This window comes from Peromyscus californicus, unplaced genomic scaffold (assembly GCF_007827085.1).
Source record: "Peromyscus californicus insignis strain IS unplaced genomic scaffold, ASM782708v3 Scaffold_3__1_contigs__length_106647218, whole genome shotgun sequence".
NCBI classification, from domain to species: Eukaryota; Metazoa; Chordata; class Mammalia; order Rodentia; family Cricetidae; genus Peromyscus; species Peromyscus californicus.
The window spans coordinates 13310034-14463466 of NW_026294551.1; the positions used below are offsets into that span (position 1 = coordinate 13310034).

A 1153433-nucleotide genomic window follows, 5' to 3' on the forward strand; every position below is an offset into this window, starting at 1 on the left:
TTCAGAAAATAAAATATACATGCCAACAGATTTTCACAAACAGAATGAGGCACATATGCGTTAAACATAAATTGTGTTTAAAGAATCAAAGTTACTTACCATCCCAGTCGATGGCTTCCTAAAGAAATGTGTCTGGCTTCTCACTCTGCGGCTCTCGTCACTGGACCTCCCTGGCTGTCCCATCTGTGGCCTTCTTTCTTCCATCTTGCCAAGGTGCCTACCTCGATTCAATTCAACACTGCTCAGGCAAACTGTGCCAGGGGCTTCCAGCCAGCCTTCTGGCTTCCTCAGAGAAAGATCCTTTCTCTCTGACCCTCATTAGTATGTCTTTCTACATGCTGTTCCCTAAGCGGGTCTGGAGCCTGGGAGTCTGGCTGCTCTGAGCAGTGGCCTGTGTATGGCATCAGGTCTCCCCCTGATTGCACCATTTGTTAGCTGTGTCTTGGTGTCCAGTACTGATTAGGTCTGGGGAGGCTGCTGGCAGGGGGGCCTGAGCTGGCAGCTGGAGCTTGAAGTGTTTTTGGAGGGAAGACTGGACGTGAAATCTGAGCAGTCTGAATTCATTAAGCACCTATTGTTGCTGAAGTCTCTGTGGGAGAGAGTTCTACAGAGTGTTTCACTCTTCCTCACAAAGTCTGCAAAGAAAATGCTGTTATTCTCCAACTTTATCATTGACTTATTTAGTGGGGTGTGTGTGTGTGTGTGTGTGTGTGTGTGTGTGTGTGTGTAGGTGTTTGAAAATGTGTGTGAAGACAACTTTGGGTGTAATTCCTCAGGAAGAGTTCACCTTGGCTTTTGACACAAGGTCTCTCACTAGGACCCTGGAACTTGCCCTTATGGCTAGACTGGCTGGCCAGATGGCCACAAAGATCTGTCTGTCTGCTGACCCTGCCCCAAAGCATGACACTGTGTCTGGCTTCTTAAAAAGTTAGTTATGGCCGGGCGGTGGTGGCGCACGCCTTTAATCCCAGCACTCGGGAGGCAGAGGCAGGCGGATCTCTGTGAGTTCGAGGCCAGCCTGGTCTCCAAAGCGAGTACCAGGAAAGGCGCAAAGCTACACAGAGAAACCCTGTCTCGAAAAACCAAAAAAAAAAAAAGTTAGTTATTTTTATTTTTTATATTTATTACTCAGCATGGTGGCACATGCCTTTCATCCTAGCATTTAGGAGGGAGAGGAAGGCAGATCTTTGTGAGTTCAAGGACAGCCTGGTCTACATAGTGAGTTCCATCCAGGACAGCCAGAGGTGCATAGTGAGACCCTGTCTCAAACAACAACAAACAAAACAAAAAGGATTTATTTTAGTTTTGTGTATCAGTGTATGAGTATTTTGCCTGCATAAGTGTATGTATACCACATGTGTGGTACCCTTGAAAGTCAGAAGGAGAAATTGGATTTCCTGGAATTAGAGTTACGGATGGTTGTGAACATCATGTGGGTGCTGGGGACTGAACCCTGGTTCTCGGCAACAGCAAGTGCTCTGGACCACTGAGCCATCTCTTCAGCCCCTGCACCCACCTTTTTACATGGGAGCTAGGACTCAATTCCTTCTGCTTACATAGTAAGCACTTGACTCCTGGACCCATCTTCCTAGCCCCCACTTGTGGTGATAATGTGTTCCCCAATATATTGTGAACCCTAATAAACTTGTCTGGGGTCAGAGAACAGAACAGCCACTAGACAGACATAGAGACCAGAAAATGGTGGCACTCACACCTTTAATCCTAGCATTCCAGAGTCAGAGATCCATCTGGATCTCTGTGAGTAAATAGCCAGGCATGGTGACTCATGCCTTTAATCCCAGGAAGAGAGCCTTTAATCAGAGGAAGTGATGGCAGAAAGCAGAAAGGTATATAAAGCGTGGAAACCAGGAACTAGAGCTGGTTAAGCTTTTAGGCTTTTAGCAGCAGTTCAGCTGAGATCCATTTGGATGAGGACTCAGAGGCTTCCAGTCTGAGGAAACAGGATCAGCTGAGGAACGGGCGAGATGAGGTAGCTGTGGCTTGCTCTGCTTCTCTGATCTTTCAGCATTGACCCCAATACCCAGCTCCAGGTTTGATTTTATTAATAAGAACTTTTAAGATTCGTGCAACCCCCCCTTTCAATTTTAAAGAAAGACAGTTACAGAGAAGTACTGTGCCTATGGCCACCCCACTAGGAAGTGCAGAGAGGATCTGCACCAGGTCTAACTCATGCTCTTTGCTCTAGGGCTAACCTAAACTTCTAGGCATGTCATTGCTGCTGATGCTCTGCAAGTCGGTGGGTTCTATATTCTCTGAAGCAACAGGAGCTGGATAGGAACTTGGAGCTTGCTCAGACCACATCCCTCATTTTACTGATGACGATCCCAAGACTTGGAGCAGGTTAGTGGCCTCACCAATGTCACACTGCAATGAATGTCAGACCCTGTCTACAATCTACAGTGTCTGATTCTTCTCTTGTCAACTATTGTGCTTCTCTTGATGGCTGTCATCATCAGAGGACTACTCCCATGATGGAGCTTTGGCCCTCCTGTGGGCTCAGTTTTTCACTCTCTGTCTCACTTTTTCCCCCTTACACAGAAAAGTGTTCTCACCTCAGATTGCCAGTGGCTGCTCTTGACTTTCAAGCTGAACACTCAAGCCTGATTATGATCCTCCTCTATGCAGCCTGTGGTTTTCTCCCACCCATCTCCACCACCATGGTGACAGGAGGAGTGAAGGTGTCGGCCTTGACTCGGAGATTGTCTTTCTCAGACACTCAGTAGCTTCCATCTCCAGTCTATCTCCGGCTCAGAGTGAACCTGGGAGACCGCAGCCATTCCCTGGAAGGACGCCGATCTTCACCTTCCTTAAGGTGACAATGTCTCTCCTACTCTCTGGCACTCACGGAGCCTGCAGTGCTGAGGCCGCAAAAGGACAGAACCCAATCCTACCGGAACATGTTGGTCTTTGCTTAGCTCTCTATGCGGCAGGGGGTTCTACACAATAATACCTTCCATGCCTTGACAAGAGTTCCCGAAAGTGGCACAATGAAAGTGGTACTGTGATGATGACTAACTTGTGTACCCACTTGACTAGGTGAATGAAAGTCAAGATAGCTGGAGGGAAATCATTTTGACGTATTGTTATGTACAGTCTGGAGAAGGATCTACAATAACCATATTTTGAGTCCCAAATGAGTAAGTTAAACACGTAGTAAGACAAAGGAACAGACCAAATAACAAGTGGTAGACAGACAGTAAAACGTCATAAAATTGGGCTCTCTCACTTTGTTTCATCTATATCTACTTTCCAGTCACTCCCAAACTGCCCATGCTTCGGCAGGGTTGCCTCCACCTCACCAACTTCGCTGTTAAGGCTCCCTCTGCTGGAAGCCTCTGTCTCATCTTTTTGTCTCTCTTTGCCTCTTTCTCTCCCCCACTTCTCCTTTCTTGCTGACAGGATCTCATGTACACCAAGGTGGTCTTGAATTTACTATGTAGCCAAGTCTGAGCTTGAACTTCTGGCTGTCCAATTTCTTCCTCCTGAGTGGTGGGGTTATCAGTGTGTGCCACCACATCCAGCTAGTTCTGGTTTTTAAGACTGGTCCCAGGCATCATTTCTCTTAGGCCTTTGCTGAGCTGCTTCTGTTCAGCGTCAACTATTCCTACTAAGCATGGGGAGGTAGGCTGCACTTTAGAGCCTTGGATTTTAGGAGAGTTCCTTGAGCCTCCAATAAGCATTTCACTGTTGTGTAGACTATTAGTGCAATGTTGAACACTTACTTTCCTTTTGGGAGTCTGCAGTCTTGGTTCATGCTTTGTGGATAGTGCCTTTATGATCATCCCCCCGTGAGTCTGAGCCCTGAGATGCTGAAAGACTTTCAGATTGACATTTCACACTTGTTATGACCCATTTCCTGAAGGGTGAACTGCATCCTGCCTGATTCCACTGGGTAAGGGCTCTTGGAAGTTTGTACCCCCTGGCTTCTAGATGGCCCTTCGTGAATTTTCCCACTGTTAATTTTGCTTTGTGCCTTTTCACTGTAACACACCATAGCCACACAGATGACTATATACTGACTCCTCCATGAAAATCATTGACTGGCTTGTCTTGGGACTTTCCACCACATGTACCACATGCCTCATGCAGATTCTTCCTTGCATTAAAATCTCATACTTTCCAGTAGTTTTACTTATGACCTAACTTTGTCACAAAGGGTGGGTCTGTCCCATACACCTCGTCACTCCTTGGTTATCCGGACACTGAGTTCTGCTGCCCAGCAGAGGATATTCTTCTATTTACAGATGCTAGACATCACCTCCAGAAGCCACAGATTTGACCCATCGCCCCGGAAAGATGTTAGAACATGAAACTGGTGTCAGGGCAGATTTGGGCATCCCTTTCTAAGGGAGCCCTTGCAGCAGCAGTCTGTCTATCAAGCTGTCTTTTCCTCAGGTGATGGCTCAGATACAATGAGATCCCTATTGGGCATATTTGGAAATCAGCCTAGCTTAAATGTCTCATTTCCACCCCTCACTTTCTTTTTCTTTTTTGAGGCAAGATCTCACTGGCTGGCCTTAAATTCACGGAGATCTGCCTGCCTTCACCTCCCAAATACTGGAATTAAAGGCATTCATATTTTTTTTCTGGTAATCACCATATAGGCATGGCTTCCACAGATCATATGCTTACAAGAGTGACCCCTATCAAGATGGTCAAACCTGTGGCTTTTTTGGGTGATATTTATTTGTGTGCATGTAGCATATATGTATGCACATGCATGCACACATGCCATAGCATGTAAGTAGTCAGAGGGTAGTCTGTGAGAATTTGTTTGCTCCTATTACACGGGTTCCTGGACCTGAACTGAGATTGTCAGGCTTAATGGCAAGTGCCTTTATCCACTGAGTTAGTGAGATGCAGTTGATTAGTTAGAGGCCACTTGTGCCATGAGTAGTACGTTTGGCAACAAAGTTGCCATACATCTATAGCCCTACATCCATGTGTATATGGGCAGCACAAACTGTACTCAGTCAGTTAAAGAGGAGATGAAGTTGAGATGGGAATAGGTCTGGGAGGTGTAGGAGTGGGTAGCGAGGGATGGATAGAATCAAAATACATTGTCTCATGCATACCATTCTTTAAGAATAGATACATTTTTAAAACTTACAAGTTGACATACGATTTTAACATAACCAACCTCCATGACAGCTCCCAGTGACCCCTGAATCCCATGTTCATGCCTCCTCATTAGGCTATGGAGGTAGTGAGGTATGGCTTCTGAGGCTGGGTTACAAAAGATATTACAGCTTCTATTTCCCTCCCTTACTCACCTACTCCAGGGGAGTCAGCTATGTGAGGATGTGTAAGCGCTCTGATGAAGAGGACCATGTGGTCGGAAACTGATGTCTCCTGCCAACAGTCATGAGATAGCACTGCCTTGGAAGTGGATTCTCCAGTTCCATCAAAGCCTTCAGATGAATGTAGCCCTAACTGGGCTGGACCAGATATTTTCATCTCTCTGACTTTACTTTCTCAGGGCTGCTCTATAGCTTGTGACTGGCTTTATCCCCCACCCTCTCTCTCTGAAATAGGAGATTCTTATGGAGCCCTAGGTGGTCTCAAACTCACAGAGATCCACCTGCTTCTGCCTCTTGAGTGCTAGGATGAGAAGCATGTGATACCACCCCTGACTCATTTTCTTTTTTCTTGTATCCTTGGAGACAGTGGGTTTTATTCTAGGATTTTATTTTCCAGTACAATTCTTTGTTGATTCATTTACCAACCCAACATTTCCATTTGGTCAGGCTCACATTCCCTGCTCCCCTCCAAGTGATTATTTCCATTCTTTCTGCAAATAATTATATATTTCTCAATGATATTGGATATTTACTGCCTGTGATGTACTTAGGAGGAATGACAAAGAGGACGAAGAGCAAAGATACTTTGTTCACTCCCTTTTCTGTCGATTTATGTGAATGAGTGTATGTGGCCATGTTTGTATATGACCCATGTGTATGCAGTGCCTGAAGAGGCCCTTTTCAGAGCATCAGATTCCCTGAAACTGGAGTTATAGATGTTTGTGATTGTGAACCACCATGTGCAGGGAACTGAACTGAGGTCCTCTACAAAGCAGCAAGCACTTTTAAGCACTGAGCCATCTCTTCAGGCCCTCATTTCCCTTTCTAAATGTTTTATAGCTTGTGGTACTTTCTCCTGAATGTTTCTAAAACTGGAGCTATCTTTACTGAAACCTTTCATACAATTTTCAGAAAGTGGATGTGAAATGCCTTTTGGGAAAGGAGGATGCCTTCTGCACAGGGCATGCTCATGGGACTGATTCCTATATACCAACATCTTCCAAGATATGTTTCTGGAAAAAATAAACAGAACCTGGAGTCATATTAATAAGGTATTATTACTCAAAGGTTTTTGGTAAAAAAGATTGGGGAACAGCAGACTAAACAAAGCTGAGTTCTAATTACTTCAGGTTTTCCAGGAATGTTTTCATATTGTTGTGTGGAGACTCTAGTCCAACTTCCTTGTCCATCTCTCATTTCCTTCTCAGGACCACACTGTAGCAAAGCTTCTTTACATAAAGCATACAGTCACGCACAGTGGGGCATGATAGCAGATCATCTCATTTCAAATTATAGACACTCGAGTTCCCAAAAGGTTAGGTAGGGAGGTAGCACCTGTGGTAAGCAGCTGCTTGTGGGAAACATAGAACCAAGGCAAGTAGTCTAGCTGAGTAACCCAACCTGATGACAGTTGCATTCCTCCTTGGCGAGACCTTGGATTTGACAGGGTCACTCTCCTCTCCCAGGGCTAGGGCCTTGTGGCTCTCACTCATTGCCTTCAGTCCTTTGAGATTGCATTGTCTGCACAGTTCTTCCAGGCTCCTAATTAGTCATCTCTCATATCCAGTCACAACTAAAGTACATTGTTAGTTACTTGACACTTATTTATTATTTATTTATTTATGGACAAGCCAGTCTTTGTCTCAGATTCACAAAAAACACAAGCCCCAAGCCACATCCTTTTAAATTTGAGTGTACCATTGTTTTCTATCATTCATCTGGATGTGAGCGGTTACGGAAAGGGAAGAGGGACACTTCTTGGGGTACCGGGAAGACAATCGCGTGGGAAAGGGAGCCTGGTATGGCGCTCCCTTGCCGTACTCTAATCCCGCAGGGTGCAGATTGCGCACAGAAGGCGCGACCCACAGTCCCAAGCAAGAGAGCCGAGCAAAGGGTTAGGAAACTACGAGGATTAGCGCCACCGAACGTACAGCAGCAGCGCGGGTAGGGCGGGGCCGGAAGTGAGCTGCGGGCGGAAATCCTCCTCCGGAGCCTAAGCTTCCTCTCTAGGAGTGTGGAGGTCTCCGCATCTCCTTGGTTCCGTGGCGGGAAGGGATCGCCCCTCAGGCTCTTGGGGACTCCCTGCCGTTGGTGCCAGTGCACACCTGACGGAGCTACGTGAAGAGGATGGGAGAGTAGTGTCATTACTGCTTTAAAAAGACAGAACAAAACAAAACAAAAACAACGAAGGTACCGGAGCACAGTAGGGCTAACTCGTCAACAAGTTCCCTACCCCTCATTTCCTCCGTATACACACACACATATATTTAAAATTATGTGCTTTTGAATGTGTACACGTATTTTAAAATTTTTATATTTAATTATGTGTTTGTGTATGTGCACATGTGTTTAAATTTTATTTTCTTTTTAATTTTGTGTCTGTGTGTGCTGGTGCCCTCGGAGGCCAGAAGAGGTCCCCTGGTGCTGGAGTTATGTGTGGTTGTGGGCCACCTGATGTGGGTGCTGGAATGGGACTCAGGTCTTCTGTGTGTAATTTGTACTCCTAGCAGCTGAGCCAACTCTTTAGTCCGTGTGTGTGTGTGTGTGTGTGTGTGTGTGTGTGTGTGTGTATTCTCTTTTTCATGCAACACAGGAAAACACTAAATAATAATGATATAATAATAATAATAATATAGCCGGGCAGTGGTGGCACACGACTTTAATCCCAGCACTCGGGAGGCAGAGGCAGGTAGATCTCTGTCAGTTTGAGGCCAGCCTGGTCTACAGAGCGAGGTCCAGGATAGGCTCCAAAGCTACACAGAGAAATCCTGTCTCGAGAAAACAACAACAACAACAACAACAACAACAATAATAATAATAATGATATAATTTCATCTGTGAAGCCCCTTGGATTTGAACCCAGGCTGGTGCTGCACTTCCTCTCTGGACTCTTCTAACAGAACCAGTCTCTTTGTCCTTTCACACTCTGGGCATGAACAGGCACAGCTGTCCCTCTGCTTCCTTCCCTGACCCCAGCTGGCTCATCTCTTGATTCATAGTTTCAGGTGGGCCAACTTTTATACACTATCTTATCTGTATTTTCTACTCTAAAAATAGAGAAAATTGACACAACTGTAGCTGCTGAATGCAGAAAAAATAGGTTGAATAATGTGCAGCATCTAATACGAGAAAGAGTGTAGTGAAACTAGTTCATCTGGGTGACGGGTTGTCAGTGTGTACAGACCTGTTGAGGAGCTGCTTGGCATTCTAGAGCAAAGCCATTTAATGTGTTCACCACCCTTACCCATAGCATCCCACTTGTGGAAAATTTATTTTAAGAAAACAATGCAAGAGAAAGGAAAAGCTGCATTTCCGAAGTAATTCAGAAAGTACTTATTTTATGCATATGAGTATTTTGCCTCCCTAATATGGTTCATTCAGAGTCTGCCCTGTTAGATTTTTGAGCCACAGAGTCACTGTTCCTCAACCAGAGGGCTCAGCAGATGCAGTGAGATGGAGACAGATGAGGAGGCAGATGATGGACAGATAGGTAGAAAGCAATATTAGATAGAATAAAAAAAAAAGAAAAGAGCGCAAGAGGAGGTTGATCTTCAAAAACAACATCTAACTCAAGTGTAAGCAATAGATGTCAAACATTTTTCTGGCAGGGCATTAGGTGGGGTAGCTTACAGCTGTAGTCCTAGAACTTGGGAGGCAGAGACAGGAGGAGTGCTGTGAGCTTGAGGTCAGCCTGGGCTACATGGGGGGTTTCAGGCAAGCTTGTACTGGAGAGTGAGACTTAGAATAAGAGTGGCCCCATAGGCTCATATAATTTGAGTGCTTAGCATCAGGGAGCGGCACTACTTGAGAAGGATTAGGAGGTGTGGCCCTGTTGGAGGAGGTGTGTCACTGGGGGTGGGCTTTGAGGTATCTAAAGCTCATACCAAGCTCAGAGTCTCCCTTTCCGCCAGTGGATCAGAATGTAGCTCTCAGCTACTTCTCCAGCATCATTTCTGCCTGTCTGCCACCATGCTTCCAGCTATGATGAAAATGGACTAAACCTTTGGAATGTTCAGTAAACCCTCAATGAATGCTTTATTTTGTAAGACTTGCCTTAGTCATGGTGTCTCTTCACAGCAAGAGAACACTGACTAAGACACCAATGACAAGCCAGCATGGTGGCATACACCTGTAATCTCAGTGCTTGGGTCAGAAGCTCGATAATCAGAGTCTAAGCTTATCTTTAGCTCTGAAGCAAATCTGAGGCCAGCCTAAGCTACATGAGACCCTATCTCAAAAAACACCCTCCCCCAAATGGAAAATCCTTTCAGGGTTCAGTATTTTTTTTCCGAGAAACCAAGGAAAAAAGAGCAGGAGGAGCAGGAACTTGGGTAGTCCTTCACTCTGGAAAGCTATCAGAATGACACTTGTCACTTAAAGCTATTGGCTGCTGTTTTAGTTGCTTTTCTACTGCTGTGGCAAAACACCACGACCAAGGCAACTTATAAAAGGAAGCATTGGATTGGGCTTGCAGTTTCCGAGGGTCAGAGTCCGTGATGGCCGAGCAAAGGTGTGTGTGGTGGTAGGATCAGCTGAGAGCTCACATTTTCATCTGCAAGTAGGAGGCAGAGAGGGAAGGAACTCAAAATGGTACAAGTCTTTTGAAACCTCAAAACCAGCCTCTGGTTTCCTTCAGCAAACCTCCTAATCCTCCCCAAACAACCACTAACTGAAGAACAGGTATTCAAACATATGAGCTTATGGGGGCCATTCTCATCGAAACCACCACAGCTCCTTACCAAGGAAAATGGTCACTTCCAGCAGTATGTGTGAGTCACAGAAATGCCAAGGTCACCAGGAAGATCTTGGGGTCACTTTAGCAGAGGACATTGTAATACCTACTTTTGCATAGCTGTGATGATGCCTGACACAATTTTAAAATACATTTTAATGTATTTATTTAGTGTGTGTGCACGCGCTCAAGAATGGCGTGGCCAACACTTGTGGGCCAGGGGTCAATTTATGGGAGCCAGCTCTTCCATTCCACCATGTATGTCCCAGAGATCCAACTCAGGTTGTTAGGCTGGGCAGCAGGCACCACTGTGCCAGTTCATTGGCCCATAACCAGCTTTTAAAAGAAGGAAGGTTTTATTTTGGCTCATGAATTCGAAGAGTTCTATCTGTGTTAATTTGCCTCCATGCACTTGGTCAGAAAATCATAGCAGTGGCTGTGTATGGACTGAGGAGAGATATTCACGGTATGGAGGCCAAGAAGCAGAGAGAAGGAAATGACATAGGAAGTGGTCAGGACAAGAGATAGCCCCAAGGACATGCCCCCAGTGACCCACATCTCTAACAAGGCCCCATCTACTTCCTTTCACCACTTCCCAAAATACTATCATATTCATTCATTCATTCATTCAATCAGGGGAAAACACAATTTGACATCCAATGTATTCCTCAATCATTTCCCATCTTACTTTTTGAGCCAGGGTCTCTCATCAAACATGGTGCTTGATGATTTAATAGAATAGCTGGTTTGTAAGCCCCTGGAATTCTCCAGTTCCCCCTCCCCAGGGATTATAGCTGTGTACCAGTAGGCTTTTCCTTCTCTTCCTCCTCCATTTCTTCCTCTTTCTCCTCCTCCTCCTCCTGTTTTTTAGTGTAGGTTCTGAGAGAGCAAACTCAGGTCCCCATGCTTGCACATCGAGCACTGTACTGAATGAGCCATCTCCCCAGCCTCAATACTATCATGTTATGAATCCACACAGGAGTCATTCATACATTAGGGCAGAGCCCTTATGATCTAGTCATCTCTTAGAAATACCATTATCGATACCTTCAGACGTATGCTGTGCTAATCTCCAGTTTTTATTCGTTCTGATTAAGACGACAGTTTAAACTAGGCATCACAGGCTGGTATCCATCCTGTTTATATACACTTTTCGGGTTGGGCACTTTTGACCAGAGAAAGGGACTTCTATATGGCAAATGCAAGTATAATGCACCAAGGAGTACTTTTCCCAGCGTCGCTTGTCCTGAAACTGTCTCTCTTGCCTGTTCCCTCATGCCCATCCCTCTGTGACTGCTGTGGCAGGTGTGGCTGTGGTATGCCAGTGGTTTCTCTCTCTCTCTCTCTCTCTCTCTCTGGTTTTTGAGACAGGGTATCACTATGCAGCTCTAGCTGTCCTGGAACTCACTGTGAAGACAAGGCTAGTCTTTTTTTTTTTTTTTTTTTTGGTTTTTCGAGACAGGGTTTCTCTGTGTAGCTTTGCGCCTTTCCTGGATCTCACTCCGTAGACCAGGCTGGCCTCGAACTCACAGAGATCCGCCTGGCTCTGCCTCCCGAGTGCTGGGATTAAAGGCGTGCGCCACCACCGCCTGGCCAAGGCTAGTCTTGAATGCACGGAGATCTGACTGTCTGTGCTTCCAGAGTGCTGATATTAAAAGTGTGCTCCACCACCACACTGGCTTAGTGCTCAGCTCTTGAATGTCTGACTTGTGGCATCCTATGTGGTCTAAGTGCAGAGAGGCTCACTTTATAGGGGGGACTAAATGGCACCCCCAACTCTTTGGGGCTGGCTTATTTTAAAAAGGAATTTGACTTAGAGTTTAACATCGTAGACTTTAAAACTGAAGGTTATTTTAATTCAAGTCTGGATCCTTCTTGTTACTAGCAAAAGGAAGAGGTTAGGTAATTTGATCAAACTCACCCATAAACTAATCCATAGCAACAGAAAGCAGATCTGGATTGTGTGGGAGAGGTCACAAGAAGACTTTTGGGGGTAATAGATATATTCTCTACCTCGATTGTGTGTGTATTGTTTTGTAATATGTTAAAACTTATCTGATTATACATTTCAAATGTGAGCAGTTTATTGTATACCAATTACACCTTGATGAAGCTACTCAAAATGCCCTCCATTTAGTCAGAGGCAGAGCAGCGGCTCCAGCACACATCTCGTGTCTTAAAGCCTTCACATCCCCTTATGAAACCTGGGGCTTTCTTAAACCAGGCTATTTTACATTGTAAAAATGTGTCTTTCCATAGTGCCAATAAAAAATTCTATAGAGGGGCTGGAGAATTGGCTCAGCAGTTAAGAGCACTGGCTGTTCTTCCGGAGGACCAGGGGTTCGACTCCCAGCACCCACGTGGCAGCTCACAACTGTCTAAAACTTCAGTCCTAGGGATATGTCGCCCTCTTCTGGTTGCCAATGACACTGCATGCACATGGTATCCAGATATACATATAGGCAAGACAGCCAAACACACAAAGTAATGAAAATAATTAAAAAATTCTATATTCCCAAATTTTCTAGAAGGAAAATTAATAACGCACTTAAAAAAAGATGAACAGATGTCATTAGTTCGAGGCTGACTTGTTTGGTAGGCAGATAGGAGGGCACTCTGCTTAGAGGGGGGGAGGAAGGAGTAATTTTGTTCCCTTCTCCTTTCTTCATTTCTAGCCATGCTTACCACCCAAATTAATTTAATTTAGGATTATAAAGACAAGATAAATGGGGTTTGTAATACAGGATTGGTTACCACTGGGCTAAAACAGTTTCCAAATAAGCCCTGGTTGAGGAAGATTTTTTTCTAGAAAGTTCCAGTTCCTTTTTCTCCACCTCTGAGCCAACACGTAGGGTGCCAGGTGTGGATGATTTCTGGCCATATAAATTTCTCTCTGGAGAAGGGTGTGAGCAGCCTCCACTTCATTTTGTTGAGTGTAGCTGGCCAATCGGGTGCTTGGCTAGCCCCACATGGTCCCTTTGTGGAAAACTGGGCCTTAGTAGGTCTTCAGGAGGTGTTGTTTGTCTAGCAGGAGTAGGAAGAAATACTCAGCATCCAAGAAGATCCCCTCATTTCTATGTTTTATTTTTACATTTGCAAATGTCATATACACATGTGACAACTAACAAGACAGACTCACATGATGCAAATGGGAACAGTGTGGGCAGTGGCCCGGGGAGTCGGGTGCATCCAGCTCCATTCATGTCCAAGCCAGGGAGATGTCAGTTGTTACAGGAGTGGGTGGTACCTGTGCAGAGCTGATTCAAGTGCTTGAAGGCATGGGCTGTTGCTCCAAGATGTCTCTGGGCATCTATGCCACCAGAGACATTTGTCCTCTGCTGCCGCCTCACAGTTTGTCTCTCCTGTGTCCCTTCCATCCCCAGTCATTCAGGCTTCTCTGCTGGACTCTGCTCTTGGAGGCTGACCCTAAAAATTTGCTCCACCCAGGCTGAGCTGTCCTTTTCGTTGCAGGCTGGAATGGTGGCCAGCCACAACGGGAGACGGGGAGCAGGAAGAGAGACACTCAGAGCTTACCCCCTAAGAGTTCTGTTTGAGAACAGCTGAGTCTCTCTGAGAAGACTGTCTCCTACTCAGGGCACCATCTCTCCTTCTTCTGGCTGGGGTAACAGGAATATCTTCTCACACTTGTTTCTCTCTGGGCTTTTCCACATGGTGATTCCTTTAACACTGGACCAGTTCTAAGAAATGACTTCATGAACTTCCGGCTTTAGAGCAGTCAGATATAGCCACCCCAAGGAAATGAACCACTTAAGGTCCCCCCTTCCCTCCCAGATTGTAGAAGAAACACAAGGATGAGAGACATGTCTTTTAAAGCTCTGTGTCCCTGGTCTTTGGTACAGTGCCCTGAACTCTGCAGACATTCTATTGAGATGACCTTAGACCTAGGTGTTGAAGGACATCGCAGCTTGTGTGGATGACACACCATCACACATAGAGTTGATTTTATTCTTCAGGGACAAGGTTCATGGTATGGAAGATGACACTGCAGAGCATTTAGGACTGTGACCTAAGCTTAGGCTCTGAATCACATTCTTCCAATGATGACGGGGACACAGGATAATAGTGATGAAGAAGATGACGACAGAATCATTGTAACTGCGTCACAGAAGGATTAGCTATTAACAGTAAGCCCCTCTGACTTGTTGCAAGGTGACATTGGATTTGAGGGTCAACCTCTTGGTTGAGGTATTGTTTATATACCATGATGAGCTCTAATTGAGCAGCATAATTGTTGGAGCGCTAATAGATGAATTTACCAGTGTAACCACCACTCTCCTGTTAAGGTGGTCGCCTTTAAAAAGATTAGTTGTGTGTGTAAGTATGTGCATATACATGTGTGTTTGTGTGGGTGCACGTCTGTGTGTGGGAAGGGAGGATGTGCACATTCGTGTGTGTAGGTGTGGAGGCCTGAGAACAACTTTGGGTATCATTTCTCAGGAGCCATCCACGCTGTTTTTTTTTTTTTTTTTGGTTTTTCGAGACAGGGTTTCTCTGTGTAGCTTTGCGCCTTTCCTGGAACTCACTTGGTAGCCCAGGCTGGCCTCGAACTCACAGAGATCCGCCGGCCTCTGCCTCCCGAGTGCTGGGATTAAAGGCGTGCGTCACCATCGCCCGGCCCACGCTGTTTTTTAAGATGGGGTTTCTCATTGGCTTGAAGCTCATCGAATAGGCTAGGCTCTGGCGGGTTAGGAATTCTAGGGAGCTGCCTGTCTCCTTCCAGTGCTAGAGTTGTGAATGTACTTTAATGTTACTTAAAAAAAAAGTGGGTGCTGGGGGTTGAAGTCAGGTCCTCAGGCCTGCATGGCAAGTACTTCATCCATGGTGCTGTTCCAAACACGGAACACTCGTATCTCTTTAGTGTCTCCTCTTCTTCCCCTTCCCATTCCCTACAGACGCAGCCCCTCCAAACTGCATCAGCATTGTGAGCTGGTGTTCAGCGAACTCTGTGTTGCCACCTTCCAGTCATGCTGACTCTTGCTTCTGTATCCTTTCTTGCTTTCTTCCGGTATTTTTGTTTGCCTGGGTCATGGTTGACTCCCCATTTTCCTTTAAGAGCCCTTCTCTGAACTGCCTCCATGATCACAATTGTCTTCCACCCAGACCAGAGAAAAGGTCTTTCCAAAGCCCTGTTGGATTGTCTGGTTTTCGACATGTCTGTATTGTGTTTTGAACCGGTAGTATGAAATTATTCCTTTCCTCCATGAAACTGTAAGCTCCTTGAGACAGAAATGGGATCATAGTCTGCTTTGAATACCAGACTTTACAGCATAATGCATGGCATACAATGTAATTGTTGTTTAAATAGGTTAATGGCATTAATTTCTTTTCCAGGACATTACCTAAACCTTTACTATCAAATTACATATTGGAGCATTTTGATTGCAAGGAACAGGGACTCAGCCATGTGGGAGATTCATAAAGACACTCTTGCCCTTGGGAAGGCTCTGTCCCAGCTTTGCCCCAATGGACTTCTCACCCGCCTCGCAGCCCCTCTGTTGCTGTCTGCCTGCACAGTTCACTGGCTTCTCTGTGCTTGGTGGCTTCCTCCGCTCATCTTTAGCTTGTGCCTCCTTCTGAATTCAGCTTGCAGTTCACCTCAGATCCTTCTTGTCTCCAGTTGATCTGGCTCTGGTTGACATTTGAAAAAGTAATAATCTCACAAGCTCAACTTAAGCTTTGCGAAAGCACATCACAGGCCAGGGCGTGGCTTCTGGCACCACTTCTGGGCTGCTCTGGTCTAAAGAGCTAAGGAAGTTACTCTAAAACATGATTGCTTGAGAGGGAAGCCTGACAGAAGAAGAAATGGCAGGGACAGGAGCAGGCTTTCTAAGACCTCTCCTATTTGAGAACTGAGCACAATTCCTTGCATTTTTGCCCTTCTTTATTCCTGAACAATTTAAGTTCCCAATCTGTCATCCCAGGAAGTCACTTCTGTTTTCTCTACTCAGAAGTTTTGGAGTTGAGGAGTGCTGGTGCCGGAAGGGACCTTGGGCTTTGCTTATGTGTGTTCACTAACACCAACCTCAGAAGCTGTTCCGTGAAGAAAAGTCAAGACATTCCAGCTCTTTCCTGGGGTCCTAGCTCACGTAAGGAATACACTTTTTGGAGGTCTGGTTTGATTGGCAGGAGCTCTGGTCCTCTGCACCAACCAAACCCTGGAGAGCTCAGATCCTCTCTATTGAAGGTTATGATGCAGGGGCTTCTGACAGGGCTCCAAAGGCCACCAACCATGAGCCCTTTGGCACTGGCTGCAAACTTGAGTCAGTGTTATGTGAATGTGTATGTGAGCATGTTTCCCCAGAGTGTCTATAGCTTTCAACAGATTCTTACAAATTAATATGGCCTGGAAGAACAAAAATAATGGATAAGGGCTTACATGCTAAAGGCAGTTGCCTGAGCCCCACTAGGGCAAATCCCTTTGTTCTCTTCCGACTTAAACATGTTACATGCTACACTGGATGTCCATACTGCTTGTGTAGTCGGGGAAAAGTGGTTGATATGACCAAGGTCTTGATGACTAACTAGGGGCTTCATCCTTTCGTTTTTCTAGATATGTGCCAGTATAGGTCCATCAATTGGTGACAGTCTTCCCAGACAGGGTGACCCTGGGGGAGGCTGTGAATGTGTGGAGTGAGTGGATACTCTGGGACTGCAATGGGTGGTGGTGTGGGGAGCAGGGTTGTGCCCCTGGGCCCAAAGCCTAGAGGCTGGGGGTGTTCGGCTATGAGGACAAAGACTTGCCTCTTAGTCCAGTCAGTGCTGGTGGGCTCTCGTGAGTGGATACTCTGGAGGCCCCTGATCTGCTTCATCTGCTCAGTTTTTAGGCTCGAAAAACAAAAAAACAAAAGAACAAAACAAACAAACAAACAAAAACCACAAAAGTGCTCTTAAGGGTCTGTTAGGAACAAACAAATGCAAGCAGCAGGAATGGGACGTTAAATGTGGTTTTCCCAAGGATACACAGCTGAAGAGTGTATCAGCCTTTGCCGCACTCTTCACCCCTGTGACCAACATCTTACCAATTAGTCTATTGATTGGGTCAATAAAGAAAAGTCAACATCTAATTTTTTTTTTATTAAATACTTATTTAAGAACAATCACTCATTTATCTGTGAAAAGCTTGACGGACACTTATATTGGATATCATGAACCTGTTTAAAATGTTTACTTCTTCCCTAAAGACATGGTTAGCGCTAAACTTACCCAAAGATGCCCAACTCTTGTGCAGGCTGGCCCGGGAAAGCCTCGTTCCCGCTGTGCTTTGTTGATCAGTACAAACTCCTCCTAGGTTAGCAAGGCTCACACACCTTGGGACAGATGCTCTAGCTTCAGCATCCCTGATGGGCCCTTCCTACCTGATGCTTGGTCCAGGTGGAGCGGGACGCCGCCCCCTGGTGGCCAGCGGGAGCCCGCGCAGTGCATGCTAATGAGCGCGTGGCGCTGCTCGCTGATTGGTTGGCGCGAATTCCAGCTGCTTTGCATGTCGGCGGGTGCGAGAGAGAGTCGAGGGGCGGCGGGCGGCATCCTGGGCCCTGCGCGCTCCGCTCTCTGCCCGGTCCACGCCCAGGCTGGGGCGGACCAGGCTGGCTGGTGAACTTGGGGGTTTCCCCTCTTCGCTCCCATTCGTGTTGTGGTCGTGAATTCATCCAGGGTCCAGAATGACGATCCGACACCAAGGCCAGCAGTACAGGCCGAGGATGGCTTTTCTCCAAAAGGTACCCCGGGTGTCCCCACTGGGACCCTGGCAAGTGGGCGGGGACCCAGTAGGTGGAGTGTCCAAGGGAAGATTGGGTAGGGGCAGAGGGCGTCCCTCTAGGTCGGTCCACGCTGCTCAATTGTAGTAAATGACTTCTTTGCTGTACGTGTTGCATTTAAAAACTATAATGATTTTCGCGTAAACTGTTTATAGTAGAGAATTTGAAGGCTGCTGTGATGGTCGGCCGGAGGCCGAAAACAACCTGTTACTCACAGAGGAGGATGCTTGAGGCTGCGCGGGGATTTGAGACAGCTGATATTGTTACAAGCTGTCAGCTATTAAATGAACATTTTGACCATTTTTTCCCAATACCAAGCGGCAGGACTCTTCCCCGTCCCCCTGCCTCGTGTGTGTGTGTGTGTGTGTGTGTGTGTGTGTGTGTGTGTGTGTGTGTGTGTGTGTGTGTGTATGTGTAAAGGACCAGGAAAATGTGATCTGAGGGATTGAGAGCCCCCACCTTTGAGAATGACAATCTGTGTATTTTCTGTACAGTCTGAACCTTTTCCATTCAATGGCAAATGGCCAGCACAGGGTGTCCATCCACGGTGGAAATGTGGGAGGAGGAATGTACCTATGGGGTGATGTGTCTGGAGACAAAGTGGTTCATTCTGTTCTGGGCTTTTGAGTTAGCGTGGGAAGAGACGTGCACAGGATTAGGTCTCAGGTCACTTGTCTGTCCTACCTCTGGCTCACGCCACTTTTCACAGCACAGTGTTCATTTTAGGATTATCCTGTTGAGTAGAATTAGCCCAATGCTTTGTGACAAGCTAGGTCCTGCCTTGAGCCCCTGGGACTTAGCAACGAGGTGCAGTTGGTGACTAACTGTGCTAATCTACAAGATGGTAAAAGCCGGACAGTCCTGGGCACATCAGGACATTCATCATATCCAGTCATCTTCGAGAAGCTGGGCATGGTGAAGTTTCGAGAAGGTGGAAGAGGTGTGAGGGTCATGCCGAGAACAGAAGAGAGTATTGTCTCACTCAGAAGAGTAAACAGTCAGCTCCCAGCTCTTAAAGAGACAAGGAGCCGCCCGAGTCTGGTGTTCGAAAGTAAAACATCATCTTCAGATTGTGTCCCAGGACTGTCTTCTCCCATGCAGGGCGGCCCTGGCTTGGGGTCTTACAGTACCTGTCTGCAGTGCTCTTGTGCTTATCCAGCCTCCTTCCCCCCAATCCCAGCATATCTTACCTCCACCCAGCCTTCCTCACCCCTCCCCAGGCCCCTCACCTCCTTCACAGTCTGTCCTCTTCTCCCCTCCATTCCACCTTCCTCGCCTTCACCGCAGGCCCCCTTCCCTCCATTTCACCTCCCCTTTACCTCCACGCTCCCCCAACCCGAGCCGTTCCTCCACACAGCCTCTGCTGTCACCCTACTTCATACACCTTGTTGCCTCTCCTCTCCTCCGTGACATCCTTCATACACACTGGTTTTCCTCCGCAAACTGAGTGACCTCTTTCACACCATCCTCCCCTCCCTATTGGCTTCCCAGGCTCACGGGATACTGTCCATTCCTTGCAGCCTGGCTGCTCAGGGTCCTGATTCCACTATCTCTCTGTCTCTACTTCTCTCACCCACTCCCACTCCTGCCCTTCCAGAATAAGAGCAAAGCAGCCCAGGCACTCAGAGCTGACACTCATGAACGTTCTTGTTTCTGTAGGAACCCCCTACCCCTCCAGGCATCCTTGGGAACATCCCTTTCCCCCTCTGCCAAACTCCCACTGCTCTGTGAAGCAGGCTCTTCTGACTCCATGGGGAGAGTAACTTCTCTCTCTGGGTCTACAGACTCTGTCCTCCCCGCCCACAGTATTGCTTCCCTGTATGCCTCGTGCTGGCAAGGACCCTGTGTGCATCTCTTCTGTGTTCACTGGGGTCCTGGGTTGGATCACAGAGCCCCTTAGGTCAGCGGACAGAACAGAGCTCTACAGAACCTTAGGAACCTGTGGTGGGAGACCCTCGGCAATTATCCACCCAAGCTAGACAATCAGACTTTGAGAGAAGGGCCCGGAGCAGCAGAATGTGGACCCAGCTGCAGGCACCATTCCCCACTCATTCACTGTGTCTTGTGATGTGTGCTGTGTCCAAGGTGGGCAAGGCTTTCTGTGAATTGTCTCGTTTATTTTGTCAGACAGTGGCCATTATCCCTTACAGAGAAAGACACTGGGGCTCAGAAAGGTTAAGAGACTTGCCAGTCATACAACCACAAACGGAACTTGGAAACAATACGGGAGTGGCCCTGTCTGTGCAGGTGTGATCCAGTGGTCAGAGTTTTCCTATGGTGTAGGACCGGTGAGGGGGTTGTGAGAAGGCCTATGTGCTTTGGGGACACAGAGCTGAGAAATGAAGGATAAATGGGAGAGCCTAGGCAGGGGGAGAGGGAGAGAGAGACAGAGACATATATATATATATATATATATGTAGAGAGAGAGAGAGAGAGAGAGAGAGAGAGAGACTGCAGGTACAGAGAACAATGTCCCTAAGGTGCCAAGGCACAAAGACACAGGAAATCCGGTGAGTTTGAGGATATGTTGTCCTATAGTAGATGTATTCTAAAGCACAGGAGAGGGCAGAGAGGTAGATGGAGGCAGAGGGGACAATAATGAGCCCTTAGAATGCCTTGAAGGCAGTTTGAGCCCCCACCCACCCCAAGGAACCATTGCAAAGATGGGAGCAGACAAGTGACATGGCCGATGTAAATTAAGATGACCGCTGGGGTGAACCAGATGAGTAATGAGCCATCTTCATTTCCCCTGAGTTAAGTGAGCCAATTTAAGAGTCCCCATACACCCTCATAACTCCAGACACCCTGGAAATGGTGGCTCTTCCCAAAGGCAGGGAGAATGATGCTGTTCAGAGGGACCTTTCCTCCTGTGAGCCAAAGGGTTTCTATCACACGTCTCCACCTCAGGCTCAGTGCAGTGTCTGATAATGCCCTTTAGCCCGGTTGCTACTCATCTGGGATATCAGGGCTTGTTCAAGATGTGTTAGAGCCTGGGTATGTGGTTCAGTTAATAGCATGTTTGTGTACTATGCATGAAGCCCTGAATTCACTCCTCAGTACCACATACACTAGTTACAGCGGGGCATGCATGTAATCCCAGTGCTTGGAAGGCGGAGGCGGGAGGATCGGAAGCTCAAAGCTAGCCTTGGCTACTGTCTTAGTTAGGGTTACTATTGTGATGAAACACCATGACCAAAAGCAGCTTGGAGAGGTAAGGGCTTGTTTTATATTACACTTCCAGGTAGCAGCTCATCACTGAGAAAAATCAGGGCAGAAACTTGGAGGCAAGAACTGAAGAAGAGGCCACAGAGGAGCGCTGCTTACTGGCTTGCTGCCCAGTGTTTGCTCAGCCTGATGTCTTATAGCATCCAGGACCACCAGCTCAGGGGTGGCACTGCCCACAGTGAGCTGGGCCTTCCCACATTAATCCTTAACCAAGAAAATGCCCTATAGACTGGCCTACAGGCCAGTCCTGTTGAGACATTTTCTTTATTAAGATTTCTTCTTCCAAAATGACACTAGCTTGTGTCAGGTTGACATAAAAACTAGCCATCACAGCTACATAGTGAGTGTGAGACCTTGGCTTAAAAAGACAAATGTGACAGAAAGATGGAGCCCTCCCTGCCAGGCCTTTCCTGTGGGATTAGCTGGCAACATGCGGTGAACTGAAGAGCAGGGATGAGTAGCTCTGGCCCCATGGACCCTTACTTGGTTCTGGTCCATATACCTCATTGATGCCATAGCCACCATCCTGGCCATTTTCACTTACCAGTGCCCTGGGGGTTCCTTGATGCCATGGGAAGGAGCCCTCTGCTAAGCGACTTGGCTTTCCTGGGTGGCTTCTGGTATCTTGCTTCTGCTTAGGTCAGGCTTGAGAAGCAGAGGTAGTCAGGAGACCGAGGCAGAGGAAGGCATCACTCTCTCATACCATCCTTTTTATTTGGTATACAAAATGAAGCAGTGCTAGGTGCCAGGTACACCAAGGAACTCTGAGTCCAGTGACAAAGTCATATCGGATAAACAAGGAGACACGTGGCACATGGTTGTGGCAGCCATTGTTGGAAGATTCACCAGTGGAGGAGAAGCAAGCTGTGCTTGGGATCGAGGGAGTGAGGTTTCACAAGGAGGCTTGTAACTGAGTTAGGAAAAATTACTAATGTTTTTCCAGGAAAAGAGGAAGATGAACCATGTTTTAGGCTGATATAAAATACATGTAGGATAGCCTGTCAATATGGAAGACGCCTTGAGGCTGGATCTGGGGTGGGTGTTAAGGTGGGTGGATGGGAAGGCTGGAGGTAAGAAAGGCTCACAGCTGGGGAGTCGCACATGACATGGTGAAGATCTGATGCTTTCTGTGTTTAATGAGATGCTGTTTGATGTCTTTAAAACGAGAGATGAATATGATAGGTTAGTTTACATGCTCTGGGTTGATTCTGATGAGAGAGCGTGAGTGCTTCTTGATACTGGCTGCATCTTAGAAAAACACTGATACCAAGCTAGGGTCTTATGCATCCCAGGCTGGTCTAAAAATTCCTATGCAGTGCAGAGTGACCTCAAACTTCTGATCCTCTTACCTCTGTCTCCCAAGTGCTGATATTACAGACGTGTGTCACCATACCCAGTTTATGCAGTGCTGGGAATCAAACCCAGGGTTTTATGCGTTGTAGGCAGGCACCCTACTAACTAAGCCACTTCCCCAGCCAAGCATTAGTCTTTCTAGAAGAGCTTGTTAGGTGGTTTGAACATACATTTGAAATAGTGGTCCCTGGGGATACTGGGCAACAATTGGATATATTATATATCCAACTTGGGATTTTACTAGCATGGACTACTAATTTATATTCTATAATGCACTGGCCACATCCCCAACAAATAATGACTCCATTCAAAATGTTCATGGGACACTCTTTCTTAATTGAAGGGGCAGTATGGATATGGTGAGTGGATGCCTAATCTCGCTACTTAGGAGAATGATTTGGAGAACACACTGAAGGCTGTGGACCACCTGAGGTGGAGACAATAGTCCAGTGTGGGTTGGGGGACTTTCCAGTGGGACAGGATTTAGTGGCCAGGTATGAGATGTGCAAGACACAAAAGCAGAATCAGTAGAAGCTGGACACCGTTGTCCTTAGCTGGGGTTGCCTGCAATGCCTTGATGATCTAAGAATTGGGTAGAGAGAGCAGATTTTGGGTCAAGACCACCATGTAGTGGCCAGGCACAGAGTGCTGGTGTACATCTTTAATCTATTGAGTTGAGCTGACCATTTGCAAGGTCATATGCCCCTCTGTTAGAAAAACAACCCTGTGGTTTTAGGTTACGTTCCCCATCTCAATATAGGAAAACACTGATTATGACTGCCCCCTTGGGAGTCTTCTCCAGTGTAAAGGAAAATTCCAGCCCCTGAGATCTTCTACTGTGAGTGACAGCTCCTTAATTTGAGGAGCAGCGTGGGTGTGGTAGGTGGGATGTCAGAGCCATCAAAGCCATCGCTTCTGATCCCTTTATGATGCTGTGAGTCCCTGGCTCACCCGCAGTCAAGTTTCAGCCTGGAACATGTGCATCTGAGAGGCCAACTCGGGGTCAGCCAAGGGCCCAGGAGTGGCCTGGCTTTATGGCATTTCTGTGTTGCCTGGGAACGAGACCCAGCTGATTCTTTATCTTGAGAGGAACTGGAAGCTGGTCTTCCTGGGAATAGGGTGCGGATGACTGTGGCTGTCCTTTATCTCTAGAGGGATGTTGGGCAGTGTGAAAGTTTATAGCAGAAGCCCCATGTGGGTTGAGTGGTTTAAATAACAGAAACACACTTTCTCATAGTCCTTGAGATTAGAAATCTGAGCAGGGGTGGGTTCCTTGAAGCCCTTTGTTTTGACTTATAGATAGCTGTTCTCTGTCCTCATGTCCTCTTCTCAACTGGGGTATAATAATCTTCTCATAAGGACACCAAATATACTGGAGCAGGATCTATGCAAATGGCTTCATTTGGTTTGTGTGTGTGTGTGTGTGTGTTGTGTATGTGTGTGTATTGTGTGTGTGTGTGTGTTGTGTGTGTGTTTGTGTGTGGTATGTATGTGTGTGTGTGTTGTGTGTGTGTTTGTGTGTGGTATGTATGTGTGTGTGTGGTGTGTGTGTGTGGTGTGTTGTGATCAATGGGGGTTGAATTCAAGGTTTTATGAAAGCTAGGTCATGCTCTACCACTAGCCCTTGGTTTGTTCTTTCCATTAAAAATATTCTTTCTATTACATTTTTTAGTTTATTTGTGGATGTGCACCCTCACTTCACACACGTGTAGAAGCCGAAGGACAACTTTTGGGAGTCAATTCTCTCCTCTCAGTGTATGGCTCCCAGAGACTAACTTGGCTTGTAAGCCTTGGTTGCAAGCCTCCTCTTTACCCACTGATCCATCCTGTCCTACCCAGCTTGGGTTTTTAATACAGGATCTTGCTGTGTAATGCAGGCTGGCTCTAACTGCTTGACCCTCCTGCCTCTGCCTGTCAAATGCTGGGTGGGATTGCGTGTGTGTCCCCCACACCTGGCTCTAACCACCTCTTTAAAGACCCCACTTGTCAAATCAGCTCTACTCAGAGATACTAAGGCTGAAGCCTTCAATATATGAGTTTGGGGTACAGTCTTCAACCTATAACAGTCTCTCATGAGCTAAAAAATCCTGTCAGTTCTAAGTGACTGGGGAGACCCCTCAGAGGGATTTCTGAGGGGAAAATGAAAAAGATTGATTGGAATCCCAGTGTGCCGACTCCCTCACAATGTCCCCCGAGGCGAGTGTGATACGCCCCTTCCCACGGGCTTCTCCTCTTTGTGAAGGTTGACACACCTGCTAGAAAGGAGTCTGACTCCTTCATTGTGGCTTTTAAAATAACTCTCATTATTCCGCCTCTGAATGTTATTTTCAAATTCTTAATAACTAGGATTTTTTTTTTTAATGCAAAGACGAGTCAAATCTGCAGACTTTCTACCAGGGACACTCTGGTTTCTAACTTTTAAGGTGGGATCTGACCTCTTCTCCAATATATGGCCCTCCTTTGCATGAAACAACTTTGTCTCATCTAACCAAACAGCTTTGAGGGTGGGGAAGATAACTCGGTCGGTAAAATGCTACCCCTCGGTGCCGAATGAGGACATAGGCCCACATTCTTGAGAAAGTGGGAGCCCTCCAGCTTCAGAGCAATGTGGCTGAGTGGGAGGTAGCAGGTAGAACTTTCCAGTTCAGGGCCTCCCCGCATAATCCCTAACCTTCACTGCAGCTGGGTCAGTCTTTCTCTCTTTTATTTTTAATTTTATTTTATTGTGGTAAGACTTAACATGAGATCTAGCTTAAATTTCTAAGTGTATAGTACAGTATTATTAACAACAGCAACAACAACAACAAAACAATATGGTACAGCATGTTTCTAGTACTTACTCTTCTTAGCTGGAATTTTATACCCATTAGTTAGCAAATTTCCATTTCTTCTCCTCTTAGTGCCCGGCAACCAGCATTCTATAGGCTGATTTTGCATTCAAACAGTACTTTCTATGAGTGACTTACCTGCTTCTGTGTCTGACTTATTTCATTTACCAAAATGCATTATGTCCACACGGCTCATCCAAATCTTTGAATATTGCAGACTTGGCTTCTGGCATGTATACATCTCATATTACTTATCTCTTCACTTGTTGACAGCTACCTATATTCCTTCCACATTTTGGCCATTGTGAATCATGATGGGGTAAACTTGGGGGTGCAGATTTCTTCTAAAGGTCCTGATTTCAAGTCCTTTGCATGAATATCTGGGGTGGGCTGGCTGGATCACGCAGGAGGTCCTTAGAGTCGATTTTTCGGTTTCATTGAGCATTGTCTATACCACTCTCTGAAGCATGAGTGTGTACACAAGAGTTCAAGCGTTAGCCTCCCCACTTCGCTGTGTAGAGCCTCAGAGCTCTTCCATGCCATCACCCTGTTGGAGTACAGCCCTGTCTTCATGACAAGGGACAATTCTACCTGCCCTCTGCAGAGTTTGGGGATTATTTTAGTCACCTTCCTCTTTTTTTTTTTTTCTTTTGGTTTTTCGAGACAGGGTTTCTCTGTGTAGTTTTGCGCCTTTCCTGGGACTCACTTGGTAGCCCAGGCTGGCCTTGAACTCACAGAGATCCGCCTGCCTCTGCCTCCCGAGTCCTGGGATTAAAGGCGTGCGCCACCACCACCCGGCAGTCACCTTCCTCTTAATACCACTGGCATTGTCCTTGTTTTTTGGTTTATAATTCAATGTGTATTTTTGATCTCATAAATACTGTAGTGTCTCTTAATGCTTTCCATGCTTAATCACATTTAATAGTCACAACATCCCCATAATGATATAGATTGTAAGCTTTAGTTGATGGAGATTTGAACACATCAATAAAACGTTCAGCTTTAGCTTTTTGTTTGTTTGTTTGTTTTGGATTCTGGGTGTAAAACTAAGCGCTTCATGCATGCTAAGTGTGTGCTCTACCACTGAGATATGCCACCTGCCCCCCAAATTTAGCAACTTACATAGGGCTTCTCACTTCTGGATTGGAGCAGAGTTTTGAACTGGACTCTCCTGGCATCCAGATTCTTTGCCTTTATGTTAGTTAACTCATTTTCATGCAACCGTCTCTGTCACTCTATTTCTGAGGATTGGTGGTACGTCTCTGCCATCTAGGGGTATATCTTTCATCTTTTTGTACCTTCCCAGTGCTCAATAAATATCTGAATTTGTTTCAGTGGTAGTGTTGGGATTTGCCCCTGAGCATCTAAACATAGACCTGCAGCTAAGTTCCAAAGATGAATTAATTGCATGCATACTACTAATATAAATGAATATAAGCATGACAGCTTATGCTCCCAGCATCCCTAATGAAAACAATATAGAAACATGAAACCAAAAACTCCAGAATCAGGAGCTTTTTGATGCCACAGTCAAAAAAATACACACACACACACACGCACACACACACGCACACAACCAAATCAACCAAACAAATAAACAAAACAAAACAAAAAGCAAATACCACCACCACCACCAATACAAAAAAAACCAAAAACAAAATAAGAAAAATGAAAACTAGTTCATGAGAAAAATAACTTAGAATATTGCATTAAATTCCCTTTTGGCCACATATCAGAAGCAGTACATGCAACAAAAATGAATTTTATGTTTAGCTGTATTAGATTTCCATCTCTGAGATGTGCTGTGTATGCAAATATCTCAGATCTGAAATCCAAAATGCTTCTAGTATCAAGCATTTTGAATAAGGGATATCCACCCTATATGTCTTTCCTTATATAGAACATGTATATAATCACATATATATCTTGCTTTATAAAGCATTCTAACATAATGGCTTAATTAGATACCACGCCATTATCAAACCGTATCAATCAATAAGGCACATATTGCCATCATCCCCGTTTTAGAGAAGAAAAAGGAAATCCCATGATTTTAAATGGACTGCCTCAAGTTCTTCAGTTAAGAGAGAAAGGAATCCCAGGAGGGGGATGAGAACTTGGGGTTCATTTGGCTTCTGACCATAAGCACCTTCAAGTTGCAAAAAGACTTGGTTGTCATAGCAGCTGCGCAGTGTCGGAGGTGCCGTTGGGTTAAATCACAGGGAATCAATGGTGATAGAATCAAGTTTGTTAAACTGAGAAGAAGCAAGTGAACTGGGGAGCAGCTTGCTTTGGGCATATGTCCGGGTGTGAACAGCTCCCAGGCCTCAGGATGGAGCTGTGGACCAGGGACAGGCGGAGGGTGTTCTTTGTTCTCAGGTGTTGGCTCCTGTCCTGAGCTTGTGGCTCCAGCTGCTTTTTAGCCTGGAGACCTGTATTAACCATTTGATCTTCCTACTGCTCACCTTTTGGAAGTGCTGCTGTCTCCTAGCCTTCCAGGGCTTGTGCTCACATGATCTTATGGACTTGGTCTTCGTTGTATCTTGTTACAGCATTATCTCCTTATCCGTGGCTTCAATTTTCTCTATTGTTAACTTGGGATCAACCTCAGTCCAAATGTACTAAATGGGGAGAGAGAAAAGAGAGAGTGGGGGAGAGGGGAGGAGAGAGAGGGGTCAGACGAGACAGGATATAGCTTGCAAGGATATGTCTCCAAGGACCCTACCCTCCAACTCCTTCCCACCCCCTAAGTTTCTATCACCCCCAATAGTCTGTCAAATTATGAACTCATAGGTGGATTAACCCATTGGTTAGAATCCCCATGATCCAATTACTTTCTCAAAGCCCCACTTCTTTTTTTTTATTCATTTTTTTCATTTATTTTACATACTGACCACAGTTTTCCCCTCCCTCCTCTCCTCCCCTTCCCTCCCCCTACCTCGCATCTATCTTCCCCATCCAGTCCTCTTCCCTTTCCATTTGGAAAGGCCTCCCTTGGGACAAAGCATGGCATATCAAGTTGAGGCAGGACCAAGATCCTCCCTCTGCATCAAGGCTGGGCGAGGCAACCCAGCATGGGGAATAGGTTCCCAAAAGCCAGCCCAAACACAGGCAACAAGTCCTGATCCCACTGCTAGGTGCCCACAAACAGACCAAGCTGCACAACTGTCACACACATGCAGAGGGCCTAGGTCGGTCCCATGCAGGCTCCCTAGCTGTCCATCCAGAGTCCATGAGCTCCCATGAGCTCAGGTCAGCTGTCTCTGTGGGTTCCCTGTCATGACCTTGATCCACCTGGTTCATATAATCCCTCCTCCCTCTCTTCAGCAGGACTCCCAGAGCTCAGCCCAGTGCTTGGCTGTAGATCTCTGCATCTGCTTCCATCAGTTACTGGATGAAGGCTCTATGATGACAATTAGGGTAGTCACCAAACTGTTTACAGGAGAAGGCCAGTTCAGGCACCCTCTCCACTGTTGCTAGGAGTCTTAGCTGGGGTCATCCTTGTGGATTCCTGGGAGTTTCCCCGGCACCAGGTTTCTCCCTAACCCCCAAATGGCCCTCCCATCAAGCATCTCTTTCATCACTCTCCCCCTCCATCCTGCCCCCAACCTGATTCATCATGTTCCCATTCCCCCACACCCTCACCCCCGGCTCCCTACCCCCAGTTTACCCAGGAGATCTCTTCTATTACCCCTTCCCAGGGAAATCCACGAGTCCCTCTTTGGGCCATTCTTGTTAACCAGCTTCACTGGGGCTGTGGATTGTAGCCTGGTTGTCCTTTACTTTACAGCTAATATCCACTTATGAGTGAGTACACACCATGTTTGTCTTTCTGGGTCTGGGTTACCTCACTTAGGATGATTTTTTCGAGATCCATCCATTTGCTTGCAATTTTCATGATGTCATTTTTTTTAATTTAAAAAATAAATTGTGTAAATGTACCACATTTTCTTTATCCAAACATCTAAGTTATTTCCAGGTTCTGGCTATTGTGAATAATGCTACTATGAACATAGTTGAGCAAGTGTCCTTGTGATAGGATGGAGCATCCTTTGGTATATGCCCAAGATTTGTATAGCTGGTCTTGAGGTAGATTGATTCCCAATTTTTCTGAGAAACCAGCATTATTGATTTCCAAAGTCAAAGCCCCACTTCTAAACAGATTTGGTAGCCAAGCCTTCAGCACACATGTCTTTAGAGGGACTTTTCAGATCCAAACCAGATGCAAACCATAATACTTCTTATACATTATATATACATTAAGCTTTATCATTCCCATGTGTGTTTATGACAAATTAATATATCCTGGATTTCGTACTATCTGTGGTTCTAATATCCACTAGGATCTTGGACTGTCTTCCCAGAGGATGGAGAGATGATTGCACTAGGGGCTAAGCTCTCAGGCTTATGGACTGCTGTTGTTCTCTGGTTTCCCAGCGTTGCCCGGGGCTATATCTGCTTCCTGAAACACTGATGGCCATATAGGAAGCACTCCGAGGGAGGGGCCGAGGGAGTCTCCCTGTTATTTGGGATTTCCTGAGGGAAGTGAAGTTTGGAACCTTTAGTCAGTATCAACCACAAACACCAACAGAAACATCCAGATCATTTCTTTCGAGCATATAAAACATTTTTATTTTATTTTCATTTAGTTTTTTCAAGTGGAAATATTACTTTGCTGTTGTTGTTATATTTTTGTTTTTTTTTGAGACAAAGTCTCACTATGTAGTCCTGGCAGGCCTGGAGCTCACTATATAGACCAGACTGGTCTTGAACTTGAAGCAATCTTACCACCTCCACCTTCTAAGTGGTGGGGTTATGGTCATGTGGCACCATTTTCTGTGGAAAATGTTATTTATTGGATTTTTAAAAATTAAACAAGTTATTTGTTATTGGGGTGTGTGTGTGTGTGTGTGTGTGTGTGTGTGTGTGTGTGTGTGTGTTGGTATGTGTGCTACAGTGCACACATGAAAGTCAGAAGACAACCCTGTGAAGTTGGTTCTCTCCCTCCACCTTGATGGCGGGCGGGGTCGGGGGGGACGTGGGACGTGTCTGAGGATCAAAGTTAGGCCTCCACATTTGTGCAGCAAATACCTGTACTTGCTAAGCCATTTTACTGGCTCCCTATTTTGGTTTTATTGAGACACAGTCTCACCGTGTAGCCTTGGCTGGCCTGGAAGTTGCTGTGATCCTCCTGCCTCTTCCTCCCGAATGCTGGCTTTACAGGCATGTGCTACCATGCCCAGCAGAAGATAAAATAGTCTTTTAACAATGGGAAGTGAGTCTAAGCTAACCTTGTGATGTCTTCCTATGCTTTAAGCTTCCTTGGACTATTTGTTAATTTTCTTTGGCCTCAGCACTCCATTGGATATTCATTACTTTTTTTTTTTTTTTGGTTTTTCGAGACAGGGTTTCTCTGTGTAGCTTTGCGCCTTTCCTGGAACTCACTTGGTAGTCCAGGCTGGCCTCGAACTCACAGAGATCCGCCTGGCTCTGCCTCCCGAGTGCTGGGATTAAAGGCGTGTGCCACCACCGCCCGGCAATATTCATTACTTTTTAATTTGTCTCCTGACTCTTCCTTTTCCTGTACTCGGGGCAGTCATCTCCAGATAGTGCGAGTCTCTCAGGGGCTCTTTGTAAGCGTGCCAAAGCAGAAGTGATGTGCCTGTTTTTATCTTTCCCTCTCCCCATTTCTCTCCTCTTAACCCCTCCTCTCCTCACCCTTCCTTCCTCTACTTCCCCTCAGGGCACTGGGGGTTGAACCCTGGACCTCCATAACGCTAGGCAGGGCTCTAACAGCGAGCTGCACTTGCAGCCAGTCTTTGGGATTTTGTCTTTTCTGGTAACTGACCTGCTCTGGTCAGAGAGGTCACGTTGTCTCGGTCACTCTCACTCAGCTACCTACCAAGCCAGCCAGTCCTCACTTGTCCAGAGCGTCCAGAGCCCTGTCTCCTGACCATCATCCCCAAACTGCCTTCGTTTGCTTATTATTATGTGTATCTGATGCTTGTTTAGCATCACCTCTATATAAGACACTCCTCCAGGCATTTGGAATACCAGCGGCAGGAAATATCAGCAGAAAAAGACCGGTCTCCAAGCGCTCAGTTTCCAGGTGCAATGGGAGACATCTACTAAACAATACACTAAAGTCAATGGCTTTGTGTGTTAGAAGTTGGATGCTGTAGAAAAAGCAAGCCGGAGATCAGGAGACCTAAGGGTGTACACTTGCAGCTTTGAGTAGGATGGTGAAGGCAGGCCTCCTGAAATACTGGAGGAACAGTGAGAAAAGGATCCCAGGAACCATTCTAGTCAAATCAGACGCTCATCAGCTCTTACGCTGGGACAGCTCGAGGGTGTGGTGGCAGGGGAGGAAGCCCCATGATTTCTTTCCTGGACTGTTGCAGGAACTCTGAACGGATCATGGACCACCTCGTCCTTTTCTACCTTTGAAAAACCTCTTTCTGCCTCCATGTTCTTGTCTTTATTATGGGCACATTTCCAAAATGCTCCCCACAGACAGCTGCTGGGCCAAAACCTGACTCAGGAATGGCATATAAAGCCGATTAAGACCTGGCCCCCACCTGCCACTCCCACGTCAAATAGCACTTCATGTCCCTCGGTTCTCTGTCGTCCAGAGTCACGGAGCATTGCCTCCCACCCAGGCCTCTCTCACTCTCTGTCCATCAGAATCTTTCTTGTGTGATCTTAAGCCTCTGCACATTCCCTAGGTCGGAATCCATGCCTTTGTGGCCTTCCGGCTAGGGAGGCATCTGTTTGCAGAGCATACGTGTAGTTCTGGTTGTACCATAGCTGCCCGGTGCCCATTTGGCTCCTGCGCCAGCTTGGAAGCCCCCGGGTCCCCTTTGCCTTTGGACTCTGCTCGTGCTGTGAAAAGCTCCTGGAATGAATTTCCCGTTCAGCGGGCTCTTCCTGTTGTGTCTTGCAGATTGAAGCGCTGGTGAAGGACATGCAGAACCCGGAGACGGGAGTCAGAATGCAGAACCAGAGGGTCTTGGTCACCAGCGTCCCTCACGCCATGACAGGTGATGTGGCTTTGTGGCTTGGTTGTGACTCGGAACAAAACCCACAGGGGCATTGGCAAACTCGAGCACACGTGTGGTCCGGGTTGGTTTATTATTTTTGGTTTGTTTGTTTGTTTGTTTTTGTCAGTTTGGCTTAAGCTAGAGTTAGCTAGAAAGAGGAAACTCAAGAAACCGCCCGCAGGCAAGTCTATAGGGCATTTCCTTGGTAAGTGATGGATAGGGGCAGGCTCCGCCAATGGAGGGGGACAGTGCCACCCCTGGGTCCTGAGTTGTATTAGAAACCTGGCTGACCAAGCCGTGAGGAGCAAGCCAGTAAGCAGCACTCCCCTGTGACTTCTGCTTCAGTTCCTGCCTCCAGGTTCCTGTCTTGGCTTTGCTCAGCGGACTGTGACCGGAGATATAGAAACCAAATAAACACTTTACTTCCTAAGCTGCTTTTGGTTACGGTGTTTTTATCACAGCAATAGAAACCTGCCCACAGCCTGTGTTTATAAGTAAAGCTTTATTTCTGTTATGTGTGAGCTACAGCTGCTTTGCCATTCCAGCTGCAAAGGTAAAATCTATGGCTGTGCTCAGACAGCATTAGGTTTACAAAACTCAAATATTTACTGCTGTTTGGCTGGGAAACCAAGGCTTTTGTCTTCCTTCACCCTTCTAATTCATACTCAGATCCTTCTGAGCTTTCCCATGCCGATGGAGCCCCTAGTTCCCCCTTGCATGAGGGTTTAAGGATACTCCACAGCATCACTTGGAGAGAGTAGATGTGGGGGGGTGCTGGGTGTGTGCATAAGAATGCATTTTGCTTGCTCTGTTACCCGTGCTTTGTAATTGGGTTTTGTAGTAGAGAAGACGTCATGGCAAGGCCTGTTGCCTGCAGAAGCCGGCTGCTTCTCTGAACCAGGGATTTGTGAACCTGCGCTCTTGACCTTACCCATGAACTGACTATTTCTCTGTCTCTCCTTCCCTCCCCTGCTCTCTCTGTACGTACATGTAGCGAGCGGGTCAACCTTAGTTATTGTTCCTCAGGCGTCCTCCATCTTGTTTTTTGAGACAGGGTCCCTAACTGGCCTTGAGCTTGCCTGTCTCCCCAGCCTCCTTGCTACCACACTTGGCTTAAAAAACAAAACAACTTCCCCAAAATGGGCCTTGGGAGTCAAACTCGGGTCCTCATGCTTGTGTGTGAAGCCCTTCAACAACTGAGCAGTCCCCGGCACTGTGACTGTTTATTCTTCATATAAGGTGCCCTCATGTTGTAGAGGTATGCTGTATCCTATCACCCTTCTGATTGCTTTGAATGTGTCCTGTTTAAAACAAACAAACAAACAAACAAACAACAAACAAGCAAACAACAGACCATTAGGGTGATCATATCTATCCTAATTTTCTTCCGGGTGCTAACAGACATGGGGAGACAGAGCACGGATGGATGATCTTACCATTCATCAGGCATCTGCTGCATGCTGGGCCCCTGAGCAGCACAAGTTCATTCATGCCTGAGATGTTTCTGTCAGGTAGGGATCCCCGTTCGTGTGTTACAGTGAGAAAACCAGGATGAGGGCAGTGTATCCTCAAGGGTTCCTCCAACACAGGTGACTGAAGACCCACTCTGGCTTGTTGGGGCAAAACCAGGAATTGATGGAGTACTTCAGGGCAGTTCAGGGACACATGGGAGGGTGAGACTCAGAGTGGCCCTGGGCATCCAAAGGGCAGAGACCTATGGGTAGGTTTTTGTTGGGTATCTCTGTTCTTCTCATTGTTTTAAGAGGCCTTGAAGGCATCCCTGTGGCTGTCATTTCTGCCTTGAATTTGCTAATTCTGGACTAGAGGACCCTTCAGTGGGAGGTTCTTATCTTGCTCATTGGTAACCCCAGTGCTTGGAGTGGCTGTGTGTGTAAGGATGCCTAACAAGAGCTCACTAAATATGTGAATTAGTTCTGAGTTAGCTGTGCAAAGAGCCCTAGACATGAGTGGGACACCTGGGGCTTAATCCCTCAAGTACCCCTCTCCTAGCCTGTCTCATTTCCTCACTGTAAAGTGTCAACAGAAAACCCTGTCTGAGAGGAAGGTGGGAGGGATGAAAGAGCGCATGTGCTCAAGGGCCCGGCACGTGGCGGCTGATTCACAGTTTGTGAAAGTCGGCAGTTTCCTTCCCTGTGTCTGTCAACACCCAGGATAAAGTTAGGGGTAGGTATGACAACCCCTGTTTTATAGATGGGGCTATAGATACATAAAGGATTCCAAGAGGGCTGTAGCTGTGGCTCAGTGGTTCAGCTCTTGCCTAACATGTGTGAGGTCCTAGGTTCAATCCCCGGTACTGAAACAAGGAAGAGATTGAGAACTAGGCCCCACAGTCCTGAGCCCATTCGTGAGTGACCTTGAATTTGAGTCTGGCTTGGAGACTTAACACTCCATCTTACCCCATGTCAGTGTGTGTGTGTGTTTCCTTCCGTAAACATGGGTTACATGTGGTTTCTGGATTTGGGTGAGGCTGTCCATCTGCCCTGTCTTCACTTGAGATCCCCCTCCTGTGGAAACAGACCATGAGGAAGGAGCCCTCATCCTGCCAAGGCAGAGCCAGTGACAGCCAATGTGCATCCAGCTTCCTCTTCCATGGCAGGAAGGAGCCAGGGCTTCCGGGAACAGTCGGCCGTGGAGCCAGCACAGCCAGCCGGCCACGCTGCCAGCACAGTCCCTGTGGTGCAGATGCTAGCAGCCCCCTAAATTCATTTGGTCTATTTCAGGAAGCAGTTAAGTGGATGAGAAAGCCCTGGGCGCCTCAGTGGAGAGTGCTAATCAGTCTGATGTCTGCCTGAGGCGGTCTTCCGAGCTGCATGCCTTCAAAGAGAGGCATGGAGCGGAACGTTGGTTGACACACACAGGATTTTATATGAAGCACGTTGCTTTGGAGCAGCCGGCTAGGGGTAGGTCATAGCGAAGAGTCACAGGAGGTGAAGATGTTGGAAGCAGCAGTGGTGGCGTGTGGGTACCCACAGAGACAATGGTTGGTTATCCACCGCAGCCTACAGAGTACATAAGGAAGAGAGAGGCACAGGTTGTTCATACTTAACCACAACTGTGTCAGATAATTAGGTCCAGGGAGTACATGTAGATCATAATGGACCTCTTTGGAAGGCTATAAAAGAAATATCCTTTCCCTACTGTGGTGGTATTGTGTTCCCCAAAATATTGTGCACCCTAATAAACTTATCTGGGGTCAGAGAACAGAACAGCCACTAGATATATAGACCAGAAAATGGTGGCACACACGCCTTTAATCCTAACATTCCAGAGGTAGAGATCCGCCTGGATCTATGTGAGTTCAAGGCCACACTGGAAACAGTCAGGAATGGTAACAAGAGCCTTTAATCCCAGGAAGTGATGGCAGAAAGCAGAAAGGTATATAAGGCATGAAAACCAGGAACTAAGCCTTGAGCAACAGTTCAGCTGAGATTCATTCTGGATGAGGACTGAGAGGATTCCAGTCTGAGGAAACAGGATTGGCTGAGGAATTGGAGAGGTGAGGTGGCTGTGGCTTGTTCTGCTTCTCTGATCTTCCAGCTTTAACCCAATACCTGGCTCCAGGTTTGTTTTTTTTTTTTTTTGGTTTTTCGAGACAGGGTTTCTCTGTGTAGCTTTGTGCCTCTCCTGGAACTCACTTGATAGTCCAGGCTGGCCTCGAACTCACAGAGATCCGCCTGGCTCTGCCTCCCGAGTGCTGGGATTAAAGGCGTGCGCCACCACCGCCCGGCCTTTGGTTTTTTTTTTTTTTTTGGTTTTTCGAGACAGGGTTTCTCTGTGTAGCTTTGTGCCTTTCCTGGAACTCACTTGGTAGTCCAGGCTGGCCTCGAACTCACAGAGATCCGCCTGGCTCTGCCTCCCGAGTGCTGGGATTAAAGGCGTGCGCCACCACCGCCCGGCCTTTGGTTTTTTTTTTTTTTGGTTTTTCGAGACAGGGTTTCTCTGTGTAGCTTTGTGCCTTTCCTGGAACTCACTTGGTAGTCCAGGCTGGCCTCGAACTCACAGAGATCCGCCTGGCTCTGCCTCCCGAGTGCTGGGATTAAAGGCATGCGCCACCACCGCCCGGCCGAGGTTTGTTTTTATTAATAAGAACTTTTAAGATTCGTGCTACACCCTACCTCCAAAGAGGGAAGTATCATTTATGACTGGCTAGCCACAAAGATGCTAGCGACAGGATCTTGAGCTCTGACCTTTGACATGCTTTGTGGGCCAGTTCCCATGCAGGTGGGGACCAGACACTCTACCTTTGGGAATCAGGCTGAGGATGTGGGGAATGTGGTTATCAGAATTTACCAAGTAGTGTCTGAGTTGGGGGGTTGGTTCTGGGCACCTTGTTTTCTTTGGAGTTGCCCTGCTCTTCTACAGGAGGCATCCGGCTATGAGGCTAGAGGCCTCAGCCTGAGAATGAGCTCAGAACTCCCACTGGTTCTCCAGGAGCTCCAGACTTCTCTGGACTTATTTCATCTCCATCCTTAGATAAACCTAAATACTCCGGGATGGGTAGCTGGGTGCATCATCTCTCTTGACTCATCTCTGCCTGCCTTTCCTGCCTTTTGTTTTACACAGTCTCAGCTCTGTGCAGTGCCCCTCCAGAACCTAAGATTGGCAGGGCCTGAGGCAAGAGTACAAAGGGAGCCCACATCCTATTTTCCAAGGCTTTGTATCAACCTACAAAACGTTACTAAAATAGGTTCCCTCCTCCACTGCGATCAAAGCACCTCCGAACCAACTTTTAAGGTTTGAATTTAGCGTTCTCTTGCTCCTGAGTGTCATACCTGGAGACTTGAATGCAGGAGAGCCATCCCTGCCTCACCCCTTCTTCAGTTCCCTTCCCTGGTTCTGGTTCACTCTTGTGTGGCCAAACTCCATTCAGAACCCTAGCTGGCTTTGAACCTATTTTTTTTCTTTCCAAATATTTAGACTTGGTCTGTTTACTGTTTAATTGATGAGTGGTGGTCTTTAAATTATTATATGATAAAAAGATAAGGACAGTGATTGAGGTAAAGACTGAGCGTTGAGGTGGAGACAGAAGAGTTATGAGTTCAAGACTACGTTGACTATACACAGTGATTTAACACTCAGCCTGGGCATCTTAGTAAGACTTTGCCTCAAGATAAAAACGAACAAATGAACGAATGAAAGACAGAGTGCAGTGGAGGTTAGGCTGCAGAGCTGGTGGGGCCAGGTCACAGCGGCTCTGAATGGTTCTGAGTTATTTGAGTGAATGGGTGGGGTCTCTGAGGGACAAGGCCACCACCAAGCAGTGAGAATACAGCACTGAGGACAGCATGGTAGGCCTGGGCTACGTTCAGAGGCTTTGACATCGATCAGGTCCGTCGTCTCTGTTTTGCAGGAGGTGATGTTCTACAGTGGATCATCCAGCGCCTTTGGATCTCTAACCTGGGTGAGGCCTCGGTCTATGCAGTTACTGATTGCTGTGCATGCAGTACTACAGGGAAACTAAAAAGGAGTGTGGTGTTTTGTTTTTTTTTTATCTTTGGGGGCCCACCACCCAGCTCTCAAATAAATACATAAATAAAAAAAAAAGGGGGGAAGTGCTGTGGGATGTTCTGTATGTCAAATGTGTTGCTGATTAGTCAATAATTAAAACACTGATTGGCCATTGGCTAGGCAGGAAGTGTAGGCGGGACAAGGAGGAGAATAAAGCTGGGAAGTGGAAGGCTGAGTCAGAGAGACACTGCCAGCCGCCACGATGAGAAACAGCATGTGAAGATGCCGGTAAGCCACGAGCCATGTGGCAAGGTATAGATTTATAAAAATGGATTAATTTAAGCTGAAAGAACAGTTAGCAAGAAGCCTGCCATGGCCATACAGTTTGAAACCAATACAAGTCTCTGTGTTTACTTGGTCGGGTCTGATGGCTTGTGGGACTGGCAGGTGAGAGAGATTTGCCCTGACTGTGGGCCAGGCAGGAAAACTCTACCTACAAATGGCGTCCAACGTGGTGGCAAGAGTTTCCACCTAAAAACTGAGAAAAAAAAGATTCTAAAATGGAGCTAAAAACAGCTTCCTAATTGTCTCTCTCAAATGAGCGGCAGCTGCTGGTTTGAGCTACTGGTGGGTTCCTAGCGTGCGTGCTCGACCTGCCTATGGCGGGAATGAGGCCTTTGCAAGTGGCACTTTGAGCTGCATGGTGGATTTAGCCTTTGCTGGTGCAGAGCAAAAGGGGAGGTTTCTGGGCTACACGCTGCTTGGCTAAAAGCATAGACCCCCAATAGCTCCCAGAGCTGGCGGTAAACCACTGCCATGTTGGGAAGCTGAGGTGGGCGGAGCCAGCAGCCACAGCTGCTGCAGTTTAAAGCAAGAGATTCACAATAAGACAGATTCAGATGTAATAGTTTGCAATGTGTGTAAAAGATACGTAGGCTTGAAAGAGACAAAAAAGATGATATATAGAGTTATAGAAACAAATACATAGTTTTAAAAAAATAAAGTCTTTAAAGAGACAGTAAAGGTAGTATAAAAAATAAGCCACGTAAAAATGGATATTACACAGAGAATCTGCATTGTGTTGTCTTTGGGACTTTTAACTGCAGAAAAACATTTGATTGTAAAAGCTGTTGAGTTATGCCAAAATGTATATTTTAAAGGTGCCTTGACTTCAAAATTTGGATATAAGGATATGTTACTTTGGAAAGGAGACTCTGCTTTTGTTCCCACAGAAAGCCAAAGGCTATGGATTTGTTCCAGATTAAGATACATCAGGTTTGACCAGCCAAGACCCCCTGAAAGGTCTCCGATGACACCATGGCCCAGATGATCCAACATCCAGAATGGTTTGAAGGCAACTGGCTCAGACGATACACCCTCATGGACTTTTCCATGATCCTAAAATTTTCTTTGTATCCCCATAAGATACAGCGCCCCCCTCCAGCAGGAAGTAGTAAGAGAAGCTACGCCCAAATTCCCAAATTATATGTAATTTTACTTTGTTAAGGTTAAAACCTTCCTTTTTGAAAAAAAAAAGGGGGAAGTGCTGTGGGATGTTCTGTATGTCAAATGTGTTGCTGATTAGTCAATAATTAAAACACTGATTGGCCATTGGCTAGGCAGGAAGTGTAGGCGGGACAAGGAGGAGAATAAAGCTGGGAAGTGGAAGGCTGAGTCAGAGAGACACTGCCAGCCGCCACGATGAGAAACAGCATGTGAAGATGCCGGTAAGCCACGAGCCATGTGGCAAGGTATAGATTTATAAAAATGGATTAATTTAAGCTGAAAGAACAGTTAGCAAGAAGCCTGCCATGGCCATACAGTTTGAAACCAATACAAGTCTCTGTGTTTACTTGGTCGGGTCTGATGGCTGTGGGACTGGCAGGTGAGAGAGATTTGCCCTGACTGTGGGCCAGGCAGGAAAACTCTAGCTACAGACTTGTTCTTACGTAAGAATGCCTGACCTTACCCTGGCTTGTTTCTAGCCAGCTTTTCTAAATTAAGTTATCCTGTTTCTCTTTATGTTTTGCCTCTGGGCCTTTACCTTTCTTTATTCTACATATCTTTCTTTCCTTCTTACTCTGTGGCTGGCTGTGTGGCTGTGGCGGTGTGGCTGGCCCCTGGCGTCCTCCTCTCCTCCTTTTCTCACTCCTCCCTCTTCTCTATTCCTTGAGCCTAGATTTCTCCTTCTATTTATTCTCTCTGCCTGCCAGCCCCACCTGTCCCTCTCTCCTGCCTAGCTATTGGCCATTCAGCTCTTTATTAGACCAATCAGGTGCTTTAGACAAGCAAAGTAACACAGCTTCACAGAGTTAAACAAATGCAACTTAAGAGAATGCAGCACATCTTTGCATCATTAAGCAAATATTTCAAAGCATAAACGAATGTAACACATCTTCAACTAATACTTCACAACACAGGAGGCTTTGCAGGAGTCACCAAGAAATTTACATCTCTGTTGGAGAGACAGAACCTTAGTGAATAAAACAACCAGAGTCAAAAGCAGAGGCAAGGGCCGGGGAGAAGAGGGTTCAGTAGATAAAGTGCTTGCCGTACAAGCATGAGGACCTGAATCCAGACTCCTAGCACTCAAGCAAAAAGCAGCACAAGTCTGTAAACCCAGCCCTGGGAGTTGGAGGTGATGCGGGAGAGGTCTTGTAGGCTCACTGGTCAGCTACTCTAGCTGAAACCATGAATTCAGGGTTCAGTGAGAGACCCTGTCTGGAAAGAACAAGGTGGAGAGCAATAGAGGAGACCTGACGTTGGCTCTGACTTACACACATGTGCATGCTCTTGCTCTCACACTCATATACTACATATACATACATACACATGCACATAAAAAAAAAATCAAACAAATCCTTAAAAAAGAACCTCTTTTCCAGCCCTCAGATCTTATGTTGGAAGGATAGAGTACTCTCTTGGAGTTTTGGGGATGAGCTGAGCCATGAGATTCTGGTTTTGGCCCCCGCTCTTAACTTTTATCTGGAAACTTCTTCTTCCCAGAGGCACAGAACCTGGGCAACTTTATTGTCAAGTATGGCTACATCTATCCTTTGCAAGACCCCAAGAATCTTATCCTCAAGCCCGACAGCAGTCTCTACCGGTTTCAGGTGAGCTTTGACCTTGACCTCAGGTGGTAATGTGAGGTAGACCTTGGGAAGATCTACCAGTTGGCCTCATATCCTCACAGATCAAGGATTTAGAAATGGTGCAGAGGGCTAAGGTAGTGTTATCTTTCCCAGGGCTGAGGATCCATGAGGTCCCAGCCCAGTGAGGAACCTTAGTTTTCCTGCTTTGTTTTGTAGACACCATATTTCTGGCCCACTCAGCAATGGCCAGCTGAAGACACAGACTATGGTAAATACTTCGTTTACTCATATGCCTCTGCCTTTGCCTACCACACTGCTCATTTGCATGCTGCATTTGGGTGACATTTGTCTAGCTGTCATCGTGACCTTTATGTCAGCTCACATCTCTATTGGAAGTATCCCTGGAGGCTGGGGTGGGGGAAGGGGAAGGAGCCTAGTTGGCTGAACGTCCTTTCTGGCTGCCTAGGGGTTTTTGGAATATGACAATGATGGAAAATGCTGTTGCTTTCTTTTCCAGCCATCTATTTAGCTAAGCGAAATATCAAGAAGAAAGGGATTTTAGAAGAATATGAAAAGGTACAGAGACATATCCAAGTAGAGTTTTATAATGGAGTGAATGTAGTCATGAGCTATTTCTCTTTCTTCCCTACATTACTACATCTGTCTATCCATCATTTGTTTATCTACCCATCTGTTCTCCATCTATCCTTCATCCTTCCATCATCCATCCATCTACATCTATCCATCCATCCATCCATCTATCCATTCATCACCTATTGACCCTTCTACATTTATCTACCCATCATCTAATCTCTATATCCATCTGTCTTCTGTACATCCACATCCACTCATCATGCATCCATCCATCCATCCATCCATCCATCATCCACCTATCCACTCTTCTATATCTATCTACCCATCACTAATCCATCTGTTATCTGTCATCTGTATATCCACATTCATTCATCACCTGTTCATCATTCATCCATCCATTCTCCACCTATTGTCCATCTATCTACCCATCCATTGATTTGTTTACAGCTCACTGAAAAGATCCTTTTCCATGTGTGGCTTCAGTTTTCTCCTGCTGTAATTTAAGCCCTTGCCTTGGTGATTACTGGGGACATTGTGGCTACTCTGTTCCTTTTGTTATACTCAAATGATATGACTTAATATACATGGTAACACACAGCCCTGCATCAACATGTTTGAACTTAAATTTATGATGTGGAAAACAATAGCAAAGGCTTTCGTTTTTGCCTGAGTGGGCCAGACTTCCCAAAGAACGTGCCTGAAACTTCAGAAGGTATCTTAGTTTCATTCTATCGCTGTGATAAATATCATGACCAAAAACCAGCTCTGGGAAGAAAGGGTTTGTTTCAGCTTATACTTCCAGGTTACAGTCCATTACTGAGGAAAATCAAGGCAGAAACTGAAGTACAAGTTGTAGAGGAATAATGCTGTTTACTGTCTTTCTCTCTGGCTTATGCACAGCTATTTTTCTCATATAGTTCAAGATCACCTGCCTAGAACCACCTGCGTAGGAACAGTACTGCCCAAAGTGGGCTGGGATTCGTACATCAATTAGCCATCCCACAAGACGATGGGCCACAGCAATCTTTAATTGATCAAGGCAATTCTTTAATTGAGATTCCCTTTTCCAAGGTGACTCTAGGTTGGGTAAATTTAAAACAAAATTAAAACAAAAACTAACCAAGTACATAGGCTGATATATCTGTTGGAGGGCAATATTCTTTATGAATTTTAATTTTTTAAAAACTTATTCATCCATCACACCAAGTCAGAGTAATCCTTGGGAATTCTTTATTAGCATATATTAATAGCATAAAATATTGGCTTTCATTGTGATAGTGTCATACACAATTTGCAGGCCTTCTTCCTTCCTCCCTCCTCTCTCCCCTTCCCGCTCCTCATTCCATTCCCCCTTCCTGACTTACTCTTCTCTCTGTCTCTGTCTCTGTCTCTGTCTCTCTCTCTCTCATAGTCACATGTTCTGAACTATACTCGAAGCTCTTTTAAAAACTTTCTTGTTTTGAGACAGGGTCCCACTGTATTACTCAGGCTGGACTTGAACTTATGATTCTCCTGTCTCAGCCCCTTGAGGAACTGGGGTCACAGACCTGCACCACAAGGCCCAGCTCACTTTATGTATTCTTGAGTCCTGTTGTTGAATATAGTTTCTACTCTAACCCTCCCCCCTCCTTTCTTCCTAATCAGATTTGGGATAATTTACTTTATTTTATTTTATTCATTTATTTTAACACAGGGTTTCTCTGTGTAGCCCTGGCTGTCCTGGATCTCACTCTGTAGACCAGGCTGGCCTCAAACTCAGAGATCTGCCTCCCTCTGTCTTCTGAGTGCTGTGATTAAAGGCATGCACCACCACAGCCTGGCTTTTTTGGAGGGGGGAGGGATAGATTTATTTTAAACAAAGCAAATGGAACCAAGGAAGGTGAGGCTGTGGGAGACGCTGGGCTGTGGAGAGCCCGGGTGTCCTTTGTGACTTGATGTGTGTGTCCCACTGTTTGTGGCCTGTCCTGCAAGGCTTGCTGTCCTCATTTTGTTATTCTTTTCTAGGAAAATTATGATTTCCTGAACAAAAAAATCAATTACAAGTGGGATTTTGTCATCATGCAAGCCAAAGAGCAGTACCGGTGAGTGAAAAGGTCGCAGGTCTTGTCTACTGGCTGCCTCTCTCTCCTGCTTTCCTGTTTTCTTACTGCACTTAAATTTTGGGAGTATGTGTGTATATGTGTGTGAGGTGTGTGTGTGTGTGTGTGTGTGTGTGTGTGTGTGTGTGTGTGTGTGTGTGTATGTGGTGTATGTGTGTGTATGTGGTATGTGTGTATGTGTGTGTGTGTGGTGTGTGTATGGGGTCTGTGTGTATGATATGTGTGTATGTGTGTGGTGTGTGTGATATATGTGTATGTGTGTGTGGTGGTATGTGTGCGTGTGTGTGTGTGTGTGTGTGTGTGTGTGTGTGTGTGGTGTATGTGTGGTGTGTGTGTGTGGTATGTGTGTGTGGTGTGTACGTATGTGTGTGGTGTGTGTGTGTGGTGTGTGTGTGGGGTCTGTGTGTGTGATATGTGTGTGTGTGGTGTGTGTGCCTGTGTGTCTGTGTGCTCAGGTTAGAAGGTAACTTGCTGATGCCTCAGGTGCCAGCCCCCTTATTATTTGAAGCTGAGCCTCTCACTGGCTTGGGACTCTGGTTCCAGGTGAGCCAGGCTGGCAGGCCCGAGAGCTCCAGGGACCTTCCTGTCTCTGTCTCTCCAGTGGAAGGACAAGGACATGAAACCACACCAGCTTTTAAAAAATATTTATTTATCTCTTTATGTGGGTTCTGGAGGATCAGACTCAGGTCCTCATACTTGGGAGGCGAATACTTTACCAGCTGACACATCATCCCGTTCCACGGCTTCCTTTGATTAAAATCAGGCCATAATGAGCATGTATGCGATCAAGTCCAGGCTGAAGCTGGGGACCAAAGGACACAGTCCAGCATGCCGGGCAGACGTGACACAGTAGGACACACTACTGTGAGATGAGGGTCACGTGGCAGGGTTCGTAGAGGGAGCTGTTGGAACAGACAGAACCCTTCAGCTAGGAAGGCTGTTGATGGTGGGTGGAGGGGGAGGGAGCTGAGGAGGAGAGGGGGGATGTTCTAAGCAGGAAGGAGACAGGAGAGTGCCCTGTGCAGGTGTTTTCTGTGTCTGGAGCAGAGTGTGAAGTGTAGAACGGGCAATGCCTTCTCCCCCTGAACAACTCGCAGGCCCTACAGGGTTCATGTCTTACACATTTGTGCCTACTGTAGGCCACCCGCAGCTTTGACATGCTTTCTCTGACCTCAGGACCCAGAATGCAAATCTAGGAATTGAAGTGAGACCCCAGTTCACGGAAGTGCAGGGTTTGTTTTGGCCCACAATTTGGGGGTACAGTCCATGGTGCCAGGAGCCATGGTGTCAGGAGCACAGGGCGACCGGTCACATGGCACCCACACTCAGGAAGTAGAGAGAGATGAATGATGGTGCTTAACTTTGCCTTTGCCTTTCTAGTCAGTCCAGCCCATGTGATGGTGCAGCCCATGCTCAAGACAGGTTTCCCCACCTTGGCTAAACTTTCTAGAAATGCCCTCACGGTCATCTCCAGAGATGTGATTTTAATCCAGTCAAGTTGATGGTAAAGATTAACCATCATGCCCCAGTGGGGCACTGGTGAGAGATCTCTCATTGCTCTTTCAGACACTAACATGTTCCTGCCTGGCATACTTGAGACAAAGCAACACAGAGGGAGCCTTCTAACACACCATCGATACTTGTTTACAAGGCTTCATTTGGTGTTCACGTGTGCCATCTTATTTTAAATTAATGTGGTGGAAATGTGTCAGCCAGCTATCTCTTTAAGTTGGGAAACTGAGGCTTAGAGAGGTTAAAGGTCAACTTGGTTGGGCTAGAATGATTAAATTCTATTCAGTGTACCAAGATTTGCATTCCCAGTGGGTTCCAGCCCTAGGCTGTTCCCAGGAACACAGAGATGGAGTTGTGTCTCTCCCCAGCCCTCCATGCCCTCCTCTACTTCTGTGCTCCAAGTGGGACAATCCCAGACACCCACACACCCTGACATAACCCTTTCAGGAGCTGCAGCACACAGTTCTTCTCAGTGGCTCCCACTTCCTCCTCCACCAGCTCTAGAGAAATCTCCGAGTCCCTGGGAAATTCTCTCCTCCCTTCACTTCCAGGTGCTGTGGGATGGGGAATTCCTAAAAGGCTCATCTCTTCTGAGACACCAGGTTCCCCTTAACTCCATGACTTAAAGACTGCCTCCGATTTCAGATTTAGGGTCCCACCACAAAACTAGATGGGCCGTGTGGGTTGGCCCACGGGGTAGTTTTTGTTACGCTGAGCCCTCCCTCTGCCTTCCTCCTCTTGTGGCCGTGTGGCGGCTCTTCCTTTTGTGGTCCTACCTCAGCATCTGCTCACCCTGTGCCTGACACTCTTTTGGCCAGCACAGAACCCCACCGGGTTCCAAGGGGAGGGGAAGTGGACCCTTCCCCTGATAGAAATGGCATGCAGACGTATTTCAGAACCACTGCAGAGACCATCCTTGTTTTTGCTTCATAGTTTCTGTAATGTTTTCTCGTAGTCCAAACGCCATAGGCAAGCCTATATTTGTTTATTGAGGGTTCGTGTAATGCTTGAACTAAAAGCTACTCAAAGGCTGGGGCTATGTTTTGACTCTCAGTAACTGGAACATAGTGGGAGATCAATAAGACCATGAATGAACAAAAGGTTAAACAAATGCTATTGTGAATAAAAGTCATCTGATCACCTAAGTGAATTCCTCATGTACTGGCTCTTTTGATTGGCATCTGTCACGGTTCTACTGCAATCGTGTGTATCACATAGATGCTGATGTGTAAAGCCAGAAAGGCCTGCTGGGGTCATTGGAGACTGCCTCAACTGACAAGACTGACTAGCATTGTAGGAACCATGCAAGCCTTAGGCTGCTTGTGGTCCATCCTCCTGAGGACTCAGGCTGGTTAACTTGGTGGAAAATCCATTAAGTTGTTAAGGGAGAATGGGGCAACAGTGTTTATATTTAATTTCCAGAGGAGGTTGGTAAAGCACCCTGCTGGAATGGCACTGCTCACCCATCTGGCTCTCTGAATGCTATTATGTTATTCACAGAACATTAATGGGGAAATAAATCCACCGGCTCTGTCGTGAGGAGGGTGTGTGCGTCATCTCATGTTGCCTGTTGCCTGGAAAAGCAGACGTTAATAAATGTGAGCACAGTTAGCCCTGGAAGTGAGACTGAATGGTGCCCTTGGCAAAATAATGAGTATTCCTTCCCTTCTGGAGGAGGAGGCCCAGCATTATTTCCTCCTGCAGTGGCACAGAGGATGTGGTTAGACAAAGCAGGATAACCTTTAAATCCTCAGCAGGGCTGGGAAAAAGCTCTGACTTGTCACCAACTCACTGGAGTGACAAAGAAGGACAAACAGGTAGGGAGACTTTCTGAGACCACCACTGCCCTGTCACAGCTCTGGTGTGGACTGGCACCTGCCTGTCCCGATGTTGATCATTTTTGTCAAAGCAAGGAAACCGATCTGAAGCCGGGGAGGCCACATATTGGCCCGCGGGCTCCTATCTCTGCTCATTCCAGTAGTGAAGCTGGTGATACTGGTCTGATTCTGGAGCTGGTCCTGGTGACACCATCTAAATCATTGCAGCCCAAGAAGGAGAACAAGCCCCTTGACTGCCAGAGAGAGTGTAGCCTCAGAAGAGCCTTCAATACCTCAGTTTTCGGTACTTAACAGTGACAGACAAGCTGTAAGGACCCCACCAAGATAAGGGACCTTACCAGGTTGTGAGATCAGAAAGTTCCCTGGTAGAACTAACTAGGATCAAATGAACCAGCGCCTGTTGGATTGGTGCCTGGGGCGTAAGCATGATGTTACCAGTGCTTGCTGACTCAGTTATCATTATGGCTTCCGGGAATTGTTTGAGCAGATGGGGAAAGTGGTCCATGGCATCAAGAATGGAAGCTTTCTTAGACCAAGAGATGCGAAGTGCTCCTGGCCTTGAACATAGCTTTTTTTTTTTTTTTTTTTTTTTAGGACTGGCAAGGAAAGGAATAAGGCCGACAGGTACGCACTGGATTGCCAGGAGAAGGCATACTGGCTGGTGCACCGGAGCCCGGTGAGTACGGGTTCCCCTGTCCCTTCTGAGGTTCCCCTGTCCCTTCTGAGCTCCTCCACTCTCTGGCACTCAGTTAACCTCAGCTGCCTCTGGCCGCCCACCTGCCAGGGTTCGAATTGGATTAGCCGGAGGATCTGTTCAGTGTGGGCTACCTGGATGAAGAGCCTCGTGCTGTGTCTTGGTGGGGCGCTTCCGGCTTGTCTGTCGGTGTTAAGTGTGGCTCTTGTCTGAGCAACCAGAATCAACTCATTGGTCATGAGGGCTTGGCCGTCTTTGTTGTTGTTTGGGAAAAGAATATTGGAAGAAAATCTGGGAGCACAGGTTCCTAGTGAGGAAAATAAAACACGGTGAGGACAGACAGTCTGCAGAGGCAAAGCTGCCCTGCGTGTCTCCAGCTCTGTCTCGTCCTCCCTTGGTCCAGGTCAGCAGCTGGAATGATAGGAGGATGGAAGGATGGAGCAGGCTTTCTAGCTTCTTATTGCTTGGAGCGCCTTGCTTCTTTGGTATTGGGACTTCTTTTTCCTTTTTATGTGTCTGAATGTTTTGCCTCCATGTGTGAATGAGCACCAGGTGCATGCCTGGTGCTCTTGGAGGTCAGAAGAGGGTGTTGGATCCTCTGGTACTGGAGTTGCAGATGTTTCTGAGCCACCTGTGGTGCTGGAAATGGATCTGGGTCCTCTGCAAGAGCAGCCAGTGTTCTTAACCACTGAGCCATCTCTCTAATCCTACTTTGGGACTTCTAATGGCTCCAAGAGATAGTCTATCCATAATGGATGTAACTTGTCCCATCTCGGTATTAGGAAGTGGCAGTCTCCTTCCCTAGCATTCCACTAGAGTTATCTCTGCTGCCTCAGTTTCCTCCAGTGTCAAGTCCATATGCTTTCCCCTCAGGGTGACAGAAAGTGGGAGAGGTGACAGAGATTTAAGAAAGTGAAGCATTCAGAACCAATGTTCTTTCTCCTCCTCTTTTATTGACCTTGCCTCCTGAAATGACCAGACATGCTCAGAACAGGAAGTGAATCATGTCAGGGATGGTGCTAAAACCTGACATCAATCCATCAGAGTCTGGCTATTTACTTACCTTTGCATATTTCCAACAGATTTTTCTTAAGCTGTTGCCACTGTGGTACATGGTTTGGATGTTGCGTGGCTGAAGTGAACGTTCTGGGCTTGATTCCCAAGTAGCTTATTTGGTTTATGTTTGTCTCGGGGAAAGCCACATTTTAGGTGCCTGACACAGGTTCCTGGGGGTTGGTTGTGGGTGACAGAGCTCAGAGTGCTGGGGCCTCAGTGCTTCCCCATTGAAAGCTTTGGAGTGAGGTTTTGTTCTGTGCACTTCACATTGCTCACGTGTTCTAGAAGCAGCTTGCTGAGGATGAGGGGCAATGGCCAGTTCGCACTTGCTTTCTGAGATGGCCCTGTGCCCTGTGTCACCAAAACCGAGGGAACTCTGCTCCTTTCATCGTGGAGAATGCTTCCCCCTTGTCTGTCCAGAGACTCCATGATAGGAGAAGGCCACTATGGCTGCAGCCCTTACAAAGTACTGGTCAGGCTGCTCAATGAGCTGCACAGGACCCCTCCCCCCACCTTGGTCCCCTTACCCAGAAGGCCAGAGGAAAGAAATACATAACAGACCACTCAGATCCTCCTTAGTTTTCCTGGTGTAAGCTCTCAGCCTCCTCAGGGTAAGCCAGATACATGAGTATATATGATGTGGTATCTGCATGACTTTGTCCCTTCCTCCCATCTCTGTCAACATGATACCATCTTTCCTCCATCACCTCCTTCACTTACCACATTTTCACTACTAATACCACCATTACCACTACCATCACCATCATCACCACCACCACCACCATCACTACTACCATCACATACATCATCGCCACCACCGTCACCATCACCATTATCATCACACACATCACCATCATCACCACCGCCACCACCATCACACACATTACCGCCACCACCACCATCACCATCATCACCACTGCCATCACACGTATCATTACCACCACTGCCTCCAGCATCAGCACCACATGGTCATTATTATCACCACCATCACCACCACCCTTTGCTATCATCAACACACCAGATCTGAGTTGAAAATTCACGTCTCACTAAGCATTCTGCTTTCATTTCTTTATTTACTCTTTGCAGTCCTGTGTGGAAAGCCGTGTTACTCCCCTTTGACTGATAAGCACACTGAGGCTCAGGGATGCTGTCATTTGTCCACCTACACATCTCCTATGTGCTGGAGGATCTGAATTCACCACACACTTAGTTAACTATGCAGCCCTCTCTCTCGGTCCCTATGCGCCTTTGGCCTCCAGTGACAATGTCACTTGATGTCCTTGTGTATTTTAGTTTGTTTCTAACCTTCTGAGTCACCGATGCTCCGTAAACATAAACATTATGTGTGTTCAAACAAGCCTGGCTACTTTGTTAGCATGGGGGACCCTAGTTTAGAGTGAAGCTTTGAAAGGCTTGGGGCAGCCTGAAAATACAGAGGACAGGGCTGGCGAGATGGCTCAGAGGTTAAGAGCTCTGGTTGCTCTTCCAGAGGTCCTGAGTTCAATTCCCAGCAACCACATGGTGGCTCACAACGATCTGTAATGGGATCTGATGCCCTCTTCTGGCATAAAGTTGTACATGCAGATAGAGCCTCATATACATAAAAGAGGTAAATAAATCTTTCTAAAAATGCCGAGGGCACAAAACTGCTCCTTCTGTCTGGTCTCCCTCACTGTTGGCCTCCCCAGCTGACATCAGGAATGAAGGACTGTATGTGGGTCTGCTGTCCCTGACTCCCTAGAACACTCTTCACCTCTTGCTGGCCAGCACAGGGAAGATGATGTTCTGTTTAAGGAACACCTCTGCCTGGAATAGAGCAATCTGTCTGACAAGCTTAGGGAGCCCTGGAGCCCACAGACTGCCAGACTGTCTCCAGGAGACCTAAACAAACCCTCAGCGCAGTGGGAAAAGAGCCAGCCACAGCAAGCCAAGCATTTGGCTCTGTGGATGCTGAGCACGAGCTCTGTGGACTCACTGTGGCCACCTGTTAGATTAGAGTGTGATGTGGCCACAGCTACCAGAAAAATCTGTTTACTTGTTCATTTGTCTGTCCTTTTTTTTCTTTTCTTTCCAATTCTTTGTATGCTTACATTGTGCATGTGTGCATGCATGTGTGTGTGTGTGTGTGTGTGTGTGTGTGTGTGTGTGTTGTATATGTTTGCTGTTTGCAGGCGTGGGGGCACATGTGTGTATGTGTGCATGTAGATGCCTGGGGTTGATGTCAGATTCATCCTCAGTTGCTTTTCCACCTCATTCGCTGAGGCATGTGTCAAATCCAGAGCTCACTCATCCAGCTTGCTCTAGGGATCCCCTCTCTGTCTTCTAAGGCTGGAACGGTAGGCTGGCTGACACACCCATCCATCACTTATGTGGATCTGGAGTCTGAACTCCAGACCTGGGTGCTCAGCAGGAGCTTTAGCCACTGAGGCATCTCCCCAGCCCCTCACTTGTCTCTTTCTTAATCCTTCAATTCCTTACTGGGCCTTGACTACCAGGAAAGGAGTGTTGGGCATGTAATACCAGCTAGACATCACTAAGTTCGTACTGTGTACCTGTGAAGAAAGGGCAGCAGTCTGATGCCGCATCCAGAAAAGCATCCTTAGCAGAGGGTGAGATCAGACATGGGTGCAAACACAGATCTGAGCGTGATGCACACAGTATAAATGAACACAGGGGGAAATGGCTTCCCCACGTAGCTAAGGATGACTTTGAACTCCTACTCCACTGCCTTACCCAATTTATGTGTTGCTAGGGACAGAACCCGGGGCTTCACGTATGCTAGGCAAGCACTCTGCCAGCTAAGCTACACCCCCAGCCTGAGACATGGTTTCTTGAACAAACTGTCTTAAGGGTTCCTTTCATCTTCACTGGGCCTCCTGGGCACCATCAGTGACTCAGTGTCTTCTGAGGGTACAGTCCATTACTCGGGCCTGGCTTTCTGGAAAGGCTCTTTTGTGGCCTTGTATTCTAAGGCAAGCTGTCACGTGAATAAACATTCAACTAAACAGTCTTCATTACAGGCACATACATAGATACCGACAGAGAAAGTAACCACTCTCCATTTCCTGCTGAGGTTGAGCTAAATGCCCCATATTGGAGAATGGCAAAATAATTTAAGGTATATCCGGGGTGATGGGACATTGTGAAACAATTAAAATGCTATGGTCAAAGACCATTCATTAACCTAGGAAATAGTCTGACATATAATGTTGTATCACAAAACAGTATGGGACACTTGATAGATGCTGGTGGTCATTAAAAAAAAATCAGTGTAACTTTTAGATGTTTATTTTATGTTAGTTGTTCTTGAGGCAATGCGGATATTTGGCTTATGAACTGGGATAGACATGGTTCATGATCTCAAGGAACTTACTGTAGGACAGTGAAGGGAACAATGACTAAAACTATTATACAAATGAATGAGTAATGTACAGAGTGCCAGGCAAGCTTGCAGAAGGAAGGAATCCTGCATCAGACCAGGCGCCAGGGGACACCTCCCCATGGAAGTGACCTCCAAGCCGAGCTGTACTTGGAACAGACCTCTCTAACTCTTCAATCTAAAGCCATCTCCTCATCTCAGCCTCATCTTTCTTCCTCTCTTTCCTTGTTTTACTCTGTTTATAAAGCAATGTAGTGTTTTGTTTATCCTCTCTGACCCATGAGCCAAAAGGGTCTGAGGCTCTGGGGGAAGAGAGCGTTGGCCCGTGGAGGAGAATTAGAGAGTGGACATGAGTGACTGGTAGAAGGCTCTTGTCCTGGTGCCATCCTGGAATGCTGATTCCTGTTGATGTCACTGTCAGACGACCAGGCAGTTAGCAAGTTGCCTCTTTTGTTTATGCCCAAGGGATGTAATTGAGATGTCACACCCGGTGCTCACAGCTCCTTCCATCGAAGGAGGGAAGGAAGCTCATAGCTCACACGTCTCTGAAGACATGTGGAGACCCCAGGGCAGAAGGCGTCTGCTGGCAGCACCTCCGTTGGTTGCCTTGATTTATTGCATATTGACAACAGGCTCTGGATAATCTTCAATTAAGTCCCCAGCCGTGGACCAGAGTGTGTATCTGCAGTTGCTCTGGTGGTCATTGCAGTAGGGTGAAGACTGTACCAACCGCCTGATGGATGGATGAATGAATGAATGAATGAATGAATGAAGCAACCAACCTGGGCGGCCCTTACTTGTAAACATTTGGGAGAGTTTGGACAAGACAGTAGTTGGGGTTACAGCCTCTTCAACTGGGACTTATGGGGCTGCTGCCCACGGAGAGGCCAAGATGAGGGCACAGCCAGAGGAAGGTGTCTGTCTGTCTGGTAGAGCTGGTGAGGAAGTCTACAGGGCTGGGGGATGGTGGTGAGCATGAACCGGAGAGCTTGGCAGAACAATAAAGCCCAGATGTGGCCATGAGTCCGGGCAGCAGAGGCAGCCTTGGAGCTGGTTTCAACTATGCACTTAATACTACCGAGCCCCAGGCCGCCTAACTTCTGTAGTCTGTGGGGCCAGCTAAACAGCCATCTCAAGCCTGGAGCAGATGACCCCATGAAGCTGCCGAGGCGGCTAGTGCCTGTGAAAGGAGCTGGACAATGACTGTAGGTCACTGTGGGGGTAGGCTCCAAGTGTGCAGTGAGCAGGTATGAATCTGTGTCAATGTGTATGTGTATATGAGTATAGATATGTAAGCTGAGAGGGTGTGTAGGTGTGTTAGACAAAACACTGTGGAAGTTTGCCTGTATGTGAAATCCATCTTCAGTTACTCTGGTCGGGGTTTCTCTGTAGCAGATGTAGGGGGAAATCTCTGGAGCCCATTTTAGGTGAAAGCATTAGTCTGGTGGCCACATCCTTCCCTTCTCCTTCATATGAGGTTGGATCCTCTCAAGAGCTGTTCAGGACATCTGTGTTGTCTTTTTGTGACATTTATCATAATTGTCACTTATCTTGTTGTGACTACTAAGGGATTTCCCCTTCCCCAAGACTGAAAATGCCTCCCTGTATCTTCTGGGGGGCGGTCCCCAAAGCAGGAGTCTCAGGTCATACTCACTAGCCTCTCAAGATTTAGCCCAGGGTCTAGCGCATAGGTAGTATTGATCAGGGCCCACAGGTAACAGGGTGGGAGCTCCAGTTCCTCACCTTCCTCTCACACACTTTCTGTTTCTCTTTTCACCTCTTCCTTGTATTGTCTGTAGGCTCAGTATTTGCCTCTTTGGTAGCCTGCTGAGCTAGGATGTCATATTTAGCGAGCTGAATACAGGGTATCCATTTTTTTTAATGATTCACATTGTGTGTATGAGTGTGCGTACACACACACACACACACACACACACACACACACACACACACTTGCCACAGAAGAGGCAGAGAGGTCAGAGGACAGTATTTGGAGCTGGGTTTCTCCTTCTACCTTGTTTTGAGGCAGGGTCTCTCTTTCTGTATCTGTGTTGAGTACTCTGGGCTTGCTGGCCTGTGAGCTTCTGGCTGATTCTCCTGTATCTGCCCCCATCTTGCTGGAGGCGGGCTGTGATTACAGATGTGTACCACAACGTCTGGCTTTCCACATGTGTTCTAGGGATTGAACTCAGGTTTTCAGACTTGTGTTGCAAGCACTTTTACCCACTCAGCTACTTCCCTGGCCTTAGCAACAGTTATTTTGTATAAAATAGTTTATATCAGAACTTACTTTCTATCAAAATCTATTTTATGTTTTTAATGTAAATATATAATAAGTGTAAAACTATTGGAGCTAGGCATGGTGACATGAGCCTGTTAGCTCAGGCTGAGGCAGGAGAATTGTGAGTTCTAGACTGATTTGGGGTGCATTGTGAGTTCAAGGCAAACCTGGTACATAAAGACTCTGTTCCCCATGCTCCAAAAACAAAACCAAAACCCAAAAAAACCACCACCAAGCAGTTTATATCTCAACTCCTCCAAAACGGTTGGGACCTAAATTATTTGTGTTTTTCTGAAGTTAACCAGATGTCCGAGATTTTAATCGAGCAGCCTTACCGCTGACTGAAAATGTTTTCAGTCTTGCTGATGGGACCAGATCTCGTGGTGAGAGAGCCTTTTCCCTGCCGCATGAAGTCAGCCTCATTAATAAAATGTGCCGACACTTGCCTGTACAGAAGGAAGTGAAAAACCTCAATTGCTGGCTTCGAGTCGATGAGAGAGGCCAAGTGAGACAGGGTGCCGCTGGGGGTTAACCAGAGGAAGTGGGAACTGACAGCGATTGCTGACGCAGGTTTGGTTATACCTTCGCATGCATGGCCGTAATCGAGTCCAGGCCCTTCTCGTTCAGTGATAACTACTCTCCGTTGACGGTATCATACTCCATCTTGCTAAATCCTAGAAGTGTCTGTCAGGTAGGAGGCATTACCTCTGCTTCTCAGGTGGCTGGGCCAGTGAATACAGGGAGAAGTACATCTTCTAGGACAGTGCTTCTCAACCTTCCTAATGCTGCAACCCTTTAGTCTAATTCCTCATGTTGTGGTGACCTCCAACCATAAAATTATTTTTGTTGCTATTTCAGAACTGTCATTTTGATACTGTTATGAATCATAATGTAAATATCTGTGTTTTCCATTGGTCTTAGGCGACCCTGTGAAAGAGTCGTTTGACCCTGCCATGGGTTGAGAACCTTTGTTCTAGATGTTTGGCACACTTGGGAAACAGCAAAATCAGGGCTGGGATGACTAAAACACTACGTGCTTCCTTCTAACTCAGCCCTGCGGGGTATGGTGAAGGAGACCCACAGGAGGAATCAGGAGTCCATGTATCAACTGCAGTGAAGTCTTACTGAGTTTCAGTGCCATCCATCCATCCATCCATCCATCCATCCATCCATCCATCCATCCAATCATCCATAATCTATGCCATCTGTCATCTGTCCATCCATCTATCCATCTGTCTGTCCACAATGTATCCCATCTGTCGTCTATCCACCCATCTATCTGTTTTCCTATGGCGATGGAAAGGCATTCATCTGTCCCTCCCTCCCTCCTTCCTTCCCTTCCTCCCTCTCTCTCCCTTCTTCTCCTCCTCCCTTCCTCCCCCTTCCCACTATGTTGCGTGCTGAGTGTCTGTAGTAGCAGACCAAATAGCTCATTTGGGGATTGATGCACCCTCACATTTCCTTGTGGGCTAGACCACTAGCCCGTCTCAGCTTTGTCTTTCAATTGGCAGCTTGGCCACGATCCAAAGTTGATCAGAAACTGGAGACTCTTCCTGTGGTGAACCTTATATTGTTTTCTTCCATTCAGCCTGGAATGAACAATGTGCTAGACTATGGCCTGGACCGAGTGACCAATCCAAATGAAGTTAAGGTAAACCAGGTATGTCTGGTGCGTTCTGGGCAGGGTCTGGGTGAGGTTCTGAGGTTGGGAAGGTATCCACACGTCTCTCTGTGTCTGAGGCAATGTTGTCTCTCCTTGGAGATTGCTGCTGATATCAGGGTCTGATATATGGCTCTGTGGCATCAGGGTCAGGGGAAGAGGCAGCCATTGCAAGGGTCCTGGGTAGAAAGAGAGTGGTCACAGTGAATGACTGAAGAATGTAGAGCAGGCCACATGATGGCTGAGTCATTTCACACTTTGAAAATTGAATAAGATTTTCAACCCAGTGTGTCATTGTTAAGGCTTGGTTTCAGGCATGAGAGGGGACCTGGAAGGGTGTGTCTGGATGGGAGGAAAATGGAAGTGGAAATGGGCAGAGAAAGAGCGGGATGCAGCTGGTAAAGCAGCACGGTGGTGTGTGGAGAGGGACTTAGAGTCTCCAGAGGGCATCACCAGGGGGCATTGTTAGGACTCTTGTCCAAAATGCCCCTTCCTTGATACATTTAGGGCACACCAGCCAGCTTTCAGATGCCATTCTTCCAGCAGCCTCTTCCACGTTTTCTTGTCAGATAGCAGATCACTGCCAAGGTCTTGTAGGCTCAGTTGCTATGGAGACAGAATCATCGAGTAAAGTACAGAACCCGGGTGGGAGAGTTTTGTTTTTTTTTAATGGATAATGTACTGCTCTGGAAACCTCTCTCCTGTGGAGAAGGGGGAGGAGGAAGCAGTGAGCACGTCACTGGCTCTCACGTGGGTGGGACTGACTGAGGCTCAGCTGTGTGTATGTGGGGTGTGGGGAGACGAGACAGGATCTCCACGGGGTCTGTTTTGGAGAGTGGCCATGGAGCTGTGCTCTCTCATTGTAGATGCCATGGTTGGATGACTTTTGGGGAGGGTGGCCAATAGGCCTTCTCGTTAAGGAAGCATCTTCATGGCCCCTGGCCACCCAGGAGTGAAAGAGCTGTGCCTTCTAGCTTTCAAAAACCTGGGTGTGCCAGCTGCTGGCAGTGCTCTGAGCAGGGAAACAGAGGCCAGACTGGATGCGTAGCAGACGGGCTCGTGGCGGTGCATTCTGCCTGGACTGTGTACTCACCTCTCTCTCTCCCTGTGTCCCTGTCTCTTTCTCACCAGCTCTCTTTCTCCTGTGTGTGCACACTGACCATTGTGGAGCAGTAAGAAGAAACACCGTCCAAGCTGTCCTTCCCTCTCCAGCAGCACAATACCCACCAAATCCCCTGTGCAGGGAGGGGCTGGGACTGGGGATGAGTGTTATGGCAGTGTAGCTCGTGACCAGGTGACCCTATGCCCCCCTTTTTCCTGCACCGAGAGGAGAGGGTCACAGAGAGCTTGGAGCATCTTCCATGAGGCCTTAGGAAGGCAAAGGTTTGCTATTTGTCTCAGTTCAGAGAGCTCACCGTGAAGAACAGGGTCATTTCCGAGAACGGGGAAATTCTCAACATCTGTTTCCCCTCAACGGAGGGAAAAGCCCATTGAGCGTGAGAATGGAGGCTCTAGGCTGGCAGGTGTCCAGGGCCTGGGGTAGCCAGCTTCATCAGACGATGGCCACTGGTTGGTAAGGCTGCCCAACCCTGGGAGGATCGGGGCTGGGCTGGGAGCCAGGCCTAGTATATGTAATTTCTTTTCAGTTCCTATACCTTGAGGGCATCCAAAAGGTCAAGTGCATATGTCTCCCCACTTCCCTCTTCCATTCCAAAGAACATTTGGCCCTCCAAGGAGAACCCTGGGTAGAGACTGGGCACTAGTCTCCCTGTGAGCCCTGTAGTGCTCTAGACTGACCCTTCTGCCTCATTTCCTCTTTCATCCCAGGAGTGGGTTACACTGCCATCTAGTGCTGCTCATGACAGGGTCACACGGTTGCCCAGTGATGAGAGGCAACACAATGCTGAAGAAGCTAGGCTCTAAGAAAGAACCCAGCTCTGCCACTTTTGGCCAAGCGTCTGGGCCATTCAGAACTAGAGTCTCATTATCTATAAAATGCACCTAACATTAGTTCTTTAGGAAATTAAGCAGGATCATTTATACAACTGTCTAGAACAATATACAACATGTGAGATACTCTAAGAATAGGTGTTATTCATATCATAACATGTCACTGTATTGTGAAGGAGATGGGTTCTGGGGCCTCATCTTTACCTATGTCTTTGCTATTATTCTGTTTAGTTTCAGTTAAGTTTTAAAGTCAGCTTACAAAGTGATAGGCTTTATTATGACACTTACACACACACACACACACACACACGTAAGTGCACACATGCACGTTCTTGATTCTCTTTTTCTGAAGAAATTTTTCAGAAAATTGATTCTCTTTTTCTGAAGCATTTTTATTCTGCACTGGGCCCTGCAAGTTGTGAGTGGCTGGTCCTGTCCCCGTCTCTCCCTGCTCAAGAAGTATCGGGCAGACAAGCATCTGCTCGGACGGCCCCAGCCTCAGATCCCGACTCCCCCGACAGCTGCCTGCTCTCTCTTTTTCTGTACTCTGTCCTGTCAGGTTTGGTTTCTGGAGTTCCCTGTTTGCAGCTCCTGCCCCTCTCTCTGCTCTCAATGCCTGGCCCGTGTCTACACCATCTTCCCAGCTAGTGTACCACTTCTCTTCTGTCTGTAGACTCCTACCAGGCTACCTCATCCTCAGCTCTCTGCTTGGCTGTCTTCTGCCGCTCTCTCTTCTGTCTGGCAGGGATCCCCGGGCTTCTCAGGCATAGCTCTGACCCCTCTAGCCTCCCCTGACAATTGTCCCCAGCCCCGAGGGCCATGAGATGTGTAAACAAGTCACGTTGCTATTTGAGAAACCCCACAAGAAGGAGATAAGAAGTTGTTAGAATTTCAGGAATGGAGGAGAACAGTCAGATTCCCCAGGCAGAATATTCTCAGTGTGGGGAAGGGTATTCCTTTCAGTGGGAGTATAGAGATGGCTTCACTCCAGAAGAGCCCATGTCCAAGAGAAGAGTGGATATGTGTGTGAATTCCAGGGTTTAAAAAAAGAGTTTGCCTCGTCCTGTTCTGTCACCAGGTGGTTTTCTCTGAACTACGTAGTGTGTGTGGGTGTGTGTATTTTTAATAACTTTAGCATGATGTTTTTTATGACCTTTTGGCTAAATAATAATAATATTGATAGTAGGTTTGCAAGATTTAGCAAACAAAAAACCCACATAGTTCCTAGTTAAATTTGAATTTCAGATAAACAGTGATATGTCTTTCAGTATAACTATGTTCTGACTATTGCCTGGAACAGTATTTTATCTTGTAATGAGAGCTGACACCACACCCTGCATGTGTCATATTTTAGCAACAGTAATGTTAATCCCTAATTAATGACCATTATATATTGAGTCTCTGCCTGTATTATTCCACTAAGCCCCCATTTTTTCTTTTATAAATGAGAAACCAAAGGCTGTGAGATGCCAAAGACCTGACCAAGATCACACAGATTTTTAACTTTTGTCTAGACCCAAAGCCCATATGCTTCGTGGAGCCATCCCCTCTCACAGGTCAGAGTGTCACTCCACCCTCTAGAAAAGTCTGGAACCTTTCCCCTGCACTGTCTCATTCTGCCCACATTTCATTATGCGTATGTCTCAGGATGCACAGAGGATACTTGTGTGCCGTTCCTGAGGTAACTAATCCCGTGGACAGGTGTGAGTAGAGCTAGAATTAAAGGCTGAGATGCTCATGGATGAGCCAAGATAGACGTGAGGATGTCTGGATTCAACTGGATCCTATTACAGGCTGAGCATCCCCAACTCAAAATTCTCCCAAGTCTGAAACTTAGAGCGCTAACATGATGCCACAGTGGAAAAGCTTTTATTGTGAAACTTTGAGCTGGACATGGCAGTACATGCTTTTAATCCCAGCACCCTGTGAGCTTGAGGCCAGCCTGGTTTATGTAGCAAGTTCTGGGCCAACCAGGGATATATCACGAGACCTGTTTCAAAACACAAAATTTATGCACAAAATTGTAGAAAAATATCTTATAAAATTATACTTAGGTTATGTATAGAGGGTATAGATGAAGTATAAATTGATTTTCTGGTTAGACTTGGGTTCCATCCCCAAAATTCTTCATCATGTATGGGTAAATTTCCAAAAATCTGAAAAAAAATCTGAAATCAGAAGTGCTTATAGTTCGCATTGTTTGGAGTATGCAGTCTCTACCCCATATTAGAGTGCACAGTAAAGGTGGGACTCCAGAAAATTACTAGTAATTCTAGGAACAAAGAAAAACAAAAACAAAAAACCCACAAGAAACCACACCAGAGGCCTCATTCTGAAAAGATAGTAAAAACAAAGAAAGTAAATGAAATGTAAAAGTAATTAAAATTCTGAATGCATGGCCCCACAGGCCAATGCATGAAGCCACAGGGAGATCAGCAGCGGAAGAAATGAAGAAGCGTGTGCATGTGGCTGTCGCTTCAGCTCCCTGTGGGGCCTGGAGAGAATGACAGGACAGCCAGAGTCCTGCTCCTTTCTTCTGCGTTTGTGTGCCGAGGATCCCTGAGCCCCAGGGCTGGCTGTGGGGTGATAGATGATGGGAAGTTTGATGCAGGTCCTAGGTTCTCTGAAGAGGGTGTCTAAGATACTGACTGCTGAGTGTAGACCTAGCTGTGCCTTGGTCTTTACATCGTTAGTGTAATGAATTGTGTTTTCTGTCCTTACATCTCATCTCATGGTCCGGGCTTTTGTTCTCTTTGTTTCAATTATAAATGAAAAAGTTGGACAGCCATTCCGTTCTTCAGCATTCTTAGCTCAAGGCAAAGGGCGTGGTGAAGAGAGCAGGCGAGGCGGAGAGAGGCAATCGGTCCACGTTTCTCATGGCGCACTCCTCAGCCTTGCATATTGCAGAGATGGTTTTGAATTTTGGTCAATGATTGGCCCCACGCTACTGGGACAGGTATTAATACCAGCAACTGTCCAGAGCCTTGGTCTCCTCAGCACAAAATCAGTCATAAGACCTTTCTCCTTTAAGCGTTGTAATAGTTCAAAGAAGTGTAGATTGCTTTGCATCTGCAGAGGGGGTAGCCACTGTGCGGGAATCCAGCTCGTCTTTTAGCAAAGTCCTACATCATTAGTAATCCACCTCAGCAAAACTCTAACACACGCATTGGATTATACTAGATTGGAATGCAAGTCTACTGTGGTCCCAGGGTCCCTTTCTATCTAAAGCACATGTCTTCTAAAGCAAAGCCCTGTGGAGAGAGAATGGGAACAAGAATAAATATGTTTGATGTGATTGCCAATACTCTAGATCAGTGGTTCTCAACCTGTGGGTCGAGCGACCCTTTCACAGGGGTCACATATCAGATATTTACATTACAATTCATGACAGGAGCAAAATTGCAGTTTATGTTTGGGGGGGTCACAACAACATGAGGAACTGTATTAAAGGGTCACAGTGTCAGGAAGGTTGAGAAACACTGATCTAGAGTGTTTGCTGAATGTCTGCAGATTTTTGAAGAGGAAGTTTATGAAGTCTTTATCTTTCTAAGCCTCTAAGCACAGCAAAGTCATCCTTGATTTGGTGTTTGTCAAGGATCTACCCTGCCTTAGGCAGGGTCCTAGAGGAAGCAGCTGTGCTCTGATGGTGTAAAATAGTCACGTAAATAAAACTTGTGATGATCTCTGAAAGAGAAGGTCAGATGTGGGAGTTCAAAACTGAGAGATCTACCCAACCTTTACTTGAGATAACTGCCTCCCACCTTGCACTGCCCCAGGAACAATCCATAGATTTCCTGTGAAAAAGCAATGATCTAAAAGCAATCCAATGAGTCAAAACGATAGCCTGTGTGAATGAGAGAGGAGGGCTGTGCTCTTGACCTTCCATATTGGGCTCTGGGAGCTCCTGTACCTCCGAGCCTATGGATCAGTGGCTCATTTTGCATGTGTGACCCTATGCCTAGTGAGGGTTTGATTTAATTCAGCAGCATCAACATCAGGCAGCCAAGAATTATGAGGATCAGTTTGCAGGATTAGAGTTGGCACCAACAGCCCTTGGGCATAACCACATGTAAGAAAAGCAAGACTGGGATTCCCACAGTGCCCAACCTCAAAGGATTGCATGGGGCAGAAAGGTGGATCCAAGATAGCCTGTTCCTGTGGATTGCAGACTGGGGGATTCAGCTGGAGATTGATCTGAATGTCTGAGGACCTTCTAAGAGCCTAAATGAGAAGCCTGTCATGGATCCATCCTTCTCTGTATTTACTCAGTCCAGAGATGCCCTGTGGCCGATCCCCTGCATGAACTTGAACTTGCCTTGATAGCTTCCATAAGGGCATAGGGCCCAATGTGGTCTCCCCATGTTACAGCCCAGCTCTAAGACTCGGCCATGTGTTTTATTATTATTTTTTTTAATTGTGTGCTTTGTTTTTTAGAAACATGGCTATGTTATCTTTTTCAGTTTGTGGTGTCAGTCAAATTGTTATGAATGCCTGAGAGTGAATCACAATTCATTCAAAACTCTTCCTAGTGAGAAAAACAAATGGTCAAGGTCCATGCTGGTTTCTCCATCTTCGTCCATCCTTCTATGTCTTAGTGAGAGGTGGCTTCCCTTTATTAACAGTGTCTGTCTGTCTGTCTATCTGTCTGTCTGTCTGTCTGTCTATCTATCTATCTATCTATCTATCTATCTATCTATCTATCTATCTATCTATCTATCGTGTGCGTGTAGATGCTGACTTTCCAGGGTGTCTTAGGGTTTCTATTGTTGTGATAACACACCATGACCAAAAGTGACGTGGGGAGGAAAGGATATATTTTAGCTTATAACTCTCAGGTCACAGTCCGTCACTGAGGGGAGTCGAGGCAGGAACTCACGGCTGGAATGTGGAGGTAGGAACTGAAGCAGAAGCCATGGAGGAATGCTTGCTTCTGTGGCTTGCTTAGCCTGCTTTCTTGTCTTTCTTTTCTTTTTTTTTTTTTCTTCCCAAGACAGGATCTCTCTGTGTAGTTTTGGTGCCTGTCCTGGATCTCACTCTGTAGACCAGGCTGGCCTCGAACTCACAGAGATCCGCCTGCCTCTGCCTCCTGAGTGCTGTGTACCACTGCCACCCAGCTTTTTTTTTTTTTTTTTTTTTTTTGTTTAGCCTGCTTTCTTATACACCCTAGGGCTACCACACAAAGGGTGGCCAGCTCACAATGGGCTGGGCCCGCCCACATCAATCATTAGTCAAGAAAACGTCCCCCAGGCTTGTCTACAAGGCTTACCAATCTTAATAGACATGTTTTCTCAATTGTGGTCCCCCCTTCAGATAACTCTAGCTTGTGTCAAGTTGACAAATCAACCAACCAACCAGGGCACGTGACATATATGTAGAGGTCAGAGGACAGCTTCATGGAGTCGGTTCTGTCCTTCCCTCTTTGCATGGGTCCTAGGGGTCAACCTCAGGTTGTCGGTCTTGGGACGGTCAGTACTGTATCTCCTGAGCCGCCGTCTTAGCACAAGTTCCCCCGTTATCTCCCACTTTTCAGCTGTTTCTATAGACACAATGGGAGAGCAAGGCCAGCCCCAAACGTGGTCCTTAATTCACATTGGTTTTTAGGAATGAAGATATTACAAATTTTATAAAGTTATATTCCTTCCCTTGGCCACCCATCTCTAGTGGTTTTGTGGAGGAGGGTGGAGGTGGTAGACGAGGAGATCCTACTTTTTTTTTTTCAATGGTTTTTCGAGACAGGGTTTCTCTGTGTAGCTTTTTGGAACCTGTCCTAGAACTCACTCTGTAGACCAGGCTAGCCTCGAACTCACTGAGATCCGCCTGCCTCTGCCTCCAGAGTGCTGGGATTAAAGGCGTGCACCACCATGACCAGCTGAGATCCTACTTTTTAAGTACGCGAAGAGGAGCAGTTTTCTCAAGAAGAGTGTTTTTTTATTTTTTCAAATGGACATTTGAACTGTATGGATTTAATGGCACCAGTTTAATGGGTTTTCTTCTTTGTTTTACAGAAACAAACGATCACTGCCGTCAGAAAAGAGGTAATTAGTCTCCCAGTTCCAGTGTTGCTTGATTTTAAAATCTTCTAACAAATTATCTGTGCTTTGGCTTATGCTCCACACTCAATAATGAAGTGAAATCCATGTGTAACGTTCAGACAGTTGTTTCCAAATTAGTGGACAGCAAAGGATCCTTGGGAAGGTGGGAACGGGGCAAATGCCAAGTCTCGGGATGTGAAATGTTCCTTGAAGCCACACATCTGAGGGATGGTCAGAGAAGACTGTGGGGTTGAAGGCTGTGGTGTCTGAACCCCTAAGCTGGACCCTGCTCTCACAAACCCGTTTGGAATCTGCCCGGGGCTACCCACTTTGGCCCGTCTCTGCAGGGCTTAATCTCCCTGTCTTACGTCAGTCAGTACTCCTTGGCACATGTTTTCCAGATGTTGACTTTTCTCAGCTGACACATGATGGGTAAGGAAAACACTAGCTAGGAGTTTGAGGTGTGGGCCTGAGCCCTGTTGTCACTGAGGCGGCTGACGTGAAGGGGTAGAGTACGCTGTTGATATGGAGAAATGGCCTGTGTTCTTGGATCCATGTGTAACGTCATGGTCAATGGTACCGAAGGGTGGGGAGTTGGAGATTATTTTAGTCACTTTTCTCATTCCTATGACAGAGCACCCAACGAAAGCAGCTTAGGGAAGGCAGGGGCACAGCCCACCATGGGTGTGGGGGGTCACAGCAACAAGAGCTTGAGGCAGCTGGTCACCTGGCATCCAGTCAAGACACAGAGAGAGAATGTGGCTGCCCAGCTAACTTCTTTCTTTTCCTTCAGTCCTGGACCCCAGCAAGCCCATGGCAAGGTGCTGTTCACTTCTAGGGACCTTCTCATCTCCATCCATTCTAGAAACCCCCTCAGAGACTTACCCAGTGGATGATCTCCCAGTTGATTCCAGATCCTGTCAGGGTGACAGTCACAATTAATAGTCACAGACCTCTTCTAACAGTTATCTCTCTTCCAGATCATGTATTACCAACAGGCCTTAATGAGGTCCACGGTGAAGTCTTCAGTGTCCCTTGGAGGGTATGTCCCTGATTTGTTGGTCTTGCTAAAGCTTGAGCAACAGGTGTGTAAGAGATTGTCTGCACATGAGAAGTCAGACATGACAAGCCATGGGCAGAATGACTTTGGGTTCCAACGAACCATGTTTTGTCAGTGCCTACTTCCAGTATTAGGCTAGGGGTTGGGCTCTTATAAAAATCTCCAAATGGCTTTCACATCTTCCCAAATTCATAGTTTTAAACTGTGACATTGTCCCTGAAAGCATGTCTGTGGCTGTAGGCAGAGTCATGGCAGGAACCCAGGGTCCTTCCTCACACACAGATAAGACGTCAGGAAATGCATTAACTCAGAAGGTCCCACTTCAGGACCCACTGAGGTCCAAAGGGTTTGGGTAGAGAACTGACATTCCCAAGCACAGGCATTATCCTGCCAGAGGTGGAATCCAGAGGGTCCCTGGCCTTGGCTCATCTGTGGTAATTGCAGCTTCCAAGGTGGCCACCAAGACACGGACAAATTGAGTCAGCTTCGGAATGTAAAATCTTCTGATGACATGTGAGGCGGCTATGTTTGGACTGGGGACAGAAAATTGACATGGGGACTGGACTGGGAGAAAACAACATTGCTTCTGAAGTATAATAGAACAGATCTTTCCAAATAGCTGCCTGTCCCAGGAGCTGTTGGACATTTTTTTTGAGAAGGCAGTAACAAGCCTCCTTATTACCTAAATCAATACCAGAAGAGGGCAAGCTGGACAAGTATCCTGTGCAGTTAGTTATCTGGTCTCCCGGGTTGCTCTCTAGGAACCCTTTTCTGTCTGCTTTTCAGAATTGTCAAGTACAGTGAACAGTTCTCGTCCAATGATGCCATCATGTCGGGCTGCCTCCCAAGTAACCCTTGGATAACAGACGACACTCAGTTCTGGGATTTAAATGCCAAACTGTATGTACTTCAAATGTTGGAAACTTTAACAAATCTGTTTATTATGTGTGTGTGGTGTGCTTGCATGTGTGCGGGAGTGTTTCTACGTGTGGGATACATGTGTTCACGTGTATGGAGGCCTTAAGTTGACTTCAGGTGTCTTCCTTGACCCAACATCTACACTTTATTTATTGGGGTACAGTCTTTCACTGAACCCAGAGCTCTCCAGTTTTGACTACTCTAGCTCTCCAGCTTTCCCTGGGGATCTCATCTCTGTCTCTGAAGAGAGGCCATTACAGGTGGTAACTACCTGCCTGATTTTTACATGGGTTCTGGAGATCCAGACTCTGGTCTTCACACTTACACGGGGAACCATCTTCCCAGCCCAAAATGTACTTCCTTTTTAGGATGGATTGTAGTTCAATTTATAGAATGCCTAGAATTCCCAAAGCCTTGGGTTCAACTCACACACAATATAAACCAGGCCTGATGGTACACGCCATCCCAGCGCTTGAGAGGCAGGAGGATCCGACATTCAAGGTTCCTAAACTGCATAGCAAGTTTGAAGGCAACCTGGTATACATGAGGCCCTGTCTCAATTTTTTTTCCATTTTGAGTTGTAATTCATATGTCATATAATTTATCCATTTAGAGCATACAATTAAAATTTTGTTATATTGACAGAGTAATATAATCACTACTACAGTTGTTTTGAAAGAAATCTGTGCCCTTTATCTGTCACCTCCATCCCTCCCACCCCCCGCAAAATCTTCTTCTCTCAAGCACCTCCCTAGATGATCACTAGTCAATCTGTTTTCAGATTATCTGTATTCTCCTATTTATTTCCTGTAGATGAACTCGTAGGCTGTAGGGTCTTTCATTGGGCACTTTTCACTCCATGCTAGATTTTCAAAGTTTATCCAGGTTGTAACATGAATCAGCATTTTGTTTCAGCTACGGATAAATGATGTTCCTTGTGTGAATATGTTACATGCACACCCATTTGTCTGCTAAAGGACATTTGGGCTTTTCTAGCTTTGTAGCTATCATGAAAAACACTGTCACAAACATTCATGTGGTTCAGGGTGAAAGGGAAGCTTGGTGAGTGACAGGTACCTGGACATGTGAGTGACAGGTGAGTGACATGTGGCCACAGCATCTCTTACCAGTATATCCCTGGAATTCTATTCTTGCTTGAAGATGGCAGCCTGATCCTTCACAGATTGTCTGTAGGCTGAGTTCTTGGCCCCTGAAGGTTTTGGGCACAGGGTTCCACAGGGGGGCCCTCCCTCAGCTCTGGGAGGCCACATCTTGGGTGTGACCTCCAGGGAACCTGTTGGAGGCTGCATCTTCCTGGCAAGTGGCCACTTGGGTTGTGTGTGTCTATGCCGAGGTTGAAGGGTAGAGAGCAGGGGGAGACTTTGGCTAAGAACCTCATGAAGGTTGGTGGAGGCTGTCACTTGTCCCTTACACCCAGGCCAGCGATGAGCACAGCCCCTGTCTCCCAAGGAGTGTTGCATTTACCAGTCATCATCCTTGCAGGGTGGAAGTCCCGACCAAGATGCGGGTGGAGCGATGGGCCTTCAACTTCAGTGAGCTGATTCGAGATCCCAAGGGTCGGCAGAGCTTCCAGTACTTTCTCAAGAAGGAATTCAGTGGTGAGTTCTCATTTCTTTCCTTCCTTTCGTCCCTCCTCCTCCTTCTTCCCAACTTACAGGATTTCATGTGGCCCAGGCTAGCCTTGAATTCTCTATATAGCTGAAGATGACCTTGAACTCTTGACTCTCTTGACTACCTCCCAACGGCAGAGATTACAGGCATGAGACACTCTGCTTGGTTTTCTAGAGTCCTGACACTCGAAGGTCCTGAGGCCTTGGTGCATGCTAGGTCAGCACTATCAACTAAGCTGCCCCTCCAGCCTGAGACTTTTTTTTTTCAATTTTTAATTTTGAAGCAACTGTCCCTTTAATGTCCAGCCTAGGGTTTTAGGAGTTTCCCAGTGGGTGTTTCCATACCTGGTTAAGCCTTTTAAACAGGCCTTTTTGCTTTTCCAGGTGTAAGAGTCCTACCTGGGCCCAGGACCATTCCTTTTCTATAGGCTCAGAAGGACCCTGCAGTCTGGGGGCTAAATCACATCTCTAAAATCTGCATTGGTCTCATTCACAATTCCCAGGGATCCATCCCTTCTTGGCGTCCCCCATTTCGTTGCTCAGAGTTCCTCTAGTCCACTTCCTGACCTGTGGCCCTCTACCCTCTCCTAAGCACAGCCTCAGGGGTCAGGAAGCTGAGTGAGCCGGCTTCCCCAGCTTCTCTGCCAGCCCGACCTACTGCCTTTCTCTACTGCCAATTCAACCCAACCATCTTTTTTTTTTTTTAAGATTTATTTTATTTTTACTTTATACGTATGGATATTTTGCCAACACTGTGTATCTGTGTATCATGTGCATGAAGTGCTCAAAGACGCCAGAAGGGGGCATCATGTTTCACCAGAACTGGAGTTACAGAGGGTTTTGAGCTGCCCTGTGGGTGCAGGAAATTGAACCCAGGTCCTCTGGTAGAGCAGTAGTGCCGAGCCATCTCCTAGTCCTGCAGGTATGTCTTTAAACTCTGTTTACCTGGAACCAGCCCAGGGATGCCTTTTTTAATTGGATTGAGTGGCAATCCTTGTGGTCTAGAAAGTTCTGTAGGTGATTCGAGACATGGAGTATAACCTGCCCTGGTTTCTTCCAGGCCTTCTGAGGGTGTGGACTTTAGTGGAGGTCTGTCTCAGAGTGTCTCATCCACTGAGAAACATCCGGGAACACCATGAGGCCAGATTAGAAACAATTGCACGTTCAATCCTTTGCCACCTTTGCTGAAATATTGGCTTTTATGGGATTCATTTGTCTGTTTATAGAGTCCCACCTCTGGGGAGCTTCTTGATTGGGTTTGCGACTTCAGGGATCATTACCCCAAAGCAGCTAGTCTGTGGACCTGCTCCTTAAGCAAATCATACTGGACATGCCTTTAGTCTGGATGACGGCCCTACACAGAGCATTGCATTAGAACATGGGTCGCTGTAAATCATTCTCCCTAATCAAGCCTAATTGCATAATGTAATAACCCTCAGAAAAGAGTGGACAAGAGTGCGCCTAGCGCCTGGTGACTAAGTGGAAATGGTGCCATCTAGTGGCCAATATATAAACTGCATAGTGAGCTTCACCCACCCAGTCTTTTGGAATAGCAAGCATTCAAAAATTTTCCCTTACATTTTTGAAACCATATTATTGACAGTCTCCTCAGGAGATTCATAAGGATTAATGTATGAACTGGGGTTAAAAACCATCAGTTTTCTTATTTAATTAAAAACTTAAAATTTAGGTATGACCAACGTGAGATTCATCCCCTTCAATTTTAAAATGTTGTTTCATGTAACTCAGGCTGACCTCAAATCACTGTGTAGCTGAGGATGACCCTGATGATGTCCAAATCCTCCTGCCTCTGTCTCCCAAGTGTTCTCAATCTTTTTTTTTTTTTTTTTTTTTTTTTGAGACAGCAGGTCTCTTTGTAGCCCAGCCTGGCCTCAAATTCATGATCCTCCTGCCTTGGCCTCTGAAGTGTTGGAATTATGTTCCCCACAACCCTGAGCTCAATTCAGTGGTCTTGTTTTTTTTATATATGTTCACTGAACTGTACAACTGTCAATACTAGTCAATCTAGAACAGTTCGGAGAGAAACACCCTACCCACTGAGAGTAATTTCCTGTTCTCTCTCCCCAGCTCGCCACCCTCTGCTCTCCTTCAGTCCATATCAATTTGGGTATTCTGCTTGCTCTTTAGGATGGGGTCCTACAATATAGGACCCTTCCTTACTTAGCATTCTACACACTGCTTTACTGCTGCAACAGATCCCACTGTATGACCATATCACAACTTTATCCTCCATCACTTCATGGGGATTTGAGGTGGTTTTTTAAAAAAGATTTATTCAACCTAAAAATGTTATGAATATGGATGTTGTACCTGCAAATGTGTATGTGCTCCATGTGAATGCCTGGTATTCACAGAGGCCAGAAGAGGGCATCAGATCCCCTAGCACTGGAGTTACAGATGATTGTGAGCTGCCATGTGGGTGTTAGGAATCAAACCTAGGTCTTTTGAAAGAGCAAAAAAAAAAAAAAAAGCTCTTAACTGCAGAACCGTCTCTTCAACTCTTGACTTTAATTGTATTGACCTTTGGGTTTATGAATATTGCAATGACCGTTCCTATCTGTGTATTAATGTGTTTAATTACTGTTTTAAAACGAGTATGTACATGCATTTCCTATGAGTGTGAGCACACATGCCCTTGAGAGTGGAGACCTGAGAGGTTGACCTCAGGAATCTTCCTTGATCTCTCTCTCTCCATGTTATTCATCAAGGCAGGGACTCTCCCCTGAACCCAGGTCTCATCGATGTGGCTAACCTGGCTGTCCCGCTGTCTCTACACCCCAATGATGGGAGGACAGGTAGGCTGCCATGGCCACCCAGACTTAGGTGGGTTCTGGAGACCCAAACCCCACTTCTCACCTTTCTAAGACAGGTGCTTTATAGATTGAGATATTTTACCAACTCTTCACCTAAATTTTTTCTTGAGAAAAATATATAACATAAAATTTACCATTTCAACAACCTAAGTGCACAGTTTAGTAAATAATAAGTGTACCCACATTTCCTGAACCTTTTCATTATCCCAGGCTGAAACCGTGTACTTATGAAATACTAACTTTCCATCTTCCCACCACTGTTTTACTGCATGTCGCTGTGAGATTGACTGTTCTAGGTACCTCATGCAAGTGTAATCACAGAATTAGTCCCTTTGTGTCTGGCCTATTTCACATAACCTCTGTCTTAGTTACTGTTCTATTGCTGTGAAGAGACACCATGACCACAGCAACTCTTATAAAAAGAAAACATTTAATTGGGGCTGGCTTACAGTTCAGAGGGTTAGTCCATTGTCATCATGGTGGGCAGCATGGCGGCACACAGGCAGACGTGGTGCTGGAGAAGGAGCTGAGAGTTTGACATCTGGATCCGCAGGCAGCAGGAAGAGAGAAAGACTCTGAACTTGGAATGAAACCTTAAAGCCCCCACGCCCCAGGGACTTTCTTGCTCTAACAAGGCTAGGCCTCCTAATCCTTTCAAATGGGGCCACTCCCTGGGGGCCATTTTCATTCAAGCACCACAGGGTCTTCAAGGTTCATTCATGTAACATCATGTTCTAGTTTTCTTTCTGTTGCTGTGATGAAAACCACCACCAAAAGCAACTTGGGGAGGAAAGGGTTTATTTCGCTCACATTTCTAGGTCACAGCCCATCACTGAGGAAAATTGGGGCATGGGCTCAAGCCAGAACTGAAGCAGAAGCCATGGAGGAATGCTGCTCTCTGGCTTGCTTCTAGGCTAATGTTCAGTTACATTTCTTATACAGTCAGGGCCGATCCAACCATGGATGGCAGCAGCCACAGTGGACTGGACCATCCTCTATCAATAATCAATCAAAAAAAATGTCCCACAGGCACACCACAGGCCAGTCTGATAGAGGCAACCCCCAGTTGAGATTCCCGTAGGTAACTCTGAGCTGTGCGCACTTGGTTGCTGCAACTAATGAAGAGATTCTCTGTCCTCTTTACTGCTGAATGTGTTCCATGGCAAATGTATACCACATTTTGTTTACCCGTTCCTCCTCCGTGGGCATCTTGAGTTGTTTTCACTTTTTGGCTTTTGTGAACAATTGCTCATTGAATTTAATAGTCCTAAGCAATGAACTGATTTTTTTCTTTGTATAAATATATGCAAGAGGTCTTGATGTCAGACCAATTGACTATTGAAGAAAATCATTGGCCCATGACTTCTGTCTGGAGACTATCCGCCTCCCTAGTTACGGGACAAATTCTAGCCAGTGTAGAGTTGTGTAGCCTCGGCCAGTCTGACGTAACTGGGAGCTCTCAGGAAATACTGCGGAATCAGAGGAGAGGGTTCTCTTGTCCATTAAATGGCATCACAGCACATTAGAGTGCGTGTGTGCGCGCGCGCGTGTGTACGCTCGTGCTCTCTCTCACACACACTTATTCGCTTATTGATGACACCATCCTTATTTTCTCATGTAAAATTGATATTTGGAGTCACTGTACCAACATATTTGAATTATTGGGGAGACATCAAGAGATTGGGAAGAAATTAAGGATTTCGAGGGTCTTTTGTTTTGTTTTTCTCTCGATTTCCCAGTCTAGAGGAACAAAATCCCTCTGGTTCTTGTGACACTAGGTGCTCCTTGTATCCAGGTGTCCTGTAAGCATCTGTCATCAGCTGCCAAAGACTCCAAGGACTTTTTGACTGGAGGATGCCTGGGGGTGGTACAGAAGGTGGGGGTCCCTATGCACAGTCAAATAAAGCAGGCAGAAATCACATGGCCGTGGGACCCAGCAGCATGCAGGAAGCTCTAGGGTGGAGTCATATATAATTACAAGCCTGTGTGAACTGTTCGGGAAGTGTTTGGGAAAGATAAATTCTCAGCCAGAAAGAATACAGGAGCTGGTAGGATGGTTCAGTGGGTAGCGGCTCTTGCGGCTGAGCCTCGTGGCTTCTGTTCAGTCCCTGGGACCCACATGTTGGAGATCACTGATGGCACAGTTTTGCCCTTTAACCTCCACACCTATGCCTCCCAATAAACAAACAAACATCAATTTAGAAAGAGAACGTGGCAGCCCGTGGAGTGGGTTATTCGGAGCTCTGCCCTGTGTGTTGTTGAAGGGCAGGATGGCATCCATGTTGTTAGTGGATAATTGCTTCCAGAACAGGGGAGGGGGGCAATCCAGTTTATGGCAGAGGACACTCGGAAGATGAGCCATTGCTGGGTCCCAACTACTCCCACACCCCAGAAGTGGCTCCCTCTTTGAAGTGACATGTGGTAGTTTGATGTCCTGGTGCTCAGTGACTCCTCTCGCAGGAAGGTGCTCACTGAGTGAGTTGAACCCACCTGACCTTTACTTCCTCTTCTCTCCACTCCACTTCCCACCTGGCTGTCGTCTCCATGGATCTTTCTTCCCTTTGCAGGGGAGAACCTCGGATTCTGGGAAGCCTGTGAGGACCTGAAGTATGGAGATCAGTCGAAGGTCAAGGAGAAAGCAGAGGAGATTTACAAGTAACTATTAGCTGTGTCTTGGGGAAAGCCTCCCTCACGTGGGTGGGGAAGAAATGGGGCTGGGGGTGGGGTCCCACACCCTTGTGGCTGCCTGGGCTCTGGCTAGCATCAGCCACTGAACCCGCCATGCTATAAATGCCTCCCTGAGGTTTGGGAGGTTTGAGGGTTCCTCTGAGGGAAGCCAAGTGAGATGGAGGTGACATTCTCCTGTTCCCATAGGGTGTGTCCGTGGATGAAAGCAAGCTACCCTGAACCGCAGTGCAGTTTTTCCCCCAAGACAGGGTTTCTCTGGGTTGCTTTGGAGCCTGTCTTGGATCTCGCTCTGTAGACCAGGCTGGACTTGAACTCACAGAGATCTGCCTGCCTCTGCCTCCCGAGTACTGGGATTAAAGACGTGCACCACCACAGCCCAGCATAAGTGCAAATTTTTGTGTTTAACTTTCCCTAAGTTTGTGTGTGTGTGTGTGTGTGTGTGTGTGTGTGTGTGTGTGTGTGTGTGTGTAGAGGGGGGAAGAGAAAGAGAAGGGGAGGTATGGAGAATCTATTCCACAAGCCATCTTAGACAATGAGGGGAAGGGCCATCTCCCATGTGTGTGAGACAGTGACCCCAGTTTGGGGTGCAAGTGTGCACAGATCTTATTCTTCATTCACTGCTCTAGCAACCCTATGTCCCTGTCTAGCCCCGCCCCTCTTCCAAGTCAGCCCAGAGCTGAGGGTGGTCCAGTGCGGTAGATCTGCTCCCAAGGGCCGGGAGGAGAGGAGGGGAGGTTGTGGAGTGCTGCAGTCCTGCCCCGGTTGGCCTTCATGTTAGAAGCTGTGTGTGCCCTTGTCGTGCTGTGGTGGGTTCCCTAATGGTCCCACCAGCCTAGGGCGCTGAGGGCCCAGTGTTTTTACTTCCTACTCATATGCAACACTGTTTCCCCAGCTACTTCCGGTGGGGTGGGGAGCAGCCCTTGGCAGCTCCCGCCTCTGATACTGATCCTTCGGCAGCAGGCCAGCCAGCCCTTTCCACCAAGGAGCCAGCCACCATTTGTTCCTCTGCTGGTCTTCCTTCTCGTGGACTCAGGTTGGACCATCCCAGATTTCAGAAAGCAATGGAGGCCCTTACACAGAAAAACGGATGTTTTCTTTCTCCTCAGACGCTCCTGTGTTCTCCTAGCCAGTTAACTTGCCCACAGGGAGGTGCCCCAAGAGCAGCAAGGGTGAGGCCTATGGCAGCTTTCTGTGGAACAGAATCAGTCACGTGCCTGATTCCTGACAGTCCACAGCTCCTAAGGTTAAAACTCCGCTAGGAGGCGACCTGCTAACCTCACAGGCATGGCAGCCTCCCACCTCCCAGGCCTCCACTTACGTAAATATTAGTTTGAGTGACACAATTAGGAATGTGGGGAAATGCCATTCGAGGCTTTCTAACCTTTAGCCTGGGGGATGCCCCTGGGCTAAACCCTAGACAGAGCTCCAGGACTTGGAAAACTCAGCCAACCTTAGGGCTGCTGGCCTGGGTGCTGAGATAAATGGTCACACTCTGGGAATGGGGGGGTGGGTATGGCTACCCTTCCTCACCACTCAGCATTTGAGATTCATCATCAAACTTTTCTAGCCTGGGCCACGGGAGAGCAGAGGTTCTATCTAGAATGCCATTTTGGAGGTCTCTATCTGGCTTCAGGTTGGCCCTAGGGTGTCAGTGAGGAAGGACGAGGGTTAAGCTGGAGGTAGATTTTTTAAAAAGATTTTAGTTTTATTTGTGTGTGTGCGTGTGTGCGTGTGCGTGTGCGTGTTCAATGTCTGCAGGGTCCAGAACGGAGTTCTAGATTTCCCTGGAGTTGCAGTTACAAGCAGTTGCGAGCTACCCAGTATGGGTTCTGGGAATTGAACCCTCGGTCCTCTGCAAGAGCAACAAGTGCTCTTAACTGTTGAGCTATTTCTCCAGTCCCCCTCGAAGTTGATTCTTCCCCAAATTGCAAAGGCCTCACCCACCAGCTTCTGGCTTGCTCTCTTAGAACATCAAGGTTAAACATTCCATTCCCAAGGCTACTGTGACCATATTCTGGCTTCTGGGAAAAGCTGATGGACAACCTCTTCAAATTTCAGGCTCTTCAGTGCCTCCTAACGAACTCGGGCCTGTTGTGTGGGCCCTTTACCCCTTCCTACCCGTGCACCTGGGTTAGCTCCTTTTCTGGACGTTTCTTTCCCTTCCCAGGCTGTTCCTGGCTCCAGGCGCGAGACGGTGGATCAACATTGATGGTAAAACCATGGACATCACGGTGAAGGGGCTGAGACACCCCCACCGCTATGTGCTGGATGCAGCGCAGACCCATATCTACATGCTCATGAAGAAGGTAGTCAGGCCTGTGTGAGGATGCTCGGTGACCAGGTCGTTCCCTTCACGGTTACCAGGAGAGATCCTCAGATGTGGGAAACGGGGAGGGGATGTGGATGCTGCTTTGCCGGGTTCTATGAGGGAGAACTGCCTGCTGTTTCTTCCTCTTATCTACGGGCTAGACCTTCCTTGAACCCGGCCCTCTGGCCTTGGAAATCACCTAGAAGCAGTTTGCATCTGTGGCTGCTTGTGCTGCAGTTATGTTGCAGGTAATATCAGGGACAGTGAGACAGATTAAAAGAATTGCTGTGAGATGTTGAAAACTTATAAGGCATGGTCTCTGTATAAAGCAAGACATTTTGTCCTCAAAAAGGTCCCAAGGAAAGTTCCTCCAGAGTCTGGGCTTGCCTCAGGTCTCAGCAGAGATGGAGAGAGGATGCTGGCTCCTGCTCTGATAGATCCAGAGAGCCAGCAAGTAAACCTTGTGAGAATTCAGGTAGTTTCTGGATCCTTAGTGAAATGCTAACAGGGGAGGTAGAAGCTTCCAAGGAACTGTCAGGAATCCCTTGGAAGAATTCCTACGGAGAATCGGAGAGAAAAATAACTTTCTGGAAAATATTCCAAGACATTAATTCTTTTTCATTTCTTTGAGTGTGCGTGCGTGCGTGTGCGTGTGTGTATGCGTGTGTGTGTGTGTGTGTGTGTGTGTGTGTGTGTGTGTGTGTGTGTGTGTGTATAGGTCAGAGAGCAACTTTATGGAGTCAGTTCTCTCCTTCCACTGTATGAGTTTTAAAATCATCAGGTTTGTTGGCCAGTACCCTTACCCACTGAGCCATCTTCCTGACCTACGTATACCTAATTATTTTTTAATTAATTGATTGTGTGTGTGTGTGTGTGTGTGTGTGTACATTAGTTCTGTCCTTCCACCATGTGAGTCCTGGGATCAAACTCAGGTCATCAAGTTTGGTGGCAAGCACGTCACTAAACGTGCCATCCTGCTGGCCACACAAAAATCCCAGGACAAGACTTTCTTCCACACGTTGGCTTCTCATTATTACAATTATTCCTTGTGGCATGGTACCTCCGTTGGCTTTGGTATGTGGTATAGATGGGTAGGAATGGTTAAATATTTATCACCATCCCTTCTTTGTATTGATTCTCTTACTGTTATAAAGCAATGCCTTCTCTTTGAAATCATCATCACTTACAGCTTTTAGCAAGCAACTGCATCCACTCCTCACCAGTGGGGTTTCCCTGTGTTTTTCTTACTAGAAGATCTAGAATAAGGTCTCTTTAATAATAGTCTTCCTTAATATGTTTTAAAACTGTTTTTGATTCTTAAAATTGTAGTGTGCAGGGGCTGGGGAGGCTCAGCTGGGGAGGCACTTGCTCTGCAAGCCTGAGAACCTGAGTTTCAATCGCCAGCACCCACATCAAAAGCTGGGAGACAGAGACAGGAGGGTCCCAGGGGCTTGCTGGCCCCCTAGCCAAGGCAAATGAACTCCAGGCTCAGCAAAGAAACCTGCTTCCAAAGTAAAGTGGAGAATGATCGAGAAAGACGCTCAGTGTCGACTACTGCATGCATATGCACAGATTTGCACACCCTCTCCCTACACACACACTAGCTAGGATGAGGCAGAAGCGTCTCATGAAAAAGTGGTGTATGTCTGTCTGCATAGGTGATTTAAAAAGAATGCTGTGTGTCTGCAGTGGACTTTATGTCCCTTAGGGGCCATTTCTTGTGGTGACAAGTTCCACATGACTCAGCTTCATCATTCCTAGATTTCACCCTATTTCTCATAACTGTTACTACTGCCAACTAGTCTCTAGGATTTAATACATCTTGAGACTGTTCTCCATCACTGGGTTGCTGTGGTGGGCATTGCCCCCATTAGTTATGAATGGAGTTTTTGGCTGCCTTGAAAGTACCAGGCCTTTGAGGAGCAACTCCCCTACCCTGCTCAGGTCCCTTCAGGAAGCATTCCCATAAGAGCGGCCTAAGTCTTGGTCCTTTCGGTGTTTTGCATTGTATTATCTCACCTTTCTACCCTAAACACCAGGGAGAAATGGGTGTTCATGGGGTTAGAAGTGGGCTCCGTCTCCATGGCAACTAAAGGTGAGAGGCTAATGTCTTCTTAACTCTTGTTGGCGTTTCAGGCTCCCAACTCTGAGGATTTTAGGGTTGGGGGTTATGAATTGTGGTCCTAAAGACTCTCGTGGTTGTCCCACCCTTGGAGTCCATGATTAGGTAGGACTGGGGTGGCCCCAAGAATGTACATTCTGAGTTCCCTGGGAGAACTTGGCACTGCCCGGTCTTGGGCTTCACACCTGAGAACCAGTACTCCCAGCACCTGCCTGAACGGCCTCATTCAAGGAAGCAGATTTCCCTTAACTCTGCTCTCCTACCAGGGGAGCGCTCTCGGAAGTGGCAGGCATATTCTGCTCTATCTGACACATTCCCTCTCTCTGGCTCATCACCACCGTTTCCTCTTGTTCCCACCAGGATTCTTATGCTCGCTATTTAAAATCTCCGATCTATAAAGAAATGCTGGCCAAAGCGATCGAGCCACAGGAAACCACCAAAAGAAGGCAAGTGGAGTGTCTGTAATTGCTGGCTGGCTGCTGTTTACTTTAGAGACCTGAGGCCTCTTGAAGCCAAATGGCTGGAGTGGAAGATTTGCTTGATGCCGTGGTTGGGGGCTGGAAAGTGTTGTGCAGTGAACGAGGGCCTCATTTGCTTAGAAATGCCCTCCAGCAAGATTCCCTTAGTAATTGCCTCCCGTAAGTTTCGTTTCTCTGATTCGGGTTCTAAAGGGCCCTGATTATCAGACCGATAATTATGAGTATCACAAATGGAAACATCTCATTTTTTTTAATTACCCTCTCTCCCTCCAAACTGATGAATAGGAATTAATTAAGGTACACCTTTGTATCTCTATTGTTCCAGGACCTGAGAGAGAGAGAGAGAGAGAGAGAGAGAGAGAGAGAGAGAGAGAGAGAGAGAGAGGGAAATTGCACACCAAGAGAAAATGCTAGATGGTTAGGAGAAGCGAACAGTAGCACTAGAACTGCTCTTGGTCCCTCTGGGGACTACTTTTTAGAAGTCCATTAACTAGTTGGAAGCTTCTGTCACCTCATCTTACAGAAACACTGGGACAATGGATGATGTCATACTCCGAGGAACAAATTGAACTTTTTTTTTTGGGGGGGATGGGGGAGACGGACCCATAAGGATTTAAAAGAGTAAGAAATAACAGCTTGAATAAAGCTGTGAAATTCTGGCAGTTTTTTTTTTTTTTTTTTCCAAGACAGAGTCGTCCATGGGCCCCATGCTCCTGTGGTTAGTAAATGTTCCTATTTGTTCAGCCAATGCTGGGCCCATCTTCAGCATCTTCAGTCAATTCAAAAGGGATGGGTGTGTGTGTGTAGCATCTTTTATCAAAGGAGCTAATAAGAGAATACACCACCTTGTCCTTGAGGATGACAGCCCTGTGAGAGGAAGAGGGTTTGTGGCACTATTCTAGGAGAAAGGAAGGGGGTTCAGTGGCCCTGGGACCTCCAATAAAGGGCCACAACAAACCCAGAAATTCTGTCAAAAAGGAGCAGAGTGGGGGTGGGGGTGGGGGTGTGGATTGTCTCACACTTCAGTCCTGACGTTTTATGAGTTGAGGCAGGCATGGGAGTTCAGAGAGGATCCTTCTTGGGCACAGCTAGGGCATTGAATGCCTTGGATGGCAGTAGACCACTGCCAGAGCCCTTGACTTTGGCAGGGGACATCACAGTCTGGGAATGCAGTCATCCCTACAGTGAGTGAGAACAGGTGTGACTGCTCGCACAGTGTGGCACTTGACTTGTGTCCCAGAGGATGCAGTGTGAGGGAATTCATTCCATGGCTCACAGGTATAAGAAAAGCTGTTGAAAGCTAAGGCACAAACCTGCCCTTTGGCAGAGTTGGTGGCATTAGCCAGTGCCCTTTCCTTTTCTTTTTTCTTTCCCTCCCTCCCTCCCTCCCTCCCTCCCTCCCTCCCTCCCTCCCTCCCTCCGTCTTTCCTTCCTTCCTTCTTCCTTCCTTCCTTCCTTCCTTCCTCCCTCCCTCCCTCCCTCCGTCTTTCCTTCCTTCCTTCCTTCCTTCCTTCCTTCCTTCCTTCCTTCCTTCCTTCCTTCCTTCCTTCCTTCCCCTTCCTTCCTTCCTTCCTTCCTTCCTTCCTTCCTTCCTTCCTTCCTTCCTTCCTTCCTTCCCCTTCCTTCCTTCCTTCCTTCCTTCCTTCCTTCCTTCCTTCCTTCCTTCCTTCCTTCCTTCCTTCCTTCCTTCCTTCCTTGTAAGAGCATCCTACCTCCCTGCTCTAGGGGCCCACACAGTCCAGAAATTCAGGGTATGTTCTCAGTCTTTAGTCTGTTGTTGCTGCAGAAATCCACCCCCCTCCCATCCCCGAGGCTGTGTGTCTCAGCTCCATCCCTTAAGCCCTTTAAACTTAGTCCTGATTCCTAGGGTGTGGTAGTCAGTTTGGTCACAGGAATCCATGTTTGGCTTTGGAAGAAGTTTCTAATTCATCATGACATGGGGCACGTGAAGAATGGCTGCAGCCCACTAATCCGCTGAGGAAACGTGCACTGGGTCAGGACTTTGGGACAGCTCAGCTTTCTGTGTGTGTGTGTGTGTGTGTGTGTGTGTGTGTGTGTGTGTGTGTGTGTGTGGTGTGGTGTGTACATGTATGTGAAGGCCCAACCTTCGAGGCTACTCCTCCTGCAACTCCTCCAGCTTTTTTTTTTAGATGGGACCTCTCACTGTCCTGGAGCTAATCACGTAGGTCAGGCTGGATGGCTGGCAAGCACCTGGGCACTCCACAGTCTCTCTCTTCCCAGCACTGGGACTATGATTGTGCACTACCATACTGGGCTTTTTCCATGGTTCTGGGGATCAACTTCTGGTCCATGTGCTGTCAGGGGAGCTATCTCCACACCCTCACACCTTGTCTTTGTAAACAAATACTCTGAGCCCTGACTCTTCCTCAAGACTCAAGCTCTCAGGGGCCCATCATCCCACCCCACTGAGCCCTCTTCTCTGAAGATCTTGCAGAGACAACACTGAGATCTTGAAGATCTTGCATTGACATAACAAATAGATTTCTAAATATTGTAGAAGGTGTGTCTGTTAACATCACCATCTTTATCCAAAGAGCCTTCCTAGGGTCTCACCTGAAATCTGGTGGCAGTTGTATTCACTGTGGTCCCATCCTCCATGAAGGGACAAGAATTAAGGTTGGACATTGTTCTAAGGTCTTCTTAGAAGGTCACTGGCAAAATGAGAGGACATGTCCCAATTCTGATCTAGCCCCAACCTCCATGGAGCATGTCAATGTCACCAGGCAGGCCGTGTAGTTTTCTACCAACCACTCGTCTGTCTTTCCTTGTAGCTCCACCCTCCCGTTTATGAGGCGTCACCTGCGCTCCAGCCCAAGCCCTGTCATCCTGAGGCAGTTGGAAGAGGAAGAGAAAGCTCGCGAAGCGGCCAACACTGTGGACATCACTCAGGTCATGAGCAAGCTGGACCGCAGGAGCCAACTCAAAAAGGAGCTGCCTCCTAAATGAATCTCTGGTTCCTGGGGTGGGGGACATGCACCTGGGAGAGGCAACACCCCCCCAAAAGGATTAGTGTTTAGAAGGTTCATTCTCCATCAGCAAAATGTAGGGTTCAGAGTGGACTTCTAGATCAAGAGTACATAGCTTTGTTTTCCTCCTCCAAGTCACTGAGGAGCAGGGCTGGTGTCGGCAGGGGGTTGTCACATGAGCGAGTGTCAGTGCCCACCCACATCGCGGCCACAGTGTGCTGCCTTCTCAAGAAACTGACCCTCCAGCCTCCAAGGCTACTTCTCTGAGGAGTATTTGTTTAGAATAGCTTTTCTAAAATCTCACCCCTCTCTCTCCAATTCAGATGCCACTTCCAAAGCAACTTGAGATCCCTCCACAGGGCTCTTGTAAGGCCCACCCCTGGTCTCCTCTGTTGTACCTGCCTAGGAAGCCATTCCTGGGACACGTTTCCTAGTGAGCTTGTTCTTAGCTGTGGTTACTTCTTTTCTGTTTTCCCATCCCCTTGTGCATAATGTCTGGATAAATAGCTTAGGGGAACGAAAGACTCAGTCCAGAGGAGGCAAGGATATCCTTTGGTTAAAGTTGAGGATATCTCTTTGGTTAAAGAACAAAGGCACTGATGCTTGCATCCAGGAGGAGGGATTGTGGGTATCAGATACACTTTGGTCAATAGACTTTGGTGCTACCTTTCTCTGTCACTGTAGACTAGACTGTCTCAGTGCTTAGGGGAGAGGACAGCTCCTCTCATGACTTTGAGGCCCATGAGGTTATTCTTGAAGATAAGTAACACCACATACCTGTATGCAAAAGAGAAAGAGACCTGTGTAAGAGACAGTCTTCTAAAGCAGGAGCGCACACTTTCCACACACTTTTTGAGCACTTTCTATGTGCAGGGCATGGATGAACAAAAGTGACATTATTCTTCTCTAAGAGAGCTTGTGGTCTAGGACTGACCAAAGTGACGAAACAATCAGGTAGCCTTGGTGGCGCAGCATAGGCCACAAACTAGAGTGATGTGCAATAGTAAGCGTTTATTGTTTATACATATGGCGTCATCTCAGTGGCTCTGTTGCTTTGGGCTGCATTTTCCCCCGTGTCTGGAGTTTGGCTTACAGAAGCTTGGGCTAGGACACATGGGACATGTCTGTTCTGCTTCGTGTGCCCCTTGTCTTCCAGCAGCCCTGCCCAGGCACGGTCTGAGGGTGGTGGCAGAGTTGCAAGGGGGAAAGTAGACATGCATATGGCTTTCCATGGCCTCATCCATCTTTTCCTGCCCAGAGTAAGTCACAGATTCCTCCTAGATTAAAGAAGTGAAGAAACAGGGCTGGGGATACAGATCAGTGGGGAGAGTGCTTGCCTCTCATGCATGAAGTCATAGGTTCAATCCCCACCACTACATAAAACCAAACGTGGTGGTGTATACCTGTAATCCCAGATCTTGGGAGGTTAAGGCAGGAGGGGTATTGTGAGTTCAAGGTCATGCTTACAGACATAATGAATTTGAGGCCAGCTTGGACTACATAAGACCCTGTGTCCACAGAAGTGGAGGGGGAGAAACAGGGAGGGAAACAGACTTTTTTCTTTTTAGTAAAAATATGTCAGAGTCCCATTGAAAACTATGTGGATACAGGGAAGGGTATAGAATTGAGTCCACTTTAGTAACTGTTAACTAAAACTAGGATTAAAAATCTGTTGACTTAAGTCCTAAGGAAATGGGTATGATACCATGATAAGGAAGATGTGTTCTGTGTAGACTTACATCTTTTTGAAGTAACAACAGGAATAGAAAGATTTGTCATGGGATGTAGACAAGCAAGGAGAACGTCCCACAGAGAGAGGACCTCTAAGGACAAAGCCTCAGAGGTGGGAAATGGTTTGGAGTGAACTGAAAAGCCAGGTAGATGGAGCCCGGTGGATGAGGAGGAAATGGTAAAGACAAGGTGGGAGAGGTGGGCAGGGCCAGGTCCCTGAAGATTGTCTAAGCCAGTATAAGTAGCTTGTGGTCATCGGTTTAATGTAAGCAAGATAATCCCAGCTCCAGAGGGGAACAGACACTTCCTAATTTCATGAGTTACTCTGAGATGGCACCAGAGATGTGTTTTTTACATTTTCTTTTGGAGAATTTTGGAGTCTCCAGGCAGAGGCTTCAGGTAACGAACCATTATAAACTGAGTGGTTTGAGAGGAAGGGCAAAATCTAGCTTCCCTCTCGGAGTCCAATGCCCAAGACTTAGTACGATCTATACATGTGTGTTATGTGACTGGATGAATGAACAAATGAACTAGTGAGTGAATGAATGAATGAATGAATGAATGAATGGAAAGAACTCTGGACTCTGAGGAAGCCACTTGGGCCCTGGTCCAGTTCTAACACAAGCCATGTAGTCTTGAGCAGCTCACAGGCCCTCTCTGCTTAGCCGTTTGTGAAAAGAGGGACTGTCACAAGATCAGGGCCAGAACTGGGATACCAATTTTACTTGACTGTTTAGAATAGGAGGAGATTTAGGTAATTTTTAAAAATTTACATTAAAACAACCATAAATATATTATGAAATGGAATGCAAAATGCGCATGAATTTTTAAGGCTACCATTGGAGACATCAAAGTCATTTCATGCTCCGCTATGCAGGTTCAGGCATTGCCCTTCTAAGACTCCTGGGGGATGTGTGTTTACCAGGCTCTCCCGCTGTTTGGCCTACTTTAGTGGGAAAGTTTGAGAAGCATGAACCCAGAGAATGTTTGCTGTCCCTTCTCATCACCCCACATGAGCTGAGATCATGCTAGCAGCGTACGCGGTGGCTAGAGCGGTAGAACCACAGGAATTCACCGGAGTTCATCATGAGTTCTTCAGGGCACCAGAGCCTAGATCCTGTTCATCTCTGGTCTACCCATCTGCCACCCCACACCCCAGCCTTGTGCTTCTCAAGTCTCTCATGCTCTGGAGGACCGGTGTCCTGTTTTGGGTTCTTTCCTGTACATACGGGAATCTACTCAGTGTCTGAGCTACAAGGTCCTGCCATCAGTGAGAGTCACAGGCATTAAACAGAGCAGGTGAGCATTTGCTGTTTAATGAATGAAGAAATAAAGGTCTGAACATTTCCACACAAAGGAAGGAACAGGAGAAATGACTTCACTCTGGATAGCAGCGATTAACAATTCATGACAAGCGTGTGTGTGTGTGTGTGTGTGTGTGTGTGTGTGTGTGTGTGTGTGTGTGTGTGTGTGTGCAAGTAGAGGCCAGAAAAAATATATATGCAGGGTCCATGGAGGGATAAAAAAATGCAAAGTGGACTTTATTGTCACAGAGTTGATGAGGATGTGTGGGCGCAAATGGCTATACCATGAGACAGACTGTGACTAAGAAATTGTGTGTGCAGCATGTGAGAGTTGCCAAGAGTTGGAGAGAATTGTTGGGCCTGAGAGAAGCTTTTGGCAGGTATGTGATTCGAAGTGTCAGGCTTAGGCCAGGCGTGGTGGCGCACACCTTTAAACCCCGCACTCGAGAGGCAGAGGCAGACAGATTTCTATCAGTTTGAGGCCAGCCTGGTCTACATGTGAATTCCAGGACAGCCAGGGCTACACAGTGAGACTGTTACTCAACCAACAACTACAAAGAAGAGCCAGGCTTCAGGACCAGTTCCTTCTATGTGTCACAGCCACTCAGCGTTCCACAGTGATAGTCAGCCTCTGTGACATGCCAAGCAGTGTTCAGGTGCTGCAGTCAGGGCCTGGGTTAGGGGGATAGGGAAGAAGAGAGGAGGAAGGTCCTGACTGGCTGCTTACAGTTAACAGGAAAGGCAAGAGTGTGGCCAGCTGAATTATAGGGAAGCCCCATGATGCTTTGGGAGGTCATAGTAGGAACCACTAGATTATGGAAGGGTGGAGACTTTAAGGAGACTAGAGGGGTCCTGGGGTTGGTAGTTGGTATACGTGATGAAGACCAATGGGCAACCTGGACCACCCATCCTGGAAGGCTCTGTTTATCATCCAGCTTGCAAGACTTCATATGCTTGTGTGGCATCACTGTACCTCAACTCCAAACATCAGCTCTTTTCCTCTCTCACTCCTGCCTCATCCCTGGTGTCAGAGTCTGACAGTGCCATCTCAAGTCCTGAGATCTACAAGGAAATTCACAGGTTTGGTAGCAAAGGGGCCAGAGGGTGTTGAAAGAGCATCTATGGTGGCTGTCGCAGCTCTAATGGGGGCAAAGGCTCCTGTTAACTTGTCACTAGGAGCAAACATAACAGCAGCCCCTTTAGGGCCCATTTGTATTTCAAATGGCATCAAAATAGTGCATATTTAGATAATATTGTTGCTATATTTAAATCGCTCTTAGACACCATCTTCATTTCTTAATGCCAGAATTTAATTGCATAACAAGCTTCTGTGCCCCTGGAGTTTAACTATGCTAGATTTGGTTATTCTATAAGGTCTAGGATTTCCTTTGTAGAATTCTTTTTTCCTGTTAGACTTTTACAGAAATCATTGCTCTCATTATGGGTGTTAAGTAAAAGACACAAGATCCAGGGGCAGGAAAATAAGAGTAAAGTACTTAGAGCCATGCCGAGCACATCCTAGATGCTCAGCAAATGCTGGCTGCTGCCGCCTTTTCACCCTCACAACCATCACCTTTACCATCACTATCATCATCATCATCATCATCATCACTGCTATCACCACCATCGTCACCAATCACCATTGTCATCATCATCACATCCCAATCACCATCATCTCCTCATCTTTACCGTTATCATCAGTACCATTTCCATCATCATCATCTCCACCATCACCGTCACCATCATCACCACCATCACCACCACCGTCATCATCATCACCACCCTCTCATCACCCCCATTACACAATTATAGCAATCCTTATTACCATCACCCCCTCCACCATTCCCATCATACTCACCGTTGGAATCAACACCTCCATCACCTCCACCACCACCATCACCATTATTTTCACCATCGCCATCATCATCACCACCACCATTACCACTCTTGTCATTACACCCCCTAGACCTTCATGGTCTTGAAGGAAGCATTGCTTTCTTCTGTCAGAGTCGTTCAACACAGTCGCCCATTACCCTTTCTTGTTGAAGTATTACCTTAGGGATATTTAAGTCATTGTTGTCCCAAACCATCTCCCTTCTCCACTCTCTCAGCATCCTCTGCACTCTCTAGACAGCATTAGGTTATCTTTGAGGTATACAATAGATTTCTATAGCCTCTAACTATGCAGCTTCTAAGAGAAGACCAGTTAGTAATAGTGTAGTGACTGGCAGGCCTGTGACCCCAAGTTTTAAGACCAAAGTGAGGGTCAGTTCCAACTAGGAAGGTCTTGTGCCAGACTGCGTTCAGTGGTGTGACTAACAAGAGGGTGATGTCCTCACCTAAGCTGACTTTTTCTTATGGCGCCAACTTTCCTTGCTTTTGGAGAAGAGACTGAAGGGGGCCTGGGTCCTTGCATGCTGAGTGTGGCCGCAGGTCTTTGATTTCTCAGCCAGTTTCTGATGGAGCAGAAATGAGTAGAGACGCTGCGCCATCTGCTTTGTCTTCCATGAAACACCCTGTGATTGTGTCTCCCTGTTAATGTACCGCCTCATTTCACGCTCCTGCCCTCCCTCTCTCCGCTCCCTCGCTCAATAAAACAAGCTGCTCACAACAAATCCAAATCAGGCTCCACTCGTGTCTGTTTCCTGTCGCATTTCTTCGCCACGTGTCTTGCATGCCACTGCTTGCTGCTCATGTCATTGGTAGAGGGCTGGGCTACAGAGCACAAGCCCAGGCCTTCATGGGAGGAACAGAGTGAGAAAGAGCTAGAAAAACAAACAAACAACAAAACCCCAAACTCGTACAGCAGCTGGGAGAGTGGCCGTTTGCCCAGAAGGGACGTCTCGGTCCAGGTAAGGGAACAAGGGAAGGCAGTGGCCACCTTCCTCCTGCTTTGTTCATCCTGGAGAGGGGAAGGTCCTGGGGAAGGAGAGATGGGGGAGAGGGGGAGGGAAAGAGGAGGAAGGGATAGTCAAGCCATGTGATCTTGGTTAAGTCCCTTTATCTCCAGGAGCCTCCATCTTCTTATCTCGAAAGGTGGGATGATCTCAGGAGTTTGTGACACTTTCCAAGGCAGTTCATGTGAACGTAGTAGGTACCTCACTGATATCCCCCCCACTCTCTCGAGCTTATTTCCTCATTTAGATAATTTTATTCCACTTTCCAGGACATAGAACCCACACGGGCAATAGGATGGTGACACGTGTTAGTGGGGAGCACTGTGGGTCACACACGTAGGCTCAGAAGCGCATTTAGTCATTGTCTAATTTTCTATTGCTGTGTAACAGATGAGCTCATTCCTCTCAGTGGTCCATGAGCGTACCTTGCTTTACACTGGGCCTGGATCGTTTGAGGAACCTTGAGACCAGGCCTCACTCTGAGGTCAGCAGCCTCCTGCCCAGGGCTCAGGCAGCCTCCTTCAGTCTTAGGGTCTAAGGGATGAGCAGAGTCCTCTGAACAAGACATCTATGTGTTGTTGCAGAGAAGGTTTGTTCCTCATTGTAGTCCATTCTAGGCTTTTCTTGGAAGCACTAGTGGTTCAGCTGTCCCTGAGACACCACCCACCTCTCCTCAGAACTTCTGGCCATGCCCGGCTTTCATGTGGTATATGACCACAGAAGGCCTTCAGGAGGGACCCAGCGGCCCACGCCAGTTGACCCTTGTGGCCTGCAAAGGAAGAGGCGACAGTAAAGAGCCTGAGTGGAGCTCTCAGTTTTAATTTCCTTGCTCAACTTGGACAACGCTCCTTCAGGTTCCTTGAGCTGAGTAAAGACCCTCCTCTTCTGCTCTAGCACATTGGACTCTGGGGCCAGGACAATGAGATACTTCCTTTTTCTTTGCTGAATCACAGAATCACCTCTTCCTCTAGAATTGCCTGTCTCTTTCCTGCAAGCTTCCCAGGTTCTACACTCAGCCTTTTTCCTCAGCTTCCCTTGCTCAGCCTGAGAGGAGGCCTGGGCAGGTCCTAGGATTGGAGCGGCTAAAGCATTGTCGGGATGGACACAGGTGGGGGTGTGGTCTCAGGCATGGAGGCTCAACAGGGCACCGGTTGCAGGTCCCGCCCCCCTGCACTGCCGTGTTAAAGTTAAATGCCTTTCAGGTGGGTGTGTGGCTCAGCAGTAAGACACTTGCCTAGCATGGGCAAAATCATGGGTTAGATTTCCAGCAAAGTACACACACACACACACACACACACACACACACACACACACACACACGCGCGTACCAAAGAGCAACAACATAGTGTCAAATGCCACCAGGTCTAAAGCTGTGGTCAACAATGAAGAAGAGGTGACATAGGCTAGGAAGGACATTTGGAGACTTGAGGGGTAACCAAGTTCAGCATGGTTACACTCCAGCATCCCAGGACTGGCAGAACGTCACTTTGTGACAGATGGGTCCTGGCAAGAGGCCTTTGTATGGCTATGCCATTCTCACAGGTACCTCCAGAAGGCGGCAGAACAGGTCTGCACCATTGCCATTGGAAGGAGATTGAATTAGCCCATCAGCCTTGAAGGCTGGAGACGTGACCCCTCCCTCCCTGAACTCTCTTTTTTCCTTCTCCACAGCCAGGTCAGCACTTGGCTCCCAGCCCCCACCTGGCCGTGTATACAGGGACCTGCGTGCCTCCCTCTCCTTCCAGCCCCTTCTCCCCATCCTGTCGCTCTCCCAGGAGGCCCTTTCCCTCACCAAGTCGCTTCATCCGGAGGCCCAGCATCGCCATCTGCCCCTCGCCCATCCGAGTGGCCTTGGAGAGTTCCTCAGGCCTGGAACCCAAGGGGGAAGCCAGCTGGTCTGGTGCCAACTGTGGGTCCTCGGTCATTGAGAGCAGCGAGACCTCTGTTGACCACTCAAGACCACACGGCCAACCCAGGGCCCCTCCCAAGGCTCGTGTGGCTCTGTCCCTTGGAAGGTTTCTGAGGCGGGGCTGTTTGGCGTCCCCGGTTTTTGCCAGGCTCTCACCCAAGTGCCCCGCTGTTTCCCACGGGAAGGTGCAGCCTCTGGGGGACATGGGCCAACAGCTACCCAGGCTGAAACCCAAGAAAGTAGCCAAGTAAGAAGCCAAAGGGGCTGGTGGTGTGTGCATGTGGACAGTGGGTGTGGGTGTGGCCGTGGACTGTGGCTTCGTGGTGTTGATGGAGCCATGGGGCTGATAATGAGGATTGTGGAGAGCAGACACATCTCTAAGCCACTGAATGCCCCCAGAAACACAGTCCCATCATCTCTCCCTCCTCCAGAGATGGTACAAGGGCAGCTTCTTTCTTTTTCTGCCCATTCTCCTCCACTCATCTGCCCTGTTCCAAGACTACTAGTCAGGTAAATTCACTGCATTTGTAAAGGGCCTCAGCAGTAACCACAGGCTACGACGTCCCTAAGATATGATTCCCCAGGGGCTCCTGCCCTTCTCCATTCCATTCCTTAAGTGCCACGGCCTCCTTGGTCCTCACATACACCTGCCTGTTATCTTATAAAGGACCTCAAAAAGATACTTGTTCCTGTGGTGGCCTAAGATAATGAGTATCAACTTCCAATCGAGCTGTAGCGCCTCTAAACTCCATTTTGGGGAGCTCCAAAAGTCTGAAATCTGAGACCCCCAAGTGCCCTTGAGGTAGCCGCTCTGTGCAGAGCAGAGGCCCAGAGGAATGTTTCAGAGTGCCTGGATTCACAGCAGAGAGTCAAGTTGCAGCTTCATCTTTCCTGGGATTTGGAGGGAACAGTCAGAGTCACCCCCAAACCAATTGATACAGTCCTGTATTTGACCCTGCCTGGGCTGGGAGAAAGAAATGTCAGGCAGAGGTCTTAGGTTGCCGTGGAGACCCAGAGAGTGTGACCTCTTCAGTGCAGTGAGTGTGGGGACAGCAGGGAGCACTGGCTACTGTCCCCTTCTTGCCTGTGTGACTTGGAGGAGCAGGAGGGAGGTCAGCTGTATTGCTTTCGGAAATGACGAGGCTCTGGTACAAGCCTGTTGATTCCCCTCAGCTGGCTCAACGGGGGAAATGCTCTAGCTCTGAGGCCACTGTCCCACTTCATGTGGGAATAGAGCTTTTCAAAGGCTGCCTTTGCAGTGTCCTCAAGGACAGTTTAAAGAGATTGAGGATTAAATATGAATATGCCAACACGGCAGGGACAGGCAGGATTCATCAAAACCCTACAAACTGAAAATTGGAAAGAAAGCATATTTGAGGTCGTCTTTCATTCCACAGAAAAACATAAGCCCCAGTCAAAGGAGACTCCAGAGCCACTGGCTGCACCTGTCACTCTGGGCCCGTGTCCCTGGCATGCTAGTCTTTGGGACTGTTGGGATCATGTGGGGATAACCCACACTCCCTTTCTCTTCACTTGTTTTTGTGTCTGAAGCTTTTTCCAGATCAAAATGGAAATTCCTACTGACAGTGGGCCTTTCCTGATGGACTCCGATGACACCGGAGCTGGGGAGTCTGGTGACCAGACCACGGAAAAGGAAGTCATCTGCCCTTGGGAGAGCCTGGCCGAGGGAAAGGCAGGCTGAGCAGGGCCTTGGGCCGGGAAGACAGTCCTGGCAGACACCATCAGACCTGGGGCACACTTGCTCTCAAACCCAAGTGCATTAGAATGGTATTAGAGGCCTGGAAAAAGCAGATGGAGTGGAGTGCAGGGACATGCTCTGACTGACTCCCAGTGGCCACCTTTTCCCCTTCCCTGATTTTCCCTTGCTTGGCCAGAAAGGCATGTGGGCCAGAAGCCATCCCTTGCTGCCTTAAAACCAATAAAAGTGTCATTTGGAGATTTTCTTGGATTGAGGTACTGGCATATGCCTGGGCTTATTTAGTATTCATAACCTATTGCTTGTGAGTTGAACTCATGTCTTCAGTTTTGTGGGTAAGGGGACATTGAGCCACTTCAAAGAGTTCCCCTTCCATCTGAGCTGGTTTGGAGAGGACGATTTCATTAATCAAGGTCCACAGCAGTCCCCTAGGGTGGCATTGCACAGAAAGGGTGTAGCTTGGGCAAGGCTCACTTGGAACACGGGATTCTCTAAGATGTTCACAAGACAGCGTTTGTTTAAGGAGGGTAAAGCAGGCATAGTAGAGCCGCTCTTCCTTCCTTCCTTCCTTCCTTCCTTCCTTCCTTCCTTCCTTCCTTCCTTCCTTAACATTATGTGTAGATGTGTGGGACTCTCTGTGGGGACGTGCACATGTGAGTGCAGGTGCCCGCAGAGTCCATAAGAGGGCATTGGATCTCCTGCATCTGGAGTTGTAGGTGTTGGTGAGCTGTCTGATATGGGTGCTGGGAACCAAACTTGGGTCCTCTGGAAGAGCAACAAGGCCTTTTACTGCTGAGCCATCTCCCCAGCCCATAATTGCCACTCTTGTTATTGTGACGAAACACCAGACAGAAGCAGCTTAAGGATGGAAGGATTTAGTTTGCCTCACAGTTTGTGGACGCAGCTGGTCATGGTGGAGAGACCATGGGGGCAGGAGTTCAAGGCAGTTGGTCACATTATGTCTACAGTCAGGACACAGAGAGCAGAGAGAGCTGGACAGTAGTACTCCGCTCACATTCTTTTTTTCTGTTTAGTCCAGGACCCCAAACTATGGGGCACCATTGCCCATGGTCTTCCTTGTTCAGTTAAACTTTTATTTAACATAAACTCCTCTCATGGATACACCCAGAGGTATCTTTTCCATCAAGTTGATATTGCAGGTTAACCATCACAGAATGGGATTTGGGGGAGAAGGGAAGGGCTACTGGTCCTGATGCAGGGACAGGTCAATTCCAAGAATGTTTCGGACAAGCCATCTTAGGGCATCCTTGAGTCAAAGTCATTGTTAGGGAAGTCATATGGGGCCTGAGAGTGGTCCTGCATCAGTCCTCAACTGTGCATGGTCATTGGCTGGAGACTGCAGGTTGTTGGAGAGTCCTGTGCTGCAGCAGCCAGGTCCTCAGTCACCCACTCCTTTCAGTAGGAATGAGAAGCACTCCTTTTTCTCTTCTGCTGCCCCAGGCTGGAGGTGTGGATCTTAGTATGTCCCACCCACCTCTTCCCCCAGGTACTCATCCAACAGGTTCTTATTAACTGAGTCCCTACTAGGTGTCTGGCTCCATGCCAGCTCCATGGAGTCATCTAATGGTTCTCAACCAGGTCAGTTTTGTCCCTGCACCCATGGGATGTTGGACAGTGCCTAGAAACAATTTCAAAGGTCAAGATTGGGGTAGGGAGTGGGCATTGCTACTGGCAGCTAATAAGCAAAGGCCAGGGATGCTGTTTAATATCCCACAATGCTCAACACTCATAACAAAAGACTATCTGCCCAAATATTGGAGGTACCACTACTGAGAAATCTTGGTTCTTATTGGAAGGTGGAGAAGGGCCACCAACCACAACACAATCTCTTTGTCCCTCTTCCCAATGTGTCCATATTGAATAAATCTCGCTTTTCTGATTTTCACCAAAAAAAAAGAAAAAGAAAAAGAAAAAAAAAAAGAAAGAAACTTGGGACTTCAGGCTATACTTGTCTTTGGTTTCTGCCAGCCCTGATGTTTTGTCCCACAGAGTCCTCCAGGGATTGTGGTTGACCCAACAGTGGACAGAGACTGAGAACTAAATGCTGAATAGAACAGCTCTTGACCTCACATAGAAAGTCCTTGAAGGAGAAGAAACTTCCAGTGGTTTATCAAACCACTCATTATGTTGTTCCCTTTTAACCCTCAAGTGCATCGGAATTCAATTAGCAGATAAGCACCCCTGACTGGCTTTAAGCCTCTGACAGCTGATCATATGTAGGCCATAAATACTGGTGCTGCTCTGTAACCTCTCCATGCATGCACGTCTCAAAATGAATATTGGGCAGGCGTGTGAGCAAAATTTGGGCTTGCCAATCCTGGCAGGGCAACCGTTAATGCTTTATCTCTCCAGGAGTATTGCTCACTTTAGATTCTACTAAATGTATACCACTGGGCCCACAAGGCAGTCACTCACCATCTACTGTCACTGAAATAGTCTGGGTGTCCCTTTGAAGGTGAAGGGGGTGAGGGCTGGTTTATTTGATGCCTTTATTTGCAGGGCTTCCTTAAAATGAGATTGCAGGTGAGGCCAATCCAGACCCCTAGTCTGCCATCAGCCAGTGTGTCCAGAGACAAGGGAAATCTCAAGTCTGTATTTGGATATCTGTGCTTATAGGGCAACACTTCTAAGCCTTCACAATCCTGAAGAGAACTAAGCTCATCTGAGTTCCCAGAACTAATGGCGGAAGACTCCAGGGCCCACTGATTGTACTGGTAAAGTTTAGTCTGGAGTTCAGTAATAAACAGACCCCAGAAGGTAGGAAGTGGGTCAGGTACAGAGAGTTTCAATCTCAGATATGCAGCTGACAGGATGGTCTTGAAACTGCTATCCTTGCTCTGGAGCCAGCTGGGGAAGCTTGGGACCTTTGAGTCTTGGGTGGAGCGCAGGGTCTGACTTCTTTCCAGCTGGGGACATTGCTTCACCTTGCTCATCTGTGAGCTGTGCTATGTCACTGGGATTGCTTGGAAGCATATAAATGGTCTCAAACATGAGGGAGGGCGAAGCGTCTCTTTCTCAATGAATGAGTTTGTGAGTGACTTCTGGACCTCCTTTTTGGCTAGGCCTGGCCATTAGGGGACAGGTGGGTACTGCCATTAGGGGACAGGTGACTGCCGGCACCTCCTATGTGTTCTTAGTTTTCAGGTCACCGCAGCAGAGGCAGAGGCAGAGCTTAGCATCCAATTCCATTTGCCAGAGCCCTAGAGATATGCTTGTTTTTGTTCTCTTGACAATTTATAAGGACAGCAAGTTTCTCCAGGGGCACCAAACCGATTGTCCCTTTTGGGGGGACAATTTGGATCTTTGGATGGTCCATATAAAGCTGTGAATTCCTTGAGCTGAGTAGACGGTGTGCTTATTTGCTAGAAATAAGAGGAGTGTCAGGAGCCTGTGGTGGCCATGTTTCGGGGTCCCTACACTCCTCTGGGTGCTGAGGGAGGGTGCTCGGGAGGGTGAGGGGACTGGGGATCCTTTTAAATACTTCTGACTCAGAGGCTTAGCATGCCATAGTGGTGTCTGTCTTCACTGTTCACCAGAAGAGGGAGTCTCAGGCTTACAGATTCCCCAAAGAGAGGGAGCTGGGATTTCCTCTCTCCTGTTCAGAGCTCTGTGCTGGAAATGGAGGACAAGGGATGAAGAGAGGTCTGTCCTCCTCAGAGGAGGGACAGTGAGAGGAATGGCCTCTGCAGTGTACTCTGTCATCTCTGGCCTCTCTTACCAGAGCCCTTGTAATTAGCAGTAGAGGGGAACCCATGTGGAGAAGCCTCTGGTTCGGCTTTGGTCCAGCCCCGGCAGGGCTTCCTTACCACTGGGTCATAGAGTATCAGGGAAGAGATCCCATCCCTGGTGGCATTGGATGAGGGTCGAGAGGCTGGAAAATCTCGAGCAGAAAGAAAAGTCCCTCTATCTTTCCCTAGTAGCAGCCCAGCCTTGGAGGGATGGGTAGCATTTCTTTGGGTTCAGCCTGAATGCCTTGGACTGAAGACCAACAGAGTCTCGTTCATGGTTGAAATTCCCAGCCTGAGGGCTTTGCAAGCTCTTCTATCGAGAAGAGAAGCTGGGAGACTTGGGATAGCCAGGGCAGCCAGGCCAACACAGGGCAGTAAGAATGGAAAAACATGCTTTTCAGCTGATGAGAGGGACTCCCTATATAAGAGAGGGTTGGGGAGTGCCAGTTTATTCTGTTCTTGGGGAGGAGAATTCAGAGCCCCTGCCAAGCCCCTACATAGGGGAAGTTTATGTACATAGGCTCCCTTGTCTGTGTACACATGGAGTGCCGATGTGTCATATGTGTGTGAGGCTGTGGCTGTGGACCTGGCTGGTACTGGTTTCAGCAGTAACACTGTGCAAACCCCAAGGTAGCAGTAAAACGAGAAGGATTCATAGGCTCTCTAGAGAGGCCAGAGTACCCTGGAAGACAACAGTAACTTGGTGGTGAAGCTGGGGACCTAGAGGCACTTGGTGAGCATGAGCTGGGAGTCTGAGAAACTCACTGATGATGTGGTAGATGAGGCAGCAGAGGTGCCCTGGGATTCAGTGACCATGCCATTATGTGATCCAGTCCCGGGCAGATGACGGCAGCTGTCCGCACAGGATGTGTAGGAAAGAAAGGTTGTCAGTAGTCCACCTACTGACTCCGATTCCCTCATCTCTACCTGTAGGTAGTTAGCAAGTAGTCCTGCAGAAATTGGTCTCAGGGAGTTAGGGAGTTGGCCACACAGCTTGTAGGCTCATGGAAAGAGCCCCTCATGAATTCCTGGGAGCATGCATTTATTTCTCACTAAAGTGTGAGATAACAGCATCACTGCCCTTATACTGCAGACATGACCTCTCTACTCACAAGTAGTAGAAATTCTCCAATGGAAGTTTATAACTGCCTGTAAGGCCAGATCTAGGGGATTCAATACCCTCTTTTGGCTTCTCAGTGTACACACACACACACGAAGGGGAAAGAAGTAAAAATAAAAATCAAACAGAATGAAATCCTTAAGCTGAGCCAGGCAGTGGTGGTGCATGCCTTTAATCCCAGCACTGGGGAGGCAGAGCCAGGTGGATCTCTGTGAATTCGAGGCTAGCCTGGGCTACAGAGTAAGTTCCAGGACAGGCACCAAAACTACATGGAGAAAACCTGTCTTGAAAAACAAAAACAAAAATAAATAAGCTGAGCATGCTGTTATGGCAGAAAATCAGAGCAGAAAGTGAGGGTAAAATTCTCACATAGAAGAAACACAAATGGAAACCCCTCCCCATCCAAGGCTGACATGTAGCAGAGCAGGGGCAGGAACAGCTGGAGCACTATACAAATGACCCATAAAGGTCACAGTCTGAGAGGCAAGGGTGCTATTGTGCTTCAAGCTCTCTTTCAGCCATAAGCCGTTTCCTTCCTTGGACGCACTCCTTACCAAACTGCCCCTGGCTCCACTACCATCGGTGGATCCCTCCGTCTAATCCCTGGAAAACTTCAGCAGGCTCCACCTCTAACTGTAATTCATGCCTCTGTTCCTAGCACTTGGAAAACCAACCCCATGAGTTTGAGGCCAGACTGGGCTATGTAGCCAGTAACAAGCCAGCCAGAGCTACATGGGCAAGACACTATCTCAAAAAATAAAATCCATAAAAGTGATTGTAGTGAGTCATGAGTCATACTAGATTAGGGTGGATCATCAGACCAAGGCCTGGAGCCTCGTTGGGAGGGAAGAGGACAGAGACACTCAGTGGCCGGGAGGCTGTGGACAATGGACACTCTGATTTCTCTCATCTTCCAGAATAACTTCCTGTTGTTTTATGCCACCTCCTATGTGGCACTTTCTTAGGGCACTTCTGGGAAATGAGTTCAGCATTCACATGGCATCAATTCATCGTCCTCCCAAAGGCGAACACTGAGTTGTTTCCAAGTTTTCATGAAAACTAATAATGCTGCAGTGAATATCTCTGTGCACGCTTCTGTATCTTCCCAGGACAGAAACTAAAAAGAAGGATCAGGAACTATCACAAGTACCGTCTGTTTAATAAACCCACCACAATGAATTGTCTCTTTGGAAATCTATACTAACATTCTCCCAATGAGGGATGTGAGGGTAATTGTTATCTTACATTGTAAATGAATGAGGAGATTTTCTGTCCTGACTACCCAGTCCCAAATAAACACACAAAAACTTATATTAGGGCTGGAGAGATGGCTCAGAGGTTAAGAACACTGGCTGGTCTTCCGGAGGTCCTGAGTTCAAGTCCCAGCAACTGCTTGGTAGCTCACAACCACCTATAATGAGATCTGGTGCCCTCTTCTGGTATGCAGGCATATATGCAGGCAGAACACTGTATACACAATAAACAAAATCTTTTAAAAAAAACCCCAAAAAACTTACATTAATTACAAAATGCTTGGCAGATAGATCATGCTTATTGCTAACTAGCTCTTATTTTTAAATAACCAATTTCTATTAATTTATGTATTAACATGTGACTTGGGGCTTTACCCGTCCTCTGGCATCTTGCTTCTTGGGTGGCTTGCTTGCGTTTCTCTCCATTCCACCCTTCTTCATCTTGAGTCCTTAATTTGATTGTCCTTCCTAACTTTATCCTGCCTTGCTATAGGCCAAACGGCTTTATTATTAACCAATGAGAGTAATACATACTCACAACATACAGAAGGATCATCCCACAGCATCTCCCCCTTTCTGTCTAATAAAAAAGGAAGGTTTAAACTTTAACATAGTAAAATTACATACAACAAAACAGTTATTAAGCAAGAATTATAGTTATAATATCTAGTCTATTTGTATTTGACAAAATCAGAGAAAACACTCAATTATCCATCTTATCTTGGTGAGTCTAAAGTTTCATATCTAATTTACCTTTTATCATAACTAAGGAAAACTATAACTATCTAGTCTTCAACTCCATCAAAGACCTGAGAAGGAAATAATATTACCTGAGTAAGCAGGAAGTGCAGGCAAGTGACTTCCAAAAAATGTGAGAAATGACAGAAACAGCTAGCTGCCTGAACAGTCACCCAAGATTCCTTTGTAATGTTGGGGCATCCATTTCTGGCCTACAGGCCTAGTATATCTGACAGACTTTCCTGTAAAGCAGGGAATTTTGAAGGATTGTCCTACCTTGTTTGGACAAAGTTTAACAGTCGCCTTTCTTGCATCCTGCTGGCCCAGTTTGGACAGTAACTGTCAGCAATTGAGGCAAGGGCAGTTTCTTTGCCTACATGGCTAGCTTTTGTCATAAAGAAAACAAACCCTGGAATTTATTGGTGCTGCCAGGAGCAAATGTGTCTCACTGTCATGAAAAATCTAAGTTATTAAAACATCTTAAATGCCATATTCTGTAGCTCTTTGAAGTGTTTGAAGATTACCTATCTATCTAAAATATATCTTTGTATACCTAGAAAACCTGACTAACATGACTATAAGTTTGACTATTATAGATGACTATCAATCTATATTTCTTAATTATATATTTTATTTTTAATTGAGCTGCATAAACAGAATACCTTAAACAAGAGTAGAAATATACATAGAGTATAACAAAATTAGCTCTAAATTTGTATTAATAGACTAAAATCCATACCAATGTAAAATATTTTGAGATTAACAGTTGTTTTTTTGGATTAAAGTAGATTCAATAATCTACCCTTTTTCCCATCACAATAACCTACATTTTCTCCCCATCATTTCTATATCATATCCCCTTTCTTCTTTCAGAAAGAGATTGACTATGACCAATAACAATTTGTAACCAGCTCCCCTTAAATGAAAACAAACATTACAACCAATATTTTGGGAATGTGGGTGCAGTTTTCTAAACTACTTTCTGCTGATTGATGGGTACTGGTAATCTTTGAGGGGCCCTGAGAAAATCAGGATAATTGTTAAGCCTTGGCTGGAGTATTCTGTGAGGCTAGATCATCTCAGTCAGCAGCCTTGAAGCTGTTTTGGATGTTGGATCATCTGGGCTGTTTTTATTGGTGCCTGGTACCCTTGTTCTGAAAATATATAAACTTTTAAAGGTAACATACATATTGTGTTAATACAAATATAAACTGTGTGTTGTACATAAGCCAGCCAAAGATTTTTTTTTGTTTTATGTTTGAACAGATAAAATATACATCACGTGTCTTGTAGCTACTTTAGGTTTATTTTCTTATGTCTGTAGTCAGGATTTCAGGGGGATCTTCCTCGATCAAACCTGATTTTCCTTAACCCAGAATGGATCCATAGCCTCTTATTTCCTGTGGAAACAAAAGCATAAACTCTTCCCCAAAGTAACGTATCTTTTGACTTAAATTTTGAAGTCAAGATAATTTTAAAATATATAGGTTGGTTTAATTTAGTAGCTTTCACAATCAAATGTCTTTCAGCAGTTAACATTCACCCATTAACAGTCAAAAAATTTAAAGACTACACAATAAAATATAGAATCCAGACTCTATGTATTTTCCATCTTTATGTGGCTTATCACATTTTTAAAAATTACTTTAGCCCCTTTTAAGGACTTTACTATTATTTTTAAATCACTTTTTAAATCTATGACTGTTTCTACCCTTTCTTTTCTCTTTCCCAAGCCTACGCACATTTTTCAAACACACTGTGACCCGTTTAGAAGCCTTTTTGTCTGACTCTGTCCTTACTGTGTCTCTTTAACCCTTTTTGTCTGTATGAGCAAAGGTCTAAGTCCACCACACAGCATGTGGCTGGGAGACACCTCTCTGTACCATGGCCCAAGGGAGACTGAGAGACTCTGTCATGTTGCAGCTCATGCCTGCATGCTGCAGCCAGGGGATGCATCTCTATATCGAAGCCCGCATGAGAGACATGAACTATGAAGCTGCTCTTGGCTCTGACTTTGTGTGTCTGAAATGCTTTTTTTAAAGCTTTCTCAGGCTTTATGTGAATGTATATGCCCCACATTGGGCCACCATATGTAAATGAAGATGGAGATTTTCTGTCCTGACTGCCCAGTCCCAAATAAACACACAAAAGCTTATATCAATTACATGGCTTTACCTGTCCTCCGGCATTTCGCTTCTTGGGTGACTTACTTGCGTCTCTTTCCACTCCGCCCCTCTTTATCCCAGTCCTCAGTTTGATTGTCCCACCTAACTTTATCCTGCCTTGCTATAGGCCAAACAGCTTTATTATTAACCAATGAGAGTAGGACATATTCGCAGCATACAGAAGGATCATCCCACAGCATTACATCTTGGCCAGAACTGCCACTCCTACATTGACAATATGCCAGCATCTGCTGTTGTAGCATGAATCTTAGAAGGTCTTATTAATAAAAACAAACCTGGAGCTGGGTATTGGGTGAACGCTGGAAGATCAGAGAAGCAGAACAAGCCACAGCCACCTCACCTTGCCAATTCCTCAGCTGATCCTGTTTCCTCAGACTGGAAGCCTCTGTGTCCTTATCCAAATGGATCTCAGCTGAACTGCTGCTAGAAGCCTGAAAGCTTAACCAGCTCTAGTTCCCCGTCCTCACGCCTTATATACCTTTCTGCTTTCTGCCATCACTTCCTGGGATTAAAGGCTCTTGTTACCATGCCTAGCTGTTTCCAGTGTGGCTTTGAACTCACAGGATCCAGACAGATCTCTGCCTCTGGAATGCTAGGATTAAAGGTGTGTGTGCACCATTTTCTGGCCTCTATATCTAGTGGCTGTTCTGTTCTCTGACCCCAGATAAGTTTATTAGGGTGCACAATATTTTGGAGAACACACTATCACCACATACTGTAGCATGCAAAAACCTGGGCATGTCCCTCTGGAAGCCAACAATGCTAGGGTCCTGGTCCCCTGTCAATTCTTAGCTTTAGGAGGACATGGAGAGTGCAGGTGATCAGAAAGACTTTTGGCCATGTGACTCCCTGCTCATCCTCTGGACCCTGCATTAGTTCCTTCTTTGTTATGATAAAATACTGACAAGAAGCAACTTAGCAGGGGGTGGGGGGAGATGTTATTTTGGTTTACAGAGAGTCCATCATGGAGGGAAGATGTGGTAACAGGTAGGCGAGGTCCAGCAGCAGAAGCAGGAAGCTGGCTGATTTTATTTCATGCCCTCACAGGGAAATGGAGTGGACAGGAACTGGGGCCAGGCTATAGAACCTCAGAGTCCACCCCCAGTGACATACTTCCTCCAGCAAGGCTCTGCCTCCTCAAGCTTACATAAGCTTCTAACATGGTGCTGCCGTCAGGGGGCCATGTGTTCAAACAGACAAGCCTATTGGGGGCATTTTACACTCAAGCCACGGCAGCTTCTGAGCCCACAGAGGTGACCCAGTCTTGGTGGGGCACTGGGTGTGTGGTTGGTGTCACTGTCAACATTGGTCCCAGTGTCAAACTCCACGGTCAGGCAGAGAATCTTTATCATTCCAGTTCCATTGTCTGTCTCCTAGAGAGAGCATGCAGTCATTGAGACCAGAGCCTGGAAAGACCTCGTGGACACAGAAGAGCCTGTCTCTGAGGGCAGAGAGGTGGGATCTCTATCATCAGTCTCCTTATTGAGGTCCTGCCTCTAAGGCTGCTGGTGCCCCCTGTATCATCCCTAGTAATGGCGTGTCTCTGGAGAGACCCCTCCCCTATCCAGTCTGGCCTCAGATGTCAGCCACAAGGTGAGCTGGCCTGCCCTCAGAAAATGCCTCAGATGCCTGGGGCCCACCCTGTCCCTTGTTGTGGGGAGTCCCACCTGGAGAGGCTGGCTCTACGGGCTGCTGAGATAGAAGAGACCTGTTCTGTTGGTGACTGCTTAAAATTCACGTTGCTATAGCAGCATGGCATTAGGCCACGGTGATCCCGCGGTACGAAGCTTTGATCTCAGGAAGGGCGGGATTTCTTTTGCTCTTTGGCTGGTTCTGAGGGGACACTGCCTTGGGACCAAGCTTTGCCTTTGCTCCAGGGTCTGAGGATCATCCCAGAAGCAGAAAGTTGAGGACGGGCAGACAGAGGAGACCCTCAGAAGTAGTCTCAGCCCTGAGATTCGAATCTGAAGGAGTCAGCTCAAAAACCCTTGAGGGCAAGTGAATCAGGGTTGAAGAAAGAGGGGTCAGGTGGCTCCGTAATGAGGAGATGTGCACACACAGGCTGACGAGAGACAAGCTCAGAAGAGATGTCTGTGTGGGTGGTGAGGAGCGGAGCAAAGGAAGAGACAGGTTTATAAATACATGTGGGGTGGCTCAGCAAGTCTCAGAATTACTAATCATTCACCCGTGAGAGAGGGCTCAGCCATAAGGTTCTGAGTCCCGGCCCCAAGGTAAAAAGCTGGCTGAGATGGCATCTGTAACACAGACTCTGAGGAGGCAGAGGCAGGTATGTCCCTGGAGCTTGCTGGCCTGCCAGTCTGGAAGAGTCAGTGCATTACATGTTGAATAAGAGAGGTGAAGGGTGACTGGGTAGACTGAGGAAGACAGCCAATGCCAATCTCTGGTCTCCACATAACAAACACATGCATACACAAGTACACATGTCACACCTAGACACACACACACGCACGCACACTGGTTCATCCATCCATTCAATACCCATTAGTTAAGGACACATCATGTGATCAGGTGGGAATGCAAATGGCTCCCGTGACTCCGACCCCAACCCTCAAGGGCTTTCCCAGGAGCCAAGGGAACTAAAGTGTATTCTGGAATGATACAATGCAGAATGTGATCATTTGCTGGAAAATATAGCAACTCAGAGTGGGGAACCAAGGCCCTCGTGTGGCTGTTGAGTCTTCACAGGCAACTTTGGGTTGAAACATAAATGGCATCGAGAAAAGAGGGAGGCATTCCGGTTACCCAGAACAACTAGGTGTGGTTTGGCTGTGGTCAACTACAGAGGGGAGTGTGTCCAAGACCTCGAGGAAGCCCGTGCATTTACAGGGATAGTGGGAGAGAATGCAGACATTGAGGAAATCTAGGACTGAAGAGGCTGGATTTGACAGATGACAAGGTGCCCCAAAGGGGCTTTGGAGCCAGACAGTGGCTGGTTGGAGCCAGACTTTACAGCAATGAAGAGGCAGCAGAATGAGCGATGGGCTGAAATGTGAATAGGGGGCAGTCAACTTGAAACCCCCCTAGAACCAAAGATGGAAGGGACTAGTGACATGAGAGTGCTGGTACTGGAAAGGGAAGAGGCAGGTGAACAGGCACCGCAGTGTGGGCTCTGAGAACGGGCCTCACAGGAAAGAGAGTGAGGTAAGACTGAGGTCTGGCCCGTTAGGGAGCGTGGTGCTGCCCTTCCAAGGGATCAAGAAAATGAAGAGAAGAAAGAAGTTAGGGGGACACATTGGCGGCCTCATGATGGAAATTGCTGAGTTGGTTTCCAGGAAGGAACACTGGGATGGAGACGACAGGGCCTTGAGGGACACTGAAAGACACAAGGAACAGAGGAGGCTCATTGGACCATTGTGGGGGAGCCGAGTAATAGGAAAGAGGAGAAGACACAGAGAAATCAGATCTGGAGGAAGCTGATGGGGAAGGCCATGGTGAAGAAGGCAGGAGATGAACAGCAGAAGCTCACAAAGATTCCTCCAAGAACCACCCACTCTTCTCCAGTGCGGAAGGGAGTCAGGGGAGGCGACTGGTTATGTGCACCTCCATCTTCCTGTCACTGAACTTGCAGTCCCTCCTGTCGCCGTTGTACAAACTGAAAAACAGTACCCCTTCCAAGGACGCGTTCGCTCTATCAGGTGTGGGGCACGGCAAGAGAATGACTCCTCTGTACAAATTCCAGAGCACCAAGTAATGAATGACGTAAAGTAAATGTCAGAAGTGATCTGGGAAATAGAGAGGAGGGACGTGCATTCTGAGTCTGGTTAAGTGACCTGGGAAGTGATATCTCAGAAGACCCATTGAAGGGAAGATGTTCTGGACCCGAGGAGAGGGAAGAAGCCATGGGGAAGTCTCTTATGGGAAAGTCATGCTAGCTGAGCTGGAGGGCTGCTGTCCTCTCTGGCTGCCATGCTGAGACTGGATTGTGAAGACAGTGTGGACACAGGGGTCAAGCTGAGAGGCTGCTAAATGCCAGAGTGAGAAATGATGGCGTGTTAGAACTGAGAGATGGCAACAAGGGGCTGGTAGTGTGTGTGTGTGTGTGTGTGTGTGTGTGTGTGTGTGTGTGTGTGTGTGTGTGTGTGTACGTGTGTACACATGAGTATGGAGGACAGAGGACAACTTCAAGAGCTATTCCTCGGTTGTCCCTTACCTTGTTCTTTAAGAGAGGGTCTCTCATAGGCCTGAAGTTTGCCAAGTAGACTAGGTTGGCTGTCTGGGGTCCCCAAGGATCGGCCTGTCTCTTCCACTGAGCACTGGGAGTGCAAGCATGTACCACCACACTGGGATTTTTACACGGGTTATAGGGTATTGAACTCAAGTCTTCACGCTGGTGTAGCAGACAGTTTACTAATTGAGCTAGCACCCCAGCTCTTCATTTTGATGTTAAATCTAAAGGTATCCCTTGGTGATTGGATATGGGATATGGGCACAAGGAAGGCTGAAGAGTAACTCCACAGTTTGGGGAGGAGCAGAGAACCAAACCCGTGATGACTTGGCCCTTTGTGGCTAGTGGGGGTGTGTTGGGGAGGCAGCTCCCACTTTTACCCACAGTACTCTGAGCAGAGAGGGATGAGGAACTTTTCGATAGAAGGATGGCAGAGATTGAGACAGACAGAAGTACAGGATAGCCTCGGGAGGATCTGGATCAATATCCACCGGCCTCTTCTGTCTCTTTAGCTTTTTATAGAAATGCCAAGGAACGGGGCAAAAGACCTCCCCCCAGCACAGCCAAGTGCGGACCCTTCTAAAGACCTGGTAACCATGCACGTGGTCAAGCCATCCCCTAATGCAGCCCTGCTGTGTAAAGCAAGCTCAGATCTCACTAGGAAACCTCTGTGGGCCCCCACAGGGGTGGGTGGTCAGAAAGAGAACTTATTGAGAAGACAAGATCAGGAGTTTCCTGTTACATGTAGGTCTGTAGTAGACACTCGGTAGGGAAGTTTTTGTCAGTCCAGGCCTCAGAGGAGTGCTTTGGATCTGAGTTAAAAGTCTGGGAGTTTCCCATATGTAGACAGGATCACCGAGTGAGTATTGACTAGCTAAGGGGTCTCCAAGGACGTCCTGAGACACTCTGTAGAGGTCAGGGGTCGCCAGCAAAGAATATTGAGGAGGTACAATGTTGACTGAGGAGGAGAGCCATAAGAACAGTGTGTTGGAAGGAGTTAGGCTGTATTTATATTGTATTGGATATTAGAGGTAACCACGGTGTATGAGCCAGAGGTGTGGGTGAGAACATTGTTTTCCAGATAGAATGGGGCAGGTGAACGCACAGAGACTATGACAACATGGACAAGACCCGTATGTGCTCAAAACAGATAAAATAAAACCCCAGCATGCAGGAAGAAGGGGGTAAGGAAATCCCACCTCTAGCCATGAAGCTATTCACAACTGATACCTGCTGGGAGAGGGGAAAAAAAATCAGTTTTCTTCAATGGAGAGACAGTGGGTGTGTCGACCATCCAACAGGGCAGGCCTCATGCTCAGGAGGAGGCAAGCAACACAAACTGGATTTTTTTTTTTTTGAGAGAAGGGGGCAGCGAATAAACGTAAGTCGGTAGAGGAGGTAGAAGATCTGGGAGGAGCTGGGGAGGGGAATAAATATGATCAAAGTATATTTACAAAGAATAAACAAAACCGTTATTTTATAAAACAGCCTAGAGGTGGGTTAGCCTTACTTAAGGTTTTGGGAGGATGTGTACAGCCTCTACGCAAACACTACACTACATTTAAGGGACAGAGCTCAGAACAAGTTCTTACAAATTTAAAGATTTGGAATCATATCAAGTGTATATGGGACTTGAACATTTGTAGATTTTGATACCCCAGGGATTCTAGGACCAGTTCCCTGCAGCTATTGAGAAATGACCAAGCATCAAATGCACTCTGACCTCTCTTTCCTTTCCCATTCCTCCTCTCCCCTCCCCTCCTCCCTCCCCTCCCCCTCTACTCCTCTTCCCTCCTTTCCTTCCCTAATAGAACCTCCTCATTTGTTTTGATGATTCACTCTTGGGTGATCGTCTGTAGTTTCAAGATCATTTCCCAGAAGGTACCATGTTCAGGATCACACGGGCAGTCTGAGACTGAGGCTGTTCACGGGAGCCACAGTGAGCTGCTGAGGGCAGCCCCAGGGCTTCGAGTGGCGTGGCGTGGCGTGTGGGCGCCTCTGCTTCATTGAGTTTCAAACTGACACTTCTTGTCAAGGGGTTGCTTCACTGGTCTCCGCTGACCGTTTTGGCATGAAGCCCAACGGAAACAATGGTGCCCTTTTCTCTGAATAGTCCTTCGGGTCACCTCAGAGAAGACCAGGGCCGGGAACTGAGGGTGGAGAGGGCAATTAGGGAGGAGGAGGAGGAGGAGGAGATGTGGATTTTCAAAGGTCAGCCGGAGTATGATTAGCGATTGCCTGGAGATTTATTCCAAGTGCCTTTCCTGACTAGAAAAACAACAATAAAGGGAAAAAAAAAAAAAAAACCACCCAAGCCCATGAGTGGGGTAGAAGTTGAAGAACACTTTAATTCATAAGGAAAAGGGCTTGAATAATTGATGCCGCCGCCCTGCCAAAGATAATTTCAGCCAGCTCCCTCTATCTCACAAAGACATTTAGCATTGATTGAGATCAAAGTATCAGGAACCCCTGCTGCTAGGCTGAAAGGCAGAACTCGCAGTGGCCTTTCTCCGCTCTGATAATGTCGTCTTTATGTAGTTAATAAACTGCACACTTCAGTCAAACTATATCATTACAGAAGACTTAGGGAGCTAATAATTTAAAAGCAAAGAATTGCCTCTGTTCCTCACTTTGAACTAAACAACATTCTGTTGAATGAGGGGGACATCAAAGTCTTGTCACTATTACCAGTGTGGCTCTAGCAGAAGGCCCCACAGAGTGGGTACTTCAGTCATCAAGGGGAAAAGAAAGAGAAAGAGAGGGAGAGATTAAAGACATTGGCTTATCCACCCGAAGGCGGTACCAGGTGTTTTGATTATTATTATTTGTACTGGGCAAGCATCAGGTGGTTCTCGTATCAATGCGTGTCCTTGTCCAACTGATGCCCGTGAACCGGGTCAGACAGTTCACTTTTCACCTTGGCCCTGCTCTGAACTTTGTCCTGATGATATCTCTGCCTCTAGCCTGCCAGCCCTGCAAGTCACCCTGGCTTCCCTGGGTCCTGTTTAGGTGGCTTGCTTGACCTCTCTTGGTGCCGGGTCATGGAGCGGCACACTCTCCCTTCAGTGTGGGCTTGCCGTCGGTCATTACGTGGCTCACAAGTTGTGGGATGGATAACCCCATTTCATAGCAGCTCACCCTCAAGTTACTGGGCTGTATTGCTTGATAAGAGGGATGTTGTTTTAACCTCACACACTTCCCCAGGAGGTATTCTGAGGTGTAGTCACTCAAAACAGGGATTTTCATGCAAATGGTTTGAGAGGAACTCTGGGCAAGCAATGTCTATAGACAGAAGGAAGAGGGATAAACAGAGGAACGGAAGAGAGGCCTCCATTGAAATCAAGTCTGTCCCCGGCTGCATGGGAGCTTCGCAATAAATAATGGTCCCTTTGGGGTAAGGGGGCTGTCTTATGTACTCTATATCAATCACCTGATGGCTGTGGCTGTTGAGATCGTGTGTGTGTGTGTGTGTGTGTGTGTGTGTGTGTGTGTGTGTGTGTGACATTTCAGACATGTCCTACCTAAGTGATTTGTTAGGTCAATGACAATGTTTAGGACTGAGCCTTTTGCAGTCAATACTTAGAGCAGCTGGGAGATGGTGTGTTAGCCTGCAGAGGGGATCTGGGCAGGGTGGTGCTGAGGGCAAAGTGATTTGTTTACCAGATGACTAGAAATTTGCAAAGTGTAAGCCTGGAATTTTATCTCCAGGAAAACATGTATTTATAAGAAGTTCTGAAAAAAAAAGTTCTGTTGTCACCTGGGAATGGTGGTACATTCCTGTTGTCCCAGAACACAGCAGGTAGAGACAGTAGAATAACGAAATCAATCAAAACTAGTTTCAGCTATGTGGTGAATTGAAGGCTAACCTGGGCTAATTCTGTTTCAAGAACAGAAGAAAAAACAAGTTCTGTTGTTTTTATTCTTCATCTCAGTTGTCCCCATCATCCTGGGTCCATCGTGTCCTTTCCGGACACTTTACACATATAATCTTACTGAGTTCTTTCAAACTGAAATCCAGCGAGGTTCTGAACAGCTTGAGCAGATCATGGGCAGAGATGTTTATTGCTCTGTTGTTTACAGCCGGAGAGGTTTGGGAACAAGTATTTCCCCAACACTGAGCACGGCAAAGTAAAGGCTGCCTTTGTAGAAAGGCATGGTGTGCAGTTAATAAAGACTCTGTGATGACGCAGGGATGGATCCATAATGCACTGCTGGAGAGAAAAAATAGGCCTTGGTGGCTCAGTGGGTAAGGTGCTTCCTGAGCAAGCTGGAGGACCTGGGTTTGGCTCCCAGGCACCCACATAAATGCCAGGTGGGTATGCAGCAACCTGTAATTCTGCTTCTTGGAGGACAGAGGAGGAGAAACCTCGGAGCAAGTGGTCTAGCTGAGTAAGTCAGTATGAGTGAGGTCTGGTTCAATTGAGAGACCCTGACTTGGTGAATAAGGTGTAGAACCATGGAGGAAGACTCCTGATATCAACCTGGAGCCTTGAAAAACACCTGCACATATGTGTAGATGTGCCCCCATACACATACAAACGCATTCATTCATATATACACGCCACACACATACATGCTTGGTGTAAGTGTGGATGTGAGTTCTGGGGCACCTGCTGAAGTATCCAAGTGTTTGTGTCCCACAGCAAAGAATTGCTCCAGGGACCCACAGTTACAATAGGAAAAGAGACAGTTTATTAAGAAAGGGAAAACATTCTGAGAATGGGAGTGGACTAGTAGGTAGGGAGGAAATCCCTGAAGGCATTGGGTCACGAACCACATGACCAGTTATAGGACATTTACATAGTATCATGTGCCTTTCTGGGCATGCTGTGTTGATTGTATGATGCTCTGTTTGGGGAAGGGCATTCAGTCTTTCTCTACCAACTGGTTTCTTTCATATGTTAATGTTAATGACGCTTTTCTTCAGGTTTTATTCTTCTGCCACATGCATATATGCGAAAAAAACAAAGTGGCCAGTGGTGTGTGTGTGTGTGTGTGTGTGTGCAAATGTGTAGGTGTGAGTGCACATATGTGTGAAGGCCTGAGGACAACCTTGGGTGCTATGCTCAGGAACATTGTCCACCTCCTTTTTTTAAAAAAATATTTTATCTGACTTGTACATGCCTGGTGCTTGCAGAGGTCAGAAGAGGATGTCATTTACCCTGGAATTATACTGGAAGTATAGATACAGATGGTTGTGAGCTACCTTGTGGGTGCTTGAATCCAAACTGCAGTCCTTTGGAAGAGCAGCAAGTGTTCTTAATGCCTGAATCATCTCTCCAGCCCCTGTCCACCATCATTGAGACAAGGTCCGTCTCATCACCTGAAGCTCATCCACGTGGCTGCTGTGGCTGCCTGGTGTACTCCACGGGTCTGCCGGTCTCCATTTCCCCAGCACTGGGGTGGGGAGTGTGCAGCACCTTACTCAGCATTTCCATGAGGTCTAGGGATTGCACTCAGACCTCTATGCTTATGAGGCAAGCACTTTGTCAACTGAGTGCTCTCCTTGGCACCGGTTTCTTTAATGTGCATTTCATGTTTTTTTTCCTTAATTTTTTTATTCTCAATAAAACATTAATTTTGAAGTTGGGGGGGAGGCTAATTTGAGATCTTTCTCTTCCTCCTACTCCATTAACAATGACAGTCACAATGCTAACTCATGTTTATTAAGGACTCTTCCGATGGGACAGGTACGGTCATTACTATATTCTAGAGAGAAGAAATTAGAGGCTCAAAAAAGTCACACAACTGATCCAGGGTGGAGAGTCAGGAGGCCTGAGATTGAGAGTCCTGTGATCTTTCTGTTTCATCCACTGTTTATCAGCGGAACTTTATCTGCGAAACACAAACCAGCCGTAGCATCTGGGGAAGGGGTTAGAAGCTGCGAAGCAGCAGAGCTGGCCCTGCTGATAAACAGCGGACTGCACACAAAGGGCTGGTCAGCGTGGGGCCGGAGGACACAGCTGTCTGTAGGGTGGGAAAGACAGACGTGCCTGATGGATGACATTGATGTCACAATGAAAGGACCGTTTTCTGAAAGAACGGAACTGTTGTTAAAAGGCAAAGGCACATGAATCACAGAGACACTGATCTGCTCGGTGTATCTTCTGAGCAGGCAGTATTTTTTAAAGGTACGTTTTCATTGAAGTTTGGCATAAATAACAAAGTGCACAGAACAACTGGGGTACAGCTTGGTGGCTTCTTCACAAAGAGAACTCTCTCTTGTAAGGGGCTTCCAGCTCTCTGGGGTTGTCAGCCAATAATATTCCCCTTAATAAAAGTAGCCATGACCCTGACATCTAATACTTTAGATTAGTTTGGATGTTTTTGAATTTCATGTAGATGAGACTTCTTGAATGTTATGTAAATGGGTCATAAGGTATGTTAGTGAGATTCATTATATATATATATATATATAGTGTTGATTCATGCTCACTGAGCAGAGATATCTGTCATCTATCTATCTATCTATCTATCTATCTATCTATCTATCTACCTATCTATTTATCTGTCATCTATCTATCTGTCTGTCTATTATCTATCTATCTGTCTGCACATGGTTAAACATATGCAGAGTGAATTTAATAATCCATTGAGTGGATACATGTTGCATATGGTGAGGGTAGAAACTAAAATTTATGAATTCCACTATCCATACTCCTTTTATGTTGCCTAGGGAATAGATCTGGGCATTTCTTCTGAGGAATGGAATGCTCAGTTGTGGGGTACATGTATGTTCTACATGAATAATTACCATCAAAAAGTTTTGCAAAGTGATTACACCAAGTTATGTCCTTTCTAGTGTGTGGGGTTTCTACTTACTCTTTGTATTTTGGCCCCATGGTATTACTTTAAAGAATTTAAACACATAAATGCTTTTCCCTATGGTTATGGCCCATTTGGATATTCTCTTCTTATGAAGTCCTATTCAAATCTTTTGTTGAAAGTACTATTAATTTATTTTAAGTCAGGGTCTTACTGTGTATCCCTGGCTGGCCTGTGACTCACAATGTAGGCCAGAGTGGCCTTGAACTCACAAGGCCTCTGCCTCCTGAGTGCTGGGATCAAAGGTGTACATCCCCATATCTGGTGACAGCACTGTTTTAAACAATAGTTACCATCATTCTTTGTAAATGGGTTTTTCTTTGGGCTGCCAGCTCACCAAAAATGACATGGAGACTTATTGTTAATTATAAAGGCCCAGTCTTAGCTTTGACTTATTTCTAGCTAGCTCTGAAAACTTAAATTCACCCATTTCTATTAATCTATGTGCTGTTACATGGCTCGTGGCTTTTACCTCTCTTCCTGCATGTCTTGCTTCCTCTGCATCAGGCTGGGAACTTCTCCTTTCTTCTTCCTACAGTTCTCTCTGTCCAGAAGTCCTACCTATGCCTCCTGCCTAGCTATTGGCCATTTAGCATTTTATTAAACCAACCACAGTGACATATCTTCACACAGTATAAAGGAATATTCCACAACTGATGGTAGAAATCCAGCTTCTTCTATTGACCGTTTAAAGATACTGGTCTAGGTGATTTCTTTCCCTTGCTCAAAGGTGCTTGTAGGTATCAGTGCTGTGTCTCAGGCAGAAGAAGTGCTTGCTGCCTGACAGTACCAGACTGAAAACCTGAGTTTCATTGCTGGAACCTACATAAGGTTGGAAGGTGAGAACCAACTCCACAAAGTTGTCTTTCTGACTCTCACATGTGTGCCATGGTACCTGTATTCCCATATCCCCCTCCACATAATCAAAAATTTCAAATCATTATTTTGGGTGTATGGGTCTTTGTCTGTATGTATGTCTGTGCACCAGTTGTGTGTAGTACCCTCAGAAGCCAGAAGACAGTGTTGGATCCCCTGAAAGTAAAATTACAAGCCATTCATGGGCTGTCACCTGTGTGCTGGGAATCAAATCTGAGTCCTCTGGAAGAGCCAGTGCTCTTTCATGCTGAGCCATCTCTGCAGTCCTCCTCCTCTCCCCAGTTAAAAAAGCTCAGGTATCCACTTTTCACTAAGGCACAATATGTCTACACTGACTTCCTTTGCATTAGGATGTTAGCCACCTGCCTAAGCATACACATGCTAGAAGGGAGCAGAATGAAAAGCATGGAAGATCCTTTTGAGCAGTATGGAGCTGAGGCTCGCTCTGGTTACCATGGTTAAGGAAGTTTGAGAGATGGGTATAAAGGCAATCAAGAGCGACAGGAGATGTCTCAGAAGTGCTAGGCAGATCTCAGAAGAGCTGTAACATCCCCCAGCCTGCCAGTGTTTCAACAGCAGCTCCCTCATCCAGCAGAGGGTTGGCTGTATCACTGCCTCTGAGAGGAGGCATCCTGCTCAGCTCGGAGTCACCTGCTGCTGTGAATGGGTGCTGCTTTCTACCCTCTGGCTGGAGGCTGCCACACAGATGCTCCCATGGTCTCTGGGAAAAGTCTTCTCATTGTGTGAGAAGTCACACATTTCTATTTTTCTCTTAAGACTTGGTTTCAGCAAGAGTTATGTATGTGTATATCCAATTTCCCAGCACATTGCCTTTTCTCACTGTATGTTTTTGGTAAACTTGTCAAAAATCAATTGAGAGGATGAGGAAGAAGGATGAACTCATTATCATGAGTTCAAGGCCAGCCTGGGCTACATAGCTCCAGATTGGCCTGAGCTGCAGTGGAAGACCCTGTTTCAAAAAGAAAACAAGGACTGTGGTGGCTCACGCCTTTAATCCTAAGCACTTGGGAGGCAGAGGCAGGTGGATCTCTGTGAGTTCGAAGCCAGCCTGATCTACTGGTCTACAAAGTGAGTTCCAGGAAGGATAACCAGACTACAATCTTCAGCCTCAGAAGCTAGGTAACAAGAAGGACCCTAAGAGGGATGCATGGATCTCCCTGGGAAGGGGAGATAGATGAGATGTTCTGGGTAAACTGGGAGTGGGTGGGGGTGGGGTAGAGGAGAGGAGATGGGGGAATGGGAACATGAGGGATCAGGATGGTTGAGTTGGGGGTGGTACAGAGCAGGAGAGTAATAGAAGAGTTATTTTGATAGAGGGGGCCATTATGGGGTTAGGGAGAAACCTGGTGCCAGCAAAACTCCCAGGAATCCACAAGGATGATCCCAGCTGAGACTCTTAGCAACAGTGGAGAGGGAGCCTGAACTGGCCTTCTCCTGTAATTAGATTGGTGACTACCCTAATTGTCATCATAGAGCCGTCATCTAGTAACTGATGGAAGCAGATGCAGAGATCTACAGCCAAGCACTGGGCCGAGCTCCGAGAGTCCAGTTGAAGAGAGGGTAAGGGAGGCCTTACCCTTCCTCAATGGGGAGGGAGAAGGAGTGGATGGGGGGAGGGAACGGGAGGAGAGGAGGGGGAAACTGTGGTCAGTATGTAAACTAAAATAAAGAAAAACAGATAAAATAAAAAATAAAAATATCTTCATATATACAGATCCATGAAGAAAAAAATCAGTTAACCATATATGTGTGAATTGGTTCCTGTGTCCTGGTTTTGTTCCATTAGTTCATGCATCTTTTTCTATGACAATATCGTGCTGCTTTGTTTAAAGATTGCTTCTTATTTAGTCTCTGACAATTCCTTCCTGTATACCATGTGTCTTGCTCATAGCCACTCCCAAGTCCCCTCCCCCTCATCTAGATGCCCCCAACAAGCCTCCCGCCTTCATGTTCTCTTTTGCTTTTCTTTTTTTATTAACCCACTGAATCCAGTTAGTGCTGCCTGCACACACATGGGCTTGGGACTATCTTCTAGGGGTGGGCAACCTACCAGGGGTATTCTCCTAAGAAAACCTAACTTACATTATTCTCCCTTCCTCAGGAGCCATCAGCTGCCGATATCTCCTCAGGGTAGAGGTCTGCCTCAGGAGCCCCTCCTCCACCTGTGAGCTCGTGTGTGCATCAGCTATATCGTGTTTAAAAGAGAGCATTGCACAGCACCCCTCCCCATCCTCCAGCTCTTACACTCTTTCTGTCCCCTCTTCTAAGATGGTCCCTGAGTGCCAGGGATGAAGTGGGGCATTGATGTGTTTCATTCAGGATTGAGCACTCAGTGGTCACTTATTCTCAGAACTTTGGCCATGTAGGAGTTTGCTTTAACTGCTGTCGATGGCAAAAAGAAGTTCCTCTAACCAGATTGAGAGCGGCACTAATACATTGGTGAAAACATACCTGTCTACTTACTTAAGTTATTTTTTTTAAAGACTTTTATTTTTATACATGCGTTTATCTGCATAAGTGTATGCCATATATGTGTGGGTGCCTGTGGAGGCCAGAGGAGGGAGCTGAAGTTATAGGTGTTTGTGACCTGATCAATGTGGATACTGGAAAGACACCCTCTTCTGACCTCTGCAAGCACCAGGTACATAAAATAATTTGTAGCTGGAGCTTTCCTGGTCCTGCCTGGCCCATGGTCAGGACAAATCTCTCTCACCTGCTGGTCCCGCAGCTGCTTAGACCCAACCGAGTAAACACACAGAGACTTATATTACTTATAAACTGTATGGCTGCAGCAGGCTTCTTGTTATCTAGTTCTTATGTCTTAAATTAACCCATTTCTATTAATCTATAAGTTGCCACATAGCTCATGGCTTACCAGTATCTTAACATCTTCTCATGGGGGAGGCTGGCAGCGTCTCCCCGCCTCAGCCTTCCATTTCCCAGAATTCTCCTCTCTCCTTGTCCCGCCTATACTTCCTGCCTGGCTGTTGGCCAATCAGTGTTTATTTATCAATCAATCATCCACAGCACTTCCCCTTTTTCTTTTTTTCAAAAAGGAAGGTTTTAACTTTTACATAGTAAAATTACATATAACAAAACAATTACCAGGCAAGAATTAGTTACAATGTAGATGTAACAGTCTTATTAAATAAGAAACACAGAGCCAAATTCAGAGTTAAAAGTCCAAGAGGTCAGAGCAGTAGCTAAGAGCTGATACTAAAAAACCTTTCTTACCCTTGGCTGCCTCTGTTGTCCTTCCCCTCAGAAAGAGACCTACTTCCTGTGTATCTGTCTTTTTATTGATTTTCTGTTCTGCCTCCTCATTGGTTGTAAACCCAACCACATGACCTCCTCGTCACTCACTGCCTGTCTATACAGACCTCCAGGTCTTCTATGGTTGGTATTGAGATTAAAGGCGTGTGTCTCTATGCTGGCTGTATCCTTGAACACACAGAGATCTGCCTGTCATGTGATCGGGATTAAAGGTGTGTGCCACCACTGCCCGGCTTCTGCTATGGCTTGCCATTAGCTCTGACCCCCAGGCAACTTTATTTATTAACATACAAATAAAATCACATTTCAGTACAAATAAAATATCACCATAATAATTTATTTTTTTTAAAAAAAAGAAAAAAAAAAGAGGTGGACAATGTTCCTGAGCATAGCACCCAAGGTTGTCCTCAGGCCTTCACACATATGTGCATTCACACCTTCACACGCATGTGTTGCCTGCATGTATATCTGTGTAGTCCTTGCAGTCTGGTGCCCACGGAGGTCAGACTACTGAAGGTGTTGGATTCCCTAGAACTGTAATTACAGACAGCTGTGGTCACTGTATGGGTGCTGAGAATCAGACCCAAATCCCCTGGCTGAGCAGTCAGTGCCTTTAACTAGTGAGCTTCTCTCCAGCCCCCAGAGTTTGCTCTTTAATTGTTTACTAGTATGCATTAGTTGTACATATCAAGCGACTTCAATTTCCACACATGCAAACACCATGTCCTGGTCAAGCCCAGTTTTTTTTTTTTTCCTACCCATCCCTGAGAGTAAGTTTCTGTGCTGTTCATAGACTCGATTTCAGCTATAGACAGACCCAAATTTATCCCTGTATTTTTGGTTCATGTATAGCGATAAATTCTTACGGGGCTTCAGGTAGGCTGTTAGTCCCCTACAAGCAAAAGTTAATACAGCATGCTGCCCACATAAACATTAATGCGAAGACGTCTGATCAGAAGTTGCAGTATTCTCCTTGGAATTTTTTCAAGTCTCTGAGTGCATGAAATCCTTGCAGAAAGTCTATGTTCCTCCTCTGCACGAAGTGAAATCAAGGCTGGGCCCTAAAGAAAGAGAGTTATGGTTCAGTGAGACTTTAGAAGGGGCATCCTGGGTTGGTTCTGCTTCATTTCTGACGATTTTATCATCCGAATGTCTCAGAACATTTCAGGCTGCTACAAGAAAATACTGCAAACTGTGTGGCTTGTGAATATCACTATGTCCCACAGTTCTGGAAGCTACATAAATTATAGCCCCAGTAGATTTGATGTCTGGTAACCCTGCGTTCTGCTTCCTGGAAGGTGCTTTCAAGTTTGTCCTCCAGTGGTGGAAGTGGAAGGAGCAGAGCTGTTGTTTGAGGATTCAGCAGGGCTCCGAACTCATGATCTAATCGTTTCCCAAAGGCCTTGGCAACTAATGCACACTGGTGGGTAGGTTCACCATAGGAATGGGTTGGGAGGGATAGCAGTTTTGGACCCTGAGAAGGATAGAAAACATCCATTCAAATGCTCATTAGTTAAACATTTATTGGGTTTAAGGGCTAAGTATAAGGCTTCATGAGAGAGAAGGTTGGGCTTCAAGATAAAACTAATAGGGTTCTTTTCTGTCTAGAGGATAGGGGTCCATTCAGGTGCCCCCTTTATCACTGGCAAAGTGATGAAATCCAGCTGAGCTACTGAAGCACATTTCTTTGAGCACTATTACTTGATGATTCAAACCGTTTTCAAAATGGGTAACACCCCAGAGGGTTGTCTGGTTCTGTTTTTTCCTAGAAATCCAAACTTAGGGATTTTCTTAAAGACTTGCCATTCTCTTCACTCCTGTGGCGACTGTACCACCAATGCTGTGATGGATGATGGTCCTGGACCAAGGAAGATCGTGGGCAGAACCTCCAGGTATACACAGCTGGTCCAATTGAGACCAGAGGACCTCGCGTGGTAATGAGTGCTCTGGGTGCCCACCCAGGCGTGGGGAGAGGTGAAAGGGCACAGAACAGCGGCCCGTGTGTGTTTTCCTTCCTCAACAGCTCATCTTCAATGACTTGAGTGGATTTGGAGTTACCTGGGAGACACACCTGGGGGTGGGCCCATGAGAACATTTTCAGAGAGGCTTAACTGGAGGGAGGATGGAGCCTGAATGTGTGCTGCACACCTTTGTAGGCTGGGGTCTACGAGGAGAAAGCAAACGGAGCATCAGCATTCCTCTCTCGCTGTTTCCTGACTACAGAGACAGAGTGGCCAGCTGCCAAACGCTCCTGTGGCCATGCTTTCCCTCCAGGATGGACAGAATCCCCTCATCCTATGAGCCCACACACTCTTCCTTCAAGCTGATTTTTGTCAGGAATGCGACATGATGATGAAGTGTCCAATCTCTCCCCTTTACTCTCCCCCTCTCTGACTTCCTCTCTAGCCTCTGTCTTTCCTCTTCCTCTCCCCCCTTCCTCCTCTCCCCATTTCTTTCTTCTCTCTCCCCCTTTCCTCTCCTGCTTCCTCCCTCTCTCCTGTCTTCCATGTCCCAGCAGTTGAAAGAGAACACAGCTCTGTGTGGACTTCCAAAGGAACTGGGTCCAGCTGCCTGGCAGAAGGTGGCTTCCGAGCAATGGCCCCTGAGCTTGTGAAATAGAGCCTCTCAGAGGGCTCCAGGCTGCTCTACCCAGTAGCTGTTTCCCTGACTTCTCCGTTCCAGAGAGGAAATCTCAGGCATGTTTCTCTTCTGCTCAGGACCGGGGATTATGGATCTTAAACTCTCTCCTCCAAGCCATGTTCAAGTTTTTGACTTAAAAGGGAAATGTTTCATTTTCGGCCAAATGTATCCCCCTCCTTCCCCCTTGCTGGAAGGAGAACAAAGCAATTCAAATCAGAAAACACAGGGAACTCCCCGCACACTGTCCACAGGGACCAGGCTCCCAACCAGATCCCACGGCATTTGATTGAAGTACCACTGAACCCCTCTGCGTTTGTTCAAATGTCATTTAAATAGAAATGTTTCAAATCTCTGCCAAGGAACTGCCCAGGGGGTGACATGGGACGGAGTCGGCCCTCTCTGCTCTGCAGGCGGCTGTAGGCCCAGACTGCAGGGCGGGACCCAGGCCAGGTGGACTCAAGGGGTTCACAGGGAAAACAAGTGGTGGGAAAAGAGAGGAGAGAAGAAAGGGGGTGAAGGAAAGGAGGCAGAGGAGAAGAACCCTGGGCAATTTTTACCCTGAAGATGGCTGCTACAAATGAGGTTAATGAGATGCTTGCATTCTGGCTCTCTCTCTCTCTCTCTCTCTCTCTCTCTCTCTCTCTCTCTCTCTCTCTCTGTCTCTGTCTTTTCATACCACCCCCAACCCTTTTCCTTTCTTTCTTAAAAACATACAACATACAGACATGCAAAGCCAGGTTTGGTGACCAAACTCATTAAGGTTCATTCAAATCATAAGCCATTCAAGGCTGATGCACCTGCTCAGCTATTTTATTTTTATTATTGTTGTTACCAGCTGCCTTGCCAGGGCTTTACCAGGGAAGATGTACAGGATTTGGTTTGCAACTGGGGCTGAAGGTACGGGTATTGGTTTTCTGATCTCACATGATCACGGTGGCTATGGGGTCTGGGATCTGAGACATTGCTGGTATTCATCCCTGGGAATCATCAGCCAGCCCTGGTGGTGTGTACCCTCCAGATGTCCAACAGGAAAGTGTCAGGTAACTCACCCATTGCTCCCTAAGTTGCAATCACCGGTCATTTTCTTGTTTTGTAGTTCTGATTGAAAGTTTGTGGTAAAGGGCTGGGTAAGCGGCTCAGTGGTTAAAGTGCTTATTGGAAAAGATTAGGACAGGAGTTCAGATCCCCAGAACTCACATAATGCCAAGTGGGCATGGTGCCCTACCTATAATCCCAACACTCAGGAGTTGGAGATGGGGATCCCCAGAACAAATGGGCTAGCCAGACTAGCTGTATTAGTGAGCTCCAGCTTCAACTGAAAGACCTTGCCTCAAAGAATGAAGTGGGGAGCGGTCTAGGAAAAAACCCATTATCAACCTCTGGCCTCTACACACATATTCTCATGTACACACACACACACACACACACACACACACACACACACACACACACACCACACACACACGAGCTTCCACATAGGCAAACATGTCTACACACATACTACTTAAACATGAGAAAAAATAGAAATAATAATAAAAGTATTTTTTAAACTTGATGGTAAAATAATTGCTACTAACACTATTGCTAAAGTAGATATTTTGAAGGAGTAATAGTTCTGGCTTTCTACATGATCACAATTTGAAAGAGGCTGGAGTTATGATGGTTAGTTTTGATGGTCAGCTTAACTGTCTAGAATCACCTGGAAAGAAATTCTCAATGGAGGATTATATAGATCATTTTGGCCTGTCGACATGTCTTTGGGGGGATTATCTTGATTATATTTATTGGGATGGGAAGATCCACCCACTGTGGGTAGCACATTCCCTAGGCAAGTATCCTGAGCTGTATGAAAATGGAGAAAGCCAGGTGAGTACAAGTAAACATGCCTGACTTCATTGCACTCTGCTACTGACTGTGGATGTCATGTGACTAGCCCCTTCAAGTTCCTGTTGCCTGGCCTTCCTGCAATGATGGACTGTAACCTGGGGTTGTTAGCCAAATAAACCTTACCTCCTTTAACTTGCTTTTGTTCAAGTCGTTTATCATACTAGCAAGGAAATTAAGATAAAAGTGGAGGTTGTCCCTTCGTTTCTGGGGATCCATGAGCATGGATTAGGGTTAATCTGCTGCATTAGGACATTCCCAAGACAGCTGCAGTAGGTCTATCTGGTTGTAGAAGAGCTGAATGCCAGCCAGTATGAAGCATAGAGAACCTCTGTCTGCAGGCTTCATTCATGTCAAAACAGTGTTCCACGATTACATCAAATACCTTTCTTTCTCTCCCAGCCTTTTCCCATGGGAAGACTCTGAAGCAGTGGTCCTCCATATTTCTCCAGATGAGAACCAGTTTTGAAATACCAGGAGGTTCTTGTGGAACCTTACAGATTGGTAGTTGGACTTACCTCCTCTGTGAACTAAGATAATATTTAAAAAAAAAATCTGCTCTGAATTTAATAATTCCTCAAAGCAAGCTTCATTTTATTACTATATCTGCTTGTACTTGAAAACCATTGTGTGCTTATGTAATAAAGACAGACAGGTACAAAATGCTCCCCTGCTGTGCTGGTTCACACAGAGGCATTTATGCCATTCACCTGCCACTGTGAGTCAGAGCCCTGTTGACTTTCATTAGCCTCTGTGAGACCATTGCCTTGAAGGACAATGGAATTTCAAATACCCATCAACTGACGAATTAAAAGATGTAGTAATAGCTGTAATGAAACATTTCTAAGTCATAAAAAAAGAAAGGAGGGCTGAGGAGATGGCTCAATGGGTAATGTGCTTGCCATTCAAACCTGAGGTCCTGGGTACAGATCCCCAGAACTTACGTAAAGCTGCATGTGCTCCCATGGGGAGAGTGGGGGAGGAGCCAGCGGAACCCCTCAAAGTTCATGAACCTCTAAGCTAGACTGGCATCAACAGTGGTAAACCAGAGACCCTGTGTCAAAAAGGCAAGGGTTGATACAAAACTGGGGGTTGTCCTCTGCTCCATGGAATGTGTATGCCTGCACACAACACACACACACACACACACACACACACACACACACACACACACACACACACAGAGAGAGAGAGAGAGAGAGAGAGAGACAGACAGACAGACAGACAGAGTACTTTTGAATGCTACCACTTGGGTGAATCTCGGAAACACTATGAAAAATTAAAAAAAAATCAGACACAACCGACTACATTTATAGGGAAGGTCAAGAGTAGGCACATCCCTAGGAACTTCAAGGAGATTGGTTGTTTCCAAAGGCTGTGAGGTTGGGGATGAGGTAGGGTGATGGCTAATAGATGTGGGATGCCTTTTGGGAGCAATAAAAAGGTTCTGTCATTATTGGAAGTTTCACAACTTACTGGATACGCTCCAACCTGGGGACTGTACACTTTCAACAGCTGAATTTGATGGAATGCGAATCATGGATCGGTTTTAAGAAGCCATGGAGATGAATTTGGGCAGTGGATTTAAACCATCAGCAGGGCCTAAGAAGAGCTTAAGAAGCATCACGACTCATTCTTGGTCACTCTAGGATTTTTCTTTTTCTTTTTTTTTTATTCTTTTAATAATCTATTTTTATTTTGAGTGCATTGGTGTTTTGCTTGCATGTATGTCTGTGTGAGGGTGTTAGATCCTGGAGTTAGACAGTTGTGAGCCTTGTGGGTGCTGGGAATTGAACCGGGGTCCTCTGGAAGAGCAGCCAGTGCTCTTAACCGCTGAGCCATCTCTCCAGTTCCCTAGGATTCTCCTTAATCATCCCATTGAAGTGGAACCTGCCCAGCTCATCTGTCAATAGTGTCAGCCCAGACTCATGCTTTGTCATCCCTTTTTCCTGGCTGGGTGACTTTTATGTTTCTAGACATCTTGTAGAGAAATGGTTCCCTCTCTCTCGGTCTCGGTCTTTCTCTCTGTCTCTGTCTCTGTCTCTGTCTCTGTCTCTGTCTCTCTCTCTCTCGTTGGAGCCCACTAGGTTTCCTAGTGGCTGTACCTAGCAGGACTGCATGGGAGATTGATTGGACCACGGGCCTGGGTACCAGGTGACTGTAACTAGTGAGGGGAAAGTCTCTTGCTCCACCCCTTGGCATTGTTATAAATAGACCTTTGGAATAAAATTCTGGGCTGGTGGGTAAGGATCCAGGCCCACCCAAGTCTATACTGTGTTTTCTCTCCCCTCTATTTCTAACTAAGTCTCTTATCCCTCAATCCTCAAGAGTTCCTGGGGTAAAAAGTGTGGGGGCTGGTCCTCCACAGATGGCACCCGAACAGGGACCAGGAACTTGGCAAAAGGATTGTAGGGGACGTTGTGAGTGTAGGCATGCTGATAAGGAATTGAAAAATGGAGGCAATGGTATTTTCTTCTCTGATGTATAGGTTAGGCAGTGAAGGACATACCGCAAAGCTGCAGCGTTAGAATTCTCTTCATAGATCTCTCTTTCTCTCTCCTCTCTTTCTTTTCTATATTTGCTAAGGTAATACAGAAGTATATTTACTAACGTAGGCCTATAAAATGTAACTAAGACTTAGGTAAGGTTTAGGCTTAAGTGAGACTTAGGTAAGGTTTATAAATATAGGTTTACGGTAGCCCTGTAGAGAGTTTGCTAAGAGATTCTTCCTAGTGTAAGTTAGTTAAGAGTAAGAAGTAATATATCTCTTTTAGGTGTTTGCTAAGTTAGACATTTGAAAAAGTACTAAAATAGTCCTATAGAATATAAGTTTATTATGTAGGCTTGAATAATAGAATGTAGGTTTAAATAGGTCATAGATTTAGTATAAAGTGAGTCAGAGAAATGTAGGTTTAGAATATACAGGCCTTAGGTTTAAAAATATGGTTAAAAAAAAAGTAATTTAGTGTAGGTTTTCCCAACCTGGGACTCGGAGAGCAATGTCCAGGGTGGACTGTGGACTTGGCAGTTCCAGAAAGCCACCAATAACAACAAGAAACAGCTCCAGAGACTGCCAACTTCAGAAAAAAGCGACTAGAGGATCTCGGAAGCTGAAACCCTCAAGGCATCAAGGCAGTGCATGTGACAGATGCATGAGGGTCTACAAGCTTTCTACCGAAAGAAAGCCGCGGTGAAAAATGAACAAGCTAAACCACGAGAGAGGCTAATGACAAGCAACAGCTTGGAAAGCCCTGCAGAGATGTCATGCTATGGGAAAGGTGAACAGCAAGGTTCTGCAACGTTTGAGATGCTATACCCGGAAAAAGTCAAACGGCAGAAAAAGCCCAGTGGTTTGCGACACGCCTTGGAAAAAGAGAACAGGGAGCAGAACAGCGGTGAACGGCGGAGACCAGACCCTTCCAGAACCGGAGAGTGAGGTCAGTGCTGGATGAGCAGCTAAGACAGGGAACTGCTGAGTGCTCCAGGCTGAACAGTCAGACCAGGGATCTGCGGCGGGGACCAGGTTTGCTGAGCGCTTGGACTGTCAGCGGTGCAGGTAATGGATTTTCCTCCCAAAGACGGGGGGTGCCGTGGGAAGGCCACAGTTTCAGCTCATGGCAGCTAAAGGAGCCTTGAGCCCGTGTGGCTATGAGGTGAAGCTCTCTAGCCTGGCCGGGGACTGGTTACAGAAGGCTTCAGACTGCAAAGTGCAGCGGTAGCTAAAAACAAAGGTTTTAGAGAGACTTAATTAAACTGAAAAGTTTGGTTGTGGGATTTCTATTTGGAACTGTTTGCTTCAGAATCATTACGATTCTGACAGCTATACATAGACTTAAGGGCAGCTGATAAGCCAGGCCCTGACTATGAGCGCTCAAAGGAACTTTTAGGAATGGTACCAAAACTCTTTTTGAACTTTTGAACTTAAAAAATAAAATGGACAGTAATGATTTCATTACAATGGGACAGTTTGAATTTACTTATGCATATAGATTCTATCAACAGTGATGACTTATGAACTGCTTATGGAACTGTTTATGTAGAAATAAAACTGTTTAAATAGAGAAGTTTTGTTTTGTTTTGTTTTTTAAAGAAAAAGGGGAGTATTAATATTCCTCAGTATATTTAATTTAAAAAATATTTTCGTGTTACTTGAGTGAATTAATGTTATGTTTTGTATAGTGCTATGGATATCATTCTGTATAAATAAAACACTGATTGGCCAGTGGCCAGGCAGGAAGTATAGGTGGGACAAGGAGAGAGGAGAATTCTGGGAAGTGGAAGGCTGAGTCAGAGACACTGCCAGCCGCCACCATGACAAGCAGCATGTGAAAACACTGGTAAGCCACGAGCCACGTGGCAAGGTATAGATTTATAGAAATGGATTAATTTAAGATATAAGAACAGTTAGCAAGAAGCCTGCCACGGTCATACAGTTTGTAAGCAATATAAGTCTCTGTGTTTACTTGGTTGGGTCTGAGTGGCTGTGGGACTGGCGGGTGACAGAGATTTGTCCTGACTGTGGCCAGGCAGGAAAACTCTAGCTACAGTATAGTTCTAAATTGTAGGTTGAGAGTAGGCTTGTAGAAATTATTATGTTAACCGATTGATATTAATGCATCACAGTTTGGTAAAGTTAAGAAAGTATTTAAGTTTAAGATGTATACATCAGAAGTTTATCCTATGTTTTGTTAGCAAGAAATATTAAGAGTTTGCGTTAAGATGTAAGATTGAGAAAATTGTAACCTGTTTGCCTTTAAGTTCGATGTGGTTGCATCAAGAGCTTTTTCTTTTAAAAAACAAAGAAGAGGGACCTGTTGGAGCCCACTAGGTTTCCTCGTGGTTGTACCCAGCAGGACTGCATGGGAGGTTGATTGGACCATGGACCTGGGTACCAGATGTTTGTAAGCGTCTAACTAGCGAGGGGGAGGTCTTTTGCTCCACTCCTTGGCATTGTTATAAATAGACCTTTGGAATAAAGTTCTGCCAGTGGATAAGGATCCAGGCCCACTCAAGTCTATCCTGTGTTTTTTCTCTGTTCTCTCTCCCTCTCTATTTCTAACTAAGTCTCCTATCCCTCAATCTTCAAGAGTTCTGGAGTAAATAAGTGTGGGGGCTAGTCCTCCCCCCTTTGTGTCCCCCCCCGCCCTGTGTGCATGTTTGTGTTTGAGTGCACACACGCCATGACACGGAGGACAACGTCCATGTCAGCCCTTGCCTTCCACTTTGCCTAGCACAGGGTCTCTTGTTCACCGCCAAGCTAGTAGTGCCAGGTTAGCTTCCATGCTCACGAACTGCCTCCTGTTTCTTCCCCTCGTCTTGCCAGAAGAAAGTGTTCTGGTTTTGTTTTTTGTTTTTTTTCCTTCTGTGAAAAGAGAAAAAAAATGTGAGTTCCAGAAGCTCTGTGCTGGATTTAGGTTCTTCTCTCTGTCCACCAGAGGCCTTTGCTCGCCTGAGCTCCCAGATCCACCTCTGTGACTGCAGGGGTGGGAGGGCTCAGGGCCGAGTTCCAGGCAGGTGGCACCTGTGCACTGTGAGCACCTTGTTTTCCCCTTCCCCTTTTCTTCAGGGTGGTGAGAGCTTGCTGTCCATGAGTGAACATGGGCCCTGGGGGAAAGCTGGTTGAGGACAGAGCCTATATCTCCTCTCCACTCCCTCACTCAGCCTGTGGTCACAGCCAAATCCCTCAGGTCTAGATTTTGTCTGATGACGGTTCCCTGTGGGTCTTCCAGTAATGCTGTTGAACCAGAAGATGCAGAGCTGGGTGAACTTCTGAAGCCAGCTGTTCTAGTTTCTATTCTGGTGCTGTGGTGAAACAGAGAAAAGGCAGCCTAGGAGAGAGAAGTGTTTATCAGGTGTCTTAGTTAGGGTTTCTATTGCTGTGAAGAGACACCATGATCCTGGCAACTCTTATGAAGGAAAACATTTCATTGGGGTGGCTTGCTTACAGTTCAGAGGTTTAGTCCATTATCATCATGTTGGGATATGGCGGTGTGCAGGCAGACATGGTGCTGGAGCTGAGAGTCCTACATCTTGCAGGCAACAGGAAATGGTCTGGAGGTCACACTGAGGGAAGCTTGAGCAAAAGTAGACCTCAAAGGCTGCCCCCACAGTGACACACTTCCTCTAACAAGGCTACACACTTCAACAAGGCCACACCTCCTACTAGTGCCATTCCCCATGAGCTTATAGGGACCAATTACATTCAAACTACCACAACTGGCTAACAATTCCAGGTTATTGTCCATCACAGCAGAGAAGTCAGCGGCAGGGGCCACAAGTAGCATCACATCAACAGCCCAAAGCAAAGGTAATGAATGTGTGAAGGCCTTCTGCTTGCTTGCTTGCAGAAGAACCTTACATAGTTCAAGACCCCTACCTAGGGAATGGTGTGCCCACAGTGGGCTGAGTCTTCCCACACTGATTAAAAATCAAGACAATCCCCTACTGACATGCCCATAGGCCAACATGATCTAGAAAGTTCCTCAATCACGACTTTCTTTCCAATGGCTTCTAGGTTGAGTCAAGTTGACACTTATAAACTCACCCTCACAGCAGATAGTGACAAGCGTCCAGTGCTCCCCATCCTGCTGCCCTTCTGCTTTCCTTGAAATGAGAACTGCTTGCAGGCTTCCTGGGTACCTTTAACATTGTGTAGTGTCCCCTGAATTACCTAGGGGCCTCTCTGCCACTCCTTTCTTGGAGAGAGGGAGAGAGAGAGAGAGAGAGAGAGAGAGAGAGAGAGAGAGAGAGAGAGAGAGAGCGCTCAGCAGAGGCATAAATCAAGTGGGACACTTTCTTCCAGAAGCCATCCTTGTCTCTGTCTTCTCTCCTTGCTCTAACCTACAAGCCGGCTTTCATTTTTTTCTGTCTCTCAAAATGCAGAGTGACCCTTCCTAACACTTGTCAAAAGTTAAAGTGGGACCTCCCTTCAAACATTCTGCCTGCCTCTGCCAAGAAGGCAAGTCTGTCACCAAAGGGTTTGCATTAATATTCCAAATATGCACTGCTCGGAGACGAAATAATGTCTTCTGCTTTCAAGTTGGGTTCGGGTGACCTCTGGGTTTTAATATTTTCAACGAAGTGTCACGTAACAATTCAACTGCATTGGGAAAGAGAGAAAGCGAACGTCGCTTCATGGATGCGCTGACTCTATTGCAAATGGGATGAGAAGATGTAGCTCAGGGCCAGGTTCTTATCCATTGCATTTGTGATTTCTGCTTTGCTTGAGCAGATCAAAATGAAGCGCTCTCTCTCTCTCTCTCTCTCTCTCTCTCTCTCTCTCTCTCTCTCTCTGTGTGTGTGTGTGTGTGTGTGTGTGTGAATGTGGGCATGTACATACCACCATACAAGTGTGGAGGGGTCCGAGGATAATTTTGGGTTCAGTCCACTTTGAGACAGGGTCTCTCTTTTGACTGTCACTGTGTATGACAGGCTAGCAGGCTTATCTGCTTCTGGAGAGTCCCCTAAACCTGTCCCCATCTTACCATAGAAGTACAGAAGTTGTAGTTGCATGGCACCACACCCAGCTTTATGGGTTCTGGGGGTCCACACCAGCTTTAAGTGGGTTCTTGGGACTTGAACTCAGCTTCTCACTGTTGCACAGCAAACATTTTATCCAAAATCATCTCTCTCGCTCTAACTTGAAGGACACTCATACACACAGAATGAAGACTAAGGAGGCTTCATTTCCTAACACAAAGCATCCCCAAGAGCGGCTCTTCTTGTCTCTTTCCGTTTCTCACATCCAACTTAGTAGCCCACCATTACCTCACTCTGGCTCCCACTGGACGGGAATCTCATTACAGCCAGGTCCCATTATTAGCCTTGCAAAAAGGAGGAGTCTCTGCTCTTAGCCACAAAGCAGGGGTGAACAATTAGGACCCATGGATCCTGTCTGGGCTGGGTCATACTACCTACCTAGCGCCGGGGAGCTCGGAGGCTGCTGCCTGGGACGCAGTCCCTCCAGACGCCAGGAGGGGGGTGTCTTGTGCTGCACAAGTCCCTGCAGAACAGGCAGCTTGTTCTCCTTAGCCGCTATCCTGTCTTCTCTTGGCTGGAAAAGCTCCATTCGGACAAATGTATGGCATTTGCTCCATGACAGCCTGCAGATCAGCTTGCCACAATAATCAACTCTGCCCTAGGCTGCGCCACCCAGGTCTTTTTTTACTTAGAAGTCAGCCAAACTGTGAGATTTCTTGTAATGGCCTCACTCATCACCCTGGCAGGCCTGCGGGCATAGGATGGGGGCAAGTTTACACAGATGCCTGAGTCCTAGCACTCTAAGCAGGTGTCCACTAACCCCACTCAGACCACCCTCCCGGTCAAGAGCCCCCCCTTGGTTTTGAGGGATGACAGGTCAGTCTTTGGAGTGGCCTGCAGGGAAATCCACTACCTGCCTGTCATCCACTAGCTAGCTGGTACCGGAGGCCTTGAGCAGATGCTGGGGGACAGAACGCTGGCTTTGGCTGACACTGGGAACTTTATACAACACTGCCCTGATTTGTCATGACGACCCTGAGTTACTTCAGTGCTGCTCAGTTACATCTAGGAAACAGGCTCAGATCGATGACAGGCTTTGCCAAAGGTCACCAAAGCAGCAGGTGGCAGAGCAGTGGTCTGCTTGGAGGCCCTCTGAGCCCTGGCCCATGGTGGTGAATCTGCCCCACCTGCACAAACAGATGGGCCCTTGGAGGCTGGAGAAATGTCCAGCCCCCATCAAGGCTTTAATTTTTTTAAAAAAGGGACTTTTCCGATGTACTTTTACTACGTTGTCTTTTGGTTTCTCCCAACAGATCCTCCTTCAGCAACCCCCGTTCCCCACCCCCACACTGGGCTTCATGACTTTTATTTAAACTCTGAAGGGAGGGAACTCGCCTATAACAAACAGGAATGTGATTAAGTGTTCCCCCTTAGAACACATGGAAAGGCTGCCTCTTGACACTTGGCTCTTAAGTCTTGGTGCTTCTAGAAGCTTCCATCTGTATGTTTTTCATACAGAGGGGAGGGATGATATCTGAAGATTCCTTGATATGTGATATTTTGCTGTTAAAAGTTTGTGGAGGATCAGCAAGATGGTTCAGCAGGTAAAGGCAATTGTCACCAAGGCTGGTAACTTGAGTCCAGTCCCCAGGTTCCACATGATCAAAGGAGAGAACAGATTACCGAAAGTTATCCTCTGACCACAACAAATGTGCCACAGTTCACATGTACACAGCACACAATCAATAACTAAATAAAATGTCATTTAAAAAATTGTGGAAAATTACATTCTGTATCACATATCTTCTCTTCCTTTTTAACTGTAGTAAAATATGCGTCGTATAACATTTACCATTGTAGTCATTCATGACTGCATAATTCCACAGCATTAAGTACATACACATCGTTATACACACATCTCCACCATCTACCCACAGAACTCTCCTCACCCTGCATAACAGAAACTCTGTGCTCATTAAACACTACCACCTGCTTTCTCCTCACCTCTTTCTAAGCCCCTGATAGCTACCACTCTACCTTCCATCTATAAGAATCAGACTATACATGCCTCATGTGCATGGAGTCAGACCAGTACCTGTCTTTTTTGTATCTGGCTTACTTCATTCAGTAGAATGTCCTCAAGATTCTGTCCCTTTTGTAGCCTGTGGTGGGATTTCCTTTCTGTTCAAGGCTGAGTAGTATTCCGCTGTGTATCTGTATCATATTTTGTTAGCCTCTCAACTCTTTCTTCCTTTATTTTTCTGAGAGAGTCCTACTCCGTAACTAGCTCAGGCTGACCTTAAACTCACTATGTATCCCACGCTGATCTCAAATTCACAGCAATCCTCCTGCCTAAGGTCCAAAAAGAACTTGGATGTGCATGCCTTTAATCCCAGCACTTGGGAGGCAAAGCCAGGTGGATCTCTGTGAGTTCGAGGCCAGCCTGGTCTACAGAGCGAGATCCAGGACAGGCACCCAAACTACACAGAGAAACCCTGTCTCGAAAAAACAAACAAATAAAAACAACAACGAAGCAAACAAACAAACAAACCAAAAGAGCTTGGACTATAGGACTGAGCTACCATGCCTGACTTACCTTTTTAAAATAAAATATATTGTTGCTTACTTAATTAAATGGTTTATTAACATTACAATATAGGGTTGGAATCAGTAATCTTATCTTTAAGGACCAGATAGTAAATACTTTAGGTTTCACAGACTGTTTGGCTTCTGTGGTTGTCAAACAAGTGAGCACTCTAGTTACCACAGAGCATATGTAAATGAATGGGTAGGGCTACATACCAATAAAAATGTATTTACCAAAAATGACAGTGGGCTGGAGTCAGCCCAAGGCCAGTGATCTTCAGAGCCTGTATAGGAGATGAAAACAGTGTAAAACACAAGCTTTAGTGCTGGGGGTGAGTTTTTTTCAGTTCACTAAAAATATTTCTAGCTGAGTTGTGATATACATATGTAATCACAGTACTCAGGAGGCTGAGACAAGAATAATGTAAGTTTGAGGCTAGCTTAGGCTACATGGTAACGACTCCCCCCCACCTCAAAACACCAAGCAAGCAAGCAAACAAGCAAGCAAGCAAGCATCCTCCTCCTCAGTGGCTATATATTAGCCAGGACTCTGGAGTGGCATATTCTATCCAGGATCACTCACCTCTGGTCTTCAGCACCCAGAGCTGAGTCTGAATCCTCTGTCAGAACTCTTTCAACAAGACTGATTAAGTCTTCAGGGGCCCAGCCCCTCCATTCCCAGTTGACCCTTAGTTGAGGTCCTTAGTTCTTCTATCATTCCATGTGGGGTCATATGGGGAGAGAGGTTATTGGATGTCCAGATGGGTGAGTATCTGAAGCCCATTGTCACTCTGCCCAGTACAATCTTTGCATTTGTTCACAACTGTCCATTTCCACATTTCCTTCTTGGAAGGTAGTTTTACTCAAGACCCTTGACATTTACCTCTCGCAGAGAAACTGACTCCAAACTAAGATTTTAGACCTATGCATTTGATGCCTGATATCTCAGAGTAGGAAATATGAATTTGGGCACCAGATAAATTGTATGACCTCCAAGACAAGGTTCCAAGCAGTGATTTCCTCTTATCATTCTCTCTAGAGTTTTACGACATTTTAAAAACAATTTTATTGAGGAATAATTTATATACAATAAACGTACATAAAGTCTACAATTAGACAAATTTTGACTATGCCTTACATGAGTGTACTCATGCCATAAAACCCAACGTTTTAACTCTGTCTGTCCAACCATCCATCTATCTATCTATCTATCTATCTATCTATCTATCTATCTATCTATCTATCTACCTACCTACCTATCTATCATCACTGATCAATATCTATCCATCATCTATTACTGATTAGTATCTATCATCTATCTATTTATCACTTATCTATCTATCATCTATCATCTATCTATCTATCTATCTATCTATCTATCTATCTATCTATCTATCTATCTACCCACCCATATTTGAGAACTCAGCACACTAGTCAGGATAGTCAAGGATTTATCTTGTAAAGCTTCCAAGTTGCACAACCCACTGAATCCCAGTTTTCCTGTGTGTATCCATCATTTCTTCATTCCTTTTGCATCTGAGTCAGGGTTCCAGAATGCATTGCCTATATTCTGGAGTCTCTGTTGAGAGCCAGGCTTTATCTTTACAGTTTTACACACAGTTCATCCAGGAGCTCCATGCAGAGAAATGGACCCTGACATGCGTTGCCTGGCCTTAGTGGCCTTCTGAAACCCTGACACAAGTCTCCTTGCTCTTTGCATGGTTCCAAAGCCAGTACCTTGTAGTTCTGCTGCCACCTTGAGACGTCCCTTGGTTGGTCCCTTGGAAGACAGTTGCAGCAGCCTCTGAGAGCCTTCCTGGGAGAACCCAAGAAAACATTCCCTGCTTGAGCAAGATAAACTGAAGGCATTTTCTCTTTAGGTATTTTCTTTTCAAATGAAGATTTTCCAAGTGGGTTTGCATTCTTATACCTGGAGCTTTCAAAGGATGAAGTCTTTCATTTTCCTATTATCCCAGTGCAGAGTGTGAGATGAGAAATTCATTGTACTAATTTCTAACAATTATGCTGCATTGTTTGAACCGGCATTGTGCCTGCAACTTTAACCTTGCTCACACATCTTTCCTCACCAAACTGCCCAGTTTCCACATCTCTCTGCTCTGCTTTCTTGTTTGAATTCTCACTCTAGGTAAACTTCACTAAATGCAGTGAGCAGTAACCCTGCCACTGCCTGGATGCTATGCTACGTTGAAACTTCTTCTGCCAAATGACTTATCCCAGTACTTTTTATTTCAGCTTTACCTAGACTTTAAGGACATGGGCAGAACATGGCCAGATTTTCCTTTCCCAGAATGCAGCATAAATGGCCAGTGGTCCAGCTCCCGATAGCGTCTTTGTTCCCCCTTGAAACCTCATGAGCTTGGCCTTTGCTTTCTGCATTTCTCTTGACATTCTGGTCCTCCACACTCCCACCAGAATGGCTCACCAAGCTCTGCTTACTGCTCTCTAGGACTTCACTCGCTTTCCTCTCCAAACTCTTCCACGTTCTTCCCCCAAACCAGTTCCAAAGGCCTATGAACCACATGGCCAGGTGTATCCTAGCAAGTACCTCAGTTCTTAGTATCATTTTGGGGGATATTAGTTTCCCGTCATGAAGACCAAATGTATAACAAAAATAATACATGGGATGAAGGATTTACAGAATACGTTCCATCACGGTGGGAGAGGTGGTGGTGGGTGGTTTCGTGGTGTTGCGAACATGTAGCAGCTGGTTGCATGAAGCTAGCAGTCGGAGAAGCAGGGAGACTAGGTTGGAACCGGGGCTGGATCATAATTCACATGGCTTACTTCATAGCCACCGCTTCTTCTTCCAGATAGACCCCACTTCCTAAAGGTTCCATAATCTTCCCAATAGCTCAACCAGCTGGCAATTAAGGGCTCTAATACATAAGTCTGTGGGAGACATTTTGCATTTAAACCATAACTATAATTGATCAATATTTGAAAAAGAGGTATTGGATTTCTGAGTACAATGATGATTTGTCCATTTCTTCTTACAGTTCTGTTAGATTTTGTTTCATGTATTTTGAATTTCTGTTCTTAGGAGAATTAACATTCTGAATTGTTATATCTCCTTGAGATAGTAGTTGATCCTTTTATCATTAAAAAATGGTCATATCTTCTTGAGATAGTAGTTGGTCTCTTTATCATTAAAAAAAAGTCATGTTTATCCCTGGTTTATGGCTTATAAGACAACATTTTGGTTGCCGAAGTATACTTTGACCCACAGAGATGATGTGTGAGCCAGATGGGTCTGAGTCATTATGGGAGGTTGAATTACAGTGGTACCCAGTCTACTCTGATGGAGTATACCACCTACCATCTCCATTCTACACCCTGTGCTTTCCCCAAGGAGGGAATTAGCAGAGGTTACATGTAGAGCTGGTTAGAGTGAGAGTTAGGGGTCCAGGATCTGAAATATCATGGTTTATCACTGGACACATGCCCCAACGTGGTGAAGACCCAGGGAGGCAAAGAAATCATGGTGACCTTGTCTAGACTCTAAATATATATTTTAAGAGACAAATTTGGAAGCATGGCCCAGACTGTTCAGTGTGTTCTAAGATGGTGTTAAAAAGAATCTACTGTACGGGGCAATGTCCTGGGTTTACAGTTTCCTGACTAATTCCATCATAAAGTTAATTGCCTTTGCTTTGGCTTTGAAGCCCAAAGACTCCTTTGGCACAAGACTCCCTCCTACACACACACCCAGACTCCTGGCAGGAAGTAATGACTCAATATCCAAGTACCAGGGCTCCTTGACTCATTCTGCAAACGGTTGCCTCTGCCTGGCCAGGAGCTGGACCCTCCCTCTTCGGGGGTGATGTCAGGAGGAGCCATTCTGCCAACTCCGCACTGGTGCCTTTGGAAGCCAATGCTCAGGCGTCGTTACTTCCGGCCCTTCTTCTGACAGCACTAGGGGTTCCAGCTTGCTGCCTCCTCCCTCAAATCCACCCTCTGCAGAGTAGACACTCTGCCAACTCTTCCGAGTGGCTTAACCTGTGTTGTTGCTACCTTTGGACTTCATCTCCTTCTTACTACGGTGCAGCGGCCCAGGCGATAGCACACTCTATTTCTCTACAGAGGAAGACACTCGGGATTGGTAGGATAAGGGAGCTTTGTAAGGACCCACACCTAGGAAGTCTATGGCCAGGCTACAGTTTGAGTCATTTGGTTCTAAGTACAGGGCTGGTTCCATTACTCTATACAAGTTTGTATTTGTTTCCTAGGCCCACCATAACAAATCACCACAAGGCTACTGGCTTAAAACAAGAATTTATTCTCTCAGCCCTCTGGAGGCCAGACACTCAAAAATCAAAGCATTGGCAAATTAAGCCACGGAGACTCTGTTCCATACATCTCTCCAAGACTGTGGTGACTACTGGTCCTTGCTCATTGGCTCGCAGATGCATCTTGGTAACCTCTCTCTCTGTCTAAACATGAGCCTTCTCATGGTCTTTTTTGATGACAATGAAAGAAGTTGGTCAGCTGGGGGCATGATGGGAAAATGATCTAAAGTGGAGGGAAGACCTGGAGTCAAGAGCTTCTGGGTGGGGGCCCTGGCCAGGTAATCCTGCTTGTTACGCTTCCGCTTCCCTGTGTGTGAAAGGAAGATGGCAAAGGCCTGCACCTGTAAGAGTTAAGTCTATGTGAAGCGCTTCATCCTACACCCGGCAAGAGCCCAGTTAACACTGTTTATCAACAGCTGTGATTGGTCATAGGCCAAGCATCTCACCGAACATAAAACCCAAAGCTCTTTCTATGGTAACAACACCTTCTGCCTATGGCCCACAGTCTTCTAATGTCAGATTTTACCTCTGGCCCATCTGTTCTTCAGTTTCAGCTGCCCTGGTTTCTTGGTGGTACCTGTGCCCAAGGACTTTCAAATACGGTTTTCTTCACTTGGCTGCTCTCCTGAGCATCTCTGTCTGCCCTGCCACTCAGTTTATTCTCTTCTCTTTTTAAAGGTTGCTTGATTTGAGATTTCCCATGCTGTTCCTATTTAACAGACCACCTATGTCCTTTCATGTGTCTCTTTCTTATCTGATTGTTTGTATATGTCTCCTGCCATTAGGATACAAGCTCAGCGGGACTTTGGCTCATCACTCAATCATTTCAAGCCTGTAATAGTGACTAGCAGAGAGTGGTTATTTTGACAACTATTTGTTGAATGAATGAATGAATGAATGCAGTCTTATTGATCTAGTCCAGTTGGTAGTGAGACCCATATCTACAATGGTGTTTTATCACTCTCTCTCTCTCTCTCTCTCTCTCTCTCTCTCTCTCTCTCTCTGTATGTGTATGCACAGTTATGTATGTGCAGGTGCACATAGGTGAGAGGTCAACCTAAAGTCATCCTCAGGTGCCATCTACCTTTGCTGTTGTTGGTTTATTTATTTTTTTTATTTACACAGATTTCTCATTTACATGGAGCTCACCCACTAGACTAAACTGGCTGTCTAGTGAGCCTCAGAATCCACCTGCCTCCACCTTTCCAATGCTAGGGTTCAACACATGCCACCATGCCAACGTGGGTTCGAGGTATCGAACTCAGGTCCTTGTCCAAAGACAAGTACTTTACATCTTCCTGGTCCTTTTTTTGAGGAAGTGATTCAACAGGTGTTCAGCCAAGCAAAACCATGCAGTGCGCTTGCCGGATGCCCTGCCAGCAGAGACTATGTGGGAGGCAACACCGGGCACCCATTGCACATGCCTCACACTGCACAGTACCTGAGTCCCTCTCCATATCCACTTTTACAGGTGAAGAGGTGGGCTCAGAGACAGTTGCCCATGACCACACGATTTATAATGGTGAGCTAGGGTCCAGTTTTCACCACCCCAAGCTGGAGTGTCCTTGAACTTGGATTTCCAGGAGAGGAAAATACGGGTAAAGATGGAATTTGTCACCATCAAGGGACTCCATGAGAATTCCTCCAACCTTGGCTCCCAGAAGGGGGTCTTGCCCTCTGGAATTCTTGGCAAGAGTCATGAGATGTGCCCGGACCCTCCTGTCACTGACCTTGAAGAAGTGTCTTCAGAAACTCTTTTAATCTAAAATCCCCTGTAGCTTGCAACCGCCCACATCTTAAATCCTGCCAGCAGAGCCCTCTTGTGTCTGACATTCTTTCTCCAAGTGCCTGACCCCAGCATTCTGCAGCAAAGCTCTCTTCTGCGTTCCCACCTCTGTGTTTAGGGAGCACTAGGGAGGAGGGGCAGGGGTGCTCACCTCTGTGTTTAGGGAGCACTAGGGAGGGAGAGCAGGAGCGCCACAGACAGGGAGACTTCAACTATTCCACTGGAGACAGGAGCAGAGGTTCTTCTGCAGCTTGCTGAAGAAAGCCCATCTCCAGGAACATTCTAGAAGTTTCCATGAGATGTTAGTGGGGGGTCCTTAGAGATGTCTTCAGTAAGAAGCCACAAGACTGTGGCTCAGTATATTCTAGTTCAACCTCAGAGGCAATTGGCTCACATCCTAGGCCTGCAGTCACTTTCTCCTGGGTGGGTCCATGCTCAGACATCAGGACCCCCATCCTGGGTTTCTGAGTCCATCCAGTGCAGCCTGCCACTCCACCAGAGAAAGGGAGAATTCAGGATTAGTGGACAACTTGCCCCTTCATGCCCAGCTGTCCCACTTTCTCTGTACCTCCGTGGCCGGACCCTAGTTCGGATCTCACCTTTACCCTGAAGTCTTCTCAGGTTAGCCAACCTCCGAGAGGCAGCGAGGGTCTCTCTAAGGCACGGGTGCTCAGGACAAAGAAGCCATGGTTCTGGATCTCTCAGTGACCAGTCCTGTTTCCTCTCCGGCCACACTTTTGTTGCCTCTGGCCTCTCTGATGCCATCTTTGGCCTAGAGCTTTGTCCATGCCATTCCTCCTGTGTCTTGGGTTGAGTGGTACCCCCTAGAAACTCATGTCATTTCTGGAGACTCGGGCTGGGGGACCTAAGTGGAAATAGGGTCCTTGCAGGTGGGATGCGTTGAGCTCGTGTTGCAGCAGGGTGAGCCTTTGCTGCACGAGGACGAGGGTCCTTAGGGCATGCAGGGCAGCAGGCAGTGGAAGGAGGTGGCTGCATGAGGATGGAGGAAGAGAAAGTAAGGGCACAAGGAACACCAAGGCCTGTCTGCAGCCACAAGAAGCTTGGATGAGGTGGAGACATCCCCTCCCTTGGAGCTGTCATGAGACATCTTGACTTCACACGTCCAGCCTCCAACCTGAGAAGGGGATTTTTACTGCTGCTGTAGGCCAACCAGTGTGAGCTGCTTGGTGATGGCATCCCTAGGAGACACATATCAAATAAATGAACAGAAATGAGTCCTTCTACGCAGGAACCTCCCCATCCCATAATCCCACGTTCATACCATCTTCTCTTGCCTGCCCCCTCCTGCTGACCCTACAGCTTCGTACAAGATAGTCCCTCTTGGCCGCTCTTCCTACGTCTTAGTTTGGTTTCTGTTCCTGTAGTAAACATCATGGCCAAAACAAACATGGGGGTGAGAGGGTGGTTATGTGGCTTCTCCTTCCCAGTTGCAGTCCATCACTGAGGGAAATCAGAGCAGAAACTCTGAGGGGGAGTTGGGGCAGGAATGATAGAGGAATGCTGCTTCTGGCTTGCTTCCCTCTGCCTTGCTCGGCTACACTTTTTATATAGCCCAGGCCCATCTGCGTAGGGATGGTACTGCCTACAGTGGGCTGGACCCTTCTTCATCAACTAGCAATGCCCAACAGACATGTCCATTGGCCAATATGATGGAGGAAATTCCTCAGTTGAGGTTTCCTATTCCCACGTATCTGACAAGCGAGCACATCCCACCAAATCCTGTCTAGATTGCCCAGAATTCATCATATCTTCCCATGTTATAATGGTGCTCTGTTTGCTCGACATAGGTCCTCATACCTCCATCCCTCGCTGTGACAGGATGTGTGGCTCTCAGAGTTGCACCAGACCTGAGCATGTGTGCAGGGCACTGACTGAGAGATTTCCCTAAGTGGTATCTGGTTGTATTAGTTTCTTCTTGGCCTTCCTTATCCATCTTTTATCTCCCTCTGACCTAATGGACCAGTTCTCATCTTCCAGTGTGTGTGTGTGTGTGTGTGTGTGTGTGTGTGTGTGTGTGTGTGTGTGTGTGAGAGAGAGACAGAGACAGAGACAGAGACAGAGACAGAGACAGAGAGAGGTGTATTGTGATGTATGGTCTTCTCTCTTTCATACACACACACACACACACACACACACACACACGACAATACTTGGCTTTTTGTATGAGTGCTAGGGATTTGAACTCAGGTCCTCACACTTATACAGCAGCATCCTTACCCACTGAGACATCTCTCTAGCCCCTATACCAGATTTTGATGGGTACTCACAAGGTTAAACTATCAGTGAGACCTGAAGGGAGCTAGGCAAATAAAGATTCCTTTTCTACTTGGGGCACTGCTATGGCAAGCATGCACTCCTTAGAGCCAGTCTGGAGAGATCCTGTATTGCCAGGGGGCACACTGCTGGGCAACCTATTGTGAAGGCATAACACCCACGTTTGGGCTCTCCCTTCTCTTCCCTGCACTGCCCTGAGCCTGCATCTCACAAATAAAGCATCAGCAATTTCTCCTTGTTGCAGACTTTGCTTTCTAGGGGGGTGCTGTACTGGTAAACAAAACACAAACGTGTCTTTAAACATGCCACAGACAAACATTTGTTGAATGCTCACTCTGCAGGAAGCATGAGCCCACGCTCTTTACACATACCAGTTTTGTTAGAACTCTTCCTATAACCATCTGGGGCAAGAATTGCTATTTTTCCATTTTGCAAACAGGGAAACCGAGTCACAAGGTTCCTTGGTAACCCATGACACAGAGAGCAAGAGGGGGGGGCTCTCTTCATTGTTTATTTATTTAGGTTTTTCGAGACAGGGTTTCTCTGTGTAGCTTTGCGCCTTTTCTGGAACTCGCTTTGGAGACCAGGCTGGCCTCGGACTCACAGAGATCCGCCTGCCTCTGCCTCCCGAGTGCTGGGATTAAAGGCGTGCTCGCTGCGGCCACCACCCCCCAGCTCATTGTTTTATTTTTATGGAGAGAAGACCTGACAATGCGAGCCCAGCCTGGGGTCTTCCTGCTTCAGGCTCCCTCTTGAGGGGTGGGGTGACAGGTGTGTGCTACAGTGCAAGGTAAGGAAGCGTCTAATCTGGGGATCTGGCTGCAGACTCAGCTTGCAAGCACTTCAGGTGACCTCGGAAATGCCCTTTTTTACGATGGTTGTTTTAAATCGGGTCACCTGTTAATATCAACTGAGCTGGCTCTACTGGAAACGGTTTGTTCTAAGTTTATCTTGGTTTCCTGCAGAGCCAGCCATACAACAGGCATTGATCTTTCTGCCTTTGTTTACCCGGTTGCTTTATGAGCTAACAATTTTGCACTATGACAAATATTTGTAGGAATGAGAGAAAGAACAATTATCGTGCCTGTGTGTGTGTGTGTGTGTGTGTGTGTGTGTGTGTGTGTGTGTGTGAATTCAGGCACTCTAGTATCATACCCCCATGCGGGGGTCAGAGAACTACTTTAGGGAGTGTTGGTCAGTCCGTTTTCTCCTTCCACCGTGTAGGATGTCAGGCTTACATAACACATGCTCTTACCTGCAGAGTCACCTGGCCACCCATCTTAACAAAACAAGCCTGGATAGGCATCTTCAATTCCAATTTCTTGGTTGTGGTTCCCAAATTGAAAGTAAAAGCCTCTTTTCTGGTACATGTCTGATCGTCAACTGCTTGACTTCTGAATACAGCCGTGGCCAAGAAGGATGGTGTGATGAGAAAGCATGGTCCCTTATCTCTGGGAGTGTAGCTGTCATGCACAGTTATATGGGTTGCACACTTAACGACTGCAGGCTGTTCTGTTCCCATCATTCTCCATCAAACGGTTGCCCTGCACAGGAGCCACAATCTACGGCAACTGCCAGGTTGAGGTTGGGTGGGGTGGTGTGAGGGTAATTGCGGGACTGTTATCATTATGGACACAATCTGGCTTATCTGAGTGGCTCTGGGTGTAGCCCTGTGCCATATCACAAAGCACCAGGAAGTTCTGACAGTGGCGCCTGGAAGCCTGCCCTGTCTGAGGCGGGTTCTTGAGGGAGTGTCTGCAGAGGCATCGCCCTGTCCACACAGCCCTGACCATCCTCCAGCCTTGTGGGGAGCAGTGACTTCCCTGGTGACATGGAAAACTCTTATCACTCCTTGTGGGGTGTCTGTCCTATGCATATCTCATCTCTACCCACAAGAGGCCAATAGCACTGTTCACTCTGAAGTATCCAGGCTGTCCCTATTGTTCCTAGGGACTGAAGCTGTTCCGGCATGAAAAGCAATACTGTAGAGGTGAGCATCCTCTGCTATGAGACCAGTAGCCACATGTGGGTCAGATTTGGTCCAACCTGGGATGCGAGCTCTAAGAACAAAATACACACCAGATTTTGGGCAGTCAGTCTGAAGATATAGGTAACATACCTCAGGGACAATTTTAAAACATTGATTCCATATTAAAAGGACACTATTTTGTGTCTACTGCACTAATTCAAGTATTCTACAACACTCATTTCATCTTTTTCTTGTGTGTGTGTGTGTGTGTATGTGTGTGTGTGTGTGTGTGTGTGTGTGTGTGTGTGTGTGTGTGTGTGTTGGGGTGTGTGTAGGTATGGATGTGGGGGGTGTGGACATGTATGTTCCTCTGTGCATATGTGTGTGTGTGTGCACATTTGTGCACACACATACACACCTGAGAAGGCCAGAGTTGAATTCCCTGGAGTTGGAGTTATAGGCATTTGTGAACTACAACTGTTCAACATGGTTGGTGGGAACCAAACGTATGTGGGTATGAGGAACTGAGCTCAGGCCCTCTGCAAGAGCGGTCATGGTCTTTACCATTGTGTAATCTCTTCAGTCCCACCTTTTTGAGTCAAGATTGCTCATTGGCTCAGAACTCGTCATATAGGCTAGGCTGGAGGAAGAGAAGGAGGGGAAGGTTATCCTTATGAAAGTGTGTGTGTGTGTGTGTGTGTGTGTGTGTGTGTGTGTGTGTGTGTGTGTGTGAGAGAGAGAGAGAGAGAGAGAGAGAGAGACAGAGAGACAGAGACAGAGAGAGAGACAGAGAGAGAGAGACAGAGAGAGACAGAGAGACAGAGACAGAGACAGAGAGAGACGGATTCATCATACAGCGGAAAGCAGCCTGTCTCAGTCTCTCTAGCACTGGATTGTAAGCTTGTACCACTGTGTCCAGACTTCTGTTTCTATTTGGGTCTGGGGGATGGAACTCGTGGCCTCATTCTTTCAGGACAACACATTGAGGCCCCACTCCGGTTCTTTTTGACTTTGTTTTAGTGTGGCGCTGGAAGGCTTCAGATGCCACCTGCAGACTGAATAACGCATTGCTGGATGGGTCACTGTGTCCCCACTTTCATTCAGCCTGTGAGCACTCCGGGTCTTTCCCTCAGCACTCCACTGACCATCCTTAGTCTGTCCCCCATTTAGAAACACCCACGTTTGATTTCACCCTATTAAAAGCACCAGTGAGCAGTCAAACAGGCCTTCCCCCCCCCACACTGATTGGACACCAAGTAAACAAGCCCATCCTATGGGCCCCTGAATTCTGTGACAGCTGGTTACACAGTCCTGCCATGTAACTTCCCTAAGACCTGCTCCATCAGTCACTCAGCCCTGCTCTTGACTTCCGTCTCTTCCTTCTGGAAAACTCCAGGTTCAGTTCTCCGACTCCATTAAACCCCCATCAAAGAGGCATCCATGCCTACCTCATGATGCCCCCAAGGAAGCCCAGACTTCTCACCAGGGTCCTCACCACTTAGTATAAGCTGCCTACAGCCAGGGCTGTGGCTTTGGAGACTATCTCTACAGGTCTCACCTCTGCTTTCAATCACATGGGCCTATATTCTCTCATTGCCCCACTCATTCTCCCCTTTCTACCTGTCAAGCCCATGAAGACCTTTGAAAGTCTCTCCTCCTCACAGGCAGAAAGATTGTAAGAGCCAGAGACGATGGATGACTCCAAGGAAAGAATGTCTTCCAAACATAGGACTGATATACATATGAACTCACAGAGACTGTGGCAGTACAAGGCCTGTACAGTCGAGGTCCCTGTCCCCCACACTGAGTGGGGGGACGTGAACATGGGCTCCCAGCCCTATTCAAGCAGCTCTATGCAATCGATACCTATGGGTTATGGAAAAACCAGTTTTCTCAAATAGAGACTCAGCGGATATATTAGCCACAGTCCAGGGCAGGCCCCATGCCCAGGAGCAGTTGGCCAACACGAAATAGCTCAATGGTATTTTTGTAGACTTTTTGTCTCATTTTGCTCTGTTTGGGAATTCTTTTTTGTCTTATTGGTCTTTTGCTTGTTTATTTTGATTTCTGTTTTTGGTGTGTGTATGTGGGTTCCTTGTTTTGTTTATTTGTTTGTTGGTTGGTTGATTGGTTTTAAAGATAGAGAGAAAAGCAACATAAAGTTTGATGGGTAGAGAGGAGGGGAGGATCCTGGAAGAATTGGGAGAGGGGAAACACATGATCAAAATATGTTGTATAAAAATATTTTTCCAATAAAAAATACAATCTCTCCTCCTCCTAGAAGCCTTTCCAGCTGCCATGGTGACCTAGACGACTCTAACTGAGGACGTCTTGAGGAAAATCATGGGTGCTCCTTTGCTCCTCACGTCTTTGGCTCTTCTTTCCTCTTCGTGAAGGGCTTTCCTGTGTTCTAGATCTATGAATAGCTGTCCAAAGCCTCGCTAACAGGGCTGATTTCTATGACTACATTTCCCAGCATTGGGCAGGGTGCTCAGAGGGTGGTGGCCATCATGACTTTAAGCTTGCCATTATGTCTCAGCACTGCCCATGGCGCAACTGACCCCTATGGTGGTTACCAGTTGGCCGAATGGAGAATGGAGCCCCAGTTAGAAGAATGAATCAGACAGACGGGAGGTGATTCAAGATGGCTAGACAAAGCGAGGACACTCTGTAGAAATAGCTGTCTACCACACCTGCATACCACCTGCCTTGGCTCGGATGTCTTCCTCTGAGGAGAGAGAGGGTAATGGGGCTAAGTGGGGGGGGGGGTATTTGTTCTTTGGCAAGGCATCTGGGAGACTATCTTCTTGTCTGTTTTGTAGGTTGGTGAGTTCCTAGGATGTGGCTGTCTCTGTCTCCCTCCTCCTGATAGCTCAATATTTGAACTGCCAAATTGTATCAGTTAACCAGAAGAGTGGGTCATCAGTTAACCAGAATGGTGAGACTCACTTCTCTACACCAGATACACTGGGTCCTAGATGAAAAAGCTGTAAACTCTCATCAAGGGGAGGGAGAGGGACAGCAGGCCCTGGAGGATTGTTCTTCCCATCCAGAGCACAGCCCACATCAGGTCGACCTGCCCTGAGCCATCTTGTTCCTCCATCTGCATTCCAGAAAAGTCATTCTCTGTTCATCTGGCTGCAAATGGTTCTGCCCAGGGCCTTCCGGGCGTTTTGGCCAAGCTATGATCAACCTCGCACAGTGGCTGACGCTTTGTCATCAAACTCTTTGACTTTTGTCTTTAGGGCAGGGGAGGAAAGACAAAGGTCCTCTGAGGTCTTCTTAGCTTGGGCCGAGAACAGGGAAGAGTGAAGAGGAAGCTGTATAGAATTGTGTGTGTGTGTGTGTGTGTGTGTGTGTGTGTGTGTGTGCCAGTGTTGAAGGACCTGGGCAGGTTCCACCGTCGTCGGGGCTCTCTCTCAGGACAGCCAGTAGGTGGCTCTGTTACACAGCTGGGTGACATGAACCAGGAGGCAGGCTCCGAAACCTTCCCCATACAGGCTGCCTGAGAACGTTCTGAGGGCTCCTCCGCAGAAGACAGGAGGGACGTTTTAGGGATCAGAGGAGGAGTGAAGACTGGAAAAGCAAGACAGAGTGTGAACGGACAGAGGGACGGACAGGAGAGCACAGCGGAGAGGAACCAACAAGTCACAGAGGCCCCAAGAGTTGTCCAGCTCTGTATGGAGCATGGGGAAGGTCAGAGGTATGGACGAAAGCATGAGGCCTCAGGAGGAAGGCAGGGTATGCGTTTGCGTCCCTCTTCTAACTGACACTATCCGTGAGGCTTTGGGAAAATGCAGCAGTCTCCTTCACTGTGAACTGAAGGTCTAACGGCATCACAGGGCTTTGGGAAAATGCAGCAGTCTTCCTGTCTCCTTCACTGTGAACTGAAGGTCTAACGCCATCACCGGGCTGTTGGTCCAGGAGACCGGGACCCCCCACCATACAGATGTTAGGGCTGTCACTTGCTGTGGAACCTTGTCGAACGGTAATCAGCAGGGACCAAGCAATGTGCACTGTGCTGTGACATGGATCCTGTGGGCACTCAGGAACTTGGTTATTTCATTTGCAGGGGACCCAGGTCATCAGGAGACACTGGCCACAAACCTGTGTGGCCTCCACCACTCACCTGCCCCAGTCCCACTAAAGAAAACTCTCAAACCAGAGGGAGCTGTGGAGAGGTGGTTGTGGGGTCACTGGGAACGGGCCATGTCAGAACATCTGGAGGAGCCACCATTTTTAGCACAGGTGAAGCTGTGAGGGTGAGGACATTGGAAGAAAGGAGGTGAGCAGCTGGTCCCCGAGCGTAAAAGAAGCAGAGACTTCTCCCTTCCTGAGAAGATGTGTGGGTGGGAACATCCTCCAGAGGAGCACAGGAGCCTGAGCATCCAAACCCTAACCCTGCCACTGGTCATGTGACTGTAGGGCAAGTGACATTAACCCCTTTAAAGCTTACTGCCTGCCATGAAGGAGTTGTAAGTTGCTGGTGAGTCACCCTGGGTAGTATCAGGTAGAGCATGGCATTACCATGAGGCAGGAGGAAGGAAGTATTGTTAAGATCTCATTGTCACAACCAATTTCATTTTAATTCCCCTTCACTTTCAGGGAGGGTCACAGCAGGTCAAAACTAGGAAAGGAATTTAATTCACACACCACAATCACCACCCCCCCCACCACTACTCACCTCCACCATCACCACCCCCCCACTACTACCCACCACTCCCACCACCACCCCCAAACCCCCACCCCTCACCACTACCACCATCACCACCACCAAACACCCCCCCTCACCCCCCCCCAACCACACCACCACCACCACCACCCACCACCACCACCACTACCACCACCTTCCTCCTAAGGCAGAGTTATTACTCATGGAGTAGGGGGAGGTGGGGACTTGTCTCTTGACTTTAAGTCAAATATTTCTGAAACTTGTCATAACTCAGGCCAGTGGGTAAAGGCACTGGTTACTTGAGTCAGATCCCTAGCGTCCACGTAAAGATGAAGAGAATCTACTTCATAAAGTTGTCCTGTATACACCATGGCATGCACACTCTGCCCATCATGAACACACACACACACACACACACACACACACACACACCACCACCACCACCACCACCACCACCACCACCACCATCATCAACAACAATAATACCAAATGAAACAAAAATTTAAAAATCATCATCACTCTCTATTCTGACATAATCCCTTACAGCATTTCTCCAAACATTTGTCAAAGAAATGGACATGGATTCTAGAAACATAATTTTATGGAAAACTATTTTTGGAAAACGTTGAATTAGAAAGTGACCAGAGGGCTTGTTTTCATTTATTAATTATCATTATTTTACTGTGGAAATGACCAGAGCTCTGAATAGTTTGTAGATTTGATGGTGCTACTAGAGGCCAGTGTAGTGAAAACTCAAAATTTTCTAAATTACATTGTGTGTGTGTGTGTGTGTGTGTGTACAGGTGGGCACATGCTATGGCACACCTGGAGTGGAGGCTAGAGGAAAACCTATAGGAGTTGCCCCTCTCCTTACACCATATGGATCCTGGGGACCAGACTGGTTGTCAGTTTTGGTGGCAAGTGCCTTTACTTCCTGACCCATCTCTTCGATCTGAAAAAGTCTTTCTGGCTTGTTGTTTTGGAGATGGGATCTCACTGTGTAGCCCTCAATGGCCTGGAGCTCTTTATGTAGAGCAGGCTGGCCTTGAACTCACAAAGATCTGTCTGTGTCTGCCTCCTGAGTATTGGAACTAAAGATGTACACCATCATGTCCCACCTGAACTGCTATTCCTTGTAGAAATGAACAGCGCCTTTCCTTGATTTCTTAGATGCTTCCTGGAGTGAGCAGTTGGGGAATATAGTTTGGGTTGTCAATACAATCATTATATGAAGAAAGCTTTCACTTGGGATGTCTACTTGGTAGTCAAGTGTGAGTAACTAGCTATCTGGACATGCTACATTATCAAGTTCAAAAATAATCCTGTCAGTACAATGCATGCCCCTCAATCCGTGCTGACTAATGTATATATATTTAACATAGGGCCACACCAAATGACAGTTCTTACATCTGCCTGGTGGGAAAATGAATGATTTTTATTTCCTTCTTAGGCTTATCTCACTCCAGGACTGTTCCCAAATGAACACACATGTCTACAGCCTCGAAGAGATCACTCTTATTGCGTAATCGGCGATGAAACATCTACTTGAAAGAGTGCTTCTTCTCTGGGGATTAGCTGCTGGGCCCATCTAATGCCTTAAAACAAAAGGATGGGGGATGTGTTCATCAGATCTTCACACGATACTAAATTTGGTGGAGTGTCTCACACTCAGCGAGCCAAGAATAAAATTCAAAACAACCGTGACAGATTGAAAACATGGCCCTACAGAAACCGGATGAAATTCAATAGGACAATTATAAGGTGACACACAGCTAAAAGCAGCCACCATATGTTAGGGATGAAAGCAGGTCTAACTTCCAATGATTGGTCAGCAAACAGGTTCTGTGCTAAAATTTGGCAGAGGCATCCTAAAAAGACCGGTGAAGATCATGTCCAGAAGCTGAGGAACAAGTGAGCAGGATTATCCCAGGGATCCTTATTTCCGAGTTTGAAAATTGACTAAAATATTCTGGAACCTACTAGAACAGTCTCACATGAGGTACAACTTCCAGCTCACTTAAGGAAAAGATCTCTGAAATGGAGCAGCCTTCCCGTTCCAGGACTGCCATTGTGTGACATTACCATGTTAGGATGTCATCTGTTCCCTGCCAGGCCAGGGGAACACGTGGTATTACATCCATGTGTCAGAGGCACTCTGGGACCTCTAGTGTGGGGCAGAAAAGTTAGAACTTCTGGGACACTTTACTGGTTTATGGCGTCAGTCAAGTAGACTATTTGAAATCTGAACCAGCTCTGAGAAGCCTGTCCTAGACAATCTGGGGCATCTGGTGGTAGTCAACGAAGCGCCTTGCCTGCTTCAAAGCTGGCTGGATTCCGCACACATAAAAGGACCATGATGTGCCACGAGCCCCAAGTCATCCCCTTCGCCGGTCCCATGTCAGTTAACTCCTCATCACAATGCTGAGTGGTGTCTGTGTCACCCCCTCCCGAAAAGGCTTGAAGAAGCTGGAGTGGGTCCAGGCAAGAGCCACAGACACGCTCAAAGAGATGGAAACTGGGACCCATCCATGTCGAAAGGCTGAAGGAATGAGAATTATTCTGCCTTGGGAAGAAAAACACAGGGAAAGCCTGAATAACCCATACCCGAGTTGGAGCACATATTTACCTTAGCTCAGGCCTTCACCCCATCTGTGACCTGGCCAGGAGTCATCCGGAAGTAATACCCAATAGATTGCATGGACCGTACATTTCATATGACCTCTTCCAGCTTTCTGTCGAAGACTTAATGGTCCTCTAATTTTCCTGCCTTTTGTATGAAGAAGCTGAGGTCAGACACAGGAGTGATGTCATCACTGGAGTTCATTTCACTAGTGGGTAGTAGACACTTCAGGCTTGGGTCGTCTGGAGGTATTTCAGCCATAGCTCCAACAGCAAATGTCCTTTACGGGACCAAGTCCTTGAGAGAGCCTTTCTCGTCTCATGCTGCACTGAATGGCCCCAGAAGATGACATTGATATGAGAACCTTTTATTGGTTTTGTTTTCAATTTTTGGAGACAGGTAGCCCAGGCTGACCTTGAATTTGCCATACAGTCAAGGATGGCCTTGGACTCCTGATCTTCTTGCCTCTACTTCTCAGTGCTGGGATAACAAGTGTGTGCCACCATGTCTGGCTTGAAAACTTGCTAAATGACAAAGGCCCTGACCCACAGACTTAATTTCAAGAGTTCATCTTATGTAATATCACATAGCTACCCTTCCCCCTTGTCCCTTATCAGAGTTTTGAGCCAGATTGCATCACCTGTCCCCATTCATATACTGCAGTTTTAACCTCTGTGACCCTAAGTTATAACTATTTGGAGAGGAAGTCTTTGAAGAAGTGTTTAATGTTGGTCCCTGGGCTGGATCCTCACTGGATGTGACCCATATCTTTGTAAGAAAAGTACATTAGGACAAAGGGACCCTCACAAAGGAAAGGCTGTAGGAAGCCAGAAGGGGGCAATGGACAGCTAAGCCCAAGAGTGAAGCCTCAGAAGAAACAAACCTTGCCCAGGCTCAGCCTTGAACTTCAAGCCCCAAAGCTGTAAGCCAGTACATTTCTGTAGTTTAAAGGTCTGGCCCTTATTGGCTCATCAGGGAAGTCTCAAATAATCTATGGCCTTCTTAATTACCCACTGGTGCAAGGGCAGGAGGCAAACCTGGAGCCTTTAAATACCTGTCCCAGAATCAACAACAGAGAACAGAGAACCCGGCAAGGCGCTCTTGAAGCACATACCTGAAAAAGCTCAACCAATCCCATCAGGGGATAGTAGAGCAGTCCAGAGTGTGGAAACAAATACCTGTCCCATCTTGAACATTCTTTTAGATCAAAGAACACAGTGGCTATTGTTAGACTAGGGAACATGTGGAATTAGGCTTTTGTAATCAGATCTCTGCTTTAGTATATAAAATTTAGCAATAAATTAATGAAAACTGGAGATTAAGTTCTATGGACTCAGCTGTGGATCCCCACGTGGGAGGATGGAGAAAACATCCCTAGATGTGATGGGGCTCTGAGGGGCTCTGAGGGGCTCTGAGGGGTGCTGTGGGATGGTCTGTATGTCAAATGTGTTGCTCTGATTGGTCAATAAATAAAACACTGATTAGCCAGTAGCCAGGCAGGAAGTATAGGCAGGACTAACAGAGAGAAGAATAAGAGAACAGGAAGGCGGAGGGAGACACTGCCAGCCGTTGCCATGACAAGCAGCGTGTGAAGATGCCGGTAAGCCATGAGCCACGTGGCAAGGTATAGATTTATAGAAATGGATTAATTTAAGATGTAAGAACTAGATAGCTAGAAGTCTGAGCCATTAGTCCAAACAGTTTAAATAATGTAAGTGTCTGTGTGTTTATTTTATAAGTGGGATGTTGGACTGCCAGGGCTTGGAGGGACCTGGAGAGAAAACTCTCCAGCTACAGAGGGGTTTTCAAATAGAATCCTTTGTAGAATGCTGGTTTCTAGTGGGGAAGAAGCATTGGGAAGGCACTAGGGGGCTTGCTTAGCTTATGAGTCTTGGATTAGGGCAGTTGCAATGTCTCTGATCTGTGCCCATCAAGGGTATGGTCTGTGCACACCTTAACAATGGCTCTCATCTTTGACAGGTGCTGCAGGTACCAAGTACTTTATTTTGAGGGTTGGCAGCTTCCAAAGTATCCTATTTTACTGGGAATAAATGGAAGGCCTCAGAAGCAGAGCAGCTGATCAGGCACGGACACGGTCAACACGTCTTCAGTCCAGGTCAGTCTTATTCTGAAGCTCCTGCCTTTTCCTGATGCATGGCTATCTTCTCCCAACCCCTCTGCCTTCCTTTTGCTTTTGAACATTCCTAATGTTCAGTCTAGCACTCAGTACCTTGTCTGAGTGGCCAGTTCTGTTGGATCAGATGATAGGCCTAGCATCTACAGGATCCACCTCCCAATTGGATGAAAGCATCATCGAGTGCTACTCCAAGCATGTGTGCTAACTCTGGTTCTGTGGGTGTGGGGAGTGGCTAACACAAACCATCTGAGAACCTCAGTGCTCGTCATCAAACAGGAGCAGAGGACACCTGAGACACCACTGTATCCCCAGTGCCAGTCAAGCATTTGATCCAGTAGGAGCTAAGGAAGTATTTATGAATCAAATGAGTTAAGAAATGGATGAAGTTATTTTAAAAACCTGTTTGGTATAATAAAGTATGTTCATTTCTTGTAGCTTCTATGACAAAATAATAGTGCCAGGGTAGCTTAGACAACTGAAATTTAGTTTCTTAGGGTTCTGGAAGCTGGAGGTCAAGGTCAAGCAGGATGGGTTCCCTCTTGTGGGACTGCAGGTGGCTGCCTTCTTACAGCATCCATAGGACTTCTCCCTGGTATGTGTGCAGAGAGGGCAAAGGGGGTGGAACAGGAAGGGATGAAGGAGGAGCGAAAACAGAGAGAGGAGAGGACGGAGTGAGAGCTCCAGAAAGCTATCTGACTTTCTTTTATACAAGCATACTAATCGTACAGGGTTAGAGTCCATCTCATTTAATCTTAATTACTGCCTTAATTATTTAGGTCCCTTCTCCAAACACAGCCACTCTGGGGATTAGGACTTCAATGTGTGACTTTAGGGACACACTCTGACCCTAACACTTAGTATCTTAAACTGGTCTGTCAAAACAGATTCTTTTAAAAAAAGATAAGGTGTTGATCCAACCTCCTTGCTATTTATGTATCTATTCAGATTTCTTTTTTAAAAATTGTATTATGTGTACGCATAAGTATTTAAGTGTATCATGAGTATGCAGTACCCAGGGAGGCCAGAAGAGGGCACTGGATCCCATGCAGATCAAGTTACTGGCAGTTGTGAGACACCAGTGGGTGCTGGGAACCTAATCCAGGTCCTCTGCAAGAGTAGCCAACACTTCCAACCTCTGTGCCATCTCTCCAGTTCCTAGACAGAATCCTTTTTGGTGTGAAGCACCACACTACTGGACTTTGGGAAATGTGTTTCCAGAAAGGTTAGTATGCATTAACACTGCCTGACTTCCATACCCTCAGGGCTGGAGTTTGGGAAGGCTCACAGTAGAGAAACTAGATGTAGAGTGGCAGATGAGGTTAGGAGTTGGAGAGGAATGTCCAGAGGCTGTTTAGGCTCTGGAAGACGCAGTGACTGGGAGACCAGGCTTTGGGAAGGTACAGGCAGGGTTTGAACTGGTTCTCAGGGCAAACTTTAGGTAACACAGCCAAGGCATATTCTCCCTGAGCCGAGAGGCATCTTTGTTAGCTCAGTTAGTTGTAACAAACCCACAAGTGACTGGGTGGCTTAAATACTGGCATGCATTTCTCAAAGTTTCCAAGGCTGTGAAGTTTACCTGACGCGAAAGTCATTAATCCCTGGACTGGGGAGATGGCTCTGTGGGCAAAGAGCTTGCTTTACAAACACATGGACCTGAGTTTGATCCTCAACTTACACTTAAAAACGAGCAGTCAGACAAACAAACGAAAACCTCACAAAACTAGACATAGTGGCACACTTGTAATTCCAGCGCAGGGGAGGCAGAGACAGGCAGGTGGATTCCTAGAGCTTGTAGCCCCAAACAAAAAGACGGAGCTTGGAGATGTAAATTGGTTGAGAGCACTTGCATGGCATGCATGAAGCCTTAGGCTCAATGTCCAGCATGGAGGGAAAAAAGGTGGCCAGAACCTGAGCAACACTGGAGGTGGTCCTCTGGCCCCCATAACATGTGCACACATGTGCATGCATGCACTCAAATGCATGTATGCACACATACAGGACAAGAGCTCTATCCTTGTATTTTATTATCACCAAGCATCCCGCCCCCCCCCCCCCCACACCATCACATCACAGATTAGTTTTGAACGTGAGATACTGAAGGGAAGGACACAAGCCTGCAGTCTATACCTAGGGTGAAAAGATCCTAATTTTATTTCTCTCAAGGAGTGGGAAGAAAGGCAGAAGTTGAGGGGCAAGCTTAGACATCTGCAAGGACCCGTTGAGTTGTGTGACTCCCCAAGTTGAGGGCAGGCGACAGAGAACCCTGTGGAAAGGGGCCCAGTTCCTGAGAAAATGCCAAGCCCTTGGGCATCAAAATTCACCCCTGGCTGTGCGGTGCCATGAAGCAGCAGCAAGCTGCTTTACTCCGAGCTCTGCCTCTTCCTACCTGCTGCGGAGTTTCTGAGTAGGCTTAGAAGGATGAAGATTCGGGTCATGGCCACAGGGCATCTATCAGAGCCCCCATGACTTGGACTGCAGTAGCAGCAAGGCCCATTGCGGGCTGCTGCTTTCTGCACTGTTGAGCACTTGGGCCCAGCATGGTTCAGCCCAGCTCAGGGATGCTGGCCCAGTCTGGTTGACCATCCTTGCTCACTCTGGCCTCAGCTCTTGTTTTCCTGGAATAGATTTATGTGTGTCTGTGTGTTGTATATACGTCTTCACGTGCGTGTGTACACATATGGGCTTGGGTGTGTGTGCTTGTCTCCATGTGTGTGGTTGTGTGGAGGCCAAAGGTGGATGTTGAGTGTCTTCCTCAAACATCCTCCTTCTCATTTTTGAGACCTTGACTTTCATTGGACCCGGAGCTTATCACTTCCTCCAGGTTGGCTGTCAGTGAGGTCCAGGAGTCCACCTGCCTTCACTTCCAACCCCTCAGCACTGGGGTTACAGATGTGCCTCATGCCCATTTTCACATGGGTGCCAGGGATCTAGACTCAGCCCTCACAGTTGCTTGGCAGGCACTTGGCCCAATAAGCCATCTCCCCAGCCCCTGGTCTAAGCTTTACATCATTTCTCTGCTTCTCTGTAAGATCCCTTCCAACAACTGACGTATGTTTCTGTGCTTCTAAAGCAATAGTTCTCAACCATTGAGACGCCTTTGGGGATCACGTATCAGATATCCTGCATATCAGATAGTCACATTACGATTTATAACAGTAGGAAAATTATAGTTATGAAGTAACAATGAAAATAATTTTATAGTTGGGGGTCACCACAACATGAGGAACTGTGTTAAAGGGTCTCAGTATTAGGAAGCTTGAGAACTGTTCTAAAGGGATCTAGGGAGGCCTAGAGTCCATCGTCCAGGAATCTGAAAGGCCTGAGAACATGGGAGAGAGCAAATGACATAGTCTCCTCTTCCTTTCTCCAATCCTGTCAGGCCTGTGGCCTAGTGGCAGAGTCAGTTTGGAATATTTTTGTTCCATTCATGGGCCTCTAATGGAATCAAGACTCAGCTATTTATATTTACAGATGGCTCACACGTTAGTGGAACATCAAATGAGCCACATGTCGTTAGGACAGAGGAAAATTAGCTAACATGCCTAATAGGAAATCAAAGAGCCTGCTGTACCCCAATGTTTTCTGGACCAGGGTGCACTGGAGCCTGAACACTGCAGCTGATAAGGGACTCAAGACTGTGCGACACAGGGTGGTTTCGGCAACACAGCCAGGCGGGTTTATTGCCGCTTGTTTTGCTTGGGGAAAAAAAATGCAGTCATTGTCTGTCTATTGTTCCTTCTGAGACGATGCGGGGGACGAACAGCGGGCGTTTCATCTCCAATTATTTTCAGCCAAGGGGGGAAAACAGATGGTAAATAGCACTGAAAAAAAATTTTTTTTAGAATTAATATTAATAAAAGATGTGCTGGAGGCTGACTGAATCCCCAGGAAACAGGGCCAGCCTGGTGTTGGGGCTGGGGAAGGGGAAAGGGCCAGGACATAGAGAGGTAGCTGCAGAGGTATGTGTGGCCAGGCCAGATGCTCCCCGGAGGGACCCCCAGGTGTTGAGGATGGTGTGGGTGGTGATGGCCCTTTAGAAGCCCAGCATCTGGTGCAGAGCCGAAGCTCTAATACCACGTGGCGCCTGTGGAGGCTCTGAGCACCCGGGGGAGGAAGGCAATGGGGCCAGGCCAAGGGCTGCCCGCTCTCACTTACAAGGCACGCTGGCGCCGCTGGCCCCCTCGCAGCCGGGTGTGGCCCAGATGGTTCTTTGGTGCAGCCGCAGCTCAGAGAGGAGGCAGGCGGGTGTCTTCACCTCCGGGGCCATGCCAGCCGCTATCCCCGTCCAGCTCGGCCGGTCCCAGTGTCCATCTGTCAGCAAAGGCTATAGAGTGTCCAGCAGATGCCCAGCTGTCCTGGAAAGTCTTGGATTCCACAGTCAAGAAGAGAAAGAGTTCCGCCTCCTTCAAACTGTGAGGAATCCAGGGGGGAAGAGAGGCTGACGCAATGAGTTCTGGAGAGAGAGAAGGGGCTTGTTCTTCGGGGCACGCTCACAGATGAGCGCAAACTCTTGGGCACTCACTCTGTACTTGGGATTACTCTGAGCTCTAGGGGGACACTGGAGGGGCAGAAAGATGAGGCTGGAGAACTTATTCTGAAACACAGGGGAGAAGTAACCGTCAAAGGCACACACAAATGTCTGAAGCCACCATTTACCAGTGCCTCCGCGGGCGTCTCTTAGCATCTGTTTCCCGTTAGCCCCGAGCTCGAGGAGGCATGAGCTTGGAGAAGAAGCTGGGAAGAGAGTATGTGTTATAATCAAGAACTACAGACACCAATATTACAAAGAAAAAGCTACTGTACGACAGAGATTCTCACTGGGGACCATTCTGCGGTCCTGACAATTCAATCTTGTTTTCTTCTTTGCTTGGGGGCCTAGGAAGCTTAAGGGCAAAGCATAGATTTGCTTACAGCAACAAATACCAAGGCCCCTGTAGTATGTCCTTGTGAAATAACCTTATCCCCAGATCTAGTAGCTCCTCTCATCTACTATTTCATCTTTCTCATGCAATACATCTTACTTGCACTTGATCATATAACTACATCTTTTGGGGAATCCTTTCTGGTCTTTATGTGTGTGATGTGTGTATGTACACACTCAAGTGTGTGAGCATGGCATGGTGCCAGCATGATCAGCCGATAACCTTGAGTGTGGGTCCTCAACTTCCACCTTGTTTCAGGCAGGGTTACCTGTTGTTTGTCGCTGGGTATACCAGACTAGCTGGCCCTTGAATTGGGGTTCTCCCGTCACTGCCTTCCATTGTTCCATAGGAACACTGGGTGGGATTTCAGATGTGCACTATCGTGTCTGACTTTATGTGGGTTCTGGGGACTTGAACTCAGATCTACATGCTGGGGTCATAAGCACGTGCAGCCATGCCTGTTGTTTGTTTGTTTAAATGTGGTTGCTGGGGATTCAAACTCAGGTCCTCATGATTGTACATCAAGAGCTCTTACCCACTGAGTCACCTCCCCAGCCAAAGATCCCTTCTGAAACCCATTGCAGGGCAGAATACACAGAGCAGCTTGGACATTGGCAGGATTCAGTTAAGTCCTGAAAATCATCTTTGATTTGCATGACTGAGGATGGATTGTGAACACAGATGCCACTGACGGATACTGCTTGGGGATAACCAGGTAGTAACAGGGTAGACTGTGGACTAGAGAAAGCACTGTCATGTTGGGAATTTCCTAAATTTGGAAATTTATTGTGCTATGTAAGAAAATGGAACCTTGAAGGCATCTCAGTAGGAAAGAGCTCCTGCTGTACAAGTGGACCTGGGTTTAAATCTTGGCATTCTTATTTTTAAAAAGTATGTCTGTGGCCCCAGCACTGGGGAGTAGAGACAGGTGGATAGCGAGGGTTTGCTGACCAGTCAGCCTGGCCAAACAGTGAGTTTTCAGCTTAGTGAGAAATCCTGTCTCAAGATAATATGGTAGAGATTGACAAAGGAAGGTATATCCTGTTCTGGCCTCCACAAGCAAGTGAGAGTACAGGTGCACACAACCACACATTCACACACATGTACCATTCAATCACACCACACACGCATATGCACACACACACACACACACACACACACACACACACACACACACACACAAATGTCTTTGTTCTTTGCAAACGCATGTCAGAATATGTAGTGGTAAAGAGATATGATGTAGGTAACCTACTTTCCAGTGTTCTAAAAGTGTATAGGTATCGATCTTTTCTTGCATGGGCAAATATGTATGTGTAGAGAGGTGTGCAGGGTCACATGTGTGTGCATGATCATGCCTGCATGTGAGGATCTGGAGACAATCTTGTGTGCTGTATGCTGTTTCTCAGGTGTGTTCCAGGTCTTTTTGCTTGCTTGTATACACAGATTTTCTCACTGGCCTGGAACTTGCCCATTAAGCTAAGCTAGCTGGCCAGGGCCCCCCAAGGATCCTCCTGTCTGCCTCCCCAGCACTGGGGTTATAAGTGTGCACCACCATGCCCAGCATTTTTGTGTGGGCTCTGGGTACCAAACTCAGGTCCTTGTGCTTGTAAAACAAACACTTAACCCACTGAACTGTCACCTCAGCCTAGTTAATCACTCACTCACTCATCTATCTGTGTATCATCTACCCATCTAACAGTGAACAGAAAGACGGGAAAGATTATAATCCATACTTGAAAAAGTGGAAACATTTACATGTCTGTCTTAGTTTGGGTTTCTATTGCTGTGAAGAGACACCATGACCACAGCAACTTTTACAAAGGAAAACATTTAATTGGGGCTGGCTTATAGTTTCAGAGGTTTAGTCCATTATCATCATGGTGAGAAGCATGGCAGCATACAGGTAGACATGGTGCTGGAGAAGGAGCTGAGAGTTCTACATGTTGACCTGCAGACAACAGGAAGTGAACTGTGACATTGGGCATGACTTGAGCACATAAGACCTCAAAGCCTGCCGGGCGGTGGTGGCGCACGCCTTTAATCCCAGCACTCGGGAGGCAGAGCCAGGCAGATCTCTGTGAGTTCGAGGCCAGCCTGGACTACCAAGTGAGTTCCAGGAAAGGCGCAAAGCTACACAGAGAAACCCTGTCTCGAAAAACCAAACCAAACCAAACCAAACAAAACAAACCTCAAAGCCCACCTCCACAGTGACACACTTCCTCCAACAAGGCCACATCTACTCCAGCAAGGCCACATCTCCTAATAGTGCCATTCTCTATGGGCCAAACATTCAAACACATGAGTCTATGGGAGCCATACCTATTCAAACCACCACAGTGTCCAAATAATTTCGCTGATTGGTTCATTATGATGGATTCAAGAGCGTATGTGTGTGTGTGTGTGTGTGTGTGTGTGTGTGTGTGTGTGTGTATGTGTGTGTGTGTGTGTGTGTGTGTGTGTGTGTGTGTGTGTGTGTGTATGTATGTATGTATGATATCTGTATGTTCATGTGGGTGTGTGTAGCTGGAAGTTTTCCTGTGTCCTGCCTGGTCCTGCAGCCACTCAGATCCAGTAAACACACAGAGGCTTATATTAATTATAACTGCTCATCCATTAGCTCAGGCTTATTACTGACTAGCTTTTATACTTAAATTAACCCATAGTTCTTATCTCTGTTTAGTCATGTGGCTTGGTACCTTTTCTCAGTTCTACCTTGTCATCTTGCTTCCTCTGTGTCTGGCTGGTGACTCCTGAGTCAGTCCTTCCTCTTCCCAGAATTCTCCTTGTCTGCTCACTCTGCCTATACTTCCTGCCTTGCTACTGGCCAATCAGCATTTTATTTATCAACCAATCAGAGCAACACATATTTGCAGCACACAGAACGACATCCCACAGCAGGTGTGTTTTTGTGTGTGGAGGCCAGAGTTTGACATTAGGTGTCTTCTATTACTGTGCACCTTATTTTTGTGAGACAGGGTCTCTCACTGAACTCAGCGCTCACTGAATGGCTAGACTGGCTGGTGGGTGAGTTCTGGAGATCCATCTCTGTACCCCAGCACGAAGTGCACGCTGTTTTGCCTGGCTTTGCTGTGGAGCTGTGTTCAAGAGCTCATGTTTGCAAAGCAAACACTTTTACTCATTGAGCTACACCCCCCACCACCCAACAATGCCTTTAAAAAGGAAGTCTCTCTAAAAACCCACTCTGTCTTCTATTTTCCTTTCATACTCTTTCTACTTCCCGCCTCCTGCTTCCCTCTCCCTGGAGCACTCTGACTCCTCTCTGGAATACTAACAGAAGAGTGCAGTTTGGAGGAACTCAGGGAAGAATTGTGTTCAGACAGTTGGGCAGAGTCCAGCCACGCCTCTGGCACTGCTGTAGATATAGAGCTCCCATCCAGGTCATCAGCAAGGGCTTCGGTTTCTAAAATGTTTCTCTTTCAGAAGCTTTTATTAATCCAGAGGAGAGACAGCATTAGCTTTCCCCCTCAGCCTCGACTTCTTGTTATTTGCAATTCAACCAACCATGCTGGACTTCAGAAGAGTGGAAGGATTTTTTTTTGCCAGCAAGGAGAATCATCGCGCAGAACCAGGGGTCAGTGCTTTCCACTGGTCTTGCTGTCGGTAGCTTCTGCTGAGTCACGGGCCCCTCCAGTCATGCGCCCCCTCCTCTCTCCCACTTTGCCATGTTTCATCCTCCATCCCAGTTAAGGGGTGTTCTGGAATCCACATCTACAACTGCTGCTCTAGACAACTCCAGAAGTGGCTCTAGGCTCTGCCTGCCCTGCACTTTCATTCCCAATGTGACCAGATGATAACTCAGAGACACCCTTCCAGGAAGGCACGAACACACCCATCCAGGTTCCCAGCTACCCAGCAGAACACTCAGTTCTGGCCGATGATTCCTTTCTCCCAAGGAACCACTGTCTGAGACTAGGACACCTCATCCCCCCACACCCATAAGTGGCCCTGTGGGCCTCTTTCCTCAACAAACATTGGATGGAGGTCTTTTGTCTATACTGACTGCGTGAATAGAGGCGGAGCTGAGTCTCCTGGTGGGTGTTTTCTCTCAGTCAGGAGAAGATCATCAGCTCTGCCTTGTTTAGTCCACAGAAATCCTATGTGCGGAAGGCAGAGGAGAATTTGACCCCCAGTTTACATGTGTATGGAGGGAGTGGGCAGGCCGAGTGAGGGAGGTAAGAAAATGGCTGCTGTAGACACGGTGAATTAAGGGCGACAGGAGTTCCGAGAAGTCAAGGGACTTTGCTGGCACCGCCTCTCCGAGAGTGGCCCTTTATCCCTAGGCTCATTATTTTGCTTTTTTCCAGCACTCTTCTTCGAGGCCTTTCATCTGTGCAGTTCAAAGTGTTTTCCCAACTTGAGCTCTTTAATCCGGGCAGTCGCTGTGTGACGCAGGTGATGGTGGAGATAAGGCCAGGGCCAGGGGCCACTGAGCCCCAGCAGAAGGGAAGTCAGCTAGGAACATGGTCAAGGTGACCTCGGCCATCCCACAGGCTACTTCTGGAGGCCAGGCTGGGGTGGGGCTTCTGGGACAAGCAGAGCCACTTGAGGCACAAGAGAGATTGTGTGTGCTGTGTATGTCTGTCTGTGTGTGTGTGTGTGTGTGTGTGTGTGTGTGTGTGTGTGTCTGTGGGTATGTGTCTCTGTGTGTGCATGTCTGTGTCTGTCTGTCCGTGTGTGTCTGTGTGTGTATGTGTCTGTGTGTGTGTGTGTGTGTGTGTGTGTGTGTGTGTGTGTGTGTGTGCTGGAGGTGGGGTAGATAGCCAGAGCCCTAGCTGCACTGGGTACTAGATTATAAGGGGAAGCCTTTCATTTGGGTTCTGTTTTACCTCCCAGCCCAGGGCTTGGCTCTGCCTACTTTTCTACCATATGGTCCTTTGGGCTGTATTCAAACCACCCCAGTCTTCAGCCTCAGGGAGTCAGGGGCCCGGGTTCAAGTCTAGCCCTGCCATCTGCTGATGGACAGATCAAAGCTGGGTACCTTTTGTAGTCTCTAGGGTGGGAGACACCTGGTTTCTGTCAGGCGGTCTGTTCTGGCCCTGGATGATCTTGTTCCCGCCTTACTCTTGAATATATTTGGGGTCACTTTTCTTGGAGCACTCTGCTCTCAGCCGGCAAGTCCGCCAACTTTGAGGTTGGTGCCCGTTATCTGGCAGCTGGGTTTTCCCTTGCAGACAAAATGTCTGCTGTGGATTCAGGCCTTGAGAAGGTCACCAGTGTGTGAACTGAAGACGACTGGCATTGAGAAGGAGAATGTTGGAAACCCCTGCAGCCACATCCTGTGCTGCTAACCAGGACTGGTAACCTCCAGAGCAGTGAGCACACGCTGAGCACTGATGGTAGGTAACCCTCTGCCATGCTGACCCTGCCCAGACACCAAGGACAGGCTAGTTTGCTCTCATTTCACAGCTGAAGACCCCTCTGAGGCTCAGGAGGTTTAGGAAACACATAAGGCCTAACTGCTGGGGTGGCGCACTGGCTGGTTTTTGTGTGTCAACTTGACACAAGCTAGAGTCATTAGAGAGGAAGGAGCCTCAGTTGAGGAAATGTCTCCATAAGATTCTGCTGTAAGGCATTTTCTCAATTAGTGATCAACAGGGGAGGGCTCAGCCCATTGTGGGTGGTGACATCCCTGGGCTGCTGGTCCTGGGTTCTATAAGAAAACAGGCTGAGGAAGCCCGGGGAAGCAAGCCAGTAAGCAGCACCCTCCATGGCCTCTGCATCAGCTGCTGCCTCCAGGATCCTGCCCTGCTTGAGGTCCTGTCCTGACTTCCTTCAGTGATAAACAGCAATATGGAAGTGTAAGCCAACTTTTCCTTCCCAACTGGCTTTTTGGTCATGGTTTTTTGTCGAAGCAATAGAAAGTCTAAGACAGATGTAGTCAAGTAGTTCCCAGAAATGTGTATGAATCTTCCCTCTTAAGTCTAAGACACTTCACAGAACCCACAGGATGGTTCCAGGGTAGTGTTTACTTGGAAGGTAGAGGCTGAAGGATCAGGAGTTCAAGGTCATCCTTGGCGACAAAGAAAGTTTGAGTGCAGCCTGGGCTACATGAGACAAAACCCTGTTTAAAACAACAAACAAACAAGTAAATAAAAAGTGTTTGTTTTTATATAACCCCATGTACCCAGGACTTACTCTAGGCCATGGCGGAAAGTAGTGTGTAAGGTGGAGACATAGGTTTATACAGATCAAGGCAAATACACACAGGGATGAGACAGAGGCTAGGCTCCATCTGGCCACTATATCTTTGCCCTCTGGTACCAGGATTCTGCTCCTCCTGTCTGATCCTCCCTTCCAGGTTTCAGCCAAAGTGCTACCTCCTCAGATGGAGCCTAGCAAGTCAAGGACCAGGAAGTGGCCCAGTGTGGCTGGGAGAGATGCGCAAATACCAAAGAGACCTTGTGAAGCAGGGTATGAAAAGGTGTTGGGGTCTCACTTTCCTGGAGAAGCTCCAGCAAGGAGGTGAACATTGATTCTTGCTCCAGGGAGATGGTGCTGGCAGCTGTAGAGAGATGGACACACACAGAGGCAGAGGCAGAGTGATGTAAGGGAGGTGCGTGTGTCTTCTTATGTTGGAGAGAATGTAAGGCCGTAGACTGAGAGGTAGATGAACTATACTGAACTGAGCAGGCAGTTGACATGGGACACAGACCATAGGAAGTCACTGGGATGGACTCACCCTGCTTAGATGAAGGTCAGATCTGTCCCTATCACTGTGCATAGCAGTCAGTACAGACAACAACTCCCCACCCCAGAGTCCCTGCCATCATCATTCTTGTGGGTGAGCCTCTTTGCCCTCACCATGGGCTAGTGGATTGAAGACCTTTGTGCACTCACGCCCACTTTTACTGTGGGCTAGTTCAGAAGATGACGAAATGCCTTATGACACAGCCAGGGAGGAGAATAATATGATTGCTAACGTCCACACGCCAGCGTTCCTAAAAGCATTTTTTAATGTTTATGTTGTGTTAGCGTGTACATCCACTCCATGATGCACATGTGGAGGCCAGAGGACAACTTGCAGAAGTCGGTTCTCTCCTTTCACCATGTGGGTACAATGGGAATTGAACTCAGGTCGTCAAGCTTAGCAGTGCATGTCATCTTGCTGGTTCCAGCATTCTTTTTTGTTGGTGGTACCAGGGAGCCAGAACAGGAAGAGCCGTGTATAATAGGTCCTACCACTGAACTACATCCTCTGCCTTTGAATTTCACTCTTTATTTCCTTTTTTTGAGACAGGGTTTCTCTGTGTAGCTTTGGAGCCTGTCCTGGAACTCACTCTGTAGCCCAGGCTGGCCTCGAACTCACAGAGATCCACCTGGCTCTGCCTCCCGAGTGGTGGGATTAAAGGTGTGCGCCACTGCTGCCTGGCTCACTCTTTATGTCAAGGTAGGGTTTTGCTAAGTTGCCTAGGTTGGCTTTGAACACATGATCCTTCTGCCTCAGCCTCTGGAGTTCTGGGGTTACAGATGTGCACCACCACGCTTGGCTTCCGTCATCCTTGTGGGCACTTCACATACGCAAACCTTCATCTGGTCTACAATCAAGCCTAGAAGGCAGCCATTACCGTTCTCTCTGCTTTACAACAACGAAACTGAGTCACTAAACAGGTCGGCAACTTCCAGAGGCCCCTTGGCTAGAAACAAACTCAGGGATGTGCACTGTTGAATCTTAACCCTCTCTGCTGCTCAGAGGTTTCCAGGTCCTTCAAAGTCCAGGCTCTGGGCAGCTGTGGACAGCAGCCTACACAGTCTCTTACCTCTGAGGGCTCTGGCCGGAAATGCAGACACTTCAAGGAGAGGACAGCCCCTGTGTGCTGCAGAGCCAAGCAGAATCCCACGACTGTCAGGACAGCTTCTAACTCTGAGGGACCAACACTGAGAAAGCCAGGCCCTTCTGTGGGAAAATCAAGGATGGTAGCAACCGGTCCCTGGCCACAAGAAACCTATACTTACGCACGATTAAATATGCTTTCTGGAAAGGAAGCACCCCATGGTTTAGCCAAACACGGGGCACCCTCTCCCTCCCAAACACTGTTGCAGTGGTTTATGTGGTATGGGCTGTTCTGAACCTGACCCAAGTCTGTTAGGCCAAGTTCCAAAGTTGTTTGAGATTTGTTGTTGTTGTTTTTAGGCCAGACTTCGCTTATGCCTGCAAGCAGAAGCCCGGACTGTGGCGGTTCTGTCCCAAACATGCACACTGCTCAGGGCTGGGGTGGGAGACGGCTCCTCACCCACCACGGGCTCCTTTTTGTGCCTCTCCTCTCTATGTACCAGCCTCCCCTTTAGCCTTGCCGAGTCTCTGGAATGTAACATTTGCTTTCTCCATGGAGACTCACTGAGAAGAACAGAGTTTTCCCAGGTAAGAAAAAAAGAACATGCCTGTCCTTTCATCCTGCCAGGCAATAGAAGGAATTGCAGGGGTTGGTAAAAACCCATCCTTTGCCTGCCAGCCCAGGCCCGATGCAACTCAGAAATTCTGATAATGGTTGCCAAAGCCATTTCCCCTCTTCTCCATAGAGGTAGAAGAAAGACTGTTTCCTGATGATATGGACACTACACACTCACATAAAGACCTGTGTGGGAGATGACATGGTGGAGAGAGAGAGAGAGAGAGAGAGAGAGAGAGAGAGAGAGAGAGAGAGAGAGAGAGAGAGAGAGGAGAGAGAGAGGGAGGGGTGGGGGGGGAAACTCTCGGCCACTCTCATATCTGCTTCAGAGTTCCGTAATTAACACCCCATAAAGGACAGTTCTATGCATCAGAAAACATCAGCCTGGATAGCAGTGAGTGAAGGAGCAGAGAACTTCATTTCTCTTTGTAGGAGAGATCTTTCAGATTTTTGAAGTGACTGTTGATCGCCTGGATGGATTAGGCCGACTCTGAACTGTTCAAGAGAAATGCGCTCCTTCCCTGGCACCCGGACTCTGCCTCCCCATCCCCAATGTGATAAGACATCTGTAAATTCACTTTGCAACTCTTTCCCTCCTTCTTGGGTTTGGGCTTTGAAGCAGAGTTGCAGGAAGACCTTCAGATGAGCTGAAAATATCTTGCCAGTTGATAAAGGAGCAGGGGCCCCCGCTGAAATCCACTCAGTAATGGGGATTAGTGAACCTGAGTAGGCTGGTCTGGCTGGAAGACTGAGCTGAAAAATATGAGGTTTGGATTCTATCGAAATGAACCCAAACAACAGTCTTCCTTCATCTAGCACCCTCAATCCCAGAGGCGGGAGTACTCAGCCAGCGACTCAGTGCATTGGCTGCTTTCAAACCCAGAAAGTCCTCCAGTGTTAGGGAAAACTCATGCAACTTTGTTTCAGCCAGGGCACAGCTGGTCTGGAAAGCTTGCCTGCATGCAGATTCTGAGCTCTGTCTCCACAGTCTGCTGTGCATAGTAGTCCAGTTTGCCACACAGTGTTGTGGTTCAAATGTGAAATGTCTCCTGCAGGTTCATGAGTTTGAACATTTGCTTGCTTGCTGGTGGCGCTGTCTGGGGGAGGGCTGGGTGTTTGGGGAGGTAGAGGCTAGCTGGAGGAAGTGGAAGTAGATCTTAGGAGGGGCGGACCTTATTTTCTTTTTTAAACATTTTATTTATTTATTGTGTATTCAGTGTTCTGTCTACATGTGTGCCCTCACTCTAGAAGACGGCACCAGATCTCATTTGGATGGTTGTGAGTCACCATGTGGGTGCTGGGAATTGAACTCAGGAACCCTGGAAGAACAGCCAGTGTTCTTAACCTCTGAGCCATCTCTCCAGCCAGACCTTGTTTTCTTTCTTTCTTTCTTTCTTTCTTTCTTTTTCTTTCTTTCTTTCTTTCTTTCTTTCTTTCTTTCTTTCTTTCTTTCTTTCTTTCTTTCTTTTTCTTTCTTTCTTTCTTTTCTTCCTTCCTTCCTTTCTTCTCTCTCTCACTCCTTCCTTCCCTCCCTCCCTCCCTTCTCTCTCTCTCTCTCTCTCTCTCTCAACTTGATACAATCTAGGATCATCCCAAAGGACATGATCAACCTAAATTGAGAAAATGCCCCCACCAGATTGGCCTATGGGTGCAACTGTGAGGCATTTTCTTAACTAATGATTGATGTGGAAGGATCCAGCCCACTATATACAGTACCACCTCTCAGCAGGTGGTTCTGGCTGATAAATAAGAAAGCAAACTAAACAGGCCATGGAGAACAAGCTAGCAAGCAGCGTCCCTTCATGACCTCTGCTTCAGATCCTGCCTCAGGTTTCTGTTCTGACTTCCCTTTGTGATGGACTGTAACCTGTAAGCTGAAATGAACCCCCCCCCCCATCCCCAAGTTGCTTTTGGTCATGTGTTTTATTGCAGCAACAGAAAGCAAGCTAGAACACCCTGTTTTCTGTCCCATCTGTGCATTCTGGTCTGCTGAGATGTGAGCATGTGGCTTCCATTCGTCTACTGCCCAGCTTCCCTATAGTAATGGGCTGCACCCTTCAAACTGAGGCAAAGCCAAGCCCTCCACTGTAGCTGGAGTTTTCTCTCCGGGTTCTGCCAAGTCCCAGCAGTCCGACAGCCCACTTATAAAATAAACACACAGACGCTTATATTGTTTACAAATTGTATGGCCGTGGCAGGCTTCTTGCTAACTGTTCTTATATCTTAAATTAACCCATTTCTATAAATCTATACCTTGCCACGTGGCTTGTGGCTTACTGGCATCTTCACTCCACCCTTAGGTCATTAGACTTCCTTCTTCTTCTTCTTCTTCTTCTTCTTCTTCTTCTTCTTCTTCTTCTTCTTCTTCTTTTTTTCTCCTCCTTCTCCTCCTTACTTCTCTTCCTTCTCCTTCTTCTCCTCCTCCTCTCTTCTGCTTTTCTTCTATAGCAGAGACTGGCCTTGAGTTCCTGACCCTCCCTCCTCTACCTCCCAAGGGTTGGAATAGTAGGTATGCACCACCAAGCCCAGTTCTTTTTTTTTTTTTTTTTTTTGGTTTTTCGAGACAGGGTTTCTCTGTGTAGCTTTGCGCCTTTCCTGGAACTCACCTGGTAGCCCAGGCTGGCCTCAAACTCACAGAGATCCGCCTGGCTCTGCCTCCCGAGTGCTGGGATTAAAGGCGTGCGCCACCACCGCCCGGCTAAGCCCAGTTCTTAAATAGCATCTTGTCAGGTATTTGTCACAGTGATAAGAAAAGCACTAATACACCCAGTGAACTGGATTTTGATTAAGACCCCAGGGGCTGCTTACTCAGGCAGTCTAAACCCGATTTTAAAAATCATTCTCCGGTGATTTACACAAGTCTGTGGTCCTTAGGTACATACTAGTACTGGTGGTAAGAATATTGAAAAATAGTTATCCCTTGGACTCCATGGGGGTCTGGTCCAGGACCTCTTGGATTTTAAAACCTGAAGATGCACACATCCTTTATATAAAATGGCTTGGTATTTGCATATAATCTATGCATATCCTGGATATTCCTTGCATTTTCTCCAGATGAATTATATTAACAATACCTGATATACTATAAATGCTACTGTTGTTGTTCCATATTGTTAGGTAAGAGAGATAAGAAAAACATATCTGTATATGTTCATTACAAGTGACATCTTTTTAAGCAAGTATTTTTGATTGATGATTTGTTAAGTGTGTGGATGTAGGGTGCATAGGTGCAGAGGACTGAATCCATCGGGGCAATGGCTGATAAGCAGTCACGGCCTATAGTTTCCTGAGTGCCACCCGATGCTCTAGCTACTTTCCCCAACCCCAGCACCACTTCCCCATAATTCAAGCACCAGAGAGTTAATTGAGGACCCAGCAGAGGGTCTCTGAGTCCCTGGGCTTGCTGCTGAGGCCAGTGTCAGCTTTGATTGGCTGCAGTCTCCAATAAGCATCTCTCTTCATCACCCCCTCTGGCATTTCAGTACACACCAGCTCCTGGATGCATGGCATGGGGTTGTGTGTACATGTGCATGTGTGCGCACTTACATTTGGAAGCCAGAGGCCAGCCTTGGGTGTTGTTCCTTAGGCACCATTAACCTTTTTTAAACTTTTAAAAATTATTTATTTATTTATTTATTTTTGAGATGGAGCCTCTCATTGCCTTAGAACTTGCCAAGCAGGCTTGTTGGTTATTCAATGAGCCCCAGGGGATCTCTTGCCTCTGCCTCCCCCACACTGGAATTATAGATGTAGGATACAACATCTGACTTCCTTTTCAAAACTTCACTTCTGAGGAGAGAATTTAGGCCTCATAGTTTCAAGACAAGCACTTTGCCAACTGAGTCACATATCTGTACCCATTCTCCTTTGACTTGACTTGGTCAGGACCCTTATCTCTGCTAGCCACAGGATTCAACATGGCCAGGACCCTTATCTACACCAGCCACAGGATTATTAAGATAGTCCAAGCCTGAGAAACAAAAAGCAAGCTTGTTAGTATGGTGTGCAGAGGTTAACATTCCAAGAGAGGCAGAGACTCGGAAGAAAAGATACCTCGGATTAGATGGGATGCTTGACAGGCACTCTCTTGTGTGCTGACTAGAGCAGAGTGGGGGCGGGGGCAAGGGCAGGTATCTGAATTCTATAGGATCCCACAGCTTCCTCCCTGGAGAACATGTTTCAGTAAGTGTAGAGCCGAGTCTGGGAATCTCTGTTTTGCCAGCTGGGCACATAAGACTAGGCAGCGCTGGCCTAGGCCTGAGGGTAGAGACTTTCGCTGTGCCGGCCTCTGTTTCTTACCCCTATTACTCCTAGCACCGCAGATGACTGATTCTTTGTGGCAGGGTCTGGGCTGCACATCCTAGGACTCTTGGCAGCATTCCTGTAGACACCAAAGGACCCCTCAGAGTTGGGATGACCAAGTGTGTCTCCTGACATTACTCGGCTTCTCTGGGAGGTCAGCAGTCCTCTGGTTGAAACATCAGGTGTGTCCTAGATTGGGAGACAGCTGACAGGAGACTGTATAGTCCATAGTGCAGAAGAGCCCATGACCCAACGCACACAGTAACATCCACAGTGGCTCCTGAGGCTGGCCTCGACAGCTAAGTGCATCTGGGCTGGCTAATTGTATACACGAAAACCAAGGGTAGCTTTTAACTTATCTAAAAGAGATAGCCTGGTCAAAGCCTATTTGAAGACTGTCATGTTTTAAAACTCAACATGACTTAAAACAGAATCCTGTAAGTTCCTTTGCTAAAATACTTTCAGGATGTATTAGGCATAACAATAGCTTGCTACATGAAAACGGCTTTGAAAATCTTTAAAGTGTTCTAAAAGAAAAGGGAGTTTTTTCTCTTCTTTTTTTTTTTTGGCCAGGCATTAAATTGGACGTGAATATGACAGATCTCAAAGACTGTCAAAATAACGAATTTACATCATAAATGTGGCGGCCTTCTTTGTAAAGGCTCTCCCACCACTCAGGAAGGCATTTAATGGTGAGGAAGTTCAAAATGTCGCCGACTCCCACTGGTACAGGAGGGAAGCGATCCCCAGTAGAGTCGCCGGGCTTCAGATAATGTCTCTGCTTCTTTTTAAGTTAATAAACTGCACTCCTGTCAAATTGCAGATAAATGAAAGAGATGCACCGTTGTGGTCTCCCACATCTTGCTAAGAAAGATATCTCCCAATATTTCGGGAGGACCCAGTATGCCAAAAAAATAAACTTGAAATAAATCCACCCTGCCGTGACTCTCCCGGATCAAAGACGATGGGATTTCCACAAAAGCACTTGTCTGAAGTTTGCCGTGCTTGCGTTCCGATAGCGGCTCATTAAGACGCTTCTAATGCGTTTGATTGTTTCAAAGTTACCCATCTGTGTGAGTGCAAGATAGGTACAGGGTTGCACCCAAATGCTGCGAAGGCTTTGTGTCCTAAAGATTCATGTCAATATAATATTTTCCAGAATAATCAGCGGGTAGGGCCTAGGGAGGGGGCAGCTTCAAACAGCTCCCCTCTTTGAGGGGTGGGTGGACGGCTTTCTGAAGCTGTCTTTTAAAGAAAAATAAGTCTGGATCTTTGAAAATCTGGTTTCTTTTCTGTTTGACAACCTAGAGCTGGTGGTCTCCCCACTTCTTTTTCTTTCCATATTAATAAGAGAGGGTAAAACAGGGCTTAAGTGGGCTACCGGCCTCTGCAGCGGGAGTCTCCAGGACAAGAGACAGCCATTCACTTATAACTCGTGGGTTTAATGTCTTCTAATGTGAACCCCTCCTATTTGAGGGTGTTGTTTTTCTCTCTTGAGGTCCTCATGTGGGGCTGGAGAGATGACTGAGTGCTGCTTTTCCAGAGGACCTAAATTTGATATCCAGCATCACCTCAGATATCCACAACAACCTGTAACTTCGGCTCCAGGGGTTCTGATACCCCCTTCTGGCCTCTATGGGTACCACCTATACACACATGTGCCTGCACACACACACACACACACACACACACACACACACACACACACACACACGCACACACACACACACACACACACACACACACACACACACACTTTTTTAAAAAGATCCTAATATTTGGGAAGACAGGGAGCATGGAAGCTGGTGGAACCCAGGAGATCCGTGGCTCTGGGTTTAGACTTGCACATCGTCTACTCCAAGCTTACAGGAGCGGATCCTTCATTGACAGTGGACAAGAGACAGAGAGGGGAGAGCTTAGAAGAGACTTTGCTGCTACCTTCCTTTGGAAGACATGGTGAAGGTAACCTGAACTGGAACAGCACGAAGTCCATCCTTGGTCTTGAGATAGCTCTGAATCCATTTGGTACTTATTGAGTATTGAGTGCACCGATTCCTGTTTTGATTTATTTACACAAATTAACATACTTCATCGTTAGAGCCACCTTCTGTGGCAATGCTATCATTTGGATAAATGTCTCTTCAAAGCCTATATTAAAGGAATGATGGCTTCCTATGGTGGCATTAGGAGGTCTCATGCACCTTGAAATGACGTAGCCTAGAGGAAGTTTATTCTACTTTCATCTCCATTGTTGTGATTAAAACACCCTGGACAAGCAGTTTATGAAGATAATCACTTGTTTTAACTTATAATTCCATGTTACAGTCCATCATTTGAGAGAAATCAAGCTGCTAGTCACATCACATCTACAGTCAAGACAGGACCCATGGCCTTCCCTTTTGAGAATGAAAGGGCACACCAGAGGCCTGATGTATCATCAGGCTGCTTGATATTTGGGGTGAATTCCTTTAAACTCTCAAATCAACTCTTTAATGTGTGAACATCTTAGGTTTTCCTTTATCTCCTACAAAAAAAATTCCTAATTAAATGCTATGTCATTGAAGTAGAAATTCAAGAGAATTATTTTTTCTTTATTGGTCTAATAATGTCATTATTTCTTAATGGCTTCTGCTTTATTATAATGTAATAACATTAGGTTCTATGTACTAGTTGATTTATGTCAAGTACTACTATAACATTATATGTATATATATTATATATATGAAACTGTTCTATTAAGTGTTTTATACACACATAAAAACATTAGCACATTTAATCCCTATGCCATGGATATGATGTTTGGCTGCTATTGCAAAGGGGAAATTGAGATACATTGACGTCAGATAGGATAGCCAAGGTCATGTGACTGGAGATATAGGGACATGAGGTAGAAAACCAAGGTCCCTCAGCTACTAAGAAATGAAGTTAAAATGTATCTAAGCAACACTATGAAGCAAGTTGCTTTTGCCTGGATATAATTTTCCACCTCTCACCCTGTCTGGAGAAACCCAGGGGGCTTCTCTGGCAGTTCTTCTTCATGGGTTATTTTGCATGGGACCCAACCACAGCAAGTGCCTAGAAGAACACTCCAGAAAGTCTAGTCTATGTGCATGTGTGCCTCTTCCAGACTAAATTGTTAGATGTACAATGTGAACATTTTACTGCTGGGCAAATACGCTTCGAGTTGCCCCACAGACAAGTGGCACCAAATTTTCACCCACAGACACACATAGTCTAGGCCACAGATGAGGATCACTGAACACATTTGTGGAAAGAGTCCTGGTGATCCATATGTTGAAGTCACTACCTAAGGGATGGGTTAGGCCACAACATGGGGTGGCAAAGCAGGAATGAGCTGGCATCAGTTCAGCTGAGGATCACCAAAGATGAGTGAAACCCAGTGTGTCACCCTGTCTGCCTGTCTGGGTTTCAAACACAAACCAAACAAACAAAAGGATAAAATCCAGAGTGACTGAAGGTGTGGGAAAATGGACAACCTCGTGTACCAGGGGTGGGAGGAAAACTGGTGCCAGTTGTCTGTGGGGTGATTCAAACCACACACACGTAGCACTAAAGTGTTTGCATTGTGCATCTAACAGTTTATTCTAAAAGAAACACACACATTCACAGATTTAGGATATAAATAGGCTCTTTGCATTATTTATGCATGAAAAATTTGAAACTCCCTAGATGTCCCTCCAAATTGAATATTGCTTCTAATGTTGTATAGTAAATACCAAAAAATTCTATATTCAACTGTGTGTTGAACATATAATGTATATTTACATATATATATTTAGTATATGACATACTACACAAGCCATGACGTATGACACATGAAAAAATAATTAGCCAGAGAAGACAATTCATACTATAATCAAGACAAAAAGCAATCTGCAAATTAATTGCATGTGGAGTTAATATTTCGGTAATTAAAATGTAAGCGTTCACACAGAGGAAGGGAATAAAGGCTGTAGTAGCCGGCTTAGGCTGCTGTTGCAAGATACCATAGGCCCGTGGCTTAAACAGCGGGAAGTTATTCTTCCGGGGAATTTACTCTCACAGAGGCTGGAAGCTCTAAGATGAAGGTGTCGGCTGACTTGTTTCCTGCTGGGGACTTTATTCCCTTCTTGCTGTGTCTCATGTCCTCTCTCTCTCTCTCTCTCTCTCTCTCTCTCTCTCTCTCTCTCTCTGTGGTGTGTGCTCTCATACAGATCTCCCTCTTCTTTGTTTATACTATTTGGTTTCGGTTTTTGTTGTCATTATAGGTTGTTTATTTTACTTTATTTTTCTGAGACAGAGTCTCAGGCTGGCTTCAAACTCACTAAGTAGTTGAAGACAACCTTGAACTTACAATCCTCCTGCCTCTCCACCTCCTGAGTGGAATTACAGGCATCTGCCACCATGTCTAGTTTATGTGGTGCTGGGCATGAAACTCAGGGCTTCATGTATGTGCTAGGTAAGTACTCTACTAACTGAACTACATCCATAGCCCTTGTGGTTGTGTGTGTGTGTGTGTGTGTGTGTGTGTGTGTGTGTGTGTGTGTGTGTGTGTGTGTTTTTTGTTTGTTTGGGGTTTTTGTTTTGTTTTGTTTTTCTGAGACAGGACTTCACTGTCTAGCCAAGGCTGGCTTGGAACTTCCTAAGAGTATTGGGGTTACAGGTGTGTACTAACCACCATATACAACTTTCTTCTTTTAAAGATGCCCTATCCTATGGGTTAGAATCCCACCCTATGACCTCATTTAATTTAATATGTTTTTCTAAAGCCCTATCTCCAAATACAGTTACATTGGGAGAAAGGGATTCAGCCTATGCATTTGAGGCCAAGACATAAATCAATCTACAGAAAGATCAAACTGTTGCTAGCGTAATTCTAGCCAAGTGATGATTGCTAAAGTTTGGGTGAGTGTCTTCCATAAGCTCGGGTACTTGGACACTTGGTGCCCAGTTGGCAGCATTGTTTGGAGTAGGGTGGGGTTAGGGGGAGGTGCAGCATTGCTGGAAGAAGTGCATCACTGGGGCTGGGCTTTGAGAGTCGCATCCTTGTCTTCTAGTTTGCGACTCTGCTTCGGGCTTGTGGTAAAAGATGTGATCTCTTGGCTTCCTGCTCCAACCGGCTGCCGTGCCAGCAACCGGCTGCCACGCGGCCTGCCGTAATGTATTCTTACCTCTCTGGATCTGTGAACCAAATAAATACCTACATCATTTTTGCTCATGGCGTTTTATCATAGCAACAGAACACTGGTTAATACACAACGCCCATGTGTTGAAGGCTGGGTCCCCAGTTGGTATAGCCAGTCACTGGACTTGAACTTCATTCATGGATTGATCCCTCGGTGAATTCAGAGCTGACTGTTAGGAGACCGGAGGAAGTCAGTACTGGAGATGTGTCCTGTAAAGAGATCTCTCATTGCCTTTTGTTTTCTGGCTGCTGTAACAAGGATATCTGTGCCCGTCCACACTCTCCCACCACACCCTCCCACCACTGGTGCTCTCTCTGCCTTACCTCAGCACAGAGCTAGCCCACCCTTAGAGGACAGAGGCCTCGAAGACCATGAGTTTAAAAAAAAATCTTTCTCATTGGAGTTTCTTTTCTTGGGTGTTTTGTCAGGCACAAAACCATCTGGCTAGTAGGAAGATGATGACAACAGATCCTTAGGTCCTCTGTCATCAGATCTTTCTATAACGAACGAACTTCGTTGGTAATAAGAAATAAAGTGTTTCTGAACTTCAAACCTTTTGATACCAGCAATTCTCATCCATTTTTACATAGAAGTCCTGTAGGCCTTACCTCGGGAAAGCCTGTTGACCCCATCCCTCCATGTCTAGGAGAAGTTTTGCTACCATGTGTAGCCCTGGCTCCTTCTGCTCTGGATGGCCTGAGATGTGCCTAGGTCACAGCATCCCCTGTGACCAATCTCCCCAATGGTATGACTGGCCATGCATGATGGCCGGGACTTGGTAGATGGTACTCTTTCTGTGGCCTCACTGCTTAGAACTGGAACCAAAGCACATTAAGGAAGTGGTAACTTGATAAGCCAGTGTTCGGGGCTTCGTTTAGAGGATTCCAGTGGGTTCCACAGCATCAACGTCTAAGAGGAGAAAGAACTCCTCCAGACTGGAACGGGCTGAAGCTTTGGAGTCAGACCACAAGGTGTGACTTCCAAATGGGAGGCTCATTCCAAATGGGAGGCTCAGCCATGGAGTCTCCACTTGCCCTTGAGCGCTGCACCCCTCAAGCAGGAGAACCAAGAGGACCATCACAGTGTTGAAGCCAGCGACAGTATCAAGGGCAGACACTGCTATTCGCTATTTGTGCTTCCCCACGTTTGCTTTCTTTCTGAAACCAGCCCTGAGAACCTGAACTAATTTTCAGTATCGTCATCCTGTGTAGAATGACCTAAGCAGGAGTCCTGCACCTAGCCTCCATGTGCTGGTCACTTGAGGTACTACTTCAGGCAGGCCATTTGCCCTTCTGAGTTCAACAGATTCAACAACTTTCAAGTGGAAACAAAAAGATATTCTGCACCGAGAAACCCTGTCTAAAAAAAAAAAAAAAAAAAAAAAAAAAAAAAAAAAAAAAAAAAAAAAAAAAAAAAAAAAAAAGATATTCTGTACCTGCTTTCCAGGAACTTAAACACAGCATCTCTCTTGCTTGCTATGGTGTCCCTGGTGGCTCACATAGTGTCTGGCAATAGGATAAAGGTATAGGAAAAGAATCACAGCAACTCAAAAGTTTAAACCATGTAGCCCAAGAGATGAACCAAGTCACAGTATGGGTGGTAGGCAACAGCTCTCGTCAGGTCATCCAGGGGGACTACTGGAGAAGACAAAGATGAGCAGCAGTATCTACAGATGCTTCTGAAGACAAAGAGGATGTACAGAGGACCATTCACCTCAGACCCTGTCGTATGCAGTAGGTACTCAATATATTCTGGGTGACTCAACATATTCTGAAAAACATGAGCTAATATGGATGAAAGTGGTTTTCAAATCTTAAGAAAACTTCCAGAGACTGAGCAATGTCATTTACCACCTTCTCTGCTACTTGGATCCACAACTAAATGACCCTCTGCAGCATCTTGTGGCACTGCAGAAGCAAGACACACAAAGCCTGACCATGGAAACTTCCAGGTAACCAGGTTTGAGGAGAGTTCAGCCTCGAGATGGCAGGAGAGTGCCCTGCATCACCATTTGAATGAAGCCAGTAGTTAACTGCACAAGCCTGCCTTGACTGCATGTAAAGAAGCAGTAACTACCTTAGTTCCCTTATCTTGGGAGTTAGTTAGCATCTGGCGCTGTCTTGACTAACATGCAATAGCTGAGATCATTCACACTGCAGATTCAAGAGGTCCCTAGGGGCTGTGTGTGGGGCCAGGGTCCAGGAGCATGGTACTAGAGCCCTGGGCACTATCCATAAGTGGAGAGTAGAACTCAAAAAGCCCCTCTGGAACTGAGAGCTTGTAAACCTGTAGCTCTGACCATGGTCCTAGCTATCCAAATGACCCAAGTGAAGCCAGAAGGAAGATGTGCATGAAGAGAATGACTACAGAGGGGTATCAGCTTGACTGGAATAGGGGTCGTAGACAAAAAGACTTCAACTGGAGACCACATGAAACACTTCTTGAGTCGAGTTGACAGATTATCCCAGTCCCGAGGTTTGATCGGAAGGATTCCATGATGGGCTGCTAAAATGATTCCAAATCAGACCTTATGTAGAACAGACAAAGGACCGGGAAATGAAAGGTGAGTAAAGTACATACCCAGTAGTCAGAAAGGATAAAGGGAATCCTTCCATGTGTTTGCTTGGTGAATTGACTACAAATGCTTGTTTCGATTCCAAAGTCTTAAAAACAAGGTTTTCAGGAGAGGGCTTCTGCTCTTCATGAAGTAAATATTCAGATTCCCAGGACCAAGCCAGGTCAAGGTCACTGCAGTTCCATTTCCTTCAGTCCTAATAGTCTGGCATGTCAAGGACGTTCAATGGACGCTAATAACCAAGCTTTATACAACATCTGGCAGAAGTACTCATAAAATCCAGAGAGATTACACAGCCTGGGAAATGGTGCAATTAGTTAGATTTATAACCAGCTGACAGATTGTACCCAAAGGATGCTGATAAACAGGATATAGAATCTGCTCAATGGAGACCTTCAGGAATGAGACAGATAACGTCAATAAGTAGGAGTGGGTTGTGTGCCTGACTACGGGACAATTGGGAGAGAGGCCAAACAGAGAGCCCATATATTGACTACGGGATGGGCTCGTTGCATGAGTCCCAGGTAGAATGTGCAGTCTACAACCTACATAACTGTATACAGCTGTTACAGCTGCTGGATTGTGGTTCTGGTGTTGACATAGCTTCAATTGTTCAGGAGAAGCTAAAAAAAAATTCCAGTGTTGGCCACTAATTCAAAGGTTAAAAAACAAACCATAAAGTATTATTCAAGACAAACACAGCACATCTGAAGGCCTCATTTGGCAGCTGGGCCATCAATATGTGAACCCTGACCCCAGAAAGATTTTCAGTAGCACAGAGCTGTGTCATGTGTCCACTTCTATTCAACATGTTTATCAATGACTTGGATCAAACTCTAGAAAATACAAGGATCAAATTGATTATTGATCCAAAGCCAGAGGGACAGCCAGATGGCCAACTCTGGATTCTCAATCGCTTCAAGAGATAGAGACTATGTCTGAATTGTGCAAGAAGAGCTCTTGGGTAAACAAATGTTAGATCATGTCCTCAGGCAGGGTGTGGGGGGCTAGGGACTCATCCATACAAGAACACATGATTTAACAAGAGCACGTGGTAGAGGTTTCATTGCCCACAGATCATCAGCGAGCGGCATCAGTGTGATGTGGTTGCCAAGATGGGAGGGAGTTTTCAGCTTCACCAGAGGGAACAGATCCTGTTCCGATTGGGCCAGCAGCAACTGGAACTCTGCCCTTGGTTCTGGGAAACATCTGAGATAGATGACAGAGAGATCGGAGCACATTTGAAGGATTGCAGCAAGGAGGACAAAGAGATTGAAAACTATTCAAATGGAGAGTGAACAGCCAGAGACATTAGGGCTTCTTCCCTTGGACAGCAGAAGTCTTGGCATGTAATTCCTGGGCTCTGACATTTGGGGAGCTTCGCGTGGATGTCTCAACTAACACCGAAGAAGTAAACCACCCAAAGCCAGAGTTCAGTCAACCCTTCAAATTGTCTACAAGCAAGCCTCAGATTTGGAGAAGGACTGTCCCCACTTCACCCTCTGAAGACAGAAAGTTGGGAGCAGCAGGTGGATCATTTCAGCCAAGGCTAGGGTGGAGGAGATCTGACTGTTAAATGGGCGGCCATCAGAGACACAGCGGACACAGCCGATGGGATGCGGAAAAGGCTCAGGTGATATTAGCCATGGTTTTTTAAAAGCAACCATTGAAACGAAACAGCCACGTACAAACCTCTAACAGGTGGGGCTGGTAAGGGAACAGTGAATCAAAGAAAGTTATGGAGGAGGGGACGAGGCCAGTGGGGACTCTGGAGAAGTCAAAGCTACAACTGTAGTTTCAAAAGGGTACGGTTTCTCCTTCAAGGACCTCAGGAGACATCTCACTTCCCTCTACCTCATGATGCTCAGTGGACTACCGTTCCACAGGGATGATTTTCTCACCAAGTGATAAGAACTCTCTCCATTCTAAAATTTAAGAAACCCATTCTTTCCTCAGAATAGACTAGATTCTGTGCATAAAGCATTGGAAGACAAAGTTGTTTTCCAATGGCTGAAGGAAAAGTCCATTTCTGTTTCTCAGAGGGAAGAGGGGATCCTGGAGTGCTAAGTGATTGCCCGCAGTCCTGGACGTCTAAGGCTGCTCTAGGAAGCATTACAGACACCGATGAGAGCAAGAGACGAATGGCCTCTGGGTGAGTCTCTGAAGCCCAGCTACAGACCGACTTCTGATTCTTCACTGCTTCAGAGCCCTTCACACCAACTCTCCAGCTATAAAACAAGTGGTCTTTCCAATAAGAACTGACACTAAACTTGGCATGATAGTCCATACCTGTAATCCCTGTAGCACTCAGAAGGCTGAACGATTGTCTTGAGTCTAAGGCTGGCTTAGGTTTATACAGTGAGTTGAAGGTCAGCCTGGGCTATAGAGTGAGACCTTTTCTCAAACACACACACACACACACACACACACACACACACACACACACACACACACACAGAGAGAGAGAGAGAGAGAGAGAGAGAGAGAGAGAGAGAGAGAGAGACAGAGACAGAGACAGAGACAGAGAGACAGACAGAGAGAGAAAGACAGAGACAGAGAGAAATAGCTTATAGACCATAAACTTGAACATTGATTCTGCCCATCATAGACAGTCCTGGCTAGCAATGCAGTGCTGTATGCTCATATCAGGCAGGGGTTACCTCCAGGCTAAGGACAATATCTGTGTACACACCTGTAAAGTGACCTTCAACCAGAGATTGAATGTCATCACAGTTGTGCACATCAACATCACCATCATTTTCCTAGATGTAAGACCATCTCATTCCATTTCTGTCCTTAGCACTCATCCTGGCTTATCATAGTGATAGTTAGCCTCTGGGATGGTACCCAATTATCCCTGAATTCTGATAGTCACATCCGTGCACACATTGGATAGGGCCAACTTGAATGGGGATGACTCATGGGTGAATAAGATATTATAGAAATGACAAGTGTGACTCTTCAGGAAAGGTCATAAAAATAATTCCTGTTTCATCTTTGGCTTTCTCTCGGCTCACTCTGGGCAAGCCTGTCACCATGTTGTAAAGACACTCAAGCAGTCCTCTGGATAGAGCCACATGGTGAGGAACTGAGGCACCCTGTGAAAGCAGAACTGGAAGACTGAATCAAGTCCTTAGTCACATGCTGTTCAACCTGGCCTCAGGACTCCATCTCATGTGGGGCCCTGATCCAAGACTACTAAGCTAAGCTTCTCTGGTATTTATGGTCCACAGAAATCAGAAAAGAGAATTTTACAGTTTATTGTTATTTCAGTTACTCAACTTTGGGGTAATTTGCTACATAGCAAAAAACAACTTATGAATTCTCTGTAAATGCATGGTGAACGGAGTGAATGATGAGCAGACAAGAGATGAATATATCTAATTACACCTGGACAGAACCCAGTGGCTGCTAGGGCTCAGCTCTATAAAGAGATAAAACTGCCCATGTCTTGCACAAAGCACCTCAGTCTCATCCCATGAATGAGGAAGAAGGCAGATAGCCCACTTTGCTTCTCACCCCATCCAAAAAACTTTTCCCTGCAAGCCCACCAGAAAAGATATTTTCCCAGCATCCAGATGCCTGAAGTCCATTTCTTCAAACCCCAACCTTACACGGGTTCTTTACCCATTAAGAAATTCTTCCCCGATTTCTTTACCTGGTGCTTTTTGCTCATATTTTTACAAAACATGGCTACAAAAAAATTTCTTCCATAAACAAAGGAATCCTTCTAAATACTCAAGGATCCACAGACCCTAGTTTAAGAAATTCTGAACCATGGGCTCTCCACATGGTAGAATACTATGCCATCATTTGATGGGATGTGGCATGACTTAGAGTCTAGTTTAGTGTTAGAGTGCTTGTTAGCATGAACAAGTCCCCAGGTTCCAAGCCCAGCACTGTCGGGGGGGGGGGGGGCGGGGGAGGAGAGGAAGGGGAAGTCAGAGCAGGAAATACTGCTGAAAGCAATTCACAGCACAGCAAGGAAAGATGTTCCTAATGCACAGCTAACTAAAACAAGAAGGCGGTTCTGATGGGCACAGGCAGATGACTTAGTGGAAGATGTGCTTGTTGTATGAGGACCAGAGTACAGATCCACAGTACTCAGAGGCCAGGTAGGTGTGGTGGATGTCTGTAAATCCCATCACTTGGGTAGGTGGAGACACAGGATCCATGGACCACACTGGCTAGCAAGACTAGCAGATCCAGTAAGCTTTGGATTTGATTTACTTTGCCTAGTAAATAAAGTTGAGAGTGATTAAGGTAGACGCTTCATGTCAGCCTCTGGTGTCCTTGCTCACCCCCTCACCTGCACACACATACACCCATATATGTAAACATGCATACATACACACATGCAATAAATAAGTAAATAAATAAATAAGGAAAACAGCGTCTAAGAGCGCAAACCCACATGCGCAAATATATTACATAGTATTTGTTATTGTCTATATTGTTAAGTATGTTGTCATTGTGGGTATAAATAATTGAATGATAAGATCCACCCCCATGCACAGTCTATATTGAAAGGGAGCAGTTGGTCCTCCAAACGTGTGGGATTTCATGTGTATATTCAGTCAACTGGGGAAAATATCTGAGAAAAAAATAAATTATGTCTGCATGGGGCATAGAAGGGCCCTTTTTATTATTGTTGTCCCCCAAACAATATAATACAGCAATTATTTACACAGCATTCACATTGGATGGGGATTGTGAGTGATGTGGACATGATTTAAAGTTCACATCAGGAAGGGTACAGGTTATATACACTAATATTACACAATGTTTATGAGACTTGAGCTACCCAGATTTGGGGGCCCCTGGGGACAAGGCATTGTAGAACCAAACCCACGTGCTCAGCAAGGGACTCCTGTATCCAGAAAATGCTAAGGATTTTCTTCCTGAGATAAGATAATATGGCTAAGTTTTTAAAAGTAGGGTTTTTCTTTTTGTTTTTTCTTTTTTGCATTCTACAGTACTCATGTTTGTCCACTGCTTGTGTACATTTTGCTTAGAATCAGAATAACCCGAGACTATTTTTCCCGAGAGAGAAGCATATGGCTGACTGCCCCAGCTCCAGGAGGGATCCTGCTCAGGAAGGCTGGAAGAACAAAGGACCAGTCATGCCCCTGATCCTTGCAATCCCCCACAACCATAGAGTAAGGCCTGACAGGGAGTAGGGGCCTGGCTAGGCTCCCACCGGCATGTGGCCCAAGGGCCACCATCTGGAATGGAAGGTCAGAGCCTTTCCCTTCCAGCACAGCAGGAGTGGGATGGACCAGAGGTTGGGAGAGAAGGAAGAAAGCACAGGGACAGAAAACTAGGTCACCAGGAAGTTGAGGAAACAAACATGGGGTTCCTGTGGAGGAGAGGGTCCCTTTGATCCCAGGATGGGAATAGGAGAGACCAACTCTGGGAAGAGTGACCCAGTCTCTGTGACATCCAAGGTCCCCAGCAGGCTGACAAAGGGTGATCCTTAGAAACACACAGCAAGGAAGGGAAGAAGGTCGTTAGCCTCCCAGTCTCTCACCCCTCACCCAAACACATCACAGCTCAGTCCCTGACTCTGGCTGACTACTCCACTTGCTATGGCTGCCCACACCAGACCCTGAATGATGCCCCTACCTGTCACCAGCCATGGGATTATCCTTTCTTCAGCTCTGCTAGGTGACTGGCTCTCTTTTAAGAGTTTGTTCCTATCTCTATCATCCAGAGCAGAATAGTCTGTGTTAGACTTTGTTTTTAAATACGTTTAAAATTAAATTGTAGTAAAGTATACATGGCATGAAGGTCACCATCTTATCCATGTGTAAGTATACAGTGACTAACTGTATTCACACTGTTGGGCAAGTTAACCACCATTCCTCATCTTCTTTTCTCCTCCCAAACTGAAATGCTGTTCCCATCAAACACTCACTTCCCAATTTCCGCTCTCTCTAGATTGTGAAAGCTGCCACTGTTTTTTTCCCCATTCCTCCATGAATTTGGCTACTCCAGAGACTTTATCTAAGTAGAGTCCTACAGCATGTGTCCCCTTGAGGCTGACTTGTTTCATTTAGAATAATGTCCTCAGGGCTCACCTATATTGGAGCATATGTGAGAATTTCCTTACTTTTCAAAGGCTGAACAATATTCCACTTTTAGTACAGACTACATCTCGTCTATGCCTTCATCTCTTATGGACATCTGAGTTTTTTCACCTTTGGGTTATAGCATTATTTATAATGCTGCTGTGGGAGTGGGTGGGACATTTTGATTTTAGCAAATTGTATTAGTTACTTTTTCCTTTGCTATTATAAAGTCCCTGAGAAAGGCAAATTAAGGAAGGATGGATAGAAGGAAGGATGGAAGAAAAGAAGGAAGGAAGGATGGATGGAAGGGTTTATTTTCACTCATAGTTTGAGGGTACAGTCCATCATTGTAGGTTTTTTGGTTTCAGAACTCCATGCCTTTATACATTGTGGGGATCCCCAGTCTCTTGTCTAGGAAGATCCCAGGAAAGGTCATCCCTGATCATGCTTCCTGTCTTAGGTAGGGCTCTATTGCAGTGAACAGACACCATGACCATGGCAACTCTTATAAAGGAAAACATTTCACTGGAGTTGCCTTACAGTACAGAGGTTCAGTCCATTATCATCATGGCAGGAATCACGGCAGCACACAGGCAGACATAGTGCTGGAGAGGTAGCTGAGAGTTCTGTTTCTAGAAGAGAGAGTGACACTGGGCGTGACTTGAGCATTTAAGCCCACCTCCAGTGACACACCTCCTCCAACAAGGCCACACCTCCAATAATGCCACTCCCTGTGAATCTATGGGGGCCATTTTCATTCAAACCACCTCACATCCTGAATCAGTCTAAAACAAAATCAGTGGCCATAGTTTTGTCTTATTGAATATTTACTGAAGTAGGCAGAAAAAAAAATATCAGCCAAACAAGTCCACATCTGAATCCATAGATCCCACAAACATATTACCTAACACAGGAAAAAGATTGTAGGAATGTCTAAATTAGGGTTTTGAAATGAGATTATCCTGAATGACCTGCATGGCCCAGGATAATCACACAGGTCCCTAAGGAAGGAGGCAGGAGGTGAGGAGATGGTTAAATTGGAAAGTGCTTGCCACGTAAGCATGAGGACTGGAGGTTGATTCCCAGAAGCCACATAAAAAAGCCAGGTGTGGTGGTGTACACTTGTGATCCCAGTGCAAGGCAGGCAGAGACAGGTGGACCCTCAGGCTTGCTGGCCAGTCAAACCTAGTGGAATAGACTAATCCAGGCCAAATGAGACTCTCTGTCTCAAAAAGTGAGGTCAATGGCATTTGAGGAATGACACCAAGGTCAGCCTACTGCCTCCACACACACATTACACACATGTGCACACATACTTCTCACTTATTTACACAGAGAGAAGAAGGTAGGAGAGCTGGAATTAGAGGAGCTGATGTGATGTCAGGTGAGGCGCAGCGGGGCTAATGAACATTGGGTAGATGAACATTGGGTACTAGAAAGTCTAAGGACACAGATAAAGCAAACCCATTCCAACAGATTGTGTTGACTCCTGCCCCCTGCCAACCAGTCTCCTGACACCCACTTCCAAAACTCACTGCAGGAGGGGCCCTGAGTCCAGCAGGGTTTAGAAGCCAGAGACACTTTTTGTTGCTGCGTCTGAGAACTCTGCATCCAGACACATGCTTCTCTGAGAAGAAGTAGACAGAATGAGGTGAGTTGCATCTCAGGCTCCCTGGATTTCAAGATCCCTGCCATGGTCAAGTGCAGCAGAGTCAGGGACTGGTGGCCCTGGAGTCCACTCATCTGGGCACAAGCAGCGAAGTGTTTACTACATGTCACCACTCACACTTCCTCATTCCCTTTGACCACTCAACAAGTGGTGACAAGCAAGGATGACCTTAGAGAAAAGCCTCCATGCCTACTAGGCCAATGACCTCCAGTAAAAGACCCTCAATCTTGAAAACAGTATTGAGTTCTTTTTCCTTTTCTTCATGTGTGTGTGTGTGTGTGTGTGTGTGTGTGTGTGTGTGTGTGTGTGTGTGTGTGTAGGGGGAGGGGGCGCAAGAGATCTATGTCAGGTGTCTACTTTAAATGATTCTCCACCTCATGTATTTTTTTTTTTTTTGAGACAGAGTTTCTCTGTGTAGCTTTTCACCTTTCCTGGAACTCGCTTTGGAGACCAGACTGGCCTCAGACTCACAGAGATCTGCCTGCCTCTGCCTCCCGAGTGCTGGGATTAAAGGCGTGCGCCACCACCGCCCGGCTCCACCTCATATTTTGAGACAAGGTTTCTCACTGAACCTATAGTTCACTGATTAAGTTAGTCTGGCTAACCACAAAACTCTAAGAATCTGCCAGTCTTCTCTTTTCTAGCGATCACAGGCTCACACTTATGTGGATGCTAGGGATTGGATTTAGGTCTTTATGTTGATCAGGCAGGCCCTTCACTGGCTGAGTCATCTTCTCAGCCTCTCGATTCCCTTTTCCTAACAGATCTACCTAGGACCTCCAGATGTACGGCTGCTTTTACCACCATGCACTGTAATGATAGGGTCTTACCTATCTTCCAAATGGCCTACGGAGACCTCCAGTGCCTGCTAGCGTGCTTTGTAGCATGATACCCACAGTCCTACCTACTGCGAGTGAACAAGAAGGGCTGTCATCATGGGAGTAGGTCTATCCTACCCCCAACTAGGCTTCAGCCACCGGGCCCTCAGGCCTACCTGGCTCTGTTTGGTACCAAGAGAAGTCTGCCCCCAGAGAGTTCAGGTCATTTTGACATCCCAGCATCTCCATGTGCGGGCAGAGCTGTGAGCAGAGCAGGCTGCTGCTTGCAGTGAAGTCTTCCTGACATGGTTATCACACACAGAAAACCATTATTTTTATTTTTATGTAATCTTGACTTTCTCCAACGTACCTGTGTCCCATTTGACCCACGGGGGCAGAAGCACAGCTTTTAAATACAGAGTTACAACTATTTTTAAGCAAAGTCCAGAATGACACAGAGAGGGGAAAAAAGCCTACCTCTGTCTCTTTTACTCTTCAGGAGTTGGATTGACAAATCATGAAATTGAGAATAATCAGCTCAGACTGTCTATTTTCTTCTGAGACTTCCCCAACATAAGGAACCACAGCGGGGTGGAGGCATCAAGCAGGCAAGGAAGGAAGAGAAGGAGCTTTGAAATTAAATGACAATGGTCTAAAGTTTCTGCTCAGGTACTCACAGCTGTGTGACTCTGGGACAAGGCTTTTGGGGAGACCCCAGGCTCTCCTCTGTCAAAGGGGGTAATGGTACATGTTAGGGTCAGTCATGTTAGGATCAAGGATCTAATAACTGCCCCTATAGCACAGTACCAAGCACAGTGCAGAGCCCAGGGCTGTACAACCCTTTGACATTGCAACACGGAGTTGTCATCTACAACTATGTTGGGTAATATCTGCAGTTATCCTTGGACGTACGAGCTAATGGGCAGCAGGATGGGCACACCTGATAGGCAAGTCAACATAGACAGCTCTGTGTGGGAATCAACCAGTGGGACTCCAGACTGAGCTCAAGTGAACTGGCTGCTTTGTTCATAAGACGTAAGTGCAAAGGGCTGGACTCTGAACTTTTGTCCCACTGACCTGTCAGTTCCTGGTATGTATCTCACTTTCTTATCCTGAAGACTTGACGCTCATAGTTGACACAAGTTGAGATTAGGTTCAGCTGTACAGAGAAAGACCTAAAACAAGAACGCAGTAGAAACAAAACAGTGTTAAATTGGATATTGCTCACATCCTTCCCTCCCCATATCCCCTTGGTTTAGGTTTCATGGTTATAGCCAACTCTAGCCTGAAAATACGAAATGAAAATTTCCAGAAACAAACATAACCCTAAATTTACATTATTCCATAAATTCTAAATTGTACACTCTTCTGAAGAGCATGATGAAATATCAGGCTCTCCCACCCTTCTAACCCCTGGAATGGGAACTATTCCTCTGTTTGATATCCACACTGTCTAGTCTACCCTCCTGCTAACCACTGAATCATTACGGCTATCACATCCACTGTCATGGTGTCACAGCACTTGTATCACAAACCCCACATCATTCCCTGTAGCTCATATCGTCAACTTCTCACATATCACACCATCTCACCTGAGCACAAGAAGCGTTCTAAGCATAAGTTCTGAGAGAGACTACATTCACATAACTTTTTTTTTTTTTTTTTTTTTTTTTTTTTTTTTTGGTTTTTCGAGACAGGGTTTCTCTGTGTAGCTTTGCGCCTTTCCTGGGACTCACTTGGTAGCCCAGGCTGGCCTCGAACTCACAGAGATCCGCCTGGCTCTGCCTCCCGAGTGCTGGGATTAAAGGCGTGCGCCACTACCGCCCGGCTCACATAACTTTTATTGTACTATATTTTTATGATTATTCTATTTTATCATTAATTATTATTAATATCTTATTTTGCTTCATTTATAAATTAAATCGTATTATGGGCATGTGTTATAGGACAAAACAATACAGAATATACAGGATTCAGTATTATCCGTGGTTTCAGAAGGGCTCTTGAAATGTATGGTAAGTGGTCTACAATGGTTAGTTTTAATTGTCATCTTGACACAATCTACAATTACTTGGAAAGGGAGTCTCAGTGAAGGATTATCCAGGTTGGGTGGATATATTTGTGGGGGATTGTCTTGATTGTTGAGAAGGGAAGTTGTGGGTTCCCTAGGCAAGGGATCCTAGGTTGTATAGGAGTGGGAAAAGTAAGCTGAGCAAGGCACGTGTGTATTAGTTAACAGCTCTATATTCTTACACACTTTAACATTATACGTATTTATTATGTGTGTGTGCTCATTTCACAGTGCAACATGTGGAGCTCAGAGGACAACCTACCGGAGTCAGTTCTCCTTCCACCGGTGGGTCCAGGGGATTGAGCTGAGAGGTCAGATTTGGTAGCAGACGTCTTTTCCACTGAAGTATATCTTCGGCTTTGTTCTTGGCTGTGGTTCTAATGTGACTGGTTGCTTCATGTTCCCGTTGCTTTGACTTCTCTGCAATGATAGACGGTAACCTGGTGTCTACCCCAACCCCAAGCTAAACTTCAGGTGCCAGACCCCCCTTCTTTCCTCCTTAAGTTCCTTGTCTCAGGGTGTTTTACGACAGCAGCAGAAGCACAACTAATACAGTGGTCCAACGAGACTGCTGGTGTCAAGACAGCCAAGCCTGCAGAGCTTCCTCCTCTTTCTCCTTGTCGTCATTATCATCATCTTCCTCCTCCTCCTCCTCCCCTCTTTCTCTTCCTCTCCTCCCCCTCCTCCTCTCCCCCCTCCTCTCCCCCTCCTCTTTTTCCTCCTTCTGCTCCACCACACCTGAACACAAGTTTCTTGTGTCTTCCTGCTCCACTATTTACCTGATAGTTAATATAGTGTCCAGTGGAAACAATCATGTTACATTCATAAAGTCAAAATGGCAAGGCAAGAGGACCACAGCCTCCTTTTAAAGAGGCTTTCTGGCTGGGTGTGGTTGTGGCACATCTTTAATCCCAGCACACTGGAGGCAAAGGCAGGAGGATCTCTCCAAGTTCAAGGCTAGCCTGGTCTACATGGTGAGTTCCAGGACAGCCAGGACTCTATAGAGAGACCCTGTCTCAACAAACAAACAAACAAACAAACAAACAAACAAACAGCAACAACAAAAAGATTTATAAAGAAACGTCCAGGAAATTGCCCACAGCACTTTAATTTGCATTCTACTGATAGGAATTTTGTCCTATGGTCTCACTCAATTGCTAAAGAGGTTGGAAAATAGCATTTTCATCTTAAACAGTCATGTATTCACTAAAATTTGTTAAGGCCTGGAAGTACAACTTGGTGATAGAGTACTTGCTTAGTAAGGGCAAGGCTCTGGATTCAATCCCCATCAATGGACAACAAACAAACAAACAACAACAACAATAATGAAATTGGCCAAAAATTTTATGGAAACCAAAATCTGTTGAAATTCACTGGCCGTCTGAAATGGTGTCCTCTGATAGAGTGCCTACTTCCTTGTTCTCCTAGTAACCTGTTCACACCTGAAATAGAGGATTGCCTCCGTAAGGAAGGATTGCTTTCTTCCCTAAAGTCTGTTTGTTTCCTGGAGAAGATTTAGCTCTGGGTGGAATTGCACATCTTGGCGTGATTACCTGACCCCTCTATCCTAAAGAATTAGCTAGGTGTTGTGGCGCATGTCTGCAAACCTAGAACTTGGATATCCTAGGCAGGGGGATTGGTATGAGTCCGAGTCAAGCCTGAGTGTCATAGTAAGACCGTCTAGAAAAATAAGGAGGAGGAGAGAGTAATAAATGTGAATAAATACAATAAAGACAACGATACTGTTAGACTTCATAAATACTCTGTGTTCTCATTGCTGAGTATAACTTAAAACATAATCAACACACACCTCAGAGAAATGATAAGTTTAAAGGAATCTGCTAGTTCTATAGACCTATGATGCCCTCCCCTCCTTCCCCCTTCTTCCCCACTCCACAGACACATTTAAAAGGAATAAACATGAATGATCAATACTGCTACAACATACATGAATATGAAAACAATTATGCTGAGCAAAAGAATTCAAGAAGAAAGATCACTATCTGATTTTTGTGAATCTAAAATTCTAGGAATTACAAATGAACTTGAAGTGGCCAGAAGGTAGATTTGTGATTGCATGGGGACCATGAGGGATGGATGAGAGGAAGGAAAGATGGAACATGAAGGCACTTAAGAAAATCTGAGGTGGAGATGGGGGTAGGGGTGATAGATGTGTTTACTGCTACGACGGTAGTGTTGAGGGTTACCAAACTACATTTAAACATGTACAACTTATTTTATGCGTTTTGCTTACACAAGGTTCTAGTAAGAAATTTATTATAATAACATAAAAGAACTGCTGTGAATTGTCAAAATATTAGCATATCAAATACATGAAAAATAATAAAGTAACAAGCCTTACTTAGCAAAGAGAGTAGCCTAACAATGTGTTTCTAGGCATGTGGTTCAACATAGTAACAGACTTTAAGTCACCACTGGAGCTTAGTAAATGAAAAAAAAATCAATACATGTAACATTAACAAATCAGTAATATATAGGAATCGTCTCTTCTAATAATTTTAATAAATTCTTTTAATAAATAAATAATTCATACCTATTATAGAGACCTTTAAAATCATAAATGAGGGCTGGAGCACCAGCTCATCAGTGAAGAGCACTTGCTGCTCTTCTAGAGGTCCTGGGTCTAGTTCTCAGGACCCACATCGTGGCTCACAACAATCTGTAACTCTAGTTACAGGAGATCTGATGTCTTCTTCTCGTTTCTGAGAGCACCAGGCACATACATGATACACATACATACATGTAGGAAAAACAGACCCATAAAAGAAATCAATAAAGCCAGGTGGTGGTGGTACATGCCTGTAATTCCAGCACTCAGGAGGCAGAGGAAGGACAGTCTCTGAGTTTGAGGCCAGACTGGTCTACAACGTGAGTTCCAGGACATCCAAGGCCACACAGAGAAGTCCTGTCTTAAAAAAAATCCAATAAAAATTAACTCAGAAATGATATAAAGATGGTTTCCATCACTGCTTCATACATCTACTCAATAGTGCACAAGTGACTTGAGCCATTGGAATAGGGTAAGAAAAGTAAATGAGGTTCAGTTTGAACGCTTATCAACACGGATGGCAAAGGCAAGTTATCGCAAACAGACAATCTCTAAAACTATACGAACACTACTGAAATGATGAGAATTTCTCAATATGGAATATTTTGGTCCAAATCTAAGTGTACAAGAGGCTATGATGAAAAAATCTTGTTACAGTGGTAGCAGTAATAAGTAACGGATGTGCATCAAAAACTGGCTCTACCAATCCAATGCTTAGTATTTTAAAAAAATTATAGCTTATTAACCACAATATCATCTATGTACAATTGAAATGTAAAAGACATAGTATAGTCCACTCAGTGTGTCTGTGGATTCCACACTGTAGATTCAACCAATCTTAGGTGGAAAACAGGAGGGAGAGTCAGTTTTTTTTTTTTCAGGAGTGTGTCTCCTAGTGGGTTGCCAGTGCTCCAGTGCATATGAACGGCAAGTAGACCCTGTGGGTTATTAAAATAAACAAAACCAGAGCATGAAGTTAAGAGCGCACACAGTGGGGAGTTCTGGGAGAAGCTGGAGGTGAGGGGTGGTGGTGGATATGATGAAAAAATACTATATATATATACATATATATAATTCTTAAATGATAAAATAAAAAACATTCAAAAAAGAAAAAACAGATTTTGAAATGAGCATGAAGAAATGGGATATTTTTGTTGTTGTTGTTTTTGATTTATTTATTTATTATGTATACAGAAGAGGGCGCCAGATCTCATTACAGATGGTTGTGAGCCACCATGTGGTTGCTGGGAATTGAACTCAGGACCTCTGGAAGAACAGTCAGTGCTCTTAACCTCTGAGCCATCTCTCCAGCCCAAAATGGGATATTTTTGTAATTTTAATTTTATATGTTAAAGAAATACAAAATTAAAAAGAATTATGATAATATTGAACTTTTAGTTATTCCATAAACAACACGGTACAATAACTACTTCTACAGAGTCTACCTTGTATTAGAAGTGGCCTAAAGTTCAAGTACACAGGAGGGTGTGCACAGGCCGTATGTGAATACATGCTGCCCTGGTTAGAGTTTTGTCAACTTGACACAGAGGAACCTCAGTGGAGGAAACACCTACATCAGATTGCCTCTAGGGCATTTTCTTGACTAATGATTAATGTGTGAGGCCCAACCCTTTGTGGGTGTCATCACCCCTGGGCAGGTAGTCCTGGGTTGTATGAGAAAGCACCCTTAGCAATTCAGGAGAAGCAAACCTGTAAACAGAACTCCTGCCTTATCATGAAAATAGAAAGCCAACCAGGATGTGTGCCATCTTCCACAGGGGACCTAAGCACCCATGGATTTCAGTATCTATGACTAATCCTTTGGGGATACAGAAGGACAACTGTTTATATAGCCTTGTCACAGTACACGGGATTCATGTAAATACTCAGGTGTAACTCACCTTCCCCAGTGGTCTGCATCTAATGATTTGTGGTTCGCTGTCACGGAGTTACACCTTTTGTATTACTTACAGCAAATGTATCCTCCATCTGCCATAAGACACACATAAGGGTGTGTCTTAATTCCTTGCATCAGATAGTGGAGATGAAAAGCTTTCTTTAGACTCAAGGAAGTTGCAATGTTTACATCTTAGAGGAGGGACCTGGTGGATCCTCAAATGCTCTGGGTGGACAAAAGCAGAGTTTTGGGATTACAGATACTGTTTTTCAGGTTTACAGCAGTTTTGTGAGGCAGGCACTATTATTATCTAGGTGTCATGGTTAGGGAAACTGAGGCATAAATCAACTTGCCCAGGATCACACAATTACTAAAGGATGGAGCTGAGATTCAACCTCCATCTGTTGGATGTTAACACCTGAGTTCTTTCATTCTCTGGGCTCAATTCCTCTAGGAGAAGAAAAGGAGGAGGAAGAGGAGGAGGGGGAGGAAGAGGGAGAGAGAAGAAGAAGAAGAAGAAGAAGAAGAAGAAGAAGAAGAAGAAGAAGAAGGGGGAAGAAGGGGGAGAAGGGGGAGAAGGGGAAGAAGGGGAAGGGGAAGAAGGGGAAGGGGAAGGGGAAGGGGAAGGGGAAGGGGAAGGGGAAGGGGAAGGGGAAGGGGGGGAAGGGGAAGGGGAAGGGGAAGGGGAAGGGGAAGGGGAAGGGGAAGGGGAAGGGGAAGGGGAAGGGGAAGGGGAAGGGGAAGGGGAAGGGGAAGGGGAAGGGGAAGGAGAAGGAGAAGGAGAAGGAGAAGGAGAAGAAGAAGAAGAAGAAGAAGAAGAAGAAGAAGAAGAAGAAGAAGAAGAAGAAGAAGAAGAAGAAGAAGAAGAAGAAGAAGAAGAAGAAGAATTACTCTGTTCTTAGGGAAATCCAGATGAGTACACCAGACAGAACAGTGAAGTTCGTCACTCACACTGGCAGACAACAGCAACAACAGTATCTCTGAAGTAATACAGGACTGAATTCCTACTCTGACATTTCTTCTTGAATGACCTTAGGAAGTTTGTTACTTTATTTGTAAAACAATAACAAGAATAACAACACAACAACTCAACATGCTACTACATGCGTGTAATCCTATAATTTAGAAGACTAAAGCAGGGGGATCGTGAATTTGAGACCATCCCGGGCTCAAATGAAACATAATGGGCTTCAGAATAGTCTGGTCGACACAGTGAGATCTTGTCTCAGAAAAACCAAACCAAACCAAGACACAGTCTCACAGCTGTTCTGAAAACTGTTCTGTGTGGAAGAAGCCCCGAGAGAGTAAAGTCCTGAATGAACATGTGCTATTGACACGTCAGGGACCATAGCTTCAGACCCACAGGAAAATGGCAAAGCCTCCCTACGGGATGAGGCTCACTCATGGGGATGGCAAAGTCTTCCTCTGGTCCTATGTAGGTGTTGACAGTGCTGCAGAAAATGTTCACCATAGTTTCACCCCGTGGATGTTTACGACCTTAAGATAACTTCCCTATAAAAACCGCTCCTTCCGAGATTAGCTAGCCCTGTCTCCTTGATCTATCAGTATCTATAAACTTTGTTTCCTTGTTTATCTGTATTAACATCCCTGCCTCCTTGTTCAGCTCTGTGTAATAACTCCACCTCAATATCCAGCTGTATATAACAAAGACATTGAGCTTCCAAGGTGCTGTGGCTTCTCCATCAGAGAGCCCACTCCACCCAAGCCCAGCTTTTCTGTGAGTCTCTGTGTTTGTCTTCTCTTCTTTCCCTCAATGCTCCAGTCAGGTCCATTCCTGGAGCTGTGATGGATTTGGCAACTGTTAATTATTAATTCATTAAAGCATTTGCTGATTTTTTGGAAGCAGATTCTGCAGATTTGGGATTCACAGAAAAGACAACACTTGGCTTTTCACAACCCTAAAAGCAAACAGACCTCAGCTTGGTGAGCAAGTTGAGAGCCAGGATTGTGGTTTCTAACACCATTTCTCAAGGCAAGGATCTAGGGCTCCTGGAGAAAGGGTGACTTCTAGGATTTAGGCAGAGAGTAGATGAGCCTAGAACATCTCTTCCAGTGTTGAAAGGACAAAGTACCCGGGTGCATAACGGGCATGTAGGAGTTAATGGGAAGGAACTCACAACAGTCAATGCAGGAATAATCTAAGAAACGAGGCATGGCAGAGGATTTCTTTGTGAGTCCAGATCAATATAAAAATGATTAAATAAATAATTTAATGAAAATGTAAGACCCCCATATAAGAGAATCCTAAGCTTTACATCTAGAAAACCCACAGCAGGGACATTAGTGTCCTAAGGCTGCCATGAAGAACAGCTACAGACTCATGGATCAGATTAAACAAACAAATTTCTCCACAATGCTGAGTCTGGAAATTTGAAAGCAGAGTGTTGAGAAGGTCAACGCCTTCTGAGTCCTCTCTAGGTGAGCACTCTACTAACTGAACTACATCCCAGGTACCCCAGTTTCTACTTCTTGTAAGACTACCAGCTGTATTGGATAAGAACTTACCTTAAAGGTTTCAATTTAACTTGATTGCCTTTTAAAAATATATTATGTATTCTTTGAGAATTTCATACATGTATTCAATGTAGTTTGATCATATTTCCCCAACTCCCTCCTACTAACTCATCCTAGATTCACCCCATGCCATACCCCCCAACTGCAGGTTCATGTTTGTCTGTCTCCTTTCTTTCTTTCCTTCTTTCTTTCTTTCTTTCTTTCTTTCTTTCTTTCTTTCTTTCTTTCTTTCTTTCTTTCTTTCTTTCTTTCTTCCTTCCTTCCTCTCTCTCTCTCTCTCTCTCTCTCTCTCTCTCTCTCTCTTCCTTCCTTCCTTCCTTTTTCTTTTTTGAGAACCCACGGAATCCAGCTAGAGCCATCCATTTGTATGTGGGTGTGGGACTACCACTGGAGCATAGTCAATCTACCAGGGACAACACCCTTAAAGAAAACTGACTCTTCCCTCCCTAGAAGTCTTCAATAGCCAATAGCTACTCAACTAGGAGTGGGGGTCATATATCCCCTGTCTTAGTTAGGATTTCTATTGCTGTGAAGAGTCACCATGACCTCGCCAACTCTCATAAAGGAAACACATTTAATTGTGGTGGTTCCCTTACAGTTTCAGAGGTTTAGTCTATTATTGTCATGGTGGGAAGCAAGGCAGCATGCAGGCAGACATGGTGTTGGAGAAGGAGCTGAGAGTTCTTACATTTTTAACTCACAAGCAACAGGAGGTGGTCTGAGCATTGGGCATGGCTTGAGCATATATGAGACCTCAAAGACTGCCTCCACAGTGGCATACTTCCTTCAATAAGGCCACACTTCTAGTAGTGCCATTTTCTTTGGGGGGCGTTTTCTTTCAAACTACCATGCCCCATATGCTGGACTGCTACTGGCTCGATCTTGTACAGGTCTTATTCAGGCAGATACAGAAGCTGGGAATTCATGAGCACAGCAGTCCTGACATGTTCAGAAGACATTGGTTTGCCCCAGTCTCCTGGACCTCTGGCTTTTACAGTCTTTCTACCCACTCTTCCACAATGTTTCCTGAGTCTTGGCAGAAGTGTATATAATATAGATGCCCCATTTATGGCTGAACACTCCATGGACATATGTTCTCTGCACTTTAACCAGTTGTGAGTCTCTGCAGTAACCACTTTCCACTGCAAAAGCTTGAGGACCTCTTTTGAGACTATCTTAACATGCACACACCCTGAGACCCTGGGGCTTTTGGCTTCAATGTCTGTGCCTAGTGTGTTGCTGTCAATGAGTAGGCTGCAGAAGATGAGGGGATACAACTTCATGCAGATTGAGTGTCCCTTATCTGCAATGCTTGGGGTGAGAAGTACTTCCAACTTCGGAGTTTTACATGGATTATATTTGCTTAGACATTACACAGGTCAAGTATTCAAAATCCAAAAAATTCAAAACTGAAAAGGCTCCAAACTCCAAAATTTTTCGCTAGGTTTGGTGGCTCACATCTGTATTCCATTTCAACCTTAAAAGGTTGAGCCAGGAGGATTGTCATGAGTCCCATGCCAGCCTTGGGTACAGAGTGAAGCCCTGTCCAACACCTGGCAAAATCTACCTTACTGAGAACTCTAATGCCATGGGACTATGAATGAGGGGAGGGGCACTTTTCCTCTTTGGTCTTTGTTATGGAAATCTGGAACTCTTATTTAACTATGAGAAAAACATCAGGCAAATCAGGTACATGTGTCTGGGGTCCTTGTTTGTGATGGTGTGTGTGGAGGTCAGAAATTGACACTGGATGTCTTCCTCAATCACTTTCCACCTTATGTTTTGAGACAGAGTCTCTCACTGAACCTGGAGCTTGCCATTTCTTAGGATGAATGGCCAGTGAGTGCCTTTGATCCACTTGTCAACTCTGCTCCTGCTGCCAGTGAAGGGTTACAGATGCACACAGTCGCACCCAGCTTTTACATGGACTCTGGGTCTGAACTCAGGTCCTCAGGCTTGTACAGTGCTGTGCCCACCAAGCCAACTTCCCAGCCCTACCGTTTGGATCTTAATCTCCAAAAGACTAGGTCCTCGGCCTGAAGGTGGTGGAAATCATTAAAAGGTAGGGATCTATGGAAAGTGGGAAGCATTTGGAGAGATGCCCTCAAAGGACAATGGGATACTGGTCTCTTTACATTTCTCTCTTGCTTCTTTCTGCCGTGATATGAGCAGCTTACCCCACAGTTCACTCTTGCTGGTCCTCACCACAGGACCAGAAGAAAGAGGCCAGTTGAACAGGGGCTGAAATTTGCACAACTCTTAGCCCAAATAAGTCTTTTCTTTTTGTAATGTTATTTGGTCAGATATTTTGTAATAGTAATAGAAAGCTCACTAATATAAGAACTTATGGAAGGATTAATGAATTTGAAAACCTACATTTTAATTCATAGCAATGCATCAATTTTTTTTTCTTTTAGCCATGACAGATGTATGAGCTATGGTCTGGACATATCTCCAAAGTCCATGTGTTGGAAGCCTGATCCCTCAATGTGGTAATGTTGGGATCAGGGAGGTATTTAGGTCATGGGGCAGGCCTCCAAGAGCATATTAATGCCATCATCTAGGGAGTGGGTGAGTTGCCACGAGAGACTATGCTACAAAGCAAACCTGGCCCTCCTGCTGCATTTCTTCAGCAGGCACTCAGTTGTCCTTCTGCTTTCTATCTAGCAACAACAACAACAAAAAATGATTCTGATGTCTGTAACACAAATCCTAAATTGGTCTTTTAATAATAAAATGCCAGAGCCAGATATTGGAGTAAATGCTGAAAGATTAGAGAGATAAAGAAACAAACCTTACCTCTAGGACTCCTCAGCCTGAAAAGCCTCTAGTTCCTGTCTCCTCATACCTTATATACCTTTCTCTGCCCAGCCATCACTTCCTGGGATTAAAGGCATGTGTGCTTCCCAAGCAAAGGCATGGGATCTCAAGTGCTGAGATTAAAGGCATGTGACTCCCAAGTATTGGGATTAAAGGTGTGTGCCACCACTGCCTGGTTTCTATGTTTAACCTAGTGGCTTGTTCTGTTCTCTGATCTTCTGGCAAATTTTATTAGGGTACACAATATATCACCACAGATGTCACATGCTTGGACTCCCCAATTCACCATCAAGAGCCAAATAAACTTCTTTCCCTTAAGGCCGGGATAAAGCCCAGTGGCACAGCACTTGCCTAGCATATATATGGCCTTGGTTTAGTCTCCAGTACCACAAATAAACTTTATCCTGTCATAAATTACATAGCCTTTCAAATTCCATTATAGCAAGAAAAAAACAGGCATATTACTGCCATAGTAATACACAAGACTAAGAACAGGAGAAACTGGATGTGGAGTGTATGGGGACACTATGACCTTCACAGATGTTCTATAAACCTAAAATTCTCCAAAAGTTAAAAAACTATATTAAAAGTTATCCTACCCTCATGCATTTGTATTCCAGAGGTTGGGAGGGGGCCAACTAGCAAGAAACAGATTCAGGTAAGTTATGTGGATTGGAAGGAAATCAATTCCTGCATGGGGCAGCCCGCACTCTGGATCTTTTGGTGGGGTGATTTTGAAATATAAAGTACGCCTAACAGAAGAGGAAAGAAAACAACACTAAAACTCACTGTGTTGGGAGCAGAAGCACAATTTAAATATTTCCAACAGAGAGCCTATAAGATGAGGTGGTGCTGCACAGCACATCTGAGCCCCGAGGCGATGTGCCTTTCCAAAAGTCTCCTGGGAAGCAAGCTTTCAAAGAGCCTGAGACTCAGTAGTAGCTCGATTTTCAGATTCCTGTGGGAAACTGTGGCATGTATGCTGGGCATGAGTCTTAGATCAACTGGCAAACAAGACTGTACTGCAGCCCATTTATAGGTAAACTGAGGTCTGAGGTGCTTAAGGATCTTCAGCCGCTGTGGAGATAGCTCTGCAAAGTGCTTTCTTGTTAAGTGAGTAAGCACGAGGTCCTAAGTTCGATTCCCCAGAACCCGGGGATCAAAAGCAGCTGAATGTGATGATGGTGGACACTTGTAATCCCAGGGCTGCAGAGACTGAGACAGTGGACCTCTCCTCACCCAAGAACCTTGCCCCAAATCCTGGAAGGTAAGTATAACATTCCTGGGGCTCCTTCCTGTTGTCTTTCAGCGATGGAAACCAAAGCACAAGGCGCTGTCAACTCATTGACTTTGTTCTTGGCAGCCATTGAAGCCCCACATGCTGTATTCCCCTAATGTAGGCTGGCCAGGAACACACACACACACACACACACACACACACACACACACACACACACACAGAGAGAGAGAGAGAGAGAGAGAGAGAGAGAGAGAGAGAGAGAGAGAGAGAGAGAATGTAAACCCAGCACATGCCAAAGAACCCCAAAGCCTCCATTGATGTGGTCCCAGAGGAAGCCCGTGTTGAAAGCAGACGCACACGGACCGCTGCTGGTGACTCACAGCTTCTAAGCCTCCTTCTAGCCAGTTGCACAAACTTTTCCAGTCTATTGAAGTCTTGGAGGAACAGAGCTTCCTGGGAAGATATCAAGGAAAATGTTCTAGGAGCCAGCCAGCAAGCCCAACTCGGGGAGTCCTCAGCCCTCTTTTTGAGGTTGCTTTCTCTCTTTTTCCCCCCTCAGCAATTCCTTTCAGTGTTTTCCCTATCGCCATTGACCTTGTTCGAGTTGCTAGCTCTCTCCCCTTACACCGTGGCACTTCTGTAAATGTTTTGGCTCTTTGTTCTACTTCCTGCCCTCTTTGAGCTTGACTGTGATGTCTGCTCACTGAGGCCCTTCTGATCCATTTGCCCATTGCCTGCACATCCTCTCCCCAGGCATCAAAAACAAGGGCAGCCGGGCCTGGAGGGCCCCTCATTAGACAGAGGCGGCTGCGCTCAACCGCCAGTCACAAGCAGAGAGGGCAGAGCCAACTCCACGAATGACCAGTATTGAAAAGAAAGCTCCAGGGGTGAGTGAGAGACACCGCCTGGCAGAGTCTGAAGCAGAAGGTTAAAAATAAAGAAAAGAGGGAAAAAAGACCACCAAAAAAAAAAAATTCTGCTTTTTGACTGCCTAAGCAGATCCCCTTTTAGGACTTGCGGCTTTCCAAAAAGGGTTCTATGAGGGGCAAAGCATTTCATGCTGCAAAAAAAATCTGCCAACTGAAAGCAATACCTTGGGTACGCCAGACATCCATTCCCCCGGGAGCATCTGGCTGTACTCTACTCTCTGCTCTGCAGATGGGAGAAGCCCTTTATCCCCACCAAAGTGCCACAGTGATCAGAGAGTGTATTGCTGGTCAGCTCCAGCACGAATGGATTCTGGGAACTTCGCTTGGGGATCCAGATGAGTCAGCCTCCTTGGAAAGAGGAGAATGATGGGGGGAGTGCTGCAGAGTTGGCCAGAGGGTCTGGGGCACACACAGATGGAGGCAGAGAACTACACGGGTCTTTAGGGGCGCTGGCTTTCCACTGAGCTGGGGGGTGGGTGGCCTTCCACAAAAAGCTGTTTATTCTGGGTAGCATAAGTGGTACTGGCCTTGGGCATCAGAAGGCCTGGCTTTGAGCCCCACTGACCCAGATGACCTTGAATAAGCCTCTGTACTCCATTTCCATTTCCACGAATGGAGACAATGCCTTGCCTTCATTGAGCATCAGACAGATGTTTTCTTGAGTACCTACTATGTGTATGACACACACCTAGGATCCCAGCACTTAGAAGACTGTTCGAGGCCAGGCTGGGCCTCATAGTGAGACTTTGTCTCAAAAGCCTTTTCTTTGAAATGGACAGTAAGTTTATACTAACAAATTTTAAATGTAATGGACAGCATTTTAGAAAACTTAGTTACTCAAACTGACACTATAAGAATTACAAAATACGCCTACCACTAAATCCTTTTTAAAAATTAATCTTTGATTACAGAGACACAAAGGTTTTGAAAGGCCCAGATCCACATAGCGTCACCAGTAAATTATTTCAAACATTCAAATAAGAAATGATACCAGTTTTACATAACTTCTTCCAAGAAATAAGAAAAACAAAATGCTTTCTAACTGAATTTATAAGGACAGAATAAACTTGATGCTAAAACTCAACAAGGCATTTGTAAGATGGAAAATTGCAGGCTGACATATCACATGAATGAAGGACAGATTCTAGATGTACCATTATTTATTTATTGTTCGTTTGTTTATTGTGTGCGTGCGTGCGTGCGTGCGTGCGTGCGTGTGTGTGTGTGTGTGTGTGTGTGTGTGTGTTTTGAGTGTTCATTCATGCTCAAGGTGCAGATGCCCTTAGAGGCCAGCAGAGGGCGTTGGATTCTCTGGAGCTAGAGGTAGAAGGCTGTTGTGAACTGCCTGACCTAGGTATTGGTCAAACTAACTCCGGTCTTCTACAAAAGCAGTAAGTCTTCTTAACTGCTTAGCTAGCTCTCCAGCCCCATGACACAAATCCTGAATACTAGGCTGGGAAACCACCTCCTGAGATAGAAATTTCAATAATAATAATATATCAGAGCACATTGAGTTTGTTCTGGAAATGTAAGGATTGTTTAATAGTAGTTAACTGGCCAATGCCACTGATCACACAAGCAGTTAAATCATAGTGTCTAAATGGGGGGGGCAAAATTTATTTTACAAAATTTTATAACCACTTACCATTAAAAAAGTAGAAGTCTATTAATTAATTATAAATAGAACTGTGGATGCCTGCTATAATTACTTCTACTTAGCATTAGTGGAGAATCTACTCAAAGAAATGTAACAAATTATTATTTTAGAAATCATTATTTACAAACAGTATAGAGAATCTCAGAGAAATACTGATAAGCTAAAAAAACAATGAGAACTCAGAAAATTATTTGAGTATCATTTTAACATGCAAAGTCAATCATGTATCTGTAAACCAACAACAAGCAGTTAGAAAATAAAACTTCCAGGGGATGGGGAGATGTTTCAGTGGGTAAGAGCACCTGTCACACAAGGCTGATGATCTGTGTTAGACTTTTGGAACTTGTGTAAAAAGCAGGACACAGTGGCATGCATCTGTAATCATAGCACTCTTACAGTGAGATAGGAGACTGAAACTGTAGAATCTCACAGGCCAGCTAGCCTGGTGTAGTGTGCAGTAGAAGAAACTAGAGAGACTCTGTTTTCTATGCACATACACACACACACACACACACACACACACACACACACACACACACACACGACCTTGATTATATTAGTGAGATTTCCAACACTCTCACAAATACTCCTGGAATAATCCACTTAGAAAGAGAAAGGATTTCTGTTGGTTCACAGCTGTAGAGCTTTCAGAACATGGCCAGGTTAACCCTTTGACTATAGGGTGCTGTGGGATGTTCTGTATGGCAAATGTGTTGCTCTGATTGGTTAGTAAATAAAACAGTGATTGGCCAGTAGTCAGGCAGGAGGAAGTATATGCGGGACAAGGAGGAGAATAAAGCTGGGAAGTGGAAGGCTGAGTAAGAGACACTGCTAGCCGCCACCATGACAAACAGCATGTGAAGATGCCGGTAAGCCACAAGCCACGTGGCAAGGTATAGATTTATAGAAATGGATTAATTTAAGCTGTAAGAACAGTTAGCAAGAAGCCTGCCACGGCCATACAGTTTGTAACCAATATAAGTCTCTGTGTTTACTTGGTTGGGTCTGACCGGCTGTGGGACTGGCAGGTGACAAAGATTTGTCCTGACTGTGGACAAGGCAGGAAAACTCTAGCTACAATAGGGCTTTGGTGGGAAGGTCATATGGATGGTGGGGAGCATGTGATGAAGGAGAATATTGGCTTTGCTGCTGACCAGGGGCTGAAAGCAGAAGAGAAAAGGCCTAGAGTCTGACTATTCCCTTCCAGGACATGAGCCCTGCACTGGCTAGTTTTACATCAACTTGATACAGGATAGAGCCATTTGGTAAGAGGACATCTCAGTTGAGAAAATGTCCTTACCAGACTGCTCTGTAGGCAAGTCTGTGGTGCAGTTTCTTTAATAATGATTGATGTGGGAGGGCCTGGCTCACTGGGAACAGTGCCACTCTTGGGCTGAGAGTCCTGTGTACTATAAGAAACCAGGCTGAGCAAGCCATGAGTAGCAAGCTAGTAAGCAACACTCTATGACATCTGCATCAGCTCCTGCCTCCAGGTTCCTGTCTTGAGTTCCTGCTGTGACTTCACTGGATGGTAGACTGCAAGCTATAAGATGAAATAAACTCTTTCATCCCCAAGTTGCTTTTGATCATGATGTTTTTTCACAGTAAGATACTCCCTTTGACTGGACAACGTGTTCAGTGCATTGAAGGCACTGATGCTTCCCAGCAGCACTAAGGGCTGGGGGTCAACATTAACCTATGGTCCTTTAGGGAACATTCCAGACATAAACTAAAGCAATTTGAATGGTGAAATGTTAGATAATGGGCCAAAGTAACAGAGAGTTCAGAAAGAACAGTCACATTGTATTAGTTAAGTTTGTGTCCTTTCAACCAAAACCTCTGAGGACAACTTAAAGAGGAGGATCATTTTAGCCCATGGCATCAGAGGCTTCAGTTCATCGTGGTGGCTGTGAGGAAGGAAGACATGGCTGAGCAGAGCCTGTAACACCGTGGTTGTTGAGAAGCAGCCAGAAGGGAATATAGGAAGTGGCCGAGTCAAAAATCATAGCTCCTAAGGATACACGCTTAGCAACCTACTTCCTTCAACTAGACCCCAGCTCCTACCTTACCCCGGGCCTCCATACGATGCCTACAATTATTAATCTATCAAGCAATTAATTCATTGATTTTGCCAGAGCCCTTCTAATTTCCTCTGGAAATACCTACATAGACACAGGCAATGCTTTATTCCTGACCTAGGCATTTTCAGTGCAATCAGGTTGACAGGATTAACCATCATGCATACTTCTACAACCATTTGGTTTACTGTGGAGGCGATGCCACAGAAGAATGCAAAAAGGGTAATAATTAAATAATAATTAAATAATGCTGTGTCGGTTGGATATCCATATAGAATAAAATTAAAAGTTTCATTTTATTATTTAATTATGTGTATGCGGAGTGGGGGGGTATGTACACACTGAGGCTAAAGGAGGTTATCAGATCACTTGGAGTTACAGGTGATTGTGAGCAATTAGGGAGGAGGGTTGGGAATTGAACTCGGGTCCTTTGGAAGAGTAGCAAGTGCTCTTCAACACTGAGCCATCATTCCAGGCCCAGAATAAAATAAAATCTTGGGTCTCCTTCCTATGATCAATGAAGACAGATTTTCAGTAGAATTTAGATCTAAGTGTGAAAAAAAATAACTTCTTGATAATGGAAGTCAGCAAAGGTATTCTTAACATATAACTCAGCACTCACAGTAAGGTGAAAGTTACCAGTCAGATGAGGTGAAAACTTGAAACATTCTTTTTACCCCTCCAAGACATTATCATAAAGGAAGAGGGGAAGTCATGGAGAAGGGAGGGATACTTACTAAATAGAGCAACAGGATCTTTGATTCAAAATACTTACAAAACACTTAAAATCTATAGCACAAAATCAGGAAACACGGTAGAAAAATACTCAAAGATATATTCAGGTAGCTTACAAAAGTAGACACACAAATGTGCTTAAACCAACAAAAAAGTGAAGAGGGAGGTCAATTTCATTTGTCACCAAGAAACGTTAATCAAAATCATCATGACTCACTCTTTTACACCCACCAAAATAACTAACTAAAAAATCAATAATATCAATGATTTAAATGTGAGGTTATGATTTAAATTCTCCTATGAGAATATGAGGTAACTAGGGCTGGAGAAATGCAGTTAAGAGCTCTCGCTGCTTTTACAAAGGACCCGAGTTCAGCTGCCACCCATGTCACATCCACCTGCAACTCCAGTTCCACGGGATCTGACACCCACTTCCGGTCTCTGAGGGCATCCCCACTCAGGTGCACGTATGCCTTCACACACATATACCCATGATTAAAAAACAAAATAAATCTTAAAAAATGAAATAACTAGATCTCTTATCGTGAATTATAAGAATGTAAATTATTACAATCACTTAAAATAATTCAGTGTTGTTTAATGAGGTTGAAGACATGCATATCGTGTGATCAGTTCCACTAACAGAAATATATGAGCACATACCTCATAAGACTTACATGTGTTTTTATGAACATTACTAATGTTGTACACAAATGAAAACAAATCATATGCTTGTCAGAATAGATTTCTTTAAATGTTGTATTATACAATGAAATTCTGTAATGATCCAACACTGTTTTATAGATAGGTCTCACAGGAATAGTATTGTTGAATAAAAGAAGTCAATGCAGGGCCAGCAAGATGGCCTTGTGGGTAGTGGCTTGCTGTCAAGCCTGGCAGATGACCTGAGTTTGGTCCCTAGGTCGCACACAATGGAAGGAGAGAACCCACTCCTGCGAGTTGTCCTTTGACCCACACACATAGTGTCATGCACATTCCAACACACACACACATATATAAATGGAATGTTTTTCTTTCTCAATTACAAATAAAAGAAACCAAATGCAAACAGATGCATTCTTTCATATCCGACGTTACTCAATCTATAAATAAAGTTAAAAAACCAAACCAAAACAACAACTATTAATGGATCTAGGAATGTGTGTAAAGAGTCAGTTACTCGGTGTTGTTTTGCTGACGAGGGGAGACTCATCCACAGAGAAACAGTGTCAGCGAGGTTTGCGGTGTGGTTTTGGTCTGTGGCTTTGGCATGAGGATTCACAAGGAGCCTTTTTTGTTGTTGTTGTTGTTTTTAAGAAGCAACTCACAAGATGCCATACAAATATGTATTTATAGTAAACCCAGATCTGGCTACTTACAACATGGAAGCCAATACTTAAGACTTGAGAGTTTGTGGGAAGGAGGCTCATTTTGTTTTTGTTTTTGTTTTGTTTTGTTTTTCAAGGGCTGCCTCCTTGAAGGAGGGAGCGACCATCATTCTCAAAATTCCATCTTGGGAACTGAGATATTCAAAGGGCTTCCTGGGGACATGCAGAGGGAAATAGCTGGGAAGACTGTGTTCTATATCCAGCCTTAGGCCTCTAAAGCGGTGGTTCTCAACCTGTGGGTCATGACCCCTATGGGGGTTGAATGACCCTTTCACAGGAGTTGCATGAATATCCTGTGTGTCAGAGATTTACCTTATGACTCATAACAGTAGCAAAATTACAGTTATGAAGCAGCAACAAGAATAATTTTATGTCTGGGGGTCACTACAACATGAGGAACTGTATTAAAGGGTCACAGCATCAGGAAGGTTGAGAACCACTGCTCTAAAGTGCATGTCTCTATTTTTCTTCTCTGATGGGGATGTCCAGATGGGCCTCAACCTCCTGGGATGGATTCCTGTAGTTCTTCAGACGGGCAAATGGCTTTCTGCACATAAAACCTTACTGTCGTTTTACGTCACTGCTGTCAGTTGCTGAATGAAGCTAAAGAATTAGCAGGAGGAATGTCACACACTCTGTTATTACTGTTCTGTTGTTATCGGACCAGCTCTGTAAATCTAAAGAATTATCCAGCAGTTATGATCTTAATCACTTAGGTGCAACTACTCTGCAGAATTTGAAAAAACTGAGCCAAGGGAGAGGCTGTCACCTTGCAAAAGGCTCGGGAGGGAGCACAGCCCTGTAGAAGACAACTCCCAAAGGAGCAGACCCCCACGTGCATCAGGCCACAATGAAATTGCCATGCATGTCTGCGCGTACTGTAGCGATTCCAGCTGGTGCTCAGGCGTTCAAAATAATTGACCACTTCTTTGTAATACAATCTGGTGGCAAGAAATGCAGCCTGAGTCGACTGCAATCCAGTCCTGTGGATTTTCATTTTCCCTCCTCTCTTTTGCCCTAGGTGACATCACTCACTGGTGGGAAGGTGTTTAGGAAGAGCTAGAGTGTGAACAAAGTGGTCTGGAGTTTAGCTCCAATCTTTACCAGGATCTCCCCGATGGACTTCCCAGTCTGAACCTCAGGGGAGGCCTCACACACACACTGACATCATTGGCTGGCTCTTCACCTCTGTCTGCCCCTCCTAGGTCTCCTTCACCTCACTTTTAGCTGGTGCAGAGTCCCTTGATCACAGTGGCAAAACGTTTTGAGGTTGGCTCTCTTGTCCCTCTCTAGAACAAGGACTCCTCAGTGCCATCATATGGGCTCCCCTTGGCCATGTCACCTCACCTGCAGCCATTCTTTATTTCTACCATACTATGGGGACAAGCGCTCATGTAGCTGCTGTTTCCCATCTCCGGAGTAGATGGCAGAGCCCTACTATTGGCAAATTCTTCAACGTGCCTCCAGGAGTCATGTGTCCTCTCCTCCTTTGTAGTCCATTAGAGACAAGTTCAGAGAGGATGTGGGTGTGCGTGGGTTCTTGTCTCCATCGGACCCCAGTGTCTTTTCTCCCTCCTCCTCTCGCTCTGCTTCTGCCACGCTGGTCGGGAAAAGCTCTACACGGAGGAGGCTCGCATCTTTCGTCCTCTCTTAGACTTTTGTTGTGCATCAATGCCAAGTTTCTGATCCCTTTGTTCTCCGCTTCCATGGTGACAGCTCTCCCCAAGGGCAACAAGAGGTAGGAAGAAAATGTGAAGGAGAAAGACATCCACGTGAGTCAGTGTGATGCAATGTCTTTTCTCTGCCTGTGGGTGTCTGTGAGTGTCGTGGGATGGTGGGGGGGAGATCTGGAAAGCATCTCTGTGCACCATGCTTGCAGGTTACTATGGGAAGGGAAGCAGGATGGCGCAACAGGAAAAGGGGGACTTCCTGTATCTCCTGCACCTATAAAATGTCTAAAATGTTGGCAATAAGCACAATTATTGCAGCAATTTTTTAAATGAAATGTTTGGGTTTTCAAAGGAAACAAAATTGATAATCAGCACTAAGAGGCTTATGTGTATAGACGTAGAAGCCCATGTCAAGGTTAGGAAAAAAAAGCCACAGCAGACAACTCAGAAGTTATTTCACAACAGTGTTTTTATTCTTCATAGCCTAGGAATCTGCTGAGAACTGATCAAAGGAATGTACAGTAGCCAAGTTAAACATTCTTTATAGGAACATTTGTAAAACCCCAAAGTTTTATAAACTTAGAGGTACAATAAATGCATCTAATCCCTGATAAATAATTTGTGAAATAAGCATATTATCAGATACTACAAGATTACCAAAATGGTAGGGTGCTAACTATATGTGATTCAGATAGATGGATGGCTGAATGGATAATGATTGACAAATGGGGTAATGGATGAACAGGTGCACAGATAAGTGAGTGCGTATATGTGGGTGTTGATATTGCAATCTTGAGACAGTTTCTTCTTCCATTCTAACTCTTCGGGCCTTTCATGTGGTGAGATGAGAACCATCCAGGCTATAGAGGGTGTGCTGGGGTTTTGCTGTTGTTATTGTTTTGTTTTGTGTTTGCTTACCTACTGTATTTGTTTTGCTTACCTATTGTCAACTTGAAACATGCCAGAATCTTCTTGGAGAAGGAATATCAACTGGGGAATTGCCTCCATCAGACTGGCCGGCAGGTGCATCTGTCAGGCATTTTCTTGATAAATGGTTGATGTGGGAGAGCACACCCACAGTGGGCCATTCCACCCCTCGGCAGGTAGTTCTGGGCTGTACAGGAAATCAGGATGAACAAGCCATGGAGAGCAAGACTGTAAGCAGCATTCCTCCGTGGAGGCCGAGAGAGAGCAAGACTGGGCCTGGGGTGGGCTTTTGAAACCTCAAAGTCCGCCCTCAGTGACACACCTCCTCTAAGACCACACCTCTTAACCTTCCTAAACAGCCCACCAACTAGAAACCAACCATTCAAACACATTCCAACACTGCCTCTGGTCTTGTTTAAGTTCCCGTCCTGACTTCCTTCAGTGATAGACTGTGACCTGGGAGTTATAAGGTGACATGATTCCTTTCCTTCCCAAGTTGCTTTTGGTCATGGGATTTACCCCAGCAATAGAGAACAGACTAGGACAGAGGGTCCTCTTCACTCAGTCAGTGCTCATCAGTGGCACCAACATTGAACATATACATATATAATTTTCATTATTGCTTATTTGTGGCATATGCTACTGGGTTATAAAGAGATATTTTATGTAAGTACAAGCTAGACCTTGAGCATTGTCTTCATTACTGTTCTATTGTGAAAAGACACAGTAAAGAAAGCATTTAATTGGGGGCTTGCCTATAATTTCAGGGGTGGAGTCATGACCATCATGGCAGAGAGCATGGCAGCAGGCAGGCATGCATGGTGCTGGAGCAGTAGCTGAGAGCCTATATCATATCTTCAAGATGAAGGCAGAGAAAGCAAGACTGGGCCTGGGGTGGGCTTTTGAAACCTCAAAGCCCACCCTCAGTGACACATCTCTAAGGCCACACCTCTTAATCTTCCTAAACAGCCCACCAACTATGAACCAACCATTCAAACACATGAGCCTGTGGGGGCCATTTTCATTCCAACCACCACAAGCATGCTCCCCCACAGCCCTTACACTCCTCTCTTTCTTGCCTCTGCTCCAGTCAGTCCCCTTGGTCTCCCTAGTTTTTCTCTACTTTTATGTTCTATATATAAACATAATTTAATGTACCTACATAAAATCTAGAAATCACATAGGAGAAAAACCATATATTTATCTTTTTGAGACAGGCTTAATTCACATAATATAGTTATCTCCAATTGCACCATTTTATTACAAACAGTATAACTTCATTCTTCCTTATGGCTGAAAGAATTGCATTGTGTGCCTATCCCATGCCTTTCTACCCATTTCTCTACTATTGGACACCTAGCTTAGTCCCACAACTCAGCTGTTGTGAACAATACCACAGTGAACACTGATGTGTAAATGTCTCTGATGTGTTGACTTGGAGTTATCGAGGTATGTGTCCAGGAGTGCTACAGCTGGATCATATGGGAGATCTATTTTCAGTTGTTTGAAGGAACCTCCACATTGGTTTCCATCATGGCTGGACTGGTTTACATGGCCACTAGCAATGGAAGTGTTCCTTTTCCTCCACATCCTCATGCACTTTGCGTGTTGTTCTCTTTCTTTAAAACATTTATTGATTTTATGTGTCTATGTGTGTTCTTAAGTATGTATATTGTGCATACAGGAGCCCTCAAAGGTCAGAAGAAGCACAGATCCCCCTTGGAACTGGAGTTACAGATGGTTTTGAGCCATACGGATTCTGGGAACTGAACCCACACCCTCTGTAACAGCAGCAAGTACACTAACTGCTGACCCATCTCTCCAGCCCTGTTATCTGTTTTCTTAATGACTGCATTCTGGCTGGGGTGAGACTGAATGTCAGTGTAAGTTCGATTTGCTTTTCTCTGATAGCTGGTGAGGTTGATAATGTCTGTTTTTTTTTTTGTTGTTGTTGTTTTTTGTTTTTTGTTTTTGTTTTTGTTTTTGTTTTTATGTAAAACCTAAGTGACTTTTCTAATTGACATGGGAGGGACTAGCTGAAATAACCATGGGCACAGACAGATAGACTACCACCCTGTGCCATTCTTCCCATGTCTGGAACAGGGACATGTGACAGTGTCCCCCTATCCAGTCCTTATAACCTCTGTTGTTCCCAGGGAACCTTCTAATTCGTGGACATCACACATCTTCTTTCCTGATCACTCTGAATGGGTGGGACTCCCTGAGGGAACAGTCAGACATTTCCATAGAGAACCTGTGTGGGCTCCAGGGCTTTGGGAAATCTGTGTGCGAGAGTATGCATGAGTGTGTGCAAAAGTGAGTATGTGTCTGTACATACTAACATGAGTGTGTGTGTGTGTGTGTGTGTGTGTGTGTGTGTGTGTGTGTGTGTGTGTTAAGGTCAATATGAGTGGCGATGTGTGTGTAAGAATATTGGGGCTAGCAGGTAGGGGGAAAGAGTTTCCTGGAGGATGACTCATCACCCTATCAAGAATGTCAGAAAGGGGACTAGGCCTGCATGCAATTTTGTCCCAAGAATTCTGGACTCCTAGGTAATAGATCTCTATGATTGCCTGAAGGGTCACATAGGTGACAGAGGAGATGTTGCCCTTGCAAGGGATGTTTGTTTGGAATTGGGGTGGTATTTTATCACCTGACTGGGGAGGACCATGATTTAGAAAGAGGCCAAGGATGCTCAAAGCCCCTCCCAATGTCATTTTGTCCTAGCCAGTACACCAAGCTAGGCAGAGGCCCTGGGGCCTTTCTTGCATCCTCATTCTATGCTGTCCAGGTTCTGCCTATAGGGACACGAGCTAAATCAGTAACAAGACATGTAGCATTAAAAGGCCCCAGTGCAGCCCCCTTCATGTAAACTCCTCACCCTTCAGCATTGTTAGGTGTGAACAGGAACAGAGCCTCGGATATGACACATAGGAGGGGAAGCCTGGACCAAACTTCACCCTCTGGTCTTCTCCCCACAGTTCGTCTACCTGGAGATGAAATTTTATGAAATGCAGGAGGGGTGGTTCAGGACTGGCAGGGTGATTGTGCACAAGGACCCCTCCCTTCTGTGATAAGAAGGGCTTTCCCCAGGAGAATCAAGCCCCAGAGTGGTATAGCCTCTAAAAGCAGGACCAGTCCCTGCCATCTTCAAAGCTCTCCCCTCACCCTCAAGTGTGGAAGGGCTTCTTAGGATGCCCAGCTCCTTCCTCAGTGGGAGGAGTTCTGCTGAGGCCAACTTCTGAGTCCCTGAAAGTCCTGGGTCAGAACTGGTAGGGTGAACCTGGTGGGTGGGGCGGGTAGAGGGACAGGGAAGCTCTTTGTCTGGGCAGAGCAGGGGTCCAGGTGAATGGAGGGTGTGACACAGCAACCATGCCTGGGTCAAGAGCTGATCCTCAGAGTGTGGTCAGAGCCATGGTTCTGCCCCCAAGGAAGAAATGCATTGCCCGGTCCCCATCTCATACCCACAGAGTCAGAGCAAATAGCCATGCCCTTTGCCCCACTCTGAAGGGCAGGGGTGGGTGGGGGAACACGCAGTCTGTCTCCACCGTGGTAGGAGGCGGTGTGAGCCAAGGTAATGTTAATCTGCAGAGGACACTTGCTATTTTGTTAAGTGTCTCAGTCCCCAGAGCTACTGCGATTTTTGAGACAAGGAAGTGCATCTGGGCTTATGCTAGAAGAGTTTTATGGAGAGGTAAACTGAGGCACAGAGGGATCATAAGACTTGATAAAATGATATAGTTCCAAGTAACAAATACAGAGTCAGTTTGGCCTCCCGAAAGAAAGCTCAGCCAGCCACCTCTCTCTCCTAGGGATCAATAGCAAGTGACCCCATAAGAAGCTCATGGGACCTTGGGAGTCTTGAAATGTGTGACTATTCTGAGCAGATTTGGCTGCGTGACTTCGAATGGCTCGCTTAACCTCAAAGAACAGTTTCTCTTCTGAAACGCTATGCCAAAGCTTTCACTGGATAGTATTTTCTTCATGTGCTTCAAAAGATGATTCAGGGATGAGAAGAGAGATCAGAACACAAAGTTCTTGTCACACAAGCAAGGGGACCGGAGTTTGATCACCAGAACTCATGCAAAAAAGTCAGGTATGGGTACTAGAGAGATGGCCCAACGGTGAAGAGCACATAGTGTTCTTGCAGAGGACCTAGGCTTGGTTCCTAGTACCCAACATGGTAGCTCACAACTGTTCCAGGCAGTCCAACACCCTCTTCGGGCCTCCACTGGCACCAAGCATGCATGTGGTACCCATGCACTGATGCAGGCAAAACATTCGTATACATAAAAATAAGTAAAATCTGCATCAGGCAAGGTGCACAGGCTTATAATCCAAGCATTAGGGATACATAGACAGGTGGATTCCTGGGCCTTGACAGCTGGCCAGCCTAGCTCCATGTCTGAGTGAGGGAACCTGTCTTTTTAAAAAAAGAAAGTTGAATATTACCCAAGAAAGAATAACACCTAAGGCACCTAATACACTTGTGTAAGCTTGTACCAACACCTGTACAAACACACGTGTATGTACACACATTGTGTATGCCCTTGTACACACACACGATGACTCAAGAGCCAGGCACCCTGGCACGTATCTGTAAGTCCGACATTCAGGAGGCAGAAGCAGGAGTATTGATATTTGAGGTCAGCCTGGGCTGCAAAGTGAGACCCTGTCTCAAAGATCCTAAATAACTGTTGATTCCGTGTATCAAAACGCTGCTCGCATCCAGCCATCATGAGACATGCAGTACTTCTGTTTCTCTGGAGGTCGCAGAGATGAAGGTCAGCCCTGGACTCAGGTGCCACACACGGGAGGACTGCTGCTAAATTCTCAAAGGGAGTCAGGAGGAAGCCAGCGGCTGAAGCAAAGGCAGTTGGCAGGTAATGGACGGTCTCACTGGCTCCCTTCTGGCAACGAACTATAAAACAGACCTCACAGGGAGAGGAGGCTTGCCTGCCCACCCTCCTCTCCCTCCTGCTTTTGTGGCTTTTGTCCCTGTGACCTTCTTTACAAATTTTAATTAATAGACTTTATTCTTTTGAGCAGTTTTAAGTTCACACGCACACAAAGAGTAGAAACTACAAAGAGTCTCTCCACTGCGTCCGCCCCCTACCTTTCTCCTGTGACCCACAGTCTGTATTCCTGTGGTACCCTCTGGGACAAATGATGTGTGGGTATTGATACACCATCATTAGCTGAAGGCTAGTGTTTCCATTAAGGCTCACACTGAGCTGATAACTCACGCATAAATGCAGTGTCATATAGAAGATTTCCTGTTTGAAAAACACCTGTGTACACCAGCAGGAAGTGGGGACAAGGGAGGGGTACCAGCATGGGGTGAATATGAGCAAAGTAAACGTGTGTGTGAAATGTCATAATAAAACGCATTATAATATTACAAAAGCATCAAATGCCTTGGCTTTTATTCATTCCTTCCTCTCCAGCTCTTGGAAATGCCTGATCTCTCTCTCTTTCTCTCTCTCTCTCTCTCTCCCCCTCCTCCCACCGTGTGTGTGTGTGTGTGTGTGTGTGTGTGTGTGTGTGTGTGTGTGTGTTGAATGGATGTGCACCTGTCTGTGGAGATCAGAGCTGGCAGTGGGTGTCTTCATCATTGTTCTCCACCTTATATGTTTTGAGGCAGGATCTCTCACTGAATCCTGAGCTCACAGATAACTAGGCTAGGTGGACACTCCCTTCCCAACTACTAGGGCTACAGATGTGCGCAACCACAGTTGGTTTTTATGTGGATACCAGAGATCAGAACTCGGCTCCTCGATCTTGTGCAGCGGCCGCTTCACCAGTGAAGCCCTCTCCTGAGGCCCCATCTGATCTTCCCTTGTCTCCACAATTTTGCCTTTTCAGAACATACATAGACTTGGGTTCATGCAGTATGTAACCTTTTCAGATTGGCCTCTTTCAACTGAACAATATACATTTGTTTTTTTTATGTCTTTGTGTGACTTACCAGTTCATTTCCTTTTAGCAATGACCATGTGACCTTTTGATATGGGGTAGAAACGCCTGCAGGCTGGGCCAGGTCCTTCTTGCCACCATCTCCTAGGAGTTGGGGGTGCTGGAGGTGTGGAGGTAGGAAGGTGCTGGCTGCACATTCTTAGGACAAGGAACAGAGTTAAGTCTGCCCACCCCTACAGCTGTGACGTGCCAAGACGGTATGACAGATGTAGTAAAGTGGGCAGGAATGAATTTCAAAATGAGAGTCAGGAAGAGTGACATCTCCAGTTGTACAAACACACACTGTGTGTGTGTGCTTGTGTACACACATGATTATTTGGGAGCCAAGCGCCCTGGCACACAACTGTAAGCCTGACATTTAGGAGGCAGCAGCAGGAATATTGATATTTGAAGTCCTGCTATGCTTTGAAAAGACACATTTCCTCGTGGGCTGGGGAAACTCAGCCCATTATGTGATTTCCACACCAGCATGAGGATCTGAGTTCAATCCACCAGGACCCATATGAAAAAAACACAAACAAGGCAGTGTGCACCTGGGAGATGGAGATGGACAGATCTAGATCCCTGGGGTTTGTGGGCCAGCCAGCCTAGCAGAATCCGTGAGCTCCAGAAAGAGCCTTCCTGAAAAAAATAGATAGAGAAGAAATTGATAGAGTGGTCAAGGAAGACACCCAGTATGGATGTCTGATCTCCACATGTGCGTGCATGAATGTGTACATGCATAAAAGAAGACACGCCCTCAGATGCATTGGACACACACCCCTTGTAGTAGATACAGTCTGTCACCCGAATAGCACAGACAGAATGGGGACACATGAATGGTAATGCTGGCCTCTGCCATGTGTTAATCCTTTCCCCAAAACCAAGCAAGGAAAGAGAATTCTCAAGGGTGAAAGATCACCCCCCTCCCCACCCCACCCCATTACCTTAAATTAGCAGAGCCGAGGCCAGCTGCCTGGCTGCCTTCTGCCCCCTCCATCAGTAAATGGTGTTTTAGAGGAACTGGGCAGCGTCAGGACACCCCCAACACAGGCAAGATCAGTTTGATCTCATCTGTCCCACTCCCCCCAGGGCCAGGACAAAAGTGTCACTCTGTGTGTGACACGGTGGCCTGATTTGTTCTCACCCCTGCGGTCCCTGTCAAGGACTCCCGACTTCCCAGCCTTAGTCTTGCTTTCTTCTTTGCCTGGCATTATTTATTGCAGCAAAATGAACAGAGGAGCAAGTCTTTGCTCTTGCAATTCGCCCACAAGAATTCACCCACAGTTCTACAAAAGTTGGGCAACCTAGAGGTGTTTGCTCCTGCGTGTCAGTGGGTTCCAGAGGACCAAGGCACAAGGCATTGCTGCAGGAAAGACCAAAGATAGAGTGGAAGTGGAAGAAGAAATGCAAAAAGAAAAGAAAAAAATACAGACTACCCGGAAGAAAAAAAGTCATTTGCTACCATCTGATAGCTCTTTGGCAAAGGCTGCACGCCTTTGCTTTGAAAGTCCAAATTTAACAATACCAGGACCCCACGCCTGTGTATCTCAGGTCTAATGCATCTAAAGCCCCAACTACAAAGGTCTCTGCTGTTTCTTTTTCCAGACTTTTTTTCTTTCCACGATATGAACTTTCTTAAGGCCCCCACTTTCCAAGAAGCCGTCCTCAGTGTCTCTTTCCTGCTGAAGCTGCAGATGTACATTGAGGTAGTGTGAAGAAAGCTAATTAAACTGCAGAGGCTCTGCGGGGAGGCAGGGAAGGCCCCGCAGAGCTCGCAGGGTGATTGATTTGCACTGTCACACGGCTCTGCTGGGTGTCATAACTTAGTGACAAATCATGGATTACAGTGGCCCAGACTAACTCGCTCCCTTTGTTATGCGGCAGACTTCAAAGCCGTCAAGCATATTAGTGTTTTTAATAAGTAGTTAGGTCAAGAGATGCTTACAGTTCAGACTTACTTTCCTGTACCACAGAAGGTATTAGAGTTAAGGGGGAGAAAGGAGCCCAAATTTATTAGCAGGATGAAAAATAAAGTATGATATAATAAACTAAACTAAACTAAAAAGCTGTCCTATAAAGGGAGCAGTCTCTTTGTTGGGGTGTTGGGAATTTTTACATTATTTGTTTAAGCCACATGGCGGCCTGCTGTGGTGAGCCATACCTTCTGGAAATTAGATTTTTGTCCCCCCTAGGGGGAAAGTGACTCTCAGCGCTTCAGTTCTGCAAGGGGTGGGTTCCTAAGCAAAGGGCTCCATTTTGATCAGCGCAGGAGGCTGGGAGGGTCAGGGTGGTGTGTTGGTGAGTGAACATCCTGTTCTCAGCAATTAGTATCATAAACAGGGGTGGCTGGTCTTATCTCCGAAGTGCACATCTCCCTGAAGCCCGCTCAGCTGGGGCGATCTCAGGGAATTTACCTTCAGCCACAGAACACAGACCTGAGCATCACAGCAAGGTGAGAGGCCACCTTTCCCTCTCTCATGCCATGGTGGCTGCTGTTGGCCTGATGACTTCTCCATGGACTGGCAAAGGTCTTTGGAGGATGCTACTGGGGCCAGCCCACAATGAGATGCTGGAGACATCTCTGTGAAGTAAAGGTCCTAACTTGGAAAAAAATTGTGTGTGTGTGCTCATGTGTGGGGGTGGTTTGCGTGTGAAGCCAGCTATGGACATGAGATATCTTTCTCTGTCACTGTCTACCTTATTGTGTGTGTCGTATGTATGTGAGTGTGTTTATATGTGTGTGTTCGTGTGCGCACGTGGTGTGGGTGTCTGTACACGGGGCGGGGGGCGCCGTTGCATGCACATGTGTGTATGTGGAAGCCAATTATGGACATGTATATGCATCTTCCTCTGTATATGTCCATCTGTGTGTGCTCATGTGTACGGGAGTGTGTTCCTATGTGTGTGTGTTCCTGTGTGTGTGTGTATATGTGTGTGTGTGTGTGTGTGTGTGTGTAGGCTAGAGGAAGATGTTGAATGTCTTCCTAAAATCCTCTCCACCTAACTTTTTGGAGACAGAGTCCTTCACTGAATCCCAGAGCTTGACCAGTTGCCTAAGCTGGCCAGCAAGCCTGAGAAACCCTGTCTCTGGCTCCTCAGTGTTATGTCCAGCCAAATTTGTTTTTTCTTGAGACAGGGTCTTACTTGAGAGCTGGTTTCACATTCCTGGGTTCATGCAATCCACTGCCTCAGCCTCCTGAGATGCTGGCACTACAGGTATATGCCACTGGGTCTGTAACCCTGACAAATTTAAGCAGACAGAACCCTCTGGTCATAGAGAAGCATGGCCATTGTTACACCAGGTCTCAAAGACACAGACACAGTAGGGAAGCTCTGACCATTCTCTCAACCTCTCTGGGCTTCCATTTAACTGAAGATACTCTTTCTTCCTTTCCCATAAAGTTATGGCAGCCTAATAAAAGAATGCAATGGGAAATAGTTCACAAATTCCCAGGCACTACACAACCCAGCCAGAAAACGAAAGTACTTTTGCCACATACAGTCAACATCATGTGTCCTTGACCTTAAAGCCCCTACATGGGCAAGTCATAAAAGATTTCATCTCCAGAAGTAAGTTCATTGAGTCTCATAGCAATCCGTGCTGTGTGCAAAACCCATTTGGAACCAGGTGTAGCAGTGCGTGTCTAGGAGGACCAGAAGTCCAAGGCCATCCTTGGCTACTTAGCAAGTTTGAAGCCAGCCTGGGATGCATGGGATTCTATCTGAAAATGAAAATAAAATAGGGGCTGAGGAGATGACTCAGTCACTAAAGTTCTCGTCATGTAAGTCTGAGAACCTGACTTTGGGAGCCCCGCATACACAGAAAAAGCCAGGTGCGTTAACATCTGGCTGTAACCGCAGCCTGGGGAAGTAGAGACAAGAAGTCCCTGGTGCTCACTGCCCAGCTAGTCTAGCTGAATGGGCATGCTCTAGGTTTAGCCAGACTCTGTCTCAAAAAAATAAAGTAGAAAGAAATGGAAGAAAGTCTGTAGCATTGACTTCCTGGCCCCGTAGACACTAGGACGTGTGTGTTCATGCATACCCTCCTCCCATGAGCACGCACACTAAAATAAAACCCGTTTGCAGCAAACAATGGCCTCGGTTTCCTTCCTGGAACATGTATAAATCTGTACTCCTCCCTGCATCTTTACGAACACAACAAAACACCACCAAAAACCCGCCACCAACTACAGTGAAAAACCACAGTGGTAGACTCTCGCTGTTCAGAATTAAAATACTGGGATGAGCCAGCTGAGCTGGGCTACCGTTAAGAGGTAAGGAGGAGGAGGAGGATGATGAAGGCTCCCCTTAGGAGGTCCCAGCAGGCTGCCAATAAAGCAGCAGCCACCAGAGATGGGAGACTTTGAGGAGCTGAAGCTCCCTAAAGCGCGGGACTTGGAGACTGGGACCCAGCCTCAGGATCTTGCTTCCTGCTATGCACAGCCCTGAGACAAGTCAGCAATCCTGTCTGTTTTTAGGTTGAGGACCATCTCCCTCTGTCAGGGTACCAACACCAATACATTGCACTTGTAGTTATTCCTTTATATCCTCTGGGAATTGACTCCAGTATCCATCACAGACACCCAAAGCCAAGATGCTCAAAGCCCTTATTAACAACAGTGGATTTGCACAGAACCTACATAGAGCCCCCTGCACACTTCAAATATCTCCAGGTTACAGATAGTACAGAGCACACACAGTAAGTGGCAATGGAAATTGCTGGCATGCTATATTGTTTGGGTGGTGGTGGGGGGATAATGCTAAGAAAGGATGTGTTCTGTTTGTCCAGCATAGACATAATTTTAATGAATAATTTCTAGAGCAGGGGGGATAGCTCAGTCAATAATGTAGTTCCCATGCAAGCACAAGGATCTGAGTTCGATCTTCAGAAGCCCGTTTAAAAAGCTAGGCGAGGTAGTGTGCACTGATAACTCCACGATTGGGTTGATGGAGATAAGTAGGATTATTTCCTCTGCACCCTGGACCCCACTGCTCCAGCAAGCTGGCCAACCAGTGCAACCTACCAGGCGAATTCCAGGTCAGTGAGAGACAGAGCCTGAGGAACACCACCCAAGGCTGTTCTTTGGCCTCTGCACACATGCACAAATACACCCTTTATATATATATATTTGAACCACCAGATGTGGAGCCCATGACATGGAGGGATGAACATATATGCACAATAACCTGTCTTCCTTAGTCCGGTTCTGTGATGGGAAACACATGGGTACATAAAGTACATCCTACCCAGGGTGCTCCTTCTGCCTGAGACCAAGTGCTTCGTTATATGTTCATTAAAATTGTATTTACACTGGGCTGAGATGGGTCAGCAGGTTAAAGCACTTGTAACCCACACCGATGGCCTGAATTCCCAGGGCCCACATGGAGGGAGAAGACAGACTCCAGAGACATGTCCTCTGGTCTCTGCGTGTATGCTCTGGTAGAAGCAGCAACCCTGCTTCTCCCAAAAGATGGAAGTAAAATACTTTTAAAAAGCAGGCTTTTTGGTACAGCCACACTATCTTAGTCACTTGGGAGACTGAGGCAGGAGGATTGACCTGCTTGGGCTATTTAGACCCTATCTAAAAAGAGGAAGTATGGGAGGATGGAGATGTAGCTCAGTAGCTCAGTGGTAGAGCACTTGCCTAGCATGTATGAGGCCCTGGATTCAATCCCCAGAACACACACACACACACACACACACACACACACACACACACACATACATACACACACACTTGGATTTACAGTTACTTTAACAAACTGACAATCTCCTGTATCATGATTACAGAAGGCAATCATGAACCCACCTGGACCTACACACACACACACACACACACACACACACATTTACAGTTACTTTAACACACTGACAATCTCCTGTATAGTGATTACAGAAGGCAATCATGAACCCACCTGGACCTGAGCTCATCTCCCTCACTATGGAGAAGGCTGTTCAAGCAAAGTCTCTCCGTGGGAAACGCTGTGCCTTATCTAAGGAGACTGCACCTGCCCTTAACACACTGAGCTACAGTTCCATTCCTGGGAGTTTACTTTGGAAACAGTCCCATGTGTGCACTGGCAGGGATGTCTGTGACAGCATCATCCTTGACAGTAGAACACAGAGAACTGCCTGAGCATCCAGCTATGACAGAAGGGACAAATAAGGGACAGACGACAGGATTTTGATAGAAAAGAATGTTAGTATGCTAATTTCTAAAGATTTGTTTATTTTAGTTATCTTGCTTTAATTCAGTATTATTAACTGTTGATTTTTACTTTATAGATGTTTTGTCTGCGTGTATGTCTGTGCAGCATATGCATGCAGTGTTAGAGGAACCCAGAAGGGGTTAGGATCCCCTGAACTGGAGTCATAGACGGTTGTGAACCACCATGTGGGTGTGGGTGCTGGAACTGAACCTGGGTCCTCTGGAAGAGCAGCAAGTACTCTTAACCACTGAGCCATTGCTCCAGTCCCTTAATAAACAATAATTTTAATAAAATAAGAGATAGAGGCTGGAGATGGCTCAGTGAATAAACCTGTGCAAACCTGAAAATCTGAGTTTAACTCCAGGAACCCACAGTGGAAGGAAAGAAGTGACTCCTGCAAGTTGTCCTCTGCCTTACACACACACACACACACACACACACACACACACACACACACACACACACCTCCACCGCCACCATCACCAATGGCAGCAGCAGCAACAATAATAAATGATTTTAAATAATTTTAAGTAACTATTACCATTTTAAGTAAATGACCAAGTGTTTCCTTTTGTGTGGAGGGGAAATGTCCCAGCTGAGTAGGACTCAGAGGGTTGGCACACTGTGGATGAAAGCCAAGGTATGATACTACCCATCATCTTGGCACCTACGTCAGTCAGCATGATCTGGCAATAGCTTCTTAGCTAGTTAGTAGATGCCAAGAGATTCTAACTCCAATGTTCGCACCACTGGTTTATTTCGTTCTAAATTCCTCTGAGAAATGGAGTAAGAGCGGATCACGGATCGGATAGACTGAGAACAGCTAAGCTTCGGGGGGATGACCTGAGAGCTAGCCAAGCTGGGGCTGCTCTCCCACACCTTCAAACTCTCCAGTATGCACCGTGCACTTCATATATTCATCCTGCTGTACTCAGACTCCCCAGATGGAGTGGAGGATCCATGGTGTGGGGTGGTGGTGGCAGGTAGACAATGGGCCAGGTACAAGGAAGGGCTGGGAAGGAACAAGAGGTGACCCCGTCTGCTGGCTTGCTCCTTTGACTGTTAATGAGTGAGAATGTCTGTGTAAACGAAAGATGAACCAGATGATTAGGCACCTCCCATCTTTACATACTACAGAGAAGAAACAAAGAAAGATGTACCACTCACACATATCTACATCGGAAAAGTTGCCTCCCAGAAGGAGACTGGAAGTGATCACCAGTCACTGGCCAATGCCGCCATCACATCTCTGCACATCTTTCATCCTCTGCACAGCACTTAACAGTATCTCATTTTTAGTATTTGTTTGTTTATTGCTTCTCTCCTTCACCCTTGTGGCCCACAACTTTTCCTACTGTGGGACATAAGCTTTATTACCTTAGTATTCACATTTATCAACACAGCAATCCTATTATCCTATTAATCCACAAGTTAGGGCATGGTTTCGGAATGAACCCGTCAACCTTATAGCAATCTGCAAGGCATTTTTTTCTTAGTTTACACAGTAACAGTACCCAAGCCACCAGCAGCAGTGGTTATTTTAGAATGTGTAGTGACAGCACTGAGGGACAAGGGGCCAAGATAACATTCTGCTCAAATCTAAGTCCCAAGACAACAAAACTACTCAGAGGGGATGAGGAAGGAGGGAACACCCTTCTGGATATTGGTTTAGGCAAGAATATTTTGATATCACCCTAAAAACACAGACGACAAAGGCAAGAAGGGCAAAAGGACTGTAGTTAGTCTAAAAAGCTTCTACGCATCAAAGAAAAGGGTTGACGGGGCGAAGAGACCACCTACAGAGTGGGAGGAAATATTTGCAAACTATTCATCTACGAGTGACTAATATCAAGAAGATGCAAGGTACTGAACAACTCCACAGGAAATAAAATTCTTTTTAAGAAAGTAGGCAGATGACCCGAATAGATGTTCTTAAAGGGAATATAAGATTAGTCGGCAAGGATATGAAAAAAGAAAAAAAGGCTTAGTATCACTAATCATGTGGAAATGTGAAACAAAACTAGAGTGACGTCATCTCACTTTAGTTAGAATGACTGCCGTCCAACAGACCGGAACCAAGAGCAAATGCGGGAAGAGGCAAAGACAGGGGCTCTTAAACACACCTTCCAGACGTGTGTGACGTGTGTTGTGAACTAGTGAAGCCATCTTGGGGAAGTATAAAGAGGTGCTTCCAAACACCAGAACTAGGGGTTTACAAGACGGTTTAGTGGATAAGGGGGCTTGTGGCCAAGGCTGGTGATTTATTTGAGTTCAATTCCCAGGTTTCACATTGGGGAAGGAGAGAATGGATTCCCAATTGTCCTCTGACTTCTACAACATGTCATGTGCCATGACACCGGCCCCCTCCCAAATCAATAACTGTCCTAGAAACAAATAAAAACCTAGAAATAGAATTATCCTATGATCCAGTGATCCCACTCTCCATTTATGCCCAAGACATGAAAACCAGTATGGATATTTCAAACCAATTCATTTGAAGTTTCCCAGGCTTCTCGGACATTTTCAAACCACTCCTCTGTACCTGGAATTTATACAAAATTATGTGGCTCTTCTCTTGGATGTTATTTTTGGTTAATTCCACGAAGTGTTAGTGTTTTATTTCTTTTTAAACAATATTTCTTTTTAAATAACACAAAACAATGGATTTCATTAAGGCACTTTCATGCATGTGTCACACTTTATTGTCGTCCCTCCCCTGTGCTCCCTGCCCCCACTCTGGCTGCTGGCCCCCTCCCACCACAGTCTCCTCTTCTGCTTTCATGTCCTGTGAATTCCATTACCTCTCCTCCCTTGCCCTCAAAAGCTCTCCCACCTCTCTCATGATCTCTTTGTAGGTACATGACCTACAGACACACAGACACGCACACACAGAGACACACATGGAATGTGTGCACACACATGCATGCACGAATGCACACACCCATGCACACAGTTTTCTAAGACAGAGTCCCATGTATCTCAGACTGACTTCAAACTTGATATGTTGCAGAGGATGACCTTGAACTCCTAACCTTCCTGTCTTTACCTTCCAAGTGCTGGAATTATAGACCTGTGCTACCATGCCCAGTTTTTGTAGTACTAGAGCTTGGACTCAGTGCTTCCTACATGCTAGGCAAGTACCCTCTGAACTGAGAACACCCTTACCTCTGTAATTTTAAATTTAGAGTCGGCATATGAGAGAAAGTGGGTGGTATTTTTCTAAGAATGGCTTATTCCACTTAATAATGATTTCTAGTTTGATCCATTTTTCCTGCAAGTGTCCTGATTTCATTTTTCTTTTGGGCTGAATATAATGTCATTGTGCGTATGTGCCTCATTTTCTTTGTTCATCTGTTGATGGATGTCTAGGCTGGCTCCACTTCCTGGGTATTGTGAATAGCACAGCAGTAAACACGGCTGTGCGGGGATTGCTACAGTTTGCTGATTTGCTGTCCTTCGGGTCTACACCCTGGGAGTCCAGGCTGAGTCTACTCCACTTCTTTACTTTTTGTTCTAGGAGAAGCATCTAGTCTGACGTTGATATTAATGCACTAGTTTGCATTCCTCCAGCAATGGAAACGGGTCCTTTCCCCTCTCCGCCCCTCATTGCCAGCGTTTCTTGTCATGAGTTTTGATAATTGCCATTCTGACTGAAGTGAGATGGACTCTCAAAGCGATTTTAATTTGCATGTTCCTGATAGCTGAGGATGTTGAATATCAGCCATTCTTCTCCTCCCCCGGCTCCTCACGTTCTTGTGAAAATTTCAAGACAGCACAGCCTGGTCTAGAACTCACTATGTAGTCCAGGACAAGTCTTGAACTCATGACACTGGGTTTTATTTTAATCCCTTTCACCTTCTTCTTCCTTGGAGTAGTCAGGAGAAGTTTCTAGAGAAACCTTGGGAATGACCTATTCATTTAAATTCCAAGAGTGATGGTGTGCTGTCTCTGGGTGTATGCTTGCCAGGAGTGTTTTGGTGGACGGCAGCAGCCGTGGCTAACACCTCCACCCCGTAGGCTTCCCAGAGGGAGTGTGGCAGCCCTACAGCCTCCACTAGAAAGAGCTTCAGTCTCCCAGAAGGAGTCAGGTGGAGAGATCAGCCAGCATTCTTACCAGCTGGAGAAGTTCCTCTTCACTAAACCAGGAAGCTCATAAAAAGGCCTTATCTCTGGGTGACCCGTGCCTCCCCCAGTTCCCACCTGCCTGGCGCCTGGGAAAGAACAACAAAGGGGTGTGAAGAACAATGAGCATCTGTGAAGCCGAGCCGCCTGCACAGCCATGGGAAACCCAGATCTCCATGCTTCCTTCCCCGGGGCTCTGGGGCCAGCCAGCCATCCTCTGTGGGGGACCAAGTGATCTCCATGCCATCTGTGCTCCCTGTTTGTGACTTATCCACACCCTTTCTTAAGTATTCTCTTCGCAAACAGCCTTATGAGTGGCCTCCTCTTTTGTTATTTCTTAGAATCCTCCTGTGGTCACAATTATAGAAATAGTCCGCCATTTCCTTTCTCTTTCCCATCACTGAAGCTATTGCCCTCTCTTTCCCGAGCCCCATGACCCCAACAGATTCCAGTGGGTTTGGTTGCTGCTTCCATGAGAGGGGGTCTCCCCAAGACCCTCCAGACAGATATAGAGGCCCAGCAGAGCCTGCAGGCAGCCCCCACCAACCCCACCCTCACCATCACTGAAAAACCTGGCCATATTTTCTTTACATTTTCCCATTAGTCTACCCAGGTGGGGTTTTGTTTTGTTTTGTGTGTATTCTTTTTTTATCATTAATCTGAGATGTACCTAGATAAGCATTTTTATTTCTACTTTTTGGATAAAGAAACTAATGTATAGATTTGCCCAGGATCGTTAATAGTTATTGGCTGAGCAAGGACCCAAGACTCCTGAATCCCAGCCTAAAGCCTTTCCCTAGTCCACCATCTCAGGGACATTGCTCAGATTTGTGGTCCTATCCCGTTTATTCTCAGTACACACCACTGAAGCTGAAAAGGAAGGACCATGTCTCATAAAGATTATAACCCCAAGACAGAAGTTGCTTCCCAGGATCAGATAAGTCATTGGTGGCCAAGCTTGGATGAGGTTACTGGGCTGGCCCCCAACTTGGACTCATCAGGGACCCTTCCTCTGTCTCCAGACTCCCACTCAGCCAGGTCAGCAGAGATGGGAGCACCACTCGGCCAAGGCATCAGATATTAGAGTGCTACTCAGCCAGGACACTGGGAGGGAGCACCACTCAGCCAGGACACTGGGAGGGAGCATTGTTCAGTCAGGACACTGGAAGTAACACCATTCCACCAGGACACTGAGGTGAGATCATCACATCTCTGGCCTCCCTTCTACTAGAATGCCATCCCCAAATTCTCTCAGATGGAGATTCGAGTGCTACCAAAGACAGTGAAATCTGTTCCTAACAGAAAAAAAATCCCATCATTTCAAAACAGACACACACAGATATAAACAGACAGACAGACACATGCACACTGATAAACACAGAGACATACACATAGACATACACACACAGACAGACAGAAACATACACATGCACACTGATAGACACAAGGACATACACGTAGACATAGACATACACACACTCCCGCATGGGAGTGCTTTAAATAGTAACTGTGATTGTCTTTGATTGGAAGGTTACAACCTAGCTATTATCCCATCTGCTTTTTTGCAAGTTACAAGTGTGCTACAATGCACATATAGGAACACCATGCCACAAAATGTGAACTAAAAATGTACTTAATTTACTTGTTGCGGATGTGTGTGTAGTGTATGCAAAGGTGGGGTGTGCGTGTGTGTGTAAAGGCCGGAGGAGATTATTAGACATGCAGCTCTATCACTCTCCACATTTTTCCCTTGAGACAGGGTCTCTCCTCAAACCTGGGACTAGGCTGGCAACTGGCAAGCCCCGGTGGTTTTGTCTCTGCCCCGGTGGCGCTAGGTTTACAGGCATATGTGTGGCTATGCACAGCTCTTCTATTTTTAGATGTATATGCTGAGGATTTGAACTCAGGTCCTCACACTTATTCAGCAAGTGCTCTGACCCAATTAGCCATTTCCCCAGCCCTTGGACCTTTTTTTTTTTTGAAACAGGGAAAGACTGTGTAGCTCTGGCCGGCCAGAACTCACAATGTGGACCAGCATCACTATGATTTCTACCTCCAAGTGCTAGGATTAAAGGTGAATGCCACCATGCCCAGGCTGAACTAACATTTCAGTAATGTGACAATCAAGGTTCCTGGATGAGTCCTGTTTCCCCCTCTCAAACTCACGATGGATAGCAGGTCCTAAGCTGACTCTGGTGACTTCCTTGGGAAGTCCAGCATGAGGTTCCTTAAAAGTTTGCTTTCTTACGGGGATGATTCCCTTTTTGTCCCCCACAGAGTTAGGGTCATACAGGAAAAGTTGAACCCCATTATCTTCTAGTCCAACTAAATGGTGAGAATGCAGAGACAGATCACCACCCTGTGCTGGCTTTTGACTTTGGACTCCCCCATTTCCCTTCTCTCTTCTTTTCCTGATCATATACACAATAGTCTAAGATTAAAATAGGTGTCCGGGGGGCCACAGAGGGCTTCACCCTTCACGGTCCAGCCAACTCTGCCTTTCCTGTCTTCACCCCATTAAAAGTGATAGCTACCTATGGAGGAACACCTCACACAGCCTTGAGGCAGGGGGAGGGACTTGGACCTGCCTCTACTGAATGTGCCAGGCTCTGCTGACTCCCCATGGGAGGTCTTACCTTCTTGTAGGAGGGAATGGAGGGTGGATTGGGGGGGGGGAAGGTTGGAGGGGTGGGAGGAGGGAAGAGGGGGATCTGTGATTAGTACGTAAATGAATAAACAATTTCTTAATTTAAAAAAAAGTACCGAGAAAGAGAGAGAGAGAGAGAGAGAGAGAGAGAGAGAGAGAGAGAGAGAGAGAGAGAGCACCAGGCCATGGTGGCACACGCCTTTAATCCCAGCATTCAGGAGACATAGCCAGGCGGATCTCTGCGAGTTCAAGGCCAGGATGGTCTATAGAGTGAGATTCAGGACAGGCACCAAAGCCACACAGAGGAAACTCTGTCTTGAAAAAAAACCTATAAAAAGAGAAAAGGAAAGGAAAGGAAAGAAAGAAAGAAAGAAGAAAGGAAAGAAAGAAAGAAAGAGAAAGAGAGAGATAGCTGTTTCTAACACAGAGCTACACAAGATCTAGCAATCGCACTCTGGAATGTATGCAGGAGAGGTGAAAACCCATCCACACAAAAGCTGGCACATGGATATTCTTAACGTCATTATGTATAACAGCATGGAAAAGGAAATCAACTTCCTTTTCTACCGAGTGACTATCAACTTCAACTTCTAACAATTGGTCATTGTTTATCAATGGACACCCAAACAACCACCAAAAGACCAAAAGGAATGAAGCACTAACTCAGGCTACAGTGAGGATGAGCCTCGATGGTGTAGGAGAATGGATGGTTACAGACCCCATGCAAATGCTGGTTATCAGGGCTCTTAACTCTACAGCCCGGGCTCAAGTCCCTCCGTTCTGAATACTTGCCAGCTCTCTAGAACTCCTCTGGCAACCATGGCCTGTGGGTTATCATCTCTGGCTCCTTTCAACACCTTCACACCGATTTCTACATCTGCTTCCTATCACCTTCCTGCTCTGGCCATTCTCAAACTGCCCCTCTGCTCCTTCAGTTGTCAGTGGCCCCTGTTGGGACATGGGGCTCTTCTCTCTGTTAGGACAGCATAGAGGAACTGAGGCACACAGAGGGCTGTTCAGAAGCTGGGGTTCCAGGATGGCCTGGATCACCCATGAGCAGACATCCCCTCCTACTAGGGGTAGATCCTGGCAGGTGGATGAGATCCCTGGGAGAGACCAATGGGAGGTGGGTACCCCACAGCTGGCACCACTGGATGGGTCTAGACCAATGACAGTTTTACCACCAGTCAAATAATCCTTCATCACAAGAAGTGCTCATCTCTGGCCAATGTGGAAATTGTTCATTGAAGTTTTTAACGGGGGCGGGGGGCACCCGGGGGCAGGGGGGCGGGGACAGTAATACAAAGGGTCCCAAACAGCCCTAGCTAAGGCTGTGCCTTCGAGAGCCAGGACAACCAACATTCAAAGCATCTATGGAGTATTCAACATGGCAGTCTGACTAACTGTTAGACTCCAGGCAGCTCAGGCAGCAGGAGAAAATCTAATCTCTGATAATCAGGGAATTCCATTTCCCATCCCCAGTGTCTCTGCTGATTTGCTGACTGCATGATTTACACAAACATCATGAGTGCTTAGGAGTATAAATCTATCTTTAACACAAACGGTGATTTCAATGATGCCTTAGACCTGCCCTGGGAGAAGTGGGTCCCCACGTGAGTCCTATGCCCTGCATTCCTTGTTCCTTTTCCCAGACTATGGCTCCCAGCTTCCTTTGCAGACCGCCCCCTCCTCCTTCTGCATCGGGTTGTGGTGGCCTATCCTACAGGAAGAACCTGCCATTCAGATGTGGCCAATCAGAGAACCTAGCTCCAAAGCTAAAATGATCTGTCCTGGGGTGACTTGTGATCCAGGCTGGCCCAATCAGAGTCCTTTCTTGAACTTTTGTAGGACTGAGTAAGAGGTATGCTGTTTCTTTTCCTTTGGGGCTGTTGGTCCACAGCTCTCTTGGCATGTTCCTGCTGTGTGAGGACATTCCTTGTACTACAGGCTGGGATGAGGCCAATGTGCAGAGCAAGACAGACATGAAGGACTAAGTTGGGAGTGAGGAAATCCTGGCAGTGTTTAAGTTCCTGAATCCATTTAACCCTGATGTCAGCGCCAGTTTCTGTGTGAAGTTAAAGGTTGCTACCTCGTTAGTTTAAGTAGATTTTATGGTCTGGCTCTGATCTGTCCCTCAGAGATTCAGTTGTTGGAATCATGGCCCCCAGATTGATGCTACTGAGAGGTAGAGAACTTAAAGAGGTGGGTCCTATCAGGAGGCATCACCCTCAGAAGGGATTAATGCTGTAATCATGAAATGAGTCAGTTATCATGAAGAGCAAGCCTGGTCCCAGAATCTCACTGGCTTCTGGCTTTGTTCTAAACGTTCTGCCTCTTACATGTTCCCATCACAATGTCATCTGCCATGTTATGATGCAGCCAACACAGAGCTGAGCTGAAACCAACACCATGTTCTCAGACTTCCAGAATTGTGAGCTAAATAAAGCTCTTCTCTTTGTGAAGTAATAAGACTCAGGTATTTGGTTATATTTGTAGAAGACAGACTCATACATTTGGGTTCATTCCTTAACAACCAAGACAGCCGTGGGGGGAGGGACTTAGAGTCAATGCTGTTTTCCCCCAGGGTAGAGCTGGGGCACCTGGAACATGACAGCATAAAATGAACCTTACAGCATCATTTTCATCTCTTCCATTGAGGAAAGGGTCAAGGGCTCATTGGTACTATGTGCTAAAGAAAAGGATGGAAAGAAAGATGCATGAGTGTCTGGTCCCCTTTATTGCCATAGTGTCAAATGGAAACTCTGGAAGACTCGAGTGTCACCATCTCCAAACAGTAGGACTTGCAATTCCATTAGACAGAACATGGTCAAGAGAAGAAAAGTACAAGATTCAGACAGGGAGCCAAATCGGGGATGGGCAGAAAGATCCTGACCCCCTCTCAGTGCCACACTGAGCCACCAGTGCATCCAAACAGGAGCCCCGGAGTCCCAGTGACATCTAAAAGTTCTGTCAGGCATATCTTTCCCTCTTTAGGTCTCTTTGGGTCCCTCAGTCTGTAAGTTGCTAATTCCTGTTCTTTTCAAAGTTCTCCTTTGCATTTAAAGTCAAAATGTACCCTTCTGAGTCTGAGGTGGGGGAGACTACAGAGGTCAGCCCTCCTTTTAGTATAGAAAAGAAACATGCATACAAAGCTATGCAAGAACGTGTTCTGTGCCAGCACACACAGCACTGGTGATTTTCCTGACTTAATCCACTTTTCAGCTCCACTGTGCAAGATCACAGGAGAGAGTTGGGCAGTACCTCTCACCAAGGTCCCTTAAAGACAGAAGCACATTCCCCAAAGTTGCCCTTTGTAGGTCACAAGGTCTGTCGTGCAGATTTCAGTCAAACTAATTACTGGTCAGGCAGCAGCCACTTTGAACTGGACTCACACCAGAGGCCTTCCAAGGATCTCCTTTGCTAGGTGACTCTTTTCATCTGGTGCCTATTATGTTTACACGTGGCGGCAGAGGCTTCCTTCACTTTCACTTGAGACAGAGCAGAGAGGCGAGCCTTCTAATTAAAGCAGCAACCAGGAAGTGGAGGAGTCCTGGGACCTACTGACAACGTCAGGGGCAAGACAGCACGCGGAAAGCTAAATTTGGTTGCTGTGATTCATTTGAAAACAAAACCGAAGAAGAGAAAGAGAACACATGGGAAGGGGATGAGCCAGTCTTGTGTTTTTTTTTTTTTTTTAATTGCAAATTCTATGGCTTACTGGCTCAGGCTTCTTACTAGATAGCTCTTACAACTTAACTCAACCCAAAACTATTCATCTATGTAATGTGTTCCATGGCTTTACCTGCGTCCCATCACATGTTGCTCCCTTGGAAGGCAGTTTGGCGTCTCCCCCCCACTCTCCTTTCTCCTCTCACTGTCTCTCTTGGGTTTTCCCACCTGGATGAGCCTGTCTTTTCCTCCATGCCTAACCACAAGCTTTCTATCCATCCCTGGTCTCCAACAGAGCTCCCAATGGTGTCCCGTGCAGACACTTCTCATCAACAGTGATGGGTGCTGGGAAACTGGAGGGTGGCAGGCATCATCTGCTTTGCTAAAAAAAAAAAAAAAAAAAATTTAAAAAAAAATTAAAAATTTAAAAATAAGCCATATGGGGCTTAGAATTTGGCTCAATGGGTGAAATGCTTGAGGACCTGAGTTCAAATTCTCAGCTCCCACATAAAAAGCAGGGCATGTGGGAGTGTGTGTGTAACTCCCCCACTGGGGTGGGAGAACTTGCTCACCAGGGAGTCTAGGCCCCAAAATGGCAAGCTCCAAGTTCAGTGAGAGGACTCTGTCTCTCAAAAAATACAGTGGAGAAGTCACTGAGGAAGACATCTGACATCAACCTCCAAATTCCACATGTGTGCGCACACACATACACACACACACACTCACACACACACACACACACACACAGAGAGAGAGAGAGAGAGAGAGAGAGAGAGAGAGAGAGAGAGAGAGAGAGAGAGGTGACAGGGTTAAAATACTGAAGACCTAAACTGTTGATTGATAGTGATGTCCCCCTGAGGATAAACTAACATTAAAAATATGACCTTTGGCCTTGTGTGTACTAGGAAAGGGCTCTACCAATGAGTTACCCCCTGCCAGCCTTTGGTCTTAATTTATGAACCAAAAACCTGGGGAGGGTGGATGAGAAAAGTGGTGTCACACCTAGGAGTATACAAGAAAATCAACTGGGTTAGATATTTTAAATCTGGCTAGTCCAGAAGTTACAGAGTGATGGTTCCCAGTGGGGGGCTATGTCTGAAGACAGTTTTTTATTTTCCTGGTTGGGAAGGCGGTGTGTGTACATATGCCTGGCTGCTTCTGCGTGGAGGCCAGGCACACTTCTTACCAGCCTTCGATATTCAGAATAGGATTCCAACAACACAGCTGTTTAGCATGAGAGTCAATAATGTGACTGTTGAGGAACCCCAAATAGAGGTTATGTACTTGGCACACCTACCGTGGCCATTTGTGACTACTCAAACTCCCAGGCAGTATATCTCCTTTTCTCAATGATGACCAACACATCTCGCTGAAGACTTTGGATGTTCCCTCTCTTAATGGCAATATGTCCCCTATAAACACATCTGTCGGAAACAGAGGTACATTTTAGTCATGATTCATCTTCACCCAAGTGGTATGGTTTAAATGTGTTCTCTTTAAATTCATGGAATGGGGATGGGGAGATAACCAGGACCTGAGTTCAATACCCAGGGCTGGACATGGTATCCCATGCTTACAGTCCCAGGGCTGGGGAGGCTGTGACAGGCACATCCCTACAGCTAGTTGGCCAGCCACACTAGCCTACTTGGCAAGCTCTAGGCGAGTTAGAGACCTTGTATCAAACAAACAACAACAAAATGAACCTAGACAGCATCTGAGGAACCATACCTGAGGGTGTCCTGTGTCCCTCACATACACAAGCATGCATACCTCCTCCACACAAGTACTCTTTTATTAGAAAGAGTTTCCAAATCCATGTGTTCCTAGTATGTGGGGGTAAGGCCTTTGGGAAGTAATTAGCATTAGATGAAGCCATGAAGCTGGGGCTCCTGTGATGGAATCAGTGACTTTATAACAGCAGTTCTCAACCTATGGATCACAACCCCTCTGGCAAACCTCTATCTCCAAAAATATTTACATTAAGATTCATAACAGTAGTAAAATTACAGTTACGAAGTAGCAACAAAAATAATTTTATGGTTGGGGTCACCACAACATGAGGAACTGTATTAAAGGGTCACAGCATTAGGAAGGTTGAAGACTATTGATCTACAAGAAGAGAGACCCACGTTAACACAGTCTACTTTTCATATGATGTCTCCCACCACAGGATGACATGGCAAGGTCCCCACCTGATGCTGGCATTGTGATCCTAAACTTCCCAGCCTCTAGAACTATAAAAACAAATCCTATTCATTATAGGCTACCTATTTTCAGACATGTGAGAGCAGCAGAAAAATGGACTCAGACTCCAAGATATGTCTTATTGAGCCTGAGGTAGACAACTGACCAGAGTTAATTCACTCATAGTTTTCTCCCAATGATTTATGGTTTCATGGGAGCTAGCTTACTAATTATGAAAAGAAATGATAGGCTGTGACAATAAATGACCCTAAAACATTGGTGGATCAAAAGTTATTCCTTGCTTGCCTGCCCAGTCCTAGCATTATATGCCAATAATGGCTGTCGGAGGTGGGGTGGGTAGATGAGTTTTTCTATTTCTTATAATCACCCAGACCTCCTTGTGATAGAGGCTTGGCAATCTTATGAAACTATTGTCTTGACTTCAGGGTTCATCTCAGCAAGACAAGAAACCACAGAAGGGACTCACACTGGCCTCGGAATGCTCCAGACTGGCAAGTGGTACATGCTCTGCCCTCTTACAGATCCTTGGCCAGGATTAATCACATGGTTCTACCAGCCTACCATGGCAGAGCTGTGCACAGTCTTCCCAAGAGCCTAAAAGAGAAATGAGCGGCAAGAAGCTGGGATCCAAGGCCGTGCAGCATCAGGCCCCAAGTGGATGCTAGAAGGAACTGGGAATTACGGAAGAGCAGTCAGAGAAGAAAGAAGGATGGTCAGTTAGAAAAGAGAAAGTTGGGCAGATGTGTGGGGAAGAGCAGGGAGTAGCTGGCTCCTGAGAGCTACAGACAGTAGGAGCTTCACTTTCAAATGGCTTCCCACTTCTCTAGTGGCCCACCACACTGACTCATGCTTGCTATTAATAATACTGCATCTTTAATATGCCATACTCTTTCAGACTATCTGGTTGCGTGGGTGTGGAGCTTAGTGGTAGAACACTTGTTTAGCTTGGGAGGAGCCCTGGGTTCCACAGCCAATGCTACATAACAAAGGTGGTGGTGTTATGGGAGGCAGCTAGACTCTCCAAATAAAGGAACTACCCACAAGATGACAAATTTTCTTGAAGGAGCTTTGCATGAGAGACCTACTTTCTGCTGGGTGGTGGTGCACGCCTTTAATCCCAGCACACTCAGGAGGCAGAGGCAGGTGCATCTCTGCGAGTTTGAGGCCAGCCTGGTCTACAGAGCGAATTCCAGGACAACTAGTTACACAGAAAAACTCTGTCTCGAAAAACAAATGTGTGTGTGTGTGTGTGTGTGTGTGTGTGTGTGTGTGTGTGTGTGTGTGTGAGAGAGAGAGAGAGAGAGAGAGAGAGAGAGAGAGAGAGAGAGAGAGAGAGAGAGAGACCTACTTTCCAAGCGCTCTGACCAATGGGGTTTGGCCACTGACACAACTCAAGAAGCTTGGAACAATCATCTCCACAACCATGTGCCTCCCCCACATCCCAGTGATGCTGATACAAGGGTCCTGGAATGTTTTTGTTCTTTGAAGCTCTTCTCAAAACAATGCTCTTCAACACTTTAAATATTCTTGAAGCAGAAGGAAAAATACACAGGCTAAAAAAGAGAAGCCAATTAGCCTGAAAACAGTTATCAAAATATTTTTTGAGACATACAGTTACCATGTGAGCTTATTAGTACCTGAAGAAATTGTACAGTCGGGTTTAATACCTACCATAATTTAAAAGTTGTATAAATAACAATGAAAGATATTTGCTACTACTGTAAAAGGAAAATTAAACATGAAAATGATCTTTTTGTTTTTTCTGGAGCAAAGTTAATACAGTCACGGACGCCACTGTTGCATCTGTGGTTTCCTGTCCGTGGAACTAAAGCCCGGGCCAAAAGAAAGAGATTTTATTGCTCATGGAAAGAATATCTCATTGTTCCTGGAAATGAAAATGTGATTGTCTCAATCACATTCATGGGCTTCTTGAATTTTGTAGCGCCTTGGCATTTCATAGACCACTGGTTGCAACTCTCGAGCTACAGGCCCTAGACAAAGCATATCTCTCTCTCTCTCTCTCTCTCTCTCTCTCTCTCTCTCTCTCTCTCTCTCTCTCTCTCTCTCTGTTCATCTAGAGGTCAGAGAATAACCTTGGGTGTCATTCCTCAGGTGCAGTCAGCCCTCCCCCCCCCCCCACACACAAGGTCTGGCTGACCTGTGAGCCTCAGGGATTACTTTTCTCCACCTCTCCAGAACTGGGATTTCAAGCATGCACCACTATGCCCAACAGTATTTTTATACGCATTCTGGGGTTCAGATGCATGTCCTTATGCTTATAAGGCATGTGTCTTATTACAGAGACACGTCCCCAGCCTCCAAGTAGATTTTCTGAACAGGTACACAATGGATGAAGAGGAAACAGAAGCATTATTACCCTAAGGATAAGCAACCAACAGTGACTAATACCCAAGACAATGTCAGCTTATTGGCTTAGTTTTTATCACCTACTAAAGAGCTGAGTGTACTGGGAACTTAAGTTCTACAGAGGATACTGAATCAGGAAATGGGAGTTTGAGCTCACTGGGTTGGAACAGCCCAAACCCACATGGCTGTCTTCCAGGACTAATTAGAGAGGACTTGGAAGGTTATGCCTGCCCTTGGTTCCTGCTGCTTTCAATGTTTTCTAGTCAGCTATGATGTGAATAGCCTCCAACACATCTTCCAGCTGCAGTGGTCTGAGTTGCCCCTCCATGCTTCCCGGCCATGATGGATTGAGAATTTCTGAAACCCTGGCCAACATCATAAAATCTTTCCCTTCCTTGAGTTTTTTTGCATCAGATACCGTGGTCATAGCAACAGAAATTTGTAATACAGGCCGACATCAAATACCTCTGTCACTTAAACCCAGGTCCTTTCTGCTGCTGAGGAGGAGGAAAAAAAGTTTGTGTTTGGGGACGAATTGAAAATTTTCTGAACACACTCAATAGAACAGCAACAGACTAGGTTCAATGTCCCTTCCACCTCTCTCAAGAGTTGGGCCCTCTACGCCAAGCCATTCTTACTTCTCTGGGCCTTCGTGTGTTCTTCTCTACAAAATGAGGTAGCTTGGTGAGACAACCTCATCGGACAAGATGTTTCCCAACCTCGAGACCTCCATGAACTCTCCATCACCATTATCGCCAGTTGTAGCTACACATCGAAACATCCTGGAGAGTTAAACGAATACTGATCTCTGGGACTATAGCGATAGATCGGTGGCCACACCGTTTGCTGTATAAATATGAGGACCTGAGTGTGATCTCCAGTATCTGCACAAAAGCCAGACACAGCCGTGCCATTTGTAACCACAGCACAGGCATGGGGGGTCACAAGGGTCAGAGGGGCTGCTGGCAGCCAGTCTAGACAAGCAGTGAGTTGCAGGTTCCACGAGAGCTCCTGTCTCAGAAATAAATGCAGAGAGCACGCTGGAGGAGGACTGCGGACATCAACCTGATCTCCACACGCCCACATGTGGATATATACATACATGTACGCACATATGTACATGTGCACATATGTGGTTATATACATATATGCCCACATGTGGAAATATACATGCATGTAACACACATGAATATGTATTCACACATAGGCACACATGCCCACACATGGGTATATACATACATGTGAGCACACACACACACACACACACACACACACACACACACACACACATACACACACATGCATGAACACACACACACATATGCATATATGCCCACACATGCGCACACACCTGCACCCCATCTCCTGGGTTAGTTGGTCTGTTATGGTTGGAGGGTGCAGACTACAAAACTTCCTCGCTGATTCCAATTCTCAACCAAGGTCATGACCAAAACTCCACAGTAAATGCTGATGAGATTGATTCTTTCCACTTTGTAGAGCGCTGCCAGATTGGGGGGGGGGAGTATCGGAGCCCTGGGGCACAGACAGAGCGACCAGATCTAGTAAGACCAAAAAATTAAAGAAAAGAGAACCACACTGGGCCATTGAGAGAAGCCAGGGAAGGGTGGACTTAGGGAAGGCAGAAGCAGGGAGTGGGGTAATTAGGCCTAGAATGCATGAACTAATTTGTCCTCTCAGCTGAGTGGACTTGGGCCAGTACCTTTGTCTTTTTGAATCTCTGTTTGTCCATTTGTAATGTGAGCCTTGTATGGAGAAAAGGGAGGCTAACTGGGAAGCTATGGCAAATCCTTTTCCAAATGCAGCCCATAGGCTGCCCCATTTGGTTCTTGTCCCTGACGGATGAGGAAACCATTGTTGGAGAGGTCAGTTCACTTCTTTCTCCTTCGCTGACTTCCTGAGACCAACATGAAGTCACATGCCTAGAACAGGGTTTCCAGCTCCAGCAACTAAAAACAGAAGCTACCCGATTCAATTAGAATTTTAGGTAGGCAAGGAATACAGTTTCCTTAGGATGTGTGTGTGTCTCAAACATTGTTTTGTCTGACAACCTGAGCTTGAAGCCATTTTATCGACAGTGAAGGCTCATGTTGTTTTATTGCGTTGTTTGGCGTCTTATTAGCACAGAAATGTTCATTTTGGGTACTAACCTTCTGACACACGTCCTACATTTTTTTTCTTGCTTGTGTCTCATTTTTCATTTTCTTGACAGTGTTTGCTGTGCACAAGTTTTTAATTTTTATGTTGCCGCATGTTCCAACTTTTTTCTTTATGGTTTATGGCCTTTTTTTTTTTTGCCACTTTAGAAGTTTCCATTCAAGATTATATGACTATTCATCTACACTTTCTTGTAGTGCTTTTGTGGCTTTATTTTTCACATGTAGAGTGTCTGGAATTTATTTGGGGGGATGATGGCATTTTTTCCCTAAACAGCTAGCCAGTTATCCTGAACACATTCAATAAATTATCTTTTTCCTTGCTTGTTTAAAAATGTCCTTTATCACACACCATATTCTGAGATTTACATGGCTATAATTCTGGAAACTCTAAATCTGTTCCACTAATCTTTTTTTTTCTCTTCCTGGTAGGATGCTGTTTAAATCACTGCAACTTTATAATGTGGTTTATTATCTACGAAGGCAAATTCTCCCTTGTTTCCACTCTTTCAAGGATCCCTAGTTAGTCTCATTGTTACACTGTTCCAGCACAATTTTAGTTATTTTTATCAGGCACTCAAAACAGGTGTTGAAATTTTGAGGTACATTGGGGTGAACTTTCAGAATTATTTAGGGAGAAAGGACCCTTAATATGGTGCCCCTTCATCCAAGAACAAAGAGACTTCCCCTTTAGGCTTCCTGTTCGTGTTCATCCTTAGAACGAATTTTCTTGATGTACATTTTTGCACAGTTCTTAAATGTATTCCTAGCATTGATATTCATGAAATTTTCTATTTGATTATTTACACAGTAGGAACTGTTTTGTTAAAATAGAACATGGGATCAGATGAGAGATGGGGGAGCAAATGTAATACATCTCTTACATCTATCTTTTAAGGGAGAGTCCTAGGAAGGTTCCTTTTGGGACAGCATCCAGGAAACCATGTATCCTTAAGGACACAGCTCCGAAAGCTGGGAAGACAGAGGACTCCCACACTTCCTGCCCTTGTTGGCTGTCACTTCACCACACCAGACCCAGACTTGCCGTTGACCATCAGTACAAGTCTTGCCCCTCCCGCTCAGATCCACCTCTGCTCCTGGTTCTGTGGGACCAGCGTTTCTTTGGAAATTTGCTCCTCTTTGTTCCCTGGGAGGCTTTCAGAGGATGCGCTCCTCCGAAGGGCACCTGGCATCTCCCTGACACACGCATTTGCTGAAAGATTTCCATTTTCGATTTCCTCGCCCCCTTTTTTGACTGCGTACATAAAAGAGAATTGTAAATGTTTAGAAAAATCAAAGTTCTTCTTAGACACCTGCAGCTCCTATGAATTTGTGTTCTCCAGTCCGTGCCAACAAAAGGCGAGAGGAATGAAGTGTGATAACCTGCCCGTTTTCTCATTGAGGTTTCCTAAACTTTATTTCTTCTCCCTCTTGGAGTAGCTTCAAGTACTAGGGCACCTGGAAGCCTGTCACACATCAGTGTCCCACTTTGCATGGACTGAAGTAGGACAGGGAGCCCTCTCTGGGGCCTGGGGTGGAGTCAGCAGCGAGGGAAGGTCAGGCAAGGACATCGCTGTTGCTGAGGTGGGGACACGTGGTGTGGTCTAGATGCCCCTCTCCTCACCTGGTGCAGAGAGCTCTTACTGATCCCACCTTTCTGTACCTGCTGTTCTCTGCCTGCTCCCTGTCTCTGGACCTCTGGTGTGTTCACAAGCAGAGGACATTTGGTGCTGAAGGGGCTTCCAGCTTGAAAACTAGTGACTATTTAACTGTTAATTCACCCTCAGAAAAGCACGAACTCCTCTGTCCTTCCTAGATTTTTCAGATGGAGAGAGAGAGGAAGCGGGGAGGGAAGGAGGTGAGAGAGAGAGAGAGACACTGGTGACCCCAACACACAGGAGGAGCAGGAAGAACATAAGTTTGAATCCAGCCTATGCGATATATTTTTGCAAGATTCTGTCTCAACAACAACAACAAAAATTCAAAAGAAGAAGCAAAAAGCCAAGCTGGCTGCTGAGATGCCTCCAGCGGTGAAGATACCATATTGGTAAGCCTGATGGATGATAGGAGTTCAGTCCCAGGGACCTGCATAGTGGAAGGAGAGACCTGACTCCTGTAAGCGGCCTTCTGACCTCCACACCTCACCTGTTGTGGAATGTGTCTGTGTGCACACACATACACACAAACATACAAACCAAAAACATTAATGCCAAGAATCTCAGCACTCTCCTTCACACAGGTGTGGAAGAAGGAAAGCAGAGTTAGTAGTTTACTCTTAGCCCACATCAGGAGAAGTTTAGGGTGATAAAAGTCTAGGGTTTCTGGGTGGAACAGTGCTGATCATCTGTGGACCTCCTGGGCCAGAGATGACTGTACAACTCTCTACTGGCTCCATTGACTTGCAACCACCCCAAGCCAGAGTGCTGGGAAAGAGCTATGCTCTAAGTCTCCCACTCACATCAGCACCAACCCAAAGAAACAAAGAAAAATCTGCCCATGCTGTTCCCAGCACCAGGCCTATAAAGCAGGTTCTTTCTTCCAAATCCCGCACCAGGACCCTTTCAGGGAAATCGGAACTCTTATAAATCAACTTTTCCCACAGTTTCCACCTCATAATGACAAGGGAGTGGACTGTGTTATGATTGCCCCAGGCTTATATGGCATCATGACATCCTTAGACTAAGATGGCTTACATCAGTTAGCAGTGTAACCTTATGGGACCAATATCCTATGTGTAGTCTGCTGTTGACCAGAACGTTACATGGTATACGAACGACCATGCAGTATCAAGGTGTGCCACCGGGGCTGTAAGTTTGGAGACACCAAAGTTAAAGAGAAGAATGAATTCTGGATACAAATCTCATCCCTGCCACAAAAGTCTTCCTTTGTGGGTCATTGACACACAGTTCATGCACCCTGGTCTAGTGCGAGCAAGCTTCTCCTTCAACCCAGTCACTGGTGAGAACAGCTGGGAATTCCAGGGCAGTCAGGGAAGGATCTCAGGGCTCCTCTCCCCCTCATCATCTTTTTATTGCCCTGCAGTTCATTGTCTCACTCTTTCCTTTACCTCCCACCACCATCCTTTTGCTCATACAGATCTTGTGGGAAACTGCATCTGGAGAGGGTGTTGTGTTTCCTTGGAATGTTGCTGGATGAGAGATCTCAGTCAAATGGCCGGCTGACAGGATCACTTCCTCCTTTCTCCATCTGCTCTTTCTGGTTCAATATGGAGCAGCTTCAAAGCTCATCACAGCTAAGGCTTGGGGCTCTTTCCCTGATTTCTGCCTCTCATCTCCTGTGCATTCCCCAGGAACTGTCAAGAGGTGGGAACCAGGTAGCAACAATGCATGGAGGCTCTGAAACTAAAAGAATAATTGAAAAAAAGAAAAAAATCCCAGGGAGTCCATTCCCTTTGGCTCCAAGTTCACATATGGTCAGCACATTAGAGACCTCATTCAAAAGACCACATCAGGACTGGGGTGAGGACAGGGCTTGGGACTTCTGTCATTGACACACATTGCTTTCCCTAAATCATGTGGGCAGTCAAGGTCCTGTGCCCTCCAGCTCGCTGCAGCTTTGCCCATGACATTGGTCTTAATGCAACATGATGCCTCTTATAGAATGGACTTTCTCTGGAGATAAAGTAGCAGTCTTCATGAGTGATTGCTTCCAGACCCAACAAAGAGGAACGCATGTGTTTGAGATGCCTGCCATTCTTCTCCACGGCACCGTAAAGTAGCCAACTTCATTTTGCACAATACTGTTTGATAACAACCATGTGTGTGTCTTCTGTATTTATAGACTTGGGAAAGGACCTACTTGGTCAGTGTGAGATAATTTCACAAGCAAAATGGAACCAGATGCTGCTGCTTCTTATTCGGCTCTTCAAACCCTGGCAATCGAATTCCCAAGGTCACTCTTTACCCGGTTTTCTGTTGCCTTCCAGAAGAGGCTCCTTTTCCTCAGCAGCTGTCTTTCCATGGTACCTAAGAAGCAGGAACAGGCGGAATTTGAGGAAGCTGGTTCTCAGCCTGGCATTTTCTTGCCTTCCCAAGCATGGAGAAACAGCAGGGCAGATGCTTCTTCCTCTTGGAACAGACCGTCTCTCAGGTGGTAGTCTTACCTGCTGTTAACTAAACTGTTCTTTTAGCTTCCCAGAATATACACGACTTGCGAGACTGGAATCCACAAGTGCTGAGATGATGCCTTCAAAACTCCAAAGCAAAGGATGTGGGCGGGGCCGACGCTGTCGGACAGAACTTGCTTTTTATCTTCATTCCTGTACTTGGGGTTTGCTTGTTTATCAGTGGTAGACCTGTCACAGTGCAGCTTTTGCATTGTACAAATCGTCCAGCCAAGGGAAAAAGTGAGAGCTGGAATCTTAGCTATGCACCCCTTATCAGGCCAGGTACCCCAATGTGATATCTACATATGAAAGAAGAGAAACCTTATCATTCCTCCACAAAGAAGTCAATTGTTCATCGAGTTGACTTTACATTTTTCAGAAGAAATGCTTTTTTTTTTTTTTTTTTTTCCTGAGAAGTTGTTGGTGCTCATGGTGCCTGGAAGACTGTTGATAGCCTGAGAGATGAATATGCAAATGCAAGAGAATATGTTGTGTGCTTCACAGTGAACCCCACTCCTGTACTCTGGGCTGTCTTTGGGAAGCGGCAAAATAGCTCATCAGAAGAGCTTTAAACACAGGGTGGAAACCATGTGACTCTGTACCACTGTGACGCTTTCTGCGGCAGACTTAACTAATCAATCCCAGAACTCTTTTACCATGAGCTCAAATTGGCCTCATAGTCCTTCTGAATCCAGTAGATCACACTATTGGGTCATTGCAAACAGTGGATTCTGTAAAATAAGAGAGATCCCTCTGAGATGCCCTCAGCACACACTAGCTACAGTCACAGTAATGCTACATAACAAAAACACCCCCAGACAAAAACCATGTATCCTTTCTCACCATCTTTGGACAGCCAGAGTTTGGCTTTGGCACAGCTGGGCTTGGCTTCTCATCAGAGGCTGGGCTCGGATCTGCTCAATGTGTGCCCGTTCTGGAGCCCTGCCAAGAACTCATAATTCACTAAAGCACATCCATTCATCTTGTATCCAAAGCAGAGACACAAGAGGACCAGTCCAGCGTATAAGCATTTCTTTTCTTTCTTTTCTTTTCTTTTCTTTTTTTTTTTTTTGTAGTGCTGGGGCAAACCCAGGACTTAAAATGCATGCATGCCAGGTAAGTGTTCTGCCACTGAGCTACACCCCTTGCCTGGCACATTTTTAACCTGCTGATATCATGTCCACCAGCATCTCCTTACTTGAAACAAATGATGCTGCGCCCAAAACTCAAAGAATGGAAAACACATCCCTATTTCTAAGACCAAGACCAGGGTGAAGAATTGTGACCAAGCATTGGCACAGCCATGTGATCTTTCAGGGATGGTATCAAACCACATTTGGAGTGATGTCCTATGTCTAGCTGGGTCTCCTTTAATATCAGTATTAAATCCACCTTAGTCATACATGCATTCTCCTGGACCAGAGAGTTAGACGACAGGAAGGATGAACTTCTGAACCCAGAATCAGCCTATAGTGGTCACTTATATTATATACCCCGGATGATGAGTTTGGCGAGTAGTGCTGTTTGACCTAGATCTGAAAAATGTTTTTGCTCAAGGGAATGGGTACACATGAAGAGTGAGAAAAAGGCCAGGCAAACTCAGAAGCCTGGATTTCAGAGTAAATGATTGGGAAGAACAGATAATACAGTAGAAAAGAGTCCAAATGGTAGAGTGCTAGCCTGGAATGCATGAAACTCTAGCTTTGATGCTCAACACCAAATAAATGAGACATTTGCTGGGTGGTAGTGGTGCACGCTTTTAATCCCAGCACTCAGGAGGCAGAGACAGGCGGATCTCTGTGAGTTCGAGGCCAGCCTGGTATATAGAGCGAGACCCAGGACAGGCACCAAAGCTACACTGAGAAACCCTGTCTTGAAAAACCAAAATAATAATAATAATAATAATAATAATAATAATAATAATAATAATAATAAATAAAGGAGACTTTCAGCTCCAACACTTAGGAGGTAGAGACAGGAGGATCAGAAGTTCAAGATCATCTTCGACTATATATCAAGTGGATGGGTAGCCTGAGCTTGAAAAAAAACAAAAACAGAGTATTCGAAATGGCCCTTGGGATAAGAGTCCCCACACTAGAAGTCGGTGTTCCAGAGACCTCTGTCAACTCAGAAAGCTTTTCTCTCACCAAAAGATGAGGATCCCTTCAAGCCATGACACACCTCCGTCAGCACCAAAGCTTAACTCAGAAAATGCTGGAGCCAGGACCTTCCCTCTAGGAGTTCATGAGATGGAAACAAGGGGTGAAAAGATAGAGAACTCAGACATCGGAGGCAGGCAGGTAGCAGAGGGAGTTCCCACCATGGGTGAGGGAAGGAGGAACCAACATCAGGACTCCCTGGAGGAAGAGAGAGGGTGCTGCCCCATCAGAAAAGTCCATGGTTTAATAAAGGTCACGGACGTAGAAGTGGCCACAGGAAGAGGAACTTACTGTGGGCTGAGCTGAGAGGGGAGGAGGGGATGGGGGCAGTGAAAGCCTATGATCTTACATGGGTACGCAGCTCAATTTATGGTTAAGAGTTCTGTGTCAGGGCAACAAAGGAGCTCGAGAAGACAGAAAAGATTTCCCCCTAAGAGGCATTTAGCTGCCTTGAAAACACAGAAGCTAAAGAGACTCAGTAAAGGGCTTGCCACACAAGCCTGAGGATCTGAGTTCAATACCCAGAACCCGTGTAAAAAGCTGGACAGAGTGACACACATCTGCTATCCCAGAGCTGAGGAGGCAGGGACGAGATCTCAGGAACTCAGTGGCCAGCCAGTCCAGCCAAATCAGTGAGTGGCTCTGTCTCAAAAAAAAAAAAAAAAAAAAAAGGATGGGGACACCTGGACCCACATGCAAGGGTGTATACAAACATACAACATACACATGGCTGCAAAGAAATCTTAGTGGTGAGAGAAAGGAAACGGTGGGCTTGGATGTAGGCTGGCTAGTAGGATGCTTTGCGAGAACACACAAAGCTGTGGGTTCGATCCCTAGCACCGTGCTGTTCCATGCTTATAAGGCTAGCTCTTGGGAGGTGGAGGCAGGAAGGTCGGGAGTTCAAGACCAACCTGGACTACATGAGACTGTGTCTGGGAGAGGAGGTGCTGGGGAGACTGGTTATGCTTTTATCTGTCACCTTACCAGAAGGAATTAATGGGGGTGGGGTGCATCACCTACATTTCTCATGGTGTGGACAGGGTGCCCCTGTCAGGCTGGGTTCTATGTTTTGTGAATTACTACAGACATGTGAAGATTATTGTGATCCCCATTTACAGATCAGAAAACTGGGGTTTCCTGATGTTAGGTAACTTACCCAATGCCACACATCATGGGGTAGAGAGTTGACAGTACTGGAATTCGAAGCTGGGTGCCTGAATCAGGAACAGACACCTTAACCACACTACTACAACATCTCTAAGAGGTGTCACTTGCCCAAAAGACTCAGCCAACACTGCATTTGATTAGACCCAGTCAGCAACTGCGATGCCTTTGTGAATCTGGATCGTGAGAACGGAGCTGTCAAATCTGGGGTCATGCAGAATACTGCTGTGAACGAAGAACAAGCCTCCTAACTCCACCAAGACCCTTGGGAAAGGTCGGTCTCCTATCAAATGAGCCCCCCCATCTTCTGTCACAGCGTGTTTTCTTGCCCTGTGAAGTCAAGTGCTCCTGGCAGCCGAAGGGAGGCTGACAGAATGATGCAGTCCCCTTTCAAGCTGGTTCCCCGAGTCTGGCATGTAGGCAGGTGAGTCATTGATTTCCCCTCTCTCCTCCACAGAGCACTGCCACAGGTACATGGATTAAAGGCAAGGAAGAAAGACTGAATTGAATGGTCCAGGTTGAAAGGAAACTTTTGAAACAGGTTTGAAGACTCCAGTCGGGGGTGGGTTTGGAGTGTGAAATGCCAGCTACCAGCTCCAGCTGCCTGGCCTTGTTTAGATGAGGTTGCAGGGAGGGAGAAGTCACATAATTACCATGCCTCTCCGAAGCTGAGAGGAAGGAAGCCGCTTTCTTGTGTCTTTCTTTGGTTTTTGGCTGCCTGTGTGTGCTGTTCCGCAAGTGTGACTTTGAGCTCGCGTTTCCTAAAAAGTGATTACGGTTTTGCTTCAGTGTCAAAATCCACAGATGCTGGGGCTCGGGATTTCTGAGGAACTGCCTCAACCTCAGGGGAGTCGATTGAGAAGCCCAGCAGAGGTGGAGCTATCTGACATTGATGCAGGACAAACCTTGTCCTGCTCTGAGACCCTGTGGAACAGTCTGGGGAATTTGTCTCCAGTAGAGGCCAGTGGAGACGAGAGAGTCTTCTGGGGAGTGGTTTATCTTAGGAAAAAAGAAAGCAGAGGGAAGTGTTTGAGACTGCCAAACAAGGAACTTGAGTGTATAGCCACAAGTGCTCCACGGGTGTCTGTCCTGGGCCTGGAGACATGTTAAATTGTGTGACAAACGGAATCCATTTTAACCGCTTTTGACAGCAACTTTGAGAAGCAATCCTAGCAAAAGAAAAGAAGTGAGCTCTCTATGTTCCTCCTTCCAGACCAAAGGACTCAAGGTTTGGTTTTTGAAAGGGGTCAAGGCAGGAAAGATGGCCCAGTAAGGGCACTTACCATCTAAGACTGACAGAGCTGAATTCCATCCCCAGAACCCACTGTCAGGGAAGAACTGACTCCTGAAAAGGTGACCACCATGTACACACACACACACACACACACACACAGACACACACACACACACACAGACACACACACAGACACACACACTATGATGATAAAGTAATTTAAAAATAAATGACCAAAAGGGAGAAGAGAAGATAATTATTTAATATCCTTTCTCTTCTCTCTCTCTCTCTCTCTCTCTCTCTCTCTCTCTCAACATTACTGGACAAGGTTGAGAGGGAGGGAATCCTGGGTATCACGTACACCAACTAGGCAAGTGCTTTACCACTCAGCCATAGCCCTGGCTCTCTCTTCACTTTTTATTATGGGGCAGGTGCTTGCTAAGCTACCCGGGCTGGCCTTGAACTCTCTACAATGGCAAAGTTGGCCTTAATCTTGTAGTTCTCTTGCTTTTGCCTTCCCAGCAGATGGCGTTATGTAAAGAAGATTCTGAGTGCTGGTACCAGCCTTCCAGAAGTCCCATGGGATCCTGGAACAACAGACCTTCCAGGGGCCATAAAAGTCACACACACACACACACACACACACACTAGCAGGAAGCCTATTGACACATACCTCTCGAATGCTCACATGTGTCTACAGGAGCACATGCATGGACATGTGGAAGTCAGAGGCCACTATCTTTTGTCTTCCTCAATTAGTCTTCACCCTCAGCTTTGAGACTAGACCCGAGGAAGTCCATTGATAGAACCAGAAAATGGTCGCTGAGCTTCTGAAGATCCGGTTGTCTCTGTTCCCCACCTGTCCCCCAGCACTGGGGTACCCTATGGAGGGGTCACCACTACGTTGTCCTTCTACATAAAACTCATCTGGAGCTATTCATGACTCACTTAGAAGTGTTTGGGAAATAAATGGGCTGGTTTAGAGGTAAAGGACATGACTCTCTTGTTCTGAAGAGTTCAAGGGCAGTCGATAGTCCAGACATGATCAGTGTGAAGTTGCTTCACAAGGCAAGGTCACTGGCCCATTAAGATATTCAAGATGTCAAGGCTAAGTCAAACAGGTTCATGGGCCAGTGTCAATGGACCATACTCTGAATGCCCTGGTCTAGAGTAGGCAATCCCAGTAGGCTTAATTATTATTTTTAGTGTCGCTTATATTAGAAAAAGGATGCTTGATGTTATTGAGATGGAGGTGGTTGAAAGTGGTAGTGAGCAGAGCAGGTAATCATGACTCAACTCATCAATGACTTGGGATGTGACCAAGTTATTGCAGTAAAAGTGCCCACATGTTCATGAGCTACAGACTGGTGTCACCTCGAAAGCTGTGGCAATTGTGATTTATGATACTGCTTGTGGGTTGTAACTTTGACAGTGGTAGCTCATTTTAATTTGCTCATGAATAACTTTCCAGGAAGAAAGACAGGAAACTAGAGAGGAAGAAATTGTGAGCAAGAATAACATCACACATATTAGCATATTTGAAAATGAGCTGGTTTCCTCAGTTTTAGTCATTTGTGGTTTGTTTTGCTGTGTTAGTAATTGGACCTAGGGTCTTGTGCATGCTAGGCAAGAACTCTACCACTGAGCTACGTTTCTAATTCCTTTTGTATTTTTATTTTTGGACAGGGTCTTGCTAAGTTTTTCAGGTAGACACTGAGCTTCTTTGCTTCTATCTCTTGAATAACTGGGATTAAAGGTTTATATGATGAGTTGAGTGTCAGCCTGGGCTATAGAGTAAGACCTTTTTCACACACACACACACACACACACACACACACACACACACACACACACACACTAGCAGGAAGCCTATTGACACATACCTTTAATTTGTTATCTTGTAATCCCCATGCTACAGAGGTGGAGACAGTATGTCCCTGGGACTAACCGGCCTGCCAAGCCAGCCCACTTGGTGAGTTAGAGGCCAGTGCGTGACCTTGTCTCAAAAAATACCAGAGGCAGTCGGAACTTAGGAACAATGCCCATGGTTGTCCTCTGACCTCCACATGCACACACGTACACACACATGCATGTACACCTGCACACAGTGTATGTGTACACACATGAATATGCACACATGCACACACACACAGCAAAAGAACATCTGGAGCAGGTGTGTTCACCTAGGAGAGAAATCAAAGGGACTGAAGAATGTCAATGAGGTGATAAGAAATATAACAACAATTTCTCCTGGTCCCCATCTTAGGTTTGAATTCGTAAAACTGAACCTGCACCAATATAGCCTTTGGACAGATCACAAAAGGGTCTCCAGAGAGTTCCCATGCCCAGAGGGCAACCCCAGCGCCATTCTTTCCCTCCACACCACTTAGCTACCTCCCACCCCTTCTGTGTCTTCCAGTTACCAAATCGGAATCAAACATCTATTTGATTAGGAGAAAAACATTCTAAACCTCAGCCCAAGAACAATGGATCCATAATTAAAAAAAGATTTTTGATCTTTAAATAGACAACTCCACACATGTTCAACGCATAGGGAAGCAGACAAAAGAAAGCTCACCACTTGGAACATTTCATTCTTCTTAAGCATGCAGATTGCTAAGAGCCAGCAGCTCGTGCTGTGGGTGTCCTAGCCGCTTGCTTGGCATCAATGGGTAGTGGAGTCAGGGTGAAGGGAGGAGGGCATCCTTTGGCCAGGGCTTTGCACACTGCATTCTACCCCTTCCGGTAATACCAATCTCGTAATACCAAATCTTCATAGAAAGAGCCCGAACTCAAGACCGTCTTAGTAAGTTTGAAAACAGTTCTGCTTAGGACTTTGACAGCTTAGCTTTCTTCCAATTTAAACTTTCAGGAAAACCAACTATAAACTAAGGGTATCTACTGATGGCTTCAGGTGAGACAAATTTAAAATGCTTTTTGAGCTAGGTCTGGCTCCAGTTCCTTCCTTAAACAACACAGGAACACACAGGCCAGCAGAATGCCTCTGCCTGCCTGCCTGTGTGCTGCCTATCTGCATGCATGAATGCTTACCTGTCTGCTTGCTGCCTGCCTGCCTGCCTACTTACCTACCTGCTGCCTGCCTACACATGCCTGCCTATTTGCCTGCCTGCCTGCCTGATACCTGCCTGTATGCCTGTGTGCTGCCTACTTGCATGCATGAATGCCTACCTACCTTCTGCCTACTGCCTGCCTGCCTACCTCCTGCCTGCCTGCCTACCTGCCTGCATGCATGCTGCCTGCTGCCTACCTGCCTGCATGAATGCCTACCTGTCTTCTGCCTGCCGCCTGCCTACCTACAGCCTGCCTGCTTACCTACCTGCTGCCTGCCTACACATGCCTGCCTATTTGCCTGCCTGCCTGCCTGATACCTGCCTGCATGCATGCTGCCTGCTGCCTACCTGCCTGCATGAATGCCTACCTACCTTCCACCTACCACCTGCCTGCCTACCTGCCTGCATGCATGCCAACCTACCTTCTGCCTACCACCTGCCTGCCTACCTACCTGCATGCATGCCTACCTGTCTTCTGCCTGCCGCCTGCCTACCTACAGCCTGCCTGCTTACCTGCCTGCATGCATGCATGCATGCTGCCTGCTCCCTGCCTGCTTTTTTCTCTCTTCCTTCCTCTACTCTGTTCCTATTCTTTTAACTTGTTTTCTCCCTGCTCCTTCCTCTCTGGTCTTTCCTTCACACCTCTCTCCCCTCTCCTTTCTTTTCCTTCCCTTTCCTCTTTCCCTCTTTTCTTCAGACCTTTCTCTTCCGCCTCTCACGGTTTTCTTCTTCTGGTTGTTTACCCTCCTCCTTCGCTAGCTTCTCTCTTGGTTCTGCTTTCTAACTTTTCACTATTCCACTCCTTAATTCCTTTCTCTCCCTTTCTCTCCTCCTCATTCTGCTTCCTTCCCAGTTTTTCTTTCTCCCCTTCCTGTGGCTTTCTTTCTTCCACTTCCTTGTCATTTTCTCCCACACCCCTTACTTAGTTTTCTTTTAAAAACGTTCTAGGTGTGTGGGCAAAATCCTTTCCCTAGATTTGTTCCATGCTGCCGTTCTCGTTCACCAGCTTCAAGCTACACAAACAAAGAGAAACAAAAGGTTTATAAGCATGTCTTATTTCCAAAGCAATGAAACATTTTGATTGAGCATAACTCAGTAAAATTAGTGAAAATATTAAACTTGCGCCTCACTAGCGCCTTCCTTTGCAAGATTGTTCCGTGCAAGTTTCTTTAAAAATCTCCGAAGCATTAAATCCTCATTAACACAAACCCCGTGTATTTATGGTGTCAACGTATGTTTCAGAAAGCCGAAAGCAACCGTTACACGAGATGCTTCATTATCAATAATCTGGCATCATGCCTTTTATGTGTCATCTCTTCACACAATACACTATCATTGATGACTTTCAGCAAATACATCATGGCAAAGGATTACTCTCATCAGAGGCAGCCTTTGAAAAGGATATGCTAATTTCTAGGGAGCAAGAAAACATCAAAACAGTGCCAGCAAATAGCCAAGGGACTCTTATGTCTTAATTTCCCTTAGAACAGCCCTATCTCTTGGTGCAGCGTACAGCACTCTATAAACAGGAAGCAAACAGCCACAGCATCAAAGGAGCGCCCGGCCGCGCCTGTTATTTCAGATCAGATTTAATAAAGGTTATCTGCAGTGGGCTAATCAAACAAAAGGGGGCATGTTTTAAACAGCCATTTGATAATTTTCATTTCAGGGGCCCTATCAAAGAGCTCTCAACAATAGCTTGAGTCTCTGTTGAGCCCTGGCCCCTCCTGTAACGGAAAAATCCCTTTATCGGGTGTGAAGCTGCTTTACCCTACATTTTTAGGAGATTCTAAGTTTAAGGTGATCAGCGTATCCAAAGTTGGTTTATTTTAATGCCATCCTTGATCTCAATATATATAGGAACCAAAAATCCAAAACGGGAACTGTGTGGTAGTGATGCCCACATTCAGAGCCAGGCAGATTGTGAGTCCTTCACCTGTCCCCTAAATACTAGCTTTTCCCAATAGTGTGAGCTGGATGTAGGGCTTCATGGCCTGACCTTGACATCAAAAAATATACTTGCAGAAATAGTACAGCCACTGGGATTCTGACTTAGGTATCCAAAATGACTTCCGACGTTCCACTATGGGTGAAGAAGTTAACCAAACCCGCTCTGTTTTGAATATACAGGGCCTTGGTCATCATAAGCCTGGAGACGCAGAGAGCAGAAGACAACTATGCAAGACTGGCTGTGCTGTTCTGTGGTGAGAGCCACTGCAGAGGAGAAGAGCACAGTTTCCCACCACACCCTCTCCTGCCCCCTCCCCCGCCCCCCCCTCCCGGCCTTGACTGCTCCACTTCCCAGCTGTGCTCACTAAAGGTTCCCCACATTGGCAAGTCAAACACCCTCACTCAGTTCCTCCAAGCTGATGACCCTGGAGGTAGGCGGACCAATGGACCACCTGTCCTCTGTCTCATCAGGGGAGAGGGCGTCAGGAGGGAAAAGGGCATCTTCTCAGGCTTGGGTCTGGCACAGCTTGGATCCAAGTGAGTCACTGTGCTAAGTCCTCCCTTTGAGGTAATTCCAAGCAAATTCAACCTCTCTTGGCCAGCTAGGGGTTTATTTGGTTCCATGGGCATGTAGGGGTGGAGGGAGATATGGGAGACTGTGGCTGAGGACACCTGCTTTTTGGGTGGATTTCCCCACACTCCATACCCTTTCTTTCTGTGCCCCTCCAAAGAGAAAGACCTGCTGGGGCCTTGCCCCCAGCTCTGCTACAGAGCCCAAGGAGAGGAAGGGAGGGGCCCCTCTGGCACTAGGCCTGTAGCCTATCCGTCTCAGGCCATCCTCAGGCAAGGCAAGGGCTCCCCCCCCCTCAGCTGTTGCCATGGCAGGGCACTATGCCCTGGGGATCCAAAGGGACAGACACTGGTGGCCAGAGCCAGCAGGGTCAGTGCAGGGCTGGGAGAATGCCATATGCCAGGACTTGAGGCTCGGGCTGAATCAGCCAGCAAGTCGCCCATCCATCGAGAGTGAGAACCTTCCGGCTCCTTGTTGAAGCAGCTGGGGGGCAGGGGCATTCTGTGCTTTGTGGAGAGACAGCCTGTGTCTTTCATCTCTTCCCTGGCCCTCTGGCCTCCAACAGAGTCCTGACTATGCCTGGCTCAGGCTCACCACATGTCTAGAATCGGGGCTACGTGAGAGTCATGCCGATGGGGCCCCGGGGTCGCAGAATTGAGACCCCAGTGGTCCATCTGCCCCAGACCCTTCCCAGACCCAGCATCCAACTCCCACAAGCAAAACTCAAGCTTGACAAATTCCCACACCACTAGCAACCCAACCCATCCGAATTCCAAACACTCACTGTAATCTCCCCACCCTGATATTCTGTGTAGGAATCTGATAAAACAAAAACTCAGTCACTCCCACAAACAATGTGGCCTGCTGCACCATCCATCCAGGATAACACATCAAAGCGCCAAGGACAGAGCCATAAACATCAGTCTTTAGAACCCCCGGGAGCTTTACAACACCCCCCCCATCTCTGCCCCACCCCTTAGGAACGTGTGCAGGCCAAGTGTGGTTTGCAAACTCTGGGATGTCTTTCAGGACAAGTGTCATTACTTTCTGAGAAAGTCGGCCTGGGAAAAGTTCAAGGGGAAACAAGCTTGTCAAAGTCAATTTTTAAATGCTTGCTTGTCACTGGGATTCAGCGTTTCATTTTTCCTGCCTTGTAACTTAAGTTCCTGCTAGATGGGAGGCTGCCTAACTCATGGGCAACTTGGGGCTCCAGGCAGCTTCCTTTTAGCGATGCTTTGGATTCATTTACTCATTCAGCATTTACAGACCAGGTTTCTTTCCTCGTAAACACAGAGAGACACCCAGGAGAGTTCAAGGCTATTCTGTTCTGCAGGAATGGAATATACCACACCTCAAGGTTTTGATCACTTTGATCGCTCTATTATCCTATCAGGTTCACTGGCGACTCAAAGGGATCCATGAAAACATGGATTGATCTGGATTGTAGGCCCGCTTAGCCATTTATCAGCTTTGGGGGCCTTGCTTTCCTCTTGGGCTTTGGGGCTGGGAAGAGAGCTTAGTGGGCAGAGCTTTTGCTGGACCCAGGGCCTGGATTTGGATCCTCAGAACCTGTATAAAGCCAGATACAGATCCATCTGCAATCCTAACACTTCTGCAGTTAGCTGACAGGTGGAGACAGGAGAACCCTGGCAGCTTGTGAGCCATCTAGCCTGGAGCATGCAGTGATGAGCTAGAGACCCTGTCTCAAGGTAGAAGACAAGAACTGACTCCCAAGACTGAGTTCCACTCATGGGTCATGGCACATACACAAAGGTTTTCTTTAAAAAAAAAGTTTGTTTGAGGATGAAAATATTTAGAAAGGAAACGCCATTGAACCTTTAGTATGGACAGGCATGAAACTTAGCATGGACTATGCCTCTTCATGCACGTGGAGATCAGAGCACAGGCTGTGGGAGTCGCTTCTGCCCTCTCATGAGTTCCTGGGATCAAACTGAGGTCGGCAAGTTTAACACTACGTTTTCTGCCCAGGTAAGGCATCTCCCTGGCCCAGCTTTTCTTAGTCTTCTCAACTCTACTGTCATGGAGGCGTTATTGTTTGAATTTTACAAAATGAAAGGAAGGTCAGAGAAGCTGTGTAAGTTATGTAAGGTCACATAGCCATCCAGTGGTGCAGTTGAGATTTGAACTTGGATCAACATTTAGAATATAAAAAAGGCAAATAATCCTTGCCCAGTTGGACACAGTAGCCCCGTGAGGACAAATAGAACATTCCCACCATCACAGATGGTTCTACTGGACAGTGTTGACAAGACACTCATTGTAAAATGTATTTAGCAATGGAATTACCTTTTTTCCTCATAAAATCATACACAAAATTTAACTGTGTTGAAAATGAACAAATGAGCTACTTTCAACTGAATTTCCTTTCTAAAGTCAAATTAATAACTTTTGCTAATTACCCAATTAATGGAAAGCATATTTTTGTGTATGTGTGTCTATGGTGGTGTGTGTACACATGTCAGGGGTGGTGTGCTTGTACATATGCGCATATGTATTTGGATGCAGGAGTTGACATTGACGTCTTCCTCAATCACTATCCATTTATGTTTGACGGTCCCTCACTGAACCTGGAGCTGACTGATTGGCTAGACTGGTCAACAAGCCCTGGAATCCTCCTGTCTCTGCCTTTCCAGTGCTGGGATTACAGGCACATCCCAAAGCTTTTCATGGGTGCTGGGGATCCGAACTCAGGTCCTTATGCTTGTATAGCGAGCTCTTTACCAACTGAGCTCTCCCCACAGTCCCTCAAAACATATATGTTAATTTCCATGCTGCTTGCTTTCAAATGTTTGCATTATATAGCATTTCATAGGCATGCAAGAAAGCTTAAGCTGTAATTACATAAAGTCTCATGAGTAATGATGATGTTGACATCCACCTAACCACAGCCAAGTGAAGAAACCCAGCATTGTCAGGAGTTGAAGCAAGATCTCTCCTTCCTCACACAGTCTGCCCTTTTCCAGTGTCATCTACATCCATCTTTTGGAGTTGATCATTGGAAGGCTAATTCAATTGATGACGACAGCAATCCAATTCAAGGTTATCGATTCAAACAGCACATTACAGCTCATGATTTACAAAGTTTCTATATTTGTAATTTTGTTTAAAAGAAGTAAGAGAGCAATTGTATTGCATGACACAAGAAAAATTATATGAAATTTAAATTCCAGGGTCTGCAAATAATGTATAGTTAGTACAAAACCATGGCTGTCTCTTATGTGTGTCCATAGCTGCTTTTGTATGATGGGCAGAGCCATGTAACTGCCACGCAGATGGCATGCGTCTTTCCCCAAGCCAAAAATAATTCATTGTCTGCCTACTTCTGGTCTAGATAATAATTCATTCCCACACAAGCCTCCACATCTAATGTGTAAATTATTTCTACATTTTCACCTTGATTGTGTAATAACAAGCAACCTCTGATTCACACATACAAGATTTTGACGCTGTGGGTTTTTTTGTTTTGATTTTTTTAATTCCCATGCATCTTGCCTTACAACCTTAGGATATACTATAATTAAGCTGATCTGAAGACTTGAAATGGAAGGTTTGAGAATCCATTTCCAAGTTCAGGCATACATGATATCTAACTTTGCCTTGCAATTTGTGATCGCATTTGTAGAAGTAAAATATTCTTAATAAAATAATTAATAATTATTAAATTAGGGGGGGAAATCTCCCGTACAATATATCGGGTCATAGTATGTGATAAGCTTCCCTGTTATGGTGCTATAAGCTGAGGAGAGAGAGAGAGAGAGAGAGAGAGAGAGAGAGAGAGAGAGAGAGAGACAGAGACAGAGACAGAGAGACAGAGACAGACAGAGACAGAGACAGAGACAGACAGAGAGAGAAAGAGAGATCAGCACACACCAATGGCTATGCTATCCTCCTAGGACCTTCTTAAGTGGCTCCTAAACCCTAAACTCAGGCACCACCATTTCCTAGTCCGCCTCCTCAGTGTCCAGCCTCTGCTGTGGGATGTCTTTCTGTATGCTGTGAATATGTGTTGTTCTGATTGGTTGATAAATAAAGCTGCATTGGCCTATGGGAGGGCAGGATAAGGTTAGGCAGTACATTCAGACTGAAGATGAGACGAAGAAGGGTGGAGTTAGGGGAGAAGCCAGTCCGCCACCCAAGGAGCAACAAGATACCCACAGACCAGTAACACCACAGCCATGTGGCAACATATAGATTGATAGAAATGCATTGAGTTAAGTTATAAGAGCTAGTTAGCAAGAAACCTGACCCATAGGACATACAGTTTGTAAGTAATATAAGCCTCTGTGTGTTTATTTGGGACCAAGCAACTCCCAGATGTTGGTTGGACAAGACCAGAGAAACTTCCGGCTACAAGCACCAGGTTCCAATAGACCCCACTTTCCCTGACTTCTTACGATTTTTTCCCCCAGGCAGATTCGAGAGTCTGGCCCAGCCCTTCCATCTCTCTGTACGTTGATTCTGGAATCTTCTTCCCAGAACCAGGCAAGCATTTCCAGCTGGTCCCTTGAAAGAAGGGCTTCTAGTCTGTCCCACTACAAAACTCTCCGACCTTGGACTCTTTGGAAGCAAGGAAGCCAGAGGCATTTCATACCCTTGTGCTACCCTCACTGTTCTGACCCCAAGACAGGTGCATTTTACTTAAAGATGTATTTTTATTGTTGAACTTTAACAAAACTGATTAAAGATCAAATTATTCAAATGCTTGTTTTTAAATGTATGAATTTCAAAACCTTTAGATCAGTGGTTCTCAACCTGTGGGTTGTGACCCCTTTGGGGGTCAAATGACCCTTTCACAGGGTTCAACTAAGACTATCAGAAAACACAGATATATACATTATGATTCATAACAGTAGCAAAATTACAGTTATGAAGTAGCAATGGAAATAATTTTATGGTTGAGGGTCACTACGACATGAACTGTCTTAAAGAGTCGCAGTATTAGGAAGGTTGAGAACCACTGAGCTAGATGCTATTCCAACATTTCTTTTAAAGTGACTTCATATCCATTTTTGTATGATTGCATGTGGAAGACTGCAAAAGGGGTAACTCACAAGGACAAAAACAAGAACTAACCGTTTCCAGTCAAATCCTGGGTCCTGTTTCAGCAGACAGCTCTGAACTTGAACCTCCATCTCTGCTGTTTGAGGGTCAGGGAGATGAGCAGGTTAGAGGGAAGTTTAATCGGCTCTCATCTCAGGTCCAGCCTTTCTCCTTCACTGAGATCCAGGAGTTGACAAGAAAGCTGGAAGGGGAAGAAACCATGACCCTAGTCAATTCCACACCACCTGGGTTCTATGCCTTACACACTACAGCCATCTCTCCCTTCTGGAGTCACCCCACCCATATATTGGGCAACAACGTAGATGGGAGCCCAGATTTTGGTGTTCCTGGCAAGTTCTAAGCCTGTTTTCCCTTCTAGATGGGATAAATAGCCCCTCACCTCCAAGGTCTAGCACAAGGATGAAGTGAGAGATAATGTATGAAGTATCTAACACAGCTACCACCACATACTAGGTGTGCAACAAATGTCTTCATTCATTCAACAACTACCCAGCAGTGCCCTCCAATGTGTTAGATGGCCTCTGTTTGCCCTCCAGGAGTTATCCTCCTGGTGTTAATGGCTGTCAATGAGCCCATGTAAAGCATGTAGGGTCCTCCTCTTCTCCATAGCCATATCATTTTAGGCAGTCACTGGGGATGTGACTAGGATTTTATGCCAGTCTTGTCTGACTGCCGTTGGCCCTGCCTCATTCCTTGCCCCAGTATTCTCATCCTGGACTTCGTACAGAGACATCCTTTGTACGTCCACTGAAAGCTTTGTGGTACAGAGCTCTGCTCTCACAAATGAGATCAAAGATGCCAGGTAACCAAGGCAACCTGTAAGGGAGACTCTGGGATGCCAGCCTCCATTCTGAGCCATCTAGGCTGGAACTGAGCTGTGTTGTAAATGTTTTCCAAGTGGGAATCGGAAAGCTGGGAGCACATAAGCATTCCCCCTACCCCATTTCTCTCTTTTTGAGGAGCAGAGCAATGAAGCTCAGGTTCTAAGACCACCCATTAGCATGGGTTCCTTTGAGTACTGGCAGGTGCTTGAAGTTCTAGAATGTTCTAGTGGAGAGAGAAAAGCCGGGCAATGATCAAGAACAGCCTTTCTATAAATATATTTTTCCTGGATCTTACATTCTTATACTTAAAGAGAAACCTCAAGCCCTAAGTCTACCCCTTCACTGTTTCCCAGAGGAAGCTGGTACTATGGAAAGTCAAAACTATCAGGCAACTGGGTGAGTGAGGATGAGTCCTATACATCTCTGGTCATTCATCTTTAATGGTGAATAGGGGAAGGACTGGTTGCTCTGAAGTCCCTGTACTCAGAATGGCCGAATGACTCTCCTGTACCCTGAAAGACAGAGCAGGGGGATCACAGGCAGAGGAGCCCCTACATGCCCAGCACCCCACAGCAGGACAGAACACTGCTTCTACTCCAGCTCCCCTGACCCGTCACCCCTCCTCAGGGCACACTGCAAGGCTTATGTATGTATGAACAAACCATCAATGGCAGTCTAGACCTTGACAACCACTTTTTGTTACGTTCCTCACAGCATGATCTTTATAATAGGTTGTATTTAGAAGGCTGCTGATGTCCACCTTGTGTATGGAGCTTTCCAGATGTTCAATATCCCAGCACAATCAACCCAGGGTCATTTTGGCTAGACAACTTAGGAAAAAACTATATGAAAACACAGGTTTCCAGCCCTGAATTTTAATTAGGACAGAATTTAATGCAAAATAAATTATCCATTTAGATTAATTTCCTGTGGGTATCTACAGACTTTTATAGCAGATAGAATGCTTTGGGGAAGCAATAGAAAACTTCTATCAAGTCATCCTAAGCACCAAGGGTAACTTCTCGGCTCTTATAAGGAAAAGTGCGAAGGCATAGTGGCCTACACCTTTAATCCCAGCACTTGGGAGGCAAAGGCAGGTGGATCTCTGAGTTCAAGGCCACAGAGGGAGTTCCAGGGCTATATAGACAAACCCTGCCTCAGAAACAACCACAACAAAGAGTTCAAAAGTAATATGGGCTTCAGGAGTAGTTCCATTTGGCTATTCAAACCACCATCACAGTTCAAGTATTTTTGGCTCAGTTTTCTCCATGTTCTACAATGTGTTGCCTTCATTGACTGGGTATCTTAGAAAGCAGGACCCTGAGAGTATGCCTCTGGTACAAGTAGTTTATTGCAAGATGGTTCCAACCACCGCCACCCCCACACTTCCCCACCCCCAACCCCCGTAGGTAAATGGATGAAATGAGTCAGGGAATGATAGGTAGCCAATACAGGAGTCAGTAAGGGACCACCAAAGACAACTGAGGTTTAATCACACCAGGAACTTAAGGAAACAGTGAAGCGCATGCATGCAATGCATATAAGAGGGTAGGGTATGAATCTACATATTCTCGTTGGTAGCTATTGGTTGAAAAGTTGGTTTCATGCCCATGAACAAAAATGCCAGCAGATTCCAAGGCCTCCCACTCATTCTCCTGCCCCTCAGATGCCAGCATCCCAAGCAAAACCAAGAGTTACTCTGAACAATTTGTCATGCTCACTCATGCAGCCCTGAACCAGCTGTAGGGCCAGGAAGGGACATGTGCCATTGGCCTGATATTGCAGGATGCTGTCGTCCACCAACTACAACATCCCTGTCAAATAAGGACCATGGACTGTGGACAAAGTGGGAGAGGTGCAGGACACAAACACACCCTGGGCAGCAAAGATGGGCCAGTCTGCACTAAGTGAAAGACACTGGATTACTAACAGGGGCCTCCTAAGGGGTCACAAACCCAAATGCTCAGATGTCAAGTCATAGCATTAGCCGCTGAAGCCGGCCAGAGGGGAGGCTGCTGTGTTTAGGGTGCACACCCAGCCAGAGCAACCAGACCTTGCACTCAGCTGTAGCCAAGGACTGCCACAAGGGAATGTGGGTCCAGGGGTGCCAGATTTTCTGATATTTCAAGAGTAGCCAGAAATCTGGATTTTTATATGAACACTCCCCATCTGAAATGTTGGAAATGAATTCAAAATGTCTTGGCTCTTACATGGGCCAAGTGACACACATCTGCGAGCCAGACACAACCTTGGATTGCCAGTTTGCAGCCTCTGATGCAGATCCACCCCATAATTTACTGAAGGGAAAATCAAACTGTTCCAGAGACCGTCAGTGACTTACCCAAAGTCACGCAGCAGATCCATAGTGGAGCCAGGCTGGAACCCAGTGTCTCCATTGTGGTCCAACATCACACTCAGTGCTCAAGAAAGGACCATTCAGGACACAAACCAAGGATGGCAAGCTATACAGCCCTCAGGTCAGATTGGGCCAGCACTCTGTTTCTGTAAATAAAGTTTTATTGGAACACGGCCACAAGCATTTGTTTATATATTGTCTGCTGCTGCTTTCTCATTACAGTGACAGAATGGAGTCATTGGGATAGAGACCACATGCTTCACAAGGTCAAAAATATTTACTGTCTGATCTCCATAGAAAAAAAGTTTACCAGCGGCTACTCTGGACACTTGACATTCACAGATGTCATATTTCTTGTTTCAGCTATTCAGGAGCATTCCCAAGGGTCTAAGCAGTATTAGCATTTGAATGTTATTTTACAGAGCGGCAGGTTGGGGAGGTGCATGCCCCAGGGTAGGGTAGAGGCTGAGCCCAGCAGCTGAAGTGTGTCTCACCCCTAAAGAGCTATTCCCATGAGAGGATGAGTAAGGAAATCACCACCCCCAAGGCCAAGTCTCTAAATGGTTTTGAGAGGAAAGGTGAGTTGAGGGGCATGATGAGGCTTAAGAATGCGAAGCTTCTTAGGAGTGGAAACTTTAGAGAGATAGGATTTGGTGATGATGGGTCAGCCAGATGGATGAAAAAGCCTGAGTTTGATCTCCAGAACACATGTGGAGGCAGGAAAAAAGCAGGTTGTCCTCTGACCTCCACATGTATGCTGTGGCATGCACCCAGACACTCCCCTCCCCCTCTCCTTCTCCCTCTCCTTCTCCCTCTCCCCCTCCCTCCCCCTGTCCCCCTCTCCTCCCTCTCCCCCTCCCTCCCCCTGTCCCCCTCTCCTCCCTCTCCCCCTCCCTCCCCCTCTCCTTTCTCCCTCTTCCTCTCCCCCTCCCTCCCTCTCCCTCTTCCTCTCTCCCTCTGTCTCTGTCTCTGTCTGTCTCTGTCTCTCCCCCCCCCCACACACACACACATAAAATAAATAAATAAAATGTATTTCTTTTTAAAAATTGAGCACTGGAGAGAGTGCTTGCTGCTCTTGGGACCCACATCAGGTGACTCATTACTGCTTGTAACTCCAGCCTTAAGGGTGTTGGATACCCTCTTCTGTCTTCTTTGGGCACCTGCATTTATGAGCATGCATGCATTCATCAAACATGCACACACACACATTAAAAATAAAATTAAATCTTTAAGAAATAAAAAGACTTTGGTGGAGGCAGTGGGTAAGACACATACCCTCTCCTCCCCACACCTTAAGGAACAGGAAAATGGGAGAGTGAAGTAGTGTTAGAGTCTGCCCCAAACTACACAAGAGTCATGTGCGGAATAAGTGAATAAGAGACACTGATGTGGGCAGAGAGATGGATGAACAAGCCGCTCAGACAGGAGTCCTGCCTGGACAGGAAATGAGGTCTCAGCAACACCTAGAGCCTCAGGCCTATATGTCAGGCATTTGCTGCATGTAATCTGAACTCCCATGTAGTGACCAATAAATGCCCTTTCATCAAATACTAACCCAAGCAAAAGTGCTTCGGGAGCAAAGAAACAATTTGTCAAGAACTAAGGTCAGATTGCTTCGAGGAGGTTGTGAAGGTGGGAGCAGATAGAGAACACAAGATAGCCCTAAAACCTTACCACTTTGACTTCGTACTGGTCTCTGGTTCTAGAAGATCATTCTTCTCATGGAATCAAAGTGACAGAGTTCCAAAAAGCCACCAGAAAGCACAGGAACCTTGGTGACATTCATAAAAAGAGGTATTTCATTCTAACATCCAGGGGGACAAAAATTAGAAAGTTCCAGTGTGTGTGTGTGTGTGTGTGTGTGTGTGTGTGTGTGTGTGTGTGTGTTTATACTTGTATGATATAGTGTGCACACATGCAGGCACATAGATAGAATTTCAGTTTTAATTTTCCCAAGCAAAACCCAGCAACAAAGAAGGTTTGGTGGCCTTAGCTCTTCCATGTGACCTAAAGAAGGAAGACATTTTACAAAGCTTTGTAAGCAACAGCTAACTGTAGAATGCAAAGTGCTTAATGGATCGCTCGCTCGGGAGAACAAACTAAAACAAACTATAGCAAAAGCTGTGAGCAAGGTGTAAGATCCAAACCTGAGCCTCTTGGCCAAGGAAAGAATCAGGAAGGAATACAACACTGTTTCTTGCTGTTTTGTGCATAATGGGAAAATAAGGACTGACCTAAACATCCGAGGCAGCGAAGGAGGAGGCTCCATCTGTCACAATGTGCTTGTCTGGGGACCCTGATGATGCTGGACCAGAAAGGCACAATGGCTGGGTGGTTGAGCATGTGGCCTCTTAAAGAGATCATTGGGGCTCAGATCCTGAGTTTAGCATGGTGTTGACCTGGAGAAGTTAGTTATTTTTTTTTTCTTCTGTGTCGTTTTTCTCATCTGTAATATGGGTAGGGAGTTAGGAACCTATCTTTTAGGGTTTTGTGAAGATAAGGAGACCGTGGAGCACTCCCTGGCATGTACTAAATAGTCAGCAGTTATTACATATTTTCTGAAATTCAGCATTTTGCAATCACATAAATGGTGTGTTTTAAGAAAAATACTTAGTTTTAAAAGGAAATCTGTGCACGATCACTTTTTAAATTATGATACAGTGGGGCAGGAGAAACAGCTCAGTTGTTAAGAGCATTGGCTTCTCTTGCAAAGGACCCAGGTTTGGTTCCCAGCAGTTCACAGTCATCTGTATCTCCATTTCCAAGAGATCCATTGCCCTCTTCCAGCCTCTCCTGGGGCTGCATGCACATGCTGCACATACATACATATAATCAAACACTCATCAACATATAACAAAAGCAAATAAATCTTCATTTGTTTGTTTTTTTTGAGACAGGGTTTCTCTGTGTAGCTCTGGCTGTCCTGGAACTCACTCTGTAGACCAGGCTGGCCTCAAACTCACAGAGATCCTCCTACTTCTGCCTCCTGAGTGCTGGGATTAAAGGCACATGCCACCATGCCCTACAAATAAATCTTTAATAATTAAAATACATCATGTAAAATACACAAATCTTAATTTCACAGCTCAATGACCTTTCACATACATCAAATACAATGGAATCCCAACTCCACATCCAGCTAAGAGGTAACCACTATTCTGACCTCTATTAGTATACATTTGCCTATTACTGAATTTCACAGAGATGAAATAAAATTCTACAGAGATGTGTGTTTGGCTGTTTTCAGTTATTTTTATGTTGGTGAGATGCCTTCTTGGTATACATAGCAAGGTAGTTAACTCATTGCTGTGTAGTAATCCAATACACGATCAGATGGTATTTTAAATTAATTGTTATTATTGAATGCGCATGTGACGGGGTTAGTGGTACATGTGGAGGTCAGAGGACAACTTGGAGTCGGTATTCTCCTTCCACGTTTGCTGGGGTTTGGGAGATGTAACTCGTGCTGTCAGGCTTGTGCAATAGGGCTTTTTCCCATTGACCATCCTGCTGGCCCTCGAGCACACGTTTTTATTCTTTCTACTGTGCATAGCCATTGAGCTCCTTCCCATTTTATTCTGAAAGCATCCATTGCAAACATTCTTCTACATTTTGGTAGACAAAAGCACCTGGCTATTGTTATGAACCAAACTGAGTCATGTGTCCCTGTTGCCCCCGCCCCCACCCAGTTACCAATTCATATGTTGAAATCTTAGACTTTAGAATTCCAGAATGTGACCGTGTTTGAAGACAGGATCTACCAAAAGTTGAGCAAGCTAAAGGGAGCCTGTAAGGTTGGGATTTTTATGTGAAGAGGTAATTTTGATAAAGACACATACAGAGGGGGATACAGCCATCAATAAACCAAGAGAAGTCTGGAACCAGCCCCTTCCCTCATACTCCCTGCGGGTAACCATCCCTTTCCTTTACGTCATTTAACTTACCCAGTCTGTTACAGTAGTCCTAGCAAACTACCCTGGCTCTGTACTAAGAAGAGAAGTACTGTGTCCTAGAATGCCTACTTATATATAAACACAAGGTATGCATAATTTCCTCTGATTTAAACATAACCCATAAGCGGTCCAGAAGTGTCTCCTTGAGCCGATTACATGCAAGATACATAGACATTATATATAACACACATACGTATATAAAATGTGTGTAATATATAGTGTGTGTATGTAACATATGTAGGATTGGCTCTAGTAGTGTATACTTAATTTTAAGGTGTTCAGAAGTATCTACTAGAGCCAAACATCTGTATATGCATACAATATAACATATAATATGTATAGATCATATATATGAGATCAGCTCTGATGATGGACAGGTTGGTTTTTGGTTCTTTTGTTTGTTTGTTTGTTTTTTGAGACAGGGTTTCTCTGTGTAGTTTTGGTGCCTGTCCTGGATCTTGCTCTGTAGACCAGACTGGCCTTGAACTCACAGAGATCTACCTGGCTCTGCCTCCCGAGTACTGGGATTAAAGGTGCGTACCACCACTGCCCGGCTGATGGACAGTTATTTTGTTTTTTAAATTGTGTGTGTGTGTGTGTGTGTGTGTGTGTGTGTGTGTGTGTGTGTGAGTGTGTGCATGTGCACATCTGAGTACAGTGCCCACAAAGGCCAGAAGAGGGCTTCAGATCCCCTGGAGTTGACATGATAGGCAGTTGTGAGATGCCTAATGTAGGTGCTGAGCCATCTTTCCAGTTTCTGGTGCTCTGTGCTGTTCAGCAGACTTTACTAGAGATAATTTTACATATATGATATATAAACACATGTCATGACTAACTCTGGTAGATGCGATAAAAATACATGATGTATATGATTGACCCCAGTAGATAGTGCTAAGAAGCATACAAATTAAAATTTAAAATCAGGAAAAACCAATCATGTTTTATGTTTCTGATTTTATGAGTGCATACAGCCACAAATAGAAATGCATATACTTCCAGAGAGAAGTAAAGACAAATATAGGCACATGGGGGATGGAGAGGTGACTCGGTGTTTAAGAGCACTGTGGGTTTCTTTCCCGAAGGATGCAGGTTCAATTCCCAGTGGTTAACAACCATCTGTAACTCTGGTCACTAAGGGAACTTCTGCAGGCACCAGGCACACATGTGGTACACAAATATGCAGGCAAAACACCCATATGCATAAAATAAATGTTAATCTTTTTTTTTAAAAAAAATAGGCACCTAGTAGAATTAAATGCATCCAGAAATCATCAGTAGATTTTTTAATCTATTATTTATAATTAACATGTCTCATATAATATAGAAGTATAATGTCTAGGGGATGAAGATAAAGCTTGAAGGGTGGAGTGGTTGAATAACATGTAGAAAGCCCTGGGTTCAATCCCCAGCTCTGCAATAAATAAATAATAAGTAAATAAACAAATAAATAAGTAAGTAATTTCAATTTTAACCAGGGACTGTATGGGCAATGGGATCATCAATGGTTGGTGCTGAATGTTATACCAGTTCCTAGACTTGCGGAGTTTCCCACAGTAGGTATGGGTTCCTTTTATAATCACAGAGGGAAATGTCCCTAATAAAAAGAAAAGCTTGGAAGGAAGCATGGCAGCATGCTGTTAGCACTGATCTCTGCGGCGTGTGTCTTAGGATTACTGTAGCTCTGTCTTCGTTTTAATTATCTGCCTCTTCCACATCACATACTGACCATATGTTACTCTTAATAATGAGAGTGGGAGGAGGAGAGCCTCCTCTTTTTAAAATAGCAGGAAATAAGCCACAAAGCTGTCAGGCATAAAGAGAGAGAGAGGCCATAACATACTTCAACAACCATTGGCAGATGACATTTGTAACAGTGTACTTTCATCGGATGGGCCAGTAAGGAGGAACACAATTTCAACTGAACTACAGTCCTCAAGTAGTTGCAAGGTATACATTGATCTAGGGGATATATGTGGTTTTTGAAATATGAAAAAAAAATGTATCTAAGACTATTCAGTAGGCAGCGTCATGCACGCTACAAAAGGACAAAAGTCCAGCCAAAACCCTAGGCCAATATAGGCTTCACTACCATCTGCAAGTCACAAGGACCAAGGCTGGAAAGGCCAGAGTAGACTTCCAAGTAGGAGAATGCAGTGGGAGGGGCCGAGACCCTAGCTAGGTCCCCAACTCCCTGGAGACCAAGGGCAAAAGGAGTCACCCACTCTGCTGTGTGGTTTCCTTGATGGAGGACACCCACTGACCGGGCAGGGAACTGTGTGTGACGTTTAATTGGCTAATGTCTAGAGAACGCTTTGAAGATGAAAAGCGCCAGGTGGGTATCATCACCATACACTTCTTAAACTGATGCATGAGAATAATAATAAAGTTCTCCCCCACTGGGCCTTTCATCCACGGGTTTCAAAGCACTTGGAGAACCTTAATTAACCCCCCCAGCACCTCTATGAAGTCAGCATTAATAGTCTCTTGCATTGGAAAGGGGAGAGAGGGGATGGTAGGAGACTTGTCCAAGCTCTCAGAGAGTCACAAAAAGATGACATTCTTATATGAGACAGATGATGTGTGTTTGGTGCCTCCTCTCCATAAAGTCTTTTGTGAAGTACTTGGGATACCCCTATGGAGTGCTGAGACTGGCCAGGATCAGCTTGCAAGCCCCGGTTATTAAATTTTCAGGAAGTTTGCAAACCAGTTGTGAAACAAAGCCATTATTCAAAATTAGATTACATACACATAATTGAATCGTATTGAAAACAAAGGAATAAAACTCAAAATGCATCACTCCTGAATATTTTGCCAGTTTTTGCTGTTGTCTGTGCTCTCAGGGTTACTTACCACCGTGTGATAGAAATGACAGATGACGGCATACTGGAATATCACTTCCTGTTTCTCTGCTCAGAGGTATCCCAGCGGTTGTGGGAATGGGCCATAGAAGAAGTATTTATAACATAGGCATTTGCAGCGGCTACAAGTCAAGACTCGGCTGACTGCTTTCTTGATGTCTAGACTAAAGGAAATAGTAGAGAAAATGTCATTTCTGTCACCAGTTAATTGTGGACAGCATTCCAGAGAAAGAGAGAGAGAGATCTTTCAGAATTCAAAAGCCATTATCTAAATCCTGCAAAAAGTAATTCATGATGTTATTGACAAATAAGTAGTGTTCCTAGGCATATTACTTTCATCTTATTTCATAAGTGAAAATATCTGTCAGCATTTGTGTCAAAACTACATTTCCCTCAAACATAATCCTGGGGAAGCTACAAATACCAGAGTTTGACAGAAATAAATAAAAAATGTTCAGCGAGACTCTGCTGGCAGCTGTGGGGCTGAACTTCCAGATTGCATATTATGCATTCTTTATGTAGGTGCAGTTTACTATTGTTTACACCTAATTTTATTTTCTTGTGACAGGGCTAAACACTGTCAGCACACACTGGTGGGCTGTTGGTGGGTGTGCAATGGGTAAAGGTCTTGCTCTGAGATGATAGACAGGCTGGTACCTTTGGGTCCTTGGAAGTCTGTGGGCTAGTCAGCTTAGCAGACACAGTGGGAGAAAACAAGAGAGAAAACCATTTCAAACAAGGTCTAACACCCAAGCTTCCCTCTGATCTCCTCACACTCCCACATCCACATTCAAAATGTATGCACATTGTATGTGCATCCACAAAGATTTGTTTTAAATAATAAATTTTTTAAAACCCTATCAGCTGAGTGTGGTGGGACACACAATCAATCCCAGGAGTGAAGAAAAGGCTGGATGATCAGAGGTTCAAAGCCATCATTGGCTACATAGTAACTTTGAGGCCAGGTACCAAGGCTACATGAGATCCTGTCTCAAAAACAATTAATTAAACTAAAATTAAAATCATTTTTATATGAATAGGCAATCAGAGTATGCAGTCCAAATGTAGGAAAAAACCATTCTAGCAGTGTAAGGAAATTCATTAAGAACTTGTATTATTTGCCAGCTTTTAAAAATGTGTATTTTTCAGCTTGGTATTGGCATAAAAACTGACATGTGGACCAATGGAATCGAATTGAAGACCCTGACATTAACCTACGTACCTATGAACACCTGATTTTTGACAAAGAAGCCAAAACTATACAATGGAAAAAAGAAAGCATCTTCAACAAATGGTGCTGGCATAACTGGACATCAACATGTAGAAGATTACAAATAGATCCATATCTGTCACCATGCACAAAACTCAAGTCCAAGTGATCAAAGACCTCAATATAAAACCAGTTACACTGAAACTTGATAGAAGAGAAAGTAAGAAGTAGTCTTGAATGCATTGGCACAGGAGACCACTTCCTAAATATAATACCAGTAGCACAGACACTGAGAGCAACAATTAATAAATGGGACCTCCTGAAACTGAAAAATTTCTGTAAGTCAAAGGACACAGTAAATATGACAAAATGACAGCCTCCAGAATGGGAAAAGATCTTCACCAACCCCACATCTGACAAAGGGCTGATCTCCAAAATATGTAAAGAACTCAAGAAACTAGACATCAAAATAAGGAACAATTCAATTAAAAATGGACTATAGAGCTAAACAGAGAATTCTCAAAGGAAGAATTTCAAATGGCTAAAAGACATTTAAGGAATTGCTCAGTATCCCTAGTCATCAGGAAGATGCAAATCAAAACAACTCTGAGATACCATCTTACACCTGTCAGAGTGGCCAAGATCAAAAGCATTGCAGACAGCTTGTGTTGGAGAGGATGTGGAGCAAGGGGAACACTCCTCCACTGTTGGTGGGAGTGCAAACTTGTACAGCCACTTTGGAAATCAGTGTGGTGGTTTCTCAGAAAATTGGAAATCATTCTTCCTCAAGACCCAGCTATACCACTCTTGGGCATATACCCAAGGAATGCTCAATCATAGCATAAGGACACTTGCTCAACTATGTTTATAGCAACATTATTTGTAATAGCCAGAACGTGGAAACAACCTAGATGCCCTTCAACTGAAGAATGGATTAAGAAAAATGGATTAAGAAAATGTGGTACATATACACAATGGAGTACTATTCAGCAGAGAAAAACAATGATATCATGAAATTTGCAGGCAAATGGATAGAACTAGAAAATATCATCCTGAGTGAGGTAACCCAGACTCAGAAGGACAAACATGGTATGTATTCACTCATAAGTGAATACTAGATGTAAAGCAAAGCATGACCAGACAACAACCCACAGCTCTAGAGAAACTAGCTAATAAGGAAGACCCAAAGAGGGATGCATGGATCACCCTGGGAAGGGGAAATAGATGAGATCTCCATGAGAAAACTGGGGATGAGGGTTGGGCAATCGAGGGTAGGGGATGGGGATGAGAACATAAGGGAATGGGATGATTGAGCTGGAATAGGGATGGAGTGGGAAAGCAATGAAAGAGATACCATGATAGAGGGAGACATCATGGGGATAGAGAAAAACCTGGTGCTAGGGAAGTTGCCAGGAATCCCCAAGAATGACCCCAGCTTGTACTACTAGCAATAGTGGAGAGGGTGCCTAAACTGAACTGGCTTACCCCAGTGATCAGATTGGTGAATATCCTAACTGTCATCACAGAGCTTTTCTCCAATGACTGATGGAAGCAGATGCAGAGATCCACAGCCAAACACCAGGCAGAGCTCCAGGAGTCCAGTCAAAGAGAGAGAAGAAGGATTCTATGAGCAAGTGCATCAGGATCATGATGGGAAAACCTGCAGAGACGACCAAACCAAACAAGTAGGAAACTCATCAATGGCTAAGGGGCCTACATGGGACTGGACTAGGCCCTCTGCATGGTGAGACAATTGTGTAGCTTGATCTGCTTGGGAGGCCCCCTGGCGGTAGAATCAGAGTCCAACCCTGGTGCATGAGTGGGCTTTGTGGAGCCCCCTACCTATGATAGGACACTTGGTGCAGCCTTGAGGCAGGGGGAGGGGCTTAGACTTGCCTCTACTGGACGTGCCTCCCTGTGGGAAACCTTGCCTTCTTGTGGGGGGATATGGGGGTGGAATGGGAGGGGGAGGCTAGGGGGGGTGGGAGGAGGAAAGAGGGGTATCTTTGGTGTGTAAAATGAATGAAAAAAATTTCTTAATAAAAAAAAGAAAGGTTATGGTAAAAAATGTGTATTTTTGTGATAATTTATTCATTTGTCATAAATATTTGGTTTCACTTCTAATGGTGTATTTATCATTTGGATTCTTTTCCTTAAGAAAGAGCTCCTCCCCAGTTTGTGTAGACTGCTAGTCAATCACACAGGGGAGGGTCCCCTGTGGGGATAAACACAGGGGTGTCCTGTGGATACCAGGGAGAGATTGAGCCCCGAGGAAGTCTCTAGGGAAGACGCTGCTTACCCGGAAATGCCATGGAAGGATGGGAACTAAATGGCACTGGCTGAATTAAACCACAAGAGATGTATGCCTGAGTCTCCCGCACTTCTTAGACTCCTCAACCCTTTCTGAAGGATGAGTAGACCCAGATCCTGTTTCTACATTAGCCCAGTGAATGGGCTAGAAGGGTAGTGGGGACAGGGGGACACAGAGGCAGCTGGAGGGAGAGTAGGAGAGGTCTCTTTGATGTCAGGACATGGACCCATTGTGAAAACACCCCCTGGCCTGGAGACAGCCAGAACACTCCTGCCTCTCTGTACATCCCTTGCTTGGACCCTAGTTTTACTGTGTTCCTTCATTGTAAAAACACAGTGTCCTAACTTGACAACGTTTTGGGGTAGAAAACCTTTAGGTGATGGCAACAGGGGTGTAAAGGGGGCATTGTGGTTTTTTGTTTTTGTTTCTGTTTTTTTTTTTTTTTTAAGATCACTATAGTTTAAAAATATATTTTGCAGGGGGGGGGGGACAGCGAGATGGCTCAGAAAGTAAAGGTGCTTGTCACCAAGTATGATGACCCGGATTTGACCCCAAAATCTACATGGTAGAAGGAGAAAATCCAACCTCTGCAAGTTGTCCTCTGACTTCCACACATGTTCTATGGCACAAGCATGCCCACACATATGTTCACACAGCACATAATTTTAAAATGCGTTGTGCATATATATGCATGAATATTTAAATACATGCATATATGTCAACATATACTCACAAAAGTATATCCTTGTACATATGTGTGTATATTATAAATAATATCTCAGATTCCAGGGTTAACCTCAGTCCATACCCCAGCAAGCTCAGCTAAGGCCTGGTCTCATCCAAGACTCCCTCCCAAAGACATTTTGAGCCTTTCATCTTCAGAGTGGAAGAGTGGGGTTTTAAATCCCGTGAGAAGACAAGTCTGCCACATCAGAAGGGCCCAAGGCCCCACACTGATTCAAGAGCAAGCAGCTTCCCATAGAACTCCAGCCATCTGGATCCCTTCTGATGCCTTGGTCACCACCCCTCCGACCCACATACCTAGGAGACATCCCAGTTTTCTGATGTGGGGATGATGGGACTGTTTTGTCCACCGGAATCTGATTGCCTTGAGTCTGATTGCAATCTGATTGACATTGCTCACTTATCAGAAGATGGACCTGTCGAGGTTGCCAGGGAGGTTTCCAGAGGGTCTTGAGCAGTTTCCACCTAATTCTTTTTGTGTGTGCTCATTTGTATGTATTTGTATGTATGTGCATTGCAAACTTGTGTGTGTGTGTGTGTGTGTGTGTGTGTGTGTGTGTGTGTGTGTGAGAGAGAGAGAGAGAGAGAGAGAGAGAGAGAGAGAGAGAGAGAGAGAGAGAGAGAGATGTTTGTGTGGAAGCCAGAGAACAACCCCAAGTATCAGCTCAGGAATGTCATCCATTTGCTCTAAGTTGGCGTCTCTCATTTGCCCTGAGGCTCACCAAGTAGGCTAAACTGGAAAGCCAGTGAAACTTGGGGATTCTCTTGTCTCAGCCTTCCCAGCTCCAGGATTACAAGAATGTACCATCACCACATCAGACATCTTACACAGGTTCTGGAGCTCAAAATCAGATCCTATACATATGAGGTAAAAGCATTTTGCTGACTGAATTATCTCCCCAGCACTATAAAGCCTATTTAGAAGAACAGTTCACTCCAAACAAAGATTTCCTCAGCTAAGGGAGGGGAATGCCCACCACAACTGAAGGAACATATCCCACCAGTCTCTATCAAAGCACCAAAAGACAGCTATGGTCCTTCTCTTAGCCAGAGGTCCAAGCCCTGACCAACTTGCCCGTCCTGCTTCTCTGCTTTAGAATGACCATTTTAGAAGCAAGCACCTCATGCAACATAATCCTGTTGGGTACTTCTAATTGGCTGACAATAGGCCTCGTCCAGTAGGGGCCAATCACAGTACCACCACAAGAACGGTCTGATTATAACCTGGAAAGAGTGCCAGCCAGTCCATGACTGAAGCAGCATGACATCAATCTATGGAGACAGGGTAGCCTGGCTCCATGGTCTCACATGGATAAAGTCAATCAGGAGAAAAGAGGAAGGATGGAGCCAGGGTAGAAAGGCTCAGAGAAAATGGAGTAAGTAATGCCACAGTTCCCAATTTCAGGTGTCCAGAGTCCCGTCTGCTTTCTGGTCTCAGTTGGAATTCAGCTTCTTTTCAGATTCCATCATATCCTTCAGCATCCTTCCAATACATCCTTAGCTTGGTCTCCCCTCCCTCCCTAGTTTTTACTATCTTCAGTTAGAAATGCCCCACATATTCTGACATCTCAGGATGGCTGATTGATTCTTTTAAGATTTTCTGGGCTTCTACCTAATTCATGATATGGGATAAATTGTGGGCACACAATTCCTGAACACTGCAGGTTAACCATAGAAGGTATAGAATAGCGTGGTGGTACATGCACCCCAAAGACAGACTATTGGATAAAACCCAAATCCCAACCTGGCTCCCACTCAATGCATGAACTTCCTCTACACCTTTGGTCCAAAGGACTTTAATCCATTTTTCCCCAGCATATTCATTACAAACTAGTCCTTCCAGGTTGAATCAAAATCTTCTTTTCCTGGAACTTCTAACCACTGGTCATAATTATACACCCTTGAGCTACACAAAATAGATCAAAGTCTTCATCCACATAATAGCACTTGAAATATTGAAAGCCAAAGTACTATGATTACTATCCCTGTCTACTGAGTGGTTGCTACATGCTAGCACGTAATTCTCACTCTTCATCTTCCTCATGGGTAGCAGTTGGCACTTCATCTTACAAACGAGGATGCAAAGGCGGGATAGGAATGGGAAGTGGCGAGTCCATGGGTCTTATTGTCATATGTCAGCATCTTCCAGCAAAGAATTACAAAAAGTCCAAGGGTTGGGGTTTCCTGGTTGTTTCAAACTTAGATATGTCAGGGTAGATGAATGGAATACGTTTAAGAACATGTGGGCTTGACTTATTGCTTTTAATTATTGAGACTTGTGGTATGTTGGCTTCTCTTTATATTCCTGTTTCGAATCTGAAAATGTCAAGGTGAGCCAGAGATTGGACTCAGGAGATGCCATCTCCTGGTAACCATCCATTGAGCATTCCTGTTCATCTTGGCACCTCACTGCTTACTTCTTAGGGTTATGCTGTCTCAGGCTTCCTGCAGAATGGGCTCTGCCTCTTGTTCCCAGCTCTGTCTGAATTGCTTCAACTTTCTGCCACTTTGCTATTGCATGCAAAGGCCAGGGTGTTTAAAGCCCCAGGTCAACATATAAGGAATATATTCAATTTTTATTGTTGTGTAACAAGCCATAGCAAAATATACTGGTATAAAGTTACCACCCTTCAAACCTGACATTTATGGGCAGTACTTTGGGCATGAGAAGTTGCTGGTCTCTGTTCCACACTGATGTCTCAAATGGGAAGTCTTGAGAGCAAAAGATGGCTTGCTACCTGGGACTGGGATCATTTGTATGTCTCACACACACATATTGGGAGAGAGACAGCAGCTGTCAGGTAGGACCTCGGCTGGACTGCTGATCAACACGGGGCTTTCTGTGTGGACTTTCCACATGGCTAGCTTGGACTTCCTCACAACATGGTGGCTGGATTTCATGGGTCCTAAGAACAAGCATCATTAGACAGTGAAGTGGAAACACGTGGTAATTTCATGCTCTGACCTCAGCAGTTACATAGCATTGCTGGCCTAGTCTCCTGGTTGGGGCAGTGAACACAGCTCTTCCCAGACTGAAGGCAAAGGGCATGGGTCCCACCATCCAATGAAGAAGAATGTGTGGCATGAAAACTATTGCTGGGCCACTTCCAGAAAATACAGTTTTCCATGGAGAAGAAAGAAACATGAAGACCAGGAATTGAGACCGAGCTCTGTAGCAGGAGCCCTGTACCATTCTAAACTGTACCTAATTTGGAGATTCTTCACTCTGAAAACCTGAGGATGTCCTCTTCCACTGATGCTTAAGGTGGTAGATAAGAGATCCACCTACATCCCAAAGGATCCTGCCCTTAGCTTCTTTCATAGAATGAGACCTCATAAAGAGCCAAGGACAACAGAAAACTCCAGGTTATAGTTTTAATGATTCTAGATTTTGCCTGCATGGGATTCCGTTTCCCAGCTCCTTTATTACTGGGGACCAAGTAGCTAGTTCATGTCAACTGGCCCAAGAAGAACTGCTCCACTCTGGAGCGCTAGGTTGCAGTGAGAGAGCCTTCCGGACTCTCTGTCCCTTGGTGGGGGTAGCTGGCCACTTTCATGACAACAGTAGCTCTTTGTGCTCTAGCGGCACACGTGCTGTTTTGACTTTTCCCGGAGAGGTGTGAATACATTTCTCTTCACCCCAGACAGAGCACCAATGATGATGCTAAGACATCAAATCCAGCTTGGTGATCCAGTGAGGTATTGGGGTGACTGGGAGAAACAGAGGTGACTCAAAGACAGTTGCATCACCAAAAGGACTAGCCCAACATGGGCAGCAACTCACAAAAGCTGCGTCCCTGGAGCTTCCTGCCTGCCATGCAGCCAGCCACACCGAAGACAGTGTGCTCTCCCTAGGGACTGTCTACCGCTTATGGAACATTGGGGAGGAGCCCAGGGAATCTCCTGACTTTCTCAGCCTCCTGGGCATGTAAGTTTTATTAATATCCTTAGTCTTATGAGCTAACATCCTCCCTCTAAGAATGTTCCAGTGTGGGGAAAAACGGCTCACAATACCTGGCAACTTTCGAGGGGCATGGGAATTGAAAAGGAAAGCATGAACTTCGTTGTGTATGTCAAGCTGTTATGATCTGAGGAAGCATTTATTACCACAGCATCACTAGCCTATCTGAAGTGACACAGGAGAAAAGACAGACGGAACATTCAGGCATCTCCAAGGCGCATCATCAAAGACTGAAGGAAGAGCAGTTGGGAAAATTATGTCAACACTTTGTTCCATTCCCTGGCCTCCTGAAGCCTCGGTGACCTCCTGACAAGACTCTTCTGACTTGGGTCTCTAATTCCTGTCGCTCTCCACCCCCACCACTTTGCCTTCAATGCATTTCAGCTGGACCCACTCTCTCTCTGCACAGACATCTGAAGGGTAACTTAGAGACAACATCCTGCAGCCAGATTCCAAGTCTGCTGTGCTTAGGAGCCCCTCCCCCCCTCGTTCCCCCCAGTCTGAATGTTAACAACACTCACTAGGCAACATGCTCTGTCTGCTGCAGGCTGGCAAAGATGCCAATGCTTTATCAGTATGGTGCATGAAGTATTGCCGCCCCCCGACCCTCCCCCCCCTGCCTCTGCCACCGCCACTCACTGAGCATCGTTGGAAGATGCCTGGGGCTGACAGCATTTGAGGCATCCCTGAACGTATATCCTGCCAGGCAGGAAGAAGAGAAAGCTTCAGGCTGCTGGGTTCCCAGCTCACAGCACCCCACCAACAACCAAGGGGCCTTGTTCAGACCATTGTCTTGCCTGATAGGAACAGAGGCCCCCAGTTCTGGCAGAAGCAGCTGGGCTCCAGGCCTGGGCGGCAGGAGGTGGTCAGAGCTTATCCGAAACTCCCCACCCCACCATCTGCTGCCCTGAGCTCCTATTGCTGTCTGATTTTTTTTTTTTAATAAGTTCAAGGGGAAAACAAAGCAAACTTGTAGAAAACAATGTGAAGGGTTGAAAGAATTTATATTTAGAGTCTGGCCAAAAGAAAAAGTGTATTTTTATCATCTTGAGTTTCATAATCCTATGGTTTTCATCAAACTTTGAAGAGAACAACACATTGCAGCATTCTTTTAACACACTTGGCATTGACTCCAGGGATCTCTGTTTAGTCCCTTCTTGTCCCCTTAACATAATCCCAAATCCCACTCTGTCTCTTAACTGACCAGCAGCTTCCTCCGAGGACAATCACTTTTTTTAAGCCACACACAGCCTTTGACGACATTCATTATGTTTGGGTTGTTTCCCCCTTCAGTGGTCTGAAACATGCCTTCCCATACTGCTTTGCAGTGCAGGCAAAGTCACATGACCTTTGCTTAGCTGGTCAGAAGCACCTTTGTGGGGCACTGGTTAAAGGCTGACTCACCAAGGGGCATGGCACAGAATCCACTACCCAAAGAACAGCTATGCAAAACCTGGCTTTCTGTGTAGACACTGAGCATCCAGAAACAGAAGCTCTGGTAGCTCTCAGGTCCCCGCTATGTCTAGGCTTGCCCCCGGGAGTGGGCAGTGTCACGTCATTTGAACACTGTATCAGGATACAGAGCCCAGTATTAGCCTATGGGATTATGACAGAAATGACTGTCCAGGCTTGGCCAGCACACACCTCTGTGTTCATTTCCCTGGTTTCAGGAAGGCAGAGCCGTGTAATGGGACAGTTCTGGGTATAGTAACAGAAAAGAAACTTGTGGTATTGAGCATTGAGCTGCCAAGGGCTATTGTTGCAGATTAGCTCATCCTATCCAGCTACACAATGAAGCTGAAGGATCATTGGGGGTTAAATACAAGGAAGAGGTGGAAGTATTCTGGACAGAGGGTGGTCCTGAGCAAAGCCCCTGTGAGGAGGGGGAGAACAGGGAGGAGATGGGAAAGGCCCATGAGTGTAGACAGTGTGAGTCTGGGAGAATCAAGATAAGAGAGCAGAGGTTGGTGGGAGCCAGACTATGATTCCTTGCGCTAGCCAAGTGATGCTGGGCTGGCAGGATTCATGCTGGCTCCCATTCCTCCTGCCCCTCGCTCTGCCTGGGGTCCCTGCCTGCTTGTTTTCAAGACCTTGCTAGCCTACCCTCATCTCCATTGCTGAGGGCCCTGGGAAGAAGCTGTACTTTTCCATTCTACAGTAAGCTGCCCACATCAAAGCCTACGAAGCCACAGGCATTTGAGGAGTCACGGGTCAGATATTTAATTATTCTAATCTAGAAGTCTGCTCTCCTCACACTGCCAAGAACAGAAAGTTCCTTTTTGAAAAATAGGGTAGACCTCTGGAAAGGTTGAGTCTCATCCTTGATCCACAAAGTGCTCAGACCCTTCAAGATTTCCAAAGCTTGTAACTAGAGAGGCCACTCCTTACCTTAACATAGGCAAGGCAGGAACACACACACACACACACACACACACACACACACACACACACACACACACACACACCTGTCATATTCATAGTAGAGAGAGAGCAGGACAGTTTGAGATGGATTTTATTTTTAGGACAAGCCACCATCAGAAACAGGCATGGTTGTTCAGGCCTGTAATTTCAGCACTCTAGAGGCAGAGAAACAGGAGGATCAGGAGTTCAAGGTCATCTTCAGCTACACAGGGAGTTCATAGCCAGTCTAGGTACATGAGACCCTGCTTCATCCTCTCCCCCAAATAAAGAAAAGCCATTTCTAAAATGGGGAGGTCCAAGTAGGTCTGTATTAGCAAATAGCTTTGTTGATCCAATGAAATCAGATAAAGAAACTACTGAAAAAACATGGCCTCATCTACAAAGCAGAGGACATACCCTCCCCTCTTCTGCTCCTTTTTTTTTCTTTTTCTTTTTAATCTTTGAGAAAGATAATGAAAGAGGGTCTTGAAACCCCATTTCTATTGATGTTCGGTTTAAGAACCCTCGGAGATCAAAGGGAATGGGCCCATTCCAGTAACATTAGAGCAGCACTAGCCGAGGGTGTGGGGCTCATTTGGGAACTCAGAGGCTGGGAGTCGTTAGCACACCTTCATCTGAGCCGAGGACAGAGGGAAAAGTGCCCAAGATTCCAGGGGATTAATTAGGAGTGTGCCTGAGACCATCACAGAAGCTGCACACACAGTCCACTAGTGCCCCAGGATTAGCCTCACCCAAGAGAAGTGGAGGGAGGTTGCTCTCCCCTAGTCTCCAAAGAAACTCTAACCTGGCATTTTAACTGGCATAGAGCCATCAAGTCCATCCTTGCTGGGATCTGAGATGAGAGGTTGGGAAAAGCAGAGGCGGAGTGACAGTAGCAAGTTCAGAAACCAAAACACAGAGTCAGTGCTCAGTCTCACTTTTTAAAAATCTGCGTGCATGCGTGCGTGCGTGCATGCATGCGTGTGTGCATGAGTGCATGTGCCACACACGTCTAAGTGTTCACACAGGTATATTGAATGTGCAAGTGTGTGTCATGCAGAGACCAGGGAACAACCTTGGGTGCTGTTCCTCCTCAAGCAAAATGCATTGTTTTGAGTCAGGATCTCTCATGGTGGATTAGACCAGCAGCAGGCTGGCCGGCCAGCAAGCCCCGGGAGTCTGCCTGCCTCCTCTAGGCCAGCACTGGAATTGCAAGCACTCGTCCAGCTTTCTTTTATTATGTGGGTGCTAGAGGTCACACTCAGGTCCTCATGCTGGCAGGGCAAGCCCTTGACAAACAGAGCTTTCTTCCCAGTCCCCTTTTGCTCTTAAGTGGCTAGTCCAATGATTTCTCATGCTTCTCTTAGGGAATCCAAGAAGGGCCTCACTGCCTAAGACCCAGCTCTGCAGGTGTGACTGAGCAGGTGGCAACACAGGGGAGACTCCACCTGGGTGGTCCTGCTAAATACCAACAGCTCCCTAAGTCTAATGCTAATATAAAGAACCGATTCTCTAAGTTAAATACTAAAGTGTGGCCACTCCAGAGTCTGCTCATCGAAAGAGCAGGAAGTGAAAAGCCTAAGATAATGACCTTATTCTACGCTGGTCATTACTGATGGTTTTTAGCTGCGCTCTTACTCTGCAAGGAAAAGTCATGAAACACGACAGAATCCACTAATAAGAGTTCCATTAAGACAAGGAGAAAGGGATAGATGTGATCAGGCCTGTGGAAGGACACATGTGTGTGAAAAAAGGGGCGGGGGAACATGGGGCCTGTCTTTTTAAGGGCCAGCTCGCACCTGCGCACACAGGCCCACATGGCTACTCCACACATGCGCATAGATCATGTGGTCATGCCACGTGATTACGTGACCATGCAGCCGTGGAGCATGGGTTACGTAGGACATATGACCTGGAAATCACTAGGCAGAAATGACTAAGAGTCCTGCCGGGCATGGGGGCATGGTTGGAATTCCTATCAATTACAAAGTCACACTCACAAGAACAACCTTTAACAACCATTGAAGAGGGTGCCTCAGATACCAAGTGATTTTAGCATTGGGTCAATTCGTGTGTAAACGGGAAGGTGCCTTAACTTCAAAAAGGCAGAAAATCAAGGTTGGAGAGATGGCTCAGTGGTTAAGAGCACTGGCTGCCCTTCCAGAGGACCTGGGTTTAATTCCCAGCACCCACATGGCAGCTCACACGGGTCTATAACTCAGTTCCAGGGAATCTGACACCCTCACACCAATGCACATAAAATAAAATTATATAAGTTATTTTTTAAAAAGGCAGAGAATCATATTTTGAAAGCATGCATGCGTACCTGCTTGCTCATTTCCTCTAAAAGGCAACAGCAATGAAGACCCAGAACCTGTTTAGCTCCTAGTAGGTCAGGCACTTACTGAAAGTTTTATGTATAAGACTTTTACGTCTCAGAACCACCCAGAGAGGAAGGTGGGTACCTCATTAGCCCATTTGATGGATAAAGAAATTGGGACTTGGCATGGCTGAATGCCTGTGCAGCATCACTTAGCCAGGGAATGGCAGAGCTACATTTGAACCTCCTTTCCCTTGAACCCCCAGTCCGTACTCTTTCCACCGGCTGCCCACCTGCCTCTCTGGAACGTAGTTGATCCAGTGTCCAGTGACGGAGATTTGAGTCTTCAAATCAGCAGAGAGAAAGGGTGGCGTTGACTGTGATCTTGTGCAGACTTTGGAAGGGAAAACTCACTTTAAAACAACCACTTGGGGCTGGAGAGCTAGCTCAGACAGTCAAGTGTTTATCTTGTAAGCACAGGGACCAAAGTTGGATTCCCCAGAACCCATGTGAAAAAACCCAGCACAGTGACGCTCTCCAGTATTCACAGTACTGGGGGAGGCAGAAACTAGACGATCCCTAGTTGGTCAGTCTAGCCAAATTGGCAAACTCCGGGCCAATGAGAGACCTTGTATTAAAGGAGGTGGATGGCATTCTCTATGACCCCTGAGATTAACCTCTGGCCTCCGCAGGCTCCCACACTTGCACCCACACCACACACATACGAGAAAGAAAAGTACCTGCCTTGTCATTGTTTTCCTCTGATCAACCTACAATGAATGAACCAGTGAGGAATGCTGCTTGCTGGCTTTCTCCCTCTCTTCTGCTCAGTTACCTTTCTTCCTCAGCTCAGGCCCACCTGCCTAGGGGTCCTACCACCCACAGTGCACTGGGCCCTCCTATATCAACTATCAATTAAGAAAATGCCCTCACAGACCAATCTGTTGGAGGCAAGTCTTCAGTTGAGATTCCCTCTTCTAGGTGTGTCAAGTAGACAACCAAGAATACCCATCACCAATGGCACGATACAGCTAGCCTATATTCTAATGCTGCCCATTTCATCCTCTATGACCTTCACATTTCTATAAAGCATGTGGCTTCACCCAATATTTTGAGAAAAGGGACTAGAATCCAAGTCGTGAAATAGTATGCCAGGTAGGTACAGCCCCTGCGTGGTAGAATTGGAATGTGAATCCAGGGTTTCAAACTCTCCCTCTCCCCTGTGACCACAGCTACAGTTCCCTAATGACCCACCTCTTCCTTGGTCATTTTGTCCTATGCCCTGGTCTTATGTAAGACTCCCCCACCCTGAACCCTGTCTGAAACCTGAACTCTTGGGGGTGGGGGAGATGTCTCAGTCAGTAAAGTAATTGCTGCACAAGTCTGGGGTCTTTGCCACCCAGGTGAAAAGCTAGGCATGGTGGGTGGTGTGCATCTGTAATCCCTGGAGTTCGCTGGCCAGATAGTTTAGCTTAATGAGCAAGCCCCAGGTCTCATAAGAGACCCTGTCTGTTTAAAAAAAACAAAAACAAAAACAAAAAAAACAAAACAACAACAGTGAACAACTCCAGAGGAACAATATTTCAGATCAACCTCTGGCCTCTACATACACATGCTCACCTGTGCACACATGAATATGAGTGTGCATGGACACACACACACACACATACACATACACACACACAGACTTGACTCCTTTCTGGTCTTCTCAGCATCTGGTGGCACCCACATCCATCAGTCCCAAATCCACATTCTAACTCCTTTATTATTTCCCAGTGCTTTAGTTTGCTTCTTCCGCTAATAGTCTGTAGAAGTGCAAAGAAACCAGCAAAGAGCATCACAAACGTTCAAAATCAGCATGAGGATGTTAGCTGGTAGACCGCTTGCCTAGCATGCACAAAGCCCTGGGTTCGATCCAAGCACCTTATAAATTATATACGGTATCTATAATCTCAGTGGGGGGTGGGTGCGTGAGCAGGAGGATAACAAAAATTCAAGGTCATTTTCAACTACATAGCAAATTCAAGACTGCTTAGACTAGACAAGGGTCCCTGTCTTTACATGGGGTGGGGGGAAAGGAAGGGGGGGGAGAGGGATAAGAGGGGGAAAAAGAGAGGGAGGAAAGAAAAAGTGAGGGGGGGAAGGGAGGAGACAGACAGACAGACATATAGATAGAGACTGACTGATCGGTTCAAAATAGCATTGTAACTGCATGTGGCGGAGCACACCTGTAATCCAAGCGCTGCAGAGGCTGAGGCAGGAAGGTTATACACTTAAGGCCAAGCTGGTCTATATAGCAAGACTTTGTCTCCCCCAACCAAATAAACAAACAGTATTCGTTTATGAAAACCATGGGAAGCTCAGCTAAAGAGTCACTTTGTGTTTGAAATTCATTACAAGTGGGAAACAGAAAATCTATCACATTCTATTTCAAACGTTTTAGGTCTTGTCTCCACTCTTACCGAAATATACCGTTACGGCTCTTATAACTATGAGAACTGATATAACCTTTTTGGAAAATAATTTGGTCATATATATTAAGAGCTATAAAAAACAGTCATTCCCTTTCACCTAATACTCCCACTCCTGGAGATTTACGCCAGAGAAATAACTCAAAATAAGTAGAAAAAAACCCTTAGTTGTATATAGATGTTTATTACGTCCTTATAATAACAAGAATCTAAAAGCAAAAGAAATATTGAGTTCTACTGGAACAGTAAAGAAAATGATAGTGTGATTACCTCAGTGCTATATTGGGCAACTGAAAACCTAGGTAGTAATTTGAGGAGGGTACAGGGGAAGTTGAATGAAGTATATATGCCTCCCCCCATTACAAATACATAAAACATATATTTGTACAGATGAAAAATGGAAGGAGCTGTGGAGGAATGTAAATAACGTGTGTGATTGATTGGTAGGATTATGGACATGCCTTCTTTGATGCTTTTGAGTTGGAAGGAAATGTTTCAAAAGCCCCTTTGAAGCTCTCTAATGAGGGGGCTGGTGGAGGTGAGTGGGGACTCCAGCCACAGGCCTGGAGGGAAGGGTTTCTGCAGTATTCTGCTCTGCCCATGGCAGCTGGCCAGCTCCTCATACAGAAGCCATGGCTGCCCTCCTTCTGGAGGACTGGCAGAACCTCTCTTTGGAGGCTTTCCATTCTAGACTGGCACTTTATTCGCTAGAATAGATGAACGATGTCCTATTGGGCTCCTGAAGAAGGCAGCCCTGGGCTCTGGGCCCCTGAGAACAGTGTGATGGTCTCAGTTCTACCATTTTACCTGGTTTAGGAACGTAGCACATGCCCTTTCTGAAAGAGTAAAACGTACATGGTCCAAACAGCAAGCAGAAACACGGTCAGGCCTGGTAGAATCCCACAGATTCTGGCCAGGGGAAGCAGATGACTATAGCTGTTCAAGAAAGTTCTCACGGACAGCATTCTCTTTCTCCGGGCCCCCAGGCTTGAGCCTAGTTTCACTGCCCACTACCCCTACTTATGACAGATGGGTGACAAGCCCAGCCTTACGTGTCCCACCTAGGTGCTCTTCAGCTGAGCCCCACTCAACCTCCTTCCCCTGCCCACCCTGTGTGTGCAACATGTGTATGTGTGTATGTTCGTGTGTGCGCAGGAATCCAGAGGCCAATAATCTTAGGTGTTGCTCCTCATGTGCCATCCACCATGCTTGTGAGACACAGTCTCTCATTGGCCTGGGATTCATCAGTTCCGCTAGGCCAGGGAACTGAAGAATCCTCCTGTCTCTCCTCCCCAGCCTTGGAATTACAAATGGGTACCACTAAGCCCAGCTTTGTGTTTTTAATTACATTTTAGTGTATGTGTATGCACATGTGTGCATGTGCACACATGTAGAGGTCAAAGGACTTGCAGAGTTGGTTCTTTCCTTTTATCACGTGGGTCCCGGAGCTTGAACCCAGGCCTGGGGGCTTGGCAGCAAGTGCCCAAGGAGCCATCTCACTGACCCCAAGCCTAGCCTTTGTGCATGGGTTCTAGTGATAACCTAGGTCCTCATGCATGCCTGGCTAGCACTGTCCTGACTGAGCCATCTCCCCAGCCCTCCTCTCCTCTCTCTCTTGCACCCCCTCTCTGTTCATGCCTCCTTCCCTGCACCCCAACCTTGACCTTAGGTCTGTCAATAACACAAACCAAGGGCACAGGGACCCAGCGCTACCAGGACTGACTCATTAGGATGGGCCCTTGCAGATTTCGTGTTGGCTTCATCCATTTTGTCCTCTCTGAGCAGTTCCAGATCTGGCCGTTTGCTGGAGGCCTGGGTGAGGCTGTCCACAGTGACATTCTGTGAGTAAACACCCCTTTATCACGGGCAGGATGCTTGCCGACAGCGGCTTTCATCTGGCTCCACACAGAAGGGACGGAGAATCAAGCCTTTGGCTGATCAAAACACAGCGGGCGGGAAGCCAGCAGGAGCTCATTGTCCGGGCTGCCATCTTGGACTTCACTCCCACGCAGCTGCCTTTGGGTTTTTAAACAGCATTTGTTCAGGGGACAGTGATTTAGCCAAGGCTGGCACCGGACTCAAAGGAGTTTGCAACTGGGTAACTCCAAATCACAATGATTGCTCTTAGCCTTTTCCCTCTTGGCAGGTGTCCTCTATCCCAGAGACCATGGGCAAATCTGCTCAGGAAGAAACTCGGGGAGGAGAGGCCGGAATTCATTAGCATGAAGATATTATAAACGATGTCTTCTTAAATGCGATTGCAACTTTCAGGCCCAAAGGTAAATCAAATCAGGCTAATCCAGGATAAACTAGCGAGGACGTCTCTTCAAGGATGTTGGGGAAAATAAGTTTCTGCCTGTCGCTTGTACAGCAGGAGTTCCTCCCGAGTTCCGGCGGGAGGAGGGCATTTAAGAACAGGAGAGCGCTTTGAATGTCTCACTTGAGGGAGGGTGAGATGGCTCAGGGGTGAAGGCGCTTGCTGCCAACGCTGACTGATGACCTGAGTTCAATCCCTGGGACCTACACGGTGGGAAGAGAGGACCAAGTCCCAAGAGTTTTCCTCTGACCTCCACATGCACACTGTGGTGTTCATACACACATGTATACATGCACAAAATAAATGAATGTAAACAGCTTTTTAATATCCCCCTGTTCTCTTCTAATACAGGGGGGCATTTTCCTGCTGCTGCTCCCAACTAAGCCAGGGTTGCTCACCCTGGTGACCATCTTTATCCTGTGGAACTGTGCTCTATAAGATGTTGAGCAGTATTCTCAGTCCCTTGCTAGAGGACAGCAGCACCCCTTCACCCACAACAATCAGAGATGCCTCTGTCATGTGTGTCCAGCCTATGGATCTCATGCAGCTGCATGCAGCCTAGCTCAGGCATGAAACTGAGCCCAACATACAGTCATAAACACAATGAAAACGTGATGTATCATTCTTATGATACTTCTTTCAACTGATTCCTGCAGTTCTCAAGGGTGACATTTTATAGATGACAACATCCCATTGTGATTGCCAAAGGTTGGACACAGGCTAAGGAGATGGATCTACCTGTGAGGTGCTCAGCTTGCCAGCACAAGGAGCTGAATTCTGTGCCCAGAACCCACATTTCAAAAGCTTAATGTGGTGGGATGTACGTATAATCCCCACTCTGGGGAGAAGAAGAAAAGTGTATCTATCCCTGGGGCTTAGTGCTCAGTTCCAGGCCAGCAAAAACTCTCCCCAAAAGAGGAATAGAAGGCCTAAATCACAATCTAAATTTAAGAAGGAGTTTTGATCCAAAGAGAAATAGCATTGCCTGCTTATCAGCATGTTGCCATGGGTGTGCTGTTGCTATGCTTTTGTTGGGAACCTTGAACAGGACACCAAAATTTCTAAGTGGCTTCATGTCTAGAGAGAAGTCACCAAAAAAGAAGTTGCCCTTAAATGCTGGTCACATGGCGTGCTCCTTAGAGTTTTGTCAATTTGACACAATCTGGAGTCAACCGAGGAGACACCACACTCCAGCTTTGATGGTATCTTGCAGTTCTTTCATTCTCCAGGAATATTTCTCTTCTTCTTCTTCCTCCTCCTCCTCCTCTTCTCTGTTGCTCATACCCACTAAGCAAAGACCCCAGAATCTTCAGGCTCCTGCTCCTTCATTTTGAAGAAAGACAACAGGGGAAAAATCTCTTCCCTCTTTGTTTCTTCAGATCTGCAGGGCTGGTTCTATTCCACCCTATGGATGCTATTTCCCAACAGATGAAGAAAAAGACCATCACCCTCAATTGCTCACCCCAGTTGCCTCCAGGCACTCAAAACTTCAAGCTTAGAGCCAGGGAAATATCTCAACTAGACCTGAGGTCAACTCTCTGAGCCAATGCAAAACAAATCTGAGTACTGAGCATTGGTAGCACATCCTGGTAATCCTCAGTGCTGGGGAGGAGGAGACAGGTGGGTCCCAAGGGCTGTGCAATTAGTGAACCCTGGGTTGATGAGAGACCCTACTTCAAGAAACAAGATAGATGGTGCCTGAGGAACAATACCTGAGGTTTTCCTCTGACCCGCCCCCCCCAACACATGTGCATACATACACTTACACAGAATTCAAGCTTAAACAGTAACAGGATGGATGCTGTTTCCAGTGTCAAAGAGAGCAAGACCCTCAGCTTTCTCCCTTTCCTCCCTTTCCCTATGCCTGCCCACACCCTTGCATGTAACTTTTGTGGGTAGAGCCATTTTCCCATCATCTGACCTCACCCCTCTGGCCACAGCTGATTGGCTCAGGAGTGACCCTCCTCTGAACAGTCTGAATTCCTCCCACAGAGACTATGAACTATAAACATGCACTTCCTGGTACAAGTCATATCCTGTTTGTTTAACAAATATGTCTGTGCTCCATCTGCCTATCACCTCTATATCATCTATCTATAGATCCAGCTGTCACAATCTATCATATGTAATATATATCATCTGTTTATCCATTATTTACCTGTCATCAATAATCTACTTATCTATCAGTCATCTATTACCTACGATCCATTTATCTATCTATCTATCTATCATCCATCTATCCATCTATCTCTACCTACTTACCTACCAGGCCTTGGCCTAAGCAGTGTGTATGAATTCATTTAATCTGCATAACTCTTCTTTGAAGGAGCTATGACTGACCCCCACCCTCTGTCCTCATTACACAAATGGGAACACACGTGAAGAGATGTGACTCAGCCAAGGACACAGAGCTGGCAAGAGACAGCGCTGCAACAATACCATGTTACTTTGAGGAAATAAAAACGAGCGGGTGACATGGTGAAATCAGGCTGCTTGTCCCATCTCTGTCACTTTCAAATTGCCCTTGTATGAACTGCTTAGCCTTGCTGGGTCCAGCTTCCTTGGCTACAAAAGGGTGAGATTAGTTGAGATCGATGAGATCAATGGCTACCGAACTGTGGGCCAGCTGCTGTTGCCATGAGAACTACTGTAGGTAATAAATGAGTACAGATGTTTTCATCATTACACATTTATTTCCATGAATATTAGAAAGGAGATCTCTCTTCTCTCTATATATATATCTATATCTATAAGTAGATATAGTTATCCTTCCTACATATATATATCCCTCCAGACCTCTGAAAATGTGGATAGTAGAGCTTAGGACCAAGCCAAACTGGGTCATAGCATCATAGTTTAGAACCAAGTTCTGGATGAACAGGACCACACAGCAGAAAAGATGGGCACTTCCCTGGCTGTGCCATGCCCATGCTGCCCAAATCAAAGTGGTTCAGGTGGAGATGGCTCCACTCCTTCATGTCAAGGTGAACTTTCAGCCAGGCCCAGCCACCATGACTGTCCTAAAGTGATGACATCTGTGGTTCCCCCAGGACACCATAGTCCACAGATATTTAAGTCCTTTATAGAAAATGATATCATAGTTGAACAAAATCTACATACATCTTCCTGTGTATTGACACGGACCTTTGTATCGCTTATCATACCTAACCCAATAAAAACGCTATCTAAATAGTATTGTACTGTTTGGAGGAATAATGATAAGGGGGAAAAGTACATTTCCAGTACAGATGAAATGTCTTTTTTCTCATTTCTAAAATTAATTTTTTCTCACCTTTTATTAGTTCCTTGAGAATTTTATACAATATATTTTGATCACATTCATCCCGTACCTCACTCCTCCTAGATCTATTTCCACATTTCCCTACTCACTCAACTTTGTGTATCCACTTTTTTTTTTAACTCATCAAGTAGTTTGTACTGCCCACTGCTCTTGGATGTGTGTTCTTGACTGTAGAGTGGTCTATCCACCAGGAAAACTGACTGTCCCTCTCCCAGCAGCTATCAGTTGCTAAGAGCTCCTTAGCTAGGTAGGGGTGGGACTTCATGTCCATCTCTCCTCTCTATAATTTTGTCTGGCCTGAGCTTGCACAGGTCTTGTGCATGTTATTTCAGCTGCTATAAATTCATGTGCAACTAACTGCCCTGATCTTTCCAGGAAACAGTCTCCCAGTAGTCACTCATGGCCTGGTAAGACATGCCCACGGGTGAAACAGTGGCATGAACGTTATGAGAGTAACAAACAACTTTTTGACCAGACCTAAGGCCTGCTACACACATTGAAATCTATACCTAGTACCATTATCGGGCCAAGAACCTGTGGCTAGATAAGTCATAGGCTCTAGAGGAGAACCTACTGTTATTACTCTGCTAAATCGACTCTTAACGACTTGTTATACTCATTGATTATTGCATCAGTCAACCGTCATGAGAGAAGCTTCTTTTTGCAGTAGATGGAGCTACAGAGACCCACAGATGATCAAGGTGTAGAAAAGAAACAGCTGTGGGATGCTGTAGATGTAACCAACGGTCTTATTAAATAAGAAACACAGAGCCGATTCAGAGAAGAAAGCCAAGAGGTCAGAGCTAAGAGCCTCACCCTTCCTGATTCAGGGATCCTCTTCAGCCAAGAGAGCTCTCCGAAAGGGGACCTACTTCCTGTGTGTATGTCTTTATATACTCTAGCTGTTCTGCCTTCTCATTGGTTGTAAACCCAAACATGTGACTGCCTCGTCACTGCCTGTATGTACCGCCCTCCAGGTCCTTAAAGGCGTGCGCCACCGCCGCCACGCACTTGCTATGGCTCTAATAGCTCTGACCTCTTGGCTTTCTTCTCTGAATCGGCTCTGTGTTTCTTATTTAATAAGACCGTTGGTTACATCTACATTTGGCGCCCAACGTGGGGCAAGAATCCATTAAAAACCGCTTAACTTGGCTTGGCGCCCAACGTGGTGGCAAGAGTTTCCACCTAAAAACTGAGAAAAAAGATTCTAAAACGGAGCTAAAAATAGTTCCTAACTGTCTCTCTCAAATGAGCGGCAGCTGCCGGTTTGAGCTACTGGTGGGTTCCTAGCGTGTGCGCTCGACCTGTCGTATGGTGAGAACGAGGCCTCTGCAAGTGGCACATTAAGCTGCGTGGTTGATTTAGCCTTTGCTAGCACAAAACAAAAAAAGTGGTTTCTGGGCTACACGCTGCTTGGATAAAAGCATAGAGACCCACAAAGTTCCCAGAGCTGGTGGAAAATGAACCACCGCCATGTTGGGAAGCTGAGGTGGGTGGAGCCAGTAGCCACAGCTGCTGCAGTTTAAAGCAATAGATTCACAATAAGACAGATTCAGATGTAATAGTTTACAATGTGTGTAAAATATACGTAGGCTTGAAAGAGACAAAAAACGTGATATATACAGTTATATAAACAAATACATAGTTTTAAAAAATAAAGTCTTTAAAGAGACAGTAAAATTAATATAAAAAATAAGCCACGTGAAGATGAATATTACACTGAGAATCTGGATTGTGTTGTCTTTGGGATTTTTAACTGCAGAAAAACATTTGATTGTAAAAGCTGTTGAGTTATGCCAAAATGTATATTTTAAAGGTACCTTGACTTCAAAATTTGGATATAAGGCTATGTTGCTTTGGAAAAGAGTTTCTGCTTTTGTTCCCACAGAAAGCCAAAGGTTATGGATTTGTTCCAGATTAAGATACATCAGGTTTGACTAGCCAAGACCCCCTGAAAGGTCTCCAGTGACACCATGGCCCAGATGATCCAACATCCAGAATGGTTTGAAGGCAACTGGCTCAGACGATACAGCCTCACGGACTACTCCATGATCCTAAAATTTTCTTTGTGTCCCCATAAGATACAGCGCCCCCCTCCAGCAGGAAGTAGTAAGAGAAGCTATGCCCAAATTCCCAAATTATATGTAATTTTACTTTGTTAAGGTTAAAACCTTCCTTTTTGAAAAAAAAGGTGGGGGGGAAGTGCTGTGGGATGTTCTGCATGGCAAATGTGTTGCTCTGATTGGTTGGTAAATAAATCACTGATTGGCCTGTGACCAGGCAGGAAGTATAGGTGGGACAAGGAGGAGAATAAAGCTGGGAAGTGGAAGGCTGAGTCAGAGAGACACTGCCAGCCGCCATGATGAGAAATAGCATGTGAAGATGCCGGTAAGCCACAAGCCACGTGGCAAGGTATAGATTTATAGAAATGGATTAATTTAAGCTGTAAGAACAGTTAGCAAGAAGCCTGCCACGGCCATACAGTTTGTAACCAATATAAGTCTCTGTGTTTACTTGGTCGGGTCTGAGCGGCTGTGGGACTGGCAGGTGAGAGAGATTTGTTCTGACTGTGGGCCAGGCAGAAAAACTTAAGCTACAGGATGCTCATCCTTAAACAGGATAGAGGCAATTTCATTTTGAAATTATTTTCCATGTGTGGTTGGTTGAATCCCCAGATGTGGAATCCATGGCTGTGGATTGTACTGCATTGTGCTGATGCTTTCTATGAACTGGTGTGTTTCAATTCCACAGGACCCTTACGAGAATCCTTCCTCTAAAAGTCAATATCTTTACCCTATTCCAGAGAAACTGGGATTTAGGGGGTTGGGTGGTTGTCTACACACAAATAGCTAGTATAGAACTGAGCTTTGGGGACTCAGGAGATCACTTAATGGGTAAACGCTTGCTGTGTGTCTTACTTAGGATGTCTGTTGTTGTGATAAAATACCATGACAAAAAAAAACCTTATGGAGGAAGGGGCTTATTTCAGTTCACAGTCTCGCATCACAGTCCATTACTGAGGGAAGTCAAGGCAGGAACTCAAATAGGTCAGAAACTTGGAGGTAGGGCATGAAGCAGGGACCATTGAGAAGCACGGCTTACTGGCTTGCTCCTCATGGAGCAAGCCTGCTTTCTTATAGCACCCAGGACCACCATCCCAGGGGTGGCACCACCCACAGTGGGCTGGACCCTCTCATATCAATCCATTAAGAAAACACACCACAGGCTTGCCCACAAGCCAGTCTAGTTGGGGCATTTGTCAAAGGAGGCTCCCTCTTACAGAAGGACTCTAACTGTGTCAAGTTGACATGAAACTCGCCAGCACACTGCACAAGCGTGAGAACTGGAGTTTGGATCCTCATAACCCATGTCAAAGCTGGGCACAGGGGACAGAGACAAGCCAATTCTTGGGAACTTGCTCAACAGCCAGTCCATCTGAAATGGTAAGCTCCAGATTCAGTGAAAAAGGCTGATTCAAAACACAAGGTAGAGAGAAGAAGGCTCAATGATTAAGAGCACTTCCAGAGGGCCCAAGTTCAGTTCCTAGTACCCAAGCCAGGCAGCTCACAACCACCTGAAACTCCACCACATGCACATCACCACACACACACACACACACACACACACACACACACATTAATTAATGATTTCATTCATTCATTAATAACCAAATAATTTTTTTTTAAATAATAAGGTTAAGAGCCAGAGGGAGATGCCAGTCATTGACCTCTGGCCTCCACATGTGTGAGTGAGCACATTTATACTTACTACACTCAAACATGCACACAACACACACACACATACACATTAATCAATTAATTAAATTGCAAAATAAGAAGAGCAGAGCTGTCACTGAAGCTCTACCCAGAGGACCGAGCCCATGTCTGTGTATCTTGAAGGAGACTCTGAGATCTGGAAGCATCATCCCAAGGAGGCAGTTGTCAAAGGTTAAGGCATGTGAAGCCCACCAGTGATGGCAAAGAAGAGAAAATGGCAAAGCCAATTCCCTCAAGAGTTCGCCTTGTCTCCTGCCCACCTTGGAAAGTTCCTTGGAAAATCCTGAGGCTACGGATTGGAGGCAAATCAGCTTCGTGGAACAAGATATAAAAGAATCAGCCTGCTCCTGATGCATCAGGAGGGGCTCATGTTAGCACACAACCACAAATCCCAGATGTTGTTATGGTTGGATTACAGGGACTTGGAAAGTTCAGACAATAGAAAACAGATCAAAAGCCCAAAGAAAGAAATCAAGAGAAATGAAAAACAGAAGGAATTGCTGGGGAAGATGAAAGGGACAGCCTACAATTTGACACCAGAAGCGGAGCCAGTGGTGAAGGTTTGCCTGGCGGTTGACCCACATCCAGATGAGGTTCTTTTTTTTTCCAGCACTACTGAAAGGTATGGGGTTACAGTCCTTGAGTGAGTTTGTACATTTCTGGGACCTTAGGGTTAAAAGGGTTTCCCGAGAGTCTCCCAGGCCTGTCCCTCCCTTTAAATAATCTTGGAGATAGTGTCCAAATCTATGGTGGTCCTATGTTTCTCCACACATATCAGGCAAGTCAGCAAACAATGAGATAAGGTGGTTCGGTTGCCCTGGCTACAGCCCTGCAAGCAGAGCCCTCCCCATCGCTTGGTTCAGATCATACAGAGCTTCATTCAAAGCTGGCAAGATGGCTCAGCTTGTAAGGTGCTGGTCAGCAATCTGGTCAGCTGAGTTCAACCCCCAGAACATGGTGGAGGGGGGACTAACTCCTAAGAGCTGTCTTCTGACATCTACCCACTACCCATGGCACATACGCCCACACGTACACACACACACACACACACACACACACACACACACACAATCTTAAATATCCATTGGCCTTCATTGGATCGGTCAGCTGCCCAAACTAGAGAGCAGAAGAACAGGATGCTCTGATTGGCAAGTTGAGTCATATGCCTGTACTAGAATGAAACATAAAATCAGTCCCATCTCCAAGTTGGGAAGTAGAAGACAGGCATACCCCCAACAGAAGAAACGGAAGTGTGTCTTAGGAGAATGGAAGTAGATGCTGGAAATCAAAAGGCCCGCCCCTGCTCTGCCACTTCTGTCTGATGCCCTTTCATCATCCCTCCACCCCAGCTCAGTCCTGTAGAGCAGACTCTCCTCTGCCACATTCACCTTTTAAAGAATAAACACCATCACAGACACTCTATATAAGAAGCATATGTAAGTTTTCTGCCAGTTGTAAAGTAAACCCACGGGCCAATGAGATAGTTCAATGGGAAAGGAGCTGCCTGCCCTGACGACCTGAGTGATCTCCAGCACTCATGTGGTGAAAGGAGAGAACCAACTCTAAAATTGAGCTTTGACCTCCACACACCAACTGTGGCAGCTACACACTGTCCCTCCCCAAAGTACACAAATAAATTGCAATAAAATTTAAAAAGAACTGGGCATGGTGGTGCACGCCTTTAATCCTAGCACTTGGGAGGCAGAGCCAGGCAGATCTCTGTGAGTTTGAGCAAGATCCAGGACAGGCGCCAAAACTACACAGAGAAACCCTGTCTCAAAAAACCACAAAAAAAAAGAAAAGAAAAGAAGGAAAAAGAGAAAGAGAAAAAGAAAGAAAGAAAGAAAGAAAGAAAGAAAGGAAGGAAGGAAGGAAGGAAGGAAGGAAGGAAGGAAGGAAGGAAGAAAGAAAGAAAGAAAGAAAGAAAGAAAGAAAGAAAGAAAGAAAGAAAGAAAGAAAGAAAGAAAGAAAGCAGAGGTAGGTGGATCTCTGGGAGTTTAAGGCCAGGATGGTCTCCACAGCAAGTTCAGTTAGGCAGGGCTATAGAGTCTCATATATATACTTGTCTCAATAATATTGATAATAATAACCAAGTCTTTTATATTTATTTCCTAAAATGTAATTAAACTCTAATTTTTCTAGCCCTTTATTTACAAAATACATTTTAAGGTAAGTGACATCTCCTTTCAACCCTTTGGTATCTCAGGAAAGGAGGGATATAAGAGTTTACAAGACCTGGTTGCTATCACTGACAACTACACACTTAATTAAGATTTAGAAAAGACCTTAAGTGAAAAATATTAACTCAAAATATCTCATGAGATGTGTTGGTTCTTAATTCTCTCAAAAAGAAACCTGCCACCACACCATTTCCTCAAATTTTGACCAATGGCTTTATAGTTAACAAAATACTTTTGTGTTTATTTTTGTATTTGAGGCTCTGGAAGGCTGCTTCTGTTATTAATTGGCATGTTATGCATGCAGAAGCAAAGGTCAAAGAGGTTGAGTGACTTGCACGGAGTTGCATCTATTTATTGCTACACCCAGACTTGAAATCCAGTTCCCCATCCTCACCCCAAGCCACGAACCTACCAGAAGTTTAAAACTGTGCCACTCAGGCTTGGGGAATATTGGTTAAGAGCATGCCAAGAGACAGAAAAGTAAGAAGTCAGAGAAGTCAGGGGCAAAACAATGTCTTCTGGACATAATGAGGCTTTCACACTAAGGAACTCACAGCAGCTGTGGTTGCCCACATGAAATCAAGCCAGTCAAATTTCCAGCATGGATAGGTGGGGGCTCGTAAGAGCTGAGAGCCATTGGCAGCTGATGGCTCCTGGGGAAGAAAGAATCGGTTTTCTTCAGGTGGGTGGCTTCTCCTAGGTTGCTTATGCTCCAGCAAATGACCCTGAACTCATACATATTTAAGAAGCATTCAATGGACTTGGTGGGTTCTAATGAAAAAGGAAGAGAATCTGAAATTGAGAGGAGGAGACCTAGGGGCCTGGGAGAAGTCGCAAGGAGGGCCGGGGAGTGGATATAATCAAATATATTGTATACTTCACTACTCAGGTTCACTCATTCCTCCTAGCCCATCTCTATTCCTTGGTGATTCCTTGCTAACCTTCGGAACTGTTCTCTACCAGGGGCCACACAGCTGTCTGCCTACTTCAGTCCCTCCTCCTAGCCCATCTCAATCCCCTTCAGATTTGTTGCTGACTGTGACCAGAGCCAGGAAACCTCTAGCTCTGCCTCTGCCACCTTTCCTGGAGCCAGACCCCGAGTACTGCTTAAAATCACTCCAGAATTAGTTTCCATCTCCAACCTGATAGTTTATCACCCAGCCAGCCACTGCATCCATCTTGAACTGCTTGGAGTCTGAAGCCAGAACTCCAAGCAGAACTTCAGATCTGGGACTAGTCAGAGTCTGGACCCTAATACCCAGAGTGAACCCAAGATGGGAAGGGAAGCACCACTCTTCAGGCTCACAATCTTCAAATTGAGGCAATAACAACCAAATAAGGAGAGACTCACCCAATAAAGGTGAAACAGATTATCTACACCAAGTAACACCACAAATGTCATCACTCCAAATGCCTAGATCCAAGCACAAAAACACCAGATAATATGCACCCTCCAGAAGCCAACAACCCTATTGAAATAAACCCCAAGAAAAGCAATTTAGCTGAAGCAAAAGACAGAATTTCAAAATATCAATTATTCATATGTTCAAGGACCTTAAAGGGGGTATGAGTAAATGCTTCAATGATGACTGTGAAAACACAAACAAAAATAGAATAGTGAAATAGTGAAAACAATTCAAGATATAACAGTAGAATTTAACAAAGAAATAGAATCACTAGAGGAAAGACAAAACAAAACAATAACTCAGGAAGTCAAACACAAAAGCTCAGAGGTAGCCCTCAACAACAGACTAAAAAGCATGTGTGTTAGTTACTTCTCTATTGCTGTGACAAAACTCCATGACCAAAGCAACTTCGAAAAGAAAACATTTAAATTGGGGTTCACAGTTCCAGAGGGTTAGAGTCCATGGCCATCATGGGAGGGGGAGCTTGGCAAAAGGCAAGCATGGTGTGCTGAAGTAGTAGCTGAGATCTTACATTCCAGTCCACAAACAGGAATCAGAGAGTGCTAACTGGAAATGGAGTGGGCTTTTGAAACTTCAAAACCCCTAGTGACATACCTCCTAGAACAAGGCTACACCTCCTAATCCTTCCCAAACAGTTCCACCAACTGGGGGCTAAGTGTTCAAATATATGAGTTTATGGAGATCATTCTCATTCAAACTACTACAACATGGAAGAGAGAATTTCAGGTCTTTAAAAAAAAAAACAAAGACTGGGTAACTCAATCAAATAAGATGTTAAATCTAAAAAAAAAAAAAAAATCCAGGCACTATGAAAAGACCAAACCTAGGAATAATAATAGGTATAGAAGAAGGAGAAGAAATCTAGGTCAAAGGCACAGAAAATATTTTTAACAAAATAATAGAAGAAAAATTTTCTAAGATGAAGAAAGAGATGCCTATCAAGATACACAAGACTTATAGAACACCAAATAGAAAGAACCAGGAAAAAAAACAACTCCACACAACACATAACAATCAAAACAGTAAATATATAAACAAAGAAAGTATGTGTGAAAGCTGCAAGGGAAGAGGAACAAGCCACAGACAAAGACAGGCCCATTAGAAAAACACTGGACTGTCAGTGGAGACTCTGAAAACTAGGACCTGGCAGGATGTTTTACAAGTTCTGAAAGACCACAGATGCCAGTCCAAATAACTATGTCCAGCAAAACTACCAATCACAGTGGACAGAAAAAAAATGTTTCATGATGAAAAAAAATTAAACAATTTCTGCTCACCAACCTGACTCGAGAGAAAGTACTAGAAGAAAAACTTCAGTATGAAGAGAAGGTTAACTATACCCAAGAGGATACAAAGAATAAATAATTCCAGAAAAGTTCATCAAAAAAGAGGGAAGACAACACAGCAACATAATAAAAGAAATTAATAATACTTCTCAATAATTAATACCCTCAACATTAATGGTCTCAATTCCCCCAGTAAAAAGACACAAACTGAAAGACTGAATTAGAAAACAAAGGTCCATCTTTCTGATGCATCTAAGAAACACACCTCACCATCAAGGACAGACATCACCTTCTGGTACAAGGATGAAAAGGTTATTCCAAGCAAATGGAAACAAGAAGTAAGCAGGCACAACTAACATCTGACAAAATAGACTTCAAACCAAAGCTAGTCAAAGAGGTAGTGAAGGATGCTACATACTCATTAAAGGGAAAATCCACCAAGAGAATATTATAATTCTACAAATGTATGCTCCCAAACACATGAACACTTATGTCCATAGAAGAAACACCTCTACAGCTAAGATCACACATTGATCCTAACACAATGATAGGGAGTGAGTTTAATACCCCACTCTCACTAACAGCAAGATTATCCAAACAAAACCTAAACAGAGAAATGCTGGAGTTAAATAACATCATAAATCAAAGGAACCTAACAGGCATCCACATAACAATCCTCCCAAACACTACAGTAGTACAGAAACACTACTTTCTTCTCAGCAGCTGATGGAACATTCTCTAAAATTGATCACATATTAAGACACAAAGCAAGTCTTAACAGATGCGATAAAATTGAGTTAACCCCTATATTCTATCTGATCATTTTTCTTTTTCTGTCAAGCTGCATATCAACAACAATAGACGTGACAGAAAGTATACAGACTCACAGAAGCTGAACAGCTCACTAGTGAATGTAGATTGGGTCAGACATAAGCAAAAAAGGAAATTAGGCTGGAGAGATGATTCAGTGGTTAGGAGCACTGGCTGCTCTTGCAGAGGACCTGGGCTCGATTCCCAGCACCCGTATTGTGGTTCACAACCCCCCACTAACTCTAGCTACAGGGGACCTGACACTTTCTACTGACCTTTGTGGGCAGGCACTCACATGCACATAACCACACAAACACACACATGTATATAGCTACAAAATAATATAAACAAATCTTTTATTTAAAAAAAGGAAATTAAATTTTTAGAACTCAATAAAAGTGAAAACACAGCATATTTTTATATGAGATACAATGCAGGCAATTGTAAGAGGCAAAAACACATACACAAAAAAACCTTTAGACATCTCATACAATGTTGGCAAGCTCTAGAAAAACAAGAAAGAAATAACACCTAAAAGGAGTAGATAGGAAGAAATAACCAAATCTGGAGCTGAAATCAATAAAATAGAAAACAAAACAACACAGGAAAACAACATAAAAATGAATCAAAGAGTTGGTTATTTGAGAAAATGAACAAGATTGACAAATCGTTATCCAAGATAGCCAAAAGCGAGAGAGAGGATTCAAATTAATAAAATTTGAGATGAAAAGGGAGACATCACAATAGTATTTGGAAATTCAGAGAATTTCCAAATTCACAGATTTTAAAGTATACTTTACTTTAAAAATCTGTGTTGCGCCAAACTGGAAAACCTAAAAGTGAATGAATTTCTTGATATATACAACCTACCAAAATTGAGTCAAGACAGAGTAAACAATTTAAACAGATCTACAACCCGTAGTGAAATAGAAGCAGTAATTTAAAATCTCCCAACAAAAAACAGTTTCAGGGCCAGATGGATTCAGCATGGAATTCTATCAGTTCTTCAGAGAATAACTAATGCCAATACTACTCAAACTTTTCCATAAAATAGAAACTGAAGGAACATTTCCAAATTCCTTTTATGAAATCACTATTACCCCAATATCAAAACCATACAAAGACTCAACAAAAAAGGAAAATTATAGACCAGTCTCCCTTATGAATATACAGGCAAAAATTCTCAATAAAATACTTGTAAACCAAATTAAAGAACACATAAATAGCCAGGTGGGGGTGGTACATGCCTTTAATCCCAGCACTCAGGAGGCAGAGCCAGGCAGATCTTTGTGAGTTTGAGGCCAACCTGGTCTACAGAGTGAGTTCCAAGACAGTCTCCTAAGCTACACAGAGAAACCCTTTCTCAAAAAGAAAAAAAAAAAAGCCACATAAATAATATTATCCACCATGATGTAGTTGGCTTCATCCCAGGGATGCAAAGATGGTCCAATAATATATAAATCAATAAATACAATTTACCACATAAACATACTAAAAGACAAAAACCATATGATCATCTCATTAGATGCAGAAAAGGCCTCTGACAAAGTCCAATATCCCTCCATGATTAAAGTCCTGAGAGACTAGGAATACAGAGGATACCTCAGCATGATAAAGATGATTTACAGCAAGCCCACAGCCAATATCACCCTAAACAAAGAGACACTCAAAGCATTTCCACAAAGCAGGACTAAGAAAAGGATGCCCACTCTCTCCTTATACTTAATACAGTGCTTGAAGTCTTAGCAGAATAACAAGACAACTGTAGATCAAGGGGGCACAAACAGGAAGGGAAGAAGCCAACGTACCTTTGTATGCAGATGATAGGATTTGTACATAAAAGACCTTAAAGCAGTGACTTTCAACCTTTCTAATGCTGCATGCAACCCTTTAATACAGTTCCTCACGTTGTGGTGACCCCCAACCATAAAATTATTTCATTGCTACTTTATAACTGTAATTTTGCTACTGTTATGAATTGTAATGTAAATATTAGATATGTAGGATATCTAATATGTGACCCCCAAAGAGGTCACATCCCACAGGTTGAGAACCACTACCCTAAAGACTCCACCAGGAAACTTCAACAGCTGATAAACACAGCAAAGTAGCAGGATACAAATTTAACACACAAAAATAAGTAGCTTTCATATATATAAATGATAAACAGTTTGAGAAAGAAATCAGAAAACAGTACCTTTTACAATAGCTTCAAAAAAATCTTATGATAATCTAACCAAGCAAATGAAAGACTTATATAATAAAACTTTAAGACACCAGAGAAAGAAATTGAAGAAGATATCAGAGGATGGAAAGATTTCCCATGCTCATGGGTCAGTAAGATTAATATAGTGAGCCGGGCGGTGGTGGTACACGCCTTTAATCCCAGCACTTGGGAGGCAGAGCCAGGCGGATCTCTGTGAGTTCGAGGCCAGCCTGGGCTACCAAGTGAGTTCCAGGGAGGCACAAAGCTACACAGAGAAACCCTGTCTCGAAAAAAAAAAAAAAAAAAAAAGCAAGATTAATATAGTGAATATGACATCCTACCAAAAGCAATCTACAGATTCAATGCAATTCCCATCAAAATACCAACACAATTCTTCATAGAAACTGGGGAAAAAACAATCTTCAGCTTCATATGGACAAAAAAAACCAAGGCTAGCTAAAAAAAAAAAAATAAGAGAAGAACTGTTAGAGACATCACCATCCCTGCTACAATAATAAAAACAGCATGGTATTGGTATAAAACAGACATCTTGATCAATTGGATAGAATTGGAGACCTGAACACAATTCTACACACCTACAGATATCTGACTTTTGACAAAGAAAAAAAAAATACACACTGGAGAAAAGACATCATCTTCAACAAATGGTGCAGTCAAACTGGATAGAATGAAAACAGATCCATATATATTACCCTGCACAAAATTCAACTCCAAATGGATCAAAGACCTTAATATAAAACTAGATGCCCTGAATCTGATAGAAGAAAAAGTAGGGAATTGGCTTGGATTCATCAGCACAAGAAAGAATTTTCTAAACATTCTGATAGAGCAGGCATTAAGACCAACAATTAATAAATAGACCTAATGAAGCCAAAAAGCTTCTTTATAGGAAAGGACACCATTATTTGAGTAAAGCAGGAGCCTCTGGAATGGGAAAAAAATCTTTATCAGTTATACATCTGACAAAGGGTTAGTATTTATAATACATAAAGAATTAAGAAAAAATAACCAAATAATAACAATTAGCAAAATAAATAAACCAAATTTAAAATGAGATATAGAACTAAACAGTTCTCAAAAGAGGAAACTCAAATGGCTGAGAAACACTTAAAAATGTTTAACATCCTTAGGCATCAGGGAAATGCAAATTAAAACTACTTAGATTTCATCTCACCCCAGTCACAATGGCCAAGATTAAACAAATGATTGCTGATGAGGATAGAGGGGAAAGGGGATACTTTTTCATTGTTGGTAGAAGCACAAACTGGTAAGGCCACTATGGAAATCAGTATGGAGGTTCCTCAAAAAGCGGAAAATCGATCTAACATAAGATCTAGATATATCACTCTTGGGCATATACCCAGAAGACTCTACATCCTACCACAGAGGTACTTCCTTATCCATGTTCATTGCTGTTTTATTCATAATAGCCAGAAATTGGGAAGAACCTAGATGCTCACCAACTGATGAATGGATAATGAAAATATGGTATGTTTACACAGAGGAATATTATTCAGTTATTATGAAAAATTATATTTGAAAGTAAATGGATGGAGCTAGAAACAATCATCCTGAGTAAGGTCACTCTGACCCTGAAAGACAAACATTGCATGTTTAGTCTTATATGTGGATGTTAGCTTTTAAGCTTTAGGTGTATATGTTTCATTTAGAATAACCACAGAGGTTAGGTAGTTAGTAAAGGACCAGGATGAAGGAGGGGATTCCAATAAAAGGGAAGTAGAATACCATGTTATAAAGAGATAAAGGTGAAACTAAACTAGGGGGATTAAATGGGGAGAGGGGTGGGACCCTGAAACCCACATGCAAAATATACTTGTGCAATAGTGGTACAAATATTATGGAAGTAACCAGCCCATTTTTAAGGGCCTACTCTATGAGTTGGAACTCATACTCAATCCTGCCAAACGGACAAGAACCTGAGACGAGATAGTTTGTGGGCCCTACTGGAAAACCTATAACTATTATTCTGCCAAAGGAACATAGCATAAAATTACTCCAAATGATATTTTGCTATACTTATAAATCAGTGACTCACTCAGCCTTCATCAGAGAAACTTCTTGCAGTAGATGGGAACTAACACAAAGACCCATGTAGGCAGAATACTCTGTCCCACCAGCCAGCTCCCAAATAACCACACAGAGACTTCTTATTAGTTATGAAACCTTGGCCAATAGCTTAGGCTTGTTACTAACTAGCTCTTACAACTTAAATTAACCCATTTTTATCAATCTACTTTTTGTCTCATAACTTTGTTGCCTTTACTCTGTACTGCCCATGCTGCTGCTTCTGCATCCCTGGAGTCTCCTCACAACTCTGCCCTTCTTCTTCCCAGCATTCTCTCTGCCCCAAAAATCCTGCCTACCTATTGGCCTTTCAGCTTTTTATTAAACCAATCCAAGTGACACATATTCACAGTATACAAAAACATTATTCCACAACAGACCCACAACTGAAAAATCTGCAAAGAGAGAAAGACTTTGGAGCACTCAGCCCTAAATGGAATATCTTTATTAATGCTCCCCCACCTCTGCAAGGCTCAGGGATCTATGTGGAAGAGCAGCTGTAAAGATTGTAAGAGCCAGAGGTGGTGGGTGACTCCAAGGAAACAGCATCTTCCAGACATATCAGGGCTCACAGGACATATGAATTCACAGGAATTATGATAACACACACAAGTTCAAGCCAGACAAAACCCAGCATGGAGAAGGGGAGTGGGCTCAAAATCTCAACCTAACCAAGAAGCTGTTCTCAATGTGCAATCAATACCTGCTAGGAGAAGGGGAAAATTGGTTTTCTCCAATAGTGTGACATGAGATACATCAACCACAGTCCAGGGCAGGCCCCATGTTAAGGAAGAGTTGGCCAACACAAAACAGACTCCATGTTTTGTGTGCTTTTTTGGTTTTGTATTTCTTGGTATTTTTTGTTTGGCTTTTTTTGCTTGCTTGTTTGGTTTTGAGGATTTTTTGTTTGTTTGTTTCTTGTTTGTTTTGATTTGAATTTGTTTGTTGCTTTATGCTTTTCAGAGAGAGAGAACATGAAGTGGGGTGAGTAGAGAGGTGGGAATCTAAGATAAGTTATGGGAGCAGAAAGAATGTGATCGAAGTATATTGTATGAAAATAATTTGAAAGCCAATAAATATAAAAATATATCATATACATGTATGAAATTCTCAAAGAATAGATATATAAAATTCTGGAGAGATGGCCTCAGAAGTTAAGAGCACTTGACATTCTTGCAGAGGACCCAGGTTTGGTTCCCAGCATTTGCATAGTGACTTACAACCATTCATTACTCCAGTTCTAGGCAATCTGATATCTTCTTCTGACCTCCTCAGGCACCAGAAATACATGTAGTGCACATACATATATGCAGGCAAAATACTCCCAAAAAATAAAAATGAATCTGTTGGGGGGAACCTTTGTTTCACTCATGCTGGGTACAGAGAACGCCAGAATCCCAGAAAGAGATTGTCCCAAGATAGAATAACTTGAAGCCATTTGAGATTGTGGTTATCTCACATTCTGTATGACTTAAGCCAATGTTTACAACTGTAAATCTTCTTGCCATTGAATTTATTCAATCAATAGTTTATGTTTGTTTGCTGGCCTGTTTCCCAGATGTCAGAACCTCCCTAAACTTGCCAATCCCAGGACCTGACATACAAGAAACAGTTCCCTGCCTCTAGAGCTACACATTCAAAGGAGGATCAAGTGAGCAGTTCCAGGTGTGAAGCTTAAGAAAGGCTTCCAGGAAGGGGTGGATCCAGGAAGGAGTGGATCCAGCTGGGTATAGAAAGAGTTTTCATGAACTCAGGGTGGAGAGCAAAGGAAGAAACTCCAAAACGTAAAGCTTGTGTGTCCAGAAAGGCTTAAAATGGGTACAGAGAGGTCGGTACATCTTGCCCTGCAGTGTGATGGGGCTCCAAAGTAGATGTGGACTTTGGTCTTAATGTCCACAGGTTGTACTAGTCAAGGTATTCAGGTGAGCCAGTCTGAAGGCAGAAGCATTACAAGGATGCTGTTCAAGTCATCCCATGAATCTATGGTAACAAGAGAGAGTAAGGAAGGACATGAAAAGAAATGCTCAGGTTTAAGGGAGACTTGGGCAAACATCAGAAAAAGAGAACCTGGGAGGGCCACAGCGGAGGCTACTCTCAGAGAGTGAGAGGTGGCATCCAGGTGTAACAGGATCTGGCACTGGTGACCCTGCCCAGGGAAGGGGCATGGGGAAAGGAAGAAGAGGATGTTGAACTATTTTGAGTTTGGTTGAGATTCAGGGAACACGGGAATACAGCAGGAGACATCGGTAGCCTGAAACTTCCAAGAGAGCAAGTCTTTGGATGCAGCCCAGGTTGGAAAGTGAGCCAGGAATCATCCTGCACTTCCATGAAAGTGAATATGGGTAGCCATTGGAGCTATGGGATTGAAAGCATCCCTCAGGGGCAATTCATAGAACAAGAAATAGATCACCTGCAAAGTCCAGCAAAGCCGGGCGGTGGTGGTGCATGCCTTTAATCCCAGCACTTGGGAGGCAGAGGCAGGCGGATCTTTGTGAGTTCGAGGCCAGCCTGGTCTACAGAGTGAGATCCAGGAAAGGTGCAACGCTACACAGAGAAACCCTGTCTCCAAAAAAGAAAAAGCAAAGTCCATCAAATGGGTGGGGGTGTGAAGAAAGCAAGGGAGAGGATATCCAGGGAGAGAGGGAAAGCTTTTTAGAGGAGACTAATCAGCGCCTGCAGGGAAACCCAGAGAGATAAGGGCTGAGCAGTATTGATTGGATTTCACAACAGAGCTGTCCTTGGCTGGTTGGCAAGCATGTCAGTGTGATGGTGACCAGCAGCCAGCAGATGATTGTGGAACAGATGAAGGGGAGGTGATGACATGGCCTCTGTGGCTAAAGACAACTCTTTTGTGAAGTCTGGCAAGGAAGCAATGGAGAAATACAGACATTAGGATGGAGGGATGCACTGGGCCTTAGTTCAGACTGTTGTTATTTTAAAAGAGTAAAAGCTTTGGACGTATTTGTGTGATACTTGAGGCTCCCTAGCAGGTGGGCAGGACTGGCCCAGGGTTCTGAGGGATGCAGGGGACTCTGGGAGACTAAAGGAAAGGAGGGAGGGAGACAAAAGGTAGATACATGTGTCAGTGTGAAGCAAGATATCAAGAGAGGTCAGACAGACAGCCTGGATTTCCTCAAGAATTAGGACAGAGTGAGTGTCATCTGCCTAAAGTGAGGAGACTGGTCTGGGTCTACAAAACCATGTCTGAGAACCACTCCATCTGGTTTTTTTTTTTTTTTAAAGAAGATATTATAAATGTTTTTAGTTTGTGATTTTGTGTTGGGCTACATTGGTAGCTATCCTTGGCCGTTTGTGTCCTACAAGGCTGAGGGCTGGACATGCCTCCGAGGTTCTGAGTAACATTGGCAGGGAACTTTCAAGGTTGCTGAGCATGCTAGGAACACTGAGCTGTGAGGCTCAGCGGCTCCAAAGGGCTCGTATCAGCCAAGTTGTGTGGGCTTCGGATTTGAACTAGAATTCATGGTGAGGTCAAGAGAGACTGAGCTGAAATACCATGTTCAGGAAGAAAGAAAGTGAGCTAAGCCAATGAATATAATAAAATAAGAACAAAGAGGAATATTTAATCTACTCTAGGGAATAAACTTTTCAAACATTTTTACAGGACCTGTCTACAGTCCCCGCGATAACATTATATAAAAAGACACTGATCCATTCACAGAGGTGGATCTGCAGAATTTCTCCTTGACAGCATTTGGTAGCCTGGATTGAGTCACAAAAAGCCCTTTGGAAGTAAAACCTTCCTAAATGAATCCTAATTCAATAATTCTGACTAAGCAAAGGGAATAAGAGTTACTTTCACAGTCGATGGAATTTTCATTAAGAAAATCAACACTGCATCGGGAGAGATTGCTCAGGGCTTGAGAGTGTTTGATGCTTTCAGTTTCTAGAATCCATCCCAAGTGGCTCACAACAGCCTGTGAGTCCAGCTTCAGGAGATCCAGTGCCCTCTTCTGGCCTCCACAGATACCCACCCACACACACATACAGACACACACGTAAATAAAAATAAAATAAATCTTTTTGTAAAAGGAAACTAATGTAAGGAACCTAAGTAGATGTACATCAGGAAGGCGAAGCGATGTGCAATGTGCACGCAGCACGGTGTGCTGGGTCTGAACCTCTAACTGGGGCCACGGTCAGGGTTGCCCGTGTCCCTGGACACCCAATACAGACTCAGACAAGGGAAAGAGGAAGACTGTGGTGAAGGCTGACCATGTCAGCCCCTAGAAGAACCTTTTGTGAGATGAGTCAGGTAGGGAGAAAATTGTCTTCTGAGATAGAGAGACTGAGGAGGATCTTGCCCTCGGGCAGGCACTTGGCTAGCGACATGGCCCGGACCTGGTATCGACTGAACGGTCTCTCCACTGAGGCTGCATAAAAGGCTGTGGTGCATAGGTGATCCTAGACAGCTGCCTAGGACCATTCCGTAGACCATTCCTGTCACTGTCATGCTGGAGAGGAGGAAGCAAAGATGACGAAGGGGAGTGGCCCATCCAAGGCTACCCAGCCAGCAGAGGGCAAAGCCAGGATAGGAGCCCATGGCACTTTACTAAAGATCCCCGTTTTCCATCAATCACTAATGCCCTTCTGGCCGTTAGCTTCCAGCAGGAGCTAAGTGCCCAACATTGCAGTGACTTAACCGTGAAGGGGAAGAGGCTCATCGGCAGAAGCAGTGAGTGAACATGGTGGCTGCCTTGTTCGGAGTGGGTGAAATGGTGCACCCAGAACCCTGGAGCACCCGTCGGCTGTGAAGGAGAGATGGTGAAGATGCCCAGCTGGTAAGTTTGATATTATCAGAGTCTACCTTCCCCTGCAAGAAGCCAGGTCCTAATGGATCCTCAATTTTTTTTCTAGGCAATGGGATACGTGGGATGGAGTCAGAGAAGGGCAGAGGTTCTCATTCTGAGAGAAAGGCTTGCGGGTAGCGTACTCCAGAGCAGAGGCATCATGGTGGCAGGTGCTCTGGTGTGAGTCGAGAGGAAAGAGCTAGCAACTTGGCTGCAGCAAGGCCTCACAGAGGGCAGATGCTGAGGGGACTGTGGTCCCTGCTCCTGGTCTCTCCTGCATGTAGGCAGGATCTAGAAATTGCTTTTGGTCAGTAGAATAGTGCTTCATCTCCCCAGGTGGATATTTAGCAAAATGTTATATAAGAATCATTTTTGTTGCGAGTCTATTGTCTTCACCCAAGTCATGATGAAATCCTTTAGTATTCAAGGACAGTCTAACCCCACAAAGGATTCAATAAAACGTATAAGTTATTCTTTCAAAAATATTCATGAATCCTGCATGGCATGGGAGATTGTGTTTACCAAATTTGAAGACTATTTCATCCTGGTTTGTGGACTTGATTTTTTTAATCCTTTTTTTTTTTGTCTTTAAGCTGAGTCCCTCTGTGTAGCCCCAACTGGCCTGAAACTCACTATGTAGACCAGGCTGCCCTTGAGTCCACAGTGATCTTTCTGTTCTGACCTCCTGAGTGCTGGAGTTAGAGGCACATGTCACCATGACCAACTAACTTTCTGGCTTAAGAACGACAGTTCTCACACCTAAAAAATGTTCTGACTCCAGGAAAAAAAAAAACAAAAACAAAAACAAAAAACTGGGGCAACTGGTCCCGAGGTGGAAACCTAACCATTCCAGCTTGAATCTCCTGAACCTGCTACTGACCTTCAGATGCCCTTGAGATAGCATACATCCTCCAAGCCCACTGCAGACAGGTAACCCTTTCTATACAGATCAAAGGTTGAGATTAGAGTCTGCACCCAAACTCGATTTGCTGAAATAGTTAACAAGAGAAGCTCCTACCATTTTATTTCCCCAAATAAAACTACATAAATAGCTAGTCTTTGTGTGACATTACAGCAGAATAGATACCTAGAAAGGTATTGAACAATTGTGAAGCAACTTTCCCTAGACCAGGACAGTGTTGATAATGGAAAAGCATCTCTTTAACAATTACACTGAGATGCTAGTGTGTAGATCAGTTGATAGAGTTACTTGCCTAGCAGGCATGAAGCCCTGAGTTCAGTTCCCAGTACCACATAAAACTGGTCATGGCTGTGCATGCCTGTAACCCAACACTTGAGAGTAGAGTAGGAGGATCTGAAGTTTGAGGTCATATGGAGTTTAAGGCCAATCTGAACTGCAGGAATGCTCCTGTGTGTGTGTGTGTGTGTGTGTGTGTGTGTGTGTGTGTGTGTGTGTGTGTGTACGTGTGTTGTATTGAGATATTAGTAGGAAACCCTGGACATATGGTCCTGGGCCACAAAATGATGTAAAAGCAAGGATGGCATCATGAGTGTACAGTGTACTTACATTTTGCAGGTTCACATGCATGTGCACACCCCTTGGAGGTCAGAGAAGTGTGGTGATATTATGTTCTCCAAAATATTGTGTACCCTAATAAACTTATCTGGGGTCAGAGAACAGAACAGCCACTAGATAGAGGCCAGAAAATGGCACACACACCTTTAATCCTAGCATTCTGGAGGCAGAGATCTGTGTGGATCTCTGTGAGTTCAAAGCCACACTGGAAACAGCCAGGCATGGTGACACACGCCTTTAATCCCAGGAAGTGATAGCAGGAAGCAGAAAGGAATATAAGGCGTGGAGACCAGGAACTAGAGCCTGGTTAAGCTTTTAGGCTTTTGAGCAGCAGTTCAGCTGAGATCCATTCGGATGAGGACTCAGAGGCTTCCAGTTTGAGGAAACGAGATCAGTTGAGGAATTGGCGAGGTGAGGTTAGCGGTCTCTGGTTCTGTTTCTCTGATCTTTCAGCGTTCGCCCCAATACCTGTCTCCAGGTTTGTTTTTATTAATAAGACCTTCTAACGATTCGTGCTACAGAGAAGAGTACAGAGTGCCCTTCTTCACTGCTCTTTACCTTATTTTCTTGAGACAGGTCTTTCACCAGATCTGGAGCCAGGTTGGGGGTCAGCAAGTCCCAGCAATCCTCCTGTCTCTGTTCCTTCCACAGTGTTAGGGTTTCAGGCACGTGCATGATTATGCTGGCTTTTTACATGGTGCTGGAGATTTGGACGCAGGACCTCATGCTTGCATGTGCTTTATACCCACTGCGCCATCTCCCCAGCACTGGCCCTAACATTGCAAACATCTTGATCACTTCTGAGTCACTGTTCTGAGAATAGTAATGCCACTTACAAATACGATTTCCTTCACTCTGTCTTCACTTCTACAGTGGCATGTATTTGCTTGGCTCTGATTCCAAAAGCCAGTGGAACTGCATCTCACGGTCATTTCTTCTGTTGGGGATAAACATTCATATTCCATTATGTCAGCGTTTAGTGCCACTTCTAAAACAATTGGCCAGTCGATGACACTACAGAAATAGTTTGGGGCATTATAGAAAACTTAGTCAAAATAAAAGAGAAAGGAAACTTCATCTTTACATTACAGAAAGATAAATAAGTATCTTTCCCCACCCCCAAGGTCTGATCATTTATTTGTTACTCATAAAGACTTATTTTTGACTGGACTCAGAAGGAGAATTTCTCAGCTCGGGTGGCCGATGTCTCTTGGCAGTCTTTTCCTGGCGGTTTTTCTTCAGCTTCCTTCATTCTCTCTGCCAAAAGTTTAGCATGTTCTACAACCTCTTCCTTATTCTCCTTAGTCTGTCGTTTTTTAGAACAACACATCATCGTGTGTGTTTCAGGACACATGGAGTAACAAGACACTGAATCTGGGGGGCTTGCTCCTGGGTTTCTCACCTTTGTTTAAGGACTTTCTGACTGCATATGGGATGGACATCATCTTCTTCAGAGAGATTGAAAAGCTTTCGGATTCTGTTTGCTCCTTGGGGCCCCAACTGTTGAGGTGCAGTAGTGTCCGCTAGTCCAGGAATGTCCTTCTCTCCTTTTTTACAATAACAATACAAGTGGCGAACACTCAGATTGGCATCCACAATGCATCCTCTAACAGACTTGTGCTTCCCTTGATCTATAACAAGAACACCCCTTACCGACAGCAGACACTCGGCTGTGGCTCAAGATGACTTGCCGTATGGGAAAGTTTGTCATTTCCACCAACTCAGACCATGGCAACCCTTCACTCTTCACCCAGAACATCAACCAGCAGCTCCTTCTGTGGCCACAACTTCTCAGAAAGTATGAAGCTGGTGCTCGTCGGCTACATCAGTGAGTTTCTGACAGCCAATGGCTGGGAAGGAGACACTAAGCTCCACCCTGACATGACTGACTGCCTAGGGGGCACCACGACAGAGTTGTTTTTGTTTTTAATTGACATACAGAGTAACAGGCTTCACTGTGGCATTTTCATGTTTTACTTTGTTTTTGCTGATCCTTCTTGTCCCTCTCCCACCCCCCACCTACCCTATGCCAATTGCCTTCATCCCTACACCTTCACACACACACACACACACACACACACACACACACACACGCCACCTTCCGGTTTTCATGTCACATATATTCCATCACCCTCCTCTTCTTCCTTCTCTTCCCTTACTTAAGGCCTTTCTCTCCCCTCTCATGATTTTCTTCCCAGTTTCATGACCTATAACCACCACGAACACACATATAAAAATGAAGGTCCGGGACCTGCCTGCCAGAGAAGAAGGTGTGTGCTGAGTGTTTGTCTTTCTGAGTCTGGGTCATTTCTGAGACCAAGTTATTTTACTTAATATAATAATTGCTAGTTGTGCCTATTTTCCTTCATGTGTCATGATTTCATTTTTCTTCACAAGTGAATAAAATTCCATTATGTATATATACACTTAAAAAAAATCCATCCATCTGTTGATGGATATCTAGGGCATTTCTATTTCCTGGCATACACATAAATATGCATGCATCTCTATACTGTATGGACTTAGTCCTTCAGGGTTATGCTATGGTCGTTTACTCCTAGCTGTCATGGAGGAACGCCTAGGCTGATTCCCTTGGTGGCTGTACTAGCTTACCCTCCCACCAGCAGTGAACACAGGCTCCTCTCCTCCATCCTCTCCAGTCTTTGTTGCCTTTGACTTGCTTGAGGTCAAGCATTCTGACCTGGGTGAGGTGGAACTAAAAGAAGTTTTTATTTGCATTTCTCCAATCATCTGAACATTAATAACTTTTGAACATGGAGCCCCGTAGTAACACCTATCATCATCATCATTATCATCATCATCGTCATCATCATCATTATTATATGTATATCAATGTTTTATCTGTGTACCACCACATGGGTGCCTGGTGTCCAAGGAAGCCAGAAGAGGGCATCAGATCCCCTAGAACTGGAGTTATAGGTGGCTGTGAGCTGCCATGTGGGTGCTGGGAATTAAACCCAGGTCCTCTGCAAGAGCAGCCAGTGCTCTTAACAACTGAGCCATCTCTCCAGTCCTCCATATTATCATCTTGCCCCAGGTCCTTTGAGTGTTGTGATTGGTCCTGCTTGGAGAGAATCCTGTCATGTGTGCCAGGAGAAGGTTTGACCACCAAACCTCCCTCCACGTGGGTTTTAGCCTCAACTGATTCAAATCCCCTGAGTTAGATACAGAAGCATATAATGAGGCAAAAGAATGGACCTGCGGCCCCAGAGCAGGTGCCAGCCTTCATCCAGAACCAGCTAGCACAAGCTAAGTGCAGTTCCCAGGAACCACATCATGCCTGTTTGGTTGAGTCTTTCAAAGTCTCTGCAGTCTGCCAGAGAGGCCTGGCCTGCTCAGCAGCTGGATGCCTGCACCCTAGAGGGCACGTGTATTAGTCATCCAGCGATGCTGAGCTTACAGGACTGGCAAACCCCAGACCGCTAATGCCTGCAAATGCTTCCTTCCAAGAGCGATAACTGTAAAATCCCGTTCCCTGTCTTCACAAACCAGAACAAAGTGGGGTGGTATTGCCAGAGGCATGCAGCTGCCTGTAACGGTGTATAGGAAGGAGATCTAAATCTCTGGAAGAACCCTAAGAACAAAGCATACCCCCATAGAAAAGTGGCACCAGCCTGACTTTGGAGGAGGAGGAGGAGGAGGAGGAGGAGGAGGAGGAGGAGGAGGAGGAGGAGGAGGATGCAGTTAAGACCAGCATTTTCAGGTTGGGCATCCCAAGGTATGGAAGGTCACCATCTCGGGCACCAATGACTTGGCGATCAGATAGCCCTGTGCTGGGGGCGGGGGGAGAGAATGTATTGCATAGTTAAGATTTAGTGGCATCCCAGATCCCTACCACCCTGGGCCTTTCTTCTAAAGGCAGGAGACTTGAATCCATGGGAGCATCATCTCCTGAATGAGGGATTCCACCTTCACATTTGCAGTGATTGCAAAACCACCACTAGATTTTGCTAACAGTCTCCCCCACAGCTGAGAAACCCTCATTTACAGAGTCTCTGTTCAAGGGCAAAGGTAAAGCCCTGCATGATGACATTCACCTGTAATCCCAGCACTCATAAGGTAGAGGCAGAAGGATCAGGAGTTCAAAGCCATCCTCACCTACTTGAGGAGTTCAAGGACAGCTTGAACATAAAAGCGAGCCTGGCTGGGGGGAGGGGCGGGAAGGGGGAGGTAATGGTGAGGATTAAATGCACTTAGAATTCGTTATGAATTTGGAACAGAACCCCACAAGGTTGGAACTCTGAGGTGTGTTAAAGAGATGATAATGTACCCTGCTCCCCACCCTGGCACCTCGCCTGGGAACAGCGTAGCACATATCCTTCCCATCTGCAGGGGTGCTCTACCTTGCTCACAGCAGTCAATACCCTGTTTGCAGCTCTGTGTACCGCAGGCAGTTTTTGCCACCTCTGCTTAGACCTCCACCACTTGCTACCGGGGCATGTCTTAACTTCTCTGAGATCCAGGTGGAAGATGGCTTTATTACTGTACTCAGCTCATGGCATGGTTTGGAAAAGTGAATGTGCCCATGTCCCTGCAACAGTGGTAGCCCACTGGTATTGCCATCACTATTTACCAGTGGCTGGGGGGTATTAAAGAAGCGTTTTGGTTAGGTCTGGGTGGCAGGTGTGCTTAAGAGTAGAATTTGGGGAGATGCCTCAGAGGACAAAGTTCTTGCTACATGAGTGTGAGGAACAGTTTGAATCCCAGGAAACACTGGGCATGTATGGCAGCCCAGCTGTAATCCTAGTTCCCTGGAGGCAGAAACGGGGGCATCCCCAGGGGCAAACTGGCTAACTACACTAACTGAATGCCAAGCTCTGGGTTCAGGTGAGAAACCCTGCCTCAATATTTAAGGTTGAGAGTTACTAAGGGAAACCTAATGTTGACTTCTGCTCTCTACACATACATTTGCACCTGCTCACACACCTGTATATACATGCACATGCGCCCCCTCCCTCCCTCTTTCTCAACTGGCCTCCAAACACCAGTGTAGAGGTCTAGGTGTGGCAAAATAACCTTGGGCTCCATAAGCTTCCTCAGGGGAAGAGCTGCCCCCTCTGGACTTCCCTGCAGACAGAAGTGAAAACCAGGGCTAGTTGAGAAGGTAAGCAAGTGGCCTAATTGCCCAGGGCCAAGAGGGAAAGGTTGGGGCAGATGTTCAGTGAAGAAACCCAGAAGGTTCCAGAACACCAACAGGTACATGCTCCAACCTGAGCCCCACTGCCTGGATGGTTCTTCACTATAAGAAATCCTACTCTGAGGGAGAAGTGATCGACATCCTGCTGTGCCACATAAGGCAAGCTCTGTCTGTTCTGCTTCTACAGGCATGTGGGCACTGGGCCAGAGTCATCTGCGCATTACTGGGGCTTCACATCTTCCGGGGAAGGTACCACAATGCCAAACCCCAAGGTCTTATCAGCATTCTTCACCACCCCCAACCTTCCAGAAAAGCACACCTGTGCAGAAGAGTAGCAATTAACATTATCAGCCATCAGCCATAAAGGACCAGAAGGAAAACCCATGGTTATTGTGAATCGTTAAAGCCATAACCACTTCAAGCACTTGGGAATTTGTTTTATTTTTTCTCTGGTCCACAAGAGTTATGAGGAAGGGCTCTGTAGATCACTGGGCTACTTTCAAATATATCAAATATACCTTTCTTCTAGAAGCAAAACCTTGAGCCCACAGGAATCATCCACTGGGGCCCAGGGACTCAACGAGGCATAGCACAGGGACCCCAAGAAGTAATGCCATTGTGAGGAGAGGAAGACAGAGCCCTCAACAAAAGACTGCACCAAGTCTAGAAGTCTAACTCACTCTATTGATATCACACCAAGCCCCCCAGGAAAGGCAGCAAGAGGGCCATCTCATTCCCAGCCTTGCTGGTGGGAAATTGGTCTGGAAAGAAAACCCCAGGGGAGAAAAGGCTGCTGGGAAGCGGCTGCTCATGTCAACTTAGACCAGTCTATTGATTAATACGGTGCACAGAAAGCAAGGCTCCCCTCCAGAAAGTGAGACTGGACCCCCTTCCCAAACGCAGACCCATCACTCACTGTCCATGCCCTTGCCTCAACAAGGACACAATGTAGACACAGCCTCAGATGTACACATCCTTGATCACAAACCAGGCCCAGGAGGGGCCTGCTGGAAGCTGACTTACATCTCACTGGAGTCTCTGTTTTTCCAGCATTTTTCTGCAATAGCTCTAGGCTTTAAAAACAAAACAACCAACCAAAAATCTAAACTAAGACTACTGAACGTTCACGCAAATGCCTCGGATCAGGGTCTGCAAGATGGCTCCGTGGGTAAAGTACTTCCTGCCAAGACTGACACCCAGAGTTCCATCAAGATACTTGAATCATCTGGGCGTGGTGGTGCACACCTTTAATCCCAGCACTTGGGAGCAGAGGCAGGCGGATCTCTGTGAGCTCGAGGCCAGCTTGGTCTACAGAGTGAGTTCCAAGACAGCCAGGCCTGTTAAACAGAGAACTTTGCCTTGAAAAACCAAAAAGAGAGAGAGAGAGAGAGAGAGAGAGATCTGACTCGAGCAAGTTGTCCTCTGACCTCTACATACACACCGTGGCATGAGAGAGCGTGCTCCTCTCTCTCTCTCTCTCTCTCTCTCTCTCTCTCTCTCTCTCTCTCTCTCTCTCTCTCTCTCCATACACAAACGATTTAAAAATATATATACCTTAGAATAGTACACACCAGAAAAGGAAGAAAGAAAGAAAGAAAGGAAGGAAGGAAGGAAGGAAGGAAGGAAGGAAGGAAGGAAGGAAATAACTATTTTTAAATGTTAATGCCTTAGATCCATATTTAAAACTTGAAACTCCCAATGAAGAAACTGCTTGACCTGATCACTGTGGATCTTTCTTGTTCTCCTGAAAAGGACCTACTCTTCATAGGGGCCTGTTCAGAAATCACAATGGCCAAATACTTCAAGTGTGCTTCAGAATGGGGCCTACTTCAAACTACCTCTTCTGGGCATTTTTGCTCAGGAATGGACCTTTTTATGAAAGGTCTGGTTTAAGTCACACCATCCAGAACTTTTCCGTTTTTTGTTGCTGTAAGGAGAGGTGGCAGGGCAGAAGGAGGACTCTGAGTCCCTGAGGGCCTGCCTTGGCTCTTCTGGGGCAGGGAGGGGAACAGAAAGGACACTGGCTTTGCATAACACTTTGCCCATCAAGACTGCTTAGTTGGACTAAAAGCAGCTCCCTCCCCACCCCTACCCTGAGGATCAAGCATGGCAGCCACCAACTGCTGCCCAGTTTCTCCTCTTGGAGTTCCCCATGTGTTGTAGGGGGCCCTGGAGGCCCATTCTGGCTTCAGTCAGCAAACTCAGAGTTGTTTCTCTAGGTAATGGGGGAGGTCTAAGTGAGTCTTTTCATCCCAAAATTTGCTCCCAATTTCTGTTAAAGAAAAATATCCAGGACTGGGGAGATAGCTCAATCAGTAAAGTGCTTGCAGGAGGACCTGAGTTTGATCCCCAGAACCCACTTTTAAAAATCCAGGTGTGGATGGTGATGGTAGAATAAGTAGAATAAGGGTTCCTACCTGAAAATGGGGGCCAGATGGGGGCAGGTAGAATCCAGTGCTGTAAAGAATTAAAATGGAATAATGAATACAATGGGTTAAACTGGGGTGAAGAAAGGGAGAGCAGAGTAGAAGAGGGAGTATGGGAAGAGATAAATAACACCAAAGACTTTTTGAAAAAGTTATATGGCAACCTACTACTGTAGAAGCTGTGTGTGTGTGTGTGTGTGTGTGTGTGTGTGTGTGTGTGTGTGTGTGTGCAGATATATGTGTATATACACACATGCGTAAAAAGAGTTCAAATGGAGCTACCCTATAAGGGGGAGGGTGGTGACAATACCCCTACTAGACACCACAGGCTAAAATACAAAAAGCTCAGTGCCAGGAATGGGTTACTTCTTTTGGAGTTTTTGGTTATTAGGGTCCCATAGACCCCCAAATATTACGGACTATTGTCAGTGTTCTTGGTTATGCTCCAGAACTTGACAGTGAGACTTTATTGCTGAAGACATCACAATCTTGAGTCATAAAACATGGAAACACCAAGGTGGTACTAGCCTGGAAGCTTCTTTCTTACTGGCTAGCTTTCATAATGCTAAAAGGTACTGTGCACACTATAGGAGGAGCAAAATAGTCATCAGTGTTACCTGCTGTGAATCCTGGGAGGCATCATGACTGGCCTGGTAAAACATTCCCACTGTGCAATAGTGGCATGAATATCTCAGGAATAACCAGTCACTTTCTGATTGGATTTAAGTCCCACTCCACAAGATGAAACTCATACCTGGGCATCGTTATCAATCCAAGGACCTATGGCTAGACAGGCCATAGCCCTAGGGGAGAACCTACTGCTATTATTCTGCTAAATGGACATAATTGGCTCCTAATGGCTTATCATTACACCCACAGACTAATGCATCTCAAGCCCCATCAGAGAAGTTTCTATTTGCAGTAGATGGTGATTAACACAGAGATTCACAACTGGCCATGGTGCAGAGAATAAGGTACTGTAAATGCTCATCTCTAAATGGAATATCTATACAACACCCTCTCCTCTCAAAGCTCAGGGATTATTGCTGAAGAGGGAGAGGAAAGACTGTAAGAGCCAGAGGCAGTGGATGGCTACAAGAAAGCAGTGTCTTCTGGACACAGCAAGGCAGATACTCATATGAACTTACAGTGGATGTGACAGTGTGCACAAGACCTGTGCAAACCCAAACAGGACAAATCCCAGCATGGAGAGGGCACTTAGACACTTAACCCTGTGCCGAACCAAGGAGTTATTGGCAATTAATAGCTACTGTGGGGGAGAGTTGCCTTCCTCTAAGACTGTAGCCCCTGGTAAGTCAACTGCACCACAGTAGAAGGCCACACACCCAGGAGCATTTAGGCAGTGCAAACTGGACTTGCTTTTTTTTTTTCTTAAAAACATGACACAAGGTTAGGCAGGTAAAAAAGGAGGGGGAGATGGATTTGGGAGGAGTTCGGGAAGGGGTGTGACTATATGATCCAAATGTATGAAATTATCAAAGAACTAGTAAAGTATTTTTATGTGTTTAAAAATGTATATACACCTTTAACAGCCAGGTGTGGTGTCACACACTTGTCAGCCCAGCCCTGAGAAGGGGAGTCGGAGATAGGCCAGCCACGGCCTAATCACCTACTCTAGGCCAAGTGACAGACCCTGTCTCAGAATAAAAAAGGTGGATGTCTTCTGAGGAATGACACCCAAGGCTGACTGTAGCCTCCACCTACATGTGCACATATGTGCTTATGCATACACACAAAGATGCATCTGCACTGCATGTACACACACACACACACACACACACACACACACACACACACATACGTGCAGTCATGCATTTGCTTAATGAATTGCTACTCATGTGTTTTGGGACATTTTAGTCCTTCTACCAAATTGTAAGATGGGACAAGATGTTCTTTGTACCAAGCACGAAGCTGACCTGGAGATTCCTGAAGAGGAGCTGGGGCTGGGGAGATGGTTCTGTCACTAATGTGTCTGCATGTAAGCAGGAAGACATGGGTTCAATCTCCAGCACCTGTTTAAACAGCTGCGTGCAGCAGCATGAACTTGTAATGTCAGCACTGGAAAGGTAGAGATTGGAGAGTCCCGGGGATGTGCTGACCAGCCTGCTTAGCCGACCTGTTGAGCTCCAGGCTCAAGAGAAACAGGGCGGATGGCATCTGAGGAATGGAACTCAACATTGGTCTCTGGCTTCCACATGCATGTGTACACACCTGCACCTGCACAGATGCAAGCACAGACATACACACAAACATGCACACACATTTTAAATCTGTAAATTTGGGAATGAGGTTAAAGGACAACTTTAGGTCCTTTCCATGGTATCCTAAGTTAACTAAACCTCAGTGTGTACATGAGCTTCTGCACATACAGATGCGGAAACAAGGAGCTGCAGGCAAAGGGGCTCCTGGGGTACCATCAGAAGATTGTCCTGGAAGGAGGACAGGGTGGTGGTTTGAATGAAAATGGCCCCCAGAGGCCCTTAGGAGGTGTGGCCTTGTTGGAGTAGGTGTGGCCTTGTTGGAGGAAGTCAGATGTTCAAGCCATGCCCAGTGTGTCACTGTCACTTCCTGCTGCCCATAGATCCAGATGTAGAACTCTCCGCTCCCTCTCCAGCACCGTGTCTGCCTGCAGGCTGCCAGACTTCTCACCATGATGACAATGGACTAAGCCTCTGAACTATAAGCCAGCCCCTATTAAATGTTTTCCTTTGTAAGAATTGCTGTGGTTATGGTATCTCTTCACAGCAATAAAACCCAAATTAAGACAGACAGGAAGGATGGATGGAGTAAGGAAGAGAAGGAATCAAGTATGGTTGCTGCCCAGGCTTCTGCCTATCTTATAGAAAGCTCTAGAATCTAAGCAGACCCTCAGTATTGTCCCAAATTAAGGCAAGAGATCATGTCTGACATCACCTACTCAGAACCATCAGAGGTGGAAGAGGAAGGAAGGGACACATGGTTGGGGGCAGTTTCCTTTGATTTCAGGCAATTCTCAGTGAGGGGCATCAAGATCAGCATCTGCTGTCCCTGTCAGTAGTGGCAAGAGCAGAGACACAGATCCATGGTGTAACTGGCAGTCTAAGGAGTTCCCTTAATCCTTGAGGACCTTGACTCAGGTGAAATTGACCAGCTTCTTGTTTATGTAATCTCCTTATTACTGTTAGGGCCTCAAACATTCTCTGCCTTCCCCCCATACAGATAATATATCTCTAAGTTAGTGGTGGTGTGAAGACTCCACATGGGCCCATCATTTCATCTTAACCCGAGTTATCAACAGTGCACATGTGCAAAATCTGGCTTGTGACATCCAGGAGGTATGCCATGCTAATACAGTATGTGGTAATGCTTGTAGTAATGCTTACATGAATGCATCTGAGCATATGTCTCTTATATTAGGCTAGACTCAGAAATTACACAAACTTAATGATATTCACTGAATGGGGGAGGGGAAGTACCATAATGGGAAAGAAATGGAGAAATGGTCATTTAGGCCATTATTCACTGCTTAGTTGATCAGTTCGGATCTTGTTGTTGGGTGACACTAGAACTAACTGTCCTTAGAAGAGGAAAGACAATCTGTATCCTCCCAACAGACATCTACCCACACACTGTAGGTAGAGATAACCATGGAGCTGTGGTGACATGACAGATTCCTGAAAAATAAAAGAAGAAAGCACTTTAGCATTGCATAGCCTTGCTGGTAATCTGCCACTAGAGTCAGGAGTTTGTGAACAAGATGCTCCAGCCAGCCCCCAGCACACTGGGACTTGGCTTGGTGACTGTTGCATGCTCTGACCCAGTAAGATAACCAGCCACAGATGGAGCAACTCAAATACCAAGACAACTTGGCTCAGCACCCACTGGGAGAAGACTTGATCTTTGCACATCAGCCTCTGCTCTGAACTCTCGCCTGGCAGAGGAACTGAGAATCTGGGGTGCCTTTCTCACTCTTCCCAGTGCCAAGGCACTGAGGTAGCCAGTGACCAGAAATATCTCAGCTTAAGGTAGAGAAGCCCAACACCAAGATGGTAGCCCCCCCCACACACACACACTCGGATTTCTTCTCAGTCCTGTCTGGTTTCTTTGGGTCATGCATCTGGCATGGTGCCTGGAACAGTGGAAGGGGGTGTTGATAAAAGTTGCATTAAACTTGATGACCTTGAATGAAACCTGGGAACAGCCACCACTGGGCATTAACTTACCCCCTTTGTAAGGGAAACCAAGGCATGCATCTTCTTGAGAATCTGACTCATCTTCCAGCCATTGAAAGAAGTTTCCATCACAAAACCATAGAAAACCATGGCATCTGCATTGGCTTGTTAGGGCTCCCATAGCAAAATACCTCATAGCACAAATGCATGATTCCAGTTCTGGAGGGAAGATAGCCAACCTCAAGGTATCTGTTTGGTCAGTTCCTACAGAGGGCTCTGAGAGAGAGGGACACCCATGCCACTTGCCTAGCTGCTGGGTCTTGCACACATTCCTTGGTTTTGCCAGCATTAGCCCAGTCTCTGACTTCACAGTAAGAGGTCATCCTCTCTGCATGTCTGCTGTCTTCACACAAGCAGTCATGTTGGACTCAATGTCCGTCCTACTCCAATAGTATCCTGACTTAACTGATTATATGAATTAATCAATGAAATTATTTCCAAATAAGGACACATTTACACCTTCTTAGTCACAGTCTCCCCTTGCTGCTAAGTGTGGTCATGTTCAAGGTCCCGATGGCATCTGTGCATAAGCACCATGTAGAAATCTTCACCAGGAAAACATCGGTGTGCCATCTGCCTTTCTTCTACATCTCTTCTGCCTTCCTGACGACTGTGCTCATGATGGCTCAAGCTACGGCTGCCATCTTAGACCAAAAGGTAACTACTATGACATGCACATGGCTGGCACAGGGCTAGTCACCTGCTGGCCAGGGGACTCCTCCCACTTCTCACTGGTGTTTCTCAGCTATGGAGAACAACTTTGAGACGATGTTGGCCAGATTTCACAGCCCAAGCTCACCCTAAACTTGTATTCAACTCCTCCAAACCCTATGTCCATCTTGCTCTTGTGGAAAACTATGGAACCCCAGGGCCACACCCAAGCTGTTCTGAGTTGTGTCTGTAGGAGCCCCCCACAACCCAAGACACACAAAGTGATAGGAAAAGAATATGCTTCATGACATCAAGGAGATTGAGGTACCAGTCCCTGCTCCCGCCTCCACAGCTCTGTAACTGTAGGTACATTCCTGGCCACCAGCCATAGATTTCTTCATATTGCAGTAAGAATGCCCATTTCAAGAGTTTCCCATGGGAACAAGATTGAAAGCAAACTGATAACTTACGTAACACGTCTAGTGAATGCACTAGCTGAATATAAATAGCAATGTTCTTCCCCTTGTTTTAGATAGAAAGCCTGCCTAGTAAGGAATGTAGGGACAGAAATGGGACAAATCAAAATTATCCTTGTGTACTATTCCGAAACTCCTTCTGCCACTGACATAGCGGTCAGATGGAGATGGAGGCAAGTTAGGAAATCAAACGCCCTGGGAGCCAGTCCTGTCTGGCCAGCCATTCGCCAGCTGGGTGACCTTGAGCCAGAAACATAACCTCTCTGGAGACCTCATGAGATCCCACACATGAAAGGATTTTATAAATTATAAAGGACTGTGCAAACAAAGATGGCTGCCCATGCTCATGTGCAGCCTGGGGATAGAGGCCATCACTCCACACGTTTTGTTTTTAGAGGACAGCTGGACAAAGGACTGTCCTCTACAAAAGACTGGGGAAAGCAGTTTGGTTAATGGTCCTTCACCCAGAGGCCAAAAGGGGAAAGGTCATAGTGAGGCCTTGTCTTCCAGGGCAGTTCCTACTGGGAGGCCTGGGGACTAGCTGCCCTTGCTGAGGCCTGGAGCAACTGGCTGTCTAGCTAAAGAAAAGGATACTTTGTTTTTTGAGATTCTAAGGGGAAAGAAAGAGGAGGAGGAGGAGGGTGGGAGAGAGTGAGGTTGCCTGAGTCCCTCCCGAGCCCACCCCACCCCACCCCCATGCTTTCTAACACACTGGATACTGGGTAGAACTCAATGACATCTATCATTTCTGTGATGATCTAGCTTTGAATACTGTGCTAAGTAAATGCTATCTCATTAGATAGTTTCCAGGATGACCTGGCAACTGAGTTTAGACACGTTACCCTGGCTGACTCCAGAGCATAAGCCTGAGAACTGCATTCCACAGGCAAGTACAGACGTCTCAGATCATGGTGGAGGAGGCTGAGGGGGTATATATAGAAATGACCCCAGTGAGGTCCCTGGCTCTTAGACCAGGGAGCATCAAGGATTAAACAGGAAGAGGAACGTGTAGAAGGCACACACCCATCCCCTACGCCAAGCATTAGCCCAACTTGTTCTTTTGTTCTCGGGTGCTATCATCCACCAATCAACAAAAAATTCTAGAAACGTGGGTCAGGGTCTCCCTCCGCTCCCTACGTTTAGCTGCTTGTCCAGGTTGACCTCTGTGCCCCAAGGTCAAGTTTTGCAATCCTAGGTAACGAGTGGTGAGAGTTGGAGCCTTATCTCTAAATGATCTGAAGGAAACAGGGTGGGGCTCTTGTTAGAAGAAACAGGACAAGGTGGTGAAAAGGACATGCCGTCCCAAACAAATGAGGACTGAGGTACCTTGGCTTTCTTCATTTGATTGGTGTCTTCGTGGGTTCTTATTCCATCCTTTCAATAGATTGGATGTAGCTCGTGTCTATTTCAGTGACAAGGAATTTGTGTTGGTCACCTTTTATCACTGTGACAAAATGCCCAACCAATGATTCTAGAGGTTTGGGTCCTTCGTCTCTTGGCTTTGTTGCTTCCGGTACAGATTGTGATAAAGTAGAACATCATGGTGGGAGCATGTGGTAGAAGGCAGGGGTTCACCTCATGGCAGGTGGGAGACAGAGAGACGGGAAGGAGATAGGACAAGCTATATCTTTGCAGGGCATGCTCAGTGGTGACCTATTTCTCTCAATGAGCTCTCAGTTCCCAATAATGCTGCCATATTATGAATCCATCAAAGGATTCATTAATTGACTAAATCAGAGCCCTCAGGATCTAATCACTTCCCCAAAAGCCCATTAGCTAATACTCAAGCCTTTAACACACAAGCCTTCAGGCGACATTTCAGATCCAAATCCTATCAAAGTCTGAAAATCAAGAGGGAGAGACCCTTGTTGGGGGTCACAAAGTGAAGAAGTAGGCAAGCTAGAAGTTTCTACAGTTGTTCATTTCTCCATCTAGAAGCACACAGCCCAGAGAGGGGACAGATGAATCATGCAGGGGTTGGGGGATCCAGATTTCCAGAATGACTTTTCAGAGGAGGAGACTCTCAGATTTGGGCTAAACCTAGCTTGACTGGGAAGTTGGGACAAAGGATTGACGTCATTCTTCCATATTCACTATTCTCAGGGCCTCGGTTTCCTCTTGTAGAGACGACCATAATGTCTCCTTCATGGGATTGTTAGGAAAAGTACATAGGGTAGTAAATGCAAAGCACCTAAAGCAATTACAACCTAGTAAGCCCTCCCCTCACGGAAGGATAATTCCCATTAAGATCGCTGCTGGAAGCTGGTAACAATTTGTTGAGTGTCTATTGTATGGCAGGAACTTCAGGTGAAGATTTGGTTTGCATTTCCACCTCTCGGAACTACAGTGCTACTGAGAAAACTGAAACTCAGAGGGGATGAAACTGCCAGATTCCAAGATGGCCCCAGGTAGTCCTCAGCTCCCTGGCTTTTGTGCTCTTCATGTAGCCACTGCCCACAACAAATATGGCTGACCTATATAGCCAGTGAAGTACTGTGGAACTGAGCATGACTTTGGAGACAGGTCATATAAGACATGGCAGCGTCTACCTTGCTTTCAGAGATGGCCAAGTTTGGGAAAGCCAGTTGCTCTGTGATGAGGACACTCACACTGCGCTTTGGGAGGCTGAAGTGATGGAGAACCAGATGCCTCTTGTCAATGATTAGCACTGATTTACCAACAGAGACTGAGCCACAGCCAGCAAACCCTTCACTTTCTTATAACAGACTTGAGCCAATCCCACCCAAAGGAACCACCCCAGAATTTCTGACCCACAGAAACTGTGAGACAATGAATCTTCCTTAAGATTCCAAGTGTTATATGCCACACGGCAGACATGAACAAATGCAGCCATGAAGAACTCCCAAAATAATAAGATGCAAACCCAGGTGTGCCTGGTTCTAAAGTCCATGCTCATAAAGATCACATCATGCTTAGGGAGTGGCTTCTGGGCACACAGGAAGGGGAGTGATACTTCTGAATAGTGTATCACTTCCTCCCACCAGCCCCACCCACTGTGTCCAGCTGGCTGGGGAATCATGGCCTGTGAAGATACAGCACCGGATGCAAAAGCCAGTGTAAACAAGTTCAGAACCACAGGTTGCCTATTGATCAGTTACGAGCAGCTGGCTGCTACCATCTCATTCTTAGAGAAAAGACATATTCATCCTGTTTGGAAACCTCCAACTCAGGCCAATGGTCGTGACAAGTCTCAGACTCAGAGCTTCATTTCCATGCTTGGATATACCCAGAGTACCAGCTGAGACTCTCTGAATATGCCTTATCCAATTCAGGCTGCCCCCATGCTTCAGGAAGAGCCACCTCAGCTGCTTCAAGTGTCCTCTGAGGGCTGCTGAAGTAAGACAAGATGTCCTCTCCCACCCCCAAATGCTGAGTCTGTACTTAAACCTGTTTTCACTGTGTTCCCATTTGCTCCTGCTCAACAGGCCCTGGATGCCTCCAGAAGGGCCTGGAAGCCCATTGGAATTGCTCCCTTCTGACTCTGCTCAGAATTCCAGGTTGCATAATGTCCACAAAACACTCTTCTCACTTGAAAAGTGTCTGGAGAGATTCTTATCCCATGAAAAGAAAAAGAGCATTTATTACCAGAGACTGTTTATACCAGGGTTAGTGTCCTCAAGAGACAAAGCGAATTTTCTCTGCAGCAGAGGGAACCTCAAAATAGAAAACTAAAGGGTGGGGTAGGTGATGACCAGAAAGCAACCTTCTGTGACCCAAAAGTGAAAGAGGGATCATACATCTCTGCAGTGGCCTAAGTCACACTGGAGACCAACACAATCTCCCTTATCCGTCCAGTTCCAAGGGGGTTGGAGGTGGCAAGAGATGGTCTGCAGAGCCTGGCAAAATCTCTGCTTTCCCTTCGCCAGCTTACGTGGCCACGGTGAGTTTCTCTGTACCCATGTATCCTTCCATCCATAAAGACTTTCCCTGAGTATTTTCTAAAGGAGAAGACCTAGAAGTTATATTGACTCTGGGTATCCCCCACCTCCCTCAAGGACAATCCCTGCGGCTTGCAGACATTACTTCATATGAGCATCACCCTGTCACGTAGAGAGACCCCGGGCAGGGGGAGAGCTTTGTAACCAAAGACCTGAGTTTGAATTCAGACTCTGCTACTTTGTAAGTTGTCAAGGTGATTCCAGGTGAATTCCTCAGACTGAGAAAACGTAAGCCCGATGCGCAGTGCAGATCTGTGAGTCCGGCACTCGGGAAGTGGAGGCAGGGGACCTAGGCATTCGAGAATATCCTTGGCATGTTCAAGGCTACTACTCTTGGCTCTGTGAAAACCTGTCTCAAAAAAAAAAAAAAAGGAAGGAAAAGATGGAGGGGGGATGGATGGAGGCAAGAAGAGGAGAGAGGGAGGGAAATGCACATAGAATGGCTAGTATATGGCCCAGCATGTACTAGAAGCTTGAGAACAATGGCTACAGTAAGGCAAGCTAAATATGCTACCACTCTCACAGATGAAGACACAAAACTCAGAGAGGGTGAGGAATAGTCCTAAGGTCACCGGGCACATCGGGTACAGAGCCCAGGCAAGGACCTAGGGTTCCAGATTCCCACATGCCCTATGACTAGACATTTCCAAACCCATATTTAAAAAATGGAGGTAGGGAAGTGTCTATGGGCAGGTGACTATGGCAATGATAAGAACAATGTGGGTATTAGGTAAGTCACCAAATGTCAGGGTTCAAATCTCCCTTCTCCAGCTGTAAACTCTGTGACTTCTGGTAAACTGTCAGTATTGGGGCCTCCATGCATCTGTTTTGACCTGCTAATAAAGGTCTACTTTGCAGAATGATGACAAGGGGTAGTAGCTAATAAATGATTCCAGGACTCTGACATCCCACTGCTTGGGGCAACCTTGTCTAAGTCCTAGGCTAAGCACACATGGGACAGGCTTCCCAGAGGTGGAAAAAGATGGCCTATCCTGTCCTGGCCTTCAAGGGGGCTTGGTAGATTGAGGACAGTTACTTATGGGCACTGACCAGATAGAAGCCAGCCAGCCCTTCAATCCCGGTGCCTGCAGCCAACGAGACAGTCACTCTGGCCAAACTCTTGAGTAATTCAGTTTTGAGCAAGTCTCTAAAGGAGCACAAAGTCCCTGAGGAGAGCACACCAGCCTTGTCCGAACATCCTCTGGATTTGATCTCTGTTTTAAAGACAGTCATTAATCAGTCTCTACTTTATTTTTAGTCCTCTTATGCCTAGCCATCTGCCAGACTCTGGCCTTTCTCCAAGACTGGACTCTGTTCTCTGAGTTTTTTAAATCTCTCTCTCTCTCTCTCTCTCTCTCTCTCTCTCTCTCTCTCTCTCTCTCTCTCTCTCTCTCTCTCTCCAAATTGAAACAATTTCTTCATGTAAGAAAGAAATACAGAAGTCACTGTTCAGCATCTCAGCATGGCTAGTCACAGCTAACTTTCTTGATAAGATTGATAATGATCATAGTGATCAATAGTAATGATAAAATTGGGGTGCCAGAGAACAACTCGGCAGTTAAGACCTTTTCTTAACTGCTTTTCCAGAGAACCCAAGTTTGGTTCCCAGCACTCAAGTCTGGCAACTTACAATAACCTGTAATTCCAGCTCCAGGGGATTGGATGTCCTCTTCTGGCCCTGAAAGCATCTGCACTCACAGATGCAAACACACACACACACACACACACACACACACACACACACACACACACACACACACACATACAACTAAAAATGGCTTCAGACCTAGGCATGGGAGCTAAAAGCCAATCAGAGCACATCCTAGAGGCTGAGCCAGCATGAATCAGGCATCTAAGTCTATACCACAGGTAGCTACTTAAATGTAAATTTAAATTAATTAAAACTAAACAAAATTAAAATTTGGCTTCAACCACACTAGCCAGATCTCAGTGTTCAATAGCCACACATGGCTAGTGGCTACTGTCCTAGACAGATCCAGCAGAAATTTCTACCTTAGAAAGCCTGTTGAGCCACCTCACCCAGATATGGCCATTATTGAGGCAGACCGTACAGATTTCCTTTTCATTTTGTTGTTCTTTGCCCGGATTTATTTGAGTTTCTGTCCCACGGAAACTAAAGAATCTTAACAAAGATTCTTTACACTTCAGCAAGCACTCCCGGGGACTGAAGGTCATCCAAATGAGATCATTTAGACTCCCACAGTCATTTTATCTCTAGTCAAGCACCTATCAGCGCATGGGTTACTGAGTACCACATCAAATAGGATCAGTAGTTCATCTTGTACCTTCAGTTAGGCAAATATGTTTTCTATGTCTAGTTATTGATGATTTTTAAGGATACATATATAGACAGATGATAGATAGTAGACAGATAGATGATAGATAGATAGATAGATAGATAGATAGATAGATAGATAGATAATGACAGACAGACAGATAGACAAACGGACAGAGAGCTCTTTTACCTGGAATGCTGAATTTAAACATGTCCTTTCTTAATTGTCTTTATTCCCACCCAGCAGTCAAAATTCTCTCTTATTTGCCTGCATCCTAACTACAAATTGCCTTTGGTAATGCTGGCAAGGATCCAGACTCACTTGAGCTACCTTAAATAAGATGGGTTTACTCAAAGGAAGTTGAGTGAGTGAGAAGAGGATTCCCACAAGAACTCTAGAACAGTCCAGTCCCATTTCTGAGATAATGTAATTCAGTAACTAGAGGAAAGACCAGGCCTGGATCATACAAGCAACCAAGTTGCCTTTGCATCCACTCTAGCACTTGGTTATGATGCAATTCTGTTCCCTACCAGCTGCTTCATATACTATTTCCATGTCACCAGCTCAAACTCCAAAAGATGAGACTCTCATAGAAAGTTGAATTGAGTCTATGACCATGCCACCCTGAACATGCTAGTCTCCTCTTTCTTGGAGACTAAGCATTGTCTGGCCTGCTTAGTATTTGGATAAGAGAAAGTTCTCTTGAACCCCCTGACCCAGAAATGACCATGACTGAGCCAGACCACAGCAGGTCTGTATTTCCTTTGCTTTGTTTTGTTTTTTTCTTAAGTTTCTTAAGTTTGTTTGCATTGAGTTTCTGTCACATAAATCCTCGGCAATCCTTGCATTATATTGTTACCCTGTTCAAAATAATAATACTTGGCCATGGAGTGAAAAAAATTCATACCAAGAATCAAGAGAGCTTGTTTCTTGTCTGGTCTCAGCCAGTTGCTAATTACAGCTCAATCTTCTCAACTGAGGATATAACTATTTTACTGACTGAAGACAGAAGGGGTAGACCAGATGGTCTCACCCAGATCCATCAAAGTCTAGTCAAAGATTCTTCTATTTTAATTAAGGCCATTTTTTTCTTGTTTGATCTCATAAGGGCAATGAACAACATATGCTCTCCCCATAAAACACACACACACACACACACACACACACACACACACACACTCATTTCTACTCAACCCAAATTAAAGTACTCCTTTACCAGCTGTCCTAGGGAGGTCAACAGCCCTAAGAATCTGCACCTTGTCCTTCTCATAGGTCCCTGTTACATCACCAACAGCAGCCAAAATGCCTGCCTATCTCACAGAAATGCTCCTGACAGGCCTGTTTCTGTGTTCTGACAATGACTCTGACTATAACTGATTGGCTTAGGAATTGGCTCCTAATCAGATCTGAGCCAATCCAGTAAACAAGTTTTCCCTCCTTGCCCCGTTCATGTACGTGTGTGGTATATGCATATGTGTGTGCACATGTGTGTGTGTGTGTGTGTGTGTGTGTGTGTGTGTGTGTGTGTGTGTGCATTTATGCACACATGTGGAAGCCAGAGGTTGACAATCCATGTCTTCCATGATCACTTTTCACCTTATTTTTTGAGACAGGGTCTCTCACTGAACCTGGAGTTCACCAATTTTACAAGGCTAGCTGAGTTCCAGAAATCCACCTACCTTCACCTCCCTACTTAATAGGATTGCAGGCACATCTAGGTTTTTATAAGATTGCCAGGATCGAGCATGAATCCTCATGCTTGCAAGACAGGCACTTTACCAACCAAGCCATCTCCTCAGTACTGCCTCCCTTTCTTGGGAATTATGATCAAGAGAGTCCCTCTCAGCAGAAACCAGAACTGTAACATGAACACTTATCAAAAACCACCAGGGGAACCAAAGAGTAGAAAAGGCTAGTCTACAAACACAGAAAAGAAAACAATGTCCAAGGGAACCAGAGGCAAACAACCAGATAGATGAACCTTGCCACCAACACTCCCCGGCTCCATGGCATGCCCAACATGGCTCTTGGGCTCTCTCATGGCAGTCACAGTATTTCCCATTCCACATACTCATCCAGTGCCTTGCTGTTCCATCAAGAGACAGAGACTGTATCCCTTCCCCTCAAACGCAGGTGAGCCTCTGTGTATACCTATGTGATTAGAATGTAGCAGAAATCACGATGTTTGATTTCTAAGGCTTGATCATAGATGAAATGCCACTTTTTCCTCAAGACACTCACAACCACCATGCACTGAGGATATAGGGAGTTCATGGAGGAGCCTGTGGGGGTGATGGGGATGGCAGAGGTATCCAATACCCACCTGACAGCCATCTTGAAAGCATCCAGTCTCTGCCCAACCAATCCGAGAGATGCTCCTAGGAGCAGGGCTCAGACTCCAGACTCCCCCACTGAGCCCCATGCAGATTGCAAGTCCAGAAGCAATACATGATCGGTGTCATTTAAAACCATGAGGTTTGATTTGCTCTACAGAGAGAGATTGGGAGAACAAAGCTGACCCTGTCTTCATTTCCAAAGACAGCCCTCCTCCAGGCACACGCCGGCGTGCATGTTTATTTGACCTGCAGCTAAAGAGGGAAAACTATTGAAGGCCTCTTTTCTCACATTAAACAGAAGCGGGTAGGAGGTTAAGGCTGCTGTTCAGGTCTGCACCACTTTCTGTGTAGTCATACAAGAGTCCTGGGTCTTCTCCGTGTGGTGTGTGTGTGTGTGTGTGTGTGTGTGTGTGTGTGTGTGTGTGTGTGTATTTGTACATGACTTTTCCGTTTTCCATCACCTAATGGACCAGTGTTGAGACTTTTTTTTTTACATTTATTTATATATTTCTGGGTGGAGATATGTACCAAGCACATGTATGAGGTCAGAAAACAACTTATGATAGATCTCTCCTTCTGGGGATCGAACTCTGGTCGCCAATTTAGCAGCAAGGACCTTTACTCACTGAGCCATCTCACCAGCCCCCAGGGATAAAAACTTTACATATAGCATATATCCAAGTCCAAAGTTAAGCATTAACCACCCAGTGCTAGCAAGACCAACAGATTCTTCAATTCAGAGCAAGAATCCTTCTTCATACAGCTGCTCTCCTGAGACCCACGCTTCAGCCATCAATCTATGCAGAAGAGAAAACAACTATCCACATATTTGGGTGATAATAGCCAGCTGTACCCTTCCAGGCTAGAGCCTGAACCAGAGCAGGAACAGCTGGGAAGCCTGATGTGTTAAGGGGCCGAGTCTTCAGCCACAATGTCTTGAGCTCCATATCAGGAGTAAAACTGCATTGGAATGGTCATAGCCCATGAAGAAATGGTAGTCCCCCATGGTTATCACAAACCTCCTCTTCCAAGAATCTGCATCACATGGGGATGCCCAGCCCTGGAAAGAGCACACTGAATTCCACAGGACCCATGAATTGCAGCAGGATCATGGAATGTGTGGCAATGAGACCTGACACTGTGTGGTTTCCAGGGTAGGACAAATGGCCCGACTTGGTGTCCCATCCCTGCTGTGGAAAAAGGGCTGAAAAGCAAGGCTCAAGGGACATCCAGAAAGACCAGGCAGGTGCTGAGGAGCCTAAACACTGGGTGCCCTTCCTGATATCGCTCCCATCATGCATCAGGCTCCAGCCCATGACCTCATGTGCTGAGGGGACCAGGTGCAGTCCCTGTTTAGCCCTGAGCAGTGAGTTTCAGCTCTATCTCTGTGATTAGCCCAACAAGCTGACCACACCCTCCCATGGGAACCAGGCCTCCTCACCTTCTTACTACTACAAAGGCTGCCTCCCACACCCCTGTTTGTTCATTCTGTGCCACCTGAATACAACCCTCGTGTGACCCCACAGAGCTGACAGTGTCCCCTCCCCAGGCGATAAGTCTATGTGACTGATAAACTGCTGTTTGTCACATCTGCCCCACATGAACCAGGTGCTGCTGCATTCTTTAGAGAGGTCCCTGCTTTCTCAGTGGCTTTCCCAGTGATCCAGGGGCCGGGTAAGGAAATGAAGTCATGAGCCCTATTTGACAGGTAAAGACCCTGGGCACAGACAGTTCAAAGACTTCCAGGGGCTGGGGACATGGCTCAACTAGTAAAGTGCTTGCCATACAAACACGAAGACCTTCCTCATTGCCCAGCACCCACTTCAAAAGCCATGCACAGTAGTGTGCCCAAAGGGGCAGTGGAGACAGGAGGAGCCCTGAGCTTTTTGGACAACCAGTGTCTCTGAGTGGGTGAACTCAAGGTACTGTGAGAGACCCTGTCTTGAGAAATAAGGTGGAGTCAGGTGATGGCAATTCATGCCTTTAATCCCAGCACTTGGGAGGTGGAGGTAGAAGCAGGCAGATCTCTAAGATTTCAAGGTCAGCCAGGTCTACAGAGTGAGTTCCAAGACAGCCAGGGCTACACAGAAAAGCCCTGTCTTGAGGAAAAGAAAAGAAAAAAGAAAGAAAGGAAGGAAGGATGGGGGAGAGAGAGAGAGAGAGAGAGAGAGAGAGAGAGAGAGAGAGAGAGAAAAGAAGAAGAAGAAGAAGAAGAAGAAGAAGAAGAAGAAGAAGAAGAAGAAGAAGAAGAAGATTATTCATCCTCTGGCCTCTACACACACGTACACACACATGCTCACACACACATTTAAGAATATTTAGATATGTAGCCTGGACCTAGACACACAATTTCACATCTTACAGGTTGGTTTTCTTGGACATTTGGAGTCTCTGGTCATCATGTTTTCTTTTGAGCAACATGATTAGAAATCATCTTCCTCTTTGCCAGGCTTCTATACTGGAAAATGGACCCAAGACCAGAATACATCCAGGGTAAAATACGTGAGGCACCATGGACCTTTCTATAGCCTGATGTCACATGACATCACTACAGTGGTCTCATGTAGTTAACTCTTTACTCTTTTAATCTTTGGCTCTTTGAGATGCCTACCACCCAGGTCCCAAACAAATACACACAGAGGCGTATTCTTACTTATGAATGCCCTCCTTAGCTTGGCTTATTTTTAGCCAGCTTTTCTTAACTTAAATTATCCCATCTACCTTTTGCCTTTAGACTTTTATCTCTCTATTCTATATACCTTTCTTTACTTCTTACGCCATGGCTTGCTGTGTAGCTGGGTGGCTGACCCCTGGTGTCTTCTCTCTATCTCCTTTTCTTGTTCCCCAATCTTCTCTTCCCAGATTGCCCCTCCTACTTATTCTCCCTGACTACCAGCCCTGCCTAGCTATTGGTCGTTCAGCTCTTTATTAGACCAATCATGTGTTTTAGACAGGCAAAGTAACACAGCTTCACAGAGTTAAACAAATGCAACATTAAAAAATGCAACACATCTTTACATCATTAACCAAGTGTTCCACAGCATAAACAATTGTAACACACCTTCTACTAATATTCCACAACAGTTTCAGTACACATCTCTAGAAGGACTGGCTTGGAGGACCAATCATTCTCCATTGGTTAGGAGTTGGATATCTGTGTGTCACAAATAAATGTTGTTATGTTATTCACAACAGATTAAGGTCAGGTCTCATCCACTGTACATGTAGGATGGTCTTGGAGGACATATTCCGAGTGCCTATGCAGTTCCTAGTGTCAGAGCAACTGAGTAAACTGTTGAAGGAACCCACCAAAGGGAAGAGAAGCCCAGACACTCTGAACATCACCTCAACAGTGGCCAAGGCTGTGACTGTTTCCTATTCACTCTCAATGTAAGAGGCAAACTCTCACTCCATGTCAAGTAGTTCTTTCCTCAGGATAGATGTTAACAAAATCTACCACCTCTTCCTAAGGTCCCAACAACAAGCCAAACTTCAGTTCCAGCCAAGATTACCCTGGGAAACCAATGAGTTTCCTGAGCCTGCTTACAGAGCATAGCTGAGTTGTTGATGTGATGCTAATGTGGGCCACACTAGAAAGTCTTCACCCAGCATGGATAGGGGCTTCCCCTTAGCTTCATAGGTGGGTCCTATGAGAATGAGAATGGCCCCCATAAATGCATAGAAACCAACTTGGTTGCCAGCTGGTGGACTGCTTAGGGATGATTAGAAGGTACAGCCTTGAAGGAGGAGGTGTATCACTGGGGGGCTTTGAGGTTTCAACAGTCCATAGCAGGTCCGGTTAGTGCTCTCTCTGCCAAGTGCTTGTGGATCAGATGTAAGCTCTCAGCTACTGCTCCAGCACCATGCCTGTCTGCCTGCCTCCATGCCTCCTGCCATGATGATTGGGGACTCACCCTCTGACATTGTAAGCAAGCTCCCAATTAAATGATTTCTTTTATAAATTGCCTTCATCCTGGTGTCTCTTCACAGAAATAGAACAATAACTAAGACACTAGCCCCTTCCCAAGACCCCAAGACCATGTGCAATTAGGGCAGAACTACATACAAATGGCTTGAAGGAGCAGCTCCATCTGCAAGTGAAGGTCTGATGTCCCTCCACACTCCCTCCTCTGAGAGTGTCAACAGTCCCCAGTGATCATCCACAATCTCTCCTCCTCTGAGGTCATGTCAATAGTCCACAGGCCCCATCATGATGAACTCTTACAAGTAGGCATGCTGATCTGATGAAGATGGCGGCTGTTTCCCTGAAACATAGAGCGAGACAACACTAGGGTTCTGGCAGTGGTCAAATCATGACAGCTCCAGAGCTATGAGAAAAATAAATCTAACCGGCTTCTGGTGTTTTGTTGCAGCCACTCAGGCACACTGAGACTGTGTATTGGTTACTTTTCCCATTGCTATGACAATATGCCTGGTAGGAAGTGACTTCATGGAGGAGGGGCTTATTTGGGAAAGGATATGGTCATCATTGTGGGAAATGCATGTTGGCAGGAGTGTGAGGATCATGTCATATTGAGGCCACAGTCACAGTCACATTACACATTCAAACCACAACAGGTACCACAGTGAGGAAAGCCCAGTCCTAAAATCTCCCCAAGAAATCCCACAGCCAGTGTTCCAAGTGTCTGTAAACTATCAGCACATATTTCCTAGTTAGGGCTTCACACGAGTCAGAGTGAGACCTCCAAAAAGATATGTCCAGGAGTCTGGAGAGATGGCTCACCTGGAAAGTGCTGGCTGTGTAAGCAGAGTTGGATCAGTAACACTTACATAAAGCCAGGCATGGAGGAGCATGCCTATAATATCCCAGCACTGGGGAGACAGAGATTGAGGATCCCTGGGACTTGCTGGACAATCAGCCTAGCTGAATTGATGAGCTCCAGCCTTGGTGAGAGACCCTGTCTTAAAAAATAAGATGGTGGACTGGGAGGTGGTTCAGGGGTTAAGGGCACTTTTTGCTCTTCCAGGGGACCTGAGTTTAGTTCTTAGGGCCAGGTATCTCACACTGCCTTTAACTCCAGCTCCAGATAATCCAATGCCCTCTTCTTGCTTCCTTAGGTGCTTGAGCGTGCATGCACACACACACACATACACACACACACACACACACATACACACACACACACACACACACACACACACACACTGGGGGGAAGGGGGGACTCTGTGACAGAAGCAAATATATTTTTTAAATTTAATTGTGTGTGTGTACACTCATAAAATTTAATATGTGTGTGTATTCATGGTGTATGAGTGGAGGTCAGAGGACAACTTTGTGGACTCGGTTCTTTCCTTTTTGCATGGGTTCTGGGGATTAACTCAGGTCTCATAGATTTAGTCTTTGTCCCCTAAGCCATCTCAACACCCTAGCCCTGCAATTTTCAGCTACCTTATTTGTGGTAGCTCCTTAGAGAAGCCCTGGGAATCAGCCATGATCTGAGCACTCTCTCCAAAACCTGTGTTGAGGTGTGCTCCTCAACACGACAGTGCTGGGAGGCAGGTCTTGGTGGGAGCACTCAGGGCTCTGGGCTCTTAGACCAGGGACACTCAACCTGTGGCAGAAGGTAAGCTTCCGGTCAGCAGCATCTGCTGTTCCTATTTCTCCCTGAATATTCACCCGTATCTCTAAGGCCCTCCTCCTTCAGGAACTGCCCCTTCCCTACATGAGTGAATAGTGTAACCACACCTCCACAGTCATGCTAAAAGCACCAAAGTTGATCCTGCCTCCTCCACCATTGCTCAGAACATCACACTCATCTTCCTGTTCATCTTCATGTCCTTCATCTCTGCCTGCTCTCATGTCTGCCCTACATACCCACCATCATTTGTCACACTACCATAAAGATTTCCCATCCTACCAGTGTGCTAAAATTATCCACAATGAATGACCATTACAGGGCCCTCCTCAGTCACTGCAGGAGATCACTTGAAAACTATGGACCCTCAGCTTCAGAAAAGCACACCCAGGTGCCTATCACAAGACTCCACATGGAATTCCAACAGTCATAAATTCCCACAATCAGGCTAATCAGTAGTGGAACACACCTTTAATCCCAGCACTTAAGAAGCAGAGGCAAGCAGAACTCTAAGTTGAGGCCAGCCTAGTCTACAGAGAGAGTTTCAGGACAGCCAGGGCTACACAGAGGAAACCCTGTCTTGAAAAACCAAAAATAAAACTAAAATGCCACAATTCCCTACAGAGGCTCCTCAGACCTCCAGTCCCTCCAGGAATCTTAAGTGTTTCAGAGGGGTTGTCACTGGGTTAGGACTCTATGCTTCTCACAGCTAAGGTGAGGTAGATGATGTCTGCCTGTTAAATCACACTTGGAGTAGTGGAGAATATGTACAATCGTAACTCCCTCAGACAAGCAACAGATGAGGTTGATATTATCAGTTCCATTTTATAGGTAAAAAGCCTAAAGCTGAGCCAGTGTAATTAATTAACCAAGGCTGAATTGTGGTTAAGGAGATGATGAGCTAAGGTTTGAAGTCATTATCTGTCACTCACCATTTTTTAAGCAGGATCACATGTAGCCCAGGCTAGCTTTGAGCTCACTGTGTAACCCGGGATGATTTTGAACTTCTGATCTTCCTGCCTCCATCTCCTAAGTGTTAGGATCACAAATCTGTACCACCGTGCTTGCTTTACACAGTGCTGAAGATCCAACCCAGTTGGTCAAGAGCTAAGTAAGAACTCTACCCAATGAGCTACTCCCCAGACCCCATGTTGTAGAATATTACTTTAACTATGTAAAGATGTGTTGCATGTTTATGTTGCAGAATGTTACTTTAACTATGTAAAGGTGTGTTGCGTTCGTTTATGCTGCATTTGTTTAACTATGTACAGATGTGTTGCATTTGTTTTCCCTTGCCTGCCCAAGGCACCTGATTGGTCTAATGAAGAGCTGAACAGCCAATAGCTAAGCAGTAGAGGGATAGGCAGGGCTGCCAGGCAAAGAGAATAAGTAGGAGGAGGACTCTAGGCTTGGAGGGAGAGAACGAGGGAGAAAGAGAGGGAGGTGCCCGGGGCCAGCCAGCCAGGCAGCTGCCAGCCAGCCAGAACTGGAGTTGGACATACAGAATGAAAGAAAAGTAAAAAGCCCCGAGGCAAATGTAGATAAAGAAAAACAGGTTAAATTTTAAATTAGGTTATATGAGTTAGTAGGACCAGCATAAGATAAGACTGAGCATTCATAACTAATAATAAGTCTCCTCCGTGTCATGATTTGGGGACTGGCGGTCTGAGAAAGCCTGCTACAGCCCTGTCTCTGGCATTCCTGTATACTGTCCCCTTCTTGGCTGCCCACACCAAGAATGTCTTTAAAAGCACCTGACCATTTTAATCTTAATCATTTCCTTATGTTTTCATCTCTTTGAGCCCCAGCTCTCAGGCCCATGCTGGGAACATGGTAGATTTTCAACAAGTACTGGAGTGACCGAATTTCTCTTCTGTCCCACAGTACTGGGCCCCCATCTCTCTAGCCAGTCTGAAATTGAGTTTTCTTTCCTTTCCTCCATGCTTTTATTGTTCTCTTTCCAGCAGGACCATCAATGAAAGGTTTATAAAAACGTATGGGAAAGCCCAACTAGATCCATTCATAAAGTACCAATCCACTGCAGTGGCACCAAGATATTCCTGTGGGGAGGGTGGTTACCAAGTCCTGTCATCCTGGCAACAAGGGTCATGGTGACTTCCACAGATGGTGTAAGTTATACTTGAGTATAAGGATGTCTCTTGGTTATTTTTGCAGCCTCGTGTGAGCAGACTGGCACCAAGATGAGCTTGAGGACATCTGCTGAGTGAATCATTTGAGAGAGGGCTTGGACATGTTATTTCTAATTAACACATAATCATACAGTGTAACCCTTTGATAGATGCATGCAGCATACAATGGTTGAATCTGAATAATCATTATGTCACCTCTGACATTTACAGTTCTTCACAAAGAGAACATCCCATGTCCTCCCTTCTAGCTATTTTGAAGTGTAGGACGCATTGTAGTTTATTTTTAAGTCAGCAGGAGAACCCTCCAGAAAAGCTGCATAAGCCAGGAGTGGAAGCTCTTACCAGAGAAGGAGGCACTCTGGCCCAGCAGGTGGCCCTGAGCCTGATGTCCCCAGGCAGGGCCCAAGCTCTAGGAGAGGTGGGTGGGAGGCCATCTAGCCACAGCCCTGGCCTGAGTGCCAAGCGTATTTGTGTCTCCAAGCTGAGAACTGGGCCCCTGCTTCTTGCCAACCATTCACAAAGAGAAAGATGATTAAAAAGCCAGAGAGACTGACTCATGAGGAAATATGAAAAAAAAAAAAAAAAAAGCACAACAGTCCCCAAGTGTGTTTAGCTTGGCACCGACATAAAAGGGGGAAATGATAAGGACTCCAAGTCGGAGGATGGCCACATGTGGCGCGTGGGCTGCCTGGGAGGGATGCAGGGAAAGACACAGATGGGGCACAGGAGGAGTGAGATGTGGGATCTGAGAGGCAGAAAAACAAAACAGTGCCTGAGTCCAGGACCTATTTCCCATGAGGGTCAGGGTTGGAAACCACTTCCAGCAACACAGTCCTCCATGCTGGCTACTCCGGACTTCAGCACCAGGAGACTAAACACTTTCTGCAATAAACGCTTCAGGAACCTCTCCCATCCTTATGCCATGACACCAGGCTTGGGGGAAAACACAGTCCCCTGCAGTCAGGTAGCCTACAGTCTGTTGGAAGAAATCCTGGGGCCTTCACCTTGGCTGCTCCATCAACCTAGAATGCCCTTCTACCAGATTCCATCTGACCACCTCCCTCATCTTGTTCAATTTATTTATTTATTCATTCATTTATTTTTATATACATATTCATTTTGGGGAGGGGCATAGGCACTTGCATGCACATGTGACTAGAGGTCAACTCTGGGGTCTTTCTCAGTTACTTCCACCTCATTTTTGAGACAGGGTCTCTTCCTGAGCCTAGACTGACTAGCCAGCAGCTAGCAGGGAACCCATCTGTCTCTTGCCTCCCCAGCACTGGGATTACAGGCACATGAACACATGCCACCATACCTGACTATTTATGTGGGTACCAAGGACCCAATATCAGTTCTCCATTCTTGCAGAGCAAGTACCTCACACACTGAGCCATCTTCCCCACCCCTCAATGTAGCTGAAAGTTTTCCTGTGTCCATCTTGATCCCGCAGCCACTTGGTCCCAAGTAAGCACATAGAGGCTTATGTTAATTACAAACTGTATGGACTATGGCTCCTGCTTACATTAGCTAGCTCTTTCAACTTAATTCAACTCATTCCTATTTATCTGTGTCTTGCCACGTGACTTTGTAGCTTACCAGTACTTTCACATCTTCCTTCTTGGGTGGTTGGATCGTGACTCCTCTGACTCTACCCTTCTTTTCTCTCTATCTCTCTTGGATTTCCTGCCTGGCTTTAAGCTTTCTTGCCATAGGCCAAAACAGCCTTATTTATTAACCAATGGGAACAACACATATTCACAGCATATAGAAAGACATTCCCCGGTACTTCCCATTTTCTGTCTAATCAAAAAAGAAGGTTTTAACTTTAACATAGTAAAATTACATATAACAAAAACAGTTATCAAGCAAGAATTACAGTTACAATATCTATTCTATTTGTATTTGGCAAAATTAAAAAATATTCTATAATCTATCCTATTTTGTGAGTTTAAAGTTGTATATCTAATTTATCTTTTACCACAGCTAAGGAAAACTATAATTATAACTATCTAGTCTTCAACTCTATCAAAGACCCCAGAAGGATATAAATGTTACCTAAGTAAACAGGAAATGCATTGTAAGCAACTTCCAAAACTCTAGAAATGACAGAGACATCTGGCTGCCTGAACAGTCACCCAAAGTTCTTTTGTAACATTGGGACATCCATCTTCAGCCTACAGGCCTAGAGTCGCTGGCAGACTTTTGTGTGTGTGTGTGGGGGGGGGGTTGTTTGTTTGTTTGTTTTTTGGTTTTGGGTTTTTTTTTTTTTTTGGACAAGATTTCTCTGTGTAGCTTTGGTGCCTGTCCTAGATCTTGCTCTGTAGAACAGGCTGGCCTCAAACTCACAGAGTTCTTCCTGGGTCTGCCTCCCGAGTGCTGGGATTAAAGGCATGTGCCACCACTGCCCAGCTTCTGGCAGACATTTTTGTGAAGCAGGAAATTTGAAGGATTGTCTTGCCTATTGGCAAAGTTCATCAGTCACTTCTCTCTGTGTCTTTCAGAATGTCTGGCAGTATCTTCTGTGAAGTAGGAACCTGAAGGGCCATCTCACCTTATTTTGGCAAAGTTCAGTGGTCACTTTCCTATAGGTCCTGTATGTCCAGGTTATACAATACATTGTCAAGCAGTCCAGGCAAAAGCAGTTTCTTGCCCAAATGGCTAACTTTTGGCATAAAGAAAGCAAATTCAATATGGAGTTTCTTCAATGCGCATCATCTTTTCTGAAGTAGATTGGTTCTGCCAGGAGCAGACATGTCTCAATGTCCAGAAAAGTCCAAGTTCTTAAAATATTTTAAATGCCATATTCTGTAGGTCTTTGAAGTGTTTGAATATTATCTACCTAACTGAAATATACCTTTTATGCCTAAAAAACTTAACTAACATTTATTATCATAGATGAATATTAATCTGTTTTTCTTAACTATATATTACAATTTTAATGAGCTGCATAAGCATAATATCTTAAACAAGAGTAGAAATATATATATATATACAGTATAATAAAATTAACTTTAAATTTGTATCAATAAACTAAAATCCATAGCAACATAAAACATTTTAAACAAGTTGTTGCTCTTTAAAAGTAGATTCAAGCTGGGCGGTGGTGGCACACACCTTTAATCCCAGCACTTGGGAGGCAGAGCCAGGAGGATCTCTATGAGTTCCAGACCAGCCTGTTCTACAGAGGAGATCCAGGACAGGCACCAAAACAACAAAGAGAAACCCTGTCTCAAAAAAACAAACAAACAAAAAAGTAGATTCAATAATCTACCCTTTTATCCTACCATATCTATATTCCCTTTTCTTCTTAGAAAGAGATTATTACATTTATAATAAACCCCCTTTAAATAAAAATAAACATTTATAAACAATATTTTAGGAATTTAGGCATAGCTTTTCATACTACTTCCTGCTGATTGGGGGTGCTGGCAATCTTATGGGGATCCTGAGAAAATTCAAGATAATGGTCAAGTCCTGGAAAGACCATCTACAACCTTTGTTGATAGATACCATTGTGGTGATACTTTAATTGTGCTGAAATGTAATTTTATTTCTATGTTAATAAATAAAGTTTGCCTGGAGATCAGAGGTCATAGCGAAGCCATAAACAGAAGTCAGGCGGTGGTAGCCCATGCCCTTAATCCCATCACATGGCAAGCAGAATCTCTGTGTGGTCAAGGACACAGCCAAGGTGGTGACATGTGCCTTTAATCCCTGTACCAACCATAGAGACCTGGAGATCTGTATAGATAGGCAGTGATGAGGAAGTGATGTGGGTGGGCTTAGAGCCAACAAGAATGCAGAACAGGAAGGCAAGAAAAGCACAGGTTAGACAGCAAGAAGGTCTCTCTCTGGGGAAGAGATGGCGATAAGCTGATAAGCTTCAGGTGGTAAGCTGAAGATAGTCGTGGCTATTCACTATTTCTCTGATCTCTTTGACTATTACCCCTGTATTTGGCTCTGTGTTTCTTATTTAAAAGACTGTTTAGAAATTCGTCTACATACCATATGTCAAGGTTCAGGAGATCTCACTTAATCAAATCTGATTTATCTTAACCAGAAACAAATCCATAGCGTCTTGCTTCCTGTGGAAACAAAAGCAGAGCCTCCTTTCCAAGGCAACATATCCTTAGATCCAAATTTTGAAGTCAAGATACCTTTAAAAAAAAATAATATATATATGTTTAACTTAGCAGCCCTTACAATCAAATGTCTTTCTACAGTTAGCTCATTAACAGTCAATAAATTTAAAGAAAACACAATATACATAATCTAGACTCTCTGTGTAATTTCCATCTTTACATGGCTATTTCTTTTATATTATTTTTATTTTCTCTTTAAAGACTTTATTTTTTAAACTATTTATTTCTTTATATAACTGTCTATACTCATTTTCCTCTCTCTTCCAAGCCTACGTACATTTTACACACACTGTAAACCATTTAGAGGTTTATTTCATCTGAATCTGTCTTATTGTGTATCTATAATCCTTTTCTGACCAGGAGCAATTTTAAACTGATAAGCTGCGTGGCTAGGATGAAAGCTACAGCAGCCCTGGCTGCTGGCTCCACCCCACTCAGTTTTTCAACATGGCACAGGTACCAAGGAGTCACACTTACCTCCCCAATTCTGGGAAGCAGTATTAAGTAGTATGCCTATGTTTTTAAGCCTTAGGCTGTGATTCCAAGCCCACAGACAGTGTCTGGGAGAAGTCTCTTTGTATTGTGACCTGTGAGAGACTGCAGGAGCCCACCATGTTGCCGCTAAAGCCCGTCTCAACCAAGCGATGCATCTCTATACTGCAGTCAGTAATGAGAGACATGAACTAGAATCTCTTTTTAAGTTCTCTCAGGTTTTTGGTGGAAACTCTTGCCACCATGTATGGGCGCCAAATGTAGCTGGAACTTTTCCTGTGTCCCACCCAGTCCTACTGCTGCTCAGTCCCAAGTAAACACACAGAGGCTTATATTAATTACAAACTGTATGGACTATGACTCCTGCTTATATTAGCTAGTTCTTTCAGCTTAATTCAACTCATTCCTATTCATCTATGTCTTGCCACGTGGCTTTGTGGCTTACTGGTACTTTCACATCTTCCTTCTTGAGTGGTTGGATCGTGTCTCCTCTGACTCCACCTTTCTTCTCTCTTGGATTTCCTGCCTGACTGTAAGCTTTCTTGACATAGGCCAAAACAGTTTTATTTATTAGCCAATGGGAGCAACACATATTCACAGCATACAGAAAGACACCATGAAGCCTACCTGATTTATTCTGGTGACTGTCTTGGTCTAGTCTTTCTGCTATAATTAAGCTGGATGATCTACAAACAAGAATCTCTTGCCTATAGTTCTAGGAGCCAGAGATTCCCAGATCCAGGTGTCAGCATGTTCAGAAGAAATAAAAATGAAATGAAAAAGAAATGAACAATGAAAGCTTATTGTCTCTCCAAGTTGGCCACCTGTTACTTTATCCTTTCATGGAAGAAGTGCCTAGACTACCTTCAAGCCTCTGCTACAAAGGTAACTGTACTAGTAAGGGTTCTCTAGAGGAATGGAACTTATAGAATGAACATATATATGTGTGTGTGTGTATATACATATACATATATATTTATGGGGCTTATTAGAGAAGCTTATAGACTGAGGTTCAGCTAATACAACAATAGCTGTCTACCAATGGAAAGTCCAAGAATCCAGTAGTTGTCTAGTCTACAAGGATGGAACATCTCAGCTGGTCTTCAGAATATGCTGGAATCCCAAAGTAGTAGGCTCTAACAAAGGAACAGACTTGACAGGAGAGTGAGAGTGAGCAGGCAAAGAGCAAAAGCTTCTTCCTTCTTCCATGTCCTTCATAGGCTGCCAACAGAAAATGTGTCCCAGATTAAGGCTTTTCCCACCTCAAAAGATCTCAAAAGAATTGAAAGTGGGTCTTCCTCCGTCAAATGATTTCATTAAGAAAAAAATCACATGTGTCCCAGGGCACTTGGGTTTTAGTTCATTCCAGATGTAGTCAAATTGACAATCATGAACAGCCATCATAGTCATCATCCCACTCATGAGCATAGTCATACCCCCAGATGCCCTATCTCTTAATGCATCACATCACAGGGAGTGTATTAGTCAGGGGTCATGGCTGGACTCCCAGCACCCACATGATGGCTCACAACCATCTTTAACTCCAGTTCTACAGGCTTTGATGCCTTCTTCTGACCTCTATGGGCACTAGGCACATGGTGCAGGTGCAGACAAAATATTCACACACATAAAATAAATACATCTAAAAAAATAAGATGAATAACAGTTCTAGTTTTGTTTCTGTCACTGATAAACTACACTGGCAGGGTTGCCTTTAAGGAGAAACCTTATTCAGCTTATACGTCCAGCTTACCACTTTTATGTGGGGAAGTCAAGGCAGGAACTTGAAGGAGCTAGTCACATCCACAGTCAAGAGCATACACTTACACAGTCAAGACCTTCTGCCTAGGGATGGTGCTGCCCACAGTGGGTTGGGTCTTTCCACATTAGTTAATAATCAAGACACTCCTACAGGCCAATCTCTAGACAATACTTCATTGAGACTCTCCTTTTAGGTGATTCTAGGTTATATGAAGTTGAGAACTAGTTAGATGGTTAGTTATTAGAACTAACCATCACAATGGTGATTGTCCTTCGATGTATGCATGTCTGTGCATGTGCACACACACACACACACACACACACACACACACACACACACACACTTGTGTATGTACATCCACACATAAATGAACTGTACAGCTTCCATACATATAACTCATTAAATAACACATAACACATAACTCATTAAATGTGGGTTCACTTTGGGAGCAGGTGGAGACAGGAATGAGTAATGTAGTGGGTAGCCATTCCAGCTTTGATCTGGAAGTTCTAACCCCCATTGAGACTTTGGCAACTGTCACGCCTACAAGGCAGGGCCAAGAGAGGCTCCTGGGAACCCGAGAGCTGGATCAGCGGGGGCTCTCTCGGTTCCGGGACCCTGGATAGTGGAGGTGGACCAAGCAGAGCTCCAGAGAACACCGCTGGACTGTGATACACCTTCCCCAGACCCCACGACCTACCTATCCCTTAATTTGTAAATTACGCCATTAAATAAATCTCCTTTTAACTACGTGGAGTGGCCTTAATAATTACACCAATAAGTAACATTCACTGAATGTATTCTACATACAAGATGGCCTCCATTCCTTCCCATATTCCAAAGCTCTAAGACTCAGAAACATGTAGGAATTTGTCCAAGGAAACATAGCCAGTAGAGGCTGTGCTGAGGCTGGAACTATAAAGTGAATGGGCTTTGCATAGATCACTCCCCACCCCAGCTCTCCAGTAAGGCACAAGCCTACACCTTGGCCCTCACTTCTACCCCCTCTTCCCATTCGCAGGTTTCTCCTATCACTTCCTGTAACGGTTTGGATGTGCAATGTCCCTCAAACACTTGGTCCTCAGCTGGATGACACTGTTTGAGAAAGTTGTGGAACTTTTAGGAGGTGGAGCCTCACTGGAGGAAGACGTCACTGGGTTGGATCTTGAGGCTTCATGACCCACCCCCACTTCCTGTTCACTTTCTGCTTCCTGCATGCTAATGCAATATGCCCTGCCCGCCTCCTGCTCCTGACACCATTCCTTCCCCTCACCCTTCCACCATGATCCCCTCAAAACTACTTTTTCTTCTCAAGTATTTGGTTACATTAATGAAAGAAGTAACTAATACACTCCCCCATATACCTGACCTAGCAAGACCCAAGCCTTCTTCATCTTCCCGAGACTTGACTACTTAATCTCTGAGGGGGCCACCAGTTTAAATGGACCATCGCTCCCCATGGACCTGTAGACCCTTCCAAAAGACACAGTTACCGCTTAACTGTCAGCAGCCAACCAGAAACAAGGGGATGCTTTCTCATGACCTTTGTCCCACGTAGTTCCTTTAGTCCTGCCCGTATCACTTGTCGGCTCTGTGAACCTTAGGTGACTGACTTCCCATTTCTGAGCCTCAGAGACTCTTGTGGAAAGCAGGACCTACACTGTGAGAAGGAATAGACTTGCTCATGGTTGCCCAAACAGTGCGTCTGACCCAAAGGGAGTCTCAGTGAGCGGCAGGCTTTGGCTACTGGAAGACTCTGGGAAACCAAGCTTGGCTTGTAAACAATTGTAAGTTAGCATGAAAACCAGCCTTGAAGGCCTGGCTTGACACCCCCTACTAAGGTGTTCCGCATCTGACTGCTGCCTTCCCACAGGACTGTAGCTATGTCCCTGGTTTAGCTAATAGCTGCTGCCTCCCTTATGGTGGATACCTACCATGTCAGCAGTCATCATTGGCAGGCGCGGGAATGGAACCCACCTCATTTATCAGTTCCACAAACTTGCAGTATGATGCACTCAACACTCTGAACCTCAGTTTTCCTTCCTGAAAAATAAGAACAAAGCTAACGTAGGCTGTCCTGCTTGCCACTAGAGTAAAGCTAGAAGGGTAAAAATGGAAGGCCTCGAGGAAGGGCTCTGTGCTGCCCTAAGCCCTCACCCCTAGGGCTGCTGATCACACACAGCTTCCTGTGAACACACTCCATGTTCTGTGGATTGAAGGGCAGGGAAGAACCCATCCTTTGGATATTCTTAAACCTCCTTCCTGGAGAACTTAGCTATAAATCCAGCCAGGCAGCTCAGCTCAGGTATAGCATTGATCTAGTAATCATGTGATGTGAGCAAATCACTCAATGTTTCCCCAATAATAAGTGAATGGATGATTTTGACTCTGATTTTCTGTGATTGTATTATATTTGAGAGACTTAACCAAGTCTAGAAACCCAGATAGTCTATCTGGTCAACCAAATTGCCCTCGTAAGAGAGCCCAGCCCTCTGTGGGAGTCCTCTCCTGCTTCCCCTCGACTGTAGCACAAATTGTTAGAAGGTCTTATTAATAAAAACAAACCCAGAGCCAGGTATTGGGGTGAACGCTGAATGATCAGAGAGACAGAACCAGCCACAGCTACCTCACCTTGCCAATTCCTCAGCTGATCCTGTTTCCTCAGACTGGAAGCCTCTGAGTCCTCATCTGAATGAATCTCAGCTGAACTGCTGCTCAAAAGCCTAAAGCTTAACCAGGCTCTAGTTCTTGGTCCTCATGCCTTATATTCCTTTCTGCTTTCTGCCATCACTTCCTGGATTAAAGGCGTGAGTTACCATGCCTGGCTGTTTCCAGTGTGGCCTTGAACTCACAGAGATCCAGATGGATTTCTGGCTCTGGAATGCTAGGATTAAAGGTGTGTGTGTGCCACCATTTTCTGGCCTCTATATCTAGTAGCTGTTCTGTTCTCTGACCCCAGATAAGTTTATTAGGGTGCACAATATTTTGGGGAATACAGTATCACCACACTCGACCTCTTATTTTATAGGTGAGGAACAAGGTTTTAGGGAACTTAATCACAAGCTACCACTAATAAAGAACTGTACCAGACTGGACCTTGGTCTTTTTGGTCCCAACACCACCTATGTGTCTTTCATTTTAGCCAAGAAACATAGCGACTTTCTGGACTTGCCTGCCATATCACTCTAGTTATGGTTTGGAAAACCCTTGACGAGGTCAAAACCAAGGTCATTGAAGTAGATGACCAGATGATCTTCACCTTCCAGCGAACAGCACCCTGTGTGTAAACTGACCCCCAGTCCAGCCCTTTCGAGATAGAGGAGGAGGGACCTCAGGGAGGGCAGAACACCCAGCAGCACCTGCCAGGGCTATGAAAGAAGAAAGAGCAGGAAAAAGCTTTCTTCCCCCGTCAAGTTAGAAAGCCGGCAGAGAGAGCAGGAGCCGAGATCAAAAACCACTAAAGGTCCCTCAAGTCAACTTCTCCCTGTTTTAATTAAGCAGAGAGTCCTCACGCCCACCCCCACCCCCTCAAAAGCTTTGCAACTCAGCAAGAGCTACCTCAGCAGGTCACAGTTAAGCCTTCAAACGACAGGCAGCCTCAGGGAAATGCCAGCAGCCCACAGGTGCAAGCTCCGGCCCCTCCCACTCTGTACCCAGCCAGCCCATCACAGGATGCCCAGGGAGGATCTCCAGAGCATGCCCTGGACCTCCTCCAGGCAGGGACCCTTGGCAGAACCACCCTCACGTAAGAAAGGATTCTCTGTGGAGGCCCAGCCTAGCCCTGAAGACATCAGTACCAGAGAATTATGATCAAATGTCACAAAATATCCCACCATCATGCACAATGGGTTCATGTTTTCCACTGTGCATGTGTACAGGTGGTGTATACATGTATACACATGCATGTGGAAGCGAGGGACAGTCTCTAAGTGTTGTTTGGTGGTGGCATCCACCTTTTAAAGGCAAGGTCTCTCACTGGCCTGGAGCTCCAAGTAAGGATGAACTGCCTGGCCACAGAGTCCTCCTGTCCTCACCTCCTTGGTGCTGGAATTACAAGCTCCTGCCACTGTGTCCTGCTTCTCTTTATGTCTATTCTAGGGATTGAACTCGGGTCCGTATACTTGCACAAAAACACGTTTTTCCACTGAGCCATCTCCCCAGCCCCTTTTCTACTATATTTAAATTCAGATCAGAGATTTGGATCTTTGTTTCAAGACTCACTAAGGAGGCTCCAGCTTCATTTTGAAACCCCAATCTGTAAGATGGAGGCACCAAGTCCTCAAACCATGTGAGATCCTGGCCCAGACTCTGTCACCCTGCTCAGGCCCCCACACTCCAGCAGACATCCTGAGCTTTTGGACATCTTAATTCCTCCCCCAGCCTTTACCAAACTCCTCCCTCAGCCTGGGTGCCTCTTCCTCTGCTCCCAAAGTCTTCCCACAACTGTGACTATCTCTAATTTTGTCACTGGGTTCCTGGTTCATAACTACCACCATTGGCAAATACCTGCATTCACTAACCAGCCCAGCTGTGGCCAACAGTGGGGGTTAGGCCGTGAGCCTTTCTGGATGGCCAGTGTCCCCAAGGCCAAGGTCTCCCACCCTCACTTCTAACTGCACTCCAGCTTGGGGCATGCTTTGTGTCAGAGGAAATGCTGAGAAACACTTAGAGATTCCAGTGGTCCTTGTGCGAAGAAGAGAGCAAGGCCTGTGGGACTTTCTCCAGGAGAGCAGGAATGAGAGGAAAGATGGCCTCCATAGGGGTAGGCAGGAGCCTGGGAGACCTGACCCTGTGAGAGGAGCTATAACTGAAGGAGTCATGTTTGACCTTGAATTTACAAGAGTCCCATCTCTCCCACCTATCTGTCACTCTTGTCTGTAGTAAGCAGTGTTGTTTGGGGAATGAAAGGAAGAGGCTGGGGTCAAAGGGCAGAGTGGGGAACTAACGTAATGATGTTAGCAACTGGCTGGAGGGAGAAGACACTCTAGCAATGTGTGAGGCTGGGTCCCATGTAGTCCATCCAGCAGGTGGAGAACATCAGGGCAGGTGCTGAGCCTCCCTAGCCAGGCTCAATTCTAGGATCCTGGGCTGTTCCTCCCCCTCCTCCAACCCCCACCCCATCCCTCTGTGTTCTTACTCCCTGGCTGGCATGTGGAGGCAGTAATAGTACCTGTCTCCTAGGGGCTGTTAGGACCCAGTGGCTTAATTCAGACAAAGTTCTTAGATAGCAGCTCTGAAGAGAACAACTCTTAAGAAACTTCTTCAGAAAGAATATTTGTTATAGAATAATCATTTTGCACACTGTGAAGATGTGTTGCTCTCATTGGTTTAATAAAGAGCTAAATGGCCAATAGCTAGGCAGAAAGAAGTTAGGTGGAACTTGGAAACAGGAAGAGACCACAGGAATGAAGAAGGGTGGAGTTGCCAGGAGATGGGGTGGGGGAGAAATCAGCCAGATTCAGACACACAAAATGGGATAGAGGTAATAAAGCCATGAGGCAGAAATTAAATTAATAGAAATGGGTTGATTTAAGTTATAAGAGCTTGTTAGAAACAAGCCTAAGCTATTGACCAAGCATTTATAATTAATAATAAGTCTCTGTGTGGTTATTTGGGAGCTGGCTGCCCGGACAGAAAAGTCTGCCTATAAATATCGGCCCTATGTTCCAGATAAGGAAATGGAGGCTCAGAGTCAACTCCAGCAACAGCATAGCCTCACACTAACTAAAGATCTTATTGAGTTCTCTGCCAAGGAGGAGAGGGTTCCATGTCCTGCCACTGTGGGGTAAAAGTCACCATGTAAAGTACAGAATATAATCCAGTGGTCCTCAAACTTAATGGCATGTTGGAATCCCTTGGAGTCCACCTGCCCTGTCAGATAGTCTCTGTGGAGCAGGTCCAGGTATCATAGAGTTCAAGGCTCCCCAGGGCTACTGTGCTGGCTAACACCAAAAGCAGGCTTGTCTCAGCTTTAATGCTTCCAAGCACAGCAGTGGCAACAGAATGGAAGTGGCCAGAGACTCTCTCCAGCGGAGGAACAGAGAGCAGAAAAGAACTGACTTCTCTTTGTGATCTCTGTCTAAAGCTCATTTTCTGTCTCTGAGGAAATCTCCCGGGCAACATCCAAGCAACCAGCCAAAGGTTGGGTCCTCAGCTGCAGAACAAAGAATGCTTTGAGGCTCCATAAGAGGCCTCATAGCTCTCTGGCCCTGGACTGTTAAGATGTCCAGGGAAGGCCTGGACACCCCACCCAGCACAAAGGGAGTCTTGGAGTGGGCTGGGCTGCAGGCTGGTCCATCTAGAGGCAGCACCTCCTGCCACCCTCAATCTGGCCCAGAAGCTTATAAAGTGAGATAGCAACAAAGAATGAAAGCCAAAGGCTCACCCAGGTGGCCTAGCACTGTGCTGGGGCTCCAGGTAGTGGCATGTGGCCCCTTCTGCTGGAGGGGAGCCAGCTTAAGTTTGATGGGTGAGTGGGACCCAGCATCTCCCCTGGAGCTAGAGTTTCAGGCAGTTGTGAGCCATGCCACGGGTGCTTGGATTTGAACTCCAGTCTTTTGCAGGAGCAGCAAGCCCTCTTAACCACAGAGCCATCTCTCCAAATCCCCAACTATTGTTTAAGATTGAGAACATACATACAGTCTTGAAGGCAGATAGCCACCTAGATAAATGTATATGAAAGAAGAGAGGAATAGCTAAATTCATAGTTTTAATTATGAGAAACAAGAAAAATATTGAATAGTTACAAGCTCCTAGTAGGATGCATTTCTAAGCACACACACACAATACTATAAACATACAATAAATAATTCAAATAAATGTTTTTAAATTACAGTGTCTCTGTGTTAAGAAAAACCGAGGGGACCGGAGAGATGGCTCAGTGATTAAGAGCACTTGTTGCTCTTGCAGAGGACCTGGGTTCTATTTCCAGCACTCACATGGTAGCTTACAACCATCTGTAACTCCAGTTCCAGGGGAACATCCTCTTTTGACCTCCATAGGCACTACACTCACACATGGTGCACAGATATATAGGCAAAACATTTATATCCATAAAAGACAGAAATCCAAAAGAGAAAAAGAAAAATCCTGAGAGGTAAAAAAGGAAAATGCACATAATGATATAGGCTCAACACTAAAATATTTTAAATATATAACCAAAATTAATATCTTTCATATATAAAGAGCTATTATAAATCAATTAGAAAACGATTGAAAACTCCAGCTTTAAGAAAAAATTAATAACTATGAATATGTAATTTAGGAATGAGGCATGTAAATAAATGTATGAATTTTTAATATTTCTTGAGTAGTAAATTCAAACTGAAGTAATAATGAAATTCCTTTTAAAAAATTTAGCATATTATCAACTATTAGAAATAACCCCTGGGGCCAGTGAGAGAGCTCTGTGGGTGACAGTGTTTGGGATGGAAGCCTGACAATCCAAGATCCACCCCAGAACCCACATTAAAAATGATCTGTAATCCCAGCAGTTGCTCTTGTGATCGCTGGGCAGCAACACCTGAAAGTGTCCCTCTGATCTCAACACTCATGCTGCGCCACACATGAACCTGCAGACACACACGCAGTACTACTGCTGCTACTGATAATAATAATACATTCTAATTTTAAAATGGGGCTGGCATATGCTCGGCAGGTGAAGGTGCTTTGCAGCCAAGCGTGATTACCTAAGACTGATTCCCACATTGGAGGAGGAGAGAACTGACTCTCACACGTTGTCCTCTGGTCTCCACACATGTGCTATGGCATGTGCCTACACACACACACACACACACACACACACACACACACACAATGTAATAAATAAATAAATAAAATGATGGGACCAGTGAGACGGCTCAGCAGGTAAAGGCATCTGCCGCTAAGCCTGATGACTTTAGTGTAATCCCCAGAATCTACATAGTGAAAGGAGGTCACCCACTTCTACAAATTGTCCTCTGATCTATACACCCACATGTATGTTGTGGCACATTCTCTTCACATATACACTGTACAAACACACACAGACACACACACACACACACACACAGACACACACACACACACACACACACACACACACACACACACACTTGTAGTTGTGTTTTTTGTTTTTTTTTTAATCTTTGGGGGCCTGCCACCCAGCTCCCAAAAAAATACACGGAGACTAATCTTACTTAAGAATGCCTGGCCTTAACTTGGCTTCTTTCTAGCCAGCTTTTCTAACTTAAATTATCCTGTTTCTCTTCAACTACATTTTGCCTCTGGGCTTTTTACCTTCCTTTATTCTGCATATCTTTCTTTCCTTCTTACTCCGTGACTGGGTAGGTGGCTGGGTGGCTGGGTGGCTGGCCCCTGGCGTCCTCCTGTCCTCCTTTTCTCACTCCTCCCCCTTCTTCTCTCTTCTATTTATGTTCTCTGCCTGCCAGCCCTGCCTGTCCTGTCTCCCATCTAGCTATTGGCTGTTCAGCTCTTCATTAGACCAAGTAGGTATTTTAGGTAGGCAAAGTAACACAGCTTCATGGAGTTAAACAAATGCAACATAACAGAATGCAACATATCTTTGCATTAGTAAACAAATAATATTCCACAGCATACACTAAATAAATAATTGTAATTAAAATTTTAGTTTTTTAGCTGGGCGGTGGTGGTGCATGCCTTTAATCCCAGCACTTGGGAGGCAGAGCCAGGTGAACCTCTGTGAGCTCGAGGCCAGCCTGGGCTACAGAGGGAGATCCAGGACAGGCATCAAAGCTACACAAAGAAACCCTGTCTCGAAAAACAAAACAAAAAAAATAATTTTTTTAAAAAACTTTTTTGAGACTTATTCATTCTTATTGTGTATGTGTGTGTGTGTTGCTTGCAAGGATGACTGCGTACCATGTATGTGCAGTGACTGCAGAGTCAGAAAAGGACATAGGATCCCCTGGAACTGGAGTTAGAGACAGTTGTGAGCTGTCATGTGGGTGATGGGAATCAAACCCGTGTCCTCTGCAAGAGCAGCCAGTGCTCTTACCCCTTTAGCCCTATAAATATTTTTAAAATTTTAAATAATTGAAAAAATGCTAAACATTGTTAAGACTTGGGAGAACCAAAACCCTCACTTGAAACTTGTGAAAATATAAAGTGAGGGTCTAGGGAGAAGACTCAGTGGGTGTCAAGGTTTTGTTTAAGGAACATCAGTTAAGAAAATAATTGAGTTGGGTGGTCGTGGCACACACCTTTAATCCCAGCACTTGGGAGGCAGAGGTAGGTGGATCTCAGTGAGTTCAAGGCCAGCCTGGGCTACAAAGCCAGTACCAGGACAGTCAAGACTGTTATACAGAGAAACCTTGTCTTGAAAAACTGAAGAAGAAAGAAAGAAAGAGAGAGAGAGAGAGAGAGAGAGAGAGAGAGAGAGAGAGAGAGAGAGAAAGAAAGAAAGAAAGAAAGAAAGAAAGAAAGAAAGAAAAGAAGATAATTGAAACTATATACAAATATTTGGATGTAAAGATCTTAATCACTGAGTTTTTCATAATGATTTTTAAATTAAGAACAATCCAAACGTTTGAAAATAGGAAATCAGTTCAATATAGTTTGGCATGAATACATTGGATGGAATACTCTATAGCCAATAAAAAATGTCATTTCAGAGAATGTATTATAACACAAAGAAATGCTCACCTTGTAATATTAAGTGAGAGAAATAAGTAAAATAAAACACAACTCTTTGATGCATTGGAAATTCACTTTTTTTACTCTATAAACAAAGCTAAAGAAGCTTGGCCAACTATGTCGGTTCTGGAGCCAAGCACATGGGAAGTGCCATAGAGTGCTTGAGCTCACTCAGTGCCTTGATCTTCAGCCCACACTCTGGTGGGAGAGGGAGGGCTAATGACTACAGCTCACAGAAGTCACCTGGAATGAGGCAAGGAAGTTTCCCAGGGGAGGGGCCCAGGAAAGATCAACACATCAATCACTTGTACAACTGAAGGAATTGGTTAGATGATGTGGATAGGGATGGTAGCCAGTGGAGGCGTTGGTGGTATTGGGGTAAAGGTAGTAACAGGAGCCAGGGTGTATAAAAACTTACATGACCTACATCAGGGTGTGCGGGGGCTCAGATTTGAACCACAGCTTTCCATCTGGAGCCTCATTTTGTCCTCAAAATTTTCCCATGTGGTTAGGATTATTCTTCACCTCCTTGGAGTAAGGGAGGTGGAAAGGGGAGCTGGAGAGATGACTCAGTAGTTCAAAGCACTGTGTGCACTTCCAGAGGACCTGGGTTCAATTTTCAGCACCACGTGCCAGCTCACCACTGTGCGTAACTCCAAGTCCCAGGGTGGGTCCGACACCCTCTTCTGGCCTCTGTAGGCACTGCAGACATTCGGTGCACAGACACACAAGCAGGCTTGATAGCCCTCATACCCATAAAAATAAATTTTAAATTCAACAACAACAACAACAAAAAAAACAAACTAAGGAGAGAGAGGAGCTAGCTTTTGTTAAGTACCCCTGTATGTCAGGACACATGTACCTAGGGCTACCTGCCACCACCAGTGAGTTAGTTCCATCCTGACTTCTGAACGGATTTTTCAAAAGCTTGTTTTGTGTGTGTGTGTGTGTGTGTGTGTGTGTGTGTGTGTGTGTGTATGGGTAGAGGGTGTGCATATAAACACACAAATGCATACACACACACAAACAAACAAACAAATGTAACTTAATTTGAAAGCTAAATTTCCACCCACATTTTACTCTAGACCAGGTGACTACACCAGCAAGTCCTGTGCAGTACTTAAGGGGATATAATGCCAATCTTCCATGATTTCATTCAGAAAAACTACTAGTCCACATGCCAAAATGGGTGAAAATGTCCATATCAAAATCTTAGCAATTGAACCTCATAATAATTTAAATAGATAATACATGAAGACAGGAAGGACTACTAAGGCAATTAATACTTAATCAAAGGTCAGGCATGATGGTGCACACCATTTATAACTGACTCTGGAGACAGGCAGCAGGGGCAGGCAGTTCTCTGAGTTCAAGGTCATCCTGATCTACAAAGATAGCTCCAGGTCAACCAGGAATAAAAAGAAACAAAAGGCCGGGCAGTGGTGGGGCACACCTTTAATCCCAGCACTTGGGTGGTAGAGGCAGGAGGATCTCTGTGAGTTTGAGGCCAGCCTGGTCTACAGAGTGAGTTCCAGGACAGCCAGGGCTGTTACACAGAGAAACCCTGTCTCAAAAAGCCAATAATAATAATAATAATAGTTATTATTATAAAAGAATCAATAAATATATACCATCATTACAAATAAAAGAGATAAAACATGTGGTCAACTTGATAGCTATAGAAAAAGAACTTGACAAAGTACAATGGTCTTTCATGGTAAAACCTCTCAGGAAGCCAGAAATAGCCAAGTGCATCTTTAAAGAGACAGAGGCTGTCTATGTCTTCTTGCCTGAAGCAACAAACTTTTTTTTTTCTTTCTTAAACCAAAGATTGGGGATGAGCAATGAAATCTAAGCTGGCAGCTATTGCTTAGCATCTTATAGCACATCCCAGTCAATGAAAAATGCAAATATTTTCTTCAAAGAAAATCTTCATGGGGGCCAGTGAGATAGCTCCGAAGGTCAAAGCCTTTGCCAAACTGGTCTTGTGATCTGAATTCAAACTACAGAACCCATAGTAGGAAGAAGGAACCAACTCCCCAAAGTTGACCCATCAATAAAGTAACAAGTAAACAAATCATGGTATACAATAGACTAATAAGCAGTAATCAAAAGAGAAAAATATGTATATGCAAGGGCCTAGATGAAACCCACAATGCATGCTGAACAAAACAAGCTGGCCACGAAAGAGTATGTACCGTATGACTCATTTATAGGAAATTCTACAATTCTCACCAGTGGATGGTTTTGTCCCTCCTCAGGGGTGGTATTTGGAAATGTCTGGAACAGTTTTCAGTTGACACCAATGGGGATAGGCTACTAGCATTGGCTGAGGAGAGGCCAGGGAGGCTGCTAATGATCCACTCCACAAGGCAGACCCCACAGCACAGAGTCCCTAAGACTGGAAACCCGGTGATAAATGACTCTAGTCACAGAGCAGCTTGGTGATTGTTTCTGGCTTCGGATGGAAAGTGGGGGTTGATTGCAACAGAACACGAGTGACAGTTTTGCGCCTGGACTGTGGTGAAGGGAAACACCATTTTAAAACGTGCTGAATACTTTGAGAGTGTGTGTGCCCGCAGACGCCCACGCGCCACAGCTCCAGTGTGTGTGGAGTTGGAAGGCTGACTCTCAGGACTTGGTTGGTCCTCATGTGTTGAGGCAGGGCCTCTCTCATCTCTGTGGCTGCTACCCCTGAGTGCTACGGCTTCCAAGCAATTCTCCTGTCGCCACCTCCCATCTGGGATTACAGACACACCACCATGGATGGAACCCGGGCGGCCAGGCTTGCACAGGCTGCACGGCCAATGCTTTTACCCGCTGAGCCATTTCCCCACCCCTAAAGGAAGCAACATATTTCATGCAAATTATATCTCAATAAAACCAACCTTTAGAAAAGTAACTCTGGATGCCGATTTAAAATATATTCTTTACTACTCCCACCCAGCTGCTAACAAAAAGGTCATGATTATAAATTACCTTAAGGTGAAACCTATTTTTAAACAGGGTCTCAGGGATCCCAGGTTATGTAGTCTGCATTAACTCTGAATTTCTGACCCTCCTGCCTCCGCTTCTCAAGTGCTAGGATCATAGGAGTCACCACTACAGCTGGTTTGTGCCATGGTGGGGATAGAACTTTGTGCATGCAAGGCAAACATTCTACCAACTGAGGCCTGTCCCTGAGCCCCTTTAAGTGGAATTCTAAGTAGTGAAGCTGTGTCTTTCACTGGGTGGAAACTCGGTTACTGTGAGGAAAGCCTGCAAGTCACATACAATTGAATCCATGTTTCTTAGTTGGAATCAGAGGAAGAGGGAACGAGAAGCAAGAAGCAAACACGCGTGGTCAGGCAATAGCACAGGTTCAGGTGTGAAAACAGCGATTTGATGCCCTTTACGAGGAGCCAAGAAAACGCCGGTGTAAATAACCATTGGCCAGCCCTACATGTACTCTGCCTTTGTGTTTTCATTCGCTGGTCCTTCAGCAGACCCCAGAGACTCTTTGCCTTTCCAAGGACACAGCAAAGTTTGGGGAAAGAGTTATGGAGGAGGGAAGACAGGACTGGGGAATGAGAGCTTTATAATCCTGTTCTGCCGTGTGCTAGAACAAGTCACCCCCCTAGGGAAGGTCTTGGTGAACATCTCATCCGAGCCGCCTGAGGTCGGTAGCCTGAAATTGATGATGGTGGGAATGTTTATACCATGGAAATCAGAGATGCTCCAAAACAGGAGAGTTCCTTGGAGACCAGCTTGGTCAAGGTCACCAGCATACAGCCACTCTGACTCAGAGGGAAATGAAACTCATACCCTAAAGAGAACAGGCATGGGTGTGAACAGAGACAGTGTGGTTCGGAATTTATGAGTTTTCCTCTTAGGTCATAAAGACAGTTACCACTACCCTGAAGATCCATCTTCCTATTGAAAAAAGAGACAGGGTGGGGATGAAGGGAGAGTGGGAGGAGGGGTGGGTGGTAGCCTGGCAGGACTCCATGGAGTAGTTTAGAAGAAAATAGTAATTGGTAATACTGGGCCTTCGGTTTAAATAAAACAAAAATGTTTACTTTAGAAACCTGCTCTCAGAGGAAGGGCAACGTGGTTAAGGGAGAGAGCCCTGAAAGCTGGAAGACCTGAATTTGATCCCCCAAACCCATGTGAAAAGTCGGAGACCCTTGTACACACTTATAATCTCAGCTCTCCTAGTGTGAGACAGGCAGAGAGAGACTGGGCAACCACCCAGAGGCCTGGTGGCCAGCTAGCCTGGAGTACACAGTGTACAGCGTCGAGAGAGACCCTGCCTCAGCAAGGCAGAGGCCAGAACCGGCTCCCAAAACTGTCCTCTGCCCACACACAACAGGTGGTACCCATGCACTGCCACTCCACTTAATCAATGGATTAATTAACTTAAAAACAGGTTCTTTGGTTGGCGATGTGGCTCACTCGGCGGAGCGCTTGCACACAGATAGCCCTGCGCTGGCTCTCCAACATAGACGGAAACTGATGGCACAGACCTAGAATCCTAGCATCCAGGAAGTAGAGGCAGAAAAGTTCATGCCTTAGCTACCACGGCAAGTTAGGGGCAGGCAGTCTGGACTACGTGAGACCCTCTCACAAAAAAAAAAGTGAAAATAAACTTGTTCTTTGTCTTCGATAAAACCCAGCGGAAGGAGAGAAGCGGGTTTGATCTCAGCCGTGTTCTCCAAGGAAGGAGGCAAGGCCTGGTGTAAAGTCAGCATGGCACAGTTTCTGTGTGACATGCAGTGACGTCTCAGGCTCTTTCTAAAGACTGCCATGGCAGCCCCAGCAAAGCACAAACCCCCACTCCCCAACATGACTTGTTATAGCATATTCTCTGGCTTTGTTTTTAAGGGACCAAGGCAAGGGCTTGGGGCTCCCTGTGAGTACTGGCTCTACCCTGGGCCATCTCCTGTTTTCTGGGAACTGGCTTAGTTTACCAGGCAAAATGTATTCCTACCATGGGACTAAGACTATATTCACCAAGTGTGGCTCGATCAATACCAGCAAAACTGAGGCTTTAGAGATGGGAGTCATAGCACATTCTAGGGCTTAAGGGCTCTTCTAGAATGATCTAACTCATCTTTCAAATGTGATCCTTTTCCCCTCATCAAGGCAGTGTTGAACTGAGTGTGGTGGCGGTGCTGTACATCTGTGATCCTAGTACCTGGGAACTAGTACTTGTACCTAGCACAAGAGGATTCATTCCAGCCTGGGCTAGACAGTGAGTTCAAAGCTAGCCTGGGATACATACGAAGAACCTGTTTTAAAAAACAAAACAAAGCCGGGCGGTGGTGGCGCACGCCTTTAATCCCAGCACTCGGGAGGCAGAGCCAGGCGGATCTCTGTGAGTTCGAGGCCAGCCTGGGCTACCAAGTGAGTTCCAGGAGAGGCGCAAAGCTACACAGAGAGACCCTGTCTCGAAAAACCAAAAAAAAAAACCAAACAAACAAACAAACAAACAAACAAACAAACAAAAAAAAAAAAAAAAAAAAAAAAAAAAACAGTGTTGGATCACCACAAAAGACTGCCCCATGTCCTTGAACACATCTGGGTAGCTGCGCGGGCCATTTTGAGCCCACACAGGCCTTCTCCATGAACTCCAGGAGGCAGGGAAGAACAGACAGCTACAGAGGCCCACAGCCAGCAGCCCGCTGGGCCGGCCAGAGCAAGGCCTGGGATCCAGACTCGAGGCTCTGGCCCTTCAAAGAACCTCTGGGCCCCTAGAACTCCTGTGGGATCCGGGGGAGGGAGGATGGCCATTAGCATAGCCTGATCACCCCAAAAAAGAAGGGCAGGGGGACCTGTCATATCGCTCTCTCTCCCCTTTCCCCTCCCCCCTCCTCTGCTGGCTCCCTCTGCTAGTGGGATTTCTAAAAACTTGATCCAAAAAGAAAAAGAAAAAGAAAAAGAAAGAAGACACAAAAGAACAGGAGGGGCAAACCCCAGGTAGAAATCAATGCCGCCTTTAAACCTTCCCCGCTGAAAGGCTCGCTCCGCTCCGCCGTCTCTGGGAAGCCACCGAATGGCTGGGAAACTGTTTTTAATAAACAAGAGTTCAAACGCTGAGTCTCCGTAGCCAACAGTCACGCCTTAAACTCTAAACTTTACATGAAAACTCTCGCAGTCCCTTTGAACTCTCCTTCCCTCGCCGGCGCAGCATTCCTGTGTTTATGCATTTTTCGGAGATTGCTGGCAGGATCGTAGGCTTTGAATACTTCCCGGCTGTTTAGCAGCCTCCTGCCTTCAGAACCCATTAATGCCCCACTCAGCAACATCAAGGTATTGCTTTGAAGTCCCTTCTGGCTACAGGCCTCTCACACTCTCTGGTTACTGTGCAATCAAATAATTAAATGGATTCTCAGGGAAAAAAAAAATCATTCTTTTCCTTGGTAATTAATCACTCCAGGTTGGACGGGAGCACTGGGTTGCCAGGGGAGTGAGAATCTGTAAGGCTCCGAGCCCAGAAGTCTTTGCTTGTGGCCCCCAAGGGAGAGAAATAATAACAGGAAAGTCAGCTGGACCTGCACTCTAGTTCTGATGTGCAGCTTCCCTTCGCCCTGGGCTCTCGGGTCTCGGGGTCCCCACCTAGGGCTGCAGTGGAGCTTCCTTCTGGGGCTGGGAGGTGGATGAGGCTGTGTGGCTCAGGCACCTCCTGGCCAAAAGAATCTAGAAGGCAGGGGGCGGGGCTACGCCCTCTCCCTGCGCACCCACCCCAAGTGAGGCAGAAGGGAAGGGCAGGAAGAAAAGCCGAGGAGAATGGGGGATGAGCAGGAGGGAGGAGGAAGTGGAGGGTGGGGTGGGGTGGGGAGAAAGGGTGAAAGAGAGGTAGAGGAAGAAGGGAGAGAAGAAATGCAGAGGAGAAGAAGTGGAGATGGGGAAAGAGAGAGGAAGTAAGGATGGACGGAGAGGAAGGTGAATAGGAAAAGCAGGAGGAAGAAGGGGAAGGGAGGAGGGGGAAGACAGAGCGGAAAGGGTAAAATGTGGGGAATAAAAAGAGAGAAAGAAGAATCAGGTAGAGTAGAAGAGTACCGAGGGGCAGTTGGCAGTCACTGCTTTCTCATCTCTCCCTCTGCCAAGCCTTCTCCAGGACTGAACACCTCCAGAGCAAAGCTGAGGGCCCCTTCTGTGTGTGTGTGTGTGGGGGGGGGGTTCCTAGCCTTGTAAAGCCCAGAAGTTAGAGCCTTGGTGACCACAGGTCTTCCCCACTCTCTTGACTTTGTTTGTCCAGGCTAGCTTCTCCTGACCGAATTCCCAGAATGCTTCAAGGCTCAAAGGTCCCTCTCTTCTCCCAGGGAGCCCAGGCAGAGTCACAGTCCTTGGAGTCTCCAACAGGCTCTATCACATAGCTTTGCCCACACAATCAGGATCTCTCATCGGGTTTCCACTAGTCAGGGACAGTATCTTTAATATCTGTGTCCCCATCCTACCATCCAGGCATACAGGAGATCTCAGAAGATGAGGTTGCTGCTGGCCATGAGTGTGGTACCCAGAGAAACATGTATGAGCTTGGCTCCCAAGAATCTTTTTTTTTTTTTAATGCATTGGTGTTTCGCCTGCATGTATGTCTGTACAAGGATGTCAGATCCACCAGAACTTGAGTTACAGACAGTTGTGAGCTGCATGTGGGTGCTGGAAATTGAACCTGGGTTCCTTGGAAGAGCAGCCAGAGCTCTTAACCGCTGAGCCATCTCTCCAGACCAGCTCCCAAGAATCTTTAAATAAAGTCTGTGATGCATCCTAGGATTTGATTGCCCATCTCTGAGTAAGCATGGCTCCCTCTGTAACTCAACTTGAGAAATCTAACCCTTTATCATTCCCATCTTGTTTCCCAAAGTGGCCAGTGTCCTCTCTTCCTCTTCACTTTTGGATCACACAATAAGCACACCTGAACCCCCAGGGATGGGGCTCTGTGACATTCAAAGCAGCCTTGAGAACAGATCCCACCTTAGAGACTGGAGCCATATTTTAGAATTCTTTTGGTTGGGCATGCTAAAACAATGTGGTGGTTAGAATAAGAATGGCCTCATAGGCTCCTATATTTGAATGCTTAAGTCATCAGGGAGTGGCACTTCTTGAGAAGGATTGGGAGGTGTGGCCTTATTGGAGGAAGTGTGTCACTGGGGGTGGGCTTTGAGGTTTCAAAGTGTCAGACCCAGTGTCTCTGTCTTCCTGCTGCCTGTGGATCTGGATGTAGAACTCTCAGCTACTCCTCCAGCACCATGTCTGCCTTTGTTCCATCATGCTTCCTGCCATGATGATCATGGACTAAGCCTCTGAAACTCTAAGCCAGCCCCAATTTACTGCGTTCTTGTGTAAGAGTTGGTTTGGTCAGGGCGTCTCTTGACAGCAATAGAAAGTGACTAAGACACACAACAATAACAAATCCACACCAAGATGACTTAGAAGAAGGTGAGATTGCTTAGCTCACGAGAGTGGGCTCTCAGAACAATTGAAACCAAGGATTCAAATGCCATCGGGAACGGGTCATTCTTTTCCTCTGCCCCATCTATCCTCTTTGTGGTCCTCTGTTCCTGTCAACCTCAAGGGGCTGCTCTTCACATCACAAGCCCCAGGAAATCCAGACTTTGTTCTACACTTTAGAAACGCCAGGAGAAAAGACCACTTTGGAAGCCAGGCACTGTGGTGCACCCCTGTAAACCAGCATTTTGGAGGCTGAGGCAGGAGTATCGCCTTGAGTTTGAGGTCGACCTAGGCTACATAATGCATTTGAGACCAGCCTAGGCTACAGAAAAGAAAAGAGAGGGGGCTGGCTCATTGGGTAAAGGCATTTGCTGCCAAGCCTGATGACTCAAATTTGATCCCTGAGACTCATATAGTAGAATGAGAGAAAAAGAGTTCTGTAAGCTGTCCTCTGGTCTCCACAGGCATGCACACATCCACCCACCCACCTCCAAATGCACGAATAAATAAACATAATAATAAAATTTCACAACTTCATTCTTGGAATTCCCACAAAAGTCCCAGAGCTGACTCTCCTTGGACCAGCTTAAGTCACATGACCATCTCTGAGCCAATAGCAGTAGACAAAATGATGGGCTACACTAACTGGTCACGTACCCATCGAAGTAGCTGAGACGTGTTCTTCAAAGGAAAACAGAGGTGCTGTTAACCCAAAATGAGAACATGCATGTTGGAGTTCTGAAACACTGGGTGACAATGGTGTCACTTATGAAGTCTCTCAGAAGAGAGGGACTGGGAAGACTCTGCCTGCCGCTGATGATGGAGATAAACTAAGAATCAGAAACAAGGACCTTGTCCAATCTTGTACACAGCTGGGAGGCGTGGCTCAGCAGAGCCAGATGTAGTTAATGTTAACTGTCAACTTGACACAGCCTGGAGTCACTGAGAAGGGAGTCTCAGTTGAGGGAGTCCCCGGATTGGATTGGCCAGTGGGCATGTCTGTGGGGATTATCTTGATTATTGATTGATATAGGAGGGTCCAGCCCATGTTTGGAGGGGGGACACCATCACCGGGGCAGGTGGTCCTGGGATGTACCAGGAAGCTAGCTGAGCATAAACTGAGACTGTGCCAGCAAACATCATTCCTCTGTGGATTCTACTTCAAGTTCCTGCCTTGACTTCCCTCAGTGGTGGACCCCTTCCTCCCCAAGTTGCTTTTAGCCACGGTGTTTGTCATGGCAACAGAAGGGAAATTAGAACACCAGGAAAGTAGCAGACAAGTCAAAAGGTGGCCAGGGAGTGAGGTGTCCTAGCCAGGAGCAGGGGAAGGCAGGCAGGACTCCAAGCTGATTCCTTCCCCACAGAGCCACTACAGAACCTGGAGAGCACTGTGGCCTAAGCCTGCCTTCTGCCTCCGAGGTAGGAGGGGCTTTGTTCTGCCTCTTACTTGAAAAGGAGGGAGAAATCCAGGCAGGTCTGGACCATGATGAAGACTGTGCCCAGAAATGGCCACAAGGAGGGTTGGGAACCTAGCTTCATGGTGAAGCACTCGCCTAGTGTGCTCAAGGCTCACAAAAGACAGACAACAACAGTAAGAAGGTGCTGCAGTGGCCACAAAAACAGTGAAAAGGTGCTACAGTGGCCACATCATCAACCACAGTGAAAAGGTGCTGCAGTGGCCACAACATCAACAGTGAAAAGGTACTGCAGTGGTCACATCAACAGTAACAAAAAGGTACTGCAGTGGCCACATCAACAGTAACAAAAAGGTACTGCAGTGGCCACATCAACAGTAATAAAAAGGTACTGCAGTGGCCACATCAACAGTAACAAAAAGGTGCTGCAGTGGCCACAGTGCCCACTTATCCTAAGCAGAATCTCTTCACTCTGGATGGAGTCACCCTGGAAATTTGTGAATGACTTAAAAGACGTTTCTGAGCAATCAAGTAAGCCACACACTGGGAGGAAATGAACAGCATTACATTTGGTCACAGGTAGACTTCTTTGACCTTAAAAAAATAAACAAAGGCTAATTCTGTGTGCTTTTCAAATTCTCTACCATGACCATGTATTTGGAGGAGTTAAGGAAAAATAAAAACTACAGGATAAAAATCCCCAAATGACTTGTGTAAAACACATTTGAAACAAACTTTTTAATACAACCTGGTTTTCCATTTACTTTGCTATCTCACCATTTCTCTGGGTGGGGGTGGGGAGGACCTGGCTGTCCCTCAGTCCAGACAATTGGCCTCTGGGCTGGTTGGAAGCAGGTGGCTGGTGCAGCCCTGCCACTACAGACAGGTTGGGCAAGGCAGAGAGGCTCCAGCTTTGCATCCCACTGGGCCTGGCCAGGGCTCAGATGCATGGCAGCTGTGGCCTTCCCCCAGCCCAGACCCTCCCTTTCCCTCACCTCCCGGGCATTTCAGGCTGGATGAATGAACAACAAAGGCCTTGTGGCCATCTCAGCCATGCCAAGAAATGGGTGTCATCTGGAGGCTGTGCCAGGGCCCCCCTCCCCAACCTTTCATGTTGACAAACTATGCTGATGGGAAGACTAATTGCTTCTCACTGTCTGCAGTCCGCCAAGTGCTCAGGAAGGATTCACAAAACATTTCCACGATGGACTCTCACAAAAGATTTGACACTGGCAGAAACAATGCCACACCCCCATTGCCTGGCTGGAGGGGGCTGAGACTTGAGACTCCATTGACAGAGAAAGGTCCCAGCAGAAATCCTCCCTCTCCTGACACAAGGGAACCTTGGGAGCCAGACAGCAGATCCCTTCCCTCAGTAAGACAGGATTAGGGGATCATACTCCCAGACCTGTGCCGAATTCAGAATCCCCTAAGGAAGGGACAGCTCAGCCTGAGAAGATGTAACTTCTGGGTCAGGAGGGTTCTAGATGGCAAAGGAGACCCTCTCAGCTTCCAATGCTCTCCCTAGAGGTCTGCAAAGGCAGTGATTGGAAATCCCATGCTTCTTCAAGAAACCTGTTCCAGAGTTTTCTATTTTGGTCACTGAGATGGTTTGTGGAGGGGTAATTGAGTCCCCTTATTTCTACCACGTTTAACCTTCATGGACACAGAATGGAAGGGTCCAATCTCATCTTCTATTTTTCAATTTGACCTTGGCTAGATGGAAATGAAAACTGGTACCCCATCTACTATTCAGGATGGAGATGCCCAAGAAACATGGCTTCCTGGGCTCTGATGGGTACTGGGAAGTGGGGAGGACGGACAGACAGGAAGGATGAGTGGGAGGAAAGTCTTTCTCCTGGGGGTGATGCTGTATGTGTGGATAGCCCAGAATTGAGTGTATATCCCATACTGACCCTGAACTCACATCAATCCTTCTGCCTCAGCCTTGTGAGTGCAATTACAGAATGATAGGTATGCAGAAACACAGTGAACTTTTTGTACTGTTTCTCCCCTCCTCTGGAGACAAAACGGCAAGGGGACAGGCAATCCTGTGGCTACTTGTCACAGTGGAACTGTCTATCAAAAAGACACAGTGAGGTCTAACTCCCTCCCCCTCAGAATGTGACCTCATTTGGAGGTAGAGACTTTATAGACTCGGGTTGAGATGGGTCATCAGAACGGGCTGTGGCTCGATGACTTGTTCTTATACAAGGGAAACGGCTGGGCTGCAGAGACGGCTCAGCGGCTAAGAGCACGGGCTGCTCAGGCAGAGGGCCTGCGTTCAGTTCCCAGTGCTGACAGGGAGGGTCACCAGCCTCTGGAACTCCAGTTCTAGGAGGGTCTGATGCTCTCCTCTGACTTCAGAGGACTCCTGCACAGAGGCAGGAAGACATGAGGGGAGGCCAAGTGAGGGTGAGCTGCATCACCACAAATCAAGGTGCTGTGAGAAGCTGGATGAAGCAAAGAAGGTCCTTCCAGAAGGTCCTTCCTCTGCACCTTTCTGGGAACACGATCCTGTTTACACCTTGACCTTGGTTCAACTTAGTTTTCCGTCCCCCCCATCTCCACCCCCCCCCCCCCCCCCCCCCCCGGCAAGGTCTTGCTATATAGCCCAGGCTAGCCTTGAGTTTCTTGATCTTCTTGCCTCAGCCTCCCCATCATAAGATTATTTTTCTCTTGTGATTCACTTTACAAGGGTGTGGGTGTGGTCCACATTAGGCAAAAACTACTTCCTATTTCTGACTTGAGTTTTTCTGGGCTAGTGAGATGCACTCACAATCTCAACCAGGAGCCGGGCAAGCACAGAGGGAGCGCTGGACCCCTGCAGAGCACCTGGTCAGTAGATGAGGTGCCTTAAATGCATTCTTTTTTTTTTTTTTTTTTTTTTTTTTTTGGTTTTTCAAGACAGGGTTTCTCTGTGTAGCTTTGCGCCTTTCCTGGATCTCGCTCTGTAGACCAGGCTGGCCTTGAACTCACAAAGATCCGCCTGCCTCTGCCTCCCAAGTGCTGGGATTAAAGGCATGCGCCACCACCGCCCGGCCCTTAAATGCATTCTTGACTGACAACATCTTAAGAGTGTGAGAGGGTCCTTGGAATAGAAATCCACTGTCAGTCTATGTCCCTAGAGAGGAGCTTGGCCCAGGCTACAGAGCCCTGAATATCAGGCTGGACACTCCAACCGATGGCAGAGACTAAGTAAAGTGTCAACCATGTGTAAGGCCCTGGAGATACAAAAAGTCACCACCTCAGACAGCCTGGCATGATGTGGCCAAAGTCCTCAAAAGACCTTCGATTTGACAATTCAACGTGGAAAGCCTCCATGCCATCAGTTAGAGAGACTACTTAGCATGAGTATGGCGGGGGTCATGGTGAAATTTATAAAGATCTAGCCTTGGTAATTTAGTTATACTCAGAGTAAACAATAAACAAACAAACAAACAAAAAACAACCAGAAACTATGCGAATGTCCAGTCAGAAATGATCAAATAAATACATTTAATTTTTTTCCTGTGAGGGATCCAGAAAAATTCCTCTTGCTATGGAAATGTGCCCAACGAGTTTATTGAATGAAAATGCCATGTTACAAAATAATACAAACATATGGTATATATTTAATCCAAAAGGACGATGCCAAGGTACTATGGCCTTCGACAATTTGTTTTGCTTCTATTTCATCAGTATTAACTGAATGAGTGCCTGTGGGGTGGCCAGGCCCATGCTAGGTGTTCTGCATAGAACAGCACACAAGACATATTTATTCCTGGCTATGTGGATGCATTAGTAAGCAATTAAGTATTACAAGTGAGTAACACACTAAAATATGCAGGGTGGACATTAAGAAAACTCCCTCCTCCCTCTTACCTCGTAGACCCATGTCCTAACACTCCTCTCTCCACAGCCCCTTCTCGCTGTCCCTCATGGTCCCTTTCTATTTTCCTAGCTCTTATGGTTACTCCAGGTCATATAATTATATATAACGGTTCAGAATTAGGATCCCCAAATGAGAGGACATGTGGCGTTTTGTCTTTCTGGGTCTGGGTCAACTCACTCAGTATAACACTTTCTAGTTGTACCCATTTCTCTGCCAATTTCTCTGCATTCTCTTTCTGTATTCTACGGTGTATGTGCACTACATTTGCACTCGGGTAAAGGACATTTAGGTGGTTTCCACTTCCTGGCTATTGTGAATGGGACAGCAATGGACACGGCTGAGCAAGCGTCTATGGAGTAGGAATGTCCAGTCCTTTGGGCAGGTGCAAGGGATGGCAGAGCTGGGTGACAGGGTAGGTCTACTCTAACGTTCTGAGCATGCTCCACACTGATATCCAAAGTGGCTGCACAGGTTTGCAATCCCGCCAACGGTGAATGAGGATTCTCCTCCCACCTCCTCCCCCTCCAGCACTTGATTTCCGCTGTTCTGACCAGGGTAAGATTAAAAACTCAGTTGTTTTGATTTGCATTTCCTCAATTGCTAAGGATTTGGGCACTTTTAAGATTTTTTTTTTTCCGTTTTTGCTGCTGCTTTGGAGAACTCTGGCCTTTTTTTCCCCTTGATTTTTATTATTTTAGTTCTTTGTCTATTCTAGATATTTATCCTCCACCGGATACATAGCTGAAAAAAATTCTTTCCCGTTCTGTGGGCTTCCACTTCATTCAACCGATTGTTTCCTTTGCTGTGCAGAAGCTCATGCAGCCCATCTGTCAACTGCCGGCCTTAAGTCCTAAGTAAATGGTGTCCTGTTGAGAACGTGATCTTCCACGTCTGTATCATGTAACTGCTGCCTGTGTTTTCTGCTAGCTGTTTCATTGTTTCCGGTTTCAGAACGAGGCCTTTGACCCATTTGGAGTTTGTTTTTATGCGAGGTGATAGATATGGGATTAATTTCATTTTCCTACTCATTTATACCCAGTTTCCCCAGCACCATTTGTTGAAGAGGCTGTCTGTCCTCCATTTTGAAGTTTTGGTATCTTTGTCAAATATCTGATGGTTGTAGTTTCCTGCATTCATGTTGGAGTCTTCCACTTTGTCCCACTGATCTACATACCTGTTTTTGCACCAGTGCCATGCTGTTTTGTTACTATAGCTCAGTAATATAGCTTGAAATCTGGTGTGGTATTTCCTCCAGGATTGTTCTTTTTGCTCAGGATTGTTTTGGCTGTCTAGGGTCTTCTGTGCTTCTATATGAAATTTAGGATAGTTTTTTCTATTTCTCTGGAGGATTTTGATTGGAATTGCCTCAAGTCTGTAAAGTGCTTTTATAGAATGGTCATTTTTCAAAGTTTTGTCTCTTGTCATTTTGCTGAAAGTGTGATCATTTCTAGAAGTTTTCTGGTGGAATGTTTGGGAGCGAAGACATTATGGATGTTTGAGAAAGCTACAGGGAAACATCCTTTTTAAGTTTGCTCCTAAAAATATATGTGTGTATAAACACAGTATGAAGAGTTACACCACAGAGTGATAAAACTCTCCACAAGAGCCACAGACTCACAAAACCCCCAGTGACAGGCATGGAAAGCCTCCCTTTGAGTTGCTGGTTGGGGTGGGGAGGTTCAAGGGGTCACCCAAAACCATACAGGCTATCGTCATTGCCCTTGGCTGACTCCCGTAACTTGAAGGTAAAACCACACTGCTGAAGACACCACACATTTTGAACACAGGACTTGGAGGAATCAAGCTGGAACTCACCTGAAGACCTCCTCCCCGAAACTCCCATAGTATATGGTGGTTCACAACTGTCTGTAACTCCAATTCCAGGGGATCCAGTGCCTCTTCTATACACATGGTGCACATACATATGTGCAGGCAAAACACCCATACATAGAAAAAATAATAGAAAAATAAATAAATAAAATTGTGCTAAAGACAAAGAAAGTTCTCCAGAGACATATAAATAATCAGCAGGCATAGGGCAGATTGATGCCACCAGTCTTTAGGGAAATGCAAGTCAGGCTGTCTTCTCATGCCTGTTAGGGTGCCTGCTAGAAAAGCCAACCAAAAGGGCAAGTGAGATGCTCAGAGAGGGAAAGCGTGATGACCTGAGCTCAGTCTCCAGAACTTGTATAAAAAAGCTGGACGTCCCAGCCGTGGTGGCGCACACCTTTAGTCTCCGCACTTGGGAGGCAGATGCAGGCAGATCTCCAGGAGTTCGAGGCCAGCCTGGTCTACATAGTGAGTTCCAGGACAGCCAGAGCTACAAAGTGAGACCCTGTCTCAACAAACAAAGCTGGATGTAGAGGACTATCTCTGTAGTGGCAACACTCCTAAGGAGACAGGAAGTGGCCACAAAGGAGTTGCCTGGAAACTTGAAGGCCGGACAGCCTAGAGTGTGCTACATGGAAGCAACAAGAGAGACTCTGCCTCCCAACAACATGGAAGGAGAGACTCAACTCCCAAAAGTTGTCCTCTCACTCACTGTAGTGGTTTGAAAGAAAATGGCCCCCAAAGGGAGTGGCACTATTAGGAGGTGTGGCCTTGTTGGAGGAAGAGTGTCACTGTGGGGGTGGGCTTTGAGGCCTCTTGCTCAAGCTTCCCTCAGTGTGACAGTGAGTCAACTTCCTGTTGCCTGCAAATGTATTACTCTCAGCTCCAGCACCATGTCTGCCTGCATGCTGCCACACTCCCCATCATGATGATAATGGACTGAACCTCTGAAACTGTAAGCGAGCCCCCTCAATTAAATGTTTTCCTTATGAGTGGCTATGAGCCTGGTGATAGGGGCGCACAGCTTTAATCCTAGCACTCGGGAGGCAGAGAGAGGTGGATCTATGTTAAGTCTGAGGCCAGCCTGGTCTACAGAACGAGTTCCAGGCCAGCCAAGGCTGCACAGAGAGACCATGTCTTGAACAAACAAATAAAAACAAACAAACAAAAAAACAAAAAAAAGTTGCTGTGGTCAGGGTGTCTTTTCACAGCAATAAAAACCCAAACTAAGACACTCACCACACATGTATGCCACACTCACATATACAGAACACACACAAATAAATAAAAGGCAAGTGTTGGTGAGTGCATGAGGAGTTTGAAAGTCCTGTATACTTTTCACAGGAAAGAAAACTGTGGAATCACTTTGGAAAACAGTTTAAAGAGATTCTTTATTAAAAAAAAAAAAAAAAAAAGCAATTTCCCTTCTGGAGATTAATCAAAAAGTATTCAGATCAAGATCTCAATGAGTTATCTTCACTCTCATTTTCACTGTTGCACTGTTTACAAGAGCCAGGATGTGGAATTAACCTAAATGCTCGCTGTTGGATGAAGAGCTAAAGGAAATGTGGTATGTATATACAACGCTCAGCCTTGAAAAACGAAAGCTGTGAGTGTGGCATGGATAAACCCCAGGGACTACATGCTAAGCAGTTTTAGTCACAGAAGGATAAATATGATTTGCAAGACTCCACTTAGAAGTATTTAAAATAGGGGCTGGAGAGATGGCTCAGTAGTTAAGAGCACCAGCTGCTCTTCCAGAGGACTAGCATTCAATTCCCAGCATCCCCCACAGCAGCTCAACAGCTGTCTTTAACTCCAGTTCCAGGGGACCCAACATCCATGGCAACACAACAATGCACATAAAATAAAAATTAAAAAAAAACTTTTAAAAAGTATTTAAAATAGTCATAGAGCTGGAGAGATCACAGTTCAATGGTTAAGGGCATTTGTTGTTCTTACAAAGGACCCGGGATTGGTACCCAACATCCATATAGTGGCTCACAAGCATCTCTAACTTGTCCCAGGGGATTTGATACCTTCTGACCTCTGGGCACCAGGCATGCATGCAGTGCACACACACACACACACACACACACACACACACACACGCAGGCAAAACACTCATACACATAAAATAATCTCAGCAAGTTACAGAAAGTAACATGGTAGTTGCTGTGGTCAGAGAGGAGGCAAAATGATTTGTCGTCCAGTGAGCGTGAACACCTAATCATGCAGGGTGAGGAATTCCAGGGCTGGGGAGATGGCTCAGTGGATAAATGCTCTTGCAATACAGCATGAAGACTTGAGTTCAGATCCCAGCCCCCAGGGAAAACCCAAGCATGATTGCACACTCACCTGTAACCCTAATGCTGTGAGGGCTAGAGACAGGAGCATCATTGGGACTTGCTGGCTGCCATTTGAACTCCAAATTCAAGCTCAAGAGAAGATGGATTGATGGAGCAAGACACCTGACTTCTGGCCTCCACAGGCAGGTACACCTTTCCACACTCAAGTCCAGATACAACAGACACACAGAGAAGTTCTAATTGTGCAATACTGTCACTATTGTAGATAATAAAGCTGTGCACTTAAAAATCGGATGCTGTATCATGTTCCAACATGTTCTTACCATGATAAATACCTGAGTGATCAACTACTCCAGCTATATCACTCACATATAATGGGAGCTAGCCCAGGTACTCACACAGAAGGTAATAGGGCTGGGACTCAAACCTATGTTGTGGAATATTATTTTAAGATGTGTTACATTTGTTTATGCTGTGGAATATTTGTTTACTGATGTAAAGATGTATGGCATTCTTTTATGTTACATTTGTTTAACTCAGTGAAGCTGTGTTGCTTTGCCTGTCTAAAACACTTGATTGGTCTAATAAAGAACTGAACAGCCAATAGCAAGGCAGGAGAAAGGAAAGGCGGGGCTGGCAGGCAGAGGGAATAAATAGGAGAAATGTTGGGAGAAGTGATTGAAGAGCAAGAAAGAAATGGGCCAGCCACTCAGCCACAGAAGAGTAAGAAGTAAAGTAAGATATACAGAAATAAAGAAAGGTAAAAGCCAAGAGGCAAAAGGTAGATAATTTAAATTAGAAAAGCTGGCTAGAAACAAGCCAAGCTAAGGCCAGTCATTCCTAAGAAAGAATAAGATTCCATGTGATTTATTTAGGAGCTGGGTGGCAGAGCCCCCAAAGAGCAAAGAGCCAAAAGTGTTAAAAAAAAAATTCTAGATCTTTTTATTTTTGGAGACAGGGTTTCTCTGTGTAACAGGTCTAGCTGTCCTGGAACTCACTTTGTAGACTAGGCTGGCCTCAGACTCAGAGATCTGCCTGCCTCTGCCTTCTGAGTGTTGGGATTAAAGGCATGAGCCACCACTACTGGCTTCAAACCTGGGTCTTAAACCCTCCTTGCCGCCTTCTTCTCTTCAAAACCTGAATCAAGCCGGGCGGTGGTGGCGCACGCCTTTAATCCCAGCACTCGGGAGGCAGAGCCAGGCGGATCTCTGTGAGTTCGAGGCCAGCCTGGTCTCCAAAGCGAGTTCCAGGAAAGGCGCAAAGCTACACAGAGAAACCCTGTCTCGAAAAACCAAAAAAAAAAACCAAAAAAAAAAACAAAAAAAAAAAAAACCTGAATCAAGAGGCCTGAAGATGAAGAGAAATGGCCACCCTTAAACCTCTAAGCCTACCAAGCACAGCAGGTTTCCCTGGCTCTGGACTGCAGAGCTTCCCCCATCTTTTAGGATTCAGAAGGATCCCTACTGCCCCCCCCCACTCCCAAGCCTCTACTGGGAGCATTACATCTGTGGACCCTACACTGCACACAGCAAGGATTCTTGATTCATCTGTTCAGCCCAACCCTAGTGGTCAACAAGGACCAAAGTCAAATCCACTGCTGAGCCTAATATGAAAATGCAGCAAGAGGAAGTTCAGATAGACCCAGTGCTACAAGATTCATCCCCCATCTATTGGTGAAGATGGAACCCAGGGCTTATTCACATCCAACAGAGCTCTACCACTGAGCTATACCTCAACCCATCACCAGACTTCTACAAAGTTCACCTCATAGGACAGCAAGTGGACACTGTCCATGCCTCAGCCTGGCTTCCTGAGCCACACATGTGGGGAGCACATGACCGAGTGAGCAACTACAGGCTGATGTTGAAGGTTGGTCACGTAACACACACCACCAAAGGGCAAGTTGTTCTTGACTCCTACTGAGGCCCTAAGATTTGTTCCCGACACTTAACCTGCCCAGAGCATGGATGATGGCTGTAGATGATCTAAGGTCAGATCCCAGGACAGAAAGGGTGGATGGCATTAGCCTCAAAACCCACTGGCCTCGGCTGGCCATCCCTTGGCTACAAACCCATTCCAGAGGCTTTTCACCCAAGATTGAGAAAACCACTCAGTCAGGCCATGTAACCATGCTTCATAGCAGGCAGAACGAAGCTTCAGCAAGAGGAAGCCATGTCCAGACATTCCTGTACAAACGGGATTCCCTGGTCCCACTCTCACCCTGGGGAATCCAAAGATGAGGCCAACAGTTTGAAAAATATAAAATTTTAATAAAGGCTACATCTCTTAATTACAATAATTATTGTACCAAGTAATTTTCTTTAAATGAACTCTTTATAATGCATAATTTAGTCTAAGTGGAACAAAATGCCATGACAAAAGTCACTGAGTAACAAGACTTGTAATAAAAAGGCATAAAATATATTTATACATAAACCCCTTTCAAAAACCAAGGGAGAGCTTGAGCCCTGAATATAGGGCGTGCACGGAGTGGGTCCCCGTGCCTGTACAGGTACTGTACCGATTCCCAAGTCAAGCACTAGCCAGTGGGTTAACACTCTGCCCTACACTATACACAGGCCTATAGTACAGTAAGGATGGCAAACAGGACGTACAGGTTAACGGAACACAAACCCGAGCGCCAAGGGGAAGGTAACGGAGGAGAGGTGCTGCTAGGTGCCCATGTCCTCGCAGGGTCGGGTGGGCAAGGGTGGATTTCCTGATGGCCGTGGTCCAGAGACTGACTTAAAAAAGAAAAGAAACTCTTGCTTCCTAAAACATCACAAGTTTGAACCGCCGGGCTGTGAAGGGCGGCAGGCTCAGCCACCGGGCTTCCAGGACTCAGTGAGGGGAAGCTACGTAGATGGTACAACCTCTGGCCCCGGGGTGAAGGCTCCCCGCTCCTCCACTCTGGATGGCCCCCACCCAACATGACATTCCCACAGTGGTGAAGATGCTGTCACATTCGACCCTCAAGACTTCTGTGACAAGCAGAGCAGCATGGCTGGGATGGGGTGGGGGTGGCACCGATTTCTGCATGTGGGCACCATTTTGTTTTTTTAAGAAGCCTGTCTTCACTTGGAGAAATGTCATGCAGAGCAGAGTCCTCTGTTAACGAAGAAATGGTTAATGCACTCCCAGCTCGGCTCCTAAGTGTAGACAGCAATCCAAACTTCTCTCTCCCACTTCCGTGTTTAAAGCAGCATACACTGGGGGGTAGGGGAATTGACTGTTCAATAAATATCAATAAGGACTCCTGTTTGGGCAAGCTATACACAGTTTTCTCTTAGTCTATGAATTTCAGATCCCTAGGAAGTCATATATTATGTATGGCAGTCTCTCAAACACAGCCTCTTCAATAGCCCAGAGTGGTCATGTTTTGAATAAATAGTTCAGGTTTTTCTGATCTCAGTACCTAGCTCATAGATACTAAAAAACAACCACCCCGCCCTCCTGAAGGCCCAGGGGCCAGTTCCTCCCTAGACTTTGTCTTCTTAATTGGTTTCATTTTCCTTCAAAATACTTTGTGGCTGCCGCGCAGGTCTGAGACAGGTCTCTGAGCTTCAGGTCCATGGTGTACACTGAGGCCGAGGCTCAATCGATCCTCTCCACTTTACCCAGGATCCTGCCTTCGTACATGGGGAGCACCGTTTCATCGTCCCAGATCTCCTCGAAAACCGCTCCACAGGCAAACTCGTCACTCGCTTTTTTGAAGTAATACCTTAGAAGAAGATGGGAAAGCTTGTTGAGAAGGCATCTTCCTGCCAACAGAGAACCAAGGTGGGCATCTGCGCTGACTGACAGGTGAGCCTCACACCGAGGTCCACACCAGATTAATGAGGGCAGCCCACCTTGCCAGATGGGCCAGGCAGAGGCACTGTGGGGGTGGGAAGGCCAGGCTCTTCCTGGCTTCAGCCTCTAGTCAGAACTGCTGTCACCGATCTGACCAACATGGACACTCTCTGACACTGAGAGAGGAGAATGGGAAGAGGACATGCCCGGGCTTCATTTGTGATAGCAGGGCAGGGAGATCCTTCAGGGACCTGGGACTCTTTGAGCTCAGCCTACAGAAGTGGAAGGCTGACTGGCTGCTATCACCAGTCCAGAGGCCACCTGCCCAAGTGCCAACAGTCTTTGGCCCAGCCCAACAGGAGGTGGGCCAGCCCCAGGGCTCACCTGTGCTGAGCAGGCACAGAACCCTTTCTGTCCCTCTGTCCCTCCCTCCTCTCACCCCACCTCTCTAGAGTCCAATACCCTCCTTCCCCTCTGCCTTTAATTAAAGCTCCTCTTCTCCTCCCCAACAGTCTTCCTTCTAGGACTGTTTAATTGTACAGGCACCAATGGCAGCCTCTCTCAGGTCCTCACACTCTGTACAACCAGCCATCCTGGGCCAGGCCTACCCCAAGCCTTGCAGAGGACCCTAAACAAAGCCTCTTCCTTGTCCCCAGCAATGGAGAACCCCTCAAGGGGATTAAGCTTTCCCTGTGAATTGTCCTTTCCAGCCCATAACGGCCACTCTCAGGGAGAAGGCCACCACCACCACCATGGAGCCACTAAAACATAAAGTTCTGACCTCTGTTTAGGGCTGAGGTGCCTTCTCTTGGAAAAAAAACAAAAACAGAAACACTGATCTTCTTCAGTTCATTGTGTCATTCCCATTTTAGAGAGCAAGTGAACTGAATGACGAGGGCAAGGAAGCTGGGTCTAACCAGGGCCTCTGTGGCTAAGCTGGGTCTAACCAGGGCCTCTGTGGCTAAGCTGGGTCTAACCAGGGCCTCTGTGGCTAAGCTGGGTCTAACCAGGGCCTCTGTGGCTAAGCTGGGTCTAACCAGGGCCTCTGTGGCTAAGCTGGGTCTAACCAGGGCCTCTGTGGCTAAGCTGGTTATCTAGGGGCACAGCCATTGCAGGGGTGCGGCGCTGCACATGGGTCAAAATGCTTAGGGAAGCCTGAGAGGAGAGCCAGGGGGAGTCCTTTTCCCAAACAGGAGGGCCTGAATGCCAATACCACCCGGCCCCCAGCTCTGACCCCTCTGGCATTTACCACGCTGGACTTTCATGGTACCTCTGGGCAAACATACGTTGACCTTTTCCATAATTGCAACCTCTTCCAGCAAGGAGAGAGGCAACATTCCCAAGCGCCCCCACCCCACCCCCTCAGGACTTCAAACACACTGCCTTGCCCTCGTTTTCTCCAGGAACTGGGTTTTCCACAGCACCAGGCTGCATGTGGCAAACTCTGCCTTCTCCCGACATCTGGCACCAATGGTGTCGGGCATGTCTGGAGGGACTGTTAGCTTTCTGAACTCCTGCCATGGGGAGCTTACTCAACACGGCCCAGGTCCCAGCTCCACAACCCTGGCCTCACTGGGCTCTTTTTCATTAGGGTGGGGGTTAGGGGTACAAACTGAAATGTTGACGATCAAGGCCCTGGTTTGGGGAGGAAGGCAGGCTACCCTCTTGCCCAACCCCCACCCCCAGGACACCAAAGCTCACCGGCAGAGATAAGGAGGGTGGGAGGGCCTTCCCACAGCCTGATCCAATCAGGGAGGAATTTGAGAGGGGACCATTTGTGCACGTCTTTGTGCATTAAAGGGGAGGCCAGAGCTTCAAAGCCAGGCTTATTAAATGTGCCTTAGGGGGGGAGGAAAAAATCAGAGCCAGATGTGGCCGGAGCGGTGGAGAGAGGCCCTTCCCTGTGGGCCCTACGCAATGTGCTGTGACACTTTCGCCCCCTGAAGGTCACCTGCGCTTCTCCTCAAAGTCCAGCAGAGTCAAAGCCAAGATCAAAATGAATCCCTGGAGGGGCCCACTTGTGTAATTAGCTTCACCTGTGTCTCTGTCGAGATTAAAGGCAGCAGCCGGGCCTGTTCCCCAGACCCTTTGATAGCATTCAGAAAGGTCTCTTCCTGGGTATGACAGAATGACCTAGGCTCAGCTACACACCTATCACCCCAGTGAGTTGTCACCCCCAGGGTCCTTGTCCTTCTCCCTGCCAAAGGTCACTGTTGGCACCACCAAGAGGACTCCACGATGGAATGGCTGGTGCAGCCACACAGGATCCGAGCCACACAGGATCCGGCAGGGAGGGTAGGGCAACCCAGCATCCTGCAATAGGCTTGCTCACCCAGGGGCCAGGGGCCCAGCCAGGAGGCTGCGCGTCCTTCATACTCTTCCCTTACATCCGGGCTCTGGAGGTACATGTGAGCTGTGCCTCTGCATAGGGCCTCAGGACACTCCACTGGGGAGGGGACACTCCTTAGGTGCAAACCTGGAGAGCGGAGACCCCCTCGAGTGCCTGGTCGGCCTCGCTTTGTCCAGGCTGGGGCATAAATGGGCCGAACACACATTCCCTCCAGAGGGAGGCCAAGCAGGTCAAGTCCTAAATGAACTGACATGGCCATCACCTGCCTTTCAGTAAGAAGGCTAAGAAATGCTTCTGAGTCGGCTTTCATCATCCTTAGCTCCTGGGCCCTCTCAAGGACCTGACAAGGTCAGTGTGGGCCTTTTTAAGGATCCCTCCACTCTGCCAGGGAGGCAAAGAGGCCAGGTGGCAGGGAGAAGACAGTGAAGCCCAGGGCCCCATAGGAAACTGGCCAGCCCTATTCACCCTCTTGACTGCCCATAGGCCCGGCTCCTCAGTTAGACAGACATTGCTGCTACAGGTGACCTGTCCAACCCAGGGACCGCGTTCACCAGGCACCGCAAGGGAGAGGCGGGTGACTCCCGAGCTTTGGTCTGCTTTTCTGAGCCTCCAACATGGCGGCCTCTGAGGTGGCTTTGGGCTCTCCCTTATCAGTCCCCACCCACCCCAAGCAGACAAGGGGGCCTCCAATTTCAGGCAAAGCCCTGCTTCTCCTGGTAAAACAAATGGCAGTAACTTTCTGTTCTCAAGTCTTGTTCACCTGGAAGAGAAGACCTGGCTAGATCTCCAGAGAATCACCCCCTCTCAGCAGCTTCCCCCATAGCTGCTCTTGTTAGAGGTGAGGGGGGAGAGGCGATAGAAGGACCCTAGATGCCCAGCAGCCCACTCAGGCAGCCTCCACGGCACTTCCCAAATCCACCCAAGGCCTGCAAAGACAGAGATGTTCTAGGGCCGGGTACTCTAGTGAGTTCTGAGCCAACTCCAGACCCTTACCTATAATTTCCCTTTTTGCTGAGCTGTTCCTTGAAGTGGCCCAGGGTCAAGCTCTGAGCCTTCAGCACCCTCCTGTACGGGATTTCTTCTCCGCAGAAAAAGTAAGTGACAACCAGCTCGCTGGCCTGGAGCGCGTGCACACTTGCCGGTTTCTTTGGCTCTTTGTGACTGAAAAGAAGACAGGATGCCACAAATTCAGCATCTCTAAGCAAACACACACTTACACTCACATAGTATGGGGGTCTACAGAGGAAGCCTGGCGCGGGACCCTCACGTTACAGAGATAGCAACTTCCAAAGAGATCCGCAGAGCGTGAGGGAAAGGGTGGTGGTCCTGATTGTAAATTGATGCCGTGTCCCTCAAATGCCTTCAAACTGGGGTTCTCAGAGGCCTCCTTCTGGCTAGCACAACAAAGGGCTCACCAGTGAGGACCAGAGAAGCAGCAGTATCGGGGAACTGCCTGTGCGAGGCTCCCCGTGACCAGGGAATACCAGGGAGGCAATCCCAGGCCAGAGCTCCTCCATGGACAGTGTGAGCTCAAATGCCATAGAGACCTACCCATCATGCCCGCAGAACCACATTCACAGGGAGATGGCCTGCTCTCTCATATATGCCAGGCGGGCCCCAGACTGGCTGGGCAGCCAAAGATGACCTTGAACTTCTGACCTTCCATCCTGCAGCTCCAGAGAGCTGGGGGTTGCGGGTGTTTACTCATTCCACTTCCATTTATGGGGGCGCTGAGGAGCTAACCCAGAGCTTCCTGCACGCTAGGCAAGCACTCTGTTAACTGAGTTACATCCTCAGCGCTCCTGTCATTTTAATTGTCCCGTTTATTCTGTTTTTAGAGTGGCTTTCATGAAGCCACCAGCGTCGACAGCTGGTGGACTTGAGGTTAACCAATTAAAACAAGGAAAGGGTTTATGAAGGTAGCTTATTCAGGACCTCAATCATGAGTCACTGCTCAGGATGCAGAGGCTAAGAAAGCGTTATCTAGATCATTCCACATTCTGCCAGATTTGAAAGTCTGTAGACAGGGTTCAAAGTCCCATCTCCAAGTGCAAATTTTCAACAAGAATCATGGCCCAGTTTGGGACAAGATTTTTTATCTTCTCCAAGCAGGACGTGCTCATGAGTGACAAGGAGACTTGTCCAGGCCTGCTGGCTTCCAAGTCCTACAAAGTTAACTTGTGCATCCAGATTCAGCCCCCTCTACCCTTCTGACAATGGCTTCAGCCCCAGCTTTTGATTACTGTGAGCCCTGGAAACCCTGTGTTGTGAATCAGCCTTCTCAGCAGGCAGGTTTCCCATGATCCTCACTGATGGCAACATCTGCTTTTAGTGTTGCTCATCACAAAGCGTGGAAACAAAGGTCACTTCAAATATGGAGTTCCACATAGACATCACTCCAGATAATGACACACCCCGAAATGTAAACCATTCCAAGTATCCCAGCAATGCCTGAGAGGGACACTCACTCTGCTGGAGCCAGGCTTGGGTTAGAGAAGGGTGTGGCTCCTGCCTGACCAGTGGCCGAGTGGTTCCTGTCCCTCTGCTGACTGGCCACACAGCACCTGAGGACAGAGGAGGGTGAAGGGTTTAGAACAGTGGTTCTCAACTTTCCTAACACTGCGACCCTTTAATACAGTTCTTCATGTTGTGGTGACCCCAACCATTAAGTTCTTTTCGTTATTATTTCATAACTGTAATCTCGCTACTGTTACGAATTGTAATGTGAATATCTGTGTTTTCCGATGGTCTTAGGTGACCCCTGTGAAAGGATCATTTGACCCTCCAATGGGGTCATGACCCATAGGTTGAGGACCACTTAGGTTAGGCTTAGAGGTTAGAGGTAAGCTTGCATCCCCATGGCAATTGGGAAGCAGAGAAAACCACTCTGGCCTCCTAAAGAGATGTAGCCCTGACCCAACTTCCCTTCCGGCAGAGACCCAACCAAGGCCTTGTGTCCAGACACTCTAGAGCAGGCTACAACAGGGCTATCTCAGCTGGCAAAGGGCTCAAGACTCTTGATTCTCCCCTGGTCACGTCTTCGCATACGCTCACCTAACCTGCCTCTCATGAAGGGATTCGCACGGAATCATCCCACTTGCAGGAATAGCTGCACCGAAGACCCTGCTTGAACTCCGATAAATGAACAGAACCAAAAGAGTAACTTCCAGAGGCTGAAAAGGAGACTTCCTCAGCCAGAGACGGTTCCTCCTAGGTGAGCCTTTCCCTCTCCATCTCCGACCCACCCCGTTCTGAGTGCCTTCCACACCCACTCACCGCTGCTTTGGGGGCTTGGACACCTCTGCCAGCCTGCGGCAGGCTTCCTCCAGCTGTGCCAAAGTGTTGGGTGGGGTTAGGGGAGGCATCGCAGGGTCCTGGGTAAACGGGTGAGCCCGGGCCACCGAGCGGGGGTGTCCGTTGGCCCCCAACAGATGGTGCCGGCTGACTCGTTCGCCTGGGGATGTGCGGGCGGACTCCAATGGGTAGCTCTTTCTTATGCTTTGGGCACTGAACGGGGCATGAAGAGCAGAAGGAGGGAAACTGGGTTAGAAAAACTGGAAAATGTGACTTCACTAGAAACTTGTCTATTCTGAGAGAGAGAGGAAAATAACTCTACCATAACATGGACAGGGTCACTGCCAAAACAGGACATTTTTGTGGTCTCCTCAGCCCAGTGTCTAATACTAAGATGGCAGTCACATTTGCTTTCCCCAGACGGCAAAAATAGCCATCCCCACACAGCCTCGATGTCAAAGCCCTAGGGTGTGGTATTTACCTATGGGGCTTGGACTTGCTCTGCCGCTCACTCTCCAGCATCCACTGCCAGACATCCTGCGAACGGTCTCCTTCCTCCCCAGGAAGCTGAGGGGCCCCTGCTCCACTGGACATCCCTCCTTCCCTGGCCGGCAGTACCAGACCTGGTTCTGTGCCTTTCGTATTTCGTTTGGGCAAGGTACTGCCTCTGCTGCCACTGTAGGGAACCAAGAACACCCGATCCAGACATCTCATTAAAACTCCAAGACTCCTGGGACACGGTAATCCCGCAAGGGTACAGTGAGGGCAGATCCACTAACTCCGTCACTCTGATGCTGCAACCCATGCCCATGCCCCTCCAGGAAGCTAACCTGTGACCCTGGACCCACTTGACACCTGCTCAGGACTCAGGCTGGGAGAAAAGCTCTACCATGTGGGGGTGGGGGGGTAGGTGCTAGTCACTTACCAAAACTGCTCTCCAGGCAGGGGCTCTGGAGCCTTGGGGTGGCTCTTGCATTTGGAGTAACAGTAATACTCCGTGCTCCCAGGACAGAGGCAGCGCACTCTCTGTGTGGCTTCTGCCTCGATCTCCTCCTTGGTCTTGGGGACAGCATGGTGATGGATGTAGTGGTGGTGAACGTGCTTCGTCGTCTGCTTGGTCAGGAAGCTCTTGCCTCCGAGGAGTGGGCAGGCAGCCACAGGAGGCAGCTTGCCCCCAACGGGGAGGAGGGGGTGGTACTGCTGATGGTGGCGGTGGTGGTGGTCAGGGGAGCGGGAACGTGGGCTATAGCGGCCCACACCAGGCGACTGGCAGCCAGGGGTCTTGAGGACCCTAGACAGGTGGTCGTCCAGGATGGTCTGCGGGTCCTCTTCATAGCTGCCAGAGGGTAGGAGGGCCAGGGGGTGCTGGGCCGATGCTCCATCCCGGGAGCTCAGTGCCGGCTCAGATCCCTCCTTTTCTTCATCCTGGCAACAGAGGCCCCAAAGGGAAGTGAACAAGGAAGCAACCCTTCCACATCCTGGGTTCGTGCACCCATGGGTGGGCACACACATGCACACATGCACATGTGTACATGAACATGCAGAGGGTGGAGAGGCCGGCCCTACCTCCCGGATCTGCTGCAGCCGCTCCTCCAGGCTGTGACGGCTTTCCAGCTCCAGCCTCAGCTTCTCCAGCCTGGAGATGAGCTCGGCGGCGAAGGCGGCGGGTTCCACGGGCGCCATCTCCTTGGGCAGACGGTGGGTTCTCTGAGGGTGTGGGAAGGAAGGAACCAGGCACCATTAGCAGGCCAGGCAGGCACTGGCCACAGCAGCTTGGATGGAGCTCGTGGGGCCCATCGATGTATGCCGCCGAGTCCCGCGTTCGGGTGGAAGGTGGATGTCGAAACGGCGGCGGGCGCTGCTCGGGACTTTTATGCGCGGGCGCCGTGGCCTCATGGAGAGCCATGGTCCCCACCAGCGTTTGCCTTGGGCAGGAGCAGTTGGTCGCACTCCGAGAGGCCCTGCTTGTCCTCTCTGTAGTACAACCAGCCCATCAGTAGCTACTCTGAAGTAGAAAATCTTCAAAGACTGTTGTCAAACATCAAAAAAAGGCAGCCCTCTGAGATGGGGAGGGGAGAGGAACCAACTCAAGGCATAAAAAGTGGAGTCTAAACAGAAAGGGAGTTGGAAATTAAAAAAAATAAGATTGGAAAAGAGGCAGGGGAGAGGGAAGGGGGGGGGGCTCAGGCCCCAGATCAGAGAAGAAGTGGTAATTTATTTCCTGGCCGCACACTGCGCACCTTTGAGGTGGTGGCGTCTCAACACTGTCCTCCATCTCCCTCGTATCCCTCCTCCCCTCCTCCTCCTCTCTTTGTACAGAAAATGAAGAAAGCTGCTGCAGGCTAGCGGCAGAACACTGCTGAGCTTGGCTGCCTGAAGCCGATCTATCAAGGGAAAACGGAACATCTCCAAACCAAGTACGGAATATAAAAAGAGACGTCCAGAAAGCCTGCCAAGAGCAGCAAGCGGCGAGAACCCCCGCCGCCCGGCTTTCTGTCCTGTCTCTGTCATCTCGCTCCCCCACTCTGCCCTCCCCACCTCTCCACTTGTTCCACCTCCTTCCTCCTCCTCCTCCTCCTCCTCCTCCTCCTCCTCCTCCTCCTCCTTCTCTCTCTCTCTCTCTCTCTCTCTCTCTCTCTCTCTCTCTCTCTCTCTCTCTTGCTTTGCCTTTTTTCTTTTGGGGTAGGGAGAGCAGAAAGCCAACTTGCTCTCCCTAGCTGAAGAGCCAGCCTCACCTCAGCAACCACTTAGCTGCAGAAACGTGAGCGGGGAAGGAAAGGCCACTGCGTGGCTGGCTGTTCTTATGAAGGCTGGCTCCATGAACCTGCGCCCCAAACTTGATTTGCCACCCCAGGACAAAAATCAGGTGATTTATAGGCGTGGGGAATAGAATTTTGGTTAACACATCCCCACCCCACCCCCGTTCAACCCACTTCGTCATCTATATTACATGGTTGGGGGGACTCACAGAAGTCACTCCCCAAAGCAATCTTAATATGCTCATTTTAAGACAAAGTGACTCTGTCGCCTGTGCCAGCAGTTTCTGAGGAGAGCTACAACCTGTAACCCTACTCAGGTGACCTGAGATCGGCAGTCCCGTGTGTTACTTTTCTGAATATAATACAACCAACCGAACCGGCTGGGTTCTCTGAAGCTACCAGGAAAGACGACTGGACAGACACCTGCTCTAGACGGGGTGCCCCTGCTTTCTCCCTGTACCCTGGATAGCAGGTTACTGTAGAAAGATCAGAGCCTGGAGACAGCCTTGTGGGCACTTGAGGCCAGTGAACCGTGTGCTCGCTGCCTTCAAGGATGCTCCGAGGGAAGATCCCAGAAAAACCCGCTACCCTTCCTCAGTCGAGGGAGGCTGTTCCCCGAGGAAGCCTCACTTCTAGACATCCCACCCATCAGCATTCATCAGACACAGACTCATGAGAGCCCAGCTCTGGAACGTGAGAAAGGTTAAGACTGTACAGCTGCCCTCTGGGGGCATGAGGTTAGTAAAACGGTCAAGTAAACAGAAGAGGAGTCGGTGACCGAGCTACCAGGAGAAGCAGAGTCCTAGAGAGCTGACTTTCCCCCCATAGTGGGCAGGGCAGGGAAACACAACACACAGAGGTTCTCCTAGCCTCATCCACTTCATGTTTAAGGAGCAGCTATCTGTGACAGGAACTGTACCAGGTCCACACACAGAAGCTAACAAAGCTGGGGCTGCAGAGAGGCGTCAGCAGTTAAGAGCCTTGGTTGCTCTTTCAGAGGACCCAGGCTCAATTCCCAGCACACACATGACAGCTCACAACCATCTATAACTCTGTAACATCAGATCGGGGGATCTGATGCCCTCTTCTGGCCTCTGTAAGTACTGCATTCTCATGGTATGCATACATGCAAGCAAATACTCAGGCATATACACCCACCCCCCACCCACGATTCTTTTGAGGCTCTTTGCTTTCGGGGGACTTCCAGTCTAGCAGGAAGGCAGTGAGCTCATCACCTCATCTAGTGACACTTGGTTTCTTTGGCACAGAGAACTTGACATTCTTCAATTCAGGAAATAGAGTGTCACTCTGTTAATACCATGCCCCAAAGAACCACATACTTTCTCCAGTCCAGCAATTCCTCTTGCTCCCTTAACTCCCACAGGTCCCAGGCACACTGCTTCCCACCTCCCAGCTCTTTTCATGATTCAGGACCTCAGGGAACACCACTACCCATGTCGCCTATACTCACCGGAAAATGAGGTAGAGACACCTGGCCATTGGCCTTCACACTGCGATGCATCTCTCTCTGGAGTTGTTTCTTACTCCCCATGCGATAAGGAGGGATTCCATCTCTAAGGGAAAAGACAAAATCCAGACTCACCAAGGTGATCTCAGCACGTGACATCACTCACACGTTCCTCCAGAGATTCTGACAACAGGAACGGCCACGCTCTTCCATGGGAATGGGCCACACATCTTCAATGCAATCGTGACCCCGTGGGGAAGGACCCGTCCAAGACTAAACTGCAAGTCCTGCCCATTGTCATCTGCGGCAACTTGGCTTACTCTCAGCCACAGGAACATCAGCTTGGGAGGAGCTTGTGTGTCCCCAAGTACAAGAGTCTTGGACTCCTTTGGTCCTCTGGCAGTCTGTTGTCTAAACTGGGAGAACAGTACCAGGGCAAAAGGCTGCAGGGTCATGTTTGGAACCAAACCCAAGGGCTCAACCACCTCTTCATGAAGGTGCACAGAAGTCCCTTCCAACAGTCAATCACGTCCAACTTTCTTCTCTCTATTAGTGTTTTTATAAAGCGCCTTGTGGTGATTTTCCCCAGTCAACAGAGACACAAAGATGCAGGGGTATGGACATAAGAGCAAAGCCTCCCCTAGGCATCACTATAAACTCACCAAAACGTTCGCGTATCTACAACATGCCAGCCATTACCTAGGTACCTTCCCTCTATGTAAGGGGTCAGTGGACAGAAGGGACACAAAATTCCATTCCTCTTAGGAAGTTGATATCTGAACAGAGTGTCTCACGGTAGTGTGCAAAAATGAGGCAAAACCAACGTTCAAAAGTGGCAAGCACACAGAGAAACCCTGTCTCGAAAAACCAAAAAAAAAAAAAAAAAAAAAAAAGTGGCAAGCACTGACAGGTGGTGGCAGCGTACGATTTTAATCCTGGCACTCGGGAGGCAGAGGCAGGTGGATCTCTATGAATTCGAGGCCAGCCTGGTCTACAAAGGGAGTTCCAGGACAGCCAGGGCTACACAGAGAAATCCTGTCTCAACCTCCCTACCCCCCAAAAAGAGGTGGTAAGCACTATGACAAAGTAGAAATAAGAGAGCAGGGAGGAGGTCCTCTGGGAAGGGAGGAGTTGCAATTTAAAACTGGAGTGTGGCTAATGAGGTCTGGGTGAGTTTTCCAGGTCCCTGTCTCTAAAACACGGGCCAGGTGTGGAGGCACAAGCCTTCAATCCCAGGTGGATCTCTACGAGTTCTGGGCTAACTCTTCAGCAAGAGCCTGCCTCAGAAGCCAGAAAACCCAAATTAGCAAGTGGGAGGGAGAATAAGGCGCCGATGCCATTGAAAAACACGACCAAAAATGAATTTCAGTCTTAGCAGCACAATGGCCAAGGTGTGGCTTCTCCCATCGATGTCCCTTACAGAGACCTCCAGGGCCGCGAGCGAGCCTCCACGATGAGCCGCACTCCCAGGCGCTGACACTGAAGCTAGGTGTCTGCCTGTTTCCCTTTCCCTGGTGTTTAGTGCATCACAGGAAGAAAACAACCTTCATCTCAAAGTTGTCGGTCCAGCCGGTGTCTGAAGAGTGGCCAGGAGTAACGGCTGACCTAGGCCATAGAACATGGTCCCTCAGGGGTGATGGAGAAGAGACTGCTTGGGTCAACAGTATGACTAACTCCAACCTTGACTCTAGAGCGCAGGAAGGGTAACTACATTGAGAGGTGCTGGGAGGTGGGGAGAGGCGCGATCAGAAGCAGGCTTGAGGTTAAGCAGCTAACTTACCATGGGCTTCTCTTGACAAGGCCCCGAAGGTGAGGTGGGTATACGGGTGTGATGCGGCCCCTAACGCTGTTTTTATGAAGGCTGCACGCTCTCACCCTGGAATAGCTGACTCGACACCAGCAAACGATCCTACCCAAGGCCACCAATTGCAGCCAGAGGCTACTAGCTCCCACAAAGTTCACGTGCTACTTCTGACACCTGACACATCAGATGTTCTCACAGGAACCGCATTTTATAGGTGACCGGAAATAGGTGACTCAGGCTCCCAACCTCAGCCAGCGCTCAACTCCAGAACAGATAGCCTTAACTCAGTAGTCTGCTTTCAAGGTCCCCAGTGCCCGGATGGTCTACATCTCCGAAGCTCCAAGAAGCCACATGACATGGACAAATGGGAAATGGGAACTCTTCTACCATTGGTACTCGTTAGCAACGGGGGTGCCAGGTGGGGTGGGGTTCATGCAGAATAGCTCTCGTATTAGTGTCCCAGGTCTGGGCAAATGACCACACTTCTCTCCTGACCAGCTCTTCCCCCTGGGTCTTAATGGTGAGAGGTGGCTCCCCAAACACCCCTACCTTGGAACAAGTTACATCAGGTGGCTTCAAGGGTCCCAGGAGGACCAGTAGTGAGATGGCTCAGTCGTCGGTCAAAGAGCTGGAGAGCTGAGTTTGATCCCCAGAACTCATATAAAGACAGGAGAGAAGGCTGCAGCTGACCCCTGCACATATGCTGTGGCACACAGTAAGAGTCCTAGGAGAGTCTCCCCAGACACCCCCCTCAAGACTCTGCCCGTCCGTCTCCACCAGCAGCCCTTACTCATCCGTTCCTCTCGGCCAGAAATCAATGGCGAGGCTTCTGTATCTTGTATACTTTCCCCACATAAGGGAGGAAGAAAGAGAGGGAGGCAGGTGACAGCCAGCGCAATGGGCAAGAGGAATAGATGATTTCCTAAGAACCTCTCACAGTATCTAGGGCAGGTGAAGAATACAGCCACAGGAAAGGCATCTTGTGCCCAGAGCCAAAAGGCGGAATTTTAGCTTGGAGACGTCAAAGAGGCTCAGAGGCGCCTTTCTGGAAATATGGCTTTAATTCCCCCTAGCCAGGAATCTTCTTCCAAAACAGCCCCTCATTCCAAAAGGGGGCCTCTCCTTTCTTCTGTTCAGGCTCCAGAAGTTTATGACCAGTATCCTGGCTGCTCATAACCAGAGTTTGGTCCCTCTACAGTCTCCTCTAATTATAAACATTTTAGCTAACGAGCCTGCTGCCGGGCCCAGCTGTTTCTGGGGCACACAGATTCTGAAGTGTGGACTCCACTTAGCTGCCACATAAGCCGAGCCAATTAGCTTAGCCCTTTGACTCCACTGGGCCTGACCTAACCTGAATGTCACTTTTTCCGGGGGCTTTGAAATAGCAGGCGTGAGCGCGTGCGTGCGCGTGCCCACATTTGGCGGCCCCTCTGAAGCAGTCTCCGATCACAGTCAACACCAAAAGCCCTGTTTGCAAGATAGGGAAATATCTGAAGTTCACTCAGAGGCACTCCCCAATGTCCAGACCAACACCCCCCCACCCCATATGTAAGATACGAGGAAATAAAAATAATAAGTAAAATGACTCCCGCCATCTACTCTGTGGAAGGGAGAAAGGTCATGGTGTGCGGATATGGGGGGACACAGAGCAGAAGCAAGCTACAGTCAAATGCAGCCAATCCTGATTACAGGATAAAGACAGAGAACCCTGGTACCCTCACCTGAGGGACCTTGAACTTGGGCAGCAAAGCACCAGCTGCTCCCATGCTCTGCCTTCCTAAACTTGGTGCTCTGCATCCCTTTTGCTTGGGCCTAGCCCCATGCCCTTCTTGTTCCTAACCCTCCCAGTATTTGGGTTTAGGATTTTGCTGGAAGTCTGGCAGTTAACTTTCAAAGGAGGAAAAAAAAAAAAAATTAAGAGCCATTTCTTCCGAGAATGCGGGTTTCAGGGTAACAAGCTCATAAAACAGCCTTCTCGGGGGGCCTAAAATGGAGACTCAAATACCTCAGCCATCTTTAGGAGGGACTTTTCCTTAGTGGCAAAAGAGAAGTCAGCACTAACACTGGCTCTGGGAGGAGGCCTACATAACCTGTCTGCCCCACACACCCAGGCCACCGCATGCAGGTGCCAGGAAGAACCAAGGCCTGGCCCAGCTCTGCCCATCTTCTACCCAGGCCTCTTGCAAAAGCCGGGGGACTTAATTGGTTCTGTCGCAAATGAGATGATTGCTTCCCTGGGCTTGTGTCTAATGAACTCCAACCTTCTAGAGTCTATTGAAAGCTGCCTCTGACCCCTCCCTCTCACTCCCCCCTCCTCCTTGTCCCCTCCCAACTCCCAGCAGGGCAGCCAGCCCTGGTCCCCAGCCCCTCAGCCCCCAGCAGCCCACGCAGGCTATTGTGAAGAGGAGAAGCAGCCAGGGTTCTTTTCATGCTTTATGGGGCTCTCCTATTCACTTGTTCAAGCACATTTCCAAGGGGCCTGCTACCCTCTTATCCTCTCTAAGCTCCCCTAGATGAATAATGGGCTGAAAGCGATTCAGCTTCGCTTTTCATCCCCCTCCCCAACACACACACACACACACACACACACACACACACACACACACACACACACACACACACACTTTATTTCTCACATGGTGCTCTCATCTGCACGAGGCCCACAATTGGCAGAGCTCTGAAGAGGGGGTCTAATCCCAGCCCTGGGAATCCTGGGTAACCACCCAACACAGGGTAGATCACACACACCCAGAGCTGGCTGGCCAGAAAGTGTTTTAAGTTCAAGCCAAGTCTGTTCAAGCAGGAGACTGGGGATCACCTTCCCCCCCCAAGGGGGGGCACCCTATGCCTGGCAGTTGATGGTAGCTGGACACCCACAGGAGCCTCTAAGCATGAGCAAGTCCCATAAGTGGGCTCTTGTTCCTGGAGACCCTTCCATACCCCACCAAAGGCAGCTCAAGATCATTCCCAGGAGCCCTTGGAGGAAACCGATGCCAGCTCTTAATCGGTCTAACCATGCTTGTGGGTACGTCTGTGATGAGGAGTCCAGTGGAATGCCCACTTGGCTGAACCCCAAACTCTAAGTCTCACAGGTACCTTTCCTTGGCTTTTTGGTTTACTAACTACCCACCATAACAAGACACCCTGTTACAGGGCCCAGAGAATATGCCACCGGGAGCCTGAAGGAGAAGCTGCCAGGGGATAAGCTGTTGGCCCCTTTTCTAAAGTGGCCCTTACTGACCCCCATGCTACCGAGAGTCTACGCCTGGCAACTCCTTCTGAGCCCCACACTTGAGTCCGTAAACGCTTTAAGTGAAAGGGTAAGGAGAATCAGTTTGAAAGGAAGCTGAGGGCTGGCCACACAGAGCGATTACTGCCCAGCACGCAGGAAGTCAGTCCTAGGTGCGGATTCCAGTGCATCACATGTGGTGCCACCTAACTATGATGCCAGCACTCAGGAGACGGAGGCAGATGGACCAGATATTCATGGACATCTCTAGGCACAGAATGAATTCAAGACTAGCCTGGGCTATGTGAGGGCCAGCCTGGGCTATGCGAGACCTTTTCATTCTAGGGAAAGATTAAAGGGGCATAAATGAGGAGGACTCAGGAAAAAGAGTTATGATCAGTAGTAAACAAAAAGAAGAACCCACAGAAGCTCAAAGGCCTCACGGGCGACTGGGCCCAATAACATCTCACAGTGAGCAGGGAAGATGTGGCAGAGCAGGCGCCATGTCTGGCCTCTGCCATGAATGGCTAGGGACACATGAGGCTACTTCCTTCTTGCTGTGGCAGTCACCAGCCACTGCCTACCTTGCTGATTGGGTCCTGTGAGGACAAACAGAAACAAGCATGGGACCACACCCAAGTTATCTCATCATGAACCCAGAATAACACCTCAGTGATGGGGACTGAAACTCAGCCAAGCGCCAGGAAGCAAGCCAAAAATAGTCTCTAAGAAATCCAAACAGAAGCCTCACAGAAGTCTTCCGTAAAGGGTACCCGACTTCGGAGAGTCACTCAATGCCTTCATTCAGAACCAGCTTGCTCTTACTTTACACATAGCAAGGAGGCTCCTACACAATCCATAATTACTGTGTCCTGGAGGAGTGAGGCTTCTGAGATACCAAGCCCAGGCACGAGAGCAGAACAGGACAGCAGGTACCATCGGAGAGAAAAACCAACCATATGATGAGGGCAGGAGACCCAGGACAGAAGTTCACACCACCTCGCAGCCTGAGGCCTACAACACACCATGAAAACTCACCCTGATAGTAAGTTTTTTGGACAAGAAACAAACTGGGGTCAGATATGGTAGCACATGCCTCTAATCTCAGCACTTGGGAGGCAGAGTGCTGGGAGTCTGAGGCCAACTTGGTCTACACAGCGAGTTCCAGGCCAGCCTGGTCTACATCGTGAGATCCAGTCTCAACAAACCAAAACAAAACACAAAACAAAAAAACTAGGCCTACTAAAGAATAAGCTAAGTGTTTTTTTTTAGGTTCTTTGAGGGTGGTACTGGGCATACATGTAGTATACGTATATACATTCAGGCAAAACACTCATATACATAAAATAAATAAGCAAGCATTATTCCCCCTGCCCTGTGTGGACAGTTAAAGAGCTTAGCCAATTATGAAAATAAAACCAGTTCTCCGAAAGCTTTCATTCCTGCACCCTACCCTCACTAATGCCAAAACGATGTCCTCCCTCATTCCTTCCCTCCGTGTGTGTGTGTGTGTGTGTGTGTGTGTGTGTGTGTGTGTGTGTGTGTTTGGTTTTCGAGACAGGCTTTCTCTGTGTAGTCCTTGCTGTCCTGGAACTCACTCTGTAGACCAGGCTAGCCTTGAACTCACAGAGATCCACCTGCCTCTGCCTCCCAAGTTCTGGGATTAAAGGTGTGCACCACCACCACCACCACCACCCAGCTATTGTGTTATTTCCTTAAACCTCAACATTTTCCCTGAAGAATACCTGTCACTTTGGTAACATGGGAAATTGAGGTAACACAACAAAAGCTTCCAGGAAAACAAAACAAAACAAAACAAAAATGGCAACAAGAATCCCAAAGTAATCTCAGCCACTTTTTCCCCAAATGGTCCTGTGCGGCCTGCCAGGCTACAGGCCAATAGAAGCCAGACAGTCTCAAAGACGTGAAGAATAGACAGTCCGATTTTAAGAAGCTAAAAGGAGCAAAGTCTAAGGAGTGTCCCAGAACTTAACACCACTAGCTTAACGGCTTGTCTTTCAAGATCATTCCCTCAGCAGGAGAAATCCTGACTCTAAATCATGCTTGCTGGAAGAAAGCCTTCAAAGGCCTTCCTGAAATACGGATTCTCAACTGGGTGCTGGGTGAGAAAAGTCTTTGGGGTTTTCACCCATACCTGAATTCTATCCTGACTTTCCTGAGTCAAACCCTAAAGGATGGCAGGAAACTGGGAATCTAGGCCACTACTACATCCCACACCCCTCTATGAGACTCATGGAGAGTTGGCACTGGCCACCCAGAGATCCCTCTGACCTCACTTCAAATGACCCCAAACTCAAAGCATGACCTTACCTGACAGTCTACTGACCTTATTGACCACTTCAATGACTCGGACTGCTTTCAAAAATATCTATCAAAGTCATCTGTCGGCCCAAGATCTGAGACCAGACAGGACTATGGAGGGCGCCTACCGAGGGTCCTCAGCATCTGGCACAGACTTGGGAATCCACCAACATCAAGGGCCTGAGTGACTCCCACTGAAACACATGCACGTAGACAGACCGCACATGCTGGCCCTTCAGAGAGGCCTGGCTTTCTGTTCCCTGCCTTTAATGGCCTTTTCTCAAAGAGCAAGAGCAAAACCACCACCTTTCTAGCAAGGTCCTGTGTTCCGCCCGCTGGCTCTGGAGCAGGTGGACCTGGTTTCAGGACAAGCCAAGTGCTTCTCCCATAAGCACAACCAGGAGATGGTTTTTAACTTAAGAAATCCACAGACACTCATCTTACCTCTCCACCAGATACTCTGGCTTCCTTCTGTGAAGACGCCACCCCAGCTTCCTCTTCCCACTGAATCCTACCCAGACCATCATGCCCATCACATTCCCTTCCCAGAAAACCAAGGTCCACTCACAGAAATGGGTCCCGCAAAGCTGGGTGAGCATGAGAGGCAGACCCCCATCCCCTAGTGCATCACACCCCCAGCCCCATGTGTAGAAGGGAGACAAGATACTTACACGCTACTGTCCGTCATGGACATGGAATCATCGGTCAATGCGTCGCTGGATATCTCACTGTCATTGGCACTGGTGGCTGGTGCAAAGACATAGCCCGAACCTACATGATAAGGATTCACCGGGTCGCTTCTCTTGAAGGACCTATGGGGAAAGAAGAGCATGGTCACTATTTCCCACCAGAAACCCAGGTCATCAGGTGATCCCAGAAGGACACAGTGCACAATCCCACATCTGGTCTGTGCCAACTTGCCGTCCAGGTCCACCTGCAAGCCTGGGCAGATGGCCGCAATGAGAAGATTGTTCGTCACCGACTCCCCTTGCATGGAAGACAGGCTGGGTTCCCCAACCTTCAGAGATGAGGGGTCCGCCAGCAGTGTTGCAGAACCTGCCAGGGAATCCTACCAGCCCCTCAATTCTCACATCCAGAGCGGCGGGCACTGACTGTTCTAGGGCTGGAGACCAGGACTGTGTTCTAGGACTGGAGACTGAGTGGGGCAGGAGCAAAAAGCAGCCAGCAGACAGGTGTCTTCTTCCTCCTGCTCACTGCATCCAAGCCTGACTGAAGCAGCCAATTTCCCAGACCAAGAACATGTGAGGCATCCTAACTCTTGTATCTGAGGTCTGCTAGCCTCCACCAGAGATAGTGACATCTAGAGGTCAGGGGTGGCCTTCCCCCTTTGACCTAGGCCTGGAGTAAGCCAGGCAGATGGGTCAGATAATGTTTAGACCGTGGCAGCCATGAACTGGGCCTGCAGTGCCCTTCCCCCCACCACGACTTTCCTTCCCTGGGGCTGGCTAAGGTGCCAGGACTAAAATGAGCAGCTGTCCAAGGCAGGCCCAGGCCCCTCCTCCAGGGGTCTCCAGCCCCTTTGTCTCAGTGGCCGGTCGGACCCCATTCCCCTCTCTTGATCTCCTCCCAGAACAACCAGCGTGCCTGTCTCCTGCTGGGCTGCCACTCATGTCACCAGCCAAGGACTTCTGTCAGGGGGAGGGGAGACGGTCACCAGGCTGCAGGAAGGATCCCTTCCAGGGGTCAGTCAGCCTGGAGTTGCAGGAGGCTTCCTCTACCAAGCCCCTGGCATAGTCCTCCCGGGGCTCAGCTGGCAACAGCCAGGGGCTGGAGGGGAAGAGGCTCCAAGAGGAGCCACACTCCATCAGCCCACAGCAGCTGTTCTGTAAAGATAGCTGTGGGGCTGGCAGAGGAGAGGGACCCACGAAAGGTCACGGCCAGCCATCTGCTCTTGCTCACCAGGCTCCTGTCCTTGCACTATGCTGGGCTCTGGTCTTCTGGCACCCAGGTTCTGGTCAGGACACACCACCGTAACGTAAGGGGTTGTCATGAGGAAGGAAGCTGGGGAGTACTGAAAGCCTATCAAATCACAGGCGTTATCTCAGGCCGAAGGCACAGGGTGCGGTGCCCATTTTCTGGATAAGGTCCTTAGTGGTCTCAAGCACACAGTAGCCACTGCAGAGCTGGAACTGGTGGGCGTGGCATGGATGCACCTTTGCCTTCAATCTCTTTCCTCCTCCTATCATAAGACACTTTAGAAAGTTCTAGAATTGGAGGCAGGATATGATGGCTAGCTGGCAATGGCCCCCTGTGACAGAGGGAACCAGGAGCATCATGTCAGATGAGGAGGAATCTGAGATGACTCAAGACACTTAAGAGAACACAGTGGCACCAAAGACTGCAGAAAGCCCTCTTCTGACTAAGAAGGGCGTGGATTCGAACCAGCGGGACTAAAACTTGTTAGGCTAAGACTGGTACAAGGGCCAAGCACGTTCCTCTAAGGCCAGTCTATCCTAACAGGACAGAGAGGGAACAAGAGTCTGGGGGACAGCATTCTGGACAACAGTTACTAAGCAGCACCTGGGGCCCAAGAGGACCACAAGGTTGGGCTGGGAGGAGGGGCAAGGGCAGACAGAAGGCCCAGCAGGGAACTGTTGTCCATTCTGGTGAGGAGCTCAATGGGGACAGTGGAGCTGGAAATGAATGTGGGAGTGAAGCCCCACTGTGAGTTTCTGCTCTAGCTGGAGCCCTGAGTGTCTCACCAATGTCCTCGACTCTGAGACGCTGATACGAACCAAGCGACCTGGGGTGGGAGGCCTCCCTGCTCCCCTAACACCCAGAACAGGGCTGGCACACCACAGTCACGTGACAGCTGCTGCCCATCATCTTGAATCTCCACAATCATCCTATGAGGGGCCCATGGGAGCCGAGCATCAGGACTGGAGGCTTAGTGAGAGTTGCTAACACGAGCTGGGACCAAGGTTCTGGCCCACTGCACCAGGCTGGACGCATCCCTCAGACACAGAAATGTCTGGGAGTGCAAACCACGCGTACAGTGAACTGCTGTACGCTTTTGACAGGTGACTCGAAACTGCCCCAGGCCACTGGCCCTGCCCTATCGCTGAGGGCAGGGAGACATGCTACCTCAGGATGCTTTCTAATGAGAACTTAAGACTGCTAAGACCATTCTTGCCTGTTCCTCGTCTGTATGTGCTCAATCTGGGGTCCCCAGGCACCCAAGATGGCAGGAACTGAGAGCATAGGGAGGCAGGGAAGACTGAGGGGGTGACCAGTTGCCCTAGCATCCTGACCACGGAGGGACTCACAGGAAGAGAACGACTTTCTGCTCACCATCGCCTCTAGAGGCTGAACCGGAGGCAACAGGCAACACACATCAGAATAAGAAGACAAGGCCAAGAGAGATCATGGGGTGGGAGGGGACAGAGACAGGCCAAGTCTTTAAACCAGCCTGGAGTCCCCTGCTGGGACGGGCCCACTGCTTCAAAGAGGGACTGTCCCTTCCTGTCCTTGGGAATCCAGTGGTTCGTACTGTCCATACACTCATGATAGGAGCAGAAGTCAAAGGCCTGGACCTTGTGTTGGCTTTGCTGATGGACTGCCGGGTCAAGACACAGCTCCCATAGGCGTGGGGCTCCCCCCTGAAAAACAAGCAACTCAAACATGGCCACCTGCCTCACAGCCTCACAGCTTCTAAAGGCCTGGGCAAGGGCACTGGAGTGGGGGAGGGGGCACCCCAGTAACACTTCCAGTACCCAACTGCCAGCAAAAAGGGGGAGATGCTGTGTTCCCAAAACCTCTTCCACTTTCTCCTGTGTATTCAGCATGGTATCACAGCTGAAACCTGTCCTGAGCCCCAGACTGTGTGCTCTGGGGGCACAAGCCATCTTCCCATGGGTATCCCCAACACCAGAAGCAGGGGGGTAGCCCATGGCAGGGGCTCCAAACTTGGCTGAGCCTCCTTCAAAGACCCACATCCATCCAATGGGTCGCTGAAAAGGTTTGAAAGAGGCATGGCACAAGATCAAAACAGCCAAAGCGGCCTGAAATAGCATCCACACACCTTCCCTCCCTCAGCCTCGCTATCTTGGTGGTATTAACACAACAGCTATGCCTCAGATCTGAGACTTATACTTCAGCCTCCACAGGGAGAAAATGACTCAATCGAAATTCCTTCCTCCCCACTGCAACAGAAAAGGATACCTAAGTGTGAGTGTGTGTGTGTGTGTTCGTGCGTACACACACGCTCCTTTTGCACATGGCTTCCAAAATAAACTTATCTCCCTTCGCTTCCAAAATAGAGGGCTACTGTGTGGTCAGTAATTAAAAGTGGACTGCACTGCTCTTAAACTCAGCTGATGGCAATAAAGGGCTTGGATTTTCCTGCAGTCATAACAAGGCAGGGGCAGGGTGCTGGGGAGACACAGAAACTCGCTTTTTAAGTACTTAGAACTTTCTCCAAAGTGCCATGCAATTTTAAGAAAATGGATTAGTCTTCTTGTGATCACTTAAAAGGAGGAGGGGGAGGAGGGAAGCTGGAGCATGCTACCTTAATTGTACCCAGGTTATGACTTCTTCAGGAGGGCTGTACCCCAAAGGTGCAGGGACTTAGCACTCCTGAGGAGTGTGGAGACTTGTGCTTCGTCCTGGGTGTGCTGTGTGAGGCGTGCACCCACGGGCCACTCTGCCAGTGAGCAGGCATGGGGCCTTCAGCTGACAAGTAACAGAGCCTCCTGGGTCCTTGAGAGAAGGAAGTGTCTACCTCTTATCTCTAGGAGATGTTCGGGCCACCTCTGCTCCTCCCCAGATACGGAGAGCCAAGAGAATCCATCCAAGGACCTCTTTCTGGGGCCCCTCTCCCAACAGTACAACAAAAGGGACCGACTTTGCGGCTGAGCTTTAGGGCTTTTCCATGAGCCTTTGACATTTTACCGTAAGGTCAACACCCTCTTCAACTAGCATTTTGGAAGGCAAGATCAAGGGGTGGGTGGACAGTGAGGGGTCAGTGTCTTCTGTAACCAGGCAAAGTTTGACAAGTGTATCTCAGCCAGCTGCGTTTGTTGGCGTTTCGTCCTCTAATTACTGACCAATGCTCTCAGCATATCTTTCCTATGGCATCATTTTCTTTGATAATTGAAGCCAAACTTGATTCCAATGGCTTCTCACAAAAATGGGCCTCATCAGCGAGTTCTTTCAGAGAACAGGAAGCACTCACAGCCAGCACAGGGACATCGGCTGGGCCCCTGGGATGTTAAGTCAGGCCAGAGCAGAGGGCCCAAGGGAGGCAGATGAACCCCTGCCCAGAGTCAGGGCAGAAAGGGGTGCACACAGGCATCTTTCTGTATGTTCAACACTGTATCCTCCCTCTTAAAATAAGTGTGGGCCTAGCGCCTGAGATCACAGTCCCTGGCTCCACACATCTCTAACACACCTCGACACTGGGGGGGGGGGGGGGGGTAGGACACACGCTCCCACCACCAGGTCACTTAGGCCCTTAGTTATTTATAGAGACCATCAAAAGCCCAGGCATCCCACTCAACCACGCACAAACCAGAACCCTTCCCTCCAAGGATAATTTCTGCTCTTCCGTCTCAACTATTTATATTAAACCCGACACCAAATCGGTAAGGCTACAAACAAGTCGTTAAAAACGAGGCTCCTTTGAGTGCCCACATAAACACGGCTTGGAAGGCTAGCCAGTGCCTTGGGCACCCAGCGGCCAAGATGACTCTCAGCAGCTGAGGCACCCAGGCCCTCTGCAGGTTAGAGCTGTTTCCAGTCACTCTCCCGGGGAACTTACTCAGCCCATCCCCTAGGCCAGACACACTCCACAGGCTGAGGGAGCAGATAAGAAGGGAGGGAGGGAGGGAGCTCAACTCTAAGAGGAAGGCCAGTCTGTCCCTGTGTTCCAAGAATATGCTGAAAAGGCAGACTTGAAAAAGCCCAAAGAGTAGAGAAAGTTGGGGCACGGGAGAAGGGGGGGGGGCTTCTCTAAAATATTATAATGAAAAATGGGCCAGACCCCCAGAGTTGCTGTTGAAAAGGGCTATGTGTTAACTTCACTGCCCTTTTCAGAGACCCAATTATTATCGTTAATTACACTAATTATAACACTTAACATCTTTTCAAAATGTTTCCCTTTACAAAGGGCTTTCATGTTTATTATTTTGATCCTAAGAACAACCTTAGGACACAGACAGGAGAAAAAGTGCCCTCCTATCTTACAGACGGAAACATGAAGTTTAGAAATTTTCAAACCAAGTAATGCCATTGGCTAAGGCTGGAACTCATCTTTCAGAGACACTGTGCACAGACGAGGAGACCTTGCATGTTAAAAAGAAGTAAGGCCATGTGGGTGTGTCTTAGATTATCTTTTAGGATGCCCTTGTTAAGACATACTGGCTTCGTGGAGTACAGGTAAAATGTTTCAATCCAACTTAACCGTGGGAGAAAACACGCTTGATCTAGTGTGGAGGCTCAAGAGGTCGCTGAGGAGCTGTTGCTGTATGTATCAATGACATCCACAGTTCCCAGCCTGGAAGGCAGGGCTCCGGAATCTCAAGTGCTTTGCAAACTTAACACTGGTTATATCCTAAATGAAGCCTCCGGGAAGAGGCAAGCCAAAGCATGGCCAGGCCGCCCGCCCACCCACAAGGAAAAGCCGTGGCAAAGGTTTGCCTGGGGAGTGCTTTCTTAGTGCCAGCCTCCAAAACCACACTGTGCTATTTACAAAGGTGACACTCTGGGGCTGGCACTGAAGACACACAGAAGACCCACTGTCAGAAGGCCGCCTTACCGCAGGCCTTAAGGAGTCTCATCCCTGGCTGCCAAAGCCGGAGGGAGGGAGGGAGGCCAACAGCAGTTTACCGACATGTCCTTGCAATGGAGCAGGGTAACAGATGCAGGTGCCTGGGTGTGCCCGCTACAACGGCCCCAACAGATTCCATGCCAACGGCCTAGCTCTCCACAAGCTCAGGGGCACTGCAACAACTCCCTCCTGAGATCCTACACTTGCCTGCAAAAGCCAAGCCAATTCCGTTTAGGTGTAAGACCAGATATTGAAAAAGTGTTAAGTTGACTCCCAAAGCTGCAAGAGCGCCCTCTGGTGACTGGAGAGCAGGCCCGTCCCCTACTTGCTAGCAGTCAAAACCGGAGATCATGCCTACATCACGAAAGACTCAGACCTAGCTATAGAAACCTGAGAGGTTCCAGGGCAGCCATCAGGGGCATACCCCCTCCTGCTGCTGCAAGACACTGGAGACCACGCCCCACAAAGATAGCAATATCTCCAGAAACCATGCACAGATCACATCCTGAGTCCCTGACACAGAGAAACGCACAGGGACAGAATAAGGGCCATGCAGACCCTTTGCAATTCAGTGTCACCCCACCTCCCGCCCTGCAGGTCATAAGCAACAACCTGGAATTAAGAGGTGCATTCTCTTTGGGGATCTCTGGAGAGGCGAAGGAATGGAAAAACTCATTTTAACAGGAGGTCTGAAGTTGCCTGCAAAGGCCAAGAAGCTTGAGACTTGGCTAATCTATAATGCACTGTTTGTCTTTGGAGCTTTAAAAAGAGAAAGTGCTCCGGAGGGCCCGCTTGTCCCACACTTCTCTATCAGCACCAACAACAAACCACCAACTGAGGTCAGACCCTGGGGCTCAAAAGCATTTTGAAGCTGGATGACCAGCCCAGCAGACTTTAAAGGGGAGGCTCCTTCATATGAGGAAGTCACAGGGCTTTCCCCCAAGTTAGTTAGAAGCCTTCCTCGATGGGAAATACCTAGTTCTACAAAGAGAACCACAAACTCAGTTGCTAAGCCAATCGCTAGCTCTTATCTTCACATAAAAGTTCAAAAGATCCCACCTACCCCTTTCCTCGGGTGCACACGGTATTTCCGTGTCTCCACAACCCTGCTGCCCCGCCCCCAGTCAGTCATTCCACTTTGATGATTAGTGGTTAAATGACCCCTCCCCAAAACTGGCGCTCAGTGGGTCTAGTGACTCACAAGCATCAAAAGCTGCTATATTCGGATTCTTTCTTTCTCTTTTCCTCTCTCTCCCTCCCAGTAGCCCAGGATAATAAGTAACCACATTAATAAATACTGCTTGCCACTGTTTGAAGTTAGCATTGGAAGGCTGCAGGTATTCAGCTGTGCGTACATTGCTCCCCCCCCCCCCCCACACACACACAAAACACAAGATCAAAGGGGTTCTACTAGCCAGAAGTCCTAGCTCTCAACCAACCTTTATCAGCTTCCGAAGCCTAGCCACTCACCCACCTACCTTAACTGAAAACATCTGCAAAGCTAACTCATCCTCCAAGCCCTGTCCCCACTGCCACACACCCCCGCCCCCCCCCCAAAGCCTTACCTGAATCCATTTTCAACCATTTCCGTGGATCTCACACTCGCTGTGGCCCGCAGAGTTTTGCTGGACAAGCCAACCACAGTGGGCGAAAGTTTGCACTTCAAGTCCGCACAAGTCCACTCTTCTTCTTCATTCAAGGTGGGGAGGTAGCCACATAGGACCTTTAGGCTCAGTTCCCCATTACTCATGTAAGCTGCGTTTTCTCCCCCACTCCTCACATATTCGAGGTATATGTCAGAAGTCAAGAACATCTGGTAGGCATTTTCCTCCATCACAGCCTGGATCTCAGTCTGTGCCTGGTCAAACATGACGGAGTCGATCTGTTGCTTCTTGATGCCATCTCGTATGTAGGTCTTGGTGGCAGGTTTCAGCTGCTTGGAGACAATGCTGTTGTTTTCAATGTACCTCTTATAGATTGCTTTGGCTACTCGCAGAGTTTTGGTATCCTTCAAGTTCATCTGCCTGAATCCATTGCAGGCAAACCAGAAGTCCAGGGTATCCACACATTGCTCCCTCTCCAGGAAAGTCCGGAAGAGGTAAGCGCCATCCTGGTCGCCCAACAAGGAGTGCAACGACTTGGTCCACCTGGTCAGAGGGGAATCGGGGGAGGCCCGCCCCTCGGGCTCCCCCAGCCCATCTTCATTCCTTCTAGCATTGGAGGAAACAGGCATAGGTTTGGTGGACTGGCCCTTGGCCGCACTGGGCTGGCACGGTGGGGTCTCCCCTTCTTCTCCCGGAACTGGAGGCCGTGGAGCATCCTCGCGGAAGCTGCTGCTGGGATCTGGAAGGAGAGTCACTAACACGGCGCTACTCATGGTGAGGGAGAGCGTCTCGCTGAGTTTTGTTTTGCTTTTTTCCTCCTCCTTTTTCTTCTTCCAGTTCCTCTCAGCAATCGGCTTGGTCTCTCTCAAGTCAGCAGGGGCTCATCTGAGCCTCCTCTCTGGGAAGAAAAGGAAGGGGGGGAGGTGGGAGAGAGAAAAGGGTATTGATCTAATCAAAACCAGATCTACCCAACATCAAAGCAAGAAAGTAAACAGGCTTTTCAACTCCTCAAATTCAAATCAAGCAACCCAGCTATCCGCGAAGTGCTCATCTCAAGTATCCGACGCAGCTTTTTCAAAGGCGAAATCTGAGCTCCCCACACACTTTTTTTCCGGGGAGGGGTGAAGAATGGGAGGGGGAAGGTGAGGCAGAAGCAGAGGGACACGGGAGGTGTAAGACACAACCTTCCCTACACCCGCGGGTCCCAGGGACACTCAGGGTAGCCCAACCGGACCCCCTCCCACAACTAGAACTCGCATGCCAGCCGCCCGGCTGAGCGCAGGTGAAACCAATTTCAGTAAACTTCCCCACTCTGCTCTGCACAGATAACTCAAGCTCTCAACGTGCCCTTCCCCGGCATCTGGTTCCCATTCCCCCCACCACTCCCTCCCTCTGCGCTCCCTCGTCCCACTTCTTACAGAAGATCCTTGCCCGAAAAAAAGCCCTCCCAGCAGCGGCGGGAAGGGGCTCAGGGACTCCTGAAATCAACATGCACCCCCAGATCCCTGATGAAAATGTTGCCTATACTCAAGACTCTCTACTAAGAACGTGGCTCAATCTACACCTCTTGTCTTCTTCGCTTCCCCAAAGCAGAAACCAGCTCACTTGTAAGAGGCTTTGATCTTCAAACTTTGAAAGAGAGAAGAGAAACCTCGAGACCCGTCGCCCCCAGCTCCCCCAATCCACCTCCTGGAGCCGCGAACCCAACAAAACCAGATCAGAAGGCGTCTCACGCTACAACAGCCTGTGCCAAGAATCCCAAACTCCACTGATCCCAAGCCATTCTTTCTCCAAAAGAAAAGAAGTCTTATCTAACCAATAAACAAGCTGCTCTCTCTAGCCAGGGAAGGATCAAACTAAGGAGGGCAGGGGCGGGTCGGGGGGCCGGGAGGAACGCCGGGCCAGCTCCTCGAGACCCCGGGTCTGGGTGGGTGCACCCCGCCCCAGTCCCGGACCTCCGGTCGCCAGGCTGAGCACAAACCCCGCCAAGTGGCGGGGCCGCGGGTAACGCCGCGCACCCGGGCGCAGAGGAGGTGGTGCGACGCCGTTACCTGGAAGATGAAGGCCGCCAAGGCCGGGTTCTCATCTCCTGAGCCCCTTCGGTCCCGTCCCTCCCCGGCCCAACTGCAAACGAACGCCTCCAGTATCCCGGTGAGCAATCCACCAGGAGCGAGGCCGGAGCCCCGGGAGCCCCGCTTGGGGGTCACAACCAGGAGTCAAGCCTCGCAGAGGTTCCCGCAGAAAAGGCACGGAAAGCAGCCGCCTAGTCCAGAAATGGCGACGCGCGGAGTCTCGGCCTCTCCGCAAAAGGGGCGGCGAGGAGGAACTCGGGGGACGCGAGCGCCCCGGACTCCGGCCGGTCCGGCGCTCAGACTGAGCCTCCGCCAGCGCTCCGGGCACCTAAGCGCGGACCCGCGGTTGGGAGGGGGAGACGAGCGGGGAGAGAAGTGGGAGGGGGCGGGGGAGGGGCGGGGAGGGCAAGCGGGGGGCGCCGTCACCCTTTCATCCCACCTACCAAAGGCACTCGCGTGCACACGCACACCCCGACTCATCCACACCCACGGCGACTCGACCCCCGAGGGCGAGCTGCCCGTCTCCGCCTCCGACCCCGACGCCACTTGGAGAAGTCTCCCCGCCCGGCCCCCCGACACCCCGGGCCCCACGCTGGGGAGGGGACTCCGGCGCATCGCGCGCTGGGCCGCCCGGCCAAACCCCCCGGAGCGCTGGGCGCCGAGCCCGCAGCTTCCCCTCGGTGCCGGCCCGGAGCGCGCCCCGAAATAGCCGGCCTGCCAACTTCAAAGCGCCGCCCCGCACATCAAAGCGCGCGGGCCGCCCGACCGCCGCGGCCTCCGCACTCACCATTGATCCGCTGGCGCACTCCTTGTCGAGACCTCGCAGGCGCCGCGGGCAGGGCCCCGGCCCGGGTCCCCCGCTGGACTCGCAGAGGCAGCCCCGGGCCCCCCCCGGGCCCGCCCGGGCATGGGGAACATGGGGGAATCTCGCGGAGGCGGAGGAGGGGGTGCGCAGAAAACAACGATCCCAAGGCGAGAGCAAGCTCCGCGCCGGGGAGGGGAGCGTGCGCCCCGCTGCCCCTTTTATGCAAAAGATCCGAGTGGGCCTCCGCCCCCGCCGCGGCCGCCCCCTCGGCCCCTCCGGCCCCCCGCCCGGCCGGCTTTCAACCCAGGTCCTGTTTCCAGCAGTCACTAGGCGCACCAAATGTCCTCCGGGCGCTTCCAACAAAAACTGCGCTGTGGATTTAACTGTGCACTTCAAAGGCGCGAGCCGAGCGCACGGTCCTGGAAGGGAGGTACGCGAGCCGCACCCGGACCAGCCTAGCGCGCTCCTGCGCCCCTCTGGGGGCCATGCAGCCCGCACCCCTCTGCTGCCCCGACTTGCACCCGCCCGCCCCCTCCCGTGGCCCCGTACCCCGCTGCCAGCCGCCCCCGGCCGCGCCGAGCTTTCTTGGAAGCGGCTGCTCCGGGACAGAGCCTCCGACCCCACCTTTTACAGCAGAGCTCTCCGTTGGGGAGGCGGGCGCCTCGGCCTCCGGGCGGCCCCGGAATCCATCGCGATCGGGGGCTTATTTTTATTTCCCGGTTCTCGGGCCGTTACTGAGTTGCCAGGACCTTATCAAAGCACAGCCGGCTCCAGCCGACTCCCCCGGGCCGGGCTCAGGGAGCCAGTGATCCCGCCGCGCCAATCACAGCGGCGCTCGGCCGGCCCGCGCCGCCCGCCTTAAAGGGACAGCGCGCGCCCGCTCTGCCCCGCCCCGGCCCGGCCCCTGTCGCACACTCCGCTCCCGCGTTAACCCTTCCTCAGTCCTTGTCCGCCCCCGGCCCCGGGGCTTTCTCGGCCAGACTTCTGATTTCATCTTTCAAGTTCCCCGGCCTTTTTGCTCATGCCTCCTCCCCCTGTCTGCCCTGGAGCTCTCGGGCTATGCAATGCCGGTTCCTTGTAGCTCTCTGGCCACGGCAAGAACTGCAAGCAAGCAAGCAGAGCGCCCACCCCCGCCCCCATCATCAAATACTTTCCTACCTTTATTCAAGTTTCCCTGGGAATTTAGATTTGGAGGGCCTGCTGGAAGGAGCTGTAGCTCTAGGATCCGCTGGCCAAGTGTCTTAGGGCGTACTCTGGCTGGGACCCGGAAGGCATGACACATGTGTGCGTGTGTGTGTGTGTGTGTGTGTGTGTGTGTGTGTGTGTGTGTGTGCGTGCGCGCGCGCGCGTGCACTTGTGCTCCAGTATCTGTTTGAGTTAATATAGGAATAGTTGGTGGACGATATGCAGTCGTGTTTGTGTGGAAGTGGGGGTGTGAATTTGTCTCCACAGACCTGCTAGTAGTCAGGGAACAATTCCCCAGTTTGAAAACTTGCATGGCATTCAGACCCTTCCTTGTACATGCATGGACTTCTCTCAACAAATTCGTGCCCACCACGCTCTTCCAAAAGGCTGCCACCATCCCATATGTTGCATATTAAACTGCCGTGGAATGCCTCCCCCACACACATGCAGTGTTAAAGTATAAAAATTCACCCCATTGTCACCTTTGAATTCCTTCCCATCTTCTCCCCAAAATGTTTATAAGGCACACAGCCCTTAAAAAATGTCATAAGCCCAGAGCACTTATTTATTTATCTCTTGTTGCAGAAAGTTTCCTCATGGTCGAGCTAAGAAATTTTTCCTTCTTGGGGGTGGGGGTGGAGGTGAGGATGTAGCCTGAATATAGTTCTTACCTTGAATGCACACAGCTCTGGAAGCCCTGGGTTCCACCCCTCCACCCCTGCGCCATATAAACCAGCGTTGATGACAAGTGACTGTCGCCTCAAAGGTAGAACCAATGAATGAGAATTCCAAGACTGACAGAGTAAATTTGAATGAAGCCAGCCTGAGCTACTTAAGACTGTCTCAAAACAACAGCAATAACAAAATAACTACAACAAAACCCACAGGAAAGTAATCCAAAAAGAGGAAAGAAGCGAGAAGCAGCGCCCTGGCTTTATACTGCTGTGCAGAGTTTTTACTCTCAAGTCGCTCATTTTGTCTTTCGTGTTTAACTTAAAAATGAATGAAGGACAATCATTTTGGCTTTCAGAACTTTGAAACAGGTGAGAAATCTGACTGTCCAAAGGGAAAGAGCAAGTGCCACTCATGTTCTCCTGGAGAAGGAACTGGGGCTGTGGCAAGGAACATGAGACCTCTCACAGCTCAAGCTTCCAAACTCAATAACCTAGGAACGAGCCCCCCTGTGTCCATGGTCAATACACCCAGCTTGCCCTGCAACCAGGAGCCATCCTGTATAAAGCCAGCAGTCCAGGCTGTGAAATGTGGTCCTTCCTAGAAAGACCAGAGAAAGCATGTTCCCATGATGCATCTGTATATTGAGACAACTACTAGGTATGAGGAAACTGGGTAGCTCTGGTCCCTCTGCCTTTCAGAATCCTGGAGGGTCAATGGCTCCTGGCTGCTCTCAGCCTCTGGCCCTGAGATGGTATATGGAACCCTGGACCCACCTCCTGGCACACTGACCTCCTTAATCAACCCCAGCAACACTGTGCTTCCTGGGGGCCCTTAGACCACAGAGGTGTTACTCAAACAGTAATGTAGAGAGAAGCACAACCTACCATAGAAGCAGCTACAATGCAAACAATCAGGGGTGTTCACATGTGTGCCCCCCCATACACACACACACACACACACACACACACACACACACACACACACACACACACACACACACACTCTGTGGGGATGGGGGAGGGGACATAGAAAAATCAAGCCATTCCAAATCAAAATAAATAAGGTTCAGAAAAGAGGAGGCTTTGAAAAAGGAAGTGGAAATTGGGCCTTCATGGGTGGTTTTCCTTCCCTCCAAGTTGTCCCCACTGACCCCTCACTGCCCCTCAGCCACCCACAATCATCACAGGCTGCCTTTAAACCAGAGAGTTCTCCTGCTCCTTCATTATCCCAGTGCTGGGGCAGCGGAAGTGCAGCCTGGGGAGTCCCTTGTGGTTTTGGATCTTCTTAGTAACAACTCCTCTGGGCGCTGGGCTTCCAGAGCAGGTGTTAGGGTCATCTCAGGCCAACAACTCCACCATCTCTACGGTCTCACCCCTGCCCTGTCCCCTTCCTCCCCCAACTTCACGTACAGAGGGACTCTTTACATCCATCCATCAGGAGCTGGGCGAGCGCTGAGAAGCCGGAAGCCCTCTCTGGCACTGAGTCCTCCACTACTTGTTGATACTATTACTAGAGGAGCATCCAAAGGCCTTCGTTTGTCCCCAACCCCTTTCTCAAGATAGCAGTTTGCCATTTTCCTCTTCTCCCTGGCAGCAGCAATATCATGTGACTTGTTGTAATCCTGCATGGTTGCCTGGAAACTGGAAAGCAAAGTGATGGGTTTCTGCACATGCTCACTCACCCTCCTGCCTTTAAAGTGAAACCCCACGGGGGATAGAGAGTGCACTTTGCCTAAGTGTAGACAAGTTTGATAAAGCAGAGGGGGGTCCTTTTCTGGAATTCGGTCCTGGGCTGAAATCCTAGAATACCAGAAAACAAGACTAAAGGCTCCATGGGAGGCATCCAGCCAGATCGCAGACCCTTGTCAGCTTTCACAAAAACCATTGTGGAGGGGAAGTCACGCCAGCTGGGACCTCAGAGTTGCTGAGACCCAGGATATTTCTGTAAGATTCGGGAACTCTGACTTTTCCTTCTTAGGGAAAAAAATGCCACCTTACACAATGTTCCTTTGTTGAGAGAGAGAGGGAGGCGGCTGACTATTGTTGAGGCTGTAGGTCATCTGACCACCTGGCTGCCATTTATTTGTTCCTCTCGGGATAGATGATGTTCCATGGGAAGGGTGTGGTGAATGCAAGCAGTCGCATATACTATGTACCCAAGGTTGACACACAGTATGTATTCAATTCTTTTTTTTCAATTTTCAAAATTTTTATTTTTATATTATTCATAAGGGTAGTTTGCCTGCATGCCTCTCTGGTGCCAGCGGAGACCAGAAGAGGGCATCAGATCCCCTGAACTGGAGTTCTAGATGGTTGTGAGCTGCCGTGCGGTTGCTGGGAATCCGAACTCAGGTCCTCTGGAAGAGCAGCCAGTGCTCTTACACACTGAGCCATCGTCTCTCCAGCCCCACAATGGTTATTTTTTCACAGTGACCCTGTTCTTTCGAGGGACTGTTCCTGCGTTGGAAAGAGACTTTCATACTGGTTTCCCTTGTGTTCTTGTGACACCGTGTATGACGAGAGCAATTTGAGGTATGAAAGATTTATCTTGGCTCACAGTTTCAGAGGATTTCAGGTCATCATGGTGAGGAAGTCACACTGGGTGTGGTGGTGGGGATATGTGTATGGAGGTTGTTCACACCACAGTAGGCCAGGGAGTAGAGAGAGCTAAGATCCAAGAGCCAAGTATGACCTTCAAAGGGCTGTTACTACTGACCTACTTCCACCAGCTATGCCCCACTCTCAAAGGTTCCATGGCCTCCCAACATGGGGAACCAGCTGGGGAATGCTTGGGGGCATTTCTGATTTAAAGCCCCACATTGCCAAACCTCTGGACAAAGACATTCTCCAATTAGGAATCAATTAGTGACTCCAGAAAGCTGGCCACAGAGGTCCTATAGAAGAAGAGCAAAAGGGGCAGTGATGGTTAACCTTCATAGTCAACCTAACTGGATTTGGAGTCACCTAGGAGACACACCTTGGGTGAGTCTGTGAGAGTGTTTTCAGATGGGTTCATTAAGAAGGAAAGATCCACCTTGCAGGTGGGTGGCACCTTCCTATGAACAGGAATCCCAGACTGGATAAAGAGGATAAAAGGAGGAAGCCAGCCAAGGAATAGCAGCCACCAGCCTCTATTTCCTGAATGTGGATACAGTGTGACCAGCTACGTGGTGCTTCAGTATCTTACCCTGCTAGTATAGACTGCATTTCTCTCAACTTTGAGCCGAAACAAATCCAGTCAAAATAAATCTGGCCACAGAGATACATGGAAAAGTAACTAAAATAGAGGCTTTTGCCTTTCTGCAGTCCTTCAAAGACTATCCCATTCAGTACTGAGAAAAACAATAACAACAACAACAACAACAACAACAACAAAAACAGGCCTAAAGAGATTTGCTGAGGAGGTTTGCTTGGTAACATGCTTGTCACACAAGCTTGAGGACCCAGTACCACCCATTAAAAAAAAAAAAGGCCTGGTTTGTGACCCAGCTCAGTTCGTAAAGGTCACCAAGTCTGACAACCTGAGTTCTACGCTCAGGACCCACTTAAGATCCCGCACAAATTGTCCTCCACACTCGTGCCTTAGTAGACACACACACACACACACACACACACACACACATACACACACACACACACACACACACACACACACACACACACACCATGTAATTTAAAAGAACAAAAGGGCTGGGCATGGCAGTGTACCTGTAAAACTAGCAACTTTCTTGCCAGTCAACTCTAGCCCAATCGGTTATCTCCAGGTTCCCTGAGAGACCCCGCCTCAAAAAAAGTGAAGAAAGACTGAGGACGATACCCGATGCCAACCTCTGGTCTCTGTCACATGCACCCATACATACACATATACCCCCCCCACACACACCAAGAAATAACAGACTTTTCTAGCTCAGGTGACTCTTCAAGCATCGTCTAATCTAACCCTTCACTTAAAAAGACGAGGCAAACTACACAACCAGAAGGTAAAGATGTTTGCTAGGATCGCCATGTCCACATCAGAGCTACGTTAGTTTCCTAGCGGTCTTGATGTCTAGCCCTGTGCCTCCCATACCGTGGATGGGAGACTTACTGAGGGCCCACTAACAGCAGGGCTTATACAGCAGGCCCAAGGCAGAGGTTGGGATGTGTGGTGGTTTGAGCAGGTATGGCCTCTATAGACTCCTGTGTTCCACTGCTTGTCCACAGGGAGTGGCACTGTTAAGAGGTGTGGCTCGTTGGAGGAAGTGTGCCACTGTGGGACCAGGCTTTGAGCTCTCATATGCTCAAGCCAAGCCCAGTGTGGCACACAGTCTCCTTCTGCTACCTGCAGATCAAGATGTAGAACTCTCAGCTCCTCCAGCACCATGTCTGCCAGCACACCACCATGCTTCTCACCATGACAATGATGGACTAAACCTCTGAAACCGCGAGCCAGCTCCAATTAAACATTTTCCTTCATAAGAGTTGCCGTGGTCACGGTGTCTCTTCACAGCAATAGAAACCCTAACTAAGACAGGATGTTTTCCTAAAAGAACTACTGCTGCGGGATGTTCTCTATGCTGTGAATGATTTGCTCTGATTAGTTGATAAAATAAAAAGCTGATTGGCCAGTAGCCAGGCAGGAAGTATAGGTGGCATAAACAGACAAGGAGAATTCTGGGAAGTGGAAGGCTGAATCAGGAGATGCCAGCCTGCCGGCCAGGGAGCAGCATGTAATGGCACACAGGTAAAGCCAGGGAAAATGTGGCGACATATAGATGAACAGAAATGGTCTGAGTTTAAGTATAAGACCTAGTCAGTAGTTAGCCTGAGCTAATGGCCGAGCAGTTAATTAATATTAAGCCTCTGTGTGTTTATTTGGGTCTGAGCGGATGTGGGACTGTGGGGGCCGGATAGGACCAGGAAAACTTCAGCTATAAACTACGGCAGTCTGAAATCCCTCCAAAGTACACTTAGTTCATTCAGCTCCTTGACCCTGGGAGCTCAGCTCTTTCAGCCTCTCCTGGATAACTCCTAGTCTTTCACAGAAGTAGTCATTTCCATGGGCATCTCGGTAGGCATGGTCCACCTAAGGGAGGGGGGACTCCCACCAGAGTCAGAGGAAGAAAGAGTAAAACTTGGACTCAACTTCCTGTCACTCTTCCTAACTTCCTCTTTGGGCAGAAGAGGAAGTATGGATTGTTAGTTTTATGCAGTGGCACAATGTTATTCGTTACGCAGCACTGTTTACCATGACAGAAAAGCCACGAGGTACGACAAAACCCACTATAAGAGTTTATTAGGAGAAGGAACAGAGGGGAATGTGCTTTAGGCCTATGGAAGATTGTGCATGGAGAGAGAAGAAGATGGAAGAGAAGAAGCGGGGAGGAGTCTGCGACCTTTTTTTTATAGATTCCCCTACACATGCACATATGGGCTTACAGAGCTATGCCATGCATGCACATAGATTGCATGATCATGCTGAGGGCAAATTACACAGATTACGTAGGACGTAAGGCCCCTTGCTTGGCTACTGAACAGCACATGTGCGGTCATGTAGCAACATGGATGCTGAGAACTTGGAAGCCACAAGGGAAGGAGAGATTTCTCTGAGAAAGTTAGCGAAGCATATTTGTCCTTGGCATGTTAGATTGAAAACCATGGGAAATAATATTTTAAAACGTCCACATTCTAATTGAATTGATTAGGAAAAGCCTTTGCTGTGCACTATAAGCGAGCAGGTCCACAAACGGCCGAGTGTTTTCAGCAGTTTCCCGTTCATGGTTTTGGAGCCTGGCTCTTTTTCAGTTGGCCTGAACTTGTAAGCAGGAGAGGTCACCAGTATCAAAATCCTCCAGGAAGAGGGCCGGAGAGATGGCTCAGCATTTGGGAGCCTGTGTTGCTCTTGCAGAAGATGCAGGTTTGGTTCCCACCGCCCATGTTAGGTGACTCACGACCTGCAGCTCCAACTCTAGGTGATCTGAACCCCTCCTCTAGCCCTTGTTTGCTCCCCCACTCCCTCACACTCCAAGACAGGTTTCCTCTGTGTAGCCCTGGCTGTTCTGGAACTCTTTGTAGACTAGGCTGGCCTTGAACTCACATCTGTCTGCCTCTGCCTCCCAAGTGCTGGGGTTCAAGGTCTATGCCACCACACCTGGCCCCGTTTGCTAAGTAAAAAACAAAACAAAACAAAACACCAACTCCTGGAAAGTAAAAATAAGCTGAGCTTGAAACAATTTCCTTTATGTCTTCATTGTTTCTTGACTCTCTGTGCCATGCTGGGGTGCTGAAGGATTTGTCGTGGAAGGGTAGACCGCTTTACAGAATCCCAGCCCATTGTAGAACCTTCTAGCTGTTGTTCCATGTTGCAGAACCTTCTCTTATTAGCTCTACTAATGCTCTGCCTTGTTGTTTGATCTGCCAGTGCTGTGGCTGTGCCCCACCCCTCATCTGACTGGCTTTAATGAACTCAGGTAGTAGAAAGTTTTGACAAGCTCCTTTCGAAGGGTCTACACTGGCTGTCTACACTGCCTTTCCTCTCTCGGTCTGGTTAACCCATTACAGTCTCTCTCACAAGCAAGCCATTTCCAAGCTGGTAAAACAAAAAAAAAAAAATCTGACTGAGTGTGCTGGCCTAGGCTTCAGGAAGCAGAGACAGGGGCATCTCTGTGAGTTCAAGGCCAGCCTGGTCTACATAGCAGTCCCAGATAGTGAGACTGTCTTTTAAAAAAAAGAAAAGAAAAAGTCCTGCTTGTGGAGCCACGGAGCCTACAGGACAGTCGCTCTCTCCTCTGTTCCTCCCCACTTAGCCTAGGACACCTCATCTTCCCTCCACTGGGCCTCTAGTGCTGTGGGATGTTCTGTATGGCAAATGTGTTGCTGATTAGTCAATAAATAAAACACTGATTGGCCATTGGCTAGGCAGGAAGTATAGGCGGGACAAGGAGGAGAATAAAGCTGGGAAGTGGAAGGCTGAGTCAGAGAGACACTGCCAGCCGCCACGATGAGAAACAGCATATGAAGATGCCGGTAAGCCACGAGCCATGTGGCAAGGTATAGATTAATGGAAATGGATTAATTTAAGCTGTAAGAACAGTTAGCAAGAAGCCTGCCACGGCCATACAGTTTGTAACTAATATAAGTCTCTGTGTTGACTTGGTTGGGTTTGAGTGGCTGTGGGACTGGCGGGTGAGACAGATTTGTCCTGACCGTGATCCAGGCAGGAAAACTCAAGCTATACTCTGTCCTTCGGCTTCTTCTCCAGGGAATTCCCTGAACTGTCCGGAGACCAGGGTCTCCAGAAGTTGTAACTCTGGCCTCTTTTACAGTCTTAGTTCATCATGGCCACATTTGGCTAAGTCAGCCATAGTCCCAATTAACATGCTTGAAACAGAGCTGGGCTCTGTGTGCAGTTCAGTTAAGCCAATGCTTGCCTAGCATGCAGAAGACCTGGGTTCAGTACTTAACACTGCACAACCCCAGTGGGGTTGCACAACCAACCAAGAACAAACCCAAAGCCACTGTGTCCCTGTGTCTCTCATGGAGCCAGACATCCTCCTGGATGACAATGGCCTCACCATCCCCCGCCCGCCCCCCCCCCCCCCCGTTTTAACTGCTCTCCATGCCTGCAGCTCAGCTCCCCCTACATATAGCTATCATAGTGTGCATCCCATAACTCAAAGCTGGCCCTGTCAGTGCTTGGTTTCAAATCCCTTCCCGACTGCCTGTAGACTTTACATAAGGGCCCAGCACCTGAGCATGGGCTCCTAAGAGGGACTTTCTGGCAATCTCCAGCTTCATTTCTGCTGTGTCCCCATTCTTACCATGTACAGCCCCACATGGCAGCTCATTATCCACCACCCCCTTTTAGTTTTGTTTGTTTGTTTGTTTGTTTTTTGTTTTTTGAGACAGGGTTTCTCTGTGTAGCTTTGGCATCTTTCCTGGAACTCACTCTGTAGCCCAGGTTAGCCTCGAACTCACAGAGATCCGCCTGCCTCTGCCTCCTGAGTGCTGGGGTTAAAGGCATGTGCCACCACCACCTGGCTTCCCTCCCTCTTTTTAAGGATCCTCAGGGTGGCCAGCTTCTCTCCAGTTTCTCTGCTCATGTCCAGTACTGGTCTCCCTGGGCATGGAGTGGTGCCTGTTCTCTGAACTCCTGCAGTACTTGGGACCCATACTTTTCTGTCCTATGTACTCAGTCTGGGCCCCTCTCAAGCCAGGGACCATGTTTTATGAACTTGGATCCTTGGTTTGGTGCCTGGCATATGGCTCAAGGAATAATAGAAGTAGATTGTGGACAAGACTGTCATGGGAATTATTTAACAGCGGTGAGCACCATGCAACAGACAATGAGAGCCGATGCTGGCCTGCCTATGTGCTAGAATAGTCTTGTGTGTGTGTCGGGGTGTGTGTGGGGGGGGTGTGCCTGCCAAAGCCAAGCCTTTAGTGGTTGCTGTGTAGGATCCACCCTAGGTTGTTTCTAGGATCCCTACTTAACATCCAAGCCCTATGAAGTTCCCTTCCCTTGACCAAAGGTGGGATTTATTGACAGTATAAGATGTAGAAGAGGTGCTGGGATGTCCCTTCTGAGATTAGGTTTCAAAAGGTTGTGATGACTTTTTTTTTTAAAGACAGTCTCAATGTAGAGACTTGGCTGGCCTAGAACTCTGTGTAGACCAGACTGGTCTCGAACTCACAGAAATCCAACCGAAGCTGCCTCCCTAGTGCTGGGATTAAAAGCACACACCACCCTCCCCCACTCACTGTGTCTTGCTCAAAACTGTAACTCTGTCCACAGTGTTTTCGCTGGGATTAGGAAACAGCCCTCACACCAACCAAGTGAGGGATCTGGAAGCCAGCCCCCAGCTAAGCCTTACAAAGGCCCCTCAGGCCCGGGGCTGATTTACCTGTAATGTCACAGGAAACCCTGAGCATGCGGGCCAAACCCAGATTCTGAAGCCACAGATTAAGACCCATCCCTCAGGGAGGGGAGCGGCAAGCTCAGATCTCTCAGATAACACTTTTGCCCAGTCAGCTCATCTTGCAAAAGCTAAGAACCAGGTTGCAAGGCACACTGGGGGCGTGAACCCTTCTTGTACTTTATTAGATAAGAGCACGCTGGGGGTGGGGAGGGGGGGCGGTGTGAGCTGGCAACAATTAGAGCGCGTTTGAAGCTCTTCAAAGGCTTCTGGACCTTTATAAAAATATATCAAAACTCTCCAAGGAGATTATGAGAAGAAAACCGAGCCATTATGAGATTTCACTGATTACAGGAGTGGATGGGGTCATACTCAAGCCCCAACTTTGCCCAAGTTGCTCCCCCAACCACACTAAATGAAGAGGTAGTGCTGTTTCAGAAGGTGGCTAATATTGCTCAGCTACTCTTGACTGATTTCAAGGAGGGAAACTGATCTCACTGGAGATCGGATGCTGGACCTGAACACAAGATGCTGAGGGAGTCATGCTTATGTAAGCGGGGGTGGGGTGGGGGGGTGGGGGTGGGGGGTGGGGAGGGTGTTGGGAGGTGGCTAGCGCCCGGAATGCTGGTCTTAGGGAAGGCATTTCCCATTTCCGAGTGCCAGTCAAGTACCCGTGGGGCAGGGAGTGGCTCCGAAAGACCCTGAGGAAGCCGTGATGAATTTTCAGAGGAGAAAGTTCCCTGGGACTATGTCCTCTGAGTGGAGAAATTGTCCCAAGATCATTGGGGTTGAAGATGATGGTTTTCTCATCAAAAACCTTAGCTTCACAAACAAAATAAAAGGCATACACTGAGCCCAGCCTCCTGTACTTCCTCGAAAAATACTTTCACAGATAACTTTAGGGCATTAAAAAAAAGATAGACTAATTATTGAAACTATAAAACCCTGCTCAACGAGTCATCCCAGCATTAAAGGGATGTTGGAGGGAAATGAAATGGCCTGAACAAGTGTGCCCAGCTTTTCAGGAAAGGAGTCTGGAGCCTGACCTTGGAGGAAGGTGAGGGAGTGAGGGAAGCTTAGCTGGGATCCTGGCTCCCTGTAGCCAGGGCTGACTCTTCTGCACACTCCAAAATTGATGTGTTCGGTGTGCTAGCTCTGCCTAGCTGGGTAACACCTGGAATCCTCCGTTTAGTTCACAACTCAGAAGATGATTAGGGTACGTGAGTCAAAAAAATATAGTGGGGGGGGGGGGGAAGGGGGAGGGGGCACAGGGGGCATGGTGAGAAAGCCTCCTCCCTGCGGGCCTGTCTGTTCCAGGATGGGATCAGAGTCTGCAGGACTTTCCTGAGGCAAAGAGGTGAGAGGCCCGAGTGTCAGACAGCCGCCGGCCCAGGAGGCGGGGGAGAGGCGGGTCGGTGTCCAGGTGGTGGATACTTGGAGGGCACCCTGGGGACACCCCCAGCTGCTGGATCGCTTCTAGAGGTCAAGGCTGAGGAAGATGCTCGACCGGAAAGCCCCACCACCCAGAGAGGGAGTGTGAACTGGGTGGGTTGGTTGGAGGTCTCTCGTCCATTTCCGCTTTCTCTGGCGGCCACCCACTTGGTGTGGGTCATGCACCTGCTTCACCCAAACTGGGCTCATCTTTCACTGACTTGACCTCCCCACCCCTAGAGTCCTGCCCTTCCCTATCCTAACAAAAGCAGGCTTCCTGCCTATCCCCCCACAAACCATCCCTAGGGGATCCCCCTCCTCTGAACATGCAGGTGAAAAGGAGCCGGCCTTAAACCCCAGGTGGAGGACCTGTACATTCTTGAGCTGGTATTCTGCCAAACATAGACCCGGCCATTTCCCAGGGAGCCTGTGAGGCTGGAAGCAAAGTGGATGTCTGATGCTATGGGTGCCAGGCCTGCACGTGGTAAAGGAGGGTAGAGCCCTGCCTCTGCAGCCTGCCGCTTGGGTGAGGGTGACAGCGGGGAGGAGGATACCAACACCCCGGTGGCCAATTTTGGGGTGTGCGTGTGTTTGTAGTGTTGGGGGTCGGCGGGGGGGGGGGGCGGGGGGGATAATGATGACAAGAAAAAGATCTTCACGTTCAACACAGACACAAACCCATTTCCACCCTGGAGTATTTTCCACCTGAGACTGGCTACATCCTGATACAGAACCTAGGCACACTGAGGACTGAAATGTGGTGCTACTTGAGGGACCTCGATGAAGCAGCAGGTGGCCGCAAGCACCTCTTCTCTCCTTAGAAGACTGGCCATGAGCCACCGAGTACCGCGCGCCAGGTACTAGAGAGAAGGATTGGGGTGAACGAGGAGGACTCCAGAAATGGTCTTGAGACGCTGAGGAGAGGCCACAGGGCCCGGGTCAGAAGCGCTTCCTTTTCCAGAACCCCATAGAAAACGAGAGAAGCAAACTGGGCCAGGCTGGCCCAGGAAGGTTTAAAGAACCTGAGCCCAGGAGGTGGCCTCTCCTCCCCTCCCTGCTTCCCTTCTTGTCTTTGTTGAGATTAGAGGAACTCTGCTGCTCTTGTCCCAGCCGCCACAAGGCACCATCACACCTGGGAGGAGGTGCTTTATCTGAAGGTTTATGCACCCCGGAGAGGGGCTCAAGGGTGATGCATGGAGGCTCCCCGTGCAGAGTCATCCTTCCTCTAGGCCTTAGTTTCCCTGGGTGTAAAATGCTCCGCTGTGCAACTGTCAGGATTAAATGAAGGGCCGTGGTGAGATGCTTAGGACCCGGCTGGTACCCTGGGAATACTAGGGTAGGGTTAGCCATCTTAGAAAAAAACAAAACAAACGAAATCAAAACAGACAAACAAAACAAAAAAACCCAACAGCTAAGGGAGTCATCCTGGCAAGGTCCTGTTTCCCATTAGGGATCTTCCTTCTATGTTTTTTTTTTTTTGTGGGGGGGTTGCCACGGGGGAGGCAGGGCTGCTTAAAACCTCCTTCCCTGAAGTTTAAAGTGGGGATAAAATAAAGTCAGCTTTAATGTGATGAAAATGATGTCTAAATGGGCACCAGTGCTCTCAGGAAACGTGTGTGTGTGTGTGTGTGTGTGTGTGTGTGTGTGTGTGTGTGTGTGAGAGAGAGAGAGAGAGAGAGACAGACAGACAGACAGACAGACACGGCGGGGGGGGGGGGGGGGGGGGGGGGGGTTCTCTGTCCTGGAACTTGCTCTGTAGACCAGGCTGCCCTTGAACTCAAAGAGATCCACCTGCCTCTGTCTCCTAAAGTCATGCACAACCACTGCCCGGCTGGATTTTTTTCATTTTTGAAAGCAGTAAATTCTCAGCTTCCTGCTAACCAATGGCTTCCTAAGGCAGGGAAGATCTTGGCTTCCATGTTATCGTTCTGTGGCTCATGGCCAGTCTTTTAAGCAGAGAGGAGGTGCTTGTGGCCACCTGCTGCTTCATCGAGGTCCCTCAAGTAGCACCACATTTCAGTCCTCAGTGTGCCTAGGTTCTGTATCAGGATGTAGCCAGTCTCAGGTGGAAAATACTCCAGGGTGGAAATGAGTTTGTGTCTGTGTTGAACGTGAAGATCTTTTTCTTGTCATCATTATCCCCCCCCCCTCGCCCCACCCCCAAGCACTACAGAATTACAATCATGGGAATGCCCTTTGCATTGTATTAAGTACTATGTCCATTTGTTTATTATTATAATACTTTCTGAGACAGGGTCTCATGTGTCCTAGGATGGCCTTGACTTAGGACATAGCTGTTCCAGAATGACCTTGAACTTCTCATCTCCCGCTTCCACCTCCTGAGTGTTGAGACTACAAATATATTCCAATCACAAATGGTTTATCTGGTGCCAGGGGTGGAGTTCAGGGCTTTGTTTCAGCTAAGCAATCACCACACCAACTGAGTTAAACCCAAGCCTAGTTGTAGGGCCTCTTAAACATTCATTTCCCAGTCCATAAAATATCAGTAAGGACCAATAACTATTTTGTGAAAAGGGTTGCCTGTATAAAATGACCTTTAACCTTCTTATGCTTCCTGCACACCAGTCTGGCCTCCCAGCCAACCAGGGAAGATATGGAGAATATCTCCATGGATATGGAGAACAATGGAGATAATGCAGGAGGAACAGTGCCCACCCAGTTGCTGGCACTGAAAACAATGACTGGAGACATGCATAGTGTTAGATCCAGGAAGCTACCTGGAGCCCTGGGCGATCAAGTGCAGCCCTGTAAGTGTGGTGCTGGGGAGAGCCATTATAGCCACGGAGTCTTCTAGGCTGACCTCTCTGCAGCCACAGGGATCCCCAAATCTGTTGCTCAGAGAAAAAGGAGTCTGAGGCTCACAACCCACACCCACCAGCACAGCCCTCTGTCCTTGACGCCATCTTTGCTCTGTCCTTGGCGCCATCTTCGCTCACAAACGGGCGGCCCTGTCTGAACCTGCAGGACCAAGGGAGCAGTAAAAAAGGCCATAAAGGAGTGGGAAGAGCTGCCATAAACCGGAGACAGAGTCATTAGCAGTTCCTCTCTGATAAGAGCTTCAAGGGTTTCCAGCAGACAGCCTGGTCCTTACCCTCCTCCCCCCAAGATATTTGAATCCTTGCTTCAGAGCTCACAGGGGAGGAGGATCAAGGAAGAGGAGTGGGGGTGGGGGCAGAAAGAACAGAGGGTGTACTGATCAAGGGCGGGAGACAGGCTCCAGATAATAGTCCAAGAGGGACAGCTACAGTGAGGAGGCACTTCCTGTGTGCTGGCTGCACCCGATTTCACCTCTTTCGCTTCCCCACTCAGCCACTCCCTGAGGTAGACACTATTACCGTCAAGTAACATTTCAGAGCTGTAGCCTAGGACATAGTGCAGAATCTGTCTGGTGCAGTCCAATATGGAGTGCAGATTGTACAGTGTAGACGGCGCTGCTCAACATGAGCAGTGTCAAGGTGGTGGCTGCGGAGTATGAAACCCAGCATAGGGCCCATGTAGCGCGATGCGGGGAGTAGGGACTGAAGTGATGATTGCGCACATCCTGTGCCATGTGGAGGCCCCATCTGGAGGAGTTGGGGTACTGGATGAGAGTCCTAGTGGTGGGCCAGATGTGACGGAAAGCAGGAAACCCTGTGTTGGTCTCTCAGCTACTCTCAGCCCTTGCACAAAGCTGACAACAGCCACTGGCCAAAGGTGGAGGATCAGAGAGGGTACGTGAGCAGTTCAAGGTCCCCCAACCACCTCCCATAAATTGTCGTCCTGGGCAGGGCAAGCATTCAGAACTACTGCATAAATGTTCTTCCTGGATGCATGGATGCATGGATGGATGGATGGATGGATGGGTAGATGGATAGACTCTGCCACCAAGTGCTCATCTGCCTTGAAGTCTAGGGCTCAGGGCTACCTATCTTGGGTCCTCTTTCCTAGACAGAAGATTCATTAGGACTCTGCTGCACAGTCTTAGGCATTCCTCTCTGAGTAATAGGTCATAGGCACAAATCTATGAAGCTGGTTGACCTCAAATTCACTAACTGGCCAAGGATGATAATGATGACCTTGAACTTCTTGAGCTTCCTGCCTCCACGGATGATGTCATTCTAGGGCTAGAACCCAGGGCTTTGTGCGTGCTAGACAAGCATTCCACCAAAAGAGCCACAACCCCAACCCCTATGCTGCTATTTTTAAGGACCAGGGCCAAAAAAGTAAGAAGGTGTTTTATTAGTTTTTCCAGTTCCTGCCATCTGAGTGTATAATCAGAAGTGTGGTGACTACCAGGCTTGGGCTTAGAGGCCTGTATTCCAGTTCTGGTTCCAGGTTTTTCTGTGCCTCAGGCCACTTAGGGCCGCCCAGGTCCTCATCCGCACAAGGAAGGGATTGAATGTGAGTGGCTTGTCTTCTCATGCTCTCCCTTTGTAGAGCTCCACTTGGAGCCTGCCAGCCTCACTGGATGGGAGAATAAACGCCACCAGAAGGCAGAGCTGCCCATGTCAACATGTTGTAGCTGGAGACTGATGTCCCCTAAGACTGCTGTCCCCTGAGACTGGCCAGGAAGGGAGAGATGCTGGTCTGTAGCCTTGGGACTAGCTTCCAGTTGCATGGAGATATGTGCCTATAATGTAAGCACTTGCAAGGCTAAGGAAGGACTATCATGAGTTCCAGGCCAACCTGGGCTACAAAAAGTAAGACCTTGTCTCAAAAAAACCAACCAGTCAGCCAACCAACCAAACAATGAGAGTGTAAATTTAGTGAGATTCTAAGTGACAGGGACCAACCACCCTATGACCTCTTCCAAGGAACCATCATCACTCCCCTAAGAAAAGGACTAGGCTTCCCGAACACAGAGTTAAAAATGATTCTAGGATCATCTTGCATATTCCTGAAAATTTTCTAAGCATTCAGGTTATGTAGAAATGCAAAGGTTGTCTGAGTAAATCACGTGCACTTCCTAGGTAGGGGGGAGGAATGTTATACAGTGATTAGAAAGGTAATAGATTTGTAATGCAGGAAATGCCCTGAGATTTACTCCAAACTGCAGGATGCAAATTATAAGTGCTGTATGCGGAACCACGTAAAATATATACAAATGAGGATCTGATGGGGACAGATGGCGGGATAATAGCTCATTTTTTTCTCTATATTTGTGTTGGTACACTTTAGGAGAGATAATGGCTACACTCTGAACTGTGCTCCACCCCTGCTCAGACTCAACTGATTGGACTACATTTGGCCACGTCGCTCGTAGGCAGTCCACCCTGAGCTTGCCAGGACTCTAACCTCGAGTAGCTGAGCCTAAGGGTATGATCTGGGTTGATCGTCTGTTTCTCTGGGGCTCAGAAATTTGAATATTTGAAAACAAAGAAAGAAATCCTGCTCTGAGGGGCTGAAGCTGATGAAAGGGTCCTGAGTAAGGGTAGAAAGATGAGTGCTTTGGGTGAGGGGTGTGAAGAGTTTAGGAGGAACAGGAGCTAAGAGAGACAGGTCAAGACACACACACACACACACACACACACACACACACACACACACAGAGAGAGAGAGAGAGAGAGAGAGAGAGAGAGAGAGAGAGAGAGAGAGAGAGAGAGAGAAGGAGCCATGCCCCATGGACAGAGAAACCAAGGGTAACTGCCTCGCTCAGCCTTTCTGGGTTTCCAGCTTCCCACCGAGGGCTTTATTCCTATAAAGTGCTTCATTTTTCCTTGGTGAACCTTGAGTAAATCCTGCACATTCTTGTGGGTGAGAAATATTGGCTTACACTTTCCAAAATGTCTTTGTCATTATATTGCTTTTAACAAGAGACTACCGGGGCTGGAGAGATGGCTCAGAGGTTAAGAACACCGACTGCTCTTCCAGAGGTCCTGAGTTCAATCCCCAGCACCTACATGGTGGCTCACAACCATCTGTAATGAGATCTGACACCCTCTCCTGTATACATAATAAATAAATAAATCTTTAAAAAAACAAAACAAAACAAGAGACTACCAAATAAGGGACTCGACAGCACCTTCAGGTGGCCTATCACTGGGGATGCTCTTTTGAATTAAAAAAAATTAAAATACTTATTTCTATTATTTATAAAAATGCTTTTTTATTTAATTTTGTGTGCATTGGTGTTTTGCCAGCCTATATGTGTGTGAGGGTGCCAGATCCCCTGGAACTAGAGTTACAGTTATGAACTCCCTGTGGATGCTGAGAATTGAACCTGGGTCCCCTGGAAGAGTATTTAGTGCTCTCAACCACTGAGCCATTTCTCCAGCCATCTTTCCTGCCTCATGCGGATGTAGGGAACTGAATTTGGGTCCTCTTGAAGAGCAGTGTGCATCTTTACCTACTGAGCCATCTCTCCAGTCTCGGGGATGTTTTCATATACATCGCTACAACTGCTCCTTGACTTTCTATGGAATTCGAGCATACTAATAAGCTTGTCCTAAGTTGAAAATATCCTAAGTTAAAAATGCATTAAATACATATGACCTTTCACAAGTTCACGGTTGAACTTGTGACCTTCCTCTCAGCATCCCCAGTCGTAGAATTATAGGCATGTGTCACTGTGTCAGGTTGTATCTAACCTACTAAATACCATAGTTTTGCCTGAATTTCTTAGGTGTGCTCACAACTTCCATCAGCCTGGAGTTGGTCAGAATCGTGGACCACAAAGCCTGTCTGTAGTGAGGTACTGAATTCCTCACATGGTCCACTGAACACTGTGTTCACGTGAAAAACAGTGGTTATATGAGCTTGCTTTCACACCATGGTAAAGCTGAAAAACCACTCTTGTGAGTTTGGCAGGGTCTGTGTTTAAAATCAGGTTGGCCTAACTTTATTTGTTTATTTATTTTTAGCCAAGGTTTCAGAGGAACTACAGTTCAAGGGCCATGTAGAGACTGCACAGCCCAAACCTCTCTTTAGGGTATTGACATCAGAGACTCCAAGTCAGGGCTAACCCGCCAACAGGACCCTGTCCCTCTTGGAATTGTTGTTTTTTGTTTGTCTGTTTTTTGAGACAGGGTTTCTCTGTGTAGTCCTAGATGTCCTAGAACTCACTCTGTAGACCAGTCTAGCCTCGAACTCAGAGATCCACCTGCCTCTGCTCGAGTGCTGGGATTAAAGGCATGTGTCACCTCCTCCCCACCTGAAATTGTTGTCTTTGAAAGGCAGTGTGGTGCCCTTTGCCTCGTGCTGACTGAGTTCTTAAACTGCAGTTGGTGAACCTGCGTTTACACACCAGTCTCATCCACTCTCTAGCACCACACACACACACACACACACACACACACACACACACACACACACACTCAAACCAGGACAGATGCAGCCTGGACAGATGTGTGTGAAATTTCCTGTATCTCAGAATTGCCATCCCCTGGGCGGGCTTCCCTGCTTGGAGTCTGTGTTCTCCACACTTGTGCTAGCTCAAATTCTTGGCCAGATTGAGAGATTTAAAGGAGGCGGAATGTGGCCTTGAACATTTTTCCTGCAGCTTGAGCACATAGAGCCAGGCTATTTTTAGAATTTCATTCATTCATTTTGAGTGCGTGCATTCCTGTATTTGTGTGGGCATGATGACGTCTGTGTGAAGAATGTGTGTGGAGGTCAAAGGACAATATCCTTTCAGCGTATGAGTGTTAGGGATGGGCGTCAGGGCCTCAGTCTTGGTGGCAAACACCATTACCTGCTGGACCATCTTGCCAGCCCTTGACCATTAGCACACGAGATCTTTCTAACTGTCCACACTCTGAGCGTAAGAGGCTGAGACTGAACAAGATAAGGGGAAGGACTGAAGAGGGGGAGGGAGTGTGTGCTCTGTGCAGGTCAACCAGGCGCAGCGCACCTTGTCCCTCCCCCCAGATCTCCACCCTGACTTCTGGGAAGAGGACTTGCTTTCTTCTGTAGCCAGAGAAAACTGGCCTTGGAGACTTCAAGCCCGAATTTTTTGTTGTCCCAATGTTAGCACCAAAATGTTATATGAGTTTTGCTAAACTTTCTCACCCTTCCTAAACCTCAGTTTTTCCAACTGTTAAATGGGAATGAATCATTCTGTTAAAAAAAAAAAAGATGCCAGGTGGTGGCGGTGCACGCCTTTAATCCCAGCACTCAGGAGCAGAGGCAGGCGGATCTCTGTGAGTTCAAGACCAGCCTGGTCTACAGAGTGAGTTTCAGGACAGCCAGAACTGTTTCACAGAGAAACCCTGTCTCGAAAAACAAAACAAAACAAAAGGTGAAATAAGGAAATGGATACAGTATGTGTCCGGTCAGTGTCTTGTAAATGTGTGCTTTTTGTCTTGCAAAACTAGGCTGTGGCGGTTCTTCCCCACTCTGCTCTGATCTCCTTATGGGAAAATGGCCCATGGTCCTGTCGGACAGACAACCATCTTCCAGGGTCCTCCATGAGCAGACCTACTGTGTGTTTTGCAGACTGTGTCAACTGGTGGTGCTGTTCTGGCCCAGGGAAGTGCTGGTGGCCTGAGCTCTGTAATCTACTGGCTTTCCATATAGTCTGGCCCGGGACAGTGTGGCTCATATCCTCTCCATAGTAGCCAGGCTGGTTTGTTGCTCACCACCCTTAGACTCGGACCGAAAAGCTCATCTCTCTACTCCAGAGGCTCCATTCAGAAGGTCTGGCCACACGTGAAGGAGCCTGGCACCACTGGGCATGAGTAGAAGGGATAAGTGTGGGCTCAGTGGACTATCTAGTGAATAGACCAGAGGTCCTTTCCCTGCTGGGAAAGGAGCTGGACAGAGGGGAGGGTGAGGAGGCACTCCTCGGTCACCGTTACTTGGTGTGAACTGTCAGCCTCCTCCAGGAAAGAGACATATGCCATAGTGGCAGACAGGCTTGGGGCAGTTAGCCAGGGAGCCAGTGGCTTCTCTCTACTGGGTTGAAAATGGTGGCTGAAAAAAAAAAAATAGGCATCCCCACCACCAACCTCACCAGAGACTATAGCATGCCAGTAGAGAGGCGCAGAAGGAGATGCAAATGTTTTGAGTTTAGCTATTAAGCATAGTTTCCAGTGAGTGTTCTCATGTCTTGAAATGAAACAGATGAAAGCAACATGTGTCAATGGTTGTAGGAAGGCAGTAATGTCATCAACAGGAAACACAGCGATTGAATCCTGAAGCCTCAGCCCAGAACTTAACCCTTCTGCTGTTTATCCAGTCCTGCATGGAAGACGGAGGAAGCCTCGGTGTGAAGAGGTCTCTGCCTCTCCAGTCCTTCCTCGGGGGCCCCTCTGGGAGCTCCTTGTGAGGATCACGAGCCTGTGTCTTTTAGGGAACAATGGTCTTGGGGAGAAGGGGAGCCCAGGGGCCTCTCTGCAGAGGAAGCTGCAGAGTCCCGCCTCCCTCCTCTATGATGAGGCTACAAAGCCTTGGCTGTGGGACCACAGTTAAGAGTTCCTGGCAAAGACAGTGCCAGCGGCTGGCAGGGGCAGCCAAAGCAAGGCCAATGTGCTGCTGCTAGAGAGGGCGGGTGGCGCCACCAGGGAGTCTGTGGGCCCCAGGAGATGCTGGCTACAGGGGTTGCAGATGGAGCAGGCTAGGAGCCAAGACATCCCACTTTATCTGATCTCTTTACCCAGGACTGAAAAGGTGTGTGTGTGTGTGTGTGTGTGTGTGTGTGTGTGTGTGTGTGTGTGTGTCCCCTGTGGAACACAAAGACAATGGTGACCCTGGCATAAAAAAGGAAAACTAGTGTCCCCAGCCTGGGAAGTCTCACTGCGTTCGTCTCTGCTGAGCACACCGTACTGCTTCGGGGATGCCTGCCTCCCTGCAGACTCTACACTCCACATGCAAATGATGCATAAAATCCAGACACCAAGCAGGCATAACATGGGGTGGTGGAGCGAGAGTGTCTGGCAGCCCGGGTTCAGTGGTGCCAGGCCGAGCTGTGGGCAGCACTGACCACCTGTCCTGGAGGCCAGGGTCTAGAATGCTGGTCTTGAAACCCCTGCTGGTTTCCAGTTTTAGAGGTCAGCAACTTCGCCCTGTGGATTTTAGACTAGCCTGGACTGAAGTATTTTAGAACAGTTGGACAGTAGGATTATCGTTACATATTGACAAAATTAAGTCCCTTCTCTCATAACACATAGCATAACCACAGCAGAAATGCCTTGGGCACATCCTGATGAAGGTTTTAGTAGAGATATGTTGGTAGTCACTCAGAAGTAGACATGTCTGGGTTGTCTGTGCCCGATTGCATTAGTCAGCCTGTGGTGCCATAAGAAAATGTCAATAGCCTAGCTGGGTTAAACAGTTGGAATTTATTTCTCATAGTTTGGAAGCTGGGAGTCTAAGATGAAGGTGTTGGCCGATTTGGCTCTCTGTGAGAGCTTTCTTTCTGGTGTGGAGACAGCCGTCTTCTGGCTGAGTCTTCCCATGGTAGAAAGAGAGCTACCTCCATTCCTGTCCCTTGTAAGGGCACTGAGGCCATCATACTGGCCTCACCATCCTGTTCTCACCAAAAGATAATTATCCCCCAAAGGTCTCATCTTCAAATATGGAGGATTGGGGTTTTACCATATGAATTTAGAAGACACAATTCAATCCATATCACTGTGTTTCGCCTGACTCACATTGGGAGGTGTCTACCTCATGTGTGCAATGGCCTCGGCTCAAGGGTGGTGACAGCAGGGGTCAGATGTGGGCTTTGACCTACAGGAGTCTGCTGGGGATGTCTTTCTGTATGCTGTGAATGTGTTGCTCTGATTAACTGATAAATAAAACGCTGATTAGCCAGTAGCCAAGCAGGAAGTATAGTATAGGCGGGATAAGCAGAGAGGAGAATTCTGAGAAGTGGCCAGCCACCACCACCATGAGAAGTAAGATGTAAAGTACCAGGGGCGGGGGTGCTAGAGAGATGGCTCAGAGGTTAAGAGCACTGGTTGCTCTTCCAGAGGTCCTGAGTTCAATTCCCAGTACCCACATGGTGGCTCACAACCATCTATAATGAGATCTGATGCACTCTTCTGGCATACAGGCATATATACAGGCAGAACATTACATAATAAATAAATAAATTAAAAAAAAGATGTAAAGTACCAGTAAGCCACAAGCCATGTGGCAACTATAGATTAATAGAAATGGGTTAATTTAAGATATAAGAACTAGATAGCAAGAAGCCTGCCACGGACATACAGTTATAAGTAATGTAAGTCTCTGTGTGTTTACTTGGGTCTGAGCAGCTGCAGGAGCCGGGTGGACACAGGAAAACTCCAGCCACAGGAGTCCTCCTTGTGCAAGAGATGAGCCCAGGAAAACAGATGTCTGGATAGCGGTAGAGTAAGGGCTAATGTAGAGATGGGTTCAAAGCACAGGAGGAGTGAAAGGTACCTGAGTCTACCTTGTGTAAAGTCGCAAAGGGGCAAGGATAGCCCAGGGGCACCTCTGGAAAGTGGAACAGCAAAACCTTAGCATCTAGAAACAGCCGAGGGAATGGGGGCAGGTTCCAGACAGCCACACTTCAGGTGCTAACACAGAGCACAAGAGGGAAGGAGTGGAGGTTGGCATGACCAGAGCATGGTTCAGAGTATGCGTGGCCTTGACTTTACAGATAAATTGGGCGGTGGTGCTCTGTGATAAGAAGTGTGCGTTAGAAAGCTCTCTATTGTGGGAGTGTGAGGGCTGGTTTAAATGGGAGTAGGATTTAGGGAGCAGGGACCCCGTGGGAGTTCATTACAATCATCTAAGCAGTGTTTCTCAACTTGTGGGTTGTGACCCCTTTGGGGTAGCATATTAGATATCTATATTGCGATTCATAACAGTAGCAAAATTACAGTTATAAAGTAGCAATGAAACAATTTTATGGTTGGGGGTCACCACAACATGAGGAACTGTATTAAAGGGGTGCAGCATTAGGAAGGTTGAAAACCATTGTTCTAAGGGATGCCATTCAGATATTTACATTTGATGGCAGCAACTTGGGTTTCCCTAGAAACTGACCATGGGGGCTGATGTCATGTGAATCCATAGAAAATACTTTTTTTTTTTTTTGCGGGGGAGGACCTGTAGAGGAATGAGGAAGAAGAAGGGAACACAGAGACCAATAGGACATGGCATCTCACAAGGGCACCTCAGGTCCACCCACCAGCAGATCCGGGACAGCAATGCTCACCATCATCCTTCCTCAGGGGATGAGGGAGCTAGAGGCTTCACACACTAGCATCTATTAGATGCTGGTTATCACCCCTGGGGAGATGGTAGGACATAGATACCCAGTGCTCTCTAAGTTGCAGGCTAGGTGGATTCTAGCAGCTTCTGCCAGAGATGCAGGGGAGAAACCAGGAGCAAAGCATGACAGTGAGATGGGGGGGGAGGGGTCCTCAAGCGGAGCCCTGCAGGTATCTACTACCCTTAGGAGACTGCTCAAGGAGCCTCCCAGGCTGTCTCATGAACATCAGTCTCAGCCCCACTTATCCAGCCAAGCATGGGTGCTTGGGAAGAATGGTTCAAATCTGGAATGTCAAGGAAATCCCCAAACAGGACTTTTACACCAGCACCATTTCCAAGGCGAGGGTGACCTTGGAGTTCTAGTGATTCTTCCATGGTGGAAAGGGGCAAGGGCCTTGGCAAAGAAGGGAAGGCTGGCCCCATACTGACCTCATCAGTTAACTGGGGATCCTATCAATAACACAATAGGGCTTTGCACTGAAAGCTAGGGCCCAAGCAAAAGCTACCACTGACTGGCTGAGTGAGCAGGGGGCAAGGTCCAGTCTCAGTCCACTGTGACTCAGTGTTCCTCACTCCACAACCAGGATGGCTCTGCCCATCACACTCATCTCTATGACTGTGGCAAGGATAAAAGTGGGATTCCAGTCTAGGCAAGTTCTCCAAGAATGTGCAAGGCCTGTTGTCAGCCCAGATCATACCCCACATCCTACGTGAGTCATGTCAGGGAGGGCAAGTGGGGAGGAAAAGTCATGTGTGTTTCCGATTCTGTGCAGGTCCAAGATGCCACGGCGGGCTTCACGCAAAGGGTGAGAAGTGACACCCACTGGACTCTGAGCATGAAGGCCTGGTGCTGACAGCGACCCTAGCTCTTCTCTATAGCTCCAGATATCAGGAAAGCATGAGGTCTCCACCCAAAATGCAATTAATCACCAGCATGTGAGTTACGCTTCAGACTGGAGGATAGACATCAAAGGCAACTATTCAAAGAGCCAGCTCCCTGTCCACCCGGCTCAGCATGTCACACACAGCATGCTCACCATGAGTCCCACCCCACCCTCCAGGGCCAGGCCAGCCAGAACCATTTGGCTTCCAAGTTAATCTCCTTCCTGTTACCATGGAGTAGGGAGCTACCATCTTGCTCCTAGGAGATAAGCACTTTGGGGGATGTGGCTTAGGGTAACTTAGACCTGCCGGATCTCACTCTTGGTGGACCCTCAATACGACGTATCCTTCCCAACATCCAAATCTACGTCCTAGTCACATTTTGTTTATCTTTGTTGCAAGACAAAAATCAGAACTCTGACTGTCACCCCTGAATTGTTCAGGGGACCTCAGTGGGAAACTGAGCGAGGAGTTCGGGGGGCTTGTGGTTGGCTCCAGATTTGCCTGGGATTTCTCCCTTCTATGTTGAAGTCCTCATCTGGTTGGATGGTAACGTTGCTTTTGGAAAAAGCTTTAGTCCGTAAAACCTTCAAGGGTAAAGTTCAACTACCTCTTTTCCAGAACGTCATGCCAAATGGGTCAGTACCAGCAGGTGTCTGGGTGCCAGATTAGTGAGTGGCTGGTTGTGTTTCAATACACATCTCCTGAGCAAGCTGGGGCATAAAGGCTCTGAAATGTGGCTAAGCTGAGCCAGTCAGTAAAAGTGTCACAGTCTGCCCCAGCGTGGTGGCTCGCATCAATAGTCTCGAACCCAGGAGGCTAAGGTAGGAGGACCATGAATTCTACACCAGCCAAGATCTATCTCCAAAGGGGACAAGGTGCGAGAGCTGGGGACATGGTTCAGTTTCTAAAGTGCTTGCTGCACACACATGAGACCTGAGTTTGGATCCTGTGACTCGCACACAAAGTCAGGCAAGCAGTGTGCATGGCACTGGAGAGGCAGAGGAAGGAGAAGCAGGCGAGTCTGCTAGCCAGTGAGTCCAGCCAAATCAGTGTGCTCTAGATTCAACGAGAGACACTGCCTCAAAAAATGAGGTGGAGAGTGAGTGAGGAAGACACCTGAAGTTGGTCACTGACTTCCATGCGCGCGCACACACACACACACACACACACACACACACACACACACACACATACACACACACGGCACGAAAGAAGACTCTAGATCTGAACTAATCTGGGTTGTGACATCATATAAATAAAAGGATGGTAATCTTCACATTCCTAACCTCTGGTTTCCTACTTGGGCTAATTCTGTCCCAGATTCCAGACTCTGGCCCTCAGCATCCTGACAAGGAGTTTTGGGAAGAACATGCAGGAGGTTCAGGTGCATGCAGTGTCTGAGGGAGGACAGGCTATGCTAAGCTAAGCTTGTTTCTGGTGATTTCCACGCTGTCTCTTCTTTGAATATGTAGGCTGCTGTGTATACGTAAATTATCAGAGGCGTTTTCCAGGACTCACATTTGATTCTGGAACAAATCACACCACATTTCCCTCCTTGGCTACATTGACCATCCATCATAATTTTTCAAATGCCCGGAACTGACCAAACAAACGTCCCTGGCAGAACTGGAAAGGTGCCATGGCTGGGAGACAGTTAGTTGGTAAAGTGCTTGCCTTGCAAGAATGAGGACCTGAGTTCAAGACCCAGAACCATGTTTAAAAAATAGGTAGGCATGGTGGTGTGCGCGTGCACATGCGCGTGCGCTCTCACTGCTGGGGAGGCGGGGACAAGCAGATCTCTTGGGTACCTGAAGTTGTTCTCTGACCTCCACACACACATGTGGATACATACAGGCAGACACACATAAACATGTGCATGCGCACACACACACACACACACACACACACACAATTTCTGGAAGATGCATGGCATGTGACTAACCAAGGAGAGTTATGTTTTATATTGCATACACACAGTACAAGTGGTTTCACAAAGTTTTCCTTTTTTTCTTAGATTTTTGATTTTTGAAATTATGTGTGCATGTGAGTATGGGTTTGTGTACAGGAGTGCAGTGCCCAAGGAAGCCAGGGGTCAGCAGATCCTGGAGCTAGAGTGATAGGTGCTTGTGAGCTGAGCTGACTGTCACGGGTGACGGGAACTAAACCTGGGTCCTCTGAAAGAGCAGTGTGTGTGCTCTTAACTATGGAGCTAGCTCTCCAGCCCCCCAGGCAGGTCCTCTCAACAGCTACCTACAGTGTCCTTTTTCAGGGGACACTGTGATCTCTGATAATCCAGAAACAGTTGGTCAAAGTGTCCTTTTCTGAACAATAATAAAATACTGGGCCTGGTGACACAGATCTGGAATCCAAGCTACTGGGGAGGCTGAGACAGGAAGACTGCAAGACAGAAACCTAGACAGCTTCAGGAGGACTGGGACAGGGCTTAGAGGTACAGTTGCCTAGAATGCACAAGGCTACAGATTCAACCCCCAGCACCACCACAGAAAACAGGAGAAGAGGAGGAGGATGGGGAGGACGAGGAAGAAGAAGAGGAGAGGGAGAGGAAGAAGAGGAGGAGGAGAGGGAGGAGGAGGAAGAATAGGAGGAGGAGAGGGAGGAGGAAGAAGAGGAAGAGGAGAGGGGGGAGGAAGAAGAGGAAGAGGAGAGGGGGGAGGAAGAAGAGGAGGAGGAGAGGGAGGAGGAGGAAGAAGAAAGGACTAGAGGTAAGCTTGATCAACTGATTAGATCCCAGGTTTTGGAAAGTGTGAAAATCGAAGGGTCACCAGCTTCCCAAGACAGTTATTCAGCAAAGGGCTGGATGCTGCAGACCAGTAGGCTTTTGCAGGAGGGGAGGCTACAGAGGTCTCTGGAAGCCTCATGGTCCTCTCTGGCCTGCCCTTGGGCCCAAGTATGGTATTCCACTCCAAGAGTTCCTGTTCTGGCTTGAAGTGCTGCAAAAACCTTTTGCTGGGACAGCTCTCATACTTCTTTAATGACGGAAGGAAGATTGTGGGTCAGGAACGGGAGGAAGGACTGCAGGTGGACCAGGCTATGAAACAGTCTCAGACCTACAAGGGATCCATGTCTCTGAAAACTGAGCACAGACCCCTGCTCTCTGCAAACATTTATGAAGCCTTGCTCCATGTTCTGCCCTGTGCCAGCCCTGGTTGATCTCTGAGGACTCAGGAAGTGCTCATTAGAAGCCCAGGAGAAAGGATGGAGGGGCAGAGGTATGCTGGCAGGGGTGAGGAACTCTAGGAACAGCCCCTCCCCTAAGAGAAAAGCCAGGAAAGAGGTCAGAGTCCTGCCTGCCCTGCAGCACAGGGACGGAGGCTGTAACTGCCCTGGGCAGCTGTTCAAGTGTGGAGTCCATTTCAAAGGCCTTTTGTTAAACTTCTAACAGCCAAAAGGACTGCCCGAAGCCATTCACTGGGAAGGCCTGGAAATTCCAGTGACCTGGAAGACTATCAAACCCTATCTCCAGCCCAGGAGAATGGGGATCTCAGAGCTGGGCGGCCAAAGTGATAAATCAAGGGCTGGGTCCTGGAGAGCCATAATGACAAAGGGGACGCTCCCTCCACCCTTTATTGAAGGGCCACATACAGGTGTGTAGAGCAGGAAAGTGACTGACAAGCTCACCAGGATACTGCCTTTGTTTCAGGAGTGTTGGGTCTCCCTGGGGCAAATTACTAGTTCAACGCAGCCCTCTGCAGCTGGGTCTTATCTGCTTATGGGCGTAAGAACTGTACTGCAATCAATTTGCTAACGATTTGGGGGCTCCAGGCAAGTCCTCTCACCTTTTGAGACACTATCTTCTCATTCATAAGATAAAGATTTCAGCCTGCTGGCTATCTTCTCATCCTTAAGATAAAGATGCTGGCCTGGTCACCTGGTCTGCTGCTCTATGAAGGGAACCGGGGCATCTCAGAGGTGCAGGAGAATGCAGAGGGAAGTCCGCTTCCCACTTCTGTCCCCAGATGAGGTGCAGGGTGGACTTGGGTGGGAGTTTTGGTGACGGCCGAGGTCCTCCCACGCCCTCGGAGAAAGGAAGCTGTGCTTTTCTCTCCGAGACCTTGTGCTTCGTACGTCTCTTCATTGATTTTAGATTGACATCGCCAAGGGGTAGGGCTCAGCGGAACCCTCGATCTCCTCCCCTCCCCCAAGGGCCTAGGGTTTGTGGTTCCACAACAAATCTGGGGCGAGCTCCGATCGCTGCCCTGCGCATCCCGGAGGCGCTCACTCCGACCCAGATTGGTGGCAGGTTCGGGCCAGGCGGAGTGTTTGTTACCTGGAGTTCTCAAACTCATAATGACTCCAGACCGGCTTCTCAAGTTGGTGGCTACAAATGTTAATAAAATTAAAGCCACCTGAGAGTTCAGCCTGGCGATCCTTTGAAAGCAAGTCTGTGAAGGGTTATTACCCTCAATTACCTAGTTGTCCACTCTCTTAGCTTGGGGTTAAACTCTTAACTCTTCCCTTTGAAGTCATTATCCTTTTATCTATGACTGGACCAAGGAACTTCAGGACAATAATCAATGGAAACTTCATAAGAATGGAAGAGCCGGCAGGGGGAAAGGTGTGAATATCGTTTTAACTGGGGGCTGACTGGGTAAGATGGGGGGTGGGGTGGGGCAGAAGAGGCTGTATCCTCAACTTAAAGAAGGCAAAAAAAAAAAAAAAGAGTTGTATGTGTGTGTGTGTGTGTGTGTGTGTGTGTGTGTGTGTGTGTGTGTGTGTAACAACAACAACCCAGCAAGTAATTTTCAGATCTTTTGGAAAATGAAGAGAAAGCGATAATTTGGGGCCCCGATCAGAGAGGTGCAGCCCTCATCAAAGGAAGAGAGAAAGTTAATGAATCAAAAGACACAATTAAAGAATGGATTTAATTAGGGCTTTGATGTCTGACATGGTGCATGACACTTCAAGGGGGCAAGGGACTACAGTGCTCACGCACCAGGAAATGGCTTGTTAAAAGGATCTGTCCCCCAAGAGGCTGTATGAGAAGGAGGAGCTTTCTTCTTGGCCTCTCCCACCAGAAGGAAGAGTCAGGCGCACATGGAGCCTAGCTAGCAGGAAAAACATCGCAACCCCCCTTCCCGCTCCCCAAATCTGGGTTCCCGGAGGCAGCGGCTGTTTCAGGATCATTATGCTGCCCGCTTCTGTTAAAAAGGGGGGGGGGGTGAGAGGAAAAAATGTCCGCGCGCTAACTAACGTTGGAAATGTGTGTTTCATTTCTCCTTCTCATTTAATCCCATTTGGAACGCTTGTCTACATAGGGAAGATGAAAACGCCAGGGAAAGAGCCTTTCTCTGCAGTTTTGCAGTGGCGTTGGAAGGTGCGAGGAACTATCTCAGTACCGAGGCGCAGCCTGCTCGGCTGCCCCGCAGCCCTGCGCCCCGCACCGCACACACATCGTATATGCCAGGCTGGCGGAGGGCTGCCAAACTCACATTTTGCCCTGTTACAATTCCCCCACTCCTCATTAAAAAAAGAAAGAAAGAAAGAAAGAAAGAAAGAAAGAAAGAAAGAAAGAAAGAAAGAAAGAAAGAAAGAAAGAAAGAAAGAAAAGAAAGAAAGAAAGAGGAAGGAAGGAAAAAAGAAAGAAAGGAAGGAAGGAAAGAAGGAAGGAAGGAAGGAAAAAAGAAAGAAAGAGAGAGAGAAAGAGAAAGAAAGAATAAAAAAAATCCCTTTATTGTGCTGCGCAACAATCTGGAAAGCTCCCTTCTCCATCTGCTCTGGGCCCTGACAGTGCTTTTGACCACAAAGACAGAGGTTCCTTCTGCCGTGTGTCACCCAGCTGAGGCCTCTGGATGTCCAGCCTGGGAGACTTGGGAGGGGTCAGACAAACAGGACTACCCGGGTCTGCTGGATGTGGGAGCTGGGAACCCATACCCAGAGTCCAGGTCTGGGTTCTGGGCTTTCTAGAGCTCTGTGGAAGAGGGCTCCTGTTTTGAGACTTACTTGAAGCAGGCCCTCTAGTCCACGCCAGGAAGGACAGACTGCGTTTGAGACCCTAAGGCCATGGCTTAGGATATCCAATCGGAAACTGTTGGGGTTTGCTTCCAAATGGCCCCAGTCTTGGGATTTTCTTTCTTATCCACACACTGAGCTAGCTAGCAGTCTGGCGCGGGGGGTGGGGTGAAGGCAGCAGGCTTGGAAAAGTAGAGAGGTTTATGTGAAAAGATCAAAATGTTTCTCATACTTTCTCCAAAGGCCTAGGGCTCTTTTCTCCCAGGGACTGAACTTTTTCTCTGAGAGAGTAATCCTTTAAAGCTCCAGCTCTCATTTCTTTTAGGTCACTCTTCCATTTCTTGGATTTAAAGGAGGCAGAGGGGTCACAGATGTGGGCACGCCACTCAAAGTGAACCATGGGGTGCGCCCATCCATATGAGGACTGGAACAGACTGAGAAGGGCTTGCCAGCTGAGAGGCCCACGTGCTCAGGTCCAGCCAATGGGAAGCCTCAGAAATGTAAACTGCTAGGACAGCTGTTGGGGGGTGGCGGGCTGTGAAGATTTCCCGCTCGACCCAGAGATGCTCAAGAGTAATCTGTGGGTCCAAGGTGCTCCGGAGTCTGGGATGCGTCTGCTCCCAATTAATGTGAAGGCTAACGTAAGCTTAACAGAAAACAAACATCTTCGAATTAAGCGTAATTATTGCAGATCTATAAAAGCTGCTTTATAATATGATTTGTGTAGGCCCTGGAGGGACTTTGAGTTGGACCAGAGGGTTTCATTGGCCTTCCTGCCAAGAGTCCAAGTGCGCAACAGTCTGTGAAGAAATGAACGATTTAAAAGGCACCGTCAGCCTGAATCGGCCCACATGTGCCGTATCGTAATCTCTCTTCATGGCACGCTTTTCCACTTGAGAGAGCTTTTCTAATCTTTGCACATTGGAAAGTAAGATGTTTGGGGGATGTTTACAGTGGGAGGGAGAGAAACCATTATGGAGGGACTGATAAAAAAAAAAAAAGTTTGCAAATGCCCCGGGTATTCTACGATGCTTCTGAAAATGCTTGGGTGGGTGTTCTCTCCTCCCAACAAGAAGATATGGCAGAAGAGTATTTTTAATTATCGGTTCAGGAAAGGCTAAGCCTGGCTTCTGATGTGCAATTATGCTGGACCTGGCTGGACAGTAAGCTGTGTGGAGGACCGTGTACTACGCTGGCAGATGCTGGGAACTCAGTAGGGGGACCTCGAACACTTTGGGGGTTAGAGACTCGGGGGTTTGAATGTCACTGGCCATATTTTTCCTTGGGAATGCACCCTTTGCATCTCTGAGGGATTGGTTTGTTTATATGACATATTTCTTAATTACTACTTGGAGTTAAACTTGAGTTTACCAAGAGATTTTTCCAGAAGGAGATGCAGGCCCAAAAGAAATTTTATCTTAGGAACCAAGAAAAAGGCTTATCTTTCATGTTGCTCTCAGAGGCAAGCTTTGTGTGAGGTGAGAGGAGGTGTCAGGAACAGGCTGCTCAGGGTAGCTTTGCTGTAGGCTGCCTGTAACAACAGCCCAAGGCCAGGAGCAGGTATGGTCCTGGACACGCTCACAGGATGGGTCTCTTGCCTGGCTGGGACCCTCGGGTTTATCTATCAAGTGTAATCTGAGCCCAGGTTTGACTCTGCCCCATGCTGTCTGAAGGTAACTTTGCTTAGACAGGTCACTTAGCTTCTCCATGCCTCAATCTAACAGACTGTAAAGGGAGAGCGGACAACTCACATCTTAGAAACACTGTGGGCATTGGGGGAGGGGGGAGGGTGGCGTACCATCTCTGGTATACTGTGGCAGGCAATGAGTACACGCATTATTATTTTTCTATTAGTTGCTCTCTGAGAACAGAAAATGTCAGAATGGATTTATGGAGACTGACTTCTTTGAGAGCAGGAAGAGCTCACACTGTTGCCTTAGTCCTAGTATACAGCTAGGAACATGAGGCACAAACATGTAGCTGTGGTAACAGACCATTGAAGAATTGCTGTCGGCCACAGAAGGTGGGGGAATAGAACGTCAGTGTCCTTCATTTTACAAAACTGTTGGCTCATAGGATTGTTAAACGGAATATTGAGTTTTATTGAACGGAGAGAGGTACCAAACTGAAGGGGACTATATTAAATAGCGACACCTCCTGGTTGAGCCCGGACATGCATCCCAATTCTATTAGGCATTGCTGCCGGCTCAAAGGAAGAGGAAAAGCTAGTCCAGGATGGGTGGATCCTTGACCCTACAATCAACAGAACAGGAAATAAAAGTGAAAGAGACACTTCTACTTGGGACAAGTCAAAGGCTAAGAGACTCTCAACTTCTGACAATGTGCTACAGGCTACCTGCCCCGAGGATCTGATCCGACCAGGCAGTTGGCCATAAATGTGTTTCCATCTGTCCTAGCTAGATGTTCTGAACCCCGTGGCCTTTCACAGATGCATGAAATGACAGGTTGGGCTTATTATCTCATGATAGGACATGGGAAATAGGACACGCCAAAAAAAAAAAAATGTTTTTGATGTATTCTCCAGTAGAGTGAACTAGTCAGAGAGGGTTCCACAAGCAGAGAGTAGCTCTGGCCTTGCAATTTAGATTACTGGCAAGACAGGTTTCACTTTCTGTTGCTGCAGCTGGGTCTCGAACATGCCATGCTCCTGTCTTAGCCTTGGTGTTGGGAGGGATCGCTATGCAGACAGTTTTATGTCCATCTACTTGTTTCTGCTGTTGGTCATGGAGCACCTCTTGAGTGGGAAGCGCCCTGCTGAGGACTGAAGCACTGTGGAAGGGGAGGGGGTGCTTCAGAGGACACACGTGCTGTAGTGCACCGTCACTCAGTGTCAGGGCTACCTGAGCAGTTCAGTAATGCGCATCATCACCCGTTACCTGCTAGGTCTTGGGCAGGCCATTTCAATTCTTTTGTTGTTTGTTTTTGAGACAGGGTTTCTCTGTGTAGTTTTGTTTATCCTGGAACTTGCTCTGTAGACCAGGCTGGCCTCGAACTCAGATTCACCCGCCTCTGACTCCTGAGTGCTGGGACTAAAGGCGTGCGCCACCACCACTTGGCTGCCATTTAAATTCTTGGTCAAGCAGATTTTTCTATAAAGTGAGGGAGGTGGACCAGGTCATCTCCAAAGGCCCTTTCAGTCCAGCATCTTCTAGGCATCCTGATCCATGTGGAAAGGAAGACGCAGGTGTTGCTGGGTATGAGCAACATTGCCAAAGAGCAGAGATGAATCTTGTCACTGTCACAATCCTGCTCCGCCCTCTTCCCTATCAAGAGTCTGCTCCTGCATCCCCAGAGCCTTACCACAGCTAGGGCCATTCCCTTCTGGCAGGCAATTTATTAGAGCTGCCAGCACCCCAAGGCCTTGGTGCCACGCCTGTCCCTGACACTAAGGGAGACGCATCGGGTATGCGACGGCACATTCTCTGGTCTCTGAGTACATTGGAAGGGGAGAATAAAGACAAGCTCTGCGCTTTCCCTAAAACAGCCACACTAGCTGGATAATGGCCACTCTAGCCTGAAGCCCCTTGCCTCCAGGGGGCTCTTGTGAGTCATCTGATGTCACACTGGGGAGTTTTCTGGGAGCCGCTGAGGGGTATCTGTCCCCACATCTTTGGAGGAGATGATTGAGTATGAGCCTTAGCGCCTTGGCATTTTTTTTTTTTTTTGTAATTATTGTCTCGCTTTTCCATTGAAATGGAAATGCCTTCCCACCTACCCTGTTTTACTGGAACATCCTGTAGGGTAGGTCTTCTGTTGTTCTCAAAAAGAGGCAGCGTTTGGAGCGGTTGGAAATGGATCTGAAGAAGTCAGACCAGCCATTCAGCTAAATCGGAGTCAGCTCCCCCAGAAAAAAATTTCCCAAACTTCTTTAGAGTATGACATTTTCAAAGCAGAATTCTTTTCTTTTTTTCAAAATACCACAAGCAATGCATTGAGTTCGGGGAATACTGCCTGCCAAGCTTCAATTTTTATATTTAACCTTTCTTCTTTTTTAACGTCTTTGCAAAAACATGCTTGAAACTCTTCAAAAACCTTGCAGCTTGAAAGTTTGGGGGGAGAGTCTTAGAGGATGAAACCCTTAGTTCCCAGCTTCCCTGTAGCTTCCTTTCCCCTCCTGTGTTAGGGAGAAAGATTATTATCATTGCCTGCTTGCCAAAGAGGCCGGCATGGAAAAGGGCCAGGCATGTGGTGTTGGCTGCTGAATGGAACATACAGACTACCTGGATGATGAGTTATCAGCTCCTGAGCTGAGCACAGGTTGGCACCTCCCGAAGATCTTTGGGATAAAGGCATGCACCTCTGTCTCCAGTCCCCAGTGTTTCTCTAAGGCAGCGGTTCTCAACCTTCCTAACACTGCAACCCTTTAATACAGTTCCTCATGTCGTGGTGATGCCCAACATAAAATTATTTTTGTTGCTACTTCATAACTGTAATTTTGCTATTGTTATGAATTGTAATGTAAATATCTGTGTTTGCCAATGGTTTGGGGGTCGAGACCCACAGGTTGAGAACAACTCCTCTAAGGCAAGCTCTCATGGGTCTGAGGCCATTAGAGGTAGAAGCCCTGAAACCATGGTTATGACAGAAACACATCATTGAACACAGCACACTCCATTTGTATGGAGTGTTGTGTGATCAAACCTTACCTTTGAAGTTGAAAATACATGTATAAAGTGGAACTAGCAGCTAGTCTGCCTAAGAACTGAACTTTTAGAGAGGTCCTGGTAGACTACTCGTTAGAATAGGGAAATTGGATTAGTGGTAATATTCTGAGCATGGTGTCATTTGAGTTAAAAAAAAATCACCTTGTTCTATTTTTTCCTGAGGCCCAGCGAAGCATCTTGCCATAAACAGCAGCCCCCTAATCTTATTTTCTTTTTCTCAGGCATGTATTTTATTGACCCATTTTCTCATTTACCCACTCTGAATAGCTCAGTGGGTAGCATCCTTCTTAGAAAGTGCAAACCTCCTTGGAGATGCTGCACCGGAGGAAAAGCACACAAACCCCTCACCCAGTGCAGGGAAGAAAAGGCCCTTCTGTAATCCTGTCTGGTGAATCCGCACATTGTTTTCCGGCCTTCCAGGAGTGCACAGGCCTGATTAAAACACAGTCCGTCAAGGAATGCAGCTCCTCATAGGCTGGCAACTTGCAAAGTGATTAATATGGAGATGGGGATGAAAAGCAGTCCTTCCAATCCGTGGTCCAAGGCAAAGCCTCCCACAAATCTGCCACCTGGCAACAAGCTACTGTCTTTGAACCCAGTGAGTCCAGAGCCGGTGGTCCTGAGTGCAGCATGCGTTGTACTCTGCCTCTTAGGTCTGCCACATGACTGAAATCAGCCACGTGCCCCGAGTTAGTTGTGCCACCATCTTGGCTTAATGACCACGGACAGCCACTTCCCCTCTCAGAGAGAGGCAATGGATGAGGGCGGTCCTGAGCAGGTGGCCATACCACACAGGGAAACTGGGAAGGACAGTTGGACAGTGTTCAGTTCTCTGTCCCCTAGACTAAAGATTCAGACAGGATGCCTCTATTTCAAAGACAGACTTTATGGTAGGGGCAGTTCTATTTCTTTAAGAAATTATTTATGCATTCATTCATTTACTTCATTATTTGTTTCTTTGTAACTTTTTTTTAGATAATCCCGTTTCTGCCCAGTTTCCAGTTCTGACTCCTGGTCTATATCATGTTCCTGCCAAACTGAGCTTAAAGGTAGAGTAGACTCCCTCAAACAGACACTGAGTACCTGCCACACGCGGAGGCTACACCAGGTGATAGAACACACATCCAGTACCATTCCTCACCAAGGGAGTGTAATTTAATGCCACAATCTAACAGCAGAAGGGCTTACCTTTTAAGACGACAATAGCATATGTTGACAAGGATTTACGCCAAGAGAAACTCACAACATACTGTTGCTAGAGATCTAAATTGGTTCAACTACTTTGGAAACTTGTTTAGTAATATCTATCAAAACTAAATATACATGTGTATATATAATATACATGTGTACTAGGTTTCAGTAATTCTACTTTTAAAAATGTTTTTAGGAGAAATGACTGCCCATGTTCACCAAAAGACATGTACAATAATATTCATAAGAGCTCCGAACTGAAAACAACCCAAGTATCCATCACGGGATAATTGTATATAAATAATTATATATAAATCAAAGCAATATAAATTATGGATATTTATACAATAGAATGCTACATAGCAATAAATGGAATGAGCTACTAATACAGAGCAGATAGATAAAACTCATATCTGTTATGTTGGACAAAAGAGTCAGGTACAAAAGGATACCTCTGTTGTGGGGTTCCATTTATCCAGAATGTGAGAATGGGTAAAATTAACCCTGATGGAAGTCATGTTAGTGGCCTAAGTGGAGCAAAAGAACCTTCCAGGGTAATGGGAGATTAAGATGGTTTACTTAATCTGGTGATCACATAAGGACCAGAATATATAAATCTATTAAGCTCTGTACATAGAATTTGTGATCTTTACTGAATGAAAATGATACCTTAGAAAAGGTTCTTCAAACAGTGTTCTGTTTTCTTATGAACTTCCATGGTCTACTTAACCAGATCATAAATTCTTCTTTATTAAACCATCTTGGGGCTGGAGAGATGACTCAGCAGTTAAGAGCACTGGTGTTCTTGCAGAGGACCCAGGTTCAATTTCCAGCACCCACACAGTGACTCACAATTGTCTGTAACTGCAGTCTCAGGGGATATGACACTCTCTTCTGACATCTGTAGATGCCAGGCATGCACATGGCACACAGACATACATCAAGGCAAAACACCCATCCACATAAAAATAAAAATAAAACAATGTCTTATACTGACAAATTGCTTTTAGGAAAACAAAAAACAAAACACAAAAAACCCACCCCAGCAGTTGGAAAGTTAAAGCAGAAAGATTGCCTTGAGTTCCATAACAGAATAGGGTCCAACGTGAGACCCTCCCTGAAAAAAATAAGCAAACCAGAGGAAAACAGAGACATCCATGAAATTTTGCCAAGAAATAAATACATAGACACACAGACACAGACACAGAAACACATGCATGCACATACAGACACAGAAACACACACACAGACACACACACAGACACGCACGCGTGCACACACGCACATGACACACCCAAGCCAAGCTAAAGAAGCAGTCAGAAACACGGAAGGGGAAAGCTGTGAGATGATGGAGCAGACGCTCTTTCCTGTGGCTCATAGATGCCCGTTGCCTTCTGGCTCCCAGTGTTTTCCTCCCTTCCTTTCTTTTTTCCCTTCTTCCTTTACCAGATCTCATTACAGATCGTTGTGAGCCACCATGTGGATGCTGGGAATTGAACTCAGCACCCCTGCAAGAGCAGCCAGTGCTCTTAACTGCTGAGCCATCTCTCCAGCCGCTCATGTTTTTTTTTTTTTTTTTTTTTCCCCCCCCCGGCTTGGTGGTTTTCACCAGTCTCTGATGCCTCTCAGTTTGGTTTGCTTTGTAGTATTTACTATTCGCCTCGAGACTTACTGAACCTCTTTGATTTGTAAGTCCATGGTTTTCAGCGAACTTAGTAACTACTCGGCCGCCATTTCTTCAAATACCTTCCTATCTTCGTTGTCCTGCCCCTCACGGACTCTGTTACACATATGTCATAATCACACATATGTGATTGCTCAAGGAGCTATGGAAATGCTGTTCATTTCTTGCAAGAACTTTTCTGTCTTCAAATGGGGTGTTTTCTCAGGGTTACCAACATTTCTTCACTGTCTCCAATTTGCTGTCAAGCCACCTAGTAAACCGTTCATTTCTGATATGCTTTTCAGTTCTGGGATTTGACCCTTAATCCTTTCTATTTTTCTTCTCTGACTCATCATTTTAAAATTCATTATGAACTATATTCTCCTTTAACTCTTTGAAAACATTTATAAAACTGGCTTAAGTCTCTCTCTCTTCCCTCCTTCCCTCTCTCCCTTCTCCCGCCCCCTCTAGTTTTTCAAGACAGAATTTCTCCATGTAGCCCTGGCTGTCCTCAAACTAGCTCTGTAGACCAGGCTGGCCTCGAACTCACAGAGATCCACCTGCTGCTGCCTCCCGAGTGCTGGGATTAAAAGTGTGCATCACCATACCACCGCCCAGCTCCCTTCTTCAGTTTTTTGAGAGAGAATCTTGTGATGGAGTCCAGGCTGGCCTCAAATTCACATTCTTTCTGCCTCAGCCCAAGTACTACAATTACCACAGTGCAACATCGTAGCTCGCCAGTAATTTTTTTTTTTTTTTTAATCACTACACTTTCCGGTTGGTTGGTGCTGTTCGGGTTCAAACCAGGGCTTCATTCGTGCTAACCACGTGCTCTACCATCAAGTAGAGCTCTACCTGAGCCTACAGTGTGTGCTTTCTAAATGCTGTAGAGGCATGTGTGTGGTAGCACAGATGAAGACATCTACTTCTCTTTTCTACCCTCCATCTATCATTTTCTTCAGGTCCACCTCCTGGGGTCTCTTATACGTCGACAGTTCAGGGGTCACCCAAGGAGTTAAAGCGGGTCCACATGCAGATTTAGGAGCTCCTGTTTATGGTGTCTGGAGTTCTCATTCTCCCCACATCCTGCAGGGTAGAGACTGTCCTCAAAGGAAAGACAAAGTAGACGTGGCTCTAGTGAAGTTCCCGTCTTTCAAAGGGTGGGTGTGCTCCAGTTTAGCCTCTCTCCTGTGGGTTTTTAAAATGTGTTTTTGGTCAAGTTTTTTATTGTTATGTTAGATAAGTGATTCAATACACAGCACTTTGCCAGTATTGGCAGTAGAACTTGATGCCCTCTTCATGGTCTTTACCTCTTAATCTTTTATATAATGAATGTCTTCCATAGACTGGAAAGAATAACACATGTTGTGACATGAAGGTGATTCTCGTGCCTGGGAACATCTGGACTGGGTGTCTGCCTCTTTGTACATATGTGGAGGTAGTGGTTGCAAGGAAAATGTCATCCAAGGAGATTCCTGGGTACACTTTTTTGGGGGTGGGTGTGGTAGTTTGAAATAAAATGGCCCCCAAAGGGAGTGGCACTATTACAAGGTGTGGCTCTGTTGGAGTAGGTATGATCTTGTCGGAGAAAGTGTGTCACTGTGGAGATGGCCTTTGAGGTCTCATATATGCTCAAGCCACACCCTGTGAGACAGTTCACTTCCTGTTGCCTTTGGATCAAGATGTAAGGACTCTCAGCTCCAGCACCACGTCTGCCTGCATGCTGCCTTGCTTCCCGCCATGATGATAATGGACTAAACCTCTGAACTATAAGCAAGCCACCACAATGAAATGTTTTCCTTCATAAGAGTTGCTGTGGTCATGGTGTCTATTCACAGCAAGAGAAACCCTGACTAAGACAGGGGTAAATGCCCGTTTGCATACATGAGTGTGTAGGCCAGAGGTCAACCTCAGGTGCCATTCCTTGGCTATGAACACCTTATCTTAGAGACAGATCTCTCACTCAGACTAGAACTCGTTGGTTTCATTAGGCTTGCTGGCTTCCAAACCCTGGGGATCTGTTACCACCACCCCAGGGCTGGGAATGCAGCATATATCACCACGCTCAGCTGTTTTTTTTTTTTTTTTTTTTCCCGAGATGGGGTTTCTCTGTGTAGCTTTTGGAGCCTATCCTGGAACAAACTCTGTAGACTAGGCTGGCCTCGAACTCACAGAGATTCACCTGCCTCTGCCTCCCGAGCGTGTGCAACCACCGCCCGACTGGCTGTTTTGTTTTAAATGGGTTTTTCAGGCCAACCCATGTCCTCATGTCTGCATAATAAGCATTTGGCCAATGAACCATCTCTCCAGCCTCTATTTGAAGATTCCCTAAGCATTTTGGGGGATAGTATGGGGCTAAACACAAGGGATCCTTCATGGCAGGGACCACATAACCCATTCTCAGCTACTAGGGCCAAGAAACACCTTCCATGGAGTGAAAGGTCAATAGATGTTGACTTGACCTAAATTCCAGCTCATGTCCCTGTTCCCAAAGAGCTCACAAGATGATGTGCTCACAAAAACAACAAGAGCAACAACATTTCATCCCGAAACACAACCACCTATGACAAGTGATGCAGTCTCAATTGAAAACAGCTGTGTGACTGGACTGACCTGCACACGGAGAACAGCACCTAGGACTGGAAATGTAGTCAGGAGCAAATGCTCATGTCTAACATCTGTAAGGCACCGTTTATAACCCTTAGTACCATATTAAAAAAACAAGAAGGATGTCTAATCCAGCTGTGTGGTATTGGGGAAGTCTCATAATTTGGCCTCAGTTTCTCCAACTTCAACTGGCTGAGGTGGTCTTATTGTGTCATCAAGACCCTTGGTGGGTCCAAGCTCCATCACTGTTAAGAACTTGAACTTGTTTTTGGTTTACAGAGAGCAAAAGGGTCCCTGTGACTCCTCTTGCAGGGTCCTGAATTGACGCTTGAAGCTGCAGAGTGACCTTGGCCTGAGTTAAGTCCTGTTTAGACCAGGAGTCCTGCTCATAGCAAAAGGTACTGGCATAAGAAATCATGAATTGATCAGCTGCGGCTTGGCTGGATCCAGGTCCCCTGGAGAAGAGGACTCCTGGACTTCCCTGGTGCCTATCGTTAGGATGAGAGTAGTCCTAACCCCTGCTGGGGTCGAGGTGGCAGGTGAGTGACAGAGAGGATGGGAGCTGTCACTTACTCTGTGCCCTGTGCTGTGCACATCACAAACACGACAGGGCCAGAAACACTGAGTGGGATTTGAGTGTCACGATCCATCAAGCTCTGATCATTCTGTCCCCTGCCTGCAGTCCCCACATCACACCGGATAGTGACTGCAGACTTTGGATCGCTTCTACCAATCACTTTGGAGTCACCCCTGATTTTCCATACCCTGTTCATCAAGAGATCCCATCCCCGCTGATTCACCCTGGGGTCTTTCCCTGCACCGTCCTTTCCAGTGCTCATGTTAGAACTCAATGATGGTTGTAAAGTCCTTTCTGTTCTTTTTTTTTTTTTTTGAGACAGGGTTTCTCTGTGATAGCCCTGGCTATCCTGAAACTCACTCTGTAGCCCAGGCTGGCCTCGAACTCACAGAGATCTGCCTGGCTCTGCCTCCCAAGTGCTGGGATTAAATGTTAGTTGTCTTCTAATTCAGTGGATCAATCCATATACCAATGCTCCCTGTCAGCCCAAGCTCACATCTGCAAGTGTTTTTAGTTTTGTGAACTTAGGAAATTGTTCTCTTTATAATGCTCATAGGTATTGCCTTCCACCTAACCACCCTGATTAGCTCAGGCCTGAGGATGTTTGGAGAGGCCATCAGCTCTACTTTGCTTCTGTCTACAAATATGATGCCCCTTCTCTCTCCCACAGAAACACTTGGGAATGCTTGGAATTTTGTGGTCCCTTTGGATAGAATTCCTCTACCCTGGTTTCCATGGCCTTTGGGAGCTACATCTCTACATGACCCAAGGGATCAGAGAGTGGGGATTAACTCACGAGGGGGCTTGGAGGGTAGTGAACTCTTATGTCCACACTGGACAGTTCCACAGGAACAAAGGGACTTACTGGAAGGGGATCATAATTCTTGGGTCACCCATGATGGTGTTTCCACTGAAGGGGATGCATTTTAATTACCTGCATATGGCGTTGGTCTAATGCAATATCTGCTGCTCTTCAAACACAAAACTAAAGAACTCTTACTGATTTTTAATTAGAAAAACTTTGTCGCAACCTCTCATCCCTCTTTAGGCATTTCAAAGACACAAGAAACTGGAATGGTATAATGGGTTGTTGTTGGAGACAGGATGTGTAGCCCTGCCAGGTTGCCTCTGACTTATGGTCATCCTCCTGCCTCTGCATTCTGAGTGCTGGGATCACAGGTGTGCAGTGCCACCCCCAGCTGTTATAATGAGATTCTTATTTCAATTACACAACATTCCTGAGGCCAGGGAGTAACTCATTTGGAGAAAGGATGTGTTCTAGAGTGGAAGCGAAGACAGACAGAGGTTGGGTGGGAGCTTGGTAGGAACTGTCAACAGCACTCAGTCTCGGGTAGGGGCGGGGTTTGACGCAAGGCATAGTTACTCAGGAGGCCTAGCCTTTCCTCATCTTGAAACGCTGGTGTCACTTTCTAAATTAAGGTAGTATGTCAAGGTAGGGAGACAGAGCAGGGCTAGGCTCAGGACTATTCCATGTCAGGTAGATGTTCTATCCCCATATTAGGAGGCAACTAACTTCAGTGGGACTAAGTCACCGCATGAGGTTGCAGAGCTGGTAGAAGCTGTGCCCAGATCTGGAGGCTGCCCTGGCTCCAGTCATGTGGTCAGGTGTACAAGTAAGGAAGAGTGGGTGTCTCAGGTTCCTCAGCACCTGCTGTCCCATGGTCAGGGGTGGGTCAGTCCCAGGTTGAGCTGAGGGTGACCCGAGTGATCAGAAAAGCTCAAGTGATGGGCTGCATGCGGGGGGGGGGGGGGGGGGGGGGGGGGGGGGGGGGGGGGGGGGGGGCAGGCCTAGGATTCAGGCCTTGCCTGTCTATTACCAAGACAACGGCAGGAAGACTCAAAGGTGGCTAGGAAGGCCGGAGCACCAGAACACAGAGAGAAACCAGAAAAGTAATGGCTTCTCCGTGATGGTTCACCTTCTGGAATTAGGGTTGCCATGGAAACACACCTCTGGGTGTGTTTATGAGGGTGTTTCCAGGAAGATTCACCTGAGGAGGGAAGCTCCATGCTGAAGTGGGTGCCACTCTGCCTTGGGCTGAATAAAAAGAAGAAAGCAAGCTGAGCACAGGCATTCAATGCTCCACTTCCTGACTGTGAATGCAATGTGACCAGGTGACCGATGTGACCAGGTGACCAATGTGACCAAGTGATCAGATGCCTCACACTCCTGCCCCTGCTCCCTCCCTACCATAACAGACTGTAAACTCAAGCTGTGAGCCAAGCAAACCCTTTCTTTCTTATTTATTTTGAGACAGGGTCTCATGTATTCAAGACCAGCCTGAATTTGCTATGTTGCCTGGGATAACCATGCACTTCTGGCCCTTCTGCCTCTAGACTGCTGGGGTTGTAGGTGTGCACCATCACCACACTTAGTTTTCTGTGGCAGTGGGGATGGCCAGGACTTTGAACATGCTAGTCAAGCAGCCTACCACATTCCCAGTCTATAGTAACAAGAACGTAACTAACACATGCCTTGTGCCAATCACTCCCACCACCATTTATGTGGGCTTTACAAGTATTAAGCCCCTGCCCAGCATAGTACATGTAAGTACTGCATTCAGTCTTCCAACATCCAAATGAAGCAAATTTTCTGTCTTGATAAGTGGACTTTCTAGAGGAGGAGAGAGAGGAGAGGGGAGAGAGAGAGAAAGGGGGGTGATTTGCTGGGAGGGGTAGGCTTAAGGACGTATTGGATTTGTTCCCAAAGCAAGGGGCAAAAAGAGCAATAAATATTGGTAGGGAAGTTGGCCCAGCTTGGTAGTGCAGCAGTTCTTAACCTGTGGGTCAGGACCCCCACAGGACTGCATATCAGCTATTTACATTACAATTCATAACAGCAGCAAAATTACAGTTACAAAGTAGCAACACAATAGTGTTATGGTTGGGGGGGTCACCACATGAGGAACTGTATTAAAGGATGGCAGCCTGAGGAGGGTTGAGAACCGCTGTGCAAGTGTCGAGCTCATGCTGGGTGGTACCTAGGCATTGGAGCAGGTCAGGCTCCTGTTGCTTATTCCTCATGCTGAGACAGACAACAGCCATGTTACACAGATCCACACCCCCCCCCCCCCGCTTCTTTCAAAGGTGTGTGTATGTGTGTGTGTGTGTGTGTGTGTGTGTGTGTGTGCATGTCATGGCACATGTGTGGAGGTCAGAGAACCACCTTGGGTGTTAGTGTGCTCCGTCTTCCAGAACAGCCACAGTGAGGATTCAGGGAGGCATGCCTGTTAGAAGCAGCCTGCCACACTCCCCGTCCATAGTAACAAGAAAGTAACTAATACACCCTTTGTGCCAATCTTGCCCTCTGAAAATGGATTCTTTACCATCCTAACTGTTCAACAGGTAAACATTTTCTGGTTCAAAGTTTCCATGTTTTGTGTTATTTAAGAGTAAACTCAGCCAGTGACGAAGGTTAAGCTCTCTCAACAATGGTTTGAACCCCAGTTTTACCTATGTGAGTGACAGAGGGGACCCCAGGCTTATTCTAAAGTCACTCTACCTTCTGCAGTCCTGTAAGGGATATGGAGGCCACTGACTGGCAATCTGACTTGGCCATGCTGCTATCTTGGAACATTTTATTTTTCAAGTGAAAATGGAGAAACCAATAGCTGAATCTGCTTTCTGTGACAGGGATAACCCCACTTGGAAAGCAGGTAGCTCTGCCTCCCTCTGAAGGCCCAGCCCAGAACGCTCCAGGAGCAAGTAGCATCCCATTCCCATCCCTCTTCGGTTGTTTGCCCATCAATCATCTCCAAATGGAAAAGCAGAGGCATCAGCAATGTGCAGGCCAGATCCTTCGTGTTCGTGGCATCACAGAGGAATCCTGTCTTAGCAATGTCCCTGTGTGAGACACTGAGTGTCACTGGCTGGACATCAAGAATCTAGTTGCTTCACATTTTACCCTTCAGTTGCCAAAGATTACTGGCTTCCTAAGATTTTGTCACTGAATCTTGGAGCTATAAAGTACTGAGAGATTCAGATAAAGGGCTTACACAATGCAGCCTGCCGCCTCTCATCTCCCCATGTCGCCTCTGACACCACCAACTGGAGACTTGGAGGAAGGAGGGATTGCCACATCAAGAGAAAGGAAGACCTTCCTAGATGGCTATTCTTACCTTGTAAAATAACAGCAATAAGGTGAAATTCCAAAGAGAATTTCCTCATCCGGTCCCAGCCACGGCTGATGTTGGAATGTGGCAGCTGTTTCCTGGACCCCTTCCCCACCATCTAGAAGACCCTCCCTCCAGAGAACTGGGAGGAAACCCAGAGTCTGGGTAGGGAAGGGGACTGCTTGTGACCAGAGACATAAACCATTTGGAAGTGAGGCCAGGACTCCCCAGTTGCAATTCCCACCCCATTTTTCAAACTCTTGCCCAACACCAGGCTCTTGCACATACAACTCTTTGGGATTCTGGCCAAGTGTTGTTCCCCTATAAATGTCTTATCAGATGGTTTATGAAATTAGGCTTCGTTGCCATATAGCATATTTCCAAACAAACACTGTTTCTAGGGCCGCTAAGGGTGAAGCCTTTGAGCCTTACTATATCACAAGGCACATCAAATACTGAAGAAATTAACTTGTAAATGGACAGTGAGCTGAGTGACTATTATACACAAAAGGCTTGGGGCAGGCACAGTCCTTCATATTGTAAGGTTAGTGTGTCTACCGTGTGCTGTGGGACAAAGAGCATGGTGAAGAACCTGAAATTTGGATTCTAGACTGAATTAAGACAGGTAGAAATAGCCTGGTCTTTGATTTCAGGAAAATTGAAATACCTTAATAGAGTCTCAGCTTCCTCATCAGTTAAAAAAAAAAAAGGAGATAGCTGGGGGTGGCAGTGCACATCTTTGATCCCAGTACTTGGGAGGCAGAGGCAGGGGGATTTCTGTGAGTTCGAGGCCAGGCTGGTCTACAGAGAGAGTTCCAGGACAGTCAGAGTTACATAGAAAAACGCTGTTTCGAAAAACAAACAAGTTAATAAAGAAGCCACATGGGTTTCTTAAAAGGATAAAAGAAAAAGGAAGTATAAGTAAGGAAAGGCTTTCTCTGGATGACCACAGGTCAGCAGAAGTCACAACAATGGAATTAAGGAGTTAAGAAGGCAGAAATTCCCATCATCCCCAGTAAAATGGGAGGGGAGGGATGCAGTCTGCACACAGCAGCCTTATCCCTTGATAGCTCACATGTGATTCCTACTCAGGGAATCTGCAAGGGTGAGGCTGGGCTGCAGGCCACTGGCTAAGGGCTGGGAAGGGGGCTGGGTGGATTGGCTGTGGTGGGAGGAAGCACTATGGGGGAGGCAGATGCCCTCAAGAGGAGGCTGTGAGTGTGGCAGGTGTTTTGACATTTGACCAGATGTAGCAACTAGGAAAACAACCCTAGGCTGCAGGAATATGTCTAGAATCCACTCATTCATTCCTCAAGAAGTGTTTATCCAGAGTATACCATTTGTCAACTTTTATGCCTCTGCTTTCAAGGAGCACAAAAGCCAGTGAGATGTGAATCAACCGACACTTATCTCATAGCACAGCGAGAGTCATGTGAGAAAGGGCACAAGGAGTCAGAGCAGACACTGTGTCCTGATGGGGAAAGCTGACACAAGCTGAGTCATGAGGAAAGAGAGCTCTGACAGAAGTGGTAGCATGCCACTGTGCCAGGAAGCAGGAGATCACATGGTCCAGCTTGGGGGCTTCAGAACGGAGCAAGGCAAGGGAAGCCTATAGGATTGGTGCATTTCCTTTCCTGGGAAATACTGAAGGTAGCACCTGCTGGGGTCCAGACAGTCAATACAAAGACGGTCACAACCCGTCTCCTGTCCGTACAGAGTTTGCAGTCTATCAGGGGAAGACATCAAGAGAAGGACGATACCGTATGAGCAGGATGTGCCCATTCCTCATGGGTGCCCCTAGGCAGAATCAGTCTTTATTGCAAAGACTGAGGTTGGGGGTAGAGGAAGGAGAAAAGAAGGTCAGAGTAGGTTTTCCTGATGAGCTCGATGTGGAAGAAAATGGATGCAGTGTGGCAAGACTGGTAAGAAGCTCTTGCCATAGAAATAACATGGTAGTGGCGAGTAACAGGGAAGCAGGTGAGAAACCAGATGGGTATTGGGACAATAGAACTTGTAGACGTTTTGACTAATTAGAGGTACGAAACAGGACTAGGTGTATACTGGGCTTCTGATGAGGGCCTGGTAAAGATGACAAGATTAGTCCTCAACATTCTGAGTCTCACTTGTTCATTGGACATGAAAGTGGAGACATTTTGGTAGTTGATTACATGGGTTTATGTTTAGGAGAGAATACAGATGTTAGAGGTAGCAGAAAATGTTCTGGATATGGAAATGCCCAGAGGGGAATGAGGTCTGTGCTGTGGGATGTCTTTCTGTATGCTGTGAATATGTGTGGCTCCCATTGGATAACAAATAAAGCTGTTTTGGCCTATGGCAAGAAAGCTTACACCCCGGTGGGAAATCCAAGCAGAGATACATAGAAAAGAAGGGTGGAGTCAGGAGAGATGCGAGCTTTGGAAGGAGCAGCAAGATGCCAGCAGACTGGTAATGCCATGGCCACGTGGCAACATACAGATTTATAGAAATGGGTTAAGATGAAAGAGCTGGCTAGAAGCTTGAGCCATAAGCCATACAGTTGCAATTAATGTTAAACCTCTGAGTGGTTATTTTATAAGCAGCTGTGGGACTGTGGGTGGAAGAGATTCGTCCCGACTGCGGGGCCGGGTGGGACACAGAGAAATTCCCCTCTACAGGTCTGGAGAAACCAACATTTAGGGGAATGAAGAAGAACCCATAAGGAAGACTGCAATGGCTGCAATGTACAGTGGAAACCAGTCAAGGAAGAAGAGTTCAAGAAAGCAGAGAGGAGCCAGGCGGTGGTGACGCATGCTTTTAGTCCCCCACACTCGGGAGGTGGAGGCAGGCAGACCTCTGTGAGTTCAAGACCATCCTAGTCTACAGAGAGAGTTCCAGGATAGCCAAGGCTACATAAAGAAACCCTGTCTTGAAGCTCCCCATCTGCCCCTGCCCCAAAAGACAGTAGAGAGGAAGACGTGGCTGGGGAGATAGCTCAGTCAGTAAAACGCCTCCTTTGAAAGTGTGGGGGCCCAAGCTTGAATCCCCAGAAGCCACGTAAAAAGCATGGCGAAGTGGTGAGCACCTGTAATGTCAGCAGATGGAGTGGGTGATGGCAGGCAGAGATAGGTTATAGTCCATGAGGCTGGGCCTGGATTTCTTTTAATTTGTGGGTGTCAGCCAAACTGAGGTCCTCATGCTTGCACAGGAAGCTCTCTCACCCACTTCCTCTAGAAATTGACTTTCCAGTAGAAGCACTTAGATGATTCAATCTCAGAACACGGTGACACAGGGAAACTATGTGGCTGGACTAAGATGCCCCGATCACCCATCTAGCCACCCAGGGTTCCAGTCCACAAGGGATGGGAAGCAGAAGTTACCTCAGAGGCTCCTGGTAACGGAGAGATTCTATGAACAGAAGAAAATTTTAACTAAAGGCATGTAGAGAGGGCAAGAGACCCTCTTCTCACTGTTGCCTGTGAGGCAATGCCTGTCAAGTTCCTGGTTTTGTAAATAAAGTTTTATTGGAATGCAGGCATACAAGTGTTGTGACTGCTTTTACACTACAATCACAGATCCGAGTGGCTGTAACAGAGACTACATTCTGAATCCAAAAAATTTAAACCTGGCCCTTCACAGGGAAAGAACGCTGCCCTCCTCTCTACGGACAGAGCGGTTGACCCTATCTGTGGTAAGAGGACTCCCTATCTAAGCTGTGCATCTAGTTGAAATGCCTACAGCTTATCTTAGATCTAGTATACAGATTCTTTAGCAACCTGGTTTGCAGCGGGGAGAAAGGGCAAGCAGTCTCAAGCCTGAAGCTGTGGAACACACCCAGCTACAGGTGCCCATTTGACCAGGCCCAGGCTGGCTCACAGAAGCCAATGCCATGACGGGCACAGGCCGACACTCTGAGTGTAGATCAGTGGCAGATAGCTGAAGAGACCCAATAGCCCCGTGCAGACGGACTTTCTGATCCTCCCTGCTGCAAAAAAAGAAAAAGAGGCTGTAGGTAGACGGATGGGATGCGGGTCTAGCTAAGTCAGAGGACTTCTTTGTCCCAGCTATCACACAGCTAACAGTGAAGGGGACATGAGTTTTTTGCGGAGTGTTATATATCTGTCGTTGGAAGCAGATGAAGAGTCTCTGCTCTGTCAGCACCTCTTGGAGGGTGCATGTAAATGGTCAGCTATAGCCTTCCTGAGGTCGGTTTCCCTCTCAGTAACTCTCAGATCGGCTGCTCTAACAGCCTCGGTCCTCCCTTCCTCCTGCTGTATCCTACTGAGGTCCCTGGACTTGAGAGCATGGAGCTGGCCTCAAATGATTCCAGTGGACTTCCTCAGGCGGAGCTGGGAAGGAGGGGCTGCTGACCTTCTATGCCAGGGTGTCTTCAGTGGAACACACTGTTCCAAGACAGTGTCCCATGTCCTGAAGCCTGGAACACTTCTCTCCCGGAGACTCAGCGGAGAATATTTCTCCCGGGTTTTTATTTAGGACCTTTGTATGAAAAAAACCAGACAGTACATATTATGGGTATTTATATACTACTTTTTCTCTTCTAGATAGTGACCATCTCAGGCATGGAACCAAGGTCCAGCCTACAGAGGCTGTCTTAGATACACATGCTAGGAATTACCGAATCTTAAATTCTGCTATGAGGTGGTTTCTAGGTTAGGCTATCCCAAAGGAAAGAATGGCCTCCAAGCAGAATCAATCACTCCACCGTGGGGTGAGGAGGAACCCTTCCCATTAGGTAATTATTTATGATCATGCCCAAATTTGTGACTGGCCAATTTGGCAACCCTAGACAGAGGTTCCACATTCCATGGCTGCAGGATGAATCTTGGATGAAACTAAGCATGGAATGATATTCTTATAAAGTCAAGAAGAGGAATGAGGGGTGTGAAGATGAGCAGGCCATGTAGGTGAAAGAGCACGGGAACTAGCTATGGCCTGAGCACCTGGGGTAAGGCCAGCCACGTAATGTGGAAGGCTCTGCTTCCGCAATGGATGAGGAAGGTGACTGACTGTGCCCTCTGTCTGGGTGAGCAGTCTAGTCTTGTCACTCAACTTCTAGTCAGTGTGTGCTAGGGCTGGTATGGGGTGGGACACCGACTATGGGTATCTGGTTTTCCTTCCTCTTGGCGATAAGACATAGGTGTGCTACTGTTTCTGAAGTCCTTAACTATTATACCCTGAAACTGTAGATAGCCATGGTCCTTCCTCTGGATATTTTAGAGCACTCTGAATTATCAAACCAGTCTCCTCAAACCAATCACTCTTTAATCTGGAAAGCCTATAGACGGGTGCAGGGATGCAGGGACCATTTGATAACCCAATTTTAGGAAATCAATCTTCTGGAGATGTTCTTGGAAACTCCTTGATTTAGAAAAGCCATTTGCCCTGGCTACCCAGTGACGCTGCTCTTTCTATCTTTCTGATAAATTTCCACTTTGAATTAGTGGGATAAAAGATCTGCATGTTGGGGCTTAAGCTGGAAAAAGCATGTATAATAATTCTTGGTCTCAAATTCACTAGAAAGTCAAGTGATCCTTGAGCTAAACTAACTGGGTACAGAGCCTCCCCCTGGCTTTGTGGTCCAGGGGTTGAACTCAAGGTGTTATTTTGTACCAAGATGTTCTCTACCACAGAGCCACACCCTAGCCCCCTTGTAAGCACCTTCCTGGAATTGAAAACTTCACTTGTGTGAACTTAATTTGCAACATTAAGAGGGGAAAAAAGTGACCTCAAAAATAAATGCCAAAGCACAGTAACTATGCAAAAGCACCAAATGGATTAAAAACCTGTTATTTATGTTTCTTTTTGAAAGTTTTCCTTTACCAGCAGAACTAACCAAGTTTTCTAAAAATATGAGTCCAGTGACGAGGGACAGAAAACAGTACCTTTATCTCATTCTTTTTCATGGTCCCTAGGACCTCGAAACTGCTCCGAATTAGTCACCTCCAGAGAACAGCTTCTGTGGTGTTAAGGGACACAGGTGCTGCAGAAACCCACCAGTGGCACAGAGGAACCCTGCCTTTGCTCCCTGTCATTGACTTTTCCTCTTTGAACTTCTCCACAGGTCCTTAAGCCTGCTTTTGTCCTTGGAGAGCAGAACAACAGCTCATTTCTGGAGGAGATGAAACGCGGCTTCGGTGCTGTGACCGCTGACCGCCTTCATGTTCCTGTGTAGCACAGACCTGGCTCTTGAGCTCCAGCTGATGATTGACTCCAGGCATATGGAGATTGTGTTCAACCACCAATGCTTTCCAACTTCACAAATAAGCCTGTCCCATTCCCTCATAACCAAGAACTGGCCCTCTATGGGCTTCACATAACGTTCTAATGTCCTTCAAAATTGTGCTCATAATGAAGTGAGGAATCTTTCTTCTGACTAAATGATTTATTTCCCAAACTCTGGCTTTTCTTGATCCTCTCACAGATTTGAGAATCCATACACACCATATTTACTTTTCTTAGATATGGTGAGGTACAAAACCACTTTATTACTTAAAAGTAAAAAATGATTCCGGGCAGTGGTGGCACACACCTTTAATCCCAGCACTTGGGAGGCAGAGGCAGGTGGATCTCTGAATTTGAGGACAGCTTGGCCTACAGAGAGAGTTCTAGGACAGCTAAGGCTAAACAGAGAAACCCTGTCTCAACCCCTTCTTCAAAAAAATTTAAAAATGAATTATTGAAAAAAAGATGTACCTCCCCTCCCCCAAGAATCAGGTGACTTAGTACTATCACCTCAACCTTGAGTGGACGGAGGGATATTACTGGCCACAGTAAATACACTCTGGTGGTGAGTGGGCCTTTACCAAGGTTAAGAAAAGACTTTAAGGGTCTGGAGAGATGGCTCAGTGGTTAACACTGCCTGCTCTTCCAAATAGACCCAAGTTCAATCCCCAGTACCCACATGGCAGCTCACAACTGTCTGTAATTCCTGTTCCAGGGATACAACACCCTCACACAGACATACATGAGGGCATAACAGCAGTGCACATAAAAAGACAGACCCTAAAACGGGGAGCAAAACAACCCCAAATGTGGAGTAGCAGGGGCTGTTTGTTTAGACCAGTGTCAGCTGCAGGTGACATTTCCCTTTCAGGACAGCCTGAGTGCTGAAGCTTCTGCATTGTAAGCACATGGTTCATTCGACGGTACCGTAGTCATTATTTCTTGCCTACCCATCTGGATGGCGAGCCTAAGGCACGGTTTCAGTGGCTACCACAAAAGCTAATTGAACCAAAGTGTTAGCAATTGAATCTGGCTATCAACACACATTCTTGCTTAAATCAAGTCACACGAGCTATACTTTTATAACAAAAGATTTAATAATGTGCCTCAAGACACAGTAGAATTATCCTTCCTCTTCTTAGTGGTCAGAAGGCATGAAGTAAAATTCCATGGCCCTTAGAGGCATAATCACTTTATTAATACAGACAAAACCATTATGATCAAGCCAAAGTTAGAGCATAGCCTAAGTGTGTGTGTGTGTGTGTGTGTGTGTGTGTGTGTGTGTGTGTGTGTGTATGTGTATGTATAAAATGTAATTATTTAAATTGTATTCCTATCAGGCTAGTGTGAAATCAGATAGTACTTCTTCTGTCCGAATGTTCTTCAAAGGATGAGAAATAGACTTTCAGCTTTACACACATTTCCAGGAGCGAAACTCAGAACTTCTCAGTGCCATAGTTTTCCTGGGTTGGAATCCTCTCTACTTGTTCTTGAAGTGCACGGCCTTCTGCTCAGCAGTGAGTGGTAAGAATTCAGCCAAGCTCATGGTCATCACGGCACCCCTCAGTTTGCCTTCAGCAGATGCCTTCTGGCCGGTGAGTGGATGCCAGCTGCAGGAAAGCCCTGGTCCATGCCTACCCAGTCTCCCTCTCTGCAAAGGGACCCCTGAGCTGAATGCCCACAGAAGACATGCTTTAAGCTTGTCATTGGGTCCCGCCTGCTTTCTCCTGGCTGGAGAGGTACATGTACTATTACTGAAAGAGAACTGGTGGTGACATGTCCCCTCAGTCCGTGTCAGCTATTTGCCACTGTCATTGCTCTGGACAACCCCGGCAGGGAGCTTGCCTCAGCAGGCTTCAGAAGCCATGTTCTGGGGCTGTCCAGATTGGCTAGATCCTCCCTATAGCTCAAGACATCAGGAAAGCAGGATTCCCTCTGTCCAGGAGGAACACTCAGCAAACCAAAAACAATCACTGAGGTTTTACTTTCTCCCCAACCCGACTCAAATGATCAGTTTTTCTAGGTAGAAAAAGCCCCTGTCCCATTCTCTTCTAGAAAGAGCCCATTATCGAAGCTCCCTGACTGTATGCCCGCTCTTCCTTGATTTTCTTGTAAGTCAATATCAGTAACTTTAAGTGTCAGCATCGAAGAAATATTGGTGCCAAAGTTTTACTAAATAAGAAAAGGAAGACATTTGGGGTTTCCAAACATTGTAAGCCAGGTTCTCCAAGCCTTTACAGAGCCTACCCGAGAAATTTAGGGAATCAAAATGCTAATATGTACTCTGACAGTCTTGCCTGGATTTCCAAAATTTAGTAAGTTTAAGACTCGCTCTCTCCTTCCCTTCCTCATTTCTTCTTTCTGGGGAGCTAACTTGGGACCCTGTACATTTCAGGCAAGTGCCTTACCACTGAGCTTTATACCAACCTATTTTCACTTTCAAAATGTTTAATCTCTTGGTGTTCAATAGTAAAACTATTTACTGGCCCTTGTGTTTTTTATTTTTACACAGGTTTTAATTAAAACTTATTTATTAATATTTATTCAGTGCATGCACGTATGTGTGTGTGTGTGTGTGTGTGTGTGTGTGTGTGTGTGTGTGTGTGCACTCTCTTGTGTACACATCCAATGGATGTGTGTGAGGTGTGAGGTGGTCAAAGAACAACTCCTGGAAGTCTGTCTGTTTCCTCTACCATGTGGGGCTTGGCGATCCCACTCAGGTGGTCAGCCTTGGCAACAAGCACCTTTACTGGCAAGCCATCTTGTGGCCCCAAATTGCTGTTTTGAATGCCATCTTTTCTACCACAAATATGTGCTCACTGTCACTTGTCTGTGTTCCCTGAGAGGAGTGCTGGCCATGAAAGAGTATAATTTTGTGATTAAGTGTACTATGTCAAGGTTGAGATCTACCTAAATATTAAGTTAAAGTTGGCATTTGTTGTTATTGTGAAGAATAAAAATATTCACACAACAGTGAAAATTCCAGTAATTTCCTATCGGTAAAGATCAGAAACAAAAATACTTGACTGAGCTATGTAGAGGAACTTCCTTCATGGAGGGTCAATTTTATTTATCACAATTTATCCGGAGGGCTGGTTTGCAAAGTGGCTAGTTCTGTTGTGACTCTCCAAAAATGATGATTTGGTGCAGACCTATGGCAAGGGAAGCACTGAGCTTTCACAAACATTTCCTTGAACTTTCATAAATAATTCAGGATGCCTGCACAAAGCTCCAGGGCAGAACGGAACTATTGCCATCTAGAGTTAAAGGAAGGAACCTGCCCCCGACTCCCACGAAGTCTGTCCCACTCTCCACCAGTCTCAGGACTGCACAAGAGTGGTGAACACCACGCCTTTCACTGTGACTCCCTGAGGAGTTCAGATGACCTGTCACCCACACTTGCTGGCCTTCTTCCTCAAGGCAAGTTCAAAGGGTTTCATCCTCTTTGAAGTACCCTTGTCTGACCTGGTCACCACCTCCACCTTTACTGGTGTTTTTCTTTCACAAACCTCATCTACTGACACTGCCTGAAGGCACAGTCTCTTCTCTCCACCACCTCTTCCACCCCCTCCATTCTCATGTAGCCCAGGCTAGCCTCAAACTTAGAATGGCGTCAAAGATGACCTTGAACTACTGTTCCTCCTCCTTCTACCTCCCCAGTGCTTACGGCTGTGGGTCCATAATGGGTTTAGGCAGTGCCAAGGATTGAACCCAGCACTTGGCACAAACCAGGCAAGCCCTCTACCTACTGAACTACACCCCCGGGTCTCTCTTGGGGTTTTTCTGAACCATCCACCCCCTCCCCCTTTTAGGTGAAACCATGGCTTTCTGATTCAGTCTGACTCAGCTGCTGGACTTGGCACATTTCTGGGTCCCTGTCACCTGAGGAAGCTTACTCCAAAGTCATTCTTTCCTCTTCTCAAGTCTGTGCCGCACACCTTTTTAGGTGGCAGCCTTGGATCCCATGTACGTCTTTGTCTTCCACAACCAACTCATTTATTCATGTGCCACAGCAGCCTTGGAATCTGTGACCCACTTTCCATTCACAGAGAAGCCTTTCTCTCCCTGGAGAACTGGGCTAATTTATGGAACTACCAACATCTCCCAAGTTCTCCTCTGCCTCGGGTCTCTCGTCTCCTCTCTCCGGCCCACCTCACGCTGCTGCCAGACTGGGCTCAGAACATCTCCTTATGGAGTCAGTTCTCATTTAAAGTCCCTTAATTGCTCCTGTCACTTATAAACCCTGAACTTTCCCTCAACGACCTGGGCAATGCAGAAGTGAGTGACCAAGGACACAGGAGTTCCACTTGCTGCTTTTACCACATATTAGGTAAGTGGCCTCAGGCAAATTTCCAGATTTCTCTTTGCTCCAGCTTCCTCGTATATAAATACTAATTATGAAATTGGAGATTATCATAAAGTATAAATAGTCTTCATTTACTGAATGTTTATTATGCACTGGACTTCTAAAAACAAGTCATCTTATTGAATCTTTTTTGTGTATGTGTGTGTGCAAGTTCATGTGTATGGGGGTGCATATGGGAATTGTGTGTGTGTGCAAGTTCACGTGTATGGGGGTGTGTATGGGAATTGTGTGTGTGTGTGTGTGTGTGTGTGTGTGTGTGTGCAAGTTCACGTGTATGGGGGTGTGTATGGGAATTGTGTGGAGACCAGGGGACAACTTCAAGTGTCTTTCCACTTCAATTTTATTTGTTTCGAGACAGGGTCTCTGATTGGCCTGGAACTCATGGAGTTGCTAGACTGAGATTCCTGGGGATCTGTCTGTTTCTGCCTCACTAGCTCTGGAGTTACAAGTGCATGTCACCACATCTGGCATTTCCTCCATAAGTCCTGTGGGTTGAACTCAGGTCCTCTAAGTACATTATCAACTAAGACAACTCCCAAGGCCCTCCTCTGCCCTCTTTTTTGAGACAGGGTCTTACCACAAAGTCCAAGCTGGCCTTGACTTTTAGCCCTCTTTTCTAGCTCATTTCATCTTCATGTTCTACAAATTCTCCATTAAATTATTTTTACATTTGCTTATTAGTGTGTGTGTGTGTGTGTGTGTGTGTGTGTGTGTGTGTGTGTGTGTGTTTACATACACTGGTGAGCTCATGCCACAATGCTTGTGTGGAGATTGGAAGACAAGTTGTGGGGATGGGTTCTCTCCTACTATGTGAGTTCAAGGGATTGAATTGGGGTGTCAGGCTTGGTGGCATGAACTCTATCCACTGAGCTCTCTCGCCAGGCCCTCCTCCAGTTTTAACATGGGGAAACCTAGACTCAAGAGAAGCTAAGCTAACTACCTAGTTCTGGGTCCTTAAAGGACCCATGTGACAGCTTTGACCTCTACAGAGAGCTGTCAGTTAATGCATTCTCTGTCTTCTGTCATGTGACTCTAACGTACCTTTTAATGTCTACATTAAAGTGCTGTTCCCCACTCCGTGCAACTGCAATTCAGATAATCTGGGCATGTAGCCCTGAACCTGCCCTGGCTGTGGCTGCACCTGAAAGGACACTCTACACACTGAAACTTCTGAAACCAACTCCAGTCTAGGTGTGACCTCCTTAGGACAGGTTTCAGATGTGCTCCTTGAGAGTCTTGGGATATCAGATTACATCCACTCTGTGTGACGGGCATTCTTTTTCTTGTGTGTTATATACTTTATCTTCCCAGTGGATCATAAATTCCTTATGGGCAAGGGGCTGGCTGGCAAGGTGGTACTCACCCTTGCATGACTCTTACACCTTAGGCTCAGTCTCTGAGCAGATGAGGCTTTGAGCAAAGGTCTGCAGAATATTTAAACATCTGAGCAAATTATTCAAGTTTTGAAGAGTTGAGCCCAAGCTGCAGTTAGTGGTGTTATCACAGGCAAAGCTGTGATTACACTGTGAGAGGGAGATAAGGCCAATTCATCTTTTTCTCCCATCAATAAAGAGGCAGAGAGTGAACACGATATGGTTTTAGGCAAAGTACCTAACAGCAGGGGCTAGCAGTGGGAAGGCTACTTAGGCTTGCTATCTTAATTGGCCTATTTGAAAAAGATTTGGGGCATTTTAAAGAAATTTGCCTTTGAAGGTGTACAGATTTGAAATTTGTGTATACATGTGTGTGTCCGCGCGCGCGCGCGCGCGCGCGCGCGCACACACACACACACACACACACACACACACACACACACACTTACACACACACAGAGAATCCAAATGAGGTCTCAGAAAGCCTTTGTAATGAAAACCCTGAGTGTACCCAATGTCCATTCTAGCAGCTTCTCAATTCTCATGCTCAAACGCATAAACAAAAACGCCGAAGACAGTGAGCTAATGCAAGTGGGAACTCTTTCAGAGAGAGGTTCCCTGACACCGCAGGAAATGTCACTCTAGGCAGCCAACTGCTCCCAGATCCTTAACCCAGAAGGGGCAGGTGGAGACACCACGGGGCAACACTGCCAGGCTTCACACAGTCACCACGGTGGCCGGCTTGGATAAATATTTTCGTTACAGACACAATGGTAACTGATGGGCCAAAGGACCAGTTCTGAAGAGGGTTTCCCACACAGCTGTGACACTGCAGTCGCTGGGAAACACCGAGGTGTTCTAGGGAAACCAGGGCAGGACCAGTTTACATGCAACTTGAGAAGTAACATCAGGGTTGATGGCAGGCAAGTGACAGCCTCCGTCACCTGGCATGAGGCAAAACTAGGAGATGCAAAAACTAGAGGAATCTTGGTGGATCTCAACAGATTTATTTAAAAACTGTTTCAGTACTCTTCACTATCTTGCCAGGAAAATATTCCGTCTTCCAAAGGAAGTGGTGATTACCGCCCCCCACCCCATCACGCTTTTTCCTTTCACCCCCAAACTTTCCAGCCTCACTGGTTAAGCAGATGTGAATTCCTGTCAAATCAACCCTTTGATGTTCTCACAACACTAGGTTGGCTCTTCAACCAGGAAGCATCCAATGGTGTGCAGCATGTGGGGAGGTGGGAGGCAGCAGAGGCAGCCTAGCTCCTTGTACTTGGCTGTTTATATATTTACATTCCCCACCCAGGCTCAGTGAGAGGTGAGCTGCAGGAGATGGCCCAGCAGCACAAGCAGAGAGAACCCCACTGCACTGGGGAGAAAGCTAATGGGCCACTAGGAGGCTGATTCATTTGTTTAGCTAGAGGATTATGCTCAATTTAGAAGGGGAGTTTCTAAGGTCTATGGTTTAGGAAATTTCCCACTCAGTCTCATCAAATCCACATCCTTCCATGTGCCTGAGAATTCCCCAGAAGAAGGGAGAACCTCCTAAGCATAGGGACTGGGTTCTGAAGGATCCTTAAAATATACACCCGCTAAGTTAATTCCAATAAACAATACATACCAAGTTCCAACAGAAGAGCTGAAAAAAATTAAACTATGGTTGCTTCCATCTTGGAAAAGACAGGCCCTTACTGAACATTCCTAACTCAGGGCTTCCCAGAATACACTTCTAAATCCTCAATTTAACCTGTGACTGTAGAGGTATAATGCAAATCAACAGGATTTTCAAACAATAAGAAACTTTTTTTTTTTTTTTTGTTTTTTTGTTTTTTGTTTTTTTCGAGACAGGGTTTCTCTGTGTAGCTTTGCGCCTTTCCTGGAACTCACTTGGTAGTCCAGGCTGGCCTCGAACTCACAGAGATCCGCCTGGCTCTGCCTCCCGAGTGCTGGGATTAAAGGCGTGCGCCACCACCGCCCGGCGAAACTTTTTTTTTAAACTAATCAATTTGGTTGGGATTTCTCTCATCAATATCTCATAGAACTCTATAATAAAATACAAGGTCCCAGAAGAAGCTTGAACAAAAATCAAAACAAAAAGAAACAATTGCATGGGTCAAATCATTTTAGGGAATTCCAGGTTGTGCTGGTTTGAAAGGAAATGGCCCCTGAAGGGAGTGGCACTATTAGGAGGTGTGGCCTTGTTAGTATAGGTATGGCCTTGTTGGAGGAAGTGTGTCACTGTGGAGGCAGGCTTTGAGGTTTCATATGCTCAAGCCATGCCCAGTATTTCAGACCACTTCCTGTTGTCAAGATGAAGGACTCTCAGCTCCTTCTGCCTACACACCACCATGTTGCACCATGATGATAACTGACTAAACCTCTGAAACTGTAAGCTGGCCCCAATTAAATGTTTTTCTTTTATAAGAGTTGCTGTGGTCATGGTGTCTCTTCACAGCAATAGAAACCCTAACTAAGACACAGGTTAAAGTGAGTTAAACAGTTTTTTTCCCCCAAAGGTTATGGCAGGGTCAAGGTGGCACAGGGGCTCCGACTTGGCTCGAGTTCTGTCCTTTACACTTGACTGTAGGCAGGCTCTGACATTAATGGACTACAGTAGAAGTGTTGCTGGTGTCGGGGCTCAGGACTTACATGGCTTCTGGTGTCTCTGTCTGGTCTCTCCTGTGCTTGACTAGAAGGGCTCGGACCAGCTGTGTCACCTAGCCAGCTGGGAACAGGAGCTTCCTGAATAGGAGCAGCACCCTGGGCTCACATTCCCCGTTTCCTGTGACTGCCCACCAAGCCCCATGTGATGGCACTCCTGGGAACCTAAGTGAGAGCAGCCCCCCTGAGTGTACCAGCCATCAGAACTCTTGTGACGGAGATCACACACTAGTGTGTTCTAGGTAAAGCTAGTAGGCTTGGGGTTACTCTGTTGGCTTGAACACAACTGAGAATCAGGAACCAACAAATGAATCAAGGATCAAGGAATGCACGTGAATCTTCAATCAAAGAATAGAGCATGTTACAATTGTCAAAATGGGACATCAGAACATTTTGAGATAAGCCACACCAAACAGACCTTGATGGACACTGGTTTGAGCAACACTGTTTTTTGTTTTGTTTCTGTTTTTGTTTGAGACAGAGTCTCACTATGTAGTTCTGGCTGTCCTGGAACTCACTCTGTAGACTAGGCTTGCCTAGATCTCACAGAGATCCACCTGCCTCTGCTTCTTCAGTGCTGGGACTAAAGGTGTGTCTTATCATGCCCTGCTAGTTTGAGAAACACTAAATGAAAGGGTTGAAGTGATACCACTGGGAACAGCCAAACGTAAGGTTTGTGTGACAGACCACAGAAGGGAGGCCCAAGCGGGTGAAGAGAATCACCAAGAAGACAGAAACAGCCGATGCCACCTGTCTGCTGAATTCCCTTCCTAGCTAAAGGGATAGAGTGTGGGCAAAGTGGCTTTATCCATGTAACTACATTTCAGCCAGTTAGATGAAGCCAGCTTCCCAGGAGTTAGCCCCATTCTGTTCCATGATGAGTCTGTGTGCACCTCGCCATGCTCCATGAGACCTCACTTTAGGTGGGAGATTCCCCAAGAGAATATCAGACTATTGATCAGCCTCACATCTGGACTAAGCATCCTTCTCTAGACGGCAACACCCACCAGCAGCATTTAGGTGTCCAATGTAAAAAGGTTTGTCCAGTGGAAACCTTGTCTTAGAACTGAGATGTCTGGGAGAAGACGATTCCAGCTACCCTTGGTACTGGGGAGGAAACCAGTTTAACAATTCTTTGGTCTCATGACATCAATTTCAATTCTCTCCCTCTGTATGAGGCAAATGATATGAACCGAAGTTTGATTCTGTTTTTAAAACAATACAGGTAAAAAGGTTGATGTTCACCCTGTCAGAGCATGGAGCATTCAACTTCACCCCTCAAATACCATTTAGGGCCTCAGCCACAGCTTCCTAATCAAGCCTCTAAAGCTAAGACCCACTCGGAGAGTTGAGAAAGTTTTATCTAATTATCTCCTTTCCCTACTTTGAATTGGCCAACCATGTACCTTCCCCTGGCTTTATCAAAGCGGCTGCCAGCACAAAAGCACATCCACATTTAAGCAGGCTTTAGTTAGCACACTTAAAATTGATCATGCATTTTAGTTTCAGTAACTCGCAATTTCTATACCCTTTGATAATTCACTTTAAAGAGCAAACTGTCTTTAATGACAAGGCTTAAAAGAGGCGACCTTTCTGAACAAAATATGAAAGCTCAGAAGAGAGAGCTCTTTTAAGGCAACTATGAATTCAAATGACCTTGTGTTCTGAAGCTTCTCTCCAGCAGTTTTGATGTTTTACCTTTCCTTTCACCCTTACACAGAAGGCACAAACGCCGCCGCTGCCTTTCCTGGCTGGTGATGCACTTCAATGAGGATGCTGTTAATTGTTAATTCAAACTCCCAGTTCCTTCCTTCTGCACTTTTCTCCGCAGACTCCTTTAATGAGGTTGCTTCCCATTATAAGCGCATGCCAGTATTCTGAAGACTCAGTTAATATGCAGCGTTTACAGAAGGATCTCAGCATATGAGCGATTCCCTTCTAGCCACCTTGCCACCAATACTTTCGTGCAGTCTATGAAGCAGGCCAGTCCTCTGTTCCCTCTCTCTTAGATTTCCTCCTCCTCCACTGTATCCCTTGATGGCTGCCCTCTGTGGAGTTCTTTGGTGAGTGGGGAGGTTGCAGAAGCAGAGGTCAGACTCCCAAAAGGTCCAACTGCTGGGGAACAGAAATGGACTGATAGGGAACTATGCTCTACACAGGTGATTGAACTGCCAACTTCCCTTGGGCTCTCCCCTTCCCTGACTCCTCCAGAGTGTCTAGCACTCACAGCCAGCCACGGGAGCTCAGGCAGGAGCTTCCTTCTCAGTGTTCCAAATGCCTTATCAGCTGCCACCTGTTGACAGTTAGATGTCGGACTGGAGAAGGCACAGGTGGAGGGAGGCTCAAGCATGGTAGCAGACAGTGACACCTGGAGATGTAACTAAATTAGGCACTTGTGATGAACAATTGATCCTCCCTCGGATAAAAGAAAGGATGCAACCTCAGATGATTTTATAATAAGGTGCAGTGTTTATAATTTATTTCCTGAGCACTCATGTTTTGTCCCAGTAGCCACTTATATCCTCAGTGCGGAATTTCAAACATGCCAAAAGCAATTTTCCTCTCTCTTCCTTTATCAGAGAATGCTCACAAAAACATGAGTGTCAGCTACCCCTTCCTATCACATCCAATCAAATTGACCCAAAGTGTTACTCGATTTACTCCCAGACATGCTTGGCTCACTGCATAAGGGAAATGGGATCTGGGTAATGTCAAAGGTTCATCAGTGTTTGTAATTTCATAACCCTTGAAATAAGGAAAAGAAAGAATAGCAGGCAAGTTTCCAAAACTCCTACTGATGTTTACTTACGGAAAACAAATATTCCTGAGTGGGAGTTCCAATTTCAGCAAACAAAACAACTCAGTAAATATTCCATTTCAGGCCGAGACTAACCTTGAAATCCTCTGACCTCAACCTGCTTTTCATGGTCCCCACAGAAGCACTTAACATTAACCATACAGTCTTCTTTGTTCCAAGTGCTAGGTCACCACTGGACATCATCTGTCCTCATTGGTTAGGTGGCTTTAAAAGCAGCTGCTATGATTTTTTTTTGTGTGTGTATATTTTTGAAGTATGTGTGATCATTCACAGGATACAAATTTATACTCCTGGAGGAGGGGTTGGGTGAGGAGGACATTTGAAAGGCATCGGGAAGGTGGGGGCTCCCCAAAGATGACTTCCTGCCAGATGTCAGCCCCCTACTGATGGACCCCACATAGCCTGACCTGCCTTGGCTTTGGAAGTGACTGTAAAACCTGGGTTTTCTTATCTTCTCCATGTCTCAGACAGGGTACAAGAAAGAAAAACCAATCCTTGGACAGCAAGCAATGGGCAAATTTGGGCATGGGAGAGAGAAAAGAATTTTGAATAAGTGTAAATAAATTATCTCTCCTGCCCTTTTACAGTAAACCAGACGATTACAGCCCTTGCCCCTCCCACTCACTCTGTCTCAGAGTGTCTCAAAAGGCCCCTGGCTCACCCCAGGATCACTCAGATGAAACCGGAGCAGCTTGGCAAGTGCAACTCAATTTCTTTGGCAAATGAGGCTGACCATCCAGCACAGGACTGATGTGGGAAAAGCAGCCCGGGCTTAAACACCATTCATAAGAGCAAGCACACTGCAGACAAGACCAATGGGCAGGCGCAGTGGCTTGCCAATGGTCTGTGTCCTCAAACAATGGTCAAATGCTGTTAGGCTTTCTTAAGATCATGGACCCATGTGACAATCAAAGCAAAGGAGTCATCGAGAAAGGAACAGGACAACCAGAGCTACATGCACAGTCTTCCCACCCTGCAGCCCTGCAGCCCTGCAGCCCTGCAGCCCTGCAGCCCTGCAGCCCCAGGGGGCAGACTGGACACCCACATGACATGCATGACCCAGTGGTTTGACTCTGCACAGCAGATTCATGCCAAAATTATGAATTAATCTTTGACATGATATAGGGTATTTTCCTCCAAAGCAGAATTTGAGGTGGTCAGTATTTCTTGGGGAAAAAAATACCAGGTATATGTCATACTTAGCAGATGAGGTGTGATAAAATGTTGAAAGAAAACAAGAATAGTACAAAATGGCATTTTAATATGTGAACATGAACATGGGAACAGCATTAACAGGTTAAGAATTTTGATATGATACTATAATCGTGATTCTAATCATGCGTAACTTGCAAGACCCTTGTGAAGCACTACCAAGGCACACCACAGGCGTTCCATCTCTGCTCAATGTAAGCAGTCTTCAGTACATACTCCAATACAAACACGGGGTCAGAAAGAAAGAGATGATAAAAAATAACTTAGGCAAACACAAATAAAGCCAACCCACTGCATGGATGATGCATGTTTTTATGATCTTAATTACACTTAAGCATTAAAAAAAAGCCATTGATCTCATAGTTCACAATATCCAAATCTTCAAACCTGCTGGATGAAGTCCACAGTGCAGTCCAGACAACCTCACTTGCCATGCTCTCCCATGCAGTTACCTGCAAATCAAAAACCCGTGTTAGGATTTTTAGTCTGAATAGGTCTGTCAGATGTAAAATGTGTTATAATTCTGAAGGAGTTGGAGGTTCAAAAGGGTATTTGCTATCAAAATTTCATCACGTATGCCTATAAGCAACTGATCTTATCATCATCAGGCACACAGAATCTTTTGAAAAGTAAATGATTCACGAGCTCATTCCTTTTATTTTGATGCCAAGTAAGCAGCCCAGCCTGTGACTGCACTTAAAAGCAAAGTTGCCTGACTGACCTGGACCATTAGTAAACATTGTCTTGGTTGGTGATATCACTGGGAAGCTTTAAGAAGATCTTCTGCATCCCACAGTCCTTCACACCAGGACACTCCATCTCTGTGAATGTTTAACATCACAAAGCCATTGACTTATTCTGGTCTGGAGAACAGTGCCAAACCCCCAGGGATAGGGACTTTGAAGATGTGAGCCATCACAGAGAATTGCATCATGCCACAGTCTTAAAGGAAGATGGTGTCTCCTTCAGTCCACAGCTGGGCTTCAAGACCACACCTTGCCTGACTGCCCAGGTGAGGTCCCTACTTGCCACACCCTGAGATTCCCGAATCTTGTTCTGATGAATCTAAGCCCAGTGATTAAAGAGGTGGGTGACTTCTCAAAGACAAGCTGTTCATTAAAATGTCTTTCTTTCAAGACTTATCTTGTGTCTAGACATTTCAGTGAAGACTTGCATGTCAAGCTAAAAGACTCCAGGGGTACATTAATTGGAAGGTGTTTATTTCATTCACTGCTCATACCTTCTGCCTTGGTAGGTGGTCAGTTCTTCTTGAAGAATGGATGCTCTCTTTTGCAGAAAGTTGACCTAGAAAGACATCTTGTGTGAGATGTATATGCCAATACTGCACACACAGTATGATAGAATTTTACTTAAATAATTCCCTGGAAAAAACTCAGAGAGAGTGAATATTAATAATGCATTTTCCTACATCTGGTCATATCCTGTCCCTACAAAAAATCCATCAAAGGCCACAGAACCAACTACAAACTATCCCAGGGCCATCTTGATCTGGTGCCATTCTACCTTTGTGGCTCCCTCTCTCCTCATGACCTTCCCACCACAGCCACCTTACACCAGGTTGGTCACTCTGTGACCCTTTGGCTAGGGCCATTTCTTATTTTGGAACACTTGACTAAAAGTCTCCTACTTGTCTTCCACGGCTGGTTCAAACCTCAGCCCTCCCATTGTTCCCCAACTGCTCCCACCACCTAACCCTGTCCCAAGCCAGCGGTCCCTCCTCTGCATCCCAGGCTCTCTGCCTTCTCACACTGCCTTGTGGTTATGTTTTCATGTCTGTTCTTTTCTGGAGAGGGGTGACTCTGTCTCTCTCTGAGTCCCCAGTTTCTTTGACAGGGCTGGGCATGTAGCTGCTATGCACTAGCTGTTTAATGAGCGAACGAGTGAGTGAAGAGAAAATTATGGCTTTCTGGAAACCTCAAATCCATCCTGGGGATTCCCTGAGGTTAGAGACAGGGTTTTGGAGTGGAAAGAGCCGAGCTTTGCCTGGAGTGGGGCCAACTTGAGTTCCATCCCTGGCTTGGTCTCCAAGGCTCTAGGAAGGTTACTCAGCTCTTGCTGTGTCATCTGTGAAATGGGGTTCATGACAGCTGCTTCCCAGGGTGAGAAGTGTGGTGAGCTATGCCTCAGAGTAAAGGGCAAGAATAGACCTCACAGTAGGTACCACCACGGAGTGGAGGGCTGGGTGTTAGAAGACCGTTGTTGTCCAGCATGACTTCTTCAATGAGGTCTTTATAGTACATCTGACTTCTTTGAAGTATGAGTGTCTATGGATCAGCGACACCTATTTATCAGGCATCGATTAAAAACACCTTATCCAACCACATAAAAAACAGTTTGGGGACAGCTTATACTATGATTCAATGTAATCAAGAGTCAGCGGCATTTGATCTACTCAGAATTGTTTACTCTTGCTTCTTTGGTCAGAGCTGAAACCATGGCAACGGCTGGTTCTGAGGCATAGTTATGCAAGAGTATAGCTGGCAGAACCGAAAACGGGCTTGAAAGAGAGAAAGCACAGGCTGCCCCAGTGGGTGCGCACCAAAGTGGTCCCCGGACTGCCTGATTTGTAATAGCACCCTGCTCTTCATTTTAGCCAATTGCTCAAGTGACCCCCAGGACAACTGATCATTTTGACAGATGCAAGGATCACACTGCTCTAACTTTCCTCCCCCACCCTGCATTGCCATCGACTGGAATTCCAACAATTCTCAAAAACACAGGCACCTGTGCTTTCAAACGAAATCTGCTCGCTCTGCGGCCTGCGACTCCTACGCACAGCTGCCAACTCCGAGGCCCTCATGCAGCTGGCAGCTCTCTCTCTGGGTCAACATCCAGTTCCAGGAGGCTGAAGTGGCTTTTCTTACAGTAGAATGGTATAAACGATAACAGAAGCCATGCAGGTGGGCACTGGATCTCCCCCCGTCTAGTAAGAATCTCCTCTGAGGGCATCAGGCCCTCATAGCTGACCCCTCTGTGAAGCTGGTGAAGCTGATGGGCAAACCACACCTCTGAGTGCCTTTCACAGGAAGAAAAGCTGCGTGCCCGCGTGCTTTGCTCTCTGCCATCATTTGTTTTCATATGCAGAGGCAAGCACGGCAGAACCTATTAGTGGCTTCCAAAGGCAGCAGGGGACAGCAGGAAGAGGACTGAGGGAAAGTACCCTTCGCTTCAGTCTTCTTAGTGAGGGAAAGATGAAAGAATCAGCTACAATTTGCTTTCGGCTGGCATGATGGCTCAAGACAGGGGAGGCTGAGGCAGGACTGTCAGGAGTTGGAGGCCAGCCTGCATTTCCTAACAAGTTCTAGGCCAGTCTGACCCAAGCAAACGCCACAATCTCCCTGCACCACCCCCATCACTGTGTAGCCCTGGGTGGCCAGAAATTTGCTATATAAACCAAGCTGGCCTTGAACTCACAGAGATCCACCTGCCTCTGCCTTCCAAGTGTTGGGATTAAAGGCGTGTGCATCACCATGTTGGCTTCACATAGTCATTTTACGTATTATAAACACCCCATATTAGTATTATCAAACGACACTGGCTATTTTATTATTTAACTAGCACCTACTAAGTACCAGGTACAGTTCTTAGCACTGAGTGTAGAAAGCCTTCCCTAGTGGAACCATTACAGGAATTCATATATCTTTAGTTTCCCAGTGTGTTGGAAATAAGACTACACAGATTCCTCAGGTAGGAGTTAAAAACTGATAGGTAGTCAGGTGTGGTGGCGTATACCTTTAATCCCAGCATTCAGAAGGCAGAGGCAGGCAGATCTCTGTGAGTTCAAGGCCAGCCTGGTCTAGTGAATTCCAGGACAGCCAGAGCTATGTAGAGACATTTTCTAAAACAACAACAACAAACAACAAAACACCCCCCAAACAAACGAACAAACATCCCAACACACACACACACACACAAATCCTCATAGACTGACAATGCATAAAACGTTCAATACATGATGGCACACACCTTTAATCCCAGTACTGAGGAAGCAGAGACAGTTTGAGGTCAGCCTGGTCTATAGAGCGAGTTCCAGGACAGCCAGGGTAAAAGTCCATCTCTAACTCCCCCACCACCAAAAAACAAAAACCCCTAAAACAACACTTAATACAGAAGTCTGTTGGGTAGTGTTTTGTTTGTTTTGAGAAAGGATTTTTTTTTTTTTTTTTTTGGTTTTTCGAGACAGGGTTTCTCTGTGTAGCTTTGCGCCTTTCCTGGAACTCACTCGGTAGTCCAGGCTGGCTTCGAACTCACAGAGGAGAAAGGATTTTGCTATGTAATTCAGACTGGCCCTGATTTTGTGATCCTCCTGTCTCAGTTTCCCAAGTGTTCACCTCTCACCTTACATTTTAGGAATCATACACTTTAATAAGAAACATCGCCTGGCGGTGGTGGTGCATGCCTGTAATCCCAGCACTCGGGAGGCAGAGGCAGGTGGATCTCTGTGAGTTCGAGACCAGCCTGGTCTACAGAGCTAGTCCAGACAGGCTCCAAAGCTACAAAGAAAGCCTGTCTCGAAAAACCAAAAAAAACAAAGAAAAACAAACAAACAAAAAAAAAAACCCACATCAAACCTAATTGTTTGAATATCTTAACATTATTTTGCCTTGGACTTAAAATATATACCTTTGAAAACACTATAAAACATACCAGAAAAAATGCTTCTAAATTAATGATGCTTTTGTTCCCCCATACTTTAGCATAGGCAAGGAACCAGTGCATTGTGGAATGGCATTTTGGACCCCGAACTAAGAAGAAAGGGTGAAATTGCACTGGACTGTGAATGAATCAAAGCTGCCATGACTGACCCAGTTTCAGGGGAGTAACCCAGTCCACGCTGATGATGGGTCAGTGTGGGACTCACAGTGATTCTGGAGCGAGGCAGAATCAGGCTATTTGCAAGCTTCTCTTTAGAATGCATGCCCCACCTACACCACACCTACATCTTAAGAGAATTCCCCAGCTCTAGGGGTTACCTGTGACTTCAGGGAGGAAATGGTGTCCTCAAGTTCTTGTCTTAGAGATGCAGGCATTAACCCTTTGAATTTTGTTTCATATTCTTGTCGTATGTATGTTATCTAAAATGAAAAAAAAATCTTTTATACCCCAGAAATGCCTGCTTTGGATTTAAGAAATCTTAGAAAAACATCTTAATCCACAAGCATTTTTCTATATTTATTGTCAGAAAGCATACAGTAAATGACATAAAAGTGAAGAGTTATATACACTGATAAGTTACGCAGCCTGCGCACACGATTCTGGCACAGACGGTCCCTGGAACAACTTCCTGTTCACAGGGCTGGAGAGGTCACTCAGCTTGCTGCTCTTGCTCTGAACCAGGACTCAGTTCCCAGCACTGACGTGACAGTTCACAACTGCCTATAACTCTAGTTACAGTGGATCTGACGCCCTCTTCCGACTTCCACAAATACCAGGGAGACAAATAGCATGGAGGCAAAACACTCACATATAAATACAAGTAAATAAATCTTAAACAAAGAAAATCCCTGTTAACACAACTTTCAGCATCGTATTAATATTAAGTAAATTTCATTCTTTCATCCCTGCTTACAGGGTTGGCCACTATGTCAACTCCGAGGCCTTTTCTGCACCAGGATGCAGATTACGACAGGGACCGACTATGGTTGGGGACAACTCATAGCATGCCTTTGGTTTGACTGACACTTGCAGACTACTGGAGTGCTTGGTAGGATTCAGGTGGTGATGAGGACACTAATTCTGGGGGATCTGCACATCTGTGTCTAACATGGGTGGACAGGTAGTGTGAGCGCTCACTGGACACTTTGGTGGCGATATCGGTCTCTGAGATCTAAAGTGTAAGTGAAGGTAGTGGAAGTGAAACCTTTGGACAATTTTCACACATGTCACATGAATGTGCTTGTACAAATAGCAGTGGCTTTCTACAGCTATGTTCCTTGTAATGTAAGATGCAACAGAATTACTTTAAAGATTGACTATATGCATTATGTGCAAGTCAACTGAATTGCAATGTATTACATACACAACTCATCAAACAACTGCAGACAGAAACAGGGAAATGTGTACAACAACTGAACTCAGGTGGGCAGGGCAGGCCTGTAGATTGCTGGGATTAATTTAAAATCACCACCTTGTAAATCCAAATTCTTCTTCCACTAAACTGAACTGAGTCGAAGAAATGTGTTATAGTGATTAATTTCATTACTTACTTGACACCCATGGCAACTGTGCTAGAGCATGACATCCCCTGGAACTGGAGTTACAGGTGGCTGTGAGCTGCCATGTGGTGCTGGGAACTACATGGAGGGCTTCTGTAAGAGCAGCCAGTGCTCTAACCACTGAGCAACCTCTAGAGGACCACATTTGGTCCTCAATCATCCTCTTACTTTCCCATTGCTTAAAAATTTTAACATACTAGCCAGGCGGTGGTGGCGCACGCCTTTAATCCCAGCACTCGAGAGGCAGAGCCAGGCGGATCTCTGTGAGTTCGAGGCCAGCCTGGGCTACCAAGTGAGTTCCAGGACAGGCGCAAAGCTGCACAGAGAAACCCTGTCTCGAAAAACCAAAAAAAAAAAAAATTTAACATACTAAAGGTTTAATCACAGGACAAAAATCTATATAAATGCACTGCATTTCTTAATCTAAAACAAGAGATTCATAAATTCCCCCCAAAACACACATTTTCAAGCCCACTCAGTGAAGTACAGATCTATCTATGTATTGGTAAGTGTGTATCACAGGCAAAAGGACCCTTGCTGTTGCTGCTCTACCCTGTATGATTACTTTTCTTTCTTTTTCCTTTAAAAAAAGATTTTTATTAATTTCTGTGTCTGAATGTTTGCCTGCATGTGTGTCTGTGCCCCATGTGCACGCAGAGCCTACAGAGACCAGAAGAGGGCATCAGATCCTCTGGAACCAGAGTTACAGATTGCTTATGAGCCAATATGTGGGTGCTGGGAACCTCCGGAAGAGCAGCCAAGTGCTCTGAACCACTGAATCATCTCCCCCACCTCTACTCCCCCATATGTTTCTTGAGGAAAATAGAGCATCCTAACATCTTGGGGAAGTCTTGCCAAGCAAAGGGAAGATGAAGGCTGACTAAGGCTGGTTTGGGTAAGGGATATACGGGAGCCATGACTCCCTCTCTTGCACAGTAGGAACTGAGGCAAAGTTGTTTGATGTAGAACAGAATCTGTTTCCTGTTGACACTCCCTTAGCTGTTTAATTGAATATTGGCCACAAAGGACAAAGTAAACTAAGCTAATGCCACCATTATGTAGTCTAATCCTTTGAACCTGCTCTCTGATAATTGGGTACGGCAAGAAAGCACCCTGGAGAGGTGCTCCTGGTTCAGCCAGCCACCACTGGACCATCAGGGTAATGCCCTTGAAAGAATAAGCACTATTGGCCACTAACTGTCTGGGAGGAAGCTGCTACTCATCCAGCTTGTCGCCACTGGACTTGCCCAGGGAGTGCAGGTAGGCAGTGCCTTCTGGATCCTTTTCCTGGCAGTGTAGTGGCCTTTTCGCTACCTTTTCACACTCCTATCTTGCACACTGCCCTTCCATCTGTTCGGTGTCTTCTTCCATTAGTTTGCAACGTAGCGCTTCTCTAGTACACCTAAGCTGTGGACGAGACATACCTCCGTCTCTGACCCAGGAAGTGTGTTCTCGTTCATTTCTGTTGCTGTGATAAAACCTCTGATCTCACAAACCAACAAACAACACACTAATCCCCCACCCCCAAATCTAACAACTTAGGGTAGAAAGGGTTTATCTTCGCTCACAGTTCCAGAATCTAGTCCACTGAAGGAAGTGAGGGTGGCAGGAACTTCAGAAACAAACAGTCAGGTACAGCATATCCACAGTCAAGGGCAGAGAGAAAGAGGGCACACGCGTTCTCTTGCTTGCTTGTGCTCAGCTCACTTTCTCCACTCTCATGCATTCAAGAACTCATGTTTAGGGAATGGTGCCACCCACAGTGGGCTGATTCTTTCTACATCGTTCAACTTTAGACAGGCCCCCACAGACATGTCCACAGGCCAACTGATCTAGGCAATCCTTCACTGAGAGTCTGTTCTCAGGTGATTCTAAGTTGTGTCAAGTTTAGAATTAAAGCTAAATACCGCAATGCATTTGATGTGAAATAAGGAGGGAGATAACCTCCACCCATAGACCAACCATGAGACTTTAACGGCGACTATACCACTCTCCTCTGAAAAGCGTCCTGACATTTCTTTCAGTGTTCATTGTGGGATAAACTAGCCTTACAGCACATCAAGAAGCAAGAGAAGGTAGAACTAATCTAATCAAAGGGCTTGGTGGACATACACTTCTTTGATGAAAGAGTAAAATTGGCACATGTAACTTTACTGTAAAATTAGCATTTAATTATATAGTGTGGGTTAGTAAAATGGCTGTGTGTAAAGGGTAAAGGTGTCTGCCACCAAGTCTGATGGCCTGAGTTGGTCCATATGGCCTCATACAGCAGAGAGAACAGACTTCTGGCAAATTGTCCTCCAGTCTCCACATGTGTGCTGTGGTGTACACTGCCCCACACCATAAATAAAAATTTAAAAAAGATTAAAATCATCAGTATACAGTATCCTATTATTCCAGCGAGTAAATTTACTAAACATCAAAGCATTTGAAGGCTGTTTTGGCTTAAGAACTCTGGAAGGGAATTTCCAGGGCTGCCAGGCTCATGTCCATCTCACCCTCCACACCCACCACTTTCCAAAAGCACTATGTATAATGGTCTGTTCTTCTGCATTCCTCAGCCACATCTCATCTAATAAGAGTCTAGCTTCCCTCGGTCCATTGTGATTACTCACCTTTCCACTTTCCTGCATCTGATTTCCTCTATCAAAGTCCCATTGGGGAACCCAGAGCATCATAACAATGACATTTAGTAAGCAAGAACGCTCCCTGGGAAGCCGAGCAGAAGTGAGGTGTATATAACATGGCTAACACCTGACCCCACTGCAACAGCCTGGTCCTCCTACAAAGGCATGACACCAGCAAGATTCATTTTTATATAAAGGACTGTGAAGACAGAGACTATCTCCAACTAGAGTTTACTGTTACACTGAGTCTCAGCAGAGGAGAAAGCAGGGAGACAGGAATTCCATCGACAGCATCTTTAACCTCTGCCACCACTGGTACCATTTTAGTCTGGAATGTATTCATCGGTCACTGCAGTATTTGGGTTTGTTTTTCAAACAGAGTCAAGATTCAGATCCTCTCTGTTACCAGAAGGCCTTGTGCCTGTGGTCCCATCTTCCTCCCAATGGTACCCAAGCCTGGCTTCTGGGCACCTGCCTCGCTTGCATTCTTTTAGTTTGTCAAGTGCCCTGTGCTCTTCCCCAACACAGGGCCGTTATGTCTTGTCTTTCCTTCTTTTTTCATAAACTAATTTTTATTTTCTATCTTTGATTTTTAATTTTTAAAGAAGTTATCTAGTGTGTGTATGTGCTTGGAGTTCAGAGGACAACCCTCCGGCGTTCTTTCTCCACCCCTGGTGAGGCGGTCTACATTGTGTTTGCTGCTGTGCTGTATACCCCAGGCTAGCTAGCTGGTCTGTGAGCTGCTCTGCCTCCCATCTCAAAGCAGGAGTGCTGTGATTACAGATGTGCATCACTTCCGTAGGCTTTTTGTTTTGAAAACCTGAGTACAGGGGTTGAACGCTGATCGCCAGGCTTGTGCTGCTAATACTTTTACCCACTGAGCCATGTCTGCAGCTCTCGACCCTTTCTTACCTGGTGGGGCTTTGCCACTGCATCCATCTACACCTCTGGATTCGGAGGCTTCCTGTTCTAGGCTAATGACAGGGAAGCTTGTCGCGGGGGCTGGAAATCCAAGGCTAGAGGCTACATGGCCCAGTGCCTGGTGAGGGTTCCCCTGGTGAACCGTGCATGCCTTTCCTTGCTGTGTGCACACAGACAGTGAGCTTGGTTTCTTCCTCTTCTTATAACATAGGCCCTCACCCTGACTTAATTAGCTCCCAAAGGTCCCATCTACAAATTCACTGGGGCCTGAGGGTCACCACATGAGTTGGGGTGTATGTGTAAGCAGGCATTCAGTTCATACAGACAGACTGTCTCAGGTCTTTGCCTACAACTTGGGAAGGATGTCAGCTTAAAACTCAATCTCTGGATTTCTACCAACTAGAAACATAGGGAAGGTTAAGGGAGATTAAGTGATGATTCTGGTCACTGTGGACTGTTTGCTTAGAACGTGGCCTTCTAATGCTTGGCTTATCGGAAGTCTGTAAAGCAAACGGAGTATGACAGGTGCATGAATCATAGTGAGTAGAAAGAAGAGAGGAGAAGAGGAGGAGAGTTGGGCTCATGGTATATGCTGTTCTTTTAAAGAGTGGGAGCACAGGTGAGCACTGTGGTGGGTGGGGGGCACGGGTGAGCACTGTGGGGGCACGGGTGAGCACTGTGGTGGGTGGGGGGCACGGGTGAGCACTGTGGGGGCACGGGTGAGCACTGTGGGGGTTGGGGACATGGGTGAGCGCTGTGGGGGTTGGGGGCATGGGTGAGAGCTGTGGGGGCATGGGTGAGAGCTGTGGGGGCATGGGTGGGTAGGCTTCTCTAGCATTTTGAAGGGCAGGTTAGAGGACATAGGTAGGCGCAGGACACAGGAAGGGAGGTTAGTTAGCTGCTATTGGGGATAATATAAACAGAAATGCAGAGGGCTTTTGCCTTTGCATAGCAAAAAAGTTTCTGCATTGGCACTTTAGAGGAGTGAGAACTTAGAACTTACATGCCTGGCTTTCTGGTTTGAAGAATAAAAATGAAAGGAACAGTGGTAAAAGATGATGCAAAAAAAAAAAATCTACAGTGCAGCTGAGAAAATGCACTGCCTTCTAAGAAATGTCATCATTATCTGGGGTTAAGGTGTTCTGTGTTGCCACAGCAACTGCCAAGGAAGATCCATTTTAGGAAGGGTGCTCTTTCTGCAGCACAGCTTGTATAGTTTGAATCTCAAATATAAAGTGAAAATGTAAAGTAGCCATAATTTTCTTAACAACCTTTAAATATTCATTCATTCCTCTTTCTTCAGTCGGGGCTCCTATTGGCTCCTTGTTGAAAGGGTATCTCCCAGCCTAAGAGTGCAGCTTGCTGGAAGTCCTCCTGGGCCTGTGCAGATGGACCAGTTTCCAGCAGGAGGGAAGGAATGGTTCCTGAGTGGACCAGGCAAGTGGGTGGTGGGACAGCTGTGCAGTTGCTAACGTCCATTGTTTACAAGGTGGCATGGTCGGGTCTGGGGAAATGGGACTTTCTCAGTGTTCTGGTCCTGTGGAGAGAAGGACGGCTTCAAAGTAACAAACTCATTCGGACCAGTGCTTTGATTACTGTTCGATGCTCAAGTCCAGCTTTGGGGATCAAATGATTCCCTGACATGAAACAGAAAGCAGAGGTCTGCTGAGACTACTTAGAATGCGACACACTTAGGAAGAATGGGAAAGCGGCAAGATACTCAAAGAGAAAATGACTAGTAACTGCTCAAGTCAGCTCATGAGCCAAAGACTCAAATACATTACAAACACGGTGGCTGTAATGGGAAATATAACACATGAATACTAAAATTTGGGGCATTTGCATAGAATCTGTACACTTTTCTTCTTGATGGAGACAGGAAGGCTTAGTGGCATCCCTGATACATGGGTGTGGCATCACTGATACAGATGCTTTCAGCATCTCCCCTGATGGATGCTATGCATACTGTACCACCCCACACTTACTCATCAGTCCTCTGGTAACTGGAACACATCTTTCCCCCTCCCTGTCCCACCCAAGGTTGGAGTGGTGAAGAGGGTGACAGGACCTAAGTCAATCATGATGTCACCAATGACTGATTAAGGCCTGGGCACATGATCCAAGTCCAGGCACCCGAACTCATGAGCATCATAAAGACATCGGCTCTCTGATCTCATCCACTGGACTTTTCCCCAGGGGACGTCATTAATGCTACTGCTGTCTTGCTGTAGTGGAGTGAAAACAGACAGACAGAAAAGTCACTCCAGGGGAAGAAAAGCTGAGAACCAGAGAGAGAAACTGGGCCCTTAATAGACTGTTCCCAAAGTTAGTCTTTTCTGAGATTTCCTAGCTTTTGTCAGCTGTGATCATAACAGTCTAGATCAAAACAATGCAGAGCAAGCAAAATATTAACTTGCATTCACGTGTGTTGCATCCATTAGACCAAAAGGTCCGTGTACCTCAGGCTGCAAGTTCACCAGTGTGGTAGTGCATGCCTGTAATTGCAGCCTGGAGAGACTGAGACAGGATCACCAAGACTTCGAAGTCAGCCTGGCCTATATATAGAAACCCTTTCTTAATAAATACATAAAAATCGAAACTCAAACACACCCCTCCAAAATGAAACCAAAACAAGACTTTAGTGTGTAGACCAAGCTGGCCACCTGCCAGTTTTGTAAATAAGGTTTTACAGGGACACAGGCTATTTCTGAGTGACCATGGCAAAATTTAATAGTCATGGCAGGGCCCCTATGGCTCCTAAGCCCTAAAATATTTGCAGCTTGGCTTTTTATCCAAAGTTCACTACTCCCTGAACTGTATGAACTGTCAGTGACACAGGGTAGAGGCTGTGTTAATTTTGCTGATGGCTGAAGCCCCAAGGCTTAGCATGGTGCCTGGCATATGGTGGAAACTCAATAAATATTTGCTGCTCAATGAATCCAAACCTCAGTTCCCACAACTGTTGGTGTTAAGTCGGTCTTTATCTTAAAATGACAGGATCCTCAGAAAGTCTAGAGTAAATTAATCACAAAAGCTTTCCCTAAATACAAAGAGCAGATTCTTTTATCATGGAATTGCAGTTCTTAATCAGCACAGTGGCTATTAATAAGTAGGCCAGCTTCAAAGCTGAGAAAGTTGGAGGCAAACACCCAGGCCTGCAGAGCTGCTGAGATCAAAAGGGATCTTGGAGATTCATGGGAAGGCGGGAGTCAGTTTCATCCACACTGCTTCTGTCCACAGGGCCTTGCCTTCACTACTTCCAGACTTTCTACATAGCGTGATAGGAAATGACCCAGGCCTCTTTCTTCTGGAACAAACTGCCAGATCTTTTCTGCCTAGAATCCTCGCCTTCTGTTCTCATTTCCCATGCTTCTCTTCCTAATACTATCACTCCCGATGGATGTTTCTCCTTTGCTAGGTCGACACATACTGTGTTTCCCTCCAAGAAAGGCTGGCTTGGTCTTAAAGGCCCAGACTCTTCAGGGCGGTTCTATCTGCAGAGGGAAGGGGAAAGGCTGGCGCATGGAGTCTGGGAGGTAGACGCTGAAGGCCTGTATACCCGGAGAGTCCAGTCTATGTGAGCTGGAGGGCAGTGATCTCTGTTTTATAAGGCATAGCTCAGAAAGGCCTTGGGGACAATACACTTTGGAGGAGGGATGGAGTGACTGTTACTTCTGTTTTCAGGGTCTGAACTTCTTAGAGTACTAGTCCTATTTGGTGGAGACTGGACTCCTGGACAGGCAGCTTCTATACCTAAGCTCCAAGGCAACCAAGGACAGGGAGGGAGGCGCCTCAAGTTCATAGCTGGCTTTTAGTAAAGGACCTCCAAGACTTGCAGACTGAGGCAGGTGTTCAGTGTGGCTGAGGGCGGGGGGTGGAATCCTATTGGTTCCAAGACACTGAAGTAGGGCTGGAGCACTTGACATACAGTAAATGTGCAAGAGGGTCAATGGCTGGACAAAATTATGATTGAATACGTATGTGGGACCTTGAAATTGTGATGGGCAGCAAAGGTCATGCCTTTTTTCATGCAGGAAAAAGCTCAGAACGTGAAGGAAATTCCCATTCACAGTTATCTGATACATGCCAGATAACTATGTTAAGCACCTGACAAACCCAAAAAACACTTTTAAATCTTTACATAAAATCTGAAAGATAAGATGTTATCATAGACAATAAGGAAATAGCTCACAGTGAGCAACTAACTACGAGAAGCAGGAAGGAAATTGGACCTCTAACCCCACACTGTCCCTCCTACAACTGGGAAGGGGAAGAGAAGAGAGGATGCAGCTAGAAATATGATGAAGACATCTCCCAAGAGGGCTAACCTAGGATTCCAGGGGTAGCTGCTACAGTGACATAAGAAGGTGAGCAGCCTGAGATGTCACCTCTGAGGTCCCAGACTAGAAGATGACAGCTGGCTTTAAGAACAGCAACACGAGGAGAGCGAAAGGGAAGTTCACACCTCAGTGTTGCCTAGACAGCACCTACTATGGGGACAGGGGGACAGGTAGATGGAGCTGGCCTGGAGGTAGGTGGAAGAAATGATCGATTTGGGGTTTTCTGCCTTCTTGAGATGTGCCAGAGAGATGTTCACGAGGACGTATTTGAGTGGAGGTCCTGGGGAAAGTCAGAGGTTAAACCTAGTAATTACAGGAGGGAGCTGAAGCTCTGAGAATGGACAAGCTCTCTGAATGGGGAAGGACAGCAAGGACTCCACAGAGAGTGAAGAGGAAGTGGGATCCAAGAGAGATCAGGAATGGGTCTCTATGTCTAGAGTGAGGCGCACAGCTTGGGGTCTCATAGAAGACAGGAGTAGGCAGGTGGTTAATGCAACAGAAAGATCAAAGAGAAGCAGCAAACAAAACAAAACAAAAACTGAAAACCCCTGTCTCGAAAAACCAAAAAAAAAAAAACAAAAAAACCAAAAAAACCCCACAAAAACCTGAAAACAGAACAATGCACCCCAAACCAACCAACCAACCAACCAACCAACCAACCAACCAACCAACCAATCAAAAACCCAGGTGACGGTCTATCACATGCCATGAATGTCATCACCACAGAAGACGCAGAGTGCCCGAGGGGCATATTGCTGACAAGAGAGCTTGGTGAGCATTGATGCTAGAAATAAAGGGAGTCTAAGATGGGATCAGCCTTGATAAATACAGTATTTCCTGTTTTGAAGCAAAACTTACAAGAAAAGATCCACTTCTAAATGCTAGTCAACTCTCCTTCAAAATATCTGATTTAGTCAGAGATTTCTGACCTGGTTTGAAGGTATTTTTCAAAAGAGGCAAACTATGACTGCTCTTTCTTTTCTGCATATTTAAACTCTTGACAGTTATAAATAAGTTAAACCTCTCCCTCAAAGTACCAATTATCTCCTTATGTTTGAGAAGGCATGTCTTGCCAGATCTGGTATCCTATACAAAACACAAAACAGGAATACAAAGGCAGCCATTGTCTCACTGATGCACTAGGACTTACTTAGGCAGCTCCAATTAACACTAATGAGGATTTTGTGCACGAATCCCCTTACCTCCTGACTAAATGGAATGGAGACCCCACAACCTCACAGCAGAAAACTTCAAAATACCATTGGAAACACTCACTGACTAAATGCATGGGCTATTCACCTTTGCACAACGGAGGGAAGAGGATTTTCCTTCAATTAAAAGTTTGGGAGCACAACGTTTTTAAAAGGCTTCCTTCAGGCTTCTTGAAACAGGCATGACCATGGACTCCTAAGAGGGGTAATGAAACCCCCAAGGGGTGATACTTGCTTTGGGCACTGAAGAGTAAGTACACCTTCCAGGTGGATAAGGGCTCAGGTGACCCTGCTGGTGGAGGGAAGGGCAGGAAATATGGAGGAATAGTGCACGCATCCTCAGGAACTTTACTTGCTTGGGGGTGGATGGAGGTTGGAGGGGGCAGGTGGGAATGATGTAGTTAGGACTTTGAAGCTCCTGCCCAGGCCTTTGGCCTTGTTCTGAGAAAATGGAGGAACTCATGATTTCTGATTGGGGATGGACATGTGCAGATCTCCATTATAGGGACAGAAATCTTATCTTTCTTTTTCTGCTTCAACTGATCTGTCTGATGTAGATCTGGTCACCTTGTCCTTCACACTCAAGTGAAAACACTACAATGCTTTCTTCTATCTCCAGATTACAGGTGACTTCCTTGTACACCTCAGCTAGGATCTGTTGTCATGACCCGAACTTATTTCTAGCCTCATGTTCAAGCAATGATGTTTCCTACGCAAGTTTGCACTACTTTCTCGAGCCTTTCTACATACTATTCTGTGTCCTCTGTGCCTTTCCTACCTCTCAAATAGCTGGAGAACTCTCCATGCTCATGTACTGTATCCCCTGCTCTGACGCCTTGGTGTTCGGAGCATCTCAAAGCTATCACTGTTATAATGAAGATGATGGGCATATATTGTTTTCTAAGTCCTAGGCACCATACTGCATCCTCATGGAGACATTACACTTCATGGAATCTTCCTGAAAACTCCCAAAGATACACTGACAGCTACTTACTAAATAAGAAACAGGCTTAGAGAAGTTACTGTTTCATCCAAAGTCAAACAGACAGTACCTGAGCTGGGAATAACTAGGTCTTCTCTCCCCTAAAGCCCCTGCTTTTACTTCATTGTCACATAATATTGTAATGATTGATTTGCATACTCCTTTCTTCTACTAGAAATGTGAGTTCCCTAAGGGGAAGTTCTCTGTTTAACTGGAGATCAATGGTATTTAAGAAGTAAATAAGATTAAATCATTATTTCTTTGAAGTTTGAAAGAATTATATGGACTGTTTTTGCCAGCACAGAGGCATTTTTACCTTCTATAGGCTGGAGTGCAGGTGAAGCAGAACATCCCCCAGCATCTGGCCCCTTGAACCACCTGCTCCAGGTGAGGTGGAATCTTCTTTAAGAGAGGATGATGTTTATATTTTCTCAAATTAGATCAACTGGTAATGAACACTAACTTGGCTTGATCGACTTAGATTGGAAATATGACTTACAGTACAAACAGCTACTAGGAACTTTTTTTTTATTTTGTATTTTTGGGTTTTAGAGACAGGGTTTCTTTGTATAGCCCTGGCTGTCCCAGAACTCACTCTGTAGACCAGACTGGCTTCGAACTCACAGAGAACTGAATGCCTCTGCCTCCTGAATGCTGGACCACCACAGCCCTGCTAGGAACTTACTTTGAAAAAGGTAAACGTGAGCTGGGAGTGGTGGCTCACACCTGTAATCCAAGTATTGGAAAACTGGGTCAGAGTGAATATTAGTTTGAGGTCATCCGGGCTACACAGTGAGTTCTAGGCTAGCCTGTGCTACAGAGTGGAAACTGCCTCAAGAAGCCAAAAATGAACATAAAATATAATGGCAAATGTACTGCTTTTGATTTAGACAAAAGCAGCAGTGGAGCCTTAAGAGACTTCCAGGGAGAGGAACACTGTCAGCATTACACTGAGTGACAGGCTTCCCAGCTAATCTCTTTTTCATGATCATTTCTACTAGTGCGCTCAGTCTTTCAGGAATGTCTCTGTGCATTCTTTATAAAACCATTGCCCAGATCTTTTAAAAACACATCAAACTAACAAAGGTCAAATAAAGAGCAGGCGCATTTTGTTCTTTCAGTTGAAGACATTTCTTTAATATTAAGAATATAGTGAAATCTAGAAACATATTTTAATGATGTCTGAGTTTGTGTTCCAGAGTAGGCAAAGCAAAAAGCTCTGGAGGATCAGTGGAGCCGGGGTCGTTGGAGCCTCACTGGGACAGCTTTTTTTCTTGACTTCGATGGCACAAAAGATTCACTATTTAAAACTAGAGGAAGAAAAAGTTCTAAATATTGTCACTCTTCATGTTCATCAGCCTGTGTGACTGGAGTGTGGGAATTGGTGACTCTGGACCCCACAGTGATTTCATTCTTTATCTTGCACATGTATTTCAAACCAACATTGGCAGCAGAAACTCTTAAGATGTGGGAGGAGAGGGGAGCATTTTATCTGGCATTATGGTAACTTTCCCCTACCTCAGCTTTGAGAAAAACTGTTTTGTTTTGTTTTTTTCTCTCCTTCTTTCTTTTGACGAGCTGAATCAATTTTGTTTCCTCCTAGCCTGAGGAAGAATTTTAAAACTAAGACAGGTGAGCTGAAGCCTCTGTACCAAAAGTGGCTCATGCGATGTTTGTCATGTCCAGTGATCTTGGAAATATGAACTGTTGTACTCTGAACTTAGTTTAATCTGTACTTTAAATACTCCTGAAGGCAAAGTAAATGTTTGAAGGAATGGTAACTTTTCAGGATTGTCTGAGGTTTCTTATTTAGTCTACACATGGTAAGGAGCTTGAGTTAGTTTGAGGATCACACATGGTAGCTGTAAGAAGAGAGGGAGGGAATGAGGCGGCTAGAGCAGCTGGATCAGGATCAGGTGGGAAATACAACAGGGTAGACCGCACTGACTGGTGTCAGGCATGGAGGCCTGTGAACACGTCTCTGGGCTTTGGGGAATATGTTCTTCTTCTCAGTCTAAAGTAGTCCAGTCCAGTGTGATGGTAGAGACTGGTGGGTGGTCTGTTGAGAAATAGCTAGGATGGTAGAGTTGGAAAGAGGAGGCCCTACCCTATGGCCCTGGAATTGAACACTGCATTTCATAACAGTGTGCCCCTCTTCATCTCCCTGAGCAATGCTGAACAACTGGGTTGAGAACTAGACTGGACTATGCATAGAAAACAAAGGGAAAATTAGATCTCATCTTCAAGGAATCCACAAACATTACACATCCAGGTCTGGGGAAACAATGTAAGTAGAATAGAAATTTGGGTGAAGAAAATGGTCTTTGGATCAAGAGCTGCTTGGAAAGTCTGCAGGAAGTGATGACTCTTGAGGTGTGCTCCCAAAAGTGAGTAGCATTTGGATGGCACAAGAGAACTCTGGGTGAAGGAACAGGCATGAACTAAGGTGCAGTGAGCATAGCTGGCACAGGACCCAGAGCTCTCTCCACTCAGGGCCTGCCCAGGGATGCCAGAGGTCCTCAGATCGGTGCAGGATGAAAAGAACCTTGAAGATCTGGCCAACAGCTCAGATGAGTCGGAGCCATTGGTTTAGAGCAGAGGAGCGGCGGGATGCCAGTTGGAACACAAAGGGTTTAGGGATCACAGACAGCAGAGGAGAGAAGGGAAAGATGAACAGAACTAAGGGGATATTTTGGTAAAGTACAGAACTAGATGGTAAAATAGATGGTATGAGTGGTGTTGAGGGCAGAGGCCAAGGCAATGTCGAAGCTTCTAGAAGGGCTTCCCTCAAGCCTCTCACACTGGCAAGAGTCAAAGACCTGGCTGAACCATCTCCATACCTATGGCACGTTGGTTTTCATCTATGCTAGTCTGGAGTTTTGTTGCTGTGATAAAACACTACCAAACCAACCTGTGGGGAGGAAATGGTTTATTTCCTCTTACATATCCAGGGAACAGGGAAGTCAGGGCAGGAACTCAAAAGCAGGAGCAGAGGCAGGAACCGTGGATAAACAATACTTTTTGGCTTGCTCAGCCTGCTTTCTTACACAATCCAGGACCATCTGCCCAGAAGTGATACCACTGACAGTGAGCCAGGCCCATCAATGGTTAATCAAGAAAATGTCCCAGAGACCTGCCTACAGGCCACCCAATGGAGGCATTTTCTAAATTGAGGTTCCTCTTCCAGATGACTGCAGCTTGTGTCAAGTTGACAAAAGGCTAAGCAGCACACCATCCATTCATCCATCCATCCATCCATCCATCCATCCACCCCTCCCTCCCTCCCTCCCTCCCTCCCTCCCTCCCTCCCTCCATCCATCTATTTTTTTTTTTGGCTGTAATAAAATGCCACAAACTGAGGCAGATTAAACATAAAACTGCTTCTACAGTTCTAGAGACTGCAAGTCCCAAGTCAGGACACCAGTGAGGGGGTAGGGTTCTGACTTGCCGGTGATGTCTTCTTCCTGGGTCCTCACTAGTCAGAGACAGCAAGAGTCCTCTTATGTCTCCTCTTCTAAAGGCTCAAATCTCATCATGAAGGCCCCACTCTCATGACCCAGTTTCCTCCCAAAGGCCCCATTTCCAAATGCTATATTGGAGATTCAGGATTCAACATATACAAGAGAGTTTTTGTTTTATTTTGTTTCTTTTTTTGGTGGGGTGGGGACACAAAAATGTCCAGTCCACACTATTACCTTAATCTTAATGACTTCCATGTACAGGCTATAGATTATTTCCAGCTCCCTCATCTTCTCTTTCAAGTCCAGCCATACCAAGCTACTGAGATGATGTAGATAGGATGGGGACATTAACAGCCTCCATCCTGAAGCTGGGGAGCACTGGACTCTCATGACTGTAGACTGGGTATGTGGTGGTCTCAGGACTCACATGCTCCCATGCTACCTTAGTGCAGTTCCCATGATGGGACTTTTGCCTCCCCTCTTACTACCCAGGTCCTGTGAGGGTCAGAGCGCAGGGCCAGGGAACTATGAGCCTGGCATGTCTGTAGGAGCTTGTGTGGAGGGGAACTTCTTCTCTTCTGCTGATATGAACCTGGGAAAACAGGCCCAGGAACTGGGAATAGTCATCTTGCAGCCTTCAGAGAGACAACTCATAGAGAAAGAAAGAAAAGAGAAAAGGCAATAAAGCTAAGAAATAAGACAAACCGGCTCTTAGTCACAGGACTTGAACGACTGCTTCAGGCTTCCATTGAAGCCATCAGGACTCCCCAGTTACATGAGTCACAATTTTCTCCTTATTGTTTAAACCAATTTGAATTTCAAGCAGTTATTTCTAGTAAACTGACTGGGGCTCAGTTTCCTTGCCAAGAGTCTAGACTTTGTACCTTATGAGCTGACCCAACCAACCCTTCAGGAAGGTATTGAGAACCTCTAATGGCTGGGTCTCCACACCCACATCCACATCTTCAGCTGCCCTGCCTCTTGTGCTCGTCTCTGCCAGTCAAGGCCTCTCAGGGTTTGGAACTAACGAGCTAGGTTTCCTCCTATGGACTCTTGCCGCCTTCATCTAGGCTCTATACACTATAGTGTTCTGTGCTGAGTCTTCTGGTCCAATTCCAACTCTGGGTATTCCCTGGCATCTGCTTGCTGTAGAAAATAATTAAAAAAAATAGTAGCACACACTGTTTCAATAGGCTCAACAGATAGGCTCAAAAATCCGGATACTTAAGCTCAATGGCTCTTCTCTACTGCAGGGCCATGCTACTGCCTCTGGTTTAAGTGTACGCATACATAGCTTGCCGGACACATAAGTGTGTCCGGCAAGCTAACACCACTGGTTACAGATCTGCTAATGACCGGGGCCATTCAGGGCCCAGTCATTTCTACATTTGGTGAAGCTTTTGGAAGCACCCAGGGAACACCACAGAAAATACGTTGATGCAAAGATGAGGGGTTTAGCTGTTTGCTGTGTGTCTTAACCAGTGCAAGCCATTAAAGCATTAATTGTGGGAATAAGGTATAAATCAATAAAATTAGCAAATGGAAGTGATTAAAGGGCAGAGCCACTTTAAAGCAAGAGTTGCTCAATCTCCCAAAAAAAAAACAAAAACAAAAACAAAAAAAAACCAAACTGCTTTGCAGAAGAAATTCTAATAGTTTGCTTTTGTTTTTCCTAAAAAGCACTAATAAATGATGGGAATGTCAATTTATATTAAAGAGAGGCACACTGCACTTTGAGCTTTTGTAACTGAGGCAACATTCTTTTTAAATCATGGTAGTCTGGCAAGGCACACATAAGGTACTCTGGCTTCTCTGAACGTTCCCCCCCTTTATTTCAGATTTTATATGAATGAAACATGATGACTAATTCTTCTCTTTGGACCCTTCAGGATATCATTTAAACACTGGCATCTGGTCTAAGGGAAATGTAATGCTAAGTCAGAGGAGGATTTGAAAAATAGTTTACATCTGGTTTTCTACTACCCATCCCAGGAAAGCTGTAGTGAGGATGGGGAAAGAAGACGTTGCTGGCCCTGGGCTCCATGCCGGTGGGGCTGGTTCCTTTGGTGTAATGCACACCATGGCTCCCCCTTTTATAAGGGGAAGGATTAATGCCACCTTCTTTGTAGCAATGTCGTGACCTCTATAATGCTTCTTAAATTGAGGACAATGATGGACCCACCAAGCCTGAACATGTGATTTAAATCGGACCTGACAGTACTTAAAGCCAGAAGTCCGGAAGGCTAATGGGTGAACAAGCTTGGGAAAATGTCCAGGGGACCAAAGAGAAGTCCCAGGAATTACTGAGAGCAATGGCAATGGGCGATGAATGGGGTGAAGGGATAAAATGGCACTTTCTGAGTTGGTGTCTGTTACAGGGATGGGCACTGCTATACATTCTTTATGTGTCCTAGAAGGACAATCTCATATTCCTTTTACTTGTACATCTATAATTTATTTTATCAAGGCTATGGGCTTTAAACACATTCCTCTCACAAATGCACACACATGTATGTTTATTGAAAGGAATACGTTTATCTCAGAGGTTAAAAAGTAGCAGTGACATCTTAGGTGGTCAACAATTTTACAAGCATATTTAAAATTTTTCACATTTAGTTAGCTAAAAATGGAGATGGGATTAAGATCAGAGTATAAGTTTTGTATACACAGAATAAACTTCAACTTCCAGAACCCAGAGAAGAACAAAATACCCAGAGATGTGGTATCACACAGGAGCCTGGCAGTTCAGCTGGTGATGCAACAGCGAAGCTGCTTTGCCCTCCAGAGTGAGCAGTCTGGGGCCCTCCCACGGGCATTCTGAGGGATGCACCCCATTCAACCAAACCAACACCAGTGAAAGCGCCACCTTTTGCCCTTTATTTTGTGTGTAGTTTGTCAACAAGTCATACCCTGGAAACACCTATGCCTTGCTCTTCAGCTAAGTCCCAGGGTACTTTCAGTATGCTCATCTGAACAATACACATGGTAAGTGAGCCTTCAGGGCTAATCCAGGGACTTTCTACCCGTCCAGGAGACCTTATTACCACAATGACTTGGACTTGAGCACTTTTCTTTTTATAATTTAATATCCTCCACCTGGGAAATCTCTGTAGTCCTAACCTTTTATATAATTCATAACCACAAGCACAGAGTAAGGCAGAAAAAACCTCTAAAGCTACCTGGCTCCATGTAGATTTTTGGAATCAACATTCCTGGGATTACCTAATCTGAGAGAGTAGAGGCCCCTTTGGCAATGCAGGCCCATTTCCCCACCTGCCCTGGGTGGAACTGAGGAGTGTGCTTTCCTCTGTATCTGGAACAATATGGAGGGCTTTTATTCTCTCAGCTTATCACTACCAAGTCCCTGTAAGAGTCTGTGCCAGCCTTTCAGACAAAGACAGGTTTGGGCAGGTTCTTTCGGCTAGGCCAGCACTGTGCCAACTGTCAACTGATGCTCTTCTTAGGCCCTGATGGCTTAGCCTGGCAGGATCTGGCTCTCTTCTCTAACCTGTTCCAATGCTCAAGATTCTTACGTTTTCCAACCATTTTCTCCTAGCAAACTCTTCAGAGAAGATCTGATGTTTAACCATTTCAAAGGGTAAACTGTGAGAGAAAGTCCATTTGAAAAGTAAAAGTTCTGGTCTCTGATATGAATAGTATATCCTATACTTCCAGATGTCAGCAGAGGTCAAGGCAAACATTTTGGGAGAAAGGCAGATGGCCCATCTGTCTTCCTTCAAATCACAGGATGAAGGAAAGACTAACTTTATTACTGTTGCTTACACTACTGATTAGTTTCCTTTCCTTTAAAAGAGGTGTGATACGAAGCCACTACACACAGGCCTACCTAGAAACTGAGATTTTGTGGAAAGGAATTAAACTGAAATCTAAAGTAGAAGACTGAGTGTCAGTGGAAGCCTTGGGAGGGGGAAAGAGGTCATTCTGACTCGGGAATAGGGATATGCCAATCATCACAGTGAATGAGAGCTGAGGCTAAGGGGATGACACGATTTAAACCATGTTAAATTGTCCAAGGGGAGAGATGACATCACCAAGGCAGAGAGGATGAACAGCTGGAAGAAGTGGGGAACAGAGACCAGAGGGGTAGTTAAGGATCATAGCAATAAAGAATGGGCAAGAGGGTGTCCATGTCAAGAGCACAAAGCAAGCTGGCCTCAGAAGAGTCTCTTCATGTCACTATGATACCCTTTAGGAGAAGACTTTTCCACTCATCTTCCAGATCAGGTTAATGGTGTCTGGTACATAGTAGGTATTCAGTAAATGTTTGTAAGGGGTTTCCCCCTCCAGTGAGGTACACATCCTTTGAGGGTTACTGATGCTTAAAAGAGGATCCAAAACCTTCTGCATTCTGCCCATTTCAAAATGCATTTTCATCTGACTCTAGCAGTGGCAGGGCTGTCATGGAAGTGCTTTCTAACAGGCAGGATCGCAACTCACCACTGTGGTTTGCATTCACCACTTTGTTTTGTAATGGTTGTAATTTTTAAAATTCCTCATAACTGAAATTCCCCAGAGGTTTTCTATTTGTGGCAGGATCTTATACATAACCATAAATTGTTTTATCACCATGTGTCACCTGTTTAAAAACTGAATTCCAGAAAGTGCCAAGTTCATAACACTTGATGTGTTCTTCAAGCTTCAATTTAACCTCACCTTCTCTCCCTAATCCAGACTTTCCTAAATGTCACCGCTGTGAGGAAGTGGTAATAATTGATCACCACAGGGCTGGGTTGTATCTTAGCATTAAGAGTGGTTGAAGCATGCTAGAGTGCTTGGGTTTGCTCTCTAGTACCAAAAAGAAGGGAAAAAAAGACAAAAACATTTGACCAATACAATTCTTATATTTATCACAGTCAATTTCCAGCAAGCTTCATTAAAAGTTCAGATCTTAAAAATTTGAGCTACTTTAAATACTAATGAAAATTCAGTAGACCCTACTTCATTATAAATCTGATTGTTGGCCAAGTCTGGTTACTCAGGGAACAAAGATCCCTGTGCTCACTAGCAGAGAAGGTGAGTGCCCACTTCATGGGAAGCTGTGTGCTGCTGTGAGGCTATGGGGTCAGAGATTATGCTCAATACAGTTGCTTGGGGGATTAACTCACAGTAGCATCCTCAAAAGAAATAAAGTTCTGTTATAAAGAAGTAAACAAAGAGTCTGTGTATGATAAATGGAATATATAAAGAAATCCCTACCAATTTTAAAGGGAAATGCTTCCCTAGACTCTGCTGGGTTGTCTGGCTGAGGAGAGGGTGAGGGAAACAGTATGAAGCTGGTTGGAAGGGGGAAACACTGGACCTAAGTGGCCAAAGGGCAAACAGGAGTCATGAGTTAGGAATCTGAAGGTCAGCCCTGAGGTGGCACACACACAATGTGCTGGTGAGTTTCATGTTAACTTGATACACGCTGGAGTCACTGTGGAAGGAGGGAACCTCAACTGAGAAAATGCTCCCAACTAGGTTGGCTTATGGGCAAGGCTTCTCCTGGGCTGGTGGTCCTGGGTGCTATAAGAAAGCAGGCTGAGCAAGTCAGGTGAGCAAGCCAGTAAGAAATATTCCTCCATGGCCTCTGCTTCAGTTCCTGCCTCCACTTCTTGACTTGAATTCCTGGGCTGATTTCTCTCAATGATGAACAACTATGAGCTATAAGGTGAAACAAACCCTTTCCTCCCCAAGTCTGTTTTGGACATTTGTTTAATCACAGCAACAGAAACCCTTAGGAAGACAAACAAGAAAATCTCGAGGCTATAGTCCAACAGTTCCAGAAGGGAAGATGGGCAGGGATTGGATTATGCAGTGAGGGAGGATACTTCTTGACACTTAAGTAGGGAGAATCTTACACTTTGGAGATAGAATTTTGCCCAGTGTCTGTAAGACTCCATGATGGGCATAACAAGGGACTAAAAAGTCATGATGTAAAAGGATAACTCAAGGAAATGATGTTTCTGTCTTGCATATGCCATGCCTTTCTGTGTCTTTATCTAGTTGGCAGGAGCTCCCTGCACCACTGGGAGATTATCTGTTCATTTCTTACATGGCTGAAGTTGACTATGAGGCTAACATATTTATGATACACACGTAGACCCAATATGTGTGTGTTTATTCTTTCTATAATATATTCTCTGCCCCCAGAGAAGTCTTTAGTAGAAATGAGAAAATATGCTTACAAATATTTATAACAAAGATGATGTTTTTAAATTCCCAAATGGAGCTATTCGAAACCCCTAGGAAGGGGGCTCAGTGGTTACAGGCACTGGTTGCTCTTCCTGAGGACTAGGGTTTATTTCCCAGCACTCTCATGGTGGCTCACAACTGGCTATAACTCCAATTCTAGGAAATCCATTGTCCTCTTCTGATCCCCAAGGGCAATGCACACATGTAGTACATAGACACACATGCAGACAAAAACACTTATACACACACAAATAGAAATAGAATATTAATTTTTATTATTTTATTTTATGTGTATGGATGCTCTACCTGCATGTATATCTATGCACCATGTATGTGTAATATTGTGTGTTGGATTCTGTGGAACTGCAGTAATAGATGGTTGTGAGCCACCATGTAGCTGCTGGGAATTGTATGTGGGTCCTCAGGAAGAGCAGCAAGTACTCTTAACCACTGAGCCATCTCTCCAGCCCTAGTAAATAAAATCTTTAAAAAAAGATAAACCCTTGGGAAGGGAACTATTTCAATGAAATACAAACTTGGTGCCACACTGCGGGCCTAGGCTATGCAACAATACTAACTGGGATGGAAAATGCAAAGAAAGACAAAGGCCTTATTTCTATTTAGGAATAATGTAACTGTTTACTTAGAAAACCCAAGAAACATAGTGAAAACTCATTAGATCTCATATCAGACTGGTTCTTCTTTATAGCACAGGTCTGTTTGTCTGTCTGCCCCTCTTTCTCTTTCTCTGTAATATATACATTGCAAAAACTCTGGATACTTCCTGCAAATGTAAGCAGTAACCATGCAGAAAATATAAGGGAAATCCACAGAAGAAAAAAACCTACGTAATAAGGCTGGCATCAACTTAACACAAAATCTACCCCGCCCCCCACATGGAGGAACAGATCAGCTGTCCTGAAGCAGACTGAAGAGTAGCTCAGGAAATGCAGAGCTGTGAAGTGCATGACAGGAAAACTCAACATTGCAAGTTATCCTAAAATAATTCATATGTTCAGTGCAATCCGAGCCAGCCAATCAGTGGGATTCTAAAAAAGAAAATCTTCAGGCTTAGGCACGATTTACATGAAAGAGGAATGCCTGAAAGTAATCAAGACTATGATAGGAGGACCTGCCCTTGATAGGTGATGTCTGGTGCATGTCAGTACTCTCCTAACTCTGGTACTTGTAATAGCCGATTTGATCTACACATCAACTTTATGAGGTAGGTATTAACCCACTCAGAGTAGGGACATGGAAGCAACAAGTAAACCAATTAGCTGGAGGTTCTACAGTAAGTGGGAATGGCAGAGCTGGGATTGGAACCTAGGCAGCATTCTTCAGCACTTGTAATACACAACTAGGATCCACACTAAATACACAAGTAAGAAAGGAGAAAATAGTTCCAAAAAGACTCACATCTATGTGGAGAATTTGATTTTTGGTAAAGGTAGCTTTTTTCTTAAATGTGGGAAGTATGTCTTAGTCAAAAATGACAGTAATAACTATCCATTTTTTTTTTCCCAAGACAGGGTTTCTCTGTGTAGCCCTGGCTGTCCTGAAACTCATTCTGTAGACCAGGCTGGCCTTGAACTGAGAGATCCACGTGCCTCTGCCTGGGATTAAAGGTGTGTGCCACCACCACTCACCAATAATCTATTTGGAAATAAAACTAATAAAGTAACATTCTTATATTAGTTTCCTATCATTCTTATAAAAAATGACCTAATATTCATCTGCTTAAAATGACATGAATTTGTTATCTTATAGTTCTAAGATCAGATATCTCAGGGGATTAGCTGGTTCCTCTGCTATGGGTACCCCAAGGGAAAAAATCAAGGTGGCATCCTGCCCAACGTTTTATTTGGAACCTATGGAAAGAACTCTTTTCCATGCCCATGCAGGTTTTGGGAAAAATTCTGTTCCTTACAGCTACATTTCCTTGCTGGCTGTCATCTCAGGGCACCTTTTGGGTCCCCTAGAGCTGCATGCATTGCTCATCAGGCTGTCCCCTCCATCTTTAAAGTGCAACTGTGTGTTTGGTTCTTTCTCGACACTCTGACCCTTCCTATTGCCCCATTCTTCACCTCTAGCCATGGCCCTTCCTACTGACCTGCTCTTCTGCTTCTACCATGGCCCCTCCTACTGACTTGCTCTTTGCCTCTAACCACTGCCCTTCCTACTGATCTGCTCTTCACCTCTAACCACTGCCCTTCCTACTGATCTGCTCTTTGCCTCTAGCCATGGCCCTTCCTCCTGCCCAGTTCTGCTTCTGCCAGAGGAAGTTCTCTGCCCATAGCAGTCTTGTGTTTGGATTGGGCACACCACTTAGATAATCTGGGATAATCTCGTTTTAAAGTTACCTTGATTACCCCTGTGAAGTCTTTTTTTTTTTTTTTTTGTCATACCCATAGATTCCAGAGATTACATCATAGATCTCCACTGGAAGTCATTTGGTCTATCGTAACCCTTATCTCACAGGAAATATAATTAATGGTAAATGAACAAAACAGAACTCTGTACTTCATAACCTGGATTGGGACGGCTTTCCTAAGTAAATTTGTAAGTCATCTAGAAAACGACAGTGGCTTAGCTTTGTGTCACAGCCCCAGCCACTCCGGCTCACGGGGATGAGGCAGGAAGATAGGAAGATGGCACACTCAAGGTCTGCCTCAGTTACAGAGTGAGTTTTAGGCTAGCCTGGGCAATTTAGCAAGACCCTTCTCAGACAGAAGGAGGCAGGTGGGAATCAGCTCAGTGGAAGAGTGTTTATTGAGCATGCATAAAGACTAGGTTCAATCTCATCACAAAAACCAAACAAAACCCCAGACACAGTAATCTCAAAACACTAAAATACTGAACAACAACATCAAAAAAAAAATTAAAAGATAAGCAACCAGGAGTATTTGCAATTTACTTGACTAATAAATCTGTAAGATATAGAATATATCTTAAAAAATTCTGAACAGATGGTTTAATAGTCTCTTACACATGAAATTGCAGTCTGGGACTTTCTAAGGGGGAATGTCTGGTAAAACCCCATGCTTTGGGCACATGCCAAAAAGGTTACATTCTGCGAGTAGGAGTGACCGGCTTGGAAATGCACCCGCTCTTTCCAGCAATGAAGTCTGGTCTTAGATCATCTCAGTCCCTGAAAATGAACTGGAATTATTCCAGATTGCAGTGCTGCTACCTGACTACAAATGTGAATTCTCTCTGGAAGAAATGAACATCATCCCAGGTCTGAAATCATTTCTATAACATTCCCTATGAAGTGTCTACACTCAAAACAGCCAGTTCTAAAGAACAGAAGGTGATCATAATCCCAAACATACAAACTTGCTTTATATTTTGGCTATCACACATACATTTAAAAAGAATCAAGATATATGTGCAACAGAATTAGGAAAATGATTGTGAACTTTGGTACAAATTAAAAAAAATTAAAAGAACTAAGTAGAAATTCTAACTGAAAAATATAATCAATATTTAAGACTGGCCTAGTAGAAGATTAGATACAGCAAGGAGAAAATTAGTGAACTAGAAGCTAGACAATGAGAAAATATTCAGAATATATACAGAGAACAGGGTTAAAAGGTTCCCCCCACAACACAGACAAACACAGACACACATGTATACACATATACATGCACACGTGAGCACACACACACACACACACACACACACACATACACACACACAGAGTAATACTACAGTTGTTATAGAATATTTACAACCTGTTAAAAAATATTTCAACATAGAAGACTACAGACCCAGAAGGGTTCATCTGAATTCTATCAAAAAAAATTTTTTTTGAGCTGGAGGATGAGCCCAGGGCCTTGTGCATACTAGGCAGGAATTTTATTTCTGAACCACTTTCTCACTTCTCTATCAAATACATCTAAAAATTATTTTATTTTGTTATTATTTTTGTGTATGAGTATTTTGCCTTACATGTATGTCTGAGTATCCGTGTATGCCCCTGGAGGCAGGAAGAGGGCATTGGATACTCTGGCACCAGAATTACAGATGGTTGTGAGCCTCCATGTGGTTCTGGGGACTGAACCCAGGTCTCAGCTTCCAGGTGCTGTAATTAAAGATGTGCACTGCAGTGTATGGCTTTTTTATGTGGATGTTGGGGATCTGAACTCATGCTTTACAGCAAACACTTAACTGATGGAGCCATTTCCCCAACCCTCAAGTCTAAGATTTATATAGAATTGCAAAAAACTAAGAAGACCTACCATGAAAATGTGAACACCACAAAGACAAGGGATTTCGTTTGACTGCCCAAGAGTCCAGTCACAGAGCAGGTGCTTGGTGAACTTCTGGTAAAGTTTGGTAGGCGTTTAGTCTAGTCTTAGATGTCTGTCAGTTACCATGGCATCCTGTGATCTCTGTCTCACTCTCCTGTTATCAAATCACACAGGGAAATCTCATATACTGAAGGCAACACCAGCGATCCTTCAGATTAGTTTCTGATGTTTCCCCATTTCTATTTCCCTTTCTTCAACAACTGTGTTCATTCACGTGGATCTGAAGCTGAAGGGCAGAAGAGTAAGGTGGTTCCTCCGGGGTGTGGGGTGGAGCCCCCGCCCTTGCGTTCCATTGTGGCTTCTGTGAGAACAGAGTCAGAAAGCTGTGTCTGTGCCTTTCCACTGTCTGCACGAGGAAGAGCCCATGACAGCTTTGACTGGTGGTACCAACAGGCTGAAGATTTCTTCTTTCTCTTAATCATCAGGACCTAGAGAGTGTCCTCTGCCCTCCCAGGTCTCCTCGCCCCTTCACCATAAATGTGCACAAATTTTCACTACCTTTATCATGATAACAGGGCCCCTTACAGGATAACCAAGTTCTCGCGCCAGACCTAGACATACAAAGTTTCAAAACAGGCCACTATTAGACATTTAATCATGTCTACTATGCTATAGTCTTTAGTAGCTCTGGTTTTTTTTTTTCTTTTAAGACAGGGTTTTTCTGTGTAGCCCTGGCTATTCCAGAACTCACTGTAGACCAGGCTGGCCTTGAACTCAGAGATCTGTCTGTCTCTGCCACCCTAGTGCTGGAATTCAAGGTGTGTGCCACCACCACCCGGTTTACTAGCTATTTCTTCCCATTTAGTTCAGTGTTATCTTTAGTGTTTGAATATTCATATTTTTCCTACTTAGAATTATTATGATTAAAAAAAATTAAAAATTTTTAAAATTATATATGGGTGTGAGTATGTGTGTGTATGAAGGGCTATGTGCATGTGAGCACAGGTGCCCAGGGAGGCCAGAGGTGTTAGATTTCCCCGAGAGCTGGGGTGCTCTCTTCCTAATGTGACAAGCAGGGTAAGCAGTCATGAAACATCTCTTTCTTGTCATCATGCTGCTTCACCCCACCCTCTTTTACCATCTCTGTGTTTATCTCTCCTTTCACTTCCTCTTTCCAGCTGTTCACTCAATTCCAAGAACTCAGTGCTTAGTGGCTGCCAGAAAAGTCAGCCTCCATGGGATACTGCTCAGGGACACAGGCTCCTTTTCCTCTTCCTGGAGATCCCATTCCATTACCAAGGTTAATGCTTCATAATTTTTGCCCATTAATTTTAAAAGGTGGTAAAGAAGCAACTTAGTTTTTGTTTCTGCCATATAGTTCTTAAAGCTGCCATAATTTATTGGTATGAAGTAAATCATTTCAGGATTAAAAAAAGATATCTTAAAAAGTTCAAAATTAGATCCAAACTGTCTTTGGAAATTAACTGAAGTGAGAAAATACTGTTAATTACTTCAGCAGAGAAGCATAAGATGAGCCCCAGCCTAGGCAGGCACAGCCTGGCTTTGAGTGCTGTGCAGGAGCCCATATATCCTGGGCTCTCCCCTGATCATCATCCCTCAGCGTTTGCTGCAAGGACAGAGAGCCACTTCAGCAATGCAGAAAATGCTTTCTGGACAAACAGCTGCAATGGTGTGGTGGGTGCCTGGCTGATATTTGCAACTGATATGTCAGCAAAGCACAGGATTAAAACCATGCAGTAGGCACACTGGGGATCCTCCTCTTCTCTCCTCCCCAGCACAATAAGACCAGTGAAGTTCAAAACAAAGAGACCGAAGAAAGGAAGGACGAAACACAGAACACATTCACACCAGAAGAGAGCTTTCAGTGTGCCTCAACAGTGCTGGGGCGGTGTGAGTGTTTTAGGGACAAGTGCTTGACCTGCCTCGCTACTAATGTCTCCCAACTAACTGCTTTATAAGGAACATGCTGCAATGCGTATTGTAATAAAAATATATTGTCCCTGACATGGAGTTCAAGTATTTGTTTCAGAAAACAGACACACATAGACAGGCTCATTGAGAAGAAGATGTGGCCAAAATTAAATGTATTTCTATCCTTCATAACAACTCAAGACTTAGGATGATGCATCATGCCAGCTGTCTGGGAACAAATGCATTTTGTTGGCACGGGAACAAAAGAATCAGTCTGAATTTTGTAAATAAACTGTGGTTATTAAAATTGCTTGAAACAAGCCAGAATAATAACCATTAAACATGAAAAGTCAATAAAAGTCTTTGAATTATATTTTTGTTGCAATTATTATTCCTGTTTTCATAATGTGCTCTGGGAGAAAGCAGTTTTGAGCTGTTAGTACTTTCAAATAGAGTTCACTGCCGATGAGTTAGCCCACAGCAGCCAAGGCAGGGGAGTCTTAAAATCCATTATGGAAAAATGAGAAAATTAAAGGCTTGGAAGTCTGTAGAAGACCAATTCTTCCTTTTAACAATTGTCACGATTATTGCTTAATCGATTTTCTGTCTTCCCAGCACCATCTTCTTTAAGGCTGCCCAGGACTCCATGGATTTGTTGGCTAACCTTGATGATGACTCAGGTGGTTTAATGATAAGCAATGCTAGAAAATGGAAGCTTTGAACACATTGATTTGGGTTCTGCTCTATCCATGTTATTCCCTGGCAGATCACTGAGCACTGTGGGAGGCAAGCAGCCTCCTTGGGAAGAACAGGCGCTGGCAGTTGATGGCTGTAACAAGTGGAAGGGCGTGAGGCGCTGTGGGGTGCCATGCTGGTACTACCTGAGAGCCACTGAACCCTAAAAGCCCCAAACTTCCTCCGTCTTCGGGGTCTAGGAAGGAAGAGGCAGAGTGCTCAGTTCATCTGTGGAGACAAGAAGGACCATTTGGACGTCCTTTCACTCTGGCCTTCTCAGGGCATTAAAAAAAGATTTCCTATTGTTGTGCACATATGTGTGTATGGGCATGAGTCTGCCATGAGATATGTGTGTGTGTGTGTTATAAATAAGGGGACAACTTTTTAAAGTCACTTCTCTGCTTCCATTGTGAGCTTGAGGGATTGAACTCCGGTCACCAGGGTGGACCACCAAGTGCTTTTACCTGCAGACCCATCTCACTGGTCCCTGAGAAGATCATTTAAGAGAAACTCAGAAGGGAAACCTGCCCTCCTTTACAGGTGAGCAGAAAGGAGGGCTGTGTGGAGTAGGTCCTGGCACCTCTCTTTATCTTAGTTTTCCCTGGTTCCCAACACTGTCAGTGGCTGTGGGTGCTATAATGTTTGGGGAATAGCTCAGGGCCACCTAGGCTGTTAGAAGCTGTGAATGATCTTGTCAAATGAAATGACCATCTCAGACGAATAGCTGGAGTATTAGTTTCATAAAAGTTTAGACAAATATATGACTAGAAAGTCACTTAGACTATGTTTAGGAGGTTAATCCCAAAGGCCTGTATCCATGAGCCAAGTTCAGGGCCTTTTGAGCAAGTCTTCAACCTTAGACCCCCTGTAGCATGTGATGCTGTTAATCTTCCTCACTGCTCTCTCTTCTCAACCCTCTCCCTCTGTTCTGTCACTCCCTCCTCCCTCCCTTTCTCCCACTACACTCCCTGAGCACGGCATGGCAGGTGGGTGGGCACAGGGCTGAGTGCTGATACACAGACCTAAATAGTTCCAGCGCACAGTCCTTCCCTCAGAGCATAGTCATTAACCAAGGGAGTCAAATGGGAAAGCCTTCAGTGGAGATCACAGGAAGTGTCACAAAGGACAGATGACAGAGGGAAGGAGAAGCCTTCACAGAGTGAGTCACATGGCTCATAGGTGTCATGAAGGTAAGAGTCCATATCCTCCAGGCACAGACTGATGGGGGACATTCTCCTGTTCCTATAGCACTAAATTCTCCTGGTTCTGCTCTTCCCTTCCTATACCCATTTGGCTCCATTGTATCTGCCTCTACTTTTTGGGTCCCTTGAGTTGGCCCTGACCATGCCGCTCATGGCCTCTTGGTACCCACGTTTTTGCTGTGGGCTTCTGCTGCAGTCCCACTGAGCAGGTGCTCAGAGCTCAAGGGCTCTTTCTGGAGTTGGTGATCCAGTCTCCAACTCCTTTGTCCCACATGAACATCACTCCTAATATCTCATAGGCCACACCAAAGAAACAACTGTAGTGATGGCTGCCGTGCACCATCTTCTCATTTGAAACATTCTGCCAGTTTTGATACATTCCTTTCTTATTCCTGCTTCCACATCTGTGCTTTGTGAAATTTTCCTCGTGAGTAAATCTATTTACCCTTTCCATTCTCTTTGACAACATCTAATTCAAGTCTTTCATGTTTCTCTTGTAACTTGCAATGTGAATTTCAATGCTGTGATGTCTGAATGGATCTCTTATCTACTGTTGATGACTAATCTTTGCAAAGGATAAACTAGACCCCATAGCACTCCCTATCTGAAAGACATTTCCAATTGCTGACATTCGGACAGAGACTGGAACTCCTACGTACTGCATCTGAGACTGGCCACCAACTGCCCTGACACATACCCTGTGCTCAGTAAAGAGCAGATACTCGGGAACAAAGCACTTCTTTCTTTTCTTTTCTTAAATGGGTGAAATGAATGAAACCAATTTTCTGGTCTTGTTTTCCTCTTTACTGATATTGCCCTCTGGCCAAAGCATTTCTTAATACCCCCTGAGCACTTCAGAGCAGTTCTGCTTCACAACTTGCATTCTGTTCCCTAGCTAGAATGCCTTTCCTCTGTTCATTCAATGCCCAGTTCGGAGGCCCCTCCCCGCTATGAATAACTAATTACACACACTGCAGCTGCATGTTTTATAGTGTTTAAAGTATTTTTACATATACTACCTTTGATGTTCCCAAGAGCCTTCTGGAAAGGTGTTACTAACAGTTCACAGAAGAGGAAGGGCTTGAGTAAGATCACATGACTAGTAGACCAGGGTAGATTTAGAATCATGATGCTTTCACCGCTGGATGACACTAGTCGTGAAGCCTCCCCACTTTCTTCACTTGGGTCTTGATGGGGTCTTTGGGGCAACCTCAGACCTAAGCACACAGTGACCACTGAGACCGGCTCTGGTCACTAGATTCTCTCTTAACCAATGTGGTTAGGCCTTAATCATGAGGTTGGGCCTACACAGCTGTGGCTGAAGTAGGAGGGGCGAGTGACTTTCAGAAACCATGCGTTCTAAACCACTCTGGGCTACCTGTGCCTGTACAATCTAGACCTGGACACATCCTATACTATTAGGAGTGAAAGCAGTGGGCAACAAAAAGTGCTGGCCAGAAAGCCAGAGTGGCCGCCAGAGGTAGCCTGAGGCGATGGGAGTCAGGAGCTGTTCACTGAAGGTTGCTGGAAGTGGAAGTGGCAGCTCTTTCCTGACTAACCATGGAAGGAGCTGCTTTACCTGGGTACCTAAGCTCCTGAAATGACTCGCTGTTGACAGTGCCACCCCCTAGTAGAGCACTGAGAACCCAACCTTCTCCTGGCTGAATCCTCACCCCTACTCTCCCCAGGGACCAGGAAGATGTGAAGTAGCATCAAGGCTCTTGTTCTTCCCATGACTTAGACTGAGTCTTTGAGCCTTATAGATGAAAATGCCTCCACTCTAACCCCGTGTCGGAAGTCTACATCAATACCTGGCTTCATGATATTGTGAGACTGAAAAACCCTCGACAGCAGGATCTACAACTCATTTATCTTGGTGTCTTCTCACACCCGGTATTGTCTTGCACAGAGAACCTGTGAAGACCAAAATGAGGCTTGGATAGGGCTTAGTGGTAGATCACTTGCCTAGTGTGTATGAGGCTTGGATACGGTTTAGTGGTAGATCATGTGCCTAGCATCTATGAGGCTTGGATATGGTTTAGTGGTAGATCACTTGCCTAGTGTGTATGAGGCTTGGATACGGTTTAGTGGTAGATCATGTGCCTAGCATCTATGAGGCTTGGATACGGTTTAGTGGTAGATCACGTGCCTAGCATAGCATCTATGAGGCTTGGATACGGTTTAGTGGTAGATCACTTGCCTAGCATCGATGAGGCTCTAGGCTCCATTCTTAGCACCAAGACAGGAGAAAATGTAAAACATTGAATAGAAAAGAAAAAGTACCTCTTCCATGAAATGGTCAGCACTCTAAGTTATTTACTAGGACGTCTCTGAAGCATTGGCTTAAAAAAATTCATTTATTTAAAGTAATTTTTTCTGAGAAACAAAGTGATCAATGTAACCAAATATGAAAAAGGAGAAAGTCAATATATCAATAGAGACCACTCAACTTAATGAAATTTTTCCTTAGCCATTGGCAAAATCAATTAAATCCTTATGAAAGCTAATCATGTTTTCAACATTGAGATCACCAGTCTGAAACAGGGGCCTTATTACATGTGTTTTAGCACTCACACTGTATAGGCCAGAATTTGGTTCTGTTTCGTGATATTGTTATAAAAACATGATTTATACGTGTTAAAAATGCCCAGAAAAGTTCAGCTTATTTCTTTTTTGCCTTCTCTTCTCTCTACTCTATAATTTGCCAGATCAAATCATCTATTATCCTTGTGAATTATAAAACATTTGGTCCCAAAGGTGAATTTCAGTTTTAGCGTAACATTCGATCTGCACCTGAACTCAGGGGATAGACAGCATCTATCCACTTTATGCTGTATTACCACGATGAAAAACCGTGCAGGAAGGGAGCGGAGCAGACCCAGCCTAGGCTTGGTCAGCTACTGCTGGGCCATCCACGGGTGGCACAGCCTCTCTGGAGGGTTGTTTCTTTGCACAAGGAGGAAGTTTGATCAGAGCTCTGATCCCACCCCCTTTCCTGCAGTTCAGGGTTTCTTACCCAGATCTTATCTGGAATAGGATATATATAACTCTTGGTGTGGATAAATATAATGGTGATTATATTTATTATTATTAGTTAGATTAACTTAGGGAACTAGCTATTTTCTCATTCTAGTTCTCTGAATTTGGATATAAGGGCCAGTGATGGAGGTGTGTTCTCTGCGGCTCTACCTGGCTTGCTGATCTGTCAATGGAGGAGACAGAGGAGAGCTGATGGTACCCAGGCAGGTGGTGGGCAGAAAGGATACCACCCATCAAGACCTGATGAGAAGGAGCCTTTTGTTTTTAATTAAAAACATAACTTTTAAAATGCCTCATTCATTTTTTGTTTTTGTAAAATCAAAACACAGGAATTTTTCTTAAATGAAAACCAGAAACACTTTAAACTTTTTTTTTTTTTTTTTAAAGCAAGTAAGTTATAAAAAGAAGCCCAGGAAATTGTCTTTTGTAATTCTGCCAGTTTCAATTTTTTTTTTATGCAACTAGTATCAGGATAATAATATTTAGTTGACAAGAAAGAGCATAAAGTTCTAAGTAGTTTTTCTGTGTTCAATTCACTTCAGTTGTTTGGCTGGGTGATGTGAGGCTAGCTACTGTTACTGTAGCTGCTGGGACGGTCACTGAAAAGGAAAGGCTGTATAATGCTGTCAACATTTTAGGCATCCCAAGTCCATAGAAACAGAAACTCTAAGAAACTGTGACCATAGCAGTCCTAATGCTTATTGATTATTTCTCTTGGGGTCATAAAATGATAGGGGGAACATGAGTCAAATTTAGATAAAAGGTCAAATTAGGTTATAGGTGAATATTATTTATTTATTAAGTACCGATTCCTTGCTACTCTTTTGTGTTGAAACAGCTGGCCTTTCTGTTCTAGCCACAGCCTAAGGATTTGGTGCAAAGAACCTAACACCTCATGGTGGCGATGACTAAGACACTCAGCTTCATCCACGGGTATTTCCTGATGTTTCTTTGGTAAACCATAGCCTAATAGAAGGTAGCAGGAATTAGTGTAAGAAGTATTCTAAAAGCTATTGTCACTGCAAACATGAAAGCAACTTTGATGATCAAAAAGAAGTCGACAACAGAAAAAGGCTGAAAGTAGTTCCTGAATCCTTCCCTATTGTTCATTTGGGATTTCTTGATTTCCCAACTCTCAACATAGTATGGAATTTTCTGTGTGAAGTTTTGCCATGAATTTAAGTGGTGTCAACAAAGTTTTACCTTAAGTCACATTTTACCACAAAATGGAGAAGCCGCAGCCCTCCAGGGAGCCCCAGAAAGTTTTCTGCTTTTCAAAAGCTTGTTTTTTTTTTGTTTTTTTTTTTTTTTAAATTTCTTTTAGTTACAAGTGTCCTGGGCAGAGGGTGGTGCTCAGGTGACCTTCTGTGACAATTAGACTCACGTTGCTTGGACCTGCATGCTACCACACTGCCACCTAAGGATGTGGTTTTATCTGTGGCCAACTCTGCCCTGTGTCCTTTCCTTTGTCCCGTGCCCTTCTCTGCCTGTGGAAGGTCAAGGGGATGAGCTGCCATCTCAGGCATTTAGAACTCCGGGTTTCCTGTCTTGCCATCCTCAGTGAGCCTGTGATTTGAAACAAGCGCTGTCTGTTTCTTCCTTTCTTACACTAACTAGAAATGAACCTTAAAGTTGTCACGATAGGAACGAGGTCTAGAGCCCAGATGACCTTGTGTCTGATACACTTCTGCTAGGTGGGGTCTTATGTGGCCATCTGTAAAGCAAGGACGGCAATGCTGACCTTCTATGGTCACAGAGAGGACTGAATGCTTCTTGTACATTTGGAAAGTATAGTTTTTTGTTTTTTAAATCAGAGTATTTCCACCGTTTTCAACTATATGACACGGATACTATATAATACACAATTTATAAATACATGCATATGTATCTGTGAAAACAGAACTATAAATGTGACATTGATTCTACAGGGAATACACCATGGCGTGGCTAGCAGTTATAGGAGTCAAGTCAACACAGTAGTAAATTTTAACATTTTAAGTCTCATATCTTTATATAAAAATTAACTCAGAATGGATCACATACTTGAATGTAAATCATACAGCTGTAAAACTTTCAGGGAAAAAGGAGAAAATCTGGAACTTAGTGCTGGAAAAAAGGTTCTCTAGCTTGACACTAAGAACATGATCCGTAAGAGGAAAAGCCGATAAGCTGAACTCAGTTAAAAACCTTTTGGTTAGTGAGTCCGTTAAAAGAACTGAGAGACAAGCTAGAGAACACAGGGAGGCACAAGACAACTGTACAGTGCAGCAACTGTTAGAACTCAGCACCATTTTGTCCCCCTCTCTGCCTTCAGACCCTCTGTGAATGTCTCCAGAGGGGAACAGAGCCTCCATGACCAGACCTGAACACTTAGGTTCTTCAAACGTCAAGATGACCCGTCCTGAGATCCCGTACTGCACTGTACTGACACAGCTGAGGTGTCCGTATCTGGCAGCACTCCTGGTGGCTTGTGCTGCCTATTGTGACACTGAGGAAGCAGTGACAGGACTATACCCAGTGGCTGAGGACAACGAATCACCCGGAATCTCATTAACGCTCTTGCTCTGTTGGGCCACTGTTAAAGCTTTTAAAGTGTCAAAATTGCCATTTGCTATAATTCATTAAAACTAAGAGTTGAGTAAAAATAAGCCTGTCATTTGAAAATAAAATAGGTCATTAGCTATTGTCATAGTCAGCTTATTTTATTAAAAAAATGAAAGAAAGAGAACATTAAAACATAAAAGAAAATCTGATTTATGCCTGTTAACTAAATAATGTCTATTTATTTTATGGGGCTTTATACAATCCAAAGAGAAATCAGAATATATGTTCACTTATTTTTAAATGATTGTGGAGAAGACACTGCTGGCTGCCTACCCAACATCTATTTCTCTGCTTCTTGGTTTTCTTCCCTTCCTTGCGTAACTCCATCACCAGCTGGTGAGTCCTGACTGGTCATGGCTAGTTGGGGTACTCTCAGTTCTCTTGCCCTTGGTTGGGATGCTAGGTCGAGCATTGACCTGCTATATGAAAACAGTATGGAAGAAGGAAGAGGAGTGAGTCTAAAGAGCTCCTTATTCCTCAGGAGAAGAGTCTAGAAACCGACTACCTTCTGTATCCAAACAGCACAGATCTGGTGGGATATGTGGCATTGTTGTAGCCATCTTGGGATTGCTTTGAGAATTAGGCCACCAAAGGAGGTGGAGGCACTGGAATGTCAGAGATGCAGCTCCACTGTTCTGTGTGGTCACACTCGCCCCTGTTTCTAATGACCTGGTGGGGCACTCTTTCTCAAAGCAGGAGGGTCCTAGCTGACACACTGAAGCAGGCACTGAGCCAGAGAAGGAAGGGACAAAGGAGTCAGAGTGGACCCACCTGTTCCTGTGCCTCCAGGTCTCTGTGCTGTAACTTCTTTTCTGCACTTTGCACCTGATTAGAACGGGTTTCTAGTTCAGCTTGTAAAGCCTGAAACAGTGTAAAAGAAATACAGCAACGTCAAAAATTAGTGTACTTGAAAAGTGGCTTTTCAACATGAATTGATATTACCCGGGCCTCAGATGGTGGCTTATTAGTGTTGTTTCAAAGAGTTTCAGCTAAGGAGCCCAGGTTTTGTGTACTAGGCCCACATCCTTTGTGCTTTAGGGATACCTAGAATAAAAACTGCAAGTGCAGCTGAGTGGTGGCACATGACTACAAACCAGCACTCAGGAGGCTGAGGCAGGAGAACTGCTGTGAGTTCGAGACAAGTCTATATGGCAAGACCCTGTCTCAAAATGCCAAAAAGCCAAAGCAAAGAAGTCCTAATGTATAAAACAGACAAATTAGCAAGTGTTGATTATTATTAAAATGTCTCATTTCCAGCATCAGGCTACAACCATGTGATGATGGATGAAGTTAATGCTAGTGAAAGCAGCCTTACCAGTAAAACAATGAAGTGTTGGCATCTACAGGCATTGTGATATCTAATTATAATTACCAACCAATAGTAAACCCAAAGGAGTGTCCACAGCAACTTAGAGGATAGTGTGGAATTTGAAGAACCTGGAAGAGGTGGACAGAGGTGACCTTTCAGTTGCCAAGTAGCTGTTAGAAGCAGATTCCAGGTCACTACGGGGAGGTGAGAATCTACAAAAGTCTATAATTATCATCTTGTCAATCACCATTTTAAGTAAAAAGTAAACTAGAAAAGATGAAGAATATACAAGGGTAACTCTGTATCATTACAGAAATAATACACAGAAGGTTTGTGTGAACAGAAAGCATGGGGTGATAATAACAATGACGGTAAACAGTCTCAAAATGAACTCCATCCAGTCAAGATCACTGCATTATGCTGAGATTGTGATAGGGACCCTACATGTTATGAGAAGAGAAACAAAAAGGCCCTCCTAATTCTCAGACCTACGTTATAACGGCGGGGGAGTGAGCAAACAGTGAGTGTGATACAGCAGAGGAGGGGGCTACTTTGGGGAACAGGTTACAGTCTTAAAACAGATGGCTCAGAAGGGGTTATCTGTGCAAAGGTTTGCAGCAGGGCCACATGGCTTGGCAGAAAAGCCTTCCTTCCAGGCAGAGGACAGGGGAAGCCACAAAGGTTAGCGTGGAGATGGGGTGGAGTGGGGACAACGAGGTCTCAGGCTCTGTGGAGTGTCACACACAGGTCAGTGTAGTAGTATAGTCCACTGAGATGGAGGGCTGCTGGGGGGCTCTGAGCTAGCAAAGCCCTCCAGCAGCAGTCTAGACAAGGCAAGGTAGACACGGAGAAGCTGGTCAGGACCATCGGTTTGCTGGGAAAGAGTGATGGAGAATTGTATTGGGTGGAAGCAGTGAATGAAATGCTAGAGTCCTGGTAGATTCAGAAGGTAGAGGTGGTGGCCCTGAGATGCAGAGCATGAAAAAAAAAAGAGGACCCCCAAGGAGTCTGCTCAGTTTCTTCTAAGAGATAGGGCAGGTGTTCTGCTGGAAGGCCTGGAGCTCAGACTGGGACAGAAGTCTAAAATGCCTATTGCATATCCAAGTGCCACAGGTTCAGGCATAATGTCTAAGTTAGGGTTCATTACAAATTCAGTGTGCGAGGTGTGGTGGTGCCCACTTGTAATTGTAGTACCCAGGATGCTAGGGCAAGAGGATTGTAAGTTCAAGGTTGGCCTGGGATACATAGTGAGACGCTGTGTTAAAAACAACATTCCAGGACAGCCAGGGCTACACAGAGAAGCCCTGTCTCAAAAAACCAAACCCCCAAAAAACCCAACCAACCAAACAGAAAACCAAAAAACCAAAACAGCAACAACAATAGACAACAACAAACAACAAAGTAAACTAAAACAGACAAAAATTTCAATATAAGGTCAGTCTTGTCTACACATGCGCACACACGCGGGCACACACACACACACACACACACACACACATACACACATTTGAACAATAGTTTTTAATTTGGGGGTTGGATCTTAGACTCTTGGAGCATCTAATGAAAGCTATATGGTCACTCTCCAAAAGGGGAAAACCACTTTTATGGCTTTGTTTCAGATACAGCGTCTCACTATGTATCCCAGGGACTGTTTGAAGCCCATTCATGGGTAGACCTCATGCTAAGAACTTTTAATTTACAAAGTAAAATGAGTTTATGTGTTTTAGGGTCTCTTTGATATTAAACATTATAAATCTACAATCTGACCAGGTCTGGGAATGAGCTTGGGAATCTCAAGTTCTTATCTCTTTTTATACTATTGCAGTCTGTTTCCAAAAAGATGGATGCAATTGTTCCAATTCTTGTCAGTTATGTAGCATTCCTTTACTTGTGACAGCTCTCAGTAAACAGGATGGTAGAGCATCTTCTTAAAAATAGCGCGAGTGTGGAGAGTAATGACCATTGTTGGGGAGGGAATCCATGCACTTCTCTGTCCAGCTCTCTAGCTTATCCTACTGCAGTAAGAGATCGTCTGGAACCCAAATCCAATGGTGTTGTCTCCTGGAAGAAACCTGGAGCCACTCTCCAGGACCTCTGAAATGCAGCTTGAGCTCTTCAGTACAGCACAAAAGGGCCTTGGACTAATGGCATGGAGGAAGCCCCCGTGGGCTTGTGTGTTGTTCTGGAGCCATGGTTACTTACCATTGGTAACAAGCTAAGGCAGGGTGGACAGTATTTCTAACTCCCATGAGGAGTCTTTGTGGCAGGTCATATTCTGTCTTTGCTAGCGAGGAGATCATGGGGGCTCTGTGTGCTCAGGTTCACGTGGGCTGGCATTAATGTTTCTCTAACTTCAGATTCAACACCTGGGCTGTGCTCTGCTACCTCTTTCTCCTTCAAGCTAGTTTTTCTTCTCTTTATCCCACCTACCCTGTTCTGAAAACTTGGTTCGAGCTCACTGGACTCCTCCGGGTTCTTCTCCACCTAGTGTTGAGAACTAATGCATGTGCCTGAGTGAGGCTGCAAAAGACTGCAGCTGTGGGCTCTCTGCCCTTCTGCAGTCCCAGTGCCTGGCCAGCCCAATGCCTGGCCCAGGTCAGTCCCAAATCGCCCCTGAAGGGAACTGACTCATAAATGGTGGGGTTCTCCCTGAGGATGTCTGCCTTGACTGTCAGGGCTTCTGGTGGTCCTTAATATGGCACATTTGACCAGTGGTAGTCTCATGTTTTGAAATAGAGAATCTATCCATGTCTTTATTATATCTTATAATATGCATAGCCACATCACACAAACACTTATATAACGGTTATTATAATAATATGCTGTCTGGTTCCTGCCATAATAAAGTATTTTGTTTTTTTAGTTTTTGGTTTTATTCACAGAAAAATATGAAGTTGTGCATCTCTCTCGTCTTAAACAAAACCTGTTTCCTTCCTCCTGGCCGCCCCGCCCCGCATCGCCCCTTCACTAGCAGACCCCACACTCCGCATACCGCCCCGCATCGCCCCTTCACTAGCAGACCCCACACTCCACACACCATCTCCTTCTGTCATTCTCTTTTGGCCTCCGAGCCTCACCATTCTTCTGGGTCTCACTTCACTGATCACTTGCTACTCCAAATGCCAACGCCAGAAACTAATTTGTTTCTTTACTTGTGACAGTATTTCACACCTACTTGTGTTTTTTTTTTTTTTTTGAATTATGAGGAGCTAACTGTCCCAATGAAAGCAAAGGGTTAAGAAAGAAGGCTGCTTCAGATGGAAAGTCAAACATGAGGAGGAGGCCTTGAGTGGGAGCAGTAGCTATGGAGAAGCGAACTCAGGTGGCAGAGTCATGAAGGGGAGTTTGGGAGAAAAGAGAGACAGACAGCTCAAGGTTTTGACAATGAGAGCTGAGGATTAGGAGCAGTCACAAGTGTTGGGCAGTGTGGTTTTAACAAGCAGATTTTATAGGGCTAGTGGAACTATGATATTAATATTTATATCCAACCAGTTCCTATGTTGAAATCCTAACACCCAAGGCAATGGTACTAGTCTGAGCTCCTCAGATGTCACACAGGAACCTTGGACAACAGGCATGGCTATAGCTCTGCATGCTTGTGTGCCATACCAATTGGTATCAGCACCCCAAGAAAAGGGGCTAGTCAGAGACAGCCACCTCGGAAATCATGCTCTTACCAGATACCAGGTCTGCAGATGCCTTGTTGCTGAAGTCTCAGCTCTGGAGTAGAGAGGAATCAGTGTTGGATGTTTGTAGCACTGTAGCTTAGTTGGTATAGTTACAGCCTCCTGAGCTGATGGGCAGCTTGTAGAGCTGGGTCTGAACAGGTACAGAATAGCTTAGAGCCATGAGCAGGGGGACACTTGTCTGGGGAAATGAGCGAATTGAGGAAGGTTCTAAAACCTGACCTTGTGATGGCCACAAAGCAGCTCAGGCAGAGATTTGAAGAGGAAGCCAGAAAGCTTCGAGAATCTGGAGGAGCAGGAGGCAGTGGTAGAGACAGTGTGAGGGGGGTCAAATAAAAGAATGTTTCTAAGGGAGACAAACGTTTCCAGGAGAACAAAATCAGATCTCATCTTGTCTTTTTACTCCACACCGAGAGACTATTCCATCTACCATGTTTTATCATTATTATCAAGATAGAATTCAAATTACACTTCCTTTTCAAAAGCAGTAGTACTTAAAACTTGCTCATAGTTTAAAAATGTAAAATACTATCTTCTTAGAGGTTAATCAGAGAAAGTTGAGTCTAGAAATGACTTTCATTATCTATTAAAAATCAGTGAAAAATATTGAAAAGTAACCAAAATCTTCTACTTTCTCAATTAAAGTGTAGTGCACAAAAGGAAAATGATAGTTTCTGTTGGCAACTGTTTCAGATTTATATTCTAAAATAATTATTATATTGTTTGAATTGAACCTTTGATTTTGACATAATGACTGTGGGAAAATGACCACAACTCAGAATGTACAACCAGTGGACTTTAAGTTGTAGTTTCTTTTTTGAAAAACAATTAGATGTTACATCACACACACACACACACACACACACACACACACACACACACACACACACACTCTCTCAAATTTTTAGCTTATTCCTGAGAAAGGTCCAAGAAATTGAAGAACAGAATGTCCCTTTAGGTCAAAACTTTGAAACCAATCCTGACTTTGAACATGTAAGTTTTTATTCTGCAAGATTGTTCCTTCTGTCTTGGTTCTGCTGTGTCAACTTGTATCATTTCTGAAAAGCCAGGTCTTTTCTCTAATTATATCTGTTTTTGAATACTATGCAGGCAAGTTTGGTAGAGCCCTGGGCTGTTCTTGATTTTTTGGTATTTTGTGGTAGGGAACAAAGGACATTGTAGCATGAATCTTAAAAAAGTCTTATTACTAAGAACAAACCCAGAGCCAGGTATTGGGGTGAATGCTGGAAGATCAGAGAAGCAGAACAAGTCACAGCCACCTCACCTTGCTAATTCCTCAGCTGATCCTGTTTCCTCAGAATGGAAGCTTCTGAGTCTTCATCCAAATGGATCTCAGCTGAACTGCTTCTCAAAAGCCTGAAGCTTAACCAGCCTCTCTTCCTGGTTTTCACACCTTAAATACCTTTCTGCTTTCTGCTATCACTTCCTGGGATTAAAGGCTCACTTCCTGGGATTAAAGGCATGAGTCACCATGCCTGGTTGTTTTCAGTGTGGCTTTAAACTCACAGATATCTAGATGGATCTCTGCCTCGCAAGTGATAGGATTAAAAGTGTGTGTGCCACCATTTTCTGGCCTCTATATCTAGTGGTTGTTCTGTTCTCTGACCCCAGATAAGTTTATTAGGGTGCACAATATTTGGGGAACACAATATCACCACAGGACATGTTCCAGAAGAAAAATGTAAGTGACATAATATATTCTACACACACAATGAGGGTTTCCCACACTCTAAAAGTGAAGGGGCTAGAATATAAAGTACCACAGTAGAGGCACAGCCTCTCTGTACTGCAGGCCATGCTTTGCCCCTATGAGAAGACATTGAGAGACTGGAGGTCTGTATTCTTAAGAGATAAACTTATATACAATGAAATTTAGGCTTTACTTTTTAATGGTAATGGTCTATTTTCAATTTGAAATATGTAAGGTAATTTTAGAGTTTGTCATAAAAATCTGTAAACAGGTGATTGGAGAGATGGCTCAGTGGTTAAGGCTGCTCTTCCAGAGGACCTGGGTTCAATTCCCAGCACCAAAGGGCAGCTCATAACTGTATGGAACTCAGTTTCAGGGAATGTGACACTCTCACCCATACACACATGCAGGCAAAATATCAATGCGTATAAAATAAAAATCAATATTGAAAAAGTCTGTAAACCTCCTCCTTTAGTTTTGATCCATTAGACAGAATGACACTAGTGCAGGAAGTCCAGTTACAAACGTGGACTGAGGATGACTCATACTTGTGCACCACTCAAATGAGCGGCCTGTTCAGTGATGCCCACGCTTGTTTATGTGCACCGCTCCAATCCAGTTAGAAGTGGGGCTGATAAGATCACCTATGAGCAGGCTTTCTTCGACATATAAATTGACACAGAAATGATATTTTTCTTTCTAGTACTGCTAACTTCAGGTTAAGATAAAATACAAGTAAAAGCTATAAGACTGAATTTGATTTTCTTCTTTATTTTCATTTATATTTTTAATTAAATAACACCTCAAACCACTGGGACAAAGAAGGCCAAGTTCTGTTACTCATGCAGGGAGACACACATCCAGGGCTACTAAAGATGGCATGAGGGCAGAGTGCGCCATTTTGATGGGTGCTTTCACCAATGGTGGAGGCCACTACAGCTCCTGCTTTATTATCATTTTTAAATAGGCCACAGCTAGGTGCAAAAGTAACAAGTCTTGGCCAGCTGAAATGCCACTCAAGGTTTCTTATGGAGTGTCACTTCATTCACAGCTCCCCAGGATGAATAATGAAGCGTTTGGAGTGAGGAATGGAGCAGCACTCAACTAAAGAGCTGCAGGAAGCTGGAGCTCCTGCAGGGACCACTGACCCATCCCCAGAGCTTGCTATCATTTTTCCTATCATGGTGACATTCAGGCACTGGTCCTACACTCCTGCATTCCAGGAAACCACTTCTAAAGACCTTCCATAACCAGTCTGCCTTGTGATATTGGTGTGAAGAAAAGGGGTCTTTGGGGGATTTTAATCCAACACATCTGCTACTTTGCACATAAGTCAAATTTCCTTTCAGGCAAAAACCTTAGTGTTGTTGCAATAAGCCACATGCGTGAGAAACAGCATTTGAGTGTGAACTTGCTGGGCCTCTGATTCAACATAAGAACAAAAACATTATTGACAATGTGAAAAACAAAGAGGGCGCTTTCTTGAAAGAATAAGAAAAATTTCATTTTTCCCTTTCTTTCTCACATCTATTTTCAGTCCTTTAAAATTCCTAAAGGATTTCCTCTAAGAATGCACTTTTAAAAGAGCTAAGTGTTTCCTGGTCTGCACAGAGGTTCCAGGAAAAGAAATCATGTTATTCCAAGGCTTTGATGCTCTAAGGAAGCTGGACTCCCCAACGTACCTCATTAATGTTCCCTGTCACACAGCAGACCATCCAACAGAGAGTCTGCAAGTCTCTTAAAGTAGCCTTTCTATTTCCACTGAGAAAATTCACACTACATCCGCCCTCCCCTCTTTCTCAGGCAGTCTCCAGTGTGAACAAGTCCTTATCTTGGGTGGTAGAAATCCAGGATCAAGTTTAAGAGACACAGTTCGGGAACTTTCTAGAGTATAGGGAATTTCTTCCTCTGGCTGGTGTGTTAACCACATGCACTGAGTTCAGTCTTTGCAGAACAGCGCAAATCATTAAAAATGTTAGATCCGTACAGACCATCACTCTTTTGCCCAAGCCCAGGGAAGGGAGTGGATCCATCAGCCATTCATTTCAATTTCAATTTTTTTTTTACAATGTTAACCATTCACATATTCAACCTCAAATCCCCTCATTCAAGATTTTTTTTTTTCCATGAAACATCTCAAATCTGGATATAAGGAAGCTCAGGTTTCTCCTTAAGTTCTTACAGCCCCTACAACACGCTTGTGTTCTGCTTCTTCTGTGATTTCGTCTGCATCCCCCTCATTTTAGACTGTGCTTCATGAGGGCAACAACATTCTCCCCCTATCTTTAGAGTGATCTCTGAGATACTCAACACATTGTTATTTACATAGCAGTTTGGTGCTGGTAATATGAACTGGTTACATAAAGGTCAAGTGCCTTTCCATTTCAAACAGTTTCGCAGGCTGGGGAAATGGCTCAGTGGGTAGAAGGTTTATTGGGCAAGTATGAGGACCTGACTTTGAATCCCCAGAAGTCACATAAAGTCAGGTGTGGTGGCATTTTTGTAATTCCAGTGCTCCTGTGGGGAGATGGGAGGTTGAGACGGGAGGATCCCTGGAAGCTCATGGGCCAGTTAAGCTGTGTGTGTGTTAGTGAACTGGTTATCCTACTTTAAACAAGGCTGAAGGCAGGGACTGACACAGGCCATACATGTGTGCACACACACTCAGATGCAGGAACACACACACACACACACACACACACACACACACACACACACACACAGAGTAATACAAACAGTTGTGTATTCTGATCACCCAGACTGTGCCCTCAAGTGTCAACAGTGAAATCTCTTCTGGTTTCAAGATAACAGACATCAGTGTTTTTCTCCAATTGCCAGGCTCAGTCATGGCTGAGTTCCTCCATGAGCTCACTGCAGGCCTATCTTCCCTGCTGCCTGCTCTTCTGTGTACTGTAGGGTGGGCTATGAGATGCCCTGACCGTGCCTTCCTCCCTGGTACTCTTATTCTCTGATGGTCACATAGCCTTGGTTTTGTTTTGGATGGCTGTCATCCATTCCTCATACACTCCTACCATCAGCTAACTTCCTTTTCTGTAACCTGACTCTGTTTCCAGTGATTTCAGAAGCTCATTCTCTGCAAGGTAAGCTGTAATCTTACTATTGCCAATCCTATGCCTTTCCACCGTCTCTGTAGTCCAGAGTGTCTCTGCTGGCCTGGACACTGTTAGGTCACCTCCCCTTTCAGACATCCTTTTCTTTCACACAACATTGGGATGGTCTCCCTCCAACTTCTGTTGCTGCCCCCCTTTCTTTTCTTTCCCCAGTAGGGTCTTCTATCTCTGCTCCTTGTCTATATACCATCTTGGTTGGGTAACAAATCAATTTTATAAACTGCAGTTGGAATGCCCATCACTACATCCAGGTTTCCCTGTGTGATGGGCACTGTTAACTAGGCTTGCTTGTTGTTGATTCCTAACATTCATCTCCACACACATGTCTCACAGTTGACGGCTGCAACTGCCTCCCTAATGGGTAAAGGGTCAGACACCTCAGCATCATTTCAGACTTAAAGAGTTCAAGACCAGGTTCATGAACTTCTCCTCACCCAGCTTCATTCTCAACTCTCCTGATGTTTTGGTTGAATGATAGCCTTCCCTGAAAAGATATCTATTGAAAAATGTGTGATGGTTGATGGGGATGTCATTCTGTATGCTATGAAAATGTGTTGCTCTGATTGGTTGACAAATAAAGCTGTTTGGCCAATGGTGAGGCAGAATAAGGTTAGGCGGGACATTCTAATGAGAGAGAGAGAGAGAGAGAGAGAGAGAGAGAGAGAGAGAGAGAGAGAAAGAGAGAGAGAGAGAAGGGGAGATGCTGCTAGTCGCCGAAGGAGAAGCAAGATGTAGAAGTACCAGTAAGCCACAAACTATGTGGCAAAGTATAGATTTATAGAAATGGGTTAATTTAAGATAAAAGAGCTAGCTAGCAAGAAGCCTGAACCATTAGGCTATATCATTTGTAAATAGTATAAGCCTCTGTGTATTTATTAGGGTCCAAGTGGCTGTGGGACTGGTGGGTAAGAGAGATTTGTCTTGACCATGGGCCAGGCAGGACACAGGAAAACTTCTAGTTTTATGTGAACACAGGTCCTTACAGATATAATTAGCTCAAGTTATACTAGAATGGTGTATACTTTTTTAAAGGAAAAAATAAAAACAAAACACTCTTGCTAGGTAATCCAGACAGAGCTCAAATTCATGATATTTCTGTCTTAGTCTCCACAGTTCTGGGGTCAGTTATGTGCCACCATGTTGGGTTTAGTGTGGGCCTCTAAACCAAGTCAACCAAGACATGTAGGAAAGAGGTTGGTCAGAGGCTGGAGTGACACCTACGAGCAGAGAACATTAAGAACCTCTGGGAAGCTGGGTGGTGGTGGCGCATGCCTTTAATCCCAGCACTTGGGAGTCATCTCTGTGAGTTTGAGGCCAGCATGGGATACAGAGTGAGATCCAGGACAGGAACCAAAACTACACAGAGAAACCCTGCCTTGAAAAAACCCAAACCAAAACAAAACAAAACAAAAGAACCCCTGGGAAATAGTAAAAGCTAAAGAAGGTATGGAAGCATTCTTTTTGACAGCCTGAATTCAGAGGGAGCTGGGTCTGCCCACATCTCAGTCTGCTGGCCTCCTGAGCTCTGAGACAACAGTTCTCTCTAGTTTTAGGCTGTCTAAGCTTTTGGTTGTCATATTAGCTACAGGAGGAAAAACCCTTCCATTATTGTGTATGTTTTCTCTACAAACACTAAACACACACACATGCACTCTCCCCGTCTCCCAAATAAATCTTAAAGATCTATTGTCCCTCACAGGGTCATCTGCCCATCCCAAAGGACACAAGAACAGGATGTTCTGATTGGCAGGTTGTTGTACTAGAATGAATCATAAAATTAGTTCCATCTCCAGGTTAGGAAATGAGAATAGAAGACAGGTGTGGCTCTCCTGCCCGAAAAGGTGGAAGTGCATCTTTACAAGGACAGTAATGGATGCTAGAAATCAAAAGACCAGACCCAGCTCTGCCTCCCTCATCAGGGTCATATGAAAGAAGTATGTGTGTGTATGCGTGTTTAGTGTTTTGAGAGGGAACATACACAACAATGGAAGGTTTTTTTCCTCCCATGTGTACTCACTTCCTATGGCTAACTTGACAACCAAAAGCTTTCATATGACCTAGTTCTACTGGAGGTCGTTGTATCAATGTGAGGACCAGCAGGACACTCACTGTGAGATGATCAGGAGAACAGCACTAAGGAAATGGCATTATTTTATACTTATTCATTAGCATTTCTATGGTTTTGCACCCATGCCATTTCAGGTTACAGAGGAAGCTGTTTCAGTATAGCAATGGCACATGCTAGACGAAGAGAAATGCTCGGGATGGGAAGGCAGAGAGCCTTAGGTGAGCTTGCTTCCCATGTCCCCACATTTACACAGGGGATGCAAATCATCTATGCCAGGAAAAGGTTGTTCTTTTTTTAACCTTAGGATTCTGGGATATCTGGAGCCCATACTTATGAGGGAAGAAGTTTAAAACTTTCCATTTAAACCACTTAGAATGAGAGGGTCTACAAAGATCCTGTTTAATGTTCAGCTGACACATTGTCAAAAACATTTATCATGCAACCTTTTGAAGTTTCTTCCATTCCTTTCTAGTTATTAAAGCTCAGATTGCAGTTAGTTATCAACAACAAAGCAAACACGTGACAGTGTTTTTATAGTCAACCGTTTGGTTTCTGAACTACTAAGCAGAATTCAGTTCTTCTGATCAGAAAAATGATCAGTGACCTAGTTTCCATGCTGAAAGCACCACCCAGCTGATTTCTAAAATCACTTCTGGATGGACCCAGAAAGAATGCCAGGGACTGGGAAATTTCTTTTCAAGTGTTTTATGATGCTCCAAATTTTAAGAATGTTCAGCTATAAGAATGTACCACTTTATGTCAGGTAGGAATTCTTTCAGTGCAAACCAAGAAAGAGTGACCTACATTATGGAGGCGAGTTCTCTGGCAACTTAATCCCTAATGTAAATTTCTTCAGATTAAGAATACACAAAGCACATTCCAAGAACACACTAAGAATACATTAAGTTCATATTTTGGATCCAAGAGGGTAATACATTTAAAATATTCTTTGAGTACAGACAATGTGCTCTACATCATACGGGAGGTACAAAGTGGGGCGAGCCCTGGTTGCATCTTTTAGGCAGCTGACATTATCATACAAGCTATGTGATAAAGACAAAAAGCAGGAGGGCACAGTAAGTGTCTTAAGCAGCCAATTGAGAACAAAAGGAACAGGAAAGAACAGAGAAAGAAGTTCAAAGACACCACAAGGAAGGAAGCAGATAAATCCAGACTGTGGAACATTCTACAGGACAACTGACCTGCTTTCTGCAAGAAGTCAATGTCATGGCACAAAAGCAAAGAAAGGCATGCTTTAGATTAACCAAGACATAAAAGACAAAGATCAAATGTAGTGTTTGCATCTTGCTTGGATTTTGATTCAGACAAGTTGCCCATAAAGTGGCCATTTGAAGTCAATGGGGATGCCTAACTATAAAAGAGGCAGTAAATAAGGCTAAGGGACAGCCTAAGTTTTCCAGGTTGTGACAATGAGAACGGGACTGTGAGGACCACGTTCTCTCAGAGGCATTCTGGGATACAAAGGGTAAACTGGTATGTCTGAAGCTTCCTTCAGTGTAATTCAGCATAAAGTGAGAGGAAAAATAAAGCAAATGTGGGGTTTGAGACAAGGCCTTACTCTGTATGCCAAGCTGTCCTAGAACTCTCCAAGCAGCTGGCTTAGGCTGGCCTTGAACTCCTAACAATCTTTCTGCTCTGTTTCAATTCGGTCAAATCAAATGCAGCCATTGAAGATAGATGCTAGTCTCTACTTTTGGTAACGTTACAGTTTTTCATAATAAAACAGAAAAAGTCTGACACACAGTAAAAAGGCACGGTGTTTTGGTATGACATCAAGAAAGTCTTCAGGAAGACTTCTGAGGAATGGCTATAATTCTGACGGGCAATAGGTGGGGAGGGGGCAGAACCGTTGCAAAGGAAATAACACTGCAAAGGTCAACAAGGGGCAAACTGGAGTGTGCTGAGCAAAGACGGCAGAGTTCACGGAGCAGGGGGAGTTGAGTAGTTCTGCAAAGGGAGGCCCAGAAGAGGCCTGTGGCCCTTCATTCAGTGAGAGCAGCTTGTCCATTCTGTTCTATCTGCAGCATGAGCTAGGCATTTTATACTTCCTCTTCCTCTTCATACATCCTTTCCAAATAACCTTCAGCATCCTCTCATGGAGCAGCCTTTCCTATCAGGTCTGCTCTGGTCCTTCCATACCTCTACCTGATTGGTGTAAGTTCTAGTTTTATTGCTGTTGCTGTGACACCCTGACAAAGAGCAACACGGGGAGGAAAGGGTTTGTACTGCTTATGATTCCAGGTTACAGTTTATCACTGAGGGGAAGTCAAGGCAGGAACTCAAGCAACTAGTCATATCACATCCATAGTTAAGAGCAGAGAGAAATAAATGCGTATAGGTATACTTGCTTGCTTGTTTAGTTAGCTTTCTTCACTTCTATATATTTAGGGCTCAGTCTAGGGAATGATGCTCCCCAAAGTGGGCTTAGACAATAATCAAGACAATTCCTTACAGATACATTTATAGACCAACCTGATCTAGATAATTCCTCAACTGAGACCCTTTTCCCAGGTGATCCTAGGTTGTGACAAGTGGACATTTAAAAGTAACAGCGCATCATCTATTACTCCTCCCACTGTATTTTGCATGGGGATAGTGACATTCTTGGCACTGAATGACTCTGAAGGTAACTTTTTAAAAAGCTACTCTGGGAAATGAAACTTATTGAGTGAGAGCAGAGCAAATGTGTATATTAATGAGTTCTAATCTCAATGTACAAGAATGATCATAAATGCTGATGTTCCTAACCACATAGTGAGAATTACATTCATGATGAAATTATGAGGCATCTAATGTGATTTGCATTGCTCACTTAAGATGAAAGTTTCAGAATGTCCAACTAGACTTAAAAAATTACTGGGTTAATAAACTAGTGTTGGACATACAAGCATTTTTCCCTTCAGCACTGATATTACATAATGAACAAAATGTCTTTCACAAAGAAAAAGTTAAAGCTTTAACACTTTTTGAGGTAACTTCAATCTGGTTAATAATGTGCAATGTAAATTCAGATTCCCTGACCTGTACAAGAACTGGCTGGAATAAACCCATCACATCATTGTAGGAAGGTACATGGTTTCTTTAAAAAGTCTACCTTTTGTTTTCTTGAGATGGGGCATTGATTGGGCTGACTTCAAATTCATGATCCTCCTGCCTCAGCTGGGATTCTAGTGGTCCATGACACTTAGCTCAAAACATATTTTAAAGGAAAAATACAATGGGCTCTTAGGAGTGCTGCCAAAGTTTTAAAAGAATGTAGTTCAAAATTTGTTCAACCTTAACTCTGGATGGCTTTTCTATACTACTAAACTATCTCTGTTACAAAGTTATAAAGCTAGTGTTTTTAATTTTATAAAAAATGACTCCAAGTCAAACATCTAAGACTTAAAATATGGTGTTGTTTCTCTTACAAGTGACAAAACTCATTTTGGTGCCCTGAAGTAGACCTGATCTATGACATCTTCCTTTACTAGTCTAGTTTTGAAATTACCTTTATTTATTGTGTGTGTACATGCACCTGGTGCATGTGTGGGGTCAGAAGACAACTTGTAGGAACCAGTTCTCCTTCTGCCGTGTGGATTCTGAGGACTAAGGTTAGGCCATTAGGGAAGCACCCTTACTCACTGAGCCATCTTGTCGGCTCCAAGTTAAGTTTTTACAACTATGTTTCCTTATCAACATACTATTAGCACAGCTTGTCAGTCCAACTTCTGAATAGCTAAGGCCATTTGGTATACTAATGGTGGATAAAATCTGTTTCTGGACTAGTATCAATTTAAAAATTTATTTTTTACTTCAGATGACAAAATAGTATACATGAATTGGAGAAAAACAAACAGAGACCATCAAGAGGAGAGAGGAAGCTCCCCAATCTCTATATTTAGATAGAATGCTATTAGTGCACTGTTGTTTTTCTCCATGTCTTTCCTCCTATGCATATGAAGCTGGTATAATGGACCCCAAGAACTCAGTGTAACCACAGAGGCCCCTGTGTGGCTCCCGCCGCTCCTTTAGTCCTGCTCAGCGGAGGCAGCTCTTCTCTTGCCCTTGGTGAAGACTCAGAAAAGTGCCTTGATTTTTCAGGTCACTCTAGTCCTACAGTCACTTTAAATTGCACACAGTCTGAATCCATTTAGATCATTCTCAGAAATGTGAATGGTTCCGAGAAGCAATTTATTCTAAGGCCTAACATATCTAAAATATTCTGGACTGCCATTCTGGGACTTATTATTGAGGCACTTTGGGTCCAGTTTGTCTTTGACCAGGGATCTGAACTCTGCTGGGAGGCCCTAGTGCTGTCCTTAACGCCAGTCCCTAACAACTAAGGTTAGAGTGGATGTGTGCTGTTTCCTGACCTCACCCTCCTAGTTGTATTTTTAAATGTAATATTTTTAATTCTTCAAGAATTTCACAATATAGTCACCCTCCATTAGTCCCTTCACCTCTCCCAGACTCAGTCCCCCTCTCCTAACTCTTGAAAAGAATCATCCATTGAGTTTGTGTTTTGCTGCCCATATAGTCATGGGTGTGGTACCACCCACGGGACTATGGTTGACCCAACAGGGTCCACTCCCTTAAAGAAAACCGACTTTCCCTCCCCAGCAGCCACAGTTGTCAGGAGTTGCTCAGCTAGGGGTGGAGGGTCAGGAGCCCCTCCCTGATCCTTAGTGGGATGTTGGCTACGTGATCTTGTGCAGGTCTTATACGAGCAATCACAGCTTCTGTGAGTTCCTGAGGACAGCGGTTCCACCGTGTCCACAAGACACTGTTTTCCTCTGGTCTTTCTTGACCTCTGGCTTTTATAATCCTTTCAGCCTCTCTTCTATGATGATCCCTGAGCCTTGGGGTTGGGGGCAGTGACGAGGATGCATTTTATTCTCTCTGGGACTATTCCTCAATATTTGTCTTCACCCTGCATTCCCAGACTCCAGAAAATTGCAGCAGTTCTCATTGTCAACTGCTCTTTGCCTGCTGGATGACAGTCTCGTCATTCTCCTCACCCTTCTGCAGATGAAGGCCATACATCATAGCACTCTCCCTGTAACTAGGAGATGGGATATATGAACTTCAGGGTCTTATTAGATAGTGAACTACTCCACCTTCGGCGATAAATGTGTCTCGTGATTAATGAACAAAGTGTTCATAAATATTTGCAAGGTTGATATCACAATTCTTAAATATCCAAAATTGTATTCATTGACAAAATCCTAGGTATAAGTCGATGCTTGGGTGCATCTCATCAGTCTCCATGGAGAGGGTGATCAGAAATAGCCTTGAGAGAGCCCACCCCCACTCCACGTCTAGTGCTGACACAGCTAAAGTCTACCAGTCCTAGGCAATGTATCCTCCTCTGAGCCACGCCCCTCACATCCTTGAGTAGCTTGATGCTGATATTTGTAAGAATGCTGCCGAGAAAACCTGCTGCATCTTCAAGTTTCCCCACTCACCTCCTTTCGCTTTCCAAGCTCTCTTACACACGGTTGCTAAATGTCTTCCCAAAACACAATCCCAACCTGGCTTTCTGAGATGACAATAGTTCTTCTCTACCAGCAGAGGGTTTCAAGCTCCCAAGCACAGAAGACAGCCGTTACTCAGTGCATCTTTTCAGAACTAGAGGGTCTCAGGCAACCTGCTGGCACACTGAAATGTGAGAAGCACTGGTCATCCAGTTCACACTCCTAGCAAGTCCTACAAGCAAACCCTCTCTTAGCTCTCAGTACTGGAAAAAAAACTTCTGTGACCGAGGTACCTGAATCCCAGCTGGGAGGCCTTGGTGCTGGCCTTGGAGAGAAGTACCCAGATAACAAGCTGCAGAATGCCACTCTGGAATACTTCAGGGATGTTCTACCACAGATTAAATTGCTCCCAGAAACCATTCACATTTCTGAGAATGATCTAAATGGATTCAGACTGTGTGCAATTTAAAGTGACTGTAGGACTAGAGTGACCTGAAAAATCAAGGCACTTTTCTGAGTCTTCACCAAGGGCAAGAGAAGAGCTGCCTCCGCTGAGCAGGTCTAAAGGAGCGGCGGGAGCCACACAGGGGCCTGTGTCTCCTAAGACCTTGACTTGGTTTCTAACGAGGACACCGAGGACACCGACTGCTGAAACTTCCTTCCTTTCGTCTTCGGCTGCTGGGAAGTCAGATGTGATGGGCACGGCCTACTCAGCAATTTCTTCAGATTTTATGACAGACTTATTTATTAAACCCTCTCTTGGTTTCATATTACTGTCCTGCATTTGTTTTACCTTGATTTTCCCACTAATTACTTTGACTTCTGTAGAATCATCAGAAGCATCTCTACATCTGAAATGCTCACTGAAATGAGGTGAGGTAGAGCTGATAGCATTTATACTCGGACATTGCAGTAAGGAAGCAATGGGCCGATGAATGTTTCATTTCTGCGGCTTCATTTGCCTTAGGAGCACAACACTAGCCCCAGCTTCTCCAGGTCCCGCCTGTCTGTGCATGTGGTTGGTGCTGCAGCAGAAAACACTCCCATCACAAACCCAGAGTGGAAGCCCGAAGAAGCTTGTGTGGAAAAACAGCTGGGGATCAGGAGGGATGCAAGCATGCGGTAAGGCTTATTGTGAGCTGCACGACTCAGTGTGAGGTGTAGATTTCTTTGCAATTTAAGCTGTGCTGACTGTCCTGGCCCCACCTGCCTCCGTGTCCCTGTACTGTTCTAAACCAGGAATGTTGTCTGGCTGCTCTTCCTCATCATGGGCCCGGTTCAAAGCAGCAGCCTTGCACTGAAGAGGGAAAATGGAAGTATTCTGTTTGAAAATTAATTCAAGTCAAGCCATAAAACAAGACAAAAGAAAAATAAAAGTCTCAAATGGATTCCTGTGATATAATGGTAGCTAACTGCTGGTAAAAACACCAATGGATGAAACAGCAGAGCTTGGTGAGAAGAAGAGTGGCCTGGGCAGCTGGAGCCCCGCTTTCTCACCAGCAATGAGTATGGCCATTTTAGCTCCATGAACCTGTTTCTGCATGCATGTCAGTGAGATGTTTGAGAGAATGACCTGCCAATTGTCCAGCACTAAATTCAGCTGCCACATGATAGCTGTATTTCCCAGACTAGAGAGGCTGTTTAAGCCAGTGAGGGGTGGGGGGCATTTCCATATGAACTGTGGTGATTACATACCCATATGTTCTAGTCTGACTGGCCGAGTTTCCATCACTGTTCACCTCTGTTACTTATATGATTTTGGACAATTTCCTTAAAGTTTCATGGACATCCATTTGCTGGCTTATAAGGGAATAATAACAGTAATGATGTCACGAGTTGTCAGGGTGATTATCACAGAAAACCATGGTGTTAACACACACATAGGAGCTCAATAAGCACAGTTATTTGATGGCCATGGGGCAATAAGAAGTGGTTGGCCATATCTGTAATTGTGCATTGCCCTTCTCTTTTTTTAGTGTTTGTCACTAGATTCTCATGAACAGTGTATATTAGGTCCATCTAATTGTATAGTATTGGGCAAGTGAAGACTCTCAAGCCTTTTGGAAATGCATCACAGTTTTTATCAAATACTGGAGTCAGAACAATTGTATAGCTGGAACATTTTTCAACATGAATTGCCATTCCTCACTTTTCGCCTCTGCTACAGTCATGAAACTGCACAAGTGGCAACCAAGTGCGACAGGGCTAAGAGCCCATCCTCAGCCCTCCATCAAGAGCAGCTCCCTTGCTTCATGTACCACTGCTGTTACCTGCGCCTCGCTCTGCCCCATGACCTGAAGAGTGCGCGCACTGAAAACCCGCAACAAAGGATAAGGTAGAAGCAAGATAAGAGAAAACGGCATTGCTGGTTTCCCCACAACCCACAGATGCTACTGCTCAATTGATGTGCACCAGAGTCTGCTTAGTGCCGTGTGCCCAGGGCCCTTCCACCTACCTTCCTTCAACAGGGACAATGCCGCCCATCACCAACATCTGAGAGTTGGGTTATTGAGAAGGAGCTTCATCACCACTCTGCACTCACTAAACAGGCACCAGATGCCCACAGAACTCAACTGAGATACTGAAAAGAAGGGAAAGGGGCTAAGAAATGAATGCTTCCTGCCTCCATATGGCAACTGTGACAATTCTTTCATAATTCATGGACATGACATAGAGAAGTTGGAAGGGTAAGATAAAAATAAGTACCCCCTCATCCATTTCTTTTAGGTCTTGGAGGAGACGGAAGTACTCTGTATTTATGATCAGGAAAGCATCCTGGAGAAATGCTGTCCAGTATTGCCTATGTCTCAGGCAGGAAGAGTCCCAAGTACTTTTGAAATATAGCATATTAAAATTGTTAGGGAAACAACATCAAACAGGACCAGGACCTCTGCACTGCCATTGCTGTGCCCGCCCTCTTCCATCGGACTGGCAAAGCCCGGACAAACATGTAATTTCTGCTGTGCTGTGGGCTTCAAAAGGGGTTTGAGCAACAAAAAAAGCCTTCTGCTTTCTCACCAGCAAATGTAAATAGTGACCAGAATAGTACTAGAAAGAAAGCTGGGCTGGAACTGTCTGGGTCCTGCTCTAATTTTTGCTTTTGATGAGAAGATGTGAGCAAGTCTGTCCCTGTGTAGGTGGGTGCTGAGGGAGGCGCTGAACAGCCAGGGCGGGATGGGGCACATGGCTACGTGTCACATGGTACAGAACCACAACGAAGCTTGAGTGAATGCAATGCCCCAAGTCACCTTTGTCAGGAGGAACTGGCTAAGGCAGGGCCAGGGAGGAAAAGCCTGGATCATTAAACATGCCTTTCTTATTTTTAATTAGCAGACACGAGGCACAAAAGAAACGGGAAACACAAAGTCCTGACCACCCAAACCATACTATAATCTTTGAGCACCAATTCTTTTCCCTTTTCTTGTGTGTGTTTCTTCTTTCTGAGTCCAACAGCTGAGTGTTTGGATAGCTTTACAGAAATGCAAGATCTGAGAGCTGCAGGCAGCATGCCTTTCCAGCGGGGAGTGGTGGCCGAGGGTGTACCAGGTATGCAGACAGCTAGAGCCTGCTAATAGAATTAGAATTATTACATAGTCTTCTGAAATTGTTGTTTTCATTTTAGGCAACTGCAAGTCCAAGTCTGCAAAGGATGCAAATTATATTAACTTTAGAAACAAAAACATAGGAAAATCTAAATATAGCTATTTTAGGAAAACCTATACTGTCTAAAGAACAATTTAGAAGTTATTCTAGGAGCTAAACCAAATTGTGCTGCAGACTGGCTCCTAAGAGATGTACTCAGGTGACAGGAAAATTAAGCTATTTCATACAGTTCCTTTTTATCTCATTTTCCCTCTTCAGAGACTGCTTTTATTGCTGTACCAACAGGCCAGCCATGATTTAGAAGGGGTGCTAACCCAATGCCCTCCTCAAAGCCAATGAAAGTATGAGGCTAGGAAATGGCTTTAAAGGAAGTGCTGTGCTTACAAACCACACTTGAGTTCACATTCATGCAGAAGTCCCCCCATCCTGATGGCCGGTTCCTCCTCCAGGCCTCTAGTACACAGCTGTGATGATGTGAAGACAGGGGTACTCTGCTTCTTGGGCCTGACAGAGTAGAGTGAGCATGTGACTACTTTTTCCTCCCTCCCTTCTTCCCTCCCTCCCTCACTCCTTCCCTCCCTCCCTCCCTTCCTTCCTTCCTTCTTTCCTTCTTCCACATTTACTAGAGAGAAGACCAAATGGGTCCTGGCATATGCAGGGGGCAGGGTAGCAGACCCTGTTTCAGTCTTGGGCTTCAACCACCTCTCTGCCTGGATCTATAGTGAGCATGGCCAGCTGGTTTGGGGAAAATCTACCTTAGTGGTGGATACATCTTCCCAGGCATGGCTGCCAGTGATAAGAACATTAATTGGAATTGGATCCAAACCCTGAAGATATGTCACAAATGTTTGTCCTGATGCTATCCAGAGATGCCATAATGAAGGTCTTGTTGGGGTTATGCATGCCATACCTCCTAAAAACTTCCACTGTAATCAGAATGGTGAGCTACCGGCTGGAGATGATGCAGATCACAACTTCAGAACAGTGCTGGGACACACACACCTGTGTTGCTGGTGCTAACTGTGTCTGTGGTCATCCAGTGTCATGACTGGTTTCCTGGGGACATGGGCTAGCATTGCTAGCACATCTCAATCCTTCAAGCAAGGCTTGCAGCTTAGCAGCTGCTTTCATATTTGGTTTGGCCTCCACGTGTCTCAGATTCTTGGCCACCCCATATGTGAGCAATATGGTTAAAGGTTATGAAGTTCAAAGGGACCACTGTAGAGGAGGAGCAAATGGGCTGCCTAATTCCTCTGGAAGCCCAAAGCAGGACTATTTTAGCTGCATTCTCAGAGAGACACCAGTCCAGTGAGAGTGGAGAGCATGGTTGGGTCAGGTGAAATGCCAGCCACTAGATATAGGAGCTGGCAGAGGGCAGTCAACTGCAAACATCTCCCAGTATTTCTGCTTTCATGTTGTTTCAAAGCTATTATTTTCTTCTCTGTTGACCAATACACTGTCTTACTTCCACAAGTTCATCTTCAAGGAGCTGAAGAACAAACAACTAAATGACTTATTTTTCTTTGTGCAAAACAGTTTCTTGGTCATCTTTGTAAAGAAAGCTCTGACTATGTCCTTTGACTAAATACTGCAAATATCCCCCACATTCTCTTCAAAATACCAATCACGCCCTTGGTTCCAATGCACCCAAAAGGTAGACTTTCTCTAAACCCAGTTGTCTACACTCAGAAGCAGATCCAGGAGTCAGGCACAAAGGTGGTGATGGCCAAAGTTGGATGAGGTGCTACTTCTTAAGAATTTTGACCATTGAGCCCCAACATAATTCCTCTCATAGATACACAGAAAAGTAGTAATATACATACAGGCATACTTCTTTTTAAGATGTATATATATATATATATATATGTTAATATAGGATTATATGCATATAACCCTGTTATCCCGGCAACCTATTCTACTTTTATATCCTATGATTATTTAAAATTGATGCACTTTTGAAATATTAAATCAAGTAATCCAATAATGACACAAAAAGTATCACATCATGGAAGATTTATATACAAGAAACAGTATGAGGGGATGTGGCTCAAGTGGCATATAGTGATGCTTAGTATGCATGAAACCCTGGCTTGCACCCCAAACACTGCATGAAACTGGCACAGAATGCACATCCATAATCCTAGCACTCCGGAGGTAAAGGCAGGAGGATCAAGAATTAATGGTCATCCTCAGAAATATAGGTTCCAAGGCAAGCCTGAGCTACATGAAACATTGTAAAAAGAGAAAGATTAAGAAAGAAGGAAGGAAGGGTTCACATTAGTAACAACAACCACTTACTTTGGCAGAGTTTGGGGAAAGATGCCAGGCAAGTAGGATGGTGGAGCTGTCTGCACAGTGGAGGAACTTGTGTTTTGGTCTGTACAGACATGTGGATGATTTATTTGCACAGGGAACAGATGAAGGAGTAGGATCAGAGGGAGTAAGAGACCCAAGAAGAGTCCAGGAGAAAAGTCATGAGCAGGAAGGTGGTTGAGGTAATGGAGCCACACAGAGCATTACTTCCTTAAGGCAGAGTAACAGTGGTGTGATGGAGGTAGCGAGGGAGCACAAAAGTCAGCCGGGACTTTAAGTCAGGAGGAGGAGAGCAGGGAAAACTGTATTGTGTCTCAGTACCAAGAGATCAGCCATGCAGAGTTGTCTATTCATTTGGTATCTGAAAGGATACAAGGGTCAGGGGTTCAAGTTGTGATTCTTCTGCAGTTGTTAGTATGTGAGTAGTAGGAATGAACGAATCTGCTAACAGAGAAACAGGGAACAATGCTGTAGAACTCAGAGGCAGAACATATTCTATTTAGAGATGCTGAAGAGAAAAGGTGAGCCAGTGAATGTAATCATGTAATGTGGTGGGTAAGGGCAAGTGAATGAGGAGAGACGCTCTAGGCAGGAGGATGGAATGCAGCTCAGGCGAGATGCAGGGATTCATGACTGATGCCATCCCTACCACCATCATCAGCATAATCATCATTTCAACAACAATGGCCACTATCATTACTGCTGCTGCTGGTAAGACTCAAATATGTAGGAGGAAGTTGCTCACTTCTAAGAATGTGGTTTCATGGTTGGCAGAGGAAATGCCAAATCCATTTCTTCATTCAACAAAAATCTACTGAGTGTGTAAGGTTTGCCAAATACCAAACTGGGAAAGAGAAAAAGGCAAAGAGCAAGAAACAAATGTGTGTTGAGAAAGCACAGGGGCTAGGCATGGGCCTGGTCTTTTAAGAGGCTGAGATGGGAAAGCAGCCAAAGGGGGCTCCTCAGAGTCAAGTCAACATTTGCTTTTTGGGGAAGAAATGAACGTCGAAAGAGTATTTAACATTAGTATGCCTCAAATATTGTATTACGGCAATTGTATGGTATGATCTATCTAGTATTTCTAATACTATTTCTGTTAGAAATATGTCCAGAGTTTGGGATACAATGTACACATCTCTCCCTGCAGCAGTCTAGGTAGGGTAACCAATTCAAAATGTGACAACAATGACAGACACAAGAAGGACCTGAGACTATTGTGGTTGTTTGTATAAGAATGGCCCCATAGGCTCATATATTTGAATGCCTGGTCAGCAGGGAGTGGAACTTTTTGAAAGGATTATAAGGATTAGGAGGTGTGGACTTGTTGGAGGAAATGTGTCACTGGGGGTGGGCCCATTCTTGGTCCAGTTCCCACCCCCCCCTACACACTCATTCTCTCTCTTGGCCTGTGATCAGGATGTAGCTCTCAGCTACTTCTCCAGCACCAGGCCTGCCTGCCATGCTCCCTGTCATGATACCACCTCTGAAACTGTAACAAGTCCTCAGTTAAATGCTTTCTCTTGTAAGAGTTGCCTTGGTCATGGTGTCTCTTCACAGCAATAGAACAGTAACTAAGAATTGTAAAAGAAAAACCAAGTGAGAAGGCATTATGTTGTAAAAGGTGGTGCCTGGGAACTGTGGGATTGTGGACCTTTGCTAGGAATGTACTACTGGCTATGAGACCCATTTTGTCTGACTTCTAGAAAGTATCTATTGTATGCTTATGCTACAACCTTTAAATAAAAAATTGACTATTGAACCTTAAAAAGCCAGGAGTCTCTAAACAATAGTTCAAACTATCTAAGCCTAGAGACATTCCTAGCTGCCATAAAATTTATATTTACATGTTCCATTTTTTTTAATTCCTAGAATAATGCTAACCTTTATGACTGGGCTCTCATTGGGGAATATAATTTACTCAGCTAAAAAAAAATGTGTATATTTTAGGGTTTGAAACCACATCACACTTAAAAGTCTTTTCCATGAATTTAAAAACTGGCCTTGCCCCCTGAAGCAGCCTTTCAGTGGCTGTCCTCTGCCTCAGGCAAGCAGCTGCGTGGGCTGTACTGAGCACGCGCATACTCCCTTTAATCTACCATGATCTCACAGACACAAGCCCAGTGAGTCTCAGGACAGAGAATACAAAAGCTCTGGAAACAGAACAAAAATCAGGTTTTGAAACTTCTTTGCTTATTTCCAGAAATGCCATTTTATAATCACTGTCCTTGCCTTTTCTCTTCCCCTTTGACGAACAGCTTCCCCCCCGAGACTTTGCATTCTGCTGCTTCCTCTCGGCTGCAAGCTTTAATTGAAAGGCAGACATTTGAATGTATATATTTTTATTCAATGTCCCCCACCACACTAAGCATATTAAAGATGCTATATAATAAATATAAAGTACTGATTTGCATTTTTCTTGGACTTGAACTCTTATTTCTAGCCTCTCCCAGTTTAGGTGTTTTAATTTTCTTGTATCCTATGTCATGGAAAGCTAGCAGCCCGAGAATCGGCTCTAGGTGAAATGCTGACCTCTTGGTCAGGAAGGAATGAAAGCAGGGGTGCTGACTGAATAGTCTGTCTACTGACAGTCATTTAAAGTGACAGGCTCACACTCTAAAAACAAATGAAGCAGAAACTCCTTTTAGCTAGAATATTTCCTTATGTTTCTCTATTCATTTAAAATTTAATTCTCTTCAACAAACCATACAGAGGTAAGCACAATGACTAGTTATACATGTGGTATTTTATCACCTCAGCCTTGTGCCTAAGCTCAAGTGAACTGTGGTATTTTGCTATCACATTTAACTGAAAGCTGCATTTACTATTTTATAGTCTATCAAGTATTTACTACATTTCTATAGAATATAATCAATGATGAGGTTGAAAAAGGAACTCTTTCAACTTTCAACTGATACCCTGACCCCTTAATTAGTAGACAAGTATGCATTAAACTCCATTGACTTGTTTGGGGGAAGATTTAGTTTAACTTTCTCTGGGGGGATAGAGTGCAGCAAAAAGTCTGTACGTTTTAGGACTTTTAGGGAGTTTACTGAAAAAACAAAGGGAATTTTTTACATCATGAAACAGTATAGCTTCAACATACTTTTTAGAACCTTGGATAAATATCACAAGAAAGGGACAGGCATTCCAATCCTGCAGAGCTTCTGGATGGTTCCGTGACTGGGGGTTGAAAAGGGATGGACTACAATGTTCTTATCTCAAGGTAAAGCCTGAAAGGTTGGCCACTCCCTTAATCCCAGTTTCCTCAGACATTTCCACAGGATGAACTCAGTGAAACCAATGTGGGTTACACTTGAACACAGCCTGACTCTTACCAAACAGGGCTGTTTTCTTGGGGGGAGGGGAAATAAATATATGTAGGGCCGACTAACTAATTGACAGTGTTTTGATGTCTTAACTCACTCAATTCTCACAATTCCCACCAGACAAGCTTAGTTATCATTGTCATTTTGGAGCCCACAACACTGAGAGATTAAGTCAGCTGCCTGAGGACAAATGATTCTAAGTGGGGGAGTCAAGACTTGAACCCAGGCAGTCTGGCTCCAGATTCCACGTTATTAAGGCCTCATGCCTCTCTTTAGTGCAACATGTACAAGCTGGTCTAAGGCTATCCTCTAAACCTCAAGAAAGATGAAGGGACAGTCACAGTGAGAAGCCTGGGTTTCACAGACACATCAGATCTGTCCAGGTTGACGAACTGCCCAAAGAGGTGCTTGGCTTCTGTGTGCAGCCCACAGTGCCTGCGTCCTTCTGAAAACAGAGAACGCTGCCATATTGATCCTTTTATTTACACATTGATCCTCTAACATCATAGAAATTGTCATTTGAACTAATTGGATTCTCAGAATAATTGGTTTGCTCTTAGAAAACAAATTCTTCAGGCTTTTTGCAAATCAATCTTGGCATTAAGTCTTTGTGGAATGTCCACATTGGGGAGCCAGCAAGAGATCATTATTGATTAGCATTTCCTTCCTTGGGAATGGCCTTTAAATTAGGTGAACTGTCCAGAAAGCTGCCTTTCAAATCATGACCTCTTTCCTAAATTGGTCTCCAACATTTTGTTTATGAGGAAGACAAAGGAGCGGGGGTGGAGTGGGGTGGGGGGGTGGGAGGGTGGGGGGAGAGAGGAGGGGGTTGCTGAGAAGGAAGGATCATCAGAAGTCACACAGCCAATTACTGAAGGAGACATTTATTTCTTAGTATACCAAAGAAATGGGTTGGCTTATTAACCACACCAAAGAAAAGATAAGGCCCAACTCAATGAGTTTGTAAACAGAAGTTTGCTGATACAATTTAAAAGCAAACGATGGCCAGTGCTAGGGCTCAGCAGGTAAAGGTGCTTGCTGCCAAGCCTAAGGTCCACACAGAGAAGAGAGAACTGACTACCCCAAATTGCTCCCTAGCCTCCAATATGTGAGGTATGTACAGAATAAAAACAGACATAATAAAAATTTTAAAAATGAAATTAGATAAGCCAGCTTGGAAAAGTAAAGGTAAACATTTCACTCAGGAACATTAGTGTTCATTAAAATCTGAAATAATCAGTTTTTAAGCAATAGTGTATTAATTACCAGTGACAAAAATGATTCTTTGCATGAAAGCCAGGAGTCCAGCAGAGTTCTGGAAAGCCTCGTGTAGGAAGCAATTTCATCAGGAGGAATAGGCAGAGACCCGTTCTCTGGACGAGGAAATGCAGGCTAACATCACTTTTGAACTTGGCATGAATCTGCCACTAGGAACGGCAAGAGAATGAAAGATGGAAAAAGAGCAACTGCAAAGAGAGGGAAAAGTCACACTCGTCCCTGAGAATGCTGCTGCCTTGTTTGATGAACCAGCCTGTTTGTTTTGGCTCCAACAAAACTCAAGAATGTTTCTGCATATTTTACAGTGTAGTTTATAGACATCAAAGGAACAATCTCCCCTTTCATCATTATTTACACATAAAAATAACGCAATTTGTGGTGCATGTACAATGTAACTTCTTAAAAAGCTCTTGAGTCTAATTTATTAATTGCTTGAGATTTAAAGTTAAACAAGGGTGAGATGCAAATCATCTGTTACTCTGAAATATTTGACCACCGACTCTTGTTTTATTAATGAGATGTTGAACAGCCATATGAATATTTATGGTAGTGGTTGGAGGGCTTTATGAAGAGTGCTGGAGCAAGTGACAGAGACATAAAAGCAAAGGATTCTCACTCTCTGGAAAAAAATGGGGGCTGTTTCTTTGGTTTTAGTCTACTCTTTCCTCTGTGCTTCCAGCACTAAAGCCTTCCTGTACCCCACCCAGCACCCCAGCTCTGAACTGCTCCAGAGCTTTAGTTTTTGCTACAGTAGCTGTGATGGCAACAGCCTCCTCCTGATACCCCTGGGAATTACAACTCACTCTTTTCAGGTAGCAAAACTCACTGCATTGATTTTTTTTCCACCAATATGCATTTGGAGAAAATGATCCATGTCAAATATTACATGTAATTTGTTTATTTTATTGATTCTCACTTAGTTCCTTAGAACTTTCATGTAAAGCTCCATCTTTTCATGTAGTATGTATAAAATCATGAGTTAGAATTGTCAGCTGTTTCTCCTGATTTAGAAAACACATTGATGCCGAATTATTTGTGGTAATAGAACTGTTTATTACACCCCCATTTTCCTAATATTTTGTAATATTCCAAATAAATACATCTCTATATATTCATTCTACATTTTTTTTGTGGAAAAAGTACACACACACAGCCTGCATATATAGACACATTGCATCTTCTTTTTAAAAAAGTATCCATGTATCTCAGCCTACCCCTGTTGGAGTCAAGTGTTTGAGCTCTGCAGCAACAAAGACAGGCTGAAAGCAGGTCCACCAACAGGCAGCGGGCTCTCAGCCCAACTGCTCCAGGGGCTTTTCTCTGCATGTCAATCTAGCCCCTTATATCTTCTGCAGAGGTGATCCTGCTGTCCTCAAAGCTGTCCACCCCACCCCTGGAGACACTGTCATGCTCTATTCCTCAGGTTATTACATTTGCCCTAGCCATCTTCTTCTCATCTCCCTCCAAATTCTACTTCCTAGTCCTTCAAGTGAGATGATCTCATCAGATTGCTAGGAAGAAAGACTTATGATTAGCTTTATGTTTATAGCATGTGAATTATTTCAAGTAGTTAAAAATGCTAACACATCAAGAATGTCTATATCTTAGTTTGCTCATGAATTTGACTGCAAATTTGTGGGAAGAAGGAGGTGTGACAATACCAGCTTCTCCTTAAACTTTGTCACGACGTTTCATTTATGCGTGTGCACGCATACACGAATGAGAAGACACTGGCACACATATGGAGGTCTGAGAACAACTTGTGGGAGTCAGTTCTCTCTTTCCACCTTGTTGGTCTTGGGGATGGAACTCAGGTTATTAAGCTTGGCAGCAGGTACCTTTACTGGATGAACTGTATCACTGCCCTCAATTTCTCCTTAAAATGTTACATTTAATTGATTAGCTAGTGAATTAGTGTGTGTGCACGCACCAGTGTGTGTCTAGCTTGGAGGACTACTTGTAGATTCGGTGTCCTCCTACCATGTGGGTTCTGGGAGAATTGAACTCAAGTCATTAGGCTTAGTGGTAAGCGTCCTTACCCATGAGCCATCTTACAAGCCTGTCCACTTCCATTAACACCAAAGTTAGGACTGATGTAGTTACAGCCATTGTTATAAAAGTCAATCATAGGTATAAAATGTTTAATAACCAAGGACTGTATTCTTTAAGACAGTTTAGACTCATTTCCTGAGTGCCCATTACTGTGTAGAAACCAGAAGCAGGAGACATGAAACTTAAGCACAGCAGGATTTTTATGATGTGTAGAGTCTCCAAGCACTGGGCTGGAAGAAAGGCTTCATGGAGGAGGTGGATGTGACCTTGAAACAGTTTTGCTAATATCACAGGCATGCTCTAGCAGGTGCAGAGGCTGCCAGGGGGAGGGGGGCAGCAGGGGAAGACAGCTGCAGGAGGAAGCAAGTGTTAGGAACATAGGAGATGCTCATGGGCAGTCAGGCAGCTTGACTAGGACAGCACGGGCATCAAGAGACCAGAGGGGGCTGCATAGCTTGACAGCCAGGGGAAAGTTTGATCTTGAGGTTTGACAGTTGGGTAGCCATTGTTAAGAGGTTAAGACATCATAAGACATAAAGTAAAGAAGCCCAGACCCCTAACGATCATTACCCATTTGAGACCCAGTCAGGACATTTTTTTTTTTTTTTTTTTTGGTTTTTCGACCCAGTCAGGACATTTTAAATGTATTTAAATGTACAAGCATGGCCATCTGCATTTTTTACTCACTACATACTGGCAATCTTGCTCCAATGTCACTGGCACCCACTTGTAAGTATTTCATTGTACAGACTTATTATCATTTGCTTCCCTGGATTTTTGCTCTAGTAACCCCAAAAAGACATTGACTACACCTGCAGGTACATCTTCTATAAGATGAATTCTTTTCTGTGGACCTGCTGGACCAAAGGATCCAGGCTACACTGAGTTTCCTCCCATTAATGGTACACAAGTCCATGTAACTCCTAAACCTTTACCTTCAGTTGTTTCCAAATTCAAAATCCATGCTGATCTGATGGTAGCTGGACCCTTGAAAGTACACTTTTGGTGTCCATTTCTTTCCTCTTGAGTGAGAAGGAACGCATGTCTCATGTTTGCCAAACACTGATGTTCTGTCTGTGAATCCCATCTTACACCTTTGCTCCTTGGGGACAGGGGTCTGAGTATTTACCGACTTCTGTACACTCCTGTAATGTGGGGATATCACAGTGGTCTAAGAATCTGCTGACAGTTTTTCACCCTGGAATGGCACTGAGAGTTTTTCAAGGACATCAGCTGAGGAGATGCAGTTTTAAATCAATTATAAATCAAGAAAAGCTCTGAATAGGGTTATCAGAAAGTAAGAAATATGTTTAAGAACTCTAGTGATAGACAAGATAAAATGGGGTGAAAGAACAAAACGGACAGAGATGAACTCAAGTTTCTAACAGGAAACAGAAAGACTGAGGGTACCCCTGTAGATGGGAAGGAAGAGCCAACGGGGAGGATGAGGCTTCTGACTCGGAAATAGTACATCCTCCCCAAGAAGGTGATTTACAGGTTGTGTAAGACACAGGACCCAACCAGGAGCTAGGCAGGGGCTTCTGGGAATCATCTCCAGAGAAGTGATAGCTGAAGTCAGATGAGGTAAGCTCACAGTAGAAGCGAAGAGGAGAGGTAAACCCAGAATGTCAACGTGAGAACACACTCGGAGGAAGAGGAAAAGCATACAAAGCAAGAGTGGAGTGAGCTGATAGAGCAGGGATTTGCAAGCCACAGCCAGCACACCAAACCCAGCACTAAGCCTGTTCTTATAAATAAAGTTAATTGGAACATAGCCACAGCCAGTTATGGACAGATTATCTATCACTGCATTTTTACAATGGAAATTGCTGAGCAGTTGTGATAGTGTCCATGGCCTGCAAAGACTATATTTTTTTTTAAACCATCTAGTCTTTTATAGTAAGTTTGATTACCCCCGATCTAGAAGGAAAATAGTTGGGTGTAACCAAATGGCATGAGGAACTAAAAAGATGATTATACACAGAAAAACAGAGAAGATGTAACAGGTTGCTTTGCAACATTTCTGTATTATACTGATTACAAAGGAAATTTAAGAATGGAAAAAATAGGGTAAAATGATACCTATATCAGAGAGGAGCAAGAGGTTAGTTGGTAGCTCTTATTAAGAGCTGCAGAGGGCTATTATAGTAGGTCTGTCTGGATGCATGACCATACACCTCTTGTGACAATAAGGCTGAGGAGCACCATCATCATGGAGACTGAAACTGGGAGTCAATTTCATCAAGAAAGTGGGGGACCTCACAGAACTGCTGCAGCAATGGACCCGGGTCTCAGTCCTGGGTCTCCAAAAATAGCAATGTGACAGTGTGCACTTATTCACGGTGTACTATGGCAGGACTCCTGACAGCAGAGCCGTCGGCTTGTTCAAGTCATGCAGGCTGCCTCCAGCATATCACTCATGTAAGATTATCTCTGGATGCTGCTGTTGCCTGCAAAGAGGCTGAGGTATGGGAAAACAAGACCAAAGTGCTGTTCTAGGAACAGTTCAGGGACGCAAGAGATAGAATGATGGTGACTTTGAAGAGGCAATATCCTGGTTAGATCCTGTGAAAACTTGACACAAGCCAGAGTCATCTGGGAAGAGGAACCTCAACTGAGAAAATGCCTCCATCAGACTGTCTGTGGGCAAACTGTGGGGTACTTTCTTAACTAGCTATTGATATGGGACAGTTCAGCTTACCACAGGTGGTGCTGCCCCCTGGGTAGGTGGTCCTGGATTGTCTAAAAAACTCATGCATACATCTGTGAGCTCTGTGTAAAATACCCTTCCCCTTTAGGACTTAAGTGTTGCCTCTTCCATGATGTCTCAGAGTGAGCAGCCCATGTGAATTGTGTTCCTCTCCTCAGTGGTGTTTTTGGAGCACTGTAATACTGAACCAGCCCCTCACACAGATCCTGGGGTAGAAACCAGAGTCTGCAGGTTCTAGGGAAGTAATAGGGTGCTTTTCCACAGGGAGTGACTGAGACAATACACAATCCTCAGACAAAAACAAAAGTGAAAAGTAAAATGCATAAGATGTTTAATAAATAGCATAATAGAGCTTATAAATGCCCTCAATATCAGGTAGATCTGTTGGTAAACATGTTAACCACAACCTTTTGAGAAGAATTGTAGCTTCCTAGACTTCAGGAATGTAGAATAGGACATGTGGACCTATGATTTGATTCACTCTTTTTTTCCCCCCCATAATCTGGACTGTAAGCATCTCAAGAGCAAGAACTGACTACGTAGGTTTTGGTGGAAGTGATCTGGACAAACGAGTGCCTCTTACGTGTAAACCAAGGCTCTAGGAACTAGTGATACCACTGCATTCTCAGGATTAACTATGGCAGCAAGGGGCAAATGTTTGTGATAATATAACAAAAGAGCTCATACCTTTTACGAATTATGTGTCATTGTGGCATTTTAAACATAATTTGTCTTTATGGGTTCCCCTCCCCATGAACCTCTCCACCCCCAGCAGACCCCTTTCAATTTAGCTGTCACACGTGAGAACCTTATAAAACATATCTTGCCTCATTAGGCAGAATCTAATAGAGTGCCACCTTGCATGTCTGGGGAACAAAACTTACATACTCCTGGGAAGTGCCCACAGGAGGCCGGAGGCCAGAGCCAGGTTCCTGAACGATAGTTAGCATTACCCTCGGAGCGCACAGAAGTTCATCTGAGGAAATATTGGGGACTATTCTGTAGGATATTGTGGAACATTCCTACGGCCCCTCTGCACCCCCAGAGCTAAGCCCTTTCTTTGAAGCTTGAGTATTGAAGTTCCTCACTGTGAGGCCAGATGTCCAAGCAGAGATTTCAGATCAAGGAGAAATGTTGTAAAAAGTGTTGCTTGCAGGCACAGGAAAGAGCTTTTAAAACAGTGATGCTTCTCTCTTCAGCCACTGACTGGAGTTCACAAGAAGAGGTCGGCCGCCAGTAGGCCATCTAGAAACCTGCTCTGTGTTACCAGAAGGCTGGAGAGGGAAAGGAATATTTCATAAACTTGGGCAGTTCTCACTGCACCAAGAGCTTATATGAACCAGTTTCTAAAGAATAAAATTGCAAGCTTCTTGAGGGGTTTTAGTAGCATTGAGACACAGAAAGAAATCTTGGCCTGGCCTCAAATGGCTTTCTTTGGGACCTATTAGTTATTTACTTCTTGCCTTCCCTGTGTGCGTGTTCTAAGGACACAAAAGAATGTGGCATTTTCTTTGTGCCCTCCTGAATTAGAACTAATAATGCTAAGAATAGAAAGGAGTTTTCCACCCCACCCAAGAAGACTTGCCTGCTCACTCAAAAGGAAGTCAGTCACAGTATCATAATCCTAGTTGCCATTTTCCTAAAGATAAGCTCGGTAACTGTGGCAGTGAGTTATGACCTTGCTTCAGAGTTGGAGAAGTAGTGAGAACAGAGAGCAAAGGGGAGGTGAACAGCTCTCACCTCCCTGATTCCCCGCCAGTTCTAGCCTCTGGCAGACTTTTACTTCATTTCAAAACTCACCGCAAAGATTCTTTATTCAGTGGACAAAATCTTTCAAGCTTTATGGAAAATACTTTTGAGCCCTTAAACACTGCTTTGTACATACTAAACCAGAAAATAAATTAGACTTGGATGAGCAAATGGATGAGGATGTGAGGGACAGTAATTACAAGAATAAGAGAAACAGATTCTTCAGAACCAGTGGCTTGGTTCACCCACTGTACTTTATAAGCCTGGAGTGACTGGTGTGGCTAATTTTACTACAGCAGTGTCCAAAAAATAATGGCTGTGGTTAATCAACAACTGGACAATATACGGATCATTTAGCTTTTTAATAGTTAAGAATGTAATATGTGTTTGAAGTTTTTGTTACTCTAATAATTCTGAACCATATTAGTGATAGTTTGAGGGCAATATAATAAACACGATTGCCAAAATATATAAATTTAAGCCTCACAACCAAAATTATTGAATAATTCCTATCATATTCTTACATATACATGTGTATGAACACACACACACATATATATATATATATATATATAAAATTCCTATCCTATTATATGTCCATGTGTGATTGTATATACACATATATAATTCTTATCATTCTCTTACATGTATATAAGTGTGAATATAAATATATAATACAATATAATTCTTATCATATTCTTATGTATACATGTGTATGAGTATATATACACATATATAATTCTTATCATATTCTTTATGTATGTGTGTGAATATACATATATACATATAATTCCTATCATATCCTTATATATACATGTGTATGAATATGTATACACATATATAATTCCTATCATATTCTTATGTATACATGTCTATGAATATATGCACACATATACAATTTCTATCATATTCTTACATGTATGTGTGTGGATACATATATGAATAACATATGTAGTCATAAGCTCTGTATTATGTATACTCCTACTTGATTGAAGAGCTAATGCTAAGTTCATTTCATTACACAATTCTGTGTTGACTTAACTGACTTCTTTGTAACAGAAACTTGGTCTCTGGCTAGCCTCTGGGACCTAAAAGACCTCCTTTTTACTGTTCATCGGTATTCATTTCATACCTACCTTTGTTAGGATTTCTAGTGCTGTGATAAAACACCATGACAAAAAGTAATTTTTGGGGAGGAAAGGGTTTATTTTCTTTGGGAGGAAAGGGTTTATTTCAGCGTACAACCCTCAGGTTACACTCCATCTTTGTAAGACATCAGAGCAGGCACTCAAGGGAGGGACCTGGGAGCAGGAGCCCTGATGCAGAGGTGCTGTGGAACACTGTTTACTGGCTTGCTCCCCAGTCCTGGAGGTTGTGGGTTGGCATGGATGCTGAAACTCACCAGCCAATGAGGTGGGGAGAAGCAGGGCACCAGTCAAGCTGTTCTCACAGAGTTTAGCTTTAAAATCCCACTTCATTCTTAAAAAGGAACCATCCCAGGGCCAGCAAGATGGCTCAGTAGGGAGAGGTGCCCTTCACCAGGCCTGGTGATGTCAGTCTCTACAACCCACATGATGCAAGGGGAGAAAAGATGTCCTCTGATCTCATACTGTAATTCGGAATCTGAAACTCTCATGGGTGAACTTTGTATGCAGTTACATTAAAATCCCTTGGTCTCTGTGCATCGAATGGATTTTTTACTCATGAAGGGCTTTGTAGCATCAGGCATTGATCATTTGAAAACACGGTATAATGAGTCATAGAAATCTTTCAACTAGAGATCCTTCATTCTCTTCCTGCCCCGTTCTTACTACCTGCAAAGTCACCGATCTCATCAGAAAACTTTCAGCATTGCCAAGCTGTCAAGCTCACAACAATGATACCAGTTTTCCAAAATTCTAACTTATTGCTTGAAAGGGCAAATTTTATTATTAGCAACAAGACAGTCAGTTGTTATCCTTGACATGTCAGGCTCACTTCATTTATTTTCAAGAAAATGCCTGTCAGATACCAGAGTGTGAATAAGCACAGGCTGTCAATCCTTTCAGAAGAGTGGCGTGCCCCCACACTTGGTGCAGGACTGCCTTTCTGAGAGATGAGCGACTGGCTTCAATGGGTGCAGGCGGGCTGGATGCGCACGGCCTGTTAGTACGAGGAGCACTGTCTCGAGACCTGGGATTTGATAAGCAGGCGTTCAGTTGCTTCCTCTTCGTGTTAACCACATGTCACTGGAAGGAAGAAATGGTTCCAGAATGGTTGCCTGGGACCGGCAGTTTCATCTACCACTGCTGCTGCACAAACAGTGAAATGCATGCACAGTGATGTATCTGTGCCAATATGAAAACAGTTTGGACCTTGAAGAATGAAAGTATGGGGGACGGGGAAACCTCAGAACTGCAGTTTTAGATGAGTGTGTTTCCTCTGTTAGGAGACCAAGTTTAAGATTTCTTCTGTAGGAAATGGAAAGCTACTGACAGATTTGAAGCTACAAACAATATGCCATTATTTGTGTTCTAGAACTGTCACTTTATCATCAGAGTAAGGGACAGAGCTATGGCAATCATTTTAGAAAGGAGAAGGCGTATGAGGCAGGGCCAGAGAGGATGCAGTTCTGAGTAAGGCTAGGAACTAGTGACAGGGGAATGAGGTGTGTGTCTAGAGACATTTAGGAGTTGTCCTGAGGACTGATTTATGAGAGATAAGGGTAGAGAAAAATCCCTTCAAGAGGGTTTCCAGGACTCTCACCTGGACGATGGTGATTTGATCCCAATATCCAGTACTAGGAGAAGAGTAGCTTGGGTTTGGGAAGAGCAAGAGAAGAAGAATTCAGTCTCATAAGATGTCTACTTTGAGCTAGCCATGGACTATCTGAGTGGAAATGTTCAATGGTGGCTAGAACTGTGGGCCAAAACAGGGTATGGCAGCCTATTACTTTAATCCCAGTACTTAGAAGGCTGAGGCAAAAGGCTACTTAAGAAGACCTTGGTCAAATAAATTAACAAAAAGTAAACAAACAAGTAAACAGAGGTTGTAGGCTCAGGGTAGAAAAACAAAATTGAAAATTCATTTGTGTGAAAGTTGACATGAAGAGATGAGATTCTCAGGGACTGCAGGAACAAGAGGCCAACATGTGGTGTGCATAAACTATTACTAAGTGCTAAAGAAGGCAGAGGAGAGGGACACTAGAAGTGGAAATGAGGGATGAGTCAGTTAGATGACCGGGAAGGTGTTGCTATGGAAATACAGAAGCGCTTAGAGTCTAGTTTCTGTACGTTAAAACCACAGTACACAGATGTTCGGAGAACAGGAATATAATTTCTCTGCCCCAGTGCTACAGACACAAATGAGCAGAGGTGGCAGATATATTTCCACCCATCCTCTTATATCTCTAGAATCTACCATGAAGAGGACATCCCAGGCAGCTACAAATCCAAAAAGATTATACAGACATGTAGAGTGGGCTATATCCAGTTGAAAGACTAAGTCTAACCAACGGTGCACAAAGTCTCCATCACTGACCCACAGACATGCTGCAAGAAAACAAAAGTTTGGGTATTAAACAGCTCTGGATTTGGGAGGCTTTAACACTGCATCATTGTGGCAACTGCTGACCAACACAAGTTACTTGTTAATGCTATAGAGAAATCAATCACGATTTTAAAATCAGATCACTGATAATTTCCTTCCAATACCAAACAGAGTGAGTAAACAGGACCAAAAACTAGATGCTGGGTTTTAGCTCAGTGGGATAGCATGAACCTAGAATGGGTAAGGTCACGAGTTCAATCCCCACCACACAACAAAACCACACAAACCCAAGTAGAAACCAGCCAAGACTTATTAACAGAAAGATAGAAGATAGTCATGTTGATAAAATACAAAACACTATCAAAAGCCTGTGCTCAGGGAAAAGAAGATTCTGGAATACACTGGAGAGACTCACAGTGGTTCTATGTCAAGGCCTGTCACTGTCTCCAGAACATCTTTCTGTTATGATTCTAAGCATTCTCACTAACATTACCAAATCTGGGGAGACTAAGACTGTGTAGGAGCCTCATCTTTTTGCTCTTGGGATGGGAGGAGGAAAGATGGATGAAGTAGGGGACCAGGTGAGGACCAGCTTTATCTGAGGGAATGACCTTTTCTGTACTTCATGGGTGTCAAAAGCATGGATAACTAAGAGCTCAAGGAGACAGAGCAGCCCCTTTGCAGCTTATAATGTGAACCTGGAGAGATATTATTTAATTATTCTCAAAGGAGAAAAGCCAGCTCGGCAGCACTGCGTCCTTCCCTCTGCTCCCATTCTCCCTTCCCTTTCCCTCAGTCTGCAGAACAGGCAGCAAACAGCAAAGGTCAGTTTTCTGTAACCAGATAAGAGGGTTTTTATGCTTCAAAGGTACCTGTGGTCAATTCTAACACTTAGAGGTACCCTGGTTAATAGCCGTGTAGACCCTGGCTCATCTACTGAACCTACATGAGAAAGACTCTTTAGGAATTCCATCAAAAGCCAGTTATTTATATGGAGGAACACTAGATCCTCATAGTTTTCTTCACAGCAACATTAAAGTCACATAAAACTGGGTGGTGGTGGCACACGCCTTTTATCCCAGCACTCAGGAGGCAGAGGTAGGTGGATCTCTGATTTCTAGGCCAGCCTGGTCTACAGAGAGAGTTCCAGGACAGCTAGGGCTACTTAGAAAAACCATGTCTCAAAAAATCCAAACCAAGACCCAAACCACCAAACACCTGCCCCCCTCCCCCCTCCTCCAAACATTACACGAGTGATAGGTATACACTGGAAGAAAAGGTGAGTGAGAACACAGTACCTATGTCACATGTCTCAAGTACAAGGCTTGACCAGTAGACAGTCTTAATCACAAAAAGCTCTGAGTAGAGAGGACCATTGAGAACGACCTGGCCAACTAAGCACCAAATCAAGGTAAAGCTCTAGATGGAGATGCTGAGGAAAAGGCACAGTGTATGACTGCATCCATACAACACGAGGACTAAGCTAAAGGGTGCTGCTAACCATGACTCAACATCGTAAGCCTGAACAGCATGAACCTAGCAACACTACCCAAGGGAGGACGGGAAGGAAGGGCTAGGGGAAGGAAGGCTGACTATGCAAATGCACTCGTTTCTCAGCCTCAGATCACTCTATCTGTCCCTCAGTTCAAGACTCCCTTCTGCTTTAGTCCCAACTTCCTAATTTGTGGAATTAAAGTAAAGCTACATGTTCTCCTAAACAAAGGAAAATACTGAAAATAGAATTCACTCTATGAGTCTAGTTGTATTTCCCCCCTTTATGTGTAACAGGATATCTGAAATGATGTCCACATTGGTTCTAGGCTGGTTATTTCCGGTTAGTAACTTTTGGGATGACCCAAAAAAACATTTATCTTTTAAAATAAATTCTAAAGAATGTCTTGAGCATATGTTATTTTATATTTTTATAAAACTACAGAATAGGGCTGGAGAGATGGGTCAGAGGTTAAGAGCACTGGCTGCTCTTGCAGAGGTCCTGAGTTCAATTCCCAGCAACCACATGGTGGCTCACAACCATCTGTAAGGAGAGCTGGTGCCCCTTCTGGCCTGCAGGGATACACACAGACAGAACACTGTAATAAATAAATAAATAAATATTTTTTAAAAAATTAAAAAAAAACAAACTACAGAATAGATTTACTCTAAAAAGTAAAATTAAGAAGGAAAGGTGTAACTTTATTGTGACATTATCAATATAGACTTCAGACTGTGGGGACAGAAGCCTTTTCACTATTAGTTGAGGAATGACTGCTGGGACCTGAACAACTTGGGCACTGACCTGACTTGTGATGGGGAGTAAAAGTAGACAGACACACATACTGAAGAGCTGGGGTTGGCTGGGCCGTGTACTTTGATGGAGGCACATCAGCAGCTGGGAAACAGAGTTTATCATATAGCTGATCCAGCAGGTGGTTTTATTATGCAGCTGAAGGAGGAGGCAGGCTAGCTGGTATTGGGAGGGGGTCTCTGTAGGGGAACAGTCTTGGGCTGTAGTCATCTGGGAGGAGGAAGCAGTGGTGGATGCTATCTGTCCACACTACAAACATCTGTACTGGGACCAGGGGAAGCCCTTGTCATCCCATTGTCTGAGTCATTGGGGTCTGGGACATGGTAGTGCTCATGTCAACAATGCACACTCATCCTAAACTTCATTCATTCCCCATAGATGACTGTGATGGATTTACCTTGCTCATATAATCTCTGCCAGCCTCATTGGGAAAGAGGGTCCACTTCTTTGGACTTGGTTCAGTGTTGGTCTGGTGACCTGTCCTGGCCAGCAGAATGTGGTGGGAGTGATTCTGCATTTTCCTAGTGCAGCTTCATGTCAAATGCAGGCTCTTCCTCACATCTCTGAAGGCCCACTTCTCTTGGTTAAGGAGGGTCTGTAACCATCTCAGACATTTCAGCCTCAGTTAAGCTTTCTCCTAAATGAAATCCAGTGATGCACTGGATGCAAAAGAGCCTCTCAATTGCCCCTGCCCAACTCTTGATTCTAAGAACTACAAGAATATAATAAAGTTGTTCCTCCAAGCCATCAAGTAGAGTTGCATTTGGGTGTTCATCTGAGATAATCCTTTCTTTTAAAATATTACATTCATCCATTTCTTTTTGGAAGGCATGTACCATGGTGCATGTGTAGAAGCAAGGCTATCCATTTGGCATGAGATGACTTCCATGGTGTGGGTTCTGGAGAGCAGAACTCAGGTTGCCGGGCTTGATGGGAGTGCCTTTGTCCACTGACCCCTCTCTCAGCCCCAGGGATAATCCCTTCTACAAGCTTTAATGACTTTAAATGTAGAAATGAGATAAACCAACAAATATTTGTTTTTAAATAGTGATGCTATAATTCAAATACATCAAGAAAATCCACAGGCTAGAGAGATGGCTCGGTGGTTAAGAGTACTTGTTTTTCCAGAGGACCCAGGTTTGATTCCCAGCACCCGGTACATGTACACACTCCTGTAATTCTAGTCCTAGGGGATCTGATGCCCTCCCTCTTCTGGCCTATGTGGATACCAGACAGGCATGTGCTGCATAGATACATGTACATGCAAAACACCCATACACATAAAATAAAATAAAAATAAATTCACTACAAATCCACTTTTCAGAGATATGTAGAAGTCAAACTCTGATATGTAATTGCATTCTTCTTTTGATAGACATTTTATTTACTTTCCTAGCAGAGCATCTTGTGAACGTCTTCAATATGCATACACAACCTTCTCTGACAGGGTTTCAGTTTACTTCCTCTGGTGAGAGATGGGGTGGAGACAGAGAATGCTGATGTCACAGGTGCCTGGCACAGAACAGAAACTCAATACCATGGCCAAGCATTTCATGACTAAAGCAAGTATGACACTTTAATCATTGTATTGGGGGTGAATTCTAGAATTGGGTCAAAGGCTAAGCAGGCCTCCTAAGCCATTTACTAGTGATAGGCACTGCCAAATTATCATCCAAAGTATTTTACCACGCTACAGTGTGTACACAGGTGCCCTCAGTGGATTCTGTAGACTGCTTTCTCCCTCACAGGTTCTCTACAGCATGACTTTAGTACCCACAGAAACCCACAGTTAGCTCAGAATGGACATCACTGGGTTCTAATCATCTCTAATCTCAGTCCTCAGTTTGAGAGAGCTCAGCTGATCCAGTTGAAAGTGGGGGGTGGGGAAGCAGGTTTCACAATTAGCATCCTTGCTGTTTATGTACCATTGTTGACTATTTCTTTGGACAGATGTACTTGGTTCCAGAAAATTGAGCTTCCTGGTGACTCTGCCTCTCTCTAATTATCTACACATGTCCCCATATCTGCATCTGGATGTGTACAACCCTCAGTGCCATTAGAATGTAAAATTCTTAGATTTGTTCCATCATTCAGGCAGACAGAAGGGTGGAGCCAGGCTTTCTACCTGGACATTTGGTTATTTCATTCATGTTCAGGGATGCCCTGTTTGGACCTGGAGGGAGGCCTAACAGTGAGTAGCTTAGGCTCTTAAGGAAGACAGACTGGGGCTTGACCCTTGTGCACCAGTTATCAGGCAGTCTGGGGTTGGACTGGGTGTCCAATCTCAGCGTTGTCTCCCCACTGCTATGCTCAGAAAATCCTTTTCTTAAAAAGATTCCCTGAACTGCTGGGGAAACTGAGGTGGGGCAAGTGAGGAGGCAGAGGAGAAGGCTGGAAAGCTGCAAGGGCTCTCGAGCTGCTAGAGGACTGGAGATGAGTTGGGGGAGCCCATGAGAGCTGCCACAAGCGATCAGGTAACAGAGACTGCCTCCACATACCCAGCAAGCGCCAATGAAATAAACAGAAAGGAATTCTTCCAACTTTTGCTCCAAAACCCCATTCAGAATCAGGGACTTGTGATGAATAGCAAGATGGTGAACCGGAAGAAAAGCCTCCAGAAGTGAGGGCAATGAAGACCACCGCCATGCACCAGGCTCCTACTGCTGTCACAGGTGCCTGCCTCCCCGTTAAGGACAGGCAGGCTGCCTGAGAGCCAGAAGCTAAGTGACGGAGAGAAAAATGGAAATATCTATGACAAGAGAGCTAAGTGCTGGGCATGGAGCTGGGGTTGAGGTCAGTGGGAAATTAAAGGGCCGTTTCCTTTTTCAAAGAATGCAGGACTATCTTTGGTATTTTTAAAGCATTGAGTAGTACATGAATAGATGAACTGGAGGTAATTTGGGTTTTACGTACAGATTTCAAGACATTTGCTAATTTAGTAGTTTCATGTGACGAGTTTCCAAAAAGTTACAGATGATAAAGAATAATGAAACAGACAAAAAAAAGGATCAAGGCTAAGGGGTGTAATGGAACATAAAATAAATTAAAATATTTGTTAGAGAACTCAGAACAAAATGCCTGTTGAGTGACTATCACTTATTATTCCTATTAGTGTGTGTGTGTGTGTGTGTGTGTGTGTGTGTGTGTGTGTGTGTGTGTGTGTATGTGTGTGTGATATAGCCAGAGGAAAAAGTCAAGGAAATGAATGATAACAAATCAATGATTTTAGCAACTTTGATCGAAAAAAAGCTGTTCACTTTACACATTAAGTAACAGAACCCAAACTGAATTGTATTTCAACTATTACTACATTTCCATTTTTTCTTTAATTAATAAGCTTCCCCCACTCCCCTGACATGATTTTGCTATAAAGCTCAGTTTGGCCTTGAACTCATGATCCCCCTGCTTCCAAAAAGTGCTGAAATTACAGGTGTGTGCCACTATACTTGGCTTTTTAACTGTATTATAACTTTAATTTGTTACTATCAGGAAAAATAGGGTTGTAGTGGGTAGACTTTCCAGCTTTGATCTGGAAGTTCCAACCCCCATTGAGGCTTTGGTATCTGTCACGCCTACAAGGCGGGGCCAAGGACCCTGAAGACCCAAGATCCGGATGCAGGGCTCTCTTGGTTCCTGGACCCTGGATGCTGGAGGTAGACCACAGAGTTCTCCAGAGAACCCCGCAGGACTATGCCATGCCTTTCCCAGACCCTGTAAACTATCCCTTCACTTGTAAGTTACCCCACAAAACAAACCTCCCTTTTAACTACGTGGAGTGGCCTTAATAATTTCACAAATATAGGGTACATACTTTTTAAAAAAATTATTTATTTTTATGTGCATTGGTGTTTTGCCTGCCTGTATGTCTATGTGACAGTGTCGAATCTCCTGGAACTGGAGTCACAAATGGTTATGAGCCACCATGTGGTTGCTGGGAATTGAACCCAGGTTCTCTGGAAGAGCAGCCAGTGCTCTTAACCTCTGAGCCATCATATTAGCCCCAGTACATACGTTTTATGCATATGCTATGTACATATCAGCTCTCATCATTTAAATTCAGTCTGTGCTTTGGGGTAGGTCTGAAGTTATGATTAAAGGGCTTTTCCCTTTTATCATGCAAATGTTTTAAAACTATCAGAATAAATATTTTAAAATAGGTAATTGTGCTAATTACAATTCTTTCAAGGTAATTTTAATCCTTTAAAAACAATGCTAGGAGTGACTGTTGCTAGGGGTAACCTAACTCATGTCTTCCCTTGCTTATACAATGGGATCCATTTGTTTATTTGAAAATTAGAAATTAATGACCATTTGGTTATTTGGACATAAGTGGAGGAGATATCCACTTAAAATGAAACTTTTATGTAACTGAAACCATTTAAACAAACTCCACAGCTCAGCTCAGGCAATGGAAACAGTTAACAGGCCAAGAGCACCAACTGTAGATGAAAAGTGTGCCTGTGTAAGCTAAAAGGGCTTGAAAGACAGTGTTAAATAGCCAGAACATGAAAAAGAAACAGATTGTATTTTCGTTTTTTGTTTGTTTGTCTCATAACCTATGGAGGGCAAAAATCTCACAAACAGAAATAAATAGGCAACATGCCATTAACCAAATCCCAAGTCCTCACCTGTAAAGTGAGGAGGTTGGTTGTGCCTGTCTCAAAAGTTTTTTTTTTTTTAATCTCTTAAAGCCTTTTATTTTATTCAATACCATCTAGGCTTAAAAGGTGTACACACACACACACACACACACACACACACACACACACACATCAAACTTATTTTTCTTTGCTCTGTATGATTACTCTCCATGTTTTAAGTATTGTTATAGCAAAGTCACTGAAAAATCACCTTTTGCATTCTTCAAAACGATTTGTTCTCCTTTTAGCTGTATTTACAAAGGTTTCCTGACGCTGCTCCTCACAGATGAAACACAGCGTGATGCAGACACTTACAATAACATCCACTACTGTGAAGCCAAGGAAAATGCTGCTTTGAGATCTAACTGCCCTCACCTAGAGCATCAGGTCCAGGGAGTTTTCTGCTGCTGTTAAGGTGTGAATGGTTCTCTGAAGCCATTTAGAAACAACCAAAGTTCTCAGCATCAACCACCAGCCAAAGCCCATCAGATGGCTGGCATTCCACGCCTGGAACACACGCTATTGCTCATTATGCGAATACATAATGAAAGGATGGGGACAAAGAACAGAATGTAAATTGGAAGCTGACTTCTGAATGTGCTAGGCAGCAGTACTGGGCTGAAACACACATTCTAATTTCAAGAGACAATTCCAAAGTAGTTCTCAAGAGAAAGGACGAGGTATTTTTCAAATATTTGTTCAATATGAATGGGTAGGGGTTGCCAAAAATGACTTTTTATGCTGGCATGCGATCTCTTGGAGGGAAGTCAGCCTGAGTCACTGGATACATCAAAGGTAGAGAGTCCAGTGAATGGAATTACTGCAGGCTGTGTGAGCAAGCCAGATACCTGCGTTCATCTGCCCACTGCTGCGATTTCAGCCTCCTTTTAATTACATTAAAGCAGCTGGTACCACTGGTGACTGCAGTCTTTAGATTACCTTGATTGCTTGGTCATTATCTCTAATCAGCTGCTGCTTCTCATCTTCAAACTTTTGTATAACATCCTGGAGCCGCCTTTCTGCAGCAAGCTGCTGCCGACCGCTCTCTTCTTTCAGAGAGGAAATGGTTGTCTGAAGTTCTGCTATGATCTAAAATGAAAACAGCATGCTGTAACTTCAAATTCTCCAGTGAGAGGCATCTATTTTATATGTATTTATGCTTAACAAAAGAATGAATTTGGCAAAACTCTATTCCACAAACTGAACATTTTCAATTAACATATCACTCAGGCTAATGCACAAAATTCCACACAATAAAACCTACAATAAAACTGTGAATGGTGGACAACTGCTGAACCGAATATATTTGGAAGATATTTCCACTCTAACATTCCACAGTATTTACTCATCAGAAGAAGGAACATCTGTGATCTCAAAAAAATGAAAAGCATCAGACGGTATTTTACTGAGAAATAAACTTGTTAAGAGTGAGGAAGGCTGGTCTGACTTTAGTAAGACTTTGCACCACTACACCACCACCACTACCACCACCCATCACCACCCACCACCACCCACCACCACCACTACCACAAGCAGCACCCCCACCCACCCCCACCATCCACACCCACCCCTCCCACCACTCATTCCCACCCCCACCTTCACCCATCACCACCACCACCACCTACCACTACCAGCACCACCACACCACCACCCACCACCACTGCTACCAGCACCAGTACTACAACCATCACTACCACCCACCACTCACAAGCACCACCAACTACCACTACCACCACTTATCACCAGCACCAGCACTCACCACCACCACCACACCACCAGCAGCAGCACCAGCACCAGCATCACCGCCAGCACCCACCACCACTCACCAGCAGCAGCAGCACCCTTATTCTTCATGGTCATGCTCACTCTTTATGGTCACCCAGTTCCACATAGTAAGTTTTGGGTATTAACTAATGTTATGTACTGTGTTGAGATATGAAGTTTTTATATTATTTGCTACTGTGAGATAAGTATGATTATTACCTCCCTCTTTAAAATGAGGAAACAGACACAAAGAAGTCAAACACTTTACATTGCTGAAGATGATTTCCAGCTACGGAGATGGGCAAGAATTGAAGCCCACAGTCAGCTTCATGTTCTAAGGAGCCAACTTCATTTTGTTTTTAACAAAATTTTGGTGTGGAAGAGAAGTTCATGCTTCCAAATAGGCCTCTCCTTCCTGAGAGCACACACTCATGAAAGTTTATTCTGGCCCAGATGTGCCCTTGCACAGGGACTCCTGGAGCTCTCTCCACACTCAGGAGTTAGCTCCCTCCAGGGCAGGGTTCCCACCACCTTCTCAAATGAACATCTGATGAGGAACGCAATGAGCCCTCTGAGTGCGGCTCTTCCTTTGCTTTGGATGCAGCCATTTCCTTTCAATCTCAACAGCCAGGATTGTTTTTGAAAGCAGGAAATGGTTGTTTCTCTAATACAAGAAACAGTATCAGTGTTCACAATGCTGTAACAGTATCAGTACTCACCATGCAGCTCTGTGAGCGGGATGCAGTGGGTGAGAAACACTGGGCTTAGCTGTCTTTCCTGATCTCAGTTTCCCACAGAACAGGAGCACAGCATCAAAAAACAAAGCAATAGAAACTATATGGAGGGCCATAAAAGCCAAGTGCTATAGAAATATTAGTTGTCATAATGGACATAAACAGAGCACTGTTAGGATAAACAGGGAGTGTTCACCCTTAGTGTGCAAATTTGCTGTTCAAAGTTTAAAATTTAGTCAAATGTTAAGATTATTTTGAGATGAAGAAATTCATAAGAGCAGTATGAGAACATTAAATTGACCCTCTGCTGTGAGTGGAGGAATTCACTTACCGAGAATAGAATACTGTTCATCTATTTTAAGAATTTTGATTAAATGTTGCTTCCATGCAACAAATGTTACATCCATTCAATTACATTTCATAGCACTTTGATCCATAAGTAGTAAAGGTTAAATTCTGATAGTAAATGTCAAGAAATGAAGCATAGAAGAACCAGCTTTTAGTTACAGGGCCAGAGGGGCTAGGGATAAGAAAGCCAGATTTCCTCAACCTACCATGAACTTGAAGATTGATATTTTATAGGAACCTGGGGCCAAACAGTAAACACAGCTTAATACTTCAGCGTCTCAAGCCAAGGAAGGCACAACTTCATAGAAGTGGGGAGGTTAGCTCTAGTGTGAGCTTAGTTCTCTGCAATTTTATCACGTGTGTAGCTTTGAGTGTCTACCACAGTCATGGAATCTACTTTTAGAGTACAAGATATTTATTTTCCTTTTAAAAATACTAGAACTGAGCAAATCAGTATTGAGTAGAAACAGGAGGATCAGGAGTTCAAGGTCAGTTTCAGCTCCGGGGTGAGTTTGAGGTTAATTTGGGCTACATGAGACCTTGCCTCAAAAAAAAAAAAAAAAAAAAAAAAAAAAAGTAAGATTGAGGTTATTATAGCTAAGATTGAAGACAAAAATATTTAAAGGTATTTTAAATGATTTTAAGGGCTCAAGATCAGGATTTTCCTCATAGAAGATTCTGGACAATGTATACAAAAAGGAATGAGTGTAGGTTTTGGAAGGAACTAGAAATGATGTTCCAAGGAAGGCACACTTGCTTTTATATTCTCTAGGGGAGAGATAATGAGACTTCTATGGGGGGAAAATGAGATTATATTTGGAAAACAATTTTTAAAACTTATAAAAGGAATGTCAAAACATTTGAAGTGAAACACTATGGCTAGACAAGTAGGTTGATTAGTAGGTAGGATAACATTGTGTTACCTAAAAAAAGACTTAATATTCCAAATATTCCAGATGAAGAAGTAATCAGAATATCAGGCTAGCAAACATGGTTTAGGTTAGGAACACAGCATGGGTCTTTACGTCTATTCACTGGTCTTCGCAGTACAAGAAAACAAACTTTTCACCTTAGCTCATTGCATATAACACTAGCACTCAATAAGTATTTAAGTAATGAATCAGAATGGTAAATTAAGTAGTGAACTATCATGGTAAATAAGAAATAATCACCACTGGGAAAAAAATAAATTGACATAGTCTAGCTTTTCCATAAGTAATAGTAAAAGTTTTTGAAAAAAGAAATCTGTTATATACAATCATAATTGGGAGCCTCCAGTTTGGATAGAATCATAATTAAAGAATATGAAGTAAAATGTCACTAAATGTTTACCCTGCATTTATTTACAGTAAGGAGTGGATTAGGACATTTTCATGTAGATATGGAAAATTAACACTCGGGCAAACAACAGGGGCTATTTTGGGAGGGTGCTGTAAGCAGCCTAATCCATGAAAGCAATAATGGTTTCTAATGATTGCTAGGCAATGAAACTTTGCGTAGACACTAGGATCTTATTTCAAGTCTTTACAGAATTTAAAATAGAAGTTAAATTTCACCTTTTATTTCTATTGGTTTTTTTTTTTTTTCAGATTGTGGTACAGTTTGAGACTTTTCTCAAATTCTTCCTTTAAGTTCAATAGCCAACAAAAACCATACCTAGAAAGGACAGGAAGGCACTGGGGTTCCTTACAAAATACAGGAAGACAGAGCCCTTTGCTACCCTCAGCATGGCCCCTGGACACAGTGGGGGCATGTGGCATATTTCATGGGCATGAATCTGCACCATGAAGGGGAAGCTAGCCAGGGTACTGGCAATGATTGATTGGCAGTGGGTGGGTTCAACTGGCAGCTGTCCTCTTTAGCTATGAATATTTTTACAAAATGGTATTACCTTATTATGGAAAATGAAAAGTAGGGAATTGAACTGAGTTTAGAAACTATGTTAAAACTGAGAAGGCAAGGTTAATATCTAATATTCAGACAAAAAGAACAAATACGTGACTGAGACAAATAGCATGCCTGGAGATGATGCCTCCCTGGCTGTTACGGTGAAGACTGTGTAGGCTTATAAGGGGCACAATCTTTGCGTGTGCCCAGGGTTAAGTGCACATGGTCTACTAGGTCCAAAGCTTGATAAGATCTTAAAGGTCAAGTAACTTCCTTCATAGGAAGAAAAGATCTCAAATATTTTCCTAATTTAAACTGCCGCTCTCTTGAGTGCTAATGGACCCATCACTCATCCAGTCACATTAGCACTGTTCTTAAGAGGAAAGTTTTTAAGTCCTGATAAACACAGTGAAGCAACTTTGCTTCTGGCACTCTTACCAGCTTGATGAGATACGCATTAGAGATTCCAGCAAACTCGTTCTGGAAGCAGAAACAGCCTATGTTTCTTTTTCTTTTTTTTTTTCTTTTTTTTTTTTTAAATGTTCATTTAAAGTAATCTGTTTCTCAGCCGTGACTGGTGGTGTAAACTGATGTTTTCAAATGCCAGTTCATGGCTATAAATACTCACTGCATCAGAGATGGGTGCAGAGACTATTATCAGTATAAGGCTATCTTCACTTGACATCTATGTATTTTTCTGGCCTTGCGTTGCTCTTTGGTTTATAAAATGATTACAGTGCATGGTAGTTATTGCTCATTTCCCATGCCCTTCTCCTTAACGTCTTGAAGAAAAATAGTGAGCTTCTACATTTCCAAATTTGTGGAGAAATTTCATCAGTTCTTAAACACCTGAAAGCACAGTGTCTGATGAAAAAAGTTCATCTTTCTTCTAGGTTTTTCCCCAGCTCCCTTCTTCCTTTTCGTATTGCAATGTTCATACACCCAGGGTTGCTAACAGTTATTGCATATTTTAGTACACACAAGGCACTGTGTGCTTTGGACACTGGTTTACTTACTAATTAAAACCGTCTTTCGAGTTAAGCACTGATCTCCCATTTGACTAATGAGGAAACTGAATTCCAGAGGTGGCAGGCAAAGGCACTCAAGGTCACACAAGTGGTAGGACTGGTTGGTATTTCGACCCAGGTCTGTGGACTCCAAGATCTGGCTTTCTTACATGCTAACTTTTAATTTGCTTTAATGTCACCTAACCAGGCTTCTTCCCACATTCCTGCAGGTAAACCTAAGGCTTCTGTTTACAGTCTTGTTAGCTAAGCATTTTCATTAGCTAGCTCCCAGCTCACTGTCTGTATCTTTCATTTCAAACAAAGCAAAAGAAGCATTATGCCAAGTTGCGATTTTTCATATTTCTGTTTAAACTTTAATTTGGGAGTGTTAAGATTTCTTTCAGCTGGTTGTAAGCATTGTTTTCAACAGATTAACAAGGACGTCTCTCCCTGAAGGGCTGGAATAATGGCAACCAAGCTACAATCATCTCTCACATAAACACATATGACTATTCAATTAAACAAAGACTTCTGGCTCTCTTAATGGCACGAGAATTATATAACATGCCCATTTTAGAAATAATCACAGAATTGACATTTCCTGATAACCACATTCAAAGCTCTGCTGTATTAGGAAGGTAAAGCATTGGGCCAGGCTGGTATGTCAAAGGTCAGGATTGCCACTTTGAAGTCAGCGCCAGGCTGAGTCCTGGCTTAGTCACTCGCTAACTCCTATGATCTCATCTCTCTGATCTTAGATTTCTGCCCTCTACTGCTGAGTGCCATCCCCAGCCCTCGACTGGAAAAATGGAGCCAATGAGGAAGACTGAATGAAGTCACCAGGCTTGTGCCCAGAAATGCTGGATATTGCCATTTGTTCTGTTGCTTCTATTATCAGGCAATTCATAAAATGGAACATGAATCTCAGTTTACATACCATTGTGTACAGGCAATGATACTAAAGCCAACTTAAAATCATTAGACATGAAAACTGTAAAACTAAATGGCTTAGTTATCCATCTACAAAATGAAGGTAAACAGTGCTTGTTTGTTCTAGCAGAACTTACAGAACTCCAGAGGCTTGGGACCCCCTAACTGAAGCCACTGGAAAGCAGAACAACTCACGAAGCAGATGTTCCGCAAGCATCGCCCTTCTAGCAGAGGCAGCATTGAACTGTTAGCCTTCCTTAGAGAAGACCCTGGAGTTAGCAACAAACAGAGTCGTGGCCGGGTTCTTCTTCTTTCCCCCTCTCCTGAAGGGGCAACAGTCGAGCTAACCTAGAACTGGCTGTCGTTTTGAATTAGTCAACCAGCCCATGGGTGCAACGAGTTAGGATATTGAAGAGGAAGAAAGCACAGATGTTATCAACCTGCTTACATCACAAATGTAGGTGTGTATCCCCTGCTTGTGAAATGTCTTTCGGCCTGGGCTTGTTCAAGCGTGCCGGCTGGTTTTACAACATCTTACTCTGTGTGTGTGTGTGTGTGTGTGTGTGTGTGTGTGTGTGTGTGTGTGTGAACATGAAGGTGTGTGTGTGTTGGTTCAAATGGCTCAATATTTGCAATTGTTCCTGATTTTAATAAGATGGAAATATTAAAAATGTATTTTATTTATCTATCCATCAAAATATGATACTAATCCATGAAAAACTGACAAGAATTTGGATTTAACACTGAAGTGCAAAGACTTTGCTCTGCTGGTCTCATTTCTGCTTTGGGTTTCGGATTTACTGTTTTGTTTTGTGGCTTTGGCCCATGCTTACCTGGGAAGATTTGGCAAGCTTCAGAGTATATTCCTTCTCGATCTGCTTCAGCCTGCTGTTGGCCTGCAAAACACACGTACACGAACACACACACAGTGACCTGTGAGCTTGGTATCTCTTCCACATGCCTATCACCAGGCAGCTGGGATGCCTGCCAGCTGCACCGCCCTTCTGGGCAGCCAGAAACCCACAGGGTTTGTCTTTGATCTGACGCCAACTATTCATCACTGAAGAAGCAAGCAAAAAAAAAAAAAAAAAAGAGATCTCTCCTGCCAATTATTAGACAAACATAAGACTTCTGTGGATAGAAGGAAAAAGGAAAAGGAGAGACAGAAATAGACATAGCAGTGTGACGGCTCAAAGGTAAAGGAGGGGGAGAGTGAAGAAGCAGGACGGGAAAGGGAGACAAATGGGACCGGGAACTGGGGGAGGAGGGAGGGAAGGAGGTGGTAAATTGAACACTCTTTTCCCTTAGTTTAAAAAGAAAGATAGGTGCTCGCAGACAAAGGCAGATGGGAAAAGTTCAGACCACTAAGAAGAGTTGAGCCCCTACTTGGCTGAACACACAAGAGCAATCTTTTGAAGTGACAAATATATCTAAATCAAACAGTTTTCTCTCCCGGAACTAGGGTAGCTCTCCCAGAATGAGTCCACATTGCTTAGAACGTGATTATCCCCTGCCACTCAGTTTTTAGTCCTCTGGACGTGACCCTCTTCTGCCCTCTGGGAGGGCTTGGGACCCTCACTTTCTCAGTGGCATGCCCTCCACAGGGCCTCTTCCCTGTCAACCACACAGACCCTCACTTCTCGGAACAGGCTTCAGCCAGCACTGTGGTCGCTTGTCCATCTACCTGCCTCTCTCTGCTCTGTTACCTTTTTCCACTGTTTCTATTTCCCATATCTCTGTCTTTTGATTTCTCCTAGAGTTTCTTCAACTTTTCCTTTAAAATGTTCTATGAGATTTGAAACAGTTGTTGGTATACATGGAATTTCTAAGGGTTCTTTCTCATTCTATAAAACAGCATCATTATGAACTCCCATTTTACAAGTGAGGAACAGAGTTTTGATAACCTGCCCAGCACCATACAGATTAGAAAATGATGGAGCTGCGACTTAACATCTGCCCCCAACACACACACACACACACACACACACACACACACACACACACACACACACGAGTGCAGCAGTAGAATTCTGGACATTTGCACAGAGTGTATCCTCTAATATACCACTTACATCCAAGATCTGGATGCCATGCCTTAGAAGGGCACCTGGGTGTTGAGGACAGACAGAATACACAAACCATCAATTTTCTCCTCAATTGCACCTGTTACCTTTCTCATTCTCTCTCTTTCGAGAGTGCCGGGGTGAGGGTGAGACTGGTCATGTGATGAGCCAGGCCATCCGTTAGGAGTCATGTTACTTCCTTATTCAAACTCTGAACCTTTTCCAGTAGTTACCTTATCCCTGCTCAGACCCCTGCAATTCCTCAAGTTTTCCCAGACTTGGACAGCATGACAGATTCTGCTGCTTTTAAAGGCATTCTCTAAGCCTTCTTTTCCTGAAGGCTCTTTGTACTTTGGATATGCCAAGACCATTTTTGGTCCCGCCCTTTTTCAAATTCTAAAATTTTATGGACTGTTATGTGTCCTGTTGTTTCCTTTCCTGTCTTTTTGAAAGGATTATTGTACAAAAATGCACATGTCTGGGCTGCATTCCAAAGTTCTGATTTCATTCCAGTTACCACCACCATCACCACCACTACAACAACAACAACTACACACACACACACACACACACACACACACACACACACACACACACACACCAAGCTCTGTAGCTATTTTAACATTCAGCCCAAACTATAAGTCACAGTCCATGCCCTTTTCTGTCTTCCTCTTGTAGTGCTGGAATCAAACCCACGAACTCTAATGGGTTATCTATGTCATGTCCCCTCTCCCAAGGTCCAGGGATCATTTAGGGGGAGGGTGCAGAAAGACTGTAAAAGTCGGAAGAGGTGGATGACTATAGTAAAACTGTTTTCTGGATATAACTTTGCAGGTGAACATATGCTCTTACAGTTTCTTGCCAGTATGTACAAGATCTGCACAAGATCAAGCCAGAGAAAATCCCAGCATGGAGTGGAGAGGTATCAGGCAGTCCTACCCCTAGATGAAGAGCTACTGGCAACTGATGGCTGATAAAGGGAGAATCTGTTTTCTTTGGGGATGAGGCCCTTGAATGGTTATCCATGCTCCAGTAACAACCCTAAACCCACACACATGTTGGTAGCACTAAGAGAATACATGAAATTGGGATGGATTAGTGGTAGGGAGACACAGAGGAACATTATAGGGGAGAAAATGAAAGGTAGAGTTGATTACAATACATTATATACATCTATGAAATTCTCAATCAATGAAAAAGGTTTTACATTAAAAACAAACCAACCCACAAAACAACCCCAGGGTTTTGTGCATCTTGTACCCTAGGCTGTATCACCAATCTTTTATTTCTTACACATTGATAGAACTTCCTCAGGGAGTGGAGATAAATAGGTAAGTCTTTTCTACTATGTTTAAGGTCAGCAAATGATTTCTTTATTTGGATATCCTAATGGAATGAGGAAACAACCCAGGCCAGGCTCTTCGCAGTCACAGCACTAAGTCTGAAATGACACTCCTTGTGAGATCCTAGAAAGCTGGTCTGACCCCTAACAAAGTACTTGGTGAGAAGTGTTTGTTCAATGAACAGATAGATATATAGTGCCCAGTCCTTTCCTGTGTAATCTCCTGAGAAGACCTTACTTTTGAAGCAATCCTTTCAAAAACCACGTGTTTCTTGGATTCAAGTTCAAAACAATTCTTTATAGTTTATTCCACAAATCTCTGCATCTGGAATCTCACCGAGTACATAGTCTGAGTTTGTGTCTTAAAGTGTAGCAAGGGCATGTGACTACTCCTGTTAGTTTAGAAGGTTGTCAGTCTGTCCCAGCTCTGTGACGAATGCAGCAACTCTCCATTACAGAATTAGGGCCACTTTGAACCTCTTGAGGTTTATTGGTTTTGGTTCACATTCTGCTAATGTTACTTATCACAAAATGCTTGATGAAGTATTTGTTGCTTTTAAAATAAACACTTACAGAGCTCTTACCATGAGCCAGGCACTGTTCTAAGTGCTTTAAAACTATTTACCCATTAGAGAACCTAAAAATTAATTGCAGTGTCGTAAAGACTACTTTCCTTTTCAGAGATGCTGGTCAGTGCAGGAAAGGCTGTCTTGGCTGCAGTTCCTCTGCAGGACCTGTGGCTAGCTGGCCCCAACCAACCGGACAAGCTCCTTTACTGAAAAATAGTCAACTCATCCATCAAGTCTAGGGCTATGAAATTGCACAAAACATACAAGAATCTCTCTTTACCTCCGTGCAGCGTCTGCCTGAGAGTAAAAAATATAATTTTTAAAAGTAATGCTTTAGATGGCATGATTGTCAATGAGAAAGATAAAGTGGGGAAAAGAAGGGGGATGATGAAAGGTAGAGGGAGGTTTGTAACAACAACAACAAAAACACAAGTTCTCGAAGTCATCTTAGATAGGGTCTGTGAGCAAACACCTGCAGGAGATTAGGAAGCCATGGGCAATTCCAAGAGCAAGGGTCCTGAGTCAGAGGGAGCACAGAATAAAAAGGCCGGTGCAGGGGCCTAGTAACCAAATCAGTAAGCAATGACTGAGCTAAGTTCTGGGGCAGAAAAGGGATAGAGTCCATAAGGCACTGCGTGTGACTGTAAGGAATTTGTTTTTTAATGTGAATAACACAGGAAGTAACTGAAGTGTTTTTTGTATAAGAGAAAATGTGATTTAAGCAGTAATATGGTGACTCAAGATTTCATTGAAGGCAAGAATCAAACAAAGAAGCCACTTAGACTGCAGCTGCAAACAATACAGGTTGGCAAAGGGGTGATGAGACACGGGCAGGCCCGGGGAAGACCGGAAAGAAGAACCGACTGGATCTCTTACTTGTTATAAAGAGATGGGGCAAGAGTGACCTCAGGGCTGGAGAAACGGGTCAGTGGGGAAGACACTGGATACACAAGTGTGAGGACCTGAGTTCAGCTCATCAGACCCCATACAAACTGGTGTGATAGCTAAAATTTGGGCACTCCTACAGAAAAATAGAAAGGGGGGGGGTACAGGTGAAGACCTGGAAGTCCATAGGCCAACTAGCTTCTTGTACACTGTGGCCAACAAGAAGAGACTGTCTCAAATGTGGTAAAGGGAAGGACTGACACCCAAAGTTGTCATCTGACCCCCACATACACACCACGGGGTAAGCATACCATGGTGTAAGTGCACCATACTCATGTCATATGTATCAACATGCACAAAGTTTAAAAAAAAACCTTTTTTTTTTTTTGTCGTAAGTAACTAGAAAACGAGGTTATCATATGGTTGTAATATGGAAAAAGTCATGGATGGAACAGGTTTTGGGAGGAAGATCAAGTGAGAAGTTTTGGAAACGTTAAGCTCAGAGATGTGTGTTAGACATCTATGGTTGAGGGGGATTTTTTTTTTTTTTTAGTGTTTGAGACTTGAGTTTGTGGGAGGTGTGTAGGTTAAAAGTATAAAGCAAGAACTTCCCAATATGGACCTAGAGTATAAAATAATGCTTCTACATGAGCTTGCAAGACCCTGAGTAGACACAAAGAAGGGACAGGCCTAGGTATACTCGGCTCTGGGACTGCAGACCTTCAGAGGCTGGACTATGAGGAGAAAAGCAAACAGAAAAAAAGCCCGGGGAGATAAGCAACCAGGAGACCAGGGAATCTAGATTTGGCTGTCAAATGCTGCAGGAGGCCATGTCTAGTGAGGACTGAGAAATATTCACCTAGAACCGGCATCACGGTGGCCACTGCTGACTTGGAAAAAGAAAATTCTGGTAAAATACAAGGGATGCAAGCAGGAACAGAAGGGGTTCAAAAGAAAGTAGAAGGGGGGGCTGGAGAGATGGCTCAGCGGTTAGGAGCGCTGGCTGCTCTTCCGGAGGTCCTGAGTTCAATTCCCAGCACCCACATGGTGGCTCACAACCATCTGTAATGAGATCTGGTGCCCTCTTCTGGCCTGCAGGCATTCATGCAGGCAGAACACTATACATAATAAATAAATAAGCAAACAAATAAATCTTTAAAAAAAAAAAAGAAAGTAGAAGGGGGCACTGGCGTAGAGTCTAAATACTTGGTTCAGAATTTCATTTTAAAAAGAAAAGAAACGAGGGAGGGGGTACCACACAGGAGATAGGTAAGGAGAGTGCTGACTTACTTCCTGTAAGATGAGGGAAGTCACATGTCTACAGATGGAGTGATCACTAGCATTAGAGAGGGAAATAGTGGAGGTCATGTTACAGATTTTCTGGAGATGTGTCTTTGAAGAAAGGGGATGTGTTAGAGAGTGAACTGTGTTCCAGCAAATTATTTATATGCTGAAGCTCCAACTCTCCAAAGTGATTACATTCGGAGATAGAGCCTTTAAAAAGGTATTAAGGTGAACCAGGGCCACAGGGCAGGGTCATTACAAGGGGAGAACAGATCGAATACCTGGCCTTCTCCCTCCCCTCTCCCTTCTCCCACTTGCCCCAGGATAAAGGGTAGGTAAAGATGCAAAGACCAGAAAGCTGCCCAAGCCAGAGAGGTTTCACCAGAAAGGATTCCTGGACCCACCTTGGTCTTGGACTTCCAAACTCCAGAACTATGAGGTGGAATTATGACATCCAGCTTGTGGGAGCTTGTGATGATACCACAGAATAACTCCGATCATTGGAGGAGACAGCCTTTGCTAGGAGTACAGGCAAATGACCCCCAGAACAGTGGTGAGAGATTCTGATTGCTTCTGTTTTCTCCATGAAATGGGAGGAAAGATGTACTGGCTGGCTATGAGAATGGTAGAGGAGACCACTGGGAGATGTGAGGCATGAGAAAAGGCATGAAGCAGCCATTCAGACAAGAAAGGGAGCAGAGTGCAAGTCTCAGGATTCTAGGACACATCAGTGCTCACTGATGTGACCAATGCTGGATGTAAAGCAAGACTGGTTTGGACTATACACACACCTCTAACTTGCCAATAGCTAAGAGGAGAAGAATTGATATACTGGAGACAGAGAATCTGAAGAGACAAAATTAATTTGTCATTCCTAAGGGTTTTGCTATTTATCTAAATCTAATTCACAGCTTTCTTCATTTTTGAACCCCTGTGAAATAAGTCTAAAATGCTCTTGGTAAGCATGGCTGGAAATTAAAAGCTAATTTGCCATGCAAACTGGTCTTAAAACATTTTTGTGAAGAGTTTTATTCTCAGGATACTACTAACTGTGCATTTCATTTCCCTTCATGAAATTAAGTATGATTTAAGTATTTCATTAAAAATTTTTTTTTTGATTTAAGTATTTCAAACCAAGCCTTAGAAGTTGGACATGGCAGAGCACACCTGTGATCTTGGCTCTCAGGAGGCTGAGTCAGCAGAACTTCAAATTTGAGGCCAGCCTAGTTTATATAGCAAGACCCTCTCTCAACAACAAAACCCAGGAAATCGAAGCCTTGCTGTTATATGTACATCTCTCTACCTAAGAACACGATTTCCATAGTCACCCTCAGCATGGCCTGAACAGACATTCAAACAAAACGACACCCAGAAGGGGAAGATCATCTGACTTAGAGGAGTCTTTCCGTAGAGCGGCTGTTGCTGTGTCCACCACTGGCCCCTTCTCAGTGCTCACATGGCCATGTCCTTCCTTCCTACATCACTTTCTAGTCAAAGAGCCCACTGTGTTGGTCCCTTTTCCCTATGCAAGCCCTAAGACAATCTTTGGTTTAAAACTCACCCAGAAAAGAAAACAAAAAACAAATAGCAGCAGCAGCAACCCCCCTCCCCCCCAGACTTCTCATAAAGGTGTCAAAAAGCCCACAGTCACTTTAATGTGTCACCCTTTCTTGCACGATTCTGTTCAAGTGGTGGAGAGAGAGGGCCTTCACCTTCCATCTTGTTTGGAACAGGGTCTCATGTTGTTCACCACTGTCTAAAGCAAGCAAGCTGGACTGCAAGCTTCTAGACAATTAGCTGTCCCCGCATCTCAAGTCATCACAGGAGTACTGGGATGACAAGATGTGACTTTAGCTGTGTTATGTGGGTTCTGGCAAGTGCTTTATCCCACTGGTCTATTTCCTCAATAAAGCACTGTGAAGACAGGTCTGACCATCCAGGTAGGACTTCACCCTTCTATCAACAAAAATGGTAAGAGAATTCTTTGCAAATATTTAATTTAAAATATGTACAGACCACCTGAGCTTCAAAACTCACTGTATTTTACTTCCAAATAAAGGTACATATTTGGACAGGCATGGTGGCACATGCCTTTAATCTCAGTACCTGGGAGGCAGAGGCAGGTGGATCTCTGAGTTCAGGGCTAGCCTGGTCTACATAGTAAATTCCAGTATAGCTAGAGTTATGTAGAGAGACCATGTCTCATATAAAATAAAATAAAATAAAATAAAATAAAATAAAATAAAATAAAAAAAGGTGTATAGATAAGATTCATAGTTTCTATTCTGAACAAGATGGGGTAACCGGGACTGTAATTTATTTGACACAATAAAGTTATAAAACCTGACAAGATTTTGGAGAGAGAGTTTTAGGATGCTGAACATCAATAAACACAGGACTGGAGTACAGAGAAGGGAAACAGATGAGGCAAACTGTCTCTACTCCTTTGACTGATTTGGTTCCTTGCTCTTCCTCACCAGCTTTGCGGTTTCCCTCATATAAATCTGGTACATATTTTCTTTTATTTATAAGTGTTTAATGTTGGAGAATGGCTCTGTAAATTCTGTTATGTTGTCAATTTAAAATTCCATTTGCTCATTGCCATATCCAGGAAAGCAGCTGACTTTTGTATATTAATCTTGCATCCTGAGACCTTTGCTATATTCGCTTATGCGTCCCAGGACTTTGCAAGTTCTTTAGGATTCTCCACAAAGGCACTCCACAAAGGCCATCACATCATCTTTAAACAAAAGTGCTAGCTCTTCCTCCCTCATCTGTGTCACTTTATTTCTTCTTCCGGTCTGATTGCACTGTCTAAAATAACCACCAGTATGATGTTGAAAGACTGTCGTGAGGAGACATCTTAGCATTGTTCCTCATTATGAAGGGAGAGGTCAAGTCATGAGTGAAATGTTACCCAGGGACTTTGGTAGATGCTCTTTCTCAAGTTGAAGAGAGCTGATAAGGTATGCATATACTATGCGATAAGAGTCCAGCACCCTGTACCAAGACTGCAGTCCTGCCTGCAATGACTCCACATGAAGCATAATAAGTCATCCCTCATCCTCCCAAAAGGCAGCACCAACCGTCTCTATGTCTGAACTTCACCTAGCTGTGGCTCTAGGAAGCTCTCCTTCATATTGAAAATAAAAAACACAAATGTAGACTGGGAAGGAAAAGAATTATCATTTTTTTGGATATTGTTGGTTGGTTTGCATGTATATTTGTTTTCATTATATATATATATGTATATATAATATATATGCATGTGCTTCACTTGTCTTGTGACATGTTTTTCTAACATTTTAGTCATTTAATTTCTTTCTAATTGACTAGTTTTTATAACTGTACAATGGTAAGCCACTGTTTTAACCTCTATTTCACCTTCATGACTGTGCTCCACTAGTCTACATGAAAATCTCCACTTGCAAATCTAAAATAGTCCCACTGCTACCTCTCATGCCTCCAACCCATATTCCATTCATCTCTTACTGTGTTCCTTTCTGCATGACCTCTTCATTGCATTACTTAAACAGTGATACTATCTACTCTTAAAAACAAGCCTATGTAGCACACTTCCAACCACTGCCCCAATCCTGTTGTCTCTGAAACACACAAGATTACAGGCATAGACCAAAAGGATTTCTTAGAGCTACACAGACCCAGTACTGCCAATAATAAGTGGAGCACCACTGCACCTCCCTAAACAGCTTCAGGAAATGCAATGTCGAGCAAAGAGTCCCTTTAGAGGAATCACAGAAAACGAGACAAACAACCACACAGTGGTAGGAAAGGGGGGAATTTAAAATAGGAAGACATATCCAGTCTAACAGACACAAAACACAACCAGGAAACAAAGAACGTGAGATATCAACCCTTTGTATCTTATCCTTTTCTGGGTGGAAACCAAAACCATCCAGAAAGGTGAAATAATCTGAGAAGGAATTCAGAACCTCACCTACATTTTAAAATTTACATTTTTATTTTGTGTATGAGTGTGTCTGCATCTGTGTGTGGTCTCTGTGCATTTATACGAGACATGGTGGGCACGTGGAGGTCGGAAGGTAACTTTGGGGACTAGTTCTCTCCTTCCACTGTGTGGGTTCTGGGGATCAAACTCAGGTCCTTTACTCACTGAGCCATATTATGGGTCCTGGAATCTCACTTTTGAGAGGATTAATGATCACAAAGAATATTCATATAAGCAAATGACTGAATTAAGGGACTCTATTTGAGACTTTGAGAAAGTAGTTTCCAAAGTAAAGAAAACAGCAAATTGGAGGAGAAAGTACAAATTACAAAGGATAAACTCAGCAAGGAAATTGAAACACTGAAACAAAACCAAACAGAGATTTTGGGAATTGAAGAAAATCACATACTTTATCAAAGCACATTTACTAGAATAGCTTATGACCAGCAGTCCTAGGCAGTCCACAGTGGCCATCTGCATGCTGCTGATGTCAGTGCCCAGGAGCTGCTCCACCCTCAAAGCTGATGCTCCAGTAATGGCCCTGAGTTAAGTAATCTTAGCTCACACCTGAAGGACAAAGAGGCGGATTCTGATGGGAACGGAGGATGGCAGCTCAGCAATGGGGGAGATGCATTCACCAGCAAGAGGCAAAAGCCACCAGGCAGACAAGCAACACCCACCCATCTTTCTAGCACCTCTTTCTGTTGGGTCACCTACTCGAAGGAGCTGCCCAGCCCGGGGAGGGTCTTCTCTACTTGGCTAACCATCTTTCCTGAAAGTGCCTCAACAGACCGTCCCACCCAGAAGCATGCCTCTTGGCTCCCGACTAGTTGATAACTGAGATGAACCATCACACACAAGTTTGTGGATTTTTTTTCATGAATGGATGTTGAATTCTACCATTTCTCAATATGATTTATATGATTTTCTTCTTTAGTTTGGATTGTATTAACTAGTTTTTAAATGCTGGGTCAGTCGTGCACAAACTGGAATAAATTCCATTTGGTCATGGTGTTTGTTTTTGTCCATTTTGGAATTGATTGGTTACTTTTATTTAAATTTGGGAATTCTCCTCCTGACAGATACTGTGCTGTCATTTTCTTGTGGAGACTTCGTCCAGTTTTGTTATCAGGATCCTGCTGACCTAGCAGGATGCATTAGGAAACAGTCCCTCTCTTTCTAGCCTTACAAAGAGGTTATAGAGGATCACTATAACTTCTTCCTCACACATTGGTAGAATTTATCATTAAATATGTCAGTCTGATGCTTCCTGTTTTGTGGAGGAAGGCCATTACCTGCTGAGTCCTCATTTTAAGAGCTATAGGGCTCCTCTCAAGCGTGAAATCATGCTTGGTACTGGAAACTTAGCCAGTTACTTGGGGCTAGTGAAGTCATGGATCTTAAGAAAAACTATAACTGCCACTTTCCTAAACCAATACAACCCCTAACTACATTCTAAATATTTGTCCCAATATACACAAAGATAAGTGTAGTTCACACCCCTCATCAAGGAAACTTGTATTTGCAACAGACAGAGACCACTACAGACGTCCGCAACTGATCAAAATGAAGAGCTGTGGAGCCCAGTCCAAACTGATGCACATACAATCCAACTCCTCTACCGAAGGCTCAGGGCTCTTCATAGAAAAAGGAGCAGAAAGATTATAAGAGCCAGAGGAACAGAAGTTGGCTGTGAGACAGTGTCTCCTAGAAATGTCACAGAAGCAACATCAAAGAAGTCTCACCAACAAGGTTGCCTAAACATGACTTGAACAAGAAGATACCAGTGGGCATGCTAATGTGGAGGCCTCAACCTTAGACAAAGAACTCCAGGCAACTAAGGAAGGCTGAGAGCAGGAGCAACAGTCTTCCCCAGGCTAAAGCACACCAATTGGTTATCAAGTACCAATCAGTCAGCCCTGAAAACATGGGTACAAGTAACATCATTACAGACTGAACAGGTTCTCTTCTTATATTTAGTTGAACACACATACACACACATCAATAATTAAAGAACTAAAGACCATGAATTTGAAAGAGAACAAGGGATGGGTAGTGCATGGGAGATTTTGAAGGGAGGAAGGAGGAAATGATGAAATTATGTTATAATCTCAAAAAATTATCCAAAACAAGCTGTGGGGCTACTGAAACTGCCTATTTCATCTTATATGGTTTTATTTCCTTTTTTATGCAGCAGTGGAGAGAGAAGCTAGAACCTCTTCTACATGTTAAGCAAGCATTCTACCACTGAGCCTTATGAAACTCTAAAGAATTACTCAAATAGCACATATAGATTTATATTTTGGATACAGGCCTCATGTAGCCCAGTGGCCTTGAGCTCCTGATCCTCCTAAGTACTAGGATTACAGGCATGCACCATTATACTTGGCTTTCAAGCAGTAATTTTTAAAATCAAACATTCTAAAACTATCCAATTTAAAGATGCACTAATTTGATACATGATGAGGAATGACAATAGGAAAACACTCTTTGTTCTCCATAATTAAACCATTATGTCTGTATAAGAGTAGAAACTTCACAGTAGAACTTACAAACTTCACAATGTACAATGGTCAAAGCTGAGCTGTATGTCAGGCATGCTTACTGGTGGTCTGTGGTATGATACCATACGAAGTGTAGTGTACATGCTCAATGTCCAGAACCAAGGCTGAATGAAGTTGTTCCATGCAACACAGCAACACATGCAGACACATGAAACACAGAAACACATGTGAACACATGTAACATAGCACCAGATGCAAACACATGTAAACACATACAACAGAGCAATACACGCAAATGCTGCTGGAAATACATCAGTCTATTACGTGATTGATTCTGAATTAATTTTCTGGTGTGTTTAGAAACCTACTGTTGCCATTTTTTGGTGACTCTCTCATTCAGTTATATGATCTCATACAGAGTCACAACTCACAGTTTAAGAAGCTATGGTTTAGAGTATGCTACAGAAGTGGTTCAGGGATGTTCATTATAGCCAGTTGATTGATGGTTCTATGAAGTTCAATTATATCCTGATTTTCCTGTGTCCTGGATATTTCTGTTACTCACAGCTGGTGTTGAGGTCTTCAAATATAATATGGATTCATCTATTCCTCCTCAGTTTTACCACTTTTTCTTCACATATTTTAATGATCTATTTTAGGTGCATGTTCTGTGTTCTTGGAAGACTGATTCTTTTAAAATTATACAACACCTCTATCTCTGATAAATTTCCTTGCTCTTAAGTCTACTCAAAACTTAATGGGTCACCCACACTTATAACACACTCATAACACTGGTGTTGTGAATGTGGGTGACCTGGATCCAAGGACCTGAGAACAGGAGAACTGGCCCCATTCCTTGCTGTAGGCTGCACTGGGTGAACTAGCCAAAGCAGTGCTGTAGCTCGCCAGGTAGTGATGACGAGGGAGAGCTAGCGGACTGACCAACACAACACCTAGGCTCAGAACCAGGGCTATGAGTTGGTCCACTCCAACATCTACCTCATCTATGAACTGTTGGAGCATGTGAAGGGGACAAATCTACAGATCCCAAACAACAGGATCTCCACAACATAGGACAACAGGATATCCAAGAGGAGACCCAGTGAGAGCCCGTTATTGGTGTTGGTGGCATAGCAGAAGCCAGAGGCCTCAAGCCAGACCAATGACTTGTGGCAATGAATACTTTCAAGTAAAGATGAATGGACTAAAGGGTAAATTGTGTGACTTAATGGGCCACACTACAGCTTCCATGACAAGATTCTTCTCTTTCTCTCTCTTTCATTTGTTTGTTCTGTTATATTGTTTTTGTTGGTTTTTGGTTTTTCTTTTAAATTTAGTTTTGTCTTTTGGGGGAGGTTGGCAAGAACAGAGGGCAGATGTGAGGGGATGGGGACATAAGTGGGATTGAAATGCACATTGTAATATCCACAAAGAATCAATGAAAGCTAAAAAAAAAATTGAAGTGTAAAAAAACCCCTAAACTTAATGGAACCTTCATCTGATTAAATTAGGATGGCATATCTTCCTCCATTAGTTTACTTTTAGTCTATATGTGAATTATATTCAAAGCAGGTTTCTTGTAGACAGCAAGCATATACTTGGATTTTATTTTTGGCTCACATGGACAATTTCTGCCTTTTAATTGGTATATTTAGGTCATTAACATTCAAAGTGATTAGTGATATAATTGGACGTATTTGTTATTTTTTTCTATTTGATACTTTCCTTCATATTCTTTTGTTTCATTCTTTTTCTGTCTTTTATGGATTTTACTGAGCCTCTTATATGATGCAATGTTTTTTCCTTTTTTAACAGATCAATTATATTTTAGTATTTTTTTAGTGGTTGCCCTAGAGCAATGGTTTTTAACCTTCCCAATGTTGAGACCCATTAATACAGTTCCTCATGTTGTGGTGACCACCAACCATAAAATTATTTTTATGGCTACTTCATAACTTTAATTTTGCTACTGTTATGAACTGTAATATAAATATGGTTTCTGATTGTTCTTAGGTGACCCCCTAGGGGTCACGATGCACAGTTTGAGAACTGCTGCCCTAGAGCTTGCAGTACATTCCACTTTCAATATCACTTCATAGGTAGTGGTGAGTGTCATGCAAAAAATAATTCCAACCTTTTCTGCCAGTCCCTTTCAAAAGTAATTGCAGCCGGGCAGCGGTAGCACATGCCTTTAATCCCAGCACTTGGGAGGCAGAGCCAGGCGGATCTCTGTGAGTTTGAGGCCAGCCTGGTCTACAGAGTGAGATCCAGGACAGGCATCAAAACTACACAGAGAAACCTTGTCTCAAAAAACAAAACAAAACAAACAAACAAAAAGCAGTTGCCCGGGGTTAGGGATTTAGCTCAGTGGTAGAGCGCTGCAAGGCTCTGGGTTCGGTCCTCAGCTCTGGAAAAAAAAAAGTAATTGCCATTTATTTTATATGCAAATAGTGTTGTATAAGTACATGACTGAGTACCTATAGCTATTACTATTTTGCATCTGCTAAGAACATCTGTTAAAAGATGAGCATGATGGCCTAAGTCTGTAATTCCAACATTTGGAAGGATGAGGTAAGAGAGCTACCATGAGTTCAAGGCCAATCTGGGTGGGCTACATAGTGAAACTGTCTCAAGGAAACAAAACAAAACAAGATCTGTTAAGAATTATTTCATGTAGTCTTCCACTAATACTCTTTCCTTACACAGATACAAGCCTATGGTGGACCCACATGGTTTCCTTCTTCACAGAGAATGTGTCTCAGCATCTCTTACAGAAAAGAATCCATTGTAAGTAACGGCACGTCATCAATTTCTGTCTGAGAAACAATTTCTCCTTAACTTTCAAATGAAGAATTTCAATTTTCTGGGGGATTTTTCTCTCAACACTCTTTAAATATTTTACACTAGTTTCTTAGAAAGTAGATGCAATTACTATTTATGATCTTTATAGGTGTTTCCCACCCCCTGGCATCTTTAAAACATTTTCATTGAGAACTTGTTAGGGTATTTAGCAGGACAGCCCAGCTCTTCATATACAATTGACCAAAGAATGGTCCTCTTCTATCAGGACATGCTCTTTGAACAGGCATGCAGCTCTAGGAGGGATGCAAATGGACCAATGAGAAAAGGCAGGGGATAATCTCATAGGTAGCCAGATCAGTCAACCAACCCTGATGATCAGTGTAACATTTTGCAGCCAGATCATTCTCATACCTAAAACTTATCTTTGATTTCTTGAAATTTTAATATGTCTACTATAGTGTTTTACATTTATCCCAACTAATGTCCCATGAGCTTCCTGAACTGTGGCTTTGTATCCAACACTAATTTTAGAAAATTCACAGTCATTATTTCCTCTAATACCTCTTCCTTTCTCCCTGACTTTTTGTAATCCCACTGTGCAAATTTAGGCCTTCTGCGATATCTCAAAGTTGTAGGGTATTCTGTGCTTTTTTTTTCTTTTTTTACAATTTTAGACATTTCTTTTGAGAGATCTTCAAGCTCAGCAATTCTTTATTAATTCTTCACAGTGTTCTAATGAATCCATCCAAGGCATTCTTCCTTTCTTTCTGAAACAGGGCTTTACCGTGTAAGTGCAGATTGGTTTCAAACTCAACGTTCCTGCTTTCCCCTCCTGAGTGCTGGGATCATAGAGATGTATTATCATGGCCAGTTCAGCTTGTGTTTTCTATCATTAGCATTTCTTTCTTTCCTTTTTTTTCTTAGAATTTCAACCACTTTGTTTATAATGACCACCTCTTCATATATTGTCTGTTAGAATTGTTAATATATTAATCATAATTGTTTTAAATTATTTATCTGATTAATTCCAGTCTTGCTGCAATATCCGAACCTGGCTCCAATATTTGCGGTTTCTTCAAACTATAGTTTTTGGTTTTTGATTTTTCTTTTTTCTTTGTCTTTGGTTATACTTTCACATTTTTTCTTGATAACCAGATACTGTATGTTGGGTATAAGTTTCTTCATTGAAAGTCTTTTATAGGGGCTGGAAAGATGGCTCAGTGATGAAGAGCATATACTGCTCTTGTAGACAACCTAAATTCAGTCCCCAAAACCAATGTTGGGTGGCTTACAAATGAATATAACTCCAGTTCCAGGGAGACCCCAAACCTAAAAATAAATCTCTTAAAAAGTCCTTTACAACCTGGTATAAGTATGCCTGGGGACAACGTGTTCTAGTGGGAGGGGGGAGTGGGGTCCCTGTTGTCAGTAAAATGGTAGCCAGGAGTGAAGATTAAAGGTGATAAGGAGAAACTCTGGGTGCAGAGAGCTAGAGCAGGCTACATTTGACAGCTCATAGACAGTCGAGGTTCTTCTCGTGGAGTGCGTTGTGGCACAGCTGGAAAGCTCTGGCTAGAGATACTGTCAATGATTGCGGACACAAAGGTCATGGAAGCAGCATATGGACAACTGGAAACTGTTTTAGCCCCAGGGTGAAATCTTCTGTGGCCCTACCAATGGAATGGCTGAGTACTTGGTGTCCCTACTGCACAGGCATGGAGAGACACGCACTCCAGATCTGGTTTGGAACCTTTCGGCAGGCTTTGGTCTCTCCCTTCTCCATCTAGGCTGGACAGCGCATTCCTGATTTGTTCTAATCTTTGCTTCATTTGAATGCACACACATCCAACCAATCAGGGCCCAGCAAGCGCTACATAACCATGCACTCTAGGTTTTCTGGCCAGTCTGGTTCCCATTGCAGTTTATTATTCAGCTGGCTCTGCTCAGGTCCTGTCTTTCAAGACACTCCTTCTCTCTTCAGAGAAAGGCTGAAGATTTCAGTCAGGTTTCCTGGACAGCTCGTTGAATAGGGAAGAGAAAGATGACTGTGGCTGTCCTCAAGGCATGCCAACAGATCCTACCCAGCCATCCACCCAGACCTGCTCCAGCTGCGAGCAGGGCGACTTGCTCCAGCCTTCAGAATGAGACCCTGCTAGCCAGCTACTGGCTCATCAGTGATCTGTTCTCTGTTAAGCTTCTCTGCCAGGGATTGCTCTCGGTTAGCACCTGCAGCCCGTGAGAATGGAGAGCTATAATTGGTCAGCATCCTGTTTCTCTTTTCCCATTCCAGTGTCCATGCTTCCATCCAGATTGCTACTGTGTGGCCAATCAAAGCTCTCCTCATTTGGTCTTCTTTCACTGCAAAACCACTTCCGTTTTCGGGAAGACAAGGACCTGGATGGAGACCGGAGAATCTACTGTCGCACCATGATTAGGTGAGTCTTAGAGTGGGCCTGTGTCACTATGAACCCAACTGTTGTCCCTCAGCCCCTCCCTCTCTTAGGTCAGGCAAGATGGCGGGACGGAGCTGGAGTTATGCACTTCCCTTTCCCCACACAGAAGGTCTGAATGGGCTAGTGTTAATCACTTCCCTTTATCTAGGTTACTTAGGCTCTGAAAGACCTCCAGTAGATCAGGCTCTGCGAAACGCCTCTGATGGAGGCAGGCCTGATGAAGGGCGACAGAATGCCCTGGTGTATCAGAAGGGTCACTTCCATTTCTCTATGAGGAGCATGGATGGAGTTTCCTCTATTATTCACTGTGAGAATCTGGTAAGCTTCTGGAGGTAAATTCACTAGCAGTTTATCTCCCAGACTCCCCCAGACCAAGTCCCTACCACTCACCAGTCCCAGTTCAGCTGTCCTACCAACAATGGCTTCTGCAGAGCTTTCTCTGAGTAGGATTTGCTCTGGTAAGCTGTGATTTGCTATGAGTGATCTCCAAACTCTAGACCAGGAACTGTCCCTATGATCTCACTTCTGACACAGAAATGAAGGTTGCTGATTTTTCAGTTCGTTTAGGTCTGAACTCATTAGACTCAGTGGTACCTTCAGCCATCTTCTGTGCCTGAGTGGAAACTGTAAACAGACCAAGAAATAGCCTTTCTAATAGCTAAATTATTTCCAGAGAGACAAAAGGGCAAGTTTAATGAACAGTCTTAATAATCTTGGAGACACTATCACATCCTCTTAATTATTATATTACAGGTGGAGAAATAATGCTAAAAATTTGAAGATACTATGGCTAGAAATATTGCCAAACTGAAAAAGAAACCCCCAAACCACAAGTCCAGAAGATCATTGAACAGAATACAAGATAAACACAGAAAACCACATCAAGGCATAGCATAATAACATTATAAAGGACAAGAAATAAAGCTATTACCTTAAAAGCAGCCAGATAAAACATACATATTAAAAAGATAATAATGATGGAGTTCTCATTTAAGCCACACAAGTCAGAGGGCAAGGAAAGCTGAAAGGACCCATTCATCTAAAATGGCATATACAGTGCAAATAACCTTTCAAACGGAAACTGAAAAACAGATTCTCAAAACCAACTCTGAGAACCCATCACTTGTAGTGTATGATCCCCAAGGTTGAAGGGCTGGGGAGATGGTTCAGTGGATAAGAACACAAGCTCTGCAAACATGAGGACTGGGGTTTGAACCTCCAGCACCCATGTCAAAAACTAGGCACGGTGCTTAAAGACAGGTGGATCCCCAAAACTTGCTGACAAGCCAGCCTATCCAAAATGGTGAGCTTTGGGATTGATGAGACACCCTTTCTCAAAAGCAATAAGGCGGAGCATGACAAAGGAGGACATATGTACACATGGGTGCATATATCTGCACACTCATGTATACCCCTCTACACCGCCCCCCCCAAATCCCTCATTCTTAGAACATACAAAGACATCAAACAGAAACCTGCATGAACCAAAAGGAACAACTTGCACTGGCCATAGAAAGTACATATGTGAATAACAAAATACTCTTATTTTAAAATCCCCCCAAACACAGACTGAATGTTAGCTGCAATAAAAAAAAAGCAGCACATTGCAAGATTTGTAACATTTGTAGAAACAGAAGAAAGAATGGAGAAGTGGGAGCATGCAGGTATTAAGGAGCTCCTCCCTCACACACTTGGCCTGATGAATGCTGGCTATGTCTAAGATGCTTACTGAAGAGCCTACAATAAGAAGCTGTAGGGGGCAAGAATTAAACATTCTAATCCATTCAGTGATGGAGCAATCCTAAACAAGCAAATATCTAAATTCAAGAGCTTCAAAATCCACGAAGCAAAGACTGACAGAATTGAGAAAGAACAGGTAAATTCACAAGTTATAATCAAAGAAAATTCTTTCTTTTTTAAAAAAATTATTCATTTTTATTTCATGTGCACTCATGTTTTGCCTGCATGTATATCTGTGGGGGGGTGTTGGGTCCCCTAAAACTAGAGTTACAGGCAATTATGAGCCACCATGTGGGTGCCAGGAATTGAACCCAGGTTCTCTGGAAGAGCAGCCAGTGCTCTTATCTGCTGAGCCATCTCTCCAGCCCTAATATTTCCATCTTAGTAACTGATGTGAGTAGACTAAGTAGTAGTGAGGATGTAGATAATCTGAAAATTACTACCAACCAACTGGATCACAATCAAGACAGACCTTGTTTATCACCATAACAAACTGCAATAAGCTAAAAGGGGATGGATTTTTACAGAGAGCACGTTCTCTGATACAAAGAATTAAGCATATAGTTACAGAAAAGCACCTGATACTCCCCATGTATTTCAAGAGTAAAATACGCACAGGTAAGTGCGTAAGTCAAAGAATTTTAAAAGTAAATTAGAAAATGTTTTGAACTAAGTGGCAATGGAAGCATATATTTGTGGACTGCAGCTAACTCAGCACTTAGAAAGAAAATTTAATTTGAATTCATTTATTAGTAAAGAGAGAAGATCTGAAACTGGAGGCATAGGCCTGTCCTGAGGAAGCTTGGAAAAAATAGCAAATTAGATACAAAGCAAACAAAAGCAATAAAGCAGAAGTTAATGAAACAGAAAAACAGAAAAAATCAATAAAATCAAAAGCTTGTGATTTAAGAACAACAGAGTTGATAAATCTATTGATCCATGGATCAGAAAAAAGATAAAAATTGCCAATATCAGAGGAGAGGAAAAGGAGCACTATCAGATTCCAGAGACATTATTAGGGTAAAAAGAAAATATAAACAAAAATTTTATAATTTTCATTTAGAAAAACTATATGATTCTCTTAAATGATACAAATTAGAAATTATCAACAATGACTCCAGTAAAATAATAAAATCACGAGGAGCCTTGTATTTTTATATACATCCATATGAAAGAACACATACCCACCAAACAACTACATCCAAATCCAAGTGGTTTTACTAACGCCACATCAAACATTCAAGGGAGAAATGATACATTCAGAATTTTGTGGAAAATAAGGCAAGCAGAAACTACATTGAAGCTGACTGAAGGGGTATACTGCTTCCGCGATAGTCAGCTTGTCTTCACACTACTGAAAACACCCCAACATCAGGCTTCCTCCTTTCCCTTCCTTCTGTTTTTTGAGACAGGGTCTCATTAAAGTAGCCCCATTTAGTCTGGGACATGCTATGTAGAGCAGGCTGGCCTCGAACTCACAGAGATCTTGCTGCTGTCTCCAGAGTGTTAGGGTTAAACACACATTCAACCACCATTCCCGGCTTCCCTTCCTTTCATACCAGGAGCATGTTCTTCCACACTGACTCACTAGCTTTCCTCCTGCAGACATACTAACTACAGTGTGCATGCATATACATAAATACTAACTACAGTGTGCATGCATATACATAAACATGCTCTTGTTGGAATCAGGATACACCCCTGTGAACTTGACTAGTTTCATTTCATTTCACAAACATTTCCCTCAGCTCCTCCTTTGTGTTGGGCACTGTATGTGTACAGTAGGAAAAGACTTAACTGCATAACTAAAATGCTGCATGGTGTGAGGAAGGAGATGTACAAAGGGTGTTAAGGGAAAAGTAGGAAAACCTTATAGAGAGGGCTGTGTTAAAGAATTAAGCATGGAAGGATAATGATGATAACTATGACAGTATCATAAAACAACACTAACTTTTCTTACACTAAGAGGACACAGGCTGAATGCTTTCTACACATTGATAGACCGAAGGAAAACCTCTTCAAAGGCTCTGACGTAGGTGTTCTTTTTTAAATATTTTTTTATTTATTTTTATGAGCATTGGTGTTTTGTCTCCATGTGTGTCAGTGGGAGGGTACCAGATTTCCTGGAACTGGAGTTACAGACATTTGTGATCTGCCATGAGGGTGCTGGAAATAGAACCTGGGTCCTCTGGAAGAGCAGCCTGTGCTCTTAACCATTGAGTCTCTCTCCAGTCCCCAACATAGGTGTTCTTACCTCACTGAAACCTAGAGACGATTTAGAAAAATTTGTTCAAGGTTATACAGCAAGGCATAAACACAGAGAACATACAAAAATAAACGCAATGTTAAAAAAACAATCAAATTATCTTTTAAGATAAACATTTGGGGTATATAAATTACAATGAAAGCTATTTTTTTTTAAAAATGTGAATGCGTGTTTATTGTAGAAAACTAAGAAAAAAAAAACCCCACACGGTGAACAAGCCTGCTAATCATTATGCAGTACAGCAACATGGATTTTTAGTGATTCTCCTGTGCTGTCCACATACTCCAGGACATTCTGATGTTTTAACCCTCCTCACTTAGAGGACCTTCACAAACTCACATGAAAGAATGTCACAGGAAGCTACAGTGTAATCAAAGGAGTCAAGTTGAACCTTTTCACCATAACCTTGGCCACTGGGCTCCTGGTACAAAAGTCTACTAGACATTGGTTTACCCATCCTGCTTCCCCACTTCCCCAAATCTCAGACTAGAAAAAAGTCTGCAGGCTGGGAAAATGGGTGCAGTCTGAGAGGCTTCTCTGTGGGTCTGTCTATTCTTGAGAGAAGGTGAGGGCCAGATGTTCACCCTGGAGAGAAGCCTGGGAGAAGAGGAAAGACCAGATACCCCATGTATGGAAGGGCTCCCCTAAAAATAGAAGGGGCCTGTGTCCTCATGCCACAGGCAGCCAGAGGCTGTTGGTCTCGATTTGTAGTGACACCAGCATGGGTGTTAACTTCATTGACAGACAGAGGCTTGCTGGTATTGTTTCAGCAGGCCAGTAAGACTGCTGGATACAGCTCTCCATGAGGTCACTTCTCTTCCCAAGCAGGAAGAGCATTTAGATCCTGTGTGTCTGAGAACTGCATGACTGTAGCAATGAGAATTCTGGCTCTACCAGCTCTCAAAGAAGAAGGGCTAACAGGGCTGTAAGCTGGTAGCTCAAGGTCAGCTGGGACATTCAATTTCACAGTGAACGCCTGGCAGCCAGTGATACCTGGTCAGAGGCTCTAACTCATCCATCACATTTGTGACAGAGCTGCTGGGACTTACCTGCTACCCTGGGGAAGCATGGGAGTGACTGAGCTCCAAGAGGGCTGAGGGCAAGTATTAAGCTTCTGCCGTCATACAGCCAAATAGTGACTCACACAGAAACCGAATTTGCAGAAAGTTTTTAACATCTGAGCACATGTCCTGAGATCTACGATAGGGACATCATTGCTAAGAGTTATGGTACTGGTGCTTGGCTCAGATCCTAACCTGCCATCATGTCTCCTCTTCTTGAAGGAAACAGGAATGAAAGCAGCAGCAGCAGCAATTGAGAGACAAAAGCCACTTTATTACAGGCTGTGAGGGTGTCCAATACCCTTGATGTGGTAAGTGGGTGGGAACAAGAGGTTGCGCCTCTGAGGTTGAGACTCCTTCCTCCCAAGCCTGAATTAACATCTGACCGACCATCCTTTGGTCAACTATAGGGCTCAGGGAACCTGAAGCAACAGCAAGCTGGCTTAGGCTTAAGGAGAGACAGGAGACAGATGGGCCTGGTCCAGTCAGCTCATCCCTGTGCAGTACGGAAGAGAACCCAGAAGAGAACCCAGAAGACAGCATCCTGGAAGAGTGACTTTCAAGAAGCATGACCAGTTGTACCTTTAAAGGGACTAGTTGCTGCCACTGTAAGTGGAAGAAAGGGACAGGAGAGAGGTACTACAATGACACCAGACCATTCTGATTAGTTTCCCTACTTTGTGTTACGTCATAACACGCTCTGCACACAAAGACATTACTCCAAAATCTACTTTAGAAGTTTACTAACTCATCATATATATTTAGAAGAAAACTAAATGTCCCCACAAATTTCGAATGACACCAATTTCACTGTAGCCACAGTAATGAGTAATGAATCAGAATGGTTTTAAACACGCTCTATTAATCAAATAGCTCACTTTGCAAAGCATGTTTCCCCTCAAACCCAAAGTCGCCAGCATCTTACTTCTATAAGCCAGCTAATTTGAGGGCCAGTCCATCAGACTTGATGTCACATGCTTCCACCGGTGTCATGGCTTTGAAGGTCACCCCACCCATTCCTACTTGGCCCATTTTGTTCTGACTGTCTGCCTGACTACTAGAACCTTCAATCTAAATCATCTCCAGGTAACCTCAGAATTAAAGATCTCTGGTTCTGTGAAGTTTGAAAGTAGTATTGTGTTACAGGCATTTATCATCCTCCAACCCTATTCCACACCCAGGTCAGGGCTAGGTGCCCTCAGAAGTATGTATTTAGAGATGAAGTTCACCTCATTTCATGAACATTCTTAATCTGGGGCCAGGGAGAGCCTTAAGAATCCATGGAATTTCCTAATGTTTTTTATGCAACATTTTTGATATTTTTTTTGTAGAAGAGGCTTCAAATATTTCAACATATTTTCTTTTTTTTGGTTAGAGAATTTTTTTACATTAAATTTTTTATTCATTTTACATACCAACCACAGATCCCCTTCTCATCCCTCCTCCCGCTCCCCCTGATCCCCGGCTCACCCCCCTCATCCCCTTCTCCAATAGGGTAAGTTCTGCCATGTGGAGACGGCTAAGCCTGGTACATTCAGTTGAGGCAAGACCATGCCCCTCCTTGCTTTATCAGGGGTGAACAAGGTGTCCAACCATAGGTAATGGGATCAAGAAAGCCTACTCATGCACCAGGGATAGATCCTGAACACACTGCCAGGGGCCCCTCAAACAGACCCAGCTACATAACTGTCTCCCATATGCAGAGGGCCTAGTCCAGTCCCATGCAGGTTCCACTGTTGTCAGTCTAAAGTTCGTGAGTTCCTTTGAGCTTGGTTCAGTTGTCTCTGTAGATTTTCCTATCGTGATCTCAAGCCCCCTTGCTCATACAATCCCTCTTCCTTCTCTTTGACTGGACTCCCAGAGTTGGCCTGGTGCGTGGCTGTGGATCTCTGCATCTGCTTCCATCAGTTACCGGGTGAAGGCTCTATGATGACAGTTAGGGTAGTCATCACTGCCAATCAATTCTGATACTCAATGTCTTTGATGATATGGAGCCCACATCATTTTTCTGTTAACATCTTTGAATACTACCTTTGTCTTACTAGAATGTGAACTCTTCAAAGACAGGAATCATTGTCTAATCTGGTCACTGATATAACTCAAGACCAAACCACAGTCAATAATTAATGAATGAATGAAAAACCATTTATTTATTTTTTAAAAATAATTATTTATTTTACATCCTGACTGAAGTTTCCTTTCCCTCCTCTCTCCCTATCCCCTCCAACCCCTAATCTATTCCTTCCTCTTCTGTTCAGAAAGGGGCAGGTCTCCCACGGGTATCAACAAAGCATCAAGTTGTGGTAAAACTAAGCACCTGTCCTTCTATTAAGGCTAGGAAAGGCAATCCAAGATGAGGAGCAGATTCCCACCTGTCCTTCTATTATGGTTAGGAAAGACAATCCAGTATGAGGAGCAGATTTCCAAAAGTTAGCTGAAGTGTTAGGGACAGCTCCTGCTCCCACTGTTAGGAGTCCCATCAGTAGGCCAAGCTACACAACTGTCATATTTATGTAGAGGGCCAAGGTTGGTCCCATGCAGGCTCCCTGGTTGTTGGTTTAGACTCTGTGAGTTCCTATGAGCCCAGAAAAACCCATTTTCAAATACCGATTAATAGTGTTTTCCAGACAATATTTTCATGCTTTGAGTCTGTCTTTCTGTCATGTTTTTCCCCCTAATCCTACCAATCCATGAAGACCAGTTCAAACACCAACATTATTTTTGTTTACATCTCTTAGAGGTGTTTTTCTTTGTCCTTTAATATTCAGAGTCCTGACAAACTGAATGGTTCTTCCATAGGCTTTAGGAGACATGCTTTATATCTCTCTTAACAGGTTCCAAACAGTTATTTTGGCTTCATTACTTTGCTGTTAGTGGTTTGATTTGAAAAATATTTGATGAATTAATGGATAAAGGAAGTATGGATGGGCTAAATTGATAAAAATTAAAAAAAGAGTGTTTGGAGAAGAGCTATTCCTTTATTTCTACCTAATATATTTGAAGATATCCTTGAAAAGGAGGCGATCAGAGAGAATCTTGGGTAAATGGAAATTGGGCAAAAAAATGTGAGAAAAAACACCTCTGTTATCTTTCATCTTGGTAACTATTATTGGTTTCATATGGTATAAATGTCAGACATTTAAAGATAATGCAAATATTTAAAGATAATTGTTGTGTAGCAATTTCCTCCAGATTTAACTATCTGATCCTAGGGAAAGGTTCCTTAAGATACAGGAAGTAAACAAAACTTGCAGGGCTCAGGAAACCAATAATTCACAAGTCTCAGAAAGTTCCTATAACTTAAACGACTCGAAAGGCTCTTCCCCATGATTATGTAAGCAGTAACAACTGCTGTGGTGGAGGAGAATCCTTAACCTATTGTACTGCCTGCAAGTGGTACATGAGCTCAGGGATACAGCTTTTATAAGTTGTCACTCATGCTGGGGTGGGCTTCTCAGTGACAGCTGTCTTTGAGTCCTCCATGCTTTTGTAAGCAATCTTTCATTCATAGACCTGTAGTAACCCCAATCCAATAAACTCACTGGTTCACTAAACTAGACTTGGATGGAATTGTTTCTTTGATTTTTTGTCTGTGCTCTATCTGGGGTGAATATACAAATATATACCTTTAAAATATAAATAAAATTTGACTAACTTAGCTAAAAACACAATAGCTATACACACATTCACACACATATTCTGTGGGCTACTATGCTTTCCCAAACAATATAAATGACTTTTAAAAAACTATATTTTGATTAAAAAGTTAATGTAATGAAAATTTATTTGTTGTTTACTTCATAAAATAACTATAATGCTTTGCATTAATCAAACACTAGTTTTTGAAATAAATGTTGAAAACAGGTTTAACCCATCATTGACTTGCTCATACTAATTTGCATATGGCCTTGCTCAAGATCAGTTACTTAGCTGATTAGCAGGCAGACTTTCATTTACAAGATTTATGGGGGCGGGGCAGTGGTGGCGCACACCTTTAATCCCAGCACTTGGGAGGCAGAGGCAGGCGGATCTCTGTGAGTTCGAGGCCAGCCTGGTCTCCAAAGCGAGTTCCAGGAAAGGTGCAAAGCTACACAGAGAAACCCTGTCTCGAAAAAAAAAAAACCAAAAAACCAAAAAAACAAAAAAAAAAAACAAGATTTATGGGGATCAAGTTCTCATTTTAAAGGCCCTTCTTGAAACTGGTAATTGAGACAGTGGTAGGAAGTTAAAAAAAAATGTTGAATTCCTATTGTATGTCAGACGAAGACACAAATAAAATAGGGCAAAGTTCCCCTGGGTAAATCTTAAGACTTTTAACTATTACTTGAGTCAAGGATAAGTTCTCAGCTACAATAATTAGAAGGAAAGGTACCTGAATTACAAAATGTTGTCTTTTTCCGTCCTTAGATTTAAATCCCCATTTGAGAAATGGTAAACTAGTCTAGGTACCAGTTTCCCATCCTCAATGACCTCTCAATTCTGATTCACTTCCAGGGAACTGAACTGTCTTAGCAGCTTTGCCTACAGTCGGAAACTGGCACCTAGGCTTGGAGAGTCACTGCCCACTCAGTTTGCAGGAATCAATGGAGAAGCCATATCCTTTGCCAAAGAAGGAAGAAACTAGGGATTTTGGGAAGGTTTATGGCATTATCAATACCACTCTCAACTGACTGTTTATTCAGTAAGTATTAACAATCCACTCTTAGAAGTGCCATTCCTGACTGTGGTCAACACTGTGGGCTAAAGTAATGTGTATTTTATGGCAGATAACCTAAAGAATACCACGGGACATTGTTAACTGAAGACCAGTTCTCTCACCACGACAGCACACGTTTAGGTGGCTAATACCCATACATGCTCACACAATATTTATGTGTATTTCCTTTCCCTGCTGATTGAAAAAGAAGGCAAACTGTGAAACAAGCTTATGGGAACAGTTAAAGAATTAAGATTTAATCATATTTCAAAGCTCCCCCTCAGAGAAGCTCGCTGAAGCAAAGGCCACAGAAACTGAAGCTCATTTATTAGTTGGGCAGGAATACAAACTTAGGAACAAGGGGCAGGGAGAGGAAGCTTTAGTTTGCTGTAGGGAAGAAGTAGCTTGTCTCTGATGTACAGAAAAGAATTTATCATCAAAGACCTAATGGAAACGGGGCCAATTAGTTTGAAGAATCTCTACCTCCTGTAATGTCTTTACATGTCTTTGACACTGTTATACTTTACACCGAAGTCTAATGATTTGACAAATGTCCATAGAAAAGGACTACTACAGTTAGCTAATTTTCACAGGCACACATTGAGGGAGAGCGCTCCTGGGTAGGGTGCCTGCTGTGCAAGCATGAGGACCTGAGTTTGGATCTCTAGCCTCCATGAAAAACCCAGGCATGGTGATTTGTGCCTATAATACTCGTGCTGAGATGGTGGAGACAAGAGGATGCCAGAAATGTGGTAGCCAGCCAGTCTACACAATTGCTAAGCTCCAGGGACAGTGAGATACCTGCCTAGAAAGAAAGAAAGAAAGAAAGAAAGAAAGAAAGAAAGAAAGAAAGAAAGAAAGAAAGAAAGAAAGAAAGAAAGAAAGAAAGAAAAGAAAGAAAGAGAAAGAGAAAGAAAGAAAGAAAGAAAGAAAGAAAGAAAGAAAGAAAGAAAGAAAGAAAGAGAAGAAAGAAACAAAGAGGGTGGCAAGGTATAAAGACACCTGATGTTGACCTCTGGTGTCCACATATATATGTGTACAGATGCACACAAATATCCACATGCATAAAGTGTAAGCATAATATACATTTAATGTACTTAATATAATTTACAAATGAGTGACATTATGTGGTATAGCTGTTTCAGTAGTACAATATTTTCCTCAAGTTTTGAGTTCAAAATTTAAAATGGCTCAATGATCAAGTGGCAGCAATCCAACTATTGACCAGATAAACTAAGTCAAGTCAACACTGAGTCAAGGGTCTTAAATATCCCAATCTAGCATGTTCAAAAAGTCCATGAATATTTCACTTATTGTGAAAAAATCTTCTACTTTTGGCTATTTGTACAGAAAAGGGGGCGCAATGAATAGTAGAGCTCCTGTGTGATAATATACTTATAAATCACTGTTAGACCTGTAGTTACTTCAAGATAATTTGATAATTTCAATATTCATTTAGAGGGATGCTTGACGACAATGGATAATATGCCTATTCAAAACATGCTCTATTCCCACTCAGTCTGCAAGTGAAAGGTGTGTCCAGCTGACATCACTTTGTAGTTCATTTCCCATCACCGCACCCAGACCCTCAAAGCTACTCCAACCATCATTTCCATACATGTGAGTTGCTTTGATTGACTATTCCAACAACCGCAGCCAAGTGGCAAGCAGCAAAGCATGTGGTTAACAGTGCTGACTTTGAAGTTCAACCAACCTGGGTAGTGTGACCATGGGCAAGTAATATATTTCCCGGGCATTATTCTAGGATGTACAGATAAAGTGGACAATAATGACTGAACATGGTAGAGGTTTAGCAATGCAGGAAAGGTAGAAGTTCTAGATGGCAAGGGATCTGAGGGTGGTGAGTCGGCACTGGAATGAGGACCAAGTCCAGGTTCTCTAAGCGTGAGAAAATGGAAAAAATAAAAGGCTAGGCAAGAGTGATCAAAAGGAGAATTTGACAGACTGAGATTTCGAGGTGAATGGTTGAGCAATGTTAGCTCCAAGGCATGCCTGCATTTGCATGGATAAATTTAGTCAAAGCAAGATAGAACTTACTCTACTGGAGATAAGCTTACAAACCTGGAGGTCAGCCTGCTGGAAAGGCTGACTGCCAAAAGGCAGTCTTAGGGTTGATTCCAGGTCCCCTTTCCAGTTCATTCTTCACTTTGAGTCCCTGTCTCAGCTTCTTTATTGGGGACAGAATTTTCTTCCTGACCTATCCCTAAGGCTGGGGCACTCTGCTGCTTTCCACAATGCTAGTCGGTTGTTTTAAACTTGTAAATATATAAAATCATATACACAAAGGGGTGTAATATAATCTAAGGTAAAGCTCCTAGGGCTGAGATGATGACCCAGTTGACAAAATGTTTGCTGTGCATTATGAAGACCCTAGTAGTTAATTCTGGGGACCTAGTAGATTCTCAGAACCTATGTAAAAAGCCAGGCAGGTATGATGACTGTAATCCTGTAATCCTAGCAGTAGCCAGATTAGCTGATTTGGTGAAATTCACATTCAGTGAGACTCTGCCTCAGTCCATAGATGAGGCCCCTTTTGACTGCATTCTTTCACTTAGCACATTTCTAAGGACTATTTTTGTTAGGACATTGATCACTATGCCATATCATTGTCAGATCCACTGTGTGATGTAGCATATTTTATCCATTTTACAGTAAATGAACATGATGGTTCATTTTGATTGTCATCTTGTATTCATAAGTAGCCAGGAGCTAGTAAAGAAGAAGACCTATCCTGAATGTAGGCAGTACTTTCCAAGGACAGGTGGCTTGGACAGAACAAAATGGAAATAGGCAGTTTTCTTTGCTTGCTGGACATCATGTGGCAGGCTGCTCCACTCCGCCATACTCTTCCATCATGTTCTATCTCACCACAGGCCCCCAAATAATGAAGTTAACCAACATAGTCCGAGGCCTCAGAAACAGGAGACATGTTAAATCTTCCCTCTTTAAGCTACATTTTTTAACTGTATTTTGTCAAGGTGACCAGAAACTAACACAGAACATTTCTATTGTTTTCACTTTTGACAATAACAAATAGTGCTACTCTAAAATTCTTACAGATGCTTCCTTAAGAAATACTTTTTTTTTTTTTTTTAGATTTATGGTATTGTTAGAATTCCTAGCCATTTCCCCAGCTACATGACCACACATGCCCTGACAAGATGCTTAGTTATCCCAGGGCCTTACATTCTATGTAATCCGTGCACTGCATGATCACGTAACCTATGTGCACGTGTGGCGTAGCTACGTAAGTCCATATGCACGTGTGTGAGGGGAATCTTTAAAAGCGTGTTCCACTTAAACCTCCCCTGTCTTCCTGCATGATCTTTCCATAGGCCTAAGCAACCCCTTCTACTTCCTCCCCTTAACAAACTCTTATAGTGGACTTTGTTGTACTTTGTGGCTTTTCTCCATGGTCAATAGCACCACTTAATAAATAACATTGGTGCCGAGATAAAGTAGGCCCTCCTAGCGCTCTGCGTCTGGGACCCTGTACTGAGGTTTACTATATCTACAACTGCCCAAATTTCCATTTTCCTGGCTGCCGGACTACTTCACATAACACCTGCTGCTTTGATTGGTGAGTGTTCCCTTCCCAGCCAAGCTTCAATCTCTAGCCATTTCCCAAGACTGTGGTCTGAGATATCATTCTCACTGTCGGACCCCTGTCCTCAGGCTGTGTCCTTGGACTGCGTATGCCCCGCCCTCATTCTCTCTCAAAGCATTGAATGACTTGTGCCTGCCACTGTTGGTCCCTGTGGGGGTGGTCCTTGGGGGCACGTATGCCCTGGCCCTCATTCTCTGGCTTGACAAAGCATTGAATGACTTGTGCCAATCATTGATCCTCACTTGATCTCAGGGATGCCTGAGATTGTAGTCTTGGATCATGTTTTTATTTTTTTTCTCTCTGCTATGGTCATGGGAAATAAGGCTTCCTCCTATTAATGCCACTCTTTTTCTGAGAAATGGCCTAAATATCCCTTAGATAACAATAAAAAAATGGCCACCTAATGGCTCCTTGGACCCTGATATTTTATGAGAATTATCTAACTTCTGCCAGCCAATGGGCAAATGGAAAGAGATGCCTTATATTCAAGCTTTTTTTTTTTCAACCTAAGCTCCAAACCCTCTCTTCTTGATTCCTTCTCTCCTGCTCACATGTTCCTAGCTATGCAACCTGAAGCTGAGGAATTTTTGACTACCACTCTGGACCCTGCCAATGAACCTCCGTCTATCCAACCTTCTGCTCCCATTCTTCGGGCGTCTGCCCCTTTGGCTCCTTTTCTAGCCCCCTCCTCTCCTCCAATATTGGGCCACTCCAACTCTGGCTCCCACCTTCACTCCTCCTGTCACTCATTCTCTAGCTGCCCTGAGGAGAAATCCAGGCAAGTTTGGGAGCAGGCTAGGATACATGCAGACAAGGTTCATCAAACCAATGCTGCCCATCCACCTGGGGCCGAGGCAGTTCCTGATAATTCAAGGAAGAAAATCTGTCTAATTTCTTAAAACGGCTTACAAAGGCTCTCTTACAATATACTAGCCTAGATCCTGAGAGCCCAGAGGGCAGACAGCTCCTTATGACTCACTTTGTCTTATAGAGCTTCCCTGACATCAGTGCTAAACTTAAGCGTCTGGAGAGAGGGCCTCTGACCTCACAGGCAGAAGTCTTAGCAGTGGCATTTAAGGTGTCCCATGGGAGAGATGAAAAAGCCCATAAACAAAACTGCCAAATGCAGGCACACGATATCCAACTGGTCATCTGAAGGCCTCCAGGTTCCTATTTTAAGTGTGGTAGAGAAGGCCACTGGGCTCGTGCCTGCCCTGCCCCATGTTGGGCACCATCTGGGCCTTGTCCAAAGTGCCACCAAGAGGGACACTGGTCAGCTGACTGCCCCTGTGCCCCTCATGGCATGGGGATATCGAAGGAAGGCCACCCTCCAGCTGATCTCCTAGGTTTGGTGATGGACAATGAAAGGGAACTTAGGGTAGCCATTATAGTATCAGGGCTATCCATTTCCTTCCTTTTGGACACCAGAGCCACTTACTCAGTCCTGAGGGAGTTTTGGGGTCCTACCTCTCCTTCTCGTCTTCTTATTGTCGGGGTAAGCGGACAGCCTTACCTACCTCACCAGACCCCACCACTTAATTGTATTTTCAGGGGCTTCTCACTCACACATTTTTAGTTGTGCCAACCATCCTTGTGCCCCTAATGGGAAGAGAATTTCTAGCTAAGGTAGGAGCTTTTATTTCGTTTGCTCCCTCCATTTGCTTCACTCTAGACTTGTCAGCAGCCCCTCTTCTCCTCCTCCTAGGCACCCAGCCTACTAGCTCTAACATTTCATTTCCCTTGCCAGCCTCTCAGGTGGACCCCAAAGTCTGGGGTACCATCCCCCTATTATTATCCAGTTGCAGGACCCTACCAGGTACATTACCCAAGTTCAGTAACCTCTCTAACTCCAGAGCCTTAGAAGACTTAAGCCTATCATTTCTGACCTTCTCAGAAAAAAGCATGCTCCAGACTTCTCTCTCTCTCTCTCTTTTGCTAACACTAACCAACAAAATTCTGATAGCATAGTATTAAACATTATAATATCATAGCTACCAGCTCAAGATTTTAAATTTCCTGTGGCTCCTTCTTTATATGTTTAAAAATTCATCCAAGCTCCAGAGCCAGCTTGAATCCACCCGGACAGATCAGATCCACTTCAGATAAGTATAATTCAAACTTTCCTGGTCCTGGAACCCCTCCCCCCTCCACTCTGGGACCCCTCAGGGACCGCCCCCAGGTAAAATTTTTTTCTAAACTCCTTTTTCTACCCTGCCAGCACCTTGTCAGACCCAAACAGTCACAGAGCCTGAAGCAGCAAAAGGCGATGGATGATTCCCAAAACAGTGGAGGACAATCCACTACCTCAGGACGTCCGGCTACATCAAAAGCCCTCTTCTCTACTCCCAAAAGTTAACCAATGCCAACTAACTGGAAGCAGTTTCGGGAGACACGGCAACCTCATTCCTGTTCACCTGCCACTTTTTTTTATCGTAATCCATGTGCTGCATGATCACATAATGTGTGTGTGATCATGTAACCTATGCGCATGTGTGGTGTAGTTACATAAGCCCATATGCACATGTGCAGGGCCACTTATCCCTCCCCTCTCTTCCTGCACAACATTTCCATAGGCCTAAGCACCTCCTTCTATTTCCTCCCCTTAATAAACTCTTATAGTGGGCTTTGTTGTACCTTGTGGCTTTTCTCCACAGTAAACAGTACCGCTTAATAAATATCAGGTGTTATCTTAGTTTCTTTCCCATTCCTGTGATAAAATTATTCTGATAAAAGCTATTCAAGGGAAGAAGGGCTAATGTTAGCTCATAGAGTCAGGTTACAGTCCACCATGGTGGGGAAGGCGAGGCAGCATGAATTTGAAGCAGCACATAACATCTATAGTCAAAAGAGATCAGTGAATGCGTGCATGCTAGTTAACAGCTCAGTGTTTCCCTCTAAGCCATCCAGGATTCCCTGACTAGGGAATAGTGTCACTCACAATGGGTGGGTCTGCCCATCTCAGTTAACACAATCAAGATAAAAACCCCTCAGATATGCACACAGGATAAAGAGACAGTATCTCATTGAGGCTCCCTTCTCAGGTGAGTCTAGATTTGGTGACATTGACAATTAACACTAACCATCACAGGTATTGAACCATGAGTTGAGGCCTGCTTGGTCTACATACTGAGACTCTGTTTTATACATTTTTCATTAAAAAGTTGCTTTTTTAAAAGATTATTTTTATTTTTTGTTTTTGGGGAACAGGTCTTTATAGCTCTGGCTGTCCTGGAAAAATTTAATTTATTTTTATACACGTGAGTGTTTTATTGCATGTATGCCTGTGCACCACGTACATGCCTTGTGCCTATGGAGTCCCAAAGGAGTATCAGATTCCCTGGAACTGGAGTTACATATTGTTGTGAGCATTCATGTGGGTGTTAGAAATAAAACCCAGGTCCTCTGCAAGAGCAGCCAGTACTTTTAACCAATGAGCCATCTTTCCGGCCCAAGTTTTTTGCTTTTGTTGAAGTTTTAACTTCTCTATGTTTTCTTTTGTCATTTCTGCTTTTGGTGTCATACCTAAGAATCTTCTACCTAATCCCATGTCATGAAATCTCTCTCATGTTTTCTCTTATTTCTCCCTCTCTGTCCCTCTTCTTTTCTCTTTCTTTTGAGTTTTAAAATTTATGTGTATTAATTATACAAAATAGTGGGCTTTATTATTTTACACCCCCACACACCCCACACACTTTGATCATACCCTCTCTCCCATTACCTTTTTTGTCCTCCATCTCTCCTCGCACTTGTTCTACCCACTTCTCAGAGAGCCCCTTTTACATTTCATATCTTAATGTTTTCTAAGATCTAGATTCAACATGATAAAGAAATGCAGTATGTATCTTCCCCAGTCTGTCCTATTGTGTTTACAAGGCTGATTTCCAGTTTCATTGACTTTCCTGTAAATCTCTGACATATGCCATCTCTCCCCTCACCCTCTTCCTCTGCCCCTTTCTCTATTCAGTTCTGCTCTATCTCTCTACACCTGGTCCAATACCAAACTGGTCACGTCCACAGCTCTGTAACAAAATTTGGTATACTAAGTTTAAATTTAAAACTAAATGCTTTCTTCCTATCTGTAGAGGCATTCAGGGTTACAATTTCCTGCTCATTCATCGTATTTCTAGAAATTTGTCCATTTTAACCAGATCTTCAGTTTTATTGTCAGAAGGTTGTTCCTTATCTTTTCAATCTCTCCTAGATCAGCAATTATCTCCCCATTTCCTGCTCTTTGATGTTCTTTCCTTATTTTTCTAGAAAGTATTTTACTACCCTTTTCAAATGGCTGCATTTTGCTTTTGCTACATTTATTTTTTATTCATACACCTAACTCCCATGACTCCTACATGTAGCATAGGATAGCTCCTGAATAATGATATGGAGACTTCTTATAAAATATGAAAGCTTTGCCTTAGCTTAGACTTGTTCTCAACAAGCTCTTAAAACTTAAATTAACCCACTTACGTTGGGCAGTGGTGGCTCACTCCTTTAATCCTAGTACTCTGGAGGCAGAGGGAGGTGGATCTCTGTGAGTTCGAGGCCAGCCTAATCTACAGAGTGAGTTCGAGGACAGGTTCCAAAGCTATACAGAGAAATCCTGTCTTGAAAAACCATTTTTTTTTTGTTAATCTACATTCTGCCATGTGGCTCATTACCTCTCCTCAGTACCATATGTCTGACTTCCTCTGTGTCTGACTAGCAAATCTCTGGCCTCAGATTTTTTTCCTGGAGTTCGTATCTCTTCCTGGAAGGCCTGCCTATCCTCTCCTGCCTAGCTATTGGCTGTTCAGCTCTTTATTAAACCAACCAGAAAGTGCCTTAGGCAGGTGAGGTTAAGCAGAAACACATTTTCACACAGTGTACAAAAAGATTATCCCAACACCTACATCATCGCTTCTTGATTCTCTAGAAACCTTTATAACAATTGCATATTGAAATCATCCTAATTTTAAGTAAGAACTGCATTGTTTCATTTGCTTTATGCCCCTAACCCTTTCCTAGGACTACCACCCTCCATTTTAAAATCCCTTCTACAGTGTAACTAACTCATCAGTTTATTTCTGGGGCTTCGAACTCGGCAGCTGTAGTTTCTCTGTCCCTAGTGTCTAGATCCAAACTCAATGTCAGACCACAGGGTGCAAAGGTGCTCCCTGATGAGACCCACTATCTCTCAATGAATGTCCCAAACTGAATGGTGGCAGTTCTTCAGAATCTTCTCATCTAGTGTCTGCCATTTTCATTTAGACACACATCAGAAACTTCAAAGAAAGTCTCCGACCCTTCCCACACTCTTAACAGGCCTTTCCCCTCTTTGTGCTCACCTTTTTCCTCCCGAGTTTCACAGAGCCTTCTCATGGGTTGTCCTGCTTGCTCCAGACTCCTCAGACTAGGGAGCTCCCACCTTCTCCTGATGTTCTATTTGGTTTTACCACACACGAACACACTGCTTTGGAGTTGAAAACCCTTCATTGCTCCTAAGCAAATACTAAAGTTCCTCAATTTGAGGAACTTACAATGTCACACAGGGTCAGGCCTTCACTTCTTTGGCTTCTTGTTTCTCTTTCTCTGCTGTCTGTTAGACTTCTGCTAATATCAGACCGTAGCCCCTGGATATGCTGTTTCATACCCCCAATTTTCCATTTTTTCTTTAATATCCTTTTGTTTCCTGGTGAGATCCTAATTGTCTCTTACAGATCATTTAGATACCATCTCCCCCAGGAAGTCACAGAACCTCAGGAAATATCAGTTTAGGTTAAGTTAAATTTTTCTATTGGCCAGTACACATAAATCTTTTATTCCTCATTGTATTATATTGAAACTATGGACAACTAGATTGAGAATTCCCTATGGGCAGGGGAAATTTAAATAGAAAGTTCTCAGAGTTTAATGTATAGTAGAATTCAAATTCAAAATTTTCTTCAATGAAAAATGTGGACTCTGATCACATTTTCTCTCTCCTCCTATGGCATAATTGGAAGCAGCAGAAGCTGAATCAACCACAGGGTTAAGGAAAACAGAAAGGAGTCTCCCTTTCCCCTGCCTGAAAGAGGAACTGGAACTTGAATCCCAGGAAAGAGATTAGAAAGTTTGCTACCTAAAGAGCATGATTTGAGAATGCAGTGTAGGACATGGGAAACGGAGATACCAGACAAGGGAAGTTCTTGACATGTGTGCCCTCAAGGAGAGAGCAACCCCAGTTTTGGGAGAATTAGAAGCAGGGATTGGGAATGATCAAGGTTTCAGATAAACTAGGCTAAAGATTAGGGACCATCTCAAAATCCGTTATGCATTTCTGTTGGGAACTGGGGTCAGGGTAAGTGTAAATCTAAGACTAAGGAAGATGTGACCATGACTACAACAGCTCCTCAGGGCTAGTTTGGCCTAGTCCATGTAGGTGCTAAATGTACAGGCTACATTTCCACACTTTCAGGGAAGTTGCCCTCAGAACCAACCAGTCTGGGCCTTCCTTGCTTCAGTGATGGCCTGTTTTGGGCAGTTCCCAAAATCCCCTAAAATATTTAACTCCTTGATTCTTTCATTCCTTGGTGAGAAACAGCCTGAATTAAGACCCATAATTTCCAATCTTTGAGTTTAGGTCACTCCCTCAAAGAGCTAACTTTTTTGTTTTTATAGTGATGTTCTCAGTTGGATTTGGGAGGCATCACAGTGTCATTCAAAGACCCTCTCAAAAAAGCATGTTAGAGAACTTGCAGCTTGCAAATGCAATCCCCATGCTCGTCTGTTGAGTTCTCCAAACTGGTAGGTTTCTTCCTGTAGGCCTTTCAACGCTGCTCAGACTCCTGTCTGAGTCTAACATGTCCCTTGGGGGTGTACCTGACACATACAGACACCAAGTGGTCCTTTCTTTCTTTTCAGAACAAAAGCAGCACCACTGGCTGTCAGATCCACATCAAATTCTACTTTATTTTCATCCCATTTGGAATGGGGGTGTGGTCTTAATCTTCATATGATTTTCTGGTGGGGATTTGTTTAAGTTTAATGTCGGGCTGATTTATTAGAGCATTAGTGCAAATCTTCTAGATTTTGTAAGAGAAAAAGATCAATAAAAGGATGACAGCAAAAGGCTACAACACAAAACAAGGAACCACAATCTTGAGAAATAATTCTGTAAAGTTTACATATTTGTTCCCAGACATTTTCACAGGGTTAGGATGAAGAAAGAGAAAAATGATGCTTATAAAAATGATGATGAATCAGAATCATGAAGCTTCTTGGTTCAGAAAACTATATGAAATGTTCCTTAATTGTGTCTGATGCTCGACCATACAAGGGAACCTTGTTCTATTAACTGTGCATATACTGAGACCACTTTTCTAAGTAGTAGTATAAGAACAATTGTATGCATAAAGCTTGTGACTTCTGCCTGTAGGTTTTGCTACATCATCTCACTGTACAATGATTCTTCTCTGAAAAAAGTCCACTCACTTGAGCCTGATTCTCCTAAACAAGAGACAATCATCAACTCTGATAGCCCTGGCAGGGCTGAGTGTCTGTGGTGGCACAGACACATTAACCATCAAAATCTAATCACCACTGCTCTAGGGGTGTAAACTGATCCACTTCAAATAGTTTCTATGCAGTAAGAAGCAAGCCGGTCAGTTCCAGGAGTCAGAGAGCAGAGGTACAGCAGTATTTAACTCCCCGTTCCTCCCAAACCTGACCACAAGTGGCATGAGATACAGGGTTTAATCATGAAAGCAAAGCAAATCTAAAGGTAAAGTGTTTGATGAATCCACCACTCTCAGCACATAATTACTCACCTAATTTATATCATGCAGTTCTATTAAGAACTAACTTCTCTAACTACAAAAATGGAAAGTCATTTTGGGATTTTATCCTCACTCATTTTCAACCAAATATCCAAATTCATTCCCAATTCACACAAAAACTGCAACAGTTTCACCTAAATCAGTTTTCTACGAGCTAAACATCCCTCCTACACTCAGATGTGATGCGGAACTGCTTTGATCTTTATTCCCAAATTTATTGCTCTGTGTAATCCATGACAAAATGTAATGTGATTTACTGTATCTCTCTATGACAGCCCAGCAGCTGACAGAAGTTAATAATTTAGCATAAGAAAAAAAACCCTCCTGGCAGCAAAGTATACAGATCATAATAGGGGTGCTTTAGTGTCAGTTTACAATGATGCCTATACAAGCCAATCCTAAGAACTTCAAAAACAATTCTTTTTTTTAATGTTCTTAATGAAGGAGATTTTTTATTCCTTAAACATGCTTTGTAGCTGCAAGCAAGTCATTTGGAACATTTTGCTTTTGTTCTCATTAAAACAATGTGGGACCAGTCAGAGGCTGATGCCCCTTCACAAAGAAAAATACTAATTTCCTCCATTTAATTTCAGCTAAATAAAGGATCATGAAACATGGGAACCCAGAAAATTCATTACAAAGTCTATTTACATCCATTTTCTCTTCCACATGAGACGATTCAGCACTGTATGTCTAGTTATAGGAATGGAACGGGGTGAAAACCAGACTCATCTGAGGGGTCACTAACTGCAGTCTTGCTGACACATTGACTCTCCATTGGGAATCAGCAATCAGGACAGGAAACCCCAGGCCAGATGGCCCTTAGATCTCTTTCAACTTGAAATTTCTCTGATTTCTAAGATCGTCTAGGAATTTGAGCAGTTTTCTTATTTTTTAAGTCCGTTTTCTTGAACATTTTTTGAGTTATTGATTTTTATTTTATGTGGAGGAATGTTTGCCTGCATGTATGTAACGTGTAACACGTGTGTGCCTGGTACCTGCGGGATCAGCAGAGGGTACCTCCCCTGTCACTGAAGTTATATAGAGTTGTGAGCCACCCTGTGGGTGCTGTGAACTAAACTCCAGGCCTCTCTGCAAGAGCAACAAGTCTCTTAAGCACTGAGCCAACTCTCCAGCTCCATTTTCTTTCTAAAAAGAGACATTAAATGTGTATAATTGCACGTGCAAATATACGAAATTAATAAAAGAAAGTTTCTAAATTCACCCCCAAATTAGAGCTAATTTTACACTGGGGGCAGGAATATCAATTCAATGGGTCCAGTAGAGGAGGCTGCTCTCCCCTGCTGGGCCAGTCTCTGGTTTCTTAAGCAAGTCTAGAAGACAGACCTGACCTGATGAGATGCAAATCATCCATTTTCACTCTGATTTCCGAATTCCAACTGCAAAGAATTAGTAAGCATGCACTTATTGGGCTCCTCCTGCATACTTCTGATCAGTGGCTGTCAAAGCTGCCTGTGCATAGACACCTCCCATCCCCAGAAGCTCCTGAAGAACAGGCCTGGGGGAAAACCACTGGGTTTTCTTTTTTTTTTTTTTTTTTTTTTTTTTTTTTTCATTGAAAGTTTATATTTAAGGACACTTGGAAGGATAACTGTTCACTTTACATAAAATAGAGATTATCTTCTATGTATTCTGGCTTGTCAAATGATACAAAGCCTAATTTTTTTTTTTTTTCAATCTTAAAATGTATTTATTTTTTTTTCCCCTTTTCTATTTTAATAAAAAGGAAAAAAAAGAAAAAGGTTATAACTAACAAAAGAAAAATTATATACAAAAGTACAATGACTATATACAATATATACAAGTAATAAATGTCTAAACAATGTCTAGTCCATTTGTATTTGACAAATTCAGAGAAAATAATTTCATTATCTATCCTATTTTGTTAAGTCCAAAATGTATCTAATTCACTTTCTATCCTAATTAATCTTCAACTATAACTAACTAACCTTCAACTATAACTAACTAATCTTCAACTCCCTCAGTGGCCTTCGCAATTTGGAAAAGGTACAGTGCCCTTTTCTTCGAAGGCAGCTGAATAGGCAGTGGGCCGATGGCTTCTGATGTGCAATGGAACAGCAGCTGAAACAGTTATTCTTGAAGAGTAACTAAGCTCACGCCTCGCAATAGTAAACTGGCATTTGACAGAGGGATGTGGAGAAGAACGGGATGTTAAGATGAAGCCATATATACACAGCCAAGAATGGACAGCTGAATTAAAAAATCAACAACAATTTCCAGAATTTAAAATCCTGAGTCATGACATGACACTAGTGGAATTCAGGTGTTTCTGGTACATGGACTGCTCTCACCCAATGTGAGGTTGAACTGTCGACCTTGTGTACATCCTACCTCACAAATGAGTCTGTCAGATATGCTAAGCCTATAGGCTGAAGATGATGCCCCAACACTGTGGAGAAACCTCAGGTGACTGTCCAGGCAGCTGGCTGTTTCTGTCAACTCACAAATTTTTTGGAAGTTGCTTGCATGCACTTTCTGTTTTTATTTTTGTTAGCTAATATTATTTCCTTCTTGGGTTTTCTTTTTAATGCTGATGCTCAGCCAGGGTTTGGAAACTGTTTTAAAATAGCTCTGAACCTTGCTTACAGTCTGTTCAGGATTAAGACTTCAGAGTGGTCTGCTGCCCATGATGGCAAATCTTATCTAGATGGCTTACCAACTTGGCTTTTAAAGAAATAGGCAGAAAATAGGATTTTTACCTTTATCAAAGGAATTTTCCACTCTCGGTGCCTTTTCAAAAATTCATTACCAATTCCTGCAAGAACTTGTACTTTTATCTCATGGATTCTCTCTCATTCTTTTTCTTTTTTTCTTCTTTGCCCTGAAGGCAACAGGTGGAGAGCTCGACTGAATCTGACTTGCAAACTGTCTGGAATACAGACACATTTTTTTCCTTCTATTCTTTGTAATTTACTTGCTGAAGAGGCAAGAGCTGATAAAATTTGCTTGACTGCCCAAAGCTATAATATGTCTCATCCTAAACAGACCAAACGGTGGTCTCTTCAACTGTCTAAAAGTGACCACGATGATATCGTAGTTCACTCTCCTGCCACTCTTTCTAACTTGATGTGAAATGAAGAGACGATGTTTTCTAAGCACAACTCCCACAGTCTCTGGCTGCCAACAGAGGATATTTGTAAATACCTGCTAATAAAACAGATTTCCCCCTGACAGTTCTTTTTTTTTTTTTTTCTTTTTTTCAAGACAGGGTTTCTCTGTGTAGCTTTGCGCCTTTCTTGGAACTCACTTGGTAGACCAGGCTGGCCTCGAACTCACAGAGATTCACCTGCCTCTGCCTCCCGAGTGCTGGGATTAAAGGCGTGCGCCACCACCACCCGGCAGCCCCCTGACAGTTCTTACAACAAGCTTCAAATTCCAGCCCGGGGAGCTGGGAATGTGAGCTGGCAGCAGTCCCCTGACTACTCCGCTCACTTATTACTGTTCTAGCTAGTCTCTTGCCCACTTACCTCTGCCATTAAGGCCAACAATTCAAGGTTTATGCCAAATCAAGGAGTCTCGGGCCAAGGAATTTGGATTTTATCATGGACAGAGTGGGATGTTAGAGGTCTGTGAAGGAAATAAAACACATATGGGTGGGAAGTTGATTTCTTGGAACTGTGGAGAATGGAACAGAAAAGAGAGTGGGTAACTGTGGTGGGTTCAAAAAGAACCTCTGCCAGCGCCCAGGACTCAGTGTAGTCCTAAAGCAACCATCATCTCGAGGAGAAAAGGCAGTAAAGTAGGGCTGGTCTAAAGTCTCTTTCTGAGAGAGAAAGCCACCGTGCTGCAGATCAAAAAGAGGAAGTAGCTGCATTTTGAACCCTTCTCCTATGATCCACCTTTCTGTCTGTCTGACCCGAGTACACTGGCATCCAGATGGACTCACGAGTGCACTCCCCCCGGTGCACTCCCCCAGTGACTCTCAGACAGGGCTTTAGCTCTGGGTTCTGCGTCAGAGTACCAGGTGTTAGGAGACGTACAGACAGACATGACAACAAGAGGAGCCATCTGTGTTCCTCAGAAAGTGAGGACACGAGACCAGCCTCCCAAGTTCTCTTGCTTTTTCTTCCATTTTTGACTATCACTTTCAAAATTTCCTTACGACAACCAAGCTCAGTAGTTGTGAGCATTCACAGAGCTAAGCAGGCATCTCCATTATAGGATCTCCTCTTCATCACCCGAAGGAAATCACCTACCACTAACCAGCACATTCCTCGGAAACCTGAGTTTCTGGAAGCTCCCGCTCTACTTCCTGTTGCTGTGGGTCTGTCTGTTCACAGAATATCATATAAAGGACACATATGATATGTAACTTTCATTTCCAAAACAATTTCATGGTTTATCCACATACATCAGCATTTTGTACCTTTGTGTGTCAAAATACTGTTTCACTGCATGAGTATATCACATTTTTGTACACTCATCAGAGCATGGATATTTGGGTTGTTTCTGTTCTTCACTGTTATGAATCATGCTGCTGTGAACATGAATATATACATTTCTGTGTAGACATGTCTTCAATTCTCTTGGAATACACCGATGAATCAAAGTGCTGATTCCTCTAGTAAGTCTTTAATTGTTTGAGGTACTGCTGAACTATTTCCAAAGTAGCTATACTGCAGTTGTCAAAGCATCAGGGTCTTAAGGTCTCCACATCTCTTTTCCCACATGTATCTTATCATAGACCAGTGGTTCTCGACCTGTGGGGGTTGAATGACCCTTTCACAGGGGTCACATATCAGATATCCTGCATATTTACATTATAATTCACAACAGTAGCAAAATTACAGTTATGAAGTAGCAAAGAAAATAACTTTATGGTTGGGGTCACCACAACATGAGGAACTGTGTTAAAGGATGGCAGCATTAGGAGGGTTGAGAACCACTGCATAGACCATCTGTATCCCAGTGGGCATGAGCACTTCTCTGTTCAGCTCTGCATTTCCTGGTGACTGTGGACACTAAGCATCTCCGATGCACTCTTTGTTCCAGCTGATTTTCCTGGAAAGACGTCTACACAGAGCCTCTGCTCATTTTTAAGTTAGATTATCTACGTTGTTGCTGCTTTTTTTTTTTTTAACTTGGAAAAGCTCAGTACGTATCAGAGTTTTATCAGAAAGTTTTTAAGCCTTGTCTCTATTTTGTGAGCTGTTTCAGTTTCTTTATGACACTGGGTTTCTGAAGTACCAATGTTTTAAATTTTGATAAAGTCCAACTTATTTTCTCTTCCATTCCTTCTCCAGGTTATCAATACTCCATAAGGAGTTCTTGGGTCTGGATAGAACAAAATCATGTTTAAAAGAGTATCAGAAATAATGCAGCTTTATTTCAAAGGCTACTTTAAAAAGGTGATATAGATTCCAGGTAGTTTTATGTCCCAGGACATGAAACTTGTGAGTAGTGAGCCAACATGGGAGATATTCAGTTTATCCTGAGAGCTACCGGGAGGGACCACATCCTTGTCCAAGTACCAGGAATGCAGCTGAAGATGTTGAGACAACTTCAGCAGCAGCTCATTTCTGAGTGCAACCTTGACATATCTTAAGCAAGATTTATCACAAATCAGTTTTAAATCCACTCCCAAACTCCAAGCCCACAGCACTGTCTAATCATGAATCTTATTATTTCTTTATGATGTTGTTCTGCATTTGACAAGAGAAACAACAAATGAAGAGCTGAAGGTTATAGGAGAGATATATCTTGGTGTGTGTATAATATCACAATTTCTCTTCCTTCCCATGCATCTTTTGATCTTTCTATGTGGCACTGGATGTCCTCAAACTTACAGCAATTCTCCTGCCTCTGCCTCCCAAGTGCTGGGATTACAGGCATACACCACCCCATCCTGCTTATGCATAATTTTAAGTAGAAAAAAGTCTTAGTAAGTGTTAATTGATTAGAATGAAAGTGTCTCATACTTATGCTTCAAGATGAAGCTAAGACAGGTGGAAAAGGAACTTACATCTAACGAGCCAGTCCCTCCTCACAGTACTTTGAGGGGTCCTATTTGCTTGAAATATAATTTACTGCACTATTGAAACAAGCATCATATGGTATCATAAAAAGTAAAAACCCTGCTTGCACTATCATCTCTAACAGGATCATTTCTTAAGGATAATTTCCAGGTCATTGATATGACCAGTTCCTAGGTACACTCACTGACTTTCCTTAGGCAGTGTTCACTGAGTTCAGTGTCTTACTGTTTTGCTTAGTTTCCTAGTGAAAAGAACATGTTTATGAAACACTGAGAAGTGTTGTTAAGTCTGAATTTCCACACAATGAAACTGAATAAAGTTAAATACTATTACAGATGATTTAGTATCTCCTAGACACAAGCTAATCCACAAGGACAGAAATGCTTTGGTTTCAGTGCTCGACCTTGAGCTGAGCTGTAACACCTTGCAGGCTATTCAGCAGAGATAAAGGGGGCACAACACCAAGGCTCTGTGGATCTGCACCTTATGAACCGCTCATGGCTTAAGAGAGTGCTGGACTAATTACCTAAAACTTCTAAAAATGTGTCTTGTCGGGTCTATCTAAGCCAAAATATATGTTAGCTTAAGTAAATAGAAGAGGGCTTTGAATTCTGTTTCGCAAAAGAAGAAATGTCTCCACGTTCATGACACTTTTGTACTGTAAGCCTCTGAAGCTTGTTTAGTTGGAGGATGGGACTCCAACCCAGGGCTTCACACATGCTAACCACATGTCCCACAGTGCACTGAGACACCCCAGGCCCAGAGCTTAAACCAAATGCGTGTTCAGATAGTCTTCCACCTAAATATAGGTAAATAAATTTACTCACTCAGCACATATGTTTGGATCACTGAGACATGAGGAAATACTTCACTCATATTTGTTTTTGCTTAATATACTGAATTTAATTTTTCTACTAAGTATATGCCTTATGACATCATTTAAAAAACCTCTTATCTGAGTTTAATTTCCAATTACAAGGAGCTATATTTTGGGCTAAGAGAAAAAATTACTGGTGCTTTACAAATAATTTAAAATACACATATATAAAGTAAATATATAACTTATAATTAAAGTTGGATAACACTTGAGAATGAAGGTAATGGTAAGAATTAAGAGTGAAAAGGGGTGCCGGGCGGTGGTGGCGCACGCCTTTAATCCCAGCACTCGGGAGGCAGAGCCAGGAGGATCTCTGTGAGTTCGAGGCCAGCCTGGGCTACCAAGTGAGTTCCAGGAAAGGCGCAAAGCTACACAGAGAAACCCTGTCTCGAAAAACCAAAAAAAAAAAAAAAAAAAAAAGAGTGAAAAGGGCTAGAGATATAGCTCAGTTAGTAGATTGTGCCTAATGTGCACAAATCCTGGGTTCAATGCCCAGAACATCATAAAACTAGGCATAGTGGTACACATTTGTAATGCTAGTGCTCAAAAGGTTGAATAAGGAAGATCAGAAGTTCAAGATCATCTTAGGATACATAGTGAGTTTAATGGGTGATGTGAGGCCTCTTCTCAAAAAAGGTATTGGGTAGGGGGAGCTAGGGGATAGCCTCATCAGTAGAGTGTTTGTCTCACAAGCTTGATAGCCAGAACACATATTAAAAAAATATCTAGGTATTATATATTTATAATCCCAGCAACAAAGTGGGAAACAGGCAGATTTCAGGGGCTCCTTGGCTGGCCAGCATAGCCTATCAGGTGAGCTCCAGGCTAGTAAGAGACTCGGTGTGAAAAAAGGCAGATGATGCCTGAAGAAAAACACATGAGGTTATTCTCTGGCCTCTGTGTGTACACATGCATACACACCACTGAAAAGCAGTTATTAAAACTAGGACCTGCAGTCATCCTAAATAGGAGCCATATCTTCAAACTCTATTAATAGAGTTATAGTAAACACTATTATGCAGTGTGAGGCCCCAGTCCATTTAGCAAATGACAAGTCCTGTATACGCCATCTTTAGAGAGGAGTTATAAAATTCTCACTACATTATCACTTTAATGCGTTTTATACTGTTTCATTATCTCTACCACTAGCACAAAACCCTTCCAGCCCTGATCTAGAGTTCTATGGACTCTGGTGATATTAGGGGCTGCCCTTGCCCGTGGAGATGGATTATTAAAATCAATCAAGTAGAAAGCAGCTGTCGGCAGCAGAAAGCCTGGGAAGGTGAAGCAGTGGGAGAATTATGACGGGAGGAAGAACTGAGGTGACCACAGAAGTCACATTTGTTACAAGGAATCTCATAAGTTATACTAAAATATAGACTGTGGGTTGACGGCTTTAGCGTGTTTTGTTTGAAAGAGCAGGGCTAGCATGTGAAGCATGTCAGAAAAATAGCTTTTAGAATGGTAAACTCTGACATGCATATAGAGATAACATGGAAAATGACATGTGGGAATTTTATTCCTGGAAAACAGCTGATAAATGAAGTATTTCTGTACTTCCTTTTACCTAGCTTAAAATGATCTCTTTGAAATTCATCCAAACAATATCTTGTTGAAAAAATAATAGGAATTAATCAAGACATGATGTTAGAGAATCTGATTTTGATTTGCCTAAAATCAAAACTGAACTCCTTGAGTAGAAGCAGGTTCTTTCTCTGTACCACACCAGTTCCCTCTCCCAAATGGTTTTAGCAGCTATTCATTATTTTCAGAATTCTCAACTGCATATTGTATTCAAAAGAGGTAAAATGTTTTACTGTTTTATTCTATACAGTATTACTCTTTTGTGAAATCAAAGCAGCAGAATTATTCTTATTGAAATGTTTTCAGCCTCAATTTAGGGAGAATATTGAAGATGTAGCCAGCTATCTATTCAACAACTTTTACCATATGCCAGACACCATCTTAAGGATAGGGCAATATACAATGAATAATAAATGTAGAAATAGTTCTAACAGTCGAACATAAGATTTGAGAAATGTAGGCAGATGTGGTGGGGCAGAACTTTAATCCCAGCACCGAGGAGGTAGTAACAGGACAGTCTGGTCTACTCAGAAAGACCCTGTCCCCAAACAAAAACATTCAAATATCTGAATACATGTGGAATACAAAGGCGGACTATCATAACACAAAGTGAGAGAGCACAGTGCAGCAACTACGGTGGAGAAGATGTGGTTTCTGATGTGGAGCTCCAGATAGACACAAAGGAAGCAGAAAGGCTTTAAGAGGAGTCAGCTTGGCCCCGTCACAAACGGCAACAAAACTACTTGCTAGAATTTTGTAACTAAGGGGAAAAAGGGAGGAGGTAAGTTGGAGAGTTTAGCACTTTGAGGGTAAAGGTTAAAGAGGACTTTCCACTTTAATCTTAAAATGAAGAGAAGCCACAGGAAGGTTTGGAGCAGGGGAATAACTTGATCATGTCTGTTTCCCAAAGGATCTGGTTGATGTGCAAATAAACTGTCAAAGAGAGCAAGTATGAAAACAGGTAAACTAGGAAGGCGCTACTTCAACAGTCCAATCAAGAGCTAATGATGCTTTCTACCAGGGTGACAAAGCCAAAAAGGTTGGAAGTGGTGTGATGTGACGTGATGTTGCATATAGTCTGAAGAATGAGCAGAACTTTTGATGGGTGGAGTGAGGGGCTGCAAGAGACTAGTTAAGGATGAGGATCTGTTAACAGATCTGGAAGATGGTGGAGAATCAACAGCTCTCTTTCTGAGAGATTAAGTGTGAGAGGCCTAGCCAAATTTCAGAGCAGAATTTTAAGAAGAAGGTTAGATACACAAGTTTGGAGTTCAGGGAAGAAATAGGATTAGGGACACAGGACATCATCAGCAGGGCAACTCCAGTCTGTAGATGCCACTTACATCTATGGGACTGGGCATGATACTTTAACATGGGAGGAAAGGAACCTTATGGGTGTATGAAGATAAGGTGTGGCTGGAGAGGTGGTGGAGTAGGTGAAACTGATCACTGAGAGGCCCATAAAGAGGATGATGTTGCTCTAAAGTGGTGATGAGAGTACAGTTCATCAGAGAGGTGGTGACCAGCTGGGTCCAAGACATTGAGGGGTCAACTGAGATGAAGATGAAGACTGAGCATCCCATTTAGTTTAGAGATCATCTGTTGGTTAGACCAATGTTTCTGAGTATGGACATGACTAGAGCCTCATTGTTTGGAAGGAGGGAAAGTGGACTGTGGAGGTACATGTGATTGGGTAGGAGATTTGTGTTGGTCTGATAACATGGTCTCTTGTGTTTGCTTCCACTTTTTGAGTGAGATTGAGGTAATTATCTCAGAATAGGAATACAAATGCAGCACGTTTGAGAAGTAGAAAGGCGTATAGAATTGTTTCAGTTACAGCAAAATGAACCAGCTCCTCTGGTGGAGTGTTCACTGCAGCTTTTTGGCCTTAAGCTTGACTGAGCACTGTTAATGTGTTTTCTTGAATCATGCTCAGCTGCTCAGCTAAAGTGGTAGAGAACACGAGTATTCAGCTGAACCAAGGTTAGGGTCTCACTAGCAATGAAGAGTAGGGGGGCAAGGATGGTGAGTATATGTCAAGGGGTGATTGCAGTGATGGATCATGGGATCTAAATTGGGAAGTAGAGAAAAGACAAGTGATGGAAGTGAAAAATGGACAGTTACTGGGTTGTGTGCCCCACAGGGCAGAAACCTGTTGGGAAAATTCACAAAGATGAAAACAGGCTGGGTAGAAATAGTGGAACGCCTGAAACCAAGGCTTGAAAGTGGCACAGTTATAACAGGAATTTTCCAGGACTCTTCCAGAGCACAGCCACACACAGGAGGCTGATGCTGAGGAATGATGGTAGCTATGGTCTCTTGGTACTACATTCATCCCATACAAGTTATAGCTTGTAGTGGGTAGCCATTCCAGCTTTGATCTGGAAGTTCCAACCCCCATTGAGACTTCGGCAACTGTCACGCCTACAAGGTGGGGCGAAGGGAGGCGCCTGGGGACTCGAGATCTGGATCGGCGGGCACTCACTCAGTTGCGGGACCCTGGACTGGAGAGGTGGACCAAGCAGAGCTCCAGAGAACACCGCTGGACTGCGATACACCTTCCCCAGACCCCGCGACCTATCTATCCCTTAATTTGTAAGTTACACCATTAAATAAATCTCCTTTTAACTACGTGGAGTGGCTTTAATAATTTCACCAATATCTGGCGCCCAACGTGGGGCAAATTCCAAAGGCCTGGGTGGCTCCCACCCTCAGCCTCCTCCCCGGCTAGCGGGTACCTAAACCCGCCTGCAAAGTTCCATATAACCAGGGAACGCCTACACGGTTCCATTCCCTAAAGAGGGAGCAGCTAGTCCGGTCTCAGCTCCCTAGCTTAGCCCCGAGACCAGCAAAAGAGGCACTCCCCCGCTTCCTGAGTGCCAGCGGCTCCGGCTCCCACCATCTTGACTCCAGCGAGCTGCAGTCAGCCAAGATCACCAGCAGGCCCTGCTTTGGAGCTGTACCATCGCCACCTGCTGGCTGAAAAGTGCTACTACACCCCCCAAAACCACAAAAGGTAAGTAAAAGTACCTGATAATTTTACACCTTAAAATTGACTAACAAATTTTGAGTAATTCTTGTAATATGGCTGACAACATTACCTCACAAGAATTTGAAAACCTTTTTGCCTGTATGATGAATGACATCTTCCTGGAAATATATGACCTTCCTAAGGCATATCTGGCCTGTACCATTTTGGCATTCATTGTAATAATCCACACAGTGTTCAAACACTGGTTTAATAACAAGAACAAAGATGACTCATTATTGGGACTGATACAGGCTTTAAGCGAGAGCAATGAAGGCTTACAGAAAAAGATTCTCTCTCTGGAATCTGCTAACCAGGATTTACAGGCTTTCAAAACTAACAATGAAGGCTTACAGAAAAAGATTCTATCTCTGGAATCTGCTTTAACGGATAGCAATGAGACCTTAGAGAAAAAGATTCTTTCTCTGGAATCTGCTGATCAGGATTTACAAAACAGGCTTGTACCCAAAATTGATCTTATTGATAATAAATGTGAATATTTAATGGACAGAACACTAACTCTCCAGACACTATATAAGGAAGAAAGATTATCATTAATTGATAAGATAAGGTCCATGGAATCATGTGTTTCTGAGGAACATAAAAACTTCTATGATTCCATGAGAAATCTGGAGTCCCTTGCCAGAGAGGAGGCCCACTCCATAGAACAGACCCTAGGTGCTCATTTGCAGGCCTTAGAAGAAACTCTCAGTAAACATGACAAGGGACCTAATAAGCAGAAGGGCAAGACCATAGAGGTTGTAACATCTCCAAATGGCTCTCACACAATGGCTTATCCTGTTATCATCCATGAGAAGCCAGCGGATGACACACACCCCGAGCCATATACTACATATACATTACAACCAATTTCAACAAGGGACTTTAAAAATATAAAGGAAGCAGTAGTTACATATGGGATACACTCCACATACGTAAAACAGATGTTAAATTCGTGGTCTACCTCACATAGAATCATACCAGATGACTGGCATCAGTTAATTTCAGCTGTTCTAGAATATAGCCAGCAGCTACAGTGGAAAAGCTGGTTGAGAGAAGAGGCAAAAATTTTAGAACAACAAGGTAAACTCAGAGGTTTTGTGATCTCCCAAGATCAAATACTTGGTGAGGGATGTTTTGCTGACAGGAATGTACAAGCCATTTATGATGAGCATACAATATCCCTATGCCGTACAGCAGCTCTAAATGCTTGGGAAAAAATTCCAGAACCTGGAAAACCAACTGAGGTATACACAAAGATATTTCAGGGACCGCACGAAGCCTTCACTGATTTTTTACAAAGACTGAACACAGCTATAACAAGAGCTGTATCAGATAAAGAATTAAGAAAAGTATTAACTGAGTCCTTGGCATTCAACAATGCTAATGCAGAATGCAGAAGAATACTTACACCATTAAAGATCAGATCAGCTCCTTTGGAAGAATGGATTCAGTATACTAATGGTGTTGAGTCTTGTAACTACAGTAATGAGGCTTGGATAGGAGAGACAAATCCCAGAGGTGAAAGAAGGCCCCGTGTTACCAAATGTTTTAAATGTGGTACACCAGGTCATATAAGTAAAAACTGTACGTGGGGTACTCCTAGGAGTAATACTCCTTTTAGGAATAGCCTAAACAGGAGACCCCAACCACCTCCCGGATTATGTAGAAGGTGTGGCAAAGGCCGACATTGGACCAGTGAGTGCAGATCAAAAATAGATATACGAGGTAACCCTTTCCTGGCGGGAAACACCTCAGGGGGCCTCTTGCAGGCCCCCAAATCAAATGTAGTACAAACATTCCCAGCCACTGTGGAAGAAATTCCTCTCCAAGACAACTGAATAAACCAATGCCTAATGTAAAAACCGATACTGCAATGGATGATAAAACAGCTCTGATGGATGGATCACAGTTTACAAAGAACACTATAAAACAAATATTTTGGCAGACTTCCATAAATGATCAAAGACCAAAGCTTAGAATTCGAATTAATGGCCTGGTTATGGAGGGACTGGTAGACACAGGTGCAGATGTGACTATAATTACACCAAAATCATGGCATCCAAATTGGCCTCTTCAAGAGGTAGATGTCCAACTTTTAGGGATTGGCACCCCATCTCAGATAAAACAGAGTTCGAGATGGGTTGAATGCATAGGGCCAGAAGGACAGAGAGGAAGGCTGAAGCCATATGTAGCAAATGTAGCAGTAAATCTTTGGGGCCGAGATCTGTTACAACAGTGGAATACCCAGATTAAAATTCCTACACTTTCAGAAAAAGAATACAGACAAATGCATGTTTCTAGGAATAATATCATCACATGCTATAAAAATCAGGCACCAACCATTCAGGCTGTTCACAAACAGAGCACAACTGCTGTTGAACTCTCAGAAGTACCAACTGCCTTACCTTTAAAATGGCTAACTAATAAACCTGTCTGGGTTGGACAATGGCCTTTGACAAAAGACAAGCTACAAGCTTTAGAACAGCTGGTTCAAGAGCAGTTAAATGCTCAACACATTGAAGAATCTACCAGCCCTTGGAATTCTCCTTTATTTGTTATTAAAAAAAGTCTGGTAATTGGAGAATGCTGACAGATCTGAGAGCTATTAATAAAGTAATTCAGCCAATGGGCTCCCTACAGACTGGGATGCCCTTGCCCTCTCTGCTACCTAAAGAATGGCCTATAATAGTTATTGACTTAAAAGACTGTTTCTTTACCATACCCTTACAAGAAAATGATAGAGAAAAATTTGCCTTCACAGTACCTAATTATAACAATTCTCAGCCAGTCAAGAGATATCAATGGAAGGTCCTCCCACAGGGAATGTTAAACAGCCCTACTTTGTGCCAATACTTTGTGCAGAAACCATTGGAGATAATTCGTGTAAAGTTTCCACAATCCATAATTTATCACTATATGGATGATATCCTATTAGCTGATCCAAAGTTAGATACATTAGAAAGCATGTTTGAAGAAGTAAAAAAAGTTTTGCCTTGCTGGGGACTGCAAATTGCTCCTGAAAAAATACAAAGAGGAGATTATATTAATTACTTAGGATATAAGATAGAGCTACAAAAAATTAGACCCCAAAAGGTACAGCTAAGGAGAGATCGATTGAAGACTCTTAATGATTTTCAAAAGTTATTAGGAAGCATTTCCAACTTACTAGGTATCATGGGAATACCCAAAGATGGACTACAAAATTTGGCTAATACTCTAGAAGGGGACAAAGAATTAAATAGTCCAAGAGAATTATCAGCCGAAGCTGAGAAGGAATTGGCTCTAGTAGAAAAGACAATTCGAGAAGCACATGTGGATCGTGTGGATCCAGAACTTAAATGCATTCTTGTCATATTCCCCTCCAGACATTCCCCAACAGGTATTTTGATGCAGAGGGAAGATATTATATTGGAATGGATATTCCTACCACATAAACCAAATAAGAAATTAAAGACTTATATAGAAAAGATCTCTGATTTGATTCAAAAAGGTAAACTAAGACTTCGCCAGTTGACAGGAATGGACCCAGCAGAAATTGTAGTACCTTTAACTAATGAAGAAATTTCATCACTATGGAAAGATAATGAATACTGGCAGAGAGCCTGCAGTAACTTTTTGGGAGAGATTCACAACCACTATCCCAAAAGCAAGAGAATAGAATTCATAAAGAAGACTGAATGGGTCCTTCCTCACATTGTACGACAAAAGCCAATTTCTGGAGTCCTCACATTCTATACTGATGCAAATAAATCAGGGAAAGCAGGATATAAATCAGGAGACTTAAGTAAAGTGGTACAAAGTCCATACAGCTCTGTACAAAAGGCAGAACTGTATGCCATTCTTATGGTACTGATGGACTTCACAGAACCCCTCAATATAGTCACTGACTCTCAATATGCAGAGAGAGTTGTTTTACATATTGAAACTGCTGAATTTATTCCTGATAATACAGAATTAACTTCATTATTCATACAATTGCAGGAAATCATCAGAAAAAGGGAACATCCTATATATATAACACATATCAGATCCCATACAGGTCTGCCAGGACCTCTAGCACAAGGTAATGATGAGATTGATCAGTTACTAATAGGTAATGTGCTAGAAGCTTCAGAAGTTCATAAGAAATACCATGTAAATAGCAAAGGTTTGAAGAAGGATTTCTCCATCACTTGGCAACAGGCTAAGGATATTGTGAAAAAATGTCCTACTTGTTCCATCTATAACCAACTTCCATTACCTGCAGGGAGCAATCCAAAAGGTATACAAAGAAATGAAATTTGGCAGATGGATGTGTTTCATTTTGCAGAATTTGGAAGATTAAAGTGTGTACATCATACCATTGACACCTATTCAGGATTTCAGTGGGCAACTCCTATGAGTTCTGAAAAGGCTGATTCTGTGATTACACACCTATTAGAAGTTATGGCCATCATGGGAATACCTGTACAAATTAAGACAGACAATGCCCCAGCATATGTCTCCAATAAAATGAGACAATTCTTTGCTTATTACAATATAAAGCATGTTACAGGTATACCACACAATCCCACAGGTCAAGCAGTCATAGAAAGATCCAATCGAACTTTAAAAGATATGCTAAATAAACAGCAACGGGTAACAATGACTCCTAGAAATAGATTGCATAGTGCTTTATTAACCTTGAATTTTCTCAATGCTGATGAGAAAGGAACAACAGCTGCGGAGAGACATTGGACGACAGACAAAACTCCTGAGCTAAACCAACCAGTTTATTTCAAGGATGTGCTGACCTCAGAATGGAAACCTGGATATGTTCTACGTTGGGGAAGGGGTTTTGCCTTTGTTTCTGCAGGAGAAGAAAAGCTATGGATACCAACAAAATTAATAAAAATTCGATTCGAACAGGAAAAACCCCTTGATGAGGAGAAGTAACAGTTCATCCACCAATGTGACATCTCTACAAGTTGTAAGAAAAATTTAACAATCAAAGGTTGGGGTAGGGTTCTGTTTTTGTCTTTCCAGGATAATGGAAATACCCATCTTACAAAAATCATAAGGCCTTGGATATCTGGATGTTTACAGCAGAAAGAAAGAATCTATTGGTACCAATCTACACACGGTAAAATCTCACTGTCTAATATCTATCTCTCTATCAATCTAGAAAAGTTGTGGTTCCAATTCAATTATAAGCCAAGCTGGCTTTGGAGATGGAATTGGCTCACTCCTTCTCTAAACCCAAGCATATTGCTAAAAGGAAGTTTGAGAGATTCTTCAGTCCCATATCAGAAGAGCCCTCTGGTGTGGGACAGAAGGACCAATAAAAAAGGACCATTGTCTTCTAGATTCTCATTCTCTCCATGCTTACTCTTGATTTCTCAGAATCCTTTCTTACATGCTATGTCCTCTTTAAATCCAAATCTTCCATTTTGATAACAAATAAGTTTTTCTAATAGCAATCTCAGAAGTCTCCAGAAGGAAGATGGGGCCCCAACAACAACTCTACCCAATCCAGAATGATGCCATGGCAATCATCATCATACTACACTTCTTACCAGAATTTCAGACAATCTTACCCATTACTCTAAGACTTGCTGCAGAACCTACAGTTAGTCTAACTGAGATTTAACTATCTGAGCTTTCTCACAGTACCCAACAGAGATAACATCACCCCCTAAACAGCAGGAAGCAATTCTAAGAAAACGACGCCCCTTCTCCCTTAGGTTTCATAATTCTCAGGGTTATGGATGATGGTTATAGGGTTGGGGGTGGAAGGAAATATTAAACTCAGTATTCTAAAAAAAAAATGAAAAGAAGAAATGGAATGGATAGGTATAAGATATTATGGTAGATTATTATGTATACTAGTAAACAAATTTAGTAAAATAGCAGCCTTAAATAATTTGCACTGTAATTTGCACTGTTATGGATTCTTATATGTTGATACAAATGTAAACTATTTTTATATTCCTGTTTAAGATAATTTGTATATTGATACAAATACAGAACTATATTTGTTATAATGTACATATATTTCTACTCTTATTTGAAATACTTGTATATTGATACAAATGTAAATTTATATCTGTCATACTTTATGTATGTTCTACTTCTGTTTAGGATATTCTGTATATTGATATATATTTAAGATTATTGTCATATTGCATATCGCACTATATACTCCTACCTCTATTATAACATCTTGTGTGTCACAATTTTGAAGTCATCATTCTTTACCATACACTTGCTTATAGACTGTTTACCTTGTTTACGTGAAGCCTTAGTCCTTAGGTTATTTTGGTAGATAAGACTTATAGATTTATAGTCACCTATGCTTGTCATCTCTATAGTTACGTTAGTTAGGTCATCCAGATTTACAGATACATAGGTCAGATGGACAGGTAATCTTCAAACACTTCATAGACCTAGAGAATATGGCATTTAAATAACTTAGAATTCTGTTGATGTGAGACACAATTGCTCCTGGCTGCACCAATTTGATCCCGAGAGAATGTTGGGCTTCTAAGACATTTCCATTTGGAAGTTTGTCTTCTTGGCACGAAATGGCCTACTGGGCAAAGAACTGCCCTTGCCTCGATGGCTGACAGTACAAATGCAATGCTATCCTTTCTGGACAAGCAGGACACAAGGAAAGCGACCACTGTACTCTGCCAAGACAGGGTAAGATGGTCTTTCAGAATTCCTGCTTCTGAAAATGGTCTGTCAGATACTTTAGGCCTGGAGCCAATTTGAATGCACCAACAATGCTGAGAAACATTAGGTGACTGTCCAGGCTGCCAGCTGTCTCGGTCTACTCTCGCAAGATTCCCGAAAGTTGCTTGCATCCATCTACCATTTCTCAGGTACCATTATATTCCTTCTCAGGTCTTTTATGGGATTGAAGACTAGCAGTTATAGTTACAACTTAGTAGATAGAACATATTAAGTATTAGATTCAGGTTCTTTAGGATAGGACACCTTTTGGAATGATCTTTGTAACATGCCATTTACCTATGCTCTATACTTCTCTGGATTTTAGTATGTGTTTCTTGCTTGATATTGTTTGCATTGATTGTACTTCCATCTTATCTAGGTCATTATCCCTCATTATTCCTGGACAATATTTGATAACCATTCCTTTGTATATAGTCTTGTATTAGGTTAGAACTTTCTTATTTAGACAAAAAGGGGGAGATGTAGTGGGTAACCATTCCAGCTTTGATCTGGAAGTTCCAACCCCCATTGAGACTTCGGCAACTGTCACGCCTACAAGACGGGGCGAAGGGAGGCGCCTGGGGACCCGAGATCTGGATCGGCGGGCACTCACTCAGTTGCGGGACCCTGGACTGGAGAGGTGGACCAAGCAGAGCTCCAGAGAACACCGCTGGACTGCGATACACCTTCCCCAGACCCCGCGACCTATCTATCCCTTAATTTGTAAGTTACACCATTAAATAAATCTCCTTTTAACTACGTGGAGTGGCCTTAATAATTTCACCAATAATAGCTACATAAGTCTTACCAATAAGTGTATGAAATAATACCAGGATTTTACTGGTCTCATTTACTTGAGAGAAAAAAATTGCTTTTCTTTCTCAATCTCCTATTTTAAAATGAAAACTAAATTAAGAGATGTGCATTTTTCTATACTAATTGAAGTGCTTTACTACCAAAATACATGTAAAGTCATTTCCATTTTCTTTTCATTGTGAATGCATAACTTCCTGTCATTGTTTTAAATCATAACCATATGTATGAAAAGAAATTTTACTTGTTGAAACTATCTTATCTCTCTTTATTTTTATTTTCTCTGCTCTCCTAAACACTTAAATGTTTAAAAATGGCCTTTTTTTTCTAATAGATGATTCAAAGTTAAGGAAAAGAATAGAAATGATTTAGACCCATTATACCAAAACAGACCCAAACAGCCCAGAGACAAACTCTGCACAGCTCTCCACAACAGCAGCAGTCTAATGAGGCAGACAAGGACAGCTAAGGCAATCGCACAGTCACCCCATTTCTAAACAAGGACAGCTAAGGCAATCGCACAGTCACCCCATTTCTAAACAAGGACAGCTAAGGCAATCGCACAGTCACCCCATTTCTAAACAAGGACAGCTAAGGCAATCGCACAGTCACCCCATTTCTAAACAAGGACAGTTAAGGCAATCGCACAGTCACTCCATTTCTAAGTGAAGGCTGCACTGAACTATTTTTGGTTCCAGATATGTATTATCTCCACTGAAACCCAACTGGATTAAGATGAAATATTACAATGGAACAACAAAACCAGTTTTATTTAGGGGAAAAAAAGGAACCTTTCAAACAAATACCCCTAATCCATCAAAGACAATGATAAGACACTGAACAGCTTTCCAAAGGCAGTGACTTGCAAGCATTGTTACTTAAGCTGACAGGGATTTCTACAGATATCAGAGAGATATTTAAAAACAGATCATGCACTAAAAAACAAGTGCATTTCTTTAGAATTTATAAGGAATAAAATCTTGTTTCAAAAATTGCTAGAATTGAAAATTAAAGCAAATATTGTTTTTCTAAAGATAGAGATGGCTAATTCATAGTGTAAATTAAAACAAAGCAAAAAACTAGAACAAAATACTATTTTAGATAATGATTAAAAATAATTCACGGGTCAGCATTTCCCCTGAACCCAGGTGGTCTATAGCACATTGCAGATGAGTCTTGGCTCTCATATACAGAAATGCCCATGAAAGGCTTATGGGTTGTCTATGGATATGGACTAGTAGGTCCTGGAAAAGAGGATCTCATAAGTCAAGAGGATCTCAGATCACATCCAGGGTGATCAAATAGACATGAAAGATCCATCAAGGTGGAAACCAGAAGTATGGTGGGGGTGGGCTGGTGTATAAAAGGTACTGTATACAAACTGTTGGGGTACAACCTCACTCACAGTCTGGTTGAGGAACAAGAAATGTGGTAACATGAACACACTTGTTCATAACATACTAATCTTGCCAAGGAGCATCTAGCCTTTGCTGATGGCAACCTATTGGAGCTAACAGATGCCTGGATTAGCTGGGTAATGGCATGGGACCCCAGCAACACCTCACATAGGTTTCTAGAGGAGAGATACAGAATTAGCCTCTTGGAGTTGCCCGTATCTGAACAAGCTGCTTAAAGTCTCTACATCTCCCTTTATCCAACCATTTTCAAGGAGTAATAACTTCTAAAGAGTTGTGAGAATTAAAGGGGGCAACACACGACAGTGCCTGACACATATGGGCACAATTCCCAGAGGCCAACAGACTCAGGTTATGGTTTGTCAGTTGTTTCAGTGTAAATCAATCATTTTCTGGGATTTTCCGTGAATAAATGAAGTACAAAACTGAGCTTCTGAGTTATCTGACCTTGAAAATGCAGTTGTTCATTTGTTGACACTGTCAATTTCTAAAAAGAAAACATCTACAAAACATCTTGTACCAAATTATTGACCAAATTGTTGGGGGTGGAAATGACAAGGGGAAAGGAGCAATAAAAAAGTACTTGCAAACTTATACTCAGATCATAAATCCCTTTATCCACCAAATAAGCCTTTGCCCAAAATAGAACAGGATGAGAAAGCATGAAAAATTGAAGTTTGAAAAGATGGTAGTCACAGAAGAGACAGGCAAGTCTCCTGTCTAGGGCTGTGAGCTGGTGACAGACAGGCTCTGCTGGAGCCCACTCCTCCCCTGCACATGGTTTAATGTTAACAAGCAGCATAAGCATTATTTCCTTTGGGAAGCCTTTGGAGGCTTCAAAATCTATCCATCTGTTCTGGTCTGTGCTCAGAGAGTCCTCTATTTCCTATCTCAGTATGGTCAACATGCATATTGCCACCATGTGTTTAACAGACTACTAAAGGTGTAGGTTCTGGGGGCAAACTGAGACTGAACCTCAGCTCTCTAAATACTGAGCATATCTAAGCCCCTGCGCAAAAGGGATAAGAACACTGACCTTATGGGGTTGATGTGAGGAGACGAGATAAGCCTTAAAAAACTGTCAGACACTTGATTCAATAAATGTGGCCTGTTTTCATTAGGAGTCAGTGAGGGCAATTAGAACAGAGTTTAGTATCAAACACAACTAAAAAACACAGAATGGCGTTCCCTAAAACTACATTCGCTGTGTTCCTTGTCAGACACTTAGTTGAACTGCACACCTATCTAGCTAACCATCTTTGAAAGTTACTGTGATTCCATTTCTTAGAGGCAGGCCTTGCTTTGTAGAGTCCAACTTGCACTAATTTTAGTTTTCATAATTTAGTTCAATAAGCTGAATTTCTCAAACAATACTGTTTAAATCTCATTTATCATAGTACATTTTCTGTGGTCAAGTTTACTATTTTTTTTTTTTTAATTTTCTGACCTTTAAAAGCATCTCACTGAGTTACAGCAGTTCTTTATATACATGGAATACATATCCTTTGTCAGGCACACATTTTATGTTTTCTCTCAGTCTGTACCTTGCTCCTCCCACCCCTGACTTTGAGGGTATCTTTGCCTTTCTTATAGCAGGCCTAGCCCTTAGTAGCTAAGCCATCTTTACAGTCCTTCTAAGTGTCTTTGAAGAACAAAAAAAATTAATTTTGATGAAGTCTGCTCTGTCCTCTTTTCCTTTCATGCTTCATGTGTTATATCCCCAAAGAAGTCTCCCCTATCCCAAGATCACAAGCATGCTTTCCTGTGTTTTCTCCTAGAATTTTGTACTATGTTTAGGACCATCCCTCATTTTAAGTTACTTCTGTATAAGCCTGTGATAAAAGTTAAGGCTCTTTGGCCCAGTATTGTATATCTATTTGTGGAAAGACTACCCTTTCATCCATTATTTTAGATTCTCTGTTTCTTTCTTCCTCTTCTTACTCCATTCCTTTTCTTTCCTTAAATTTTTTTTTAACAAATAACAACAATAGAAAAAAAAACTCTGTTGATTATAAGTGTGAAAGCCTATTTCAGGACTCAATTTGTTTCATTAATTATATTTATCTTTACCTCAATGCCACATTCTTGATGATTATAGCTTTATAGTCAGTCACAATGTCAGGAAGTATGATCCCTTAAATTTGTGCCTTTAAAACAATGATAAATGCTCAAATGAAATTGAGAGTAGCTTCCGTGTGTTTGTATGAGTGTGTGTGCTCGTGTGATCCTGCTGAAGATTAGATTGGGCCTATGCTACTGTAAGAATCAACATGGGAGAAATAACAATCTACCTGACTGAGTCTCCCACTCAGAACTTGATTTTTTTCATTTATTTAGGTCTTTAATTTATATCATGAAAGTTTTGTAGTTGCTAAGATACAGATATTATAAATACCTTATTGTGCAAATATTTCAAATCCATGATGTTACTGTAAATAATGATAATGACTTTAAAAATATACATTCAAATCATTCACGGCCAGTTCTCAGAAGTGTAAGAGATTTTGTGTATTGACAAGCTACTGTAATGATCTTATTGATTTGCTTATTAGTTCTGATGGCTATTTTTAGATTCTTATTTCATATTAGATATTTTGCCTATGAATGCCAGTAGCCACATCATAAGAGCAGCAGCAGATGGCATGTGACTTCAGGGTGTCAGCCCATCAGGAGGCGAATCCCTGATGGGTGAATCTTGGATAGGCAAGGCCACAGAACCACAGACTCCAGAATGTCTTTTGCTTCTGCTGTGCCTTTACATGTTTGCTGCTGCCATCTTTCTCTGGTATCTAGCATGGTGTGGATGGATGTGGAGAGAGCCCCACTGCCTGTGTTTATTTCATAGAAACATCCCGTTCTACTGGGCATTTTTACTTGTGGATTAATATGAAGATGACTCCTTCCTAAGCTGTACTACCTAATTAATAAAATAATGTTAGTTTAAATAGAGTTTTGATGATAAAAAATAAAACAAGAAAGTGTTACACAGTTAAAACACATGAGTTTCTATTGAGGAGCCTTATAGACTGTAGCTTATGGTAATGATTAAGAAAAACAATTGAGTCCTAGTAGCCCAGCTGGTTTATATTCTTTTAATATTAGTGTTGGAAGATATGTTCACAGGTTTTGGAGTGCATCATTAGCTGAAACAAAGCCTTATAATAACTTTTGGTTAGATCAGATGTTTTGATAATAGTTTTGACGTGAAAAACCCAAGAAGATAATCTAAAGTTTTAGAAAGGCACATAGTTGAGTGAGGAACTCTTTAAGGTCAGGGAACAAGAATAAAGCAGCCCAATTATTACTAGCTGACATACTTTTCTTGCTAGGATTGGTTGATGACCAAAGGTGATGATTAATTCCTTGTACCCATTCCTGCCCTCAATTTCCTAATATAAAAAACTACTGATGAGTGGGTATGCACCCTAAAGGTTTAAAGTAGAGCTGACTGATTCTTTTTTATATATAGAAGTTTAGGTTTGTGATTCCTTTAAGATTCCTTATAAGATTACCTTTCAAGATAAGTAATAAAGTAATTGGCCCTTTCTTTGTAACTGCAAAACACAGCCAGCCAGCAAAAGACCTCACTGAGAAGAGTATCTTGCTTGCTTACATGGTTAATCTATCACAAGTTGCTTGGGTATGAATGTATGTGGGTTCTTGGGATAATTTTTTTTTTACCTGTAATACATAAAATGTTTAATCATGTAAGAGAGATGTAAAACATGTTTTTATCTGTATTCATTATAATCATTCACTTGAAAAATGGAATGTGACCACATTGTAATTCCTGTATTGCCTGAAAAACTTTCTTGGGGTATATAAGCTGTAGAAAAACAGTATATGGTACAAAGAATACAAAAGAATAAAGAAGGAAACCATCAAGAGAGAGTGTGAGTGTCTTTTTACCTAACCCCCTCAGATAAAAATGTCTAATATGGGCTAATTCTATGGATTCACTTTGAGCCCTGTGCTGCTGGAGGCTGGTCCCCCAAACAGTGGAATATGAATAAAGAAAATTCTCTTCTTCCTTTCTCATTTGTGTGTATTTCTTTTTCTTGCCTCATTAGACTGTCTAGACACTCAAGTATAAATCTGAAATAGCAATGGCGGGTGAATATCTCTGCCTTGTTACTGATTTGGGAGGAAATAATAACTTTATTGCCACTAAGTAAAATTTTAATTGTAGAATTTTCTTTTTCTAGTTGTCTGTTTTTTATTTTCTCTTTGGATGGGTGCTATATTTCATATAATGTGCATCCTGCATATTTTGAAATAACATGATCTTTAATACGGTTGATTAATTAATTTTAAATGTTGAACCAACTTTCCATTCCTGGTGTGCTATCCTTCTATCTTAATTACATTTTTATTGCCATGAAGACACAGCATGACCAAGATAACTTAAAGAAGAAAATGTTTATTTGGGACTTATGGTTCCATGACTTCCACGGTGGGGAGCATGGCAGCAGGCAGGCAAGCAGGCATAGCACTGGAGTAGTAGCTAAGAGCTTACATCTTATCTGCAAGTTGGGTGTGGACTTTTAAAACCTTAAAGCCCACCCAGTGACAAAATCCTCCAATTAGGCCACACTTCCTAATCCTTCCCAAACAGTTCTACCAATTGGGGACCAAGGATTCAAACATATGAGTCTACAGAGGTCATTCTCATTCAAATCATCATGTTACACTTTTACTGTTGGATTCGACTGGTGCTATTTTGTTAAGGACTATTTATACCTTTAATATGTATGGTTTTTCTTATAATATCATAGTCTAGTTTTATCATCAGGGTATAATGCTGAGCTTCATAAGGTAAGTTGCAATGTTTCTCTACTATTTTCTGAAGCAGACTGTGTTGAATTAGCATAATTTCTTTGAATGACTGATAGAATATACCATTATAGTCATCTTCTTTAAAATGTACTTGCTTATCTAATCATTTATTATTCCTAAGATAATTCCATAATGAGTGTGGAAGCAGTTTATAATTCTTTCAAAGAATATTATCAATTGCTTAAATACAGAGACTGACAGATGTCTAAAAATAAATTTTACCTTTCTCTTATTCTGCCAATTAAGAACATTGTTGTAAACATGTAAGTAGCAAAGTATGTGTATATATTTAATTATATTTCTAAATAGTATAAAGTTAGAGATTGTTTAAAAATACAAAAATCAAAAGAATGGTCTCTTATTGGTTAAAATATGTAGACATTCTTTGTTTTTTGGTGTTCTTTGCTTCATACAATTCTCTTTGTTTCATTTTGTGGCAAATTAAACCAAAAATTAGAAGAATAAAATTATCAGAGCAAAACTAACACACTATCTGATGTAAAATATTACAAATCACTGGCTGAAATGTGATGGAAAAGTGTGAGGCTAAAAGAGCTAAGAGCTATTTTATTGGGAAAGATTACAAAATGGCCTCCTGAATAACTTCATTCTTCCCTTTGTCAAAAATAAAATAAAAGCAAAGCCTGGCTTCCTTTTATGCTGGTGCAAATCTTGTTTGTATGACTTTTATAAAACTGTGACCTCTCTAGTAACTTTCTGTCAAAAATGGTGTTATTTCCCACTCCTGAACAATGAGGATTAAGTAGTTTTTTCTATTCTTTTCTTTCTGTTTTTATTTGTTTTTTAGACAGGGTCTCTCTATGTAGTCCTGGCTGTCCTGAAACTTGCTATGTTGACCAAGCTGGCCTTGAACTTACACATATCTGCGTGCCTCTGCCTCCCGAGTGCTGAGATTAAAGGCACATACACCACGCCTGGCAGTCAGATAGGTCTCTAACACCCAACAAACCTGATTTGCTGCTTTGATTTTTGAGGTATCCCAGGATATTTGAAAATAAACACCAGTCTCAACATCTGGATTCTTGACTAAAGTGCTGTCTAATTCCTTGTCCATCTAAGCATACTTATTAGATATTACAGGGAAACTAAAACGTCAAAATAGCACTCTGGAAAATTTTTAAATGTTTCATTTTCAGTTTATCATCTAGTAAAGGTGATAACATGAGACTCCTATTGACTCTGCCAATTGTAGCCCAATTATTCTGAGTAAGGTCTATATCCAATTTGAGCTAAGACACAATGGAGCAAGCTATTGTCTCCTTGGCTATATTTTATCAGAGATAAGCTAATTGTAATTAAAATTTTGATCCTTTACGTGTTGATTGATAACTTCTTTTGCTGAGTCTTCAGTTTTATCATAATATCTTATAACAAGGTTATTTAGGGCATCCTTATCTAATCCTGTTCAGGGTGAGCTAAGAGGAAATTATCCACAGCAGGGAAAATGCTACCTAACAAGGTCTTAGCGCTTTTGTACAATAACATTCAAATAGCAGAGGTTTAATTTTTTCCAAGTTCTTCATCTTCTTCCTGACATTATCATTGTGTGCATATGTGTGTGCATGATGTGTGTGTTATGTGCATATGTGTATATGTGCATTGTATGTGCATGTGTGTGTGGGGGGGGTGTGGGTATGAATGTATACAAGTGGGGTAAGAGGACAACTTGTGGGAGTTGGCTCCCTCCTTCCACAGTGTGGATTCTGTGGATTGAACATGGATGGTTAAACTTGGTATCAGTTTCCCTTACCCACTGAGCCATCTCTCTGGCCTAGGAGTTCAATTTTTGTTGACGTAAGTAGTATCTGCTTATTAAGATTTTTAATACAACACAATCTCACAACCCTTATAACCTCTTAGATCACTCTGTTTTTAGAACAGTTAAGGCCAAAGCAATACCTACCCTGCTTCCACACTCCCAACTAACTAACTAAATGCTCTTCAGTGAGGCCTCTGAGGAAGCTAAATACCTGGTCCTCTTTGTGAAACCTTGTATACTTTTCTGTAAAGTTTTCAACTCCAGGCATTAGAACGGGTATCTTCTAGAAATTGGTTGTTCTGACTCTTGTATTAGGTGCATGCTCTCGTTAGAAATGACACTAGAAAGTGAAGATTAAAAACACAAGATAATTTGAAAGGAGACACTGAACTGAGACTGCTACTAAAAACAAGTCAGCTAGGAGAGTTCTTCTAGGTTTGGCACAGAGGCCACTACAGCTAGGGCCTTGGGCTACATCTTCAGCCAGCAGAAGAGTCCAGCAATCAACATGATGCTGATTTCCACAGGCAAACTCTGAGAGGGAAGGAGTAATGGAGGCTTGCACCAAAGTGCCTGAAAACCTGAGGCCAGCCAATGTGGGAAGGCTCCAGAGTCACTGAAAGGAGGCCCTGAGAACCTGTTGTCTAAAGTTGTAAAAGTGAACCCTAAGCTGCAATGGGGATGCTTGGATGTTGGAGACGCCAGTAAAACAGGTCATCTGCCAAAGAATCTGGATCAAGAGAAATTGTAGGTGTTGCAGGCAAGAGAACCAGAGTGACAGGGCTACCTGTGGCCTCTATCATGAGCCACAGATTTCAGACATGGAGCTGGAGGGTTTGGTTTGGTTTGTCCTGATAGGTTTGTTTTGCTTTGATAAGATTTTTTTGTTTTGTTACTTTCCATTCCTCTTCTTTGGAATGAGAAAGTTTACTCTGTGCAACTGAATAGTGGAAGTATATGACTTGAATATTTTTTTTTTTTTTTTTTTTTTTTTTTTTGGTTTTTCGAGACAGGGTTTCTCTGTGTAGCTTTGCGCCTTTCCTGGAACTCACTTGGTAGTCCAGGCTGGCCTCGAACTCACAGAGATCCGCCTGGCTCTGCCTCCCGAGTGCTGGGATTAAAGGCGTGCGCCACCACCGCCCGGCTGACTTGAATATTTTATAGGGGCCTACATTAAGAGATCACCTTGAGCCGGGCGGTGGTGGCGCACGCCTTTAATCCCAGCTCTTGGGAGGCAGAGCCAGGCGGATCTCTGTGAGTTCGAGGCCAGCCTGGTCTCCAAAGCGAGTTCCAGGAAAGGCACAAAGCTACACAGAGAAACCCTGTCTTGAAAAATCAAAAAAAAAAAAAAAAAAAAAAAAAAAAAAAAAAAAAAAAAAAAGAGATCACCTTGAGCATTAAATTTTAAATTTCGGCTTTTATCCTTTAAAAAATATATTTTAACTTGTATGTATGTATGTGTAGGTGGGTATGTGCATGTGAATGGAAGTTCCTGGGAGGTCAGATCTCCCTGGAATTGGAGTTAGAAGCAATTGTAAGCCACCTGATATGGTGCTGGGAACAAAACTTGGGTCCTCTGCAAGAGCAGTACATGTGCTTAAGCACCAAACCATCTCTCCAGGCCAACAATTTTAGGCTTTGAACAGTTAGAACTGTTATGATGTTGGGGATTCTTATAAATGAGCTGAATGCATTTCAAATATTTCAATAACCATTAGTCTTTGAGGACAAGGGATGGAAGGTTACGGTTAAAACATGATGTGTTGGGAGTCAAGCTAAGAAGGCATAGATTTGTGGTTATTAATCATTGTTGCCAACTTCACCGGATTTAAAATTGCCAAGAAGATAATTTAGGGAATTCACAGAGAGGTTAAAATGAGGAGAGACCACTGACCTTGAGTGAGGGTGACATCATCCCATGGGCTAAATTTCTGGACCAAATACAAAGAGGAAAAGGAGGGAGAGAAATGAGCGATGACATTCATCTCTCTATAATTCGTGACTGCATACACCACAGAACCTGTGCCCCCATATCCTTTGTGCCATAATGGATGACAAACTGAGCCCACATAAACCATCCTTCCATTTGGTGTCTGTCAAGTATTTTGTCATATCAGTGAGAAAGTACCCAATATCACATCTTACAACAGAAAAGAACTTTACACAGTGCAATGTCAATCTCCTGGTTTGTGAAATTACATTATGCACAAATAAGATGTTAGTGCTACGATAAGAGAAGCTTGATGAAAAGTATATAGGAAATACTCGAACTACTTTTAGAATTGTACAATAAGTAAAAGCCAACTGTTTTTTAAAAAGTTAAGTCACCTTTAATATTCTTTAAATAAGTGAGGTTTTCATAAACAATTACTCTTTGGCAGTCTCTCAATTAGTTGTAAGCTCATAGATTTCCATGCTATCCTGTGACTGTCTTAGCTAACACTTAAAATCGAATGCCATTCAAATGCTGCACATTGAAGCCCACTTTCCCCTTAAAACACCCTGCATCACTACAGGCTCCCTCTGATTCCCAGCTCTTAATCTGATGTAGAATCTTCTTGCACATTATATAGATTTCTAGTTCTTTTATGTTTTATATTCACAAGGTAAGAAAAGCTCCCATTAATCAGTGACAAAGTTATTTATTCTTTGCGATCTTTCCAGCACTGAACCAGGTATACAACAAATGCTAAAATATGTTGACTCATTCACCCACAAACTGTCATGAAAAATAGATATTTGAAAGTTCACACCATCTATTTATGACCTCTCTCTGCTGTTATCCATCAAATACAATAGTGAATCATGATAACCACTAGTTATCATCTAGACCTGGAAATTCTGATTAATTTTTGTTTTCAGGAAGTTTCTAACATGCATATTTCCTTCCATTTAATAAAGTAGTTGGGATTGAAAATACAGTTTAATCCATATTATATAGAACTATAATTTTGAGAAATATAGACCTAACCTACAAATTCTTAAAATATCATTTAAAATTCTGCTAAAATGCCTCATCCAAAAATATAAAATCCATAACATGCAACTACCACAAATCAGATTCAAAGATACTGATATTTTATGAGATACTTTCCATGACCCTGGGTTGTTTCCTTAGAGTATTCTGAGGATGTCTATTGATTTGTTAAAAATCATGCAGTGGAAACAAAAGTATTTCCTTTGCCAAGAAAATACCATGGATGAATATTAAATATGGTCCTGCTAGCCAAGATTCACATCTGTACACAATTAAAATGCAGCTCTTCTTTTTTTCAATAATAATTTGTAATACCTTCTGAAACACACACAAAGAAGTTATGCAATATTGCACACCTGAGCGAGTTACCAATTGTAAGTACAGTGCTACCAGCGATGCACTCACTGGACTAGTGTAGGCTGAACTGTGGGGCATGATGTCATGTTATGAATATTAGTAAATCTTTTTGGAATTTTGTGTGTGTGTGTGGGTTAAAGTAGTTCAACACTGCAAAGACTTTTTAAAAAGAACATAGAGTTCAAAACGTACTCTAGTACTATATACTACCAACTAAGAGAAAAAAATACTGTAAGAGTGTAACTTAAGGGGCAGGTAGGAACTGCTGTACAATTTTGGGACTAAAATAATTTCAAGAATTTTCATCAAATAAACTACTATTTAAAAAATTTTAGAAAAATTAATTCACTGAGAATGCCAAATATCACAAAAATGCTTTAAATACTCATACTAATTTTATAATTGTGGGAAATGACTACATTTGGCTGGATGGTAGAGAGGAAAATATGTTGAATTTGATTTCTAAAGTATGATTTACAAAACTTTACAAATAATCAAGATCAATACAATACAATGGAATATTTAGAAGATACATAAAATTATTTTATTTTATGACATTTTCTTTTTCTTTTCATTTTTCCCCAATATAATTTTTTTTATTAATTACTTGGGAATTTTGTACAATGCACTTGAGCACACTCATTTCCCATTCCTCCCAGGTCCACCCTCCCACCCTTCTGCTCCCCCCACCACAAAAAAAACCACCAAGTCCAAATTGTGTTGCCTATATACTCATTGGAGCATGGTCAAACTCCCAGTGGCCAGCCTGTTAAAGAAAACTGAATCCACCCCCTCCCTTCCTACTGTCCACCCAACTCCAGAAACTATCAACTATGAAGAGCTACACTTCAGCATCTTTATCACAGTTTTTAAGGACTGTCTTCAAGAGCTTCCTGCCTGAACTCATTCTTTTTTGGAGCATGCAGGCGCACACACGCGCGCGCGTGCGTGCGTGCGTGCGTGCGTGCGTGTGTGTGTGTGTGTGTGTGTGTGTGTGTGTGTGACAGAAGCCTTCCATGTGTCTCATTCTCAGTTATGAGTCTTCAGTCATCAATACTATTGTAAAAGAAGCTTCCTTGCCTATAGCAGCCTGCTGCAGCTCAGATCATGGACTTCCACATGGTTTCAGGTGATAGCATCATGGACATCCACATGGTTGCCCAGGGCAACAACGATCACAAACATTAACATGGCCTCTGGAGGCTTCATGGACCATAGATATCAATATGACCCATAACAGCAGCATAGATCATGGCCACCAGCTTGACCTTGTACCACAGATATCAACACGGCCCCAGCAGCAACCGTGGATATCAACATTGCTTGCTGCAGCAGCATGGACCATGGGCACCAGCATGGCCTCCAGCCATGGCACAGACCATGGACATCAATATGTCTCCCAGCAGTAAAGAGGTGGCAGCTTGGGGTATGGACATCGGTGTGACCCCCACTGTAAATACAGACCAAGGACATCAACATGGCCCCCAGCAGCAAAGTGGTGCAGCTCAGATCATGGACATCATGGTAGCCCCCAGAGGAAGTACAGACTATGGACAGACATCAGCATGCCCTGTAGTGGTAGCTTGGATCATGGACAACAGTACACCCTCCAGCAGGCAGCACGGACACTAACACAGCCTCTGGCATCAACACAGACCTGAAGTCTTTCTGAGAGACTTAATTCAGAGAATGGACCATTCTTCATCTCAGACATCTTGTTATTGTTCACGAGTCAGGGTAATCATGCAGTTGGGCAGCATGCTGGGGACAGAACCTGCTGGAGCTCTAGGATGCTGTATATCACCTGTTCTTGGTTCCCTGCCAGCACCCCAGGAATGATCATCATGCTTGCATCCCCCCAGCAGGGTGCTCGCATGAGCAGCAGCAGCAGGCAGCCATGGAGCTCCACTGCTGGTGGAGTGGCAGGTACTGGCCTAGTGGGCGGCAACAGGGCTGTGGTCTGAAGACCTTCGCCACCACAGTGTCCCTAGTTCGATTTCTTTCCACCACATTTGATGCTCCAATCAGCCACCTTTTTTCTAATTTCATGAAACCACTTTTAAAAAGCATCTTCCCATAAGACCTGCCCTTTGTAGTTGTTCCAGAGATATTGTGTGCTCTGCAGGCTCATCCTCTGCTGCTGCATCTCCCCTCGGAAGTCTCTATAGTCTCTCAGATTCCACTGGGAGGCTCAGCAGGGGCTGGTGGCTGCTGCCATCTTGAATTGAGTCGTTTTACCATATTTTCATTTTTCAAAGAAACAATGCCTTTTTAGTATTTAAAGAATAACTTGTAACTTAAATACAGGAATTTTAAAGTATCACTTTTCTATCTTCTTTTCATGTATATTGCTGTCATTTTAATAATCACATGTGTATTAGTCAATTTACATATTGCAGAAATAAAATTCCTGACAAAAAGAGCTCAAGGAATGAGGGTTCATGTTAGGCCATGGTTCAAAGACACAGTCAGCCATGGTGAAGTCTTGGGGGAGGGGGAATGAGATAGAAGGTGATTAATACTTGTGTTAACCATACTTCCTTTATTCAGTTCAGGATTCCAACCTATGAAACAGTACTGCCCACATTTAGGCTAAGTCTCCCCACCTCAATTGACTTAATCTAGAAATCTTTCAGACATGCTCAGAGATTTGTTGCTAAGGGATCATAAATCCCATCAGTGTGACAATCAAAGTGATATACAATGACTTAGAAAACATAGTACAAGAAGAAATAGATCCATTTTAAGACACATATGGCCTACTGTAATTAAACCAAGAGGGTATGGAGATCTACAGCAAGTGGAGCAATAATAAAAGTTTCCCAATTAAAACCAAGCTGGTCCAAGATGGGCTCACTGTTGAATTCTACCAGACCTTAAAAAAGCTCACACAGAAAATATTAAGTATTCAATTATTTAAAAAAGGCAGTAGTGTTAGCAAATTTGTTCTATGAAGTCAATACTATTCTGATATACAAACTGGATTAAAGCACAACAAAGAAGAAAATATCAGGACAACTTCCTAGATGAACATGGATACAAAAGTTCTAAATAAAATACTTGTAAAATGGGTTGAAGAAATGGCTTAGTGGTTAAGAGCACATATTGCTCTTGCAGAGGACCTGAGGTTCAGTTCAATCATCTATGTCTGGTGGCTCATAACCACTTGTAACTCCAGCTTTTGGGTATCTAACACTTGTAACTTCTGTAAGGACCTGCACTCATGTGTTCACATCCATTTCCATATATATATATGTATATATATATACACACATTTAATGTATATATATACATTAAAAAATCTTTAAAAAATAGAAAAATACTTGCAAACATAATTCAACTACAAATAAAAATGATCAGTCATGATATCCAAATAGTTTCCACTTCAGGAATGCAAAATATATGCAAATCAGTGAGTAAAATGCATCCTTAATAAACAATTATCCTTAATAAACTCAAGGACTGAAATCACATGATATCCTAAATATATAATAAAATGCCTTTACACACATAGAAGAAACTAGGAATAGAAAAAAAGTATCTGAATATAGTAAAGGTTATACATGACAAAGCAATAGGCAACATTATACTAAATGGACAAAACTTCTAAGCATTTCCCCTCAAATCAAGACTAAGACTTAAATGTTTATTTTCTCCACTCCTGTTCAATATCGTTCAACTTGAAGTCTTTGCTAGAGAAATAAGACAAGAAAAAGAATTAAAAGGATCACAAATAGAAAATAAAGAAGTCATTAATTTCCAGATGAGGTGATACTATACATCAATGACCCTAAAGAGTCCACTAGAATAATTAGAACTGATAAACACTGTCAGCAAAGGATGACTAAATACACACACACACACACACACACACACACACACACACACACACACACACACACATATATATATATATATAAAGTAGTTGATTTTCTATATACCAATAATGATCATGCTAAGATAGGAATAAGGAAAACAATCTATTTACAATAACTTAAAAAATACCTAAGAATAAATATAACCAAGAAAACAAAAGATGCCTTAATGGAAAATTTAAAACACTAAAAAAAGTAATTGAAGAAGATACTAGAAGACCAAAAGTTCTCCTATGAGGAAACAACCCCAACTAGGTAACTTAAGCCACCAAATAAAACCTCCAATGCCAGGAATGGGTTATATCTTATTGAGTCATTGGCTAACTGGGATCCATAGACACCCCCTTAGACAATATCACAGGCTATTGTAAAGCCTACTAGTTATCCTCCACAACTTGATAGTATGGTCCTATTGCCAAGATACCACTTCCTTATGTCATTACACATGAAGAAATTGAGCTAGTGTCCAATTAGAACCTTCACCCCTACTGACTTAGCACTCATGGTTTACGTTCCAGCAGAGGAGAAAAGTAATTATCAATATCACCAGATACAAGCCCTGCGGCCCACAATGGCAAGTTTCTTTCAAGACATATGAGTGCAGTAGTGGCACAAGTGTTATGGAGTAAGTAGCCCCTTTTGGGGGCTACTTCATGAGATGGAAACTTAAAGTGCTGAAGTGGTCAAGAACCTGAGACTAGATAGGTCATGAGTCTACAGGAAAATCTGCTACTATTGTTCTGCTAAAGGAACAAGTGATAAAATGACTCCGAATGACAGACTGCTATACCCACAGATCAAAGTTTCACTCAACCCTCATCAGAGAGGTTTCTTCTAGCAGATAGTAATTAACTAGAGATCCACAACTGGACAACGTGTAGAGAGCAAGGGACTTTGGAACACTCATCCCTAAGTGGGATATCTTTATCAAGGCTCAGGGATCTATATTGAGAATATTGTAAGAGGTAGAGGTGGTAGATAACGCCATGAAAACAGAATTGATACACATAGGAATTCACAGAGACTGTTATATGCACAAACCTTGCACAAGTTCAAGCCAGATAAAACCCCAGCCCAGAGAAGAAGTAGACACAAAGTTCCACTCTTAACAAAGATGCTCTTGGCAATATACATCTGCTGGGAAAGGGAAAATCAGTTTTCTCTAATGATGTGTCACTGGGTATATCAACCATAGTCCAGGGCTAGGAGTAGTTGGCCAACACAAAATGGACTCCATGTTTTTTGTTGTGCTGCTTTTTTTGTTTTGTTTTGATTTTTTTGAGAGAGTAAAAAAAGAGAAAGAACATGATGTTGGTTTGGTAGGGATATAGGAAAGATCTGGGAGGAGTTGGGGGAAGAGAAAGAATACGGTCAAAATATATTGTATAAAAAATATATATATTGTATGAAAAAACTTTTATGTCTATTATTTTAGCTTGTCTATCATACAGATCTTCTGGTTATACAGTAAAACAAACTAAACCCAAAAACTATAGTTGTTATTTGTAGGATCATGCTCACTATAGGGTCATTAATAATTGCTAAAAGGTAGACACAAACCAGTATCCATCAAGATGTAAAAATAAACAAAATGTGGTATATCCACACAATGAAGTATTTTTTTTTGATCTTACAAAAATTAAATTCTGACACAGGCTAAGATATCCCAACAGTAAATAAAAAAGTGACAAAAAGATATCTACTAAATGATTCCCTTCTACCAGACACCTAGAGGAGCCAAATATACAGAAAGAGAATTAGAGTGGTGGTTAGCAAGGACTGGGGGAGAATTAATGGGGCTTGCTATTTGACAGATACTATTTTAGTTTTGTGAGTTAAAAGTGTTCTGGAGATGAAAAATGAGGACAGCTGCACAACTTAAGTGTACTTAATGCTACTGGACTATATAATAAAAATTCATTAAAATGAAAAGTTTTATGTCATATATATTCAAATCCAATTTAACATGAATGAATTCAATTAAAATAAATAAGAAAAATAAGAAAAGGTAGAAAAAAGAAATGGGATTATGCAAATGTTTTCCCAAAAGCCATGAAACTGTGTTAACTTTGTTTTGGGCAATGGTGATTTGTAGAATCTTTGTAAAATTTTAAGTAATTGGTAAATATGATTAGCTTACAATCTATCATTTCTAGAAAATTCTGGTCAATTCCATCTGTTCTCCTTTGACTTTGAGACACCATCCAAGATATTTCCAAAGCCATTCAGTCCAGTAAAGTTAGATGATGACTTTAATTTCAGTTAAATGTAATGATAGTTGTTTCTAATATTAAGCCCTCTCCCCCACTAAAATTGATCTCCTTGATGGGAAGGGCTGTGTGTGGTGATATATTGTGTACCCTAACAAAATTTGCTTGAAGATCAGAGGACAGAACAAGCCACTAGATTAAACATATATGCCAGGCAGTGATGGCACACACCTTTAATCTTAGCACTTGGGAGGCAGAGATCTGTCTGGATCTCTGTTGAGTTCAAAGTCACCCTGGACTACATGATACTGACTCAGTCTAGGAAAGCAACAGAGCCAGGCAGTGGTGGCACACACCTTTAATCCCAATACTTGAGAGTCACACACCTTTAATCCCAGCACTTGAGATCTTACACCTTTAATCCCAGTATTTAAGAAGCACACATGCCATTAATCCCAGGACTAGGAAGGAAGTGATAGCTGGGTGGAGAAAGGCATGTAAGGTGTGAGGAGACAGATCCTAAAGGCTTTTCAGCTGGAGAGCTTCAGCTGAGGACTCAGAGACATTCAATCAGAGGATTCCTGGAGTTGGTGAGGTGAGACGTGGCAGTGGCTTGTTCCTTTGTCTCTCTGATCTTTCAGCATTTACTCCAATATCTGGCTCCAGGTTTCTTTCTTTTATTTTATTTTTTATTTTTTATTAAAAGACTCATTTTAGCATTCATGCATCAGCTGTGCTTATATCACCAGTGTCTAAACTTAGTTTATAAAGAGAATTAGTTTTGGTTTTGTTTTTAAAAATCCATCTCAGACTTAGAGGTATCTCTCTGTGTCTCATTCTTACCTTTTTCTCTCTGGGGACAGATGGTCTTGTGTCCCTCAGGGGTCTCATACTGTCTGACTGTTCAGCTGTTGGGGCATTACACTTCTTTTCTTTCACCCCTACTAGTTCCAGGACCCATTTTTCCTTGGAAGATTGGAGGTCTAAGTTCAGAGAGGCACACATCTCCTGCAGCCCCCACTAGGATCCCAGAGGTGATGAGAACCCCATAAGCAAGCTATGGGACAGGCAAAGCCACGGTGCCTATCTTTGGTGCCTCCCTGCCCTGACAGGTGACTTGGGTGCATGGGTTCTACTATTGAGAAACTCCTCATCTCCCAGGGAAGGGTGAGGAGGGAGTGTGACATCACAATCAGATTGCTTGTTTTCAGATAGTAGCTGGTGAAGTGTTAGAACTTAAGCACCAGCATGTTCTTTTCTTTGTGGTTTTGACTTCCTGGGGGTGGAAAGATCAGAAGCTATCCTAGTACTTTGAGGCAGGGAACAATATGAATAGCTAGTGATTTCTAAATATCCCTGTTCAGCTTATGAAGTACTCATAATACAGAACATTTAGAAATACAGAAAACATAACTAAAAAATCACCCACAGGGTCATCCAACCATACTTTAAGCTGCATGTTTCTTTCCACATTTTCATATGTGTGAGTCTCTCTGTGGGTTACTTCTCCACCTTCATGCCTTGCACTATGTATCACGATTACTCTATCTTCAAAATACATCCCGAATCTGACCACCTCCTGCTACACCCTGGTCTCAGCCAGTTATTCCTCGCCTGGACTGAAGCTTAGCTGGCTTCCTATTTTGCTCTCCGATAGCTAGGCTTTCCCTTCAAGGAGAAATGTTCTCATGTCTTCCTTTAGTTGGGGTTAAAGCCACGCCCTGGTGTCAAACAGAAGGCACCGTGTGATTGGTGCTCGGGGACTCTGGTGGCATCTTGTCAATTACTCCTCTCTACTTGCGCACCATACTTGTTCCAAGCTGCTTCTTGGCCACAGCAGTTCTGCTCTTTGCTTTGGGGTCTTCACACTGACTTCTCAGGTGTTAGTGATTCCTTCATCCAGACACCGGCATGGCCCCTAACAACTTTGCCTCACTGAAGTGAAATGTGGCTGTGCCATGGAAATGGTTTATATGTTACCTGTGTAAATATAAATCACAGCATACAGCCAATCTTTCATGTCAGGCTGAACTCCAACATGCTTGTTCTGTCCACTGCTTTGTCCTAACTGACCAGGACTGTATACAACACAGGCACCAAATGTGCAGAGTGTGCCATCGCTTGTGAGCTGTTGTCCTTCATTTCTTCCTTCCTAACCCTCCCATATCCAGTCCTCTCTCTTGCCGATGATACCTTCATTCTGCCTTTTAGCACTGTGCAAACCAACAGGGCCATGCTTTCCCAGCTGTGCTCCTAAAACCAAGGTTTCTTCAATGGCATATGAGAACTATATAGGAAACTCCCATAGCACTTCCTGAAAAGGAAATAGTTGTTTCTTCATTTTCTTTGACTCCTTTTCCACACCAGCTGGAAAATAGTGCCAACCAAGGCAGCAACCTTTAACACTTAATGTTTTCCTTTATAAGAATTGCAGTGGTCATGGTTTCTCTTCACAGCAATAGAAACCCTAACTAAGACAGTAGTCTTCAAGTCCACAGCATAAGAGTAAGAGACACACAATTATAGCACTAAACTTAAACATTTATAAACATCAAAAACCTTGCATGAGAAACAAATGCTTAATTCTGTTATTTAATGGCAGCTCTTTCAATTCAAATACTAATATCTGAAGATAACAGATGAACTTGAGTTCCCAAGTCAAACCAAAATGTTTTGCTGCACTAACCTAAAAGATTTTTTTTATTTATTCTAGGTATTAAGTTTCTCATTTATGAGCATCCAAAAAGAGAAACTGAGTTTTAATGAATGGCAGAGTTCTCATTTTAAATGGTTTTATTAGAACATTAGAAAGATGGGATGAAGAATGATGAGGATTCTGATTCATAGATTTCAAATGATTATTTTAAAATTAAACAATCATTCACTTATATTTCTAGATTTTCTTTTCAAACAGTCTTTTGTTTTGTTTTGTTTTTTGAGATAAGGACTCATGTATGCCAGATTGGTTTGGCCCTTCTTATACAGACAAAGATAGTGTGGATTCCTGGTCCTCTGGCCTATACCTCCCAAATGCTGGGACTACAGATTTATCCCCCTGGGCTTCTAGAAAACAAGGCAGGAGGGAGAGCAGATTAGGAACGTGCAAATCCTGTAGAAAGGAACAGCCTATTCTAGCTCCATCTGAGACTTCCCATTAGCACTGAGCTGGGCAGTCCTACCAGGTAAGATGGACCCTTCGCAGCATGAATAGTCAAGCAATCAGAGAGCTCTTTGTACAGTCTAGGTACTAACCCTCCACCAGATATATAATTAATTGGTGAAGATCTTTTCCCATTCCATAGGCTGCCTCTTTGCTTGAATGATAGTTTCCTTTGCTGTGCATAAAACTTTCAGCTTCATGAGGTCCAACCTATTGTTTGTCTTAGTGCCTGCACTATCCGAGTCCTGTTTAGAAAGTCTCTTTCTGTGCCAACGAGCTTTCAAGCCTATTCTCTAAGTTTTCTCCTATCAGATTCTGAATATCTGGTCTTAGGTTGAGGTGCTTGACCCATTTAGAGTTGAATTTTGTGCAGGGTGATAAGATAGATATCTACTTTCATTCTTTCCCAGGCAGCTCTTCAGGTTGACCAGCACCATTTGTTGAAGATGCTGTCTTTATTCCAAAGAGTATTTTTTGGCTTCTTTGTAAAAAAAAAAAATCAGTTATCTGTGGTTATATGGAGTGATGACAGGTCTTTAATTCTATTTCATTAACTAGCCTGACTGTTTTAATGCTACTGTCCTGGTGTTTTTATGACTATAACTGTGGCACAACTTGAAACCTGGGATAGTAATACCTCCTGCAGTTACAATATTTTATTAATCAGGATTATTTTAGATATCCTGTTTTTTTGTTTTGTTTTGTTTTTGGTGTGTGTGTGTGTGTGTGCGTGTGTGTGTGTGTGTGTGTGTGTGTGTGTGTGTGTGTGTGTTTCCATGTGAAGTTCACGATTTTCTGCAATTTCTGATGGAATTGTGTTGGGATTTTGATAGATACTGCATTGAATCTGTAGACTGCTTTTGGTAGCATGGCCATTTTCATAGTATCAATCCTACTGATCCATGAACATGGGAGATCCTGCCATCTTCTGATATCTCATTCAGTGTTGTAAAGTTTTTATTATTCAGGTTATTTGCTTAGTTTGGTTAGAGTTATTCCAAGATATGTTTTTTGAGGCTCTTGTAAAAGGCATTGTTTCCCCGATTTCTTATCAGTATGTTTATCATTGGTACACAAGCACAAATGAAAGAAACCTTCTCTGTTAGTTTAATACACCAACACCCCAGACATGATTTCAGTATTGACTGATGGGACTTCCTATGGGGCAGGTGCTTCATAGGAACTGGATAAAGTAGGAGAGGGTGAGGACTGATGCTTTAAAAAGATAGAAGAGAGAATAAGATTCCAAGAAGAATACATTGTTACAGAGGCGATAATAAGCCAATTTAGTTGATAAATATTTGATTTGGTATCCTGTCCAAAAAAATCTTACCTTTTAATAACACAAACAGCCTTTTCACCATGCAGCAGAGGTTTACCATGGAGGTCATCCGTACACATCAAAATTCTAAACCTTGATGGCTGGAGAGATGGCTCAGCAGGTAATGCATTTGCCACACAAGCATTAAGACTTGAGCATGGATCCCTAGAACCCGGGAAAAGCTGGTAGGGATGATGCTTGCCTGTAACCCAGCATGCAGGAGGTGGAGGCAGGAAATCCCTAGAGCAAGCCAACTAGCTAGACTAGACACAGCTGAGAGCTCTGGGTGTGGAGAAAGAGGTCACCTCAAAATACAAGGTGGAGAGCAATATGAAGTCACCATACCTCAACCTCTGGATTCTAAATGCAGTTACATACATATAAATATGCACTCACTCACATGTAGCCCCACACATGAGTACACACACACACACACACACACACACACACACACACACACAATCCAAGCCTCACCATAAGTGGATACTGATTCATTGTATCCAAGTACTGCATCATACTTAGTTTTTCTAAACTGTCATTATGTATTTTTTCTTTTGCAAATTCTTGTTATGCTAAGAGGTCCACTTAGGCCAATATAGCTGTCTACAGTTCACAGACCCACAGGAAAATGACAACTTTAAATTAATCATTTGGAGTATAAAATATAGATTAGACTGGATGTTATTTGTCAATCAATTTATATAAATCTCAATATTTAATTTAAACTTTAAGGATATAAAGCTCCATATTTTTTAATCAAAGGAAAAAGTCAGGGAAAAGATCAAAGGAAGAAGAGAATTGAAATTAGAAATCCCTTTAAAGCTAAAATGACAATGTCTTCATAAGTTAATATTAATCCTTTAATTATAAATTTAAAAGGTCTGGGTAGTTTCTGACCTTAGCTTTCAGTAAGTATGCCGTATGCGGCATTTCTTAAATTTGAAAAAGATGTTGAATTGTTGCTCAGAATCTTTTAATGACTTTAGGCTGGCAGATTTCCAGAATAATCCTTCAGATATCACTTAAAATTGTGGACTGGGAACCTAAGCTGGTAAATGTATGTTAAATTCATAAAAGCTTTTTACTTTGTACACTGAAGAAAATGATTTGTCAATATATTTTAGAATATCAAAATGTTAAGTTTAAAACAATTATTCATAGGTAAGGATTTACAAAGGGCAAGATAGGCACATTAACTGAATACAAACAAAATCATTTGTGTACCATAAAACTAAAAGGCACATACAAAGATTATTTGTCACAATGGTAAGATTTTTATCACTCAAAGTAGAAGGAGTTTATATAGGTTCATGAAGAAGAGAGAATCCTATGGGAAGAGGAACTGGCAAAGAATACCAACAGAGAATTTACAGAAAGTGAAAAATCTACACCACAAATCTAGTATAAGTATTCAATCTCTTGATAATATCCACTTTTCACGAAAACATCAAAAATTAGAGGAAAATATAAAAAAATGCCCAGGGCATATGAAGAAACAGCAAATGTCCCTATGGGGAAACATAGGCAATCTAAGCTTTCTGAAATGCAGCCGGACCTCACACGTCCATGGGATTTTAACTGAAGAGAAAGAAAAATTGGAAGAGTTGATAAAAATTCATGAAGACATAAACTAATATCCATATTAAAAATTTTAAAAGCCCCAAAGTCTCATAGTAAAATAACACAATAAATTATGTTGTGTTCCTCCTCCACTGCTGGTGGGAATGCAAACTTGTACAGCCACTCTGGAAATCAGTATGGCAGTTTCTCAGAAAACTGGGAATAAGTCTTCCTCAAGATCCAGCTATACCACTCTTGGGCAATATACCCACGGAATGCTCAATCTTACCACAAGGACACATGCTCAACTATGTTCATAGCAGCACTATTTGTAATAGCAAGAACCTGGAAACAACCTAGATGCCCCTCAACTGAAGAATGGATAAAGAAAATGTGGCACATATACACAATGGAATACTACTCAGCAGTAAAAAACAATGATATCATGAAATTTGCAGTCAAATGGATGGAACTAGAAAATATCATCCTGAGTGGGGTAACCCAGACTCAGAAGGACAAACATAGTATGTACTCACTCATAAGTGGATACCAGATATGAGGGAAGGGATGGCCAGACTGCAACCCACAGCTCCAGAGAGGCTAGCTACCAGGGAAAGACCCTAGAAGGGACACATGGATGACCCAGCGAAGGAGAAGTGGAGGAGATCTACATGAGCGGACTGGGTGTGTGTGGGGTGGTGGTGGCAGAGGGTGAGGAGTGGGGAATGAGAACATAGGGAAATGGGAGGGTCGAGCTGGAACAGGGACAGAGTGGGAGGGCAGGGAGGAAGATACCATGATAGATGAGGACATCATGGGAATAGGAAGAGTAAGGGTGTAGCTAGAGTTTTCCTGCCTGGCCCACAGTCAGGACAGATCTCTCTCACCTGCCAGTCCCACAGCCCCTCAGACCCGACCAAGTAAACATAGAGACTTATACTGGTTACAAACTGTATGGCCGTGGCAGGCTTCTTGCTAACTGTTCTTACAGCTTAAATTAATCCATTTCCATTAATCTATACCTTGCCACATGGCTCGTGGCTTCCCGGCATCTTTATAAGGGTGCTGGGGAGGCTCTCAGGAACCCACATGGATGACACCACCTTGGGCTGCTGGCAGTGGTCACGAGGGTGCCTGGGCTGGTCTACTCTGGTGACAGGTCTAGCTAGCGAATACCCTAACTATCATCATAGAGCCTTTGTCCAGTGACTGATGGAGGCAGATGCAGAGATCCACGGCCAGGTGCCAGGCTGAGCTCTGGGAATCCAATCGATGAGAGGGAGGAGGGATTCTGCAAGCGGGGGAATGTCAAGATCATGATGGGAAGAAGTGCAGAGATGACTGGTCACACTCTTGGAGACCCATGAACTGTAGACTAGTGGCTGTGAAGCCCCCACAGGACTGGACTAGGCCCTCTGGATATGAAAGATGGTTGTTTGGTTCAAACTGTTTGGGGAGCACCCAGGCAGGGGGATTGGGATCTGTCCCTGGTGCATGGGCAGGATTTTGGGATTCTGGTGCCTGTGGTATGGTGCCTTGAGCAGCCTTGGTACAGTGGGAAGGGGCTTGGACCTGCCTAGGCTCAGTGTGCTGGGCTTTGCTGACTCCTTATGGGAGACCTTGATTTGGGGGATGTGGGGATGTGGGGCGGCTTGGGAAGGAGGGCTGGGAAATGGGAGGAGGGAGGAGGTGGGATCTATGGATGGTATGTAGAGTGAGTAGAAAATTTCTTAATAAAAAAAATGGAAAAAAATTATGTTGTGTTCACAAATAAAAAAGCACAAAACAATGAAGCTATAGTTTTAAAGAATTCCACATGACATTGAAGTATCTTTAGCATAATTTGTAGTAAAGGAAGAGACAAAACTACCTGGTGTGCTCTCAGGCAGTTAGTTGGAAATTGGTAACTCACACAGATGTTAAGCTGTTCTCACTGGTTATATCTGAGGGTGGCATTCACAGGAGCACTCCACAATCATTTTTCATATTTTCTAAACATCCTTTTGTAAAAGAATGGTTGCTTTTAAGTAGCTCAATAGTTCGTTTTTCTAACAGACACAAAAATTATTTACTATCAGAACATAGTAATGCTCTTTAACTTTTCAAAGCTCCATACACCATGTACTTTATTTCAATTCTGTTTGAAAAGAATTTTTAAAATGCAAAAGCAGCTTTCACTTTGCAAATGTCAATCATGTATTCTCTTGGATTCTGTACTTCAAGGACTTGACCTTGTGGAGGTACTTCATGTTTTCCATAACTCAAGACCACTGATGATATCATCTAGGTCTAAATCACTGCTGACAGTCAGTCAGGTAGGATCTTGATTTAGGGCTTCTCTAACTGTAACATTGTGCCACTGAAGGGACCCAGGCCTACATGGAAGGTTCTACTTAGATCACTAACTATTCTAGTATTATCTTCTTCTCTTTGAATCTAAGTTTACACTCAATAATAAGACCTCGGTTCTGACTAGATAGCTGCTAGCAAATATTTTAACTTTCAGGTGTATCTATATATTAAGTTGTGCATGGTATATGTGTGTGTGTGTGTGTGTGTGTGTGTGTGTGTGTGTGTGTGTGTGTGTGTGTGTGATGGGGATTCATGTCACATGCAAGTGCTTAGGTAAGAGGACATTGGGTGTCTTGTTTTATCAGTCTGTCTTATTCCCTTCACACAGTGCCTCTCAATGAACATAAGTTTATCATTATGGGTTGGTAGCCTAGCCAACAAGGCCCAGCTCATGCTGGAGTTACAGGTATGCATGACTATACCATTTTCTTCAGGGAGATTCTGAGGATTTGAACTCAGGTCCTCACATTTGTGCAAGTGCTCTTACCACTGAATTATCTTCCTAGCACTATATTAAGTTTTCTAATCAGGTGATAAGAATTTGGTAACTTTGCAGAATGATTAGCAACTAAACTTTCAGCTTATCAGTATTGATTTAAATTTTTCATAGACGAATCTAAAATGTTTATTAATTTGTAGAGAAAAATCAAAGTTATACTAAAATAAGCTTCATGTTTAACTTATTTAAATACTATGGAAGAAATTATATGAGATACAAATGAATATTTGAATACAAAGATAAATTTTGCCCTATCCAAAGTATCTATAATGGATTAAAATCAAATTTGGATGACATATAATTTATTTATCCACACTGTCATACACTAGGGCTATACGGAATTCTTTGATTCACTCACATAACATTTAATGAATGTCTTTTGTGCAAAGCATCATATTTGATCTTGGAGCTTTAAAAAATAATATTCACAAGGCATGCTTTTGACTTAGTCCAGGCATTTTCTGCAGTTGAAATTGCTAAACTCTTGTTTGTGCTAATTCAATAAAACATTTATCAATATGAAATACAAATAAGACAGTATCAGGAAACCAGTACTTGGATTTTATCGTATGGACTTTGAGGTTGATATAGTCTACCAACTCATCCAAACCAAACAGTCTCCGAGTGTCAGCAGACACACTGCTCTCTTCCATTTCTTCACACTGCCCTCTTCTCGGCCCATATTCCCCTGCGTTCTAGTTAACCTAGTCAGTGCCCTTCTTCCACGATGCCTACAACCACTGCACTCACTTCTGTCTCTCTGTATGACCTGCATTCTCAGTCCATTAAGTGAACCCCATTCTTCCACACTCACACTGCCCCACTCCATGAGATGAGAGCATAGTCCCACATTCCCTCTGTATTTCCATGGATCCTACTTCCACACTTCTTGAAACTCCTGACTACATCAAGATCTGGTGGTAAATATTTGCCTATAAGTTCCTTTCAAGTTCTGTCATGGAATTTTTTATCTTTACCAACCCTCTTTCTGCCTCTTTCCTGGATAACAGGTATGTCTCCTGTCCCTCATACAATATGAACTAGTGGTGAACATCTCCCATGCACCAGGCTTCTCTAGCATCAGTGGTACAGCTGAACTGCACGCGAGGTTCTCTGCCTGTGGGACTTACACTCTAGTGGGTGAAAGGGATAGAGAATAAACGAGAAAGCCCAAATATAAGCATGATTTCATACTGTGAGATGAACTAGAAAGACATTATGAAAGAGGTGGTTAAGTAAGTCAGCCTGTAGATGAAGAATGCGGTGAAGGATCCTCTGAGGAGGGTGGAGGGAGGAAGGGAAGACTAGCTAGTAGAACACTCTAGACCATTATGAGCACGAGGTGGTAGGACCTGGAAGCCGGAGAGTGGCATATTCTAGGAAGAGACTGATAGCCCACGTTTCTGCACCCTCGTAGCCAAGGGCTGAGGTGGGCTTGCTCTCAGCTGTGCACCCTTCTGCTGCCAGAGGCATGCTATCAGTCATCTTCTGCCAGTCTCCAGACTGGACTACTTCTGATAGCCCCTTCTCTCCAGCTTCAAAATGCTCGAGGTGTTCAGTGTAAAAAGACACTCTGCTTTGACTCCTGCTGATTGTAATGTCAGAGTTTCCCAGTCAACAGAGGGCTCCCTCCAGCATCTGCATGGCCTCACTCAACTTTGGCAAATGTGGTTTGCGTCTACACTATCATTTTCAGTATGCTGTCCAAGATCATCAGTGACTTCTCAGCTTCAAATCCAGTGACCTCTCCTCAACACTCATCCCTCTTGACTCTGTCACATTCTTGCCAGGCCTGCTTTCCAAAGACTCTTTTTCTGTGTTTCATGAAAATAAATTCTGTACGTAATTCTTCTGCCTCGATGATCTGTCTGTGACTGAAACGCTTGTCTGTCTGCCTGCCTGCCTCTCCTTCTTCCTTCTTCTTCACCTTCTTCTCATTAGCAGTCTCACTCCCAAAGCCACAAGCCAGGCATTCTCTGTGGGCAACTTCTACACCTGTTTTCTCTAGGCCTACCTTTTCCTCAAGTATCCAGAAACATCCTTTCAACAGCAAGTAAACACCACAGCTCATGTTCAGGCATCACTCTCAACCCAGCACATTGCTAAGTGCATTCACATGCTTCCTCCAGCCCTGAGACTTCTTCCATGTTTGCAAATGATTAAGGGGTGAGTTTGCCTTTCACAAGACTCACCAGCCCCCTGCCCTCTGCAATGATTCTCAAGCATGTCCTTTTGGCTTTGTTGCCTCGGAGACACTTCACTACCTCATATGCTTCTCTATCAAGTCCTCAAGAGGATGTCTCCTGGACTAGACCAGTTCCTACCAACCCTTCTACTGCTATGCTATCAAAAGGATGTTGACAGAATGATCCGCCTCATGATCCCTAGATCCTGACACTTAATTCCTCAGCATCTTCTGTGGCTTCTCCTCACTTACTCAAAGCAGTGGAGACCCCAAGCTCCCTGAGCTATAGTCCAGCCTTATCACTGGCCCCTCTTAGGATCACCCTGTGCATCACACACATGATTTTGTTTTTTTCTTATATTTGTTTTTCCCTAGAGTTGGAATGCTATGCTCCATATCAACTAGTCAAAAATTCCTCAGTTCACTTACACCTAATTTAAATGGCAATGGTTCTTGTTAATTTTCCTCAATCTCAACAGGAAATAATTATTTTGCATTTTCCCTTATAGTAGTTATATTCATACTTCTACATGTGTTTTTGTCTTGTGGTCTATTATTTCATCATCTTTGAAAACTATCTTTTTAAAGATAGTATCCACCGCCCTTCTCTCTTGCTCTAAGTCACCTCCAGCATCCCGTCTGCAGTCTGCTGCAGCAGCAGTCTGTCTGTGTACAGGTGCTTCCTGACTCTCGAGGTCCTGCTCCCACCAGCATTAGAGCAGCATCACTGTTTTGTACTGTTTTGATGGCAGGCTCAACAACATCCCACTTACATGCGCACAAGGTACCTCAGCCCGAACGTATCCCACATGGCCCAGTCTCTACTCCCATAGTTTTCTGTGTAGCAAAGAGTAACTTCCTCTGTCTACTGGCATCTGGCATCGCCATGACTGCTCCCAGGCATGCTATCTTTCTCTTCCTCATCCCCCAAATATAAACTAACAGTAAATCCTGTCAGCTCTGCCTTTCAAACACACCCTGGTGATTTTTTTTTTTAAGGATATCACAGCTGCTGCTATACTGCCCAGACCCAAGCCCCTCACGGTGTGTTTTAATTATTGCAGTTCTTCATGGCTGGTCTCCCCTTCCTCTTTTGCCCTCCAGCTAGTCCATTTTTTATTTCATGGAGAGATCCCACTTTACAGGGTCCAGTCAGATTACACCACCACTCTGTTCAAGCATGGATGCCTCCTCTACTCAGAGTCACAGTAATAGGTCATACTATGACAACCTCAGGCCCTGAGGCCCTGAGGACCCCTCTCTGGAGTCTCCTTGGTCATCATTTGCAGCCACACTGGTGTCTGCACTGGTTTTCTAAGAGTCCAGACACACTTTCAGCTTTTTGGAGCACCCTTACTACTTAATTGGGAGTACAGAGCTACTCTGCCACTGGCGAATTGTGTAAAAGTCTGACTTCCATGTGAATTAAGGCACTAAGGCCCCGCCCTAGCTCACACTGTAAAATCTGTGCAATAATGCCTAGAGTGATTGTACAGACTCTTTTGGGGCTCAACATTACTTGAAAAAGAAAAGGAAAAGGAAAAGAGAAGTAGAAGTTGAACAGAATTAGATGATTCTTAAATTTTCCTTTCCAAGTTCTAGTCTGAAGATCCAGCGTGGCATTAAGAAGCAAACAAACAAACAAAAGAGCTCCAGGAACAATTTACAGCTGGTATGATGAACAGCAATGCTCTTTCAGCACCTGATTAAATATTTCAGCTTTTAAAAAGAATATTCTAGATTGTAAGTTGAATGTAATCCAAGCCAAATGTGCAAATACTATATTGATATTTATTTCAATAATATAACATTCTAAATGAACTTATTTCTGCTAAAATATCAACCTAGGAGAATACATCATCATTTTTGTTAGTGTTATTAAAGAGAAATTATAAAGACTAGAAATAACTATTAGACAACCACCTTAGGGAAAATATAACCCATTCTAAACCTAAGAGAATTCAGAGCTACAGCTCGCGTATTCCCTACTACATGGTATGTGATGATGTGCTAACACTATTCTATCACAGTATTTAATTACTATGAAAGGGGCTAGCCCAGAGAACCCCTCCCATTAGAGTCAAGGATAAGTTAAGTAGCTCCTTAGAGCATTTTAGCAGTGCATAAGACAGAGCAAGATATTCAAACTGCTCATCTAAATCTGAAGAGTAGATTTATGTCTTCCCACTTCCAGAGACTGAGAACCAGAACAGGGAGAGTGGGTTTTAAATCTGCACTTCCACAGTCTAAACAGAGTCCTTGCAAACAGCTCCTCACCTTCTCCAGGGTCATCTCCGTCTCAGCAGCGTGCGTCTTTCTCAGCTCCATTTTTGCCCTTTCCGATTCAGCCTTCAGCTTGTTGACAGCGGTCTCGTGGTCCTTCGCAGCCCGCTGCTTTTCCTCCTCTCGAAGAAGACCCAGTTCTACCAGCTGCTGTTTCCTCTGAGAGTTCACATTGACCAGCTCTTCCCTCAACTTATGAACCTGGGCCTCCATGTCAGCAATGATCTAGGCGAAACAGACAGAAGACACATGCGAGAAGTCACAAAGGAACAACTACACAGGGCCAACAAATACCTAGCTTCCAAGTTCACCTGTCCTTCAGGTCCCCACCTGGATCTTTGTGGCTCTCTGTCAATCCCACGCTGTTCCCTCACCTCAGAGGTAAATGCCACGTGGAGAAAGAACATTTTTCTACACATTGTTTCTTTATATCCCACCACATTTCCTACGTTACTTCTTCATAATACCTATGTTGGTGGAATGAGCATTCTTCGGAAACTGGCTTTTTAAAATATTCAACATCAAGTTCTCAGAATTCATCTAATGTCCTTGTATTTTTGTTTTCCTATCATTGGTTTTGGCTTTGATTTTGTTATGTCCTTACTTCTATTTTCTTAGATTCTTTCATATTCCTTCTTCCAATTTCTTATTTTGGATAGCTAACTCATTTTTATCCTTTCTTTTCTAATGTATAAATTTGAAGTTGTGTTCCATCTGTTCATTTTAGATACATGGTGTTTTTGTTATCACTTAGTCCAACACACATTTAACTTCCTTTATCCTTTCCTTTGACTTGTAAATCATTCAGATGTAAGCTTCTTAGCTATAAAATTCATGGACTAGGTTTCCTAAGGCTGCTGTAACAAAGTGCCATAAACTGGGTGGTTTAAAGAACACTAATGTGGTGTTGGGGATTTAGCTCAGTGGTAGAGTGCTTGCCTGGCAAGCGCAAGGCCCTGGGTTCGATCCTCAGCTCCAAAAAGAAAGAAAGAAAGAAAGAAAGAAAGAGCACTAATGTGAAGCTGGAAAGAGGGCTCAGCAGTTACCAGCACTTGCTGCTCTAGCAGAACACCCAGGTTTGGTTCCCAACACCCACGTGGAAGCTCACAGTCACCCATAACTCTAGTCAGAAGGGGGATTCAGTGTCTTCCTCTGTGGGCAGGAGGCCTGCACACAGTGTGCATGCAGGCAAACACACTCCTACACACAAAATAAATAAATCTTTAAAATATAGGAGAAATCTATTCTCTCCCAGTTCTGGAGAATAGCAACCTCCAAACCAAGAGCTGTCTGAGTTGGTTGCTTCTGGGGTTCTGAAGAACTCATTCCACTCATCTCTCTTAGATGCTGGCATCTGCTGTCCACACTTGGTTTTCCTTGGTGTGCAGACACAGCATTCTGAATATCCATGCCTCTATGTTTCACTGTTTCATAAGGGCACTGACCACATTGAGGTCAGGAGTACAGAATGTACCATACCTCCCATTACTAAAAATTGAGAATGTTGGTAAGCAATGTTGCCAAATTTTAAAAAGCTTCATGAAAGATGGCTAAGGAATTGGCCTAAATTTTCTACATGTGTTGAGTGCTGCATTCTATAAATGTCCATTGGATCAAATATTTATGTTGCTGAAGTCTATGACCTACTGATACATGCAAACCTAAGCTATCAGCTAATGATGCACTGTTTGTTTGTCTGTTCCTCTTTGTCAAGATTCCATTTAGATATTTTGAGATTGCAAGAGACATATCTTGTTCACTGGCTTTTTGTTATCAAATAATGATCCTCATATGTCATTATTATTAAATAATTGCCCTCCTCACCTCCAGCATGAGTTCTGCCATAAAGTCCCTTTTGCCTAGGGTTAATGACATGAACGACAGCTCTTTAGATGTGGGGGTATTTATTTGGTATATTTTATTTAATATTTTACTTTAAAGCTTTCTGCATCTTCAATTTTAAATATATATATTATAAACAGCATATTGACTTTCAACTTTCTTTTTAAAATCTTACCAATATTTGTCTTTTAAATATAGCATCTAGTCCAATTAGTTTCCCTATACTTAAATATTGCCCTAGTTAAAAAATCTTTTTGTGCTATCTGTACTACTTTTGTACATTTCATATTTTCTCCATTTTGTCTTTTAGTCTAAATAAATCCATTCTTTCCTCCATCATCTTTCTTGTCCTCTCTCACTGGAAGTCATGTGCTCCATTTCCCATCCTGGTTCCTCACTCTTCTGTTCTCACAGTGAACATCATTTTGTTGCCCTCCACCACATTTTAAGTTCTTTCATGGCAGTTCGGCACCAACCCCTGCAGCATTTACTGGTCTGAGCGCCTCTTGCTGGGTGGGGTTGAGATGCCAGTTTGCAGGGACTTCAGTCCATCTCTGCCTGCTTTCCAGGTCTGCTGTTTGTCTCCAGTGTTCCTTGCGTTCTTTATTTTCCCCTAACCATCTTCTTGCCTCGTTATTTTGATCAAGCTTGTTATCTTCTAAATCTATGTCGAATCTTTGACAAGTACTGCGAGTTTTTTAGTGAACTCGGCTCTTCTGTTTCTGTAGAGAACCCGGAGTATCTTTCTTCTCACAACACTGCCTACCAACCTCTAATTAAATTCTCCTGTTCTTCATTTCTCTTAACACCTTTCACGTTCCTCCTGCATCAGTCTCCCCGTGTTGTTTGCTTCGGCTTCTGCTAGGCTGTCAGGTCATCCAGGTTCTAAGTCTCACATGTTTTGCTCTTATTTTAGTTTTACTCTTTGCATAGGATGCTCAAAAACTTTACTGTCTTTCACTGGATTAAGTCCATTTACGTTTTCCTTAATCATGACATAACACATTGAACACGACTACTTTCTAGTCCACAGATGACATGCCAAGCTTCTTTTACTATTCACAACTTCTAGAGGTTCTGGTTCATAGTGTTCTATTCAACGTTTGCGCTCTTAAAAAATGTAAGCTCCTATTTCTTGGCATGTTATCTGTGGGGACAAAAGTGGGTGTCTACCAATCATGTCATTCTGACAGACAAAGGAAACACCAGCATCTCTAGTTAACTTTGAAAAGTCTTTCCTCAATCTTCCCTGATTATTCTGATAATGGGAATGCAGGCAGCAAATGCTTGTGAGAACTGGCTTGTATCTCTGAATTTTTCAGGTGCAGACACCCGCTCACTGTCAAAGACTGAAACATAATTCCTCTTTTTCTTCTTGGACAGGGTCACATGCAGCCTAGACTAAACTTGAACTCATTATGCAGCCAAGGCTGGCCTTGAACTCTCCATCATCCTGCCTCTGCCTTCTAAGGGCTTGCATTACAGACACGAACCAACACTCCTGGCTTGAGATGGAGTATTTCTGTTTCTGATTCACTGATGTCCAACTCAACTACACACTATGGGCATGGCCCTTCGGTATACCAGCTTTATGTGTGTTGATGGCCTAAAAGATCCCTTAGTCCTAAGAGGCCCAGACTTTCATGAATGGTCCCTGTACCTCATGAGAGTAGGAAAACAAAACTAATACCCCAACAATAATTAACCTAGTTTAAAACACACCTAAAAAGTGAGCCCTTCCTTTAGTCCTTTGCTTATAGATTTCTGTTTTCATTCAGTGTTTGGTATCTGACTATCCCAATTAGTACAACAGCTCCTGGATACAACAAATGACACGCTGCCTGTGCTCATGTCCCACTGATCCACATGGCTGTTTCTGTGCTGGTCCCATGACGTTTTTGTTATTCTGGCTCCGTAATGTACCTTGAAACCAAGTACAGTGGCACTTCCAGCTTTATTTATTTTTACCTAGGATTGCTTTGGCTACCCTGTATTTTGTAGTTCCAAATAAACTTTAAAATGGGAAAGGAGAATATGGTCAAAGTACATTATATATGCATACTTATGAAAATAAAAATGAGAAAAGTTTATTACATAAAATGGAAAGGTAAAAAGAAAAGAAAATGTTTAATTTCTACTATTAGCTATGAATGCAACATTTCTCAAAACACTATGGTAACATACATCATGCATGATGTAGTTAAAATGAACATTTAAAACACCAGCATTCCCATAACTGGAAACCAGAGAACCCAAAAGGGACAGCAACATGAAGTGTTATTACCATGTTAAAAAACGTACAAAGCTAGGGCTAGCAAGATTGCTTGGTGGGTAAGGTGCTTGTTGCACAGGCTTGGTGTTCTGAGTACAATCCCCAGAACCCATGTAAAGGTAGAAGGAGAAACTAAACACCAAATTGTCCTCTGACCTCCACATGCACATTGTGGTACAGATGTTCCTGAATATACACGTCAGACACACAGACCCTAAAATAAAAAAATAAAACAAAAAGCTAAACTCTAGAGGGGCAAGACTGAAAAAACCAGTGACTGGAAAGGACAGTGCTGTGACACTGTTTTCTGGACATGACAGGGCTATGGCACTTCTGCACTCACAGCAGCTGTGGGTGCTTGAACTAAGTCTGCACAAGATGCAGGCAATCAGAATTCCAGCACGGAAGCTGAACTGCTTTTGGTAGCTGCAGGCTGCTAGGGTAGAGAGGTTTAGTTTTCCTCATGGATGTGCTGCTGGTAGGCTGCTTGTGCTCCAGTGGGTGGCCTCACACAAAAGTGCATAAGGGCAGTACTAACTGAGATCAGGGAAAGGTCTGGAAGGAGATGGAGGATGGGAACAGGGGTGGATATGATCAAAATATGTGTGTGTGTGTGTGTGTGTGTGTGTGTGTGTGTGTAAGTAATTCTCAAAGAATAAAAATACATTTAAAAATAATTTTTTGTAAGAATTAAAATAACTATACCTCACCATCAACAAAAATATTATATTCATTGTTTTACTTAAAAACTTTACTATTTCTACTTGCTAAATGATAACTTGGAGTTTTAAATATTTAGTTTGCACACGGCATCTTATACAGATCATTTGATTTAATCTTTGTGGTAATTCACTGATAGATACTGCAATTCTGCAATAATAAAATTGCAAACTGCAATAACATACTGTGAGTCCCTCATTTTGCACTGAGGAAGATCATCACTGGCTGGCCCGCTGAGCCTGCTCCTTACTCAACCTATTACAGGTGGAGCACAAAGGTATTTATGTTTGAACGTGTTTAATGATGAAAGAAGGCTGAGCTGAAACTGCCCCCTTTTTTATTCTGTCTCTGTAAAAATGCCAACTTGAAATCACCTCAGAAGAATGGATAAGAGAACTTCCATAAAAAGGCAGCTCTCATAAATGTGTACTAGAAAAGATAAGTCTTTTTCCTTCTGAGAATACACGGAATGTTTTAAAGCTTGTTTCCCCTTTCATAGGAACCTATACATTTGCATATCAATAGATAGCAACAGATCAATTGTCTTTGAAAAGAGACAATTTTGCTTCTTATCCCTTGTTTTTTTAGTGATTCCTCCAATCTTGATAATTAAAATAACAGTCATTTAATTAAATTAATAGATGAGAACACTAAGATTGGACAAACAAACAGAAACACTAGACATGCTTCTGAAGACAAAATATTTTAAAAAGCTCCCTGATCTCCAGGTTACAAAGCAGAACTTGTTGTCCTGCCCAGTCAACAGTGTAGAACCCTCAGGAAGCATGGCTCTAGAGCTCCAGGTCAATAAATACCTTCAAAGAACAAAACAAACTCCAAGAAGCTCCCAAGTGAAATTAAGGCAGTCCCAACACAAACCATGGTGTGTGGAAAAATACAGCAGGAAACTGATGTGAGCTCTTTTGGCAAGTGCCTCTCCCTTCTGTTGCCATGAGACAATCAACTTTTACCAAGTTGTCTTATTGATAATTATTGATAATCACACAATAAATTTGTGAACAAATTACAAAGAAATTTTGCTTTAGGGTACATTGGCAAAGTTATTTGTACAAAAGATACAATTATGTTCCCCCCATCAAACTGCTCTAGAGAAATATCTAATCCACTTCTGGTATGACCCACAGTGTACATGTGCACAATTTACTCCACGCCTCCCCGGTGCTACACTGCATCGTGTATATTCTATTAGCTGACTTGATATGTGATGCTGAATTAGAGAAAGGAGTATTTAATTGCTGACAATATGGACACACACACTGCTTAAGTTTAATGGTGATTTTCAAAAGGAAAGTCTGTCCTGAAAATGCATTAACTAAGTGTAGACAAAATGAAATGGTAAGAGAGAACTTAAGGGTGAGGGCTTCACTTATGCCATAGCATGTGTTGATAACTAGACGGAGTTGAGCACCAGCATCAGTGAGAAACAGGTGCTTTCGTGTTGCCCTACTATTGTAAATAACAAGTTATAAAATTTCATCTATGTGACTGATATAAAGTAACTGAATTACTGAAAATTTCACAGGCAGGGGATGGAGAGATGGCTCAGTGGATAAGAGCACTAGCACAGGATCTAGTTTTGGTTCTAATCATCAACATGGTGGTTCAAACCTTCTGCACTCCATTAACAGGGGATCTGACACCATCTTCTGGCTTCCTCAGGCACCAGGCCCATATGAGATACACATACACACATGTAGCCAAAACAAATCATTTAAAAAAATTCACAGGTTACTAAAGGCTGTGTCTTTAAGAAAACACACCACAAGAACAAATGTTTTCAAATTGACTTTCAATCAATAATTAAAAACATACTGCCTTAGAAAGCTAATAATCTCAAAGCCGCTTGGAATCTCACAAGTTCTGGCAACAGAAAGGCAAGGTTCAAGCACCCTACAGATGATTATGAATTGCCAGGATCACCATCAAACTAGCCACAAATAAAATTTATAAATACATTCATAAAAATACAATGTAACTTACATTAAGGGCATGCTGTTAACCAGTTGGATTATTTTCCAAGTTGAAAACTTATTTTTCAGACCTTTTGGTATAAAGGTACATCAGTGAAATCCTGACACATGAAGCTAAATCAGCAGTCTCTGTCATCTTTTACAAAATTTCATGAACAAGCACAAGAAGCTTAAAATTTTCAATGTTACTCCTTAAAATTGTGTAATTTACTATGTTTAATACATATGTATTATATAAAAGTAATCATGATAGGAAACACCAGGAAAAAAAATTCCCTAAGGAATTTTGAGAAGAAAATATAAACTACACACACACCATAACAGATGAGAAGGAACCATGAGAGTTGAGATGAGGAAGCAGTAACTTCTAGCTAGGAAAGGCTCTGTAAAACTAACTTGTAGCCAGAAGCTTTTCTGTATCCCACCCACCAGTTCCCTATTCTGCTGCCACTTGTAAATAACCACTCAGAGGCTTAATATTAACTACAAACTGTTTGTACTAAATAAAATCGATAACCTCAGCTGGACCTTGAGAAGAAGAAATGGTATCTGTAGATAGGCACAGACAGGATATTTCAGGTATACAAAGAATGAGAAGCATGAAAGAAACCAGATACCAAATTAAAGAGAAATGAGGGAATACTGAAAAAAAATAGTGTAGACATTAAAAAATCCAGAATGCTATAAAATTGATTAAATATACTCAAGAGAGACAGAAAGGCTCACTGAGTTGAGAGTAGAATGGATGGGTATAATTTTAGAAGCAGAATTGTAAGTGTTAAATAACTAAATGCATGCTGAAGGCAAGAAGAAAAGAGGAAGACTGTTGAGTTACCATCCTGACTTCAGCCAGTTTCATAATTGAGGTATTCTGAGAGTCCTTCAAGAAGTGAAACAACTAAATCTTGCATGAGACTTTTTTGATGTGTCTTCATTCATAGAAATAATTGAACCATGCAAAGGAAAAAACAAAACAAAGCAAACCACGCCCAGGTTGCATTTCATGTTCTGAAAGCAGAGAAACTAACAAAACAAACACCAAAGGCAAGGCACTGTGGAAGGAACAGGGGACACATCATATTGTGGCTCCAGAGCAAGGATCACAGCTGGAGAACACAGCTGTCCTGGAATATACCAGAGAATCTGGAACTGGTAAAGCGGTTTCAGAGCAAGTGTTTTCTATTCTCATCTGAAACAAATACCAATTCTGCTTTGAAGAAAAGTTTTCTCAGGTAAAAGCCTTCAAGTGTTTCTTAACATTAACAATGGAAATACAGAAAAACCATCAAAAAATCATCATGAAAAAGTTAGCCTTCCTGTGCTCTGTAATCATCAGAATAAGCATAAAAGAAAGTACTCGCTAAAGAGCTGAAGACACAGGCACCAAGACAGTGCCTATAGGCAGATAGGATGGGCAAAGGAAGGCAGTTAAAGCACAGTAGCAGCAAACAGTTAAATGTAGACGGGAACTTAAGAAAGCACCCACATTACAGCCAAGTAAACCAGGAAATGACAACTAATGAAGGAGATTGTTGCAGCTTTGGAGGGAAAGTGAGACCCCAATATATGCCTGATTATAGAGTTTGAGGAAGAGAAAGGTGAGGACAGGGAACTTTCAGTGACAGGAGAATTTTTGAAAAATGAGAAGTAGAGAGTAGAACATCTGCCAAGCAGGGGAGAAGTGAGGGAGGACCAGCTGCATTGTCCTAGCGTGTTTTCCAGAAGAGGCAGGTGCTAAATGACTAGCCACACACAGCAGAATACACAGTCTCACTCATATGTGAGATCTAAAAATATAAAGGATTTCAATACCTAGAACAAAACAGTGGTCTCCAGGGATGTTGGCAGGGGTGGGAGAAGAAAACAGGGATAGGAACGTCAGAGGACAAAGCTGCACAAGTGTAGATTGAACAAGCTTAGTTACACAGGTACAGCGGGAAGATCTGACTGCTATGGGTGTACAGGCAATGGGCGTTACGATGTGTGTTGATTTACTTCATGCAGTATCATCTGACTACCCATACAGATCCTTCAGCATCATTTTGTTTGTATTAACTGAACTTAAAAGTTTTAAAAAGAAGAAATGAAGGGGAAAAAGGAGGGATTTGAGGAATGAAGAAGAAAATAGTAGCATGGATAAGCACTTTAAAAACTTTATTAACACGTTTTCCTAAATTTTAATTTTATTCTATCTATAATACATGGATATATTTTAAGAATCCATTCTGATCCCTCATTCTAGATTTGTTTTTACTGGTACCTTTAAAATATTCTTGACTGTGAAAACAGACTGTGAGCAATCTGAAAGAAAGAAGTCATTAACAATTCAGTATTGAATGAGAAAATGAAGTTGAAGCGCTCACCCTGCCTGATTTCAGGACTTCCTATAAAGCTACAGGGAATGTAGGCAGAGACAGCGCAGAAACAGCAAGGACCACACATATAGACTGATGAAGAGCATATAGCCCAGAAGGACTTACACAAACTGCCAGCAGGTCTTTTAAAGCCTGGAAGGCTATTCAATGAAAACTTTTAAAACTCATGGTTCTGGGACAATTAAATATACATTAAAAAAATCAACCAAGCCCAGCGTTGGTGGCGCACGCCTTTAATCCCAGCACTCGGGAGGCAGAGGCAGGCAGATCTCTATGAGTTTGAGGCCAGCCTGGGCTACCAAGTGAGTTCCAGGAAAAGGCGCAAAGCTACACAGAGAAATCCTGTCTCGAAAAACCAAAAAAAAAAAAAAAAAAAATCAACCAAGATACAATCATCACTTCTTTCATAAAAATTAGATGTAAATGAACTGTGGACATAAAGGTAAACACAAACCCTCAGAACAGAAGAGCTGGGGTACAGATCATTGATCACTGCTTAGCATCACAAAGTCCTGGACCTGATCTTCAGTGCTACAAAAATAAACACAAAAAATAAAAACATAAAAACTTAGAGAAGAAAAAAATAGGAGGAAATGTATCAGGCCTTGACTACTTGTTATTAGATATGTGAGCATAATCCAGGAAATAGAAACACTGATACAAGTAATAATATTTAAAAATATTATTTAACATGAAAGATATATTAAAAGCATGACAAGATAATCCACAGAACAGGAGAAAAGTGCAAAGCAGAGAACACAACAAATGGAATGAAACTACAGGGAGAAAGGTCACACCCAACCCCCAGAGGAAAATTAATCGTGTAAATGTACTTAGATGTATTTATGAAATTAAAGTAGTGACCTTCCAAAAACTGGTGGCATCAGAGGCCTATGCTCTATAACACTGCAACTGAATTAGCTGACAACAAGTGACCAAACAAGGAGAGGAAAAGGAAGACAGTTCCCCATACACTTCAGAATTAAAAGCACCCACTTTCACTCAGGGTTCGGGATAAAATGAAAAGGGAACATGGAGTATCTGGAACAGATCTATGGAAGGACACCGGTCCTTTTCACATTGGTGCTGCTTTAGACAGGAATGGAAGGGGTAGGGACAGCAGGTCAGGGGTGATGGAAAGTATTTCACTGTATCTATTTTTGTAGCTTACAAATTCTGATGTTACTTATTTCCTAACCTAAATAAATCCATAACATTTAAGTAAGATGTTTATAAATGACTGATAATTACAGTGTTCCTTCTTAAATCTTAGAAGATGAAACCTCAATCAGGGAAATGAGTCTTGTGTATGCTATTATTTAAAATGCTGATTATTAATAATATAGGCAAATTGATTAATATATTAACTAAGGAGATTAAGTTCTGGTAATATTAATCAATGAAAGAAAAGGAAGGCACAAACAAGCAATGCTAGAGATAAAAATAAAGCCATGACCAAGTTACCCACAAAGACAGATACCAATAACTGAAATTGAAATTGAAATTACGGACATGATACAGAGTTATCAGAGCTGAAAGGTAATAAAACACTATGCCAATAATTGGAGAACTGAGACGATATGAACACATTTCTTGGAACATACAAAATAAAATTAGAAACTGAAAGCTAAGCAAACTTAATTTAATAAAAATGAAGTAATACCAACAAATCTTTCTACAAAGAAAACACTGAGCTGATATAATTTCATAGGTAAGTCCTAAAGTTTCTCTTTTGAAGGAACATATCAATCTACCAGTTATAAACTCACAAAATAGAGAAAAAGAAAATTATTCACAAACTAAATGTCAGCACAATATTAATAAAAGATGACAGGGACATTAAGGGAAATAGAATCATCAAGCAAATTCACATATAAACATAGGAATAACACACCTTCAAGTAAATTAGAGGTAAACCAAGCCACTTTATTAAAATAAAATATGTAATCACTGAGTTTAGAGAATGCAAAGACAGTTTGACACATACAAATTTAGAACTGTCAATAATATAAAATTTAAATGAAAAGAAAATATAGTTGAGCTATAAAAATTTACCAAAACTGACCAAAAACAAACAATCAAAAATCCAAGAAGATGTGAATCACCCTATAATCATCAAAAAAAATAGAAATGGTAATCAAAAATATTTTCAAAAATGAAATATCAAGCTCCATGGCTCTACTGGCCAGTTCTACTAAATATTTAATAATAAAAAAAAGTAACTCAGTCTCTCATACTGCAATCTTTCAGAGAATAGTAAAAGATTAATCATTCAGGAACTCAATTTATAAAACTAGCTAACCTCAGTTTAAAAGCATGCTAACTAGAAAAACCCCCACCCCCAACAAATTTACAGATCATTATCTCTCATCAATGATTATTGGCAAACTTATTTCAATGGTATAACTATTAACAGTGGGTGGAGGGCTGAATATATAGCTCAGCTGGTAAAGGACTTACTGGGAAGGTATGAAATCTGAGTTCTGATCCCCAGAGTGCACATAAAAAGGAGAGCACAGTAGCATGTATCTGTAATCTGAGAACTAGGGAAGAAGGGATCTCTGGCGACAACTAGCTAGCTTGCCTGTCTGAACTGGTGATCTCTGAAACAATGAGAGACTCTGTTGCTGTGGAATAATCCTTCTGTACATTGTGAATATGTATTACTCTCATTGGTTAATAAAGAAGCTTATTGGCCTATAGCAAGGCAGGATAAAGTTAAGCAGGACAATCAAAGTGAGGATACTGGGATGAAGAAGGGCAGAGTCAGAGAGTTGCTGGCAGATGCAGAGAGAGCAAGATGGGCATGCCATACTGAGAAAAGGGAGCAAGTCATGTGGCAAAGCATAGATAAGAAATATGGGTTAATTTAAGTGTAGGAGTTAGCTAGTAATAAGCCTAAGCTATTGGCCAATAAAACTGATATTCCCATGGTTATATTATGTCAATTAAAATATACTTAAAAAAGTTCAGTGACAGAGATTCTTAGCTAAGTAGGCAGGCATTGGGAAAAATGTTCTCAACCAGGCAATAGGTACTTATTCAAACTTTAGCAAACATCATTCATTGTTTTTTTGTGTGTGAAGCTTTGAAATAGTCTTTTTAAAATCAAGAAGGAGCAGTCTGCAGAGATGGATTGGTGATAAAGAGCACAAAGAAGGGTATGGGGAGAAATATGCTCAAAGAATATATTATGGTTCATGGAAATGGCCTTTTGTAATTTTGCATAATAAAAATTAAATTCAATAAAAATTCTTAGGAGTAAGTACATGAAAAGACTTACACAACTCTAAAAGTGTAAGCCCCTATGGAAGCCACTGAGGATGATCTAATACCACAGTGAGGTAAAAGCCCACCAGCTCACTCCTCATGGATCCTCATCAAGTCCAATTAAAATATAAATAAAAGCTTTTGAGATGAATGACAAGACACATGTGAGCCAGAAAATGGGAAGAGCATGAATTTGAAGCCAGCCTGAGCTATAAAGGAAAACACTGTCTTAAAAAGAAAGGGACCCTGGGTGTGATGGCACATGCCTAAAATCCCAACACTTAGGTAGCTGACCAATCTGAGTTATGTAGCAAAACCCTGCTTTCCAAACCTGCAACTACAGCTTAGTGGCCAGAGCCACTTGCCAACATTTGGGAGGTTTAAAGTTCCATCTCTAGCACCTACACTCCCCACAAAACAATAAAAACAAAATATAATTAAGGCTCTAATACTACCTATTAGACACCCAGACTTAATGTTGTAGTAACTAACAATATAGGATTATAAGAGAATAGGAATGACTGACAGATGGAGCAGATCTGAGAGCCTACAAATCTGTGACAATGGGCAGGAACTAGCACAGTAGTAGTAGTAGTAGTAGTAGTAGTAGTAGTAGTAGTAGTGTGTGTGAAAAGAATGTGCTGACAAAAAAGTTACCAATGTAGAAAAAATAAAAACAGATCCATATCTTATAAGGGACAAAAATAAATTATCTCAAATCTTTACTAACCACACATCTGGCAGAGGATTAATATCTAAAATACAAAAAGAACTCAAAAAATTAAAAAACAAGAAGTTGAACAACCCAAATCAATAAATGGGATAATGAAGTGGGCAGACAGTTCTCAAAAGATGAAGCAAAATTAGCCAATAAGCAGATGAAAACTCAGTCTCACCAGATATCAGAAGAATGCAAATCAATACCACACTGAGAGTCTATCTCACAAATAAGTATGTAGACAAGAGGGAATTCTTATATACTTGCTGGTAGGAATGTAGATTAGTTCAGTACTCTGAAAGTCAGTAGGAGGTTCTCAGAACACTAAAGTGTGTCTACCTAATGACTCAGCTATACATCCTGGATTTTATTCAAAGCAATCCAAGCCAGCACATTACAGAGATATTTCCACATCAACATTTATTTGCTATTATTCATAATAGCAAAGTTACAGAATCTACCGAAGCACTGGTCAACAGAGGAATTGATAAATGCAACGTAGTATATCTACACAATGATATTTTCCTCAGACATAATGAAGTCATGTCAGTGGCAAGAAAATGGATACAACTGGAGATCACCATTGTTAAATGAAGCAGGTCAGACTCACACAAGCATTCTATGTTTTCTCTCATTTATGGATCCTAGATTTTACATAAATGAACAAAATAGTATGTGTTTATATATGACATGAAAGTAGAATCAGAACTGCCCAGGGGAATGATGGACAATGGATGAGTGGAAGGGGTGATTAGGAGAGTTTGGAGAAAATGTTCTCAAAATATATACTTTTATGAAATGTCCTTATGAAACCAAGTATATGTCAATAAAAATTCTCTCCATTCCCAATTCTATATTAAAAAGAGGTAAAAGATAGGTCTATACAACACTTGTCCATGAATGCTTATAGCTTTATTCTTAGTGGTCAAAAATGAAATATAACTAAAATGACTGTTAACTGGTGAGTCAAAAAATACAGCAGATCCACAGAATGGAATATTACCCCACAATGAAGAGGAATGGAAAACTAAGCCTGCTGTAGCATGATGAACCTTGGAAACATGTATAAGATTCTACTTATACAACACACATGAAATACCTCTAACATACCAGGAAGCTGCCTGGGCTAGCAGTGGAAACTAGGACTGTTAATGCACATGGTCGATTTGTGGGGAGATGATAAACTTCTAAAACTGACTGGTGAGAACTGACCATCTCTGTGAGAACAGTGGTCTCTCACGAGCTTCAGTTTTGCTTTCCACAGTTTCATGGTCAATTTTGGTCTAAAACTATGAACTGGAAAATTCCATAAATAACTTTTAAGTTGGTTACAGTGTATTATAGGTGCTGTACCCTTTAATTATTTTTGCTAATCTCTTGTGTCTACTTCATACACTAAACTTTATCCTAGATACATATACATAGAAAGAACATGGTTGTACATGGGCTTGAGTCCTACATCCTCATCTTCCCTGTCATCTACGCATAAGGGTGAACTGCTGCACAGTATACTGCATACTATGTAATGGAAATCTCTCAGTTGCATGTTGCAACTAGGAAGTAGTAAATTGTGGCAATTACATCCCAAGCTGTTATTGTAAAAGATAATGAGATTAGAGACCAGATATGTGCTGTGGATATCACTCTATATAAATAAAATATTGATTGGCCAGTAGCCAGGCAGGAAGTATAGGCGGGACAAGCAGAGAAGAGAATTCTGGGAACAGGAAGGCTGAGAGAGAGACGCTGCCAGCCGCCATAATGAGAAGCAGATGTTAAGATACCGGTAAGCTACCAGCTACGTGGCAACTTATAGATTAATAGAAATGGGTTAAGATATAAGAACAGTTAGCAAAAAGCCTGCCATGGTCATACAGTTTATAAGTAATATAAGTCTCTGTGTGTTTACTTGGTTGTGTCTGAGTGGCTGCGGGACTGGCGAGTGAGAGAGATTTGTCCTGACTGTGGGCCAGGCAGGACCAGAAAAACTAGCTACAAATATGAAAATGAGGTTGGGTTAATGACTTTAGAAGGATTTCTTTTTTTTTTTTTTTTTTTTTGGTTTTTCGAGACAGGGTTTCTCGGTGTAGCTTTGCGCCTTTCCTGGATCTCGCTCTGTAGACCAGGTTGGCCTCGAACTCACAAAGATCCGCCTGGCTCTGCCTCCCGAGTGCTGGGATTAAAGGCGTGCGCCACCACCGCCCGGCTTAGAAGGATTTCTTAATCACCTAAAGGACACTGACTTGACAAGGCTTACAAATTAGGCTATAACGTGATTAAAAATATTTCCCAAAGACATAAAAAGATAATGGAAAACATCTCAAATGGGAAGAGGAAGTTAGAAATATATACAATTAACAAAAGAACAGTTTTCAGAATTTCTAAAGTAAGGCAGCAAGAAAAGATAAAGGACCCACTAGAAAAATGAGCAACATACATGAATGCTCACCTGAGGAAAAGCAAAATTCTAAGGGAAACTTATGAAAAGGTGCCAAACTTCATTACCCATCAGAAACAGAAAAAATATCAGTTTAGTATTATTTTACAGTCATTGTATGTGCAAAAGGTAAGAAGTCTAACAATACCAAAGGGCTTCTTCAACGGCTATGCTAACAGACTACTGATTTGTGTGTTTGTAAAATCTCATTGTAAATTAATTTGGCAGTACCTACAAAAGTTAAACATTTTCATAAGCTATGCCTCAGTAACTGGCAGAGAATCTCTTACGTATGTGCATCAGTAAAAGGACCAAGAATGCACATAGCAACAGTTTTTATACTACAACTAATCATGTCCCAAATGTTCATCACACTAACTGGCTCCTCTTCATACTATGAGGCATTATATCCAGCAAACAGAACTATTCAGATTTATAGACAAGGCAATGTATGGATTTCTTAAAATTCTGCTTGAAAACTGCAAATCATGTTCCTACAATATGCAAGTATTTTCATAAAGTTCAAAACCAAGTAAACATGTTCTGGAGAACACACATACATGTGGCAATGCTACACGAATGAATAGTTGCTTAGCTCTCAATATACTATGAAGGATTATTTATCGCCAAGGCAGAAGGAAGGACTGCAACGAAGGACAGAACACACATGTAGAGGCAGCACTTTAATAGTTTCTAATTCTCTACTTGACTTGGCAGTTGATGAAATTAATTTTGTTTTATGCACTAGTATTTACGTATTATTTATAACAATCATTATTTGCTTGTATTGGACATTAGGTGAAAGAAAATGACAGAAATGTTAAGTCTGGAGAACAAAGAAAATGATTGTAAGAAATGAATAATATTTTAAATTGTAATATACTAATTTCGGGCCGGTGATAGTGGCTTACGCCTTTAATCCCAGCACTTGGGAGGCAAAGCTAGGCAGATCTCTGTGAGTTCAAGGCCAGCCTGGTCTACAGAGTAAGATCCAGGACAGGCACCAAAACTACACAAAGAAACCCTGTCTTGAAAAGCTAATAATAATAATAATAATAATAATAATAATAATAATAATAATAATAATTTCAACATGCTATCTTTCAATAATGGAGATGAGAATGTTTTATGAACATTATCCTGTGGTGGTATTTTACTTGTACTGAAATGTGATTTTAATTGTATGTTAATAAATAAAGTTGTCTGGGGGTCAGAGCTATTAGAGCCATAGCAAGTGCGTGGCGGTGGTGGCGCATGCCTTTAAGGACCTGGAGGGCGGTACGTACAGGCAGTGACGAGGCAGTCACATGTTTGGGTTTACAACCAATGAGAAGGCAGAACAGAAAGACTATAAAGACATACAACAGGAAGTAGGTCCCTTTTCGGAGAGCTCTCTTGGCTGAAGAGGATCGCTGAAGCAGGAAGGGTGAGGCTCTTAGCTCTGACCTCTTGGCTTTCTTCTCTGAATCAGCTCTGTGTTTCTTATTTAATAAGATGGTTGGTTACATCTACATTTGGGGCCCAACGTGACGAGAATCCATTAAAAACCACTTAACTTGGCTTGGCGGCAGGTCCGGTTTCCCGCCAGGGCAGCTGGCTCCCTAGCCCGGGCCCAGGTCAGCTTGGCCTCAGGCCGGACTAACCTTGAGCTACTTGCTTAAAGCTGGTGCTACAAACAATTCAGGCCTGCCCTGCCGAACAGGGCCCCTGCCTGTAAAGCCAACGCACGTGGTTGGAGCTTAAGGTAGCCAGAGCCAAGGCTTGACTAGGCTCAAGCGGGAACACGTGGCTGGATTCAAGCTCTTAGGCAGAACTTGCGGCTACGGTTCTTGGTGTTCTCTCTCTCTCTCTCTCTCTCTCTCTCTCTCTCTCTCTCTCTCTCTCTGGATTCACACCTCGGACACTAGGTGGCTGTTTTGAAATTCCCTCGGATTTGTACTGTTCTACGAGGACTTGGTAAGTCACTTAACATATCGAATATTTTAAAGGAAACTATTTAAAAGAGAAATTTTTTTCACATTTAAAAAAAAATGGGTTTTCTGTGTTCATTGGAAGAAAATTGGGCTTTGTTTGCAATTTTAAACAGTCTGACAATGGAACAGCTATATGAGAAGATTAATGTTGACCGAATTATGCATTTTATTACTATGCTTATTCTCATTTTACTATTTAAAAAGATAGTCAATTTAAGTGCCAGGATGACAGCTTTAGAAAAACTTGATAAACCTGTAAAAACTCAGACAGAAGAAACTAACAGTGAAGTTGCTTCAAGATTGGATCATAGGGTTACAGAAAGAAAGCCTGTTTTCACACGGTCACCCTTAGTTTGTCCAGTAACCGTACAGCAGTTGCCTGATCAAATGACTACACAAAATATTTGGGCTCCAATTGAAATGTTAGATTTACGAAGGTTTAAGGAGGCAATAGTATCTTATGGCATGCATTCCCCATATGTAAAGCAAATGTTAAACTCTTGGTCAACATATAATAGGATTGTACCACAGGATTGGCGGGAGCTGGCACAAGCTGTTCTTGAACCCAGTCAAAGGCTTCAGTGGCTAACTTGGTTCAAGGATGAAGCTAAAAACATAGAAAAACAGTGGAGGGATAAAGGAATACAAGTCTGCCAGGATCAGCTTACTGGAGAAGGTCAATATGCTTCAGCACAAGCACAATGTTTATATGATGTCCAAACCCTAATTTTATGTCGAACAGCAGCCTTGAATGCATGGGACAGAGTTGAGGAACCAGGAAAAAAAACTGAGTCATTTACAAAGGTTGTACAAGGCCCAAAAGAATCTTTCACAGATTTTTTACAAAGACTGGCTTCAGCAGTAAAGAGAATGGTCCCGGATTCAGAAGCTAGTAAGATAATAATTGAATCTTTGGCCTTTGAGAATGCGAATGCAGCATGCAAAACAATAATCAGGCCGTTAAAGGCAAGATCTGCACCTTTGGAAGATTGGATTAGAGACACGGTTAATGTTGAAGCTCATGAGCATGATGCTACGTGGGTAGGAGAAGCAATTTCAAAAGGTTTGAGGAATGTTAGATGTTTTGGATGTGGAAAGCAAGGACATTTGAAAAGGGACTGTAAACAGGTCATTCCTAGAAACAATGTTTCTTCAAGGAACAATGGCAACAGATTGCCCCTTCCTTCTGGAGTATGCAGAAGGTGTGGTAAGGGAAAACACTGGACCAACGAGTGTAGATCAACAAGGGACAGACAGGGTAATCCTTTGCCTCAGTCTTTGGGAAACTCCCAGAGGGGCCTCATGCAGGCCCCAATAGCAAATCCAGTTCAAACCTTTGCTGCAGTCGTAGAGGAAACCCCTACTCAGAGCAATTAAATAACCAAATGCCTATTGGAATAAGTCATGCTGGTCAGGATGATGAAACAGAGAGAATAGAAAATTCAGGAGAAAACATAAAGAAAATTTTTTGGCAAACTTCTATTAATGAACAAAGACCAAAATTATCGATAAAAATAAATGGTGTTTTGTTGTCTGGTCTGGTAGACACAGGTGCGGACGTTACCATAATTGCACCAGAATTTTGGCATCCAAGTTGGCCTCTTCAGGAGGTAAACATTCAACTGTTAGGAATTGGGACATTATCTCAGGTGAAACAGAGTGCAAGATGGCTCGAATGTATAGGTCCAGAAGGACAGAGAGCAAAATTAAAACCATATGTGGCTAACATAGCTATGAACCTGTGGGGTTGAGACTTGTTACAACAATGGAATACTCAGATTAACATCCCTCCAATCTCAGAAACAAATCATAAACTAGCACATGTTTCTGGGAGAAATATTAGAAGGCATTATTCTGAGTGGTCACCAGCCATCCATATTATACAAGAACAGGGCACAACAACTGATGATCTTCCAAAAACAACAACAGCTCTACCTTTAAAATGGTTGACAGACAAGCCTGTATGGGTCCAGCAATGGCCTTTAACAACAGAGAAACTACAGGCTTTAGAAGAGCTGGTAGAAGAACAGTTAAATGCTCAGCATATTGAGGAATCAACCAGCCCTTGGAATTCTCTTGTATTTGTTATTAAGAAGAAATCTGGTAAATGGAGAATGGTAACAGACCTTAGAGCAATTGACAAAGTAATTCAGCCAATGGGCTCTCTACAATCTGGAATTCCTTTGCCTACTCTGTTACCAAAAGGATGGCCTCTCATAGTTATTGATTTAAAAGACTGTTTCTTTTCAATACCCTTACAAGAAAAAGACAGAGAAAGATTTGCTTTCACAGTGCCTACTTATAATAATTCTCAACCAGTTAAAAGATTTCAATGGAGGGTCCTCCCACAGGGAATGTTGAATAGCCCAACTCTGTGCCAATATTTTGTACAACAGCCATTGGAAGTGATATGTAAAAAATTTCCTAAATCTATAATTTATCATTATATGGATGATATTTTACTAGCTGACTCAAATGCTTTAGATACTTTAGAAAGAATGTTTGAAGAAGTAAAGAAAATTTTGCCTTGCTGGGGATTACAAATTGCTCCTGAAAAGATACAAAGAGGAGATTCTATTAATTATTTAGGATATAAAATAGAGCTACAAAAAATTAGACCCCAAAAGGTGCAAATTAGGAGAGATAGACTACAGACTCTTAATGACTTTCAAAGATTATTTGGAGATATTTCTCATCTAAGAACTATTGTTGGGGTAAAAAATGATGAACTGCATAATTTGTTCAAAACCTTAGAAGGTGACAAGGACTTAAATAGTCCAAGAGAATTATCACCAGAAGCTGAGAAAGAATTGGCCTTGGTAGAAAAGAAAGTACATGAAGGACACGTGGATCGTATTGATCCAAAGCTGGATTGCATTTTGGTTATTTTACCTTCTAGACATTCTCCTACAGGAATATTAATGCAGAGGGAAGATATTATATTAGAATGGATATTTTTACCAAATAAACCAAATAAAAAATTAAAAACTTATGTGGAAAAAATCTCTGACTTGATTTGGAAAGGAAAATTGAGACTTCGTCAATTAGCAGGAATAGACCCAGCAGAAATTGTCGTACCTATAACTAAGGAGGACATTGAAAAATTATGGACAGAAAGTGAACCTTGGCAAAGAGCTTGCAGTAATTTTTTGGGAGAAATTAACAGCAAATATCCCAAAAGCGATAGAATTGATCTTATAAAGAGAGCTGATTGGATCTTGCCTCGAATTGTACGGGAAAAACCCATATCTGGAGTTCGTACATTTTATACAGATGCCAACAAACAAGGAAAGGCAGGTTACAAATCAGAAAATTTAAGTAAAGTGGTTCAAAGTCCTTATAATTCAGTTCAAAAATCAGAATTGTATGCTATTCTGTTGGTATTAATGGATTTTTCAGAACCTCTCAACATAGTAACTGACTCTCAGTATGTTGAAAGAGTAGTATTACATATTGAGACTGCAGAATTTATCCCTGATGCTTCAGAATTAACTTCACTATTTATTCAATTACAAGATACAATCAGGAAAAGGAGTCATCCTTTATATATAACTCACATTCGATCCCATACTGGTCTGCCAGGCCCTCTAGCACAAGGCAATGATGAGATTGATAAATTATTGATAGGAAATGTGCTGGAGGCCTCAGAATTTCATAAAAAACATCATGTCAATAGTAAAGGTTTAAAAAAGGATTTTTCCATAACCTGGCAACAAGCCAAAGAAATAGTAAAGAAATGTCCTACTTGTTCCTTCTACAATCAAACGCCATTACCAGCTGGATGTAACCCAAAAGGTACTCAAAGGAATGAAATCTGGCAGATGGACATGTTTCACTTTGCAGAATTTGGAAAACTGAAATATGTACACCACACTATAGATACTTATTCAGGATTTCAGTGGGCAACTGCTTTGAGTTCTGAAAAAGCTGATTCTGTAATCACTCATTTGCTAGAAGTTATGGCCATCATGGGTATACCTGCACAAATCAAAACTGATAATGCTCCATCATATGTCTCTGTTAAAATGAAACAGTTTTTTGCTTATTACAATATAAAGCATATTACAGGCATACCACATAATCCTACAGGTCAAGCAATTGTAGAAAGATCAAACAGAACTCTAAAGGATATGCCAAATAAACAGAAAGGGGTAACAAAAACCCCCAGAAACAGACTGCATAATGCTCTATTAACTTTGAATTTTCTTAATGCCAATGAGAAAGGAACAACAGCTGCAGAGAGACATTGGATAATAGAAAAAACTACAGAATTAAATCAGCCTATATACTTTAAGGATGTGCTGACCTCAGAATGGAAACCAGGGTATGTGTTACGTTGGGGACGAGGTTTTGCTTTTGTTTCTACAGGAGAAGATAAGTTGTGGGTACCATCAAAATTGATAAAGGTTCGATTTGAACAAGAGAAACCTCTTAATTAGAGGAGGTGATAGTTCTTCAACAAGCATGAACATCCAATTTAAACTAACTTATACCAGTAACACATGTCTTTTCATTTAATCAGATAATAACTTGCCAAAAAGGAACATCCCCAAAATTAGTCTTGGGAAAAGGTTTTTGTTTTTGTCTTTTAGGAGAATGAAGGTTAAGGAATCTGAAGAACACTGGACAAATGAGACAACTGAAGAAAAGGGACAAATCATCTATCCCAGGAAACAGAGTGAAACGGCGTATGGGTATATATTATCTAAAAAATTTTGTCTTCCTAAATGTTTCTGCTTTTCTCTAAAAATTTAACACTATTGCTCTTCTAATAGTCCCAGTTCAATTAAAATTTAAAGCTGACTTTGGAGTTGGGACAAAGATGACTCAGAGATGTTGCTTGGACAACATTACCATGGCAAACCCCTATAACCAGGATTAGAAACACAGATATCTAGTATGTCTATGCACCACACTTATTATTAGTTTATGCTGTTTATCATTACTACTACCATAATTCTAAAATGGTGGGTTTTATTTTTACTTTGCTGTGCAGAAGATGTTTTTAATTTCATGTGGTCCCACTGTCAATTGGTTTTAATGTCTGTGCTATCTAGATCCTGTTCAGAAAGTCCTTTTCTGTGCTTATAAGTTCAAGCACATTTCCTATATTCTCTTCTATCAGGTTCTAGGTATCAAGTCTTAGGTTGAGGTCCTTGATCACTTTGGAGTTAAGTTTTGTGCAGGATGAGAGATATGGATCTAGTTTCATCCTACTATAGACACCTGTCCAGTTCGACTATACTCATGTGTTGAAGATGTTTTTTTGCCAGTGTATATTATTTCCAAAACCAAGGTGGCAGTAGGTGTGTGGACTTACAATCACGTTTTAAATTCTACTCCATTGATTAATATAAGTGTTTCATATCAGTGCCATACTGTTTTTATTACTATAGCTCTGTACAAAAACTTAAAATCAGCTATGGTGATCACTTTAGCAGTACTTTATTGTTCATTATTGTTTTTGCTATTCTAGGCTTTTTGTGCTTCCACATGAAGTTTAAGATTTTCTTTTAATTCCTGCGTGGAACCGTGTTGGAATTTTGATGGGGATTGCACTGAATCTGTAGAATGCTTTTGGTAGATGGTAATTTTTACAATATTAATCCTATTGATCAAAGATATCTTCTGATGGGTACTTTATTTTTTCACTGTGTTAAAGTATTTATAATATAAGTATTTCACTTGTGTGGTTAGAGTTATCCTAAAATATTTTTGAGGCTATTGTCATTTAGTATTGTTTCCATTATTTCTTTCTCCTCCATGGTGTGTGTGTGTGTGTGTGTGTATATATATATATATATATAAAGGTACTGGTGTGTGTGTGTGTGTGTGTGTGTGTGTGTGTGTGTGTGTGTGTTAATTTTGTATCCTTCTACTTTGCAGAATGTATTTATTAGCTGTAGAAATCTCCTGGTAGAGTATGTATAAAATATTTTATGTATAAAATCATATCATCAGAAAGATATTTGATTTCTTCTTTTTCTATTTGATTTCACTCTTGTCTTGTTGTTACAGCTAAGATTGCAAACACTACATTGAATAAGAGATGGTGGACATCCTTGTCTTGTTCCTAACTTTAGTGTAAATGATTTGTATTTTTCTCCATTTAGAATGATGTTGGCTGTGGGCTTGCTGTAAATTGCCTGTATTATGTTTAAAAATGTCCCTGTATCCCTAGACTCTCCAAGACCTTTAGCATGAAGACGTGTTGTGGCGGGGGGGGGGGGGGGGGGAGGGTCTCTGCTGGTGTCAGGCAGACAGGAAAGTAAACCCCAAAAACGTGCAAATGAAAACTCGGTTCTGCTATGGGATGGTCTGTATGTCAAGTGTGTTGCTGATTGGTCAATAAATAAATCACTGATTGGCCAGTGGCCAGGCAGGAAGTGTAGGCGGGACAAGGAGGAGAATAAAGCTGGGAAGTGGAAGGTTGAGTCAGAGACACTGCCAGCCGCCACGATGACAAACAGCATGTGAAGATGCCAGTAAGCCACGAGTCACGTGGCAAGGTATAGATTAATAGAAATGGATTAATTTAAGCTATAAGAACAGTTAGCAAGAAGTCTGCCATGGCCATACAGTTCGTAAGCAATATAAGTCTCTGTGTTTACTTGGTTGGGTCTGAGCGGCTGTGGGACTGGCAGGTGAGAGAGATTTGTCCTGACTGTGGGCCAGGCAGGAAAACTCTAGCTACATGGTTCAGACTGACTTAATTAACCAGGATCAAGACTTTAGGAAGTCTGATTCCAGGTACTTTATTCCCAACAAATTTAAACACAGTATAATTTGAAAAAAATTTTCCTGGAATAATACAATACCTGGTGCACAAGGAAGTGTAATAATGAAACTTGACTCAGGGTACATGTCATTTCTTCCAAGAAGATGGGTTCTAGAGATAGGGTACCTATCTAGCTTAAGGGCATAAGCAGTGTCTGGTCTGATCTTGGTCATATAGACAGCATGGAGGTCATTAGACACCTCTGGTACTGGTTGTGGGAGCTTGGGGGAGCCCCTGGCTATATAGATAATGTAAGGGTTATTTAAACTAGTAGGTATTGTCCCTGGCTGTAAGAGTCATTTAGATTACTAGCCACCTCCAGTCCTGGTTCTAGGAGCTTGCTATAGCCTGGGCCAACAGATAATGCAGATCATTGGGCTATTAATTACCTCCAATTCCCAGCTTTCTCAATGAAAGAGCAGGTTTTACACCTTTCCCATTGGAAAGACAATACTGCATACTTAACATCGCTGGTCTTCCTGGAGACCTTTGGGCACAAGATCATCGGGCTGTGCTTCCAACATTTGGATTTTGTCAAAGGCACATTTTGCATTTAATAAAATGATTGTATGTGTGTGTGTGTGTGTGTGTGTGTGTGTGTGTGTGTGTGTGTGTGTTTTAGCATGTTTGAAATTATTTCAAACTAAGTCCTAAAAAGTTGTTTTATAGTTGAGATATTTTTTATTTAAATTTCTAAATAAAAGTCGTGTTCTATATTATTGTTTTTCAGTCACTAAAGCATTGGAAGTTTTAAAGCCCCAGGTGCCACAGGAAAGACAAGCAGTGGATAATGATAGAAAAGAGACACATTAAAGAATGCAAGGAAAATGTGGGCAAGATACCAGGTGATCTCATTCCTAGGGCAGCATATTTTTAACCTACTGCAAATAAAATTTTCTGAACTGATAAAACCAGTGGTTCTATCAAATGGAAAATATTTTTAAGTGTGTAAAGGACTAAGAGGTGTTTAGAAATGGAGCCAGCAGCTTTATCTTTAAAATCATTTGCAAATTGATGAAATTCAGCACATATGCTAGAGGTATTTAAAGTACCGTGGAGTTTTTTAGACTCTCATTTTATTGCTTCTAGTCCTAGCAATTAAAAATAAAACCATTATCTCACCTTTTGTTTCAGTTAAGTATCAATGTATTTTGCAATTGTGAAGATGGGAAGAAGCTTATATTTCCCCTAAATCCACTTTAAAAAGCACAGTTGTGTAAAGAGCTGTCTGCAAAAGATTATAATGCTGTCCTGTTGTTCACGATGATGTTCTTAAATTATGTGAATGAGAAGACAGAGTGGAGTACCGAGGCAAGGTTAAAATCTTAATATGGATACAATTTTAGAACAATTAATATACAGTTTTGGAACACACTTCCAAAGGCTAATGCCAAGAATGAAATGCCATTTTACTTGCAAAGGAAAAAGTACTCTACATAGAGATTTTTTTTCAATAAAATAAAAAAGGGAAAATGGGGTGAAAATACAAAAAAAGGGATCCTCATTAATCTATATGACTATCTGGTGGAAGATCAACTTTCATTAGGAATAGAATACATGTGTCACATGACTAGCAAATATGCCTGCATTTGCTCTCTGTAATGATAAGACTAAAGAGTCATAACTTTTGTTCAAACTTCTTGTCTTATTGAAAAAAACTTTCAAATCACCTAGCTGAAAATAGATCTTGAGGAAAATGAGTTTAAAAATCCAGGCAGTGTGCTTTCTCCCTCCTTTCATGTGTTTGTGTACATGTGTATTCGTGTTCACATGTGTATGAGCACATGTGTGGAAGTCCAATGTTGATGTCTGAGTGTTCCCTGATTGTTCTTCCATGTTACTCTTTTGAGATGTGGTCTCATGATCGATCCCAAGTTTGTCAATGCAGCTAGCTGAGCCAGCTGGCTCTAGGGATCCCTTGTCTCCATCCTTTGAAGCTGAAATCACAGGTGAGATACCATGCCAGTCTGCATAGAAGCTGCAGAGGCTGTATGGACCTAACCCTGGTCCTTCTGCTTGCATGGCTTTAACCTATGAACCATTTCCCCACCCTAAAATGGATAAAGGAAGAGTCATCTGCTTGCTTTGGAAGTTTGTTCACCTAAATAGATTTTGTAGGAACACTTAAGTCTACAAATAAATGATGCAGATAATAGAAGTCAAATGTAAATGCACAGTGTATATATTTTAGACTTAAATAGGATTATATAAGTGGAAATATTCCACTTAAAAATGATGACTCTATCTTCAAAAAGCACTTCCAATAATTTCATCTTGAAAGTAAAAAATATATACATTAAAAAATCTCACCCAGACATACTATCCATAACTGGTGCAGCGTCATAATGAATAAAAGACATGCATGCTTAGAAAATGGTGTTTAGAGCCTCTGAAACACTTAACACCATATTCTTGATAGTGTTTCCAGGAATGTCAATCAACCTATTTAGCCTTCAAAGAACGAATTCTGGGTAGGATTATTATTCTTCACTACAAACTTCCTTCTCTTGAGAATGGCATTCAAAGTAACTGGGGATCAGATTCTGAGCACTCTCTTCACTTATACCACCCCTTCCCAGGAAAGCAGAGTTCTGCTGGACTGTGGTTTCTGCTACTTCAGTATCAGCCCTCTTTCTGAATACTGTCTGCAGGAGGACCAGCATCCTGCATGTTTTGGAAAACACTAGTTACCTGTCGTCAACCTTGTAATAGTCATAAAGCAACGCTTAACTAAACTGAAGAAAATCTATGAAGTGATCCAGTTGTGCTGACTCTGAAGGCAAGCTGGGCCCACCAGCTCCTTCAGTGAGAACACAGAACTTCTCTCCCATCTCTGAGCTCTTTGTACAGTATGTACTACTTGTCAGAAGAAGTTTTAAGTCGGTACCAGCTACAACTCAGAATTTCATTTTGAGAACAGTTTTTTCTAAGTGAACAGCAGAAAACAGGTTAATCTTATCTAAAGGAATAATCTGAAAATAAGAACATTATTTCAGCACTTGTCTTTCTAAGCACTAGGTTATGTACAGAGACCTAATTTATATTCCTGTGTTTCCACCAGTATAAAAAATGTATTTCTTGGTAGATCTGTTTCTAGGAAATTTGAAAAAGTCTTAAATATGCAGACTAAGGAAATCTACTCTGGTGCTGTATAGCAGAGTCTACCGGAAGCAGGTGGACCTCCCTAATCTCACTTGTGTCTGCATCCTGTGCACTCACTATAAAGCCTCCTGGCTGCTCCTGCCTCAGCACACCAACACCCTGAGAATAAGAAGCAGAAAATAAATTTACTGCAGTGACTTGAACATTGCTGTGTGATCCTGTAACTTGCTGCATTTCTTTCTCTACTCCTAAAATGTACTCACCCAATACAAAAAGAAATTAAGTGGTGAAGTCAATGTAAATAACTGGAAAAAGGCAGTAACTAAATTCAGCATAACATCTGTCACTGGATATATATACAAAGTATACAAATTTTAATTACTTAGGTTTTTTCATCTTAAAACTACTTTCAATTCTATTGACTTTTTTGGTTTATTTTTAGCTCAGCTCGTATAAGAATGAATATTCAAGGGCTTTTCTTAAATATTCCCAAGCATATATTCAAATGGTATAAATATTTCTATAATAAAACTGGCACATAAACATTAGAATTGTGATATACATGACATGATCACACACTTCAGAATAATGAGATAGCATAAAATAAAGGTTTTGAATGAATTTAGAGAAAAATTTCAACTGCCATTTTAAGAATATCTCTTACTAGGTAATACTAAAATCTATCCAACATTATATTCTTAGTTCTGAGAAAACTAGATAGTTTTGTATATTTGTGCATCTCGGATACCAACATTTAAAATTAAGGAACAAAGGCTACCTAGACCACTATGGTGGAGACCAAAAGATTTTTAGATGGTATATTCAGAGTGTAATGGGCCATAAATCCAATAGATTTTCAAAAGCCACAGAAACACTGAATTTAGAGATGAACATCAACAGAAATTCTAATGGTATGCTGTGATACTTGTAATACTGATATTTTCATTAAATATTAACAAACATATGCTCCATTTTACAATGGATATGCTCCACACATTTCAGGGTGAGCACGCCTCACATCGTTCTGCAATCAGAACGTGTGTGACTGCTTTTACTCTCTAACAAGTTCCCAATGCCTGTCAGGATGACAATTCATGGCACATGCTGTACTTACCCAGTGTGTGGAGCAAAGTTACCTGACCAAAAAATCTGACATTTTGTTTCTTCTTAAACCAAGGACAAAAAGATTCCTCTCTCCTTTCTCCCCCATTCAATCTTGAGAACAAGCTTATTCTCCATCCACTCCTGATTATCCCCCTAAAACCCATGCTGAAAAGAGCCATGCCTACCAACTGTGGTCACAGGCCTGCCGGGCTGAGGTGCCAGACAAGACTGTCACCCTCCATCTTCAACACTTACTTGCTTAGTGATCTGGGCTCTAGATTCCTGGAATTAGGAATGCTCTTAACTAAAACTACAGCTCCCAATCAATTTTAGGATTCGATTTTTGACTAACTATAAATATATCCTTTTTCTGTTTCAGCTAACGGACTCTTGAAGCTTTCTCCCAGATTTCTCGATCTGAATTAATTTTCCCTAACTCATCTAATTTGATTTCTGACCCATCAACTGATTCTCTGATGATTAATGATGCACAGTCATGCCTAGGTACTAAGGCTCACATCCTACCCTCTACAACTCTTAAAGTACTGACATTATTGGATTTATTCTCAGGCCATTTATTGAGCCATGTATTTCCCAGCAAAACTAAGTAAGTGACAGAAATGAAAATAACTACCTGCAAAGTGTTGAAACAGAAATGCACGTTGCCATGGAAACAGAGCTGTATTTGTGACCTAACTTTTATTCTATGCAGTTCCAAAGCCAAGAAGTAGCCAAAGAGGAAGCAGAGACTTAACTAAGAACGTGATAAAAGGAATCAGAAAGTACATATTACTTTTATTAGTAGGAATTGTATAATGGGTTCTTTCTGGTCTACTTTTTGCTGTCTGTTGGGTAAAAAATGCCATGAACTTAGGTAGATACTAATTTCATATGTCATAAGGACCTATTTTTCCTAGTTCTGCATGTTCACAATTGAATGTACATAAAAAAGTAGATGCTGTTAACTAAAATTATATCCACAATACAAACCACATCACCTAAATAAATACCTTTCTTTTTAGTTTAGTTTTAGAAAACCATTATATATTAGAGTACATTTACATATATTCTAAATGCTTCAATTTTTTTTTTTTTTTTTTTTTTTTTTTGGTTTTTCGAGACAGGGTTTCTCTGTGTAGTTTTGCGCCTTTCCTGGAACTCGCTTTGGAGACCAGGCTGGCCTCGAACTCACAGAGATCCGCCTGGCTCTGCCTCCCGAGTGCTGGGATTAAAGGCGTGCGCCACCACCGCCCGGCCTAAATGCTTCAATATTTTACAAGCAGCTTCTTGTAACCTAACAAACATGTATGTTGTTACTTCAAACAAACAAATGAACAAACAAACACAAAAGAGGCTTAAAAAAATGGGTTGCCAGGTATGGTGGTGCACGATTTTAATCCTGGCACTCAGGAGGCAGAGGCAGGCGATCTCTGAGTTTGAGGCCAGCCTGGTCTATAGAGTGAGTTCTAGGACAGCCAGGGCTATGCAGAGAAACCTTGTCTCAAAAAAATAAAAGAAAAGGATGGGGATGTGGTATGTGTTTTAGTTCAGGGTTGACTTCACAGGCCTACTCCATCTGACAGCACCACATTTCAGCCAGTTGTAGCATCTTTCACTGTGTCTTAGAGAGATCCAGAACAAAGGTACAGACTCAAGTGATTTGGAAACTTAAAAATCTTTTGCTGAAACTTAGTGGCCATTATTGTTTTTCTGCTTTAAAAAAAATAAACCGTTGCTAGCAAAATCAATAAAATTGATTAAACTAACATGTCAACACTAAAGAAATGCTAAGGAAATCTAAAACAATGTCATCGGGTAGAAGTACATGCTGGCTTCCTCCAGCTGGAAGTATTTCCTATTCACTGGCAATTCCACTCTGAAACAATGTTGTTTTGTTGAGAGATGTGATTCTGCTTCTTTCCCCATATTTTATTGTATCATGAAATTGCATTTTAACAGGATGTTGAAGATTTATTATGAAAGTTTGGCTGAAGCCATCTTCTATTGATTTACACTGACAGTTCAGTTTTCCACGTGGTTCTTATTCCCTACAGTGTTCTTATCTATCTTTCCTCAACTCACTACTGATGAAGACAACTGTATCATGGCAATCATCAAATATCCTTTCTATCTTGGTGTCCTTGCTATGCTTGTAGACTCTTCATTACTTGGTATCATAAAAAGCATCAATCATTGTTAAAGTGCCTGTGATCACCACTGTGGAGACTACAAGGTTTATCTTAGAGCCTCAACTGTTCATCCTGATTAATTCTCAAAAAAATATTTTTTATCTTCCTTATCCTAAAACATATATCTTTGTTATAGCAACAATATGAAGAATTTATTGGCTATTCTTATAAAATAATAGTAAATGATGGTCCCCAAAGATGTTTCACAAGACACAGATAAGCTGTATTTCAAAACACTAGCTACAATTCAGAAGAGCTAAGAATCTCCAAACTTCTCTATCAATATTCACTATGAGTTAACTAGCTAGCAATACCCAAACCAGTTTAATTTTGGGAACTACCTGGGAGCAGCAGATGCAAATAGAAAAAGAAAAATGCAACCATTGAATATCTAAAAGTTTTCTTTATGATTTTTTTACCTAAATATTTTAACTTTAAAAATACCAAAGAAAAAGTAGAGAAGTAAAGTGATTTTATTTTTATGATTTCTGATACCCAACCCACTTCCCAGAAGTTGCTTGCTTTTAATTCTGTTGGTAACCATCACTATACCATTATAGTCTTTGTGAATTACTATTTAATCATCGCTTTTTTATTTCCTGTCAAAATAGACATTTAATTTATAAAGACCTGCTCTCTCTTCACCATCTTCAAAACATAATTACATCACCATTTCAATTCCTTTATTGGTTATCTTTATAACTTCAATAAGGTAAGTATTCTAACACTTCTATCATTTAATTCCTCACTCTGTACATGAGTATATTAGTACACTGTAACTTTAGCCTGGCTTATGCTCTAAATAATTTTTAAGTTAAAATTATCTGACTTTGTGTGTGTGTGTGTGTGTGTGTGTGTGTGTGTGTGTGTGTGTGTGTGCACACATGGGTGAAGAGAGTGGAAGTCAGGAGACAACTTGTGGAGTCACTTCTCTCCTTCCACTGTGTGGGTCCTGGGAACTGGACTCAAGCTGTCTGGACTGGTGGAGGTGCCTCAACCCCTGAGTCATCTGGTCAGCACACACATGTATTTTCATGATCTACATAATTTTTTACTTTTGTCATTCATACTTATATTAAGGTTGGCCACATACAGTGTCTATCATAATGAATATATTTCCTATGACTTCAAAAGGCAAATTTAAACACATAGATATAATTATTATTTGAAACAGGACTAGATTATAGAGCACCAAAAGCATCGGCAACAAAAGCAAGAATGGACAAGTAGGATTTCTCAAACTGAAAATGGATTTCTGGAAGTAAAGAAAAAAATTGCCAGAGGTAATGGCTACAAAATGGGATAAAATGTGTAAATCTTACACTTGATAAGGGGCTACTAAACAATACAGTGAACCCAGCAACTCAAAAGCAAAACCTCTTAATTGATTAAACACTGTACAAGAACCTGAATGAACATTTCTCAAAAGAAAACATAAAAATGGCCAGTAGATGCCAGCATCACTAATTACTATATAAATCTAAAGTAAAATCACCATGATGGGTGGGGAGGTGGGAGGTGGAAAAGGACACATGTAACCACAAACCTCAAAACCTGAGGTCAATCCCCAGATCACCTGAAAGAAAAGAGAACCTATTCCCAAAGTTGTCATTGGACCCGTCACACATAAACTGCCCATGCACGCCCTCCCATACGATAGTAAAAACTTAAAATCAGAATGAGATACCCAGAGAAAGAGAGCTCCCCTGGGATCCAGCAATCCCACATCTGGGTATATTCCCAAAGAGACTGGGAACTGGGTCTCAGAGATGTATGCACAACTGTGTTCATTATATGTTCTAACAGCAAGACATGAAAACCCACCGTGAGCAGATAAAGTGTATCTCTCTATCTATGTCCACAGGACTTACAGGATACTCTCACACTGTGTCCACAGGACTTACAGGACACACTCACACTGTGTCCACAGGACTTAAAGGACACACTCACACTTACCCCAACACTGATGAACTTGGAGGACACTCTAATCATGCTAAATGAAATAAGCCAAACAAAGTAGTGTTATTGTTTGTTTTTTACTTTTTTGGGAGGGCCCACCACAGGGAGGCTTATTCTTACTATGAATGCCCAGCCTTAGTTTGGCTTAGTTTCTAGCCAGCTTTCCTTAACTTAAATTATCCTGACTACCTTTTTCCTTTGGGCTTCTTCTGTTCTCTTATAGTCTTACTCCGTGGCTTGCTGGCCCCTGGAGTCCTCCTCCTTCTCTGGCTGCTAGATCTTCCAACCCTCTTCTCAGTTTTCTCCTCCAATATATACTATCTGGCCGCTAGTCCCACCTATCCTTTCTCCTGCCTGGCTATTGGCCAGTTCTTTATTAGACCAACAGATGTTTTACACAGTCACAGTAACACAGCTTCACAGAGTTAGACAAATGCAACACAGACAAAAGTAACACACCTTAAAATAATATTCTACTACAAAGTAGTATATTATTTGCACGAAATCAGAAACCTAAAACCAACCTAATAAAGGCAGAGAAAATACAATGGTAGTTGTCTGAGACTGGTTTGGGGGAGGGATACATTGAAACCTTGGTTATAGGATAGAGGTTTCAGTTATAAAAGATGATCAAGTTCTGACAACCAATATACATCATGTGCTCCTAAGCACACTGTGCTGTGTACTTGAAATCACTAATCCAGCAGATCTCACATGTTCTCTCCACAAGAAGAACAGGGGAAAGGAAACCACGAACTGTTGGACAGGCTAAGTAGCTGATGGGTTAACAGTACAGTATCATTTCATACTGAGAAAGAACCACAAACATCAAATACAAGAACACCTTAAAAATATACAATTATTTGTCAATTGTAGCTCATTAAAATCAAGGAAGATACAGTAAATATACACAGCAGTTTTTAAAAGTCTGCTTTTAGTAACCATTACTAATTTAGTAAACTTCTAAGAAGAGACCTTCAGTAAATGAAACTATAGAAGTATAAGGCAAAGCCAACCATAGAAACAACACCACTTGGGAAAATATTCATCAACTGGGAAGAGCTTTCATAACTCTCTGGGGGCAGGAAGTGGACAGAACTGTCTTTAAAGCTGAGGGATCCAACAGGCTGTGACAGCTCCAACTAACTGTTGGGAAAGGGCTTCATTGGGTAGGCCATCTATCTACCTATCTTCTCAATAGGTTGGGCTCCGACACTATAATAATGTTGAAAACCAGTTAGAGATGAGATTACTAACACACAAAGGAACCATCCCAATTTGTACACGATAGTTAATACAGAAAAACAAAACAAAAAAACTTCAGAAGGCTCCTCCCTAAAACAAAATTTAAAAACAATCCTAGGGGCCATGGATTCTGATATAGATTCTATGATCTCAAAACAAGCCTTCTTCATTATTGGACTTAAATCTTAACACAGCTACCCCCAACTCCAGAATTCTGAGTTCCCACTCAGGAAGAGACTGTTGCAGTTGTTCTCAACCTGTGGGTTGCAGGGGTCACCTAAGACTATTGGAAAACACATATATTTACATTACGATTCATAACAGTAGCAAAATGACAGTTAGGAAGCAGCAACAGAAACAGTTTTAAGGTTGGAAGTCACCACAGCACAGGGAGCTGTATTAAAGGGTCCCAGCCTTAGGAAGGGTCAGAACTGCTGCTTAAGGAGATGAAGAGAAGCTCTTTTAAAAAACAAATCAGCCGTTTGCTATCTCATCTGTGGCAAATTGAGCAACAAAAACCTCCTCCTCCCAAGGATGTCAGTTTGTGTTATAGTCCGCAAAATCCCTAACTGTGACACTTTACATAGTCTAACTAAAAGGGCATTAGGAATTAATTTAAAATCCTGAGAGGTTGGCTGGGTCTGGTGGCACACACCAGACAGGCAGGTCACCATGAGTTCAAGGCTAACCTGGTCTCTATAGTGAGTTCCAGACTAGCTAGGGCTACACAGTGATATCCTGTTTCAAAAAAAAATCAAATAAATAATTAATCTGGAGGTGGAGGTTCTTCTGGACTGTGCACATGGCCCAGTATCATCACAAGGCTCTGTAACAGGCACCATAGGGCCAAGAGCAAGAGCGAAGGAGCTGGGACAATGGACGCAGAAGGCAGAAAGGGGACATAAGGTGGAACCCCTCGAGATTCCAGGTCACTAACAGCTAGAAGTAAGAAACATATCCTCCCCTGAAGAGCCAGAAGGAATCAGCTTTCCCAACAATTTTAGTTTTGAAAGATGACCTTCTGAATTCTCATCTTCAGAACTGTAAAATAACACATCTCTGTAGTCCTAGGACACAGAGCTTGTTGTAAGTTGTCACAGCACCAATAGGAAGGAAAGCTCCCACTTCCCTTTTGTGAATATAAGTCAAAGCCAGCACTGTAAGCACATAAGAGTCAGCCACAACTGTGAAAGATAAAGATAGACAATTTAACCTTGAATAAAAATGGGTTCAGGGAACTAAACTTAAAAGTCATTCTACTTCATATACTTAGAGACAGCAAAATGGGTTGCATCTATAAAATGAAAACAGATGCTTTTAGAGAAAAAAAAATGAGGCTGGGGGAGGGCTCAGCAGATACGTGTTTTCTATGCAAGTTTGAGGGTTGGTGCTTGGGTCCCAGCACCACACAAAAGACGGGGGTTGTAAGTACACCTGTAAGTCCCAGCACCAGGGAGGAGTGGGGACAGGAGCTGAGACAGTGAGGTCCAGGCTCAGAGATACTATGTTTCACAAACTAAGCTTGAGAACAACCAAGGAAGACACCTGACACTGACCTCTGGCCTCTGTACATGCACACACAGGCAAGTACACTCTCACACATGTGCATGCACATGCACACATACATTACTACACACAAATACATAAAAGGAATACTGGAAAAAATACACTTTTAAAGTTTCAAAGTATTATTCCTTTGGATCTTAGCTTCAAAATGTTAAAGCTGGGTACTTACTTTGGAGGGTCTATAGAGGTCAGGAAACCTGAAAGGAGGGAGGGAGAGGGTTTTCAGGGGGAGGGAGAGTAGAACACATGATATGAAAGTGGGGGGGGGGGGAACTAAAGGTTTCAATGAGCATGAAAGCCGGGTAGCTTTTATAGTGTTGGAAGGAGCAATGTATGGAGAGGGATGGGGGAGATAAGGTGTTGGTGGGTTGGTTAAGTAAAATTAAGGATGCAAGAATGGAAGGAAACTCACTGCGTGCGTGTGTGTGTGTGTGTGTGTGTGTGTGTGTGTGTGTGTGTGTGTGTGTGTGTGTGTTGCATAGGTGGACACTGTTTCCCAGATGACACCGGTTATCACTACAAATCTCAGTACCAGTGTGAGATACTTCCCCATGAATTATTGGTCAGGGAGGTCCCCAGAGCCTTCAAAACAACAGAGGTTATTGCCACTGCCCTTGGTGGCCCACCATACCTGAATGGCAAGACTCTATTGTTGAAGACACAACACACTTTAGTTGAAGGACACAGAGAAATCAAGCTGTAACAGACCTGAAATCTTCCTCCCTAATGGCTAGCTTCCACAGTACCAGAAAGTACTATGAGGTCATTGGGAGAGAAGTCGTAAGCAGCCTTATACACAGAGGTGCACCCTGAATGCACCAATACAGGTCTGCTGAGCAAGGTGTGTCCACTGGTCCAGTAGCAAGATCACTGCTATGAGGGTAACAACCACTTTAGGATGTACTTGGAGCCTGCTCCATCAGAAGGGAACCCACACCTGGTACTGTTACCCTGGTCAAGAGCCCATGGCTGGGAGATTGTTGGTCCTAGGGAGAACCAAACTGCCTTCTAAATATTTGTATAGGCATAGACTAGTGTTGCACTCAACCACGGTCAAAGAAGTGTCTTTTTGCCTTGGGCAGTGATTGATGCAGATTCATAACTGCAATTGTTATGACTTAGTGCTGGAAAATTGGTGACTGTTGAGTGCTCAGCCCTAAATAGGATATTTATGTCAACCCCTTCAAGGTTTAAGGAACATCATAGAAGAGGGTACAGAAATGTAAGAGCTTGAGGCTGGGGAGTGGTGCTGAGAAATGCTGTCTTCTTGACAGCAGTTAAGTTTACCTGTATGAGACCTGCACAAGACCAAGGCAGGCACCATTCCTAAATGGACTGGGGAGAGCTCCTGAGGCTGTACCTCTAGCTCAGGAGAGACTGCAGTTGATGGCTTCTGGGGGAGAAGTCATTTTTCCTCTGGGGTGTGGCTACTAGTAGGCTGCCTAAACTTTGGTGTGCAGCGGCTACTTCCATGTACATATAAAGAACATTAAGGGGGCTGGAGAGATGGCTCAGAGATTAAGAGCACCGACTGCTCTTCCAGAGGTCCTGAGTTCAATTCCCATCACCCACGTGGTGGCTCACAACCATCTGTAATGAGATCTGGCGCCCTCTTCTGTGTATATAATAAATAAATAAATAAAAAGAACATTAATTTGACCCAGTGGATTTAAAAAAGGAAAGAGAGGGGGGAGGGAGGGAGGAAGGGAGAGAGGGAGTGAAGGGGAGGAAGGAAGGGAGGAAGGGGGAGGGAGGGAGGAAGGGAGGGAGGGAGGAAGGAAGGAAGAAACGAAGGAAGGAAGGAACGAAGGAAAGGAAAGGAAGGAAGGAGCAGACAGAACATATTGAGAGCTTCTGGGGAGAGTTGGGTGGATATGACAAGATGCATTGTATATATGAATGCAGTTATTAAGGAATAAATAATAGTTTAAAAATAATAAAAAAGATTTCTGGGTAGCAAAACAAAGAAAATTTATGGAAACACCAGTGTGTGTGTGGGGGAAACAAATAAAATTTTGTAGAAAAGAGAATCGTAAAGTCTAACTAAGAGGTTCATGTACACTTACCAAGAGGCCAGAAAAAGACAAAAAATGCCATTACCACAACAGTAAACCTAGATGGTGAAGAATTTCAACAACTAATCCAAATGAACTTGCCAGAGCAGGAGCTGGACCTTGTCAAGGCACCTTAGTGACAAATGCTGAAGGCAATCACTTTGTTGGATTTATTTTGGAGAAGTTTATGTTTTATGCTGTTGTTGAGCAGTGTTTTTTTTATTATGTTGTCTGTTATGAGTAATGCACACAATGTTGATTTTTTGAATACTTATTCACTTTACAGTCAGTCGTCCTGATGAATTATCAATAGATTTGGGACTGTCAAACCATAATTTATATTACCTATAAATAATGATAATTTTGTTCCTTGCTTTCCAACCCTTGTATCATGTAGCAGAGATAGAGATTTCTTTAAAATATTAGCTAGAAGCTATGGTAGTGAGTATCATCATGATTTTAAAGTATTGCTTCTAGAATTCCCTTATTAACAATGCTTGTGACACAAAGAAAGCAGATTTAAAATGTGGAGAGTTAAGACTCATAGATCTTTATCTAGGATGTCTGGAACATGAGAGAGCTCAGGGTCAAAGTACTTGAGGCAAGCCTGATGGCCTGAGTTTGAGTCCCAGAACCCATGTGTCAGGGAAACCCAATTTCCACAAGTTACCCACTGACTTCCACCATGCGTTCACTGTCCACATAGTGGGAACCAAAAACAGAGGGCCCGAACAAGCTGCTGCCCTTAGCCTTTAACGGCCACACCTACCAGGCCAGTCTTTTCAACTTAAATAGCAGTTGAGACATTTTGTTTTTCCTGTGGTTTACTTCACAGTGAGGGACAAAGGTCTCAGATGTAGAGCCATCTGTCCAGCCTCTGGTCAGAATCGATCCACTCTTGATACACATGCTACCATATGCACGGTTCCACTGAGTGCACAGTGCAGCTCGGCTCTGTAGATTTCATCCCACTGTCTTGTAGCTTCCGTGGCTGCTCCAGGATTGCTATGCAGGGCCTCTTCTTGTTGCTCATTTTCAAGTGCTTTACTTTGATTCTGCATTCAGTTCACTGTGAGGTGTCGAGATGGGGGCTTAGGATTGATTTACCGTCTACTTGGGATCTGCTGCTTCTCTCAGGTCTGTGCCATGGTATCTGTTGTCAGTTCCGGTACATTCTCAGACACCAATCACAGCAATACCACACCTGCCTTGTTTCCTTTCTGTGACCAAGATGAAATGTGCAACCTCATGGATTTCACAGTTCCTGCTTTTCCAGTCTCTCCACTGATTTTATGTTGTATTCTAGTTGATCTCTCAAGATTCAGTTTCTAGTTCACAATTTTATTTTTGCATGTATTTTTCGCTTTAATCTCCCCAATGAAATAATTAAGTTATACTTTTAATTTAGAAAAGTTCTGTTTTGAAACTTGGTTTGAAAATTTTGGATAGCTTCTAATTGCTCTCCTTTTTTTTTCTGGTTCATATTTTATTTCTTTAGATATTTCATACATTGTGGTTTTTTTTTTTCTGGCTCTTTCTTGTTGGTTTATGGCTCCCATTCTTTTTTTCTTAATTTGTAGGATATCTATGAGCCTGCAGTGGTTGGAATAAGAATGTCCTCCACAGATGTTGGCATTTGAATACTTGGTACCCAGCTGATGTCTGGGGGAGGCTTAGGAGTCTGTCCCTGGAAGGAATGCTTTGAGAGTTTAAAGTGTAGTGCCATTTCAAGTTTGCTCGTTCTGCTTCCTGCTTGCAGCTCAAGATGCAAGTTCTTAGCTTCCACCACCATGCACCCACTCTGCCACTACAGACTCTTATCCTTCTGGAGCCACACCCAAATAAACCATTTCTTCTGTAAATTGCCTTGGCTGTGGTATTTTGTCACAGCAATAGAAAAGTAACTACTAGATGGCATCAGCTGGGAAAGTTGCCTCTGGAGATAACTATCAGTCCCTTCTCCTAGAGAGTGAACTAACAGTCCCTTCTCCTAGGGAGTGAACTAACAGTCCCTTCTCCTAGAGAGTGAACTAACAGTCCCTTCTCCTAGAGAGTGAACTAACAGTCCCTTCTCCTAGAGAGTGAACTAACAGTCCCTTCTCCTAGGGAGTGAACTAACAGTCCCTTCTCCTAGAGAGTGAACTAACAGTCCCTTCTCCTAGGGAGTGAACTAACAGTCCCTTCTCCTAGAGAGTGAACTAACAGTCCCTTCTCCTAGGGAGTGAACTAACAGTCCCTTCTCCTAGAGAGTGAACTAACAGTCCCTTCTCCTAGGGAGTGAACTAACAGTCCCTTCTCCTAGGGAGTGAACTAACAGTCCCTTCTCCTAGAGAGTGAGGGAGCAACTCAACCTGGAACACTCTTCCTTTTCACAGGGTCTCAGCGAAATGTGGCAAGTTTAATAAGACAATTATTGAATATGACAATTTTAATTTAATTTGTTTCAATTAAACATTCCAATTTGTTTAATTGACAGTCTCAAGTTGGGTGTCTCTATGCTATGAAAGATTTATTCTGATTACTGTGCTGATGTTGACATTTGCTTTGGGGACAGCCCTCCTGTCCTGTGTGTTTTCATTGTTTGCTTCACGTTTTTGAGAGACTAAGGCAGGAATACGTGGTACTGAGGTTTTCCCTTCCTTCTCATGAGCCCACAATTATATGAAATCTACATGGTAATTAGGCTCTACAATGAGAGTCCCTTTCAATCTAGCCTACTTGTACTACAAAGTTTTAGAGTTTTTTAAAGTGATATATGTTTTATATGTTATCCTTCTTTTCAAAATGAGATAACTGAGTTTTTCACTCATGTTTGCTAACATACCAATGTTACATAATATTACCACAAATCTGTATCTTGTTCCAATAACTTTAGGCCTTAGTTTTGTTGTTGTTGTGTTTTTAGGTTGAGGACCTGATAGCCATCGTTCCTTTACAATTGGTTCTAGAAATTATAAACTATGAGGGTGAATATCAGTTTTCCCCAAAGACTCCAAAAGTTGATTTCCCATTACTTTTTGGGAAATTAAACTTTAATATAGCAAATTAAAGAGCAAACAAAGAAATATTTGATAAAATCCAGAAAGGCAATGAAATAAAGTCTTAGGCTGACAGTCAGGCCTGTTTCAGAAAGTAATTTATCCCCCTGAAGTACAATGGTGTGCTAGTTAATTTTTGTCAGCTTGACACAAATGAAAGTCACCTGGGAGGAGAGAATCTCACTCGAGAAAACGTCTCCATCAGATTGGTCAGCTGCAGGTCTGTGTGGCATTTATTGATTGCTGATTATTGTGGGAGGCCTCAGCCCACTGTGAGTGGAGACACACCTGGTCACGTGGTTCCGGGATATATAATACAGTAGGTGGACATAAGCTTGGAAGTGAGCCAGTAAGCAGCATTCTTCCATGGTTCCTGCTTCAGTTCCTGCCTTCAGCTTGACTTGAGCTCCTGCCCTGGCTGCTTCATGGATGGATCTAATTGTAAGACGCAAACCTTTTCATCCCCAAGTTGCTTTTGGTCAGACAGAAAGAGTGAATCTCGTCAAAGGAAAAGGAAGAAACCACGAATGACAAGTATGATTGCAAGAATGAAAACTAGGAGAGCATTGAACAGGTCTATTAGGTACGCCCAGATGGGCCATTAGAAACCAACCCAGCTCAAAACAGGTACAGCACATCATGTTATCTCCTGTGCCTGGTACTAAAATCTCTTCCTGTGAGTGGCCTGACAGTCATAACACTATATCCCACAGAGGGAAATGATGGATGGACAACTTTTTCAGAATTACAAATTGATATCTAACAATTACTTATTGTTTTCTGGTTTTATTGGTGCTAGGGGTCGAGCACGGGGCCTCATGCATGGGAAACAAGTGTTCTACCACCAGCTCCTGTTTTCAGCTTTTTTTTCTTTTAAAGAAAGGTCTCATTTTATAGCCCTGGTTGGCCTAGCACTTGTTTTGTAGAGCAGGCTGCCTTTGAATTCAAAGAGATTTGCCTGCCTCTGTCATTTGAGTATTTGTACCTGTTCCTCCTTTTTATAAGCAATCATGCTTTCACTGTGAGTACAAAGCAGAATGTAAATGTTATCAACGTCAACACTGAAAGTGACTAGTCAGATAGCAGAAGAGGTCCACGAAACAAGGAACAGCTTTCCTGTCCTTAAGACCTCTGGTCATGGCCTGAAGTTACTAGAACAAGACACAAGTTTAGAACTATTATTTAGCATCACAGTGTTAAGAGTAGAAGTGGGAAATGTAATTATAGAATATAGGCAAAGAAGGTTGGACTGTGGGCAGCATGTGACACTTAACCCACTACTTCCATTGGAAGGTTCCAATAATTGTCCAAAGGCATCAAATCAAGACTAAAAGGTATCAGTATATTTTCAACAACAGAAACAAATAAAATCTAACCTAAACAAAAAGCAGTCAGAGAAAGTCTCTTCTGTAGATTAGACTGGGGCTGCAAGGGTTCTGATCACAAACTCTACTTGGTATCATACTATTTGAGAGGACAATAATACTAGATTGGAGGCTGGAGAGATGGCTCAGCTCTTAAAAGAACTGGTTGTTCATGCAGAGGACCTGGGTTCTGTTCCTAGCACCCACGTGGAAGCTTACAACTATTCATTACTCCAGTTCCAAGGGTCCAAAGCCCTCTTTTGAACTCTGTGGGCACCAGGCACCCTCATTATGAGTAGATATACATTTAGGCAAAACACTCATACACTTAAAATAAATAAAAATTATAGAAGAATAATGAGTCAATAATTTTTAAGAAGAGAAAAATTAAATTGGATTAAAGAAAGCTCCCTCCTGGAGGCAGATGAGGTGCTGCAAACACTTGCACTAGTTCAACTTTACATGCATTGTTCTCCTGGGGCAGTGGTCACAAGCTCCTGCTCAAGACCTTGCTCAGGGGCTGTGGTCTCTTCGACAGTGGCTAGACTGTCTGCCTTCAGCCTCTGATTTAGTCATACTCTGCAAAAGGGCAATTAGCAACCTTTCACAAACTGCTCTGAGGGCAGGGCACCCTCATACTTCTGTCCAGGATGTGGAGACAATATATATCAAGTGCTCAAAGCTGGTTAATTATTTTAACTTTTCTTATTCAAGTAATAAAATCTTCTGATTACTTATAACACAATCACTGCTAATAAAAGAGCAGTATTTAGCAATTGCAAAATGAACTCAATCTCAAACAGGGCCATTTATGATTACAGTAAAAACAAGAAAAAATAGGAATAGGAAATCAAGAGCCCCTGCCACTCAGAGCAGGGGACTTTGTTACAGCTTATGTATTTTTCCCCTTTGTGTCATTTTTATGAGAATAGACATAGCCAAGTTCACACATTAACTTCAGAGGCCGAGCAGAGCAAAGGCTGTGTGGGGGGGGAGTGCACATATGCATGCACACAAGCATGTGTGTATGTTTTCCCTTTGGCCATCAGACATAGCTTCAAACAACCGTCTTATTATTTTACCCCATGAAAGTTAATTTATTGCCTGGAGAAGAGTTAAAGGAGTTCTTGAAGATGATCTCAGACTATGTTCCCTTTGCCAAATAACTATCCCTAATTATAACATCATACCCATTGGACATGGATGAAAAGAACAAGTGACGGTTCTGTGGTACAGCCGTTCACCATGACACAGTTGCCACATTTGTCCTCCTGTGGAAACATTTCAGTGTATGAGAGTATTATTTCTACACACTGAGCTTAGTTTATGCAGCAGAGATGTACCTAAAAAGTCCCCAAGAAAAAAACCACATCAATGTCCATAATCACAAGGACACCACAAAGTTAATGACATGCTTCATACCAGACTCCATTTCAAAGACATGAATGTAAACTATTGAGAAAAACTTAAAGTTATGTAGAAGTGCCATTTTTAACATCTAGGAATCATTGCAGAATTTGCTTCTTGTGTGACCTTTGTGACATTCATTATGAGGGACTTTTGTCCCTATTTCTTATAGGCATGACAACCTCTGCCAGGAGAAATGATATGAATGTACAATATATTTGTACTTGTTGAAAACATTAAAGGAGGAAAAGTATACTCTTTTATTGGAAGTATATATTACAAGAACAGTGCCCACAGCATGGTCTCTGTTGGAAGACAGAATTACCATCTATGCCCATTGCTCCCATCTTAAAATGGCTTTAGCTACCTTTTCCATGGCCCAGAGTGCTGGGGATGCTGTGAATGTGTTGCTCTTATTTGGTTGATAAATAAAATGCTGATTGGTCAGTAGCCAGGCAGGAAGTATAGTATAGGTGGGACAAGCAGAGAGGAGAATTCTGGGAAGTGGAAGGCTGAGTCAGGAGGCACTGCCAGCCACCACTACCATGAGAAGTAAGATGTAAAGTACCAGTAAGCCACAAGCCATGTGGCAACTTATAGATTGATAGAAATAGGTTAATTTAAGATATAAGAAGTGGATAGCAAGCAGCCTGAGCCATTAGGCCAAACAGTTTAAATAATATAAGCGTCTCTGTGTTTATTTGGGTCTGAGTGGCTGCGGGCTTGGGCGGGACTGGAAATAACTCCAGAGAACTTCACTTTTAAAACCTATACTCCACACATTATTTTACATTCATGCTCCTTTATCTTTCACTCTTCGTGATTAAGTGTATCATAATCTTTTTTTTTTTTGGCATTTTATCTATTAATGACTAATCCTACCTAAGAATGCCCTCAATATGGTTTGGATAGATATTCTTTCATTTTTATCTTATTACTAAAATGGTAGCCAGTAAGCTGAACTCATTGTTATTTGGTGATTTAATAAACATGTTCTGCATATTTTAGAATTCTGAGGGTTTACAAACTATAATATAGAAAGAAGCAAAGCTCAGACCTAAAATAATTCCTTCAGAATTCTTTAGTTTATGGATTTAGGTTCATCCATTCACTGACTAAGCATTAATATTTAGGCCAGGTTCCCTAGGAGGTGCTCATGATGTGAAACAGAGAAGCTGTAGTCCCTCCTCTGGGCTATATAAGTAGCAACATTACAGCAGATATGGGCTTCCTTTGTCTTTGTCATTTACATTAGAGACTTTGTGAAAGCACAGAGAGACAGACATAGTGAGCACAGCCACACTGCAACCCACCAAAGAACATCAGCTGAAGCCTGGAGTCAACTGTGGCTTCTCCAGGAGCACAGCAAGCTGTCGATGCATCCTCTACACCCTAGCTGAACTGATAGGCTGCCCCTCTGAACAAAGCTACCCTGGCTTTGCTGCAGTTCTTACTGATTGTGAATCTGCCTTTATTAAGTGTCATTCGCAAGTGTTTGCTGAGGCCACTGTCTATGCGAGGAGTTTTGGGTAGAAGGTAAACAGAGGTAAAGAAAAATTGCTAAGGTCCTCTCTAAGTTTATGTGGAGAATAGGCAAACATCTTACTACACACACAAGTACAAACACTAAAGTGCTACAACACTCGCATCTACTATGGTAGAGAATAGTGCATGGTGCTGGGAAGTTAACCACAGGGCCAGGTCATGCAGCATAGTACGGGCCATGCTAAGGAATTTGGGGTTTATTCTAGATAGAGGCAACAGGAGCATTTTACTCGAGGGAGTTTTCTAATCCAATTTATATTTCACAAACGATCCATTTTGCTGCTGTGAAAAAAAACATGAAAGAAATAAAATTGGGAGATAAATGTGAATGTTTAGACTAGGGCAATGTGTAGAAGTAAATGGACAAGAGACCTATGTGGGGGTCTGAACCTATAGCACTTATCAGTCAGTGAATTAGAAGAAAGGAAAAAAATCAAGAAAGACCCAAGGTCAGCTTCAGTAGGGGTACACAGCCATGCTTCCCTACAGACATGGTAAGGTAAGGAAGGAGTCAAGGCTTCAGCTCTGGACGGGAGGTGCAGACTGGAATATGTCTATGAGCAAGCTAAGAAAGGATGCAAAGGAGGCTAAGAGGGTGCCAAAGGTGGCCAAGCAGAATGCCAAGGGTTGGTAGATATCTGAAACGAGAGATGGGCAATTAATTGGAGGTTTTAGCATATAGCTGTTACTTCAGATCAATGAAATGCTGGTGACCACTTACTGGAAGCAAGAGAGAAACAGTGAAGGGCTTGGATTCCAGCACCGAATGGTGGAGAAACTAGTGGCAAAAACGAACAACAACAATAAAAAGATGAAAAAGAGGAAGTAGCAGGAAGACTAGAGCTTAAGCAGCAGATTCAGGTATCAGTGGGTAGGACAAGGGTTAGTGGTGCGCCAGTGAAGACAACCGAGGCTCAGGAAGAGAGCAGGGCAAGGCGGTGGAGTTGTGGTGCAGTGAAACATGGCACCAAAGAAGGGCTAAAGGCAGAGCAGTGAGGCTGCACCATGAGAATGCCACACCAGTGAACACCATGTGTGTGCAGAATGTGAGTCAGGTAAGAATGTATTCCCTCCACACCAGTGAAAACCATGTGTGTGCAGAATGTGAGTCAGGTAAGAATGTATTCCCTCCACACCAGTGAACACCATGTGTGTGCAGAATGTGAGTCAGGTAAGAATGTATTCCCTCCACACCAGTGAAAACCATGTGTGTGCAGAATGTGAGTCAGGTAAGAATGTATTCCCTCCACACCAGTGAACACTGTGTGTGTGCAGAATGTGAGTCAGGTAAGAATGTATTCCCTCCACACCAGTGAACACTGTGTGTGTGCAGAATGTGAGTCAGGTAAAAATGTTATTCCCTGGGAACTCTGCATGGAAGAGTTTTATTCTATGCTTTCTTCTAAGGAGAAAGAGGGGAAAAGAAAATGAAACATTCTATAATCTGTGGCAGCCCATTGATGGGCATCTGTACAAGTTTTCCCAGAGGGTTTATGTTTTGCTAATTTAACATTATGCATCAAGAATTTGTCCTAACTGTGGTTTATAGTAAATTTATAGTTAAAAATGGATGCTCTATTTTAAGACCATGGAAAATATTGCAGAATTATTTACTATATATCATCAAATGGTACCAAATAGTCTAAGCAAATGGGAAAAAACACTTTTTATTCTGAAAAATAGACTGCAAATTACCAATGGAACACAGGTACACATTTTCTTGAGAAAATTTGTTAATGGATAATTATTTATCCCAAGTGACCACTAGAACATTAAAACATATTCAATTTTGACTTTAAAGTCCATTTGAATCTACAGTCTACATTGATAATTATCTTAAATTACTTCCTTAGTTACTTAGCTGTTTGGCTCAAGGAACTATTTATTATTCAGTAGTATATGGAACAAAAACAATGTTAGAATCTGCTTTCACAAATAGCGTCTTTTCCAGATCAGTACTCAGATGAGGAGAACTATTTAATGCACAGTAAGTGTTTGAAATTTGTTTTCCCTTTAAGAAAAGTTGGAGTTAATAGATTTGACTTCATTAGCCTGAAATATGCCTGCACATATGAACAGGGCAAGAAGACTGTACTAACTAACAGAGAGCTTCAGCCTCCAAATCCTCCTTGTCAAATCTAAGAGATTCCAATCAGCCAAACACCTCGATAATAGTCATGGGACTGCTGTTTTAATTAGCTGCTGATATTTTTGACTAAGAATTTCAGATGATGAAACTGTTTTTCCTTGTATTGAACCAGCTTGGCCCAGACTAGCCTGTCCCGCAGTGACATGTATGTTGAATACAAATCAGACAGCACAGCTTTAAATCTGTGTTGCAGCTCTCATTTCCAATTCGAGAACTGTACCATAATCATAAGCTGCTGGTGGATGAAAGGGAATCAGCTCTCTGAATATTAGCTAATGCCACATTTGCAAGTCCTGAAGAGATCTGTGCTGTTAAAAAAATAGATCATTTCGCGTGAACCTATATCTATGAATTGCTTTGTACTGCTCAGCTGATAGAAGCAATGCCTGTGCTGGGATTAAACCCTTTTCATCATAAAACCTCATCTGGTTCGGAGTCCAAGTCCATCAAACCTTTTCCCTTTAAAGTCCCGCCTTTGATTCTCCATCAATTTATTCAAACCGCAGCTGGGTGGCTGAAAACGAAAGGACAGCATCATTTAAACCAACCATGTTCCCAACTTGAAAGAAGGGCTATAATTAAAAAAATGGGCATAAAAGAATGGAAATGGGATAATATTTTTTAATGGTAGTTCAAAGGCCGACAGATGTCAAAGCCTTTGAAGATGTCAGTACACTGAGCAAGAAGTTGCCATAAAAGAGCTCGCCTAAGAGGTGAAGCGGCTTTTTAATGGCTGCAGAAACCCTTGCAGACACATCCTTGTGTTTTTAATTTGTCAGAGCTTCTGCAGTATTTTCAGATTAATGACACATGATGATAACTGCATAGCAGACATATTTTTATACTTGCTTAAATGAATAGTTTATTTCACATTCTTTCAGAACTAGATAAGAATAAGGACACTTTGCTCTAGGAAGTCCCAAACTCTTCTGATTGCTTCACATATTTATGCTAATTTTGTGGGACTGGCTCAAATCAGAGTGGCTATTGCTGCCAGCTTTTGTTCTTTAACAGTCGGATTGATTGTAACATTACAGTTCACATGTGGTAGTTGGGATGTGTTCCACCACAGCTTCGTTCTTTTCATGCACTCGGAACAATATGTGCCTGAATAATTAATTTGTGCACCAAGTCATGTCAAAGCAAATTAATGTTTAAAAGCATTCCAGAGCTCAATCTAAACAACCACGGGCTGCCTTGGGGTTCTGAGGAGACAGAGGCGCACAGGAGAAAACACTGCAGCCGCAACAACAATGTGACCTTACTGCCTACTTACAAAGACAGAGCTGTAACTCTGAGAGTGAAATGCTGGTGAACACTCTGCTAACATTTGGGGAGGAGGAGGGCTTTGAGCATCCACTCATCTACAGGGTTCTGACATGGCAATTGGATTTGTTCTGTAAAATTGCCCTCGTAATATTTATGAAGGTTAGCCACAAACCTCTAGTGAGTGTAGCAGAAACATCTCCCACCAATGGGAATGCATGTAATTTATATCCACAATGCTGTGCAGGTGAGAAAGAGTTCCTGGGTGTTGCCATCAGGTGGATTTGGGTTCAAATCCTATCTTTTCATATACAAACAACTGTTTGGACTTGCCTTCCCATCTGTGAAGACTGAGATCACAGTACCTCCTCCCAGAACATGTGGGACAGGGTTGAACATATTGTATATGCTCAATTCCCATTCTCAAGCTAAATATGTACAGGAAAAAATTAGGCCATTTGAAATGGAAAATGGTTTTATTTCTATATACAACAATATCATATTTTAATGAAAATATTCATCTTTATAAAGCAGATGTTGAAATTTCCCACTGCCCCACAACTGGCAATTTGTGAACACTATCATTGTTTCTGCTAGAATCCTACACAGCTATAGCTAGGCAAATCCTACAGTACACAACTTTGGCTTTGACAGCCAAGCCCTGCTATGACACTCAGGGCTGCTACTCTGCAGACAGGGTGCCAGGGTAGGGACTGGGGCACAGCAGAGGGACTAGCATTCTCAAGCAGAATGAAGCTGCAGACTCGAGAGCTAGAGAGCTGAATCAGTGTGTTACAACTCGAGGGAGCAGAAAGCCTACTGCTTAGCCCTTAAGCACTTGATCAAGCAGCTTCCCACCTAACCCCCCTACCCCCGCGCGCGCGCAAGTTTTCTGTGATAGGGAAAATTTGAGGGTGATTTTCCCAAGGGCCTGTTTCTTCTTCCATGTGTCTAGGTGACTGGTGATTAGCCTTGGTGACAACTTCAAACTGGGTAAGCTTCCTTAAAGCATCTCCTGTCTTGTCTGCACTTCCCTACTCCCAGCCTCCCTGACACCCATCTCCAGATGCCCAAGCCTCTGGACAAAGCTCCAGTGGCATGCTACTGGAGATGACCACTCTGCAAATCCCTTGGCCTTCTCCTTTTTTTCTCTTCGCACCCACCTAGCTCCATTTTCTAGTATAATGGGTTTCAGCTTATGAGAAGAATTTAATTTAAAAAAAATGTTAAACATGGCCTCAGCAATCGTTTATTCTCATTCCCAGTTCAATGTTCAGATTTTCACTTCAATGAGGACTTCCCCAATTCTGTTAAGCCTGCTCTATCATCTGACTAGAAATGCAGAGAGATAACGATGGAATAGCCATTATCTCATTTGTAATGCTTCCTCTGCTTGCTAAATTGCCTGGCAAGGACCCTCACAGAAGGGCTTCCACCCAGCCCGTGCTGACCTCAGCACCTCTAAGCTTGTGCTGGATGTTCTTCCCCTGACCTTGGCTCCTCAAACTCTTGCATGAAGGGATATGCAAGAAAAGCCTGCTAGAACTGAATTTGTACTTTACTGGGTGATTCTGGCAGTCAACCACATTCATCCAGGGGAGATGTAAAGCCTTTCTTGCTATCAACTTGAGCAAAGTTTCCTGTGGCCTTGAAGACTTACTGCTTTCCAAAGCAACAGTGGGACTGGGGAGGTTGGGTGGGGTGTTCACAATGCTCCCTATACCACTAACATGCCTACCTGCAATCCATCGCCTACTCAGTCACTAATGGCCCAGGTTGCTTCACTCATGAGCCTTGTTTCATGGCTAACTTTACAGGACTCCTTAATCTCTCAATCCATGTCCACCTGCAGAATTATGGGAAGCAGCATCAGTCTTCATAGGCTGCTTCTCATCTGGTACAGTAGTCTACTTCTGTTCTACCCCCACAGTTTACAGTTTGGAAATAAATAACCTACTATGGGGAAGGTTGTTTAAAAATGTGTCCATTTCAAATCCCCACATCAATCTAGGTGTCAGGCAGGATTTACAGTTTAGTAATTATTTGCTCTAGGTTTTCTCCCTCTCTCTTGACATTTTCTCTCTTTCTATTTTTCACCTTCTCTTGACACACTGTGTATCTCCTGATTCTCTTCTGCCTCTATCACACTGGGATCCATAACAATCCGTGCTTGTGACCCCAATCTATTTCTAATGGTGATGGAGAACTTTCTTTTGAACATTAGTCCTATATGTCCACATAACTAGTGACACATCAAACCATAGCTCCAGGTCTCTCCACTCTCCCTCACTGCCTTATCTACTGTCTCTATGACATTGCCTTAATGAGACTATCATCATCATGAGCTTCGCTCCACTTAGTCACCCAGTCTCAAACTCACTATCACACCAAGCCTAAGGCCTGGCAGAGCAGAGAATGAAAAAAATCTTAGGAGGATAATTAATAACGTTGGTGCCAAAGGAAAATTCTATATTCATAATTTTGGCTAATGTTTATATAAAAAACTTATATAGAAATAAACTTGAGGTACTATTCTTTGAGAAGTGATAATTCTATAGCTTTTATTGGGACTTCATATTTTCAATATGAATCCATACTAATGTGGTTTCTAAGAGAAGTAGGGATAGATAATGACTGAAATTTTGGGAAGACGTACTCTTCATATTTCTGAATTGAACTATTTAGCTTTCACAGTGCTTTGCAGGCTGCTAGGGGAGAGAAGACATCAGTGGACTCACCCAGCACTGGACCCTTCATACTGCAATACCAACATGCCAGGCAAGACTGTCTCCTGGGATAACGTCGGCACAACTGCTATGGGATAATTAACCACTAATTGATCAGATGTGAGGCCTGCTACACGGGCGGCATTTAATGCCTGACACTGTAATCCTGGTCAAAAGCCGAAGGCTGGGCTTTGCTAAGTGGTCAAATTGTCAAGTGGTTTGACATACTTATAAACACAGACCCTGGGATTGTTACAACTTCTGTCAGAGCAGCTTCTTTGTGTAGGAACAGCAATCAATGGAGAGATGACTATCTAGTCAAAATGTTGAGAACAAGATCCCTAGTGCTCAGCCTCTCACAGGACATCCATATCAACTCCACCACCAAGGCTTGGGAACATCCTGGGAAAGGAAGCAGAAGGAACTGAAGGCTGGGGCGAGTGCTATGTAATGCTGTCTTTTAGACAAGGCTATTGTAATCCTGAACTCATAACAACAGTGGTTACCTGCACAAGAACTATACAAGATCAAGACAGCCAAAATCCCAGCATAGGTGGAATACATGTTCTCTAGTCACCACCCCTTACTGAGGAGATATTGGCAGTGTATTGTTTCTAGAGGCGGAGAAGTCATTCTTTGAGGGTGTGGCTACTGGTAGGTTTCCCGTGTTCCAGTGGATGGCCATACACCCATATACGTATGGGCAGCACTAACTGGACTTAGTGTGTGTATGTTTATGTATATACACACAGTGTAATATATATATATATATATATATATATATATATATATATATATGATGTGTTGTTGGGAGGGGATGTGCTGGGTGTACATGCTGGAAGTTGGAGGGGAGAAATGATATATGATCATATTTCATTATATATGATTGGAAATTCTCAAAAATAAAGAAAAAAGCATCCACAGTATTGGTGATGATTTTTTTCTTGCATGCCACTAGAAAGGTGTTCCATGTTTTACCCAAAAATTGAAACATCTGCACAGTTAGTTGGGCTGACTATAATATGAAGTGTAGAACACCCCACATTTTAAATCTGCAGCTTTTTATCAAATGCCATCTTATGCAGTAATCTAAGGAACTGAGGAACAAAAAGTCTTCAAGCCTTTTCCTCTACTTTTCTTACTGTATATCCCAGCCTGGCTATATTTGGAGCTATCAAATCATTTGCCCAATAAGTGCATATAATATTCACATTTCAAGTATTTGTTTTTTCAGACAACATTAATGAACACATACATTTTGCATATTAAATTGCAGCTTTGGAAATACTAAAACAAATAAGATAAATAATAATTGCTAATATAAGACATTAAGATAAACAAATTACCTAATTGGTTTTAAACTTTTCTAAGATTTGTAACTTCCAAATTTTCCTACTGGAAAATTCACTTGTTCTGGGATTGGGCCTGGACACACTGTGGGCTCCCTGCTCTCTGAAATCTCCTTTTCATTCAGAGGTCACTGTATTTTTGTTGCTGTTTTCAAGACAGAATTCCTCTGTGTAGCCCCAGCTGTCCTGGAGCTCACTCTGTAGACCAAGCTGGCCTCGAACTCACGGAGATCCGCCTGCCTCTGTCTCCTGAGTACTGGGACTAAAGGCGTGCTCCACCACCACTTGTACTACTGGGAAGATGCATACACATGTCTAGAGACTGCTGCTACACTACAACTGTCCCTACAAACAAGGAAAAAGACCTAGATTCAGCTTCTTAGTGCCTCAGACTTTATTCTCTGTAATACCATTACTTCATATACCAAATAGTACAAATACATTTAGGCTTTGATTTTAAATCTAAGGAAAAAAATACAAATGAACTAGAAAAATAACACCTGGTCAAACCCTAGAAGACTAATTGTTAATATTTTCTAATTTCTTATCGCTTTTTTCAATTGTTTAATATACAAATATCTAAAAATATTAGAAGGTTCAGCAAATTGAATAACTATTAAAACAAGTGAACTTTTAAAAATTGTAGTTTACTGTTTGTTTCAAATCTTCAAATTTCAACTCATTAATACTGATTTCAGTACTTTAGGTTTAATAAGACCTTTTTTATTGTTTAACAAGTTTCTACTGAGGAAACTATTTTTTCAAATACTTTCTGTATGAAACATTAAACTAGTTTGAAAGGAGGAGCATAATTTTCCTGCAGTGCCCTGCTTTCCTCTTCAAATGAGTATAAGTTCTCCTTTACATCAATTTCTGTCATTTTTGTCATAAAAATGGCTCAGTTGTTAAATATCATTCATATCATGCAACCAGGCATGATTCCAATTAGTCCAGAATAGAACCCAATGACAGCTTAATAAGCTCCCATTTGCCAGTGCTTTGAACATTGATGATATCATCATTTTGCCAATCATTTCTTGCACTCTGGCTTCAACTTCTCTGTCATGAAAAATTACCTCAACTCTACAAATGAAGACCTCAGGGATGTCCCTTACAGAACTGATGGGGTCAAGAATCCAAAACTGGCTTTTCTGAGACATCAAGGAAGAAGACATTCACCCACAGTGATCTCACTGAGACAGAGGTGAGGAGCAAGACCGCTGCACTAGAGATAACTAGAGGCACTTCCCTACGGCAGTGTTGTTCTGCACACACAGGCAGAGAGACTCACTGCAGTGGACAGCCAGTGGAGACCAACAGCCTTAGTCCATTAGGACTTTCCAGCAACACTGAGGAGGGCCGTCACTGAAAGAAATGTAAACTCCAAGTACTCAGAGTCTCAACATGGGAGACAAAGGCCAGGAGTCTCTCCCAGGCTGGAGAAGGCTTCATGTACAAGCCTGTGCATTTTTTGTCATGTCCAAATCTTTTCAGAAACTTTTTTTTTGAGGATGTTCTGACATAAAACAAACAAACATTGAATTAAGAGTAAGGAGCCCTGTTTGCTAGTTCTGTGACCTTGGACAAGGTGATGTCCTTGAATCCCAAGTTCCTTATCTACAAACTGAAATAATTAAAATGTGGTCATCTCTAGCTGACCTAACCTGACTATATTATTATTATTGGGCACTTAAGACATCAGCTATGAATAATGCCTTCGTATGTGTGGTAGAACAACCTATATTCAATGACCTCTGCTTCCTTGCTGAACTGTTTTGTCACTACAGAGGGATCCTGTTCTACTCTGTATTTAAACTGTCTCCAGTTTAATACATTTAATTAACTCTTTTTCAAGAACAATTTTAATATTTCCAAAGAAACCCATTAAGTATAATGAGAACAAAGGAAAGATTTTTAAAGCAGTCATTATTAGTTGATACAAGGTTGTTAATTCAAAAGGAATACTTTATACATTCTTATTTAGAAGATTTCTCCTTAAATGAATATTCTTTATCTAAAAGTGGACCACATACCATAGCATGTGGTTTCCATGGTAACTAACTCATTTTAAAAATATGCACAGAACTACAGATACACTGTATAATTCTTCCAGGAATGGATCATTCTTAGAAAAATAAATTACTTGTTTAAGCTTGTAATGTTGCTTAGACTTCCGTTTTCCATGATGAAGATTAAGATGACTCATTTACGTTTTTACTTTGTAAGGCGAACAATTTTAGAATTATAATGGAAAAAAATATGGACGTCTTTCAAAATTGTAAGCTTTATCTTTACTTGAAATGATACCCACTTATATTTCTGCCTCATTAAATTCATAATAATAGCTATACATTTTAATTTGTATAACATACAACTAACACAAACATATTATTAAAATCCCTGTAAAAGAAACCACTGTTAGATACAAATAAAATGAGATCTTCCCATCAGTATATCTATGTCAAAATATAAGGGGGATTTCCCACCACTTCTACTTGGAAAAATCTATATGATCTAGGATGGCATTAGAAAAATATGGAATTTCCCCCACAGGCTTTTTAAAAATGGCTTAGTAAGGAAATCTCTACTTATGCTTTAAAAGTACAGAGAAATAGGGCAGTTAGATAATGACAAAATCGAAAGCAGCAGATCGTTGTAATGAGTTTTATCAGATAGCTTCCCCAAAAGTCCTGTTTTCCTTTTGCAAATTAAAGTGAAATGTGAAAAGTCCCCCCCCCGCCCCCCGCCCAGCCTTCTAGTGCCTGGAAACAACTTTGTACACTGCCCCAAAATCCTCTTAACACTTAAAACACACTTACTTCTCCTCCACTTTCCCTATAATACAAATAGCTCGGTATGTCAGGGACAACTATCCAAGTGTGGTGTGTACACAGCTGGAGCACCAGGCAGCCACTCTGGGGTGACTGTCTCTAGAGGAGGAGGTGAAGAACAGGCAGGGTGACAGTTTGGCAGCTGCCTCATTTTAAGTTAGGGGAATAAAGAGTCACATAGCTTGGGTTTTCTAAGCAATTAGTTTGGTGTGACCCAAAGAACTAAAAATCTTTACTCCTTTAGAATATGGAAACAACAATAGATACTGATGATGAAATACTTTGGTCATTTTAGCACAGATATAAATATCTTTTATTCCTGGAATGGATTACCATTTGATTTTACTCCCTAATAGTTTTGTACAGTCAATTAAGAGAACAGAATATAATGCAAGATAGAAAAGCATTTGGAAATTAGATAACTTCTAACCTACTTACAGACTCAGCCATGTTTAAAATGTTACTTCAAAATATTTTACTAGAATTCAGTGACAGTGACAGTGCTAGAATTTGGTAGATTTGTCACTCAAAATGTCCTTTCATATGATTTATAATGTCTCAAAAGTTAGATCTCTTAAAGTAGCTTTGTTCTCTGATTTGAGAAAAATAATATTCTTAATAAATTAAAATGAAATTTAGGCTCATATAGAGAATATTACTTACATTTTGTGAAAATGCTCAAAGATTCTAACATTTCTCCATCTGATATTTGAAAATGTTTAATATATAGAAAACATTATCAGTTTTATGTCACCATTCTTTATATTCGGTCCCATATCATAAATTTATACCAACATGAGAATTAGGGAGAAAAGTTAGGGCTTGTCTCATTGTAATTAGAACCACACATGTCGCCCCTTCCCTTCTTGCCTTGGCTTCTAGCAAACTCAAAGGTTCACCTCACACTACCTATGGAAACTTTTACAAGTGTCGGTGTTCTGTGTGACTAACATCATCTAGAGCTTAATTATTATTTTTGATCATAAAGTGTGACGTTACTATAAAATGTTGCCTTTAGCCATTTTTGAAAGTATTAGGTATACAAAGAAAAGTCAAACATTTTTGATAGAGAAACGCTATCTAAGCCTAAAGACTGTGTCCACAAGTAGGTGCACCAATAATGATTGGATTACACATATTGTTCAATTAACCCTTTGAAAACCTTCAAAGAGTTATAGTAATGCTTAATTCATTGCAGTACACAAATCTAAATGATAAATGGGAATTTATAGATTGTGCTCATATATGAAAATTAATAGAAAATACAATGTTGTTAGAACACAATTTTTAAAAGTATAAATATCTTCTCAGAAAAGTTTTTAAAGTAAAGGTCTATAAATTTAACATTTTAGAATGTGCAATAGGTACAGCTTCTTAAAGTGAATAAAGCAAAATTAAGTTGATTTATCTACTTACTATGCAAAAGTTGTTTGATAATGATTAGAATCATGACTGTCCATTTAAGATATTAAAGACATTCAATATGCCCATATTTTTTTTTTTTTTTTTGGTTTTTCGAGACAGGGTTTCTCTGTGTAGCTTTGCGCCTTTCCTGGAACTCACTTGGTAGGCCAGGCTGGCCTCGAACTCACAGAGATTCGCCTGGCTCTGCCTCCCGAGTGCTGGGATTAAAGGCGTGCGCCACCACCGCCCGGCCAATATGCCCATATTATGCAAAATTCATAGTGCACATGTAAGTGATAGGTCTAACATATTTTTGGACATTGCTAATAACTTTCTCCAAGGATGCTGTCCTGAGGAGGGCTCATAGTGGCTACCAGTTTCCCTGACTCCTTGATCTGTTTATCCTGCAACAGGTCATATAGACCTTCTAAGGTGGTGACATCACCTCTGGGGTGGGTCACAAAGGCTCCACAAAACTGTCTTTTGGTATTCATATACACCTCTCATTCAAGCCATGCACAGATAAGAACAAGAAATCTTGAAAAGGTTCATCATCCTAAACTGACAACTGACAACCACAAGTTAAGGAAACATATATTTCTTCCAATTCAACATAATAAATTCATAGTGTGACAATACAAAAGCAAAATAAGAATTACATATAGAACTGCCATACTAGACAAAGCTTTGTAAGATGATATTTAGAAATTTTCTTTATATTAAAATGTGATTGAATCAATTAAATCATTCTTCAATTTCATTAAGAGAGTATTGGTAAATAAACAATATTTGAGAAAATCAAAGATTTCTACATGTGACTTCTATCAACCTGGTTATTTTTTCTAAAATATGATCTCAGACAGACCCAGACTGAACATGTTAAACAATGTGCATTTTAGCAAATATAATTATCACACAATAAAATATCCTGTTGCTAAAAAGTATGGAAAAATAAAACATACACATAGAATAATTAGTTAATAAATGAGGGCAGTGGCTAACTGTCCTTAGATGTATTATGGTGCTATCATTATCTTAGAAAAGGGGAATAACGAGGATAAAATCTAATTTGTTATAATTATAATCATATTCACCAAGAGGAAGTTCTAGTTGGCAAGACTCACATTGCAAAGGGTAACTACACAGTAATGGCTGTCTTTCAGCATATAATACACTACACATCTGGAAGAAGCTGAAATGACTTAGTTTGACTATTATCCTCATTATCAGGGGCTGATGGATGAAGAGAGCAGCGAACAAAGCCACGCTATCCAAAACAGACACTACAGTGCTGCTCTGTAGCTAAGGACTGAAGACAGCCTTTCTTACAAAATGGCCTCCAATGCTAAAGTGGATGAGCCAAATGTTAACTGAAAATCAAATCTTTCCGGAAATAAAAAAAATATACAATGTAATACCTAAGATATATGTGATTTTTTTCTGCATCAAACATCACGGTAATTTTTTAATCTATTTTGAAAAACACCAAGCTATTATGTGTATTTCTATTTTGTGAATGGAATTCAGTACTTCAAAGGTATTATACATTAAATTTTTAGGTCACAATCATGAAAAGACATAATATAAAAATTTAGGAGTTACCTGAAGGAAACTGAGTTAATATCCTCAGTGAATCACCATAGACACAAATTATTAGTATTTTGGTTATGCATAATAAAATTTTTAAAATGTAGTTACTAATAAAAGTTCTTTAAAATTGTATTCTCCAAACAAAACTAGGTAACAATGTGTACCAAGTTAGTTTCATTTTGCTCAGGAATGAATGGAGTCCGAGTTTGCATTGCTTACTGGCATTCCCATGACAGCAATCCCAATTAGTAAAACGCTTTAAGAAAGACACAAAATATGAGAGATCTCCTAAACCAAAGCATCTGAAGATGTCACAGAGTCTTCATAGTTAATACTGTGCTGATTATAAACCCAGAGAACAGCCATATTGAACCATTCCTGTGGTTGAATTACATATAACAGTTCTAAAATTTCCCTTTTGTTATGATCAGATGGACCGCACCCTACATGGCAGATACGGCATATGCAAAATCACAAAGATTTCCTATAAATTTGGCCTCCAGTGTGTCAGCTTTCTACCATAGCACCAAAATAGTGGGCATTTAAGCAAACTAATGGATTTTATTGTGTCTATTATGTGATTTTTCTATGCAAACAGATCTTACACTGACCCAGACCTCAAGTCCCTTATGGGGAGACAATGGTAAGGTTAACATTACATATGAAGAACATGTTCGAAAATATTCTTTAAAAAATCATGTGACTGAAAATTAAAAGAACAGCATATATTTTCTAAAGGTTCTAACAAGGTTATTAGCAAAAATACAATGAATATTGTTAGAAACCATATGATTATTTTGGGGCCATGCGTACTACACTAATCACCTTTTAGTAAGCATATAACCATAAAACAATCAAAACATACTTTCCCATAAACAGATATTATTGACAGAAAATCTGCACCAACTATACTCCTATTGCACCAGTTACTCTGAAATAAAAGACAAACCAAGGTCAAATGAAAAACAACCAAGTCCCATGCTTTGCCTTACCGCCACTCGCTCGCCACTCAAAAATTAACATCTTCCTTAATTAGGAATGTTTTGATGTTTAGGTAATTACAAAATGGCTTAAACACATACCATAACAGAAGATTTATTTTGCTATTTGGAACTTATATTATTTTTAGAAGGAAGGATAACCAAGGCTTATCTGTGGTGTGGTTAGCATGCTTGGGTTTCAATGGCAAAAGAGGTCTTTAGATCTAGTAGCTGATATGGTTTTATTAGAAAAGAAAATTATCTTTTTATTGTTGTCAATTGCTCTTAAATTTTTCTTTAATAAAATTTCACAGCAATCTGCTCAAGAGGATATACTAAAGGCCCTTGATAATATATACCCTAAAGAATGTATTGTATCACAAAGATACATACCCAATACGATTTTTTTCATCTGAAATTTATAAAGATAATTTTCCATGCTGACAGTGCACATTTCATCCATAAGTTTGAAGAGTCAAATGCTACCACAGCTGGGGGTTATTCTGCCAAATGGCTTCCAACAGGGACTACAGAGATGGAGGCTAGGAGGCATGTGTGTGTGTGCATGCAGGAAAAAGCAACAGACCTGATGGGAAATAGCCCTTCTCTGGAGTCATTTTTATCAATTACCATCCAAGTAAGCTAATCAAACATAGAGTCTCATGGAAAAAAAAGCAACAATAGGCAAGAAAGTAAATATTAAAGCAGCTGCTTGATTGCCTTCAGAGATTAAAACAAAAAGCCAGGGGTGATGCTAATATATTTCTTAGGGATTTTCTAAGGCTGAGGGGAGGGGTAAGGGGCATACCTTTAAAAAAAAATCATGAAAGGAACTGAGACAAGATTATAAAAAAGGGACCAAGTTATAGCGCGCCATGGGATTTTTAATCTGGCTACCTGTGGTTTCTGTAGTTAAAGCCTTATTCATCCTCCAAACAGGGGGGTGGGAGGGGGGACAAAACAAAAAAATCACATTTATATGTCAGTTTTGCAAATGATCAAACAGCGTGCATCAAGAAGAAGAAGAAGAAAACATGAAACGCTGATGACTTTTTAAAGATAGACACCCGTTTTAGCAAATATTATTGATAATTACCTGTGCATCTCGTTTCTTGGACTCTTGAATTTGATTTTTGTGCTCCATATTGGCAGCGCGAAGCTGTTTCTCCAGGTTTTCAATTTCCCGTTCATGGTCTCGGACTAGGCTATCCTTCTCTGCGTTATGCTGCTGTAATAGGTGCGTCTTCTCCTGTTCATGCTCCAGCTTCAGCTCTACTATCTGATTGGACAATGAGGAGGACAGTTCATCAACAGAACATCCTTGTCGTCATGACAACTCATGTACAGCTTAATTTTTCTCTAATTTGTCCAAGTTGAAAATTTTATTTTTGCGTCATTATTACCTCACCCTTAAAATACCTTCATTTAATGGGGAACATTTTATCTAAAACTCCTAATATTCAAGACACTTGTCATATTCAGGAAATCCTTTGCAATCTGTTGACACTAATGTCTGAACACTGAAAAAAATTTACATTGAATGTTAGGTATTTCTTCCCCAAGAATTGGGTATTGCTGATCAGCAATGGTTGTAAATGGTTAATAGTCAGTATGCTTTGCTTTCTGCTTGAATATATATACATGTAAAAAGCAGCAATTAAATCGATCAGTTCTCTTCATGATTTTCCAATAAAAGATCTGAGCTAAATATGCATCTGGACTATTGTATATACAGTTGTCTTTTAGAAATAAAATGATAAATTTCAAAGCTCTATTATCTTTCTGTCAGCTACGGTATACCAACATAAACAGATGTTATGTCTTCCAGAAGGACACCTGCTGTGCCGCAAGCCTGCGCCATGATTTCATAAAAAGCATTCTATTCTCAGGATCCTTTCCCAGTCCACTCCACACTGGAGACTGTGACCTTGGCCAGTCTTAGCCTCTCCCTGCTAGACTGAATGGCAGCCTGAGACCAAGGGCCTGGTTGCCGAAGCTTTGATACTAATCCTCCCAGACTGTGCACAATGGCACCCTACCTGGCCTGCAAACTATAGCCAGCCAGGCTGTCTTTGAAGCAGGTGATGAATAGGGGACTGCAGGAAGCCAGCTTCCCCAGTGAACTCCAGGCCACACAGCTGCTAAGAACAGTCACTTGGATTTTTCTTCAGTTTTGGTGGATTTCGGGGAGGGGGTGCTGTTATTTAGAATATGTTGTGTTATTTTCGGCGTGAGAATCCATCTTCAAAAAAGCTAACAGTAGGAGCCTGCTCCAAATCGATCTTGTTTCCTGCAATGAATCATCAGACTACCTTATCTTAAAGCTATAGCAGTCATTTCTCCAGGAATGCACATAGCACTAAATCTCAAAAGTCATTTTCCTATGAAATTCTAAGTTTTCAGTCCCTAATTGCAAATCAAGAATCAAAACATAAATTAAGTTTGTTTTAGATTAGAACATATGTTTAAAAATACTTAGAGTTGGAAAATCAATAATAAATTTATAATCATTTATAAATGTGCTATACTATTTAGAAGAGATGTATGCTAATGCTTGAACATACCCACTTATAAGTATGTTACAATATATAAATTATATGGAAACCACGTTTTTTTCATCTGAGACCAAAGATGTATTCTAGTGAATTCATTTAAAATTTGGGTGTTTGACCCTATATTATTCCAATGTTATCAGTAAAGAGAAAAAATAGTGTTTTTTTAATAATATATACTAAGTACATCAAGTACTAAATAAAACGTTGGTTTTTTATTTAAAATAAGTAGATGTTTTATTCTGTGATTCACACAACTATAATACTAATCCAAACTGACGAGAGAAATTAAAAAGTGACCATTATTAGAGCCGATATTCAGCAGCTAACTGTATGAATTATTGAACTGGAATATCATTAGTTCTTGGACACATTACTATTTCTACTCAGTGTTATAATATCAAGTATCATTATAATAAAAATTTAAAACAATCAAAATTATTCAAGCACATTCGCCAATAAAGAGAAGTAGAAGGAGACATAGAAAGTTCTACTTGGGTCTGTGAGAACTTTTTAGAAATTGGGATAATGGGTATGACTTAAAGTTGATAGAAGGCAAAATATTTAGAGACTAGAAAGGAAGAATTATAGTATATTTTCCTCCAAAGGACCTATGCCAAGAAATAGGAGTGAGGCCAGTGGTAATAATGTCCAATTGTATACCCTCCCTTTATTTTACAACAGTTTTGCATACAGTGTACTGGGATTATATTCACCCCATTACTCTCTGGTATGCCCCCTTCCTTTGCTTCTGAACGTTGTCTTCTTCCTACCTAGTCCCCAAGTCGCCACATTAGAGAAAATGACATCACTTCCTTTAGCAACCATTTAGTCATTAGCTCCTTAGGAAGAAAAGGGACACATGGCACCTCCTCTATTCACGACGGGAAGTTTGAAGGCCAGTCCTGTGCATGCAGGTTTCTGCGTATGTGTGGTTGCAATTTATTGGATGCCAGGCCTGTTCCATGGGCAGGGATATACACTTGGTACTACAAACCAGGCCCAAAGCCTATGGCTGTGCAGGGCACGAGCCCAAGGAAGGAACACACTGCCATTGTCTCTGTTAATAAACACACAGTCAGGCAGCCATCTAAATGTTTAAATACATAGCCTGCTTCAGCTTTTAGCCCGAGACAGAGATGAGCCTTTCTGCAGAGGTAGCGGTTGAAGCAGAGACTTCTATGTTATCAAAGTCCTGAGAACAACGACTGAAGAGCAATGTCCTCAATAAGAAAACTATATCACCCCCACATTCCTACTCCTAAGGCCTGGAACACTTTACAGAAAGGAGGCTGCAAAGAATTCAGGACACAGAGGATAGAGAAGATTGTCATGAAACGCTACCATCCAGGTACAACACTACTGAACTCTTTTGCAATCTAGCAATATGCTCCCACACAACTTCAGTAGCTCTCTAAACTCAGAATTCTGAAGTGTTCTGATAGCCTGTTCAATTATTCTGCATTGGTCAAATGTTTCTTTACTAAAAGAAAAAAAAAAGAAAAAGAAAAAAGAAAGAAAAAGAAAAAAAGAGAAATAGTTAATAGAATTTCGCCTGTAAAAATAGATGTTCATCAACTGTTAGTTTAATGTTTTGCCAGTGCCTGGTAAGTCTTCTTAAGGAATAAACCTCCAGGTTAGTGAGTCTTGGCAAATGCAAGAGTTGAGGACTGTCTGCTCACTTGCACGTTATATGGCTAACTTCATGATGTTAATAAGCTTCTTCTGGGCTCAGCTTAGGTTTCTTCATGATCTGATTCTCCTGTCTTTTCTAGATAAATGGCAGAGTCCACATGAAAAGCCCAGATGCTCTGGGAATATTCTGAAATGATATTCACAACCACAAAGGGCATCACTTGGTAGAACTATGTTAGAAACCAAAGCTTTCAACCAGGCGGTGGTGGCACATGCCTTTAATCTCAGCACTCAGGAGGCAGAGGCAGGTGGAGCTCTGTGAGTTCAAAGCCAGCTTGGTCTACAAAGCAAGTTCCAGGACAGAGAAGAAACCCTGTCTTGAGAAACCAAAAAGAAAAAGAAAAAAAAAGGGGGGGGGGGTAACCAAAGCTTTGCTAGTCTCCAGTCCTTCTGCTCCAAGTGTGAGGTAAAGAGTGAGCCTTCAGACTCTAGCATGCTCCTTTCCTCAGGAGCACAGCTCACAGGAAACTGCATATCTTCCTTATCTTGGACTCCTGGATACTTTGGGTAGAGCAACAAGGTGTAATAGAGCTAATGAAGACGAGGAGTTAGTTTGTGGAAAATGCAGAGCATTCACATGGTTGAATACCGAGTGGTCAGTGAGATTTGAAATCAAGGGAGGTCGGGAGGTCCAGGTCTTTGTGTATGTGAAGGGAACAGGATGTGCAGTGTCAAAGAGGGTTAAAGGCGTCCTCACGAACAGTCCAGAGGGTTTCAGATTTCTAATCTAAAGGACTGAGGCACAGGTCAGATTAAAGCATGTTTGGACATCTATAAAACAGTGTATCGAGAAATAAAATGATAGAGCTGGAGTGATGGCTCATTGGCTAAGAGCTCTTCTTACTCCTCCGAAAGACCTGGGTTCCATTCCCAGCACCCACATGGGTGGCTCACAAGCACTTATATCTCCAGCTCCAAGGGATCCTACACCTTCTCCTGGCTTTTACAGGCACTACCACCTTCCCACACATTTAACATGGACACATAACTAAAAATAATTTAAAAATAAGCATTTTTAAATGAAAAAAGAAATAAAAGAACTTAGTGAAAATCAAACAAAAGAAAACAAAACAAAAGAAAGAAGAGTCTTCATGATGAAGGGGAAAAGTAAACCTTGAAATCCAGGAACAGTTATGGGGATACTCAACAAGACATGAGTACAGTGAAAGAACTAAAAGTCAGAAGGTAAAAAAGAGAATCAAGTGCAGGTCAAAAATAAATCCATCTTAAAACTAATCTACGTGAGAAACAATAATGAGCAGCATAAGCATGACTGAAAATCAAATCAGGTCTGCAGATAAAAGGCCTTAGGAAACCATAGTGAAGGTACAGGGAAGAATAATACAGACAAAGGAGAAAGAAAATAAGAACTCTATGGAGTGCACGGGTGTGAAAACTGAAAACTTCCCTAAAATAAACTAGTACGAAAATGCACACATCAGAAGTGTGCATGGGTGTGAAAACTGAAAAATTCCCTAAAATAAACCAAGACAAAAATGCACACATCAGAAGTGCACACTGTGAACCCAGAAAAATTACAATTGAGAAAAAAATGGCTCAGAGTTATCACTAGGTTCAAACACGATGACTTCAGACCCAAACCAGTCCAAAACACAATAGGAGTTTCAGGTAAAATTTGAGAAACTAAGAGATTACCAGAAAAGCTAAAAGCAATATTTAGTATCAAAAGACAATGAGAAACTACACAAAGCTCTGAGCAAAGAAAGGCTAGCCAGAGAGTGTGGTGTTTAGTCAAGCCATCCTTTATAGACACTCAATGATTTTGGGTCTGCCACACAGTGACCACACTGTGATCTCTTGCAAAGCTGTTCAATGATGAGATCTCATCACACCCAGAACATCCATGAAACTGATTTAAATAAACCCAAACCTATATAACTATAGGAATGGTAATAGGACAGAATATATATGTTACCAAGTTCAATAATGGACAATTAATGCCATAAGTGACAGACAGAGAGAGCAAAGAAGCCTACACAAGTTGAGTTTTGTAGTAGGGAATAACTAATGTCCTCAAAATATCTAAAGCACTGAAACCTCAATGTGTTATAATCAATATTTCTTAACATTCTAAGAACTCATGTCTTACATGAAGAAATAGCTTTCTAAACTTCAGAAATGCTTCAGTTTCTTTTATTCTCCATCCAAATTCACATAAAATTAAATTTTACATTTTAACAAAACTGGTTAGTATGGCACAGTCTTGTTCTAAAAATCTGTTTTGTCTCTAACCTATTTATCCTTAAATTTATCAACCTCTTAAGAAATTTATGTAGTGACACCATTAACAATAGTCATTTCTGGAGGATCTGAATGAAGTTAGTTCCCATGTCAGGTGACGACAGCTCCCTTTGGAGGAATATTTCCATATGGCGGTGTTGCAAGAGTCTTTAACAAGGGATGCAGCCTCCCTCCAAAGCAATGGTTTCAGGGTCTGTGAACTCACTTAGATATGATACCTAGATGAAAGACCATAATTTTCCACTTTAGTGGGAGACTAAAGTATGTTCACCAACTCTGGACTTTGCCCTCATGCTTTGCAAGTCAATTACTCCTCTCATTGGCTCTGTCTCTACTTTCCCCTGGAATACCACGTTCTGTCCATTTTCACTAGAGCCCTCTGTGGGAAAAAGATCTTTTTTGCAGGCTTGTCTGATCACCATGACAGTAATCATTTTTGTCTTGCATCTGACACTGAGTGTCCCTTGTGTTGCATGCCATTGTTAATCCCTGCCATGCTGCTGGAAGCAGGGAGCCCAATTCCAATGCAACCTGTCCTGTATTTTGCCCCTGGAACACAGAAGAAGGCAAAACAGAGAGAGCTGCTTAATGGTATCAGTGCCCCTGCAAAGAGTGAGGCCCTCTAGTGCTCCCACTAGATCTCATCAAGGCCCTCTCCTGGGGCAGGTTTTCTGGGCTAAGGTGTTGATTCTTGCTCAGTGTTTTGCAAGGCAGTCCAGTACCTCCATCATAGGTGTGACTGGAAGAGTAGTAAAGCTCACTACTAAAAGTACTGGAAACTACTCTAAATGACCCCATTAAAAATGAGGTTATAGTGTGTGTGTGTGTGTGTGTGTGTGTGTGTGTGTGTGTGTGTGTGTGTGTGTGTGTAGTTGTTGTTGTTGTAGTGGTGGTGATGGTGGTGGTAACTGGAATGAAATCAGAACTTTGGAATGCAGCCCAGACACGTACATTTTTATACAATAATCCTTTGAAAAAGACAGGAAAGGAAACAACAGGACACATAACAGTCCATAAAATTTTAGAATTTGAAAAAGGGTGGGACCAAAAATGGTCTTGGCATATCAAAAGTACAAAGAGCCTTCAGGAAAAGAAGGCTTAGAGAATGCCTTTAAAAGCAGCAGAATCGGTCATGCTGTCCAAGTCTGGGAAAACTTGAGGAATTGCTGGGGTCTGAGCAGGGATAAGGTGACTACTGGAAAAGGTTCAGAGTTTGAATAAGGAAGTAACATGACTCCTAACGGATGGCCTGGCTCATCACATGACCAGTCACACCCTCACCCCGGCACTCTCGAAAGAGAGAATGAGAAAGGTAACAGGTGCAATTGAGGAGAAAATTGATGGTTTGTGTATTCTATCTGTCCTCAACACCCAGGTGCCCTTCTAAGGCATGGTATCTAGATCTTGGATGTAAGTGGTATATTAGAGGATACACTCTGTGCAAATGTCCAGAAAGGAATTCTAGTGAGAGCTGGACTCAGGGGAGACCAGACTCTTGTCTCATACCTTATGGGGACATCTATCCAACCAGAAGCCTGTACATATCCAAACTGCTTCCAGTAAGCTATGGAGGTTCTAAGAGAAAGACACCAAAGATCAGTAAACATGAGGAAAGTTTCTAAAGAGAAAGACAGGAACCCAGATGCTCACTGGTGTATATACAACCCTTTAAATGGAGAGACACTTAGGAAGTGCTTGACAGATGGGTAGATGGATACATCTTCAGACATTAGTTAACCTCAGGAGAATTCAGCAATGTCCTGTGTGTATGTGACTCCTCTGCACTCTTGCAGAGGAGTCAGGAGCCCTTTGTTCTACTGCTGCACTCGTGTGTGTGTGTGTGTGTGTGTGTGTGTGTGTGTGTGTGTGTGTGTGTGTGTGTGTGTTGGGGGTAGATGTTAAGTCGCAGCTCCATCATTTTCTAATCTATATGGTGCTGGGCAGATTATCAAAACTCTGTTCCTCACTTGTAAAATGGGAGTTCATAATGATGTTGTTTTATGGAATGAGAAAGCACCCTTAGAAATTCCATGTATACCAACAACTGTTTCAAATCTCATAGAACATTTTAAAGGAAAAGTTGAAGAAACTCTAGGAGAAATCAAAAGACAGAGATATGGGAAATAGAAACAGTGGAAAAAGGTAACAGAGCAGAGAGAGGCAGGTAGATGGACAAGCGACCACAGTGCTGGCTGAAGCCTGTTCCGAGAAGTGAGGGTCTGTGTGGTTGACAGGGAAGAGGCCCTGTGGAGGGCATGCCACTGAGAAAGTGAGGGTCCCAAGCCCTCCCAGAGGGCAGAAGAGGGTCACGTCCAGAGGACTAAAAACTGAGTGGCAGGGGATAATCACGTTCTAAGCAATGTGGACTCATTCTGGGAGAGCTACCCTAGTTCCGGGAGAGAAAACTGTTTGATTTAGATATATTTGTCACTTCAAAAGATTGCTCTTGTGTGTTCAGCCAAGTAGGGGCTCAACTCTTCTTAGTGGTCTGAACTTTTCCCATCTGCCTTTGTCTGCGAGCACCTATCTTTCTTTTTAAACTAAGGGAAAAGAGTGTTCAATTTACCACCTCCTTCCCTCCCTCCTCCCCCAGTTCCCGGTCCCATTTGTCTCCCTTTCCCGTCCTGCTTCTTCACTCTCCCCCTCCTTTACCTTTGAGCCGTCACACTGCTATGTCTATTTCTGTCACTCCCTTTCCTTTTTCCTTCTATCCACAGAAGTCTTATGTTTGTCTAATAACTGGCGTGTGTGCATGGGCCAGAGGGTAACTTGAAGGGGTCTGTTCTCTCCTTCTACCATCTGGGTCCTGGGGATTGAACTCAGGGAGCTAGCCTTGGTGGCAACTGTTGAGCTAGCTCAACAACTCTGTCTACATTTTTTTAAATGACAAATTAAAGCAGTTCAACCATTGTGGGTTCTATCAAAAATTGATCATCACACTAATAGTTCAAAGAATAGTTTGCTTTAAGACATCAGTCATTAAAGACAGGGGTTTTTCTATAGGGCCTACCAGACAACATTTCAAAACCATGTCTTGGTCATGAAATTTAGTATTACTTTTATACTCTTGGTAAGGCACGATATAAAGATTCACACTAAGAAACAGAATCCTTATTCCTTCCATTATTGAGACATAGACCTAACATCATCATCTAGTTATATCTCTGAGTAATTTGTATGTGCAAATTCCACAATAGAAATGTAAAAATAAGCTACTGTATTCTCTAGAATTCTAGATATCCAGCTCAAGTAGGATAAAATTTACTGTAACACTGGCATAATTTCCCTAGACCGATCTTATATCCTTACAAAAGGTGTTGGATCCTTTAAAAATCATTATATGATATAAAATGTGCTACTCTATTACATAAGGAAATGACTTCCTTGAAGGTGTCCTTCCTTCTGGACATATACAACCCTCTCTGTGTCTTTTGGAGTCCTAGTAAAAATATATTGTAGTACAAATATGACAGTATGGTATAACTTTGTGACTAACTGTTACAAAACTTCCTCCCAGGGAAACTAAGGGATGTCTGTACCATCTCCTCTAGTCCCAACAACAACCTGGGAAACAAGTCCATCCAAGTTCATGCTGAAGAATCAGTGAGTTTACTGGTCACCTTATAAGATCCTTATAAGGGTTACTTACCACTATGTGGTTACTCCTCCCCCAAGAGGCTTTATACACACAGGTATGAGGGTTCTGCAAAACTGTACATGGCTGGGGCTCCCCTCCCTTAGTCTTTTCTGGCCTATATACTCTACCCTCTCCCAGAGGACTCGGCAATGAAGGCAGAGTTGCAGGCAACAGGTAGCAGGAAGCAGCAGGATAGTCAGATGAGGGTTTGTGGCCCTCTCCATCCTTCAGTGAGGGGGTGTAAATAGTCAACAAGCCCAGCTTAGAAATCCTTTTGCATGTTGGGCCAGGCTGAACTCTCCAAGACAGCAGTTGTTTGGTTTTGAGGATGCTCATGCACAACACCTAAATCTTAATAAAAATAGGCACAAAAGTATTTGTTTTCTAATTAAAAGGCTTGCAAACATGAGGACCTAGGTTCAACATCCAACACCCACTAAAAAAGCTGGGCACAGTGACACACTTAGAACCCCAGCTCTGGGGAGGCAGTGACAAGTGATTGCTGGAGCTCAGTGGCCAGCCAGAAGGGCCAAACCAGCAAGTTCCAGGCCAGTGAGAGACTTTGAGGGCTATGCATGAGGCTGATCTTTTTCACATGCATAAAGTGTATGGTAACCTCCACCTACATGAAGTTTTACCACCCCAGCCACCCCTACATGCAAAATAGCAAAAGGAAGCCAGTATAGCAAGAGTAGAAACATAGCCTATCTGGATGGCCTTCAGGCTCCAAGATTCAATGTTTCCTACAAGAAAAAGAACCATCCATGAAATCTGCTGAACCATAGTTCAATTTAGCTATGCAAGTTCTATTTAAAAATATAATACTGCTGTTGTAACTGTTACTGGAGATGGTATAGGGCTTGGCAGCATATACAACTTCTGCACTCTTTTCCTCTCAGTCAATTATCAATACCAAGGACAAGTACCTCCTGAAGGTCCTGCCACTCAAGATGCACTGAGAGCCAGAGGCAAGACAGTGATTATGAAGCAGAGCATTGAAAATTTCTCTCATACTTAACACTTAATCATCCCCCCTCTCTGCTCCCTAGTGCTAATGATTGAAGTCAGGGCATCATGCATGGCATCTAAGCAGCAAGTATCTACAACTGAGCCCCACCCTAGCTCTTCACTGAACACTTCAAAATATTTGCAGGCCGGGGGTAATGATCAGCAAATATTACCCTGCACTATTAAAGCATGCTGAAAAATAGCTATTATTTCTCTATGTCAGATCTCAGTAGAAATTCAGGAAGGATTTTCTGTTTCAATGATGCTTAACTCAAGTGGAATGATCAACAAAATTAGTTAAGAATTCACCTTTCTAGGTGGAGTTCAATTTTGGGATGGGAACCATGTCTTAACTTTATATTCCCGTTAACTTTATTTAAGTCTGTCTCTCTGAAGCAATTCAGTTCTAGATGAAGTGTGGATTGGCTTAATCAAACATATCACTGTTTTGGAAGAATATTAACTAGGATAACTATCCAAGTATGTCAGCCAGTCTGGAATTGAGAAAAACAAGACTGGTCAAAGTTTAGAAACTCTTCCTTCACCTGCAATGCTTCCTAATTCCTCATCATTTTAAATATCGGAATAATGTGGGATCCAAGAAGAAACAGAAAATGAAATCAGGGTTAGTAGAGTGTTTGTGCAAGCATGAGGACCTGAGTTCCATTCATATAACATTTAAACAAAAGCCAGGACAGTGTCACATGACTGTAATCCTAGTGCTGGAGTGGAGGACAAAAGACAGGTGGAGCCACAATGTCCACTGGCCAGTCAAGCAGGACTAATAGGGGAGCGTCAAGTAAGTGAGAAACCCTGTAATAAAGAAGGAACAGCACCTGAGATTGACTTCTGACCTACACATGCATGCATGTGCACATAACACACACACACACACACACACACACACACACACACACACACACACACACAGTAGTCAGAAGAAGTCTACTTCACTTTTCTCAGCATCAAACTGATTTGTCCACTCTGGGATCCATGCCCATACAGAGTTTGAATGGCTAGGTAGTTTTTCGGCTGCCCAAGCTGAGTCCTCACCACTCACTGGGTCTGTCCACTCTCTTGTAAAATAAAGATGTTGCTCTCACAAGTGCCCCATCACTCTCTGCACATCAATTTTTAATTCTTTTGAATATTCTCACTTATAAATATGTCTAGAATCTATTTCATTGTTAAAATCTTTCCGTTGACCCCAGAAGACCTATAGCTATCACCTCATTTCTCTGTTCTACGTTCAGTCCTCAAAAGGACTGCTCATAGCCTATTCTCTCTCCACCCATACTATCTAGGCTTTGTTCTCACATTCTACTAGAACTGGACCAGTTGGCTAAAGATCTGCTTGCCAAATTCAACAGGTCTTGGTTTCCACCTAATGCCCCCTCTTGGCAAGGCCTGAAACAAAAGGCAACTCACTTCCCCTTCCTTGAGGAAACACTTGTGAGAGCCTCATGCACAATTATACTCTAATTCTCGTATTAACCTCACTGGCTGTCCCTTCTTAGGCTCTTCTGTTGCTGTGCCTACCTCTTTCCCATCTCTAATGTTGTCATGACCTTGGGTTCAGTCTTGGGACTTCCTGTCTATGTACTCTTATTTCAGTGTCTGTCACAACCACTCATTTAGTTGCTCAGTGGGAAAAAATCTAGTCACATCTAAGTTCCATTCCATAAGCACTGACAAATCCTGATGTCAAACAGACCCCCAGTATGACTACTTGTCATTGCCCCACCACTTGGTCCCAGGTATGGTGGTTGTGTTGGCTAGTTTCTATGTTAACTTATTTCAGGCTAGAATCATTTGGGAAGAAACAATCATTAAGAAAATGTCCTTACCAGATTGGCCTGTGGAGGATTTTCTTTGTTATCGATTGATGTGGAAGGGCCCAGTCCATCGTGGGTGGTGCTACCCCTGAATAGGAAATCTTGGGTTCTATAAGAGAGCAGGCTGAACAAGCCATGAGAAGCCAGTAAGCAGCACATTTCCCCCATGGCCTCTGCATCAGCTCCTGCCTCCAGATTCCTGTCCTGTTTGAGTTTTTGCCTTGACTTCCCTTAGTGATGGACTGTAGTGTGGAATTATAAGCTGAAATAAACCCTGTCCTCCCCAGGTTGTTTTTGGTCACAGTATTTTATCACAGCAGTAGAAACCCTAAGACAGTGGTCTTTTGCCAGACTACTGATACCATTTCCAAATGCACTTCTCTCCTGCCTCCACTACAGTAGCCACAGAAATATTTGAAAAGCTTAGAAGGCAGATCTTTGTAGTCAGAAGGTTTCTCTGGTCCCTTCTGGCCCATGGTCCCACAGCCTCTTATAAAATGATTACTCAGAGGCTTATATTAATTACCAATTGCATGGCATATGGAAGTCTTCTTGCTAGCTAGCTCTTATATCTTAACCCATTTCTATTAATCTATGTTTTGCCACATGTTCCCTAGCTTACCAGTCTGCTGGCATGCTGTTCCTTGGGCAGCAGGCTGGTGTCTCTTCCCTTCTGCCTTTCTTCTTCCTGTCTGTCTGCTTGTATTTATTGCCTGCCTCTAAGCTGCCTTGCCATAGGCCAATACAGCTTTATTTATCAACCAGTCAGAGCAAGACATATTCACAGCATACAGAAATACATCTCACAGCAGATCTTGCTCAAATGCTCCCATGGCTTCTCATCACACTCCAAATGTAATCCAAACTTCCCATAGTCTGTAGTATCATTGGATAGGATTTCCCCTCTCTGACTTCATTCCTGCCAACTCTCCCCCAGCTCATTCCACTCCAGCTGAAGACCAATCTATCCCAGTCTCAGGAAGGCTCTTGTGACTGCCTGGAATACAATTCCCTCACCTTGAGCTGTGGAATGGGTTCTTCCTTCACTTCCTTCAGGTACTTCATTAGAGTCCTCTGTTGACAACCTATCTAAAAATAACTCTATTTAAAACACCCTCCACTCACAATCAGAATAGCCAGCTTTATGGATCTTGAAAACAATGGCCACTGCCTCATCTTAACTCACATTGAATTTTCAAAGAAAGAAATTCTTATTGCCATATCCTGAGTCTTTGGAACAATGATTCATGCAAAGTATTTGTTCTATAAACATGAATTAATAATGAGAACAAATTGAATCCTGTTCATATTTTAATCCAACAAGACAATAAAAAGAGTGAGTTAACCATATTACTATCCAGGAAGAAATGTTAAATGAGTTACCTCTAAAACGAAACGGTAACATTCCATAGTCTGGTCACTGCCTTCACCTTTGCCCTCTTAATTCCCATTCTTCTTTACTATTCTTCAATCTAGGTGGGAAAAACCTCAGCCACTCCCCTATCCTTTAACAACACACACAAGTAAAAGGAAGACAGAATGTGTTGCCTTTCACCAGGCCTGTGTCTCACACCCAAATACTTGGCCTGTCCTCACGACCAATGCCTGTAGCCTCACTACTAGGATCTCTGATTTTGACAACTTAATGACTAGGAACAGAGTTCATATCCCAGAGCCTGTAGGAACAATATGTGCCAGAGGAAAACTATTTGTTATAATTTGTATGTCTGAGGATGTAGTTGAGCGGTGGTGACCTTGCCTAACATACATGAAGCCCTGGGTTTCATACCAGCACTGGAAATAAAAAACAAAACAAATAAAAATTCAAAAGAAAAAGCTAAACGAAACATTTTTTTTCAAAAAGCACAAAGTGAACAGAATACAAAGAGTAAAAGGGCAACACACTGTACAGGATGTACAATAAATTATACACATCTAGAAGTTACAAGTTATATGAAATTACCGTTTGAAAGATTTTAGGGAGACTCACAAATCCTTGGTGACTAACCACATCTAGGACCTCAATAATGAAGAAACATTTTCTCCTAATAATTTTTAGCCAGCTCGTTCTGGCAACCACCACAGTAACGCAGCAATCCCATTTAAACTGGCTCTTCCGCCCGTATAATTGTCTAGTCTCAATAAACACACTTGCCCTGCTCACAAAGACACACTTGAGTTGTAAGAAGCCTCATGGGTAGTTAATACAAGAACATCCATGCCACCCCTTCCCTCTCTAGTTACAGCAGGGCCCCTGTCCCTCTGCTCCCACCAGAAACTCAATCTGTGATGAGGCCCTACCCACATGTCTATACTTTCTATGACCCAGGCCACTGAATGAATGAAAATCTCTGCCCCCGACTCTCCTTCCTGTCTTCTATTCAGTGTAGAATAAACAGTCTTCTTCAGTGTCTCACTGGTCCGAGCTGAAAACTTCCCATGTGTGGATCTTGCAGAACAGCCAGTTTGTCTCTGGCACTCTATGTGTTGCCGAGAGGCTTTGTTTCAAATCATTCAAATCATGGCCTTGTTAGAGGATGGCCCCCATGTTGGTTTTTCACAATCACTGACAATACACACTTATTCTTTCTTAAAATTGTGACCACTTGTTTATCTGCTGAATAACATTTCTCTTTAAAGGCTTTGTAGTGTAAAGGGAAGATATAAAATAGAAGATTAAAGAGAGATAAGATAGAATTGCCAAAAACACATTTCCATGGTTCAGGAAATCCTAGCATGCCTCGCTGGCTGTTTGTTTCTGACATGAATGAAGTCTGTGAAAGGACAATTAGAATTGTCTTTCTGTTCCAATGGCTCATACAGGAAAGAAACAGGAAATCCTGATGGAAGCTTTGGCTTTACAGGATATTTGTGAGTATTTATCCTGTGTGTTTGAAGTTTCTCTTCCACATCTGTACACTCTGTGCCTGCATTTGGCCCAAGATGTTTGTTCTTTGCTTTTCTCACATAGTTACAGCTCCCAGCAAGATACTTTCTATATGGGGCTGGCTCAAAAGCCAAGCCTGGAGAAGGAAACTGAGGCTCAGAGGGCACAAGTCTCTCATTTCCTCTGAATGTCAGTTCCTTCATTATAAAATGTAAGGACTAACTGGGGAAGTGCTTCTGGAACTTTGCCACCAAAGAATCTCCCAGCAGTGCAAATGACTCTCCCTGGACCTGAGGCCACAGCCCTAAGCAGACTGCAAACTGGAAGCTTCTTTGAAATGTCAAATTTCATGTTAAAAATTTGTGAAGACTTTGTATTTTACAAAGCAGGAACGCCTATGTTTGTTTTAATATGGATATTACCACAATAGTAAAGCCATATGATTCCTGTTAAAATAATCATGTGAATCAAACACTCCAGGAAGAACATAAGGAACCTCCCACAACCCTATTTGTTAACCACCCAGTGGGGGGGTTACTCTGCCCCAGTGAGAGAAGGATGGGCTCTGGTGGAAATGCTATAATCACAGTGTCTAAATGTTTGCCTTTGGAGAAAAGGAAGACAAAATAGTAGAAAGTGTGCCACACTTTGATTGGTAACTGAGAAAGTAGGTGGAAGTGTTACATGAGAAAATGTGGTGTGGCAGATATGTAAGGAAAGAGTCCGCCATGGCACAAGTGTACACCTCCCAGGGAGAACCCGAGACCAGATGAGCAGAAAATCATAGAATGTTCAATATGGAAGGGACCTTCACAATACGTTTAGCCCCAAATGCACAACATATCCTCACAATCCTCCCAACAGATACTTGAACATGCTCGACACTGGGAAACACACTTCCTCATAGACTTATAGTTCTCCAATCGAGAGTCACCCTGAAATAATTCCAACTGCATTTGGGTTCCATTTCTGCTCCTGGAAACTCTACAGCAGTGTGTTTAGAGTGGTGGTCATGAGAAGCTCAGGTTTTAGTTTTGTTTTTATTTTTTTTGTTTTTTTTTTTTTTGGTTTTTCGAGACAGGGTTTCTCTGTGTAGCTTTGCGCCTTTCCTGGAACTCACTTGGTAGTCCAGGCTGGCCTCGAACTCACAGAGATCCGCCTGGCTCTGCCTCCCGAGTGCTGGGATTAAAGGCGTGCGCCACCACCGCCCGGCTAGGTTTTAGTTTTGATCTGTCATCTACTCAGTGTGTAACGACAGCTAAAGTGATACAACTGGACATGTCATGCCTTCTATACCTAGAAGATGGCGAAATGAATAGGGATGCCTGCCTCAGCAGAGCACTGTGAAGATGGCATGTAGACGAACATGAAGACAGAACATGTGGAGAGCAGTGCTTGGCCCAAAGGAGGTTCTGAGAGCTGTAGCCTCCAGGAAAAATGGAAGATACTCAATTCTCTTTAGTTTTGTCTTTTCTTAGTGAGATAATTTATTACTTTAAATGTTCTCTCTGACATAATTCCAGACCTTGCTATATTCTATGTTGAAGTTTGTCAGTATCCTACATACATATGGCCTGAATTTTTACTGCTTATGTGACAAAGCTATAGACTAGGGTCATAGCTATTTAAACATCCTGGTCTACTGTCTTGTGGTCCTGCTCACTGTGCTCCCCTGGACTGATTCTTTCTGTCATCTTTACCCTCACTTATCCTCAAAATTTTGCAGCTAATATTCTAAACCAAAGCAGCATTTTATGTTTAATCCCAGTAAATAATCTACTTAATTTCAGCCTTTTGAAACATCAGAAAATTGAGGGCTTTTATCCTACATATTAACTCCCTGTCTGAATTCTTAACTTCAGGAAGCTTGATTCTAAATCACCACTAGTGACTAAAAGACACTTAACTGTCTCAGTTCAGGTTGACATAAGTCATTTAAAGATGGCTCTGTAAGCTGTCACTTAACCGAGAAGTTTCTCATAGTGCCTTCGGGGTGGGCCTTGTCACACAGCTCATGAAAAGTAGACAGGCTACCTCTACTCCTTTTCCCTAAGTATCCCCCGGGATACCTGGGTCAAAGAAGGAAAAAACTTGGTTTTGTTGGGTTAGTTTTGGGCATGCTTATGCTGACATGTACAGTCACTCACATGCTTATCATTTCTCAAGATTTATCACAGTAAAAACCTGGAATTTGTGAACTGGCTTCTGGAGAATATTGCTCTAGCCAATAAAATTTTCTGCTAAGAAAATATTTTAAAGTTTTTAATGTTATCACATTGACAAATATCTTCCTAAAATTTAGGTTGCATATTCCCCCTACATCTTTCCATCACCCTTCAATCTGAGGTTCCATCCTTAAAATAATATTGTATACTCCAATTTCAGTGCTATTTTCCCAAGCAGCCTCTCTTACAGCATTAGGATTATGGAAAATATCCTCCATTGCTCAGTAGGCCAAGCATATTCCAGAAGAAACACACATTACTAAGTTGGTATGTCTCCAAATGACTTTTAGATGCTATTGCATAATAATCAGAAATTGGCTACGCTATTCTTCTATTATGCAATTTTTCTTTTAAAAATCTGATTTAAAAAATAATTCCTTTGTACTGAATCTTACAGTTGGAAAATACCATGTTACCCAGATTTTGGTGCCATTGAAAACAACCCACTAATGCTCTATCTTCTATATTCAGGTTTTCAGACTTATTTTTACAATGTATATATGCATGCATGTGTGCATGTGCATGTGTGATTTGAATTTATTTTCTATTTTATTAATATACATTTATCACTTAAAATGCAATATAATATAAATGTTCTGTATTTTTCTACAGTTTCTTGGCATTAATAGTTTTAATGTTTTAAGTATCTAGGTAATGCACATGCTGATTTGCTAATTTCAAGTAAAATGGGCTACAGGTTACCTCTACTCCCTTTCCCTAAGTACCCCTGGGATACCTGGGTCAAACAGGGAAAGAACTTGGTTTAGTTGGGTTAGTTTTGGGCATGCTTATGCTGACATGTACAGTCACTCATGTGCTTATCATTTCTCAATTGCTCTAGCATGATGTGAAAGTCTACATTCATTATACCCCTAACCTACAAGTCTGTGTTCATGCCGTATAAATGTGTAGTCTTTCAAAAATTTTTTGCTGAATTTATATATCTAACTGCATGATATGAATAAGTATTCTTTAATTTTAGACAAATGAGATAATCTACAAGGTGTTCTAAAATGTAATTTATTCTTACCAATATAGCTTATAAGTCTGCATGTTTTGACATAGTATTGCATCAGATAGATTTAGTGTGATTTATTTTATTTGCAACTTTCTATTACTCCAAATAATCTACATACACACACACACACACACACACACACACACACACACACACACACACACACACATACACACACACACACACCTTTTGTACACATGTGTAGGTACTTCATAGGGAGGTCTGCCTCCCCCTCTCTTCCATTTGGTTCAGTCCACTTGTTTCACTGCTCCTACTACTCTAATACACAGTTTAGCTTGGGACACTGAACAGGTCATTTCACAACTAGAATTAATAATATAGAAATATAAGAGACAGTTTTTCAATAAAGAACAGATTTAAGGTCCAAAATGATATGCTAGATTCTAGAGAAATAACAAAAAATGATGTGGGCTAAAAAGACACAATGTCTAATAAAAAAAAGCCTTGAACACAGGTTAGATCTCACAGGGTGGGCATGAGATGCCTGTTCAGAACAAAGCAGGACTGTCAGATTCTAAACAAGAAAAAGTATTTCATTCTCTTTTTAACTATATATGATTATACCATCCCTATGGAAGTAACTCAGGCAATTATTTTCACTAATATATTAAGATTAAAACAACAACCCTCAGGACACATCCCAGATCAGACCTGCTTTTTACTGAATTCAAGCAAACCACTAATTGCTATCAATTAGGAGAGGAAATAAAATCCAATGATCATAAGGGATTAATTAGTTTTGATGTAATACCTGCTTAATGGAGCTTAAAGTATAATTTTAAAATATTCTTATTTTAAGAATCCAAAGATTTACATATCTTTAGAAATAAATGTATTAACCTGTGTTACAAATTCAATTAATGCTTTTCCAGATGTTAAGGACAAGCAAATTAGGTAAATAAAAAAATTAATAGTAGTTAAATATTCTGGGAGACTTTTAAAAAGAGAAGAAGGACTTTTGGTTTTTAAGATCTAAAATCTTTCCACCATTGGTTCTATTTCCCTGCTCCCCCAGCTTGGGACCCTCTCCCCACACTCTGCCTACCTGGTCTTACTGTCAGTTTTTATCCGCCCAGCTTACTCTCTTCTTGTAACTTGCTGTTCTTTCTCTCTGACTAGAGTGCTGTGCCTATCAGACCTCTTGGAAGTTCCCTCCTGGTGTTTTGGAAGATGCTCAGCAGGGATTCAGGCTTCCCTGATCACCCATCTGTCCATGCTGAGAACCAGGTTCCTGCCTTGCAAGGGGCAAAGCCTATGAGCATGTTCTTTTTCTCCCCTTACTCACTTTTCTGAATCACTTCAGCTCTTATTCATGTGCTGACTGTCTACCAAGATGTAGAGTGCATCAGCAAAGGGACCCGCCTCCTTGTCAATGCCCAGTGCTGTTCAGAGAGGCTGGCACATGGCAGGTACCCAGTACTACCTTGTAAATGAATGAGAAAGTTATCCTAGGGCTAGAGGGAGTCAAGAATCATAATAAAGTTTTCAATTAAATATTTAGAATGACAAACTATCAGAATAGGCCTTAGTAGAACATTAAAATTCTTGTATTTGGGTTTCATTATATTATTTTAAATGTTTCAAATATATTTGTGGTCATATTTTTATTTTACAGAGATTTCTGTGATAAGGAGAGATGATTAAAAGAGGAGCATATTCCTATTAAAAATTAACTGGTATCATGAAAGCGAAAGGCTGACCTGCTGTTCATATCTCTGCTTGATGTCTTCTAGCTGCCATAGAAACTCCTTGGACTGCTTCTCACGAAGACACTTGGATCTAGTTAGGTCTGCTTCTACCTTTTCCATCTGTGAAGTTAAAACAAATTTTAAAAAACTTGTATTTCATAGCTTAAATTTTGCCCATCCTTTAAAATTCCAGAATTTAAACACCTCAACAATCATTGATGAAAGTAAGGTTGATAAAATAATGAAACATATGACAATTTATTTTAGTATATTTTAATAATTTCAAGAAGGGAATGAAAATTGGTATATATCTGACTATGTTCTAATGTTGTAACAATAAAATATACATTTATGAAATAAAGAGAAAAAAATCTATGTAATCACTGTAAGAATTTAAGGAAAAACATTTAAAAAAATTAAATGTTTTTCCATATTTAGCCCAGGCTGGCCTCTAACTCAAGGTCCTCCAGCTTCAGCTCCCATTACTGAGATTATAGGCGTGTGCTCCTGAAAGTCAACATTTTTTTCATCACTAGAAACTCTAGACAAATTAGACATAGAGAAAATGTACTGCAACACAATAATGAGATTACTAAGCCCCCAAACTAGTATCATATTCAACTGCGAAAAGCAGAAGTTAAGAGAATTCACTAGATGAGAGATCCAGTTTCACCCATTTTTCCATAGTTCTGGAAGTCCTAGTTAGAGCAAGGGCTTGCTGAGATAAATGAAATCATCACTGATCTTGCAAACAGAAAACCCCAAAGATGTCACTAAAAACTGTCAGAATAACGAATTCAATGAAGTTTCCAAATAAAAAGTAGCAGTCTAATACCAGGAATGTTGTTATATGTTACCAAGAAAAGAATTTAAGAAAAGAATCCCACCTATAATACTAGCAAAATCTAATGTTTAGGTATAACTTTAAACAAACAGCTAAAGAATTTATGTATCAGAACTATAAAATGCTGATAGAAGAAACCAATGAAAATAATTCAATATAAAAATGTCTTATGCTCTTTGGTTAGAATAATTAATGCTTTTTAAATGTCCACACAAACCAAAGTAATCCACAGATTCAGTGGAATCCCTATCAAATTCCAGTATTATTTTCACAGAACTGGATATTACAAGCCTAAAATTTGCAAAGGACCATAAAAGATTCCTGGCAACCTAAGCAATCTTGAGCAAAAAGAACAAAGCTGAAGTCATCATACTACCTGACATCAAGATATACATTGAAGCTACAGTAATCAAAACAGCATGACACGGGCATAAAATCAGACACATTGACCACTGGAATGTGAGTCTAGAAATGAACATGAATCCCTAATCAGCTGATTTTCCACATGTATGCCAAGATCTCACAAATGGGAATTTCTTCAAAAAATGGTATTTGGAAAATTGGCTGTCTACCTGAAGAGGGTGGAACTGAATTCTTTTACACAATATACACAAAACTCAAAATGGATGAGGGATTTAAACATTATGCCTGACACTATAAAACTACAGAAGTAAATAGATGGGCAAAGCTTCTTGGTATTAGTCTTAGCAAACATTATTGGAACAGCAACAAAATGTGCAGTCAACAAAGCAACAACAGACATGAAAGTAAAAGTTTCTTTACAGCTACTGTGACAATTCAGTGAAGAGACAACTAGACAGTGGATGAAGTATATTTCATAAAGGGTCAACATCAAAACACAGCAAGGGAGCCCAGCCAATTAAAACCAGACAAAGGGCTTGCACAGCCAAATGGCCAACAGATTCATGAAAAGAATGTTCAATATCATCAACCATTAGGTAAATACAAATTAAAATCATAATTGCATCTTATACCCATCAGAACGATTATTACTCAAAAAATAAAGACAGTGCTCAAAAGAAAGCAAAATAAAAGGAATTTCTGAGACTGTTGGTAGGAATGTAAATTAGCACAGCAATTGTAGAAAACACTACAGAGCTTTCTAAACAACTAAAAGCAGAGCTATCATTTGATCTGGCAATCCAATAACTGTGTATATATCCATAGCAACAGAAATTGATATGTTGAAGAGATATTTGCACTCCCGTGTTCATTGTAGTGTCATCCACAGTAGCCCAAATATGCGATCTCTCCAAATATTCACAGACACGCATACAGAGTTATGTACACGCAAAACAGAAGCCTATCCAGCCTGTAAAAAGAAGGGCACCTGCCATTTGCAACAACATGGGAAGGGGTGCCATGTTAAATGAACTAAGCCAGTGCAGGAAGATAAAGCTGCAGGGTCTCACTTATGTGTAGAATCTGACAAAGTCAAACTCATGGAACAGAGAGAACAGTGGCAAATACCAGACACCACAGAAAGGGGAAAGAAAAAGGACATGATGCCCAGAACAAAGTTCCAGTGACACAAGAGGAGTGAGTTCTAGTGATGTGCTCACCAGGAGGGACTGCAGTCAGTAACGCAGACCTCATGATCATCAAGCATCTTACCTTGGAGAAGGGAGGTGATAAAGATTCTAATTCTCCTGTTTGAGCCATCCATGTGATGGAAAGATGTGATATGATGCACCATAAACCTATATGATGGTGACTTGTAGATTTCAGAAATAATCAAATCATAGTATATAGAGACTGTATTCATTTCTTATGAATGAATGAAAGAGTGAGTAAACAAAAGGAAAGAGAGAGGACAAACGGGATGGCAGACCTGACCCACTTAGTAGTTTTTGAGACAAAACTTCACATAGCACAGATTCTTGCTTTACTTCAGTACAAACAGAATATTAAAAGCAATAAATTTTAAAATTGAAAATACATAGTTATAAAATAGCATTTTATAATTAGCACTTTATGTACCTAAGCATTATTGTCTATAATCAGAATAGAAAACAATTAAAACACACAAAAAGACTTTTTTTTTTTTTTTTTTTTTGGTTTTTTCGAGACAGGGTTTCTCTGTGTAGCTTTGCGCCTTTCCTGGAACTCGCTTTGGAGATCAGGATGGCCTCGAACTCACAGAGATCCGCCTGCCTCTGCCTCCCAAGTGCTGGGATTAAAGGCGTGCACCACCACCGCCCGCTACAAAAAGACTTTTAAAATATAAATGTTAAGAAAAAACCAAAGCAAATAACAATGGCTAATAAGTAAAAATGAAATATATTTCACTTTAGAATAACACTGACCGAGAATGCCAAACCCCACTCCATCCTTCCTCCACAATTTTAGTAGTATAGAAAGCAATTCTTATAAAGCTTATCTAAAACTAGGGTTCTCAGTTGTCGTAACTACAAAGGATTCTGCTTCACCACACATCATCATTCCAAATTCCATTCCACTTCAAACAAAAACTAAAGGATGCAAGAGCTCCTTTATTGTGTAACTCTGGCTTCAAGGAAACCCAAGAATATAGTCTGGTAGCCCAATCAGGAGCAGGAGCAGGAGCAGGACTGGATGCATTTCTATGTTCACTGTGCACAGAAGCAAGAACAGAAGCAGTGAGTGGCACTGGGATCTTCCTGGTAGGAGCCTCGGCTTACTCCTTGCTACACTTAGAGAGAATCCAGGTACTCAGGGCTTCAAGAGTGCACCATGGGCCTTAATTGTTTCCCAATGTAAGAAAGTTCAAGAGTAAGCGACTAAAGGAGGCCAAAGTTGTCAGGGTCACAGCTGTTGTGTTTCAACCTTGCCCTTGCAGTTGCAAAATGATCTCCTTAGTTCTGAACATCTGGGAAGGGGAGGGCAGAGAGCAAAGGAAAGGGGACAAGGGAAGAGGGTATAAGTTAGCTCAGAGGCCCCTGTTAAGCCAGGGCTTGATGCTCTAGCTTCACTCTCAATGTCACTGGACTTGGAATCATCTAAAAGATACACTTCTGGGCATGTGTGTAAAGGAATTATAAGGGAATTAGCTGAGAAGACCCACCCTCAATGTGGGTGAAATCATCTCACAGGCTGGGGACCAGATTAAATAAACAGTTAAAAGGGGAGAATGCAAGCTGAGCCCAAGCATTAATCTGTCTTTGCTTTCTGAGGACAGAATATGACCAACTGATTTATCCTCCTGCTGCCACGCCTTCCCACCATGAAGGACTGTACCCTCAAACTGTAAGCCAAAATAAATCCTTTCTTCCTTGAGCTTCTGCAAGCTTAAGCTCCTGTCAATGACAACTTAACTGCCCAATTCGCATCTCCTTCCTTGGGACTACAATAAATGTTCACCACTTCCTATAAGAGAAGAGTCTTTAGATGATGTCCTAAATAAGATCAGGATTCTGGGAAAAGGAAGAACATACAGTGGATGAACATGGAGCATTTTCCATCAATTACAGTCACAAAAAGTAACTGGTCTTTCTCCAGTAAAGTGCTGTGTGTGATTACATCATAAGTAATATGACATATACAATCTAAGTTGTACAATTGCAAAATTACATACTGTGTAATTGAAATATATTTTATTATACTTAATAAATATTTAAAGAAGTGCTAAAAATTATCTTTCAATTATTTTCAGATACATATACATAGATAAATATATAAAAATATAGAAAAACACAGACAGGTCAACAGATACATACAAATGCCAGGAAGTGGGGCTTGGGAGATGGCTCAGTGGTTGAAGTGCTTGCTCCTCAAGTATAAAGACCAGAGCTTGTATCCTGAGAACTCAAATAAATGTTGGGGGATGTAGTAGCCCATCTGTGATTATAGCCTTAAAATACAGAGACAAGAGATCCCCCAAGGAAGCTGGTTAGTAAGACTAGACATATTGGCAAGCTCCAGTTCGATTCATAGAGCCTGCCTGAATGAATAAGGTGGTAGAGCCATTGAGGATGACTTCTGACATCAACCTCAAACCTATGTGTGCGTATGCACACACGAGTGTGTACACACACACATACATGCAGAAAATGTATACTTTCCAAGCATACCACACACCTACACAGATACAATGGCAGAAAGCTGGATAAACAATTATTTATAGGCCTAGCTAAATAAAGAATAAAAATGAAAGTCCTGTATGAAAAAATCAATTAATTGGTTTCATCTGTATTCATCTATGAATGATAATCATGTTTGTTTCTTTACTTGCACTGAGGAACTAAAAACATGCTCTATCACTGAGCTGTATCCCAAGCCCCAGTAATCATTAATTGATATGAGAAAGACAATATGCCTTCTGCATATTTTAGTGTGGGGAATGATCAGTATAAAATGGAAGAAAAATAAAAAGTAGAAACAAGTAACTATAAATTACTACCACGTTACAGAATGCCTTAGTTTCTTTTTTCTGTTGTGTGATAAAACACTAACAAAAGCAATGTAAGGGAGAAAGGGTTTGTGATGATTTGGATGAGGATGGTCCCCAGAGGCTCATTTATCTGCATGCTTAGTCACCAGGGAGTGGAAATATTTGGAAAGGATTAGGAGGTGTGGCCTTGTGGGAGGAGGGGCATCACTGAGGTGGGCTTTGAGGTTTTAAAGCTCATGCCAGGCCAGTGTCTCTCTTTCTGCTTGCTGCTTTCCAAATAGAACATAAAGTTCTCAGCTACAGCTCCAGCACCATGTCTATCTGCTTCCACCATGATGACCATGCACTAATTATCTGAAACTGTAAGTAAGCCCACAATCACACAAATTTCTTTTACAGGCCTTTCTGGGTCAGCAACAGAACAGTAACTAAACAGGCTATCAAGGCACAGTCTACCATGGTGTGGAGGTAAAGGCAGCAGAAGCCTGAGCAGCTGGTCACATTGCATTGACAATCAGAGAACAAAAAGGCATGTGTGCATGCTAGTGCTCAGCTCACTCTCTCCAGCTTTTATATTCAGCATCCCCTAAATATGATGCCATTCATAGTGGATGGCTCTTCCCAGCTCAGTTAATGTAGTCAAGACACTCTTCACAGGCTTGCTCAGAAGCCCATATTCAAGGTAATTCTAGATTCCACCAAGCTGTCAAAGAACACTGGTCATAACAGAAAGTTTGCCTAAACTAAACAAAATGGAAAGGATAACATAACATTAATGGATTAAATATTCAACCAACTAGTCAATAGTACTGGTTTTCTGAAAATTTTTAATCATAGTAAACCAAAATTATTTCTAGCTGTAAATTAATAGAATGTATCTAATGATTGTTAAAAAATAAAAATAAAAAGAATGGAATGTAAAGCAAGATACTTGCCAGAGAAGAAAAAGACTGGAAAAGTGGGAGAGCAGAAGATTCTGGAGCCACCAGCTGCCTGAAATCCATGCAGTGGGTTTGCAGGATTAAGATCTTTCATGCAGGGCATACAAGTAGCTATTTCTTTCAGTCATTTGTTTTATTATAGGTAAATATACTCCATACCTGTTTTTAAATCTAAGTAACTATTCTATTTTCACAATTAAGATATGTAACTCTATAATTCCCATTAACCGACACTTGTAAACAAGAAGAAAAGTTCTTCATAGTTAAAGAATGAGTATGAACCAAATCTTTTAAAGTTTGTTTCTACTTTCACTCAGGAGCCTCACTGTGGAAACACAGAGCCTTTTCTTAAACAAGCTAAATATTTTTATTTTTAGTTTATAATCTCTTTTCTGAACTTCATAGCAATCTCCAAAGAGAGAGAGAGAGATGTCCTGCACTCTCCTGGCTTATACACAAAACATTTTTCACAGGAAAACTAAAGCCCTTAAAACAGAAAAGGGGGCTGCAGAAACCCCCCAAAGACAACTCTCCACACAATGAATCTACTACTTGGTTCCCTTATGGAACTTAATCTATACCAGCCACACACTTTTAAAATAACTGATAATCTTAAATAGGAGACTTCTAATCTACCATGTCTTACCATATATATTTTAACATTTTGTTTAACGTTTATTTAAGTTCCCCATGTAAGAATCACTTGATTGATGTGTGAAGAAACCTAGCTGTAAGGATTCCATCACACATGGAATCCCTTAATACTTATATAAGTGGTGCTTTCTTATCTCGGAAATCTGATTGTACTTGGCAAACTACGTGGAATAGAAACCATTCCTTCAACAAGAGACAACTAAAACAACATCCTGCTTGTGCCATCACTATTAGTATTCAAAAGTGTGAATAAGCCCCACCAGCAACCCAGGCTTGGCAAGAGCTGCTCCTGAAAACAAGCCATGGAGACAGGGCATGCAGAGAAGTAGAGGGATTACAAAGGCATGCACCACATAGGGCCCTATGTGAGCTCACACAGCTGACAGAACGGTACACAGAAGGTAAGAAGAGCATATGGACTCTTAAGGTAAAGATAAGACACAGGCCGGTTGTCTGGTAGGTTTGGTGAAGATGGAACCTGGAGCCTGACATAGCACAGAACAGAGATGATCTGAGGAGTGGTCCAAATTCCAAAAGCAAATCTCTAAATGCTACCTGTCATCTTTAACTACCCACATTTGATGGCCAACCTCTTTTTATGCATGGGTAAAATTCTTAATAATGGTTCCACAGTCTTCCCCAGCTTTGAACTCTTTGATTGAGCTGTAATGACTGGCTTCACAAGATCTGTCCATTGGCTCAACAGTGGCATGAATATTATGAGGGTAGCCTAGTGCTTTCTGGTTTAGTCCACAGGAGGAAACTCATAGCTGTTACTATTAATCTGGCCAAGAACACATAGCTGGAGGGTTCAAGGTCCTAAAGGTAAGCCTACTACTATTATCTTCTAAATATGTATCTCTATAGGCATAAATTAGTGCAGCTTTCAGTCCTCATCAGAGAAGCATCTTTGTACAGTGGACTGTAATTATAGAGACTTGCAACTGGTCAAAATTCAGAAAAAAAGGTTTTCGTGGGTGGCTCACCTATACATGGGACATCTGTATCACACATCCTGTCTATAATACAGAAAGTGAGTGGAGAGACTGCGGAAGCCATATGTCAGGGAGGACTGAAGCAGAACAGTGGCTTCTGGAAGCAACAGGGCTGCTGCATTAATGAACTCACAGCAGCTGTGGTTGCCTGCACAAGATCACATCAAACAACACTGCAGCAGGGATGGGGGAGGGGCCCATAAGTCCAACCTCCAGCTAAGGACCTACTGACAGTTGATGCTGCTAGGGAAGGGAGAATCAGGTTTCTTCATGAGTGTGGTCTCTGGTAGGGATGGCCTTATACCCATGAACGATGGGCAGCACTAACTTAATGGGTGGGGAAGAAGAGGAGAAGGTGGAGCAAAAAGAAATAATGAAGTCTGGAGGGTGACATAAAGGGGAGGATCCAGAAAGAGCAGGAGGTAGGAACTGGGGGATGACTATGATAAAAATATTGTATGAATGTATGAGATTTGTAAATGTATGTTTATTCTCAAAATATAAAAATGTTATATAACAAAATAATAATGTGAATATACATACAAGTAATATATAGATGGAACAGGTTGTTTTACATATTTAGGAATACACACACACATGTATATGTGCATACACATACATATGTATATAACAACAACTGATGAAAAAAGAGGCTGTGAATTTGAAAGACAGCAAGAAAGTTTTATGGGAGGACTTGGAGAGAGAAAAGGGAAGGTTGGCATGATGTAATTATAATCTCAAAAAAATGAAATAATTAGAGGAAAATAATAATAATAATGGGTCCCAAGATTACCTTATCCTGGGCCTTTCAGTTCTTTTACATATTTTTATAAGCCATTATTTACCTTGTTACCCAAACCAGATAAGGACACAAGCACATAAACACACACACATGCACACACATACACACACACACACACACACACACACACACAAACACACACACTTTCAAAGAAAATTAAAGGTTAATTTCTGATGAATAACAATGTAAAAATTCTCAATAAAATACTTGCAAAAATTCAATTACCACATTAAAAAGATCATGCACAATGATCAAGTTGTATTTGATCATGAAGATGGTTCAACATACATAAATTAGTAAATGTAACACATCACATAAGAGGACTCAAATATCACATAATCATCTCAATAGATTCCAAAAATCATCACACATCTCTTCATAATGAAAGTCCTGAAGAAATTAAGAATAAAAGACATGTATCTCATGATAAGAAGAGGTATATACAACAAACCTATAGGTAATATTATATCAAATAGGTAAAAATTTAAAGTATTTCTGATGAAATCAGGAATGAAACAATGGTGTCCACTTTCTCCACTGTTATTCAACAAATGTTAGAAGTCTTAGAACAATAAGACAGAAAGGAAGGTCATCTATACCTGCAGACAATATGGCCCTATGCATTGGAGACCATAAAGATACTACCAGAAAAGTTTCAGCACTGATAAACACTTTCAGCAAAGCATCAGGATCCAACATCAACAAATAAAAACCAGTAATTTTCCATCTCCCCAAAATGAGCTTGCCAAGAAAGAAGTCAGGAAAACAATCTCATAACAGCTTTAAAAATAAATAAAATAATGGGAGTAAATCTAACCAAGTGAAAGACATCTACAAAGAAAACTTTAAAACGGTGAGGAAATAAATTGAAGGAGACACAGAAAGACTTCACAGTCTCATGAATCGACAGAATACCATGACAATGGCTATGTCTACACAAGGAATCTACAGATTCAATACAATCTCTGCAATTCCAATGAGATTATTCACGTACATAGGAAAAACAACCCTAAAAAGACCCCGGATATTCAAAGCAATCCTGAGCAAAGAGAGCAATGCTGGACATCCCACAATGCCTTATCTTAAGTAGCACCACTGAGCAACAGTAACAAAAACAAACACACACTAGTGGGACACGATAGAAGACCCTGAAATAAACAGCTCCAGAAACCGATTTTTTTACAATTATACCAAAAAACAGAACATAGAAAAAAAAAAAAAGACAACCTTGCCAACAAATGGTCCCGGGAAAACTGGAAGTCTACACACAAGTAGAAGAAAACTAGATCCCTAGCTCTCATCCCATCCAAAAATCAACTAACTAGATTGAAGACCTTAAACTCTGAAACTGCTAAGAGGAAAGCATAGGGAAGAACACTTCAAGATGTAGGCACAGGCAAGGACTTGATGACAAGGACTCCAACAGAGTGGGAAATAAAACCAAATGCTGACAAATAGGACTGTATGAAATTAAAAGCCTTCTGCACAGAAAAGGGGGCAACCAAGGGAAGAGACAACCTACAGAATGGGGGAACATCCTTGTTAACTTGTATCTGATGGAAAAGTAATATGTAGACTATATAAAGAACTACCATATGGCCCAGCTTTACTTCTGGGTATATACTCAAAGGACTCTAAGACAATGTACCATAGAACTACCTGCATATCAATAGTTAGTGCAGCACTGTCCACAACAGCTAAGTTACAGAGTAAGTCTCAGTGTATGTCAACAGAAAGATGAATAAAGAAATGTGGTGGACACAATGGAGCTGTGTTCGTCCATGAAGAAGAATGAAATGTTGTTTGCAGAAGAATGTACACAATTACACATTGTCATATAAGTGAAGTAAGCCAGACTCAACAAGACAAATTTATATTTGTCACATTTCTGAATCTTGATTTTAGATTCAGACACAAAGTTGTGTGTGTGCATGTCCAAGTGTATGTGTATTGACATGAAAGCTTAAAGGAATTTGTTTGGGGGAATGAAGGAGACTAGCAGGGGGTGAAATGGGCAGAAAGGAGACTATGTGGAGTGAATAGGTCCAAAGTACACCATGAAACCAGTCACTATGACTCTGAATATATGTTCATCAGATTTTTTAATAAGTAAAAAGTAATAAAAGAAAAACATGCTATCTGTGGAAAAATCATAAAAGGTGATTTCTGCCTCTTATGATATAACCAAGTGGTTTTTTTTCTTTTCTTTTCTATCAGCATGCCACATTACATGGTCCACAAAGATGTTCTCTCTTCTTTCATCCACAGCGGTGCCCGTTTGTATCTTTCCCCTTTCATTTCTTCAGCTTTAGCCAGTTTTGATAATATTGCTAAGCAGTTATTTGGGTTGCCCTGATACTCCTGTTTCCTTTCATCTAACCCTTCACTGTTGACGCTTCTCTCTACTCTTCCCCCTGCTTCCATGGACACATGCTTGCTTTACTCTTTATCAGTTCTGAGGGTGAAATTGGGGGTGCTGGCTTAAGAATGTCTTCTTTGGACATAGGTGCTTCAAGCTATAAATTCTTTCTTTATTCACTACTTTACCTAAACTGAGTACATTTTCATATGTCATATTTTTTGCTTTAAACCAGTTCAAAATATTCTTATGTTCTTTGTTTTATTGACCAATGAATTACTTTTAATAGTCTGTTGTTTAATTTTCATATATTTGAGTGTTTCACATATTTATTTTGTCATTTATTTCTAATTTATGATAATGTGGCTCAAGAAACATACTTAGCATAATTTTAATCCTTTTAAATTTATTGAGACTTGTCTTGTGGCCAAGCATATCATCTGTCCCAGAGAATATTTCATGAGTGCCTGCAGTCACTGGGTGTGGTGACTAAAATCACCACCCAAGCCTCAGATTACCCAAGAGGCACAACCAAAACCAATGCAGCATGAGAAAACTTTGAAACTCAGGAAAATGAAATTTTCCCAAAGAAAATGAGATAAGACCTTTGCTCTGAAATCAATTCAGTTGATCTGTGAAATGAAAAGAAGCCTCAGCATCCTCTATGGTATTCTAAGAGAACTCAGTGGTTGGAGGGCATTCAGTACAGACTTTTCTGTTTTTTATATTCTTTCCTCCACAGGACTTTGAAGGATCCATTTGTTGAGAATTATTAATAACCAAATCCCTTTGATTTCTCAGCAAGATTCCATGTTATTTAATAGCTTTGCCCATCTTTTCATTTGCTGGGTAGCATTTGAACTGCTCAAGTTGGGACATTTATGAAGAAAGTTGCTGTCAACATTTGTGCATAAGTTCTTGTCCCCACCTATTTTTATTTCTCTTCATTAAATACATAGAATACCTGACACACAGTATGTTTAACTATTTAACTGCAATCTTCCAGAATTGTAACACTATTTTTCATGTTTTCTAGCAACAAATAAGAGCTGCAACTGTATCACATCTTTGTCAACACTTTATATTGTCTACTCATCTTTATCATCTAATCCATTCTATGTATAGAAGGGTGGCATCTCATTTTTGTTTTAATTTGCATCTCATTAGTGAGATGTTCAGCATCTTTTCAAGTGCTTACTGAACATTAGTACATCTTCTTTGAGGTGTCTATTCAATTCTTTGACTACTTTTGATTGGGTCATTTGTCTTTTCATTGAGTTGTATTAACGTCTTTCATACTTTAGACACAAATTCTTTGAAATGTAGAAATTAAAACATTTTCTCTCATTCTCTAGCTTTTCCTTTTGTTGTCATTTATTGGAGTCTTTTAAAGAGAAAAACCCTTTAATTTTGTTGAAGTCAATGTGGCAGTTTCAATTGAAATTGAATTTCCATTGTGGTAAACAGTATGTCTTCTTTGATATGTCAAGTTTTAGAAATAAAATGAAGTTTTGTTTATGGTCTACCGAATTTCGTAACTGATTTACAAGAGTAAAGATTTAATATGTTGTCTGTACATGGTAGAAAGTAGAAAATTTGTCTGGTTCATACTCCTTGATCTAATAGACAGAGAAAAAATACCGGCCACAATAAAAATGCCCAGCAACTATGATCTCTCTACACATCCCTAACACCTTTCCAAACATGTGAACTGATCACTCCTGCCTTTGTCACACAAACACATGTCCTTTGGTCTAGTTTAATGATTTGTATTAATTTTAATTTGTATGATGCTCTATTACAGTCATCCTTTATTTTCCTTGAAAATAAATGACACATTTTCATCATCCTTATAACAAAATATTTGGTTAATTTTATTTTAGTCATGCCTTTTGTAAAAGCAATTTGTGGATTTGTCTGTTAATTAATACTACTCATTAAGCAGAAAAAGTTAGCCTATTATTGTTTACTACTACAAGAGTGTACTTTGTTGTACTCTGAACATTGCATTGTCCTCTGCTCCTGTTTTTTTTGTTTGTTTGTTGTTTGTTTGTTTGTTTTTGGTTTTTTGGTGTATTTTTTTTTTTTTTTAGCAATATTCCCTCTCAGGTTCTGCAATTACCTTCTCAAGATATTTATGAAAATGTGCATCTTGATAATTAATGGTATTAGTACCCACATTTTGTTGAAATAATAAACTGGCCTAAACCAGTATTCATACTTCAACAAAGAGTTTGGTCCAAAGGAACTTCCACATACAGTGTGGTGGTTGGGCAAGCAGGTTATAACCTAATCTAAGACTACAGGCCATAGGTGAGCAGCAGAGCAACTGTGAATCACAACAGCCACCCATTAGCCAACCACTGACTGAAGGCTCCCATGTTATAACCAAATAAGGAAACTTGCAAAGTGTACCAAGCAGGAAATAGCTGTTGGTCACTTCTGGCTCATTGGTTATAAAGCAACCCACCACATTATAAGACTGAGAAAAAATTCTGAACCATTTTTATTCTACCATGGTGCCTGGTTCTATAATCTTTTTTTTTTCTTTTTTTTTAATGATCAAAAAAAGTTACAAAGTTCAAGTGGTCTCGAAAGTCTCAATTTCTTTTCCTCCTCTTAAATTTTTTTTCTATCTTTGTTGTGGTATATTTATTTACACTGTAAAGATTCATCTCTGCCTAATGCATCTTTTGATTGGTTTAATAACTAAATGGCCAATAGCTAGGCAGAAGAGAATAGACAGGACTTCTGGGGGCAGAGAGACCTCTAGATTAGGAGAGGCAATAGTTCATCAAACCACATGGTCATTCCTGCTGTGAAATGTCTTTCTGTATGGTGTGAATATGTGTTGCTCTGATTGGTTGATAAATAAAGCTGTTTGGCCAATGGTGAGGCAGAATAAGGTTAGGCAGGACATTCCAACTGGGGAGAGAGGAGAAGAAAGGAGAGGGGGGTAGACGCTGCAAGCTGCCTCCATGAAAAGCAAGATGTGAAAGAACCGGTAAGCCACGAAGCCACGTGGCAATGCATAGATTAATAGAAATGGGCTGAGTTAAGTTGTAAGAGCTAGCTAGCAAGAAGCCTGAGCCAATAGGTCATAGAATTGATAATTAATATAAGCCTCTGTGTAATTATTTTATAAGTGGCTGCGGGACTGTGGGGCTAGGTGGGAGTGGAGAAAATTACGGCTACAAATTCCATCTAAATTAACTTATAAGACTAACAAATGTCTTTCATTTGATCAGATATAAACTGTAAATTTCAAGGCAGTTAGCTAAGATGATCCAGCATCATAGATTATTCCAGCTAGAACTTCAGATAAGCCTTGCACTTTCCCATCACACCAAGGCTTGACAACAGCTAGCTCTCGCAGGACTTGATCTTTATCTCAATTTATTCAGGGTCCCCTAAAGATGCTGTCAGCCCCAGACAATGGAAGTAATTTTAGGAACATGAAGCCCACATTTCCAAGGGGTGGTATGAGTGGTTTTTGGTCATTCAGTGAGTTATGGATATTTGTCATTGATTAGGGGGGTTGATTACAAGTTGTTATTGGTCATAGTAAGGGAGGAAATCAAGCAAAGGAGATTAGATTCAGGGATCTCATTCTGAAAAGAAAAAGGTGGGATATAAGAATGATAAGATAAAAGTGTAGATTATTGAATCTACTTTCAAACTAAAAAAAGCAACTACTAGTCTCAAATATTTTACATTGGTATGAATTTTTGTATACTGATACAAATTTAAGGTTATTTTTGTTATACTGTATAAATGTTTCTATTCTTATTTAAGATATTGTACCTATATAGCTCATTTAAAAATATAGTATAAAGTTATAGTCCTTGAAAGCTATTTAGGATAATAAAGACAGCTTAGTAGTTAGTTATCTATAACAATCAAATTTACAGTCATGTCAGTAATGTTTTCAAGGTCAAACAGAGATATATTTTAAATAGATATATGGTCTTCAAACACTTTAGAGACATACAGTATATGGAATTTAAAATGTTTTAATAACATAAGGCTTTTCATGACAGTGAGACATGTCTGCTCCTGGAAGCACCAATTTACTTCAAAAACAGATGGTGGGCATCAAAGAACCTCCATACAGAGTTTGCTTTCAATGTGGCAAAGCTAGCCACCCGGAAAGGAACTGCCCTTGCCTTGACTGCTGACAGTATGCTGTCCAATTTGGACAAGCAGACACAAAAGAAGACAACTGCTGACCTTTGCCAAGACAAGGTAGGACAGTCCTTCAAAATTCCTGCTTCACAAAAAGTCTGTCTGATATTCTAGGCCTGTAGACCAAAAATGGATGGCTCAACATTGCAGAGGAACATTGGGTGACTGACTGTCCAGGCAGCCAGATGTCTCTGTTGTTTCTATAGTTTTGAACGTTGTTTGCTCTGCACTTCATGTTTACCCAGGTAATACTTTATCCTTCTCTGGTATCTGATGGGGATTGAAGACTAGATGATTATACTTTTTTCTTTGTTACCAAATTCAGAAAAAGAAACTCACAAAAGAGGTGTAAAGGTATAAAGTTGAAAGACATAAAAGCTTAAGTGGTTTATCTGAGAAAATGTTTTGAGGTCTAAAAAGGTTGTTTTGGGTTGGTAATATAAGTTAAAATAGAAAGTGAATTAGGTACAAAATGTTGGACTCATCAATATAGGATAGATAATAGAGTAATTTCTCCAAATATGTCAAATACAAATGGACTGGACATTGTGAATGTAATCCTTACTTGATAATTATTCCTATTGTATATAGTTTTACTATGTTAGAGTTAAAACCCTTTCCTTTTTAATTAGGCAATAAGGGGGAAATATTGTGAGACATTTGATTACACTGTAAAGATGTGTCTCTGCCTAAGGTGCCTTCTGATTGGTTTAATAAAGAACTAAATGGCCAATAGCTAGATAGAAGAAAATAGGTGGGACTTCCAGCGAGAGAGAGGATTCTGGGACAGAGACAGAGAAGCCAGTGAGATACAGAGCAAGTGGGACATACAAAATGGAAGAGAAGTAAAAGCCATGTGGCAGAACATAGATTAAGAGAAGCAGGTGAACTTAAATTGTAAGAGCTAGTTGGGAAAAAGCCAAGCTAAAGTCCAATCTTCCATAATTAATAATGCATCTCCCTGTCATCATTTGGGAGCTGGCAGCCCACAAGAAAGACTAGCTACATATCTTTGAAACAATGTTAACAAAGTTTTAATTTCTTTTTTTAATATTGGGTGTGGACATGGTGGGAAGGGTATGTATGGAGGTCAGCAGATAACTTTGTGGTGGTTTGCTCTCCTCCCATCTTTATGTGGGTTCCAGGAAGCAAACTCAGCTCTTCAGGCTTGAGAACTGAGCTATCTCAATGGCCTCTTGGCTTTGTTCAGGGCCATTTCCAACATTCTAATGTGCTTGGCACTGTTAAGGGAGACACCTGTAGCTGAAGTGAAACACATTACTACAACATGCTTCTTTAGTAATTGTGCTGCGTAATTTCTATGTCAACTTGACATAAGCTAGAATCATTTAGTAAAAGGGAACCTCAATTGAGAAAATGCCTCCATAAGACTGGGCTATAGGCAAGTCTGTAGGGCATTTTCTTAATTAGTGATTGATGGAGGAGGACCCAGCCCATTGTGGGTGGGGCTACTCATGGGCTGGTGGTCCTTGGTGCTATTAGAAGGTAGACTAAGCAAGCCATGAGGAGCAAACCAGTAAGCAGCCCCTCTCCACGGCTTCTGTCTCAGTTCCTGCCTCTAGATTCCTGCCCTATCTGAATTCCTGCTCTCACTTGCCTTCAATGATGAGTTGTGATACAGGTGTGTATGATATCCTCCCCAAGTGGCTTTTAGTCATAGTGTTTCATCACAGCAACAGTGCCCCTAACTATGACAGAAAGTACTGTAATCTAAATATACTTACTAGAAGGAGCTGATAATTAAACTTTGGTCATCTTCACATGGTAAAATATATTTACCAGTAAAATCTACTAATTAAACATAGGACACAAAAATATAATATTAAATATAACAAATCAAATGAGAATAATAGATAAAAGCTTACTTAATACTTATATAATCTTCTCTTTTAAAAATTTATTCTTTGAGAATTTCATGTGGATACAATTACATATTCTTTCAATAAAAGTATCAATATATACACATAAATATATACTAAAAATCCATATTATATGGACATTATATATACATAAAAATGTTAAATTTTTCTTATGTAATGAAAAGCTATTGTATTTTATACATAAAGTACAAATAGAGATTATATATAAAACAAAATAAATTGAAATAATTTACAAAAAATTTCTTAGAGCTAGAAATAACATGAGTAGACATGAATAAAAAAATTAAATTAGACTTCACCTGTAATATTTTAGTTTGCATACACAGTGTTAACAATTCAGATTCTTCATAATACTTAGATAGTTGTAATAATTTCCTTTATTATTTTGCAAATGTCTAATTTTCTCACAAAAACTTAACCTTTAAGAACTGGAGACAATCTATTTCCTCTTGAGTTGCCCATTGAAAGAATCTGTTGTGACTGATTGCTAAAACAGTATTTATGGAACATTCAGAAACACAGACCTGGTCAAGTTGATCCCCTGCTCTACAGAAGCCAACATGTGGTGACCTTTTCCTGGTACTTTCATCCATTCCCCCAGGCAAGATGCATTTTTGTCATTACCACACTTCATGAAGGGACTTGAAGACTTTGAAATGTCCATTCTGGCTTCAAAGATGAATCAAGGGATCATATTCCTTTTCATTCTCAGACTCTGACTCAGCTCTATTGCTACTTTTGACAGAGCCTGGAACCTGCCATGTAGACAGGCAGGCCAGGAACTTATAACTATGCCCAGTCCTTATTTTTAATTCCACATACTCATGTGAGCTTGTGTGTGGGTATCTACATGGGAGTCCAGTTCTTATGGAGGCAGTTGGATTCCTTGAAGCTGGAACAACAGCCATTGTGAGCCACCTGGTGTGGGTGGTGGGAACAGACCTCGGGTCCTCTGCAAAGGCAGTATGTGCTTTAACTGCTGAGCCATTCTCAAGACCTCACAAAGCTTTTTAAAAGGGAAATCCTTCTGAAGATGAGTGTGTCTTACCTGCTCTTTCATCTCAGCATAGATCTTCTCAGAGTTCACTTCCACCTGCCGCTTAAACTCCTCCAGGGCAGCATCCGCCTGCTGGGCCTGAGACCTCTGAACCTCAGTCACGCGGCTGAGCTGCTCCTCCTTCTCCCTGCAGAGTTCATAAAGCTCCAGAGTTACATGGGAAAGGACAAAGAAGGGACTGGAGGGGGAAAATGGAAAGGAGAAAATGCTGTAACTATATTTTAATTTCAAATTTTTTTAAATTAAAACAAAAACAAAGAACTAGGCTTCAACAAAAGAACAAAATTAGCTCTCTCTAAAACAAAATTCAAATCGCATTTTCTGATCCATATTCTATAAAACTTTTCTTTCAAAAGCTGACAATTGAGCAATACATCTGGGTAGGGAAAGGGACAAAAACATACAATATGTATTTTGATGAGGATATAACTACATTCAAGATTCCCCTAAAAACAATCTATATGAAACTATGTATCTCTACCTACAGTTGACAGATAAAATGTGGTATAGCTATACAATAGAGTATTACTAGGCCTAAAAAGTAGGAATATTTTTATATATAGTATAACACGGAGTTTATATATATATATATGCATATAATTTTCAAAATATTAAAGGAAGTAAAACAAATCAGTCATGAAAAAACACATGTGATCCCATTTATGTAAAAAGTTCAGAACTGAAAAGTCTATATTCAGAAAATAAATCTGTTGCTGGGGACTATGGGAATGTGGGGCAGGAGATTGGTTACTTAATGCATATATGGTTTCCTTTGAGACATGAGTATAATATGAAATTGGATGGTGGTAATAGTTACAAATTGCTGTCAAAAATCTATCAAATTATGCTTTTTAAACAAGTGACTGTAATGGTACATGAGTTCTGCAGTTTTAAAAATGCATGTCAGGTAGAAAGACACATGCATACCATCCGTTGTCCTGAAGATGGTCAAGGCAACAGAGCCATACAGAGGCCTAAAAAAGTTTTACTAGTTCCCTTGCCTAAAAGTAACAGCCATAGCAACCATTCATACATCATACTGAAGCTGTTCACTCAAAAGAGCGTCACAAAGCAGCAGAACTCTCCCCATGTTGATAGAAGAAAAATAAGAAGCTGTTAATTTATGATGCATTCAACTTCTGAAGTTCTGACTAGGCTCTGTGCATTGAGCAAAATATTTGTGTATATCATTTTTCATTTCTCTTCACAATAAGCCCATGTGAGAGTAACTTTGTCCTTCCTCTTACAGAACAGGAAACTGGGGCTTGAACACATTTCTAAGGTGATCTTCCTGTGAGAGTTCAAGCCAGGATAGCATGGCTGAGGTGGGCTTCCAGAGTGCCTGCTGGTGGCCGCCTCACTGTGCTGCTTTCCTGATAAACTAGGCTATCTTCCCTACTGGGTAGTTCACATAAACACACAAAACTGCCTATTCCTAACTGTAACAATGACTAATGTCTGAAGATAGAACACTTAACTCATGTAAATCAATATGTGTGTGTGTGTGTGTGTGTGTGTGTGTGTGTGTGTGTGTGTGTGTGTGTGTGTGTGTGACCCACAGGCAGGAGCTCACATGTTAGTTCACAGAGGACAGCCTCAAGTATACTCAGGAACCATGTACTCTTTGAGCTGGTATCTCACTGGTCTGAAATTCATCAAGCAGGTCAGGCCTAGGGAGTTTCTTGGAACTGCCTTCCTACTGAGATTCCCAGTGTGAGCCACCACACTTAGATTTTTTGACATGACTTCCTGTCCTCATGCCTGCATAGCAAGCACTGTATCAACTGTGCCATCTCCTCATCCCCAGTGTGTTCATATTTAACAGAAAGAAAACTATCTTTTTGTCTACTATTTTTCCAACACATTTTAAAACAAATGTCTTCAAGGTTAATGGAGTTCTAAGTAACAAGGTCCCAGTATCAGTAATGATTTTTGCCAATTAACATTATAAACTCTTAGATAATAGTGATTAATAGCACATCATGTGGAAGATTGACCCCAAGATATCATTATATAAAAAGATCAAGCACTCTGATAGCTACTGGAGCTTTAATGTAGTTTGGTGCATCTACACTCTCTACAGTATTCTGCCTAAGAGTCAGAAAGCCTTGAGCTGTATGTACAACTCTGTTATAAATACTGAATAAATGGGTTGACTGTTAAAATATTTGCATATTGAAACTGCATATAGGAACACTGTAAAGTCATATAACTGGATAGCCACTACAGTCTAAACTTCAGGAGGTAAATGGGTGTTCTCTGGCGGGATGGTCCTGAGCAAGAGGCTACTTGTTTCTTCTGTTGGAAGCAGGTGCAGAGAAATGCAGTTATGGTTGGTAACTGGTGACCCCATTTCAGTGTTGGGTTAGGCAGGGCAATGGCTGTTCATCCATTGCTTAGAGATTACAGTGATTAACCTAAGTCATTCTTTAAGTCTTGGGACACTCTTAAAAACACTTGAGAAATGGTTTAGATGAAAATTCATCAAAGACTTACCTATGTTTGGTCAGTCTATATGTAGAAAAGAAACACTACTGGATAACATTTGAAAATAACAAATATTTAAACCATATAGTTTGAAATTATATACCATTAACTTACCCAAAGAAAATCTATTAACAATCTTATAAAAATATAGAACCCAAAGCAGAAATATGCATTTGGAAATTATTTTATTATATGTGTAATAATTCACATGAGGTCAAACACTTTAAATTTAATAGGGCAAATCTTTTCTTTATATCAGTTCAATGTACAACTAGGATAAGCATATAAAATCATAAACTTCAGTCATCATCAATATATTTTATAGACCATTTAAAAATGTTTAAATAAATTCTACGCACTAAAGCATGTTCTCAATTCACAACTTCTATCTTCATTGAGAACTAGCATTTAAAAAATATTAGCTACTCTAATCACGCAGTATAAAGCTAATTGTCAAAGAAGGTCTCACTCAAAGCAAATCAGCATTTTTTGCTCAGTATGGCACATACACTCATCTGCATTCATTTAGGATTCTTATGCCTTAGTATAGATGTCTTTATCTTAATTTAAATAAAAATTGATCACTGTAATGAGCTCCATTAAACTTACATAAGGTGCTGAAACAGAAGTAAAACTTTAAGCCTTTAAGTCAAAGGTCTGTTCCTTGAGGTCATAAGAATGCTGCCTCTTTCAACCGTGACTCCAAATAGTACATTGTACAGAGGCAAAACAGAAAAAAAAAAGTAAATTTCAAGATTATTTTTTCAGTGGACTCATGCATCTGAGGATTAATGCATCACTCAAATGCCTTAAAGCTGGGCTTCCATGAAGATAAAAAGGTGGAAAGAAAATTTGCTTTTTAGCTCTGATTTATTTATGAAATTTTCCTCATCTAAGTATATAAAGGATAAAGAAAAAAGAAGCTGCATTCTTACCCAGCCACAACTTAGCTCAGATTAAAGGATGCTCTGAAGTGCATGATTATTTCAAAAAGGGCAATAAAATGCAGGGGACTAATGGACTACAATTTGGTATTTCTTGAGCTTTACAAGCTAACGTTTATATGTGCAGGCCAAGCCTAATTTGAAAATCTTCCTTTGGCACATTTCTGTAGCAGCACTTTTGATAACGATGGCTGTGGTCCAACACATATTTATAAGGCTTCACATTACAGTACACTTCATTTGTTGCCAGCTTGGCATCCCCACTGGAAACTCCAAGAAAAACAAAATAAAACAAAAAACTTCAAACAAGCCTGGAAAACAGCTCCATTCCTTTCCATCTGGGCTTGGAGCACAAGCTTTTCAAGAGGCAATATCACCTACCTTCTTGGCTGCCAATCAGAACTTAAATTAATTAGACTGAGTCAGTAAAAATATGTCATACGATTAACTGAGCATGATAAAAAAAAAAAAAAACACGGTTTCATCCTCTTCTTCATGAGACACACTGGCCTCTGCTAATTCATCTAAAACATGATGAATGCTAAAGAAACGCCAACACTTGTTACTCTTCAGGGGTCAGAAAGGAATGTCTAATAAAATGAGCATCAGTATTGGTTTTACTATTGACAAGATACCAATACTGAAGTCCCCAATTGACCTGAAGAGTTAACGTAATCCATGTGTTCAAAGTCAGAGGCCAAGTTACACAAGCCTCTAGAGAAGGTCCAATAAAAGGAATGGGTTCATCCTTGAAGCCCTCTTAAAGATCAAGGCTTACCAACACCTCGACTTTAGCTCCTCAAGTCTCATGGTGAACTGCTGACTTCTAGAACAGCAGGGAATAGCTGGAAACGACTTTAAAACACCATGTTGGTAGGGGTTTGTTAGAGTCACAATTGAAAAACAGTACAACATTTGTCATTATCAGACACAGTGGTGGAGCGTATCAAAGGCATTTAATATGAAATTCTTATAACTTCTTTAAAAATACTCTGGGGAACAAAAGAAGAGAAAATATGGATAAATTCAGTTGTATTTCTTTGAATGTATAGTTTGTGGATTTTCAATGACTTGATGTCTAAATAATATTATCAGGTTAAAAAACAACATAAAAATGAATTCTTTCTCCTAAATGAAACATGAGCAAGTTTTAGCGATGAAAACCCAGGACTTAGACTACTAGGAAAGCCAAGCATTCCTTGACTAGGATGCATCTGTTCAAACTGTCTCCATTTTGATAGTGAAGTCACTTCAGCTATGAACCAAGACTTCTAGAGATCAAAATGCTCAAAAGAGCAGCCAAGAACATAAAGGAAGTCTATATAATTCTCTTCTCACATGAACTTAACAGCTCCAGAGCTCCAGCTCCCAAGGCCAAACTCTAATACTAAGGAATATGATTGGTCAAAACATGCTGGTTATGAATGGGTTATGAATTTCAGCTAGGGCAATCATAAATGCTTTCAAGTCAACTGAATTTTAATGAAGATTCAAAACAAATGGATCTGTCATGAATCTCCTGGTCTTCAGCTGTTGTTTCAGAGCTGAGATAGGGGTTCTGGTAACAAACTCTGAGATTTACTCATTAACTATTACAAAAACAATCCCAACCAAACAAACCATAAAACAAGTAGAAGAAATGGTTTCCATCTTGGAAAAGCATCAGTCAGACTAAGAAGAAGGTATGAGAGTAAAGAAGAAAATCAAATAGTACTGCACTATTTCACATGACAAAATTTGTACAGAACCATGCGTGCTGCAGGAATAGAAAGGGTACGAAGAGGCAGTGAGTGTCTCCATGGGAATTAATCCCTGGAAGTGAAGAGCTGGCTCAGTCAGTACAGTGCTTGCCCCACAAGCATGAGGTCCTGAGTTTGGAGCTCTAGCACCCTCATAAACAGCCAGGTGCAGAGATGTGCATCTTTAACCCCAGAGCTGGGGGCTGGGAGGGGCAGAAACAGGAGAACCCATGAGCTCATCAGTCAGTCCAACCAATCAGTGAGCTTCGTGCTCAGGAGGAGAGTCCGTCTCAAAAATAAGATGCAAAGTCATAGAGAAAGACACAGCCTACACACACACACACACACACACACACACACACGCACGCACGCACGTACGCACGCGCACGCGCACATATGGACCCATATGTATTCTTGTACACACACACACATACACACACACATATACACACACACACACACACACACACACACACACACACACACACACACCCCACATACCCACCCCAAAACCTAATTTCAGAAGACAAGACATGTGTATAATAGAAAATAAAACTTAAAAAAAAGGCTTATGTCATTTAAAGTTTTGTATAATATTTTTGTGCAAAATAAACATGCCCATAATATGGACACACAAAAAAGTAAATGAACTATTACTCTGAAAATCAAAAATCAATATTTTCATAGTACAATTTAAAAATCTTTAGAAAATATCTTTAAGAGTAAAATAAGGCTAATAGACAATGAAGAAACAATTCTTCAAAATTTTAATTCTTAAAGTTCAAAACAAACCCCAAATCTAGCGTTGTTCTTTTTTCTGATTCCTATATGCAAGAAGCTACTGATTAAAACTTCCATGGAAATTACACATCATCTGTGTACAGCCTACCCTCATATCCACAATACAATTAATTTTAGAGAAGAGTATGCCAGTAAATAAGGAAATATATGTTCTTCCTGTAAAACGGTCAGGGCTAGATCTTTTGGAGCAGGCACAGAGCCATTTCTTGTGACCAGGAAAGAAGAAAGACACTCTGAAGTCATTCAAGCAGAATGACAAGCTAACCAAAGCCGGATCAAAGGAGTGAAGAAAAAAGGCTGAAATGGGAAGCTGAAATATTTATTCCCTTCAAAACCATCATCCATGCCTTGTCCCTGGGCACTTGAATATTTCAAAGTCACTGGAAAATATTCGCACTTATGTTCATCACTATGCACAAACAGATCAAATTTTAAGTAGGCATATTTTCTCCTTATTTATCAAATACAAATGCAGTATTTATCATGTGGAAGTCTTCACTTATTAAGGATTTCTAAGTGTTGTAAAATTATTTCAGAGTGACAACAGAAATTTTCTAGTACTTTCAATCACTGGTACTCCCACAACCTAGGACACTGTTCGTGTAACCAAGTGGTGAGCATTTAGAGGCAGCCTACTATGCTCATAGACAATAGGGTAGCCATACACTACTTCATTTCATTTTTATAGCTATAAAAAGTCATTGTTTTAACACATACATAAATGGAAATTCTATCTTCCCAATTTGACATAGTATATGACAGAATGACAAGCTGAGTTGTTCTCAACCTTCCTAATGCTGTGATCCTTTAATACAGTCCCTCATATTGTGGTAACTCCCAACCATAGCATTATTTTCAATGCTACTTCATAACTGGAATTTTGTAACTGTTATGAATTGAAATGCAAATATCTGTGTTTTCTGATGGTCTTAGGTGACCCCTGTGAAAGGATCATTTGACCCCCAAGGGGTGACCCACAGGTTGGGAACCACTGAGTTAAATCAATCCAGCTGACTGCAAAGTCTAAGATGGCTTTACCATTTTATTTGTTTAAATACATGTGTAGGTGAGTAACTGTTTACCAAACTGCTGTGTCTTTACAATTAATTTTAACCAAGACTTTATTACAATATATCCTTATATATCTGCATATTGAATCACTTTCAAAGCCGCTGATATCTGCATATTGAATCACTTTCAAAGCCACTGAAGTCTACAGTGTTCTTTAAGCGTTTACTTAGCAGTTATTAAATACCAGTTATATGTTCAATGCTAGATGTACAAAAATGTTCAGGACATTTTTCATGCTTTTCCTGAGGGGAACAGACCCTATACTGTTTTTAGTGCCATAAAAACTGCACAATGATATGATGCAATACTTCAAGCAGACAACAAACAGAGGAACTTGAGGTTGAGGAAATGAGTCAGTCAGTAACACTGCTTGCCACATAAGCATGAGAACATAAGTTTTGATCCCATACGTATGTAAAGAGCTGGGCACTGCAATGCACAACTGTAATCCCAGCACTAGGAAGGTGGAAACAGGTGGGTCCCTCACTCACTGGCCAAATGGTCATTCCAAATCAGTAACTTCCAGTTTCCATGGGAGACTGTCTGAAAAACTAAAGTGAAGAGCAATAGAGGAAGACACCTTTATTCTTCACATGCATGTGGAGTCTTACACATGTGCATAAACACAAACATGTACATACATACAGCATACAAATACAAAAACGTAATTTACCATACCTAATATATATGTATATATTCACATGTGTGTGAGCTATAGAGGTACAACAGTAAATGTAAACACACACTACAATAAAAAGCTTCCTAAAAGATTTTTTAATCTAGGAATATGCAAAAGGTTTAACCCATGTGAACAGTATATGCATATAGCATGTTAAAACTGTGTGTACCTATAAAATGTATATGTATAGACTACAGACTATATTTGGTATTTGGAAAAAAAAAGCTTAATTTTCCTCAGGACCATCCTACTTTTGATGAAAAAGTAAATAATCATGATAACACTTATTTCAAAGACAAGATGTAAAAGGCAGGGGAAAGAGTTTTCTAAAGATTAAAGTTATACTTTTACATATATTTAATAATAATCACAGTACTTAATCTGAAACCATTTAGAGTTTGTTAATTCATTTCCTGTTAACATACTGAGTACTCATCAAATATCAAGCACAATACTAAACTAAGCATCTCTGAACTAGTACATCTGGTTACTAGTTTTCAGGGGAAAAATGCATTGAATTAATCATAATAATAACAATCAATAGCCATTAATTGAACAAGGATAAACATAAGTTACTATGGGCTTAATAAATATATACATTAATTGTAATTATTTAACTTAATTTAAATTAATGAATACAAATATAAATAAAGACAAAACTTCATAGAGTTAGCCGACAAGAAACTAGTAATAAAGTTAACTAAAGGATGAGGAAGTTGAGGAAAAGAAAAATGTCGATGTTCTACCATCCGGGACAATCAGCTGAACAACTGTGGAAGGGAAAGACAGGCGAACTCAAGGAAAGAACAGCATCCAGGCTGGGTGAGGTGTGGAGAACAGATAGCAAGATTTGTGGTGACTTCGAGAATCAGCGGGCCATCTGAAATTCTAGAGAAGGACGTATATGAAATGAAGAGCACAATAACTAGTACTAAAGACAGATCACACACACAGACCACAGCAAGACCTGTGGTGATGATGGAGCAGTGGAAGCTAAACTAAGCACAGGAAAGAAAAACACAGAACCCATGGAAACTGTCAGCAGCCTAATGTCTATATTTAGAGTACATAAGAGAAAGAACAAAGATAAGAATATACACAGTTGAAGAAATAATAGCAACATTTTTTTAACTTAGCAAAATTTACGAACCTACAAATTTAAGAACTATAAATTTAGACAATATCCAGAAAAATACAGTAAGTTACATGATAATCAAATTTCCCAAAAGCACTAACAAAGAAACTGTTAAATAATAGCTAGAAAAGGGGCTATCAGACTTTCCCTAGCAAACAATGAGAGCAGAATACACTCGATGTCTTTACAATGGTGTTGACAGCATAGCCATCAACTGAGAGTTCCATTACTGACAAAATCATCTTTCCAAACCACAGGTAAAAGATAACCTTTTCAAGACAGACAGAGGATTAAAGACTGTCGTCAGGAGACCCACCCTCCTGGAAGCAAAGCGGAATCTTTCCGGTTGAAAGACAACAATACAGAGAGAAATATAAGATAACCATCAAGATTTGTAATTACATGGGCAAGCTTGGAGATTCTTTTATATAACTAAGTGTATTTAAAAATAATTCACTTTATGTAAAAGTAAGGCAAGGTAGAGATGGCTTTGTAATATATAAAAGTAAAATGTATAACAAGAATAATTCATAGTTCAGAAAAAGAGAAGGTAATAATCCATCACAGGATTCTTATATGTAAACCACTCTAATATCACTGACACCTTTAAAATATATAAGCCAAGCCATGAATTAACCTCTAAAGTAGCAAAACAGCCAATAAAGAAGTTTAAAAATAATAACTATTCAATCAACCCAAAAGTAAATCTATATTTTACTGTTTTCTTTAATAAATTAACTGTGGTTTATATACTATAATTGTCATACTCATCACTTCTTTTTAAAAGACTTTTTTCATGGAGTGAATGAAAGTTTGTTTTAATATCCTTCCCTGTCAAAATTATCACAAATTCTTACTATCAAAGTTTGAATTAGTGAAGACAGGCCACAGTCAATCTATTAAAGGAAAAAGTGAAAAAGGCAGAACCAGGCAGATAGAATAAATATAAATATTCTTATTTAAAATTATTAGTGACACTAAGTATAAATGGTCTAAATATTCTAAGTAAAAGGCAATGGCTGTCTAAAATAATTGAAAAGGCATTAACCAACTTTATGTGTGACTAGGCAGAAAGATTCCAGTAGGTTAAAAGTAAAAAATTTTTTTTAAAATATCTAAATTAAGGAAACAGAGTGGCTATATTAATATTATAAAAAGCAGATTTCAGAACAAAGAATATTGTCACAATAAAGGTCATTCCATAATACTTAAGGAGCTGAGTTTATCAATAGGAAACAAAAGTTTAAAACACAAGAAACACAAAACTTAAAGAACTACAAAGACAAACACATGTAAAATTAGAACTGTCAATTAAACATCCTTCACTATTAATAATTCAGAGGAAAGTAAGACAGAGAAGAACAAAGAGAAATTGAATAAATTATCAGAAAATCTGACCTTAATGACCTTCATAAAACAGCACAACAGAATAAATAACCATTTCAAGAGTACATAGAACATTAATCAAGATAAACTGTATTCTGGGAATTAAAACAAATCTCAATAAATTTTAAAAGGTCAAGTCAAGATTAATCTGGGCAGTATTTACAAACACTGCAGATTTATAAAATGTGAAAAAGAAAGATGTTTATCTCTGAGAAAAAAGAAAAGATATAGTCTAATGATAGTCTTTCTTATATCAAAATTGTGAATAATTATACAAACATCAACATTAGTTAAATGTAAACATGTGTACTGAATGTTTGCAATTCTCCCACATTCTATAAAATGCTCACACAACAAGCACTTTGGCTCTTTCAACAAGAAAAGTTCCCTGCCTGTCTTTCACAGACTAACAACCCTTAACTGGGAGAAATGAGAAGTGTTTAGCTCCTTTCTTCTCTATTAGGACTGGCCTGTCATCAGTGTCCCTCTTTTTACTTCACATAGTCCCTTGGGACAAGCTCTGAATGTGGGCTGGTGGGTATACTTAACCTCATGTAGATACATTTCCTGACCTCCTATTTTCCCAAATTAGTTCAAAATTTAACAAGAAAAGATGGTGTTCTATGTTAGCCTCTAATCTTTTCTAAATCAAAATGTTATAAAGTTTTCAGATTTTATACAAGTTTGAAGAGTTTACTACTGCTAGAAAAACAAAACAAAATTCCCAGGAGTCTACAGTACAGAATTAAACCATTCCCATACTAATTCAGATGTTGTTAGTAATAATTTGTGGTAATTTGATAAGGATGGATATTAATGTTCACTCTCACTTATTCCAAAAAAGTCTCCTCTTAAAATGTAAGGCATGTGGCAATTACAGTCTATAGACCAAAGTTATCTATTTTTAACTTCACTTTCAACTAAATAAATCCCCCAACTTCACTTTCTTTTTTTTTTTTTTTTTTACCTTTTTAGCGCTTTATTGGGGTGGGGGAGAGACAGAGAAAGACAGAGAGAGAGAGAGAGAGAGAGAGAGAGAGAGAGAGAGAGAGACAGACAAGGGGGGGAAAGGGAGAGAGGGGGACCGACGGGGGGAAGGAGCATAAAGGAGAGGGGACAGAGCCAACTTCACTTTCAACTAAATAAATCCCCCAACTCACAGTAACTGAATAAAATGCCTGTATATTAGACATTTTATTGCAAGGTCTCAGAGAAGGATCTCTCGAGATAAAACTAGAATACCGTGGGCTCCAGACTTAGAGCTGTATTTCTTATGGGATCCTGTTTCCCTCTGCATTTGCCCAGTTCCCTTTCATCATCAATACAACTACTGAAAACTTCAGTTTGAATATAGTGCATATTGGCTATTGCCTAATGAATCTTCATCATGGTAACTGGGAACGTTAGTCTTCATCGCCAACGTGACAAGGTTTATAATCTCCAAGGAGAAAACACTGGGAACATCCTTAAGGGTTTTCTCTGAGAGGTTCAACTAAGAAGGATAGACCCAACTTGAATCTGGCTTGGCATCTAGACAATATAAAATTGAAAAAAGAGAAAGCAGAACACTAGACTTCCCCTTGGTCTGCTACTTGTTCTATCCAGATGTGAGCAGCAGCCTCAGGTTTGGGCCCACTATGGTGGACTACTCCCTCAAGCCACGAGCCAAAATAACATCTGTCTCCCTTAAGTTCTTTCTGTTTTGCCACAAGAACAAGAATAATAGCTAATACATTAACTTCTCAGGTTTTCAGCTTCTACATTTATTTGCTTTAGTCTACCAGTTTTTAGATTCCAAATGTCCACAATCAGAGAGGAGGGGTAATGTACACAACACAGTGGTTGACAATGGAGATTTCTGAGTCAAACCCATCCAAAGTTGTAAACCCTAGCACCTTTATCAACTGTAGAACATAAGCTCTCTGAATATTAGAGAAAAACAAACTGGCCATCTTTGATCAGGAAACTAATCTAGGACTAATAAAGATAGCAGAGAAAAGGTGTCCTGTAGGAGAGAATGGAGTGGTCAGCTTTCTGGGGTACAACAGACTCATTTGGAGTTAATGGACATATTTATGAATAATTTGGATCAAGCCATTTTTAAAAGCACAAAAGGAACACTACTTTGCTAAGCCCAGAGTGAAAACTCAGACCTAGAATCCCAGTACTCGGAAGGCAAGGGCAGGAAGATCACTTGCAAGATGAGTCAGCCTGAGCTACATAACAAGTTCCAAACCAGCCAAGCCTACACAGGAAAAACCTGTCTCCAACAACAACAGGCAAACAAACAAACAAACAAAAATCATTCTGATGACAGAGAAGGTAAAAACCTATTCTTTACAGACAAGAGCACCAATTTTGACTCAGCAGACCAGATATGGAGCTCAGCTCAGCAGCAGATTAGTTACGATATGGTGGTCAAGTTGCTTCATTTCTGAACTTCCATCTCTTACAGAAGATAATAACATATGGCCACACAGAGTCATTTGAAGACAAGCTAAGAGACTGGGCATTAAAACCATTGCGTTCACTGTAAATGCTAAATCAAGTGAGGCTTCACATGATTAGTTGATTTTATACCCCTCATCAAGTTTATTTCACCACATTTCACTGTAAAAGTGGAATTGTAATTTAATAAAACTCAAAAGCTAAATGCATAAGCTGCTTTAAAATGAGTTTGCTCAATTCCAAATAAAGCAACCAATAAGCCTAAGAGAAATCTCATGTTACACATTAAACTTAAAGTGTGAAATAGTGTCACAAATGTGTCTGTCAGTAATAAGTTCCCTGACATCACACTCCATGACACACATTTAAAACAATGTGTTCTCATCAGAAGAAATGCTGTATTCTATGATGACATTTCTACAAAGAACCACTTAACAGAAAAGACATTTCTTTTTTTGCTTGCAGCAAGGTGGCCACATCCTGCTCTCTTCTGCAAGCTTCACATTGTGCTTCTCAGAGGGAGGGTTAAACCAGCATGCTCACTGGAGCTAAGGAATGTTTACAATAAACTGTGAGCTTTGCCCCCTCGGGATCTAAACTGGTTTCAGATGCTCCAGCAGAGTGGAGAAAAGGGAACAGCTGGGGCCTCCTCCACCACCACACTGATACTTAAGAGAGCTATTTGTAAGAAGAAAATGATGCTCAGACTTTTGGAACTTACTAAATTATATGGATAAGTTTGCTCAAGATAATACAAATGATTATATAAGTACAAAATTGAATAACTTTAATCCACCTACTAAAGTAAATTCTCATTAATGCCTTCTAGTAATTTAGGTTTAATGTCAAACTTAAAATACACTTAATTCTAGTTGCAAGAAAAACAAACTATATTATTTACAACAAATTACTTAGAAATTATTAAAGTAAAGCCTATTTAATATATAATAAATATATACTCACAACAGAGCCACAACATGCAAAATAAATGAGTACACAGTATAGACATGATAAAAATTTCATGACGAATTGGAGCATTCTTAACTAACCATAGTGAATCTCCTTAGTATCATTTCAAACACTGCTACCATTTAGAAGTATATGATTAGTCATAACGGCATGAGCTAAGGAACAATTAGCTTTCCAAGTAAAGAACTTGAAATGTTTCTAATTATAATCACATAGCACCCCTTTTAAAAGAAAAGGCAAAATCAAAGAATCAGACATCAAAAGGCCATTAGGTCTCAATATAGACCATTTCCAGACCAAGTTTACTGCACATAAAACCTCCTTTGGGGTGTTTTCATTTTTCACTAAGAACAGAGATATATGGTTCAAATTACTGAAATTTCTTCAAAGTTCCTTAACATTTGTGTATTCTACAATTAAAATGAATAAATTTTATATCAAGTAATAAAGATTAGAGGATTAAAATCTAACAGTTACCAATTGTAAAGAACCCTCATAAACTTTTATGACACCAAACTTCAAGGATTATGATTTAGGAAAAAACAAAGGAAAGTCAATGAAGAAATAAAAGCATGTTTTTCAATGATAGAAGTACTTAACATTTTTTTTATTATTATTATTGCTTATAATGATCCGAGAAAAGCTTTCTCCCAGGCCTTCATGTCTCGTTGTTATAACCCTGACCTCTTGCTTGGACATTAGCATGTCATCAAACTCATGTTCTTGAAATATTAATTCCTTTTGATGGAACAGTTCTCTCCTCCACTAGCTCATCTCTAGTTCTTCCTTCAAAGCTTACTGCCCAAACTATTAAGGGAAGTCAGTCTTTTTCCAGTGTCACTCACTCATCTACCACTCTGCTAGCATTCTTCAACCATTCCCCTCTGGGGAATCAGGACCCAGCTCTATGTGCCAGACCAACAAAAAATTTATGAAATTTGTTAGCAATAAAAATTATTTTCTGAATTCTCTTTTTAAAAATAATTTACTTTTATTTCATTTGCATTGGTATTTTGCCTGCATGTAAGTCTGTGTGAGGGTGTCAGATCTTGGAGGTAGAGACAGTTGTTAGCTGCCATGTGGGTGCTGTGAATTGAACCTGGATCCTCTAAAAGAGCAGTCAGTGCTCTTAACACTGAGCCATCTCTCCAGCCCTATTTTCTGAATTTCTATGAAGAAATCAGAGAATCTGATAGCTAACAACCAACACACACACACACACACACACACACACACACACACACACACACACATTACTTCATATATATGCAGCTGAAGTTTTCCTGGTCCCACCTGGCTCTCACTCAGGCCTACCACTGACTAGCTCTTACATTTAAACTCAGCTCATTTCTGTTAATCTATATATTGCCAAGTTTTCCGTGGCTTTACCTGTGTGCCATTACATGCTGCTCCCTGGATGGCTGGCTGGTGTCTCCCCTGACTCAGCCTTCTACTTCCCAGAATTCTCTGTCTGACTATCCCGCCTATACTTCCTGCCTGGTTACTGGCCAATCAGCATTTTATTAAACCAGTGTACAAAAGCATTATCCCACAGCTTACCATCTCTGGAATTGTACTCTCAGAATTTCAGATGTGTTACATAATTTGGTCTCTCCAGTGTGAAACTAACTACAGATAAAGAAGCATTACTTTTATCATGGCTACCATCACATATAAATTGCATTTATAAAGATTTGGTTTCTTATCACTATCATTAATACTATTTTTCAAATTTTCAAAAACACAATATGCCAATATTGACATATTGCAATGTAGTCGTCAACAGGTATACAAAATGGAATAATTGTAACCCACCTATAAAGGTAAAGTAATTCTTGTTAATGACTTCTAGTAATTTAGGCTTAAAATACACTTAGTTCTGGTTGTAAGAAAAGCAAACTATAATATTCCCAACAAATTACCTAGAAATTATTAAAGTAAATTCTGTTAATATATAGCAAATAGATATTCACATTAATACTGGGACAGGTATGTGACTGTCCCAGTATTAATCCAAGAATCTGACAATTCTACTGTAACTCTTAAAGCATAAGGTGGTAATAGTTTGGTTTGGTTTACTGTTTTTATTGACAGCTATACATGGATAGATATCAATGAAAAGTAGATCAGAATGCTTTCATCACTGAACAGCAGAGAATTCTGTTCATTAGGCATGACATAAAAAAATGAAGGAAAGCCAGGCAATGGTGGAACATGCCTCTAATCCCAGGTGGATCTCTAGGTTTGAGGCCAGCCTGGTCTACCCAGTGAGTTCCAGGAAGGCCAGGGCTACACAGAGAAACCCTGTTTCAAAAGCCAAAACAAAAACAACAACAAATGAAGGCAATATAACCCTAAGTACAGAGGAAAGGGAAGAAGGGTAACAGGATCCAACTTAACTACTTACACTAATTTGATAGAAATGCTACTTACACAGCTGTACCTTCATAGCTATAATGCTGTGAACTTGAAATAACACTCCAATCTATGGTTGTGTTGTTGAATATAAAGAAAACTGGAAAGAGTGTGTCTTTTTGTTATAAGTGTCAGTGACATTCTTCTTTTGAGGGCTATTGCAGTAGCTCCATCTAGAGTAAAAAGACACAACTGTGCTATCTGCCCAAGCATCATTTTCAAGACCAGTAACAGAAGCCAGGTACCAGAGCAATCAGCTTTCCCAATAATTCCACACCTAAGCATATACTCAAAGAATTGAAAAGAACTACATTTGATAATTTATAGTAGCTTTATTCACATTGGTTAAAAGGTAGAAATAATCCAAATATCTACCAACAGTAATGAATAAAGGAATTATGGCATATGTACATGTGGAAGATTATCTACCCATCAAATAAATGAAGTTATGATGCAACCTACAACGTAGATGACCCTTGTAAACATTATGCTACCTAAAAGAAACCAGACTCAAAAGATCACATGAGACACCATGCCATATATGCATCCATGAAAGATCAAACCACAAAAACTGAAAGCACACAGGTGTTGGGAGAACACTGGAGGGTTAGATGATGTACAGTAACTGCTAATAGACCCAGACCTTTATTTGTAGCACTAAACATTAAGTGTAACTATATGAAAGTCGTAGATGTACAACTCTGTGAATGTACTAAACTGTCCAGTTTAAAATACTTTACGATACACAAATTTGGCCTTAATTACTAAACTGTAAAAAACTCTAGCTGAGTGGCAGGAGAGATGGCTCAGAGATAAGAACACTGGATGTTCTTCCATAGGACCTTAATTTGATTCCCAACACCCACATGGTGACTCATGACCAGTCCCAGGGGATTCAATGTGGCCTTCTTGCCTCTGAGGGCAACAGACACACATGTGGTGGTGCACAGACCAGGCAAAATACCCATACACATAAAATAAATAAATAAATTAATAATAATAATAATAATAATAATAATAATAAAACCTGTATCGGGGGGATAAGTAGAACAGGATTCCAAATTCAAATACCTACAGGGACCAAACGATGACAAGGAGAAGAACAAGGCAAAGACTACAGGCCTTGCATGTGACTATGATACCTGGATGTTTTCACTCATCTAATGTCTAAGTTTTGCCTCTTGGTCATTTCTTGACCGCTCTCATGGAGTCTTGACTCATTCATTCATTTCTTTTCTCAAATTATTTTGAGTGATTCATTACACTGTGTTTCCAATTTCACTGGCTGCTGAAAAGGAGGGGAGGGGGTCTCGCCTCTGCATTTAAGTGCATGTAGAGGGCAGAAGTTTGTGTTCATTTCTGAGTCCAGGACTCTCATTTGGCTAAACTGGCTGGCCATGAGCCCTGAGATCTACACGTCTCCAGCCTCTGAGCACTACTGCTGTTCCTGGCTTTTACTTGGGGGCTCCAAATCTGAACTCAAGTCGTCACGCTTGTACAGCAAGCCTGGTGCTCAGTGAGGCATCATCTCAGCCTGATTTCTGCTGGTCATATCACTTTGTAATTTTTCATGTTTACTTTTGTGTTCTAGCTAGAAATGAAAGTTTATCTAATCTGTCTGGAAAGAAACTTTAGAGAAAGTCTACAAAACTGGATAAGTAACAATTTCATTATTTCTCATTTTAAGTGTTTGATATTATTATTGTTTTCCCTTTTAACCTAACTTGTTTTAAAGTACAATTTTAAAAAATGAACCTACTAGCTGTTTGCTGCTGTTATGTAATTGTTTACTGAACAACAAAAAATGTGATCTTTATGACAATGATTCTTTGAAAGCAATTCTAACTTCCTTTGTGACCTTGTCTCTGAACTATGTAGTCAGCTCCACATGTGTCCCTGAGAGGTGACAGCTCAATACTCATAGAACTTGGTTCAAAAGAGCCAAAAACCATTTTTTTTAAATCTCCCAATATTATGATGCTGTCAGTTAATTCAGAATGGCAAAAACATGGTACAGGCCAAACCAAATGTATGTGCAGAATAAATTAATCTCAGGTGAAGAACTTTGTAATATCTGCTAAATGTTTGAATGAAGGGGAAACTACGAAAATGGATGCAAGAACCAAACTATAGACGCTGCAAGGGAAAAGCAGCACAGGATGGAAACAACAGAGGACAGACGCGATCCTACAACTCCACACTGGTGTATTTCAAAACAGGATTTCAAACAGGAAACCCAAGTCAGACACTCTACTAAGTGCCATAAACTAAATGAAGCCAACAGGCCAAGGCTAACACACATACCTGAGAGTCACTAATGGTAGTGAAGGATGGCTATGAAGCCATGGCCTACTGGAGTGTCTAGAAAACAATCTCGAGAGAGTTGAGACGATGATGAACATGCAGAGAATACTGAATGGAAAGAAGAAAACTGGAAGAATGGTTTGAATGATAAAACCCGAGAAGAGCAAGGTCATAATAAAAAAAGGCAAAAAAAAAGGCCCTATTGGAAGTCTCTGAAAACCTGGAGTAAAGTTTTGGAGACATGAAGACAGACTAGAAGGGGCTGGGAGTGAAAGACGAAGTGGAGGAAATGAGTGAAATAATACCTTAAAGCGAAGCAGAGGGGGCCTTGGGTGAAGAAGGTGAAGTAGTGTTGAGAAAGGGTTTCTAAGACAGAGATTTATGCATATATAAACGTTAAGAAGGTGAATATGGTTGACAGACTCAGAAAGCATCTTAAATTACAACTCAAATAGAGAAAGATGTATTAATTGTAACAGGAAGTGATTATCAGGTAGAAAGCCTGGTGCATAAAAACTTCAATTAAGAAAATACAGAGTGGAGGGTTTAAGAGAAGAATCTTAATGAAATCAGAAACAATGTTTTGGCATGGCACCAAGAGAATGGAAATGGAACCAATTTCATGTGTAATTAGAGACAGAGGATGAGAGAACAGAGGAGGACCAACTATTGCTCTAATAATAAGAACTACAGCTTCATATACCATACACTCCGTGAACAAACAATGCCAAGAACAATTTTTTAAAAGGATAAAATCTCAGAAGGAGTCGTCTGCAGTCTATTATATTAATAAAGCATATATCCAATGGTGTGAAAAATCAAAGAACCCTCGTGGCAACAGAGAATATGATGATTTTCCTGGAGTAAAAAAAAAAGTCATTTGGGAGATGGGGAGTCGGCCTTTGATTCACTTATTAATTTTGCAGAAAGCTAACCGTGCTGCACTGCTCAGGAGGTCACCCAGCTCCACACGCTTCCCGATATCCTCTTGAAAAAGAAGCAAAAGACCACAAAGCAAGCTGAGATCAAGGACTTCTTTATTTTAAGAAATCAAGTTTCAAAGTCATGAAGAGGTCAGCATGTATCTAGATGTTAGTGCCACAAACTAATCTATAATTGAATCTACATTGAGCCACAATAATTGATTCCAAAAGTGATGGTGCTGACTTAACATGAACTTAACTATGCAATTAGAAAGAGCATGGGAGTATACATATCACATTTCAAAAATCTAGCCAAAAACACTGGGCAAAGATAAGTTCTAGCTGCATATAAAAAAGATGGCATCTGCTGAGTGTCTCTCAAATTGTCTCCCCAAGTGATCACTAGCACTTAGAAGGAGAACTAGCAGGAAACATCCTGATAACAGTAAACTCAATCATATAGGCAAGCCGATGAAAACCATTAGTAAATAAGCCTCCAGTAAACACAGAGGCTAGAAACAGACTGAGAAAACTGCCCAACTGTACTGCAAGACTCGAAAGCAGATGGAATTTGCTTCAGAAATTAGAATTGGAGCTAGAAAGATACCTCCTGTCTCTCAAGTAAAAGAATCTGAATCTAAAAATATCAAAACATTTGGTAGCTGGGATTCTACTATGATGATGATGTCCCAGAAAACATCTGGATTAGAGTGAAGGGTAAGTGAAGTTGGTGTACTAAATACAGAGTGCTGCAACCTTCACAGCTAAGTGAATAAAGATGGATATAAAACCAGGTAAGAATGTGAGAACTATAAATTCACAATCATTCAGAAAAATCAAAGACTCAGAATATAGGTTATTAAAAGTTTCATTATTAGTAAAACAGGATCTGCAGGTAATATTCTTAGAAACTTTGAACCTCCTGGCAAGTGATGGATGTTTTTTATGCAGCTGTTGATCTTAACAAAAGCAAGGACATTGAACAAGTCCACATGAAGCACAGGCAGGAAGGTATACAGCACAGAACTCAGGAAGGTGCACAAACTGTAGGAGCCCTCTAAGTGAGTGCTAAATAAATAGATCAAAATCAGGTGAGGTCTATCTTACTCAAGATGAAGTAATAAAGAAGAAAAGCAAAAATGAAATCTGGAAGCTACTGCAGAACCTGGGAAAGAGAACACCATTTGAGAATACACTCAAGAAAAATCTACCATCAAAATAACCTAAAGGGATATCCAAAAGAAAAGAGCAGAAAAAGTGTGAGCAGCTGAATGAAAGAAGAGAGTCTGTACAAACTAGGCAAGGTCTTAAAGTTAACTGACATAAAAATAAGAACTGATTAAGTTTGCAACAGGATGGGATTAGTATGGTGAAAAGGGGATTTAAGAAGCAAAAATGCAGAACAAAATAAAAACTCATAATGGAAGTGACAAAGAGCTAAAATATGAGTCAATGACGTCATAACCCCCCTTCACCTATGCTCAGAGGAAAAGACACCGATAAGGGCAGGGAGAAAAAGCTGTAAGCATAAAAGCTTAATATTGAGAGGTACAAAATTAACATTAAGAAAAAACAATGTTAAGAAAGATATAAAATAGGGCTGGAGAGATGGCTCAGTGGTTAAGAGCACTGACTGCTCTTCCAGAGGTCCTGAGTTCAATTCCCAGCACCTACATGGTGGCCCACAACCACCTGCAATTAGATCTGATGACCTCTTCTGGCCTGCAAAGACACATGAAGGCAGAACACTGTATACATAATAAATAAAATAAATCTTAAAAAAAAAAAACAGAGCAAGAAAGATATAAAATAAATGTTTAAAATACATTTACTCAGTATAGCAATTAGATCCAAGTATGAGATCTAAACTGTATGATTTCTAAAAGACCTAGGAGAAAACTTTGGTGGACAAAGTCGATATCAAAAAATGTTTCTTAGCTATAGCAGCAGAACCTGTACTTCCTAAGGGCAAAAATAAATAAATAAATAAATAAATAAATAAATAAATAAATAAATAAATAAATAAATAAAACAACTGGATTGCATCAAATTAGAGAGCCTCTGCTCTTCAAAGACACTGCCAAAGTTCAGGGGCAAAGGCACCTAATAACTCAAGGTCCATCTTCCGAAGCCACACATGGAAAGAGACAGCTGACTCCAGCAGGTGGTCTTAGGATCTGCAGATGCATGCCATGCCACATTTTCTCCTACCCCACTAAATAAATGTAAATAAACCTGTACAGTTAAAAATTGTGAAAAAATGAAATGAAAACTCCCAAACTGGGAGAAAAAAATTCAAATTTAATAAATGAATTCTATTTAGAATACATTTTGAAAAGCCCTCAAAACTAATGAATACAAAATTAACTCAGTAAAATAAAGATGTTGAATAAGGATTCTAGAGTGCCACAGAGGGATCTGGGTCAACTAAGAAGACGTGAAATGTATCATGATATGGGACTTGGACTGGGGACTCCACAAGATCACCAGAGAAGACATTGTATGTAAATGGACAATAAGTTCACCAAAGACTAAATTGGAAACTCTAAAAAATAGTATCCTCATAAAAAGAGCTGTGCAAGAGAGACTGAAACAACATGCTGAAATGAACCACAGGGTACTTCTGGTCCATAGAGCAGAAAAGGAGGTGCTTCAGTGGGAAGACACAAAGCTCTGCACAGACCAACCTGTCACCACCACAGAATCCTGGGTAAACTTGAGCAAGCCAGATCCAGCAAAATTTCTTACAAACACTCAACATGACCAACTAGGATCCAAGAAATGCAAAATATAACATTTAAAATAATGTCTATAAATTTTATAGCATTTATTTTATAAATTATATTATTTTATATTGTTATAATGTCATGTGGTTATTTCAACCAGCAGAATGCCTCTGAGAAGCTGTAACACCCATTCATGAATTTTAAAAATATAAAAATCTCTTAGCGGGTCAGGGGTAAAATGCTGGTCAAGCACACATGAGGCCCTGGATATCATTTTCAGTATGTCACAAAAGAAAAAAAATAAGAAAAAAACAAAAACAACTTCTTAGAAAATTAGGAATGAGCATATTCTGTATCAGCTACAATATGCCAAGAACAACTAGAGAGTATCTTGATCAAGTATTGCTTATGAGCAAGGATGCCCACACCTGTGATGACAGGAAACAGTTTATTGGACACTATAGCAAAGCAGAAAGCTAAGAGAGAAGAGAGACAGCATAAAAACTGAAATAAGAAGGGAAAATTATAATTGTTTGCTGGCTGTGTAGTTAGTATTATACACAAAGCAAGCCCAAAGTAAATTATTTTTTTTTAAAAAAAATTTTTAATACTTTAACTGCTTTCTCTGTTCAGATGGATACATGAATTAAAACTACAATTGTTTTAAAAAGGTAAAATATAGCCGGGCGGTGGTGGCGCACGCCTTTAATCCCAGCACTCGGGAGGCAGAGGCAGGTGGATCTCTGTGAGTTCGAGGCCAGCCTGGTCTCCAAAGCGAATTCCAGGAAAGGTGCAAAGCTACACAGAGAAACCCTGTCTCGAAAAAACCAAAAAAAAAAAAAAAAAAAAAAAAGGTAAAATATAATAATGTGACCTATTAGGTACTTAAACATAACTTAATGAAACAAATATAATATATAGAAAAATTTATAAATTTTTAACAAGAGATATTAAGATAGACAAGTTAATGGAGAAATATACTCACTACAGAAGATAAAATAAATGGAAATTTTTATTTATATTCAAACTAAAGCAAAACTACTACAAATCCAACAAAAGACCCTTCAGAATTTTTACAAAACCTGACTCTTAAATTCAAAATGAAGAGGCACAGTTGCAATTATCTAAGAAAAGAATTGAAATGCCGGGCGGTGGTGGCGCACGCCTTTAATCCCAGCACTCGGGAGGCAGAGCCAGGCGGATCTCTGTGAGTTCGAGGCCAGCCTGGGCTACCAAGTGAGTTCCAGGACAGGCGCAAAGCTACACAGAGAAACCCTGTCTTGAAAAACCAAAAAAAAAAAAAAAAAAAAAAAGAAAAGAAAAGAATTGAAGATAAAAACTAGTATAGGAAGTACAGGTTCTCACTGTGCAGGCACTCCAGGTTTAAATATATGCTCAGGATAAATAAAATGGTACAACAGGAGCTAGGCTATTTAATGCAGTCATAATCATTTAAATTTTAATAGTAAGAAATGCACTGATGGTTTCTCAGTGGGCTCTGTCAATATGCAGTGTCTCCTTTAGCACCCAGGACAGTCTGCTTAAATATAACCTCCTGTTAGAATGATATAGAAACATTCTCTTTAGTCTAGAACTTTAATGGCAGTGATAATAAACTCTTATAGTGATTCAACTATAAAATAATACATTATAAAATAATGAAAATCTTTAGTACAACTTGATATAACTCTTCTCATTGTAGTTAAATGGAATCTCAAATGATTTCAGAACTCTCATATATTTTCTTCTTACTCATCTATGATAAGAAGTCACATTATGGTTAGATAGGACAATACCTTACAGATTATATCCGTTACTAATTTTAGTAATAATAGTACAAGAAAATGTCTTAGTGGGTAAAGTACTTGCCACACAAGTGTGAAACTTGAGTTTGGACCTTCAACATTCAAATAAATGTCAGATAGATGTGGCAGCCCACTTTTAATTCCCATCCCAGATGACAGACTAGGGATCCCCAGAACAATCTAGCTAGCTAAAGTAGCCTTAAGGGTACGCTCCAGGCCCTGCCTCCATGAATAAGATAGTGATCAAGGAAGACTCTTGACATGAGCTTCCACATGTGCACATGCACCAGAATGCACACACACGCACATAAAACTCCAGAGTAGAACATGCACACATATACAAGCACACTCTACACACAGAAATATATAAGAAATATAGTAATAGGAAAATATGTATAGTTTCAATTAGTTTTAAAATATGTTTCAATCAGTTAAAATCAGCATGGCATCTTTATCAATTATAAATTATAGATCACTTTCACACTGTAGTAGAATAGTACTTACGCTACTTATCCAAGGAAAATTTTAGGAAGTACAAGTTTGTTTTCAAACCAGAATAAAATGTCTTAGAAACTTTGTGATGGTTAGTGTCAACTGTCAACTTGACAAGTTCTACAACCACCTGGAAGACAGGCCTCTGTACATGGTTGTGAGGGATTTTCTTAATTGGGTTGGGAAGGCCCACCCTGTGAGTGGTACCATCTCACAGGTTGGGCCCTGGACTAAATGAAAAGTAGAGAGGAAGCTGAGCAGCAAGCACACCATAAGTCATTGCTCTCTGTTCTTGACTAGACATGGAATATGATCAGCTACTTCAAGTTTTGGCTGTGTTAACTCCCCTGCAGTGATGGATGGCAGCCTGGAATTGTGAGCCAAATAAACCCTTAAGTTTCTCTCTGAAGTTGCTTTCACTAACTGGAAAAGAAACTAAGATACAAGGTGACCTTATACACATTTTCACATACACCTAAAGCACAGTGACTAATAATTCATCAACATTGCAAACAAAATCACCAAGCCATGGTTCATCATGCTGGCAATATTTAAAACGAAAATTAGAATTATATTATTATTTTACTATACTTCAAAATTCTAATATCACACTGCTTTAAGTGCTTTTCCTTTCTATCACAATTAAAACATCAAGCTCCTGGGTGAACTGTAAGGCTGTCTGCACTTAAAGCAACTGCATCCAGTTTTTTTCTATAGGCAATGCTTCATCTAAAAAGCCTATTGACAGCCAGGCGGTGGTGGCGCACACCTTTAATCCCAGGAGTCAAAAGCAGGTGGATCTCTGAGAGTTTGAGGCCAGCCTGGTCTACAGAGCTAGTTCCAAAACAGCCAAGGCTACACAGAGAAACCCTGTCTCAAACACCCCTTTCCCAAACAAAAGAAAAAAATTAAAAAAGAAAATAAAAAGCCTATTGAAATAAAGCCCCCGTTTGAATAGACACCCAATTATTTAGTATTCTATTAAGATTAGTTCCGAATAAATACAAGGACAGAAACACTATCATTATAACTTGGCAGTTTGAATATTTTTAAGCCATTCCTATTGGAAACTTAATCTCTGTTGCCTACTAATACTATAAGTGTTGATCAAAACAGCAAACAAGCAACCAGAGATAAAGGAGATTTAAAACAGGTTGATAGAAAAAGGTTTTCCAGTCATGTTTAAAAATATAACTTATTTGAAAAATCACTTCAGGGGTAAATAATCTGTGTTTCCACTTAGTGGGAGATTATAAATACTATACATGTTAAGACAGAGAACATGTTATGTTTTTAAATCTATGTCAGTCTATTGGAAAAGTAACATACAAAACCTATTTCCTAACTTTAAACAAAATTAGGCAAAGGAGATCGTCAGCTAATTTCTTCATACACATACAACTTCATAGAATGGCTTTCAATGAGATTGTAAACATGTGTTGAATACCACTAGCATTGACAGTAAGCTTCAAAAAGGTTCAAATAGAAACATAATGAACAAGAACATTCTGAAGTGAATTGCTTCATAACCCCATTTAGACTTTGTCATACTAACTGAAATTTTACCTGAAAAGGCAGTTAATATATGAAAATATACATAGACATTTTCAAGAAAGCTACAAAAAATACAGAAACCTTGATTTGAAAGAATATTTTTGTATATGTGAATGTGTTTATGAATATGTGTATTTGTATGTAAATTCAGTCAAATAAGCCACTAAAAATGTCTCACATTGTTTCTTTACATGCAACACTTGTTCACTTATAATCAACCCTTTGTTAACATGCAGGTACATGACTTAGAGCACTTGAGTCAGATTCTTCTCAATCAATGAGGATGTTCATGGGAAGTGTGCTCTCAGGGTCAGGGTTCAAGAGTAGAGCTGGGTGAGCAAAAGAGAGGAAAGGCCTTCCTTAACTCTTCCCTGGGGCTCCCACTCACTTCACTGACGCTCCAAAACACCACTGAACAGTCAAGTTCTGCCAGACCCAGGGTCCGGGTGGAGGGCTATTCTCCTACATGTGTCTTTCCTAACTACACATTAAAAGTTTGACAGAGAACTATGTCCAACAGAAATGCACATGTATGTACACAATTTTATGTTGTCCACATTATGATTTTCTTCTTCTCCTCAGACTATGAGTTTTATACATTGTTAGTCCTGTATGTATAGTACCATATAGAATGAACTATTTTATACCAAGATTCTTTGCTCTACATTTAGATTTGTGAGATAAAAAGTTACTACTTTATATTACTAGTACTATTAGAAAATCACACAACTTGTCTATGCAGTTTTAGTATAAAATATATTTCACATGTGCTTTTCAAAAATGCAAAGAATTAAATAGCATAAATTTGTTTCATGTCATCTTTTGAATTTTACTGCAAGAAAGGAGTTTGAAAAAGTTATTAATCAAAAAGATTTTAGCCGGGCGGTGGTGGCGCACGCCTTTAATCCCAGCACTCGGGAGGCAGAGCCAGGCGGATCTCTGTGAGTTCGAGGCCAGCCTGGTCTCCAAAGCGAGTTCCAGGAAAGGCACAAAGCTACACAGAGAAACCCTGTCTCGAAAAACCAAAAAAAAAAAAACAAAAAACAAAACAAAAAGATTTTAAACACCTATTGAATATTTCAATTTGTACACTACTTCAATCCATGCCTTATTACTTTTTAGTTCCCACAACTTAGCATCAAATTTGATAACTACAGGAATGTAAAAAGGGAATAAAGTAAACCTAACATCTCTACCTGCTGAGAGATTTTTATTTACTCATGTATTTATCAAGTTATTTTTGGTCTGGGAATCAGGCCCAGTTCCTTTCTATGCTGACAAATTTTAACTACTCAAAAAAATTGTATTGCAATGTTGATCCTTCAAACAATAGCTCTATATTGTTCTGTTATATGCAATCACTTTCTAGTTGTGTAGTCTACTGGGTTTCCCATATTCTTTACTTATCATTGAAAAATAAAAAACACATACAATTCATGACATTTACAGTTACAGTTTCAGATAACTTCTAAGTACATGAAAGTATTAAAACTACTTCCTACAATAAAAATGAAATAGGAAAAAAAATGATCAGACCATATAGAGAATGAACACACAGAATGGTAGTAGTCAGCAACATTAAAGTAGTGTTAAATCTTAAAAACATTGACAAGTGAGTCAGCTCTCTAGAGTCAACATTCAAAGTGAACTACTGATTGCAGTCTCTGATGGCTAGTCTTCATTATCAACATTATTGCATGGAGAATCACCTGGAAAACTGGTGAAGAATACTCTGAGGCATATCTGTAAGAGCATCTCCAGAGGACTGACAGAGCAGGGCAGATACACCCTGAGCATCAGCAGCACCAACCCAATGGCTGGCAACTAGCATATAAGTGGGAAAGGGGGCAGCCAGCAGAGCACAGGCACACTTGTCTCTGCTTCCTCTTCTGCCATCAGGTGACCTACTCTGCTCTTCCACATCTTCCCACATGATGGAAGGAGCCTCTAAAGCCAGGATCCAATAGGTCTTTCCTTTCTTGGACAGAGACAATAAGAGTGACTAATATGTGATCCAAAGGGTCCTTTTTCAATAACAATAGCTTTGAAATATCAAGTTGAAATTGAAACCAAAGACTAAATTAGCCATTTCAACTGCTTAAAGAGAGGATCAGTATCATCTCATATACTCCCCAGACCTTCATATCTCCAGCAAAACCATGTCACAATAAAGTCACACAACTTCCCCACTAACATCTCAATCATTATATAGCATCCTAATTAATAGGAATACATTTACATGGTTACAAAACTCTGGGATGGAATTCTAAGAAAGAATCAGAAGACCTGGGATGTAAAGGTGAAGACACAGAAGGAGTATGTCTGAAAAGGTGAGGCAGTAAAGGGAGATAAGCATTCGGAATAAGCTCACAGATGGAAAGGAAATGAGATCAGCCATGGCAGGCAGAATCTCCAGACAGGACAAGACCAAAACCCAGGAGTACTTCCCATGTCTCCACTGTGAAATCAGATAGAGAGCTCCCCATCTCAAACAGTCCTGCTATTAGCAATCACCTTTCTGATTATCCCTTACACGTTTTAAAATTCTTTGACTTATACTAAACTCGTTAAATACTCAAATATGAACATATACACATACTTCTGCCTTCTATGCCATCCTCAACTATCCATTTAATTGCACAGAAGAAACAGCCCTTATTAAATGAATTGAAGGAAGAGTAACTATACGAGAGCAAAATGCCTCGGTGTAAACATAAGATTATTTTTACCTTGTATATATTTATTCAAGAAAAAAAGCTTGCAAGAAGTCAAGGCAAGTTTTTACATCATAGGGCTGCAAAGCAAAATCATACTTAGGCCAGCGAAATAGCACCATCTGAGATCCACAGCAGTTCACAGTCACTCCTTGAAATAGTCTCCATTTGGAAAATAGCCAGCTTCTGCTATTTACTCTGGAGTTCCGACTTCACAATGACTTCCTCTGATATTTTCCATTTTGGTTATTGCTGCTATACTGGGTGCTAAACTGTTAAGACCATCAGCCCAGTGTTCAAAATGAAGGCACTGACTACCTAGGGAATGGGAGGCATGAATCTATCAGGGAATTTTACTTAAAGTCTAAAATAGTTTCTTTTAACTCCAAATACAATTTGTTATTTTGGTATGGTTCTTTCAAGCCCTTGATGAGTGTTAGTCTTGTAATGAATCAAGATGACAATTTAATGTTTAATGAGAATAATTGCTTGCCTTTTGATCCCCCTTCATAGCATCTGGTTCATAGCTGATGTGAACAAATAAGCAACAAGTCCTTGTGTAGATAAAAACATTACTTCTTGTGATGTCATAGGACATAAATTATTCTAAGATGTTCATTTAGCCAGTAAGCCAATTTACTAATAAACAAAGCCGGGGGTGGGGGTGGGGGGGGGAGAGCTGGGCTGCAGTCTTCCCGGGGAGAATGTGATACAAAGTATGCTTGATGGGAGGTGTCCTTTGGTGTAGTTCTGCAAATGCCTGTGGTTTGAAGGTTCAGGAAAGAAAACAAATTAGCTAGGCACACTGACCTCAGAGAAGCCCCTCCCCCCTTGAATCCCTTGAATCAGGTGCCATGTTGACCTTTCTCCAGTAAAATTCCTTCTGCTCTGTACTGCCACTGCCAAATTTTTTAAATAGCCTACCAAATGGTTATATGGTCCTCTGGGAATGTGTTTTCTTACATTGCCTGACGTATGGTAAGAACTGAGTATTTATTAAGTAAATGAGTATTTTCCAGCTGAAATTTTCACAGTAAAAAACAAAGAAAGTCAAGCAGTCTACTCAAGTTAAGTGAGTGGATGGGAAAAAGAAGCTCTAATGCCATGTACCTTCACACATCGGGTCAGGAGATAAAGCCTTTCCTAAACAATGCTTAGGTAGTAATCCATTTGTGAACATAACAACTGAAACACTTTATTACCCAACAAAATCTGCACAGTGGTTTCTAAAGACTCTAAGAGCTAAACCTCATTTTGTGAGCATGTGTTTCCACTTAAGAGGAAGAGGGCATCTGAAGCCACTGAGTTCGATTTTTTCTCATTCCTATCACATCAAAACAGCTGAACTGGTTCTTCTGCTTAAAAAAAAATCAACTAGTAGACTAAGTCTGAAAACAGAGCTCCATGATGGGAAAGCAATGTGAAGCAACACCCTCCAAGGCTACTGTGAAACACGACACTCAGTCTAGTTCATTTGGCTCTCAGTGTAGTATGAGCAACTTGTCTGCTTTTTACTTTTATTTTTATTTTATGTGTATAAGCATTTTGCCTCCCTGTATGGTAGGACATCCATGCATCCAAGGCCCACAGAAGCCAGAAGGGGCTTCGGATGCTCTGGCACTGAAGTTACAGAAAGTTTCAGCCACTAAGTGGGTGCTGAGACTAGAACCTAGGTCCTGGGGAAGAGAAGCTAGTACACATAACCACTGAGCCATCTCTCCAGCCCCAAGTAAGAGCAATTTTTAAAACAGTAAATATTTTGTAACTTTTTTTTTACTCACTTCAAAGCTTCCTCAAATTTATGGATCTTCCTCTGAGCATTTTCTTTCTCTTTATCAAGTTCACTTTGCAATTCATGAACCTGCCAAGAGAGAGCACATGAAACTCACTGGAAGACAAGGATGCTCAGAGATATAAAGAAACAACACTCTCAAATCCATTCATTCAGACTGCTTAACCACAGAATAATTTCAATGTTCAACTCCTAATACAACTTTTCAATTCAAAGTTAGTAATTAAGTTTGCTTACAAATGAATTGGTATACATCAACATCAAAATTGCACCAATCACTTTGATTTTTAAAAAATCATAGTTTTGACAAAGGAAAGAATTTTCATAGGACTGAAAAGACTAGAATAAATAATGTGTCTGCATTAACCAAACATAGAAGGGCTATTATGAAATCTTCCATTGCTAAGAATGGCTTGTGCACCCATTGACCAAGTTTGGAACAAAATGCCCATCATGATTGTGTCTTTCCTGCGTGTAGCAACCTTTGAGTAGGTGGGATGATAGCACTAATCACAATGACTAAGGGAAAATTCTCTTCACACATTCAAATATGCAGTCTGGATACTCCATGTGGACATTATAGATATCTTCTAACATGGAAGAGAAAGTTTTGAGCAGCTGAAAGAAAGGGGAAAGTGAACGACAGTGTAGTTGTGCCCACACAGCAGTGAGGCTGCAGAGCCTTCCTGAGTGCTAAGAAAGCTAAGAAAGCTCACAACTCAGCATTTGAAAGTATCACTTACAGACCTAGACACCTCCATAGGACTGAACATGAATCTGACGGACAATGAGATGAAAGGAATGACAAAAATCACACACCACACACACACACACACACACACACACACACACACACACACACACACACACTACCACCACCCCACGCACACTCTAAAGCCATGTCATACATAGTATTGGAATTAGCCAAAAGTAGTTAGATATTTTATTTTTGGGGGTTGTTTGTTTGTTTGTTTTTTCGAGACAGGGTTTCTCTGTGTAGTTTTTTGTTGTTGTTGTTGTTTTTGTTTTTGTTTGTTTTGTTTTGATTTGTTTTTTTGGTGTCTGTCCTGGATCTCACTCTGTAGACCAGGCTGGGCTCGAACTCACAGAGATCCACCTGGATCTGCCTCCTGAGTGAGGGATTAAAGGCCTGTGCCACCACCACCCAGTGTAGTTAGATATTTTTAATCAGCTTGGTTGAGGACCTATTTAACTCAAATCCCACGTTTTTCTGGCCTTTCTTTTTATAATCATCTTGAATTTTTCCCTTTGTGTAAGGAAAATAAATTTGTAAAATCAACTGTATTCTTGTAAACCAAAAGCAGTGAAGCCGGAGAGGCAATTTTTCATGATAATATCAAAAAAAGCCTCTACTGATTTCTGTGGTGGCAACCACTAAATCAAGAACTGAGAAGTAGAGGAGACAATGAATGTTGAGGCAGTGAGTGACCAGGAAAATTAGCAGACACAGTGCCCCTTCCTGGTACTGTAATGATCAACTGAAAATATCTCATAAATACTATTTTCTTAGGATGAGAAGAATCACTTCACCTTGAAAATCTTTACCACTAAATTTAATTGACTTTACATAGGAAAAAAGAAAAGTATGTTCACAATTTACCAGGCTCACACTTCAATTGCTGTTTCACTTTTTACAGGTCCTTGATATATATTACAATGCTTGGCATATAGTAAGCATGTTAAATTAGAATATAAACAAACTTTACACATTAAGTATTTTTTAGGAAACCCTAGCTAGAATTATAGAATGAGTTTAAATGGTCAGATCCCTACTTCTCAAGGTATTTAGCATGCTGTGTCTCAGCCCTTCTACAAATGGGGATCAACAATAACCATATCAAAGTATTCTGATAAATGTGAATTACTTCAGGTAAGGCTCATACAAATATGAAAACAAAAATTCTCAATCAATGGTAAAAATGTTAATTTCTGGGGAGGGGAAACTGTGGTTGGTATGTAAAATGAAAAAGAGTTTTTAAATAAAATAAAATGTAAAAAAATTTAGAGCCGGGCGGTGGTGGCGCACGCCTTTAATCCCAGCACTCGGGAGGCAGAGCCAGGCGGATCTCTGTGAGTTCGAGGCCAGCCTGGACTACCAAGTGAGTTCCAGGAAAGGCGCAAAGCTACACAGAGAAACCCTGTCTCGAAAAACCAAAAAAAAAAAAAAAAAAAAAAAAAAAAAAAAAAAAAAAAAAAAATTTATAATTACTATGTCAGATTGAACACTAAAGTATTTCTTGATTATTCCAGGTCATTATGACCAACAGACAAATGTGCACAGTACACAAGGCTGTTTGCCCTTTCATAAAGCAGATCCTGAATTGTCAAGCAATCTGAGATCTTGTGAGTTCTCTGTACCACTCACTACACAATCTTAACCTGTTTCTAATTTTGGCTTCCACTTCTTAATGTGTGTGTGAGACACGCACCTTGATAAACATTTCTAAGACTATCAGCCCCATTTCTGAAGGCTGAGAGAACTAGCTGGATGGGGCAGAAGGGCTCCCCTCTAGACAAGAATGCATGCACTGATACACATGCTTTGAAGCTGTTTTTCACTCACGTTACTATTTCTGTGCCCAGCGTCCCTGACCCATACTGAAGCAGACAGTAAAGGATGTTCTGGGTTTGCTTCCTCTTCACAGAATATTTTAGTATTACATGCTTGAGATCCTTTTAAAATTATCACTTTATTTTGATCTCTATTTCAGGTATTTGCAGGTAATATATAATTAAATACCATGCAAATAATCAATGCATACTGATTTTGATGGAAGACTGTAGCTTAATATTTGTGTTGGAAATATTATATAAATCATTTTTACATAAAACTAGGGAACAATATAAAGATGATGTTACTGCCCAATATCCACCTTTTATTTTTATTTCTATTTCTTTTTCACTTCTATTGCTATGTTGCCCAAAGGTAATGTGGAGTAAGATTTAATATGATTTATTTCTAATCTTTCCTCAATATATAGTTAATACTAAACTATAGTATTTCAGGTAGTTAAGGCACCTAGTTTACTATAAAACATGAGAATTTATTATAAGTAATTGATTTCAGTAGCCATAAGCACATTTATTGAACACATGATAACATGTTCTATACTCCCTTCTATCCCCCAAATGTAAAGAATCAAAAGGGAGTATGTAAGTGAGAAAAAAACTGTGGCTCATGGCATAGCAAAAGGACAGAGCCGGGGCTGTTCCCCAAACCAACCAGCTGGACAACACTGCCCCTTTAGTACTCTCATCTCCATATCCAGTGGTAAAAGTATGGGTGACCTCACTGCATGGCTTTCCCAAGTACTGTAATAGCACAATTTCCTTTCTCTTTTTTAATTTTGGGAAAGGCACCTATCCTTTGAAAGAAAATGTATGTCAGTAGTAGTTAAATACACAATCTAATACTTTGCATATAGAGCTGCCAGGAACATTTCAAAATTATTTAAATATAATTATACAAAGTCTACATGAATACTAAGCACTGGAAAACCCTTACTTTAGTGTGCTCAGAACTTCCATTACATTTGTTAACAGTTACAACAATGATTTTAAGAGGGTAAGTCAAGTCTAGCACATTTTAGCCTGTGCATGTGAGCATCTGCCTGTGTTCTTTGTGTAAACAGCACCATCATTCTTTCCTCAGTGCCTGTTTGGAAAACAAGCACTAGGTTATTTGTAGGAGGCAGGTGTTTCCTTACTAGTAAAATCATTTACTCTAGCCATTTCCTGATTTAACAGATTAGGACACTTCATCAAACAATGACGTTTAGTTTTATGGCCTATTATTTGTTTGATGTTCAAAGATCTGAAGACCAGGCAATAGCCACCAGAGATCAATAAAGACCATGAGATAATATGTGTGTGCTTAAATTAGGGACAGCATCTGATGCTGTTTCTTCCACCTCAAAGACTAGTGGGATGGTATGCTCCCATCCTGCTGCTTTCGCACTGGCATGAGGAAATAATGTCATTCAGATGGCATTTCCTCCTTCTGAACAGATATTCAGAACCACATTTTATATGGAAAGTTATTGAATGTGCACACCTGTAACACTCTCAAAACAAAAGCTCTATACATCCCATTTAGCTATCCAGTTACACAGTCCAGGACTATGTGAGATTTATGTCAGCTCTTTGAGCTGTCAGAAGGCTATTCCCTCAGGGGGGTACAAGACATCAAATCTTCAAGGCTTGCGATCACAGCAGGTTCAATAAAGAAAGAAGAACAGATGTCAATTTAAAGGGGGGATTATGGAATTAATTGTGAAACAAAAGTGACACACTGAGCACCCTTCTCTTTTAATATAAACAATATCAGTAACATTTGCAATATGAACAAATGCAGTTATTTTTCTTCTAGAAATTGTTGTTTTAAACAAGTCATGTTTACACTGAGAACAGCAAAATGTATTCTGGTTATTTTATTTAAAGTGAGGTCAATTGATAGCTCTTGGAAAGGGAATAGCTGCAATCACCATGCCTAATACAGAGGTTTTCAGTCTCCTTTCAGAGGTGAACTTCAACAGCAATAGCCAGTAGGTTACTGATAAAAATGGAATTATAACAGGCACTTAGGCATTGCCTTTCCTAAAAAATCTCCACTTGAACTCACAAGGTAACTGAAAGCAAGATGAAAGCCTGGCCTCTCCATCTCCATTTTCCATCTGCCTCCTTGACTTTGCTTGCTTACCTCTGAAGTAGTCAAGGTTCATCATCCAAGACAAACCTATCTAGGAGCCAGTGCTACCTAATTTACCTCGGGGCCTTTCAAACCAAAGGCACAACGACAAGAGTAACTGAGGGATCTTACTGTCAGTTTTATGTTGTCCTTGCTCCAAACCCCACAACAGAGCTAAACAGTCTCCAGTTAGTGTTCTGAACCTTGGACTCCAAGAACAGCACAGCCTAGCAGGATAGAGCTGTGGAGCACGAACAAGCTTCTCCAGGGAGTCAGTTTGTCCCCTCAGGCAATAAAGATGTCTTCAGATGACCTTGTAGAACTAGAGCTGAGATAATGACCACAGAGTGACCAGGATTGTTTAACTCTGCAGACCACTTGCCCTCCCACTAGGATTCTTTCTCACTTTAAACCTAAAGCTCACATCCATTCCCAGAAGATGGGCTGGGGTCAGTGAGCCACTTTTTCTGTTCCACTGATTAAGCCTCCTTTCTGTTTTCACTACTGCTTGGCTCTGCAGTGTGTTGGGAGGTGGCAAAGCCTTTCTTCTACGGCTGCTGCAATGTGGGCTTTTGCCCTAAGCTCCACTTACAAAACCAATTCTCATATTTCTTTCCTTTAGTCCCTTCACCAGGGAGAAAGGCGGATAGCAGAACCTTAGTTTACTCGGTGGCTAAAAACTCAAGAAAACAGTAGAGGAAACAGCTATCCGGGTCTATCTCTTCATGACACAGTTCTCAGGTGTGCCTCGCTCCTAAGTGCCAGTCCATCCTGTTCCATAGGCCAGCAGATAGAAGAAAGTTGGCACAAACAGCAACAGAGCAGTAGGCCAGAAAGGTGTTCCATAATGGAAGAGAAGCCAGAGGTCTTCCCAGGGCACAGTGGATGAAAAGTCCACCCAGACTAACCCAGTGCCTTACACAGTGGAGAAGACTTCAGGTTTGTTTGCTTGTTTGTTTGTTTTTTGGTAAGCAAAATATTTAGAAAACTGCATTTCTCAGCAATAGAAACTGATATACTTCAATAAAAACATTATTTCCTCTTCCTCTTCAGATACCATTTTTAGATATAAAATATACTAAACATCTTGCATTCAATTATAATGAGTAAAAAAATAATCACAGTTATAGAAAGCATATAAACATAGATCAATATATATCAGAAGAAATCCTTTTCTGTAAATGACAACCACACTCTATCCTATACATCTCTTGGATGTGTTAAGCTTTTGGAAGGCAGGGTGCCTAACTATTCCCAGCCTCATCTTATTACGAAATATGATGCCTTGTCTAATGTAAGCACTGAAATGATATCTATAGAGAAACTAGGTGGACAAAAAAGATGTGTTACAAAATGGACTGAGAATTGTACAATACATACCAGGGTTAGCTTTAGTTTATATATATTTTAATGGAAAGGTAAACCTCATTTTCTGTTATATGCATATTTTACAAGTAGATTAATTTGGCAAATATTAAAAGTAATAACAAAACTATCAAAACATTTGGTTTTTCAACTACTTTTACTTTCCATGTTTTATAGCAAATCATTTCAGAACTGAAATGTCAGTCACAAATCTATATATTGCTGTCTAAAGTATTAATAACCTATTAGTTACTACTGATAATAGGAATATTAAAATACATTGATGAAAATATGCATGATTCTGAATACTAAGAAACTGTTAAGTTTTAAGTAGTCAATGCTTTCACTAATTCAGGATTTTTCATTACATATTCATAGTTTTTATTACATGGATGATACACAGGAATGCAATGTAAATCTCAATAATGTCAAATTTGTAGAAATAAAGTAAAAATCAGGTGTCTATAAGAGCAATTCAGTCAATGATGCTCTTCACTCAGCTACCAGAGCATAAAACTGGAGCTTTAATGTTGGTGTGATTAGTAACTGAGCCAAAGAAGCTGTTCCTAAACATGAAAACTTTGATTATATTGGTTAGCTGAAAATAAGTTAGAGACAAATAATTCTTTACAGGATGGAATAAACATATTACTTTAATAAATCAGCTCCCCTATACTGCTTAAGTTGTTACTTTAAATGTTTATAATTTCCAATCAAACATATTACCTTTTTCTCATAGGTGTGTTTTAAATGGTTCCTTTCCATGTGAAACTTACTTTCTTGATCCTGTGAATAATAAATGTTTATTTTTAGTATGTTTAATATTACCTCTAAAGTTAATAAAATTAGTGACCCGATAAAAGCAATGAATGTACTTGATATCAAACTTTACTTCAGAGTATTGCATGTTATTCGTTTATCACTAAGAGAGCCCTAAGCACCTAATTTTCTAAGTCACCAGAAGGGACATCAGCAACTTTATATTACAAGACATAAAACCTTAGCTGTATGAAGACGTTGCTGTCCTCAAGTACAAGGATTGTTGTGACCTTTATGATTAAAAGATTAGGAATGAGTAACTAAGTCAAGATGGCAATGATAATTATGAAGTTACTTCATATCCTCATTCTTGATGCTCTTTGAGAGAAAATTAATGCTATGAGAAAAAAGAGAAAGGGGAGGGAAGACAGCGGCGTTTGAGAACTTAAAGGGAGAATTCTTCTAAAACACGCTTACATAAGAGACTTTTCTACATCAAACAAAAATCTGATGGCATGCTACACTAATAAGACGTAGAAAGAACGGCAAATAATATATACATATTTATTTAATTTAATATTCCCCTATTCACACCAGTGATGATGTACATTATTGACAGCATACCAAATAATAAACATTAGAACTTAATTTTTTAAATATTTAATATAGGGGCTGGAGAGATGGCTCAATAGTTAAGAGCACTGGCTGCTTCCTCTTCCAGAGGACCTGGGTTCAACTCCCAGTACCCACATGGCAGCTCACAACTGTCTGTAACTCTAGTTCTAGGAGATCCGACACTCTCACACAGACATACATGCAGGCAAAATACCAATGCACATAAAATAAAATAAATAAATCTTTAAAAAATATTAACATAGTAAAATATTTAATTTATATTTAATACATTATATATTGTTTAATATATTACATTTAATATATTTTAATAATTTTATTTTAAATTAGCATACAATATATTAGATATCATTGTGGCATTTTGAACAAAGCATTTTAAGAGAATTTCCTTCCCCTTCATATTACCCACTCCTCTGCTACTCAGAGCTCTCTTGCTCTCATCCCCATACCTTTTTCTCTTTCACGCTCCATATGCACTTTTTCCTAACCACATCTCTCTTTACCATGTCTTGGTCTCCTTTCTTGTTTGTTAAGTTTTAGCCACATTCCTGCACACACAGATGTACATATTATGGGCTAGGAACTACATACACATGAGAAAACACATTCAGGGTTTATATTTATACACTTGGGTCACCCTGCTTGGTATTAGAATTTCCAAATTCATCTATTTTCCTGAAAATTTCAAGATCTCATTCTTAAATCATTCAAAGTTTTATTTCAAAACTAATGTCTAAAAAGAGATCTTTCAAATCAATTGTCTTTTATTCTCTCTATAGAAGCATCTTCATGTGTGCAGTAAATGCCAGGAATACAGTGAGCAATGGCTCCACCCCAAGGCCTTCTTCTAAGTTCCTGCTTAATGACTCCCACCATGCACACAGAAAGTGAAGGAACAAGGACACGGATCAGGCGGAAGTGCACACTCACCTTTTCTTGCTGTTTCCTCTGAAGCTCTAACTCCTGGATCTGCTGCTTTAACTGACAGATGTTCTGTTCCAGATCTTCAATCACTCCAGATGTCTGTGAGGATGGCAGAACAGAGAGCAGAGCACTGACTTTTGTACCGTTCCACTTCTGACTGACATAAAGCTACCCATGAATGTTCAGTCAGAATTGAAGTTATATAAATCTGAATAAAAACTATTTTAAACATAGTATGAAACTTAAATCTACTTTAACTATACAGGGACAGTGGGCTGAGCAGAAATTAGAATACCATTTGAAGCCAAAAATTCCTATTTTAAAGTAAAAAAATGTAAATTAAAATCTGCATAGTATTTAATGCTATGAAAATGTAACACTGAATTAAAATTTTATAGAAATTTTTAAAAATTTAAAAATAAGGATACAATAAAACAAGCATTTCAAAGCACACCACTGTATGTGAGCAGCGGCACTTCCAGAAGCATGTCTCAGAATTCCTTTCTTAAACCTTCAGTACTCAGCTGTGTGAGCTACGAGACATTTAGCGTTTTCGGTGTTCTAAACAGCAGCAAATGTTTTGAAGTCTTGTGATTTCAAGAACAAAATGTAGACGGGGCTAATTTCACATAGAAATGACTGGCTGCTACATGGCTGGCCACAGCTGAACACCCGTGTAAATGTGGCTACCCACATGTACAATACCTTAGAAGCTGAAAGCGCGTGCTCTTGTTTCAGGAGATTTATGTCAGAATCGTATTTGGTTTTTAACAATTTCACATTTTGCTCATAATCATTTACAAGATGTTCTTTCTCTTTATGTAGTATGTTACGCCTAAAACAGTAGGATAAAAAAACAATTTTCTATATTTTTGGAACCAATCTCTAAAATGGATATCTTAACTAAATTCAAGTACATTATCTTTCAATATATAAAGTAAGTATCCAAATTTTCATCAACTGGTTTCAAACATGATGTTCTAAACTACTTTTAGAAATCTGTAAACAATCCTATTTCGGTAGGAATGTCCTAAGATTTACTGCTAGTCTGCCTGCCTGTCCAAGGCCATTTACAAAGTCCGTCAGCGCTGGGCCCACAGACAGCTGACTCAGCAGTACCTCGTCTTCAGCTCCTGTAATTCACTACATGTCATCTGGTAACATCTTTCAAGCTCCAGTTTTTCTTGAGTCAATTTCTGCCTTTGTAAGTTACTGTTCTCTGCTTCCCCAGTCAGCTGCTGGACGCGGTCCTCCAGTTCTTTGATCATGTGGTTCTGCAAGAACAATTGTTAGGAAGGTCTCTAACCAGCTTTTCAAGCATGTGGCCCAGTGAGCACTCTGAAGAAACATATTGCCTATTAGAAGAATATGGACAAATAAGTCATAATATTGGTAAAATAGAACTCTCTAAACTAACCAAATCTTTTAAAAACCATTGTTTACCATAAAATTACCAGCATGTTTATACATACTCAACCATTCACACTCATTCATGGGATGTTTACTGAGGCTGACAATTTTCCAAGAGAGCAAAGAGACAAGGCCCACTCCTCAGGTGGACTGCAAGCCCTTTGTGCCTTCTCAGTATAGTTTAGATTTGTCCTTCTCTCACACTGTTTTAATAATGATATTTCAAAAATGAAATCCATAACCTTCTATATTAATGCCAGGAATACCACATAACATATTCATGATTAGCAAGTATACAGGAATATTTTATCTCATAAATTTTTATTCATTTCATCTGTAATGGTTTTTCTATTTCATTTAAAGCAGTTCTCTATTTTTCTAAAGTATTCAAAAGCAACATTTAAATAAATTGCCTCTTTATTATTTGGTATTTAAGTTATTTTGAATTCATCACTTTGGCAGGACTGCATTTAAATCCCAAATAAAGGTGTTTATGAGCTTCTGGATGCTTAATCAAAACCATGCTACACCAGCAGGAGCTGAGAGACAACTGGTTTCCATTTTAACAACTACACTTCTAATAAATGCAAGTAGGAAAGCTTAGTGTGGTATTTCTTTTCTATTGTTTTTCTATGACAAAGAGTTAAGATTCAACATTACTGTTAAACCCAACACCTTTCTTCCATTCACCTTTTCTTCATTAGAAAACTAAATAGATAGGCGGGTTAAATTTTGGTGCAACAACTTCCAAATCTGTGAAATGAAAATCATTCTATCTGCCTAAAAATAGCACATTGATGAATTCTGTAAATGATCCAGAGCAGACATGTGACTTCGTTCAAACCCACTGCATTCCCTCTGCCTCTTTGTTGAGCTTAGCAGTCCTTAAGAAGATGAGCAGAATGTCTAAGGTTCTCTGAACTACCCCGGCTCCTACACAGTAACTGTGTGACAGGAACATAAACGGGACTCTTTGCTCTCCAGTGTTAAGTGGTGGAATCAAGGGGATCTGGAGTCCTTCTTTTCAGGAACTGATGAAAAGACAATAGGTAGGAAAGCAGAACTGCAACTCCACCTCAGTGACTGTAGGGAGGATGTTCTCTTCATAAGGTAGTGGCTACAGAACATCACTCTCCCATTCAGAACATCTAAAAACACAGAAATAAGTCTGGAAAAAAATTAGCAGGAAGGTGTTAGAGGATGCCCAAGAGACTGGATGTAAGAAAGAAGAAGAACACTAAAGATGAATTAGCATTTTCTAAGTTGCCTCCTCCCCTTTTCAATCCTAGAGGTATTTTCTAATCTTGGATGATGAGTGAGGACTGGACAAGAAGTCAAAGCAAAGGTTGCCAAGGCAGCTGAGATTTGAGACTGCACAAAGTGCGGGTCGGGTCTCCTTGTCTCCTATGGAGAGACGGGGACAAGAATTTCAAAGTCAAGACAAAGATTACCCAGAGTAAAAGACATAAACGAGTGGTCATTATGAACTCTTAGAAAATAACCTAGTCATCAAAGACATAAACCAGGAGCAAGGGGCTGAACTGCTGCAGATAAACCAACAGACTTTGCTTAAGGAAAAAGAGTCTCTGTCAGCCAGAAAATAGTCTCTTTCTACAATATTACTAACTGAATATAGTGAAGAAGAGAGAAATGCTCAGCGGAAAGTACAGGCTACTTTTTTATAAGAAAAGAAAATAGATGATAGGAAACACATCCACTGTTTCAAGGAAAAAAGCAGTAGACATTGAAACAGTATTGTGATCTCAACTGCCCAGCAGCACTGAAGATTAACAACAATGATAAAGTGAACTCTAAAGTTTAATTTGGGAACTGAACAACCATTAAAACTTTACGGGATCTAAAAAGGTATCTGTGAGCAAGATACTTTTTTAAATAAAGCAAATGCTCAGAAGTGACTCCTTGTCATTTTCCTATTGGAAGCCATGGTTTGAACTGGTGGTCATTTCCTCAGACACCTGGAGATTCTGTAAATCTCCACAATACTAACAAGGACCCTGGTGACAGACAGTCACACATCCTTACTTGTCTGCATTCATTTGCAACTGCTATCTATGCTCCAATAAGAGAATAGCAAATGTTGGTGAGGATGTGGAGAAACTGAAAATCTTGTACAGTACTGGAAAGAATATTATAGTGAGGGAAGTAACCTCGGCCCCCAAAGACAAACACTGTATATCCTCTCAAATGCAGATCTTAGACTGGAATGTTTGGACAAGTGCATTTAAGTTGGAGTGTCAATAGGAGCCAGGAACAAAGGAACCATGAGAGGCTACAGACGGGTCAGGGAGATGAGGGTGGTGGCAAGACTGGAGAAGGAAACATTTAAAGGGGGTATGGGTAGGAAGACATTGGAAAGCAGAGGGAGAGAGTCAAGCAAAACATGGAGGCATGAAAACATAGAAAAGCCTGTTATTTTATAAGCTAAATGCAAGTCTGACTTTAAAAAGAACTTGAATGAAGTACTCTGTATAGGTGGTTAACTTTGCTCCCAGAAGTCAAGGATTTCAAGCCAGAATCCCAGTGCCAAGTGTAGAATACTCCATTATGAGTTGTTGGCCAAATAACCTCCAGAGGTTCCCAAACAAGTGAGAATGTTGTCACTGCTCACCAGAACTATAGTAAGACACTACTGCTTCAGAAAGTGCACTCTGAATACAGAACAGAAAAACCAAGCTGGAACTCAGTTGGAAGCTTCTTCCTTGCTGGTTACCATTTACATATTCATAGTGCTGAAAGGTGCTATGCAGCTGATGGGGGAGAAAATTCATCAATGACCACACCCAGCTATAAACCCTGGGTGCTACAATGCAGAACTTCATAGCAAAATATGCCCACAAGTACAATAGTAGCATGAATATTCTGGGAATAATTTTCCTCTGATTGTTTTTGAGCTTTTCCCCCCATATGGAATGGTATAAGACTATTCAAAAGCCTATGGTGATGGAGTTCACAAGGAACTGCTGTGGGATGAATGTGTGGTGGTATTGTGTTCCCCAAAATATTGTGCACCCTAATAAACTTATCTGGGGTCAGAGAACAGAACAGGAACTAGATACAGAGGCTAGAAAATGGTGGCACTCACGCCTTTAATCCTAGCATTCCTGAGGCAGAGATCCACCTGGATCTCTGTGAGTTTAAAGCCATACTGGAAACAGCCAGGAATGGTGACACATGCCTTTAATCCCAGAAAGTGAGCCTTTAATTCCAGGAAGTGAGGGCAGAAAGCAGAAAGGTATATAAGGTGTGAAAATCAGGAACTAGGCTGGTTAAGCATTCAGGCTTTCAAGAAGCAGTTCAGCTGAGATCCACTTGGATGACGACCGAGAGGCTTCCAGTCTGAGGAAACAGGATCAGCTGAGGAATTGGTGAGGTGAGGTAGCTGTGGCTTATTCTGCTTCTCTGATCTTCCAGCATTCACCCCAATACCTGGCTCTGGGTTTGTTTTTATTAATAAGAACTTTTAAGATTCATGCTACAGGAATGTATTGCTGATGTTTCACTAAATGGTCATGTAGTTAAATTGCCTTCTCATTTACAGTTGTACTCACTTATTGGGGCAGCTCTCAACTTTGGTCAGAGCAGCCTCTTTCAGCAACGGCAGCATCCACACTGGTATAAGTGCTGAGAACAAGTGACCACTGAATGCTTGGCCCCAAACATGTCAAGTGTTGCCTCTCTAAAGCCCAAGAAACACTAGGATAGGAGAGGTGGAAAGACTATGAGAACCAAGGGATTGGGCACTGCTCTGGATAGAAGGCCAGCAATTGTGAACACAGCAGCTGTGACTATCTGCACAGGCCAGAGAATGACAGTTAGAGGTAGAGATCAATGGAGAGAAGAAGGGAGGGAGGAAGAGAAGGATGAGTAGGGGAGAAGGGAGACAGGTTGGGGGAGAGATGAGGAATGGATAGAGGGAGGGAGGGAGGAATGATGGTTGAAGGGAGGGAAGAACATGAGGGTGGAAGACTAGTTGGGAAGGGAATTGGTAGGAATGGGAGGGGATGCTGGAGGGTAGCCTGGGAATGAATGTACAGAATCACATTGGGAATCACAGAAATCACATAGAGCCATGCTATTGTCAAGAATATTTAAAACAATTAAATTTTAAAAAAATATTTTTTAAAGATTTAAAACTTGTGATCACAATGGAAAATAAAGTTTGCTAGAAGAAAAAAAATCCTAAAAATATAACCACCAAACAATCTACCAACCTTATTTCTGGAGGTAGTTACCCATCTCTTCACCCTAAAATATAATTAAGATCTCAAAGATCTACTGGAGATTCCATGTTCATCCTGCAACGATTCCCAAAAGGTAAGATGTAGAAACAACTCTTCACATAGCCATGAAAGAAGGAAAATCTGGCCTGATGTGGTAGCACATGCCCTTAATCCCAGCAACCAGACCTTGTCTTTCTAAAAAAAAGAACATTTATCAATGTGTTGCAACCTGAATGAACCTTGAGGACATTATGTTAAGTGAAATAAGACAGTCATAGGACAAACACTGAGTGCTTCCAATTACATTGTGTGTCTATAGTAGTCAGATATCCATATAGAAACAGAAAGTAGAATGGTAGCACTGGGGAGGAGAAAAAGAAGACTTGATGTTCACATACAGGGAGAGTCAGTCACAGAACACTGGAAGTTCTAGAAATCTGCTGTACAGTACTGTGTATATGTAATATTGTTAGGAGGGTAGATTTTATGTTAGGCATTTTTTTTTTTGGTTTTTTTTTTTTTTCTGTTTTTCCGAGACAGGGTTTCTCTGTGTAGCTTTGCGCCTTTCCTGGAACTCGCTTTGGAGACCAGGCTGGCCTCGAACTCACAGAGATCCACCTGCCTCTGCCTCCCAAGTGCTGGGATTAAAGGCATGCGCCACCACCGCCCGGCAGGCATTTTTTAACAACAATAAAAAGGTGAGAAAAAAAGGATGGCCATAATATATCACACTAAATGTGAGCATATGCAAATATCTTCCCAAACTGAATACCCAAGAATTCACTGGCCATGAACATATTACAATGAAGAAGATAATGACAATAACTAGCAGTGAGTTCTCATTGTAGGCCGGGAACTATGTAAAGTATCAACAAGTGCTAGCAAGCAGTAGGCCATTTAACACACACCACACCCAACTATGAGATAGGAATTACTAACATAATTTTAACTATTGAGAAAAACTAAAACTTAGCAAATTACTCTTCTGGCAAAATGGTAACCAGCATAATGGAGCATAAGATCTTCAAACCAAAACCCACTCCACTGTGTCTATCATATCATCATCAAAGCTTGCCCTCACAGGCATATGTTTACCACATGCATGCCTGGTATCTGTGGAGGCCAGAAGAGGGCATTAGGTCCCCTGGAACTAGACTTAACAGGCCATGTGAGCTGCCATGTGGCTACTGGGAACCAAGCCCAGGTCTTCTCTTAAGCACTGAGCCATCTCTCCAGTCCTCTTAATTGTTGCTGCTAAAAACCACTGGTAAGACAGGATTTGTGTTAAAATGTGATGGTTATAGGCATTACACACACAAATAATGTATGACAATAGGGGTGAAGTGGTGAATCCTGCTCATTTCTGAGCTCCTTCATAAGCAACTCATTCCAAGTAAAGTAAGACTCGGAAACATACTAGATAATCTTTAAAGTGGTAAAAATCACAACCCAGCACCACAAAATTTCCCTTAGCTCATTACCCAGTCAGGTCTTGAATATATGCCCTGGTAGATTAGATTAATATCAAAAGGCATCAGGTTTAAAATACAACAAAAAATCTTAAAAAAAAAATCAAATTTTAATTATTTATTTTAGGTGTGTGTGTGTGTGTATGTGTGGGTGTGTGTGTGTGTGTGTCCCATATGCATACATATGTGGGGGCACCTACAGAGGACAGAAGACTATGAGAGCCACTGGAGCTGGAGTTACAGGCAGTTGTGAGCCAACCAACATGGGTGCTGGGAACCAGATATGGGTCCTTTGGAAGAGCAAGAGACAATCTCTCCATTCCCAAGAAGTCTGTTTTAAAATATATAAGTAGGAGATGAAGCAATGACTCAGTAGTTAAAAGCACTAACTGATCTTGCAAAAGATCCAGGTTCAGTTCCCAGCTCCCACCTGGTGGTTCATGACTGTCTATAACTCAGTTCCAAGGAATCCAATGCCCTTTCTGGTCTCATACGTGCACATACATACATCTAGGCAAAACATTTGAATGCATAAAAATAAATAACATTAAAATATAAAATATATACCTAAAATGCTCTAGAAATAAAAGTCATTGCCTACCCCACCCTCTAGTGGCAATGTTAGTGGGTTTGTAAGTAGGTTAATATGTGAATACTTTCATATGCTTGCATTTCAAACTTCATTGCATAATGAATACTGTTACACTACAACAGAGTATAACAACTAAAATTTAAATCATGTCATTCTACATACTCATGAATAATCTTTTTCTATCCTGAATTTATTATTTCTGTAGGCTGATTTTTTTTAAAAATTCCACCAAATTACATTTATCTTTATATAAATATTCCTATTCTAGCATCATGAAATTATAAAAAACTACATTCAAAATTACTTCATAAATAATGGAGATTAAGAAGAATAATCCCCCCACCTGTCCCTACAACATATTCCCTCAAGTTCCTACCACTTTTCAAAGTGAAGTTTCTATCTGATGCCACACCACCTGCAACACACCTAAGACCATATTTTACTGGATTAGCAAAGATTATTTCTTTAGACAAATCCTTAGCAAATAATGAAAAGAATATGTAAGTAAAATTCAGATCACTGTTAGATGGCTGATAGGTACATCGATGATATAGATGCAAGATAGGTGCCTGATGGGCAGATGGATAGGTAGGTAAATAGATAGGCTGGCAGACCACAGATAGATCCAAGATCAAAAACAAAAGAAAGAATAAAAACAGTCTACTTGGTACTGACTATGAGGATTGACAGATTATGTGGTCCTGAGCCTGAGTCAAAGAGAACAATTGTCTCTAAGGAGACAAAGAATGGAAGTCAGGAAAAGCATCCAGAAATAGAAAGAAAGAAAAGCAGCCAATCAAGCTAGGAGAAAGGGGAAGAGAGGGGAGCCAATAAGACCGAAAAGGATAAAGCCACCTGTTACAGAAATCTTAGAGTGAACACTCGTAAAGATCTAACTATTGGTAAAAGTTGTCATGATTTCTAAGATGCAGACAGGTATTGAAAGTAAGTCAAAGTTCCCTCTGCATTAAGATCTTTACTTAACATACAAATACTTGTATACAGACTGACATATATAATTTTAATTAAGAAGAAAAATGTGTGGTGTCAACTACTCTGATTACTTATCTTAAAATAAACTCTGAGCATACACTGTTTTGCACATAATTCTATGCTCAAGTGAAGAATTCTTAAGAGCATAATGTCAGAAGAAAATACAAAAGAAGGAGGGCGGAGGGTAAAATACAGTACAAATGTCCAAAAAGTTGTAAGGAATGATACTATTACCGATTTATCTAAAAATAAATCCTATTGTCCTGGCAAGTTTTTTTTTAACTTTTATTGATTCTTTTGGATTTCACATTATGTATTCTGATCCCACTTATCTCCCTGTCCCCTCAAATCTGCCCTCTGCCTTGCAACAACCCCCAAACAAAACCAAATGTAAAAGTAAAACTAAAAACCAAACAAAACAAAGAAACAAAAGGAGAGAGAAGAATCTTGTTGTGGAAGCTGTAATGTGGCCTATTGAGTCACACAATTTACCCATTAGTCCATTCATCTTTACTTGCAAGTATTCCTTGCCACAAGTCATTGGCTTCTGCTACACCACCACCACCAATAATGGGTTCTCACTGGGGCTCCTCTTGGATAACCTGTGGTTGTCCTGTGTCCTGGAGAGTCTACTGTTTGGGATCTGTAAGTTAGTCCCCTTCACCAGCTCCAACAGTTCATAGATGAGGTGGATGGTAGACCAATTCATAACTCTGGTTGGGGTCTATGATGATTGATATCCATGGCCTCTGTTAGCACAGGGGGTCACTGGAACTATGCCCTGCCCTTCACTGGCCCTAGAATTGCTGACCCTGTCCCTCATTGGATAATACAGCAGGAGAGTTGGCCCTGCCCCTCAGAGGAGAGCTGCCCCACACACACTTGGGAAAGATGGCCCCATTCCTTACCACAGGCATGCATCTTACCTGGGAAGCACACTAGAGCTGACCCTGTGGTCAGGGATGCAGGTGAGCCGACCTAAAAGTGTGAGAGCAGGAAAGCTGATCCCTACTTGCCTTGTCTACTATGTGGTGGCATGGGTGAGGAAAAGATTGCCCCCGCCCACCCTTTGCTACCTGTGACAGGCAAGAGAGCTGATCTTGGCTAGTTTTATGTCAACTTGACACAAGCTAGTTATATGAAAGGAGGGAACCTCAATTAAGAAAATATCTGCAGAAGATCCAGCCATAAGGCATTTTCTTAATTAGTGATTGATGGGGGAGGGTGCAGTCCATTGTGGGTGGGGCCAACCCTGTGCTGGTAGTCCTGGGTTCTATAAGAAAGCAGGTTGAGCAAGCCAGTAAGCAGCACTTTTCCATGGCCTCTGTATCAGTTCCTCTCTTCAGGTTCCTGCCCTGTATGAGTTCTTGTCCTGACTTCCTTCAGTGATGAACAGTGATGTGGAAGTGTAAGCCAAATAAACCCTCTCCTCAAGTTGCTTTGGTCATGGTGTTTCATCACAGCAATAAAACCCCAAACTGAGACACCTCTAGTATACAAAACTCTGTACATAAATATACATATATAGTTTAAAGAAGTTTCCTTGTCTGGGCTAACAATGCTCCCTCCAATAGACAAAGACCATCTAATAAAACTCCAACTCAAAGCATGAGAGTCCCCATTTTGAGTTGGTCAATTTTGCCCAAGAGACTCCCCAAACCACTTTAGATTACTACTGCTATTGCCTTTGATCGTCCCCCAGAGGTAAAAGGTAAGTCTCTACAGTTGAAGACACCACACACTTCAGCCCAGAGGCTCCTGACCTGGAGCTGACCTAAATGCCTCCTCTCCAAGGACTAGTGTTCATGGTACCAGAAGAAGCCACGCAAGCTTCCAAAGAAGGTAAACAACCAACAGCCCTCAACAGCTATGACATCTACAAACCACAACAACCGCCAGCATAACCCCATAATGATAAGGCTGTAGTAGAGGTAAGAATACCTTGGTAGTAACTGACAGCTCTCTAATTGTACCCACTCCACATTAAGGAAGTAAGTCTTAGGAAGGAGGGGTGTTTAATCTCTATGAGGTTAATAACGTAAAAAATGAGGAGTGGCGGGCCAGGGTCACAGTGCAGTGACAGTGCACTTGCCTATACTAAGATCCTAGCACGGGGGGAAAATCCTGCTTAGGACTGGAGATAGTGTTTTAGGATTTGTTTGAGAAGAAAGTTTTTATCTATGAGACTCCTATTAAAAATTTACTGCCAATGTCAAAATATATAAATTGCCTAGACAAAATTACAATACATGGCCATAAAATAAAACAAGACTCAACAAAAAGCACAAATGTTGAAAGTACAACAGAGGACCTAATTCTCCCTGACAGTCCTGTCTTCCATCCTAAGCCAGGTCTTGAACTCTCCCTGGCTTAGTTATTAAATCAGGAGCTGCTCACAAGCTCTCTGCAGCACTGATGAATGTGCATTTTAAAATTCAACTTTCAGAATGCCTCAAAGTTCCAAAACCAGAATGAAATCTCTCTGAAGATGACCTTTTAGATCTAAATTGCACTTTTCTTTCCAAATGGATAAAAATAAAAATTCTACTGTGAAACAGATTTACCATTTATATTACTTACTTAAGTATACCAGTGGGGGCAGAGATGGTTGTCCAACAAAGTAAATTTCTTAATACTATTAAAATTTACACATAAATGTTTAAAATATAAAACTTGGTTAGGCATACTTTGTCCAATAAAAAAAGAATGAGTAGAGAAAAAGCCAATAATTGATTTGGATACTAAACATATGAAACACTTAAAATCAAGGAAAAAGCAGAATTTAGAAATGGATCAAGGAGATAAATAAGCAACCTTAAATGATAGGAAACAGTGATAGAACTACAAATTAGACTGTGACATTTTCAAAGTTGTAGGAATGTTAAGTTTGCTCATCCTGAGTGCTCCCAGGAGGAGGGGATGACTCTTAAGTCCCCTGTGTTGAAGCACCAGTTGTTCTCACCACTTGGAAAAAGTGAATCACAGGCAAAGGAAGTAGATTCTTCAAAACATGCACCCTAAAGGGGGGTTTCAAGCCACGATCTAATCCAACATGAAATCAAGGTGCAAATCATAACTGGACATTTTTAATGAGATAAAATTAAACAAAAACAAGAGATTGTGTCATAGTGAATGGCCAATGGTAAAAGTGACACTCTTGCAAGTAGGTATATGTTTTTTATGTGCTTATGTACGTTTTGTACACAATTTATAAATTTAGTCCTTGGAGGAATTCTGATTTAAAAAAAATCATAAATGAGTAGCAATTCTGAAAATTCAACAAGCTCCTGAGACCCTTTGATTCTTGGTAGGTCAGCGAGATCAAATTTATTTTTAAATAACATGAAGACATTGATCTTTGTCTATGCAGTTTCTAGAAGTGACATTATATGAAATCATAATAGAATGAATGCAAAAGTGAATGAAAACCCAGTCACCTTCTACTAAGCCAGAGATTAAGATTGACAGAAGTGAAAAGCAATGGTATATGTCATTCAGTTTCTTTTCTTTTATAAAATTTAGCTGTTTATATATCTTTATTATATATGTACATACATAATACAAGCATTTATATTTAGTACTTAGACTACAAGTTATTAAAATATTGTTATCTATGTTCACATGCAATGGTTTTATTGTTTTATTTTAAATGAATCATTAATTAAAGTTTTATTAAAAAAATGGTAAAATCCCAAGCATGAAGGCAGACACCTGTAATATCAACATCCAGGATGCAGAAGCAGTAGATTTTTAAGTTTGATGCCATTCTTGACTATAAATTGAAACCTTCTCTCAAAAGGCCCCAAACAAATAAATAACCAACCCCAGCAGCATAAACGAACAGAACACAGCATGTGCCAGCCATCCTATTATGAATAGCTGAAGATGAAAGGTACCAAATTCACCCCTTTGCCAGCTAGTTCTGTAGCAAAGAGAAAGCACCAGAATAAGCATGCCTTTCTCTTTCGTAGATCCAATTAGTTACTTTTCAGTATTTTCAGTCTTAAAGTGGTAACAATTAGACATAATTCTTTAGCTGCTGTCCTATGCTGCACCTCACCTCCAAAGAGATACTGAAACCAATATCCAAGACTTGTAAGTAATGCGACTGTTCGTTCATTTGTTTGTTTGTTTGTTTGTTTGGGACAGTGCTGGAAATTGGACCCAAAGCTTTGCACATTCAGGGCAAATTCTTTACCATTAAGACCCATTACCAGATGTAGAAATATTTGAATGGAAACAGAATATTTTCAGGCTCAGTATGAATCACTCTGGGTTGGAGGTTCCCGAGGCCAAAGACAGTTGGCCTCACAGAAAGGCTATGTTAAGACACGGGCACAGAGCCACACAACAACCCCAGGTGATGACACAGCTACAGCTGGAAGCCAAAGAGTGTCAAGGACTGCCTGCCGCCACCACAAAGCGTCTTTCTCCTACAGCATCTTCAAAGACAACAGGTTCTGCTGACACTCTGAGTTTCACCGCTTGCCTGGGAACTGTTAAGGCAATATATCTGTGACATTCCAACTCACCTAAATCACAGTCATTTATGATGGCAGTGCTAGGCCACTAATGCACCTATCACCATGCAAGGTTTATGTTTGTGTGTTTTAATGACAATACCCAGCGTTAGACTGACAATAGAAGCCTGGACAGTCACATAAGGCTTTTCCAACATTGGTTTTATTACAAAGACACTTTTCTTTCTTTTCGTCCTGTTTCTTCCACATGTTCAATAACAAGCAAGTAGAAGTGTATTCTTTGTTTTTTTTTAATTCTCAAATATAATGAGAGACAACAGAAATGAAGCCATTTTTATTTACTTTTAGGTGTGTGTTTTTTTTTGCTAAGCAGAATGTATAAGTAAATTATTATGATGAAGTATTAATCAGTATCTTTCTTGATAGATACATTATTAACAGGAAGGATATATATATTTTATATACTATATATATAAATTTTTATTTAGCTATAGAGAAAATTAAATAGTGATATTTGCAGGAAAATGATCCTAACTTGGAATCATTATATGAAATAAAATAACTCAGACTTAGAAAGAGAAATACCCCATGGTTTTTTTTCTCATATGCAGATTCTAGATTTTACTTTGTGAATGTGCATGTGTCCATGTATGTACATCTGCACGTGTGTGTATGTGCATGCTGCAGTTAGAAACAGCAGGAAAGAAGAACTCTTGAGGGTGGAAAAAAAAGAGGGAAATGGAACACATGTGAGATGAGGGCAACAGGGGCTTTGGGAGAAGAAGCAAGGGGACAGAGAGGGACACAAGGGATGAGGGAGAAGAGTGGGAAGGGGGACAAATAAGAAGAAAATGTGCATGAATGCTATAATGAGATCCATTATTCATATGCTAGTTTAAACAATGAACAAAACAATGACAACAGAGAAGCAGCTTTTCTTCAAATTGTGAGTCTGCATACCTTTTGAAATAAGAATAGCTTTGGTTTAGAAACGATTGCCACCATTATTTAACATTTCATATAAGCTCTAGTCAATGTACAGCACAGTGAAGTAAAATAATTGTTACCTATGTGTAAAGGGTTAAAATCTGTGACAAATATTTATTAAAAAAAGTATCTTTCTAAAAATATTGCTCCTTTATTTTATGTGTCTGGTGTCTTGTCTGCATGTATGTCTGTGCACCACATGCGTGCAGTGTCTATGGAAGCATCCACCCATCTGAAACTGGAGCTACAGATAGTTGTGAGCTGTGGTACAGCTGCTGGTAACTTACACAGGTCCTCTGGATGAGCAACAAATGCTCTTAAGCAATGAGCCATCCCTCCAGTCCCCCAAAGTATGTAACTTTTAACAATAAACATAAAAAAAAATCAGAAATTATATTCTAAAGAAAAGAGATTCTCCAAATGTGGAAAGCTGATTTTAAATGTAGTCATCAAAAAAAAAAAATGTAGCCATCAAAAAAAAAAATGTAGCCATCAAAGGAAAGGGCTCAGGCAGGACAATTCTGCTCAACAAGGAAGAAAGACCTGAGTACCAAGAGTAACAGTAATGGTGTTAGCTAAGCCAGAGAAACTAGCTAGCCATAAACAATGGAGACCTTCATGGAAGAGAAGTTACATACACAACAGCCAAAACAGATAGAGAGGAAGAATGACTCAAAAGTGAGACTGGAAAAACAAAGGCAGTCATCCACTGTGGAGGCCCAAATTACTCAGGGTCAGAGAATCTGAGCTTGCTTTACCAAGCAGGGTTGAATAAGGGGATGATTTGACCACAGGAGTGGTTACTAGGTGTTTGGAAGGGTCTGCACTTGGCTGTGCAGTATGCTTTGATATAGCAAGGGGGAGGTCTTTTGCCCTGCCCCTTGGCATTGTTATAAAAAACCCTTTTGAAGAGACAGAAGGAGCCGGTGGATTTTGACTTAGGCCCTCCCGAGGCTATCCTGTGTTTCTGTCTTTCCTCTCGTCTTCTAGGTCTCTTTCTAGCTGTCATTTCTTATTCCTCTCTCCTTCTCATAGGAAACCTTTAAAAGGTGGGAGCTGGTTTCCCACAAACCACATGAAAACAATGAAATTAGATTCCAATCTTTCACTAGTCACAAAAAGTAACAACCAGAGAGATTAAAAACTCATGTAAAAACAAAACTTTAAAACCTTTAGTAAAGCATATAGGTGAACTATCCTGCACTCTCAGTAGAGAGAGATTTGTTTAACAAGACACAAAAAGCAGAACTTGCATGGCAACACACTGGTGAGGCTTGCACGGAAGACTAGCCTTAGCTACATATTAAGTACCAGACCAACCTGAGAAACATAGGGCAAGACTTGTTTCAAACAAAGGAAAAGAAAGAGAAGAAGAATGGGGAAGGGGAAAAAGTGGAAACAGAAGAGGAAGGGGAAAGAGAAGGTAGAGGAAGGATAAGAGTAGGGGGAGGAAGACGGGAAGAGAAAGGGGAAAGGTATAGGAAATAGGAAGAGAAGAAATGGAGGAATAGGAAGGTGAAGGGAAGGGGGAAAATGAAAAGAGATGAAGAAGGAAGAGAGAAAAAAGAGTGGGGCTGGAGGCAGGGAAACAGGAGGAGAGAAAACACAGAAAAGACAGCAGTTATAAAAGATGAACAAATCTGATGAAGTTGGGGCTTCTTTCATTGAAAGATCACCTCTCCCTCTAAAGACCATTAGCTGATTGTTATAACTTAGGGACACTATCTCTCTCCTAAGTTATATTCCTTTAGGATTGGTGAGGCCTGCTTCTTACATATGGGAAGCTGCCAATGGGCCTTTTCAGGAGTCTCTATCCTGAGGCTCACCATTTCCTCACTACTTGAACAAGCTCTATCTTAGTTTGCTTTCTATTGCTGAGATAAAACACCAGAACCAAAAGAAACTTGGGGAGGCAAGGGCTTATTTTGCCTCCACTTGTATATCATTGAAGGAAGTCAGGGCAGGAACTAAAGACAGGAACCTGGAGCCAGGAACTGATACAGAAGCCATGGAGGAATGCTGCTCACTGGCTCGCTCTTCACAGCTTGCTCAACCTGCTTTCTTATACAGTCTCAGACCACCAGCCCAAGGGCGACATCACACACAGCAAACTAGGCTCTCCCACATCATTAAGAAAACACATCACAGGTTTGCCCACAGGCCAATCAGATGAGAGCATTTTCTAAATTGACATTCCTTTGTGGTGATATTGTGTTCCCCAATATACCGTAGTGCACCCTAATAAATTTATCTGGGGTCAGAGTACAGAACAGCCACTAGACAGACATAGAGGCCAGAAAATGGTGGCACTCACACCTTTAATCCTAGCCTTCTGGAGGCAGAGATCCATCAGGATCTCTGTGAGTTCAAAGCCACATTGAAAATAGCCAGGCATGGTGACTCATGCCTTTAATCCCAGGAAGCAATGGCAGAAAGCAGAAAGGTATGTAAGGTGTGAAAACCAGGAACTAGGCTGGTTAAACTTTTAGGCTTTTGAGCAGCACAGTTCGCCTGAGAGGCATCCAGTCTGAGGAAAGAGGATCAGCTGAGGAATTGGCGAGGTGAGGTGGCTGTAGCTTGTTCTGCTTCTCTGATCTTCCAGCATTCACCCCAATACCTGGCATCAAGTTTGATTTTATTAATAAGACCTGTTAAGATTCGTGCTACATTCCTTCTTTCCAAATAACTCCAGCTTTTGTCAAGTTGACATAAAACTAGGCAGCACAAGCTCTCATGGACCAATAAAAAAACTTGATCTCCTGCTTTTCCAAATACATATCAGAATAACAAACCAAAGGACATGAGTTCTCAGTCCAAAATAACTAAGACCTATGGAAGCTATGTTGAAAGAATGTCAACAAGTTTATTTTTAAACAAACAATGCAATTGTCCAAGATTGCTTTCTGTTACTGTGATAAATACCATGGCCAAAAAAAAAAAAAAAAAAAAAAAAGGAGGTTATTTACTTACACTTCCAGGTCACAGTCCATCACTAAGGGAAGTCAAGGCAGGAGCACAAACAGGAAGTAAAGCAGAAACTGAGGAATGCTAGTTACTGGCTCATTCACTAGATCATGCTTAACCATTTTTACATATATCAAACCTATCTACCTAGGGTCAGTGCCACTCATAATGGACTGGGCCCTCCCACATCAATCATCAATCAAAACAATGTCTCACAGACATGGTCACAGGACAATCTGATCTAAACAATTCTTCAATTGAGGTTTCTTCTCCCCAGGTGACTCTAGGTTGTGTCAAGTTGACAGTAAAAACTTACCAGGACAGCAATATGCATCATTATCATTCATAATATATTATAGTATATTATAATAGTCTAATTAGACCAGATAGATCTAACCTAATAAATATACTCTAGATGATACTAACAAATGACACAAGAAAAAATTGGCTAGGAAGGCTTTTTTAGAGTCAAATGAAGATACTGGGCATGAAAAAATAGTTGAAATAAAAAGCGTGACAGATGAAATAAGCAGAAGCAAACCTATTAAAGAATGAATTGATGAGGGTAGACCCAAAGAAGCTTTCACAGATAAAAATAAAGAACAGTGATAAACTTCAAGGGGAGAAAACACAAAATAAAACCTAAGAGACAGAATAAATAGCTCTTTTTAAAAATTGATTTCTATGAATACATTTCTCATAAACAAAGAATGAAAAAATATTTAAGAGCTCAAAATAATGACAAATACCATTTCTAAAAGCACTATAGTGACATTCAGCATGTGTAAACCCAAGGGATCTGCTAGTGTATAAAACTATTTATTCATTTGGAAAGTACTAGGGGCCACATTTTGTTTCTAACATGTACCTTATAGGCATGGCCTCACTGTTTCCTGGCATTGAACACTGAGTTTTTAAAGAGTCTAAAGGCATCTTGATACTCTTTTCCTTATAAGCAACTTGGTTTTTCACTGTTTTCTTTGGAGGGTGGGGCAGTGGTGCTTTACAGCCTGCTACCCCAAGAATTCAAAGGGTTCGGAGGGCTCTTAGCAAACTGCAGCAGATTCTGAGACTGCTTCTTCTCTCCAGATAATCATCCAGTGTTCCCTGAGGAGTTACAAGTCAAATGAACCTGTGCTCCGTAAGCTTAGTCTCTCACTTTAGAAAGTTGCATCAGGGACATTTCAACCACATGCAAATGCAGAAGCATTATGATCAACATCCTTATGCCTTCACTCTTGCCTCTTCTTACCGACCTCACAACTCCATATTGCAGACCTGCGGAGCTGCCTGATGCCTCCACAGATTGTGTGCAACAACTCAGCCATGCTTCCCAGAGCCCTGTGCTTTCCTGAACCTGTCAGATCATCGCCTTTCCAATGCTGTTATGATTTCAATCTGAACTGTTTCCCACAGGTTCATTCATGTTTTGAAAGCATGGTCTCCAGGTAGCTGTGCTGCTTCAGAAGCCTGTGAAGCCTTTAGGAGGTGGGACACTCTCCAGGTAGGGGAGAGCCTTTGAAGGTTAGGTTCTGTAGACTGGGTTTGTCAGTAATTTCTTTCTGCGTACAGTTTCTGTAAGGTATTTTGTCACAATGGCATAAATGTAACTAATACAAACTCAGAAAGTTCTATTAACCTCCTGTGGTTTTTGTTCATCTTCATTTCTGACTTTTTCATCTCTGTTTTGTCACTTTTACAAGGAATGGAGGCCAAAATCCCATCCTCAAGCAAGTATTAATTAGTGTCTTACTGAGTCTTTCTCACTTATATAACTTTATAATTCTTATATGTTACATTTTCAAAGAATCTAAATATTGAAAGCTTATTATGTAACTTCATTTACATATTAATTTATTATTGCCAATACTATTATTTTCATATCACAGAAATGAGAAAACTTAACATTTAAAGAGTTAAGAAGACACTCAGACTGTTAGGGATTTGCGATTTCTCCAAGTGACATGTGGATATACGTGCCTCAGTCATGACGCTCGACTAAGATAATATACCAGAGCAGTAACACTTCTAATTTCCTTTACACCAACTTTAAATATCATCAAAAAACACTCGTGTCTTCAGTTTAAAAAGAAATTTTAAAAAGAAAAAAATAATTCTCTCTGAACTAAAAGTTAATGATAAAAAAAAAATCTGCAACCACTCCTAAGAGATTAAGACATTGAGCAATCCAGAGTCTGATCTCTTAGTGAACTTCTGGTGCTGTCCACTGTCACTATAGCAAGTAAGAAAGTAATGCTTTTTCTTTAAATTTAGTAACTATTTCTATAAAATGCTTATCAGTGAAAAATGAGGACATGGAACATAAAATAGATGTGAATAGTGAAACAGAGAAAAGAAAAATACTTACTGTGGACTGTGTCTGTACCATGTATTCACCCTCCATTTTATTCAGACGCACATTTGTATCCTCCAGCAATTCCTGAATAGTCTCAGTATGTCGCTTTTGAAGCTCAAATTTTTCCTTTTCCATTTCTGCTACAGCATTGTGGAGCTGCACAATGAAGTCAAGAGTCTCTCACGACCATGGAATATGTTATTTTGAAATTCAAAAAATATTTTCCAATACTCCTATTTATATGCACAAAGTGATCTGAACAAGAATCTAAAACCACAAGTAACAACATCATACAAAGAGCATACAATGTTTTCCTCTGCTTTCTCTAACAGAAAATTTCAATAGCTGGGTAAATACTAAAGGAATTTTCTGTCTTGGGTAGAAGGTAAGTAAATCTGATCGATAGTATATTTCTCAATTAAACAACATTATTAGTAGTCTGCAAAATATACAAACAGAAATATTAATAATCTCATTGTTGTTCATTGTGAATAGCAACTCAAGGTCTGTATCATTTATTTCATTTGTACAATACAAATGTGAAGATGCTTCCTCACCTATGCAAATCCCAATAAGATACTCATTTGGGATTCCATAATCAATACAAACAATAAACACAAAGATCGTGTTTATGAGTAGAATATACAGCAAGGCTGGTAACTAAGAATTTACATCACAAGCGTCATATACAAAGGTCTTAATTAATTGATATTCTTATGTTATGTTGATTAAATGGATGGAGCTTTAACAAAATCTCTGTGAACTAAGGTAAAGGAAGCAGAGCCAGAAGTGGGAGCCCAGACAAGGATTCAGTAGCAAGCATTAGGGCAGAGGTTGAAAGGTGCTCTTAGCCTATGGCCATTCCTCCTTTGATCTTACTGGGAATCAAGCGTATATTCCCTGGACCCAGAGCCACTGTGAGATGGGGAAGCAGGAGTTCAGAAGAGTCTAACAGATGCTTTTGACTCAGCATCCATGAACAGAGAGAAAGGCTAGAGACTAACAAAGGCAGCGCGAATTCCCACCTGACAAGAAGATACTGAAAACAGAAGCTGAAAGCAGGCGGGAAGCACAGGACCAGGCTAGCAAGAGTCCCAAGAATCTCATTCCAGTTTCCCGAGCTCAAGAAGAGTAAAGACCCTTGGACTTCGCAAATTTAATATAGGCAGTTTGACTACTGTAAGCACGTCTTCCAATCTGACTGTGAAATCTGTAATTTGGATGAAGTCTGTGTGCTACATCTAGTACTTAAAAGTGACCCAAGATGATCACTAAGCCCCAGTACCAACACCTCAGAGCTTCACCAGTGCACGCAAGCAGGAACTATCCACTAAGGATTTCACTTACCGAAACAAGCCTGCACTGTAAACGTCAGTCTGGGTTATCTAATGGTGCCTGGCATTTTAAGAGAGAAATGACCCAAATCCCAAATTGAAACCATTATTTCCATAATCATTTTGCTTAACACCTACTGGCTATGACAAAAAAAATGCAAAATATTAATTCAATAAAAATAAGTAAGAAATATGGCTTTAAAACAAAAACTATTTATAGACCACAGACTTTGAGAAGAAAATATACCTTATCTTGAATTTTTAATCACTTTCCCTGCTTTGCTGAGGATGTTCCGCTCAGACCCACCTTCCACAGCTCACGTGGCTGGCTTCAGGAGCTTACCTTTTTTTCCCAATCATTATTCAGAGATTCTGTGCTTTGCTCACACATCTTCTTCAGTTCCGTTATCTGGTTTTCTTTAGTTTCTCTGATAACTTGACAGTCACGTATAAGGATCTGAACTGTCAGAAAGGATGAAAATATAGTTAAACCAGTTCTAGGTTTGACTGCCCAATGTCATCAGCTGTCTTTATATACTCATGGAATGTGAGCACAGGCGATCATCTTTTTAAAACACTCACCAAATAGATCCCTCCCCTTGCAATGAGAGAAATAAATCCCTCTAATTTATACAAAATCAGGTCTCTTTCTCCAATGAATCACTTAGGACATCATATCTATTTCCTTGCAAATTTCCTCTTTTAAAAGACTATTTTCATTGAAGAGAAAGATATGTCAACTTCTTTTTTTTTATTCAAAGGCATAACAGTTCCATATAGACAAGTTCACAGAAGTTGTGGGCTGACTGAATATAGGATACATTACTCTAGCAATATATTGTTGTTCCTAAGCAGTTTAAAATCATTTTCAAATTTTATGCTATTAAAATAGAGACTTTTAAAAGCTATTGCCCTCTTTCCTCTAGTTAAAATGCCATAGTTTAAGTGAAATTTTCTTTAATATATTTGAATCGACTAAATTATGAAATATATTAAGCCATAATTTTACTTCAATGTAACATCTTATCTATGTTTTTATTTACTTTAAAATGGAATTTTCAGAACTATTGTCCCAAAAGTTTCTTAAATTCTTATACCTCAGCTATGCAATAATAAGAGAAGGACCCAGGAGGACCTGACACTGGTCTTTAGCACACACAACGTATTTTACTTCACATCTCCAACATTAAACTAAGACTTGAGTGCATTTTAAAAGCCTTAAAATATATGTGGCGTTGTGGTTTTGTTGTTCGTGTTGCTGCTGTTGATTCTTGTCATAGGTTACCACTATGTGGCTAAGTTACTTGAAAGTTGAAATCCCCCTGCCTCAGGTTCCAATGTGAATGCTGGGATTACAGACATGCATCACTAGGCCTGGTAAGAAAACAGCATTTATTAAAGCCTAAATGTTTTTCAAGCTTAAGGGTATTTGAAGTGCCTAATATAAAACAGAATAAGAATGAAAATCTATAAATAAATATAGAGTACTTTAGCTATCACTGATAACAATTAGAGAAAAAAATGAAGAACTACCTAATTACTTTCGTCAATGCTTAAAGCAGGAAATTAGTCTAAAAATGCCTGATTCACTGGTTAATTCTCACATGTAACTGCTCTGCTAAACTGTCAGAAATATTACTCTCCACTCTACCGCATTCAGGTTTGGGGGGAAATCCAACAACCTTGGCACCATCCTAGATCAAATTCTCCCTTAGTCCTCCGTTGTTACCCACTGTCTATATCTCTTCCTTTACCAAATCTTCATTTTTCAGTTCCATTCTCACTAATCCCAAGGCTGTAATACAAATATTCTGAACCTGTATCAAAGCATATGCTAAGATCCACAAGTGGACACAGACACATGGAGGCACAAGTCTGTGGGCTAGAGATGTATGCAGTGGTCAAACATTTGCCCAGTGTGTACACACACACAAGTCACCAACTTTAGTTCCCACCCCAGTAGGAAGAACTCCTCTCTTGAATGAACTAAATCACATCCAACTTTACAAAATTAAACAAAAGTCATTTTCTCCAAAACATGTCCAACTTTACAAAATCAAACAAAAGTTATTTTCTCCAAAACACAACATTTCTCTTGTGAATACCTGAGAATTTTGATGTTTTGGTTCATAATGTAGCCAATTTAATACTTAATTACACGTCTTCTTTATTCTTCTCAATGAATGTGTAAATGGGAAATACATTTTACAAGTTTTCTGTTAATCCCAGTTGCCACTGCACTCTCTCTCTCTCTCTCTCTCTCTCTCTCTCAAACACACACATATTTTACCTAGTCACATGAAAGTTCATATCTCAAAAATTAAATTTTATTTTTAAATTTTAAATCATTAAAATAAATTCAAAACGTCATTAGAAGATTCACATCATACACCATCACCTTTCTTTTCAAGTTTTCTTATAGTCTCCTCAGTTTCAGTTTGTTTCTTTTTGTATAAGATTTTCAAATCTTCAATTTCATTATTCTTTCTTTCTAAAATCTGCAAAACAAAGTACAGTACTTTAGTTTATAAAATTAAGTACAGGATAAGTAATTACAAGTGAGCCAAGTATTTTGCAAGTCTATCAATCTCATAAATGATTCCACCTAAATACAAAATTACTTTATATACACAAATGAGTTTATAAACACTGATAAAAATATTAACACACTAGAATAACTCACTTCACAATGTTTTATTTAGAATTTTCACTTATAATTTTAAGAAGGCTATGAATATGAATTACATGAATCTCTAAAACAGAATTTGGAAATTAAGTTGTCATAAGGTGGCAGAAAGAAGTCACTGGAAACTTGGGCGGTACACTCCACTCCACTGCACTGGAGTGCAACATCTTCCAGCGAATAGAGCCTGGGGTCCTACCAACCAGTGTCCTTCTGCTCTTTCACTGTTAAAGCCAAGGCCTCCTAGACATATGGACAGTGATATAGGAAAGGCTCCATTTATATCTAGCTCTGCTTTATGAATCAGAAAAAAAATGAACTCAAAATCTCAAAAACTTAATAACTTTTACAGCAATTATACTTACCATTTTTTTCACATTTAACCACTTAATAAATGTAACCATGATTTTATACTTCACAATAATAAAAAACCCAGAAATAATCAAAGGAAGAGAGTTAATAAACAGTAGAAAATATTACCCAGGAGCTCAAAAGAAAACCAGAGAGAGGTGGGAATGGGTCTGGCTGCTGCTCTTAAGAGTACATACAGCTCTAGTCCCACATACCCTCAACCAAGTGCAAGAAAAGTTGTTCCACAATGCCAAAGGATTTTTCTTGGTGTTTTTATTAGCAGTATTTTACTTTATCTTTCTCACTTCAGTCTCAACCCTATGGGTGCTGGACCATATCCCCACAAACCATGAGTCAAAATAATTTTTCCCTTCTTAAGCTGCTTTTCCTCAGGTATTTGGTATTAGTGGTATGAAATTAATTAATATAATAAATTGGCACCAAAAAGTGAGGTCACTGTTGTGATAAGCCTGACCATGTGGTTCTTAGGCCTTTGAAACTGGTTTGCAGGAGGAAAGAAGAACACCTGAGAGCTGCAGGCTAAAGAAGCCCTAAAATTCCAAAAGCAGAGTTTAATAAGCTATTCTGGCTCAAGTTTAGGAAACTAGAATGCCAATAAAAATGGAGACAGTAAAGGACAGTCTGAGGTTGTATCAGGAATTATGACTCTCAGAAACTGGGCTAGATGACATTCATGTTTTATTCTGGCAAAGAATTTGGCTGCATTCTGCTCATATCCTGAAAATACATGAAGTTTAACTAAAAAGTCATAGACAAAGAAAATTATGAGACAACAAAACTATCTCACTAATTCAGGATGTGGCATAGTTACTATTTACTGTCTTAGTCAGGTTTATAGAGAATGAGAACAGAAAGAAATATATAGTCTGGCAAAAAAAAATTGAATCCAGCTAAAGTTGAGGACAGGCCAGATGGGGATACAACATGTGTGTTTGTTAAAGAGAATAGTGCCTTTACAGAGAAACCACAGATTTAGTCCTGGGACAACAGGAAAGGAGCCATGAAGCTTAAGACTTCACACATCCAGCAGGGTTATAGAGCAATGCAAAATTACCTAACATTTTTCATTTGAAAAGAGAGTGACTAAACAAAGAGAGCCAGCAGGGAATCCCACTCAAGCAGGGTTACCTAGCAAAGTGTTTTACCAGGTTCAACCTCAAAGACACAGGAGGCGGTTCAGCTATGGCTCAAGTTAGCATGAAGACATGTTGTCCATATGGTGCTGGTTTTGTAACTATGAAGAATGAGGAACTAACAGTGCTAGGTTCTAGAAAGTCACTGAGACCAGGCAATGGCCCAAGAAAGACCACCTGTGTCATAGGCAGCTGAGCTGGAGAAGCAAAGCTACCCAAGCCTAACGGAGCCCAGATGACACTGCCATAAGCCCCACATGCCTGACATGGAGCTGGAAGGTTTGGTAGTTTCCATGAGTTTCCTTGTTACTTTGGTCTGGTCTTTCCTTTCTATTCTCCCTTCCTCCTCTTTGGAATGTAAATGGTTTACCCTGTGCCATGACATGCTAGGAACATAACTTTTTAATTTAAAAACAGTCACATTTAAAGGACTGCCTTGAGTCTCAGACATAGCCTTTGCACTTTTGAACAGCACTGGAACTGGAAGACTATGATCTTTTGAAGCTTAACTGAATGCATTTTAAATCTTGAGAGGGCCATGAACCTACAGGGCCCAGGGTGGAATGTTTGGTTTGGATATAAAATATCCTCCACAGGTGCAGGTATTTGAACATTTCGTTCCCAGCTGGTCGGACTATTCTGAGAGATTGTGGAACATTTGGGAGCTGGGGCCTCACTGGAGGAAATGGGGCTTTGGGTATCAGGCATGGAGGTTTATAACCCAGTCTCACTTCTTGTCCTGTCTACTTCCCATTCCACAAATATGAAGCAATCAGCTGCTACAACATCCCACTGCCACAGAGATGCATTTCCCCTAACTTTCTCCATCACAGTAGACTGTATCCTCTAAAACTATAAGCCAAAAGAAAGCCTTCCTCTCACATGTTTCTTGTCAAGCATTGGTCATGATGATGAGAAAGGTAACTGAGACATACATATACCAAAAAGCTTATTTCAAACTCTATCACCATGATTCTTCCAAACATCTTTCAAACTCATTTATCCTGTACATTAATGCATTATTTCTCAAATGATTCTACTTCATTTTGATATTTTATAATAAAATTTCATTACATAAATTTATGATAAAATATCATTACATAAATTTTACAAAGGTAACTTTTTCATTACAGCAAGAATATTTATTGTTTTTATCATTTGAATGGGAAGAGGAAAGGAAAATAAACACATTTTTTCAAATACATAAGGAGTTGCTTCCTTCTTGTTGCTTAGAAAAAAGATGAAGGACGAAAAGATGGATCAGTGGGTAAAGTGCTTGTTACACAAGCATGCAGAGCTGGGTTCAGATCCCAGTACACACATGAAAGCCAGACATGGTGGCATGCACTAAAACTCTAGTGGTAGGGAAGCAGAGAAGGGCGGATCCCAGGGAAGGGGGCCATTTACTGGTGAGCTAGTCTAGCCAAAATGGTAAGCTCCAGGTTCAGTGAAAGCCCCTGCCTCAGAAAATGAGTTGGAAAACATGCAAAGTAGGCCTCTAATCTCCACAGGCACATGCAATGCAATCACACCCTTATACATGCTTCACTTACACACACACACACACACACACACACACACACACACACACACAAAAATGAATCAAGAATACACTTGACTAAAATCTCTTACATTTTCTCTTTCAGAGATGCTTGGATGCATGACACTGTAGCCTCACTTTTCTGATTCTGCCCCTACTTTGTTTTCCTTTGTCTAATTTTTGAGACAGGATCCCTCTCCCCGGAGCCATCAAGACTGGCAGTGTACACTACTCTGGTGGTGCACAGCAGCTACTCTGCAGACCAAGGCAAGAGGATGATGATGCCATGGGCTGCCTGGACTACAGATGTGCTGAAGGCCAGCCTGGAACCCCAGTGCTGGAATTCTTATGCCCAGCTAATTGTCTTTGTTATTCAGTTTGGAGAAGCAGAAACAGGGTTGGTGTTAAAAGAACACATGCAAACTTTCTATTGTACAAACCTTATGCATTAAAAACCCACATCATTAACACTAAAATTTTTAATAATTACAAAAATATAGCATGAACTATAATTCTATATAGCAAACTACAGCAGATGTTTTCTGAGACACTGGGGAAGATAATAATCTAATTCAAAATATTGAAAACTTGGAGCCAAGTGTGGTAATGCTGAGCTATAACCCAACTCTTCGGGATGATCAGAGTAAGCTTAAGGCAAGGCGGATACTTGGTGACATACTGTCTCAAAATAAAACTTTTTTTAAATGGGTGGGAAGGTAGCCAAGTAGTGGTGTAGTACTTCCCTAGCATTTAAAGATCCTTGGCTCAATAACCAGTAACACACATAAGTGACTACATAAATAAATAGATATAGATATAGATAGATAGATAGATAGATAGATAGATAGATAGATAGATAGATAGATAGATAGACAGACAGATAGATAGACAGACAAATTGAAAAACTGGAAAGCACAAATCTGATTTGTACTCAAAAAGGAAGCTAGCTAGCATTTACACTAACTACATGCAGTCAATACCAACAGAACTAAGTTCAAAAGTTGTTGGTTTGGTCTTTTGTTTGTTTCTTTGTTTGTTTTGGCAGTTATTGGCCCTCAGGAAAATGAACTTTATTTGAAATAAAAGATCTATTGTATAGACCTCTGGGTCTTTGCTCTGAAGGGACCGAGAGTTCTTTTTGAACCTAAAAAAGTAAGGTGGAGTGGCACTCAAGAGGCCTAGGTGGGAGAATCCCAAGTTGAGCCCTAATGGGGAAACAATATGATCTCAAATCTAATTAATTAATTAAAAAAGGAAACTGAATCAGAATACAACAATTAGAATATAACAAACAGTAGCATTTACAATTGCTATTTTACTTGCAAATTCATGAAAGGTGCAAAACCTGATGGGTGGAGCCTGTCATCCCGCTGCTCTAGAAGCCAAGGTGAGAAGATGATGAGGAAAGGGCAGTGGAGGAATTCAGTGAGTCCTGTCTTAAAATAGCTTACTGGTAGAGCATTTTCTAGTCCTAGATTCTTCAGCTACACAGACACACACACACACACACACACACACACACACACACACACACAGAGTTGCAAAAAATCATATATGGTAAAAACTATATGAAATTCAGCCTTAAGACAAGAGTTGAAAAAGTAATAGGTAATGTAAAAATAGGATAGAAATAGATACATTTTACAAATAAAGTTTACAAATGACTTTTGATGGGATTTTACTTCAACAAATTCCATTTATAAGATACACTATTATCAAACAACCAATATGTTGCTAGATGGACGGATGCGTGTCCCATCCCAAGACCCAGAGCACAGCAAATACTGCATACAACATAAGTGTATATACCCTACCTTCTGCACATCAGCATCATGTTTCTGTTGCAGCTTAAGTTTTTCTTCATAAAACTTTGCTTCCATCATTTTTGTTTTCATGTCCAACTTCAAGGGAAATATTTTAAAGATTACCAGAAAGTCACTTTATAGTGGTATCCTGCTCTTACATTCAAACCCACACAGTATTTCAGTCTCTAGTATTTTCATTTCAGTAAGTCTCTTTCAACTTTTCTTCTTTGCTCACATCTGCTTGCTCATTTCAAAATACTCCTATTAGCCTAGCTGTTTAAATATAGCATTTTAAGAAAGAATATTCATATAAATGACTATAAACTACTATGTCTAGACAGCTCAGTTAGTCAAGTGCTTACTTTGCAAGCATGACCTTGATCCTGAGCCCATGTTAGAAATAACACCAACAAAAACCAAACCAGGCATGGTGGTGCACACTTATCATCCCAGCTCTGGGAAAGCAAAGACAGGGGGTCCCTAAAGCTTGCTAGCCAGCAGCCTAGCCTACAAGGTAGGTTATAGGTCAATAAAGCTGCTTGCTCATTTCAAACAGGAATGAAAACAAAGCAAACAAGTAACACTGGAAATTAAATTAAATTTTCAGGAAGTCAAATAAAAACCTCAGTGAAAACCCTGACCAATAGAATGGCTCACATAGAAAACAGAGTCAGACGTAATGAGAAGTCAAAGAATATGGATCATTTGTTAAGGCCAACAATAAATTTAAATATATATGAGAGAATAAAATATAGGGGCTCTTTGAGACAGTGTGAAAAGACCAGATTCATGAATTATGGGCACAGAAGAGGAAAAATCCCATGTCAAAGTCACAGAAAATTATTTTCAATAAGATAATGGAAGAAAATTGCCCAATCTTAGGGAAATAGATGCCCATCCAGATAAAAGAGGCACACAGAACATAGAACACAAAATAGGTAGAACCAGATAAAGAAATTCTTCACATTACACTACAGTAAAAAACTAAAAGTTCAGGAAAAAAAAGTGGATTGAAAGAGGCAAGAGAGAAGGACCAAGTCACACATAAAGGCAGGCCTACGGAGCAAGAGCTGATGTTCAATGCAAATTCTAAATATTAAAAGGGCATGAAAGCATGTTTCAAGTTCTGGAAAGAGAGCTCAACTGCCCACCCAGGTACTATAGCCAACAGAACTGTCACAATGTTAGGAAAAAGGAAAACTTTCCATGACTAAAGTAACCTAAAGCAGTCTATGACCACTAGGCCAACACTACAGTGGATACTGGAAGAATACTTTGAATGGAAGAGAATGATAAACAAGAAGCCATATGAAAAAAAAAAGACTCCAAGACATTTGTCATCCAAATGAGGGCTTAAAAACCATGAAACACTATAAAAATCAACAAAATGACAGGAATTGAATTAATACACCCCTTTCAATAACAATTCTGAATAGCAATGGATTAGACTCTCCAATCAATAGGCACAGAAGAGCTAATTGTATTAGAAATCACAATTCCTCTTTTTGCTGTATCCAAGAGACATAGCTCACAAACAAAAGATAGACACTTGAGGGTAAAAGAATGGGCAAAGGTATTTTAAGCCAATGGTACCAGGAAACAAGTGGATGTGGGTATTCTGATATCTGACAAAACAGATGTCAGACCAACACTACTCAAAAGAGATAATGGTCACTTCATACTGATTAAGGAAACAATCCATCAAGAGAACATTACAGGTCTAAGAATATTACACTGAACACAGGTGACACAATTCCATAAAGCAAATATATGATTTAAAGTCACAAATTAACACCAACAAAAAAATAATAAGTGACTTTAATGCCCTATTCTCACTAACAGATAAGTTTAAAAAAAAACATCATTTTTGTTTGCAAAAAATAAACATCAGAGATAAATGACACCATAGATAAAATGAACTAACAGGCTACAGAGCATTTCACCCAAACACTACAGAATACACATTCTTTCAGCAGTCCATGTGACTCATTCTAAAACAAAAGATCATGAGCTGAGACACAAGCTAGTCTCAACAAACAGGAAAACTGAAATACCTTTCTGTATTCTATCAAAACTAGAAATCAACAGCAAGAGAAATTACAGAAAATACACAAACTCAAGGAGACTAAATACCACATCACTGAATAATGACTGAGTCTGAAGAAATCAAAAGTATTTACACATTTGTAGAACTGAATGAAAATTTACACAACATCCTAAAACCTGTAAAATACAATAAAGGCAGTCCTTATAGCTCTAAGTGCTCATGTGACAAAATCAGTGGGCATCTCAAATCAACAACTATGAAGCATCTCAAGGCATGGGAAAAAAACAAGAGCAAACCAAATCCAAACCCAGTAAATAGAAATAATTAAGATCAGGGCATAAATCAATGAAATAGAAACAAACAAAGATAACTAAAAAATGAATGATGAGTTGGTGCTTTGAAAAAATAAACAAGATTGACAAACCTTTCACCAAATCAATAATAAGCAAGAGAGAAAAGACTACAACCTGTAAGACTAGAGAAAAAAGGCAGATTATAACAGATAGTGGTGAAATACAGAAAATCCTAAGAACATATCCAATAAACCTATTCTACCAAATTAGAAATATAAAAGGATGAAATTCTAAATAGATAGGACCCACCAAAGTTAAACAAACAAACAAAAAAGATAAAAATATAACCACATCCATAGCAAGCAACATGGTTAAAGTAGAAATAAAAAGCCTGCAAACTAAAGTAATAATAATAATATAAATGCAGTGTTGGCACCAAAATAGACATATAGATTAATGGAATAGACCAGGAACGTGATATAACCACAGTCATCTGATTCTCTAAGGAGAGGTCAACACTGCATCCTGGAGGTTTGTGAGCTACCATTCCTAAGTAAGTTGCTTCTTCCCTTTGCCGTCCCCTCCCCCTACCTGCTCAGTTCTAGACTGCAGCCCAGGAAGGCTCTCTGTTCCTGAAACACCTGTGCTGGGTAAGTCACTTCATCTCTTTCCATGGCCCCCGCCCCTGCACATTACCTCCCCCAGCCTATGGCATTCTCTACACCCACAGACCTAGCTCCAGATCAGTGGCCCTCAAACCTGCTGACCCTCCTTTCTTCTATCACTCTTCCCCCGCCCACTGCCATCTTGGCACCCGCAGGTCTCACTCCAGACCCATGTTTGAGAGCCATCTTTCCCTGGTCCAATTAAACAGCTCATCCACCAGCTTTACCTGGCCTAACTCACGTTATGCATCTCCTCCACTGGCCCAATCTAAGAAAAGTCAGATTACCACATCAGACACACAACTAAAGAAAGAAGTCCACACGCCTTCAAATCACACACACACACACACACACACACACACACACACACACACACACAAAAAAAAAAAAAAAAAACCCACCTGAGTAGCCAAGATAGTATGTCTCCCATCCAACCCACTAATCCTATAGAAATGTTCTATAATGAGAACTACCTAGATGAACTCCAAGACACAGAATTTAAAAGAACAGTCATAAACTTTATCAAGGAATTTAAAGAAGACACAAGAAACACTTCACTAAACTCCAAGAGCATAACAATAAACACTTCACTGATATCCAAGATTATACAGAAGCACGGCTGAGTGAAATGACCAAGGTAATTCAAGATTTGAAAATTAAAATAGAGATAAAAACACTGACAATTAAATAGGGAACAATAACTAGGTAAGGTTAACAGACTTTGAGAAAGGAGCAAAGCATTCTGCAAATTTTCATGACAGACTAAGAGAAAGACTCTAAACACCCGAGAAATGGAAAAACGGATTAAAATAATTTTAAAAAAAAACCTTTGAAGGTTAGCTAGGACTTCAGGAGGTGAATAAACACATAACTGGAGGATCTATACAAGAGAATGGGAGTTGGGGAGGAGATGAAAGGAATAAGAGCACAAATGTTCCATCTGATCTTTTCAAAGAGCTGACTCAACTTAGCATGGAGGCTCATGCCTGTAACTCCAGCACTTAGGAGACTGAGGCAGGAGAGTAACCAGTTCAAGGCCAGTCTATGCAACACAGTGAGTGCGAAGGTATTCTGGACTACATGATGAGACACAAACTCAGAAGAAGAAAAGGCCTAACTCAAGCAAACCTCAGATTGTAAGAAAAAGCAAACAGCCAGGCAAGTCACAGATAAACTGGAAATCTTACCAGACAATGGGAGAGGAGTACTGTATACATGGGACTAAGAAGAGTGACAGCTCATTTCAATGGAGACAAACAGATGCCAGTCAAATAAGTAACATCTCAGTACTCAAAGGATAAGAGAAGAGTCATGTGGCAAATCACCAGGAGCTCTCTAAATGATGCTCTTGACAATGAAAGAAAACGAGGCCAGAGCAACCTTAGGTCTGAAGGAAAGAAGCCTGCAGATAAAGTAAGTAACTGGAGAACTAAAGAAGCTTTTCTCTTCTAATAACTTCCGGAAAAGAAAACTACACAATTAAAGATAAATAAGCACAGTGAGAAGTGGGTTTGGATCTGGAAAGAACATAGCGAGAACACATGAAGATGGTGACTGGTTCATTCTCTCTCCCTGTCTTCATCCTGCTGCCTCATTCCTCAGCTTACCTAATTTTGTCAATTACCTCTGAGTAACTACCAATACAGACCACAAAACAACATATGTACCCCAAATACAGAAGACATAGCTCAAGAGAAAAAATGAATTAACTACAAAGTATGCTTAATTTGTGGGTAAAATAATATATTTAATACAGACAGTTACATGAAATAGCTAAAATATGATGGGTAAAAACATCACCTCTTTGTGCTATTAAATTGAACTTTTAAAATAAAATTGAACCAGACATGGTGGTGTAAACCTGCAATCCCAGCACCAAGAGGAAGACTCCAGCAAGCGCAAGGCCAACATGCTCTACACAGTGAGTTCCAGACCAGTCAGGGCTACACAGCAAGACCTTTTTCAATCAATTAGTTTCATAAGATCAGTATAGAAATAGAGAGGAAGGTGAATGTATTTAGCTATTACGAGCCATTAATCCCAAGATTTAAGTTACTTATAGAATCAGCAGAAACTTTGTTACAACAGAAGATAAATAAATGATGAAAAGACAAGGTGGAATTAGGAGAAGCCTACAGAAACTGAAACAACACAGACTGAGATGGAGCTACAGATGGGAAGATGAAATATGGCACTATTTGCCATTTAAAGGCAAAATTCTGAGTTAAATAAGACATGCTTTTACATCAAGAATGAACCATCATGTAGAGCAGCTTCTCTAAACAGATCTAGAAAGTAGTGACAGTCGCAGCAACAGAACAGCAACAGCAAGACTTGTTTTTGCAACATTAGCAACAGCAGCAGCAGCAGCAGCAAGGAATACAGAAAATTTGCAGAAGAAAACAACTGTTTTACTACAAACTGTGAGCAAAGTACAGTCCTAGAGATCTTCATGAATTGTTTCCTGTAATCCCAACAACAACTATCCAAAGTGGGTGCTTTTATTATCTTTCCATTGGAGAACACAAAGCTACATCACAGAGAAGCACCTGTTTAGGAACCTGTTCAGGGCTTCACAACAGGAAGGTGGACCTCCTAGCTTCACTCCCCTCAGGAGTCTGTGTCCAGCTAATAAGGTTGCCTAGCACTGAGTGTGTTTTAGATGATGGCCCATCTATTCTAAACAGCTCAACACATGAATAGAACTCAAACCAGGAAAAGAAGATACATCCTTTAAATAAATAACCTCGTGGTCAAAGCTTCCCTGGGAGGAAAACCTGGCCCAACTGGAAAGAGAAAGGGATGGGCACACTGATGCACACCCTCTGCACATTGTGGTTTTCCTTCTGTCATTAACACAGTGTGTCCACCCCTGCCAAGCCTGTTGTCTGAAAACACCTTTTACTTCACTGACACTTATTTAATTGACCGTGGAGAATCTCAACGAAGGTTTCATAACAGCATTTGCTGTTTAAATGTTTGAGCTTTCACAACGTTTCTTATTTTTAACTAATAAAATGTTCTGTGGGTATTCTGTATTTTTTGCTTAATTTTTTTACTCCTTTCACAATTTATTTTTCACTCTTTATTAAAATGGCACCCCCAAGATCACAATGACATCATTTTTGTTTTTCATACAAAGAGCCTTTGACCATCAAATCTCAAAGCAGCTACATCTTCACTGTTGAGCAACACACAGAGGGACGTGCTATGATCGCCTCTCTTCTACTGGCTCGCTTTGGCTTCTGTGATAGCTGCTATTCCAGCAGATCTCCTGGGCCTTGGGAAATGTTTCTCTATGATTTCTGCATTTATCCCATTCTTCTACTATTTAAAGGTAGCCATTCTCCCTGAATAAGTCCCACACTCATCTTTACTATCTATAAACGTGAGCCTTTGATGGCCTTAACTGTGTTTAACTGTAGCTTCCCCATGTAGAGAAATCACAATTCTGTCTTCAGGCCTTAGCTCTTCCGTGTCAATTGTCAATTCAACACCTCCAGGCATACGTGCCTATAGTGTATCAAATTCAACAATCAGCAAGATCAGCGCTAACTATGTTCTGTATCTTAGACTCCTCTTTTCCCCTCCTTCTCAACGTCTAAGTGACTCACCAAGTTCAATCCTAGTAGGCTTCGTTGGCAACCCTACTGTTACTAATCTGACAGTTCTTCATCAACCCTCACATTAACTGTTACAACCTCTTCACTCTTTTCCCATCTTTCACCATACTGATCCGGCTGAGAAACCACTGCCAATTTAACTGCCTCAAGTAGTTGTGAAAATGTCATTCTCTAGTCAAACCTCCAGAGATTCCCTGTCTTGTTGACAGCAACATGTATTTCCGACCAACACTCTCTTCTTTCACATGACATAACAGCCAAGTAGTTATAAGCACTAGCTAAACACAGCCTTGCTTCATCCTTCCTGTCTTCAGCTGCCTATTAAAATATCACACGATTCAACTCCTGGCTCAAACTTCACTTCCTCCATAAACTCCACCACAAACTCTGCTCACAGAAGCAAAGGTCTCCTCCATTCTGTCACTGTTTCCTATTCTACACTACCTTGCAGATGCTCTGCACATCTTTCTTTCCTAGAATAAAATACAAGGTTTGAGGACCTTCTCGTGCTTATTGAAAAAATTATTTTGAAGTCATATTTTAATAACAATCATATATTTTGAGAATTTTATTGTAGTCATATACTTCCTTTATGTTGTATATATATATATATATATATATATATATATATGTGTGTGTGTGTGCATGCATAAATGTATATAAAGTTTCACATTTTATAAAAATAAACAAGTGAGCCAAATTTTAAGAAATTTTAAGTGAGCCAGTAGGGAATATGAGCAGAGAAGCCCTTCTTAAACTAGTGCATTGAAAAAGCTATCGTTTTCCATTACGAAAAGCTAACTGTGTCTGGCTCATTCTCATCTCCCAATGTTCTCCTTTAAAGCGGTTTACTTCAGACTGAAGTATCCACCTAGCCACTTGTCCCCATCAAAAATTTTACAGTGCAAGAAAGTTGAAATAAATGGGAAATGCCCTTCCTTGTCTGACTAAACTCTAGTATATGCCTAGAAGATCTCCTTAGACAATTTCCTTGACTAACCCAGCTAAGCAACCCACATTTAGAAGAAGTAAAGAGAAAGCCAAAATCAGAACTAACTTCAAAGTACTAAGAGAGTAGGCCAGCCCAGGCTGGGGAAATCACAGTTGGGACAAAGACACAGAAGCTGGATGACTCCATGGCTTAGAGAGCCTTCCCACAAGCTTTTTAAAAAAGAAGTCCTGAAATTTCTACTTCAAATTAGGCCCCATTTGCTCTCAAGTGTTTACTTCTAACAACAGCTCCAAGGCTGTGCATTCCCATAAAATTAATAAAGCTCATGAATATGTTGCTTCATTTAACATAACAGTCTCCTTGAGTGTAAAGATAGCTACTTAAAGTATGATTAATTAAATTTAAAAGTAACTGCCAGTGTCATTTGTTCATCTTATTCAACTTCATGCTTACAAACTTTGAGCTAAGCATTTTCCCATTAAAAAACAATTTTCAAATGTCTGTTTAATCAGCTATTCACATTACTCATGCAACGGAGCAGTATGCTTATAAAAATGCTACTTTTTATTATTACCTGTTTGAAATAAGCAAAAATTAATATTTGATACTGAAACTGACCAAATACCAAAATAAAATTTAAAAAATCATTTTTTAAATAATCATTAATGACTTAACAGAAAAAGAAGTTACAGTTATTTAGACAAACATCTTCCACACATTTTTAAATGAACAAGGTCAGGGCAGAGGTGCAGGTCAACAAGCTCTGAAGAGGCCAAGGCAAGAGTGCTGCTTGAGCTCAGGAGCTTGGAGCCCACATGGGTAACATAGTGAGATATTGCCAGACAAATACAAAAGAGGAATAATGTATGTATAAAATAAAATACCAAGAAATGCTCCTGCATATTGACCAACTGGTTCAAGCATATCAAAAGAAAACAAATATAATAAAATCAAACAAAAATTGTTTTAACATGTAGAATAACTACAAACTACAAGTTTTCCATGAAAGCTTAGTAACACAATTGAAATGTAAATTTCACATCATTAAAAAAAAAACCACGTCGGGCGGTGGTGACACACGCCTTTAATCCCAGCACTCGGGAGGCAGAGCCAGGCGGATCTCTGTGAGTTCGAGGCCAGTCTGGGCTACCAAGTGAGTTCCAGGAGAGGCGCAAAGCTACACAGAGAAACCCTGTCTCGAAAAAACCAAAAAAAAAAAAAAAAAAAAAAAAAACTAAAGTAAGGTACTATCGGTCCTCCCTACAAACCAGCAATTTTCAAAACACTATGAGCAAAAACAGAATGATAGACTTGTTTGGTCAAATTTTCTTTCTAAATCCCAAGGATCATCACTAATCAATTAAGAAAACTGATTCATAAAGCAATCATCATTCTGTGTAGGTATCAACCTGTGACCATCCTCCTTCGAGAGCATTTTACTAGCTAATGACCAGATGAGTCACCATGCTGGGAGCTAAGATTCTTTATCACTAATATATCTAGTGCAGCCTACTCTCAGGATACAACTTTGAAATTTTCATTAGGCAAGTTGTTATCTACTATACCAATTTATAACAAAGAGTAAGTCATTTGCATGTCATTCCCCAGATTAGAGATGCATGAAATTCTCCCAAACATTAATGATAATTATTTCAGGATTTATCACATTAAAAGAAATGATAGATATTATGCATACAATATATGCTAATAGTTATTCTAATTTTTAAAATTTGCTTATACAGAAGCCAAATTTATACAAAAGAATAGAAACTACTGTTTTATTTTGTTTAGTTCTCTATGTGCCTTGGTGTTTATTTCTGCAAGTGACTTCCTATCTCTTCCTCATTTCTTCCTGCATCAATACCTGTTGTTGGTGTTCTGTCTGAACAACTCAGCAGAGGGCAGAATCTATTCAGATCCATCCACCAAATTACTCATCGGCACCTAGGACACTGGCATTGTGTCAATACTGACAATGTGAACAACTCTTGCCTAAGGAGCATTTCTTTATACAATTACTTAATAAGTTTTGTGTTGCTATATTTTATAATAAATCATTCATGCCGGGCGGTGGTGGCGCACGCCTTTAATCCCAGCACTCGGGAGGCAGAGCCAGGCGGATCTCTGTGAGTTCGAGGCCAGCCTGGTCTCCAAAGCGAGTTCCAGGAAAGGCGCAAAGCTACACAGAGAAACCCTGTCTCGAAAAACCAAAAAAAAAAAAATAAATAAAAATAAAAAAAAAAAAATAAATCATTCAAGTACCAGTTCTTTCATTTATTATGTATGTTGCTTTATTTGGCTCTAGTTAAACAGTACATTTAACTTGTAAACTCATGGGGAAAGACCTACTAAGCATTCTGTGTAAGAAAGAAGCGGCACCTCTTTCTGAGAAATGGGTGAAGGTGGAATTCTATTAAAACGGCAATATCAGGGTTGGAGATAAGGTCAGCAGCTAACAACAATGGCTGTTCTTCCAGAGGTCCTAGGTTTGATTCCCAGCATCCCATGACAGCTCACAACCACTTCTAACTCCAGATCAGGAGATCCAGTGCCCTTTTCTGACACCTTCAGGCACCAAGCACACACATGGTGCACAGACATACATGAAGGAAAAACACCCATAGACATAAATAAGTAAAATAAATTTGTTCTGTTTTATTTTGTTTTTTAATAAAGCAGTCTACCATATGTTCTCTGAGAATTGATGGCTGATCTTTTGTGTGTGTGTGTGTGTGTGTGTGTGTGTGTGTGTGTGTGTGTGTGTGTGTTATGTTCCCCAAAATATTGTGTACCTTAATAAACTTATCTGGGGTCAGAGAACAGAAAAGCCACAAGATACTTAGGCTAGAAAATGTTAGCACACGCCTTTAATCCTAGCATTCCAGAGACAGAAATCCCTCTGGATCTCTGTGAGTTCAAGGCTGCATTGGAAACAACCAGGCATGGTGACGCACGCCTTTTTTTTTTTTTTTTTTTTTTTTTTTTTTTGGTTTTTCGAGACAGGGTTTCTCTGTGTAGCTTTGTGCCTTTTCCTGGAACTCACTTGGTAGCCCAGGCTGGCCTCGAACTCACAGAGATCCGCCTGGCTCTGCCTCCCAAGTGCTGGGATTAAAGGCGTGCGCCACCACCGCCCGGCTGACTCACGCCTTTAATCCCAGAAAGCATCCTTTAATCCCAGGGAGTGGTGGTAGAAAGCAGAAAGGTTTATAAGGTGTGAGGACCAGAAACTAGAAGCATTTGGCTGGTTAAGCATTCAGGCTTTCGAGCAGCAGTTCAGCTGAGAGCCATTGGGATGAGGACACAGAGGCTTCCAGTCTGAGGAAACAGGACCAGCTGAGGAACTGGCCAGGTGAGATAGCTGTGGCTTGTTCTGTCTCTCTGATCTACCAGCATTGACCCCAATAACTGGCCTCGGGTTTGATTTTATTAATAAGAACTTTTTTTTTTTTTTTCAAGACAGGGTTTCTCTGTGTAGCTTTGCGCCTTTCCTGGAACTCACTTGGTAGACCAGGCTGGCCTCGAACTCACAGAGATCCACCTGCCTCTGCCTCCCGAGTGCTGGGATTAAAGGCGTGCGCCACCACCGCCCGGCCGTTAATAAGCACTTTTAAGATTCATGCTACATCTGGCGCCCAACGTTAGTGGTACGAATTCTTGAAAAGACCCAAGCTACACTCGGTTCCGGGACTCTGGACAGTGGAGGTGGGCCAAGTAGAGCTCCAGAGAACACCGCTGGACTGCGATACACCTTCCCCAGACCCTGCGACCTACCTATCCCTTAATTTGTAAGTTACGTCATTAAATAAATCTCCTTTTAACTACGTGGAGTGGCCTTAATAATTTCACCAACACTTATTTTTAGTGACAACAGGTTTCCAAATGTCTTGGTCCATGTCAGAAACTTTTTCTTAGATTACAAGAAAGAATCAACAACATAAATCTGCTGAATGATACTCCCTGTAACACTGTTCTGTAATGTGGCTAGTAGAAGAAGTGTGTTAAAAGCTACAAAAGCTTCGAATTCTAAAAACAGACTAGACTGGTGGCCATAAGATCCTGGGATGACTAATCAAAAGACACAAAGGCTCTATTAGATAGCATTGGTCTTGATGTTTACATGGATTTACAGAATGGCAATAGAGCTAATAAGTGAATGCCATATATCTCAATATCAAATACTCTTATCACAAAGATTATATTATACCATATATCAGCTACAGTGATCAGTTTTGTAGATGGATATAACTTGTAATGTTATAAGAATAATAAGCAGATTCCCACTTTACCAGAGACCATGACATACTAGGAACCTCAGGTAAGACATCACCCATCACCTGCTAAAACCCCTTAAGCCCTGCCCAGCAGTCCCCAACAGCACCTCCTCACCTGGGCTCCATATCCCAGCCCACAACTCAGGCAGAAGACACCCAGTCTACTGGAGACCACACTGGTATTAAATACCCCAGGTACCTGGAACTCAGAGACCACACCAGTATCTAGAACCCCAGAGGCCACACTAGTTAAAAGAAATTCAGAAGCAAAGTGACTACCCAAAACCCCAGAAGCCAAGCAGGCCACCAAAACGTCAGCAGAGACACACTACTAGACCTGAAGATTCGTTGGTCACCAGAACCACAGGTCACTCAGGCCAGAAGACCAGAGAGGAAACAGAAAGCAAGAGGTGAAAACATCTAAAAAGCATCCATCCCACAAAGACAGACTCAGAAATCAGCACTTAAACTGATAATAACCCCAAACCCAGATGACTAGAGGCCAGTGTAAGAACACAATCAACAACACCCAGGGCATTATGCCACCACCAGAGCCCAGCTATCATCCTATCAGAAGCCTTGGATATTTCAGCACATCAGAAGCACAAGGAAATGACCTTAAGTCCAATCTTGTGAAGATGACAGGGGCACTTGAGGAAATGAACAAAGCCCTTAAAGAATCCAGGAAAACACACACAGACAAAGGAAATGAATAAAACTATTCAAGAACTGAAAATGGAACTAGAAGCAACAAAGAAAACACAAACTGAGGGAATCCTGGAGATGAAAAATATGGGCAAGCAAACAGGAACTACAAATACAAGTATCACCAACAGACTGCAAGAGATGGAAAAGAGAATCTCGGGAGTAGAATATAAGGATAGAAGAAATTGATAACAGTGGTCAAAGAAAATGTTAAATCTAAAAAGTGCCTGACACAAAACATCCAGGAAATCAGGGACACTAGGAAAAGACCAAACAAACCTAAGAAAAATAAGAATAGAAGGAGAAGATTCCCAGCTCAAAGGCCCAGAAAATACCTTCAACAAAATCACAGGAAAAAAAGAAAAACTTTCCTATCCTAAAGAAGGAGATGCCTAAAAAGGTACAAGAAGCTTACAGAACACCAAATAGATTGGACCAGAAAATGAAGTCCCTGTGCCACATAATAATAAAACCACTAAATGTACAAAACAAAGAAAGAATATTAAAAGCTGCAAAAGAAAAAAGGCCAAGTAACATAAAAGCAGATCTATTAGAATTATAACTAATTTCTTCTCAACGGAGACATTAAAAGCCAGAAGGACCTAGACAGATGTCTTGCAGACTCTAAGAAACCACAGATGCCAGCCCAGACTACTATACCCAGCAAAACTTTCAATCACAATAGATGGAGAAAACAAGATATTCCACAACAAAGTCAAATTTAAACAGTATCTATCTGCAAATCCATCACTACAGAAGATGCTAGAAGGAAAACTACAACCTAAGGAGGTTAACTTCACCAATGAAATCACAGGAAGTAATCTCACACCAGCAAAATCAAAAGAAGGAAATCTCTCTCTCTCTCTCTCTCTCTCTCTCTCTCTCTCTCTCTCTCTCACACACACACACACACACACACACACACACACACACACACACTACCACCACCACCACCACCAAAATAACAGAAATTAACAATCATTGGTTATTAACATCCCTCAATATCAATTCCCCAGTAAAAAGATACAGGCTAACAGAATGGATGCAAAAACAGGATCCATTCTTCTGGAGCATACAAGAAACACACCTAAACATCAAAGACAGACATTACCTAAGAGTAAAGGGTTGGAAAAAGATTTTCCAAGCAAATGGATGCAAGAAGCAAGCTGGTGCAGTGATTCTAATATCTAACAAATTACACTTCCAACCAAAATTAATCAAAAGTGATGGGGGAAGGACACTTCACACTCACCAAGGGAAAAATCCATAAAGACGACATTTCAATTCTGAACATCTATGCCCAGATGCAAGGACACTCACATTTGTAAAACAAACGTTACTAAAGCTTAAATCACACATGAAATCGCACATATTAATAGTGAGAAACTTCAACAACCCACTCTCACCAGTGGACAGATCACCGAGACAGAAACTAAACAGAGAAATACTGGAACTAACAGATATTATGACTCAAATGGACCTAACATATCTACAGAACATTTTACCCAAACACAAAAGAATATACCTTCTTCTCAGCACCTCACAGAACCTTCTCCAAAATTGACCACATACTCAGTCACAAAGCAAGTCTTAAGAAACATAAAAAAAATTGAAATAACTCCCTGTATCTTATCAGACCACCAGAATTAAAGCTGGATTTCAACAACAATAGAAACAACAAAAAAGCCTACAAAGTCATGGAAACTGAACAACTCTCTACTGAATGATCACTGGGTCAAGGAAGAAATAAAGAAAGAAATTAAAGGCTTCCTAGAATTTAATGAAAATGAATGCACAACATACCAAAATTTATGGAACATAATGAAAGTGGTGCTAAGAAGAAAGTTCATAGCACTAAGCGCCTTCATAAAGAAATTAGACAGATCTTATGCTAACAGCATTACTCATAACTAACAGGCATTCAGTAACTCAATACTCATAACTCAACACTAACAGATCTCATAACTTAACAGTACACATGGAAGCTCTAGAACAAACAGAGGCAGACAGCAGGAAATAATCACACTCAGGACTAAAATCAATAAAATAGAAACAAAGAAAACAATACAAAAAATCAATGAAATAAAGAGTTGATCCTTTGAGAAAATCAACAAAATAGACAAACCTTTATCCAAACTAAGTAAAAAGCAGAGAGAGAACATCCAAACCAACAAAATCAGAAACAAAGGGGGACATGACAATAGGCACTAAGGAAATTCAAAAATCATTAGTTCATACTTCAAAATTGGAAAATCCAAAAGAAATGGACACATTTCTTGATACATTCCACTTACCAAAGTTAAATCAAGATTAGATAAATAATTTAAATGCACCTATAACCTCTAAGGAAATAGAAGCAGTCATTAAAAGTCTTCAAACCAAAAAAAGGCCAGGGCCAGACAGTTTTAGCACAGAATTCTACTAGACTTTCAAAGAAGAGCTAATACTAAGACTCCTCAAATTATTCCACAAAGTAGAAACAGAAGGAACATTGCCAAATTCATTTTATGAGGCCACAGTCACCCCAATACCAAACCACACAAAGACTCAACAAAGAAAATTACAGACCAATATCCCTCATAAATATTGGTGAAAAACACTTAAATACTTGCAAACCAAATCCAAAAAGATATTAAAAAAGATCATCCACCATGATCAAGTAGGCTTCATCCCAGACATGCAGAGATGGTTCAACATACAAAAAATGGTCAAGTTAATCCACCATATAAACAAGCTGAAAAACAAAAAACACATGATCATTTCATTTGATGCTAAAAAAAACCTTTAACAAAATCCAACACCCCTTCATGATAAAAGTCTTAGAGAGATCAGAGATACAAGAAACATACCTAAACATAATAAAGGCAATATATAGAAAGCCAAGAGCCAATATCAAACTAAATGGAGAGAAACTTAAAGCAATTCCACTAAAATCAAGGACAAGACAAGGTTGTCCACTCTCTCCATATCTATTCAATATAATACTTAAAGTTTTAGCTAGAGCAATAAGACAACAAAAGGAGATCAAGGGGATATAAATTAGAAATGAAGTCAAAGTCTCACTATTTCCAGATGATATGATAGTATACAAAAATTCTACCAGGGAACTCCTACAGCTGATAAACACCTTTAGTAAAGTGGCAGGATACAAAATAAACTAAAAAAAAAAAAGTATCCCTCATATACACAAACAATAAATGGGCTGAGAAAGAAATTAGGGAAACAACAGCCTTCACAACAGCCACAAATAATATAAAAAACTACTCTAATCAAGCAAGTGAAAGACATGTATTGCAAGAATTTCAAGTCTTTGAAGAAAGAAATTGAAGAAGATATCAGAACATGGAAAGATTGCCCATGTTCAGGGATCAGTAGAATTAAAAATGGTAATTGTAAAATGGCCATCTTACCAAAAGGATTCTAAGATTCAATGCAATCTCAATCAAAATTTGAACACAATTCTTTACAGACCTTAAAAGAACAATACTCAACTTCATGTGAAAAAACAAAACATCCAGATAGCTAAAACAATCCTGGACAATAAAAGAACTTCTGAAGGTATCACCATCTCTGATTTCAAGCTCTATTACAGACCAATAGTAATAAAAAACGTATGGTATTGACATAAAAGTAGACAAGTGGATCAATGGAATTGAACTGAAGACCCAGACATAAACCTACACACGTATGGACACTTGATGTTTGACAAAGAAGCCCAAATTATATAATAGAAAACAGAAAGCATCTCCAACAAATGATACTGGTATAACTTGATGTCAGTATGTAGAAGAATGCAAATAGATCCATATCTATCACCCTGCACAAAACTCAAGTCCAAGTGGATCAAATACCTCAACATAAAACCAGATACACCTAACCTGATAAAAGAGAAAGTGGGGAAAAGCCTTGAACACATTGGTATAGGAGACAACTTCCTGAACAGAACACAAATAGCACAGGCACTAAGATTGATAATGAATATTAGAACCTCATGAAACTGAAAAGCTTCTGTAAGGCAAAGGATACCATCAATACAACAAATCAGCAGCCTACAGAATTGGAAAATATCTTCACCAACCCTACATCAGACAGAGGGCTAATTTTCAAAATATATAAAGAACTCAAGAAACTAGGCATCAACAAAACAAATAATCCAATAAAAATTGGGGTACAGCTCTAAACAGAGAATTCTCAACAGAGAAATCTCAAATGGCCAAGAAGCACGTAAAGAAATGTTCAACATCCTCTGCCATGAGGGAAATGTAAATCAAAACAACTCAGATTCTATCTTAAACCTGTCAGAATGGCTAAGACTAAAAAACAAGTGACAGCTCATGCTAGATAGGATATGGAGCAAGGGGAACACTCCTTCATTGCTGGTGCAAGTGCAAACTGTGCAGTCACTTTGAAAATCAATACGGTGGCATCTCAGAAAATTAGGAATTGATCTACTGCAAGACCCAGCTATACCACTCTTGGGAATACACCCAAAGGATATTCCATCATACCACAAGGACACTTGCTCAGCTATGTTCATAGCAGCTTTATTCACAATCCTCCAGAAACTAGAAACAGCCTAGATGTCCCTCAACCAAAGAATGGATAAAGAAATTGTCAAATGATAAAAACATTTACACAATGAAGTATTACTTAGATATTAAAAATGACATCAAGAAATTCAGGCAAATGGATGGAACTAGAAAAAATCATCCTGAGTCGATAACCCAGACCCAGAAAGACAAACATAGTATATAGTCACTCATAAGTAGAGATATTAGCTGTAGAGTAAAAGATAATCCACAGGCCCCAGAGAGGCTAAGTAACAAGGAGGGCTCAAGGAGGGGAAACATATGAATCTCCCTGGGAAGGGGAAATAGAATCAACATTGTGGGTAAAGTAGAGGGTTGGGGGGGACAGGAACAGGAGGAATCAGGTATGGGGAGATGGAGGTAGAGAGTACTAGGAGAGACAACTGGAATTGGGAAGCATCTCCAGGACAAACTAGAAACCTAGTGCAATGAAAATTCTCAGGAATCTGTGAGGGTGACCCTAGCTAAGACTCCTAGCAATGAGGGATACAGAGCCTGAACTAGCCATCTCCTGTAACTAGGCAGGACATCCAGTGGAGGGACTGGGACACCAACCAAGCCACAAAACCTTCAACCTACAATTTATCCTGCCTACAAGACATGCTAGGATAAAGATGGCACAGAAATTGTGGGAGTGGTCAACCAATGATTGGTCCAGCTTGAGACCCATGCCACAAGAGAAAGCCCATTCCTGACACTGCCTAGAGGGCTAGGACCCAGAGGCTGGATAGCCCAGTGACTTAGGACAGAACCAAACATGACTGGAAAAAAAATCAGTGAAATGATTCCTGATGATGTTCTGCTATACTCATAGATTGGTGCCTAGCCCCAATTGTCATCAGAGAGGCTTCATCCAGCAACTGATGGAAAGAGATGCAAACCCATAGCCAAACATTAGGCAGACCTTGGGCAATCCTGCAGAAAAGGGGGAGGAAGGATTGTAGGAGCCAGAGGGGTCAAGGAAACCACATGAAAACACACAGAATGAACTAACCTGGGCTCATAGGGGCTTACAGAAACTGAACCGACAACCAGGGAACCTGCAAGGGACTGACCTAGGCACTCTGCATATGTGTTACAGTTGTGTAGTTTGGTCTTCTTGTGAGACTCCTAACAGAGGAAGCAGGGGCTGTCTCTGACTCTTTTGCTGGCTTTTGGGACTCTTTTCCTCATGCTGAGTTGCCTTGTCTAATCTTCAACTTGATATGTTATGTTTGGTTCTACACTTGGGAGGCCTGCCTTCCTCTTAATAGAAAAAGAGGAGGAATGGATGGGGTGAGGGAAGAGGAGAGGTGGGGAGAGCTTGGAGTACAGGAAGGAGGGGAAACAGCAGTCAGGTTGTAAAATAAATAAATAAATAATAATAAACAATAAGAATGGTGAAATTAAGAAGACAAAATACAAGTAAGCAGATAAAGAGGGTGCATGGATTCACTGAGGTCAAACACACTCATTCTAAAAACTGCCATTTCCTCTATCTCCTGAGCATCAGAACTTTAAGTCAGGAAAGAATCCTGCATCACAACCCTCCCTAGCAGTGGAGCTGGGCATATAAGATTGGAGACACACATTAAACTCTTTAATGGCAGGCCGAGCCTGGTCTGCATCATGATTTGGTTTTGAGCCCAGATAACTAACCTCTTTCTCCTGTGTGTCACATCTATGTACAGTCTGAAAGCTCCTATTACACAATATCAACTTGATATTATTATACAATATCAATTGTGTTAAGTACTAGGCACATGAGAAATAACTCAGTCTTACCTCTTTCTCATGCATTCGAGAAAGAAAATGATCATCATGAAGACTGCTAGACTTTCTCAGGCTGACCTTTGGAGTTATCTGTAGAAGCAGTAAGAGTTATTTAAAACTACCCAGGACTAGTTTATCAACTTTTTAAAAGTAAACTAATAAAGTCTCAGAAACTCATTTCAAAATAAGGTTAGCTTTGGAGAAAAAAGTGACTCATTCACTTCTAAGCAAAAGGACTAAAATACGATTACCCTTTCTAATGTGGATCTACATTATTTTATATTTTAAAAACTTCATTTTATTTAAAGATACCTGTCCGTAGAAAAAGTCCAGTGAAATCATCACTTACCAGAGAAACTGGAAGAGGCTTCTGTCTCAGGTACCGAGGATTTTCTATCTGAAATATTGCAAATAAAGACATTAATCCTGGAGTTGTTTGAATAAAATACATTTTTCTGTGTGAAAATGTCTTCTGTATATCTTAATATTTAGTTCATTTTCTATAGTACCACACATACATTTCAGTGAACTTCCTTTCTGTGTCTAAATACACCTTCATGGCCCTCTACCTCAATGCCCACTTTCATCGAAGGCTCTTCACTTCACATTTTCACATTTCCCAAATCTGAATGACTATGTTACCAGAACTTGTGCCCATCTGCCTGTTTGTTTATGCCTCCCAAACCCTCTAAGTATACATGTATTCGTTCTTTAAATCTCCATTTAGTCACTACACCCCTTGACATTCTAGAGATACGACTCTAACTGTAACTCACAGCATAAATGAGGACATGATATTCTTTGAGATTCTCCCTAAAGCTATCTTTTCAACTTCACTATTCCCCAACTTACTCCACATTCCAGGGGCACCAGACAACTTGTTTTATCTCGCAAGCACTACCTGCTCAAAGCTGCAATCATTCTCCCCCCTTCTTCAAGACTCACTGAGTCAGAATGAGGTCCTCAGGAAAATTAAACCCAACCAGGCTAGTGCCACCCTGGATGTTCACCTCTTTTTATGACCTAGCACCTATTTTTTTTCCAAAAAAAATGTGGATTGCCAAAACAAAGAGTGATTGCCACATTCACCAGTCTATTCCGAACCCCCAATCCAGTGCCCACAATATTCTTAGGGAAGAGGAGGGAGAGGGAACTACATTTGGTCCCACCTCTCAGCAGCTCCTAAGCATCCTGGCTTCACATTCATGGCCCTTACCTAATACCTTGAGTGTTCAGCACTGTTTCCACACACATCTTTGGGCAGACTAAGGACAAGGATAGTGTCTTCTAAGCTTTGTAGGTCTGGCATCTAACACACATTTAATGCCTTTCAATCAAGCATTTCTTGAATTGCTTTATGATAAATTCTTTATGATTTCTATACCAACTATTTCATTTACAAATAAAATAAAAATTAAAAGTCATTATCAGAAGAGTCTAATTTCTTCATGTCATAAGCTCACAACCTACTACACCAATAACCACAAAATGAATAAGAACATTATGACTCCAAAGAAGAAAGTGGTTCTTACCCTGGATTACACAGGATTAAGAGACAAGTTTTTTCACATATATCTTATTCTATCTTCCAAAATCCTAGCCAGTTTTCAAAAAGTTAAATTTTATTTAATTGTGAAGATATTACACTCAATTTGACACAAAAGGCAAAGATAAAGAATCAATTAAAGAAAACAGAGGGACTAAACTTAAAAAAAAAAAACCAGAATTTAAAATAGCAAAGGTCTAGCAGAACACCAAACGGGATCTGAGGAATTACATGCATTTTAGTCCCTAGAACAGGAAAATATGCACATGGTTTTCTTCACCTAGAGACTAGATCACATAAAGGTACTGGAAACCATCTGAATTTAAATTTCTCTCCTGGTCCTGCACATAGACCAACAATGGAACCAAATAAAAACACCTACCAGCAGTGCCTACATCCCAATGAAGAGAAAGTGAATAGCAATTCCAAGATCCACATAAAAGTAGCCAAATAAAGATCCCAAACTTCAACCAAATTAGCACAAAGTACAAAGTCACCACAACTGTATGTTTGGCAACACTACAGACTGGCTGCATGGAATTCTGACTTCAATGCTCAGGATGCAAAGCACTACTAGCAGATATGTGAACCACAACAGTGCACTTACTAAGTAAGGTTGCCTGAGAAGGAGGTGCCGAACTGGACATACGTAGCTCTTTAAAGACAGGCAGCAGCCTGGCGGTAGTGGCGCACGCCTTTAATCCCAGCACTTGGGAGGCAGAGGCAGGCGGATCTCTGTGAGTTCGAGGCCAGCCTGGGCTACCAAGTGAGTTCCAGGAGAGGCGCAAAGCTACACAGAGAAACCCTGTCTCAAAAAACCAAAAAAATAAATAAATAAATAAAATAAAGACAGGCAGCAAGCTCTAGGAAGTAACAAAGTACATTCAACAAATAGCTGCTGTCTGGAAGTACATGTGAAAAGGAAGTTAGCATTCTTCATTTGGGGAACACAGAAAGTGAGTTCTTCAAAGACACACACACCAACGAACACACTCAACTCCGACTCATGAAGCTGAATTAAATATAAGAAGAAACAGGAAGAGTAAAAACAAGTCTCAAAGATGCTTAAGCTCTAATTAAGTTTAGATTTAAAACCAAAGGCCAAGGAAACCATCTGTGACTTATTTTTGCTCAGCTCTCCATTTATAAGCAGGGCACAAAATATTGGTCTAGTTAATTGCAATACAGCATTTCAGCTATACAGAAGTAAGTCTTATTCCACCCCCTTCATCTTTAAAAGCATTAAATAAAGAAGTGAAGGGTTTCTATTATTATGAATTATTTTTTCAAATTTATGAATAAAGAAAAATGTCTATTCTAATTCATAAAAACAACAAAAAAACAGTGAAAATGGTAACAATATTCCATTGTTCTTATTCATTTATAATACACTGAGTTTGGGAAATATTCAAAGAAAAGCATGTTCTTGAGTCTATTTAGGGAAAATAAGCAATCTATTTTCTGATTTTGTAACAACAGCCAGATGTGCTTTGAAGTTGACTACTCCCACTTTGCAATCCGCAGGCAGCATGGACTTGGATGGAGCAATGTGTAAACAGTCTTAAGGCTGACTTCTTTCATGTTTTTTCAGAAAACCTCCTTCTCTCAAAATACATCAAGAACAAATGCCACAAAAAAAAGAATGTCTAGCATGGAAGCTATAGCACAGTCATGTGAAACACTGATGAAAGTACATAGAAGGCAAAGCCCCAAATAACTAGATTCCAACAGCACAAGTCCATCAGGCATCTGCACATTTGTTTCAAAAGCAAACAGAATAGCAATAACAAAATATATAATAATTTAAGCTAGGCATTAATACGGATATATGAATGCTCTCTAATGAAAACTGACTTTTGATGTCTTATTTCATTTAGTTTTTTAGTAGGCACACTGGATTACAAATTGTTTTTTTGTTGGTTTCTGTTTTGAAATTATTCAGGTTTTGGCTCAACTTCCATAAGAAAATACCTTCTGATGGACTAATAGTCAGTTAGAGAAGTTTCGTTTCCAGAAAAGTTAAAAAGTACTTTATCAGATATACAAACTTTAGAGGGAAAGACATTGTCAAATGATATATTACCAGGAACACCAACTAAAATAACTTTTTAAAATTATAATATAGGAAAACGCTTCACAGGATGAAGGGAGCTGGGCAAGGGATTCATCTTTCAACATCTAGTCAACTGTGCTTCAAGAGTATATCTTGCCGGGCAGTGGTGGCGCACGCCTTTAATCCCAGCACTCGGGAGGCAGAGCCAGGCGGATCTCTGTGAGTTTGAGGCCAGCCTGGTCTCCAAAGCGAGTTCCAGGAAAGGCGCAAAGCTTCACAGAGAAACCCTGTCTCGAAAAACCAAAAAAAAAAAAAAAAAAAAAAAAAAAAGAGTATATCTTATCTATAGAAATCGTAGAAATCCATGTCAGGGCCAGTGAGATGACTCAGTGGGTGAAGAAGCCTGCTGCCAAATCTGACGGCCTGACTTCAGTCCCTGGGCCCTACATGATAGAAGGAGAGAACCAACTCCCACAAGTTGTCCACGGACTTCTATAAGTATGTGTGCACGTACCAATGCATGTGCACGCACACATGTGCACACACACATACACACACACAAACAAACACACAAAGAACATTATTTTTCCACAGAAATAATTCTACATGTGAAGACTCATTCACTAGTTTACCCAAAATATTTCAGCAATCATTTAAACAAGCTTAAGCAACATATATACACACAAACACACCATCCAGTACCACAAGGAAAAGGAAAGAAAGGCCAAATGAACAGAACACAAGCAGGAAACACTGTTGTATGCTGCCCGTGAGACAAATTACACCATGCCACTGTGTCAAGAAAGAACGTTTCATCTATTGGTTCTGATGGCCTAAGGTTCAGTTTTGGTTTTGTTTTTACCTGGTTAGGTTTTTTTGTTGTTGTTTTGATTTGTTTTTTTTCTTGAGGTTAAGTAATAGATCATTAGTGGATCTTTGATTCTCAGCACCACTTTAAAAACAGCACAGAACTTCTATGACTGTTCACTATTACTCATTAATGTTTACCTTTGGTTTTTTTTTTTTTTTGTCTTTTTTTTTTTTTTTAGTTTTTAACCAGTTTTTTTTTTTAATTTATTTTAATTTATTTTGCAATACAATTCAGTTCTACATATCAGCCACGGATTCCCTTGTTCTCCCCCCTCCCGTCCCCCTCACCTTCCCCCCAACCCCCCCACCCCCATTCCCATCTCCTCCAGGGCAAAGCCTCCCCCACAGACTGAGGTCAACCTGGTAGACTCAGTCCAGGTAGGTCTAGTCCCCTCCTCCCAGGCCGAGCCAAACAATCCTGCATAGGCCCCAGGTTTCAAACAGCCAACTCATGCAATGAGCACAAGATCTGGTCCCACTGCCTGGATGCCTCCCAAACAGATCAAGCCAATCAACTGTCTCACCCATTCGGAGGGCCTGATCCAGTGGGGACCCCTCAGCCATTGGTTCATAGTTCATGTGTTTCCATTCATTTGGCTATTTGTCCCTGTGCTTTATCCAACCTTGGTCTCAACAATTCTCGCTCACATAAACCTACCTTTGGTTTTAATTATTACTTTTACAGAGCTATTTGATATTGATGGGTTTTGTATCTTGATTTTGATTTTCAGGTAGAAACGTGAAAAGGAAACTATTCTCTTGGTGGTAATTTCTAGTCTTATTGAAATAATTATTTATTTCCTAATCAGATCCACTTTATAAATACCCCATGGCCATACAAAAATAAACTCACAAACAAAACTTCTTTTCCTTGGCCACTGTTCTATAACCATATTTCTTTTCAGTTTTAGAAACTGTCATCTCCTTTTTAAGATCAACTATCAGCTATAGTAGTCTCAAACCTAGTTCCCGTCTTTGGTGTTTTAACTTTACTTACTGACTTCTGTGTATGGGGGGCACACACCACATTGTGGGTGTGGAAGTCAGAGGGCAACTACTGAGAGTGGCTCTCTCCTTCTGTGATGAGGGTTCTGGGCATAGGGCTCAGGGCCTGAAGCTTGACAAGTGCCTTTACCCAGGAAGTCATCTTAACAGCTCTGATTTTTGTTGCTTCATTTTGTTTTTTATAAAGACAGGGTTATTCTATAGCCTGGGCTAGCCTCAAACTCATAGCAATCCTCCTGCCTATGCTTTGCAAATGCCGGGAGTACATGTTGCTTTACATGCCTGGCTATTTCTTGACTTCTTTCAAAAGATAACTCAAAGTGAATGATGATTTTTAAAAGAAAAAATTCTACATGAACATACAAAAATTAGTTGTCCTGAAAGGCTTCCAGGTTTTTCAGGCATGATAAGTAAAAATATGAAAAGTACATGCATAGTTCAGGAACACAAATGATTTATTTTATTTTTCTTCAAATAATAAATAAAAAGAGAAGAGAATACCCCATGGCTGACTGTTCATTATAAACTTCAGAAAATATTTAGTTAAATTTTTTGAATGAGATTCACTCTATAGTTCTTTGAGTTTTAGCAAATCCATTCAATGGCACTGTCTTAGTCCACATTCTATTGCTGTAATAAACTCCATGATGAAAAGCAGCTTAAGGAGGAAAGGGTTTATTTACCCTTATAGTTGTAGTCCATCAGGAAGAAAGTTGGGGCAGTGTGGTGACATATTGTGTACCCTAATAAAATTTGCCTGAAGATTCGAGAACAGAACAAGCTACTAGATTAAACAGAGAGGCCAGGCAGTGGTGGCACACACCTTTAATCCTAGCACTCAGGAGGCAGAGATCCAGATGGATCTCTGTGAGTTGAAAGCCACCCTGGATTACATGAGATTGATTCAGTTTAGGAGAGAAACAGAGCCAGGCAGTGGTGGCACACACCTTTAATCCTAGCACTTGGGAATCACATGCCTTTGTCTTTAATCCCAGCACTTGAGATCTCATGCCTTTGCTACCAGTATTTGGGAAGCACACACGCCTTTCATCCCAGCACTAGGAAGGAAGTGGAGTGGAGAAAGGTATATAAGATGTGAGGAGACAGGAACTAAAGCGTTTCGACTGAGAGCCTTTTTGGCTGAAGCCTTTTTGGCTGGAGGCCGTTTCTACTGAGGACTCAGCCCCTTTTTGGCTGGACCCCTTTTGCCTGAGGACTCAGAGACATTCAGTCAGAGGATTTGTGGAGTTGGCAAGGTGAGAAGTAGCTGTGGCTTGTTCCTTTGTCTCTCTGATCTTTCAGCATTTACCCCAATATCTGGCTCTGGGTTTTTTTAATGAAAAGACCATTTAGGAATTTGAGCAATAGGGCAGGAACCTGAAATAGGAACCTAGAGGCAGGAACTGATGCAGAGGCCATGGAGGAGTATTGCTTTACTGGCTTATTCTCCATGGTTTACTCAGCCTGCTTTCTTTTTTTTTTATTTTTTATTTTATAATTTAATTTAATTTTACATATCAGCCAGGGATCACCCTGTCCTCCCTCTTTCTGCCCTCCCCCTCCCCAACCCACCTCCCATTCCCATCTCCTCCAGGGCAAGGACTCCCCTGGGGATTCAGCTCAGCCTAGTAGACTCAGTCAAGTCAGGTCCAGTCCCCTCCTCCCTTCACCCAGGCTGAGCAAAGAGTCCCTGCATAGGCCCCAGGTTCCAAACAGCCAGCTCATGCAATGAGCACAGGTCCCAGTCCCACAGCCTGGATGCCTCCCAAAACAGTTCAAGCTAATCAACTGTCTCACTTATCCAGAGGGCCTGATCCAGTTGTGGGCTCCTCAGCTATTGGTTCATAGTTCATGTGTTTCTACTAGTTTGGCTATTTGTCCCTGTGCTTTTTCTAATCATGGTCTCAACAATTCTCGATCATAGAATCCCTCCTCTTTCTCGCTGATTGGACTCCCGGAGCTCCACCTGGGGCCTGGCCCTGGATCTCTGCATCTGCTTCCATCAGTCATTGGATGAGAGTTCTACCATGACAGTTAGGTTGTTTGGCCATCCGATCACCAGAGTAGGTCAGTTTGGGCTTTCTATGGACCATTGCCAGTAGTCTGCAAACATGGTATGTACTCACTCATAGGTGGATACTAGATGTCAAACAAAGGATGACTAGACTGCTACTCACAATTCCAAGGAGGCTACCTAGTAAAGAGGTCCCTAAGAAAGACACAGGGATTGCCCAACGACAGAGAAATGGATGAGATCTACATGAGCAAGCTGGACGTGAGGTGGGGTAATGAAGGGCAAGGGTTGAGGGAAAGAGAGCTTAGGGGAGCAGGAAATTCCAGCTGGATCAAGAACAGAGAGGGAGAACAAGGAAAAAGAGACCATGATAAATGAAGACCCCATGGGAATAGGAAGAAGCAAAGTGCTAGAGAGGTCCCCAGAAATCCACAAAGATACAGCCTGATTTCTTATACTACCCAGAACCACCTGCCCAGGGATGGAACTGCTCACAGAGGGCTAAGCCCTCCCACATCAATCATTAATCAGCCAATCAATGAAGACATGCTTTCAGTTGAGATTCCTTCTTCTTCAATGACTCTTGCTTGTGTCAAATTGACAAAAACAAAAACAACTAGCACAGGAATCATCAGTAATTTAAAATCCAAAGAGTAATTTAAAAAGTTTATATATACTTGAAGTTAATCTTTAAAATCTACAAAGTACTATTCTGGCCTCTAGCCTAGTAAGAATTTTTTGTTTCTGCTATATAAATCCAATTAAAATTAGCATCTTTTCAGTTTCTGAAAAATGTTAGTCTAGCATCTTTCATTCTGCATAGTGTTCCTGAAAATCATCCACTTTTTTGTATGGCCTGATAACAGTTCTTTGTATCACTGAGGCAAACTCCATTGTATGTATGCACATGCCATCTTTTCATCCATTCTACACTTAAAAGTATTTAGAGTCCTTTGCATTTTAGTCAATTATAAAATAAAGGGGGCTATTACAAATACTTGTATGAATGTTTGGTTTGAGTAGACACATTCATCTTACTTAAATTAACCCTCAGTGTGACATTCTTGGGTTATATGGTAAATGTTTTACTTCCTTTGAAAGTTGTCCAGCTTTGGAAAGTAATATTTTGCACTCCCAGTAGAAAGAAGTGTGTTCCAGTTGCTCCTCATCCTCACCAGCACTTAGCACTGTCAACTGTTGGCTAAAACCCTTTAATAGACATCTAGTTGTATCTCTTTATAGCATCCTTTGCCTTTCTTTTCATTAGGCTTCCTTAGCAAGAATTCTTCATTCATTCTGAATAAAATTCCTCATCATATGTGAGCTCTACAGATTATTTCTGTGTTGTCTGGTTTTGATACTAACACTGGCCACACAATGTGATTTGGAAATGATACTTCTATCTTGTTGAAAAGCTGTGATGGCTATTACTTCTCCCTTAACTGCTTCATTAGATGCATCAGATAAATCATCTATGACTGGAGTTTCCTTGGTAGAATATTTTTAACTACAAGTTCATGACATTTAATAGCTATAGAACTATTCAGATTTCTCTTTTTAGTGAGTTCAGTTTGCTGAAGGACTCTGTCCCTTTTATCTACAGTCAAATTTATGCCCTCGGAGGTATCTGCAGTAATTCCTTATTTGACTTTGAACATCTGTAGGTTCTGTAGTCTATCTCCTCTTTCAGTACTAATATTAGCAAGCTTTTTTTTTTTTAATTCTTAGTCAGTCTGGATAAATGCTTGTTAAGTTTATTTGTCATTTAAAGATCCAGCTGTTAGTTTCATTTATTTTTTTCTAATGCTTTTCTGGGTTCAGCTGCTTCTGTTTCTATTTTAATCTTTACTACTTCTTTCATCTACTTGCTTTGGGTTAACTTGTCCTCTTTGCTCTGGTTTCTTTAGACAGTTTGATGACTTAGTACTTTGTTCTTTTCTTTCTTACTGATTTAATCATTTTTACTTCCAATATTTCTACTACAAGGTGTCTACACATAATCTTTGTGTTTAGCCTTACTTGAAGGTCACTGGGTTTTATGAATGCATAGATCAGTTTTTTTCACCAAATTTGAAATTTTTCAGGCATTATGTTTTCAAATATATTCCTGATCCTTTCCCCCCTCTTCTCATTCTAGTACCTCCATTATGCCTATGTTATACTGATATATTTAAAGGTATCCCATATTCTCTGAAACAATGTTTATTTTTTTAATCATTTCTTTCTGTTTTACAGATTAAATTCCATGTAGTTCATATATATTTATTTTATTTTTTATTGAGAGTCTATTCCCATTTAATGGTGATAACTGCATTCTTTACTTCTTTACATATGGTTTGCCCCTTTTTTTGAATATATTTATAATGGCTGCTTTGAAATCGATTAAATCTGGCCTCTGGATCCCTGAGTGATTTCTGCTGCCTGACTTTTTCCCAATGTCCAGGTCACTCACTGGTAATTCTTTGTGTGTATGGCTTGTATGTTTTCTTGAAAACTATACATTTTACAACATAGCAACTACAGACTCTGACCCCTCTGTCCAGAAGCAATTGCTGTTGCTTACTTGTTAATTATTTCATAGCTTAGTCGGACATTTTTGTGTAGTTTGTTTCACTCACAGGGTAAAGACTTGGTGTCACTCTTCAGTAGGTACAATATTGGTCATACGCATAATCAGCTTTAGATGCCATTGGTTTTAGCAGGGCTATCTCTATTTAGATGTTTCCATTCCTTGTATTTCTGCTAAACTGGATATTTAGTTCAGTTTACCATCAAAATCTCCATTGTTTCCTTGGGCCTGGTTAGGAAGTTTACACAGTTTCCAACACACTGAGTCCTTGGTGAGAACTGACCTCACTGTTCTGGACTGCCTGGGCCCTGGACTAGATCTCTGGGCCATTAGCCATTATGGGCACCATGTAGATATACTACCTCTGGTCTTCTTGGCTTGCCACCCTTGATATGCAATCTGCACTATGAATGGAAGGCTATGTTCTACTAATGGGGACTGAGGAAGAAAGGCATTCACACCCCTCACTCAGCTACATTCACCAGAAGCTTACCCTTTTAACTCAGATTTCAAATGGCTACAAAATGCTGGCAGCATACCGTTCCCTAGGACATACAATATCTCCAGACTGGAAATTGAGGGAAGGGAAGAGAGAGAATTACTATCTTCTTGGTCACACCCAGTAAGGATGTGACTTCTATAATGCTGAGCTAGAGTGACAGGAGAGAACAATAGTAAGTCATGGCCTAAGTGCCACAGAGTTTTGCTGTTCTTAATAAGCTGTAATTGGTTTTCTTGAATAAGCATGTAATCATTTGCTCTGTGCTCTTAGGATGATTTCCATATATTGTTAATATTTCTTATCAATTGTGCTGCTTAGCAAGAGAGCAAGTCTCCACAGTTTGTAATGCTGCTAATTCAAGGGATAAGACTCCTCTACCTTCTTTTATGTCATAAGCATTCCATGCTGTTAATTTTCCATGAAGACCTACTTTAGCTGGTTCCCACAAATTCTGATTTGCCACTGTCAATTAAGTTAAAGTATTTTCTAATTCTGAAATTTTCAGAAGTATAATATTGAATTGATAAGTATTTGTGGAATTTCCAAGTATGCACTTGTTTTTAAGACATAGTACAATATAGCCCAGGCTAGTTTCAAACTCATGATCTAGCTGAGGATGCACTTGAACTCTTAACTCTCTTGGCTTTGCCTCCCAAGTGCTGGTGTTGTAGTCATGCACCATCATGCCCAGTTTTACGCTTTGGTGATAACTAAACCTAGGTGTGACCAAGAAGATTGGAGTCCTCTCTCTTCTCTCAGTTTTTAATCAAGAGCTATATGGATACTGGTCAATAGCTCTAGCTACTGAGTGGCTCTAGCCCACACCATTTCTGTTATTGGTCTCTAGTTAGATCTCTTTATCTGAGGGGTTATAATTAAAACCATTATAGTCACGTTGTAAGACTCAAAAATGGTGACAAGGATGGTTTGTTTCTCAGTGGACAACTGCCACTACTAGTTCTATTACCCCTTCCGTGGAAAAGTTCTGAGTCCAGTTCTATTGTCCATGTCCCTACAAAGCTATCATAGATGTACCATCCAGGGCTACAGCAACAGTTTCAGTCATAATACAATTCTCTAAAATTTTACTATGATATTTCTGAATGTGTTCCTAATAAAGGCACCATGGCAAAAGGTCAACATGTATGCTGTTTTATACACACACACACATCTCCCTGCTTTCTCAAATCACCCCACACATTAACACTGAACATTTCCTTTTCAGTCCCATAGGCCAAAATGCTGAGCTCCCTCAAAGTCTGTGTCAGCCCCATTGACTGAGCACTCCAGAGCCAAGTGATGAGAGAAAATACAAGGGAAACAGATGTAACCTGCATGGCAGTCTTCTTGGTGCAACATAGGTACTGTTCCCTGGCTTTGTACTGACAGGCCCAATTCGCTGCCACTGCACCACAACAGGGGTTTAGGCTGGACTAGAGATAAGGCTAGGAAAAGAAAGGAAGGAAGGAGGGAGGGAAGAAGGGAGGAGGAGGGAGGGAGGAAGGAAGGCAGCATTCCCACTGGCTCTCCTTGTCTATTTCCTAGACCTCTAGCTGAAAAGATGGGTTTTTCTGTGGATTTTAACCATCTAAGCCTACTCCACAATTCCCCAATTTTGCCTACCCTGGAGTCAAAGCTGGCAGTTAAAGAAGAAAAGCAAATATGCAGACAGGCACCAAGGAAACAGCCTGCTGTATCAGCCATACCTGTGTTCCTCTCCCATTGGCCTGCTTTGTTTACTTTTCAGCATCCCCAGGCGGCTGCCTCCATACTCTGTCTAGAGTTGTCAGTTACAGGAGCTAGGCTGCAAGAGGTTTATTTCATTGTGGAGTGAAACGGAAGTTTATACTCACTTTTAAAAGAAATTAATGTTAGTTTCTCAAATAAAACTCTGAATATAGTTTCACTTCCCAAATGCAGGCTTGGGAAAGTGCTATAAATATTTTTATGGCTGTTTGCTTTTATGAGTAAAAACTATTTAATATAAAAATTAGAAAACATAAAATGTTAGGAAAACAATCACTCATATTTTTCCACATAGAAATGATCTTAATATTGTGAGTACATATTTCCAGACAGTTTTAAACTTTCAGGGAATTAATCTTCCCAAAATGTTAAATTTTTTGCATAAATGCCTCTAGAATTCTCATTAAGATGACTTGTCCTACTCACAAAATCTGATATTTTTATTCATGTAGGAAATATCACAAGAAAAAAGAGAAGTCCAATATACCAACATGTTCAACTTGGTTTCTCCCCAAGATTAAGACATAAGATGAAAATGCGTTTCTAACATAAATGGAAAAGTATTAGACTGCCCAGATAAAACTGTATGAAGTAGCTGAACTGATGTGGCCCGTGGTGAACACTATCGCAGCTCAAGGCGCTCTATGAACCAATGCCAGGCAATTTCTCAATCCCTTCAGTGAGATTACTGGAGGGAGGGTACACAAAGGACAAAGAAGAGAAAGCCTGAAAGAAATGAGAGGAAACAGGACAAAGACAAATCTGAATGGATGGTCTCAAATATTATCAGTTTAATCCCAATGTAAGAGTAACTAATACATTTTAAGGTAAAATTGATCTTCCTACAAAGAGTTATTTTTCTTTTAAACAGACAGTAATGATCACGATTTTGGTACTGCGATTCAAAACCTTCATGTAGTGGAATCTTTTCATTCTGTCAGCATTGTAATGTTCCCATGTACCTCTAGCCATAGAAAACAGGAAAAGGGATGAGAGTACCTGCTAATTTGTTTATGATAGTAACTGCCATTGGTTGTTACAGTTACTCCACTTATAAAAGAAAATTCATAAACACATTCTAAAAATACGTAAGAAAATATTTATTGGAGCTAAAGAGTTGGTTCAGCAATTAAGAGCACTAGCTGCTCTTCTAGAGGACCTGGGTTCAATTTCTAGCAGCCACAGTGTAGCTCATAACCACCTGTAATGAGGAAGCAGCTTGCTTTATCTGACTTTATTTGTATTTTTATATCTACTTTATTTGGATGCTGTTGCTATGATGGCAGTTTGTTTTCTCCTCTCTGAGTGGTACTGGGAACTAAAAGGATGCTCATTAATAAAACCTTTAATTAAAAATAGAAGACCTATCCATTCCCACAGATATACAAGCAGAAACTCAGAAGTGTAAGTCAGATGAAAAAATAAGGAATCTGATTCCACTAGAAGTTCACAGATTTCTAATAACTGAATCCAAAGATGTTGGAATGGATGGAATGCTTAAGAACTCAAAGCTAATTTGAAGAATGAGCAACCTCAATAAGGATTCAAATAAACAGATGATGAAGTACAGAAGTAAGTTAAAGATCAGGGCAGAAATTTAATAGCATGGACAAGAAATCAGAAAGGAGATTTAAATGAGAGTTAAACTTTCATTACTACTTTTAAAAAAATCTCGACTTCAAGTATATACTAGAAAAAAATTAACATATTCCTGAAAAAAGAAAGCATATTTTGAGAAAAAAATGTATTTAACGAATTCGAGAAAATCCAAATTCTAGAACAAGTCCAGCATCAGAAGGAAGAAGGTACCGACAATGGTGGCGGTGGCGGCCATGTCAAGAACGCAGCCTTACCTCACATCTCAGATCAACTCTAGCTGCAAGCTGCTCCTTCAGAGAACAAAGAAACAAAGCTATCCAGACACCCAAAGATGAAACTGAATGATGAAATGAAGACAAACCCCAAGCTTTTTACTAACGTTAGAGTTTATTCCACTCTGACCAAGAGATACAGGCTAGTCTGGTTAATGCAGATGCAGTATAAGTCTATAAGAATGTAAAGCCTTTCTATATTATAGGATTTGTAAATCTGTTGAATAACAAAACGGCAAAACAAATTCCCAAGCAGGACTAGTTTTAAAGCATTACATTAAAATATTTTAGATATTTAAAAAAATTTCTTATGTGAAAGATTTAATTTTCTGGACAGTTAAATAATCATGACAAAAGGGAGGTACTAAGAAATGTGCATCCAAAGCTCCAAAAGGCTCAGGGCAAAGGCGAGTTGAAAAGAAAAGCACCAGGGTTTCATTCCCTTCTTTGATGTTGCTCTCTAGCAGAGGCCATCTGTCCTTCTGTGGAGTTTCCTGTGCTCTCCCATGCTGGCAACTGGACTTCCCTCCAACAGCAACATCCCCTGCACCTTCAAACATGACATGTTCTCCTTCGGGCTTTCTGTATTCTTGCCCGACAATTCCACTTACCCTTTCTCTGTAACTAGCCTGTTCCCAAAATTAATAGGAGAGCCATGTTGCCTTCATTTCACATCTTGTTTCCACCCTTCTAACTGTCCATCCAGGACAGACACCCTCCTCTCTCCATCTCCATCCGCCCCATTATTCTCTGGAGTCCCTGAAAAGCAGAGCTGCTCTTGCCTATTGGCAACAACTCCACTACAGTGAGTCCACAAGGTGCCTGCAGCCTTTGAATTTCATGAGCTCCATGCCTTTAATTCTACAATTAATCTTACCATCTCCTCAAACTTGGCCAGTCTAAAATAAAACTAAGTTTTAAAATAAGTTCCTCTACCTGATAGTCAATTAAGTGGCCAAGCCAATATTTCCATTTCTCAGTCCGGTCAGTCACTGAACATCCCTTACTCTTCCACAGCTTTTCCTTCCTGCCCTTCCCATTCAACAGCTGCCACACTAACACACGCTGCACTCTCAACACATAATGGGTAATTAGTCTGCTTTCTTTGTGTCTACTCACATCTAGTATAGCCTTCATAATGTCATTAACAAAATTTGCCTAAAGCATTTTGTTAAAGACTAGGATGAGTGAGAAATGGACCATTTGTTAGCTGGCTGAAACTGCTACAAATCTTCTGAATGATACCCAAGTTTTAGTGTAAGCTAAGTAACAAAATATGAATACAACAATTCTGGTCAAGAACTCATATTAGCAACAAACTGAGAGCAACTTGGCTATCCAGTAAAAGCAGAATACTTCAATTTTAGACTCCATATACAAAAGAAAAATTAATGTTATAAACTTAGATAAAATTCAAAGCTGTAAGTCATAGAGAATTTATCCAATTTTATTTAAATTTTGAATGTTATAAAGTCATATAGAAGAAAAGAAATATTTAGTCAGGTCAAATATCTCTTATGTGGTGTGTACAGAATCAGAAGTTTTTCACATTTGAAATATTTTCATAAATTTTACCAACAGAGTACACCTAATCCAAAAATCAAAAATTCAAAATGTTCTAAATTCTTAAATACTTTGAGTGCCAGTGATACTCAAAGATTCCATTTGGAGAGCATTTAGATTTTAGATTTTCAGAGAGATTTCAGGGCCTCTCCTGTATAACAATGTTAATCTCTGTGCTAACATTTTGTGACAACTTTATTCCTCTGATTTTCATATCTTTAAAATTTTAAATTCTTTTTATTCTTACAGTGCTGGGATATAAATTCTTAAGTGGCAGAAACATAATAAAAATCATTTGAAATCCTTTTTAATGTCCTCAAAGCAAATGAACAGTGTATATGAAAAATAAAATATAAAAGGAGAGAGAAAACCTCCAGGTCTCATTAAAAGGTGAAATCCAAAAGAAAGCTTCTCAGCCAGCATGACAGAGCACAGCTTTATCTCAACACTCGCCATGCAGAGGCAGAAAGATTACCCAAGGAGTATGAGACCAGGCTCAGCTACATAGTGAGTTCTAGGCCAGCCAAAGCTACATAATGAGACTGTCTCAAAGAGAAAATGAAAACAGTAAAGTCTCAACTTCACACCTAATACAGTCCAGCCTATCAACACTAACTACCCAATCCCTAGATAATAATACCTAGGAACAATCCCATACAACCAGTTTGGTTCACTTACACCAACAAATCTTTTTCACATTTATTGTTGCCTTAAATTCCTCCTGCCCACCTATGCAAACACTTCCACCCTTTGTGAGAAGGGCCATCAGGCAGAAAAGGAATGCCCAGGAGTCATCTGACACCCTCTGTTTCACAGGTACCATCTGGGCATATAAACATCAGTATGCAAACATCCCCTGGAATAAGTGGCTTTTTATAAATGGCATGGCCCTACAAGGCAGCTGCTCACACACTGTCACTGTAGACCTGTCCCCTTCCTAAATTCTAGACAAAGCTAGGCCTACTCCTTACCCATGGTAGCTGCCAAGATCTCTAGCTTGCCTTGCCTATCATTCAGAGTTCCTTTTCCCTCTTGGACTCCAATTAATCATCCTCAAATTCCCTTCTGGGTCAATTCTTAAATTCTGTATCTACTAAACCAAGAACCTGGAAAAGAAACCTACGTCCATGGTGACATTTGTACATGAAAATCTCTGTCCATCATGGCAATTCATTCCCTGAAGCTTCCTTGAGTTTTTCTTTTTTTTTAATCTGAATGACTTTCTTCATGTTCTCATTCTCTTCTTTCCCCTCTACCACAGCACATTCACAAGCCACACAACAACATCATGAACAATAAAGCACTTGTAAAATGATGCTTCCATATTATAGCACTGAAAAGTCCCATCACCTCTTTACAAAAAAAAGGAAGGAAGGAAGGAAGACAAAGACTTTTTTAAGTTGTCCTTTTAAGCCACCAGTGCCCTCATACATCCTGCTTTACTGCACCTCTTGATAAGGTCATGAGGGTGACACTCAGTGGTTAACCTACACAATCTAGGTTCGTGTACACACAGCGAGGAAATCACCGATGATATGGAATGTAGGATGTTAAGTGACATGCAACCCTACTTTACTTTGTGTATAATTTAGTTTGGTATTTTTGTAATATATCATCTTCAATTACTATTTAGCTATTTTATGTGCCTGACTTCTTTCATCAACAAGAAAGTTGGCCAAGGACATTTTACATTTCTTTGGAATGTTCTCTTACTTAAAATTCTTTCAGGGCCAAAACAGTAATAAATGTTTAATAATCAATGTTCACTGAATAGAGTTAAATTAGTTAAGATGTTTTCTATATACAGTATGACTCTGCCACATTGATATGCATATAAAAAAAATACTGGTTTTACCCCAAGATTCCAACTATTCAGACGAGCATCAATGTCACTCTCATCCAAAGAAATTGGAGACTTTTTTGAATGAATTTCCTGAAATACAAAATAAAACAAGGTAAGAAGAAAGGAGAAAAATAAATTAAAGAGAGAACAAAGAAGAAACAAAGGAGAAGGGCGGAACGAAAAATGGGGGAGGGGAGAATAAGAGGAAGAAAAGAAAACAAGACAAAATATAAGTCATTCAAAGTAACGAGTGCTTGTGTACTTACTTGGTGATGTGGTCTTGCCCACAGAGGACAACTAAACTAGTCTCTAACTAATGACTGTTTAGTACAGATGCTTAAGGCAATGAGATGCCTTAACAATATATTCACAAAGTAACTAGATTTCAAAAAAAATCAAAAGAATATTTCAAAAATTAATCCAGACTCTTCTCTTTAAGTTTCTTCCACAAAGAGTTTTAATTGTGGTGTACCACAGTAGCTTGAAAGCAGGGGGGAACTTGAAAAGATGAATTATTTACTCTCCTTAAAATTAGTTAACAGAGAAGTTTTGTGTTGATGGCCAAGAAACCCTTTGTTCTTAAATTAATTCTCACTAATACACTGTATAAAAAGAGAAATAAACTCGAGACTCGCATCATGAAAATGCAATTATGTGATTCTACTTTCCTCCTGTATAATTCATAGTATTACACATGTATCAACCAAATTAAAACTAATCAACTAAAGACATCCTACGAGCTATGCAGAGCTCTGCAGAGAAATGACCAATGATCTGACAGCTCTAGGTGCAGCCGAATAGAGTAACAACTGTTTTACAGCCCTGACACTTTCTTCTGAGCTAGGCTCTATTGCCAGGACATGCTTCGGCTTTGGGAGCACCTGGCTGCTAAACACTGGGCGGATCTACCCATGACATTTACACTGAAACACAGCAATGAAGACAAGCACTGTCTGACACTCTACTGATTTCTCTAGTCTCTGTTAATAAAGCAAGGAGTTTCTATTCTTTCTACCTTTAACAATTTGAGATGACTTCCACTGGTGGCCCCTGACCTTTCATATGCCTTTTTGTGAACTCATGATTTTCCTTGTAACTCAAAGTCACATAACCTAAGACAGCCAGCATTAGGTAATAATGACTACACATAAGAACATTTTATCCCTTTACGCAGTTCATTCAAATCAGTCTATGATAAGCACACTGATTTGAGAGGCATTTGTATCTGAATATATAAACAGTTTATCTTTATTTTAAAAAGCATTTCTTTCATCACTATAAATTAATTCACTTCTTAATTTTATGATCACTGGGAATCTAATCACTCGATTACTGAACTGAGTAAAGGAGAAAAGGAATGGAAAACAGGATGTTTCAGCATCACTTTCTGGTGCTCAGGAGAAATGATGGGCTGGCCAGCATAGTTCAGCATCAGTGAGCAAGCAGAATCACAGTGCTCTTTTGGACATCCACCAGAACCTTCACACTTCATTTTTTAACTTCAGACTTTAAATACTAATTGGAACTTTGACAATATGAAACTAACTGTGGGATTCTTTCTAAAACATAGAACCAATAGAAGTAAAAGTCTGATCTTACGCAGATCTTTGAAGTAATATGTTGTCTGTCTTCTCCATAAGTTGGACTCATGGAATGGGACCTCGTTCGAAGCTTTTCAGTGCACTGTTCTCTGCTGAGAGACCAAAATAGTAACTGTTAACCTATGGAGAACTCAGAGGACAGAGAATACCCAAAGCTAGCATTGCCCACCTTTATAAATGAGATGATAGTTCATATTAATGTTGATTCACTCAACAGAAGAAAAACAATCATGTAACAAATGAATAACCATTTGTACTTCTCATATTTTATTTCACTTACATTAAATGATAAGCAAAATGTCACATAAAGGCCATATATTTCCTTAAAAACAAATGCTATTTTCAAGGGAGATTCTAACCACATGTATTTTAATCATTTCTCTTCCTTTCCTTTTCCCAAGTGTTAAGGAAAGAGTAAATGAAATATACATTCTTAAAGAAACATTGTCTTTAGGTTAGCAAATTTTGTTACATTCAAGATGAAACCTTAGAATATATAAAATAACAAAACTTCCAATTACTTAAAGTTTCAATTAATTTGAAACCATATTAGAAACCACAGAACCCAGAAGCTATTAATTTAAAAATAACTGTTGTTAATTCAGGCAAAAAACTGTAAGTCTAGGGCTGGAGAGATGGCTCAGCAATTAAGAGCATTGGCTGCTGTTGCATTGGCTGCTGTTCCAAGGACAATTCCCAGAACACACATGGCAGCTCATAATCACCTCTAATTCAGTTCCAGGGGATCATCTGCCCTCCTCTGGCATCCATGTACAGCAGGTCACACACTTGTTACACACAGATGCATGTAGACCAAACACCCAAACACATCAATATTTTAAAATATAAATGTAAGTCTAGAAAAGGGAAATTTTTTAATAGATGTTACCAAAATGCTCTTCTCTACTATGAAATATCCTATAAAACACTGTTTTCTAATATTACACATTAGGCCACAGTTTGCCATACATGATTTAATACCTACAGCCTGAGCAACTGCTTCAGACAGAGGAAACAGAAACTGGCTAGTAAGCATAAACATTCTGCTGGTCTTGGTTTGGCAGCTATAACTACTGCATTTGAAAACACTCTGAAAATTATATTAAAGAGAAAAGCCTAGAAATAATTCATTGAACTTTGTCATCAGCATGGGAGTACAGAACAAAGAGCATACATAAGGATGAATAAACCTACAGTTTCTCAGAACCTATTTCCCAAAGGTAAGTTGGGAGGACATCTATATATTTAGTTCAAATAACTAATGTTCAACCATAAACTACATCAGAATTTCTTTTCTTCACAAGCTTCAAGCCATAAGAATATCTGAAAATGACAGAAGGGACAGTTGAGCAGAAAATATGCTTGCTGCCATCAATGTAGGGGCATGCCTGAGTTTGAGTCCCAGAACCCACACAAAGGTGGAAAGAGACCCAGTTACACAAAGTTCTCCTCTAACTTCCATGTGTATACTGTGACACACACACCCTCACACATACACAAACACAATAAATAAACAAGGCAAATTTAAAATGAATGCCCGAAAAGGCAAACCACTAGATCAAAAAGACAGTACTAAAGTAATGTAGGGTTTAGGGTAAAGTAAGACTAACAAAATAGCATCCTTTGGGTTCATTATGAAGCAATGCTTAATATCTAGACAAGCTGTATTGAAGAAAACCACTGATTTTTTTATATGTCTAAACAGTCTCTCAGCTGTGTAAATAAAATAGTTAAAAGCGAAGAGAAAAACAGGCAATAATTTGAGGATAACTTCATTAGTCAATATGCTTGAACTTGTACAAGCATTTAAAATTTGGTTTATAAGAGGATACACCTGACATGCTAAGCAATGGTTTGTTCTTTTTTGAGAATTGATTAAACAATCATAAAAAGAGCTCTAGTTAAAAATTGAAAAATGGTTAAATATTAAAAGTACTTCTCACAGAAAATATTAATAAAAAGGAAGCCTGAAACACTTATCTATTTATTGCACAGGAGCATTATAAAAGGACAGACTATTAATTCACATGTACCTGCTCCTAGATACCAAGTAACTGTTTTCCCTTCACAATAAATCTTCTGAAAAGATCCCTACCCCAACTTGTCATTTATTTTTCAAGTAACTACAAGATGACTTTCACTCATTTTACCCTTCAGACCTGTCCTTCAACCTACCCTTCAGTAGCTTTTCTCTCTCTCTTCCCACCATATACATGTGATGATCCTAGACTTCTGCATTTAGCCTCAATTATTTTAATGTTTTCTGTTTTTCCTGGTCAATCCAATCAATAAACTATTGGTATTTCAAATAGCAAGGGGAAGCTTTGCTTACCAAATCTGCAACCCTGGTTCAAATTACTCTTAGCCTCCAACTCCATCACAAATACAAACTGAACACCACTACCTCCAATTCAACATATCCAAAACTAAACTCAGTAAGAAGTTCCTAAAACAGGCCCCCAACAAAGGCCAAGGACAGCAGAGACATGCAGAAGCCAGCTTAGGGAGGAGGTCAATACCGTTGCTAAAATCTAGCTGGCATAAGAAATGGATACTAGGCACAGAAGTTTTATTGCACACCATGATGCTGTCTTCAACTAGAAATACAACTAACTTCAACTCTTAGGTATGTACAAAGACAGCCTCAAATTTACAGTGACTGAACTAGTGGTCAGAGTGAACAGTGTGACAGTGAGTAGGAGGAAAGCCAACCCTACAGGTCTCTTTGTGCACAACAAGTGCTGCTGCCACACAGAATACCTGGTCCTGATGACTGCATAGTATACAACTGGTACATAGGACACGGTCAGAGCAAAATAATGTATGGGTGTACATGTGCCCAATTAGTAAAGGGGTGGGTTAATTCCAGAGTGCCAGAGTCAACAGGGAGAAAAAAATTATTAGTCTTGCTGTGAAATAATCCTTCTGTATACTGTGAAAATGTATTGCTCTCATTGTTAATAAAGCTCATTGGCCAATAGCTAGGCAGGATTTTGGGGGTAGAGAGAATGCAGAGAGGAAGAAGGGAGGAATCAGAGGAGTCTCCATCAAGACATGGAGAAGAAAGAGGAGGTACAAGATGAAAGATGAGAGGTCATGCCATATGGCAGAATGTAGATGAACAGAAATGGGTTAATTTAAGTTGTAAGAGCTAGTTAGTAATAAGTCTGAGCTACTGGCCAAGCATTTATAATTAATAATAAGTATCTGTGTGATTATTTGGGAGCAACTGCCAAGACACAGAGAAACTCCACCTATGGATTCTTAGTAACCTTTCCTGACATGCTCTTTACTACTATTAAAACTAGAGAATATACATATTTCCCCTTTTACTTTTTCTTAGCACTAACTAAAATATTTAACCTGTCAAAGTATTCCAAATACCAGCGAATGTAGGTTTGCCTTGTACTGATAAAAAGCTAAGCAATGTTTCATGTAATGGGATTTAAAACCCAAAGGAAGATAATTAAATGTTCCCTACAAAAGAAACTTTCTACAAGAAGTAATGCCACCAAGATGGTAAAGAGGGGATCTGCAGAGCTTCCTTTCTCAATTCATGAACCAATTCCCTGTGTGAGCCATTGAGGCATCGGACAAGAGGCTCCTACCCCAAAGGCAAGGGCGCAGGCACATCATTAAAGCAGGTAGAAGGGGACATCTGTTCCATCTTCTTACATAATTCCTCCTCCCAACAGAACTCCACGTGATGGCGGATGGGATCTCCAGCTCCCAGCTTCACCCAGGGTGAGGAGGAATGAGAAAGGCTGCACAGCGCCCTACTGATTTCCCAGGTGCCACCTGGAAGATTTGATTTTGATTTGATTCCAGTCTCACCTGAATCTGAGCTCTTAAAGAGTGTCAGGTGGGGAACTGGTAGAACACACACACAGCATGGACTCACCTGTAGTCAGTAGTCAGGGTATCCCATCAGCTCAGCACAGAGTAACTAAATTATCTAAACTCTGTTTCTCTCAGGGAGGGAAAGAGCTGGGACACACACCTAACACTCTGGTCTTACAGATGGATGCCCAAGGATGATGTAGGCACTGATGAGATCAGAATTCTCCAGATGACTGGGCTACTAAGAACAAAGGCTATTGCCTTAGATTGGTATGCATTCAGAGACAGAATCACTTTCTCTGGTTCAAGACTCCACTGGAAGGGAAAGGGCAGACAAGAATATGTCTGATCTTCAAACCTTTTCAGGAGTTTTTCAAGGGACTTGTTTAACCTGTTGTGATATTCTGACGGGGTCAAGTAGAACCTAGCTGCACAAGGGAAGACAGAAGAGAAAGGCAGAGTTGGGCCACGGTGCTACTGCTCCAGAGGACCCAGAGTTGGGCCACGGTGCTACTGCTCCAGAGGACCCAGAGTACAGGAGCAGCACCAGTGCAAACGAGAGGTTCCAAGCTCATGAGAACAAGAAAAACCAAGCAAAATAATCCTCAGGAGTTGGCACATAAAAGGCAGAGGGCACATCCACAGAAAAGGTTTGCAATGGCCCCAGAATCTCTGCTCCAGGCAATTCTTAAAGGTCTCCCATTGTACAAAGAAACAGTCCAGAGACTGGAGTGAGGATTGTTTTCCAAATACATAGAAACCAACACAAAGTGTTAGGGATTGTGTATGATGGTCCAAACAAAGGAAGAAATCAATCTCCTGAAAAAAGCACTAAAGAAACAGAAGTCTAAGAATGACCTGCAGCCAGTATGGCAGCTCATACCTGTAATCCCAGCACCCAGTAGGCAGAGGCAAGAGGATTATCTTGAGTTTGAGGCCAGCCTAGACTACAAAATGAGTTCTAGGTCAACTTGATTTATGGAATGAGACTCAAAAAAAAATCTGTCAAAAATACATAATAAGTATCACCAAAATGGTCAATAGGCTTGGAAAAGTTGAGCATGAAAATTTAAATAACTGGATGTGAAATATTTTAAAAAGAAAACAAAAATGGGGACTGAAGAATATAATAACTGAACTAAAAAATGAACTAGAGGGAGGGCTGGATAGATAGTTCAGCAGTTAAAAGCACTAACTGCTCCATCACAATGACTTGCATTTGTATCCCATCACTCACACAATGAGCCAAAGGTCCCACAAACACCCCTCAACTCCAGCTCCAAGAGATCCAACACCCTCTTCTGGCCTTCAAACACACAGATATCCACATCCACACACACATGTACCTACACACACAGAGAGACACACACACAATAAATAAATAAATCAGTAATCTTTCTTTTTAATTAACTAGAGGGCCTCAACATCATCCATTAAGAAGTACACAGAAAAGAATTAGTAACTCCAAAATCAGCACATTTGAAATTATTCAGTTTGAGAAGCAAAACTAAAAAGGAATGGGGGTGGGGCGGTAAAGGAAGCATAAGGAAAGTATCATCAAGCTGACCATCGTGCATTGTTGTATTGAAAAAGAAAAAGCAGAAATGGGCAGCAAGACTGCTTACAAGAATCTGCTAACAAAAGGACATCCAGATTTATGTAGCTCGAAGAATTCCAAACAAACCAAATGAAAAGAGAGCTATGCTGCAACACATTATGAATCACACTGTCAAAAGAGGGTTTTGAGATAAAAAAGAGTAAAGTAACTAATATACAGAGGAGCCGCCACAAGACTTCCAGGAGACTTCTCTGAAGAACCCTGACAAGCCAGGAGAGAGTAGGATGATATATTCAAAGGACTGAAAGAGAAAAAATGGACTACCATGAATATTATGGCCTGCAAAGCTTTCCTCTATGAAAGACAAAGCATTTCCCAGACAGAGTCACAAGCTGAAGGAGTGCATTGTCACTAGAGCTGACTTAAAAGAAATGCAGCAGGGATTTCCTGTCAAAAGGAAACTAATTAGCAACATGAATAAGCATTTAAGTATAGAGCTCACCAGTAAAGACAATTACACAGGCAAATAAAGATTAGTCCATTAATGTTATGTTAGCAAATTCATTGTTTTCAAGTACAGTATAAAGACATAAATCTTACAAATAACTACAAACTACAGTAATTTGTTAAGGATAGATAATGTAAGAAGGTGAAAAAACTGGAACATTAATAAAAATGTGTGAAAGGAATAAGAGTAAAGAATTCTTGTATGCAGTCAAAGTTGTTATCACAAACTCAAAATACACACGTTCCTTCCAAGCCCTTCCCAGTGGATGCCTTCACGTACTAAATCTGTATGCATTAAGAGCCACTACTACTAAAGAACTATGGCATATCAAACACACCACAGATGCTCAGAACAAAGAGATCCATGTTGGGATGGAGCAAATGGCACAAGATTTCATCATACTACCTAGATCACTATACAATATAAAAAAATGGATGGTTATCTCTGAAAAAAAATAGAATTTTCCAATTACTATTCCCACACTACAGTTCACTATAAGTAACCAAGACTGTGGAAAGTAAAACTGGGGTTAAATGGACTACTGTAACATAGTATAACTAGAACATGATTTATGCAAGTTGTGTGGTAACATAATTTTTTAATGTAGTAAATATAAAATATATAAAGACAAGTAATCAAAGCATACTGCAACAACCATAAACAATCAAATCACAAAGAAAGGCAATAAAAGAAGAAATTAACAAAGGAACTATAAACCATTAGAAAGCACGTCACAAAATGGCCATACTAATGTAAAACTGGGAAACTAAACAACACACACTTTAACCAATAGATCAAAAAAAAAATAAGCAAGAAATTTAGAAAACACTGAAACAATTGAAAACTTACAACATAATAAAATGGACAAGATGAAGTGAGAGCAATGCTGAGGAGCAAAGTTCCAGCGACACGAGTCTAAACAATGAAGAAAAATCCAGTCAACAACCTAAATTTACACCTTCAGAACTCAGACAAAAACTTAACCCAAAGCCTACAGACAGGAGAAAATATTCAGATTATAGCAGAAATTTAAAAAATAAGGATTATAGAAAAATCAGTAACACCAAGAGTTAATTTTCTGAAAAGATCACCAGAATGACAAACTTTCAGTTACAGGTACTAATGTAAAAGGGTGGGGGACTCAGGTAAGAGTTGACATTATAGAGGAGACATTACAAGCAGTTCATCAGAAAGGAAAAAGTTTTCCAGAGAATACTGTCATCAGTTGTATGCCACCATATTGGAAACCTAGATAAAATGGAAACCTTCCTGGAAATACACAGCCTGCAAAATCCGTATCATGTGTGCAGCAGGAGGGGCAGGAGCAACACAAGTTCAAGGCCAGCCTGGGCCATGCAACAAGCTAAAGAACAATGTGGGCTATGCGTGCAGCAGCAAGCGGGGGAGGGAAATTTGCTTAAAACAGTATCCAGATGTTATTACCTAGAAATTATCTAGAAGTATCTAGAAATTAATGTGACCAAATAGATATGTGCCAGACCTATATAACACTGATAAAAGGCACAAATAAGCCAAACGGCAGTGGCACATGCCTAATCTCAGCACTAGGGAGGCAGAGTCAGGCAGATCTCTGTGAGTTCGAGGCCAGCCTGGACTACAGAGCGAGATCCAGGACAGTCACCAAAGCTACACAGAGAAACCCTGTCTCGAAAAACAGAAAAAAAAGGCATAAATAAATAAAAATGTATTCCATGTTCATGAGCTTGAAAAATTGATGCTGTTAAAACATTTATACTACTCAAAGAAATACACATCAAAACTTTGATGGTTTTTTTTATAGAAATATAAAATATAATCCTAAAATCTACACAGAACCTAAAAAGATTCTATATAATTAAAACAATCTGGAGAAAAGCTATTAAAGCTCAAGGCATGAAACTTTTGATTTCAAAATTAGGAGAAAGTTATAGCAATTAAAAGAATATAGTTTTAACACTGGGATAATATGAATTCCAAAAGGAGAAAAAAACCTAGAAACTGGTATAATTTTTAATATAGCAATGAAAATGCTATTCTAGATTACATAGATACCAGGGCATGGTGGATATGCCTGTAATCTCAGAACTCAAAAAGCTAAGGCAAGAAAATCACCATGAATTTAAGGCTAGCCTGGGCTACAAACTTCCAGCTCAGTCTTAGTTAGAGTGAGATTGTTCTAGTGTCTTTCTGTGGCTGTGATAAACACCACGGCCAAAAGCAATCTGGGGAGGGAAACTGACTTCATCTCACACTTGCAGGTCACAGTCCATCTTTGAGGGAACTCAAGGTAGACACCTGCAGGCATGACCGACCGCGGAGGATCACACTGCTTACTGGTTTGCTCCCTAGTTTCTTATGTATAAGAACAAAACACCCTGCCTGGGGATGGTACCAACCAGAAAGCTGGGCCCTCCTCCATCAATTAGCGATCAAGAAAAGCCTCATAGATTTGCCTACAGGCCAATCTGATCCAGATAATAACCCCACTGAGACTCCCTCAGGTATTTCTGCACTGTATCAAGTTGACAGATGAAGCTAACTAGAAGAGAGACACTGCCTCAAAAAAGAAGAAGGGAGGAAGGGAGGGAGAAAGGGAAGGAGGGAAGGAGGGAGGGAGGGAGGGAGGGAGGGAGGGAGATTGTGTGGTGAAGAGGAGCCATAAGACTGACCTTTGGACTTGGACCTTTGCCTAGAATGAAGATGCAGATGTATGAAAAGGATGGAAACTGAAGTCCTGTCTTGACTTTTGTTTTGATTTGAGATAACTAAAAACAGTACAGTCTAACTACTGAGAAGAGGAAATCAAAGTCAGTCTCACCAAGAAACCAAAAGCTAAGATGGAGACCCTTGGTCTTGAGAAAAGACTGAGCAGGTATGGTCACTGTGCATGTTGAGTTAGGCAGCTGCACTGCTGAGACTTCACAGGAGCAGCTGCTCTGCTACAGACGGAAGAAGACATCACAGTCCTCTGCCTCTTACAGTCTCCCAGCCCCCTCTTTCATGATGTTCCCTGTGCGTGAGAGGTTGTGTTGTGGCTGAATCAATTGAGTTAGGAACTGGACTGCCGTTGTACACTGCATTTTGACCAGCTATGAATTTCTGGAGTGGTCTCCATGTGCTGAGAGGTGAGAGCTTCGACCCACTCCTGAGATCCTTACACCCCAGATCTGTGGGTATAAGGGTAAGTGTTTAAATGCAGGTAGTAATTGCACATCTTTAGGAAAGGGGCAGCAGTAGGTTCTCCTCCAGGATCCCTAACCTCACGAGCCACAGAGGAATCTCGCAAGCCCCACCCCTCTATGAAGAGCCACAGTTAATGGCTTCTGAGAGAGGGAAAAACTGTCTTCTCCAGGGAAGCCTTTCATAGGTTATTCAATCTCAAGTGATCAGTCTTAAGCATATATACATAGGACTCAGCAGTGTGTGTGTGTGTGTGTGTGTGTGTGTGTGTGTGTGTGTGTGTGTGTATGTGTGTATGAGAGAGACAAAGACAGAGACAGAGACAGGGAGAGAATGATTTTCAAAACATACTGTAATAAATGCAGCTGGAGAGACAGACTATTGTGCAAGAGTGAGGATCTGAATTCAGATCCTCAGCAGTGGGACACTTTGTCACTCCAGAGCTAGGGGATGGAGACCAGCAGCTACCCTGTGCTCACTGACCAGCCAGTCTAGCTGAGTTGGTGAGCTCTAGGGTTCCAGGTTCAATGAGAGACCCTGCCTGCAAAAAAAATTAAAAAAAAAATAATAACATTACATACATGCACAAGAAGACATTTGATATCAACCACTCACCTCCACACACAGGCACAGTGTGTGCATACCAGCACACACATGAACAAACATAACACAGCTTCAAAACCATAACCCTAAACCAAGTTTATGGTGGCTTAGTAACTAAATTGTTATGACCTTGTTATCTGCAATAGACATGGAATTTGTAGTATCCCAAGATGGGGTAACTCACACTACTTGGTTTTCATGTCTTTGTATAGCCCCTCTACACTGTGTCTGAGCTGGGTTTGTGATTCATTTTACTTACTAAAATGCACCAAACTGACACTCCACTAGTGCTAGGAGAAAGCCTTAAGGTGGCCCTGGAGAATTCTTTGTTACATAACTGGAGATGCTGTCCACCCATGTAAGTAGTTTGAATACCCTACTGGAGAGAAAAGACTGCCACAGTTAAGACCATATGGAAAAGTCACATGAATTCAAGGAAAACTCTGGCTCAGCATAGTAAAATGATCCCAGTCTTCAGAGGTGAGTACGGCCTGCCAACCACCCAACTACCCACAACCAAGATGCCAGCCATCCAACCACCCCACTACCAAGACGCCAATCATCCAACTATCCTACCACCAAGACGCCAGAGAAGGATGCAACTATTTTCAACATTACAGCTCTGTCTAGTCCCCAGATCAGTGCAGGCCAGATCAAAACATGGAGAGTGGCCTCATTGAATCTAGCCAACACATAGGCAAAGCAATAAAATCATTGTCCTTTTAATTGCTAAGATGGGTCATCACAGAGTAATATACCCATAAGACATAAACTGGTTCCTAGAAGCAGTTCATTAACTAAAACCTAAAGCATCCATCTAGTCTAGAATTAGGACAGGCACCTGGCAGAAGCTAAAAGGACCTATGCTGCTGTGGGATGTTCTGTATGTCAAATGTGTTACTCTGATTGGTTAATAAATAAAACACTGATTGGCCAGTAGCCAGGCAGGAGGAAATATAGGCGGGACAAGGAGGAGAAGAATTCTGGGAAGTGGAAGGCTGAGTGAGAGAGACTGGCAGCCACCTCCATGACAAGCAACATGTGAAGATGCCGGTAAGCCACAAGCCACGTGGCAAGGTACAGATTTATAGAAATGGATTAATTTAAGATAAAAGAACTAGATAACAAGAAGCCTGCTGCAGCCATACAGTTTGTAAATAATATAAGCATCTGTGTGTTTATTTTATAAGTGGGCTGTCGGACTGCCGGGGCTTGGCGGGACCCAGAGAGGAAACTTCAGCTACACTATGCATTATCATGAAGAAGGCTGGAAGGACATGGAAGAAAATGGTATTTGACATAGAACAAAAAGCCAGTCCACATGGTTTAGAGACAAAAAGTTTGCCAAATATCATCTTAATACGGAAAATAAGAAAGTATCTTTAATAAGTTTGTTTAATACTAGACTAAAGAAAATTCCAGGTAAATACTAAAATGGCAACTAACTTATTTTAGCTGAAGCAGAAAAGATGGAAAGAAAAGTAAAGTAAGAAAGGTTTCTAGTTCCAGCAAGCACATGCTAAAAACATTCCCAACATAGGGCTTGTAGCCTTTACAAACAAACAATTTTCATTCTCAGTTTCTCATACCAGCAAGAGTCCGTAAATTAAGACATGGCATTCAAGCAAGATTTGAGCACTGCCTAGATAGAAAGGCAGACTTGCAAGTGTAAAACTTTTTGGTAAGATTGAAAAGATCAAAAGTAGTCATCAGGTGATACTATGCATTCACACGCAGAGGCCTTTCAAAAGATAAAGTGTGTGCTTCACAGATCCTGTCAGGCAACAGATCCCCTAGAAGCCACTGAGGTTTTCTCTTGAGTGTTCTTAGCCAAGACTCAAAGGTGAAAATGACATATCTCTAAGAGAGATTAAATGTGACTTCTTTAGTTTGAACCCAAAAGAAATGCACAAGATATCTATACGGTTTTTGAGAAATTTTATCAGCAAATCATTACTGCCTTGAACTGAAAGACAGTGCAGATGAAATAGGCCACTGGACTCCAAAAAACACTTCTGAAAAAGACAGACTAGGAAAACGACTCAACTGAAAAAGAAAGGATAACTCACAAGGTGGGTGGAGAGCCAGCGAGAAGTACTCCATGCTATGCAAAATTGTTTCTGGGTCTTGAAATGTGATAAAAGAACATCTAGCATTTGCCCATCTAGATCTCAGAGCTGTTAGACTCAGTGACTCCTTTGCACCTTCCACGAGCTCTCTCTTGTTAGAAACACTTATCTCGTTATTGTATCCTGGGTGAGTGGAATAGGTATGTCTCTGAGAAGACATGCAGTGTTCAATACACACATGAAAAGATGCAACCAATAGACATTAGGGAATATAAATTACAACCACAAGATATCACTACATAACCATAAAAATGGACACCATTACTTATGGAGTATTCCTGGTACAATTCTATATTATAAAAACATCAATTCTTTCTAAATTGTTATATTTATTTAACCCATTTCTAATCAAAACTCTCAACAGAGGTACATATGGAAAACAGAATGAACTAATTATGAAATGTATATGGAAACATAAAACAAGAATTCCCTGGGTGTGGTGGTTTGAATAAGAATGGCCCCCAAAAGCCATATATTTGAATGCTTAGTTACCAGGAAGTGGTATTATTTGAAAGGATTAGAAGGATTAGGAGGTGTGGCCTTATTGGAGTAAGTGTGTCACTAGGGGTGGGATTTGAGGTTTCAAAAGCCCATGCCAGACCCAGGCCCAGGTGTGTGCATACACGCACCACCCCCTGCAAGTTAGGATGCAGCTCTCAGTTACTGCTCCAGCACCATATGTGTGTGCTCCCCACCCTGATGATAATGGACTTAACTTCCAAAACTGTAAGCAAGCCCTCAACTAAATACTTTCTTTTATAAGAATTTCCTTGGTCATGGTGTGTTTCATAGCAATTGAACAGCGACTAAGACAGCAAGTAATCTTAAAGAAAAAGAAGCTACGAGGGTACCAAAATCTCAGAAATTATTTAACAGGTACACTACTTGAAGCAATATGGTCATTTTATTTTGTCTCCAAAATAAAATTTTTAATCCTGTAAAATTGAGGAAGAAAATAAACACTGACCTCTGGCCTCCACACACACACACACACACACACACACGTAATGTTCATGGCAGCATGTATAGCTATAGCTCACCAACAGTAGAGCACATTCCCAGCAGGTACTTAGGACTCAGTTCAATGCCAAGCACTTGAAGCACTATAGCATTAACACAAAGATGACAAACAGAAAAAACAACTGTAGATGAGAAACAAACCCGGAGAAGATTCTCTGGTTTCCAGAAATAGCATGAAGCACAGCAGTGGGGAGAGTAAGTGCTGCTACTTGGCCTGCATTGGTGAATATCTAAGAATGATACTCAACACATTCATATTGAGAACTGATGAGGAGCAAAGGGAGTTTATGGTTATGGGATGCAGTTTTCACTACTTGTTATTATAGTACACTTATATCAAGAGCTGAATAAGAGACCATCAAAGGTATATTCAGATATCAAAGTACTCAGACATTCCATACTAGTTGTTCTGCCCAAACAAATTGGTGGAAAGGGCTGACTTTTTTGTCAGTGAGAGGTCCTCAGAAGCCAGGGACTGACCAGTGAAAAGCAACTCATGCTGCTCATGGGTTATCATCAACAAAAAGTGTTTCCAGGAGCAGTACAAAAGTAGACAAAAGGTCCCCATTGGCTGACCAGCCCTTATCACAGAGCCTAATCTTAGACTCAGGCCACCACACTTCCCACTGGACAGAAAACATGTCAGCAGTTCTCCGTATAGGTCAGGTTCTACAATGGTTCAAATGACCCAGATCTAGAACTGCAATGTCCATCACAGTGACCACTAATCACATACATCCTTTTAAATCAGTTAGAATGTAAAATTCACCGGTTCTCAGTCCAAGACTAAGCACAGAATGCAAAGTTCAGCTCCTGGGCCTCATTTCAAACACTCAACAACCATGGAGAAAAATACTAACTATATTACCAGTGTCACACACATACACACACACACATACACTCACTCACACTCACAGACACACACACACACACACACACACACACACACACACACACAACTTCTATTGACCATTGCTACAATCAAATGTATCTTTGCCCAAACACCAAGGGTATTCTTAAATTAAATGAATATTTCTTTATGAGTAATATTTAAGAGGCTCTGCTGAATGTGAATGTGAATCCTATCACATTGATGCCAACAGTCATAGACTCTTTAAGAAAAAAAAAAGGTACTGACTCACTCCCTGCGAAATCCCTACTCCTAAATCAGGCAGCAAGGTATTTATAGTGTGTCATCTGCATATAAAACAGAGTTTGACAAAGAAAAAGATTACACTGCTGTTTTGGAGTACACAAAAATTCAAATTAATAATCTTCAAATTTAAAAAAAAAAAAGCAAAACATTTTTCAAATGCAGCAACATAGTCAAAAGAGCACATTTTCATTGTACTTCATCACCCTCTGCTGGCCGTGCTATTAAACTGCATATACAAAGGAAATTCTAGCTCCACCTTTTTAAAGGGCACAGAGAATATCAGCTTTCTGCCACAATGCATTCCTGAAAACCACATATGAAGAGGATCATTGTAAAGCAAAGCACATTTTCCATAAAGACAGACTGTGGCTATATTCCTCATTTCAAACTAAAAGCTACCATCAAATAGGCCATGGAAACCCCTCATGAAAGCAAACATACAAAAACTATAGTCCCTTGTAATCATTTAAAGCAGAATAATTATTCTCCAAATCCTTTCTTTTTTTTTTTTTTTTTTTTGTTTTTTCGAGACAAGGTTTCTCTGTGTAGCTTTGCGCCTTTCCTGGAACTCACTTGGTAGCCCAGGCTGGTCTCGAACTCACAGAGATCCGCCTGGCTCTGCCTCCCGAGTGCTGGGATTAAAGGCGTGCGCCACCACCGCCCGGCCCCAAATCCTTTCTTATAAGCATGAATACATATATCATTTAGCTGACCCAATGAAAGTTAAAAGGTAAGTTCCAATTGATATGAAATTAGCCTAAATTTGATATGTTGAAATTTATGTATGTCATTATGTTTCAACAAACCTAGAAATTTCCTATTGAGGATTTATTATTGTTATTATTATTGTTACTTTACATCTTGACCACAGTTTCCCCACCCTCCTCTCCTCCCAGTCTCTCCCACCTCCCCTCTGCTTTCCCCCCATCCACCACTCCTCCATTTCTCTTCAGAAAAGGGCAGGCCTTCCATGGATATCAACAAAACATGGCACATCAAGTTTCAGTAAGAGTAGGCACCTCTCCTCATATTAAGGCTGGACAGGGCAAGGAAAGGATTCCAAAAGTCGACAAAAGAGTCAGATACAACTTCTTCTCCCACAGTCAGGAGTCCCACAAGAAGACCAAGCTACACAACTGTCACTTATATGTAGAGAGCCTAGGGCAGTCCCATGCAGGTTCCCTGATTGCTGGTTCAGATTCTCTGAGCCCCTATGAGTCCAGGTTAGTTGATTCTGTAGACAAACTTAGGATTTTTAAATATCTAGACTCCTTATAAAATGATAGATAAAGAAATGCATTTTCCCACCAAACATGAAACTCCTCTACAATAAGCAAAAGAGATGTGCCTCCTCCACTGTAAAGCAGTGTTCAGAGGCCAGAATGTATTCAACCTTAATCTCCTTCACCCTCTGTCTTTGTTGGAGTTACTGTTGCTGTGATAAAACACCATGACCAAAGGAACTTGGGGAGGAAAGGGCTTATTCAATTTACACTTCCAAATCAATGTTCATCATCAAAGGAAGTCAGGACAGGAACCAAGCAGGGCAGGAATCTGGAAGCAGGAGCTGATGCAGAGGCCATGGAAGGGTGCTGCTTACTGGCTTGCTTCTCATGGCTTGCTCAGCCTGCTTTCTTATAGAACCCAGGCCCACCCGCCCAGGGATGGCACCACCCACAATGGGCTGGGCCCTCCACCGTCAACCACTAATTAAGAAAATGCCCTACAGCCGGATATTATGGAGGCAGTTTCTCAATTGAAGTTCCCTCCTCTCAGATGACTTTAGCTTGTGTCAAGTTCACATAAAACTCTCTCTCTTTTTGTTCCAGTTTTTACTAAGTGAAAAACTTTAATGTAGCAATATTTTTATTGAGTGATTTACTTTCATACAGGTATAAAGTATTTTATTCTAAAACAACTAGAAACTGTAGGGCTGAGGAGATGGTGCAGTTGGTAGAGTTCCTGCTGTACAAATATGGTGACCTGAGTGTGCATCCCCAGCACTATATAAAGAGCAGGCAGGCAGCAGGGAAATCTCAGGGCTTTGGAAGCAGACATAGTCCCCATGGTCATACTGGCCAGCCAGCCTAGTCAACTAGTGAACTCCAGGCTCAGCAAGAGACCCTAGATTAGTGAGAATCCTTGTCTCGAAAGAAAAAGAGTGGAAAGGGGTTGAGAGAGACCCAGTATTCACCTATGGCCCCCACATGCACAAACATACACATGCTTGCCTGCTCACATACACACATGCACACACCACATAAACATGTACTTGTGAATATGCGTGTGTATACACACACACACACACACACACACACACACACACACACACACACACACACACACAAAAGCCGGAAATGGTAACTCCCAACTTTTAATTAAACTCTCAAATAAAAGTAAGTGCTATTAAACAGATATTTTTTTCCATCTTTGTCTATGCCAGAATTCAACTGCACCTTGAAGACAAACTATCAGATAACATCATATTTCACTGGAAAATTACAGAAATAACAATACTCTTTTTTTTTAAACCTCTTTCACAGAATTGTAAGAATGAAACCTGTTAGCTTTATGTCTTTCTTTGGGACAGAGCATGAAAAGAATACAGAATGACATGAAGTGTCATCTATGCATTACTATATAGCTGCAAATGTCTGTACAGCACAGTGCACCACACTGTGTTCCTTGTATCCTAGAAAGTGAGACTTATTAAGTCCCTTGAATAAACATGCCTCCTGCAAATCACCTTTTAAATACTTTTCCTAGTTTGCAGGGCTGGGAATGCAGATCAGTTGGTGGAATGATTGCCTAGCCTGCATGAAGCCCTGGGTTTGATTTCCAGGACCACATAAGTTCATAAGCACCCACCTGAAACTCCAGGAGGCAGAAGCAGGAAGGGCAGGAACTCAAGCTCATTCTCAGCTACTCTGCAAGTTCGAGGCCAGTGTGGGATACATGCACTCCTGTCTCATAAACAAACAACAATAACAACCATGACAACTTCTTTTGATAGTGTGCAGTTACAAATAGAATTTTTCCACCTGAGTATTTACTTTTTTTTTCTTTTTGAGAACACAAGATGACTTCTAGAAGCTAAGAACAGTTGATAACTAGTGGATCTGAGACAACCTCTGGGAGGATTTCATCACTACAAAACAAAAGAACAGTCAAACAACGACAAGTGAGTCCCTGTGTGAACTGTGCTAATAGCAGCCACCATGCCAAGGACGGCAGTAGCCACAGCTGATACTCAGTAAGTCCTATGCTGAAGTCTCCGCATGTATTGTTCCACTTTGTTCGGACACTGAGTTCCAAAAAACCCCAATTTTCAAAATGATGAAACCTGGGTTTAGAGAAATTAAGTAACTCGCCTGAGGACAGATGGTTGCCAAGTATCAGAAGTAGGATTTGAACCACAGCAAACCTCCTCATTTCAGCTCAGCCTGGAAACAACAATGGACAAGGGAAGAACTGCGTGGATTGCTGAGGTGGCATGGACCAAAAAGCAGACAAAGGGCTGGAGAGATGGCTCAGCAGTCAAGACACTGACTGCTCTTCCAGAGGACTCAGATTCATTCTCAGGACCTACGCGTCAGCTCTTAATAGGGTCCCGACGCCTTCTTCTGCCCTCCACAGGCACTGCATGCACACTGTGCATACATATGCATGCAGGCAGGCAAAACACCCATACACATAACACTACATGAATATTAAACTTTTAAGGAAAAAATGAAATTTCCATATTTTCTGCCTAAGCTACCTGAGCTTAGAGGTATCCTGGAAACATAATCCATGAACCTGCATTCCAGTACCAGACACACTGCTGGGAATGCTGTGTGAGCCTGCTGAGGCTGCTACTACCTCCACAAACACAAAGGAGCAATGCTGTCAAGCTCTCAGGTACAGAGAGGATCAAACCAGGGAACTTAGAACATGTGTCCAGACAGCACCTAACATACCTTAGGCACTCCCAAAACAGCACAAATGCCCTCACTTGGCTTTCCTGCTTTAACAAACTAGAAAACAAGTGGAATTCACAAAATCTGCAATGTACTCATCAAGGAAAGTTTCCTTCTTATGTTTAAATCTATATACAGACTTGTTACATCTACAGACATTTGTTACATAGTTAAATTTATTAATTTTAGCATTAATATTAAAAATTTGTATATCCAAACATCTTAATAAAAGTTTGGTATTTTAGAAGGCAATTTGACAGTACCTATAAAAATATAAATGTGTGCTTACTAAATAAAAATAACAAACATGTATACAAAAAAGAATGCTATTATCTCTATACTCCAGGCAAGTCCCATTAACCAAAGGTGATATTTAGTAATTTTACACACACACACACATATACATACACATACACACACACACACACACACACACACACACACACACACACACACACACACACCACCTCTTTAAAATGCTTCTATACACAAATATAGTTCACTATACCTCTACTACTTTTTAAAACTTTATAAATCTTTCATATCTTTCAAGATAGCCCATATACACTTTTTTAAACAATTGAACAAGTTTGTTTATATGGTGTATTACATTGACGGACTTTCGTATGTTGAACCACCCTTGCATCCCTGGAATGAAGCCTACTTGATCATGGTGGATAATTGTTCTGATGTGTTCTTGGAGTCTGTTTGCCAGTATTTTATTGAGTATTTTTGCATCAATGTTCATGAGGGAGATCGGTCTGTAGTTCTCTTTCTTTGTTGTATCCTTGTTTGGTTTAGGAATCAGGGTAATTGTAGCCTCATAGAAGGAGTTTGGTAATGTTCCTTCTGTTTCTATTGTGTGGAACAATTTAGAGAGTATTGGTATTAACTCTTCTTTGAAGATCTGGTAGAATTCTGCGCTGAAACCATCTGGTCCTGGGCTTTTTTTGCTTGGGAGACTTTTAATGACTGTTTCTATTTCCTTAGGGGTTATTGGACTATTTAAATAGTTTATCTGGTCTTGATTTAACTTAGGTATGTGGTACCTATCCAGAAAGTTATCCACTTCTTTTAGGTTTTCCAGTTTTGTGGAGTAAAGGTTTTTGAAGTATGACCTGATGATTCTCTGGATTTCCTCAATGTCTGTTGTTATGTCCCCCTTTTCATTTCTGATTTTGGTGATTTGGATGCTCTCTCTCTCTATCTTTTAGTTAGTTTGGATAAGGGTTTGTCTATCTTGTTGATTTTCTCAAAGAACCAACTCTTTGTTTCATTAATTTTTTGTATTGTTCTCTTTGTTTCTATTTTATTTATTTCAGCTCTCACTTTGATAATTTCCTGGCGTCTATTTTTCCTGGGAGACTTTGCTTCTTCTTGTTCTAGAGCTTTCAGGTGTGCTGTTAAGTCACTAGTGTGAGATTTCTCCAACTTATTTATGTGGGCATTTAGTGCTATGAATTTCCCTCTTAGCACTGCTTTCATAGTGAGAATTCTCAACAGAGGAAACTCAAATGGCTGAAAGACATTTAAGGAATTGCTCAACATCCCTAATCATCAGGGAAATGCAAATCAAAACAACTCTGAGATACTACCTTACGCCTGTCAGAATGGCTAAGATCAAAAACACTGAAGACACCTTATGCTGGAGAGGATGTGGAGCTAGGGGAACTCTCCTCCACTGCTGGTGGGAATGCAAGCTTGTACAACCACTCTGGAAATCAATATGGCACTTTCTTAGAAAATTGGGAATCAATCTCCCCCAAGATCCAGCTATACCACTCTTGGGCATATACCCAAGGAATGCTCAATCATACCACAAGAGCACGTGTTCAGCTATGTTCATATCAGCATTGTTTGTAATAGCCAGAACATGGAAACAACCTAGATGCCCTTCAACTGAAGAATGGATAAACAAAATGTGGTACATATACACAATGGAATACTACTCAGCAGAGAAAAACAATGACATCATGAGGTTTGCAGGCAAATGGATGGATCTAGAAAAAATCATCCTGAGTGAGGTAACCCAGACTCAGAAAGACAAACATGGTATGTACTCACTCATAGGAGGATACTAGATGTGGAATAAGGATGACTGGACTGCTACTCACATCACCAGGGAGGCTACCTGGAAAACAGGACCCCAAGAAAGACACGGGGATTGCCCAATGACAGAGAAATGGAAGAGATCTATATGAACAGCCTGGACATGAGTGGGGGTAATGAAGGGTGAGGGTTGAGGGAAAGAGAGCTGGGGGGAGCAGGAGATCCCAGCTGGATCAACAACAGAGAGGGAGAACAAAGAATAGGAGACCATGGTAAATGAAGACCACATGAGAATAGGAAGAAGCAAAGTGCTAGAGAGGCCCACAGAAATCCACAAAGATACCCCCACAACAGACTGCTGGCAATGGTTGAGAGACAGCCTGAACTGACCTACTCTGGTGATGGGATGGCCAAACACCTTATTTGTCGTGCTAGAAACCCCATCCAATGACTGAGGGATCTGTATGTAGAGATCCATGGCTAGGCCCCGGGTGGAGCTCTGGGAGTCCAATTGGTGAGAAAGAGGAGGGTTTATATGAGCGAGAATTGTTGAGACCAAGGTTGGATAAAGCACAGGGACAAATAGCCAAACGAATGGAAACACATGAACTATGAACCAATGGCTGAGGGGTCCCCAACTGGATCAGGCCCTCTGAATGGGTGAGACAGTTGATTGGCTTGATCTGTTTGGGAGGCATCCAGGCAGTGGGACCGGGTCCTGTGCTCATTGCATGAGTTGGCTGTTTGAAACCTGGGGCCTATTCAGGGTTGCTTGGCTCGGCCTGGGAGGAGGGGACTGGACCTGCCTGGACTGAGTCTACCAGGTTGATCTCAGTCCTCGGGGGAGCCTTTGCCCTGGATGAGGTGGGAATAGGGGGTAGGCTGGGGGGAAGGTGAGGGGGGCGGGAGGGGGAAGAACAAGGGAATCCGTGGCTGATATGTAGAACTGAATTGTATTGCAAAAAAAAAAAAAAAAAAAACTGAACAAGATATTAAATCAATTAATAATCCCACCAGTACAGTGATTCATCTTCTAGGAATCCACTATAGTCTAAAACACAGACAAGTGTGTAAGTCTATTCTTGATACTATAACTGATGAGCTGGTATCTTTAAGCCCTGGGCCAAATTAACGGCCAAAGTTGTTCACCTCCATAGTATCTCACAGAAATCATATTTTAAAACCCCCAACCACTACTCCAAGATCTGTGCTTTACTTCATACCTACTAGCAGACCCCCCCCATCTACCCACTTCCCAACATTATAGTTTTTTTTGTTGTTTTTTTTTTGTTTTTTTTTTTTTATTTTGCAATACCATTCAGTTCTACATATCAGCCACGTATTCCCTTGTTCTCCCCCTTCCCGTCCCCCTCACCTTCCCCCCAGCCCCCCCCCCTCCATTCCCATCTCCTCCAGGGCAAAGCCTTCCCCACAGACTGAGGTCAACCTGGTAGGTCTAGTCCCCTCCTCCCAGGCCGAGCCAAGCAATCCTGCATAGGCCCCAGGTTTCAAACTCATGCAATGAGCACAGGACCCGGTTCCACTGCCTGGATGCCTCCCAAACAGATCAAGCCCAACATTATAGTTTTTATTAAGAAAAAATTTTTACTCATTTTACATACCAAAGATCCCCCTCTTCCCACCCCTCCAGCCTTTCCCCCACAACTCACCCCTCATTCCCTCCTACAAGAAGGTAAGGCCTCCCATGGGGAGTCAGCAGAGCCTGGTACATTTACTAGAGGCAGGTCCAAGCCCCTCCCACTACCTCAAGGCTGTGAAAGGTGTCCCATCATAGGTGGTGGGCTCCAAAAAGCCTACTTATGCACCAGGATTCTGATCCTACTGCCAGGGAGCCCCTTAAGCAGATCAAGCTATACTGCTGTCTCGCTATGCAAAGGGCCTAGTCGAGTCTCATGCAGGCTCCACAGCTGTTGATCTAAATTTCATGAGTTCCCACTAGTTTGGTTTGGTTTTCTCTGTAGGTTTCGCCATCATGATCTTGATGCCCCTTGCTCATAGAATCCCTCTTCTCTCTCTTCAACTGGACTCCTAGAACTCAGCCTGGTGTTTGGCTATGGATCTCTGCATCTGCTTCCATCAGTTACTAGAGAAAGGCTCTATGATGACAGGGTATTCACCAATCTGATTACTGGGGTAAACCAGTTCAGGCACCCCATCATTATAGTTTTAAGGGGTGCTTTTACCTATGTTCCCCTTTTTCCTTCTGCCTCCTGAGCAAAACGTGACCCTGCAGGATATGGTACTTCCTCTTAGTGACTGAATGACGATCTCTTCTTTAAAAGGTAATTGTCTCCATATCATCTTATCATATGCAATTAAAACAAATCCCAGGTATATTTAATGCAAGATATACAATGAGCTAGGCATTAGTATGTGAACCCAAGCATTCTTTATAATAATAAAGAGGACAGTAGAAACAGGGTTAAAAAGTATATTTTTGAAAACCTACCTACATGGCAATGGTTTTGAGAACTAAGTAAATAAAAGAGAAAGTTATAGAGTGGTGCATATACATTTCATAATTTCTTATTCACATGGGCATAGATGTTAGGTACCTATTCAAGAATAATATATACAAAATTATTGATGAGATTACCTCTCATGAGGAAGGAAACAAAGAATATACAAAATCTTGACTTTTCATTGTGCATACTCTACACTGAGGCTTCCACAAGTATTCACAGTTTTCTACATTAAGAAAAATTCTGCATCCATCATGTATAGTTACATAACACCATACCGAGGAGTTTTAAATAACATGCACATATTTTCTCATACTTCTGTGAAAGTCCAGGTACAGTTGAGCTAGGTCCTCTGCTTGTTACTTCATAACGCTACAACCATTATTTGATGAGAGCTGTGTTTTCATATGGAGACTCCTCAACTACAAACACATTCACTTCCTTGCCCCCGATTGTCAACATCCGGTTCCCTGGGGCTACATGAATCATGGAAGCTACTTCTTCAAAGTCAACAAAGGGCATGGCAGCAAGACCTAGAGTACAATGATGCTTCACACAGCACAAGGCACTCACAGGAGTGACCTCACCATTGCCACACTCTATTGGTTAGAAACAAGACCTAGAGTACGATGATGCTTTACACAGCACAAGGCAATCAGACTGACCTCACCATTGCCATACTCTATTGGTTAGAAACAAGTCACAGGCCCTGCCCATAAACAGGGAGGAAATTATAGAAAGAATATCAGGAATTGGGTTCTGGGGGCTCCCTTAAAGACAACCTATCATAAAAACAAGGTGCTTATCAGATCTTGATGACTAGGATCACCTTAGAAAGGTCTTATAAAGTCATAACCAACTAAAGCCAAATATAACTAGAATATTTCTTTGTCAAGAAAAAAAGCCAGATACTAAACACAAAAATGTAATAGCAGAATTATAATTTAAATAGTAATGACATTTGGATCAGCAAGTCTTCTAAAAGAAAACATGGGTAATAACATGAACATAAACCAAGGAGTATGCAAAAAAGAAAGCAGAGGATTTCAGGAGTGACTGGTACTGGAGTTTTTGGTGTAAGATGCTAAATATACTAATGCATGATGTATATTTGAGGGACAAAAAGGGAGCATGATAATAAGAGCTAAAATACGGCCTCATAATACTTCCAGGGAGTGTGAGACGAGGCTGCTTCCAGCCTACAAAGGAATAAAGGTAGAGGGAAGGTGTCATCTCCCCTGAATAGGGATCCTAACAAAAGGCTTCAAAAGGACTCTGCATCTTTAATAATATAAAAAGGCTAGGGCACAAACAGCATCATCTAAAATGCCATTAGAAATGCTTCACATACAAAAAGGTCTAAGTAAAGCAGGGTTTTATAAAGTGATCAAAAAAGAAACACTAAGGGGGAAAATCTTTTAAGATTAAAGAGGTTTTTCAAAGGACAAGTTGAAGTGGCTGTAAAATTTATGAGGTAGCATTAAACTTCAGTTCTAAGTAACAATAAATTATTCACTATAAAAACATACATGTGTCAAATATTAGAAGCCTCTTAAACTTTTTAAAACAATTCTTACAGAAGTTATTAGATGTAGTAGGTCAACATTAACAGATAGCGACTTGGTCGTTAGCACAGTATGACCACTCAGAGAAAAGGAGCAACCTCACAGAGAAGAGTGAAAGTGAGCCTTTGGTGGGCTCCTCAGGGCCACGGTGAGCTGAAGCACATGTGGAGCTGACCTTCAAATCAATCTTTGTAAGTTCAGCTAAAATAAATGTTAGTTTTATCTTTTAAATGTCTCCATATACGTAAAATGACAAATCTCTGTTAAGTAATATACCTGTGGATTAAAACTTCAACAAAATTTAAAGTTTAAAACAAATCAAGCCATAATTATTAAAGGAGTATGAAATACCCTAAGAAGGACTTTATGACCCTAAGTGACCATCAGCCTCATGTCACCGACCTGAACAGAAAGACCTTTAAGCATGTCCTCGCCGGCTCCTTCGGTGTCATGCCTCATAGTGTTACAGGCTCCTCCTCTATAGTGCATGGCCATGTTTCCTCCACCATTTTATAAAAGTCACCCTCCCCTCTACATTCTCTAAGAGTTCAATTTCCAAATTCTTTTGAACTATTACCTCTGCCACAATACACCTACCTTAGAAGGTCTTCATATATAGTAAATTACTATACAGTAGTGACTAATAATCTTCACTAAAGCACACATGTAACTCAATGAATATGACTTACAAAATTTTTAACATGCTCACATCTGCTATGAGGAACTGAAAATAAATTGCAAATGAAAAATACCATTCCTACCTGTGAAATTCCTACCTCATGAATCTAACAGGAAAGTCAGACAATAAATATTTGCAAATGTGATGATTGCAACTGAGAAACATGGAATCCTATAGGAAAAGGTGACAGGGTCACCTGAACAGACTTGGATGTCAGACTTTTGTGAGGCGGTGGATCTGGAGGATAGACAGGATTGATGAGAGCCAACAGTCAGTTTTTCCCATTGCTTATCATTTAATCAATAACTAATGCCTTCTAATCAAGTAACTATTTTTCATTAAAAGTCATTTGATTATAGATATCGGTGATTGTTAATTTTCATTGTTAGGTGGATGAGATTTGGAATCATACAGGAGATACACTTCTGGGCATATTTTTATGAATATTTCCAGAGAGGCTTATCTAGCGAAGGAACAGCCACCTGAATGTGGGCAGGACATCCCATGGGCTGGGGTGCTGAGCTGAGTAAAAAGGGAAAAGTGGGAAGTCAGATGGGCACCAGCATTCATCTTCCTCTGCTTCCTGACTGCAGACACAAAGTGACCAGGCACCTATGTTCCTGCTACCATGCCTTCCCTGATGAACTCTATCCCTTCAAACTGGGAGCTAAAACAAGCCCCTCCCGCCTTAAATTGCTTTTCTCAAATATTTTGTCCCAGCAATGAAAAAAAGAGAGCTAATACAGTGAATAAGACAAATTTTGTTTTTGTTTTCGAGACAGGGTTTCTCTGTGTAGTTTTGGAGCCTGTCCTGGATCTCGCTCTGTAGCCCAGGCTGGCCTCGAACTCACAGAGATCCTGGATCTGCCTCCCAAGTGCTGGGATTAAAGGCATGTGCCACCACTGCCTGGCTAACAAATTATTTTTAATGTGTGGATTTTATTATTTTTTCATTTTCCAGTAAAGTGACTGGGTGACAAGTAAATATTATTCTCACTGGGCTGAGAGACAGTTCAGCAGTTTAGAGTTCTTGCTGCTCTTCCAGGGCACTCTCGTTTGGATCCCAGAACCTAAGTTGAGAGGCTCACAACTGCCTGTAACTCCAGCTCCAAGGAATCATCTCCCTCTTCTAGATTCCATGGGCAACCCCATACACACCATACATTCAACACAGACACACATATACAGACATAAATAAAAATAAAAATAGATCTGTTTTTAAAAAGAATATTTTCACTGTATTTTTCTCAAAATTTATCTTGTGGTCCAGAGAAGAAAATGTCCTTTCACCTGGACTCCTGTTAATGTCATGTATTTCCTATCCTAATATGCACACTTTAATCTTCACACGTATTTGCAAAATCACACATGACTAGTGCATCAAAACTATCTGTGCACTTCTCCCATGTAAAACATGTTATAAATCACAACTGGAGGGCTTAAGCAGGCAACAGAGAAGTGATTATGCTTCCAAATTCTGCACTTCCTTTCTTGAATTATTTGATCCCTCTACATACATCCTTCTTCTCTGCACTTTTGATACAATATGAAAACAGAAGGACTATTTAAAGAAAAAGTTCCATGCTCACTAATATATACAAATAATGTGAAATTCATTAACTGCTGTGGGATAATGCTCTTGTACACTGTAAAGATTTGTCACTCGAATTGATTTAATAAAATGCTGATTGGCCAGTGGCCAGGCAGGAAGTATAGGCAGGGTGACCAGACTAGGAGAATTCTGGGAAGATGAAGGGTGGAGTCAGGAGTCACCAGTAAGACATAGAGGAAGCAAGATGAGAATGCTGCACTGTGAAAAGGTACCAAGTCACCTGGCTAAACATAGATAAGAATTAAAGGTTAATTTAAGTGTAACAGCTAATTAGCAATAAGCCTGAGCTACTAGCTGAGCATTTATAAGTAATACTAAGCCTTGGAGTCAATTATTTAAGAAGTGGCTGCTGGGTATTTGGGAAGAGGCAGGCAGGAGAGAAACTTCCACCTACAGCTAACAGCATACTACAGTAACAGAGCAACCTACTATAACTATCTCTAACCTATGACCCCATGGCTAGCTTACAAAAAGATTACCAGGTTTTCAGATTTTTAGGAAGTACAAGAAAATTGATTGCTAACTTTGACAAATCCTTCAAAAACACTGTTGGAGACACCACTGTGCAAGTGAAGCAAAACAAATCTGCTCATGTCACTGACTCTGTCTAAAAAGATTTACTATTTTCAACCCATGGTCAAGGGCCAAGACAGACTTGTAACTAGTTCACCTTTATGCCACAAACTCCAGGTTCATTTCACCATTATACTTAGAAAGGAGTATATTTTAGTTGAACTCTTCTTTAAAGAGAAGGTTCATATAACCCAGGCTGGCCTCAAACTTGCTACATAGCTGAGGATGACCCTGAACTTTCTGACCCCCTTGTATCCACCTCCATAGTGTGGATGCAGGAGGGTCAGAAAGTTATTTTATATAATATATAATATAATCTTATTTTAATTCTCTATGGACGCAAAAATAAGCACTAACACCATCTAATATAACTCACCTATTCACTTTTTACTCCTCTACATATATTCTTAATGCTATCATATCTTCCTTCACTTTTTTCTCCATTCTAATTTGTTTCCTCTTTCTAATAAAATTATCTCATGGACTCTTTGATTTGTGTTCACTGTTCTTCCCCATCATGATGACAAGTCTGAAAGACACTCAACCAGACTACATCTACAATGGATGCATTTCCAATTACCAACAACATTTCCACATTTAGTAAGAATAGACCAAAGAAACTATAGTGGACAAGAAGACTGCTTTGTTAATAGAAACAAATTCATAAAATTAAAATTCCCAAGAGAATGGCCAGAGTGAAATATGAAGTGTGGTGCATTTTAAATGACACTACCCATTATTTTAACACTTCAAGAAATTCCAATGTCAACAGGAAATATCAAAATTTAATAAAAACCAAAATTTAAATCTCTCCCTCTTAAAGGCCAAAAATTATACTGCAACAATAACAACCTTTTGGTACATTTTTATAACTTAGCAGTTTATTTTATTTGTACTAAAATCCTATGTAGGCTTAATCTTCTACTAAAAAGGCAATTGAATGGGTCAAATTTATATTCTTATTTCATTAAATGAAAATAATGAGCACCAGTCAGTGAGGTGGGGAAAGAGATATTCAAACAGAAGATGCAACATGGATGTGCAGAGTATTACATTTTGTTGAAGTCACTGGCAATGTTCTTAACATTGTCATAAAGGAAACACATGTAATTGTGTTATTTACGATTCTTAGCTACACTTTCCAAACAATGAAATACACACACACACACACACACACACACACACACACACACACACACACACACTTAACAGATATTCATAAAATGACTTAAAATATAACATAGTCTTACTTAAATATGTAATAAATTCTTAAAACCTGTTATTTTTACCTGCCTAACATCTGTTCACAGCCTCCAACATTAGCAAAAATATAATGTAAACCAAAACCTTATTATTAAAAAGAAAAGCCTTCAATATATGAGCCAGTTGCAAAAACACAGTGACGTTTTAAATATTTAAACTTTATGGCATACCTGTGGACATCACTTGCTGACAGCATCGTGTTCTCTTCTCCAGAAGAAAACTGCCATGATTCATTTAATCTGTGTTCACCTGTCTCCAGCTCACCCATTACCCAGTCAGGTAACTTCTCTGGGCTTGAACCTTTTGGTTGTGCTGGATTTGGTTCATCAAAATAGATGGACTGGTTTTTAAAAATCAGAGAAATCATTCTTACAAAATGTACTACTATAAAGAAAACACTTAAAATTTCCATCAACTTTAAGTCTAACAAAAGCTTTTCAAATATCTAATTAAAGTTCAATTACAGACAAATAAATGAAATGCATCACTGAATACATAACACATTATGAGATATTAAAATAATAAGATGCCCAATACATTTACATTCAGTTATGTTCTCCTACACAAGAAACCTAATGAACAGCAAAATCACATGATAGATCAATCTGAGAATAATTATTTATATAAGGAAGTGATATTAGTATTATAGCAGTGGTTCTCAACCTTCCCAATGCTATGGCCCTTTAGTACAGTTCCTCATGCTGTGATGACCCCCAACCATAAAATTATTTTCGCTGCTACTTCATAACTGTAATTTTGCTACTGTTTTGAATCATAATGTAAATTTGGGGGGGGGGAGCTTTGTCAAATGGGTTGTGAGCCACAGGTTGAGAACCAGTGCTTTATAGTTGAATGGAAAACTTTTTAAATTATGTCCTACTCTATTTCTTCCTGTAACTATCAATTAGTTTACACACATAGGCACACTATACACAAAATCAGTATTTGGAGTAACCACAATTAAAACGTGCCAGAAATTAAAGCTAAAAGTAACAATCCCTCAATGTGGTGGGAACTCCAAAGTCAGACATGGGATTTGGTTCCAAACATACTGTTCTTTCCCTGGGAGGCCAAGACAAAGCTCCAGGCCTTCTTAGTATCATTTGTCAAATAAAGTCCTTCCCTACAACTTTATGAAATCGACTGTGAATGGAAAAATGTGACAGAATATATTAATATCCCAACATCTACTATTCTTCATGAAACAGTCCATTTTAGACACCGAGATGACATGAACACTTTAGTTTCAAGCCCGGTGCATGATAAGCTTTCTGGAGGAAACTCTACTTGTGCACCAATTACCTAAGTCTACACACAAGTCCTCAAGGGGCTACTCCTCAGGAAACAGTCACACATGACCCCTTATATTAAATTGGAAATGCAGGATGATTTCTTTTTAAATGAGATATGGTTGTCTTGCTTATGCTCTGCTTCTCTTCCCATGGTTTGAGTTACCTGCAGTCAACCATGGCCTGATATATTAATGGAAAATTCTACAAATAAGATATAATTAGGTGCTATTGTAAGTTGTAATAAACTCTCATAAACTCTGTTCCACTATCTCCAGCGAGATCTACTTGCACAGTATACACTGCTGTGCTGACTGGTTCTACGTCAACTTGATACAAACTAGAGTTATTTGCGAGGAGGGAACCTCAATTGAGACTGGCCCATGGGCAAGTCTGGAGGGCACTTTCTTGACTGATGATTGATGTGGAAGGTGCCAGCTAACTGTAGGCAGTACCACCCCTAGGTTGGTGGGCCTTTGTACTATAAGAAAGCAGGCTGAACAGGCCATGAGGAGCAAGCCAGTAAGCAGCAAACCTCCATAGCATCAGTTTCAGTTCTGCTTTCAGGTTCCTGTCTTAAGTTACTGCCCTAATTTTCTTCAATGATGGACTGTGATGTGAAAGTGTAAGCCAAAATAAACCCTTTCCTCCCCAAGTTGCTTATAGTCATGATATTTTATCACAGCAATAGAAACCTTGACTAAAGCAACTACCTATTCATAGTCATTTAGTAGCTGTCTTAGATGTCTCAGTATAGTACAAATAATTCCATGTAGTCTGCTATTTTGGCACTCTCGTGGAGATGGGGGGATAAAAGCTTCACGGATAATAGGGAGACTGAAGTACTCATTCTAATATCTAATCAAATACACAAAGTCAACTAACTACTTGCCCCAATACTGCTGATCTTGGCTTAAGCAAAATGTATGGTATTCCTTTTAATGGATAATAGCATTAAAAGTTTTTGTGCTCTGCCACCAACAAAAGGAATTATTCTTTGGTGTGCAGCATTCCATGCCACTATATTTTGATTAGTATATTGTCTAAAATGTAGAGAAATCCTATATTTTGTAATAATTCTGACATTCACATATACATATATATATATATACACATATATGTATATATACACAACAACAGTTAGCCGTCCAGTTAGACATCATACTCATAACCCACACAAACCAAGAAGCAAATTTATGTTTACAAGGAGCAAGAGGGGGACAATTCATCCACTAACCATAAAATAACTGCCTCATAACAAAGCTGATAATAATTAAATCAACTATAGAGAACCACTTTTAAATTCTAACTTATTATCGACAGACTAGAAAGGGACTTCTAAGAGCCATTAAACTGATAATGTTAAATAATATATATGAAAGGATTCATAAACTATAATTTACTAAAATACTTAATATATTAAGAGTCAAATTTGAAAATTAGTAAGTAATTAAGGTCAGTTTTAAAATTCATTTTTATATAAGGGAATATAAGTGAATAAAATATAACAAAAGAATGTTTTCTATTGAAAGTGGAAAAAATGAATGAGAAGTTTTAACTTATGTACTATTTAGCACATATAACTCAATATTATTTCCCTTCCTAAAGGGATGATATATCACACTCACTTTAAAAGGAATGAAACTACTATGCTGTGGTCGGCGGTACCTACCATATATGATGGTAATGTTTTTAGCATTCCTGGCTCAGGACGGTGTGCAAAAGGGCCTTCAAGTACTCCTCGCCTAAGCATATGCAGTAACAGCTTTGCGTACAGGTTCCGATTCTTCCTACCCATGAGTCCTGCACCTGTTCCTGAGGGCTCACACAGCTTTCTGATCCAAAGAGCACACCTCTGCCGTTCTGTAAGTACATAAGAACTATGTGAAACCTGACGTCAATGATAAAACATTAAATTATAAAGGCCTATATAAGTACCTACTATAATCTAGAACAAGGGTCATCCAACTTCTGTAAAAAGCCCAATTGTCAATACTTCAAGCTTTCCAAGCCATGTGATTTCTGGCATAACTTACTCTAGCTCACCATCTTATCAAGAAAGTATTAATGAGCCATATGCAAGCAAATAGTGTGGCAACATTCAATAAAATTTTACAACAACAAAAAATGGTTATGGGCTGGAAAAAAGACTGAACACTCCCAGTCTAGAGTTTAATTTATTAGTTAGTTGCAGTTGGGCAACACAAATATGAATATATTATTTTCATAAAAATAAGATTCCTGGAATCTGTCTTTGGAAGTTAATAAAAATAAAGTTTCTGAATACTATTAAACATATTTTAGATAAAATTTTGCATCAATAAAATAACTTTAGACATACTGGAAAGGCTGTCCCTAACTCCTAACTATATAAACACAGAAAGCTAAAGTGCCATGTCTGGCTACCAAGCAGTACATATTCACTCTAAAATCAAATCCAAACATTTTATCTATTAAAGCCAATAATTCCAAGGGATTTGTAGCTGATTTGAGGTTTTCTTTTACTATCTCTAAAGTAATTGAGTGAATAATTTCATGAAATAATTATCCTTTTTTTAAAAAAATCTACCTAAAAATGCAGCACATTTAATCCATATATAATGACCCATTGAGTGTATTATCTTGCTGTGACACAGGATTTTTTAACTCTCACGAACACTACTCTGATATTTTTATCAGTCTAACTCAATTTGTGGATTACATATATTATACAAATCATTAATCTCTTGGCTTATAAAGGTCATATTCATTTATTGTTTTGCCTACAAAAAAAATCACTAAGTCTGGATTTACCACTTTGTAATCTCACTAACAGGCATGAGAGGTGGCATCTAAAAAATGTGTATTTTTACTCTGAAAATTATATGATCACCAAACAAACTTTGTGAATATCCAGTGTACTTTATACAAACAGAAAATATAGAAGTGGAATTGATCAGCTTGAGCACATAGTTGAAAATATATTATCTTCATGTCTTCTAGCAAACTGACACCAACATTATATTCAATGCACACACTTTGGTACAACTTGATTAATGAAGAGCTTAAATTATCTACTAAATTATCTACTTAAAATGATAGAAAATCGCACTGTAGCTTTAGCTGTAAGACTAGATCTCTTAAATGGGATGAGTTCCTACATGTTCATTATGAAGCAGTAAAAGAGGGCCATGAATGTTCCACATAGACAATGTATATAAACCTAAGGTTATATTTAAGCAATTCTAAATACCTCAAATCTATTTTTAAAAGAAGACAAAATATGAGAATAGTTTGATTTGAGATACATTTATAATGGGAAATTCTCTTTTTTTACTTTTTTTAAACTTTTTACTGAGAAATATTTTATTCCTTTTACATACCAATCACAGATCCCCCTCTCTTCCCTCCTCCTGCTCCCCCCAGTGCTTCTGCCCCCCCCCCCACCCCCCATTCCCTCCTCCAAAAAGGTAAGCCCAGTACATTCAGTTGAGGCAGGTCCAAGACTCTCCCCCTGCATCATGGCTGTGCAAGGTGTCCCACCATAGGTAATGGGCTCTAAATAGCCAGCTCATGCACCAGGGATGGACCCTGATTCTACTGCCACTGAAGAATCTCAAATGGCCGAAAGACATTTAAGGAATTGCTCAACATCCTTAGTCATCATGGAAATGCAAATCAAAGTGACTCTGAGATGCCATCTTACACCTGTCAGAATGGCTAAAATCAAAAACACTGATGACAGCTTATGTTGGAGAGGATGTGGAACAAAGGGAACACTCCTCCACTGTTGGTGGGAGTGCAAACTTGCACAGCCACTTTGAAAATCAGTATGGCAGTTTCTCAGAAAATTGAGAATCAACCTACCTCAAGACCCAGTGATACCACCCTTGGGCATATACCCAAGGAATACTCAATCATACCACAAGGACACTTGCTCAACTATGTTCATAGCACCATTATTTGTAATAGCCAAAACCTGGAAACAGCCTAGATGCCCTTCAACTGAAGAGTGGATAAAGAAAATGGGAAATTCTAATACAAAATTTTCTTAATTGGCAGATCCAAGACAAAAAAAAGTGATGATTATCAAAGTTCTGGAGTCAATATAGGTGTCCATCAATGGGAAAATGAATAAAGAAAATATGGTGTGTGTGTGTGTGTGTGTGTGTGTGGTGTGATTTTATTCAGACATAAGAACAAAATCATGTCATCTACAAGAAATGAAATGAACTACAGATTATCATGTTAAGCAAAACAAATCTGAATCAGGAAGACAAATATCACACATTTTCTCTATGTAGATATTAAAAAAAAACATGGAAATAAGAAGGGTCACTATTACAGGAGAGGAAAGGGAAAAGCAGAAGTATAAGGAGAGACAAGAGAGGAAAATTAAGGGAATTACCATGATCAAAGTAAACATAATGTTCATAATATATATGAAAACGTCATAACAAACCCCATTAGTTTGTGTGACTAATATGTGGTAATTTTTAAAAGGTAGTGAATATCAGAAGAGGATGCGATATGCATGTATGATTACATACTATTAGAAGTCATCATGAGTCAGCCATGGATGTGAAGGAATGGGACTTGAAGTCATGAAATCTGAGGAACAACAAAGGAAGAAAGGAAAGGCTAAGGATCGACAAGGCAAGAAAAGAGGCAGAAGGAGGCGGTTCACGGGAAGGCCAGAGCAGGCTGTGATGACTGAGCAAAGACTGCATCATCCCATCATCCCTGTGTCATACTCCCATCTCTCTGTGCAGCTCCTCTAGAAGTCTGTAGTTTTAAGTCAGCTCCTCACTTTGAATACAAAGTGCACTCAGACACTTGCGCCCCTAAACTATGCAGCTGCCCTCTGATACCTTAAAATATCTGTAAAGTTCTTTCTTGAAACAAAGGTTTTCATTCCGAAAGTAGAAATAATAGGACAGAAATGAGAGGCATGAAAGCAACAAAAACTCATTCACAGTTGATCTTATCAGGTAGTCAATCAGATTAAAGGGTCAGAGGTTAACGATGGGTTCATGAACTGGAAGTCACTTCCAAAGGAGGAAAAAGTCAAAGTGAAGAAAGAGAAGCATCTAACTTTGAGATCATGCTTTAAGCTCATGGCATATGACACGGCATCTCAATAAAATCCTGGCAAAGCTTAGAGGACACTGTCACTAAATTTTTATTTATCCTGGAACAGCTCAAAGTAAACAATCCTACACCAATGATACACATTAGAATTAAGGTGTAGATGAACAGTCTTATTAAACTAAGAAACACAGAGCCAAATGCTGAGTTAAAAGGCCAAGAGGTCAGAGCGGTAGCTGAGAACTGAGACTTAAAACCACCTTCTTACCCTTCCTGCCACTGCTGTCCCTCCCCTCAGCAAGAGATCTACTTTCTGTGTATCTGTCTTTTTATTGACTTTCTGTTCTGCCTTCTCATTGGTTGTAAACCCAACCACATGACCTCCTCGTCACTGCCTGTCTATACACACCTCCAGGTCTTCTATGGTTGGTATTGAGATTAAAGGCGTGTGTCTCCATGCTGGCTGGATCCTTGAACACACAGAGATCTGTCTGTCATGTGATCTGGATTAAAGGTGTGCGCCACCACCACCCGGCTTCTGCTATGGCTTGCTATTAGCTCTGACCCCCAGGCAACTTTATTTATTAACATACAAATAAAATCACATTTCAGTACAAATAAAATATCACCATATTAAGGAATTTTTTTAAAAGGGAATTTTAACTTTATTTCCATTTTGACAGTTCACTTGTATGACAGTTAATCTTGATTGAAGATATTCAGAATCGCCATGGAAACCTATTTCTAGGTGGGTTTATGAGGGTGTTTCCAGGAAGATTTAACTGAGAAAGGGAGACCCAAGCTCTATGTGGGCAGCACCATTCCAAGGGCTGGAGGACCGAGACTGAAGCTGAGAAGCAACATTCACTGCTCTCTACTTCCTGAGCAGATGCAATGTGACTGGATGTCTCAAGCCCCAGACACTACATCTTCCCACCATGATGAACTGAACCCTCAAACTGTGAACCAAAACAAGTTCTTAAGTGGCATCTTCCAGGTACTTTGTCATCACAATAATAAAACAATATATATTAATAGCTAATATAACTGTTTTAATTAAATAATATTTTTAATTTTAAGGATCTAATTTCAGCTAGCTATGGTGGCACATGCCTATAATTCAAGTACTGAAGCAGTATGTTGGAGGCTATCCTGGGCTGTATAGTGAACACCAGTCCAGCCAGGGCTACATAGCAAGAATATCTCAAAAACAAGAAAGCATCTAATTTCAAACCCAATCTTACCTGACCTGTGGGGTAATTTTAGAACAAAGGGCTTCATATCTACCACAAAGTGATCAAATTCTGCATCCAGCTTCTCCCATTTTTCTTCTTCACTTTCCATTTCCACAATCCTTTCTGTGAAAGAGTTAAAATTAAGCATCAAATACCTGTATAAGGAAAGCTATGAAACCATGATAAAATACATTAAAGAAAACTTGTCAATTAAATACCAATCCTCCTTAATTGACTGCTAGACTCAGTGAAATTCCAACCAAAACTCAGACAAGCTAATTCTAAAATTTACATGAGAAGGTAAAATAATCAGAATAGTAGCAACAATTTTGAAGCTTGAAGTTGGAAGGCTCACATCACATTATTTTAAGATGTGCTAGAGTCGTCAAGACATTATGGTACTGCCTAGAGAACAAACAGACAGGAAAACAGAACAGAAGCACAACATGGACCAATACAAATATAGAACCCTGATTTCCAACAAAGGCACAGTCAAAGAGAAATGACAATTTTTATAACAAATAATGCTTAACAATAATGCTATACTATGTATGTAAATTAAGTCCAAATGAATAGTGGACCTAAGGGTAAACTGTAAAAACTGAAAATAAAGGAAAAGATCTCCATAACTTTATTAAGAAAAAAAAGAATTATCTATGAAATAAAAACCTGATATACAATATTGGACTTTACCCCCCTCAAAAAAAAAACTGCAAGCTTTGATCTGCAAAGACTTTATTAAGGGATTGAGACTAGGAAAAATGCTTGCAAATTCTGAATTCATAAATAACTTACATCAACAGCACATGAGTGGCTGAGGAAGTATGTAGCTCCGTGGTACAGTGTTGTGTGCTGTGAGGCCCTGGATCAACCTCCAGCACAGAAAAATAGTATTAATAAAGAAAATATAAATAACTATCATCACTTAGCCATACGAATAAAAACCATCCAATAAAAAAATGACAAAAAAATCGATCCCTTTGACAGCAATTAATTGTATATTTTAAAACAGAGTAGAGACGACCAACCACCCTGCTGTCACTACAGACTGTATACATGGTTTTCAATACAGGACTACACCCTCCAAACACATACAACTCCTGCATGTCACTTAAAATTATATTTTAAAACATCAATCCCTTCACCAAAGAAGAAATACAAATAATGGCAATTATGCCCATAAAAAGATGCTGAACATTACTAGTCACTAAGGAAATGAAAGCCAAAACCATGCTGCAATACCCCAACAACACATGAGAACAGCCAAAGTTAAGCCAAGAAATGCGAAGTGCTGGTGAGGGTGGAGAACACAGCAACTCTCGTGTTGCTGGCCAGAATGTGAAATGACATGGACATTCTGGAAATAGTTTGGCAGTGTCTTTCAAAGCTAAACATGCACTCACCATATGACCAAGAAGTCCCAAATGAAATGCAAACTCTACATCCACACAAAAAGTGCAAATGTGGTGCTTAGAGCAACTTGTTAAAAAATCAACAGTGGAAACCGCTCACAAGCTAACATTGCACTCAGCAACTAAGAATGAATATTGATACACAAGACGCCATGAGTAAACCACAGTGAAAGGAACCCTTTTCAAAAGCTCATGTGCTAAGTCCACTGATGGGGGGTACCAGAAAAGGAAAAAAAAACTTCACCAGAGAGAATAGCCAGTGGTTCAGAGACGCCATCAGTCAAGGGCATTCTGAATAAAGAGGACGTGCACCAGAAAACTACCAGGGGTATTTAACTGTTCAGCACATGAACTGTAGAAGAGATTGTGAAGTCGGTACATGTATAAGAATTTACTCAACTAAATATCAAAATCCTAAATGTCCTTTCATCCCCCCTAAACTTTTTAAAATATTAATTCTTCATATATACTGAATATATAACCGGGGTAAAACTGACAAAACCAGAAACAAACTATCTTATGTTAAAATATATCCAGGAGGTAGCTAGATGGCTCAGTTGCTAAAGAGCTTACTGCTTAAGCATGGGAACCTGAGTTCGGATCCCCAACACTCACATAAAAAATCCAGGCATGGTCACATGTGTTTGTAATCCTACTGCAGTGGAGGCAGAGACAGGTGGGTCCCTGGAATTCACAGGATACCCAGTCTACCAATAGATGAGCACCAGGTTCAGTGAAAGACCCTGTCTCAAAGGATAAGGTGGAAGGAAGTGGACATCTGCTCTACACTACACATACACACACACACACACACACACACACACACACACACACACACACACACACACACACCTCCAACCCTTACCTGTAGCACAAGCATGTAATGCCATTACTCAGAATGCTCAATTCCTACTTGAGTTACAACATGATCTTGAGGCAAGCTTGGACAATTTATAGACTTTGCTCCAAATAACAAGTAAAATAGAAGCAGCTGTGGTTTAGTAAGTGGTGCAGTACTTGTCAAGCATGTCTGAGGCCTAGGTTCAATCTACAGAACCTCAAAAAATAATTTTATATATATATATTAGTGTGTGTATGTGTACATCCAGCTCAAACCCGAAAAATGAAGGAAAAGAAAAAAAGAAAAAAATATATCCATAATCAATATGTCTATTTAGTCTGTGAACTACCATATACTTACATAATATATAATACCCAATTTGTCACATATTTACAAACTATGGATTGGGTGGAAACTCTGTTCTGCCTTAAAAGCTGTCTTGTTCCACAGCTTAACCTTACCGTTGCAAAACGAGTTTCCAACATTTACAGTTTCTCACCAGCAACTTCTACAACCACCTGTCCTGTCTGAGTAAGTTACCCAACCTTTCACTGATTCCCATCACTTCCCTCACAGCCATGAGAGGGAGCTGTGGCCTCACTTTTGCACATAGGTGCATGTTCTTTTCAATCTTTCATTTCCTCCACTCAACACAGCCTAGGAGGGCAAACACTGGCTAAGATCCTCCATGCTGCTTCCCAACTACTGCTCCTCCCACAAGCACCCTCTGGGGGCCGCCAATCACCTGCTACACCACCTGCTTTCCATTCCCTTTAGGAACACCTCTACCTGACAGTAGCACCGTCTCCTCAGATGCTCACCCACACCTCTCTCCCCCCTCCCTCCCTCCCTCCCTCCACCTCCCAGTCCACCTCCTCTTCCCTTGGAGCTCTTCTTTCCACTTGGCAATACTGCAAACCCCACTGATGCTGTAACTCCCTAACCCAGGAGTGACTCAAGAAAGATGGTACTGCCTTGGAGTTAGATGGCTCTTTGAAGAGTTTACTTTTGATCAGTCCACAAAGCAATACTTAGAACTTAACATACATCTTAAAGTCCCTTAACCAACTGCAACTCTTCTCTCAATTTAAGAAAAAAAAACACTTAGTTCATAAAAAATAGATGGTACCAGCCCTATTACAGTGGTACTCCTCCCGCCTCTCAACCCACCTCCGAAAGGACACATCCTTACCTTGCCTATATTCCTACATGCCAAGCATCCTCCTACCGTTTATCAATCATCAGTTACATACCTCCCCTTATTTCAAATTCTGCATCTCCACTGGCTCCTTCCCCTCCTGTCACCGCTCATTCTAGCCTTCCATTCACCAGTCTTCCTTTACTTTCCTTCTCCAGCTTCATCCCCCATGGGAATTACCTATTCCACTCTGTCACCTACTGAACTCTTTCCAAGTCCCCCTGCAATCGATTCACTAGTTATTAAATCCAAACAGCTATCTTCTGTCTTCAGGGTACCACACCTCATGGCACCTTACCCTCCTTACATCTCGCTACTCCTAGAAATGCCTCTTTGACGTCAATAGCTCACTCCCTCCTGCCCTGCTGCCCCCCATCCCCGGTCATTTCTTCTCAGTCTCTCAGTGGCTCATTTCTCCAGCCACCATTAAGTCCAGATTCTACACTGCTCTTTCCTTGGTCTTCTTTTTATCTGACTTTTCACCTTCTCTCTGGGCAATCACAATCAGTACTGGTAGTTTCCTCACGCCATTTACCTTAAATTGTATTGCTAACTCTGCTCTCTCCTTGCAGTTCCAAACTCGTATTTACAACAGCTTCCTGGACCTACTCTGGTACATTACAAAGTTACATATGTCCCAAAGAAAACTCTTTACAATTGACCCATATGCTTAGTGGTATTGTCATCTAGTTCATCTTCCTTACTAGACATTTCAAGGTTTCCATTGTCCAAGTTCTCCATAAAGCACCCAGGGACAAACACACAGAAGTCCCAGCTTCTCCATTCTCCCTGCACTCTAGCAGACAAACCCTGCACACCACCAACTTCTACTACTACAATGCCCCCATGACCTGCCCTCCAACGAGCCTTGTCTCTACCGAGGAAAAAGTGAAGCTTATCTCAACTACTTCAAAATCTCTCTACTGCCCACTACAGGATACTTTCCAAACCCTACATTAGCCGGGCAAGTGCCTTCCCATTTAGGCCTATCTTACCAGCTACTCTTTGCCTAACTACACAAACCCACCAATGGCCATTTTAATTTCCCCATTGTCACGATGAACTTCTCGCCATTCTTCAAACACTCCAAGCCCTTACCTAATTCTGCTCCCAATGCACAGGTCTTTACAGACCCGAGGACAGATAATATGCAGCTCAGCTGTCACTGCTGAGTACAGCTAGTCCTACTTACCCTAGGCTAATTGTTGCTCTCTTCCTGCTGTGAAATGCTCCATCTGTGTCACTGCATTTACCAGACATTTGTAAATTTACATACTTCCTACATCTGGGAGAGGCTCTTGGAAAGCAGGGGTCGAAACTTACAGCTTAGTAAGCACCTCGCATATTATCAAGTACATGTTAGGAGCTAGAGAACTGATCACTGAATAAACAAATTAATGTTCAACTTCTGCATGACTAATCGCTTTTTTGACAAATTTTTGGCGGGAGGAAGTACAAGTTTCTGTGTGTGTGTGTGTGTGTGTGTGTGTGTGTGTGTGTGTGTGTGTGTGTGTACTCCCATGTGGAGTTTTTGCATATCTTCCTTGATTGCTATCCACATTAACTTTTGACACATTACCTCTCACTAAACCTGGAGCTCATCAATTCAGCTAGGCTATCTGGCCAATGAGAACCAGGGATCTATCTGTCTCTAGGGTTACAGATGCCCACCACCACATTCAGCTTTTATTTGAGTGTTGGGGATCCAAACTCAGGTCCTCATCCTTCAACAGCAGGCATTTTATGGACAGAGCCATATCCCCAGCCCCAAACTACTGGTTTCTAATGTTTCTACTCTGAACACCAAATAGGTCTTACAGAACAGGTATATCACATGCTCCTAAGCTCCTACTTCAATTTGTCAAAAATGGCGATCCCACTTTCTGTGTTCCAGAGGAAGGAACGTGTTTTCAATTTTAAGACATAGTTAAAACAAACTTCATTCAGGACTGGGGAGGTAGCTCTGTGGCAGAGAAGTTGCCTGGTATATGGGGGGCTCTGATCTCAATCCTCCACACTTCATAAATAATTAACTAATCATGTAACTTGGTTTAAATTAATTTAATAACTAGTTGATTAGTTGGGGGAGCGGGCGGGGGTATTTGGTTTGTTTTGTTTTAAATTCCTACAATACATTTGGTACTTGGTGAAAGTACACTATGATAGCATACTGGATAGTAGATAATAAAGTTGAAAACATCTATTCAAATGGATAAATAAACCAACGAAAATTCCTAGGCCCAAAACTTTAAGCACAGCTCTGCCCTAAATGTACTTCTAGGCTTACACATCATGCCCTGTACTCAAAATATTGCCTAAGCCTGTCGTTTGCTGTGGCCAAAGCAAAAAGGTTCCTCATAATCACTAATTCTCAATAAATCCTTTGACATTTGTGTAAATGTTAGTGTTTGATATTAGAGGAGACTAAAATTCAGCAGTTAAGTGACTCACCAAAATCATATAATTAAGCAAAGCCCAGATTAAAATTCTGAAATCCCTAGCTCTTACATAATCTGACCACTTGGCCGTTTACATGTAAGTCAGAAATATCGCCAACTAATAAAAAAAAGTAATTTGAATAGTAGAAAGGCAATCTGAATGCTATCAGGACATGTAATGATCAAATTACACTCTAAGAAAAGCAAAAACAGGAGCTGGGTCAGTAAAGTGAACAGGAGTCCCAAGCTCAATCCCAGGAACCACCAGAGAAGGCAGGTACAAGCGGCAGACGCCTGTAATTTCAGCACCAGACAGAGACAGGTGGCCCTAGAGCTCACTCTCCAGTCAGCCAAGCCTAATCAGGGAGCCCAGGTCCCAGCAAGAGACTCTCTCTAAAACAAGTTGGACAGCTCCAAAAGACATCTGAGGTCACGTTGACTCATAGCCTTCAAACCTGTGTGCACGCATATACCCACGCAAAAATAAAGTCAAAGTGATAATTAGTCAAAGCTAAAAAATCTGCTTTTCCTTGCCCCTTATTCATTCTCTAACAACAACAACAAAAAAAAATTAACGCTTCAATTTTTGAAGGAATTCCTGCTACACAAATTTTACTGTGCAAACAACTTATGTCTAGCTATCAAAAGTCTTTATACTATTCATCAGAACTTCAAATTTAAGGTATTAAAACTGAAAAATAAGGGCGGGGCATGGTGATACACGCCTTTAATCCCACCACTTAGGAGACAGAGGCAGGCTTATCTGCAAGTTTGAGGCCAGCCTGGTCTACACAATGAGTCCCAGGGCAGCCACAGCTATGTGTAGAGAGACCATGTCTCAAAAAAGTTTTAACTTTTAGATAAAAAAAAGAAAGAAAGAAAAGAAAAATACATAAAGCTCTCTCTTTGGTTTAGAATTAAATCCCTCATAGCATGTCTTTCACTAATACCAATTACAATGTGACTACTACATGTACAACCTACTTCAAAAGTATAAAAAGAGGCTGGTGGCTCCTGTACTTATATTCTGTAGGTAATATGGTGTCTTTTATTAAACTCACTAGCCTCACCTTTTATAAAATCTGCTTCTTTGTGGACAGCTATAAAATGCACTAAGACTTTCTCAAAAGTGCTTGGCGGCCATAGAAGTCAGCAAAGCACACGCAAGCCCCCGATATTAACAGCCTTTCAAGAGACAGCCGACAACCGCTAAGCCAAGAACACACTTCCTATACATAACACGCACCTTGCAAATGCAATATATTCCTGAAAGTTGCGTAAAATGCTTTTTTGTTCCAACAAATCATATTTTAAATATATTGTAGATGCTTTTTTTGTTCCATCAAATCATATTTTAAATGTATTGTGGAGAATAATACAGAAGACTTGAAATGCCAATGAATCAACAAGAGTTACCAGGGCACTTTTTTTTTTTGCAGGTTATACATCTGGATATCTTTCCAGAAGACGTCCGGGGCAGATATGGGTATTAAAAATGTATCCCGGGCCGGGCGGTGGTGGCGCACGCCTTTAATCCCAGCACTCGGGAGGCAGAGCCAGGCGGATCTCTGTGAGTTCGAGGCCAGCCTGGTCTCCAAAGCGAGTCCCAGGAAAGGCGCAAAGCTACACAGAGAAACCCTGTCTCGAAAAACCAAAAAAAAAAAAAAATGTATCCCGGTATGTCCTCCAGTGCACCTAACCAGATAGACAGGATTTCCGCTATCCTTTACCGGCCGGCTGGAAGGTGGGGCTTAGCGACGTGAATGATCTGAGTGCTGCAGGCCATCAGCTGGACCTGAACACTGCACAAATTACCCTGCTCTCCATTTAGCTAGGGTAAGGGAATGGCCACAGTGGAATGGGGCTTACTGGCATTTCGCTTGCCTTTTCTGTCTTACTTTTAGTTATCTTTAAAAAGTAAAGACAAGTCACAAAAAATACCAGCATACTGATGTGGGGCGAGAGGGCACACGCCCTGTCATCCCAGCACTCGGGAGGCAGAGGCAGGTGGATCTCTGTGAATTCGACGCTAGCAAGGTCTACACAGTGGGACCCTGTCTCAAACACAAAACAAAAGGCAGCTGTCCTAAGTACTTGTTCACTGGATCTCTACAAACACTGTGTGTCTCCCCACAGGGCCGCGACTCCGTGCTGGGAACCTTGCAAACCCGAGATCATCGGGACTTTCTGGGAGCCAGCCTGCCTGCAGGCGGGTCCTGCTCCGGACTGATGGCGGGGTGGAGGGTGGGGGACTGCAGCTGTCCGGCTCTCGGCGGTCACTTCCTCCGCTGCTGTGAGCGGCGCCTGTGTGGCCCACCCAGGCCCGGGGCCGCTCTCCTACCTGCTCCAGGACACAGACCTCTCCTCACACCCACAAGCCCCTACCTCAGGGCTCGGGGCCACGCCATGCCACCCGACCAAACTTTACTGAGAACTTTCCCCGGCCTTCGCTCGGCTGCTAACCCCGCCGGGGCGCGCGCCACACAGGCCGCAAGCGCGGGTCCCCGGCCTGCGGCGGCGGCCCTCCCCGAGCCAGCCAGCCCGCACGCGCGGGGGCTCCATCCCGCGCAAAATTCCACTCAGAACCTGGGAGCAGGGCGGGAGGGGGGATTACTGGCGAGAGAAAAAGGAGAGGGAGAGAACCTGGAGCCCCCACAAGCAAGCCGTCCACTCGGCCGCCGCCGCCCCGCCGCCACAGCCAAACGGTTTCAAATCCTTGCGGGCGGATGGGTCGCTGTCGTCCAGCATAACCGGGGGCGGGACTACCGAGCTCGCCTGTCCCGCCCCCTCGAGCCCTGGCTGGCACTCAACGCGGTTGCCATGGCGACGCGCTGGGTTACGTCTATCACTGCCTCTCACATCCGAGGGGGCGGGAATTCCGCCCTCCGGGGTGCCGTTGTCATGCAAGGGGCGGAGACTTCCCACTGAGCTATTCCCCCACCCTGAGGGAAATGGTCACCCCAAGCCGTTCCGTTGCTGTGGTAACTGTCTAGTCCACTGCGCAGGCGCCGAGCTCGTGTTTTCGCCTATCTGGTCCTTGGTGCCTTCCAGGCTTAATCTCCTGTGATCCATATAGTGTGGACACTGCTGCTTCCGGGCTTCCTACTCCGTAGTTTGTGAACACTTGAGAGACTGAGGAGAAACCAAGAAAAACTGAAAAGCGATGGAACTGCTGGACAATGTTCACTGAAAAGCCTGTTTGTTGTTTGAACAGACACCACCGTTGAGTAAGTCCAAAGCAGGGAGGATTTACCCTTGTTAGCTCACACTCCACAGGTGAATTATTCAGGACAAGGAGCAGTATATTTTCATTCGTTATGTGGAACCATCATAAGTCTGAAAACACTAACCCTGAAAGATGCTGAACTGAAATTAAAAGGCTTTCTGTCTACTGCTGTCTACAGAATCGTACCATCAACCTGGGGCAGGGGGAGGGGGGGATGTATTTTTGTGCTTCCCAGGAAGTGTCATGGGCCTCAGGGCATCTACATTGCTGTGTGGTGGTGTTCTTTGATCTTTTACGTTTCTGGGAGCTCTGTGCTGAAAAATACCAACAGAAACAAAATTTGAATTGTAAGAACACTGCCTTAAATCCGGTGTGCCACTGTTTTTCATCTAAGTTCACAACAGAATTCCTTCGGCAGAATCCTTGCGATACACACGGTGTGGTGCCAAAGCTAACATAATCACAGCTTGAAACATCTTTTCAATTTTCCATAAGGGAAATAGAAGAGTCCCTTGTTTGTAATTAGTATTTTCGGCTTCCAGAAGGAGACTCTTCAAGGTGCACTTTCAAATCCACCTCACTGGAGGTAAACTCCAACAGCTCTTCATTGTTTCAGAGGCAAATTGTGCTAAAGAAAAGAAGGAATGAAGAATGCTTTCAAGAATATTTGGTTTCCAAGAGCATATTTGAACACACTCACAGTTGAAGTATGACCCACAATCCAGATCATTTGCACCAAGAATTAGATTGTAAAACCCACATGTGCAGAAATGTGACTAGTCAGAGACCATGGAATGTAAGAGGTGGAGCTTACAAAGGATCAAAGGATACAAATTTCCAAGTAGGAATAAGAAATTCAAGAGTACAACATGGTGTCTATAGGCAAGAACTGTGTATTGAGCTTTTTGAAGGGCAATTTTTAAGTTATATTCATCTACAGGAAGCTTAGCAGTGTACCTGGTTAACCTAGTTCAGTGGCGAGTTCTTTGGCCTTCGCCTTTTCCAGTGCAAGCCATAGATTTTGGACCAGGAACATTGTCACCCCAGTAGTGGGGGATCTCATCGTATTTGTCATTGCAGTTGGTCCTGATAGCTTCCACCGGCTTAGCCAGAGTGTTTTTGTCTTCTGAGTTAATCTGCATGATGGTAACAGAGGTGCTAGCCTTCCTGTGGACCAGCCATCCCAGCCTGGCCTTCTCTTTGATGATGCAGTAGGGGGTCCCCATTTTGTGACACAAAGCAGGCAGGAAACCCACCACTCAAATGGGGTCTACACTGCATGTAATCACCAAGAGCAGAGCTTTCTTATTGTCTACCGAGGTAGTGACTGTATGGACTCCTACTCAAAGGACAGGTAGTCTCTTCATGGGGACGCCCCCTTTACCATCAGCTTTCTTCTCAGCACGGACCAGCAGCCTTAGCTGCTTCTGCTTTATCTATGCCCTGCACTGTTGGGCAAGCTTAAGCAGATGGTGACTGTGTGATGGTCCAGGGTCTGGGTGAACTGGTTAATCGCAGGAGGGCCTTTGAGCTGCTTATAAATGATAGTCTTTGCTGTTGTAGCTGGATGGAACAGGGCCATTTGACAAAGTGGGTGATGTAGACGAATTTCTAAACAGTCTTATTAAATAAGAAATACAGAGCCAAATACAGAGGTAATAGCTGAAGAGATCAGAGCAAATAGCCACAACTAGCCTTAGCTTACCACCACGCAGTAGCTTCCACAGAGAGAGCTTCTTCTTGTCTAAACTGTGCTTTTATTGCCTTCCTGTTCTGCCTTCTCATTGGCTCTAAGCCCAGCCACATCACTTCCTTGTCACTGCCTGTCTATACAGACCTCCAAGTCTCTACTGGGATTAAAGGCGCATGTCACCACGCTTGGCTGTGTCCTTGACCACACAGAGACTCTGCCTGCCATGTGATCGGATTAAGGGCGTGTGCTACCACCGCCTGACTTGTGTTTATGGCTATGACCTCTGATCTCCAGGCAAACTTTATTAACATACAAATAAAATATCACATTTCAGCACAAATGAAATATCACCACAGGGTGAGGTCTCTTTTGGTCTGGGTGTCTTGCCCAGTGCTGAAGTTCTTGGGCCTTTTTTCATAGGCGTCACAACATTTTTGGCCTCCTGCTTCTTCATGATGGAGGGACAGTGGCCATCTTCTTCCCCTTGGCCATTTTTACTTTGGGCATCTTCTTTGGCTGGAGGAGAGAGTGTGTATTGTATTCTTGAAAATTCCATTCAAGGTATATTGCTGTGGAGTTCTTATAAAATGGATAAGTACATGAAGTAATGTATATATTAATTTGCTCAAGTTAACCAGTCCATGTTGCATGCATATTTCACAGCATTGTGTGGCACCAATAAATGCATATCATTTTTAGACTATAAAAAAAAATACACGGGCTGGGCGGTGGTGGCGCACGCCTTTAATCCCAGCACTCGGGAGGCAGAGCCAGGCGGATCTCTGTGAGTTCGAGGCCAGCCTGGGCTACCAAGTGAGTTCCAGGAAAGGCGCAAAGCTACACAGAGAAACCCTGTCTCGAAAAAACCAAAAAAGAAAAAAAAAAATACACGGGCTGCAGAGATAGTCTAGTGGCTAACTGAGTGCTTGCTTGTGCATGAGGACAAGAGTTCAGATCCCCTGCCAGATGGATGTGATTCCCACCTATAATTCCAGCACTCAGAAGGCAGAAACAGTATCCACATAGCAAAATGACTATGTATAGATGAGCTCTGGGTTCCAATGAGACAAAGTGGAGAGTGATCAAGAGGGATTCCCGACATCAGCCTCAGACACACGCAAACACACACACACACACACACACACACACACACACACACACACACATGCAGTCACTTCACATACACATATTTTCAAAGGGGGCAAGAAGAAAAATGTAATCCAGTAAAGTTCAGAGGAAATGAGGGAAGGAATTTTACTCCCTTAATATCTACCCTCAAATCTCTCCAAAAATAACTCTTGGAAAATATTAATGTAGACCGGAATTATAATAGCACATTTTTCTTTTCTTCAATGTGAATTTGTCTAGTCATTTGAAGGACCGTGAGTAATAAACACACTGAAAAATACATGGCACAAAAACAAATGTTACTGACTCTGAATCACTGCAGTGCAGTAGATTGTCAATTATTTCCATTGCTTATCAAAAATAATCAAGACTTAGACATAAACAGAAATGGAGTTTTATTCACTAAGCTAAGAATTTTCAATTGCATATTTCTTTTCCGATTTTGTATCCATGTTATTGTAAGTAAATTAGAAAGTACTGGGATCTTTAAAGAAGAAAATTAGTATAGTTTTACCATTAAAAAGTAACAAGGATTGGGGCTGGGGCAGTGGTGGCACACACCAGCCTGGTCTGCAAAACAAGTTCCAGGACGGCCAGGGCTACGCGTAGAAATCCTGTCTTGAAAAGCCAAAATAAAAAAAGTAACCAGGATTTTAAACTTGGCCTTATTATCTGACCATATGGCTATAACATAATTTGCTTAATTTTCTCCTGTAGTTACTAATTCTGGTTCTCACAATATTTCTGTAATAAAAGGCATTGTTGAAGTCTCAGTTACCCAGTTACCTCCATATGAGAGATTTATTTCATGTATATGTGGGTACATCTATGTATATGTTTGTGTGCATGTGTACAGTATATGAAGAGGCCAGAAGTCAACGACGGGTACCCTCCTCACCTGAGTTTTTGAGACAGTCTCTCACTGAATCTGGAGCCCGTAGATTTGATGAGATTGTCAGCCAGCCCCAGGGTGCTGTCTACTCCTGCCCACTCCCACCACCCCCAGTACCGGAGTTATAAGCTCCTGCACCTGGCTTTTCTGTGGATAGTGGGGATCGAACTCCAGTCCTTGTGTTTTCAGGGCATGCACTGTATTGACTTAGCCATCTTTCCAGCCTATATAAGAGATTTTCAGTGGACATAAGAAAGCATTAAGGCCTTTCCCCCAAATTACTCCAGACTTATTTTGCAAATCTGTAAGGCACACAGCAATCTAGGAGAGGGTCAGAGTCACATTAACAACATTTTGGATCTGTGCAAACTGTATCTTTAAAAAAAATGTATGACTTTTTAATTTGCATTTCTACTCTTTGAAAATGTTAATGCTTCTTATTAGCCCCTTTTAGTCTTCCATGGTAGAATCTCTTTTGCTCTTTGCTCATTTTTGAGGAATTTGACATGAGACAGTTGTGGTTCGAATGAGAATGACCCCATCGGCTCATATATTTGAATGTGTGCTTCCCAGGTGGTGGACTGTTAGGAAGAACTAGGAGGTGTGTCACTGGGGGTGGTCTTTGAGGTTTCACAAGCCCACATTGCCAGGCTTAGCCTCTCTCTCTACCCGCTGCCTGTGGATCAGAACTGAAAGCTTTCAGCGACTACCCCAGGGGCCTGAGCTACACACCCCACCATGATGATGATGAGCTAACTCTCTGAAACTGTAAGCAAGCCCCAAATTAAATGCTGTCTTTCATAAGAGTTGCCTTGGTCGTGGTGTCTCTTCACAGCAATAAAACAGTAACTAAGACAGATGGACTGACGAAGATCTTCCACATTTTTAAAAAAGAATTAACTAGCAATGGCTCTGTACACTTTTGTGTAAAGCTGGTAGTTTGTACAGTCAAATTTTATTCATGATTTACCTTTTTTACTTTTTTTTTTTACCGTGTGTGTGTGTGTGTGTGTGTGTGTGTGTGTGTGTGTGTGTGTACATGCCATTACATTCAAAGAACAATTTATGGGAGTCACTTGGTCTGAAGGGTCAAACTCAGGTCATTAGGCTTGGTAGCAGGCATCTTTGCCTACTGAGACATCTTGCTTATTCCACCACTTTCTATTATTAAAATATCATTAGACTGAAATCTTGAATTACTTAACTATCTAGATTGGAAGCAATTTATAAAAACTAAGAATCATTCCTCTGTTGTCTTATATAAACATATTAGAGATAAATATCAGAACAGACCCATAACCAGCAAATTCCTTAAATTGGATGGGAAGTGATTCAGAAGTTTCTATTTAGAGACCACAAAAGTATAAATTACACCACAAATCGATGCAATTTAAAGAGAGCAGAGAGGAAAAGGCTTATTTTCTTTTCTTCATTAATAAAGATTGAAAAGGTCACTGCCTTTAGTATGGTGACTCTGGATTCCTTAAGCCAGAACTAAGAAATATTCATCATTCCATTTCTACTTCAGCTGTCCAGCCCAGCTTCTTGGAGAAACTCATGCTAAGGGTTATTAATTGAAAAAATGTGGCTCTAACCACCCCTCCCCACACACACACCAAAAGTCTGTATGTCACCCTGCCTAGTATCAGAATAAAGAAACAATCAGTTAGCAGGGTGTTCCAGTCTCCTCTATTCAATGCTTTTTTTCATGCAAACCCCTCTGGCACTAAGCTGTAAAATCCCAGCTTTTGAGCAGTTATTTTCAGGAAGCCACTGGGGAAAATCAGAACTTACTAGAAGTGTAGCCAAAGAACAAAGGCCAATACTCTGGAGTCTAGGTATCTGGGTCGTGGGGCTCCTTAGTGATGTGTGGCAGAAATCCAAGTTACATAATTTCTTTAGCTTCCTTATGGAACAATTGGTAAAATGGAGATGGTGCATTTGAAAAATTGTCCAGCACCTGACACGAGGACATTTCTATTTCTAGTCTTCCCCAAGTCTTTTGTGAACATTTTGAGGCTGATGGCTAACTTGACTATATCTGCAGTCAATGAAAACCCATGCTGCTGGGCATGCCTGTGAGGGCTTTTCTTAATCCCAGCATTTGAAGCAGGAAGGCCCACCCTCAATCTGGAAGAAGGAAAGTGCTTTTCACCTGCTTGCCCTCATTCTTACTGGCAAGTTCACCTATCCTGTTGCTGAGGCATTCCTTTGCCTGTATTAGAACCTATTTCTTCAAGAGTCCAGTGTAGACTGAAAACCAGCAGCTCTCCACGAATCCTCTAGGACTCCAGCACCAGAGAGGGACCGCTGAGTCATCCAGCCTTGAACAACTACCAAATTCTTGGTCTTTATATCATGAGACAGCCATTGTTGGACTACCTGGATACAGCCTGTAAGCTAGTCTAATAAATCCCATCAATCATCATCATCATCATCATCATCATCATTGGAGAGAGATTTGTATATATGCACATATGTGTATATATATATTACATATTCAGTCTATCAAATTCTTTAGACAACTCTAATACACCCAATAAATGCCACTAGGAGGCAGCAATAACACACAGAAAATCTTATTCATAATTTTCTCTCTTTGTGTGTGTGTGTGTGTGTGTGTGTGTGTGTGTGTGTGTGTGTTCATTTATATGTAGAGGTCAAAGGACAACTTTTGGGAGCTAGCTCTCTCCCTTCACCACATGGAGGTCCCAGGGATCAAACTCCAGTTGTCAGGCTTGGTAGCAAATGCTTTTGCATGCTGAGGCAAGAGATATTATAACTATATGAACTTAGCAAGGTCACATGACAAAAGGTTAAAGATAATGAATAAACATATATCATGAGAATAAAAATGAAATTAAAAAACTGCACTTTGTGCCAGGACAATAGCCATGGTGACTTAAAGGCAAGACTCTACCCACTGATGGCCTGCAGGATGTAAAACTGAGAATTTACTTGAAGATCTTTCATTTAAAAAAGAAAGTACCTGAAAATATGGAGCTACAGACGTACCCTGCTCCAAAATGACCTCCCTAGCACTGAGAGGTCAGCTCTAATTGTTAACATGACATGACCTAGAAGCACCTGGAAGAGTCTCCATGACTGATGTCTACATTGGGATGGCCTGTGAATATGCCTGTGGGGATTGTCTTATTTAAGTTAATCAGTGTGGGAAGACCCAGTCCATTGTAGGTGGCACCATTCCCTAGGCAGGGGGTCCTGAACTGTGGAAGAGTAGAGGAATTAAACTGAGTACAAGCAAACAAGTGAACAAAGCTACATGGGTTCATTTCTCTCTTCTCTTGATTAGGGATGTCACATGTCATATGACCAGCTGTATCATGATCCTGTCACTGTGACCTCCTCACATGATGGATGTGTGTGGTGATATTTTATTTGTGCTCTAATAAATAAAGCTTGCCTGGAGATCAGAGGAAAAGCTGACCATTATAAGTAAACACAAAAGTCATGCAACGTTAGCACATGCCTTTAATCCTATCAGATGAGAGGCAGGGATCTGTCTGGATCTAATAGCAAGCCAATTAGCAGAAGTCTGGCAGTGGTAGGCAGCACATGCCCTTAATCCCGATCACGTGACAGGCAGATCTCTGTGTGTTCAAGGATCCAGCCAGCATGGAGACACATGCCTTTAATCTCAATACCAACCATAGAGACCTGGAGGTCTGTATAGACAGGCAGTGACAAGGAGGTCATGTGGTTGGGTTTACAACCAATGAGAAGGCAGAACAGAAAGTCAATAAAAAGACAGACACACAGGAAGTAGGTCTCTTTCTCAAGGGAAGGACGGCAGCAGCAGTGGGTGGTAAGAAGGCAGTCTTGGTCTCAGCTCTTAGCTACTGCTCTCTGACCTCTGGGGCTTTACTCTGCATTTGGTTCTGTTTCTTATTTAATAAAACTATTCAGAATTACATCTACAGACTGGTCCAAAAGAAGACCATAATCCAGCTGGTTCACATCACAGCAGGTTAGCCCAGTAAAGGAATGTTAAATTCTGAAACTGTGTTGACCAGGATCCACAGCCTGTGGTGGTATCATCTGAGCTCCAACAGGCTTGAGCATCCCCTCACCTGTGGCCATGACATTTGCAACAAGTATGACTTCTCTCTTGGGCTGGCTCAACTTGGTACATGCTACTTTTCTCAGCAGAAAGCCCATGTTCCTGGCATCTCCAACATCCCAAGAGACTTAAGCCTAGCTTTCATCTTCACAGGTTCACACACTGACTCCCGAGGACATCCCTGCAGGAAATATTATCCTACTACCCATTGCCTGGCCATGTTGACTTTTCTCTGGAATCTTGGTGCAAGCTCTGTTTCCTTGTAGCTCTTTCATTCTACATGTGGGAAAAAACAGTGCCATGTGGGTGATACTAAGTTCTGCTACCACCTTAAGAAGTAGATAGGTCCCCTTGGGCCATGAATGCATGGCTCTGTGTACACCAGCAGGAGTATGAGGCATCTGCTTATTCAAGTCACAGCAGGAGAACCCAATAAAGAAATAGCCCCTGTAGCGAGTAGGGGTGTGAGCAGACCAATGACAGAAGGTGGGAGTGTTGGACAGAACTGGAGGGCCAACATCTGTTGCATCCATGGATTTATACTGGGATCTATCAGCATGATTGTGATGATTGCATTGCTTCCAGGAACACTCATCTTAGGTGAAGGCATATGGAAGGGAAGGAGAGCCTTGGGTGAGTTTGGCCAACGGATACAACAGAAAAAGAGAAGGGCAAAAGAGTATGACATACCCAGAGGAGGGATGCCAAAGCCAGATGTTGGCCTGATAATGGGTGAGGGAAGATCTTTTAGCATCATGTAAACAAAGTATCAAGGATTCCAGTCCAGTTCTGTGGACCTGGAAGTTAGTGCTTATCCCTTTCTTTGTTGTCATGGTTCTTAAACTCAAGAAAGCATAAGAATTACTTAGGAACTACATCAATCTAGATTTTGAAGTCATCCTCAGGAATTGTGGGACATAGAAGTTTTTTTTTTTTCCATGATTAGATAGATGATACTGTCTTAGAGGTTTATGAACCCATCTATAAAAATGTCTTATATTGGAACAGGCTGCTCTGCTATTTGCTATGCTTGCTCCTTCACAGCCAGGAACCAAGGATGCTTCGGGTATTTGGATCTCTTGACTTAAAACTAAAACCACGGTGCCATACAGAGTCACACTGTAATGACTGAGGCAATACAGTAACTTTATTTTGCTATTTCAGTTGGAGTCCTTGGACAAGCAGAAATACAAATGTGACATCAATTTTGATTCTGAAATTGACTTCAGCACGGCTTCACATCCCAAGCATCCGTTTTCCAGAAAGCCAGAGAACTGTGCTCTGTCGGAGAAGGGGAGAAGATGAACAAGAGAGATAATCATATCTTAAATTTCTAAATAGCTCAGCCAAGTCAAATACATCCTACATGGGTGTTGAATAAATTTAATTCTGGAATAAAATCATTTAGTTTGAGGTCTCAGTGATGGGAGATAAAAAAAAAATGAGCAAGGATAAGTCATTCATTTCCAAGAAGAAAAAGATGAAAGTTTATATAACTCTGACAAGATTAAAAGGGGAACACAGGGCCGGGCGGTGGTGGCGCACGCCTTTAATCCCAGCACTCGGGAGGCAGAGCCAGGCGGATCTCTGTGAGTTCGAGGCCAGCCTGGGCTACAGAGTGAGTTCCAGGAAAGGCGCAAAGCTACACAGAGAAACCCTGTCTCGAAAAACCAAAAAAAAAAAAAAAAGGGGAACACATCATATCCACCCCTTATTTATTCTCTATGGCATCAAGAGTGCTGCTTCTGTCTGAAGACCATAAGGAAAATCAGATTGAAAACAGTATAGCAATGGAATCCTGATTTTTAAATTAACTCCTCCCAGTAGTTTCTCTACTGATTTGACTAAGTCCATTGCACTTTATCAACTTTATAATTAACATCTCACTATAGTTCTGTCTTTTATTGTATTTTATTTTTGTGTATGTGCACATGAGTGTGGAGACCAGACCTCAACATTGGGTGTTTACCTCTATCACTATCCACTACAGGGTCTCTCACTGAGCCTGGAGCTCACTGGTTGGCTGACTAAACAGTGATCTCCAGATATCTACTCTTTACCTCCTGGCTCTTCTATTCAGCTCCAGGGTCATAGGCTTACTATCCAGCCCAGCTGAGTTCTGGGTATCAAACTCAGGCCCTCATACTTGTACAACAGCAGGCACTTTACCAACTGGACAATCTCCCCAGCACAAGTTTTTCTATCTTTGGGGCAATATCAACTTATTCAGTAGAGTTCTAACTATTTGTAATTATAATATCATGATTGAGCACTTATCCTATGCCATGCATAATATTTCTATTAATTAGGGTTGCATGATGGCTCAGTGGGTAAGTGCTTGCTACATAAGTGTGGGAACCTGAGTTCAGATCCCAGCACCCATGTAAAAGGCTAGGCATGGTCACACACAAATGCTTGTAACACCAGTTTTGTGAGGGCTGGAAACAGATTACCAGGACTTGCTGGCCCCCAACCTAGCTCCAGATTGAGTGAGAGACCCTGTCTAAAAGGAATAAGGCAGAGAAGGATAGAACAGAGACCCTGGCATCTTTCACTAGCCTCCACATCTAAGCACAAGCATATGTACCTTCACACATATAAAACATGCGCATGCGTACACACACATTCTCTCTCTCTCTGTCTCTCTGTCTCTCTGTCTCTCTGTCTCTCTGTCTCTCTCTCTCTCTCTTATACATACACACACAAAATAAAAACTTCTATCAATTGAACCAACCTTATGAGGTACAGCTTATTAATCATTTATACTTTCCTTCTCTCTCTAGGTGATAAATTCTCAGCTCCTCCACCCCAGTTACATCTATTCTCACCTGTCTTCTCAGCTGTCAATACATGGTTATCAGTATATTTGGAGCATTTATAAACCTAGAGTCAACAGTAACTTCAGCCTCTCTTGGCTTTTCATTCCTAGCAATAACGACTACATAAGTTCTAAATCTGAAACCTAGGTTATCATTTAGTTCTCCACGCTGACCAGTGTCCACTTCTGAGTCTCACACACAGACTAGCATCTTCCTCAAAATACTTTGTTCTAATTAAACTTTGCTCTAAAGAATTCTTTTTAAATTACACATTTCTGAAGGCAAGAAAAATAATATTGGATCTGTAGACTAATTACCATCATTATCATTACTTCTCTAAAATATGAAATAAAGAAGTAATAAATGATTGTATCATTCAATATTTGACTCTGTTCATTTTCACACTAAACTTGGAATCACAGAATATGGTTTAATTCACCTCAGCAGTCAGCAAGGAAAACTACAACCTCGAGGTTTAATGAAAAACACTGGAAAGCAAAATGTGTATGTAAGCCAAGAAACTATAAGCAGCTCTCCGCTTTATCTGATTTTTCCCCATCACGCATCTTTTAAGAAAACCCAGTAGCCAAATCAATTTAGCTTCTCAGAGTCACTCTATAGCATACACACGGGTGATAGCAAGAGCCAAGTGGAAGTTCCAAGTCAACAGCAGCCCATGGAAACCTTACCCTTGAAACACTTGGGGATTTCGAGGGTGCCATCAATGCAGTTTGCCTCCTCAGTGTAGCTACATTTCTTCTCCTTATTTTTGCAGAAGAAAGAAACCTTGTCACCATGCTTCATTCCGTCCTTAAATTGTTCCTGGATCTTCACTCTCATTCCTTGATACAACACTGTGGCTTTCTTAATAGATATTTTGCAAGATGCTGAAAGGGAAGATGTCTGTAGTCAAGACTCTTCGTTAAAGAGAATAGTGATTCCTTATGTTCAGGAAGCTGGCTGAGTGGGTAAAGGCACCTGCCACCAAGACTCATGACCTGAGTTTAATCCACAAGACCCACGTAGTAAGGAGAAAACTAACTTTAGCAAGTTGTCCTCTGACCTCCACACAGGCACTATGATGTGCGTGAGCCCACATACATACACACACGTGCACAAAATAACAAATACATAATACCATTTTTAAAGAAAGAATGTAAACTTGGGAATCAGTAGATGAACACAACTGAGATAAACAGACTAAGACAAGAGGGTTCTAAAAAATGTGTGATGTACAATGCCAGTTTGATTGATGATAGATGTTCCCTGTCAACGTTTCTGCCCTTCAGTAATGGCATAAGGTCAAAGACGCGGCAGCTTCCTGGCTTCCGTGGAAGAGAACGGGATGTAAGCCTGAGCCGGTCTACACTCAGATCTCATTTATGGAGCTGATACATCCATCAGTCAACTGCTACAGGTGAAAGCTGCTGACAGCTCACAAATGGCTCCTGATCAAAAGTTTGTTTCAGGGCCAGCAAGAGGCTCAGTGGATAAAGGCACTTGCCACCAAGCTTGATGAGCGGAGCCCAATGCCCTTGACCACATAGCAGAAGAGAAGAATCAACTCCAGAATGTTGTAGACTGACCACACGTGGGTCATGGTGCGTGTGCATGCACACAGGAACAGACATACACAATAGAAAAAACGTAAAAAAAAAATAAAATTTAATTGTTTTCAAGCTCTTTGTTTTACATATATATGTATATGTATTCCTAAATACATAAATAGAACCTGCTCAGTCCATATGATGTTACTTGTGTGTATATAACTTCGGAGCTGACCACTCGGTATTGGATAGCCGACTGGGGTGGGGGTGGGGCTCCTCCCTGGGGAAGAAGGACCCTTCCCCTCACTTTCAGCACTCCTTAGTTGCCTGTAGTTCTTAGTCTAGTGTTGAGTCCCTGTGAGATTTCCCACTTCCGTGACTTGCTGTCATCCTTGTTCAGGTCTTGTTTAGGCTGTTGACACCATATCTTAAATAAATATATTTTTTTAAAAAGAAGGAACTCGCCGGGCGGTGGTGGCGCACGCCTTTAATCCCAGCACTCGGGAGGCAGAGCCAGGCGGATCTCTGTGAGTTCGAGGCCAGCCTGGTCTCCAAAGCGAGTTCCAGGAAAGGCACAAAGCTACACAGAGAAACCCTGTCTCGAAAAACCAAAAAAAAAAAGAAGGAACTCGGTCAAAATGAAAGGTCCTGTCCCAGATCCACCCCATCAGAAACTCTGAGGATGGAGCCCAGAAATCTGTGTAAAAACTAGTCATCCAGGGCTGTAGAGATGGTTCAGTCAGTAAAGTGGTTGTTGCAGAAGCATAAGGACCTGAGTTCAGAACCCCAGCAAGTACCTACATGAAAACTAGGGTGAGAGGGGAGGTCTGGAGAAGCAGACGGACAATATGCTGGAGCTCTGCCAGCCACAGCCACCCAGACTCCAGGTTCACTGAGCACTACTGTCTCAAAAAGTGGGGTATGGACTGATTGAGGAAGAAACCTAACATTGACCTCTGGCACACACACACACACACACACACACACACACACACACACACATCCCTAGGGGACTCTGATGTACAACAAAGCTTGAGAACCAATGCTTACCCTAGCTTCCCTGGCCTGATATCTTCTGGGATACTGGCTTCATAAATCAATTGCACTTGAAGACCTGTCCCAGACTCTGCTTCTAAGAGATTCCAAACTATAACACTAGCTATTCATCATTTTGGTTTCGTGCCTGCTTTCCTTTTCTGTTTAAACAGTCCAGCTTAGGCAGAGAGATAGAGGGCTATGTGGTTGTTCTTTGCATAGTCATTGCATTATGCAAATCATGGCACTGACTGGATTAAGGACAGATGCCCAACTAAAAAAAATGGCATCTCAGGGAAAGGATGCCAGCTGGTGATGAATGCTTTACCTGTTGTAGAATCAAGCCAAGTTCAAACAAGAGAGGGACACAGAGGCAGGAGAGGACACTGGCATGTTGTATCTCAGTTCCTCATTTGCATATTTCTTTTTTTTTTTAATATAACAAGCCACCATTTCCTTGAACTAGCTTAAATGTGTGATTGATCTTTGTGACAAAGAGAACCTTGACAAAATAAGAGCCCAAAGGGGGGTGGGGGATGCTTGGGCTGCAAAGATGGCTCAGTGGTTAAGAACACACACTACTCTTCTAGAGGACCAGAGTTCAGGTTCTAGTACTTGGCATCAGGTGGCTCACAACTGCCTCTAACTCCAGCTTCAGAGAACCCAACACCTGGTCTCTGTGAGCACCTGTACTCATGTGCACATACCTCACCCCCACACAAATGCACACAAATTTAAAAATTGCAAAATAAATATTTTTAAAGGGTACTTATGAGAAGATTTAAAAATAAATACAGGCAGAAACCATGGTCTCCCACCATATTACCAATACTTCAGAGAGTCTGTTTGTTCCCTATAGCTAGATTCTAAGCAACCTTCTTAAGCATGATAATTCTCCGAGTACTATTGAGTCCTTAGGACTTTTATATGTCAATGGCTGTGAAGCAAGTCTGAGCAACAAGCAGGATATAAATAGAACAAGAAAATGGCAGACAAGAGTGATCCACTGGATGAATTCAGTACTTTGTAGGACCTCACCCACATTTCCATACCTTTACAGCTTGGCAGAGCAGACCAATTTCCCATCTTGGTGCACTCCACTTCTTCTGGGCCATCCAGTGTATATGTAGCATGGCAACCAAATGTGGCTTTATCCTTATAAAAAAGCACCTGCTTTGCAGGATAATTCACGAACCCATTGTCTGGCCTCGAGGGGAAGGGGCATTTTACTTCTACAAAGTATATTCAATAAGACATGTTAGTAGCTAACAGTGTTGACTGACGGCTGCAAAATGGCTACATTCTTCCTTCCATTGTACCGTGAAGTCACTGGATAGTCCTGTGAGTGAAATGCAGTTTCTAGGTGCTCAGTGCTTAATTCTGTCCCAATTCTCTTATACTTATGGAACGCTGAATATTAAAGAAGAAAGAAAGGAAAGGAAATAGAAGAAAGAAATACATTTTGAAAGTAAATAACGACGCCCTGCTATCTCTTTGGGTTTTGAGTTTTCATCATGAAGTGTTAATTGTCACAAATTTCTATGGTCTAAAAAGTGGGTATGAAAGAAGAGGGGGGAAGTCTTTTTTTCTAATCAATAAACCAGATTAAAAAGATGCTGCGATGATTCTTAAATTTAGATAGATTATAAAGTCATAGCCATCAATCAGACTATAGCCCAGTTTTTAAAACCTCTATCCGTTAATCCAGGCATCTTTTCCCCAGCCTCACTGGTGTCCAGCTGTCACCAAACACAAGTCCATTCATGCCTCTGGCTTTACAAGTGATGTGACCCTATAAAGCATGCCTTTCCTTTGTCTTCCATTCATGATACAAAGCCCATGTCAAGGGTCTTGACCTCTGGAAATACCACTCGGTCAGTCTTGGACTATTAATTGCACAATATTTAATTCACTGCAAGTCAGAAGATGAACTCATTCATCTGTTATCCCTGGTACAAAACACACTGCCCGACACATGGTAGGTGCTCAATAGAAATATAGTGTGGTGGTGCACACCTATAATCTCAGCATTTGGGGGGTGGAGACAGGAGGATCGGGAATCTGAGACCAGTCTCAGCTACAGAGTGAGTTTAAGATCAACCTGGGGCTATTGTTGTATAGAACTTTCTGCTGGATTGAAACTTTCCCTTCCTAAAGCGGGGGAGAGATGTTCATAAGCTCCAAGAAACGAAAGGAATGTACACAGCCCCTCTAAAGGTTGTGGAAACAGGAGCGAATGCTGGCAGAGGGAAAACTCTCCTGCTACTGGCACAACTGCAAGCTGGGCAGAGAGGACCGGGGATGCAGCCTTCTGAAGTTATCACCCATGCATGCTGAACTTTGCAGTGATGCAGTTACATTTGAGCTACTCATGGAGTAGTCATGTAACCCCTCACTTTTGCTCCGATAAACTCGCTAGTTCCCTAGGCTAGACATGGGTGGTGTCATTTCTTTGGTCTATCATTGGTGCCTGATCTGGGCTGAATAAATAGTGTCGATGTCTCTCTAGGAAAAGTGACACAAGAGATACATGAGACTCTTTCTTAAAACGAAACAAAAAATAATAATTTTAAAAGTTCATCAAGGAAGAGAATTTGGAATATTCAACACTTTCAAACATGTGCTCCTATGCCACTCTAGTTATTTTGACTTAACCACTTACCCTTGCATTCTGGCAATTTAGTCCAGTTTCCATGGGCTGTGCATGTAATTGTGTCATTTCCAAACATGGCATGTTGTGGCAAGCACTCAAAGACTTCTGTGTCCCCATAGAGCGAGGTGTTCCCAGCTGATGACTTGTGAGCCTTAAGGGTTGCAGACTTAGGAACTGGTGGTGGTGGGCAGGCCATAGCTGCAAAGAGAGATCACTCTTATCTCTATGAAAATTATTGAGGTTTGCAATGCACTCTTTGAAGGGAGGTGGATATTTGAGTTTGAAGTCAGCCTGGTTTACATAGTGAGACATTGTCTCAAATAAATAAAGGAATAAATAAACTCTGGGCTGGCAAGATGTCTCTGTGTATAAAAACAAATAACTTGATGCTACATTTGATGATTGGAATTTAGTCCACAGGACCCACATAGTGAAAGAGAAAACTGACTTCCACAAATAGTCTCCAGACCTTTACACATAGGCCAAATAAATAAATATAACTTAAAAATTAAAACACACTCTTTTCAGAATGAAAGAGAATATGAGAATGAAGCTAAGGAAACATAAACTTTGATAATAGGGTAAAAACAGCCCTTTGTTGATGACGAGTAAGAAAAAGTCAAATCAAATGTGCCAACCAGTCAGATAATGTGCCAAAGAAGAAGGAGGAGAGAGGAGGAGGAGGGAGGAGGAGGAGGAGGAGGAGGAGGAGGAGGAGGAGGAGGAGGAGGAGGAGGAGGAGGAAGTAGAGACTGCAGCAGCAATATTTTTGTTTTGGCATAGTTAATTTGACTTTTGCAGCCAGTATTCTACACATCTTTGACCTAAAGGCTACCTTGAAAGATGTTTCTGGAAATCAGAATGTATGTAAGACATTGCTGAGAAACTATCGTGAAGTACTTGGTGCCATGTTATTTGTGACATCTGAGTTCTGCCCCTAGTACAATTTGCTTGTTTTTATTAAACACCTCCTGCTTTGGTGTTTAATGACTGAACACATGGAGGCTGACACATTCAGATGCAAGGACACAAGACAAGGCAGTGGCTTATCATCCTGCCTTAATAAATACAGTTTTAACAAATTCAGGGAAAGCTACACCAACATAAAGACACTGCTGAAGAAAATGTTATTTAACATGACCTATCTCAGTCCTCCCATCTCAAAGAGTGCTCCATGGACTGGGAGTCAGGGAATTGCCGGGCAGCCTGAGAAAGGCTTAGAGCACACCTGGGATGCCTGAATCAGCATCTACATGTTAGCAAGATGCCTGGTGACTGGTGTGCACACTCAAGCACATTCAATCATTTGTCAAGGGACAAACCAACTTGTCCCTTAACTCTCAAGTGGGACCTAGAGACTCACGAACGCAGACAGGAAGCTCTGGGCTCCATTTTCCTTCCTCGTTGCACTTAGCAGAGCTAGTTCCATTCAGATAAAACCTGAAAAGAGGGAAATGTAATGTATTAACCAGTAAAGTATCTCCCGGGCATCACAACCATGCTAGGGATTGCATTCAAGGGCTTATATGTAGAAAATACGAGTTTTATTGTGGTGATATATTGTGTACCCTAATAAACTTGCCTGAGGATCAGAGGACAGAGCCAGCTACTAGATTAGACATAGAGGTCAGGCAGTTGTGGCACACACCCTTAATCTTATCACTTGGAAGGAGGGATCCATCTGGATCTCTGTGAGTTCAAGGCCACACTGGAAACAGGGCCAGGCTGTAGTGGCATACATCTTTAATCCCAGTATTGGGAAGCATACATGCCTCTAATCCCAGGAAGTGATGTATGGGCAAAGAAATGTATATAAGGCGTTAGGAAACAGGAACTCACTCTCTTTAAACTGAGGATTTCATAGAGGTAAGAACTAGTGGCTGACTGCTCTGCTTCTCTTATCTTTCAGTTTCCACCCTGATATTTGGCTCTGGGTTTTTATTAAAAGACCATCTAAAATTCGAATAACATTTTACCACTGAGACACCCACCCTTAACCCTATTCACTTGTTTTGAGGCAGAGTCTCACTATATTGCCAAGTAAGAACACTCAAGGGACCTCTACCTCAGTTTCCCCACTAGCTGTCACTGTAGTCTTGAGCCATTATACTTCTCAATATATTGACCTCTTTCCCATCTTATGGTGCTGTTTTTCTAAGGGTCTCTGGTTCTTAGGACTCATGGAGTGGTCCAGCCAAAACTTCAGGCAAAAAGAGAAAAATCACTGCAGGTTTCTGTAGTTGGTGAGTGTGGAGGTCATGCCCCTAAATCCTCATTCCAACCAGTCGGCCAAGTTATTGGTTCCCTACATAAGGCTGAGAACCAGCTCTTTTACAGGATGATGCAATGAAACGAGCTGTAATGTTCATTATCTCAGGACTGCTGGCATGAATATGTTTAAACAATGCATGACATCATTGCCAATTCAAGTACAGCTCTATCATTTCAGGAGTATTTATTTTTATTTTTATTTTTTTATTTTTTTATTTTTTTTGGTTTTTGGAGACAGGGTTTCTCTGTGTAGCTTTGCGCCTTTGCTGGAACTCACTTGGCAGTCCAGGCTGGCCTTGAACTCACAGAGATCCACCTGCCTCTGCCTCCCGAGTGCTGGGATTAAAGGCGTGAGCCACCACCGCCCGGCCAGGAGTATTTATGATCAGCCCCACCACAAACTTGGTATTTCTGTGCAAAGTCCTATGTTTCTCCTTCACAAATGGCATTTCCAAGTCTCAAACAAGGATCTTCAAAAAAAAAATTGTCACAGTGTACAGAAGTGTGGTGGTTTGAAAGAAAATGTCCCCCAAAGGGAGTGGCACTATTAGGAGGTTTGTCCTTGTTGGAGTGGGTGTGGCCTAGCTGAAGGAAGTGTTTCACTATGAGGGCAGACTTTGAGGTCTCCTGTGCTCAAGATACTGCCCAGTGTCTCAGTTTACTTCCTGTTGCCTGTGAGATGTAGAACTCTCAGCTACCTCTTCAGCATCATGGCTGCCTGCACACTGCCATGTTCCACCATGATGATAATGGACTGAACCTCTGAACTGTAAGCTACCTGATTAAATGTTTTCCCTTTATAAGAGTTGCCATGGTCATGATATCTCTTCACAGCAATAGAAACCCTAACTAGGACAAGCAGCATGTTCTCAACAGTGTCACATTGGTGTCATTTCTTGTAAAACAGATGAATTGTATGACAAACCACATATGAAGTTGTGGCACTACATTAAACAAGCATGTGGGCTGGAGTGATGGCTACACGGTTAGGAGCAAGGTGCCCTTGCAGACGACCAGAGTTGGAAGTCTAGCAGCTGTGTTGGACAGCTCACCTGTAATTCCAGACCTCTTCGGATAACCCCAGTATGTAACTCCCTCTTGTGACCTCTGTGGGGACCCACACTCATGTGTGCTTATCCACACACAGACACAGAATTATAAATATGTGGTGGTTTGAATGAGAATGGCCCCCATAGGCTCATATATCTGAATGTTTAGTCATCAGGGAGTGCACTATTTGAAAGGATTAGGGGATGTGCCCTTGTTGGATGAAGTGTGTCACTGGGGGTGGGCTTTGAGGTTTCAAAAGCCCAAGCCAGAGCCTGGCAGTGGTGGTGCACGCCTTTAATTCCAGCACTTGGGAAGCAGAGGCAGGGAGATCTCTGTGAGTTTGAGGCCAGCCTGGTCTACAGAGCAAGTTCCAGGACAGACAGGGCAATGCAGAGAAACCCTGTCTTGAAAAACAACAAAACAAAAAATTCCAAACCAGATCTAGTATCTTTCTGTCTCTGTCTCTGTTTCTCTCTCCTCTCTCTCTCTCTCTCTCTCTCTCTCTCTCTCTCTCTCTCTCTCTCTCTCTCTCCTGCCTGCAGATCTGGATATAAAACTCTCAGCTCCTTCTCTAGAACCATGTCTGCCTGCATGCTACCACGCTTTCCACAGTAATGTACTAAACCTCTGAAACTGTAAGCCAGCCCCAATTAAATGCTGGGTTTTTTTTTTTTAAGATTTATTTATTTATTATGTATACAGAAGAGGGCGCCAGATCCCATTACAGATGGTTGTCAGCCACCATGTGGGTGCTGGGAATTGAACTCAGGACCTCTGGAAGAGAGCAGTCGGTGCTCTTAACCTCTGAGCCATCTCTCCAGCCCTAAATGCTGTTCTTTATAAGAGTTGCCATAGTCATAGTATCTCTTCACAGCAATAGGACATTGACTAAGACAAAAATCATTAAAAAAAAAAAAGTAAGTTCTGTATCATTGCATCTGAACCTTCTTCATAGAAATCCCTTCTAAAGACCAACTACCACATTAGTTAATCAGTCTCCTAGCTAAAATCCAAATTGCTTCCTGTTATATTTTAATCATATGCTAAGATCTTGCCCAGAGATGAGAAGGGATTATCAGTCGGATTCACTCATCTCACTGTGTCTCCTCAGATAAAGCATCAGTGAGGAGCACAGAAGCTGGAGTGCTGATTTCCTCTTGTGTTCCAGGTAATGTTCCATTTCTTACACCACCCTCAACATCATCACAGTGTTTGTTAAGAGCAGGACTAACATGTATTTGTTTCCAGCAAGTCCCACCCAGAGGCTAAACATAAAATACAGAGCAATTGTGATGTTTAGCTAAAGAATCCAAAATGTTCTCTGTCTGCCTGCTGCTTCACCTTACTAGAGTCCTTACCCAGGGTTACAGGTAAAGTTGATGGTGTTGGGATATTCAAAAGTTGTATAGCGTACAATTCCATTTTCTAAGATTCCAGCAAAAGGACACACTCTGCCTGCGATTTAAAGAGAAAAACTGGCAAATTTCTGTTGAAGTATAAATATGTAAACTCAATTCCATCCTTGATCCAATAGCTACTACTAACTATTCTAAGAAAGCAATCAAAATGAGACGAATAATACATGTGTTGACATAGTCTTTATAACAGAATTTGAGCAGTCTAAATGGTCACTGTCATGGGATTGTTTTAATTAGAGAAACTAAACCACCAATTGAACTACTATGCAGTCAATAAAACACAAGATTATACAGGTTATGGAGACAGTCAATTTTTATAATATGCTGACAGAAATAGAAAAACAAAATTATATATATTCTCTACAGTGATGCAAAAAGCATGTGGAAAATACGTTGAAAATGACATTAATGATCAGAATTATTGCTGATTTAAAGTGATTTTTCATTAAATTCATGCTTAAGGGCTAAGAGTGTACCTTGGTGGTGGCATACATTCTTAGCCTATACAAGTCTCTAGATTTAATCCCTAGTGCCTCCAACAATACCACATAGATTTATAAAGATAAAGAATAAACTTGAATCACTTGCAGGAACGTATATAATTATGATAAAGGTCATATCTATATAATCAAAATAATTAGAGCCCTGATTGCTCCACCTATCTATTTTTACTACTATACAAGATTGCCAGAAACTCAATCTGGTTGATTGCTTAATATTTTACCATAAAAATTAGGCTAAGTGCTGGGCATGGTGGTTCACATCCGTAAGTAATCCCAACACTCAGGAGGCAGAGGCAGCAGGATCAGAAGTTCAAGTTCATCCTCAGCTACCTAGTAAGTTTGAGGATAGACTGGAATACATGACTCCATGTTAAAAAAAAAAAGGCTACCATGATCATAAGCCATGTTCTGAGGAATAAATGAAGACAACCATTTATCATAAAATAATGTGTTCTGAAATTTATGTTAACAATGTGTAAGATGTTTATATTTTATTGTAAGTATATGTATACAATTATACTCAGCTCAGTAAATACTAAATATGTTTCCATTCTGAGGCAAAGTCCAAAGATATGATCATTTCCCATATTCTGTTTACCCATGAGTCTCTTTGGCAATAGTTCATCTGTCAATATTTCTCTATTTGTCTTTTAACTTGTGTTATGCTTTCCTCTCCACTAATCAGTCAATCCAGCTCTCCTCTCTCTCCTCTCTCCTCTCTCTCTCTCTCTCTCTCTCTCTCTCTCTCTCTCTCTCTCTCTCTCTCTCTCTCGACTCTCCTTAGGTGTCCTCTTTTCTAAATAATGGTGTGTGTGTGTCTGTGTGTGTGTGTGTGTGTGTGTGTGTGTGTGTGTGTGACACCCCCCACCAGCCCTGAGAACCCTGAGTTTTTCCCACCAAATATCCAGAACCCAAATGAGGGGAGAGAATTGGAGAGAAATTTCAGACTTACGTGTACATTTCAGGGTGTTGATGGGCCACATTCCCGTGAGAGGACAGGTAAATCGTCTCATCCCTCCCCGGGACACATAGCCTGGTTTGCAGGAGTAGACAATCTGCTCCCCTGGTTCATAGAATGTTTTTAATGGAACAACCACAGCAAATGGTACGTCATCTGGCTTGGGACAGGCTGAAACAGAACACAAGACAGATGGTTTTTTAAAAAAATCTCAATTCAAGTGTTTAAGGTCATCCAGCATACAAGGAAAGCACACTACAAATTGTAGGTCTGCCCAGTTCTGTACCAAATACTTCCTATGCAAGATCTCATTGGACCTCAACGACCATTTGAAAGAGGCCTTTCTGTTCTCTACGTGTTACAGGTCAGTGTGCTGACTATCCTGCCAAGGAGCTTTAAGAACAGTGATATTGCCTGGCGGTGGTGGCGCACGCCTTTAATCCCAGCACTCGGGAGGCAGAGCCGGGTGGATCTCTGTGAGTTCGAGGCCAGCCTGGTCTACAGAGTGAGATCCAGGAAAGGCGCAAAGCTACACAGAGAAACCCTGTCTCGAAAAACCAAAAAAAAAAAAAAAGAACAGTGATATTGGACAAGTACCAGTGCCATCTCTCCAGCCATCATTATTTGTCTCTGACACAAATCCCTGAGTTAGAGATACTATTCTCTCAAAGGCAAGAGGTACTCACTCCGTCCCGCAATAGCAACGTGGCACAGCAAAGTCGAGAATAAGAACAAGATGAGCCCCGGGAAAATCATCGTGGGTGGGTCTCGCCAGCGCCACCAAAGCAGCGTCCTCTGCTGAAGGGAGACACACAAATAGAGAAGTGCTTAAATATTAAACCACTTTGGGGATGTGCTTTCATTTCTGTAAACAGAAGCTAAAGTGCTGTGCTTTGGAAAGAACTGAGAGAATTCCGTTTTTTTTAATCATTTACTCCACTCCCCTGAGTCCATTGTGAAATCTTTGGTGGGTGCTTTCTTCAGAATAGCACATTTTTTTTTTCTTAGTAGCACAAATAGTTCATTAATGCCTCTGCAAGAATCATGACGATTACTGTCTGAGCCTCTTATTCTCCATTTTTTTCTTGCTTTGTGTTTTGGTATGTTATAGACAGATCACCAGAAGACTGAAGCTCCTATTTCACTCTGTGTCCTTGATACATGAAGTTATGACAATCCTCTACTCTCTGTTCCTGGGGCCAGGGGGACTGGCCCAGCTTCTAAGAGCACTAACTGTGCTTGCAGAGGACCCAGGTTCTGTTCCCAGCACTCACTCTTATCAGGTGACTCACAATTATGTGTAACTCCAGTTCTGGGGGATCTTATGTCAGCTTATGGCCTTCAAAGATAGGTACCTATACATACAAGGTGCACATAAACTCATACAGGCACACATATAACACACTTGAATAAAGATTAAAATAAGTAAAATGATATTCCACTTGGTACACAGAGGAACCTAAAGAATATTTTCAAGGACTCACCTTCCACTTTAATGGACCTCAAACTGAACTCAACATCTGTCACAAAAATGACTAGTTTCTTCCTAATTCACCTTTTAGCTGCTATTCATAATAAGGTCTTCCTGGTCACTCAAACTGTGACAGTAGAGATGTCCTTGACCCTCTCTCTTCTATCATGTCAAATCAGCATTCATTCATCCACATCATTTATCTATCTAGGCATGTTTCATTTTTAGGGGCTGGAAGCTGATACGAAATCACAAGTTAGAACTCAGTTGAAGAGGAGAAGAGAAATAGACCGTCACTGATGCTGCTGCTTGGGAGAGCTCTGAGCAATCACACATTCATAGCTCTCTGATACATTGTTCACTCCGAGAGACATGGGTGCATATATGGACAATGACTGGGCTGTATATAACAGTAGAGTCATGACCCACAATCTCTGTGGCAGCCAGTCTAAGAAGCCATCCAATGCACACCTCTGTAGCAATTGGTTCTACTACAGAAACCCATAACCCAGGTGTTCTCAACCTGTGGTTCATGACCCCTTTGGGGGTCAAATGACCCTTTCACAGGAGTCACCTAAGACCATCAGAAAACACAGTTGTTTACATTACTATTCATAACAGCAGCAAAATTACAGTTATGAAGTGGCAATGGAAATAATTTTATGGCTGGGTGGGGTCACCACAACATGATGAACCATATTAAAGGGTGGCAGCATTAGGAAGGCTGAGAACCACTGCCCTAACCAATTATGTAGGATGTCCCACATCCAGTTAGCCTGCCTCTATCCATGCTATGCCAACAACCAATCAAGGCTTCTTCCCTCTTTTATATTATAAAGCCTTCCCATTCCTCGGTCTCATCTTGAGTCTCTGCCAAATACTAATGTTACCCCAAATACTAATGTTACCAGCTGATTGTTCTGCTTCATCAAGCTCAGAAAAAATAACAACTGCCTTTCGTTAGCTAGGTGGTCTTGTTCTCTAGCCATACACTCAAAGGTCCCCATAGATCACTTGAGAAATGCTCCCATCGGACAGTGATTCTCAAACCAAGCTTCTAAGGAACACTGTGTTCTAATGACAAGGGGAATACCATAGAATAGCAGTGGTCCTCCCTCCCCTTGTTGTCCTAAAGAGAGGGATTCTTGCTGGCAGCATAACTTCCAGGTTCTGCTTTATTATGGAAAATCCCGATGATGGGTGGAAACAAGAGAAAACTGATGAAGCCAAGAAGGGCCAAGTTGTTCTACATAATGAAGATGGAGAATAAGGAAAGGCCAATAATGGGATGAGCATGGAGGGGGATGAGAGGAGTTTGAGGCTGCCATGCAAATCTTGCTGACAAAGTTGTAAACCAAGTGATCTGGCTTTCAGAGGTGCAGTGATGGGAGACTGGGCTTAAGGATGTCAGTTAATAGATGAATTCTCTTGCATGAGAGAATATTCTAGAAGGATAGAAATATCTCTCCATTTTATTTTAGGTAGCTATACTTGAGTATATGCAATTCTCAAGCCCATTGAACTAAACATTTTAGACCTGTGCATTTACATGATTACAAACCAGTGCACTTCTTCCTTTCTAAAAAAAGAAAAAAGAAAAAAAATACAGAGAGAGAGAGAGAGTCTAGAGAGAGGGGTCAGAGGTTAAGAGCACTGGCTACTCTTCCAAAGAATGTGAGTTGAATTCCCAGCACCCTCCTGGTGGCCTATAACTAACTCCAGTTCCAGAGGATCTGATGCCTCTTCTGGCCTCCATGGGTACTGCAAACATATGGTACACAGACATACATGCAGGGAAAACACCTATACACATAAAATTAATTTTTTAAATTAACTTTAAAACTGCATAGAGAGTTTTTGCCTAACAGGAAGATGCCAAATAACAATATAGTAGGAATATTGGAATTTGAAAAACATGATTTTGAAATAATCATAAAAATATTCAATTCTGCCAAGAAACATCGATAGATGGTGGAACTAAGGGATATAAGTATAATGAGGAATGAAATATTAACAGAGTTCTAAAAGTGTCTCTCGGAAAGTAACTCATGCAAAGGGGGTAAAAGAGGCGTCTGTATGGGAAGAACCTAGCAGACACCATCTTAACCAAGTAATCAAAATTAAAGTGGCCATTAGTGGGACTAATTGGCCTGGTGTGCTCCCCATCTTCTCTTGGGTGCAATGAGAAGATAGCATCTCCTCTATACTCTCCCTGCTAACCTAGAAAACCCTAAGCTGCATCACAAGAAAGCCTGGTGCACAGCCATGTGGATGGACACCGTGCCCGATGACTGTCGGGTAAATCCTTCAAACAGGCACAGACTATGAAGGGCAGAGAGAAGACAGGAGATGGGGGAGTGTAAGACAAGCATACAATGTGACCCTTTTGCTGTAAAAGCCTGAGGGGACCTTTGATGGTGTTTGAATGGGAATCTCTGGGTTTGGAGAAGCCTCTTGTCCTATCCCTGCAACTTTCCCATATGGTTGAAATGAAAGTTATTTTAAAGTACTTACCATTTTTTATTATTAAGGCTTTATTTTTAAGACTTCAAAAAGAACCACCAAGCCGGGCGGTGGTGGCGCACGCCTTTAATCCCAGCACTTGGGAGGCAGAGGCAGGCGGATCTCTGTGAGTTCGAGGCCAGCCTGGACCACCAAGTGAGTTCCAGGAAAGGCGCAAAGCTACACAGAGAAACCCTGTCTCGAAAAACCAAAAAAAAAAGAACCACCTTTTGTGGTTCCCCTGAAAGTCTGATGGATTCTGGCAAGGCTCAGTCACCGTCTTTAGTTGTTCACCCAACAGTGAGCCCACCAGGCTCCAGTGGAGTTCCAAACCCATGGTCACACAGCCTTGGTGAAAATCAATGGGTCATAAAGAAAATAAACACACAAGAGTGTGGGGAAAGGACGTGTGGGGAGGTGGTGACAGGAGGGGAGGGAGATGAGAGGATGCCGACTGCGAGTAATCAGAACGCATTATGGACATTTATGAAATTGTCCAAGAATAAGCTTAATCAATAAATGCAATCTTTAATGAATTCTGTTATTAATATAATAATATCATATAGTATATGATATTATGGGGTTTTTTGTTTGTTTGTTTGTTTGCTTGCTTGCTTGTTAATTTGAGTTCTGAGGATGGAACTCTGGGCTTTGTGCATGCTAAGCATCCATCTACCACTGAGCTACATGCTAAGATAACTATTTAATTTTATTCTTTCAGGTTATTTATTTTATTCTCTATCTATGGGTTCTTTACCCACTCATATGTATGTGTATCACATGCATGTCTGGTGCTTGTAGAGGTCAGAAGAGGGCATCAGATCTCCAAAAACTTGAATTATGGATGGTTATGGACCACCGGGTGGGTGCTAGGAACCAAACTTTGGTTTTCTGCATGAGCAACAAGTGCCCTTAACCACTGAGCTATCTCTCCGATCCCACAAAATACTATTCTTAAACCATATTGTGATATGAGGCCTCAAATGTTATTTGTATCAAAACATGCAGTGAGTGGAATTTCCTCAGTGGTTTGTCCTGCCTCAGTTTCTCTCAAGATTCTCTGTTCCTGTGTGCCAGCTACTGAACTGAGGGAAATGTTGATGTGGGAAGAGTGTATTTGAGAGCGACAGGTACTTTCTCAGGGAGCTAAGGTCTCAGAAATTTAAGCCATCAAAACCTTTCCACACTGGTGGCTTTGGAGTTCTTGCTTTATGAGTTGGATGAATAAAAGTCATGGACCACAAAAGATAAGTTATAGAGAGAAAAGTTCATTATAGATTCATAGGTAGATGCTTATAAAGAAAAGAGGATGAGGGAAGAAAGAACAGGGGACATCTACCGAGGGAGTGGTCCCAGGAAACAGGGTACCAATGAGCCCTGCTGTCTTGGCCTCCTTCCTAAGGCTTCAGTGACTGAGTGAACTGGGTTTGAGCTGGCCGGTCCAGTTCCCATGCCTGATGCCTTCTAGTCTCGGTCACAACCTTAGCATGGTCTCCAGAAAAGGGGTCTCCTTTAGGGGGAAAGATATATATAAACTAGACTCCCTTTCTGGTGTCTCCTTCCTCTGGCTACCGTGAAACCAGAGACATTTGGGCTGACACGCTAACGTCATCTCTGGCCTCCAACTCCTGAAAGTCCAGAGGACATTCCCAGCTTTTGGATAAGCAACTGGTCACTTTTCTCCAGGGCCCTAAACCACCTAGCCAGTTCCAACCTCCTGTTCTTATCAACACGAAATAAGAGTAACAAGGAAACGAAGAAACAATTAGATCAAACTTAGACTAGCAGGGAGTCACATGTGCTTGTGGTTATTTTTAATTCCTGGTTGGTAAAAAATATCCCCTCTTTCTACAATTAAATGTTAAGATCATCTGTGCAATTAATAAATGATGGTGATTCTTAGTCCTGAATGTTTTTAATCACTTGAATATGGCTGAGAACGACAAACTGTTCTCAGAGCTCTTCCAAAAATACTTGTGGGGCTGATGAAAAGCCACTGAGGGGAGAGAGATGGGGTGGTACCATGCAATGGTTTCCATTACCCAGTTTGGGGTGCATGCGTTGTTCTGTGTAAGTTTGGTGCCATGTGATGTGGCTATTGATTGTGTTCCTCTCCATATATTTCAGCTCAAATTCCTAACACTAGCCCATGCTAGCTGAGCATCTGGCAGGTAATGGATAGTAAATGACATTTTAAAGGCATATTGAGATATAACATTGAAATTTAATATAGCAAAGTAAATGGAGAAACTGTTAAGAAAAAAAATTCAAGTTGTTTTGGCAAATGAGGAGTTTGTTTTGCATTATTGAGGTTTACACTCAGTAGTAGATATTAGCAACCCTTGGGTTTAATTTTTGAGTTGTTGTATTTGAGACAAGGTTTCACTATGAAACCTTGGCTGTCCTAGAATTTGCTATGAAGACCAGACTGGCCTCAAACTCATAGAGTTCCACCTGCCTCCTGAGTGCTGGGATTAAAGGCATGGCCACCACATCCGTCGGATTTTTAATTTTATTTATTATGCATGTGTGTTTGTGTGTGTATGCTGGAGGGGGCTGCGCATGTGCCATGGTGTATATATGGAGGCTAGAGGTGAACTTGGTGAGTCAGTTTCCCTTTCTATCTTTACAGAAGCTCTGGAGATCCAACTCAGGTCACCAGTCTCATTTAGCAAATGCCTTTCCCTGGTGAGCCCTTGAATTTAGTGTTATATATTTCATGTTACATTTTACCAGTTTAGTTGTAAATAAGCATACATAGATATACAGATACACTTCTGTTGAAGAGTACATAGCAACATCTTTTGAGAAGCACAGGAAACTTTGTATTTGAAATCCTGAATGATTGTATATTCTTTCCTGTCCTCATTTGTACATCAAGCTATAGAGCCCTGGGACTCGGAGTCCAAAGTCTCACTGAACCATTGCTTCATATGTTCAAAAACGTCTTATTTACTTAACAAGCAGAGACTTTGACCACATCATTAGATATTTAGCAACAGCTTGGACTAAAAACAAAACTATTCTCAATGTTGTCTCTGATCCCAGTCACTATCCAGCAACAAGGTCTCAGCGGAAAAATGCAAGTACCTTTGCTCCTACAATAATAAAACCAGCAGCAGCTATGCGGGGAATCTGCAAAGGGATAAGGAAGCATGTTCCAGGGCCTCATGGGAAAAATTACAGATGTCTGGAAAAGTGTAACCAGAAGCTTGAGAGAGAACTCAGTCAACAAAACAGTTGACTTGCAAGTATAAGGCCCTGAGTTTAGTACCCGGAATTCATGTAAAAAGGTCCAGGATGAATGTGGTACTTGTATGAGGTGGAGACAAGAGGATCTCTGGGGCTTCATCAGTAAGAGGATCTCATCAGTAAGTTCTGGGTCAGTAACAGACCGTGTATCAAAAACAAGGTTCAGGAGCCTAAGAAACCACACTAGTGTTCTCCAAACACATATGCACATATGCACCTGCACACATATGAACACACACACGTGGCTGAAATAGTTTCATGTGTTCACTGGGATCCTCTATACATAAATAAAATTTGCCTGGAAAAATCTAATGTACTTGTGTTCTCCCATCTCTATGTATCTAGAGCAACCACTCTTAACCTTAGTTGTATGTTAGTCTCGCAATTCTTTTTTAAAACTATCAAGAGCAGCCGGGCAGTGGTGGTGCACATCGTTATTCCCAGCACTTGGGAGGCAGAGGCAGGCGGATCTCTGTGAATCTGAGGACAGCCTGGTCTACAAAGTGACTTCCAGGGCATCCAGACCTACACATAGAAGCCTTGTCTCAAAACAAAACAAAACACACACATAATATATATATAAAACCAAGACTTGGGGGATTGGTCTAGAACCATTGAGATTGATAATAGGCCCTTTTTAAAAATTATTCATTTCCAGCAAGGGTCATGACCCACAGTCCCAGCATGTCAGTGTTTACCTATGCCACGTTCAAGTCCTTTAGTTCATCATATACATCGCTCTATTGCCAGAGTGAGACTCCTTTCTACCCTTCCGTGGAATGCTTCCTGATCCCCTGTGGATTACTTCCTGGGTTTTGCTTACTGATCTGTTACTGAGCTGTACTTTGTGGTTGATACTGGACTTCTCAAAGGGAAAAAAAGACCTGATGCCTATGAGGAGTCTGTAGTTTATCAAAGCTAAGATAACAAGACTACAGCTAAAGTAACAAAGGAAAGGAGGGGGCACTTGTGTTTGCTGGTGTGTAAGGACACAATGGTGGACATAGGTCTGGCAGCTGCCAAAACGAATGAGCACAGTGTGGTGTACACCTACATCTGCAAACAGCGTGGTGTACCCCAACAGCTGCAAACAGCATGGTGTACCCCAACAGCTGCAAACAGTGTGGTGTACCCCAACAGCTGCAAACAGCATGGTGTACCCCAACAGCTGCAAACAGTGTGGTGTACACCTACATCTGCAAACAGTGTGGTGTACTCCAACATCTGCAAACAGCGTGGTGTACCCCAACATCTGCAAACAGCGTGGTGTACCCCAACAGCTGCAAACAGTGTGGTGTACCCCAACATCTGCAAACAGCATGGTATACCCCAACAGCTGCAAACAGCATGGTGTACCCCAACAGCTGCAAACAGTGTGGTGTACACTTACATCTGCAAACAGTGTGGTGTACTCCAACATCTGCAAACAGCGTGGTGTACCCCAACAGCTGCAAACAGTGTGGTGTACCCCAACATCTGCAAACAGCGTGGTGTACCCCAACATCTGCAAACAGCATGGTGTACCTCAACATCTGCAAACAGCGTGGTGTACCCCAACAGCTGCAAACAGCATGGTGTACCCCAACAGCTGCAAACAGTGTGGTGTACCCCAACAGCTGCAAACAGCATGGTGTACCCCAACAGCTGCAAACAGTGTGGTGTACACCTACATCTGCAAACAGCATGGTGTACCCCAACAGCTGCAAACAGTGTGGTGTACACCTACATCTGCAAACAGTGTGATGCACCCAACATCTGCAAACAGCGTGGTGCACCTCAACAGCTGCAAATAGCTGAAGTACCCCAACACCCCCAAACAGCTGAATGTTACTAATGCAGAATATTCCAGGTGTTTTATAGTAGAGAACGAGAATGAGGCTGGGTGGGGGTGGAGAGGGAGTTAGATCAAAGGCTCTTGTTCAAGACTTTGAACTCATCTTGAAGTCAGTATGAGGGGTGGGTACAAGGTCAAGTTTGTATTTTGGAAAGAAAATCAACAGCTGTGCACAGGACTCACGGAAGGAACAGAATAATGCAGGGAGAAAAGGAACTCCAAAGAAAGACTGCAACATGTCACTAAGTAAATCCATCACTATGTAAAGTTGTCAGCCATGACTCTCTAGCAGGGGTGTCCAACCTTCTGACATTGGCATTGACATTGACATTTACAAAGTTTACAGTGGAGAACCACACACTCAAGTTACACACACACACACACACACACACACACACACAAAATCACAAAAGAAAAATCTCATCGTGTTTCGAGTAAGCTTATGATTTTTCCATTAGTCTACATTCCTAAGTATCTCGGCAGTGGGGAATTTTCTGTTTTAACATTTGGCAGTTGGGGAATTTCCACCCCAACATCATCTGCAAAAAGGGATGTTTTTGCTTTTTCCTTTCCTGCATATTTTATCTTTGTATCCACAGACCTGAGGTGCTCCCAGCCTCACTCAGAGGAGCTTCTTTTTGCAAGAGACAGAAGTCAATGGAGAGATGCTTAATTTGTCTGAATGCTAAAAATAAGATCCTGAGTCCTCAGCCAGAAAGGGGACAGTTATATCAACTCCCCTCCATATCAAAGCTCAGGGAACAGTCAGGAAGAGGAGGAGGCAGAAAGAAACCTCAGAGGATGGGGAGGAGTTCTGTGAAATGCCATCCTCTGGACGGGACTCTGTTGTGCAGCAGTTTCTCCAAGATGGAAACATTCCATCCCCTAGGGAAGCTCATAAAGAAAGGAAGAAAACTGCTCAATAGTTTCAGAAAGTCCCTGAAGCTGGCCAGATTCACTAGGCCCCTCCTTCCATAAGATTATAAACAGAAAAGACTATTGAGAGAAGACTCTCAGACAAGGCTAGTTGCCTGGAAGAAGAAGAGACCATCCAGACTGCCTAGAAGAAACAGAGACGAACTGAGCCACCTGGAAAGGATACTTTTGTTGAGCTACCTGCAGTTTATGCACTGTGTATCAGGTTTCTGGCTTTTGTAAGCTCTCTTTAAGTCATTTCTGTTCCTATAAATAACCCCTCACTTATATTCCTGCATATAACCCCTGATTAGTTCACCAAGTTGGACTGTGGTGGTATGCATACTTTGGTCTATCATGAGCTCTCTATCTGGGGGTAAGTAGACACATGTGCTGTGCCTCCCCAGGAAAAGTCTAGTCACACAATACGTGGCTACTGCAATCACAAACTCACAGCAGCTTTGGTTACTAATACAAGACTTGCAGATGATCAAGCCAACCAAAATCCCAACATAAAGGGAGAGGTGCTTCCTAGGCCCCACTCGTTTCTGAGGGGGCTATTGGCAGGTGGTAACTACTGGGGAAGGGAGAATCATTCTTATTTGAGGGTGTGACCACTGGTAGATTTCCTGTGGATGACCCCACACCCATGCAAATATGGGCAGTACTAATTGCACTTAGTGGGTTATAAAAAACAAACAACAAAAACCAATATGAACTTGGAAGTGGGATGGGTTATTGGGGCAATATGGTGTCAACTCAAAAAGCAAAAACAACAACAAACAAACAAAACTGTTGCGAAATATTTGATTACACTGTGTGAAGATGTGTCACTGTGATTGGTTTAGTGAAAAGCTAAACAGCCAATAGCTAGGTGGGAAAGGTAAGGTGGGACTTCCGAAGAGAGAGAGAAACTTGGGATGAATCTAGTCATGCAAGAGAGATGTCAGCTAGACACTGAAGAAGTCAGACATATGATACAGAGGAGAGGCAACAAAGCCACATTATAAGAGCTAGTTGGGCGAAAGCCTAAGCTAAGGCTGAGGTTTCATAATTAGTAAGTTCCCACGCCATTATTTGGGGGCTAGCAGCCAACAAAAAAGTACTACTACATATAACACCCAACATGGGGCCAAGTATATCCATATAAGGCCTGAGAAAGTTGAAGGAAAAGAAGTTCCAAACACGGAGTCTGATGCAGCTTCTTGATAACTTCAGTCTCTTGGGTAGGCTCAGTGCAGCTCTTTTAAGAGGCCCTACTATGCGGCAGAGCACTTAAATGGCAGGCTACAAGCTATAAACTAGACAGAAACACCTGCCACAGTTCGAACATAGCAGCTTCCCAGAGATGGTTAGGTGTGGTTGGAATGGTTAGGCAGATCTAAAGGGGATGGAGCCAACTTCCAGAACCATGTGCTAAGCTAACCCTATGGCAGAGGGCCTAGAAGTTTAAGATTTGGTTCATATGGTCCGAGAAGGCTACAGACACACAAAAAGTCAGGTCCATGCTGAGAAAGCCTCTAAATAGATACAGTATGCTTAAAACTATGCTCAGATGCTGAAGAAAGAAAAAAAATGGGTATAGGGAGCCATAAAAAATCATTTAAAAATAATAGAATCTTTAAAGAAAGAGTAAAGTAATATAAAAAGAATATGCCACATAAGGATGGAAAATAGACAGGGCATCTGGATCCTATATGGTATTTTGTTCACTTTGAATTTTTTGAATGCTAATGAGTGAAGGACAAATGCTGCTGAGAGACATTGGATTATAGAAAAAACTGCTAAATTAAACCAGCCTATATCTTTTAAGGATGTCTTAACTGTAGAGTGGAAGTCAAAAAATATTTTGTGTTAGGGGAGAGGTTATGCTTTTGTTTCCACAGGAAACAAAAAGCTACATACTTCTTCAAAATTAATAAGGATCAGATTTGACTGGAGGAGACCTCCTAAAAATCTTGCTGCAGACATGAAGAAAGAAACAACAGAAAAAAAAAAGCTACAAGACAGGTGACATGTATGCTGATCCCTCTACTATGGGAACAGCTAGCCCTGAGACTGGATAAGAAATGATAAATCTTGTTAGCTACAGACTCCTCATGACTTATTATTACATGCCATCCTTTCATATGACATGGATAGAGATTTATATTACAGTTTGGTTATACAGTCCAAACAGACTTATGAAGTTGGTAGATGCCTTTTACCTGCTCAAACATAAAACAGAAAATCATTTTTAGCTGACTTGTACACACATATATTCCATGCTTGTGTTAATGCAGATACATATGTTACCTTTAAAAGTTTGTGTATTTTCAGAACAAAAGAACCAGACACCAATAAAGAAGACAAGCAGTCCAGGTGATCCAGCCTCTCAGAATGCCTCTCTTACTGTTTCCTCAAAAATCTACATCTAGGGACAACATCAAAGCTGCTAGTTGAGATGGTATAGCTTTACAGACTGCTCCAGCCAGGACTTCAGATAAGCTCTACACTTTCCCATCACATGGACTAAATAAAAAAATATTACAGCTCGCTCTGCCAGGACTTGACCATTATCCCAGTTTTCTCAGGGTCCCCAAAGATGCCATCGCCCCCAGAACATGACAACATGAAGTAATTTTAAGAACATGACACCCACATTCCCAAGAGGTGGGTTGGGTGGTTTTTGGTTCTTTGGTGGGTTATGGATGTTTGTTATCATTTGGGAGAGTTGGTTGCAAATTGTTAATGGCCATGGTCAAGGAAAAAACTAAACAAAGGAGGTTAGATTCAGGGATCTCTTTCTGAAAAGAAAATAGGGCAAATATAGAAATGATAGAATAAAGGGTAGGTTATTGAATCTACTTTTAAACTAAAAAGCAACTATTAATCTCAAATATTTTACATTGGTATGGATTTTGTATATTGCTACAAATTTAAGATTTTTTTATAACATACTCTCTATATATTTCTACTCTTATTTAAGGTATTTTGTATATTGATACAAATTTAAGGTTATTTTTGTTTTAACATACTCTCTATATATTTCTACTCTTGTTTAAGATATTGTACCTATGAAGCTCATTTTAAAATGAAATGTAAAGTTCTAGTCCTTGGAAGCTATTATTATAAACTATTTAGGATAATTAAGAAATGTAGGCTAGTAGTTAGTTATCTATAATAATCAAACTTATAGTCATGTTTGGTCTGTTTTCAAGGTCAAACATATATTTTAGATAGACAGGTGGTCTTCAAACACTTCAGGGACTACAGATTATAGCATTTAAGATGTTTTAATAATGTAAGGCTTTTCATGACCGTGAGATACATCTACTCCTGCCAGCACCAATCTACTTCAGCAAAGGTGATGGACATTGAAGATTCTCCCTATGGAGTTTGCTTTCATTTGTGGCAAAGTTAGTCACTGGCCAAGAAACTTCCCTTGTCTTGACTGTTGATGGTATGCTGTTCAATTCGGACAAGCAGGACACAAAAGAAGGTGGCTGCTGAACTTTGCCAAGACAAGGTAGGACAGTCCTTCAAAATACCTTCTTCATAGAAAAGTCTGTCAGATATTCTAGGCCTGTGGATGGATGCCCCAACATTGCAGAGGAACCTTGGATGACTGTCCAGACAGCCAGATGTCTCTGTCATTTCTATAGTTTGAGAAGTTATTTGCTCTGTACTTTCTGCTTACTCAGGTAATATTTTATCCTTCTTGGGTCTCTAATGGGGTTGAAGACTAAATAGTTATGCCATTTTCTTTGTTACCAAATTCAAAAAAGAAACTTACAAAAGAGATGTAAAGTTTATAAGGTTAAGAGACATAAAAGTTTAAGTTTTATCTAAGAAAATGTTTTAGGGTCTAAAAAGATATTTTTCAGAGGGTAATACAAGTTATAATAGAAAGTGGTTTAGATATAAAACTTTGGACTCACCAATACAGGATAGATAATAGAGTACTTTCTCCAAATTTGCCAAATTATAAATGTAATTATTACCTGATAACTGTTCTTATTATATATAGTTTTATTATGTTAGAGTTAAAATTATTTCCTTTTTATTTAGACAAAAAGGGGTAAATGTTGTGAGACATTTGATTACACTGTGTGAAGATGTAAATCACTGTGATTGGTTTAATGAAAAGCTAAATGAAAAGCTAGTCAGCAGAGGTTAGATGAGACTTCCAGGGAGAGAAAGGAACTCAGGATGAATGTAGGCATGCCAGAGAGACACCAGCTAGACACTGAAGAAACTGGACATACAGTACATAGGAACATCTGGCTCACAGTCAGTGCTTGCTAAAATGTATCCCTCATCTGCAGTCTTATTAATATAAATGCCTCACATGCCTTATACAAAAATACCTGAAATGCTTACCCAGATCACACACTCAAACAGATCTAAAGGAGGCTCAGGGAACTGGTCCTTGTTGCTAGACAACACAAAAGAGCAAAAGATGAAAAGAAAGAACTACATTTCATTCTCTGTTGCTGATAGATGGTGGGAACTAGCTTCCACAGTTGGATATGGAAGGTTTTTAAATTTATATAAATATTTTTATTACCAGTGTGTGTATAAGTGCAGGCACACAGTGTATATGTCGAGGTCAAAGGACAAATCGCAGGACATCTGGGGATGAAGCCCAGGCCACTAGGTTTGCAGAACAAGAACCTTTACCTTCTGAGCCATCTCTCCAGCCTTGGTGGGTATCTTGACTCCCTTTTATTTTATTATCATATTCTGGGACAGAAGGTAGCTAGTCACATTTTATCTGCAGTCATGAAGCAGCGAACAGGAAGTGGGAGCAAGCTATACATCCTCAAGCCCCGCCTCTAGTAACCTACTTCCACCAGTAAGACTGCACCTCCTAAAATGCTCCACAACTTTCCCAAAGAGCACTATCAGCTGGCTACCAGCTATTCTAACACATGAGCCTAGAGGGGACGTTCAAACCACAGTGGACCCCAATAGTACTATAGGAGAGAATTCAAGCCAAAATGGATTATTGTAAACTGGCTACTTTGAGAAGCTATAGGTATAGCATTACCTTTGGTAAGGGAATTATTGTATTCCCACACAGCCCCCCCCCCCCAGAAGAGCTGAATGGAACCCAGGGCCCTACACTTGTTAGGCAAGCACTCTACCACTGGCCTAAATCCCCACCAGTAAGGGGATTTTTTTTTTAAGGTTTATTATGTATACAGTGTACTGTCTGCATGTATGTCTGCAGGCCAGAAGAGGGCACCAGATCTCATTATAGATGGCTGTGAGCCACCACGTGGTTGCTGGGAACTGAACTCAGGACCTCTGGAAGAGCAGCCAGTGCTCTTAACCTCTGAGCAGACTCTCCAGCTCTGGGAATTTTTATATCTAATGTAAACATCTGTTTTCTAGGGTCTTCTGTTCTGTGTCAGGAAGCAGTGCCCACATCACTAAAGACACCCAAACCCTGGAGAAGGCATGGTCAAAATCTGCCTACCAACCCTGACACTTGGTTCACAAGAGCTTCTTACACATCTGTCTCTCCTGGGCCTCTCTCCCACACTCTCCACTCTTTGTCTCAGAAAAGGGAGAGTACTGGAGCCTGGAGTTTTAACCTCTTCTTTTGAGATTTATTTACTAACGATAGATTGGCCTCTCTGAGTTTTCTTCATGTGCTCATAAGAAGAACATGTTAATAAATTTCTGTTTCTCCTCCATTGTTCCATCCAAAATGTTCCACCTAAGAATGATGAAGGGTAGAGAGAAAATTCTTTTTCTTCCCCTACATGACTAAGGCAAATCCTGTGGTCACGTCTCTTGAGGGCCCAGCTGCCTCTGTGTTCTAAGCCTGAGTTAAAAGATCAGGATTACCACCCAATAAGGTTCCTTGATCGCTTCAAACTCTGATGATTATGATGATGATGATGATTTTTTTTTTGAGACAGGGTTTCTCTGTATAGCCTTGGCTGTCCTAGAACTCACTTTGTAGATAAGGCTGGCCTCAAACTCACAGAGATCCACCTGCATCTGCCTCCCAAGTGCTGGGATTAAAAGTGTGCACCACCACCACTACCCAGCTCAAACTTAGATTTTTTTAAACAAGTCAAAATAGTTCATTATTTAGTGCATGTCTTCAGCAGGGAGCACAGACAGAAAAGCTTCATGTATTGGGTAAGGGAAGGGAAAATTCCTATACCTCACACTCTCCTTTCTTCCACACAAAGATACTAATACTTGAGATGTTTTTTTTTTTGACAAGTATAAAAATCTTACACCCTCATTTTATATGTTTAAAACTGATCAGGGTGTCACTGGAGGGCACAGAGTCCCTTTTACAGGTTCTTGGTCTCATAGATAGATTTTTTTTTTTTAAAGACACAGAAGAGAATCAAACAATGATGTATTGGAGTTAGGGACAGGAAAGAACAGACAGGAATGCCTGGAATCTCAGCAGCCCCTGTGGTGGGAGACAAGAGGAGGAAGGCAAAGGTTAGGCTGAGTTGTATGTTAGCGGGGTGGGTGCACACAGTGCAGTCTCATTACGGGGATAGTTATTCCTCTCACCTCTTCATCTCGTCCTCAGACACGGCACTTTTCTTTCCATCTTTTGATTCTAAGCTGGTCTTTATGGTTGGAAGACAGGAATTCCTTCTTAACACTAGAGGAGTCTCATCGTGAGGGGATCCCTGCCCAGACAGGGATGGCACCTGCTGTCACGTACATAAAGGGTACTACTGACCTAAGACCATTCCATTTGTAAAGGGTATCATTAACCATTGGCCATGTCATAGTGCCTGACTATGACATGGCCAATGTGTCTCTAATGGCTGTGGAGGCCCCTTTCTGTGGTGGTAGCTTGTATATGCTCTAACAAATAAAACTTGTCTGAAGCTCAGAGGGCAGAGTCAGCCACAGAGTTAGCCATGGAGGCCAGACAGTGGTGGCACACACCTTTAATCCTAGCACTAAAAGAAGCAGAGGCAGACAGATTTCTGTGAATTCAAGGCCACCCTGGGCTACAGGAGATTAATCCAGTCTAAAAGAGAAACAGAGCCAAGCAGTGATGGATCACACCTTTAATCCCAGCACTAGGGAGGTTGAGACAGGAAGTGAGGTGGCTGGGTGAAGAAAGGAATATAAGGCGGAGGAGACAGGAGCTCAGGGGCATTCAGTCTGAGGATTTGTAGACAGGATCTTGCCCCGCTTTAGGCTAAGGATTTCATAGAGGTAAGAACTAGTGGCTAGCTGCTCTGCTTCTCTGATCTTTAAGCTTTCACCCTGATGTCTGACTCTGGGTTTTTATTAATAAGATCAATTAGAATTCGTCCTACACCTTTCATTCTCTTTACCCTTTCCTAAAATCCCCTCTCAGGAGCAATAATCAAAGGAGAAAAGAAAAATTGTGAAGTATCCATACTTTAAAGTTTGGCTACATGGTACTGGTAACTAATAGTAACATCATCCTTATCAAGGACCACGGAATCTCATCTATAAGAGGGTGATTAGTTTGGTGGTTTGGGTAAACACAGATTCAAGAACCTTCACCGTGTGTTCTGAGGTCTCAAAATGGCTGCCATGTTTATAGCTTTAAGTCACAATGGGCTTGGAATTTACAGCTTTCTGTATGCAGGAACTACAGCCATTGCTCACAAAAGCCAAGCATTCTTGTAAGACAGGGGTGTGTGCAGTCTCAGTCTCTGGATATTTCAAGGAAGAGGTCCAGGGTATAGAACATCAGACAAGGTTGGCAACAGTTTAGGCTGGAGAGTTGGCCCTGTCAGTAAAATCCTTGTTATACAGGTATGAGGAGTGGCATTTCATCTCCACAATCCACAATAATAATAATGATAATAATAATAATAATCTGGGTTTGGCAGTACAGCACTGGAAGGCAGAGACAGGAGGATTTCTTGGGCTTACTGGCCAGCTACTCTAGCCTTGTAGGCAAGTCCTAAGCAACCTGTTTTTAAAAAATGAGGTAGATGGCACCTGAGGAATGATATCTGAGATTGTCCTCTGGCCTACACACTCTCATACACGCACGCACACACACACACACACACACACACACACACACACACACACACAAATGTACACATGAGATCAATTCGTAGAAATTGAATCAGTAGATGAAGAGTGTGTACATTTTCCATTTTGATCTATCTTCTCTCATTGCCTTCTCTTGGAATTTGGCAGAGATTCTGGAATTGCCTTTAGTTGAGCCTATGACAACTTCACACCATCACTGAAGTCTAAGAAAAACACAGGCTAGTTAACCGGCGATGGCTTGTGCATGGTTCCCTCAGTGAACACCAGATGGCAGAACAGCCCCTGACATGCATGCTGTGAAGACTTTCTGGGAAACTCAAGACTCACAGCCTCACTGGGTTAGATCCAGTTGGTGAAGCCCGCCAAGGACTTGAATGTCAACACTCTTCTAGGTCGCTGCTTCGAGTCAATCGTCAATAGCAGAAGGCAGTGCCGGTTCCCTCATTTACCGGAAGAGGTGCCGAAAAGATTCCCCGGTCTTGCTCCATGCATCTTCCCTTTTAGCATTTCTCCAACTGAGTGGAGAATGTGTGAAGAGTGCAGAGAACACAAGTTAGCTGTGACAGCCCTGTGGAGTTGCTTCTACGTGTGAAAGCAGCTTATTTGGCTCATGTTGCTGCAACAAGGAAATGCATGACCATATGCATGTCACAGAAGAATACTTCTTCAAGCAAATAGAAATGAATAATTAAAGTTGATGTATTTACTATGGCAAGGCTTCAATTTGGCAGAAAACCAGCAAACCAATTTCACAGAAGAAAGATGGTGATTTTTCCCCCAAGAGAGTGTGCCACTTGAAGAGAAGAGATACAATTAGAGTTATACCTGTCTTGCAACTTATGAATAGACTTTTACCCACATCCTACCTATCACTAATGGAAAATGGACCCAGGGACATATAAATAGTCACTTGTAAAGCCTGTGTCAGTTGGCAGTTGAGGGGGGCAGTTTTTAATCAATGCACCATTTTCTTAGAAGGTATATAGGTAAGAAGTTAATGAAGTGCCTGAATCAAAAGTCACTAGCAGGCTTGGAGAGATGGCTCAGTGGTTAAGAGCATTGGCTGCTCTTCCAAATGTCATGAGTTCAATTCCCAGCACCTACATGGTGGCTTGCAACCATGTGTAACGAGATCTGGTGTCATATTCTGGCCTGCAGGAACACATGCAGACTGAACACTGTATACATAATAAATAAAAAAAAAAGAAAAGAAAAAAGTCACTAGCTATAGAGTGTATCTATTATCTTTCCTGAGCAAGTGACAGATGTCATATAATGTGCCCAAGATGAGATTCAAGTAATTCTAGGGGCAAAATCATCTACCTGCTTTAGTTCTTTGGGACAGGAACACTCTAGAAACTGAACAGAAAAGGGTCCTGCCACAAAGCAATGAATTAAGGTTTATGACGACCTAATAAGTGCTAGGTTGTCCTCAATTACCATCCCACTTAATGTTTATTACAACAAAGTTATCAGGGTACAGTGGCCCATGCCTTTAATCCCAGCACTGGGGAGGCAGAAGCAGGCAGTTCCCTGTGAGTTCAAGGCCAGCCTGGTCTACATAGAGAGTTACAGGTTAGCCAGGACTATAATAGCGAGACTCTGTCTCATAAAAAAGAAAAGGAAGGAAAAATAAAAAGGAAGTTTTATCCATGTTTCAGAGAAGGAAACTGTGGTTGATCACAAATCAGCACAACTACTGAATGGACAAGCAGACATTTGGATCTTAATCTATCCTGTGTCCTGGATCAGTGGTTCTCAGAAGACACACACACACACACACACACACACACACACACACCCCAAAGTGAACATCAGTGACACAATTATAGCCTAGAAATGCAAATTCATGGAAATCACCCCATTCCTACTGAAGCACAAACTTTTGGAGTAAGCTTAAGCAATCTGCACGTGTGTGTGTGTGTGTGTGTGTGTGTGTGTGTGTGTGTGTGTGTGTGTGCGCGCACGTGCGTGTGTGGCTGACTGTATGTGTGTGTGTGTGGCTGAGTTGGTAGGGGTGTGTGTGTGTGTGTGTGTGTGTGTGTGTGTGTGTGTGTGTGTATTCGTGCGAGCATGCTCTTGCACATGTAGACATGAATACACTTGTATGTGCCTTTGGAAGCCAGAGAACAACCTCAGGTATCATTTCTCAAGCATTGCACCCTCTCTCATTGACCTGTGACTTGTCCATTAGGTTAGAATGGCTAGCCAACAAGCTGCTGTTACCTACCTGTCCCTTCTCTCCAGCACTGGAATTAGAAGCACACACCACTCACTGTTTTTAAACATTGAGTTTTTTAAAACATGAGTTCTGGGGACTAAACTCAGATCCTCATGCTTGCAAGGCAAGTACCTTACCGACTGAGCCATCTCCCCAGCCTTTGCAGTGTGGGATTTGTTATTGTTATTTTCACACTGAGGAGGCCGGCATGGAGGATAACCATGCCATTTGTTGCTACTCCCGATACCAGTAAGAGCCAATTTATATTTTAGTCTATCTGACTCCAACAGCCAACTTCCATGAACTCCCCGGGAAGTTATACACTATCAGTGATAGTGACCAACTGAGCATGTGTCTATCCTGAGGGTCCTTGCCAACCGTAACAAGCTGGACTATATAGTTTTGAAGCCTAAATCTAGGTGAATGATGACAGTGAGATCAAAGTAACAAACGTAGCTAGACTGGAAGGAGACAGCAAACACTAGTAAAAAGGTAATAACGTTGTTAAACATTTAGGATTGCATCGCTTTGTAATTAAAACAAACAAGAGAAGTTAACTAGAAAAGATTGAAGGTCCCCTGCTATCTCCTGTAAGGATAAAGATGAACAATTCTTGGATCTATCGTGGCTTCCATGGGTACGATCACGGTGACTGTGAAATCTGTTGAAAATAGACTGGGTGTTCCATAGTGTGTGCAATGTTTCCAGGAAAAACTATATAAGGAATGGCTAAAACAAATAATTACAACATTTTTTTTCTTTCTTGAAACAGGATCTCAGTCAAGCCCAGGCAGCCCTCAGACTCACAGAAACCCACCTGCTTCCTCATTCTAAATGCTGGGATTATAGGCGTGAGCTGCCACACCCGAGTCGAAACTTTGTTAAATAAAGCACAGGCATCACTCTTCCTGCAGGCTTCTGCCTCTGTTAAGTGAATAGGTGATTCAGAAAGAATAGTGACAGTGTGGCACTTAATGGGATAACCAAGACAGGTACTCAGTGACCAGAGAGCAGCTGAGTGTACACACACTGGACAAGGGGAAGTTTAGATCCTCGGTGGAGAGAGGCAGGACAATGATGCCACGGGATGTTGTCATGCAACTTGAGAATGACACCAGTTTACAATTATAAATTGTTTGCTTTTGGCATTTCATATCTAATATTTTTGGTTATTTTAGGTAACTAAATCCAGGGAAAACGAACCACAAGTAAGGAAGGACTACTGTGTTCTTTCTGTCTTATCTGTTTGTTTATTTTGAGATTTTACTGTATCTAGAACCTTTATAAAGAAAGCCTGTTGGTTAATAATGGGGGAAACATAAAAATAGTTTCAGGGCAGAAAGAAGGAAGGGAAGGAGTTAGGAGGAGAAAGTAAAGGTAACAAGAAAAAGATGGGGAAAGGCTCCATGGGTAAAGCACTTGCCATGTACACACAGGACCCGAGTCTAGACCCACGTAAAGCTGGGTGCAGTGGTGCATCTGTAACCATGGACCTGCTACAGAGAGATGGGAGGCAGAGACAAGAGAAATCCAGAGACCTCATGGTCCAGCATTCTGGTGTATGCAGCAGTGAACAACAGGAGACCCTGTCTCTAACACAGTGGAAGGCAAGGATTTCCATGTGTGCAACATGGTAAAGATACACACACACACACACACACACACACACACACACACACACACACACATACACAATCAAGAAAGAAATTGCTAAAATAAGCAATGGGTTGGCTTTTGGTTGTAGGTACAGTTCTTCAATTCTTCTGTTATATCCCTCGGGGCTATTACTGCCTCAAGTCAAGTTGGCCTTGGATTCTTTGGACTCTTGAACAATCCTGGTGTAGTTTCAATGTTTGTTGAAAATTCATGTTGAAATTTCATACCCAGTGCAGTAGTATTGAGAGCTGGGGGCCTTCTGGGGTGATTAAGCCATGAGGGCCTCTACCTTCCAGCATAGGATTAGTGTTCTTATAGAAGGGATTGAGAGAGGGAGTTTGACCCCACTTTGTCTTTCTATAACATTTACCCTGATACCAACTGAAGATGCAGCCATCTTGAGAGTAATTCCTCACCAGGCACAGACTCTGTTGGTCACTGGGCTTCTCTAATGAGAACTTTTGGGGTCCAGCCCCTTGATAGCTTTCTCCCAGAGTTCCAGAAGAAATGCTACTAGTGGCAGATTAATTAATCTGAGGGTTTCTCTAATAAATCTATGTACACGGAACTCTCTAGTCCATTCCCTTCTTCTGAGTCAGTTTCCTCTCTTCACAGCGTCTTTTCTTCTCTCTTAGTTAGCGCCTTTCTCACCTGATTTCCAGCTACATTTTTCTACTATTTCCTGTAAGTGCTATCTTAATTCCTTCCTCTAGTCCTGCCCCATCTAGGTTCTCACAGCTAGATGCACCCGGTAATTGTTAAAGGGAGATCTGGAATTAGAGACAAAATTTGGAAAAGGAGAAAGTTAAGCTTAATTATCCCATTCACTTGGCCTGGGCAATTGACAGTGTGAATCTTTACCTTCTCTGACAGATGGTCTGTTCTTAAAAAGTCTGGGAAGTTTCTCAGATAAGATACTTTTGTCTGGAGATGGTTCTGGCCGGATGTTGCTAATGATGATTACAGAGAGGCTTGAAATTGGGGGACTGGCTGTGTTGCTGCATTAGCACAGTTGGGGAAGGTTGTCCAAATATTCCAATAGCATAGGGGAAATTGTGCCCAGTGAATGATCAACACATTGTTCTAGAAATGGAGAAGCTATAAGAGTATGCAAGAAATTAATGAAAACAGCTTAATATTCAAGAGCCAATATCACCAAGACTCCTTGAACTTTGGCTTTAACTCTGGGGGGCCCTTGGCTTCTTCCAGGTATTAGTTTTTGCCATAGTCAGCTGAATTCCTACTTCACATTTCTGCGGCTCCCAGCACGTCTCAGCCTCTGTGACTGAAAGAAATGCATTTCTGTTGTTTCTAATTACCCAGGTTAGAGTGCTTCCATCGCAGCACCGGGAACAGTCTAGAACATACCATTTCTTTTGGTTCAGTCATGCTGTTAGGAGGATGTCCTGCTACCTGCAGGCCTGGTTTACCCCTTCCAGACTCGAAGGTTGGAAACGAAGTTCTGAGGTCCTGACTCGGGTCCAGCTTCATGAAAAAGGCCTGGAGTTTAGATTTAAGTCACCAAGGCTCCTGCATTAGCAGGATGCACCCTTTTCTCTGATACAGTTCAGACACCGTCTGTGCCATTGTCGATACTCTGGATTCAGTTACTCATCAGAGACTCTTGCTGTTTGTTCTTTATAATATTCCAAATGGGACTTCAACTTCTTAAAATGAATTCAAGGTTTTATGAAAGTATATATTATATGTTGAACATACACCCATAGCCCCTCATTCTTTTTCCTCTCCCATCAGTCCTCTCTGTCCCCATAGACAGTTTACTTCTGCTCTCATGCCATACACGCAAGCATGATTTTATGTATCTATATAAAATCTAGGACCCACAAATGAGAGAAAACATATGGTATTTATCTTTCTGAGGCTGACTTAACTCACTTAATTTGTAACGGCAACGCCCGCGTTACCGTCACCCATTCACCATGTCCGAGCAGAGGGGCTGCGGATTAAAAAATAGAGACAAGAGACAGTGAGTCATTTGCCACAGCTGAATGCCGAATGCCAGCTGAATGCCGTTTATTGAAAGAGGGAGGAAACCTTAAATACAGGCTTACAGCACAATGGCGGATCCCCAGAGGGCAGAAGTTCACTACATTTTTGCATCTAAGCTGTTTACACCAGATGCAGGATACAGGAACAAAGAACCTCCGGTAGAACGTTAGGTGAGAAGGAAACCGGCAGGGAATCTGAATAGGGAGGACATCTGGTCAAGGTCGGCAAGCAAGGCGGCAGCCACTCACAGTGGGGGGCCAGGGCCCACATTAATTGGCTCATCTCAACCAGCTGCATCCATTTTCTCAAAAATGACATGTCTTTATTCCTTTTTCATGGCCGACAAATATTCCATTGTGTAGATATACCTGCACCACATCTTCTAAATCCATTCCCGTTGGTAGGCTTCATAATCTAACTGTTGTGAGTAGTGTGGACACTGATGTTCAAGTATCGCCATGCTGTGTTGACTTGGAGGCTTTTGGGTAAATACCCTGGAGTGGTACATTTGGGTCATAGGGAAGATCTATTGCTAGTTGTTTGAGGAACCGCCATATTGACTTGCATAGTGGCTGAATTAGTTTACATTCCCAACAGCAGCATCTAGGAGTTCTGTCTTCACAGCCTCAGCAGCATTTATTGTTATTTATTTTCTTAATGGCCATCATTCTGATCAGAGGCAGATATAATCTCAGTGCCATTTTGATTTGTGTTTTTCTGATGGCCATTGACTAACCTGGATTTTTTTTTCCTGGATTACACCAGGCTTTCATTATTACAAATGAAAGGTGAGTTAGCCAGCTTTCAGAGTCTTGGCCATCTAAAAGATACACAGACAGTCCAAGAAACTGGCAACAGAGACCAAGGCAGCAGGCCCAGAAGAGGGTTCTATGCCACAAGCATCCTCAAGCCATGGGTTGCTAACAGATCCCATTTATTCAGCACTCATGTTGGGTCTTGCTTGAGTCAGTGAAAGCTCAGGTTGGGAAGAAAAGACTGATCCTTCCGGAAGCAGACAAGGCTCATTACTGGTCTCTCGGCTTGGACTGGAGCATCAGGATAGCAATTTGGAGGCGACTGATCTGAAGGGCATCAAGATTGGCTACTGAGCAGATACAGTGGCAGCAAATTCAAGGGAGCCCCTTCAGTGGCTCTTACTAGCAATGAGGGTTTCAGACATTCTAGTGCGATACAAACAAGTCCTAGCCCCCAGATGCAGACCACAAAGCTGCAGTTTCCATGTGGATTGGCTTGAAAGGAGATCGGAGAGACAAGAAGTGGAAGAGAAAGCCTAATACGAAAAAGTTTGTTTTTTGTTTTTTCCTACAAAATGTATTTTCTCTCAAAGGTAGTTAGTTGGCTTTCATTTTTAAATTTTATTTACGCAATTTTTGAAATTTTCTATCAAAGGTAGTTAGCCCAGCAAAGACTCAAATTTCCTGTGCCTTCTCTACCCACTTGGTGCTGATCAACCAACTGCATCAGGTTGTGAAGCTGAGCTCCCACCAATGGAATGAGCCACAGTCAATCACCTATGTCAGACAGAAAAGGCAGAAACCATCTTGGCCAAGTGTGCTTGCCAGGCAGGCCGGGGTCTTGGTGTAGCCTTTTAACACAAAGAATTGCCTTGCCAAGCTCCTTCAGCTTTGTTGGTGTGTTCCTCTGTCTGACATGGAGATTGGCGTGACTGTGTGTCTCCAGCACCTCCCTAGAGCACTGCTCAGCTCCGGACCCAGCGCCCGTCCTTCTAGCTCAGGACCACAAGCAACCCCTGTCTTCAAGGGCTGCTCCTGGGCTCCAGGAGCAGTGCTAAGTGCTTTACGCTTCATCTTAGGCAGTTATGGATTGTATGCAAAGAAAGCACTCTCATTCTCTTCTCTCTGATGCAGAGACTGAGGTCACAGAAGCTGGCTATCTTGCCCAAGGTCAAGCAGCTGAAGATGGAGCTGGGATTCAGTTTTCTGGCACCTGGACTCCAGAATCTACTCTCTGGATCCTCTACTCTTGCTATTCAAAGTGCAGTCTCCTGGACAGGAACATTGGCAGTGGGTATGGGGATCCTCCATCGTCTGGTAGTTTTCAGAAGATGCAGAATGAACCAGGTTTGCATATAGAATCACAGAGTAGAGAGCGATTATCTGAGGCTGAGGAGTGTGGGGGAAGGGTATAGGAAGCAATTGGTCAATGGGTACACTTACAGTTAGACAGGACGAATGGGCTCCGACGTTCTAGTGCACAGTAGGTGACTACAGTTAACATGACCATATTGAATATTTTAGCATAATAGAAAAGAAAAAATTGAATGCTCTTACTATAAGAAAATGGTCAATAGATGAGGTGGTCTGTATGCAAAATACCTGCATTTGATTATTCTCTCTCTCCCTCTGTGTGTGTATGTGTGTGTGTGTGTGTGTGTGTGTGTGTGTGTGTGTGTGTGTGAGAGAGAGAGAGAGAGAGAGAGAGAGAGAGGACAGTTTCAGGTGTTGGTTCTTGCCTTCCAAGACAAGACACTTTTGAGATTCCGTGTTTGTTTGCTGCTGAATACACAAGGCTGGCTGGCCTGCTAGCTTCTGGGGATTCTCCTGTCTCTACCCACCACCTCCCCTTAGGAGCACATGGGTTCTGGGGATCCAAACTCAGATCCCTACACTCACTTGGCAAATATTGAACCCTGTGGGTCTGCATCAAAATATCAGTCACATTGTGCCCCATAGATACGAACAATTGGCCTGTATCCCAAGCAAAAGCAAGTTTCAAGGAAGGAATGCCACATCTCCAGTTCCTCTGCCCCACCCAGCACTGGAGGGGCACTTGATTCCTGTGTTTATTAAGCCTAGAGCAAGATCAGAGTGCCTCACATACGCTTCCCACTGCTCTTCCCTTCTTCTTCATCTACTCACCATCCATAGTCACACCCTGGCGGCAAAGTGCTAGAGTGGATGGGAACCAGGGAGTCCCAGAAGGAGGGGTGGGGTGGGTATATGCCCAGCCTCTGGGTGAGGCCAATGCGCAGCTGGGGCCCATTACTTCTGCAAACCTGGAAATGACTTGTATCGCTTCTTCCCCAGGCTCACAAAGTTTCCTGCTGTTAATGGGTCTGAGTGCTCTGCATTGTGATGTTTTTCCTCAGTGTTCCAATTATGATCAAAATGTAACTGCCTACCACTGACCTCTGGTTCTCAGGCACATTGAACAGTCCTTTCAGAAATGATATGGCACTTATCTGGCTGAGACTGAATATTCAGCTCCAGAATCAAAGAGCTCTGGTATTGGTGGAGGGTCCTAGGGGTCAGCTACTATCTTATCTCATGGCTCCTAAACCCAAGGTGCCATCTCTGGGTCTCTAAGGGCTCTTTTATAATGTGTTCCTTCAGGCCTCTCTAGGTTCAGAGAACGGGACTCTGCTGGGGTCAGTCTTTTAATAAACTTTCTATCAAAATTAACTTTTGTCATTCAGCCTGTGTCTGGACATCTCCCATGTCAGAGATCCCACTCCCTAGCCAGAGACCCAGTTTGAATAATAGGAAGATTTTTACAGTCCTGTGAGCTCTAGTGAGGCTGACCCTTGCCTCTCAGAAACATACACTGATCATCTGATTCACATGCTCTATAATGGTTACAATTTGGGACTTAAATGCCTCCAAAGGCTTGTGATACCATTGGGAGGGGGCAGAACCCATAAAAGGCAGGGTGTGATGAGAGGAAACTAGACCACCAGGGTCATGCCCTTGTAGGAGATGTGGGGATCTCAGCCTACCCTCTCTCACTCTGTTTCCTGGGCACCATAAGGTGAACAGCTTTTGCTCTTCCATGGACTCCAGGCCATGATGTTCTGCCTCCCAGGCCCCAAACCAACAAAATAAATGCTTTATATATATGATACATAAAAAGGAAATTTATCATTAGGAGTTGGGTCACTCTGCTCTGGTGACAGGACCTAATGTCCAAGCCAGAGATTCCAGAAAGCCAGCTATACAAGTCAGTCAACCCTCAAAGCTGAGAACTGGGGTGACTGATGTTATAAAACAAAGCCAAGGACTGGTGGTGGCGGGGGCGCGGCTCGGTGTCCAAAGCACTTGCCAGGCAAGCATGAGGACCTGAGTGTGGATCCCCAAAACCCACACAAAGTCAGACATGGTAGTGCCAGTTTGTAATCTCAGCACTCCTATGGGGAGATGGGAGATGGAGACAGGAGAATCCCCAGAAATCTGTGAGTCTGCTGGCCTGGCATATACATCAGGGAACAAGTAAGGTGAACAGTGAAGACTGGAACCTGTGGATGTCTCTGCCGTCTACACATGCACCATAGCATGCATGCATCTGCACTCACACATGAGCACGCACACGCGCGCGCACACACACACACACATTAAAGAAAAAATAAAGTTAAAGTTATAAGACAAGTGGGATGCCCCATTTCAAGCAGGGTGAGAGGAAAAACTAGGGACAAATTCCCCCCAGCTCTGCCTTCTGTTCTGCTCAAGCCTTCAGTGGACTGGATGATGCTCCTTGACACTAAGGGCCTATCTTTCTCCAAGCCCTCTGATTTGAATGCCGAGCTTATCCAGAAACATTCCATGGACAACCCCTGGAACAGTATTTACTTTGGTAAACCAGTCAAATTCACATACGGGATTAACTATCCAAGATTAACTACCCTAACCCAGGTGGCAAGTGGGTTTCCAGTAGTCAGGAAGAGGTGTGAACAGGATGGATGTGCAGCTGAGAGCTGGGTCAGGTTCCCAGGGAGCTCTCTCTGTTCAGGAACGTGTGCCATAGATCTCCTGTATGGAGTTCACTTATGGAGGTTGCCTCTGCATTGAAAATACTGTTGCATCTGACTTGATCATATAATGCCTGGCTACACTAATGTCCAGAAATTAAAAAGGGTATCTCATAGAAATGGAAGCATAGAATATTTCTTCTTTGTGACCGGGTTATGTCACTAATATCTTTACAGCTTACTTGTTTGTAGCACACATCAGCATTTCATTCTGTTTCATGACTGAGTAATATTCCTTGTGTATAGATACACCAAAGCTTACTTATTCATTCATCTGTTGAAAGACACTGGAGCTGTTTCCATCATTTGGCTCTCGTGACTTGTGTTGCTATAAATATTCATGTATAAGCTTTTGTGTAGCCATATATTTTCATTTTTCTGAGAATTGCCCCAGCTGTAGGGTTTTTTTTTTTTTGGTTTTTTGAGACAGGGTTTCTCTGTGTAGCTTTGTGCCTTTCCTGGAACTCACTTGGTAGCCAAAGCTGGCCTTGAACTCACAGAGATCCGCCTGGCTCTGCCTCCCGAGTGCTGGGATTAAAGGCGTGCGCCACCACCGCCTGGCCAGCTGTAGGTTTTTAAGGGACAACTATGATTGTCATTATGTAGCAACCTTCCATCGTTCCCCAACAAGGTGAAACCTCAGTACCCAGGTTGTGAACAGCTCAGTCATACAGTCTTGATTTGTGCTCCTTGTAGTGTGTAGCTGTTCCAGCTTTGACTTGGAAGTACTACCCCTAGTGAGCCTACCTATGACTTGCCCCTGGGGCGGGCCGAGATGGGAGCCCTTAAGACCCAAGAGCTGGATGTGCCGGCTGCTGTGGGATGTTCTGTATGGCAAATGTGTTGCTCTGATTGGTCAATAAATAAATCACTGATTGGCCAGTGGCTAGGCAGGAAGTGTAGGCGGGACAGGGAGGAGAATAAAGCTGGGAAGTGGAAGGCTGAATGAGAGAGACACTGCCAGCCGCCACGATGAGAAACAGCATGTGAAGATGCCAGTAAGCCACAAGTCATGTGGCAAGATATAGATTAATGGAAATGTATTAATTTAAGCTGTAAGAACAGTTAGCAAAAAGCCTGCCATGGCCATACAGTTTGTAACCAATATAAGTCTCTGTGTTTACTTGGTTGGGTCTGAGAGGCTGTGGGACTGGCAGGTGAGAGAGATTTGTCTTGACTGTGGGCCAGGCAGGAAAACTCTAGCTACAACCGGCTGTCTTGTTTGCTTGTGATCCTGGATGCTGGATGGTAGACCGAGTACAGTTCTCCAGAGAACATCGCTGGACTGCACTCCACGTCTCCCAGATCCTGTAACCAACCCCTTTACCGGCTGTAAGTTACCCCCAAATAAACCTCCTTTTAAACTATGTGGAGTTGCCTTAATAAATCCCCACAATAGCTTCTCATTGTATGTCTTCGTTTCCCTACTTCATCCTAGGGAACCAGTTCCAAACAGAACTCCCAAAATGCATCTCTCTGGTTCTTAGTTCAGGCAATCCAAAATAAGATATGATTAGGAACTGGAAACCTGTGTGTTCTGGTTTCATTCTGTTGCTGTGATAAAACACTCTGGCCAAAAGCAACATAAAGGAGGGAAGGGCTTGTTTCAATTCACAGGTTACAGTCCATGACCAAGGGAGGCGACGGCAGGAATTGAAGCTGAGATCATGGAGGACAATCACAAGGAAAGGGTGTCTTCTGGACAGCAGGGCAGCTGCACATATGGACACATGGTGCTTCTGATTGCATGCACAAAACCTGTGTAAGCCATAGCCAGACCAAATCCCACATGGAGGGCAGACCTAGGCATCCCTGGCTGTGGAGCAATTGGCAATTATAAGATGCCAGGAAAGGAAGGGGTCATTTTGTCTAAGAATGTAGCCCCTGGTAAATCAGCTGCAATCTGGTAGAAGACCACTATCCAAGAATATTTGGTCAGCACAAATTGGTCTTGAAGGGCTTTTGTTGTTGTTGTTGTTGTTTTTGTTTTTTGACACAAAATTGGGTAGGTAATGAAGGGGGTGGGTCTGGGAAGAGTTGGAGGTGGTAGTGAATATGATCAAAACATGTATGAAACTTTCAAAGAACTAATACAAAAGAAAGAATCCATGGAGAAGCACTGCTCACTGGCTCACTCCTGGACCCATGCTTGGCTACTTTCTTATACAGCCTAGGAGCACCTGCATAGGGGATGGTACCACCCACAGTGGTCTGAGCCCTCCTACAAGTAACAATCCAACAGTCCCCCACAGACATTCCCACTGGCCAGTCTGATCTGGCCAGTCCTTCAATTGAGAATCACTTCTCAGGTAACGATGACTTGAGTCAAGTTGGCAGTTAAAACTAGCTAGAACACTGTGAGTGTCCAACCCTGTCCACATACTTGCTCTCGGGGGTCAGAGAGAAAGACGCAGTCTCTCTCAGTTTCCATAAAGGCAGCAGGCAGGGCCTTTGGATGGCGTGTGACGTCATCAGGAGAGCCGCAGAGAGATGGCTGCTGTCAGGGAGGTTGGTGATGTGCTTGAGGTTGTCCAGTAAGCGGATACACACACACACACACACACACACACACACACACACACACACACACACACACACACTCACACACACTCACAACCAACCAACGGACAGACAAGCCAATCCGAAGCCAAGTTTGTCTGTTTCCAGCAGCTGTGCTCTTCACCCTCCTCCCGCCTGTCAGCCCTACAATGCTCCTCCCAGCAAGACAACAATTCCCTAATGGCAGAGAGTGAAAGTGTCTCCTTGGCTCTCCTTCCTGCTGCCAAGGAAGCCAGTGCTGTTGTTTCTAACACTCCTGTGAATTTCCCATTCTTGGCTGGCTCTCCTTGCTTTCCCTCGATAGAATTCAACTTCCAATCGCTTTTCAGCAATCACTGATTGAACGTGCATCTATGTTTATTTTTTTTAAACATTCAAACTCTTACACAGTCCCAGAGGGCAAGGATCATCCCGGTTGAAGAGCAAGGCATGCTTTCTTGGTTGAAATTCAGCATACATGCCCTGGTGGCAAATGCTTTCAAACAAAACAACAGAAGTTTCCACCTGCTGTCTGTGGCCTGCTCCTGGGATTCAGGGTAATAAAACTGCATACCTTTCAAACTGTCAGGAATCAATTTCTTCACTAAAAATGGCTGAGATGCATGGTAACAGAAAAAAAGTCGTCTGTACTAGCCTTGGAGAGAATGAAGACACCAGTATTTGGACTGGAGCAGAAAACCAGAGTTGGAGTCCAGATTCTGTCTTTTTCTCTGGCTATGTGAATCTGACTAAAGCACAGAACTTCTCTGAAGCACAGGATGAGGTTTTGGTGAAAATCAAATCAGATTATACTCACGGAAGTTTTCAATAAATGTTTGGGGCCCACGAGGTGGCTCCGTGGGCAAGGGTGCTTGCTGTAAAAGTCTGATGAGCTAAGGTAAATTCTGGAACCCGTAGAAAGGTGGAAGGAGAGGGCTGACTCCATACAGCTGTCCTTTTGGCTCCACATGATGGTCTTGGCATGTGCCCCCATCACACACACACACACACACACACACACACACACACACACACACACTACATTTTAAGAAATGTTAGGTTTGTTATTACTGTTTCTGCAAGAAAGACTAATATGTGTTTCTATTTTCTTGCGGAGTAGGCCGGTATCTGGAAGGCAGAAAAAACTGTTACTAGTATCTTTGCAAAGACTAACAGATAAAAACCAAGCAGAAGCCAAAGCATTGGCTTTCCGGTTCCGTTACATGAGTAGAAAGGCTAAAGCGACCTCCCTAAAACCACATGTAAGTCTAAGAGCCTGGATGCTTTAAAGTGGTGCTGGGTTCCACAGTGGGCAGCGTCAGCTGGGCTGGGCTGGGAACTTTGTCAAAATGTAAATTCTCAAGTCCCGCCCTGACCCATTGAATCTGGGAGTCTGCAGGCTGAGTGAATGCTGTAATCTGTACTTGACAGCTGATTTAGGTGGCTGAGGTGTGAGGATGGCTGCCGCTTTAATACACAGCCTTGAGGCTGGCTGGAGGTGTCCCTAAGCTGGGAAAGGGCTGACTTAGCATGCAAGAAGCTCTGGGTTTGATCCCTAGTACCTTGCAACTTGGTCATGGTTGCAAATGCTTGTAACCCCAGCCTTTAGGGGGTAGAGGCAGGAGGGCCAGAAGTTCAAGGTCATCCTTGATTACATAGACCAGCATGGGGTACAAGAGACCCTGCCTCAAAATAAATAAATAAATAAATAAATAAATGAATGAATGAATGAATGAATGAATAAATAAATAAACAAACAAGAAAGTGTGCAGCCTCAGTTGGTCCTTAACACAAAGGTGATGGGTTTTATTGCTCCTGAATTACTGTCCAGAAGACAGAGGAGGCTCAGAAGAGAAGCAGACATTCTTCAAGGTCTCAGGAATTTGCTTAACTAATACAAGTCTCCCTTCTCTGCTGCCCACTGTCTTCTAGAAGGATTACGTGTCTAAAACAGTCCTGCCAGCAGCTGACTCAGTAAGCTGGCACACACTTCCAGCCTAGCCAGCTGAATGACCACAAGGTATCAGGAAGATGTGTCACTAAGCAAACAAACCCAGCCGAGAGATGCACTGTGCCACAATGAGTCCCGGAAGCCCAAAGTTCCAGTTGTGTGTGTGTGTGTGTGTGTGTGTGTGTGAGAGACGGGCGTTCCCCAGTGACCTTCAAGTGCCGATCTTTTCCTACTTGGAACTTCACTGTGTTGAACAAACAACTACGTGGCCTTGTGCTTCCTGCAACCCCACCCACACCCCCCAGAGTCTGCTCCCAACCCTGCTGGAGAATTCAGATGGACTGCTTTTCCAGGGACCTCAGCTGAGTGCCCGCCTGAGTCTCGTGCACTTGGAAACTTGTGCATTTTCACCCTGCTTCAGCGGAGGAGCCCTGGCAATCTGGTTCCTCCCAGAGCCTGAGATGGGTCAGACTTTTCCCTGCCCTCCGTCTGCAGCTGCAGAAGCCCTCTTATTCTCAAATGCATTTTCCATTTCACTTCCTGGGGAATCAAGAGTGTGAAGAGACAACAACCTATTCCACACTTACATTATACCTGTGTTGGCAAAGTGGGAGAATTCCAAGTCATACAGGAGTTCCCTTACTGATCTAAGGTCTCTAAAGGCCTGGCTGGGTGGGAAAAAGAACCGTTCAAAACTAGAGTTCTATTCAAACCACCAAAGAGGCTAGCTGCTTGCCTCCTAGGCTGCCCTCCTCCTTTTGGCTTACAATTCACTCCTAGGCTGCAGTCAGAAGTGCAGTGTTTCAGAGTGGATGATACATCTCTGCAAAGAGAAAAGCATGAGAGAAGGGACAAATGAAACCGGGGAGCAGCTAGTGGCACTGCTGGTTCAGAAAGCTTGGGCCATTCACAGCTAGTGGAACAGTGAATTGTAAGGTGAGAGATGGGAACACCACACAGACGATTAAACTGCCCTGTGATCTGGCAGTCAAGGGTGCACCAGTGACCTTTGGGAGTATGGGTTCACTAGAGTGCTGGTCTGGAGGCAACTGACAGAGGTTACGGAAGGTGCAGGGACCAGGCTTCTCCAGAGTATTTCGGAGGAAGGAGGGCGGGGCGCGTAGTTCAGTTGGTAGAGGGCTTGCACTGAGCCCTGGGTTTGATCTCCAGCAGAACATGACCCTGCTGTGGTAGTGCACATCTGTAATCTTGCTGAGCTATCTCTCCAGGCCCCAGTTCTCTGTTTCCCACACCCTGGGTATGAGGCAGTACAGAGACAGGCAGATTCCTGGAGACCCCAGCTGGCAGGTCTAATGAATTGATGAGCCCTGGGCTCAGAGGGAGACCCTACCTCGAAAATAAAGGGGAAAATGGGCTGGAGAGATGGCTCAGTGGTCAAAAGCAATGGCTGCTCTTCTTGAGGACTCTATTTCGATGCCCAGCACTCCCACGGTGGTCCATAACCATCTATAACTACAGTTCCAGGGGGATCTGACATCCTCTTTTGTCCTCAGATGGTACCAGGCATACATGTGGTGCACAGACATACAGGCTGGAAAAAAAACAAAAACAAAAACACCCACAAACATAAAATAAAAAAATCAAGCGGGAAGTGATAGAGCAAGGAACCTTGCATTGACCTCTGGCCTCTACACACAAAATGTTTGCCCACACACATTATATACATACCATCATACACACACACACACACACACACACACACACACACACACACACACACACACACACACATTAAGGGGGGGGAGGAATGCCAATTACCTTCTGCAGTACAAGTTCAGACAGGAATTCCTGTTTGTTCCCATCTAAGTCAGTAAAGTCCAGGTCTTTCTATGAGGTATCACTCACCTGCTAGCAGAAATCCTCAGAAGGCAGAGCCCAGGGGCCCATGAGGCTTGCCCACTATCTAGGTTCTTAAGCCTGTGTATGTGGGCAAACCTCCAGCCGTTCAGACAGTGCCTCCAGGGACACCCAACCACCTTTTCAAAAGGGACGGTGAGCAGGAGCCATGCCATATACTTCTGTTTATAGACTCTCTCAGACACGGGACGCAAGAGTAGCGACTTTCGCCATGCTAACTGCTAGCATTGGGAGAGGTTTTAATAATCTTGGATGCTTTCTGCTCTTATTGCTTCAATCTGGTTGCTTTGTTTGTTTGTTTGTTTGAGACAGTTTCCTAATATGTAGCCCAAGCTGATTTGGCACTCACTATATTTCCCAGGCTGGCCCCAAATTTGTAGCAATCCTCTTGCCTTGGTTTCCCAGATCAAGGGATGGTAGGCATGAATTGCCATGCCTAGTTTATTGAACTAATGTATCTTTCTTGTAAAAGGTGGTAGCTTTAGTCCTCAGTTGTATTAATCAGAAATTAAAAAAAAAAACATTTGGAGTGAATACTTGGAGTCTTTCCAGGAATCACACTCTCTGTGTGTCCAGGCAGGTTAAATGTATAAACATTCAATGAGGCTCTTTCATTGGTGGTGGGGCTCTCTCATGATGTACTCCATGCCTTGCATGGTGGCACATGCCTTTAATACCAGAACTTGGCATCAAAGTGTTGTGAGGCAAAGGCAAGTAGTCTTCTGTGAGTTCCAGGCCAGCCAGAGCTGCATAATGTGATCCTGTCTCCACAACAAAGCATCCAGCAAACTATATCAAAAGGGGCCAAAGGGTATGGTGGCATACTTTATTATTTTCTCATGAGATAGCCCTTACTGAGCTATTTGGAGTTCAGATTGGCTTCAAACTCACTATGTGGCAGGGGATGGCGCTGAATTTCTAGTTCTATTGATGCCTCTATTTTATCAACCTGCAACCTATTTTATCAACAAATATTTATTGAGCACTTCTGAGACCAAGAAAACATTAAAAGGAATTATTGTATATAATAAGCAATGTTATCCTAAGCTGAGGTTGACCATTTAGTTTCAAATGTCTGGTGAAACATACTTATGAAGGGATGACACAGGGGCTTTGTAACAGACATTCCAATGCATGTGTATAATGTGTCATGATCAGGCCAAGGTAACCGACATGTCCATCATCACTTCAGATACATGTCATGTTTTTTGTTTGGGACATTCAAATCTTCTCTACTAGATATTTGAACAATTCAACTAATCATTGTCAAACAGAGGCTAGTGGGTGAGTCAGGTGGTAAAATACTTACCTGGCAATCCTGAGGACTAGAGTTCATTTCCCCTAAACAGCTGGGCATGGTGGTGGCCACTTGCAATCCCAGCACTAGGAAGGCAGAGGTAGGTGGATACCCAGGGTTCACTAGCCTGCCAGTCAGGCTAATTGCTAAGTTCCAGGTTCAGTGAGAGATGCTGTCTCAAAACAAACAAACAACAAAATAAAGTAGATGGCACCTGAGGAAAGATGCTCAAGGTCGACTTCTATGTTCCACGTGCGTGTAAAAGCATGTGTACTTTCACATACATGTGCACCCTCATACACATGAACACACACATATAAGTATGCACATCATGTACACACACAAATTTTTGTCAACCAGAGTTTTCCCACAATGCTGCAGAACATTAAGATTTATTCTTCCTACTGCACCCTTGTCCTGCTCTACTCTCTTCTCTCCATCCCTCCTTCCACCTACCAGGACCCTGGAGCTGTGACATCAACTTCAGCATCCACATATACAGGACTCACGTAGTACTTGTTTTTCTGTGCATGAGCTCTCTCATTTAACATGGTGTCTTGCAAATCCATCCATGTTGCTGCAAATGACGGAATTGCAGTTTTTACAGCTGAACAATATTCCATTTCATCCATCAATGGACACTTAGATTGATTATGTTTCTTGTCTATTGTGGACAGTGTTGCAAACAGCCTGTGAAAATGGTTATCTCCAAAACATGTTTATTTCTATTCCTCTGGGTATAAACACTACAGCTTCCACAATGAGATTTTTTTTTTTTTTTTTTTTTTCCGAGACAGGGTTTCTTTCTGTAGCTCTGGCTGTCTTGGAACTTGCTCTGTAGACTAGGTTGGACTCCAACTCTGTCTCCCCAGTGCTGGGATTAAAGGTGTGTGCCACCACTGCCAGGCTGTTTTTTTTTAAAAAAATAATTAATTAATTAGTTTTTATTATTTTATGAGCCTTTTTTGTTTTTGTTATTTTGTTTTGTTTTTGTGTGTGTGTTTAAGTGTTTTTCCTGCATGTATGTCTGTGTGAGGGTGTCAGATCTTGGAATTACAGAGAGTTGTGAGCTGCCATGTGGTTGCTGGAATTTGAACCAGGCCCTCTGGAAGAGCAGCCAGTGCTCTTAACCACCAAAGCATCTTGCTAGGCCCTGATTTTTTTTTTAATTTAACTTTATTTTGTGGGGAGGTTGCAAGGGCAGAGGGTAGATACGAAGGGATGGAGAGATAAGTGGGATTGGGGTGCATGATGTGAAATCCACAAAGAATCAATAAAAAGTAAGGGGCCTCCATCCTATTTTCCATAATGGCTAGAGTAATTTATCTTCCCACCAGCAGTGTATGAGAATTCCCTTTACCAGTCTTTTTTCTTTCACTTCTAAAAGAAACTTGGATCAAGACCTTGTGTTGTAGGACAAATATTTTTCTTTAAAGGAAAGTTTATGCAAAGGTTACCTGCGGGTGGGGGTGGGGGTGGGGTAGATAGGTGAAGCCCTTTATTTAATACCTATATTTTAACTCTTGCTTATCTGAGCTGCTGTTTGGGTTTGGTTTGAGTATCTCCCAAAGCTTCGTATATTGGAAGCTCGGCATTCAGTGTAGCACTGCTGAGGTAGTGGCACTTAAAGAAGGGGGCCTCAGGCTTAGGACACAGCTCAGCTGGGAAAGTGCTCGCCATGCAAGTATGAGGACCTGGGTTTGGTCCATAGTCTCTATAAAAAGCCAGTCATCAGGGTGTATGCCGGGAGGTGGAGGAAAGCAGATCTTGCCCACCTAACCTCAGAAAGACCCACTGAAAGACCCTGTCTCAAAAAAAATCTAAAGCCAAGCATGGTGGAACATATCTTTAATCCCAGCATTCACAATGCAGAGGCAGGTGGATCTTTGTGAATTCAAGGGTAGCCTGATCTACATAATGAGTTCCAGGCAAGCCAAGCCAAGGCCACATAGTGAGTCTCTCTCTCTCTCTCTCTCTCTCTCTCTCTCTCTCTCTCTCTCTCTCTCTCTCACACACACACACACACACACACACACACAAACACACAAACACACAAACACCACACACACATACACAAACACTACACACACACAGACACTACACACACATACACAAACACTACACACACACACACACACACACATACACTACACACACACACACATACACTACACACACACACACACACACACACACACACACACACACACACACACACACACAGTGTGGAATGATGCTCAAGATTGACCTCTGGCCTCCACATGCACGTCTACCTTGGTCATTAGTACTGGTGAGGCACAAAGGAGGACCAGAGGGTTTGGGGCTTTGCTCCTGACTCATGACTTACTCTGCTCACCTCTCTATGCCCCATGTATGCATGAACGATGAAGAAGAATGACAAACCAATGCACTAAAATAACTTAGAGAAACCCGCCCCCCCCCCTCCCATGAGTAGCTGGTTGTTTAGGGAAAAAGCTCCATGGACTGAAATTCTCTACTTTGGTCTGAGAGGCTCTGGCTTTAGCATGCCTGTTTGTAAAGCAGTGAAGTCTCCACTCTTGAGACTTGAAACCCAGGGCCCATGCTTGACAGATGAACAGGACACCAGCCCCCAGCTAGACTCCTCTGATGTCCTGCACAAGCTCTTCTAATAAACAGGAATCCATTTTTGTACATTCTTGTAGACCATGGGGCTATGGTATTCAGAGAGAGCAGAGGATGGTTTCTCCACACTCTACAAACCCTTCCTTAAAATTACACATTTATTCCTTCCTCATAGGAAACAACACGGGGCAGGCTGGGGGTGGCTAGGTAATTTTACATTATCAAAGGGCTGTTTTAAAATGGTGTCTGACACCTCGGTCTCTCCCAACATTGTCTAGAAACTGGAGTAGAGAGCAGTGGTTATAGGCACACTTGTTTTAAGAGACTCTCACAGTGAGTGGGAGAGAAACAGAGCCTGATGAATAGCCCTGCTGACAACCTCCAGTTTCACAGGAACCAAAAATGGGATTTGCCCCCAAGACCCTCATTAAATCCAGAATGATGAGAGGGCATGGAGGCAACTTGCTCCCCCGGGGTCTTCCCCCACCTCCCTGTGGATGCTGGAGAATTTTGTAAAAAGCTGGAAGAAACCTGGCATACTGGCACATACTTGGAACGCCAGCACCCAGAGGCAGAGGTACGGGGAAATCATGAATTTTACACCAGCCTGGGCTACATGAACAAGTTTGAAGCTACCTTAGGTTGCATAGCAAGATCTTGTTTCAAAACATCCAAAATAAATAAATTAATAAATACAGCCAGGAAGACAGGCAGCTCAAGGACTGCCCACGAGCAGATTTAAAAAAAGAATTTAAATGCAAATGAAGTCTAAGATCAGCTGAAGGAATTGACATAGTATGAGTTTGGTCGAAGAACAGAGGACTGGTCCTAGATTCTATTCGGGGTTTTGATGGTCCACTTCAGCTCAGTTCAAATAGAATGGAAGATTCCTAAGAGAGGGAATTCATTTTGGTAAATATTATGTCCCGGTGCCTGGTGTGTAGTAGGCAACCAAGGAGTATTTGTTAGCCATGGACTGAATGGGCCTGGTATATGCCAGATGCCATAACACACACACACACACACACACACACACACACACACGGAGAAAGGGAGAGAGAGGGGAGCAGAGAAAGGGTTTTAGAGCTGGGGAGATGGTAAATGGGTAAAGTGTGTGTCTTGAAAGTCTGAGGACTAGAATTTACATCCCTAGACCTATGTAAATACCAGGCTGGAACCGTGGGCCATTGAAATCCTGGCACATGGCAGCGGAGACAGGGAATCCTCCTAAGCAAGCTGGTTTTCCAGCCTACCCAAACCATAAACTACAGATTCAGCGGGAGAACCTCCCTCAGTATATAAAGTGATCAGTGATTGAGCAAACACCAAGTGCTACCTTGGGCCTCCACATGCCCATGCATGCATGCCCATACATGCACACATACACTCGTGCCCCACATATGTGAACATGCTTATACACATGCACACCCATCACAAACACAAATACATAAATATGTGAAATTGAGAGAGAGAAAGAATTTTATATAACCTGTATCGGTGAGACTCAATATCAAAAGATAGTTTCCAGAGTATGTCAGAGACAACTCAGAGTGTTGTTGGAATATAGAGAAAGATCCCAGCAAGACAAAACTACTGGTTAATGTTGGGGCTCAGAAAAGAATACCCCAAATGCCTAAGAATGGAACTTTCAAACTAAAAGAGCAGTATTATGCTTTCTCTTACTGCCCACCATCACATCTACTCTGCCAATCTCTTGATTCTTCCCCTAGTCAGGGAGCAGCTTCCTCAAGCTCCTTCCCACAAGGAATGAAACTGTCCATAAATCTTACTAACCAGGAAAGATGAACCACTAGACAGAGAAGAGGCTAAACGGCTCTATGCCTGAGGTCACCCAGGGACGCCTTGCCTGGATAGACTTCATCTAGTCATTCCTAGCCAGCTCCTAAGTCGAAGTACATCTTCCTCCCCTCCCTCTTCCTCCCATAGCTCCTCCTCTCCTACTCCTACTCCCAAACCCCCTCCTGCTCAAGTCTCCACTCCTGACTGTAGCTCAGGGGTTAGTTAAGCCTCAGCTCTCCAGGCCTTTGCAGAGTCTCATGTTTTGTTGGATTCCCATGCCATGTGGATCCCATGCAATTGGATTCCAATCCTCTTGAATCTGCTGTCAGTTAATCCCAGAGAAGCTTCAGATATACTTCGCTGGTCCCTGCAATAGCAAAGAGGATGCTACCACAGGTCTGGAAAAAAAGGTACACACAGTGCGCAAGACCTGCCCATTGTCTGTATCTCGATTTCACAAACAGCACCTGTTGGCTGAGGTCCTTTTGTCCTGATGGCCTGTCACCTAACTCCTCAGGAGAAACAATGACTGATCACATTGCAACACTTTATGCACACCTATCCTACCAAACTAGGTGTGTCTGCCCAAGGCTTTATAGACTCCTTTTTGTACCTGAGGTGAACTGCCAATTTAAGCCATCTTTATCCATCTTAGTGAGTTTGCTTGCTACAGTTCAAGAAACTGTAGAGAAAAAAAAAAAAAAAAACAACCACAAAGCAAACTCGCCACTTTCTGTTATTTAACCTTTTAAACACACACACACACACACACACACACACACACACACACACACACACACACACCACACACACACACACACACACACACACCACACACACACACACACACACACACACACACACATACACACACACCACACACACACACACACACACACACATGCTTATGCACATATGAATGCAGGCACTTGTGAATTCCAGAAGAGGAGTGACCCATCTTCTGGAAGTGGAGTTACAAGTGGTTGTGAGCCACTTGGCATGCACACAAGGAGAACTGCATGTACACCTAACCGATGAGCCATCTCTCCAGGTCAACATTTGATACTGTTCATAATAAGATCTATCTTTACAACTATTGAAAGTAAAAGCAGGGTCCTTCAGAGAGCAGCATGACAACAGAGAACTCCATAGACGGTTAGTTCTCAGTCACAAGAATTGCCACTAATTTTAAATTTGTACAGACTTCCCTCTCCCTCTCCTCCCTTTCTTCTTCTATCCTCTTCCTGGTGCTGAGGATGAAATCCACATCCTCACTGATACCAGGCCAGTGTTCAACCACTAAGCCACACCTGAACCCAAGAAATTACATTCTTCTTCCCTAATGATTCTTAATTTTGAGAAAGGTTTAAAATACCATGGAAAAACAAACGATGACTTATTGGAGTCTCTGTTCATTTTTATCATCTTCGCCTAGTCCAATTGTTCTGAAGCAAATTACACACTGTATCAAACAAAGAAAAAACTGGCAAATAGGGAGTGACTCAGAAAGCACATGGAAGTATCTGTTTGTTCTTTCCTGGAACTGCACACTCAGTCACCACAAGTCGTCCTCACACCACTAGATGGAAGGCTTGGCTTCTCTCCGACTCTCTCAATATTTACAGTCTGTCAGCACTGGCTCTCATGCTTCACCAAATGATCACCTGAACTCGGAGACCGGAAATAGCTATTCTGCTCCGATAGGACCAACTTGGGTGAAATCCTCTTGTCAAACTGTGGGGGTTCTGCATGGACCATGTTGATGATGTCAGTCAAAGATGGCAAGCTGTTTTAGTGGATGATTTTGTGGCACAGTTTCAGGGATTTAATCTCAGCTCTGCTGGTATATACTCCGTGACCTGTCTGCACCCCAATTTTCCCACCAATCACAGAGGGACAGTATTATCACCTACCACATAAGAGGTGAGGATGGACTGAGTTCAATCTGCTTAAAAGGATTAAAAACACTCTCTGGGACATAGTTAAGCATCCAACACGTTAACTTGTTTTATACTGTTTCTCTCTTGCTATACTTTATAACTAGTTTAGTTAAGTGAGCTATTGGGAACTAAAACAGCTGGCATCAGCTAAAGGTAGTTGTCAAAGACAGTGTTTATAAATTTGGAAGTTATATTTCCCTGGCCCAGATGAGAAAAGAGATACTCTAGCCTGACTCGGTCCCTGCTAGCTGTCCCTGGATGCCATTGTTTCTGGGTGAGAAGAATTATTATCATTAGATAATAAGCTTTCCCTGCATCCAGCTAGCTTGAAATTCAAATTTTGTTATTTTGTTCAAAGCTATGGAGCAATTTGGTAAGCCGGATTCTTTTTCAATATTAGATTTTCATTGCTTTATCTTTTAATTAAAAAAAACAAACTTTTTGTTTTGTTTGGAGACAGAGTCTCAGCTAGCCCAGGTTAGCCTCAACCTGCTATGTAGCCAAGGATGGCCTTGGATTTTTGGTTCTCCTGCCTCCACCTACAAGTGCTGGGGTTACAACTTGATGTGGCCCCGTACTTGGCTTATGTGGGGCTGGAGGGATTTCTGCACGCTAAGCAAGCACTCTACCACCTGAGACACCTCTCCAGATCTCAAATTGATTTTTGGTCACTGATGCTCAGACTGCAGTCCAGTGGTTCTCAACTTCCCTGATGCAATGACCCTTTAATACAGCTCCTCATGTAGTGGTGACTCCCAACCATAAAATTACTTTCCTTGCTACTTTATCACTGTAATGTCCCTACTGTTTGCTAAAGGGGTTGCAACCCACATGTTGAGAACCACTGTGTAAGAGAAGCATGGAGCTTCCAAGGTAACGAATCTGGATTGGCCAGGTGCCTCCTGAATGTGTTTGAACCTTGGAGGAAAATAATTCAAGCACCTGAAGGGATGCACACACCACAGCAGCTAGGTGTTTCTGTTTGGTTCCCAGGTCTGTTAAAGGCCAGGGAGATCAGTGACAAAGTGATGAAGCAGAAGATGTGAGTCTGTATGTTCCCGAGGAAGGTCACTTTTGTCACTGTGTTGTTTTGCCTAGAAAAACATTTAGCTGGTACATTTAAGTGGTGCACACCTATGACCCCAGCATTTGAGAGACTGGGACAGGAGAATGGAGAGGTGAAGGCCAGTCTGGGCTCCATAGTGAGTTCAAGACCAGCCTGGGTACCACGCATACCAAGGAACTCTGTCTTAAGACAAAAACACAAGCAAGCAATTTAAAAGTCTTCATTTTTAAGTTTTAAAGTTCAGCTTGCAAAGTCATTCTTCAAATATGACATTAGCAATGTTTAAGCGAAATAATGGCAAACAATAAAAAAACTGTCAATTATCTGACAAAGTTTTCCTCATTAAGAATAAAATCCTGTCATTTGCAGCAAGATGGATGGAACTGAAGGGTATTATGCTAAGTGGAATAAACCAGACATAGGAAAACAAGTACTGAGTGTTCCCTCTCATCTGCAGAAGCTAAAATGACAGGTGACTTGAGTATAAAACAGTGGTTGCAAAGGTTTGGGAAGGGCTTGGTGCAGAAGGACAGTCATGGGAGGCTGGACTGATCCATGCATGGTGCAGTGAGCCCCACTAATATGCACAGTTAAGCCGGGCGGGTGGTGGCGCACGCCTTTAATCCCAGCACTCGGGAGGCAGAGGCAGGCGGATCTCTGTGAGTTCGAGGCCAGCCTGGGCTACCAAGTGAGTCCCAGGAAAGGCGCAAAGCTACACAGAGAAACCCTGTCTTGAAAAACAACAACAAAAAAAATATGCACAGTTAATACATGATAATTTAAAACAATCTGGTAGAGAGCCCAGGAAGATGGATGGCTCAGCAAGCAAAGGAGCTTGCCACACAAGCCTGATGGCCTAAATTTAGATACCGAGGACCTGTGTAAAAGCCAGATGCTATAGATCATGTCTGCCATTCCAGCAACTTACAAAAAGAAAGTGTGTAATTGGACCTATGGCTTCAGAGACTTAGGGTCCACGATAGCGGAGCTAAGGCATGGAGGCAGGAACAGCTGAGATCTCACATCTTGATCCACAAGTGGGAAGCAAAGAACACACTGGGAATAGTGTGAGTCTTTAGAAATCTCAAAGCCCACACTCCCAGTGACACACCTCCTCTTCCAATAATGCCACACCCCCTAATCCTTCCCAAACAGTTCTACCAACTGGGAACCAAGTACTCAAACCTATGAGCCTATGGGGGCCATTCTCATTCAAACCACTGCATACTGGGAGATGTGTGGTACAGTCAGGGACTCCCCTGGGAGCTCCTGGGCTGGCTAGTCTGAAGTAGGAATCACAGTGGAAAAAGAGAGACCCTCCCTCAAATAGGTGGGAGGTGCAGACTAACACCCAGGACTGCCTTCTGATTCTATACACATGTCACAGTACATGTGTACTCTTACACATGAACACAGTCATACATTGTACACATACACAGACACAAAAATAACTTTTTAAAGCTTCTGGTGGAAATGATAATGGCACCCGAAATAAAATAATGTTTAAACTTTTCTTTCTTCTTTGTTTTTCCCCTTTAGTGATGAGGATTGTATTTAGGACCTCACACACACTAGGCAAGTGGTTTACCCTGTCTATCACTGAGCTCTATACCCTTAGCAAAATAATTTTTTTGGACACAGGAACTCATATATCCCAGGCTTGTCAAAGATGACTTTGAACTTAAGATATTCCTGCTTCTACCTCCAAATGCTAGAATTTCAGATGTGCTCCATCATTCTGGGTTTATGTGGTACTTGGAAACGAAGCCATGCTTCCTCTACCAACTGAGCCACATCCCCAACCCAATAAAATCATTCTTTAAAATTTTTAAAAATATTTCTTGTGTGTGTGTGCGTGTGTGTGTGTGTGTGTGTGTGTGTGTGTGTGTGTGAGAGAGAGAGAGAGAGAGAGAGAGAGAGAGAGAGAGAGAGAGAGAGAGAGAGAGAGAGAGAATATGTGAATATGTAAGTGGTCTCATGTATGCATGCTATGGTATGCATATGGAGGTCAGAGGACAAGCTGTGGGAGTTGGTTCTCTCCTTCTATCATGTGGGTCTTGGAGACTGAACTCAAGTTGTCCACTTGGCAGCAAGCTTCCTGACCCACTTAGCCATCTTGTTGACTCCAGAAATGATTTTTAGTGGCAGACAGTAAAGTTATAAGATGAACTGTAGCTGGACAGCACTATTTTTGTTATCTTCCAATTGACAGTCAGAGATACAGGGGCTAAGGGATATGTGAAAATAAATATATTCAGAAATAGTTATATAATGTATATTCACATATATCAGCATAAAATGATTAGTAGTATGTCAATGTGTTCTTTATATATATTTGTGCATCAGATATAAAATAATTAGAATTGTTGCAATCTAGAGTCTCCCAGGAAGAAAGAACCTCAGCTGAAGAATTGTCACCATCAGATCGGCCTGTGGGCATTACTGAGGGGCATTTTCCTGACTGTTAATTGAGATAGGGAGCCCTAGCCCATTGTGGGTGGTGCCATCCCTAGGCTCGTGGGACTGGGCTATATAAGAGAGTTGGCTGAGCAAGCCAGGGGGAACAGCTTTCCTCCAGCTTCCTGCCTTGAACTCCTGCCCTGACTTTTCCTGGTGATTGAATGTGTCCTGGAAGTGTAAGGTAAAATAAACCCTTTCCTCCCCAACCTGTTTTTGGCCATGGTGTTTCTCACAACAGAAGGCACACTAGAACAACTGGTGAGTGAATGAAAGTTCTCTGGTGGGTTTTGATGTTTACAAAGTCTTAAGATTTCCATTAAACAATCTCTCCTGGGGCAAGAGAGATGACTTAGTGGATAAGAGCGTGCTACCCAGTCCGGCGACCTGAGCCCAGTCCTCACCACGTGGCAGAAGGAAAGAACTATTTCCTTGCAAGTTGTTCTGTGATCTCCCCGTGCATGCTGTGGCTCGTGTATACCATGCCTCAAATGAATAAATATTAAAAACATTTTAATTGAAGTATCTCGGTTCAAGTTCATTCACACTAGAGTCACAAAACAGATCTACTAAAACCCCAGTATGCGAATTCTCTTGGACACAAGTACAGAGTCTTTTTTTGCAAACCTAACTCAAAAGGTACAAATGATGTAGGTTTGATTTGGCTTATCATCTGGGCAAATAATTAAGGCCACTGGGCCACTGGGCCACTGGACAGAAGATGTTTGTACTGCACCTCGGTGGAGGCTCTTGTCTCACCTACCTGGGGCTGCTGTGGATGCTCCAAAGATAGTGAAGCAAGGACTGTGACACATGGTGACTTTCCTCCTTCTGCCTTTGGAGGTAGACCTTTTAAAAAAACAAAAACAAAATGGAAGCAACTGCTTAACTACAGATTTAGAAGTTTAGATGGCTCAGTTGGTAGAGTCCTTGCTGTGCAAACACAGGAACCTGCATCTGATCCCTGAACCCATATACAAAGTCAGGCAAGGTGGTGTGGGTGTGGCCTTGTAGTCCCAGTGCTGGGGAGGTAGACACAGGTGGATTTTCGGGCTCACTGCCCAGACAGGCTAGCCTAATGAGTGAGTGCTGGATCCTGGTAAGAGGTGTCTTTCCAAAAAAAGAATGGTGACTGGTGCCTGAGGAATGTGTGCTCTGGGCTACACACACACACACACACACACACACACACACACACACTCACATATGCACAGGCACACACACACTTATTTTAAGCTGAAGGCAAGTGAGAGTCCACAGATGAAGGATGACGCTGTGTCCTGGAGTCCCTTATCTTCCCAAAATCAAACTCTCTCCAAAGAACTCAAATGTCATAAGCCTCTATTGTGGAGCCATAGAACCAGGGAAGATTGCTTCCAACAGGTGGAAACAAGTCAGCTATGGGTAGGAGAACTCTAAAGAGACACTGACAGGAGACAACCCTGCCTTCCAGCTCATTTCCAAGGGCTCATTTATTCTTCTTAAGAGTAATTTGTTTCCCCATCAATGATATTCCTACTGCTTTGTCTTCACCTGCAATGAAGACATGTGAACCCCAATTCTGATCACCTCCGTGGGTCTTTTCTTCTAACTATCTCTTTTGTCAGGTTAATTCATAGCCCCTCAATCAAGTGTGTAGAGAAAAAAAGTTTTCTTCTCTGACACCTTTCAATCATACTTGATTGACAGCACCATTCGACATATCTATTGACTGCTTTTCTCTCTAGACTCATTTCTATTTTCATATAAACATACCGTGATTTTCCCATTGTTTTATTTTGATCTCATTGGCTTACCCCACTCAACTTTTGGCAACAGTAGTATAGTGTCTGACTTCAGGTTCCCTCTTTCCTCTGTGTGTGTGTGTGTGTGTGTGTGTGTGTGTGTGTGTGTGTGTGTGTGTGTGTGTGTAGTGTAGGTTTATGTTTTGTGCATGTGTGCACTTGGATGCCAGAGGACAAGGCCCTGTGTCATCCTCTCTTGCTCTTCACCTTATTTTTTTGGAGACAAGGTCTCTCACTGACCTGGAGTCTGCCTGTTGCCATCACCCTCCCCTCTTCAAATGCTGGTGTTATGGACACCACTACACCTGGCTTTACATGGGTACTGGGGATCCGAACCCAGTTCCTCATGTTTACTTGGTAGGCACTCTACCAACAGAACCATTTGGTTACCAACCCAGCCCTCCTGCCTACCTTAAAATGCCCCAAGCAAGCTTTGACTTCCCCCTATTGGAGGTGTTCTGTTCACTATTCATCTCCCTCGTCTAGAGCATTACCTGAGAGGGCAGGGTGAGTGTTCACTATGGCTTTTTATAGACACTGTTTCTGAATTTGCTTCGTGTCCTTCCTGCTTGTCAGAATCACACGTACTGCAGACATTTGGACAGGTTCCAAGGCTTGGGGAGCTGTTATCACTCTAGTTCAAAGGTCATGCCAACCAGAGACAAGACTGCAGGTTGTACAGTATGTCAAGTAATATCACATATCTATCAGAGGAACAAGGCTGTGATTATCCCATTGGTACCCCTGAAAAGGCCCCGAGGAAGGCCGTCGCTGTGTGTCACTGATTTATCTCTGTCAGCCATGTTGGATATACACACCTGGTGAGCCGCTTGACCAAGTTTCACTGGATTCTACCTCATGTTCCCTAGTGGGAGTTGTTCTGCATTTGCTCTTTATGGACCCAACATTCTAGTTTCTTCTCTGTTGATGTGATAAACACTCCAACCAAAAGGAACTTAAGGGAGGAGAGGGTTTATTTTGCTTATACTTCCCGGTTACAGTCCATCACTGAGCAAAGTCGAAGCAGGAACTCAAGCAGATAATCACATCACATCTACAGCAGAGAGAAACGAAGACATCCATGCTGACTGCTCTCTCTCATCTAGATTTCTCCTGTCTTATAAAGTTCAGGACCTAGGGAATGGTGCCACCCACAGTCGGATGGATCTTCCAATATCAATTAACCATCAAGATGCCCCATAGAGATGCTCATAGGCCAATCTGATCTAAACAATTCCCCAATTGAGACTCTCTTCTAGGGTAATTCTAAATTGTGGCCAATTAACATCGAAAAAAAAATAGCTACCACGCCAACACAACACATTCAAACTAAACCAGGCTTCAGAGAAAAAAAGATGTTTTTGTTTGTTTGTTTAAGTTTTTGTTGTTATTGTTTGAGATAGAGTCTTATGTACCCAGGCTGGCCTTGAGTTAGTCATAGATGACTTTGAACTCCTGACCTTTCTGCCTACAACTCCCTAGGACTAGGCTCACAGATGGTACCAGTACTTCAGGCTGGCATGTTTTATTTATGTCAAGGTTTTATTAGGTAGAGACAAAGAGATGAGGTAGCAAATACACGGAAGAGTCATGATGACTTGGTCACTTTTGAAGGTGGAGCATAAGCAGATGGTATTTGCTGTTTTCAACTGTTTTTTTTTTTTGGACTTGAAAAAAATCATTAAAAATTTTAGCTGGCATGGTAGGACACATGTGTGACCCCAGAATTCAGAGAGGCCAAGGTAGTCAAATTGCCAGGCATTCAAGACCAGCCTATGCTACCTAGTGAGTTTGAGGCTGGTCTGGTTACATAGTGAGCCCTTGTCTCAAAACCAATAAAACCAACAAGCGAAGTAAAATTTCAATTTGTTCATTATGTTAATTCCTTAATCCTTTTGGAGGACAGAGGTCTCTGGCTCAGGCTAGAAGATTCAAGGAACATGCAAGGACAGGTACTTCTCCCCAGGAAGGCTGGAAAGATGCCATAGCTAACTTAATACTCTGCTTCTGTTCAGTTAACTTAGGTGTGAGTGGAAACCTGAGGAGATCACTGGGGTCCTGTGGGGGGAGATGTTGAGCCATGGAACTGCAAGCCTTTTTGTATCCCACCCATGGGACCTCTCCTTGTTCCCAGTTTGGTTGTCCTTGAGAGTATAATGGGAAGAAAGAGGGTTGGGAGACAGAATGGGTTTAGAAGAGGAAGCTCTGAACTTACTCCATGAAACCCAGACTCAGGAAGGCTGAGATGATTGACATTTGCATGATATTTTTCAAGTACTTAATAAACACTCATAAATATCGTCTGGCTAACTTCCTATTTTAAAAAAAATCCTGGTCTGGCTCTAGATATCCCCACTTTTAGATGGGGAAATAGAGACCTGGAGAAGTTTATTTCTATGGATTACCCAACCCAGTTAACTGTAGGAGCTGGTACGTGAACCCAGGTTCTCTGACTGACTTCCAAGCCCTAGCTACATGTGGAAACAAGAAGAGAGGTAGGAAACTACCATTCCACAACCTAGGAGGAAGAAGTTGAGATCCCAGCCATCAAGAAGCTCTTGGGCTGATGAGGGGACAAGGGCCAATGTTTTCAACTGGACTTCTCAATGATCTGCATTCACATGAGTAAACATGCCCCTATTATATGAATCAAAATAATAATGGCAGTAGGAACTTTTTGTGGGGCCAGCGGCTCAGCATGTAGAGTGCCTCCCACACAAGCTTGATGACCCAAGTTCAATCCCCAGAACCTATAAAAGGGTGGAGGACAAGACTTGACTCCACAAAGCTGTCCTTTGACCTCCACATGTCACATTGGCATCATGGCACATGTGCACATCTTCCCTTACACACACTATGCTCCCCGCTGCCTTCTCTCTTTCTCTCTCTCTCTCTCTCTCTCTCTCTCTCTCTCTCTCTCTCTCTCTCTCATACACACTCTCACAATAATATTATTAGTAGTAATAAAAAAACCTTTTGTGTCAAATATGATAAATCCCTCATTTAAGTTTTTTTTTTATATTTTGAGAAATTACGTATATAATTTACTTTGGTCATTTCCACCTCCCTTGTTATCCTCTCTCACCTGCTCCTATTCCTACTGAACCCTTCACTTCTTCTTTCCAACAAGTCCCTGTGCTCCTACATTTATTTCCATTTGCTTTGATTTTGTGATGCTTGGAGTTTTATTAGGGTTGCTTACACGAGCATGGGTAGGGAGCATGGGCAACTTATCAGTGGCTCCACCACTAAAGAAAACGACTCTCTCTCCTCCAGCAAACATCAATTACCAATAGCTCCTCAGAAGGGATGGAGTTTTATAAGCCTCTCCCATACCCATGAGGGCATGTTGACAGGCCCCATCTTGTGCAGGTCTTATGCAGCTAACCACAGTGGGTTCATGAATGCAATGATGACATTGTGTCCAGAAGACAGCATATCACAGCACTCCTCCCATTCCCCAGCTTTTACATTCTTTTGGCCCTCTCTTTCACAGTGCCCCCTGAACCAATAGGGGTGGGAAGTGATACACATGTCCTGTTGAAGGCTCAGCAGTCAACAGTCACTTATTCTCAGCACTTCGAGCATCACCTGCATTAACTATCACCCACTGCAAACAGAAGCTTCTCTGATCAAGGCAGAAAACAGCACTAACAGATTTACAGGTATAAATATGCATATTTAAAAGGTAGTTTGACACCACATCCATTTAGCAAAACAATAGTAGTAGGTTCTTCCCTAGAGCCCATGACCTCCTTATCCATGGGCCTTTAACCAGGATGACAGCACCAGGCATGTATTTCTGTGGTGAGCCTCAAATCCACCCAGAAAGTGGTTGGTTACCTTGTAATAGGCAAGCCACTATTGTAACAGCGGGCACATCTCACTGGCAGGTTGCTACTGTGGCTCACAGGGTTAGGAAAGATTATTGGTGACTTTTCTTCGCCAGCCATTCTGGGGAAGCTTCTGGCAGTATGAAAAGTAGCCATCAGGATAGAAACTTCTCGCTCAGTTCTAGCTTGCTTTCTCTATATCCTAAATGCCTCATTAAAAAATTAAAATTATATGTATATGTAGCAGGAATCTTAAAGGTACTTATTAATAAAAACAAACCTGAGGCCAGTTATTGGGGTGAATGCTGGTAGATCAGATGCAGAACAAGCCACAGCTGCCTCACCTTGCCGGATCCTCAGCTGATCTTGTTTCCTCAGACTGGAAGCCTCTGAGTCCTCATCCAGAATGGGTCTCAGCTGAACTGCTGCTCAAAAGCCTGAAAGCTTAACCAGCCAATTGCTTAACCAGGCCAAATGCTTCTAGTTTCTGGTCCTCACACCTTATATACCTTTCTGCTTTCTACCACCACTCCCTGGGATTAAAGGCTCGCTTTCTGGGATTAAAGGTATGTGTCACCATGCCTGGCCGTTTCCAATGTGACCTTGAACTCACAGAGATCCAGAGGGATTTCTACCTCTGGAGTGCTAGGATTAAAGGTGTGAGTGCCACCATTTTCTAGCCTTTGTATCTAGTGGCTGTTCTGTCTCTGACCCAGATAAGTTTATTAGGGTGTACAATATTTTGGGGAACACAATACCACCACATGTATATGTGTGTTTGCACACACACACACTTCCTTTTTATAGTCTCTCACTCTCCTTTTTATTGTACCTTGCATGTGTTAAGTACAGCCTTGCTCTGAGATCTCTGAGACACACCCCCGGTCCTAGATAGGTTCTTTAAAAAGTGCTAGCATACACACTTCTGCTTTTGCTTTCCCACTCATGTATCTGGAAGTTATTTCTGCATCTGTGTGTGTAATTGATCTTATTTTTAAATAGCTGAAATTCATTTCCAGCATATGAATTCATCACAGTCGATCTAGCCAGTCTCTTAACTTGATATTGATGTTAATGAATGCTGCCGTTCTGTGTGCCTTTTTGTACCCATTCACATACACACATTTAGGGTACCCTTCTAGAAATGGAGTTGCTAGGTCAAAGCATTTGGAGTATTTTGAATTGTAGTAGTTATTGCCAAATTTCTCTTTATCGTATCGATGATGGTTAATCGCCCACTTGAGAGTGTTTAGAATCTTCTGGGAGATGAGTCTCTGGGCATGCCTGCAGGATATTATTTTGATTTCCTTAATTAAGGTAGAAAGATGGATCATTGTGGGTGGCATCATTCCATGGCTGGGATCCTGGACTGTCTAAATGGAGAAAGTGAGCTGAGCAGTACCTCTCACTCATTCTCTGTTTCCTGAATTTGGGTGGGATGTGTTCAGCTGTTTCAAACTCCTGTTGCCTTGATTTCCCCAGCACAGTGGGCGATGTCTTTGAAATGTGACCCAGAGTGAACACTTTCTCCCTATAGTTGCTTTGGCCAGAGCATGTCATCACAGCATCAGAAAACAAAAACCAAGGCAATGTCTGCAACAATTTCACGGCTTACCAATGATAGATGGTGCAGTTGTTTATCACATATCTTTACTGAAACAAACAGTAAATTTTTAAGCTATGCCCAAATCTTAAGTCACAGTGCAATTTCAGTATGGTCTTAATTTACATTTATCTTGTTATGAGATGGATTGGAGATCTTCTGTTTCTTTGTGTGTGCAAAGAATAGGCAAGGATGTATGTGTTTGGAGGTCAGAGGTCAAGCTCAGTGTTAGTTTTCAGGTGCTGCCCACTACATGGTGTCTTTTGAGACAGGGTCTCTCATTGGCCTGAGATTCACTCCTTAGCCTAGGCTGACTGGACAGTCAACTCCAGGGATCCCCCTGTTTCCATCTCCCCATTGCCTGGATAAAAAAAAAACACATGCTATCATGCCCAGCATTTTTTTTTTTTTTGGTTTTTTGAGACAGGGTTTCTCTGTGTAGCTTTGCGTCTTTTCCTGGATCTTGCTCTGTAGACCAGGCTGGCCTCGAACTCACAGAAATCCACCTGCCTCTGCCTCCCGAGTGCTGGGATTAAAGGCGTGCGCCACCACCGCCCGGCCATGCCCAGCATTTTTAATATGGACTCTGGGGGTTAAACTCAGGCTCCCATCCTTGCAAAGCAAGTATTCTACTCACTGAGCCATCTCTCCAGCTCCTTGAAATCTTGCTTGAGAATTCTCTGGCCAAGACATTTATCTCTACTTTTCCACTAGCTTTTTTTAAAAAATGATATCCGATAGGTATGTCTTCTCACTTGCTTCTTTATTTGGACTTTTGAGTTATTTTGCACATTTTCTTAGTCTACTCTACATAACTGTAACAAAATACCTGAGGCCGAATACTTTACACGGAAAGAAAGTTTACTTGGCTTAGTTTTCAAGGCTAACGGTCCATAGTTACATGGTTTCAGATGGTAAAAAGCCTGCTTGGCTATGTCATAGGTGGTAGAAAAACACTAAAAGAAACAGCTAGGTGTAGAAGTGGCCACACACATGTTGTGACCTCAGTTTATAATAACCTGCTCAGACAAGTACTGATGTCACCCAAGAACTCAGTTAATCCTTCTCCAAGGTGGGGCCCATGACTTAGCCTCTCTACCTTCCACTAAGCCCCACTTTCTAAAAGTCCCACTGCCTCCCCACATTTCCACACTAAGATAAGCTTCCAGTCATGAACTCTTCAGGGAGAAACCTCATTTAAATCATAGTGACTTCCTTCAGAAATCCTACTTTTATTTGGCTGAGTTATTTATGGCTTAATTTAAGAGAAATCAGCATTTCAATTTCCTTCTATATGAATATATAAAGGACATCTTTACACTTATTCAAAACACAAAGTAGATCTAAGCAGGTGCATTGGCGAGGTGGGGAGATGGCTCAGCAGCTAAGAGTGCTTGCTGTCCAAGCACGAGGACCTGAGTTTCAATGCCAGCATCTAAAAGGCAGGTGCGTCTGTAACTAAAGCAGGGTGTGGGGTGAGGACAAGAGGGTTGGTGGGGCTTGCTGGCTGCCAGGCTCTCTCCAGGTTCAGGGGGAGACCCCGTCTCTTGAAAATGACAGAGCAGGGTGCCTAACCTTTCCTCTGGCTTCCATCCGTGTATACATGCCCCTGAACATGTGCACACATACCGCATACACACAGTCACATATACACACATACAAATTAACAGAGGCATTTGATAAAGGATGACGACTTGTGAAGTTTATACTTAAAAGGTATAAGAACAGAAGCAAGGTCATTTCAGTGGTTCTGTGGTAGTCCAGGAAAGAGATAATGATGGCACATATCCTAGAGTGGGGTCCACGGACAAACCTGAGATCTGTTCAGGATGTGGAACCCACAGGAGGACAGCTCTTAGATTGGGTAAGGGGCTAGAATGGAGGGATGAATGGGAAGGCACTTTGGCTTTCAACTTAAGCCACAAGGTGATGGTGATACTGTGAAATAGAGGAGGCTGAGAAAGGTCTTGGGTGAAGGCTTGCTTTTTTAAAAGGCCAGACCCAAGGGTCCTTTCAGGTCACATGCCACCAACTGGAATCAAGTAGGATGCTCACTGGGACCTTAAATAGCCTCCATGGTATCTTTCTGTGAGTTTAAAAAAAATGGCATTCCTTCTGAGAAGACAGGTTCATGCTTGTTGAGGTGTATGAGACCTGGATTTTAGCTGCTTCTCATTCTACTGTGTCTGGAAGACTTGGTACTCATCTCTGACTGGGGCTTCTGACTCACCAGCTGTCCAAGCTTGCCTGACAATGACCCCTGGCCCTTACATTCTCCTTCTCATTTGGACCCTAGTCTATTTATTCCAAGACCTCCTAGTCACATAAATCTAACTATCTGCTTGATTATACATTCTGATCTGCTGTTTTACCTTTCCCCCCAAGCTTTCTATAGTATGTTGAAAAAGCCTTAGTGATTAATTCATCTTGGCTACTATCAATCTCAGTGACAGGCTTTTTCAATACTTAAGAAGTTCCTACTGCCCAATTTGAAAATGGCCCAGTTGAAAGCAGACCAGGTGGTTTCTTAGAACAAATTTTACGCTGCAAGTCAAGGCTACTGATGTTATGCCAACCACTCTGGTTTGAAACCATCAATTCAAGACCTTGACTTTGACCCCAGTACCAAGCTGCTAGGCAGATGACTTCTCTCCAAAGAGTATTGCCTTTACTCCCTAAAGTCAGGAGAGACAGGGACTCTGACAAAGCCTGTGCGTGTTACACCTACCCTTTTTCAGTTCGTTTCCTGTACAGTCTCCATGAAACAGCAGATTAAAAACAATCACTAACGCTGAGTGTTGCCTCCCCAAGAATTCTCTCCCTTAATCTTCTCCATTCAGCTGCACCATGGGAGTCTTCTCAGGTGGCTAGAGTGTGTGCAGGGTGATCAACCCCACACTAGAGGAGCAATTGTGTTGCTGAGTCACTGGCAGTTCTCCACTTCAGGTGCACCGCCCTCTCTGGGCCAACTGAGCTCAAATGAAGGTAGTTAATGTAATCACACTCAGCTGAGCTATCAATCAATGGACTTCCGGTTAGCCATTTCTCTCCATACCCGTAAGGACAGAAGCAAGCAAGCAAGCGAAGCCACAACTTGAGAGAGACATTGTCTCCATCCTCTCTGCTCACAGTTAAAAGCAATCACTTCCCTCCTCTCTACACAGAAGAAAGGTATCAGGCTGCTGCCACCCGGGTTGTCTGGTTCTTATTTGTATTCCCTGTTATGCTACTCAAGGATACATCAGCAGCCCCACCCTCCATTTCTCTCCACCTCACCCTCGATGCCTCAGGGAGCTAGAAAAAAAGCTTGTCTTTAGTAAGCATTTGAGGAAGACCCCATCCTAGGTAAACATGGCTGTGTGAGGGGCTGTTGCTTCATTCCACCATGCCTCATTTCAACCACAGTTATCAGTAGTAAACATTGATGGCTTGAGACGCTCGTATTGTTTTCTGGTGAATTTGATCTATTTTCCTAGTGTGCATTCCTCTTCGTTCTTCCCCAACTTCTCCCCTCCTTGCTCCCTTGGCTTGGAAGTGTTGAAATTTCTGCCCATATAAAATATCACCAAGTACCAACATAACTCTGGCTGTGCTGGCTAGGCTCACCAATTTGACACAAGCTGCTGTCAGTTGTGAAAATGTCTCATAAGATTGGGCTGGAGGCAAGCCTGTGGGGCATTTTCTTAATTAGTGAGGGATGGGGGAGGGCTCAGCCCACTGTGGATGGTGCCATCCCTGGCTTGTAGTCCTGGCTGAGTAAGCCACGGTGAGCAAGCCAGTAAGCAGCAATCTTCCGTGGCCTCCGCATCAGCTCCTGCCTCCAGGTTCTCTCCTGGTCTGTGCTCCTGTCTTGGCTTCCCTCAATGGACTGTGATTCAGGAGATGTAAACCAAATAAACCCTTTCCCCTCCAAGTTGCCTTTGGTCATGGTGTTTCGTCACAGCAACAGTAACCCTAAGACACTGGCTCACCAGATTGTAAACGGGTCAGCCAAGGGCCTGTTCTGCTGATGGCCAATCAGTAGCCCACACTTGTTTAAATGTAGAAGCTATCTTTTCATCAAGAGGCACAATTAGGCAATCTCGAAGGATAATAGTCTTTCATGGTTTGTGGGGTATGCTTAAGCTAGTATCTTAAGACAATTTTCTTCTTTTCCAATTTTTCTTGAAAGCTTAAATTCCTGATCCTCTTGGGATCACTGGCTAGTGCTGTGGTGTTCAAGTTAAAGAATGTGCTCTTTCTTGATGGATTTAATCATGAAGCTGTTTTGTGAACTTAGTAAAACTGGCAATTAGTACTCAACAATCATGTAGCTGGTATGATGGATGACTCATGACTGTAACTCCAGCACTCAGGAGCTGTGACAGGAGGATTGCTTCGAGTTTGAGGCCGGCCTGGACAGAATGGGGCAATGAACCGTTTGCTGGGAGATGGTTGCTTCTGTCTGGAGGCTTAGAATCTTCTAGGCAGACCTATAAATATTCAGCAGGCGCTCAGGTGCCCACCCCCATGTGCGCCCTTGCATATAGATCCATTCCAACTACTCTTTCATAAGCAGTTTTACTTGGTAATTTACAAATGCTCTAGCTGAACTCTACACCTGCCAGTATCTCAGCAATTAGCTTAGGATGCAAAATGATTTCTAAATTAAGGTTCTGGACATGTAAAATCAAGAGAGCCTGATCATCGGCACCACATTCTGATGGCCATTGAATTTCGAGATCACAAACCAGGACAAGTCCTCTGGCATCTTACCGGGTGATAATGACTGTCATACAAATCTATATAATACGCAGGTGAACTGCAGGTCAAAGATCGAAAGTAGGTAAGAGGGCCCACGATTAGTTATTCAAACCCTCTCCTTTTTACCTACTCCGTACAGAGTGAGGATTAGGACTTGGGCATTTTAGTGGCATAAAAAACTAGAGTGACATTTTAGTCAGGTGGAAGGTTGAGCGGGTAGAGGATGACAAAACACCAGTAAACCCCAGAAATGCCGGTGGGTCCAGGTAACTTGAGAAGAGGTTACCTATGTACCTGCTAAGGAGGGTGGCGTCGGGAGACCGGTGCCTGGTTCCTCCGGGACAGAACTTCCATCCCAGAAAGAGCAAAGTGTGAACAGGGAAGCGGGAGTGGGAGGAGGAAGGTGGGGAGAGGAGGAGGCCAGGCACGACGAGCGGAAGGAGAGGAGGAGAAAAAAGAGGGAGGAGGAAGCAGAGGAAAAGGGAGGAAAAGAAGCAGGCGGCGGAGGAGAAGGACCCGCCCCTCCCGGCTTCTTCCTGGGCTGGACATCTCCAGGGCCTCCCCGGGACCGCCGCCCTCGACTAGTCGCCGGGCTCACAGGGACCCCCGAGTACGCGTGTCCCGCTCCGTACAGCGCAGCGCCGCGCCGCGAAGAGGCCCCCGGCTCGCGCCTCGCGCGCCCCCGCCTCGCGCGCTCCTTCCCCCAGCCGCGCGCGCGCGTGCACACATACACACGCTAGCTCTCCGGGCATGCGCAGTGGGCGGCGCCGCTCCGGGCCGCCTCTTGCCGCCGCCGCGAGTAGGAAGCGCGAGCGCCGGGCGCCGGGCTGTCAGTGAGCGTGGGGCCAGCGAGCGAGCGAGAGAGCCGGAGAGAGCCCGAGAGAGCGGCTCCGCTCCCAGCTCCGAGCAGCGCAGCGCCGGCCCGGCTCTCCCCGGCCACCGCCGCCACCACCGCACCTCTGCACCGCCACCTCGGCCGCCGCCCCCGCCCACCCCGGCCCTCCCCGGCTGCTGCTCTCCGGCGGAGGCAAGAGGTGGTTGGGGGGGACCATGGCTGACGTTTACCCGGCCAACGACTCCACGGCGTCTCAGGACGTGGCCAACCGCTTCGCCCGCAAAGGGGCGCTGAGGCAGAAGAACGTGCACGAGGTGAAGGACCACAAATTCATCGCCCGCTTCTTCAAGCAACCCACCTTCTGCAGCCACTGCACCGACTTCATCTGGTAGGTGCGCGCGGTAGCCCCGGGGGGGGGGGGGGGGCGGACCAGGGAGCCACCTTTGCCCGAGGCTCAGTTCTTGTAGTCCCGGGGACTGGGGCTCCGGGACGCCTCCAAGCCCAGGCGCGTCCACACTCTCACGGACAGGACCTCTCCGAGAAGTTAAGAGTGCCCGGCCGGAGTCCGAACTCTCGCCTGGAGTGACAGGCGCGCACCCACGCGGGACACTCCCTGGGAAGTGGCCAGGCGCTGCCTCGCATGCCCTGCCCTGAAGGGACGCTTGGCCCGGCACGGGGGTGACACGGATGGCCGGTGGTGTGGGGGGGTGTCCCCTCGCCTCTTCTGGGGCGCACGGGTCTTCCCCGTAGCCAAGCGGAGCGGCCAGTGCGGGCCCGGTGGGAGCGAAGGGAACGGGAAGAGAGAATGCTGGAGGCAGAGTGGCCCCGAGACGCGCGAGAAACACACCCCGGAGTAGCGCGCCGCTCCAAGTTGCTGGCGAGCCAGCCTGGGCGCGTTCCGGGGAGTGTTTGTGCCTCGCGTCGGGCTGGGACTCCACTGGAACCTTGGGTCCCTGCCTACTGTAGGCTGTTTCTACTGGGCACGGAGACTTTGACTTTTCTGGGTGAGCCCAGAAGGGGGAGGATGGGGAGGGAGAGAGATGGGAGGCAGCAAACTGTTGAAAGCTTGCCGTGAGGGAGGAGGGCTAACCCAGCAGGCAAATGGCAGAGGGCAGAGGGAGTCATTTAAAATAGACCCTGTCAACAGGAGATTAGACTTGTAACCCCGTTGATGAGGACAGAGGGCTTATTTAAGAAAAATACTGTAATGGCTAAAGGTGTCAGCGATTCAGGTGATTTCCAGTGAACGCCGACCGTTGGTAACTGAGGGGCTGGATAGATGGAAGGGTTCAGGGGTCTCTCTGGAGCCTGACAAAATAGGTGAAATTGTGTTTATGCAGATTTGTGGAGTTTTGTTTTGTTTTTCTGATGAGAGAAGTATAGCTTTCATCTGATTTTTAAATTGTCAATGAAACCCCCTCCCCTCAAAAAAAAAATCCCAATGCTTAGCAATCTGGAACTAAGGGAACTAACTCTCAGTACTCGCTCCCACCACTTTGAATATTAGTTTCAGTTTTCTCTTAGGACCCCGACACTTACTGGGACTCCTTAGCTCCCTCCTGAATGGGGAGCTGCAAGGGTTGACTGTGCACCTAGACACCAACAGGTCCTCGGGCTGGCATGATACATGTTGGGGTATCAGTGGATAGGATGGATGACTCTGAACCCATGCCATTCAGGGAAAGAATTAAGAGGGGAGCCCCACCACCAGGGTGCCAATGAGATGCTTGATTTTTTCCTTCCTTTTAAGAAATCATTCAAAAATGCACATTGGCGAACAACACAGCCACTTTACAGTTTCCAGAGTGTAGTTAGCATCTGAAGCAATCGAACTCAAGGAGCGGGTAACTGTAGATAAAGCTACTTAAGCGCAAAGAGAGGATATTACATTTGGCAGTTTTTGGCCTCCTGTGTTAACCCTGAGACGGTTCAAAGGGGACAGACTGCTGATTACTTCTACCGGAAGTAGATAAGTTAGAAAAAGGACTTACATTATTGCCAAGTTAACTAATGAATCTCCACTATCACTGCCTAGAGGAGCAGTCCCTGGTGAAATGGGGAGGTTCTCAGGTCACCAGACACACTGTGTTGTAGACGTAAAGATCCCTGCTCCCTTCCACTCTGAATAGTCCCCCAAGCAAGCGCTTTACTTAATCTGAAAGCAGTCTGTTGGACAGTTAGGGAATAACCCACCAAGATCATCTTGCAATGGATTTAATTTCTCAATTTTCCTTCATTATGGCTTCTACGAGTCTTTAACTTACAATTTTATTTCAGTATTTAAGCCCTGGTATTTTAAAACTATGTTTGAATTTAATTTTTTTGGGGGGGTGATGACTTTAAGATAATTATAGAGGAATGTGGAGTGCTTTGTAAATTTAAAATGCTATGCAAAGCAAGAGATTATGAGCTGCCTCTGAGAACATTTTGATGCAGTTCATTCTGTTGGAACAGTATTTGTAGTCAAATATCCACATCGGGGCTCTCTGCTTACAGAGTCAGTTCTCTAGAAGGATTTATAAGAGCCAAGTGGTCTCAGCATGCGCTTTGAATGCCATTGGTTCTCAATGAAAATTAGATCACAGATAATCTCAGATGCAAGCAATAGCAATGATGCTTCATCAAATTGGGTTCCTCCAGCCAGAATTAAATGTAAACAGTGGTGCTGTTTGGCAATTTCTAGATATACACTATTTGAAACAAACTTCTAACAAGCTACTTTTCAGTTGTCTTTAGGGAGAAAAAAATTACTTTGTTCAGGAGTAAAAGTTAAGCCACCCCCCAATTTAAAACCACAAGCTCCACTGTGTCATTTGAATATTGTAGCCAACAATTTTGAGTATGAAGTCATGTTCTTGTTTTGAAATTTAAGAATCAATCAAAAGGAGAAAAGACTAACTAGAAGCTTGGTAATAGTTCAGCGGTCCTTTATAGACAGATTCACGTATTTATTTTAAAAAGATGAATGTACACATTCATCTAATTAGATACTTGGGCACATTTTTCTGATCAAGCCATTGGATTCCAAGTATAGACTTTTAAACCCTGTAGAATACTTGTTCATGTAACTCATTACAATGTGGTCTCAATGAAAAGGATGCTAAGATACTTGTTCTTGTTTTCTGTTTTCCAGGGGGTTTGGGAAACAAGGCTTCCAGTGCCAAGGTAAGCTGCCTCGGCGGGCTTCATTTTCAAATTCATCCAGAAGTGAGCACTGCACACGGGAACTGTACTTCTGCTCACCATTTCTTTGTGATCCAAAAGATATGTTATTTAGATAGTGTTTTCCAAAATACAAGTGATGTTAGTATGGTCCTTTTAAGAAAAATACCACATGGTATTGCCTAGTAATCTGCACATCGAACTGCCTTTTTCTTCATTGAAAAAGAAAAAAGAAAAAGCCTTCCTGTAATTTTATTTTTTGCCGAGAACATTCTTGTCAGAAACTGCTGTCTTGGTGTGGGTGTTTGGGGAAAAAAAAAAAAAAAAGGAATCACTTCGTATTCATGTGGCATTTCTTTCCCATTCTTTTTCTGTTTTGCTCATCTTTTTCCCCCTACACCTTGGGTTCTCAAGGTAATTAATTTTAGGCTATACATCATTCCAAGAAAGTTGTGTAGATCACCTATTGTCACTAGGAACATAGTATGCACACTTTGACATTATGTCAGCGATATGAGAGTGACTGACAGCTCTGGTATCACTGTATGGTATGCCTTTCCTTCAGCTTAAGATTATGACTGCATGCATGCATGCTCTCCTGTGGCAGGACCCACTGACTTTCCTCTCTGACCCAAACCAAAGCCACCATCATTATGCGGCCATCAAATATCTAACTTTTTTATATTCTCGGTCTTATCTGTTGCAATGGATAAATAACTCCTTTTTAGCTTGCAAAGGCATTTCAGGTTCCCCAGCTTGCCTTCTGGCTTGCCTGCTCATCGTCTATAGCATGTTTATTTAGTTCGGGTTACATTTCCCATCTGGGCATAGGTTTATTATTAGGGCGAGTGGAAAGTACATTCTAGCCTGGAAAATATTGTCCTAAGACTGTCTCTTATTAAGTGCATTAGAGAAAGGCACTGTATGTGCTTTTCTATTTTACAAGTGATGGTATATTACTAAGTTGATTATCTTTTTGTAAACTTGCAATTTGTTGAACTTGTTTCTAACAGACATATTAGAGAGGGGACATTTTATAGCATAATGATCATTAATACTGTACCTTTCTTAATTCCATGATGTGCTTAAAACCCTGATTGAATGAGTCATTTTGAGAGCTCCATTTGGAAATGAATGGATATTCCTTTTAAACAGAATAGAGAAGAAAGCACGTTGGATCGGCCTCTATAATAGATGAGAGGAATACCTTGGTTTTTAAAGTTGCAGGCCTAAACTTCATAGGTTAGGTTTGGGTCTAGGTTGGAGTATGATTTCAGGTAATTGAAAGATTCAAATGAGATCACAGTCTGTTATTCTTTTGATAGTGGCTTTGGTTTGGTTCAGCGCCTATGGAAACTTACAAGAAAAATAGTAACTGAATTTCCTCTAATATTACTTGTCCAGAGGAAAGTAGGTATGTTGTTTTAAAAGTATTATCTCTCTTTTCTCCCATGAAAATGGTTCAAAGTCAAGTGGGTCTCTGCCAGCCCACTCGTCAGAGCAGGTTTTGTTGAAGTCACAGGGTGGCCATGGTGCAAGGTCATGGGGATTTCTGTGAGATGTCCCGCAGAGCGTATACCGAGCTTCCAGTGGATTCTCAGGTTAACAGCCTTGCACCCGCATAACTCCCTTTTCACACGATTTCTTTTCTTTAAAGTACACTCATAAAGTTTTTAAAAAGTGAATTAGCACACTCCTTTCTCTTTCCACCCCTCCCAGGGATAACGTCTTTCAAAAACACCCACTTAGTCTCTGTTTGCACATACATAGTTGTAAAAAAGATGGAACTTGTATGTTGCTTGTGTAGGTGCATCGTTTTCCCTCAGCGGCTGCTAAGTAGCCATCCATGCCACTGTCAGCTCCACCTGATTCTGCGCAGTGGCTGCATGCATGTTATTCAACCTTGTCTCCACTGCTGGCTATGTCAGTTGCTACTAAGTTCTCATAGACACCACGACAGAGAGCATCTCTGGGAACTAGGGTAGGTATTTCTAGAATAGATACCCAGAAGTGTGGCTGTTTGCATTTTCAATTTTAATGAGTACTGGAGAGTTGCTGTCCAAAAGGGCTCCAATGTACAGTTCACTATGAACGTACAGCATGCTTGCCCTTCTCTGTGCTCTCTGGGTAGAGAGGATGCTAGAGAATTCAGCTTTATCTTTGCTAATGTCAGAGAAGAAAAAGGCCTTACTTTTAACTTCTGTCTCCTGGGTTATTAGTGAGGTCAAATGCTTTTTCTTTTTCAAATGTGCAGTAGCTATTTGTATTTCTTCTGTGAATTGCCTTACTAGATTTATAATACTGGATTTATGAATTGAAGAATGAATTGAAGAAATAGGCTGTGTGTCCAGTTCTTTGCTTTGAAGAATTTGCCTTCCGATTGCTTTAAGTAAGAGTTACTCTAGTGCAGACACACGTTTTAATTCACAGTAACCTTTTCTAGGATGGAGGTATTTAGAAGTGCTATCTGCTCACTATATCTTGTTTAGTATGTATCATCTGTGCTTGACTTCTTGTGGCCATATTGTATCGTATTGTGGTAACTTAATTAAGGAAGATGCTATGCCCAGGGCAGTGCTTTTAATCCCCCAGGAGTACTTATCCAGCCTGCCTGCTTTTAATGCCTCCTTTAAATCAGTGCTCCTCTGAGCACCTCCCCGTTTTAGAATACATTTTATATTAATGTTCTCTGACCTTTTTCCCTTTGATTCTGCTTGTTAGAAAGTTATTCCTCTTCAGGACATAAACTCATCTTCATCTACACCATTGGACAACCCTTTCCTCCAACTAACAGCAGGAGTTTGGAAAAAAAAAATTGTTTTTGAGAAAGGGTCTCACTCTGTAGCCCAGGCTGGCCTTGAACTCTCAGAGATCGGCCTGCTTCTGCCTCTTGAGTCCTGGAATAAAAGGCATGTGCCACCATGCCTGGCCCTGAAACTTTTTATGTTCTTGATATATTAGGTCTTGATTACTGGATGACAGTATTTTCTTGTTCCAGAAACAGTTTGTTGGTTTGGTCGGTAGGTAGACTAGTTGTAGCAAGTATACCCTCTTCCTTCACCCCCACCTTCCCTCACCCTTCTCCCATCCTCCCTCCCTCCCTCTCTTCTCTGTCTTTAGTTCCTCTCTCTCTCTTCCTCTTCTTTCTTTGCATATATTTCAAACAAGAGTCACATATCCAAGTCACAAGTAATAAGCTCTCATAATTTTACTTAGTGAACGATAAGAATTCTAAGACTAAAATAATAAATGAATTTTAGCCTTAAAAAACTGTGTTTGTAATCTGTGTCACTAAGAAAGGATTTTATCATCACGTGGAACACTTAAGTTAATTTTTTTGACCTAAGATTTGACGTAAGTGGAATCGGGGAAACTTCCAAAAAAAGTGTTGAGTTGCTCACACTGTGGACATGTACCATTCTTACTTACATTGCATTGTGGATGTACAACTCTGAAAAGTGATATTACCAGGGCTGGGAACCCAGGAGGATCCTATTTGGAATTTACTCTCTGGACGTTGGTAAAGCCAAGAGCCTTAAATACTAGGCAGAAGGAAAAAGAAGTTCATGGTGGACCCAGAAGCCATCAGGGATCAAGACAGCCTTGTCCTTTTGTAGCTCTAAAGGTTAGCGTGAGGCTTGCATTCTCCTTTTCCATGTTTGCTTACTCCTTTCTGCTTCCTGCTTTTTGCCTTGGTGACTCTGTGTTCATTTCTCTCCCTAACATTAGCAGAGAGCCGATCCTTGCCCACATTTTCCTTTTTTCCAGAGAAAAGGAAGTAGATTTGTATGGCTTAGGCATTGATGACACTGAGTTTGTCTGTTAGACAGGGAGGTCTGTTTCCAGGGAGGATTTCTATCCTGCATCAGCTGCTTCCAAAAGCAGTTGTCTAGGACAGAATGGTCCTTGGTACCGCTCTCACAGAGTCTGGTCCTCTGGGGCTATCTGCTACTTTCACTACTGGAAATGGGAACGAGCCAAGTCATTTTTTTTTTCCTTCTCAGAGTTAGCAACAGCCCTGCCCATCTCTAATTACAGCAGTGGAAGCAGCCTCTGTAAACGTGACCTGCTTATTGGAAGTGCCAGGCAGGTAGTGGCTCACGTAGTTTGTTACATCTAGCTAGCCTCTGAATTTTCCCTCCTTTTCTTCTTCTGTGCTCTCTCTTTTGTTTAATATCACACATTAAAGTGAATTTCCAGCTCAGGCTGTTTGGTTGCGATATCCCTAAGACAGCGGCAAAAGTCAGCCCTGTGTGCAACTATGCAGTCCGTAGGAGCCCACGACACTGCAGGGCCAACCCTGGACTCTCAGAGCTCTGTAGGAATGAATATGCATTCCTAACCACTGCTCAGTGGTTAGGAATCTTGAACCACTCTTTTGCCAGGGATATACATATCATATCCTGTCCTTTACCTGTGGCTCCACTGAAGCTCCAACTTTTCAGTAGTAAAAGTCAGTTTCTCTTCTGCTTTGCTGGTGACATTTTATTTTGAATCCCTGTTAACATACCTGACCAGAATGGGTTTTGCATCCCCTCAAAAAAGTGAAAATTGGTGTTTGATGGGGAAATAGGAAAGAAAGAATATTTATCTGCCATGGGCTGTACAAGCTGAGGGATTCCAGAGAGAGACTCACTTAATGGAGACTGACCCTTTTTGAGACAGTGTCTCATATAGCCCAGGCTGGCCTTGAACTTGCAATGTAGCTGAGGATGTGAAGCTTGAACTTCTGATCTTCTTGCCTCTGTCTCCCAGGTGCTGGCATTATAGGCATGTGCTGTTGTACTTCATTTAAGTGGTGATGGGGCTTAAACATTAGCCTTTAAACAGAAACGGGGCAGTGGGGATTGAGTTGGCAGCTTTGTAGAAAAAGGATGTCTAGTTGTCCTCATCTGCCAAGTAGTGTGGATACCAGGTGCCAGGAGATAGACAAGGGCCGAGAGCCAAGCTGGGCAGAATCGTGAGCTTGGCCAACTTGAATGGAATATATTTTTCTTCTCATGTGCTGGAATCACTGCCTCATTTTATTTGTTTGTTTGTTTGTTTTGCGGTGCTTGGAATTGAATCTAGGGCGCTAAACTGTAATTCCAGCCCAAGGCTTGAAGGGTGCACATTTTACATGTAGCACAAAACTCAATCTCCTAAAACTGCCAGTGAGCTCCAGCTGTCCATGGGGTTCACAGTTGTGTCAGAGGTTTCTGTAATCATTTGCCTATAAAGCAGTTCACCCCTTGACATCCCCTTTCTGACTGGTTCCTCACTCCCAAATGACAACTACAGCTAAAGTCTTTTAAAAAACTCTTTGTGTATGTGCATCTGTGTGTACACATTTGTTTGTGAATGGAGGTGTGCCCATGCCATAGCCTGTGTGTAGAGACAGGAGGATGAACTTCACAAGTCATCCTTGTCCTCCACCTGGCTGAGACAGAGTCTCTTGCTTTCTTCCACTGTGCTCTGGCAGGGTAGTTGGTGTATGAGCTACTGGAGAGTCTCCTGTCTCTACCCTCCCATTTCCATGTAGGAGCACTGGGATTACATATATGCACCAAACTGCTTCAGGCTTTCTACCTGGGCTCAGGGGATTTGAACTCAGGTCTTCATGATTGTGTGGCAAACAACTTCATCCATGTGAAGCATCTCCCCAGTTCCCTATAGATGAACTCTTGGTGTTAACTCAATTGTAAATTTGATCCAGGAAGTAGTAGGTTCAACTTGAAACTGTGGGAGGTTTGTTACAATGTACGAAGTGAAGTACTGTGTCAGTGTCAAAGGCCACGTGGCCTGTAAAACTCAGAAGAGTTAGGCAGGTGAGGGCAGGTGCCGCTCAGGCTCTTCTCAACTGACCCCCACCCCCACCTTATTAAGATGCATACTATTTGTTGTAAGTAGGGATGCCAGGTCTGAAGTGGTGTCAGATATTCCCATCTGGTGCTGATTTCTGTTACATGGCTTGGGGAGTGGCTCTCTTTTACTTGGGGAGTGAAATTGCTCTGTTATTTTCTTAACATACTTCCTCCCCAACTGGAAGCCAGAGATGTAGTGTGTAGACTGCTTATTCCACTCTGGGACCTTAACGATGTCTGCTTTTAGAGGACATTGACAGCTAGGCTCTCCCTTTCTTTCATTTTATGGTGTCTTGATTTCATACCCTCTGATGGCATTTCACCCTCCCAGAGACTATCCCCCAAATTTAAGGTTTTAGACACAGCAGCCCATAGGTTGTGCATCTGCTTTCCTTTTACAGGGTCAGCCTGGTTTCAGAACAGCATTCATTTCTGAGCTGCCCCAGGGTGTAGTTCAGCCCCCAGCAGGGTGTCCAAAGGCCCTTCCCCGCTTCTTTTGACTTTCCAGTGGAGGTTTTCCTCCTCCAGACAGGAATGCTTCCTTTCTCTGGTCCTCTGACCATCCTAAGTTGCAGTAGACCAGATGACACCTTCGTGACTTGTAAGTCTTAGCTTCAGTGTAACTCAGGCCTGCCCCAAGCTCCCGACGTTCTGGGTCTTTGTGCCTGATCCTGGATCTCGTCTCCGCCTTTCTCTTCCCTCTGCTGGCAGAGTGCAAGATCAAGACATCTTCTTCTGTGTCTCCAGTGCTTACTGCAATGCCTGGCACTCCACAGACACTACACAAATATTTGTTGGGTGTGTGATTATATAAATATTAGAGTGGTTATGTTACAAATGCTCATAACCTGAAAGATAGCTTTCTTATTTTTTTTTTAAAGCTGGTTTCTTATCCAACGGTATGCCAAGTAGAGCAGATCTTCAGAGGACTTACAAAAAACCCTTTCAGCAGCGTTGAAAAACAGAGCAGAAAACTCCAGTTTGCTTCTATAATGAGTTGTGTAGTACTGACCCTAATAAATTGGCACAGTGGGAATGAAACTTCCGTTTCTTCTTTCTTGTGAAAAGTATGCAAGCACCAGGAATAAATCTCACTGCCACAAATGAAACAAGAACTTCTTCTGGGCTGGCTGTATTTGGAAGGCAAGGTGTGTTGGATCCAGGGTGACAAATTGAAGCCATTCTTCAGGGTACATTTGGCCCCATCACTTTCGTGTTCTGCTTTACTTTGAGATCTCTAATAGCTGACCCCACATTTGTCAGGCCTAACCCTATCGATTCTGTTATTTTTAAACTTCCTGAACTTGAAAGGCTTTTTGAGCCTCAAGGTGAGAAAGAGGGGATGGGAATGGTGGCATGAAATATCTGTAATTGAATTATAATAGCTTTACAGGTTTTATTCAAACAGAAAGAAGAAAAAGCCAGCAGTTAGTAGTTGCTCTACACTATCAGGATTTTCTCATTTTATGTGATTTTGTTCTAAAAGCACCCCAGAGTCTCCTCTGCGGAGGGAGAGAGTTGAGACGGCTGCAGCCTAGGGGTGGGGCCTGGATTCAGATTGTAACAGTTTTGCAGGAACATCCTTCCAGCCAACTGGAAACTGTTTCCTTTCGGTACTGCAGCAGTCAGGATTTGTATGCAGGAGAGGAAAGAGTGATGTCGGTAAGGGAAACACTGAGCCACTTCTCTGGGACGAGACTCACTGAGTCTTCGCCGTCCTCACCCTTCTCAGACTTTCCACAGCAAACCCTTCATTTCAAATCTTGTTTTTCCACCAAATCGTGAAACTCATGGTAGGCGTTAACTTAAGCCATAAACATCTTGGTAGGAACATAGTATTAACAGTCAGATTGAGTGGAAATTGCTAAAACCAAATTTAAAAAAAAAAAACCTCTCTATTAAATTATACAAAGGGGAAAATGGTTTGTGGAAATAGATTTTTGTGAAGAACAGAACGGAGGGGAATGACTTGATTAATTGTCACCTCAAAACTGGAATTATTTAGGAGCAAGTCCACAAAGTAAGATTAGTGTAAGGACAGTTCATCGTTCATGCCTTCTTGCCTGGCTGTCTTCGCTCTACCCCATATCTATACATTTCTATTTTGGGGATTTTAAGGAATGCAAGGTCCATCTGTCTTGTCTGAGGTAACTCTAATAAGGGACTGGGAAGTCACCAAGAAGTGAATAAAGGGCATGAAGGCATCTTACAGACTTGTTTAAGTCTGATGAGCAAACTTTTCTGGAGCATGTTATGTGAATGTTCCGCCACTGAGTTGTACCCCAGTCCCACCCATGACTCTTAGGATGTATCTCATCACCCATGTGTAGTGCTTACATGGTCAGCAGAGTGGGGGTTTTCTTGTAAGCACACTGACAACCACTGCCTCCCCTCTCTCCTCATGTAGTATTCACTGTTAGGTACTGTTCTTGACCTAATGTGATCATTAGTTGGCCTCAGTAATTCTGAAGAGGTAAGCTGGGTTGCCCCCATTTTACAGATACTCCACAGGAGAGAGAAGGTTAGACACTGGTTCATGTTCACAGTTGGAATGTGTTAGAGCTGAGACTCAAACCCGGGTCCATACACTGTATTATTGAGCTATGGATTGTGCTGTTCCTCACAAGACCCCGTTTCTTGAAGTTTTTGTCACTCCTTGACCACACTTGATTGTGGAGGTGTTGAAGGATCAAGAGCCACTATAGCAGGAGTATACTTTAGATGCGTGGACCACCATTGCATCCGTACCATTCCAGTAATTCAGCACATAGGACAATAAGTTTGGCATCGGGAACTTAGAGTGGAGCCCAAGAAGCACTCCATGAGAGCATCAAATCATGACTTTGCATCTAGCGTGCACATATGATATTCTAGTCTGAATGAAGTAAGAACCGTGGCAGCTTGTGGGAAGGCTGCACACACTGAACATACTAGATGACAGCTTTAGGTTAGGGCTTAGAGGGTGCATGGAATTTCCTTGTCTTGGGATGAGGAGGCAGATATTCTAAGGTGAGGAAATAGTAGCAGGAAGCATGGTAGGTGACTGTAACTTGTGTGTTCTAAAACTAAAACAGACCAGAATGGAAGGCTATATGTAAGATGTTACCGGTCCCAACCAAATCCTAGAGAAGATGGGAGAACTGTTTATGGGGCTATTGGTGCCTGCCGACTCTGCACACAGTGGCTCTTGGCAAGGATACATTGTTTCCTTGTGTGTCTTCTTTTGTTCTTATTGTGTCTTGTACATGTTTCAGGAAAATGTTACAGTGGGGGGTGGGGAAGGGAGATTGGGTATTGTAGCTTCTTGTGAAAGATACATTGTATTGAAGTTGAATAGGCCCTTGCCTTTATAAAGATGAGGCCTTCACACTGTTGCTGACTCTCAAAGGAAGCCTAGGAACTGATTACTGAGTTTCTTTAGAAGCTCAGGGCTCTTGGTGCATGGAAATTAGGTCTATATATGAGACACTCAGTTATACTAGATATGCTTTACAGATTAATAAGGGAAATATGGTTAGAACATTTACGTATTTAAAACAAGCAGCATTACTTTAGAAACTGCCTGTTCATTTAGTTAGATTTTTCTGTTTATTATCATTGGCCATTCCTTTCTTACTTATAGGCTGAACTCAGCCTGATGTGTTTTCAGCGTACCAGAGAACTTTGCAAGTGATACCACCGAGCTCTGGGGCTCTAGGTTGAAATGTAAGATGGGTTTTCACCTGGACTTTTATCCGAGCTCCCAAGGGAGAAATGGCAGTTCACACGACACTGCTCCTGAGCTGATGTGTGCTTACAATGTGTGTCTATTGTACTCACCCTGTGGAGAGCTGGCAGTGCCACCCTTGCTCTGCAGCAGGGGCACTGGAGCAGACAGAAGTTCAAGAGCTCACCCACCAGCAGGGAGTGGTGGAGCTGGGACCTGAAACCAGGCAGATTCAGTGACGGTGTGGGTTTTCACGGCAGTGTTTTCTTCACATCTGAAGCCATACAGATACACAGGCAATCCCTTTTACTCATCTTTTTATTTGTTTTTCCTTCAAGTTTTTAAATGAAGTATGATTTGTGGTGCCGTTTATGGCAATTGACATAAAAGTCTCAGGGATTGGAGAAAATGTGGTTCACACTTGTGAAGATTTTGCTTTGTTCACATTCAAATTTACCTTTGCAGCCAGGGATCTGGCTTAGAGGTAGAGTGCTTGATCCCTGGCACAAGACGGAACCAAACCAAAACATTTACCAGGAAGTTAAATAACCATAAGTCACCTTAAAATTCTTTTCTGAATTTTATGTTAATACTTGAGCCTCTGATGGGTGGATTCACACAACTATATAACTGTCTCAGTTAACATTGGCCCATAAACAGACTGTCTCAAAATAGGAGATGGGGATTTTACTATTGAAACCAATTTAAATATTGATTACTAACCAAAATATATAGAGGAGTTTAAAAAGTGCTTCCTGTCCGGTCCTGTAAACTCAAGCACCTTTCTAGTCAGTTGTTCTAGCCGTAAACATTCCACAAAGAATATTTATATTCCATAGGTAGAGCTATCATATTGGGAGTCACTGTCCAGTAATAATTCTAAACTTGTCTTTGGAGTGAATCTAGTTTTCCATGTGTTGAGTGTGGTCACTCAAGTGAGCTCTGTCTCTCCAATTTCACCCTAGTGGCTTCCATCTGACCACTCAGCTGATAGATAGTTGGTTTAATTTTGAAGTGTGACTTTAATATTATTTTATTTCCATATACTATATATGTGTGAGTTTTAAAAAATCAAATGGTTAGTATTATAAACAGTTTATAAGCATGCCTAACTTATTTGTTTTTATTTATGTTCTTTTTAGAACCAGATTAAAGTTTAGTGCTAAAAGCTGATGTGTCCTACTCTTAGTTTGCTTAATTGTGTAGCCAGGAGACCCAGTACCTGTTAATATGGAGTTGGATACATAGCTATCTAATAGCTAAGTGATGCAGATTAACTTGCAGAATCATAGTCTATGAAGATTAATTTCCAGACCAGGACAGGGATCATTGGTGTGTGAGGACTTGCCTTGGTGAGCTAAATGAATCTAGTGAAATACCATAGAGCCGTGGGATAGAAGCTCTGAGCCTTTCTCTTGAGTTTTCCATTTAATATGATAATGAGATATGTTACTAATGCTTTTTTCTTTCTTTCATTTAAAGTAAACTCTGGGGCTGGAGAGATTGCTGAGCAGGTGTCAGGACCGAGTTTGGATACTCAGTACCCATGTAAAAGCCAGTGTGGTGGCTCATGCCTGTAACCTTGGTGCTGAGTGGTGACGATGGGCAGCTCTCAGGGGTTCTTTGGCCAGCCACCCTATCTAGCTTCAGCAGCAAGCTCTAGGTTTGGGGAGAGACTTTGTTTCAAACAAACAAACAAAAAATAAAAAAGATAAAGAAAGATGGCGGAAGATACATGATGGCCACCTCTGTGTGATGGCTCCCACGTGTGCATGCATGAGTGGTATGCATGCACCACATAGACACACATACATCTAAGTATGCTCTGGAAGAGTAACATTCATGATACTAATTTTGATAGCTTCACTTGTGCATTAGATGCTTTTGGCAGACCTGACCATTGGTGGGAGTTGATTGATGGCCTCAGTTTTATCACAGCATCAGGAAATACATCATTGACTTTGGCTTTTTATGCGTTTGCCCACCTGTTTCACTTTTACCAAGTTATATTACATTTTGTTGTACTGTCCTGAAGCCCTGTGGAGACATTATCTTAGACTTTCAACCCCTCCTCCTCCACCCGACAGGATATCACCATGTAGCCTTGGCTGCCCTGGTACTTGATGTGTAGACCAGGCTGGTCTTGATCTCATACAAATCTACTTGCCTCTGCCTCCTGAGTGCTAGGGTTAAAGGCATGGACCACCATGCCTGGTTCTTTAAAATTTTTTTTGTAAGTATATTCATGTCAGATGGATAAAACTTTTGTTCACTATGAAATAATTGGGTAGTTGTTTTGTGAACCATTGGATTTTTCATATTGCTTAAATTATGATAGAGTCAAAGTCAGTGAAATGGGGCTTGTGTGGTATCCATCTGGATTCATATACATCTAAGATGACTCTTGACCTCCTTGACCATTCTGGTCATCACCGGGTCAGGAAGGACCATGTTCATAGAATCTTAGATCAGGAAAGGACTGTGGAGCTAGAGATGCGGCTCTATTGCTCGAGTGTCACAGAACATGCACCACTTTTGGTCCCCTGTACTCCATAAACCAACTGTGGGGGTATACTCCTGTAATCCCAGCACTCAGGACATGAAAGTGGGATAGGAAGCCCAAGGCCATCGTTGGCTACATAGTGAGTGAGTTAGAGGCCAACATGGACTACGTGAGTACATGAGATCCTGTCTCAAAACAAAACAACAAAACTAGGTCCATGGATTCTAGCCCAGATCCTCGAGCTTGCAGCTGTGATATGGACTGTGAGAGATAAATGGCTTTGTGTAAGCCCAAGCACAGAGTGGACACTTCAGTCTCCAGCCTCTGCTTCATCCCTTTCATTGGAGCTACTGTGTCGTTTTCCTACCTCCTGGTAGCTCATGGATCTTTGTATTCTGTGGACTTGAGTCAGGAGTGCTGCTGCCTGTGAGTGTGGGTGCCCATTCAGCATCATCTGTACAATAGCCAGCAGCCCCGGGACCATGACTACCCCACGCAGGCCCCAGGCTCCTCTGGCTTTCTTTGGAAAATAGCAGTTCCTTCTAGGAGCAGAAACACAGCTTTCATTTAAATCTAGGAGTTCTGAGTAAATTAGGATTATATGTTTAACTTTGATAGTTTATAGGCAAACAGTCTGGCAATTATATATTAAGACTTATTTAAATTAACTGATTAAAAACAGAGACTTTAGACATGAGATTCCATGGGCAAGGAAAAGACTCCCCTTGGAGTTATACCTTTATCTCTTAGTATTCCATTTACCTTGCCTTGATCTGCAACCAGAACAGATTTTGCATTTTATTTAATTAATTTATTGTTTTTGTTCTCTTAATCTTTGGATGCATATATTTTTAGTCATCCCCTGAACATGACTCAAAGGCTGATACAAACCTCGGCATTTATATTTGGTTGTTTTGCTTGTGGTATTCCAAGTTGCCCCACTCTTAGAATGAAAGTTATTTCTAGACAACAGTCTAAGCTAGATGAAGAAGTTAAGCCTTTGTTTCCTAGAGTTTCTGTGTTGTAGATTTGAGGTTCTGATCTCAGAACTGTGGACGCAGCTAATAACCACACAAAATAAACCAAGTGGCAGATCTGATGATAAATGAAACATGGATGTTTACGCACTCCATTACCCAATATTTATTTTCTAGCCTAAGCCGGGTACAACACTAATGTCTTGTAAATATTCCTCAGGAAAAATAGTTTCCCATGTGCTAGATTTCTAAGTTACTCTAAAAATTAGCCCCAGGGTTCACAAGATGGCCGATGTATATAAAAGAGCTTGCTATGAAGTCTGGGGATCTGAGTTCGATCCCCAGTATTTACGTGGTATAAGGAAAGAACTGACTTCAACTAATTGTCCTTTGACCTTCACATGTGTGGCACATAAATACATACACAATAAATTAGGTAAAATGAAATAAACAATTTAAAAAGTAGTCCCAAATGGTATTTCTTTTTCATTGGTGAATTCTCTGGACATTCTCATGGGTATCCCGTATCACTCCAGCAGTCTTTGAAACAAGTTCAAAAATCTGAAACTGAGAAAGATTGTCCTGTGGGTATTCTAAAGACAGCTTGAAATCATCACCGTGGGTCAGGTATGTATGAATAATTATGAAAAAGTTGGACTGTACCTAAATGCCAAGGGCAGGCCAGTGTCATCTCACTTTCATGATTTCTCCTTTGTCTCCCTGGGGTAAACACCACTGCCTCCTTCAATAGCACACTCCCTTTTCCAGTAATCCAGCTCACCTTTCTGGAGGAAAATCATGGGGAGTTTCTTGGTGAGAGGGGGCATACTGTTATTTATTCCATGAGCCCTGGTTATGCCAAGCACATCTCGTCCGAAAGTGGTCCAGCTGCGTCCAGCTCTAGCTGGAGTTCTTGCCTGTCAGCCTCTGTTTTAATTAAATGAATTATTTATTAATTAATTTTTGGAAACTGGGTCTCACATTGTAGTGTAGGCTGGCCTCAAACATGTGATTCTCCTGCCTCTGAACTTGGAAGTTCTGTAATTACAGGTGTGTGATACCACTCCCAATTCTTTGTTTACTTTGGAAGAAATAGGGTTCTTTTCCCTAAACTGTCTATGTTGAACTAATTTAAACACACACACACACATACACACACACACACACACACACACACACACACACACACACACGTTAAAAAGAAGGTGGCGAGTTTCTGCACCTCTCCCGGTACTTCTCCTAGTGTCAACATTGACATAACCACCATATGATCAGGAAATTAACAGCAGCACAGCACCGTCACTAACTATAACCCTTCCTTGAACTTTCCTCAGATATCTGTTCTAGGATCCCGTTTAGAATCCCACATTGCCTTTCATCAATTTTCTCTTCGTCTTGGAGGCCACAGTTTTCCGTTGGTGTCGTATGAATGTGTTGCACCTGGGCACAAGCCAGATGTTTTCCTTGATGGTGACTCAGACTTGTCCTTTGCCCCCACCTCTCTATTAATTGCACTGGGGTACTGTTGCTCTGGGTGAGGTCAGCTTGTTGTCCATGTGGTTGCTGGGTGGATGTCACTGTGAGTTTATACTGCTTGTCATTGGCAGGATTCCTTTTCATAAGCAAGGATTAATAGGAATGCAAGCCTCCAATGGCCAGGGATTGCCTGTATCTGCTGGTCTTATAGGAGAAACAACCTAGGAATCCCAGGAGCTTTGGCAATCTGGAAGGCCCCCTTTGCCTAGACGAGCTCTATCCCATAGGATCTTGTGCCACCAGGAAACCTTTATTCTATATTATTTCGATTTAGTAGCCACAGACACCATCTGGCTAGTAAACCCTTGAAATGAGGAACTAAATTTTTTATTATTTAATTTTAAGTCATTAAAATTTAAAGTTAAATGGCTACATGTGTATTGGAGTTTTCAGCTCTAGCGTTTCCTTGGGGAGCAAAGTTGGATCATAGTTTGAAATCTTTCACTGTACAATAGAACACAGATGAAGAAAGCCATACAAAACAAATGCATGGTTTAAAGAAGGATCATAAGGTTGACATTCTGGTAACCCTGCCTAGGTCTAATAACGAGCTCACACCTGACCCCTCCTGCTCAAGTCCCTACTGTTAGGACTTGGAGAGTCACTGTTCTCTTGTATTTTCTTTTATCGCCTGAGTACCCCTCTACTGCAATTTTAATCTTGCACATTTAAAAATAACTGGAAATGTTCTCATATCTCTTCCAATCAATAATGTCCTCCTTTCTCTTGTAATCCGTTGGCAAGTCCCTAGGTGTTGGGACCTGCAGAGTTTCCCACAGCCACAATGTTACCATGTGCATACCCCAGGCAGAGCTGGCGATGCTCCTCTGTCTCCCGGTTTGTGAGGCTCCTCTGTATTTTCTGCAAGTTGCAACTTGATCCAGACGTTCCAGTGATCAGACCCGGGTCAAGCTGGGTCACACAGCTTTAAAGATGCCTTTATAACGCCCTTGCCTGTTAGTTATATGTGTATTATTAATGTGGAAAGAGCATCAATGGGACATTTTCCATCACATGAGGCATACCCAATTGAGGGCAGTTCATAAAATTAAACTAGTTTACATTAAGCCTTCCAGGATACAGCATGACACATGGAGATGCCTGCTGTGTGCTGCCTGTGGAAAAGCAAATTTTCAGAGTTCTTTCTAAATACTTTCACATACATTCATCTGACTTCTCTGCAAAATTTAGTGTGTCTGTGGGTAAGAGGTGTGTCTCTGTGTGGGTGTGTGTCTGTCTGTTGGGAGTGGTGGAAAAGCTCGAATCAAATTGTTATATAGCTATTTGTCTAAATCTCACCCACATGACTGGATGCACTATCTTTTTTAATGTTCTGGGTTTTTTTGTTTGTTTGTTTTTCATCTCCAACACAAGATCAAAATTGGGCTTTAGAGTTATTTTTGTGTGTGGAGACATCTGGAGGCAAAGGGAATGAACATGGGGAGGCCGACTGGGGGTTGCTCTTGTGAGAAGGATTGGAGGGTCAACAGCTCTTGGACCTGCTGTGTACAGGCCCTATGTTAACTGTTGGATTGGCTTTCCTAAGAGGCTGAAGCCTGTGACCCCCGGTTGGGAGTTTAACGGGTGGCCGGATAAGTGTGACTTAGAGGGTTTTTGTTTTGTTTTGTTTTTTAAATAAAGAAAGCCAATGTGTTAACCTATTGAACAACGGGCAGTTCTCTAATATGAGGCCAGGAGTCTATACTGGGAATAAGGCCTTCCCGGCTTCAGGTCAGGCCTCTACCCTCACATTCATAATGAGGAATTTGGTCTCAACTAGGGGTGCAAATATGTGACGCTCTTGCCTGCACCTGTGGCAAATCATGCTCGTAATCATATTCCTTGACCATCGTCAGGTTATTCTTCTCAACTCTGTGTTCCAGGACCTGGCATGAAAGTGGAAGCTCTCTGTCCCCCAGGACACTACCCACCCCCCCACCCCCCCCCACCCACCCCCGTCGCTGGGATCTTTTCTGAAGGCAGGAAAAGACCCTCAGGTGCTCTAGCTTACCTGCTCCTCTCCCATTTTTCTCAATTCTTCATAGAAATGCAGAATTTCTCTCTCCCACAAATCTATGGTATTGAAAACTTTTCCTAAAAATGTTATCACTCAGGCAAGGGTGAAGGCGCAGTTGGAATGTGCTCATTTTGCAAGCAGGAGGACACTGTTTTGAGTTTGAGAAGCCCAGTGTTATTGGTGCATCCTTATCAGCCCAGCACCAGCGAAGCAGATGCACAGGACTCCAGGCCAGCCTGTCTAGCCTCTGCTACTGAGTTACAGGCTAGTGAGAGACTGTCTCAAAAACGGAGTGCATGGATTCTGAGAAATGACACTGGAGGTTGTCCTCTGGCCACCTCATGTACACTAGTATATATGTACACCCCTACTGAACACACGCGTATGCGCGCACACACACACACACACACACACACACACACGTGAACACATATACATACTCATACATACATATACACAGACATACATATACATACACAGACACACACAGACCTACACGTACACACAGACCACACACATACACACATACACACACACACACACACACACACACACACACACACACATACACACATACACACAAACATCCTGACAGTGCTTGCCTTGCAAGCGTGAGAATGCTGTTCTGAGTTTGTTGCTGTTGTGTGTTGGCCTTCAGCCAGAAGTGAATTGGTTTTAGATGAAAATTAAAACAAAACTAACCAATCAACCACCACCAACAAAGTCAAACATTAGATTTTTCTAATTCATTTTGGTTCCAGCCAATGTTTATTTCTCAGGTTTGTGTTTCTCCCTTGCAGCTGAAATGTGGCACTTGAGCTGGGTCTTAGTTTTGTGGTCTTTTACAGAATTCTGTCACGTCAGTCTGGACCCCACTTAAAATATCTGGGCAAAACAACAATACCAGTCCTAGACTTTTCTGCCTGATTTTAAGGGGCACACGGAAGCATCCTCATGGTGATGGTGGATGGTGGGAGTATAGATTGCTGTTTTCACAATTACATGAAAGGGCTGGGGGTGTAGCTCACAGTAGATGTTTGTTCAGCATGTGTGAGGCTCTAGGATCCATCCCACTCTGTGTGTGTATGTGTATATGTGTGTGTGTGTGTGTGTGTGTGTGTGTGTGATTGGAAACAGCAAGTCAGGATGCCTAGTGTTCCTAGTTCCTAGACTGAGTTCGGTGAGGGGGAGAAATGCCTAAGGGGTGGGTAGTTGTGATTTATTGAAAGCCCGCTTACAATCCTTTGAGCTAGCTATGAGAGCCCGGGGATTACTTTGTGTTTATAGGATGGCATGCTTTTGCATGCACAAATCCTATTTGTGCAAATTTGACCTTTAAAATGATTTCCATTTGCTTCTCCCATCCATCTCCTTTCTCTCCTAAAGCTGATCTTTTGTATGATGTTCTTGGTCTTATGGTTGACGTTAAGGCCCCGAGACCTTCATCTGGGGCTGGCTACCATCCGACATCCATACATATACCTACCAATTATTTAGCACATATTATTCACCAGGGATCATACTTGCTGTGGCGAATAATCATACATAGTATCTACCATTTATTAAGAATCCCTTTTATGTATGGCTCAGTGTTAAATACTTATACATTTTTTTTCTAATTTAATTTTATAACCAGATGAGGGTGGATTATTTCATTGATATGCCTCAGAGAGATGAAATGTGCCCGAGTTTGACTGTTGAGATGGCTAAGTGAGCAGAGGGTCTTGTTGTGCAAGCCTGGTGACCTGAATTCAATCACCAGAACTCACTGTGGGAGGAGAGAACTGGCTCTAGGAAGTTATCCTCTGACCTCCGCACAGATGCCATGGCATGAGTGTTCATCAAACACACACACACACACACACACACACACACGCACACACACTTGCCTGAATTACACACAACTAAGTGCCTGAGTTAGAGTTTGTAGGTGGTTTTTTGTTTTGTTTTGAGATGGGCGTCTTACCTTGCTGCCTAGCTTGAGCCTCAGCCCTGCACATAGCTAGGGTCTATCACACACTGTTCTGAAATAGATCCCTCCCCCTGCAGCCCTGCACCACCACCTCCCCCCACCCCCAGTGGAGACAGGGTTTCTCTGCATAACAGCCCTGACTGTTCTGGAACTGGCGCTGTAGACTAGGCTAGCTTCGAACTCACAAAGATCATCTGGCCTCTGCTTCCCAAATACTAGGAATTAAAGGCATGTGCCATCATACCCGGCTGATCTGAAATAGATCTTGATCATGAGTTTTGTTTTGTTCTTCTCATCATAAGGATTTTGCTGCAATTCCTTTGAAAAAAAATCTTGAAAATAAATTCCTCAAGGAATTGTGTATTTTTTTAAAAAGCAAATTTTCATCTTAACAGCTTGAGTCTGGATGTTATCTTTCCTTACCCAACACTCATAATAAAAATGAGTGAGATCTTCTGTCGGAATGTGCTTTTTAATTTCCTGTCTTGAATCCTGGCATATAGGATGGTAGTGGGAAGCAAGTGTGGTCACGCCTGGCAGACGTGGGATCGAGTTGGCTTCAGTGACACACGGGGAGAGTTTGCAGTTAATCAAAGGTTATTTAGTCCCAGCACTTTCCTTTCCGGGAGGGGCTTTTATTTGTTCCTGCTCGAGTTTGGAGGCTTCTCTGTGCTTCTAGAGAGCTCCTCTCTGCACATATGCCATGCTCTCTTGTGTGTCCTTTCTGAGCGACTGAACTTGCCTAGAACAGGGTGCAGCCCGTCTCAGATTGGACATGGTGCATTCTTATCCCAGTGTCCTCAAGAGTTGCACTCTGATGTTACTTAGGAAGGTCCTTGTATTTATCAGTATTTGTGAATTCTTGATATTCTATGGTTGTATACCAGGGACATTTATTTAAAGTGATATCAAATAGTGCTTTTGATAATCAATTCTTTTTTAAATATTCTGGACATTTCTGTCTTCTACTTCTGTAACCTCCAGATGTCTAACATCTGCAAACCTCTGTGGGTCTTCCATCCATACTATTTATATCCCTTCTTTGAATTTATTCTTTCTGTTCTGTCTTTGTCTCTACTACCATCTTTTTTTAAAATTTGAAGTTATCAGAGTGAGCTTATAGTTTAGGTTTAACATGACATGTTTGGAGGAGACCTTGTTTCACAGAGTGACATCTAGAATCCCAGAAGACTGTTTTAAAACTTGACATATTAATAAGGCATTGGGTCTGATGCTGGACATGGAATCAACAAAGCTGAGACTCTGCTATCATCCTTTATGGAATGTCCCTAACCATAAATTTAATAACTAAGTGGACAAATAGCTAAAGCCTGTGTATGGAGTTACTAAAAAAGGGCTTTTTGGTGGTATATAACAAAGGAAGTAGGCTGAATCTGAGGTCAGGAAAACCTTACTCAAGGAAACGGCCTTTGAGTGAACTTTAAAAATTGACAAGGTGTGACCATTGAAGAAGAAAGTAAGGACCTTCTGGGAAAAGCAGCAGGTACTTTGAGAGGTGGGAAGCAGTGGTCTGTCACAGGGGTGTTCCGAGTAAAGGAAGGCTCCAGATTCAGCCCCATCCCTCTTGCAAGTGGAAGAGGTTACACATGGACGCTCCTCGTCCCTTGGCTCATGAGCTGTGGGAATCTCCCAAGGACTTTCAGCAATGAGATGGCATGATCAGAATTGCCCTGGAAAGGACTATACAGATTATTTTTGTATGGAGATCTGAGTTTCAGTGGGCAAGAGTAGGTGCTGGGACCTACTGGGAGGCCAGTCTTTGTTCTTTTGAGACGTTTGATTCCTGAAGCCAGAAATGTAATAGTGGAGAAACAAACCCAGTCTCTATTCAGAGGTAGAACCAATGGGATGTGAGGCTGAATTAGCTATGGGAAAGAGAGGTCAGAGTTCAAGGTCAGGATTGTGGTGGTGCGTTAGAAGTGGCTGAGATCCTGTGAATGGACAGGGACTTCAGAGGTCTCCGAAAGGGAGTGGGGATTCCAGGGCTGTTGCTGGAGTTAGATGCTGGAGCTGAGGAGGGCACTCATGCTTACTCCAGGGTGAGTCACCTACTTACAGGCTGGAGTGCCTGGGCAGAGACCTGGAGGAAGAGAGAGAGGACCAGTGTCCAGTCTTTGTCAGAGATGGACATGAAAATGATTCTGCAAAAGAGAAGATGGGGTGACCATTGAAGCAGGATTAAAACTCAGGGCTGTGGTGTTAGAACGGTGGGGAGGAGGACCTGTAGTAGCATGGGCTTGGGCAACAGGAGCTGTCCCCATGGCCTGTGGGGGGTGGAGTTTTACTGTGGTCAGACACAGTAAAGGCAGTGGAGATGGGAATGACCTGAGTGACAGTTCTTTGGTCTGTTATGGAGGACAGCTCAGCTAAACAGGCATAGTGTTCACTAGAATTCTGTCTTCCCATGCATTGACTCCCAGGAATGTCTATTGAAAAAGGTGGAACCCTGGCCCTCACTCTTTAGAAAGAGATCAAGTTGAGATTGTGTCTTCTCATGCAGTCAACACCCAGGCCTCCCTGAGCTCGTTTCACTGGACCCTTTCTCTTTGTGTGTCTTTAGCTATCAACACAGAAGGAAGTAGCCAGCAAACCAGGCCATTTTCTCAGGGAACAGCCCTTTGTATGTAACTGAAGAAGTGACCCATCCAGCTATTGCCTTCTTCCTTTATTTGCTCAGCTATGACATTTGTTTCTTTCCATAAAAGGATTTTTTAATTACTATTTTTTATTTTTTTTCCAGTTATGTGCTTGTAATATCTATTCATCCCATCAGGAGAGATCAGCTGGATAAAACTCTAGGCATATAAGCATTTGCCGGCATTTGAGAGATTTTGTTAAGCTGGAATACTGCATTAGAGACTCAGCTCCATTTTCAAGTATTTTGTTGAGAAGGCCTCTGGGTGATTGTAGGAAAGGGTATTTGGAGGGGTTGTGTCCATGGATATTAACTAGATTACAGAATTTTATAAATTAAGATGGATGCCAAATAGTGACAGGACAAGCAGTTTGGGGTTCACCTGTCTATAGGGTGGTAGGAATATGACGAGTGAGTTTCCACTCTGGTGTCGGTAGAGGAATAGAGCAGAGTTGCTTCCGCTCTTTCTGCTATCACATTTATTTTCGGTTTTGTTTAGCAAGAATTTTGTCTGCATTAGTAATTGCTCCATATTTCATATCCCTGGAGAGGTACCATAAATTAACAAGTGGCTGTGTCTACAAAGATGGCCCTGAACATGAGCTTTATTTAGTGCTTTGGGGTGATGTGTAGATATGGGTGTTAGGATAATTTGGAACCTGTGTGTGTGTGTGTGTGTGTGTGTGTGTGTGTGTGTGTGTGTGTGTGTGTGTGTATACACACCTGGTGGGGGCAAGGTGAGATAGGGCTTTGCTATGTAGCCCAGGCTGGTTTTAAACGTGTGGTCCTCCCACTTCAGCCTCTCCAGGGCTGAAGTTCCAGGTGTAGGCTACTTACTGTACTCAGCAAGAATCTGGAATCTTAACTCCCTGCTTCTCAGACCCCCGTTACCAGGAAAGAGACTTGGGTTTGTCACGGTCTTAGCCGTGCCTTCTGATAGCCTGGTCTCCGCGTGTGCATCCAAGGCTTCCTGTCCCCGCAGTTTCTCCCTTGACCTGGCTTCCATGTTCAGGCATAACCAGGACCCTTTGCATCTGTCCTCTCCAGACTCTGATATGCTCTTGCTGTGCTCTGCCATGTGGCTGGTGCTGCTTTATGAATCTAATATCCTTTTGCTTCTGTCCTGTTTCTTGGGGCTGACAAAGTCCTACCATGATAAAATGTACCCCCAGATTTCAGAGGTTCAACACGGCAGCAGGCTGCTTCCCTCTTGCTGTCCACATGCATTGTGAGTCAATGATGGCAGCTTCTCTACACAGATGTAAAGAGTCTTATGGCTGGAGCTTGAGATAGAATCCTTCAGGAGCCCTGGGAAAGAGCAACCAGAGGGTCACACTTGGGCTCTTCAGTTCTAAAGTGGGTTGCTTATTGGCAGGGACAAGCCACGTGACCTTGTAAGGGTTGGTACAGTCGGGAAGGGTTGGATCGTGGGAAGCACTGGAGTGTTTGAGGAGACCGCTCTTCTCCGTGCTGCCTCTGTACAGTTGTTTCCGTTATTTTTGACAACTGTGTTCTTAGCATAGCCGCCAGGTTGTTGCTTTTCCATAATGGAAACTGTCGCAAACACAATATAAACTACACATAATCATCTCTGTCTTGTTAAAGCGCTTATTTTTATTTCTTATTTTTTCCTCTTATAGTTGAAGGGTTGATCAGTGTTTCCCTTTTGAATTCAATGATAGCAAAACAATTATTTTTTCTTCACAACATATCACGGAGAAACCCTCTGTTCCATCTGTAACAGGGCATATAAACAGAGTGTCTCTCGGAAGAGACTGCTGATTCCCACTATCTTAGGTTTTAAAGATATTTATTTATTCTTTTTTATGTATGTGAGTGTTTTGCCTGCATGCATGTATGTGCATGCCATGTATGCCTGGTGCCTATGACAGATGAAAGCTCTGGACTCCCTGGAGCTGCAGTTACAGATGACTGCAAGAAGCTTGATGTGGGTGCCCAGTCTTCTGCAAGATCAGCAAGTGCTCTTAACCCTTGACCCATCTCCCCAGCCCTTATTTTATTAAGGCACCTTTTAAACACGTGATTTGTTTTTTGTTTGCCTTACCAAAGTTAGACCCAATAGCTGTGCTCATGCTACTAGGCCTTGTTGTCCCATCCCCACCCTGAGGCGCATCCTTGATGGCTGCTCAGCTGTTTGTCACTTGGCAGGTTGATCCCCCCAAGGCTAGTCTTCAAGTTCTGTAAGGAGAGAAAAACCCTCTTACCCCCCCCCCCCCTGCCCCCAGGCCTTGTTCTTGTTTGTGCTTAGATGAAGGAGCCCGCTTATGTACATGGTGGGGAAGGGGGACAGTGGGTGAAGTGGGTGGAGCTCCTTGTTGTAGATACTCCAGGCAGTGTCATCTGGCAGCTGGAGTGCACCTGCTCTGGGCCCTGGCACAGGACAAGCCGTAGTCAGTCGAGTCTTTCTTCCTGCCGGGGTAACTACAGAGACTCTGCACCCCAGTGCCCTTAACTGAAAAAGGCTCCAGTCTGTTGGAACCTTCACTTTGTGGTCGGGCTGAGGTTTTAAAAATTTGTTTATGTCCCCTATCCCTCTTATATCAGTCATGTGTGCTCCTTTTAGAAAAGCTGCAAATGAAGTCACCCGAACTGCCTGGCCAGAAGCAGGCTCTGTTAATAATTTGTTGTATTTCTTTTGTGTGTGTGTGTGTGTGTGTGTGTGTGTGTGTGTGTGTGTGTGTGTGTGTGTGTGTTAATTGTTTGCCATTTGATGAAAATAGTTTTTAGATCCTGTTTTTAATTAAGAGTATATTGTGACACAACTTGATTAAAAACTGGATGAAAGACTTGAACAGTCACTTCTGCAAATGGTGTACAAACTGACAGTGAGCACGTGACAAAGTGCCCACATGACTCCCAGCGAGGGAGATGGAAATGGACTCGTCCAGACGAAGCACTTCACACCCGCTGGGATGACTATTTGGAAAGAAACCAGACCAGAGCAAAGCAAAATCAGGAAGCAGCAGCAGCAAAGTCAGAAATTAAGACCCTACTCTCCCGAGATTAGCAAATGTTGAGGAGCTTGTGTAGAAGTAAGAGCTCTTATGCTTTGTTGGGGAGGAATGTAAATATGGCATGACTGCTGTGTGAAACAGTATGTGGATTCTCAAAGACTTAAGTGTAGACATACTATGTGGTCCAGCGGTCATACTTTGGGGTTTGTACCTAAAAGAACTGAAAGTAGAGCCCTGCATGGATACCTGTATCACCACATCCATGGGGATATTCACAGGACCCACAAGGTTAAGCATCTCAAGTATCCATAACAGATAATCCACAGCAGGAGAAGAGATAACCCATAGAACCGTGTGGTAGAGTGCTATTCAGCTTTGAAAAGGAAAGGCGTTCTGACACGCATAACAACCTGAATGAGCCTTGAGAAGCGCAGCATCCATGAACTAAGGCGTCTTGAAAGGATACAGTGAGATTCTGTATCATACTCTATCTATACAAGGTACCGGGATTGCCGGTCTGTAGAAACAGAATAGATGGTGATGCTGGCGCTGGAAGAAGTGAGTGTTCTAACTCAGGGAGATGATGAATGTCCTGGGTGCTGGGGTTTGCAGAATGATATAAGGGCGTGCTTGAACATGCTACTGTGCATTAATAAGGAACGTGCTGTGGCCACCTTCCTCATTGCTAGCCAGTCTTTAAAAACATGGGTGCACTATGCTGTTACACAAAATCCTTTACCTTTCTATTCACTATTGGAAATGGACAGACTTTAATTTTTCACTTTGGAGAAACGCTGTGTTGCACATACTTCTATATTGAGTGCTTCAGGAGAGATTCCTTGGCTACACATCGTGGGTGGTTTTATGTCTCTTGATCTTTATCATCACAATACTTTCAGATTATTGAATTTCATCCCAACCAACCACTTTTTCAGCAGAAGTGTATGGGAATGTTCACTTCACCTTAACATCCATGTGCCGTCATGATAGGTAAATTACCAGTCAAGCCAAGCGTTAGTATGTCACCATTTCAATTTGTATCATCAACATCCCCATTATCATTATTGGACACGTTTGTGTTGGAACTCAGGGTTTTGAGCATTCTGAGCATGCTCTCAGCCAGGAGCTAACACCCACTGGTAATGACAAACATTCCTCATTTTCATTAATAACACCTGAAACACAGCAAGAGCTTTCTCTGTGTTAACTGAGGTTTTTGAAAGTCTGATAGATACTAGATTCTACTTTAGATACACAGACCATACAGCTAAACAAAATTGATGCACATTGTACTTCCTGGTTAGACTCATTGTCTAGGGGAAGAGTCAATTAAAGGACAGATAAAAAATATCAGATGAGAATTGAGCCTGCCATGGAGACAAACAGTGATATCTAACCTAAGCCAGCATGTGGACACAGAGGTTTCTGTAAGGACACAATCTGTAAGCCAAGGCTTAGTCTATGGAGGCAACCTACAGGTATCCTCTGGGTGGTAAAAATGCACACAGGATACATGGATGGTTCCAGGGAACTAAAGGAACTTGCATGTTGACCACCTGTATTTCTTCCTTTATAATTTGGTTGTCTATTACATTTCACTATCTTAAGAATTTTTTTAGATTTATCTATTTTACATATATGAGTGTATTTTATGCATGGCTATGTACACACCATGTGTATGCAGCATCCTCAGAGACCAGAAGTGCATACCACATTCCCTGGAGCTGGAATTATAGATGGTTGTGAACCATCATGTTGGTGCTGTGAACTGTTCCAGGTCCTTGGCAAGAATAACAAGTGCTTAACCATTGAGCCATCCCTCCAGTACCACTTTCTAAAAATTATTTACCTTATATTCTTATTATTATCTTTCCTATTAGTGTATTCATTGTAGTCTTTTAGACAGGATTTTATCCTGGCTAGCTTTGAACTCACTATGTAGCCAAAGGATGACCTTGAACTTCAAATCCTTTTGCCTCCACCTCCTGAGTACTGAGATTATGGACATATATCACCACACCTAGTTTAAAGAGTACTGGGGATTGAACCCAGGACTTCATGCATACTAGGCAAATACTCTTCAAACTTAACCACATAACCACATCATAAATACTCCTTCTAACGTACCTTTTATGCAGTACATTATTAACTTTTATTATTAATGTATGTTGTAAGTATTTACCCTTTTCTGGCTAACTTACTCTTTATCCCCTGAGCTTTCCCAGAGCCCAGCACCCCACAAACCACTTTCATGTCTGGGTGTACTTTGGCATTGTGGTAGATAGGAAGTGCCTTCTGTCTGAGAGGTGGCAGAGAAGAAAGTGGCCTACTGGCTTTCTCGCCTCTTGCAAGCGCAGTTTAGCACGTAAACTAGAGCTGGTCTCGAGGGCAGGCCATGCCTGTACCAGCCATCCCTCCTCTTCCTCCTGTCTTCCTGCCAGGGCTCGTGTGCTGAAGATCTGAAGTCCCATAGTCACAAAGGTAGTTTCCCTCCACTTCCCAAGGTCGTCAGACTCCTGTCTGTGCATAGCAGCTACATGTCCTAGGAAACAGGTGCCCTTTGGGTTCCTGAGTGCAACAGCAGATGGGAGCCGTCGTTGACCTCCATCCTCAGACTGGCTGCTACTGTTCCTCCTCAGCTGTTTGGTTAGAGAGGCTCCTCATTTTCCTTCCTGCACAGAGGCACACTCAGACTCGTGGAAAGTATCAAGAGAGAGTGGACACAGAGGCCACAAGGGGACCCGGTGGTGTGTGAGAGAAAGGAACAGAAACTGCCAGCTGTCCCCTGTGACCAAACAGCTTGTCATCTTCTCTGTCCTTAACAGTAAAGACCTTCCTCCACCTTACCAGATCTCACTAAGGTAGCCCTTGTTTGCTGTGAACTGGACATTTCAGCCTGTTAGGCTGATCTGGTCTTTCCTGTGTATCTCAGCATTGTTTTTTTCAGTATGTATCAGGGAAATCGGCGCTGGCTTTTGATTTTGTTAGAAGAGGTTGATTCTGCAGCGTGTTAGCCTAGATAGTTCATCCTTTTGTGCCTTTCAGGATGACAGCGTCTTCTTTAATTTCGTGTGTGTGTGTGTGTGTGTGTGTGTGTGTGTGTGTGTGTGTGTGTGCGCGCGCGCGCGCGTGCGTGCGTGCAATGGCATATGTGTGGAGATCAGAGGACAACTAGAAAGAGTTAGTTCTCTCCTTCCACTGTGTGGCTCTAGGAATTGAATTCAGATCATCATGCTTGGTGGTGAGAACCTTTACCCACTGAACCATCTCACTGGCCCCTCCTAAGGCGTCTTGAAGATTCTCTTGACTACGCTTTTCAACCTGGCCTCATATTCCCACTTGATTTTTCCTCTCTTCTGGGAGTGTGTGGGTTTGATGTGATTCCTGAGGCTGCCATGTCCTGTTGCAATCACCAGAAAACATTGGTTTTCTTTGGTCACTGACCAAGCTACTCATTGCCTGGCTCTGGAAGGAAGAATTCAGTCCAGTTTTCAGAATTGTCTGTTTTTGCCTTACTGTGCAGAAAGCCCACCCTGGCAGGGAACCCCACTCTGAATGTTCGCCTAAGCACCTAATGTTGCTTCATTAAATGGTGATTGTCAAGTGGAATTGATGAGGGAGGCTGGCACTGAGTGTGTGCAAGGGCTGGATATCTCCATTTTCTTAGTCCTTCTGACTTCTAGGACTATTTTCCTTATGCAGCTGTCCAATAACATTGGAGTGGACATAACATTTCCCCTCACTAGTTTTAAACATAGAGGTTTTCTGGGCTGTTGCTCAAAGTTGTTTTATAGATCAAAGAAAAAAAATCGTGGAGGGGAGGGTAGTGTTTCCTAGCCTACACTAGTCTTCAAGTCTTCAATTCCCCATGTAGCCAGGGTGACCTTGAACTTCTGATCTTCCTGTCCTCATCTTCCCCCCCACCCCCACACACCTCCAGTTCTGGGATTACAGCTGTGTGCCACCACACACAATTTCTATGCAGTGCTAGGCACTGAACTTAGGATGTTGTGTATGACAGCCAAGCATGCCACTGTGCAAGCTACCTCTCCAGCCTTACAGACTAGACTTTAAAACTACACAAAGAATCAAGATTCTATGGTTTCGTATGTGCTGTGACAGATGTAGCTCAATGAGGCTCTGGTGGGAAGAGGGAGAAAAGGTTACATTTGTGGCAAAGGATTGTAACCAACAAGCAAGACACTTTTGTCATTTTAATTGGCTCTTTCTGGCAGAAGTTTCACACAGCTGTTTCTCTGGGACACTGACAACTATTTATGGTAAGTAATTTTCATGGATTGTAACAAGCTTCAACAGAAAGTTGGATCGTCCCACTTGGAAGTATATTTCCTGAGCTCAAGGCAGATGTACTCACAGTCGTCGCTTGTGTCTCCAATTTTCTGTTCTGTTTTTTCTTTATAAAATGTTCACTGAAAAAATAAAATAAAATAAACGTTTGCTGTCAAAGCCCTAGCTCAAGTTCTAGCTTCTCCTGCCCACTCCTTAGACATTTATTGAAGTGTGGGTCGGGATGTGTTGGGGAAGGAGACGGGCTGCAGAGTGGATGGCCATTTGGATGCTGGCAGCCCTTAGAGCATCCTGCGGCAGGCAGGGCTGCATGTTGTGAGCAGCACTGCCATGGCTGAGGCGCTTCCCTTGCAGGGCTCTGCAGTTTCCTGGGTCTCCTCCTCAGTACTCTGCAGTTGCTTTTTCTTTGATCTGGAACCTAATGCACCTTCCCTTTAAGATGAGGCCTTCCGGAAACAGCAGCTTGGCAGGTGAATTTTTCTGTACCATCCCAAACTTCTTCAGCCTCCTCAGGATGAGAAAACCCTCATCCACCACAAGGATAATTATTTACCCTTTTACATGAACCACGTTGAAGTTAACGAGTTTAGCTTTAGCGTGTGCTACAGTTTTCCTACATGACTCTTGCTGTTTTCTGGAAAACCATAAAGGGAGTCAAGTTTCTAGGCTGTGGTTCACCTTCAGCCCTTAATATTGTTTTGTCATTACTACTTGAAGGGAACTTACAAGGAAGCAGAACAGCTGTTCTGGAGTACATTTAGAGACTTGAGACTCCAGAATTTGTTTTTTTTTTTTCCTTCTTGGCTCTCCCTCCCCACAAAGACCTTTAAATAGAAGCTGCTTCCTTTAGCCACACTGACCCCAAACTCTATCTGATGTTTCACGTTGTGGAGCAGAGTGGCAGCTTGCTTCTGAAGGCTACCAGTAAGGACTTGAATGATTTATGGAAAAGGCAACAAAACAACCTGGTATTAAGAGCCCACCTTGAAATCTGCCAGTTGTGTGGTTGTGAGCTTAATCAGATTTCGCAATGCTTTCTCCATAATTATATAGCCAAGGTGGACAGGAAAGGTCTAAGTGCACTGTCCCATTGCATGGGCTACAAAGTGTAAGCCCTACCATCTGACATGCACTTTGAGTAAAAACTGGATGTGGATTAGTTCTGTGATAAACTGCTTCATCTCGTTTATGTATTGCATTAGGCCCTTGGGAGAACAGATAAAAAAGACAGTTAAACCTTACAAACAAGCTATGTCTTTATAAAATGTTCATTATCAAAGCCTTAACTCAAGTTTAGCTTCTCTTGAGCCACTCCTAAGACATTTATTGACATATGGGTCTGTATCTATTGGGGAAGGAGCCCAGCTGCAGAGTGGATGGGCATTTGGACACTGGAAGCCCTGTGGTTTTGGAAGGAATGGTGGCCAGTACTGTGTCTCATGGCAGGCAGCGTTTTGTACTTTGTTTTAGACATTGCTTAGCCAAGTCCAGGGAGCTTTTGCTGGGTTATAATCTCAATAATGGAAAAACAGTTTTGAAGGTCTTGGAGGACTGGGTTTAGGGTAGGTGGGTCAGCTTGGACATGGTGGTATCTGAATGGTCAGCTTGCTTTTAGAACATGGCCCCAGTTTGGCTTAGTTTTTGAATGTTCAGGAAGATTTCATAGTAGATAGGGTCAATAAGAACTTAGTTATTCTGCTATATGAATGGGGGAGTTCTTTCAAAATAATAATTTTGTGCAAGCATGACCATGGCTGCTTTTTTTTCATGTAAGAAAGTATAAACATTGGGTTAAAAATTAGGAAAACAATGCTAGGGCATTGAAAATGCTTCATAGGAAAGGGTTCTAAGGTGTCCAGGCCTGCCTGGACCTGGAACCTCAGAAATCTTTTATTTAGAAGTTATTTACATTGCTATAGTCACTTCAGGCCTCAGAAACAATGGTTCTGCTAAAATTATTTGGCATTTAAGAAGATAGGGTGCAGATCAGTTGGTAGAGCACTTACCTCCGAAGTTCTAGGTTCCATCCTCAGTACCACATAAATCAGGCATGATGGTCAGGCCTGTAATACTAGCACTTGAGAGGTGGAGGCAGGAGGATTAGAAGTTTAGGGTCATACTCGGCTAACTAGTGAGTTCAAGACCAGCCTGAGCTGCATGAGACTACATCCCCAAATAAGACAGCAGTGAAGCAGTGAAAGGAGACAGGGTGAGCCGGTGGAGGCTCTGTTGGGCTAGGAAGGAACTTGATAGTAGTGAGTTCTTGTTGAAAGTGGCAAGTATCCAGAGCTGCGGACTCCGAGACGCCTCAGAGGAGGCTCATGATAATCAACAGTGTGCAGGCCAATGATGTGCTGGTGTTCTTTTTTTTGTTTTTGTTTTTGTTTTGTTTGTTTGTTTGTTTTGGTTTTTCGAGACAGAGTTTCTCTGGGTAGCTTTGTGCCTTTCCTGGAACTCACTCAGCAGCCCAGGCTGGCCTCGAACTCACAGAGATCTGCCTGTCTATGCCTCCCAAGTGCTGGGATTAAAGGCATGCACCACCACCACCCAGCTGTGCTGGTGTTCTTTATGCCTGCAGACAGGAGAGATACCAGAGATCTGAAAAGACATTGCGTGAGTCCTGTGATGTGTGTGTGTGTGTGTGTGTGTGTGTGTGTGTGTGTGTGTGTGTGATAGATCTTTGTCTAGAAAGCTAAAACTTTTCAACTCTTTAATGTAGAAGTTTTGGGATCCAGCAAGCCTCACAATAAATGTTCACCAAGTTCTTCAAATTCAGTCTCATTATGTCAAATAGTAGGTGACATTTTCCCCTTGTATTTAATATCTGAGGTACAAAGTCTTCTATTTTAAAATATATCTAATGTCTTGTTTTGCTGTGAAGCATTTCTTACCTACATAATCAAGTAAGGCATATTCTGAAATGTGTGCTCAGGTCTGGAGAGGTGTGCCTTGCATTGTGGGTATTCACCAATTCTTCAGATCTGCCCTTGATGGAAGTTTGCTAAAAGTGTAAAAGTCACTGTATAAACCACCTGCGGTGGACGCTTTATGAACAGTAGTCACACACAAGGAACTGTTATTGGGTGATGAGTTATAAATGGTCACCAGTTATAAATAATTAACTTGAACTTGACCATGCCAGTAAGGTTCTAGTCCATGGTGATAACCGCTACAGTTTGAAATGAACTTGAACTCATTATCTTCTGATTGAGTTTCTCTTTCTCTTATGTATATACATCCATTTTTTATTGCATGTTGACCTGGACATTTGTCATTAAAAACCCATCTTACAGGTCTTTGCAGTTTACCAAAGGTAAATATCAAACAGGAAGGGAGCTTGTAAAATTGTGATAAAGATTTCAAGAGAATTATTTTCTTGGAGCTTTTGTACAGGGTTATTTCCAATGGGCCACAGATGTGCTGTACATGGCTTCAAAGGTTGCAAGCTATTTTGACACTGTTTTGCAGTGATAAGTTCAGCCATTCAGTCACACTCTTTGGAGCACCTGCTGTTCACTGGCACTCAGGGTGCAGCAGTGACTAAATCGGCCATGCTTCCTATTTTGAGAGCATGTTGAGCTTGAGCCAATTGAAAGCTGCACCAGAGTAAGGAGTGTCAACGTTATTAGAGCGGGGTGGGCATTGGAGCTTATGTATGTGGAGGTAGAACCAATGTTAGGCATGCGGAACTGAGGGAATGGGCCGGAATGTGAATGGTATAAACCTAGATGGCGTAGAAATAGTGCAACTGTAGAAAAGTCTAGAAGCAGAAAGGAAAAATGAGAACATGGATTAGGAGGCCAGTGTCTATACCTTCCAGAGTATTCTATCCATGATGCTAAAACTGAAGAGTATTATGTTTGTTTGTTTTTGTTTTTTTGAGGCAGGGTTTCTCTGTGTTGTCCTGGAACTTGCTTTGTAGACCAGGCAGGCCTCGAACTCATGGAGATCCCTCTGGCCCTGCCTCCTGAGTGCTGGGATTACAGGCCTACAACACTACCCCCAGTTTAAACTGAAGAATATTATTAAAAACTATTATCTCTTAGTCAATCACCCACCCTTCCTTCCATCCTTCCTTCCCCTCATCCTCTTCCACCTCTCCTTTTTCTTCTTCTTCTTGTGGTGTTGAGCTAAGGGCTTGCACTTCACCACTGAGCTGCACACCTGGCCCCAGCTTCCCTCAACCTTTTATTGTTGCTGTTGTTTATTTTTGAGATTGTAATTTAATTACATTTCTCCCTTCCCTTTCCTCCCTCCCCAAACTCTCCTTCAAATTCATGGCCTCTTTTTGCGTTAGTTACCATTGCATGCCATACGTATTTGTATAGCTGTATATTCCTAACTATAACCTGGTGAGTCTGTGTAATACTTGTATGTGTGTCTTCAGGGCTGACTGTTGGGCACTAAGCAATCCTTCAGTCTGTGTGCCCTCCCCTGGGGAGGGCCAGCTCTCCTGCTCCCAGCTCTGCTCCTTGTCTGTAGTTCTTTGTGTAAGGCTGGGACCTGGGGGGCTTTTCTTGCCCACTTTGTCATGTTTGTTGAACATCCCTCAATCTTAAATTTCATTAGTTTTGTTTGATTCACCAGAGTCAAGAATATTTATGTCCAATATCTTAAAAAAACGAAAACGTGGGAGATCCTATATTCATAAGAGTGTTCCCGTTTGCCTGTGTAGCCACCTGTCCACACTCGTAGAAAGACGTCTAGACTGGCTTTGCCTAGTGTTGATGTCATTGTGTGTGCTGTCGTGAGAGATGACTTTTTTATTTTTGCACTTGTCTTTCTGCTCTGTGCTGTAACACCTTGTAAATATTTAATTTTTTAGTGATGTAAATGTGTGACAATGTTGAAAGCAGATAATTTTGATTATTGGGAATAGAAAAGACTTTTAATATCCTTTTGTAGTGTTTGTATGTGTGTGCACGTGTATGTGCAGGTATGTATGCCTGTGGAAATCAGAGGTCAATGTCAGATGTCTTTCTCTATTGCTCTTTACCCATTTTTTTTTTTTGAAACAGGGTCTCTTACTTAACCTGGAGCTCACCATATGGCTTAGACTGGCTGTCCAGCAGACCCCCAGTGTCCATTTGTCTGTCTCTCATCAGTGGGGTCAAAACACAGGCCACTGTGCCTGACTTTTATGTATATGTTTGGGATCTGAACTCAGGTTCGCATGCTTGCATGGAGAGCACTGTATCTACTGAGCCATCTCCCTAGTCCTTTATATATATACTTTATATATATACTTATATATATACATATACTTTTAATTTTCAGAATGAGAGATGGGGAGGGAAGGGAGCAGACATTATGTTTACTGTACTGAGTGCTGGTTCCATCTATTACATACTCAGACCTGGCTTCCTAAGTAACTGAGGTGTGTAAACGGGGCTGTTGATGCTTTTGCTAATTACTTACCATTTCTCTGCCATACTTGGTCCCCATCACTCTGTTTTTAACTTCTTAGCCATTCCAGGACCACATCTCTGTTTGTGACCAATTATAGAATGGTGTAAGTTCCTTTTAGCAAGAAAATTTGGCTTGTTTGTATTGTTTTTGAAGCAGTGCCCGGAGGAAAGCAGTTTCTGGTTTGTGCCACTTCTTATGCAAGGGCCCCACTAGAGGCTCTCACTGTGTCTGTGAGTCTCCCAGTCTGGTGCCAACAAATCACTCCTGCCAGCGTGATGGGAACTGGGGCACAGGGGGTGGATGTGGGAAGCTGTACCTGAAAACGGGACCTAATTTAGTGAAAAACTGGATATGGAGGAGGCTGAAGGAGAGGGTGTGTCCAGGGTGACCCCCCACGTTCCATCTTAAGCAGCAGGATGGATGGATGGTACTACCATTCACTGAGATAAGAGGATGGGCAGGAGCTTGCTGTTTGCACATCTGAATCATGTCTGACCAGGTGACCTTGGGCTTCATTTCAAAATCAATAGCATCATAACATCTGGCATTGTGTGCCTTTAGCATGTGCTTAAGGATGGGCTCCTTGGGGCCCTATCATGCCCCGAGATTTTTTGTTTTCTGTTAATTTGTCAACAGCATTTTCTGGGAAGAGGTGCCTTTGGTATTTTCAGGGAGTGCTGTGACTCAAGAAAGGTTAAGAACCACTGACTAATTATGTTCCCTCATAGAAACCACTCAAGAAATACTTGTCTTTGGCTCACAGAGCTGAGGAACAGCACTGATGGATGGAAATTTCCTAATCAGCCTCAGAAAAGAGTTTGGTCCTCTCTCTCCCCCTTGTGCATTGCCTGAGGATGTCACTCATCCCCCAAGTGACCCCCTTTGTTACTTTAGCAATTATTATAGACTCATTAGTTTTCCCCTTTATTTTTTGAAGCTTAATATATATTTATTTAAACATTTATTTGTGTGTGTGTGTGTGGGTGTGTGTTCGTGCACACATGTGGAGATGAGAGGAGAGCTTGTGGAAGTCAGTTCTCTCTTACCATGTGGGTTTCAGGATCAAACTCAGGGCATGAGGCTTGTTGGCAAGTGTCTTTAAGCTGCTGAGCTGTCTCCCTGGCTCAAAGCTTAATCTTTCTGATAGAGCTAGTTATGATATGAGTTTGTTCCATATTGGTTTACTTACCAGTGAGCTCCGTGTTGGCATCCCCATCTCAGATGAGGGAACCAAGGCTTAGTGAATGTTAGGTATAAAAAATGTCAGAACTTGGACTTGAAGCTAGTGTTTTTGACTCAGTCACACTGCTTGATTTTAATAGTTCTTCTTCTGGTTGGGAGGAGACTGATTTCCTTCTTTAAAAACCAACCAAACAACAAACAAACACATGGAGCTTTCTCTTTATTTTATTTTATTTTTTTTTTTTGGTTTTTCGAGACAGGGTTTCTCTGTGTAGCTTTGCGCCTTTCCTGGAACTCACTTGGTAGCCCAGGCTAGCCTCGAACTCACCTGGTTCTGCCTCCCGAGTGCTGGGATTAAAGGCGTGCGCTGCCCCCGCCGCCGCCGCCGCCGCCGCCGCCGCCACCGCCACGGCCACCGCCACCACCACCCGGAGCTTTCTCTTTAAAGGGACCAAGTTAGTTTATTCTGGAGCAAAATATGAGTGACCATGTCCCAGATGAGCGCCAAAAGGAACACAGATTCAGGTTACTTGGAATTCCATGTTCTAACCTGGTAAAAATTTATGACATTTTTTATAGTAACAGAATGAAGAAAGTCATAAATCAAGACCTTTCAAATACATTAGTGGGAACTTCAGGTAGGTAGGTTGCATCACCTTGGGGAAAGCTCTGCTCTATGCCTCAGATGTTAGCTGATGTACTCGGTGCCTTTGGTTGGTGGAGGCCAGTGGTCTGCTAAGTTAATAGATTCCAAAGCTTTCACCTGATAGTCACAGGGCTGTTAGGTCAGGTACAGGTCAGGCAATAGCTATTAATGGGGCTACAAAGGTAGCCTGAGATAAATTGTAATTTGGTTGTGGACCTGCAACATCCCAACCTCTTTGTAGTCATAGAAGTTCTGATCAGTCTGCCTTGTAAAGGGACAGCTTCCTTCCAGGAACTTCAATTCCTAAGTCACGCCTCTCTTTAATACCGATTAGGCATGGTGGCACACCCCTGTAATACTCCCAGCACTTGGGAGGTAGAGGGTGGCGGATCAGAAGTTCAAGATCCTCTTCTGCTATGTAGTGTTTGAGGCCAGCCTGAGCTACGTGAGCTCCCATCCCCCACAAATAAATAAGTGAAGAGGAAAGAAAGAAAGAGTTTGCATACAGCTCAAGCCTATTGAATGTAACAGCCCGAATATGCCCGGCTAAAAGACCTGCTTTGTTCTCCTCATCTGCCTCCAAATTTATCTTGTAAATTAAATGCCTTTTTACCTCAAGGGGAATGGATTTCCCTAGGAACCCTTATGCTCTGTCTTGCTTTGAACATAGCAAAACTACACAGAACTTCAGAACGCTTAAACCCAGTTAGTTCACAGATTTGAGATTGCTAGCACTGGGACTGTCTTCACTTCCCACACCAGTATTCCTAGACTTTTGTCTAGTGGCTCACTCGTGTGTGTGTGTGTGTGTGTGTGTGTGTGTGTGTGTGTGTGTGTGTGTGTTGTGTGATTGAATTGAGCCCTTTGTTAGGAAGCCAAGTTTGTGAAAGCGAACCTTCATGTCCAGCCCGTGTGACTAATGGGCACTTATCACCATTTCCTATTGAACCTGTCTAATGATTTTCAGAGCGGTGTTGATGTGTGCCATCACTTGCCTAATTGGCTTTATAAGGAAGACTTTACAGTCTCAGGTCATCCTGCAGACAGGAGCCTCCTGATCAGGAGCTCAGGATCCCGAGTCTGATGTTGGAGGCTGGCCTTCCCAGAGCTCCTGGGTGAAATACTTTTTGGTTTTTTTTTTAAATCATGGAAGAAATAGAAATAAGGCCGACAAGTATCCTTTTGTCGGCAGATTTCTTTCTTTTCGTGTGTGTGTGTGTGTATGCATATATGCGCGCACGCTTGCACTTGCACTTGCACATATATACACATTCTTGTAGAGGCCAGAAACCAACCTAGGATGTTGTTCTTCAGGAGAAAAAAAATTTAAAGCAGTGCCTCTCCTTGGCTGGGACCTGAGGCTTGAGGAGTCCATGAGGCAGTTTGGCCAGCAAGCTCTAGTGATCTGTATCTTGCCCCTATAGGAACCAAAAGACATTGTCGTTTTCTGATTATTTGAGTGTAAGTTAGGTTCAGGCTATGGTTCTCAAGATGCTTTTATATCCTAAAACATTATTGGAGTCCCCCAAAAGCTTTTGAGCATAAGGATTTTATTTACTAATTTTTTTTTTACCATTTTAGAAGTTAAAAATATTTATGATTTTAAAATAGTAATTCCTTTATATGTTGGCATAAATTACATCATTTTTATAAAAATGGACACCCCCTTCTCCAAATAATCCTAATTTAACTGAAGTGTGGTCGTATCTTACAGTTTTCTTATGCCTCATTTAAAACACATTTGGACTCTTAGCTGCTTGTACGTTTAATTTGTTGTGATGGGTGTGATTTTGGTTGACGTCTGTACCCATCATACATAGAAAACTTGGAAAGGGAAGTGCTTTTTCATACTGTTTTCAGGTCACACACAGGATGAGTTCTTTGATGGTGATAATTGGCAAGTGACAGTTCATTCATTTGTCCATTTTCTCCTTCCTTCTTTCCACAAGGTTTCACATTACTGAGGCTGGCCTAGAACTTCCTATGTAGCCAAGGTTGGCCTTGAACTTCTGATCTTCTCGCTTCCTCTTTCTGATCGTTTAGATTTCAGGCATGCCACCACACTAAGTTTATGTAGCCCTGGAGAACAAACCCAGGGTCTCATGCCTGCTGGGCAAGCACTCTACCAATTGAGCTGAACCCCATCTTCTCAAGGCCTATTGCTGTGTAACATCAGTGCACTGGTGTCTGTGTGCTATGGTCCCTCGAGTAGACCACATGAGAGACCTGTTTTACATACGTACATAAGCTCATCTGTTGTTGTTTGAAAAACATCTGTGGAGTTCTATGGGTCTTCTAAATATTGACGACATCAACCTCACACAGTTTTTAATATCACCATCAACCTCATTAAAAAAAAAAAACAACCCACTGAGTATTAGGAAGCTGTCAGACTGATGGAAAATGCAAGTTCTCTACAATTCTATTTTTCACTTGAAAGCTTGAATTTATGATTAGCATTAAATATTGTCAGTTACTTTCTGTGAAGTGCCAGGCTCACAGACCTACTTCATCATTCTCAAGAAAGTATCTGCTAGATGTCTGAATAGCTAGACTTCATCTTGTAGGGTTTTTCGTTTGTTTGTTTTTGACAGGATTTCACTATGGAGCCCTGGAACTCACTATGTAAACCAAGCTAGCCTTGACCTTGCTTTGGTCCTCCTGTCCTAAGAATGCTGAGATTATATAGTTGTGTTCAACAGCTCCCAGCTGTGCACTTACTCTTTCAACTAAAATTGGTATTTCATGGAGAAAGTGAATGCTCAATCCAAGACAACAGTTGTCACACAGAGGGCTACTATAGGGTTGATAATGTCGTCATACTTCATCAAGACCGCACAGGAGAGGCTGGAGAGATTCCTTAGCAGTTAAGAGCATTTGCTGTCTTGCACAGGACCCAGGTTTGATTCTCAGCACCCACATGGCAGTTCACAAGTGTGCTACTCTGGTTCTAGGAGATCTGATGCTACCTTCTGGCCTCTGCAGGCACTTAACGACACATGGGGCACATTTCATCCATGTAGGTAAAACACCCATATACAGAAATAAAAATAAATAACTTTATTTGTGGAGGCTAGAGAGATGGTTCAGCAGTTAAGAATACTTGCAGCTCTTCCAGAGGACCCAGGTTTGATTCCTAGCACCCACATGGTAGCTTATAACCAGCTGTAACTCCAGTTCCAGGAGATCCTAACCTTTTCTTCTAGCCTCTGCAGGCACCAGGCATGTATGTGGTACATACACATACATGCAGGCAAAACACTCAAAGCACATAAAATAAAAAATTACTAAATCTAAAAAAGATTAAGACATTACATGAAGCTAGCATTACAAACAGAACCAAACTAGGAGTCCATGGTGAGAAGAGGTAATGTCTCTCAGTCCATAGGCCGCTGTTCCCTGGGTCCCTGCCGAAAGTCCTGCTGTCCTGACTCCACTGCTTTCTGCACTAGCAGTGCTAATTTTAAGACAGGAAAAGCCAGATAATGATTTAGGATTCTCTTGAAGAATCTGCTTGTGGAGTGAGGTGGCTGCCAAATCTTAACAACTGAGGCCGGTGACCTGGGTTTGACTCTGGGACCCACCTTGTGGAGGGAGCCAACTCCCATAAGCTGTCCTCTCATCTTCTGACATGCGATGTAGCATGCGCACACATGCACGCACACACACCAAATGTAATAAAAACATTGGACAAAGAATCTGCTCATGAGGAATTGCAAGAGTCTGTAGGTCAAACTTAGACACTTATTTTCTTTTAAATTTTCATATATTTTGAAGTCCTGCAATCAAATATGGAACCCAGGGCCTTGCACATGCTAGGCAAACTCCTTATTTATGAATGCACACTCAGCCCTTGAAGCACACTTATGCAAGGCACTGGGATATCACTGTAGCAGTTGGATAGCCATTGCTCGGTAGAGTATGTCATCCCCAGCTCCTCCAGGTCTACCAGTCATCACTGTATTCACATTGGTTTGTATCCCTCCAGCCTGGAACAGAAGACATGGGGGATGGTATCTGGGAGTATGCTGAATCACAAAGAGGGCAAGGATCATCTAATGAACAGATCATCTGCCTCTGGGTAATGGAGTCGTAATGCATTATATACAGTTGAAAATTCCAGGTCCCTCAAAGAGATAGCTGGTGAGAACTTTTAACTTAGCGCTTAACTGAGAGTGTGTCCTGGGTTTGCTTGTGGGGCCTCACGAAGTCTTCCTCTTCCTGAGTACAACTTCTAAGTTAGAGCTTGGCGATTTCCCAGACAAAATGTTCCACCTCATCAGGCACCGAATAGACCGTGATGTGTTGAGGTTGCTGCTCTAGAAAGAACGTGAAGAACAATACACTGCCTTCTTCCTGTGACTCGCAAGTCACCCTGACTTCATGTAGATGGTCTTCTAACAAAAAAGTATTTCATGTCTATGACAGTGGGCATAATGCAAACATTTCATTTCTGCCTTTCATGTGTAGCTTGGATAAGCTAATAACCAAGGTGATGACCTGAGTTCACTCTTGGGACCCACATTGTAGAGGGAGAGAGCTGACTCTCTGTGTGGTAGAATTATATACATATATGTGCATATATATAATTCTACATACAGGGATGTGTGTGTATATATATATATAAATTTAATAGTATCTTATAAGATATATAATATAATCTTATAAAATATTGTCTCCTATGGCTTTTTCAAATACACTCGGTCATATTTCTATCTTCTTCCTCTAACTCTCTCTGTATTACCCTCCTCCACTCCATTTTCCCCTCCCCCTACATAGCACCTCTGTTCTACTGTCCTGACTCTAAGCTCCCCATTATGGTTTCTACTTCCCTGGCTTCTGTGATTGCTCCAGGTTAAAAGTCTAATGTTCTCTTACCCATTGAGTCATCTCCCTAGTCATGTTTGGTTTTGAGGCATGGTCTCACTCTGCGGCTCAGGCTGGTCTTGAACTCATGCTAACCTGCCTGCCAAGTGGTAAGAGTGCAGGCATGAGCCACCACATCCAGCTAAGACCTTCATTTTAAAGGGGAGACCCGTTGAAGTTCCAACTGGCTTCTGCACATTTCCAGTGAGGCTGAAGAGGTAGCTGGCCTCAATCCAGACCCCATCAGGTGGACTCATCTTCGGATATAGAACTGTTCCGTTGCTAAGTTTCCCAAGAATCTGGCTTCCGTTTCTTGGATTTTATCATCCTTCTGGCTTCGTGGAAAGAGTAACCATCCATTCATCCAGAGCTCCCCAGAGGTTCCCCCTCACCCACCATGTGAATACTTTGTTCCTGTAGGTAGCTCTGCAGAGTCCTTTTCTGGAGCCTTCCAATTGTCCACTGTTTCTTTAGGGTATTGATTTCCAGGGTCACTGAACTCTTATCTCCAGCAGAAAAGTTTATTTCCGCCTTCCCCGCCTGCTGCAGCCTCTGCTTCTCAGGCTCTCCACCTGCTGCAGCCTCTGCTTCTCAGCCTTCCCCACCTGCTGCAGCCTCTGCTTCTTAGGCCTCCCCACCTGCTGCAGCCTCTGCTTCTCAGCCTTCCCCACCTGCTGCAGCCTCTGCTTCTTAGGCCTCCCCACCTGCTGCAGCCTTGAGGCTTTGATTGAGTATTACATGTCTCTTTGGCTGCTGCCATGGCCTCTTATTTTTAGGTCCTTCGTTAATGTCTGCCACGTGTGAAACATGAAAACAGAACCGGAGCTGCTGGAATTGGAAACTTAGGTTTTTGAGGCCACTGTGCTCTTATCATACAGGTCCATCAGCTTCTTTAGTTACAGAGGTAAAGAAAAAAAAAAAAACCACCAAAAACCTCCGCCCCAGGGGCCTGTCAATGGGTGGGTAGATGGGTGTGGGGATCAGAGCTTGGGGAGTACAGCTATGGGCTGTGAAAGAAGATATTGTAACTAAAGCTTGGGCCAGTGTCCACAAGGCTATGGCCTTTCGAGTGCTGGCAGGCGTCCCCTTACAGCTCAGCAACGGTACATTGTGACAGCTCTACTTTCTTTCTTCCCCCTGTCCTTTGGGGACTTTTGATCCGTGTTTCAAGAGGCCTGGGAAAAGAGTCTGGATGCTCAGTGGGTCACCCACACTCCTGATCTAAGAGGATCACCACATCACTAAGTGTTGGCATGTCCAGTGGGCTCAGTCCAGCCAGGGGCTCACCCAGGTAGGGAGCTGGGCTCCCTCCAGAGGGTGTGAGCCTGTGGGAGATGGAAAGGTATGCAGGACAGGTGATTCCCTGCTTCCAAAGAGAAACAGAAACCTAGATGAGAGCATTAAGACTATTGGTTTTCCATCTTGGGAAGGCTGAACATCAGTGATCATGGCTAGCTCTTTGATAACCATTTTAGTTAAATGAGGTTACATCAGTTCCTAGAGCAGTGGTTCTCAATCTGTGGGTTGTGACCCCTTTGGGGGGCGGGTCAAATGACCCTTTCAGAGGTGTCTCCTAAGACCATCAGGAAACACAGATATTTACATTACAATTCATAATAGTACCAAAATTATAGTTATGAAATAACAACAAAAATACTTTTATGGTTGGGGGTCACCACAACATGAGGAACTGTTTTAAAGGGTCTCAGTGTTGGGAAGGTTGAGAACCATTGTCCTGTGGAGACTGGAAGCCTGTTCCAGTTGCTATCTATCACGTGTGGAACTGACTGCTTCCTCTCCATAGTCTTTCAATCAGCCCTGTTTCTTACCCTACTGCAGACTCCAGAGCGTCAACACTGTTTGTGTATCAGTTTCTTCTCGCTTACTAGAGTGTACCTGTGATGGAAGGACCTCAGAGCAGACAAGGCTGTCAGTCACAATCTTCAATGAGTCCTCGCTACGTGGCGGTAAACCTGGTACTTGGTGGGTGCAGGCTGTGACTATTAGGTAGCTGGATGCTTGGATGAGCACATCCAAATTTCCTGGCCAGGAAAAGTGCAGAGTGTCAGCACTGTTCTTATTTTTATTGCCCCCTCCTGCCACCGCAGGCTACGGGTATATGCCAGCGAACAGGGTAGAAGTGGCAGTTGCTAGAAAATGTGTTTTATCCAAATGCCAGGCGAGTTCAGGTGGTCCTGCTTCCGAGCCATGCATGCACTTTCTTACCACGTATTGGTTCCATGTGTCTGTGTTTCTAGCCCATAAGATCCTCTCTTAGTGGAAGGATTAGCAGTGAAAGCCTTTGCCCAAGGTTAGATTTTGTAGACCGTTACTTTGGGCAGGGAAACAGTACAGACACTCCGAGTTTCCTCCCATTTGTGTGACTGGGTTTAGAAGGGGCCATGGGGACCACAGCACAGACTTTGAAACTGTCAATACATGTATTTATAGAATAAGCTGCTGGAGAGAGATGTGTTAGAAGCCGTTCTACTGGGGTTCTAGACCGTTAGAAGCTAGCTTTTAAATGATTAAACTTATGGCTGTGTCTTGTTGATTACAAGTAATAAATGCCTACTTAAACCAGCATAAGCAGAACTCATTTCAGGATACCCAGGGTGGTTTATGGGTACAGGGGCAGGGCATGGTGCCAGACTGTGGGGGTGTCTCATGGCACAGAGAGAGGACAGAATCCTGCTGGCCTGGGGCCTGCTGGCTTCTGCCTCTCTGTCAGCCCCATTCTTCTCTATGGCAGTGCTTGGCTTTTCTCCTCTATGTAAGGTCTAAAGCAGCAGTACTGGGCCTTGAGTAACGTGATGCCACTTCAAGTACTAACAGACACAAGTGGCAGGTCAGGTTCCCAAGAGAGACTTTAAGATGCCTACCCCAGTCCAATGAATGCAGCCCGCACAGGAGGAGCCAGAGGGATCCGTGAAGCCTGGGGGGGCTGTTGTAAGAGTCCACAGTGTGGAAGCTGTTTCAGGAGTCTGGAGATAGCGTACCAGGGCTTCAGGGCTCTGAATGAGCATCCTGCCACTACCTACCTCCTTTGTCACTAGTTTCTTCTGTTTCTTTCTGGGACTCTCTGAGCATCTTCCTGAGACTCCCCTCAGGGGACTCATCTGTGAGAATGAAGTAGACTCTTTAGTGAGGCGTGAGCTCTGCAGCTGGCCCAAGAGGTCTCTGCTGCAGGGTGTCTAGACAGCAAGTCTGCCAAAGTGGCGGAACTTCCACGGACAGAACCAGAGTAAGCAAAAGGGAGAACGAGGAACATCTGGCTCATGCTCTTTTCCAACTGTGTTTTCAAGGCTTTGGGGCAGAGGGAAATGGGAGTGAGGTGTGTCTGTGAGGGGTGCTCTGGGTTGATCTCTTGAAGATGAGATAGTTTTATCCAGCCACTCACTCACATTTTTGGTATGTGGCCCTTCAGCAATGGGTTCTTAGCATCTCCTCAGCTATTTCAATCTGTGAAAGATGGTTGTTCATTGTTACCCCCTCCCTGTCTGCAGTGAAGAGAACTTAACAGCTGGGAGCTTCCACTGTGCAAACTAGCTAGGTCCCCTGGTTCCAGGAGGATGCCCTGCACTGCATGCACAGTTGACATCCTTCTCATTAAGTACAGCAGATCTCTCTGCACCTTTTGCTGTGACTCAACCGCTTTGATGATTCATTGTTGGTCATGCTCTCCATTTAAAATTTTCTGATTGCTCTCTGTGGTCCTCTGTTTAGACCCACTGCCAACTTCAGTGACAGGCATTGCCTCTGTAACCCAACCAGTGCAATCCTCTAATCGGGTCACTGATTCAGAAAAGGAGTTTGCGTTCCCTCCTGACTCTTATTCTAAAAACAGAGGAATTCCCTTATAGAACCCTTCTGTTACTGTGATAAACACCATGTCCAAAAGCAGTTTGGGGAGGAGAGATTTTATTTCAGTTTACCGGTTCATCATTGAGGGAAGTCACGGCAGGAACCCAGAAGCAGGAACTGAAGCAGAAGCCATAGAGGAACGCTGCTTACCGGCTCGTTCTCCATGGCTTGCTCAGCCTGTGTATTTCACAGCCTAAGCCCTGCTGCCTTGGGATGGCACCTCCTACAGCAGGGTGGGCCCTCCTACATCAATTAGCAATTAAGAAAATGTCTCACAGACGAGGCTGCAGGCCAAACTGACCTAGAGAATCCCTCAATTGAACTTCCTTCTTCCTAAGTGACTTGTCTGCATTGTGTCAAGTTGATAATTGAAGCCATGACAGAAACAGAACGTGGAAAGTATGTGGGAATGAATGAGTTAAGGTGCTGTGTAGTCTCTGTGGCTCACTGTGAGCTTTATATCACTGCTGGGCCACTTCTGTAGTCTTGAAACAGATGCTGACATCTCACTCCAGCCCCCTAAGTGTCCTCAGTGACTGCGACCCCACTGTCCATGTATCTGTCCATCTATCTAAACTGATGTCACCTTCCCAGTTTCTGTGATTGGTTTTCCTTTATGCTGAGTCAGGAAGCAGCGATGTCCAATACAGATGGGTTCTTTGTGACCAAGCTAGGAAGGCTCACCATCGAACATGTGAAATCCATCTTGAGAATTTCTTCTATCTCAGCATGCAACTTCCTCAGTGAAATTGCATCATCTGTTTTTCCAGAGAGTTCTTGGCCAGGGTTGTGGGCCACGAGCCCTTGTTCTTAGGCTCTGTGCCTAATTCCTCAGTGTGCCTCCTGGAGTTCCTTTTCATCTGAGAAAGGATGTGTTGGTCCGCTTCTTCAATCACTCCATCCCAATACACCGGGACTCAAGGTTGAGAAATTCAATTGTCTTTTGTTGTAAGTTACAAACCTATCTCAGTGGGCTGGGCCAAATAATGAATAATAAATAATGAATACTGAACTAAGCTTCCTGCAGGCCTTCAGTTTCTCCACTGCTGTCTACACACTGCCTAATATGGCAGGTACTTTGTAAGGATTGTTGCTTTTGTCTATGAATGGATGGTTGGATGAGTAGTGCATATTCTGAACTGGCTTTGTAGGGTGCAGTCTGTGCTTTTTTAGCAAGCTAAGCTTGGCAGCTGCCATTTGGAGTCTATTCTGAAGACAGAAGATTGAGAGCTATCTTATAAATTGCAAACTCAGGTCTTGGACCGACCGAATGGCTCAGGTCTCTTCCACTCCAGGACAGTGGCTCTTACAAGACTGGGTTGCTCTTTTTTTTTTTCTGGCATAGTTGTCCTTAGGGCTACCTACTTGCCTAATCAGTTTAAGCTCTTCCATCTTAGACCACTAATCCTATTTCCCTAGTGGAGAGGCAGAAGGATGAGAGTAACCTTGTACCACAGCTACTAAAAGATGATATCTCCTTACACATACAAAACAGTACTTATCTTTTTCTCTGCAAAAGAATGATTAAGAAGAAATTTAATATTCATTTATACTTTTTATTTTTCTGTGATATTTCTTCATGTCTTGTAGTGTAATCAAGGGAAAAATAGTTTTTTTCTTATTTTTTTAATTATAACCATTGCTGATTATATTCTACTGATTTTTAGCATTGTAACTACACGAGGCTTGCTTTCCTATGCTTTCTCACATCTTAACCAGCACATTATGAGCCCTAGTTGCTAGAGGGGGAGAGAACATTGGAAATGGAAACCACTTTTGGTATGTGGTATTTTCCAAATAAACAACCAGATTAGTTTGAGATGGATGTATTTCATAGTATTTGCTCACCAGTCTTGTCCAGATTCCTGCAGCTCAAACTTTCTTACTGATTTTATTTCTCTTTAGTTTACAGGTACAGAAGGGCTGCACAGAGACTGAGCCCATCATAATCCACTTAGAAATAGGCAGCCAATACTGATGCTTTTATGTCTGGCTGTATGCACTAATGAAAGCCCAGGAAGTGCTAAGGAAAGGGAGGCAGGGAGACACCTCTTCAGTCAGGGAGGTTTAACCAGAGCCTTCCTAGGCTCCTCAGAGTGAAACATAGAAGCTGCCTGTCTAGTCACAGGCTTCCTGATGCCTCCCACTTTAGGGGCTGGGTTTTGAGTTTCTGCTAGTAGACGTCTGTCTCTTAGAGAGTATGCGGGATGCATTCTGTTATTCTCAGAACTTCCCATGTGTCTGAAGCATCATGTCATCTCATGTTCGTGGCTGTTGTCATTATTTTGTCCTCTGCTTCTGAAGATCAGAAACTTATCTTAAAAATCAAAGAAGAGTTTTTGCATGTTAAATCTGCCCCTTGTTCACATTTTTATAGAAGCCCCAGTGTTAGAAACCTTCTTTATGTATGTCTGGTTGTAGATGAAATGATTCAGACATGATTGGTCCTTTATATTGACGAGGCAGACAAATGAATATAGAAACGGCTCATGAAAGTGCACCCTGTCGTTCATGAGAGAGTAAATTACATTCCCGGTGTGATTACAGCGCTTAAAAAATCCTATGCACAGGAAGAAACTGAAAGCAATGAAGTGATGGAAGACTTTCTATTTGTGTTGTTTTTTCTATTTTTCTGAACAGTTCAATATGTGTATTTTTGAAGCAAAATGATCTCACAGCATTTGTTGTTGCCTGATAATAACATAAGGGTCATTGAAACAATATGAATGAACATTTCAGAACTGTATTCTCAGCAGAAGATTTCTTAAAGAATCAAATTATATTGCCTTCTCAGCTTCTTACTTCCTTCACCATTTCTAGTTGAAAATGCTTGGTAGTAGGGCAATATCTCCTTTTAGCATGATCTGATCTGGTTGATGTTTGACTTTGCTTTAGAATGAATCTTTTCTGCACCGTCCTCATCAAAATTAGTAGCCCAGCCCTCTGTCTGCACATTCCCATGCTTATAGAGCCACATGTGAATCTGAGATCTGTTTTGCAAGGGTCTGAAGATGAGGGCGATGGACTGTGATGTCACTTGTGGCTCCTGGCTCTGTTCAAGGACACCATGGTGGAATTTCACAGAGACCACATGAATCTGTACCATCAAGTACTTTATTTTTAGAGGAATCCACTTTATTTGAATAATAAACACCATATAGTTGAACATTTGAAAGTGAACGAGACTTGGAGAGCTGCTAAGAATGGTTGCTGTGGCGATAAAAGTTATGCTTAAAAACACACCCTTTTGGGTCTAGAATTACTGGCTTTTGTGAAGATTTTCTTGGAGCAGGGTTGCCAAAAGGTGATAGAATTTCCAACTAACACTTCTCCCTGTGTTCTTAGCTTCCTAATGTTAGCCCTAAACCAGAGGCGCAGAAACTGATGGTGGGGTGTGGGGTGGGGCCTGAAGGGCTGTGGGAGGGGCGAAGGCAAGAGGGAGGAGGGCCCCAGAGCAACAGTGATCTAAGTTACTGGGTCTTGGACCAGTCCTCGCTGCTTTATAGCTTTGTTACTCATATATCTTTTAATATTGTGCTCTGTAGATTCAAAGCTCGTCTAGAACTGTTATAGAATCTGTCCTCATAGTAAAGGGTAGGGATGTAAACAAACCCCAATAGATAACAATAGATGATGAAATTTATTAGTTTTCAAGGACTTATGAAGATCATTTTGGACAAGTAGATTCCAAGTTCTTTTTCATTTTTACATTTTTGTTTTGTTTCTGGGAAAGGATTTCAAGTGGCCACAACCGGATTTGAACTCATTAGGTAACCTTGAACTCCTGATCATCCTGCCTCTGCCTCCCACATGCTGAGGTCAGGGGCGTGTACCACCACACTTAGTTCTGGAAGGTGCAGTAGGGTTGGAGAGATGGCCCAGCCATGAAAGGCTAAGCTCATAACCCCAAAGATAAGGGACATGCAATAACTATGGGGCTGTGGAGTTACAGCAGGAGTGACTATTGACCCTGCCTTTTACAAGCTGTGAATCTGTAAAAGTCACTTTTTCTAGCAGGGTCTTCTCATCTATTAATAGGAAATAATAGAACTGCCTTCCTCATAATGGCTTGTGCTTATGAATGAGCTGTAAGGAATGTGCCGACTGCTAGTATGCTGCATGTCATGGTGTGAACTGGGTGGGTGATAATTATCATGAGGGACTATTAAAGGAAGCAGTTTTATTTAAAACCCCACTGACACTGTGCCATGGACCACAGTACTGTACAAGCTTTGGAGAGAGATTCTGTCTTAAGCATGTGAGAGGACAGTACAGTGACAGGAACTGAGTTGCCAGCCGAGGCAGTCTTTCTGGTGAGCCCCAAAGCAGAGAAAACAGTAAGAATTAGTGAGCCTAATGACATTCATTAGAATTATACAACTCTAATCTGATTCTCTTCTGTTTGGGTCCCCGTCATTTAATATTTTATAATTCGTAATGGATATCTTGAGATTTTGCATAAAAGGAATTGAGGAAAATGAACTTGTTGATATTAAGCATGGGTTTGTTTTCATGAGATATGCACCCAGAGCTTTAAGGCCAGAAGGTGTCTTAGTGTTGGGTTGGGATTGATTGCATTGAGGTTTTCCCTGGAAAATGAAGTATATATTTAAAATACGGTTTGAGGAATGAGTTTACATGGTTCTCTCCAAGAGGGCAAAGGAACTCTTCACCACCACAGAAGAGGCCCAGCTATTTTGGGGTATTAGCTGGATTTAATTCTTCTTCACTGATGGTTTATATTAATGGCTACAAATTATAGAATTCCTTTCTTAAAGATTCCAGACTAAAGCTGATATGATACACACATTCTCTCTCTCTCTCTCTCTCTCTCTCTCTCTCTCTCTCTCTCTCTCTCTCTCACACACACACACACACACACACACACACACACACCACAATGTATGCACACACAAACACACAGATACACATAACACACACACAACACACAGCTGTCTTGCTCTTTGCCATATAGTTCATGACATTACAATGTTTGTTGTTTGTTCATTCATTCATCAACATACAAACTCATACCTGTACCTTTTTAAAAATTTATTTATTTATTTATTTTGGTTTTCTGAGACAGGGTTTCTCTGTATAGCCCTGGTTGTCCTGGAACTCTCTCTGTAGACCAGACTGGCCTTGAACTCAGAGATCCACCTGCCTCTGCCTCCCAAGTGTTGGGATTAAAGGCATGAGCCACAACCCAGCAGGTTTATCTTTTAAATTTAGCATTTGTATGCCCAGAGTGATGCTGACATCTCATCTCTGCTCTGATAATTTCAAAGTCTCTTCACGACTGATCCATTCAGTGATTACAGATCCAATAACCCCACCCACAAAGAAGGCACGTCACATTCATACCCACAGCACGTTCTTCTGCTTGGTTCCCATAGGTACTTGAACTGTGTCAATCTCAGAATTGTAGCGCAATTTGTGGGCTCTTCAGGTGAGATTGCTGTTGATGTCTCACACAAACACTCTGGAAGGAAGGGATTCACCTTGGAGTGTGAGGATACCAGTCTGACGTTTGTCAGGAGTTAATTGTGGCATTACAAACACAGTCCTTGTTTTCCTCTGGCTTCACTGCTTCCTCTCCCACTCCCCAACCCCAATCTTAGCTGAACCCGCCTTAAAACCAAAATGGAAATCCAGTGTAAGAATTTTATTCTTCTAAAAATTCATCATTCCTCAGACAAAACCTGTTCAGAGGCAGTAAATTTTAAAATGTGAACTTAAACTGGGTGGTGACGGCGCAAGGCTTTAATTCTAGCACTCAGGAGGCAGAGGCAGGCAGATCTCTGTGAGTTCAAGTCCAGCTTGGTCTACAGAGAGAGTTCCAGGACAACCAGGGCTGCACAGAGAAACCCTGTCTCAAAAAAAACGAAAAGAAAAAAAGATGAATTTAGATCACTTGAATTTTTTAAACATTTATGTAGTTTGTATGTGTGTGGGCCACACATGTGCATGCCACTTGCCTATGTGGAGGTCAGAGAACAGTTTGTGAGGGTTGACACTCTTCTTTACCACGTACATTCTGGGGACTGAATTCAGGCCAACCAGGCTTACCAGAAAGTACCTTTCCCAGATGAGCCATTGCACCAGTCTCTAAAAATTTGAGTTTAGAAGAGAAGCAAGCTAAGACTATTCTCAACAATGAATTTCCAGAAAATTCTTGAGTGGCAGCAACTTCCATCATGAACAGCCCACGGCTTGCTTTGCTTTAATTTTGCGAAGACTTAATTCCTCAGAATGATAAGTTTATAAATGAACTTGCAAGCCTGCTGGCTGCAAGTTTCTTTTAAAAAATGCCATCACAGCTGGGTGTGGTAGCACATGTCTGTAATCCCAGCACTTGGAAGCTACAGCGTTGCTACCATTTGAGGCCATCCTGATCTACACAGTGGATTACCAACCATCTGAAATAAACCAACAAACAAAATGAATGAAGTCAAACAAAGCAGAAAGTGTTAACAGTTCCCGATATCTTTAGCACTAAATTTGATACTCACAAAGCTGGTTCTTCTAGCTCCTTAAGAACACTTCATATCCCACAACGGCAGAGCCTTTCAAGAGATGAACAGCTGACCAGGTTAAGACCTCCTCTCTTTTACAGAAGTTTCTAGCCTGGCTACATGGGTCTGAACACTCTGGAGCTCACTGTCAGTTCCAGAGACTCAGCGGTCCTATTTGGTTGAACACTTTTGGTGGGCAAATTGAAGGATGCTGACAAACAGCTCAGGAAATTGTGTCCCCAAATGCAAATAACTCCAGAAATACTTCAGATTTTTTTAGGCTTCACTCGAATACTTGGGAACAGAAAACGATTATAGAAATATTTATAGTAGGCACTAACGCACATAAAATCAAAGTACTTTGAGCAAGCTTGTTGCTGGTACTTTTTATACAACTGGCATAAGTAATTGTTTCTTGCACTTCTGACCATTTAACTCTGACCAAGCCATGTATATTAGGTAAATATCTCGCATACAGCTTAATTTTTTTAATCCCTTAAATTTAATTCTGGACTAAAAATAATAGCAGTGTCGATCAGAGCATCTTTGAATACAGTAAGATCACGAGGGGCAATTTGTTGTGATACGTAGATGAGAAATCAGCATATCACTTTCAAACAGGAGGAAAGTTGTTATATGGTACCTCTGCTCCATTACAACTGGATTTGGTCACTAAACTCCCTAGGCATGTTTACCTTGTAATACTTGGGAATCAGAGAGGCAAGCTACCATGGCCGAAGCACCCAGCTCTCCATGAGTATCTGTCAGGCTGAGTGAGGTGTGAGAGTGGGTTTGGAAGTGATGCCAAGAAGCAGGTCACTTAATGACTGTCTCCTTTCAGTCCTCAGGGTGCCGGACAGAAGGACCCCTGAGTAGGACTTTTGTCTGTGGGTGTACATGAAAGTGCTCAGTATGTTAGTGTGGGGATTGCCACAGTAACCTCTGATAGATGTCTGCCAGGCATGGCCCTCTTCTGAGAAGTTCCTCTGTCTGCCCTGAGCAGAGGCTCCTGGGGGTCTTAGATGAGAACCAATCTTCCCTGAGACAAGGAGCTGTTCTGTATTTGTTTGAGACCCCTAGGGATGCGGGGAGAGGAGCTGCAGGCAGGCAGGAAGGAGTTGACTGTATTTGCTGTGTCTTTCCTGTATACATGTTAGTAGGAAGTTGGAAGGTCTGCGAGCCCGCACTGGATGACACAGGGTCGCAGCTCCTCTAGCACGCACCATCTGGGTGTCCTAAGGAGTTGAGCTGGAGAGAATGGTCAGCTCCAAAGGGGCTTAGGAGGGAGGAAAGCCCCATGAAGTGAAGACATAAGAGGTGAGTTTAAAGGAGTAATTTCATCACTCCTGTCTCCTCCTCCTGAGTATCAGCTTTCTGAGTATCAGATTCAGTGACGAAGACAGAGGAAACTGAAAGAATTTTTGTTTTTGTTAGATATAGTCTAGTTTGTTTCTGATAGTCTCTGTAAATGAGAGGAAGAATGTTCCAGAAGGGCATTGAGTCTGAGTCTCATTTGAAGGAATCTAAGACACATTCATCTTTTCTGAGATAAGGGTCTGGTGAGGAGCCAGCCTAGCCTCAAGCCCCTTGTCTCCTGCCCCAGTCTGGGATAGGCATGTGTGGCAAGGGAGTCTTTGTCTGCATGGTTTAGCTTCCCCTTCCAGTTGAGGTAAGGATTAAAAACAGAAAGGAGAGAAGGAGGCAGAGTTGAGCTTCAGGCTCCCAGTGACCTGTGACCATGTTGGTCTCATGAAAGATCGTTCCCTGGTGAACGCTGCCTCGCTGGTAGAGAGGACGTTGAGTCTGAGTGGACTTGTCCTTGTGTATGCCAGCAGTAGACATAAAACAAAACCAGACACCGGCATGCCATTTTGGCCTTGAGCCTCGCTGGGTCCTGCATCTTCAGGCCCCAGCCTGGCTCATCCTTATGCTTCTTCACAGAGGTGTGCACCATGGTGTTTTCCCCTTCCCCAGGGGCTGTGCACTACCCGCCGGCCAGCCAGCCGTCTTTTCGGTCTTTTTAAGCCCTTCTCTCTCTCCTTTCCCCTGTCTCCTCTTTCCTCCCCCCAGGGAGAGCTTGTTGAATTCCTGCTGTGGGACTTGAAGAGGGTGGCTTTCCCCTGACTTGGGGTGTCTAGTTCTCCCTGGCTACTGACCTCTCCTTCTGTGCTTACATACTTTTGATATCCTTCTCATCTCTACATCCCACCCCATTGTGGTCTTCTGCAAACCTTCTAATAATTTAAGGCCAGCTGGTGTGTGTGGTTTTCCTCTGACCTGAACAGCTCAGGGAATACTTTCAAGTAATATTTTCCACTTTCAGATTATCCTGAAATTGAAGAGGTTGCATCCAATTGTACCAGGCTTCTGAACAATTTTTTGAATAACTTTAGTTTTGTGTATCCCAAATAGTAGAAAAAGAAGTTGTCTTTATCTTTATCTCTTGATTTTCCTAGAATAGATTCTTCCTTATACAAAGAATTTTCTGGAGGATTTGTTTTGAAATGAAAATTAAGAGGGCAGATTTCCTGTAGACTCTACTGCAGCATTGTGTCAGGTTTTTAGGATTTTTTTGAGCAAGAAGTTCGGAATACTTCTTGGCATTATGCATGTCCTGAGGAGAGCAGAGAGGGGAAAAGGACAGAAGTCTTGTTGGCTTCCTAAAGGCTCCTGCAGAAGAAAACAGAAAAAAGGAGAGGGCACAAATGGCTGACCCCAGCCCCAGACTAAACTCATCTCATCCCTGCCTCATCACAGGGAACTGCACATCTTAGACACACTTGACTCGGGTTTGTGTCCTAACCATGACATTGTTTCTCTTTCCTGATGATTTTGCTCTGCCCTCGTTGTCTAGATGTTTGTAAATGGTCATATCTACCGTCAGATTAATTCTGTGTGTGTGTGTGTGTGTGTGTGTGTGTGTGTGTGTGTGTGTGTGTGTGTGTGTTTACCTGTGAGTGTGCCTCTGAAGGCAACTTAAGTTCATCACCTTTTATTTTTGAGAAAGTCTCTCACTGGATCTCTACCTCTTGATATTTTGGCTGAACTGGATGGCCCCCAGGCCCCCAGGGTCTGCCTGCCCCTGACTTCCTCTGGCTGTTGGTTGCAGGTACATCCTACCACACCTGGTTTTTACATGGGTGTTGTTGATCTGAACTCACATTGAGCCATCTCCCCAGCCTCTTGATTAACTCTTTGTATATGCTGTCATTTCTAGAATAAGTTATTATCCTAAGTGTTCAAAGGAAGATGAGCCTCCTGATAACATAATTGATTTTATTCAATGTACATTCACCGAGAAAACAGACTTATAAATGTTTAATACTCCGATTATCATAACTTTCTTATTTAAGCAGAAGTATAAAATGCTGAATAAATCATGTATGCCTTCCATACATGATTTATTCAGCATTTAATGCTACCTGAACTTTGGCTTTTATGGTCATTGAGAACTGAGTGTTGACAGTAATACAGCATTGAGTTTCTTTTCTTTTCTTTGCAAAGTAGGTAACTGTCATCTTTCCTGAGTGGCCAGAAAAATGTGAATAGAAGTGTTTGTGTTATTATTTTTGTGTCCGTATCATGACCAGGATTTTGTGTACTTTCGAAGTCTGTTTTATTCTTAAAGTTCTAGTAACTAAATCTGCCACTGAACTCATGCTCCCATGTGTTTTCCCAGTGGAAAAACCTTGTGTCCATGTTTGTCTGTGGCATTTAAGGTCACTTTCACATTCTGACCTTTCATATCTTAACACAGATCATCTATTCATGATGGAACGTATAGTTTTTTAATGGAAAAAGTTCCTTCTGATGCCAAAAATTTTATAAGTGCTTCAATAAATATAAACATAGCTTGCTACTGGCAGGAGTGTGTATTAAAAGGAAAACTTAAATACTCCTCCCTCCCTCCTTCCTCCCCTTCCTCCCTCCCTTCCCTTCTCCCCTCCTTCCTTTCCTCTCTTCCTTTCTTCCTCCCTCCCTTCCTCTCTTTCCCCTCTCTTCCTTCCTCCTTCTTTCCTCCTTCCCTCCTTCCCTTCCCTCCTCCCCGCCTCCTCCCTTCCTCTCTTCATCCCTCCCCACTCTTCTTTTTTTTTCTCCCCTGTGGAGGTTTGAATGAGGATGTCCCCCATAGGCTCACATAGCTGAGTGCTTGGTCCCCAGCTGGTGGAAGTGTTGGGGAAGGATTAATAGTGTGCTCTTGTTGGACGAGGTGTGTCACTGGGGTCAGGCTTTGAGGTTTCAAAAGCCCGTGCTTGTGTCTCAAAAATGTGAGTTCTCAGCTGCTGTACCACTGTCACGCCCGCCCGCACGCCCGCACGCCCGCACGCACGCCTGCTGCCGTGCTCCTTGCCATGGTGGTCCTGTGTTCTAACGCTCTGAAACTGTGACCCTAGATAAACTCCTCTTTCTGTAAATTGCCTTGATCATAGTGTCTCATCACAGCAATAGAAAAGTAACTGAGACATCCCTCTTTCTCCCTCTCCTCACTTCTCATCTCTCTTCATCTTGCTCAAACAGGGCTAGATTCCTGGCAGTAATTTGACTTTCTCCATAACTTTTTCAGTGAGCCTTTTTCACAGGGATATGTATCTGACTAGCTCACTAAAAATCAATGACCAGAGTTGTGAGTACAGCACCATACATGGCAAAGTACTGGTCTAGAGCATTCCCCAACTAACCAAAACACATCTCAAAACTTGCCTTTGGATTTGTATTTCAGGCTTTGGTACTGAAAGTTGGAAGCAGGTTGGCCATACTCCACTCCTCTCCTCTCCTCCCCCGCCCCACCTCTCTGTTATTTTGAGACCTGTAACCCTGACTAGCCTGGATGAAGACTAGGCTAGCCTAGTCTTACAGGGATCCTCATGCCTCTGCCTCTCAAGTGCTGAGATTACAGGTAGGTGTGTACCACCACACCTGGCTCTAAGCCCCACACCCTTTTTTTCTGTGTAGTGCTGGGGCTCAGACTTAGGTCCTGGCAAGTGCCAGGCAGGGCTCCTGCCCCTGGACCCCAGCCCCACCAGAGTTCTCTTCTCGGCAGATGCAGCAAATGTTGGAATACTGGACTCAGAAGGGGTTCAAATTGACCCTTTCACCGAACAGAGCATGCGCATGAACTATAGGAACTTTTTCAAAGTTAAGTAATGGCCAAGAGTCTGAAAGACTGAAATGGGGAATTGAAAGGAAGAACCAGAGGTCATCACTCTCAGGCCCACTGCACTTTGGGTGGAACAACAAATTGGCCAGAATTGGCCTGCACTGTTGGCAATTCCCTTAAATAGAGAGGATGAACTCCTACATGTGTCCTTTATAGACTGTAGAAATCACCACTGGAAGAGTTTAATTTAATATGAAAACAGAAGATACCCACTGATTACCAAAGTCAGCCTTTAAAATAGAACTTTGTAGTGAGCACAATTTTAAATTGTTCCCTAAATCATTAAATGATTTGAGAGGCACATTTGGGGTTTTTATTCCAGGTTGGTCTTTATGTAACCATCATTTCCGTGTCAAAGTGATCTGTTCAGAATACCCTCTCCCCTCCTCTCCTGTTTTCAGGTAATTATATTGTCAGGCCGAGAGCAAAACCTTTTGAAAACATTGCTTTCAAGCTGCCAGAAGCAGAGCATTCAGAACTGGCTGCAATTTGCAAACAGTTTGAGAGTTTGATAAGTTTTTAACGGGACCATGTTGAGTTCATAGAATCTGATTTCTTTGAAGAAAACAAAAAGAACAAGAAAGAAAGAAACCCGCTGTTCAGTCCCTCCGCAGAAGAGCCTGGGCTACTGGCCAACAGTTAGTTCCCCGACTGGAAACCTGGGCTAAGCTCCTGGGCAGAGGCCAGATAAAAAGACTTAAGAAAAGCTCCCAGGGCAGGTGAAAAATTAGGGTTCTGGAAGCCAGGATCTGTTAACTAGGGACACAAGGGCAAGGCAGTACCCAGGGAAAAAAGCTACAGCCATCTACAATAGTTAAAACTTGGAGTCTTGGAGAGCTAAGGCTTAGCTGTTTCTGATTTTAGTGTGTGTGTGTGTGTGTGTGTGTGTGTGTGTGTGTGTGTGTGTGTGTGTGTGGTGTACCTGTGGAGGTGAGAGATTGACATTGGGTGTCTTCAACCCCCTCTGTTTTATTTTTGAGAAAGACTCTCTCATGGAACTTATAGCTCACCAATTAAGTTGGCTGTCCAGGAAGCCCCAGGACGACTCCTGTCTCCACTTCCTCAGCATCGGGGTTATAAGTGAGCTTTGCAGCATTGGTCCTTTCACATGGGTGCTGGGTGGCTGGAGAGATGGCTCAGTGGTTAAGAGTGAGTGAGGGGATCCTAATTTAGATCCCCATGCTTATGTAACAAGCGCCTTACCAACTGAACCATCTCCCCAATCCCTTCTTTCTCAGTTCTTTACTCTGAATTGACTGTAAGATTCTAGAAGGCATTACTATAGTAATAGGATAAAATAGCTCCACAAGGTCTGATTCTTCTTTACCTCATTTTATCCTCTTGACTAAATGACTGATTAGGTTAAATGAAAGCAGTCCTGCTGTGAGCTATATGATGAGTACTTCCATGCAGAGGCCTTGGAAGGGTGCTGCTTGTTCTCCATGGCTCACTCGGTCTGCTTTTTTTATAGCACCCAGGACCACCAGCCTAGGGATGGCATCACCCACAATGGGCAGGGCCCTCCTGCATCACTACTTAAGGACATGCCCAACAGCCTTGGACTGTAGACCTAGCATAAAGGACAGGGTTTCTCCATTGATGTTCCCTCCCCTCAGATGGCTGTCTCTGTGTTAAGTTGACATAAAACTAGCCAGCACAGGCCCTTATGTAAAATAGGTATTCAGTGAACTCTGTCCCTGCTGATCTTAAACAAGTGCCTAAAGGGATCACCAGCAGTGAACTCCCTGTGTTTACAAGGCACTCTTCAGGACCCAGAACACAGATTGATGGCCCTGTCCTAAGAGGAACTTGGCAGGTTGTACAGTTGCTTAGTGAAATAAACTCAGAAATTCAACCAGTGACATGGGACCAGTTGGCTTCTCTCAGAACATCTTCTGAGGGAGATGGCACTCCCAAATGCTGTCCATTCTTGCTTCCTGCAGAATTCTGTGCATTTTTTTGGTTAAATTACTGGAACCCATTGGACATGTCAAGCCACTAGGCTCAGATTTTGGCTCTTCCTATCACTCAGGGTCAGAGTGCCTCTCTTCACTTACATAGATTTCATGCTTCTTGCTCATAGTATAAAGATAGGAAGGCTTCATCTTTAAATGTGGAGAGATGCCTACAAACACAGCATCAGATGTTACGCTTTGCACAAGTTCAATTTTGGACAAATGAAAAATTTGAGAATTCATTTTGAGTTTCTTGGTTTAGTTGGCTTTGGAGTCCATAGACGGGTGGGGTTCTGACTGAGTCTTCTTCTCTGAACTGTCACAAAGCATCTGCCTCAGGAAGAGTCCTAGTGCCTGTAGGATTCAGTCTCTCAGTGTGTTAGCTGGCGGGTTTGACTCCATGATTCTTGAGTCCTTTCTTCCCAGACAGCCTGTTCTGTCTGGTTAATTGGACCCTCAACTGGCATGTTCTTCCCGAATGGCTGTGGAATGACTGCTCATTCAGAAGGCCATGTTACCTGTAATTCACAGGTATGGATTAATCAGAAGTCCTGCTGAGCAAGGCTAAGACGAGACACATCAGGTGCAGGCTTGGGCTCTATCAGTCTGATGCTGCCCCAAAGCTCTAAGGTCCAACTCCCCTTCTGACTGCACCCACCCAGCAGGGGTCTGAGAGCAGGATTCCCTGGTGTTTCCATAGGAGGGTCACATGCAGACATCTGCAGGTTTAAAGCAGCAAGAGAGATGGGGATGTGGGCAAGAGATTTGAGAAGAACCCACAGCCCTGCAGGTACTTCCTTTTCTTTCCACCCTCTTCTTATTCAGATTAGCTCCCCAAACCGACTTCAGCTGGGTGCTGATCAGATTAAGGCAGTGGATGCTGCGATAAAGGATTAATAGCTGGAAACATTTTAATGTGGGGCCTTGAGATCCTCATTTAATCTATGAACATTGACCCCACTACTCCATAATATCCATGGACTTGTTTATGGGATCATTCAGCCATGCACAATCTGTCTGCTTTATAAAATGTTTTCTGACTTCATTTTCCAGGAGAATAGAGGGATGAGCGCATGACAGCCCCTACTCCTTCATGTCTGACTTCCTTGTCCCTTCTCTGAGCATCATCCTGTACCAACCAGGCTTCCCTGCAGTCTTGCAAATACACTCTGGCTCTGCCCATACAGAAGGGTGCTCTTGTCCTACCCAGGACTTCCACAGACTGTAGATATCACTGCAGAGGGACCAGTTAGATCTCATCAGAGATCACAGTTGTTTTCTCAGGCATCTTATCACCAGAGAACATGCAGTTTACAATACAAACCAGAATACTTTGCAAGTGAAGCAGGGAAGGACATTAATAATTAAGCCTGGACAACAGGCATGGACTGGGACTGACCCTGCAAATGTGGACTGTTGTTCGAATCTTAGATGGTCTTTTAATAAAAAAAAATCCAGAGTCAGATATCAGAGTGAAAGCTGAAAGATCAGAGAAGAAGAGCAGCCAGCCACTAGTTCTTACCTCTATGAAATCCTCATCCTAAAGAGAGTGAGTTCCTGTTTCCTCACACCTTATATACCTTTCTCTGTCCTGCCATATTACTTCCTGGGATTAAAGGCATGTGTGCTTCCACTACCTGGCTCTGTTTTCTCTCTTAGACTGGATCAATCTTATGTAGCCCAATGTGGCCTTGAACTCACTGAGATCCAGACAGATCTCTGCCACCCAAGTGATAAGATTAAAGTTATGTGCCACCACTATCTGACCTCTATGTCTAATCTAGTGGCTGACTACGTCCTCTGATCCTCAGGCAAGTTTATTAGGGTACACAATATATCACCACAGTGGACACATGGTTCTACTTGTCACTTGTACTTGATCAAAGCCTTCCTGATGGTAAGGATGGCCCTGGTATAACTCTTTGGCCTCAGTAATGACAGACACAACTAATTCATTGGGTGAAGACTAGATGAAACAGTTACTCGGCTAAACTTTCCTCAGGAACCATGCTGGTAAATAATCAGAGAGATGAAGAGTTCCCAGGTACTGAATTTGGCATTTCAGTAATTGTGTGGTCCTCACAGTAACTCTACAGTATGCTATTATTTTCCCTATTTGTTTTCCCAGACTGGGTCTTTCTATATTACCCCAAATGGTCCTACAACTCACAGTCCTCTCTCCTTAGGCTTCTGGGTGCTAGAATTGCAGATGTAAACCACCATATCTAGCTTCCCTATTTTTTCAAAGTTATTGTGTGTGTGCTCATGTGTGTGTGTTTACACGGGGTTGGGGGTACAGAGGTCAGTGTATGTCTTCTGCAATCACTGATTTGGTTTGACTAACTAGCCAGCCTCAGGGACCCTCCTGTTTCTGCCTCTTTGGCACTTAGATCACAGACCGGTGCTACTGCGCTTGACTTTTCGTGTGATACCGCTCAAGTTGTGATGCTTGTGTGGTGAGCCCTTGATGGCTGAGCCTCAGCCCTGATATTTGCACCCTGGAGGTTTAAGTCATTCACCTGATGTAAACAGTTCAGAGAAAGTGGGCTGGTGTGTAAGACCATCTACTTGTATGTAGCCTCAAATCCTTTCCCCTGTGAGTCTCAGGAGGGAATTGTTTCCAAGAAGAATATCAAATATGTCATTACGTATGATGACAGAGTGCACAACAAAAGTTTTGGGGAGTGTGGGGGTGGGGGTGGGGAGGACAGGCACAGGTGTTGGAGGGTGGGGTTGGGAGGGGGGAGACAGGCGCAGGTGGCCACCAAAGGGCACGTGTAACATGAAAGGAGAAAAGCACTGGGGAGGTGGAAGGTTATTAGGGGGAGGGCAGAGAAGACAGAGAATCACTAAAAACAAATTTTATTTGAAAATTCCACAATGAAACCTATTATTGTCTAGGCTAATTTAAAAATTTTAAATTCTTTAAAAATATTTTTAGATAGGTTATTTTATGTGTATCAGTGTTTTTGTTTGTTTTTTTTCTTTCTTTCCTTTTTCTTTTTTCTTCTCCGAGACAGGGTTTCTTTGTGTAGCCCAGGCTGTCCTGGAGCTCGCTCTGTAGATCAGGCTAGCCTCAAACTCACAGAGATCTACCTGCCTCTGCCTCCCAAGTGCTGCAATTAAAGGCCTGTGCCACCACCACCCAACGTGAATCAGTGTTTTGCTTGCATGTATGTCTGTGTACCATATGTGTGACTGGTACCTGCAGAGGTCAGAAGAGGGCATCACATGCCCTGGAACTGGAGTTACAGACAGCTCTGAGCCACCATGTGGTTGCTGGGAATTGAACCCTGGACCTGTAGAAGAGCAGCCAGTACTCTTAACCCTGGAGCCAACTCTCCAACCTCTAAAAGTGATTCTTGAGATGCGTCTCCTTAAAGTCCCTGCCCGAGGCTTAGTATATGACAAAAGATGTTTAATTTATTCTTTTTCTACATTTGACTAAAAATTATGAAGAGTTTAGGATCTTTGTTTTTTTTATCTTTTTTGTATGGTGTGTGTGTGTGTGTGTGTGTGTGTGTGTGTGTGTGTGTGTGTGTGTGTGTTATACAATGCCTGTGTGGAGATCAGAGGATGTACAACCAGAGTTTCTTCTCTCCTTTAACCATGTGAGACCCAGGATGGAACTCAGGTTGTCTGGCTAGGCGACAGGTGCCTTTACCCTCTGAGCCCTCTGAGAGGTCAGTCCTGTGTCCTCACTGTGATGTGGTGCCCATCCTGGGTCCTCAGCTACACAATGTCTCTTTCAGAGACCCTTAGCGATAGATCTACACCACACACTGACCTTTTTAGAGCCGCATAAGGATATACACCAAGATAGGAACAGTATTTATGCAAATGGTAAGACTTTGATGGTTTTAACTTTCTTCAGTTGTCCCCTAATCCTTAGTTGTTACTTCATTAACAAGCAGATAATCCCAACCATCTCCTAAGCCTAGGAAGAGTGAGTGACTGGTGTTGTTTTTGCAGTTCAGGGCCCAAGATGGAGACAAGAGAGAGGCAGCTGAGGTTTCTCTCCTGCTCTCATGATCTCCTTCCATCCTTGGTCTGGGGGTTTGTCTCTGATGTGGGACACACAGCCAGGGCTGAAGGCTTAGGTGCAGGTGAGAAGCTAGATGAAAGAGCGCTCAGGTCTTTAGTGTCGAATCAGCATATTCCCTCCTCTCAGCAGCCCTTAGAGTCAGTACAGAAAGTGGCCTGTTATGAAGGACTTTGCTTCCACAGGTGGGGACAGGGTGAATGCTGAGACTGGAGGATGTCCTTGTTTAGCCAGAACAATGCTTGTGGCCCAGGTCAGTCTTGGGATGGCTTTGCCTCTGTTCTGTTGCCTGGCAGGATCTGTATCATAAGGCTTTCTTTCTGCTTGCAGCTTTCCCATGGACGTTTTCTGTCTCTGCCTTCTCAGCTGCACCCCACCTCCCCACTTGACCTTACAGCCTCAGCCCTCTGGTCCCCTCTTCCCCAGCTTTTGTTGGCACCAAGCGGTGCAGGGTACTGGCATGGCTCTGGCCTCTCTCTGGAGTTGCAATTGGGTGTTTCCTCCTAAGAGACCATTTATTGAGGGCTAGCTCTGGATCCTGGCCTTGTGTCAGCCAATCAAGGTGGGTTTTGTGTTGCCCTGTCTCTACTGCTCACATGGCTTCTTGCCCACTGGTTACCATGGCACCAGTCCAGCCTAGAGGAGACTCTACTGTCTAATTTCCTCCCTCATCCTGCAGTCCTTTCTGTACCTCACCCGCCCTGCCCACCCCCGTACCCCAATTAATTAAGCAAGTGAGCAAACAGATCTCGGTTGACCTGGTTGAAGGGCAACAGGGTTCTCACTCTGTGGGGAGACATAGGGAAGGGATGTAATGACATAATTACAGCTGCCATTCTCCCGGTGGCTGCTAAGTGCCTGGCACCTGCCATGTGCATCCTTGACGCTGCTGACTCTTCATCACCTGCACAGTGTGGCGCCTCAATGGGGGAAGAGTTGAATGGCGGTGCTTATGGTCAAAGAGGGAGAAATCTCACCTGGAGACTCAGGAGATGATTTCTGCTCAGAAGTGCTGAGAGGACTGGGCACAGAAGGACAGACTGTCCTTGGACAGTTTTTACTCCTGTGCGAGTTCTTACTCATGTGTGCATGTATGTGGGTGTGCATGTGTGTGTACTCGTGTGTGGAGGCCAGAAAGCAGTATCAAGTATCTCCTCTATTGATCCCCACCTTATTTTGAAAAAGACTATCTCACTGATTAGCCAGGTTGGCTGGCTAGTGAGTTGTAGGGACCTGCTTGTCTTCACCCCCCTGACATTGAGATTACAGATGTGCACACCTCCATGTCTAACTTTTTACATGAGTACTTGGGAGATGACCACAGGTTCGTATGATTTACCCACCAGCCTGTCTCCCCAGCCTTCCTTGGTTGGCCTTCGATGCTTCCAGTCTGTCTCCCTTCTTCTCAGCTTTGTTTCAGTACTCAGTGGCTCCTTGGTAAAGACAGTGTAAGCCTGGAGAAAGTGTTCCATTCATAGTGGCTTTCAAATACTCCATGTAAGCTGCAGGCTGTGTGTCATTCGAGCTCTGGGGGACATTCCTGAAAGGAAGGTGCACGTCTCTTTCCTACCATATTTATAGCATCTCTGTTTCCTCTGGATGTATTTTTACCATTCAGGTCATCTCCCAGGAAAATGCTAAAGTGGGCAATCATGGCAGGAAGAGATAAAGATACAGTGGCTCAGAGAGATGATAGTGGAAATGTCACTGTTCCTGCCATCTCAGGCCAACCTTGACAACAGGAGCCATAAAGCCCGAGCATGCTGCTCAGTCCTTGTAGGCTAGGGTCCCTTAGAAGACTGTAGACAGGGGTGTTGTTACCTGCCTAACAAATGGAGATGAAGATCAGCTGAGGTCATGGTCACAAAGTGTCCTGCCCTTGTAGAACATGACTTATGATCTCAACGAAGACTCCTGAGGCCCATTCCATTCATATTTATTAACTTACATATACTGGGTATGGTGTTGCTACCAGCTCTCCCTGAGAGGTGTCTCCTGCATAGCAGCCCCAGCATGATGGGCCCACAGTTTCACAGGCCCTTTCCAACCTGCTGAATGAGAATCATTGACCCAGGGGTCTACTCTCCAAGCCCTCCTGAGATGCCTATAGGCCTTCCTTCAGGTTTGGGAGGTGACTCCACACCACCTCCTTGTCTGTATTTGGAGCTCTGGACTTTATAATCCAGTCTAGTTTCCCAGGCCTGATGGCCTGTCCGGGGCATCCAGGAAAGGGATGGGAGTGCACATGGTGTTCTACTTGCAATCCTTACTCCGGGTTGTGTCCGCATAGCCCCTGACTGGGTTTAGAGCAGGCTGGACCTGTGAACAAAACCCTGGGGAGGGAAGGCTACACATGGCATCTGCTAGGGGAGAAGCCCTGTTTGCTCAAGATAAGGAAGATGCAGAGGCTCTGGGGCTTGAGCCAAGCCTCTGCTGCCTTGTACAACTCCAGGGGTTTAGATCACTGTTGATCCCCTCACACTCTTGGCTACTCAGAAAAGTAAGGCCAAGAAATAGGAATGTACTTGTGCCAAGTCCCTTGGGCTGAGCCAAGGTAGAACCCAGGTACACTGCTGCTCATTCTGTTACGAGCAATTGTTGATGTTTGATAAGGTTGGGTGAAAAGGAAAGTTAAGGATTGCGGGTAGCCCACTCAGTGGTACCCACCTGAGGGATTATTTCTGATTATTTGTCTTTTGCTCTTCCACATATGCCATTTTCTAAGGTAGCAGATTTGAGAGATATTTCCTATACCACAAAACTCATGATTTTAAAAAGATTTAGTGGTCCTGGGTATATTCACAGACTCGTGCAGCTATGAATACCATCTGCTTTAATTAATTAGGGAAGAGGGTCCCACTTTAGCTTGGCCTGGCCTGGAACTCATGGCAATCCCCCTGCTTCAGTCTCCATATGATGAAATGGCAGGTGTCTACTACCACATCCAACAGTACTGTCTGATTTATGTTTTAGTCATCTTGTGTATGGCAGTCCTGTCCCATAATCTCCTCCCGCTGGCCATAGACAAACAGGAGTTGTCTCTGTCTCTGTGAATTAGCCATTTCTAACTGTTAAAATAGAAATGGGGTCTTACAATATGTGGCCCTTTGTGTCTGGCTACTTTTATTTAGCATAATGTTTTCATCCACATCATACCATGGAATCAGCATTTCCATGGCTTAGTAATATGTAGTGTGCTTATCTATCTATCTATCTATCTATCTATCTATCTATCTATCTATCTTATCTTATCTCTGTCTATATGTCTGCATCTTGTATTTATCCATCCATACATTTATGGACAATTAGGTTTTCATTTTTTTGGCTATTAAGAATTGTACTGCTATGAGCATTCATTTTTGTGCAATTCTTGTGTGAATGTATGTATTCATTCTTACTCAGTTTGTACCCATATCTGATATTGCTGATATGTCATGTTAGTTCTAGGTTTAATATTTTTAGTCACCAAGATATTTTTTAAAGCTGTCCCATTTTATAACACTACTAATAATGTGGAAGAATTAAAATTATTTCACATCCTCACCTGTTGTTTGATTTTTTAAATTTAGTCTTCAAAGTATGAAAAGTTGACTGGCTGTGACTTTAGCTTGTATTTTTATAGTGACTAATGACATTGAATATTTTTTTCATGGCCATGTCTTTTTTTTTAAATAACAATTTTTAAATTTCATTTTTTATGTGTATGAGTGTTTTGATTGCATGTATGTCTGTGTACAGTGTGTGTGCATGGTGCCAGGAAAGGAGGCTGGAAGAGGATGTCAGATTCCCTGGAGCTGCAGTTATAGGCAGTTGTGAGCCATGTGGGTGCTGGGAACCAAACCGTGGTCCTCTGTGAGAACAGCCAGTGCTCTTAACCACCGAGCCCTCTCCAGTACTTGGCCACGTATTTTTTAAAGAATAGTCTCTTCAAAAGAGACTGGAATGCGCTCTATAGATGAAGCTGGTCTTGAACTCACAGAGACCCTCCTGCCCCTACCTCCAAGTGCTGGGATTACAAGCAGGTGCCACCGTGCCTGACTTATCAACATCCTCAATGATGCTTTGATGAAGCCTAATACATCTATTCTCTTTTTCACATTTTGGATTTCCTATCTAACAATCATCACCAAATCTAAGGTCACCAAGATTTGTCTGAATAATTCCCTCTAAGAATCTTACAGTGCTGGCAGTCAGATTTGTGTCTGTGATTCATTTTAAGTTAGCTGTGGAGGTCTGTTTAATTTTTATTATGAGAAGTCATCTTGGACTTGTGAGGTAGCTCAGCAGGTAAAGGTGATCTAAGTCTCATGACCAGAGTTGGATTCCCTGGAACCCACATGGTAGGATAGAATGACTTCCGTAAGTCATTCTCTAACCTCCACATGTACACTGTGGCCTGTACATATCAATACATATGTACCCATGTACCTGCACACACACTCTCACACACAACGTAATAGAAATAAAAGAATACAATAAAAGTCATCTTTGTCAGGGTTATGGAAGCGTAAACATAGATAAAAATAGCTTTACATTTTCTAAACTGGATTATAATACTCAGCTCTGTCTTGTCGCTAAAATTGCTAGTCACAGGATCCCAAAATTATAGGCTTAGTTTTCTGAGAGAATAAGTAAAAGGTTCAATCTCAAATTAATTTTATTTTGAAATTGAGCTAACTGCTCAGACATCCAATTTAGGGAGATGTCTGACATTGCCCCCAGTGAGTAATTCAAGAAGCATAGGAAGCCAACATTCCAGCCAACTGCTCCTGGGGAACTGTTTAGAAGTCGGTCATTGAAACGTTTGAAAGCACATGACTTAGATGTCTGCCTGAGCTTATGTTAAATTCCCATATTTAAATAACTTTCTATAGTTTGAGTCAGAGAGTAGGTAATGCGGCCCCCAGTTTCTCCAGCAGCTCCTTTTTGTAAACCTGGAAAAGCAGGAGTGTGTACCTCACAGGGTCCTTGGGAGGGTTGGATAACTGGAGTTTAGCGTAGAACCTGACTCTTAGAAAATACTCATTTAGCACACATTACTAAATGTCTCCTGTAGCTAGAGTTTTCCTGCCTGGCCCACAGTCAGGACAAATCTCTGTCTACCGCCAGTCCCACAGCCGCTCAGACCCAACAAAGTAAACACAGAGACTTATATTGCTTACAAACTGTATGGCCATGGCAGGCTTCTTGCTAACTGTTCTTACAGCTTAAATTAATCCATTTCTATAAATCTATACCTTGCCACGTGGCTCGTGGCTTACCGGCGTCTTCACATGCTGCTTGTCATGGTGGCAGCTGGCAGTGTCTCCCTTACCCAGCTTCCTGTTCTCTCAATTCTCCTCTCTGTTAGTCCCGCCTATACTTCCTGCCTGGCCACTGGCCAATCAGTGTTTTATTTATTGACCAATCAGAGCAACAGATTTGACATACAGACCATCCCACAGCAGTCTCCTTTATTTATCTTAATATTTCTAATAAGCATTTCAACCACTATGAATAGTTGTATAATTATAATAATATTTCTATTGTTTATTTGTTTTTTTCCATTAAAGTCCCTGCTTTGTACCCCATGGTGGTCTTAAACCTGTGATTCCCCTGCTCAGCATCCTTCATATTGGGATTTCAAGTACACATCGCCATGTCCATCTCTTTTATAATGATTAATACCATGTTTTCCTTTTAGTTATAAAAACTTAGATCCCAAAAATCAGTTGTAGCTCTGGTGGCAAAGTGGACTGGAGTGTCTAATACTTGACCTGGACATAGCAGGATTGAGCTGCTGCCGGATATTGGGTAATGGCATCCCTGATGGTCAAAGGCAAACCCACAGGTAGAAGTGTAGTCTCCTGTGACACCCCAGTCCTTTCTGATGGGACCGCCGGGAAAGGATTTCTAACCTAGCAGTTCTCTGCCTTCTAGAAAGCAAAGGGACCACCAAGTGGCAGAAAGTTTCAAAAAATCTGAGACAAGCTCATGAGACTTTTTGGGAAATGGCTGTGGGACATCTTAAAGTCATTTTTTGTGTCTTGGGGGTTCTGTCTTTGTCCTTGGCCCAGGGGAGCAGGGAGGGTGGCCTTGGATGGGGACCCTGGAGCTCCAGACTGAGGTTTTAGCAGCCATTGGCTCATAGAGAGCTTGTTTACCATTTTCCGCCCACCTCCATCTTGTTTTCTTCTACAAGCATCCAGAGGAACTGCCAGTAGACATACTTACTTAGCAGAAAGCAACAAAAATACAGATCTGCTAGAATCCGTTGTTGAAATAAAATGAAGAGATTGTCATCCTTACAGTGTTTTGTTTGTTTGTTTGTTTGTTTTAAATTTTACTACTTTGCTTGTTGGAGTCTTAGAAATAATTTAATTTATTTTCGCTTTACTTTCTAGTTGTTCTGTGATTTCTCTCTGGCCTACTGTTTCCAAAGAAACAACACATGACCAGTCAAAATACTATTTCATTCTTGATCATTGAGTTTGGCAGTAATTAGGAAGGGACTTCAAGCTCTGTTTGAAGTGGAAGTGGGTGACATGATGAGATGTTTCATGGTTTCCCAGCCGAACACATGGCAGGCTACCAGGTCACTGGTGTTAAGAGAGAGAGACTAGGTTTTGTGTCTTCCTCTTTCAATTCTTTGCAGAGGCAAACAGTGATGGCAAGGAGGAGGTCTTCTAGGAGAGCCAGACTGACGAAGGAAGCTTGCTTTCTTCTCTGACATGGTCTCAGGGTGACCATGCTATGCAAAAGAGGCCCACTTCTCTGTGTTCTTGACTACGGGCATTGCACACACTAAAGAAAAAAGGGTTTCAGTTGAGTAAGAGTTGATGATTAAATGTTGGCCTCAGTGATTACCATTTATGTCTGCTCTTTCAAGATGAATTGCTTTAATATACAATAAAACAGAAAAACATATTAGAGACTAGAGAAAGAAAATGATAACCTAAACCTACTGGTTGTCAGCCAGGGTATTTCCAAGGACATTTCTGATGGTGCTGGGGTATTTCTGACATCCACTGGGTAAAAGTTAGAGTTGGTAGTCAGCATTCTATGCCACAGACAGACCCCACAGAATGATCCAGTCTGAATTCTGGCAGGGTTGAGATTGCTAAGTCCTGTAGTAATCCTACAGGAATGGGATGATCCCACTTCTAATTGTGTTAGCGTGTTTGTTTGTGCCTTTCATTATTCCCATGTATTATGCCTAATTATGTGCATAGCTCTCACCTCTATATCTATTCATTAAGCATTATATTCCAATTAAAGAGGTCATTATACAATATTCAGAATTTTGCAATTCGTGTTTCTTCCCCATACTATAAATTTTCTGGCTAACTGCTGTCATGACTGACCTATGATGAACAATTTAGTGCATTTGCCCTTTTTTAATTCTAAGCATCTATTGAGGGTGGGATTTACAAGTGTTCACAATTTTTTTCTTCTGAGGAAGCGGTAAAGTTGTTATGTTCTTATGGTAAATATTTCCAGTTGCTTCCCAAGGACATGGGACTAATTTCACAGTATCAATAGCAGGGAGTCGTTTCCTGTTTCCCTGTGTTCTTGCTAGATCAAAGCATGAATATTGTGGAGGGAAAAAGCACTGTATTTATCTATCTATCTATCATCTATCTGTCTGTCTATCTATCTATCTATCTATCTATCTATCTATCTATCTATCTATCATCTATCTGTCTATCTATCTGTCTATCTATCTATCTGTCTATCATCTATCTTCTATTTTGCTAACTCAGTAGACAAATGTGTTGCCTCTTTGATCAGTAATGTTCTTCTGTTGGGAGAAACATTGTACTTACAATTCTCACAAGGACCCTCAGAACTCTTTATAAAATCCCATCTTTCCATTCAGCTGGGTTTATTAAGAAAATAATCTCTACCAGTAGAATGATGCTTCTCCTTGCTAAAAAGAAATTTATTAAGAAAACTAAATTACAGCTTCAATTTTGTAGAAGGGCTTTTAAAAGAACCAGAATCATTCAAAGCATCATGGAAAATCTAGTCAAATTCTAAGAAAGAAAGTATATTGTTTTTTGAAACCACTCAGGTTACAATGAAAATGACTTCAGGTATAAGTTAGGGCTCCATTTACTATCCCAATTTTGCTTACTTGTGGAGCTCTTAGCTCTCTTCATCATTTTATATACATAGTATTTATGTTTACCACACAGAGTGGTCAGTAAATACATATTAAACACAAGTAAATTTGTGCCTACATGATGGGCATGAAGTATAATTTTCCATTACAGTAATGACAGAGAGGTCATTTTATTACCTTTTGATGTATCGCTGGCCTGGGTTACAATTTGCTTGGCATTGAAGACTTGGTTAACAAGGTAAGTCTTTGCCCTTATATCACTTTTTCAGTGGTGAGCATACTCTATGGAATAGTGATTAAGAACAGGGCTTTGCAAACTTACCATTGTTAGAAGCAGGGAGGTTTTTTGTTTTGTTTTGTTTTTTGTTTTTTGTTTTGCTTTTTTTGTTTTGTTTTTTAATTCTTCTCTCATACAATACATTCTGACCCCAACCTATTATGATCAATCCACATGAATCTATTAAATGGGTAACAGAATTTATTAAGATATAAATGGAGGAAATACACTTATGAATACAGAATGGAGTAGACAGCTGAAGTCATCTTCTCATCTGACTGGAAGTGAATCCACCTCGCAGGCTAGAGCAAGGAGAAAGGGTCATGTGACCCTTCCACTATTTACTGTTTAAATAACCCTGGACTTTTGAATTATAACCTGTTTTTATGTTCAAGCTGTCTGTGTATTATTTCTCCTGCAGTTGTACATAAAATATTTTTACTTTCAAAAAAGGACAAATGCTATAGAATTGTATTACATGAAATATATAGAATATACAAATTTATAGAGGCAGAAAGATTAGACATTATCTCAAGATGGAGAAGAAAGGAATATAGAGCAATGATTTCCTAAGTACAGAATCTCTGTTTTGTGTGGTGGAAAAAATTCCACAAATGGACAGTAGTATCAGGACATAATATCATGAATGTAATAAATCAATACAATTAATGTAATGAATGAGTATCATAAATATAATTATTGAATGAATACTGCAAATGTAATCAATGAATACCACAAATGTAATTAATACCATGAGTGTAATTTTAAAAAATTAAAAAAAAAGACCCTTCCCTTATAAGAGGTAACATACAACAGGATGCACAGCCTCCTTCGGGCTCTATAGCACAAGGTCATGGGCAGAGCAAATACCACTACACCAGCCTCTTCTCCTCCACTCCTCCCAGTTACTCCTCCCCACCTCTCCTCTCCCCAGATCCACTCTTCCTCCTTTCCCTTCAGAAAAGAGCTGGCCTCCTGGGCATATCAATGAAGATGACATAATTAGTTACACTAAGACTAGGCTCAGAATGAGGCATCCCAGTAGGAAGAAAAGGGACCCAGGGACAGGCAAAAGAGTCAGAGACACCCCCAACCCCACTGGTAGGAGTCCCACAAAAATCACCAAGCTAACAGCCAGAACATATTTGCAGAAGACCCAGTGCAGACCCAAGCAGGGAATTTTTGTATACAGTTGTCCACAGAATTACAAACAGGAGTGTGTATAGATAAAAAGAACATCTTTCTGACTTTGGAAGATTTGATTGGACCATTTAAGATTAAAGTATCATAATTTCATATTATGTTTCCTAAGGGGTTTTGTCCTTTTGGGGAACCCTTGCATACTTATAAATAAGTTGTTGTAATTGAAAATTTCTCTCCTGTACTTCTTCATCTTGAATTACACTTATCTTAGAAATTGTGTGTACAAACTAATGCCTAGGGTTTTGAGGACTCTACCACTCAACTCCTTGACTTTTAGAACTTGTTAATTTCTTCAATGGTGTCCTTGAATTAGGAGTGAGTTGCTGTATCTGGGCTTAGGTTAGCCAGCTTAAGTCTGGCAGCCACCTGGGTAGGGCCGTTGCTGTCCCCAGGAAGCACTGAGTATGGGACAGTCCCTTCCTGTCCTCCCTCGGTCTTACTCTACGAAACTTTTTGCTGCTTCTAGCTTCAACCTATATTTATTTGTGTGTATAAATGTTTGTGGGCACGTGCATGTCGCAGCGTGTGTGTAGATGTCTCCTTCCACCACGATGGGTCTGGGGATTGAACTCAGGGCATCAGGCTTGGCAGCAAGCATTTTACCTACTGAGTCACCTCACCCGTCCTAAAAATCAAAGCCATAGACATATCATAGATAATATAGATACACAGACTCTTGTTCAAAAATTCAAACAGGTAGAAAGGCATTAAACTTTTTTTTTTTTTTAACTTCCTTTCCCTTGCCAAGGGTCCATTTTGCAAATGTCACTGCTGTTTAGGTCTTGCATATTTCACCTTGAACCTTGTTTGTGATTCATCTCCCTGCCTGGTCTCAGTCTTTGCTCTTCACTTACATCCTAACCTACCTTCCTGTGGTTCTGCAAGTTGTTTTTTTCTCACTGACAACGTGGACCCTAGACCCCTCTCCACACTGGCACACAGAAGCACCATCGCTTTGTAGCATTTCATCCTGTTGGTGTTCACTGTGCCTTACTGATAGGCACTGAAGTTGCCTGCTTGTGTTTTCCTTTCAGACATAGTGAGCAGCATCTTTACCCTCCTAGGCTGGAGTTCCGACCCTGCTATTCCCTAGCTTTCTGTCTGTGTTGCTGTGTTTGTCTGTAGGTTTCCCGTCTGTACTGGCTTGGGTATGAGCAGTATTTTACACAGCTCACGTTACTGCACAGGGGACAGGGAATGAATGCTCACTCCTTACTGTCTGTGCCTCTGGCTGCTTTTGCCATTGCACACAGAGAGAGAGCATGTCAATCAGAAAAAAACAAACTAAAAAAACCCTAAATGTAGAACTTCTGTAATTTCAGTTCAAAGAGATGGGTAATGCTAATTTTGATGTATGTTGGCATTCCTATACCAATGTTGCTTGGAGTGTTTCTTCTCATGGTAACTGAGAACAGTTTTCCTCTTACACTCCAAGAGCCTTGAAAGCAAATGTGGTCTTCACTTCCTTCTATTTATTTTGTTTGACCTTAGTACAGAATGATGCATCTTAGGAAATACTGGTGTGCAAACAAGCCTGGCACAGTTCTCCCACGGAAGAATCAGTGACGGCATGCTGGTTCTAAATGCTCTTTGCTCTGTGGTTAGAATTTTCTCCTTTGTTTTAATACAATGTGCCTGGCTATAAGAATAAAGGTTACCTCCTACGTGTTTAATGTTGCTTGACATTTGCATATGGGCAGGTACATCCTGTTTGACGAGTAGTGTTGAAAGCCATCAGGATGATTGACACCTGCATGTAGTAAAATAGTGAAACATTCCTAGATTAATTTTCCTTCTCTCTGAGTAGGGTTAGAGGGTAGGCATAAGTGAAATGCTAAGCTCCACTTGGATGAGTTTCTTTGATCTGATGAATAATGGCTTGGCCACTGTGTGGGCAGTGACATTGAGGTTTTTGCATACAGTACCTGATGAGACAGAATCTGTTACTGGGGTCAGGCCAAGGCTAATAGGCAGCCATCCACAATGAGAAGGAAAACTAGGAGGAGGAAGAGGGAGTGAGATGTACTTTTGGCAAAGCTGAGGCAGGGCCCTGTATTGGTGAAATTATTAAGGCCACTCCACGTAGTTAAAAGGAGATTTATTTAATGGTGTAACTTACAAATTAAGGAATAGGTAGGTCACGGAGTCTGGGGAAGGTGTATCGCAGTCCAGCGGTGTTCTCTGGAGCTCTGCTCGGTCCACCTCTCCAGTCCAGGGTCCCGCAACAGAGAGAGCGCCCGCCGATCCAGCTCTCGGGTCCCCAGGCGCCTCCCTTGGCCCCGCCTTGTAGGCGTGACATTGCCGAAGTCTCAATGGGGGTTGGAACTTCCAGATCAAAGCTGGAATGGCTACCCACTACATCTCCCCCTTTTTGTCTAAATAAGAAAGTTCTAACCTAATACAAGACTATATACAAAGGAATGGTTATCAAATATTGTCCAGGAATAATGAGGGATAATGACCTAGATAAGATGGAACTACAACCAATGCAAACAATATCAAGCAAGAAACACATACTAAAATCCAGAGAAGTATAGAGCATAGGTAAATGGCATGTTACAAAGATCATTCCAAAAGGTGTCCTATCCTAAAGAACCTGAATCTAATACTTAATATATTCTATCTACTAAGTTGTAACTATAACTGCTAGTCTTCAATCCCATCAAAGACCTGAGAAGGAATATAATGGTACCTGAGAAATGGTAGATGGATGCAAGCAACTTTCGGGAATCTTGCGAGAGTAGACGGAGACAGCTGGCAGCCTGGACAGTCACCTAATGTTTCTCAGCATTGTTGGTGCATTCAAATTGGCGACAGGCCTAAAGTATCTGACAGACCATTTTCAGAAGCAGGAATTCTGAAAGACCATCTTACCCTGTCTTGGCAGAGTACAGTGGTCGCTTTCCTTGTGTCCCACTTGTCCAGAAAGGATAGCATTGCATTAGTACTGTCAGCCGTCGAGGCAAGGGCAGTTCTTTGCCCAGTAGGCCATTTTGTGCCAAGAAGACAGACTTCCAAATGGAAATGTCTTAGAAGCCCAACATTCTCTCGGGATCAAATTGGTGCAGCCAGGAGCAATTATGTCTCACATCAACAGAATTCTAAGTTATTTAAATGCCATATTCTCTAGGTCTATGAAGTGTTTGAAGATTACCTGTCCATCTGACCTATGTATCTGTAAATCTGGATAACCTAACTAACGTAACTATAGAGATGACAAGCATAGGTGACTATTAATCTATAAGTCTTATCTACCAAAATAACCTAAGGACTAAGGCTTCACGTAAACAAGGTAAACAGTCTATAAGCAAGTGTATGGTAAAGAACGATGACTTCAAAATTGTGACAATACACAAGATGTTATAACAGAGGTAGGAGTATATAGTGCGATTGCAATATGACAATAATCTTAAATATATATCGATATTTATAACAGAGGTAGGAGTATGTAGTGTGATATGCAATATGACAATAATCTTAAATATATATCAATATACCGAATATCCTAAACAGAAGTAGAACCTACATAAAGTATGACAGATATAAATTTACATTTGTATCAATATACAAGTATTTCAAATAAGAGTAGAAATATATGTACATTATAACAAATATAGTTCTGTATTTGTATCAATATACAAATTATCTTAAACAGGAATATAAAAATAGTTTACATTTGTATCAACATATAAGAACCCATAACAGTGCAAATTACAGTGCAAATTATTTAAGGCTACTATTTTACTAAATTTGTTTACTAGTATACATAATAATCTAACATAATATCTTATACCTATCCATTCCATTTCTTCTTTTCTTTTTTTTTTTTTTTTTTTTTTTGAAATACTGAGTTTAATATTTCCTTCCACCCCCAACCCTATAACCATCATCCATAACCCTGAGAATTATGAAACCTAAGGGAGAAGGGGCGTCGTTTTCTTAGAATTGCTTCCTGCTGTTTAGGGGGTGATGTTATCTCTGTTGGGTACTGTGAGAAAGCTCAGATAGTTAAATCTCAGTTAGACTAACTGTAGGTTCTGCAGTAAGTCTTAGTAATTACTCTAAAGTCTTAGAGCAATGTCTGAAATTCCGGTAAGAAGTGTAGTATGATGATGATTACCATCGCATCATTCTGGATTGGGTAGAGTTGTTGTTGGGGCCCCATCTTCCTTCTGGAGACTTCTGAGATTGCTATTAGAAAAACTTATTTGTTATCAAAATGGAAGATTTGGATTTAAAGAGGACATAGCATGTAAGAAAGGATTCTGAGAAATCAAGAGTAAGCATGGAGAGAATTAGAATCTAGAAGACAATGGTCCCTTTTATTGGTTTCCTTCTGTCCCACACCAGAGGGCTCTTCTGATATGGAACTGAAGAATCTTTCAAACTTTTCTTTTAGCAATGTGCTTGGGTTTAGAGAAGGAGTGAGCCAATTCCATCTCCAAAGCCAGCTTGGCTTATAATTGAATTGGAACCACAACTTTTCTAGATTGATAGAGAGATAGATGTTAGACAGTGAGATTTTACCGTGTGTAGATTGGTACCAATAGATTCTTTCTTTCTGCTGTAAACATCCGGATATCCAAGGCCTTATGATTTTTGGAAGATGGGTATTTCCATTATCCTGGAAAGACAAAAATAGAACCCTACCCCAACCTTGATTGTTAAATTTTTCTTACAACTTGTAGAGATGTCACATTGGTGGATGATCTTTTACTTCACCTCATCAAGGGGTTTTTCCTGTTCAAATCGAATTTTTATTAATTTTGTTGGTATCCATAGCTTCTCTTCTCCTGCAGAAACAAAGGCAAAACCCCTTCCCCAACGTAGAACATATCCAGGTTTCCATTCTGAGGTCAGCACATCCTTGAAATAAACTGGTTGGTTTAGCTCAGGAGTTTTGTCTGTCGTCCAATGTCTCTCCGCAGCTGTTGTTCCTTTCTCATCAGCATTAAGAAAATTCAAGGTTAATAAAGCACTATGCAATCTATTTCTAGGAGTCATTGTTACCTGTCGCTGTTTATTTAGCATATCCTTTAAAGTTCGATTGGATCTTTCTATGACTGCTTGGCCTGTGGGATTGTGTGGTATACCCGTAACATGCTTTATATTGTAATAAGCAAAGAATTGTCTCATTTTATTGGAGACATATGCTGGGGCATTGTCTGTCTTAATTTGTACAGGTATTCCCATGATGGCCATAACTTCTAATAGGTGTGTAATCACAGAATCAGCCTTTTCAGAACTCATAGGAGTTGCCCATTGAAATCCTGAATAGGTGTCAATGGTATGATGTACATACTTTAATCTTCCAAATTCTGCAAAATGAAACACATCCATCTGCCAAATTTCATTTCTTTGTATACCTTTTGGATTGCTCCCTGCAGGTAATGGAAGTTGGTTATAGATGGAACAAGTAGGACATTTTTTCACAATATCCTTAGCCTGTTGCCAAGTGATGGAGAAATCCTTCTTCAAACCTTTGCTATTTACATGGCATTTCTTATGAAATTCTGAAGCTTCTAGCACATTACCTATTAGTAACTGATCAATCTCATCATTACCTTGTGCTAGAGGTCCTGGCAGACCTGTATGGGATCTGATATGTGTTATATATATAGGATGTTCCCTTTTTCTGATGATTTCCTGCAATTGCATGAATAATGAAGTTAATTCTGTATTATCAGGAATAAATTCAGCAGTTTCAATATGTAAAACAACTCTCTCTGCATATTGAGAGTCAGTGACTATATTGAGGGGTTCTGTGAAGTCCTTCAGTACCATAAGAATGGCATACAGTTCTGCCTTTTGTACAGAGCTGTATGGACTTTGTACCACTTTACTTAGGTCTCCTGATTTATATCCTGCTTTCCCTGATTTATTTGCATCAGTATAGAATGTGAGGACTCCAGAAATTGGCTTTTGTCGAACAATGTGAGGAAGGACCCATTCGGTCTTCTTTATGAATTCTATTCTCTTGCTTTTGGGATAGTGGTTGTTAATCTCTCCCAAAAAGTTACTGCAGGCTCTCTGCCAGTATTCATTATCTTTCCATAGTGATGAAATTTCTTCATTAGTTAAAGGTACTACAATTTCTGCTGGGTCCATTCCTGTCAACTGGCAAAGTCTTAGTTTACCTTTTTGAATCAAATCAGAGATCTTTTCTATATAAGTCTTTAATTTTTTATTTGGTTTATGTGGTAGGAATATCCATTCCAATATAATATCTTCCCTCTGCATCAAAATACCTGTTGGGGAATGTCTGGAGGGGAATATGACAAGAATGCATTTAAGTTCTGGATCCACACGATCCACATGTGCTTCTCGAATTGTCTTTTCTACTAGAGCCAATTCCTTCTCAGCTTTGGCTGATAATTCTCTTGGACTATTTAATTCTTTGTCCCCTTCTAGAGTATTAGCCAAATTTTGTAGTCCATCTTTGGATATTCCCATGATACCTAGTAAGTTGGAAATGCTTCCTAATAACTTTTGAAAATCATTAAGAGTCTTCAATCGATCTCTCCTTAGCTGTACCTTTTGGGGTCTAATTTTTTGTAGCTCTATCTTATATCCTAAGTAATTAATATAATCTCCTCTTTGTATTTTTTCAGGAGCAATTTGCAGTCCCCAGCGAGGCAAAACTTTTTTTACTTCTTCAAACATGCTTTCTAATGTATGTAACTTTGGATCAGCTAATAGAATATCATCCATATAGTGATAAATTATGGATTGTGGAAACTTTACACGAATTATCTCCAATGGTTTCTGCACAAAGTATTGGCACAAAGTAGGGCTGTTTAACATTCCCTGTGGGAGGACCTTCCATTGATATCTCTTGACTGGCTGAGAATTGTTATAATTAGGTACTGTGAAGGCAAATTTTTCTCTATCATTTTCTTGTAAGGGTATGGTAAAGAAACAGTCTTTTAAGTCAATAACTATTATAGGCCATTCTTTAGGTAGCAGAGAGGGCAAGGGCATCCCAGTCTGTAGGGAGCCCATTGGCTGAATTACTTTATTAATAGCTCTCAGATCTGTCAGCATTCTCCAATTACCAGACTTTTTTTTAATAACAAATAAAGGAGAATTCCAAGGGCTGGTAGATTCTTCAATGTGTTGAGCATTTAACTGCTCTTGAACCAGCTGTTCTAAAGCTTGTAGCTTGTCTTTTGTCAAAGGCCATTGTCCAACCCAGACAGGTTTATTAGTTAGCCATTTTAAAGGTAAGGCAGTTGGTACTTCTGAGAGTTCAACAGCAGTTGTGCTCTGTTTGTGAACAGCCTGAATGGTTGGTGCCTGATTTTTATAGCATGTGATGATATTATTCCTAGAAACATGCATTTGTCTGTATTCTTTTTCTGAAAGTGTAGGAATTTTAATCTGGGTATTCCACTGTTGTAACAGATCTCGGCCCCAAAGATTTACTGCTACATTTGCTACATATGGCTTCAGCCTTCCTCTCTGTCCTTCTGGCCCTATGCATTCAACCCATCTCGAACTCTGTTTTATCTGAGATGGGGTGCCAATCCCTAAAAGTTGGACATCTACCTCTTGAAGAGGCCAATTTGGATGCCATGATTTTGGTGTAATTATAGTCACATCTGCACCTGTGTCTACCAGTCCCTCCATAACCAGGCCATTAATTCGAATTCTAAGCTTTGGTCTTTGATCATTTATGGAAGTCTGCCAAAATATTTGTTTTATAGTGTTCTTTGTAAACTGTGATCCATCCATCAGAGCTGTTTTATCATCCATTGCAGTATCGGTTTTTACATTAGGCATTGGTTTATTCAGTTGTCTTGGAGAGGAATTTCTTCCACAGTGGCTGGGAATGTTCGTACTACATTTGATTTGGGGGCCTGCAAGAGGCCCCCTGAGGCGTTTCCCGCCAGTAAAGGGTTACCTCGTATATCTATTTTTGATCTGCACTCACTGGTCCAATGTCGGCCTTTGCCACACCTTCTACATAATCCAGGAGGTGGTTGGGGTCTCCTGTTTAGGCTATTCCTAAAAGGAGTATTACTCCTAGGAGTACCCCACGTACAGTTTTTACTTATATGACCTGGTGTACCACATTTAAAACATTTGGTAACACGGGGCCTTCTTTCACCTCTGGGATTTGTCTCTCCTATCCAAGCCTCATTACTGTAGTTACGAGACTCAACACCATTAGTATACTGAATCCATTCTTCCAAAGGAGCTGATCTGATCTTTAATGGTGTAAGTATTCTTCTGCATTCTTCATTAGCATTGTCGAATGCCAAGGACTCAGTTAATACTTTTCTTAATTCTTTATCTGATACAGCTCTTGTTATAGCTGTGTTCAGTCTTTGTAAAAAATCAGTGAAGGGTTCGTGCGGTCTCTGAAATATCTTTGTGTATACCTCAGTTGGTTTTCCAGGTTCTGGAATTTTTTCCCAAGCATTTAGAGCTGCTGTACGGCATAGGGATATTGTATGCTCATCATAAATGGCTTGTACATTCCTGTCAGCAAAACATCCCTCACCAAGTATTTGATCTTGGGAGATCACAAAACCTCTGAGTTTACCTTGTTGTTCTAAAATTTTTGCCTCTTCTCTCAACCAGCTTTTCCACTGTAGCTGCTGGCTATATTCTAGAACAGCTGAAATTAACTGATGCCAGTCATCTGGTATGATTCTATGTGAGGTAGACCACGAATTTAACATCTGTTTTACGTACGTGGAGTGTATCCCATATGTAACTACTGCTTCCTTTATATTTTTAAAGTCCCTTGTTGAAATTGGTTGTAATGTATATGTAGTATATGGCTCGGGGTGTGTGTCATCCGCTGGCTTCTCATGGATGATAACAGGATAAGCCATTGTGTGAGAGCCATTTGGAGATGTTATAACCTCTATGGTCTTGCCCTTCTGCTTATTAGGTCCCTTGTCATGTTTACTGAGAGTTTCTTCTAAGGCCTGCAAATGAGCACCTAGGGTCTGTTCTATGGAGTGGGCCTCCTCTCTGGCAAGGGACTCCAGATTTCTCATGAAATCATAGAAGTTTTTATGTTCCTCAGAAACACATGATTCCATGGACCTTATCTTATCAATTAATGATAATCTTTCTTCCTTATATAGTGTCTGGAGAGTTAGTGTTCTGTCCATTAAATATTCACATTTATTATCAATAAGATCAATTTTGGGTACAAGCCTGTTTTGTAAATCCTGATCAGCAGATTCCAGAGAAAGAATCTTTTTCTCTAAGGTCTCATTGCTATCTGTTAAAGCAGATTCCAGAGAGAGAATCTTTTTCTGTAAGCCTTCATTGCTCTCGCTTAAAGCCTGTATCAGTCCCAATAATGACTCATCTTTGTTCTTGCTATTAAACCAGTGTTTGAACACTGTGTGGATTATTACAATGAATGCCAAAATGGTACAGGCCAGATATGCCTTAGGAAGGTCGTATATTTCCAGGAAGATGTCATTCATCATACAGGCAAAAAGGTTTTCAAATTCTTGTGAGGTAATGTTGTCAGCCATATTACAAGAATTACTCAAAATTTGTTAGTCAGTTTTAAGGTGTAAAATTATCAAGTACTTCTACTTGAAATAAAACGCTGGTTTGCCTATCTTACCTTTCGGTGGTGGGGGGGGTGTAGTGGCGCTTTTCAGCCAGCAGGAGGCGCTGGTACAGCTCCAAAGCAGGGCCTGCTGGCAACCTTGGCGGGCGGCAGCTGGAGGCAGGAGCCGGGATGGCAGGGAGCCGGATGGCCGGAGCCGGGATGGTGGGAGCCTGATGGCGGGAGCCGGGATGGCGGGAGCCGGGATGGTGGGAGCCGGATGGCGGGGAGCCGGATGGCGGGAGCCGGGATGGCGGGGAGCCGGGATGGCGGGAGCCGGGATGGCGGGGAGCCGGGATGGCGGGAGCCGGGGCCCGCACTCGGGGAGGAGGGGGATCGCCTCACTCACAGCGGTTTTTCGCTGGTCTGGGGGCTAAGGTAGGGAGCTGAGACCGGACTAGCTGCTCCCTTTTTCGGGAATGGAACCGTGTAGGTGTTCCCTGGTTATAGGGAACTCTGCAGGCGGGTTTAGGTACCAGCCAGCCGGGGAGGAGGCTGAGGGCGGGAGCCACCCAGGCCTTTGGAACTTGCCCCACGTGAGCGCCAGATATTGGTGAAATTATTAAGGCCACTCCACGTAGTTAAAAGGAGATTTATTTAATGGTGTAACTTACAAATTAAGGAATAGGTAGGTCACGGAGTCTGGGGAAGGTGTATCGCAGTCCAGCGGTGTTCTCTGGAGCTCTGCTCGGTCCACCTCTCCAGTCCAGGGTCCCGCAACAGAGAGAGCGCCCGCCGATCCAGCTCTCGGGTCCCCAGGCGCCTCCCTTGGCCCCGCCTTGTAGGCGTGACATTGCCGAAGTCTCAATGGGGGTTGGAACTTCCAGATCAAAGCTGGAATGGCTACCCACTACAGCCCTGCACTTGTGAAGACTCCTGACGTCTCAGTAAAAGGGGCCCTTGATCTTGACCTTCCTAACGGGTCCTTGGCATGGTGGCTTCTAGAGGGGAGTGACTCAGGAGTACATGTAATCCTCAGGAGCCATCCACCTCGTGCTATTGTTGAGAAAGGGTCTCTCACTGGCCTGGGGTCCAGGATGAGGCTAGACTGGCCAGGGAGCCCCAGGAATTCTCTGTCTCTGCCTCCCCAGCACTGGGTTGAGAAGCACATACCCCCATACCAGGCCTGGGTTCTGGGGACTAACTGTAGGCTCTTATGATTACACAGCAAGCTCTTTAAGAGAGCTTTTGACCTGAAAAGAGGTGAAACTGCTCCCACAAGTGTGTTTTGTCCTCTCTGCCTGTCAGCACGGCTGCTGGTGGTCTCGTGGAGGCTGACGGGACAAGTGTGAGCTTTGATTTCAGAACTTCCCTGTGGTTGTCAAGTTCATGTTTCTGGTGATGCAGTCTACCCTGGGCATTGCCCACTTGTTGATCAGATGACCACTGTGAGAGGCCCCAGGAGGCTTCATTGTCTTTCCATGGGCTTCTCCCTTCTGTTGTTTACTATAAATTGGATTCTGTCATCTGTTGATCTTGACGCCCCTCTTTCATATTCTCTACCCTCCTGTCTTATAAGTTGCCAAGCCAGAAGAAGTAGGAAGCCCCCCTCCCCGCCGCCCCCCCCCCCCCCCCCCCCCCCCCCCCCCCCCCCGCCTTCATGGGAAGGGAATGCTAGAAGTGGCCTGCCTTACCTCTGTCCCAGATAAAGGCAGAGGTCAGTTCCAGAGTCCAACGGCATGTGAAGCTGAGGAACCAGGTGTGTGGGTGAGGGAACCTGCCAACCCTGAGAACCTCAGACATGAAAGTAGCCCCTGCCACAGACTTTTGTGGAGTCTGTGTCTGCAGTGGAAAGGGATTTCCTACTTGACAGTTGAGATGGGTCCATGTTCAGTAGGGAACTGAGGACCAGTGTAGGGGCTCTGACTATGGCGGCTGATAACTATGATCAGTTGCTTTCACAGTGTGCATCCTGGGCGGAGCTTTGAGAGCAGAGAGGCAAGGAACACGTGATCCCTCCCACTGTTCTTGCTTGTGTAGTTCCACCCTGCCAAGCGCTCACCGTCTGCACATGCAGAGGTTCTGATGGCTGTGGTCCTCCCTGCCTCTTCCATGTGCTTTGGGGCCCCTCCTTTCATCTTGTGAATAGTTGAGTGTGGCGTGTCTCTCAGGTGGCTCCCCCACGCACAGAAGAAAGCTTCATTCTTTCCTCCTTATGCACACCACTCTCTCCTCTCAGACAGCCAGGATGTTGCCTAGCCTGGTTATATGTGGGGCATGCTCATGGTATCATTGGCTGTGCCCACCACAGTGCCTGGCATAGTAGCAGGAAGGAAGAGCCCCACGACCCTGTCTCATCAGCCACCAGGAAGCCACCCAGTGACTGTAAACAAACAAACAAGCAGACAAATGAACCACAAACCCACCTTTTTTATGGACCACTTAATGATCAAGCACTGTATTAGTTACTTGTCTTGTCTCCATGACAAAAATACCTTGAGACAAGAACTTTAAAGGAGGAGGTCTTTACTTGGTCTCAGTTTGAGGCTCCAGCCCATCATGGAGGGAGAGTGTAGCAGCAGAAGCATGAGGCAGCAGGTTACATCCGTCAGAGGGAGAGAGCAATGGCTGCCGGAGCCCAGCTCGCTTCCTTCTTTTTAGTCCATCTGAGATCCCATCAAGCCAGTGGAATAGCTACTCACATTTAGTGTGTCTTCCCACCCCAGTCAACCCATCTAGATAATCTCTCACAGACTTGCACACACTTGTTACCATGGTAACTGGTGATTCTAAATCCCATTGAGGTGATAATCAAAATTAGTCATTGTAAGTACTGTTATTTCACTTAAAATTTTTTAATTTATTTAGAAAATTTCTAAATGGATAGAGAAGTTGAAAGAACAGTGGAGCAAATCCTCCCATTCCTCTCTCAGGGTTTCCCACATGTTCCTTCTACCTTTACCCTCAAAAGTTCCTACACATCCACACATCCACCCCCCCATACACATGCCATATACATCACAAACTACACACAGACACACACACTACACTACATACACACACACACCACATACACACTTTACATCATGAATACACACTACATACACACACACCACACATATACATACACACATACCACATACCCATACCACATACACATACCACATACACATACCATGCACACCACACACTATATATACACAACATACACACATCACACATATATACATACACATACCACACATACCGCATACACATACAACATATACACCACCTGTAACATACTTACACCACACATAAACACCATATACACGCATACACAAGCTACACACACACACACACCACATATACACATCCCATACACACACATGTACACACGTCACACCACAAACACACATTCTTATCTTTCTCTCTGATGGAATGGTCTGTAAGTAGACACTCTTTCCCTTCCTATTTTACTCTTGTGAATGGAGAAGGCGTCTGGGAGCATTGTCATGGGAAATGCAGCACTTTGGGAGTCTAGGGCAGAGGAAATTTGCTTTTCAACAGACTGGGCAATTAGCAATGGCTTCTGTGAGAAGGTTACATCCTAGTGCCTCCGCACGCACAGGCAGTGGCTAGCAGTGTCCATGCCTGGGAGTTCAACAGCAAGGAAAAGAGACTGCCTCAAGACAGCCCTTGTCTTCCGGAGTGCTCACTCTGCTTTACCATATTTGGAGCTTTGGCCTGTGTGAGTGCTTTGTGGTTCTGAACTCACCTCATTTATTACTTCCTTAACCTCTCAGGGGCTGTCATTGAAAAAAGTGCCTTTAATTTTGCATGCATTCACTAGCAGGTTTATTAATGTGCAGAGAGGCAGGGGGTTGTGCAGATCTGGGAAGTGTTTAGTCAGTGGGGCCTCCTGGCCCTGTGAAATGCTTACAAGAGCTAAGTGACCTAGGATGACAAATAGACACAGCTTTTGCATATTAATAGCTGTGCCTTAGTGTTGTAATTATACCTAGGAATTCTGTACATCCACACGTAAGAGGAAGTACAGGCCCTACCAAGTAGTCAGAACTTCAGCTATTTCTATGGTGTGTTAGAGGGCTTTGTTGAATTTAAAGAAGCTGGAGGGCCACCCCCAAGCACTTCGATGACAGCATGCTTTGCAGTTTGTCTAGATGCATGTGTGGCTCAAGTGAAAGCCACACACCCTGGACCAGCGGGAGCCGGGCACTTTCCGGCCCATTAGGCACTTTGTAGTCTGAACAGTGGGGGAGTTGTGCAAGGCAAACATCACACACTGGTGTGAGGTGGAAATAGCAGCTTGCTAGATGGAGGTAATCTGAAGCCTAAACCAATCTTAGAAAACTTGGAGTGCTATGGAAGTGGTGGGCAACCCTTAACAAACCCAGGCAGGCACTGTTTGAAAGTCCTCATCGGAGCTCTGTAAGACCATTTTGGTTATTGTCATCATTCTGACAGGTGGTGCTGTCACTGGGGAAAGGGACACAGCAGGTCTGCGAAGTGGGGGAGTGCAGGTAATGGCAGGTGCTGCAGCTTGGTGTAGGCCAGCTTCTGGTTACTACCTTCCTCTGGGTTCTCTGGTACTGGCCTTTGCTGCCTCAGGAACAGGCCATCATTGCCTTGAGTGCACCCACCTAAGTTTGGAGTCCCTAAGCCTGTTTCTGCAGAGTGTGGTCAAGCATGGTTTCTCACAGGAGTCCCCTCGGTGTGCTGTGGTGTGTGTGCCTGTGTGTGTATACATGTATGTGTGTGTGTGCACAAGCTTTCCACAGTCAGAACTGGTGGGGCCTGGTGAGCCCTCTGCCATGGAGTGTCTAGCACACACCCGAGTGAGGGGCCTTGAGGGGTGGCTTTTCATCTGGAGGATACTAGTACAGGCAGGCGGAGACTCCAAGGGCTTGCTGGCCATCTGCACATAGCCACTCTGAGAGGGGTATGAAGAGCCCCAAAATATGTGTGTTTTATGCCATGGGTGACAGAGGTCATTGTGGGGCTTTCAGTGGGTCAGTTCAGGAGACACCTGAGGAGGCAGGCATAGAAAAGAGGCTTTTGCTCATCTATGAGAAATCTCAGCTTAGCATTTTACCATGAGCAAAATTCTTAGTCATGCTGCAGTGAGCTTGGAAGCAAGCTGGGCTCATCCCACATCCAACAGGATCCTACCCTGGGACCTGTGGGGGCCATGGGGGCAGTTAGGGAGGTCAGAGTGACTTTGCAAGGAATGATTTACACCCAAACAGTTGGGTTGGAAGAGCATCTGTCCCCGTGGGGGTGAGAGTGACTAATGTCGGCTGGTCTTTGAATCATCACTCATAGCCAGCATGTGGCACCGGACACCTCTGGTTCTAAGTGCAGAGTATTTAGCACCCAACAGGGCAGTGGAGCACTGTTCTCAGGAGACTTCTGTTCTGTGGGTGGAAGTAAGTCACGTGATAAGTCAGTGAAGCCCAGAGGTGGACAGGGCTGCTTCAGATGTTGTTCTAAAGAAAACAAACCTTGTGGGGGTCTGGGCCATGCTGTTGAGTTGAGATATGATGCGGTTTTCAAATTCTGGAGTTGGGGATGCACTTGTTTAGCATTCGTGAAGCCTGGAAGTTGCTAAGCAGGTGTTGTGGCCCAGCCTGCAATCCCAGCACTCAGGAGTATGGTGGCAGAGGGGTAAAAACTGCCACTTTGGCTCTGGCGATCATCTGCAAACAAGGAGCAGTTCCTACCTCTAATTTATTGTGTCTTTTATTTGTTGTTGACATGCCCATAAACCAAGACTATCATCATTTTTACCATTGTGTAGGCAATTTCAGACCAGGGGTATCGCTTAGCTGTAGAACCCTTGCTCAGTATGCCCAGGACTCAAGGTTCTAGCCTCAGCACTGCAGAAACAAAGATAACAGCTACAAAAAACTCTCAAATTCTATTCTATTTTCATTTTTAGTAATCTTTCTGTGGCTGCTGTAAGGGGGACGCCCCAAAGACAGGCCACAGGAGCCAACTATGAAACGACCTCTGTAGTCCCATAAACCATGGGGAATGTTTTGGGGTTTCCGGGACCCTATTTTATCGGGACCTCACTTCCCGCTCAGGAACCTTGGTGTTGTAGATCGCTGAGCCCCAGCCCCTCTCCTTAACTACAGGAAGGAACTCTGTCAACCACACATCTCCCACTGGGAAAAATAATTGGCCCAGGGAGCAGGGCTATTTCTAGCATGATTTCAATTCAGGTTTAAACTGTTAGTTCATAGACTATGGTAGCTATTAATTTAAGATGTGAAGATACAGTTACTAAGTGTGGGTCTCCTCCCACTCATTCAGAGCCTTTTGGCTGGGTGAAATGCTACTTGTTGAATGGAGTAGAAGTTGCTTCTATCTGAAGGTCTCAGGTGCAGCCAAATCTAGCAGTAGCTTAGGAGCCAATTGGAAAATACTGGAGTGTGTGTGTGTGTGTGTGTGTGTGTGTGTGTGTGTGTGTGTGTGTATGTGTATGTGTACACATGGGCCTGCATGTAGGTGTGTGTACATTTGTGCACATGTGTGTATGCGTGTTTGTTTATGTACATGTGTGCATGTGTGTATCTATGTGTGTCTGTGTGTATGCATGTATATGTGCATTTGTGTGTGTATACGTGTGTGTGTGCATGTTTATGTGGGGGAGTGGGAGGATGAAGTGTGTGGTCGAAAGTGATAGCAAATACAAGGCAAACATTTTGAAAACAATCTTCCTGCCGCTATGTGTAAAAGTATTATATGAATACATGTTCTTTGGAGCTGGCATAAAAAGAAAGGAAGAAATCATTTAAAATCTCTTTTTATGGTACCTCTAGACATCTATTTCATAATGCAATTTTGTACAGTTTTATCCCCATTTTTTCCACTTATGAGTACTCTCTTGATTTCTTAAATATTTTCTAAGAACTTAAGGTTGGCTGTATAATATTTTTACATGAAAAATATTGTGTTGTAATTTTCTTTTTTTCCTTAATAGAGGTGTGTGTCTTGGCATCTTGAAGTTGTGGGAGCAGTGATCCTCCTGCCTCAGTGTCCTGAGTAGCTGGGGTACAGACGAAGGAGCCACCATCCTGGCTGCCTCCCGTCATTTATTTAACCTTTACTGAACTCTCCATTGCAGTTCCCTTTCCTTTTTTCTAATTCAGGCTGAGATCAGCATCTTTTGGCATAAATATCTGTGTAAATATCTAATTTTCACAGTGGAAATTCCCGAAAGTTAAATTATTGATTGGGCCCAACAATATAGCATTTCTTAGGGTGTTTGGAACGTACTGCCAAGTCACTTTCCCCAAGCATAGCATAATTTTACATCCCTGCTCTCAGTGTGCTGAGTGCCTCGCTCCTCACAGTCCAGCTCATGCTGGGATTCATACTTTCATGGAACTTATTAATTTGATGGATGATAACCACACCATTTTGTTGTAAGATTTTAAGATAAGGAAGACACGGTAATGCAGGAGAGTTCTATTTGCTTTAGTCTGTCTCTCGGAGTCCTTGTTCACAGGTGAGAGTAGATGTTTTTGTGAGGGACGCTCAGTTGTGTTTGTCGTAGGTAGATATTCTCTCTCTCTGTCTCTGTCTCTCTCCGTGTCTGTCTCTCTGTCTCTGTCTCTCTCTGTGTCTGTCTCTCTGTCTGTCTGTCTGCCTTTCTCTGTCTGTCTGTCTGTCTCTCTCCCCCCTCCCTCATTGGTGCTAAGGTCATAGTAGGTTTGTGACCAATAGCAAGCTCTTTGTGCTGAAGACTTGAATGTATCAGTGTGCCCCAGAGCTTTGTTGTCTCTTCAAGTCCTATGACCTATAGTATGTCATTGAGGGAAGATGACCCGTTCAAACAGGGTCTTTTCCTTGGTGCCCTTGTTCACCATGCAAAGATAATGCCTGCATCCCGACAACATCACTGCAGTCTGACTGTGTTTAAGACATCTGCTACAGTGTCTTCACAGTGCAGGAGTTCCCCGGGACATCGTCTAAATGCCAAGGATTAGAGCTGTTGTATTTCTGTTTCCTTCCTTGAGAGCTGGCACCTGCCTTTGCTGACATTTTTTAACTCTAACTGCACCAGGATGTAGACCTCAGGGCTTTCTTTCTATCATTACTATTTGTGTCAGCGTACAGGGCAAATGCTACCTGTGTTTTTATTTTATTGGTATTACAACTAAACCTTAAAGTGTTCATAGAATTCCCTTGGAGTGACACACCTAGGAATGGACACTGCTGGGAACTGAACTGACTCCAGAACAATGTTCCAAAGTCCTAAGTCCAGCATATTTAAGAATTGGAAGGAACAAATAAGAATAATAGTAAAGTAATATTTTAAACCATCTTAAGTAGCTGGAGAGATGGTTCAATCAGTAGAATTTTTGCTTTGTATACATGAAGATTTGATTTCAATCTCCCAGCACCCATGTTTACAAAACAAAACAACAACAAAACAGAGTGTAACAGTGTATACCTATAATCCCAGCACTGGGTGGCGGAGGCAAAGTGGGGAGCAGTTGAGCAAGATAATAGATGTTGACTTCTTGCCTCTACATAGAAGTGCACATATGTGTACATGCAACTGCATACACATGAAGAATATGTAGTTCCAGCCCAAAGATTCTATCTACTCCAAGAGACACAGAGGAAAGCTACAGCAATGAAGTAACCTTGAACCCTGACCACATCTTCCAAGTGAATAGTGGCTTGGGACTCTAAACAGTTGAAGGAGAGAAATCAAAGTTGGTCTTGGATGAATTTGGAAGACTGTCTAGATGAGATAAGTGCATATAGATGAAGAGCTGATTGGCACGAGGAAGAAGTTTGATGGGGAGAGCCATAAAACAGGGAAAGAAAGTTGTTTGAGAAGATTCTGAAGCTGGAAGTCACATAGTTCAACCAGGCAATCTATGGGCAGGATGCAGAGGGAATGTTTCCCATTTGGAGGGTATGTATTAGTATTCAGGGTAACCAGGAAGAGGATGGGGAGCATAAGCAGTTAGCCAATGGGGAAGGACGCGGATGATGGGGAAGTGGGTGGCGTCACCCTACTCGTCTGTTCTTTTAATAAGTAAAATTATAGCGTAATTCCATCCATTCATTGAATGGTTATGCAATTAGGGCCCTGCTGCTGGTAAAAGCTTCCAGGGATTTCAGTGCCCCAGGCAGACAGAATTATGGTGTTTACTTTAAAAATCAAACTTGTTCCCTTTCCAGAGACTTAATTTTATTTAATGCTCAATTTTTGTGTTTACTGGTTCTGCATTTTTCTTGCATAGATTAAGATCCAATTTAAAGAAGAATATACGGGTAGTTTGGCTGTTAGAGGCACAGAAGGACAGTGGCTTATCAGACTGTTTTTATATGGAACTGTAGAGTTTTGTAAGGATGAGAGTGTTGTTATAACCCTCACCCAAATCATGTTTTCTTTAAAGCAGTAAATGAAATATTAGATGTTCCTTTTGATAATTTCAAATATTCTATTTATTTACTTTTTAAATTTTGGTAAAAGGTATGTAACAGACTTTATTATCTTAATCTTTTTTTTTTTTTTTTTTTTTGAGATGGAGTCTTACTGTGTAGCTCGACTAGCCTGGAACTTGCTATGTAGACCAGGCTGGCTTCAAACTTGAAGAGATCCACCTGCCTTTGCTTCCCAAGTACTGTGATCAAAGGTGTATGTCACCAAGCCCAGCTCATCTTAGCCATTTAAGAATATTATTTAAAAAATTTTTAAATTAAAATATAATTGCATTGTTTTTTCCTTTTATTTTTCTCCTTCCAACCCTCCCTTGCTTTCTATCAAACTCATGGCTTCTATTTCTTTGTTAATGCACACACACACACAGAAACACAGGCACGCGCGCGCACACACATGCACACACACACACTTCTAAAAATATAAGTGCAGCCTGCTCAGTTTGAATACTGTTACTTGTATGTGTATGATTTCAGGACTGACCTCTTGGTATTGGATAGCCAGTTGTCGAGAAGATGATGTTCATGTAACAGGTCATCCGAGACCTTCTCATCTTGCCAAACTGAAACTCACTAAACCACTTCCCATTTTCCCCTCCCCCAGCACATGGCCACTACCCACTTGCTTTCTGTTTCTATAATTTGATAACTTCAAGTCCCTGAAGTAGGATGGCACAGTAGGCACCTTTCTGTGACTGTCTCATTTCATTTCTCCCAGTGTCCCCTGGTTTCCTCTATGTGGCAGTGGCAGTTTCCTTTTTAGACTGACCAATATTATTTTGTTTGCCCATACGGCATTTTGCTTATTCATCCACGGGTGGGAATTTCAATGTCTTCCACGTCACTATGATGAGTAGCCCTGCCATGGGTGTGTAAACATCTCCTTGCTTTCAATTATTCGGGATAGAAACCCTGAAGTGAGATGGCTGGGTCAGAGGAGCTCTGTGTTTTAATGTTATAGAAGTCCCCATATTGTCTTCCGCTGAAGCTGCCCCACGTCATTTCCGAACCTACAGGGCACCAGAGTCCAGTTGTTGGATATCCTCACCCACATTTGCTACTCTGTTTTGTCATTCATTGACTTTAACAGCAGCCATCATCATGGGGTCCTGAAGGCAGCGTTACGTTTCTTACCACATCCAAGTTTTCCTCATACTTGATGCCTTGCGATTTGAGATTCGGTATATACTGTTGCTGTTATACCATCCCAAAGGAGAGCGGTGACCACACACAGTGTCTAGTAACTTCAACAGTGCCATGCAGTATGGTTTTTATCATGGCTTGTGCTGAGAAGTCTACCCTAAGGACACACTGAACTCCTTATGAAATGGTTTCTCATTAAACCAAGGAATACAATCTACCCTCTGAGACATCAGCATTCCAGTTGAGCCCTCAAAAGACATGTTATTCCTGACCCTGAACTGGTGGAAGAGATAAAGCCATGCCTGTATGAGAGGCTTTACACTCACATACTCAGCCACAGTCCAGCAGTGTACGGAGTACTTTGGGGATGAAACAGCAGAAATCTGAGACCCATGGTCCACTATAACTCCCAAGTAAGGTATGGACACTATTTATTTATGAATTTACCCCGTGAACACTAATTCAAATCCATGGCCAATCAAATAGAAAAGTAAATCAGTGGGAGTAGTGTTTTACTTAGAAACCATTAAAGCAATTTAAGTGCAGGTTTTCCCAGGTCTAAATACCCAGCTTTCCGCAGGAGGGCAAATGTAGATGTGGGAATACCTTTATGAATGCTCCCGGTGAGATGGAGGGAGGAGGCATACAATACAGCCTTTCAGGGAACTCAGCGGCAGCCGCAAATCCATTTATGAACAATCGAAATCATGGAGCTTTGCAGCATAATGCTAGCTTTCAGTAATGCCGTTATTGAAAAGAAATCAGAGGTTTGGATGTAACACGTGGAGAAATGGGCCGTTGTAAATTGGAATACGTGAGTGTGACTTATTGGTGGATCCAGCAGATTCCCTTCTTACTTTATTTCTTGCTCATGTTGCATTTCAATTATTCAAACAGGCAAGGAGAGATATCTGCAGGGAAGAGTTCTTTGCCTATAAGACCTCGTCTATAGCCCAACTCATGCAGGTTTTCCTAAGCTCAGCACACTTTGCGATCTGTAGAGAAGTTTAAAAGTCAGCTGGCTGGTGTGTGTGTGTGTGTGTGTGTGTGTGTGTGTGTGTGTGTGTGTGTGTGCGCGCGCGCGCGCGCGCGCTCATGCAGGTCCTCCTGATTGCACAGACAGTGCTTTGCAGACCGAGCTATCTTCCCAGCCTTCTGGCTGTTCATTTATATGTGAGGAAGCAGGGCGGCAGGCAAGCAGCAGACTTGTTATCCACCCCGATCATTTGCTTCAGATCCACAGTTTATGCCTCATTTTTGTAGCAGTGGACAAGACAAGAAAGACAGTAGTATTACTCATGCAGGGCCTTGGCTAGGGGATGCCCAGGAAGTATTGGTTGAGTGTCTTCACCAAAAGCCTACACAGTTAATCTCTGGTCCTCTAAATGTCAGCTCTCAAATAATCGTGGCCATGTAACTCATCCTATTTCTTGACTCCAGCAGGAAATAAAACAAAACAAATAAGCAAGCAAACATCAAACAAAAACTTCAGCCAGTTTCCTTTGATAACACATTCTGCTGTCCCGTGTGCCAAGAGTGATTGCATGCTACTCTTACCCCAGGTCCTCAGCAGTAATCACAGCTAAGAGCTCTGCAGCCTTCTTGCTGTCTATCCCTGCATCTCCCCATCCAGGAGAAGAGAGAAAGAATAACCATCTTCCCAGGCAGTTCCCTATTGACTTTGCCGAGGCAGCAGAGAGTGTGCACCCCACCCCTGGGTGCCCCAAGAATTGCAGATGAAGCAGGGGTGGGGCTGAGGAGCCCTGGAGTATCTCCGAGCTGGAGAACCCAGGGGCCCTCAGGTATAATATCATTCCCTAAGCTACATTGCCATGCCCTTCTGATTTTCCCAAAGTGGCATGTAGACACCCGGCGCCGTGACACTGAGCCAGGACTCAAAGCCAGCGGTGTTTCCCTGCTTCCCTTGGGTTCGCCTGCAGCTCCTCACTCCTTGCTGTGATGCTCGCTGGATTGGGGCCAGCTGTTGCTTCATGTGGAAAACATCTACCTATATTTAGTGTCCCCACTGGGCCGTCCAGCATCAGCTTTCTGTTACTTCATATTCATTAATAATTGGGAGAGGGAAAAACAACAACAACATAACCCTCTCTGTAATCACATTTGTGTCCGATTTCACAGTTAGAGCAGACATTTAAAGATTTCGTTAGCTTTAAAGTCTGAGTTTAGAAGTTCTTGGTAGGTGAAGGCTGTTTCTCCAAGGGTTTGTAATCTAGCAATTTAAGCCCTGTTCTTTTACATGTAAAATTAATCCTTCCCAGTCGGTACTAACGCCTGAATGGAGATGGTTGGAAATATTTGGCAGATGGGTCTCTGTGCTCTTCATTAGGAATGAAGAAGTCGAGCATTTTGATAGGAGAACACACTTCACTTGGCCAGAATCTAGCAGGCTTCCTGTGGCTGTGTTCCTATTAGCAGACTTTGGGGGCTTCCTGTAGCAGTTATCATAGTCAGTGTTCAGGAACAATGGACTATATTATTCTCACCTCTTTAAAAAATAAAAAAGAATGTGACTTCCTCTCTTTTCTCCAGCCAGCTGTCAGGTTTGAATGCCTGCCCCACTTTGCTCTGTCATGAGCTGAGTTCATGGGCTGAGTGACAAGACCTGGCAGCTCTCCATGACAGTGATTGCCCACTGCCAAACACACCCAAAAACCTGGCTACAGATGTCTAAGAAAATTGGGTTGTAGAGAGTCGCCTCCGAGTTTCAGAATATGGAGTTCTTGCTCATTTTGGCAGCTTTGAACTAAAAATGTGATTTCTTCATACGTTTAGTTTCTTCTGTAAGGCAACTTGCTCTGAAAAAAAAAATATTTTGTTAACTCTCAGAAGTGTTTGTAAAAATGTCCCCTGTTGTGAGATGAGGACAACCTCCTGGGGCTTGTCCCAGGTCAACAAAGGGTGTGGTTGAATCCCAAATAAAGCTAAGTGCCCAGGTAATTAAAGATCACTTTCTGTGCAATGCCTGGAAAACAGGCTCCCCAAGACCCCAGCTGGGGTCTCAGTGTCCTGGGTTGAATGTCATAGTGGGCTAACTAGTGGTTAGGACCTAACTAGTGGTTAGGACCTAAAATTAAAATAAAAATGATTCAATCATTTGGAGCCTAACACAAGGGAGGTCAGGGTGAGAGACCATCTGCCTTCAGTCTCTCGCACTCCTTGACCATCCCCTACCATGGCTGCCAAAGGAGAGGGCAGTGAAGTCAGGCTGGGGTTTGGTCCATTTCAGGAAGAGAGCCTGTCTAACGGACTGCAGATTCTTGGCAGTGGCTTCATCTGCAGAGGACACTTCATTTCCAGGAAACCTCATTTCAAGGAAATGATTGCATTTGTGAAAGTCTTTGCCATGTAATAACATCAAGCCAGTCGTTGTGGCTTTGACAGCCAAAGTTCTGTTTTAATGCAGTTACGTGATTACAGAGATCTGGAGAAATTAATTTCCCCATGTGCTCAGTTGACATCTCATGGAGATAGGAGTTGCTCCCCCCCTTACTTGTCTTTCAGGTATCGGTTTGTTTTATGTGCCTATCTGTCCATTCTTTACTGGGACCTGAGCATGCATACATCAAAAACTGTGCTGGCTTAAGATAGTGCAGTATAGGTTCACTTACAAAAAAATCTGTGTGTGTGTGTGTGTGTGTGTGTGTGTGTGTGTGTGTGTGTGTGTGTAGGCCAGAGGTTTACTTGGGGTAATTTCCTTTATCAGTTCTTTTTATTTTTATTTTTGAAACAGGGCTTCTCACTGAACCCGGAGCTCTCCATTTGGGTGAGGCTGGTTGGCCAGCCAGCTCCCAATGTTGCTTTTTCTCTACTCTCTGCCCCAATGCTGTGGTTATACGTGGACTTTGTCACATATGGCTTTTATGTGGTTGCAAAGGATCCAACTCAGGTCTTGCTGCTTGCACATCAGACACTTTATGAACAGAACCCCTGTATGTCCATGTTAGGCATTTATATGATTCTGCTACCCTGAAGAATATTTTGCATTTCTTGGGAGAAAAAAAACAGATTTATTTTTACTTATGGTTAAACTAGCATATTAACATTTTATGGGTGCATTAACAGAATTTTGTAACAACATTTTTACTTGGCAAAGATTATAATGTTCATACTTGAATGATACAGACATCATTTAAAGCCTGTCTTTAATGTAAATATACATCTTTTACATGTGTTTCTTATAAATAGATAATAGGAAAGCAATTTAAATCCATCATTACTTTAACAGTTGAGATCTATCTTTTTGAAATGCTTTGGATGGGGATTTGAGCATTCATGTAATTTGTTAATAGAACCACCCATGCCTCCAAAAAGGTTATGCTCAATTACACATTATAAAAACTGGTATTGACACTAATTCACAACACTAATTCACTTTTTGTGTCTCTTTTGGGTAGATGGATGGCATACAATTTGAGGAAGAGTCACTGGAAAACATCCACTAATCAAAATAGACTGTTAAAGGCAACCATAGGTCAGCAACACGTTGTTTGCAGAGAAACTCAAATTATGTGAAAGAAAAAATATTTGGAAGAAAAAAGAATTTGAATCAGATTATGCAGTGTATAAAAAGACTTTCTAGCTGTGGGGGTGTGTTGACTATTTAATCAATTGTTAGTTACTTATTACCTTTCTATTTATATAATTTATTCAAATCAATGCAATTTTCAGACATTATTTTAGTCTGAAAGTTGTCAAACATTGTAATAGAGCTTCAGGTTTGAAAACTAATTTATAAAATTGAGGGAACCTATGCTTTTTTTGCTTTTTCTTCTTGTTAGACCCAGACTGGTCTCAAACTTACTAGACAGCTGAAGATGACCCTGAGATTTTTTTTTGTTTGTTTTGTTTTTCCCTGCCTCTACCTCTCAAGTGTTGAGATTATAGAAGTGAGCCACTGTGTCTGGCTTAAATATTAGGAATCCCTGTATTCTGTGTCATCTCAATCAAGGACTTAAAATCTAGCTTGGGCATTAAAACTTTCAGTGTGTTAGCCTGTGATGGTATAAGTAGAAAGGCCCAGACCTATCATCCATTACCAAATTTTGTACTTTCTTATTTATGTAGTTTTAAAAAGCATGACTCTCGTCTTATTGTATGTCCATTTTTAGTACAAGGATTCATTTAATTTTTACCTTGAAAAGCAATAAGAACAGAGACCAAGACAGTCAAATGTAAAGTTGTTAATTTTGCTGGTTGCTAGTTGGTTGGTGTATGGGAAATGTGTCACTTTTAATTAGAATAGTGTTTGTCAGGTATCTTAAAAATCTTAATTTTCGGGGCAAGTTTTTTGCTAAATGCTGGGAAGTGATGAGTGGAGAACTGGGGAGTGTTTTCCAAACCTCATTAAAGTCCATGGGATACTCTAGAGGTAAGATGAGGTAATGGATGGGGGAGGGGTGAAAAAGGCCAAAGAAACTGTCTTTTCTTCCTCCTAGACTTTTTAAAAATCTTGGGTGTTTACAGCTGGTCCTAGGTTACTGGGTGAATCTTGTGCTATTTGTAATGTTGGGAACATCCCTCTTGTCTTGTGATCCTGTTTATACAGTCTGTTCTACTGATGGGTTATAATGGATGGTAAAGATTATTTACTCTCTAGGGACAGAATACTTAGGAGAGTGACTATCCCTTGCTGGCATTGGCATATCCAGTATTTCTGTACAGTAGTCTATTAGTATATCCAACAATTCTCTCATTTATATTGGAAATATTATTGTAAAAACAGTATTTGAGAATAGATCTGCAGTCAGTTAGATGCATGGTATGTACTCCATCTCAAATAGGTTGAACCAGAAGTCCTTGGGAAGATTGGACTCGGTGAACAGATCCTACTGATCAGTGTGCCATTAGTACACTTTGTTCCTACATTCCTTTGTTCACCCAGTGAGTGTCACATGGTGCCTTCCCGTGTGCTGGGTGCGATGTCAGGTGGGGGTGAGCTCTGAGGACTGACTGGCATCTCTCGGGTCCTTTTCACTAAAGTATATGGCAAGTGTATTCATGGATTTCTGCCTTGGGTGCCTCTACTTTTCATGGATTTATCTATTTTCTTGATGATGAGTATTGAACTCAGCCTTGCACATGCTAGATGAACACTTGACCACCAAGCCAAACCCCAGCCCTTCTCTTTTATTTTGTAGGGGATGATAAGGGTTGGTTTGTTTTTTATCATTGAACATCATCTACATCTCCATTATTGTGCTCTCTGCATGAAGAGCATTTGCATAGCATGCATGTTGCGAGCAAGGGAAACATGCATCTAGTAGGGCTGAATAACTCATGAGTGGGTTCACAGTGGAAACTCAGGCATGGTGGGTCTTCCTTGTTCGTCACTGAAGACTGCACTAAATGGTCAGTTATTTTAGCTTAAGACATAGTTTATAGTTACTAAAATTACCAAGTAAACATCCTAATAGAAGAAAGTCATCACTTAACTTTTTAAAAATGGTAAATTGTTATTCTTGGTTTCTGTGCACAGTTGTGTAAATTTTGTTCCACTTCACTGACATTGTGGAAGTAGCTGAACTCTTGAACTTCACAATGACTTCCTCAGATGCGGGCTAAGGGCTGAGAGGGTTGTGCTTGCTTTGGCTTAGAGTTGCTTCCACCTTTCACTGAGCCAAACTTTGCATAGCAGTAGTATTTTCTCTGCCTGATTACTGTTTATCGTCTGAGAACTTTGGAAACCTTAAAAAGCACAGCAATTTTTGGTGTTTTTTAGACACGCCAAAATAATCGATGTTGACCTATGCACTGGTTGTCCTGGGAGACAGCGAAACCCATCCAAACCTGGTCAGGTTTTCCTTTCTTCTAAGACAGTGTTGCTGCAGGTGTGGCCCGTGGACCCCAGCAGGCTAGAGAACCTGTCAGGTCTTTAATGTCAAACGGATCTTCACATTGTCACAGGGATTCTTTTACCTCCTTTCACAGTGTGAGCATTTGCCCTGCTGGTGGGTGAGCCAGGACTAAGGTCTGTGCTTTGGGACAGACAAGCCATAGCTATGATGGCCACGAGTGTCATGTAATCTCCCTCACCACTAGCCAGATGTTCCTGAAATAGAGAAAAAGTCAGTTTCTCTTGAGGAGCATCCTGATGAAGAGCAGTCAAGACTAGTTAGTGCTGAACTACAGGTTTTCTTTTCAAAGGATTGGGAAGTGCCTGGGAAACCCTGCCTACTTTCTTACCAACCATCATTTTACTTTGGGTTTGCTTGGATCACAGTTGCACAGACATGGGCTTTAGTCCGAGTGGTTTTTGTTGTTGTTGCTCTTTCTCTCTTTCTTTCTCTCTCTCTCTCTCCTTTTCTTTCTTTCTTCCTTCCTTCCTTCCTTTCTTTCTTTCTTTCTTTCTTTCTTTCTTTCTTTCTTTCTTTCTTTCTTTCTTTCTTTCTTTCTTTCTTTCTCTCTCTCTCTTTCTTCTTCCTTCCTTCCTTCCTCCCTTCCTTCCTTTCTCTCTCTCTCTCTCTCTCTCTCTCTCTCTCTCTCTCTTTCTTTCTTTCTTTCTTTCTTAAAATGAAGTTAGCTTCTCACTTCAAGGGAATGAGTGAGTCTTTGCACGGTGCCCCAAGTCTGCAAACTGCTGCTCTGGCCACATAGGAGAGGTTCATTGAAAGGAGGAAGGAAACCCATTGCACTTGTCCAGATTCCCACTGGGCCAGCATGAGCTCTGCTTTCTGATGTCTTGCCTTTGTGAAATTTCCAAGCACTCCTCACTTATTTTAGAAGCAAAGTGGATGTGCTCTGTTTGGGGTAATAATTTCTCGAAAGCATACCACCTTTTCTTGCCCCTCTGGAACTGGCCTGGCAGGAATGAAGTTATTCTAAAGAGATGCTTAAGTTCCTCAGTGTGACTATCAGATTATTAAAACACTGGATCCCTCCTAATTTAAATACCCCTAGCAATCTCATGGTGAGAGAAGAGGAAGCCTAAGCTTGGGGCTGCAGAAGGAAAAGGTTATTCCTGGAAAGAGGTTTTCAACTTGTCAGCCCACTTTGCAGGGGGCAGAGCCTTCACCAAGACTGCTTCGAAATGCATAACTCTGTCCTTCTAGCTAAACCTAAACCTCCTGTCAGGAGTCAAAGATGGACTGCCAGGAAGAGGGAGATCTTTTGGTCCCTCCTCCCAGTGTAGCATATTGAATGAATCTCTCTTTTTTTCCCCCCACTGTTCACTGGTACAGTTTTATCTATTTGGTGTGTGTGTGTGTGTGTGTGTGTGTGTGTGTGTGTGTGTGTGTGTGTTCACACATGTGCCCCTGCAACTTTTTATGGAGGGCAACTTGGGGGACTAGGTTCTTTCCTTTTACCAGGTGAGACCTGGGATCAAACTCTGGTCCTCAGGCTTGGAGGTGCCATTACCTGTTAAGCTGGCTTTGCATTTATTCTATGAATTTGGCTATTTTGATAGGCAGCTAAGCCTGGCCTATGGAGCACAGGCTGTGATCCTGAGTCTGATTATATCTCCCTTGGTTGCCGGAGATGGAAAAGCAAAGCACGGCCCATGTCCCATCCTCACTCCCAATTCAGCAAAATGTGTGGGCATTCCTCTCTATCAGCAACTAGTTCCTAAAGTAAGAGGCAGGTAATACCAACTACCGCTCAACAGAGCAGCTAGCATAAGACTCAAGGTTATGATTGGAGGTAATAATTTATTTAAAGTCTGTGACAAGGTCCCAGATGAACATCCGGTTAGAAGAAATTCAGAGAGGTGTGGTGATCCCATGCCTTCTCTGGGTATACCACCCTCCTGGCACTGTCACATACTCATAACCAGGAAGCTCTGAACCCTGTCTTTTGTGGGGTGGTTTATGAGACTTTGTTATGTAGACATGTTGCATTATGTCATTGACCATCAGCGATCAACTGACCTTCAGCCCCTCTTCACTCCCAGAGGACTAGCTCAAATAAAATGGTTGGTTCTTTGTCATCCAATCTCCATCCTGAGGTTTGGCCCATAATCTATCAGGGGCCGCCTCTTCAGAACAAGAAAAGAAAGAAAGAAAAAGAAAGAAAGAAAGAAAGAAAGAAAGAAAGAAAGAAAGAAAGAAAGAAAGAAAGAAAGAAAGAAAGAAAGAAAGAAAAGGAAGAAAGAACCAAAAACAAAACCCCGAAGGATTGAGGAGCATCATGCCAAGAACTGGGGTCAAAGGCCAAACATTAGAGCAGAAGATTCTCATGGTATCTTGAACTTAAAAGGTGCAGGAAATGGAGCAGACACCAATTATGTCTCTTCTCATAGGATCACAGCCTGCTACACGTGTATGGAGAAAGGGCAGGGCTTTTGAAAATTTGAAATTTTTAAGTATCATGACCTGCCTGGCACCAGTTCTGCCCCCGCGACCAGTTTCTGTTTCTGTCTGACTGTGCAGATCAGGAAGATGTTAAAGTCCATGGACAGCAACTGCATAGGGAAGGAAACAGAAAAGGTCCCAGGGGAATGGGGTGAGGATGGGGGATGCTTCCTGGTCTCCTGATGCAAGGATTCTTTCACTGGAAAAAAAAATTAAAGACCAGTTAGTGATATAGTTAATGTGATGAAAAATGGCAGTCTGTAAAAGTCTATAGGTAGAGTAGGAAGGACTCGATGGAAATATATCTAAAAAGTCCTAGAGGGGAAAAAAATAGACTGAAAAGTATGGTAGAAGGTGCCCCTGGATTCAGGCATAGTGGGTTATGTTTTTCCCTCACACTCTTTCACATATTCCAAACTTCCTAAAATGGAGCACTTTTATAGGCATCATTTATGTGAACCTCTTAAGGGAGACAGCTTTGTATTTATATAGTAAAAGTCTGTGTGATCTCTGCTGACTTCCAGTTCATCAGTATTGTATATTTAATGATGATTGAGGTGACAGATACTATTGAAATCTTATTGATCATTGGGTTTAAATATTAAGATACTCATTTAGAAAATAACAAGGTAGCAAATGACCTTCTAGATGTTCTTCAGAGAACAGTCCCTGTCAAATGATGGGAGGAGAGAGGCTGCTTCTGAGCTGAAGAATGCCCTTTGTCATTGCCACCGTGATCTGAAAGGGATTAGAAACTCACCAGAAGAGGCAGTTTACTCACGCACTGCCCCTGTGATGTAAATAATTAACTTTTGGCCCAGCTGTGGCCCTGAGCGTTGGAAGCCATTCATTCAGAAACCCTATAGCAGAGACCAGAGGCTTCAAAACCACACTGCCAACCCCTGAAAGTGTTTTACAGCATTTTCTCTGTTCCTATCCTGTCATCCTGAGCGTATAATTATATCAAGGTGGATCATAGAAGACTGGGTTCTATAGATGATGACTATCTCAGCCACATGATCTAGACCCCCAGAGAATGGATAGCCAGAGTACTAACCAGATGAGGGGGGACACCAAGGAAAAGATGGGCACAGGCTGTGTAGAAAGATGAGCCTAAGAAAAATAGCGTACGTGTTCCCAGTGTGCTGAAAAAGGGAAGGAAGGATGGATGGTGAGGGCAACAGGAAGTTGACGCAGCATGGGTGGCTGCTAGAGCGGGAAACAGCGATGTTTAGCTGTGGACTTCTGGGATGAGAGCTGGAGAGCTGTCCACACAACCATCCAGTGTGATATGCCTGGATATCTTCTGAGAGATTCCAAGGACTGACTGGAATCATAACCACGGTTGGTGAGTGTTTATCATGTGCCAGGCATTTGATGTAGAGCAATTCACTCAGCCTGCCCAGCAGTCTTGAGTGGACACTGCTGGTGTCTTCACTTGACGATGTGTAAGCTGATGATGAAAAGCTAAGAAGTCACATTGCTGGAAAGGAGATGTTGGGGTGTGACTCCAGCAGCTGAAAACTTCCTGTTTTCTCAGGCCCTGGAGGGACATTGTCCAGTGTGTGGACTGCTGTTTTGAGGGCCAGGAATTTCCTTGGGATTGGTGTGTAGATTCCCTCCATCTACCTGTCACTCAGTCCTCTCCCTTTTCTTTACAAAGACAACAACAGGGTTAATTAAAAGTCATGGAGTTCATACCAAGGCTTGCTGGAATTTACTGTATTATTGTAAGTAAAAGGCAGATGTGTAGCTGTCTCAGTGTCCTCACTGTGAGGGAAAACTCTGATGTCTAAAGAGCCACCACAGCAGAGAGATGTGTTTTGTCCCATTGTCTTGTCTGGCTATTCTCATTGTGTGTTGGCCGTGTGCCTGTCCATTCTTTGACTTTGGGGAACTCTGCAGGCATGCCCTCTGGAGGAGATGTGTAGTCTTTTCTGTAATTGTCCTGAGCTCCGGTTTCCTATCCAGCAAGCACTCAGCCCCTGTGCTGGCCATGTTGCTTCAGCTTTCCTTCACTGTATACTGTTGAAGGGAAGGAGAGGTCCACTGTTGGGGGATATTTGTACACTGTGTAAAGATATGTCGCTGTGATTGGTGTAATAAAGAGCTGCATGTCAAATAGCTACACTGGGTGGATAGCAGATTTCCAGAGAGAGGAAGAGGAGGAGGAATCTAGGCTGGAGGAGACACCAAGGAGGTGCAGATGGAGTTGGCCATATGGAATAAAAGAAAGGTTACAAAAAGCCCCACATGGTACATAGATTAATATAAGCAGGTTAATTTAAATTATAAGAGCTAGTGGGACAAGCCTAAGCTAAGGCCAAGCTTTCATAATCAATAACAAGTCTCTGTGTCATTATTTGTGAGCTGGTGGCCCAGAGAAAAAATCAGCTACAGTGTTGTCCTCTCTCAGCTGCTGTACTCATCAGTCCAGTACAACTTTTAGTCTATCGCTTGGCTGTTTCATAGGTAGTAAAGGTAGAAAGTGTGTCTTGTCTGGTTAAGAATGTGTGTGTGTGTGTGTGTGTGTGTGTGTGTGTGTGTGTGTGTGTGTATTCCTGTATTGATGTCCGATTTAAATATTGTTGTCTCTGCCCCTGTCCCAAAAGATCTATATAGAGAAGCCCAGAGCACTCTTAATGTGGTCTCTCCTATCTCGAGGAGGCAGAAGGCTTGAGGCTTGAAGAACGTTCTTCTTTTAAGTGCTTAACTCCATCTTCATGATTAACTCCCAGGAATTCAAAACATCTTAACCTTACAAACTGCACACATCTTCTGTTCCTTGAATCAACCACGTTTTAATGTGGCCGTCTTTGAAGACAGTGCAGATGGTTCAACACATGCTTCTGAGAACTCCCTGTGAACTGCCAAGTTTTACCGTCTCCCGAATCTGTCCTCTTATCTGGAGGGAAGGGGGACAATGACAAAAGGACCTTGTTGGTAAGAGTGTGGCGTGCAGATTCTCAGAGCAAACTGCCCAGTTGCAAACGAGCCTGGTCTAAGAAAGCCCGGGAGACTAAGTGAGGATTCTCTCCAGAGAGATGACCTGTCCAGTTGATTCTTCCATTTAAATGCTGATGCCTTTTTTGTTTCTAACACTTGTTGAGCAAGAGAGATACACAGTACACAGATCTGCTGAAGAAGTAGAGAGAGGGACAGTCCCTCTCTCCCAGAGACTGTAAGATACTGGTTTTCCTAAGCTTTCAGGGAGGAAGGGTGTGGTGAATGAGAAATGATTAGCCCTAAAGAAGATAGAATAGTTGAAGAATTTCTTTTCCTAGAGACAGTCTCACGGTGTGGCCACAGCCGGTCTAGCTTCACTATGGAGAGCAGGCTAGACTTGAGCTCCTGGAGATCCACCTGCCCCTGCCCCTCAGTGCTGAGATTAAACATGTGCACTAGCATACCTGGTAGGATTTTTTTTTTTTTTTTGAGACAAGCTCTAATGTAGCAGAGAGTGGCCCTGAACTTGCTGGGATTATAGGTGTGTACCACAGTGTCCATCTCCAGTCTGTTAACTGGATCTTTTGACCAAAGCATTGTCATTTTAAGACCCATTTGAGACCAAGAAGATAATCAGACAGTCTCTTTGGGCCTGAAGTTTTAGAATTCAGTCCTGTCTTTGTGCTCTGTACTTGTTCTCTTCTGGGGTTTCAGACTATCCTTTAGTGGGGGAAACAGACTACAGAAAGACGGATTGTAATTTTGACTGGTGCTGGTAACACATTACTTTTATCACTACCACTCACAATGGAAATCTTAGATTCTGGTGAGTGACTGTCTGATGACACAGTCTTACCACTCAGGGGTTGGTATTATCGAACAGTACTGCCTCTCCACCTCCAGTCCCATTCAAAGCCGCCTCCTGTTTTCACTCATGAGACCAGAGAAATGAAAGTGAAAGTTCTCATTGAGGAACAGAGAGGGAAATGCAGAAGGGACTAGCGTTTGGGGGCCTTGTCTCAGGAGCTCCCAGGCTCTTCGGGCATGCAAAGGAGTGAAGTTTCCCTCCCTCTTGAAGGAAGGGGCTGTCCCTTCCCTTCTGACAGTGTTTTCCATTCGCCCCTGCTGTCTAGATGTCTCAGCTCAGCCGTGGGAACTGGAGAGAGCTCAGCAAGTGAAGTGCTTGCCTAAGAGCAAACGTTGGGAACCTGAATGTGATCCCCAGTGCCCATGTAACGTTGTCAAGCATTGGACCTGCGATGTCAGTGCAGGGAAGATGGAGGCAGGGGGATCTCTAGGGATCAAAGTCTAGCCAGCATAGTGTAGTGAGTGAGCTTCAGGCTAGTGAGAGACCACACACACACACACACACACACACACACACACACACACACACACACACCCCCTCACATTCATTAAAAATAGAAAACTTTACCATGGTGATGGTCTTCTCTTCCCTCTTTCCCTCACTCCTTTTCTTCTTTCTTCTCTTTCTTTTAGCCATGTTGAATGATTTTCAGCATTACAGGGAAATCTATTCATGAAATGCCCTTTTCTTTGTCACCTCCTTTTGGCATTGGGTTTGTGTGCTTGGGCTATTGTAATACAGAACAGACTGGGGTCTTCAAGAATAGCAATTTATTTTCTCACAGTTCTAGCGACCAGAAGTCTGAGATGAAGGTTATCAACAAATTGATTTCTTCTTGGTTTATGGATAGATAACCAAAGCCTTCTGTGTGTACTGCGACCATGTTTGTCCTAATCTCTTTCTATCAGATTAGGGCCCAGAGTGGTGACCTCATTTAGCCTAATTACCTCTTGAAAGGCCCTGTTTCCAAATAAGGTCACCTTCTTAAGGACAGGAGGTTAGGCATCAACACACAAATGTCAGCCCAAGATAGATGACACTGTACCTTCTCATCGTAACTCTGCAGTTCTAGACTCCCAGGATTATATTTATGTGTCGCTCAGAACGTATCAGTTTATAATTATTTGATGTGTCAAGAATTAGAACGAGGCGGGCGTTTTGTTCTGTTGAGCTCGTGGAACTGTATCCTAGCAAGGCCGGGCAGAGTCGATAAGCTCAGCACATATTTGTGCAGTGTTGTTAGCTGGCTGGGTGTCACCGACATATGAAAGTTCAAGGGATGACAGAAGGACATGTTTCAAAATGTTCTAAACGATGAGAGAAGCAGAGATGATCTTGATGTCGTTATTGGCTGTAAGGCTGGAAGCAATAATCCTAAGTGGAGGATCTCATGCTGGAGTCGGCCTAATAGGGACAAACTTTCCCCAGCCAGCCCTCTGTCCCAGCATCATGGGACAGAGTGGAGTACAGAGACTTCATGTCAAGTCACCCTAGGTGGACTATGACACTGTGTTTTTGTCTTTTAGTTATTTATATTGCTTTATGTGTATGCCTGTATCATGTGTATGGGGGCTCTACATGTGCATGTGTGTGCACACTCATGCCAGGGAAAGATATTGGGTTTCTTTCTTCATCACATTCCACTTTATTGACTTGCAGCAGGGTCTCTCACTTAACCTGAAGCTTGCCGTTTTGGCTAGACTGGCTAGCCAAGCGAGATCCCTGGAGTTAACACCTGTTTTCTGCTTCTGCTTCCCCAGTCCCAGGGTTACAGGCACACATCGCTATGTCTAGCGTTTACATAGATGCTGGAGATTTAAATCCCCATCCTCATGCTTGCATAGCAAGGGCTCCTTACCCATTGAGCCGCCTCTCCAACGCTGGCACTCTAGTTTTAAAACGGTGGTTAGATTGTTTACAGCCATGCTAAATTCATTTATTTAGTAGACACAGTGGGCCAGTTCTGCCTTTCATTCACATAAAGCAAAGCTGCAGAGGAGGACTGTTAGAGCCAAAGTGCTGGAGTGTTTGCTCAGGGTACCAAGGTGATGCTGCGTCATGGGCGAGCATGAAGCCTTTTGTCTCTGGGTTTTTCAAGGAGCCACTTGGATTTTGGCTCAGATTTCTGCCTGCTGCAATTCCTTCTGTGTTCCCTTGTAAATAGCCATGCCTAACATTTCCATGATTCCATATTTGGAGACCTTGGCTTATGGGTAATTTCCAGATTAAAAATTTTTATAATTCAGAGAGATTGGATTCAATCTTCATAAACCAGAGATTTACCAACATAATGGATAATACAGATTGAAATGACCAAGAAAGACTTGGATTTCTTCTTGCTATCTTCGGAAGCATCATTTACATATGGTAATTGTTCACTTGACTCAGAAGAGAGTCTCCTAAGAACTCACCTGCTGGTCCTGGTCAGTGTGAAGACTTTAAAGGAGACCATAATGGAATCTTTTTAATGCATCCTGGGTTTCTTCCCAGGAATCTGCAGTTATAATTATGGCTTATTGGAGTGTTTCATCCCCAGTTGAGAAACACAATAATATTATGTGGGGATAAAGAAATTTTAAAGCACACTTACCACTCTAGACTCTTCCGATGATGGCTCTAATTACACAGGGAGCACTTGCCTAGTGCTGAATGTGTTTTAAGATTTCAATCGTTCAAGTGCTGCTGATGTCAGATTTTGAAACAGCAGCATGCTGCTCCACTGTGAATCCTCCTCTGGCCCTGTGTACTTTAGCTGATAGAATCAAGTGCTTGTGCTCCAGCTTTTTAACAGCCTAAAAACCCTGTTTATTAAAACAATTCTCTTTGGCACTCTGTAGCATTAGGATAAGGCTGCCTTAGCAGAAATGGAGAGTCACCCTAAACTCTCATCAGAAGAGAGTCATTCTTCCCCACAGTGTCACATCTTCCTGAGGACTGGTGGTGGTGGTTGATGATGTTGTTGTTGATGATGTTGTTGTTGTTGTTTTATCTGTGCCACACCTGAGTGTCTTTCTGCTTGCTATTCTCCCATCCTCTCCTTTTTCTCTTTTTCTTCTTTCCCTCTTGTTGAAGATGAGTCTCCTCATATAGCCCCAGCTGGCCTCAAGCTCATCGAGATAGAAGGTGGAGAGATAACACCCCTAAAGGTCACCGTTTCCAAGGTTTCTTGAGCCAGTGGCTTCCAGGTTTGCTGTCCCATACCCAAGAAGAATAAGAAATGTGGACAAGGAGTGAATAGGAAGAAGCAGATTTATTATGAGAAAGTAAGAAAAACTCCTGAGCAGGAAGAGTTGTCCCAAGAGGGGGTACTGCTGTACCATCCTGCCTAACGGCTTTCAGTGGGTCTTTTTGGGAATTGGATGGAGACTGACGTCATCTTTATTGATCATTTTTGAGTGTATCACGAGCTTAAACAGCAAGGAGCCTACACACCTTTTGTAACCTGCGAGGCCCAAATGAGGAGGTGATCTTGTCATGCATTGCTCCTCCCATCGTGCACTGGGGTCACCTTTGCTGATTTTCTATCACCTCATTGTACTCACTTCATAAACCATTTAGTGAGTCACCTCACTTCCGGTTCTTATTCCCAAACTGTGGGACTAGCTTCTCCTTTAGGACAGGCTCCTGTCGTTACCTCCTAAGAGAAGCTAACTCCTGTCTCATGGACAGGTCATCAGCCTCCTGAGTGCTGGGATTCCAGAGTGCACTACCACATTCAGCTCAGAGCATCTTTCTGGAGAGATGAGCAGCAGATATCCTGGCTGTCAGGCACATGTCTGCTGTAGTGTTTTTATCATATAAATTCCTTTCTAGACATTTGCATATTTAAATAAGTGGTGGTAAAAGAAGACTCCAAACCCAGCAGATCGATGTATAACAGATCTGGAAATAACTTGAGTTTGCCTTATTGTTGCCATATATAGCCTCCAGAACGCTGTGATATGTTTCCACACTGCCTCTATGAGGAGGAGTCTAGTAAAATGCATTGTATGTGTAAACAATCTAAAAATGTCACTCACAGAACAGTGCAATATGTCTGGTTCATGAGTTATGGTGGCCAAAAGTTTTAGAGCCACTGAAAGCTGCGAGATCCTTCCCCAGAGTCAGGTCCATTTGAGACCTTCCTTCCTCCTCCTACTGTGGGTAGGCAGATCCATCTCAAAGCCCCACTCTCCCCCAGGTTTGTCCCTCTGCCTGCTCCCCTTTTGCTGAGTAACTTTTGTGTTCTCTTTCTTGCTCCTCCGGCCAGGCCTTCACATTGTGCTGGGAAGAGAATTGCTATTTGCTGCAGGGTGGGTGGGTGGGGGGGACATTTATCAACTCCATGTCAGCCTGGAGTTTGAGGTCTTTTGTTTTCTCTGTCAGCTTTGTTGGTGATGGTTCCCCAGTGGTTCTGCAAAAGAGCACAGTAGAAGGTACATTCATAATACTTTCTAGAACAGAAAAAAATAATCATGTTTCTATGGTCCATTTTCCTGATTTGGAAAGCCATTATAAGCAACTTAGAAAAGAAGGCATTGTGTTGTATTCTAAACCCAGTGATTCAACTGTACATATTATTTGTTTGCAATAGGGTAGCTGAGATGTAAAGGATATTAATTGGTTGGGACATAAATGGTCTGCCCTTTCCCTTCCTTGTGGTACTAGGTGTTGAACCAAGTGCCTTGTTGACTTCTACCATTGAGCTCCACTCTCATCTCGAAAGGGTTTTGGGAGCTGATGTAGTTCAGAAAGAGAAAGAAAATGAACTTAGGCCAGTATGGTGTCGCCGTGCATACATCTCCTAGTTGTGGTGCTGTGAAATAGGCTTTCTGATCTTGGCTTTGTGGATGAGGATGGTGAGTCCCGGTGTGGCCAAGGCAGCACACAGTAGTACATGGCTGTGCTGGCCAGGTGTCCGACCCAGCTCTCCCAAGCCTATTGTGCAATGGCTTGTTTTATGTCTATAGAATTAAGAGAGGCAAGAATGATAAACTTATCATCAGAAAAAGAGGGAGGAAATTTCAGGGAAGAAAAGATGCAAAATGATAGAGGTTTGGAAGAGAGCTGCACTTGAGCCATGATGTTCAGGGAGCAGTGGGCAGACAAGCCCAGCTGGAGGAGAGGCTAGAGTCAGTCTGGGGAAGAAAGGCAGGCAGAAGTAACAGGCAATCAGTGACTATTGAGAGAGGAAGAATAAGTTTTCTTAGTGACAAGCCTATGATAGGTTATCCAATCCCAAGTGGTCAGCCCTAAACATATGTACATAACCACACCAAATGGACTCAGTAGGTTTTGTGTGTGTGTGTGTGTGTGTGTGTGTGTGTGTGTGTGTGTGTGTGTGTGTGTGTATGGAGGAAATGATAATTGAAGAGGTCATGAATTCAAGAGTAAGTTGGGGAGAAAGGAGGAGGTGGAGGGGAAGGGGGTAGAAATCATGTAAATTTGGTACTCATGTATGAAATTCTCAAAAACATAAAGTAAATTTCTTTAATGGATGGCAAAATAAATTGCAGGTCATGTCACTAGGCCAGACATTTTCTTTCAAGGGGCTAACCTTTGTCTTTGTGACTTAAGTTAATCCCTGTTTGAATCAGGACAATCATGGGAATATGGTTCAGGGGTGGGCACATAGTTCCTATTGTGAAGGAGAGACTACATGACTTACAAAAACCCAACATACTTACTGTCCAGCTCTTCAGAGGAACCGTCTGCTGACCTCTGGTTTCCTATTTATTTACAGACAAAGCCTCTTACATGCCAGCCTTGTTTTGTACATAATAGCTGGAGTTTGCTGTGTAGACAGCAGTTCAGAAGGCCCCGTGAGTCAGGACTGACAGTGGGCACTTGGAATTCAAGTGCATATCTCAGAAGTTAGGAAAGAAAGAATTCCTAGGAATGGTTGTCATATTCTGTGACGTTTCCTGGGCCCAGATGGCAGGTGGAAGAAAGGATTCTACCCAAATTTAGCTGGTGAGCCAGTGAGTTCACTTACAGCATTACTTCCAGGATGACTGACTTGATGACCAAGCTGCATCTCTTGTATCCCTGCCTAATCTACAGGCATCTGCACAAAAGAGTCTCCTCTCCACCAGCTACTACTTACTACTTTAGTAACTTTGGAGAAGGGCTTGTGAGTCCTGTGATTTTCTTGTAAGTTTCTTAAGCAACAGTTCCTCCCCTGGCTTCCATCTAGGAGATAATTTTCCAATCTGGAGGAAATTATTACACAGGTAATCTATGATGTCAAGTATACATCGATTGCCTTTTGAAATGGTGTTGAAGACCAGGAGCCATATAGCAGATGATTAAAAGAGAGACTGAATACAATACAAGGCCGGCAGGCAGATCAGTTACAGCCATAAGTTAGAAGAAAGACCCAGTCATTGCAGCTGTAAATGTAAGATGCATCATGATGGCCCTAGATATAAAAGTTAATGTTCAATCTCACTTGTTCCAGATAAGGATAAAGTTAGTAAAGTTGCTTACCATCGTACTTGGGTGTTACAGCCTTTGTAGCCTGTTCCTTACCCCTGATGCTATGGGACTGAGACCTTCCCTTTATGTCTGTTTGACTGTTAATGCCTTATTTTTATGATCTTTCTTATCATAACCCCATCTCCTAGACAAGGCCAATTCATGTTATTGCCTCCAGCAGTGTTCACTGTGGTTGCTGCTGTACTGAGCCTGTGGGTCCTGCCAATCTCAACAGCCAGGGATGCTGGTGAGCAGGGATACAGACACCTGAGGTGACCTGGGTTGTGGGGAGAGGGCATATGAACAGAGTAGGAATCCATAGACCAATGTATGCAGTGTTTTTAGCAAAAGCATTGAGCTGTCTTCAGAATGCTAATGAACAGGTGAGATGAGATGTCAAGGATGATTTATCTCCTCACTTTATGGAGGAAAAATGGTTGACATCACATCAAAATTCAGGGGGAAAATTCATAAGGCATTTCAAAGAGGTTGAGGCATATTTCAGAAAAGTAAAGTTGAAAGTTTTGGAAGGGAAGACAACTGCTAGCAACAGGTTAGACAATCATCGAAGAAATCACCTTTAATTTAAATTTTATCACAGACCACCTGAAGACTTTAAGGTCTTCTCTCACACACTGAATTGGTAGCTGAGACTTGGATATAAAGCCTTGTAAGAGTTGTGATCATTTGTCTGGTTCGATCTTTTACCAGATCCAAACTCCTTGAGTAGGGACAAAGTCTGATGATGTTCAGCTAACCTTTGGCATACTTCTTGGTATACAATGATAGTCCATAAATATATGTTGCATTGATGTGTCTCATTATGTATTTAAGAGGATGGATGTCCATAAGATACCTCCAACAGTCTAGCTCAAATGGAGTAGATGCTCCCTCCAAAATGAAAAGCCCTACGTAAGACTTGGTATTGTTTGGTTTAATAAAAGCACGTGAATGCATATGTGCTTCATATATAATGGATTTCTGGGGAAGGACTCCAGTGGATGTCCTGCAGCTGAGGGAAGTGAGGACTTTCCACTTAACAAGCAAGCAAGGGTTACATGTGTGTTCCATGGAAGGTCAGCACTGGGAGGAGAGTTAGAGGCGCTGGTGTCCATCTGTTGTCTAAGCGAAGGGCAGGAAAGTGACTAGTTCAAGGCCATTGTTAGGTTACTAACAAGAGACTCACCCAGCAACAACATCAGCCAGTGGAACCCTTGCTCTACCAATCTTGAGCTGTGAGTGTTAAGTGTATACTTAGCGTTGGCAGTGTCTCTTGTTTGGTGTGGTAGACTGCAGCTTTCCCCTGGGTCCATCAAGTACCTCTGAACTATGTATTCTGTCTTTGTAGAATGGTATCTGTATTGGGGGTGGTTCTGGATGTGTGATCCTTTTCATCTCTGTACACCCCTTGATGGGCTCCTTCTGTCTCTGATGGCAGGTAGGAGCCCTTCTTACTCTTTGACCATGAAGGATTCTTTCTGGAGAATTCCTGGAGAGAGAAAAACAGGCACTGCTTTGTTTCCAGCATTCTAGACCCTTGAGCTTCTTGGTTTGGGGGATGACACCAGACACAGGGCTGAGTGTGTTGTCCTTGCAGCTGTCCCTCCTCTCTAAAGGTTACCAGAGCGGTCCTGTCATGCCTCAGGCTTCAGGGGGTGCCTCTGGAATATTTGGCATTTTCAGGTGTGGTTAGAAGCAGTTCATGAGCTCATGGTAACCCAGTGGAAGTACCTGCCACGTCATACCTTCATCAAGCAGTCGCCTCTCTCTGAGGTACTGAAACCTGAGTCTAGGGCAGAGGGCTTCTGCATGTCCCTGGAGATCATCCTGTGCCCCATAAGCACTTCCGGGTCACCAGTAGAACTTGATACATGCTTATGGTGTGGACAGCATACAAGGATCAAGATTAGTTTTCACCTCTCCGCCATGCTTTTGACTTGTCCTTGCAGATTCTGTGGGTAGCTTTCAGGAGGCCTTATGGGAGCACAAGGGAAGGCTGAGGGCTGGAGCACAGAATTGTGGGTGACTGTTTTCTTTCAGTGCAGTGGCCATGCCTGTAGCACCCGAGCTTGATGGCTGCCGGTGGCTTCAGTTCTGTCAGTAATCTCTTACTTTCCCCGCAGAGAGGAGAAGCCTGGCCTGCTTATGGGGAGGAGGCTATCCAAGGAGATCTCAGGACCCAGGGAGAAATGATTCCTAGGAGGGAACTGCTTTGAGGAAGCCTGGCTTAGCCTCAGGTTTGCAATAAGCTCACAGCCACGCCAAGTTGTGCACACAGGAATATGTATTCCTGCTGTGTGTTCCTAATGAGCATCTCTGAGAACGAACGCTCTGGTCTTTCTTATGGGTGTCTGCTAATTTGCTGTCCTTCTGAGGGGAGGGGAGCAGAACAATGCATTTGAAGTCACCCCTGCTCCTTTTGCTACTGGCTTTATTGTTCCCAATACTTCTAGATATTTCAAACACGGACTTTTAATATGCGTTATGAGATGCAATGTTCATATTTATTAGGGCCACTTGATAGCAATGGAAATGAGTCCAGTGCAGCTGTGGGGGACAATAGTTCCAGGGACGGATTCATTCCGTCACATCTTATTTCTTTTATTTGCGAGTTCAGATCCTTTCATACTTTCCTGGATGGAACAGACTTTGTTGTTGTTGTTGTTGAGGAAAGTTGCCCTGACATTTTCCTTGGCCTGCAAGGAAGCAGTTTGCATTCTGTTGCTTCCTTTGGTTCCCAGTCTAAGCCCATTGCATGAGAAGCATTGCAGAAGTTTAGGCCCAGCTCTCCAGAGGTCCACAGAGAAGACTGTGTTTTGGGGAGCTGTGTCTCTCTGTCCTAAGCACCGGCATCTTCATCCTGGCTTTCCTGGTACATGTGTCTCCCTCCTTCATCTCACCACCTTATATTCCTTCAGGAGCTGGGAATGGAGCAGTGAGTGCTGTTGGGTCCTGAGCTGGATGAGTTTGTAGCTCAGCTTTTAGAGGCCTCCTGTGTTTCCTCTCTTTGCTCCATCCCTCTGCCCGTATTGTTTACAGGTTTTGATCTTCAACAAGTATTGAAAGCCAATAATTAAGTGTATTAGAACTATGTGTGAAACAAGGCCAAATTGGCACCCAGTATATCTGACCCGTCCTATGGAAACCAGAAGTATCCCCCCCCCCCACGCCCCGTCCCTGCCCCACTTTCTCACTTATTTTCCTGAGTACTGACAGGACAGTACCATCTTCACATCCTTAGGTAGAACTGTGCCCTGAAAGGCAGGCGAGAACACTTTGATGATTCATGTTCAAGAATGAGGTACTGCTCAAAGTTTGAAACAACATGGTGAATTTAATACTTGTGTAGGTAAGGGAGTGAGTTCAGGGTGGTGAATTCTCTCAGCAGAGCTGAAAGCTGATCTAGTGTCTGATTTGGGGAAGCACTAGTTAAGGGATGCTCTGGCCTTGGGAATGGGAGTGAGTGGTATTGGTGAGGTCACTGGGTGAACAAGTTGCCAACTGTGTTCCTGACCAGGTCAGTGGGTGACATAGACATGCAGGAGCCTGTGTACTGGTTCTGAGCTGTCACTCATTAAACTGGTGGTTTCTTGTTGCCATGACTATGGATCAGTTGTAAGCTCCCTCTCCCACCCAATCACAGTAGACTTCTACCCCACTTTTGGTATTTTCTCAGGCAAAGCTTCAGGAGAGCCCTTAGGGAGAGTCTCTTTGGCAGTTATCCATTCTCCTTCCTGCTAATAGCTCATCTGTAGGGGTATGATTTTTGTTTGTAGTAACATGGATGGTTAGGGAAGCCAAGTGGCTTTTCTTGGTTCCCCCATTTGGTCAGCTGAGAACCTCATCCTTGTGATGCCCTTAGACCTTAAGCATCTTGACTCCCAAGGACTGGTCCTCACTCATGAAAATTTCGTGCAGTGGATGCTGGGGGTTGAATGATGCAAAACAGGTTGTGTTCTGAGTTTAGACTGCCATTGTTTCTTCTCCACTCTGAGAAAGCTCTCTACCTCCACCTTTGCAGTCAGCTCCTTGGGGACCTTCAGGTGGATGAGAGAGCTGCTTGAAGAGGCAGGCAGGTGTAAGGTGAAGATTCGAAAGGCGAAGTGTTCTGGGCAAGGCTCTGACATGTGCAGAGGTGTGTGTGTGTGTGTGTGTGTGTGTGTGTGTGTGTGTGTGTGTGTGTGTATCCGTCCTCCCTCCATTCCCTCCCTCTTTTCTTTCATCAAGGAGAACTCTGAAGATTAATGTTCCAGTAACTGGGTCTTCTCCCGAGGCCATACTACAGCAGTGTATATTCCCAGTAGTGTGAGTGCTGGAGAATACTGTAGAGTGCCCTCAGGGCCCTGGAAGCATCTGCAATGAGATTACTTTCCCTGAGGTTCCCATATGCACAGTCCAAGCAGCCCTTTTCTCCACTGAGAAGTTGCCAGCCCCTCCTTTCTTGGAGCTGCTGAGGGTGAGGGGCTGCTTGTTGACTTGTTTGGAAGGAGCCCGAGGACTCCCATGGGAAATGGCTCCAAACATCCTTTGCAGTTTGGCCTGAGCACTAACTTCTCATAGCCATCCTCAGGCCTCCCAGGCTCTGTCCTGATCCAGCACCCTCCATCTGTGAGCGGGACAGTTTGGGGTGAATTTGCTGGCTAGAGAGCCAGGAGGAGCCCTGACTTCCGGCTTCCCTCTGTTTGCTTGCTTTGTTTCTTACCAAACTCACATGGAGACCCTAGGAGCCACTCTGGGATCACCAGAGTCTTCATGAGCTGGGGTGGGGGTGGGGGCGATTGGGCAATGGGTTGTACTCCTTGGAGAGCAGATAAAGACTGCTCCTTCATCTGAACCACAACCACTTCCTATCACCAAGGTGAGCTGTCACTTCTCCCATTAAAGGCTGAGATGGAAGTGTGAATGGAAGCAGCCCGTCTTTACTGGACTCTACCATGTGGGTTATCAAATGCATTTACATCAGCCTAGGGAGGATGTCGTGGGCCTCCCATTTTAAGAGTCCTCCAGAAGCAAAGGAAATCAATGGTTTTAAATGGTGCTTTGTTGAGGGTAGATAATGCACTGACCTGACCTTGTAGACTCTCCCAGTGACTGGAAGCAGGCAGAAGTGGAAGGGCTTCACATATTAGCACCAGCTGATGCAGTTGTTTCTACAAAGCCCCCATTTCTGTCGTCAGCTCTGGCATTTTGATGGTAAGCCCAAGGCCAGAGCTTCAGCCACTGCCTTGCTTGTAGGAAGTCCCCCTATTACCACCTTGGAGTCAGATTGCCCATGGTTGCACTTCAGCTCTGCAACTTGTAAGCCGTGTGGTGTAAACTCTCTGTGCTTTGGCTAAAGTTATAGCACCCAATAGTCATGATAACAGCCACTCACCATAGCACTGTGTCCTCTCTCATAGTGTCACTGTGAGTGTTAACACACAAACACTAAAGTTAGGTGCTGAGAACCTTCCTAGAACAGAACAGTCCTTCAGTTAATGTTATCAAATCTACCACCGTCAATGAAATCCCACCTTGAGTTAGTGCAAATTTATTATAGCAGCAAGAGAAGACTGTTAGAGTTCCTGTGATGGGGTCCATATTCGATGAGTGGGATGGATAGATGTTCAATGAAGACTGAGTGAAAGCTGATAAGAAGTTGTTTAGTCAAAGAACCACCAGAACTTTTAATGTGAATGGGCTGATAGACTTAGTTAAGAGTTTGGGCTCTGGACTCCAGTCTCCTGGTTCAGACCTTGGTTTTACCAGTTGCTAGTTGTGTAACTTTAGCCAAGTTAACTCTCTCTGTGCTTTAGTTTCCTCTTTTATACAATAAAGATCATGAGAGCAGTTGCCTAATGAGGTAGTAGAAAGAATCAGATGGTTAACATATGTAAGAATCTGAAACAGCACCTAGTATGTAGTAAGTTCTTGGTAAGTGCAAGCACATTTATTACTGTTAATTCTCATCCTACTGAGAGTCAGAAAAGTAGGTGTATGATTAGAGAGAGAGGTGAGGATAAGAAGCGGAATTTGAGAATAATTTGAGAATTTGAGCTTGGGATGAAGAAAGTCATAGAATAAAAGACCTTCCCAAGGAAGTGAATGCAGAGGCTGATAAACGGAGGGCCAACAAAAGAGATCAATACCCCACCATGAGGAATACCTCTGTGGATTGGGGAGAGGATAATGAATCCAAGAAATATCTAGACAATGAGTAACTGGAGAATTAGGGGGAAATCAAGAGCAACTGTTGTCATGGAAACCAAGGAAAGAGTTGTCAGATACTTTGAGAGTTGAGTGAAAATTGAGGGTAAGAAATGTACCACTAATGGGGCCTGGATATTATTTAAAAGCCTAGAACAATTCAGTTGTGGGATGTTTGAGAACCATGAGAATTGGGATATGGGGACTGTAATGAGGATGGTAAGAAGAGGATGAGGTGGAATTTAATGAAATAGCAGAGCAAACGAAACTTCCCTATAGAGAGCTGTGTCCTAAAGACACGGGAGGAGCAACCTAAGAGGGCAAGGAAATGTAGAGTCAATGGCCCTGGGGGTGTGTGTGGTGGTGCGGGGGTGGGGTGGTGGGGTGGGGCAGGGTTGGAGCTGTAATGGATACAGAACAAGACTGAGACATCCGTCCAGGGCAGAATGAGGAAGTAGCAGTTGGTAGAGTGAACTCAGAGAGGGCCCCTAAGCAAGCATAGGCTAACAAACAGATTCTCTAGCTCTGTATGTGTTCATGTGGGCGCACATGCGTGTGGAGGTTGTTGCCAGGTACCTTCCTTGATTGCTCTTCACCTTCTTCTTTAAAACTGGGTTTCTTCCTGAACCTGGAGCTCATCAGTCCAGCTAGACTGGCCTCACCCACTCCCCATCCTGCCAGCACTGGGATTACAGATGCATAATCCTGAGCCCCACCTTTGTGTGGGCACTGGGGACCCGAACTTGGATCTCAACTCTTGTGCAGTAGACACTTCAATGACAGCGCCACCTCCCGACTCCCGAAACACCAACAATAAAAGCAAACTTACGTGAAAGTCAGTCTCTGAACCTTGCAGTTAGTTTTCCATTCCCAATACTTCTAAACACGGGGAAAGAAGTAACGTAGGGAGTTTTGAGATCCTCTCAGTTTAAAGAGCCTGTGTCTTCTAGAGAAGAGGAATTAGGAAGCAGCTGAGCTTAAAGGCCTTTGCTTTTCTTGCACAAATAGATAAATATAACCTGTGCTACCTACAACTGAACCCGGGGTGGGAGGGCCTGCTTGCTTGACTTCCCCTAAGCAGTCTGAATTTAGAATGAGCAATTCCTTGAGTGACCAGGGCTCAGAAACTGTGAACCCCAGAGGCACTGGTTTTGCTGTCTTCCTCGCCCTCAAGCATGAGATTAGAGGAAGTGGCTGTTTCCATAGATGATCCAAACCCACATGGAAACCTGTCTTGCTTCCTGATTCCGTTTACTATTATGAAAATCCTTCCTCTGTCAATGCTTTCTAAGAAAGAAAACTGACTCATGTCTGTTAATATCATTTAGCATGTCCTCTTCATATCTGGACACAAACATAGTAAATGAACCAGGTGATTTTTGCAGTCACGTACCTGGATTACAGATGACAGCTATGTATCACTATATACGGTCTATATCTTTGGGGATCAAACCCAGAGCTTTGTGCATTTTAGGAAAGCACTCTACCAGCTGAGTCACATCTCCAAGCCATGAATAGCCAAATAATTCTTACAGGGCTTTGCCTTCTCTTAGCATGTCTTTGCTAACCAGCCAGTGCGAGGTCCTTCATGTTGGAGGTTCATGGATCCAGTGGAAAGTTCTAGGAGCTTTGCTTATCTCTTTCTTGTCAGAGGATGTGGGAGTCCGAGGTGTAGACAGTCTCTGGATGATGTCATTTTGGCAGAGAGTGGCTCAGCCCCACATCACATGTGATCAGGAAACCTTAAGGACCTAAGAAGAAAACCAGCACCATCTTCTTTGTGAAAAGAAAACAGGAGACGTTTTTTGGTCCCCTGGAAATCCTATAATAAGTACGTTGCATTCTGCTGCTGGGTTCTGTAAACCCCTCCAGGAAAGCACTTGGATGCCATGCATGTGCATTCCATCTAGACAAACGTCTTGGTTTTCCCCTCCCTACAAGACGTACCAAGAAGATTTATTTATTTATTTATTTATTTTGTATGAAATACCAGAAGCACTGAGTCTTGAAATTCCAAAGAGAAGTCTCTAACATCTAAGTGGTGATGACTCTTATCAAGTTGATAAACCCAAACCACTAACAGGAGTTAAATAGCTGGAAGTAATCCCAGGCTCTGTAGTTGACAGATTTCCTCTACAGCCATGGATAGGAAAGGACGCCTGGTCTGGCATAGCTTGAAGGGTTGATCTCAAACTTACATCAGTTCTAATATTTTTCCCATTTAATCAACTTGGTTACTTTTAGCTAATTTGATTAGTCAGGCAGTCAACAAACGCTGTGGGATGGTCTGTATGTCAAGTGTGTTGCTGATTGGTCAATAAATAAATCACTGATTGGCCAGTGGCTAGGCAGGAAGTATAGGCGGGACAAGGAGGAGAATAAAGCTGGGAAGTGGAAGGCTGAGTCAGAGAGACACTGCCAGCTGCCATGATGACAAACAGCATGTGAAGATGCCGGTAAACCACGAGCCACGTGGCAAGGTATGGATTTATAGAAATGGATTAATTTAAGCTGTAAGAACAGTTAGCAAGAAGCCTGCCACAGCCATACAGTTTGTAAGCAATATAAGTCTCTGTGTTTACTTGGTTGGGTCTGAGCGGCTGTGGGACTGGTGGGTGACAAAGATTTGCCCTGACTGTGGGCCAGGCAGGAAAACTCTAGCTACAAACAAATGTTCTTCAAGCTCTGCATTTCTAGGGTCCTGTGGGAAACTCTGAAGCTCAAATGCAGAACATAGAGGTTTTTAGGTGGATAGCCAGCAAATATCCAGTGTTTCCTGCCATAATGGCCGTGAGTGGCATGAAGATGCCCAGGACCTTGGAGAGGTATATAATAGGGTCATACCTGGGCTGGTTTGGGGGCTTAATTTGCCGCTTTTTCTAAGGTCTCAACTTTTAAACTGTGGCTGTGTTGGAGCCAGTGAAAGCCTGTGAGGGACTTAGGGTTGGGGTGATAGTGTGGCATCCTTGAACACTGTGCCAGTTCCCAGTTCCCCAGGGTTTGTCTTTTTACCCGGCTGGGTGCTGGTCTCCGAGGGTGGGCCTGCTTCTCTTTCACTTGGGAACAGCAGCCCCAGCTGTTGTCTTGTTTTCCTCTGGCTCCCTGGGCTCTTCTCTCAGAGAAGATGCTACTCTTTTTTTTTTTTTTGGTTGTTTGAGACAGGGTTTCTCTGTGTAGTTTTGGTTCCTGTTCTGGATCTCGCTCTGTAGACAGGCTGGCCTCAAATTCACAGAGATCCACCTGCCTCTGCCTCCTGAGTGCTGGGACTAAAGGCGTGTGCCACCACCACCCATCGAAAAGATGCTATTCTTGTTTGGGTGGTTTCAAGTTCATCTTGGGACCTGGATGTGCTTCCTCTGGAAGAGGGGTTCATATCTGTGAGCCACCTTCACAAAGTAGCCATCTGGGAGTGCTCGGGCTGGGTTTCAACACGAAGCTGATTTCCATGTTTTCAGCATTGTGAATCCTATTAAGGTGAAGACAGAGAATGTTCTATTCATGCTGAAATGATTGATCCTTGGCTTCTTGGTTCTTCTAGTAAGGCTCAGGGATATATGTACCATTGCAAGCAACTGGTGATGATTATTGTTGAATTAATCTGCACTTGACAGTGAGCTTCTTGAGGTCTTTTTAATACTGTGCTACCCTACATGCTTGGCAGGTGGTGAATGGATGGATGGAGGGAGGGACTTATGTCATATGGGACCATATTAAGGTGTGAGTCACCAGTCCTGATGGTGCTGATTTTGCACTTTTTGTCACGATGTCGGTCTCTTTGTCTCTAGGTCTGCCACTACTGCCCTCTACCCTCAGGCTCTTACCTGGTGCCCCTGCACTGGACCCTGGCTTCGATCTCCCACCTGATTTTCACTCCATAGAATGAACTCCAACATACCTACTCTGCCCCCATTCTTCCTATTCATTCTCACACATTGACTTGCCCATCGCTTTTCGGATGAATATAATATCCTTTACCTGATCTATTAGGGATTCTGGATTATCCACTCCCCCAGTATTGCCAGTCACCTCTTGGCATTCTTCTCATCTTTCCCTGGCACCATGAATATATCCTCTCCCTCTTTCTATCCTAGGGTCTTCCTGGGGCCACTCGTCTCCTTGGATATCACACTCTACTACTCATCTCTTCTTAAGCTCCCAACTGGAAATGGGGATTTTTTTTACTGAAATTTTTTTCTTGAACTTTAGACCATTTAAGATCCCTCTCTAATTTTTCCTTATGCCACTGGGGGTTTCTTCATGTTGTTCATCCTAGATTAAGAGAGACATTTTGTCTTATAATTCATTTGCCTCTTCCATTAGACCAAAGCCTCCCTGAGGTTAAAACTTAACCTTGAGCCCCAGCACTCAGCACATATAAGTGCTCAGTAAATACTCACCAAATATTTGTTTTTAGTATTTATTTTTGTTTTGTCTATCACATACACAAGCTTTCTGTTCTTCCTTTTGAGATAACTGTGCCACAGTTATGTGGCTGGGAGCAGTCCCTGGATCTTTGTTTGCTTAAGAGCCAGTAATAAACCTTAGATTTTGCCGAACATGAACCACACTGCCCTTGTGGATATGCACTTGTGAATGGCTATGTCAGCAGCCCTGCACAGTAACATCTCTGTCTGGGCCTCATCTCACATGCATGTTCTCCTTTCCCAGGGCAACTAAACACATAGCATCTCATTGGAATTCTTGGGGCTCATCTCACATGCATGTTCTCCTTTCCCAGGGCAACTAAACACATAGCATCTCATTGGACTTCCTGGATTCCCATTGGTTAGTACAGATGTCACTTCCTAGAACAACAATTGAAGTTGCAAGTTTGCAAGACTTTCTGATTCTGATTTGATAGGGTTGGCCTTTTCTGAATTGTTTCCATGATGGGCTATTAAGCTTTATGGTGGTAAACAGACCATCTCTCACTAACTGCATTATGACTTGAGACTAGGGAAGAATGACTTCGAGGGGGAAGTTCATTGGACATGGTTGGCATTGTTACTCCTGGAACAGGAGGCTGAAAAACACAGGATTCTTCAGATGTCACTGTGTAGTAAACAGAAAGCTTGGTTGTTTTGGCTGTAGAGGGTCCCCATGAGAGTCTGTGGAAAAGTGAACTTGACTCAATAAATAACTCACCAAATGGGTAAAACACTTTTCTTCAGCTGCAACAGGATGTCTTGGTTATGACAAGTAACGTATTGAGGCTTGCTGGGGTATGTGAAACAGTTGATGCAAAGCCTGTTGGGAAGCCTCCCTGAAATGAGAGGCCAGATCCTTGGTCATTGACTTCCTGCCAAATGTTGGCTAGGGCTGTGATAGGTATAACTCATGTAATGAGAAGGGCAAAGAACATGGTAGATGGCAGGAAGGGAGAGGGGAAAGGTTTAGGTAGTATTAAATTCCTGATTACCCATGACCTAACAAGAAACCATGCCTTCTCATTGCTGGAGGCAATGAATAGGCCTGTGAAGTATGGGAAGAGTAGTTAGACCTCCTGCTTCACTGGAAGACAAGACTTCTCCAAATGCCAAGGCTGAAACAGGCACTCACAAGCTTTTAAACAAAATGAAATAGAGTTGGGATTGATGCCTTGTACTCATTGGTCTCACCGAAGTGTTGTATTTTTTTCTGAGTCTCACTTTCCAAATCTGTAAGAGGTGTGTGTATGTGTTATGTGGCAAGGATAAAACCTAGCAAGATAATTACAATACTCAAAGGCTGTAAGAATATGAAGCCCCTGGTCCTAGGGACAGCACATAGCTTGATCAGGGAGCTTTGGATAGAAGAATCTAGTTTACCATCCTCTTATCAATTAAGATGAGTGTGTTCTGGGATCTGGAAGCATCTCACCTGATGGTGTGTCACAGTTTACTGGCTAGAAACAGGTGATTTATTACCAGCTTATTCAGTGGTGGATTGGTGTCTTGGATTCAGTGAAATCCATTGTCTGGTTACTTGTTGGAGAGACCTGTAAAGCCTGGACAGTGGTGAGACCTCAGGGTCTCAGTCCCTTACTTGTAGACTCCAGGGAACTCTTTTCCTGGACCGGAAAGCTGCACATCTCTGGCTTCTGTGGAGACGTGTGTTGCTAGTGAATCAAGGGGAGGCTTTTCTTTCCCCTGTCGTCTGTCTACGCAGGAGTTTAATTTTAGCGGTTGGGATGGTGAATTATTTGTGGAGAGGCACTCCCACCTCGGCAGCCCTTGTTTGCACCTGGCAGAGACAATAAAGCTTCTAAAAGCAAAATACAATTTCCTTCTCATGCTTGTGTCTTTTCTTAGCATTTTAGAAAATCCTGCTCCATTTCTGGAGTCCTTGAACATCTTTCCCTACTACCTAGAATACACAGCACATGGATCACTCACATGTAGCTACAAACCACATACCTGACCTAGTGGGACTTTTGCATTTCTGCATGTACAGGCACTGGAGTTCATAGCAGTGGGCACCTGAAGTGGTCACCTGGGCATCACATCTGCAGCTGTGGCCCAGGGTGGGGCACCTGAAGTGGTCACCTGGGCATCACATCTGCAGCTGTGGCCCAGGGTGGGGCACCTGAAGTGGTCACCTGGGCATCACATCTGCAGCTGTGCCCCAAGGTGAGGCTTCAGAACAAAGTTCTTTTCACCAGCCCTGTTTTCCACTACAGAGAGAACAGCCTCCTGGGATTTCCATCCTCACTCTTGCAGGTTGTTAGGAATGCCACCAGGCCTGAACCCAGACAGGGCTCTAAGAAAATGGGAGGAAAACCTAAGCTCTGTTCCCAGTAGAAGGGCATAGGTCATTTGCTTTCAAGGTCAACTGAATGCTGTGGGTCCAGGCTGTCCTTAACATACAGAAGGTGAAGTATTTTAGGGAAGAGGCCATTGAGAACAGTTCTTGATTGCCTCTAATGGAAGACTTCCTGATGGAGTGATACAGAGGAATCCCCGATTATCAGATTATTCAGGCACAGGCCTAATTGAAAGCATCCTGGGAGAAGTTCTATTTAAGGCTGACTTCTCAGAAGACTAGAACAGTTCCATGTGACACTAGCCTTACATGTAGCCAGGGGCCCCAGACCATGCGTGGGTAGGTTTGCTCCAGCATCCCTTCCTTGATTGCATCACCAACAATGTGAGGTGTGAATAGTGTCCATGTGTCCCCACGATCCTAAAGGAAGGGGCAGAGGATGTGGTGTGTGTGTGTGTGTGTGTGTGTGTGTGTGTGTGTGTGTGTGTGTGCACATGCCAGTAATCAACATGGAATGCCTTCTTCAGTTTCTCTCTTTGTGACAGGGTCTGTCACTAAACCTGGAGCTCACCAACTTGGTGAAGCTTCCTGCTCATGGAGCCCCATGGAGCTACCATTTCTGCTTCCCAGTGCTGGGATCATAGATGCATGCTACCACGCCAAGCTTTTTATGTGAGCTCCAGGGATGGAACTCGGGTCTTCTCACTTCCACAGCAGGCACTGTACTAACTGAACCATCTTCCCAGCCCACTTGGTGCAGCATTTTAAATGTTCCATGTTAAAGTTAAGTGTGTCTTCTGAATTAGGTATTAGGGGGAAAGGTAGAAATTTTGAGTCCTGAACTTTTGGCTGACTACAGAGATCTTCCTAAAGAGTTCACTCAGAAACCTAGACCAAGTTCAATTGGGCCCTATCATCTCCATCAATGCTCAGCTTCTAAGATGCTGTAATCACCACTAGCTTCTGACAGCCTTCTGGGTAGCCTTTCCCTTTGTGTTCTGACTCCTGGTCCCCTCTTCTGCTCTCTAGTGGCCTTCTGGCTTCTGTTAACTGGAGGGCTTGTCTCAGACCAAACTCAAATCCCCACAAATGTCTGGCAGAACTAATTGTTTCTATGCAGCCTTCTCAAAGCATTGTGTGTTTACCCCTGTATTTTGTTGCTATTCTACCTGGGCAGGCCAGTGGGCATTTAGTGCTTGGTAAGCTGTCTGCAGCTCAGAGAGTAAGTCACTCAGGAAAAGCAACAGGGGCAATTTGAATTAAACCCTGGAATGACACCATGAAGCTTAGGGTCTTCGGAATGAAATCTTGCTGTTTCATTGTGCATCTCTTTCTGGCCAACTGAAGTCAGGCTCTGGCTAAGTTCAGCTGGTTTCCCAGGGCACATTTTGTGCTTCTGACTTTAAGGGTAACAGGATCATTAGTCAGTTTTGCCACATTGCAATCTGTCCTCATGAATGTGGTGCAAAAAAAAAAAAAACAAAAACAAAAAAAAAAAACCAAGATTCAGGTCAAGGGAGGAGTGGGTTTTTGGTGCCTGATAAAAGCTGAAGTTGGTTTTGAAAATCAAGATGCCTGGCGGAAATTAGTGTTCCCTCGCAGCTGCATTGTGCTCTCTGAGCCTAGTTAGGCACTGTGCCATGAAACTGCTCAGTGTAACGAGGATGGAAAATTGGGAGGAAACAGCCTCTAAATGCCGTTACTCTTTAGAAACACCCTGTGTGTGTCTGTGCCTACCCTTTATTTTGAAAATTAGTTTGCACAAAAATCCAAATGTAGTGATCACATACAGTGGGAGAAGATTGATTATTCTGCTTACAGCAAAATTCTGTGGCTTTTTTCACCACGGGTTCCCCTGGGTTTTGTCATGATAGGATTTATTTACAATCAAGCTAAAGAAGCAAAGAAAAAAAAAATCAGACAAAAGCTAACAACCTCCCAGATCCCTTTACAAAACCTAGGGTGATATTCATGCAGTGTTCTTTTGCCCCCAAAATATGAGTCAGAAGACTGTTGAGAAGCGGATATAATATAATGTTCATGTGAACGGGGGGAAGAGAGATGCTGCGGGGCACAAATCTAGATTATAAGATTACTTCATGGGCTGGTGAGGTGGCTCAACTCTTGTCAAGCCTGAAAACCCAAGTTTGACCACAGGGACCCATGTGGCAGGAAGAGAGAACCAACTTTTGCAAGTTGTCCATGGACCTCAATGAATGTACCATGACACATGTATGCCCGTCCCCCATGCACATACACAAAATAAATAAATAAAATTAATGGAATGAAAATTTTTTCAGTTGTATGTAGGTGTGTGAAGTGTGTTTTCCCCCTCATTGTGTGTGTTCCTGTATGTTCTTGTGTGTACAGTGCCTATGCACGTGTGTATGCGTGTGGAGGACAGAGGGGAACCTCACGTACCGTTCTTCTTTATGAGACAGGTTCTGTCACTGGCTGGTGCTCTCCAGTTAGGCTAGGCTGACTGACTGTCCAGTGAACTCCAGGGAGCTGCCTATCCCTGCTTCCCCAGCCTGAGACTATAGGCATGCACGACTGTGTCTCGCTTTCATACATGGTATCTAGGGTGAACTCAGATCTTTGTGTTTCTTGCAGATGGCATCTGAGCCATCTCCCCAGCACCCTTTTGTGTTTGTTTGTTTTTGTTTGTTTTATGACAAGGCTTTGTGTAGTCCTTTGTGTAGTCCAGGCTGGCTTGGAATTGACCATGTAGTCCAGGCTGGCCTCAAACTCTTGATCCTCCTGGTTCAGCCTCCCAAATGTTAGGACTATCTACTGTGTGTTTTTCATAGTATTTTACAGAAGGTTAGCTCATCTTTAAAAAACTCTAAACTTAAAAGAAAATGTGTGTGAGCTTTTAGAAAGCATGTGGAGAAATAGAGCTATTTTTAATGTAACCATTTCCCCATATTGCCTTTATAAAAAGTATATCTATCTTAAAAGTGCAAATAAGCCCAATGCTGTTGTCCACATTCCCAGTGCTGAGCCCGTTGGCCCATCCTCAGGGGGCTTTGTGGGCTTTGTGGGAGGTATGCTTCTGCTTGAAGTGGGTCCAAGCTGCCAGCCTTTGTCGTCTCGTCTGCCCAGTAAGCAGCTCCTGCCCTCTTCTGTGTTTATCTTAAATAGATCCTGTTTGATGATTTAGGAAAACGCTGAGTTGATGGAGGCAGTGAGCAGCGCACCCTGTTCTTGACACTGTAACACCAGACTAACACGACGCTCCCCCAAGCGGCTTTCCCTGACTTCCCTCCTTACTCAGGCTTTGGAACTTTGTTGAAAGTAAAACTTACTCTCCATCCTAGCTCTGCACTGTTGCCTCTGTGTTTTTAGTGATGGGGAAGAAGGAAAGAAGTGATGTTTCTGATGACCCAGGAGGCAAACATATCGCAAGTCTCTGTCCTTCTTTCTCTGATTTCCTGTTCAGTAACTAAGCAGAGTTGGTGGGGAAAGAGATTAAACTTGACAACTTAGTGGATCTGTCTTCTGAGGGAAGTGAAGTCCATGTGTTAGTCCAGTGACATTTAAATGCTTTAGACATGCCTACTGAGAGCTCCATTTTCAGGACTGTGAGCAGACATTCTAAGGATAGCATATGATAGATATTAATGTCCTTGGAACTGAACTCCAGTCCTCTGCAAGAGCAGCAAGTGCTCTTAATGGCCGAGCCATCTCTCCAGTCCCTTGACTTTTGTTTTGATAGTGTGTAAGCTGCATATGATTGAAACTTTGTTATTTCACAGAATGGTAGTAGCTTCGACTTTTCCTAATTAAACTGCTTCTCTAAAGGAAAGAGAGGCTTACATGTTCACATTCTCATAGTGTCTGAGGCTGGGCAGGTGTTATAGATGACTGGGTTGCACTTTGATCATCAGAAAACCCTTCCATTAAGAGCCTGGGCAACAGAGCCCCACTGTGTCGGGGGGCATGCCAGGGAAGGAGCTGGGGTTCTGTCTTCTGTCCACAGTCCAGCTTGCCAGCCAAGACCGTGAATCAAAGTCTCCGGCACAAAGTCATATTATGAACCCTGTGCTTCCTGTAGAGTTTGGCTCACTGCGGGCTGATCTCTAATAAAGACAAAGGCCAGGGGACAGAAATATCCTTCTTTTTGCTCCTGGCAAATACCATTTTGATTCTGTCTCCATCTCAGTGTCCAGAAAATTGGATTGGAAGCAGGACATCACTGGGGAGTAAATCAGATTAGGGCGTCCTCCATCACTGCCTCCAGCAGACGTTCCATTCTGCACTTCACCCATCTATATGAAGTTGTTTATGACCCCCCTGTGTCAAAGGGACATTTATAAACCAACTGAGTCAGGACAGGCAATGGGGGACCCTCCTATTCACAGGGCCTAGAGGGCCGGGCTTATTGGAAATACTGCCAATGACTTCGTTTTGTCTGGAGAGATGTCAGTCTCCTCTCAGTCCTAAGCTTGATGCTAAGTGACCTCAGGAGAACCCCTATCTGTCCCTCACAGGCCACTTGGCATCTGTCAATGGTCCGGGCCCTAGAGCTGACTGGAGTGGGCCCCTGAATCCTGGTTCAGCACGGGTGTTTCCAGAGTCTTCTATGTGGGCACTTATGAGAAGGCTGGTATGTGCTCACAGACTTTCACAGGAACCCATCTGGTGACAAGAGGCAGTGAGAAGCGAGCAGCGCAGCTGTGTGCAGCAGGAGTAAGGAACTGCCCTGATGGGGGTCGAGGTTTCCATTTCCTTCTGAGACCTTTCATTTTCCAAGAACTTCTTGGAGCATTTTTTGTCACAAGATGCGGACGGGTCCTGCTTGTTTCTGTGGCGCAGATGCGGTTAAGAACAGAGCCTTGCATACGTGAAGCTAAAATTAGGTCCGAAAAGCTCACAGTCTCTTCCAGAACTGACTCTCCCTGCCCCCACTCACAGGTCAGCCATGGAACCCAGGACCTCATGCTTGCTGGGTGAGTGCTCTACTATTGAGCTCTACCCCAGCTTTCTGAACCCCATTGCAACCTCTGGTGTTTCTCCAAAGCCACAGGGTCTCACCCAAACCCCTGTTGTGCAAGGAGCCCCTTATTGTTCTCTGACACCTTCCTCTGCCCTTGTAAGTTTAGAGGTGTTTAGGAGGCCCGGAGAGTCCTCCATACCACAGTGACCTCAGAATGGAGGCAGAAGTCTGCCTCCCTTACTTCCCATTGGCTAGATGGCCATGGGTCATGAAATACCAAAGCTTGACTCCACAGAGAAGGTTCCCAGGAAGTCAGGAGGCTCTGTGGTGAAGCAGGAATTTGGAACTCAAGGAGGTCCCAAGGAGACAAAGGGAAACAGGACCTAAGTGCTGCCATCTGGTCCTCCATAGGTCACCCCAGTCTTTTTTCCTGCAACTTCTAAAACTGGTTTGATTGCCTTTCTTGTGGCCCCCATCATCCACCTCAGACTAAATGGAGAGAAAGTCAGTGTGTCCCTGGGAGTAGACAGACATAGGAGTCAAAATACCATAACATTCTCCTCAGACCAAATAATAAAACTGCTTAGGCTTTTAGCTTTTAAAATTGTGGGGTGTGATCTCATTGTATTTGGGCTACACTTCTTTTTAATTGATAACTCCCATGTTATTGTGCTTAACTATCAGTGTTGGGCATCAACCCAGAGCTGGTGTAGACTTTATTTATGTCTGATTTCTTTGTTAAACTGATTCTTTCTCATGCCCTACTTTTAGGATTTGAATTTTAGCAGAATTAATCTGAACTGACTCAGAATTACACAATTAATTGCATTCAGCTTCAATTACAGTTTGTGCTAGCTGAGCCAGGCTATTGTCCTCCCTGGGGCAGGCACTTGCACATGGCTGTTTTGGCAGGTGCTAAGGCCCTGTGGCTCTCTGGTCAGTGTACCAGCTTCCTGGGGAAAGTCTTTTAAGGCTGACACTCTCTCTGCAAGTGCAAGAGAGCAGTAAGGACCCAGGAGTGCCACATGGGCACGTGGCTAATGACTTCAGCTTCTTTTCGAGCCCAGATTCTGGTGTATAGGGTAGAAGAGGAGGTAGCAAGTCCCGAGGTCAGAGAGTTTCTTAGTGAGATTCCGCCTTTCTTCACTGTTGTGGATCCTATCTATGTTCGCTGACCATGGGCTGGGTCAGGGAAGGCAAGGGCTTCTTCTCAGCGCAGAGGACCCAGAGGATGAGACCAGGTAACAAAGGGACTCATAGAGGGAGGTGGGAATTAGCAAGAGGCTGCAAAGTGATGAGTGGCAATATGAAGAGGAACTGCCCTATGGTTGAATCAGCTACAGGTCTGGGCTTATTCTACTCGGGTGGGGGATATCGCTAGATCAGTGTGCTGAAGTCAGGGACAGCCTGTCTCCAGCTCCTGCTCCTCTGGAATGTTCGTATTTTCTTCGCAGGCTGACTTCATTCACACTGTCTATTTGGCAACATATGACCGAATTTGGAGCCTAGCTCTTTTTGGCAGGAAAAGTTCATTAATTTTAGTTGGCTCCCCACGCCCTTCACAAGTATGCTTGAAAAAAAGAAAATCTGCCTCTCATAGCCACACAGACACCATCCCTTGCCTGGACTTCCGGGTTCTAAGATGGTTCTGTGTGTGTGACTGGGGGTGGGTGCTCTGAGGAAAGATCCCCCACCCCCTACCCCGCCCCAGAGCATTTGAAGTGAAGCTGCCAGGAGGATGGTCAAGTGCAGGGCATTTGTGAGTTCATAGACTATGACAGGTTATCCTCTTCTCTTTGATTGCGTAAGCGCTGCTCCACCATTAAAGGAAATGGGCATCTGACTGTGCCAAGCTCAATCATCTTCATAGACTTAGAGCAAAAGAACCGCTGCGGCATCTGGATGAACTGGATTCTTGATGTGTGGGTGGGAGATTTCCTTCCACTCGATATCCAAGGACTCAGGGCTGGGAAGAAACCTAAGTGCATGCTGCACTCTGTCCATGCCTCTGTAAATGGATCCTACCTGCAGAGCACAAAGTTCATTGAAACCTCTATGTTGGAAGCCCAGCTGGCCTCATCTATTTGCTTTCCCCCCACTGCCCCTCCTGATTTCTCTCTGTAGCCAGTCGGACACTCTTTCCAAAGTCCACTTGTCACCTCACTATGTGACCATACCTGTAAGTAACTTGACAGACACAGTTAGTCACAGTGAGGTCTCACTGGGTTAGCGTAGGCTCTCAACTCAGTGCCTGTGCTAACACACAGAAGAAGTAGGGGAGATGGCAGAGGCAGGGGGCAGTGCAATGTGTGTACAAACCAAGGAATGCCAGGAAACACCAGAGACTGGGAGGGAAACAAGGAGAAGATCCTCTCCAGAGCTTCCAGAAGAATCAGCCATGTCAACAATACAATTTCAGACTTCTCTTCACAGAACTAGAGAACAACTTCCTGTTGTCTAAAGCCATTGGTACTTAGCCTTGGGAACTATTAAGCATTCCATCGTACCTCTTCATCCTCTTTTTGTACTTTTTAATCAACATAAGGGATACCTTGCTGTCCATTCTTATGTCCCACCTATGTGTAAGAACTGTGAATAGCATTTTTCAATTGACTTTCTGAATGAGGTTCAGTAGAAGGCCATGATCAATCCTCAAATTCAGAGTTGATAACACAAAAATCCCTGTAATGCCAAGATATTCCCTCAGTGGTTGGGGATGCATCTCAAGCATTGTCATCTACCAGGCCAGCCTGCCATAGTAGTGTCTGAGCTAACTGCATGTTCCCTTTGCTGCTGTTTGAGAACTGACTTTGATATAAGTAGGTGAAAGAGCAGGTGTAAAAGACAGAAACTAGAGAATCCCCCCCACCTCTGGCTTGCTTCACTTACACTGTCAAGGGCAAGGAGCTGGTTTGAACAGGGCACTGTGGGGCTGCACTATATGTCCACCGTGTCTTGTTGCTTTGCTGGAGGTCATATCACAGCATTAGAGGAACACTCTCTACGGTAAAAGGAAAACACAGCATGGGGAGATGAAAGCTGGCATAGAGTTGCCCCAGTAGATTATACTAGCTAAGACTTCCTGGCTATGCCTTGATTGTCAGTGGCTCTGGGTATTCAGCATGAAGTGATCACACTTGAAGAGAAGTGTTTCCAATTTTGGAGCTTTTAGGGTTTAAAAAAATTGCTTAGACTTTATGATTTGAGCATCTGTAATCTAAGATATTCCAAAATCTAGAACTTCTTAAATGCCATGTCATTGAAGTATTTCAGATGTCAGAGCATTTTGGATATCAGATTTTTTTTACAGTAGAGATTCTGGACTTATGTAGGGTTTCTTGGTGTCCAAGGGTGGTCATGAAGTCTAGGAGACCTCAGTGGCCTCATCCTGCTTCCAGTTTGTTGAGTCCTAGAGGGTCCTTGCCTAGAATAGGGACACCAGTGGTGCCATCAAAGGTCTGCTGCTGATGCTAGATCTCTACAGAGGCTAGCTAAGCACTTGGCTCCTGGGAAATCTCAGTAACTACTGACAAGGACCATTAACAAGTCAGGAGAAAGACTGGAATATGTTGGACTCCTGCAGACATCAGACATCTTTTTGTGATGGTGGGTCTTTTTTTTTTTTTTTGTACATAAGATCCTCTGTTCTCTCTCACTTGTCAAGGTGGTTTGGAGCAAGAAGCCTGACACCAGTATTACAACTTCCACAAAACGATGCTGTGACAGTTGTGAGTTCTAAGACAAGACATTATAGGGATTCAAAACTACCTGGAGGGTGAGAGCATACCATTTTAAAATTTGAAAGTTAAGAGACAGTATTGAAACACACACACACACACACACACACACACACACACACACACACACACACACACACTTTCTCACACACACAACCTGAATCTCAGAAGCATGTGGTGAGAGTGCCCCTTTTCATCAGTCTCTTGAGGACTCAATGTGCAATGGATCTGTTTTCTATTTAGACCATGGGAACAAAGTTCTAACTGAAGTGATGCATACACAAAGACTATCTTCTAGACTTTGTAGTTAGACAAAAGCCAAACCCTGGAAACAGCCGTCGTAAAACCCCTAGCAGAATATTCTACATGCTCAGGATCCTCGTTAGGACCAGCTTAGCGTCTTCCGAGGATGATTTTGTTGTGTACTTTACAAGTTGGTTTGCTGACATTTTGGGTTACATAAGAATAAACAAAGAACAGGACAAGAAGGGGAAGGAATGGATTTCTATTAAATGCTGACTAGGTACCCAGCCCTTGATATGTTCACATCAACCACAAGAGGCTCAGAGAGGTAAGGTTGATTGCCAAGTTTGCTATGTTGCGAAGTAATGGAGTTGGGATTGAAACCTAGATTTGTCTCCTGAGTTTCCTCACTTATATTAGTTACTCTTTCTCTACTGTGACCAAACATCTGGCAGGAAGCATCATAGGGGAAGAAGGATTTATCTGACCTCACAGATCCATTTCAGGGAAGGTATGGTGGGTGGATTCATGGAGGCCCTGCCTATATGGCTGTGTTGGCCAGCTAGGCCCTATAGACAAAAGATTTTACAACCTTCCAGAACAGCGCCACCAGCTGAAGACCAAATGTTCAAGCATGTGAACCTCTGGTGGGTGGAGGAAATTTTATGAAACTATACCACAATACTCTTCTACAGACACGTAAGTAGATTAAAGGCAAGCTGACTTTACCAGGGGCACTAAAGAGTACATTGAGATGTTATAGCCAAAGATCAGCCTGAAGAATACTCATCAAAAGGTCACACTGTGTTTTCCACCCTTGCTCACGAAGGCAAGAAGTATGCCATGCAAAACTCTTGGGAAATACTCAGGGTTGGATCCTAGGTGGCCACAGAGATGGCTTAGTCCACAAAGTGCCTAGTATAAAAGCTAGAGAACCTGAGTTCAGATCTCCAGCACCCAGGTGAAAAGGGGGGTTTGATGATGTATACCTTTAATCCCAACACTTGGGAGACAGATAGGGAGATCCCTGTGAATTCAAGGTGAACCTGGCTTATGTAGTGAGTTCCAGGCAGCCAGAGCTACACCATGAGACTGTATCTCAAAAAGAAAAAAGGCTAGGCAAGACAGTGCATACCTGTAATCCCAGATTTGCAGAGGTGGAAACAGGTGGATCCCTGGAGCTCACTAGTCAGCCAGCCTAGCCAAATAAGTGAGCTCTCAAATCAAGGAGAGACACTGACTCAAAAAATAAGGTAAAGAGTAATTGAGAAAGTCACCCAGTATCAGCCTCTTTCCTCCACATAGATGCATATACACCCACACATGTACACACACACACACACACACACACACACACACACACACACACACACACACACACGTAACAAATAATAAAGCTATTTTAAAGTATTGGTGAGTTGAAATAGGTATCTTTTTTCTTGAAAATTCATTCTTGGACTACTTTATTCTCTACTAGTTCAGTGAGGGAGAGTTTGTCATTTCCAATACCACCTGTCTGTCCATTTCTTCCCTGTTGACGTAGAGAGTTGAGGAGGGATGCCCAGTTGTATGCCAGAGGCTCTGATATTTTCAGGGCAGCTATTCTGCCCCCTCGGGAGAGTTTTTAAGTAATAATTATTTGGAACATGTTAGTTTTCGTTCAGTGCCCGGTCTTGTTCTCTACTGTTTCCTGACCTCTCGTTATTTCAAGTGAGAAGCACAGGGCTCACTCACAGTCTGTGAGTGTCATACAGCACACGTGCAGGAAGGGCCAGCCCAGGGACCTTGAGTAATCCATCCGCAGTCTCTAGGGATGAATCATTCATGAGCACAGGTTTTCCATCCAGCTCATGGGATGCGGGCCTTTCTTGCAAAGTTGATTTGTTAAAAATTCACGCTTGCTTTGGGCTTGTTTCCTGCATCAAGAGTAGCATTGTTTGTTTTCTGAGTGAGTGTAAATGAGTGGACACACTTAGCCTCAATGATCATGCACGGTGATGAATTCTATGTATGAAATCTATGGATATCATTGATTGTAGACTTGAAAATGCCTAGCAACAGTCGATTGTGATTTACCATTAGTACAAATGCACTTATGACCCATGTACCTGAAGTCATGGCCATTACTTTGGTATATGATTATAATACTAAGTTTTGTTTGTTTGATTTTTGAGACAGGTTTCATGTATCCATGACCCTCAAACTCACTGTGTGCATGCATGTCAAGGTACATGTGGAAGTCAGAGGACAACTTGTGGAGTCAGGTTTCTCCTTCCACCATGTAGTTCCTGGGGATTGAACTAAGATTGTCAGGCTTGGTGGCAAGTACCTTTAACTGCTGAGCCATTTTGCCAGTCCCTAAGTTTAATTTTAACTGATACATGAAACCATAAAAATTTGGGGGGTACCTTGTGATACCATGACACATGTATACCTTTTACAGTGTTTGAGTAGTAAGATTTCCTAAATTTGACTTATTCTAATAGCTGCTGTGGAGGAAATTTAGCAGCTGATACACTGATACGTGTGCAGAGAAAGTGGGCATTGATTATGAGCACAGGGGTGGGACTACTATCTCCACTCTGTGATCTCAGTTTCCTACATAAGGGAGGGAATTCATTGCACATGTAAACTGCTTCTGGAGGTGTTTGCGCCATGCACTTTCTTTTTAATTGTGTAAGATTTGACACTAGCACAGGCACACACCTACAAAGCACACCAGATAACATAGTGACCTCAGCCAGAGCCATCAGCTTTTCTGTCTTAGGGAGCCCAGTTCTCCAATGGGAAGTCATTGAGTGTGTTTGCCTGTGGGCAGGTGCTCATGCTCAGACATCATACATGTGTGTGCAGAGGCTAGAGGTCACTCTTGGATGTCTTCCTCAGTCATTCTCCACCATACTTTTGGAAACAGGTTCCCTCAGTAAACCTGAGGCTTGCCAGTTTGGTTAGATTGTCTGCCTGCCCAGAGAATCCCGGGGACCTGTCCATCTGTCTCTCTACCACCCTGCTGGCTCTTTCATGGGATCTGGGGATTCAAACTCAGGTCCTCATGCTTGTGCAGCAAGTGCTCCCCCCACTACATGCTAGAAAACCACTCTCAATTCTGTAACAGAATGAAACACAGATAATCCACTGCTCACTGCTGTGTGCACAGCCCAGTCCCTAGCATTTGTAGAGATTCAGAGACAAGCCTGTACCTTTTTCCATAGTCAGTGGACGGACTTTTTGGCAAGCAAGCTGCACATGTGGGTGGAGGAAACATCTGGCGGCTGAGCTGAGCAGTGTGGTGAGGACTGGTCCCTCGTGTAGTGACTGAGGGAGTTTGAAGCTGTGCCAGAGATCCCTGTGTGTGTTTCATGTGCTGCTGGCGAGTCGTCTGCCTCTAGACGCTTCCTCTGGGCTTCTGGGCACTTGCTTGGGGAGTTAAAGGGACTCTGACTTATTCTGGAACGTTTCTGAGTGAACAGCAAGTAGCTGCCTCTCCCTTCCAGGTTCTTTTGACATTACCACAACACAGGACAAACTTCTTGGTAAATTATTATTCACCGTAGGTTTGCCACATTGAACATTACAAAAATCAATAAAACAAAGATAGAATCCATGCTATCGAGAACTAAAATTCAGACACCATTCTTTTCTTTTTTGGTGCAAAGCACAAAGTTTTAGATGTTTGAGATTTTAAATAAAGTTGACCTTATTTCCACGTCTCTTCAGGGCAGGGGACAAGAGTGGGACCTGAATCAATGCTACTGGCACAAGCTTTGCCTGGCGCATTCCTTTCCACAGGGGTCAAGGAGGGAAAATCACAGCGGGAATTCAAATCGTGACCCCCTTTCCTTCCTAAAAAAGGCTGGAAATTCCTCATGTCCTCAGCATGGAGTTTAAAGCTGGCATTTGATACTAGAGTAATTCATTCTCGTTGTAACAAGGAGTATTGAAATGAAAGTACAACCACACTCAGACCCAAACAGAAGCTGGAAGAGAGGGCTGTCCTCAGTTTCCCTGAATGCATGGGTTCTAGTGGCAGTCCTCCAGTAGCAAATCCTTTCATTCTCGTCTCTGAGCCACTTGCAGAGGGGCGGCCACCCTGCAGTAAGAGGTGGTGTGGGAGGAGCTTTTAGACAGCATAGTATCCCACAGACTTTAGACCACAGAGTTGTTTGTCTCAATTACCATGAACAATTAAGTCTCAGGGACACCAAAGAGTTTCAATAAGGCATTGTCACATTGCTATCCCCTTGCGACATGCTACAAATGCAGATTTTAGTCAGAAGTTATTAAAGATAGTATGACTTTCCTGGTTGACTTAAGATAAAGGGGGGGAAAAAAGCCCAGTTTTCTCGTTTATGAATGAAAGACTGAATGATGTCTTAGTTTAGAATGAGAAAAATACTTAGGGGAACATTTTTCTTCAGCTGGGTAAAGTATAACAAACAGTGCCCACTCCAGTACTTTTAAATTAGAGTGGGGGCTGGGATGGTACCTCAGTGATGGAACATTTGCCTAGCATTGAGGAGACTGTGGTTTTGGTCCATGGCACCACAAAAATAACTAGATACAAATTTGTAGAGAAAAAGCAGAGTGGACTTTTGTTTGTACTTTGAAAGATTCTTTCTTTGCTCCAAGGAATGAATATGTTGAATTCTTTTCCCCTAAGTTCTTTCTCCCTGCTTTGGTGCCCTTGCTCTGAGAGTGTGTTTGGTGGAACTTGCTTTCCAGGTCCCTTGATTCCTTCTTGGGTACTTCTAGGAATTGGGTGGTGTCATTTCGATGCCTAGAAGATGCCTATTTCTGTTCAGCAGGAATACAAGTTGAAGATACAATGTCTCCTAAATGCTAAAGTTAATCAAATAAATATATATTTTCTCTTTGGTATTTTGTCCTTAAGAATGACAACTGTAGAATGGGGTTTTCCTTTATCTGGGTTGGTGCTGTATAGTTAACTATAAGAAAAGGTAATGTATAAGGGAAAAAAATTAAATAAGCTGGAAGAAAGCAAGCCACTTTTTGTTGGTGGTGAGCTGAGGAATCCCAGGTCCCCATTTGGTAGGGTAGGCTGTATCGCTGACTGTCACAAGCACACGTTTGTCATCTTAGAGCAGTGGTTTGCAGCCAGCTGACCAGTTTGCTTCTGAAGATGCACTTTTGTTCATGGCAAATCATAATCCACATTTGTCTCGAGGCCAACTCTGCTGTGAGCAGCAGCTGTTACCTGGCTATAGCACGAACACTTTCCTCTACTTACCTTTGGTCCCAGACATCATCTTGCACTTTCCAGTTGAACACTGACCTGGAGAGGATGCAATGTTTCCTTCAGGGAAGGCATTCACATCCAAGTTGTGATCTGGACAGAAAAACTGCAACATCATTGGACCTAGGGCCCTGAAGTGGTCCTGTGAAGGAGGGTAGGAAGCTGGAAGTGAACAGAGTTAATGGAGAGGGAAAAAGCTAGAATCCCAACAGGCTGCTTCCTCTATTCTTCAAGTCTCTCCAAGGCTTCCCTTTGGCTCTGCTCTACCCCGAGGAAGCAGTGAGGGGATATAGCTCAGCTCAGGCCCCTCCTGTGCTATGATTTTCAACATGGGGGGTTCTATCAGAGCCAAGAAGGCCACAGACTGTGATGGGTTGCCTTGTGAGGGCAGAAAACATCACCCCACAAAATTCCACAGAGTCTCCATGATCTTTCCTCCTCTGTCTGTGATCACCATTTCCCCCTAGATTCTGCCTCTCTCACACTATATCTGGCCACAGACAGATCTCATCTCTGACTCCTCATAGCCTTCTGGGTATCTAGTTGTGCTCAACATATTTGCTGAAGACAAAGCCTGTAGTGTTACCAGAGTTTCTGGGAACATATCTTCCCACTCTTTTCTTGCTGCTCCATAGCCAGGATAGTGATTTGTTTAATGTTGGAGTAGATGTGATGGACACCGTACTTGAAAAAGAAAAAGAGTCTTATGTGATTATTGTTCATTAGGGAAAATAAGAAAATAGAAACAAATTATAATGAAAACAAACATAATCAGATGACAGCTATGCTGTGGCACCATATTGCAGGTATCTTAAGATACATATATACTATACACACACACACACACACACACACACACACACACACACACACACACACACATATATATATATATCCCCTTTGCTAGAAGAAGATATGGCTCAGCAGGTGAGAGTGCTGTCTGCTCTCCCAAAGGACCTGAGTTCGATTCCCAGCACCCACCTAGTGGCTCACAACTGACTGTAACTCCAGTCCCAGGGATCTGACACCTTCTTCAGGTATCCATAGGGACTGCAGGGGCAGGTATCCAGACACAGGTGGGCAAAACACTCACACACACTTAAAAACCAATGAAGAAAACAACATCCATCTCCAACCAGCTGCCAAGCAACTCATCTACCATTCTAATTGTATGGTTTCATATTAATGACGTAATTTTGCAGATTGGCATTACGGGGTTGCAAAGTCTTCGGGAGGATTTCCACATTCAGTTGCCCACCACGCTGCCTAGTTCTGTCACTCGTGTTATGGAGTTGTTTGGAAGTAGGACAAGGAGCGTCTGCAGCTCCTTAAGCTTTCCGGAGAAGTGTTTGACGTTGAGTCCCTGGGACTTCATTTTTGAAATGCAAATGTACAGACCATTGGGATAAAGTCCTAGCTTCTCAGGACAGGTATGTGGAGCTTTGTAGGAAAGAGAGAAGCTTTGGGAATGTGTCCTCGGTCCCCTGGGACAGATGGTTTGAGCTGTGAGGATGAAAGAGCGGCAAGAATCCCTGCATGGCCACAGGCTCAGAGGTTTGCAAAGAACCCAACTGGTCCAGAAGTGGAAGTTGTCTCACTTCTGGGCAAAGGCAGAGTGTGTCTGTCCATGCATATGCCTGCTCCACACACTCAGTTTTCTTTTGTTTAGCAGAATTGGAAAATAGCGTGACTGTGCCAGGAAGAGGCTACAGAAAGTCACATCACAGTCACATGGCACCAGAGAAACTCCCCAGACCTATCTCAGGGCTGCTGCTTAATAGGCCTGAACCAGTTTGCATTTTTACAGAGCAGAATCATAACAGCACTTAGAGCTACCTGGCCCCGCCCAGCCTTGGGGACCTGATCTGTGTAAATCTGGCAATTCCCCAGGTGTCAAACAACTCAGACTTAAAGGGCACCAGAAGCCCTTCATTTCAATACCAAGGATTGCCCTTTTGAAGCAGCCTTGAAGGACTTGACATTCTAGGGTTTCATTATTAGAGAGACAAGCAAAGGCAATGAGATGCCACTCTGAAGCAAATGTTTAACCACTTGAGCAGAAGAGGAAAGAGAGTGCATTAAATCTCCAAAGGGAATCCACAAGTCAGCTTTCCCCTTGCATGGGCAGCTCGCACCTCCAACCAAGTGAGCGTTTAGACAGTCCTGGGGGCTGTGTTCAAAGCAGGAGAGGGAGCACCCCGTTCCAAACCTTTCCTTGTGTTTGGGCTCTGTGTGAGGCCGATGTGTGCTTTTAAAAAAATTTCATTTCTACAAAGTGCCCCATGAGTCCTGAAGCACAGGCCTATATAAGCTAATGACCACTGGCCTTATCTAGGGCAGATCCTCTACGTTCTGAAACAAGATTAATCTTGCATTTGCGGACCATATATTAGTTACCTTTCTCATTGTCAGGGGCAAATACCTGAAAACCCAGCTTAAGAAGGAAGTGTTTATTTGGATTCTTGGTCCCGGGGTAGAGTCCGCCATGGTGGAGAAGTCACCTTGGCAGGAGCTCAAGTCAGCTGGTCACTTTGTGTCAGTGGTCAAATGCTGGTGCTCAGATTGCTTCCTCCTTTTCATTCAGTCCAGGATGCCATCCTGTGGAGCAGTGACACCATAGTTAATGTAGTTCTTCCACTAACCAGATATAGATCATCCCTCAACAGACATGACCAGAGGCTTATCCTATGTGAGTCTAGATCCTGTCAAGGTGACCATCATAGGGAACCATCACACTGACTAAATTCTTCATTTCCTCAAAATTTTGTTTCCATCACTACCTTTCCCGAGAATGAAGTTGTTTTTTGTTTTGTTTTGTTTTGTTTTTTTGCCAGGGACATTCAGCAAGTAATGTATCACTAATAAAGAGTGGGTGCTCTGGTGTGTCACATAGCCTTTGACCTCTGTCCTCAGTCAGCACCATGGATTATAACTGTACCTGACAGCACGTTCCTCTGAGAGCGTCTACAGCGGTGGCCAGCCTGGATATGGTTAGTGTCTTTCATTAAACCTGGAGCTCGCCGGGCGGTGGTGGCGCACGCCTTTAATCCCAGCACTCAGGAGGCAGAGCCAGGCGGATCTCTGTGAGTTCGAGGCCAGCCTGGGCTACCAAGTGAGTCCCAGGAAAGGTGCAAAGCTACACAGAGAAACCCTGTCTCGAAAAACCAAAAAAAAAAAAAAAAAAAAAACTTGGAGCTCACTGATTTGACTAGACTTGTCAACGAGCAAGCCCCCCCCCCCCCGATTTTTCTGTCCCCTCGCACCCTCTGGCTTTTGTGTGGGTGCCGAGAATCTGGACTCGGATTCTTACGCCTACATGGCAAACACTTTACCCACTTAGCCTGCTCCCCAGCTCCAGGGATTTCTTATTTCCACACAGAGAGCACATTTAATGCTATGTCCCTCGCCCCTGTTCAGTCCCTGTCTGGTCCCGGAAGAGCCACGGCGATAAAACTGGACTTGCTTTCTGGTGAAAGACTGACTTCAAGGTCATGGTAAACCATCCACGTGTGTGAGTGAAGAAGGATGATGGGGAAAAAGAACCAGAATTTGGTCAATAAGGAACTATTCACAACCAACATGGCAACCTCTCTGGAAACCAAAGTATGAGGTGGGGGTGGTACCTTCTAAAAGTCCTGACCTTTGTCTTTCAGTTCCAGGGGCCATGGTTATAAGGAAGGAAGTCAGGTCTTATGGCCCACTCGATCTGGTGCCAACATCCTGGGTTTGCTCCATGATGGTAACAAAGTAGAAATAATCTGAGTCATTATTTATAGCCAGTCCGTGAATCCTATTAGCACTTCTCCAATTTTCTCTTTGTGTCCAGGGAACAGAAATCCATTATCAAGTACTTCCACAAAATGACCTCGCATTTCCTTCCTGGGCTCAGCGCTCAGCTGTTGGAAAGAAGTGACGAGCCAGTAGAGTTTATGTTAAGTCATAGGGAACAAACAGCTCCAAACAGACAAGACATTGGCCTGCAGATGCCCAGCCTCATTTTGCAGTGGAAGTTTCTGGAAAAGAGACGTCTTGAGGTTTTCTGTAGGTTTCCAATGGTAACACAGTAGGGGAATGGAGGTTGCATATAAAATGACCATAGGTCTTTCCAGTTCCTAGAGAAACTGTGCCTTTGAGACATTAAAGGCCATAGCTGTCTCCACCCAACTCCTACCCCCAACCAGCAGCCTCTGCTATCTAAGCTGTGTGTCTAACCTGGCCTAACTGGGATGGTGAATAAGATAGCCTTTGCTTTCTTATTAAAGTCGAGCCCCGAAGCAGAGCTGCCCTTCTTTCTTGGTTTATTTGTTTCTTTATTTTGGAAGGGACTCATTATATAATCCTGGCTGGCCTGAGAACTCACTATGTAGACCAGGCTAACCTCAAGAGAGCCAGCTGCCTCTGCCTCCGGAGTGCTATGATTAAAGCTGTGAGCAGAATGTGTGGCAGCTGCATGCCTCTCTTCTCTACCTGATCTCTCTCTTACACTCACTTCAGCCACAGCCACCACAGCTCATGCATCTCAGTCCCTTGACCTAAATTTTGGGCCAGTGACCCTACCCTGTTGCCTGTCCCTGCTCCTCCCGAGGTCAGGATTCTCACTGTGACTGGCTTTACCCCCATACTTCTCTGTTACTTTGCTTGCTCCTTCACACTGTGTGGAGGGGATGGGCGGGGCCCTGGCTTCTTCAGGTAGAGCTCTCTACATGCATGTATACACCACATCACACATAGAAAAAAAAATCATTTTTGAAGAGTAGTGTGACTAAACCAGTATTATGAAGACTCACTTCTGTTGATGATTCCCATTTTTTCATATGACTGATCAAGTTCAAGTGATCCAACAGCAGACAGTCATTTCAAGAGCCTCTTATAACAACATACCCAAACCAGGGAAAAATAACAGGGATGGTGCAATTGACATGGTCAGACCTCCAATGACACTGTCTCTGTCTCCTTGTGTGTATGTGCCTGCATGCTCAAGAGCATAAAAAATTGATGGGGACCCCAGACTGCTTGCAGTGTGCCCTCCTGCCAGGTGCTCAGAGATTAATGTCTCTACATAGACTTGCTGGAAATAGGCACCAGTCTAGTTGCAAGGCCATTGTTATTATGCAAATCGGAAAAGTACACTCTTAAGCCACACTCTTGAGAAACGATCATAAGAATAGCGTTAGCCTGGGGATACATAGTATGTTTAACAGTTGTAATGAATCAGATGGGAAAGGACAAACATTGCAGCCTCAGTAGCCACATTCCATCTTCAGCTTTGAAATGTGCTGGCTATGTCCATATAGTCTTAATAGAACACAAGCTCCCTTCTTTCTTTTTTTCTGAGTGGTCCTTTCAGATACGTTTTCATTAGCCTACATCTTCAACATGAAGGAACAATGGGCAGTGACTAGAACTTTTCCCAGTAGAGTTACTGTGTCCCTTACTTTGGTTGAATTTGGTTGTTTTGGAATTACAGTGAATGCACAAACTTTAAAGTTTGGATGTTGGGTGTCATCAAATGTATGAGCACTTTCCCCAGGAGTCATTCCTGTAGAGCAGGTTTTAGGTTATACTGAAATGACCGGCACCCTGGGGCACCTGCTTCATTTTGATAAAGACCTTCTCCCACCCTCTGTGACAGGAAGCTGACATCTGGCAACCTTCCTTTCAACAGGGTCTCCATCTCTTGAGGACAAATAGAAAAAGCTGACTCCTTTAACTATCAGACCTTCAAGCCTTTTCCTTTCCTGTCAATCCTCTCATTTTAGAATGTGGTTCTGAGCCTCATCCTCTTGTCTTTAGAAATCTAAGTCAAAAGAACTAGGTGTGGTGGCCCATACATGCTTGTAATCCCAGCATTTGCACTCGGTGTGTGTGGGGGTGGGGTGGGGGGGTGATACAGGGGGATTGCTGTGAGTTTGAAGCCAGGCTGGGCTAAGTAGTACAGCCTCTTAGCTTGCTTGGCAGCCATGCTGCATTGCTAGTGGCGTGAATCCAGTGCCTCATCTTCAACGGTGCTGTCCACCCATCTCCTCCCTCTTCATTTCTGTACTTTAAGCCAGTGGTTGGACTGTGAACCACATTACTACTTAATGTCTTGGTAGTGATCGTCTTGGTCCAGCTCTAGGTTTTCCTTTTGTTTTCTGATCTGGTCAGACAGGACAATGCCTTATCCTTTGAGAAATGTGACATTTGGAAATAGACCTCTGAAGGCTTTGCCTCTCCTAAACTCATCTCCGCCTCAGCTCACACATGAAAAGTATGTGCTTTTGTCTTGGATGCTTTTCAGACCCAGGAAATGCCTTCCTAGTGGCGGCCTGGCCTGTTCCATCTCACCTGTGTTCCATCTTCTCAGGACTAGATGGCACCGTGGCTTTCTTCGGTCTTTTTCTTAGTAGCTAACTCTCTTGATGCTGTTAGCCCTGGGGAGAGAGAGGCAGGCTGGAGCTCTGCAGGTGAGTCACTTCCAGGTGTGCCTGTCTGTACCATGACATGCCTGCCACCACCAATCTTATGTCCTGGTTGACTTCTTGTCCTGCCTGCTTTATAGGAGGACCTGGGCTCACAGGGAAACAGTAGAATGGAAGGAGAGGCCATCTGTAGCTTGATCTGCTGGACACATGGCTGAGACTCCCCATGCCTCATCTTTGGGAGGAGATGGGAACCTGGGGAAGATGCAGTAAGAGTTGAAGGCTCTCCCACTCCGCCTTTGCCTCTCTGTCCAGGAGAGGCAGTCTGGGATTCCGCTGCATGTTTTCTCTCTCTGTCAGAGAGCGAGATTCTCGAAGCATCCTACCCTGTCTGCCTGCATGGACTGCATGTAGCAGCCTTCTTCCTTCTAGCATTCTTTGAATGCTGCCTGTCTGTATTTGGGTTTTCACTTAAAAACATCCCATAAATCTTTTCCCTCAGTCTAGACCCTAGTTACCAATTATTTTGGAACCTGGTACAGGGATCTGTACTTAAAAAAATAAAAACCCAAATCACACTTGCTCTGATCTGGGAGAGAGAATCCCAGGTTGCTTTCCTAATCTGAAAATTAAAAATCTGAAAACGTTCCAAAATCTGAACATTTTTGAGCATCAGTCTATCCTACAAATGGAAAATCCCACACCATGAAATTTGTTTGATGAAAAAAGTATCAAAATACTGTATAAAATTGTCTTCAGACATGTATCTCAGGTGTACATGAGAAATGAATTTCATGTTTAGGGCTCTGTCCCTAAGAAAACTTACAGGGATACAAATATTACAAAATTTTAAAAAGTATCAGAAGTCCAAACCACTTTTGGTCTTAAGCACTTTGGACAAGGGACACTCAGCCTGTGTCTGTGCCCCGCTGTGTGTGAGAAGCCGGCCTGACAGACTCAGCAGGCTTGGAGTTCTCATTCCCATGGCTGAGGGGACTGCATTTGTGAGCTTGACATACACACGGCCAGGTGGTTACACGGGGACAGGGGCACAGGGCAGTGCCTTACCCGCCTGCCAGGCCCAGCAGGCCGCACATCTGAAGCTCCCTGGGGGCATGTTCCACATACCCAGAGAGAGAGCCATTTCCAAGATTCATACTAAACCAGGTTGGTTAGCCAGTAGTAATACCACCACCCTACAGAAACCTCCAAATGAATAAACATTCCATTTTAATATTAACAAAAGGTATCTAAACTATGGAGACAAAACATAAGGAATGGCCTTTCAGTCACGGGGAGTGTGCTTGACATTTGTTCATGGTGGTTTTACCGTTTAGGGTTGTCCCTGTTTTGTTTGGGTTTAGCTCTGTCTGGGTATTTTATTTTGGGCTGTGCTGAGAACTGAACCCAAGGCCTAGTGCATGAAAGGGAAACACTTTTTCCCAGCCCTGAGCTCTATCTCCAGCCTTGGTTTTAGCTTGTTAACAATAGCAACTTTGAAATATATTTGCATAATGAGTGGTTCACTCATGTGAAATGGTTATGCGTGAAATGGTTATGCTCAATGGTCTCTGTTGTACGACCATCACCTGCAGAGGAAGTGGATTAGCTGTTCCATCCTGTCGTTCGGCAGACCCACATGCCACTCAGCAGACCTCTTTCAGAATACAACTCTTGTTGAACTTCAGTTCTTGCATGAATCAGTTAATATCAACTTAACCAGGTTCCTCCTTCAGGAATTGAGTACTTCCAATATCTTTTATTTGGAATTCGCTTGAAAATCATATAGTAGCACTCTCACCCCTCAAAAGTAAAGCTAATTACTGCTAATATTTTGCTTGTATGCCAATGTATCATTTTTAAATTGACAGCATTCTATTTTGTAGTCTCTCTCTTTCCTTTTAATGATGAATCCTAGATGTTTACCTACATCTTAGTTCTTCAAATGGATGTGCATTAACTCCCATTTCCAAACTCAGCTAGTTTCTGGTTTTTCATAAACACATGCATGTCACTGATCTTTATGCAGCTCTGTCTTCATTCACTTGGAGTTAATTGTTCTGTGTGCAATGATGAACATGATCTCCCCGCAGTGTTAAGGCCACGACAGTTAGATGTAACCCAGGTTTTCATTCTCCTTTGCCCTTGGTTGTTGTTTATGTGGTGGTCATCTGGCAAACTGACACACCAAACAAGTCTAGTTCTATGCACAACACTCTAAGTCTGATGATTTGCAAAGCATTGTGGGATCTTGCAGTGCCTGGCATTACTGTGTCATTGAAAGTATGATATTTTAGCTGAATAATGCGTGAATGGTTGGGGAAAAAAACACAGAGAAACAGAAAAGAGTAAAATTATCCCCAAACACCAGCCTGAAGATAGCCCTGTGAACAGTGTTTTGGCTGCTGGAGACTCACCCTCATGCAGAAACAACCGGGACATATTTTAACATTGGAGAACAGGTGCAAGGTTTTTTTTGAAGTATCGTGTGACAGCATAGCTTAAAAAGTATTTGTAATGAGAGAGAGATAACTCAGCAGTTAAGAGCACTGGTTGCCCTTCCAGAGGACTCAGGTTCAATTCCCAGCACTTACATGGCAGCTCAAAACCCTCTGTAATTCCAGTCCCAGGGCATCTAATGCCCCCTTCTGGCCTCTGTAGGCACTGCATCACATATGGCACACAGACATACATGCAGACAAAATACTCATACACATTAAAAAGAAAAGGGAAGGGAAGGGATGGAAGGAAGGAAGGGAGGGAGGAAGAAACAAAGAAAGAAAAACAAAACAAAACCCAAATATTTTCAATTTAAAATTCTGAGTAACAGTTTGTTGTATTTTTTTACGTTTATTTGGCCTTAGGTTTCTTGGTATGTGTTTTGAGAATGTAATCGATTTGATCTATTTGTCTGGTAAAGTGATTTTTTTTCTTTTCATTTGCTAATTTTCATTTGTTTTTCTGCCACTCTGGATACCTTAACGTCCTTATTTGTGTGACAGAAAATGTTCCCCTCCACGTTATTCACCACAGTCACCTGCGGCTTTGGAGTCTCTTGGATAGCTTCAGATTTCCTTGCTGGAGGCTTCTGGCCCCCCCTCCTTTGTAATTATGTGCTGTTCCACGTTCCTGATGTTTTCTTCGTTCCCAACGTTCTTGATAAAAGAGAGGTAATTAGTGTATTATGGCTTCTTTTTTGAATTGTTAGCCAAGATAAGCAGAGGGGAATGTGCTACATGGTGAAAATTTGCATAACAATATGAGCAGTCCTTGTCAGCGGAGCTCAGTGTAATCTCGGGGAAAACGAAAGCACTTATTTATGGAAAGTTCCTGCATGTACTTATCTCTAAGAATTAAAAATTACTGCCGGTGGTGGTGGCCTCTAATTTCAGAAGTAATGTCACACCCTGTTTGCTCTCAGTACACCCTGGTTTTCAAGCTACACCCTGACATCCTTCTGTCAGCTCTGAGAGGGTCCCTTCCCTCCTCGGAACACTGACTGCAGTCAAAGCCAAACAAGAAACTTAAATATGGAACACTATAGAATGTTCTCTCCCTATGGCTCACAGGAGCTTTGTATTTGCATGGCAAATGAATGAATGAATGAATGAAATAATAGTAGAGCACATTTCATTAAAGCAGTGTTTCCTAAAATACCTGGGATAGCCTTATCATTTCCTTCTAGGAACCAGAATCAAGAGTAACATTTTCTCTGGATGAGAGTCATGCTCCTTCCCATCAGCCCCATGTTTTGCCTTTGACTACCTGTCTCCACAATTTGCATGAGGCAGCTCAAGCCTCTTTTCATCATTTTGCATAAATGTTACTGCCAAACTCTGTCAGCTGGCCACCCCAGCTGGGAGGAGAGAAGTCCCTGGGCCTTTAGTCTACCATGCACCAGCACCCTTCTGCCCCAGGTCTGCCCTGACTTGGGCAGGGATGAGGGCTCTGGCTCTGGGCTAGTGTCTGTCTCCCTTAGGGCCATCTCTGCTCTTTGCTGATTCTTTTTCTCACTACTCAAGCATGGCGCCTGGGGAACTCTCATTTCTACCTACACCATCCTTCTCGAGAACACACTCAGATTTCCATCATCTCTTGTAAGCAAGATGCCTGCAAGTGTCATGTGAAGTCCTGGTGTCCCCCAGGGTCTGCTGTGGCTTCCTGACTGTTGACTAAGTGACACAGGTACAAGATTATGGACTTACAAATGGCAGAAAGATAGAAGATTTGGCCTCATCACGACCTTGACCTTGTTGCCAAGTATGAACACAGTATGAACCTAGAATGTTGACTCGCTCTGAGACTGCAATCCCATCACAACTGAATTAAAGGGCTAGCGAGATGGCTCAGTGGGTAGGGTCTTGTCCTATAAGCCTGAACCCAAGTTCGGTCCTCACAGCCCTACAGGGAAAGGTGGAAGGAGTGAACCACAAAGCTGTCCTCTGACCTCCACACCCATGCAGTGGCATGGCAGCACACACAAAGAAAATGGTTTAAAAGGAATATGGGCTATTTTGACTTAAGCATAAAACTGTAGTCTGGGACCAAATGAAAACAGAGACAAGAAGGAGCCATTGCCTTGTCCACTCACCCTCCCTCAGGCCCCCAAAGGTCTCCACAGCTTCAAAGTCATTAAAGCAGATTCTTCCTGAAGTCTCCTGATACTTCAGTTCTCAGATTAGCCGTGGACGCTTACTGCCTTTTAAATTAGCAATATCCTTTGCAAAGATGGAAACTGCGGGTCACTCTCCTGGGCCTTGGATCCCTTGTACATTCCAAATGGATTTTCTGGATGTTTGTCAACTTGTGTGCGAGCCACATTCTGCTCAGGACCAGCAAGTGTTTTCCCAAATGTGACCACTGTGTAGTTATGGCTGCAGATTCCAGCTGGTATACTGTGTAGAAGAAAGCTAATGATTTTAATGTGGAATTTTGATTATATACTGGTGCTGAACCCTTTAAAAGTTCTGGCTTTATTAAACCCATCCATAATTATGAGCAAGGGAATCTATGCAAATGTCCCAGATATTTCTGAACTTCACAGTGTCCATTTCCTATCAGCTCAGGTTTGAATCACCTTTTTGCTTATAGTCAGCTATTATCTTTTGATGCTTTCCCCATGGAAATAGTCACATGGTCCTAATTCATTTGTCTGGCAATAGCTCATTGTAGCTTTGGACTTAAGGCGCTCACTGGTGATGTAGGTAAATGTGATAGACACAGATGCACCGTCTCATTGGAGATGTCAGGGAGGAATGTCTTGAATCTCCTACCCCTTGTTTAAATCATTTCATTTTTGCCTCTTGAGCTTTTTACTTTCTAGAAACTTTCTTGATACGTGTATGAATTTCCAGGGCTGCCATAACAAATTACCACATACTGAGTGGCTTAGAGAACAGAAGTTGCCCTTCAGTTCTAAAGGCTGGCTGTTGGCAAAGCTGGCCTCTTCTAAGAGCTGTGACAGAGAATCTACTCTGTGACTCACCCTCGCTTCTGGTGGCTGGTGGCAATTTCTGGCATCCCTTGGCTTGTAGACACATCACTCTAGACAGTCTCCATCTTCACATGGACTCCTCTCTGTGGATGGCCTCTTTTTGTAAGTCACACACTTGGTTAGGAATGTGATCTACACCAATGTATGAGTCCATCTAATTAATTATATCTACAACAACCTAACTCTACATAGGATCTCAATGACTTGAGTTGTAGAGAAATAAAGTTTGGCCATGTTTGTAAGACCCCACCTAATTTATGTTTTCAGCTTTAAATTATTTCTATTTTCAGATAAGCACAGAAGTAGAGAATAAGGTCATAAAGACCGTGTTCCCATCTTGTATCTTCAGGAATCATCAGTGTTTACAAGTCACATGCCACCCGTCCTGTGCCTTTGTCTCACCCTCTGCTGAGAGCCTGTTGAAAGGGATCACAGATAGTACACTGTTCTAGCTGTGTAATTTTTAAAGACAGAGAAGAGCAGCAGGCTACCCTGTCTCACCATAGTGGCAGTGAAGGGGAGAAAGGCCAAAGTGCTTCTGTTCGTCTTCCAGCGTGCGGCTGGGTTCACCCTGCAGCTCAGTAAAGGAGAGAAGCGGAAGATTAGAAGGGAGCAGGGAACACACACACACACACACACACACACACACACACACACACACACACACACGGCGGGGGTGGGGGAGGAGGAGGGATTGAACCAATGGCCTTATGAATGCTACAAAATTAACCACTGAACTATAACACTGGCCTTTTAAATTTTTTTATTTTTATTTTTTGTTGTTGTTGTTGAGACAGGCCCTTGCTAAGTTACTCTGCTTGAACCTCATATAGTTCAGGCAGGCCTTAAATTCATGATCCTTCTGAGCAGCTGGAACCACAGGCCTGTGCCACCCAACCCACAGGCAACTTCCTTTTGCCCCAGCTTTCTCCTTAGTCTTCTCCCAGCTCTCAGATCACCCCACCCTTCCCAGCACCAACCACCTGGGAATGTTCCTGGCACCTCTTTGGCTCCCGGGGTTCCCTTCACTGTGTAGACACCTTGTTAGAAAGTTTGACCCGCCTGCCTCCAGGCTTCTTGATGCTGGATCTGTTTGCCCATCTGCCTGGGTAGTCATGAAGCAAACCCGCTCAGCTTCTCTAGGACAGAACCCCAGGTCTGAGCCACACAAAGACTATTTTCTCCCTCAGCCTGTATGATCCTCAGGTAAGTCCCACATTCCAAGTTCACCCTCACCATTTTTGACCTCCTGCACCCACACTCTACAACTTGCCTCCCCCACTTCCCAGCCATCAATCCCTTTACCACATAGGATTCTGAGAGCGGAAAATCACCTAATTCGGAGCGGTACCAACAATAGAAACATGCATAATGTGACCTTGTTCTCCAATATCCTAAACTGTATGGTGTGTATGAGGTAGACATACATGAAGCAGATGACATTCTTAAAGTTCTGGAATGGCTCATGTGACCAAGAGTCTGAATGAAGGTGAAGGCCGCAGACACTATGTCTGACTTCTTAGTTCTCCTTTACCTTCTTTATTCCAGCCTTGTCCCAGGATTCCCCTTCAGCTATCAGATGGTCATACCATTTGCCTAGTTGCTGGAGCCAGTAACTTTGGAGGAACCTGTCTTTCATGGCCTCCATCCTTCCAGTCCTTCAGAAGATGTTGCAGATCCACACAGGGGGCGGGAACACCAAGAGAAGACGCTTAGGAGCACTCAGTGAAATTCTAGAAAAGGAGGAGGGAGGAAGAGTGAAAGATGGTTGCATGGCCAGGTGTGGAAAGAGGAGTTTTGAAAACACTTGGGCGGGTGCGTAACTGCTTAGAGGCTGTAATGTGCCATCTGATAAATGGCATTCTTTATACTGGGTGGCATGGCACATTGATTTGATTTGTTTCCACACAACTTTAACATGTATCCTAGGAGAAGACTGTTTTCATTGTTACACATCTGAAACCAATAATTTTCTTTTAAAATGCAAATATAAGTTCAATTTTCCCTTACTTTCCCTATGAAACTGAAAGCACATGGTGTCTTAGAGATTTTCATTTCATTGAATTTTGATGTGACGTTACCTTTCATTAATCCCTTCTAGCTAAGCAAAATTTAATTAAAACCATCTCACATAATGGCAACCATTCATGTATTTTTTTTTTTTTTTAAAGCTCAGGTGGGCTTGGTGGAGCAGGCCCATGATCTCAGCTCCTCAGAGGCTGATTGCAAGATTCAAGGCCTATCTGGGCTATACATTGAGTTTGAGAGACCCGGCCTCAAAATTTAAAAAGGAGGAGGGAGAAGAGGAGGAGAAAAACAAAGAAGAGCTGGAGGGCAGTGGAGAAACGGCTCAGTGGTTAAGAACACTGGCTGTTCTTGCAGAGGACCTGAGTTCAATTCCCAGCAGTCACATGACACTCACAAGCAGCTCTAACTCCATCTCCAGGACATCCAGAAAATTTGATGCCCTCTTTTGGCCTCTTCAGGCACTGCATGTGGTACACAAATTTGCAGGCAAAACACCCATATATGTGAAAATAAATTTTAAAAGTTTTTAAAAGACAGCTGGGGGTAGTGCTCAGCACTGGACTGCTTCCTATCACACACACGGCCCTGGGTTCAACTCCTAGTACTACAATGAGGTCAGGGAGGCTTGGGAAGTTTGGCTAAATGCCCTTTGTCCTGAGTGAAGCAGGGCTATACAGTTAGCAGGTTGGAATCCAGAATGTGTTACATCATGGCTTTCCCCCTGCTAATTTTAAATAGTAAGAAATTGTTATACCATTGTTGCATTTTACATAATTATTGCCTGAATTTGAAAGGATTTAGACTCGAGGTGAAAGGAAATGAAATTATTTTTTTGAAGAAGTACAAAGTGATCCATGACATTCTGTTTCCTCCCCATGACAACTAGTATCAGGCATAAGTAGGGCCATCCCATCTTGTGTATAGATCTAGCGGTAAAAGATGTAAATTGTTTGGAAAACGAGCCCAAGCCATGAGGGCACTTATTTCTGTCATTGTTATTGGCCTTTACCATCATAAGTGCACTGGGAATGTTGGGGAAACATGTGCTGTGGCCCACAATTGTTCAGTTGTGTGAGTCAAACTGAACTGTCCCCATGGCCCTACTCAATTCTGGCACTGGTTTCACTGGGAATTTTAAAGAATGAAAGAAAATATTTTTCCTGATTTTTGACTAAGAATTATGAATGTAAATATCAAAAAAATCTATGTAAATGGGGTTACAAGGCTAAATCTCTTACTGTCTATGACTTCCTATGCTACTTATGTCATAATAATTATTTATAGTTTTGTAAATCTTGCTCTTGGGTTAAACACTTACTTTTTATTGTAGTAAAACATGTTATATAAGCAGGGTAGTGGTGGCACACGCCTTTAATCCCAGCACTTGGGAGGCAGAGGCAGGCGGATCTCTATGAGTTCCAGGTCAGCCTGGTCTACAGAGCGAGATCCAGGATAGGGACCAAAACTACACAGAGAAAAAAAACAAACAAAAAAATGTGAAAAACATGTTATATGAATTTTACCATTTAAACTGTCTTAAATGCATGCTTCAGTGGCACTAAGTATACTACATTATTCTGTAACCACCACCACTGTCCATCTCCAGAGCTTAAAAAAATTGTTTTAAACAGGAACTATGTATTCACTACATATCACTTCCCAATTTTCTCTGTCTCCAGTCTCTCATAACCTCGTGTGTGTGTGTGTGTGTGTGTGTGTGTGTGTGTGTGTGTGTGTGTGTATACGTGTACATATATATGTATGTGTTTGCAGGTGTACACATCCAGGAGAGTGCATGTGGATGCTGTTTGTGGACATCAGGTGTCTACCTCTATCATTCTCCACACTAATAATAATAGTTATTAATAATAATTACCAATTAATAACTATTATTATTATTACTATTATTATTTGAGAGAGGGACTTTCATTGAACTCAGGGCTCTCTGTTTTGTTTAGTCTGGCTGGCAGGGAGCCCAGAGATGCCCCTTCTCTAACCCTCCCAGCGCTAGGGTTACAGGTATGCATCACCCTGGAAGGTTAATAGCTCCGGGTCTCACTTTGCCCCCCTGAGCCATCTTGCCCGCCCTGGTAGCCTCTTTACTGTTTTCAGTCTCTGGTGGGTAGACTCACATTCTGTTGCATGTATCAGAACTGCATCCTCCCTAGGGCTGCCCAGCACCAGACTGTTTCACTCCATCTCAGTTACACATCTGCCAATGGGCATTTGGCTCATTTCTGCCTTTTGTCTACAGGGAATAGTGGACATTTGGTGAGTTCTGGCTTCCAGTTATTTTGAGGCTGTATCTAGGAATGGAATATCTGGGTCATATGGTAATTCTACATTAATTTTGGGGCACCTCCAAACCTTCCCCTGAGTAGTTGTATTACTTTACATTTCCATCCACAGTGGACTAGGTTCCAGCTTCTCTGCATTCCTGTCAGCACCTGTCAGTTTTCCTTCCCTCCTGCCTTAGGGTTTCCCATGACCATAGCAACTCTTATGAAGAAAAACATTTAATTGGGGTGACTTGCTTACAGTTCAGAGGCTTGGTCCATTATCATCATGGGACATGGTGGCATGCAGGCAGACATGGTGCTGGAGCGGGAACTGTGAGGCCTACATCTTGCAGGCAACAGGAAGTAGTCTGTAAGACTGAGTGAAGCTTAAGCAAAAGAGACCTTCAAGCCTGTTCTCCCAATGACACACTTCCCCCAACATGGCCACACCTACTTCAACAAGGCCACACCTCCTGATAGTACCATTCCATATGAGCTTATGGGGGCCAATCACATCAAACTACCACACTCCCTTCCTCTTCCCCTTCCTCTTTCCTGTTCCATTTCCAACCTTCATCCTGTCCCTCCTCCTCCTCCCACCTCCTCTGCCTCCCTGCTCCAGTAGCCTTCCTAGCAGGCAGTAGGCTGTGTGTGGCCATGTTTGTGGGGCTCCTGAGGAGGATGTAGGGGTTGCTGAGGCGGGACTCTGCTCCATCCCATTCCTGTTTCAGTAGCATCAGTTTACCATATTCTTTCTGAGGTAAATTTCTCCACATAAGTGGTGTACGGGGAAAGCCTTTGGACTCGTCACTTGCTCAGGTCACATTAGGAAACACTATCCCCAATCAGTCTGCATGAAGATGGCTTTGATACAGAAAGAGCTCACCTGATCCGGTGTGTGCCTCTAATGAACTGAAACTATGGTCAAGTTAATGTTTACCAGATTCATAGGAGGAACAGTGTCAGAAGGGAAAGTTTCTCTATGTTTGGCTTACCATATGCCCTTTGTTGGCTTTTGATCTCCTTAAACTAAACACACATGACTGAGAACCACTGTTAATGTCAATATGACACTCTTGCAATGCACTTCAGTTTTTTATCTGAATATTTCAAATGAGTCTCTGACTCAAAATTAGGTCATTGTTATTTGTTCTGTTTCTATAATGTGCTTTTGGCCGATGAAGAATACACTCCTTAATTTCCATTTATTTACATTGTGTAATGCTAGCCATTGACAAGGATCTTCCAGATTGAGCCTTCTCCATCACAGAGTCAGGTCATGCTGAGGAACCTCACTCGGGCAGGCCTGTGGACTGGATTCCTTTTTGCGGTAATGCGTCATTTGCACCCTGTGATAGGTCCACTTCAGGAGCCATCTCTCTCTCCTGGGAAGTACAAGCATCCACAGAGGGGATTACGGGAAAGTCATTTTGTGCTTAGAAAATGATAAAATGAGGATTTATTTTGTTTCTAAGCCACAGTCTGGCTCCTGGAGACTGGGGAGATGGCTCAGAAGGGAAAGAGCTTGCCTGACAAGCATGAGGATCTGAGTTTGAGTCCCACGGATATCCATAAAAAGCCAGGTGTGCTGGTATGCTTCTGTGATCCCAGTGCTAGGGAGCTGGAGGAAGCAGCCTCCTTGGAGCTTGCAGAAGAGCTACTCTTGCCCAGTTGGTGTGCTCTGGGTAAAGCCAAAGACTGTCTGAAAAATAAATAAGGTGGAGAGTGAGAGAGGATGACAGTCACCTCTGACCTCTATATGCATACACATGTGCAACCCTCCAACACAGGCCTGCCCTCCACATACATACATACACACACACACATACACATACACACACACACACACACACACACACACATACACACACACACACACACACACACACACACACACACACACACACACCACCACCACCACCACCACCTCTCTTTTGATTGCACAGATGCACAGATGCACTTAATCCACAGTAAGTGAAAATGATGCTTCAACTAAGTCTTGCTGGATAGCTAGTGCTTCTTAAAAGCAGACTTGTAGAGCGAGAGACTGGCCATGGTTGTGTCTTCACTTCCTTCAGGCTGAGTGGTGGCAACCTTGAAGTTACTTGCCTGCCAAAGTCAAGAAGCTGTTGAAGTGGTACCACATGACAGGTACCCCAGATTTTACTTTATTCCCAGTTCTCCTTATTCCACTTCCTTACCCCCTGTTACATGGTCAGATGAATTCCTTTAGCTTTTAAAATAAAATAGGAGCTCTCAATTTTAACCCCGAGAAAATCTCCAGACAAGCCCGGTGCACTCATTAGGCCCTCTCTGGTCTGTTCTCTCTGCAGCAGCCCCATAGCATCTCTGATGCTTAGACTACATTGTCCTACAAAACATGCATTACCAATTTAGTTTGTAGCTTGGAAGCAAAGGTCCTCAGCAGCCATCTGTGAGTTTCAGAATGTCTGGCCATTATGAATGTTTTCTAGGGCAGCTTTTCCCAGACAAATGCTGTGTCTGACCAGTCAGCCCAACCCCTCTGTCCTCCTTCTTGACCTCCCTCTACAGGTGATGGTGAGAGGACCCAGAGCTTCCCTCTTACTAAGGCATGGGCTGTTTGCTCTGGTTTAGGAGAACATGCACTGCTTGTTCTGTTTTTGAGACAGAGTCTCCTCTAACTCCTTGTTGGCCTCAAACTCACTATGTAGTCAAGGATGATATTGAACTTCGGATCTGCCTGTCTCTATACCCCCTCCCCCATATTCTTTGATTATAACTGTGTACCTCCATCCCCAGCATATATGGTGATGGAGGCTGAACCTAGGGCCTTGTGTACACTAGATAAGCATGGTACCAATTGAATGTTCAAAGTGCAAGCAGGCTTAAGGGTCTTTATGCTCCACATAATTCATACATCCATGGTAACCCTTGACATGTAGGACCTTCTATCTGCCTCCTATTGGAGGCATTCACTGAAATGAGACCTTTACATTGAAGCAGCTTGGGACAAGGACAGCTAAGACAGGGTAGGAAGAGGAAGTAATTTAGGAGTAAGTAAGGATTTTGCTGTTCCCTGCAAATTTTAGAGGGCAGTAAGAGCTTGATTCTTAGGAAACTATTTGAAGTAAGAATTTTCTTGAAGTGTATTATAGAAATATTTTAGCTAGTGGCAATGCACTGGATTGGTGTGATGATATAGCTAGAGATGACAGTTAGAAAAGACACAGTGTTCTTCCAAAGGGGCTGGATCCTTATGTGTTAATAATGTTCATCCAGATATGGAGAAGGTTAAAAAACAAAGTGGAAGACTCAAATGTTGCAACAATTAAGTAGGACATCAAAATGCTTGTTTACTTTCAAAACATCATCTTCATAATAAATTATGACGAGGGGTAATCCCCTGTCATTCTTTTCCTTTAGTAAGTGATCATGCCAATAATTTTCAGTAAATAAAATGTGCCTTTGTGCCAGGAGTCAGGGAGTGAGCATATTAATGTGGGTCTCTCCATTGCTGCTTTATCCCCCATCTCTGGAGAATTTCCAGTCAAGATGCCTTTGGCAGAAGCAATGTGGAAGGGACACTTGACACAAGGCTCGGAGGCGCTCAGCATCACCCTTTGATTGCCTCATCACTGCCTGCATGTTCAGCTACACACTCCCTCCTCCTGCAGGACCATGCAGTGAAGGCATGCATGCTGGGTGTGGCAGATAGCACACTGCAACCCAAGAGGACCCTTTCCACCACAGCAGTCTCAGCTCTGAAGGGCTGTTCGCTGCAAGAGCTCTCCAGTTGTTTACCTTGAGGATGATTCCCACTCACAGTCAGCTTTATTTTTGGTCAATGTCAAGCATGCTTTTTCAGTTGGTTTTTGTTTGTTTGTTTGTTGGTTGGTTGGTCTTTATGTGCATTTTTATAGTGCATTGTATTATGACCAAAGAAATTCATAAAGAAAACAGTTCATTATCCCTTGTTATTTATTAAGTATGGCATACCTATATATCCAACCTCTGTATTTCTGTAGATCCATGAGTATTTATGTGAATATGCATAAACATTTTTTTGTCATGCATCCTTTGTACTCATAACCTGTATAAGCCATGGTGACACCAACTATAATATCCTTTTTGTTTCCAAAATCCTGTTGAGGCAAGATAGAAAGGCAGAGAAAATGAAGGGGAAATGGAAAGGAGAAAAAGGCCCTCACTAGAGTCTTGTTGAAGTCTCTTGCCAGCCAAGAGTCAAGAAACCCAGCACAATTTAAAAAATTCGCCATAGATCTTGCCTACATAGAGACAATAATACTCCTTTTGTATTAAGATATTTTAAATAAGGACATTAAAATAGCAATGAAGCTTGCTTAAGGCCTAAGCATGTATGACCTTGCTCTTTTCCCAGATATAAACCTGAAATTTTTGGAGAATCTCACAAACAAGACTAGACACTTTTCTTTAGAATAAAAAGCAATCTGTGCAACCCCTGTGACCTCTACAACCTTGTGACCTTGGATATTTCAGTTTCGGCTGTAATCCTATCTAGTGCACAGGCATCACCTTCCTACCAAAAAGAAAATGTCCCTTAGCAACAGTCTGAGATGTGACTTCAGAAGCCACCAAAGTCATATAGAAGGCTGTTATAAAGACATGTACGTGCTTTCTCCGGAGAAGCCCACACCATGCACAGGTCTCCCAACCTTCCCGTGAATGCCTCTTTCTCAACCCCCTGAGGTTAAATCCATGTAAAAATCTCAGCCGACACGAACCTGGCTTCACACTGGTTCATCCTAAAATTCCTTTCTGTGCCAGAGTCAAGAATCCTGGCTTCACCTGAGCTGAGGTCTCTCAAACAACCCTCCAGGCTGCAGCGGGTGGCAGCAGGGACTGCGTCTATTTCTCTCGTCCCACTGCCCTGTGTGCCAACAGTGGGCTTGGTATTGAAAGTGAAGCAGGCTGTGGAACAGGCAAACCTAGTATGAATCCTGGCTCCACTTTGTAGGTGGATGACCTTAGACAAGAACCACCTTTGTCTGTTGGTCTTTCCATCTATCTCCCTGAGGGTTTTCCCTGCCTCCATTTCTCTCTCATTCATAAATGCTCATCGTGTGCTTAAAGTTGACTAGATCCCCAAACAGTGTTTTTTCCATCTAAAACTGTGGATATTGAAGCATATTATGTAGTGTCGATATGAAGTTTCACCATGATAATACCCATGAGGGACTGGAACAAGATGCCCACTCACAGCAGGGCACCTGATAAATGGTATTCGGTGGTCAGTTCGAAGGTTCTGTCACTCTGCTGCAATGTCTTAGCAGTCTAAATAACGATGGGCAGCTGCTGTCAGACCTCAGCTGGGTAAGACGCTCCCAGCTAGGCTTTGGTCCTCAATCTGTTACATTGCATTCTTCTGTGCTTGTGCCTCTGGAGCATTGCTGTCATACCTGTTTTTCTTTCTTTGAGACCTTTCTGTGGTTTCTAAGGCCCAGCAAAAGGATTCTGAATTTCTTCCTCGCCACTCCTGACCGTTTAAGAATGCTTAGTACTTGGCTCAGTGCCTGCGTGCATTCTCCTGGGATTCCAGCTTTCAGCAAACCTGCAATCCTGTTTCACCCACCGAAATGACTCACCCTTCAACTACTAACCAAATGCAGGAGGTTGTGTTGTCATTGTGCAAGAAGAAAATAGTGCATGAGCCAAGACTCAGGAAGCTCTAACCTTCCTTGCACTGTATATCAGTTCCTTTCTGCTGCTGTAACAAAACACCACAGGCTGGAAAGTTTATAAATAACACATTTATTTTCTCACAGTTCCGGATACTGAAAGCCCAAAGTCTCGGTGCTCGGCTGGCAAGCACCTTTTGGCTGTTTCCTCTAGAGGGAAGAAAAACAATGATCCACCTGAGGGAGGGTGAAAGGGAGGCATGACCTTGCCCTTCTTCCTGTGTTTCCTTATGTCTTGTGTATGTATGCATGTGTGTGGGCATGCATGCTCACACCACGGCATGCATCTGGAAGTAAGAGGACAACCTGCTGGGTCATTTGAGTTCTTCCACCAGATGGGTCTCCTGGGTCTAACTGAGCCCATCAGGTTTTGAGGCAAGCTCCTTTACCTTCTGAGCCATTTCATCTAGCCTTGAACCTGTCCTTTTCTAAAGGCATAAGATTTACCTTCAAGGGACAAATTTTCATTTCCCAGGTACCTTCCAGGGTCCCTTCCCCAAGGACCACTGGAATCGCAGCCAGATTTGATCTGTGCGTACATGCAAACCGCAAGATGTGGTAAAAGCTTGTGGCTTCCCCAGTACTTCAGGCAGCATATTGTTTCTTTAGTGTTTTTGTTTTGTTGTTTGAAGCAGTATCACAGTCAAGGGTGCTTGGTGAGCTCCACTCCAAGCTCAGAAGAAAAGGCTAAAGAGATCGCTTTTGTGTCCTCCACATTACACCACCCACAAAGATCTCTTAGGGATTATTTATTCATTTATAACACATTGTTTTATTGATTCATCTTCAGGGTTAGTTATGAAATCATTACTGAGCTTAGAAATGTCTCTTAATAATTTTGCTAGATTTACAAAGGCTCTTCTACCTTGGGGACAGCATCTGTCACACACAGTTACAAGAAAATGTTAGATTGCATTCCAACTTTTTTCTAAGGGGTGCTTTCTATAGGTTGAGTTAATATCTTTTTCTTAAGTATTTTATTTTATGTATTTCAGTGTTTTGCCTGCATGTATATCTGTGCACCACATGTGTGTAATACCCATGGAGGCTAAAAGAGTGTAGGATCCTTTAGAATTGAAGTCACAAATGGTTTGTGAGCTGACACATGGGTACTGGGAATTGAGCCTGGCTCTTCAAACTCATACTTAGGATATTTCTGTGTTATTTATTATCAGTTATTCCTTTTATAGTTTTTTTTTTTTTTTTGGTTTTTCGAGACAGGGTTTCTCTGTGTAGCTTTGCGCCTTTTCCTGGAACTCACTTGGTAGCCCAGGCTGGCCTCGAACTCACAGAGATCCGCCTGGCTCTGCCTCCCGAGTGCTGGGATTAAAGGCGTGCGCCACCACCGCCCAGCCTTTTATAGTTATTTTTATTTAACCTACAGAGTATAATATTTCTATTCATATGTACATGTATACATGTGTATGCATGTGTCTCTGTATGTGTGTAGAGTTATAGGATGATGCAAAATATGTTAAATTTATAATTCTAGGTTTTACCTTGAGAAAGTATCTCATAAGCTTAGGATCTCCTATCCCTCAGCTTTAGAGTTGAGGGGGCATTGATTAGTTTTCCTGAGCAATTTGTGGTATTATCTCCAAGCTTAATTGAAATAAAATATTATTGATTTTTGGAAGAAATGCCTTTGTGTTGCTGTGAGATTGTCTATACTGAAGCTAAAATGACTCCTCACTGTTGGGGATATTAAATCTAGACCCTTCTAACTTCCGTTTTCTTTTCTCTCCTCAGTTTGCTGTTTTGTGGTTCACAAGAGGTGCCATGAGTTTGTCACTTTCTCTTGTCCGGGTGCAGACAAGGGGCCCGACACTGATGTAAGTAATCAGGAAACTGTCATTTGATGGTAATGTGAGTGTCGGAAGTTATTTACTTTGTATTGCCTATACAAGTGTTGTTCTGGAACATGTTATTATTAAAAAGACATCTCAGTTTTCTCACTTTGTCTTGTAGTAATGAACATGTCCATCATCCTTCTGAGCTCTGCACTATTTCTCAGATATCCTCAGAGGAAAATCATTAGCTTGTATTTTTCCACTGTGGGTGGCCATGTAGATTAATCCACCAAATTTATAGTAGCAACTGTATGGATACATTGAACACCTTTCAGTTTATCCTTAAAAGTCTGTGCATTACTAAGACAGTCAGCAATTTGTCCTGAGCATTTAACGAACTGCCCCGGTTTGCACTGGGAGATCAATGCTTCATTTTCATTGTGCATCGTAAATGTCTCCAGTGAAGGGATCCTGGGGGCAGCTGTTTCACTGACCACAATCTCTGAGATGTCCAGTAATTTTATTTCACTTATTTATGTCCCGATTTTCCCTGTTTCTATTGAACATGTCAGTTTCATCTTCTCTTCCCCAAATACAAGACTAGAACCAGGACAAAATGAAGTACCGGTGTCTAAAATGCATTAGGTGGAAAGAAACTTAGTGTCACATGAAAAATAATGTTTAAACTGAAAAGGGGGTAGGCAGAGGAGGGGCATCCCAACTGAGGGTGTATAAAAAAGCTATAAGGAAATCTGATAGCTTTACAAATTAATTAAAAAATAAGTTAAACAATAAGACTGTGAACAGAGGTTCCCCTCATGGGTGGATAAAACCATCCCCAGAAGATAGATTATTAAGTGAAAGTCCTAATGTCAGAGGTAGGCTCCCTTCCAATGAGTGCTTTGTCAGGGAGGCACCTGAAGCCCCCAGAAACAACACAGGCTACTGCCACTGCTCTTGGCTGCCCATCAGAACTAGATGACCTGTCACCGAAATGCCATGACTTTGATTGGACCTGGGCTGGAAGCTTTCTCCCTGCTGGAGACCAGAATGCTGGTCTCCATGGGAGATCTCTGTCAGGGAATAACCTCAGGTTGCTGTCATCCTGGAGGAGGAACCTGTGGTTGCTAGCTTTTGTATATACTGTTCAGTCTTTTGTACATTCTTGGAGAAAGGCTTTGCCATGCTTCTGGGCCGTACCCAGAGAAAGTGTTGCCCTTTTCATGGGCCTGAGGCACTGAGGTTTTTGACATGGCCATGCTCATGTCAACAATATACACATTCACTCAAGATTTAATCCACTTCCCACAAAAGTGGACATTAAAAAGTCACTGATTAAAATGGGACACTTGTATACTGAATAGGTATCTTAAATAACACAGGTGCTCATGGAAGACTTCCTTGATGAAATGGAATTTAAACTGAGCTTCAACAGTGGGCAGGAAACAGCCAAAAGGGAGGGAGGGAGAGAGAGAGAGAGAGAGAGAGAGAGAGAGAGAGAGAGAGAGAGAGTTGAGATCTGTGGGGCTGTTGAAGGAATTGTTTCAGATCAGGAGAAATAGCAGGTGGAGAGGCCAAGATGTAGGAAGGAACTTGATCTGTGAGAGCTGGACAAAGATGAACATCAGGCGTCTTGGTAAGGATTTGGAATACAATCTCAGAAGCAATGGGAGCCCAGGGAAAGTTTTAAGCAAGTGATGTAACGCTACAAAGTATGTGATGCAGGTTGCTCTGGCCTCCTCTTAGGAGATGCGTTGGGTGAGAGTGGGTCAGTGTCCTGCTGGAACATGGGAAGAAGGCATCAAAGGCTGGAGAAGCACCTGCTCTCTAGAGCCCTGAGATGGTAGTTTGATGAGTTAGAAGCAATGGAGATAGGCAGAAGGAACACATTCAAGAATTATTTGGGAACCAAATAAGTAGTCCTTGGTCTTTATGAGGTCAGGGAGATGGAGATATTGACAATGAGTCTCAGGTTTCTGACCCGAATACTTGGATGGATGGAGGTCCCACTCTAGGACCATGGAGACACTGGAGAAAGAGCATGCATTTGAGAGAGTACAAAGGGAACAGATCATGGCTTCAGTTTGGGTGTGTTGAGCTTGAGAAGTCTGACCCTGGGAAGAGAGTTGTGTGGAGACCAAGTGTGACGGTCTGAAGTGTGTGTGCCCTGAAGATACAGATTTCATGGTTTTGTTAAGTCTGAGGAATTGACCCTGTGGCCTAGAAAGAGGATGTTGAGTGATATTAAAAGGAGTTAGATCCTAGGACAGAGCTCTAAGGAACTCTAGCCCATTGGTGAGAGGAAAGCCAGGGAGAGAGACCAAGAAGGAGCAGCCAGAGAAGTAGGAGGAAGGTGGTGAGGAAGGTGGGGCTTTTGTATGCTTTAACCACTTCCTGTGGGATCTACAGGCCAATTCTGTGATCATGTTTGGGGTTGTGAGACTCTATAATTTGTGGTATTGCTCACAGCATGGGGCTCCACATTCTTAGAGGTGATGTTAAGAGGGAACTTTTTTCAATATAAGAAAGAAAAACGGTTCATGAGATATAAAAAGATAAAAGGACTCAGCTAGCCCCACCTGTCTGATTCACAGCGGATTGTGTATGCTCTTCCAAGAATGTCTACCACTGCTCTTTGGAGCTCAGAGACACGTGACTAGGGCTTTCTGCAGCCAGGGCATGTGTAGTATCATCCCTTTGTGTTTATGGTGGTGGTTGTACAAGTCTGCTGAAGTCTTAGAAAGTCACAAGATGGTCACACTGAACCGCACCAGCATTGGAAAAGCATTCTGGATATATAACTGCCCTGGATAGTTGGCTGGTTTGGCTAGACTGGCTGGCAGTGAGCTCCAGAGATCCATGTCTCTGCCCTCTAGTACACCTCAGCACTGGGACTGCAGGGGCATACCCACTGTGTCCAACTTTTACATAGGTTCTGGGGATCCAAACTCAGGCCCACATGCTTGTGTGGCCAACACTTTACCCACTAAGCCATCTTCCCAGCCCATGTGCTTTTCTGAATAAGTTTCAAATTCACAGAATTACAGGGCTGAAAGGGTATTAAAGATTGATCTGGGTTAATCTTGTTTTATAGTGAGGAGATGGAGGCATATTGGAGAAAGGCATAAATGACCTGGGTACCATTGTATGCTGTTTTTTGGGCATCTAATGGGTTTGTGATTGGCTCCCTTTGGAGAGTAAGTCCTGAAGGGAAGGAGAGAGGGGCCGATGGATGGGAGGGGTGTACTGTCAGTGGAGCAGGTTGGTAGCATGGATTGGCAATTCTGATCAAATACTTACGATAGTGCCAAAGGGAGATGCCAGTTGCAAGAATGGAAGGATGGGGGAAAATCAAGTTGAATTTATGAGCAAAGCTGCTTCAAGCATTTTTCCCCTTGGAAAATTTTAAAATATTGAATGGAGACTTTGTTCATTGCATGGGGAAGGGTTAGGGTGAGCTGCTTCTACGCTGCTTGCTAATGCCTCCAATGAGCTCAACTCCCAGGGAGGCAGAGAAGTCATAAAACCTGTAAAAATCTACAGATATTGGACCTGACCTGCCGTCTTCAAGAAGGCAGGCACAGAAAAGCCCTGAAGAATGCATCAGCAGTCCCCAAGGGCAGCAGCCTGTGGAAGAGTGCTCCAAGTTCTGAACAGAGGTGCTCCTCGGGGCTCAAGGAGTAGTTGAAAGTCTGCTTTAGTGTTTGATATGTCAGAGGAAGAAGGGGCTTCAGGGTTCAGTGGAAGGACCCTTGAAGATTCCTCAGGCCAGTTTCTCAGCCTCTCAACTGCTCTGGAGGAGGGATGTTCCATTGCCCGGCACTTGCTCACAGCGTAGAGGGAGAAAAGAGGCAAGCTTTTCCTAGAGTCTAAGAGCAACCCACCCTTCAACCCAAGTAAAGGAGAAAAGAGCAGAAAAGGCTTCTAAAGAACACATGTCTGGGCTGTGGATTTTTCAGAGCAAGGAGTCACCAGCTGGAAAGTGTCGATGTTGGGGTACATGGCCCAGAGAACAGGGAGTGCTGTTTCCAGTCTGTGCTGGAAAGGCCAGCCTGGGAGTTCTAGACATGCAGCCTCAGAATTCTGCTGGGGTTCTACCCACCACTGCTGCACCCAAGGTTTTATGGGACAGCCCAACACATTTTTAAAAAGTAGTCCTTGTATAGAAATAGCTTTTTTGTCTTCCCCTACCAACTTCAGAGGTGGTCGGGACACAGACTGGTAGAGAGGGAATAGAGCCTCACTTTACTTTGGCTGTCAGGGACAGTGAGTGTGACTTTGCTCTGTGGAGGAACCAGGAGAGCTGGTCTGTCTGCAGTGCCACAAACCCCATTGTCTGACAGGTTCTTCCCCTTGTGAACATGAGGAGGTCAGGTGGGTAGCAAGGGTCATGATGGGTCCCGTGGCCCACTGATCTCCAGACTTCTTCCTCTAACTTCTTAAGATTATATCTACTAATGTAGCTCACAAGCTCTCTGTCCCTCTGTCTGGAGTGCCTTCCTATTCTTAGAATATCTCTAGTAAACTTCAGTTATGCCTGTCCACAAAGCCCACTCTGCCAGAGGGGAAGTGGTGCATTCCAGCCTGCCAGTATACATGTACATATGTGTGAAAACTATGTATGTGTATATATATATATATATATATATATATATATATATATAATATTAATATTAGCACTTCTCAGTTATTTTCTGCTTTCTGTTTTATCTCTCTGTCTTAAGTAAGACAAAGCTGTGAAGCCCTTTCAAAGAGTCAAGACAGTCTCAATTCTCAACAGTACAGCACTCAACACTGTCATGTACAGCCTTCCCCAACCAAGCCTTTAAATCTGTGGAGTTGGGTGGAAAAAATATACTCTTATATGCCATTTATAAAGAATACAAATAGTAAAAAGCCCCATTTATTGCATCTGTACTCTGAATTGTTCATTCCGTACATTGGATGTAGGTATATTTGATCATGTAGTGGTGGATGGTGTCTATTAGAAAGCCTCCCCCAGTATCTGGAGGGAATATTCTTGCCTAGCATTTGATGAGCTTAGCTGTGCTGTTTGGATGGGCCTTGTGCATTGTTACCAGCAGCATATTCTGTTTGGGGAGACTGTTCACGTTCTAGCTTATGCTCTTTGTATTTGAACACTGCTGAACAGGATTCAGATGGTTTCCTGGGTCATGGCTATACCTCACCTGGGAGTCAGCCAACATGCTTGCAGGCAGCCTCAGAAACCTGTTAATGCTTGCCAGTATGTCTGGAAGGGCACCCAAGGAAGAAGTAAACTAACCTGGGAATATTCACTATGACTTGCCCAGAATGAGTACACCTCAAAGTCTGTGAAATTACAAAGTTTGTCCCACTCAAAGATGCTGAAAACAATGTCTGTTGACACTTTGAAGCAGAGATGGAAGCTGGTGTGCAAATTGTGGCAGAGCAGAAGTGGGATCCCAGCAGAGGCTAGACTCTATGACAATGACTAGGAGTTGGAGTTTCTTTGCTTTACTGTGACCATGAGTTCACTTCTATGTCTTAGAAATCATTCCAAGAACAAAAGACTGTTATTCAAATCTTAGATGGTCTTTCAATAAAAAACCCAGAGTCAGATATCACAGTGAAAGCTGAAACATCAGAGAAGCAGAACAGCCAGCCACTAGTTCTTACCTCTACGAGATCCTCAGCCTAAAGAGAGTGAGTTCCTGTTTCCTCACACCTTATATACCTTTCTCTGCCAAGACATCACTTCCTGGGATTAAAGGTTTGTGTGCTTCCTAGTACTGGGATTAAAGGTGTGTGCCACCACTGCCTGACCTCTATGTCTAATCTAGTAGCTGGCTCTGTCCTCTGATCCTCAGGCAAGCTTTATTAGAGTACACAATATATCATCACAAAAGACTGCTGTATTGTTTAAGATTTCACATTTCAAAGATTCATTTAAGACAAAACAAAAGCATTTAAAATAAATCTAGAGACAAATTGAATTAGTGGATCTTATCATTTTCTTCCAAAGTGTATTTTTTTAATTTAATACAGATATAAATAAGATGTTTTTTGTTTTGTTTTGAGAAAAGCCCATTTCATTCTAGCACATTTTTTAAAAAAAAATTATTCCTGGGCTGATAAAGAAAAGTGAGATATGTATAAGGTCCAGATACAACAGCATTGTCTAAAGTTCCCCAGGGCTCAGTCCTGGCTGCCCATGCTGTTGAGATCCTCCCTAGACCTTGATTTTCTTATTTATAAATGGGGAGGTGGAGCTTGGTAATCTTTAAAGTTGGTTTTGGCCCAGAACGCCCTTCCATTGTTACCAAGAGCTGTGGTGGTGTGAAGCATACGAAAGTGGAGAGTCCCTGCCCTCTGAAAGTGGGATTGTCTTCCAACTTCAAGGATAAGCCAGACAGTGGGGCAATAGGGCCATAAGACTTTGAAGGATAGCTGCCATGGGGGAAGAACACAGAGCAAATGAGTTGGGGAGAGGAGCGATGTGCCTTTTATTGGGACAATAGGGAGTATTCATGGAAATGGCAACATGTGAAGACATATTGTTTTTTTTTACCTTTCTAATGTTTCTTTCAAAAATAAGTGGACGATATTTTCATGTTCTGCATACTGGGACACATCTCCTGCCTAATGGGGAAAGAGCTGCAGCACCAGAACTCATGTGACATGCATTCCAAGAGGACCTACAATAAGCACATCAAGAGAGATCCGTGCTATTCTGCACACCCCTGTGGGATGTCCCTGGATAAGCCTCTGAGAGAGCCCCCTTTGTTCCCATCCACGGGTGCCCTTCCCCCCCTCATCATGATGCCCTGGGAAACCTGAAAAGGAAGTTATTTAAGGGAAACAAACCCAACACCAGAACCCCACTGCTAATTCTGCTCCTCAGTGGGCGGATTCTCTTATGCACCAGATTCACAGTAACAGAAGTACGTCCTGCATGAGGAGGGACCTCTGTTGTCTCTGAACCACATTAATTTAGTTGCAAATTTAAAATGGCCTAAAAGATGCCCATCTTCATCCTAAGCCTTATGAGCTGCAGGGTGCAGCTGCTGGGTCTCTGGAGGCATCTGTCTCCCTGACCCATTGAGAAGAGAAACAAATAGTGTATCTGTCTCTGGGTCTGTAGTTGATTAACTAGAAGAGTGTGTGGTATAACTACAAATATATCACTTAATTTTTAACCAGCTACCTGAAACCATGTTTCCTAGGGAGATATCCTGGGGCTTTCTCACTTAACCCAGTGGTTTTAGGTCTCTGTCATCCTAGGAACTTGGACAGAGAGGCAGGAGGACTGTCCAAGTTCAAGGTCACCCTGGTCCTCATAACAAGTACCAGCTTAGCTAATAGAGTGAGACCTTCTCAAATAAATAATAAACAAAATAGTGGGATTTCTTAGTGGTTGTGTTTACACGTAAATTCTTTGTGGGAAAGTCTGTGTCTTTTCAAAAATTGAGTGTTCTGCCCAGGGCCTGGCACTGAGTGGAGTGGGCACTTGGGAAGTATTTGCTAAGCCACGGAGAACCACTTGGTGATGTTCCAATGTCCTGACTTGTCCTCCATTGTCAGGCCCTGGATTGCCTGAGTGTTTTCAGCGGCAGGGGATGCTCAGTGCGGGGAGGGAGTAATAGTGACAGGTTAACCATGGGTGTGACAACCGGATGGGCTTCCCTGCTTTCCACAGTCACCACAGAAAGCCACTTTCTTAACTCCTGCAGTTCAGTTTTAAAAAACAAAGGAAAAGAAAGTGGACCTGAGCAGCATCTTTAGGCTGGTTTGATTCCAAAGTTGGTATGATGGATTCCTTTCAGGGAGTTTATGGCATACAAGCAGTGAGACTGCCCTGGCCTGAGCTGTGTGTTTGGAGGCAGGGTCTGATGAGGCAGCCGCTGATGACCCAGGGCTGGATGACACACTGCACGAATGTTGTGTCCATAGTATCACCTGACACGTAACGCCTCAAGTAGTTCATGCCCCTTTTTTCCCCTTTTGCTCATGTTACATAATCATCACATGTTTCTTGAGCATTTACAATGTGGCAGGTGTTATAGGATGCAGATGTTTAAAAAACATGGCCTTTGTCTTCCAACAGCTTATTCTTAGTGAAGCCATGCATATGCATGAGCATTGTTATTATTCCCTCAGTGGACAGCACACAGCTGCGAGCGGCTTCTATCAGTTTTCCCACTGTAGGAATATAAAAACCAAGACTCAGGGGTGATGAAGTCCTCACTCCAGCCCAGGAGCGGTACATGGAGCTCTCAGCTTTGAGCTGGATCTTTCCGCTTCCAAACCTGTCCTCTGTCTTCCGGTACCATTAGATTGCACAACCAAGGCAAACAGAGAGGCAGTTTTCAGTCAGTCATTCCATGCTTGGGAGCTGAGTCTGGGGTCAGTGTGACTATGAGTTATCTTAAAATGGCAAGAGAAACTGGAAATGATATTAACAGGAAGCTCACCCATAAGGGAGTCCAGCAATGTGCCCAGCAGGCGTGCAGGGCTCTGGGACTGGGTAAGAACCTGCAGCAGCTTGCTCTGGCTTCTTCAAAGGGTAGAAAGGAGGGTTTTTCAGGGCACTGAGTTTCTGGAAAGATGTTTCATGTGGCTTTACCCTTAGCTGAAAGCTAGCCCAGAGGCTTATTCCTGGATTCTAATGAGTCACCTTTTTAATAAACTTAACTAATGATCCCATTCAATTAGCCAGTACCTTCCTCACCCTGGCTCGGTTTTCACTGCTTAGGGAGTTTTCCACCCCTAGAGCCAGGAAGGCTGTGGACAGAGGAACACATATCCTGGGGTTTAGGAAAGGGAGGGGCTTGCTGAGGACCTATGATTATCTTCACTGTAGCACTCGCTTATTTACAAAGGGATCAAAGACCCAAAATAGTCAAATGAACTCACTTGCAAGAGTTGTTTCCGCCTTTAGTAGTGGCTCAGAGAGACAGAGCCAGTGGGAAGCATGCCCTCACTGCCATCTATGTTATGTGGTGCCAGAAGTTGGGAGTAAACTCCACATGGAGGCTAGACTAGCAAGAGATGGGTAGTGGGAGGGCCTATTGTTTTAATTATGTTACTCACTCAGTATATTTATTTTAATAATCCAATATGTTTCTAAACACATTTGTTTAAATTAGAATGGCATAACAATGAGGAAAAACCAGCAACAAAAATGCTGTGGTCCTTATGAACCTTGCCACTAGCCCTGATACAGTCCTGACCACACTACTGTAGAGTTCCCAGATATGATTGATGTGGCAAGTGTTCAAGGCCCCCAAGTCTAGGATGTCATGTCGATGTGGACATCACTGTCCTTACTGGCCTCATTCTTGAGTCCACTCTACTCTTCACACCAGAGCTTGCTCCTGTCATTTATCCATGCATCAGTGTCTCCGGAGGCAGATACCTCAGCATTATCCTGGTGTCCCTTTCTCTCCTCAGCACTCTCCTCCTTATCGCCTTAGTGTAGGCCTTGTGTCCTAAGAGTTGCTCTCCTGGTCTTTGAGCTGGTTCTCCTCCACATCATCTTGCATATTTTCACTCAGTGGGATGTTAGTTATTAAAAAAAAAAAATTAAAAAGAGGGCTGTCTGACAGATAGATGGCTCAGCAGGTAAAGGCATTTGCCACCAAGCTTGATGATTTGAGTTTGATCTCTATAACCCACACAGAGGAAAGAGAGGACCAAAGGCTGAAAATTGCCCTCTGACCTCCACACAAGGGCCATGGCACATTCTCGCCCACCCCCGTTTCCTGCAAAAAGAACAAATGAGAATAAAAAGAATTTAAAAGGGAAACAAAATATGTGAACCCAGCCATGTCACCGCTGATTAACCCCTCCTGAGTGTTGACATGGAGCAGCACAGTGTAATTCCAGTGACTCAGCTGTGTTGCCCAGAGCCCTTGTTCTTTTTCGTCTTAGAGGCACCAGCAGGGTAACACAGGTGGCTTATTAGTAGAGACAGTTTTACGAGAGTCCAGGCCTCAGAGGACACAAAGGAATGTGTTTCCGGGTTTGATATAGCCCAAAAGCCTGAGTTCTTATATAGGATACAAGTCAGGGCTCTCCAGAGAAATAGATTCAGTGGGGTGCATCTACTGATGTATGGGTGTAAAGAGGTTTTCTGTTAGGAATAGATACATAGGCTCAGGGGCTTAGTCCCAAGATTTGCAAGGTGATTGGGCAAGCTGGAGATACAGGAAGGCAGATTGCCTGCCATGCCCCAGCCCTGTATTTGTGGCCTGAGACCCAGGAGAGCTGAGGATGTCAGTCCCACCCAGTCTAAATGGTAAGCTTGAGAGTCAGGGAGCTGAGGGCAAGAGAAAGCCCACTTTGAAAGCCTTCGGGCAGGAAGACGTCTGGCTTACTCAGGGGACAGTCAGTCTTTTGCTCTATTCAGGGACTTAAGGGACTAGGTTGGGCTCACCCTGGTATAGTCTCTTAGTTTCACTTCCTGTTGCTGCCACAGAATACCCTGACAAAAGCAACTTAAGGGAGAAGGGGTTTACTGAAGGGGAAGATGACTCGTGTGGCCCACAATTGCAGGGTACCGTCTGTTGTAGGAAATTCAGCTTAGCAGGAACTGGAAGCCTCTAGTCACAGTGTTTCCATCCACAGTTCAGGGCAAAGAACAACAAGGAGATGCCCGCATGGTAGAGCTCAGCTTGCTTTCTCCACCTGGACAAGGAATGGTGCAACCCACAGTGGGTGGGTCTTCTCACACCAATTAACATAATCAGAGAGCCTAGCCACCCCCAGACACACCCACAGGCCAGCCGAGTCTGAGTAGTTCCTCCTGGAAACTCCCTTCCTAGGTGCTTTAGACAGTGTGAGGTTGACAGTTAAAGCTAGTCATCATAGCAACCTACTTTCCTCAGCCTAACTATTGCTCTCATCCCCTCCCCCAAAAAACCCTCATAGAAACATCCAGAATAATGTGTGACCAAACTATCTGGGCACTCAATGGCCCAGTAAAAGTGACAAAGAAAATTGACCATCACAAAAGAGGAATACACAGGCTCTACATCTTGGAAAGGGTGAGTCATAGGGGCCAGTCATGTAACCATTTATCACAGAAGACCTACTTGTCTGTAGACCATGCTTTCTTCCCCCCAAATTATATTCATTCCTGTATCTCTCAAACCACTGTTTGTTGAAAGAGTAAAAATTTCCTATATGTATACAATGAAATATGAATATCTCCTCCCCATGTATGAAATTCTCAAAAATAATGAAAAAATCTTAAAGACTATAAAAAGCTACTGTATACAAAACTAGATATGAAATTTATACTAAGTACTTGCAAATATCGTTAAACTGTCAGACACTTTATTCATATGTGTGTGTGTGTGTGTGTGTGTGTGTGTGTGTGTGTGTGTGTGTGTGTGTGTATTTACCAAAGCTGATTCAGATATAAAGTAAGATGAAAACGTACACAAGGCTCCTATATATTTCATTGAGAATTTAAGACACAAGGCTAATGTGCATCAAACTTGCATGGATTGACAAGTGAGTTATTTTTAAAAGCTAGAACTAGCTATCCACTCAAAAGAGACTAAAGTGCAAGAGGGTGGAGATGGTGAGTTGTGTCTGTTATTTGTAAAGTTCACAAGAGCTTGCTACCAGCAACTAAAATAAAATTTGAACAAAAAAAAATTCATACTAAATAGATTAGAATATTACTTAAACTTTTAAAATCTAAATAAATAGGAGAAAGGATTGAGGTTTCTGGTCCCAAAAGTAAATTGAAAGTAATTACCTAGATTTCTGGAGAGAATGTGTAAAATGTTTCTCGGGGGTTCTCTCAGAACCAGTATTGTCTTCCCAGATTGTAAGGCATGGTCTTTAGGAAGTGAATCTCCTTTTGTTGTTGTTTTGCTTTTTATCTTTTTGAGGAAACAGACATTTGATTTTCTTGTTAGGGACTTCTGAGTGCTTAAATATTAAGCCCTCACAGAGTAATGCAAAGTCCCTGTTGAACTAAGTGACTGAAAATTTTCAAGTCAGTACACTTTTTTTTTTTCAATGTCAATTTGGAAAACAACCTATTGAAGACAATTCTTGTTTTGTCATCTGTATGGGATGCAAGGATGCTGGAGAAGAAACTCAAGGCCCCTTGATCCACATAAAGAATGCTCCACTACTGAGCCACACCCTCAGCCCTACTGGAGATTCTTGATTGATAGTTCTTGGAGTTATGGCTGGTTATACAACTGTTTATCTGGAAAGGTTTGCAATGATTCAGGGTTCAAGAGGTTAGGGATGGACAGTGTTTGATCCTTTTCCTGTCCTTCATTCCTTCCATCCTACATACCTGCCCATACTTAACTGCTTGGGTCTACAATCCCTGCTATTGCTGCTATGTTCTGGTCAAGAGAAATTCATTTGATATACATTTTGAAACACTTGCTATAACTATTTCCTTTGGGTGAGATGTTTTTGCACATCATAAAACACACCTAAGAGGAACCCCTTTCAAGAAGGCAGTTGGCTCCCTGCTCCTTCTCTGCAGTTTCTAGGGCCCCAGCTGCCCCTCCCCCATCCCTGCTGTAAAGCAAGACTCTTCCTCGAGTTAACATGGAATCTAAATGTTTAAAACATGAGAGTTTCATACTTGGAAATGGTATTCTCTGTGGAGGAGGGTGATTTTAGGTTTCTAGATATTAAACTGTACCATGACTCATTTGTTCTTAAACAAGTCATTCTCCAGTTACTAAAATTAATCACAAAAAAAAGACCAGGGAAGCTTGAAAAAGAAGAGGAGTGGGCACGGCAGTCCCTAACATTAGAAAGGCAGGACTGCTCTCTTAGCACTTGCTGTGTTTGAATGATGCGCCAAGATTAGGGTGATTCATTTTAACCATTTCCTCCCACTAAAATCTGGTAAGT

At 43.4% G+C, this 1153433-nt stretch overlaps 5 protein-coding genes and 4 long non-coding RNA genes across 19 annotated transcripts in view; 5 read left to right on the forward strand and 4 right to left on the reverse strand.

The window, feature by feature from the left end:
- The first annotated feature begins 1152 nt into the window (after nt 1-1152).
- Nucleotides 1153-5905, forward strand: LOC128122263 (uncharacterized). Its single transcript, XR_008222378.1, has 2 exons — nt 1153-2361; nt 2560-5905. It is a non-coding gene; the product is annotated as an uncharacterized LOC128122263 (long non-coding RNA).
- Nucleotides 5906-17559: 11654 nt separating this feature from the next.
- Rgs9 (regulator of G protein signaling 9) lies at nt 17560-90755 on the forward strand. 2 transcript variants are annotated; one of them, XM_052758275.1, is made up of 19 exons: nt 17560-17789; nt 32178-32274; nt 37646-37696; nt 40750-40856; nt 41052-41103; nt 41353-41411; nt 43434-43510; nt 47473-47554; nt 55877-55948; nt 63904-63933; nt 64911-64972; nt 65777-65890; nt 67412-67527; nt 72941-73028; nt 75229-75367; nt 77852-77937; nt 80763-80880; nt 88561-89045; nt 90350-90755. In XM_052758275.1, the coding sequence occupies exons 1-19, from the start codon at nt 17733-17735 to the stop codon at nt 90498-90500; spliced, it is 2043 nt and encodes a 680-aa protein (XP_052614235.1). In that variant the 5' UTR covers nt 17560-17732; the 3' UTR covers nt 90501-90755. The 2 variants fall into 2 exon arrangements, with proteins under 2 accessions (XP_052614235.1, XP_052614236.1); XM_052758276.1 differs by having other exon boundaries at nt 55877-55939.
- A 21979-nt stretch (nt 90756-112734) lies between these two features.
- On the forward strand, nt 112735-119401 carry LOC128122651 (uncharacterized). The gene is made up of 2 exons (XR_008222457.1): nt 112735-113029; nt 113571-119401. It is a non-coding gene; the product is annotated as an uncharacterized LOC128122651 (long non-coding RNA).
- A 122589-nt stretch (nt 119402-241990) lies between these two features.
- LOC128123203 (uncharacterized) lies at nt 241991-253854 on the forward strand. The gene is made up of 3 exons (XR_008222598.1): nt 241991-245591; nt 246492-246533; nt 248821-253854. It is a non-coding gene; the product is annotated as an uncharacterized LOC128123203 (long non-coding RNA).
- A 117046-nt stretch (nt 253855-370900) lies between these two features.
- On the reverse strand, nt 370901-398833 carry Axin2 (axin 2). 2 transcript variants are annotated; one of them, XM_052755653.1, is made up of 10 exons: nt 398022-398833; nt 390341-390481; nt 382318-382420; nt 379654-379794; nt 379013-379512; nt 378569-378763; nt 378070-378300; nt 377262-377357; nt 375787-375954; nt 370901-372372 (listed from the first exon to the last, which is right to left on the reverse strand). In XM_052755653.1, exons 1-10 carry the CDS (start codon nt 398831-398833, stop codon nt 372246-372248), a joined length of 2514 nt encoding a protein of 837 aa, XP_052611613.1. In that variant the 3' UTR covers nt 370901-372245. The 2 variants fall into 2 exon arrangements, with proteins under 2 accessions (XP_052611613.1, XP_052611614.1); XM_052755654.1 differs by lacking the exon at nt 378569-378763.
- A 14-nt stretch (nt 398834-398847) lies between these two features.
- Cep112 (centrosomal protein 112) lies at nt 398848-893747 on the reverse strand. Of its 8 annotated transcripts, XR_008222117.1 has the most exons (28): nt 893556-893745; nt 885033-885146; nt 880394-880584; nt 877603-877772; nt 849254-849347; nt 847667-847744; nt 830422-830469; nt 830085-830162; nt 811185-811271; nt 806041-806140; nt 803986-804104; nt 802321-802464; nt 783935-784089; nt 783521-783650; nt 782822-782914; nt 781226-781285; nt 774416-774495; nt 744034-744169; nt 725927-726034; nt 706183-706365; nt 645837-646067; nt 557798-557860; nt 551234-551383; nt 506180-506269; nt 470662-470763; nt 466908-466972; nt 466055-466119; nt 398848-398958 (listed from the first exon to the last, which is right to left on the reverse strand). XR_008222117.1 is itself a non-coding variant. In XM_052755646.1 (27 exons), exons 2-27 carry the CDS (start codon nt 885130-885132, stop codon nt 466116-466118), a joined length of 2856 nt encoding a protein of 951 aa, XP_052611606.1. In that variant the 5' UTR covers nt 885133-885146; nt 893556-893745; the 3' UTR covers nt 465697-466115. The 8 variants fall into 8 exon arrangements, 7 of the variants coding, with proteins under 7 accessions (XP_052611606.1, XP_052611605.1, XP_052611608.1 ...); XM_052755646.1 differs by lacking the exon at nt 398848-398958 and having other exon boundaries at nt 465697-466119; nt 849254-849344; XM_052755645.1 differs by lacking the exon at nt 398848-398958 and having other exon boundaries at nt 465697-466119.
- Nucleotides 893748-903057: 9310 nt separating this feature from the next.
- Nucleotides 903058-916966, reverse strand: Apoh (apolipoprotein H). Of its 2 annotated transcripts, XM_052757086.1 has the most exons (8): nt 916873-916966; nt 916181-916357; nt 914666-914762; nt 911350-911426; nt 909996-910184; nt 908386-908565; nt 905441-905638; nt 903058-903213 (listed from the first exon to the last, which is right to left on the reverse strand). In XM_052757086.1, the coding sequence occupies exons 1-8, from the start codon at nt 916940-916942 to the stop codon at nt 903158-903160; spliced, it is 1044 nt and encodes a 347-aa protein (XP_052613046.1). In that variant the 5' UTR covers nt 916943-916966; the 3' UTR covers nt 903058-903157. The 2 variants fall into 2 exon arrangements, with proteins under 2 accessions (XP_052613046.1, XP_052613047.1); XM_052757087.1 differs by lacking the exon at nt 908386-908565.
- Nucleotides 916967-951081: 34115 nt separating this feature from the next.
- On the reverse strand, nt 951082-974978 carry LOC128123257 (uncharacterized). Its single transcript, XR_008222615.1, has 3 exons — nt 974635-974978; nt 963141-963226; nt 951082-952682 (listed from the first exon to the last, which is right to left on the reverse strand). It is a non-coding gene; the product is annotated as an uncharacterized LOC128123257 (long non-coding RNA).
- A 301-nt stretch (nt 974979-975279) lies between these two features.
- Nucleotides 975280-1153433, forward strand: part of Prkca (protein kinase C alpha) — a 410921-nt gene continuing 232767 nt past the window's right edge. The window contains exons 1-3 of the mRNA XM_052759458.1: nt 975280-975563; nt 978309-978340; nt 1140514-1140596. Of these exons, the coding sequence (XP_052615418.1) occupies nt 975391-975563; nt 978309-978340; nt 1140514-1140596 (288 nt within the window). The 5' untranslated portion in view covers nt 975280-975390. The remainder of the gene's footprint in view (nt 975564-978308; nt 978341-1140513; nt 1140597-1153433) is intronic.

Excerpts from the sequence above, each read along its gene's own strand:
- Rgs9 (XM_052758275.1), top strand. The coding sequence starts at position 17,733 with ATGACGATCCGACACCAAGGCCAGCAGTACAGGCCGAGGATGGCTTTT. Across the intron at positions 55,949-63,903 it reads ATGAAGTTAAGGTAAACCAG|AAACAAACGATCACTGCCGT; the intron begins GTATGTCTGGTG and ends TTTGTTTTACAG. Across the intron at positions 67,528-72,940 it reads TCTCAAGAAGGAATTCAGTG|GGGAGAACCTCGGATTCTGG; the intron begins GTGAGTTCTCAT and ends TTCCCTTTGCAG.
- Axin2 (XM_052755653.1), bottom strand. The coding sequence starts at position 398,833 with ATGAGTAGCGCCGTGTTAGTGACTCTCCTTCCAGATCCCAGCAGCAGC. Across the intron at positions 378,301-378,568 it reads AGCAAGTCCAAGCCCCATAG|TGCCCAAAGCATAAGAAAGA; the intron begins GTAAATACCACA and ends TGCCCCGTTCAG. Across the intron at positions 377,358-378,069 it reads TCCAAGCCCCCAAAGCAGCG|GTGCTGTGTGGCCAGTCAGC; the intron begins GTGAGTGGGTGT and ends CTCTGTCCTCAG.
- Cep112 (XM_052755645.1), bottom strand. The coding sequence starts at position 885,132 with ATGGAAAGTGAAGAAGAAAAATGGGAGAAGCTGGATGCAGAATTTGAT. Across the intron at positions 847,745-849,253 it reads ATATTACTTCAAAGATCTGC|GAAATTCATTCAAAAAAGTC; the intron begins GTAAGATCAGAC and ends TTTGTATTTCAG. Across the intron at positions 726,035-744,033 it reads ATGCTGAGATGAAAGAGCAG|ATGGAAAAGGTAGAAGCAGA; the intron begins GTAAGACACACT and ends TTAACTTCACAG.
- Apoh (XM_052757086.1), bottom strand. The coding sequence starts at position 916,942 with ATGATTTTCCCGGGGCTCATCTTGTTCTTATTCTCGACTTTGCTGTGC. Across the intron at positions 916,358-916,872 it reads CGTTGCTATTGCGGGACGGA|CCTGTCCCAAGCCAGATGAC; the intron begins GTGAGTACCTCT and ends GTTCTGTTTCAG. Across the intron at positions 911,427-914,665 it reads AACTTTACCTGTAACCCTGG|GTTTTATCTGAATGGAACTA; the intron begins GTAAGGACTCTA and ends CCCTCTTTTCAG.